Raw genomic sequence first — 922,075 nt, 5'->3', positions numbered from 1 at the left:
TTTGCATATTTTAGACATACTGATGAGACCCGAACTGCCATGTGGAAGTGGCATAATTAGGGCTATCAACTGCTGCCTGCATGCGTTGAGAATGCAAATGAAACAATGCGAGTATGTAGCCACATATGTATGCATAGAGTATCTAACTCAGACGGACGGTCCTGAGCCTCTAAGATGGGCGGAGTACTCGAATAAATAATCTTAAAGGCACAGGAGCCAGCCTCGCGAAAGGAGGGAAATTGAACATCCGTTGCGGGCACTAAAGCACCGAAGTAAGTCGCTGGAAAAGAGGCAAAAACACGGACACAGCCACCGGAAACCATCCGTAAAGCCCAGCTCAACTATGACACGGCTTGCATGTTCTGCACAAACTAACTCAACTTGACTCAACTCAACTGAACTCAGATGCACCGAAAACTAAATAGTGGGCTTGGCAGGGTGGCTCAGAATGTATCAAAAATGATGACAGTAATATAACTCATACCACACGAAGTCGTGGCTCAAATTTCAAGTAGGATACTACAATACATTTCATTTATGAATGTGAATGAAATGAATCGAAATAATAGGACCACTAAATAAAGGATCACCCTTTGCCATCCTCATATATATCCAGTTCGCCAGCTGATAATGCTGATGACTCCTAAGCGAAAACGCTCTTGGGCCGCCGCTGATGACGCCGATGGGCGGTGGGAGGTGGGCGATGGTAGGTTGGTGGTGGTTGCCTGGCGGTGGGGAGCGTGCGAAAATGTGAATCTGGAGCGACAGGGGAAATGGATAACCATGAATGAATGAAAAGCGGATGCTCGCCACCAAGCCGCCGTCAGCAGAGCAGATTACACCAACAATTAGGGCCCAAAGCGGAGCCAAGCCCGGAATCAGATGGAGCAGAAGAGCCGAGGCATCGAGATGCAGCAGTTAGCAGTTAGCAGTTAGATTCCTCCATCCAGCATCCAGCGGGCCAAGTGCCAAGGGTGGCCGCTTCTGGGGGTCCGTGGGGATAAGCCAAATAATGTGACAAGGCTAAATGGCGGAGCTGACATTGCACAACTCCGACGGGCTGGCTGGAAGGACATGGCCGAAAGCCAGGAGGAGGACCAGCAGGTCGTCGGCATGGCGACGCAGCTTAGATTTCTGCATTTTTAACTGACTAAGCCAAACTTTTGTGACTTCTAATTGCCGTAAAATGTAATTACCATCCCTTTCCATTTCGTTCACTCGGAAAGCAAACTTTCTTAAATGACTGCCGTGCAATGTTCGGTTCGCCAAGTGAACTGGAGTAAATCAAAAATTAACTAATACAACCATATCATGTATTCCCGCAAAGCAACTCTTAAATCGATGCAGTGCAGTGCAGCGAGGCGCAATTTCCAAAATCGACATGTTTCAATCGAGAATAAAACACCCAGCTCACTCACACACACACACACACACACATGCACGCTGACTGCACGAGTCCTTGTTACAAGGATTACGTTGCTTAACTGTCCGTACTTCTGAACTTGCTCGAACATACTTATTCAAATGCATTGTAACTTTACTGTGTCCGCAGTTGCGAGTGTGTGTTCAGCTTAAAAGTTGCCATGACTTTCGGGCATAGCCATTGAGCAGTATGGAAACTATTGCAGTGGATTGGTTCTGCCATGTCTGAAACTACTTGGCCTTGGAAATTTAAAATAAGTAATATGGTGCTGAAGACGTTCGCTTGAAACTTGGAATTTTAAACGGCTGGGGAGGAAAGCGATAGTTTTTATTGCTTAGCCGATGCTATTATATTTTTAGCTCTCAATTACCACGGAGACTGGAAAATAATCTAGAGTGTTAGAACTGTTCAGATTCGAAAGGCCCAATATGCACTCCGTTCCCATTCATCCGTGAGTCCCCAGTGAATGGCATTGTTCTATATAAATGCATGTAGTGTGTAGTATAGACCATTCCACAGCCATATGCGGATGCGCCCAAAGAATTGTTCAATTGCCGGAACATAAACGTGTGCGTGTGTTTTTTGGCCTTTGTTAGTTTGATTTAGGCGGCAGTATATATGAATTATTATGGTTAAATATGGATATTTATTGCGATTTCGGGCGATAGTTGTAATACGAGATGCGAGTTTCGGCCCGAAAACGCAGCTGAGGCGGAAAGCTTTTGATCTGCAGGACAATCGGGGGGAAGGACGAAGGAGGATGGGGCAGCCACATATGAATGTACATATATATATTCATGCATTTTCAATTTTATGGACTGACTGTGTGCTTCCATTTCGAAGTTGCCTCATTTCGGTAATATTTATTTCTTTGAGTGCTTTTCGAAAAGGGAGACGAGAGCCCGCAAATTTAATTGCACAAAAGTTTTGTCGAAAGGCAGAAATTATGAAATGAGCAAGTTTCTCGTTTGTGGCTGTTTGACTAATAAAAAAAAAGGGGAGGGAAGTGCGTTTTAATTGCAACCCTGCCAAAAATCAAAGACAAAAACTCGAGTGCAGTGAAAGCAATTAGTTTTAAAGAGCAATATTTTTAGAGTTTTATTCAAATTCAAGAGACCGAGTCCGGGTAAACAATCAAATTGAAACTCACCCACCAGCCAGCACCCGGTTAAAAAAACAAATAAAACAAAAAACAAAGTGCAGCAGGCAATACAAATCTGAAATTTATGGGAAGCATTGAAAGTGCGCAAATATAGAGTTTTGGCCTGGGTCTTAAGTCGCAGCCCCCGGCCTGAGCCATAAATTGTAACGGCTTTGGTTGTACCTTATGCAGATTTGTTTAACTTCAAAAGGACCAACAAATTGCCAGGCACCGGCTCCTTCTGCTCCTCCAGCTGACTTCTATTCGGCTTGCTTTCTGGCAATGCTTTCCGCTTTTATTTTCCCCCAAACATTAATCCACTAAACCGTAAACAAACGATGGCAGTCAACAAAGGACCAACATGGCGTATGAGCTATTAAGTGTAGCACATGTGAGCCGATGTGTTCGTGAGTCTAGCCGTATTTTAAGCTCCCCTGCACAATTCCGCTGTTTCCGCATGCCGTTTCCATTTCCACTCCCTGTTTTTTACCGACTACAACTGCCGGCCGTTTTCACTTCGAATTGCATCGCTGCCAGGATTTATTGCACTTGAATAGGGCCTTAAAGGTGATACTTCCGCATATGCAGGGCAATTTTCCAAAAGGCTGCAGCGATGATAGCCCATTGGAATGGCATTGTCTCGTAATTGTAATGTAGACGGGATTGCTTTATTCTGAACCACATCTACATCATTGTGATGCGTTTAATTAAATTCCCCTCTCGATTTAGTTTAACCCAATCAGACGAATTGCCCGGATTACCCGCCAAGATTAAATATTTAAAAATAATTCCACTTGCTTTGTGCGGCCAGACTTGAGAACTGTGTAAATGAAATATTTATTTGCGCGCTGAAAAGTTTGTGAGCCCCAAGTGCTTATCCTTTCACCAAAGTCACAAGGTCGAACCACAGTGGGGAGAGCATGGCTTTCATTGGCAATTTGTATTTGTTTGCCGTTGCTTGTTGCCTTACAAGCATTTTTATTTGAGCACAAACACTAACCCGACGAGCGGCAATGAAAGTTAAACAATGTTTGCGGCTGTGCTATCCGTTTCCGCAATAATTTCTCGGATCCGCCTGCTGGCATTTTGTGTCCTTGACACAATTTCCACAGGAAAACTTTTGATTTTCCACAAGATAATTTGCTAGCTGCGATGTGGGCGTGGCTGGGGGTCGCCGCCACTTAAAGTAATGCAAAAAAGAGAGCAAGGCGAAGGCAGCGCGGCAATCCAAATAAGGAAATCAAAATGGCAGGGCAACATAAAAGCCACGCGAAAATTGAACATCCTGCAGCAGGATGCGCTGCGTCTTGGCGGTGGAGCAGCACCGGTACCAGGACCAAGCGGCTCCAGCCGAGACGAGCACCATAATTATGGGTGACCGCGATAAGGAGCAGCGCTGAATGCCATGGAACTGTGCGAGTCCACTCCACGTTGCACGGGACAACTGCCGCCAAGGACTCGGTCCAAGGATTCCGGCCGGTGTGGGTGGCACTTTCCACAGGGCTCGAGGATGGGGAAGGGTCTCCTCGATCCGGACGACTGGTCACCCTGTATGGTGATGGAAATTGAGATGGAGATGAAGACGGTGCCCCACTTTGTGCAATGAGAAATTTCCGCTCGCTCGTTCCTTTTGCCTTTTTGCTTGAAGGATGACATTTTTGCAAATTGCCATCATAATAATAATCAAATTCGTGTAAATTTGTTTGCAAATTCAAGAAGGAAATGGTGTCAGCTGGTCCAGTCGTCCTCGTCCTCTTGTCCTGTTTTTCCTCCCCTCCCCACCGAAAAGCGGATACAGATGCTTCGGGATTATCAAGTTAATAGCTTTTCTCGTTTTCGTTCCAGCTTAATGCTGATGAAATTGAAAACATAAACTACACAGAGGGTCTGCAGTGATTATGGAGATGGCTTCTGCACATTTGAGGAATGTAAAGTCAAATTATTTCTGTTAACGGATAGCAATTAATTAAGGAGAATTGGTCAGTAAAGTTGCTGAGGCAATACAATCCTTTACAAACAAAAGGGTTTCATTTGGGCGCTTGCGTGTTTAAATATATTTAAAATTGCGCATAACAATGTACAATCCATATTCATAGATAGTAAATAAAATCCAGACCACATAAAACATTTTTTAAGGCGACTCAGAGTAGTTTGCATGACAGGAATTTAAGCGAGAATCGACTTATTCACACTAACTATTGCACTGCCAAGGCCTTTCACACACCTACTTATTCATAGACCTTGTGAGAGTAATCCCTCGCTTCTAGGCCGGATATGTTTTATGGTTATTTGAAGTGGCTTATTCCGAGGTCCCCACAAAAGTAGTGAATGCATGAGTGTGTGGGTACAAGGCCAACTCACGTGAGTGTCGCTGCACCGGGAAAAATACCAATAGAAGCTTAATTTTACATACAACATTCCTTTTGACAAGGAGAAGAAAATCAAAAGTGCCTACAGGCACCTAATTACACCCATAGTTTACGTAAGTTCATTTTACTGGTTAAGTTGTACAGGGAACATCATACATTTAACCACTTTAAAGTATATGTAAAAATTCTTTAAGTGCATCTTTAATTTAAGGTGTCAGCGTGTGTATGCCACATGAAGCACCTCCTACTACAGAACTTTCTTTTCAGGACATATAATCCGGCATTAGGCTTATCTGTTCGTGAAACTCGTTTAATTTCAATCCGTGCGGTCACCAATCGATGGGGTTGAACCCAAGCCCACGACTCAACTTCTCAACTTCAGAACGTCCCTCGATGGCGGAGGCACGTCAAAAGTTTCAGTCAACTTCATTAGGCCAAATCCGACGGCCAACAGACTGAGCCCGTCATGGTCAGCCACTTGTGGATATGCCGTTGGTGCCCACATTCCTCGTGGCCATGACGCAGTCCCCGGCACTGGGCTCTGGAATTAAATGAGGCAAGAACTTGGACAAAGTGGTTTAGCCAATGATAGGCAGTTTCCCTTTTCCGTCTGAGTGGCAGAAATTAAACGCCGAGCGCCCAGTCTTAAAGTGGAGCTCATTTGCAGGAGATTTCCCATTCGAATGCGTTTTCCAGAGCATCACCTTGCCAACTCACTTGGGCTCTGGCCGCCCGATTGTGGAGGGCGTAAAGTTTGCCGCTCGAAAGTTGGTCTCGAGTATCCTGCCGAGGGTAAAACAACTTTGACACAAAAGTTGACCAAAACCTTTCAGGAGTCCACTTTCTTAACTCTTTCAAGCTCCTTCCTCGTGCCTTGAATGCTAATCAAGAACGGGGAACTCGAATCTGAATCTGAATAAACTTTTAAAAGTGCGACAAAACCCACTGAGGAGTCAAGTTGATTGCCATTGCAATGGAATTAAGCCAATAATTTATACTCTTTAAAAGGTTTTAATTGAGTGATGAACGGGACTTAACGTTCAGAATAATTTTAGGACACAATACACCTTTATATATTTATGTATAAACACAATGTACAATTCCTTTTACCTCTTGAACAATGGACCTCGCAACGACTTTTAACTTTAGTTTGGGCTTAGATCGTAGTAGCCCGATTTTGGTACGATTTGAATATATACTTTGATAAATCTGAATCCCACGTCTGCCATGAAATACACCGCCCTTTGGCGCTCGGTGGGCGCCATGAGCTGCGGATCCCTGGTCACCTACTTTGCCATCCGGCTGTTCGATGGCCTGGAACCCTCCATGTTATCAGGTGGAGCACAAGGGGGTAAGGGGCGGGCGATTGAACCTTTGGCCAGTGGCGCCTGGCGGCACCATTGGGACTTGGACAAGCCGCAGCTGCAAAAGGTGGCAAATGGCGAGGAGTCCTCCGCCCTGCGACACATTATCCTGGTGAGACATGGCGAGTACACGAGGACCCCGAATGGAAGCCACCTCACGGAACTGGGCCGTCGGCAGGCGGAACGGACGGGGCAAAGGTTGCGGGAAATGGGCTTGTCCTGGGACCACGTGGTGGCCTCTACAATGCCGCGTGCCGAGGAGACGGCCATGATCATCCTGAAGCAGCTGAACCTCGATCCCCTGAAGATGAAGCGCTGCACTTTGCTGCCGGAGGGCACTCCGTACCCAGGAGATCCCCCCTCCAAGAGGAGTGCCCGCAGCCTGGACCTGGCCTATCAGAGGGATGGTCCGCGGATCGAGGCCGCCTTTAGGCGCTACTTCTTCAGGGCCAGTCCGGAGCAGGAGCACGACTCGTACCTGCTCATCGTGGGCCACTCGAATGTGATCCGTTACCTGATTCTGCGGGCCCTGCAGCTTCCTCCGGCCGCCTGGACGCGCCTCAACCTGAACCACGGCTCCATCACCTGGCTGACTGTGTGGCCGTCTGGCTACGTTACCTTGCGCTGCTTGGGGGACTCCGGCTTCATGCCGGTGACCGAGATCACCCATCGAAGGCCGTCACCGGCGAAATCCGGCAGTAACTAGCTCATGATTAAAGCCAAGCTCCGGGATGCGTCTTGGGCACGGACTCGAGGGACTAGCTCATTTTGCAGTACGAGTGGGAACGTGACTTCATGCACATTTTGTCGCAACTGTGTGAAAACCACTTTAACTTTGCCCAAAATCACTTGGCCAACACACTGCCAACTGCATCTGCATCCGCATGCCAGCACAGTCACATTCGCATACATCCACATCCACATCCACATCCACGTCCACGTCCAGTGGCCACAATTCTGGCGGCTGCCACGCCCAAAGCGGTCATCCCGCCCACTTTTTGGCCACCCGGTAGTTGGCACATTTGCGCTACTCTTTTGGGATTGTCTCTGCTCATTAGTGCGGCTTTAATTTTGGTTATTGCGCCTGTCCCATGTTGTTCGGTTCGGTTTTGGTTTCTGGTCTCGGTTTTCCGCCTCTGGTTTTGGCCATCGTCGACGATGTTGCCTTTGCGTTGCCGTTTGCCGCTGGCGTTTCATTAAATTTGCATCGCTCCGCAATTTGAATTTAATTTGTTGGGGGCTGAAAATTGCATTATACCCATCTGCCCGGCATCCTCAGCTGCCACTCACATCGAGTGTCAGCTGCTAAATATTTGCCTCGCCACAAATTCTGGAGCACATGGAAAAAAGGCAAGTGTTTATTTTACGGTCCTGTTATTGCTGTTGCGGTTGGCTGCTCCAAAATGGCCCTTGACGTCCGGCGAATGTGCATTATAGTATGCGTAGGACAGAATGGTAGTATAACATAAGCTCAGGATAGTATCCAGCTATAGCTCTAAGGATAATAGAGTCGCTCAAGGATAAAAGAGCCTAGACTGCGAAATTTCGGGTGTGAGGTCTACCAATCTTGGCTACCAAAACTGACGTCTAGTCAGTGACCAAATAATAGTGTACACCTGGTTAATGCTCATTTCCAATCTTTTATATATTGTAGATATATCTTTTTAATATCATAACATCCAAATTTGATTTGTGATAACTCAGTGCCCATGTTAACACGTTAATCGATTATAGTATAATTCATTTGAATATGATTGCCGAAGAATACTTGGGAACCACACAATTAATCAGCCTTAATCAGCAGTTTGATAGGAGCATAGAAGTATTTTAGAAAAATAGACTTATTCTCAAAATTTGGCTGGGAAACGAATCTGGCACTCTACAATACATATATACATTTCCCTAAACTTCAATAGTTTTGTTCTAATGTTAAAAATCGAAAAGCTATGCAAATTCTGACGGTGTTTTTAGGACTTATCTTGAGTACATCGCTATCCGATGCTGATCTTGGCGTGATCGGCGACATAAGCGATGAAACCTTTGAGATGCTGATATCCGGCGGCTACAAGCCGAAGAGCAACCGCCTGTCCCGCCACGTGGTCTCCATCCGCACCAAGAACTACGTGAGGCATAGGGGAGACAATCACTTCTGCAGCGGCGTCCTTGTGAGCAGTCGCGCGGTCCTGACCGCCGCCCACTGCCTGACGGAGTAAGTTGCAGGATTGTCAGCCGATGATACTGGGTTTCGAGTAATCAAGCAATCCTCCACAGCCGGTACAAGGCCTCGATGAATCCGCGGGGCATACGCGTGGTTTTCGGACACATAACACGACTGGCGGTCTACGACGAATCAGACTTCCGAAGCGTGGATCGCCTGGTGGTCCATCCGGAGTACGAGCGCTACAAGAAGAACGATCTGGCCATCCTACGGCTCTCCGAGCGCGTCCAGAGCTCCAACCACGATGTCCTCCCGCTGCTTATGCGCAAGACGGCTAACGTGACCTATGGCGATACATGTATCACACTTGGCTGGGGGCAGATATACCAGGTGAGCCAACCCATGTCTGTTTCAGCGCCATGGAGTAATGCCACTCTCCCCAGCACGGCCCATATTCGAATGAACTGGTCTACCTGGACGTGATTTTGAGGCCGCCCTCGCTCTGTCAGAAGCACTACGACACCTTCACCGCGGACCACAATGTGTGCACGGAACCCGTGGGAGAAAGCATGAACTGCGCCGGGGACATGGGCGGACCCCTGCTGTGCAAGGGGGCTCTGTTCGGGCTCATTGGCGGACACATGGGATGCGCGGGCGGCAAGGCCATGAAGTTCCTCAGCTTTCTGTACTACAAGGACTGGATTCTTCTCACCATCCAATCCCTTTCCGACTGCGGGGTCAGAGTATCCTTAAGTCGTGTTTTTCTTACTCCCTTGCTACTGATTCTCGTAAATTGATATACAAAATAAAGCGAAGAAAATTGCAGAAGAATGTGCGGCATCACATTGAGTTCAGATATCAACGAAAATTAAATGTATTACTACATGGTCATAGATACACCTCTATTAAAGGTTTTCCCTTGCCTAGTTACCTTTGATGGTAATACATTTGGCGGTCGCACCAAAAGGAACCGCAGTTGCCTTTCTGCTCGAGTCATTTGTGACCAAATGTGACATTGATACACCGAACAAAGGACGACAAATGCACACAAAGAACCCGAGGGACAGGAAGTTGGCGTGGTGATATCGTAACCACCAAACTAGATGCACCTTTGCGGATGTTTCCGGTTAGGAGCCGAGCTGGGGCCATCGTGGCTGACTTTAAGTTTGAAATCCTCTCCGGACTGGCGTGCGAATCTGACGCAAAATGCATAAATCATAGGCAAATTGAATTTTAGCCATGAAATGCACTTCTGCCGCGGATGCGCCCAGGCAATGTCGTTGTCGTTTTCGTTTTCGTTGTCGTTGTCACGGGCGCCTCCCGCTGCGAGCACTGACAATATGTTGGGGAAAATGCAGGAGAAATGACGACCCTCCTCGAATTCCCGTCATCGTGGTGCTTAACTTTAGCCCGCTCCGCTTTCGGCTTTCAGCGATGGCAAAACTTTGTCTGGCTTGGCGTTGATGCAAGTTTAAAGCAAAGTCTACTTAATGCAAAGCTCAAGGCGCCTGCCGCCAACACAAACAAAACTGCGAAATTGGTCGTTAGTTCTTATGAGATATATTTGTCATTTCCACGAAAACTAAAGAGCTTTTAGCCAGGCTGTGCAGCATAACCTGGCATCTAGAGGGGGCTTAAATCTCTGAGCATCTTTCCAGGCCCGCAAATATTCTATAACACTGTTCACTTGATATCTGCAAATATGCATATTACATATGTGCGCTTGCCTCATCATAAGCTATCTGACTAAATCAAGCTAATGCTGAAGAATGACTTTCTTACACCCGGTATAAAAAATTATTTTTTCCGGAGTTGGGGGAATCCGGCTGTAGTTTTCCCGCCTCAGCAGCACGTGCTTTTCCCCCGGGCAAAGAAAATGGGCAACCAACTGTCTATATTCACCATGCGCCTCTTTTGCATTTTCACTCGCTGCTCGCTTAATGTAAATGGCAAAACAGGTAAAAATTTCTAAGTTTTCTTTGCCGATTATTGGGACCTAAAACCTTTTCACCGTTCAGTCATCGGACGACGCTGGTCGAGCTGTGTGGTAGAATTACGGTGGAAGCCGAGTCAGGACATTCCTTATTCATACTAATTATGTGAAAATGAATAATTAATTGGGTGATAATTGTCGGCTTGATTGCATGCAATGTAAACACCGAAAAATAGTCGCAAAATCGCAAACGGTCAATAAACGTGAGCCGTATCCCCGTATTCCAATTCGCTCAATTACGAACCGATTTCAACTCAATTCCGAGTTTCGGTAACGAAACGTTCAAACAAACGAATCGAATCGAAACGAATCGAATCAACATATCAAACTAATTGCAATCGAATTTAAATAACGTTCAATTAAAAGCATGGTTCGCAAAGTCAAACCCATAATCACGCCATATTTGCCTGTGTTAAGTGTGTGAAAGTGTTTAGCGAGGAGGGAAAGAGAGAAAGGGCTCCGATTCAACATCAATCAATTAATTGGGATCCCGAACGAGGTGCGTAAGTTCGTTTGCCGTGCAATTCGTTAATTAATCGAATGCGGTGCATTAGCACAAACTGGGGCGTTAAGTCTGACTCATTATGTTTAATCCGAACTAACTGCTGACTTTGTTGATGTGGGTCTTAAATGTTGGCAATGTTATACACGAGGTAACACACAAAACTCCATTCTGGTAGGTATTTTGGTATTTCAACAATAATTTGGGCGCCAGTAAGTATGCAACACTCAATTGCTTACTGCATCTTTGAAAGTTGCGCCTAAAAGAATGCACTCAACTTTGGAATTCGATGAAATTTGCTTTGTACTAGCTAAGTACCACTTCACCCATGAGCTGCCGCACAACCATTATCGAACTTCTTTTATTATCCACCGTACCGTTAGTAACGTGAATAACTCCACTCTAAGCCGTTCTGAAAGCCTTTTACTCGGCGTGACCCAATGCATTGAACTCTGCCACCTCGATCCATAATACTCCTCCTGTTATCATTGAACGGCTTTCACTAATATCTTTCTAACAAGGAGAGAAATGGCTACAATAATAGGGAGATAATAGCCGACAACAAGTCCGCACATTGCGTATCGAGTTGCCTTCGAAGAGCTTGGCCAGCCCATTCGAGCGCCTTGACTCGTGTCCACTTGGCTAACATAATCGCACATGCGGTCACATACAGAGCATACAGATGGAGATGGCACATACATACGAACATACGCACATACACACACACGTATGCGAACGGGGTGGGGACGCAATGCATCGGCGTATCGAGTTTTAATGACCCACTTTCTAGCTCAAGACTGTTTAGGTTCGGCCAGCCATCTGTATTGGTTTGGTCTAATTCGGAAAGTCCCCTGGCAGAGCAATTAGTATGGCCATTGGCCAGCATGAATGGGCGATAAAGGCGGCAAACGGCGAACGTGGTATTGTCAAGGAAAACAAATGAGTTGGGCTTGCAACGGCCACTTGAGGGGCTTCTGCCGGGGTGTCCGTACTTGTCCAGGCCCGAAAGAGATGTCTGCTCCCAGAACCGAAAAATAGAAAAGAGAAAACAGTGAAAGAGTGATTTTACAGTCTCTGAAAGTCATTACCCATTGATGTGTGCACTGCAGGAGGTGAAAGAGAGACCCTTTGGCTAGCTAGTTTGCTCGATTTTTAGCTCGATTGTGTGTTGACAGCATTGGAAAGGGCAAAGACAGCACAAGATTGCAACAAAGCGAGAACTGAAATGAAAATTAATAGAATTAAGAGGTGAAGAATTCAATTCACGGCGACATTCAGGGACGCCACTTAAATGGAACAGAACCTTGGCGGGAATTCAGTTCCCGCCCACGCTGCGTATGCTTAATAAAGCAAACCAAGCTGCTTTGTAAAGTAATCAATATCAATATTTAAATGATATTTTATTGTACTTTTGTTTATTAGTATGTGACATATATCTTATCCTGATAGTGAAACATTGCAGAATGTGTAACATACGCGGCGTATACGTAATTTGATGAAGATTACATACAGACCGCTCCTAGTGGGGTTAGGTCACTTCGTATTTAATAAACAAAATTTAGGTACCACAGAAACAATTTGTGTGGGAAATATGTGAGAATTCCCCACGAAGCTGCAATATTCATTAATTTGGCGAATGTCACATAATCTTCGTGAGTTACTAGGGGCCCAGCTAGTTACTTGGGTGTTTTTGGAACCCGAAGCGTAGGAACATACATATGAATGCATAATTGGAACATAAAATTCCGGGAATATTTTACAGCATTCTCCGGGGCACCATGTGAGTGTTTGGTTTTTGTTTGGCCCGATACGGCTCAGCTCCATTCTGCCCCTCCGCCTCTCCGCGCTCCCGCGCTCTACCCGACTATTCATGGCCATGCCTGTTCCGCATTAATTCATTCGCAGGGCGGAGAACCAAGCCATCCGGCCGAAGATGGACCAGCGCAATCTAACACTGCCAACGCCAGCCGCAACAACAATTATGTCCTCGTCATCAGCAGCGATGTCGGCGGGCTTCGCATCCCTTGGAGGACCCACCACGTCCGCCCTGACCGGATCCACAATAGCATTAGCCACAACAACAACAACGGCGCCGCCAACAACGACGCCAGCCACATTTTTTACCTACAGCATACCAGGCATGGACATTGCGCCAGGACCATTTATATTCACCTACGTTAGTGAATTTTTATCGCTTATCACGCCCGAGGAATTGCCGCTGGGTAAGTCCCTCCATGTCCGCCCCTCGCAGAGGGCGTGGTCCTGCATCCTTGTGCCCGTGTAGGATCGAATGATATCGGGGAAAGGGTTTCCAGGTGTGTGGGCTGGTATTCAGAACGTCTGCTTGCCAACAATGAAGGCATTAGAGATGTAAATTCAGGAGAGCCTTTGATAGGTGGGCAAGTTATTCAACCCAGATGGAAGACCTCATATAAATTGTGCACAGGGAAAAACTTGTGTCCGCATAAATTATGTCGATTCGTATTCGGATTTTCTTTAAATGTTTTATTAGTGGTGTCCTTATGATAGCTATTACATTCGCCCAAAACTACTTTAATATTTTATTTTAGCAAAGGACCTTTAATAAAATTCTTTCTGATAGTTTTCTATACAAAATATTTTTTCGAAGTGCTACAGGGCTTGGTATTACGTTTAAAACAAGCTTGAATTAAATAGTTTCAATGGCACTAATCCCTTAGTAGTCTTAGCCTCGTCCCTGACCCTTTAGGCATTAAAAATGCATGTTGGGCGAGAGTCTGTGGCTGCCACAAGGACTTTCGGAACGAGCCAAAGCCCCAGTCGGCCTAGCTACAGTGATCCCCCTTCGGACGATATGTGTTTCTAAATTCAATCCGACGAAACAGCCCCAGGGTTGTTCGTCCCTGCCCAGATGACCGATGAGCAGAAGCTGAGCACCTTCATGAAACGGCATGGGGTGCGTGAGGAGGTGGCCCGTCAGTATCTGAGCTCCAACAACTGGTCCCTGGAGGTAGCCAGCAGCACCTACGAATCGGAGGCGGTTTCCAAAAAGCAAGAGCCCGAGAAGTCCTCCGAGCACTCGCAAGCGAATGAGAGCAATCGGGATCTCCATTCCCTGCTGAGTGAGATATCCCGGCGGAAGGAGGGCGACCACGATGGCTACCAGGCATGTGCATCGGACAGCTCCACCGATCATGACACTCCGGCGGGCAAGCGGGTGAACATCAACAGCTCCACGCCGGCTATAACCAACAACGACAGCGACCGCAGTCTGCGGGTCTGGGGTCATGGCAATCGGTTGGGAAGCGCCCATCCCATCAATCCGCCTCCTCGATCCGCGACCGAGGATTCGGATACGGAGCCGGCCGACGACGAGCACACCATAGTCGTCCTTCACCTCTGGTCTGAGGGATTCTCCCTGGACGACGGCTCGTTGAGATTATATGCACTGCCCGAAAACGAGCGATTTCTCCGCGCTATTTTGAGGGGGGATTTCCCCGAGGAAATGCTCCGGGTGCCCAGAGTCCAGCTGAGCGTGCAGGATCACACTAACGAATCCTATCGTCACTTGTCCCGGAAACAGTTCATGGGACCAGGTCGACCGCTGAACAGCCCCTCGCCCCAGATACTCGTCGTAGGCCCAATGCCCGTTGAAGCCCAAGGCCTTCAGCTCAACGAACGGGCCGACACGACCACCGTGCAGTTGAGGATGGCGGATGGGAGTCGTGTGGCAGGACGCTTCAATCTCACCCACAATGTCGGGGATCTCTATCAGTATGCACGCCTTGCCAGACCCGAGTTCTCTGACCGGAGCTTTGTCCTGATGACCGCCTTTCCGCGACAGGAACTCGTCGAATCGGACACCCGTACTTTGGTGCAGGCGAATCTCTGCAACGTGGTGGTCATCCAACATTTGAACGAGGAGCAGGTGGAGCCGTTGTCCAGCGATGCTTCAGAACCCATCGTGCAATAAAAGGCAGTTGTATACATGTTTAAATATCTATTTTTACGACGTTTTATATGGGACAATGGGCTAAGTTGTGCTAGTTCTATGGATGATACTCATATACTAATAGTTAATCCTCAGGCAGATAATGATATTAGGGTATTACTATGAATAATGTTTATGACATTACAGATTCCATACGCGATGTTCTACACAAAAATACCAGTCTGCTGGACTTTGCCTCCAATGTGAGTGGTTGTACAGCGGAGTCTTGGTCATATCGTAAGAGTTCTGTTTCCCATTTTAGGCCATTAAAATCGAGTCAGGCTTCATTGCTCTGATGAGCGTGTTCGCCATCCTGGCCCTGGTTCCCCTGATTGCCACGTGTGCCTGGTGCTGCGGTCGTCGCTCCACCCAGGAGGAGGTCGACCACATACGGAATGCACCCTGTCACATCCGGGACGAGTCGCTGGAGGAGAGCTTACGATGTCGCAAGAGCGCCGGACTGGTCACCCTGTGGGTCGTCTTCATCCTGCTGACGTGCGTTCAAACTTAGAGCTTAACTTTTGAGGGCAATGGAGAGTAAATGCCGGGGAAACCCATTTTGCAGGCTGAGCGACTTCAGCATTTTTTACGCCAACAGTCGCTTGTCCGCCGGAATCGAGATGACGCCCGAGATGGTCAAGTCAGCCGTGCACGACGTGGAGGTCTTCCTGAAGGACACGCATCTACAAATCAAGCAAAAACTGGATAATGGCTTCCACGTTTCCGTGGAGCGGGTCGTCAAAGACCTGGAAGGTCAGTAGTCATTCCAGACAGTCGGTCGGCAAAGTTGGCCAACTTTGTGTCGCCGACCACTTGAGTTCGAACTCCCGCCCATTTTATAGCCTTCGATCCATGCATTATGCTGCAACTTTTCCCGCAGTGCGATGTAGATGTAGATGTCTGAATTTATTGTGTGCATCTCTCTCCCGCAGACGTGGATGTTCTCCTTGGCGAGCCGATTCAAGCGGAAATATCCGCACACACTGGCCTTGAGCTGGCGTATGATTCACTGACGACACTTAGCCTGGGTGAGTACGGATGGTTAAGTGCTCCCATGCGATGCCCTGCAAAGCGATGGCCATGCGATTGTCTGCTCACGGACTTGACCCAAATTCCGCCGTTGGTCATGCACCATCAGTAGGCCTACGCACCACCAACCACCCCCATATTGGCCAAACATGACAATAAAGCAGCCACAATAAATTACGGCCCCATAAGGGTGCGACCTTTGAGTGGGGCTCAAATAATCCACTATTCCCCTCTGAATTTATTGTGGTTTCTATATTTAAAGTGCATTCTAAGTTAAGTTAATGCTAATATGCGGACAACTTCGGATTTCACTTAATCACAAGGACTTGATCGCCATTATAAGCTAAAAGTACTATAAAATTAAAGAAATCATACATCAATTTAAAATACACTTAAAAATATTGCTCTAAATATCACATTTCCCAACATGGCGGTTGCAGTAGCCTCCACTCAAGAACAAACAATCTGAAAAATCTGAAATCACAATCCTCTGGAGTCCCAAACCGCAGGCCATCGGTAAATAAGTTGGAAGCGGTTTCTCGGCGAAAACCATTGTTTGCGCCCAATTTCATTAGGGGAATGCAAACGGAGGCAGCCGGTTCCGGCGAAAGTCTTCCTACACAATTGCCAAGATGACAACTCCATTATGTTCGCCATCGAACACAATGTGTAATTTGGAATGGCTTCTGCTACTGCTTGACTCACCAAGCCCAAACCCAAACCCAATCCGTAGCTCAAGTCCCAACCCATCTGCCCACGGATCCGCAAATAAAACACGCTACAATAACGCTGCAAATAATAATATTTTCGTGCATTTGTCGCTGTCAGCGAACGCGGAGCTCATCTACCGCGTGCTCATGCTGCAGGAGACGGTGGGCAGGGCCCTGAAGCTCTCCCAGGAGGCGGCCGCCAGGATGGAGGAGCTGCAGATCCAGCTGTCCGTGCTGCAGCGCCAGTGCACGTACCGCGACCGCCCGCTCTGCGACACGTTGCGTATACGCAGCTTCGAGGAGAACGGCGTCGTCGACGCCCTGAAAACTGTAAGTTCTTGTCAGTCTGCGCCGCTCTATTGTGTTCCCCATTGGGCACTCAAGGATACTCTTGCAGAAAGTCCGAAAATATGCAATATTCATGGAGATCACGTGATTGAAAGCTATTCAAAAGATTGCTTCAATATGTGTTACTTGTTTAAAAGACCTTCATTAGTATCCCAAGTGCTCAGCAAGGGTATTCCGCAGACTGCATTTCCCCAAAGCCAGCCTTCGTTTCTAGTTGAACGTATAAATAATTTGTACTCCGACTTCCTCTCCTCCTCCCACATTTCGCTTGGACCTCACTGTTTTTCTAATTCCAACCGCCATATCTCATTTCCTGGACAACGGCACGACGACATCGCCGACAATTTGTCAGCTGCAAGAGGACCAGAGCATCTTCCGTATGCGCTACTTGGGCGAAATTGAATTCGGTGCCACTGTCAAAAATCTGACATCGGAAGTTGGCGTGTCACGTTCCATTTTCAGCAATTTCCCGCAACAAGTTAAACATGACACGGCTTATGAGCGGAACTGTGAGTAGAGCAATCAAAATAAAAGGGGGCAGCCCAGAGCCGCACAGCCTTACAGCCCCACAACCCTCCGATATTTAAGTTTAATCGCCCGCCCTACATCTAAATCCATATTGTGCCCTGGCCCAAACTCAATTATGCCAACTGGCTAAGTGTGCAATTCAATCAATGGCACAGGTGCCAGGCTTCCCATCCACATTCCACTCCCGGCAACCCCATGAATCCGGCAATGCAATTTCCTAAACATTCAGCTGAGTGCACAGGAAAAATTGGGAATATTATAATGATGAGATTCATGAATCAAGAAAGGATTTGGAGTTAGATAAAAGCATAATAATTTCATAACCCTCATAATTCTCGTATTGAAATACTTGGACTGAGACAAGTGCAAGTACACCTCGAGTTTCTTCTCGTGTAGCCACATAAGTTGCTCAAGTCTAGCCCCCAATATTAATTAGTGTCATCGGGTTCTGGTCTGTGGATGCTAATTGAATTGGCTCTTACTTACCTGCAGATACATTGGAGCAGTTGGCCAGCATTCGCCACCGGACGACTGCTAATGCCCAGCAACTGACCTCTACGGTAAATGGACTGCTCCGGCGGCTGGAGGACACCTGGTCATCCCTGCAGCCCGCCTATAACGAGCTGAAGGAGTGGGCAGACGCCTACTGGAGTGTGGGCTGGATTGCCGGCACGGTGATAGTGTGGGTAATGCTCTTCATGCTGATGTCCTACTGCTGCTTCCTCTGCGAATCGAATGCCAAGTCCGGCGTGGTCTTCTTCATCGCCGTGATGCTCATCTGCTTGGCCAGCATTTGCCTCACCATTTTCGGGGTGTTTTCCCTGGCCGTGGGCGGTAATGCCGAGGTCTTTGTCTGCCGATCACTCTACGACGAGGACTACAACATGCTGGGTAAGCTGCTGGACAAGCCGGGTTACGCATACGCCCGGGAGCCACAGACCGGCATCATCGGAGAGCTACTGCGTCCTGTCGGCGTCAATCGGTCGGTGGTCAACGTTGGTCTGGGCCAGGCCCTCAGGTGAGTCCACGTCCACTAACCGCACGTGTGTATCCAGATTCCCAGGTAGTCAAAGTTGAAGCCCAACATTCCAGCGTCGAAGTAACGAATTTGGTTATCCAATTACTTTGATACTGTACGTGCCTGTAATTTTGATTGCCCCCAAAGACCGATTTTTCCTGCTCTCCGTGGGAAAAATGAACATACGCCAGTTTTTATGGTTGCATCGATTTGCAGTTAAGTGGGAAGTTAGACAGGCATAGTACGTACAATGTTCTTAATGTTTAGTTTTTCTTGGATTTATGAAATGGTAAACCATGCCGAAAGGCGCCTTTTTTGTTTCCCTGATTAAGCACTATAGTTGTCTGTAATTTCTACGTTCCATTATTGCCTTTCCGAAACGCTTGGCTGCACATTCCAAAATCCTTCCAATCCAGTCCTTGCCAAAATGGTGGCTCCTAATCGATTCCACTGTGATTACCCATTTCTGTGATTATTGTTGGCACTCCCAAACTTTCCCCACTGAAACTTGGGCAGCCGCAACGCACTTTCTCTCTAAGTTGCTCGGCTTCCAAGTTCCATCCTCCATTCCGTTCGGAACTCAAGGGTCCGTACCAGAACAGGCCAGGGAACAGAGCAGTCGGCCTGCGCCACAAAGTTTTGAAAGCCCAGTGAAATTTGGTAGCCACATGGCACTTAATTTTGCAGGGAACACACCAATGCCAATTCAACCAGCCGCACGCACCACCCACTCGGCCGCCACCCACTAACCACTGACCACCGAGCACCCACTGCCAACCAGTGCCACCCACTTGTAACCGCAAATTTTAAGCACGATTCCAATTATCCGAGCAGCTACAAAATGCACATGCAGGCGGCAGAGATGTGGAGATGCGACGGAGATAGACTAGGGGCATAAACTGCCGACTTTGCAGGGAGGCACTAACCACCCTCGCCCCACCCCGTAGATATTGTGGGCATATGGGGGTTTGCGGCCCCAACAAACCAGCTAAGGCCAATCTTTTGACACTTCTTTGACACAACACAGGGGCTGCGAGCAAAATCAAGCATCGTACAATGTCTTTCAATTGGATGCGTTCGTGAACACCAGCAAAATCGCCGACCTGAGGCAGTTCCCCAAAGTGTCCACCGCCATCGATGCCATCTCCGTGTCCGGCCGCACGCTCCTGTCGCTCACGCAATCCGTGCAGAACATTTTGGATAACATGCTGCAGACGTCCTCGTTCAATTTGACCACGTACCGCAGCAGCGTTGGTGCGCCCACGCCCGAAAAGGATTTGGCCACGTTCATTGATCAGATGCAGCGGGTGGCCTTGCAGGTGAGTGCAACACCCTCTGATTAGTTTCAATTAAAATGAGCTTGGAGTGCGCGGGCTACGTGAACTACATAATATCGCAATCCACTCACTCATCCGCTTTGTGTCGTCAGATTCAGGACGTGGCTACCTCCTCGCGTATGACCACTCTGGGCAGCCGATCCAAGCGGCTGCAGGCCTCGATTCTCCAGCCGCTGGAGAACCTGCAGAACGAGATTCTCTACCACCTGACGGCCCTGGAGCTACAGCGCGATCCCTGGGCCAAGCAGGTCAACCAGACTCTGAACCACCTCAAGAGCATCCAGAGCTACCTAGAGAACAAGGCCGGGGAGATATGCCACAACATGACACGGGACTACAGGGATCGGTGAGATATAATGCACTTGCAATTCAGTAGTATTACCACACTGTCTAAGTACCGACCTAGAATCATTGTTCTTAATTGCGGCAAAGTCACAGCAATTTAGTCCCGATAGTGGAAACCCCCCCGAGAGTCTGCCATTTAGCCACTTTTCCCTTCCGAGTGCCTGGGGCACTTGGTGCTGAATTCTCGGTCTGTCTGCATGTTTGAGTTGTATTATTGTGTTGCTCTTGCGCAACCAGCGGAGGGGCAAACAACTCAAACAATTGCAGTTGTGCTCTTGGGAACAGAGCACATAGTTTCCGGCTTTATCAGATAATTGAAAGTCCTAATCGTTTGATTAAGTTTGCCAAGTGTCATGATTGCATTTTTAGTGTTTTTCCAAGTGTCCACTTGCGTCTGCCACACGGACGCACCACCACTCTTATGAAGAGCACTAGGTGAACGGGGCAGGAATGCTAAGCATTCTACCCAAATAACCTTTATCCTTTTAAGCCAAATGTGCTCACTGTGCAGTTGGGACTGAGTTTGAAATTGTTGCAGCCACTTATGAAGTACAGAGCTCCTCAGGCAATATGGCAAATAAACAATACAATGGTATTTAGAGTCTTATTTGTTATCATTGGCCATTCAAAAGCAAAATATGGTTGCACAGATTTTAAGTACATAAACACATTAAACACATTGAATTCAAATTTTAGTTGCAGGCGGACTGCTTTATATTTGTATGTGTATCGAGTATTCACAAATATTTAACCCCCCACCAGCTTGAAGGCCTACTTGACCACCAGTAAGGCAACCATGGAGTCCCAGCTGGGCGACACTACGACCAAGTGCCGACCCTTCTACGACACCTTCGACGCCAGCCGCACCTTCCTCTGCCGCAACATGGTGGATTTCATCAACGGCCTCACCTTCTTCATCTTCCTTACACTGCTTCTCTGGGCTATTGGCACTCCGGTGGGCCTCAACCTGATCACGGTTCAAACGCGGCTGAATGTGATGCAGGCGGCTCAGGCGCGGAGCAAGGGCAGGCACAGGAGGAGCGACCGGAGTCCGGAGCATGAGCAGAGGAGCGGAAGTCGCGGCCGGAAGAAGCAACGGACGAGCAGTTCAGCGACAAGCGGGCGGAGCGGAAAGAGGGACCAGAGCCGGGAGAGGAGCACCAGCAGCACGGCGAGACCGAAACCACCTTTGTAAGAGCTGTTTTCTGTTAAGCCCACATAAAAGGATCAAGTCCTCTTTCTCCTCATTTCTTACCTACGGACTGATACTCCATAACATTACAGAAGACGGACTGCCACTGAAGAAACACTTGATCTGGCAGACGAAGAATCCACCCCGTCAAGACAGCAGCAGCAGCAGCCGCCGCCACAGCGACGCCAGGAATCGGACAGGGAGCGGGTGCGGGAGCGGGATCAGCGAAGTCGGGAGCGGGAATTGAGCAGGGGCCGTGACGCGTCCGCCATGAACACGCCAGTGCGCAGCCGCAGTCGCCAGCAACTGTGAGTAGCTATCGTCGGATGAGCCACCGCATCTCATTTCATCACGTTGCATATGTCAGGCGCCATGACCCCGAGGATGACAATTGGGGCTCGTCCAGCGGACCCAGTAGGGCCAACTCTCGAGAGCGAGATCGCGAGAGCAGTCAGACTAGAAAGATACTCAATATTTGGCAATCGCGCAATAAGGCCAAGACGCCCCTGTAAGTCGAGGTCCCTTAGCCATCTTAGATACCCTTCTGACTTTTCTCCCCCATTCACCTGAAGTCGCCGTCAAGGCACCGAAGAGTTCGACTTTGAGGATGCCCACGACGACAGAGGCTGGCAAGCCCAGACCCAAAACCAGGTTCAGAACCAAAGCCGCGCTCATAACCAGTCCAGTGTCAGCCCCGAACAAAGGCCCGATCCGCGCAGCCATCGCTCCAATCTCCGTACTAAGCCCAAGTTGTAAGTGACCCCCGGTGCTCCCGATTCCTCCTCGAGGTCCGCCACCCACTCACTCTCTGCCCCCTCTGTGCATGCCAGACGTAGTACCAATGCGGATAGAGCTAGCAGTGAAGCGATCCGGCGACCCATAACTCCCGTGCTCAGCGTAAATTCGGACATTCCGGCCGCCATTCCGATGCCCCGGACGCCGATGCGTCTCAAGAGCAAGGTGTCGTTGACCGCCCGAGCTGTGCAGGACATTGTCAACAAGCGGAATCAGCGCCTGTGAGTGTCTCAGTCCCGGAACCCAGAATAAAAACGCACCCAGTTAGAGCTCACTGCACCACCCACTCAACCACCAGCCTCACCCAACCCATTAGCTCAGCTATTCTTCTCTGAAAGACAGGACTAACCAACCTTGTATCACCTGCAGCCAGCGAACCGGCACCGATGAGTTCGACTTGGACGACAGCGATGCATACGGTGCTGGAGGCCATTTGGATGCGGACGTGGCGGCGTAAGTTTCTGGGAAGATATGAGTGTTGCAGAAATCTCTATAGCCTAGAGGAGATACATTCGGAGTTTCACCAATCTATGAATGAAATATATGTGGCACCATGACCAAAGTGATTCGTCAGAAAAAATTTCTATAGGAAATGGTCAGAGATTTTTGTGGCACCTCGAACAATGGGGTAATGATAACTCCTTCAATAACAACCACTATTGACTATCTTTCAGCGCGCGACGCACTCCGCCCAGGGGCGCACCTCCACCCCCTCCTCCGCCAGCGGCCGGCTTGAACAGGTTCTACCAACGTTATTAACCGTATTCTGTTGCCAATGAGTTTGTTTTTTGATTTGACTTTTGGTTTTTTGATTAATTTGATCGAATCTTGAGCACATGCCAGGGACAGAGTACCAACCAAATCACACACAAATTCTTATTGTGTTCACAGCGACAAAGTCTATATATTCTGAACTTGCTTTTTCTCCCCGCAACTCCACCGAACCGACAATATTCAGTAGTGATCGCACGGTGCGCTGGAACGAGGACGAAACCGAGGACTTTGACTTCGAGGAGGTCGACGCGCCGAAGAGTCCCATGTATCTGAGCCACAATCTCCAATGAGTCCATCTGAGATCGCGTGTCCCACATCTCGAATATGCGATTTGTTTTGTATTTCGCTTGTAGCACTCCCTAGATCTTAAGTAAATTGTAGCTATAGTGGCGTTTCAATATGTTTAAGGCATTTAACAAGCGTTAATAAAGAAACTATCTGTAGCAAATTTAAGTGATGCCATCGAGTCAATTGACCCGTCGTCGGTCGTTCCAAATGAAGTTTACTCCTGAAAGTTCTCCACCTTGCACCTAGTTTCTTAGATGACCTTAGACGAATAGAATTTCGCTTAGATTGGCGTTTTATTTAGTTTATCGGATCGTTTGGGATGGCTCAATGATAGTACGCGATTACTTCTTCTTCAGGATGGGGCTGACGATGGCCGGAGCAGAGTAGGTGGTGACGGGAGCGGCGTATGCGGCACCAGCAGCATAGGTAGTCACAGGAGCGGTGTAGGCCGGAGCACTGTACACCGAGGCGGTGTAAGCGGGAGCGGCGGCAGCGTATGTGGAGTAGGCAGGGGCGGCGGCGGCGTAGGTCGAGTAGGCAGGAGCGGCGGCGGCGTAGGTGGAGTAGGCTGGTGCAGCAGCGGCATAGGTGGCCACTGGGGCGCTGTAAGCCACGGGAGCAGCGTAGGAGGCGGCATATGCTGGAGCAGCGGCATAAGTGGTCACCGGAGAGGCGATGAAGCCAGCCTGGGCGGCGGCGATGCAGAGGGCCAAGCAGATAAGGAACTGGATGAAGAGCAAGAAGTATCCTTTAGTGGGTGAACATCCCGAATAGGCAAGTGACACATACCTTCATGTTGATTTTGTAGATTGGTTTGGTTGGTTCGTCGGTGACTGATGCTGTTGGCCAAAATGGTCCAGCATTTTATAGGCCAATTGTCGCCTCATTGCCAAAACGGGTTTACGGCTTAGGCGGCCCAAACACAAAATCTAAATCAGAACACAATTGCGTCCGCAACGAGATCTCTGCCGGGTAACGTTCAATGAACGCGGATGCCGCGCCCCACGCCTCAGATGTTTGTTGGGAATTAAGTGCCAACGGCGTGTCAAATGGATTACTTTTTTCCAGCGTTCGACAACTGAAATGGACAGAATTACGATTCTGGCTACTGATTGTTAGATGGAACATGTTAAGTGGTTTTCTGGCGAAGACCAAACTCACCTTTTATATAGGATTTAAGTCTTGGCTGCTCTATTTATCTGTGGTCACTCTGTATTATTGTCCTTATATGTTAGTTTGTATGGAATGAATCTTAAGATCAAGGGAATATTTGGTAATGACTAGCCATATTCAAAATTTCAAGTTTGCTGTGCACATATTGGGAATGTTTACAGAAGTCAAGCTTAACAAGAGTATTTTGTATCGCGAAAGTTGTGATTCACGAGACTTAAGTTACAATAAATAGTTAATCTTAACCTAGAACTTTGGTATAAGGCACTTGGACTGGCCAAGAAGTGAAGACTACGCCGCGGTTTCCGTCATGGAGGCCTTCTTTATTACTACAGACCGCGGCTTGTTGCGCGTCACATCGATCTCGTAGAGCGCCAGTCCTAGTTGATGGACGAAGGAGCTGAATTGCTTGTTCAGGTAGGCGAAGCTAAACGCTGGCAGCTGCTCCGCGGAGCAAGTGCCCCGCAGATCATCGTGCGCCCAATGAGGAGCATCCACATCGCACGGATGCCTGCCCTGAAGGTGAGGGAACGCCTCCGTGGAGAGGTGTGGATAGAACACCTTTAGCAGTTCGAAGTTAAGGTAGCTGGAGGCATTCGAGTGTACTAAAGCCTCGTGAAGATCTGCACTTAGTGACGCCGGAATGGCCAAATACAGTTTGTAGCGCCGCCGACTTGGTCCCGACTTCTTCACCTCGCAGCTCCCACTGATGAGTTTTACCTTCTGCAGCAGGGAATCCAAGGGTAGGCCTCCGTACTCGTACATATAAAAGTCTCTTGGACGACGATATCGCTGGTGAGTCAGGCGGTTAAAGTGCAGTACCCTCGAACTGGGTATGTTGATCAGGTGCAAGGGCAGGCTGTATATGTGCGATGTTATAAGATGAACGTGCGTTGCTGCCGGCTTAGTGGCAATCACATGTGAAATGTCCGCCGCCAAGGGATAAACGCCCGCCTGGTGGATGAAGCCAAAGAACAGGGTCAGCGCCACATTGCTTACGTACCAGATCTTCAGCAAATAGGGACCAGAAGCTTTGCTCGAAAGCAGTTTGTCGTAGAACAAGCGCAAGAGTGGGTGGTCCTTTTGGAAGGGATACTTGGCACTAAATCCTGTGATTAGTTTGGGCGCATGAAGCAGAATGAGGGGAAATGTGACTGGCAGGAGAAAGCGCGGCTCCTGGTGATTGATCAGGGAAAGAAAGAAGAGGGGCACAAATATGGCCCCCGACATCAATGACACGATGCTTTGGAAACGCGGCAGCACCTGATATTCCGCCCGGAAGAATCTGAGCAGCAACTGTGCGAAGGCTCCCAGCGAAGCCAAGGCAAGGACGTTGAACAGCATTGGCATGTTGACCATCAGGTGGACATAGCATGGGTGGACTCCATGGCTGGCCGTCTGTGCCGAATCCAGGTTGGCTTTTATGAAGTTCCAGGGCGTGAAGACAAAGTTGTCGATGCTCAAGTGCATCATGTGCAGTTCTCCGAGGGTCAAGTGCTGGTAGTACAGTGAGTCGCAGAATATAAACAGTACTAGAGCAGGCAAGGCGCACAAGCAGAAGAGAGCAATGCGCAGATTAAAGTCCCTGAAGGTGATGCTTCTGGTTCCCATGCCTCGCAGCAGCCAAAAGAAGACCATCGGTGCTCCAAAGAGCAGGAATGTAGGTCTATTGAACACGCCAGCTACGCAAATGGTTGACATGGCCATTAGGTGCTGCAGATTGTGCGCGGGCAGGGAGTTCTTCAGCTTCCAAATGCGCACCCTTTCGCTGATGGACTCCGCCTTGTCGTACTTCTCTTCCAGAAACTCCTTTTTGTACACCACCGTGTTCGTGCGCAACATGCATTCCGATACCAAGCAGAGCAGCCAGGAGCACATGGCCATTTCCAGGCTGTTGGAGAAGGTGCGCGTGCCGAAGACGAGAAGAATCCAGGAGCTGCCCATTGCCAAGAGGCGTATCTCGAATCGGAGTCCGTACAACCGGCAAATGCGGAACAAGCAGTAGTCGTTGCTAAAGGAGATCAGAGTGTAAATCAGCCGGGGGAACACCACGTACGCGTAGGTGCCCAGCAGCTCCAGTTGCCACCAGGCCTTCAGGCACTCGGCAACGAACTCGTAGAAGCTCCAGGGAATCCGGAGCAGAGCGAAGGGCAGAACGATTGACCTCACCGGCAGGGAGTTGTTGAACTCCCAGGTGCGCGTATGCTCCAGCCGAAAGTGATCGCCTGTGAAGTGGAGGACTAGTTACATTTGCCGAAGGACACTGCAGTAGCCAATCCTCACCAGTCATTACCTCCACGCTCTGGAAGAACTCATCCGGATGCACGTAGCCCAGTTGGGGCACAAAGACGAGCAGCAGACGCACCGCCGCAAAGCAAAAGTATGTACTCAGATGGCGGTCGCCAGGCGAGCGGTTCTGCCACAGCGTTGTCAAGCGCATTTCCTAAGTAATTTAGTTGCTTGATTGTGTTTCCTAAGATCTAAAAATTAAAAACAGACAACTATTTGTTTTGCCAACGCATTTGTGCGAATGGCAACCTAGGGTGACCCACTAAATGCCATGAAAAAATACTGAACAGTGAAAAATACTGAATTTGAAAGTGCAGTACAGTCAAACTTGTATGACGCCAACACCAAATTGCGCGCACATTTCAAATTTGATTTCAAAGTGTTACTTGCGAGGATAGCATTTATGCGGGGACTAGATTCATTTCAAACCTTCTGTACTTATTGAATTCGGTAATCAACGCACGATGCGATAGCCCAGCGCTGCGAATCCATTTAAATATCGCGCCCACCTATTACTGCAGCGATTGTGGAGCCAATGACGTAGTTTGCGGCTTGGCTAGGAAATTCGATGTCGGGTTTCAGTTATGTAAGCCCGGCTTGCGGCAAAATAGTTCAGCAACGCACACCCAGCGATGATCCGCCGCCGTTGGAGGTCGGGTCCAATCCAATGGTGTACACTGCCCAGGGTGCTCCAGTGCGCAGGTATCGCTCCGCGCCACAGACACTCTGTCTAACAGCAGAGTAATCAGCCTGTCTGCTCCGCCTACCCCAACCACTGGGAACGTGTGCTGCCCATCTGGAGTCCAGATGACCGTGCACCCCATCGCACCGATCCGCTATTCTCAGTGCCGCTGGCGATTCGCAATTACGCGGAATTAGTGACTTGCCCACTTGGCAATCCGAGTCGAGTGTGCACGCCACGCTCGCAATAATAATAATTAGCAAATAAATAAGCAAAAGTTCAGTTCGACGCTAAAAAGCGCCCAATCACCGCAGTAAAATCGAGTGATCAACTGGCAGCATCACGAGTTTCAAAATCATATTGCTCCGGCTCTTCGTCGGGTAAACACAACTGGAAATCCGCTCCACGCGAATCAAGATATTTTATTTTTTTAAATCTCTTTGATGAAGTCGACCGTCTAATTTTCAAGTGAGAAGTGGTGAACTTTAAAGTTAGAATATTTACTATATATGCTTTTACGCAATTATCCATACCAACTCGAAACTGAATTAGTGAAACAAACGCAACTTGTGCTTGGAGTCTGTCAATCGACTGGTCAGGATAGTAATGTGGCAAACTAGGCGCTCCTAATGGGCCACGCCCACAGCAGCGCCCACTTGTGCGGAGGCAGGGGGCGGGGCGGGCGTTCAATCAACTCGTTCGATGAGCAACAGTTTGCCGCAATTTAAGTTACGCTTTGCCACCTGTCGAGTGCCAGCTTCAGAGCCCCCAACCCCAGAGGACGCAGTGGCCACAGCCGAAGGACACTCGGCCTGCCGACGACAAATCGGCGCCCGCCTGCGCATCCAGCGTATAAAAGGAGCCATCCGGCAGCAGGACTCACCAGTTGGCCCAAAGGAGCGGCGCGCGTCTCTCAAGTCGGACGCATGGAAGCCAGAAGCACCAGAAACCACCAGTGCAGTGCCTTGGAAGTTGTTCAAAGTGCTTAATTCAAAGTGAAATAATTAAAATCATCTCAATCAAGGAAAATATCTTTGTAAGTTAGATCCAACAAGTAAGTCTAAACCCCCATATTCCATTGTAATAGTTTCTTAAAAACATTACTTGTGTCAATGATTTATGTTGCTTAAACTATATTTCTTAAGTTCAAGCAAAGCGTTCTATTTGAAATAGTAGTTTAGTTACAAAAGCGATTCATTTAGAAAAAATTTGATACATTTTTAATATCAATCAGACTTCCATTTGTTCAAATATCTGATGTGAAGCATCTGGAGAATAACTCCATATCTCTAAGTGGCTTTTAATTGTTTTGAGTTTCGCTTTTCGGGTCGCATTTTTAGCACTTGTCTTATCAGAACGCTCTCATTAGGAAATTCCGTCGGCACATTTGGCCACTTTCTTCATCTTATCTGCTGTTTGGCTTCGTGTGTGGGCCACAATTAAATGGCAATTAAAACGTTTGAGAGTTGGGAAAGGGGTTTGAAAGAAGATGGGGAGAAACAAATGGCCATCGTTAGTGCAGCCCCATTTAATGCGATTGCTTAACTCCGGTTGCAGTTAATTGCCAGTCGATTCAGCGAGGCCAGCATGTGAGGAGCCGTGGGAAAATGCAATTTCCACGACCACAGCGCTAAACGGGCCGGAAAAGCGGGAAGTCGGAAAAGATAGGGACAGCAGGTGGGCGAGGAGCAGTGAAGAGCAGGGAAAAGCCGCAAGTAGAGCGCAGATTTCGCTTTTTCTGGCCCCGGACTGAGTGCAGATCCAGAGTTCGGCTGGCTAAGCTCGTGCCGCGATCGGCGTACACTGCCACGCCTCCAGGCACCGCGCCCCCGCCCCTGTCACGCCCCACGCACCACAAGATGGACCGCAGCGGGAGCTCCGATTTCGCAGGAGCAGCTGCCACGACGGGCCGCTCGAATCCCGCGCCCTGGAGCGACGACAAAGAGTCGCCAAACAACGAGGACGACTCCAACGAGGACGATGGCGACCACACGACGCCCGCCAAGGTCACCGATCCACTGGCCCCCAAGCTGGCCAACAACGAGGTGAGTTACCTTGACTTAACCATTAGCATATAAGCACCAGTTCATATGGAATTAATGGACGGATGGATTGTCGGATGATCCGAGATATATTTTATTCCATAAGCTAAAACCTCCATCCTTGTACCATCATGTTTGTGTCCCATTCAGCGCATTCTGGTGGTCTCCGTGACGGAGAGGACTCGCGAGACCTGGGGACAGAAGGCGGAGTTCCTCCTGGCCGTGATTGGGTTCGCAGTGGATCTGGGCAATGTGTGGCGCTTCCCGTACATCTGCTATCAGAACGGAGGCGGCGCCTTCCTGGTGCCCTACTGCCTCTTCCTCATCTTCGGTGGACTGCCCCTGTTCTACATGGAGCTGGCGCTGGGCCAGTTCCACCGATGTGGTTGCCTCAGCATCTGGAAGCGCATCTGTCCGGCCCTAAAAGGTGAGTGTAAAAACTGGAAGTTGTTTCTCTAACAAATGTACTGTAACCATGTAACCATGTAACCATGGCCTTGAAAAATGATGGGCAAATAAACATGGATGCGCCTGGGGCTTGCGAACATATTCCGGATTAAATGGCAATTTAAATGAATTTCAAATATTGAGTTTTAGTCGCAGAACGTAAAAAACATGATTGCATATTGGAATCCATAGGCCATTCAATATTTACGCACTGATTTCGCCTGCGGCTCCAGCATTTTGTAATGAGAAATTAAGTATACGCAGCGTGGCCCTGCGAAAAGCGTACGGAACATGAGCTCGTGTGTTGTTGATGTCTGATATTTCACGCTCGGCCGAGCAATATTGTCTCAGCCAGGCTCCGAGGACACCCGCACTTGTGGGCCGCAGGACCTCAAAGGAGCAAAGTTTGGGGCCTTTCAAAAAAGGAACCATTCATTGTGTATGCCGGCGACATTATCAAGCGGCGAAACGGATAAGAGGCACCCGTTTGTTGCAACAATTACCGAGTCATTCAGGCGGAACGCACAAGGCCCAAATCAGGACATTCATCCGGGCTCAAGGCCCTAATTAAATTGTTCCAAATTGATTTACACCAGCGATGAAAAGACAGCCAGCCCATCCACTGGGGAAGGGGAAGTCGTATTCAAAGTTTTGCATATCGAGTTGATAATTCCATTAGGTGACAAACAAAATGCATGGGCTGCTGCTGCTCCTAGGGATCTGCGCTCGCTTAGAGACCGCTCCACTTCTGCCAAGTCACTTTGTCTAGGCCAAATCTCTCTCCACCCAGCTCCTCCACTCCCTCGTCGTAAAAAGTCCAAGAGCAAACACCACTTTGCGGCAGTCATCATTTGCTCAACAAGTGTTTGCTTTGGCAACCTTTTGCCGAGCGACTCGAAATGAAAAGCGCCGGAAAGAAAGGACGGAAAGCCAGGCGAGTGGAAAACTTAAGGGGAGAAAATCACGTGACGTGTCTTATTGGCCTCATAAGTGACGGGCGAACCTCTGAGGGTGGTTTGTATAAAAGCTGAAACTGCGAATTGTCACGCGGGAATATTCCAATTTCTTTGCCGATTCTCCGTTGGTCGTTTTCAATCAGAGATATTGGCGCTCCTATCTCCTAGTTGAGCTGGCTTCAGGAGCAACCTGTTGTTGGCTTCCAACTCGCAGCCTTGTTAGGCGAGCAATTAGGGGATTCGTTGGGGACTCGGGGAAAGATTCTTGCGTTCCCAGAGGAAGTTTAAGGGTCCTTACTGAGCATTTAACATACAATGCGCTCCAAACTTGCAGGCGTGGGCTATGCGATCTGCCTAATCGACATTTATATGGGCATGTACTACAACACGATTATCGGCTGGGCGGTATACTACCTCTTCGCCTCGTTCACATCCAAGTTGCCGTGGACGTCGTGCGATAATCCCTGGAACACTGAGAACTGCATGCAGGTGACCAGTGAGAACTTCACGGAACTGGCCACGTCGCCGGCCAAGGAGTTCTTTGAGTGGGTACCCCTGCATCATATTCCTAAATTTGTGTCCTTAAGCGAATGACTTGCAGGCGAAAGGTTTTGGAGAGCTACAAGGGCAACGGGCTGGACTTCATGGGTCCGGTGAAGCCCACGCTGGCACTCTGCGTCTTCGGGGTCTTTGTCCTGGTCTACTTCTCCCTGTGGAAGGGAGTGCGCAGTGCCGGAAAGGTGGTGTGGGTCACCGCTCTGGCTCCTTATGTGGTGCTAATCATCCTGCTGGTTAGAGGAGTTTCCCTGCCCGGCGCGGACGAGGGCATCAAGTACTACCTAACCCCGGAGTGGCACAAACTGAAGAACTCCAAAGTCTGGATCGACGCCGCATCCCAGATTTTCTTCTCCCTTGGCCCCGGATTCGGAACCCTGCTGGCCCTGTCCAGCTACAACAAGTTCAACAACAACTGCTATCGCGATGCTCTCATCACCAGCAGCATCAACTGCTTGACCAGTTTCCTGGCCGGCTTTGTCATCTTCTCCGTTTTGGGGTGAGTTCTCGATAGCTTCTTTTCGAAGGGTCTTTCAGACTTTAAGTACCTCAATAACTGGAGCTTAGAACTTATAGATCTGAAATCTTTTAATGTCACTTCATCCCATAAAGGTACATGGCCTACGTCCAAAAGACCTCCATCGACAAGGTGGGCCTGGAGGGTCCGGGGCTGGTGTTCATCGTTTACCCGGAGGCCATAGCCACGATGAGTGGCTCGGTGTTCTGGAGCATCATCTTCTTCCTGATGCTGATTACCCTGGGACTGGACAGCACCTTTGGCGGATTGGAGGCGATGATAACAGCGCTGTGCGACGAGTATCCGCGAGTGATTGGCAGGCGCAGGGAGCTGTTCGTCCTGCTGCTCCTGGCTTTCATCTTCCTGTGCGCCCTTCCCACGATGACCTACGTGAGTACTCGACTGGGATTCGGTTAATTAACTCCTAAGCACTCGCCATACATATGCATGCATGTCCGACTGGCCCATTTAACGCTCCATCTGGCTGATGGCTGCCCCTGTTCAAATATGCTAGCTAGGAGTCGATGGATGGCCGTGTTAAGTGCTTTTTATCGTCCGCCAGTTTATCTCCACACACTCACTCCCTTCCTCTCCTGCATTTTTATCACCTGTCAAGACGGGTGGACTTGTTTGCCTTCAGCCCGGTCAAGCAACCACCACCGGGTTCTTCCCCCCGCCACTTTATCTGATTACATTTGAAATTGTAATTCGCTGCCTTTTCTATTCCTGCCTGTTCTGGTCACTTGGCCACTCCGGTCGGAGTGACCAGTATCGGTCAAGGGATCAAGCTATTCAATAACTCAGGCCTCAGCCATTAATCAGTGCCAGTTAAGGGAGATCCTGTTGAGTGGATCTGATTGCTATGATACTGAATTCGAACTTATTCCAACATGTGTATGATGAATAGTATTTACCCCTTATTGGGAATTGGAATTTAATAAAGCACATTTTATTTAGGGTGGCGTGGTGCTGGTCAACTTCCTGAATGTCTACGGACCCGGGTTGGCCATCCTCTTTGTGGTCTTCGTGGAGGCAGCCGGAGTCTTTTGGTTCTACGGAGTGGACCGCTTCAGCTCGGATGTGGAACAGATGCTGGGCAGCAAGCCAGGCTTATTCTGGCGGATCTGCTGGACGTACATCAGCCCTGTGTTCCTGCTGGTGAGGAGATGGGATAGGGTCAAGGATAAGCTAAGATAGTAACCACGCACTTTCCACAGACCATATTCATTTTCTCCATCATGGGCTACAAGGAGATGCTCGGCGAGGAGTACTACTACCCGGACTGGAGCTACCAGGTGGGCTGGGCGGTCACCTGCTCGTCGGTGCTCTGCATCCCCATGTACATTATCTACAAGTTCTTCTTCGCCTCGAAAGGCGGCTGCCGCCAGAGGCTGCAGGAGTCCTTCCAGCCGGAGGACAACTGCGGATCGGTGGTGCCCGGCCAACAGGGCACCTCGGTGTGACATGACCACGCCCAGGTTCACGTCAACATCCGCACCAGCTGCACGAGCATCAAGATCTACAACCTCAACTGCAGCAGCAACAGCAACAGCTTGTCACCAACAACCTCAGGGGCCGAGGGAAGGAGCTGCTACTCAACTAATCTCAACTGCAACCATTCCTGCCCGTCGGAAGATCAGTATCGGAGCCGGAACCACCAACAGCAACAGCAACAGCATCATCATCATCATCACCATCAGCATCAGCATCGGATCAGCAGCGATATCATTAGCTCTAGTCTTAGGCAGTCGCACAGCCATAGTTTAAGCCTCTGCTCGGTGCAGAGCAATCCCATGGCGACCACCAGGATCCCACTTGCTGCCGAGGACAATAACTGCTCGCTGCGACTCAGCAGCTGCCAGCCGCTTAAGTTCCCGCTGGCCAGCGAGTGGCTGGTCTAAGTGAGCCTCCAGTCTACACCGGAGTCCTGCAAATCAGCCATTTTGCAGGACTCCCGTGCATAGTGCTACAATTCGGAAAGGAGGTGCCAGGAACTCAATGTTTGATCTAGTTTCTGATTGCTTTGCAAGCACATAGTGAACCTAAGTATTCTAGTTGTTGGGTCATCGATGGTGTTAGCAATGGAACCCTTAGCCTTAGTTCGTAAGCGTTAACTAGCTCAGCTGTAAGTCAAGTGAAATTTGGTAAAATGCTTTCTAAGTAATAACTGCTCTAAGATAGAGAACGCCCTGTACAATGCATTACTCAACCGTTTTTGTGCTCGGGGAAAGGCAATCGTAAGTCAGCCATTTACGTTGCCTCTCCAGCGAGTTTAGTTTGTTTTAAAATATAATTTCGGTTTTACGAAATACAAAAACACAAGCCTGAGCGGTTTTAATACTAGGTATGCTGCTTCTAGCAATATTAGAGGAAAGCAAACAATAGGAGTATTTAAATTATTTAATTTTTAATTACATAAACTTGCCATTAGTTAGTTACGCGAAATAATAAGAGGGAGCTTAATTTCGTGTGGAAAATGAACGATGAATGGTAGCAATGCTTGATTTCTGAGGCCACTGCACACCCTCGCCGTATGGTCTGCAGATGAGTTCCACTTCCTGGAGAACAGAAGAAGCAGCAGCTAGTCCTGCGCCCGCTGCTTCTTTCGTTTGCGACGGGGTTTGCGCTTTTTCTTCCGCTCCTATTTGCGCGAACCCTTGCCGCCTTCGTCCTTGCCCTTGTCGGCCTTCTCCTCCGCCTTCTTGCCGTCCTTGTCCTTGGTCTCCTTGTTGTCCTTATCCTTGCTATCCTTATTCTTCTCCTTGGCCTCCTTGCTGTCGCTCTTGCCCTCCTCGGCGTCGCGGTTGGCCAGCTTGTTGTTGATCAGGTTGTGCAGGGCAATGATCGAGCGCACCATGGAGGCCAGGTAGACGACTAGCATTTGGTCGTTGGTCTTCACATACATTGTGCCCGTGAACTGGTCATTGGTTATATCGGGCAGCAGGTTGAAGATGTCCTGCAGCTGGTAGACAATCTGGTGGTTGATTGGCATCTTGCTGTCGCCGACGCGCTGCAGATACTGCTTTATGTCCCGCAGCTGGGCATTCAGGCCTTTCAGACCCATGAGCTGGTTGGTGATCTTTTGCGACAGGCTGCCCACGGTTGTGTCCTTGATGTCACGCAGCAGATGCTCCACGCCCACCTCCTCCGCCTCCTCGGCGCCAATCTCGCTGGGCACATGCTCGAAAGTTTTGCTGGTCGGAGAGCCGTCGTCATGGACTTCCTCCACCGATATGTACGCCTCTGTGGGCAGGCCCAAATCCTTGGGCTTGGCGTCGATGATGACCAGCACGGAGTTGGGACAATAGCGCCGGACCAGCTCGTTGATGGCTATGTCGTTTTGGTGGAGCTTGGGACCTGTGTGATACCATCCCACAACCCGTTCCCTGGCGTTCACCTTTTTGAACATGCCGTACATATTCTCCAGGTAGTCGTGGTCCAGGAACCACACCGACTTGTCCTTGTCATCCTCGTCGAAGGGCACTGGAAGTCGGGAGGGAATTCTTTTGTTTTATGGCCACGACTTTGGATATTCAAAGGCAGTACTAACCTGCGAAGCTGTTGGACACATCGAGCACTCCCTTGGATCGCCAGCAGCCCAGAAGGACTCCCACTACGCGCTTCTGGTTGCCAATCTTTCCCATCCGGTTGAAGTGATCCACCACGGACAGCAGAACCAATGGATGCACTATCACTTTGTTTACGCTCACCTCCTGCGACGGCATGTTTGTGCTTTTTCTGGGTTTTCGGTTCGGGGGCTTACTATGACCTCTGCGCCGATTGATAGGTACCGGACTGATTTGTTTTCGACGGGTTTGGCTTCCTGCGACTCCTGTTTTTCGCTAAATTACCTGCAATTTGCGGCAAAAAACTCAGGCCAAAATGACAAGCAGAAACGATTTACAGTGTGGCCGACGCCTCGCTTTCTGAATTTATTTCAAGGCAAGCAAAAGCATGCTTTTCTAAAAATGATTAACTGGTCACACTCGGACTCGGAATACAGCATATTAAATATAACATATTCATTATTTTCCTACACTTACATTTTAGAACAATAAAGTTGTCGTGTTCTGGAAAGTAGTGAATTGATATCGATTTTCTACAGCTGTTAAGAAAACCTAATAGTTCTATATGTTATAAAGGGAAGGGTATAGGAGGACCGGATTGCTGGTGTATAAAATCACCCATCCTTGGTATTTTTGGAGTTTTGTTGAACGGCCACACAATGCTGGTGGAAAAATCATGAGAGGAAAAGCGCCGTGCAAACAGTTAGAAAGTGCGCAATCGGACAGCGGAAGTGCGGAAAAGAACGTTTGCTGAGGCTGCACCTGCCGAAAACCAGCTGTAAAGCAAAGTAACTAAGCAGCAGCCGACTTAACTTATTATTTCCCCCTCTGCGTGTGTGTTTGCATAAGTGTGTGTTGTTTCTGTTTTTGCCCTTGGCGAAGGCAAATAGTGCTGCTCTCTTCTGGCACAGATGACCTAAACGGCCATTTTTCGCCGGCGCTGCCAGATCGCCAAACAGGGTGCAATTGCAGCTCAGTGGCAACACGAAGCGTTTGCGCGAGAGAAATTTCCAAGCATTTTCGGGGTAAAATACGCTTCAAATGGCTTAGTGTGCGGCAAAAACAGTCAAAATAGCGATAGTGCAGTGATAGATAAAGCCGAAAACCGTGAAAGTGACTGTGTACGAATGAGGTAATACCCCATTCCGTTTGCGTGCGTCCTCAAGTTTCACGCCCATTCGCCGCTATACTTGCTCCGTAATCATCAATGGGATGTTGAATTTAGTTAAAAGTGCGCGTGTTGTTTACAAATTTCACGAATTACGAGCTGAGCAGTGCGAATTGAAGGCGCCTCTACGAATTAGTCAGCTTTGGCATCCGTAAATCCCGGGTTTCGCTGCAATTTCGGCGTAAATAGGTGTTCGGGTGTCCGTCTTGAAGGGGGAGAGGGGCTTAAAAGCCCAGAGACCAGCTCACAAATACTCGCAAGCAGAGACACACGCACACACACACACGCACGCTCTTTTGTCTACGTCTTTGACTTTTTCTCGTTTGTAATCATTTCCCTCCCATTCGTACGTGTTTTTTCTACAAATATTAGAGCTCGCTAGCTGCTAATTAAATTATAAAACATACAGAACACAGAAGCGCTAAAGACGGGCCAACCAAGCCCACAATCCCCGCTTTTTGGCCTATTTCGCTGAACAAAAAAAGAGAAGGAACCGAGGAGAGAGTGCTGCAAAGAAGGTGAGTTTAGGCCACGATATCTGGGCTATGGTCTGCGTTCTAGAACGGGGCAGTTCCACCCCGGATTCCGATTCAGAATGAGATTCAGATTGAAACTTAGAGCTAGACTTGAAACCCTGCCAAGTCTGTGATATACACCTGCCCGTTCAATCAATAAACGCTTGCCAATGTCCGCAGCTTTCACCAAATCTAGTTTTCCTGCTTGGACTCTCGCCCAGGAGCTCACTATGTAGACTCAACCCAAGAAATCATCATCGTCAGCAGAAGCAGGGGAAATCTACAAGAGAGCCAACATGTCGTTTATCACCAACCTGAAGAAGGTCTTCCACCTCGGCGGGGGTGAGGCCAAGAAGAAGCGCCTGTACAACAACATCAAGATGGACACGGATCCGGCGGAGTTCTGGGAAATGGTCGGCGAACTGGGCGACGGAGCCTTTGGCAAGGTTTACAAGGCTCAGCACAAGGAGCAGAAGCGATTTGCTGCCGCAAAAATGTGTCAGCTGGAGGACGAGGAGAACCTTAGCGATCACATGGTCGAGATCGACATTCTGTCGGAGATCAAGCACCCAAATATAGTGGAGCTGTATGAGGCCTTTTCCATCGATGATAAGCTGTGGGTGAGTATATCGATGTACTTCAAGTTTTATCGGGATTATGAATCATTCCTTGAAATTCCTCTCAGATGCTCATCGAGTACTGCGACGGAGGGGCCCTGGATAGCATTATGGTGGAGCTGGAAAAGCCGCTGACTGAGCCGCAGATTGCCTATGTTTGCAAGCACATGACCGAGGGTCTCACCTTCCTGCATCGCAACAAAGTCATCCATCGTGATTTGAAGGCAGGAAACGTGCTTCTCACAATGGAAGGTGGCGTCAAGTTGGGTAAGTTATCGGTGCCCTTTTCCTAAGCCGAGACGATCTCAAAGTGAAATCAACTCATTTCAGCGGACTTTGGCGTTTCGGCCAAAAACAAGCACACCATGCAAAAGCACGACACCTTCATTGGCACTCCCTACTGGATGGCCCCGGAGCTGGTGCTTTGCGAAACTTTCCGGGACAACCCGTACGATCACAAAGTGGACATCTGGTCACTGGGCATCACGCTCATTGAGCTGGCGCAGATGGAGCCGCCCAACAGCGAGATGTCGCCCATGCGAGTGCTCTTGAAAATACAAAAGAGCGAGCCGCCCAAGCTGGAGCAGCCTTCTCGATGGAGCAAGGAGTTTAACGACTTCCTGAAGAAGTCCTTAGTCAAAGTGGGTAACCCTAAAATCTGTTATTTACATTCCATTCTAACTTTACTTTTGTATTCCTTCTGAACAGGATCCGCAGGTGAGGCCCACGACGGATGTGCTGATGCAGCACGCTTTCATCAACAGAAATCTGGATGCCAAGCCTATCAAGGATCTGCTGCTTGAGTACAAGGCCGAGGTCGTGGAAGAGGTGGTGGATGATGAGACCGAGGTGAGTGCGCCTTGGAAGCCCATGGATCCCTGTGCCCAGCACCGCACCCTTGTAGTCCAACTGCTAGATGTGATGATAATTTCTACGTTCTCTCACCTCTCCAACTGCTCTTTCTTCTCTCTTACACGCTGCCGCCTGAAAACCCAACCAAATCGCACCGCGCGATACATTATTTTATATGTTTATCTTCGTTTCTTCTCGACTATTCTTTGCCTTGCGTTTATGTTACGTTCTGTTTTGTTCCGCCAAAATGTCGCAATGTTTGTTCTTATCATTTGTATGTGGTTACTTGGAAATAATTGATATAGAAGCTTAAACGCCAAGTGAAGCGGCGCTCGCTCTATCAGAGGGTTGGTAAGTCGTTCTACAGCAAGCCGTCCGTGCTCCGTCCGTTCCTGGCACCCGCACCCCTCCCCTCCTCTGTTTCTGCATCCCAGGCACTGTCCTTCAAAAGCGGACCCACAATTAGTTTACTTATTTTATCAGCATTGCCAAATGCCGCTTATCACTTAGCTCCTCTGTCGGAGGCATACTTCGCTCGTTGTGTTTGTTATTGTACTTGGCTTCCTCCGTAAGCCCTCGCTATCGGTTTCTTGCGGTAATTATAGGCAGCACACTTTCAATCACACACGGTTTTAAGTTACTAATCAGTCTGACCAGCACATAGCTGACAAAAGTGTCAGTTTCACTATCTATAAGCTCCTTACGTTAAGACTTAGATATTGTTTATGGAGCAATAACAGATAGAATTTGCGAACAATGCGTTTATTGCTCAACGTCGGATGTAAACAAATTCTTTTAGGGCTGTTTTGGGGTATGGCAATAAAATGAATCTCGGTGGAATTTCAGAATCGAATATTATGCTTATTCGGCATGCCGAATGTAAGCATAGTTTGGCCGTAGGATTGCTAACGCTATTGTAGTAAGAGACAAGTAGATCTGCTAGCCGAACAGGAATTATTTAGGAACGACACTACGTATGAATATGCTAATAAGCTGTATTTAATCTTTCTCAGGAACCCCGCAACTCGGCGCTCCAGCTCGACCTGGACGATGACTCTGCTTCGCTGCAGAGCCAAGACATTGACAAACGTAAGCATATGAACTTTGGTGCATAATTTTCAAACCCTGCTCACGAAAAACCCCTTCACAGTTCCAGGTACACCTACATCCATTTTGCGGGATGCCAAAGAGCAGTCCCAACCAAGTAGCAGTTTACCAATCGCAGCAGCGGCAACTGCAGCAGCAGCAGCTACAACCACAACTAAAGCAACCACTCCGGACAGACCAAACCACACAAAGGATGACAATGCTGAAGCGGCAGCCCAGCAGCCGCCTCATACCAAAGTGCCTGCTCCAGCGCCGCCGTCGTCCCAACAAACGCCACCACCGCAAGTTCAGCAGCCACCTACACCACCAGCCCAACCCACAGCGGCTGTGCTGCAAAAGAAACCCGAAGATGTGGCAGCTGTTGCAGAAACATCTGAGAAAACCGAATCCGACAAGAAGGTAAACACAACTCATTCAGTTAAGTAATGCAAACTGATTTAAATTCTCCCCCATAGCACTTTGTCAAAAAGGGTAAGGCCCCGCCCCCGCCGTCCCCATTGGGTCTTGCAAATGCCAAGCCGGCTGCCAGCGACTCCCAGACGTCTCCCAAAAAACTGGCCACTCCCGAGCCCACTTCTCCAGTCACCACGGCTATTGAGGTGGCCATTGGCCAAGAAGCGATGGAGCCCAAACCGCAGCCGCCATCGCCCACAGCCTCCTCCATTGTGTCTGTGCAATCGGTGGCCTCTTCCAGCTCTTCGGGCAGTGTTTCAAATGCTGTTCTCAGCTCGAGCACTTCCCTTATTACCATCAACAGCGATCCACCCACACCGCATCATCACCAACCGCTGCCACCTCAACCGCAGCACTTGATTTTGCCAAACAGCTTGGAGTCGGTGAGTCAGATAACAGTCGTGACCAGCACCCATCCGCCGGTAATCATCGACAACTCGGTGATGCCACCGCAAAACGAGGTGATCATCGTATCCAATGATATGAACAAGAGCACTCACCTGCATGAATCTTCGACGGACGATGATTTTCCATCGCTGGACGACAGTTTGGGTGATGCCACCACGCCGCCCCACAAGCAATCCTCAATGATATTGGCTGTTAATGAGCCAGCAGGTGTGGTTCCTGCTCCTCCGTCGCAACCGCAAACGTCTTCCACTGTTCACGCACGCAAACTGGATGAAAGTGAGGTGTTAATCGTCAGTCCGTCCTACGCGGATGATGACTCGGCCTATAATACGGCATCTGGCAGTCATAGCCACGATCACAGTGACCATCTGATGGACACGAGCCACGTCTCCGTGGTCACCGTGGGCGATGAGGGAGTTAAGGTGAAGGACAGCAGCAATGAGCTGGTCAAGCGTCAGCCCAATGGAGTTGGCATTGTGCCGGAAGACGTAAACATAATTGTAAACCGATTCAAACAGGAGAAGCGGTCGCCGGACAGCTCGCTGAGCGAGAATGGCTCGGTGCGCGGACGGCGTGGTATTGAGGTGCTGGTTGGCGGCAGCGGAGGATCCGACGTGGACAGCATTGGCACAAACACTAGTCAGGAAAGCCGGCACGAAACGGATCACAACAACAAGCAGCAGTATCCAGCGGCCGCGCTGATGCCTCCACCACCTCCCTCGTTGACGAATAACCACAATCACGAGACCATTGATGAGGAAGAGGAGGTGGTGATCCGACCCAAGGCTAGGGTTCCGGCCGTAGTTAAGTCTGCAAATGCTCAAGGTCTTACCAAGGAAGAGATTGAGCTGCGCAATCTGCGCAAGAAGACACGCAAGCGCACCCGCAAATTCGAGATCGATGGCGTGCAAATGACCACCACCACAAGCCGAGTGATCTACGGGGACGATGAGAACGGACGAATCTACGATGATCACGACTTCCGTAAGCAGGAGCTACGTGAATTAAAGCTGCTGCAGAAGCAGGAGAAGAAACAGCAGACGGAACTGCACTTAAAGGAGCAGCAGGCCAAGGAACAGCAGGATCGTCGCTTTGAGCAGGAGCGCTCCTCGCTGGAAAAGACCTACGAAGCTGACATGGATATGTTGGCGCGACAGCACAAGCAGCTGGTGGAAAAGACAGAGCAGACGCAGGAGAACGAGCTGCGCTCCTCATCTAAACGCATTCGCTCCGAGCAGGAGCAAGAGTTGAAGATCTTCCGAGAGAATCTCAAGCAGGAGATCCGACTGCTCAAGCAGGAAGTTGACCTGTTTCCCAAGGACAAGCGCAAGGATGAGTTCAAGCAGCGGCGCTCAGCCATGGAACTAGACCACGAAGAGAAGGAACGCGCCTTCCTGGATTCTTTAAAGGAGAGGCATGAGCTTCTACTAAGGCGATTAAGCGAGAAGCATCGGGACCACCTGGCCACCATCAACCGCAACTTCTTGCAGCAGAAACAGAACGCCATGAGGACGCGGGAGGCACTTCTCTGGGAACTAGAGGAGAAGCAACTTCACGAACGACATCAGTTGTCCAAGCGGCATGTAAAGGAACTATGCTTCATGCAGCGACATCAGATGATAATCCGGCACGAGAAGGAGCTGGACCAGGTGAAGCGTATGTTGCAGCGTAAGGAGGAGGACATGGTCAAGAAACAGACGATGGAAAAGCGGGCGCTGCCAAAGCGCATCCGTGCGGAACGCAAGGCGCGAGATCTTATGTTCCGTGAATCCCTTCGAATTTCCACGAACCTAGATCCTGAAATCGAACGCGATCGCTTGAAGAAGGTATAAATGAATTGTGGTTTAAAGACAGAATTATAATTCAACTAATCCCTATTTCAAACACAGTTCCAGGAGCAAGAGAAAAAGCGTTATATGCAGGAGGAGCGACGCTTCGAAGTCAAGCATCAAAAGCAATTGGAAGAGCTACGCGCTACACGCGAAAGCGCCATAAAGTAAGTAGCTGTCCAGCTGGATTCCCTAAGCATATACTTATACTATTCCTATTACAGAGAGCTGGAGCAACTTCAGAACGAAAAGCGAAGGGCTCTGGTGGAGCACGAACACTCCAAGCTTTCCGAGATCGATGAGCGACTGAAGGGGGAGCTGCGCGAGTGGCGCGAACAGTTGGTGCCCCGTAAGCAGGTGTGTATGCAAATCCCCGTTTGAGATCCGCCCAAGAGCGCTCTCAGCCAAAAGCTCTCCGCCCTATTTCGTTGGTGTTATGTGTTTTTTAATGTACAAAGTAGATCAACTCGTTTGATATAAGTTGGTAATGATACTTATTGTATATTGATTGGTTTACGGTAAACTGTGGTGTCTTGTGCTCCCTATATCCTTTAAAACTGAAACCCATCCCGACCCGTTCCGTCAAAGTTGTGCGGTTTGTAGATGAGCATTATTCGACGTGAAGATGTGAAACAGGTGGAATAACTATTGGTCGTTTAATTGTCTGCTTGTCATACAGTTAAACGGCTTCTGACTCATTTCTTTATAATGCTAAAGTAGAGGCAATGAATCATCAGTGAGCTAATCTATTTTGAATTGAAAGGCGTGTCTGCCACTGATACGAGAACTGGGACAAAGACAGACGAACCCCAAGCTCATCTTCAAACCGCTGCAACTAGATTGAACCAAGGCTGAACTTAATCCAATTATTTTTTCAACTTTTTCTCTCTCTTTACACCCACGCAAATGCATTCACTTTGGTGGCCTACTGTACCTACTACTACCTACAAAACTTAACCAAAAACAAAAAACCGAAACCGATAACTGATAACTGATAAAATTTAAAACAAAATATAAAAATGCTTACCGCTGTGCTTCCCAACTACTAACCAAAAACCAACCAACCAACCGATCAACGGATTTGGTCATGCATGTGTTTAACAACCAAATTGAACCGAGCGTAGGAGCTGAATCGACAGATCAAACTGGCCATTGATCAGCACGAAAAGCGTTTTGGTCTTGTGACCAATCGCGAGGAGTTCGAGGATCAGGAGGTCAAGCTGCCCGCCCACTTGCGAAACATTTACAACGAGCGATCCTCACGCATTCTGCCCCGCAACACCTTTATCGACCCTCAAAACATGCCGCGCTCTCGCTCCTCGCTCCTAATGATGGGGGGTGGTGGCAACCGACTGTCCAACTTCCGCGGATCAGCTCCAGATCTTAGCCGCAGTGTGCCCAACACTCCTATTATGCACAAACAACAGAGATCGCAGATGATAGGCGATCAGGTGCTAGAAGAGGACGAGGAGCAGATGCTGAGCGAGCAGATGAAGCGGGCCAGCGTCGCCACGCTTCCGGCGCAAAACCAACTTCGCCTTATTACTCAGCTTCCGGCAAACGAGCTCGTGAAGGTAGTGACCTCCACTCCACCACTTAACAGCGCGGAGGATGTGAACTCCAAGCCATCCATGAGCACATTCAGAGGCAGTACGCCGCCCAAAACACCAGATGATCTTGGCTTGGTCACCAATCGATTCAGCCGCCTGGACACCAAAGCTGCAGCGGAGGCCAGCGGCGTGGAGTTGCGCATTCACGAGGGACCAGTGCTAACCGCTCACACTCAGCGGCTGCTGCACACCACCTCCTTTGCTATCAAGCGACCCTCACTGGCCAGCCGGAGCAGCGGCAGATCCTCCCTGAGCAGTGCGCAGTCCATGTACAACATAAATGAGCTGTCCACGCGGTTCACCAGTGATGCGGACCTGATCTTTGACTCCGGACGCAAGGCTGCCGCCCTGCTAGACGAAGTGCAACCGCAGCTACGGTCCTCCGTTAAGCCAGGACATAGTCGCGCCAATGGAAGCGTCGTCTCAGCCGACTCGGCCGCCTCTTCCGAGGATATCTACTACGACCTGTATGCGGCGCAGTACAAACTGCCGAGAGTCAATCAGCGGCAGCACAGCTGCGAGGAGGACTCGTCGGCAATCTAAGAGACGAAGGCGTAGATCATCGCGATCAGCACTTGCCACGTTTCCGCAGCCAGTTTCCCGCATGCACCTCATCTACTACACTAACCAGCCAATCAACCTGTACTCACACCTACTGACACCAAATCAACCTGCTTTTCATTCCTCGCTGGTGCTGGCTAACTGCACATTCCTCGTAGAACCCCTTCCCCAAACACTTCATCCTGCTAACCGAATTTGTAAAGCTTTTCTCACCTAATTACCTGCAACGGAAAATGCCATACATTCTGTCTTGCCAAAAGTTGATTGTTTGTTGGAAATGCTATTTTAATGAACGAAAGTGGATTACTTGTTTGCCTATTTTTAATGTTAAAGTATTTTCTTGACTTGGATCAGCCCTCCGCCTCCAAATGCATTCCATTTAAGCAGTATTATCGAAGTACTTAGTAAACGAAAATGAAAAGAGTATAACGAATGATAAAGAATACAGTCCACATTCCATTTAGCAACATGCCAAGCATTTGTGTAGCCATATCTTACTCTAAACATTCTTATAACTATGAAATACTTACAAATAAATATTACCATATCGCAAATTTCATGATGCTTCACTGTACACACCCACTCTTATATATAAACACCCACATGCAAACAACAACGCGCTGCTATCGAAAACCAAACAAAAACCAAACCGAATCAAAAATCTGTATCCAAAAACTTTTCTTGCCGGCTCTCCTCTTCTCGTAATGTGTAAAGCAACTACAGCAACGGCTGCAACAAGAGGTTAGTCCTTTGATCTATCCCCAGTGTGCTTCCCAGCCATTCGATACGACCCAGGGCCCTGAAACTGGAGCTCGCGTATCTGATGGTTCCGGAAGGCACTCCGTATTCTATGTATAGTTATTCAGCTCTAAGTGTCCTACTAATGCATGCGCTATTCAGCTAACTTCCTCCGCCCTTTCTACTCTCTAACTTAATAATGTATAGATTGAGATTGAATGTTGTTGCCCAGTAAAGTGCATCCTTGCCCTGAGAAATACTAATGATACTCCTATGTTTCGCACCAGCGCCTTGAGGAAACCTTCGCCCAACAGCTGGACGAGATGGAGACCCTGTACGGCGGCGCCCTGATTGTGTCCATGCCCTCGGACACGCTGCAGCGAGATCACTTCACCGGCTCGACGCGCAGCAGCCTCAGCTCGTATTCCGAGGGCTGAGGCCAAGAAATCACAGTGCCCGGGGACGGGAAGCAGCCTGTCGAACCGGCGAACAAAGGAACTGCAGCGGCAGCAGCTATGACAGCTATGCAGAACGTAACAAAACAATTGTCAGCCATCCATTAAGGCTTCCGCCAGAGATTGAGCGCCTCTGCTTTGCTTATATATGTATATGTAAGAGAGAGTATATATGTTTTAGATGGTCATGTATGTATGTAAGTCGGGCCAAGCAGCGCGTCGGGTCAAGCTTAGTTTTTGTGTCGTAAATGTATTGCATAAGTTTAATTTTATTATCCTTCAGTGTACGTTAGCCTATTGTTCTATTACTATTATTATTATTACTGTACATGTCTATCGATCTGTCGAAATTCAACGCGATACAATACCATATCTTCGAATATACATGTTACATGTATATACATACATATATGTTATGTATGCGAGAACCGTCGTGGGCAAAATTAAATTTACTTAATATTTATCTACGTTTAGCACACCACTCACACTCCCGCAGACAAGAGGACAAACATACATACGTACACCAAACAAATATTTTTTGTTGACCTTATCGCTATTGTAAATATATCTATAGTACTTGTATCTTAGCTATGCAACTTAACACACACACATACACACTAGAGACAGAGACACATCCACGGAAAGTTTAGCAAAAGTTAATGTGTAGCAACAGAAGAAATATGTGAGATGTTGGGATTCCATGAAACAAATTGTGTGAGCGCTCGAGTTTTGAGCTGCAGACGGACGTAGATATGCAGATCGATAATGAGGGGCCGTCGGGTAACAGTAAACGATATTTATATTTGTACAAGTTTATGCTTATATATTTTATATAAATATATATATATATATTTAAAATAAACAAAAACAATATTCAACAAAAAAATATTAAAAGAAAGAAAAAGACAATTAACGATCTTTTATTGGGGAGTAAGGCCCCTTGGCCAATTACACGAAACTTATTTTCCTCATTCCCAGATAAATTCAATTTAGCAAGATTAAAAGCCAAACTTTGACGACGAAACTTCAGCGAGTTAACTGCAGTAACTCAACTTGACTGGAAGCTAAAGTGAAATTGTGCTTGAGCGTTGGAAAATATGTCAGGACCGAAAATGGCCAAACTCTCGCCAGCATTCCAATGGCATCCGTCCCCTGGGTCTGGCATTTCTCTAGCTGGGCGATGGCATGCTGTGCCTTTCGATTACATGGTCAACGGTGCGTATGGGTAACGTGGTGGCACTGCAAAGAATTTTCCGGCTTTCGAGAGCGTGGTGTCACTACCAAATTCCAGCATGTGGCGGCTGCATTGGCCACTGCTAGATCCGACCTTCCTGCTGCGCCCGCCTGCTTGGCCAGTTATTGCAGCAGTTATTGGTGTCTTGGTGTCTTCTCAGGACCACACCCTCAGTCCATTCACTCAATCAATTCGCCCCTAATCCGAGCTGAGCCTCCACCCATCCGCATCCTCCTGCTCCTGTGCCCCGGCGGCACAGAGCTCTTACTCATCTTTCCTTTTGCATTGTCCATTTATGTATTTTTATATCACATGTGGTGGCATGACGAGCGCACAGAAGTATCCGCAGTCGCAGACCCTAGCACATGCCAAGCCTAAGGGAAAGTGCGGGCTTGTCGGTTGCCTGGATTCGGGTGGCTGGTGTGGCGCCACCTCCGAAGTGCTTGTGTGCTGGGTGTGGGTCGCGGGTCCACTGCCAGTGCCAGTGCCATGTCCGCTGCCTTAGTGCCATTGTTGTCCAGTTTAAACGCAACATGAGTTGCTATTAATAAAGCCAAGGCACTTGTGGGACCTGCTCGCAATCGACGAAGGGTTAGAAGTGAAAGTACTATAATGTAATTAGCTGGAAGATGGGCAATAACTTCAGTTATTACCCGGAGTAACGAACTTTTTTTTAATTGTAAATTTAGTAATAGGAAAGGTCTTAAATATTTCTGGTCCATCATATTATTTCGAGCACTCAACAACCAAGCTGCGCTTACCTTTCTCTTATGCACTGAGAATAGAACCATACTACAGTCGAAGTTCGCCCAAAGCCCAAGTGGTTATTTTCCTCACAAGCTCGGAATGCCCATTGAACTGGCAATTGTAACCGTACGCCGCTGGTGTTATTTAATTGAAATGTGAGAATGCGCTTTTCCAGCGCTTCCACTTCACAGGAACACCCTCGCAGCGGCACTCACACAAATGCATTACGCTTACACTCGTTCGCCAGGAGTCCCATTGAAAAGTGGCCAGTGTTGCTGCCGCACTTGATGTTGCTGCTGTTGCTGTTGCTGCTGATGCTGCTGCTGCAGATGTGGCAGTCGTAGATGCCGCTGCTACACAAGATGGCACTCGAGCCATGCCCGTGGGCCTCGTGCCGACTTGTCTTCGCCACCTGGAATTCCCCCCAGCACCCTTGCACAGAAATCGCCCTGCCCCTCCCCCCAGCCCTAGCCCAATTGGACTGTTGCGGCGTTTCATTCATATTCATCCATTAAGTTCCGCTGCCAGCACATTTTCGGCTGCACACACACAGCGCCAGCCCGTTTTTCCGTATGTCCTTTGTGCGAGGGTGTTGGTAAAAGGATGCTCGCCATGCTGCCCAAAAAACACAAATTCCATCATAAAGAACTCGCGTCGCCCACTCTCTCCCTTACGCTCTCTCTCGGCTGCTGCTCGGCTCTGGCTCTCTCCGCTCCTCGGCTCTGTACCGTTATATACCTTGGCCAGAATTTTCAGCTTCAGTCCCGGATGAGATTTGGCAACGTGCGCTACAGCCTCTCTAGTTTCGCGCTGAGAAGTAGCAATAATAACCGAGTGAAAAACAAACGCGTGCAAGAGCTGTCAGCGGTTTCAAGGGAATTTTTACATCGAGCAATAATTAAGTACCTTAGCTAAAACAAGTCATTCGAGTTGTGCCGTGTCCGTAGAGCGAGTAAAACAAGCCCAGTTACAATGTTAAATGTGCTAACTTTAAGCACGCAAAGTCGCCGACGTCGGCGTCGCAGTTCGCATTGTGTATAATAAAATTGGCGAAAGGCGAAATGAATTGAGCAGGATCCAAAGAGCAGGAGGCGGAGGCGCTGGGGGCGGGGCAGCCAGGAGCGGCAGGATACGATACTAGAAAGCAGAGGCGAAGATGTGCGCGCACAATACAAAAAATTACAAAGCATACTTTTGGGAGCGGCAAATGGCCAAAATCAACAGAAACAGCAAAAGCAACACCAACACCAACGCCAAGGCAGCGACGCCAGCAGAGGCAGCATCTCTTAGCCCAAAAACAAAAACAAAAACAAAGCCAGTTACAACAGCAGCAGCAACAGCAGCGATGTCACCGTTACAACGGAACCTTACCAAATAAGCAATAGGTTAGAGCAAGAGGGCACGCGAGCGCCACAAGAGAGCGACGACAGAGAGAGAGGGAGCGAGAACGAGCGCTAGTAAGTAAGTGAGAGTTCAGTTCCCCAGTGTGTGTCTGTGTGTGTGCGTTGGTGTCGCCGTCGACTGCGGCGTCGGCAGCGCTGCTTTCTCCGTTTCCAGTGCTCTCGTTTTGATTAAACTTTGTGCGAGTAGGTCGGTGGGGCGCGGCTCAGCCACCCCCTCTCCCCGCTCCCTGTAGCGCCACCACCCCCTCGACCTACAACCAAGCAGTTCGCAAAACCTCACCCGAGTCTACACAGCGAGAAACGTTAGAAACCATTAGCTGTACTGGCAAAAGCGTGCAATTCTTCAAGTTTACACGAAATACAAATTCACTTAGCTAATTTGAAAATTAATTAAGTATTTATTGTCATATAGAGATTATTACTAATCTATGGAGTGGGAGTGAAATAATGTGATAAAGAAGAATGAGAACTGCAATTTTTCGCCAAGACAAACTGTTTTTCTCTAAGTGTGTGCGCATTTCGCCTGCCAATATGCTTAGCGGACAGCCGGAGCATAAGGTGAAAGCCAGTCCAGCAATTTAATTTCCGCAAACAAGCAGGCAAAGCAGCTCGCATTTCGGTCCAAGGAAACGCTGAAAAGAAGGCAGCACGGAACAGGCAACAGAAAGCAGTCAACAGCTAACGGCATCCGCTCGGCATCAGCAGCCATGTGGCAAGCAATTAAACTCGCGCGAAATTAACATAAGCCAGCAGAAATGAAAGAAGAAATGGGCGCAGTGAAAGACAGGGCGCTCGAAAGTATGCAAGCTAGTTGGCCTGCCCATCCTTTCCATTTCCTTTCCGCTGCCTCTCCTCTCCCAAAGTGCGTGCATGCGTATGTGTGTATGTGTGGGCGGGCGAGTGGGTGTGCTTAAATGGGCGTGAGCCAGTGTGTGTGAGTGTTGACAGAGCCCGCATAAAAAGCGGACCAGAACGAGAATAACCAATGCAAAATAAAGCCGACTGTTGATGAGCTGATCAAAAATATACACTTTGAGGACAGTGAAGCTCGGCAATAAGGGAAGATAATTTGCGCGCACGAAGCGAAAGACTTCGATAACGAGAAAGTCCTTTCAATTGTTGGCAGTGTTAAAGTCCATTGCATTTCCTTATTAAAAATTTATTGTTACATACTAAAGGATCCGCAAAAGCTGGTGAGACAAACAAGTTACTGTAATCACTGATTGATTAAATACGGGATTCTCTGTTTTTCCCAGCCATTTGCAAATGAAAGTCGTTAGTCAATACATCACTCTTCATTAAATCAGCGGTTGCCAGGAGCTTACACATAAGAACTGTGTCACCTGATCGCCTGTAAGCACCTGATAAGGAGAAAGTTACAATCATCCCGGGCGCCACTAATTGACTGGCGTTATAATTTATACGGGTGCGATAAACATCGAGATTTACAATTGCCAAAACTGCATTTGGCCATAGGCCTTTTCCACAGAAGCGGTCTACAAGGCACCACATAGTTTCCATGGCTGAAAAGTGAAGTGTGATTTGATTAGCGGTTGCTTAGTGTGCTCACTGTGCTTACCCCATCGTTCCACCAGCTCGTGGCAGTGTCATAAAAATAGCCTAATAAATGGCAAAACAAATCCGCGCGGGTCGCAGGTTGCTCAGCCATGGGAATGTGTGTGTGTGTGTGTGGTATATGGTGTGTTGTGTGTGGTATATGGTTACTTGTGTTTTTGCGCCCAACGCATTTGATAATAAATCCATAAATCCTTTTTTATGGCAGCCAAAAAGCGAGGCACGGCAACAAGAAGCTCAATTCGATTACTTGCCGAAGGAGCGGTCGCCTGATAAATTTGAATGTAACATAGGCGGACAGCCGGCAATGGCAGCTGATTACTCATAACTACAGTTACCGAAAAAAAATATGGACGCCAGTTTGCTGTCATCATTGCTAAGTCATCATTGAAAAATGTATAGTTTACATTGAAATTGTTACAAATTGAGAATATTCTCTGAATGCGGATATCACCCCTTTCTAATCCGGAATTTCTTGGAAGTGAGCATAATGTCGAATCAGTTTTTATCGGTGTAGCTTTGCCCCACAAGTCCGTAATCTGACGTGGCCAAGTCAAAATCACGTAGCCGAGAAATAGCGCTCCAACTACTTGGGTCTCTGAAGAGAAAGCCCCACCATGGGGATAAACGAGAAGTACCGAGTCAGTCACACGAGCGATTTGTTTTTTCACTTATTGGAAATGTTCTGCCCTCTCCATTTGTTGCTGAGGTTGAGGTTGAGGTTGTTGTTGTCAGTACGATACGTCGGCTCAATTTATGGCGCCCCATTGGTTTTGCCCATCTCACCAGTTTGTTGGCTTGTTTTGCAATTGATTTATACGTGTGTGCGTGTTTTCAATGAGATAAACAGACGGATTTTGATTGATTTATTGTTTAACCCTGCATTTAATTGGGCATCCTTTGGAGTTATACCTATAAATAGCCCCATACAGGAGCAGAGCACAGTCGGTGGAAATTACGCATTTATTGAGCCCCACAAAGGTCAATTGAACCATAAATGTGCACATTTCAGTTAGGATTTGGAGTAGCAAACGTGATGATTCAATTGGCTTGTTAAATTGATTTATTTGCATTCGGCTGGACATTCGATCGCATATATGTATGTAGTTCTTCGACCTAAAGTAGGCAACAGTATTTTTAAAGGCCAATTAATCAGCCATTCGGTTTGTTTTCTTGTAATTCAAGGCTTAATTAATTGGTTTTGTTGGAAAATTGCATGTCTATTCAGGCCATTTGCTGTACGGAGAATCCATTTGGTTGCAAGTTTACGTCTTTCACAGGACAAGCCATTGAGGATAGGAAATATTTCCAGGAAAAGTAATCTACTCTACAAGATGTACTATTTCAGTTCATGGGATGCAACATCTGAAGGAAGTCGCTCCAATCGGGTGATGTGTGTTATTATACGTCGATAACGTTTAACTACAAGCCTATAGCAGTTAAGATTACAGAAGTGATTGCGCGTTGATAACAGCCCTGAAATCAAATATTAAATAGGTTTTCTGCAAAAAGATACGTAAATTAGTTTTCTGGAATTTGACCCTTTTGTGGCATGATTTGTATGACATCGGCCTGACCAACGACAATGGCGCGGCGCACAATAACTTCGCATCCATTGAATGCGAATCAATCACGGACAGCTCATTGTGGCCTGTTCATTTCGCCACGTATCGTGGCCTATCAATCAGGTGGCAGCCATGGCGTATGCGTAACGTGGCGGCTTTTCATTGCGAGATGGTGAAAAACTTTCCAAATCAAAGTCGCCGCACACAATGGCTGCCAAATGAACAAGCTCCCCACACCCTCCTCCAGATATCTATAGGCATATGGCCAATGACAACATCAATAGTTTTGAAAAGTGTCAGAGGAAGCCGCCTGGAACATTTCCGTGCCAAAGTGTCGGGGCTCGCAGCTCGCAGCTCGAAGCTCGATGCTCCTTGTTCGAGCCAAGTTCCTCCTCGACTGTTGCACGGCTGTTGTTATTTTTGTCGTTTTTGCCACTGCCATTGTTGGCAACAGTAATAAACGAACAACAAATGTTGTGGGTGTGGCTGGAATGGCTGAAATGGCTGAACGGCTGCAAATGGGCGACAGGGGGCTGGCTGAGGCCTGCCAAGGAAACGCATTCAAGCCGTTTTCATTTTCATTTACATTTACATTTACATTTACGTTTTCATTTCCATTAAAACAAATCACACAGAAAATGACATTTTGCAGAAAGCACAAAGCCAGTCGGCCCCTGGCATTGTAAATATGTTATTTTGCTTCCTTTCCCGGGATTCCTTGCCAAGATGAGATATATCAAAGGCCATTGCTGGGACAGTTTCTCATAAATCTCGCCGTTCTTTTTCATGGCTCTTGGCCATCCGCTGGCTTGGGCGTTCGAAATCGTGTGACTATATGCATTTCCCAGCCCAACATGCAATTACTCTTCGAGCCTGAAGGCCTCAAGTCGATTATAACCGCTAAGCTCAAGTACTTTACGGTGCTTAGCCGCCCAAGTTGGCCTATCATAATTATCGCCGCATCCGGATGCGAGAAACGCGCATCTCGCAAGGAATCTTCATCGCCATAATTATTCCAACCGCAAGTTATTCCTTTCGCGCACAACGCCCACCGACATCTTCTGACATTTACACATCTTGCTGGTTAATTTAATAAATTTTTTCGACGCCACTTTGCAGCTTATCTCTTAGCATCTATGTGAAATTTATTACGGTCTTTCAAAGGGCTGTAAATTTATCAAGTTACGAGATCTTCGGAAAGTTAACTATAGGCGGTAAAGGAGTTTTCAGTTTAGATGCTCGAGTTGGTAATGTGTACTTAGATTGCTGCTTTGAAAAATGAAGTGAAGTGTGCTTATGTTTGTAAAATCATTTGAGCTTATATGCAGTTATTAATGTACATCAGTTAGAATAGTATTCTTTTACTAAATGTGAAAAATAAGTTTAAAATAACTATTTTAGAATGCTTTTCGGTCGGACCGTTTACATATCCCACCTAACTTCCATGTTTTTCTTTTATTTAGGGTCTGGGGAAAATGGCCAACGCCTTGCGTGGGTGCAGCGAAAAGGATAAGCAGTGGATGAGGCTCAACTAAGAGACAAGCCAAACACAGAGAGAGAGAGAGAGAAAGCTAACGACAGCGAGCATCGTAATCCATACAGCTGCAAAGTAGATAAAATCACGTATCCGTCATGGAGCCGGTCATGAGTCTGGCATTGGCCGCCCATGGACCGCCTAGCATACTAGAGCCGCTGTTTAAGACCGTAACCACGAGCACAACGACCACCACCACCACGACGACCAGCACGACGACGACGACGGCGAGTCCTGCAGGGTATTCGCCAGGATACCCGGGCACCACTCTTCTGACCGCCCTGTTCGAGAACCTGACGTCCACGGCGGCGAGCGGGCTATACGATCCCTATTCGGGAATGTACGGAAACCAGACGAACGGCACCATCGGCTTCGAGACAAAGGGACCTCGGTACTCACTGGCCTCCATGGTGGTCATGGGCTTCGTGGCGGCGATTTTGAGCACGGTGACGGTGGCGGGCAATGTCATGGTGATGATATCCTTTAAGATCGACAAGCAGCTGCAGACGATCAGCAACTACTTCTTGTTCTCGCTGGCCATCGCGGACTTCGCCATTGGCGCTATATCGATGCCGCTTTTTGCGGTGACCACAATCCTGGGCTACTGGCCCTTGGGTCCCATCGTCTGCGACACCTGGCTGGCCCTGGACTACCTGGCATCGAATGCTTCAGTGCTGAACCTGCTGATCATCAGTTTCGATCGGTACTTCAGTGTCACTCGACCGCTGACGTACCGCGCCAAAAGGACCACCAACCGGGCGGCGGTGATGATTGGCGCCGCCTGGGGCATCAGCCTGCTCCTCTGGCCGCCCTGGATCTACAGCTGGCCCTACATCGAGGGCAAGCGGACGGTGCCCAAGGACGAGTGCTACATCCAGTTCATCGAGACCAACCAGTACATCACCTTCGGCACGGCACTGGCCGCCTTCTACTTCCCGGTCACCATCATGTGCTTCCTCTACTGGCGCATCTGGCGCGAGACGAAAAAGCGGCAGAAGGACCTGCCCAACCTGCAGGCGGGCAAGAAAGACTCCAGCAAGAGATCAAACAGCAGGTGAGGCATAAGATAAGTGTATACAGTAAGATCTCTTGAAGAATTACTTTAGTTTCAGTAATACCTTAAATTAATATTAAATTATTTAACGTTGCGCTGAAATATCTTGTTCTTATTTGGCGACTCAATGAGCTGCATCATTTTAAATTTGAAATGTAGAAACAGTTCATTTCGCAGCTTATCAATTCGTTTTGTTTGATTTTATGTCACGTTGAAACGGGCATGATTACAGTCGAAGCCTTTGGTCGGTCTAAATATATAACTAAGCATTTGAACAAATAATCTTATTTTGTGATGTTTGCAGTGACGAAAACACGGTGGTGAATCACGCCTCTGGCGGCCTGCTGGCCTTCGCCCAGGTGGGCGGAAACGACCATGACACCTGGCGACGTCCGCGCTCCGAGAGTTCACCGGACGCGGAGAGTGTCTACATGACCAACATGGTCATCGACTCCGGCTACCACGGGATGCACTCGCGCAAGTCAAGCGTAGGACACTCTGACCGCCTTTTCCCTGTTCCTGGTTACTAATTCCCACTATCCACAGATCAAAAGCACGAATACAATCAAAAAATCGTACACCTGCTTCGGCAGCATCAAGGAGTGGTGCATTGCGTGGTGGCACTCCGGTCGCGAGGACTCCGACGACTTCGCCTACGAGCAGGAGGAGCCTTCTGATTTAGGGTATGCAACACCAGTAACAATTGAAACTCCTTTACAAAGCTCCGTCTCCAGGTAGTAAAAACAATCAAAATTCTGAACTTTAATCGTCTATATTTCGAGTAAGCCGACACCGCACCCACTCTCTCACCCCAAGTTATATGCGTACGACTCGTACGACTTCCATTGCACCCATTGCACTTTTCCGAGAGCCAAACAAACAACCTGCACCCAAAACACATATATCGATTCGATATTCCGTCCAATGTCTGTGCACACAAACGCAAAGTGGCAGTGGTGAAAAGTGTCCAGGAGGATGAGTTTGGTCCCATTCTCCACTGGCCACCACGATGCACCAATCCCTTTCCCTCTCCCTTGACCATTCCCAATCCTCCTTCCACACACGAATCCATCAAAGTCATAGCATCCAGCACTAAAATAATCCACGTAGATGGAAGGCTTTGCACCACTGCACACATCGGGATGGAAACTAATTGAGGCTTATAGTCCAATGTAGTTGGAGCAGGACATTGTACTCCGGAGTTTGTTGATTCCGATGGCTGTAATTAATTCATGAAATTGGATTTGATCAAGTGATAGTTTAAGCTTAGAACACAAATCGCTCTACGAGCATTGAGACATTTCTGGTGTTCATATGCAGTGAAACACGAGTTGATGACATTTATATTTTAGGAATATGTAGAAGTTTTTCTAAATACTTATGGGATTTAGTTTATTATTTGATTAATATTTAATGTCTGTATATGATTTTTCATTTGTCTGCTAAAACGTTTAGTTCAATTTGCTGCATGCAAATGAAACTTTCACGAAATTGCACGATTGCGTGCAATTTGGTGGCATAGATCAGTGGGGATTAATTAGCAAATATAAACAGCTAGATAATTTGCTAATGTGCAAATCCATGTGGAATCTGAAAAAGCATAGAAATAAGTTGGGAAAATGAGCTTTTGGATGAATTCGCGATGTGTCGCCAGTCAGGGCGGCCCAAAAATGTGTAGGAAGCCCACTTTATACTCGATAGCTATAAATGAAACAAATGCCAGAATTGCATTTTCAAAAGATACGTATCTCTTTGACCGCTGGACTTGTTTCAATTTATGTGTGCCATTGGCAATCGGCTGGGTAATGGATATATGCTGCGATTTCCGGCCACTTGTTTTCATTCCAAATGCACTGCCCACATGCATGATGTGTTTCTGTGTCCTGTGTGTCTGAGTGTGCCACATTTGGTTGAGCAGGGGCACAGTTGCATCCAGAGTTGGCCCCGAACTGTTGTTCTTGTTCTAGTTTGCCTGTCAGTGTCGTTGGAGTGGTCCACTCTAATGCGTGTTTGTTGAAATGCTAAACCGATGCCACATCCTGTCTTCTCTCTTTCTTCACATCGCAGATGCACCTCGATGAACGTGATGCGGGACAACTACTCGATGGGCGGCAGCGTGAGCGGCGTGCGTCCGCCCAGCATTCTCCTGTCGGATGTCTCGCCCACGCCGCTGCCACGCCCACCGCTTGCCTCCATCTCGCAGCTGCAGGAAATGAGTGCGGTTACGGCGAGCACAACGGCGAATGTGAATACCAGTGGCAATGGCAATGGCGCCATCAACAACAACAACAACGCCAGCCACAACGGGAACGGCGCAGTGAACGGGAATGGGGCCGGAAACGGAAGTGGAATCGGACTGGGTACAACCGGAAATGCGACGCACCGCGACTCGCGCACTCTGCCCGTTATCAATCGCATTAACTCACGGTCGGTGAGCCAGGACTCCGTGTACACGATACTCATCCGCCTGCCTTCCGACGGCGCATCCAGCAACGCGGCCAACGGAGGAGGGGGTGGCCCTGGTGCCGGGGCAGCTGCCTCCGCGTCCTTGAGCATGCAAGGCGACTGTGCGCCCTCCATCAAGATGATACACGAGGACGGGCCCACGACGACGGCAGCGGCAGCTCCTTTGGCAAGCGCCGCAGCCACACGACGACCTTTGCCCTCGCGAGACTCTGAGTTCAGCCTGCCACTCGGACGGAGGATGTCCCATGCCCAGCACGATGCCAGGCTACTCAACGCCAAGGTCATACCCAAGCAGCTGGGCAAGGCTGGGGGCGGGGCAGCGGGCGGCGGAGTGGGCGGAGCCCACGCCCTCATGAACGCCCGCAATGCTGCCAAGAAGAAAAAGAAATCGCAAGAGAAGCGGCAGGAGTCGAAGGCGGCCAAGACGCTGTCGGCTATCCTGCTGAGCTTCATCATCACGTGGACTCCGTACAACATCCTGGTGCTGATCAAGCCGCTGACCACCTGCTCCGACTGCATACCCACGGAGCTGTGGGACTTTTTCTACGCCCTGTGCTACATCAACTCGACGATCAACCCCATGTGCTACGCCTTGTGCAACGCCACCTTCCGGAGAACCTACGTCCGGATCCTCACCTGCAAGTGGCACACCCGGAACCGCGAGGGCATGGTACGCGGCGTCTACAATTAGATAATTAATACTTAATCACCCATCATCTGGCCGGTTAACTACTAGTAGTTGCAATAAGTGTTGTGTGCTAGAATTTTGGGAGGCAGTAAAACCAAAACTAGGCTTAGGATTACCCATTGACAAGCAGTACTGATTTTTTGATGTCTAGCCCCCGACTATATACACGCATCACCCTTCCCGGAGGGTTGCCATACATAATTACATAAGACAGTTTCAGATGGGATATTTCGCACAAAGATCAGAAATGAGTTCTCTATTGATTGAAGATCTAGTTAGACAGGAACTTTCACCTACTTACCTCTTCCCAGCCAAGTTAGACCCACGAGGTTCGACCAACTGCTTCCAAGAAAGCCAAAGATCTCATTAAGGTATCCTTAGACTAGTTCCCCCGGCAACCCTCCGCAGCACCTGGTCAAATCAGAATTATCAGGATGACCACAGTCCTCCACCAGGAGGAGGAAGATTCCATTTTGTTAGGCGTTTACGTACTGTTAGGTAGGCACATGCTCGATGCAAGAAGAATTTAATACAAATATAATGGATTACGATTTGCAATTCATACATACACATATATAAGATATATATTTATTATTATACACATGGCAAATGAGTTAGCTTAAGTTGTTGGCGAAAGACGGAGAGGCATAAACCAAAAAAGCTTTAATACAAGTTCAAAGTAGGAGGATTAAGTTCCGCGGGCAACGAATGGCGGTTGCATCTTGGCCAACCAATGGAATCGTTTTGTTCTCGTTACGATTTTCGTTGTGTAGGCGGGGACGACATGATGGGATATGACATGTATTAATCGTACGGGGAATATTGTGATTGTACTGCTCGTTTCCAATAGTTAAATCTGTTTTTTTGTACATGTGTGTAGAAACCAAGATAGAAGGCCAAACAAGCGTCAACCGTGCAAATCAATTTGTAGACACATACCTGCTAATATATCGGAATATGTATGTATAAAAAAATAACGATTATTTGTATGTATTAAGAACGCAACCCACCATGGTTCGACAACTAAGACGAACCTTTTGTAACTGACGTGGCGAATGTACCCGCAACCGGGATGATCTTAGCCTCTTAACCAAAAAGTAACAGAGTAACGAGTAACAGTAACGCAAGCAATATGTTTGGGGCACGGGTGTCGAAGAGATGGCCCAGTTGAGAAGGATCAGGCCACAGACACGGACGTGGGGCGGGAATCAAGGATCAAGGATCATAAGCGTGGGAGTGCGCGTGCGGACCCGGACACTAGACGGATAGTATTAGTAACCCTAACAATAGGTTGTGCTGAAAGTGGCCAATCCGTTGACTGGCGGACCATCTCTTTGGGCAGCATCCCGAATCGTACCACAACTCATAGCTATTAACCAATTGCTTCTTCGAAGTGCACCAATTCCAGTAACTAACTAATAGTGAACCGCAAGCATATTCACATTCAAGGCATATGAGAGAGTAAAATACATACAGTGTAAGCAAACGACATCCAGGTACTACGATATATTCGATGCGATCGGGGAGCGAACATTTTTAATGAGTGTGTAGGTAACTAATTGAAATATTAACAAATTGTTGGCCCCAGTTAATCCGAGTGACGCGGGGCCTGGTGCGAATCAAGCCGAAATCAAAGCGACATTTGTAGTGTCTGTGACACAGTACGCATATTTATACCTAACGATACGATACGATATATACAAGTACATATATATAAATATGAACGTTAAATATGAAGTAACGATACCGAGCAACAAGAACAAGAACAAGCGTAAACAACCAACCAAACCAACCAACCCAAAAGACATGATTTACAACCACGCACACACATCCTAATGAAGCATATAGTACTGCAAACAATATATATCCGACCCCAGTCAACGCGAGTCGAGCAAACCAATCCGAAATACCTACATTTAGCCTTTAGACGTACATATTTAACACTCGATTACAAATAGATCACGTTTTGACTACCAAGAGAAAGGTTCGACATATAGGATTGCAACCAAGAACAGATGGACAGCATTTTGACGATGAGAGCAGATTTAATTGCATACAATCTAATTGTTTGGAAATATACTACGATATATAGTAATACATATATAATTTAAAGCTAACAATAAAAATGTGAATGAAAAAGAAGTACATAGCTAGACCTTTTCGGGTAGTTCCTCCTTGCCTTCGTTCCGGTCTCCTTCGCCTTCGCCAACGGTTTCCTCATGAGGCTTCATGAGCATCTGGGCATTCTTTTGTATGATCTCCAGTTTCTGCTGCATGAGCTCCTGGCGCCTCTGCTCGGCCTTTAGCTGCTTCTCCTCCAGCTCCTCCAAGGTGAGTGGCTCCGAGCTGGCCGCCTCCTGCATCAGTTGCTGAATCCTCTTCGGTGGCTGGCGAACCGTCTCGTTTAGCGGCATCTCCGGACCGTCATCGCTCTCCAAAGGAATGGTGAAGGCCTCCGAGGCAGCTGAAACGAGGTGCCTGATAAGATTCCCATTAATGGGTTTTATATCTCAACCTACGGTACTCCTTCTTGGCGGCCATTCTCGTTGTACTGGACTTGGCTGAGCAGGAGCAGGGCTTCGATGATTTGGTGTCTTCTACGGTGGCGGAGGTCTTGGAACTGGAGCAGCCCATGCTACGCATCCACTCAGGCGCAAGGCATTACGCCTAAGACTTCCGTTTTAGTGCTCCTGCTACCGATACTTTCGCCTTTACCGTTTCCGTTCGGCGGAGAGATGGCTAAGAGCGATGCCGATGTGATTTCCTTCTGCAGCCGCTTGGTTAGAGCCAACATTCAATTTCCGCCGCCGCTCAGCTCATTAGACTACGGCCGACTGCAGCGGAGGCCACGTTTAATGGCTCATTAGTATTGATTTTCGCAGGATTGGATTTTCCGCAGGTATGCTAGTCCTCCAGGACACAGCCGTTTGTAGGGACAACGCGATGGCAACTGACTACCGAGAAATTGCAATGCAAAGTTTTCCGCGCGCGTGACCATTATTAATAATCGTCGGTATGGCAGGACAGCGGAGCGGACCCGTGCCGCGACCAGGATCAATATTCACATGAGTTTGCGTGGGTGCGGTTAATAATGAAGCGGCTAGCCGGGACAAGCACGGGTGGACAGACAAACACACACATGACCGGGACCGGGACTTGCCCACAAAATGTCAATCAACTCTGCTGGCCATAATCAACGCTAATTGCGGTTCCATTCGCAAACACCGTCGATATCCGAGTTTAGTGACCCACTCAACTTTGACCGGGCCACAGCGAGTGGGATGGCTGTAGTCTTTGATTTCTGTCTCCGCCGTCAACACTCGGCCATAAAAGCCCACATGGCCCAAACAACTAACGGCTTCCGGCTGAAGACCAAGTCAACGTTGAAGACCAAGACCGAAACCGAAGCCCACGGAAACCGCGGCGCGTGCCAATCCACCGCCCAGGTCGTCCGTTGTCCACACTTAACCATCGCACAGTGGAAATGCTTGAAGTGGATATTTTAGAAAAAATTTGAATTATTTTGGAGCCTATGTAAGGAGAGTGGTTAGAAATTAGTGTTATTTATTTAAGCTAAGACAATAAGACACGGTGAGTATACAATTAGTGCTCGTTTCCCAGTTATTATCGTAAGAACAAAGACTCATATTCCACATATTAAGTTCTACCATTATTTTACTAAGAAATATTGTATACAATCCCCATAGTACTCCAATTGGTAAGTGGCAACCATTAGTATGTGCCACACGTTGCGCCTTTTGTGGCCTTTTGTGGGCCTCCTGCATGCAAAGTGCCTCCGCCGAAGCGGAAGTACTCGACCCGCGCCTCTCCTCCGGCCAGAGAGATCAATGGGAAGACGGGGACCTGGGCTCCTTAGCCCCAATCGTGGCCCATAAGCGGTAACAGGTGCTAGACGGCAAGTGCGACTACCTGAGCCGACGAGTAATGAGCGACGTTTAATTAGGTTAAGTGTCAATAAGATTATGTCGTCAATCAATCAATTGCACAATACCCACCACGGACACATCCATCAAGCGGCAAATACCAAAAGGCATTTTCCGTTGCTCTTTTTGTGAGTGTGCTTAATCCAAGCACTCTCATAGATACACACTACGTATAGTATATATACTAGCAGGTAGGTGTCCATAATCGTTGGGGCGGGCTCTCAGCTGCTTAAGTGTCATTTCACTTGATTGAGCCATGAATTACCTGGCTTAGTTGCCTGGAAATTGGCCAGAAGCATTTTAATTTAAAGGATTAAGCCGGCTGCTTGATAGTTAAACACACTGTGGTCTTGGTTTTATGCAAAAAAAGTGGTTTATATGTATTTATGTATTGTATAATAAAACAATATAAACTAGTAACAAAGCAACATGATCTCTGCGATTTAGGAACATCCATATCATCCTCATTTTCCATTTCTCATACAATCTCGATATCAGCAGATGCCTGTACGTTGTATAACTTGCAAAACTTTTAAAACTTACGTATGTAGATATGCCGCTGGCATCTTGGGTACCAGCTCAGGGTGTTTTTTTTCACTTCTCCTTGTATAGGTATAAAAAATAGTATATATACGGTATAGTAGATATAGTATGACTTAGACTTAGCAGGCGATCGTCATCCCCGGTGATGACGTGAAAACTTTGGATAGACTTTAAGAGAGTAGTGGGTGAGTAATGGTAATCTCCTGCTGATGATTTTTCCAGATGGTGTGGGCAAGTGTGGATAAACGCAGTTCTCAGTTATCTCATGATAAGCAGTAGGCGTAGCTGGGGGCTAATCGAACTCCTGTTTGATGGTCAAGGGCTTATCGGCACTGGCATCGTTCTTGACGGGCGTTCCCGATCCTGAGGCTCCTGATCCAGAGGCTGTTAGCTTATTGCTCTTTATCAGATTGGCTGCTGTGGAGCTGAGCGGTATGGTCACATACTGGTTGCCATCTGTAGGTTAAGCAACTGTTAGATATTGGGACTTTGCTTGGGGACTTCAGAGCTACTTACCCTCTTCGGCGTGCACCTGCAAGTGGCCTGACTGGATGAGCTGCCTCAGCATCTTCTGCGGTATGTTGGCAATCGAGGCAGCGGAGTAGACGTACTTGCTGTCCGCCGAGCCTCCTCCTCCGGCGGCGGTGGACGTTGAGGGTCCGCTGTTGGTGTCAGTCTGATAGTTCAATGCTGGCATGGTTTTGTGGCCAGAGGAAGCGGTGGCCGCCGAGCATGAGGCTGCTGGAGGCGCTGATACCTCTGTTTTGCTGGCCGGCAACTTGGTTGCCACCTCAGCAGCCTCCGCCGGCATCTCCACGTCCGACGAATCATCCGACTCGTTGCCCGACGAGGTAGGCGATCGGTCATCCTGGAAGGAAACAAGCAAAGACACCCGATTAGTGGAGTAGACAAACAGTCTGGCAGGCTGATCTTAGGCTAAGCGCAGCTCACGATGGCTGGGAGTGGGGATCGGCTGGGATCTTCTGTCTACCCGGTCCGCTGTTCTATATGCCAGCCAAGTGCAGGGAGCAAGGAGACGTCGAGATGACAAAAAAATCCAATATGTTTGAACCAAATATGGCGCGAAATTGCGTATAAGTGCTGGCCAGGCTGTTTGCCGGCACGCATCTCAATGAGCTGGCGTTGCCTTAAATGTGCACACGCGTTAAAGAATTTAGAATATTGATTTCTGGCTCTACGGCGAGCAGGGTGATCGGAGCGGGGCCATCATCATCGTTGCCGTCGCATCGCCTTGGATGGGATGGCAGCGAATGCGTCATTTTAATTTTGATTAGTGCTCAACCTCTGGGACGAACAAAAAATAAATCAAAATAATTGCAAACTGTAACAATGCGATCGCCATTTTGTGCGAGGGAGATCGCAGTGGCATTGCGCATACGCCGCGTGCCCCTGCCACATCATCAGCGGACTTCCAATGAAATTGTAGCAGCAGCAGCACAGGCAGCAGAGGCAGCGGCAGCATTTCGCGAAAGGCAAAATCGCATTGTTGCCGCCGACTGCTGACTAAAATGGGCGTCGTCATCATCGTTGTCCGCTGCCAACCGAGAGACTCGTCGACTCGACTCGACTCGACTTGGCCAGTGGATCAGGCGACCGCCTTTTGAGTGACAGCACCAAGACATTTTAATTAGCAAAACCAGCGACGACAAACTGTCTCCAAGTTGCCATGATACACTTGGCCACGTTGCTGGCGACACCAACATGTGCATGTGCAACTGTTGTTACGCTCGTGGTTTTCAGTTGCAGCAAGCAGATGCGAAAAAACCGGTGACAACACCAGAAGGCGGCTGAAAGTGGAGCTGCTCATGTAAAGGTTACATTGTGCCCAGGCTTGCATCTGCAGCACACACGTACATATAAGGCTTGAAATAATCCTGGTAATGGCTCTGCTATCGCTCAATAAAAATCAAATTATACGTCTGTTTGTCGTCGTTCTTTCTACATACGTAGGTGCCTAAAATATTCTGTGTTCACGGAATTCATTTGCAGACCTCCCATAGCGTGTGCGATTTCCCTTCACTAATTGCACACTTTAGATTCGTCGCACAAAAGCAATAAGCAAAAGCTTTATGAACTAAAAACATTATAGAAGCTATTTATTTAAACAAAAAAAAAAAGTTAGATGCGCCCCCGGGTGGACTCGAACCACCAACCTTTCGGTTAACAGCCGAACGCGCTAACCAATTGCGCCACGGAGGCTATTGGAACTCGCCGGGAAAAAAGACCCTTATTTGCTCACTGTGCAGATTTCTCATCCGACATCATCATGGGGGTTAAATCCATTATCAGCCGATTAAACTACTAAGCACTTCTTGCTCTGCAAATAACAATACGATCTTATTTAAGGGCTGATGTCATAAGAACACTTTATAATATACAATACAATTTGAAATTATTCTTTTGTCATTTTATTGCTGCATATACCAATCTGCAAAAACAACAATGTCGAGTGAGTAAGCATGCAACTGCCAAGAAGCTTAAACTATAAATACCAAATTATTAAAAACATTTAATACGCTTACTCGATGAAAAAGCTCTGTAGAAGATTTAGGTGGTTTTAATTTCATCGTATGCACTTTCGAGCTTATCTGTTAAATAGTTTATCTTCTGGTTTAGATGCTAAATGCCATTTTAACTTGCGCTTCATCAATATCGCATTTAACTTGCGACAAGTTGGGGTTGTCAGCGAATCGAACAGATTCATCGGTGGCTTCTTCTACTGCTGATTCCGATTCTGAATCTGAAGCTACTGCCGCTGCCAACTGCAACTTGCCAAATTGATAGTCGTGTGTCGTGCGCAAATGCCGAGCGTGTCTCATTAAATGACAATTAGAGTTTGAGCCTGGCTAAAAGCGAGGCAAAAACACAATCGGAGCGAAAACCCTGTCCCGCCCGACTCTCGAGCCACAACTCCCCACCGACAATTGGCTGGATGGAATGCCAACTGGCCGGGCCAATGGCATGCAATTTATATAAAAATAATGCCTGGCATTGTCTGGCCGATCTGGCCTCGCCAGTGGTATCGAACTTCGAGGCTCGGAGAGCCTGCGACAAATGCAATTATATAGAAATTTGTCTTGCTGTGATATGTGCGGCATGTTGTTGTTGCTGCGGCTGCTGCTGCTGTGTGGCCATCGGCAGCTCCAAAAATAGTCAGTTTGGGAAAGGCTAATAATAAATGTTGGCAATAGTCAGTCAGCGAGTCGTCAAAGCACTGAATGAATGAATTTTCAAATTGGCTAACTGACATTCACAACCAAGGTGGCATTTTATGTGCCCCAAAAGTGAATGCGAGTCAATTCGGTGGCCGCTGCAGTTGCAGTTGCAGCTCAAGTTGCAACCGAAGTTGCGCCGCAGCAGCCACCGTGTGGTGTCGTGTGACCTACACCACCGCCAACTGACTGCGTGATTGACGGATGGCACATTTGCCAATTGATTAGTTGTTTTTACCAAAATGGTTGCTGCCACAACAAAAGGCGACAACTTTGTGGCAGTCAGCACCCGCTCCAATCGCCCGGCCGCTCGGAGGCGAAGCCAGAAGGACCGTGTTCTCAGCTCAGCTGGCCGAGATCGTTCAGCATTTGGCCAATAAACATTTGCATTTTGCATGTTGCTGCTACCGTTGATGCCGTGTACATCTACCGACACTGATAACTTTAAGCCGAAAACAAAGGAATAGCCAAATGTGCTCTCCTCCGGAGCCTCCAAAGCCTCCGAAGGCAGCGGGCTCCATTGATGCTGGCGCTTTCAATGAAAACATAAAAATAAAAATGCAAATTAAGCCTGGCAAACGAAAGCACTTAAATCTAACGCACAATTGCCCAGGGAACAGGCCAAAGGATAACCGTGGCACAAAGGGGCTTGCATACAAGATGAAATGGCTTTGGGTTACTCCAATTCCGGTGTTTATTGCCCAAACGGCATATCACTGAAATCAACAAACACAATCCCAGTCTCTATGAAAAATGTATACTAGGTTTATTGGATACCAAAGTGGCTTGCTTGCAAGTTTGGGTTTATTTAAAGTATTCATAACAACCTAAACTTTGGAACATTATCGAAAAGTGAATGATATTTATTGGCTGACATAAATATTCATAACATATAAAGAACTATTCATTGTGACATCTCTGCATTACAAGTAAGACATCATTGTGAACCACTGTCCCTTGATTTTGTAGGAGGAATCACACAATCAGAACCACAGGACAGTGGCCACATTGTGAGCAGGAAACGTTGGGGAAAATGTTATGGGATGGCTTGGCTGGCTAAGCAAAATGGGGCGGCTTGCCACGACGAAACAAAAGCCGAAAGCTGAGGCAGAAGTCAGTTGACACGAAGCGGCAACAAGCGAACAACCAACAAGCAACTACCAACTACCAACAACCAACTGGCATCTGGCAACAGCGCAGGGCAACAAAAGCGGCAGAAGCGACAACACTGCGTAGACATTTGCCAGCTAAACTCGGAGTCGGATTTGGCCATTTGGTCGTCTTCACAATTGTCGTCGCATCCGGGCCAGGCCACAATATGGAGTTTTAAAGCGTTTATATCCGCAAAGCGAGGCTTTCTGGCCGGCTTTCTGTTTTTGGGCAAATCACAGTTTTGTGTCTTTTCTCTGGTGCGGGTTGCGGTTACACGGATTCACGCGCAAAGAAAGCGGCCAGCAGGAAGTTGGCAGTCGCCTCCAATCGTCGTGAGTCTGCCACAATCGAGTGGCGGGTTCAAATTCATTAGTTCATTTGGACCCGAGAACGGGAAATGGGGTCTCCAGCCAGTTATGATGGGAATTAGCATCTATTTAAATGTCTGGGCCGCATTAGGATGCCACGATTGGCCGGGAGTACGAGGAACGAGCTTATTGTTTTCGGTTACCAATTATTTGGCCAAATTGCGAGGGGTAACCTGCTACTAGTGCACTTAGCCAAATAAAATGTAGATTGCTGTGGAACATTGTACATGAGATGAAAACCAAACTTAGCAACTCAATCTAGGAGCAGTATAAATATGATTAGAAAAAAGGCTAGCATTGGTTGTGACATATATGTTAATCAGCTCGCTCCAATTTCTCGCAGTGCAGCGGCCAAAACGATTGTCCTCAGGCCTAATTATGCGTGCGCCGACAGGCGAACAAGAGGCAACAGGACAACAGGACAGCAGGCCGCAGATGAAACGCCACCGATTAGCCTGTGCCGCTGCCTCCGGCCACTCCTGCCGGTCCGCATGGCCAGGCACTAGGAGGGGTTCCCCTGGCCGCTTCTGCAATTTATGATGGGCACTAACAACCGCAAAACTAGCCAAACAAATGAAACGGAGTCGGACACAGACCGGCGGCGAACAAACAGTTGAATGGAAATTGCAATTATACGAATACAAGATCTCAACTCGGCGTATGTAAAGTGCCTCCGATTGGAAGGATGGAGGAGGGGTTCCCTGATGTGGGTGCCCAACCAACTGAGTTCGATGTTTGGCTAGATTTAGCCAAGCCGAAGAAGGTCCGTAACTGAGAAAACAATCTGGAGCCCCTGACAGCGATTAAATGCTGGGAAGCCCATTGAATGCGTGCCATGGTCGTGTTGATATAGTTTCATTACGGACGAATAAATCAATTTTAAAATGCTTGTTTTGTCCTTTAAGAAACTCATTTTAATTGGACAGAGCGCTAAGCATTATCAAAGACGATAATGTCATTAGTATTGTGAAGATAAAAACTAGAATACCCTATATATGTGCCATATTCAAGTGCAAATATAAGACACCAATCTGACAAAATGGAAACCCCCCTGTAAACGGTACCAAGATCGACCACAGCCATTACAGTCGACTGCAAGACTAACTGACAAATCAGTTCCAGGGGCTTTCATCATTAGTCAAAGACCAAGCCGAGAACTGTTTGGAAATAATTTAATTGTGTCATTTTACAAAAATGATCAAACACAAAGCCAAGACCATCTATAGGAATGGAGCGTGCCCACGCCCACAAGCGGAATACGAAATATTCGATCGCTGATTTCATATTTTTTGCTCGAGAACTGGTTACACCCAACAACGGAGTACCCGTCGCAGATATCCGAGTATATGCTGAATAAATTCCACTAAATACATGCAGAGATACGTCATTTTGTAGCAGGTTGGTGTAAATTGAATTTTCATGCCCGCTGCGACCGGGGACCACTCATTTGTTTGCCCATCCGTCCCCACGCAGCCAATGTACATAGGCCCGGCCCAAAATGGACTTGGCGAGCAAGTCGCAAGCGGGTCTATAAAATCTAATACGCACACGAGCAGCCACAAGTCCCGCCCACAGATCATCGCTACATACATAGTCCTCCTATGTGGAATATGGAATATGGGTGCCTGTGCCTAATAGGCAGCGAGAGAGAGCCGGCTTAAGAGAGTACCGAAGAGAGCGGCTCGAAGGTGCAAGCGGATCGAACGTATAGCGCCTCCCTATCGCACCCATCCCCATCGCCTTCAGTGCGGATCGTGCTCTTAAGCCCCTCCAAACGGGTTTCTCCTCGGGTTTCTCCGGCTCGAGACTCAAGAGGTGCGACCGCTGGGGTTACGTTTTCAGTCTGTGAGCAACTGCGTGACCTGCACGACGAACGAGGAACGATCCTCGGCTTCTTGCTTCAGTGATTGAAATACGTGAACAGTGTGGTCAATCAGTGATGGCTGGAAAGTGTGTGAAGAAAATTGTATGGACACATAGCAAGATGGTGACTTGAATACTTGAGACTTGATCGGGGTGATAGCGGATGCTGGGAAGGAGATCTGAAGAAGATCTGGACAAGACCGGCTGGCACCTAGTCATGGGTGAGTAAGGCATACTAAGTGATAAGACGCTACTTGGTGGTACATTGCAACTGTATCTAAGGAGTGGCAATTAGTACGGGATTCTTTAAGGGGATACATTAGGTATTAGGTATAGATTGGGCAAATATTACTCTGTAAGACAGTAAACATCTCTTCTCCTACCACCTGCTGTATCATATGATCCGCACGTTGGGTGGATGGGGGCTGTGTGCCCGGTGCAGTCGTAACCCATGACCCCTCCTGGACCATGATAAGTGGAGGCGGCAGACAACTGGCAGGCTGGTCGAACAGCTGCGATGCACCGCAAGATAAGCCACTCGGCAAACTGCAAACAGTAGCCCAGCAGGCCGACAACTCAATCACCGGCCCACAATCACACAATCACCCCTGCCGGCTTTGCCCAGTTAGAGGCCCCTGGAATCGAGTACCGAGCACCCAGTACCCAGGACTGAGTCTAAGCCTGGCCAGAGGAGAGCTGGCCTTAGCCGGGGTGGGGGTTCTGCTTGCGGTTGTGGGCCGCCACATCGGCGTCCACATTTCATAAATCAGCATGAGCAATGGAAATGGGCTGCTGGGGTCGGAGAGGCAGTGAAAACCGCCTGCTGCGAGTCCTGGCTATTTATTGTATTTTAACAACATTATAAACGAGCGTTTAAGTGGCGAGTGTTGGGATTGCTGTTGCCCGTTTTGATTTGTGTTAGAATGCAAGTCCGAAGACAATAACCAAATATCCCCGGATACCGACAAAGCAGCCAGTTTCATAATCAGTCGGGACTGGTAGACTTGCAGACTGGCTGACTTGCAGGCAACCTGGCAACTTGGCATCTTGGCAACTTGGCCATTGGCAACAGACCATGGGCAACATGTGGCACGGCCATAACGCTGTTGTCGTTTGGGCCGGGTCAAATGTCAAGCACATTATTTTTGTACTTACGTACAATAAATATAAAATGCATGATGCATTTTTGATAGATTTTCATGCCAATAAACAAGCTAAACGAACCGCTAGAATGGTGTTTAGGCCAACACCACGGGCCCCACGGCTCCCCAGCAGCGGAGACGGGCTCCTCCAACTGTTTTGTTACCCCATTGTGTGGGTACATAAATTTCAGACACAAAAAGACCAGGAAGCTGCGTTTCGGGCCCGGTCTCGGTTCGGTCTCATATAATTTTGTGTCTATGCAAATGTACGCGTTGCATTCGGTTTTGCATTGGCCCGACTTTGCCTGCCTTTGCTCTGATGCTGAAAAATCGACGACGATCGGACGGCCGATCGAGTCTGTCAGTTGAGTCAGGAGTTGGAAGTCTGGGAGAGATCGGGAGAACGGGGTGGACCGGAGGTCGGAGGACCCAGACCAACCACGTTGACGTTCGCCGAACAATGCCTTGTTGACACTGATGGAAAATCTGCGTGTCACAAATATCAAAAATGCCATCGTTAGAAAGCAGGACGAGCCTCTTCGCATGACGGATCCCATATGATCCCGTACCGTCCGATCCAATCTGATTCGTCTGCGGGGCGGAGTAGCTGTCAACTGTCCGCCGAGTTTAGTTATAGATCTTATGACCGATATGCTAATGCCAGATTGCCTCGAACCAAGATTGGCCAAGTAGCCAAAAGATTTCGGGATCAGGAAATCGAAGTGAAGGCGTCGCAAGTTACAAAGAGAAATAAATAAGAAGCAATTATAGTACAGCCGCTAGAAATCCGATTCTGTTCCGTAAATTATGGTTAATATAATTAGGAAGATCCTTAATTTTTTGAGAAAATGAATTTCTTAGACAATACATAATGTTCGCATAAAATCCTCCCATAATTTCACCCGATCATATCTCTTGATCAACTGTCGAGAGCCGAGCGAGCACTTCTACCCACCAGAGAACAAAACACCTTTGGCCTAATTGAATGCCAATTTATTACGTTTATAGAGACAATAACAAATTCAGCTCACAAGAAGCTCTTTAAACAAATATGCCAAATGCCATATAGAAAAAGCAAAATGCGCCGAGAGAGTTGGCAAAAAAGGCCAACTAAATTACTTAACAAGCCGTTGGCTTTCGACGGTGGACAGCAGCGACGTCTTTCGATGATTTACTTGTGCGTAATAATGCAACGCCCGCAATGTTGGTTCGGAATGGTCGTGGGGCTCCTCTGGAGAAGATGAGGCTGGAGCTGGAGCTGGAGCTGGAGGAGCTGGGCCATCCAGCCCAGTCCAGCAGTCGTACTCCTCCGCCTCGCAAATCGAAGGATGCCTGCGACGGCCAGGTAAATGCATGTGAGAAGAAGTATAACTGGGAATGCGCCTCAATTTAAAATGCGAATTACATTATCTGATCAAATGCATTCTTCAGTGCGCTCCAGGAGGAGCACACACACTACGCGCCGACGATCCACTCCACTTCACTCCACGAGAGGATCCCCATCATGTGTGTGGAGGCCTCTGAGATCCAGAGCTAAAGAGCTCCACAGCTTCTGGGACTGTGCAGGCTGTGGAGGCTGCACAAATAAATAAATTTTAAAATACAAACAAGTAGCGCGCGCAAAAAGCGCCGAGTGGAAAATTCGTGACAGCAATTGTTGATGAGCAGCGTGTGAACAGCAGCAGCCCGTATCCCCTATACCATCCCCCATTCGCCAGCCCCCATCCCCATCCCCATCCCATCCATCCTATACCGTCGATAAGTCAAGATCACAGAACACGGGGAGCGCAAAAAGTAAGAACAATGTTGTCCGCCAAACGCGTAATATTGAGCGACTAATAGCTGGGGCTTGACTTGAAAGCGAACGATCGCCGGATCGGCAGATCTGAGACTGGGAGCTGCGAACTGAAAACTGAAAGCTGAAAACTGGGCCCGTACACCTCCGCAGTCTAATTAACTCCTACGAGCAGCGGCCGCAGTTTTAATTAAGGCGCACACACACTCCACGTTTTTCTCTTTTTATATGTATAACCAGAATCAAATGTATATTAACGTCCAATAACAACAATAACAGCTAAACAATTATCCACATCGTGGGCAGCACAGCTAAAAGTACGTCGCAACTAAGCGGCCAAATCAAACAGAAGAATTGCACAATTACAACGAACTTGCGGATCGGATGAGAACTTCATTCTTGTGAAATACAATACATAGAAGTTATCAACTGACAAAAACATTAGAATAGATTTCAGAATAGATATATATCCAAGAGATAGTTTACCTTTTTGTTCCAGAGTTTTCACTTCATTTATTTAGAAACTTGATCTATCATAGAACACAGTTTTGATAAATACTAAGAATTTGGAAAAGAAGATAGGCCTGAAATAATGTATCTAATGTTTCTTTTTTGAGTTTCGGGTACTTTCGAATGTCATTATTTTCTTCCTTGTATTTGCAAAGTAAAACATACTTTAGGCCATGCGTCAAAATACGTTTAATAAATACATTTTCGACGCATATCACATATAGTGCCCGAAATTCTTCAGCTCCCAAATGAAAATTGTGTGCCTTATCTCGAAGTTGGGGCAATCTCCTCCCGAAAATTCCATCTCGGCCAGGGGCAGTGAGATGCCGAAGTGCGCAAACTGTGCCAAGCCGTCCTCTGCCCACTCCCCCAGCTCCAACTTCATCTCCAGCCCCTTCAGCGATCACCTCCGCCTCGCATAATTCCGCGGGACTGTCGGACGGCCGGACAGATGGACAGATGGACTCAGGACAGATGGACTCGTGGACCGACTGACTGACTGTCTGCCCGACTGCAGAGACATCAATCTAGAAACGGCAGGCAGAAAGATAGCCGGGACAGACGACAGACGATTGGCAAGGCAACTCGTTGAGAGTTGACAATAATGACGATGGGACGTCGTCTTGGTCGCATCTCTGCACCGCTGCCTCGTTGACTCGGTGACTCGATGACGATGATAGAAAGTAAAAGAACAGAGGCAGCATCTTGAATTTAAACTGCAATTTTAATGAGACGTGGGAAAAAGAGTGGACCGCGACTGCCTGGATGCTCATTTCGTAATTTGTAAAACTCGCACGTTGCCGGCATTAAGGACATGCAGATTTCTCCTCCCTCGACCAGCGGAGCAGCTCCTCCATCCTCCCTGCCCATCAGCATTTATGGCTATATTTTTAGTGGCACTGCACGAGCAGCAACAAATTAGCACTGACAGGCGGCAAGGAGCGCTCCCGAGACAAAGGACCACCGGCCGAAGACCCGGGCATTGTCCACTTGGTGGCATTCGGCACTAGGCACTAGTCACCAGTCATTGGGCGCAAGGCAATGGACGGTGGGCACCATGTGGCATGACCATGATCGGCGGCAACTCCAGCCAATTGGACGCCTAGCGTGAGCTTTCTAGGTGGCATCCTCGGCCAGCGGACAGGCGATGCTTGTTAAATGTTTGCCGCCAAAGAGAACGGTTCGGAACAAACAAAATGTGTCGACTTTGCTTGCCACCAGTTGTTGCATGTTGCAAGTCGCTGGTGGCCAGCCAATCCCACCAGCTCCGCAAGTCCGGCTCGAAAAACATTCGTGAGCGTCATTTGAATGGTGTGATAATTTTTGCGCCTTCGCTTGGCAGCTTTGGCAGTGAATTAATTGCGTGCCACATTATAAATTTGGGCTCCCTTATTAAGGGTTTCCCCCGCATCCACTGAGGGACATCCACTCGTGAATTCTCACACGCCGCAACAGCGGCAAAACATTCCAAAATGCTGTGGCATGTTGCAAAGTTGTTGGGTGTTGTTGTCGCCGGACGTGTGGGCATGTCAAGGCGTTGTCGCGTAAGTGGCAGCCAAACCAAAACCCAAACCAAAAACCCAAACCAAAGCCGATCCGAGCTGCTTGCTGATTTCCAAAGATCTTACGCAAATATTGCGCATACGCCGTGTGGCACTCGCAGGTTTCCCCTAAAAGTGTTCCCTGCAGCAGGAAGCAAAAGTCTGGAAAACGTTAAGTAAATCTAGAGAAGCTTCCAAATGTTGTATTTATCGGCTAGGATGAAGTAAAGTTTGATCAATTTTATAAATACTTAAATGTGAACTTTAAAGCCACTTAATATCCAATTCTCTGAGCTGTGCCTGCTCGACTGGATATATGGAATTACCATATGGAACTCCCGCTTCGAAGCTCCCACAACAGCGACAGCAGCAACAACAACAACAACGACCGTCGACAGATACGATAATTCTGCGACTCTTTGTAAAAGCACACAATTTGCATATCAAACGCAGCAGAAAAGCTGAAAAACAACCAAAAAGCAGGCGAAACAGACGCCGCGCAGTCGCCTTTCATAACAGCAAGTAAGCGAAAACAAGCGCGACTATAGACATGTAACTAATGCACGGACAATGTTTTCCTGCACTTTTTTCCCGCTTTGCAAATGCAAAATTTGCGTATTCAGAACGATTCGAAATTAAGTAAATTACAATACTGTACGAGTACGATGATTGTCGCAGTCGAAGTGGTTCTGCCTGCATTTGCCGTGCTATATCTGCGCGAAATTATTATGGCAATCGATTTGGGACCACACACACACACGATGACATCGCGGGAAGCGACGAAGAAAAGTCGCAGTGGGGACGGCGGTCAAATTATTATTGATTACTCATACGCCGCGTGCAACGGGCTAATGAAAACGGGCTAACTGCGATGGGCTTTCTACGAATCATCGATAACGCTGACGCGATCGCCAGTTAGCGATAGCAATAGCCAGCAATTATTTTCGTCATAAGTCAGCCAATGTGGCGACGACTTCTCCTTTCCGCTGCACACGCTTTAGTCTGAACCCGCGACGCGGCTTTCGGCCGCCGACGCTACACTCGGAGAAAATACTATATAGTAATGAGATATTCTTATTCTCAGCTGTTTAAATGCCTTGCCATTTACTTGGCGTACTAATGAAGAGCCAGAGGCCAGGTCTGCAGCATGGCCAATTTCTAAGATGAATCAAATTTTTTTTTTAAGTGCACTGATGTGGTTGTGCTGGTTTTTTTCGCGCTCGCTCGCCTGTGTGAGTCCGCTCAGGCCGCGCCGTACATATAATTGTTGCGCTTCGCACACAAGCTTCCAAATAAGGGACGGCACATGTGAGCTGAGGAAGCTATAACTATCGCTGCGGGCTACGCAAATCGCTGGCGTTTCCACTTTCGCGTAGATTTCGAGGGAAACCAACGCCTGCCGCCGGTTTGAAGTTCAGCCCGTTGATGCAACCGCCACAAAAGTGGTGCAGTTGTGCCAGGTGGTTGACAAGTCGCCGTCGCCGGTGGCTCAGCTGCCCCAAAAGCGATCGCCGATCAATGACGGTGGCGGTGGATGGAGTACGGCTGCTGGTGGCGACCAGGAGTCGCCTGTCGTGCAACATATGGCAGCGATGACAACGCATGTTAACAGCTTTTTAAAGTCGTTGCACAACGGCGAAGCCGCTGCAAACGCTGGCAACACACGGCCAGAACAATGAGCCTTCGCCGCTGCCATTGCCACAATTCCCAGGCCGATAAGCCCGCCGAATCGATGTTTATGTGTGTATATCTTTGACCCCGCGTGCCACAAAGGACACCAAATTTGGCTGCAATCCGATATGAAATGTCCCAAAACTGCAGACAGGAAATCTCACGCGTGCCACCAGCGCTAAAGTTGCAGTTGAAGTGAGCACATCAGCTCACTGGAGCGGATGGAGCTGGAGTATATTATCCAAAAATGCGGTCTGGCGTGCCTTTGAATTAAGGTATCGATTTAGCCTGCGGTCGCTGGCCGTTTGGCCATCCCAGTCCGTCACTTCGGCTCAGTTCAGTTCAGTTCGGCCCAGTAATTTTCATTCATTGTTGGCTCGCGCTCATTGTCGGTGTGAAATTTAGCACAACAGCAGCAGCAGCAGGAACGGCAGCAGCAACAGCGCAACTGCAGCAGCAGCAGCAGCAGCAGCAACTCGCAACAAGTGGCTGCGGTTGCAATGAATCCGCATAACAGACATACAACAAACGGACAGACGCTGGGACGGACGGGCGGACCGAGACTCTTAAAATGCGGCAAATATTTCTTGCCGCTGCACTCCGCCACTTGGTTGCTGCTGCTGCAGATGGTGGCAGTGGCACAAAAATACTTTTTAAATGCGCTGAAGCGTCAAGTCAGCCCAGCTTTCAACGGATATACGCACAGGATCAAGTGTTATAAATGTTAATTCGCAAATAATTGCAGCGAAGCTGCGAAGTGAGCCTCGCTGGATAACTTAATCGTTGCCAATCAGAGGGTTTGGCCAGGCTTTAATTGAAAATTTATGGCACTTTCATTAGCGCCGAGCGGGAACGTGGTATTACGGTATGGTTCTGGGCCAACAAGCCTAAGTTTTAGAGAATGTTATATGCGAATTACTATTCACATATGTACGTCTCAACAGATTTCAACATTTCATTGTGGGCAGGAAATGAGCTGAGCAGCCGAACATCGATTGTTGTTAACTTTTGTTGGCCGTGCTGTGGACTGTGGGTAGAGTCGGCTTTTGCCGCGTTCCATGTGGGAAGTCCGCGTGTGCTTCATTATATAATGGATCGGAATCGGAATTGGAATCGGTTTCGGATTCGGGAGATGGGCACAGTCGCAATCGCAATCGCCAGCTCAAAGTTTTGCCTACAAACTTTGGCTACTTACTACCCATGTTTTCTTTCTTTTAAAGTGTAAAATCCCAAATAAGAAGACTTTACTCGTTGAGTTTTTGTAAGAAACTGATTTTATTTGGAAATATCTTCGGTTTAAATAGGTGACATGAGAATCGCATCTTAAAGTAAATGGCCTACGCAGAGGCCTAAGTAAATAGTCCCCGCCTTATCGAGGTCCCACGCTCGGGCACATCTGCCTATCTTGAGCGGCGAGGACCTTATCTGTGGTCTCCCACTAAGGGACTATTTTAGGAGGCGGGGAACGATCTCAAGTGACTGACTCATGTAGTGTGCACTTAAATTACATGTTTTTGAGCAATGCACCCATGTCGCCTTAGATAACAAAATCCTAAATATAATTTATCGCTCTCGATTCATTTACATAAGATATGAACGGAGCCCAAAATTGTAAGTCTTTAAATATATTCGTGTTCATGTGTGAACATTCTGCCAAAGGGCCAGCAAGCTGAGATGTACATTAGTATATTAGTTGCATTTATAACAGTAGTGGACTGTATTTATTTGATATATGTTCATTTATTTTGCAACTAAGATTTCAATGGGCCTAGTTTTTCTGGCTTTTAATTTTATTGGATTACAATTATGGTTTATATTATTTTTAATTCAACAATTTGTACTCAATTAACTTATTTTAAACATTTTGCTTTTTCTATGTAGAAGTACATTTTCTATTAAACAACGATATAGTGGACTGTATATTTTTATTTGTTATATTATTTTATTGTTTATTTACTATTGATATTTATAGTACTGGCAACGGACCTGCAAAGGTTATTGCTTGCATTCTTTGTTGCACAGCACATTTCCGTATGAAATATATTATTAATACTATCATTAGTATTAAAGCAATAATTAATCCAGCATGTCCGGAAATATGATGGAAATGTAAATCTTTCAATTTTTGATGGTTCTCTTTCATAAATTTAATTTCATTATTCAATCGTTCAAATTCCTCAGTATGATTTAATATTGATAGTTTCAGCGGATCCCAAATAATCTTCGGCACTCCACTAACTTCTCCTATATAAGGTGTTGATAATAATTCTTCACTTTCGGACTGAATGTTATGGTGGGCAACTAGAATTTTATCGTCGGTTCTTGCCGTACAATATGGCGCAATGCTTAAAACTCCTTGCTGAGGCAAATCAAACAATTCAATTTGAGAGCCAGTACATTGCAGACGGACTTTTGAATTCGCAGGAACCTTAAACAACCAACTACTTTTCTTTTCTAATTGCTCTCTATCATCTTCATCCATTATACCAAATAAAATATGATACAAGGAACCCATAAATTCGAAAGGAGCACGCTTGCTTCTAGATCTAGACTGTATCATAAACAATTTATTGTTTTCTTCAAGTTCCGATAACTGACTTTGCATATTATCTAAGACTAGACTACATTGCTCTTCAAAGCTATGAAGTCTTTCGCAAACTTTCCTCATACTTTGTATAAGCGCATTACCCTTTGTTAACATTTTAAAATATGGATCCATTTTATAATAGATAACCAAATTCCAAGAAGTACTCACAATCTCAACATCTCCTAGCGGGTCTAGATATATTGCTGAGGTTTTATTTATTTTGTCTATAGAATATCTTGGTGCTATATCTTTAGGTAATGCGCTAGAAACTTGACAACTTAACACAAACAACAACATTGCCATAATGATTCCGATCTTGGACATTCCCGATGTCGCTCTAGTTCGTCTTTTTGGCTCTTGGTCAGCCTCATTTTTGTCAACAGACTTTATTCCTTCCAAGGGACAAATTTTAGTAATGGGTCTAGTGATATATCCTTCCTGCATCTTTACTTTAGCCACTCGGACCTTATCATCATTCCCCTTATGCACCTTTTCCACCTTTCCTAAAGGCCATCTTGCAGGATGACAATTCTCATCCTTTAATAAAACTATTTGCCCTTCTTCTATATTAGGAATTTCCTTTTTCCATTTATTCCTTTGCTGGAGCGTATGCAAATATTCACTTTTCCACTTAACCCAGAAATCTTTCTTCATTTTTTGGATAAGTCTCCACCTATCCAAATTTCCGATTTTTTCATCTTCCATTGGTTCGACTATTTCTAAAGGTGGTCTTCCAATTAAAAAATGACCTGGTGTTAAAACTTCTTGTTGGTCCTTCTCACTAACTATAGTGTATAATGGCCTTGAATTTAAGCATGCTTCTATTTGACATAAAAGAGTTGACATTTCTTCGTAAGTCAAAATAGTGTCGCCGATTATACGCTTTAAATGGTATTTCATTGACTTAACTCCAGCTTCCCAAATACCTCCGAAGTGAGGTCCTGCCGGGGGAATAAAATGCCAATCAATCCTGTCCTTTTCAAGCTGCGCTGCAATCGTTATATTTTCTTGTATTGCATTAAATAACTCTTGATCTAATTTTCTTGCAGCTCCTACAAAATTTGTTCCGTTGTCTGAATAGATATTGGAACATTTTCCCCGTCTAGCAATAAATCTTCTGAGTGCTGCTAAAAATGCGTCTGAAGTTAGATCGCTTACCATTTCTAAGTGTATGGCTTTGGTGGCCATGCAAACGAATACAGCAACGTATCCTTTAAATGTTTTTTGGCCACGATTTTTTGAACATTTAACATAATAAGGACCTGCGTAATCTATTCCAGTATTAAGAAACGGGAATGTCATCGTCACTCTATATTTTGGCAAGTTACCCATTATTTGCTGAGCTGTATTTTGTTTATACCTTGCACACGTTACACATTCTCTTAAATACTTTTTCAACGAATTTTTCAACCCGAAAATCCAATACTTTCTTTGGATATAGTTTCGCATTAGGTTTATCCCTCCATGCAATGTTTCCTTATGAGCATTTTTTATTAATAAGCTTGTTAGGTGGCATTTTTCTAAAATGATTGGATGTTTAACATTAAATTCTGCATTGGAATTTTGCAATCTTCCTCCAACTCTTAGAACCCCATCCTTGTCCAAAAATGGATTCAATGACAATATTTTATTATTTGTCTTGATTTCCTTTTTGATTTTAAGGCACTTTATCTCTTGCCTAAACTGGTATTCTTGTTGTTTCTTAATAACAACTGTTTCCGCTATTCTTATCTCCTTTACTGAAATAATTGATGAATAGGCTTTATTTCTTGTTTTCATCTGCACGAATCTATTTATGTATGCTATTATACGTATAAGTTTTTCTATACTGGAATACCTTTCTATTAATTCGTAAATAGGATCATCTATTTTGTCATTTAATACCGTATTTATTAAGACAGGTTCTTCTACAGACTGCTGCCGAGGCCAAAGTTCTTTTGGGTCTGCTAGCCATTTCGGACCTTTCCACCAAAAATCACAGTTGATCAACTGGTTAGAATCCACTCCCCTGGATGCTAAATCTGCTGGATTATCCTCTGACTTAACATGATTCCATTCAGTATTTTTTAATTTCCGAATGTCATCCGTTCTTCTTTTTATAAATTTGATCTTACTTTGACCACTGTTAATCCATGCTAAGGTAATCGTGGAATCACTCCAAGCATAGATCTCCATTATATTGTCAATTGATCCTTTTAGTCTTTGGATTAATTCACTAAGCAGGTGAGCTGCACACAGCTCGAGTTTGGGAATTGTCTTCCTATTTTTTATAGGGTTGACTCTACTTTTGCTAGCTATTATATTAACATGAGGTCCTACTTTAGCATAGACTACTGCAGCATATGCTTTTTCGGAGGCGTCCGCAAATCCGTGAATCTGAATGACTGAAGAACTGTTTGAATTAATCCACCTTGGGATTCGAATATTCTCTAACAATAATAAATTTTCTTTATATTTTTCCCAATAATTTTTATCTTCTATGGATAATTCCTGATCCCATTCACTTTTATTTATCCAAAGTTTTTGAATAAAAAGTTTTCCTGAAACCGTGACTGGTGCCAACCATCCTAACGGATCAAATATTTTTGCTAGCGTTGATAACACAACGCGCTTATTTATATTTTTTGATTCATCATTACAATTTACGCTGAACTTAAATAAATCCTTTTGAGGTTCCCATTTTAGTCCTAAAGTTTTAACACATTCATTTTCGATAATATTGAGAACCTTATTGTCCCCTGTGTCCTCCACAGTGGTTAATATTTTGGAATTGTTGGAAATCCATTTCCTTAAGTTGAATCCAACTTTCTGCAATTCATGGGGAATTAATGTTATTAATTTATTAGCTTCTTCTACCGAATCAGCTCCAGTCATTAGGTCATCCATATAGAAATCATTCCTAATTATTGCACTAATAACTTGGTTTTTACATTTATCTGCAATATCTACCAGAACCCTGGTAGCCAAATATGGTGCAGATGCAGTTCCGTAAGTGACTGTGGTTAATTTATATGTTTTAATTTTTTCTTTTGGAGAATTTCTCCATAAAATATATTGATATTTTTGATCATTATTATCTATTTTAATTTGTCGGTACATCTTTTCAATGTCTGCCGAAACAACAAATTCCCATTTTCTCCATTTAATAATAATGTCAAAAATATCTTTTTGAACTCGTGGCCCAACCCACATTATGTCGTTCAAACTTTTGTTATTCGTAGTTTTTGCTGAAGCATCAAAAACTACTCTCAATTTGGTCGTAAGGCTTGAATCTCTAATCACTGCCTGGTGCGGTAAAAAATATTTGCCTTCATCACTCACTTCAATCATGTGTCCTAAATCCATGTATTCATTCATGAATTTAGTGTAGTCAACCTTAAGTTTTTCATTTCTTTTTAGTTTTTTCTCCAGATTCATGTAACGAGCTATCGCTTGTTTCTTTGAATCTCCTAAGGTGACATCCTCCTTGAATGGAATTGACACAATGTATCGCCCATCTGAATCTTTTTTTGTCGTTTTGATAAATTTATTTTCACAGATTTCAGACTCGATATCATCTTTTTCTTCTTCTTCCACTTCCCAGTAGCGATCTAACTCTTTTATTTCTATTGTTGTGGCTACAATGGTTTCTTTTCCTTTGGATTTTTTACATCCAGAAACTATCCACCCGAAATCAGTTTTTTGCCCAAGGAGACCGTCTATTTTTATAACTCCATTTTGCAGAATGTGAGTATATACGTCTGCTCCAATGATTAAATCAATGCGACCCGGTTTATTAAAATCGGGGTCGGCTAATTTAAAGTTCTTCCATTTTTTCTGATCAACATTAATCGTGTTGACTGGAAGTGCCTTCATAAGTTTTGGGAGAATAATTGCTTCAATTTCTAAATTTTTCGGAGAATTTCTTATCGAAATAACCGCTTTGTGCTTGGAGATGCACGTTCCTGTGGAAGATACTCCACTTATTTCAGTATGAGACCGAAATTTTTTCAATTTTAGAATCTGTGCAGACTCTTCTGAAATAATTGTGCTTTGAGAGCCACTATCAATCAATGCTCTTAATTGTTCAAAGCCTCCATACCTCGACTTTACTTGAATCAAGGCCGTGGCCAACAAGGCTTGACCTGTTGTTCTACACGTATTCACTTTTTCTGGATTATGACCTGCAAAGTGAAGTAACGTGTGGTGAGGTTTACGACAAGTCGAACAAAGCTGCTCGCTTATACATTTTTTACCAAACGGATGCCTCAGACATCTTAGGCAAATCCCATTTTTTCTTACCCAGTCAGACCGTTCTGCTGGATTCATTATTTTAAATTTATGGCATTGAATTAAATAATGCCCTGGTAGTTTGCAATATGCACAATTGTCACTATAATTTTTATTCTTGTTATTATTAATCATTTTCTTTACAGGTTTTACTTCCTGTGAGAATGATGATATAGAATTGAGCCTTTGCTCTAAAAAGTCCATGACATCAGAAAGTGCCTGTATTTCTTTTGTCTTTTTAACATGGCTTTCATATAAATTGAGTGATTCTTTATTGAATTTCCGAAGAATTATGTGAGCGAAAATTGCATCCACATCTTCTGGTAATTGTGCCTTTAATTTTATAATATAAATTGACTCGTTAATCGTGTCAATAAATGTCTTTATTTGCTTATTGGATTCTAAATTTAAATTTGGCATATCCATAAGCCTATTCATATGATCTGAGAATATGTTTCTTTTATTCTCATATCGCTTGGTCAAAAACTCCCAAGTGGCTTCATAATTTTCTCCAGAGCCGAGCAGTAAATGAGTAACCACATTTCTGGCTTCTCCTTTTAATGCTGACTTTAGATAATTAAATTTGAGAGAAGGACTGAGATCCTCTCTCACATGTATGAGCTCTGTAAAGAGTTCATTAAAAAGATCCCATTCTTTGGAATCACCAAAGAAGGTGGGAATCTGTATTTTAGGCAGGGTTGGTAACTCCTCCGCCTTAACAACCGTCGACATTTCAGCTTTATTTATTGTGCCACTGAGTCGACTATTAATGGCTGTAAGAATATTTTGTTTGTCAAATTCAAGTTCGCTAATTTCTTCTTCGAATAGCGAACTCTCAAAATGACTATTCACCTGTTCAATCAGGTTATCTATTTTATGCCATAAAAATTCAATTTTATTTTTCCTTATTTTAAGGAAATCTGGACTACTGTCTATTAGTTTAGACGTATCTTCTAGATATACTCGAAATTGGCCAACATTATTACGAAATGCCTGCTCTACTTTTAAAGCGTTGTTTTGTGCTATACCCTCTTTTTCAGGGTGACCACGCATTTCAAGGTTTAATGTAGGGGGAGGGTTTGATTTAGGGACAGTGTTTGATTTAGGGAAAGTGTTTTCTACCGACTCGCCCTTAATTTTTTCATTTTTATTTTTAATTTTTTCTAACACCATCATTATTAAATCATACTGCTTCGCGTTAAAATATTCATGATCGACAACGCCGATCTTTAACAAATTGCTATGATTAGCAATGAAACATTTTTGAAGCTCATTTAATTTTAGAATTTCTACATCTGTTAATGTTGGTTTTACTTCCAACTTTCTAATTTCCAAAATAATTTCGGACTGCTTCTTAAGGAATTGAATAGTCTTTTCTGACATCATTTTGAAAATTTTTTGTAATTTCTTAATATATATAGTACGTGTATATGTATTTTATATGTATTTATATATATATGTGTGTTTGGATAAACAGAAAATTCTTGTTTTGACTTAGCTGATGTCGTTGTTGTTGCTGCTGCTGTTGCTGCTGTTGTTGCTGCTGTTGCTACTGCTGTTGCTGCTTCTGCTGCTGCTGTTGTTGCTGCTTCTGCTGCTGGTAGAGGCTCCTTTGAATTTGACTTCCTTCTCTTCTTTAAGGCTCCGTCGATGTTTAAAGATGATTTTTTTTTTTTTTTTTTTTTTTTTGCACGTTTTATTATTTTTGTAGTCCAGTCAGATTTTTTGTTTTTTAGCCATTTATTTCGGCATTTATGCTCTTTTGGCATATACACTGCACTCTATTTATGAGCTGATTTAATGCTATTAGAGCATTTATAAGGCACTGTTTTCAGGCACTTTTTATTTAATTTATGCTCTTATGGCATATACACTGCACTCTATTTATGAGCTGATTTAATGCTATTAGAGCATTTATAAGGCACTTTTGTTATGCACTTTTTAATTTCACAATTGCTGATGTATGGCCTCAAGCACGCCTTACCACAATTTATAATGGTACACAAAGCAACCTTTAGCTATAGACTATAAGGTGCTTGTTTTAAAACATAAAAGATTCTTTTGTATCTTTTGCTTTTTATATTTATACTCTGTTCCTTACCTTTGGTAGGGGGAAACAAGAGTCACTTATTTTTGCTACCTTTAGCTGTAAGATGCTTAAAGGAGCTGGCCTTTCTCTGAGTTCCTTACCTTTGGTAGGGGGAAACTGCAGAGTCGATTAAAGGCTTGATTGACCAAATGTAAAATCCCAAATAAGAAGACTTTACTCGTTGAGTTTTTGTAAGAAAACTGATTTTATTTGGAAATATCTTCGGTTTAAATAGGTGACATGAGAATCGCATCTTAAAGTAAATGGCCTACGCAGAGGCCTAAGTAAATAGTCCCCGCCTTATCGAGGTCCCACGCTCGGGCACATCTGCCTATCTTGAGCGGCGAGGACCTTATCTGTGGTCTCCCACTAAGGGACTATTTTAGGAGGCGGGGAACGATCTCAAGTGACTGACTCATGTAGTGTGCACTTAAATTACATGTTTTTGAGCAATGCACCCATGTCGCCTTAGATAACAAAATCCTAAATATAATTTATCGCTCTCGATTCATTTACATAAGATATGAACGGAGCCCAAAATTGTAAGTCTTTAAATATATTCGTGTTCATGTGTGAACATAAAGTACAGTTTGCCTGGAGTTCAGCTCGAACTTGATACAAATTTATAGATACACCCTTGAATGGCGGAAACTTTCTAGTCAGCGGGAAAAGTTTCAACAATATTTGTCAACACTTTATGAGCCAAGCTTGTTATTTCGAAGCTCATTGAAAGCCATTAATTAAACAAACAACTAGAAGCGGAAATCTAAGTAATTTTCTTAGCTATTTCTAAAACATTTGGTATAAATTTCGATTTAGTAATATCTGGCCATTAGACATTGATTGTATCTTACACAGATAATTTAAGTCGTAGCTTAACTACGAATCCACGTTGTTTAAATGGTAACTTGTAGCTATTTCATCCCAACATTTCCCGGCACAATTAGGCAAGCATCTCCGTTGAAAAATCCACACTATGTGGCAACCAGACTTGTAAAAAGAAATATTCCCAGCCATAAATTGGTCAGTGAAGCGGAGCTGCCTGTGCCTATATAAGTATCCCAGGCGGGAGCGGTACGGCGGAAAGCCATAAGTTTCCTCCAAATCGCTGCCTCCGCCACGCTCCACTGAAGGGGCGTTGCATGGGCGTGGCTCGGCGGCGCTAGAAGAGCCATGGAAGAGGGGACTGGGCGGGCGGGGAAGGTCGCAGAGATTTCGACGTGGATAGCCAAGAATTTTGATTAACTTGGAAAATCAGTGGAGTAAGTCGGGTCGGACTGGCGGGCGGGAAACCACCGAGGCAGATAGACTCTGAGGCACACAATGTACGCATTATTTGTTTGCATTGCGGCCCAATAATTGCTTAACTAAATGTGAGTCCTGCTGAAAGGCCAAAAGCGCCTCGTTAAGGCCTCAGTCTGGCTTTTAAATAATCACAATGAAAGCAACAGGGCCAAAAGCAAGACAGCCACAACTGGCCAACTGGCAAAAACGAAGAAACGACAAAACCAAAACAATACACAGAAATACAAAACGAATCGAAACGAAACGAAAGAAAAGAAAAAACGCTCACAAATTGTCATTTCTTAACCTTTTCAGATTGCGAAGGCGGCGGCGCAGGAGCAGCAGCAGCAGCAGGAGCAGGAGCAGCGGCTTCAGGAGTTGGAGGTTGTCGATGGCCAAGTGGCCAAGTACCAAGTACCCAGCGACTTGGATCGCCAGAAGTTGCCGACTCACAATGTGTGTGCGCAAAGGCTTTAAGAAATGCCGAATTCCAGAAGCTGCAGTACAATCAGTTGAATTAAAAAACGAGCGCACAGACAGAGGACGACGTCTGGATGGGATTCGGATTGGGGACTGGGGTTGTGGCTGTGGATTGGGATGGGGATGGGAATGGGGAGACGGGGAGACGGGGTCCCTCCAGTGGATCGCCGGCGATATCATCGCGTGGTGAGCGCGGGCTAGGAAATTAAGAGGACATTGTGGCGGCATGCGGTTAGAACTCGCAGCGGCGGCTTAAACACAAAATCCGCGGAGGAGATTCCTTGCGTGGCTGCGTTGTTGGTGGCTTTCGGACAGCTGGACGCTGCCTGACAGAGGTCGCCCTCGTACGTAATCGACGAGCATTGCAAATGCTTGTGTCCTCCGCCTGCGTCTTGTGCTGCGCACGTGGCCATGTTACAGGCGCAGCAGCAGCAGCAGCCGCAGCAACAGCAACTGCAGCCAGAGCCAAGCAGCAAATCATTGAAATGTCGTTAGAGGCTCGAGCGGCACGCAGCGTCGATAGTCAGCGAAACCGCAAAATGCTTTTAATTTCTCAAACTGATATGCACCCGTGCTCCCACCGCCGAGGAGGAAGCCGGGGCCAGAGGTTTGGTCTTTGTTTCTGCCTCGGGTTTTCTATTCCAGCTAATTCGGTAGAAAACGTAATGATGAGGAACTGGGGGTAGAGTTCACAGCACTAGATTTGCCAGGGAAAGATGACAAAGACAAGGTGTTCAGTACAGTACTAAAAGATAGTCATTGCCAAGCTACAGTAATTTCATTCGGCTATTAGTACATACACACATGCAACAATCATTTAAAAGAGCATTTATATAGTTGATAACTTTGAAGCATAACATCTTGAATAAAATTTTGAAATAAATACGAATCGCAGAAGCCAACAAACTCGCAGTTTTTACTGGTCGGGCTTCGTGGGCGGCTGGGATGATGATGCGCAGGTGAGCGACCATAGAAGGCGATCCGTGTAGCCAAGACACCCGCGCAGACTGATGGATCGCACTCTCGATCGGAGCCAGAAACACACAGCTACATGAGCATGTATATATGTATCTATCTATCTAGTGAGCAGCCCACTGCAAGTCGGCAATTAACCTTGGCTGGACAAAGAGTTGGCGGCGGCAGAACGACCTACAGCAGCAGCGGTACGAGTTATGGATTTTATTTTATCAGTCAGCTGGCAGGCAGCTACCAACGGCTACACAGAAAGAATTCGGGGCCAGCTCAGCGATACTTCGTGTATTCACTCGGTCGAGATTGTATCTTAAGTGCTAAACTAATGTGTACTGACCACGCTCAAAAGAGCCATTAAATGTGAAAAGGGCTTAGTTAAACGATTTCCCTTCACTTTCGGTGTGAACGCAACCATTTCTTTGTGTGTAGCGCAACAACTGATGACCTGAGCCGGCGTTGGTGTCACACCCACAACATTTGGCTTTCATTCATCGGCCCATGCTGAATGGAAAAACTGAGCCGAGCCGAGCTGAGTTGAGTTGAGTTGAGTTGAGCTGGGTTGGCTTGGCTTGGCTTGGTTTCGGATGGGGAGAAGCAGCGAGGGGCTGCGGCTCGGATCGTGGCACACGTCATCGGGGCAGCCAAGAGGCCAGTGGGGCCTACGCCAAGCTTTTGGCATTGAAAAGTACGAGCCAGAAACGCGATTTGCATGCCAAGCCGGGAGGAAAGTGAGGGGACCGACTGACTTGGCCGGTGGTGCATGACGAGCCAGTGGTGGCTCTGATCGATTTATGAACTCGTCGCCAGCATGGTTGTCATGACGTCACAGAGCCCCCGCAGCCAAAACTCTTTTATTGGGGTCTCTAGTGGAAGAAGCGGAAGCTCTTTGCAACATCGAAGGAAAATAGAAACGAACGTATCGAAATCAGAAATTCATTCATGGAGAGCCGACCCACTCGCCAGTGGGATTACTGCTAGATGGGATTGAGATGTGGGTAGGCTAGCAACTGGAAACGTTGGGTCTGGGTTCAGTCTTATCGCGGTGCTCTTAACCTTGCTCTTGAAACAGCTGGAAATATGCTTGGGTTCTCCGGTTTTGTTCGTTTTATGTTTATTATTTCGTAATATTGCGCTAAATAATATATATATATATTTATGTTTCTGATATGTAGATACTATTTTGTGGTGTTTTAAACATATGTTGTTGATGGCTTACTGGGTAAATTGCTTTAGGGTTATTGGATTTGCGTCGTTTTCACGATCTTTAAATAATAAATTTAACTAGTATGTAAGAAATTACTCGGCTTTCTGTTTGACAGAAAAGTGTGTTTCATTTTTTAAATTACGTGCTCTTGAGTATTTTCTCTAACGAAGTAAACATTAAGTTATAAATAAAATTAAAATGGATACGAGAGAACTTGCTTTGAGCTGTTTTAATTTGGTATTTAGGTATTTAGGTTCAAGTATGGGTACAATAAATATTAGTAGAAAGGCGAAAAGCAAACAGCTCAAATGTGAGTAGAAAGTGGCCATGTTGCACGCAGCGATTTGGAACTGGATTCTTTCTGAGCGATTCCTCATGCAACACTCCAGTTAGTAGGGGTCAGTAAAAGCCAATCGGATCGATCGAATAAACATAATACAACTAACATTAGGCTAACGAATCTGGAAAGTACGCTTAACTTTACGGAGCACGCTCATCACACACGCATTCACTCACACTCAGGAAAACGGCCGCCGGCGCCTTCGACGTTTATTGCTTTATATTATTTGCTATCAACTTGTTTTAACTAAGTTTCGTAAACGCACAGTAGCTGTTTACACTCTAGACTCTGTACAGCAAATACTTGCGGAAAGTATCCTGCTTCTGCTACTTCTGCTAAGTTGTGTGTGGTATTGCACTTGCGGCTTAACTTTAAGGACTAACTAAGCAGTCTCGGCTGTGTCTCAATGTGTCTCGATGTGTCTCTAGTGGTCTAGTTATCTAGTGGTTCGGTAGAATGGCACTGGGTTGGAAGCTGCAGCTGGGGGCACTGGGTCTATTGCTATGGGAAGTACGATGTACTGGGGAGGGGCTGTAGCTTGCTATGGCACAGTCGCCTTTAAGTAGAGTCTTGACTAGTATACAAAAAACGTAAATACATGTAATGTAAATTAATAAACACAAACACTGCTATCTGCGGTAAACAAGAACAAAACGAGCGGCGAGATCGTATTGGCCATGGATCCGAAATACGAACTACGGAGTACGCGTATCGAAGTTGCCATCAAGCCATTTGCTGCACTTTGGATCTGCTAAACATATCAACTGCTGTCTAACTAACCGGACTTGGTATTTGAGCGGGAAAACGTCGAGGAGCGGTCTTTTTAGACTTTAAAGCAATACACAATTTTTAAGTGGTCCATTCATTTTGGTGTGGTCTATGGAACTTCGTTAACTAGCCTGTACTTTACGCTAGTGGCAAGTAAAAGCCAGAAGGCGAAGCCCAGTGGATCATAGCATCCTAAAAGCCTATCTTAAAGGAACTGATAAAGAAAGCTTTAGCCTGAACAGGATCACCCCACACCCCTTCCGCTCTCACCGCACAACAAACCAAGTCCCGGATATTGCCTAGGAATCCTAGCCAGAAGCCTAGCGCTGCGCATGCGTGTGGGACATGTGCGAGTGCGTCGAATGCGGCGGCGGCACGTGCGGCACGTGGGCGTGGTGCCCGTGTCCGCCGTACTGGGCGTGGGAAAGCGGCGAGGCCTGGCCGCCGCTGTAGCCCGACTGCATCAGGCTCTGCTCGAGGCTGTAGTGCGAGGGCGGCGCCGGCGGGTGACCTAGATGAGCGTGCCCGTGGTGACCGTATATCAATTGTCTTACTTTCGAGTCCTCGTCGGCGATGTTGTAGCTGAGCTCCGTCTCCTCGAACCCGGTGGCCGACATCCGTTGGTCGCCGCCGCCCACACTGGGCGGATCCGGCGAGTTGAGGCAGGTCTGGATGAGCTGCTTTCCCGCCTCCGAGGTGATCATCGGCTGCAGCTTGCGCGTGGCAAATGTGTACACGTGGCCCGTCTCGCTGGCCACCAGCAGCATCACCTGCGTCCCGGTCAGCGTGGACAGCTCGTAGGCCTGAAAGTGGAGGGAGAGAGCAGAGGATCGTGGTAAGTACTCGATGCTATCTGAGTCTGTATCGCCTATCTGCGGACTGGAGAAGCGTGTGTGCCTCTGTTGCCCGAGCGGCACATAAATTTCCCCACCAAACTATGCGATTATGTTGCAGCGATAAGGTGCGTTAAGCGGGATCCCGAATGTGCCGGACTTTAAATTACCAGAGATGGCAGCGTGAGTTGGGAAGCTTGAGTTAGTCACCTAAACTTGAAACCGAACTATAGTATTTAGAAATTCTGGCTAGAAGTAAGCCCGAGGTAAGTTTAATTTGTAATAATCTTTATTATTAAAATCTGAGTGTTTATCTATTGCACTACTTAACTGCCTAGGTACCCATATCACTGTATGGTGTCACCCAAGCAATCGTTTACGTTTTGTAAAACATCTTTAATCCTCAATGATCACGGCCAACCTATTTCGAACCTCTATGCCAGAGAAATCGCCAAGTCAGGCCCTTCTTTCCCCTGTTTTTCTCACAGGACGCCCACGCAAAAGACCCGAAAGTCACGCAAGCATCGCGATGGAGCTCCATGGTGGACGTGGATAGTTCCCCGGGCCACAGACCGTGTTACTGCACATTAGACGGTAGCCTAAGCTGCCTATCAACAGCTCGTAATTACTATAAAAGCGATAAAGTCGAGTCAGTCTGGCTGGAAACAGTTTCTGCTGCTTTCCGCCACTTTTGCTGCCGTGAGTCGAAAAACACAGCGCATAAATAACTGGCCGACCGACCGAGAAGCAAACGCTTCGAGAACATTTATTAATATTAATGAAATTGTTGTACACATTGTTGGCTGAATTGCGATGGGGATTGGGTATTGGGTATTGGATACCGGGGATCGCATCGCACCGCATCGTATCGTATCGGATAGGATCGGATTGGATTGGGCTACCCCATCCCTGCCAGACATCGATTGGCTGCCAATTTTATGTGTAACATGTGTAAATGCAAACAATTGACACGGTCCGAAAGCGGAATCTGAATCGGATTCCGATTATTCTCGTTCTGATTCCGATTCGAAATCGCATTCGGATTCTGATTCAGATGCTGGTTCTGAGTAGGTGTCGATTGTGCGGCTAGGAAGGAAGGCTACTTGGGCACCGCGAGCAGGCCAACAATTCATGTCAATTTGAATTTCGAACAAAGACAAAAGGACACGACTCGGATTCGGGCGAGGATTGGGGTACGAGCGCGTTGACAGGACAAGAAGGCAGCCCCAGAGACCGCGACCGCTCCGTCCAGATGGAGAGTCATTTGTTAGAAGCCGATTGTTGCCTGTTTTCCCCGTATGTGGCAGAGGCCACAGCCTGTTGCATGTGGCCAAAAGGCGAGCCGACGTGGAGCCTCTTGGCCCGGCTTTCTGGGTCTTATCTGGGCACAATCTGCCGACGAGGCTGCGGCCTAAGCTTCCGTGCTGCAAGCTGGCCCCGAAACAAACAATTCCCAAGCCCAATCCCCAATCCCCAATCCCAATCCCAGGCCTCGTGATTTCAATTTAACACCTTTTGGCGGCATTTTGCGCCCGGCTGCCCTTTTAGCCATGGCCAATTGTTGGGAACTTGTCGATGGCTTCTTGTTCGATGGCCGTGCATTATGCAGAAGCCAGAAGCGAAAGCTGCGAATCCATCGATGATGCGGCCCACGCAATTAGGCTGGCCAGCAAATGAGATCACTTCTGGACATTAGCTCACTTTTCACTCTCGTCGCCTTTTTTGGCCTTTTGACCACCGCCACCCACGCCAAAAGAGCCCCGGCTCTCGGCCAGATCGAAATGACCAAAATTGGCCAGTGGAAAGCATGCCAGCAGGTTGGCGCGACAACTCTCTGGGCCAAGTTCATTGGCCGCAATTTGTTGGTTGGCTGCTAGGGATTCGAATTGGGATTGGGATGGCGGATTGCAGATTGCCTCTGCGCTTTTTGCTGCTACCGCTGGTAGCGCCAAGTCAAAATCCCATTGTCTGCCTGTCAACTGTCCGCCGGCTGGACATCGATGAGGGACCGCATCAAAGTCACCAAAACGATATTTTTTTGGAACGCATATTATGGAAGCGGCCTTTTGTCCCGGGCGTGCGCCTGTCATAAGCTCGGCCCCGAGAATCCACGTCCCAGGGGTCAAATGTTTTGGATACCCTCACCGATAAGGAAACACCATTTCGGGATCAACTGAGATTGGGTAAAGAGGAACAGTTTAACAGGTTTGGGTTGCTCACTTCCTCTAATTCAAGAATCATAAGTTACTTTGCGACTTAATAATGAAAGTAAATAAACTTCAGTAAATAAATTAAACTTATTAAACATTTAGTTTATACTTGACATTTTATTGCCATTCTAGCGTACAACAAGCTAAACGTTTTCCCAAATCTCCCCTTTTAAATTTAAGTGCTCCAACGTCTTTGTTTTTGGTCTGCTTGGGTCAAATATTTCATAAGATTTTGTGTCTTGGGCAAAGATCGTGCTGAGATCGTGATTTAGCGCCGCGATGTTGATGCTTTTTGTCTGATTTTGATCGGGGCTTGGTTCAGCTAGTGGCCAGGGAAGTCTATTTCAGAAATGTGAAAAATTTCATATACGGCCCCCAGATCGATGGAAAGCAGCAGGAGCTAATGCAGTGGCATTATGTAAGTTTGCGTGTGAAAATTGGTCATTTGAAAATGCCAAGGCAACGTTGCCAGTTGCAGCGACTTGTGGGCCACCATCCACAAGGAGCACGCATCAATTGTTTCGGGGGAGGAGTGCTCCGTGGGCAGGAGCCTCCTTTGAATGCAATTGCGGCGGCAAATTAACATTTTATGAAGCCGAAAACAAAGGCAACGCGGAATCGTGGGCTACCGCGCTTACACAACGCCGCCAAAGCGGCCAACAGTTGGCCAAACAGACGCGATCTGGCCAAAAGCAGAGGATCTGCGGCTACTGTTCTAGAGATGAGCAGAGGTACTTCGCGGGCACAGTGGTTCGGGTTTTTGAGTCTTAAATCAAATTGTTTAGCATTAGGTTTGGGATCCCAACATAAGGTGGCCTATAAGCAATTTCCAAGCAGAATTTGTATTGGTCCAATAAACATACTTCCAAGTGGAACTAATAATTGGTAATGGACACAAGAGAAAGATTTGAATATTTGAACTGACGAGTAATGTACACAAATGGTCTAACTGTTGGATATATCCATTGGGTACTTGATATTCCGAGATGGTTCTCCTATTGTGCGCCAGCTATCCCGACCACTGTGCCGATGGCCAATTGACAATAAATCCTCGCTCTTTCCGGAGGCAGAACAATGCCAGAGATGTGGGGGAACTGCTGGATTCCGTCGCAACTGAATCCCTGAAGCATTTATTAATTGCACATGCGCTGGAAACGTGGCCCGATGTCAACATCCCAATTGCAGCGCCAATCGTGGCTGGAATGGGGATTGGGATGGGGATCGATTTCGGTTTCGGGGTTGGGTTGAAAATATCGTTGGGGATGGGGATGGCGTAGGGGTGCTCCAGCGATCTTACCTTCTTCATTATGCCCGTCTTGCGCTTGGAGAAGGTCGTGTAGCGACGCAGCTTATTGTCGATGTATTCCATTTTGATTTTGACACGTCCCTTTGTCTTTTTGCCGTTGGCAGGCGGAGACTTCTTGTTGGGCAGCGGGTTGTAGTTGTCTACGCTGTCGTCGACGGCTCCGCTGGCCACGTTGTCCAGTCCTTGGAGGGTGAGTCCGCCGGACGAGCGGTGGTGATCCTCGTAGCAGTCGCTGCCGGAGCGCTTAAGGCCGCGTTGCTGCTGGGGATGCTGCTGCTGCTGTTGTTGCTGCTGCTGGTGTTGCTGCTGCTGCTGTTGTTGCTGCTGCTGCTGCTGGGAGGCGTGCTGTGGGCTGTGGAGCGTTTGGCACTGCGGGGCAGGGGGTGCTCCTGCCGCGGGATTGGGGCGCTGCATCGGCGGAACGCCGCCCATGTTCTGGAGCAGGCCACCGGAGGGCGGGCGGCCCGCCCCCAGGGCCGGGTTGCCGTACATGTCCGCCGGATCCGCCAGGCTCAGCCCTATGCTACTCATCGAGTAGTTGAGATTGTACCGCGAGTCACCTCGCGTCGGATCCATTCTGAGGTAAAAGTTCTCCACCGTGGAGCCGTAGAGATCCAAGGCACCGCGCGCGTCTATTATTGCGTTTGGGTTTCGGGTGCTGGGAATCTGAATATCTAGAATCCGGCCGCGGCACACTTTTCAGATCAGATCGCTTTATATTCCAAAAATAAAACCACACAGAAAACACTCAACGCGCGCGTTTCGCTGGCGTTTTCGGCCTTTTTGGCGGCGGCGGGCGCGTTTCTGGGGCGGTTTTTGTGCCCGTCTGCCTGGGGGCCAAGTTCTCAGTCGAGGAAAACGCTATAACTTATTAAAAACCCGGGTTTTTTTTGGCCAAGAACGCGAATTTAAGTTTCTTAAGTGCACGCACACACTTACGCGCGCACACACACAGGAAAACTGACAGCTGACAGTCCTGCAGTGTTGGAATGCGGCTGAAGTCCAGGGATGCAGCGCTCGTGTGTTGCGCAGTGTGGTCGTTTGGCGCGGAATTTGAATTTTGGTTTGTGTTTAATATTTAGGTTCTGGACCGCTTTTATGGCTTGTTTCCAATGGCTTTAAGTTTCTTTATGGCTTTTAATTTCATTTAATTGTATGTTATTTTTTGGTTGCAGTTCTTTTAGTATATTTTATTTAACTGGTGTTAAGAGTTTTTATCTTTGTTTGCCTTCTAAAACTTGTGATTTAATATTTAATGTTTACTATATGTGTTGTTTGTTGAACTGGTTTTAGATGATTTACCAAATCCTTTCTCGCGTTTTATAATTGTTGTGGTTTATTGGGATGTTTGCTATTTTCTAAAAGTTTTCGAAGGTTTATCATTGAAGACGTTCCTTCTCATCGCTGGCTGATGGTGCTTTATTCCTTTGATTATGGCCTCTATAAGTTGTTATCTCCTTAAGTCTTCCGCTTGCTGTCTGCTTGTCTCGAACTGATTGCATTAATATCCGTTTTTTGTAAAAATTGTTTAAGTGTTTCTGGTAAAAAAAATACGCCTAACTTTGTTTCGACTTCGTAGATTTAGTGCAGTTATGGGAAATATTTGTGTTTTTGTTTGTTCCGTATGCGTTGCAGTTGGTTTGCTTATTTGTCGCTAGGCACTTGTTTGGACTGTTTACTTTATTTGTGGCGATTTTATTGTGGTTCATTCCAAATACGAATTCGAAACGATTCGACGGGCTAAACTTGCGATCGATAGCTGGCGTTCGTTGTTCTTCAGATGGCGTGCAAATACCTAATAAACTTCAGCGTATTTCCACCAACGATGTTCGCTCGATATTCCAAACTTGGGCGAACCGGTTTCCTCTTTTCCTAAGAGCGCCGCGCTCTCTTCGATTTCGAACGCGAAGAGTACGGAGTACATAAAAACAAACCCCAATCCCCCATTCCCCGACCCAATCCCCACCCCCGTTCGGCGTCTTCCTGCTGCCGTCGTTCATTTTGCTGGCTTTATGGCTTAATTAATTAGATGGCCACGCCCCCATATGCATACCCATTCGCTGCGCATGCGCACACATAGATCGTGGATTTGGGATTCATATGGCTGGGTGGCTCATTGGCTCCTCCCCTTGAAAACTCGTGGTTGAGTTCGGTAATTACATACGTGGCGTTTCGCCTTATCAGCGCTGTTAATTTAGTTAATTTGTGATCTTCTGATTTTGTGATTTTCTGATTTTCTTATTGCTGATTTTGTAATTTCTTTTGCGACATTTCGCAGGCTGAGCTTTGCGGGCATCTTGAGTGCCCGGGCGCAGCAACAAAAAGCGATACACTTAAACTATGCCAGGAATTTCTTAGCCCCGCCAATATGGTCAGAATGCTCTAGAGGATTTGCGTGGTGGGCCCACTTGTACACAGGAGCACGAGTATTTCGCCATGTCCTTAAATAGAGGTTCGCGGAATGGGCAAAGGGGCGGAGTGGGCATGGCCACGTGCAGCGACTAGCAGATAGCAGCAGATATGTATATAGTAAGCGCAGATAAATCGATACACTCACTGCGCCCCGATCCGCGATCGAAGATGATGCATTCCCCAGCTGCAAATGGTCATCGTTGCCTTTTCCAGCCATCGGTGTCGTTGTCGCCAGCTTGTCTCTTCCGCGAATAAGCCAGTCCAGGTCCCGTGTCCAGCTCCACGACTCCGACTCCGAGGTCGACTCCGATCAAGCACCAGGACCAGGACCACAGCCAACTGCAGCTCCGCTCCTCTCGCATTTAATTAGATGGAATATAGGAGCTCGATGGTTTGTCTACCTGCCCGGGCTGCCTAATGATTTAAATTAATCATAATGACTGTCAAAATAGAACGTTTGCCGCTGCCAGCGGATCATATAAGGATCGATCCACGCAGCGGGCACCAGGTCTTCTGGACACTACGGGAAAACGGATGCCACTTGGGTCACTTGAATCTGAATGATGCCTTCCACTTGTATTCCCATTTCCCCAAGACTGCGAAAAGAAAGAACAATAAATAAAGATGAAGTTTGATGATCCCCACGCATTCCTAATAATTCCGTATTTTATATGGATTAGGTTTACAGATGGGTCATATGACATATGCATCTCTAGCTCTGTGACACTTTTTTATTGTGTAATTTGGTTTTAGTTGTTTGCTAAGTATTTCTCCGAGTGCATTTCGATGCAGCTTCTGGTCCTGCTGACATTTCATCATACTCACACGGCCTGCTGGCTGTTGGCTTCTTGGCTTGTTGACTTGTTGGCCTGCAAGCCTGGTCTGAGGTTCTCACAATTGTAGACGCGTTCTGTGCAGCGCTTACTAATTGGTTAGTTGGCTGCAGGCTGGGCTCTTCAGCGTCTGCAGCCATCCAGGCCCTCTTTCTCCGCCGTTTTCTCCTCCACCGGCAGTAGGAGTCCGCTGGCTCCAGTGCGGCTGTCTTTCTAGGCAATCGTCAGCCTGTCTGGAGGAGAACTCTTGGCTTCTCTTGGAGGCTTCTGGCCAGCTGGGAACAACTGCAACATGCTGTAGTTTTTGCCATCGCACTTTCCGCGGAATTCTCCCCAGCTGAACATTTCTAATACTTAATTATTTGCTTGCCGTTTTACGTGCATTTATTTGAGAGGGGACGAGGGGAATTAGGGGGCTGCTCCTGATGCTGCTGCTCAGAGTCCGCATTATGTAATCCTGCAGAGTTCACCTTCAAAACGGTGGACAGATCATCTAGGCATACGGATGGCATAGGTATATTCCCAAATATATTTATAACTCGAGAGGAGCGTTTGTTCCATTTACGATTCCGAACAACTTTTGATTTTGCAGCTAGCCATAGCCATAGCCACATATGTGTATATTTATATATATAGACTTTTTTACTATTTATAGCGCTACTTGGGCATTTGCCTTAAGCCAAAGCCAAAGTGTTTTAAATAGTCGAAATATGTAAATTTCCTTTTTTTTTGTCTTTTTCAGTATGGTCATGCGGGAAAGTATCTGCGAAATATTGTGTTAGGATTTCAAGTAAAGCACGAGATTCGGATGGCAAGTCATTGGTACGACTGGTGATAGTAGAATTGGATGCAATTAAGATAGCAAAAAAAAAACGAAAACAGTACAAGCGACTCCCCAGGTATTATTCAAAATAGAATATCTATTATCTGCGCAGCAAGCTGGTTGATTTACACACTCAAACCACCGAGCACACACACTCCTTATACAGATGGGCCCGAGATCGGCCAATCGGAATATATCTGATTGAATGCAAGAACGTGGCACATGAGCACATGACTGCGGTGTATGATCGCCGGAAAGCGAGTGGCCAAGAAACTCAGGTGTCTAATTGGGCGCTGGGGTGACAATGAACCACTTAACCAAGCCAGGTCCAACTGCAACTCCTGCTCCTGCTCCAGCGCACTAAGCCAAAAGCCTGAGATTGACAAAGCCGGCAGAGAAAACCGCCAACGCCAGCTCAAAAGTCGAACCAATTGGCAATTGGTACAGGCGATCGCAATGTTTTTGCCTCATGAATAACGCATAAGGAGCAGGGAGTAGGGATTGGATTGGGTTGAGAATCGGGATCGGGATCGGAATCGAAATCAGGATCGAGCTCTGCGAGACTTCGGGGCAATTGTCTGGTCGCTTGTGTTACAATTTAAATAAAATTGCGGCTCCCTGGGCGAAAACAAAAGGAAAAGCTGGGGGTTTTGGCCTTACGATTTCGCTTCTCAGTTCTCTGTTCTCAGTTCTCAGTTCTGGGCATTGGTTTTCTTTTGGGCCGAAGTGCAAGTACCGTTTGTGCACAGGAAACAAAAGCACCGCTACAATCATAAAACGATTAACAGGTCGTGACCGTTTCACCTGATTACCGGTAGTCCGGCTCATTTGCATGCAGGTGGTGCCGCGTCTTTTCACGGTGACAAGTGCAGGAAGTTCGGAACCGCCTGCCCTTCCCTTAACTTCCCCTCCTCCCGAGCACGCGGTTCTAACTTCCTCGCCTTCCGCGCATTTTAATTCACCCAATATTAATTATGAAAATCAGAAGGCAGGCGCAGATGGGTCGGTGCGTGCCTCGCATGGAAGTGGGCTCCTCGAGGCACTTTTGGCCAAGTCGAGCCCAAAGCCCAGAACTCAGAGTCCAGAGGCCAAAGGCACTGGAGCTCGGGGCCTCTACAAATTAGAACAGAATTATCCCACGCATCTCGGATAATGTACGCGAAATACTTGATCGATTGCCAGCGATCTATGGTCGCTTGTACTCGGTCTCCAACTGACAACAACGGCGGACAAGGAGACGGGAGACGGGAGATGGAGGTGGAGGCGGAGGATCGACGCAGACGGTCCACTGGCTGAGGCCATCAGAACGGAAAGCAGCGGACTGCAGACTGCAGACTGCAAACTGCCAACTGCCAACGGTGGAGCACAGCAGCTTGGGATCTGCGGATCGTCGATGGCACAACAAATTTCAGCGCGTAGAACGGTAACTTATTTTTTCCTCCCTGCTAGCTAGGGGGTATGTGGGGTAGTTTGGACTGGAGCACCACACTACAATATGAAACATCAATTATTACTAAAAGTTAGAGGAAATCGCCTTTACCAAAATATCTAGCAAGTGATTCAAGTGACTCGTCCAGCATTCTGGATGAGTTTGGAGTTGGGATTCTGCAACAACTAGCGAAGATCATTGAACTAAAAGGTAGCCACCATTCGATCTGCCCATCTGACTGCGAGCCACTTATTGTCAAGCTGCGCAGCAACCGAAGGGGGATTGGGGGGATCGGGATTCGATCCAGCCGAGGGAGTTGGAGGAGGAGGCTCACACAGCGATGTCTCCAGTTTGGCTGTGATAAAATGTGCGTAAGTGATCAGTTGGAAGAAGACGACTCGGGATGGGGATGGGGATCGGGAACTCGGACTGAGATTCAGACTGCCAGTGCGACTTGGGGTTAAAATTCCTGGACTCGGCGATGCTTGGCGTTTTTTTGTGCTGTTGCTTTTCAACTCTCTCGGCACTCGGCAGCATTTTAAAATTACAAGTATGTAATTTTGCTGAAATCAAGCGCTCATATGAAAATTCCACTGGCAGTGCAGAAGCTGTCGATCGATCGCCCGATCGATCTCGTTCTCGTTCCCGATCTCAAACTCGCGGGCAATTGTGGGGCATTTTTAATTTGTGCCCGGCTTTGACTTTTGCCTGGAAATCAGAGCAGTGGTCGGAGTCGCCTGGAAGCGGACTGTGCGACCTTATCGCGCCCACTGTGCGCAAATGCACAAATGCACAAATGCACACACAAAATGTCAATTCTGCGCACGTCGCTTCACCAGGCATCCCAATCAGTCGTGCCCCGGCCACTATGCGGCCCCCCAATCCCCACCAGAGTCCGCAAGGGGGTGGACCAGCGGACTCTGGCCAGGCTCCTTGGCCTCTGGCCGGCCTGGCAGCTCGTCATCATTATCTCTGCGCTCTGCCAACATCACAAATAATATGAGGAAGGCACAAAAAGGCAACACAATCGAGGGCCCAAGAGCCGGTCACTCACTGTTGGCCTGCAAATAAACTATTTCAATCAATGCGTTTGTCGTCGGGCCATCGATCGCATGCCAAAGGTAGTTAGGCATCCCATAGGATGAGTTGTGGGCTCATCGGGCTGCTTTTTCGATGTATTTTCGAGGATCGGGCGATGGGCAGCATGGAAATGGGCGCAAAGGTGAGAGGCGAACAATAAATACCAACGCTCAGCTTACAATTTACTTAAGAAATTTCAAAAATTCCCTCGGATCGTATATAAAATACTTTTGTTTTTATCAATACTATACATAAGTCTTTTTACCTAATATAAATGATTAAAATATATTACTTGCCGTATTTTCAGATTTTGAATTGCATGAATTGGCGCCAACTGACAAGCAGGTCACCTTTCCCAAGCAGTGCACCATATACTCATAACTTCTTGCCTAGATGGCGCCACATAAGTTATCGGAGAACTTTTAAGCAAGCAGTATACCTATCGATATAAAACTGCTTTACAAGCGCTGCTTAAATTCAAATTCAAATTGTTCAAACGTATTTTAACTTTCTACGCGCCATTTGCTAATAGCTTTGAAAATAAGTAGTAAGTTAATATATGCTTAAGTTTTACATAATTTTTAAAATAGATTTTATTGTTATAAATATAATTACACATGGACAACAATGAAACAAAATGATGTTTTAAAATTTGATTAGATTAAAATATAATAATTGAAATATTTGTTATTTTTGGTTGAACTCGATGGCTCGCGCGTTTTATTCTCACGCTCCTATTAATTGGCAAGACTTTTCTAAGCAGCGGGCAGCGAAAAGTTTTCGCCGAAGAGCCGACTTTCATTGCCGAATCGCCTCGCATCAGCACTAAATATTATTAATTTCTGTACTCATCAGCACACGGCGACAGGGAACGGGCTCGTTTTCTGTGGAAGTAGAGTCAGAATTACAGAAGTGAAGCGCAAAAGCACGAGAATCCCCTTTGGAAAAGAGTTTGGGGTCGTCGAACTGGTTGCATTTAAATGGTGTTAAGTACACTGCAATTAGGTGGAAACCACCGGAGTTTTGGCTAACTGGGTTTTGTGAAAAGTATGAACTTATCTGCTGCGATGAGTCAATAAAGAAGCGTACTTATGGAATTAATATCTATTCTATCAGTACAAAATTCACCGCACCAAAACAAAAAAGCTTCCTAGAAAGGTCTTTCCTATAAACAAGGCCGTGAGAATGAAGCGAGTGTGTAACCCAACCCCATCGACTCGAGTTCACTTCGATTGAGCTCGGATTTGAGGAAGTGCAGAGTTAAATTGGCTACGCGTCATCGAGATAAGTTGACTGCGAGTGGCGAATAAAATGAAGACAAAACAAAACACAACGCCGTCTAGAAATCATTGGCCAAAACTCCCAATTATGGCCGTGTTTATAAACACAATTCAGTCGGAGTTTCGCATGTGTCAGACAACTTTTTGCAGAGTGCAACGAACGCCAGTTGTGAATTGTGAATTGTGGCCGCTACTCGTATTTGTTTTGTTTACGAATTCGCGGCTTTTGGCCGTCTTATCAGTCGTTTGCCAAAATATATAAATAAAACTCTTAGGCACTTTGCGCGTGGGCGTTGTCGACGGCAGATAAATACGCCTACAATTTCCCTTTTGGGAAAACGCTGAAATGGATCAAGGTGATAAAGAGCTGCTTATCTGCTAGACTTTCTCCAAGTTTGGTATCAATGGGTAAATATCTATGATTTATGCTAGCATCTCTATGAATACCCTACTCAATTTTAAAAAGTGAAATTACTGGGGGCCAATGGTATTTGCGTTTTTAATCTTATCAGGGCTAACACCTTCTTGTTGGCCAAAGGGCTGGTATTTATAGCCAGTCCACCTACTTGCTAATTTGAAGTGTTTTTTTTTTAAATTTATTTTAAAAAATTTATGCTTTCAAGTTTTTATAAATAGGTAACTTTAGGTAAGCCTTGGACGATTCCAGTTAGCAGGAGGATAAGCAAATAAATAAATGACTTTGCTTTGCTTTAATCCCATTTAACCAGTAGTTTCTCCATAAACAATCTGATAAGATAAGGTGCACATGGATCGATCTTGCCTCATTTAAATTGCAGATTTCATCACCTTTCCCATCGATCGATATGGAATCAGTTCTTGGGTAACCAGACCGCACAATGCAATCCCCCAAGAACAATAAGGGTGCGTTGAATGCGTTTTGAAATACACCCGACCAGAAGAATATCTTTGTGGACGCACAAGGAAGCACTTTTGCACAATCTCGATGCAGTCATCGATATCGGCGATATTTCCGATTCGCTGCAATAGCTTGACTGATAAGCGAAGAAAAGTGGCTGTCCTGTCATCGACAGCGGAATACCCTCTTATCGTGCAACGGCGCACGGGGCGTATGATTAATAAAGTCCGGGTAAACAAAAGGTACATACACGAAGGCAGAAGACGGGGGCGAGAGGCGGGGCCGAAAGCAGGGGACGCACCTTCGGAAAGTAAACGACAACTTGACCCAAATTGCAGACTCGAAAACTCAGGAGAGTCAGCAGAGTGAGCAGAGTTAGCGGAGTGAGCACCAAGCAGAAGAGCGCCAATGGGGGAAAAGTGGAGAAGGCGACTTCACAAATCGCTGCATTTAAATAAACAAAACTACGAGCCGTGCTAATTTTTATGAATTTCATAACACAGTCTTAATTTTAATAAGACGTCGCTGCCTATTACGTGAAAGCTCCGCGATGCGTTGCGCTTCCACTGCGCAGTCACGCATGCGCGCCAAAAACAGGCCCCAATCCCCAAGCCCCCAATCCCCCGATCCACCAAGTAACTGCACTTCTGTGTTTTTTTTTGCTTTTCTGTATTTCTAAGGCGCAAAGCGAGTCGAAGCCCAAACACAAATCGGAGTGGGCAAGGCCCCAAAATGGGGGTCGGGGGTTACGCAGCGGAGTGCCGGTGTGTGCGGGCGTGGTGTTGTTGCTTCTCGCTGCGGCTGTGCGGCTCTTCTCCCAAAAAAAGCAAAAGCGACGGAACCGAAAATGAAAATGAAAACGAAAGCGAGAGCCAAGGAATAATGAGCGCTGGCTGCGCTGCCGACGTCGCGCGCTGCTGGTGTCTGTGCTCGCTTGAGCTTGTGTGGGTGCCTTGGGGCTCCCTTTTGTGTGACGTCACGCGATCGTGCGTTGCATTGAGTTTTATCATGAAATTCACTGCATCAGCGCATAACTAATACTGGATTCTAGGATGGGGTCTTAATTAAACAATTAATATCTAAACTAATATCTAAACTAACTTATGTGGAACATGTATAAATGTAATAAATTCTATATAAAAAATGTAATTATCCTATCAAATATGATATTAAGTTCCGGAAACTGAAGAAGTATCTCCCAGCTTCGTACCAAATGCACTTTGCTTGCATTCGTGCTTTTGGCCCGCACAGCAACCACAAGAATGGCCCAGTGAATTGCCTTGCGACGAGAGTAAAAGTGATTGGGAAAACTCTTGCTTTTTTACCTGATCGCGGCTCTCGCTCTCATCCACAGGTAGTTGCCTTTGCCTTTGCCTGGCTTACTTGTGCTTTGCCTGCTCTTGCTTTGCTTTTGCTCTGCTCGTGCTGTGCTGTGCTGCTGCCGCCTTTGCTTTGCTGTAACGGCGACGGCGACGGCAACGCTTGGGGCTTCGGTGTGGAGCGGTACGAGTGAATGTGTGTGTGTGTGTGTGTTACATGCGCTGGCCGCTCATTTTCTTTTTCTTCGGCTGCGTCGCTGCGCCAAAGACTTTTTCACTTTGCCGCGTTCGCGTTCGCGTTTTGTCACAGTTACAATTTACCACTCGTCGGCGACGGACGCGCGCTCTCCGCTGGCCAAGAAAATCCAAATCGAAGAAAAGCTCGCTCAGCTAACGGTTCTTCAGGAGCGTTTCTAACACCAGCACACGTACGTGTACGAGTACGAGAGTACTAGCCAACGGCAGTCGTCAGGCCGTCTCGTATAAAATCTGTTGCATCACTGCCGCGGCACTTCAGTCGTTCGAACGCGTGCGGCCGGAGAAGTGCAGTGTCGAGTTAACAAAGTAAACAAACTGAATAAAACATTTTGCGCTAAGAATCGGAAACATAATAAGCAATAGTACGATGCTCGGCTGCAGTGACCACCCAGGCAGCCTAAGATGAAGCATACGGAATAGCGAGCTATCCGAGTCGAACATTTCCAAAGACCCACTTCTTACCTCAGTGCAATGCTTTAGGCGCCAAACGAGCAAAAGTTTATTCCCAAATCTGAACTCTAAAAACAGCCAAAATTAACGCTCTACAAGGAATCAAGATTCTACCCTCCTTCGCGCAACTGAAAATGCTGAACATGGAGTCGCCGCAGATGTACGCCGATGCCGTTCAGACATTGGCCCAGCTGGACCTCAAGAAGGAGCCTCCCCTGCAGCAGGCCACCATTGGCCAGATCACACTGACGGCCATGTCCACGGCGCAGCAGCAGCAGCAACAACAGCAGCAGCAACAGCAGCAGCAACAGCAGCAGCAACAACAGCAGCAGCAGCAACCCCAGCAGCAGACTACCGATGCGAACAACAACACGTCGCAGGACGCGGCACTCCTGGTCAAGCAGCACGCCATGCACCAGATGCAACAGGTCGCCGCATTGGGCAGCAACAACAACCTGCTGCAGAAGCAGATGCTGCAGCAGTACTCCACTCAGACGGACCTGGACGAGCTGACCACCCAGGAGATCACGCTCGACCTGCAGCACCTGATAGACGACCAGTTCAGGGACACGGAAACGCTGGGCATCTTCAGCGACATGGTGACCAGTCCGGGCGGACTCTCGGCCACCCTGCCGCCGAGCGGAATGGTCTCGGCGGCGGCGAAGGTCCTGCAGCAGCAGACCCTGCGGAACCAGCACGGCTACGGGGGCAGGGGAGGCGGTGGCGGAGCAGGAGGCGCCCTGGCCTACATGCCGCAGCCCGTGCACGCCACCTACAACAATTCCAGCGACGAGAACAGCTCCGTGGGCTCCGACTCCAGCACGATCAAGGAGGAGCCCATCGACCCCGAGTACAGGCGGCACCTGCAGGAGGCGGCTAGCCAGCAGGCCGCCTTCATGGGCAATGGAGCAGGCCTGTACAACGGCTACGGATCGGGGGCGAATGGCTTGACCGGGGGCGGAAACCCACTCAACGGAGGCAACACCACGCCCAGCAGCAACGGGAGCAACGGCAGCACGGGCAGCAGCAACGGCAGCCAGTTCACCAACCTGACGACGGCCAACGTCCTGGCGCACCACAACCTGCCCCACCTGGCGGCCGCAGCAGGAGCACACAATCTGCTCAAGCAGCACAGCAAGCTGCACGCGCAGCAGCAGCATCAGCAGCACCAGCAACAGCAGCAGCACCGCAAGCACAGCAACAAGCATGTGGACAAGGGCACGGATGAGTACCGCAGGCGGCGGGAGCGGAACAACATAGCGGTGCGCAAGAGCCGGGAGAAGGCTAAGGTGCGCTCCCGCGAGGTGGAGGAGCGCGTGAAGAGCCTGCTCAAGGAGAAGGACGCCCTCATTCGGCAGCTTGGTGAGATGACCAACGAGCTGCAGCTACACAAGCAGATCTACATGCAGCTAATGAACCACGCCAATCCCGAAGTGAGCCGCGTCTGCCGCAGCTTCCTCAACACCAACGAACACTCGCTGTAGCCGCTGCCAGCTAAAGCCAGTGTCCTGCGAGTTCTGTGTGTGCGTGAGTGCTTGAATGCTTGAGTGCTCGTGTGTGTGTGTGTATGAGTGTGTGAGTGCTCCAGCCGTAAGTGTGTGCGTGTGAGCGAGACTCTGCTAAATCAAAGATACAAATGCTGTGTGGGTAGCTCGTAAGGTTCATTCTCCTCCTGCTCCTCATTGTCCTCTCTGGCCGTAGACGATGGAGCGGTCGCGCCAAGTTGGTGGGCCGCTGCATCGCTTGGAGACCAAACTCTTCTGCCGATCGCTGTGGCATTCCTTGTACATTTACTCTGTCCCCATTTCTTGTTATCACTGTAAAGCATATTTTTGTACTTAATTCTAATTCTTAACGACTGTAACATATATATTTCGCACGTTTTTATACATAATCTTATACATTATATCTATCATAAAGTTAAGCCAAAGAAAAATGTTAAAAATATTAATGTAAAAAAGAATAACACGCAGGAACGAAGAACGAAAATACAAACTTCAAAACCTATTAACTATTTATACATCTAATTCAAATGTGTACAGTTCTCGACGGTGTGCGGCTTCGCTCTATGCTTGATGCCACGCCCACTCCCACGCCCAGCCCTGCTTGACACACAACATTAGCAAATCTCTAGTTCGTAAGTCGGAGAATCAAGCATCGCTTTACCTGCACAATCCCCAGAGGAAAGCCTCCCGAAATCAACCAACTTGTAGCGAATTCCACGGGTTCGCTTCCGAGAGCGTAGAAGATATGAATGCTATTAATTGTAAGGCAAACGCAATGTTCTCATTTTAATTTATATATTCGTAAATTAAATATACACAAACAAAGAAAACTGTAAAGCAAATCTAAACAAATTAAATAAAATTTACCTTATACAAAGAATCGGCTTGTCGTGCGTTTTGACTAAAACCCAAATGAATTTCAGATAACTTCTTAATTTCCACAGTTCAACTACCAATCTGCAATTAGCCCTAGCCACAATTTGATGCAAAAGCCCTGCCAAAAAGTGTCTAATTAAATGTCGGCCATACTTGGGCGACAAAACGATACGCTGGGCGAAGACCAGAAAGAGACGCACCACCACCGCATTGGGAGGGCAGGGTCTTTCTTCTGTCCGCCGTCTTCTGTCTTCGCTGTCTTCGCTGTCTTCCGATGGGACAAATACGACAAGGCAATGCATTTCGGGCTGCCAGGCGCGACACTGGGCCAATTGCAGGGAGGAAGGAGGGCGAAGTGGAGGACCCCAGACAATCGCAAGGCGGCCGTGTTGACACAATTTGACAGTAAGACAAACCCGAAACGAAAAGCAAATTTATAAACGACAAAGCGAAAAAGAATTAATGCAACTCGAGAAACCGACAAATTAACGCGCCAGAGAAAGCCCAAACAAAAGCCACAGAGCCACGGAGCCAGAGAGCCAAAAAACGCATGCCGACCTGGGGCAGATAATCACTTACAGACATTTGGGCTCGGGCTAAGCCCTTTTGGTCAAAACTTTCTTTCCATCCGTATCTGTATCTTGGCCAACTGCTGCTGCTGCTGCTGCTGCTGCGTGCGTCCAATTTGTCTAGCTGCATTGTTGAGCACTTTGATTGATGAAAGCTAATTGCGCATGCACTCTGGGCCCAAAAGTGAAATTGCTTCGAACTTGTGGGTGTCGCTCGGTAGCCACAAACCGCAGCCACAACCGAAATCCATCCCAATCCCATTTAAGCCTGACTTTGATAAGGGTTCTAAGCAGCTTACGGAGAAAGTTCGCCCCCTGCAGCGGGATTCCTGCCGAATGCCGAATGCATCTGCGTTTTGGCAAGCGCTCAGAAATTGCCGCACAATTACTGCCCAACTAGGCGCCGCGGCAACGAGGCGTATGAGTTATGAGCGGCGGCAGCGAGAAGTGATAAATTCGCGACTCGCAACTGCAACGGGCAGACGAGGCAGCAAACACACTTCTTTCTGTCTCACCTGTACGCCGCGCTGATAAATGCTAATTGCCGCCATGAAAGAAGGCTGGGACACTTAACGACGGGCAAAGAGATTTATGAAGGAATTAATAAAGATTCTATTAAGTATGACAATAATTAGGATTTTATAAGATTAGCATCAGTTTTTTATTCGCTTACATATCCAAACAGAATATATTGAATCATATGCCAAAGTAACTGGATATCAATGGAATCAACACTAATCACAGATACGATGTTGGGTTACATGATCGAGCTTAAGCTTGGCAGATTGGACCTCCAATCAGCTTCAGCTCCAGCTCCAGATCCCGGTTTCAATCCATCTCGATTCCGTTGTCATCCAATCCATCTTTCACACTCCAGTTCCACTTCGTCCGCTCCGCATTGTTGTGGCTCCAACATCTCGACTTTAGCTGCAGCGACTATAAAAACCATAACGGAAAAAGTGGGTTACTTCACTTTTATTTTCGTGCCGCAAGAAACAGAGAGATAGAGAGAGAGAGAGAGAGAGGGAAGAGTTCGAGGGAAAGAGAGAGGCAGAGACCAACTTTACATCTATTCATCTATCTCTATTTTTCTTTTTAGCACAGATTGAGTAATAGTTAGTTGTTTGGCTTATATCTTAGAGCCGGGCTTCGTTCCCTCTCCTTTGTGCTGCCGTTCGCCTGGCAACGACGATCGTGTGGCCAACGCGGTGGTTTCACTTTCTATGCCGACTCCGACTTCGACGCAGACTGACTTTTGCTATCTAATACAGCCGCCGCAACAACAATGGCCCATCTAGCTCCACTCGAAGAAAAGTTGAGCTGCAAAAGGAGAACCAACTGTCATGAATATTTTTAAGATATTTGAGCACAAAGTATTTGAATTTTTCCTGTGCAAGTCAAGCTCCTGCCACCTAAAATATGCAACATATTCACTTTAGCCCCTCTTCTCGCAGTGTAGCACCACAATCTTTTTCTTCGCGCTTTGTTGTTTTCCCTCCACAATACATTGACTATTTTCTTTTCGACGACGCCATACGCCATACGCCATCATGTTGGACCGATCGCATAGTGTAAAAGCAGACTCGGGGAGCCAGGCTAAAAAGCCAGCTGAAGCTCTGGCTGGCTGAGATTCGGCTCCGCTCTCGTAGGAACGGCATGTATCTGCGCTTGTATCTGTATCTGCATCTGTGAGTGTATCTGTGGCCGAGTGTGGGGGTTATGTAATGGGCCAAGCCGAGTGCTGTTGTTGCTGCTTTAAAGATGCCTTTTCTTTTGTTGGGCTGTCTGCTCTGCCTGATGACCAAGTTAAGATATTATGTTCGTTATGTTGCGCTTATTAACGTGGCCCACAAAAATTGTTTAGCGTTTTGTTTTGCCTAAACGAATTTTCCGTTATAAATCAAGCGAGCTACGCGAAATAGAGACATTTGCTACGATGGCCAGATGGTAAATCATCGAATAGATTGTGCAGCCACAGCGACCCACAGCGAAAATGATATCGCATCCCCCCTTTCGCCTTCTCCCCAACTTTCCTTACGCAACTTACGTCGAGTGGAAATGCTATCCATCCATTTACCTTCTCTCGGTCCAATCAGTCGACACTGCCATTTGAAACAATTACGCAGCTCCAGCGCACATTAAAAAGAAATAAGTTTACGCGTAGTAAAAGTATGTATGCAAAGTATGTATTTGGGAAAAAGTGGCCCACCTTAGGGGAATATTAAAGCAGTTTATGTGCCTACTTGGCCATTAACACTTAAGAAAAAGGGCGGAAAGTAAAAGTAAAAGGGTTAACATCGAAGGAGTTTTAATCTCCACTAACTAACTAACTAATCGTGGCTTGTAGCGAGAAACCTAAAATGCAGAAGCCAGGAATTCCCCTACCGTGCGTAGGGAGTAAATAGTTAATAGAATATTATAAAAATATAATCACAAATACAACCAGGTGCAACGATGAGTGGTAATTCGAAGTGAATAGAATAAAGGCCAACCAAATAAAATAGCAAATCAAAAGAAAGCGAGAGGAAGAGGGCGAGACACAACAAAACCGAACCAAACCAAAACTAAATCTAAACCACTCACCCAAAGACCCATTGGCCTACTTTTCTTACAGGCCCAGCAGCAGCAACAATAAAAATATAAAAAATGCTAGAAAATAATCTCAACGCCAACACACGCACACATGGCTAATCAAGGCGTATCTGTGTGTTGGTGCGTCCAAATTTACAAGGGGCGCCCTTTTCGAAAAGTCAAAAAAACGAAGTCTTCCAAGAAAGCTGCGCGCGCTTCTATTTTCAGCTGCGCGTTGGCGTCGCCGTCTTTATCAATCTTCCGGGGGGATGTGGGGGGTGTTGTTGGCCTTTAAGGGGCAGGGGAAGTGGTACGGGTGGCGGGCGGTTACTTATCTTAGGGCAAGACCTGCGTCCGCTGAGCGAAAGAGATGGCTGCCGAGGCGAAGGGCCAGACACTTGTTGCAAGCAGAACGCCCCACCAAAAAAAAAAAAAAGAGAAAAACAGAGCAGCAACAACAAATTGACCCAATTTTGAACATTTTTCCTTTACTGCACACAGATACAAACGACGGCATACAAACAAACCCAAATATGCGCCCTGAAGTCATAAAGAAATATGTACACAGAGAGAAATGACCCATAAGTGTGTACTTTCATACTATTTTTTGGCAGGTTATAAGGCTCTCAACTTAAAGAAGAATTGTAAAGTTATTATCTTGTTATTTATTGAAATAGTATCTGCCCTTTTCTCTCCGTGTAAATGCGGCCAAGTGTGTATGTAATGCTCCCTTAAAATTGAATTGTTGTTAATTGTTGTTGCTGGTGCTGTTTGTTGTTTGCTCGGCGGCATTGCTGAGTTCTTCGCCGGGGGGGGGATTGGCTGGGGGATGGGGTGGGGTGGTTTCGGGGGGTTGGGGGCTGCAGCAGCCCAACACCAGAATTCACTTTCAATTTTTGGGCTCTTTTTGATTGGGCGCATTGAAAGAAATGTTCTATGCTGCAGGAACAACAACAGACAGAGCAACACACATTTTCTTGACTTTGGGAAAAGTGGGTCAGCAGCTGTAAAATAGACTCCACCAGACTGGGCCTCCACCCACCCCCTCACCCCCCTTCCCTGAGCCAATCATGTCGGAAAAGAGGAATATGTTTGTGCATTTGTGGCGGTGGAATGTGTATGTCTGGATATGTGTATCTGCGATCTGACGCTGTTTAGACGGTGTCTATTTCCCATTCGGTCTTCCTAGCGCTTTTCCCCTTCCGGCCGCCCAGCCCCTGCCCCGCCCCTTGCCATTCGCCCACCCGGGGCCCACTGTTAAGTAGGTCAGCACTTATGGCCCGATCCACGAGCAGTTTTCATTATCATGTGCAGCTGATGATGCAGCGACGAGGCTGGCAAACAAAAGTATCTTCGAGCATCGCCAGTGTGTTGCAACTTCGGCTAGTAATGGCAAAAAGAAAATAAAAGAAACGAAACGCTTTTTGGGCTTTAATGTCTAAACAATGCTGCAGCAACTTCATAAAATGTGTCTTTCCATACGAAAGGAGATAAAACAAACTGGGAATGCTTCTTTAAAGCACTGGCATATTGATGGATCTCTACCAGAAACACCAAGCAGTGGAATATACAAGCTATTGTAGTTAGATGAGGATATAGCTCCTGAAAAGAAAGAATCCCATGCCTTGGGTATCCGAGGGATAAAGTATCTTAATTTAAACTACATGCCATTCATAGAAATACGAAAGATACTTGCGTATCTCTGGCCATTTCTCGAATTTGTCATTGCCGCTTTGGCTCTGCAGGCCATCCCCAAAGTTCTCGAGTCCGAGTCCATTTATTTTCGCATAAAAATAGCACCAAAAAAAGGTTCATTCCTATCCACAGAGAACAATGAGATCGGGCATAATACTCGTATGTGTGGTTTCTGGTTTTCTGCGTCGCATTTCTCATAGCAGCCGCCAAAATGCCAGAAAGCAAGAGGCCGCGCGGACTGCCAACAAATAAATAAATAAGTGAAATAAAATGAATTACATTTGAATGTAATTAGTATGTGTACACAAATCTGCAAACTAGTCGTGAAATCATGTGTTGTATATTATGCTCAAACATGTCAAGATCACAATACTTTTCATATCACTGCGATTGGGGAAGTGGAGCGTGTTCTTTGGCTCCTCGGTTTTCGAGATGAGGAACTCGGGACATTGTAAAGGGAAAATGTGGTTAACGATAACAAAAAAAAAGGTTGATTTGATTGCGGGAACAATAAGGTTTGTTTGTACTGCACAGTGTAAGTGGGTCAATTACTTGATGGCTTCCTGTGGGCAGGCACTTAGTGATTCACAGGTGTGAAAGTTGAGTTACTTTCTTAGGATGGTGTGTCCCTGAAGATTTCGGTTTCTTCGCTCTTCGCTTTTTGGAAACCAGCAACTTGTTGTCTTTGCCTTTCTGGGATTCATCCTAAATTTAAAATTAAAATCTAATTTTAGAGTGATTTTATTAACGCTTTTATGCTAGTGCTAGTTGTATGTTGTTTAGGTTGCTTCCTATTTCATTTCGTGTGCACTTGATTTTGGCGCCAAAATCATAAGCCGCAGCCGCCGAGTTTGCAATGCCATTGCCTCATTTCGCCGGCTTGAGCTTGAAAGTAAAAGTGGTTTGGCTTTCTTTTGTGGCACACGCTTTTGGCGCTGCTTTCCAACCACTTTGGTTTGGGTGGCCGCCACTACCACCGCTACCACCACTACAGTACAGTACCACTACCAACACAGCTGCAGCGGCTACGACGACGACGACAAGTTGCCGTGTTGCCGAGTCCAAGGTCAAGAGGAAGACTTTGAAAATGCCCCAGCAATGTGGTCGTGGATATTGCCTCTGCCGCTGTCGCTGCCTCTGTCTCTGCCACCAATTTGGATGAATAATGCAGGAGACTCCCAGGTGAGAGTGAGAGTTTTGGCGGGTAGGTGGAGGGGAAGCCCAGGTATCACTGGCTCTGAAGATCGGGCTTTGTCTGCTTACCGTTATGCGGGCCAGTTCCGGTTTACGACTGGTTAACTGGTTGGACGGAGATGGCGATGGAGATCGGATCCGATGAGAGTCGTTTTGGGGTCCCATCTCGAAATGTAGTCCATGTAACTGGTACAGCCACCGATGACGCAGGCGACGACGAGTTTGGGGCTTTGTGATTACGCGAAGAGCAGAAATGATGGCATCAAAAGCATTTCCATTTAGCTGCGGTTACCAGCTCATCTCACCTGTTGTCGCCTAACTCCGAGCTTCTTCGTCTCGCTGCGTTGTGCGTAGTTAATAACCGTTAACGGAACTGCACCCGCAGGAAAAATGGCTGATGTTCGGGTCTCCCATTTCATTTCATTTCATTTCATTTGATTTCATTTTGGCTAAAATAAAAGGGGGAAAGACAACAATTAAGCGAATCTGTTGCAATCGGTTAGCCGAACTAAAGAAAAATGCATAAGCATAAGCGTATGTAATATTATTACGATTATATTTTCGGGGTAGTTAAGGCCTTATATAATCGCTCGCCCTGTTAGCTATGTTAGCTGCCTGGCCCGTGTTATTTAATTGCCTCCAGCCAGCGAGAAAAACGAAGGAAAATAAAACAGCGGCAAATAAAATAAAATGTGTTTTTAACTGTTAATGCAACTGCTTATGAAATGAGGTTGCCTCGACAATTAACTCGCAGTTGGCCAGCCTTTTGCCCGGACTTTATGTAAATGAGCAACGCCGACTGCAGGCCAAAACACCATAACCCTGCGAGGGAACTAAAGCTAAAGACCGATTTTAGTGGGTGTCGCGTGGGCACAGATACTTGGCATTTGATAGGGCCAAGACAACGCCGAAAAGCGTCAGAACCAACACTCGGTCTTAATTGGTATTTAAGTTTGTAATTGCAGACAGCAGGCCGTGTTCTTAAGATTGGCAAGCCGAGCTTTTTTTTACTACTGTAGTCTAGGGATGTTTTGAGTGGAATTCCAAAGTTAATTGCAGTTCGCTGAATTCTTACCACTCGATTACTGCATATATTTGATCGATGCGAAGTAACAAATCACACCATTGTCCCTTTCAATCAGTTCATTGCAATCGCAAACCAGAAACCCAGAGAGACAGAAAGTCTTGTTTTGATTTATTTCCCCTACTTTTGGCTCAACGAAAACAGAAAAAAGCGAAAGTGGCCGGGCCAAGTCGACACCTTTTCACTTTCAAGGCCGCGTAATCAAAACGCTTCGAACGTTGTCAATACGGCCGAAACAAAAACAAAAATGAAAATGAAAAGAGAAGAAAATAAAACCGCGGCACGAACACATCGAAGACATCGAGTCACGCATGTGACCCACAGCACGGAAGTCGAACGCCGAATAAAATTAGAAACAAATAAAATATCTCTCGGACGGACAAACAAGCAAACAAACAAACAGCAGATACTGTATCTTTTATCGCCATGTGTGACTGGTGCGTTTTGGGCCAAGAATCATGAATGGGATGCAGTTCAGTGGGCCAAATGGCAGTTAGTTAGCGTTTATGGTTATATAAGAAATGTTAAGCAGTTGGCGACGCAACATCGACTGACTTAGGTCAGTTACGTAAGCGGATTCGAATAGCGTTTGCCCTGGGATCGCGATTTGGAAGTTTATCTGACGGATGCGCTGCGCTCAAGCGGAAGTTACAGGTCGAATGTTGATTTGGGCGGTATGAAATTGAACAAGGTAGTGTCAGTGAGCATTAGATTTCATATGTTAGTATCTTTAATTATCAGTTAATATTCGGAAATGCGTTTTTATGGACACCATTGAGTATCTTGTATCGCCGGACTCTCTAGTGGATAACTCCCTCTGGAGCCGATGAAAAGTGCACTCCGTGGAGTGCTCGCTGTGTGAAAATTGTGGAAAGGAAACCCAGCCGGCACAAGAGAAAAAAGACTTGAACTCAAGTGTTGAAGTGTTGTCTTGAGCAAACAAACAAACAAACAGGAACAACAACAACAACAACAGCGTAGACAACCGCGAGGCAGGCAAACTTGCAAGCGGGACACCCAAAGAGGGTGGGAAAAAGGGGTGATTGGTGGCAGTGGGGGAGTGGGGCACCGACAGCCACACACTTGTAACTGCATGCTAACATGTTTCGCCTAAAAAAAAAAACAAACGGAAAGGCAGCAACAAATTTTATTTATTTATTAAACGAAAAAAAACAGATATATAGGCAAACTTGTTTATAGTTGTAGCCGCTTTTTGTTGTTGCCCGCATATTAAACACACACGCACACATTCGTCTTTTGGCCAGGCTGCAAGTGTGAGTGTGTGCTGTCATATACGTATATGCAAATGGGAAGCTACGACCATCCGCCTAAATTCATAAGTTTTTGAGTTGACAGCGGTTACATCACTTCACTTCACCGTTATGCGTATGACATTAATTTTTGCACTCAGCGACGGGCATAAATTAATTTCTTCCCCAAACTCCAGCGGAATTTGAGGAGCACCATTCAATTTCTCCCCCTCAAAAGTCACGCCGCTCTGGCTGTGGTTCTTTGTTGGCCAGTTGTTGCCAAATAGCCTCGTTTTGCCCAATATCTACCATTTCCTCACCGTTGCAGCCCGGCTTTTTCCTCCACTCGGTTTTCCTTTCGCTTTCATTGACGCGTGAAGTGGCTCAGACGTAGGGCAGGAATATGGCAGTTGGATACCCAAATACTTGGATGGCCGAAGAGTCGAGCAGTTGAATAGACCAACAGCAGCAGCAGCAGCAACCAACCACAGCAAAGCGGCCATCAGAGTTGCAGAGTGCAACGAATATGTACATACCCTTTCGCAGATTAAAAGTATTCAGCTCTCGAAAGTATCAAACATAGTAGGCCCTATTAGCAACTCAGTGATTCAGAGTGACTCACACAATACATCCTCAGTCAGATTTGAGATCGCGGATTACCTTTCCAATGATTCAAGGGTTTATCCAACATCATAACATACACGATGATAATAGTACCAATCCGTAAATTGCTACCAGTTAAATGTGGATCTGAGCCGATGGACTCCTCACTCAGGGCAGTCCAAAATGCTTAGTTAATGTGCATTACATTTTCGTGATTCTGATCGATATCGCCAGCGAGCGTCTCGTCTCCGTAGTTAATAGAGCTTTTGTTGCAGACATAATCAGCGAAGCAGAAAGTCGGCCCCAAATCCCCCCAAAGCACTCCCTCCGCCACAAAAGAGCCACCAACTCCGCCATGACTGGGCTCTACGGTCCTTACAGATGCCATGTGCTCATCGGATCCCCGATGACCGAAGGGGCAATTGAGGCAAATGCATAACCGATGCTCCCCGATCGAACTTCAATTTCAATTTCGACTATTTGTCAGCGCGGCGGCATGTGGGCCATGCTGCATAATGCCGAGTATCTGCTGATCGGCCGACGATAATTGATAATGGAAATACGTGTGTCTGCGCGTGGAGGAGGGGGGGGGGGTGAACTGCCTGCAAGAAAGGGGGGAAAGACGGACGCCGAGGCACGAAAAGCAGCAAGAAAATGAAGCGAAGCAACCATAATAATATTAATTCCAGTGTGTGCCTCCGCTCGCATTGGTATGGGTATTTGTATGGGTATTGGTATTGGTGTTGGTGTTGGTATGAGAAACTGGGTCAGCGTGTCGACAAATATATGCACACATGTAAGTTGCTGCCGTGCTGCTGCTGCGATGTTGTTGCTGCGATGTTGTTGCTGCCGGGGAGCGATAGAAAGTGAAAACGAAGCGGCAGCGGCGACTACGACAATAAAATGGCTATGACGAACGAACTGCGGCAAGAAAATCACATAATCGCCGTCGGCAGCGACGCCAGCAGCAGCGGCAGCCGCAACAACTACAACTAGCAGATGAAGAGGCAGAAGGGCGATCGGCTGGCAAATGAATTATAATTTAGGGAAAATTATGCACGCGGCACTGCGAGCATAAGTAAATAAATGTAGGCATACAAAATTGAGGCACAAATCAAACGCACGTCGCCAAAATGGGTGAAAACAATAAAAGGCGCTGCTTTCGAACCGCACTTTTTGGGTGGCCCTTTCCAAAAATCAAAACAATTACTATACATTTTAATGGTCTTTGGAGGCATTAATCAAAACAGATCACATAACACTTTGGATCAAGTGGGCTGAGCGAAGAGGTTTCCGATTTGGGCAGGTCGTTAAGGTTTTTCAACTATGTTAATATGAGATAGGAGGAAAGTATTTAAAATCGTAAAAATATGCATCAATATTTATGTGCTTCCCAAAGACCCCAAATCTCATCAATGCGAACATAATCTGCAAGACATCACGTATACGCCATGACATCCGCCTCCTCAGAGCCTCGTTAAGCCAGATGCCACCGGTGACTAGTCTAAGCGTTGCACATTGCACAATCGGCAAGATCCTATAACGAAATAGATTCCAAGTAAGCCCAAGTACCAAATATCCATTCCATGTGGAAATTAGCGCACGTTTGGCGACTGTTTACCTTTGAGAGGGCCATAAATTGATGTGCCCCGAATAAAAACAAATGAAAAGGGAAGCACAAATAGATAAATATGTCAACGGCAATACAATGGGAATCAAAAAGTCCCCGGTTCCTCCGATTCCCCCGATACAGCGATCCACCGATATAGCTGCACAATCAAAATCGTGACAAGGCAATTACAATCTTCAAAGCGAATGGGAGGCAGCAGGAGAAGCCGAATCTGAAGCCTTTGGGCCAAAATCTCTGCCAAATGGTCAGCATTTTTGTGTGAGGTGAGGAGCTCATGTAGGACTTAGTTTTGGAGGTAGCCCCCGCCAAAACACAAAATACAAGCTATGCAACCGGTTAAGGATAGGCCCGGGGACCCAAAAAAACCACGCCCAAACAAGAAAGCGCGTGGAAGATTACGGCCCGTGATTAGGCCAAACAAATGTTCGCTGCGTTTGTGTTCGTGCCTCTGAGTGGGCAGAACTGCTGCCCCAAAGAAGCAACCGTCGACCAATATAGCGCTGGACTAACTGGCTGCGCTGCTAAAGTCAGCGAAGCGCTGCAAAAATGCACAAAAACTAACAGTTGCGAAAGCCCCCGAAGATACTCCAAAGACAGCGCCACCGTTTGGCGATGGCTCCGTGACACGGATCACGGCTAGCACTCATCCTGGCGAGCTCGTGACCGAAGGAAGTATAGCTTTCGCAATGGGATCCTAAGTGAGGTATTCTTCTAAAGTCCTTTACCCCTTGCTACTGCCTCAACTGAACTGCCTGACTTATACACATTTTCCGCATAAACAGTTTGATTACATTTTCGGATACTTAATTGCTCGACAAATTGCTGGCCAAGCGTTTCTGACCCAAATTAGCGACTGCGTGACTGCTTTCTCGCCAATCACGACCCACTTGCCGCCCCCGTGACGAAGCGCTTGCATCTCTAGGTGCTAGTAAGTCACTAAGTCAGTCTGTCGGGCGGTATGCGGCGTTGTGCCCCTTCTGCTCCGCCCCTGCCATTCCATTCCATTCCACGCCGCTCCATGCCGATCCAAGCCAGCCCCAGCCGAATCCGAATCCGAATCCGAGTCCGAGTCCGCATCCAACCCACTCCAGCCCCGATCCGTTTGGCATACATATTTGCTAGTAGCTGGGTTTTGTTTTGTTTAGCGCTTTTGGCCCGGGCCTGGTTATATCATCGAGCACTCTTACGACGTGCCGCAGCCAAATGGTCAACAGCTTGGTCGCTTGGCTGGAGTCGCTCCAGCCGACCAGCCGACCAGCACACCAATAGACCAGCCGACCGACTTAGGAGCCTCCAATGGCCAAGACATGCACAGAGAGAAATGGGGTAGGGATTGCTGAATGGGGTAGATAGAAAGATAATCGTAACTCATCTTCTGAACTGAGCTAAAGTAGGCAGTAGTATATAATACTAAAAGTATTAAGGTTTTTTAAATAAAATATAAAATATTTCTCCCTCTGCACAACCCAGCCATGTCTTCAGTCCGATTCCGATTCCGAGTCCGAGCCAAAAGCCCGAGCGCGCGCTTTATGCATTTTGGAAGCGGTACGCGACGGGCGGGACAGCAAACGGCGCTAAATGGCCGAGTGGTTGCTTGGCTGGCTGGTCAGCTGTCCGATCGGTGGATCGTTGGAGTGCGCCCCTCTGGACCGCCCCCCTGCTCCATGTTGCCCGATCCCCAATCCCCGCTGGAGTCTTCGGACCCACTCTCACTATTCATTCATTCAGTTGAGCGTCGCCGCTCGCTGTATTTGAATAATGTTTGACCCAAATTCGAGTTTTGTGCGCGCTGTCTCTGTGTCGTTTTATTTTTCCCTCCTGACAAGAAAGTGTTAGTTACTAACAAAAGCCTGGCTGAAAAGTCAACAATGTCTTTTATTTCATTGGTTTTTTTTTCTCGACTTTTTGCACTCGAGCGGCTTTTATCATTCTGCTGTAACAGACAATCGCCAATTTTTTGGGCTGCGTGTGAAATGTTTCGTTCAGCTCGCCAAAACTCGGAAATTAAGATACCAAAATATGACACAAGAAATCAACGGGCGAATTTGGCTTACACGAAAGACGCAAACTGCAGGGGTAAAACGTAGAAACATTCGAGAAACGCAACTCGCTGATTCAGACACTACACTAAACAACAAGCATCGTCCTTGGGCTTCGAGTCAACAGTTTATAAATAGAAAACAAGCCATTAGCCATGGGAAAGTTGTTGATAAATATTCAATTCGTATCTGGACGAATCCCAGAGGGCTTGCTCTCAAATTCGGAGATAGATTATACATAGGATGTATTAGATAAGAGTCGGAAAATCATTAGTGGATCGATTGGAAAGGCATGTCTTTGGGCTAGTGCATGCTTCAAATGCATGCAATTTGCCTCATTAGCGGGGACTTACAAACTGTCCTAATTATACATAAAATAAGCCCTTGATTTCGGCACTAATTTTTAGCACCGCTGCAGAGGTGCAACATTAGATAAGACCCAACGCTATCCTATTTCACTAGATATTTATTTGTATTAACCATTATTATTTGGGTTAACTATCTGGTGAACACAATCCGTTATTGTTCCCAATTCCCCCCGAAAAATGCTGCATCATTGGCCGCCGTTAAAAGGCCATTTTACATATGACATAAAGCAAAACAAGAGCCATGCGATCGTGCTCAACATATTTGGCTTAATGTCTCTCGTTGGCCGAGTGAAAAATCCGTAGCCAGCACATTAAACATTAAATCATGGGGGAAAAGAGATCGCGCCGAGCTGTTTACATGCAGTTAAACTTGATGAAAATGTCAAATGTTTTTAGCTTAAGACAAAGGCCACAGCAGTACACAAAAATAATAAGCACAAAAAAAAAAACAGCAAACAGTGCAGCCCACAATACTAAACAATCAGAAGGAGATACGTGAGCTTACGAACGTGGCCCCGAGTGTCAAAGCCCCAAAACCAAGTGGGAACTTTGAGCCCTAAAAAGTGGGTTTTCGCATGAATCATTCGCATTCACCGCAGGCGTAGGCAGGTGAAAATGCTGATGGAAAACCATTTTATATTATATGATATTATTAGCTGGGTATTCAAAGGACTATAGAGTAATAGCTCCCATTTAAAGTGTAAGGCCTGGTCATTCATTTGGTTTATTGCATGAATCAGTCGCCAATTGAAAATACCTATATATTTCTTCGGAATCACAGGGACCGAAAACATGCCGTTTTTTCTGGAAATTCTTACAGCTACTGCTACCTTGCACTGTTTAGAATTTACAATGACGCTCTCATAAATATGCACCAGATTCGGCTACGCGTTGGTATCTTTGTTTATCAGCCGGGAGTTCAATATATGCCGACTGCGATAAGCCTAGGAACTTGCTTCCTTTTAGCGCTCGGCCTCATCGAAATGCACATTAATTCCAGTGGGTTTGAGAGTGCAGACCGGGCTATGCCGCATCTATATCTATCTATCTATCTGTGCAAGGCAATCCATCAGGCGACAGGCGGCACAATCGAATTAGCATTTGCATCAGGTCGCATTGCAAATCTGCGGGGGCAGCTGCAAGTCGGTGGGGAGATGGCGTCCGTTTCATTCCATTGGCAATAGTTATTAGCACCTATTTACTTGGCTAGTGGACTACTACCACTCGCTGGCCGGCTGGCTACTTGCTACTTGCAACCTGTGGCAACAACTCATTAGACAAATTGCCCGACTTCGATTGGATTGATTTGCAGCAATGGCAATTACAAATGGCCAAAGAAGAAGAAAAAGTATCTACACTCGCTGTTCGTTTTGTAAGCCAGAAAAGCCAGAAAACTGGGCCGGATTGCCCGGCGGCCAGCGCAGCCTTTCCTGGGAATATAAAATAATGAAAATGTGCCATAACGGCACTGCCCGTACTTCGTCTTCCGAATTAAATGGAGCTAACTGTTGGCCGGCGACGTGCGTTAAACAAATGTCAACGGTTAACAAACCCGGCCCAAAATTAAGCCCCACTCGAGATTCCACGAATTGGCAGGCGATAAAAAAGCGCCGCAGAAGATTTCGGCCTGTAAAACAGTGGCCAGTGGCTAACTACAAGTGTTTTGGCCATTATGCAATGCACTGAGAGAAAAGAAGCACTACTTAACTAAACATAATTTACGATTGAAGATGCTTAGTGCCAAATAGCCTCTGCTAACTCCTTGCAATGGGATTCTGAGTTACCACTCTATCGATAAGTATGAATCCGCCAGATACTATCGAATATCTTTAAGATCTCCTGCATATTTTCGCCGAGTGCCTTCGCCGAAAGTGTTAATGGATGGGGCATTTTGGCAGTATCCACTGTAATAACCACGACATAAATCTCCCGCCCCGCCTTCCATTCGATGCCAAAGTTAATTAACACACAATCAGGCAACGCACACATGCAAAACCCTAGAGCCAGCGACTAAAGTAAAGAAAAGAAGTAAAGATACCAACGCGGTGGAAAAAGAGCTCGGCAATAATCGCAAAACTCACGTCGCCACCTCAGAGCGCGAGAATGCACCGAAATTAGCCAAAATACAAAATACAAAATACGAAATAAAATTAGAAAAAAAAAAAAAAAAAATAAAGGAGACGCGGAGAGGAAAAGCCGAGAAAAACAGAAATTAAAGTCGTAAGATTACAACAGAAGCAGATTGGAGCTGCATGTGTGTTTTGCTCGGCAGAGGAGTTGGAGTTGTAGCCAGCATGCCATGTGAACCAATTTGTGGCATCAATCTCAGGCGTGATGTGAAATTGGCCAAGACGCCCAGCTAACCAACTAAATGAATCGCGGGAACGCCATTACTTATTCCGCGCGGATCACTTGACTCCTCCGATTGGGATTGGGGGAGTGTGATGCAACTGCACTCGGGTGATATTTGGCCAAGTTGCATGCCCAAATGATTGATAAATTAAATATCTTAAGATCTTAGCAGGCCATTTGATCAACTGAACACAATTGAATTAGGAGTGTGTATCTTTAAGATACTCTGGTGATAAATGCAATCACGATAGAATGCTTTCAAATGAAAGTAATAGGTAGTACATAATATATAAGTAATAACCAGCAAATTCTTACATTCCACTGCAACTAGAACTATCTAAGTAATATGCACATGTTTTTAGAAAACGAACGCGGAAAGTGATCGATGGACGTGGCCAAAAGCCTATTAGCAAATAGCTCCCCATTCGTCCTTGAGAGCCCACAAGACGCAGTGCATTGATTTGCACTAGTAATTTGCATGTAGTGGAGCAACGACTTTTCGTATATCATTTGCTTATGACAGCGCTGGCTGCCCAATGGAAAGCCACGTCTGGCCAAGTAGAATTCGGAGGAGGCCCAACCCAGCCCGGCCAGGTTGAAGAGACCCACCTGAGGCACTTCCGCTGCACTTAGTGAGCCACTTGTTGTTGGCCAGAAACAGAAAAAGAAGCAGACGCAGACAAGCAACAGAAACTTGGCAACGCCGCAAGTGAACGTCTGCCAAACAAAAATATTAAGTACGAACATGTGAGCCGCGGTTTTCGCCTCTTGGATTTTGGATTCGTTATTTTTCGACTTTTTGGACCCGGTGGTGCGGTCGCATCAATGACCAAGTCAAGCGTGTATTTTCGTGTGGGTCTCTGGCTGCGCGGATTTTCCTAGCTGCAATTTGTCTGCTTATTGTTGTTCTACTCGTGTTTGTCTGCGAACCGCCGAAGACAGAAGGCAAAAAAAAAAAAAAAATGGTGGAAAACTGATGGCTGGAAATCAAAATGCGGCGTAGATCGGGTTGTCTAAGTCCAATCTAAACTAGTCGAGGCGTTTGCGGCGGCTTTTGGCTACCACAGAGCATTGACGTGCTGTTTGCATGCCCCACCATGCCCGCCACGCCCCGCCGCCCAGCCGCCCCCTGCCACTTTGCCACCTCAAGCGGGTTTCGTTTTTTGGCTTTCTGAAGAATCGGCAACTAGCTGCAAAAACAAGATTTTCCTCGATTTTCCTCTGCCATACTAGAGTGCAATGCACTTCCCCGGGCAAAGTCTCCGTCTCCACGAGATCCAAGAGATCCAGTGAGTGAGGAGTTGGCAAGTACATGGATAGCTGGGTAGCTGGGTAGGTAGGTTGTTGTCGTTTGGGGAAACTGGGTCAATCACTGCTGTGCCGCCTCCCTCACGCCCGCTCTTGTCTCCGCACTCCATGTTGCTGATCTCGGACTGAACATTTTGGATTTTCTTGCCTCCTTGCCGCCGGACGACTGCGACTATGTGGCTCATTGGATGTTGTTGGATGACGGCGCCAAATGAGTGTAAGTTGGCAACTAACTATTTATTGCTTTTTCATTTGCCTATTCCCCAGCGATCTAGGTGCACAGCAAAAAAGACGCCATGCTCATCAAGGTGCTTACTTTGGAATACTACTTCTGAAATATATCTTGAAGATACAATAATCATCTTTATCGATCTAAACTTGTTGGCAATGCAATTTACATTCCATCTTCTGTCTTATATAATAACCAAACTCCCAAATGTGCTGACCGATGTGGCTAATGGTTTTCAGCGCAGAAAACTTGTCCTGATCGAGCATTAAAGACCCAACTTCTTATATCATATTTCGATGTATCTTCAAAATAATAGCATATCTAGGCTTGGAATAAATTCGAAAAAGCAAACTAGTTTTTGGCTGCTGTTTTGCAGCTTGGCAGACGGATGATGTGTTATCTTCGCGACGAGAGTTGGCCCACTTTTCAGAGCCGGGTTCTCAGCTCCAGCCGGGGAACTTCCGCTCAGGATAACCCCTTCTGACCCGACGGACATAACTAACGGTTAAACGCACTTTAACCGGCCACTGAAGTTGAAGTGCCAGACAAAAGAACGTATTATAATGGCACCATGTTTGGTCAGATGTTTGGCTTGGAAAAGTTCTCGATGCCGCGTTCTCGGTTCTCGCCGTCATTCAGAAAAGCCGGCCGGCTCTTTCGCTTGAAAGCCGAGCAAAACTGGTTCTCGCTCGCACTTAGCTTATTAGCTTGTTCTTAGCCGAATTTCTTGTTGGCTGGCTTTTGGGCAGAGCTTTGTTTTTGTCACGAGACCGCTAACGTCGCTTAATGTCTTTTAATTCCGCCGAATTTGTCGCATATGAGGTCTGCGAGAGGCATTTAATGGAAGCGTTTGTGCGACTCTGAGATCCGCTCGAGATTGTAATGTGTTATGTGTGGCAAGTTGATTTTTATGTGGAAAGAATACGGTTAATTGTTTGGATCTTTCGAGAAAATTATACTGTAATATTTCTATGCGGTATTTGGCTTTTCTAAATTTCCGAATATTTTCGAAAATTAAAAGCATTTTCAAAGACATTTTCTAATATAAGAACAATAACTGACTTCGTCTATGACTTATAATAATAAGCTCAATGAGTAATATTCATGTGTATACACCCATTAGTTTTGAATATCTGAATGGGTTTTAATATTACTTTAACGTAATAGCAACAGAAAATTGTTAAACTTTCAGTTTTGAGGACTGAGTTGAAAAAGTTTAATGTACTGAGGAATATTTTAAAACCAAGTGACAGTTACACACGGCGCTGCCAGATGTGCTCAATAATTTCAAATTAGTTTTTCAAGTGGCGCTTTTTCATTCTACATGTTACTTACTTGATGCATGTAACTTACCTTCTACACGTGCAATACATTCTACGTGTGTTCGTTCTGGCAACGCTAATTTAACGGACGTTTTCTGTTTAAATGAAAATTTTTCATTGTCTGCAGCTCCAACTGATTATACAGAATAATTATCAATATTCAGAAGTTATATACATGACTCTCTCTTTTAAGCAGAAACACAATGTTGTAAATTTTAAATAAATTCCATTTATTATTTGTCAAAAATGTTTGCCATTATTATTAGTTATTTATTGGGTACAAATGTTTTTATCCATATAAAACTACAAGAGAAGTACTGCACACGAATACAAAGTGAATAGATTGTGCCCTAAGATTATGTAAATACAATTGCAGATGCTTTTCAGAAATTGCCTTTTATAGAGGATCTCATGAGAGTTGTCGTTCGATTATCTTTGGATGAGCTCGTTTATCGTATAGCCCTAAACGTAAGTGCCGCCAAGTCTTGAGTGCCGACTTCCTAGACGCTGGACATTCTCGTTTTGAGATTTCTGCATAAATTCGATATCCTTTGCAATACTAGATACTTGTGGTCCTTCTGCTGACGTTGCGATATAAATAGTAGTATAAGAATGACGTGGGATAACTTGGGGTTATGAATGGAGTGACATGGGTGGTGGTGGGTGGGTTGGAAAGCGGGTGAAAATGGCTGCGAGAAATGCGATAGACGTGCCTCCGTGTAAAGTGTGTATATGGTATATAGTATAGTATAGTATAAAGTATATAGCGCAGAGGAGGTGACAAGTGCCGAAAATGAACAAAAAGATGAAGATGCGAGATGTCAGATGTGAGATGTGAGATGATGCGGCGGGATGGGCGATGATGGATGACGATGGATGAGCTGGATGATGGGGAGTAGCGGAAGCATGGGCTTGGGAACATTTCCGTTTGATGTTCTAACTACGCTTGACCTTCCTGTTCGTCTGCATGTCCTTCCTGTCCGTGTGTGATGATTGTGGTGGTGTGTGGTCTGCGTCTGCTGTGACTGTGTGTGTGTCCAACGGCGGGGGTCACAGGATGCTGCAGTGCTTGGCCGCCAGCTGGTGGCGCATGCCGCGCAGAAAGCGGACATCCCTATCCCCCCTGCCGTCACGCACGCCCCTCATTCCTCTGGCCACACCATTAAATACAATCGCCCTCGACCTCCTCCTGATTGACCTCCGGGTCGAACTCGTCGTCGGCGGTGGCCTCCTGGTACTGCTGGTACTCGGACACCAGGTCGTTCATGTTGCTCTCCGCCTCGGTGAACTCCATCTCGTCCATGCCCTCGCCGGTGTACCAGTGCAGGAAGGCCTTGCGCCGGAACATGGCCGAGAACTGCTCGGAGATCCGCTTGAACAGCTCCTGGATGGCCGTGGTGTTGCCGATGAACGTTGAGGACATCTTCAGGCCCTTCGGCGGGATGTCGCACACCGCGGTCTTCACATTGTTCGGGATCCACTCCACGAAGTAGGAGCTGTTCTTGTTCTGCACCGCCAGCATCTGCTCGTCCACCTCCTTCATGGACATGCGGCCGCGGAAGACGGCGGCCACCGTGAGGTAGCGACCGTGGCGTGGATCACAGGCGGCCATCATGTTCTTGGCGTCGAACATCTGCTGGGTCAGTTCGGGAACGGTGAGGGCGCGGTACTGCTGCGATCCGCGCGAGGTGAGCGGCGCGAATCCGGGCATGAAGAAGTGGAGACGCGGGAATGGAACCATGTTGACCGCCAGCTTGCGCAGATCGGCGTTCAGCTGGCCGGGGAAACGCAGGCAGGTGGTCACCCCGGACATGGTCAGCGAGACCAGGTGGTTCAAGTCTCCGTAGCTGGGATTCGACACCTTCAGCGTCCGGAAGCAGATGTCGTACAGCGCCTCGTTGTCGATGCAGTACGTCTCGTCTGTGTTCTCCACCAGCTGGTGGATCGACAGGGTGGCGTTGTAGGGCTCCACCACGGTGTCCGACACCTTGGGCGATGGCACCACCGAGTAGGTGTTCATGATGCGGTCGGGGTACTCCTCGCGGATCTTCGAGATCAGCAGGGTGCCCATTCCGGACCCAGTGCCGCCGCCCAGCGAGTGCGTCAATTGGAAGCCCTAAAGACATACGGAATCAGTACCAGATTAACACGTTCTCATCCAAAAGTACCAACCTGCAGGCAGTCGCAGTTCTCGCACTCCTTGCGGACCACGTCCAGGACATTGTCCACCAGCTCGGCGCCCTCGGTGTAGTGACCCTTGGCCCAGTTGTTGCCCGCTCCCGACTGTCCGTACACGAAGTTGTCCGGCCGGAAGAGTTGTCCGTACGGACCGGAACGCACCGACTCCATGGTTCCGGGCTCCAGATCGAGCAGGATGGCCCTGGGCACGTACTTGCCACCCGACGACCGCGTGACTGCTGAAAGGGGATGCGATTAGTGAAAACCATTTGGGCGATCTAATGACATGGCAAAGTGTTACCCGATGCTTCGTTGTAGTAGACACTGACGCGCTCCAGCTGCAGATCACTGTCGCCCACGTAGATGCCATTGCTGTCGATGCCGTGCTCCTCGGAAATGATCTCCCAGAACTGCGGGAAAGCAAAAGGTTAGGAAGTGTGTTAGGAAGTTTTACTCAAAGCTGGATCCTAGAATGATAACTCATTCGAATTGCATATACAAGAAAGTCATATTTATTGGATAAAAGTAAAAAAACTCGTTTGATTAGAAGTAATTAGTTTGAGTTTCTCAAGCTCGAGTCTATTAAACCAATTAGCAAATTCCCTGAACATCAAATAATGCTTCGTTCAAAGAAAACTTGCCATGTTTCTGAGAAATAAATATACGTATGTACATAATATACGCCATTGAGATAAGAAGCTGCATCCCGCATCTTGACAGCTCCTTATCCGCCACTCCAGCGGAGATCTTTCATCCTTATCGGCCAACACATATGATATCTTTATGAACCCAGCGGAGCACTTGGCGATTGCGGATTCTTTAGTCGACACGAAGACCCACTAAATATTCCCGGAGCCGTTCATCAAGTTGAGTAATTGTGCCCACCCAGCCATGTCAGAGTTCATGTTGAGCCCTGACATATGGCCGCAGCCACAGAATCCGCCCAAAATCCAAAAAAAAAAAAAAAACATAGAGAGGCACCCCAAGAACCATTCTAGAAATCTCTGTTCCTGCCTCCTCCGATGTGAAAATGTGACAATGTGACAAACAACAAGGCGCAGCCGCAGCCCATAAAGTTTGAGGTTTGGAAAAATACACAAGTACGAGTATATATATGGGCTAAATGCGGATGCGGACGGCCTGGCCTGTCCATATAGGGGGCCTCCGATGGCGCAGTCAAAAGTGAGACAGATTGCCCCGAAAAAAAAGGGAAAACCGAATTTATGTTTAGTTTTTCAAACGTCAGTTTTGGACGCCGCCGAACATGCCCTGATTTAGTGCTAAATTTAAAAAATGCGTCCGGGCTGGTAAAAATTAAATAAAAAACCCTGTCCCTCTTCTCACTGTATGGGACAAAATTTCCACGACACGCCGCTCCTGGGGAGAAATGCATTTAAAAATAGCGGAGCAGAGCAGAATGGAATGGGTTGCGATGGGATGGGATGGGAGTGTGAGAGATACACGACTGCTGACTCATCGGGGGCCAAGAATTAGAGACTGCAGGCCAATGACCCACCATTAGATGGGGCCACCTCCTTAGACATCCCCCTTCCCATCCAGTGACCCGATCGAAATGCGATAAATTACGTATCTCATGGATACACAGCCATCGCGGCGATTTATTGAGGAAGTGCTCTGCAATTGTTGTGCTGCGTTTAACAAGAACCAAATTTGGGCGCCTCCGGGGATCATTGGGCGACTATTTGGGGATCGGTTTTGGGGATCAGCATGGCCTCTCCAACGGAGCGAAACGCGGCTGGCTTGGCAACAGTCACCGAGATTCTCCGGCGAGGAATAGGGGAAATAATAAAAATGTTAGCGATGTCTGCTGTCTGAGTTGTTTCCCTTTGGCACTTGAACTTGACGTGTGCGACTATAAACAAAGGCACTGGGAACTGGGGATGGGGATGGGGTTGCAGATGGGGATGGGGATCTGACTGCGAGGAGAAGGAGCAGTGGAGCTACCCATGGCGTCTGCATTTCTTTGTTTATTTACGGCCCAGCGGAGAGGGGCGGAAACTACATCAACGAAGTGAATCTCAGGCAACTGCAATCTTAGCAAGATCATCAAATTTAATTGGAGTGTGGCCGCTGCAATTATGAAGCTCCAACAACAAAGCGCGGCTTATAAGGCCGCGCAAACAGAAAACAAAACCACACGCGGCAGCAGCAAATATGAAAACCGAATTAGCACACAAAACTGTTGAAGTGAAAAGTCGTTTTTCACGGCCCCTCCTGCCCCCCATTTCCACTTCTCCCCCCTGCGGGCACGACCATCGCTGATCGCTTTACTTTTACATTCGACTAATGCTCCACCTCGGATTTTCATTTGCCAGATAATGGCTTTGTCGGAAAACTGTCGGCCTTTTCGGTGAACGGCAGTTGGAGGTATAAACCGAGGCACAGTTAGATTGCAATTATAGATTGATGGCTTTTCGGCCAGATTTATTTCGGGCGAACACGATCGGTGGCGAGAATTCAATTTGGTTAAGAAAACTCGTGTCGAATCGGAACGTAAGGTTGATTGCTTGTGATGGAAAACGTTCTACAAATGGAACTGGCCAACTGTAGCTTGAAAAGCCCCAAGCAAGATGGTTGTATGAGAAGATAGTATATCCTAGGAGTATATGTTTCTTTCCTTCATATTATCAAAGTGGAATTCATTGCTATGCTTTTCCACAATTAGTTTTCCGGGCTTTCATCCACGAAAATAGACAACATCTGTTCTAACAGCTTCGCTGGCGAGTCCAATCTTCAATTTGTGCAATTAGCTCGCAAAGCTAAGCTCTGCTGCCTGGAGTCTACTAGTAACTGCAACTGGCCTGGTCTAAGCCCCCTTTGGAGACGGGACCGCCGCCCCTGGCCACGCCTCTAGCATGCGATCATCTGGCGACTGGCAATCGAGACGCCCTCATTAAGTGTTGCATGTCTGGGAGCCAGAGACTCCTCCACTCCCCCAATCCGCGACTGCACTTCGTCTATGCGAGACTCACTCGAGCGTGAACTTGGAGCCCATCTTCTTTCTGCAGAGGATCGCTGGCTATGCAAAGAGACGAAGAGAGTGCTATTTTCACAAGATATAAAGCATTTGGCATCCGAGGAGGAAAATTCTTCGATTGAAGTGCCCCGCACCCGCACCCACACTCACTCTTGACTTTTGTCTTTTCCCGCAGCTGCTGTGGAGTGTCAAAAACGACGGAGGAAGGCGATAAGAATTCCGAAAGAGAGCCCCGGGTTTATTGACTTCGGATCTGGACGGCCACTTGGATCCTACTTAATCTCGGAGGCCGCACACTTAGTATGCATTCATCGTCGTGGCTCGAGCCAAAAGGGGATTCGCACACAAAGTCAGTGGCCAGTGGGCAACCCCGATATCCTGTAATTGTATACAGGACAGGTCCGGTGAGTCACTTCCTTCCTCTCCTGCACTTGTGCGGTTTTCGGGCTGGCATTCTTTGCCATTCTTATTCAAGAATCCGCTTGTCCACTCAGCTGTTAGTTGTTTCTTTCTCAGTTTGCCGGTTTTTTGGGGTCTCACATTACCGGGGGGGTTTCGCTGCTCAAATTACCAGACAAACTTCCCATCATATCTCATTCAGTACTTATGTATATACCTACGAGCGCTGCCCCATAAAACCATTGCTATTGCCGAAATTCCGGGAAGCCGAAAAGGCAGGCGAGTTTGCTTTTAAATTGAAGCTGCTGACTAGTCAGTCGCTGCGTCGTCTAATTCTCCACAAATTGACTCATATCAAATGATTAAGATCCGCGGGCTTATCTTTCGTGAGTGTACTATGATGTGGTTTTATCAGCGACCCACTTTGCAATTGGACGATGATTGGGAGCGAATCGAGTCTGTGGCATTGACATTGATGCCACAGAAAAATGCACTCAGCGGGGTGCCACTTGTAAGAAACACATCGATCCAAACTGGTATTGCCAAAAAACAACTGAGTTCGCAAAAGCCGGTTGCCTGCCTGCCTCCTTTTCGCGAAGAACTGCACTTGGTTTTTCGGGCGTGCTGATTGGATTGGATTGAGTGGACTATCCTATATCTATCCTATATATAAGTCAGAACCCAATTGCTCCGATCGTTTGCATTACTCGAGTTTCCGTTTCTCGCTCACTTCGATTGATAAAAGCCCAGTAGTGGTTGGTTGGCACGATTGCTCATCGGATACTCTACCCGTAATTCTAGGAAAGATTAGAACAGCTGCAGTTGGATTCATATTGGGAAAGCCTCTTGTAAATATTTGTATATAGCTTCGGGAAAAATTGGATAACTGTGTACATTATATTCATAAATATTAATGATGGACTTCAGTTACTTCTCCAGTGAGTTTGCTACTGAAATCAAGTTATATTGCCCAACCAACGTATAAAGCTTTCTTTACATACTATTGCTTCTTTTATTGCATTTTTTGTGGTTTCTTTGGAGCGCAGGAAACTCAAGCAAAGCGAAAAGATTTCTCCGGTCAGATAATTCAAGAGATTTCCCTTCTCGGCGTCAAAAAATTGCAAAAGTCCCCAGAAGTTTCCTCGCTGATTTGCGCCTCAGCCACAATTCTCCCTCCCAAAGTTCCCCGCCCAATTTCCCCGACAGGGTTTGCCATGAATCACTTTTCGTGATCTGCAGCCGGCCCAACCCGTTTTCTTTTTTTCTTCGTCTTGAGCGAATTTTGCGAAGCAGAAAGGGCATATCGAGTGCCAGACGAGCTCAAAATAAGTTTCTTTCAACGTCCACTTTTTGCACTTTGCATTTTTTATTTAACGTATCTGTGCTTGTTTTTTTTTTTGTTAATTTTCTTTCGCTTTAATTGCTGAATGCGCTGAAAAAGGCGGCGACATCGAACTGCGCACCGCAGCCGATCATTTTGGAAACTCATTGAAAAACGTTTTCGGGCAATCTGAATAAATTAAGTGCCACCAGAAATCGGCGATCGGCCGACTCGAGAAAATGTGAGTTGGAAAAGAGACTAGTGACGAGACCTACCTTAGCGCCGATTTGGTTGCCGCACTGGCCGGCCTGCAGGTTCACGATTTCTCTCATCTTGAAAGCGGCGATTTGTGGGGTCGAAGGCTAAGGCTGGAATCGGATCTTAGTCTCAGTCTGGAGAAGGATGCACCGCACGGTCCGAGTAGCTGCTGCTGGATTTTCAGACGTTCAGATGTCCAGAGGTTCTGATTCTCAGCTTATTAGGTTTCAGAACGAAGGCGCAACTTCACCGCACAACGCACAAGACACAACTGATCGGCGGAACAAAACTCGAGTCCGTCGACGATGTTCTGGTGACTTTGAGTCGACTGCGACTCGAGTGCCGACGCTGCGGCCAGAGCGAGACGGCCGATCGCACTCACACACCGAGGCACCGGCACACCGACACGCACACAGATACGCAAACAGCCACAGTGCGCACAGTGGGGCCAATGCGGAGTTATCGAGCTTAAAACTCGCCACATGGCAGCTCCTCTTGGGATCCAACAAAAATGCAAGTTGAACACAATAAGTTAACTCAGCTGTCATTATTATTCAATCATATTTTTAAGCAAGTTACTTCATGATATCCAATCTTTTCAGTTATTTTGCTTGAAATCGTAATCAAATTAGTGACTAAAAACAGTTGACTAATTTTGCCTTTGACTCACTCCCTTACACCATTGAACTTTAATTTTTAAAGTTTCATTTATCGTTTGTTGTTTTGAGAAATTACTGAGGCATTTGAGCTGTAATTTAATAAAAATGTTTCTAAAAATTATTAAACTTTGCCATATCTTCATATTCGAAAAACTCGCTTTCGAGTAGTGCCTGTTGTTTTGTACCAATAAAATAGTGACTGTATTATGACTGGGCTAAAAATATGTTCAAAGTAGGGGGGGGGGGGGAGGCCATGGGGTGGTCTCAAATCATTTTCGGCAATTCGAAAGTTTATGCATCAATCGGCGGAAGTTGGGGAAAAGTTTTGCCAAAGGTGTGGGGTCGCAGGGAGCCCAAGTCAGTGGCAAGTGTAATTTGGAGCCGCCTTTCGGTTTCGTTATTAATTTCGCATTGGTTCATGCACTGGCGGCAGAAAATCGGAGAAACCCACATATATAGTTGCATATTGTGGCACCCCGCCGTCGCTTTCCTGTTCCTAAGTTCACACATTTTTACGCTGTCAACTGCAGCGACTTTCACGTTCTAATTTTATCCGGCAGAATGCACAGGTATGCAACTCGAATCCCCGACTCCCGACTTCTCCGTATCCGCACCTATGTATATGTATCTGAGATTCAGAGATTCAGAGTCCCACAGTCCTACGAGTGTGTGCATTTTCCGACTGGCTGTGTGCACTTCCACAAAAGTGTCACCGCAGTCATTAGAAATGTTTCGTCCTCTTACATGTGTTTTTCCTTCGTTTTGGAGCTCCTAATGCACTCGGTGAAAATGGAAATGAAAACGAAACGGAGGTGGAGATGGAAATGTAGATGGAGAGGAAAAGCGAGATGCAGAGTGGTATTTTTAGACGGACTCCGCTCCGCTCGGCTGCCGACTTTCCCGACTCGCAGTTCGGGGACCGGCCGGGATTGGGATTTGGATTTGGATCTGCGGCGTCAATTTCCCCATTTCCTCGGAAATCAATCAATGCCCCGGCAAGACAATTTGTAGTCGTTTTACTTTCTAATTGCATTCAAGTTGAAAGACCAAGAGCAGGCCTAAGTGGGGAGGAAGATCGGGCTCGGACTTCTGCTCCTCAAGTGCTTCAGTCGTTCCTATTTCCATTCAGCGGCAGTCAAACCGCAAAATTCACTTTAAATGCGATGGCAAAACAGGCATGGTGAAGCGGATCGGAGCTCTGGCATCGCATCCATATCTCTGCTCCTCTGTTTGCTAAATTTAAATGCACCACAAAATAATCTCGAATTTACGAGCTCGAATAGACAAAATGTTGTACATTCATGCGCAACAAGAGGACTACAATCATTCGGCTCGAAGGCGGCAATCGCTGGAGGAGTGGGCTAAGAGGCGGAGGTCTTTTTGGCCAGAACTTAGTTTCCAGGTCTCTGGACCAAGGGACAATGTATGCAAATATGGCTGACAATTCGGATCGGCTGAGTAGAAATGTCAGAGGGCGTAGGCTACAGAGGGAGTTGACTGAAACGATTGGAAAGAAGGATTCGCAGCATAAGAGCTTAATCTTTTCGCTAGTGGGAATGTACTCGTAATCTGAACTGCCCTGTTGAAATACCAGTGGTGAGAAATACATCTAAGATACTCTCAGCTGAGTGGTTACAATGGTTTGAAAATGGTTGAACTAGCTTAGTGATAGATGCGTATGCTTACGCACTTTTCTACGCACTTGGGGGATTAAGCTGCTTTCCAAGAGGCCATGGAGATTAGAGTTCGGAAACAATAATACCCAATAGATACTTTCTCCGAAAAGGACCCCTCGATGGGCAGGACTACGCTTGAGACGAAACACACCGCCGTGTTTTAACAAGGCCCACTAATACCAATGGAAGGCGGTGGCCTGCATTCAGCTGGTCTCCGAGGGTGTGTGTGTGTGTGTGTGGATTTGGGTGTGTGCGGGTGTGGTCTCCCCCTTGCCACCTTCGTCCCGGGAGCCCGCAAAAAGTAACAAATGTTTTTTTAGGATTTGTGTTTTGGGAATTTTTGCACTTGTGTAAATGTAGCTCGCACACGCACAAAAAACACCCACACACACACACTCTGGGTCGCACATTTGGGCAAAATACAATATATGCGTACAATACAAAATGTAGCCAGCATTTGTCTTTTTTGTATTTTGTATTTGCGCATTGCCATAGTTAAATTTATTCGCAAACAACAATACATATGCACATACATAGATGCGTGTGCAACAGTGCAAATGTTATTACCGTGTTTACATAGTCGCATACTCGTATTTATAAGCAGGCAATTAGGTTTGATTGATTTGCCAGGACAGGCCATATTTTAATTTCTTGCCTACACTTCGACTCTTAATTGCAATTTATAATTGGCATTTTAATTTCTGTTGCTGACAAACCTTTTTGTTCTACACAATTTTTATGTAAAATTAATTCTGGATAATTGCATTCAGGCTGCATGAGTTTTCTCTTTTTTTTCGGAGTTTTGCTGCATCTTTTTGTGTCCGTTGGCAGCAATTTAATTGAACTTGATTGATTTTTGCTGATGTTGTTGATGGAAAAATAATATTGTTGTAAAATCATAACAATCCACGTTGGCTGGGGGAGTAAAAGCCGGCAGCTACACTTTTATCTCTGGACTGAAGCCCGAAGCCTACGAGAAACGAACAAAGCATAAACACCTGTGCTTTCAACCCTTTTTTTTTTTGAGCTTTTCCTTTAAAATGTGTGGCATGCTGAGGGCTGTCATTCAATTAAATTTCAACTACTATTTCCTGGAGCGTAAAAATTAGGGAGAAGCAAAATAGTTGTCAAACCAAAAACACACATTAATATTGGCCAGTTCAGTTCGCCGCTGCTGGACACTTTTTCGAAAGGAAAACATCGTTCAGCACTTTCCCCACCCCACCTTCAATTAGCCAGCCCCAAAAAGTTGCAACTTTTAGCAGAAATTTATGCAACTAATTTTTCGCATCGTTTTTTATGGAACCACCGCATTTGCCTTCGCAGCAACGAGCAGCTAACATCTGCTGCTCTGGCTGCCGAATAGTTTTTGCTGCCAATTAGTTGTTTTAATTGCAAAAACGTTGCCAATTATGCAACACGAGGCGAGACAAGCAGCAACAAGCGTTTGCACCGACACCGATACCGAGACCGACCAAATGACAATTTAATTGTTATGCCCCCGAAATCGCGCATACGCCATGTGGCCGCAGGCTCAATCGGCCCGAGGACTCCTTACACCTTTCCATCGCGCAAGGACTATATCGGGGATATTCAATATCTATATAAAGTATATACGGACGAACAGCCGCAGCCATTTCAATAAATCTTGGCAATGCCCTAAAAATATTAGCATAATAAAAGGCGCGACAACAAAACAGAAGGGTCAACTCAATATCGGAGCAACTGGGGGGGGGCTGGGGCTTCCAGCGCATTTGGCACATTTACACAAACAGACGGGCCAAGGAGCAGTAGATTTATGTCAGCAACAAGCTATCAAGCAACCCCCCACTACCCCACAAAACGACCTTAATACGCATAATTTGGGGGCGCAAAAGTGGGAGGCCTTGTCATATAATGTGCTGCAGGCTTCGATCAGCAATAAAAATTCAAATTTCGCACGGAGCGCACAAAAATGTTCGTTGACAGTGAAGGCAACTGTTCCTCTGAACAGATACCCTGTAATCGGGGTAGGATGAGTGTGACGCTCACTCTCCCTCATTTAAAGCTAACTCGTTAAACTCGTTAAATCAGGGAACTATAGGATTTTCTTTTAAATTTCTCGAGAAAAGCCTACAGCTGGTTAATGACAAGAGTCACTCTTCTTTAATTTCCAGGTAATTCGAAAATCCATCAGATGAAGATGATGGTGCCTAACTCCTCCTGAATTTTCATATTTGGTAATATGTGTGATTGCGTGGATATGTAGATGTTGCTTCTCGCCTACATATCAACATTATATTGCCGGGGGAACGGGACACAGTGCTGCTCGCTCAGCTGAGTTGCCGCCTTCACATTTTGGCCAATTGGCCAACAAGTGTTGCCAAATTGCGTTGCGGTTGCTGGCCATAAATAACGGTACTTTTGTCATTTATACACATAAATTGCAGCAGACGCTGAAACGCGAAAAAAGAGAGCCAACGAACGCAAGCTCTGCCCAGTAAGCCACGTTGCAGGAGTGGTCCACGTTACTGGCCATGTCCTGCTTTGGTAAAAATGGTTAAAACAAAAAAAAAAAAAAAAGGGAAAATAGCTCAGCACAGCATAGGCCTCCTGCTATTCGTCCAGCCGGGATACCAGAGCAGCAGAGCACCAGAGCAGCAGAAGGCCAGGAGACGCCACCACGAATGCCCACCAACTAACGACATCGGCGACACAACGCAGCTGTCGCTCGCCATTTGGCAATAATTGTTTAATATGCGGGCGCATAAAGCGGTGGCCCCATAAAAAACAACACAGCGGATTGGCCAGGACGAGCCAGCTGTGGGCCTTCAAAGTGAAATGGTGGCGGGTGAAATGGCTAAAATCCGGAGAATGCGACGCACACACGTGTGTCCTCTGCGTCCTGCGGTCCACTGGCTCTGCTGCAAGCTGTCACGTATTCCCTATCAACATGATTCGAGGTAAACTTTCCGTTCCTGGAATCCGGAATCCCGAAACCAGAATCCGACATCAATGCCGAGTTGAAATGAATAGGAAAAAGTTTTGGAGCGCCGGCAAAAGTAATTGCGTTACAAAATGCCAATGCGGATTGAGGCGCCCCCCGAAAGTATGCAGCACACCCGGCCAGCCGAATGCAGTTAATTACGAAACTGTCAAATCCAAAAGGTGCCACGAATCAAAAGGCTCACACATACACACCAGTGCACGGCAAGGCTGATGTGTGTGGCAAGGGGGAGTGGCACAAGCCAAATAGGCAGATCAGCCGACAAACAGCTGAAACCAGCCGAAATTCCGTATAAAAACAAACAAAAAGCACAAAAAACACACAAAGCCAGGGGCCGCATGTCGAGTGTGTGTGTTGCATTGTGCGAACTTTTGACGCTCCTGCACAAACACACGTTTGTGAAATATAATTTTGCCGCATTGTTGTATTAAATGATGTCAACAACAGCCGTCCAGCTGAGCTCCGGCTACCAATAGCAGCTCGAGTCTCCGGCAGTCGAGTCCCGACCAAATCGAATTTAATTGCATTGCCGCCGCACGTTGGCTTTTAATTAATTTTTGCTGCCTTCTGCTGCTGCTTCTGCTGCTGCAGCCCAGTCAGCGCCCCAAAAAGGCCAAAACCAAACAAGCTAAGCTCACACACACACACACACACTGGCTCTCTCCGGCCAACGGCCAACAACAAACACAAGCGACAGTCGAAGCTCGACAGGCCAACATCAAACGTCATGCACAGGTGCAATGTAATTAGCACGAACTGACAAAGCTCGCCAAGGACCCAGGCTAGAAAAGGGATGGGGACGGGGAGTGGCGATGGCGGTGGCAGTATGAAACATAAAAACAAAAGCAAGCAAAACCTTTAAGCCCAAATGCATACAAGCAGAAGCGGAGCGATCCAAACCAATTCAGCCAGTAGCAAGCAGCAGCAGCAACAACAGCAGCCACACCAAGTGCCACAAAAAGGAAAGGGCGAAAAGGATGTCGAGTAGTCAGATACCCTGTAATAAATGCAGATTCTAAGTTCTGTAAATAAGTTTTAAGTTTGATTATGCATATGCAATATGATTAATTCTTTTAGATCATTTGGTTTCCTTCCTACACAGAAGCTACCAACTAAAGGGAAACCTTTATTTTACAGCCAGCCCAGAAGTACGCAACACAAATTCATATTCCGCATGTGCACTTTCTCCGCCCGAAGATGGCCCATAAAAACGCTAGCCAAATCCGAGATTAAGTCGAGCAATCAATTTGGAATACCCCTCTTCGGAAAAGGGTAAGTGAATCGGGAGAAGGGCAGCAGCAGCAACAGCAGCAGCAGCGGAAAGGAAACGGAAACACTGGTGCCGTTTGGTCGTAGCTCCACTGGCAGCGTTTTAATAGCTTTGGAATTCCAATGGCAGCTGTGGCGCCGTCGCCGAGCTTCGGCCTCCACCGCCCATCGCCACCCATTGCCACCCACCACCCGTCTGTCCACCCGGAAGCCTTCTAAATGAGCCCAAAAAGGAGCAGGAGCAATGCCAGCAGCGAGCGACGTTCTTGTCGAACATTTCGAAAAATTATTGAGAAATTTTTAATTTTCCCACTTACGCAGCCCAGGCGCACGCGAAGTTACAACAACAGCAACAGGGGCAACTGGCAACAGCAGCAACAACACCACCGATGTTGCAGCAACAACTCCGATGTTGCCTGTTGGTGTCAGCTGCAATGGCTGTTTTTGTTGTTGCTTTTATTGTTATTAGCTATGCGAACGTATTCATGCACTTCTGCACCCACAACTGCCATTTTGTTTATGACATCGACGATGGCGTCGCGAAAAGGGCGCAGCGGGCGTGGCGCGGGGGGCGTGGCCGGGGAGTTCGGCAGCTGCTGCAGCTGCAACTTTATGTGTATTTTGGGCATCCGGCTTTTACATTGTGTATTGGAATCCCGGGATCCCTGCAAAACTGAAGTTTCCCCCAGTGCCGAAACAAGTGCTTGTGTCTTTCTAAACCTTTGTCGTTTGCCTTGTATGGCGGCCCAAGTAATCTTAATCAGGCATTATAGCATTATCTTAAAAGCACATTCCAGGACCCTAAAAAGCTTGCATATATTCCAAGTGAAATATCATACCAATTACGATCCAGCGAAATCGAAAAGGACTCACTTTGAACTGAATGCAACAACTTTTAGCCATCCAAGAACCTTTGGCATCCCAGAAGCAGCGCGCCATCGCCATTTTCGCTCCCTTAAAAATGGCGCCCAGCTTTGTTTGCCATTTCTTCGTTTTTTATGATTGCCTGCCACAACTTTTTCGCCATCGACATCGACATCGATATTGGTGGCCGTCGACGATGTTGCGCTGCTGCGGTTGCAAGACCTTGCCTTCCTGCTCCTGCCATTGTTTTGTATGGATTTTGCACATCGTTTATCTTAGGCGACGGCCAACGAAGTCGCAGCTGCCGCAAGCGAGCGGAAATGGCGTTAATGTTGCAACAGCACAGCAGCAACTGTAAAAGTAGCAGCAGCAACAGCAGCAGCAACTGCAGCAGCTGCCAATGAGCGAGAACTTAATCTTGGGGATTTAACACTTTCGATATATCTTGTGGCGGTAGCAGCATCTTCTGGCCGTAAAACGTATTGGCTCCCATTATCGGTTAAGCTGCCATTTTATGGCCAAGAAACGCGCCCGGCATTTTGGGCCAGCAGCGAAAGAACTTTATCACTATTTCGGCATTTAGGTATTTTGGTCTTTCGGAATCAGTCGTTGTTTAAGCGTTAAAAATACATTGGGACAGACAAGCGTTTTGCAATATACACAGAGGATTGGCTGGAATACAATTGTGGGCGCAAAAGGGACCTCTATCCTCAGAGTCCCGCCTTTCCCGATCGCAGCAACTCGTGCTGCTCCTGACTGAGTGGTCTGTAGATACCGTCCCGATTCAGGTAGTATATGGGATCTGAGAGCTGGCCGATGTCATACGCCTCTTTGGCCAACTCCCGTTTCTTCAGCTTGAAGGTGGCGGTGCGCGGAATCTCGTCCAGCAGTCGGATGAACAGGGGGCGAGCGTACGGAGGCAAACTGCCCCGCAGCACCACGGACAGGTAATCCATGTCCACCTTGCGCTCCGGATCCACAATCGCCGCCATTCCCGCCTTGCCCTCCACATGGGGGATCTGCAAAGATATGCGGGCCGATAGTGAAAATCAAGGTTTGCGGCTTGTGGTTTCAGGTGGTTTGTTATCTACATGGCACAACCCAGAAACCCAGTGACTAAGAGCGACATGGGTAGTTCCCTCAGCTACACTGAAACAATAGTTATATATGCGATCTATAAACACATTTCAGATTGCTATTAAACGGTAATTAAAGCCAGATTCCATTCTTTCTTGCTGACCACCATTTGATGATAAGGTATCAATTATTTATGATGCAAACTTAAATAAAAAGAAATCGGAAATATCTGAAACTCACCTGCACGCCATAGACCACGCAGTCCTCCAAGCCAACACAGTTCGTGATAATGGCCTCCACTTCCTGGGTGGCGACGTTTTCACCCCGCCAGCGGAAGGTGTCTCCCGTGCGATCCTTGAAGTAAAAGTAACCGAGTATGTCTCGCACCACCATGTCGCCCGAGTTAAAGAAGACGTCTCCGGATGTGAAGACATTTCGAAGGAGCTTCTGCTCCGAGGCTCCCTTATCGGCGTATCCATGGAAGGCACTCACGGCCCGCCGAGCGTCCACCTTGCCCACCAGGAGACCCGCTTGCCCAGGCTGACACCTGATGCAGTGACCCTTGGAGTCCTTGAGCAGCTCACCCGTGTACTCGTCGCACCGCAGGACTTGAACAGGGTAGAGGCTCGATCCGTAGACGGGAACAAATCCGATGGCCCCCACTCGGTTGGTGATGTTGATCAGGTTGGAGTTTCCCTCGGTGGCGCCGTAAATTTCTCCTATGTGCGGAATACCGAAGCGACGGACGAACTGCGACCAGATCTGTGGCCTCAGTCCATTTCCGTACATCAGACGCAGGTTGTGCTTCTGCTGATCGGGGGAGTAGGAGGTGGCCAGAAGATAGCGACACAGCTCCCCGATATACTGGGCCACAGTGCAGTTGTGGCGATCGCAGTCAAGCCAGAAGTTCCTGGCCGAGAACTTTTTGCGCAGCACCACCGTGGATCCATTGAGGATGGCATTGCCCACTCCCACAATTCCACCAGCGGTGTGGTAGAGGGGAAGGGGATCGTACACCACATCGTCGCTGGACATCTTGAGCATGTAGTAGGATCCTGCAGACATGAAGAGGAACCGCAGGTTGGTGATCACAGCTGCTTTGGGCAAGCCCGTAGTTCCAGAGGTGTAAACGTAGAGCAATTTGGAACGAGCTTCTCCAGGACAGACAGCACTCGGTAGCTCCAGTTTCTTTTGGGTCTTTAGAGCAGTAACCAAGTCCACAGCTCCTGGCAAAAGATCATGTCCAGCCACCCCGCGAACCTCGTCATCTGTGTACTGATAGATGGGCACCTCGTCCAACTGCTCCTTCTCCCTAAGTGATACCAGCACATCCAGGAGTTCACTGCCCACAATTAGGGCCTTGGCATTGGCCACTTTGATGGAGTGCAGCAGAGACTCCCCGCGCAGATTGGAGTTAATAAGGGCTGTGATTACCCCGAGCTGGGAGAGACCCAACCAAATGCAGGGATACTCCAGACGCGTTTCCATTAGTAGGGCCACACAGTCGCCCCTCTCCAGGCCGCGATCGCTAAAATATCCAGCTATCTTTTGGCTAAACTCCAGAGCCTCTGCAAAGCTTAAATGGCGATCGTCCATCACGAAGCATGTCTTTTTGGGGCGGCGTCTGGCCTGGTCCTGGAAACAGCGGGCCACAGTGAATCCGCCGCGATCCTTTCTTAGCAGGTAGATGTTGAGGGCCACGAATCGCTGGAAAGCCCTAAAAGAGAACGGAAGTTGGGGGGTTTCTCCGCGAAATTAGCCACTCAAATACCCACTTTAGGTCCCTGGACGCGGTCATTACCAAGGCAAAGACGAAGGTGGGATTTCTGAGCAGGAGAGCCACCACTGCTCCCAGTGTTAGACTGGCCAACGCGTTGTCCCAGCAAAAGGCGCCGAAGATCACTGTGGCCAGCAGGATGGTGCCTAGTCGGGTGGCCAGCTTCTGCTTTAGGTTTAGTTCCAGCAGGATCTCCATTTTCCTGCCGCCAGCCTGCTCCTGATTCTGATCCTGATCCTGATCCTCCAGATCGGGACGCTTCTCGTTCTCGCTCACTTCAAAGGGCAGGGGGTGAAAGCAAACATGATCGAAACAGTTAGTCAGATATTGCTCAATCGTACGGATATGATTAGTGACAGCTAGGGAATGGCCAAATAGAGCACTTTGTGGATGCCACCCTTCCGATTTCAGTTCCACTTGTGCCTAGGGCAACCGCCTGCGAGTAACTGAGTGATAAGCGCACCATAGTGCTGTCTGATACCGATTTACTACATGGCTTGTGGGCCGCAAGTTCTTATCAGCCGCCATGAGCAGTTGGATGGTGTGGTTTAGGAGGGGCTGTGGGGGAGTGACAAGTGCTTAGGCTGTGAAAATCCCCTTCATGCACTCAAAACATTTATTCGGACCCAAGTGGAGCAGTGGCAATTGAGTACGGGGTCTAAATTTTATTTTAAAAACTGGCATGGAAAGCCAGATGTCCCCACCTATTGTAGTCATTACACTACCCTCTGTCTATGATGATGACTACAGCTTATTTAAGCCAATATAAAAAGGGGCATAAAAAATATTATCTAGTGATCTCGTTAGGGAAAAACGGCTAATTACTTTTACATCATTATTAAAGCGTTTTATGTGGGAAAACGGCTAATTATTTCAACAAACATCTACGACCCAAGTGAATGTTTTTATTACGGCGACATTATATATATCAACAGAAAGTGCAGCCTTAAACCTTTGCGCATGGAAATTTTTCGAGTCTCTAGGTGAATAATCTTTCATTAAACTGTGCGATTTCATAGATTGGTCGGCTCGCTAAGTGGACCCCTCTGAGTGGGCAATCGGTCGATAAAACCGCGCCAGACATTGAACCTGCCCTGGTGCGAGCAGCAGAACTGAACTCAACTGATATCGCGGCGTCTGTTGCTCTTTGTTGTGCCGGCTTATCGCGAAGCGCCAACAATGGAAAGGTGGTCGGAACACTTGTTAATAATGCAGTTACGTTTTGCACAGGGGAATAATTGGCGAGGTAATGTAATCGGAGCCCATGGGGCCCACATGGGTTAAGGAAGCTATCAAGTGACGTGCCGGCTTCAAAGTTCATTGCTACCCGCGATTATGGATGGGAAATGGGCGCTATCTCTATAAGTCGCCAGTATGACTTATGTTCTGGCGTCTTCTTATGCTGAAGACCTTGACTTATTTCGTATGCCAGTCACAGAGTTTTCCCAAACGCTTCTGCGCACACGCAGTTCTTGGCACAGGTTTTGGTTGGTTGGTTGATTGGTTGGTTGGCTGGTAGACGGGTAGGCCAAACGATTTACATGGCTCGGCGACATTTTCCATTCCCATGTCACGATCAATGTAATTCACTTTTCAATGCCAGTGCAGCGCCCCCAAGTGACATACTTTTTATTCGCACGATCAGAACGGTTACTGGCACGGAAAATTAGAACACATAGGTAAAGATATAGCTGCAGTTGCGGCACGACTGATCTGTTCACCCGACGTCGGATCGGAGAAATAACTGCTGCTGCGGTGGGGACCCGGTTTTTATAGCCACAGACATTCGCGTTGGAGAGCGGCAGAGAGCAATAGAACCACAAAAGAGTGAGGAAAATGAGAGGAGAGCTATGTACGAACAGCCTCCAAAACTCAGTGAAGAACTTGATGATGATGATGATGATGATCATTATAGGAGATCGCTTAACGGCTGTTAAGTTTACAGATCGCTGTTAGCTTTCACAATCAATCTGATGGAATAATTAATGACAAACCCCATTTCATCGCAACTATATACAGAAAGAAGTAATTCAAATAATAAGTTGATAATAGCTTTCTACGTAACAAGTGGAAACTGCTAATTTATAGCACCCGGCAATCCAAATCTCTCGGAGAGGCAAAGTTTGGCCGTTCTACTTAGCAGCTGGCCTTTCCACCTGTTACAGCGATTCGAAATTTTTTAATTAAGATTTTTTATTCGCCAACAAAAACAGAGGCGGAAAGTAATTTCCCCCCTTCCCGACGCACATGCAAACAAAAAGCAAATGCTGTGTGAAAATAAATTAACATAGGGCAGCGTCGCTTAGCTGTCAAATGCCGGCAGCACAAATATAAAAAATATGTGCATACTTTCGGACGGCGCATATAAAAAATGTGCGCACACTTTTTGGCAGCTTTTTGAGTTATCGACGGTGTGAGAGCGAAACTAAGTGAGCGCATATGCGTGTGTGGGTGTGTGCTGGACGTGCCGGCTGCTCCTGTTCCTCCCGCTCGCTCTCTGTGTGTGTGCGTGTGTGCCAGTGTGCGAGTGTGTGGGTGTGGGCGCCTGTAATTGACACATGTTACGCGCACAAAAGAGCCTGCGACCCGGGGCTCAGTCCATCGTTATTATCGACAATGGCGCCGCCGAAAACACACACCCACACACACACAGGGCTTCCTTCGTGCCTCCATGTCAGATGCCTTTGCTGCACAGCCTTCAAATGCAGGCTCGCAGACACGCAAACTGGCAGCCTCAGTCAACTTTGTTTGTAGCCGGCGAAAACAAAAACACACACACACACTCGCAATGGAGAGGCCCAGGAGCAGGCAAGAAGAAAGCTTAGGGTGGCGACTGAAAGGTACCCTGTACACTAACCTACGAAATTCGTTTTCATTGTAAGAATCCACTTCACATATCACAGCTAGAGCTTTATAAGTAAATGAATCTACGTTTGGTGAATGGGTAGAAGTAGTTACTTTTTATTAGCCATTTTTTTGCACCCTCGCAAAGAGTTCAGAGCTTCGAGCATGCCCTCCTGATCCTGCATTGCTGGGTATGAAAACAGACCCACACAATTTCACCGGCACAGCCGCTTGCTGATAACGTTAACGTCAGCTGTGCGGCACTTTGGGCCACACGTGAGTCCTGGGTCTGGTTCAGGGCCAAAAGAGCTTGGCCAGGGGGGCGGTGGGCGGTGGGCGCTGTTCGGTGGGCCGAAGTCGTGCGCAGGCAAGCGTCAAACGGTTTGTACCTTAAGCCCCCAGGCGACGGCATCCCTGCTGCCCCTCGCCCCGTGCATTTGGCATTTGTTTGTGTTGTCAACAAAAGTTTCTTTGAAATCAGTAACAGATGTCGATTGAAATGGCACAATTGCTGCCAGCTCGGCTGCTCGGCAGCTCGGCAGCTCGGCAGCTCTGCTATGTCGAGCATCACTGGGTGGCCGCCACTTATGCTGAATATTTTTATGCCAGACGCACACACAAGAGGGCCAGGCCAAGATATCCGGCGATTGGGATTGGAGCGGGCTCATTGTGCGCTAGTTGCCTGTCACATTTTAATTAAAATTTCAGCACCCAAGTTTTAATGTTAATGCATTGGCATCGATTGGAGCTGCGAAACAATAGAAGAGGCCCGTGGGCTGTTTAGCAATCCAGGGTGTGGGCAATGTACCCCACTCCAGTTGCGTTCGTGGAATTTGGAGTTTTGAGAGATTAACAGGCCCTTCTTTCCTAAGCAGTGCAAGCTAAGCCCAAGTCGGTCGAGAAGTGTACTTGGTCCTTGTTTTTCGAAAGCGAAGAATCCTACTCTCAATAGATTTAGAAACGAACTCGTATCTTCTACCATTCAGTCACTCACTCTGCAGACTCAGCCTGGCTCGATTATATAATTAAGGGATTTGCAGGGCATCCGGAGGACTGTCATCCCTCCTCACTTCGCTGCCAGTTGACAAGCTGCTTCTGTGGGAGCTTGGCTTGTGGCTGCTGGCGATAACAAACGATAACTGCATGTTAAATAGAAGCTAACGAAGGCTGGCCGGCACCGGCACCGGCACAAAGGGGTAATCGAGTGGCTGCGAACGGGGACTGGCAATCCCCGGGAGATGGAAATGGTAGTACATGCCAGCTGGACGTGCAGCCATTCGAATGTGCATGTGAATCCCACTCGCAACCGGAAGTGGTGGTGGCACTGGATGAAGAGGGTGGTGAGCGGAGTGGAGCTGTGCTTTAGGAAATCACTCAGGTAGCAAATGCCACCGTCATCATCATTGTTGTTGGCTGAAGGGTTGCAAAAAAGCGCACAGCATCCAGACAAAGGCGAAGCCAAGGCAAGCTGCTGCCCCTCTGCGAATGTCTGTTTGTGTATGTGTGTGAGTGGGTGGCTAGCCGCACGCCGTGTGTGTGCGTGTGCAACAAATGTTGTGGGCGTCCTTGGAATGAAGGAAGGAAGGGAGCAAGGGGATGAGCCGGGTGCGGGCGGAGCGGGGGACTAACGAGCTTTTGCTTGCTCGCTTGCAATGCGACAGCAGCAGGTGTGCCATACATGCACACACACACAGGCGCAGATACTCACCATGGCGCTCACACAGATACTCACACCGACACGGAGCACACAGCTGAGTGACGATAATTGAAATTTCATCACAGTAGTTTGTGGTTTTGTAGCACACTCTGAGGCGCACACCCGCCTCACACTAATGCGCTTTTCATGGCCTTCTTTTAGGCTGCCAATCGAAATGTTATTTTCTAATTCGAATTTGGAAATGGGAATCGAGACTTCGTTTGGTTTAAAACACTTTATTTCTTGGGTTTCTTTTGCCGGAGCCTTGCAGCAGCCCGCGTTTGTGGGTTTAACATTTACTTGGTATTTGTTTATGATAAAAGTACATTTAGGTTTAGTTTAGGGAGTACAATAAATACTAATCAATAAATTAAACTCGCTCAATAAATTAGCCATAATCGTAATCATATCCGTAGTAATATACTGTATTGTATTAATAAAATCTACTATGTTCAGTTTTTGTTTTTACTCGCTTTGGGTTGCTTACTCACAGAATTTGACTGCTTCTCAAGTTCTGATTTAAATGATTTAGCTTGCTTATGTAATTCATTATTAGTGTGCACATATTGTTATTAATTATTATTTATGTATTTCGAGTGTGAAAGTGCTGATGGTAAAAATGCGATTTCATACATTAAGTCACAGGTTGAGAATTGCTGGATAAATTCCGTAAAATGTTTTGTGAGTGAGAGTAATTAATATTGGTTTCTTCTATGGATTTTCAACCCATTTAATTCAACCCGCTCAATACCATGGACATCTTGAAACATTGTAATGTATAAACTTTAGTGAAAATGCACGTCAATCTGTATCTATTTATGCGTTTCTGGATGTTAAGCATCATCTACTTCACTTCACGTCTACCGACGATGCGACCGTGAATTCTTCACTCGATTTTTGTTTTTGGATATCTCTATATTAGCTGCATATTTTCTTTTTAATGGTGTATATGGTTTTGTGGTTCACCCCCTTTAATTTGACTAGCACAAGTACTTCTTCTTGGGTTTCATCATGCGAATGCGTCATTTGGAGCCCAACCCGTTGGCCACCAAAGCACCTGGAGTGGCGGCGGCCACAGCAGCAGCCGCGGCTCCACCGCCCCCTCCACCCCCGCCTCCTCCTCCGCCACCGGATTGGCCTCCGCTTCCCGCTCCCGTACCGACGGCTATTCCTGCACCAGGACCGCCGACCGGAGCACTGACCGCTTCCCGGGCGCCTGCTGCAGCAGCCGCAGCAGCTGCCGCCGCCTGCAGGTGGGCCGCTGAGTTGGGAGTGGGTGGTGAGCGGGTGGCCATCGCGTTGCGCAGACTCAGGTTGCTGGCCGAGTGCAGGTGCTTGGCGCTCAGCTCACTGGCCCGGGTGTTGCCACAAACCTGGAAGGTAAAAAACCATTATAATCAAATAGTTCATAGTTCACTAACTATGTTTTATTCAGTAGAATATAGAAGGAACGCCCTGATAACTCATTAAGATTAATGTTAAATATTTTTGAGGAACCCACCTGATGGTGACTATCCCAATCCCTGTACTGACACGAGGCGCTGCAATATCGGGCCATGTTGCAGCCGGAACAGGTCTCCGTTGCCTTGCGCCCGCAGTTCCAGCACTGCTGCTGCAGATTGCTGCCCTAAAAGCGGTTAAAAGCTTATAAACAAAGCACTTATTAACGTATTTAATGAGCTTACATTCTGTGCACTGGCCATTGACGGCGACTTGTTGTCCAGATCGCGTTCTCCGCTGGAATGGCGGCTCATCTCCATGAAGAACTTCTCCATGCGCAGGCGTTCCTGCGTCATGATCTCAGCAGCTCGAGTTTCAGCGGCCACCACTGCCCTCTGGATTTCAATGACAGCTTGGCGTTTCACCTGGGGGGAAAAAAAAATACAAAGACATTTGATTACAATAAAATAACATATCGATCCAATCATTGCGATTGCGAAAAGGTGGTAGCCCCTCACCTGTGTCACTGCATCCTCCGCATTCCGTTTGAACTCGGCGACCTTCTCCTCCGTCTGGCGTCGCAGCTCCGCCATGGCCGCGGGAGTTACCTCCTGGCCGCTGTTGGGATGCTGGGGCTCGATGCCCCGCTGCTGGAGGATCGTGATGGCCCGCTTCGTCTTGTCCACCATGGCGGAGATGCAGTTGAGCATGGTGTGGATGTTCTTCCACTCCTCCTCGCCACCCGCTCCCGGAGCTCCAGGAGCAGCTGCATTGGGATTGGGCTGTGGGTTTCCTGCCCTTTGTGGAGGAGCGGCGTGCCTGGCCTGCGCCTCGCTCATCCGCAGATCCCGTTCGTCGCGCTGCATGAAGGCCGCCGCCGAGGGCAGTCCTTCCGCGGACGATACCCCGTATTCCCCGTAGGCCACCACCGAGTGGGCGGGATGCAGTGTGAGGCGCTTGCTGGGCGGTGGAGGATAGCCCGCTCCGCCGCTGGCCATGTATTCGTTCCACTCCTGCAGGCCGTTGTGGCCGCCATGCTCCATCATGGAGTCCGAGGAGCGGCGCTTGAAGACCGCACTGCTGCCGTTTGATGTGGGTGCCTCCAGCTGAATGAATATGTCCCCGAACTCGGCACTGGCCACTCCGTGGGGAGCGAACTCCATCACCGCCTGCTCGTTGTTGGTCACGTACTGCAGGGCGGATTGGTTGGTGGCTCTGGCCAGTGCCAGAATCTCCCGCTGCACCAGAGCGATGCTGTTTTTGAGGAGCGGAACCACATAGGGCCGGAGTGGCAGGTTGATGGCCTCCTGCAGGGCCAGCCGGAACTCCTCCACGGAGATGCTGCCGCTGCAGAGGGACAGCACCAGGGCGCGCACCCTTTCGCACACCTCCGGCTGTCCCAGTTCCTGGGAGAATTGGACCAGGGCGCCCAGGAACTTGCGCATCTTGGAAACCAGTCGCGCCTGCTCCACGTGGGCGGCTGCAGCGGCGGCGGCGGCTGCGGCCAAGGAGGCGGCATGCTGACTGCCCGGTGTGGGCGTAGGCGAAGTGCCGGAGGATCCCACGCCTCCTCCACCCGAGGAGGATCCATTGACCACCGGGGAAACGCTGGCGTTGCGCTGCGGATGCTGGTGCAACTGTAGTGGGGAGTGGGGCGAGCGGGGGGCCAGGCTGCGCGAGCTGTCCGGCGGAGAGTCCGGCGGAGTGCGGCACAGGCGGTCGCGTTCCCGCTCCCGTTCTCGCTCCCTCTCCCTGTCCCTCTCGCTCCTGCTGCTGGAGGTGTGGCTGCTGTCCTTGCTGCTCGAGGATGAGGTGGAGCTCTTGTCCCCGCCGCTGCTGCTGGCTAATTTGGTGGGCAGAGAGGAGGACGAGTAGTTAGTTGCGTGTTCATCCTGGAACATGGGAAACAAGTCCAAGTCCAAGTTCGAGACCAGGACAGGATGTGCAGCCCAGGCGCATTACAAATGCATTAGCAGAAACCGAGGAACGGAAATATATGTGCCACCTAACCACAACAAGCTACAGCACTTGTCCCACAGATCTGGTCAACTGCGCAACTACATACTACATACTACATACTACATACTGCAAACTGAATACTGGATACTGGCTACTACATACCCGACCAACTGCCGGCATTAACAAATTTGTTTGAACATGGGAAATAAATTAGCAAACATTTTTGGCCCTTGCAAAGTGTGCTGTGTGTGTGGTTTGGGCCCAGTCAGGCAAGCAAATCAAGCACCACATAACGCACTAATTGCAAGGACGAGTCGACGAGTGGGAGGATGTGGGTGGTCCACCGATGATGGAGGCAGCGGGTGCGGGTGCAGCACACTGCGGTACGTGCTGTCCCATCGCAGCCAACCATCATCCTGCCAGAGCGATGCTGCAGCTCAAAAATGAAAGCTTAGCGCAAATCCGCAGGACGCAGCTGGACGGAGAAGCTGCTGGGAAACTCATTGTCAGGCGACGAAATGGTGGCATAGTAAATTGGGTTTATCATTTGGTAAATGGTTTATATTCCATAAAAAGAAATAAGAATGTATTTAATAGTGTACTGTATCAATCCTTATACTTTCAAACCCATTAGAAGAGTGTGTGGTGCATTTAAATTCGTCCTATTTAGGTTGCAACATAGAAGTTGGTTACTTTTCTGTCGCTTCCTTGAATTCCTGAAATGTGGTATCACAAATGGTATAAAATAAAAGGCTTAGGACACATTTGTCGCCTGTAACGACCAAACACACACAAACTTTGTTTGCACAAGCTAATGGAAATTGTTTATGGGTGTGGGTCGCTGGATTGGTGGGTTGTTGGCGAGTGGGTAGATGGCGATGGGGCTGGTGGCTGACAGACATTGTGGGTGGCGAATGTTGCTGATGACCATGATGATGAGGACGATGATGACGACAACGACGATGGGAATGGCAGTCAGTTGATGTTGCCGCTGATGCTGTTGCTACTGCTGCTGCTGCTGATGTTGCTGCTGTTGCTGCTGTTGCTGCCGTGCGGCTGCTGCACAGTTTGCTTTTGTGATAATGATTGTGGATACAGCTGCAACTGGCTGTGTTTTCACAGCCATTCAGGCACGCCACCGCCTTGCCAATCGAAGGGCCACACGACCACCCACAGCCACATCCACATCCACTGCCATCCGAATGGGAGATGGCAGACACACGGATACGGATACGGATGGTCGTGGTATTGGTCGGAGTCGGAGGCATCAGTCAACCGACTCGGCGGCTCTTATCAAACGCCAAGCATAGACAATGATGGATCACATGCTCCCCCTCATGCCGTTTTTCCGGGCTTAATTGGCCGGCATCGCCATCGCCACATCGCTTTCACCCACCAAGCTCGACTAGTGTGGTGTACAATTGTAAAATATTGCACTTGACCGGGCTTAAAAGTTTCGGTTTGTTTTGGTTTGGTCCTGTTGTGGGAAAGCCTCAACTGCTGACCCAAAGTTGCTGGCCGAGCAGCAGCTGCTGCCAAGAAAAACCCCACGCAAAACCGAAAAACTATTTACGAAAATTCTGTGTTGACAATTCACATATTTTCTAAAACATAATGTTTCGAGCGGAGGACTCGGGAGGTTTCAACTGCTGGCCCAACATTTGCCAGCATCATGAGCTCCCTCCATCGATTTAAGGTTACGTATACGCAGCGTGGTCCCAGCCATGCATCTGTGTGTGCGTCTCTCTCTCAGTGAGTGTACTGTGTGTATAAGTGTGCTGTGTGTGTGCGTGTGCTGTGTGTCTATGTGGGCAACAGAATTTGCACAGCTGCGTCCCATAGATTGCAGTCGAGCGCACAAAACGAAACGTTGGCAAGTTTAGTTTGTTGTTGGTGGTGGTGGTGGTGCTGCTGCTGTCATTGCTGTTGCTGGCATAGTCATTTGGGAAAACAATCATTTTGGCAAATATTCATCATGCACTGCTTCTGATTATCATCGGCTGTGATGCGGGGAAGGGGTGGCCTGCTGCACAGAGAGCTGTGTTTTCCCGGAAAATGCTAATTGCTGGTGAAAAGAAAGAAATTCATGCGACTTAAATGCTGGGCCACACATCATTTGCCTGGGAACAGGCGCAGGTAGTCCGGAGAATCCGGCAATCAAAGTCGCAATGATCCCCCTCTCCACCACCACCCCTGCTCTTTTCCAGTGTCGGGCGCCCAAGAGCAGGCAACAAAATGCTGGTCTGATGCTGGGAACAATGCCAGCAGCGGTTTCGGTTTTTTCCTCATTTTTTCGAGCAGGAGTTTGGGGTGCGGTGCAAACTAGCAAATGCTTTTGGCCTTTTTCATTCGCATACTCGGAAAGTTTCCGACTGCGGCCTGTGGTCCCGGTTCGGTTCGGAAAACCATTTAGAAAGTAACGCATCCGAAATGCTCTGATGTGCAGTTCCAGATGGAGTTCGAAGTGGAGCTGGAGCTGGGATCTGGGCCCATTTTAAAGGATGGCGAAACACGTGCAGCTGCTCAGGTTCACACCATCAAGTAAACAGCTATAAATATTGGGGATTTTGAACGTACACTGGCACTTTAAGTGTTCAATCATAAATGTGAATATCCTAGACTTTAAAGTATGAATTGTAAGCAACTTGCATTGGTTCTCATTCAAATATCAACAAGATAATAATCCTAACAATGCCTATTATAGTTCCAAACAATGATATATATCTTCACCCATCACTTTTACTTTACTTCACTTCGCTTCGTCATAGAATATATGGCCACAACTTCCGCCCCCGTTTCTCGCAGTGCAGTTCACTTAAATGTGCTCCACTCACCTTTAAGCCGACGACTAATTGCCGCCGCTGTGGCTGCCGCCGATGTTGTGTTGTTGGTGGCCGCGGCGGCTGCCGATGACGCTGATCCCGCCGAGGACGATGACGCGGGTGGCACCTGGACGGCCGCAGCAGAGGCCACCGCCAGAGCGGCTCCCGCTGCCACCGCCGCTGCCGCCGCCGCAGCTGCGTCGTAAGCGTCCTTGTCGGTAATCTCCTCCTTAATTATCGCCTTGCCGTCGAGCGCCATCTGGAAGGAGGAAGGGAAAGAAGCGGTTAGCTAGACGAGGGAGGTGGAAAAGATATGGGGAGGACCTCCTACCCACGCCCAGCTAATTTCGCCGGCAGAGGGCACAGGTTTCCAAGTTCCCAGGTTCCGGGCGATAGACGAAAACATCAAGTGACAAAGTTCTCACATTATGTTTTCAACTTATTTGATTTCAATTTGATTAAATGGTTGTCTGACATGCAAATTGGGCGCACCCGCACCGAAATACACTTTCAAAGGCGGAGACCTTGGGCTTTTGTTCGCTTTGAGAAGAAAGAACAGCTGCCGCTTTAATTTGGCCAAATTGCTTCCATTTTAGAGGCGCTTAAGTGCGATTATTTTAAATATGCACGTTCCATTCAATAATAAACCAGCTGCATTAAAGGACTCTAAGCTGCCACTGATCCTCATGAATTAAATTTAAGAGTTGCCTCATGGTCAATTGAATATCCCATCTATCTTCTAGCTATCTTTTGAAGACGATGCGTGTCATAACTCTAATTCCTGGATGCCATTTGATTTTCTGACCTTCGTTCAGTAACTAATATTATATCTATCAATGCTCCACAAGTTTTCGAGATTTTTCCTTGCCTCCAAATGCCATAGACCAAACCAATTTATAGTCAAAGAATGCCGACAGCTGCCAGCAGTCCGCACGCCGTAGACACCTGTTTCGTAATTGAGTCGAAGAACTTTTCACTCGAAGCGGCCGACTAAATGAAAATCCATTGGGAAACCTACCCGATTTCTCAAAGGGGAGACCAAGAGATCGGGAGCGCAGCCTTGCTAATTGACTCGACACTGCACTTCCTGTTTACCCATCACTGCGACCCATTTCCCCGGGAGTTCTGGCCACCCACCATCCACCACCACCCACCCACTCTCCACGCAAGCAGACATCTTTCCACACCCCACCTGAAAGTTGTTCATGTCCAGCTCGCATGAGGGGAAACATTTTTGTGTTGATTTTTATCACTAAAATATGTAAATACCTTTGCGGACTGTGGGAGTTTGTGCAGCTTGCCGTGCCCTTGCGTAAGGAGGCGGTGGGGGAAAAGCAGGGAAAACACGGAGGAAAACCACAGGAAGGCGGAAAAGCAGGGACCTGTTCAGTTTCATTCATGTTTTCGATCAATCTCTACCCGGCCGTTCGAGGTGCAAGAAATGTTTAGAGCAATTGTTTAAAGTCAATCGTCGCGGCCGGCAATATTTACAATCAAGTGGGGATACCTCAGCCTCCCACCCAGCCTTCCCCCGCCCCGCCTTATCGGAGGGGGAGGGGCTTGCAACGGGGGCAGTGGGAGCAGCTGCTTGGCATCAGAGCGAAATTACACTCAAATGCCGCAAATGAAATTCTATTAAAAACAAACACTTGACACGCCGCCAGCTGCCGTTTGCCAAAGTGAGGGCCGACTAATGACGACCCAGCCCCCTTCTCCATGCCCCTACTCTGCTGGGAAAGTCCCGGCCAGACGATTGGATCTTCTGCCATCCCTCAGTCGCAGGAACACTTGACAAGTGTTTTGCAGCGAGGTCTTTCCACAGTTCGCAAAAAACTGGGAGACAAAACATGCGTGAAGCGGTGGAGAAGGTTGTGGTGGTGGTGGTGGTGGTGGTGGTGGGAGTGGGGAGGTGCCGAGGCAAACAACAAGTGTTTGTGAAAGGCGGCAGGTGAGCTTAATTGGGAAGTGGGTGGAATGGGTTGCCGGTGGAGGGGATGGCATCGGTTGGGTGGTCGTGGTGGTGGTGGTGGTTCTGACTCACTTAATAGCCGGCAGCTGCCGCCTTTGGCCCTGGCTATGACGAATGAATCAAATGTCAGGAGCAGTCGTGTCGTTGTCGCTCAAGCAGCTGTCGCCTGTCGTCGCCAGAAGGCGCCCCCAGTTCACCCACCCATTCCCCCAATCCTCGCACACGATGCCCCCTCGCTCCATCGTCCTGTGTAAGGCAGGCACTTCAAAGAGCCGGGAGCCTCACAAGCTTCCATCGCAGAAAAATGGAAAATGTCGCCCGCAGAAGTTTTTCCCACAAAACTTGGGCCAGCTGAAGCTGAAGCTGAATCTGAAGCGGCAGGATGGAGCGGGATCCAGGCTTCAGGATCCAGGATCCCGTACTGAAGGGGAGCTAGGGGAAAGGAGCTGGCAGGCTGAGGCTGCGACGGCTGCCGGCAAAATTGCCAAGAGGAAAAGTAATTATTTAAACGGAGGCAGCACAGTGGGATAGAAGCCCAATTACGGACTTACATTTTTGGGAATGTCAATGGCGTGATTTATAAGCACATGTACCAGTCATCGGGGAATCCAATTTACTGGGATCCGCTATGATGATTCTATGATTTTGAACTTGGACAAGACACCTCTATGAATTTAAATTAAAGGTATTCAACCTTTGAACTGCACTTTTGATACTACACAAGTTGAATCTGCTCCACCCTTTACTTGCCCCAAGCGGTGGCATCTTATAGCAATTACTCCACTTGCGAGAGGACTGCTTAGCAACTATTAGCAGTCCATGCTCGACGACTTGACAAATGAAGGGCGACGGCGCAATACATTTTCACTGCATAATTTTCAATTAGGCTGGCAGAAATCATAAAAAACAAAGGACAAATTTTAAACGACATTCATTTAATTCCAGCGCGCGGGGGGAGCGAGCCATGCGCTGGACACCAAAGCATTTTATACTTTTATCCCTTTTGCTAACAAAAACAGCCGCACACACACACACACACAGATTGTAGGAGAGCTGGATAAAAAGGACGAGGAGTGGTTAACGAAAAGGCGCGCCAACTGAAATAACAACAACAAAGGATGTGGAAAATGGGGCGTTGAAGGTGGGTGGCTTTTCCGGGGGTTGAAGGCCAGCTGAGAGTGAGTTGGATGGCCGGGGGGGTGGGAAATCACAGCACAGCTGCATGTGCTTTCCCGGTAAGCTGCCCATTTACCCTCCACATCGCCCGTCCCTCGCAATCCCCCGCCACATATGTGTGTGTGCGAATGACAAGCAACTGGACCTCGGACCTCGAAACTCGAACCTGGGACTCCCGGACTGCTGGACTATTGGACTGGTGGACACCAGGACTGCGGGCCACTGTGTGTTGCGGACTCCGCATTGTGCGTCATTATGCGCAAGTGGCGCCCGACCCGCGTCCCGCTTCTGGGAGGGATTACTGGCGAATGGCGAATGGCGAATGGAGACTGGCGACTGGCGACGACACCTGTGCAGCAGCAACATCGTTTCACAGTTAAAACTTTTTGCAACTTGCTGCGTCAGCTGCTTCATTACACATGAAGCTACAAATGTATGCTGGCGGAGGCTAACAGTGGGTTGTGCGAGGAGTTCTGGCGCCAAGGGGTCTGGGTAATTAGCATCAAGCAGCAGGGGCTCAAAAGTGGGCGGCCGGCGTTCTGGGGTTAATTGCACGGCAAGCGACTACAATTACAGACATTCGGTTTAACGAAGATGTGAGAAAAAGGCTCAAAGTGACTACTAAGCTTGTGATTATGGCCTAAAAATCGATTTGTCGACTTTCCTATGTATTCTTCATGTAAATCTCAGTAAGCCTATAAGATATTTTATTAAAATTAGAATCGTACATCCTTTTATTGGTTTACCACATGTTCAAATCCAGCACCCTGCTGATTTGCTAACTAAAAAAATAATCACTTTAACCCTCAATACGTACTCATTGAAGTGCAATTCGATTACCTAATTGGCCAGCCAGTGGCTGGAACTTCAGCGGCAGCCCTCGTCAACTATTTGCTAAGCGCCTCTCAGTCTGCCAAAGTGCCTCCACATGTGTGTGTGTGTGTGTGTGTCTGTTGGCAACGTGCCGCAGCATTGGCGTCATTTTAAATTACACATCGCACACACACACAGCAACGCCGACTGACAACGCGCAACAGGAAGAGGGAAGGGGGCAGCAGCAGCCTTCCTTCGCCACCGCCCCTCGATTCACCACCCTTCATTTGCAGCCTGTGTGGGGCGTAATAAGATAATGGCTTGTCACAGGGGCAGCAACATCAGCAACATCAGCAGCAGCAGCAGCAGCAGCAGCAACATCAGCAACAGCAACTACGGGGCAAAAACAGTTGGACGAGTGTCGCGCTTAATCGGCTTTATGGTCTGTTTTATTTCCGATACGAACTGCTTTATGCGCAGGGGGAGGGGGGGGGGGGGCGAATGGAGAACATTTGGCTGCCACATGTTGCCCGCAAAACGTATTTAGGCATCCCAATTATGCCAGCGAGGCAGCTGATGGCCGCCAGCTGGCGAAGTTGCTGCTCGAGCTGCTTGCACTGCTGCCGGGATGCAATTTCCCGACCTGTGTTGTTGCAAGTGAAGATTTTCCAGCTGCCACCGCTGGCGGCGCTCGTTCTCCTCTGATTGGAAAATCGTTCTGCCAGCCTTGCAGCACGTGACGCTATTCAAGTTTTTGCCAAGTTGTCTGCCAGCAGCTACAGCAACAGCAACAGCAACTGGCAACACATGCTGGCACGTGTCGACACTGATGTCTCTGGGCCAAAAGCCTGCTCTAGACGACAGCAGCCACCGCTGCCGTTTTCAATTAAAAATTGCGAGTGACAGCAGGTGCGCTTGATGGCCCGACCAATGCAGATACAAATGCACATACGGATGCGGATACAGAAACAGATGAGGATACAGATGCACCTGGGCCGTCTAATAGGAGCTCGTTCTTCCCCCGGCCACCAGCAGGATGTAGTGCATGGACTTGGGACTGCCAGCCAAATGCCCAAATCGATGAATGTTGCCCTCGAACGAGCAACACATGCCCCTGCAGCAGCAATTCCACTCTTTTTTGGCACAAATCTGTTGCAGACACTCGAGGCAGCAGCTCAAACAACTGTGTCCTGACAACTTACAAGCAGGGAGTGCCTCCCCTGCTCCCCTGCTCCGCTGTCCCCTGCTACTCCTGCGCTCTTGCCGCATCATCTGCGTTTCATCTGGGGCAAGAAATATTGCGCCAGCTGTGCCAGCTGCTTCGTTGTCGTTCTTATCCAACGCCCCTCCCACTTCAGAATGTGGGAGTGTGCGGGACAAGGTCAGCCCAGTCTGGGCCGGAGATTTAGGGCTGAGCAGCGATGCTGTGTAGCGCCTGGCAAATCCAATTCAAATGCCGGCAGGGGCACTTGGTATTTGGTAGCTTGCCAGCGAATGGCGTCTGCGTTTCTGGGACTGCGATCTGCGATTGTACTGGACATGCGGCACTCGTGGACACAGTTTTTTGTCCCGACCCGGCAAAATGTTTAAAACATAAGAGACTCTGGGCTGGGCAGTTCAGCTGGCACTCCGGACGGGCGCTGTTTGTGGGTGGGCTAAGGTTAATGGCTAAGACTTTGAAATATATGGCCACGAAGAGCGAAGAGATTTTAGCTAAACTAATAGAATACTGAATGGTAAGGCAATGGAAATGCTCAGTTCTGACTCTAAACCAGACCACTAGAGCATGTTTTGTTTTAAAAGGCAGCTGTTGGAAATTAGTGTGTGAAACAAGCAATGACATTTTAATAATGAGTTCCGGTAACCAAAAGGTCAATAGACACATTTAGATTCCTCCAATTTACGGAAATAGCTTAAGACGTTGGGTAAAGGGTACATCATGCACCCAAATGAAAGTATAAACCTCCAATGTGGTTCTCCCCAACTAAACTCAGACCAGGCAGTGGCGAACGCGGTCTATCTATACTATTTTCCCCATTGTTTCTGCCGGGGAAAAATTCGTTTTTTTGCGCTGGCTTTTCCTATGACATTTTTGCTTGCCCCCAAAACATTCTGTGGCCCACGTCTTTTTAATAAGCTGCCACTTGCAGCGCCAACAATTCCACAGTGGCGGTGGAAAAGCCACAACAGCGGAGTGGAAAAACGAGGAAAAAGGCAGGCAGCCAGGCGAGCAGAAGAACTAGGAGTAGGAAGGCGAAAAGCAGGAAAACTGGATGAGAGCGACGCCGAATTTTGTTTTTGACTTTTTCGATTAAGCGTATGCAGCCCCGCTCTCCACTTTTCCGCTTTTCCGGGGCAGCCGTTAGTTGCTGTTCTGTGTGTGACATTTGCGCGATTTTTTGGCTTTTCTTTTCGCTTTACGCCCCTCCCCGCAAAATCCATACCATCCGTGCTTTTCTCGTTTTCCGTTTGCACTGTTTGCGTTTGGGCTTCGGACAGGGTCCTCCAATCTGCTCCACCCCGCTCCGCTCCATTCCGCACCACTCACGGATCCACTGACAAGTCTAATAAGCAAATTGACTTATTTCCGGTCGCCATGTTGTCTGTTGGCTCAGCTGCGCCAGGCCGCAAACAAAATGGCGTCTCATTAGTCAATGTCGTCTAGGCGGCATCTTAATTGCAAAAGGTGTGAAAATCCAAAGTTTTTCTGTTTGTTTTGGGTTTTCCCGCTGCCCGCATTCCCGCTTTTCCGCTTCCCCACCGAAGTTTGCGTTTGCGTTTGCGTTTGCAGTGCTAATGATTGATTGAGCCCTTGATGGATTGCCCGGATTGCCGCCGGCTGGGCGGCGGGATTTGCTGGCACATGGTGTGGATATGGCGAATGTTGAATGGCGAATGGCTAAAGGGGGGCTAATTTGATGCCAACAGCTGCACTTGTCATGTGCATTTTCACCTGCCTCAGGTTCGCCAGTGTTTTGTTTGCCCCCGACCATTACGCTAATAACTTTGCCCTTTTTCGCCGCTGTCCATTTTAAATTCAATCACCATGTGCAGCCAGCTAGTGGAGGGACCCTCCCCCAAGGACGTGCATTATTTAGCAGGACTTTGTTGAATGCCTGATTGCCCGCTGATTACCGATTACCTATTACCTATTACCCAGTACCCAGTACCTATTGCCGATCAGACAAGGCTTGGCCAGCTGAGCTGCCCAGCGGCCAAAACAAAATTAAATTGCTGACACTAATTGGAGCGCAGGCCTCCTGAAATATTGGATCTATTTGCCAGACACGATTGGACCGTCTACTTTGGCCGTAGGCATTTCAAATGTTAGTGATTCGAGGGCAAATCAATTTCATACTCTAAATGGAAAGCGGTGGTAATAGTCTTTATTCCAATATTAATCTATCGAATATATCAATAACCCAAGTACGTTTTACTTGAAGATAAAAACAAGAACAACTTGTCCTGTTCATCTCTCCATATAACAGCTACATTGAAACACAAACTTGTGGTATTGATTATAAGATATTTAACAAGATTTTCAAGAAGCTTGTATTGATAAAATAAATACCCTTGTACAGCAAAATTACCATATTCGCGGATTATCGAATTAGGTCTTTATGTGACTTTGATCCTACAGCTGGGTATCAATTAGTCTAACCCCCAATTAGGGCAAGCCCTTTCGATACCATTTTTCGTCTTTTTTGCGCAGGCACTGCGCTGTTTAATGAGCGGCAGAAAAAAACGAGAAAACACAATACAAAACAGACTGCTTCTGAGCCTACAAGCTGTTAAAATGTTTATGCAGGTGTCATGCCAATGACAGCGGCGCTGGGAAGCGAAAAGGAGATGGAGATGGTCGAGATGGAATATGGAATATGGAATATGGAATATGGTAAATGGTGTATGGAATTCGGAACAGCAACCGCACTGCCAAAAACAATAACAATAGCAGACAAGCCGACTCGGCCAAAAAAGACAAGCAGGCCAAAAGGCAGCTGGCCTCACACTTGTCCGCATCCCGCTCCCTCCATCCCTCCACCGCCACCTGCTCCTCCATTCCCGTGCTCGTTCTTGCCCCGTTTGATCCGCAATCGCAACAGCTGCCGAGCCAAGGCCAGATCGACCAGGTGATTTCCAGAGTGAGTCACCACAGAAGGCAGAGGAAAGACGCGAGATCTTAAGATCCCGAGATCGCCAGATCATCCTTGCCGATAATTCAGGTATTTGAATTAAGGATTGGGGGATGATTATTATTTATTGAAATACCTATTGCCTCTCAGAGACGCAGCATCTGCTCTTGAATATATTTTACATTTTTAAAAACAAAGTAATGAAACTTGTAATTACTATATGTATGATAGAGGACTGATTCAGCTGATAGCGCAATCAATTAGCCCTGGCAGCACTCAAAAGTTTACTACCCACCATAAACTCTGGGCTGGAAAAGGCCCATCTGGGCGAGGGCGAGGGTTTCCCAATTCCGACGGAGGCTGTTTGGCCACCGGAGCTTGGGGTGCGACCACTGATATACGACTATAGCTTTGGCTTTGACTATGGCCATAGCCATAGCTGCAGAGCAGATGGAATCGACAGACGGTGGAGGCAGCAGATCCACAGCGGCGACACATGGCAGCCAGCTGCAATTATTTGCAGTTGGAAGTTCTGTTTCTGTTGGGAACGCGGCGCACAAGGCCATCTCGCAACGTGAACGTGTGTGAGAGTGTGTGTGTGTGCGGCGTCTTAAACTATTATTCGAGCACTTGACAAACGAATTCGTATCTGCAATTGCGCGCGGCGAATTTGCTTGAGCTAGCTTCAGTTTGCTAGCAGATAAAAAACAGATGCGACCCGACACATCTACTCGCACATCCAGCAGATATATGTGCTCTCCATAAGGCCAAAGACACTTTGAGTGGCGGAGGACAGCTGGCCGCAATCAACATGTGTTGGCCGTAGCTCATGTTCATGTCGAGATACAATTTGCATGGACTCACCATTTTGGCAGATCGCTGCTGTTCCGACGCTTCGTAGGTGGAGTGTATCTTGTGGCTTGATTTAGTATTCTATCTGCGAGATGCTTTCGCTGGACCTAACACTTGGCGACCGCTTGTGAGTGGTTGTTATTGTTTACCATCGAATCATTGTCGGAACGGCGGCGGCAGCGCGAAACGCGAACCGGCATCTCGGAGCAACGGCAAGCGACTGAATCGGAATCAAAATCAGAATCGGTATCTGAATGGATGCGAAAGTATCTGCGGCTCGACTATCTTGAATGGCGCGCTCGAACACGCGAATGCGAATATACGAGTATCCGATGCGATTGAACTGCACAACTGAGGAGCCGCGGAGCTGAGCACGTCCGACCAGTCGTAAGTGGCGTTTGTTTGTGAGGCCAGTTGCGGTGCTGGTGCTGCGGCCCAGGTAGCACATGTTCGACCGCTCCGCTCGGCAATCCGAGCGGCGTTCGGACGCATCCGCGTCGGATTCGAGGCGCCTGCGCAGTTGCAGATGGAACAGCTGTTCCGGCTGTTCCGGCTGTACCGCTGCTCTACCCGCACCCGGCCGTCCGCACTCGACGCTCGAGGGGCACAACAACTGGCAGGGCAGGCAGACCAGGCAGCCCAGGCAGACACTCGCTGGCCCGCTGGGCTATTAACATCAGCTGCTGCCGAACTCAGACGCCCCTCCACCGCACCCCCTGCCACTTGGCTGGCTGAAAGGCAGCTGAAAAATTCCTATTCCTTTTCGGCAGCAGCTTGCTTCTCTCTGTTGCTGTTTCGCATTTATCTCACTGCCTTGGCATTCCAGTTGGCACTGCCTTCGGTCTTCAGAGCAGCTTCCAACTGCGTGCCGATATTTAAATAAATTGCCAACCAATTGTGCACACCCACTCCCACTCCCTTTTGGGGGTTTCCCCCGCACGCGATAAAGGGCCTTATGCGAGTGTTCACACCATGTCAAATGCTCAGGAGGTACACCCCGACCGACTCTGGTCCACCCCATCTCAGGGAGCTGGCAAATTGGAAGCGATTCGGCTCGCTTCGATGCCATGCGGGATCTCCAATTGGAAATGGGCACATCGAGGGCTTTAGAGATCAGCGTTCAAGAGCAATTAGTTCGAGAGGTAGAGGTGGTAAAGATACACATTTGCTCGTTAGTGCATTCGATTCCCCAGGGATTACACCACAATTATAGGGGTTCATTTGAGCAGGGAACTACAAGATGCGCAGGGGATATTGTTAGGATATTATTTAAGGATTAGTTTAATGAACATCATCTTACTAGCAATATATATTATTTAAATTCGGCTTAAAGATTAAGGTTGAGACTTCGCTAGACCTATTTTTATGGCCCCAATCCCGTCTGTCAACCATCCCAATGGCCATTGGCAATTAGCCACCGATTGACACATCTGTCCCTAGGGCCATGCACATCACCCGGCTGGCCATCTGGTGGCTCCATCAATCTACGCCTGCTAAGACGTTTCAATACATTCCTACAAATTGACCACCGCAATTTAAACAAAACCCGCTTTGGCCAATAAGTGGCCATTCATCTTGTCCAGCAGCCGCAGCTCCCCGAATTCCCAGCCCCCTCCCTGCCCTTCGATGGGCAAAACTTGCCACAACCGAAAACCCTAACACCCTAAACCACAAACTTGAACGTGGAGCGACAGAGAGAGCATATTTCGGAATGGGAAGCCCACCATGGGTGGAGAGGGGTGGCTACTGGGTGGCTGGGTGGCTGCTCGGTGGGTGGAAGGCCGCTTCTTTTACTACTTGGTAGCAGTTGGCCATGGCAGCGAAGTCGTCGTCGTCGTCGGAAAAGCAGCATCAGGCGGCAAATAATGTAAAACGCCATTAGGCGAGATTTTCTCATACAAACAACAATTGTGCATTGGCACACCAGGCTGACGTCGTCGTCTGGGATTTCTGGGGGGGGATTGGTTCGGAATGGCGCATGGGATGGCATGGGTTTGGATGGCTGGGCGGCCTGTGGGCGTTGGACACAGCATTTTTTATGCGCATTTCGCACTGGCGAATGGAAACGAGAGCGAAGAGCCGGAATATTCTCATGGAACGTGGAGCGTAGCAAACGAAAACAATTTTGGGCCGCGCTGGCTGGCTGGCAAGTGGCAACATTTGTTGCTGCTGCCGCTGCTGCTGCTGCTGCTGCGACAAATTGAATGAAATCACGGCAATTTGGAGTGGCATACATCGGCAGGCAACAGCTGCGACCAGACCGGACCAAAAGTCCGCTCCCAAATGGCCAGTCGCAAAAAGCATGGCACTGGGGATGGACGTGGGTGTGGATGTTGATGTGTATATAGATCTGGGTGTGGATGTCGGTGGGGGGGAGAGGGGGAAGGGCAAACAACGGAATGCTGTTGACGCATAATTGAATTATTAATTTTTATTTTAAACATCGAATGACACGTTGTCGCTGCCGCAACTGCCGTGCTCCTGCTGCACATGCGTCACTTGCCACTTGTGTGTGTTTATCTGGCAAAAGGCAGCGTGTATCGCTGCGATAAGGAAGTTGTTTGCTCAGCGCCATTGGCAGTGGAAGTGGCAGTGGCAGCGGCACTTCGGCAAACAAAATCAGAGCAATCCCGAAACGAAACCCCGGCAAGCCACCACCCACCACCCACCACCCACTTGATGCGTCCTCTAGGCCAGCAGGTCAAAATGAAGCTGTTTGTTTGGGCGTCTCACTGGGCGAGGGTATCCGACTGGGAGTAGCCAGATATGGGAATCGGCAACTGGGTGTCGGCAGATAACACTCCATGGATGGTAATGGCCTTGTAAACTGGCCACCCACTGGGCGGGTTATTACGACGCCCTCGCCCCCCTTCCAGACAGCCGGAGACAGTTGCTCAGCGGTTGTCCTGTCCAGAGGCCAGGAGGCAAAGGACGCGCTAAAATTGTCGCCGTCAGCGGCAATCCTGCAGGCCTGTCCCGTCTTCTTCTGGCCTGTCCTGGCGCGTCCTGGACTGCTCGGGACATGAAAAGCCAAAGCCAAGAAAGGACTTTCTCGCTGCGAGCAAAGTGAAGAGCGCAAAATCGTGGACTGCAACTGAAGTGCGGACAATGCAGGGCGTTTTGCCGAGGAGGAGCTGCAGTTGTGACAGCAGCAATTACACAGTTGTGCTTATTTCTCAATAACTCAGCCCTGACAGCACTTTATCAGCTATCTCCGCAATGGAAATTTGTCTTAAATTGGAAGCAGCACTGACAGCAGCCACAGCAGCAACATTGGCAACCACTAGCAGCAGCAACAGCAGCAACATGTATGCATGCGAAGCTCTAGCCACAGCATTCGAAATTCGAATGCCCCAGAGACACAAAAACTCCATAAGGATAATAGGCGTATTTGTGTGGCAACTGGCAGCTCTCAGCCGCAGCAGCAGCAACAAAAGCAGCAGCAACAGCAGCCGCAGCAACAACTAGCAAGAGTAACCGTTATTAAAGATTTTGAATACCTAATTATGAAAATGTCAGAAGCAAACGTTTTTTTGTTGCGCAGGAGGTGGCAGTGTGGCAGTGGCGCGGTGCGGCAAAGGGGCGGAGCAATGACAGGGACGGGCGTAATCTCCGCCAGGACTCTTTCGGCTGTGTGGGTGTGAGGATGAGGCTGCTGCCTTTCCTATGCCATAGTTGTTGTTAGCCGCAGCGGCAGCAGCAGCAACATGAAGAACAAACTGTGTTTGTGATGTGCCTGGCAGCCAAACACGAGCTTCTCATCTCGGCAGAGAGCAACAAAAACATGAAGGGGGGGAAAATATGAAAAATTCCATTTTCATGTCACTCAATTGAATTTCCATTCAAACTGCTTTTTTCCTTGGCCAGATTCTCTGCGCTTTTTCCCACCGACTGACGGTGACGTCGTGCGCGCCGCTTTTCCATTTCCACTGGGCGCTTTGCTCTCTTCTCCCTCCTCCTTCTTTTTTTTGGCCCATTTTCCGCAAGCACACACACACGTTGGAATATGCGGGCGGGTGTTTTGTATTTTTGGGCTTTCTAGCCAAATTAATTGCCTACGGATTTGTAGTTAGTTGCCATCGTCAACGCTTTTGTTGTTGCTGTCGAAAGCTCAAACACAAATACAGGCACAACAAATGCCTGCCACACACACACTCACACTCGCACACACGCACACACAGGAAATCACAATGGTTTTGGCCAAAAGTCCTTTTTGCCTTGACTGCATTCGGGTTTATGGCAAAAATAAATAAATTTTGGGTTTATCTCAATGGCACACATGTCATTTGCAGCTGAGATTTTTTTTGCTCGCTTTCCTATCTCTACTACTATTTCCACAGCCATCCAGCCATCCAGCCAACCAACCAACCAAACAACGAACCAACCAACCTACATACATCGTTTTTTTTTTCGAATATCCCCATCCTCGTGATTATTTTTTTATTCGTCCTGCACTCCCCTGTGGTTGCTTTCTGATGGCAAAGGTGAGCACATGTGATGGTTCCGGGTTACGTCCTCCCTTTTTTGGGGGAAGTTGGGGTCTGTCGAGAACAATATGTCGGGAACAATTGAAGCATGATGTGGAGATCTGTGGACTTTGGACACGAGCTTACATCGGATTAACATTGTGCTCAAGGCGTTCGAGACTGTCGAACTCGAATGCATTAGGTTCCTCCTCGTCCAGAACAACCAATTGTTGTTGCCATAAAGCAACTGGAAATCAACCAGCAACTGGGTGAATCCGATGCAATTTTGTCACATGGAAGGAAACAAATGAACTGGCCGACAGATATGCACATCGAAAGGACACTACAGGAAAATACATTTCGAATTGTAATGATTTCGAATGTGATGGATGGCTAAATGGATTATTAGACCTAGCATGTTGAAAAAGTGTCGCACACCGATTAAAATGACTGTTTCGCAAAGCTTAAGATCCAAAAAAATTATCCCTAACACAATAATGTGCATTTTCAAAAATTCATTTTTGGCCATTTTTTCAAATTTTAAAAAGGGGTAACATCATCAAATTTTGCGAAAAATGGTCAAAATTTAAATCTGCCAAATTTGAATTCTAATCTATTTGGAGTGTGATTACGAACTAAAAGAGGTATAACAATCGAGATTTGGACCGTAGAATCGAAAGTTTGGTCAAAAATAACGATTTTCGGGGCGAAAAAAGCAGACATACCATTAAAAATTGGCCAAAAAGTTTTAGAAGCCCTTTAAAATAACTTTTTTGCACTGCTCAATTCCTATATTAAAGGTCCCTAGCTCAGGATTTGGATCTTAAAATCGATTTTTATGCCTGAAATATCACATTTTTGAGCATAAAATGACAGATTAACTATCATAAATTGGCCAAATAGTGTCAGAAACACTTAAGAATAACATTTTTGTACAGCTTATGACCTAAACTAAAGATCCATATCATAATCCAGGCGTTTTTCCAAAATCCATTTTTCGCCATTTTTTGAATTTTTCATAAGGGGTAACATCATTAAAATTTGCAAAAAATTGAAAAAAATTAAATTTGTCAAATTCGAACACCAATCGATTGGGGATGTGATTACGAACTAAACGAGGTATTACACTCAGGATTTGGACGATATAGTCGATTGTTTTGGACAAAATACCGTTTTTTTGGTCCGAAAATCAGAGGGTCAATCCTCTACATTACATTAAGTACATTAAGCCCTAGGAATGCCTGTTTCGCACAGCTAAAGCTCAAAACCATAGATCCTTAATACGATACTAAAACATTCACCAATTCAAATTTTATAACGATTCCAAGGAATCGTTATTTGAATTCGATAAAAATATTCATAAAGTTCTTTCAAAGCCATTTTTATCTTAGGTTACTTCACCAAACTGAAGGAATGACCGCTTTGTGCAGCCATTTGTGTATTTATATGTATCTCTGAGAAAACCCAATAAAATTAGAGACCATAGCATTTGCCCAAAGCAACTCAGCTGACTCGTACAGGACTCCAGACCCTCCGCAGCCACCACAAATAAGTGTCCTGCGATTTTCGGGCTTGCTAAATGGTTTACGAATGGGCACGGCATGTGCCTGCTTTTGTTTAGTGGCCAACAGCGATGCCAACTGCAGTCGCAACCCACTTGCTCGTGCTTATGGCGATGTGGCCCCGCACCGCCGCCCTCGTGCAGATATATTTATAGAATTTAAATTTAAACAAAAGCGAGCAGCAGCAGCAGTGAAGAGCGGCAGAGTGACCAATGCGACGGTGGCTTCGGCTTTCCAGGGCGCCTGCTCCTGACAAGCTGACAGGCCTGCTGGGCCTGACTCTGGATGCCGGATGCCGGGACCAGGACCAGGACCTCGCCCAGGCGACATTTCCACTTGTCATGCTTTTGCTTGAGTAATTAAATAACAATTTCCCTCCGCGCTTTACACGCTGGCCGAAACAATGGCGCCAACGCAATTGACAGCCACTGAAAGTGACATCGGATCGGAATCGGGATCTGGTGGGCTAAAGCCGGAAGACAACTGACGATTGGCGGAAGGTTCCTGACTACTTCAATTTATGGCTATAGGAAATGCGCCTCTGGGTTAAATGGCCACATGTTGAGGCATTGCCTCCAATCTGTGGCAGTGGGTCGAGTTCATCGGGCTGAGGAGATATAATCAGTTGGGATTAGAACATGTATTATGAAAGTAACTTTTAAATTTGAATTTCTAGTACCGAAACTTGCAGATTTTGCAGCACTGGATTTAAACGAAAATTGGAACTGTTATTTGGGAGCGCCACCGATAAAAGCTTTTCGCAGTCAGTTGGCAGTACCTTGATACTATTTTGAAATGCAAAATGAGAATGTTCATCGTTGTTAGTGTTTCATTTAATTGCCAAAAGCAGTGTGGCCTTAACAGTGTGGCTTTTATAGAATCAGTTTAAAATCCTATGGAACCATGGCAACTCTGCCTCGCGATTGCCGCCATCTTAGCCCAGGTTCTTCCACTCGTGCTTGACGCACGTGTTTTCTTCTTTCCGAACTTTTCAGTTCAGAGAATTGATTTCGATAAAACGCGATGGTAAAAGTCCACATACGTCAAATAATTTCACACCTAAAATATTTCCTTGTATTTCGCAGTCAAAGCGCTGCTGGAACCGCAACCAGCGCTCGGTGTCCCTGCCCAGGAGCGAATTCGTCGAAATAAACCCCATGATGCCCGGCAGGAGCACCGCAGCTGAAGGCGCACGCGGGAGAGCATCATCCGGACCTCGGATGACCGTGGAGACCCTGTTCCATACTTCTCACTCGGCGAAGAAGGAGCGTCCACAGCAGGGTGCAAAACCCATGGAAAACCGAGTTTTGAAGGAAAGCTCCACGTCTAAGAATTCGCGTGAGATGCCTTCTCTGCTACTCTCCACCAAGGGCAGGCCAGATGGCACTTGGAATAATATGAGAGCCAAGGAAAACAAGCAGCATCGCAAAGAAGGGAGTCGCCACCTGGCTGCAACTTCCACGATGCCCAAGATGGATGAGCTTGGACCCGACTGGCGAAAACCTTGGCCGATCGGCGGTTTTTCTCGGAATAATCGTAGTAGCCCTCAGATGTTCAGTACAGTTCCTTCGAAAAGTTCTGTTAACATTTCAAGAGACAACAACAATTATCCCGATTTAAAAATAGAAGACACTGGGAAAAAGAGCCACACAGTCACAGGAAAGGCACCGAACACGCGTGCAGAAGATCAAAGGTCAGGAATGGTGGCCCATCTAAGCGGTCTAAATAGCAAGACTAAGCACACGAGGCTGATGAGTACTTCCAAGCGCTGCAAAGCAGGTTCGGAAGATTCTGTTTACCATCAGACCCTGAATGATGTCATCTCCCAGTGGGATTGCCAGCCGTCGACCAGTAAAAGTAATCCATGCCAGATTCCGAAGATTCCGAATCTGCCGTCCGGATGGACAGCTTCGCCGAGCAAAGACGCGGACTTCCCTTTCATGGCGGATCTGGAAAATAGGATGGGGGTCGAAAGTCTGATGCCCGAGCTGCTGACTCCATCGCGCACCTCCCAGCCGCTGACAAAGAATTCTCCGCCTTGGGACTTGTATGCCTTGATGGGCAACGACGACAAATTTCCGCTTAGCATCTGCACCGATGAGAGATCCAAAAATGATCCATTGTGGGGCTCCACTTGCATTAACTGGGAAGAAAGCAGCGGCAGGAACTTGGACTTGAACCACGTCTGCGAGAGGGCCTTGGGAAAATTCCCAGGCCCATCTGCTACTCCGGGAAACGTGGAAGATTGGCAGGCCATCGAGACTATTTGCATGCGTTTGAGGGGCTTCGATATGCCGGGCGACCTGGGTGTTCTGATGGAACCTCCATCCTTGGATGATGTACTCGAGGTTATCGGGGACTTGGAGGCGGAGAACAAGAAGGATCTGAAGAATTAGTTGCATATATGTGTAAATCATGCTGAGTATAACTTCAGCCAAAGGAAAAATGACACTAGAAATACCAAAACTTTTTTTTTATAAATATTTTTCAAAATTTTTCGAAACGAGACACGTGATTATCCGCCGATCTATTTAATATTTGAGAAAAATCTGTATGTAAGAACCTGTGCATTTCTATTCCCCAAAACCAATAGTGCTTCCATACAACTGATACAAAAAACTGGTGAATTCTGCCAAGTTAGGCAAATATTTTATACCATTTCACTGACTCCCAGCATTTTTCCCCAGCTTGTAACAATAAATACTGTGTGCAGCTGCAGCAACAATAGCTGGGAAAAACAGCAATGGCATCAATTTTTTGTAACATGTTGCCAAACATGGCCGAGACCACGCCCACACGCCCACAGCCTGGAGCAGAAGGACTCCGCCCGATGCCACCGATACTGATACCGATGCCACTGATGTTGCTGCTCCTGCTGCGGTGGCCACTTAAATGTCGTTATGTTGTCGGGTCACGCGCACTGCCTCCAGGCTGCCCCACAACCACGTCTATCCGACATCCAAATCCATGTCCATGACCATGTCCTTCGACTCTCGTCCGTTTTTCGGCCAGCGGGACCAAAGGGAAAAACAACTTTATTGCCGCAGCAATTATGCGTAGCTAATAAAAATGTGCGGAGGTGTTGGCAGCAGCAGAAGGGGGTCGCCAAATCGGAAAATTGGATGGGTGATGTGGGAGGGCAGCCAGTTTCCTGGGCGGGCAGGCAGCATCGACAGCGAAACGATTTATGCAATCGAGAATAATTAATGCGCTGATTTATTTAAAAGCGTGTTTTGGCATTCAAATGAAGGCGCCAATTCTAAAGAGGACCGTTCTTTGTTCAATTAACCCACTGAAAGTTGATCGAAAACTGGGGCAAGAGCCAAAAATGCTTCGAAAGTTAAGAGCACGTTACAATGCCCGAAAGCAGATTTCAGATTTAAGTCTCGGCCTTTTAGTGGCTCAGATCGGGCATTAATGGGTTAACATGTGTGAATTCTCGCGCTTTGTCGAAATGCAAATTTATTTGCCAGCTTTTGACAGCAACAACAATCGCATAACCAAAACAAACAAGGCCATGCGAAAAAATACGGCTGGAAAAATTGGTAAAAGAAGAAAAATCAAATATGTTAAGCGGCATTTAAGCGCGGCATCGGGATCCAGCGAATGTGCCTGCCACATGAGATAATGCCACGCCCCCGCACCCGCCCCCGCATGTTTGTATATTTTTCTAAAAATTTGCAGGCACTGCATTGTTGTACTTTTGGCTGTTTTGGGTCCCTGTTTGTTTGTCTCTTTGTTTGTTTGTTTGCGGCACACACACATGTGCGGTTCCCAGCAGCGGGGCGCCCAAAAGTATGCAAAGCAACAAAAACACGGCGCAAATCAGGAAAAAAGGAAGGCGGCACACGCCACTTGTGGGTGTAGTGGCACGGATGGGTGAGGTGATGGTGGAGCGGGAGGGGGAGGGGGTGTTGCTGAATGCTTCGCCGGAGATGTGGGAAATGTAAACGGAATTGTTTTGCTCGATGCTGCCCGCCGCTTGTGTTCGTCGGTGTGTGTGTTTGTCTGTAGGAGGGGGTGGGCGAGTGTGGGAAAACGTGCGGGTGTGTGTGTGACAAAGGGATAATGACTGGCAGCAGGGATAACCCCCCTCCCCCGCACACACACATCGCGCTGCGTGTCTTATCACCAATGAAGGAAAACACGCACGACCGCTCGACAAGCTCAAGGCAACGGCCAACGGGGCGTATTGACAACGACTAGGATACGCCGTGCCCGCCAATTCCCCTTCGTCGCTATTGGTAGCCGAGTTTGCTCAAAGGACTATCGTGGGTTTATACTGCAGGGCAGGAATTCGATATTTCAAGGGGGAAGTGCATTGCGAATAGGTAGCCGTGAGTATTCCAGCAAAATCTGCACTACCCGATAAGCTTTCAGTTGGCAACTCAAACAATGTAAGTTTGATGTGCCCTAATAGGTATTACATTACATTTCCAGAGACTAAACTATTTAATTCTCTAACTAATCAATGACTTATTCGAAAGGTTACCAAGTTCAAGGGACTAATTTTTTATCATCAAATTCCCTCTAAAATAATTATGTCTTATCAATAATCGATTTTTTTAAACAACAGCTTTATAAGATTCTTACAAATCATCCATTTGCATATCTTTGGTAATTTCAATACGTTATCAATAATTCGTATTTGAATTTTCCCGCTCTACTTCGATACATTACGCCGATTACAGATAATCACTGCGTGATATCGATAAGTACTACATAACGTAAAACTATAGCCCGCTGTTAAGCCGCTGTTAAAAACAGTGCTGTAAAACAGCGCATGCATGTGCTTTCCAGCACTGGTAAATTTGAATTTAAATTCGAATTTATATCTTAATGGAGAATATTGTTTTTGTTCGGGGAAAACAAACGCCAAAGAGATGAAACATCTTATGTTTTATAAAAATAATTGCACTTTATTTAAGTTAAGACCTAGGTTAGCTTTACAATTAGGTGTCTTAGAAGGTAATTTGCTCGACAATTTCCATTGCGTAAAAGCGCGCAACATGCCACGACCGCAAATGCTGCGGAGTGGGCAACAGCATCGACTCGATTACAGATAAATGACTATTCTTCACTGACTCAGATTCCGAAGGGCGATTGTAAGGTTTCAAAGCAGGCAGTTTTGGGACATCATTGCGTTAACGTACACTAAGCGAAATGGTTTTAAGCACTAGTTATCACATAGTAAGCTTATGGGGTAGGAGTTTTCCTTCGTTGCGATTGCATTGACTTGCAGTTGGATGACCTCAAACGACCATCTCAGATCGGAATCAGCGATATCCGAGCAGGTATTTGGGCAGGTATGTGATGGAGGACAGAAGGCTATAGCTTTTGGGCAGAAGAAAGAGTTTGGGGGTAAATATTTAGGTCATTTATTGTCATGGGCACTACAGATTCTGGCCACCAGTGATATGTACAGGGACCTTATTCCTTAGTAAATCAACCACCAACGTTAACAATCACCACATCGAAAGGCCCATAGCCATCGGTGGTGGGGGCCGGCTCTTCAGTCCGATCCTCGGCGCTGTTCGGTCATATGTTTTAGGTTTTTAGTTGTTGCATGGACCACACCAGTGGGAAAAATAAAATGGGGTTGTTATTATGCAGTAATAGTATGTTTTGAGAATGCGAAATGACGATCAAATAGCTTTAAATATCTAATGGCTTAAAATATGTGATTGATTACAATTACAACTCGAGTTGCATTAGTTTGTGTGAGCCACCTACACCATAGAAACACGAACTTGACATAAACAGTGCTTACGAATTGGTCAATCCCTTGTAGAACCAGGACTTCCATGACTTGGAAGACTCCTCGTCGATCTTCGACTCGACCTCGGCACAGAAGTGCTTCCGATCGTGGGAACGCCCACTCCGACAGTCGCAGATGAGCCTCTTCTTGCACTCCGCATCGCAGGTGGGTCGCGCCGGGGAGTTCTTCCAGTAGTATCTTGAAAGAAAACCCATAACTGTATAGAATCCATTTAGTTCAATCTGACCACAAACACCTACTTGTAGTACAGCTCGAATAGCTCCTGATTATTGGTCAGCTCGTTGAGCAGGTTGTTCCAATCACTGGGACGCAGGGCTTTCATGTTATATGCCGCTCGGGCTGTGTAGAGCTTGTACCAAATGGGGTAGCCATACAGGTTGGCCTCCTTGAGGTTCATTATCCAGGACTCGTGGTCGATGACCAGGCGCGTCGTGGCATCATGATCGCCATCCACGTAGTAGATACGATAGCCGGGGTTCAGATCGTAATAGGGCGATACAGAGGGACCTATGTACGCAATGCCGTTGGGATGGTCTGAAAAGAGGGAGTAAATTTGGGTCCTGTGATATTGGCCCAAGGGATATGGTCTTACTCAGATCGTGCGGATCGTAGAACATTTCAAACTCATCGTAGTGCGTGTGTCCATAAAACTGAGCAGTCACTGTGCTCTCATAGCGCGATATGATCTTGTAGAAGTTGCGAGACCAGACCTTCAGGCAGTCCGAGTGTCCTGGTGGAATGTGACCTATGACGTGCACCTTTTCGTTGGAGAACTCCGCACTTTGCAGCTCGTAAATGAACCTGGAAACGTAGAGCATTTGAAATGTAGCTTTTATATCTATAAGCTTTCCTTACCATTGTAGCTCAGTGGCGGGATCCGTGGAGTTGAGCAGTAGCCACCAGTTCTTGTTGTTGCAGTAGTTCATGTTCAGCGAGATGATCCTGAATCCAGGTCGAACCAGCACCGAGTAGAAGGCACCGCGCCGCACCGTGTGGGTCACACTTTGGGGCAGCCACCTGCGCCACTGGATGTCCAGTTCGTCGTATAGCCAACTAATAGATATGTCCACCTGGTTAACGTACGGCGGTGGGAAGCTGTTCACCGGTGCGCTTTCGTGGTTGCCCAGAGCAGGGAAGATGGGGACTCCCGGGAACATTTCGACCATCTGTTTCACAGTGTCCTTAATGATGGCCAGGTTCTCCTCCTTGGTTTGGTTCCACACGTCGTGCGGAGGCAGATCGCCCGTCCATAGAATGTAGTCGATGTCCTTGTGGGTCTCCGCTATGTGGGACAACATGTGGTCCACCGTCCTCTTCGGGGTGTCGCACTTGCGGTAGTCGCCCCACTTTCCGGCAGCTGCATTGGGCGTGGCCGGACGACCGCTGCTCAGTCGGCAGCAAAGCGGCTCATTGCAGTCCGCATTCGATCCCTCCGCGTAGTGGGGATCGTAGTGGGTATCGGAAATGTGCAGGACCTTGAAGAAGGGAGCCGCCTCCATGGGAATGGGCAGATCTGGGAGGCGAGGTGGCTTGGGCACTGGTGGGAATATGACCTCCCACTCGTGATAGGGATTGTACACGTCCGCACAACCATCGCCAATCACAAAGCTGCAGAGTTCATCAGGACTCAGATTGACCCTCTTCAGCACGTATATCAGCTCGCTGCCGAAGAGTTGGGCTACGCCCTGGCAGACCCGGGCACTCTGGATGTTCAGATTGGTGCAGTAGTCCGTGATCATGCGAATGAGCTCCGCATCCGTCTTGCCCGACTGGATCTGATGCTGCAGCATCCCGGCTCCCGCTCTGCAGGCGGTGCAGGTCACCTTGGACATCACGCTGTTTTCGATCTCAAAGGCCACCTGCTTGAGGTTCAGCAGCTTGAGGGCCTTGTCCACGAACGGTGGGTACACCAGCCCATCTCCGCCGGCCACGTCGTACCACAGCATCCTGGAACTGGCCGTCTGGTTGTGCCTGATGCTGACCAACCTCTGCAGGAACTCCGCATCCGTGCTGTCCGAAGACAGAGCGCGGTGCGTGCGATTCGGATGGAGCACTGGCTCCAGGTGGGGCTCGATGCTGCGCGGCTGCTCCTCAATTACCCAGCTCTCCATCTCCGGCTGCGTCCAGTTGATCTGCGGCTTGATGTGCGTGAACAGGAAGGGCAGGGCTCCAACTAGGAATAGTCTTAGTTAGACACTGACTTGTTGCTAACCCCATCATCTACTCACCATCTGCCACCAGTGGGAGCACAGCCATAAGTACGAGGATGAGCCAGCATTTTCCCCTGGGATTGGAACTGGAGCTGGAAATGGGACTTGGCCACGGCGGCTGTTGCTGTGTCATAATGTGCGGACTCGTGGACTTCGCTACGCCAGGTTCAACCAGGTGTGGACTGGAGTATGCGGCTTGACCTACATAACATGATTTACCCGGAAAAAGAAAACAACAATACTCGTATTAAGCGACAGCAAATTGGAGAGTCATTACTTTGTGAAACGGGTTTCATTACGCCGCCTTCGTAGGTACGAGTATGTTCAGTGGCTCATCAACGTTTTCGGTTTGTTTTGGTCGTCAGCATGCAGTTTCTTCGCTGCCTGATTTATGGGCACTATCATAAACATTTATGTAATGCAGGGGACAGGCTCATAAGTAAACCGGCAGCTATAACTCGATAATAGCTCTCTCTTGAGTGGTTACCCACTTGCCAGCTCAATGGAAATATTTGCCGAGTTTTCAGACTTTTCCAGAAGACATGGGGCAATGTGTTAGGTGTATTCTATGCTTTTCCTAGGGGAAATCCCTCTACCTTTGCAGGCCAAAAGTCAAATCCTGTTTTACCGAGTTATTACATCTGCTGCCATGACTGAGCCAGAATGAATGAACCCAAACCTGTTTGCAAATCCTGCTCATTTATTCAGCCATAAAGGTATCTTCTCCATGCAGACCGTAAATTGCCCCTTGGCTTTTGTCGCATTACCTTGCTGGGCCACAAATCCTGTTGCCCACTCTCAACCGACCCTCCCGCCCAACCCCTTTTCACTTGACCCCTCCGATGGCTCGTCACTGGGGATTCCGAATCTAAATTTCAATTTGTGTGCTGGTGTTAGTCGCTTTCATCAACATTTGACAGCACTTAAAATCTCGTTAGCTGTAATGGCAGACATGTTTGGACGCCCACAACACAGCAGCAAAAGCATCAACAACAGCAGCAACAGCCACAAACAAGAACAACATCATCGGCAAAGTCGGCAGATCGGGGAATGTCACCTCCCGATGCATCCACATTAGATGGATTTGTGGCGGCGCTTTATTTGGATTGACAGATACATTTGTAGTCCACAGTTGCCGGCGACTCATGTGCGCTGTATTTACAATATAAGCTTATATCGGTTGCTATCAGCTCACTTACTGATTTCCGAGATGGCCTTATCAAGCCGCTTTATCAGCATCTGTTGACCAGATGTAGTTTGTACACTATTTGCTCAGATTTTTTATTTTTTGTTGGCACTGTGCTATCAAGATGCAGTTGTTTTCAGAGGAAATGGCTTTATCAGTGTGAACTAAATAACGCGTTGAACACGCAAAGTAAATATGTAGTGGGTAAACAGGAATTAAACAACAAAATAGTTTAGATTAAGTGTTTGGATATTGAATTCAATTGTTCGGAATAAACTTGCAAGCGATACATTAAACACTTGTCCGCGATTTCTAATGAATATAATTTCTATTTTAATTTCCTATGATTAAAGTTCCTTCGAACAGCAGACTTTTGTAACTACAGCTGTATGCGACATTTAATGATTAAATTCATCGTGTCTTTGACCCAGGGTCATCTCGAGACATCCAGTTGATGGTTCAGCCATCCAAACAGCTTTGTATCACATGACACGGCATTCAAAGTAACAATCAAGTGCGAGTAAACAAAGCAACCGAAGCCAATTGATTTGTTTGTGGTGGCGGCTTTCTGGGTGCTTCGTGTTTTGTGGGGGGCCAGGCCCACATTATGCGCCCCGCTCAATGCCGTCCAATTGGCATGGCCAAGCCAAAACGGCTGACCATGCCTCCTTGCACATTATCCGTGATCCGTGAGCTCGAGCTGGAGATGGAGATGGAGATGGAGCTAAAGCCAGCCAGCCAGCCCGCCAGCCAGACAGACATGGCGGATAGGCAGACAGCCAGACGATGGACAAGTGTCGCACGAAGGTACATTGGCCTCTGGACGCGGAGAGAAATCGTCGTTGTACTGTAATAGCCGAGGGTGCAAGCACTTTTTATTTGCCGCGGTGGCTCGAGCAAAAATCGAAAGTGCTTCTCTAGGGCGCCGGTACGGGCTTGGCCGTAGTAAAGATGCGATGCATTATTAACACATTTGATGGGGACAGATGGCGGGAAACTCGTTTCGCGGACAAGGTTAACCGAGGACAACACTAATTTCCAGCTGAATGCAGGTCAAGTTACAGCCATCAAAAAGGCATTACAAAACTATCAAAAGACGAGCGCGGTCGAAAGCCGAAAGCCAGACTCTTTGGCCAACCGGTTCCATCGACCATATCTATGTATACTACCACCTGCAGCACGTGGTCGGAAGAATGGATTTGGATTTTTGGCACACACACGCACCATCTGCAGCCGAGCGTTCTGTTGTCCAGCTTTCTCATTCACAGTATTGGATCCATTCATTTGGGCTCGATTGCGCCGAGAAAAGGGCCCGCAACGGGAAAAAATGTGTGCCCGCCCGACAAACTTTCACTTTCTTTAGAAATTATTTTTGATAAAATAATTTCATCGCTCGTCCGCCTTTGTTGTGTCCAAAACAATCGGGCATGTGCTAAATGGAGTGGGTTCCACGCCCATGGCTACCCATTTACCATTTACCATCTCAATCTGAATCGGAATCTCCCAGGGCTTGACGCACTGCGTCCCATCTTGTTGGCTTTGCTGTTAGAGTCTATTGTATAATGCTGCAGTCGCGGCCACGCTGCATGTAATGTTTTAATGGACATTTCTGGTTTTATAATAATTAGGAAAGGCACGGGTGATGGGAGCGACTAGCCAGATGAAAACGAAAGTGAGTTTCTTTTCTTTCCCTCGGAAATTCGTGTGTAATTTCCCAAAAGTGATTGATAGTCTTTAATTGATTTCACAAAAGAAAGCTTCGATCGGGAGAATGTGGCCCAGAACTGGCCCATTTAGCCCGGCTTACTCATGACTGTACAGAAATTTATTGCTATTTAAGGCACGTCGTAGGTGCTAGAAAAATGAGCTATTCCGATCTAATATCAAAGACATTTCGATCTCCTCTCCAGCAACTTAGTATTCATGGTCAAGCTTCGGGGAGTGCGTGTTTGTCTTGATTGCCATTCGAGTGGACGGGATGGTGGCCATTGGCCAGCCTCGTCATGACCAAATACTGGCCCATTTATTTGCTTTTGTGGCCCGAACACTTTGGTTAGCGGGGGCTAATTAAACATGCAGTCACATAGCCAACATCGTACCTCGAATAGCTAGCTAGCTGGCTTACAGCAAACTGCACGCAAATAGAAACGAAGAACAGAATGCCAAACGAAAGCGCAAAGCCGCGTAACCAGAAGTAGCCATTTGGATGAATCCCACTATACGGGTCTGCGCAATGAATGGACTGGTGATCCTTAGAATGGGCAGGGAAAAGTGATTTCGCAAGACGGTCTGCGCATGCGTGACAAGTTAAGAAACCCAAAGTGAAATGCGCAAACGTGTTTTTCCTGACGCGTTGCTTCTGACGAAATATGTAGCAGTGTAGAAAATCGAGCAACTGGTTTCGAATCGAATCGAATCGAATCCAAACCAAAACACAGATCAAGCCGCAGACTTCGCATATTTACCTCTTCAAAACCGCTCAAAAATGCACAATCGATACGGAACGGGCACTTTTGGGCCGAACTTTCGTTCTTGACCCACAACAAACCCGCCTTTGTTCTTTCGATTTCTGTTTTCTTTAGCTTTATTTGTGGCTCGGCTCTTTCCCTTTTCGTTTCTTGTGTTTTCTTCGACGGCTGCCACTTTTTCTTTCCTTCAGTTACACTATTTATAGGCAATATTGTGCCATAACTCGCATCTCTGCTCCGGTGATTGCCCTCATTTATTTGCGATTCATTTGTTTGGCTCACGACTCTTCACAGTCCGAATTATTATCTCTGCGTGGTACGGTATGCACTCCACACTCCACACTTGTCGCTTTGTTGTTTCTTCTGCCGAAGATTTCACCCGCCGCACAGAAGATTTCGCGTTTTACCGACCAAAGAATCCGAATCCAACCGCTCGCCGCAAACCGCCGACACTGAATGCCAGAAAACGCAGAATTCAGCTTTGAGTCGAGCTTCGGGCTCTGCGGCTTAAAAAAGTTCATGGGAAGAGAGTATGGGAGAGAGCTTTCGCTGCATAGCTAAATTTAACTGGCGTGCTCAACATTTGACAATTAACAACTGCTTTCAGCCCCATCTCTCACGAGATCTGTTAACCATTGTTCCAAGCGGAAGTATCTAGTATATGATACAATCTAGTTCCATTGCATTGCGGGCTCATTGTCTCGTCCACGATCTGCTGACTCTATAATGTGTGTCTTGTCAGGCCAATTCTCTTTTTTTGGCATGACTCAATTTTAAGTTTCGGTTACTAATTAATTCCATTAACTAATTACTACGTTCTTAGAAATAACAAAGATAGTCTGTCTGAACGAAAACTAAGCACATAAAGATGTCAGTATTTCTAGAGTAAAAATATTTAAGAATAGGTATATTCGCACCTTTAGGAGTTGCATTGCATTTTAATCTCACAATTTGCTTAAGTTCTCTAAATATAGTTTTAAGTGGTACTTGAAAGGTCTTAGGTTTTCGTCACAATAATAGCTGAGACCTTCCCGATTTCGATTGCGCCATGTGTTAATGGTTAGTTAGCTGCCAACACCCATTCGTTTATTCCTCATATTTACACATTTGATGAGGTACATAATATGTGAGCTTATATCTTATATGCGTGCTAGTGTATTCGTGGGTGATATACCCACCGTGACAAACCGTTTTTGCGCCTGTACAGAGTGAATGGGGGCTGGATCCATCCATCAATCAAGTTCTGGGGTTCTGCTAACCGTTGGCCCCCGTATCCGACAAATGCACCCGGGTGATTTATGACCACCGCCTATCAGGCGGAGGACTCGATTGACGCACTCGACGAGTCACCGCACTGCTTGTAAATGGTGAACACCTCCTGCTTGTAGCTGAGGAACCGCCGTAGGCTACTCGGATCCGGTTGCACCTGGTCGGAGGGCGGATCTGGCTGGTCCACATCCCGGATTACGGTGGCTGCTGCCCTATCGCGGCTGGGATGGCACCTCCATGTGAAGGTGGGTGGCCTCAGGCCGCAGCAGCACCCGCTTTTGTCCATCTGATCCGTGGGCATACCATCCGGCACTTTACCAGGCGGACAGCCAAGAAATCCCTGAATTTTGTGTTTCACCAGCGTCAAGGTCCTAATGGTCTGGGTGAGGAAGGTGTAGAAGATGGGATTTAGGGCGCAACTGAAAAGGTTCAGTATGCCGAAGCTGAAGTACAGGAGCCAGTCGATGGGCTCGGAGTAGGATCCATAAAGCCGCATGATCAGGAAGACCCAGGCGGGCAGTCGAAGGCATATGAAAACCGCCATCATTAGCAGCACCACCACCACCATCTTGCGGTGCCTGGCCTCCCTGGCTAGAGCAGCAGCAGTGGTCTTCTTGCCAGGAGCGTTGACGGTACTCTTGGGCGGCAAGGGAGTGTTGTCCAGCGCAAAGGGAACGGCCACTCCCATGGCACTGACCAAGGTGGAGGGCATCAAGAGATCCCCGCCATTCGCCATGGTCTTAAACTGACCCTCCTTGGGCTCCTGATGCTGCTCCTGCTGCTCCTGGTGGTAGTGTCTCCGCAGCCAGAGCTGCCTCGCAATCACGGCATTCAGCCATAGGAAGGACACAATGCACGGCAGGAAGATCAGGGTGAACAGTATGACGTAGTAGAGTCCGACGTCGTGCTAAAACGGAATATTTATAGAATTGCATAAATTGTTTTCGACGCGGCTGATAAGATAATCGGAACATTGATTCAACAACTTGACATCCCCCCGTCCAAATCCCCTTAATCGCTGTCAACTGTATTAAGCGATAATCCAGTCGTTGACTTACGTCCCCGGCCAGGCACATGTGAACCATTTCCAGCTCGGTGACCACCAGCTCCTCGGGCACAGCGGTCACGACCTCCTCGCTCTCCTCGCTGGAGTCCTCCACATCCAGGAGATAGATCTTTCGGTAGTCGTAGATGCCCAGCAGCGGGCCAGAGGATCCTATCGAACATGCCCAGATGAGCAGCATGCTCAGAGTGCTGAAGCGTTTGTCGGGACTCCAGAACCCCAGCACGGGTCGCATCACGGCCAAGTAGCGGTCCAAGGCGATGGCCACCAGGGTCAGGCTGCCGGACAACACCGACGTGGTGGTTATGAACGGCACAAACTTGCACATGAAGCCACCAATTGTCTAAGGAGATTTGTAATTAGCTTGTGTTGAGTCTGCTCAATCCCTGCCGCCTCACCCAGAGCTGCAGATACTGCGCCTGGAACTGGGCCATGTAGGATACGGTGCAGAATATGCTGGAGACAAGGTCACTGCAGGCCAGTGAGATGAGGCAGGCCCGGAAGAAGGGCCGCAGCTTCCGGCGGCTGTTCACATAGAGGGTGCTCAGGTTGCCGCAGAAGGCGAGGACGAAGAGCGTGCCCACGACGGCGGAGAAGGCATGTCGCTTGAAGCGGTTCAGCTGGCTGAGATCGCCCACGAACACGCCCGGATACGGCTGGATCGAGGGAATCGGCGTGGCCTCTCCGTGCTGGGCGAACGCCCATTCTAGGTACAACTCGAGCTGGTCGAAGGTGTAGTGGAGCAGGGCCATTGGCGAACGGAACGGAACGGAAGCCCGAAAGTATGCCGCGCAAGGGGTCCGCACCTAAAAGCTTCTGCGAGCAGACTGCCGACAGATTTATGGCCAGCGACTACCGACGGTTTAGTTTAATGTTTCATTATCGGGTGCCGCTTATCGTTCAGATTGCCATCCGCTGTCATTACTATGCGCACGTCGTTCCACACGCCATCGTCATGATGATGGTACGAGTGGCAATCACTCATCCGTCGTTTGTGCCCCAAACGCTTCTTGCCGCCGCCGCCGAGTAAAACACCTTGCGCAAATCGGTCTTCTTTAGCAGTGGCTCACATTTATTTGCGACACTTTCGTCCTTTATAGCACATTTGTTTATTGTCTCCTTTCGGTTGCATAAGTTCGGCTTCAAAAAATACAACGCTTTCAACGCACATATATATGTTCGTATGTTCGTAGACTCGTAGGTTCGACATGGTATATCTAATGTAGAGCTAAGTGTAAGCTTAATGTACAAAAGAACTACTCAAGACGCCTCGACTACGGTGTAAACTTAACAGCGAAACTAACTTTAAACATTAAACTAAGAGTGCTAAAGCTAAAATCTAGAAAACGAGCTTATCGAATAAAGCGGAGTGGGAAACCAATGAAACAGTTTATACAAACATTAACGGCTAGCTACAAATTACAAAACTAAGCACTCGAAAATACTTGGAATCAAATGGCAACTCAATCAGAAGTCACACGCACACACTCACTCGCCCACACAACACATGCCTCGATATTGTATATATATATATAGTATATGGAGCTAGGTGTATAGTCTTTTAACCAGCATAGTTTTTTGTAGGATAGTGTAGTAATCGTAGTGGATAAGGTAGCTTTACAACGACGGATAGTTCAGTGTTTGTATTCGAAAATGCAGCGAAGCTTTGGGTATGGGTTTGGATTGGGGGATTACGACCACCACTGGTAGCGCTTAGTAGAAGGACTCGTGCGATCCGTCCAGGCACTGACTGGCCATGTGGAGGGTCAGCGCCTGGTAGGGCAGCGGCTTGCCCATGCTCAGGTTGGCCGTTACGTAGACCAGGTAGCTGGAACCCGGCATCAGGTTCAGTATGGTCTCCGTCTCGATGTTGTCGGGACTGTGGGGAGTAGTGCATCATATTATCATATCGTTACATATAGGCTCTGCTAAGACCCACCTCTGCTGCCTCTCCCTGCAGGTCATCCACTCGAAGTATCTGTACTGCATCACCCGCTTGGGCACAAAGTCCATGCAGTAGTTGGTAAAGTCCACCACGCTGCGATTGCGCTGCGGCAGGTTGAACACTATGATGCAGTAGCTGCAAGTAAATTTAGTTTAAAAGAAGGCGCACACACATAACTCTGCATTGGCGCTTTACCTCAGCTCCCGTTCATCCGGTGAGCCATTCCATGCAATGGTGGCTCTGCTGCACCGCGTTCGCACATTGAAGACTGTCGTGTTCTGCGGCAGCTCGGGCAAATCCCGGAACAGAGCCTCGCTGCTCAGGGCCACCTGTTAAATAGGGGTATACATTACTTTGGGCCAAGCCACATAGTCCGCGGACTGATTATCTCCCTACCATGACCTTCTGAGCTCGCAACGCCTCGTCATCGTTGCTGGGCTCGAACCGCATGAGATAGCGCTCCCCTGGTAGGACTCCCTTCTGCCGAATGTACGTTGGACTATAGAAGGCCTCCGTTTTCCCCACCTCGCTGCGTTGCCGTAGCAGCTTCACCCGGATTTCGCTGCCCGAGCAAGGGATCAAAAGGTGCCTCATGAACGGCTCCCCCAGCTGGCGAGTCGTCTGCGGAACCTTGAAGCTGTACACCTGCTTCCCGTGCTGTCCACCGATCTTGAGTTGCATCAGAGCCTGCTGCTTCAGGGCCAGAGGTTGGGTGCGGTTAAAGTTCACCTGGCTGCTGGCCAGTCGCAGGGTGAGGTTCTGTCTACCCTGGTGGATTCCGAACAGGTCCAGATGGTAACTGCTCCTCGGAAGAAGGCGTCGCAGCAGCTGTTGGCGCCTCTTCCCCGTGCACACGATGTGAACGTTCTGCCTAGGATTAAGTCTCCTTTCCCGCTGGGGTGGAGCACCCCAAATCCCTTCCAAGGGACCGCCTGCGGCGCAACTGGGAGTCATGGGCTGCTGGTCCGTGTAGGCGGACACCGCCTGGCAGAAGTTGGTGAAGATCATCCGCGGCGTGTCCATGGAGAGTCTCTGAATCACCAGGCAATAGTGCATGACATGGAAATCAAACTTGCTGAAACGATTTTGAATAATCATAAGTTATAAGTATATCCGTGTAATAAAATCATCTAGATCTCACCTCCTTTCCCACTTGACGATCATCTCGCGCTTCCGCACGCGATTCTGGGTGCGAATGGCGATTCGGTGCGTGGCGTTGAGGAGGGGCCAGTCGTGCTGGGGATGCTCTGCCAGGGCGTCCACCTTGAGGGCTCCCGAGTGGCGGGCGAGGACGAAGAGGTCGTACTGGCCACGCAGGGCGCAGGGCAGCACCAGACTGCCCACAGCCACACCTGGCCCAGGTGCCACTGCCGCCGGCCGAAGGGGGTTTCCTGCAGAGGCGGTTGGGTGGCGGGTTAGTGGCGGTTGGTGGCGGTATGCGGCTCCTCAAAGGGGCGGACTTACCTGTCTGATTGTAGTACATCTTGCGGCCCACGGGCGCCGAAAAGCGAATCGTCAGCGGCGTCGAGTCGTTCAGGTTCAGCACAAATCTGGAAGACGGAGAACGAGATGAAGGCGGCTCTTCGAGGGGCGGAGTAAGTGAGCTGTTAACGCCCTTTGTCAAAAATGATGACACTAAATTATCACACGCAATTTGTTTTGCCGCCTGTCTGAGCCGAACTGAACCAAATGAGTCAGCGGCTTTTGGCCATACCCTCCCTGACTAAAGGATCAGCTTGGTTAGATAAGTCGTAACTTATAACTTATAACTTAACTTAACAATAACTAACTAACTAACTAATGAAATAACAATGGTGTCAAAAAGAATCTCATTTTGTATCTCTCACTGCATACTTTTAAATCACCTTTGGTATACAAGTTGGCTTAATTACGGGGCATCCGAAAGGGTATACCCTCTTCGGCTATCCTTGTCCTTTCGCCAACTTTGTTTATCCATCTTCGCTGATGCCGCTGCAACTTTGTTGCAGCCAAAGATTGCGCTCAAGTCCCCTGGGCACTGGCCCTTTGCTGAATTTGCTGGCTCTTGTATTGTAATTAAATGCGAAATTTACGAGCAATTTTTCTAATGACAAACTGCTAAGACAAATGAGCTCGCCGATACACCCACATGGACACAGGGAAACAGGGAGCTTCGAGCTGGCAAGGATGCAGTTTCCAAAGGGGCAGGACAGGATGGCCATTCCATTGCAGCAAATGACTCATTGACTTGGCGAGATGGTCGGCCATCTCGAGTTTTATTTTTATGACCGGCTACTTCCGGCCAACGCCATGGGCCATCCTCCTCGTCATCATCCCCCGCAATCCGGACGAGCGAACAGAAGTTGGTGCGCCACATAGCCATATAGCCATTATACCATGCAGTCCGTCGTATTTTTGGCCGCCCTGCCAAAAGGTTCGGATTGATGGAGTGTTTTAATGCATTTCGACCATTGTTGGCGGTGGCGCCGCTGCGACTGAGCAAATATTTGCTTTAATTTAAGCCTTGCATGTTGCAATGGCGATTGTTTGTTGTTTTCTGCTGTTGTTATTATTGTTGCTGGGGGCATCCTCGTTGTCGGCACGCTGACAGCAGTCAATTATACAAGGCAAACAACGGCCAAAGGCGAAAGTTGAATGCGCTTCCGGACGCGAAACTCCAGAATGACTTAATGCACTTTTACAAGCCAGCAGTGGTTGTTTAATGGACGGATTATCATATTACAGCGATTTGCGATGGATCAGTCAGAGGCACTGTGTAGTGTTAATACTGTTCCAGACCCCAAACCGATATACCCAAGCAATCAAATGTAGGACATCAGTCACATCACCTTCCCACGGAAACTCACACCAGCCGCAGTTAATTCGCAATTGTCCGACGTGACAGAAGCAATAATGTGGTGTAATAATCCGGGTCTCATCATCATCATCTTTCTGGGGCAGATTTTAAACCTGTGCCAGGGGATAGTGAATCTTTCGAATGAGACGGCCAACACGGTCATCTTCATGCTGCCCGAAAAGGACTTGGGTCCCGATGTGTGGAAGGCTGGAGTGGGCTGCCTCGATAGCTTCGCCCAAATCTTCTTCTTTCGCAACCCGAAGGAGCGCTTCACCAGAGCCTATAACTTGATGCTGGTGCACGCCTTTCATCTGTCCAGTCCGGCGGATCAGATCCAGGAAGGATTCAGCAAACTGATCAACGAAGCAGTCACGAATCCAGGGCCGCCGGACAGGGAGGAACTCTTCCAAATGCGCGTGGCCAGTGATTACAACATCACGAATGGGACCGAAGACAAGGGAGAGCTGATCCTAGCGGACAATTATGTGATAGTGGTGGACTCGGTGGATCGATTAAAAGAGCTAATGAAGAAAAAAATTGTCGAAATGCGATCCTGGAATCCAGGAGCGCGTTTTCTGGTGCTCTTTCATAATGCGACTTGTCGGAATCGACCGCTTGGCGTAGCCTCCAATATTTTCAAGGACCTCATGGAAATGTTTTACGTGCACCGAGTTGCTCTTCTCTATGCCAACTCCACCATGAACTACAATCTGCTGGTCAATGATTACTACAGCAATGTAAACTGCAGGATTCTGAATGTCCAGAGCGTGGGCCAGTGCCACGATGGCAAACTTTACCCCAATAATGCTGTCGTTAAGGCCTCCATGCAGGACTACGTATCAGGATTCAGTCCCAGGAACTGCACCTTTTTTGCCTGTTCCTCCATCTCTGCTCCCTTTGTGGAGGCCGACTGTATCCTGGGACTAGAGATGAGGATCCTGGGGTTCATGAAAAATCGACTGAAATTCGATGTGAGTATTTAACACTTTCATACTTCAAGATCGTCTTGGCTTGCAAAAGTCCTGCTTATTGTGCTAAGCTAACAACTATCCTATTTTCCACTGGTAAGGTAAACCAAACCTGCAGCCTGGAGTCACGTGGTGAAATGGATGGCCCAGCTAACTGGACTGGATTACTGGGGAAAGTCCAGAACAACGAGTGCGACTTTGTCTTCGGCGGCTATTATCCGGACAACGAGGTGGCGGACCATTTTTGGGGATCCGATACCTATCTGCAGGATGCGCACACGTGGTACATAAAAATGGCCGACAGAAGACCCGCCTGGCAGGCGTTGGTGGGTATTTTCGAAGCCTACACCTGGATTGGATTCATCCTGATTCTAATAATCAGCTGGCTGTTCTGGTTCACCCTGGTTATGATTCTTCCGGAGCCGAAGTATTACCAACAGTTGAGTCTTACGGCCATTAATGCCCTGGCCGTCACCATATCGATAGCCGTCCAGGAACGACCCATTTGCGAGACGACGAGGCTGTTCTTCATGGCCCTGACTTTGTATGGCCTGAACGTGGTGGCTACATACACGTCCAAGATGATAGCCACCTTCCAGGATCCCGGCTACCTTCACCAGCTGGACGAGCTGACGGAAGTGGTGGCCGCGGGTATTCCGTTTGGCGGCCACGAGGAGAGTCGCGACTGGTTCGAGAATGACGACGACATGTGGATCTTTAACGGATACAACATTTCGCCGGAGTTCATTCCGCAATCGAAGAACCTGGAGGCGGTGAAGTGGGGCCAGCGGTGCATCCTGAGCAACCGGATGTACACGATGCAGAGTCCCCTGGCGGACGTCATATACGCCTTTCCCAACAACGTTTTCAGCAGTCCGGTGCAGATGATCATGAAGGCGGGATTCCCCTTTCTCTTCGAGATGAACAGCATCATCCGCCTCATGCGCGACGTGGGCATTTTTCAGAAGATCGACGCGGACTTTAGGTACAACAACACGTACCTCAACAGGATCAACAAGATGCGCCCCCAGTTCCCGGAAACGGCTATCGTCCTGACCACGGAGCACCTGAAGGGACCCTTCTTCATCCTGGTGGTGGGCAGCTGCTGGGCCGCCCTCACGTTCATTGGCGAGCTAATAATCCACAGATGGCGAACCCAGCTGGTCAGCACGAGCGAGCAGCAGGACAGGAGGAGTGACAAGAGGAGGAGGAGGAGGAGGAGGAGGAAGCCAGAAAAGGATAACCGCTGGCAGCGACAAGTTCAAGTGGCTCCAGTCGTTCGATTTACGCCAGTCAAACGACGCAAAGTTTTCCAGGGACAAACAAGTCAAAAGTAAACTAACCCAAACTAACTCCCTAGATGGCTGCGATAAAATTGACTCAATTCACATAAATTTGCAATTGAGAGACACTGACTCTGACTCTGACTGGCAATCCCCAAGCCCGTCCCCCCGTCCTTCATCCCCCATCCTCCATCCTCCTGCGATGTCTGGGGCGCTTGTCTGGTCTATAGTCTATATAGTATGGCATAGTGTAGTATAGTATAGTGTGGTTGGTCTGGCCCGTGCCGTTCGGGTCGCTTCTGTTACTTTTCACGCGAAATACTTAAAATCAGAGACAAAATTCTATTTTTGCAAACAACAACGGCGGGGAGTCTGTGCCCGTGCCTCTGGGATTGGCATTGGGATTGGGATCGGGAATGGAAGTGGAGGCGGGCAGGGCAGTGCGCAGTGGACGAGCTCCTCGCCCCGCTTTCCGCAAATTGACAATCAGCCTCAGCTTTCCCAGCTGCTCTGCTGCCGGAAAACTCTGGGCGTAAACAGAGATAAAGAACGAGTTAAGCAGATATCCCTATAAGTGGCGCATTCGCTGATTGCAAAGGAAGTTACTGCAGGGCAGCCAAACAAATATCGCTCGGATATCAGATGGCGCAAGTTTCAGTTGGAAAATATCCCAAATGGAATTGGAAGTAGCGCCACGGAGCAGGGACAACTTTTGCGGAATTATGTGAGTTACGGGAAATAAATTCGTTGATTCTTGGCAATTCCCATTGAATAGGTAGTAAACTAGGTTGATGAAGCGTAAACCATTCGAATGAAATCAATAAAAAGTAATGAATAAAATTGAAGAAGGTACGCAGTACGATTTCAAAACAATAACGAATGACCAGTTTAATGGGATCTACATAATCTATAATTCATATAGATTTCAGAATTCAAAAGGAATCCGCCAGATACTAGATATTTGGAGTCATAAATCAGATGGCGCCTTGGAAAATTCCCATGGCAACTTGTTGAGACAATTCATCATCTGTTTCATTAATGGATCTTGTGGCCGACATTGAGTGCCGCATGAGTAATCATCTGCCGGCACGGGAAAGCCAAGTGGAAGTGAAGTTCGCCCACTAGCCCATTTGTCTCCCGTTTCACTCGTGATCCTGTTGTCGGCCAAGAACATAACAATTATTTGATATCTCTATTATTCCGATACTGATTCTGTGAGTGATTCACGACGCAAACAATGCGAAACAAAGACGCACTCAATTACTCACACCGAAATGGGCACAGTGAGCACTTAGTGTCCGTAATTCGAAAATGGCTTTCCCTTCCCCTTCCCCGATTGCCATGCATTTTCCTCTAGTTTTGGGGAAATTTTAGACTATTGAACTATGGTGATGAGTCGTCCGACTGGAAGCGACGCCCCTCTGTCTGTTCGGTTCGCTTTGGCTTGGACTTGGTTGTCTCTCTGCGGATTCTGATTTTGATTCTGATGTTGATGCTGATGCTGATGCTGATTCCCATTCCGATTCCGATTTCTACTCGGATTCCCATTCCCATTCCGCAGACCCAACCTCAGACGGACTGCGTCTGGCCGAGTATTTTCGTACTCTGACAAGTGCTAAAAATACTATACCCACTACACTCGCCGGAGATCTTTTCTGGCGGCGCAGAACGATGACGACGATGTGAAGTGAAGTGATGTGGATGTGATGTGGATGTGGATGTGGATGTGGATGTGGCTGCTGGGGTTGATGATGATTAAGATGATGATGATGGGGCATTGGTCATTGTGCGAAACTCAGTTTGTTTTGCTTTTGCTGGCCGGCAAGGTCTGCGTAGTTTTGAGTTAAGGCCCGAAAACAAAAAGTCCAAAACTAAATTATGCTTCGCATTTTATGGCAATTTGTTGCTGGGGCTGTGGCTCCTTTGATGCGCTTACAAATAAATAGTTTCACGCCATAAAACTGGAGATGCGGGCGGGTTTGCCGAGTGCCGGCCGGCAATAAAAGTTGTTTACACGCCCGAGCCTGAGGCGCACATAAAAATGCAACGCCAACAACAATCAAACAACAGCATCAACATATTAACAACATTCTGCCACCATTCCCTGCACAAATTGGCCGAAAGGGGGGATAAGTTAGTGGATCGGGTTCGTAACGGGGTGAAAAGTTTGATCAGTGAATTAAAAGCATTTCATTATGAATAATAGGGAAATTGTAAAGGTGAGAGTTCTTTAGTACTTTTAATCAAAGCTACCCTCAATTAAAAAAACGGCAAAAAATAATCAACATTATTAACTATGTTAAACTAAAGAGGTAAGCACATAAAATCTTAATCCTATTTTACGACACATAGTTCTAAGAGGTATCCGCCTGTCGAGGCAACTTCTCCGCAGGTAACCACACAATCACCTTTCCGGCAGTTTTGGGGTTTGTTTTGATTTCAGGCCACTGACTGGCTGCCCCAACTAGCGAATGCCACAGGTGGCCGCCAGTGGCATCCGCGTCCTGAATGATCGACTTGCGAATGCGAATCGGGAACTGGGAACTGGGTACTGGGTATTGAGAATGGGAATGAGAACGCAATGCGAACGGGAGCGCATATTGCGCCGTCGAATTAAGTCGTAAAATTAATATTTATGATTTGTTTGCGCAAAAGTATAATGCGTCCTCCCCTTGATTGGCGGCATGGCGTGGAAGGATACGCACGGGGCCACTGGGAATGGGAATCGGGAATGGAAGTGGGAATGGGAATTGGTATGGGTATGGGTATGGAAATGGGTATAGGCATGGCCTGCTGATTCTAGCAAAACGCTTAATGGTTGCACGCGCCATAAACGCGATTCTTGCCAAAGCTTCGACTCTTTAGCAACAGTGCCAACTAGTTCCTTTCACACGCTCAGCAAACCGGGCAACTCGAGCCGAACGTCACGTACTCTGATTCTAGCGATGGATCTGGGCTCTCGGATCTCGGATCTCGAGTGCCGCATCTCCGATCTCGAATCTCCAGATTCCCGCTGCCTGGTCACTCGAGCTGCACTTGGGCAATTGGAGCACTCTCGCCGGGTCGCGCGACACCGATGCCCAGTACACACTCCATACATGAGGGGGGAAATGCGGAGAAAAAAACTCTAGAAGCGAACCGAAAAGAAGTTGACGACAAGCCACGACATTAATTTGAATGTTTGCTGGCATTCTGTGGCAAATGATCGAGTGTTATACGAGCCGAGGGCTTCCAGTTTCCCCGCTTCGCAAAAACGGGAAAAAGCCAAGCGCACTGGGTGCACGTTCACTGGAGAAGATGAAAACTGAAATCCCGGAGTCCAGCCAGAGCCTAAGCGAAAACGTGACGGGCCTCTTTTGACCCAGGCCCAAGCTGCGGCCCATCGGAAACCAATGAAAATCGCAAAAAAGAACGTTACTCATACGCCACGTGTAACGCAGTGCGAACAGTGGGGCAGAGGGAAGTGTGCGAACTTTGGTGTGTTGGCAGAAACTTTAAAGTGGCTGGCGAAAATCTATACATGGAGTGCCACAGAAACACCGGATAATCGAATTTATAAATTTTTGAAAGCAATTTAACGAACTAAGGGAACTTTTACTGGAAATCCGGATGTTCTTAGAAGTAGCCTCTCGCTTAAATAATATTATTAAGATGGAGTTATAGATGATAGGATCCCATCATTGATTAAAGTGGCACACTTAATCAAGAGGTTTCACTAGAATCCCCGCCTGACCCCACAGTGCGATTTGTGGCGGCAGCTGGAAGGACAACAAAACTCGCACACTAGACAAATAAGAGGAGAACACACACACATGCACACACACTTAAGCAGGAGCGTAGAAAATCTGGCTGTGGATGTTTTTTGTTTGGCCAGCCACACGTCGTGGTTATAAATTATTTTTTGCTCCTGCTCCAGCCTTTGCTGGCTTTGCTTCGTCTTGGAGAGGCGCCCCTGAGTTTGGCTCCTCTGGCCATCTTTCGCATTTGTTTGGCCGTAATTTGATTTGTGTGGCAGGCGGCGTCGCCAGCGCACTTAGCCGTATTGCTACCCATCATCGGAAACCCAGAAAGCACAAGCCAAATACCGCACTCACCGCTTCCTCTGCCGCTCCGCCAGAGCTATATGCACGGGCACGTCCACGTAGAGGTCCTCCAGGTCGTCGAAGTCCTTTAGCATCTTGCGGTACCGCTGCAGCGAAGGACACTTTTGCGGTGGAAGTGGCGTCGCCCTGGCCGCTGGCACACCGGCGTCCTGGATCAGCGGGTTCTGGAGCAGCTCCGTGGAGTCCAGAATGATGCGGTTGCTGGCCATCGGCAAGTGGGAGATCTCCGCGTGCAGCGACGTGCTCAGCAGGAACAGCAGCAGCAGCTCCACTCCTGGCAACATGGTGCTCCTTTGCATTAGTTCACTTTGTATATTTATTTTTCACTTGTTTGGTTCTTTTATTGAAGTTTGGGTTTTGACTAGGTGAAACAACCTCTGAGTGCGTGTTCTGCGGCTAAATTGATTTGCAAATTTTGTTAAATTAATTGCTTTTTGATTGGAACACTCTATAACTATGTTTTCAATGGTCGGCAAATTGGATTAATTTCTTGTTGTCGCATTTTTATTAATTGAACTAGAGGCAAATTTTAATTGGTGGCCAAAATGTACAGAATAGTTGACTTAATATGATTAAATTGAATCGAAAACTTTTCACGCAATTCTGCTTTTTCTGCTTGATAATTTATCAACTCGAGTTCCTGTTTAAAAAAGCAAACATTCCTTATTCTTAGTAAGTTTCGCAGTTTTAAACTTTGCTAATGTTAATCCACTTGCTTTGTAGAACTATACGAATAATACTCCCAACATCTCTACCACTCCTAATTACGTTGAAAAGTTTAAAGTCTGTAGTTTGATTTTCCCTCGCAATTTTCCTTTCAATGAAAGCATCGCAAATGCGCTGAGATACAAAATATTGTGTTTCTGCTCGACTTTTAATTCTCCGTCTCCCCCGAAGGGAAATAAATTGCGTTTCGCTTCTAATCCGTAAGTCCGTAAATCCGAAAATCCCGAGATGCGAGGCCCTCGCCCGGAGTCGCCCCCAACCCCCCAGTCGCATCCACCCCCGCCCGACTCGTCTCCTGATTCTCTGTCCTCCGCTCAATTAAGGCCTGTCAAACCTTTGACACACGTCGCCTGCTGTCCCCCAAAAATCCCCCAAGAATCCCCCAGCAGCCACCCACTTTTCTCCTTCGGCCAGAGAATAAAAATGAATTTCCTTGCGACTTTTTTTTTTTGGGGGACGGGGAGTTTCGCTGTGCGTCGGTTCTGCTCTTTGGAGATTCGGGTCCCAATTAATGGGGCTGCAGCGAGTCGATTCTCGGAACTGTTAGATTTGCTAATTGCGGCTGCCGCTGACCTTTCGCCCGGGGTCCCTCTTTAATTACGCTTCTGCGAATCTGCGTGTGCCGCAACAATTGGCCGGTGGGCGGCTTGGCTGGGGGCGTGGCGGGGCAGGAGCACCACCTGTGGCTGCCGAGTCACGAGCAATTAGCCGATGGCCCACGCACGAGCACTCTTACTTTTGCCTGGCGAGCGAGCACTTTTCATAAATTCGTATTTTGATTTGTGGTCGCACGCATAGTTGCGATTCTTCAGCGGGCACTTGCCGGCGCTTCCCCCGACTCGGCGAACACGCGTTCAAATTTTCCGAATTTTCCGTATTTCCGTATTTCCACTCGGAGCACACGCGACCGTTTCCCGGGTGCGGAAGTTCAGCTCTTGCCACTTGCTGCCACTTGTTTCCGCAGTATCTCGCCGCTCGTCCTCGTCGTCCGCTTGCCTTGACGTGCAAACGCAAAATGCCCGAGAGTCGTGCGCAAAGAAAGCCAAAAAGCCCGAGCGTCGAGAGCAGGAAGCGACTGCGACGCCAGCGCCGACCGAGGCAGCGACTGAGGCGGCGGTGACGCCAGCAGCGGCAGAGGCAGCGGCAGCTCCCAAGGAACGAAGAAGGCCCCAACGAAGTCCCGAAGACGGCCCGAAGTCGCCCCCACGCACACACACACGCTTACAAAGGCCGAAAAACGGCAAGACGGAACGGTACACTTGGGCACCGACTTCTGGATACCCGTTACGCGGTCTTGGCGCCAAAGATGCTGCATACTTACAAGCGCTGTTCACAAAGTAAGGTGTGCGTCATGAATGTTGATTAACTTTAATTTCACACGATTGAAAGTAGGATCTATGCTGCATAATTATGGCTACTTAACTGATTCTTATTAGTTTATTGTTTTCAAAAATTTCACCCGATGTTACGAACTCCACCCCAAACGGGGCATACCCCTTTTACCCAGCGATTAACGGGTATGGGAAAAAGAATACGAATAAGAATAAGCATAAGAAAAACAATACATACACTTTGGCTCTCCCCTAATTAATGCCCTCGCTTTCGGCCTGCCCCATTGATGGCTTGTGTTGTTTTATGTCGCGCCAACATTTTGATTTTCGGATTTCGTTTTCAATGAAAACCAGAACAAGAACAAGAGCCCAGAATCGGCGGAGCAGACTGATGTGCGTTGATTTTTATGTGCCGCACGTGACTTTCGATGGAAAGCCTGAGCGCCACTCGGCCGCGTCTCGGAAGGGGGGGGGGGATCCCCGCCAGCCAGCCGCATGCAAAGTGCCCCGCAAGAAATCGGAGCTGGCCGAAACACGGAAGATAAACATTAGATCCGAGTGGCAGTGGCAGTGGCAGCGGCACGGAGGCGTCGGAGTGCAGTGGAGTGCAGCTTTGGCTGGGGATTGCTTGGGGTTGCTGCTGTGGATGCAACATGCGACGAGGCGATGCTTTGGAAACGCTTTGACAGGCGAGTGTTTGCCGATTCGAGTGCATGTGCAGCTGGGTCCGGGCATTACATGTGTCCCCGAGTGATTAGGGCCACACCGGGGCAGCAGTATCGGTTACCAGCCAAGGCTGCGGCTGAGTGGAGTCCATTTCGGGGATTAAGCCATTAATTGCAGCGGAATCAAAGAAGGGGACACATGTGTTATAAGTTCAAGCCAAACATTTGGATTAAGTACCAACATTTAGAAGTTCACTTGTTTTTAAGCCCACCCAATTTTGAATACTCCGCTCCTCTTGTTTTGTAATTTAAGAGGTAGCGAACCAGAAGCCTCGTAAATGTCAGCTCGAAATTGTTATGAAATTTTCGCTGGCATTATTATGCATTTTGCTGATATAAACAAATTAGTTTTTGCTGTGCTCCGCCCTTTCCCCATCGCCCCTCGCCACTCCCCCGCCGACGCGCCAGCGATTTGGCTGGCTTCACCTGAGTGTGAGTGTGTAAGAGGGGCTTTTCCCGGAATTCTGACGGCTGAAGGCGAGGGAAAAAGGCAAGTAAAACAGCATTTTTGCCCTGTGACAGGAAGGAAATGAGTTGCGTCTGGCCGTAGCGTAGCAACAAATTAACAGCAAATTAGTTAGAAAAGCAGCCGCCTGTTTTAGTGACTTAATCAGTGTGGAGGAGTTGGGGCAGCGACAGAGACTCCGAAGGAAAGGGGGCACAGCATTGCGAGTTGACAACCGCCAACCTTGAAGGCGCCCCTTCTCCAACCACCAACCTCCAGCATCCAGCCTCCATCATCCATCCGCCGTCCACCTGGCTCCAGGTCCAATCTCATGCATAATGCAGGCCGCTGCCCGCCTGTCAGTGCGCCTCTGTCCGGATTCCCTGCCCCTGTCTCCGCCAGCTCCGATCCCCATGCCATCCCCATCTCCACGACGCCCATGGTGGCCCAGAGTCGGCGTTGCATTTTCAACAAATTAATTATTGGCGAAGAGGTGGAACAAGTCACTTAGCTGCTGCGAGCAGAATGGGCCCTTGTTCGAACGGCGATCGAACGTTAATTTGGCAGCAACTTAGGGCCTTTCGGTCGGAAATGTGCCCTTAATTGGGTTTAAATTTCGGGGAGTATATAATATTTGGTTATAGCAATAAATATAGCAATAAAAATCTATAAATCTTGCGTGATAATAATATTCCGACTACTGCAAATGTTTACTCAGTTCTCCACTTTTAATTGAACTGTGTGTACTTTCACGAATTGAAATCCTTTTAGCCTTCTGCTCACTCCCCCTTTTTTTCCCACTATGTTTGGCCAAATATCCTACACACTTTTGATTGATTTTCTTTAAATTGCTGACACGCCAGTAAATGCCGCGTGAATCAAATTGAGTGTATTCGCTGTTGACACAATACTTCAGCTGCTCCGTTTGTGCAACGATAGAGTCAACACGCTGCCCCCGACAATCGATCAGCGATTTGCGACTGCCAAACTGAGGCACTGAAATGCTGACGGACTGCCTCCCGCCTCCTGGCCTCCTGGCCTCCTGGCATCCTCGCTTCCTGGCATTCTGGCATCCAGCACCGATGCCTGAACTTATTGGAACAACATTTTTGCCTCACACTCGCACTTCATCAACGCAAAATGATTGGCATGCCTCCGTCGGCAGAAGCTATAGCCGAGCTGTACTACTATATAGCTGAAACTGAAGCTGGAAGCTGGGAGCTGGGAGCTAAGGGAGCAGGGGACTGGCGACGTTGGCGGCGAAAGCCTCCGACATGTGTAAAGGAATCGTTTAAAATAAATGACAGGCGGACCCCCATCCCCATTCCCGATCCCGATACCCATGTCGAAACCGAAACGAAAACCCTACTCCCGCAAAGAGTTGGGGCGAGTTGGGTCCCCTGGCTGCATAATTACCCCCAGAGCGGAGCACACGGCAGATCACAATAATCAATACGGCCTGGTCGGGCCAGGAGATTCGGGAGCAGGAGCAGGAGCAGGAGCAGCGGACCGGAGCAACTGGAGGGCAGGTGAGGGGACGAGACGGAACGGTGCTGGCAAGCAGCCCTGCCGCCGAACTGAAAGTGGCGTGTGTGGTCCGGCTGCTCGTTTTTTTTACATGTTTTCGGTGGCTCTGGCTTCGTTTGAACTTGGGCGCTGCTCCTGCTGCCTGGGAGCTAGATTATTTGTTTACACGCATCCGCAAATCGAGCCACTAGGGATGCAGAGCACGATGCAAGTGCGTGGGTTTTGTGGGAAAAGCCATAAATCAATCCCGGGTTTCAACATGCTGGCTACAGGAAATGGTCCAGCAGGATAACCAGCATCAGGACAAAGGAATTAAAACCGGAGGTTAGTGTTTTATAAGCAAGGAGTTTCTTTTGAATGTTTATTAGCCAAACTTTTAAGATTTAAATGAGTGGTATTCGATCATATTCCAAATACATATCCCATACTTGAGCATAAATCCACTTCTTAGCCCAGCCCTCGTTCAGTGAATTATCTTGCCAGCTTTCAGCTTTCAGCTTTCAGCCGGCAGAAAAAAGAAGCCGCTCAAGTTTTTAGCACCTTACAACACCTTTGAATGGCAAACTTTGCCGCGGGCCAAGGAGACAGGCTCAAACACCTGGCTCTTTGGCGTGGACAAATTGCTGCCACGCCCCACTCCCGTTGTTGCTCCCACCCCCTGTTGATTGACAGCGGAGGCGGTGGGCGTGACCTGGCCTGGTTGAAATCAAAAACTTGCAAAACTTTCGGCTTATCCCTTATGGCCGAGTGGCGGCCCAGTGAAAATTGTCAACTTGGCACGCATTTTATTAAATGAAAGAATTTTCCTTAGCTACAGTTGGTTGGCTGGGAAAAGTGGGAAAGTCGAATGGGGGGAGGCTGCTGTTTCTGCTGTCAAAGTTACGCAAAACAAATCGGAAAAGGCCAACTCACACTCGCCCAGCGAAAAAAAGAAAGAAAATGAGAATGAAAAGAAAAGAAAGGAAAGGCAAGGGAAGTGCAGGGAAGGAAAATAGCGTTTTCTCCGTCCTGCCAGCGACAAAGTGGAAATTTTTTAATTGCATTTTTGCCAACTGTCGCAGCGGATTATTGGCAAGCAATTCATTCCAGTGGAAATTGCAGCGGAAAATCTCTTCGCATCGCCAACACAAAAGTTGCATTAGGCCCCGTCTCCATTTTTCCCGGAAAAATTGAAAAGTGGGGGTACATTCAACGCAGAATTGTGCATTTTCCCTGGGCGAACCATTGTACACTTTCGAATCTTTCCTCTCGTTTTGTTTTCTATGAAAGCAGAAGGATATTGCTACTTATGCTAATGATGAAATGGGAGTGGCTATAAAGGACCAACATTGCCCTTTCAATTGCCAGCTTTTGAATCATTTGGCTGAAATCAAGAATGACTTCGAAATCCTGTTAGATGCACAACAGGATGACTTGGCAGTATTTAAATAATTTTCGCATAACTCTACCTACCAGTTACTCGGGTAAAATGTTTTTTCATGGTCATCTGAACTGGCAGAGAAGTGCGATTACATCGTAAAGTTACTTTCCGCTCTTTAAAGGGCTTTCCCTAAGTAAAATCTTGTGTCCCCAGGACATTTCTTGGATATTTATACGCAACTTCACAAAATTCCTGAATTCTGCAGTTGAAATTGTATCTCGCATCAAAGGAACTTTTGCTTTCGTTTCAAGATTACTTTTTCAAGTTTCGTGCCAAATTAAAAGCCAAACACTTGCCAACACACAAAAACTCCTGCCAACGAAAGCCGCAAAAAATGAGATACGTTTGTATCTCTTGTTTTTGCTGTTGTCATGCTGACCATGTAAACAATTTAATTCGCTGGTTGTTAATGATATTTCCTGATTGTTGTGCATAAACAATGCACTACGGTAGTCCAGCTCAACGTATTTTAATTTTCTTGTTTACTCTGCGCGCCGCGCCACACACACACTGGCACAAAATCAATAATACTAAACCAAAGTTTTTGCTCTTCCCTTCAACTTGTTGACCGCTTTTTCGTTTTGGCTTAAACGTTTCGGCCGCCTGTCATGCGATGAAAGAGCTTTCTGGGCCCATGTTATGCGTCGCCACCCAGAAGCTCAAGTTTGCAGGTGCCCACATATTCCATCATCATCATTTCGATTCGCCACCATCATGATCATCGACTGGGGCCTCCCGAGAAGCTTCCTCGATAAGTTGTTGCTGCCACGCAACCTTCTCTGCGATCCTCCAATCCTCCGCTCCTCGGCTCCTCCGCTCCTCGGCTCCTCCGCTCCTTGGTCCCAGTAAAGAGGGACAACCCCCATATCGATCATCATCATCGTCATCGCGATCGTTGGGAGGCAAAAGGAACAAGGCTTGAAACAACACCCGACCAAATGATCATGATCGATGCGAATGTTGGCAATAGGAACGCATCTGAGCAGAGCAGAAGAAGCTGGCCCGAAGGCAAAACGGCGTCTGCGTTTGATTTGTTTGCTGCTCCTGCTGCCACTGGCCATTAAAAGTACAATGACCAGAGAAAAATAACGTTATTAAGCCATCCGCAGGCAGGAATCGGGGAAAAACCGAACCCGCAAAAAACCCTTCGAATCGGGATCAAAACAAAGAGACCGAGAATTGGCCAAAACTCACACGCAATCGGAGGACTCCTTGGATTTATTGGGTACCCAGCAAAAAAAAAAAAAAAACGAGGGATATGGCTGAGACAGTAGGTTCACTTAGTCATTTAGTATTATAAATATTTTAAACAAGTGAGATAACTATACAACTATAATACAATCGGTAGATATCATGTATAAAATAAAGATAGATCTGCAAAAGGTATCTAAAAGTCGATACTGGCTTATAAAAAGTAGTATTCGTTGGCTTTTTTGCAATTCAACCTCGATTGAAAGCGAAAACGTTGGAGGTCCGTCCAACTTGCGTAAACGGAGCTCGATGTGGCGAATATCCAGTTCATTCGCGTTGGGATTTTGGCCATATTCCTGGCGGTCTAACTGTTTATCACATGAAAGAACCGGCTAATTGGCTTGAACTGTGCGGCTTGAGTTGGGTCTCGGATTTAGAATATTTGATTAGAGTATTCAGTCGTTTCAAAAAAAGCTTAATTAGTTTAATTGTTAATGGTTGAGTTATGATAAATGGTTTTGAAGTAGATGGTGTATATGTTTTATTTATTTGAATAATTTAAAAGCTTGCGAAGGCAAGCTTTAACTATTTAAAGGATCTTAAAGGTCTTATCCTTCGAAATGTTGTGCAGTCGAGTCAATTTCCATTGAATTTCCAGTTTGGTAATTGCAGGCAGTCAACTGCGAAACGGCTAAATCGGTTACCCTTATGTCGCTTTGTCTCTGGCTTAAAATTGATTGAAATTATCAGCTTTGGTTTTTGGCATCCAGTGCTTCTCTGCCACCCCCACATCCGGCCACGCCTCTTGCCACCCCCCGACGACCGCCCACTTTGGCTCTCAGTTTCAGTGTGTGCAACATTAAATGGGTTAAACGAGGCAATGTGTCGTCGTTGTCGACATTTGCCAAAAAGGCTTACGCTTGTTACTTAATTGGATTTGGTTTAAGCTACAAAATTACAACCAACATTGCTCACAATAACAATAAAGCCGTAGTTAAATTGCTGCCATTTATGTGGCCAGTGGCGACGAGACGAGTGTGTAATGAAATGATTGCCACTGCCATGCCATTTCCTCGAATCCGTATCCGAATCTCCGGCAGCTGCGCTTATCGCAGTCGCACAGTCGCACAGCAGATTTTCTGGCAATGAAGCCTGTCACAAATCCGGCAAAAAGAGCCTGCACATTGTAATTAGCCAGGCCCAGACGAACCTATCTCCGATTGCCAAAAATTAAACGCATCGCCAGCACAAAACAAAGGCAGTCAAATGCGGTGATATTTAGAATAACATTCGGCATCTGACATTCAAAGCATTTAAACCCCAATGACTTTGAATATTTGAACGATTTGAACGAGATACAAATATTGGGACGAAAATACGATTTTCAAGGAGACTAAGCTTCATAATTTTAACAGAAAGTTTTGGACGTCTTTCGAATTTTTATATTAGGGATGTTTTTACGAGCTCAACGACAAAAAACACGAGAGAACCATTGTACCATAGAAAATGGTCAGAAAGATTTAAAAATTACTTTTTTGTACTACCTAAGACCCAAACAAAAGATCCCTATCCCAATTCTTAAAATTTTCAAAAACTAATTTTTGACTATTTTTCTCATTAAAATTTGCAAAAAATTGACAAAAATTAAATTTGTCAAATTGGAACACCAATCGATTGGGGATGTGATTACGAGCTCAACAAGGTATAACACTCAACATTTGGACCATAGAATCGATTTTTTTGGCTGAAATATCAAATTTTTGAGCATAAAATGACAGAGTAACTATCATAAATTGGCCAAATAGTGTCAGAAACACTCAAGAATAACATTTTTGTACGGCTAATGACCTAAACTAAACATCCATATCATAATCCAGGCGTTTTTCCAAAATCCATTTTTCGCCATTTTTCGAATTTTTCATAAGGGGTAACATCATCAAAATTGGCCAAAAATGGTCAAAAATTAAATTTGTCAAATTTGAGTCCCAATCGATTATGGATATGATTACGAGCTCAACAAGGTATAACACTCAACATTTGAACCATAGAATCGATTTTTTTGTCTGAAATATCAAATTTTTGAGCATAAAATGACAGAGTAACTATCATAAATTGGCCAAATAGTGTCAGAAACACTCAAGAATAACATTTTTGTACGGCTAATGACCTAAACTAAACATCCATATCATAATCCAGGCGTTTTTCCAAAATCCATTTTTCGCCATTTTTCGAATTTTTCATAAGGGGTTACATCATTAAAATTTGCAAAAAATTGACAAAAATTAAATTTGTAAAATTCGAACACCAATCGGTTGGGGATGTGATTACGAGCTCAACAAGGTATAACACTCAACATTTGGACCATAGAATCGATTTTTTTGGCTGAAATATCAAATTTTTGAGCATAAAATGACAGAGTAACTATCATAAATTGGCCAAATAGTGTCAGAAACACTCAAGAATAACATTTTTGTACGGCTAATGACCTAAACTAAACATCCATATCATAATCCAGGCGTTTTTCCAAAATCCATTTTTCGCCATCTTTCGAATTTTTCATCATTAAAATTTGCAAAAAATTGACAAAAATTAAATTTGTCAAATTCGAACACCAATCGGTTGAAATATCAAATTTTTGAGCATAAAATGACAGAGTAACTATCATAAATTGGCCAAATAGTGTCAGAAACACTCAAGAATAACATTTTTGTACGGCTAATGACCTAAACTAAACATCCATATCATAATCCAGGCGTTTTTCCAAAATCCATTTTTCGCCATTTTTCGAATTTTTTATAAGGGGTTACATCATTAAAATTTGCAAAAAATTGACAAAAATTAAATTTGTAAAATTCGAACACCAATCGGTTGGGGATGTGATTACGAGCTCAACAAGGTATAACACTCAACATTTGGACCATAGAATCGATTTTTTTGGCTGAAATATCAAATTTTTGAGCATAAAATGACAGAGTAACTATCATAAATTGGCCAAATAGTGTCAGAAACACTCAAGAATAACATTTTTGTACGGCTAATGACCTAAACTAAACATCCATATCATAATCCAGGCGTTTTTCCAAAATCCATTTTTCGCCATTTTTCGAATTTTTCATAAGGGGTAACATCATTAAAATTTGCAAAAAATTGACAAAAATTAAATTTGTCAAATTCGAACACCAATCGGTTGGGGATGTGATTACGAGCTCAACAAGGTATAACACTCAACAATTGGACCATAGAATCGATGGTTTTCGCCGAAATACTGGTTTCATATGTAATCAATTGACTAACATAAATACCTTGAAATGCCTTAATATATTAATTAAATATTTCAAATAATTCCAAAAGATATCAACATATACAACATGCACATATTTAAACCAGAAAATGTCTTAATTAAATATTTTAATAAATACTAAAGCAAACAACCCTTTTTAGATGCTCTAATTACAATATTTTAATGACCACACAAACTGCACATTTTAGTTGGCTAAGCCGGCTAACATTGAGGTGCAATAAGCAAATAACTTGCAGAAAGTGCCCTAATAAGCCAGATTTTATCCCCTGACCCTGCTCGCCTGCAGAAGCCACTGATGAAATGATAAATTCCGCAATAATGAAAACCAAGAGTGCTAACCTCAGTCTGCTGAGGTCGAAGAACTGCCAAGTGCCGACTTGGTTAATGGCTCCTGTTTCGCTCGGAACCGAAAAAGAGCAGGAATACCTCGTTGCCGGAATGCTTGCCATTCAAATTGTTAAATGGCAAAACTAATGCCGCTCGAAGCCAGCTGGAAATTTTTGACATGCCTTTTACATTTCCAACAAGGATCTCCGGCGACCCCCGACTTTCCGTCCGCGGGAAACTTGGGAAACTAGGCGCTCGGAGCTCGGAGCTTGGAGCTGGGAGCTTGGTAGTCCCGAAGACAAGGACGACCTCCTGGCAGCATGTTGGCAGCTCGGCCGTCAGTCTGTCATATTCGTGAGTCTTATAAAATGTATTCACATTCTGTATGTGTATTCCTAACTGGGCTCCATGCTCGCCTTTGTTTTTGTCGCTTGTACTTCGTTATTTTGTTTTTCTTCGCTGTGGCAACATATTTCACTGCATAATTTCCCGGCTGATGTGACTGTTGCCCCCTTCGTGTTGCTGCCCCCTTGCAACGCATGCAAATGACAACAGCAACATCACGAGCGGCAAAAACAGGCAGCACTAAAAAAGTTGACAAGGGGCAAGCCGCAACAAACGTCTAACTGACAGTCGTCGCTGGGTCCCTATCTATGTGCAAAATATTCTAAAGGCATATCGAGTATTACCAGAAAGGATATCGGTTTCGCTATTGATTGAGCTCAGCTTCGTTACTTGAATGCGAAAGTTAAATATTTGTTTGTATTTTCCAACTGCTCTATATAATAAACATTATGGATTTGTGGTTTGTTTCTGATTCAACTATTTTATTCTGTTGCAGTATAAATTATAGGGTACTTCGTAGTCCCGTTTCAAAGAGAAACTGCCGCTTGGCAACCATTTTTTCTGCTCTATGCTTGGCTTGTTATCATTTTTTAATAACATTGTTGCGCACAGCGGTAAAATTTGCATAAAACACACAGCAGGCGACTGGCGACGGGACAGCAAGCGGTCGAGGGAATAGGATTCGGGAACAGGGACCAGAGAACACAAAAGTGGGAGGTAGAAAATGGGACATCGGACAACATGTGGTATGAGTAATTTCTGGCTTAAGCACAAGACAACGGCACGAGCGTGCTTTATGATTGCTAGTGTGTGTGAGCGGGAATGATGCGATGGAATAAAACAATTTTCATACAAATTCCGTGCATTTGCATAAATTTCATGCACTCCGGACGTGGCGATGTCGTCATTTTCATTTTCATCTACTTAGTGCAGAGCGATGCAACCAAAGGGGGCGGACGTACCGCAGGTGGGCGTGGCTGATGAAGGCATCGGAGCACGACACTTAAAAAGACGCGTATGGGAAAGTGGATGTGGCTGGGGATGGGGATGGGAATGGGAATGGGGCCCACTGGCAGGACATACTCCACCCCATTCACACGCCTGTAAAAGTTAGCGGAACAACTTTTTGTCGCTTGGCAATAATCATAAAATTTCACTGCATATGAAACAAAAAACCATAAAAGCGGTACCAAAAAGGGAGCACAAGAAACGTGATTGCAGCATAAAAGCGTCATTTACATGCCGTTGTCGTTGTCGCTGCACTTGCATCACTCGTCCTGCCAGCCAGATGTCCTGGAGTCCTGCCATCGCATCCTGTTCCATTTGCGCATGCGTCGCAAACTTTTCCGTTTGCCATTTGCCGCCTCAATAGTTACCAGCTACCAGCTACCACTTCCCCGCCCCACGGCTTTATTGAGGTTTTGTTTAAGCTTTTAGCGTAGTTTCCACTTTTTGGGGGGCAGGAGAGCCAGTAGCCAGGGGCTACAGCTAAAGCTATAGCTACAGCTATAGCTACCCATTCCATTCCATTTGGCCAAAAAAAGTTTTTTCGGTTCTGTGTTTGGCCGGCAGCATTTTTGCAATTAGGCAACTGTTCTATACGAGAGTACATTTCTTTTTTACTTCTCTTTTAGTTTGCCAAATGCAATGGAACTTTTCATTTTCGGCCACAGTTGCAGAGTTTTCATGGCTAGCAGCATTCGGCACACACAGAATTCACATTCACGCAGAGGGACAGAAATTGGTGCGTAATTGAGACCGAATGTAAGGCCATAACGGCCTTTGAGCTGCTTTTTTATTTGCAGCATTTCCGAAGAGGGATATTTATTAAATTATGAGTGGAAACTCGCATACGAAAAATTATTTAATTGGATATGGTATTTTTTCTACGGCCATTCCAGGCGAATATTTCGTTTGATAGTTCTGCAAACGGGAAGAATTCAATGGTCTGCCATTTGAAGGATTTCATATTTAAATGGAAATTAGTATGTCTGGTGCAAAGGGTTTCGACCAATATGCTGTTCATATAGGCTCTGAAAAGTGTGCTGCATTTAAATATACTTTGTTTCCCACAAAGAAGATAGATCTTATTCCATTCCGTACATTAAATGTTCGTTAAATACTTCTTTAAGCTCGCTATTTCACCTGCAGTTAGGCATCTGCAAGCTAGTATCTGACCCCTTGATCTATTTGCTTGTTGAACTTGTGTTTGGCACTTCATTCCATTTGGCGCCAAGCAAGCGGAAGGCTCATCAATATGATGGTCGGGTCGCATTATCAAACGTATTTATTTGGCAAACAGCAGGAATAGCATGAGCAGAAACAAGGCGGCGGCAGGACACGGACATAAAGATAAACCAGGATGCTCTTATCGGCCGAGATGAAAGCAAGAAAAGTTGGCAAGGAGTGGGAATGGCCAAGGACGCACACGAAAACACGAAAGTCGAGCCGGATATTTAGGGCAAGAAGAAGAGGGCTTTGCGGATACAAAAATATTGCGCACGTTGACAGCTTAACGTACATAATTAATGTGACAATCTAACGGAATGCGTGTGTGCGGACATTAATATATGGGCATTGGGCCAGATAAACATGTTGCCGAAATGATCAGGCCGAGTGGCGAACGGTGGTCCACAGATGACGAGGCGTACATTAATTACGGGCCCGAGACCAAAACCAAAACCAAACCGTTCTGGCCTTTTGGCCAAGTCGACTGCTCCGCAAAGCTGCGAACTCATTAAAGGAGCAGGCAACGGGGCGTATGCGTGACGCGTGCTAAATAAATTGAGAGACAAACAACAAACATTAAAAGTTTTTATTGCCCAAATGCGTTCTCACCAGAAATATAAATGCGCACATCCGCATACGAGGCGGCTCCCCGGCATCCTCGGCAACACAAAGCATTAAATTACTTTATAATCCGTTTATAGCTCCGCCCGGAAGTGGTCCAGACTGAAAGCAAGCAAACAAACAAACAGACAAACTGGCAAACACTCACGACCCGCCCCCTGGGAGGGCAGCTCAACAGCATAATCAAATCAAAGATTACGTTGAAACATTGAAATTACGTCTAGAGCCGAAAGCACTCATAGTCATAGGCACTACCACCACACACTCGCCGCACACGAACACATACACACACAGTCACACGGTCACCCGCCGCCTCTTCTTCTTTCCCGTCCGTGTTGACCGAAATTAAATGTTTTTGCCAGCTCTACGAACTTTTTAATACCTACGGCAGGGGATTCCGATATATGAATGGTACTGATCAGCGATATTAATTGGCAATTGTATCAACTTAAGTGTAAACTTTTTAACCAGTTTATTTACCAGGATTAAATACATAGTCTACGGGCGAAAGAAAACTTAATAGATTTCTGTTTTGTTCGCACCCAATCATCTTCTAGCCCTATCGATGGTGCATACTTTCTAATAAAACAACAAAAGGTAGTAGGTATTGTAGATTCAAAGATGAAAATTACCATAATTAATACGCAGAAATGCCTCCTTGGTACCCATTACACTCGAGTATTCCCCCGTCGCGACCGAAAAATTCACAGCCTAACGTGGGGCGCCTCAAACAATTACAAACATAAAGCGGGGGGCTGTACAACTTTGACCCTGGGAAACGTAAACAGCAAGAACTACGAAACTATGGGCCACAAAAAAGGCCGTAATAACTGTGCTTCATTCATGCACACAAGGTGATTCGTGTTTCTGCGCACTCCTCTCTCTCCTCTCTCTCCCTCTCTCTCTCTCTCTTGCTCGGCTCGATGCTTATGCTTATCCTTCGTACTAGAGTCCTGCCGCTCTCTTTCGAAAAGCTGGCAACCCTGCAAAGCACACATTTACGAACCAGAAGCCACGGCTTTTATCAGTTGGCTCGCTGACTTTGTGCTGTGAACTTCGACGCGCTGGAAGGTCCTGCGAAGTTTTCGCATTTCCTTTGCTGGTGTGGAAGCGACGTGTTTTGTGAGTGCGCGTGTGTGTGTCTGTGAGAGGGCGCCAACTTTTCGGTGAGACTTTAACCACCAGTAAACAACAACAAAGCAAAAACATTGACAAAAAAGCAAGAAAGGCGGAAAGGACACAAGGACACAGCCTGCGGTCAGGGAAACCGCAATCAAAAATTGTAAACAAACACTGGAAATCGAGCGAAATCAACAAAGGAAGTCGACGCCGCCCTGTAGGCAACGATTCCGCTGCTAGCCAACATGGAAATGGACGTCAATCGCCCGACCGGCCGCCATGGCAACCTAATGACCATATCCGCCCGCTGCTCCAACAACAATGCAGCCGAAGCCGGAGCCGGAGTTGGAGCCACCAGGACTCCGGCCGCCGGAAGTGAGGCGCCGCCCAGCGGCTGCTGCGGCATCTTGGGCCGCCTCCTCTGCGTGAGTCGCCACAAGGCCACGCAATCGGTGGCGGGCAGCGATCCCTTCTCCCAGCTGCAGTTGCAGCGCAAGGGAGTCGCCACACCTGCTGCCGTTTCCGGACAGCGACGCCGCCGGACGCCGCAGGAAATCTACTTCGAGAGTCGCGGCAAGTCCTGCAAGAAGCTGCTTAAATTCAATGGCAATTCCAACAAGGTGAGTGGCGAAGGGCAGGGGCATTTCAATGGCTATATCCGCACAAAAGATACGGAGATTCGGCGGGATGCGCATCAAATCCTTGCTCGCGAAGCTGCTGCATTCAGTGGATTCAATTGACTTGAAGTGGAATAATCAAAGCATACTCTAGCATTGATTTTGCGATGCTCTTAGCTGGAAAGTATTCGATTTAAAAGGGGGAATATGTTGGAAGAAATACTCCGTTTCCTTGACAAAGTGAACCAGAAAGGGTTAAGGAGCAGCTACCAGCATCTTCCCCTTTTTAGGTTCTTGAGCGAACGAATAAGTGGATAATTAATTTCTAGTCTGACCCAGTGCAGCTGGAATGTTTCGAGAAGCCGGTCCTTTTGTTGTACAGTGGAACACCTTGGGAGCGTCCCAGTGCTTATCGCATAATGGAACAATCCCCTTCTCGAGCGCATTGCAAACAATCCTAAAAGTGCATAAATTTTACAGTCTCCTGACTACATTGTCATCCATTGCGAGGCGAAGACCTCGTAGCCGGAGTCCTGGCGCCAAAGTGCCACGAGCCATGAGCCAGGAGCCACTCAACCGTAAGGTAGCCAATACCCAGGGGTCCTCCAGAACCCGCCCGTCTGTCCCGTTACCCCACAATTATAGACGCGTGTGTGTGTGTGTGGGGCCTTTGTTATAAATTTTGGAAAATTTGTAGCAAAAGCTGCGGAGTGAAGTTCGCTCGATTGCCCCCGGTTTGTTTGGTTTGGCCTAGGTAAAATGGAAAATGCGATGGGATGGCCTGGGAAAATAGGGCCAGGCTACACACACACATTCGCACACTCAGAATGCTTATGCCACTTTGCATATAAATCATTCGGCATTGTGGCCAGAACGCAATGCGCTTATGAAATATTTCGTTTGTTTAATGCGCCAAAGGACAACATTCCACTCCGCCCCACACACTGTGGCTCTACAGTTTACCCACTTTCGTCCGATATCCCCAAATTCCCACTAATTAAAAACGTGCAAAAGAAAAGCCAATCAAAAAGGTCGATGCACAACAATGGCTGCGTGCTCCTTCTATTCCGAAAGCACCAGAAAAAGAGATGTTCAATTATGCCATTGCACTGTGAGAAATTATATCTTCAAAGTGTGATTGAAATAATTGATAAGGCTGGTAGTCCAAGTAAATGGGGACTCCTTAAGTTCAGCATAGCATCTCTAAGCTATGTTAACAAGTAAGGCAGATACTCCATTCTGGTTTCAGGAGATCCTCTGTGGGACTCCCAAATTTCGCCCAATTTCGGGTTCCCGAATTTTGTTTCTCTGCACGAGGGAGTGTCTGCATCAAATGCACATTTCGCACACACTCTCACTCGGCCCGCAATCTGCCGGGCATCACGCACTGGAGCGCAAGCAACAGGATGAATTTGTTAAACAACACGAACACGAAGGATCTGCAGGAGCTCGAAGATTGGGCAGCGGTACGGAGTGAAAAAGTGAAAAATGAAAAACCCATTCGCCCTATCAAGTGACATCATCAATTTCAGTCTATTTTGCACACAGTCGACTTGTGGCCCTGGTCGTCCGGTCTTCTGCTCTTCTGGTATTCCGGTCTTCTGGTCGTCGTGGTCGTCCTGGCAGTGCAACAATGCCAAAGGACATTAACACCAATCCGTTGACAACGAGTGCACAGGAACGATGGAGACATAGACGCTCAACAGCCCGCTCCCGTAAAATTCAATTCGAAAAGCTTCACTCGGTCATTGAATCAAGCGCTTTGAGCAGCAGGCAGGGGCAGGATCCTTTGATGAACAATCTGATTACCCCCAGTTTCGTCCTCAAAGGGTAGTTTACACATCGTCCCCCATCGATTTTATAATGAAGCAATAGCAATAGCAACAGCAACGGCAATAGCAATAGCTTAGGTAAAACAAAAACTGTTTGTACACAGGATAAATGGTATCCATTTGCAACCACCCAAAAAACGGAAATCAACCCCCAGATGGATGTATATATTCCTACGGCTACGGATAATGTTGCAAGTGAAATCTGTCGGGTGAAGTTTACCCTCTTAACCGAATGCGATAATGCTGTAAGACATATTTACATTAACAGCTGAGTTCGCGGGGGGAAGATGGTGTCTCTGAAGTCAGGGAATACCGCGGCATATGCGAATTAAAAATGAATCTATTGAGTCACATCTTGATCGAATGATATGGCCCATTTGTCTCATTATTTGAGCGACGACAATGGCTAATGCAAAATCCTTTACACTTTAATCTGCCCATTTAGTTTTAAATGGCCCTTTCTTCATGCCGTGTAATTAGCTTGCCGAGCACAAAGGCCAATGCAATCAAGGACTCAACGAACTCGCAGAGTGAAAGAGTATTATGAAAAAATGAACGTCCTCTTCGGGCAAGGCGGAAGTGACTAGCCACTGGCCCTCCCTTTCAGCCCACTGCCCACCCCCTCTGGACGTCCTTGTAAGCTGCTCACTGTCTGCGAGCATCGTTATGTCCTGCCTCGAATGTGAGTGTGTGTATGTGTGTGTGTGTGCGCTTACATATGCATATAAAAGGAAGAAAATGCCATCAACATTGCAACGTTGTAATTGCCAACAGGCAATGAAGAGCCACAGCCAAAAGCAGCAGGCGGAAAGGGCGTGGTGTGCGGGGAAAGCGCAGCAAACTGCCAACTGCCACATGTCCTGCCAGCTCAGCTCCAACAGAAAAAAGGACTCTCCGCCTGGTCGCTCACTACCAACGAGGGTCACTCGTAAAATGTTCAATTAGGGAAAGATTACATCATTGAATGCAAACAGTGTTTCGGGCCAAGTTTAATGCCTACCTACTTATTTGAGCCAACTTAATGTTGTGGTATCACGTTTTACCACATCCAAATAGACATTCAGAGATGGTTCCATTTGAAAATATAAAATACTGTCTGTATATGTATCGGAAATTTTGGAAGCACTCCCCTCGAAGGATATGTGCGTTGGCCAACTGGGCTGTGCGCCATTTTTAGCACACGGCTAATGTGTTTTGGCTGGCGCTGCTGCTGCATTTTCCATGATGAAGGATGCAGGAGGCAGAATGCTGGATTCATGGCTAGGCAGATGGAGGTGGAAGAAGGTGGGGCTATGCGGTCCACTCCAAACTGCAATGTCCGTCTGGCTGACTGATGAGCTGGCCGCCCGAGTGTCGCCTCTGGTTTTGCTGTTTGCTGATTTAGCCGCCTCCATCCAACTATTCATTATAATCAGGCCTGATTATGCCCGCCCAAAAGTTAAGCAGGCCAAGTCAATTTGGGAGTGTATTTATTTAACTGGCGCTGGAAGCCGGAAAGTTGAATGCGGGATGACGGGAGCTGGGCGCTGGATGTGTATAAAATAAAAAGTCATAAAACTGAGCTGAACCGTTGATCCAAGTAGTTGAAACACAGACCCTTTTTTTGCCGAGCAGATGAAGCGGTTCGGCTGCCTTTATTTGGCTGAAGGGAGCTTCAATTCCCTTCACTTCCCTTCCCATCGCAACCTCCTCTTTTTGGTTGGCGATGACGATGACAAGGGTGCTTTGCCGCCTCACTGACTAAATAAAATTGGAATTTATTATCATGATTTGTAGCAAGAAGAGGCCAAGAGACAGCGGCGAAATGGCGGGCATAAAAAGCACAGCAGCCATCCACAGCAGCCATGCCATCCCATTGCTCCTCATCAGATCCCAGACCCTGAAGCCCAGCTCCCAACTGCCTGACTCATCGTCGTCGAATCCTGAATCCTGAATCCCGAGCGCCTAACCCAAAGTCATAGACTTAGATAAGTAAGCGGGGCACTCTTAAATTTATATTCCCCGGCAAAGATTTAAATCGCTCTGGTCAAAGTTGAAGGCAACGCCTACCACTATCGGTCGGGGCGGGGCGGAGGCGGATGGAGAAGGGGGCGTGACAGCCGCAGAAGGCTTAACTGTGCAGTTCCTTGCTGGTTTATTAGGGTTTTCCCTCCAGCTGCTAAGGCGATTTGCTGCCACCCGCATTCAAGCTGATGCAGCTGGCCGGCCACGGGCCGTATGCGCGATTTTGCTGACTGGTTTCTCGGCTCTTTTGTGGTAAGTGGTGGGTGGCTGGGGAATGGATGGCGGATGGCGAGTGGCCAGGGGAACTGGCGGCTTACAGCTATCAATGAGCCACTGAGTGGCAGGTTTTCTAATTGCGGCGACTGCAACATGGCTATCAGGATTTATGGGCCTAGGCCGACTTTAAGCTTTAAGTTTAAGCCAAAGTAAGTTGTTTGGTTGAATGTTAAAGCACTCGAATAAGATTGTCATACAAACTTACCATGTCCGAGGACCGCAAATATTCCGGCTGCTCCTATTACCAAATTAAAATTCTTCATTCATCCCGGAGCCACTGGCCCAAAACTCGTAGAAAAGCCCTGGCTTACGCTTGCACTTGAATCTGGCTGAATATCTTGGCCATTATTGTTAAGCTTACCGGGGGAAGCTTACCTGCCCGGTATTTCTTGTTTAAGCCACAGTCTGCTGTTATTCTGCAGTTTCAGTACCGAACTACAAGTGGAAATGGAAACAGAAAACTCGTAGCTACATATTTTTGTGGCTGTCAATGTTTTCGCTGGAATTTTCCATCTCCATGGCGTATTCAAAGTGGGACCGGTGGGATAAGCCTAAGTTGAAGTGGAAAACGCTGCGAAGGAATGTGTAAATGCAGCCCACGCAATTTCATTTCACCTGTCAGCTCAATGTTGCAAAATAAAAGTATGGGTATAAGTAAAAATAAAAACAAGCAAACAGGGCCTGCAGCCACCTACTTATTTCTCTACACCCATTCACACAAGCCAAAATGTTCCCTCTTTACATTTTTTGGGACAACTTTTGGAGCTAAGCTGCCGGCTCTCCTCTGTCTGTTCTGCCGTGACAAATTGCGTTAATGCCAAGTTAAGCTGCTGGGGAGGATGGAGCACCTTAGGGCGTTAAAAGACTCCTCGACCTTTTCATTTTTTGCCCTTCACCTCGATGGCCTTCTTCTGTGACTCAGCTGCTCCATGCAGTTAATTATTGCTGCATCTATTCAGCACGACTGTCAGTCTGACTGACTGTCTGTCTTACCTTTACCACAATCTCCTTCTTCAGCTTAACTTAAGTGCTGAACTATAAGATACACTCACTGCTATCCCTAGTAAACTTAAAGGATCGTCGAACCACATTCCTGTGGCACTATTTCCCCACTTGGCACACAGCTGCCGCTTGATTAGCCCCGAAAAAAACAATTCCTGCTATGTGCCACATGTGCTGTCAACAATATTTTGGCTCCAGCCATATTGGCCACCTACAAGGACGAAAGAGGCGAATTAAAAAGACATTTGAGCCAAAAATTAAATGAATTTCTCCCTTGGCAGAGGCCAACGTCATGAAGGAGAAGGCCACCACCCAATTTGCCTGCGCATCAATTTAATTTAATTTATTATCCTCGCTTGAGTGAGCATGTGAGGGCTAATTCAATGAGGTAGACAACAAAATAGGTTGAAACTCCATGTCCTCCAGAGAGTGTCGGCCTTAAAGTGTCTTGCACAAGGCGAAGTGGGGCTGCTTGACGAATTTTGAGGCAGTCACTGGCAGAACCTTCAGGAATCCTTCGAAATCCTTCAAGGCACGCGAAAGGCTCGCCTGGGACGCGCGATATTTGATGGATGGCATGGCATCGGTGATATGCTAACGTGCTGGCAGCCAAACAGAATGCGAGTGCCAGCCAAGGACGCCAGGATGGCAGGATGGCAGGACGCCAGGACACCAGGGCGTCCGCAGGACGAGGCCTGCCTTTGATGTCGAGCACTCACATCCCATCGCAATAGCAATCGCACAATGGGACAACTGGGTCGCACACAATGGGAACGAGCATTTAGCCTGGCGGCGAACAATGATAGGGGCTTTCAAGGCTGTGATTGGAAATTGTTTGCACTTCGTGTGAATTGGAAGGGTGGCACTGGGCCACCTTTCTATTGAACTCTTCCACGGATTGCAGACAACTTGGCGAAACAAATATGCCTTTGAACTCAAAGTTATCAATCTCGAAAGAGGAGATCTCGCAGGCAAATCTCAAGTAACCATAAATTATGAAGTATGGCCCCGAAAAATATGTTTCATTTCGTCCATTTCCATTCTGAACACAGATGTTAGATGCCCTGTTAACTCACTTTCAAATAGGTAATATACGAAGCCATTTTTTATGTACGCTTACCATCATCGATATACTCACGGCTGGAGTTCGCCATGATGCAGACATTAAAATGTGATATTAAAATTTTTATTTATTCACTTGCACCATAAAGATGGCACATAAATTTCAAAATTCCGCATTTGATATACTCTCGCCCATTTCCACTGCCGAAACGGAAATTCTAGCCGTGTAATGGGTTAATGCCCGGAGCCGAAAGACAATATCTCGGTCTTTAAAGCAGCCTCGAATAAAATTCTATTTTATGTCGCCATGCCGAGGAAATGAAGCACGAATGGGACGAATGACTAGAAGTTAGGGTAAGGTTGCCCAGTTTTTATGTGCCGCCATATAAATTCGGTTGACTGGCACTGGGACTGGAACTCGTCGGATGCGAGTACTTGAGGCTCCGCATTACGTTTATGGCTGCCTAAATTAAACACAAGAAGCCAGCCAAAGACGCCGAGAAAACCAAAGTGGCAACGGCCCAAAGGATCCATCGGATTCTGAGCAGCAAGAGGAGCCAGCGGAGCCAGAGGAGCCGAGCAAAAAGACCCGAGAGCAGGGGAAATTGCTACAAGTTGCTTTATTTTATGCGCATATTTGCGCATATTACTCATACGCCCGGCTGGCATACATCTTCATTTAAGGCAAACGTCTTTAGCCCCGAGGAGCGGGAGCTGCTCCTCCCTCGCAGCAGGCCTGCTCGTATACTTTTATTTTATTAAATTTTCATTTCATTTCGTCTGTTAGACATTGCCGTACATTACTCGCCCAACATGTTGCATGCCCCGGCTGAAGCTCAGAAATTTCGAAATTCGTGAACATTTCCCGCCGCTTTAAGATGATTTCCATGGCATGGGATGGGATGCGAATGGGAATGGGTGGGCAGGGAGTTCTCAACAGGGGCTGTCGCTCATTAAAAATAACTGAAAGAAGCATTTCCTTGCTGATTCGTTGATTGCCAATGAAAAGCGCAGATGTGGGAGATTTATAAGCTCGTGGGGGGGCGCGACCTGATTTATGGGCCTCCGTCTGAATGGCAAAGTGAATATACGGTGCCCACCGTTTTGTGTCCACAGGGATATCGGGCTCAAAGCTGTTTCCGTTATGTTCCGTTGCTGTTTGCCCGTGGGGAAGGTCGTGACCCGACCCCCGACCCACCAGTCCACCACTCCACCAGCCTCTCGGATTCCCGGTCTCCTTGGGCCATTGAGCACCGCACAAATGGGTTATTGATGAGCTATTCTGCGCGGTGACTTGGCTCGGAGGCAAAGTTTAGAGCCCAGTCTGTGAATTGAAGCGTGACCGGGACCTCTGCCCCTAATGAGACAATCCGAGGACCGAACATTCGGGGCACAGGACTTTAAGCCGCCACTGCCGACGCGCATTAACCGGGTAACAGGACTTGGGCAAACTTCTGCCAGCTGTGAGCCGGTAGGTATCAGGGCCAGGACACGTTTCTCCGACTCTCAGCCGAATTGCAGGATTGCCGGATTCGATGCCATTTTTGGTATCTGCTCCTGCATAACTTTGCAAGTCTGCAATTGCCTGGCAGCTGGGAAAGCGGCAGCTCAAATTTCATTAGTGCTCAACTTTAAATTGTGGCACATGCGTGGCTGTCGCGCGTATCCTTCCCCAGGACATGAATCCCATCACAAGCCCCTCCCCACTCCAGCCCCATCTCAGCCTGCTCCTCGTTGTCTCCGCTGATGTCGCACTTGTCACATAAATGTGCTTAATCTTTTATACCGGCGAACGCAGAATCCCGGGATCCAGAGAGATGACAGTGTGTGCTTCGCTGGAAAATGGAGCGAAATCTGGTCGCCTGAAGATTCGGAAACTTTTGCACTGACAAAATGCTGTAACATTTATGAAAATTAAATTTAATGCGAATTCGCTGAGGTAGGGCATTGATTTCGATCAAAAAGTTTCAGGGCATTCCATGGAAAATAAATTTTAGCTTTAAAGTTGGAAAATGGAGAAAAAATTCTATGAAGTAAAGAGGAAGGTAAATTTTAAATGAATTATGCTTGGAATGCTTTTCAAGTGAAATTAAAAGGTCATTAATTGTGGTATTTGAGTTTTAAAATTATATTAATTTGCCATTTTAAAATAAACAAACTTTAATCTCATAAAATTTGCCTTTCAAGGCTGAAAAGTATTGAATTCCATTGTAGAGCAACTGTCTAAGGGACTTAATCCCCTAATAAACGAGAGCATTTACATGGCTGAACTAAAAGCAATATCTATATTTCCGCTCGCATTAACCCCACAATCCAGAGTACAGAATCCAGAATCCTGGCACTGCCAATAGTGGCTGCTCGGCATCCTTCCGCAAAGTTTGCCGGCATTTATCGCCCATGGTGCAGCGACTGGAGGATTGCAAGTGGATTCCCATCCAGCCCCGAGCTCCCATTTCCCATTTCCCGCATCCCACTTGCCATTTCCATGTAGCCGGGACTTGTCTAACGTATCAAATTTGTAGCCACGCATATCCTTGTGCGACTCAACATGTCAACTAGCGCTGGCGAGGATGGGGGGATGGGGGATGCAGGACGGAGGATGGAGGAAACTTTCAGCAGCCACTGCCTGGTGTAGTTTGGCAAAGAACTTTAATTTGTGCATTACTTGCGACGCCGCAAGGACTCGCGAGCGAAACTTTGTCATATAGAAGTTTACACCAAGTTGCGGCTGGCAGGGATGGGGGCTGCCCTCTTTAAGCCGCTCGTAATACAACTCATTAAATTTAGAAAATACTGGCGGGCAAAGTTTCGCTGTGGGCCCATCCGTTGACATCTACATTCACCCGGCAGCCAGCCATAAACTTGGCCAAGATGGGCAGCATGGAGGCCAAGACGGCGAGGCCATCCGGCAGCCAGCGGCGATTTCTAACCCGGAAATTTAAGTTCACCCTTGCAGTTTAATTGCAACGGATGTTGGCGTGTAAATTATTTTGTCTGCCCGCCACAGCAGCAGCTATTCCATTTCTGTGCTAATGAGTAACTTATTAAAACTTTCGCCAGCCTCCCAGCTTCCAGCATCTCTTGAATAGCTCCAGTCGAAGGACAAAGGATGCGGATGCGGATGCGGATAGTGGAGCGCGTGAGGCGCATAATGAAACACAAACAGGAAATATCCGATACAATTGGCACTGGCAATCGAAGACAAAGCGGGCAGATAAGTTTTACAATCAGCCAAAAACTCATTTACGCTCACGAAAAGCGGAGAAATGAACCGAGGAAAACTCCAATTTCCCCCAAACTCAATGGAATGCCTTTCCGTACACGTAAGAATGGCGTAAAGAACTCGAGTCAAGTTTGCTCAAGTTTGCTCAAAGCGCACTTTTTACCGGATGAAACAAAGGCTCTGCTTTAAGGAATAAGAAACTACACGTGATTGCATATATATAAACTTTTACTTACAATTCTCCATATTTCCAAGACCTTTATTTCTAATACTAATATTATTAGAGATTGTTGCAAAGGCAATATTCTAACAAAATGGAAAACACGGGTTGATTACGTTTAAATCTTCCAGCAAGCTCCTTTCTTCGTCTTAACGGAAAACTCACTCCATCCTTTTCTATCAGAAGTGTTCATAAAATTCCTCGAAGGACCTTCGAGTGGAGTTGCGTGCAGAAATGGATGGATGGATGAGTGGGCTGGCGGCTAGGAGGACCTCGTTGGTCGGGGGGGCTGTTCAAGTGCTTAGACAATCGTGTTGAAGCTTTGATTTTCGAGCTTATGCTGGATTTGGGGGCACAACTCCTCCGCGCTCCTTACATTGGGTGCTGGGTGCTCATGAGGGCGGGTAATTAAGTTGAAGTGCCCAGAGATACACACCCCTAACCCCACGCACACAGAGACCATTTGCCTAAGTAATGCCCGACTGGCTGGCTGGCTGACTGACTGACTGACTGACTGACTGACTGACTGACTGGCAAAAGTGTTGAAATGTCTGCGGCAGCACTTAATTAATTAATGTCGAGCGAAGCGAACGGGCGAGCGAAATGAGAAAAGTTTCTGTGCTCGGGGCTCAGGAATCGGGGATCCAAGGGTTCCAGCGGCTCCAGGGGCCCCAGAGGAACCTGCAAACTTGGTAGCCATTTGTTGAGTTGCAGCCGTTCAATATTTGTCACCGAACTCATTAAGCAAATTAATAGACAAAGTTGCCAATTGGCGACAATGGAGCTCGCCCTCGATGGGTGAGCTGCGCGTTCGGGTATTGCCGTTTGCCATTTGGCATTTTATTTACCGAACCGGAGCTGAGAAGCCAACTGGGAATAGGGTCGCCGTGGACTTGTGGTGGCAATAAAGTGGCGCGCCATAAAAACCCAAAGTCAACAAACAATTCCCGCCCAGAGTCGCAGAAATCGATTACGGACGCCTCAAGATGGAGTTGCCTGCGCATCGACTGCGAATGGGAATCGCCGACCCACTCCTGGCCACGTTTTCGATTTCGCCACTCGGCATTCGCCACCTGATGCCAGTGGCCCTCCGCCCAGTGCCCCACGCCCATTTCCCATTTATCTGCTCTCCTCTGCGAAATTGCCAACGTTGCAGCTCAAAAGCGGAAGTGATTTTCCAGCGTGTACGTGTCTGCTCTCCCTGTGTGCGTGTGTGTGTGTGTGTGATGTTGTTAGTGTGTGCGTGTCCGTATAAATAGTTGTGGGTGCTGGTGCTGGCAATCACTTCGGAATAGAGGGATATTTGGCTATATACCAGTTAAACAAATAAAATAGATTATACAATAATAGATCAAATGACCCAATCATTCTAAGGATCATTATAAAATATATAACATTGATATGTATTAGATGATATACTAAAGTTCAAGTTTATATCTCTTTTACTTAATAAATTCCTTTATGTGTTAGGTATTCTGAAGTAAGTCAGCACAGATAGCAGTACCAATCACTGTGGGCATTAGTGACTTCTGGGCCACCACTGGTGCATCCTGCTGCATAAACCCCACAGCCAATATGTGTGCTCAGCGCGGAGGAGCAAGGAGTGTGGTTGTAACGGGGGTGGGGGAAAAGGACGCGGATGGCAGTGAAGGATTTTATGACCCTTGATAGTGGCAAGCGATTTGTTGCGTGCATCGGTGGCTGCCGTTGCATTTTCAATTTGGCAGCGCGCACTTTTGGCGTCTTTGAATAATGCAATGGCAATCGGGCGGCCGCGGAGGAGGGCGGCCAATCAGTGGGGTATCTGTCGTCACTAAGCTCATTTTGGCAGCTTATTAGGCAGTCGTACCGAGAGCTTCGGTTCCATTTTCCCCGCTTTTATAATTTCCAAACACGAGCGCGCAATTTCTGCGAAGCCAATCGCGTCATGTGGGGCAAGTTGACAAATATGCAGCACGTGCTCTGGTTCGCCACAAGGGCAGTTTGTGGACCGGATTGATGTGCCGTCTATGTGCCATCCAAGTGCCATCTATGAAGCCAGAAAGCCAGACATCAGTATGGTTTTTCCGCGGAATATTTGATTTTCGGTGTCCCATTTTGGTGAAAAATACACTCTTAATTGTGCAAAACAAATGGCAAACGAGGTTGGAATTTTAAGCAAAAATATGAGATAATTATCCAGGGAAAATGGAAAGTAAAACATAATCTCTGTGTACTTCCAAATGATCAATTACCGTTTGATAAGATAAAGTTTATGGTTAAGTTTGTAGGGGCGCTCATTAAAGTGCTTCAGATATTGTGGAAATCATTCACTCTACGCTCTTTTAAGTTAAATGCCTTTTCATGAGTATCTGGCATTTAGCGGCGGGAAAAGCGTTCAATACTCATTAATGCCAAAGGCGATTTCCATTTCCAGCTTAATGTGCCGTAGCCGGGCTTTTCACTTCCATTCAAACACTCAATCGCATCGATCGGCCCCATTGTTTTCGGTCAGCCGGAGTCGAACGTAAATAAAACGTAAATGCATAAAACGGATGCATTTTTAAGTGCCTGCGATGCATTCATTTTAAACAATTTACCTGGCGAAGCCCAGTTTCGACTCGAGGCATGTGCGAATTTATATTTTAAAGTCCAAGTGGAGAACAAAGGCGCGGATGGGGAAAAGCCAGGGAAAATCATGGAAAAACTGGGAAACTGAGAGCCCCCGTGGCGAATTTCCTTGTGGCTCCAGCTGCAGCCACTTCAATTTCAAAAGCATCAGCTCCTGGTGGTGGCTGGCGCCTGGTTATGTTTCCAGGGTGCTGCGGTGGCCATTGGCCGCTGGCCTTTCCTCTTTGGGCACCTCCTCGCCTCGCCTCACCCACTTTGGCTCCAGATTTTCCTGCTCCTCGCGCTTGGTTCCCCTTTTCAATTTTGCTGGAGTTTTCTTTGCAGCTCGCCAGCGCAGGAGCCTTTAAGCCAAGTTCAATGTTTGGTTAGCCCCTCGGAGCTGCGTGCTTTCCATCCTGCTTCCTGTTTGCCGGACGCTTATTAAGCATACGCCTCGTTGTGCGCAAATATTTGAAATGTCTGGCATTTAGCGACTGTGAAATGTATTAATTATGAAAGAGCTGCGTGCATTGACCGCAGCGGCCGCATTCAAAATCGGTAAATGAAATTGAAGCCGAGCGGAGGCTACTCATTTTGGCAATGATAAACTAGCTGACGAATTTCATTTACGGCTTCTGCTGGCCAACTGCGGTTTCAGTGGCAGTGACATAAATGTCAATTTAATACGGGAATGCAGCACGGCAAACAGTGGAGCAGGAGCTGCCAAATGGACAGGGGGCATTGCCTAAGAACAACAGGTGAATGACGGGCGTGCAAGTGAATTATGAAAATCTGATTATATGGCCTGACTCTCCCGTGGTGTAAAATTCGCCACCGTAAAAGCGTCAAAAGCAATTTCATGTCGATTTTATGCCAATTTAATTCGAACAAATTAAACGAAAGCCTGTTCGGCAATAATTGCCCACTTAATGATAAACACTCGCAGTGGACTTGATTAAGGTGCAGTTTCATGGAAACCGAATCCGATTCCAAATCCCGGCTAAACAATCTGCACGATTTTAATTACGATTTTCAATTAAAGTGCGACACAGAAAACCAATTTGCAATTGGCTCCGATGGCCCGAACGACCTACACTCAGAAAAAAGTCTGGTTAAGAGATTCTAAGCAGGACAAATGTAAATTTTTGATCTTTAACTCTAAACTCATATTACCAACGAAGATCTGATAAGACTTCCCTTAGATATTATAACATAATCTATTAACAAGACATTATTATTTTCCCACAGTGCACTCACATACCCTTTCATCATCTCTGCCTCCTTTCAGATACTGCTGTATCCCGAGGAGGGCTGGGCGAGGACCGCCTCATCCAGTTACTGGACCATCACGCCCTGCTTCTGGCAGCCCAATCGCTGCCGCATCGTCGAGTGCTCCGGAACCCAACGGCGCGCGACGAAAGCCCGGATGCTGCCGCTGGAGCAGCAGGGATCCCTCCTGATTGCCGGACACTTTCGCCGGACGACGGCGGGGGGCGGAGGAGCTGCATCGCCAGCGGGGGGCGGGGCATCGGGCAACGGTTCGGTGGCTGCCACGCCCACGCCCGCAATACCTGCCGATGCAATCCGGACGGGGTCAACGGGCTGTGACAAGTCGCAGCCCGCGTGGAACGACGAGTTCAAGCTGTATCTGACGTCGAACATCTCGATGGAGGACTACAACATGGGCTACTGCCTCACCGGATTCGTGGAGCGCCGCTGCCAGGTGACCAACACCTTCCAGATGACTCACTTTGCGGTCATCAAGCGCCAGTGGCCACCGTCGCCGTCCAACCTGGGCAACTCCTAAGGCCCGTGCATCCCACTTTTGTAATTGTGATCCGACCTTTTGTTCCCAATTGGAAACGAAATGAAATTAACTAAGGGACAGTGGCTGTTTTCACTTTTAGAGAATTTTCTGAATATTTCCAGAATGCAGAAATGTTCAGAAATTCAGAATGTTTGAGAGTGAGAACAGACACAGTCCTTTAATGCAGCAAATACCAATTAAGTTTTTAGCATCTAAGTAGAGCCAAAATGTTTGTTGTGCAATCCCGAACTAAAATCAAAAGAAGTTTCGCCAGGTCTATAGAAAATGTAACATAAAATTGCCGAGGCGTCGAGAACCGATAGCCACTAGATCGTAAGGCTTAGAAAAGTATTGGCGGAGGGGATCTTTAAGGACGTACTGCATTTGCCGTAGTTTTACGAAATTTTCTGCATGTTTAGTGCGTAAATTGTAATTTTAACTAAATGTGCAACAGAAATCCGAAAATAAGGAGGAAACTAGGAAACAAAAACTTTACGTGTGCTTTCAGTGTTGTGTAATATGAAAAACGGAAACAAACCGGAAAAAATAAGCGAAAAAACCAAATACTAGTAACTGTTAAATGCTAAATGAAACTAAACCGCTTTGCCAACTCTCACACACACACACAGCAACACATAGTAGCACCAACACGCAGGCACCCACTTACACACTCGCACACTTAAGCCTGGACGGCTACTTAATGCTTCAAAAAGTGCAACAAATTGAAACTTGTGCTTGTCGAAGCATGTGATTGTGAGTGCTCCACTGTAAGCTGCTATGCTATAGTATACAAGTTTACGAGGCTGTGTGTGTGTGTGTGTGCGAGCTGGTACTCTTTTCTACTACATACGAATATGTACTTTAACGGCCATGTTTGCGAAACCTATTGCCTTTAAGCTTTAAAATATAAGCACAACTCAACGCAGGCAAGCAAGTCAAAAGCTTCGAGCGATGGCCATTGGCACTGAACAGCAGTTTGATGACGAGCGAGCATTAAAGTTAATTATTTAACGAGCTGTTTAAGGCAAACAAACATGTTAAAGCCGATTTGCTGTTTTTAGCTCTCTGCATGGGCACATTGCACCCTAGGCATGCTTCTCTTGGAGCCTTGGTCACACTGCTATTCATATGATATGGAATGCGTGGAAAGCGTGTGGAATAAGTTCTAGAAACCTGCTGATTAGTGCCACTGGCCATTTAGCCGACTCGTCCAAAACCGAGTTTGCCAACTCTACGCTAATCTAAGGAACTAAACCTCTAACTCTCTCTCTCTATCTTTCTCTCACTAACTCACTAACCCACTGACCCACTCGTGCTACGGCTCTATCCCTCTTATTCACTCACTTTGAGCATGATACGCAACGTATATCAACAATTCGTCCAATGATTGGAGTCTTTTGGCGCCACAAATTGCCACGTGTCAAGTTGGTAAGGCCGGAGCTCCAATTGCCAAAAACCCTAAGTGTTAAAAAACAATGAAACCAAACGTAAAGGAAACCAAAGCTAAGTCAAAACTCAACGTAGGCTAAGGATAGTTTAAAAATCCATATTTACAAGCTAGAATATGAATCTATATATATTATATAAATATATATCTATATATTTGTGTGTAGGCTGAACCTTTTTGCGTATATGTATATCTGTGTATTTGTATAACTGTATTGCGATTGCATATACAATAACATTTTTGCCGTAGTTCGCATAGCTCGCTTTTAGGCGCTTTTACACGCAAGCGAATAAGGCCGAAACCTCTTAACTCCCTTTTTTTGCTTCACTCAAGATGTCCCTGCCACCCTGCCCCAAAAACTTATCGATATTTAAGTATCAGGTACCTGCCACAATCAACACGAAAACCAAGTAAACAGAAAAACTCGAGTATACATAACTATTTATTGAACAATTACGTCTGTGCAAATATTTGTGTCCATTTTAATTAGGGAGAATGCAAAGATTTCCAAAGAAGCATAGTATTTTTTAGGTAACGAAACACTCTGTCCCGAAAACCCGCAAATCGATGTCGTACACCCGAGTTGTATAAATGTTTATTAGGGATTCTCGCTCTCTGTGTGTAGCAAATACTTCTGCGCCAATGCTTAAAAACCCAACACAGACACGAGTTGTTTGGCTTAAAGCTGAATGTCCATGTCCAAACCGAAACAAAACACGCATGAGCTTTTTTGTAGTTCTATTTAAACACTTTAAATAGCAAACGAGTCAACAAACAATTCCGTGCTGCGGAGCACGGGGAATAAATTAATGTTAAGCTTCTATCGAAATAAGCGATGTAAGCGAGCATAATTAGTCTAATCGAGAGATAAGGTAAAGCGGTAGAAAAAAAACGCCAGCAAAAAGCAAATCAAATCAGACGGAAATGCAAAATGCAAATGAAAATATAAATCGAAATCAAACACGCCGCTCTGTTAATGCAAGTGCATAAATCAAAAGCGAATAAGGCCTCGGCAAATGCAATTTGAGCTGGCATTCGGATTCGTGTAATGAAAATAAATACCCCAAAGGTATGTAGAGTGCAGTTGAACATGGGAAATCAAAACATTGAAAATAAAAAAAAGGAAAGCAGAATGAAAGCTGTTTCTCTGGGCTTACAATGGGTTAAATTGGTAGAATCAATCGCATACCCTATACCCTTTTCCTGGTGAGTGTTTCAGCTAAGAGGGAATCCGTAAAAATGAATTAAATATCAAGGAAGATAGATGAACTATATTATAGAATACTTTTAGCCAGTCATTACGAACGTATGCTGGAATTGCTCCAGGTGCCCAGGTGGCAAGTGAATATTCAATCATTTAGCCATCTGCACCTTTTACGGTGAATCAAAGCAGATCTAACCCCTGAAGTGCGCCAAGCCATTAACTTTTGTCATTGTGCGAGACACACGACTCGGCCAAGGACGAAGAGCACAGGACGGAGGACGAAGGACGAGTGGACACTTGAGCGCAGCTGGAAATGCAGCTGCAACTCCCGCAACTCACCTGTGCACCTGTGCCCGCTGCGCCGGCGGCATAAATCGCGCCCTCCGCTCCACCTTTCAACAGAGATGTAAGCCAAGTTAATTGCTTTTTGTTGCCTTTTTCCAGCTCACTTTTGCCACGCTGGCGTTTCTGCTTCTGTTTCTGTTGCCTCTGCAATGTCAACAATGAAACTAACGGCGGGCGGGTCCTAAGCACCCCGCCCCTTGGCGGCCAGGATCCGAGGATCCGAGCACCTCAGGACAGCAGGACAGCAGGACAGCGGGACCCCTCGTGCTGTTGTTCTTGCTGCTCCGGTGCTTATTTGAACAGCTCTTCACAAACAAGAACTTGGCAACATGGAAGCATTTACGAGCGCATTTCGCGCAGCCATTTTGTTGGCTCCTGTCACAGGACACGGCCTAAACCTTGGGCTCCGCAGGACTGGAGGCCCGGACAAATCAGGAAATGAAAATGGTAAATTCAGCAGGGGCGCAAAATATATATTTTCATTAAAATACGCCGAAGCAGTAAAGAGGCGCCAGCTCTCACGCTATTTGCACAGTCATTAGAGCCAAGAGCTGTTAAATAAACTAAATTAAGCCGAATTAAAGAGACACATCGTGTATTTATTGGAAATCCTTAAAATGGCTAAAGTATCCAGAAGATAACCAAACCATGGCATTAAACTTGTTGCTTGTTCTGGATTTAAATTACGAAAAATGCTACGATTTAACCATTTACCAAAAAGAAGTTCTTAAAGTTGTAGGATTCATGCGCGTGGAAACATTCCACTATTATTAATGATAAATACCGGGAATGCTGCGAGGGACAAGACGAAATCGGATGATTTTCGTTTGGATCCTCAATCAATTTACAATTCATGGTGTAAGCCCGGGAAAATCCGTCGCTAGAAATCGAAATCAGTCGTCTGTGAATATTGCAAAATGAGCTTCCGCCTTTTTCTTGGCTCCCAACTTCCGGCAACAATTTCCGTTTCCTCATTACCTTGTTTTTTCAGCGCCGAAGCCAGGACTTCTCCGCCTGGCGAGGTCCTTGGAGGCCATGGTGGCGAGGGGGCGTGTTTCCGCCCCTGCCATATGACAATTTATTACGCTCGGAGCTTCGATTTAAATTGCTTGACAATTATTACACAATGACGAAGGAAGCCGGCGAATGAAAAATGCTCCGTTCGACAATTTACCAAGCAGTACGCTGCTGCCACGCCCCTTCGCCCCCGCCCAGAATTAATGATGGCAAATTTGCAAAGTTCACAAATTTCTTATTAGTAGTCCATGGCTGAGGAAGTGGGCTTTCCCCCCACTCTCGCCGCACTCCCCCACTTCACCACTCGTGGGTTCATATTTCATTTTAGGCAGTTAGTTTTCCGGCGCAGGAAAATGCTGGTGGAAAAAGGTGGTGAATGGTGGTGAATGATGGTGGGTGGCCTCACCCTCACAGTGGTTTAAGTTTTCGCACTTTTGCCACCAGGCGGGGGAATTTCGCAAGCGCTCTAATTTGAATTTTAATTGAGGTTCTCTTTGTGGTTTTCCTTGTTTTTGTGAGCTCGTTTTTTCTGTTTGCCTGCATGGATGCCTGCTTTGAAAATTAACAATAATTATAAATAATTGATATGCCAAGCAGGTTTTCTTTTGGCTGCGCTGCGGAAACGGAAAGGGAAGTACGTGCCCGAGATTACTATGAAAAGAAGCAACCGAAGGTGTCCCGGTTATGATTTATTAAAAAACAGCCTTAAGCGCGTCCAAATTTTCTCTATGACTCACCAAGTGGGATTTATCCCGCAATTGAAGTCCCTTTGTAAATGTTTGACAGCGGCAATAAATGGAAAATAAATGTTATGCGATGCGATGCGAAATCAAATCAGAGTGAAAATCTCCTGTATACACATAAAGTGAAATGCACAAAAAACGGACACATAAATAATAGAGAAAAACATCCATCGCCGCGGCAAATAAATAAAAAATCAAACCCAATATGCAAATGTCAAACAAATAAAAAAGGTAGCGGACCGAATTGCATCATATATCTGCTCTGATTTATCCACCGGCTGTGTGTGTGAAACATTGCTGTAAATATAAATTTAATTGGATGAAACAAAATACGCAACAGCAACAATTCGCCACCGAATTGGTTGGCACAGGGTTCGCACTGTGGATGCGATGCAATTGTTTCTCTGGCAGCCATAGAAATTGTAAATTAAACGAAGGCTTTATGGCACATTATTCTATTAAGTCCGTTCGCCGAGAAAAACACAACAAGTGGCGCCCAACGTTTTTAAACGACTGCCATTTGCCGAACAGCTCTTAAATCAGTTAGTGGACAAAGCCCGCATTTAAATGGCGGGGAATTACAGATTAACAATAATGATACCCTATTAATCGGGGTTCTGTGTGATATCAGTTGGTCTTGTAAATGCGGAACTAATTAAAACGAAAATGTGGACCATTAAAGACCAAGTCGCAGACAGCAGACACTGCATCTCGGATTCCCCTGACCAGAAAGTCTGGCGATGAATGATGGAGACGACGTTGATGATGACATTATCTCATGCTCATTGAACGCAAATGTGGCGTGCACGCCATAAAAGAGCCAAAAAAAAGGTGGGCGGAAAAAGGTGTAATGGTAAAAGGGACTCGCAGTAGCGAATAACAGATACCCTAGCTTAAGAAAATACCGAGTTAGTGCGAAAATGCATGTGCATTCTACATAAAGTTCCTTTTATTATATCACATTTCATTTCGACAGGGATCAAATCAAAACGTAACTCAGTTTACTTCGGGCACATGTTAAATTCGAGTTATCTCTTTTTCATTCAGCTTGCATCAAAAAAACTCTCGCATTGCCGTTTCTGCATTTGCATCTTTAAGATAGCCAAAATGTGCATCCACTCAGCGCGCAAAATGAAAGAGAGAGAGCTAGAAAAAGTGAAGTATTTATAGAGCATTTTAAGAACTTGGCTTGACCAAAAATCAGAATATGCACAAGAAACATTTCCGACGACTGAATGCCCCATTCACTCCCCATATTTTCACCTGATGTCACTCATTGTGCAATGAATTGTTCGAAAGGCTTTTGTGCTTTGGCATGAAATGAAAGTGGAGCTCTAGATGTGGTTTTTGTTTGGGAAAAAAACAATGCACAAAGTCAAAAATGTGGTGAGTCCGTTGTGTCAGAGCATAAGAGTGATTGAATATGTTTCCTTGGTTTGCATTGGTTTAAAAATAAATATGCAGATATTGTATTGTTTTTCCATTGCTACTTTCAGTTCAGCGCCCCTTAGTTTTCGGGCTAAAGCGCTTAGGGCGCACTTAAATTAACTTTAATGGTGGGCCCATTCAGGACCTCCCCTTCCCTGTCCCCCACGAAGTCCTTCGGGAACTCCGGCTCACAGCCCACGGGCCCCTCGAAAAGCCACATTTACGCCAAGTACTTAACAACTTTAATGAGCGGGGGATGGGAAAACGGGAAGGAGGGAAGGAGGGAATCAGGAAAAAAGTGCTACATCGGGGGAGGATCCAAAGTAGCCAGCGTGCACTTAATACTAATGGCTGTCATTATCCTTTATCCTTTGGCTGTCGCAACAACTGTCTATCCACTAGTGCCCTCCCGCTCGCGCTCGTGCATTGTGGCCCTTTGTTTGCACGCACATTTATTAGGCAAACCAAAGCGCAAACTTCGCGCTGCCGAAAAAAGCCAAGAACTCGGCTAAAACAAAGAAAAATTAACTTAACTCAATTTACAAAAACTTTTATTTCTATTTTTTTGGCTTGTTTTGTTAGCTGTTGACAAAAGGAACGAAACGAAAACGAATTAAGCGCCAAGCAGGGCAAACTTTAAGTAGCTTTGTGCGAGAAAGTATTAAAATCGCTTTTTCAAATGGCTCCCGAGGAGGAGGAGCCCGAGGAGGAGGTGGCCAGAGATTCCCTCTGCACGAGAGTAAGTGGCCAAAGGGATTCCACAGCCAGCCAAGTGTCCTTGAATCATATTTACTGAGCTGAAGCTTCTCCCCTTGATTTTATTTTCATTTGCCAGCAATTTCCTTTCTTTTTCGAGCTAAAATGAATTTCCATAAGTCAGAGTCCGCAACTTCGTAGCTTAAGTCACTTAATATGTGATGCGATCCATTTGAACAGGACTCAAAAAGTTTTGCGGTTTCTGCTGAAGTTTGGGAATGCTGTTCATATCAAGGAGCTGCAGACTGAAGAGTTCGAATGGCGCTGCCCTCTTTTAAATAGTGGACCTCTTCGCTCTAATATTGCAATTTCTGGCCACAGAAACCACTCGATGCTATCCGTATCATTTCCACGGACTTCGCAGCTGCATCTACGCTTCATAATAATTTCACACGCCCTGTGTCGCGGTCGCTTTAATTAGCACGATTGCATTTTCAACACGTCCTGGCCATTCGGATTGTAACTGGCATAGGCTGCCCCACATCTGCTGTCCGCTGCCAGTCACTCAAACATTCGGTCATGCAGTCATGCAGTCATACAGTCAGTCGGTCAGTCGCTCATTATATGTACATGATGTTCTCAAACGTCGGTGCATATTTGATTTCGTCTCCGCATTCAGATGCATTGTGCAGCAGCCTGCGGTTTGGCCCTCATCAGCGCATCGCTGGCATGGAAACTATATGCACATATATGGCGGCAAATCGGTGGAAAGTTGCAAGTAAATTAATCCAGCTAATTGGGGCACGGGAATCCCAAGCAGGTAATTTGATCAAGTGCTCAAAATTAACACCATCCAGCTTGAGTTTCATTTCAATTAGGTCTGGATAATTCGATTGAGCTCAGCTCAATCACTCTAACTATAGTTGTCTTGATTACGTAATTAATATCAAATTAGTAATTGTACGCCAGTTTCTTAGCCATATCTTCTTGCTATTAGCTTAATAAGCCGAAAGTTTAAAAAAAAAATTGATTTAGTTGTTGAAAAATAGTAGCTACTGCGAAAACTGCATATCTTAGCGTTTCTAGGCCACCTGCGCAGTCACATCGATTGCCAGTCAACAAAAGGTGGAAATGTGTTTATTTAAAGCTCCATTCAGAGTGCCTTCCCCACCTGCCCCACCTCCCATCGCGGCCCACGTTGCGTATACGCAAACACAAAAACCCAACGCGATGCCCCGAAAGCCGCAGTATCCGTTCGCACGTCTCGTGGCAACAGTCATGTCTTAAAGCCTGCCCTCCACGTCGAGCAGCATGAGTCGCGGATGGGAGTTCTACGCAGAGATAGTGGTGGTGGTGGTGATAGTGGTCCACTGTCCTGGTTTAGTCAGACTCAGTGTGCCAGGCGGTGCAGCGCCAACAGCTCCAGTGCCAAGTGCACCGCATAGAGACCGCCGATGGCTACCGGCTGAGCCTGCACCGCATTCCCGCTCCCCAAAACCGTTGGTGCCCCCAACAGCTGCGCCCCTTCCTCCTGATGCACGGCCTCCTCGGATCCGCCGGGGACTTCGTGTCGGGCGGAAGGGGCAGATCCCTGGCGCTGGAGCTTCATGCCCGCTGCTTTGACGTCTGGCTGGCGAACGCCAGGGGCACCACCCATTCCCGCGGGCACCGCACGCTCCAGACAAGTGACGCCCGCTTCTGGCGATTCAGCTGGCACGAGATTGGCATCTACGACCTGCCCGCCATCGTGGATTACGTGCTGGCGAGGACGAATCGCCGCCAGCTGCACTACGTCGGGCACTCGCAGGGCACCACCGTTCTCCTGGTGCTGCTCTCGCAGCGGCCGGAGTACAATGCGCGGTTCGCCAATGCCGCCCTGTTGGCTCCGGTGGCATTCCTCCAGCACCTGAGCAGTCCGCCACTGCGGCTGCTGGCCAGCGACAGCTCCATGGCCACGGTGCGTATACTTGACGCGTGCTGCGCGCGTGATAAGCTCTTGTCACTCGGGAAGTACGCAGTTTGCTAGAGAAGATTAGCATTTGTCTTAGTTCTAAGCTACACTAGCAAAAAAGAGTGGAAAGTGACAGTTGAAAGCTGTAGGAAAATAGGACATATTACATTTAGATTTAAAGGATAAGCATGATTCTGATTTTAATTGCAAATAACATAGCTCAAAGTTCAACTGAAACTAAAACTGGTGGCATTTTCTCCGTGCAGCTGCTGCTGAACAAACTTGGCCTCCACGAACTTCTCCCGGCGTCGGCGCTGACCCAGGTGGGCGGCCAGTTCTTCTGCACCGCCTCCCGGCCCACCTACGCCCTCTGCACCCTCTTCACCTCCGTCTATGTGGGCTTCAGCGACTATCCATTGGATCGTGTGAGTACGATTATATATGCGGGCCATAATTTAGCCAACAAAGCGCCCGAAACTTTTTTCCTCTTGTATGCAAAAGTTTTTATTGCACTCTGGAGTGGGACCACCTCCCGCCTCTCACCTACCATCCCCCCACCCCTCAAGGCCACTTCCCTGAAACTCCCGGAAACAGACAAACATACGTACTATCGAGGGCCGAATGAGGAAGGGCGGAGGCCTTAGTTTCGGTAATAAAAGTTATTTGAATTTAAATGCGTAAACGAGCTGCTCCTGCCGGGCAGAGCTTCCTGGTGGCCAGCCGGTCCACAACTATTGTGGATGCGGATAAAAGGGGATTACGAAGGGGTGATAAATGCCCAACTGAGCGGGTTAATTGGTGCGTGCGTACGAGTCAAGTTTGTGTATCCAGATTATTTGAATACACGAAATATATCAAAATACCTTTAAATTAGTTTAGCAACTGCACACCAGTAGGTTCTTTATGTGATTAACCAAATAAGTGCCTATAAAAATAGATCGCTTATTTCCTAACCGTATGTTAAATTTTAATATTTAGAGTATTTCCGCATAGACTCTGGAGAATCCGAAATGCCCACCATAATGTGCAACCGAAAGGTGCTCCAAACTTTCCCCCCTCTGCCCCACCGAAAACGCCGCTCCAGCTGGCGGCTAACTAGAGTATAACACACATTACGTATACGCCACGGTGCCTTGAACACTTTTTGTTTCCCGCGCACACGGTACATTTAAATTTTGTTTTGCCGTGAAATATGGCAAATAAATCGCGAGCGTGCAACGAAGGAAGCAACTTTATGGCTTATCTGTGTGTTCGGAGTGTTTTCGGGGCGCGTGCTCAAAAGGCTTACCATCCGCATCCGAGCTGAGTTAGTTGGTGTGTTTTTGTTGGTTGGCCGGAATATAGGGGGGTCGGATTCGGAATCGGGGTCGGACCTCGGTGCCAAGTGGCGCTTGTAAGTTATTAAAGTGGCGCTTTGGCCAATTGGCTGCGGCCCTGGACACTGCGATGCAAAGCTGGATTTGGATTTTTTTTTAGTTGCCTGAAGAGCACAAATAAGGGTTAGGAAGTTGCCGCGCATACAGTGCTCGAATCTTTTCACATATGCGGCCATAAATAAGCATTTCAGGCGTTGAATAATCCAAAGGATAAGTGAGGAGTGGAGGCGTGGCACACCCTTTTAAATGCATTTTAAATAAGCATGGCAAAAAAAAGTTCAGTTAAGACTAAGGGGATTAAGCTGTGGATTAAAAAACTTATGTTAAGTGATTAGCCCATTGAATTTAGTACTCATCGGTATCAACTTGACTCGTTGAAGCAAAAAAGTGTGTCTATATAGTGAACTCTTCACCCCAAAAAACTAGTTGCCAAAACTGGTATTTGCGAACTATTGTTTCCGATGCGACTGTTTAACTCAGAAAACAAATTCCCCGAGCTACTGCCACTTGACTCGAGAGTCACAGATACTTGGCGGAGTCATAACCTCCACGAAAAGTCAACAAACCAGATCCGGCAGCGGAAAATTGTTAAGCAAATACATGAAAGACGCCGAGCTTGAGCAAATGGAGCGAGGCGATACTTGCGACAACTGCCGAACATGCCGCACCACCACCACAGATGGAGGTCCGAATAAATATTTGTGCATATTTAGTAACCCGGCGGCCTCCCACGCCCTCGCCCACGCCCACGACCCCCAAAGTTCAACACTCTTGGAAAAACTGCACTGCGTCGAATAAGATTGCAGCTGAAGTGCAAAAAAATACAAAATTCGAGATGTAAGAAAAATAAATGCAAGGGATGGGATGGCAAAAGAAAAACTCGGGAAACACAAACAAGCTGGCGGCACAAAATTGCCAGTATTTGCCACAAGTTGCTGGCTGGTGGCTGCAAAAAGGAAAATGGGAAATGCGAAATGCAACGGCCAGGCGGAAAATCAAATAAACATCAAAACAAAAAATGTGTCGCCGCAGGACGCATGCAACGTTTCAATGGCTTGTCATGGCATTTTAAAGTCGGCCGATTTACATAAAATGCTATAACTGAGGGGTCGCAAAAAGTGGCCAACAACGGAAAAAAGTTCGCTCATTTTTTCAGACACTCTGTTTAAACAACGCTTTTCGGATTTAAACGGAATTTCCGCATGCAAAACTCCCCAATTAAACTGATGAAGCTCTTCAGTCCCATTTAATTTACAATCAGCTTTTTATTTCTCAACGTTAGGTTTTACATTTAGAAGGCACAAATAATACTATTTACAATTGCAATCGGGGAGATTATTCATTAAAGCATTACATTTTTAAAGTGTTAATTTAGTAAGTAAAAAGATACATTCCTGAGCACACAGTAATTTTAATTGAAGATAACTTTCCTCAACTCATTTCCCATTCGATATGGGAAACATGCCACGGCCCATTGACTCCACTGTGTGAGTCAGTTGGTATTGGTATTTCCTTAGAAAAGGACTTTATTGAGACCTCTCTCAGCCGCCTTTTCAAATCCGTCGGCCATTTCAATCAGTGGCCCGTGGCAATATCAATATCAATCTCGATACAAAACTGAAAAGCTCAGTGCACTTACCTTAATCAGAGGCTGAGAATGCGGCGAGTGAGCGAGTGCGAGCAGCTAATTTCGAAACAAATAGCCGCAATATAAATTCAGGCAGCGCCTCCTCCATTGCAGAATCAAAGCAAGGACCTCTTGGCCTTTGGCCCGAGTCCTCGCTCCTGTGCCCGCTCATGTGTGAGTGGGCGTGTATGAGTGTGAGTGCGAGTGTGAGCGAGTGTGCTTGTGTGCACTTCCGCATATGCTTTGTGTCGCAATGAAACGGAAATAGCAGCCTGAACACACACCGATACACACATGAGTGGTCAGGCGGGGTGGAGATGGAGGTCCTGTTTCCGGCGGTTGCTCATAAAATTTAAGCGATTCGGCGGCAGCTTATGCCTAACAAAATGGCCTGCCTTCTCTTCCGTTGCCAGAGCATCTTGCCACGCATCCTGGAAACGACGCCGGCGGGCATTTCGCGGGGCCAGCTGCAGCACTTCGGGCAGCTCATCAATAGCGGTAAGTCGGATGCACTGCGAGAAATCAGAGTTTCTTACATTAGTATGGATCAACCTAAAACCTTTCCAAAATGTTTCAATCTGTAAAGAGAGAAACTATTTTCTCTGTGCATCACATTCAAGTGTGGTGCGCATTAAATGAGTCGCATCATCGTCCGCAGGCAAATTCCAGCAGTACGACTACCGCTCCCCCCGGCTGAATACGCTGCGATATGGCCGGACCACGCCCCCCTCGTATCAGTTGGCCAATGTACGCCTGCAGCTGCAGATCTTCCACGGCAGCCGGGACACGCTGTCCAGCCTGGCGGATGTGCAGCGCCTGGTCAGGGAGCTGCGGAACAGCGTCACGCAGATGTATCAGGTGCCGGGCTATAATCACATTGACTTTCTGTTCGCCTCCTCGGCGCCCCAAGTGGTCTTTCAGCGCATTATTCAACAGGCCTGGCAGCTGGACATGGCATTGGCGGCGCTTTAAGGCAACTGAAAATTCGTGGCTACGCGTGGGACTCCGACGGAACGAGGAAACAGGAATAAGTTCCACCAAACGTGGACTGACAACGCTTGCCCTTTATTTAAATATTCTTAGATCGCATTGATTTACATTTATGTTTTGTAATACGAAAAACAAAGAAAACGTGGATAAACAGACCTCTTAAGCTTGATACTTTACACTAAGCAATTGCGGTAATCAAATGTACATTGGTAATAGATTAACTGGAATAGTTTTCCTGCCTGTCAACTTGCCGTCCTGCGATCTATTCGCTCTGCCAGGTGGGTGAATTGTATGGGGTTTGGTAGTCATCTGTGGTCATCGATATGTTTTCGGAGATTGGTTTTTGGGAAGTGACAGCTTAGTGCTTAGCTTAGTTCAAAGCCAGCGCCAGACTGTATGGCATAGAGCAGCTTTTCGCGCATTTGTTCTACGGTTTTGAAGGGCGGAAGTTTTAGCAGATTCGTGCAGGTGCTGGCCGTGGGCAGACGTTCCATATCTCCCGTGTTTTGGATAAAGAAAGGTGGGTCCAGGTCCTATTATGGAAATTCAAAGAGGTAACACATGTTTGCTTAAAATGCGATTAAATACCCACCTTAAAGCCCAACAACGGTGGCCTCGAGCAGCTGGTGACAAATTTTAGCAGCTGCCGGCGCTGCATATCATCGAAACCTTCCAAAACCTCCCAGAATGTCACAATCGAGGGGTGCTCTGGAGAGAATTCACCGCCGTATTCACAGTGCTTCTTTAGATCCTCCAGGTCAATGGGTATCTCGGCACCCGAGATGAGTATTTGCAGCTCCTTATTGCTGAACATGTACAGCCATTCGATGGGCAGGACGTTGGATAGACCCTTTCGGAAGGCGTTGCAGTGACGACGTATCTGCACGTTAAGCTTGTAGTCGGCAATCAATTGCAGGTACTCAATGCGGTTTGAGTTCGTCACGGGAATGCTCTGGCCCTGAGGCTTTAACTCCACAATCTGCGTCTGACCCAGCGAACTGCTCGCCACGGTGAAGTCCAAGTTTAGTTCACTTACATCGCCCGAGTAGTCCTTCAAGTAAAGTAGATTGCGGTAGAGCTCCGGGTCCAAGGAGGCCAACTGGTGGATGTCCACATCGGAGTATTTGCCAGCCAGCTTGGTTAGGAAGAACTCGGCCAATGGAAGTTCGACCAAAAGGTTTTCATATATGGACTTGCCCAGGATGCGGCCAATGAAATAGTAGTGTTTCTCATAGTCTTCGAACAGATCGGCGACATTTGGATTGGGATAAAGCTTGTTGTCCGTGGTTACCCTGCATAGGGAAGTCGAGTACATTATTAAAATGACTTGTTTATCTCAATAATACTCACATAAAGAATCCACGGTTGGGATCAAAGGCAGTTTTAATTAGTTCCGAAAGAAACTCGCGAAAAACTCCACCACCATCGATGCCTGCCTCATCGAGTCCGAGCGAGGAAACAAACTGTATACGGAACTTAAAGCGCAGATCCGGCTCTAAAAGTGAAAGATTAATCATAAATGGTGTACAAAAAATCGCAGCGATGACACCTACCATTATCCGGACGTAACTTGTCGTATGCGTCCTCGTAAAGATGCGACCGCCTGACAGTGATCAGAACGGAGGGCCCTTGGAGAAAGGCTTGCATATTGCCCTGCACCCGCATCTTGCTGGCAGCAACCAAGCTCTGCAGAATGCTAACCCGCTTGTTGAAGGGTACCACAAAGGGGATCTCCCGCAAAATGGTTATCGAGCGGATCTGTTTCGTGGACATGGGTGGACCGTTCTCGAAGTCCTCCCGAGTAAAGTCTCGAATCGGCTGAAAGGGTCGAATGCCCCTAAGACGACTGCTATGGGTCAGCGGAAGATCTGTGGGCCTATCCAGTGGTAAGTCTAGCCTGGTGACGGTCCAGTGATCCTCCGGACAGAACCCTAAGCGCAGGTCGCGAGTGTGGATCTGGTTGAGCACAAAGACGACCACATTGAGCAGGTTGGCCCAGATTTGTTTCTGGTGCCGCAACTTCTTGTCGTCGGCCTCCGTGTGACCCAGGACCTTGCGGTAGTTGGCCAGATTGCTACGGGTCTCCGGAAAAGCCAGTTCCACTAGGCCCATACTGATGTCCTTTAGCGTCTTAGACATTTGTATAATTTCCGCTATGGAAAATGGCATCAGTCGCACGTGGTTGATGGTGCTATGGACCTGCAGCAGCAACTTGTTCTCCACGAACTCAACATCATGCAGCGTGGGCAGCAGGCGGCCAAACAGCATGCAGAAAGTGGCCAAAAGAGGAATAGTTCGATCCACTCCTTGATGTTTGGCTGCGTGAAGAACACTCTTTAGTAATTTTCTAATCAGCTGGCTTTAAATGCTACTCACGGACAACACCCTTGGAAATAAGGGTTAGTGGAGCTGAGAAACCTAGTTGAGTGGACTCTGCAGCCAACTTAAACCACACAGCCCGTATGAATTTCGGAGTAAAAGCCAACGTATAGAGTAGTCTAGACGAGACTATGGATTAGATATTGCAAAGGAATATTGTGGATGGGCATCTCACTTGTACTCGAAGACCGCATGCTTGTTGTATATCATCAGATTGTGACAGATCTCGCATAGCGCATAGATGAGGTGAGTGTTCTCAATGTGCGGATCTAGCTGCTGGACAATAAAGTCCACCCGCTCCGTTTCGTTCAGTATGGCAATGGACTCCAGCAGACACTCGCGCTCTTTGACACTCAGTTCACCGCTAGTCCGGCAAGTCTGTTCCATATCGTAGTCCAGGGTTCGAGCCGCTGGCAGCTCTTCATCCTCATCCTCCGATTCCTCGGAATCGTCATCGCCGTCCCTGTGACGATGTGGGGCATTAGCATGGCCGCGAAGCGTTGACTTGGGCAGCTGCAGAATGTTGGGCATCATTTCGGCAATGAGGCGGACGTAGATCACTAGCAGCGGGCTCTGATGCAGGGTGGCTAACAGAGAAAAACAAATTACTGATGGCTTATGGTCACAAGGAAATTCTTTGCTCTTACCCAATTGCCTACGATCGAGAACCATGAGGGAGTTGAGCAGAAACGACGAGAAAATCGAGTCCATCCGCGTAGTCTTGTGGCCTGTTTCTACACCGTAGAAGAGAAAGCTGCGCCGGCTGGACGTGCTGTCCGATTCTGCTGGTCCAGCTGACTCAAGTGCGTCGTAGAGCGAACGCATTAACAAGTCAAATGGGAAGTCCACATTCAGGGCAAAGCAGGGTAGCACAAAGTATCGCAGAGGATCCGTGTGCGGCGTGGCCAAGATGTCTCGAGTGAAGTTCCGGCAAACCGCCATCGACATAGAGGACATCTGGCCGCCCGCGGATGCCCTTTTGGCAACTTCCAGGGGACGTAGCAACAACTGAAGCAGTGCCTCAGCCAGCGGACTCGGGGCATGCAGGGTCTCTCCGTCCAGCGGCGGACACTTGTCGTCCAGCAGCCGTCGCAGCCGCACAAAGTAATTGCGGGCAATCAGGAAGCCAAAGACGCGCTCCATATACTGAAACAACACAGCCTCATCCTTCATATATTGCTGGACAGAGGATACGGTGGTAAATGTTTCCAGCATGCGTAGGGGAATGGCTTGGGCCGTGTGCGACAGGCTAAGCTGTAGCAGGCAAGTGTCCAGCAGCTTGCACAGTCTCAGAAGCCACAATGAGTCAGGGGAGGAATGCTGAAGCAGACGAGCGGGCTGGCGAAGGATCTGCTGACAAACTTCGATCTGTGGGGGATTTAGAACAGCATTAGAGAGTTATAAAGGGCGCACCAGAAGGTCCCTACCAGTCGCTCGCTGTCCTTGGCCTCCCGGATGCTGTAGAAGAAGTTGAGGCGCCGCAAGAGGAAGGTAAGGCTCTCGTCCTCCACGATGCCATCCTTGTGGCCCATTAGGTAGATGTCGAAAACTTCCCGTTCCGCCCGCTTGCGCCGCTGGCGGTGGATGAATGAGCGGGCGTAAGACTGCAGGACCACTGCCCCGTTCTCCTTCTGGCGCAGCTCGTTGCGCTTCTGGCGCTCCAGGGCCGCCTTCCGGATCACAGTGTCCCGGTCGCAGGTGTGCGAGGCTCCGCCCAGACTTTGCACAGGCCTGCGGCGGTACTCGCCGTCGAATCCGAACATGACGCTGCGCTTTTGTTTCGATTTTGTGCCCAGATCGAACTAAATCCACCAGCCCTTTGGTTCCACTTGCTCAGTCGACGCTCCTCCGCATTCTTCGCCTGGCTGCGGCGTCGGTCGAAATGCTGCGATTCCGCGGTGGCTGTGCTACACTTGCTCCCCGATCGGAAATTGACTATTTTACACGCGTTTCCTGCCGATACGATCGAATTTGAAATGCGTAAATCCCAATTTGCCAATGATTTGTATATTTCTCTTGCGTATTTCGATAGCAAGTTATCGACAGCTGGCCCAGCACTGGCCTGGAATGACTGGCAGGCTCTCCATCCCTAGTCGACGGCGCGTTCCAGATTCCCGTTTCGTGAATAACCGCTTCGAAAATTTCAGTACGTTTCAGAGAAAATCAGTAACTTACGTTTTCAGAGAAAATCAGTAACTTAAAATGACAATAACACTTTGAAATAATTAATTATACCCGTTACTCGTAGAGCATGGATATTTTCTCATAATTTTATTAGTCGTGTAAATTTTTATCGATTTGCAAAAAAACTTTTTGTCCAACTCTAACGCCCTAAAGCCGCAAAACCAATCGCACCCACACTTTGTAAAAAATTTTAAATTTTCTCCCATTTTATTCCCCAATATCTATCGATATTCCAGAAAAATTATGAAATTTCGCGTTTGCATTCACACTGGGTGACTAACGGGTATTTGATAGGCGAAAAGCTCGACTATAGCATTCTTTCTTGTTTTATTTATACTTATTAATAGACTTGTCTCAGTAGTCGTTTAATTTAAATGTTATAAAAAAAAAACTGTTGTTCTGAGCGTGACAATAAAATTCGAGGACCTCTGAAAAATGAAGTGCCGTTTAAAATATTTGCTTAATACAAATTGATTGACAAGAGTGACTTTTTTTAATTAAATAACAACATGGAATCAATTTGCTATATCTTTACAATGTAATTCCTGATTAAACCATATGTGTTATCGCTTAATTCGTCTAATAAATGCCTTTACTAAGCGCTTTTTCCTGGTAAAACTATCAACTGACCCAAGCACCACCAATTTCATTTGCAATGCACAAAGTTGTCTTTAATATAATTTGTGTCCATGAAGTATACATTCATTCGTTAAGATGAGTAGAATGTTTAAGCCTAACCACCTAATTAGTAGCTTCTGTTGTGTTCCGGTCAGCAACTAGCCTGCTAATGAGAGAGCAGAAGCGGCACGAGTACATTTCAGAGTGAATTCGTGAACTCCCTGCGGGAATTATAGGGAGCTCTGCTTGGGGGCCTCCAGGTTCAGCTTGTGTTGCTTCTCGATGAGGGAGAGCAGGGTCCTGGGCACGTCCATGGTCTGGTCATCGACGAGCACTATGTCAAAGGTGTCCATGTACTTCTTCATGTTGGCTTCTACGTGGTCGAAGAGGAAGCCGATTTTCATGATGTGTGAGGAGGCAGGCACCCCGGAGGCCATGTCTGCATCACCAATTGAGTCGCCCATGACTATGATGTGGTCCCTGGTGTGCACCAAGTCGTAATACTCGCTGGTCTCATTTAGCACCGTTTCGTTCTTGTTGAAGGTGTGTATCATCGGCTGCTGAAAGCCATCTAGAAGGCCATCCCGGAACTGAAGAAAGTTCGAGACTACCTTCACGTTCGGATGCAAAACGTTGGCCTGGCGAAGAACCGAGACCACCGAGTTGCCCAGCCCGGCGGAGAAGACAAGCGTGGGAATGCCCAAGCGCTGGAGGTCCGCAAAGAACTCGTGGGTGCGGTCACGTAGCGCATGCGTGTACTTGCTGGCTATCTGATCTATTTCCGACTGGTCGAAGGGGAAGCCGCTGGTCAGTTCGCCAGACTTGGTCCACCACTCGATCATGTACTGCACCTTCTCGGCGATGGGCATGTGGGGATCGATCTCAATGGGCCGGTACTTGTGGTACAGCTTGTCCGTCTCCGCCTTAAAGTTTTCCGGCAGCGACTGGCAGGCGTTGAAGATCCCGAAACTGGAGGGCACTGCTCCTCCATCCTCCGTGCGCTGCTTGGTGATGGTGTAGTCGAAGTCGGAGACGATTTGCATGCGCTCTGGTCCGCCGATGACGAACTCGTTGATGATGCGCTCCACCTCCGCCGGATCCCGCATGCGGCAGTGGTCCTGGGTGAGGGCCGGAATGTCCTGCAGTCGCAGTCTGCCGCCGGTGGGCTCACGCTTCTCGTCAAAGCCCATTTTGAGCAGTCTTCTCGTCCAGCAGCTGAGAGGTCTTCCCCTGATCACAGTGACAGAGTGTCTGCACTCTGTGCGAATAGATCACCGCGATCGATACCAACGATATTTGCAAATTGTTTAGGCAAGCGATTTATGCCGATCACCTGTGCTGTTGGCTCTATATCTAAGGCTGACCTTGGAGGAGTATTTTGCCAACTTTGTTGGTCTTGTTGCAGCACTCGCAGTTATCAGCTGGCTATCGAAGCTCCGCCGTGACAAGCTTTTATTGATATAGACTGTGTCCAAAATTTAGTTAAAGCGCTGTGTAAACAACAATGGATTTAGTTTAAACGACTTTTTCCTCACTGCCCGTGTAACATGCCAAGCAGCTGTTCGCATGCGAAACGGTTGGGAAATGAAACGGGCAATCAGCTGGCAAGAGCGGCAAATTTGAAATGCGCTTTCTTCATTTTTTCTCCCACCAAAATGTAATAATAACCGTAAATGTATGTTGCTTTCATGTATTTAAATGTAATAGTTTTTAGCTAAAGCTTACGAAGACTTAAACTCATGCGGCGTGATAATGAAATAATGCTATACATCATTAAAGATAGTAATTTTTTATGATACACAACTTAATAGAATGCCATTTCGCATGGCTGAAAATCATAATAACAGACAAGTCTATTTCTAGATATAACTAAACAGATTACATATTTAATATGTAACCGTATCCAAGAAATGAGATGAAAAATCAGCTCAATCTTCGATTACGATGGCAGCAGGGGACTGCTGACTCCTAGATGGCACCTGTTTATTGAACTGCTCCAAGGGATGGAACTTCCACTCGGCAGGCAAAAACTGCTTCAATTTAGGATCCTTCGCCACATGCCTGCAAGTAAATCGACGGATTCATTAATAAGCTTCCGTTTCTTAGAAGGACGCTGCGCACACTCACCGACTGAGAAAACTAGCGGCTAATCCGAATGTTTTGAAGCGAAACACGCCATGCTCAGGTATCTTGATCATGAAGTCAGAGCCCTCCACCTTGGCGCGGAAACGTGGCAAGTCCTTGGCGACCATGATGCCGTAGCAGATCTCCTCTTTTGCCAACTGAGCTTTAGATACGTTGGTGAGATTTTGGGCCGAAGTTGAAGCCGCATCCGGACGAGCAGCTGCAGGAGGATTAGCGGTCACCTTTGCTGGTAGAGATTGTCGTGGGCGCAGGTGCTCCCCAGCAGCTAGAGGCTTCGAGGGCAGAGACTTTCGAGCGGATGGCTCAACCAACGCGGGCAATGTGGAGCCAGATACTAATGGCGGCTTATCACAGGCCACTGGCTGGGATTGTCGTGGCGTCGCTACTGGGGTCTTGGCGTTTGCAGGCAGTGATTTCCGTCCGGCAGCGAGTGCTGGTTTTGGATAAAGCCTAACCAAAGTTTTCGGTTGTGTTGTTGCACCGGGTCTTATAGGAGGTGCTACTTTCGAAACCGAAGTCGATTGTGGTTTGACTACCGGCGCTCGGGCTGCCGTAACTGTGGCCGTTGATGACGCCGCCTTGGTTACTTGTTTATGTATCCCGGTAATAGCGATGCTCTTCTTGTTCTTGACAACCTGGACGGTTTCGTTTGGCAATGTTTTCTCTTGGCTGTCAACTTTGGTGATCGTGATGCCTCCAGGAGGGACTCCACTGCTGAATAACTCCTGCAATGACTCGTTGATTTTGGGGTATGCACTTTTGGATGCTGGCAAGTGCGAAGAGGAACTGGACGTGAGTGTTTCCGGACCACTTTGAGATGTGGTTACCTGGACCTGGGGTGTCAGGAATTGGGTGGTGGGAGCCGTTTCCCCAAACTTTGCGGGCACGTTTGCAATGAACGGCATGAAGCCACCACTGAAGTGGCAGGTGTTAACATCTTTGGCAGGATGTGAGGATGTCTCTGCTGAATCTGAGATCGTTATTTGCAGGGCGCCACTGGAAGGCAAAGTTTGAATGGTGAAGCCTGTGCGCTCCACTTCCTGCTTAACGTCCGTCTCTGCCTGCTCATCATCCTGCTCGTCGATTACCAATTGCCTCTCTCCGTCATCATCTTCCTCATCACTATCGATTACCACCACCGGTGGCACCTCATCTTGATTCTTTTCTATTTCCACGGACAGCTGCGACGGAATTTTCAACACATTTAGACCGGGAGGAGTTCCAATGGCATTTTTCTGTTGCGCTGCCAGCTTAGCCGTCGACTCGGTATCGATCTCAAAGTGCACTTGTCCGTTAATCTGCAGCACCCAGAAAGCCATGCTTCGGCGATGGCGTTGTACAGGAATGGAGTGCTCGCGCTGGTAGACCTCGCGCAACATCATCTTCCTATCGACACTTTGTAGTAGCACCAGGACCGGCGGCGGCATGTCCAGACTCAGCGGTCCAAAGTAGATCTTCTTCTTGGACGACGGCGTCACGAAGGCATCGTACGGCGCATTGGGAAAGAACTGAAGCTTCACCACCTTCTGCCTCTCCTCGGCCACCTGCATTACGCTGTGAATCCTGGTCAGCGAGATCATATCACTAAAGGAGGGCACGAAGATGTGAGAAAAGTCATCAAAGATGTCGAGCACCACCCAGCGGTGGTCGGTCTGATGCAGCTCGGGTATTTGCAATTCATCGACATCATTGTGGTTAACCTTTCTGAACTCGATATTGCTACGGATTCCGGTGGCGCTGCTTTTGTTTTTAGTAGAGGCGGAGTTGGTCTTGGCAGTGCAAACAGGAGTAGATTTTCCGGAGCTTGAAGCAAAAGCTGACGTTGTAGACGTTGCCACTGACGCAGCTATAGGATAACCTCCAGCCGATGGTTTGGAAGACTTTGTCATTGAAGGCCCACTGGGTAGCAGCCTTTCATCGGCCTGAGACTTTCGTTTGAGATCCCGTGAGCGGTTCTTCATTAGTAGCGAGGTTTGAGGCGAAACATCTCCTGCCAAGACTTCATAGGGTGCACCGCTGCCGTCACCCAGCGTCTTCTTCTCGTTTTCCCGCACGCGCTGCTTCACCAGCAGCGAGCACAGCACATTGATCTTCTTGGTGAGCAGCGGATGAGTCATGGGCGTGGGCTTTGTGCAGGCATTGCCTTGCATATGTCGCAGAAAGCCCTTGACTAGCCAGAAACTCTGCCTGCCCTGCATCACAACGGCAAGACGGTTGGTCTTTTCATTCCGCATGGAATTCATTAGCATTCGAGCCATCAAGGGCAGTGCCTGGGGATCCGGGGCGAACTTGGTGTTTACAACTGCAATTGCGCCGCACACAGAGGGCATCAAATTGGTCGTGGTAGCCGCCAGAAAGTTGTGAGTTTTCATTTGAACGTCCCAAATAAATACGAAACCAGATTCAAAGGCAGCAAGAAAATTCGTCCACTTGATGATGCAAAGAATCTCTTCGTTGGGCGACGGGATTATTTTGCTCTCACGCTGAAGCGCCAGATCAATATCCTGCATCTTTTTGCTAACCAGGGTGTTCATGTTCTTGACCACATCGTTGTAGAAGGTGCAGACATTGGCGGAATTCGTATCGGTGGAACCATGTGTCGATCCCGTGGCAGCAGCAGATGTAGTTGCTTCCTTTGCCATATCAGGTGCAAGAACATCCACCGAAGCGGTATTAAGGGAATAACACGCGGCGATGCGAGGCACCTGAATGTCCAGCATATGGGCCTTCTTCTCTTGGGCTGGGGGCTCATCCGCTTTCAGTTTAATGCGCTTGCCAGGAGTCGGCCCCTCGGCGGGTGTTTCAATCTTCTTTTGACGCACGCTAGCATCACTTGCATCGGATTCATTCCGCACTTCTATCACAGGCTTTTTGCTCAGCTCTCGCTTTCGTTGCCGATCGATTTCCTTGCGATAGTAGACTACCGCACCCTGAATGCGCATCTTAAGCATCTCATTCGTTTTTAAACTCTCCTCGCGAGCTATTTGGTGACGCACTCGATCTGCCCGTCTTTGGTTTAGGCGCTGGTAAGAGTTCTTGGGAATGGAAATAGCTCGCCGGCAGACATCTGGACGCGAACGGAAGTAGTTGAATATCTTATTCAACTCATTGGACCTTTTGAGAGGGGACTCATCTTTGAACAGGGAATTAGCTGGTGGCGGTTCTTGTTTGGATTCAGTCTTGAGCGGAAGGGTCTCCACTGCTTGAGTCTGTGGTTTTTGATCAGCAACGTCATTGCTCGATTTTGACTCCAGCTTATGTTTGGGCTTCTTTTCCTTTCCTTTCTTCTTTGTTGAAGTCTCCTCCGGCGGACGCTCGAAGCTGTAGTGCGCCCTGACGGCCAGATCTGGATTAAAGTGCGTCACTGGTGCGTTCCACTGATCCTTCTCGATAACCACAGGCTTGCCATCTGGAGAGTCACCGCCACAGAAGCACTTATATAGCTGGTGGGTCATGCAGAACGTGGCCAAATTCTCTACATTCGACAGCCGTCGTAGTCCTACAAAGCAATGCTTCAGCTTGGCCAGGTCCGTGTCCTTTACAAAGCACGGTTCGCTTAGAGCAGGAGCCGATATCTTTGCACTAGCTGCAGCGGCTGCAGCAGCGGCTGCTGCGGCGGCCGCAGCAGCAGCGGCGTGCTTCTTTTGCTTTCTAGTTGTAGGCGATACCACATCCTTTTCCTCCTCATCGTAAATAGAGTCATCGAAATCTTCATAGCGCTTCGGCGCCTTTGTGCAGCGTCGCTTCTTGTCGCCCTGCGACTCATTGATCAGCAGCGTCTCGTTGTCGGTGAGCACCAGTGTGGAGGTAAAGTCCTTCTCCATCTTGGCCAGTCGTGCCGTGGCCTTACGACGCAAGTTGAAGGCATCTTCGTTGGAAATTCCGCGTCCCTGTGTAAAAATACGGGGGATTACTTTATAGTCACATAAAATCTGGTGTAAAGAGAGTATTACATCTGCAGCTTCCAAGCGCATGACGCGACTCTCCTCTGCACTCAGGCAACGGCAATCCAGAACACACTCTGCCCTGCCGCAGTGATCCCGCACAGGTAGCTCCGTACCTGCCAAGCTGGCGCATATGCAGCCCAGATGACAGTAATCTTTACTGCAAGGTTTGTTAGCTAGAGAAGGAAATAATCTATATTTAATATCTTATATCAGGTAGTAACAAGACAACTTACCATCTGCCTTTCTAGCAGCAGCGTCTATGATGGTGGCATTTAATCGCCTCAGTTCGTTGGCCAGACGCTTTTGCTTGTTGGGCAGGTTCTTTGGCTTGGCGCCTGACTTATCCGTGTCCTTGCCAGTCTCTTCCTTTGCGGGACACAGATCGGAGGACTTGGGTACCGAACTAGCATCCAACGCATCCGGGTCTTCGCTTATGAAACTGTTCTCGCTGCAGCTGATGGCTACAGTGTTGATCATATCGCTGATCATTTCCGCGCAGGCCACAATCTCGGCATCCGGCTGAGGTGGAAGCATTTCTCGGAAAGTGAACTCTTGCAGCTTATTGGGCTCCTCTTTAAAACTTCTGTCTAGGTGCTCGGACCGATCCACTACGCGGCGTACGAGAATGTGATTCCGGTCGTTGAGATAGGGAATAACGAAGGTGAAGCTCTTCCGACGACCAGCTGGTGTTTGGGAAGCCTGCTCCTCTGCATCCTTCATTGTGGCGGGCGGCGCCTGTAGCGTAGATACACTAAACTCGGCCCACTCCCGCGTTATGTCATGATGGGGCAGTATGTGCTGCAGGTACCGCTTGGCTATTTCGTCCAGTGGGCGACCCAGCTGCGGCATTACATCAAGCTCTACATTTGGCATGCTTACCACGGCCATGCTGCCACCTGCGAGGAGCAACGCGGCCGTGTCATCGTCCAACGGCCTCTGCAGCGGTTTCTTGGACAACGGGCAGGGGCGGAAGATGGCGGGCAGCGGATACTGGTTGAGAATCTTGGGGTTCCTTGGAGGGCTCACTCTTGTGGGAATTACTTTTAGTTCCTGCTGAATACGGGCATCCAAGCACTGCTCGCTGCACTTCAGTTCCTCCTGCTCCTTGCGACTGAGTCTACTTAGGTAAGGAGATTTCTCGCGCTTCAAATTATTGCCCTGGGCGCCCGGCAGGCGAACCATCTCCCCATCCACTTGTATTACCTGGAAAACATGAAGTAGGTTAACGAAAGTCCAACGAAAAGTGTCTTTCAAAAACCCACCTGATAGTAGTATTTGGAGTGCTCGGTGGCCACATAACTGGCTGCCTGCCAGCCCTGGCGGGTAAAAGGCATTTGGGAGTCGGATGCCTGAAGCGCTTGCATGGCGCCTATTTTGACTTTTCGCTGGCGCTGCTTCCGCTGCAGCTCTCTGTATACATTGGCTTCGTTGTTGATGATGCCCATCTTGTGGTTCTTGCAACGCTGCAAGTACTGACGCCTCTCCGCTACCGTTCTCAACCGCTGCAGTGCCTCTGGAACTGCTGGCATGTCCATCGGCGGCGGCATGCTGTGCGAAGTAACCTGGCCATCGTGTCCCATGGGCTCAAGCAACTTGTCCTTATCGTCCTGCGAATCCGAGTCATTGATATGGTGCTCCCGCATGTATGCATCCAGTGACTCGCTGACGAAGGCGGAGTTTCCCTCCGTGGTCTTGCAATTGTTAGGCACCAGCGGCGTGAGCAGCATGCCCGGCTGATGAACGCTCTCGTCAAAGCCCACGAAGTCTGCGCTGCCTTCGTCCTCGGATGTGCAAAATGTGACCGCACTAGGTTCAGCGGGCATGTTGTTCTCCCGCGCGAAGTTCTTAACGCGCACCTTACTGATGAGCATGTCCAGGAACTTACTGCCGCCGCCTACCTTTTCCACTTTGTCCGTCTTCTCGGCACTGGAGCAAGTGCTGGTCTGGCCACTTTGCTCCTTGCTGGGCGTGGCCGGGGTTGGAACATCCTCTGAGGCGGCGACTTGTGCAGGCGACTTGGTGGGTGTCCGTTCTGCAGCCTGCTTGGAGGGTGCTGCATCCAGGCGATCATCGCTATCATTAATGACCCTGGCTTCCTCGGTGATATCAGGAAACTGCTTAGGCTTCTTAGGCGGCACCTCCGCAATGGCAGTCGTTTCTTCAATAAGCGACAGACTTCTCTTGCCCGTTTTAAGCAGCTCCAGTTGCTGCTTCATCTGCTTGGACAGCTCCTCGGCTGCCAGAGGTTCTGCTACGCGGTACACCTCCGTCTCTTCGTGCTCTTCGATTCTGCCCATCTTCTTGTAGTAATTTACTAGACCCTTGGACCAATGGCGCACGTTCTGCAGGCGGCGTTTGATCATCCGCTTGAGACGTGGATCAAAAAGCAGTATGCGGACTCGCCGTATGATGCAGACGCTGCGAGTGCGCCGCCGGCGCCAGGCATAGTTTCTGATGACGCAACGGGGACTGAGAGCGTACACTATGAACCTCTCGACATTCCACCAGTTGCTATGCAGAAAGTCCTTGGACACAGGATATTTTCGCTTGATGTGACGGTATTTTATCAGTTCTTTGCCTTTTAGTATGATTGGAGGCAGTTCGTAAGTCATGCTGTGAGGAAACCGAAATAAAGAATTTTAATGCAATGTGGAAACGTTAACCTCAAGAACCAGGATTGCTAACTGAACTGTAAATTATTGTGGGTTTACCAACACTGGCCGGAAAATACAACAAGATCGCCGCCCATACAACACTACAAATCTATGACGAATGTACACAAAAAACATCGATTTATTCATAAGGACTATAAGGGGTTTCATTTTAAGAGTGAGACCAATTCTATGTCTGCAAATTGTGGGACACTTTGCCGAAAACAGCAGATACATACACGGATTAAAATTTACTTTACATGCAACACAATTTGCACTTTTACAGCAAAATACGTGACTAAATCCCTTATTATAATTATAATTACTACGCACTTTTTGGAAGCAGCCTTTCTGTCAGAGAATCGTTATGTTCACGATTTAAGTTGTTGGCTTAGCGCATTTTGCCGCACCATCACACAAACAAACGAGCACGCGATGTGATGCGCTAAGAAGAGCAGCATCAACACATTTTTGCTTTGATTTCCGCACTTTTGCTGACTGCGCTCAGTTGCCAAAATTCCAGGTGATTCAGTTCCACGACGAACTCATCTCCTAGTTGCACTGAAGTTCGGCTGCCACACAGAAGAACGCAATGCACTGCGATCAGATCACAAAATAACCCCGATTCCAACTTAGCATCACCGCCACATGCATGCTTGCGAGTGTGTGGGTCCGTGTGTGAGCCCTGGCCGCTGTTTACTTCCAGACATTTCCCGGGAACGAACGGCATGGGCTAGCGGCTGTTGTTGTTGCTTTAGCAAGATGATGAGGGAGGTGGTGGCACACGTGCTTCTTCCGATTACCGATAATTGGGTTACGCGAATACTATGTTGGAAAAAGACGGCGAAAACTTCGGAAAATGTCCTGATTTTACACACTCAACATATGATATTAATTTAGCTACCTGAAGATAGGTGTTAACTAGGTGTTATATGTATATGCGCATAGAAAAGAAGCATGCTGCACAGAAAGAGTAAAAAGGAAAATATTTACTGTAAAACTGAATTTTTGTAACACTCATTCCGAGAATTATCTTCTGAGAACTACTAATTGCAAATGATATTGGGCCAAAAGCTGAAACTAGCCCAAATAATTTAAAAGAAGACCAATGTACAGTACGTGCTGCTTCTTTAAGTACCGATATTCTACCTGCCTTTGTGCTTTATCGAAATCGACGCATTACACCAACTATTTACCATCCGCAATACAATAACTTTAACTGTAATTCTCCACACTAAACGGTTACTTTGAGACTAATTCTTTGCCTTGTGGAAAACTAATCAATAACCTCAAAGAGAAAATCCAACATGGCGTCGCAATGGATACAAGTGCACACGATCGCATGCGTCACTCAAAAGCACCCTTTACACTCAGCACAAAATCTCGCACGCCGGCAAATGTCCTTTCGCATCGCAAATTAGCACCTATTGGGGACCACTTACCTGTACTAAGAGCCTCGAATTGGAGTCTGTTGGTTCGCAGGCACTTGGAAATCCGCAAGTGCTCCCCACAGTTTGAAATTATTTTCACAATTAACCTGCTGCTCTCGTTGACAACGCGTCGGAAAAAGCATAGCCGAATACATACACAAATAGTGGCAGACAAACACACTGCGATAAATCCAACATGGCGTTCGATAGGCAGCGCGGCAAGGGATGTCGGAATGGAACGCAGAGCTGCTTGGGTAGGAAAAAACTCAGGCTGATATTTTTGGGTCACGAAAAACGTGTTTATGTGAACATCTGGACAAGCCAGCCACAATCAAACATTGGACATGCGATATGAGGATCGATATTGGAGCTTCATTTTGCACACGCACAAGTTATCCATCCGAAGGTCGGCACTCTTCTTTCGCGCTTTTTTGCACCCCTGACCCACGATTGCCCGCCCAAAACAAGCGGTCTATAGATTTCAGCTGTGTTTTAGGTTAAGAGCACACATGGCCTTGTCTAATTAAAAAGAAGTTGTGCTTTTTGTGTATGTTTCTTTTATTTGCTTATAAAGTATTATATGATGTCTTGGGCAGTGTTGTACCTAAAAAAGGGCATAAAATGGAACTCAATTGGAACAGTCAGTGGAAAGTCGCCAAAAGCACATCTGCAAATATAAGAAAAAATTCACTTAGAACCACATCTGGTTAAAACACACCTTAAGTTTCTTGTGAATATATTCAGTAGGACCTATTGGAGTAGGATTTGTTGCGGTTAATGTGAAAATCATGCCACATAAATCAGTATTTTTATTTCAACATTTTCACTAGAAACTGGGCAAACGAGTTTTTTTAAATTTATTTTTACCTTGTTTACTCAACGCAATAAAGTGTCATGCGAACTGAAAAGGCAAAGGAGAGTCAATTGTTAGGCATCGTTGTTATTGTATTGGCCTAAATGCATTATTTTTGTGAGAATTGTCAGTAGGACCTATTGGAGTAGGATTTGTTGCGGTTAATGTGAAAATCATGCCACATAATTCAGTTTTTTTTTTACATCAGTTAATTTTCAAAGAAGTTAGTTATTCTCGCAAAGAAATAATTCATTTTGAATACATTTACCTTTTAAGATTCCTGTGGCATTCAATGATTTTCAAAAAAATTTTTGAACTTATCTGTAAAGAAAAAGTAGCATTTTATTAGAAAGGCAATCGAAAAGATTGAGGCTTGTTTTTAATTGTGAGTCATTTCAGTAAGACCAATCTCGCATTCAACAGGAGAAGTTTCAATTTCAGATAGGGGCGAAAGTTAAAGCTCATCACTTAAAAACATTTTAATAACTTTTAGTTATTCAATATTTACCTATTTTATTAAAGTTATAGTCCATATATTGCATAACCTAATCAACAAATCTGTAAAGAGAATGGGCAAAATTTGGTTAGAAAGTGCTTAGAAAATTGTTTTCGTGTTTTTAAATCGAAATTCTTTTCAGTAAGACCAATCTCGCATTCAACATGAGAAGTTTCAATTTCAGATAGGGGCGAAAGTTAATGCTCATCATGATAATAAGAAATTCAACTATAAATTAAGGCATTCTTACCTTAATTCCTATGTTTATTCGAAGCACGTTTTTAGTTTTCGTTCCGCCGATCTGTAAATATATATTGGGTTTTAAAATATATTGGATATAGATAGCCCACATGTGCTTATAGTTTTTTAGTTTTTCAGTAAGACCAATCTCGCATTCAACAAGAGAAGTTTCAATTTCAGATAGGGGCGAAAGTTAATGCTCATCAGAACTAATATAACGTAAAGATGGTCATCAAATAGATACTAACCGTATCTTCCGTCACTCCCGCTTTGTCCTCTGAGCAGTATTCCAAGCTACAATAGAAATATAAATTAAGTTAATAAGAGGCCAGGTCAACGTTTTTAGAAACTCAAATGAGCTTTTCTATTTTCCGTTATTTTCAGTAAGACCAATCTCGCATTCAACATGAGAAGTATCATTTTTCAGCTAGGGGCGAAAGTTATTGCTCATCAGATAACGCAAACGAAAGCCACTCTTGAAGGAACGTAGTAATATGTTAACTCACCTTTGCTGTCTGTATTCCCTGCCTTTCTATCTGAAAAACCTAAGGAAAAGCTAAGACCTAAGAAACTAGCGATAGTGTAGTATGTGCCTATGCAATATTAAGAACAATTAAATAAAATAGCATATTAACTTATGGCAGCACTTTGTTGCTATGTTTATGTTTATGTTTATGCACGCAGTTAGGCCAGGGCGGATGTAACATGATCACCCACTCGAAGGCAAAAAGTATAAGTGCATGGTCAGCATTCACACGCCGACCAAATACATATTACATACGTACATACATATCTCGCTCTCCCGATAAGCCTAGATATATAAGATATACATAAGAACGCCGCTCCGCTGCTGGCGTACCCGGCAGCGCAGCTACGCGGATTAGCCTAAGTCCAAATATATTAAAAAACTGTAAAATCAGAGAGACTCAGTAGACGTTGAGCTGACAGAACCATTTCTGCCTACTCTAAAATCAAAAGAAGAAATTGAATAAATATATGTCAGCCCGACGGCTGCCTTCAACTTAAAACGGACTTGTGTTCTTAATTGGAGTTCATCATTACATGGCGACCGTGACAGTCGTCCAACGCTGGACGAATTGACCAAAGCTGGTGAAAACAAAGGAACAAAGGAACACTGGACTGGAAGAAGACTGGACTAATTAAATGGAACTGCAAAAACCAAGGAAAAATCTGAGTGAGTAGAGTTCTATTGAGTATGGGCAAACACCGTGGCGGTTTGAAAACTAAGCTGAATAAACGTATAGCCCACGTAAGGTGGCTAATATACGGTCAGCAAACGCCACCGGTTTGGTCGAAAGCTCTAAAGCTACATGCAGAGCTAGACCACTTGTTGCAATATCAGCAAGAATTAAAGACCCATAAGCTCGAGAAAACTCACTCAGATAATATTAAAAATATACCCACAATTAATGAAGTTCCAAAATACCAGGCATGTCCAGCACCAGCACCAGCATTAACAAAACCAAAGAAGTCCTGCCCCCCTGGCTGCGAAGGAATCTGGAGTCCCCACTGCCTGGGGACTTGTGAGCGACCATCGACGTCTTCAGCGGCGAAGAAATAGACAGCAGCGAGGGAGTGTCAGCGTGCCACCCCCGGCGACGCCCAGCTGACACCTGATGAGCATCATCAACAGCAGAATATAATAATAAATATATATAAATATAAAGTAAATATAAAATATATATAGATAAGAAAAATTGTAAGAAATATTGTAAAACGGAGCATATACTATTATGCCCTGTTAACCCAATATGGCCCGTGAAGCCATAGCTAGAATCAGGCAGGCAACAATGTAAAATACAATTTTTTTTTACTCTTGCGAACATTGAAAGATTTTATAAATAGATAATTCCAAACATAAATGTCTATAGAGACAAATGAAATAAGTAAAACTGAAAATAAAAGTATATACAAAGGAAATTTTCTATTCTATTCTCCAAAATATAAAATTAGTATACCCAAAATGGGTCTAATAGACACTAAAACTGTGGACTCTACAGCCAATGTAATAAATAAAGTAGAAGTCCAAAATGCAGACTTGTTCTGGATAACCATAATACTAATTGTAATTGCATTAATTATGGTATCCAATGCATTAATAAAAATATACAAACTGCATAACAAGTGTCTTAAGAAACGATACCGTAGCACTGCTAACGGTATAGATAATATTTAAGGAAGATCTTTAATAAAGTCAATTATGAATGAAAATATGAGAAAAATTATATGAAAAAAAAAAAATAATAAATAAAAAAAAAATATAAAACGTAATATTGAATTTATCTACATTAAAAAAAAAAAATATATACAAATGAATAAATTTGAAGTTATGAGTATACCACAGCATGGACTGGGAAAAGCTTGTTGATCAGATAAAAGATCAAAATGAAAATTTCAGAAAATCCTATAAGTGCTTAACGCAAAACAGATCAACACAAGCTGTAACAATCAATAGGAATGCCCAAGTCTTGGTAAATAGTTATAATGAAATCAGAGAGTTGATCCAACAAAATAGAAAGAATTTGGAACGCAAACAGTGTGCTAAGGCTTTGAACCTACTGGTGACATTAAGAGAAAAATTAATATTTATAAAAAATAAATTCAGTCTCCAGATAGAAATTCCAACCATAGTAAACACCCCACTAAGAATAAATTTGAATGAAGACAGCACTAACTCTGACGAGGAAGATAGGACTATAGTCAAGGAAGACATTAAAGAGGAAGATCTTCACGATCTAACTATACCAGCAAAATTAATGCTGAAGAACGACGATAAAACAAATAACGCAGCCGACTCCGAAAATAACTTAACCATGGCAGAAGAAGCAGCTGCCATTAGGTCTTACATTAGGGAAGTCGCCTGCACAGTGCCAGAATTTGATGGGCAAAAGATCCATTTACAAAGATTCATTAAGGCAATCAAATTGGTAGACCTAGCTAAGGGACCATTTGAAGACATTGCAGTTGAGGTCATTAAGTCAAAAATAGTTGGCACAATTTTGAACTCAGTTGACAATGAAACGACAATTCCAGCAATTATAAACAAATTGCAGAAAGTAGTTGTCGGTGAGACATCCAGTAATGTCAAAGCAAAGCTAGCAACAGTTCAGCAGAGAGGTAAAACTGCAACGCGATTTACCGCTGAAGTTGATAGCCTGAGAAAACTTTTAGAAGCTTCCTATATCGATGAGGGTATACCTCTAGAACATGCCACTGGTCTAAGCACCAAAGAGGCAATTGAAACCATGATACATCGTGCTGAGCACGAAAGTATCAAAACAGTACTGGAAGCAGGGACTTGCACCACTATGGATGCAGCGATAAGCGCATACATAAGAACGAGTACAAGAGTTACCGGTGACATCAATAAAGTGATGTACTTTAGAGGTAACAGACCCAATAGAGGATACGGAAATGCCAATAGAGGTAGTAACCGCGGTAGAGGCTTTAATAACAATAGTATTAGAGGCAACTACCATAACGGTTACCAAAATAACGGTTACCAGAATAACGGTTATCAAAACCGCTATAATGGAAATAATAACCGTTATAATGGCTATAACAGAGGCCGTTATAATGGAAACAGAGGCCGTAACAACAGTCAGAACAACTACAACAGAAACAATGCCAATGTACGAGTAATCCAAGAACAGGGAAACTCGCAACAGCCTTTAGGTACTCAGTAGAAGAAGATCGTAGAGTATACACCATCAATTATAATCTCAACATATTTTCTACATTCATTCATGCCAAAACAGGCGTAAAACTAGTTTTTCTACTTGATACAGGTGCAGATATCTCTATTCTCAAAGAGAACTCTGACAAATTTTCTAATATTCAAATAACCAATAAAATAAACATTCAAGGCATAGGCCAACAGAAAATTCAGTCTCGAGGACAGACTTTTATTGAGATACAGACAGGTAAATACGTTATCCCACACGATTTTCATTTAGTAGATAAAAACTTTCCAATACCGTGTGATGGAATAATCGGAATAGATTTCATAAAAAAATATAATTGCCAAATCGATTTAAACCAAGAAGAAGATTGGTTTATAATTAGACCAAACAATTTGAAATTTCCAATATATATTCCCATAGCATACAGCTCTGGTATTAACACAACGTTATTACCAGCAAGATCCCAAGTTGTCCGAAGATTAATAGTATCATCAAAAGATGATAACATTTTAATTCCAAACCAGGAAATTCAAACTGGTATTTATGTTGCAAATACAATCGCAACATCAAGTAATACATTTGTCCGAATTTTAAATACAACCGATTCCGACCAATTAGTCAATATGGACACTCTAAAATATGAGCCACTTTCGAACTACAATGTAGTTCAGGCAAATAGTGAACACAGAAATAAAACTGTCTTATCTCAATTAAAGAAAAATTTCCCCGAATTGTTTAAATCACAATTAGAAAATATATGCAGCGAATATATAGATATATTTGCATTAGAATCAGAACCTATAACAGTTAATAATTTGTATAAACAACAGTTGAGATTAAAAGATGATGAGCCAGTATACACGAAAAATTATAGAAGTCCTCATAGTCAAGTGGAAGAAATACAAGCCCAAGTTCAGAAATTAATAAAAGATAAAATAGTTGAACCATCAGTTTCACAGTACAATAGCCCTTTGCTATTAGTACCCAAAAAGTCAAGCCCGAATTCTGATAAAAAGAAATGGAGATTAGTAATAGACTATCGCCAAATTAATAAGAAACTTTTAGCTGACAAATTTCCACTACCGAGAATAGATGATATTTTGGACCAACTTGGTCGAGCAAAATATTTCTCCTGCCTTGATTTAATGTCAGGTTTTCATCAAATCGAACTGGATGAAGGCTCGAGAGATATAACATCTTTCTCAACCAGCAATGGCTCATATCGTTTCACGCGATTGCCATTTGGCTTAAAAATAGCGCCTAATTCATTCCAAAGAATGATGACTATAGCATTCTCCGGAATAGAACCGTCTCAAGCATTCCTTTATATGGATGACTTAATAGTCATAGGTTGTTCCGAAAAACATATGCTTAAAAACCTCACTGAAGTTTTTGGTAAATGCAGGGAATACAACCTAAAGTTACATCCTGAAAAATGTTCATTTTTCATGCATGAAGTCACATTTTTGGGACACAAATGCACAGACAAAGGAATTTTGCCGGATGACAAAAAATATGATGTCATTCAGAACTACCCAGTTCCACATGATGCGGACAGCGCTAGACGTTTTGTAGCATTTTGCAATTACTACAGACGTTTTATCAAAAATTTCGCCGACTATTCGCGGCACATAACAAGATTATGTAAAAAGAATGTTCCATTCGAGTGGACAGATGAATGTCAAAAAGCATTCATATATTTAAAATCTCAGCTAATTAACCCAACACTCTTGCAGTACCCAGACTTCAGCAAAGAATTTTGCATAACAACAGATGCAAGCAAGCAAGCGTGTGGCGCAGTTTTAACTCAAAACCATAATGGCCACCAACTCCCAGTTGCTTATGCATCCAGAGCTTTTACGAAAGGTGAAAGCAATAAGAGTACAACAGAACAAGAGTTAGCAGCAATTCATTGGGCAATAATACATTTCAGACCATACATTTACGGAAAACATTTCACTGTGAAAACAGACCATAGACCATTGACATATTTATTCTCGATGGTGAACCCCAGCTCTAAATTAACTAGAATAAGGCTTGAACTAGAGGAATATAATTTTACAGTAGAGTATCTAAAGGGCAAGGACAATCATGTAGCAGATGCGTTATCAAGAATAACCATCAAAGAGCTAAAAGATATAACTGGAAATATATTAAAAGTCACTACAAGATTTCAAAGTAGACAAAAATCCTGCGCAGGAAAAGAACAATTGGATTTGCAAAAGCAAACCAAAGAAATAGCTTCAGAGCCCAACGTATACGAAGTCATAACAAATGACGAGGTACGAAAAGTAGTGACATTGCAATTGAATGACTCGATATGTTTATTTAAACATGGAAAGAAAATTATTGCAAGATATGATGTTGGTGATCTTTATACTAATGGAATTCTTGATTTAGATCAATTTCTCCAAAGGCTTGAATTGCAGGCCGGTATATATGATATCAGCCAAATCAAAATGGCACCGTGGAAAAAAATCTTTGAACACGTTTCAATAGATAAATTTAAAAATATGGGCAATAAAATATTAAAGAATTTAAAAGTAGCGCTACTTAACCCGGTGACCCAAATAAATAATGAAAAAGAAAAAGAAGCTATATTGTCTACATTACATGATGATCCAATACAAGGAGGGCATACAGGCATTACAAAAACCTTGGCCAAGGTCAAAAGACATTATTACTGGAAAAATATGAGTAAATACATAAAAGAGTACGTAAGGAAATGTCAAAAATGCCAAAAAGCAAAAACAACAAAGCACACAAAGACTCCAATGACGATAACTGAAACACCAGAACATGCTTTCGATAGAGTTGTTGTGGACACAATTGGTCCACTACCCAAGTCAGAAAATGGTAACGAGTACGCAGTCACTCTCATATGTGATTTAACCAAGTACTTAGTTGCCATACCAATAGCAAATAAAAGCGCAAAAACAGTCGCAAAAGCTATATTTGAATCTTTTATTCTAAAGTACGGTCCAATGAAGACGTTCATAACGGACATGGGAACAGAGTATAAGAATTCAATAATTACTGACCTGTGTAAATATTTGAAAATAAAAAATATAACATCAACAGCTCATCACCACCAGACAGTTGGAGTAGTAGAAAGAAGTCATAGAACTTTAAACGAGTATATACGATCCTACATATCGACGGACAAAACCGATTGGGACGTATGGCTTCAATATTTCGTATACTGCTTCAACACGACCCAATCTATGGTACATAATTATTGTCCATATGAATTAGTTTTCGGTAGAACAAGTAATTTACCAAAACATTTTAATAAACTACATAGCATAGAACCAATATATAACATAGATGATTACGCTAAGGAGAGTAAATATAGGTTAGAGGTAGCATATGCTCGAGCAAGAAAACTTCTTGAAGCACACAAAGAAAAAAATAAAGAAAATTATGACTTAAAAGTAAAAGACATAGAATTAGAAGTAGGAGATAAAGTTTTACTAAGAAATGAGGTAGGTCATAAATTAGACTTTAAATATACGGGGCCCTATAAGATAGAAAGCATAGGAGATAATAACAATATTACGCTACTTACTAATAAAAACAAAAAACAAATAGTTCATAAAGATAGATTAAAGAAATTTCATTCATGATTGAATTTAAACTTATATTTTCCTTAATCATTTATACAAATTTTCCATACACTACGTATATTTTTATCTTTGCATTATAAAATCAACTATTGTTGTTCAAACAAAAACACAAACAAAATAAAAATAAAAATAAAATAATTTGCATTTAATAATCAAAATAACTTCACTAGGTTACGTTATTTTTCAAAAGGAGGGAGATGTAGTATGTGCCTATGCAATATTAAGAACAATTAAATAAAATAGCATATTAACTTATGGCAGCACTTTGTTGCTATGTTTATGTTTATGTTTATGCACGCAGTTAGGCCAGGGCGGATGTAACATGATCACCCACTCGAAGGCAAAAAGTATAAGTGCATGGTCAGCATTCACACGCCGACCAAATACATATTACATACGTACATACATATCTCGCTCTCCCGATAAGCCTAGATATATAAGATATACATAAGAACGCCGCTCCGCTGCTGGCGTACCCGGCAGCGCAGCTACGCGGATTAGCCTAAGTCCAAATATATAAAAAACTGTAAAATCAGAGAGACTCAGTAGACGTTGAGCTGACAGAACCATTTCTGCCTACTCTAAAATCAAAAGAAGAAATTGAATAAATATATGTCAGCCCGACGGCTGCCTTCAACTTAAAACGGACTTGTGTTCTTAATTGGAGTTCATCATTACAATAGAGTTCCACAATAAAATGTTCAATTTATTGCATTGCGAATGTCACTTAAATGCATTTGTAATTTGTATGCACTTCTACACATAAAAACACTCCTTAAACCTAACAGCTAGCAATCGGTAGGTGCCTCTACAAAAAAGCGTAGAATTCTCTTTAAAACCTAATCCTATAGAAACTTCTGATTCCTATTCCTGAGCTTCGTCTCTGTCCCTATCCTTGTCCTTCTTCTTCTTCTTTTTCTTCTCCTTTTCTACTGGCTCTGCCTCCTCCTCAGCGGCTTCTGGGGCTTCCTCGTCGCCCTTGTGCTTCTTTTTCTTCTTCTTTTTGTCCTTGGAAGGAGTCTCCTCGGATACCGCCGCCGCAGCAGTTTCCTCAACGCTGGAGGTGCTTAACTTGCGCTAAAGGAACACAATTATTTAGCAAGTGAATACCATGTTAAACTCATTTTCAATAACATACTTTGCTGGGTTCACTGGAGCCATTTGTGGGGGAGACTTCTTGAGCTGCTGGCTTCTTGGCATTGTAGTCGACATAACCGGTCAGCCACTCCTTAGGTGTGTTTTCATTGGGCCTTCCGAACTTGTCTAGCTTGCCGGCGGCAATGAGCGCCTTCTTGGCCGACGCCTTTGGTCCCAATCCCCACTTGCGCGGGTATGTGTCTCGCTCCATGATCACTCGCTTGATCTTGGCCACCACACCATGGTCACAAGAGGCCATAGTGGCTGTGGTCATGAGGGCGATGGCCAGGCAAATGGCCTCACCCTTGGTGGTGCAAATGACGATCTCCTGATCGATTTCAATGCCATCCTCGTAGCGCAGGACACCGGGCAATGTAATCTTGGCACCATAGCAAACGGCGTTGACCTGGAGAAAGATTGATGGTTGTTAGTTGATATCATAAGGGGGTCCTTTGCTAGAGGAAATGTCGACCGAATATTCTTTGTCGAGCGCGCAGGATAAGAGCGCTGCCCAACATACACACATCAGCAGCTTTGCTGTTCCCAATCATAGTCACAGGTGCCCGTGGGGATTGCAGGCACCTGCCGGCTTAATATCATGGGGTACTACTTCGCAAACGGCAACTGGATGTCAAACTTACCGAACTGTCCTTCATAATAATGCGCTTGTGGTTGACCAGCAGACCTTCTAGCGGCTTGATCACACGTCGCAGCATAGACTCGTCCTTGTGGTTTTCGTACAGCCACATGGCGTCCAAAACATCGTGCATGGTCACCATACCATCGCGCTCAGACTGAATGCCCGAGCGGACACGGCGGAGCTCCAGCATCTGGCCACCGACACCCAGTACGAGACCAAGATGGACGCACATGGTACGGATGTAGGAGCCGGCCTCGCAACTAACCCAAAAAACACCTGAGCACGTGAGTGGGCAGAATTGGAGGAGAGAAAAAGACGAGGTTTTAACAATTACATTGTGCATTTGCTGTGTTAGGCAAATACTGGTGTTTCACTGGCTGAAGCAGGCTGCACCTCTGCAGGATAAACTAATCCAGCAGCGACGCACCAACTCTGAGCGAGAATGGATAAACAAAACTTCTGACTTACCCATATTTCGGGTTTCATCGTAGTCCAACAGCTTGCTGTCGTAGACAGTACGAACGCGCAACTGACGCTTTACGGCGGAGATGAGTGGAGGTCTCTGGAAGAGGGCACCACGCAGCTTCTCCAGGCCCTGACGCACCTTGGCCACCGACTCCACGGCTCCGTGCAGCTTGAAGATGGCCACGTACTCCTTGCCGGCGCTCTGCTGGGACTTCACCAGACGGGTGGCCCTGTCAATACAAACAATCAGGCAACCTGTAGGAAAAAAAAACACGCGGCACACAATGAGGTTAGGTTTGTATGGCGGTAGGCGAGCACGCGCTTCACTTACCCGTGACTTTGGGATCCAGCGTGCCGGAGTGGCCTGTCTTCTCCACCTTGAGGATTTTCTTGATCCAGGCCACCACCTCGTGGGAGCTGGGGTTCGACGGCTTGTCCAGGTTGATGAAGCCAGTCTTCATGTACTCTTTGATGTCGCGGTTCAGGGGCGACGATCCGTGCGCCAGCGGAGTGTAGTGGTTGGAACGGATGTTCAACTTGTCGAAGTTCTTCAGGAGCAGCGGCCATTGCGAGGTGTCCAGCTCGGCGATCTTGGAGGAGGGCTTGATTTGGAAGTTGCCCTGCTTCTGCAGCGTGCCAATGTCATCGCCGTCCAAGGGCTCCTCCTTGATCTTCTTCTTTTTCTTCTCCTTGCGTACTTCTGCGGGCGCATAGTCCGTTTATTTGGGCACTCTTTTAATTCATCACTTGCCAGACTTACCCACGTCGGCCATTTTATCTACGTTTTCTGCTAAATCAACTAATAGACGGAGAGAAACCTCCGCACGTGTTGCGCGCTGCGAGAAAATGGACGAAAAACACGTGGAGTGCGCGGTCTATCGATAAGTGTGACTACACAGAAATGTATTTCATGAAGACATCGATACATAAATGGAAATCTTGCGATATGTCATCGTGAGCCGAATTCCTTATTACAATTTTGAATTAAAAATATGTATTATTCATAAACAAAATGAATTTAAAGGTATTTACTTTGACGTAAACATTTTTAATCCATTAAAGCATTATTTAATTGAAAAGATATGTTATGTAAAACTGATACACTGTTTATAGTACGGTGAAAATGTTATGTCCTTAGAATCCACTTGTTTTTGCGATGAAAAGTCATACTACCCTACTTTTTAACTGACGCGTGCAAGCTGATTGCATTTGGCGGGATTTTGAAAATCAGAAACTGCTGAGTAAAAAATATCGAAATATTGATAGTTCCAGGCCCAATCGATACTATCGCCAGTGATCTACCAGCTGTGTTTCCCAACCGGTTGTTTATTTTTCTAAACTCTTAAATTAAATTAAAGTAATGTCGAGGCGAGGACTCCTACTAATGGGCCAGTGCATGCCCTGCATCAAGCAGAACGCCTCCAAGATCCGCATTCGCCGAATGGAGCTGGACAAGAACCTGAATATGGTGTGCATAATATACATTAGATCTCGCCTCAGGAGATTTCACACAATTTCCCTTCTGCTCGCAGTACTTTAAGAAGGACGAGTTCTACTTCGCCCACGATCCGCAGAAGGTGTGCAAGACCGGGGACGTGGTCCTGATACGGGAACTGCCAGAGCGCCTCACCCGCCTCATCACGCACAACGTGGAAAAAGTGGTCTATCCGCTGGGTGACATAACGGACCCGCTCACTGGCAAGAAGGTGGTCGTGGGCAATTACCGCGAGGACATCGAGATGGCCAACCAGCTGTTCGGCAAGTCAGAGAAGGCCTTCGACTACGAGAAGGCACCGCCCCGCGGTCGCCTGGAGGGAACCAAGGACTTCACCCACGGGGAAACATACATCAAGTACCACGAGGATGGCAAGGATCAGCCGTTCGCCGTTTAGAGCTCTGCCGGTCGTTTATCTGTTAAGTTTCCCCTTTGTTTAATAGTAAAGTGCATTAATATGACGTACATATGTTTCTCGGTTTTCTTATAAAATGGTTAGGCCGACGAAAGAAGATATTTTTATAGGTTTTTGATTGCTTGAATTGAATTAAAAAGGCAGGTTTAAAAGATTTCTCTACATATTTTATTTTAATGGTCGATAGTTGTTTTTTTTTTTTTGCATTTATTGATGATTTGTTGTGTATACGTATAAATGTATGCATTTTCAACTTCCTCTCGCTGATCAACAGTTTTTGATTATTTAATTTTTGAATTTTCCTAATTCAAACGATTTTTCCGCGCCAGGTGCCAGGACACATCCGCAACACCGAAACGTGCTGCACACGCACATGGTTTTAGAGTTCAGATTCGGTCCGTGCCATAAATTAAGCTGAATACTAATCACAATCTCTTACGATCCTAAAGTTGTACTGGAGTATGGGGTTTGCCGGGTGAGCGTTGTCGTCGCACAGTTTTTGCTGCAACGAAAAGGAGGCTAGAGTCGCTGGATTTCGCGTTAATGCGTCCGGATAACGCACCTGCTCCAGGTCGTGGCTGGCGCGGAGCATAAACTCCCGTAGGAAGTAGCCGCGGGCGGGAAGATCCAGGGCCAGGCTCAGTTTGTTCTTGCCCTGCTGCTTGAGGATCTTCACCCCGCTGGTGGACTCGGCCTCGTCATCCTCGTTCAGCTGGCCGTTGGCACTCGGCTTGGCCTGATCCTCGTCGACGCAGATGGACCACTGCAGCGGCTTGTTGGAGCTGTTGGATATAGATGGTAATAAAATAAGTGATTGTAAAGAATTCATTAGGAGTCAATGGAACTTTGAATGGGTTCAAGGGCAGTATGATTTTGTATGTAAACACATACTGCATTTGTATCTTTAAGATACTTTAAGATCTTACCGAATTCGAATACATTTGTTACAGAATAATGAAATAAAGTGTACCCAACTAACCTCAGATGGAGCTCCAGACTACTGGCCTGCAGATAGCGCGATACCGGAACCACATAGCTGACATTGAGGGAACTGCCCGAGGTGGGACAGAACTGCTCCACGTCAATGGTGTGGTTGTACTGGGCCGCTAGGACGCAACTGGCCACACTCCAGCAATCCAGCTGGAAGGGCGGCAGCACGGACTCGTCGGCCTTCGGCCCCTGATCCTGCCCAGAGGCGGATTGCAGAAGGCGGTAGACGGGATCGTCCTTGGCTGCGACCACCGGTTCGGTCTGCTTCTTGGTCAGGGCGTCGGTGCCGTGTGAGCTCTTGCCCAGGAATCCCGGCTGGGCCTCCAGCGCGGCGGAGGTCTCATTGCCTATTGAGACAGCGGGTTGGGTCTCAACGATGTCCGGATCATGTTCCTGCTCCTCCGCCGACTGCAGATCGTCCTCCACGTGCTGCTCCTTCACATTGGCATCCACATTGTCTGGCTGAGGATGAGTCGGCGGCAGTTCCTCGAAGCAAACGGACTGGACAGGATGTAGAATAAGTACCTGGATGCGCATCACTCTAGCTGAAGCTTACCTGACAATTGTCGCTAACCGACTCATCCCCATTGCACTCCGCTGGCTGTCCAAAGATGGCCGTTTTGATGTCCTTCTGTCTGATCCACTCCAGACTCCGCTGATTGGCAGACCGCCTGCCCAGATTGGACTCCCGCAAGCCCGACTCCTGGTACTCGAATCCGAACACCTGGGTGATGGGATTGTCCACGGACTCGTTGGTGTTGCTCAGGTTCTGTAGGTCCAGAGCATCGGGATTGTCGCTGCTGTTTCTCACGGGAAGAGCCGGGGGCGGCACATCCAGAGCGTGTGTTAGTGGACTCTGGGCGGGCTCAGTGCTCACCTTGTTGGTGGTCAGAGCCAGATTGGCCGTTGGGGGCGATACGGTCTTGTAAACGTGGGTGTAGACGGTTCCAGGATTGAATTTGCGAATGGGATGAGCGGCGACGGATGGTGAGTTGGAATCGTAGGCATCGGAGGCGGGACTGGCGATGGTCCCCACCACCACGATGTGCTCGTCCAGCTTCAGCTGGGACTGCTTCTGCTGGGCATCGATGTCTATGGAGTTGTTCTCGAAGTCCTGAGGCAGAGGAATGGCCTGGGGTGGCTTCTCCGTGGAGGCCACTGTGTCGTTCAAGGCAGCTGGAGGAACCTTCGCTGGAGCAGCGGGAACCACATGTACCGGCTGAGGTAGGTGCAGTTTCTGACCCGCCGCCTGACGCAGCACCTCCTGGGTGGGCGGCCACTTGCCCTTTTTGCTGCTGATGGTCTTGTTGCTGAATCGCGGGGCCGTCGTCGTGATGACCCCGTGCTTGAGACTCAGCTGCTGCTGGCCGGAGGACACCTGTGGCTTGGTCAGCACCGCCGCCAGGTCCTCCGCCTCCTCCTCGGCTTGGCGAGATCCCGGCGGACGCGAGGTGCTGGTGGCGTACATTTGACGCATAGGCCAGGGTCCGTGTGTCTTGTTCTTAAAGAGAGTGTGCAGGTTGTGGAAGTAGTGGCGCTCCTCGTCGCTCAGGTGCGTTGGACCCGCCTCCTGTCGGAACATCCCGGCACCAAAGAACCCGTCAGCCTGCTGCTGCTTGTTGTGCTCCACAAAGTAGAGAGTAGACACCGCTGCGAGGCTGCAAGATGAGCAAAAGGTAGAAATTTTAAATCTGCTACCCCTTGAGGATGTTTATCCGAACTGGAATTTACCAGGCTGCCATTACGATGATCAGCAGGAAGATGACGATCTGCAGGGAGCGGCTGGAGCAGACCTCGTAGCCGTCCCGCCGACTGCCGTAGGACGTGATAGCTGCTCGCTCCGGCAGGATGCAGCGCGGCTCAAGCAGATCCTTGGCACGCAGTTGCTGGCTGTTTTGGCCAATGTTGGCACGCTCCAGGTGCTCGATGCGCGTCTCCAGGGAGCAGGTCACCTTGCACAGCTCCTTGACGGCTCCGATGTTCTCCATCAGGATGCGGTCCTTGAGAAGGGTTCGCTGGTTAGTCAGTTGGTCAAGAAAGTGAATTGGGAATATGCCCCACCTTGTTGACCAGCAGGAATTTCTCGATCACGTTTCCATTGGGCAGCACCACGCTGCCAGCCTCTTGCACTGCGTCCGGGATCACCTCGCGCACCTCCTGCGCAATTACGCCGGTGTCCTCGATCTCTCGGGTGTCGCTCTCCCGCCGGAGACCCGAGTGCACAGCGAACTCCGGCATGTAGCGGTAGCGCACTATCCGGATCTTTTGCAGGTTGCGCAGCTGCACGGAGGTGTCCAGTTCGCCGATCTCCTGCTTGGCGCGACTGTCGCTCGGCTGGACAATGTGGCCGGACACCTTGAGGTTACCGTGGACCACCAGGCTCTCGTCGGGGCGGTCCGTGTTGATGCCCACGCGGCCCGTGTGGAAGACCGACTCTGGGGTCAGACCACGCTGCCAGCACAGATCCACGTCGGACTCGAACTGACCCGGATTGGAGGCTCGCACGATGATCTTCTCGCTCCCGTGACTCACCACCGGGAAGTTCCCGGAGATCGTGTGCACGTGCAGACCCACCACCAGTTGGAAGAAGCGCTGCTCCGGATTGGGACGACCCTTCTTGCGCATGTTGTTGTTTGTCGTCTCCGAGAAGTGCAGACGACCCACGGTGATCTTGCTGACGATGTGCTTCTGGAGATCGATGCTGTGGAAGAAGTTGTAGGTCAAGGACGGCACATGAGTGATATGACATCTATCCTATTATAATATACATAATTATGTTCTATTCGAAGGAAATTTTAAAATGAATGATATGATATGTTAGGGGTTTCAAGAAGATAGGAACTTATCCTTTATATCCTTTTATCTTTTACAGACTAAGTACTCTTTCCAATCTCTTAGCTTAGTTCGAAAATATACGAAAGCGACATCTTTAAGAAGATCTACTCACGGAACGGGATGGAAGGCCTTCTTGGAGCGATCCGACTGGCTCTGCTCCACGCGGATCGTCTGGTTGGGCGCCTCAAACTTGACGCCGTAGAAATGCAAGTGGAAGGATTTGATTTTCTCGAAGCCGGACGGTGTCTTCACGAATTTGGCATCGCCCTGAAGGCGCGCATGGCAAGTAACCTGGAAGTGGTTCTTCTTCTGGCACACGTACGCGTCGTCCGAGACGCTGAAGTTAAAGCCCTTGTCCGCGTCCACGCGGTAGTAGATCACAGACAGCTCCTGGAGGCTCTGGTCAAAGAGCTTGTGCCAGTTCTCCGGCTGGAAGGCGTTGAACCGAATGCACTGGCCCCCCGCCGGGTCGCCCGCCTCGCTGCCGGATCCCGAGCCCGATCCCGAACCGGAACCGGAGCCTGTGACCACGCCGCCGGGCTGTCCGTCCAGACTGTTGTCCGCCTGGGAGTTCACGGCGGACAGAGCTGGCGAGACGGAGGCGGAGCAGTGGGAGGGTGCCGGAGTGGGCGTGGCTAGCGAGTGGTGAGAGGCGCGCAGTGGACTCATCTGCAGGCCCGCATCCACTTTGGGAGCACTGGGGAACTCCGGGCAATCCAGCTGCGTGGACATCTTTCGCTTGCGCGACAAGGAGTGCACTGGCGTCGAGGGAGCGGACACGCGGTTCAGGGACAACTGGCTGGTGCCGATCACCTGGACGCGATCCCCCAGTCCCAGGGCAGAAGTCAGGGTGCAGGTGGATAGGTTCTGGTAGCTGCCGGTCGCGTACATCCCCGCCCCGGCTCCATTGTCGTAGTAGAGCATTTGGTCCTGGAGGATGCTATCCTGGTGCTGCTGGTGGTGCTGGGCGAACATCTGCTCGTTGAGCTGCTGCTGTTGCTGCTGCATTTGCTGCTGCTGCGGTTGCTGTTGGCCGAGCAAGTTGCTCGGGTTGATGATGAGCTCGGACTCGTGCTTGATCCGCACATCGGCCTGCGGAGCTGCAAAGTGGTGTTGCTGCTGCGGAGGGGAGGCGTACTGGCCCAGATCCGTCTGCAGCATATTGGCCTGGTGCTGCATGGGCGCCAGACCCGGATAGATTAGCTCTCGCTGGAGCGGCATCGCCATCCCGTGGGCCTCGCCCAGCGGACTGTAGGCGGGCTGCGAATCCGGCGGACTCTCCGGCAGCTGCGGATGCACGTGGCTCTGGGCCTGTGCCGCCACGGGCGTGCTGCCCACGCGGCCGGAGTTGGTCAGGTGGGCATCCAAGCCGTTCATGGGCGACGTGTGCGGCGACTCCATGTGTGAGTGCACTCCTCCTCCAGCGGACAGGTGGCCATTGTGGCCTAGCTGGATGCCATCGTCGAAAGCCCCCTGCACCAGCAGATCCAGATGGTCCATGCCATCGCTGTTTATGTCATCCAGATCTTGGGGAGCTGCAACAGTGTAAGACATGGTGGTTAGTTCAAAAGGCGGTACAAATTTATTCAAGTGTATCGTAATGTTCCCTTCATCTCAAGTTTGTGTGCAAAGGAAACATTGAAATCCAAGCGAATCTGGATGGTTCTGAATATGGAGCTCAGTTGTAATAGTTATAGTTGGTGGTTTAATTTTACAAGACTACGTGGTAGGTACGGCCACTTGGGCCCATTGGCTCTCAAGTAGCCACCTTCGTTCCGGGGAAATATACAAATTCTGTATCCAGAGGAACGGGGGTAAGGAGTAAATATTGACATCCAACAGTTTATTATCTTTCGAAGTAGAGCAAAGTCCGGGAATCGCCCGCTACTCGGACTGCAAATCAGAATGGCAGAAAAACATTTCAATTATGGGGAAATTAAGTGTGGCACGTTGCTGAGGGGGCGTCTACCAGCCCGCAGATAATTATAGTTGAATCAAAATATTCGTTTTATTCGGGCCACTGGAAGCGGGGAGCTGCCGCTGATAAGCCCTGAAATTCCCGCTCTGTGTTTGATCGATAATTGGCCAAACGGATTGTTGACTGGTGCCCCAAGTGAGTTGTGTAATTTATGCAGGTGCCGCGGATGGGGGGACTCGGATTATTATGCTATGCTCATGATTATGTTGATGAGTTACCGCTCAAGTTCTTGGGATAGTCCATAGCCAGTGGGGGGTTGTGTTTGCAGGATTCTTCGATTTAGTCCGAACTGTGGGCCAAGTTAGCTGGCTCTAACTGCCAGCATCCATGCGCACACCATGGGATGCCCAATTCGACTTTGATGCTTCTGTTGCTGTTGCGGCTGCTGCTGCGGCTGCGATCCACTGCATCCGATGGAACAATTATCTAACGCACGTATGAGCGAGCATACGGTTGATGCACTCTTCACAACTGGCTGAGCAGCGAAAATAATGCCCGAAACGGGCCGTAAAACTAATAATCAAACGATGGAGTCCACTGCGAACGGATCGGCATGGTAACCAAGCGATAAAAACGAAATCTAATTGCTCGGAATGAAAACGGGTGCCCTTGGATCGGCGGGACCCCAGCAGCGGATCATCGTCTTCAGGGCTTGGAGTTACGCAGCTACTGTTTGTGCAATTGTTCTGCGGTAAATATTTTCGCAAATGCTCCTGATTCTGGAAACCTGCTTCCACAATCTGCCAAGCTAGTTGGTGGGGATATGGGCAATCTCTAGTGTTTGCTTTAGTCACTCGGCACTCGCGACACGTCGCACATGGACAGGAAACATCTGGGCACTGACTGCGGCCTGCGGAATCTCAGCCGGAGTGCAAATATTTGGGCTTCCGTTCCCCGGAGTCGGGTTATTGATCAAACAACCTGCTCCTTTCGTGTGCCGCCCAAGTGGCATGCCAATCCCAGGCAGTCGCAATTGTATGGGAATATATTAAACGGTTCCAGCTATCATGTATCCCAAATGCCTCAGTCCGCCTGCTTCTACGTAGGTAGGTATCCATAACTAGTCAGTTAACTACTCTTGTCGGAACATTAGATTTTTGAGATGACTATGGGTATGGGTATTAATAAGTTTATATTTGAATTGGGCTTTTGTTGGAAATTGGGAATATTGCCTTTTGAAATATATCTATAATCCTGCATTCCCTTCTCTTTTATTCCTTAAAAATTGCTTTTGGCGGGAGTTCAAAATAATCGGTTTAATAGGTTAAGCCACTCAATTGGATACCTCGAGTGGGTTGCCCTTTCTGACCAAGAGTATTCGTGGGCCCAGAAGCACCCCATCGCCGAATTATCTATTTCTAGTATCCACTTTGGCTGTCAATGACGAGGAGAGCCGGCCCAGCCTTCAGCAGGGCCAAAGCAAGGACTCCATTTGCACTCGAATGGGTTATCCTTGCGGAGAAACGTGGGTACGAACACTGGTGGTAATTGAATGGATTTGGCGCTTTGTACTTACAGAGTTCGAAGAAATCAAGGTCCATATTCGAGTCACTTCAGAGCATCCTGTCTGGTGGCTACAGCATGTCTGGTGGTCGGTTGGGTCTATAAAGAATGCAGAAATGTGACCATGAGTTGCGGGCGATGATCGTTGCGTTTCAAGTGGCCACTGGGCGAGACTGGGCCACTTTGAAGGAAATGTTGAAATGTTAAAAGTGGACTACACAAAAACGATTAACCTTATCAGGCATATCCACTAAGTGGAGCAAAGTCAGCTTAGTTCTGGTATTTCAGTGCCCAGAAAACTTCTAAAACCCACTTTCCTTTCCTCATATCGTTTAAAGTCTGGATTAAATGATATTTTTTTAACAACCCTTTTATATCCGGTGATAAGCACGCCAAATACAGCAATTATGTCAAAAATTTCCCCTTGCAAATCTCGTTTTTATTGCCACAGGAAGTAGCAAGATTTAAACAGAGTTATGTTCAAGGGGCCGATAGAGCCTAATTCCAAGAAATCCAGGGTATATAATGAGTAATAGTTCCTAAGGCCCTAATTCTTATATGACACATGATCGCATAAAATTTACTTTCGCAAAATTTCGCACATATTTTTCAAATTCACAATTGCAACAACACGAATTATTATGTGAACTTAAAAATGGCATGGCATAGTGCGTGTTAATTAAACGATTTGATTATGGATCTCGTTTGTACATACAGCGGAATTAATCAAAGATATTCTTATATTTTTTTAAAGTTCCTATCATTTTTCCAAGGATATTCCCAGTCTGAAGATTATTATTCAATTGATTGCCATAAAAGGGGCAAGTTAATGTAATCCTTTAACCTTTGGAACGCGCTATCTACTACCATTCTGTCACTTACTCTTATTTTTTTAAAAATTTTCTTAACCTGATCCTTGAGTATGCGATCCTTCTTGGGAAATTGGCACAGGACAACGACCACGAATACAATCCAAAGCAATCCTCCCCCAAGTCGGAAAGTACTCAAAATACGGGTTCCGCGTGCAAATGTGACTGCTGCGATGCAAAATATATATGGGCACATGTTTATACTGCAAGTTGATATCTGGGCTGTCTGGCACCAGAACAACGCAAAAAGAGAAACCAGAGCCAGATAAGTAGTACTTGGCGATTTCGATGGAACTCTGCGGCGTCTGTGAGTTGCTTTATCCGCCACCGAGCGCCATGACTCCACCACTAATGTTTAGCATGTTCAGCATTGGCAGGGAGCACGTGACTCCCGATTTGCAGTGGATGCGAATGCCCCGAGTGACACACAGCCCGGTTGTTTGGCCAGCAGAGTGCCTGGAGTAGTGGAATGGCTCGCCGTTGAATGGCTCGGCATTTCGGCGAAGATAAGCCAAAATGTATGCTACAAAAGGTGTCGCGGCCCATGCGTCGTATGCGCAATATGGAGGGATGTGCGTAAGTTGGCCGAAATCGAGAACTTCGGGTGGCCTGTGGGTTGCGCAATGGCCACTGGGCAGCCTTGGATCGATTTTAGCTCTTCGCTCGTGCGATCCAATGACCGAAAGTGGTTTCTGAAGCGAGACTTTGCCTCCGCTTTGTCATGGCTGCCTGTCGCAATGGATTTGATTGAATTAACGCCTTGGCTTTCATGCACGCTTGTGCGAATGGAGGGGCCGGGGCGGATCCCGGGGCTGTTTGCCCGTCGGATAAAGAACGCTTCCTCCTATAACAATAAAATGGAATGCTCTCAAGTGATTTGATTTAGTCGGCGGCAGGGCAACTAAAAATAAACACAGCCGAAACCCAAACCAGACCCGCGATCGTGACTCGAGTTTCACTTGAAGATGCCAGCAGCAGCAGTAGCACCAGCAATGGAAACAAAACAAATCCATGAAACCTGTAGCTAGCTGTCCGACTATTGATTGGTGCTATGACGGAGTCGGAAGTTGATTTCTTGGGCTTTGGACTTGCGACTTGGGCGACGGACTGCTTCTAGTGGATGTATGCATGTGTATTGTGGCTTAACCTCATCCTTGGGGCTTCTGGGGGCTCTCCGACTGCGGCATTCACCGAATCGGCATTTAGCGTTTTATTAGCATTTCAATAAACAAATAAAGCAAATCTGCGAACGACCCATAGTGCTCTCAAATGGCGTGCGGCGGCTCAAAAAGAAAACAAAAAAAACACTATTGCACGTAAGCGGCGATGGAATTGAGCCATAAATATGAATAAATTGTATTTGGTATGTTGTTTTTGTGCTAATTGCCGCTGGCATGGGATTCACTCGGCCAACAAGTCAATTACGGCCAGCACACCGCCGTACTGCTACTATGGCCAAAATCTGGAACCCATGACTTCAATTTGACCAGCCCGCCCAGCCCAAAAGCCAGATGAGATTATCAAGATGTTCGTCTAATAAAGGGTAATCAAGGCAATTAGCACCGCCTGCCTAACCAAGCTGGCAAACATGGGAGCAGTGATCCGGCCGAGCGCATATGTCCACGCATCTATGTGGCTCCGTGGGGTGCGAGATCCCTGGTCGGAAGTGCGTCAGTGGAAGTGGCTGAGTCAGCACGGTGTGCTCGTAGCACGGTGGTCAGACCGAAACCCATCATCGAACTGGAAATGGAGTGCGCTCGTAGGATTTCATTTGGAATGCAAATGTGGCGGATGCGAGAAAAGAAAGTCGGTGCCCGATCGGGATGGCATGGAATATTCCATTTGTTATTTCTTATTTGTTATTGATCGCATATTTAGCATCTTTTCGGCTTTGATTCCAGTTAGCCGGATCTCTGCTCCCTCCTCCCCCGCCCATTAGCGCCAAAATAAACTATGCTAAACAGCCCCCCCCATCCCCCTATATCCCAATCACCCGCCTTCTTGGCCATCTAGACTGTTATTTATAAGTATCTCGGCGCGTTTTTGCCAGACTCATTTCTTCTGAATTTTTACATACTGCTCTTGGGTTCGTGGGCCTTATGGGGGAGGTGAGGTGTGTTTCCTCACTGATTTTTGTTTTTATTTTTTTTTTTACTGTTTTTTCTGTGTTTTTTTTCTGTTACTGTGGCTGGTGCTCGAAAAGCAAACCAACCGGTTGAGTTTATGTCTTGGCCCGATGGCTCGTCGCGAGTGTCTTTTTGGGCTATGGGACACGTTTTAGCTGTTTGCCTTTATTTTGCCGATCTTCTCGTGAGTTTTTGCTGTTTTGTGTGCTTGGCACAGGCTGAGACGAAGATATAGTAGCAGATCTCAGATCGCAGATCTCCAAACTCCGATCGGAGTAATCTCCGGCTAGCGAGAGCATAACGATCGAACTAATGGAATGAAGACGTGCACTTGGCGACGGCAAACAGAAGCGATAAATAATGCAGAATAAAAACCCGTTTGTGCCGCATTCTTATTGTTTTTCGACTCCGGCGAACGAAGCGGGGGGAGCTGCCATTTGGCTTTTCAGTGGGAGGAGGCTGGGCCCCCATTGTCTTGCTTGCTTTACAGATACAGATCTATAGAGATGTGTGCGGTAGTGCACGGATTTTGGCCGGTTTAGGGGGTTACGTATACGCCACAGTGGCTGCCCAAGCACTTTTCACGCTAGTGAAATCGCCACTTCACTCTCATCTTCACTCGATCGCACATGTTTCACTCGCTTTTCTGCACAGAATTTGCGTAATTACCAGCATGGCTTTTAAATGCATTGGCTAAGACACTGGATCACTGCGCGGAGGCGGAGGGGATGCGGTTGTTTTGCGATCAGTGTAGATCTGGGATTAGCTAAAGTCGCCTTTAAATTAGTCGCACTCACACTGGCACACCCACTTACACTCGCACGAATCGGCGTTACTGGGATTGTTTACGAATCTGTAGCTTCACTGTGTCGATGTCGGTTATAGTCGGTGTTTTACGCTCCGTATACTCGATGCACTGACTCTAAAGTCGCGCCAACTAGCCGCCTCTCTCGATTCCCCCGATTAACCGCGATATTGGATCCGCGGAGCGAATGCACCAAGTCGGTTCGACAGCAAATCTCGAATGAGCGATAGCCCCAAGCTCGCTCGATTCCCGTTCCACCTCGTTCGCTTGGACTCGGAATCGGTCTCTCCGGAGCTCGGCTCTGTCGGGGGTTGCCACTGCGCCCGGAGATCGCAGCTTGGAGCTTGCGGCTCGCTGGAACGCTAGCTGGGCGGGATTTATCGAAAATATAAACACATAGCTTGAACTTGTATCAAAATTATGTGGCATTCGTATCAGGATTATATGATTATATGATCGTATATGATTGATTTTCTATACAAGCATATAAACATTTTATAGAAACATTTTTAGCTGGTGAAGACATTAAAGCAGTACATCCAGATCGGATCCAGCTCGACTTGCAGCTCCCCGGGCGCCAAATGGAGCGGCAACCCTGGAGGAAGCCGCTCTCGCGAATTCTCTCGCGGCGAGAAATTGATAAATCGCAGCCAGCGTTGGTTAAGAAAAATGTAAATTAAATTATAACTAGCGGCGGCACAATGGGCTAAAGTAAAACCCGGCCCCTGTGCTTAGTGCACCAGCTCTCACGCAATTAGTGGGCCGCCCGGGTGCCTCGGTGGTGCGCGGTTCTCGGCGAGATGCCCCTCCTGCTTTGGGGGCCCCTCCTGGTGCTCCTGGCTGTGGTTTCGCTGTAATGATATGTGCACGGATCGGATAAGCCGACTGATCATCAGCGCTTCCAACTTAACGTCGCTTAATGGAGTTGTTGTTCTTGCTGGAAGGCCCATTTTAGGTGGCTTCGCAGATTGAATTAATGCGCTGATTTATGTAAATTACACTAATTCGTATTACTCAATTGGTTATTCAATATTCATGGTCTGGTCGGGCAAGAACGGTTTGTTTGCTCAAATGGTCTTCTGCATATGGAATTTTCGGCTTATACTAGGCTAAAAAACATGAGTCACTTTGAGATATTCCCAGCATGTGTAACTAGTGAGCATCTTAGCGTATCTAATAAACGCTGAACAAAACACATTCAATCATTCGCATTCTGTGTAACGTTTTGGGATCCTATCTACAAATCCTCTTTATATTTTAAACATTTTTGTTGTTTTAGTTGATTTTGGAGCTAACAATTTGAAGCAACATAAGTACATTTTAACATAAAACATTGGGTGTTTAGGCTACTCCGTATTCCTTGAAAAGGTTGTCCAGCACAGCCGGATTCTTGCTGGGCCAGTTCTTGATGGCGTTGAGGATAGACGAAACCACTGTGAAAAGGGGAAAGTACATGAAATGCAAACGAAATTATGCAAGAAAAGTTTTGTCACCTACTTTTCTTCTCCTCTGCGGACATGAGCATGGCCAAAATGGTGAATTCGTCATTTTTGCTGATCTCCAGCAAGACAGCTGCTGTGTTTGGCTCCTTATTTGGTACAAAGAAGTCGTGGATGGTGCGCAGCAGGTCGGCAAACGTGTCCGAATCGAAGCCTGCTCCCAGGATCTTACACAGATTCGGGACTTCAATGGACTTTAGGTATTGGTACTTCTGCGGACCACTCAGCTCCTTCCAGGTCACATGGAACTGTGCTGTGCTCGTGGGTGCGGGCGGTAAGAAGCGCTAAATCATAGAGAATTGGTTTAATAATAATTCAGCTTTGATCTTAAGCGAACCTACCTCTATTGGACTGGGTGACATTGCGTTGTTGCTCGAAGCTTGTTCAATTTTTTCAGTTTGCACGGTATTGACTTCTGGGCTGCGTTCTATTGTGGTCTTTGGTGGAGAAACTTGAGTCTGAACCTTGGGGACCTCGACAGCCGTTTTTTTGGGTGCACTTGGCTTGGCCTCATTATCGGATTCAGGCACAATCTTGGTATCCTTGCGTGTTTCTGTTTCTTTGGGGGTTTCCACAGCTGGAGCTACTTTAACCGCAGTCTGTTTGGTAGGCTTGACTTCTTTGGAGGTCTTAGCAATGGTCTCAGCTTTGGGTGGACCTGATGTGTCTGGCATTGGCGTCGGCTTTGGATTTGTTTTTTTGACCTCTTCGATTATGCCGCAGTTACTATTAAATATCTTATCTATGTCCTCATCCGAAATGCGTAGTTGGTTGCTATCATCGATGGTAGCACGAGGAGATACCACGTCTACAACGGGAACACTGCGCATTGCCTTCTTGGAGCGTTTATAAGCAGGCTTCTCGATTGGCAAGATCTCAATCATGCCAGGACGATCGGGTGTAAAGTTTGGCCCACTTTTGGTGGCTGTAAGGATGCCAATGAAAAGCCTTAAAATATGCTTACTAGGTAATCAAAATTATATTTACCAATCTTGCGCAGACGGTCGTTGATTCTGGCCAGGCTCCTCTTGGCCTCGATGTTCTTCGGCTCGATGGCCAGCACAGTGGTGCAATCCTTCAGGGCTTCCATGTTGTTGCCCAGGGACTCGTTGGCCTGCATTCGCCGGTAGTAAGCTTTCACGCAGAGCTTATCCAGCGCAATGGCGGCCTCGCAGTCCTCCACGCATTGATCAAAGCTGCAAGGATAAATATGCATGTAAGGAAGAAGTATCGAGAACATTCTAAACAGTCCTACCTCTCCTGTTTTAGGTAGCACAGTGCCCGGTTAATGTGGTAAATGGGATCGTGGGGATAGACGGCAATGGCAGTGGAGTAGGCCACGATGGCCTTCTCGTACTCCCCCTGCTTGACATAGGTGTTTCCACGGTCCTTGATGTCGTTGGCCTTCTTGTACTGCTGGGCCACAGGATCCACTGGCAAGTCCTGTTTCTCCGTGGGTGAGCTGGCCGCCGAGGAGGATGGGCTCTCCTTCCGCGACTTGTCTGTCTGGACATGACTGCGCACTGGCAGATCCTGCATTGAAAGTGTGAGCTTTACTTGTTAATACCAAAGAATTTAAAGCTAACCTTATTGGCGGCAGAAAGCGGCGACTTCTGGAGCTCTTTCTCCTTGTTTTTAATGTCTTGCTCCCAGGAGTACAAGTCCTTCACGGAGTTCTCGTACTCCCGCGCGTTCTGGCGCACCTGGCGCTGCAGTTCGAAGGCTTTTTCCTGTGCACTCATATTGATTTGCCTTGTCAAGTGGCTAAAGAAATATTAAATGTTTGTTATTTCTGTTGCTAGCGCTCCGACAGTCTGGCAGCACTGCTCGCTGTCGATAGTTCAACTGAGTTGCTGTTTCATCGAACAGAGCTGCCAACTCTATTTTTGTAGCTGGCCAGCCAGGATTGCCAGAGTAAGGCCCTCAAATCAGCTGTTTTGTGTTTTGATTTTATTTTGAAAGTCCTAGTTTAAAATTATGCTTTCTCCGACAGATCAGCACAAATAATACTAATAAAGCTCACAATGCTAAGGTTGTGCCTTCCAACTCGAGCTGGATATGTGCGTAAGTAAGGACTTTACGTCTATAAAACTTGTTATGTAAAGTAAATGTTTGCCTATTGCGCAGTTTCTCGAACGACAAACCAAGAAAACCCGAAACACACTATGAAGTTTTGAATATTCGCAATGATTGCAGCACCCGTGAAGTCCGTAATGCCTTTGTCCAGCTCTCCAAATTGGTAAGTAACTCCAAGATTCCAAAGGAGCCTCCTAAACCCTGCCCTTTCCACAGTACCACCCAGATGTTAAGAGCAATGCTGCGTGTCCGGAGCGCACAGCCCGATTTGTTCAGATCTCCGAGGCGTACAAGACCCTGATAAAGCCGGAGCGGAGGAGAGACTACGATGACAGCCTGCTGTGGCAGCCATCGCGCTCGGACCGCAGTCCCGTTGGCGAGACGGTCAATCCCGGCCAGGCGTGGGATGTGAGGCCCAACTACGATCCCAATCCAGGACCGTACTATGGCATCCGTGGTCTGAAGAGGGTCTCCAACTGGCAGGTGGCCGTGGTTCTGATGGCCCTAGGCTTCGTCGGGGCACTCTTTGGCTTCACCTCCGTCAGGTTAATGATTATGAACCAGAGAATTTAAGTAGTCACACTGAACTTTCACCATCCCCAACAGGTCGTCCTTTAAACTGAGTCGCCAGATCCAGGACGAAATCTCAGCAGAGGCTAATTCCCATCATGCCGCCGTTGTGGCCGATGCCCAGAAGTACGGCAACGAGGAGCAAGTGCGTCGTATGGTGGACCGTATGTCGCGGAGTCCTTTCAACCAGTCTTCGGCTAAGTAATCCCATTTCCCCATTTCCTTTGGTCAAATTAAACGTGAAAGCATATAGCTATTTTTGAATATTTTGTTTTGGTTCAAGGCAAAGCAAACTCAAGAGCGATTGCTTAAGCGCCAGTGTGTTTTGCCAAAATTAAACAATTTCGTCGGCCTTCGTAGGCGATTGAGCAAACTGTGCAAACAACCAGGGCGACTACTTAAGCACTCCGGCCGCATCCATCGAAGCATATTAAAAGCAATCCTACTACCAACATGAAGTCAACTATTCAAATCGGCACCCTGTGCATCGTGGTGCTCGTGATCTGCTGCCTGGACTTCTCCAGTTCACAGAACTCCTCCTCCACTTCCACCAGTCCCACCTACAGCTCGTCCAGCACGCCCAAGAAAGTGTACCTGTCCAACTTGACGTACTCGATTGTGAGGAAGATCCGTGTGGGCACCACCACCGCCAGCAGCACCAGCCGTAGTTCCAGGACCAGGAGCAACCGGAAACTGAACGCCAAGAAGACCCAGGCCAAACGGAGCCAGGCCAAGCGCTCCGGCAAGAACAGGAAGTCGAACTCCCGCCGTGCCAGCAGGGGCTAAGTTGTTGTCCAGTCGGTTATGTTATTAAGACAAGGTTTTATTTTGAGCTCGTTCTAAACACAAAACACTTAAGTTTACCGTCGCGACGGGAAGATTAAATTAGATAAATACGTAACTTGTACTGTTTGTTTACACTACGCTGAATCGAACGTTGATACACTACTGGGAACCCGCCACCGAACTACAAACTAAAGAATCACATACGATAGTACAAAATCCGAACTCAGATCGTCTACAGCTTGGTCTGCGCCGCCTTCGCGGGACCCACTTCCTTGGCCATCACCTGTATGCCCACGTGCGGGGCCGCCGGCTTGAAGACCACCTCTCCCTGAGGCTTGTAGTCGGCGAACTGCATGCGGAACACCTCGTGGAAGCCCAGCTTCTCCATCACCCGGGCGGAGTAGTGGCTGGAGCAGAGCACGTGGTACACATTGATGCCGTTCTCCCGCATGTACTCGTACGCCCTCTCCGTCAGGCGGCCTGCGATGCCCAGGCCCCGGTAGTTGGTGTCCACCGACAGGATCTTGCCGTCCAGGATGAGCTCCTCGTCGGGATACACGTCGAAGATGTTGAACTGCTCCTCCACGTGGTCCATCAGCGAGAGGATCTTCTTGAATTTGGGATGTTCACAGGAGTCGGCCGCCTTTTCGGGCACATCATCGGGGGACTATGCATAGATGGAGCACAATAAGTCATGCATCATTCATATCATACTTAATGGGTTCACTTACCGGACGCCTCATAAGTCCATTTAGGAACACACCGATAATCTCGCCCTTCTTGTTGACCGCCTTGTAGGAGCAGTTGTCGGGTAGCGGTTTCAGGGAGTACTTCTCCAGCTCCTTGCACTCGCCAAGGTCGAGGAAGGTGTTCAGCGGTTCATCCTGTGCGGAATAGGAAAACGGATTAGATTTCAGACATCAGTGCACTGGCCCACCCATTTGGATCCGATTGCTCGTCAATCTGGGGATCTGCTGACCGAACAAATTGGCGGCGCTATTAGGCGACACGATCGTGCAATTGATCGGCAATTCAAGTGATTTATGCACGCATTGCATCGGCTAAAGATTTTCCAATAATTTATGGAGGCAGCTGGGGAATGGCGAACGGAACTCGATTTGCATATCAACATCTCAACGCCGGAGGGGGGCGGCTGTGGCCAGCGGGCGTGGCATGCATACTAATCAATATGCAGTATATACATATGTACATATGTATATGCAATGTACATATGTATAAATATAGGTCTTGAGTGCCCAATTGGTCTGGGTCTGTGCAGGGAGCATTCTCATTGGCCGGCCCCATCGAGAACTGGAACCTGATCCAGTCAAGATCAAGCGAGCGCATTGGATTCAGATTCCAATTGAGATTGAGATTCAGATCGCCAAGAGTCGTGATGCAAGACCAGCTGAAAGCTAGCCGTGACATGGATCATGTCAAGACATCTCACGACAGCCGAATACTGGACGGACTCCACAAGATTCCACATGCCCCAAAACGGGGCAAGCTCCCGGCGGAGGCTGGAATTCCCAGGGATTGGCCAACACGCATTAATTCAAGTTTAGTGTGCGAATTTCGATCTGAATTAAAGCCTAATTAAGACGAACGCGCAGCTAATTGAAATTCGCTGGAAACTATTCAAATTCACCTTTGTGCGCCGCCTTTCGATTCAAATTATTCGGCAAGCGGTTATAAATTCCGGAGCCAGGTGTTCGGCTTGATTGGCTCCTACGATATGCACACCAATCTCCCAAGCAGCCCCCTGATTATAATACAATGTACGATGGGCGGGAGCGCACTTACCTTGAAGAAAAAGGTCTTGAGCATGGCTATCACCGCCTCCCCATCCTCCGGCTGGATCAGTTCGATGGTGTAGGGGCAGTCCTGGTCGACGGGGCATGCGGCTGGCTTCCCAGAGACGGTCAATGCGTCCTCCATTTTCTGTGTCAGCCGGGCGATCGGATACAAGTCGTTCAGCTGCAAAGCGCCAGAAAAACAAATCGTTCAGATACTTTCGATGGATGGAGGGATGGTTGGATGCTTAGATGTATGGATGGGCGGTCGGAGGAAAGTCGGGCGGCGCATAGGAAACATTATTATTTATGGCTCTTAGATGAAAGGCAGCTTAATTTGTTTTGTATATTTCGCAGCTCATGGATGGCGAACCCGTGCATTTCCATTTCCACATCCATTTTCCACCGACCATGTTATTCAAATTTTGTTTTCATGTTCGCCAGCGACAGGAGCCATAAATTATAGAACCGAAACTAAGGTCGCAGTTCTAGCAGATGTAGTTTACTTTAATTATTAGTTCTATTATTAGTTAAAACTGGTGGGACATCTAGGGAGTATACTTAAGATAGCCAATTTGTTTATACAGCTGTCTTGGGAATATTTCGAGGCACACTTATATTTAGGCCTGCTTCAAAACAGATTCAAGTGATTTATTGGATTTGAGGTTCCTCATAGTTGCCACCTCATAAAATCACGTTCCATTGACTGATGCCCCATAAATGCCGATCGCACTCGCTGAGGAGGGGCCATTAAACCGATCCAGAAGGAATTTGAATTTGGAAAATTCGCACATGCCAAATTACAGAAGTGGCTGCCTTGGCCCCCAGGAAAATGATGTTTACCCCATTGTTCTCGTCTATTATTGGATGCCCCACTGGTATTTATAGAGCAGCTCGGTGGAGGAGCTGCTGGTGCAAAGAGTGGGTGGCTGGAGCCACACTTACCCCACATCGGGAGTCCAACATCATGCTGGATATCAGCGACTGGTCCGGCAGCTTCTGCACTTCCATGTTGCCTTTCTGGTTTTGTTTATTGCAAAACGCTTTCTTTTGTTCTACAAGGCGGTGGAGGCGGCGGCGGGGGGAAAGGGGGTATCGGGATGTCGGGAAAATTTATGGCGAATTTTTCCCTTATTTCGATTATTTCGCTTTTTTGTTGGCGCGCACGTTTTGCGATATTTTGTTTACTTCGCCGCCGACGAATCTTTGTTTGTATTTGGCACTGTTTGGCTTTTAGTTTGACTTTGCTTTGATAAACACTAGGTAGGGTACTCAATCACGGGGATCTCTTGTTCTCTGGCTGGGATTCGGAGCAAGATTAATGGTGTGAATGGAAGGAGCGATTGTAGTATGTGCCTATGCAATATTAAGAACAATTAAATAAAATAGCATATTAACTTATGGCAGCACTTTGTTGCTATGTTTATGTTTATGTTTATGCACGCAGTTAGGCCAGGGCGGATGTAACATGATCACCCACTCGAAGGCAAAAAGTATAAGTGCATGGTCAGCATTCACACGCCGACCAAATACATATTACATACGTACATACATATCTCGCTCTCCCGATAAGCCTAGATATATAAGATATACATAAGAACGCCGCTCCGCTGCTGGCGTACCCGGCAGCGCAGCTACGCGGATTAGCCTAAGTCCAAATATATTAAAAACTGTAAAATCAGAGAGACTCTGTAGACGTTGAGCTGACAGAACCATTTCTGCCTACTCTAAAATCAAAAGAAGTAAAATTGAATAAATATATGTCAGCCCGACGGCTGCCTTCAACTAAAAACGGACTTGTGTTCTGAATTGGAGTTCATCATTACATGGCGACCGTGACAGTCGTCCAACGCTGGACGAATTGACCAAAGCTGGTGAAAACAAAGGAACAAAGGAACACTGGACTGGAAGAAGACTGGACTAATTAAATGGAACTGCAAAAACCAAGGAAAAATCTGAGTGAGTAGAGTTCTATTGAGTATGGGCAAACACCGTGGCGGTTTGAAAACTAAGCTGAATAAACGTATAGCCCACGTAAGGTGGCTAATATACGGTCAGCAAACGCCACCGGTTTGGTCGAAAGCTCTAAAGCTACATGCAGAGCTAGACCACTTGTTGCAATATCAGCAAGAATTAAAGACCCATAAGCTCGAGAAAACTCACTCAGATAATATTAAAAATATACCCACAATTAATGAAGTTCCAAAATACCAGGCATGTCCAGCACCAGCACCAGCATTAACAAAACCAAAGAAGTCCTGCCCCCCTGGCTGCGAAGGAATCTGGAGTCCCCACTGCCTGGGGACTTGTGAGCGACCATCGACGTCTTCAGCGGCGAAGAAATAGACAGCAGCGAGGGAGTGTCAGCGTGCCACCCCCGGCGACGCCCAGCTGACACCCAACAAATAGACAGCAGCGAGGGAGTGTCAGCGTGCCACCCCCGGCGACGCCCAGCTGACACCTGATGAGCATCATCAACAGCAGAATATAATAATAAATATATATAAATATAAAGTAAATATAAAATATATATAGATAAGAAAAATTGTAAGAAATATTGTAAAACGGAGCATATACTATTATGCCCTGTTAACCCAATATGGCCCGTGAAGCCATAGCTAGAATCAGGCAGGCAACAATGTAAAATACAATTTTTTTTTACTCTTGCGAACATTGAAAGATTTTATAAATAGATAATTCCAAACATAAATGTCTATAGAGACAAATGAAATAAGTAAAACTGAAAATAAAAGTATATACAAAGGAAATTTTCTATTCTATTCTCCAAAATATAAAATTAGTATACCCAAAATGGGTCTAATAGACACTAAAACTGTGGACTCTACAGCCAATGTAATAAATAAAGTAGAAGTCCAAAATGCAGACTTGTTCTGGATAACCATAATACTAATTGTAATTGCATTAATTATGGTATCCAATGCATTAATAAAAATATACAAACTGCATAACAAGTGTCTTAAGAAACGATACCGTAGCACTGCTAACGGTATAGATAATATTTAAGGAAGATCTTTAATAAAGTCAATTATGAATGAAAATATGAGAAAAATTATATGAAAAAAAAAATAATAAAAAAAAAAAAAATATAAAACGTAATATTGAATTTATCTACATTAAAAAAAAAATATATACAAATGAATAAATTTGAAGTTATGAGTATACCACAGCATGGACTGGGAAAAGCTTGTTGATCAGATAAAAGATCAAAATGAAAATTTCAGAAAATCCTATAAGTGCTTAACGCAAAACAGATCAACACAAGCTGTAACAATCAATAGGAATGCCCAAGTCTTGGTAAATAGTTATAATGAAATCAGAGAGTTGATCCAACAAAATAGAAAGAATTTGGAACGCAAACAGTGTGCTAAGGCTTTGAACCTACTGGTGACATTAAGAGAAAAATTAATATTTATAAAAAATAAATTCAGTCTCCAGATAGAAATTCCAACCATAGTAAACACCCCACTAAGAATAAATTTGAATGAAGACAGCACTAACTCTGACGAGGAAGATAGGACTATAGTCAAGGAAGACATTAAAGAGGAAGATCTTCACGATCTAACTATACCAGCAAAATTAATGCTGAAGAACGACGATAAAACAAATAACGCAGCCGACTCCGAAAATAACTTAACCATGGCAGAAGAAGCAGCTGCCATTAGGTCTTACATTAGGGAAGTCGCCTGCACAGTGCCAGAATTTGATGGGCAAAAGATCCATTTACAAAGATTCATTAAGGCAATCAAATTGGTAGACCTAGCTAAGGGACCATTTGAAGACATTGCAGTTGAGGTCATTAAGTCAAAAATAGTTGGCACAATTTTGAACTCAGTTGACAATGAAACGACAATTCCAGCAATTATAAACAAATTGCAGAAAGTAGTTGTCGGTGAGACATCCAGTAATGTCAAAGCAAAGCTAGCAACAGTTCAGCAGAGAGGTAAAAATGCAACGCAATTTACCGCTGAAGTTGATAGCCTGAGAAAACTTTTAGAAGCTTCCTATATCGATGAGGGTATACCTCTAGAACATGCCACTGGTCTAAGCACCAAAGAGGCAATTGAAACCATGATACATCGTGCTGAGCACGAAAGTATCAAAACAGTACTGGAAGCAGGGACTTGCACCACTATGGATGCAGCGATAAGCGCATACATAAGAACGAGTACAAGAGTTACCGGTGACATCAATAAAGTGATGTACTTTAGAGGTAACAGACCCAATAGAGGATACGGAAATGCCAATAGAGGTAGTAACCGCGGTAGAGGCTTTAATAACAATAGTATTAGAGGCAACTACCATAACGGTTACCAAAATAACGGTTACCAAAATAACGGTTACCAAAATAACGGTTACCAGAATAACGGTTATCAAAACCGCTATAATGGAAATAATAACCGTTATAATGGCTATAACAGAGGCCGTTATAATGGAAACAAAGGCCGTAACAACAGTCAGAACAACTACAACAGAAACAATGCCAATGTACGAGTAATCCAAGAACAGGGAAACTCGCAACAGCCTTTAGGTACTCAGTAGAAGAAGATCGTAGAGTATACACCATCAATTATAATCTCAACATATTTTCTACATTCATTCATGCCAAAACAGGCGTAAAACTAGTTTTTCTACTTGATACAGGTGCAGATATCTCTATTCTCAAAGAGAACTCTGACAAATTTTCTAATATTCAAATAACCAATAAAATAAACATTCAAGGCATAGGCCAACAGAAAATTCAGTCTCGAGGACAGACTTTTATTGAGATACAGACAGGTAAATACGTTATCCCACACGATTTTCATTTAGTAGATAAAAACTTTCCAATACCGTGTGATGGAATAATCGGAATAGATTTCATAAAAAAATATAATTGCCAAATCGATTTAAACCAAGAAGAAGATTGGTTTATAATTAGACCAAACAATTTGAAATTTCCAATATATATTCCCATAGCATACAGCTCTGGTATTAACACAACGTTATTACCAGCAAGATCCCAAGTTGTCCGAAGATTAATAGTATCATCAAAAGATGATAACATTTTAATTCCAAACCAGGAAATTCAAACTGGTATTTATGTTGCAAATACAATCGCAACATCAAGTAATACATTTGTCCGAATTTTAAATACAACCGATTCCGACCAATTAGTCAATATGGACACTCTAAAATATGAGCCACTTTCGAACTACAATGTAGTTCAGGCAAATAGTGAACACAGAAATAAAACTGTCTTATCTCAATTAAAGAAAAATTTCCCCGAATTGTTTAAATCACAATTAGAAAATATATGCAGCGAATATATAGATATATTTGCATTAGAATCAGAACCTATAACAGTTAATAATTTGTATAAACAACAGTTGAGATTAAAAGATGATGAGCCAGTATACACGAAAAATTATAGAAGTCCTCATAGTCAAGTGGAAGAAATACAAGCCCAAGTTCAGAAATTAATAAAAGATAAAATAGTTGAACCATCAGTTTCACAGTACAATAGCCCTTTGCTATTAGTACCCAAAAAGTCAAGCCCGAATTCTGATAAAAAGAAATGGAGATTAGTAATAGACTATCGCCAAATTAATAAGAAACTTTTAGCTGACAAATTTCCACTACCGAGAATAGATGATATTTTGGACCAACTTGGTCGAGCAAAATATTTCTCCTGCCTTGATTTAATGTCAGGTTTTCATCAAATCGAACTGGATGAAGGCTCGAGAGATATAACATCTTTCTCAACCAGCAATGGCTCATATCGTTTCACGCGATTGCCATTTGGCTTAAAAATAGCGCCTAATTCATTCCAAAGAATGATGACTATAGCATTCTCCGGAATAGAACCGTCTCAAGCATTCCTTTATATGGATGACTTAATAGTCATAGGTTGTTCCGAAAAACATATGCTTAAAAACCTCACTGAAGTTTTTGGTAAATGCAGGGAATACAACCTAAAGTTACATCCTGAAAAATGTTCATTTTTCATGCATGAAGTCACATTTTTGGGACACAAATGCACAGACAAAGGAATTTTGCCGGATGACAAAAAATATGATGTCATTCAGAACTACCCAGTTCCACATGATGCGGACAGCGCTAGACGTTTTGTAGCATTTTGCAATTACTACAGACGTTTTATCAAAAATTTCGCCGACTATTCGCGGCACATAACAAGATTATGTAAAAAGAATGTTCCATTCGAGTGGACAGATGAATGTCAAAAAGCATTCATACATTTAAAATCTCAGCTAATTAACCCAACACTCTTGCAGTACCCAGACTTCAGCAAAGAATTTTGCATAACAACAGATGCAAGCAAGCAAGCGTGTGGCGCAGTTTTAACTCAAAACCATAATGGCCACCAACTCCCAGTTGCTTATGCATCCAGAGCTTTTACGAAAGGTGAAAGCAATAAGAGTACAACAGAACAAGAGTTAGCAGCAATTCATTGGGCAATAATACATTTCAGACCATACATTTACGGAAAACATTTCACTGTGAAAACAGACCATAGACCATTGACATATTTATTCTCGATGGTGAACCCCAGCTCTAAATTAACTAGAATAAGGCTTGAACTAGAGGAATATAATTTTACAGTAGAGTATCTAAAGGGCAAGGACAATCATGTAGCAGATGCGTTATCAAGAATAACCATCAAAGAGCTAAAAGATATAACTGGAAATATATTAAAAGTCACTACAAGATTTCAAAGTAGACAAAAATCCTGCGCAGGAAAAGAACAATTGGATTTGCAAAAGCAAACCAAAGAAATAGCTTCAGAGCCCAACGTATACGAAGTCATAACAAATGACGAGGTACGAAAAGTAGTGACATTGCAATTGAATGACTCGATATGTTTATTTAAACATGGAAAGAAAATTATTGCAAGATATGATGTTGGTGATCTTTATACTAATGGAATTCTTGATTTAGATCAATTTCTCCAAAGGCTTGAATTGCAGGCCGGTATATATGATATCAGCCAAATCAAAATGGCACCGTGGGAAAAAATCTTTGAACACGTTTCAATAGATAAATTTAAAAATATGGGCAATAAAATATTAAAGAATTTAAAAGTAGCGCTACTTAACCCGGTGACCCAAATAAATAATGAAAAAGAAAAAGAAGCTATATTGTCTACATTACATGATGATCCAATACAAGGAGGGCATACAGGCATTACAAAAACCTTGGCCAAGGTCAAAAGACATTATTACTGGAAAAATATGAGTAAATACATAAAAGAGTACGTAAGGAAATGTCAAAAATGCCAAAAAGCAAAAACAACAAAGCACACAAAGACTCCAATGACGATAACTGAAACACCAGAACATGCTTTCGATAGAGTTGTTGTGGACACAATTGGTCCACTACCCAAGTCAGAAAATGGTAACGAGTACGCAGTCACTCTCATATGTGATTTAACCAAGTACTTAGTTGCCATACCAATAGCAAATAAAAGCGCAAAAACAGTCGCAAAAGCTATATTTGAATCTTTTATTCTAAAGTACGGTCCAATGAAGACGTTCATAACGGACATGGGAACAGAGTATAAGAATTCAATAATTACTGACCTGTGTAAATATTTGAAAATAAAAAAATATAACATCAACAGCTCATCACCACCAGACAGTTGGAGTAGTAGAAAGAAGTCATAGAACTTTAAACGAGTATATACGATCCTACATATCGACGGACAAAACCGATTGGGACGTATGGCTTCAATATTTCGTATACTGCTTCAACACGACCCAATCTATGGTACATAATTATTGTCCATATGAATTAGTTTTCGGTAGAACAAGTAATTTACCAAAACATTTTAATAAACTACATAGCATAGAACCAATATATAACATAGATGATTACGCTAAGGAGAGTAAATATAGGTTAGAGGTAGCATATGCTCGAGCAAGAAAACTTCTTGAAGCACACAAAGAAAAAAATAAAGAAAATTATGACTTAAAAGTAAAAGACATAGAATTAGAAGTAGGAGATAAAGTTTTACTAAGAAATGAGGTAGGTCATAAATTAGACTTTAAATATACGGGGCCCTATAAGATAGAAAGCATAGGAGATAATAACAATATTACGCTACTTACTAATAAAAACAAAAAACAAATAGTTCATAAAGATAGATTAAAGAAATTTCATTCATGATTGAATTTAAACTTATATTTTCCTTAATCATTTATACAAATTTTCCATACACTACGTATATTTTTATCTTTGCATTATAAAATCAACTATTGTTGTTCAAACAAAAACACAAACAAAATAAAAATAAAAATAAAATAATTTGCATTTAATAATCAAAATAACTTCACTAGGTTACGTTATTTTTCAAAAGGAGGGAGATGTAGTATGTGCCTATGCAATATTAAGAACAATTAAATAAAATAGCATATTAACTTATGGCAGCACTTTGTTGCTATGTTTATGTTTATGTTTATGCACGCAGTTAGGCCAGGGCGGATGTAACATGATCACCCACTCGAAGGCAAAAAGTATAAGTGCATGGTCAGCATTCACACGCCGACCAAATACATATTACATACGTACATACATATCTCGCTCTCCCGATAAGCCTAGATATATAAGATATACATAAGAACGCCGCTCCGCTGCTGGCGTACCCGGCAGCGCAGCTACGCGGATTAGCCTAAGTCCAAATATATTAAAAACTGTAAAATCAGAGAGACTCTGTAGACGTTGAGCTGACAGAACCATTTCTGCCTACTCTAAAATCAAAAGAAGTAAAATTGAATAAATATATGTCAGCCCGACGGCTGCCTTCAACTAAAAACGGACTTGTGTTCTGAATTGGAGTTCATCATTACACGATCCTTGACGACGATCCTGGCGTGAGAACTCGATGGGCCTGCGAGCAAACAATGAATGCCAGAAGTCGGGTCCGTTTGCACCTTATATAGCCAGCGGATCGCGGCGAGAGAGTGTATATGGAATCGGATTCGGATTCGCAATCGCAATCGGATCGGTCTAAGCGCAGAGCCCCGCACGCCGGCTGTTCATTCGCGACTGAGAGAGGCGCTGGATGGAGCCAGCGGTTGCCGGTCGAATCCATCGGTCACATAGCGGTCTATTTGTTCAGTTATAGGCCAAAGAGAGCGGATCGTGACTGGTTTGCGCTCTCTTGGGCCACCGAGCCAAGCGACCGGCGACCAGTCGGCAGCCGCTTCCTGGACTTTCCAAGATGGGCCTTTCCCCGTCGGCACTTCCGACGTTGAGGAGGGCGTTGTGTTTGTGGTCTGCGGTCAGCGGTTCTCGACATTTCCCTCTTGTCTCGCTTTTTATTTATTTTTTTTTAGCAAAAGTAAGGCGAAAAACCAAACTGGTTAGAACTGTGCTGGCTATCAAGGTCAGTTGGCCAGGTTGGATCGGCTAAAGGAGCCCGCTTGTCCACCAGGAAGGTATCAGTCGTACTTTTCCATTCTTTTCAGGTTTTTCAGATTTACGATCTCGAATCTAGTCATTTCAAACAATAGAAATCCTAAGCGTATTAATTTTGATTCCAGGCAGTAATTTCTAGCAGTGAATTTTTGGATTATTATGCACAGTGTATGTGTGTATGCACCAGCTATTTTCGCATTAGCGGCCACGGGGCGTATGAGTGATGTTACAGCGCGGAATGCTTGAGTAGCCCTTCAAGAATACGGAGTAAACAACAAGTCGAGAGGCACACCCCCGAAATATTAGCCGCAATTAAAACCCACATGGCGTATGCGTACTATTCCCCCCGCAGTGAATGATCTTTCCACGGCGGACTGCCCGATCCTCCCGCGCTGTTTTTGTTTACTTTCCGCTCGCAGCTGTCGCGTATTTTATTTTCTTCTGTTTCTGTGTTTCTTTTTCTTTTTCTTTTTCATTTTATTTGATTTTATTTTATTTTGTTTTGGCCGTGCAAACGAGCAAAGCGGAGCGCACGCCGCTGGCTCAATTAAAATGCGACAAAAGAAAGAAACACAACGCCATTGTGGAGGAGGTGGAGGTGGAGGTGGAGGTCTCTCCCAGAAATCGGTGGACACGGGGATCGGTGAATCGTCGGAACGGCGGGGGCATGTGTATATTTACATTCTTCGCCGTGCGGTTTGTTTAGTTTGGCGCGCGCTCTCCCAATTATCACCCATGAATATGAATATCTATCTCTATTTCTCCGGCTCTTTAGTTCGAATATTACGGAATTATTCCGGCCATTAACTCCCGCGATTGTTTCGTCGAAAATCTGGCTGATTTCGAATGTATTTTGCCTATGGATTATTCAGGCGGTCATAAAAACAGACCGCAATTAGCGGACAAAAAATGCAAATTGTCAACGAAACTGTTTATCATGCACAATCGCTGGAAACTTTTCATGGATAATTTTGTTTACAAAATTTATTATTTTGTCGGCCGCTCACTCAGTCACGTTTCTGTCTCTTTTTGTTTTGGGAAACTCGTTTCTGGTCGTCAGACCAACAGACGATCTCCTCTGACACTCAGATATGGAGCACTAAATTTATCTCAATTGCCCAGAGACGCGCCTCTTCGCATTGTTTGGGCTCCAAGATGCAAGATGACTCAGTTCTGGGTGACTGGGTGCAGGTGCAATTGGCGGGTATTTATACTTGGAACCACACTTGGAGGTATATCCGGTGGGTGAGTAAAGGAGGCGACGCGTTTGGATCGAGGAACCCATACTTAGGCGGTTATTTTCGACTTAATAGGTGCGGGTAGTTCAGTACCCTTGCACTCGAATCCAAAGCGTCGCTTTCGTTCAGCGAGTCATGCTCCTAATGAATCGCAATAGGTCTTAAATCTCGAATCATAAACGACGATCGCTGATTGAGCTGCCAAAATTGTCGAACGGCTGCAAAACGGGTTTGCACATTCTGTGGGGTCTGCGGATTATGCACACCGATATCGGACTAAGTGACAGATACAAATGTTTTGCGGCACCATAACTTAGTTACGCGCATAAGTTAAGTACGCGGCCAGTCGCGGGTAATTACTCAATCAGTCAGTGAAGTGAATAGAGCTCAATCGCATAAAGTGTTGATGGTGTAATTACATTGAATGCTTTGATTTGATTTAGCTTGATTTCCGAGCGGAAATACCAGTGTTGCAAAGGAGCCTAGTAGGTACTCAAGTATGGCACCCACTGCGGCCCACAGTGCGAATGAGTGATATTGCGGCGCGATTACTTCAAAGTGCTGAGCTGCCCGCCGTCATCGCCTCGTTGCGATTTGTTTGCATGCGGATAATTAAAATCACATTAACGCCGTTTAGCTGAGCAGCAAGATGGTTGGCAATTTGTGGTTGCAATCACAATGATTGAATGTTTGTCAAAATGCTTGAACTCTCTCTCAATCACTGGTCACTTTCGCAAAGAACTAGGCTTAGTTTGAAACACTTGAATATCAGTTGAACTCGATCGGATCAAGGTCCCATGCAAATCCGCACCAGGTGCCAGTGCACGGGTCATTTATCAGCATTAATAGACTGCTCGGGCATTACTTAACAATTATTTAAGGAACACGCCAAGTCGATTAAGATACGATAGCCGCGATAGTGGGCGTCCTCTACTAATTTATATGCTAACTAGGCAATGCAAGCCAGGGGATCTGTCTTAAGTTAAATAAATGAGTTATCAAATTAAATTGTCATGTTAAAAGTCATGCGTTGCAGATATGATGGCTCTCATGAGTGACAATAAAATGAATTAACTCAACTTTAATAGATTGTTTAATATTAAATATGATTAAATGAATATCATTACTTTATACATAGATATGGGTTTTTTAAGGGGTTTCTTAATACCCAAAGTAGAGTCCTCGTCCTCTTCTAAAGTCACTTGCTTCCACCACACAATTATTTACTTTTAATTAATCAATATTAATAGTTTCTCCTGCTACAGATTAAATGCATTCGGAATGCTTACACGTGTAAGAGTAGTTTGAATATGCAAATACTCGCAGAACTCACATTCAATGCTTTTCACCTGCGCGGCGGAATCGAGACATACCCACAATTAGTTGCCGCTGTCATATAAATCACAACTTTTCATTTACATTCGCCATAAATCATTCGAATTGTTCGCCGTGGGATCGATCGGTGGAATCAGTTTTGGTGATTGGACCATAAACCTGGCAGCTTTGTCACCAGCTTTTCCGACAGTTGCCACAAGCCGGAACCGATTTCCTACGCCTGGGCTTGGACACTCGGCCCATGGCCACAGGTGGAGCTGGGAGCTGGGAGCTGGCCAACTTGTGGCAGAACGTGACTGGAAACAGCGAAGGGGGAGGGGGGCACTGGCCAGAGGCTTTGAAAGTTTGATTCAACTTAATAGAGTTAAAAGCCGCCTAATCGGATTAGCCGCTCCTCCGCCGTGGCCCCCACTCCAATCCATTGCCATCGAATGAGGCACTAGCTCCGCTTGTCTGGCTGCCCGGATCTGCAGTGGTGGGTGGAGCATTTAAAAGGTTGTCAAGTAAAAGGGGTATGCTCGATCGAAGAAGCAAAAATGTTATATGAAAAATTTAGCTAGATATATTAATAGGTATTCCTTGGCTCGAAATAAAAATCTTAGATATGCAAATCTACACTAAATTGTCTGTCAACAAACACTGTAACTAAATAGATAAGCATAGTACATAGTAACAACCCAAGATTTATGATTTTTTTATTGGCAAGATATTGCTACATGAAGTTAATTATATAGAAATACAAATTTCCATAAATGTAGTCTCTACACTGAACTTTTTGAGCATGTGAAAAATGTATAAAATCTATAAAATGATAAGTTGCTGTGTTGCAAGGGTATACTTTTGAGGCTGAGTACGAACTAGTCGATCAGTTGGCTTCAAGCTCTAAAATCCATCTATTGTGCAGACTAATGCGGCATTCTAAACACATTAGAACTAATCTGCTGCTATCTGCGAAAAGTGCACGAGTGGCAAACTCAATTGTTTGAGCTGGTGAAACGGAAACGATGCAAATGGACTATCGGGCAATTCACACCAGTCATATATGAGAGCTTGAATGAGTTCACTTGAATTCATTTGAGTTCCACGCAAATTGCTCGCTTAATTCCACATCGGAAATGTCGCTTGGGCGATGCATTTCGTTTCCATAAGCGATTCAGTACCATCTGCAAATTACCCATTTAAGTTGTAAATTGCATTTTGCCCATTTCAGCAGCAAACTTCATTTAAATTCATCACGGGCCCGGGTAATTTCCTCACATTTTGCATCCTGCCACCGCTGAAAGGATGTCTGAAATCCCGACCAATTCAATCCGGGCTAGTTACCATTGAAATGCAAATCCCAGCCAGGCGGCGGATAATGTCTGCCATCTGCTGGGGCGCAAACCTAGCGAAAAGGATTCAAAGGATCTGCTGTTGTTGCAAGCAACAGTGAACAATAAGCTTTGGCCTCATCCTCCAATCTGGCTGGCGCATATACATTCGCAACACTCGCACTTACCGCCCTCCTTCTTTTCATCCAGGCAACGGATGCAACGCCAACGACATTGCGCATACGCCATGTGCGCCGAGCCGAACAAACACTGAGAAACACGGGTAAATCACACTCTGTGCGCTTATCAATTCATTGGATTTTTCGTTAATCATTGTGAAATAACATCGTACTTGAACTGTTTAATTTCCTTATCAACAATGTGTTTGCAAAGCTCTTGTGCTAAGATAGTTACTATATTAGGTTCTTATCACATCCCACAAGAGTTTGAAGACCCTCGTAAAAGAGCTAGAACTATATATTAGTTTAGATAAACATCTCTGCTTTTGCTCAGTGCACAAAGAACGCACGGCAGCGCAAATTGCTGGCAGGAAGCCAAGCGAAATCCGTGCACCAGTGCACAGGCATCATCATCACCACTGCCACCGCCACAGCCATCGTGATTATACTGAATCCTGCAGGCTGGGGGAGGCAGCCTCCCCATCCCGGTCGACTGCCTGGAGCAACAGAACCCAGTGAAGGAGCAACAGCGGGAACAGAAGCAGCAACGGCAACAAGCTGACACTTTGACAATGTTGGCGCCATTTTGCTGTTTGTCTTTCCTCTTGTAATAAAACGACATCCTCGACTGAGGATGCTCAATGGGATTCGGAGTGGCGGAGGGGGTCTGAAGTCTGAGGGCTGAAGGCTGAAGGGTGTTTTAAACACTTGGGCGACTCGGGAGTGCGGAGTCCGGAGTGGCGTGCTCCTTCACAACGTAATCATCGTGGAAGGGCTTTGGTGCGGCACGTAGTCAGGACGCTTTGTCAGTTGCCCGGGGCGGCGTCTGTGTAGTCAGCACTTTGCTCGACTTTTGTTGACAGATTGATTTTGATGTGTTTTCATTGTTATTGTTTGGCTGAGGGTCCTTTAAAGCGAATCTGGGGGCATGGGCCGTCGCTGTGCTGATTTGGGGCATCAACGGCGCTGGAAGAGGCAACAAACCTTTTAGCCTAATTGGTTGGCTCTTGAATCGCTTTGACTAATTGACAAAGGCTTTTCCGTGGGCTTACGGACTTAATGAACTCCCTGAATGGTCCTGGACCTGGAATATTCATGGAGTTTCATTTATTTAATTGAATGAGAAATGACCCTCCATAATTTAGCGGGGCAAATCGGAAAATAGGGGAAAAACGGCAAAACTTTTTCACCTCTTGCATCCAGTTGGGTCAGGGAAATCTATTGTATCAAATACAGAGTTTTCCGCATTTTACTCATTGCTTGTTTGCCTCGGCGGGTCAGCTACAGTGCAGCCTCGCTAGCTTCGACTTTAAGGATAAGATCCTTCGGTCTTGTGTGCTGTGCCATGTAGATATAAGGTGCATTTTTAGTATTAATTGGATTTATCCAAACCATCTTACTAGAGACTAGTTGGAGCCATCAAGGCCACTCTGTAATTAAATCCAATTAAGTCAGGCGTGCCGGTCGGCCAGTCAGCTTTATTGGAGCGCATTGAAAAGCCACAAAACCGTGCGGCAGGGGCATCGAATGGAATGAAATCCAATCAAATCGATAAAAAATGCTGTATAAAAGTCGAGAGTTCGAGGGCGACGAGGAGTACAGCAGGACTCCTCCTGCTGCCTGATGCTGGGAATTTCTGCTTTTTCCTCCATTGCCTGCCTGCGGCGTTGCTCATACGCCACGTTGCCCCCAAATCAATTGAAATAAATAGGATACACATGGCTCGCAGTCCTGTGTGTGTGTGTGTGTGTGCGAGTGTGTGATTTGGTGGACGTGGAAAGCAGTTGCTTCTCACATATTTGCTTTTCCCGCGGCACAGGGACCGAGATTTTCATTGCCCGTGTGCCGTTTGCTGGTATTTCATTTATTTGTCTGCTTGTTATTGGCAGCTCAGTCGTGCGTGTGGGCCACGATTAAATTTGGTCAATTGTCACGCCCTGCGGTGGACTGCCCCTTGGGGGTCGAAGACTTAAAGCCGCCCCACGATTTTGCCTTGACAACGGGTTGAGCCACAAACAAGTTCCCGGATCGATGTGGCCAACACTCCACTTCTGCCGGCGCAATTGCCAGCACGAAATGCTGGAAAGTTTTGTTCGATTGATAAGAAGGATGGTCTTTTTCTTCGCCGCTGATAAGGAACGCTATCTTATCTGGAGGGCCAGCACTTCAAACAATATGTATGCCTTGTCAGGCATAGAATCACCCCAGTCGGTCGGTGGGGTAATTAAGCTGAGCTAAGTTGTCTTTGGCATGCTACAATTTATGCTCAGCACTTGTTATGGCTCATTTCTAGCACTAATCCGTCCACTTTTTCATTAACAAATATGTGAGGTACCCACATGTCGCTTTTTGCCAGCGTCAACACATCTGTGTTTTCATTTAAACTATTTGATTTGGTCGCCTGCCAAAAAATTTAAGTTTTCGCTGTTCGCATTTAATTAGGACGTGTGTGCCGTTTGGGAAACACTACGTTCCGATGTCCGACATCTATACATATGAATTCAGATATAGTTTATAGTGAGTGTTTCGTATTTTATTCTCGGCGAACTTGAAATGGAAAACATTTGGCGGCGGCGTAAATGTCACAGCTGGATTCTAAAATAAAAATGTATTTTTGTCGGCAACTTACGCGTGAAATTGGCTAATAAGTGGGCCTAATGCGCCGCCTCCTTCGATTTGGATACCACGAAGCGTTAAATTTCGGAATTTGTGTTGGAGACTTTCGCCCGATTCGTTCCGATTCGACCGACCAAGTGAACCGTTAGCACGTTTTTGAAATGATGATGCCCAGCTTTTGCAGGCTTGAGAATCTTATATGTACTCGAATGCTAGGGAGGTGGAATTCTTCTCGCGATTTGGGACCAACGTTTTCGTGTTATTTTTTAATGGCCAACGATAACACATTGAAATGCAATGAGCAAATGAGCGTTGCTTAAATAGTTCGCCGGTCGAACTCAAAAACTCAGTCGCTTCCAATCCCAATCTCTCTGCCCATCCGTTCTGCGTTCTGCTCATTCATTGAGTGGGTTTCCTCCTCGGGCTACCAAGTTCTCTCTGCAGACTACTCAATGTCAGCGGAGGAAGTAATCAGTGGATTTAAGTGGGGATTTAAGGGAATCGCATTCGAATAAGTTATATAAATTAATATACTAAGGGGATAACATTTTTAACACAATCAAATATGTTGCATAACTCCAGGCGCTTTCTTGGCAAGCAATGTAATTATTTTTAAATAAATCACGAAATTACCACTTTTAAAGAAATCAAATAACATATTCAAAATATCTTAAAAGTCTTAAAATATTTAAACTTATATTCCATCTAAAAGTTTTAATAAATACATAAATGAATGTATTGATAAGAAGAATCCACTGTTTATGGGAACATTGTAACCTTCCGTTTAAATGAGCGTTCTGATTTGAGTAAATCGCCACTAGCAAGAGAGATTTGGGAGCCGAGGCAGAGAAAGATTGTGATTTGGGGAGAGCGAGCGAGTGAAAGTGGGGCCTCCGTGGTAAACAAACCAATCCAACCCCTCGGGCTCAGCTCCCACTCGCAACTTGGATACTTGTAACACTCGGGGTGGCGGTCAACCCCAAAATCCGTGGGGCGGGCGTTGCGCCGCGTTGCTCGAAATCCGGAGTGAAACCGCGGAGTGAAAGCGCAAGCGAGCTTTTCCGTTTCCGATAACAGCGGGAACAAACGCGTCTGATAAGGTTGTAGAATGCCTCGGTTCAAGGCATACTTTATTTGCTTTAGTCAAATCGGAGCAAACATAATTAAGTGAGACTAAAGAGAGCTCGTGCTTTGATCCGTGTTTTTTGAACCGCGGAACTGTTCTGTTCGGTCTAGGCGGTCGTCTGGGTCTCAGATAACGCTGGCTTGCACTTTCAGTCATTTTGTTTAGTTAATGGGCCAGCCGCAGTCCAATGAACTAAGCTTTGCTTGTTTACTTCAATTTTCACCTGACTCAGCATTTGAACTTGGTAACAGTTGTAACGGTCGTGGCTGTTAAGCTTAACAGTGCAGCTTAAAAGCCACCAAGGCTCCAAGTTCCACATTTTGAATGCTAACTCACTTGTTTTATGGGTAACTTACAGAAATTCTAAGCTGAAATCATGGGAAAACATAAAAGCACCACATAAATCTTTGCTGACTTTCTTTTAAATGCTTTCAAAACATCCCAAATTAAAACAGTACACTGTTAACTTCGCCAGTGCTGCCAAGTTGGATGTTGGCGGGCTGAAAAATACTGAAGGCATTTATGCTTATACCTATTTAAGACTGTATCAATGAACTACTCTTCTTTAAATTAATGAACTGTTCTATAGATTTCTAATAATCATATAGCCATTGATTATCTCCGCAAAATCAAAAATGAACTTAGAAATAGAAAATTATGACTTGTTTGGTACCAAGAGGTATATTTGCAACATAGAGGCATGGCTGACCGTTCGTCACTTGGTCACACTGGACGTTACATATTTTAATTCATTAAAAATATCTTTTATAAATAAAAGAAAATTTGTAACACATCGAGCTACAGGTTGACCGCCTGTTGAATATAGGTACAAAAGATGTATCCCTCGACCTTGCCGGCGGAGGCAGATCCGAGCACCATGAACGGAAGGTGAGCAACAGACCACCGGCAAGAACCCACAGACGTGCCTACATACAGAGCATAACCATCTAAATGCACATACATACGCATATCCACAGCAGCGTTGCAGAGCCTCCGGACTTCCAGGCTGCCACGGCGGCCGCGGCGGCAGCTGCCCGGGCCAGTAGCTTGGAACAGGACGAGTGGAGCGTGGGCGAGTGCGGATTTCTGGATCCGGATGTGCAGCGCACCATGCGGAGCGGCAGTGCTGCGGAGGACATCACCCAGTACCCGATGCACGGCTGGGTGGACGTAACCAAGGAGTTCCACGATGCCTGCGCGGAGCTGCAGCCCGGGGAACTGGCCCAGGATATGCTGTTCGGTCTTTTTGAGGCCATGTCAGCCATCGAGATCATGGACCCCAAGATGGACGTGGGCATGGGCTTCGACAAGCAGGATCTTCCGCCGCCCTCTTTCGAGGCAGCCATTGCCGTGAGATTTGTCTTTCTGACCCCTGGCTAAGCTATATGTATCTTAATAGATGACTCTTTCCAGACGGGCGCCATCAAACTGGACGATCTCACGCCCTCCGAACTGATTGGCATCTATGATGCTCTGTTTTCCTGCCTGGTGTCCTGGCTGGAGGGCAACTCCATGGACCAGGTTCTATTCACCTGCCTCTACCTGCACGCTCCCGCACAGATCAAGGATAAGGCGCTGCGCGTCTTCTGCACTGCCGTGCGCAATCTCATCGTGGTCATCAAGAAAATTATTGCCGTGGCAGCTGTCAACGAGGAGGAGGACTTCCAGCTGTACGGAAATTCTGCTCTTCTGGCTGCAGAGAAGGCACAGCCAGCCACTGTTTATAGCTCGCTAAAGGATGTGGAGGATGAGCTCATACGCAAGTGCAAAAAGCTGACTTCCACGGAGGACTGGATGGCCGTGGTTCACCGGCTGCGTTTCATGCGCCATCTTTTCCAGGTGATCTACCACGTGGAGCAAATGGCCAGCAATGATACCGTCGATGACAAGGTAGACATATACAAAATCCTGCTTGTGGCCTCCGAGATGCTTCCAGGAATAAGGAACACTTTGGATCGGGGCACACAACCAGAGAAGGGGTGTAAGTGGTCACAGATAACTTGCCAATGTAAATGCTGAGTATTTCCTTCTAAATCACTAGCTGACGCTCCCAATCCCATGGGTTTCTCTCCGCGCATCCACGACCGCAGCCAACCGCCCGCGTTTCCGCGTAGCATTAAGATCAGGGATCGTCCATCCAGTTATCAGTTTCTAGAGGAAATGATTTCGCGCTTCAAATACGCCTGCAAAGTCACCAAGTACAAGGATTACTATTCGGCGCTGGTAAGTGACTTTTTAAGTGACTTCTAAAATAAATTGTAATAACATCCTGGCTTTCCAGAACTTCTTTATCGAGTACAGCAAAAAGTCGGGCCAGTGCATCCTGTCCAGAAGCGTGCTGCAAACCCTGTTCAGCGCCAACATGCGTATGGCGCACGGAAAGCTTCCCATGAAGCAGTTCCTGCGCCACTCGGTTCAGGTCTTCAACTCGCCACCCGTATTGAATGCCAAGCATCCGGTGGCTGCCGATCCCAAGGTGCAGCAGCACCTGGAGAACTTCTTCCGTTACTGCATTAACATGAACACCTTCACGCAGTTCATTCGCATCTGCGGCTTCAATCGCGCCAGACAGCGGGATAAGCTGGCGCGTCTGATAGAGAACTTCGACACCATCCAAGTGGATGCAGCGCGATTGGACTCTATGATGAACCAACTGGCCAACGAACGAGCCATGGAGGGCAACGAGCCCATGGCCACCGCTCTGAAGCACAGCACCCACTTCTCCACATGGGTGCTGTACAACTGTTTCCGTGCGATGCTGATCTTCCTGATGTCCGGCTTTGAGCTGGAACTATATGCTGTGCATGAGTTCCTCTACATCTACTGGTATCCATACGAGTTCCTCATTGGCTTCCTGGTCTCCGCGCTGACGCGCACGGAGAACATCCTCCTGGCCCAGGAGGAGTACGCCGAGCACCAAAGTAAGACCCAGTCGGGCGGCAGCGGAGCGGCTAAAAACCGCAAGGCGGCCAAGCCGAAAAAGAACAAAAAGACTCAAAGGCCGTACCGCGCCGAGATCGTCTTCTACCACGCGCTACTCAGCCTCTGCGGCGGAATGTATAAAGCAATGGGCGCCCTGACCAAAGACGGACGCGTGCGACTGCCGCTGTCCAAGTTCGACAACGAGGAGATCCGCTACAACCGACGCTTCCTGCCCTTCGCCACACTCACCAGTCCTCCGCCAGTTTCGTACGCAGAGTTCAAAAACGTCCGGGAGCACATGATGCGACATAGCGTCGAGGATCTATATACCTATGCGGCCAAGCACTTTGACCAGGCCCGCAATGTTCTCGAAAGCATTCAAAACCCAGATCAGGAGGTAAGTCAATGGTAGTTCTGAATTGGTTTTCCTGGATTAAAATGCGTTTCGTTTAATTTCAGATGCTGGACCTCCTGCAAATCGCACGGACTAACTTTGTGGTGATGAATGTGCTGGCTCGCGGTCACCAGAAGGAAGTCAAGCGGCAGCCAGAGTTCGACTTCTCCAAACACAGCTACTTCCCCATCATCAAGCTGAAGTAAATGTTCACGTGTTTCGTAATTGACAAGAATAAAATTTAAATGTACGCATTTTAATGTCAACTCTGATCCTCCGCCACAATGTCCTGCTTGATGAGAAGCTCCTCCACGTAGCCGTCGATGGGGCAGCTTTTGGCGCAAGTGTAGACGGCCAGGACGCCCCAGTCGAGGTTTTCGTCCTCCAGAAGAGTCAGCGCTTGCGGCATAATCTGAAATTCGAACTGACGCTCTCCTCCGCAAGCAATGCAATTGGGCAGCTTGTTAAGTTGGTCCTCCACCGTTTTGACGGTATTCGTGATCCAGAGGGGCTGGCCTCCACGTTTGTAGCGCACGATCTGATCGGGTTCGGCTGCTGTTTGCTTTTTGAACTGACGAAAGGTCTTGTCATCGGCGGCCGCCGAGTTTCCGAAGTACTTGTCCATCTCCGCCTCGGAAACATTGCTCAAGTCGCCCGTCTTCCCGCTGGACTCCAGCTCCTGGAACTCCGCCAAGCGAGCCTCATCGTCCTTGTCCTCCTCGCCAGACTCCACGGGGTTGCTGTCCATTACAATCTCAAATTCTGGGAAAACGATTTGTGTTAAGGGCTTCTCAGTGGCTACTTCTGGTGCTCCGCAGTTTGGCTTGTGTTGTGGCCAGTGGGCCCTTTGATGCTCTGGTGAGCAGTAGTGGATTGCCTTGCATTTGCTGCAGGCGTGAGGAGCATGGCAACCGCAGGCGGCGCATAGTTTCTTTAGGCAGGGAACGGCGGGCTAAGAAAACATATTATGATGAGTATGTTCTGAAAATATGGCTGCTGTTCCTACCAGGGGTTGACCCACGTCGCTCGGCTCCTCCTCCGAAAAGAACTTATTTTTTCGCGGCAACTGTGACCTGAGGACTGTGAAATTGCTGGAAAGATGGGTAAGATTAGGTTGCAAGTTGGTTTTCAGAGCTAGAAGGGATTACCTTGCATTTTGGGCCTCCTGGCAGTCGGAATTCCGGCACAGGAACACATAGATGGACCGATGAAAGTTGTACTCGTCTTCGAAGGGAGCGTATAGCTGAGCCAGGAAGGATTTGGGTGCCCTGCACTTGCTGCACTGCAGCTGCGACGTGGGCGGCAAGGCCTCCAGTTCCAGCCATGCGGGCTGGCCTCCCAGCTTGCTGGGAAAGTAGCGGTTGCTCAGCCAGGCGCCATTGTCGCTCTTTTCCGCAAATCCCAAGTCAATCTCCATTTCTTTCAATCTCCGAAACGAAACTCGTGTTCAGTGTGACCGCAGCGGGAGCGCCAGAAAATACCTCTACAAATTCCGAAATAACGTTGTATAATAACTGATATTTTCGGGGAATCACACTTTTTGGGTGTTATAATTTAAAATTTAAATTAATTACATTCGTTTAATTTGTTGATTTCGGCAGTTCAATAAAATAAAATATTCTTTTCTTCATTGAATATTTGCGATTACTCTTATAAACATAAGGGGGAAACATAAGATTTTAATTTAATGACATTAATCTGGAAGAATAACAAATCTCATTATCCTGAGCCCTTAAAAATGGCAAGCGGTTCAAAATTATAGAGCGAGGATTAATCAGATAAGGCCCCTCTTCTACGCCACTGATAATAAAGCTTGCATGCCATGGATTTGGTATTTTCCGCGAGTTCCTCCATGGCGATTTCCCAGATTTTGGCCACTTCAGTATGCGGTTATTTCTCACGGTTAAAAGTTCTGCTCTCCGAGTTGATTAAACTGGCTAAAGTGATATTTTATTTACTGTTGTGATAAACGCGTGTGAAAAACAAAGACTTTCCATTGCCCGCGGACACAAACGATCACGAACCGAAGAGTGAACCGCTCAGAAACGGGGGGAAAACCAGTTTTCCCACGATTTGATGTGATTGTGAAAGCGCAACGAGATTTGTCAACGCAAACAAGCAAGAAGAAGAGCCCGTGGATAGCGTAATATTTGTTAATAATAACGGCTGCAAAAACAACAACATTGCGGAAGCAGAATCTCCGACTTGTCGCGTTTCCGTCGCAGCAGCGCTAAAAATAAACCCACCCACGCACCGCCCCCTCTCGAATCGCCAACCACCCACTCCCGCCCACCATCCACCTACCACCACCTTCCGCCCACACCCACGCACGAATTTGGAGAGGTGAACTTGTGTTGACTTTTCCAGCGCGCGGACTTTTCCGAAGAAAAATGCAAAAATGAGAGCCGAGCCACCAGCGGACCACTGGGAATTTGCGTAAGTCCAAGGCGGATGCTTCCTGGTTTCGAATTACAGGGTATCACGTGCGCTGCTGCGAGCTAGTGAACAAGAAGGCACCAGATGTTTGATGGAGTGCACATAGAGAAAAGTTTGTGTAGGAACTATTAGGTGTCCGGTACAGGGTATCTCCGCTTCGATGCCCCTGGCAGTGGCTCGCTTTCTGGCTGCCAAAGAACGAGCCGGGTGAGCTTTTATTTGCTAAATTTAGTGCCGCATTGCTGAAAATAAGAATGGGAGCACCCTGCCATCGGTTGCCGGTAGGCAGACTCATATATATGTATATGTATATGCATAATCGCCCCTGACGGCCAGTGTGTGGTTCGGTGGATCTTTGTCCAGGGCACATGGCCCGAAACTGTTGCATGGCCCATCCTCGTCCTGGCCAATCGATGCCTTCGATGCCGACTTCGACTTGGAGTGCTGCCTGAATCAATAAACGCCTCAAATCCCTGCCATATTGCGTCCATTGTAATGTCAGCACATAAATTCTCTGCCCATCGAGGGGCATTTTCACTCGGCTGCAGGCATTCGGTAGTGGTATGTACGCTATGTGTCCTGGCCAGGCAATAAATATTGAAAATTCAATTAGCAGACGGACGGGCAGCCGAAATGCTATGAATTTATCACCACCTGAGTGCGAATGTGCCTGTGGTACTCATAGTAAATAAGTAACTTCATTGCCATTCGGCCCACTCCACTTGCTCCACCTGCATGCTGGCTATTGATTTTAATCCGCCCTGCAATCATCTTGCTTCATTTGGCCGCTGAATTTATGGGTTCCCACGAAAGCTCCACTTTCTTCGGCCCGCTTTCCCATTTCCCCCACTTCACATTCCCATTCCCACCAACAATGTGTGCTGTTTCGGCGCTGGAAAACATTAATTAAAATTCACTGGACTGGGAAAGCTATCAGTTGCATGCATATTCAATTGATTCATTATTACAGGACATCATACATGTAATGCTCAGCTCATTAATCGGTTGACAGTGCGTTCCTTCGACTGACTGTTTAAATTCCCATTTCAATATTGTTGTTAACTAGTAGTATGTATGTACGTACATATGTACATATGCTTATGTACGACTTGAACCCAAGCAACTAAATAGGAAATTGTCAGTATGTGTAGCGTCGAAATTATTGCATAAGTAAATAAATTATAGAGGATGAGAAGGGAAGTCAGTTTATGTGGCTTGCATAAGTTTGTTTTGATATATTTGATAATTATACGCTTATCACTGCCAATGTTGTTCTCTCCGCACACCGCGTTTATTCGACTCCTCTTGTCACCACTTCGCCGTTTGCTCAGTTGCACTACACTTGTTTATCCACGCCCGCCTTGCTGCTCATTCGCATTCTGATTGGAGCGCCGAACGCCAAGTGAGTCACTCCCCAAGGTTGCTCAGCGTAGTGCCTCTCCGGTGTTCTCAGTATCGAATGCCAAAGGCCAATGGACGATCTCTGGCTCCACGATAGCCGATATCAATATCGAGTTAGCCAGTCAAGTGGCTCGGTTCTCCGGCTGGCGAGGGGGGAGATAAGGGCAAGCGATGCAATCGCGAGGCTTCTGGGTTCCTATCGAGCACTTGTGGGCTTTCCTTCGGGTCAGCGAGCAGATGATACCCAGTTGGGAGTAGTATTTGCCAGGTAAAGCTCATAGATAGTAAAGGGCTGGAGCTTGCTTTCCGGTTATCTATTATCATCACAACAAGTGAGCTCCATTATTGCGCTCACTTTATTTACTCTACTTATTTTCGCGTATATTAGGTAAGCCTGGAAATTGTACATGATTAGCATTTCTGACCTTATGACTCACCGAAGCAAAGCTACGAGCAGCCCCACATTTAGTTGATTTCTATACAATTCGCTATCTTTTATTTCAAAAATAAACCTTAGATTAGATACGCCTTTGCAAATAAACAAAGTATGCTGCAGAGTCTTCCTGGATCTCCACCTAGCAATCATAATAAAGGGCTTCCAGTTGGTTTGAAACCCCATAGATGGACTCTACTTAGTGTTTGGTCATGGTGATAGTTTTAGCTTTGTAATTTCTATTAACAAAAAAAAATTTGTATTTATTGTAAACGAAATCCCCTGAAACAGCTTTTCTCCCAGCCAATGAATCAGCTTCCACTGCATCGGGGAGCACAGTAGACGTAATCACAAGTGAGCTTTTTGTTGTCAACTGTTTTTGTCCGCGAGGGGCAAGTACTGGTTGCTTAGGTGCTCCGCTGGCTGGGAGGAAACTGATAAGGACTCGGGAATGCCACTATCGATGACGGGCCCCAATGGAGCCTATTGTTTGCTCTTATCTGTCCAGTTATTGTTACTCCATTCGAGCCCAGTTGGTTGTTTATTTGTTTGTTTGCTGCATGCCGCGACGGCGTGCGTCATGCGGGGAAGGATGTGATTCTGGTGATTCATGCCAGAGAAGTGCATCCCCACCCAACCCCTGGTGGAAAATCAATAGCCATGGTGGCGCGCTCTGGGCTCTCGAGATGTTCGCCGTAGTGTAACCTTGTGTTCTTGTTTTGCAGGAGCCGGAGGCGCCTTGAATGAGAGTCCTTAGCCCGAGATGTCGGATTTCGTGCCGCACGACCTCATCCCCGATCTGTGGGATGAGATTCTCCGGCGCCACTGGATGTTTCTCGAGACGGAGGAGAGCATAGAGAAGCTCGAGGAACGCAAGCAGCTGGAGGGTGAGTTCGCCGCCTTGTCCTTGTCCTAAATGGAAATGGAACTAATCAATCCGCGCTTACAGGCTGCCTGAAGGAGTTCCTCTGCGTGGTGCAGCACGATCGCAAGTTCTTTCTGCCGGAAACTGGGCATGTCCTGCGGAGGTCTGTGCTCGAGCTGCCCGACTTTTCGGCCCAGAACGCCATCGTAGCCTTCGAGACCATCAGCCAGTATGCCAACAATCTGTTTACGAAGCCATGGCGAAAGGAGTATCGAACTCTCAAGGTGGATATAGGATGATGACGTATACTAAATAGCCACTTCTAACTGAATAATCCTCCTTTCTGCAGACCTATTCGGGATGCTTTCAGCACGACATCCAATCCCGCCTGCTGGACGCCGAACAGCTCTTCCTGGCCATGGGCTATCGCCGGGCTGCCGAGGACACCTTCGTCCTCGAGGGTCCCATCTGTCCGGATCAGGTTACGAATGTTTCGCGCGACGCAATGGCCGCCTACGTGGAGTGCCAGATTATGAAGCACATCTACGCGGGAGTGACGGCAGCGGGATACGTCTGCACTTGGAAGGACATCCTACAGTTCCGCGAGCGTTACGTGGGTGGAACTTCCACGACCATCAAGGAGATGGTCAGGCAGCTGAGTGAGAAACGGGTACGAATGGAGCAGCCACCGATGCAGGAGAATACATATAGCAATGTGGTGAGTGCTGCTCCAACTGCCTGCGGCATGCGCAGCAACAACGTTGCCCATCATCCCAGCAGTTCCGGCACTTGTGCCCTGCATCCCAATGGGCTGAACGAGGCGGGTAAGTATCTGCCGCCTTACCCAGCGCCTCCGCCGCAGCAACCGCACCTGCCTGGTCCGCTGATGACGCATTCTCGCAGCCTGGATCACTACCAGGAACCGCAGGCCCATCTGCCTCACCGTCACTCCTTCGATCAGCAGCTCCAACAGCAGTGCCAGCTGCCGCACGTCTACGAGGCGCCCTATGACTGCTTAGATGGCCTGAGCATGGGCAGCAGTGCGTCCTACGCTGCCGTGACTGGAGCCTACAATGCACCGGGAAACCGCTATCCGCTGCCGTACAACATCTCCAGCCAGCTGAATGCCCCGTATGCGTCGCCCGCCGACTTCTATGGCAATGGACAGCACACCAACATGTACGCCACGCTGGGAAAGACGGGCCCAGCCCACAGCTGCGATTTGCACCGTCGCCAGCCGAACACTTCTGCTGCTGCCGCTGCTGCCTTGGCGGCTATGCAGCACCGTCAGAGCACCTATCCGCCGGATCACCACCTCATCGACTTTGACGAGCGAGCGCATCTGACCCAGCATGACTTTGGGACGCATGACTACGATCCGCAGTATGCCGAGCTGAGAGGTCAGGTGCAGCCTAGCATGCGGGGGAATCCGGTAGCCATGTATGCCACCTACGGGGGCTACGACCTGCCCACCACGCTACCGCAAGCGCCGCCGCCGACCGGCCAGGATATGTACATCTATGCGCGGCCGGTTCCGAAGAGCAGCCGTATGCGGGCTTTGGCCGAGGCGGGTGGCATTAATTCGACTGACAAACATCCGCGATCAGCGGAAAAGCAAGTAAGTTCTAACAACATCATCATACTTATATAATGGTTACATATCGTTGCCTACTCCTTTTAACAGAGCACCATGGACAATAATCGCAAGATGCACAAGGAATTGAAGGAGCGGAATAGTCGGACTGCACCGGCCAAGAGGTCCGGCACTGAACGTGATATACCCACCACCATTTCGGACTTGAACAGTTACGACTCGGCTAGTCTGGACGGATTTGTGGCCCTGGACAGTAGTAGCTCGCCGCCTCTCATGCCCAAAGTGCAGGAGGGTGTCGGCAGTTTCGAGTCCTGGAACTATGTATTCAAGAACCTCGAGCGATCGGGCTACACAAAGGACCTGGGTGACCGCGAGGACTTGCTGGTGCAGAGCTTGGACCTAGGCTCGCTGTCCATAACGAACGGCGGTGCAGCTCCTCCGGCGGAGAAGCGCCGTGAGGCCACGAATCCCACAAACGGAGAGAAGGCGCGAACGCTAGATAAAAAATCCGGTACGGGGCGACGCGAGGCTAAGGTGGTGCAAGCTCCTGCACCCAGTCCTCTGCCCAATAGCAGCAGTGCCGGCGTTAAGAAGGTCAAGTCCGCCTTGAAGACGGCCGTCGTGGACAATCGGGGAACCGGGTCAAGGCAACGCACAGGAGCTGTGCCCAAGCAGCCGCCGAATGTGTCTCCCCAGCTGATTGTGACCAGTCCGAACGAGTGGAGCTGCAGCTTCTGCACGTTCCTCAATCCGGACACGAAGCGCATCTGCGAGATGTGCTGCCGCAGCAAGGACTTCAACCTGGAGGCCGCATCGGCGGCTTCCTCCTCGGCGGCTGCAGCTGCGGCGTCAGCGGCCAGTGTGTCGCACGCATCCTCGACCTGCGTGTAGGATGCAGTGGATGCAACGGAACCCTCGTTAGTGATACAAACAGTGTATAGCTTCATATATTTTTTATACGACCAATGTAAGCCTGTGCGCGTGTCTCTAAGATCTAGTCTCGATCGAAGTCGTCGTTCGATGGCAGGCAGCCCTTTGTCATCCGCATTCGGCTCCTTGGATGAGCGGATGGCGCTGCAGACGGGATGGGTCTGCAGTCTGTACATACGAAGTATTCTAATTAGTTACCCCTACTCGTAAACACACGCTTTAATTAGTTTTAGATTGTTTCCCATTGTTAAGGGCGCTTCTGTTTCAAATTACGTGCCTCCCTGAATAAGTCATCTACATATACATATATACGAGTATATACAGCGTATAGACATTTATATATTTGTACGTGTGCATCCGGCGCGAGGAGCGAGAGAGTTAAATTCAAAATTCGAAGTTGAAAGTTTGAAGTTTTCTAGGAAATCAACTGATAATATATACCTTATACTAATAGTTGCATTCACAATACGTATTTCCGACAGTAAATCAGAGTACATAGAGTTATATACCGATCTTGCATAGATAGTACTTGTACACCTATAGCCGTAACATAAGCGATTTCAATTCGAAGAACCGAGCTACGCATAAATAAGGCAACATAATAAATCGAACAGAACTGGTACGGGTTGTAAACTGAAAGTTTTTGATTCACACTTTACGAGAACTCAGTGGCCGCCTGGCCACCACCCAGTGGACACAGATCTCCACATCATCCCACCCACCCAAGCTACATATGTGACAGTTCCCAAAGCCATTTGTTTGTTAAATGTTACTATTGTTTCCTGTTGATGAAGCATCCCGCTAGAATCGAAATCCTCGAGATATTTTTGTAAGCTATACCCACGTACCTCTATTGCGCTATGTTGAATAGTTTGTTGTATTTTTTGTACACCTCTGTTGACGTTTCGAGTTCCAAACGCCTTTCTCTATATGCCATGGCCAGCAGACCGCAGGAATATATCTAGACTTTAGACCGACTAAGGATTGAAATTAAACCAAGGCCATTTCGGCACAACCTTCGCTCAAACCATTTACATTACATTACATAACTTTGCATACTATTACCGAATGAATTTAGCAGCAGCTCTTCCTAAAATCTCTAACGAAAAAATAACAATAAAATACAATTTTGACATAGTCAAGCCTTGTTTGAATGGGGGAATATATTCTACTATACTCCACCTCACCCCGAATACTGATCGAACTAGAGTTCCTGCTCCCAATGACCTCCATCCTGCTGCTCGCCGGGTTGCTGCTGCTGCTGCTGCCCATGGTGGCCGGCTACAACTACTGCAACAATCGGACCCATGTGTGCGACCTGGCCCAGAGAAAGCACTTTATGTGCCGGCTGGGGGAACTGAAGCCCTATGGAGGCCGGGCAAAGTACTACGCCAGCATACCGGACACGCTGAAGGTGCGAAAGGACACGCTTGCCGTACTGAACACCTTTCGTGACATGTTGGCCGGAGGGGAACTGGACACTGCCGAGAACAAGACGTTCCCGAGCGCCAAGCGGATGAGGGCGCTCCAATGGGACAGCGAGCTGGCCTACATGGCGCGCACCCACGCCGCCACCGTCTCCTTCATGCACTCCGAGTGCCGTTCTACCCTACGCTTCCCGCTGGCGGGCGAGGTCCTGGCCCTGTCGCCTCCCGTCGGGCACAGGCTCAGTCTGACGGAGCTGCTGCGCATGGTCTTTGCACATATTTTCGACGAATACAAGACGGTTCAGGATCCGCAGAGCTTTGCCCGTAGATTCGATTCCAAAAGGTAAGCACTGGCCGCTAACTAAGTTCTCCGAGCTGGGATAACTCCTTGCTGATGTAGGGACTACAGCGTGGGACACTTCTCCATCATCGTCAACGATCGAGTGTCTCGAGTGGGCTGTGGTTTCGCTGTGGGTTCCAACTGCGAGAAGGACGGCAAAGTCGGGTGAGACGGTGATCCTTCCACTTGGCGCTCGCCCCTGATCATCTGCTCCTCCAGCTTCTGTCACTTCCTCACCTGTCACTTCGACTACACCAACGTGAACGGCTCCTATGTCTACAAGACTGGAAAAGCTACCACGGGCTGCAACGATTGGAAAACCATCGCCAGCATCAAGTACTCGAATCTGTGCGAAAACACGGGCGAGATCTTTCCCCTGGTGAGAGGATACTCCTTTGCTTATATCTATGTCGTGCTACATCGTTTGTTGTTGCAGGAGTAAGAGCGTAGTTAGGTTTTGATATTTCCCGAACTCGTTGAAAATTCGTTTAATTCTTAAATCATTGAAGGACCCTTAATCGATCAAAGGTCCTTTTCCCTTTACATCACAACTCATTCAAGTTTCAAGTTTCCCACACTGTTTAAATTGCTAGTAAAATGATTTTGAGTGCCGTGCTGCCTGTGATTCTGATGATTTCGACCATGACATACGGCTATAACTACTGCAACAACAGGACCCACAGATGCATCCTGCTGAATACCCAACACTTTATGTGCAGACTGGACAAGATTCCTTCGCTGGGCGGCACCCGGTACCATGCCATCGTGCCGGACATCCCAAAACTGCGAACCGAGATTCTGCGGATCATCAACAATTTTCGAAACCAATTTGCTAGCGGCGCATTCAGGACGAGTGAGAACAGGACCTTCACGCAAGCCAAGCGAATGCGCCAGATACTGTGGGACAGCGAGCTGGCGTACATGGCCCGCTCCCACGCCTCCACCGTGTCCTTCCAGCACACCAAGTGCCGCTCGACAGTGCGGTTCCCCAGGGTGGGCGAGTGCCTGGCCATGATGGTGCCCAAGTACAAGCACACCGTTCACGAAGCATTGAAAAAGATGTTCAAAATAATGTTCGACGAGCATCTGCACATTCAGGATCCGAGGGGTCTGCTCCAGGGCTTCCATCCCATCAGGTGAGCCAGGGATAGGCAGCATCACGCCCACATATATAACCACGGAATGCTCCCACAGGGACTACGTTAGCTCCCACTTCACCATCATCGTCAGCGATCGGGTGTCTCGCGTGGGGTGTGGAGTGGCCGTCGGAACCAACTGCCGTCAAGGGTCCAGCTCTAAGTAAGCGGCTGCATCGTGACAACTGATGGGTAACTGATATGTCCTCCTGTTTCCTCAGCTTCTGCCACTTCCTGACCTGCTACTTCGACTACGACAACGTGAACGGATCGTACGTCTATAAGGCAGGCAAGCCGGCCTCTTCCTGTAGCGACTGGGGCACCACCAAGTCCAAGGAGTTCGCGAATCTGTGCTATAACAATGGTAACCTCATCCCCGCTGTAAGTACGAGCATTTTTCCAACTAGACTTCCTCACAACAACTTCTTCTCCACAGGATCAATAGGATCCTTGAGGGCCGGGGGCAGTCAGAGGCAGTTTGGTATGTTCGTATATTGGGATATCATTTGTACTGGAGATCGCCAGTTCATTTCCTTCAAAATCAGATCAAACTGACTGCTTTTACTTTTTAACACTGTGTAAATTCGAAGTGAAAATGATGTGGAGGCTTTTGTTAGCTGTGGTGCTCCTGCTACCACTGACTTCCGGCTACAACTACTGCAACAACAAGACGCACAAGTGTGTGCTGGAGAAGAAAAAGCACTTCATGTGCCATCTGAAGGACTTCACCGTCTACGGGAACTCGACCAAGTTCCATGCTTCCGTGCCGAACAACATGAGAATGCAGAAGATAGCACTGGACATACTCAACAATCTGCGGAACAAGTTTGCGGGCGGGGAACTGAGGACGAAGGGCAACAAGACGTTCGCGAAGGCCAGGCGGATGCGCCAGCTGTTCTGGGACAAGGAGCTAGCCTACATGGGCAACAACCATGCGTCCACCTTGTCCCTGAAGTCATCGCAGTGCCGTTCCACCCTGCGCTTCCCCCACGTCGGCGAGGCCATTGCCCTGGTGACGCCCAGGGAGAAGCTCAACCTGAAGGAGATATATTCGAAAGCGTTCACACCGATGTTCGCCGAGTACCAGCATGTATCGGATCCGGACGCTCTCCTCCATGCCTTCGACCCGGACAGGTGAGCTGGAAAATGTGGTTGTCCCGCCCTTGTGCTGATCCCTCGCTTCTACAGGGACTTCCAGGTGCGACACTTCACCAACATCATAAGCGATCGCGTGTCGCGCGTGGGATGTGGTGTCGCCGTGGGCGCCAACTGCAATCCATCCATCAAGTGAGTACGCTGGTGTCGCGGTAGCGAACGTGTTATCCCCGAACCCGCTGCTCCACCAGGTTCTGCCACTTCCTGACCTGCTACTTCGACTTCCACAACATGGCTGGTTCGTATGTGTACAAGGCCGGGGATCCCACCTCCTCCTGCGACGACTGGGGCGTCGTTAGCTCCGATAAGTATGCGAATCTGTGCAAGAACAGCGGCGAGATTTTCCCCCATGTGAGTCCAGGCTGCATTACCCACTCGCTTAATCCTGACACCCCTTTCCGCAGGATCACGGCGATCGAGTCGAGTGAACGTGAAAGTGAAAGTCCGGTTGTGAGGTGTTTAGTATATTCGTACATTTATATATGTTTTTCAAGCACAGGAGTCCGACTTTGAAAACCTCCCAGAGCCCGAAATACAATCCTTACACTTCCTACGATCCCTTTCGAATTATTTCTATGCTGATGCGAGTTCGGGCTCCTCTCTTACTCAGCTACTTAGCTACTTGGAAAAAGTACTTGGTATCGATTCGCTTTTCCTACGCGTTTTACTTGTAATTTCCTACTTCCATCTAACAGCTAACAGACTTAGTCGGTTTTGCTTCACTATCTTTCGATTTTCGAGTGCTAATCGGAGTGGATTTGTCCAGTGAAACCAGATCCATCTTCGGTAAATGTCGTCAACGTACACGGAAAGCAAGTAATGAACATTCAACGACTCTAAATGAGGACCAATTGACCTTCAGACTAAGTTTGCATATTCGTTTGTTCGAGTAACTAGGTTCGTATCGCCATTTCGATGGAGCTAACTTGGTTTTAAGTTTTCCCCAAAAAAAAACACCATCGATTTGGGTGTAAAATGGCACAAAAGTGCCGTCTAGCTTATTCTACGGTTTGCTGATGTGGATAACTTTGACTAGTAGTGTCCTTAAAGCGGGCCTTTCCGGGTTTTTGGGTTTACGGGTTTACGGGAACTCTCGCCTACCAGAGACTCCTCCAAACTGTTTTTGAAACGCGTCGAGTTCTGATCGGAAAGTGCACTGGAATGCCGCTCATCCTAGTCCGCCTCAAGCTTCAGCTCCTCCTCGCTACACTTAGAAAAATACATACATATAAATATTGGGGGGCAAAGCAGCTAGGGGGAGTACCTATGAAGAAGTCGGGATGACAAGCTGGCCAAGTGTGGGATATATATAAATTTCGAAATCTATTGACCGAAGAAGAACACACTCAAGGATATTTAGATGTTCATCTGCTAGGTGGGTAACATGACCTATCCATTCCGATTCGATTCCCCCAAGTCCTACGGCTAACACCAAAAATATACTCCTACCGCCGAACAGTAGTCCTCTCCGTTTCCCCTACTTTTAGAGCCCCTAAAGCGACTGGCCAATTGGCCAATTCCATACGTGATACTCCCGATTCCCCGATTCTATGTAACATATGTCCGTGCAGCATTACCTTAAAATAATGTGCAAACACTCAGTGCTAAGTACGTGAGGAGGCGATATCTCCCTCATCATAACATGTACAATACGGATAAATAATTGTAGTTGTTCAGCAAATCCTTGGGGATTCCGCGTCCGGATGTCGTCCCCTACAAAATGTTGCACCCGGATCCGTGCATCACCTCGCTGATAAACATGGGCGTGCCAGCGCCCAATCCTCCGTCCGTCTTCTGGTGCTCGTTCTGCAAGATTTCAAAGGGGATTCGATATATTATGGATGTGGAATCTGCCATGCCATGGCTATCGCAGCTACTCACATCATCGTAGTCGCAGTCGAAGTAGTGACTCTGACACTCCATGCACCGACAGCTCTCGGACATCTTGCAGGTGATGCCCCACTGCTTGGCCAGGTCCTTGTAGATCTCCTTGCTCGTCTTGTTGCTCATCATCTCCGGCGTGAGCAGGCTGGTGTGGCAGTTGGGCGGCTGACCCTGCTGGTTCTGCCGCCTTCCACTCCGCCCGCTCCTGGATGCAGTCGATCCGGATGCGGATCCGCTGCAGCAGGCCTCCTGGCACATTTGGCCGTTGGCCGAACCAGGTCCCGAACTCGCAGAGCCACCTAGGAATCAATAATATGAAGATATCAAATCCGAATGATGCTGAAGAATAGATAGTACCTTCACTGTAGTTTGCGTAGCTGCCCCGATTCAGGAGCGGATCGTAAAAGTTGTTGCCACCGCCGGACGATGCCGCCGCCTGACTGCTGGTGCTGGCCGCATCCCTGTCCTCTCCGCTGGCCCGCTCCTCGCTGCACTGCGCGCACTGATCGTCCTGGCACTGGCCGCCCTGATCCTCGTCCGCTCCTGCGCCACCCGCGTATCGATCCTCCAGACGGCGGGACGGTGAGGCCGCCATCTCTGTCTCCAGCAGGAACTCGTTGATGCTAAGCTGCTCCTCGTTGTCGCTTCGCAGCTCCAGTTCCGTGACGCCCTCGAAGATCTGCTCGCCGTCGTTGTTGTTGTTCGCGTTCTGGATGTGGTTGCCGTTGTGGCTGGTGGCTCCGTTGTTGTTCAAGTTCTGCCTGCAGTCCGGGTCGTTGCAGTACTCCCCGGCGCCTCCATTCCCGGCCAGCTGCTCCAAGGCGGCACTCAGCTGGGCGGCACTGTGCCGTGAGCTGTTCGCCGAGCTGCGCCGGCTGTTCTGGTTCGGAGTGGCGCTGTCCAGGGACAACTGTCGCTGGTGTTGGGACAACCGAGTGTTCTGTGTGGAATGGAAACGGTTTTCACATACTCCTCATTGATAGGTGCATCCGCTCCAGACTTGGACTTACCTCCTCTAGAACATGCTCGTAGGAAGGCGGTGGGGTGGTGGGCACTGTGTCTGCATCCGTATCCGCCAACGATTCGTTGATGCACGGAGTGCGGTTCTGGTTAAGATATCCTGCAATAAGTTTGGCGAAACAGGATTCAGAAAAACAGCGGTACACCGAAGGAGAAATGCCCATTTCACTTTTCCAAAAAGAAGGATGTGCAACAGATGTGGAAATATTCGTGCGTGGAGAAGTGTAGGATCTGTAACTACTATCATATTACCCAGTCGATTACATATGTGCTTTTGCATGCGATGTATGTACTTACTACACAGAAAAAAAAAGAGGTACAAAGTCTGCCGAACTACGAATATCATAATAAAAGTCTCGGTTCATAAGGAATTTTTAAAATTAAGTATACGATTTGATCTTAAAAAGAGTCCTTGTTCGTCCTCGATTTGATTTAGTTATCCTACAGGCCTAATTTCAGCTCCAATCTCGTTTGCTGCTACTTAAAGGATGTTTGCTTGGTTCGGGATACCCACTCTGGATTGCTTTGTGTGCAGGATGCTACTGTGTCGTCCTTACCCAATCGCATGGTGCTGCTACTGGTGGTGGGCGGCAGGAGCAGCTTGCGCTCGCTGCTCAGCTGGCCGAGACTGCTGGAGTCCGCGAGGTCGAGGCTGGAGCTGCTGCTGGCCTCCACCGCCTCCTGGAGGGGCTGCCCGTTCTGCTGCTGGCTCTGGGCGCCCAGGAGCGCCTCGTTCACCTGCGGGTCGGGGTCGTGCTCCTGCGAGGTGCTGCGCGAGCTGCCCATCCGGAACTTGATCTTGAAGGGCGCCATGGCGTCGGGTCCACCTGCTCCTCCTGCTGCCGGCTGGCTCGTGGTGGTTAACTTTCTACTGCGATACCTTTGCTATTCGAACGGGCATGGGTGTTGCGGCGGACTGGACAACACCAAGAGTACGGAAGAGGTACACGGATTACGGAAATTACAGAAGAGAGCGAGTGAGAGAGGTAACGGGGAGAGAGAGGGAGGGAGACAGAAACAGCTTTACAATACGGTACTATTTCAGAAATGGTGACTTGAGTACGAATAAAAAGAGTAATAAACATAGATTTGCCATCGGATTTACGGAATTAGGACTCCGTTTTCAGCTCCTCTCGATTTTTGATTAGTGGCATGCAATTATCTTGATTATTCTTAGACGTGAAGCAGCTAACTGCCTAAATTACCTGGGTGTCCAAAAGAAGGTACCTGGAATCAGAAGATGGCAAAGATTAAGGTTAAGGTGTCTGAATGTATGCAACATAATGAAATATTACATTGTTTTACATTGGATTGCGTTCAACATATATTTAAAATTTTAAAGGATACCACTTTCCATTTCCCAAACGTCCTTGTTCCCAATTTCCATATCCATCTGCTCCCCACGAGGAGATAGCCATCGCCATCGCCATCGTCTTCGCTCACAGCCACACACCTTAGCTGTTTGTGGTTTCATTAGGGCACGACAAGTGGTTGGATATCCAGGTAACCACCCTCCGGCCACGCCCCTTACCGCCCCTTTGTCATTATTATGCAGATTGCAGCAAAACCCACTTTCGCATGCCCATCCAAAGGATGCAAGATGCACAAAGTCGGTCTCGGGTGCAGGCGAACTATTATTATGCTTATTGCGCCGAGGAAGCTCATTAAGTCTCGCATGGAGGCGTCCTTGAAGGAGCATGTGCCCGTGCCCCATGTGGGTGTCTGCATCCCAATTAAGCCAGCCTATTTGCATGCCGATGCCCATCAGCTGCTGATTGATAACCCATCCAGCGAGCAGGGTGGGATTGGCTCCACATAATTCGACAAACATTCGACTTGGCATATTTGCCAACCATAAACTGCCAATTGCCGGTGTTGACTCGGCAAGCGGAATCCCATGGAACTGCTGATTGGGTGCAGGCGCATCCTCCCCCCAAGTCACGCATCCCATACAAACACCAGACAATTGCAAGGCATCTGAATCTCTGCCAGGCTGTGAGTCATTTGCTTATCCCCCACTCCATGTCATTCACTCACATACCGAACATTTTGTGTGCGAATTATCCTCGCTTGGGAGGCGTTTGATTCGAGCAGCAAGGATCCATGTATCTGTACACCATGAGCTCGGAAGTTTCAATCCCACTTTACCTCTCCTTTGTACTCAAGATACATATATTCTAAAGAGCGTTTCCTATTTGTTGGATTGACTTTAAGCCAATCTATATGTATCCATCTATAAGCCTCAAGTATCTAATGCTGCTTATGGTTAGTGGCACTATGGAACCAGACAAGGATTGGCGCCCATCGGAGCAACAGTTCGCGCTGGGTGGGCACCACTCGCTACTCGGATGCATATGCATTCCGGGAAGTGGACTATGAATTGTTCATGAGTCGCGGGACACGGAGTCGCTCCGATATGGCAGCCAACTTAATCTTTAATCGAAACTTTTCACTTTTGACTTTGAGCAATGGCAGAGCGCATTTGACATTCTCATTAATTTCGCAGCAGACAGGCGGAGCGGGGTGGAGCGGGATTGGATTCCTAGTTTTACGGCCCGGACAGTTGGTTACATGGTGGTGTCATCCTGCAGTAAATTGTTTTTCCCTGCTCCTGTCGTAAACAGGGACATTAAAAACTTGACTTGACTTAACTTGGCCGTGGAACTGAGCTTGTCCAGGCATATTCGACCAATGTCATATATAAATAGTGGCCTGACCCAGTTGCACTCCCCCTGCTCCATCCTGCTGCCAGGACCAGATGCGGATTCCAAGTCAGAACCAGAACCAAAAGCATGCTAGCGAATGTAGCCTGTTTGTAGTGCAATTGACGCCAGCAAGGTCACTTCTCATCCCGGGCTTAGCCTCCCGCCACTTTCTGGATGATGGTCACGATATTTAAATGTCCTTACCACCCACCCCTCCTCCCTTCACACAGACAGCTCAGCCTGATTAAATCGCTTCCCATTTCGTGGTCATCAGCATAAAAAATACACTGAGCGACGACATCTTGCAAGGAAGCATATCCTTGCAGTTTGCACATAATGTTATGTTTCCCCCAAAAAAAAAACCTATAAAAAATGTGCTCTATATATATTTGAAATGAACTTTTGAAAACTGTTTTCAAAGTCGCTTTCCGTTTCAATCGAGACTTCACTTTTTCCCACCCATTAAAGTCGAATTGCTGGTCATAAAATCAGCCGGAAAGTGAGCTCTTTGCCCTTATCGGCGAGAAATGAATATTTTAGCTGCGTTTTTTACGCTCAAGTGCTCATCGAAGTGACTGGTGGATTTTGGGGCACCGTTTCAATGCCACTGGCACTCGCACTCGCACTCGGAATGGAAGGCGGGTGCGGCACAATTACACAAATTGGATATTAATTGGCTACCCTGAACCTGCTCCTAAGCCCGCCGCTGACACTCGGACCGCAATTAGTGGACATCGAAGGGCAGCCAGGTAAACAAATGCGCCTTGGGGCACGAGGATGGGGTCTGATAAGGGTGTCCTTCGCGCCGTATATCGATAGCGAGGTGGTGGCGATGATGGAACGCCTGGGCCATGGCATCATCGCCATAAGGACAGCTATTGCAGGCTTCGCAGGATAATGCGTCTGTCGTTGGAAAACTGATACCTAATTGAGCAAACAGCCGGGGGCTCCAACTCGTTGGATGGAATGGATGGATGGTTGGATAGATGGATGGATGGGTGGGTCAGTCGACGCTTGTTTTTCCCCATTATTCGCATTTTTCCTTTGTGTCCTGCTCGTTACGAAAAATCGAAAACACGGGCGACCCGACTGGGCAGCCTTGCATCGCCGAACGGCGAAGGATGAAGGACTCACCTGCGGCGGACTTACAGCCGGATCGGATGGGGATTTATGAAGTTATGCTGGCTATTCCCGACTTCTTTGCTGCTCGGAATCAGGCAATCACCTTGCCTCATTGCGCGTTGCGATGAATTCGTTTTTTTTTTCAACACTCACAATAAATAATCCACTGGGCCTTCTGATTGCCACAGACTGCGGAAAGCTGGCCGAGGGAGCGAGCTTTTATTGTCCTGCGAAGGCGACGTGAGCTTTTTGAGGGAGCACACAGCTTGCGAAAGTCCTGCGCCGGCGCTCTGCCCTTCCGGCATTCGGCCTCCGCTCTTTTCCTTTACACGGACCATCCTCGCTCCCTCTGCTTTGGGCGCCGAATTCGCGTGAAAGCCCGTTGATGACTGTTGCCCTCCACTCACACCTCCTAGCCTCTAGAAATCACGATCAAAATACATGTAAATACATTTTAATACATTACTGTCCCACAAACCCATCGGATCTGATATCCTACTTAAAATTAGGAGTGCTTATCTAGTTTAAAGTTTATCCTTGTTCCTTCGCAAAATACAAAGACTAATCAATGAGAACAGCACTTGACAAAAGTAAAACGCGCCGGCTGATAGACGGACAACTCAATAATTTTAACTATTTTATTTATTTTACTAGGATTTGATTCTTTTTGGCCTTTAACAGCAGGCGTGGATCGTTTTTGTACCGCACGAATATTTCGCTTTTGAAAACGTCGAACTTCCGGCGATTCGCATTATTCTGTTGCTCCCGCCAAGCGGGTCTGGCCTGCTTCCTCTGCAATCCCCAATGACCGGTAAACACAGGGGAAAGGACGTAGAACTGATAGCCAGCAATGTGCATCTCATAAACCTGCAAGTTGGAAGTCAATGAGCAATGCGTGGTTTCTACGTTTAAATTCTACTCACCTGGGAGTTCCTGGTGAACCCATAACCCAGAAATCGTTCGTCGTGCGCTGGTGCGTTGTCCACTGCTATGTAGAATGGTTCATACAGGAATTCAAAGTTCGTTACAACATGGCTGACGGATACTTCCGTTTCATTTGTGTTGGGGGACAGCCACCTGAAGTACAAGAAATCGTATTAAATCTACAAATTTCATAACACTATTTTGACAAACGTACTTGGAGAAATTAGTGGCATATTGGTTATAGATGAAGACCTTTTCGTGAAAAGGCCTAGCTAGTCCTTTCCTTATCAGGCGCACTAACGCATTCTTGGAGCGGGGAAACGTAGCCCTAACGTCTATTTCAAATGTGGGGATTACGTAGGCACAACTCTTCGTGCAATTGGCTGTCCTGAAGAAGTGGTTCAGCTGGGGCACACTGTTGGTGCTGGGAACAATGTCGATGTCGGTGAGAAAGACGTACTTCGTCTGGCACCCCTTGCGTGCCAGGTTCCTCATGTGGTTCTGCGGATAGGTGTTCCTCTGTCGCCACTGCAGGGTCTTCAGGGAGCGGAACTTGAGCAGGGCCTTGAGCGTCCTATCCGGGTACTGGCAGTCGAATTTGCCCCTCATGTTAAGGGGAAGTGCGGCTACTCGGGGCAGCTTGTCGAAGTCCCTCGGTGTGAGCAAGTGAAAGGTGGCATTCTCGCGTATGTTTGCGAAGCACAGGCGCATATAGGTAACGAAGTATTGCAGGACTACAAACTCCTCGGGCCCAGCTGCAAACAGGGCCACGGACATCTTGCCCTGCCAATTGGCTGCCACCTGGGGAAGCGAGTTGAGGCGCTCCACTGAAGTCTGGGTGGCCAGGCACACCAAGCTGCCCTCCGAGGAGTCTACGTACTGCTCGCCTAGCAGAGCAAAGTCTTTGATCCTGTACAGCAGCTGGTTGTCCCAGCGGCCGTAGCTCAAGTTGATGTTATCGAAGGCCAGAGACGCGGAGTTGTTCGGGACCACGAAGCCGTCCATGTTGTTAAGCGGCTGGAGCAGCGCATAGGCGATATCCGAATGCTAGGGACACTCTACGGCCACGGGACTTTGGGGAGTGGGCGGACACCTCTGCGCACCATCTCCTGCCGGGGGATACACCTTCAGGAGCCAGAAGATGTTGACCGAGAGAAAGGCCAGCACTATTTTCAGGGAACTCCAGTTTGATATGTGGCACTGGCAGAAAGGACAAATGGTTAATACGATGTCCTTTAGCTGCAACCTAATAATTACCATCATTCGAGCAATCGAGTATCACAATGCAGTTATTTATCAGGAAAACACAACCTTAATAACACATAAAATATATACTTAGTAATGTCCTTGCAGTGTGACCGCACTTTCCTTGGCACCGCTATACGTCGAGTTCTGCTTCTAACTGGTTCATTTCAGCCTATTTTTTGGATCGGGTATCGATATTTTTTATAATTACGGTCTGGTTTAATAAAAGACTTCTGATTAGCCACATTAAGATACATAATTGTTTGATGCAATATATTCCTTTCCTATTTAATATGTTTGGTTAGGAAAAAAGGAAACAACTACTGCAATGACAATTTAGCATGATAGGTTTTTATTGAATGAAACCAATCAACATTTCTTAGTACTAAATTCAAGTACTTAAATTCAACAGTTTATTGTTCGATTTCCGATAACTATCGCCGCTGAGTCGTGTAGAGAGCCCCACCTATCGGTCATTCATCGTGCAGTCTGACCGTTCAGCTGGGCAAAACTTTGTTCATATCTATGTAGAGTAATGTATACATTATATACAAACGTACATGTTGAAAACAGCGAGAAAATAAATCGAGAATAACATTTTAAATTAATATAATAACAATCGGAAGGACTTGGTCCTCGCAATCACAGTGGCGCACGCGATAAGCCAAGTATCTCAAGAACGTTCACCAATTAAGAGAACCTCCCAATCGTGCACATAGAAAAATATCCATATGTATAAAATAACAATAATTAAGAACCTGCGTTGTTAATTCTTTTATCTGAAAACCCCGTTCGCCGGCTGCATGTAAATGTATGTAAGATTGATGGTGCCCGAACTAAAAACGAAAAATTCTGCTTGTAATTCAGGAAACATTCCCCCCTTGAATGTGCATATATAATTAAATTAGTATTTATAATTATAACTCCGCCGAACCGATCCGATTCTAGTTGTCCTTGTCCTGATCATTGAAAGATGTTCTGTGAAGAAGACCACTAATAGCCCACTTATGGGCCACTTAGGAGGCCAAAATCCGGCCCGGTTACGATTTCAGTATGTACTTGGTATGTGAGTATGTAATGTGCATACATGTGTGGACTGCAAAGGGAGAATCGTGGTCAAAAGTGCTAATCCAGCTTGCAATTGCAGGACTACGATCGTCTAGTTACCACTCAGTTGGTTACATTTATATTTGGCCCCCTAAAAGTAAATCCTTCCTTGTATAATCCAGCAAAAGTCGGACAGGTATTAAAGTGTATGTATGTCAGTGTGCAAAAGTGCTTCCGAAAGTGTCAACAGCCAAGGGTTATCCGTGCCAGGTAAATAGGAGTTTGTCCAATGGGTTAATACCTTCCGATATACATACAGGCCTCCCTGCGTAGTGAGCAGATCCAGTATATTACAACGCCCCATGTCCCCAAAGATTTGTTAATTGGTTTCGTGACCTCTGTTAGCGATGGGATAAGTCGGTTTTCCACTTGGGTGTAGAAAATAGAAAACTCTTCCAAAAGGATTTGGCTAAATAATCAACCTCTCGCTTCCACAGGGATAATCCAGAAGCCAACATGGAAGAGTCAAACCCAAATTACGATGTTAACCAAAGACTACAAAAGCCGGAGGGTTGGCCGCACGTCAATGAGTTCCATCCCTCCATGATGTATCCGGATGATCCCAGGCGGTACTTCCACAATGCCTCCACAGACCCACAGCACCAGCCACAGCAACATCCGCAGCAGCAGCCAGAGCAGCATCCGGAGCAGCATCCGCAGCATCCGCTGCATTCGCAGCAACAGCCGCAGCAACATCCACAGCAACAGCCGCAGCAACATCCACAGCAACAGACGCAGCAACCGCCACAGCTGCAGCCGCAACAACATCCACAGGCACAGATACAGCCTCCCATTCCCGTACCCATATCCACACCCATGGAAGGGACTATGGAAGTTCCCGTTAAGATGCCAGAATACTGCCCCGAGACAAGCCAGCCCGTCGAGCCTGACCGGGTCATTAATCCCTTGGCCGAGGTAGCCAAAAACACAGTACCTTATGGCCACAAGCGCAAGAACTCGGCGGGAGAGGACCAGGCGGCAAACAAGAAACTCAGTATGGCGGCCGCCGAGGAGAAGAAGAACAGTCACCTGCGGAAGAACATCCGCGACGTGATGAACGAGAACAATCTGGACACAACCACGCTGGCGGCCCAGCGAGAGGAATCGGAACGCTTGGCTCGCGTTGCTGGTCAACAGAAGTCAATGCGCGAGATCCAGAAGCAGGTGGTGCACAAGCAGATCTTCCGCATCCTGCAGCTGGACGAAAGCGAAGGCATCGAGAGCTGTGCCGTGGCCAATCCCGTCGAGCACCACCCGCCCGTCGACTTTCCGGAGGAGGAGATCGCCTCGGACACGTTTGACGATTCGAACAGCAGCAGCCTGAGTGGCGGCAGCATTGAGGACGTCCTGCACAAGGGAGCCAGCGTGCAGCCCAGCGAGGTGGTCACAATAGACGACAGCTCCGACGACGACTGCATCCTTCTCTCCGAGGAGGAGGAGGAGGAAGATGACGAGGATTTAAACGAGTCGGACGATGCCACCAACAGCGGTATGCATGTCAAAGATATATACAATGTTCCCGACGAGAACGGACAGGTGGTGGTCAACATGGCGCATCCGGAGGGCGAGGAGACCCTGTACCTGGCCCCGCAGATAGCGAAAGTGATAAAGCCGCACCAGATCGGCGGCGTCCGCTTTCTGTACGACAACATCATCGAATCCACACGGAGGTACAACAAATCGAGCGGGTTCGGCTGCATTCTGGCCCACTCCATGGGCCTGGGCAAGACGTTGCAGGTTGTTTCCTTCTGTGATATTTTCCTGAGACATACCTCGGCAAAGACAGTGTTATGTGTGATGCCCATCAACACGCTGCAGAATTGGCTAAGCGAGTTCAACATGTGGATTCCGCGCTACTCGACGGACAGCAATGTTCGCCCCCGCAACTTTGACATCTTCGTGCTGAACGACCAGCAGAAGACGCTGACGGCTCGGGCGAAGGTGATCCTCAATTGGGTGCACGATGGAGGTGTGCTCCTCATCGGCTACGAGCTGTTCCGACTGCTGGCTCTCAAGCTGGTGAAGACGCGCAAGCGAAAGGGTAGCGTCATCCGGCCCGACGGCATGGACTCCAGCAGCGATCTCATGAATCTGGTATACGAGGCCTTGGTGAAGCCGGGACCTGACCTGGTAATCTGCGATGAGGGACACCGGATCAAGAACTCCCACGCCGGCATCTCGCTGGCCCTGAAGGAGATCAGGACGCGGCGTCGCATTGTGCTCACCGGCTACCCCTTGCAGAACAATCTGCTCGAGTACTGGTGCATGGTGGACTTTGTGCGACCCAACTACCTGGGCACCCGCACGGAGTTCTGCAACATGTTCGAGCGTCCCATCCAGAATGGCCAGTGCGTGGACTCCACGCCCGATGACATCAAGCTAATGCGCTACAGGGCGCACGTGCTGCACTCCCTGCTGCTGGGATTCGTTCAGCGGCGATCGCACACTGTGCTGCAGCTGACGCTGCCTCAGAAGTACGAGTATGTCATCCTGGTCAAAATGACCGCCTTTCAGCGCAAGCTCTACGACACCTTCATGACGGATGTGGTGCGCACAAAGGCCTTTCCAAATCCGCTGAAGGCCTTTGCTGTTTGCTGTAAAATCTGGAACCATCCAGACGTTCTGTATAATTTTCTGAAAAAATGTGAGACTGATTTAGATTTAGAAATCGACGAGGAGGTTACCAAGGGCGCTGCCACGCCCATTGTGGAGCCAAGTGCAGATTCTTCCTTGAGTTTGGCATCGCCTCTCGAGAAGAAAATCAATGGATCCGGGGATCCGATCAATAGTATCGAAACGTTTTCCAAAGCCGAGAATCAAACATTATTCAACATCCCCGCATCATCGGATTTGAATGCTAAATATTTGAACAAGAGGTATGTTATTGGATAGAAAACACATACGATATACGCAGACTACTTTATATGAATATTTTGTTGCAGTCCAAGCTTCTACGACGAAAAACCTGAGCCACTTAATTATGGATCTTTCGGCAGTGAGGGGAAGAACAACTACTGGATGGATTCCAGTATTCTACCCAAGCCGGGATGCGTGGAAGTCATTAAGCAAACGGACACGAACATGTCGAGCAACTTTGAAAGTATTACGGGGTCTTCGGAGATCGTGGATCTGGACACAAACGAAATAAAAACCGTCGAAACGACGATACAAGCGCCGTGTTCCAACAATCAACTGGATAATGGGTGCAACGCTGGCAAACCAAGTGAATGGAACGCCGCGGGCAGTAAAAACTCAAGTGGCGTTGCTGCTGCCGAGCCGTTTAAAAAGCTACTGAAGAGCAAGCAGCGAAACGAAGAGTTTTCGTGTTCGTGGGCTGTGGATTTGATGAAGAACTACGTGTCTGGCCTAATATCGAATTCGCCCAAAATGGAGATATTCTTCTGCATCCTGAAAGAGAGCCTGAATTTGGGAGATCGTATTCTGTTGTTTAGCCAAAGTCTTTTAACCTTAAATCTACTCGAAGTCTATCTGAAATCTAGTTATGTTCCTGGTAGCAACCAACTTTGGACTAAAAACAGCTCTTATTTTCGTAAGTATGCACAACTGCCTTACGGAATGGCTCTAACACTGTATAACTTTGGTTCCAGGTTTGGATGGTTCTACTTCCTCGCAGGAAAGGGAAAGGCTAGTCAATGAATTTAATGCAAATAGTAATGTTAAGCTTTTTTTAATATCAACAAGAGCCGGCTCATTGGGGATAAACCTCACCGGAGCGAATCGCGTTATAATATTCGATGCTAGTTGGAATCCCTGTCACGATACACAAGCTGTATATAGGATTTATAGGTAAGATAATAATAGGTTGTTCATATAACTATTATGTTTAATTAAACGTACCCTACTCTACAGATACGGTCAGACAAAGCCGTGCTTTGTGTACCGAATCGTAATGGACAGGTGTCTGGAGAAAAAGATTTACGATCGGCAGATCAAGAAACAAGGAATGTCCGATAGAATAGTCGATGAATGCAATCCTGAGGCGCATCTCTCCATGAAGGATATCACAAATCTGTGCCAGGACTACGACTCTGATGAAGACACTGTCGAGGAGGTGAATAAATCTACAGGCGATTTAAGTAAGCCAGGCTCGCCGTCGGAGGAAGGAAGCAAGCCAGGAAGTGCAAATATGTCGCCAAACGCGTCGAATAAATCAAATAATGGACCCACGAAGCCACTAGACGATCAAAATACGCCTAAATCACCAAACGGTGCCTCTCACTCGCCAATCAAGACCGAAAAGAACGATGGCCAGGAGCATGCTGTCCATGTCGACGGCATAATAAACACTATTCTCGACATGCACAGGCACTGCGTTACAAAGGAACCATTCATGCACGAGAGTTTGTTGGTCGATCAGAAGGACAGAAAGCTGTCGCAAGCTGAAAAAAGACAAGCTCATCGAAGCTACGAGCTGGAAAAGAAAGCTGCCGTCAATCAGAGATTCACCTATGCACCTGCGAAAATGAATTACAAGATCGTGAACAACGACGGAACAGTGATTACCAAACCAATGAACCAGGTAAGCTATTTGCAGATAGGTGCCCTATTACAAGGGATTTAAGTTATTGTTTTACTAATCCATAGCAAATAAAAACCAATACATCGTCCTCAACTGGAGGCCGATCAACGCGATGGATTCCGGCTGACGTTTGGCAAAGACAGGGGATGACTGCCCAAGAAATGACCTTGCCTCTTGGTAAAACGCATCTGATTGCCAATGAACTCCAGATATTCTAATTCACATATATTTCAGATGTTGTCATTCCCACAAATTCGGCCGATAAGGCCAATATAATTCTAAAGGCAGGTCAGAGAGTGATGGTTCTGAAGTCGGCGAAGGGAATCTACATGCAGTTGGACAGCGGGAAGATCATAGCTATAAGGACCACGGCCAAAACTGAACCAGAAAAGACAAATAAGGACGATGTGATTGACATAACAGACGATGGTGACACCGATACCACAAAGCCCCAATCTCCAGAGGAAGGTACGAGTTTTTAACATACAATTGGTTAAAAGTTAATATCTTCTTTCAGATGTAAAAGATCTGACTGCTGATGACGAGCCTCGTGTGGTGAAAAACAAGGAATCCAATCCGGCGACAACTAGCCGACCAGAAATGCCTGCCAAGGATAGAAAATCCACGGAGAACGTGCAACATTTTAAGTCGCAGACGCAACCTAATACTACATTAGCCACCACAACCAATCAGCATCAGCTGCCATCCGACCTAACATACTCACAGCCACAGCAGTCCCATCAACAGCCGCAGCAGCAAGCGTCGCAGCAGCAACCAGCGCAGCAGCCACCGCCGCCGGCATACAAGCATCAGAACCACCTGCCGGCCGCCGGCGAAGGTTACAGCAACGCTAATAGTATTCAGCCCAATGTGCCGCTCCCGCCGCATCCGGGAGCTCCAAACAGCTCCGAGGCACCGCCGCCAGCGGATAGTTCGTACTTCCAGCCCAAGCCCTTTCAGCACACATATCCTCCCCAGTACTACGACTACTACGACAATAAGCACAAGTCCGCACCACCAGGTTCCGGCTACCACATTAATAACTACACCTCATACGGCAATCTAAATTTCGCACCGTACCATTCCAACCTGCATCCACCGGCGTCCTACATCGGCGCTCCGTCGTCCTACGTGAACTCGAATGTTTTCCCCCGGCAACATTGGAGTTCGGTTGTTAACTCCTCACCAGCGTCAAGCGAGTCTATGCGACAGCCATCGTACATCGGTAGTACTTACCCCGTCAACGAATGGTCGTCGCAATAGCGAGTGTAAATAGACAGACTATGGTCCAATAACTCCGTGTCCAGTTCAGGGCGACACCGCCATAACGAGCTCAAATATACTCAGATTATTAGTAATTGATAATTGTATTGCTTTGCCTTTGCAATTGATTTGTAACGATGTTTGTACATATACGTACTGTATAGATGATTGGTCGAAAGGCAGTTTTCTAATTGTTTCCCTTACATTTTTGAATGTATTTAAAGTTCGTTGTTTGTATGGGCCATGATTTGTGTTCTGTCCTCGCCCAAAAAGTAAACTTAATTATATTAGACAATTAATGAGATCATATACAATACGTGATCAATAAACCACTAAATGCTTCCTATACTTATTAAATTTACATTTCCTGCCGCTTGCGAATCAGAAAAGTTTTATTTTATCTTGTCGTTTAGGTCGTTTAGGTGCCACCTTGACTGGACAAACAGAGCTCGGCCTTTATTCCTTACCATTATTTTCCACCTATTTATTTATTATCTTAACATAGTGAATTCCTTTTAAACGCATAACTACGCTAAGTTATTAGTTTTCATTCTGAAAAACAAACAAAAGCTAAATAAATATTCATAGCTCGTAACATACCGTCTAAGCAATCGATCGTTCTACCCAAGTGTATTTAACATAAAACCCACGAATAGAAAAACTCATACGGAATAACATTCGAAGATTGGTCTCTTTTTGTTAAGGGCAGCCGTGCCCAGAAGGAAACTAAGAACACATTGACATTAGTCTAGATTATAGCAGATTCGAAATAATAAACAAGCTTTGATTGAACAATGTTAGATCTAAGCAATAAAGAAAAGTATTAAACAACAGACTCGCCAACGACGCTGAATCATTTTAAACTGGGGGATTGGATTGTTAAATTGACGTAATATATATTTATTTACAGCACACATTTATGTACAGGCATACTTAATAAAGTAACATATAAAATGTGCGCATCTATTATCTGCGAATAGAACCGTTGAGAGGTAAGTAGGGGGAATACGTGGGGTACATCGGGTTCGATGGAGTGCCTCGCTGCAGCACGCAGGCATCCTGGTACTGAGATTGCATATTCATCATCTGCATCGGAATCTGCGAGTTGGGGTAGTCGCCTCCCGAGCTGTAGCTTCCAGTGGGCGGGGATTGCTGCGGCGACATCCGGTAGCTGTTGATCGCTCCGTATGGGGCCATCAGGTTCGGGCTGATGTGGACATTGGCGGTCCTATTGTTACCGCTGCCCATCGGCGTCGACGTGTGCTGCACCGGGGCGGAGGGTGTGTTGCGGGTGTTCCGACTCGTGTTTTGCGCCGACGTGATTGGCGGGATGTTCATGTTGCCCGGATAGTACTTGTACTGCAGCGGCGTTACCTGCGTTTGCAGCATGTTGGGTGGCGTGGAGATGTTTCTGTTCTGCATGAGCAGGTGCGGCGGAGGGGTCGAGTTGGGCGGAATTGGATGGTGCGGAGAGGGCGCCAGATTCACCTGGGCCCCCGGTGACGTGTTACACGGCTGGCTCTCCAGACAATTGGTCAGCTGCTGCAGCTTGGACAGGCTACACAGATTGCCCGCCAGCGAAGCTGTTGCGCCACTACTATTCGCCGTGGTTATCGAGTCCTGACCTGCCTGCCGCTGATCATTGTTACCCGCCGTCGGCGGACCGCCCAGAGAACTGGAGACCGGCACACGAGGCGCGTTCTCAGCTGCCGGCATGTTGTTTTGCAAGTAAAAGTTATTGACGGCACACGCTGACGATGGCTGCTCGATGCGCTGGTGCGAATTGGCCAGCGAGTGCACCGATCCGTTCAGTGACATCCGCTGCTGGATCACCGCCGGCATGCCCACGATGTCATAGTTCGAGGGATTCGCCGAGAAGTTCTGACTGATTTGCGGGATGGGCACGTAGTCGATGGGCTGCATGTTCTGCTGGTGTCCGTGCTGCGAGAACTGCAGGTTGTGCAAGGAGTCGTGATGCGACTTGGAAATATTTGCCGCTGCTCCGCCCTGGGGAATCTGATGATGAGTATTTGTTGTGGTTGTGGGTGGCGCCGCGTTCTTAGCGTCGCGTTGCTGGGTATTTCCGCTCCGAATTTGCTTGGGCGTCGTGGCTCTGTGCGAAGGTGTCGGTGAGCTAACTGCAATGTCCGCCTGTAGAGTGAAGTATATAGAAATTAATACGAGACACAGGCAAAAACAAAGTGGAATGCATTACCTGGGCATTGAGTTTCCTGCTCTGGTGCTGGTGCTGTGGATTACTTAAGAGGTTAATATTTGACGAGCCTTCTGGCGCCAGATTCAAATTCAAGTTGTTCTGCTGCTGCATGTGGGAGTTTTGGATGGACATGTGCATGGGCGTCGTTACCGGCTGGTTCTGCATGGAGCAGTCAGAGAACTGCCTGTGCGGCTGATGCATGTGCACATTGGACGTGGCTGAGATCTCCTGAGGACCGTGCGCGATGGCGGAGCCAATATTGGCCGGCGAGTCCATGTTGATCTGGGCACTGATTCCGCAATCGTAGTGCTGCATGGCCGAATTCGCCGAGGACTCCGTGTTGTAAACCATGTTCGGGTTGACGTCGGACTGGCCGCCTCCCACTTGAAGATTAGCGTGCTGGGCGGTGGCGTGAATGTTAGAATGCCCAATCTTGTTGAGCTTTCCCTCGCGCGAAATGACCGATGTCGAGTTGACTCCGTGTTCGACTTTTTGCTTGGCCGGCACAGATCCCGCCTGGGAAATCACTGGATTAGGCATAAGAACCGTCGACTCTGGCGCGTTGGAGTTGCTCTGCCGGGGCACTGGGTTCTGGACATTGGCCAGAGACTTCATTTGTTGCGCCTGCTTCTGCTGACTTGCGCATTTCTGGTTGTACAAGGCCGCCTGGTTGTTGGCCGCGTACTCGTTGCAATGCTGCACATGGGCATCCTCGCGAGCCGTGCTGACCACATTGACACTGGACACCACCTTGTTCTGCTCCTCCTTCTTGCCGCTGTTCTTGCGCTCCACCTTGTGCTTCTCCTTGGTCTGGTGCATCTGGTGATGGGCGTGCTGCATGGCCAGATTGGCGGACTGATAAAGGTTTTGCGTAAAGTTGTGCGTGTACGCCATTGTCGTGGCCAGGTCCTTGTGGAACTGCTTCTGTCCCTTCTGCGATGCGTCCAGGTGAGAGAGATTGTAGCCATAGTATTCCCACTGCCAGTACTGCGAAGTGTGATAGTTCGGCATCTGATTCAGTGGGAACTGGGAGGGAATGGAGTTCTGCAACTGGGCGTGTTCGTTACCCTTTAGTTGGATCTTGTCCCGAATGGGAATGGGTGCCGATGGCGCTCTCGCATTTGACTTTTCCTCCTCCTTAACCTGCACTAGTTGTTGATCGGTTTTGATGGCTTCCTTTTCGTGAAACACTTTCGTCTTGCTGTGATCGATTTTCTTTTCGCAGCTAGTAGCCTCTGGCTTTACGACAGGCACATCTGGCACAGGTTTTTTGAGTGCCTTATCTTTGATGTCGACAGCTTCTTTGACCATAGGCTGCTCCACTTTTTCTGGCGCAGCCTTAACTGGTTGCTCGACGAGAGAGGAAACATCAGTACGGTTTGATGGCGGATTAGATACAGGGGTTTCGGTTTTGGTTTCGGTTTTTTTGACCATCTCTATTTCTGGTTGCTTCTGCAAGGCTTCGCTTGGCTGAGCGGCCTGGAGGTCTTTAGCTTTCTCCTTCGGAGCTGGAGGCTCGGGCACTGGTTTCTGCACTGAGGCCACTGGTGGATTGAGCGCGGAGTCCGGCGAAAGCTTTAAGTAGTGCACATCCAACTCCAGTTTACTTTCTTCCGTGGAGATCTTTTCCGTATTCACAGGAGCATGTACGTGCTGCAATACTGTCTCCGCAACGGTTGCCGGCTTCTCGGGACTCTTTGCTTTGGCCTTCTGCTCAGGAACTTCAAGCGGCTTGGTCTCCTTTATGCCAGCCTCCGTGGGACTTTCTTTTGGCTCTTGCGCGATTGCCATTGGCTTTTCCTCTGAATTATATTTTACATCCTCAGTGTTGTACGATGCTACATCAGAGAACAACGTCTTTTTCGTCTTCTTGGCCACTGCATCAAGCACTTGATCGCTGACGCTATTGGGTTCAGCATCGTGCTTGGCCGACTCCTGGTTTTTGCCAGGACTCTCCGTTTTTGCCACTTTAACCGGCTCCCTAGTTATTTCCTTGGCTGGACTCAGCGAGGCAACTGCGACTGGGTCTGATGTAGGATTTTCATTGAACTGAGGCTCCTCGGAACGCTTACCATTGGACTGCTTACCCCGCAGTTTGGGCATAATGTTGACTGGCTTGTCGACATGCTCCTTTTCCACAACATTTTTGCAGTTCTCCTTGGCAGCCGTTTCTTCCGACTTGTGGCCATTTTCGGTGCCCGCAGTATCCGCTTGACTTTGAGCTGGCGGATTATGGTCGGTTGAAGTAGTATTGTTCTCAAGGGGCCGGTCGAAATGCTTCCTTTTGTTGGTGTGGGGGATGAGGTCGTTGCGTTTGGCCAACCTTTGAGCTCTTTTGGTCAACTGTTCCGAAAGATCTTTAGAAGATTTGCAATCCGATGAGTCGGAGAGCTCACCGAAAGACTGATCCTCGAGGTTCGGCTGAGGTGCAGTCAACTTGGGTTTCTTTGCCTCATTAGACGCTGACTTTAAGAACTCCTCCGGATATGCACGTTTTCGCTGGTTTTCCCTTTCGTCAATTAACTTTTCCGAGCTGGGTCCCCGATTCTTGGTAGACAACTCGGAAGACTCCTGATTCACCTTTGAGGACGTGGAAACACCCTGCTTTACGCTGATTTTGTCTTCATTAATTTCCTTGAAACTAGAATTTGTCTCCATTTGGTTGCTCAAATATTCACGATTAGAAATGGGCTTGATTATGTTGGGTAATTTCGACACCGACAGCAACGGACTCCACCTCAAGCAGTCGGGTTCAATGATTATTCGCGTCTTGCTGTTCGCCATTTTGTTATGGTGGGCCAAAACCTTTTTCCACTCAATTTTCACATTAATCTGATACCTAATGTCGCCATCGTTCTTTCTTAGCTTGATGAAGTTCAATAACTCGAAGGCCAGGGCGATGTCGGAAATAGCCAGACCTGTTTTAATGGCGATGTCCTTGAAGGTGATCTTTGTGTAGTTGCGATGCTTGTACAAATACTCCAACACGACTGATTTCCAGTAGGAAAAGTAGGAAAGTCGTCCCAGATCGGAGAGAGGCTTCTCCGGAGTGCCCAGCTGTCCCTCCTCTCGGCTCAATAGGTAGCTGAAGTCGATCAGGAAGCGACCGTAGCCTTGCCTCTGGTACTGCGGCATCGTCAGGATGCAGGACACATTGTACTTTTGGGTGCAGTGCTTCTCCTTTGAGAAGTAGCCAACCAAATGGCACCCGCTTTGATCATTCTTAGTGAGAATATAGAACAGAAAGGGTTCTACGTCGTAGTAGAGTGTTTTGTGGTCGAGAAAGAACTTGGCCAGCAGGCACAGGTTCTGGCAATAAATCTTGTTGACATTGCCATCCACCTCGAACACCGATATGTTTCCCTGCCTGAATATTTCAGTGCCTGGCGGCTGCTTCCAAATGCATTTGTTCTGATGCCTGTCCAGCACAGAACGACTCTTTGTGTACTTGAGGCAGAACTCGCACAAAAACAGTTTCAGCAACCTGGCGTACTCCTGCGGAAAGGGGCTGGAGTACCAGGTTTCAATGTCCCACTTTCCAATTTGAATCGACTTTGGACTCTGGGTGTTCTGTCCGGATTTCAGGCTTACGTCGTTCACCTTCTCTATATGATTATTGGACATTTGAACGACGGCCTTATGGAGCACCTCTTGATACAATTCCACATCCGTGGCGGTGACACCAGGCGGAAGGGGCTGGTTCTCAAAGGGATTGGCCCGCTTTGTACTTTCCCCAGGCGCATCCTCGTCGTTGTTCATTTCCCGCTTTCCATCAGCTTGGCTGTGGGTCTCTCTGCTGCGTTCTATCTCCTCTAGCAGTTGAACTTTCATAACAGTCTCCTCTGTTAGATACGGAATGTCGTCCTCGCATTTTTCGTACGACTTGCCCGCTTCGAGGGGCATGCTCTTCAAGGGAACAATCTTTTTCTTCTGCCCATTGGCAGTCTGACGCTTAATTGTCATGCCGCCAATCGGTGCAGAGTTTTTTTCGGGAGTAGACGAAGCTACTGGAGTGCTCTTTTGCACTCGATTGGCTGCGGGGGACGTGGCAAACGTGCTTGCTGCTGGCTTGGAGTAACCAATTCCTTTGACATTGCTATTATGTTTCGATTTCACAAATATATCGATGGGGTTTTTTGCCACGGCAGCAAACCCCCAATTCTCGCTACCCAATTCATTGTTTTGCGGGGAGCCTAGGCCATCGCCAGTACTAAGTTTAGCGCAGCTCTGCTTGCCACTCTCAAAGACATTTTTCTCCCTTATCGTGCTGCGATCTGTGTCGTAGTCTTCTTCCTCGTCGTATTCGTCATCCCATTCGGAGGTGTCGCTGGAACTCTCGCTGGAGTCAGAATCTGAGCTGGATGATGTGCACGAATCCGACGACGTGCTCTCGTCTTGGTCGTTGTCATCGCCATTCCTGTTCCTGTCGTCGTCCTCATCGTCTTCGTCTTCACTCTCGCTGGACGAACTCGTGGAGGACAGATCCGAAAAGGTTCGCTTCCGCGTTTCCTGGCTAGCCAAGTAGCCTCCCTGTAATATTTGCGACCTCTTTTGCTTGCTGGGGAACTCGAACTGGTCCTCACTGTGGTTCATTTTTCTAGAGCTTAAGCTGGCGGGCACTTTCCTTCTCTGGCCGTTGCCGTCGTTGTAGACACAAAGTTTCGAGGTCGAAGGACTCTCGATGTTGCCATCCTTTTTGATGGATTGGCGCTTATTGGAGGCATATTTATACGAGGGGGTCATTCTAAAATAATAGTTTTTCCTTTCAATATAAATAGTTAAGTTTAAATGTATTTAAGATTACCTCTCAGCTTCCATTTTAATTCTTGAATTGTCTTTCTTAACCAACTTCGGAGTATCAAAGCCTTGCTTGGAGCATGTCTTACACCTAAATGGGGTATAAAGACCGTAAAGTCAAGTTGAGCTGGCAATTTTACACTGACTCACCTGTATGGATGCTTCGGCTTTTTGTCTGGAATCGTATCAAGACACGTTAAGTGAAAGTGGTCCTTACACACGAAGCACTGCAGTAAGCACGGGCCCCGATTTCTCATTTTGCAAACGGCGCAGTCCGCGCAGTTCTGGCAATCCCAGATAGTGCCCTTGGTGACGAGCATGTAGAGCAGCACGTAGGATTGCGACTTGCACCTGCCGGCGATGTTGGCGCAGGTGGTGTGCAATGAGATCCCACACTGCTTGCAGGAGCTCAAGGGCTCTGGGATTCCGTTGAGGTTCTTCTGCGAATTTCCCGAGCAGTGGGTGCAGGACTCCTCGCCCTTTATGACCACCTCCGAGACGGGTGCGCATTTCCGTGGGGTTGTCAAGGATTTGCCCTTTTTATATAGCTTCCCCTCCTGGATCAGAAAGCCGGCATCCACGGCCTTCTTGATCGAAGCCTTAATGACCGCCTTGAAGTCCACATTGGGCGACAAGTCGATACAGTTGAACTTCTGAATGTAGTTCTCAATGCTCTTGATGGTAGATCCCTCGCATTCGCCCAGGTCGTGGACCGCCTTGGCCACCAATTTGTACAGATTAGTGTTCTTGTCCACCTTGACGCGACGCTTGGCCATTGGTGCCTTGTAGGAGTGCAGTCCCTTGTTGTAGACCTTTATGACGGCTCCCGACTCGACAGCTTTTTCCAGCTTCTCTGCCACAATGTCCTCGTGGAACTTGTGGTGTGTGCCGATCGCCTGGCAAATCCTCTGCACGGAGGGCCTCTGCTTCTGGGACCTGATCTTTGATATGGCCTCGAGGATCCACTGATTCCAGGTGTCCATGTTGATATCATGCGCCGATTCCCTCATCATGGCTTACTGAAACGCATTAAACATTAGGTTAGTAGCTGCACTATAGAAAACTCGGCCTGGCCTTTCTCAATCTGTAAATCTGTTTTCATGTAAGATAGTTCAACTTTTTTGGTAGTCAATAGGCACTCTATTTCAAGATACACATATAAAGGTACTTTATCTGCTTGATATGGGGTGCATCTCAAGGAAGCAGCCTTTAAGAACCTATGTATTTGTTATAGGTATATTGTGAAAACATACGAGCTTATAATTCGATTGGATTATAAGAAGTCGAGCGAAACCAATGGGCTATTTGCACTTGTAAAATGAGTAGTCCCCGGCCTTTTAGTACATCCATTCGAAATTCGAAACGCCACAAAGATAAACATTTTGCGACCGTAATTCGAGTAGTTCGAGCCGTTTCCGCACAACTATCCCATTTTATGTACGTATCCACTTTACAGAAACTATCTGCTGCATACACACATATCCAGATACATATGCGAGCCAGTACGCTCGTATGTACATACGTTTATCAATTCGAGTGCGGTGAAAGTAAGCGCAATTTTAATGCGATGCGCGAATTTATCTCAGCTCCGCGTTACACTTTTGGTGAAGAACGCATCGGAAGGCATTTAGTATCGCGAAAACAATAACAAATATTAATTTTGCAATGAAGTTTGATCGCTACTGAGTATTAGAAGGCTTTATTGAAGGCCTATGTGCACTACGCCATAACAAAAACGCGGTTAAATACCGCGGCGTCGCATTTGGAGTGATGGAATGGAACACGAAGAGGGCCACGTTAAATTATATGTTTTTAGATAGAAGAAAACATCTTTATATCTTTATATCTTAATCTCTTTAAATCTTTATATCAATTTATCTTAGAATATAATTCTCAGAGACTTAATAACTATTTACCAGCTAACAAGATATTTATCATTATCTTAGATTAAATAGCTGAGAATATATCTTTTAATGCCGCTGAGCAAGCAGCCTGTATTTTGGATCTTCTATATATGTTTGTAATCATAATATATATAAATATATATTATATAAAATAATATTATATTATATTATTATATTATATATATTATATATAATATATTATATATATATAAAATATATAAAAAATATATAAAATATTTATTATATTTCTTGTAATAATATCAGCTGATAAAGGCGGTGTGACCGCTCTTAAAAAAGCCAAAATACCGATGAAAATTGTGGTATTTATAGGCTTATTTTAAAAGTCTATAGGGCCACTCTGTTTTCCCAACGAAACGGAACACTACAATTCGACAACAGTTCGGCTTTTCTTTTTGCACTATTTCGGATAAATATGGTTTAGGCCAGACGGAGCAATAACTAAGATGGAATACGAATCTTCCGAAATCAGTGGTAATACGCGCGGTTCGCTGACACCAAAATCGGCAGTTGGAGGCCGTGCTTGTTTCCCAATTGAGCATTTGTTGTTTCGCATTCTGCCAACCATACATACATACACGCATATAAACAATTATTTATTTATATCTGTGCGGAAGAACCAGCCATATAGGCGAGATTCGGGTGTATTTGGCATGCTGAGCGTAGGGTACGGCTCCATACCTAATATATCCTCCTGTACGGGGGGTCGGTCCAACACACATGCATGTCCCGCATACATGTTTGAAAAATCGAAATGGCCCGAATATGAATCGTAAATAGTGGTGGCCAATAGGAGAATGCGGAAAATATGGGAAAGCTGTGCATGCTTGGAAATATAGCGGAATCCATTAGGAGTACGGCCTTCTGCTTGCGCCCATTGTTCTCCGGTCTACCTTCCCCCACGTTTCATCTTGGTTTTCCATAGCCATAGCCACAGCCATAACCCACCCGTTTGAGCTGATTTCTGCCCCCCGAGCCGCATTTCTGAATTGGAAGGAGCCAGGTGTCTGCGACGTCAGTGGGTGCGGCATTGTTGCGGGCTGGCAAATGTTTGCGATGCATGTGTTGGTCGGCTTTTTGGGGTAATACAACAATTGCTCGCGCTCTTGGCCAAAGGAGGACAGTCTCCGAGTTTTTATCAGCTTACATACATATGTGTTTTTTAATGATGCCAAGGATACTTACGTATTAGGTTTCCACAGCACTTTAAATATCTAAGCGTTGAGTTAAAAAAAAGTACCTACTCATCAAATACTTTTAACGATATATTATTTAATACGTAACTATTCGAGCATCAAAAGTGGTTATATCTTTTAGTGACTCACGCACCAAATTCTACGTTGCAGATATAACCACAGGAAGCTGCAAGAAAAGGCTCACATTTCTGAAATGTATTCTAAGCGACACCACAAGCGATCAAAAATGGGCGGCCGAGTTCGGCGAGGACACGGAAGGACATCAGTTTTCGTTGGACTATCTGCTGGACACCTTCATCGTTCTCTATGACGAGTGCAGCAACTCCTCCCTGCGCAGGGAGAAGGGCGTCTCTGATTTCCTCAAACTATGTAACTATGCTTAGTACAAACCAGATGTGCTATCGAGTACTTAAAACCTGAATTACCCCACAGCCAAACCCTTCGTGCACATAGTGCGAAAGCTTCGACTAAGCCGAGATGACTTTGACATACTCAAGATCATCGGACGCGGTGCCTTTGGAGAAGTGTGCGTGGTTCAGATGATATCCACCGAAAAGGTGTATGCCATGAAGATTCTGAACAAGTGGGAGATGCTGAAGAGGGCCGAGACGGCCTGCTTCCGCGAGGAGCGGGATGTGTTGGTTTTCGGCGACCGGCAGTGGATCACCAACCTTCACTATGCCTTTCAAGACAATATTAACCTGGTATGTCAGCACTCCTATTCTCCGTTCTTACCTTATTAACACCTTCCTTTCAGTATCTGGTGATGGACTATTACTGCGGCGGAGACCTGCTTACATTGCTCAGCAAATTCGAGGACAAGCTGCCCGAGGACATGGCCAAGTTCTACATCACAGAGATGATCCTGGCAATCAATAGTATTCACCAGATTAGGTACGTTCACAGGGACATCAAGCCGGATAATGTACTGCTCGATAAGCGCGGTCACGTGCGCCTGGCTGACTTTGGATCCTGCCTGCGCCTGGACAAGGATGGCACCGTACAGTCCAACGTGGCCGTGGGCACACCCGACTACATTTCCCCGGAAATTTTGAGGGCCATGGAGGACGGAAAGGGACGCTACGGCACGGAGTGTGATTGGTGGTCACTCGGAGTGTGCATGTACGAGATGCTCTACGGAGAGACGCCCTTCTACGCAGAAAGTTTGGTGGAAACCTATGGCAAGATCATGAACCACCAAAACTGTTTCAACTTACCGTCACAAGAAACCCTAAATTACAAGGTATCGGAGACGTCTCAGGACTTGCTCTGCAAACTGATATGTATTCCCGAGAACCGACTTGGTCAGAACGGCATCCAAGACTTCATGGACCACCCCTGGTTTGTGGGCATCGACTGGAAGAACATAAGGCAGGGACCAGCACCGTATGTGCCGGAAGTGTCCAGTCCAACAGATACCTCCAACTTCGATGTGGACGACAATGACGTCCGGTTAACGGACTCCATTCCGCCGTCAGCCAATCCTGCCTTCTCTGGATTTCACTTGCCCTTCATCGGGTTTACCTTCTCGCTGACCAGCAGCTCCACCTTGGACTCGAAGAAGAACCAGAGCTCGGGCTTCGGAGATGATACCTTGGACACCATAAGCAGTCCCCAGTTGGCCATTCTGCCGAGCAACAACTCGGAGACACCGGTGGACTCCGTTCAGCTGAAGGCACTAAACGATCAGCTTGCGGCTTTGAAGCAGGAAAAGGCAGAGTTGTCAAAGCAACACAACGAGGTTTTCGAACGGCTCAAAACTCAAGACTCTGAACTTCAGGACGCCATCTCTCAACGAAACATCGCCATGATGGAGTACTCGGAGGTCACTGAGAAACTCTCGGAGCTGCGAAATCAGAAGCAGAAGCTCTCCCGCCAAGTCAGGGACAAGGAGGAGGAGCTTGATGGTGCCATGCAGAAGAACGACAGCCTGCGGAACGAACTGAGAAAGTCGGACAAAACGCGAAGGGAATTGGAGCTTCACATTGAGGATGCTGTCATCGAGGCTGCCAAAGAAAAGAAGCTGCGGGAGCATGCGGAGGACTGCTGCAGGCAGCTGCAGATGGAGCTGCGGAAGGGCTCCTCGAGTGTGGAGACAACTATGCCACTCAGCATTTCCTCCGAGATGTCGTCATACGAGATCGAACGCCTTGAACTCCAGTTCTCGGAAAAGCTAAGTCATCAGCAGACGCGCCACAATATGGAGTTGGAAGCACTGCGCGAGCAGTTCAGCGAGCTAGAGAACGCGAATTTGGCACTCACCAAGGAGTTGCAACAAACACAGGAAAGGCTGAAGTACACTCAAATGGAGTCGATTACCGATTCCGCCGAAACGCTTTTGGAATTGAAGAAGCAGCATGATTTGGAGAAAAGCTCATGGTTCGAGGAAAAGCAGAGATTAAGCTCCGAGGTGAATCTCAAGTCAAAGAGTCTTAAAGAACTTCAAGCGGAGGACGACGAGATCTTCAAGGAGTTGCGAATGAAACGGGAGGCCATCACCTTGTGGGAGCGGCAAATGGCGGAGATTATTCAATGGGTGTCCGATGAGAAAGACGCGCGAGGCTACTTGCAGGCCTTGGCCACCAAAATGACGGAGGAGTTGGAGTATCTGAAGCATGTGGGTACCTTCAACAACAACGGTGTGGACAATAAGAACTGGAGGAACCGGCGCTCTCAGAAGCTGGACAAGATGGAGCTGCTCAACCTGCAGAGCGCGCTGCAAAGGGAGATTCAGGCCAAGAACATGATATCGGATGAGCTGAGTCAAACCAGATCGGACCTCATATCCACACAGAAAGAGGTTCGAGACTACAAAAAGCGGTACGACTCCATACTGCACGATTTCCAGAAGAAGGAAACCGAACTGCGGGACTTGCAGAAGGGAGGCTTGGAATACTCCGAGTCGTTCCTCAACAAATCAACGCATCATGGGCTAAGCAGCGCCTTCTTCCGCGACATGTCAAAGAACTCCGAGATTATAGATTCTGCCGAGAGCTTTGGCAACGAATCCGGCGACAATTTCACTCCCAACTTCTTCCAGTCCGGCAATTCGGGCATGCTCTTCAACTACGAGCCAAAGTATGCGGGTAAGAACAACAAGGATCATTCGTCCATGAAAGAAGCCTCGGTCAGCGATTTGTCCCGCGAGGAGAGTGACCAGCTGGTCAAGGAATCTCAGAAGAAAGTGCCCGGCAACACGGCGATCCATCAGTTCCTGGTGCGCACATTCAGTAGTCCCACAAAATGCAATCACTGCACATCGCTGATGGTGGGGCTCACACGACAAGGCGTTGTGTGCGAGATCTGCGGATTCGCCTGTCACACGATCTGCTGCCAAAAGGTGCCCACCACGTGCCCCGTGCCCATGGATCAGACGAAACGGCCGCTGGGAATCGATCCCACCAGGGGAATCGGCACGGCATACGAGGGCTACGTAAAGGTCCCCAAGTCGGGGGTGATTAAGCGAGGATGGATTCGGCAGTTCGTAGTTGTTTGCGACTTTAAGTTGTTCCTCTATGACATTTCGCCGGATCGGTGTGCATTGCCCAGCGTGAGCGTGTCCCAAGTGCTGGATATGAGGGATCCCGAGTTCTCGGTGGGTAGTGTGCGCGAAAGCGATGTCATCCATGCCGCCAAGAAAGATGTGCCATGTATTTTCAAGGTAAACAGACTGCCATCGCAGCATCTCCTGAGACTAAATGTGTGCATCTTCCTCATTCCAGATAAAAACCGCCCTTATCGATGGCGGTCTTTCGCTGAACACCCTTATGCTCGCCGACAACGAGTCGGAGAAGTCCAAGTGGGTCATTGCCCTGGGAGAACTACATCGAATATTGAAACGAAACAGCTTACCAAATACTGCTATATTTAAAGTTAACGAGATTCTGGACAATACCCTGTCTTTAATAAGAAACGCATTGTGTTCTGTCATCATATATCCAAATCAAATACTCTTGGGCACCGAAGACGGCCTGTTCTACATTAATCTGGACCAGTACGGTAAGCAATCACATTTTATGAAAACTTGCAAGTAGAAGAGGGCACAACTAAATGCTAACAAACATTTCCAGAGATCGCTCGTATTGGCGAAAGCAAGAAGATTCTTCAGCTATGGTACATTGAAGAGGAGCAGATCCTCGTCATTCTCTGCGGAAAGCAGCGCAACTTGCGTTTATTACCTATAAGGGCATTAGAGGCTAGTGATGTCGAGTGGATCAAGGTGGTCGAATCGAAGAACTGCATATCTGCTTGCACTGGAATAATCCGCCGCTTCCCCAATATCGTTTACTCATTTATCATCGCTCTAAAGCGGCCGAATAACCACACACAAATCGTAGTTTACGAAATCAATAGAACGCGCACAAGACACCAGAAGACTTGCGAATTCACAATTGGCTACATGGCGCAGCACCTGCAGATTCTGTCCGACATGCGATTGGTTGTGGCTCACCAAAGCGGATTTACCGCATACTTTCTGCGCGGAGAAGCAACTGCAATGTGTGAGTAGTAATAGATGACGTTTTCTGAGAGTCTTTATAACGTCTTCGTATCTTTCATTAGCTTTGGTTCATCCGGAGAACCAGTTATGTGCATTTTTGAACTACTCCGGAGTGGATGCGGTCAGGGTCATTGAAATTCTGTGCCCCAGCGGCGGCAATTTCGGGGAGTACTTACTGGTGTTCCAGACTCTGGCCATATACGTAGACCTGCAAGGGCGAAAGTCTCGGGATAGGGAAATTATGTATCCAGCCTTCCCTACGTATATAAGTGAGTAAAAAACGAGATGCGGTTATGACTCATGATGTATAACTCTTTTGTGGACTCATTCCAGCCTTTTGTGATGGTCACTTGCTGGTGTTTTCGGATACACATTTGGATATATTCAATACGCAGACTGCCGAATGGGTGCAGTCGATTGGATTGAAGCAATCACTTCCCTTAAACAATTTGGGAAACGTGGTGCTGTCCTCAGTCAATGACACTCCGCTGATTGTTTACCTATCCAATATTCACACAAGTAAGCTAAATCATTCACGTCTGTTTATCAGGGCCATTAAACCACATGCTTTATTTGCAGAGGGCCTTTTGCAATACCGTGACGGAAATCGAAAGGGACTTCCGAGCATAAAGCGGAGATTCTCTATCAGGGAGATAAACAAGACCATCAAAAGGTTGGGCTTCAGTTAACCTATTGGCGCAATCGATTCGAGTCCTCATTATTCGCTTTTTATTTGTAGTGATCGTAGATCAAAGATGATATCAGCACCGACTAATTTCAACCACATTTCTCACATGGGGCCAGGGGATGGCATTCAAAATCAACGACTCCTAGACTTACCAACCACGCTCGAAACAGCCGATCAAGCCTGCAGTCCAATAATACATTCGCTGAGTTGCATACCCCAGAGTAGAAAATCCAATTTTCTAGAACAAGGCAAGCAGCATTTAATGCACAGCACAGACTAGTCGGAGTTTTCCTAATGCATATATATATTATTATTCTGTGCTTTTAGTGGATGCAAACTCCGATGACTATGGCAATGACAACATTATCTCCAGAACGCCCAGTCCAATGGCATCGTCCTTCATGGACGGCTTAAGCAATAATGATTAACTTCAGTCAATCTCTACACGTGTAATTTAATCGATTTTTTAAGATAACTGTTTGTAATAAACATATTTAATTTCTCGAATATCAATCCACCGTCTTCTAACTCGGCGGGCAATCGAAAGTTAGATCGATCACAAGCAAGCAATCCTTGAGTAGTTCTGTTTTATTTGTATACTTATAGTTGCATGATAAATACATACATTAAAAATCTTTGATTTGTACACATTAATCTTCAATATTTATATCATTCTTATCTCGTAGCCTACCGTAACCTACTTCTTTGATTTTTTCTTCTTCTTCAAAATCTTGCTCTTCTTTTTGCTCTTCGGATCCTTGCGCTTCTCGCTCTTCAACGAATCGGTTGACGAATATTTTGAATGTTTCTTCAGCTTCTTATCCCTCTGCTTCCTGTGCTCCATGCCGTTGTCCGAGGACGCGCCCTCCTTCTGTATCGTGTTATCATATTTTACAACTAAGCTGCTCGACGAACTGGTGTCGACGAACTTGCGGAACGGGTTGTCTGGACGACAGGGTTTGGGAGGAGCAACCACGGCTGTTACAGAGGAGACCACTCGGCTGTCGCTGGACTTGGTGTTTTTGGCCGCCCTCCGATCCGAGTCGTCGCTATTGTTTTGATCATGCTTTCCGTGCTTGGATTCGGACTGTTCCTTGTTCTGGCGCCTCAGCTTGTCGTCCTCCGGCGAGCTTCGCTTGTACGAACGCTCCTGCCTCTTCTCTGAAGGCGCCGCCCTGTCGCGGGATCTGTTGTCCCTCTTCCGGCTGCCATGACGATCCGACCTGCCGCGGTTCGCATCGTCGTCGGAGCTCCTTGCGGCCCGGCGCCTGCCCTTCGACTTGTCTCGCGAACGGCTTCTATCATTGGAAATCTTGGTGCCCAGCCTATCCTTTACCGACCTGCTGCTGTTGTTACGCCTGGGTGAGGAGGAGCGATCCTTGTCACTTCGAACTACGGAGCGGTCCTTGCTGTTGTCCTTGGAATTGATAATAACTTGAAACTCCATAGGCCTGATGGCATTAATAGCCTTTGCAAATATTGCGTTCTCAGCCTTTCGCAGGACGTCTGAAGTTATTTCCGACGGATCGTCGGAGGCCCCGGCAGCTTTTTTGGAGGAATCCTCCAAACCTAAGATATTCTCGTCGATTTCCCATTTGGATAGATTGACAGAATTAGCCTCGCTGAGTTTGCTTCTTGGGCCAAGATTATCGTCGCTAGCAGCACCCACAGTAAGGATGGAATGACTCTTCGGATTAACGTTTTCAGTAGCGTTGTGAGTAGGGGAAAGTTGAGCCGCATTGATCTCAATGCTGGGACTTTGAGCCCTGGGAGACAATACTTTATAATTTGACTCGTTCATTAGTGAGCTGTTGTTAATATCCGAGTCAGATCGATTAACTGAGGAGCTCTTCTTCTGGCGATCCCCTTTCTCCTTCTTAGCGCGCTTGTCCTTCTTGTTTTTCTTGCGCTCAGCCTTGTCCTTGTCCTTCTTCTTCTTCTTGCGATCTTTTGACAACGGACTCTTGGCCTTGTTCTCCTTGCCCACATTGGTCTCCATTTCCGTGTCGTTGATGACGGGCTGGGAGGCCATAATTCTGGCCTTCGCGGTCAGATAATCGTCGTGACTCTTTTCCGGCGTCTTCGGTGAACTTTCGCGTTGCCTCAACTGGGCAGCAGTCATTTTCGGTGTGGTGATCTTTGCTGGTGGAGTCAGGCTCCTGTAGTTGCTGTCATTCGGCTTCGGTTCCTTGCTAATGCTGCGAGACCTGTGCCTCTTTCGTGGCGCCTCTTCGTGCCTGTTTTCCCCTCTCTTCTTGCTGCTATCACCCTTGCTGCTTTGTGATGCTTCCGAACTGGTCGGGTGCTTGTTCCTGTAGCCGTCTTCATCCGTCAGCTGCAACGGCTCGAATCCGGGGGGAGGAGGCTCAACTGCCTCCGTTTTGGGAGCACTAGGCTTGTTGTACGGCTTGTCTCTGTAATCACTCTTGTAGCCCGGCTTTGGAGATGCAGAGCGACGATGTCCAGATCTAAAAAGCAGAGAGTAGACCATGAATGTAAGCACATGGAAAAGGGCTGGTGGTAAAACTACCTTTTGATTCTGCCACCTGGGGACTTAGAGCCATCATTCGGCTGGCGACTAGAACGAGGGTGGCGTATATGCCGTTCGTAGCTATGTTCTCGCTTCCTTTCCCGGGATCGCGGTCTTTTGTCCTTGAGATTATCCCTGGAGTTGTCCTTTTCGTACATGGGAGACTTAAAGCGGTGCCTTTGTCTATCCGGGGACCTTGACCTGTGGCGGTCAGAGCTTCGAAAGCGGTCCACCTTCTTCCGCTCCTTCTCCTTCATGATGCGATTGAAGGCCTCCAACGGATCGTCAATGGGACTGCAAAACATTGGGATTACTTGTCATCCCACGCTTCTACAACGCCCTAAAGATACTCACCCGGAACCGACCTTCGCTGCCACCCCTTGGTATATCGAGGCTAAATTTGGGGACTGAAATGGTTGTGACATATTCATATTCATACCTCCGCCTGCAGATCCGTACGGCGCACGCATTGGGTGTACGGATTGGTTTTGATACGGCACATAGCTGAAATTTTAGAAGTTAATTACAATTCAAAAAGCTTAACGTTGATTGTAAGCAATACTGTTTTAATTAGGAATAACCAATATTCAACAAAGCATAAAGGCGCAGAGCCCAGAGCTTAAATTACTCTTAACTAGTGTGTGTGTATAGTCTCTGTTGGAACTTAAAAATATTGAGATCAGGCAGGACCGGCTGCGTATGGACTCGTCAACACCTCGGAGTTCCAGTGGCCTCGACACTTGACTCGATCCACATGGTAGCGGGATCCGGACGGGTGGAAAAGAAACCTACCTGAGGGGAGGCCTCTGTCCCATGTTGTTAAACCCGTTGTTGTAGGCTGGCATGTGGTGACTCATCATGTGCATAGGAGGTGGGCCCCGCTGCATTTGCATATAAGGGGGCTTATAGGCACTCGATCGACGAGCTTCTTCTGATTCGGCCATCATGTGGCCCTGGTAGCTAGGCAGGGTGCCAATGGGCAAGGGCAGGAGACTGCGATCCTTGTTAACAGACTCCGATTTTGATGGACGTTGGTGCTTGTGATCGTGATCGGAAACATAATCCGACCTGTCCCGTCGATGAGAGGATTCACTTCTGTGGGAATAACTGGGGGATCTCTGAAACATTAAGGCAATAATTATGTATCTATGTTGCAGATGTGTCAAATATGTATGTCTCACTTTGCTGGGCACTGTTGTAGAATCAGCTGCAGGCTGGGGCATTTTTATGGTAATGTTATCCTCGTAGTCTGAATCATATTTATCTTTCTCCTTCTGTGATGGTTCTGTGGTTGCGGGAGGCTCTGGAGATTCCGATTTTGGCGGATTACTGCCATTGGTTTCGGATTCTTTTTGCTTTTCAGGTTTCACCTCAGTCTCTTCGGGTTCCACCTCCGCGACTGGCTTTTTCTCCACTTCTTTTTCAACAGGAGGTTTTTCCTCATTTTTTACTGCAGCTAAAAAGAGAAATTCGATTCATTTGCATTAAGCGATGCAAACGAGTATAATGAACTTACCTGGCTTAGCCGCGCTTTTGTTATACCCAGTCTCATTTTTAAAGGCGTTCACCGAATTCCTCAAGAACCGATTAGGTATCAGGGAGCCAGGCGAACAGTTCTTCTCCTTGCAATCGGGGCACTCACTATCCTCTGACTCCAATAAGGAGGTTCGCACACAGTCGTCACAAAAGGAACTTCCGCAGCAGGGTATCATGACAGCATCGACGAATATATCTCGGCATATGCCGCATATCAGATCCTCCGGTATCTCTTGGTTTTGTACAGCAGGCAGCACAAAATCGGCTGATTCGTTCTCAGCCGCATCTGGCTTGTCGCGGAAAGACCGCGGAATACCAGTATTCCGTTTGACCTCTTGCTGGTCCTTTCCCCCCACAAAGGGACAGTTTTTGATCCAGTGTCCGCTTTTCTTGCATTTGTTGCATCGGTAGGATGCGGGAACTTCTCCCACTTGCGATTGTCCTTTAATACGATGGTACCTAAACAGAAAATACATTAGATAGGTGGTTTTGTAACAATTTAAAACCACATACGTCTTAGGATCATAGTCGACTGTGCTCTGCATCATCATGGCCTGGATTTTGTCCTCCTCCGTGCCTTGCATTTTGGACAGGTCCATGTTGAAGTTGTCCTGCTTGGCAGGCGCCGCCGAAAAGGCATTTTCTGCTGCTGGTGGCTCCCAGCCCTTTTTTGTGGGATGGGCGATGGGGATGCGCGATATGATCAGCGTTGTGTTTTTGGGAATAAGGAACCCATCGTCCTTGTATTCTGGAAAAGGGAAGGAAGCCATGTAGCAGGGGAAAAATTCTAAATTGCGGTGGACATACCTTCTTTACTCTGCGCATTTGTTATTTGGAGATCAAAGTCGATGATTTTGCCCAGTCGCTTCTGCTGCACAATCTCCCTTTTTAAGTCCCCGACAGAAATGTGAAGTCCATCAAAAGTAATTGTATCAAAGTTGAGTGTACTCTTAAATTTATAGTGTACCGACATAGTTGCATATGAAAGAAATCTGCGAAGAAGAGATTAAATACGATTATCTTATAGTGTCCACGGCACTTGCGTTATCAGAGTCAAAGCAGGGGGAATACATAATATGCTTCATAAATATCTTAATAAACAAACAGATAAAGCTGTTTAGATAATGTGTGTGACAATGCGCTGCAATCCTAAAAACATGATTAACACGTTTAAGTGGACAGTCTAAAACTGAAACTATGCATATAGTCGATTAGTGGGAAACATGATATTGCATCAAATCTTAAGAGATCACTAAAATAAGCTACTAAGCAGTAGCAAGCCATGCAGGTTCAGAAATCATTCTTGATTGCTTCGGGATAAGATGGAAGTGCGAACTTAATCATTGGTGCTGTGCTATATATTACGGCGGATGGGCAATTTTCTAATAAATACGATCTCATTGGCCCTTTACCAAAGTATGCCGAATATAGATTCCCGATTTGCACCATGCACTTCCCTTGAACAGCGGATAATTATGCCAACATAAGACATTACATATGTATGTATGCGAAGTTGCACAATTCCGGGAACATGCTATATGCATATGCGTATGTGCCACCTAAAATCCGGTCAGATCAATGGGCATTCTGTGAACGATATTTGCATTTCGCATTTTTTGCACCTTTGCATGGCAGCAGCATAGAATTGCATGTGCATAAAAATACACACGCGAAAACATACATATGTACGTACACTTCGGGTTTCTTGGGTCGTTCGGACTTAAACCGCACTTGAATTGCGCTGAGGATTGCAAGGCATCACAGTTCACGCGCGTTGTTTACTACCGGCAAGCAGCTGGCACAAAAATAGCAATTACTTACACTACTCTGCAAGCACATAAAAACTCCGACGATTTTATTTTTTTCCAATTTACTAGAGATGCGAACGTGACGCCAAAGCCCCAGAGATGTGAAATGCGAACGCACACGCGGGTATCGATAGAGACACAGATATCGATATCGATGTTGGAGTGTAATTTATATTACAAAGTGAAAGTATTGAACTTTATTAGATAATGTTGATAAGTGTTGTAACGGAAAGCATTTGGTAAATGTGCATAGCTGGGAATCGATTTCTATATATTGTTTGCAAAGGCAGCAATTCTGCATTTCTGTCGGTTCTCTTCCGCGTGAAACGGTGGAATGGAACACAGTGTATAACTATTAGTATCGATCATTTGAAGAATCAAATAACTCTTAAGCTGCAGTAAATACGGAATGAAAAACTAATTTAGGGAATAAAAGGGTTCAAAAATTTATTAACATCAGTTAAACCGAACTACAACCATATTTTGCTTATCTTAGATCCAAAAAATTCGATGCAATCCTAATTTAGTCTTAACTCGAGTATTTACATTAACAACTTTTGCGACAAAGTGCACATACAATATAATAAAATCTACTGCTTTTTGTATCACCGCCTTTTCGATATTTGCACGTGTTCTTAAATATAATACAGGATTCCTAATTACAAAGAAGTAATGGGGTTAGACACTCTCGCTTGCGTAGATGCTCCTAAAAACTAGCCAACATAGGCGAATGGATTGTAAGGAGGCGGAAAGTAGTTGGGGAAGGATTGGCCTGGCTGGCCGGGAATGGTGGCGGTTATTAATCTAGTGACAGCTGTGGGAACGACAGAGGTTGAGAAGATGGTGGTGTAGGCGGTCCTCGCGCCAAAGGTCAGCTTTAGAACCTTGGAGCTCGTTTCCGTTACCATGGACTGCTGGACCTCGGTGGATGTGATGAACTGTTGCGGGGCAATGGGCAAGAGTGGGTTGAAGGGATTGAATGGGTTGATCGAGAAGGGATACTGCGAGGATGGCGTTGGCATGGAAATCGTGGCGACATCAGTGACGTATTCCGTCTTCTCCACCACACCCACGGACTTGGAGAGGGTTCTCATGATGGTCTCGGTGCCTCTGACAAGCGGCACCACATGGGACTCCCAGATGGTCTCGAGCTTGATCACGGGTCGCGTGGAAGTTATCAAGCTGTTTTGCAGCGTTTCCGGGAAGCTAATCGATTCCGGGAGCAGAGGGTTTATCGGGCTAGTTACATTACTCTTGGCCTCAACTTTGAGTTTTGGTTTAATCTTTGCGTCGAATTTGCCCGTATTATCTTCATCTCCGAACTCGAGGTCCAGGTTGATTTCCGACCCAGCCTCGTCCAAACTTCCTTCGAAGTCCTTGAAGTTCTTTGAGGGATTGAAGTCGTCGCTCAAGGGGGAAATGGTCTGTGTTACAGTGATGAGACTGGTGTAATCGTACGTCTGAACTAGGGTAACTTGGATGGTCTCGTTCCTTTTTGCGTACACAACTGGGAGGATCTGGGTCTTCAGCTTGGTGTGCGTTATGGAAAAGGACTCCGTTATGGTCTCCAGGCTGGGGGTCTCGGTCTCCTCGCCCAGATAGATGGGCTTCAAGGTCGTAACGCTGCCTGTTAAGGTCTTATCATCGGTGCTGGCGGTGGCCTCCAAAATGTTCTCCGTCAGCGGGCCATCGTCTTCGGAGTACTCCTTGGTGTGCTCCTCCTGGATCACCTTCTCAATGGTTGAGGTGACGGTCAGGAAGCGCGTTTTCTTAACCACGCCAGCCTGAAAACAAATGAATGCCATTAATGGGGCTTATGGGCGTGGGAACTTCAGACAAAGAAACTTATAGTCTCATAGTTTCAAAATGGAAAAAAAGACACAACAACATCATTACCTGGAATATAAACGGAGTCTTAATGGTCGCAATTTCGTAATAGGTGTCTATGAATGGTTGCGGTGTCGATATCTCAACGTTCAACGTCTGCACAAAGTATTTGGAGTTGGGATCGTCGTTATTGTTGTTCGCAACTGGGCCGTTCTGTGATCCGGACGCCTCAAGATCCCTGCCGTTGTTTATGGCCTGGTTGGTGATGATGTCCACGGGGATCTCATCACTGGGAGCCGTGTCGTTTTGAACGGTGGTGGGCAGATTGGGGTTTGCGTTCTTCCTTATGTTCACCTTGGGCTTCGGCGAGGACTTGTACTGCCATCTGCCAGGACGCCTGTTGAGCTTGAATGCATTGGGACTCACGACGGACACTGGCTCCTCCTGCACAGCATTCGCATTTGCTTTCGACCGATACGAGTGGCGGGAGGTAGTTTCAGTTGCTGATGGAGCTACTGTCGGCTTGGAACTCTGGGTGTGTTTGTTCCTCCTGCAAAAGAAGGATTAATTTTACAAGAAACCTTAGAAAGCGGCTTCTCTTACCGCTTTCCCTTGGGACGCGAAGGCTTTCTGGTGCCCGACGATCCTCGGTTGTCGCGACCACTTTGGTGGCTCTTCCTTGGTGGCTTGCTGGCTAGTTGGGTCTGGATAGAGGACTCCTTCAGAGTCCTGCTCGGCTGGATCGAGGGCGTAACTGGTTTGTTGGTCCGCGACTGCCGGGGCTTGCTCTTCTTCTCCACACTGGAGACTGCGTGAACCTGGGAGACCTTGGAGAATTTACCAGAGTCCTTGGTTGCCGTCACAATGCTCCTGAATTCAGTGGATCTCGTAGCCTGGTAGCCATGTACGGGCTCCTTCTTGGACGGGTATATCCTTTGGCGATCAGCCTCGCTCTTGGACTTGAAGTTGACCAGGCGATAGGTTTCTTCGGCAAACTGCTCGGGCTGGCGGGAGAGCAGATCGTATTCGGGGGTATTCAAAAGCGTTTGGATGGGCGAGTTGGAGAGACTTATGTTGTAAGATTCAATCTGGGATGTCTCGGTTTCGGGAATTTCATTCGAGTGAGTCACGATCAAAGGCGTTGGCTTGATGCCGACATTCTCCTTTTCCTTCTTCGTCACTTTCGGCTTAGTCTCTATAATATTTATTATTTCGTGCGTGTCGTTGGATTTAAGTTCTAGAATATTACGCTCATTTGAGAAAGTAGTTCTAATATAATAATATTACTAATATAATACACTCACCAAAGGCTGGAGAACTTTGGGGTGAGAACACCATGACGGTATTCCCAATCGTGGTTGTGAAGTCCAGGAAGCCATAGACAGTTTGAGTTAGTAGCTCAACATCGCCGCAAGTAGCTGGGGGGTAGGGGAAAGGGTATCCGAATTCGGTGTTTAGTTTAGTTCATTTGCTCGTTAGCCATAGAATACGTTTTGTGTTGTTAGGCTTACAGATAAACAAATAAATATGAATTCAAGGCAACACGCCTCGTAATGTACAAGCGCAAAATTTCTTTGAAAACAGGTTTTCTGAAAAAGTTTTTCTGATTGGCAGGCGCAATTACTCAAGAAAATACACACATTCAATTTATTAAAACAATATGACGAAGATCGAAGTGATTGCAATTAAGATATGTTTTTGCCAAACAGTAGGGTAAAAACCGAACGCAGCAACTTTAAGGTATAATATATGCGAGCTTACAGGTTTCTCCTCCCTATAAGGAGGTGTTAGAAAGTTGATCTTAACTCTATAAACTCACCGCTTCCGAGGGCGCAAAGAATGAGCAGGTAGCGCAGCATATTCGTAAAACTCGGCAGGTGAAAAGCTCAGAAAAAAAATTGATAAGATCTGAAAACCGAAGAAGTGAATATTGTGATAGGTGTTAACTGTTTTCAGGCAATTAAAAGGCTTTCACTCGCATCTCGAACAGTGATTTGAATAATTAATTCACAACAGTGAATACATGTGTAGCACAAATGTTTAATTAGCCTTGTTAAGACTGCGATAGCTTCTTGGTCCATTTTATTGCGTACGGCCTAATTGAGGCCATAAACATTCAAATTGGCCACCGTAACACTCGTGAGTACTTTGGGCCAGCATGTGGGTTTGAAAGCGAGTGTTTTGTACTCATTCGGGGGTTATCTGTGCAAGTGGCTACACGTTATGTAAACTTCCAAGTACTCGGAGTCGGAGTCGAGGAGTTGGGCCAGCTTTGTTTGGATTTCGTATGCTCGCATTGCGATCGATCATTAGTTACAAAATTGAGTTGAGCCAATTTGCTGACAGCCAACTGCTGGCTGGTGGTGTATCGTTAAGTTTATTCAGACAGCGACCGCTAACTCTTGGCATTGAATGGGTAACTGGGCAAAACTGGGTAGGGTGGCCCCTAATGATGGAGCACATATGAGCGCGGTGTACATTATGTACATTATCTTAGCGATCTTTCGCGTCGGCAAATCACTTTGGTCTTTCGAAGGCGCCGTGCCAAATGCCTTGGCTCCCACAGAACTGGTCAGATCACTTTTCGTGGCTGAAAACATTGAAACCGCCACGGTGTGCGAGTAGTTTTCGCACCCACTGTATGTAACTAATGCACACGCACACTCGCAAGCACAAAGACAATCGAAAGCATTAGGTCATTGAGAAACATTGAATAGAGAAAGGCTTGAGCCTCCAGCTTGGAACTGGGCTCGGTATTGTCTGGGTCGTTGGTATTTAATTCCGAGACTGCTACTCCGCGAATGGTAATGGTAATCAATTCAGTTTCTTTTCTTCCGCGGGATAACTCACTTGCACTTCCAGCTCGAGAGTGGGTTTCGTTCAGTGGCAGCTCATGTTTTCATTCACGTTCGCCAGCTACTTGCCACATACACGTACACGCTCAAAAGTGCATTTTCCAAGCACTGATCTGGCTAAAACATATTCCGAGCGAAATCATGAACTCCGCTGCTGCTGGCCGAGACAATTATGAAACTGTAGCAGAAAGCCAAGCTATCGGTGGGTCCAACGCGGAGCATAGAGCTGGAGTGGCAACGAATGAATCCGAATCCCAAACCGAACGTATCTGAATCTGAATGTGAATCTGAATCCGAATCCGAGCCACAGCTACCATGGCCTGCACACATGCACATTCGCGGACTCCCGAAGAGAACGGCCACATCGGCGGCGGTGGCAGTGGTAATGGTAATTGTGGCTGGCCGAAGAGTAGGGTTACTCGCGCCGTTCCCAAAACCAGTTTGCCACTCTTGCTTTTCCGTTCCGAAACGCCGTGGGAATAACTAAACTTTCGGTGGCCAAAGACCGACTTGGCGCGACTTGCAGCGGCTGCTTCAGCTGGCCGAAGAGTTTTGAAAAACCATATTTTTCAAATCGCTTTCGAACAGGCTTTGCAAAGTGTGTAGTTTGGGTTTTTTCTGCACTTTAATACAATACAAGCAATTAGGAGGGGGGGAATTTCCGAGAATATTTAAAATGATTACAAAAGCGGAAGCCCTGTTGTATCTAGAACGTTTATCGAGAGGAAGCCCACATTTAATCGAAGCTCAGAGATCTTTCGAACACTACTGTTGATTCCAGCGGGCCTGGCAGCAGTCGTAGGCCACGCCCATACCGACGCCCAGTCCCAGCCAAATGGGATAGGTTTGTGGGCGCGTGAAGAACAAGGTGACCGCGCTGCCGATGATCAGGCCACTTCCACCCTTCAAGCAAAAGTCCGCCAGGCACTTGTCCGTGGTTCTGGTCTCCTCGCTCACAACCGGAGGCTCCTTCACTGCTGACTTGGCGGGCTTCTGCGGTTCATGGGACATTTTCGATCTTCAGAGCAATTTCCAAAATTTCGAGGAGTATAAGTTAAGTTGTGTGGGAAATTGACGTTCATGCTAAACACATGACATTTAGAATTTACGAACAATATGTATGTTGCTTAGAAGTAGGGTATCAGTAAAATTCGTTTAGAACTTTTAACCTCCGATTAGTATTATTATTTTTAAAGCTGATAAAAAGATCTAGATTAGATTTTGTCATCAAGAAATCCGATTTCTTGCAATCTAACAATGAATCTGTATATGTTAAAATAAAATATAATTTAAAATATATATCAGTTATTATATTTTGCACTTTTTGCAAATGGGGGCCATCTGGGGTTAACAGCATTCCGATGGTGACGTAGGCTAAATAAATAAAAACAACCTCGGCGCAAGGAGATGGATGAGTGCCATAGTTACAAAATCCTAGGCAACAATATTTTTGTGTATTTTCGCCATGGCAACGGAGTGCTCGCGTGCCTGCGAAAGATTGCGAACAGTGTCGCCTGAGTTCAAAACAGGGAAAGATGTGAAGGAACCGGACGAGCCATGGACTGCAGAGCGAACTTCCTGGCCTACTTGGCCGTGTTTCTTCATCTAGTCAGCGATTACTGTTTCGTACCTGTGCAATGCGTGGACGCACCCTTCATCCACATTCCGGGCAACGGAGTCATTTCCGGAACCTATCTGAAGATGTTCCGGACGCAGAACATCAAGGCCTACCTGGGCATTCGCTATGCACATGCCAGGAGATTCCAGCCGCCGGATATCGAACTAACACCCTGGAAGGGCATTTTCAATGCGACCGTCTTCCAACCGGACTGCTGGCAGAACGCCATGCCTTCCGTGGGCAAAGAAACCGAGCAGATCCTGAAAATCATACAGTCCGACTCGAGTGCCCAGGATGCGGAGAGGAAGTACGAGGAGAACTGCTTGTATCTGAACGTCTTTGTACCTGATGGTAAGCACAATTCCCTATAAGCATTGAGATTTGGATCAATCCAACTAGGATTCCGCTTGTTAACTTTTGTGGCCTCTTCAAATGTTTATGCAAATACTTATTTTTAATTTGGTTTCGCATTTAGAGTTTGGTTATCATGGTTTATCCGAACACAATGGGGTTGGCATAGAAATCTCTTAGGCTGGATTTAGGTTGAAATTTGTATGTAAATGCATTCATATCGAATATCAAGCGTCGATATTTCTGGGTCACCCCCGCAAAACGACCTTCTCTTGCACCTTAAATAACTATAAAACATTTATGTTATACTTTTATATCATTTTTATGATAGGACTGCCCGAAATCAATGGATACGCAGTTGTTGTGTGGATCCATTCCGGCGACTTCTCCACTGGCAGTCCGGCGGATGTGGAGCCATTCCAGTTGGTCTTCAAGCAGAAGGTGATTGTGGTGACCTTCTCGTATCGGCTGAACATCTTCGGGTTCTTCACCACCGACGACGGCGAGGCCCAGGGAAACTATGGCCTGATGGACCAGTCAGCCGCGCTCTACTGGGTCAAGAAGAACATTAATTTCTTTGGCGGAGACTCGAATCGGATTACCCTGATGGGCCACGATGCGGGGGCCGTGAGTGTGGCGCTGCACATGACGTCGGGTGAGTGGTCGAAGGGTGGGTTCCACAAGGCCATCATAATGTCGGGCAATCCGCTGAGTACCGTCAAAATGCCGTACGAGTACGAGGGATCGCTGGACCAGGTGTCCAGCACCTTCGCCTGTCCGCGAAGGCCAACCTCGATGTTTATCCAGTGCCTGAAGAGGATCGATGCCAAGCGGCTCTCGGAGAACCTGCCCCAGGTGAGCTGGGGACCCGTGGTGGACTTTGGCCTGAGCAACACTTCCTATCCGTTCATCGAGAACCAGCCGGAGATCCTTTTCAAGAAGGGCAGCTACCACAGGGTGCCCGTCATTATTGGAGTGACCGACATGGAGGAGGTGCTGACCTTGTTCAAGGACAACCTCGACACGGACATCAGCCCCTCCGATCTGGAGGGCTTCTACACCGACATCGCCGTGACCGACATGCACAAGCTGGTGCGCAACTACGAGTGGTGCTCCAACTACGAATTGATATCGGATGCCATCAACTTTATGTACGCAAATGACTCGGATACGGACGCCAAGAAGGCGAACAAGCACATAATTAGTGCCCACACCGAAAAGTTCTACATCACACCCATGCAGACGTTCGCCGATCTGATCAGTAACGATAGCCAGGTGTACAGCTACCTGTTTAGGATGCGGCCGAGATCGGTGCTCCAGGATCTGCCCAGCTGGATAAGTGTGCCCAAGTACTTCGACCAGATCTTCGTGTGGGGCAATCCCTACATGACCAACTCCGTTGACTGGAAGTCGACCGACAAGAAGATCGCCGACATCATCATGACCCTGTGGGCGAACTTCGCCAAGACCTCGAACCCCACGAAGTCGAACGTGTACGTGAAGTGGAACGCCATGACCCCCAATAACGATTCAGTGCTTCTGATCGACGAGAGCTTCAACACGGACAACCTGCTGAACAACCAGCGGATCAACTTCTGGAGATCGCTGTACCCCAAGATCCTTGTCTTCTCCGCCGACTGCTGCAACTCCACGTTCTCGGGCAGCGGCCTGGTGATCGCCACTTCCGTTCCCATACTATGTACCCTTAGCATTATCGTTAATATATTTTGAATAAAGAGCTCCTGCAATAGATGACGCTTTGACCCTCTCCAAGTAATCTGTCCTACCGTTACTTATTACTTATTATATAATAAATATTTGAAAACAACAGAACCACATGTACAAAGTTACCACTTGTCGTTTATTAGTCGTTCGAAACTTATAGGATATTGATTTGTTGCTACGACTGCCATATATGTATATCATATCATAGGGAGTAACTCAGAAGTTCAAAGGATTTCGAATGGCGGTATCGATTGAAAATGGTGTGCATTTGCATTTGCACACCAATCCTTTGGATTCTTGGGCATCCTCGATAAACAAGGTTTGGAAATTCGTTTTCGCAGGTTTTACGATGAAGTTCAAGTCGAAGGTTAGAATGCATTTTTCGGTACTTATGTTCGAGACTTATACAATTTCTATACTAACCACCGCCAACTCATTCGCCTTCTATACTTTCATAACTAAATGTCGTTGTCTTGGAGCTAAAAGTACACTCTTGTGGAATTGCAATACTACACCTATTCGTCATCCTCAAAAATGTGGGCGCTCAAGGACTGAAATCCCCAGCACGAATCTTGGAGCTTATTCCATGCTGGTGGGATTAGTTCTTGAACGCGCTTTTTTGGTCGAGTTGTTAAGCCATTGTCAGTGTGCCAGCTCCGATTCCGTAGCCCACACCCTTTGGCCCATAGAACTTGGCGTAGCACGATCGGCAATAGATGCCGCCATCGGGTCCGTCGTTCAGATTGGTCGAGTCCAGGTATTTCCGGCACTCCATGCAGTAGAAACAGAGCTTGTGCCACACGTTCTTCGCGCTCTTCACCTGTTCCGCGGCGAAGACCATGAATCCGCATCGCGGACACCCGTTCTCCGACTTTTGTCCGTTGCGATCGATGGTTCCCCAGCTGGAAGAAGAGATCCTTGGATCCAGACGAACTCTCTTTGAACTGGACAACGGACTTACCAGCTGGGCGTGTACTCGTAGTTGGTGGACACCAGGGTGGGCGTGTGTCCGTACCCGACGCCTTTGGGGCCAAAGAGCTTCGCGTAGCAGAGCTTGCAATAGATATTGTCATCCGGTCCGTCACAGGCGAGCACCGAGTCCAGGGGTCGGGTGCACCTGGCGCAGTTGAAGCACTTCCTGTGGTACATCTTCCCCTTGGACAGCTGCAGCTCGGCCGCAAAGACCGCTCCGCCACATCGGGGACATCCCTCGCCGTCCGGAGCCATGATCGAAGTGGTGTCCGGAGCCACAAAGGGTCGTTCGGATGCCAAGTTCTCCTCACTGTAACAAATCTCTTTCAGTCAAATTATGGATTGGATTTTGACGAATATGATTGAAAGCTTGTTTTATCCAAATTCAAGATGAGCCTTGGAATGGAAACCACTCACGTAATGCCGTCGGTTTGCAGGAAACTGGATCCACAGGCGAATCCGTAGCCATGGGGTCCCCACTTCTTGCCATAGCAAGTCTTGCAGTAGACCTCATTGTCCGGACCATCGCACGCGATAATGGAGTCCAGAGTTTTGGTGCAGTCCCGACACTTGAAGCACTTCCGGTGCCAGCTCCTTCCCTTGGAGAGAACTTGTTCCGCGGCGAATACTACGCCGCCACAACGTGGGCATCCTTCTCCGATTGGCGCCTGGATTTGCTCCACATTTATGATGGAGGCTTTGGGAGCCATGTCGCTGCAAGCACCAACATAATAACCTAGCCAGAATTGGTGTTACTACTAATCTCACCTTTGCCACTCGCTATCCCTGATGTCGGACATCAACCCCAAGGACGAAATGCCGATGTGCCCGTAACCCCTGGCCCCAAACTTCTGAGCATAACATCCTGAAAAGCGAATGCTTCTAGAGATCCTAATTCTCTAAAATCTATGGGTTGGAAATGTACCTCTACAGTAAATGTCCTTGTCCGGACCATCACAGTGAAGAGTTGAGTCTAGAGTCTTGTTGCATTGCACGCACTTAAAGCACCTTCGATGGTAACCCTGCGATAAAGAACACCACCTAAGACAAGGGCCGACGGACCGAGATCGTTTCAATAGTTCACCTTTCCTCTGGCCAGCATCTGCTCGGCGGCATACACATATATGCCACACCGTGGGCAGCCCAGCCCGTCGGGTGCTTTTGGGGGAATCTTGGGCGGAACGAATCTAGAAAGATTCAAATGCCTCCCTCAATTACGGCGCTCTCGGTGGACATCCAATGTGGGGGGGGGGGGGGGTTGTTTCATCTTAGTCACACACAAGACGAGGAACAAAAGTCAGAAAGGTCGGTCGTTGTGCCCGAACAAAAAACGAATTGGGGAAATACACGAAATCCACATAGACAGCAGCGAGGGAGATGCGAATAGAAACCTATAAATAACATGTGAATAAGCTTACAACTACTTTGTTTTATTGTACATTTATTTTATCAATTTACAGTCCGCGGACGTTGTAAACAAAGATACAAGAATTATTTCACCAAAGACCACAATGTGTTTGCTAGTTTAACATTAACAATCGGTTAGTGTTAGTGGAATTTTCCAGGGAATCAGAAACTGGATATCCCTGGCGGTTTCTGCCCGGAAAGTTAAAAACAAATTTTTCGGTTGCTTTTTTGGGGGTGGGCGTGTGGAAAACATTGAAAACATACAGGTTCTAATAGAAAGCAAAACTACACATTTAATTCAAGGAATTTTACACAATTTTCATACAAAACATATTTCTTATTTAGTCCTTACTCTCTGTTTAAGTGGGCGCCAGTGTCCGTGGACAGGCAGCCGGCACCACCACCGAAACCGTATCCCTTGGGACCGTATTTGCGACCATGGCAGTTTTTGCAGAAAAGCTCCTTCTCGTGCTCCGTGCAGTTGGTCGAGTCCAGGGCCTTGTTGCACATGCCTGAAACGGGCGAGTGGAGGGGGAGGGGGGTAGGGTTTTGCGTTAGCTATCCGACATCCGACTCGAAGGACCAAGTCCAGACGATCTGGCTGGCAGGACATTTATACTTACTGCACTTGAAGCAGGTCTTGTGGAATTTGTAGCCTCCGGCAACGCGCTCCTCGGCAGCGTAGACCGACTTGCCGCACGCGGGGCACTTGGGGGTTTCAACGGGAACGAAAGGCATTTTGATCTGAGTGCGTGTGTGTGTCTGCGGGGGCAAAAAACTGTGATTATGGCAAACTGCAGCGGCTATGCGTGTGGTGGATCAGCGCGATTCAATTATATACACACATATATATATGTATATATATATATATATAATCCTAAGGATATATACCTCGGAGGTACTCTGTGAAGTAGTTCCTATTCGTCGGAAATGCCGCGGACTAGACTGGAAAGATTCTGTACACAGGTAGTCTATATTTGTGGATGCACACGGCACAACTAAGAAAATACAGTTTGCGTAATAAAAACAGCACTTTCTGAATATATCATTTATTTATCATGCAATGCCCACGGCTCTATGTATGTGTACTCTCGGCTATATCCACGCCCCGATGTCTCATTCCTGGGCTGGTAACAGACCAGTTAGACTAACTTGGATTACTATATCTTCACCCACTGGGAAGGAATTTGCCTCGTCTTGAAGTAATTTGTTTTGTTCTACTGCACTCTCAAGTGCGAGGCATGCAAGATTTTTGGGGAAAAATCGAAATATATAATGGGCTGTTTCTCACGAAGGTTCTACCCGTATAACCAACCAACTAACCAACCAACCATCCATCCAACCAACTAACCCATATGTAATCTGATTTTACGCAACAATTAATTTATTAGCTTTCGACACGCACACCAAAATCCGCGCAGATGTAAATATGTATGTTTGTAGTCTAAAAATATATGCACACCCATGCGATGTGTATCAAAGTACATTCATGGCCTTATTTTAAACTTAGAAATTCGAAAATAGCTCATAACTGCTCAACCCAGATCCATAAATAAACCCATTACGCATTGATCGCTCGATCGGAATTGGAATCGGATTTGGAATCGGAATCGGATTTACATGCCATAAAGTGTTCGAAAATAGGTTCCAGTTTTCGAAAGAGCGTTTTTGGAGAGTGGATCGAGTGGCCAGCCACAAGTGTTTCAATTGGGGGGCCAAACGAATATGCACATGGATATGAATATGAATATGGATGTGGATGTGGATGTGTATGTGGATGGAGTGAAGCATCTTTTCATCAGCGCCTGCGATGCCCATGTATAAACATATCTATAAATAGAGGGGCTCTGGGTATTTGTTAATTGTAAATCGCTCACTTGCGATTGGCAATGAGCCTAACAATTTATGAAGGCCAGGCCCATTGACTCGACAAATCTGACAATGTGGTTTGCTTTGCCAGCATTGTTTATCCGCGTGCCGATCCGATCCGATACCACCATTATTTTTGGCGACAGTTCAGGGTTAGTTCATCGCCAAGAATGTCGGGAATTAACCACTCGATCGACCGATCGCCTCCAACTCGGAACACGGAAGTATGTATGTCTTAATTACCTGTATGGGTGGACAATTAGTGCAAAATAGACATTTGGCGCAGCGCTGAGTCAGCCACTCGTATTTATTATTAGCCGCATAATTATGAATATGTAATCTAGTTATTCGCCATCTTGTTGGCTTCATTTGGCTCCGCTTAACTATGCATGATATGCAGGTGGCCAAAAATCAACATCCATAGGTTGCTGACCTGGTCTCGCTCCATCCAACAAAGAGGCCTCACCTTCGAGCCCATTCTTCGCCAGAGTGTGGCTGGCGTTTTGCATGACAAAGAAATGAATTTACAGCGATCGGGTCCAGATGTTATGATAATCAGCTTATCAGATATCGTTTATTTTACAAAGTAGATAAATTAATTAATATACAAATAATTATTATAATTGTACATTTGACTTCATCTTTTATTTAACCATCCAATTGTTAATCGTAATTTATACAAATTACAGTCGCTGCAATACAAATTATGCAAAATCATGTATGTATATCATTTACAGTCACTGTATGGTAATATGGTAATTTAGGTGGAGTCCGACTTCAGCCGATTGGCAAACTCGACTTGCTGGATCTCCCTCCACTCCTTCTTTGGCTTCATGCGCTTCAGCTGCCCGTCCCAGACCAGATCAATCAAACCTCCCTGCTTCGCGATGACACTCTTCACGCGGTTCGCGAAGTCGATCGCCGACTCTCCCTCCTGCCTGTACATCGGCGGCAGGTACCACACATCGCACACGATGGCCCACGAGGTCATCATCATGTACAGATACTGCATCATCGAGTACTTCGCGCTGTTCCAGAAGGCGTCGCCGAACCTCGGATCGTACCTTCAAGCCAAAAGAGACCCCACGGATGAGAAATGGTTTCGCCGCGAAAAACTATTCACTACTCACTTAATGGCCACCGGGTAGATGACGCCGCCAACTTCGAAGCTGCCCTTCTTGAACTGCATGACCGACGTGTTGTTGATGCAAGTTCCCTCCGGGAAGATAAGGATCGGTGGGTTGTTCGGATCAGACACGTGCTGCTTCAGTCGCTCGGCCACCAAATGACGATCCTTGGCCTCGCCGCGCTCAAACCAAATGTGGGGAGATGCGCGGGCCAGAGCTCGTTGCAGCACCCCCAAAAAGCCGCCATGGCGTTGGCCAATCTAGAAAGTCGGGCGAAACTTATTATCTGGCTTAAGAGAGGCTTGGAGCTACCCAAAAACACAGAAAGCCAAAACACTAAACATGCATAACAAAAACCATCACCACAACAAGCTTAAATTCGTGTTAGTACCTGTACGTGCAAATTTTGGATATGTGCCAATTCAGCCTAGTTTATTTAGAGCATTTTGGAGCACCAGTGTTTTCTTATTTCTAAGTACTATTAAATTAAGCTTAATTGTTCATTGTGTATCAGAAACTAAAAAAGAATCATCCATTCAGAGCAAATCCCTATTCCTAATTGATAACATAGGAAATATACAAAAAGCATTCAAGCGGTTCACCACTTTAAAATGGATTATATGTTTGTGTGTTTCTAGTGACTACAGGAAACTGAGAAGGTAAGATGCTACAACCAAAGATCGTGATTATTTCCATACGGGCGGGGTGTTAGTAGCTTCAGGTTCCAAACGTTGCCTTACCAGCGAGTAGGTCGAGTCGCACATCAGGACCAGCACATCAATGGGACTGGTGTGATTGGCAACACAAATACCGGATGACGGGCGATTATCCTCATTGTGGTAGGTGATAACCGCCGATATAGCGCTGGACAAAACGCCGAAGCACATGCCGAGCACCTTGTGCACGAGATCCCGCTTGAAGGGCCCATCCTTCAAGTATCCCACTGCAGCCGTGCAGACTGTTAACCACACTACCTAAGATTGCACAAAACGAGAATGGGAACAGTGAGGGAGTTCAGTTACATAGAGCTTCAAGTTCTTCTTTTTTAAAATCACCAGGACTCATCTCCACTCGTCGTCTTCTAGGCGTTATGTTAGCCAATTGGCTTCGTTGGATTTACACTGGAATTTCCTACATAGTAGCCTAGGCTTAATCTAATGGTCATCATTACAATTTTAGGTCTAGGCTCACACTCCGCAAACAAAATTCAACGGGGAAACCACGAAAAGAGCTGACACTAATCTTCACACGTAATAGAGGGCACCGTGGGGGCCATAAACCGAGTAATAAACAAATGGATACCATACCCACGGCACTTATCTTACCTGATTCGTGTACTTAGATACTCGCACGGCAAACGAATAAGCTGAAATCAGCAAACCACTCGTAGATTGCAAAGGACAAAGGACATTAGGCGGGGACGAAACAAAAGCAAAAGTACTGCAACATAAACTTAGGACCACATGGAAAAGTGCACCTCCGTCAAATTCATGCATGCATTCTCGAATCGACTTTCTGCCCAAACTCGGAACAGTTCCGACTTATCAGGTAATATGAATAGTATGAAGTAATTCATGTCGGCAAGGCGGTTGAAACTTATCGATGCCTGTAGGTATGTTCATATGCGTCGGGTCTAAACTCCATGTACACAGAGATAATGGCTATCTGCCAAGGCGTACACATGGGAACTCTTTGATAAGTTTGGACGAATGGAAACCAATAAAGCCATTGGACAATTTATCGGCGGTTACCGGGCTGCTAGCCAAAGTCTGAAGCCCAAAAGTCGAGTTTCTCTTACTGGGATAAAATGATCGAACCGATATGTTAGAGCGTCAGGATTTAGTATGTTTAGGTACAAGTACGGGTTACAAAATGTGCGATTTCGGGTGTTACATGCATGCATTTTAACTTAAATGAAACCAGTTTGTGTGACGAATTTAAGATAAAATTTCTTTCTCACCAAAGAGTAGGTACAATCGGTCGATAATATAGCCACATCCAAGGGAGAGGTGTGGTTGGCTACACAGAACCCAGAGACTGTGGGCTTATATTGCTTATTGTGGAACTTGATAAAGGAGGACATAGAACTTGAAATAAGGCGGAACGTAATTTTGAATGACAAGCTCGCTAGAGAAAGCCGTACAAATCGAAAAGGTAAACAAGCCACAATGGAGCTTGATAAAACTGCAAATAAAACCTAGGAATTAAATAGTTTTTATTAGAGAAGTAAATTAAAAAACGCGCACAACACAAATAAATGGTGGTAAATTATGGGTAAATTAAAAAATTTTCAACGAAAACTTTGTTAATCACAAGTTCGCGGTACTGCGACGTATCTGTATTAACTTCCAGTAAACGTTAGTGCAAGCAATTTCGATAACAAACGCGCATTTGGGGGTCGGGTCGTCCGATACTCTACTAAACTTATTTCTCTAAAGAGATCAAAAGGTAGCTAGCTCTAAGCTGAAATGTAATCGATTGAGGAAAACGCTTTTTATCTACTAATGGGTAAAGTTTAACCAGTTATTGTCCGTTGAGTCACTTTCCTTTCACACTGTAAGATAACTACTCGACAGCCCAATCCCTATGCATGATGCTGTTCTCCAGTCTAAAGCGGAATACATTACTTAAGCGTATCCTTTGGGATAATTTGTAGCATGCATGGGAATCGGGACGATCGGGTAGTTGTGGAAAAGCCACTAAATGAACCGAATGTACTCACACCAACGAAGCATACCAATACCCGGAGGGGCATCAGGATGACGTAGCGGATGAAGAAGCCGAACACCCAGATGGAGGTGATTTTCCAGGAAATGAACTCGTAGTGCCTATTGGTGCGTGTCAGCATGTTCCAGCTCTTGAGCTCCTCCGCCTCGAAGCGCGACGTAACATCGTCCTCGATGATGGCCTCCACGCCAGACTTTACGTAGTCCAGGCATTTCTCAAAATCGAAATTGATTTCATCCTGCAAATGGGAAATGTTGTTTAAATCAGGTGCCCATTGCAATGCCGGACTCCTTACCTTTGTGGAGGAAACTGGCTTCTCTGGAGCGGGCTCCTGTGGCTGGGGCAGGAGTACCGCGTCCCTGGTAATCAATGTGGCTCCATTGGTGCCTTCTTTGGAATCGGCGTCGTCCACTAGTTGCACTCCCTGTTTGTCGTCAGTCTTGGGATTTTGAATGTGTTGGTTTTCTTTGGATGCTGTCTCTATACTAACTCGACCATACTGAAAGTAGAGGTGATTAGTTGTTAACGAGTCGAATCGGGGATTATCTGCAGATAAGATTATCGCAAGCATATCGTCGGACGAGGTAATGACTGGCACTTTACAAGTGTCTGGGAAGCGGCAACTTGGGTGCACTGGCGCACTCCTGCCCCGCAGATTCCTTGAGGATAGCCGAAGAATCTACTTAAAGCTTCCGGGCAAGCAATAGTTTCTCGAACTCGCCTGCATTGCAGTAATTGCGTAGGGCAGACGTAGTATGGCGTACTCCAAAAGCTGACTATATTTATGGACTTTGGAATAGCTTAACTATTGGTAAGACAGCACCATTTGCAAAGCCACCGCAGCAGTGGAGCACCTCAAATCGGTGCTTACTCATCTGAGGAACGAAAGCAAGCAATATTTACCTCGAATATCCTTAGGAGGAGGTTCACGTACGCTTTTCGGACGCCGATTGATTTGTTTATGGCGGAAATAAATATGAGAAATGAGAGGAAGCCCCCGATGGGGATCCAGAATATGTCCAACAGCACGGCGATCATTTTACATTTGTGTCATGCGACATTAGTTATTGTTAAGCGAAAAATGCCTCCGAATTGTGTCGTGCCAATATATACAATGTTAAAATACTTTTTGCTGTAGACCGAACTAGCGATGGACCTTGACTGTGTCAAAAACCTGTCTCGTGCTCACAGACCTGGCCCGCGCTCATCTCTACGGGGAACAAACGGAAAGGGGACGATTCCGGTCGGGCAGGAGACGGAACGGCTTCTTGTTCCACTGCCAATCGTTTTGAAAAGGGTTGAATGAACGTGCACTGAAAACAAAAAGGCACATTTACATTCAGATTATATTGTTATTGGGTATGTGTTTTTGACAGACCTTTACCTGCACTTATTACTTAAATCAACAAGGCACATTTACAATCAGTTTATATTGTTATTGGGTGTGTTTTTGACAGACCTTTGCCTGTACTTATTTTCACTAAACAAAATGTTATAAACCAATAAATAATAATTGTTAGTCTAATAATTTATAGTCTGATATTATGGAACACAAGTGTGTGGGCTATACACACACCATAATTTAATATCTACTTTGTTTTGTGCCTTATTAATTACAAAATATAGAATAAATCTTTAGCTATAGCTAAAGGAAATCGACAAAAGTCGTAATCGGCTTGCGGAATACCCCTGGCATTCCGCAGGTGCAGCCACGAAGCCGATTACATGAGGAACGCTAGTATCGGAATGGACAAGTGGACGGGGATAGCCATCTGGCAACACTGGGATAAATTTATTTTATGTTGGCAGTTCCGTAATTATTATTATTACTATTATTTATTGCAACGAAGTTTAGTTTTTAACACCTTAATGTTATAGTTTCGCGCAGCGCGATGGAGTGATACGTATATGGAAGAACATATATGTGCGCGTGCCTAATCGCTAAGATAATTCTATGTAGTTTTCGTTTGTATACAATAAGTGCCTTTTATATGTTAACGACGATGTCAGCCAGCAGCAATACAAACAGCCTGATCGAGAAGGAGATCGACGACGAGGACATGCTTTCGCCGATCAAGTCCAACAACCTGGTGGTGCGGGTCAACCAGGACACGGACGACAACCTGCAGGCGCTATTCGACAGCGTCCTGAATCCGGGTGACGCCAAGCGCCCGCTGCAGCTGCCCCTGCGCATGCGGAAGCTGCCCAACTCCTTCTTCACGCCCCCGGCGCCCTCGCACTCGCGGGCCAACAGCGCCGACTCCACCTACGACGCGGGCTCCCAGTCGAGCATCAACATCGGGAACAAGGCGTCCATCGTCCAGCAGCCAGATGGCCAGTCGCCCATCGCCGCCATCCCCCAGCTCCAGATTCAGCCGTCTCCCCAGCACAGCCGCCTGGCGATACATCACTCCCGAGCCCGCAGCAGCCCCGCCTCGCTGCAGCAGAACTACAATGTGCGCGCCCGGAGCGACGCAGCAGCAGCCAACAATCCGAATGCCAATCCGAGCAGCCAACAGCAGCCCGCTGGGCCCACTTTCCCAGAGAACAGTGCCCAAGAGTTCCCCAGCGGCGCCCCGGCCAGCTCGGCCATTGATCTGGACGCCATGAACACCTGCATGTCGCAGGACATTCCCATGTCCATGCAGACAGTGCACAAGAAGCAGCGCTCCTACGACGTCATCAGCCCCATTCAGTTGAACCGCCAACTAGGCGCCTTGCCGCCGGGATGGGAGCAAGCCAAGACCAATGATGGCCAGATCTACTACTTGAAGTGAGTTTGGGCAGATTTTAAAAATGATATGCATGAAGCTTTATTTAATACGTGTCTTCTTTATGAACTTATGAAAACTAAAATATTCTTGTGAGTCACAGAAATCTCATTGGCTTCGTTGGATGTCTTTCAAGTTTATCTCTTAATCATTACTAGCTCAACTAATACCCAAAACAGCAATCTCAACAATGGTGTTCTCTCTACTTGCAGTCATACTACAAAATCTACGCAGTGGGAGGATCCCAGAATCCAATATCGCCAGCAGCAGCAAATCTTGATGGCCGAGCGAATAAAGCAGAATGGTAGGTTCTATCTTAGATGTAATGCCTTAGATAAGCAAGTCGTTAACTGCCTGTGGCTGCGTCTCATTGTTAACCCACTTAAATCAGCCATCAGAGGACTAATTAATGCTAGAGACCAGGCAGGGATAAGATAGGCTCTAACTCATTCCAACTAACGCATGAACAGCACAGTACACAACCGATTTCAGGGAGTCCATTCCGTCCATTTTGAGCGCGCCAATGCACTTTTCGGGATTGGGTTGGAGTCTGATCATTTTGGCATTCGGAAGTGGGAGCTCGATTGGATTTGCTTTGAGCATACTCCAATTGATTTTGATATGTGCTGCATGCTGGGCGCCAGTGCCCCTCCGTTCTCATCCGCTTACACACTGCAGCATTACGTTGAAGACATATTTTAATTTGTTTTTATTTACTTTGGTTTGTAATTCATTGTTTTTGTTCGATAGATGTTTTGCAAACTACAAAACAAACTACCACATCGACCATTGCTAACAATTTGGGTCCACTGCCGGATGGTTGGGAGCAGGCAGTTACCGAGTCCGGAGATCTTTACTTTATAAATCACATTGATCGAACGACTTCATGGAATGATCCCAGAATGCGTAAGTCTCGTTCCACCACCCCGACTAGCGTAAGACAACGAGACACACAGATATCGTAGCGATATCGCTAGATAACATTGAGTGCGCAGTGGGCGGGGGGCCGATCACGTAATTCCCATGGCATCTCTGCTTTCACTATATAGTATAGTACTGATCTTGAGATAGAGGCCGAACACTCCACACTCCTTATCGCTCCATGCCTCGCCTTTACTAACTTAACGCCTTCCCTTACCGTGTATCTTTGCAGAATCTGGGCTTAGCGTGCTCGACTGCCCAGATAACTTAGTGTCTTCCCTCCAGGTAAGCATTCGCAGTTGCCGACCGCCGAGTTGGCGAACCGAGTTCCACGCCACTACCTCACTTTGCCCACTTTACGCTTTCAGATTGAGGATAATCTTTGCAGTAACTTGTTCAATGACGCACAGGCCATTGTAAATCCGCCGTCTTCCCACAAACCTGACGATTTGGAATGGTATAAAATTAATTAATTCAATGTATACATCTGTATTAGACCTAAAAGTTTTATATTTTGTATTATTCTAAATTAAATATTTTTCAAATTTTATAGTATTTCTTTACATAAACGAATTTGTGTGTTTATCATTATTACTGGGCGCCTTGTTTCTGGGTTTTAAAGCTTCCGACGATCAGTGAACGCACTGATTGAAAAGAAGATATCTGATTCAGATGACTTTCGAACGCCGAAGAGAGAGTTCAGGTGGATGAAAGGTGTGGTCAGCAGCGATGACTCATGCCGAAACCCGAATACCCCGACTATTGTAAAGTGCAAGCCAAGTAACCAAGTAACCAGAATGCGGCGTGCATTTGGACCAGAATGCACGCGATTCATGAGCTTCATTGAGTTCGATCTGTGACCGACCCAGCAGATTCAGCTTTACGTGGAGCCAAAGACATCCATGCTCATCGGTGTCATTCGCTTGCGAATCTGTTCGCGTTCGCTCTTTATCAATGCTTACCCATGAGTCACTTTTGCAAATATTCTTCTAATTTAGCATGAATTACTTATTTTCGTGATGTCAAGCTAGTCATCGTTTGAATTCTTTCAACAGCTTTCATAGATGATAAGAGTTGGACTTGGGTTTTTCACCACAGCTTTGTTTCAAGGAAATGAAAAATAAAAATTCGCCAAGTTTTCGTTATCTATTAAATATTAGTAATTTTATTTTTAACTATAATAATCTTACAATTTTACAAAATTTCTATAAAAGCGTACAACAACAGTAATTTTTTTTTTGCCGATTCTCTTGCGTCAAATTCATCTCTCGAACGATGGTGGCGAATACTTCGTTTACGTTTATCCGATCCTTTGCAGATGCCTCGATAAATGGACAGTCCCACAGTTGTGCCAAGGCATTACCTGTGAGGACGAGGAAAACAGTGGCGTAAATAAGAGCAGTCTCGTCTGGGGAGGGATATGGATGATGCCTACCTTCAGCGGTGGATACCTCTCTTTGGCAATCTAAATCGAATTTGTTCGCGACTAGTAGGATGGGTGCTGGCTGACTTCCTTTCACTCGAGTGATCACATTTTTCATACTAGAAATATCCTGTGGAGCAAAGCGAGACCATTAATTGGCATTAGTTGGAGTACTCAAGAGCAAGTTTGGGTTAAAAAGTACAAAGCAAACACGATGATGAACGCACAGGAGGGACTTGTGGCTTTCATACCTGAAATGTTTGATGGTTCGTAAGTGAATACATTACAATAAAACCATGACCATTTTTAATGTAGAGATCTCTCATGGATGCGAATTGCTCTGTGCCCGCGGTGTCCAATATTTCCAAGACGCACGGCGAGCTGTCCACCTGCAAAAGAGGGTAAATTGCATTAGTAAATTGTCTTGGGGCGTTGAACCCGCAGAAGCTGGCCCCATCTACGTACGTGGGCAAACGTACGTTCTACGACGTTCTCTTGGCTCGGTAGGGATTAATTGAAATAGTTATTTGCTCTTCAGACAAAGCTGCGGTATTAGGGGTTGTGCAAGTGCTGCCCACAAAATGGGGTGGTACACACGATGGCGGGCATGTGCGAATGCGGAAGAAACGCCTGCTCTTTGTCTTTCGACATCATTAGATATATTTTATTTGCCAAAGGCGGCACTTATGCGCCTGCAATGGGCTCGTTCCCGAGATCCAAGCAGTATCAGATATCCGATGGACTTGTAGCTGCGAGTGACTGCACTCGCATGTGTCACTCATTCGTTCTATGGCAAAAGGCTAACTCACGTCGCAGTAAATGTGAAGCATTTTGCTTTCAATTCGGCAGCACAATGCAGTTTTAATAGATAAACAGCATGGCGAGATACATACGGTTCCAGCTGATTGATTCACTCATCGAATCGGTTGCTTTGCAAGCCAAACTATGACAAACTATGAACTTTTGCGCAGGCTGCGATGCAAATGGCACTCTGCTCTGCGTAGAATGCACATTGTGGCTTGGGAACTAGTTTGGCTGGCTGCTCGAAACGAGAATTGCACTGCAAGGGAATGAAAATGCAGGTTTCGGAGTCGCTTAGCGTTATCAGTCCACTCCCTATTTAATAAACCCCCCGACTGCGGATGCGGACGCCTATGAATCATGTTTTCGGGCTGAAAACTGGCTTGGCCATTAATCCTTGCAGCAACACCCACGCCTATGCTCAAATATGCACATTTGGATGCACAGACGCCAGTGAATTTATGAATCTATATGTGGCCGTTCGCACATATGTACATATGTATGTACAATTAATCGCCCATTATATGTATCTACATATGTGCGCATACATTCATACATACGAACATTCGTATATGTACGGCTGTCTGTGCTGGGCCCGTGCTTACAGACGTTCGTATGTATGTGCGTGATTACGCTTAGTACATACATAAATATTTATGTAGATCTGTATGTGCGTGTGGCTGCGTTTGTAAATTGATTATGTCTGGCCGATATCGCGAACATATGCAGGCCCATACAATGTACATACCTCGATTTCCTTGCGGTAGAAGTCCTCGATGGTGGGATCGTACTTTTCAATAAAGCATCCCGAGACGAATTGCACTGTAAGGGCCGATTTACCAACTCCCCCCGACCCGAGCACAACAACTTTGAATTCGCGCATTGTTAAATCAGCTTTTTGTGTTATTCGATGCGTGCAATATAGATGCAAATGAGTCTTCTGTACGTGTTTATATTTAACACCACTGTGTGTATGTATTTCAACTCAAAAACCGTTTACAAAGCAAAATATTATGTATGGGTTGACATTGCGTTTCGATTCGCACGTAATGCACGGAAGTTCGGTGACAAAACTGCGCTCTGTTTGTGCCTCGTCCTCAGCAGGAAGCGTTTTTGGCTTTTCTTAAACACATATTATATTGTAAAATATAATAATCAAATGATAATTGATAAATGATGACACTGACACTTATGGGAAAATGGAACGATGTATAGAAGAAATGAAATAATGGTTTTAGAACAAAAACGTTAGGGGCAGATACACACGACAATTGAAACTGTTATCGATAGAGGCCTATCGGAATGTCAAAGAAAAAATATTTTTATAAAGTTATTTAACTAGGGATCTTAATTTTTAAAATGTATTTCCGATACGAATAAGAAAACAACGTGATCGAATTAAAACAGACTTACCATAATTACACTTTCATATTGAATCATGGCGAGCTTTATGTTTACATTGATTATATTTTGGTGATGTATTTGCAATATACATTAAGATTGTAACTTAAGTAAAAAATATACCGATAACATAACAACTTTATATAAATTGTATATAAAAAAAATATATAAAACAAGATAGCTGAATTCTAATTGCAAAATATAATTTGATTTCGTCGCTCACTTACGCTAAATAGCTGATACTGGTTCTTTCGGAAACATATTTAACTCAAGAAACCAGTAGTAATTGAACGAAACAAACTTAGTTTTTATGTAATTTTATAAGAACCACCCTTGCTATAAAAAAAAAGTCTTAAATATTATATTATAATTTTTTGTAATGCCTCAAATATTTTTCGTTCTATTTCATCATTCCGTATTGCATGAAATTGTGATAAGTGAACTTATCGATATAAACCCACCACCAGCGCGTATTCTTTTCCGGTCTGGTTCTTTCTTTCCGGTGTGGCTCGTTGAAAAGATTGGACGAAATGGTGGGAAATTTTTCTTATTTGTGTTTTTGATCAAATGTTTTGAATATATCGAGATACTAAACGTTCGTTACTTCTTTCTCCACCAGGCTGCACACAAGTCGTTCAGAATAAAGCAGAAGCTGGCTAAGAAGCTGAAGCAGAACAGATCCGTTCCCCAATGGGTTCGCCTACGTACTGGCAACACTATTCGGTAAGTTCGGTGTTGGTTTTCCATTTAAATGTTTAGTATTGCAGTGGCAAAAGTTTTGTAAGGGCAAAGTATCCCAACGCAAGTGCGTTTAATTGTTGAGTGTACTGTCACTACCTTATTTTTAATATTCTTAATAACATAAAGATCATTGGTGCAACATAATCTTATTCTAATATTAACTTCAACTTTCCGCTTTTTCTTTCAGTTACAACGCTAAGCGCCGTCACTGGAGGCGTACCAAGTTGAAGCTGTAAGCTGTTGATTCCAGGAGTTCCGCAATTTTGTGGAATGCTGAAGATCTTTTCGAGAATATGAAATAATAAATTCGTCTACAATTTGCGGATTAAATATACTCTCTTTTTATTTGTATCTTGGGAAAGGGGTGGCATACATGCATTCGTAAATGCAACGCAGGAAACCCAGGCGGAAAATGTGACCGAAAGCATTCTCCAGTAACGAAAACTGAACACTTTCTTATCAAGCATGTGCTTTTTGCGGGGCATGTGCGAATTGTTTACTTCTCATTTAATGGAAAGACCTTCCAAATATATAATTGTTTTAACAATGCAAGAGTTCTGCACATTGTTTTCTGCCTAATAGGAATTCAACTGTTAAACCGAACTAAGAAAGATTTTCCTATTGCGTTGCTTAATTGGCAAATCTACTCTGCTGAATTGATGCAATATTATGCACTTCTAGTTTTCCTCTTGTTTAACATTTAGCTAGCCTATCTGAAATCGCATTCACGGCCGCATTGAGCTCGAAAGTAAAATTCTGTCCGATTGGGTCAATTATTACAGACTGTATCGCGTACAATTTATTAATTCTGTTTAAAAAACTGTTTATTCCGCGGGGACTTCAATGGAGCCCTCGTTCAGTTCGTCAATAACATCGTGAGGGTGCTTTCCGTCAACGGTGCAGCCGACGCTCTGGGCGGTTCCCAGAACTTCCTTGCAGGTTCCCTTCAACTCACGGGCCATGGACCTGGGCCTCATCACGCGGGCGATGGCCAGAATGTCTTCGAAGCCAATGTTTCCACTGTGCTTGACTGTAAATTAAGAATATCTGCTGTTAATCGGGGGATCAAGCACAGAACCATCCAGTGCATGTGGGCACAGTGCGGTGGAAGCAAAGCTCCTCATTATCCACCACAGCCCGGCACAGGCATTGGAAGTCCAGTCCAGGATTGCCGGGCAATACTCACTGTTCTTCTGCTTCTTGCGGTCACGTGGGGGTTCCTTCAGAGCCTTGATGATCAGCGAGGCGGCGGAGGGAACCACGGAGATGGCGGCCTGTCGGTTCTGGATGGTCAGGCAGACGGTGATCTTCAGACCCTTCCAGTCGGAGGTGGCCTTGGCGATGTCATCACCGATTTTCTTGGGCGACTACAGAGAGACACTTTTGTTAGCGCGAATTGCACAAGTAAACAAACCGATTTGCATGCTTACCAGACCGAGGGGACCGATCTTTGGGGCCAGGGAGGATGTGGCACCGACTTCTCCGCCCACGCAACGCAGGTACACTGTAATTTGGGTGCAGAAATTCGTTATTGAAGATAATCCTCTATTATAAACTACGGTTTGCTCGAAGCTCAACTCCTCACAAAAACACTCGCTTACTTACCCAATTTAACTTCCGTTGGGTCGAATTTGGGAGGCATAGCGGTATCTTGGCTTGAACAGTCGCTGTAAGGCAAAGATTACGTTAGTTTTCGCCGATTTTATTTGAGACATTTTCAGCTCATGTACTTTACCGCAAAAAAGACACACAGAAAAAGAAAGAAGAAGCTATCGATTTCCGGGAGGACCGTTTGCAAGTGATGTATCGCCCAGTGCTATCGGAATAAAAAGTGTCTCGAATGGAACGCGGAATTGAAACGAGTGTAATGAGTTTATATTTTTATTTATTCTTAATTTGAAATTAGGCTTTAAGAAATCTTTTTTTTTTGTTGAAAATGTTAAATACTAGTTGATATATTTTAAGTTTAATTAAAATTCAGATTTACATTTTTTTAACTACATTTCATAGCGGTCGTTGTAAATATTTTTATCTTCTTGTTAGTTCAGTTAGTTCAATTTTGTTAGTTCAATCTAATATTTATTTATGATTATGCAAGTAATTTATATCTGCTAGCTGAAGAAATACTTATTTGAATTTTCTCTATCAACTTACTAAACCGATTTACAAGACAATTGGTATATCGATTGATTGGCATTTGGCTTAAAAAATTATCGATTATTCTTCTAATCTTACAACTTATGAAAATTGTTTTTATTGTTTTTGTACTTTTACTTGACCTTTCCGAAAGTCGGTACATCAATGTTGAAATGTTATTTAACAACGGCATTTAAACCGTACATATGTACATGTACATACATAAATTGGTACTATACGAAATTCCGACCTGCCTCAAACAATATGCCTCCTCCATTCTCTATATCCGAGTACCTTATCTTTTTCAGGATACACTACACTTTTAAATGGGGTGTAGCAAAGCTCAGTAGCGTTGTCAATAATACAAGTTCATCTTGTACCCATTCAAAACCGGTAGCGTCACCCCATCTGGTTCCCGCCGTTTACCATCACAATGCTAAGTGACGCCATTCATTCGTGCGTCCAGACCAACATTTTGTTTACTTTTCCCATTTAGCTGTGCGAATTAGAATAAAGTTTGCTGAAATAAAGAGCTTAAACCCAATGAAAAACAGGAGAATCATAGTTTTACGGATGACGTTTAGGTAAAAAATTTTATTGGCAAACGTGTATCTTGTTACTTAGTTATTCAAACATGATGCTTCGAGTTTCTGTTATATTAATTACAATCGTTAGAACCAGATTTAAGATGTAGAGCCAACTAGCCTATAACAGCATCTTTGAATAAATTTGTTTCAGATGTAAATGCAACAGAAATTTACAGCGACACATTTTGCCTATTTGTCCAGAGCAGTATTGGTTTTAATTGCGATAACGCACTCCTCTCCGCACGCCTTGAGAACGGTGCACTGAAAAAGTATAATTAAATTATTCTCTGCGAAATAATAATATGGTGTCGAGGCAAACTCACCAGTAAGTCCTTGCCACTATCAAAATCTAAACGCAATTGTTCACCCAATTCGCCCTCTGGAACCTTCAAGTCTTCACGCAGATCTCCGCTCTCGGTCATCAATGTAAGGAAGCTATCGTCACTAATAGCAATCAACTGAAGGTCCTCCCTTTTGACATTGGGCACATCCATGTTATGAGTAGATGGGCAAATATCTTCATATCTGCAAAGACGACGATAGACAAAGCAGGCGTTAAGTAAGAGGATCTGGATTTGGCTTGAGGTGGCGTCGCCGCGTTGAACTCTAATTTTCCTCCATAAATTTATTGATAACTTTGGTCCAAGATAAGATTGCTTGCGCACACTTTTCGTTGATTACATTCAAGAGCAGCGCGTCGCTTCCTTTGTGTTCTCCGCAAATGCTGCTGCCACCAGATAGGAAGAAATATGCGAATATACTCACTTCTTGTTAGAGAAAATATCAATGCCAACCATATGAACCTTGGCGTGTCCGTGCTTTCCAGTCTTTGAAGTAGACATCTCGACAATCTTGCATGGCCGCGACTTCAGCATGACGAATCCGTTTTTGCGCAATGCCGAACATTGCATGGGATAGGTCGTCGATGCGCCGGAATCCGTGGTCTCGAATTGATCGTCCAACTCAGCCATATCTGCCGCACAAGACACAAGATGTGATTGAATTAATTATTTATCTATTTAATTAACTGCCGATTAATTGGGATTTGAATGCATTTACACTTAGGCACAAAGACACTAGCTGGTGTTGAAAGCACATTATATACCTCGGCGTTCTATGGGTACATACAGACACAGACGGATTCGCACATATGTATGTAAATACGTGTGTGTGCAAGCCGAAAAAATGCATACATACGTATGTATATATGTGTCGGCAAATGTATGTATCCGAAATGTCATATGCCAAATTGCATACCCAGGCACTTGGCACTTTAGTGTTCAAACATTTAATTTGGCAAAGTCATCGAGACACACGGCACTTGAAAGTTGTGTACTGCATTTTTGCACTTGTATGTGTGTATGTGTGCTTGTGTGAGTGTAAGCACTTTCTTTCGCATATTACTGAATGTGCCGAGATGACCGGAGGTTAATTCTGGCTTCCAAGCCGTTTTTGACCGTCTCCTCCGGCTGTAAGTGCCATTTAGGTCGTCCGCCGCTTCTCCGGCGAATTTGCAATTTTTTTATACACAAAAATGCGAAATTACTAACCTACTTGCAAAGTCCAGTGACTGTTCCAACCGAAGATGTAAAATGAAAGAACCCTGCTATCGAATCAAACCCACGTTTTGTTTCCGGTCAATAATAAGAAACGCACAGTGCTGCATCTTAGCACACGGATTGTCAGCACCGGTCGCTGTGCCAGTTTAGGAACTGTGGGAATGGAACGATAAGGCCGATGCCGTATTTTCGCCAAACTTACAATGGCCTGCCAACTCAGTCTTAAATTTGAAAACAACTATTTATAAGCTATATGTGTATGTATGTATGTATGTTGCAAGTAAACACTTAATTTTTTGTTTTATTATGTATTTGGTGCTTAAAATGTCTCTGTAAGTATAAATAATGGTTAAGACTTTAGTTTGCTCTGTTCATTTACACAATGTATACGCATGACTCGAAGACTATAGCAATTTACTGCTGATTTACTTTTTTAAAATAAACCTCAATGGGCAACGACGGTATGAAATTATCGTTTTCCAGGTGCGACATTTTTCTGGACCTTTGCGGCTTTGACCTTGCCTTAATATGGGGCTGCCTCATTTTTAAAGTACCACTGGAAATAGTCATAATTGCCGATTCTGTGACCAAAGCGTGTTTTTCTTCTGATATACCATCGGCGCGAGATTTTGCCAAAGTGTGACTTATCGCCTGCGTAGCGTTTCGAACGATAACATTATCATCGACCTTCGTCGATTTCCGGGGTGTTGCTGTTGTTCGGCGCTTAAGCTTTTTTATCGTTTCGATATCGGTATCAGCTGTTGTGTTTTTCGCGGCTTCTGGCATTGCAGTGGAGTTCAAGTGCTTGCGCCGTTGGTAAATTCTTTTCGGTAAACTCTTTTTGAATTCTCCCATGGCTTTGCTGGAATCTGTAGAATTTCTCGAAATCTGCACCGGAACCTTTTTGGTCGATGCCAAAACTCGCAGTTTTCTCAGTTTTCTATTGACGTTTGTTCTTCTTCTTGGCGGTGTGGGCGTAGTTGTTGTTGTAGTCGTTTCCAAAGTGGTGTGGTTGTCAAGAACAGCTGTAGTCGTTAGATTCTGAACGTTCTTCGGCGTTTCCCTAGTTGTAACCAGGTTTTTAAGATGAAGCTTCAAAAGTTTCAGTTTAGTTTCAATGCTTGAAGAGAAGTTTTTGGTCGCTTTCAGGGATTTTAGTCTGTGCTTATAGGATCCTGTCGTAACATTCGCCGTGGAATAGACGTTCTGAGCGGGTTGCGGAGTTGTCCATTTCGGGGGATCCTCAGAAGCCGCAGCTTCGGTTGTTGTGGTGCTGGAGGTAGTGGGGCTAAACCAGCTTGGTCGGGTGCTATATCTGTACTCCATTTCCAAAGCAGTGGTTTTCCCCGGAAAAGTGAATTCAGTGGTCGTGGTTGTTGTAGTTGGAGGCGGCGTGGTGTGCTGAAACCGCTCGGTGAAAAGCTCCTGGGGCCTTTCCGTTGTGAGAATTTGGTGACTGGGCCGAAATTGCTGGTCTTGTGCTGGAGATTTGCCGAGTTTCGATGCGGAATGGGGGAGAATCACGTCGTCAAGGGTGAAGTAGGTGTGCGCAACGTAGTTGAAGTAGGGCAAAGTGGTTGTCGTGGTCACCGGCAGGTCACTGGTCTTGCTCTGCGAGCTGTATTGGTCCTTGGCATACTCCTGGAACGGAATCTGGAGGCAGTTTTCGCGGCACTTGTTCCAGCCGTCGTTGGAGGCGTGGGTTTCGGAGTGGTTCCACAGACTCGGAGCGCCAATGAGGCGTTCTGCGCTCGGAAGGGTTCCCGTCGTGAGGGGCACGAAGGCGTTGACTGGGGCTGAACTGAAACCAATAGGTGCGTTTACCGGAGGGGAACTGTACTCAATCGTGTTGAGCGGGGCCGCAACGAAGTCAACGGTGGAAGTAGCAATGGGCAGGAGTGTGCTCTTGAACCCATTCACTTGGCTCAAGTCCCTGAAGATGCTCCTGAAAGAAATCCACTATGATTATACGTATGCACAAATGGATGATATGTGCGCTGATATAGACCTCTTCGAGTTCGCATAGGCCTCGTGGAACTGGACAGGTGAGGGCACGTATCGGGGCAGCATGTGCATGTTGCGCATGTAGTTTTTTAGACGCATTTTGCCCACCAGGATCGGGGTCCTAGCGTTGTACCAGTAGAACTTTCGCATGGCGTTCGGGTGCTGTCTATAGAGGACGATCCCTGGATGATCCACGGGCCACATCTGAAAGTCGATGCGGGCGTTCATACTTTCGCTTTTCCTGGCGTCGAATGCTTACCTGGCGTTTTGGCCTCATGTAGCTGGCGGATGACTTTATGCTCAGCAGTATGTACAGCAGTCCTGAAGCGAAGCGGGTGAGCTTAATTCGAATTTATTGATTTTAACCTCCATACCAGTGGTCATGTAAATGACAATAATGCTGCCTTTCACTTTCCCCAGCATCTTGAGCGATTGATTTTGGCTGCAGACAGTTCAAGACTAGCAGCATTGGTTTTTCATCCACATTACTTGCTACTTGGCTGGGAATCAAAGAGATGATCGACTTTTCAGGGATATATGCATTTGCCAGATCACTCACACTTGTGGTAAATGTGCATTTAATTTTCTTATTATATTTTATCCGCCTAGGTTCCCGAGTGAATGATTGTTGCCAAGTCAGTGCCCAGATGCTGCATCCAAATGGTGGCGTGTGTGCTATGGAGCATAAAACGCAACGCTTGGACAAGCCCATCTTCAGTTATAATTGTTGCATCTATATAGTTGGATACACTTTCAAAAGGTATGCACACTTTCGCAGCCCAACGAACCGATTCCCTCGCATCTTTGATACCCATTAGTGCATCTGAACATTGCGTGCAGTATGCAGTTGCATTTCAAAGCTACGAGTATGTTTTCTTCTTATCTCTCCATTAATCTAAACGACACGCTCGATTTGCATCAGAACTTGCGTGCATCCCTCCGTATTTAAATAAAGGATGGACATCATATATTTTCGAATTAGTCACGAAGAAATTGTGGAAAGGATTTCATGAATACGAAATGTGGCGGAAGTCAGTAATGAATTTTCGAGGATTTATAAGGTCTTTTGTGGAAAATAAAGGGTAAGAGTCAGCGATTCGAGGATATTGTCTACGGTTCGCAAAACCATCACTCTTTGCAGGCTGCTTTGGATTTTTGTGATTGGCATTTCTGGATGGAGCACCGTTTCCATATTGGTTCTATTGAAAACCAGATACGAAACGGACTCCACGACAATAGGGGTCTCGACCGCCTACAGTCGCTGGATAAACACCTTCCCATCGATAGGAATCTGCTTAACAAAAAGCCGAGCGTTTAACGAATTCAAGGCAATGATGCGGGAGTATTTTCAGGAAGACTTTGCCTTCTCCTTTACAAGAATGATATACGAATATGCTTTTCTCAACCCCAACAACATATTTACGAAGGAGCCTACCAAGAATACAAGTTACCCGTACAATTTCAATATTTTGGATATAAGAAGAAAGGTGTCGGTGTCGCATGGGGGGGGGGGGGACTTTGGATTATATTTGAACTAAATTACCATTTGCACTTCTAGATGTTTCCAACCAATTGTACTGAATGCTTTAAAGAAATATACTTTCGTGGCGAATTGGTGACAGACTGCGAGGAGATATTCAAGTTTCATGTGACGGAAATGGGCTACTGCTTTCTGGCGAACAATCTATTGGACTAGTTAGTGTTAATATTTAGTAGTTCAAATCGCGAATAAAATAAATGCCTACTCCAGTGACAGCATCGAAGAAATGCCTCTCAGGTATTCTTCGTTGGATAACAACCGAAGTCTGCGACTCTACATGCGAAGTTCTGTTATGTATAAATATGAGGTGAGATGGGATACGTTTCGCTGGGCTAACACATAGCTAACAAAATAACACTTGTGCTCATCATCTAAGATGTACGTCAACAGTCCCGAGGATCTGCCCTTCTTCAATTCCTTGACCTATACCATCTCCACCGACCCCACAACATACGCCTTCAACGTCGAGGAGATTCACAACCACGAAGGTGTCATCGACGAGCCCATTTCCCAGCGCAAGTGCAAGTTCCCCAGCGAGAGTTCCATCGAGGGGTTTCCTTACAGGTAGGAGTAGGTGAGTGAGTTACTCATCCGGAGTTACCTGCTTCTGCTTCTTCTTTTTCTGTTCCACGCAGCTTCTCGGCCTGCATGTCTATCATCCGGAGTGAGTTTGAGATGAAAACTTGCGACTGCTCTCTATTCAACCCAAAGGATCGCAGTACGTGAGGCACTTGAATGATGAAAGTAAAGGTGACTTCATTGCCCTGTTTCTTTTGCAGACGAAAGTCTCTATTGCGGATTGCAACACGCGGATTGCTTGATTAAAGGTGACTATGTCTTAGACTTTGACCGATGAAATCCGTTGTCAATGTTAATGATAATCGAATTACAGAAGGGTTTGCAACCAGAGTTAAGGAGTACGTCGGTAGCAGTACGGTTTGCCTGCCATCCTGCGTGGAGCAGCAGATAAGTCTAGTGGGGTAAAGGCCCCAAAATAGTTTATATCCTTGCTAATAGCCCATCTTCTCTGGCAGGGTCATAACTGAAAATGGAACACTCTACAATAATAATACACAGATCACCGAAATTCAAATAGCCTCTCCACCCACGGTGCGGTACGAACGAAAAGTCACCCAGACCAAGCTGGATCTAATAGGTATGCCTGCTGCCAACCCAATCGGCTAACTTCGGAACTAATCCCGCCGAATCCCGTTTCAGTCGGCATCGGAAGTGTGGCAGGACTCTTCTTCGGCGCCTCCCTGCTGAACCTACTGGAGATCATTTCGTACTTCATTAAAAAACTCAAGACCATGATTTTCGGTTAGGACCTTTATTGCTTTTCGCTCTTTAGCCTCGCAACAGCTTGTGCACAAATAAATAAGATAATTCGGATTGAGCGAGCATAAGTGAGCCCTAATTATTATTATCGAACAAGTCAAGGTGATAGTTTGCGATTTCGTTTTCTATAAAGATATTAAGGTCTCGGGAGTTATCATTCTTAACTTTATGCACAGAAGTATTAACATTTTGTTTCTTATAACGCAGCCCGACTCTGAAAAGAAGTACGTAAGACAGCATTCTCCCGCAACGTGGTATTCGCTTACATTCTTATAGAGGGTATGTCAGGAGAGCTCCTCATTTTGTCGGAGGACTTTGCTCTCAGGTAGCGGTGCTTGATATCGACGCCAGAGTGCTCGTCCTGAAAGGAACAGGATATGGCCACCGTTCAGTTATGCACTCACTGCAACGAGGTCCGCTTACTCACATCTCTCATGTTATAGGTGATTACCAGGTTGCTAACGAAGCTCTCCAGGAACTCCGGATACGAGTCCAGCACGTCCAGCAAATCGTCCCTGTGCAGTTTGTGGATATCACAGTATGTCAGTGCTCTCACCACGCCGTTCGACTTTCCGACCGTTGGGTAAATACACGGATTTTCGCCAAATATATCGTTTTTACCTTGAGCAAGAGGAGTTTTGATTAATTATCAATTGCAAATGCCAACGAACTATAACTTCTTATGCAGTAGTAATTAAAGTAAACTCTGAATGTACGGAAAATCTAGCATGCAACTATATCTCTATAGAACACAGTTCACAACTAGAAAAAAAGAAGAGGTAGAGAGTGTCTTATTTATGAGTTTAATTTTATGTACGACAGTTGGTCCGAAATCACTGAACTCACCAAGTACAACAATATTGCCGGCTCTCTGGATTTCTATGGATCCCCTGGCTATGAAGTACAATGAGGTGAGCACATCTCCTCGGTGTACTAGGATATCGCCAGGCGGGGCATGGGTGGTTTTAAACTTAAGGGAGAACGCTCTGCAAGTTCAAGTACTCGTTCATTTTCCATACTGGTTCGCTTGGACACAAACTCACCGTAGGCAACCAGGACTTGCCTCCGAGAAAGCGGCACATGTCGTCAATAGCTTTCTGTTCAAATGCAGGCAAATGTCGGCTTGCAGGCACTCGGGGAATCCCTTGAGCAGCGAGTTCATGTCGATGCCATTCGTATCTGAAAGGGCAGTGGATTATTAGAGGATTAGGCTAGGGAAGAGGAAGGAGGTCAGATGGTATTACAGGTCCAGGCGTGCTGAAAGTACTCCTCCAGTCTCTGCCTGAGCGGGTTCGGTATCTGCAGAATAGGAATAGGTGCTCAGTTCTATACTTATAGGATGTGCGTGCTCAATACCTGGTGAAAGCGAATGAACTCCCTAACGCGCAGCATTTGCGTGTGATATCTGGCGGTTCCCGAGTACAGCCTTTGAATAATGGCAGATACGTTTCCAAAAATACTTGCATACATAAGAGCTTGAGGGGGGAAATTAAAGGTCTCATTACACGTATTTAAAGAAATATATCGATGTTGCCTACATCCAACGAGCATCACGCAAATAGTGAATGCCTTTTCAGCATCAGTATTCGGTGCCACATTGCCAAATCCCACGGAAGTGAGCGAGGTGAACGTGAAATACAAAGCCGTGATATAGCGCGACTGCAAGAGGATCGGTTTAGAGTCATGCGGATTACGAGTAGATGGACGGAGGGAAACTCTACCTTTATAGAGGGACCACCAGTGCGGTTGTCGAAATAGGGTTCTTGAATATCGTAGGCCAACGAATTGAGCCAACCGATGTTCTTGGAAGCGATAGACTTTTCCGCATTTCCAATCGCATACCTTAAATAGAGTTAAGCAATTCCAAAAACAAATCGACTATTATCAGGCTAGTTTACCATATGCATGCCAACCAATGGGCAATCAAAATAAAGGTCGCCATCAACAAAATAAGAACTGCGGCTCCGTATTCCGAATAACGATCTATTTTTCGGGCCACGCGAACGAGTCTTAAGAGTCGAGCTGTTTTTAAAAGTCCTATTAAGGTAGTTGTCTGAAATGCGGAGTGCAGGCATTAATCAATTCCATGTAGGAGTGCATAGATGGCTCTCACCTCGTCGGTGTCACTGCCCACCAGGAGCAAATCGAACGGAACGGCGGCCACGAGATCGATTAGGAACCAGCCGCTCAAGTAGTGAACTGCTATCCGTCCGGGATGGGATACCTAGAATGAGTGTGGTTTGTTTAATTTCCAAATTTGAGTACTCCACCACGCTGGCCACTGACCACTTCGTCCTGCGAGTTGACAAAGGTCGTTCGAAAGTTTATTATAATGTCCACGATGAAGGTAACGTCCACTGAAAAGTTCCATTGATAGCTTAACCCACAAAATGCAGCATTAGTGCTCACCAATCAAATCGATGATGACAATTGGATCGGAGTTGATGTATTTGCTGTTCCGCCGCTGGTAATCCTGTTCCCCAAGCAAAAAGGCAGCCACGTACGGCGTGAAGATGGCCGTGTACATCACCAGGATCAATATTATCCAATCCCACACAGCCTTAAAGGGCGAGTAGTGCAGGAGGGTCCACTTGTGATAGTAGTTATTCTGCAACTTCTGGTCCAGCAGTATGTTTCCGCCCAGGGAAGTAATCTGATGATTTGAATTCAATAAATATAGTACTTTAATCGGCTGATTCAGATACCATGTCTGCATACCATGTCATTGGGATCCTGCCCCTTCGGCTCGCTTTTTGATCCGAGCAGAGCCTCCTTGTCCAGCATGTCGTCGTAGGAGTTCCCCATCACGTTGTCCGTCGGCTTTTCGGCCTGGTTGTATTTGAGGTTCTTGAACATGCACTCGTAAGAAGTGCCTTTGTGGGTCTGGAAGAGGTCGGCGTTATTTTTACGCAAGGGATCATACGAGCAGAGGAGATCGCATTCCCGCCGGGCGGACACCTGATAGTTCTTAATGTACAGCTTCTTCTTGTCGCACTTAATGCATTTCTTGAAACTTTTCTGCTTTTTGTGCTGACTTGGCTTGGATTCGAGTGGGATACCATTGGTTTCGACAGCATTTTCCCCCTTCATGGGCTTCACTTTTTTCAGGCACTCCCTTTTGTTGTTGATTTTGAATAGAAGAGGCGAAAAGAAGCAATCTGCCGTGATTTTCGTGCCTGGCCTCTCCTTCGATTTTCCACCAGCCTTCAGCTTTAGGGCTTCATCATCGTTAGTGGGTCGAGTCCTCAGGAATTTGTGGTACACCAGAGTGTTGTGGTCGGACACGTTTTTCGGAAACCGCGCCAAACTCTCCTTCTTGTCGTCGAACATGCTGGCGTTAATCAGGATATCTGAAACGAAAACCTGCTTCTTTTCAATCTTGTTCAGGTTGCACATGAGCGAGAAGAGTTCCCTCTCCACAAATTTGTTCGATTTTGCAGGGCAATTGCGCTTGAATTCCTTCACAGGCGGTTTCTTGGCCGCATTATCGTTAATATTGTTGTTGGACATGTACAGCTCGCATTGCTGCACTATTTTATCCAATTTTCGAATTTCGCTCAGTTCCACGCAAGATTTGTGGGACATTTTTAAGTCTGCAAAGTATAGAAACGAAAAAGTGTTGCAAATTATAATCAAACATTCGCAAAGCTCAGAATATCCGGATTCGTAAGCAAATTCAAATAAATCTTCGCTTAAAAACAACTTAATAATAAATCCAAAATTTCCACTTACTCCAGATTGAAATTGGCGAAAACTGCGATTTCTTACCTAATGCACTTTCTTATTTACTTGCAAATCAAAACAGAACAGGTATGACATGCACGCGGAGAAATCAGGAGTGGAAAATCATTTTCAATCAATTAAAAACACTTCAATTCGATCTTGTTCGTTACACATACTCTACTTTTTAAATATCATAGATAAAATAAAAAAATGAATAGATGTATGTAAATACATGGCATTTTCATTTCGAAGTCAACTGCTTTATAAGACCAACTTTTTTTTCCCGGTGTAATCAGGCTTTGCTTTTCTGAAATTTTCAGACATGCGTACTGCTTTCGGTTTTCAAAGATTCGAAACCACCGTGATTTTCGAACCATTGTTATTTTCCTTCTCGCATTCGGTCACACTATTTTCAAACGTAAACAATTGATTTTTCCTGCTAAACAAAAGTGGTTGAAAATGTCGGGAATCGCTGCCAAAAAGATTGCCGAAGCGGAGGACCTGGTGAAGCAGGCCGAGAAGAGGTATCCCCAACAAAAATATCCTTATAAAGGGGTTTCCAAATAACACCCATCTTTATTTGCAGCTTGAAGTTGTCCATGCTGAAATGGGTTCCTGATTACGATAGTGCTGCGGATGAGTATTCCAAAGCTGGTGAGTTTCACAAAGTAGGAGTGACTAATATCACCCAGAGTATCTATCTATAAAAACATTGTGACATCAATGAGATATGTAAATACTATGAATTACAGCTAACGATTATCCCAAAGTATCCATAACTTGCAAGATACACACATATTGGTGTACAATTATGTATCTTTCTTTTACATTTTTAATTGCAGCCACTGCATATCGAATAGCTAAAAGTTATGATAAGAGCAAGGAGTGTTTTCTGAAGGCAATCGACGCCTATAAAAACAACAAGTCTTGGTTCCATGCTGCAAAGGCATACGAACAGGTGAGCTTAAATTGAAGTTAATATAAGTGAAGTTAATAGGAAATTTAAACCCTCTAAATGTGCACATCTTCTAGATCATTTTGCTGTCAAAGGATGCCGATAAGCTACACGAAGTTGAGGAATACGCCAACAAATCGGCGAGTTTGTATCAACAGCACGGTTCCCCAGAGGCAGCCGCATCCGCCTTGGATAAAGCCGCCAAGTTAACTGAATCCAAGCATCCTGACATGGCTTTGCGCTTCTATCAGCATGCTCTAGAAGTCATAATGGTTCGTCCTATTTGACACTGCTCTAGTCAATTCCATTCTTAAACTATTAATTTTATACTTACCCGACAGATCGAGGATTCCGTCCGTCAAGCAGCCGAGTATGCATCAAAAGTTTCCAGGATACTGGTCAAACTAAGGAGGTATGTACCTATGATTGCAACGAATCACTTTGGGTATCCTTAGCTTATATCATCCAATCACTCCAGGTACGACGAAGCCACGAATGCGCTCAAAAAGGAGATCAGCTTGAATCAGCAAACGGAATCTTACGGACAAATTGGACGCCTAGTTGTGGCCTTGGTGATGGTCCAACTGGCTCGCGGGGATTCCGTGGAAGCCGAAAAGACCTTCAGGGAGTGGGGAAACTGCTGCGAGCCAGAGGAAGTGTCCACACTGCAGACCCTTCTGCAAGCCTTCGATGACGAGGATCCCGAGTTAGCTGCTAGGATGCTGGCATCCCCATTCATACGACATATGGATGTTGAGTACGCTATTCTATCTAAAAACATTCCACTACCTCAGGGTATACAGATGGAGAAGAAGGCTGGCGACACTGCTGCTGTGAGTATTTTTATTCTAAAAATGGAATTTGCAATTTTTGTTTTGTAAATTTGGCTCTTATTATGATGTTATCGATAGGCGATTGAATCTGCCTTTGTTGTCGATAGAAGACTTGGGACAGTGCGAAGCAGTAAACTAAATAGCTAACAAGAATTTCGTATTTTCTCTCTTTCTCTCTCGCAGGAAACCAACGACGCCGAGGACGAAGGTGGCTTGTGCTAAATTTCTTAATGTTCGGTCTGCTTGTTAGTCAAAATATATTTATCGTTAATAATATCGCTTTTAACATATTATATTAACTGTTAAATACAAATTTCATCGCAATCGTTGTACTAATTAATAAATACTAAGATCAATACTATACAACAAAGAATATCATTAGCTTTGGGATGAATTGATATTGAAGTAATAAATTGTAGCTATAAGTGTAAACTATGTATATATATTCTATGTTCCAAAACAGCGAATGTGTTAAGATTCAAATCTGTAAATCTTCAGCTTTATTACACGAAAGTATAGTGCAATTTGTTAATATAAATAAATAAATTAACTCAAACTATACTATGTATTTTAAAGCACCCTAAAATATTTGACATTTTGAAAGATCGAAAGTGTGCCATTTCACCGTTCCAAACGCTTCACAAACGTCGCGACGCGTCACGACGCATGTTGATACTTTGCCGGCGCCTGGCAACCCTAACCTGTGCGAAATAACCGACCAAATTGATTCGTCCGGTTGTTCGTGAAAGAAGGCGGAAGGTTAAACAGTATTTGTAAAATATATACTCGGCGAAGCAGCAATTTGAGAATTGTGAAAGCGAAAAACTACAGGAAAAATGGTACGTACACTTGGGACTCGCATTCAGACTCGGTGGTAAAAGCGGCCGGTCATTGTGCACTTTTGGAAGCGAGGTGGAGTGCAAATAATGTCTTCGATTCGATGAATCATATAAGCATCTCTCCTTTGAAATCTGTATATACATACATATTTAGATAAGTGTGTATATATCAATCATACATATATTTCCACTTTTTTTTGCCTATATGTTCGTTGGCCATATTCGGGCATATACATGGTCATGAATGTGTGCGTATACATATATACCAAATTAGTCATTGGTAGCAGCGGATATTACTCATTTATTGGAGTGTTTCATACTTCTCAGCCGCCACTCACACTCATAACTGGCAAATTCGCGAAAGGCAATCGCGAAAGAATGCTCCAAAGTGGCAGCTGGAAAAATGGAGCGATTAAAAATTGAAATGTTGGAAAGAGAAATGCACACACATTGGATTTTCATGTCTATACATATATATATTTTTACACACTTGAGCGTGTGTGGGTATACCGCTTTTTTTATATTTCGATGGCTATAAATATGTGCGTATGTATGTATCTGCGGGGCAATGCTTAATGCTTATTTTCTCGCAGACGCAAAATGTGTGTACATATGTACGTCCATATTACCATACAGAAATATGTATCAATATATATCCATATATGTATCTGCAGGCATACATATTTAAGGTGTGATCGTTTCCTTGCCGCCTTGCGGATGTTCATACATACATACACATGATGTTTAGCTGTGTGTGTGCAGCAGACGACTGTTTGCATGTGGGACGATTTTGATTTTCTCGACATTTTCCGAATATTATGGAAAATCGGGCATTTTCCACCGTTTTGTGAGCGCAACGAAATCGTGGGGAAACAGCCACCTCCCTTTTAGTTTTCTTTCTCCCTCTTGTCGGCTTGTTCTCACCCTTAAACTTGCCGGCACTTGTGAACTTACCCTTGAACTTTCCGAGCGCCGGGAAAAAAAGAAAGGAAAATCTAACTGTAAATGGTGCCACGCCCACCACTCCCAGATAAATCGGCGTGCCAAGTGTGCGCACGCCTTAACCGGTAAAAGTTCTGCGGTGGCAATGCAAATAAAGTAGCATAAATTATTTACCTTTATGTTTGTTATTGCCGGCAATCAAAGAAATAAAATTGCAAAGTCGAAAAGGGACGGATATACTGTCAGCTGAAGGTGGGCAGTTATGTCTGCCAGTCAGTTACATACGCACATATGTACATCAGTGAGGTACAGGGTGCCTCGTGTCTTATGTGGGCATAAAACATTGAACTTCACTTATTTTTTTTTACAATTCAACTACTTGGTACTTCATGAACATTTGTTTTAAGGGAATACTTGGGGAAACGCAAAGAGAGCACCCTGTATCACATACATGCACACACACTTGGTTGACAGTTTGGCGCGCATTGAACATTCAAAATACATTCTCTGATTTGCATCTCTACCTTCTCTCTCTCTAAAGGCTTCTGGTGTAACTGTGTCTGATGTCTGCAAGACTACATACGAGGAAATAAAGAAGGACAAAAAGCATCGCTATGTCATCTTTTACATTCGCGATGAAAAGCAGATTGATGTGGAGACTGTGGCAGATCGCAACGCCGAGTACGACCAGTTTCTAGAAGATATCCAGAAATGCGGACCTGGAGAGTGCCGGTAAGTTCCGCCGGTTAGAGACACCCAGACCCATCGAAACTAACCTAATTTAACATCTATTCGCTTGCACAGGTACGGACTGTTCGATTTCGAGTACATGCACCAGTGTCAAGGCACCTCTGAGAGTTCAAAGAAGCAAAAGCTGTTCCTTATGTCGTGGTGTCCCGATACTGCCAAGGTATGTGAATAGCCAGTTGCCAAGTAATGGCGCAGAACTCATTTCGATATCACACACCCACAGGTCAAGAAGAAGATGTTGTACTCCAGCTCCTTCGATGCTCTCAAGAAGTCGCTCGTGGGCGTCCAAAAGTATATACAAGCCACTGATCTTTCCGAAGCCTCCCGGGAAGCCGTCGAGGAGAAACTCCGGGCCACCGACCGCCAATAAACTGTACGAGCACTGTGCATTGCATTTAACAAACAAGGCATGCATGAAACAGCGATGGAAACACGTATCCTGTTGAGATCGCCAATTTGTATGAGAATTTTCTACATAATTTGTATTTTCAGTAGAAATAAAGAATGAAATATTTAACTTGACCAAGTCGCGTTTCCGCTGTGGTAAAAATCTCGTACCGCAGAATACACTTTATTATAAGGAGCAAAGATTACATTGTACATATGATGACGGTTCTAACTTATAGACCGAACGCTTAATAGCCATGCTGGATCACTAGAGTCTGGAGAACCTTTCTAATCTGGTGGCCAGTGTTCAGGCACGACTTCAAGCCCAGCGAGAAGGCCACCGTTAGGATGTCGATTGCGTGTTCCTGCAGCAGCACCGACATCTCCGGCAGATTGTCAATGGCCGTCGCTGCCACCGAGGAGTTCTCGTCCCGCAGGCACTGAATGTAGGCGTTAAGGGTGCACAGGTTGATGTCCGAATTGCCGGGATTGTGCTTCAGATGCCTGATCAGTATGATGAAGGCGATGGACCGGATCTGGGCACTCGGCGAGAATATAAGGTTGAGCAGTCGTTCGAACAGCTCGTTGATGAACACAAATCTCTTGGAAGTGAGGCACTCCAGCTCCTGCATGGGACCCAAGACCACGTCCTCCGTGTTGGACTGCTTTATGATCTTGACCAGATCGAGGAAGTGCGGCGATATGTCCGTGTAGTTCGACCGGCTGTACGAGCCCAAGGTTAGAACCGATAAGGGACCCCTACTGCTGCTTGGATCGATGGGTGTTTGCGGATTCACTTCGATGGGATCCTCTGTTACCACGGGCTTGCTGGCCGATGGCTTTACATCGAAATGCTCATCCAGATCGTACTCGTACTTAACTTCCTCGTCGTCCAATTCCGTCGCCGAGTGCGACTTGTGCTGCAGCAGGGCAACGGCCTGGACCAAAACCTGCAGTTTGCCTAGTGAGGTGTACTTGGCTGCAAGTTCCTTCAGGATGCCCACGTACTGTTCGATGAAGAGCAGAGCACTTGAGGGATTGTAGTTGATGTAGGCTTGGAGCATCTGCACAAACTTGTTCAGCATTTGGCAGGCCTCTTTTACGTTGCTGTGGTGCTTGAAGAAGTTGAAGTAGCACGACAGCGTGTTTTGGATCTCGTTCTTGTACGCCTCCTCAAAGATGGTTGGTTGCAGCAGCTCCAGCGTCCTCAGGATCTGTACAAATCGGTGGAAGTGGTGCTCCTCGCGCAGGGCCTTCATGCTGAGCTGGGCCCGACCTTGCATAATGGACGACAGCACGCCCAGCTGGCGAAGGAAGAGAAGCGGGTGGGAGGCAGCCAGCTTGCGAAGGAGCAGCTCGGTGTCCGTGGACAGGGTTTCAAAGTCCTTTTTGCCCACCAGACTGCCCAAGCAGGTGATCAGATTGTTGGACACCTTGTCCGCCTGGCAGCCCTTCAGATTCTGCAATTTGTACGCCTGCTCGCCGGTTTTGCCCGGTTTCAGAAACTTGATGCGCGGATACATGATGTACATCTGCTGGAGGACCTGCAGTTTCAAGTAGTCGGACACCGAACTTTTCTCCACGTGCTCCATTACCTTGACCATGAGGTCTCGTCGCTTCTCTGTGAGCTTAAACAGTAGGTTCATTCGCGAGCAGAGCTTGAAATCATAGTTTTTGCTGTCCAGCTTGACCTCGGAAAGCCCTTCGTGAAGGATGAAGTGGGAGAACGGCTCCAGTTCAGAAGTCCTCAGCATGAAGAAGGCATCCGGCCGTACGTTCTTCGACATGTACTTGTCGCGTCCCTTCCACAGCTTCGGATTGGTGGTCAGTGCCTCGAAGTAGTTGAGGACGGTGGCGTAGTCGTAGTCTTCATGGAAATTCTTGAACAGGTACTCGGCAATCCTTTCGATCGTGTCCCAGTTGGTTTGGTGGTTGATCAGGGACAACAGATAGAACCTAAACTCGCTGCAGGACTTTGAGAACAGAAAGCGCTCCTTCATTAGCTGAGTGGAAACTATCTCGGGATCCATTTCGGACAGCCAGTCGATGAAGAGCCCGTTGTGGAAGAGCTGGTCGCTCTTGGACTTGGCGACGGTCTTGCTGTCCTTGGTCTGATCGAAGCTTTGGACGATCGCCCGGACGATCCGTTTTCGTGCCACCAAGGCGGTATTCGCCTTAAACTGCTGCGCATAAATCTCGCGAGAGTTTCTCAGCATGAACACCAAGCTCTCATGATAGAGTTCGGATTTCTGCAGCAGACTGGAGTCGGCGAATGTGTGCTTAAACATACTTAAGTTCTTTTGGAGAGCGTTCTCCAGTATGTGATACTTGTCGCTGTGCAGCATGCAGCTGAAGAAAGTCCTTAAAAATGTGCAGGCGTGACGGCTCATCGTGACACTGCAACCCACGGCTAGCACCTCTGTTATGGCGTTAACCACATCCGCTCTATTGCTGTTCGGGCTTGCTAGCATGTCCAACAGTTTTTGAATCAAGGATCGGCAGTCACTTCGCGACTCAGTCAACTGGTCGGGCTGCGTGAGAATGGTTTGGGCTACCTCCTTGGTGGCCAGGAAGTTAGTGGGTCTATCATCCGAGTCTGAAGAATCGTAATCATCAATTTCAACGGCCTCCTGAATAACCACACTGATCTTGGGCAGATCTGGCACAGTCTGCGAGTGGGAATGCAGATCCAAGGCCTGTACGGTGTAGTGCCCATTCTTAGCACCCCGCGCCTGCTGAATCTCGATTAGCTGGGCCAGATAGGCCTTGTTCAGAATGGCATTCTTCACCAGATCAAACTGCTCCAGTACAGCGGTGTCCAGCATTGCCAGCAGCTTGGACATCGAGTTGACCGGCGTGCCAAAGTTTTGCACAAAGAGCACGATCTGATCCGGCGTTAGATCGTTGAGAGCTGCCTCAATTAGTCTGTCCACCGATGAGCGGATCATCTTCAGCTTCAGCCAGTCGGGCAGCAGTTGCACCTGCTCCTGCGGCATGCTGGGCAGAAAGGCGACGGGCGCTGGTCGTCCGGGCGGAAACCAATAGTCCAAAATGGGTATCGATTCGGGCATGTTGCTGTTGGAATAGGTGAGCAGGATAATGAAGGCGTGAATGATGTTTATGTGGAGCGGTAGCTGTACTCCATCGTCAAACTGAACCATCAGCAGGTCCGGATACTCGGTCCACTCGTACGGTTCGTGGTATTCCCTTAGCTTAATTATATAGTTGTTGAACATGACGAAAAGACACTTCAGAGTCTGAATGCGGTTCTCGTCGGGCACATAGTCGTAGTCCTCCTGCGAAATGATAATGTGCTGAAACATTGTGCTGCGCTCTACAATCAGCTGCGCCATATCGATGACATGATCCAGCATTTCGTTGACCGGATCGTTGAGCGTGTGCGCAGTGATGAACTGAATGTACGCCATAATCAGTTCCGGGCAATTCTCCACCTGGCAGGCAGCTCGCAGCTGGGGAATTATGAAGGGTTTCACCTCGTAGAAGTGCGGAATTTGCTGGAGCGACTTCAGGAGCCATTCGTTTTCAAAGTCGCCAGAGTGCCTGAAGATTATCTTCAGACCCGAAAGAGCGGCGACTCGCGATTGCTTCACCGTGGACGACAAGCGTCTAAATATGTAGTCCAAAAGCTCGCAAACGATTTGGTGGCTAAGATTGCCGTCAAATATCAGGTTTCTCAGGAAATTGACTAACTCGGCATCGCGGCTATTCTCCTCGTTGATGATGTGCGCGTTGAACAGCAGAAACTCGCACAGGCATTGCACTGGGAGATGGCTGAAATCGCCCTCGCTGTTCTGAACCAAGTCGGAAAGCCAGGGCATGGATTGCGTGGTGCCCTGCCTTTGAATTATGTCCAGCAGCAAGTCCGGCTTGCGGCAGCGGCAGAATAAGTGGCCAAGCTTGTAGGTCTGATTAAGGAACTTTAGCTGATCTAGGACCATGGAGGGCACTTTGCGCGGAGTGCCCATCGGGTCCATCAGCATGAGCTGAGTGATTAGAATCGCAGTTTCCTCAGTGATAACAGCATGCGGCGATGTTTGGGCAGCCAAGTACGTCTCGAACTGCAGAATGTGATCCCGTTCCATGGTTATTATCTGAAAAATCTTTATTGTAGCACCGCCAGTTTGTTTATATAATTAAGCACGCACCTGCAACTCATCCTTGGTGGCTGATGAATTGTTGAATTGATTCGTTATACAAATCTCCATCATCATCTTCATTGTGGGATAGTGGTCCCAGCAGAAGGCTCCAAACGAGGAGGGGTTGTGTGCGGATATCATAAGCAATATGAGCCACGCCTTCCAGTAGAAGGCGATGATGGCCAGCTTTGGTGGCTCGTACTCCGCAGGCAAGCGAATGTTCTCCGGATGATGGTACTCTGACATGCTGAACAGGAAGTCGATGATGTCGAATTTGTTGGCCTGCACCGCCGGAATATTGGTAGCCTTCATCCCGGAAACTCGCTTTATGACCAGCAGCAGGACATCAAAGGTGTTTGCGATAGAGAAAGGAATATCCTTGGTGATGCCAATCAATATAATTCGCAGCAGGGTCTCCTCGTGAATCGGCGTCTCAGAGATAATCCGCAGGATTGCTCCTCGCTCCGGCTCTGACGGCCACTGATCGCAGCGCGAATACTGCTCCGGACTGTCCAGCAGTAGCAGCTTGTGCAGCGCCTGGTGGTACTCCGCAGCCGGAATCTTGAAGAGCGTGGGTACTGTTTCGTACATCCAGGACACTGTGTCCAACTGAATCTGTGACATCTGATTGTACAGCTTGAGCAGAGCATGGTTGTTTTTGGTGTCCCGATTGGTTTTCAGGGACAAACTGGCTTCCCTAGCTTGTGGCGTGGCCGACAGAAACATGCAGAGACACACAATGTCCACCATGGAGTTGAAAATTCGCTCCTTAAACTCGAACATTTCGATTTGAGGAGTCAGATCCTCCCGCTCACTGAGAAACGTCTTGCAAAACTTGACCAGGTTCACATCGAAGCGCAGCATCCGCACAAGCTCCCGTAAGAAAACGCGCAGGGTGCGCAGGCAATCGTCCCGCTGAAGCAAGAATTCCTGGTAAATCTCAGCCAGAGTGGCAGCTGATTGATCAGCAGATGTTTGAAACATTGTGGCTGGAAAAGTTTCAAATTAAGAATTATGATTTTAATTTAAGAAAAAATTTGTTTCTCTTACCCAGCATCCCCATATTGTTTGGATTCCTGGTGTTGGATAGCTCATTTTGCACGACCAGTTTCATTACGGTACTCAAGATTTCCGGCTGCAGAAAAATCATCTCCTTCAAGCAGGACATGTAGTGGTTTATTAGGGGCTTCGTCTTGAGCCGCATCTTCACCAGCACCAAGAGCACTTCGTTGTCCTGTGTGTTGCGTCCCTTGATGTTGAAGCAGATGTACGAGAGCAATTGCTGGGCGAACTTGACCAGTTTTCCGTTGTGGATCCACAGCTCCAGGCGGGAAATGCTCAGACATCGTACCTCTGCAATGCCAGAAGTGGTGCACAGGAACTTTAGGAAGTTTCTGGTGTAGTTATCCTGCTGCTGTCGCTTGTTGAGCTGATCGCGAATGGCATCGCTGACATGCTTCTGCACCACAGCATCGCTGAATCTTGATTTAGTGGTGCACATAGCGTCGGGAATTGGTTCCGATTCGGTATTTAAGGGACTTGCATCCAAGCTCTGTGTGGAATTGTCCCCGGAATCGTCGTCCACAGTCATGCTGTCTCTGTGTGCTTGACCAGAAGGCAGGGACGAGCTCACATCCCAGCGGAGGAGACTGATGTGGGGCGTGCGGGTTTTAAAGGCTGCGCATATGTTCTTCACGAGCGGGGCACACAGTTCATTGTCCGCCCAGTAGCGCTCGTTAACCGCATCGTCTATGTAAATGCGGAGCAGCACCTCCGGCCACTGGGAAATCTCCATGAAGCCCCGGGTCAGCAGATTGGCGAACAGAATGTGCAGGTTGGTGTTGTACCTCATTTTCACGTTGGCCTCCCGCCGCAGGAAGGAAAGCAGCGCGCAGGCCACTATGTCTGTGCAGAATATACTCGGCTGTACCTTGGCCACGTAGATCAGGGCCAGAAGGGCAATGTTGTCCACCTTGGAGCGCGAGGAGCTCGTCGTTGTCTGCTTTATAACGCCGCATACAAGCCGGCCCACAGTTTCGCTGTCGTTCTGCTCCAAAGCCGCGTATATGGTCTCGACCACGGTATCCAGATCGCAGTCAACGGCGAATTGCTCCCACGTCTCGCACTGACTACTACCGGAGGACATGTCCGGGGCGCCCGCGTCCTTCAGGTTGCCGCGGAACCGCTTGCTCGAGCTGGCCAGTGCGGTGGAGGCTTCACGCTTGCGGTCCGACGACGACATGCCCTTAATGGGCAGGATCTTCGACTTGGAGTCATCGCGTACGCTCTTGCCGAGCGCAAAGAGTTCTCCGCCCAGCGGAACCTTCTTCTGCGATCGGTTGGAGCCGCTTCCTTTCCCGCGATCCATTTTTCTCTGTTCGTGTGTGAAGGTTTTTTCTGTCCATAAAATGGATAATTCAAGCGCGGTGCATTTTATTTTGCTTTGCGATTTGCAGCCGTGCAACAGTTGCAGTGTGACCAGAGTGCAGGCGCTAGGGCTCAATGGCTAACGCATGCAGAAGTCTGTGCAACTGCTCTGATTCGGAACGATGGAAGCTTTGAAACAGGCTTTAATATAAATATTGAACTGTTTTCATATTTTAATTTTTATTTTTTGACAAGTGTGTAACCTAACACCCTTAGGCGCACATTTGCATACATCATTTTTCAGATGGCCCACTCTCATGTGCAGATTGTTCTTAAGAACCCCTCAACGCGGTCACACTAAAATTGTTTACAAAATTGCAAGGAAAATAATAATAATTGTAAATTAAAATCAGCGCACCAGCATGTTTCTGTCCATCGCCCCGCCCCTAATGGACTTCGAGGACGAGCTGCTCTGGATAAACCAGTCGAACAGCGACAAGGTGGAGATCATCTACGACAAGTCCAACTACATTACCCCCAACATAAAGCACCTCATCGAGCAGGCTTTTCTCCAGCCACTCAGCCTCCAGAACCAGCACATCCTCTTCGACGACCTGCTGAAGCAGAACACGGACATTGCGCGCCAATATGGACTGACCCCGGACAAGGTAAGAACCGAAAACATTGCTAGATATATGTCTTATCCATTGCTTCCATCTCAGCTACCTCTGCTCGTGGAAAGCAATCCTCTCATCTCCATTGAGATCTTGCTAAGACTGATGACGACCTCCGACATAACTGAATACTTCAACGTGTTGGTCAACATGGACATAACACTTCACTCCATGGAGGTGGTCAACCGGTAGGAATCCAAACATCGAGTATTGAAGGCTTCTTTAACATGCTCGAGCTCTCATTCCAGACTAACCACCTCCGGACCTTTGCCCACTGAGTTTATTCACCTATACATCAGCAATTGCATCTCGACTTGCGAAACAGTCAAGGACAAGTACATGCAGTCTCGCCTGGTGCGACTCGTTTGCGTATTTCTGCAGTCCTTGATTAGGAACAAGATTGTGAACGTTAGGGTATGCGCTACTACCATTTCCTCGACTGTGCTTAGTGACTATTCTATTGTTATTTTCCAGGAACTATTCATTGAAATCGAAGCCTTCTGCGTGGGTTTCAGCAAAATCAAGGAGGCTGCTACCCTGTACCGGCTTATCAAACACTTGGAAACTGGGGAAAGCGCTCTGTCGTCCAACTCCCTAGCTAAGTAGTGGTAGTGTTTAGCAGATTTTAAGTTTTAAAGTCTAGTTCATAATAAATCGATTAAATACGACAACTCCAGCTGTACATGTAAAACAAATTCGCATTTAATAACTTAAGTATCTAATGTAGAGTTGTGTGTTTTATGAGTGAGTGTTGGCTGCCTCGTTGGTGTGAAAGTAAAGTGGCTCGGCCGAGGGCTTGGGGAAACGGCTCAGGTAGCGTTCCAGTCTTAAGAATTTAATCGAAATCAGGCGCTTGTCGAACCACCAGCCGTTGATCTCTTTGTGAATCGTGCCGGCGTCCTCCTCGCTGGCGCAGCGGATGTACACGCAGCAGGACTGCACGTCCAGCTGGACATCGCAGATCTTGCAGCGCGTGCCGACCTTCTCGATGATCGACTCCACGATGGACTGCTTCAGATTGGCCTGATCCACCTCTGAGGAGTCGAACATGTGCCTAATCTTCAGGCAGGGAGTCGGCGGGTTGGCAATCTTGTTCGAGTTATCGAAGGCGGGACTCTGCCACTTCTTAACAAGCCCCACATCCTTTTTGTCAACGTTCCTGTTCCACGCAATTGTGCGCATTGCCTTCCCGTCACGATTCACCATTCCGAACAGCACACGGCTATCGTTTTTCTCCAGCTGCTTGAGGGCCTTGTTCCAAGAAGACAAGAGCTTTGAGCGCTTCTTGGCCGGCAGAAACTTCTCCTGCAGCTGGTTAATAACTACCTCGGGACTCTCGGACTGGGAGCTCAAGTAAATTAGCTCGTTTATTATGTCCTTTTGGAACTGATCGACCGCCAACAGGGCTTCCTTCTGCTTAACTCGGTATATTACTACCGCGACGTACACGATGAGAAATCCAGCGACTATTAAGAGAAGTGCACCGATAACGGTGAAAAACCTGGTAACTTTCTTCAACACAATGCACTTGAGCGGCAGATTGGGTTCAGAAAGCTCGAAGTGCGAGGTCTGTCCAAGGTGCTTCGTTGAATCCACCACTTGGATGCTCCACTGCGGATTCTCGGTAATCAAATATTTGGCAGCCATCAAGTTGCTGTGCAGATTTCCCCTGTGAGTCTTTGGGTTGCTGACCATTTCCCGCACAAACTCTCCTATTTCCAAAGCGGGCGACAAATTGGCGTCTTTGCAGTGATGGAGCCTGGCTCGCTCGTTCAGATGCCTAAAGAGTTCCTCGCTCATGTCCAGCGCACCCCTTAGCGAATCTTTTTCGATGCAATTCACCTTTTCGCTGATCATTTGCATATCGTTGGGGTTACATAATGTATACTTCAGTGCGGCCTTATCGATGGGGCTCTGCTCGAACCTCTTGCCCACATAGAGGACAGTGATTATTGTCAAAAATATTAAGAACAGCGAAATTAGCACTCGTGGTATTACATAGGGCCTGATGTCGGGATTCCTGATGAAGGATTTAAGGTCCGACAAAGCGAACCGAGTTAGCCTTTCTTTCCTGAGCGGGATTCTCGACGCCTGGCCAGTGGGATAGTTGAACTTCCGCTGGATCGTGGTATCCCGAAAGCTGAGCAGTCTATTTACCACGCCTCCGTCAGATAACTTAGCTTTTCCGCTCGGTTTGCCATAGTTATTCGACGTGTCTATGGCGTACGGCATGGAGCATGGCTGCAGGTATTTGCCATTTAACCCCAAGCTGTGCGGCGAGCAGTCTCCATCGTAATTGGAAGCCACAACCGGTGGTGGGGCGTACATTTTGGAGGCGGACAACTGAAGCGGGCTTGAGTCGCTCTCATCGAGACTGCGATTGTAAGCTGAGGAGCCTCCGGTCTGGTCCAGGTCGTTATTGTTATCAAGGCCATTGGCGTAGTTTTGGGGCGGTTGTGGGGCGTGGTACTGGTGGTACTGTGGAAATGGGGGCGACTCTTGCTGCTCCTTGGAGTACAGCACGTACTTGTTGCTCCTCTTTTTCAGCTTGTCGGCTCGCGTGTGCTTTCTCAACTTCTCGATGAGGACCGCTCGCGTTGTTTCCGTCACCGGAGTGCTGGGGAAGCCGCTCTGGATTAGCTTCCTGTGCAGTTCCTTGTCGCTCAAACTGTTCAAACTCTCGGTTGACATTTTTCTCGCTCTGCAAGGGAAAGAACATTTTTTAGAGTGTAGGAAACGCACACTGCAGCACACACATGCATACACAGGAATGTGCATATATAACTGCATAGCGAAGCACATTTTCACAAGCCCTTGGAAATAAGCAGAGGGATTTCGTCGGCTGTTGGCCAATAAGTTTCCGCTTATTTCTGATTATTCAATGGCGAAAAATATGTTTACCATTCAACGGACACTGGAAGATGTGCGAAATTAATGCAGTTTATAAATAACATACCTAAACACGTACTCTAGTATATAAAAATCGAACACTTTCGCATCACACCACGGGCTTGCAGTGTCACAGGCCAAAATTACATAAATATAAAATAAACTACCGACGTTAAAGCAACAGTCTTACAACCATATTTTGATTACAAATTTTTACGGCACGGCACATACTAAATTATTAAGTCAAGGGTGCGGCGTGGGACAAAGTGAAACGGAATGGAAATGGAATCTGCTTGAGTCGGTCGATAGGTTTTTCTTTACAATTAATCAATTATTTAGAGGGTATATGTGGCAATTGATGTACAATACGTTAAGGGTGGTATGAGATTTCGAAGAAACTAAAAACAAACTATGAGAAACAGTCTTGAATCGTTAGTTTTATTTAACGTCATACAAAAAATTTGTTCAAGAACATGAAAACCCTCCAGGCGATAGGTCGTTTTTCCGTTCATTCCAAACGCGAGACAAACCCACGCTTGCGTTCTCACCTATCGAAATCTGCTATTTGGAAAGCGATGGCAAAACTATCGGTGGAGGCCAATCAGTTTTCTTAAATTGTAGATACATTTATATGTGTTTGTGCTTTAAGAATTAAAATATTGTATGCCTTTTGCAAGGTGCGTATACGGGAGCAGTCTGCCTGCACTGAAATCCGGCCGATCCGGCCCTTCGCAGCGTTTTCCATTTCGAACGCGAACGGGCCGTGAAAAGTGTGTGTGTGTACACACATATTTTGTAAATGCAGTGCGACATACAGACAAGTGCATACACATACGCATGGGCACCATAAAAATATACCGAACCCGAAACCCCCAAAACGCCGAAATAATAATGGGTTCAAACTAATGGATTCCTCTCCATTCACAGGCCGACGCGAATGCCCGATAGAACCGACCACAGGCATGAATCGTAGGGGTTTGAACGCTGGCAATACGATGACTTCTCAAGCGAACATTGACGACGGCAGCTGGAAGGCGGTCTCCGAGGGCGGATCAATGCTGCCCGCGTCCAATTCGGCGGTCCTCAATCCGGACGGGAGCAACCAGAGCGGCTTCGCGCAGGGCGGCCTGCCGTACAACTCGGCCGGGAATCCGTACCCGCCCGCCGGCCAATCCTCGCCAGCCGGCAACCAGTCCATCGTGTTCCAGAACTCCAACCAGCCTGGCTCGAACACACCTCAGTATACCTCCTCACCTGCTCCCTCGGGCTCATCGACACCCGGACCTGTTGGTGCGCAGAACATTCCCGGCAACTACCCGCAGTCGGCGACGGCGGGCAATTTCAATGGTCCAGTTGGCGGGCCCTTCGGCTCGCCATCCTCGGGACTCGGCCAGTTCAGCCGGCCGGCCAGCTCGGGCACTCCGTTTAACAGTGGCCAGGCCGGGCACTTCTCATCGCCCACGGTATTCAGCGTTGGCGGGCAATTCAATCCGATGCCGCCGGCGTCGCCATTCGGCCACGGAGGCAACCACCCGATGATGGGCGGGCCGCAGCAGATGGAACGCATCGACCAGGGCTTCAGGCGGCACAATTCCTACTTTAGCCACACGGAACACCGCGTCTTTGAGCTAAACAAGCGGCTGCAGCAGCGCAACGAGGAGAGCGACAACTGCTGGTGGGACTCGTTTACCACGGAGTTCTTCGAGGATGATGCCCGGCTGACCATTCTGTTCTGCCTGGAGGACGGACCGAAGCGGTACACCATCGGGCGCACGCTCATCCCGCGCTTCTTCCGCAGCATATACGAGGGCGGCGTTTCGGACCTGTACTTTCAGCTGAAGCATGCCAAGGAGTCGTTCCACAACACGTCCATCACGTTGGACTGCGACCAGTGCACGGTGATCACGCAGCACGGCAAGCCCTTCTTCACGAAGGTCTGCGCCGACGCAAGACTGATCTTGGAGTTCATGTACGACGACTACATGCGCATCAAGTCATGGCACATGACCATCAAGGGACACCGCGAGCTCATTCCAAGGTCCGTGATCGGCACCAGTCTGCCGCCTGACCCGATGCTGCTAGATCAAATAACCAAGAACATCACGCGCGCTGGCATCACCAACTCCACCCTCAACTATCTGCGCCTCTGCGTCATCCTCGAACCGATGCAGGAGCTGATGTCGCGGCACAAGGCGTACGCACTGAGTCCGCGCGACTGCCTGAAGACAACGTTGTTCCAGAAGTGGCAGCGCATGGTGGCTCCGCCCGGCAAGAAGGATCCGCAACGACCACCCAACAAGAGGCGCAAACGGAAGGGCTCCAACTCGGGTGGTGGCAACAACTCGAACACTCCGCCTGTGACGAACCAGAAGCGTTCCCCCTCCGGTCCCAGTTTCTCCCTCTCCTCCCAGGACGTGATGGTGGTGGGCGAGCCGACGCTGATGGGCGGCGAGTTTGGTGAGGAGGACGAGCGGCTGATCACCCGGCTAGAGAACACGCAATACGACGGAACCAATGCCGTGGAGCACGATAATCACACCGGCTTTGGACACGCCGACTCGCCCATATCCGGCTCGAATCCGTGGAGCATCGACCGGGCGGGAGCCATCCCGGCCAGCCCTGGGAACGGAGCTGCCCCGCAGAACAACGCGAATATATCTGACATAGATAAAAAGAGCCCCATTGTATCGCAATAGAACTTAATAAAACATAATATTTCGCTATATTGTCAAATGTATTTTCATACTTGCATGTAAAAATATTTAAATAAAGCTTTCAAGTTTTAGGAAATGTATATAAGACATACATACATATTAAATCTATATAATTGTACCTTAAGTCGTCTACTCTACACACTATCTATTATAATTAATTAAACCGTAGGATACTTCTGTTCTTGTCTTGACTGCCTTGCAAAGTACTTAATGTGTTGTTTTAGTAAAACATAACTTTTAAGCACAACGCAAAAACATTGAAAGCTCTTTATTTACCTTCTTATCGCATGGAACAGCAGGTGCTGACTTACTTTCTGGGCTGCCCATTGCAAATTGGGTACAAAAATGCTTTGAACATATCTCAGATGCTTACAACTGAATAGAATACCAAGATAGCCAATTTGAAGGAATGCTATCATATACGAAAGATTGCCATGTATATAGAGTACGTGGCATCTCATCAGATATTCGGATTGTAATCACAGTGCTTAGCAATCATTACCCTTTCCGTGATTTTGCGAAGTCCAGCTCCTTTGCGCATGCACGAATATCTGCGGGATACAGATACACAGTTTCTGCTCCACATTCAGTTATACTATACCGTCTCGCGTTCAGAAAGGATGCTACTTTTAAATAAAAACCGAGTGATTTCTTTGGTCGTTAATTTTATTTTTCTTATCATTCTCATTTCATCGAGTGTCCAAGCGGATGAGAGAAACATTAACAAGCTGCTGAACAACCAGGTGGTGGTCAGCCGCCAGATTATGTGCATCCTGGGCAAGAGCGAATGCGACCAACTGGGACTTCAACTCAAAGGTAATAAACATATTCGTTTAATGTTCGTTCAGATACAACATCATTTTAAGTCCAAAGTTCTTTTCAAGTTCTTCGCCAATTGGTAAAGAGCCCAAAATGTAATTATTTCGAATTTGGTTCTTACAGCTGCCCTGCCAGAAGTTATAACCAGGAAATGCAGGAACTGCTCCCCACAACAGGCTCAAAAAGCGCAAAAGCTGACCACATTTCTGCAAACTAGATACCCGGACGTATGGGCCATGCTTCTAAGGAAGTACGACAGTGCCTAAATGGCATTTAAATGTTATTCTCATGCATCGAATATAATAAACTAGTCTCGACATCATTCCTAGCATTTGGTTTCGTAGCTTAGGGGATTTTCTAAGGATTAGGCGGCTGAAAGGAATCCCTCCTTTAAATAAAACATGGCTTTGTACACATGACTGTCTCTTTACATCTTATTATTACATAAACTCTAAAAGTACGTCTTTAAAGGGGCCAGGCCATCATTTACTGTGGCTCTCTAGGTAAACTGTTGCATTGTCCACGCCCATAAACTGGTGTATACTCAGCGAGGACAGCATTTTCATCTGGCCCTGGTACAGCACATCGGCGATGATCTTTTCCGCGTAGATAGCCTGTGTTCCGTCCATGGAGCGAAGCTTGTGTGCGATAATTTTCCCGAAGTTGGAGAAGTGGTCGTCCAGCTGGCTGTCCGCACTCTTTAGGGCCAGCGAAAAGAGGCGCTCAAAGTCAATGGTGGAAATGTCCGCTCGGAATTTACCTGGAGGCGGCTCGTTGTCCTCCGAAATCTGCGAAGAGACCGAGGAGGACCTTTTCCGTGTTATGTGATTGGCTTTCTGGCTCGGGCTCTGATTACTGATCAGTTTCGTTTGGTTCTGGGTGACGATGCGCTTGCACTGCGGCGATTCGGAGTCGCCAGGCGGAGACTTTATGGAGTCGGGCACGGATTTTCTGCGGGCGGACAGCAGCCTGTTGTTAGCAGGCACCACGATTTCGACCTCCTTGATAGTAGCGCCACTGGCATGGCTGTTGGCGTTGTTGACTGTTTTAATACTGATAACGGGGTCAGCGGCAGCGGCGGCGGCGGCCTCCTCGAAGATGTTGGCACAGAATTCGTTGGCGCTGTTGTTGGGTGACATCTTGATCGAGTCTGCCGTCGGCTTTGGGGGCTTGTGCAGGCTCTCGGCGTCGGAATACTCGTCGCCGTTCTCTGGCGCCCCTAGCTGCATGGAGTTGTCCAGGCAGACCGACTGCTCGCGCTTGAACTTCTTGTCGGCGGGGATCTCCTCGTCCTTAAGGAACATCAGGGACTCGAAGTAGCGGCGCTTGGGGCAGTAGGGCTCGTACTTCTCGCCCTTTTTCTTGACCTCGTTGTATTTCCTCAGCTGATGACGAAATGCACAGCGCAGATTGTTTATCTTTTGCTTTGTTCGCTCCACATTGTACATCTCCCCGTGCTTGGTGGCCACCTCGATGAGCTTCGCGTAGGCCTCCTGCCGGCGGCTGCGGTTCCTGAAGTCCGCCGAGTCCGCCTTCCACAAGCACGGATTGCTTTTGTATTCTTCGATGAAGTCGTCGATAAAGTCCATTTTTTGTTTACCAAATGAAAAACACTGTAGTTTACGGGGCCACCTAGTTTATCTATGTGTGCGTGTGCGTGAGTGGCATCAATAGCTATCGTTTCGCTCGGCTCATTCCGATTGGAACACGCGGAATCGGACCGCAAAATGGGTACATACTTTGCTGGTTTGCAGTAATTCCTTAATAAATATCATTTAAAACAATAAAACATCGAAAACTAACCCACGGTTAATATAAAATATAGCAAACGCAAATTCGAATATATCTATGTATATTGCGATATACAATTGTATATTGCGGCGATAAGTTTCTTTATATATTCGGCTGTGTCTACCCCAATACTTTTATTATTTACCTTTATTTTATTATTCATATTTACACGCTATAGTTGGCAGACAAAAATATTAAGTTATTTCTTTCATCGCACTTTCCCGCGTAATTTTTAAATAGTAGTGCTTAGGGAGTGTTGTAAAACACCATTAAAATTTCTTGTTGGAGTAAAAATTTGATCTCAATGAATCACGGTGAACACGGTAATTGTATGCCTATCGATAGTTCCAAATTTTTGACAATAATTGTTCCGGCCCAACCCATCTCTCATCTCTAGATAAACACAATTAAAACGAACAGAAACAATAGGAATAAATAAAGATGAGTGGGGCTCACAGAGAGGCGATCCAAAAGCAGATCCACCAGGACTGGGCGAACAGGGAGTATATCGAAGTGATAACTGCCAGCATAAAGAGAATCACCGACTTTCTGAACTCTTTCGGTAAGCAACCTGCATACGAAGCACCCACTTCCCTCTGACGCATGTGTGTGTGCGCGTGTTTATTATCACTTCCTTTGTAGGTGTGGGTGAACGCATAAGTAATATTACTAACAAATATTCATCAGTGACAATGACTTTATTTACTCAAGTCTTAAGTCTATAGAAACAAACAGTGGTTTGTGCGTGGTGGCATATATGTATAGCAATATATGTATCTACATACATATGGAAATGTATGTATGTAACATCATCGGAGGGCTCAAAACGAAAATTCGGCTTTATCTCTATCCGAATTAGTCACCTAAATGAATTGGATAAGCTTTTTCGGTTGCTCTATGCATAATTTAAGATACGCTAAATACTGTGATAAATGATAAGCCAAAGAGTGCGAGGTAGTTGGGTTGCTAAAATATCCCATATCCTTAATAGGGTTTATGTACACTGTTGGCATTATAAACTGTATCATCGTGTGCTATCATATCCTTTCAGATATGTCCTGTCGCTCCCGTCTGGCGGTGCTGAACGAAAAACTAACGATCCTGGAGCGGCGCATAGACTATCTGGAGGCGTGCGTCGCCCAGGGTGAAACATTAACGTAAACGCTGCCCACAACCTTATACTAAGCTTTGTACATTTATAAGTAATTAAAATACTGATTTAATATTTAATATCTTTTGATTCGCAATGTGAATTGCCGTGACATTAATAATTCGCTGTACATTGTTTGTTTGTTCTTTGAAGGAAGGTTTTCACGGCTGAGTTACTTGCGGCCATCGGATTCGATTCATTGCCCCTTTTAAGAATAATATAAGTAATAGCTCAGAACCAAGACAAGCACGCGATGTTTTTGCCAACTAACCGTAGCTGCCTTTATTGTCAATGTTAATGCAAATCGCCCGCCATATATAAGCCGCTTATTAGGGTCTAGTCGTAATCTTGTGAATGTTTTTTCTAAGACCTTAATTGTGCTTAGATTAATCATCGTTCTAGTAGCAGGAGGCTAGACTTAAGTGCTACATTTGTCATAGTTAATTTATATACTCTCTGAAGCCTGGCAAATCCCCCTTCGATAACGATATAATACTCGGCAGGTGTATGGTAAAAAAACAAATCTCTTTATTCCGAGCACGATCGTAGAAATAATTTTGATGATCAGATATAAGCGTAGACCTAATTAACAGTGCATATAACCAAGAGTTTCCGGAACCGGGATCCGCCTTACACCTTGATTCCCGAGGCCTCGGCGGTGGCGCGGTAGCGCTTGATGTAGATCTCATCGGGATCGTACTTGGCCTGCAGCTGCTTCCACTCCTCGGGCTTGTTTTCGATGATGTAGCGAATGACCTTGTCGGTGTTCTGGCGCTGCTTCTCGCTGCACTTGCTGCACTCCGTCTTCAGGGCGTCCGGCAGGGACTTCTTGAGCTCCCGGCCCTCCGGGGTGCACTTTCCGTTGTCCACCAGGCACTTGAAGTAGTTTCCGAAGAGGCGGTCCGACTTCAGGATCTCGTCGACGTCGATGTTGTCGTACTTGGTGGTGTACTTATCCTCGGCGGCGACCAGCACCAGTCCAAGGACGACAAGCGCAAGTATCATCTTCATCTTGGAGTTTTCTGCGGGCGAATTGGGGTAAGTATGTTTGTACGATTAATCAGCACTTTTGTGGCTTAGTGGGTCTGTTGGTCGGGCAACCAGTTTTGTGCGCAGGGGATTTTACTGGGCAATGGAAAAATATTTTTACTAGCCATCGAGCGCGACTGCATTCGCAAAATGTATCTGTGGACTTATGGGATTTGTATGCAAATTAATGCACAGCCAGGCAGGCCACTTTGTATGCGTATCTGAAACACATTCGCTGTCTGAAAAGATGTCACTGTTTATACACAATGAAACTGGTTGCCCGTCTGGCTGCGTCCATGAGTGTGTGGACTACTACCAGCCACCAGTCGACCAGCCGAGCCGATCGGCTCCAAAAACTATAAACGGTGCGGTGGTCTTACAATGGGGCTCGACTTGTGGGGCGACTCGGAGCGAATAGATGTGAAGCAATTCAGCTGCTGGAACTAACTGAGAAATGTTTCTATGAAGTGGGCTTTTATACCTGGGCCCACTTTTTACCTGGGATTGAACTTCAAGTGTAATACACAACACAAACCGCGCGCTGTGAGCCTGTGTTCGAGCTCGGCTCGTATCCATACGGGATTGCACACACTTTAGACTTTGAAGCGAAAATCGCTATTGCTGAAAAGTCAACCCAGTGATTAGTCAATCGTCGTTATAAATTTATATAATATATGTGCGATAGTTATACACACTTAAATTGACATTAACATTAGGCAGGTGACGTCTGAGTACTAAACGGCGATCGAAAGTCGCTCTGCGAGAGATTCGCAGCCACGATGGACGGGCTAACTTGGCGATATGTTATTTGTTTACCAGATTTAACGATCTCATTAGCGATTTCCATTAGCAATTTCTCATTTGTTACACTTGAGACCCGTGCAACATGACCCTTTAATAGTCGCTTTAAAGTTGATTGCAATAATAAATAGTTCTCGGAACAATTAGTAGCTATCCATCAAACGCTAAAAACCTCGATTCGAAACTGAGTCAGCCGCATCATATTCCAGAAGCTTTCCGGAAAACAATTGTGTGGAAGTTTGAACTTGGCGTCGTCCATCCCTCATTCGAACGCAGCCCAGTTTAAAGCAGTCATGTCTCGTAAAATGTACTTGTTTCCTTCGATTTTTTTATTAAATTGTATTGTAGTTACAAATAGTGAAATGTAAAAAGTAACAAACACATACACTTTAGAAATCTGTACAAGGAAAGTAGTCGACCTGCAAAGGTAATTTCGTTTGTTCAGGATTTCCGGATGCAACTATAACTTTAGGCTTAAACGTTGTGTGTGTCTCGAAATAAATTGTCAGGAGGCAGTTATCAGTAGTTGATCATTGCGCAGGAACAAATCATAACTGGATCTGGGCAGGACGCTTGCGTTGGAATATAGAGTCGATGGTGGAGAAGACGTCGCTGGACTTCTTGGCGGCGTCCACCTTGAAGTGCAGACCCCTCAGGCCGTAGTAGTCGACCAGCGGCTTTGTCTGCTTGTGATATGCTTCCAGTCGCTTCTTCAGAGCCTCGGCGTTGTCATCGCTGCGACGGATTAGGGGCTCTCCAGTGACCTGCAAGTACACAAGGTCTGCTTTCATTTAGAGTTCTTGGATAGCGTCCTATAGAGATACTTACATCGTCCGTCATTGGCTTCTTTGGAGGGGCAAACTCTTCGTGATACGAACGCCCGCTGGCCTGGTGGATCAAGCGGCCAGTGATGCGCCTCACCAACAGACTGTCGTCGATGGCAAACTCGATGACAGCATCCAAGTTGGTTTTCCTCTTGTCCAGCAATGTGTCGAGCTGCAAAGTGCGTTTCGAACGGATTATAACCTAAAGTCCAAAGTGCTTCACACGTGTGGCTACCTTCTCAGCTTGAACGACAGTCCTGGGGAATCCGTCCAGGAGGAATCCATTCTTGCACTCGGGCTTGTCCAGGTTGGAGTCGATCATGTCCACGACCAGGTCGTCGGAGACCAGTTTGCCGGCATCCATGACCTTCTTCAACTCGGCTCCCAGCTTCGAACCGGATGAAATCTCCGCCCGCAGCATGTCGCCGGTCGACAGGTGGCACACGCAGAACTTCTCCTTCAGCAGGGGAGCCTGAAATGGGCATAATTAAAAACATTGATAAGTTTCAGTTAGAGCTAATCAATTAATCAATTTAGCACCATATCGGAAGGTAAGCAAGGTAACCAATCGGCTAGATAAGATGCATTTCTTGAGGCCAGGAATGTTCTGGTAGCCTTTTAATAGATGGTCTGCATAATACCCAATCGATTGCCTAAAGGTGTTCCACTTAATTCGCCACATCTCGCCAAGGCTTTGATTTGATTCAGGGTCAAGAGAAAGACACTGCTTGACGCATATGTACATACTTGGCACGTAGATACATACATATACATTTCCATGTACACATCGTCTTATATAACTTCACCAGTTTTAATTCTCTTCCAAGAGAATTAACGAGCTTCACCGATTATTTGCAAACAAAAACCGCGCACTTGAACACGTTGTATTTATTTATAGACTACATGGCGTCCGTGTCACAAAAAACACATCATTATGTAATTTTGACCCACCTGCGTTCCTTTGCCGGAACCCGGCGGCCCCAGGAGAATGGCGTTGATCCCGATGTTCTCAGGCTCATATCGCTCCACTGGTACTGCTGCATTCGGCGCCATCGTTAACTACGTATGCTCGACTGATTATTCGGGACTGCTCCTAATTCATAGCCAAACGGAGCCAGAAATGAAGGTTAAAGATAAGAAACAAGAGGCGAAATCATTCACACGAAACACCCTGTGCGGCATATTCCCACTCTGTTGCTTCTCGCCTATCGATAACATTCTTACATCGTTTTGATATTTTAAATGGTGATAGGTGTGGGCTGTCTTTTATCTTTAAATTTCATTTTTATATATCACCATTTATAATGGTCTATAAACTAAGATTAAATTCACCGTATATTACATAACGTTCCATTACAATAGTTATACCAAATAAAAATACCCTGCATTTAATTAATTTAATATTCCTATAACAATTTTATTTATTCTGGAATTCGCGTATTACAGTTGCCATGGTACATTTTAATATTGCCCTCGCACCGGAAATAAGCGTCGAATATCTGTGAGTATCCGTGATCCTTCCACCAGGTGCACAGCTGGCGGTTCCAAATGCAGTCCAGTCTGTAGATTAAGTTCGGGTACTCGTATCCCAGCAGGGTGAAGAAGTCCTGGTCGCCGAGGTGGCCCTTGAAGGAGTACTTGGCGACCAGGGTGTGCACCTCCGAGTGGGTCAGCTTCTCCAGGTAGGACTTTGAGTTACGGATGCGGTTTAGGAGCAGCAGGACCACGCCGGAGTTCAGGCCTGGATAGCCGTGGTGGACACGGCTATGTTGGTTGCCCCCTTCGTTGTTGATCGGATAGTAGGGATTCCCGAAACTGGTCTTCGGATAGCGCACGCGATAGCGGTAGAGGATGTGGCGGTAGACGGGGGTCAGTTCCGGTGCCAGTCCGTACAGCTGGTGCGGCAGAAAGTTGTCGAACTCATTGAACAGCAGTCGGACATCGGATCGGAAGACTATATCACAATCTAGCAGAATGGCTCTGTTTAGGCTCCTGTCGGCGATCCTGTGAAGGCCGAGGGACAGGAAAAAGAGGGAGTCGCTGTAGTACGAGTTCGGGGTTGAGCTGAAGTACGGGGACAACTTGGCGGCTATGTCTTGTATGATGCTGGAGCAGACCTTCACGTCGTATATGGTGTATATGACCGTCCGCCGGAACCGCCTGATCTGTCGCTGCAGGATCTCCAGCACCGAGGGCTGGCTCTCGCTGTCCGTGATCACGTGCAGATGCAGCTGGGCACTGGTGTGCTTCAGCAAGCTGTGGGCGAACAGGTCGAACTTAAGGTTCAAGTGGTAGTTCTCCCGCGTGTAGATGACGAATATGTTGTAGTCTGAGGACAGACCGTTCAAGTGCGAGCTCAGCTCCAGCTGGGTGGAGGAGTAGTTGAGCAGATAGTGCGTGGGCCTCAGCACCGGGGGAACTGACGGGGTCGTGGCCGGGATGTCGGGATACCTCGCCTCCTGCTTCTCCGCGTGCGAATGCTTGTTAAGCCGGCTCGAGAGGAAGGCCGAGAGGATGTTGCCGCGAACCAAGAGATGCGTGTTGGCGAAAACAATCAGAACGCACACACAAATAAATATTAATAAGAGAACTAGCTTCTTTTGCCACCTGCAACGCAGCAGGGTCCAAGCCCAACTCTTCGGCTTCTGGCGGATTGAGTTCCGCCGATTGATGATCAGGGTCACGTTCTCCTGATCCTCCAGCAGCTGCGATTTACACTTCATTCCGTACATATTTAGGTCCGCCGGAAACGTTTTGTGTTTCTGGCTGATTAAAGTCTTAAAGCTGTTCTTGGCCATTTCGAAATCAGCGGAGGAGTACCTATTGCAACAGTACGTCGGCGTCAACGAACATATTATGGGACATATGGAGGCCAACGTTAGAAAACACTAAACGGAAACTCTGAGCAGACGAGCAGAAGCGCACAGAACATTTTTGACGGCTATGAACTTAATTAAACTAGATCGATAAAGCGAGCACGGCGTAAAAATCAATGCAAGTCTTTTGGGGGCAGTGAGACCGTTATTACGAATCCGGAAATTACCAAACCTATCGAACGCCCCCACTTTTTGGGTCAATTTAATTGATCATTATCGGAGGATCCAAGTTAAATGTACTTCAAAAGCAGCTCATTTAAAAGGTATATTTAGCATAGGCAGCCAATTTAATTTCCAAAATAACTTTCATCGCTTATCGATAACCAGCGATTAGTCTTAATCACCGTAATCTGAAATCATGCGCAGAAGTATCTTTTTTATCAGTATAAGTACATGTTATGGTTGCTCCAGCATTACAAAAGCAACTGGGCTACGCTGAGAAAATGTAATAGCCCAGCCCTGCGACCGATTGCAAGAATTCCACTGGAGACCAGAGTTTCTAGAAGACGACCCCATGGACTGCCACCATCGCATTGAAGTGCCCCTGCGGGCCGGAAAGAAAATGAAGAAGCGTCGGGAGCTGGACGCCCTGATAGCCTCCCAGTCGTCCTCGGGCAAGAGAGCCAACCGGAGAGTCCCCGGAGGCACCAACTCCCAGGACAAGCTGCTCTCCGTCTCGACCGACGACCCTGAGGATTACGCATGGGTAAGGTATTTCTACGCTACTCTGCTGCTTACATCGCTACTCACATACTCGATCAAGTACAAGGTTAGCTGTATTTGTATCTATGTATCTGAACCTGCCCAATTGAACTTTCCCAGCTAACGAGTATCTGAAGATACACATTCATTGGGAATTTATACGCACATACATGTATGTACATGCTTATATGTGCCTCCCACCATGCAAAGAGTGAAATATTTAGCAACCCAATAATATTGCGTTCTTTTCAGACAAATGTCGCTGGCAGTCGCCGCAGCCATCGAAAAATAGCCTATTTCCGCATGTGCGGCCCGCTTCTATTCGGCATTATGGGCATTCTGATTGTGGGAATTTTGTACTGGCTCTACTTCGATCTGCGCCAGCAACTCACCGACTATCGCCAGAAGATCGAGGAGGGTATGGTGTACACAGTCTGCTACGCACAGTGCGTCCTTAATTATGTAATCTTTCAGTGTCTGCCATGAGCAAGAACTTCCCGGACACCCTGCAAAGATGGCACGAGACTTCGTCCTACCTGCTGAAGAACCAAACAGCCGTCATTTCGGAAATAAATGATTTGCAAAAATCAATGGAGAGCCTGCGGAACAACTTTAGCAACCTGGAGGCGGCCGTGGCAGCGCAAAGAAACCACGGCAAGGACGAGAAGTTGGTGGCTGATTTCGGGGCCAAGATAGAAGCCGTCGCCACCGACATAGAGGCCATCAAGGAGCACTACAATAAGTACACCGAGGTGCAGAAAACACTGCAGGCCGAAACGGAAGCCTTAAAGGTAGGTCTCGCTATCAGTATACGCTGAGTATCAACACAGTAATGAACATCTTGCTCCTGCAGCTCAATCTCTCACAGCTACCCACGATTCAGGCTAACGCTTTACCCGCAAACTTATCGGATGATATTGCTGCGCTGAACAAAACCACTTTTAATTCATTTAAACTACTGGCCAACGATCTGAAGAATGTGAATAATACCCTAAGTCAAACAACGAAAATCCTCAGCGAGGAAATATCTCTGCACAAGGTAATCTCTTCCAAATTCTGCTGCGTTATCAGCTCTAATTTGCTTTATTTATTGCAGACGAAAATAGACGACCTGCTGGATCGATCTGAAAACATTACGTCCCATGTGGCCACAATAAGTAACAGCTGGCCGGAATATAAACAGAAAGTGACCAGTTTCGATGAATCTTTGGAGAGAATTGAGAAAGAGGTAGGTCGATCGAACATGATTACAGGTAGAGATGTACTAAACTTGATAAACTTCAGATAACGCTGGCAAACAACAAGAACAATATGCTGGCCGCTTCCGTGGATCAGCTAAAGAACTTTTGCATTCAGAGCATGGGCAATATTAAAGCACCCAGCAGCGAAGACGGATCCGTAGTCCCCAAGGTATAAATTATAATATAGGTATGATTGCTTATCTTCTAAAGAGTTTCAACATTCGATTACAGCCCGAAGCGATTGCCGTCAAGCAGGAAGTCATAAAGCCGTCTGCAAATGCTACAGTGAAGCTTCAGGAATCCTTGAAGCTGTAAGCTGCTGCATTGCTGCGTTGTATTACCAAATTTGTTCGATTCCGTATTTAGCCATTAAGACCTCATGGATTCCATGTGTCCGAGTTACAGCCAACGATAACTAAATTACAATTACATTTATTGCACACGAAAACTGCAATGTACATATGGTTCGAAGAGCTATTTAACTTAATGACAATTTATAGGATGACGATGTGCACGTGTGATTTCAGTTAAGCAGTTAAGTTTAGAAAGAGTAAATGTACATATGGGGGGGGCGAAGTAAGTGTAAGTCCAACATTATTCACTTTAGATACACGATATGTATTTTATTTGCAAGTAATAAATCAAACTAAAGCTCACAAAGCCAATACATTTTATTGCAGAACTTGAATGAGAACATAAAAACAAGCAATTTCATTTAACTCAGTCGTCGTCATACTGATCGGCGAACTCGTCATCATCGTAGTCTTCGATGTCTTCGGCCACATACTCGGCCTTCTGCTGCTTCCGGAGGAGCCAAGCCTTGTAAGCTTCCTCCTCCTCGACAGTCGGATCGTTGGCCTCGACGAAGTCCTCTGGGTTGTGGGGGAACTCCTCCTGCACCATCGGCAAGTGCTTGAAGGGAATATTGCGGGCGTAGTACTTGTGGCCCCAGCCCAAGTATATCGACTCGCAGGTCTTCTCAAAGATGAACGTGTAGGCGCCTGGCCAGACGTTCGACTGCATCACGAGCATTCGCTCCTTCTGATTCGTGTACTTGCTGGTCATGCGGGCGAGCCAGGAAACTGGCACCTCGGGGTTCATGTCATTGGCACAGGAGGAGAGGATACTGGGACCCAGTTCGGGCTGATTGAAGCCCTCGATCATGCCCTCTTCTTCGCCCTCCTCCTCGCCTTCTTCCTCATCCTCCTCCTCCTCCACCTCCTCTTCCATCTCGCCCAGCATCTGCATCTTCAGGTACAGGGCCAGTGCCTTTTCGCGCTCCTTGCGGGCCTTCTCCTCGTCGTACCAGACAACGCGGCCTTGTTGGTTCAGAATATTGGACCTGACATGAACCCAAGCAACCGGGGTGGCCAGAGAACCCAGTGGTTCCGCCTCGTACTTCTCGTTTTTCAAAAGCATTACGTCGTTATCTGCAAAATAATCGGGTATTGCTATGCGAATCGTGCGTATGGTAAGTGCTCACCTTCTATTTGCTCCTCCTCGCCTTCGTTGAACTCCTCCTCCTCTTCTTCCTCCTCCTCCTCCTCGCCCTCTTCTTCTTCCTCGCCATCGAACATCCGCTGCTCCTTCTTGGTCATGCGCCTGTAGTAGCCCACAGGAGCGATGTAGGTACCCGCTGTGATGCGACCTATCAGAGTCCGTAGGTAATGTTTCTCCTTTCCAGGGAAGCAGGGGTAGGATATGACATCCGCCTCCAGATCGCCTGTTAGGAACTTCTTGATCTGCCGCGAAACGACAATCTGTCGAGGGGTCACTATAGGTAGTTCGATCCAGTCGTCAAATAGCGAGTTCACAACGAAATAGGAGTACCTATTGCAGCCCTTGCCAATGAACTCCGGTGGAATGTCGTAGAGCTCCATCTCCTCCACCAGGGGAACGGGCGCAGCCTTGGGCTTCATCTTCTCGAGCTCCTCAGGCGGAAATTCCTCCCAGCCATAGATGCCCGGTGTGAGCTCCGGCCCAATGTGCGCCGGCGGTGGCTTGTCCTCCCTGTCCTTGCGCATCGGGAACGGAATCTGCTTCTGCCGCATCTCTTCCTCCATCATGACCAAGCGCGAGGCGATTTCCTCGCGGGTGAGCGAAGCTTCCACTATGTAGTAAGAGGCCTTCAGTCCGTTGATGCAGCCCCAGAATCTGCATTGCATGATCGAGGGATGCGTCTGCAGCCGGTTCATGGCGCTGGCCAGCTGGAAGATGTCGTCGTTGCTGATGCTAAATCCGCACTGTGTCCAATAGAACTGCAGCTGCTGGACTCGCTCGTTGAATGTGACGAAGTATCGCATGGAATCGTCGATGACAATGCGCATATCCTCGTTCGTTCTCAAATCCTCGACGGACAGGTCTTCGCCCATCAGATCCTCACCCTCAACGACATAGGGCAGCTATGCGAGATGGTAGTTGCGTGGTGTAGCTGCTTATATACATAACACACTGCTCACCTTCATGGATTGGAGAATTTTCTTGGCCACCCGGAAAGATCGCACCTCATCGAACACGCCACTGGGCGGAAAGCGTTCTGGCAAGTGGAACTTCTGTTCGCGAACATTTCGGCTAAATTCCTCGAAGAAGTCTATCACATTCGGAGGACGTTCGTCAATCACCCTCTTTATGATGTCACTAAGATGATCGAACCTGCAGGGATTGAAGATTGGGTTATGTACTAACCGACTTGGAGAAAGAGTACCAAGTACTTAAGACGATATCCTATACTCACAAGTTGTCCCCACTGAGGGTGCTATACTTCTGCAATATGGACTTGGCCACGTTCAACTCATAGCCAATGTTCGGGGCCTCGGGATTCCGGGCGTTGTGGAGGTTGCATTGCGAATCGAAGGCGCCTATGGATATGGTGGTTGTCGAGGACGAGGATGACGATGTGACGTTGGAGCATTCGGGAGATGCCTCCTCAGCTGCGGGCTTCTCCGGCTTCTTCCTTCTGGGCGCGCAAACTGGCGGAGGAGCAAAATGGGAACTGCTCGTGGAGTCTAATGAGAAATTTTGGCAGGAATCCCTGTCCATCGCGATGGAATAGTGAGACTCTGATCTAAAATCCTCAAAAGCATGTGTTGTTTGGCTTGGGAAAACCCAATAATTGTAGGAGTAATGGTTTGACAATCAGCCTATTTAGTTATTTTAAAAAATATTTTCAATTCCATACAAATAATACCAACTTGCAATGTTTAATGTTAATAATCTTATAACTTATCAACGATTTTGAATTCTTCGAGCTGCGCGCCATCTATCGTTATCGATCTCACAGTCTGGAAGACAGTCTTCTTCAGTCGTTACCTTATAACCAGTTTTTGAGACTTGGTGGTGCGAGTTGTTTACATTGCATTCGATTCTCAGTCTCTCACTGGCTAAAAGAAAGTGCTTGAAAGAAAGTTGTTGTTTGTGCTGTGGCTTAAACTATTTGTTGTGTGTTTCCTAATCAGAATTAGCAGAATTAACTAACTTCGAGATCGCAAATTCGAATATGTTCAAATATAATGGATAAATCTCTGTGTATCTGCATACGAAGACATAAATCACAGTCTTAAAATCGAGAACAACTTTCTTTACGGTTGAGGAAGGTAATTTATGCTAATGCATAATAAAATCATAAAAATCATGATGTAATCGAAATCGCGGGTTAAAAAATGTGATATTTGATATAGTTGGATTGTAAGATGCAATTCAATGACAAAGTTACTTTTCTAAGTGATTCTAGATTCAAGATGTACTATCTGAACAACGAGCCAGCCGCCCTTCCATCTCCCGCAAATCTCGCCCCACGGGATGTGCACTCATCCACATTGGAGCTGAAGACGGTGTCTATAAATCCGGATGGTAAGTGGTCCGAAGAGGAATTTCACACATTTCGGGTAACAAGTGCACCTTTCACAGATACCTACACTGTTCAGCAGGCGATCAATGCCTTCGGTTTCGGATGGTTTCACGTCAAGCTGTCGCTCTTGGTGGGGCTCTGCTGGATGTCCGACTCCATGGAAATGGCCATTCTCAGCATATTGGGCCCGTCTTTGTTCTGCGAGTGGAATGTCACCAAGTTCCAGCAGGCATCCGTCACAACAGTGGTGTTTTTGGGCATGATGTTGAGTTCCAGTTTTTGGACACAGCTGAGCAACAGATATGGCCGGAAGTCGGTAAGACTGACTGGTAATCAAATAGCTAATAGCTACTAAAATGCCACCATTTCAGGCCCTCACATTGTTCGGAGTACTACTAGTGCTGTATAGCATTCTCAGCTCGGTGGCTCCCAGTTACGCCTGGCTCCTGACCCTAAGAGGTCTCGTAGGCTTCGCCATCGGCTGCGTTCCACAGTCGTGAGTAATTCCATGGACTAGGAGGTACCTCTCCACCTAAAACTTTCTTTAACCCAAAAGAGTTACCTTGTACGCTGAGTTTCTGCCCACCAAGCACAAGGGAAAGTGCGTCGTATTGATGGACGTGAGTACGTGCCACCGTGTGCTAAACGTATTTATTGAATATATTGTACTGGTTTCAGTGCTTCTGGGCCTTGGGAGCTTGCTTTGAAGTGGTCCTAGCACTGGTTGTGTATCCCTATTACGGATGGCGAGGTCTCTTGGCCCTTTCGGCTACACCCCTACTCATTTTTACCATCCTATCGCCGGTTCGTATTCCTCGCTCTCTTCAGAAATATCCTTAATCAAATGTATCTTTAAATCACTACAGTGGCTCAGTGAATCGGCTCGCTATTACTCTTACAACGGTCACAATGATAAGGCCATCAAGGTTCTGGAACAGGTGAGTGGTAACTTTATGGAGTGATTATACGTCTAAAAACCTACGATTGTAGATAGCTCACAACAACAAGCGCCACATGCTGATGGGTCGGCTGATGGCCGACGACGAGCCCAGTTGCGCGGAGAGCTTTAGATCCCTGCTCAGCCCGAGCCTGTACAGGACCACCATCCTGTTGTGGTTCCTCTGGCTGGCCTCGGCCTTTTGCTACTACGGCCTGGTGCTGGTCACGACCGAGCTGCTGGTGGCCAGGAACAAGGAGAGCCATCCCAATGAGTGCGTCACCTTCATGACCTCCGACTTTATGGACCTGCTGTGGATCACCCTGTCCGAGTTTCCTGGAATACTGCTGACCATCAAGGTGGTCAAGCTGTTTGGCAAGAAGAAAACCATTGTTCTGCAGTACCTGGCGCTGGTTCTGTGCACTCTGGTGCTGATGTCGGTGGAAAGGTAGTAGTGGTGCACACTCAATTGATCATCTGATAATCAATCCAATCCTCCTCCAATCCTAGTCGCTTCTCCACTTCCGTAACCCTCTTCATTGCACGCGGCACGATATCCGGCATCTTCCAGGCCATTTATGTGTACACTCCGGAAATATACCCAGCTGCCTTGAGATCCGTCGGAGTTTCGGGCTGTTCCGTGCTGGCCAGACTCGGCGCCATGCTGACCCCTTTCGTGGCGCAGGTGCTGATGGACTCGTCCAGAATTCAGGCCATGTCCACGTACGCAATCGTGGGCCTGCTGGCCTCCATAGCCTGCGTCTTTCTGCCCAGGGAAACTGTTGGCTACCACTGAGTGCACTGATTACCATAACTTATTATCTATAACTACTATTAAACCCATTAGTCCCTAGAAGCTGTGTGAATGTTTCATTCGGATTGCCTAGTTTTAGGCTTAGCGGGCTAGTAGTAATCTAAAAAGTCTAGAATAGATTAAGATGCTTCTAACAAGTAACAAAGCTCCTAAAGGGAAAGCTCTAGTCTAGCATTGGCATAAATACTCAGTTGAAGGAGGTGTTACTACTAACTACCCGTTTGTGTTGGTCTAATTGGTGACTAATCTCAACTTTGTAGGCCAATTTCCTCTTATTTATGATTACATTGCTGACAGGTGACAGGAGGAAGTGCAGTTGCAAATTAATTAAACAAGCCAATATTTCTGACCATAAACATTGCGAATAACGTATGGGATCGTATAAATAACTTCGTGCCCGCGCATATATTATAATACTTAATTAAATATGTATGCTGGCGCACTCTGGGTGCCGAAATCTATATGCACTCCTCTGACAGCCATAAACTTTCAGACCGTCCGCTCTGTTCGGCATCTAAGCACATGGCTATGCACATGCAGATGCAGATGCAGATGCAAATGCAGATGCAAATGCAAATGCATTTGCAGATACTGATGGGGATGCGGATGGCGAGTGCGAGGTGCATGGGCATGGGCATTATTTTTAAATTGTGAAACGATGTTCGAGGGGAGCTTTTGTTGTGATCGGCGAATATCGATCAGTCGTACAGTTGTCGGGATGCAGTTAGAATCATTGGTATCCGCACGCAGTAGCCAATATTTCTCACGCGACCGCAGTTTAAATTTAAATCTATTCCACTTTTGAATCGGCCTGGCCCGCGGAAAGGCGGAAAATTCCTCGACTTTTTCAGTTATGACAAGCGAACTCGAGAGTGCCCCGTAGACTAGTCTTCGTAGTTTTCGATACTGGGCTAATGCCGATAATGCCTTAAATCCAGTGCAAATCCAGTGCATTGAAAATTCGAAACGAAATCGCCCCAGTAATAAGTTATGCAATACATTTTCGAATTCGTGCCAATGTGCGTGAGTTAATCAAGTGTGTGAAGTCGAGTTAATCGAGTGATACAAAGTCTTAATATTCAAATCAGCCGGAATGGATGCCGTAAGTTATGCGTGTCCGGAAAATACACTATAGATCGGTCTCTATGAACATGTGCCAAATTTACTTATTAATACTTCTGGGCAAACCAGATGTACATATGTACATACATTGTGTGAGCAAAAGCTACAGTGGACGTCCTTGCTAGGAAATAGCACTTAGTCAATGGTTTTTTCCAACTGCAAAATGTGAATGTAAACTGGTTAACCAGCTAGTGACGAATAAAAGTGCAATTTTATTTAGTTTAGTTTGAGTGCTTCAAGATGATGATACTAGTGACCTTAAAACCGAAGGACCCTAATAGTATCTTATACTCGGTGCACAGATATTTTCCTCTCGAAAGTGAAAGCCACCTCTGACGCGAAGTGGGTTAGGATCCATCTTGTGGTTCCACTGTGGTTCCACTGTGGTCTCGGATCATTGGCCCGAAGTGAAGAGCCCTGTTCGAGGGAACAAATCGGGGGATCAGCTGATTCGGCTGCACAAGCTTTGCACTCAGTAAAATTGGACATCGGAATAAATAGCCGAGCCCGCGTGTCTATGTCAACGCAAAATAGACTTTCAGCTAGCGGGCTAAATATTGCTCAGCCACTTTTGTTTGTGAAATAGCGAAGTCGAACGCGTCAAAAGATCAAATCGATATCGCACCAATTGCATAAACCCTAAAAAAACTCACAGATCTATAACGATCTATTTGGGATATATGTACATATATTTTTGTGTTGAAGTATCGAAATGGGTGATAGAAATGTGTGTGTGAACCAAGAGAGTAGCTATAGAAAAGAAAGTTCGTACTTAAGATATCGGTTCTACCCAGCAGGTGGCGGATATCGTGTTTGTGAGTCGGGACTACCAGGCTCAGTCGCTGGCCACGGACGAGATCAGCGTTTCTCGCGGGGATCTGGTCGAACTGATAAGTTCGAAGGCATCCGAAAAGTCAAGGTGAGCGATTGAGTTCATCGAGAAGTGGTATGGTACTCTAGTGCAGTGAGTTTTCCAGATGCTTTGTGCGAATGTTCGATAGCGGGGACTCCCCCAAGGAAGGCTGGGTGCCCATCGATATACTAGAGTTCAATCCCACCATGAGCAGTTCGAATGGCAAGGAGAGCGGCGATGCGGAGTTTAGGAAACTGTAAGGACTTCAACTCACTCCATCCAGTTGGACAGATAGATACTAGTTGTAATGGCCGTTGTAGAACCATTCTCAGGGAGCTGGTGGAAACTGAGGAGGAGTTCTCCAGGGATCTGCTCCACGTGGTGGAGAAGTACATCAAGGGCATCGACAAGCCGGTGGTGCCGCGCTCCGTGCGGGACAACAAGGATATCATATTCTGCAATTTCCTGCAAATCGCCGAGTTTCACAACAAGTAAGAAGCGAATGGGGTGAACTGGAGTACACGAAGTTAACACTTGGATTTTCAGCGTGCTGAAGGAGGGCCTCAAGTGCTACAGCAACCAGCCGAATATGGTGGCCAAGACCTTCCTGCGCCTGGAGCGGGACTTCGACAAGCATGTGGTGTACTGCCAGAACGAACCATTGGCCCAGGACTACCTGGGCTCCAGTCCCGATGCCAAGAAGTACTTTCAAGTGAGTATCCCGGGCAGTCGAGCGTATCCAGATTGCTTTCCCATTTCATTCTGCCATGTCGAATGCCGCACCAATGCCCCCGACTATTGCAATTGTGGGCAGAAATCAAAAGCAATTGAGAATTGAATAAACTGCGAGGCTGAGTAAGTGTGGAATCGTCTTCGAATATTATGCGTGTGCTGTGTGCGAGAATCGGTTTATTTTTAAAGGCAGACGCTTTCGAATCCAAAGCTTTTGCAGTTTTCAGTTGCTTCCGAGTAGTGTTCGCGGTCGTGTCGTGCTAATTACTCATATACGTAACCGTTTCGCCTAAGGTACTTCAAGTTTGTCCCCTCTGACTGGACCCATCTCCATGTAGTCCTCCCACTTTTAAATCTGAGATAAATGCGGATAACGCACCCCCCCCCCCCCACACCATTCAGTGAAATCCTGGCCACTGTGCGAGGCCATTCGGTTGAATCCACCTGACGTGATGGAACTCCACAGCCGATCAATCGAGTTGCTGGAAAAAATATCAATTTCGAATCGATCCGTGAATACTTGTGACTTTTCGCCCGTTATGCAACATTTCCGAAATTTTACTGTGCGAGAGTGTATTTATTAAAAGATACGCCAATACGTATACATTTATAAATATATGCATGCGAACAATTTTTCCTCAGCCCACATATTTCGACCTCAGATCTAAAAGTGTTTAAATATGTATATACTGGCGAAAATATTGTAACATTGACTTTAATGAAATTCGTTTCGAAATTGGTTCAGCAGTGAATATTCGTGGTTGATGAATACGAGCATATGAATATGAAATGAGCACTCAGCTCATTCATTCTCGCAGAGTGAATAAAAAACGAACAAACATTTCAGTAGCAGTATTCATTATATACACACATAGCCTTCCAAAGCGAAGTACAAGCACACATACATATGTACATATAGACAATCATTCACCGACGCACGCACACGTATCCGTTTTTGCAACAAGTGATAAATTTTTAAACATCGTTCCAAAAATAACCCCAAACGCGAGAGGGATCGAGAATGTATATGCTCGCCAGGCGGTGGGCGGTGGGCGTTGGGAAAAAGCAGCCACAAGCGGATGCAGAAAACCACCAAGTCGCGACACATCAGAAGATTTGTTATTATTTCATTTGAAACTTTCGGGGAGGGGAAATATACACATATTTCCAGTGACCTTGCAGCATCTGACCATGGGAGCATCTATACTAATGCACCTGTTCTCACCTTGCAGGAACTTTCGAAACAACTCGGAGACGACAAATCTCTGGCAGAACACCTCAAGCTCCCCATCCAGCGAATAAACGACTACCAGCTGCTGTTCAAGGTTTGCCGACATATCCGTACATTCGTGCCTAGTGTTTAGTGTGTTTAGTGCTAGTCCGCTCCGATCTTAGTTAAGCTCATCCCCGTGCCTCGCTTGATCGCCAAGTTGCTAAAGACCTTGATAATGTTTGTTTTCGCAGGACTTCATTAAGTACTCGCTAAGCTTGAAAGAGAACGTTAAAGACTTGGAGAGGGCCTTAGAGTTAATGCTTAGTGTGCCGAGTAGAGCGTACGACAATAGGTTTCTTTCCAGCATCGAGGGCTGTCGAGGTAACATCTACAAGTTGGGTCGCCTGCTCCTCCACGCCTGGTGCAACGTGGTCGACAAGGAGGGCAAGGCGCACGATCGCTACTGCTTCCTGTTCAAGTCGCGCATTCTGGTGACCAAGGTGCGCAAGATATCCGAGAACCGATCCGTGTTCATACTGCAGAACATCGTGAAGCTGCCCCTGTGCAACATCGAGCTCAAGGCCGACGAGAAGCAGATCCACTTGAGTCTGAAGGCGCCGGAGGCCAACTCGTTCCTACCCATTGACATTAAGCCACACGGCCCAGAGGCTCACTTGACCTGGTTCAACGAGATCTCTAGCCACATCAACCAGGACGTTACCTTGCAAGAGCACAACGCCGACGACCTGAAGGTCGACGCGTCCCAGATCGCTTCCGAAAGCGAGCTAATCCTCCATCTTCCGCAACGGGCTGAGGCCCACGATCCGAATCTCAGTGTCCGACCCTCTGACGTGGCAGAGAACTACTTCCTGAGCAAGGAGACCAAGGAGCGACTTCAGCACGAGCAGCAGGAGCTGCTAAAGCTAGAGCAGGAGGCCATAGAGCTGTACAAGAAGCAGCAGTCCTCCAAGTCCGTCTCCAGCAAGACCGAATCTGTGGAGATCACTAGCTCCCAGGTGAAATCTAGCTCGGAAGTCCGTAAAGTGGTATCTCCACCTCCTCCACCACAAGCTCAAGTCAAGGAGGTTACTCCAGTGAAGGTAGTGTCTTCCCCACCACCTCCGAAGGAGATTACTCCTGCGAAGGTAGCGACTCCTCCACCACAACCGCAAGTGGTTACTTCACCAGTAAAAGAGGTTGCTCCTCCACCTCAACCCCGTGCGGTTGCTTCTCCTGCTAAGGAGGTAACTCCTTCGCAGTCTGAGCCTGTCAAAGCTCCCTCTCCCATCAAGGAAGTCCGAAAAGAAGTGCCCCCGTCAGCTTCACATTCCAAGGAAGTCGAAGCTTTAGTCGCGACAGAGATTCGTGAGTCTCTAACCGAGACCAGGTCAACTGTAGTCGAATCAGGCCAGTCAAGTGAGATCCGAGAGGAGATAGTAGTCACAGAAGAGAGCTCCTTAGAGGGTAAGCAAGTCGTAGCTCTCGAGCGAGAACCGTCACCATGTTCGATTCCAAAGATCCAAGTATACCGACCCGTAGAATGCGAGAACCCTGTGGTAACCAAGCACAAGCCCATCGAGCTGAAAGACATTGTGGGCTACAGCGAGTCGCTCCGGGACGGTGACACCGCTCCCGCGGGTGGATCGCCGGGCCGCCAGCAGGGCTACTCCGCCAACATAACCGACCACGCTTCACTAACCATCTGGAATAACCGGCTAGCCAACATCGCCGGCGATCGTAGCGGGGCCAACCAGCACCTGCAGCAATCTGGTCCCCCGCCGCCGCCCATTCCACCCAACTTCACGCGCATGCCCGGCTTCTTCCAACCGCTTCCACTAATCGCTTACGAGACCACCATCGAGATACTAATAGTCAAGGCACGCCCCCCCTCGCCGCCGCCTCCGCCGCCGCCCACCATCAAGCGCGTCCTAGTCCATACTGAGAGTCTAGAGCAGAAGACGCAAAATTTCTTCGAGGGCATCTATGATGCGGCCTCCTCGGACACATCGCTTCGCAATGCCAAGCAGAAGATCCGCAGCATCAAGAGCACGGTGCTCAAGTCGAAGGACTCCACCAATTATGCCCAAGACACTGTGCAGAAGGCCAAGGCCCGCGACTTTCTGCACATTTTCACCCCGCCCGTTAAGAAACGACCCATTTACGAGATCGTTGAGGAGCCCGTTAATATCTTTGAGCTTGAAGGCGACTATACCGAGTCTATTGCTGACGATTTCAGAGAGCCAAGTGCCGATTTCGAAGCCAGGGGCCAAAGCGTCGGTGGTATGGATGATTATTATTCTGGCTACTCGAGGGCTTCAACACGTCGCTATGAAAGTAAGTTGTCACGACCGACCGATCGGACCCATCGGTCTGGAGTAGTTAACATGCATATATGTATTGATGGGTTAGTGGAAGCCATCCTCTGATGATCGTGTTGAATGTGCGTTCTAAAGCCAGTTAAACTCAATGTCTAGGATCTGGGATCTGGGATCTGTCGTAACTATCAATCAACTTTTTGCAAGACAAGTCAGCCTAAACATCGGTTAACTTCATGTGATTCACGTCTGATTCACGTCATCTACACATAAATCCGTTGAGTTAATCGTAAATAACTTTGTTTAAACTATTCTTCATGTGTTACTCTTCATTGTTTACACACGTTGTTTTCTTTACAAATAACACTTTATGTGTGTCTACCTGTTTTCCCACATTGAATCCCAAAACCAATCCCATCCTTGCAAGTTCCTCTTTAGAATGAGAATTGGTTGTCAACGAGGGGTTCTTGGAATCTCTGGATTCTCGGGATTTCAGGAATGCCTCTGTCTAAAATTGAATATTCCGTTTTGGCCCACTACTAATAAACTTTTCCGACTCTGGCCATCCGTAAAGCCAAAACTCGGGACTACGACCGGGGAACCTCCTATGACAGCACCGTTGAGCGATCGCAGTATGGCATAAGCTCCAGGCGGGATCGGAGTTCCGTTGACAAGGTCGAAGCCCGTTCGTCTCTGCTGGCCACCGGACGCACAGAGAGCCGTGCTGCAAGCCGCGCCGAAAGCCGAGCCGAGAGCCGTGCCTCCTACTCTGTGGCAGAATCGCGTGCCGGAATCCGGTCATCGTCCCGTCTCCAAGAGGATCGACCCCTGCGCTCGGTCGACAAGCCAGTGGTGGTGAAGATGCTGAAGAGCGTGCAAGTGGAACGTGAGTTTATCACACATGCATGTTCAAAGATATGGTTTTTAAGCGATTATGTTAACTGCCCGATTAGCTGGAGAGACTGCCCACTTTGAGATCCAATTCAAGGATCAGCCTGGCTTGGTTACTTGGCTGAAGGACAACAAGCCCCTGGAGGATCGTTTGGCTGATAGAATCACCCAAACGGCCGCTCCCATGAACTCCTACCGGTTGGACATCAAGAACTGCAGGTGGGTGCCTTTGTTGTTTTCTACAATTTAAGTGATTTAAATGATTTCTCGAACTGGTTCCAGTGAGACCGATGCGGGTACCTACACCATTCGGGCCCAGTCTGCATCCGAAACGACAACTGTGTCGGCACAACTGGCGGTTGGTCAAGGTAAGAGTAGATTTAGGTAGCGTTTGCAGCCATGAGATGACTAGCCCATTTCCCGTGCAGCTCCTGGTCATGATGAAACCAAAACCAATACGGAGCCAGCCTTCCTGGTTAGCTTGAAAGATGCTGAGATGATCGAGAACACTCTCTTCCGTTTCATGGTCAAGATTATAGGGGATCCCAAGCCTCGCGTGAAATTGTGAGTGGAAAACTTACCTTAAAATTGAGCTATAAATGAAATGTCATTCTTTATTCCTGTGCAGCTACAAGGATGAAAAGGAGATACTCGAAACCAATGATAGGATCCAAATTATTCGGGACAAGGATTATTTGGGTTTCTATGAGCTCGTAATTGCCGACGTGCAGAAGACCGACGCAGGAACCTACTCCTGCAAGGCCACCAATAAGCATGGTGAAGCCAACTGCGAGGCTATCGCCACCACAGTGGGTAAGTCAAGTCCAGATAGTCCCATAAATATTTGGTAATTACAATTTCGTAATTTCAACAGAGGATAAAAATCCATTTGGCGCATTAAGCGGCCAAATTCTGCCGGCTGGAGAGAAGCCAGTCTTCCAATGGAAGCGGAACGGCGAGGAGTTCGATCCCGAGGAGCGGTTCAAGGTGCTCTTCGGCGAGGACGAGGACTCTTTGGCCCTGGTCTTTCAGCACGTGAAGCCCGAGGATGCGGGCATCTACACCTGCGTGGCCCAAACGTCCACCGGCAACATCTCGTGCAGTGCCGAGCTCTCGGTTCAGGGTGCCATCCAGACCCTAAACCGGGAGCCCGAGAAGCCCACCCTGGTGATCGAGCACCGCGAGGCGAACGCAAGCATCGGCGGCTCGGCCATCCTGGAGCTCCAGTGCAAGGGCTTCCCCAAGCCGGCGGTGCAGTGGAAGCACGATGGTGAGGTCATCCAGGTGGACGACAGGCACAAGTTCATGTACGAGGATGAGGAGAGCATGTCGCTGGTGATCAAGAACGTGGACACCGTCGACGCCGGAGTATACACCATAGAGGCCATCAATGAACTAGGCCAGGACGAGTCGTCCATTAACTTGGTAGTAAAAGGTAATTACTTAAACATCTCCAAGGGAAAGTCCGTTGGTATGGCTTTATTTGTACTCTTTATTAAGCTCATAGCAATTATAAGCGGCGTACTAATCTTAAAACCCCATTAAGCTCCTCCGAAAATCAAGAAAATCACGGACATCACTTGCTCGGCCGGTGAGACAATCAAGATGGAAATTGAAGTGGAGGGTTTTCCACAACCCACCGTCCAGGTGACCAACAATGGCAAGGACGTGACCGCCGAGAGCAACGTCAAGATCTCATCGAGTTCCATTGGCAAGAGTCTGGAGAAGGTCGTTGTCGAGGTGAAGGAAATCAAGCTGTCCCAGGCGGGCAACTACTCCATCAAGGCCACTAACGATCTTAGCCAGACCTCGGAGTACTGGAGCTGCACGGTCAAGTCGAAGCCCGTGATTGTGAAGAACTTCGAGAGCGAGTACATCCACGGGGAGAAGGAGAACGTCCAGATGACGGTGCGCATCGATGCCTATCCGGAGGCCAAGCTGACTTGGTACCACGACGAGACCGAGATCAAGATAACCGACTCCAAGTACACGGTTAGCAGCGACGGCAATGCCTACACCCTGAAGATAACCGGTGCCACGCGTGTGGATGCTGGAAAGTACACCGTGAAGGCCACCAATGAGCACGGATCGGCCACCAGTTCCACTCAGCTGCTCATCAAGTGCGCTCCAGAGTTCACTCATAAACTGAAGAACATCACTGTGGCCGAGGGCGACTCCAATGTGGAGCTCGTGGTGGGTGTGGATGCCTATCCGCGGCCCCATGCCAAGTGGTACATCGATGGCATCGAGATCGACGAGAAGAGGAACGATTTCCGTCACGTGGAGGAGGGCAATGACTTCAAGCTGATCATGAACCAGGTGGCCACCAACATGCAGGGCAACTACACCTGCAAGATCATGAATGACTACGGAAAACTGGAGGACAACTGCGTGGTGACCGTCAACTGTGAGTAGTGGGCACCCCATATGCCGTTTGTATCTAATCTCTACTTAAATTCCAGGCAAACCCAAGGTTAAGCGCGGACTTAAGAACGTCGAGGTTCAGGAGGGCAAGTCCTTTACCTTGGAGGTGGAAGTGTACAGTGAACCGGAGGCCAAAATTAAATGGTAATGGCAATGAGCAATCCTAATTCAAAGCTTAAATAACCTGCTCTTTTATCCAGGTTCAAGGATGGTCATGAAATTTATGAAGATGCCCGCATCAAAATCTCACGGGACACCCAGCGCATCGAGAACTACTATCTCACCTTGAATCTGGCCAGGACCGAGGATGCGGGCACCTATGAGATGAAGGCCACCAACTTTATTGGCGAGACCACATCGACGTGCAAGGTGGCCGTTCTAAGTGAGTATACATTTTCGAAAATCCATGGGATTCTTAAAAGAAGTGGAAGGGATCAAGTGCTATAGGCGAAAAGAAGTGATAACCATATGTATATGTCCCGACACCCGAATTTTGCCATTAAACCTAATCTCCTGTCTCCAATATGAAATTCTGATGCAGCCAGCGAGGCTTTGTCTCTGGAACAGACCGTAACAAAGACTTTGATTGCGACGACCGAAGAGCCTGAAGAAGGGGGTAAACCAAATCATTTCCAATGCATCACTATAAGCATCACTAAAAATACTTGGGGAATGCCATGAATGAGAACGAATCGAAATAATTCTAAATTTAAACGAATTAACCCTGAAATGACAAATAACCAAAAAGATGTCGCCATAATTTCATATGCACGCCCATTGTACATATCATCAAAAAAAAAAAAAAAAAAAAAAAAAGATGCATTTCATGTCACATTTAACACAACCACCTAACTTAAAGTGTACAGAGAATATAAATCAAACGACAGCCTCTAACAAAGTGTAAGAAACGCGAATATGTGAGCATCGTGAATGAATTAGTATCTAAGTGGATTGATTTTAATAATTGCACGACGATTGGGAAACTAAAAACCGATCCTTAAGTTTCTCAATCTTCTTTGAACTTTTTCACTTGACAGCTGTATGCTCGCTCATGCGATAAGATATCTCACATCCATAATAAGCTACGATAAGATAATTAGGTGGTAGTCAGTAGGTCCTATTGCGATCCTATTTGACCTGTAAGATACCAGTTATTGAGGATGTTGTAAGTGCTGCACTGCCGAAACTAATCCTACGAATGATCTATGCAACATGTACAGAAATCTAATAGTACACTCCTCTGAGATACACACAGATCTTGATACATATCTTGCCTTATAGCCGTTCCCGAAATCGTCCACGTCGATGTCTTCCAGCAGCACAGCTACGAAAGTGTGCCCCTCAAGTACGAAGTCATCGCCACGGGCATTCCCAAGCCGGAAGCGATTTGGTATCACGATGGAAAGCCCATCACGCCGGACAAGCACACCGCTATCACCGTCGATGGGGTTTGTTTCTAACCACATATTTCACCTCTTCAGCTGCGATTTACTTCATATACTGCAATCGTTTAGGACCACTACAAGCTGGAAGTGCAGTCCCTGGATCTGGTGGATGCCGGAGAATACAAGGTGGTCGTGCAGAACAAGGTTGGCGAGAAGTCGCACCAGGGAGAACTTTCTCTGTCGGGTAAGCGGACGTTCCCAGCTCTATTTCCCATCTCTCCTTAAATCTAACACATCCTGTTTCGTAGGCATCGCTGAATATCGCAAGCCCATTCTGACTCAAGGTCCTGGACTGAAGGACATAAAGGTGAACAAGGGCGACAAGGTCTGCGAACCAGTTGTGTTCACCGCTGATCCCGCCCCTGAAATCGTCCTGCTCAAGGATGGTCAGCCCGTCGTGGAGACCAATAACGTCAAGCTGAAGGTGGACAAGAAGGACGCAGAGAACGGATTGGTTCAGTACACCTGCACTCTGAACATCCTAGAAGGTAATAGCTGAACTAAAGCTATCGTAAGGGATTTATATAACTGACTAAATTACAGCTGAGATCAAGGACTCCGGACGCTATGAACTGAAGGTGAAGAACAAGTACGGTGAGCTGGTCACCAGCGGTTGGATCGATGTGCTGGCCAAGCCGGAGATCTCTGGCCTGAACGACACCAAGTGTCTGCCCGGCGACACCATTTGCTTCGAAGCTCTGGTCCAGGCCAATCCGAAGCCAAAGGTTTCCTGGACTCGCGGCAACGAGAACCTCTGCAACCATGAGAACTGCGAGGTCATCGCGGATGTGGATGCCGATAAGTACCGCCTGGTGTTCCAGTCTGTCTCACCCTGCGAGGACGGCAAGTACACCATCACGGCCACCAACAGCGAGGGAAGGGCCGCCGTGGACTTTAACTTGGCAGTGCTGGGTATGGACTCATCCCTGGATTGGAATCTTTTAGTCGCTTGATTCATATTCTATTCTTTCGCAGTGGAGAAACCCACTTTCATAGTGCAGCCCGAGAGCCAGAGCATCCATGACTACAGACCCGTTTCCACGAAGGTTCTGGTGCACGGTGTTCCACTGCCCACAATTGAGTGGTTCAAGGACGACAAGCCCATCAACTATGAAGCCATCAACAAGCCCGGCAAGGATAAGCTGTACGCCAAGGAGGACACCAAGAAGGGCACCGACCAAATCGAAAGTGTGCTGGACATCAAATCCTTCAGGGAAAACGATGTGGGAGCGGTAAGTCCTCACTCGATTGGTGACCTACTGAGCTAATGGATGAGCTAATGGATTTCACTTCCCAGTACACTTGTGTGGCCACCAATGAAATCGGAGTCACCAAGGCGCCCTTCAAGTTGGCTATGCTGTCCCTCGCACCCAGCTTTGTGAAAAAGCTGGACAATGCTCTGGACGTGCTGCAGGGTGAACCTCTTGTCCTGGAATGCTGCGTGGACGGAAGCCCCCTGCCAACTGTCCAGTGGCTCAAGGACGGCGATGAAGTCAAGCCAAGCGAAAGGTAGTTAATTTCCTCTTTATTTTCGGAATCCTGCTAAACCTCCAATTTAGTATTAAGATTTCTACCAATCCGGATGGCCTGGTGAAGCTGGAGATCAACAGCTGCCAGCCCAACGATTCGGGAGCCTACAAGCTGATTATATCCAATCCTCATGGCGAGAAGGTGGCTCTATGCGCGGTGGCAGTTAAACGTAAGATCCGAAGGAAAATTACTTCAAAAAGGATATACACTCATTTTTAACACCATTAGCTGAGGAGATGCAGCCAAAGTTCCTGAAGCCCATCACCAGCCAAACCGTTGTCGTCGGCGAGCCCCTGAAGCTGGAAGCCCAGGTCACTGGATTCCCAGCACCGGAGGTCAAGTGGTACAAGGATGGCATGCTGCTGCGCCCAAGTCCGGAGATTAACTTCATCAACAGCCCCAATGGCCAAATTGGCTTGATGTGAGTACAAGCAATATGAACAGAGAGTGGTACTCATCCAGTGTCATTCCTAATGCAGCATCGATGCTGCACAGCCATTGGACGCGGGAGTCTACAAGTGTCTGATTGCCAACAAGGGCGGCGAGATCGAGGGCGTGTCCAAAGTGGAGATTGTGCCCAAGGAGTCGAAGCCCGTGTTTGTGGCCGAGCTGCAGGATGCGTCCAGCATTGAGGGCTTCCCTGTGAAGATGGACATCAAGGTGGTTGGAAATCCGAAGCCGAAACTTCAGTGGTTCCACAACGGCCACGAAATCAAGCCCGATGCCAGCCACATTGCCATTGTGGAGAATCCGGACAATAGTTCAAGCCTCATCATCGAGAAGACGGCGCCCGGTGACTCTGGATTGTACGAGGTGATTGCTCAGAATCCCGAGGGATCGACCGCCTCCAAGGCCAAGCTTTACGTGGCTCCCAAGGCCGATGAAACGGCTACGGAGGAGGCGCCACAATTTGTGTCCGCTCTGCGCGATGTGAACGCGGATGAGGGTCAGGAGCTAGTGCTCTCCGCTCCGTTTATTTCGAACCCCATGCCCGAGGTGATTTGGTCAAAGGATGGCGTAACCCTAACTCCCAACGAGCGCCTCCTGATGACCTGTGACGGCAAGCACATTGGGCTGACCATCAAGCCAGCCGAAGCCGCTGACTCCGGCAACTACACCTGCCTGCTGGCCAATCCGCTGGGCGAGGACTCCTCCGCCTGTAACGCCAATGTCAGGAAGGTCTACAAGCCGCCGGTGTTCACTCAGAAGATATCCGACCAGCAGCAGGTGTTCGGCAACAACGCCAAGATTCCCGTGACTGTTTCCGGAGTCCCCTATCCGGATCTGGAGTGGTACTTCCAGGACAAGCCCATCCCCAAGTCGGAGAAGTATAGTATCAAGAACGATGGCGACCACCACATGCTGATTGTGAACAACTGCGAGAAGGGCGACCAGGGCGTGTACAAGTGCATCGCCAGCAACAGGGAGGGCAAGGACATCACCCAAGGACGCCTCGACATCGTCAACGAAATGTAAGTAATCCTTTGTGCCTCTGAAGTATCCCTGGTAACTATCCCTATCTACTTTGCAGTAAAAAGCACTCCCGATCGGAGCCACCAGTGTTCCTCAAGAAAATTGGCGACTGCGACATCTACGAGGGAATGGTGGCCAAGTTCACGGCCTGTGCCACCGGATACCCGGAGCCGGAGGTCGAGTGGTTCAAGAACGACCAGAAACTCTTCCCTTCGGACCGCTTTTTGATCGATATCGAGCCCAACGGCCTCCTGAGGCTGACCATCAAGAATGTGACCGAGTACGACGTGGGTCGCTACTCATGCCGCATTTTCAATCCATACGGCGACGATATCTGCCATGCTGAGCTGTTCTACGACTGTAGGTTATAATAAATCATCTCCGAGCTATGATTAACCAGCCTCACGTTGCAGCTCTGGATAGTCAGCAGAAGCCCTTGGAGGACCAGTACACCGATTTCAAGAAGTACAAGAAGTCTGGTGCTCCTCCGCCGTTGTCGGAGGGTCCAATTATTTCACGGATGACCGATCGTGGTCTGCTTCTATCGTGGAATCCTTCGGTGCCTCTGACTCCGCGCTATCCCATCACATACCAGGTAAGTTGCTGACTCATCTAACCCAAACGAACAAGACTTATCTTTCATTGACGAACTCCAGATCGAAATGATGGATCTGCCTGAGGGGGATTGGCGTACTCTAAGGACGGGAGTTCGCAGCTGTGCCTGTGATATCCGTAATTTGGAACCATTCAGGGATTATCGCTTTAGGGTGCGAGTGGAGAACAAGTTCGGTGTGAGCGATCCCAGTCCATATACCCAAACCTACAGGTGGGTGAGCATAATGTTATTTAAGTTCACAATACCAAATGTCCTTCTTTGCAGGCAAAAACTGGTGCCAGATCCTCCAAAGACCTACACCTACCTGCCTCCAGGCACGGACTTCAGGCCAGAAACCTCGCCATACTTCCCCAAGGACTTTGACATCGAGAGGCCTCCACATGACGGCCTGGCACAGGCTCCTCAGTGAGTATTGGTGTATATCTATGTTTTGTGGTACCTATAGCTTTCTTCAATTTAGATTCCTGCTCCGCGAACAGGACATTAGCTACGGCGTCAAGGATCACAACACCGAGCTGATGTGGTTCGTCTACGGCTATCCCAAGCCCAAGATGACCTACTACTTCGATGACATGCTCATAGAATCGGGTGGCAGATTCGACCAGAGCTACACTCGCAACGGACAGGCCACGCTCTTCATTAACAAGTGGGTTGTAAAGGATTACTTTTGGGTAAAGTAACATCTGATTCTCATATTTCTCCAGGATGCTGGATCGTGATGTTGGCTGGTACGAAGCTGTGGCCACAAACGAACACGGAGAAGCTAGACAGCGCGTCAGACTGGAGATTGCCGAGCATCCCAGGTTCCTCAAGCGTCCAGATGAGACCTTCATCATGGCCCGCAAGAATGGAAGGATCGAGGCCAAGTTGGTGGGCATTCCTCTGCCGGAGGTTCACTGGTTCAAGGACTGGAAGCCGATTGTCGACTCATCCCGCATTAAGGTAAAACAACGAAGAAGAACGCTATAGCTAGTCGCAGAATGTATAGTAATTCAACTTGGAATCCTACTTACAGATTAGCTCATATGACCCGGATATCTACGTGCTCTCGATTCACGACTCGATCATCAAGGACGGCGGCTTGTACTCCATCAGTGCCAGGAATATCGCCGGATCCATTAGCACTTCGGTAACCGTTCACATCGAGGAGAACGAGGATCAGTACATCTACAAGACCTACGGCAGACATCCTTACGTGCGCTCCAAGCAGCTGCGCTACCAGGACAAATACGACATCGGGGATGAACTGGGCCGTGGAACGCAGGGCATAACCTACCACGCCGTGGAGCGATCCTCCGGCGACAACTACGCGGCCAAGATCATGTACGGAAGACCCGAGCTGCGGCCATTCATGCTGAACGAACTGGAGATGATGAACACTTTCAACCACAAGAACCTGATCCGTCCATACGATGCCTACGACACCGACCGCAGTGTGACCCTCATCATGGAACTGGCCGCCGGCGGGGAGCTGGTCAGAGACAACCTCCTTCGTCGCGACTATTACACGGAGCGAGACATCGCCCACTACATCAGGCAGACTCTGTGGGGCCTGGAGCACATGCACGAAATGGGAGTGGGCCACATGGGTCTGACGGTAAGAGATGCTACATACACAGGAATAGTGCCATAGTTAAACCACATCGATCTTCTTTTTTTTTTAAATACTTCAGATCAAGGATCTGCTGATCTCCGTGGTCGGCGGTGATATCATCAAGGTGTCTGACTTCGGACTGTCGAGGAAGATCAACAGGCACAATCTGTCGACACTGGACTACGGCATGCCCGAGTTTGTTTCACCCGAGGTGGTGAACAAGGAGGGAGTCAATTTCTCCCACGACATGTGGACTGTCGGCCTGATAACCTACGTGCTCCTTGGAGGCCACAATCCATTCCTAGGCATCGACGACAGGGAAACTCTGACCAAGATTCGCGAGGGTCGCTGGGACTTCAAGGACGAGATTTGGACGCACATTTCGGACGACGGTCGCGACTTCATCAGCCGCTTGCTGCTTTACAGTCCCGAGGAACGCATGGATGTGAAGACCGCCCTGAAGCATCCCTGGTTCTTCATGCTCGACCGTCCAGTTTACGATCACGACTACCAGATCGGAACCGACCGGCTGCGCAACTACTACGACCACTTCAGGGACTGGTATGCCAACGCCTCCTGCAAGAACTACTTCCGCCGGCGCCGCCTCAGCGGCTGCTTCCAGCATCCGTCCAAGATGGTCTATCCCCCGGGTCATGTCTACACGCCGGAGAACACTCCAGAGCCCCTGCCGGAGCCAAGGATCCGTGCCAAGCGCGAGGAAGTGGTCTCCAAGTACTTGCATCCCGACTACGAACTGGGTCTCATTCAATCGGAGAGTCAGTAAGTAGAGGTTTGAATTGCTGGTTGAATCATTTCGTAACTGCTCTCTGCTTCCTATCCAGTTACCAATACGGACCGGATACCTATCTACTGCAACTGCGAGATGTCAACTTCCCGGTGAGATTGCGAGAGTATATGAAGGTGGCCCATCGCCGATCGCCGTCCTTTGCTTTGAACGATTCAGTGGATTGGTCGGTGAGTAATGGGGGGAATGGATCCATGTGTGAATGTGTCTAATTGGACATGTATCCGAGCAGCTGCCCGTGATCCGCGAAAGACGTCGCTTCACCGACATCATGGACGAAGAAATCGACGACGAACGCACACGCAGTCGCATCAGCATGTACGCGGCCAACGAATCCTACTCCATCAGACGACTGCGCACGGAGCTGGGACCCCGGCTGGATGAGTACACCGAGGCGGACGCCATGATCGAGACCCAGCGGGAGGGCTACCCGCCCTTCTTCCGTGAGAAGCCCCAGACCATTGCCATAACCGAGAACCAGCCCAGCCACATCCACTGCTTCGCCGTGGGAGATCCCAAACCGTGTGTGCAGTGGTTCAAGAACGACATGGTGCTGACCGAGAGCAAGAGGATCAAGATATCGGTCGACGAGGACGGACGCTCCATTTTGCGCTTCGAGCCGGCACTTCACTTCGACGTTGGAGTCTACAAGGTGGTGGCCCGGAATAAGGTGGGCCAAACAGTGGCCCGTTGCCGCATTGTGGTGGCCACCCTGCCCGATGCGCCCGACTCGCCCGAAATTTCTGCCAACAGCGGCACCGAGATCCTGCTCCGCTGGAAGCAGCCTCGCGACGACGGTCACTCCACTGTCCTCTGCTACAGTCTGCAGTACAAGCTGAGCAACTGCGATGCCTGGACCACGGTGGCGGACAACATTGACCACGAGTTCTACTTGCTGCACGACTTGCAGCCCAATACCAACTACCAGTTCCGCTTGGCCTCCAAGAACCGCATCGGCTGGAGCGAGATGGGCATCCCGGTGAGCGCCTCGACGGTGGGCGGAGATGCCCCCAAAATCCACATCACCAAGGCCATGAAGCATTTACAGCAGCTCACCGAGAACGGGCATCAAGTGGTTCCCGAGGAGGAGCGCGTCCACACCGACTACCACTGCGAGCGGGAACCCCCTAACTGGGTGACAGACTCCTCCGTCAGCGACAAGTACAGCTTCATCTCGGAGATCGCCCGTGGCGAGTTTAGCACCATAGTAAAGGGCATCCAGAAGTCCACCGACACCGTGGTGGTGGCCAAGATCCTGGAGGTGACCGACGAGAATGAGGACAATGTGGTCGCCGAGTTCGATAACTTCAAAACGCTCCGCCACGAACGGATCCCGGCGCTATTCAGTGCATACAAGCCGCTGAATGTGCCCATTGCCATCTTTGTGATGGAGAAGCTGCAGGGCGCCGACGTGTTGACCTACTTCAGCAGCCGGCACGAGTACTCCGAGCAGATGGTGGCCACTGTGGTGACCCAGCTGCTGGATGCCCTCCAGTATTTGCACTGGCGTGGCTATTGCCACCTGAACATCCAGCCAGACAACGTGGTCATGGCCTCCGTGCGCTCTATTCAGGTGAAATTGGTCGACTTTGGATCGGCCAAGAAGGTCAACAAGCTGGGCATGAAGGTCACGCCCTGCGGCTCCCTGGACTTCCAGCCTCCCGAGATGATCAACGACGAGCCCATATTCCCGCAGAGCGACATCTGGTCGCTGGGAGCGCTGACCTACTTGCTCCTGTCCGGTTGCAGTCCATTCCGCGGAGCCGACGAGTACGAGACCAAGCAAAACATCTCCTTCGTGCGCTACAGGTTCGAGAATCTTTTCAAAGAGGTCACGCCCGAGGCCACGCGCTTCATCATGCTCCTCTTCAAGCGACATCCCACGTGAGTACTCATGGCTGTCATCTATGTACAATGACTCAATGACTCTGTACACTTTTCTTTTGAAAATTCAGAAAGCGGCCATACACCGAGGATTGCTTGGAGCACAGGTGGCTCATGTCGTCGGACTACATGGTCAGGAAGCGCGAGCGTGCCATCTTCCTGGGCAGCCGTCTCAAGGTAAGCAATGAAGGTAATCCATGTTTGACGTAATGCTATCTCCACTATCCACCACTAGACGTTCTGCGACGAGTATCACGACCTCAAGAACGCCTCGGCTACGTCCTCCAAAGTCCTGAACACGGTCGCCGGCGGACCTACCCCTACTCAACTACTTCGATCGAATAGCATCCAGGAGGAGCTGCTCACCACATTTTAGTCAATTAGCTGCGAAGTAGTGTTAAGAGGAATGTTGTTTTTATTTCTTGTATATATGGAATATATATAAGTGTACAACATGCAAATTCTATATATATAAATATATTATCTGGTTAATTAAAGCGAAACTATTCAAATTTAACTCTGCTCCATTCAATCAATCAAATGAAAACGGCCTTCGGTGCTTCATTTAGCATATTTTTGGGTGTTGATAAAAACAACTTTTTAAGTGGCGTAATAAACATATTCAGTCTGCTTTTATAAAAATATTCTATGATAATTTAAAAGATATATTTCTAAACTACTAGACTCTATATTTGCAATGGCGATAAATATGTAACGTTTTGCAGTGTTGGGAAGCCCCAAAGTCCAAAGCTTCTGAAATTCTACAAATTTTTTATAGACGATATTCTGCAAACGTTATTTATTAATTTGAGTTTAACACAATTGAGTGCTTACTGTATTTTCATATACAGGCAGGTACAACCAAAACGTTAAACACCCACACAGACCCGTTAGTCGACGAGAGTAATCACAAATCGATTCAGCGAAAGCAACCCTGCGAAAGCTCGCTCTCAGAAAGCTGGCGAAAGCTTTCTTATCACTATTGATTAAATTTTCGTGCACAGCCTATATTTTAGAGTAAGCGCTAGGTACAACACGCAAACACCTCAATTAGCTCAATAGGAACTCAGTTTCGGCACGATGTGAGGCGAAACAAAGCAGATCTCAGCCCACTCACATTCACAACTAACAAGTCCAGCCTTCATTTGCAGCAGAAAAATCAATGAGTGACGAGCCCTGGTCACAAGATTACAATCAATCGAAATCGAAAAAGTAGAAAACGAGTAAAAGGTATGAATTGCACATGTGTGGGTACCCACTCCCACAGCCAAAATTATCGGCTTATCTCACCTTCAGAGTATAATCCTGTCTAGATTTCGGACTGGCCCACCGTTGGCCCGCATCATCGCAATTCCACTCACATGTCTTTCCGTGCGTAAACTTATTGGTCTCCACAGCAGAGGGTCAACTAGCAATCAATTAACCCACAGAGACACGCTATAACAATCTGATTCCAGTCGATTAAAGCTGCACCTGCTTCCACACCCAAGATGGCAGAGGGCGACTACGCAGAGCATGTGGAAAGGTGCGTAGTCCAAGTGATTCCGGTTGACATTACTCATCCGCGCCATATCTTATCACCCACAGAACTGAGCTTCCGGCCACGATGATTTCCCGCAAGGAGGTAAGCATCTGGGCCATTCTGAAGAACTGCATCGGCAAGGACCTGAGCAAAATCACCATGCCGGTCATGCTGAACGAACCATTGAGCTTCCTTCAGAGGCTCTGTGAGTACATGGAGTACGCACAACTGCTCACCGAAGCAGCTCAGCAGGAACACCCGGCAGATCGGATGAAATACGTGGCGGGTGAGTGTTATCAAAAGTTAGGGCTTATCAACCCACCTGTAAGTGATCGGCGTTATTCCAAATGTACACCGATTCCTGTCTGTACCTATAATAGTTTATATGCCGGATAGAGTACTCGCTGATTATGTTTCCTTTATTGACCACTAAACGATAAGGGTGTTGCTCCTGCAAAACGTATTGTCTGTGGTAATGGATTCCTTTTCCGCACTGAATTTATGAGTCTTTATACTGAGTTCAATGACTACATCTCGAAATATGCATACATCTCCAACAAAAGTGAATGTTTTATCTGCTTCAGTTAATTTGTAATACATTTGTGTGCGATATGTTCTTACTAAAAATTATCTTTCAGCTTTTGCCGTATCAGCATTAGCCTCCAACTGGGAGCGCCTGGGAAAACCTTTTAATCCTCTGCTTGGTGAAACATACGAGCTGCAGAAGGGCGACTACCGAATCGTCTGCGAGCAGGTTTCCCACCATCCTCCAGTGTCTGCATTTCACGCAGAGTCCAAGGACTTCAAGTTCCACGGCACGATTAGCCCAAAAATCAAGTTCTGGGGCAAGAGTGTTGAGGTGAATCCGAAGGGAACTGTGACCGTCGAGTTTCCAAAGTAGGTTTCCTTGTATACGTTTTAGCAAAAAAATTAACACTTATCTCGGTGTTTTTCCAGATGGAACGAGAGCTACAGTTGGACTAATGTCAATTGCTGTGTACACAACATAATAGTGGGCAGGCTGTGGATTGAGCAGTATGGAAAGATGGAGATCACTAACCACGCCACTGGCCATGTGGCTAGTCTCACCTTCAAGTCCGCCGGATCTGGAGCTAAAAACTTGCACCGAGTAGAGGGATTTGTGAAGGATGCTAGGTAAATACATATAGCTTTAAACAAGTTCGGCTAGTTGTTAATCCGAGACAAAAATCAACCCTAGTGAAACCAATCTATACTTCCTCTACGGGAAATGGACCGAGTTCATTAAATGCTGCTCTGCCGAGTCCTACGTCCAGTTTTTGAAGCAGGGAACCAGGAAGAACGATGACTACGATGGCTCTCCGAACGGAACTCCAAAGAAGATGTTCTCGAAATTGAATAGTTTTAAGCTAAACTCATTTCGCAGCCTGTCCATTCAAGACGTAAGTGTAAGACTTTCTTGAGTTACCCGCGATGAGTATCTCAAAAATTGTTACATTTCAGAGCGATAGCTATCCACCTATGGAGCAGGAAGGCGACATCCCGAAGAGTGACTCCGCGTACTCACTTGACATTCCCGACTCGACGACCTTGTGGAGCTGTAAGCCCAGACCCTCCAACTGTAGCGAGGTGGGTCATCCTCCCAGAAACCCTGAATCGCAGTCCAGTTTAATCTCCAGTCTAACTTCTACATTGCAGTACTACCAGTTTACGCATTTTGCGCTGCAGCTTAACGCCATGGATAGCAACATGAAACCACCGCTGACACTATGCCCTACCGATTCGCGATTGCGACCTGATATATTACACCTAGAGGAAGGTAACTTGGATGGTGCCTCCAAGGAGAAGACCCGTCTCGAGGAGAAACAAAGGCACACACGAAAACAAAGGAAGTCCACCAATAGCGATGACTGGTCCCCCAGGTAAAAAAGTCTGATTGCATTCAACCGGTGGATTGCTCATTGCGCTTATACCCATTGCAGGTGGTTTAAATACGCAACTAACCCACATACAAAGATCGACGATTGGTTATACAGCGGGGGATATTGGGACCGCAAATACGACAACACCGATACGATATTTTAGAACCATTTTGTAGCGGGCTTACGCTTACAGTATATATATATACATTTGTAAAAAGTTTGCGAGCTGTTTAAACTTAGGAACCCATTAAAACCTGGATAATTGTAATGGTTAGCAGGCAAAGCATTCCAAATCCCGCCGTTTGATACCGTCACGTTCATATATGACCACGTGATTGTACGATCTGGTGGGGCTGTTGACCTCAGTCAATCAAGTCGCACAAGAATCCATAATGATATTTAGTTAAACGCTTACTTTTCGTAGTCTCTATGTATGTGTATAGAAAGTTGTTAAATCGTGACGATTCCATACGAAGCTATTAAAGTGTTATTCAGTTATTTGTTGCGCTAGAGCGGAGTGTAGTTTATTTATTTGGGCTTCGACCGATCAAAGGTAAGAACGCCTCCATCAAAACGCTGTAGAGTAACAATTAAATTGATTTATTCATCTACATGCTTTTCCGCCCCAATACTTAATTGTCCTTTCACAAATGTTGCTATTTACATATGACAGTATGCTCAGATTCGATTTACACATGTACACAACGGATTTCGAACTTCATTTCAGATCAAGCTTCTTGGGTTTCGTGCTCACGTCGTGCAGACTAACTACGTTATAAGTGGAGACGCAGGGCTGAAGCTTGTTCTTGAATATATCGTTCTCGGATTTCGAGGAGCATATTGAACCGCCGATTTCTGTGTGGCTTGAGTCAGGTAACGAGACCCTCAGCTCGTGGTTACTCACTGAGGTGTTTAGCTGGAACTGTTTCGCGTAAAGAGTGTCCATTTTGTTGTGCTTGGCTAGAATGACAAAGGGATGCTTTACAACTAAAATACGCAGCAGACGAAGAAGTATTGTACCTTCATTAACGCACAACTTGTGTCCGGTTCTGTGGGATGCTAATCTGGCGTCATCGCTGCCCCCAATCGAGGACTCCTCGATGTGGGAGAAGCTCTCCTGCGGTGAAATAGTGGACAGCACCGAAGTACTGGAGTATAGGTAGCCGGAAAAATACAGATTCGGATTGGCCTCGTGGGCCTTGCACGGCACTATCCACGAGAAACTGAAAGTAGAGGGATTCACCTCCTGGGTGAGCCATGGATCTGTGATTAACTGGTGCATGGTGCACCGGTACTTGGGATCCTTATTCAGCATGGAGCTCAACAGACGGCTCAATTGCTCGGACACAGCTTTCGGTATTTGAATCTCGGCCTTCAATGTCTCCTCCACATCGATGAATGGATTTTCGAAAAACATCAGAACGTAAAGCGTCACACCAAGGGCCCAAATCTCCAGCTCGGGACCCACGTATCTGTTTCCGGCCAGAACCTCCGGACTGCAGTACTCCGTCGTGCCGTAGAACGTGGAGAAGAATTTTCCCTCCTCCATGAAGGTCGCCGATCCGAAGTCAATCAGCTTTATGGTGAAGTTCTGGTCAATTATAATGTTCTCGTCCTTGATGTCCCGATGCAGTATCTTCTGTTCGTGCAGATAGTTGACGGCATCGGCCACCTGACGAAAAATGTAGCTTCCCAGCTTTTCGTCCATCAGGGGCCGCCGCTCTATGAACGTCCATAGATCCATTCCGGATCCGTGCTTCTCCATGACCAGCTGGTAGAATAGATCATTTTCGAAAACATCGAGAACGGACACAATGTTCTTGTGGTTCAGGGTCTGCAGCAGGTGGATCTCGATAGGAACTTCCTTGCAGTCGCGGCTCTTAACCATAAACTGAGAGCAGAGCTTCTCCTTGAGAATAAACTTGGTGATCACCAGCAGGCGGTCGCTGTTCCGGAAAGCCATATTCACATACCCATAGGCTCCTCTTCCGATCTGGCGGATGGACGTGTAGTATTTGCTGTAGTCGCCCAGGTACAATTCGTCCTCGTACTTGGACACCAAGGACAGAGAATTGGGTCTGCTGGAGTTCTGGGCAGCGGTGGTCTTTATCACCTGGCCCAGCGACTGCTCAACAGTGCTGGCCATGCTGTTGAATGTGGACGTTAGGTTTGCATAGTTGTACTTCTCACCGTCCAGCCGAGTGCTGGGGTTGCGGCACACCCAGATGCAGTACACCCGGTTGGAGCAGGGCAGTATCTGGAGGAGCACGGAGTAGACTACCTCTATGACGGAGCCATCGGCGTGAATGGCCTCCCCCACAAAGCTTCCGTTGATGGAACTAAGCAGTCTGGTGGCGGGATTGCTGCCGGAGGCATCACAGGTCTCCGTGGACGCGGACTTCGCCTTGTCAAGGGACGACTCATTCACCTGCGACTGCGATCCTACCTCAAACTCGTCAGCGGGGAAACTGTTTGAGGCATTTACAGGTGTTAGAATGTCATCTATTGTACAATCATCTGGCTGGCGGAGGTCGCAGAATAGACCACTGCTGTTCTCCAGATTGCAGCTTAGGTGGGCATCGCCCACCGAAGACTGTTCGTTGTTGGGCGCCGTCCTGTTAGTCGAGCTCTTCTTGCAGGATTGCAGCGAGGAGTCGTTGTCCACGACGAGGGGATCCGTGTCCGGCTCCCAGTCGTTACTGGTTATCGAGGTGTTCGAAACATTCGGACTCTTCTCCTCGCGAGAGTCCTTGCCGAAATTGGGTAGGATCGCCGATATATGCATGTTCATTATCTTGTCCTGACCATATCCGAACATTAGCAGCGAGAAAGGCTGGTTGCACATCAGTATGTTGCCTATGTCATCTACCACAATCAGGCCACTAAGATTCTGGAACACCCAGACGGTGATATTTAGACCGGTTTTTCCCGAATGGGAATACCCCGCAGAAGCATCCTCGTCCAGGGCTATTAGCAAGCACAGGGGAAACTTTACGTTATCCGTAGTTCGACCAGTAGCTCTCTGCTTCCGCAGGCTCTTGGGGATCTCACGGCTATCCGGATCGGGCAGCTTTATAAACGGGATAAGGGTGACAATGCTGACACCCACCACGCTTTCGACGGATTCATAAAAGAATATGGTGGCCGTGGTGGAGTCAACGGATGTTATCACTCCGGATCTATCGGTGCTGATGTGGCAAATATGCCTCTCCACAGGCTCCGCGACGGCTATGTGTCGGCCATCGCTGCTGATCTGCCGGATCCAGAGAGAGACCAGGATCTTGCCGCCCGACTTGGTCTTCATCTCGATGACCTTTCCACTTAGCAGGACGACCCGGCCCTCATCGCCTTCGATCTGCATCTCCGCCAGGGAGGAGATGTGGCTCTCTGTCTTGCCGTTAAGCAGGTCGAAGAATCCCTTGTTCCTCAACTCCTGCGACGTGTAGCCCAGCAGCTGGCAGGCCTTGTTGTTCACTATAAAAATTTGCCCTGTGTTCGCGTCGATTGTGAATATCGCCTTGTTCGGGTTGATCACCTTTGAGGAGTGCAGATTGGGGGGGGGCATGCTGAAGGAGCTGGCGTCCATCATGTTCAGCATGCCGGACGAGTTCTGGCGACTCTGACTGTGGCTGCCCATAATGGGGTCATCTGGGAATTACACGATTTTTTGTAAATAATTTAGTACCGCTCTTGAGTGTACATCTATATAGCTTTACCATTAGCACATCGGTTTCTGGAGCACTGGGCATTCGAACTACTCAGCTTACCAGCGGCTTGGTCTGTCACGTCGCCCTGATCCTCCATTTAAGCGTCGTATGTTTTCCAAGTCCCAGCGGTTCCAACTCGAGGCCTACAGCTACAACCAAATGAGCGCACCGTAAACATTGGGAACTCTGCTCGTAGAAAATCAATTGAATGGCGCATGCGAAAAGGGGAATTCCCCAGTGGGTCGAACGGAACGCAGACACGTTGAATTGGGCTGGCTTTTGTGGGGTTTCCTTTTGCGTTGAGGTGTCTTTAAATCACTGTATTCGAAAGGTTGAAAATTACACTTGGTTTTATGTACTTTAATGCGAACAAGTTATATATATTTGAATGTCCCGCTAACCCTTAGCCTGCAGCCCTGGCGCCGTCATCGATATAATGGCTCTGGGTATCGATTGCTGCCTAGAACGCACTTACTTACATATAAACTGGGCCTAGCTACGTGTGGAAAAATATCGGAGAGAGCAATACAAAACGTATTGTTCTTCCAAACAGGAAGGTTTTTTTTCGTTTTCCACAAAGTATTCAGTGCAGTGCACACTCGAATATAGTTCGAATACGGTGAAAATGCCACGCATATCCGAAATAGCCGCTTCCGTGGGGCTGCTCCTGCTTATCGGAGTGATCAGTGTGGATGGCCTTGTGAAAGAGGGGGATTACCAAAACTCCCTTTATCAACAGAATCTCGAGTCGAACTCCGCAACAGGCGCAACGGCTTCGTTTCCATTCCTGATGCCCAACGTTTCGCCCCAGACCGTAAGTCCAGGTTCCTGAAAAACGCCATACATATACATCATGGAGTTCGCTCCATATGGATGAACAGATTCGCCCAGCTGCAGCTGTGCGCATACAATTCCAATCAGATTAGAAAAGTCCTCGATATAGGCTCTGGTTTTTCCCGTATCTTCCGCGCGGGGAAAACCCATAAGAGTACTGTGCAAATTTTTCCATATGTTCAGTTGTACCCGAATACACACAATTCGCCACCCACATGTAAGGCCCTGAAACCGAAACCTGTAGATTGCACTTCTCGAACCTGCGCCGTAGATACGAATTTGTTTTTACGAGGGTGGCGAAAAAGGGCAAACGGCCCACTGAAGGCCATACTCCCATTTGAATAATACTTGTTGACTTATCCAATATGCCTGTTCTCTCTAACAAAACTAACAAATATATATATGTGTACATATATAGCCCGATCTGTACTTGTGCACGCCCATCAAGGTCGACCCAACTACCACCTACTATATTGGTACGTCCTTTCGAATGAGATTCATTCCTTAAATACTTCAACTAACCTTTCTATCTTAAATAGTTGGCTTCAATCCTAATGCCACGATGAACACGGCCCACCATATGCTGCTCTACGGATGCGGAGAGCCCGGAACCTCGAAGACCACCTGGTGAGTTGCAAGTGATGTTTTCAGACTAGTAAATAACACGCACATTTTTGCTCACAGGAACTGTGGCGAGATGAACCGAGCTTCCCAAGAAGAGTCTGCCAGTCCTTGCGGACCCCACTCCAATTCCCAGGTATTAAAAGAAAAAGAAATGTCCAAATAGGCCCCCAGATAGACACCACACATTTATTGGGCCGACAAATTTCGGGGACTCGGGACTACAGTTTGGCAGGCTGCGCAAATGGGTTGACCGTTCTCGATCCAGAATTCCCGTGCGCTGATCCTTTTGCGGCAGTGGTGGCACTTAAAGCACTTGGCATGCCACTTGGTGCTCAGCGCGACCACGGCTCGACGATCGATTGGCTTCTCACAGCCTGCGCAGCGGGACGAAAACAGTTCCCGGAAGTGCGCCTTGCAGAACAGGTATCCGTTGACTTCAAAGAAGCTCGCCGAGACCAGCGACTTGCTGCAGCTCACGCACCGGAAACACTTTTCGTGCCACTTGCGCTCCGCAGCAGCCACGCCGCGCTCTAGGATCGGAGTCCGGCAGGCGGAGCACCGAGCGGCATGCTTGTCCAGATAGCACTCGCTGCAGACCACGTCGTCGTCCACCGCGAAAAACAGTTTAGGATCAACCACCAGGCCGCACTCCTTGCAGGTGAAGTGGTGCGGATGGTACGTCTTACCCAAGCTGCAAACTGCCCGTGGCCAAATCTTCTCGTTGCATCTGCAGCAAATTGAAGCGGACATACTAGGCAGCTTTCTGATAGACAAATTATAAATTTTAAGGAAAAATCGGAAAGATAGTTTTAAAGTCAAATTTTGTCTTGTTCTTGACACAAAAATCGAACTCATATATAGTAACATTTCAAAACGATTGATGTGGCATATGAATAAAGATCGAAATGCGCGGATAATTAGGAGTTAACTGGCTAAGTTTTAATAGGTCAATCCTTGACAGTCAGCACAGTTTAATAAGAGTTTTGAACCTGTTTATCGAGTTTTTCCTTTAACTAACTGCCAAATGTGCTAATAGACAATTTCACCTACTGGACTAACACTTACCTCTCAACAGATCGTATACGCTTGGGCCAGAGACGCCCAAAAGTTAAATCTGCCCGAGGGAGTGGGTTTCAAGGTGGGCAAGAACTCGCCAATCAAGTACCTTGTGCTGCAAGTTCACTACGCGCACATTGATAAGTTCAAAGGTAAGTAATAGATTGCGTTCAATATAAGGAAATTTAAATGTGTTTTTCTTCAGATGGCTCCACTGATGATTCTGGTGTGTTTTTGGATTACACAGAAGAGCCGTAAGTTCCTTTCGTTTAATATGCGTGATTTTCAAAATAATCAGTACCATCCTGGCAGTCGGAAAAAGCTGGCTGGCACTCTGCTGCTGGGCACTGACGGACAGATTCCGGCGATGAAGACGGAGCACCTGGAAACGGCCTGCGAGGTGAACGAGCAGAAGGTGCTGCATCCTTTTGCGTACCGGGTGCACACCCACGGCCTGGGAAAGGTCGTTTCCGGCTACCGGGTGAGGACAAACAGCGACGGCGAACAGGAGTGGCTGCAGCTGGGCAAGAGAGATCCCCTCACGCCCCAGATGTTCTATAACACCAGCAACACAGACCCCATAATCGAGGGAGATAAGATCGCCGTGAGGTGTACTATGCAGAGCACTCGCCATCGGACTACCAAAATAGGGTAAGTACGCAGTGATTTGAAACGCAGCTCTAGCACCACTCCTAATCCAACTATTTATTGATGACAGTCCCACGAACGAGGACGAGATGTGCAACTTCTATCTCATGTACTACGTGGATCACGGGGAGACACTAAACATGAAGTTCTGCTTCAGCCAGGGCGCCCCCTACTACTTCTGGTCCAATCCCGACTCCGGCCTACACAATATCCCACATATCGAGGCGAGCACCTTGTAATCAGCGCTCGTCGAGAGCCAGGAAATCGGCCGCGGAAAGAGAAACGAATGTATACTACCTTACTGTCTGGATTATTTTATCGTGTGCAACAACTAATGATGGTTTAGCCTCATTCTGTATCCCCTTTTGTTGGCCACCAATGATTTATATAACATATTTGTGTAACGTGTAAATAAACATATGTAGATAATTCGCGAGAGCCGCTGGAGATCCTATTGAATGGATTTGGGAGCACTTAGCTGATCGCCGCAAGGTTAATCTCCTTCCCATTCGTCGCGCATAGCAGGAACCAGCGATCAGCGATCATTCCACTACGCAGTAAATGAGACTGCTCCGACGTAAATATTTTCAATGCAAAGCATTTATTCTCGCGTTTTTTGTATGTATATAGAATTTATGGAATATATGGTATTATCTGCATACATATACATATTTAATATATAATTTGGTGTAAAATTATAAACGTACAATTAGATTAGTTATAAATTACACAAACTTAAATATCTCTCACATTTTATAATAACTTGCAAACTCGTATTTGTTAGTGTTAAACTCTAAATGACTACCGGTTGGCTGAGGCGGCAAGTCCTCAAATGTGTAGGCTAGCAGAGCTCCGTTGTTATCGTGTGCGGCGTAGTTGAGATCATTGTGTGTTTCAATTACACTTCCGGTGTAGTCTTGTTGCGCGTATGTACAAGTGCTCCCGATGGCGTCCGCCTCCACGAAGCTGCTCCCGTTGAAGCCAATCTGCGGCGAGTTGGAGGTGGTCAGAATGCTGCATTCGCTGTCCTCGGCGGCCGACGGGATCGCGTTGAAGTCGTCGGCCTGGAATGTGGTGTGCCCAGCGTCCGGTCCGCCGTAGGGCAGCGTGCAGGTCATGGTCATGGTCACCGTCTGGGGCCGCACCACCTCGAATTCCACCTGGTGCGAGGAGCTGTCGCCGCCGCAGTCCTCCGCGAAGCAGTCGTGGCTGTCAGGCACATATGGAGGTATTTGATGGCTGGCCGAGTGCAAGTTGGCGTCGTTCACAATGTTGTCTTCGGAGTCGAAGACGGGCTCGTTTAGCGGTTTTCCCAGCAGGCTGGACGACTCCACCTTAAGGGTGAGCCCGTCGCTCGATGGATTCACCTCCAGGTAGGGCAGGTAGCGCATCACCTCCTCGGTCAGCTCCTCGCGGTCGTTGATGGGGCTGATGTCGGAGATGTTGTCCATCAGTCCTGCGGTGGGATCCGACTGGTTGTGTTGGCTCTGCGTCAGGGAGCTGACCCCCAGCTGGGAGTCCTCGTTGCCGCCGAGGAAGAGCGGCAGGAAGCGGTTGACCACCTCCGACAGGTTCTCCCGCGACTCCAGCGGACCCGAGCTCAGCTCAGAGTGCAGCTTCTCGTCGCAGTCGGCGTTGCTGAGCGTGCTTAGAGGTAAGTATTCAGACGATTGGTAGCTTATCAGATTATCGGCTGAGGGTAGTATAATATCGGCGGAGTTGAGCTGCTCAGCAGACTCCATCTTAACTTCGTACTTAGGCTTGGAGGAGGTATCACCCGAGTCGTTCCTCAATCGTTTCGAAGCGGAACCCGATTGACATGTAGAGGTAGATCTTTTGCTTTTGCGGCCGGCAGTGGTGGTTCCATTAATTGCAAGTGTGGTCAGTGAGTTGTTGTTGTTGGTCGTGTCATTTCTGGCTTCGCAGCCGTCCGCGTCCTGGTTGGGCTTCAGCGATCCCGGGGAGCGCGTCTGCTTCTTTTGCGGCCTGTACTTGTAGTTCGGATACTCGATCATGTGCAGCTTGCGCAGCTTCTCCGCCTCGATTATGTACGGCTGCTTATCGTCCTTGCTGAGCAGCTGCCAGCGGCGGCCCAGCTCCTTGGAGATCTCGGCGTTGTGCAGGTCGGGGGTCCGCTCGCAGATCTTGCGCCGCTCCATCTGGCTCCAAACCATGAAGGCGTTCATGGGTCGCTTGATATGGCCGGGCGAATGTTTCTTGGTCTGCAGGTGGAAGGAAAAGAAGGCGGTTTAGTTATTGCCTCAATCTTATAGCTAGTTATAACTATCTTAGATGCGATTGTGAGTGGGTGGGGGCGGGATCCCCACACAGCGCTAAGCCCACAGATGTTGGCCTAGGCAAGGCGTCAAGTGCAACGCAAGGAAAGTGAGTGAGTAATACATATGTGGCCGCCCGTACGATATTAAATTCACTTCCGGCATTTCAGAGCCCGTAAATTAATGCACTCCCTTGTTTCCACCAACTTATGGAACAACGAAATTTGCTTTACCTTTCGGCAACCGCAGATACGCTCCGTTAATTCGTTCATGCGAAAAACACATTTACCTATTGTACCTGCGCATATAAATAATATATATAAATGCCGACTGCATATTAACGTATCGCAGATAAAGAGTTAGGAAACAAATTCACGCCAGATATAGTATATATACATATATGCGTATATAGTACATCTGAACAGTTCGGCTGTGTGCCCGACATACATGCATCGCTCATTTTCGCTCATACCGCCTTGTCTATGGCGTTTGTATCTGTGCGAAATACGTATCCGCCGCGTTTGAAGTTCAATGTCCCTCGCCAAGGTTAATAAAACGCTCCTAAAACGAAATATGGCTTGTGTCTGTGTGCATTTGTACTGAAATGTGTTTCTGCTCGACGGGTTGCGGCTGCTGCGATGCTCGGACAAGTGGGTCCGCTTCCTGGTTGCCCCGTTCTTCTGGTCCCAACTTATCCCTAAGCATCCTGACCATCCCAAAAATCCAAACATCCGATCCAGCCCGATCTCAGGTGGGCACTCATCTGGAAACTGGGCTCGCGAGGCCAGGAAGACTGACTTGGTGACTTGGAATAGGTCATTGCGGTGACGCGCCGCCTCGTTTGGCCAATGTGAATAACCGTTTTATTCGCGCCGCGAGAGACGGCAGAAACCACCTATTAATAGCGTTAACTTCGACCTTGCAGCAGTTCGTGCACCTCGCGAGTTCATCCACATCCGAAGCAGAGGCGATACCCTTGGCGCTCCGAGCTGAACCGAACCGAACGCTGAGCGGGCTGAGTGGAGCAGACGTGGTATTGGGGCCGACGGGATGCGATGCTCCATCGGCCATTGGCTCAGCCATTGCCACTGCCACTGCCACTGCCGTTCTGTTGCCTTTGCCCTCGCAACTCTGCTCCGAAACTCACTCTCAATGTCGCCGACGTCGTCAGTCAGACGGTTCAGTTCAAGTCTAATAAGCAGCCCGACTCTTGTAGACACAACACAACACACTCTCACTCACACCCAAAGGGCCCAAAGCACACACACACACACAGAACAGGGCAGAAGTTGCAGACACCCGCATCCGTGAGATACAGATACATATGCAGCTATGTATCTATGTGCGCTCGCTCCGCTCCTCGGGGAACAAGTAAAAGTGATGAAATGGGGCTGGGGCTTTCGATTTTAACCGTTCTTACGCTTAGATCCTAAGGTCATCAGCTCGAATACTATATTAAACACGCTTTTTGCAGCACAGATAAACATGTAGTCGCAGAAGTCAACGACTCAGTTCGTGTGTACCCGCTTCCCAAATGCCCTGTTCCCAGTTCCCAGCTCCCAGTTGCCAGTTCTATATATGCGAGTAATACGCAATTGAGCGTTCTGTTCGTGACGCCAAAGGCGAAAGGCAAAGGCAAAGGCGAAGCCATTGCCTCCTCCATCCATCCGTCCATCCATCCGTCCATCCGTCCGCACTAATAACCGTAAAAAATAAACTGCTAAGCAAGGTCAATGCACCAAATGTGCTATGAGTGCCGTGAGTGTAAGTGTGAGTGTGTGGGGAACTCACTTGCTAAAATTTGGACTTTTCAGTTAGGCAGATAGTGCGTTCTTGATTTCGAGGCGCAGGTGGACGGTAAACAAGATGACGAATTCATGGGTAGATCGCCATAGGGAACTGCTGTTCCGACGAAAGCATATCAGCCAGCATACAGACGTACTGCTCACGAAATATAGACGTACTATCCGCCCGACCAACATATCCACCAGATACACATATACATATTTACAGGCTACAACACATCCATTCATACATACATACATATATGCAAGCTCGACAAATACTGTGAGTCATCGGGGAAGCGAAAAGCGAGTACAACCGCCCCGTAAATGAAATGCACGGGGACAAAAACTGCACTGCCACGCGCTCTACGAATGAATCCGTGTATCTATGTATCAATATATCTATGGATCTATGCATCTATGTATCCATCCATGGTCGCGACTCATCAGCACTCGATGGGCCAGTGCACCCGAAGATACCATCTATCAATCCTGGCTATTTCATCATATTAAGACTCCAATTGAGCTACAATTCGATTGCTAATCTGCTATAATTGTTGTGCCTGCTGGTATTTGTAAACAAAGAAAATAATCGCAAGGAACTTGAATCTAATCTGACCGAATCTTATCAGTCAAACTTTTGTTGACCTTTCCGGTTGGCGAAGTATTTGTATGTGCTCTATAAGTGGTCTCCCTGCCGAATATCAAATACGTTCGCCTCGCTGACAGACAGCTGGGTTCGTATGTATATCTGGTAGTTCCCTCGGGCGAGGGATGATAGAGCGGATCTTCTAATCGGATGGATAGATGACCAAATCAACCAACAACACATTCCTGCCAGCCTGGACAGAAATATGTACCTTAGGGAAAATGGTGTCGAAGACCGAAATATAATAAGGGTTATACAGTCCTACCTCCTACTTGATCCCAATTTCCCTCAGTGTAGACAGTGTTACTCACTCGAGTCGCATCCGAGTACGGGGTGCTGGAGTTGACAGGAACCCGTGCAGATCCGAACACCAGGCTGGAATCGATGCCGTCCATGCTCAGTGTCATTTCATGGCCGCTGTGGCTCGGAGATCTTTCGCCGTCCATTTCGGATTCGCGTGGAGGGGGGCTGAAGTGCTGGCTGTGAGTGTGAGTGTGGGTGTGGGTACTCCGGGGTTCCGGGGTCTTGGGGGTCTTCGGTGCAGCTGCAGCAACAGGCGCGGAAGGCGAAGCCACAGCCGCTGGATGAGTAATAGCTGCCTGGCTTTGTGTTTTTTGTGCTCCAGGCGTTTGCGCTGGCGCTGGCGAAGGCGACGACGCTGGCGAAGGCGAAGGCGAGAACGGTGGCAAAGTGTGGGGTGTGGAATCCGCTTTCGGGGCTGGATGCCTTCGCTGGATGGTGATGGTCGCTGGTCTGGCTGGGGTGGTTGCTGGAACCGTTGGCACTGTTCCGGGGCGCAAGCTTAATGGTGGTTCGGTGGTGGCCTGGTTGGGCTTAGCTATCATCTTTCAATGCGTTTGGGGCCGCTGCAACTGCATCCCAGTTCTGGTGTCCACTGTGTCTCTATCCCAGCGATGATGTCCCGATCCCCGCTGGAGCATAGTAGCCGGACCAGTGGCAGTGGGTTGCCGATAAGGCGGAGCGCTCCGATTCTCTGTGGCTTTATCACGAAATTATGTGGTGGTCACTATGTCTACTCTGTGCTCTGTGCTGTGCACTATATGCACTATATGTGCACTATGTGTCCGTACTCGCAGTAAGAGTAAGATCGGGCTGTTTCATTTGTGTGAATGCGAGTGCGAGTGTGAGTGTGCACTAGGTATTGCTCCTCAAGGTGAAACTGGTTCCTCGTTATTTATTTATTTTTTGCTGTTTCGCTTTTGGTTTTGTTGTTGTTCTTGTTGTTGTTGGTGTTGTTTGCAATATTCCAAGACTCACGTTCGCCTCGTCCGTGTAATGAGCGTGCATAGGTGTGCGTGTCGCTCCCTCACTCTCGCACTTGGTAAATTTTATTAATTTATAAATGCACTGAAACTGAATTAAATAGATTGGCTCGCATTTATGTGCAGAGAGTTACACACGTATGTAACGATATGGTCGTGTGCATGTGTGTATCTGTGTGTGGTCACCACTAATACTGCAGCACTCGCGCTTTCGACTGTGTTTGTTTGCTTTAAGTGTGTTGATTTTGAAACACAAATGTTTTGATAATGTTTGAACTCCAGCTGGTTCCGAATGTTTCTGCCCAATCTTAGTGTTATCACTCGACAATAAGCGAGATCGCTTGGTTAAATGTATCTCAGCTCTGTGGCATCCACGGTTTACGCACATATGTATGTAGCTTTCTTGTTTCTAGTTTCTAGCTACTAGACTTGGCTAGACTTAGTTAGTTCGGATGGTTTTGCACGCCGCGCGATGAGGGACTTATTTGTTCTCCGTGTCCTGGCCAATCTACACTAAACATCGATTCGAATCCAACTGAATCCACACCGAACTGAACTGAACTGAACTGTGAACTGAAGAAGCACTGAAAACGAAACTCTCGGCGCAGCGCAACGAAACCGAAGCGATGAGATACGAATGCGAGTTGGGTTTGGATTGGAAGTGGAATCGAAATTGACGGCTGGAGTGGAGTAAGTGAAGAAACGAGCGCGACGCGAGCGAATAAACTACGCAAAAGATTTTACGTTTTTATTTTGTTGTACATTTGTGTATTTGTGATTTTGTTGTACTTGTTTCTTATGCAGCCCCATGTACTGCGCTGTATGTAATTATGCATATATGCCTTGCACATACATACATATATATGGCTCTGCTGTATCCGTGTGGGTGTGTGTATTTGGTGTGTGTGAGTGTGGTTTCGATTGTGATTGCTTCCCGACCAACGTCGATCGCTCACAGCTGTTCAAGTGAACTGACTGCAAGTTGATTTGAGTTGAGTCCACAGCACGTAGATACAGATACATGCACCCATACCAGCGTCACATACACGAGCTGTCGCTGTGTGCGTGCCAGAGACCGAAAGAGCGCAGGTTTTTGCGAGAGTTTCCTGACTCGACGAGTCAGGAGCGGACTTGCGGTTAGTTCAGTTGCATTGGCATAAAAGTGCCTTACGCCTTCCTTATTTTCCATAAAAGAGTTATTTCAATCAGCATAGAATTCTTTATTTGATTCGGTGCCCCTTTAAGTCATCAATTCTTCACAGCGCCCTTCTGGCTGGCGCCACCCGCACTGCGCCCCTTGGTTTGATATCAACTGTTGCAGTAGCGCAACAGTGTTGGTGTGCTGTGTGCGGGGAGGGGTGTGTACATGTACGCTTATGAATCAGCTGTTCCACTGTGTATTAATCATATGGCTGTTTGATTAATCTGTACGTTTGCTTGTGTGTTGTATGCATGTATATATACGAGAATAAATACACATTACGTATAAGCGTGCAATATACATATGTGCGCATGAATATGAATCTGGCTTCTGTTTATTTCAGACGATTCCGAACGGTCTTGAGAGCGGAAAATCTGAATATTATACGTAAATATCAGATATTATATGTATGCCAGTACATACATCCTCAGAAAACATATGCATGCAGGCACTATGCTGCCATATACGAGATCTCGAATAATATGCATAAATGGCATGCAGTTAACGTAGAACACTCGAATATTATGCGAAAATATAGAGATAACTATATATATTAACAGATACAAATTCGATGTACATATGTACACATAGTATTTATCTACAGAATGACGCAGCGGAACATGCACTTGCATTTTCATACAGTGTCAGGTATAAATATCGGGTAAAGAACCATGTACATGCAGTGTACATACGAGTATGCATGATTTAATTGTACTCGGACACACGGAAGTAATCGAGTTGATCGCTGCGACCGCAATATTTCATCCTAAGTTTTAAGGCTGCGATATATTTATTTACATTTTATTCTTAATTTATTTCTTTTAAAATAAGCAAATCTCCCAACATACATAATTCTAACAATTGGAGTACTATAACTAGATCTGTCTTCGTCTTCATAAACCAGAATCATGAACGATGACTCATCAATCATATGATCAATTTTTAAAGTGACTTCCTAGGAGCTTATGATCCATAAATTTGTATATCGGTGTTACATCCAGCTTAAATAAAAGTATACATTTATCACGGTTACTTAATATTGCTATTAAATCGCAATAATACCTAAAAATGTTCACTCACGGAGAAAAATCAGATTATCAACAATAAACTCATTTTCAATCTGTAAATAGAAAAATATTTAAATAACCTCTTATTTTAATAAATCTGGAAAGCCCTTTTAAAAGTTTCAACAATTTGAAACTTGAAATTGAAATTGCCTATCGATAGTTTGCAGTTGCCCGTTTTGAATGGGACGATTTTGTGGGGTGCTTAAGTGAATGGTCACAAAAACAACAATACCCAAGGTGATTCAACGTCTGTTATCGATAAATTTTCAGCTCTAGTGAAAAAGTATGGAACTATTCTGGTATAAAACGTGTAAAACTCTGAATATTATTGTGCCTGGACTCTATATCTCGCTATATACGCTACAAACGAAAGCAGAACTAGCCTACAACTGAAAAACAGTAAAGTGCAAAGGATCGGATGCACGACATACGTAACATTTCACCATATATGTGCGTTATTTCACTCCATATTACATTAGTTAATCGCAGTAACCATGGATAAGTGTGTTTCAAATTAAGCTGGCCACCATGCCCCCCAAAGCCAAGTTCAAGAAAATGGCCATTCGCAAGGGATTCCCACCACACCAAACGCATACTTGTGTCTTTAAGTTCAGATGTCGAAATTTCACACCCTTATGGGCGCACTGTTTGACCCCTTCCTCTTTGTTCTCCGCCTGATTGCAAACATGAGTTCCCCTATCTACGAGCAATATCGGTTCGGGCCGTCACGTCCCCTCTCCGCTGGATCACGTACACTGTGGAAGCCAAACAAGGTGCATCAGGAGGCACCCGAGGTCAAACCGCTCGAAGTCCCCGAGGATTTGCGGATCCCAACCCTGCAGCCAGACCCCCTGAATCCGCTGGCCACCATGATGTCTTTCAAGCTAATGGCTATGGACGTAGTAACTCAAATGCAGACCGCCCTGCACAAGTGCGTCAACGCCCAGAGTCCGCCGGGCGCCAAGATGGCGGGAATCGAGTTGGACGCCTTGCGGCGTTGCGTACCGTCCTCGTGCTACTTCTTTATTGACCTGCATCCGCACCACGGCTTTAAGGATACCGCGGAGGATTGCCCTACTAGTCAAGCCTCCAGTGACCGGAATAACAACGCTGGCTGTTCGCAAGGATCGGCTGCCAAGAGCTCCTGGCAGCGGCAGCGTAGTATTTCCGAGTGCAGTGAGGACAGCTTCATTTGCTTTGAGGACGACGCAGAGCAGGCGGATGAGGATGTCGAGGAAGACGAGGATGATGATGACGACGACAGCAGCGTGCAGTTTACAGCATGCGGTGAGGATGAAAATACCGAGGAGCTAAAGGCCTGCCAGTGCAGCGACGACAGCTCGACTCCTGTCAAGAAGGTGAAGAATATTTTTGCGCGGCATAAGTGGGCATATCTAATTTCCTATTTATGCGCACAGGTTCGTTTCAACATGAAACCCGAAGTTCACGTAATGCTCGCCTGGGACTACGCTTATCGGGCTGCCAGAAAGAGCGAATGGCAGGTAATGGCGCGAGATCGGGATCGCTTTCAGCAGCGGATTCGGCGGATTTCACCCATTCTCAATGCCGTCCTGACTCCAGTTCACCGAGATCGTGTCTACCAAGCTCGATTCTTGCACGAGGACTAGCTGGTCCGCATACCTGAAGTAACTTTTGATGTACAGATTACAGTTTAGAACGATTACAGCATTAAATTCCAAGTTGTTTGCGTGTATAAAGTGATCGATTTAGCCACTGCGTTCGTGATTGATTTTATGAAGCCAAAAACTGTTTAACCTGTAAAGTATATCAAAACCACGTACACTTTTCTTCGCCTTTAGTTTTAGAGCCCTAAGAAGTTTGAATTTGTTGATAACGGGATTAGCATATACCTTAATATAACTTGAAATAAATTAAGCAATAGACGTATTTTACTGTGTGTTCTTCTTTTCACATAAGATTGCTTGCATTGTGTTCCAAATTCCCAAGCCAAACAAGTTTGGGTAAAGACTTTGTGTGTACGTGGGTGAGAGATAAGCTCTGAATAGAAACAGATAAGACGGCAGTTTGAAAAAATAGGTACGTTTAACATGGAGCAGTAAATTTCATAAATGTTATCGCGTTAATTCATTATTTATTTCATGATTCCTTCAGTCGTTTGCAACTTGGTTTTGGATCTCCGAAACTTATTTGGCCAATTGGTAAACTCCACCCGAGAATATTAGCTTGTGCTCCCTGACTTTTCGCTGGAGAAAGTGTTTCAGCTCATCCTGAGTAAACTCCACTCCGCCGCTGTGGGAGGCGAACAGCTTCAGCATCTGGTGGATTCGGTCAATTGGCATGGAGTCAAGATTCGTGAGCATTCCAACAATATAGGACCAAAAAACCTGCGGCATAATTGTATAAGAAAAAGCCGGAATTAGGAACAGTTGAAGGCACTTACTTGGAGTTCTTCTTCCCTTTGATCGCTGGCAGAAGCCATTGCGGATTCCAAATCCTCTTCGTCAGCTTCTGCCAGACTCATGTCCTCGTACTGAGACTTCTCCGATTCCTTTTCCAGCAGCGTGAATATTCCGGGTGTCGTTTCCGAGATCAATCCGTGGTTTTGCCAAAAACTCAGACGACGCCGCAGTGCAGACGCTGGAACTTTCGTAATGGAACTAAGATCCTCGATAGTCCATTCATCTGAAAAAAAAATATGACCATGCGGTTGTAAAACTGTAAAACTTGACTGCCCTGTAAACACGTACTCTTAGTTTGAAAGTGGTATATAATAACCGCCAAAATGGGGCTCACAACCATTTCCATGGTCCGGTCACCGATCTCGATTTCAATATTTACACGGCCAGTCACTGTACGCCAGTTGAGCGTACGGTTGCCCTTGTATGCCTCGTAGGCCTTGGTGTACTTCTTGAACTCATTCTCAATCTCCTCAGGAAGTTGGAGGCTTTCTTTATTGAAGGACGGCCAAAACTGAGCAGAAACAATCAGCGAGGAGATGTCGAACAACTGATCTAAAATGAGATGGTTTCGTTAAAGCATTTTGAAAATTAAAAGTAACTCACTTTCAGTTCGGTCGCCATCGCTGTGGATGTGCGCGTTAATTCGCTTGGAGTCGGTTACGTCTTTCAACATCACCTCGCAGCTGTGCAGCAGCGATTCGCCAAAGCGGATTTTCAGCAGTTCCAGATTTCGAATTTCTTTTTCGGAATTAAAATCTAACTGGGCCAGCAGTCTGTCCGCCATTAGATTGCGATACTCTGTCATAAACAACTCCTTACTGCCGTATATGTCTACAACCATCGATATAATGTCGGCCGATCTCATCTTCCGCGAGCTGTTGTACTGCATAATGCTGGCATCTATACCAAACGGATCGGGTTGCCAATTTTCCCAGTTGCTGAACTCATCGGTACCCGAGTCCTTGCATTCCTTAATTGTTTCTCCCTTGGCGAGTTCCTCGGATAAGTCCGTGGGCCCCTCTTCAGTCAACCCAGTGACTACGCGTCGCACTGTGTCGTTTCGTTTCCGCAGGTAATCTTTGATTGGAGCAGTTACCATCTCTAAGATGACTCCGGTACTATCCAGATGGCGAATAGCTTTGATGGCTGCCACGTAACCCGTTAATATGTCCATGGTGTTGACTCCAGGATGCAGAATCCTTGCCTCTAGCGAGTTCCTAAGGGATTCAGTGAGGTAGACTCGCATATCTATTTTCTCCATGCAAATCTTTAAGTCATCTATAGCCGGAATGGAATCGGGATAGTCTGTTTACAAATAAATACATGTAGTTGGGGGACTCTTGGCTGAATCTACGGGCACATACCAATTATAATGCTGAAGAACTGACCAATAACGCTTTGGGCAAACGTTTCGTACATAAAGTAAGTCAGTTTGACTTTGAAGGATTTTACAGACTCGGGAACTTCGATATCGCTTATGCTATCCTTAGACTTCCATTCCGTGAATATGTTTGTGAGCCAGGACATTATGACATCCGATAGCCACTGCAAAGGTAGGTAATAAATGAGTTACTTAAGTAGTTTATTTATGACAACAGAAGGTATTCCCATTCAACTTACAGTTTCCAGTTGCTTAAGATGACTTCTGTCGAAGATTCCCATGCATGTATCGCTGATGTGCTCCTTGATTTTAAGCTTGATGAGAGCGGTTAAAGCACTCCCAGTTAGACGGTCAATGAGGTTCATCTCGAAGAGCTTCATGTTTGTCTTGTTAACCATATCCGTCAGCCTTTGGCAGCAGCATTGCTCTGCTTCGAAGTTGCAGCCAACGCAGAGGAGCTCATCGAAAACATCAGAGTCTGAAGGGGAAAGCAAGTGAGCATGGGAACCACAGGAGTATGTATCGGATACATACCAACTGTGGTCAATGCGAGATTTGAGGCCTTGGTGAAGAGCTTAAAGTGCACCCAGTAGAAGGCCCCAACGACCACACTGAAATTGGGTGGCAGTTGAGCCAGCAAGCAGTCCCTTAAGCAGTTCTTAATGCCTTCCTCCTGCATGAGCTTCACCGTCTTTGCGGTGGGCTTTGTCTCAGCTCCAACTAGCTGGATCAGCCTGGGCTTCACCTGCATCAGGCTCTGAAAGCTGTCATGCAGCTCATTGATGGCGTCGATGAACTGGGTGAACAGTCCGTTCTTATCGGGCAGTGCTTCTATGGCCAGAGCTTGGTCGTTAATCCAGCCCTGCAATTTAGACGAGACCAAGCCGTCGTGGATGTGCTTCCAGAACTTGGGCACCAGGACATTCCGAATAGTCGACTGGATTTCCAGGTCCACAACCGCCGCGAAGGTGTCTATGCTGCCCAACACCATCAGGTGCTGGCGAACATTTTGGAATACATTCTCCTCAACCGGATCATTGGATACAGCGTTCTGTAAGAGTTTCTGAGTGCTAGCGCCAATCCCTATTACTGAACCGAAGGAATAAACCTACCGCTCCACCCAAAACCGGAAAGATTCTCAGTACATCCGCCCACAAAGCGTCAAAGTCGCACATCGCTTGTGTGTAATTATTTTAAACAGTGCAAAACATTGCTTGAAACTCTGAATCAAACGCCAATGGTGATGATAATGCTGTTATCGATAAGTCGATTCTATCAACCGAACCGATAGTCGATGAATCTTTGATTTATCAGAAATTATACATATATCTATTATTCATTCTTATAGGCCATTATTAATCATATTCCAAATTTCAAACTGGATCGAGTCCTGATCCTGATGAACTATCAGTTCCCCATCAATTAGCCCATAAATATAAATAACAGTTTTACTAAAATAAATTATATTAATAGATACGGGGAGCTTAGTAGCCAGAAAATAAGAAACAGCAAGAGTTTCAGAAATACAGATGTATGTCTTCACGTTCCGGCAAACACAAACAGTTAGAGCTAAAATTAAATTGCATACGACTTATTTACATACATACATACAAATTGAGATTTGAGAGCCGGCGCTGATCTTGCATAGGAATATAGTTAGATTGCGAATTTATTTAATTTTATTGTACTGTGTGCGTCACCCGACACACGCCCGTGTGGTAGCCAATATCGATTGGATGCGGATGCCAATGGCTAGCGACTTAAGGAGTAAGGAGTAACTATGAAACTATCGTATCTTCAAATGCGTCTGCTGATGCTTTTTCAAGTGGTCGCTCCGCACAAACCGGCGACAGCACTGCTGACAGGCGTAGGGCTTCTCCCCGGTGTGCGTTCGTATGTGTCGGTTGAGGTCGTCCTGCCGCTTGAACCGCTTCTCACACTGCCGGCAGTAGAAAGGCCGATCCTGAACGAACTGGGGCATCCCATACGTGCCGGGTCCGTCCGCCGGCGGTAGCTGAGAGAGGGTATTTACAATTTCTTCGGTCGGTTCGTATTTTACCTCGGGCTTCGCCTGGTTAAGGAAATCGGGCAACTGGCTCTGGTTGTGGCCATGGTTATCCATCTGGTGTTCAGGAGATACGATCTGGTACTTGTCGCTGTGCTCCGGCCGTTCCAGCTTAATCTTTATCGGCTTGTGGTGGATGTCGATAATGCTCACGGGCTGCTGGTGCTGGTTATGCTGCTGCTGCTGGTGGTGGTGCTTCATGCTCGGCTCCCCGCAACCAACCATGGCGGCCATGAAGTGGAAGCCCGAGTCCGACTCCGAATGAATCTGCTTCTTCGGGGGCTTGAGCCGGACTCCACCACTGCTGCTCGGTACTGTTCGCTTCGGGGTGCTGCCCTTTAGCTGGCGGTCGTGGGTAGCTAGGTGCTTGGTGAGGTGGTCGCTGCGGGAAAACTTCTTGGTGCACTGGATGCACTCGAAGGGCTTCTCGCCGGTGTGCGTCCGGAGGTGCCGGTTGAGCTCATCGGAGCGCGTGAATCCCTTGCCGCACTTGGGCTCGCTGCAGACGAAGGGCTTGATGCCCGTGTGCCAGGTGAGGTGGGACCGCAGGTGGGAGCTCTTGCCGTAGCTCTTTGTACAGTTGTCATACGGGCAGACGAACTTGCGCTTGGGATCGGAGGCGAGCGTCGTGGCCATTAGCTTCACACTGGGCATTATGCGGATCTTAGAGTTGCCGTTCCCGCCGTAGTGCGAGTCGTCCTCAGGCTCAGTCTCAACTCCGTGATGGGGCACATTCTCCACATTCGCCTCGTCGTGCTTGACGTCCTCGAAAATCGTCGAGGCCCGCAGTATCATATCGGACGCCTGCTCGTGTATGTTTGCGCCGCTCATCGTGGGAAACGCTGGTGGTGGTTTCATGGGTTCTATGGGCGTTGATGTCGTCAGCATTTGGGGTGTGGGCGTGTTTGGTATTACTTGTGACATTGTGCTTACGTTTGGGGCTCGCTAGCGCCCTATCCGGTATGTCTGGAATCGAGAGTGGAGGTACTTTACTGCCAGCTGCGCGCCTACCGCTCCCTAATTACCAAAATTGCGTTTATCCAAAACTACACTCCTGTACAGGAAACTGTGTTCAGTGGGCGTCGGCCTAGGATTTATCAGTTCTGTGGTCCCTTGTCACCATAGCCAGCTCGGAAAACGGTCTATAGTCGGTCCTGGCGTCCCGCACACATTTTCCAATTGTTTTCGGCTAGCGCGCTTGCATATTCCAGCGGATTTGCTTATTTTACTTTATTTTATTTATATACTGAAGTATATCCATTTAATTGCGATGAGAATTATCGACTAGTCGATAGGACCAAGAGATGCGACTGAATGCGTGTACGGAGATATCGGATTTCAATGTTGTATTTATTGATTGCTATTAGTTTAGCACAGTTAAATATCTAAAACTAAATGTGTAGTTAACATTAAGAAATCAATATAAAGCGCAATGGAATTACATTTTGTTTGATAGATCATAAAACTATTCATCGTTTCTTTTTTTTTTCAAAAAGTACTAAAAAAAAATACTGCGTTGCTGTTTACTTTCGATAGTTCAGACTCGCCCATCCCAAATGTGCACTGCAATAAGATTCGATGCATATTGACATATTGTTGTTAGTTTGCTGAGATGCCAAATAAATCCGAGGAGCTGGGCGAAACGCAACTGACCAAAAGACAGAGGAGGAAGCAGACGATCTGGACGCGGGAGAAGATCGCCAAGCTAATCGAACTTTACCGCTCGTCGGACTGCTTGTGGAACCACTATTCCGAGCTATATAAAAACAAGGATTGCAGGGCTAAAGCCATCGAATCCATCTGCGCTTCGCTTGAAATAACGAAACACGACTATGGCAAGAAGGTGCACAACCTGCGCAATCAATTCAATGCAGAGCTCAAGAAGTTGGAGAGGAGGCTCGAGGAGTCTGGAGGAGATCGAGATTCGGAGAAGGCTTGTCGATGGGAGCACTTCAAGACGTTGATGTTCCTACGATCTGTTATAGAACCACGACCAGGCTATCAACAAGGTGCTCCGGGCAAGGTGGGCTCCTTAAATCGAAATCTTTAGCCCATAAGTTAACCAATCTATCCTGGTTTTTGGTAGAAATTGGTATCGAAGCTGGACATGTGCTACCCGGATCAGGATGTGGAAAAGCAGAGCCAATCCTCGATAGAAAGTCTGGAATCCATGATCATAGAGAACGATGCAGAAATCTGTCAGCCTCCGAAGGTCAGCGAACCCATTCCTCCGATGCCTCCTGAACCTGCGCCGTCTTCCAAATTCGTTGATCCAAATCGAACTGTCGAAGCTCCAGCTGCTCCCTCTCCCTTCCACTTACCATTAAGTGGTCGTGATCAATGGGACGCATTTGGCGAACTAATCGCCAGTGAATTCCGTAACCTGAACTCTGAAGTTTCGCGCAAGAGGCTGAAGCGGAAAATAATGCAAGTTATGCTGGAAGTCGGCGAAGAAGATGATCTTACAAACAGTTGATTGTAGAATTATGAACATGTTTAATACAGCGGACACCGTTTTAGGTATAAATCTTTAATATATGCAGCACACAGATCATGCGAATACGTCATCGCAAGACACTTTGTATGTACATTTTAAACCCCATTCGATATAGAACGGAAGTGGTTGAACTTCGCATTGTTAAGCTATCAAAATCGTAAGGCTCGTTCTCGCTACTGGTAATTCATTTGCATTTTTATTATGGTAGGGGAGTTATATAGAGTACGTGGGACCTAATATTACGGAACAGTCGACAGCTGTTGGAAATTCATGAAGGACTGCGAAAAAGCACTAGATTCAACAGATTACAATTAGACGAGAGAGTTATATCAGACGCACATTTGTCAGAACTTAAAGTCCTTAATGGCCTGCGGCAGATCAGGTAGCTTGATGTCTTTAATCTGTTGCGGAATGTTCATACTCTTCACGGCGCTCACAGCTCGGGCAGGTGCAGCCGAGATGCCCGCTTCCTGCTTGACGATCTTGTTCTGCTCCTCGATCCTGGCCATTATGTCGTTCATATTTGTCTGCAGGACCATTCCGCCCATTACCAGTTCTGAAACGAATTCATGATAGCTGAATCTGAATGGATTGCCAAAGTAGCTTTCCCAACCTGAGAGGATGTGGTGGACGGCATCGGCGTGGAATATCAGGTCCAGCTCACACACGTTTTCGAAGCACTTGTCGAGGGTTTCCACGAACACCTGAATCAGGTCCAGGATTCCCAGTTCGCTCTCCGAGGAGTCCACGCAGAAAACGAAGTACAGCGTGGCATAGTGTCTGTAGATGAGTTTGTAATCCGATCCGCCAATCAAACTGTTGGAGGAAAGAGGTGCTTTAAGATATTCCAGGAATTTGCGGGAACAATATTGCTCACCTTCCGCCCTCCAGAAAGTTGCAAACATTATCGTCCCGCTTGGACACCAATTGGAAAGTCTCTTTGATTATTTGTTGCTGCAGGCTTTCATCCTACAAATGATAGTGACAATTTATTATGAACTAGATTATATGGATTATATGTCGCAGTACTTACGAAATACTGATAGAACTTCGATAGCCGCGGCTTCCCGTGATTGTTAAAAACGAGAATGGCTTTTATCATCTCAACTTCTAAGATAAGTCAACAAAAAAAATGAAAATGTTTAAACTGCCAGCTGTTTTGCTTTTTCGACGAGGGCTGCAAAATCAATACTTGGTATAGCATCTATAATATCGATATATCTTTATCTGACGTATTTATTTCAAAAATCTAATAAGAATCATGCATATTTTAGAAAGTTAGGGAAAATATATTTTTTAAAGCAATTTCTTAAATCGGGTGTTAAAAATCCGTACAAAAAAAAATTCTATGGATTTCTGATTGTTGCCCATCTCTAATGCCTTTAACCTCGCGGTCTCCGATTTGTTTATTTCTTATTTTTATTGAATTATGAATATTTTGACAAAAGTAAAATACAGCTGCAGGTACTCTGGGTTTTATTTTGTAACTCCCTTTAGTTAACGTATAGTTTGCAGGGTGAGCTCGGTTTTAAACAGAGATGTGAAGCAGCACGGAAAGCAATTCATGTTTGATACGCGGGAAGAAACTTCTTGGAATTCAGATGAGGTATCATCCTAAGATTTGGAAAAAAAGAATATAACTCCAAACGGCCATTTCAGGGAACCCCCCAATTCATTACCATTAGCTTGGAGGAGCCACAGAAAGTAGCTGGATTTAGTTTCCAGTTCCAAGGCGGATTCTCTGGCCAAAAATCCGAACTGATCATGTACTCCGCTGACGGAGCCCAAGTTCACCAAGAGCCATTCTACCCAGAAGATATCAACTCCCCACAGCTTTTTCAGATTGCGGAATCAGTCCGGGAAAACCCCTGCTCAAAGCTAAAGTTCGTCTTCGAGTCCAGCACCGATCTATTTGGTAGAATCATTGTTTACGATCTCCAGCTGTTCGGCTAGTCTCTGACCCAATAGATCTTACTAAATGTGTACAAAATCTTCTCTAATCAAAGTGTATAAAATCGGATCATTATCTATTGTGGTATTATCAAAAACATTGGTCCGTAATAGGATGGTCATGGTTATCAGCAATAATTGTGCTGATTCAGCCTGCCACTGCTGAAATTGATATGCGACTAATTTCATATAAATATTTCAAACTAGGTAAGCCCTTTAAGTGCTTACGAGTGTGGATCAAGGTTCAATGAAAATATTTCCACGCGATTCCCCAATTTGAATATCATTTGCATGGAGCTGGCTCGAAAAACACGCAACTTCATAGCGAAGGTGACACTCTAGTCCATGTCTTATCACCCCATATAGAAGCGTCATCAATCAGCTTAGCCCATTCCAATTGAAATTTCGTCATTTATGTATATTGCACCAAAACCATTGTTTATTTGTCCAAAACCGCACAGATAATTTAGGCATAGCTTTATGATTCGAATGCTTCATTTATAGTCGTGTTTCCAAGAGGCAACTATGCTGCAAGCGAGATCTCCAGGCGAGGGCAGTTGGGAATGCCACACTCCAGATCCGGGGAGGTGTCCTGGTGCCAGCAGCTCTCCGAGTTGCAGAACATGCATGCGTTGGGCGAAAGAGGGACGTTTGTAGAGAGGTCCACCATTTCCCACACTTTCTTTAGATCGGTAACCAGGGCGTTCATCATTTCAAAAGTGTGGAACGGGGTGGGGGCCAGCCGCAATTTCTCCTGGCCCCGGGCGACGGTTGGGTAGTTAATCGACTGCAGGTAGTGTCCGAATTGTTCGATCAGCACGTTTGAGATTTGACTGCTCTTCAGAGGGTCTCCGATCTTAATGGGAATGATGTGGCTGGGCGTTTCTTCGACGGGGAAACCTGAAATGGGGCCAATTATATATGCAGTCAGTAAACTGAAAGTTAAGTGTCTCTTTCTATATTTATAGCCATCACTTAAAATAAAACGAAAGTGCGAGAATAACCTTCAATTCGAGTTACATAAATGCCAGAATTACGTCTTACCTTCTCGCTTCAGCAGGCTCTTCAGGTAGGAGACGTTCCGTTGGTGCAAGTGGCGCAGCTGGCGACCCTCCTCCGATGCCAGGATATTGACGGCCTCCAGGGCGCCACACAGTACAGTCGGCGGTAGTGAGGTGGTGAAGATGAAACCGGCCGCATACGACCGAATCATGTCGACCAGGTTATGGGTGCCAGCTATGTAGCCACCAATATTACCGAACGCCTTGCCCAGGGTGCCCGATATGATGTCCATTTTGTGCAGCACACCATCCCGCTCACCGACCCCGGCCCCGTGGTCACCGTACAATCCCACGGCGTGCACCTCGTCGATGAACGTGATGGCCCCGTGCTCGTGGGCCACGTCAAGCAGCTCCTCGAGCGGGCAGATGGCCCCCGTCATGGAATGTACCGTCTCGAATGCGACGATCTTGGGCACGCTTTTGTCCGTCTGCTTCAGCAGCTGATGCAAGTGGTCCACGTCGTTGTGCCGGAAGATGTGCTTGGGAACCCCGCTGTTCCGTATGCCCATAATCATGGAAGCGTGGTTCCCTGCGTCCGAGAAGATCTCGCACCCAGGTAAGAGCTTGGCGAGCGTAAAGAGAGTGGAATCGTTGGCCACGAAGCACGACGTGAACAGCAGCGCAGCCTCCTTCTGGTGGAGCTCAGCCAGCTTACTCTCGAGGCGCTCGTGGTGAAGAGAGTTACCCGAAATGTTCCTGGTGCCGCCAGCCCCCGATCCGTGCCTATTGAGCGCGTCCTGGACGGCCCTCTTGACGCCGGGGTGGGCGGACATTCCCAGGTAGTCATTGGAGCACCACACCGTAATGGGCTTTTCCGTCCGCTCCGAGTACTCCAGGGCGTGGGGGAAAAGCCCGTCGCCTGCCAGGCGGTTCACCTTCTTGAAGACCCTGTAGGAATGGTCCCGCTTCTTCTTCATGATCTGCTCGTTGAAGAAGCGCTCGTAGGGAAAGGTCTCCTTGGCGGATGCCTTGCCAGGATCGGCAGAGGCGGGGGCGGAGACGGGAGCGGTGGCGTTGGCAGTTGCGGGGCCACCAGCATTGGCGTGGGCGTTCGCCCCCGTCGAGTGAGACCTTGTAACACTTGCGGCGACGAGTGAAAGTTTCTTCTCGCCGGATACCAAGGTCTTCCCAACCACGGGACAGTGGCTCCCGTAGGATTGGCACAGCGTCTCCGCGTAGTTGCGGATGAAGCTGGCGGTGAAGCGGTTCAAGAACGGACACTGCATGACGAGGCGCTATTCCACTTTTGAAGACCCGACCTAAATCAGCGAACTTTGAAAGCGAAGTGAGGTGTTCCGAAAATTATGCAAGAAGGTGATTGCGAGGAGGCGGGCGAGTGTGGCCAGAGCTGGTGAATGTGCGCTGCCCGCAATCAGCTGTTTGGAAAAATACCAACAAACATGTTCAAACAAATGTTTGCCGGTGTTCAAAAAGTTTTTGTTCGAGAATAAAAGCTCATTTTTTAAACTGTTGTTTTGGAATACAAGAATTGGAAATTTATTTTATTTCGAAGGGAAGTCCAAAAACGATGTTTTGGAATCTAATGCTCCTATTGATTGATTCAGGATCTAGTTGAGTTTAATGAATGTCTCGTCGTCCAGAATCGCGAAATTGTCCTCCCGGAAGTGGAGCAAATTCTCATTGAAGCACTTGCTGCTTTCGTTGTGCAATTTGGTCATCACAGGCTTGATGTTCTTAACTCCTGCAGTTTGCGACAAGTCCGTGAAATAGTCGATCTTGATAATAAATGAGAATAGAATTAATAACCAGATAGAGAAGTAAAGCCAACTTGCATCGCACTTGCTTGGGACCCAGCATGTGGGCATGGCGTTTTCTTAGTCCCTCCGCCCACAGTTTGCCCATCCTATCGCGGGTGTCCTTGAGCATATCCTCCGTGGACGGCAACTCGTTGGATCCGTTGTAGTAGCTCATGATGAACCTCGCTTGGATGTCCATCATTTGGGCGGCACAAACGTAAAACGGCAGTCCGATCAGAGCCATGGATGGGTTCCTGATGTTGATGCACTGCTTGTACAGCTCCTGGACGTAGTTGTCCTCCACATAGATGCCCGAGTCGACGGTCAGGAAGGGAAAGGCGTACTTGTAACCTGTGCAAAAGAAGACGGTGTCGAACTCCTGGTACGATCCGTCCACGAAAAAGGCTCCCTTCTCATCGAGCTCCCGCACATCGGGTTTCTGCTGTACGTTCTCGAAGAATGAGTGTTGCCCGATATCGGTCAAGTGGTGACTTATGGTGACCCGATCCGCCGTTCGGGAAATGATGTTCGACAGGTCCATGCCACTGGGACCAGCTCCAATGACCAGAACGGATTTACCTTGAGCAGAATGGAACACCATGTGAAATAACCTAATAGAAGTTATTCCTTAATTACCTTCGAAAACCTCCCTACTTCTGAAGTCGTGGCTGTGCAGGAACTGCCCTTTAAACCTTTCCATATTCGGAATTTGGCTATAATTCGGAGTGTGGTAGTGGCCATTGGCCACCAAGACCTTGTCGAAGTACTGGAACTCTATCTTGTTGGTGACCAAGTCTTTGAAAAGTACCTGCAAACGTTTCAGTTAAGTGGTTATATATAAAGCTGACTCCACGACTTACTTGCCACTTTGTTTTCCTCTGCAAAACTCGAATCACATAGCTATCGAACTTGATGTGCTTCTTCAGGTCGAAATGGTTCGCGTATTGGTTAAGGAAGTCGCAGATCTCGTCGGATCTCACATAGGAAGCCTCGTTTGCCCCGATTTCGAAGTCCGGGAAGCCCATTACCTCCTTGGGCAGGTTGGTTCTTTGAAGAGGCCCGGAAACTCTTAGAATATCAAATGGTTTTTCGAAAGATTTACGTACCGTAGGTTCTTGTACATGCTGCTGTGGACATCGATGCCATTGACCGCCCCTGTTGCCTCATTGTAAACCCAGGTGCCGCCGATTCGGTCAGATAGCTCGAACACAGTGGTCTCGAACCCATTTGCAATCGAATGGCGGGCACAGCAAAGACCCGCGGTTCCGGCCCCAATTATGCAAACGCTCATCATATTACAGTATTGGTTACAGCTTATATTAATTTTAATTGCTAGCTGCGATCCTAAGTGAGATAGGCCGGGATTGCTTTCTACACGCCGATTGCCTCCACGAAACTGAGGATCGCACCGTGATGAGCTCTTTGGCTTCCCCGCCTGATAGCCCTGCAAAAGTTGGGTACTTGGACTTCATTGAGAGGTTCGCTGAGGCCTTTAAGTAGTAAAATTATGCAAGTCTAATGAGAGTATCTTGCATTCGCAATCCGTATGAATCGCTGTGCTTGTTTTTTGTAATCGCGCTGATAAGAAAGAGCATAAAGCCTCTGCTTTTGTCTCGCCTTTTGTTTATGGGGCATATAAACATATATATTTATTATATTAATATTTACACTGCCGATAGGAAGCATAGGCGGCACAGCAATTGCCCACAGATGCTCAGATGTGCTCGATTCGTTGAGCAGTTCAAGGTTTTGGGCTATTATGGACTATGGGCCATGAGGCCAACTTCTTTGAGTTCGTCTTTTCCCACGCTAAACTGCGAAATTGAATGTGAGAAAATTTGCATGGGTCAGGCGGATTCGGAACGTACGTGCCGCAGTAGCAAAGTGCACGTCAAGATCGTCTAACATGGGGCTACCAGCTTGCATCTGCACCAAAGTTCTCCAACTGGCGAGTATCTTCGAGTTAGAAGGAGACTTTGAGTTACCTTGAATGATAGAGATACATCCCCATTAGATTGCCACGGTGGCGGCCCTGATTGTAAAGCGATTGTCGGACAAGCACTCGGAACGGGTGTTCGCCATCAACAAGAAGCAGTCCAGGGAGTGGACCCTCCTCAACAGCATCTCCTGGTCGAAGGAGGGCGATGACTTCGGCACGCTGACCTTCGTGGGCTATACCTTCATTGCAGCTGTGCTGCTGCTCACGAGGTAACTAACCACCCAGTGACTATGACATATATATATATGATATGCTAAGACCATCTCCTCTTAGGATCATCGAGGGCACCTCAAACTATGGCACCTGTGAGATAATTCTGTTGACCTGTGGCGTTCTGTTCTTCACCATAGAGGGTAATATGGCTCCTGGGATGCAGTAATGTCAGAGTGATGAACTCTCTCCTCCAGGACTACTGATATTCTTCACGGTGGAGCAGCTGTCCGAAGATCTGCTGATATTTGCCTATGCATTGGGAGCACTTTGCTTCATCTGCGCCGCTCTGTTCGCCCTGGACCTGATGTTCTTCAAGAACCTGCTGAAGCTGAGGGACTCCACCGTCCAAACAGACCAGTCGAAGGAAACAGTGGCCCTCAAGGTGTACAATCTTTCGCAGGAACCGAAGATGAGCTGCTGCAACATGATGCCCCGCACTCACATCGTGAACGAAAGCAGCAGGAACTATCTACGCACCGACTTGTAGACCCAAGTGAAAGAGCTCGAGATACATATGTATCTGCATCTGCGTTACCTTTATTGCCGTAACATCGAATGTAGTGAAACAAAATATGCATTATAAGATCGTGCTGCTGAAACAACTAATTGGACTCGTATGTTAATAAAGTTTTCGACATTAATCAACGCTAGAAGCGGCCGCCAACTAATACGCGTACACAAAACGGAATGCAGTGCCAACAGTGTAGACTACGATAGCAAAACCCCCGGGCTCCTCTCAGAACAGCAGGAAGGACACCCTCGTCCTTCGCGCATCCCCCTTGGCTCGGCGAGCCATCCCGTAATGTCAGGGAATGTCGCTGCTGCTCGTCGTCCCCTTGGAATCGCACATGCCGCCGGCCATGTTCTCGTTCGACCGCTCCGAGGTGAGTCCTCCGGTTATGCCAGTTAAATTTAGTTTGTACTGCAAGGCGGAGCAAGGGGATTAGGATTAGGATGGAGTTCGTAGAGGAGCTGGCACTGCAGCTTATGAGTGGCCAAAACCAATTGTTGGTTAAAGGTCACAGTTGGGTTAGATAAACACACGATGGGGGATCTTATCAAGCTATCAACTCAACTCAACTCAAAACTCAATACATCAAGATACATATGTACATACATGCGTGAAATACAAAAGTTAGCGATTAAGATTAAGATACAGCGCCATCTACATTAGCAAAGTCGAAAGTAAGAGATGTAACTAATAAGATTGAGAGTTTAGAAACGGGGATTGAAGCACATCCTCAAAAACCAAAAGGCTTCTCCTGCGCCCCTGGCAACAAACGAAAGCTCTAAAATCATACCTGTAATAATGCATGCTTTAATATCACAGTAAACTATAGAAATCATACACATTGAGAAAGTCTGTAGTATCATCCACTACATATAGGAAATGGCCGCGTGGGCCTGCCTCGGCCTATTTACCTTAGTTGCGCACTCAAAGCACTTCGACACTACTTTGTTTATAACGTTCATAAGGTTCTTGGTTTCCCTGATGACGTGATCGACCTTCACGAAGGTGGCGGCTTTACCAACCGTGTGGTCTTTGACTGTAAACTGGAGTGCTTGGACAAAAGTCGGCACTCTATCTAAAATGTTGAGGAGATCCTTTTTGTTGTCACTGGCGGGAACCTAAACAAGCGCAGAGTTAGCGACACGGATGCCCATTATCAACCGATAATTACCTGGTATGAAAAGTGGCGGAGGACTTTGTAAAGTCGATTGGCCTCCTCCGCAAAATATTCGGCTTGAGTAAACAAATCCTGAGTTGTTCTTAGAGAACCGTTGCCCTTGGTAAACTGATACATTAGGAAAGCCATCGCGGACATGTTCTTGGCTCTCTTCAGTATGTCGTTGTCGTCCGACAAGTCTTCGCTCCATTTTGATTGATATGTGTTCAGATCTCCGTTGTTCTTGCCTTCGAGGCCAGAATACTCAACCATTTCTCCGTCTTCTGTTGCAGGTACACCGGATTTTGTTAGTTTGTCTGAGGAGCTTTCGCATTTCTGGGGAAGATCGGAAGTAAGTTAGTGATTACCTCGCCCACTCTGGGCAGCAACCCACCTCAGCATCAGCATCTCTGTCACCCTTGGTGGTGTTGATCGAGACGAGGATCTTCTTGGCGATCATGGAGATCTCGTTCGTCAGCCACTTCCACATGTCCGAGAAGGACTCGAAGTTCTCGTTGGCCGCACTGCTGTTGGAGTACTTCCACAGGATTTTGGCCGCGATGAAGACCTGCGGCCCGTAGATCCGCAGGTTGATCGCCAGGCACTTGGCCTGCACCTGCAGCCGCTCCGTGGGCGCAATGTGCTGCAGCAGCTTGCAGATGTCGAAGATGTGATCGCAGCAGTCGTGGAACTTCGAGGAGCGCTGGTTCAGATTGTCGATGTCGTAGTTCGTTGCCAGTACGTGGAACGACTTGACCAGCTTGGAGCAGATCTTGAGCGACTCGTTGAAATCCTCGATCTGGCTGGACACGGAGACGACCAACTGCTTGCACAGCTCCTCCAGGCTGCTCAGCATACCCAGTTCGGGATCTGACCGACCCTTCACCTGGCCTCCGCCCACTCCTCCAACTCCACCGGCTCCACCGCCACCCTCGTGCTGATCCTTCATGATGGTGTTCAGGTAGAGGTCGAACTCCAGCTTGCAGTTGTCGCAGTAGGAGAGGATGTTCTTCCGATGGTTGTGGCTGATGTAGGGGGAGTCGGTGAAGTCGTGTGCCTTCTCGAACAGCTTCTCGAAGGCGAGCGAGAGCTCCTCGCGCAGGTCCAGGCTCTCGGAGCTGAGGTGCTTCCTGAAGTTCGTGTTGTTCACCATGCGGCCGCCGCCCGCCGCGGAGGGCAGGTTCTTCTCCGACTTCCACAGGTCATCGTCCAGGAAACTGAAGTAGGCGTCGGAGTTGTTGTTGCCCTCGCCAGAGCCCTCGTAGTAGCTCATCTGGTACTTGTACCGCTTGATGAGGTTCACAATGCGCTTTATTGTCGTGTAGATGCTCTCGTTCTCGTAGTTCGGGTTGCTCGCCTGCTTCTCGAACGGCATGTGCTTGGCCGTGTCGAAGATGCTGTCCTTCACCACGAAATGGATGAGGTCCATGGCCCTGCGGATCTGGCAGAACACAGTGTCCCGGTTCTCCTTCACGATCACGCAGTCGCTGTGGATCAGGCTGTTCTTCGAGGACGTCAACAGGATGGCGATGGACTTCTCCAGTATCTGGCGGGCCGAGAACATCTGCGCCCGCCGTCGCTCCTCCTTGAAGGAGTTGCGGTGGTGGCCCGTGAGGTAGGCCAGCTCAATCATCTCGGTTCCGAACACGGAGAAGGCGCGCACGAATTCCGTGAAGTTCATGACCGACTCCAGCTTCTCCAGGCTCTCGGAGGCCCGCTTCTTGGCGGTCAGCAGCTTCTTCACAACTATGATGTCGACCAGCAGTAGGATGCGCGTGACGGACGACAGCAGGGAGCGGGCCGCCAAAATGATGGCTCCATAGTCCTTAAGGGGCTCGATGTGGTGGCGCAGCTCCATGCCGCTTAGAGGTGAAATATCACAAAGTCGTTCAATCGATTTTCCTATCGTACAACAAAATACAATGAAAAGGATGTACCAGGCTGGAAAGGATGTCTTCTTACCCGCATCTCTGGCCTCCTTCGCCGCCTCGTACATGTCTCCCTTGATGTCAATATTCTCCTCGGCGATGATCTCGCCAATGGTTATAAATCGCTCCACGGCAATGTTCAGCAGGTGACCTATGTTCCCAAAAGTGGACATGATCTGCTCGTTATCCATATCACGAACTCGAAAGCGTTGATTCTGGAGAGGGGAAGGAGAGCCCACATTGGCAGTTGGTTGGGTTTCAAGGCCAATCAATAATCGCTGAGGACTAGAACGGAAAGTTATCCCGGACAGCCGGTTGGGTACTTACGTTAACAGTTGATTGAGTGATTCCGTACATTTTGGATAGCTCGGTTACCGATAGAAAAATTGATTATACGTAGTTTAAGAGTATCCGCAAAGCGAGTTTCAGGCATGCAGCATTTTTATTTACTTCCTATTGATTTTTCTCAATACTAGGGCTAGCAGAGTCGAGTAGACATTGCAACTAAGTCGAGAATTTGGCACTCAATAATACGGTCACCGATTAGCGCGTCATAGTACGAGGCTCTATGGGTTTAAGCTCAAATAAAAGTCGATTTTTCAGCCAGCGAAAGCTCCTCAGCTCAAATTAGTGTTATATAGCTGGGTGGCTGTAAACAACGTGTTTACCTGCAGACAGATATATGTGTATGCCCCCAGATTTGTGTGTGATTCGAGCTTGTAACAAATTGGTCTGCGCAGCAAGTCTGCGCACAAAACCATTTAGTACTGTAAAGTGCAACAGTTTCTCGTCAAACGCCTCCTGTGGGATTCGATGCGGATGCGAGTGCCTGGATTCGATGCTTGTTGAGGTACCAAACATTTATCAGAAGAACAACCAAGAAAACCGCATAAGGCAACTCCAAAACCATGTACTTACATAAATGAAAAGTGTTTGAGATTATTGCACTTCAAAAAAGAGACAACATATTTCATGTAATAAGCTTGAAACACTAAATTCAAACCAAATAAGTTATATTTTCCATTTTCATGACTTCCGGTTGCGGAAGTTAATTTGTGAAACTAATCCGGCATGACAACCCTGGACAACGGGAGTTCCCCTAACATCCACACTGGCACTCGCAGCTATTGGGACATTACACACAGTCTGGCCACACTGCAGCCCAACGACCATATGATTTTTGCCGAGTATTTTATTTCCAAATGTTGTTACCTAAACACGAGCACGTCAAATTCCTGAGGGCCGCAAACGAAAAATAGCCAGGATCTAAGTTCAATTTGAATGGTGTGATCTGCAGACGAGGCAGATCTGAATCGAGGAAACCCAGTTCCGGTGAAGGAAGTAGCACACAAAGTCCTTGCAAGATGTTGCGAAATTTCGGGATTTCATCAATAAGAAGGAGCAGCTGGATGGCCAACTGGTGCTCCAAGGAGCGGGCGTGGGCGTCCGCCATGCGGCTAAGTGCGTCTGCGCCGGCGAAGTGTCCACAAAAGTTGTTAAACAGCCATGCCGCCAATAACCTCCAGCAAAGTCGAAGGGCCTACGAGAGCACCAAAGCGGAGAGGCTGCCCGGGAACCCTAAGGAGAACGAGCGTAAGCCCGAGGACCTGGATAGAGCCTACGAGGTTCTGAGGACCACGCTACCAAAGCTGTTCGTGGAGCCCCTAGACTACTCCATTTACAGCCCGGGCCTAATCTTCCACAACAACATAACGGGCAAGCACACGGTGGGCCTGTACCACTACGTCAAACAGATCGCCATCCTGCGAACGGTTGGCCACCTGAAGTACGCCTACGTGAAATTCGAGGTGCTCAAGATCACGAAGCACCAGGACGACTACACAGTGCGGATAAGGTGGCGAGTGCGCGGCATTTCCGGCCTGAAGGTCATGTTCCAGTTCTGGAAGTACAAGCTCTGGCAACTGAAGGAGGTGCTGAAGGATCAGGAGGCCTGGTACGACGGCTACTCTGTCTGCTATCTGGGCGACGATGGGCTGATCGTCAAGCACGTCGTGGACAAAGTGATGCCGGACGAGAGTCGGGAGGCGGTTGAGAACCCTTCTGCGACGGCACTACCTCCCGGATCCTTGGCAGCGACCTCTTCCCAGAAGATCAACTGCCAATGAAGTCGTAGCTAGCTAGCTTTAAATGTTACTTATTTATTGTATTACTAATCGTAATAAACGCAACTGTGAGAACGTTTAGTAACCGCATTGGCGCATTGTGTTGTACAACATTCGTTATTCAACTGTCACTGCTTGAACGCGTAGACCGATCCCTTCTTGATGTATTTGTAGGGGCGTGAGCGGCTCCGCTTGGCGAAGGCGCTTATGTAAGGCTTCTCCTTGTTGTACTCAATGGTGTTTTGCATGGATCCCTCGGTTTCGAGGAATATATCGAAGCTGTAGATGGTGCGGAAGAGCTGCGCGTACAGGATGCAGTCGTTGGGCTCCAAATGTTTGGGCTGCAGGGAGTTGGTCCAGAACTCCATCATCTGAGGAATACAAGTTTAAAAGCTAATTGGAGGATAATACCTGAATAAGTTCAAACCTTGATCGCCGAATTGTTTTGCGCGGTAAGGCATCCGTTCCAGTGCACATTCAGAATCCATAGAGGCATTTCCAGTGGATAGTTACTCGGTATTCTAATAAAGCACTCCATTTTGGCCGATCCCCGGACGATGACAGCGCGGTAAGAGTTGTACGTAATACCCTTGTCCGCTGACGAAGAATTCAGTGCGTCTGAAATTTGCGAGTGAAGCTCCTCATGTGTGATGGCAGTCCATTGGACGAGACTGCACGACAGGCCGGCTGGATAGATGTTCTCCTGCAAGCTATACAAATCGATATCCTTGAAGGTCAGCCCGCGAATCTGCTGGCTTAAACGCTGCCAAGAGTTCAAGCGCCTGGCAATGCGGTCAATAATCTCCTTGTTGTTCTTATTCAAGTTCAGTTCGTGTTTGTACAGCATCGAACTGTTGACGGTTGCAATCGAGCACATACTTTGCAGCCAACAGAAGGGTTTTCCGTAGTCCTTGGCCTTGAGGTAGCGCACACATTCCTCGGCTGTTAAATCCGAGCTTCGTAGCTGAAAGAGCGTAATTTAATTGGTTGTCCAACGTTGGATAAGGAAGTTCTTACCTCGTATTGGATTCCCGGAATGGGTAATTCATTGCCCAAGTCATTGGGGTACAAATGCCGCAATAGGTGGTGAACAAAGTTTGTGTCACTGTGAAAAAATGCCTAGTTATTTATGCGATTTTTTCCTAGGTGTGTTCCAAACTTACCCCTGGCCGTTGGCATTCCTGGAGCAGTTAAGTTGGCCCCAGACAGTGGCACACTTGATAAAATCAAAGTAGCGAATCTGCAAAACGAGCTGATTCGATCCAGCCGCTCCAATCTTTAAAGTTTAGGTTAATAAATGTTTTGGAATGAGCAAACCATGTCATCCTACCGTCAAACAAATGTGTAGTGGGTGAGGAGCGAGTGAGTCGTCCAAGTTGTTTTTATCGGCAATCTTTTCCCGGTCTCCACTTTCCTTTTTAGTCTGTCTGTAGTTCAATGTGGAGCACTTTTTCTCCTTAAGCAACTCCTGCATTTGAGCCTCGCTCTCATAGCCAACCACCTCGGCGGTGAAGGACTGCTCCTCGCTGACCCGCTGCAGCGATTGCAGGACAATGAACAAAACGTAGAGCGGCTTGGGCAGGTACTTGACCACTGCGCTTAGCTTCCATTCCACGTCCAGGGATAGCTGGAGTGCATCGTGCAGCGGCTTTGTGGCGCTCTGCAGAGTGCGCAAGGCGGGTGCGAAGGAGACGTACCGCTGGGCGTGGCTAAGATTGTCCTGGAGCAGTTCCTGCTTGGAGCTCAGCAGGGCGCTGTACTGCTTGTCGAGTGCCTTCCGCAGACGCAGCTCGCAGTCGAGGCGATGAAGGTGCTGCTTGTGGCTGGACAGCTCCTCCGCGTCGTTGGGCATGTCTGGCAGCTCGCTGGAGTACTCGGCTTCCGAGAGCAGCTCCAAGCTGGTGTCCCTGCTCTTGAACTTCTGGCAGCGCACAATCTCCTTCTTCAGGTGGCTCACTTCGTACAGAAGATTCTGCAGCTGCAGCCGGCTGAGGTCCACCTTGCACTTTTCCAGGTGCAGCTTGTCGCGCCCCGCTTTGATCTTGTGCTTCACCTCGCGGTTGGCGTGCTTCAGAGCCACGAACATCAAGGTGGTGGCAATGCGAGCCTCATCCGTCGATTGCCCCTGCTCGTGACGGATGTGGACGGATTTAGAGCTGTACTCTGGCACGGAAATCGGACTTACCTTGCTCTTCGCCTCCTTAATTCCCTCTATGGCCTTTTGCAGCTGATCGAACTGCGTGTTCAATATTGTTTCCATTTTATTTGGCGAAATTGTAAATCAGAAGCCGCAAAAGTTGTTTTTATTAACAAAACTGATATAATGTGGCCAGGCTATCGAGTCGATAACATTCGCCGGTACTTTTCAAAATGATTTTAGTATATGCGCATACCCCACTGCTGCGGTCACACTTGGTAGCGGCTTTGTAAATATAGTTAAAAAACAAAATATATCCTTTAATATTTGCTGTAAGCTTAAGTTAATCTCTCCAAACTTGAAATAACACAATGCTGCGATTGCTCCAGAAGAGAACCAATCTCATAAAGCTAGTAGTACCCGGCCCCCGACTTCACCAGACGATTGCGCAAACAGCGATAAAGGTTGCATTAATATCCCACTGATTACATATAAAAATATGTTTTTATTTATAAAGTAATATTTGTTAATGCCGCACCTTTCAGGAAATCCCAGTGATAAAGCCCATCAGCACTCCGAAAAGCGACAAGACCGTCGGAAGATGGTTCCTGGGAGTCAGCGGCATGGTCTTCGTGGCCGTTGGTCTAGGTAACCAATAACAAAATGTAAAGTTTGTAGTTCCTTGCGAAAGTGAATCTCTTCCAGGCGGAGTAACCCGACTGACAGAGTCCGGACTGTCCATGGTCACTTGGAAGCTGACGGGTGAACGTATGCCCCGAACCCAGGAGGAATGGGTGCAGGAGTTCAATCTCTACCAGCAATACCCAGAGTACAAGCTGTGAGTACTCCCCAGATTCATCCAACGCCAGGAACTACATGCAAACTTCTGCTTTCAGAAAGAATGTGAATATGACCGTGGAGGAGTTCAAGTTCATTTTCATGATGGAGTACATGCACAGGATGTGGGGTCGTGCCATCGGCGGGTTCTTCCTTTTGCCCGCTGTTTACTTCTGGAGAAAGGGATACTTCTGTGCGAAGACCAAGAAGAGCGTCCTGCTGCTGGGCACACTGATTGGCCTGCAAGGTCTGATGGGATGGTACATGGTCAAGTCCGGGCTGGAAGACAGGTTCCAGGATCCCAACGACGTGCCACGGGTATCCCAGTATAGATTGGCCTCCCACCTGGCAGCTGCCTTCGTCCTGTACTCACTCTCCCTGTCAAAGGCCATGTCCCTGCTCATCCCCACGAACACATTCGTGATCCAAGCCAAGAAAGCATTTAATATCAAGGGGCTGACGCATTTGACGAAGGCAATGGTCCTGCTGACTGCCATTTCTGGAGCCTTTGTAGCCGGACTAGACGCCGGACTCGTGTACAACTCGTTCCCGAAGATGGGCGACAAGTGGATTCCCGATGACATGTGGACGTTTGCGCCCATACAGAAGAACATCACCGAGAATCCGACGACGGTGCAGTTCAATCACCGCATCCTTGGTATTAGCACAGTAACGCTGACCACCGCTCTGTGGCTGGTCACCAGAAGGATGCAGTTGCCCAAGCGCGCCAACTGGGCCATCAACGCCGTGGTGGCTATGGCCTGGACGCAGGCCACGCTTGGCGTAACCACCTTGCTTAACTACGTGCCCGTGCCTCTGGCAACGGCCCACCAGTCGGGCTCGCTTATTCTGCTGAGTTTCGCATTGTGGCTGTCGCACGAGGTTCGACTGTTGAAGTACCTTCCGAAGTAAATAAATAGGCGTTTATTTGTTGAACCAAAAATTTAATATCCTCGCCTTGATAATAACAACTATGAGTGGGGCAAATGTAATAGCAACAACCGTTTATTCATTCCTATTCAATATTCATTTTCACACTGCTTTTATCCTCCTGCAACTCCTTGTACTCAACACTCTTTGCGTTCAGGCAGGCGCCCACACCCTTCACGTTTTCCGATGACTTGGTGGCCTGGTTAGAGTTGGAAACGTGGTTGTACACCGCCAGGGCCTGGGCCACGAAGCCATTAACATCCCCGGGATTCGAGGGCAAGATCATGGTGTTATTCGTCTTGGCCAGCTTCTTGAAGGCTCCAATGTACTGCTCGGCCAGCGTGAGCGAAGCAGCATTCTGTCCATCCTGAAATGCATAAGACGAAAACCACGATCTTAAATTAAGAAACCATATAAGACTTTAGATGGTAACAAATATAATTTATCGTAGCACAAAGAATACGTCGCAATTTTGTCCTCATCTTATGCCTTTAAACAAACGGAGCACGGAGTTTGGCTCTTTGGATATTTTCTGTTTGGTAAAAACGGTCCAGAAGCGAAGCGTCTCATCTGCGCCGCCAGTCACTATGGACTCGTTATCCGGACTCACTGACAGGTGGAGTACCCGCTGTGTGTGCCCGGACAGCCTGGCCATCTGCTTCAGCGAGGGATAGCGCCAGGCAATGACCTGTGGCTGCGCGTGTCCGTGGGTGGTAACCAGCTCTCGGGAATCCCTGGCCCAGGCCAGGTTGCTGATCTGGGCGCCGGTGTTGATGCACTTCACCAGCTTCCCGGTGAGGACGTTCCAAAAGCGCAAGCAGCGATCGGCGGACCCACCGCCACTGGCCAGAAGACCGGACTTATGTGGCGACCAGCCCAGCGCCTTGACCACCGCCTTGTGCTCGTCGAAGGCGTAAATGGGCTCCGGCCAATCGTCGGTCCAAACCAACAGGCGGTTGTCGCTGCCACCGCTGGCCAAGTATCGATTGCTGGGCGACCACTGTAGGCCACACACCTCTAGCTTGTGTCCGCGCAAGCAGCGGGTTATGTGCGTCGGCGGATTGCGGATATCCCGCTGCAAAATTGAGCGGTCGCGGGAGCCACTGGCCAATCGGTTGCCGCACCAAGCTAGCGCCGTTACACGCGCCGAGTGCTCTTCCAGTCGGTTTATCTGCTTTTGGTTCTCGGCATCCCAAATGGTCACGTACCCGGACTGGGTGCCAATGGCCACCTGCCGGCCTTCACCGTGCCAGCTAACTGCTGTAATCAGGTTATCCTCATTGTTGAAGTCGCATAGTCGCGTCACCTGACCACTGACGGCACTCCAGAGATAAACCGAGCACCCGAGACCAACGGCCAGGGTGTTTTTCGACGACCAGTCAATAAGGTTCAGGTAGAAGTCGTCTTGCAGCTCCGGCGCATCGAGTATCTTGTACGGGCGACGTGGCAGTCGGCGCATGGGTCTCTTGAAGATGCTGAGCAGCCGCTGGCTGCTCTCGCTGATGTTGGCGAATGGTGTGCGTACTGGCGACGAAGAACCGCTGGCAAAACCAAAGATACGGTTATGCCGATCCCTAAAATCATCAGTCTGGGCATGGACCTGTGCGGTCTGCTCGCAGTTCTCCAAGGAAGTGATGTTCTCGTCCAGGAACTCGTTGCGCAAGAGGCATGAGTACACAGAGCTCTCGTACACATTGGAGTCTCCCGGAGCATTGACAAAGTTCCGGTTCCAGTGGTTACCAGCTCGTGTGGGAATGCAGCGCAGATCGATGTCCTCCTTTTTGCCGACGGCGACGCCCGGAAGCAATCGTTGCTGATACTCTGATTGAAACATCTCCGAATTCCAATATTTGTTCGTAGTGTGATGCCAAAGTGTTTTTGAAATTAAATGCCTAGCATTCTACCTAACCGAAATCGAGAGTTGGTGGAGTCCCCCGGCGAAATACTTACCAGGTGGGATAAGGATTTCGCTATGGCCAGTAGACTGCGGGCTCTGGCATCCGCCACGGCTATAATGGCAGCCGCCTCTCCGCTGGCCTTATTGATGTGCTCCTGCCGCTCCGCCTCTGTGGAAGAAGGAACCATGAATGTAACTACTGGGTACATTCTGTAAGGAACACTGCCGCTTACCGGAGGCTAGAATCCTAGACTTCCGCTTGCCCTCGGCTATGTTGATTTCGGCCTCGCGAACACCCTCCGATTCGAGAATAGCGGCTCGCTTTCGCCGCTCGGCCTCCACTTGCATCTGCATCGCCTCGTGAACCCTGGTGGGCAGCTGAAAAGGGACACGATCCATTAATCTCGCTACTTGAGAGTCAACTGAAGGATGTGACCTACTCGAATATCACGGATCTCGTATCGCAGACAGGCGATGCCCCACGCCTCGCTGGCCTTGTTGATCGAGTCGACGATGCTGACGTTGAGGGACTCCCTTTCGCGGAAGACCTTGTCCATGGACATCTTGCCCAGCTCCGATCTCATCGTCGTCTGGGCCAGTTGTGTTATGGCGAACTCCGGATCCTCCACGCCGTACGAGGCTTAACGGTGATATAACAGATGTGGTGACGTGCCGCTGCTTATGGATTGTGGAGACCTACCTTTGTACGGATCAATGATGCGCAAGTAGAGCACGCCGTCGATGCTCAGGGTCACGTTGTCGGAGGTAATAGCGCTCTGTTTGGGCACATCTATGGCAATTTCCTTCAGGCTCTGGACGTATTTGATTTTGTCCGCCACCGGGACTAGTATGTTGAGTCCGGGGTCCAAAATCCTGTGAAAGCGCCCCATGCGCTCCACCACCCAGGCCTGGAAAACGGAGAGGAACGGATCGGATTGGAGTGAGCTGCGGGCGACCGTGGTCAGGCGATGGAACCTACCTCTTGCTGGGGCACAAACATAACACACATGTTTATCGGGGTGGAGGCCTTTCCCCTCCGAGATTGCGACGGAATCCATGAGCCGGCGAGCAGGAAGTCTTGCTGCAAGTAGATATATTAGCGGGCCGTTAAACCATTGCAGCGATTTCGAAGGTTCTAGAACGTACCTGGACCAGGCTCGGAACGAATCTTTTGTTTAAAAGAAATCTCGACATTTCGCAATATATGTGCCGATTTTACAAGTCGAAAAATACTAAGAAGAAAACATTATGATAGTCGGCAAACAGGGTGATTCATATCGCATTTGCGTGCAAATCGATTAATTTTTTCGTTGGGGGTATCTAAAACGGTAAATTTCGGAACTATTTTCGAATCGGAAAAGATGATTTCGAATATGTCTTTTAATTGAAATAAAGTTTTTTTTTGTGGAAAGTGACAGTAAGTGAAGAGCATCAGCATAATAATTGTTTTTCAATTCTAGCCAATTCCAACCCGAATTATAATGTGATATAACGTCACAAAGTAAAGTCAACTTTAAAATATTTCACATACTTTATATTTCGTCAGCGCCAACCAACCAACGCTTGCAGATGAATGGGATTCGCGGTTAACTCAATTAACCAGGAAACCCTAAAGGCAGCAGACACAGGGACATTTATGGTGTCGTGCAAATGAAAATTAAATCTAATAATCGAACATATGTGCGAGTGCACGCATGTTTGCTGAAATCTTGACACTCTCGCTCTGTTTGTGGGAGTACTTACCATTAGTGGCTAGAAATATGGTGCAAGTGACGCATTAAGAGCATAAAGGAGACCGAACTGGCCCACCCAACCCACGGCCACCGAACCATAGAGCCAGAGCCATCAAGCCATCGAGCCACTAAGCCGTTAATAACGGGTGCGTTCCTGCGGTCTTTTAGCTGTCGTCGGTGGTTATCTGCATCATAAATTTGCCATCACCCTGTTTAAGTCAGAGGATGTTTGCCCCGAATCGGGTATAAAACGAACTGCGGCGCGGCAAATCGGCACAGTCATCTTCAAATCGCTCCCAAGTGCACCAGGCTAACGGTCAACGGCTGGAATCATGAATCTATATGTGCTCCTGGCGGTGGTATCGGTGTTCCTGAACTTCATTCACGCAGCGCCCGGTGTGGTACGTTTTTGAAGTGCTTTCGAGAATATCCAGTGGAAAGCTACGGGCTTCTGTAAACGGATTACAATTACTATAGCTAACTATGTTTTAGGATATTTCCAACGACGAACTGCTGGATGGAAAATATCTTTGTGAAGGTAACAACGAGCCATTGAACACATACTGAGAACCAACTTGTACATATATGTACATATATATACTCGAACTTTTTAATTATCATAACCAACAGCTTAGCTTTTGTACAAAGCCATTAAGTCCTAATTTCTTATTATTTCGATTTCGATTTCGATCAGATCTGCCAGCGTTAAGAGAATTGTGTAACGGAAACAGCGTGAGTTTACGACAAACCGGACTTCCCAACGACGACCTTTCCACATCGCCGTTGTTTAACGAGTTTTACAAACTCTTCCAACGAAATGTAAATATATTTCTGTCCAAAAACAAGAGCCCCGAGTCCTTGCAAGAGCGCTTCTCGAGAACGGTTTCGAAGCGCGGCTTGGACAGCATTGGTGGCGGTCATTTGATAAAGCGGACGCAGAGTAGACAGTTCCTAAGCGACTAGAAACCGCCACATTCCCAACTTCCGCTTCCGCTTCCGCACCACTCCATTGACTTTGACAATATCGAGGACCGAAATGAAACTGAAATGTAAATAAGCAGCCTGGTCTTTATTTTATATGTGCATATAAAATGATGTAGCTCCTAATTGTTAATAAATTATTGCATTTGTAAAGAGTTTTACTTTCGCCCTCCAGAGGAGAGTCATTCATGTAAATTCCAAAAATCTAGACTTACACTAATCCCTTACCACCGCTAACACATGCTGCCCCAAAAAGCTGGCTCGAAGAAGTACGATGGACCGTTTATAGTGAGGTGAGTGATATGGTGGCACGTGAATATGCCCATCGTGCGACAGGTTTATATGTAGTACTATCAGATATCTGAGACTCGGCTGCTGCTATCAGGTCTTATCCGGATGTTATCGAAATAGGCTCTATATATAATGTATGTAAATATGCAGATAACAGATCCGAATAATACGTGGCTATACCGGCAGCCAAAGTGCCTGCTTGCCCGCCTATTTGCCATTACTCACTGAACTCACTAATCCCCTTCCCAATCACTGAAACATATGCCCTGATCCCCAGATTGATTTCGGCTGCCAATGGACAAACGGTCGTCTGCTACGAGTGCAGCCAGTCGGAGTTCAAGACGAAGTACTCGGTGAAGCAGTGCGCGGCCGGCAAGATCGGGTCTGGCCATCACCGGGACCTGGTGCCCTACCTGGTGAGGATGGACCCCCTGTACAAGGACACCTGGAGCAGTAAGCTCAAGCGGAACTTCGACGAGATCGACAAGGCCTCCGCCAGCTTCAGCATCCTCAACCAGCTCGTCTAGTGATACCTTCGACAGCGCGTGAATGTAAATGCCCATGGATATGGATACGGACTCTGATAGCGGAAATACTCTAAAATGCTTCATGTCAAGGGACTATAGAAAATAAAGCAGGTGCATCCTGGTAGAATAGCCAAAATAATCGAAACAAGCGTGTCTGTTATTAACATGTTTATTTATTATTCTTTAATGTTGAGTTTTGTGAAAGGTCATACCAGATCTAAATGCAGCGAATTTTTTGTTTTAATCAAGGGACTATTTAAATACAAATTACATTTGATAATTATATTTAAAACAGTAAGTCATTAATATTTTTATTTACTTGCATTACGGCGATGGGGATAACCTATAACAATTCATATTGACGAAGGTGCATCCTTTGAATAATGTCTCTGCAATCATTAAACACACGTTTAATGTTTTCTGTGTCAACGGCGCATGTGAAATGTGGATAGCAGTAGTGTTTTCCGTCTCCGCTAGCGGTAGATATACGCTATATAAGAAAGAGATCCCATTAAGGATTAAGGCTAGTTAGATAGGTGGAGGAAGAAACGGAGATGTGATATAACCCACCAGAAACTCGTCTCGTATGAAATATTTTGCTCGTATTACTTCTGGGTCATCATTGGATTCCATTATTGCGTCACCTGTGTCGACAGCACATTTGAAATTAGACAAAATACATTATCCATTAAATTTCTTAAGTTAACTTGGGCACGGTTTGCAAATTTGAAAAGGAATTGCGAATTTCTTGGCCAGATCTGAGTCGGTTGATCTGATGACTCCCTCGCCCTCAATTGGCCTCTACTATGGGTTATACTATTTTACTTACTTGGCGTTTGGTATTTGTTAAACTCGGAGAAATATTCCGACAATTTACTTTTTCCAGCCTTAATTTTCTCTGCTAACAAATCTTGCTTATTTAAAAATAGTATAATAGAAATCGTGCGAAGCCATCTGAAAGAACAACTCGTTAGTTTCCATTTGTCGAGATGGCGCCAAATTGCTCGGTTCACCTGTTGTTCCAAATACTCTTGAACAAATCCAAAGATTCTCGAAGTCGGTTCTGGGTGGGATCTTCCCGCAAAACCATGTTATAACTTGAGCACGCAGTTACGAATATGATAGCAGTTACATCATTGAAACACTGAATCCATTTCCTACGCTCGTCCCGCTGGCCACCGACATCGAACATGCTGCACGCGAATGCACATCATTAGAATGGAATAGAAACTAAAATATTGCGATATCACTTGGGATTACACTTACTGAAAGTTTACTTTGTCCACTTGAAATCTTGTTTCAAATATTCCAGAAGTCAAAACACGGCACCGAAGAATATCCTGCTCATTAGGGGTGTAGTTTGGATTCTTGATTGTGCTCACTCGGTCCAGGAAGCTTCAAAGCAGAATATCAAGTGTAGAAGTAAGTACAAATTCGGTTTCAGTGCCTTAATCAAGCTTAGATACAAGTACAAATGCGGATTAGCTGGCATAAACTACGGAAAATTGGGACTTGGTGTTTAGCAACTTGTTTCTTCGGGGAATTAAACAAAAAGCCTTCTCAACTTGGAAAAGTATGATCGTTACGATACTTCTATGTGCATGGCGTAGTTGGTACTACTTCGACTACTAGCTCCTTTTAAGAATTGGACTCATTCTAAAACCCATATATTGTAGTAATTATTGTACAGACAGACAGATATGGAATGCGAAAGTAGGTTTAGGTTGTGGTTCTACTTTCAGATAGTCATACTGCAGCAAAGCGACGATATTTAAAGTTTACTTCATCAAGCGGATTACTTGTTAGAATTAAAAGTTGCATACTTTCGATCCAACGCATTGAATTTCTGCACTTCCAAGTGAAACACATAGTTAAGCTTTCAGAACAATTGGCATGCACTCCGAGATGAATTAAATTAAACAATTAAATCTGTTTGTAGTGCTACAAGAACTATTCGTTTGGCTCAACACATCGATGGCAGGATGTTAAATGTGGGTGGGCATTACTTACTATTTCGCACAATCGATTAATTGATACTCATTCGACCTCTCATAGGTTTGAAGAACGCCCTTGTCTTTCCATAGTTCTTCTGTATGTTCATAAAATTCAGGAGGATAATTAAAGTCCGGACCTGCGGGGCAGATAATGGTTGATAACAACTTAAGTTGGGGCGGCAGAGGCTCTTACTAGATGCATAATCCTGAATGTACTCCACTCTGGGTTCATTTTCCTTCTTTTCTAAAGCTACAGGTGGATTAAGTGTGCTCATGGCTCCTGTAATAGTCTGTAAGGGATTGGCAAGGAGTTAAGCAAGTGTTTGGGCTTAGATGGCCGGCGGGATGGAACTCACCAAGATAGCGTCTCGAATATTCTTTTTAATATCATCAATTTTCTGTTTCTTTTCCGAGTCAGAAAATCCGTCGACATGCAATATTCGCATTTGCTTGACTATGGTTGATTTGCCGGACTCGCCCGCCCCCAGGAGGAGCAGCCTGTGTGTGGCCCTGTAGAGCTGTTTGTCCTTCTGCAACTGTCTAGATATTGCATCGCTCCGGCGCTTCTGGCTCTTCGAGTCCTCCGAGTTCACGTCCGACTGCTTGGAGGTGGGCGACCCAAAGCAACCCATCGCAGCCCACGGGGTCCACCAACACGTCGCTCGGTTTTCCTGGTTCGCGTCGGGCGACTCGGCACCCCTTGTGCTTTCTCCGTTCTGCTCCAGTATAGCTGAGTGCTTGGGTTCCTCGGATCAAACCACAATCCCTTGTGTGCTCGTCGGTCTCCGGTCTGCGATCTCCGATCTCCGATCTCAGTGGCACCACCGTTGGCGTTGGCTCAGCGCTTCAGTGGATCTCTGCAGCAGGCTGCATTCGTACAATGGTATAGTAGATGGAAAAATGAGTAACAGAACTTTCAGAACTAACGATCCTCGAGCTTTCTATTCCCACTAACTGAGATTCTCCAGCAGAAACCCATTTCGATTGCATAGAATCCCGAATCCACTTCAGTGCCCCCATATCATCCGCGTACGCGCGAGTGTAGCGACCAAAATGGGTGCCTACTAAGCCAAGGCGACGCCGCTGACATTGCCGCCCACGAAAGTCCCGTGAGTCACTGGGTTTCGGGTCCCAAAAGCGCTCGCATAGCATCGGAATCGGAATGAAAATCAAAATCAAAAATTACTCCACGCAACGCGCGTTCATTCGCGTTGGACATTCGCGTCGGACGATTGGAATTCATCACATTCATATTCACATCCATATTCACAGCCATATTCACATTCTCATTCACATCGACATCCACAACATCGGCGTAGTGTAACAGGTGAAGAAGGGGGCGGAGAGGGTGGCACTCTCGCGCATACTGGGCAGCAGGTACGCATGTATATAGAGATACCAACCCAACATAATTCCATCTGCAGTTGAGGCTCGAATGGAATGGATGGGTCCGATACGCGGATTCGGATTCGATTAGCTCGTATGTGGGTTTACGGATGAGTGTAGGCACGCGAATATTAAGAGTATTTAATCTAGCAATTATTGCCGACCGACGGGAGTCGCAGGAAGATGAACGTACTATACCCTACACATATACCTATATAGGCGGAGGGGGTGGTGGCAGATATGCCAGATATGGCAGATATGCAGATTTTAATGTAAATATATGTACATAAATTCATCGGCATCGGAATCGGGATCTAAGCGGGCACGGACACGGACACGGGCACATATATATCTCACAGATATGAGTACACACCGTTGTGTATCTACTCGTATATACGTGCGTATGTATTTAGATATATACACAAGTTCTCGGTTCGCATGTGTGAATGGATGGATGTACATAAATAAATGTATGTACATATATCAATACGTAGTGCTCCGTGCCTCCGAATCCGAAATATTTGCCATTTCTTTGACACTTGGTTAGAAAAACTATATTATACCTATACCATCGCGAATCGGATCGAATCGAATCGAATGGAATGGAATCGCATCGCAACGCATCTGCTTGGATTGGTTTGGATTCGAATGGATTGAATTCGATGGATGGGATTGTATTTTGGATATTCATGCGCGAACGATTTTTCACTGATTTCAGGTTTAAGGACATGGGACGCAGGTCGCAGGTCGCAGGACGCAGGACGTCCGAAAATCGGGAGGTCGGTCGAGATCGAGGGGCTGCAGGGGCGAATCACATCTCTGCGCGATGGCAATTACGTGTGCGAACGCGACTATTCCCTGCGTTCGACAATGGTTATTGTTTACCGTGAAATTACCGAACATTTTTATTCATGGGAGCAACTTCGGGCCAAGACTATAGGTGCACGACTCGGTTGGGAGCGACTTTTGGGGTCTGAAAAACAGGCAATTCTATCGCACCCGACGCGCCAGCCACTGTTTTCCGGATTCCCAATGTTCTTAGTCTCTGTGTGCTCGCAATTCATCAATTTGTAGCTTAAAAATTACTTTTAATACCAGTACTAACTCACTTTTTATATATTTTTTATTTTATGTATCAACCTAGGGATGCAACGAAGTAGATACTTTTATCGATAGTCAGTCTGCCTATCGGATAGTGCGGGCGGTGATGTAGATAGATATGTTACTGGGCCAAAAACATCTATGCCAAATGACGATGTGCTATTTTAGCGAATATTAATAATAAAATAAAGTATCCCGAGCTATGTAGAATAGCGAAATCCAGAAACACCCGTCCGATACTTTACATAAGCAGCCGTCTCTACAGGCTTACATAGATATTCTACACGGGCGTGTAGAAAACATGTTTGAAGTTGTTATGATAAGGTATCAAAAAAAAAGTATCTTTATCTGTGATATAATTTGCAAATTTTATTTATTTTGTAAACTTTTAGTATTTATTATTCGTATCCATATCTGCAACGAGTAATCATGCTATTTGCATGCCAAACCTATTCACCCATTTAATAATTTCCATAACTCCCAACTGAATCTTGTCATCTCTTTTAATTGTAGTGTTTATTAAAGTATAAAATCATTGTCTTTTTCAAAAACGAATGTATTCATCCTCCACCTGCTAGCGGACCCAGAGGAACATCTACTTAAGATAGGTCTTAATCAAATTCTCCAGCTTAACAGTATCCACGGCGAACTTCCTGATGCCCTCGGAAAGTTTGTCGGTGGCCATGGCGTCCTCGTTGAGCAGCCAGCGGAACCGGCTCTCATCGACGGTGATCTTCTCGATGTCCTGCAGCTTGGCGTTGCTTACGGACAGGTAGGTGACCACCGACTCGGTCTCGTTCTCCAGCTCCTTAAGCAGCGCTGGGCTGATGGTAAGCAGATCGCAGCCAGCCAGGGCCTTGATTTCGCCCACGTTACGGAAGGAGGCGCCCATGACCAGGGTCTTGTAGCCGAACTTCTTGTAGTAGTTGTAGATGTTCGTCACGGAGATCACGCCCGGGTCCTTGAGCGCCTCGAACTTCTTGGTATCCGTGTTGGCCACGTACCAGTCCAGGATGCGGCCCACGAACGGGGAGATGAGGGTCACGCCGGCCTCGGCGCAAGCCACGGCCTGTGCGAACGAGAAAAGGAGCGTCAGGTTGCAGTGCACACCGTGCTCGTTCTCCAGGATCTCGGCCGCCTTGATGCCCTCCCAGGTGGACGCCAGCTTGATCAGAATTCGCTCCTTGTCGACGCCCAGGGATTTGTACAGGGCGATCAGCTTCAGGGCCTTCTCCACGCTCTTCTTGGTGTCGAAGGACAAGCGGGCATCGATCTCGGTGGAAACGCGACCGGGCACAACCTTCAGGATTTCCGTTCCGAACAGCACGCACAGGTAGTCCATGGCCTCGGCCACCTGCTCACTCACGGAGCTGCAAACGATGGTATTCTATGTAGCTTTGTGTGGCAAACACCCAAGTGAACTGCTTACCCCTTCTTGCCCTTGGCGTATTCCACCGCCTTTTGGACCAGCGGCTGGTACCGCTCCATGGACGAAGCGGACAAGATGAGGGAGGGATTAGTGGTGGCATCCGTGGGCTTATAGATGTTGATGGCTGGAAGCAATGTGTAAAGTATTTGCATAAGTGCGGGGCCAAATTACATTGCGAATTTTAGAAAGACCTCGAAACCTGTTGAGCGACTTTCATTTTTCAATCGCCCGACCGAAAATATCTTTGAACTTTTCAAATGTCTGAGCAGGTTTGGCACTCTGCTCCGAAACCTTATCTCTGGTGGCATTCTATAGTACACTTTACTATAGCGGTCACATTTCTAACACACGTAAGCACCAAAGGTCAAACTAAAGTCAGCTCGGATTTGCTTTTCACTTTTATTTGATCTTCACTGCGGCAGACACGACGGATCCGATGGCCCGTCGTTAATGTTTATCTTTTGGATAAATCCATGTATCCTATGTATCTTTGGACTCGGATTCTATGTATGCTCTATATATGTATGGATGTTCGAGCTCAGACTCGCATTTCGCTTTAGTTGCATTTCTGGATTCCCACTTTTGAGGCAAACTTACGCTAGCTTTGAAATCGGACTCATCTTGTTAAGAAAAATACCTTGCGTGCGTACTTACCTTCAAAGTCGCCGGTGTCAGCCACAATTGTGGTGATTTTCTTGAGTTCCTGTAATACCGACATCTTTTGCTTTTTTAACGTGCGATCACTTCCCATTGCCCAACTTCAATGCAATAAGACCGCCACTGGAGCGGCAATTTATACCGCCCGGCTCTGGAAAAATACTGAACAGCCCCAACTTGGGTTTAGGAATCGATATAAGGGGCCATCAGGGGGATTCCTGACAATTAAGCAGACTTAAACTAGCTCCCTAACATTAATCTTTAACTGTGATGATAAGGTATTCAAGCTAATCTTAGGTGAATAGCTTGTTAAATATAAATAACCATCTACTTGTAATTGGACGAATAAATAAGTGCATACTTTCGTTCTTGTACAGAAAGCGCTGAACATTTTGGGTCGGAAGAAAATTTTCGTAAACTAACGATAATTTTAAAAGTATGCATTTTTTTTAGATGATTTTTCTAGTGCAATGATATTGATTTTACTTGGACTAGGCTGGTCACCTACTGAGATTTCAGTTCGCCCAGTACTTCAAATCGGAAAATCACCATATTTGACCGCTTCAAAAGTCATATCTTAGACAATTTTTTGATATTTATATGCCAGAAATCAATTCATCGTTGGTCACCTACTGGGGTTTCATAGCAAATTTATGTGATTTCCTAAAAAAACATGGCTTAGATTATAAATTTCAAATGAATTAGCTTTACCGGCTTTAAATTCACCACACGCCATCTCTAGGAGCTATCGATATGTCTGTGTATCGGATTCCTTCACCAATCCAGATGTTTGTTGATCCACACGTGTGTGCGAAAGATACTCGGTAACAAACAGTTTAAAATGAAACAAAAACACTCGAAGAACAGGGCGAAGCCCTACAAGAAACCAACGCCCGCCCGGCGAAATGAGAGATTCTCGAAGAACTACAGTTTCATCCAGAGGAGCAAGCAAATGGAGGAGTCCCACCGCAGGGAACGAATGCCCACAGCACCGAAACAGGAATATGAGCCCGTGGCGGAGCTGTTGCCGGAGATCCAGGATGATGTGGACGAGACTGAGTTCTATAAAAAGCTCATAACTGGTGTTAATAACATACCCACAAGTAGCCCTTGCAATGGACAAAAATGTGCCCATGACTAACTAAGAATATCGTTTCCAGGTGACATCCTACGCTCAAAAGCAGAGAAGGAAGAGGATCACGTTATTCCCGTGCCCAGGAAGATCAAACCCAAAAAGGAAAAGCGTTCCGAGCAGTTAGGTGTCGACTTGGAAATATACAATTCGTTTTCGAAACGCTTCGATTTTGAGCTATCTACGGATAATATCAACGATTTGATTGCGAGAAAGGATGTTAAAACAATCAAGAGGAACTGGTCCGCTCTGGGGAATGTAAGGTTCGATATACCACGACTGACTGAGGACTTCAAGGAGCCCGACTGCAGCGAGCCCAAGGACATTGCAAGCACGGAAGATCTGCAAAAGTTGGAGGTGAAGGCGTCCATTTGTGCAAACGCCAAACTGCCACTCACTGCCCTGCAGTCCCAGCTCTTCTACATCGCCAATAACTACCAAGATATATACTATCCCCATCGAACTCATGGCAATGCCGAGGATATTCGCTATGTATACTGCCTGCACGCCCTGAACCACATGCTGAAAGTCAGATCACTGATATTGCGCAACAACGAAAAGGTTTCGGCTTTGGCCAAGTCACAAAAAATGTCGCCCAACGAAATCTCTATACCAGAGAGCTTCAGGGACCAAGGGCTTAAGCGGATGAAGGTCGTTTTTGTAGTGCCCTTCAGGGAATCGGCTCTAAGGATTGTAAATATACTCGGAGATCTACTCTTTGGCAGTCAAGATGGTAAGTCACCCGTTGATAGCAAAGAACCTGTATTACCATTAAATGTCCTTCACAGATCAGGCCAGGAAAACCTCGATCGCGAACTATGAACGCTTCCTGGGAGATTACTCCGGGAATACGATTTACTTCCCCAAAACCAACCCAAAGCCAATGGATTATGAGCAAACATTCAGTGGCAACACGGATGACAACTTCAAACTAGGTATTCGTTTTACAAAGAAAACCATGTCCCTATTCTCCGATATGAACGCATCGGACATGTTGATCGCGTCTCCCTTGGGACTGAGAATGCTGGTTACGGACAAGGAGAGCGATTTTGACTTTTTGAACTCCATTGAACTGCTGATAATCGACCAAGCCGAATTGTTCCTGGCGCAGAACTGGGAGAACCTGCTGCACTCCCTGGACCACCTGCACCTGCAGCCGCAGAAGCTGCCCGATACGAATTGCCAGAGGGTACGAACGTGGTGCCTGAGTGGAGCGTCAAGTTTCTACCGCCAAACCCTGTTCTTCTCGTCCCACGAGCTGCCCGAGTTCCGGGCAGTGTTCAACAGCAAGTGCAACAACTACCAGGGAAAGGTGCGAGACTCGAACCTCGTCGAGCACGGAGACATCCGGAACGTTCTGACTCCAATACATCAGGTTTTCCGCCTAATCAATTGCTCCAGTGTGGAGACGACCTTCGACGATCGGTTCCAGTACTTCGTCAAGAATATTATGCCCCAATTCAGTAAGCCCGGTTTCTCGCACTGTATGCTATACGTGCCCAGCTACTTTGACTACGTACGGATACGCAACCATTTCAAGACCGAAATGGTCAGTTTTGTGCAGATAAATGAGTACACCAAGAAAGAAAAGATTTCCCGGGCGAGAGATATATTCTTCCACAGCGGGGCATCTGTTCTGTTGTACTCGGAAAGAGCGCACTTCTTCCGGCGCACGCGGATTAAGGGCATCCGGAACTTGATCATGTACCAGCCGCCCAACTTTCCGCACTTCTATTCCGAGATCATCAATCTGATGCTGAAGACAAATCAAAATCCGCGCGATGGATTTGGGGACGAAATGTCCGTCAGTATCCTGTACACAAAGTACGATCTGCTAAGCTTGAGTAACATTGTGGGCAGTGAGAATGCTGCGAAATTGACTTCTGGTCAAAAGGATTCCTACCTTTTCTCCACCAAAACGTAAATGCTTACACGAGAGCTGACTTTGAAATATGTACATATTTAGTTGTCAATTAGAATATACTAAATGTTAACGCAAGTAAATAGTAATGTATGTGATAACTTTCAGTTGTGGCTCTATTTTTGGACCTAAATACTTTCGTGACGTAGAGATTTTAGGAGGAACTGGCTAGGTGATTGATCTGATGTTAAGGGTGGCGATGTCTTCTCTTTGTTATTACGCAATTTGAAATTATGAAAAAATGAATAATTGGCAAATGGTTGTGTAATAAGAGGCAGCATAAGTAGTGTTTTGCCGATTGATGAAATGATTCAAAATGCATTTGAATTCAATATATTTTGCCTGTTTTTACTTTAATATCCCTTTTTTATAAAGGAAGATTGGCCAGAGCATTATGCAATAAAAGTTATCATTTATAAGGCAATTAAGTGTTAAAAAACATTATTTTGCAGTTTGTATTTGTTTTTAAATGATCACTTCGCTTGATTGCTTGAGATTGCTGGAATCTGGAACCATTACCATATACCGAGTTCCTAAATAGACAATATCCAGCGGTTGACAACCGCATCAAACCCAGATTTGCCAGTCCCAAAATAAATCAAAATTCCTGGCTGCATTGTCATTTATCAACATTTTTAAATATACACATAGGTAGCTTATAAAAGTTCTGGCCTAGACATATAGAGGTAAAATAGTAGCCAAATGCATATTTATGGGGGTCTCTGTGAAAAGTCGTAATAGCTGCTGCACAAGGCGGATGGCTGATGGCGGATATCATACGGCAGAAACGTGTGCGGAGAGCGCTCTTGCCAATATCTGAGAGTCCGAGTCCGTAGGGGCATTACAAGCCTATAAATAAAAATAGTCGACGGCTGCCAGTCTCTGCTGAAATTGGGGAAAAAGGCAGAAAAGCCAAACGAAGAACTAGGGGTTCGCAGGCCGACTGGTGGATGCTCTTTCAGCTGTTAATGGATCGAGATCAACTAGATTGAGGAAATGAGTATTTGGGCTGGGATTTGGGATCTGTTGTATTTGCCAAGGACAAGTAAAATATTCAAAGGGCAGCAGCTATGGATAACTATGATGGATTCTAGCTCGGCGAAAGTGGAATGCGTCAGTGCCAGTGCCATCATTCCCAACCATCCCCCCACCAAAGGACCCAAGTCTTGACCCACTTGAAGTGGCTGACACCGAAGGTAGAAACACCTTTGAGTGACAAACCCTTCCACACAACCCAGCATAATTTCCCCAGATTGGTTTAAAAATACCACTTTCTAAATATTAGACAAACACACGTGCATTTCTCGGAATACGTCTGCACTCACACTCCCAGGCACATCCACATCCACAACCACATCCACGTCCACAAGTGATCTCGCATCGCCACATTGCCATTGCTCTAGACTTTCGTGGCCGTGCGCTCCCGCGGATCCGAGATCGGGCGGCCATATGTACGTATGTATGTATGTGGATGGGGAGCTCGTGTGCCCGTGGTATTGTGGTATTCCCACCTATACCTAGCCACATATACGAATCTCTGGGGGACCACGGTGAATCTGCCTCGTCGAGGTACGAACGAGCTGCACGAGCAGATCTGAACCGCCACCATTCGAATTCGGATCGCATTGGATTGGATTGGATAGGTGGTAAGTGCTCAAAAGTTTGTGCGTGCTAAAAGTATTTTCCCGGGCCAAAATAGAGAGTGTATGTAGTTTTGGGAATTTTGCCAAAATATATGAATTTTGTAATTCAAATAGACACTCTCATCGCGCAGCGTTCTCCTTGCGTTCAGTTGCCGTTGATCGTTATAATAGCGCGATCTTTGTGTCTTGGTCTTCCGACTGAAATAAATTATTATATAATAACGGAATTTTTGCTAGGAATAATAATTGTAAGTTTTGTTGATTTTCTGCAACAACTGCAAAGCGAATACGCCAGTGAATTACTCCAAACTGCCAAAACCATTGGGTAAAGCAAATAAACCCCCCTAAAAACTATCGAAAATTCGTCCGCGCGCTTTCAAAAGAAAAGAAAACCTGGAAACCAAAAGTTATTGAAATGCCTACATATCTACATACGAACATGCTTCTTACACTCGAAAACCGTGCTTCAAACTCAAAGTGTTTGCCCCCAGTTTACTTTGCCACCCTGGAGCTCGTCCAGAGCTCGTAGTTCGATCTATCTACATACATGAAATATCCGTAAGGGCGACGATTCGGCGGTGACCTCGACCTCCGGATGGTATCGAAAATTTGAATGTCACCAATACGAGAGCACTCCACGAATAGATTCGATCCGACACAGATGTAAAGTTTTCCAAGTGCCCGAGATCTATGTATCTGTGATTGAAAATCTGGTTATGCAACCACAACCGCAACCGTGGCGAATATATTCGTACCCAAATTCGAAAGATCCATGTCTTGTACTGTACCTGTAGCCCTTGTAACAAGCATAGAACACACGATCTCTTGAACTCCTTAACTACCCGCATTCATAGCTTAATGGTGGTTACATCGGTTAGTGAATTTGACTGCCTTTCAGTTGCAAAAGATCCCTGAAACCAACAGACAGTTTTACAGAAACGTGTAGCTCTATAAGTACATTCAGCCCAGGATCATGGCCCAATCATTTGTACTTATTTTTGAACCCACCCACCCACTATTATACAACCCATCGGTGGACTTGTCAATCAGAAATTCGGATTCGGGGACGTGGGAAGCAGCATATCGCACAAGTGTCGACATCCATTAGCATGGAGATATCTCTGCTCGCAATATCATAAGCCGTTAAATCGTACATATAACCGCGCAGAATAGGAATCTTTCTCCCTACGATCGTCTCTCTGTATATGTACTCAAACTTATTTATGTGGTCCTAGTACATATCTTTATATCTACGAGTGTTCAGAATTGAGCTGTATTTTTCGGGTGCTAGGACTCTATTTTTAGCCCATCTCGGACAGAGGCGATTTTTTGCTCCATAATGCACACACACATGTGTATTTTAGGGGTATATATAGGCTATATGCATGAAGATGTTTTCGAAACACACGTCTCTGTGCTCAAAATATAAGTAGTATTCGAGCGCATTGATTGACAGTTTTTTGAAAACTAACGCCTTTTGTGGGCGGGCAACTGGTGGAAACCTCGTTATCAGAAGTTACGTATGTAATTCTGTGACGTAGCCAGCGTAATATTCAAGTATTATGCGAGTTGGCTGCCGTTCAAAATTCCCCGTATGGCCTGATTCTAGTGTCTGGTCGCGAAAAAGATTAAAATTAAAATTTAAAAATGTCGCTGCTGGCGAATACCTGGCACCCAGATCTATTTATTGCGGGCTCTTGATCTCGATCTCATTAATTTGAGCACAAAATGCGCGAAAAGAATAGTGTTGCTTGTTGTGTGGCCAAAATAGTGCGGATGTCTCTGTCGCTTGCCAAGTGAAAATATGACAATGTATAAATAAGTTTAAGCATTCGTGATAAGGATTTCAGTTCGATTTACACCACAGAAGGGAGTAAAAACATTTGGTTTTCGATCGCAATAACAACTTGATTTATAAGGTTAGAGGTATTTTCCAATAAAGAAACTTTCCAGCACAGCTGAATTCCTTCGAAACTTTGATTAGTTTTAAATTCCTATATCACCTCAGCTATCGGTATTACTGAACACGGAAACTCAACAGTTAGCCATCGCAGTTGAGATTCTCAGTTATCGATAACGCCGGCTATCGCAGTTTAGTAGCACAAATTGAACGCGTCAGTAGAAGCTGAGCTAAAAGGTGGGATAATTATCTAATAATTGCCAGGACTGAGAATTCTTAAAAGTTGGAGAAAGAGGCAGCTCTGCACAAATAACGTAACTCGGACGATATACGTTTTCAGTCAGCCCTGTCTTGTGCGAATAATGTCGTGTCATAGTGAGGCAGAACGGCGATAGGCAGTAAATCGCGGCTTGGTACTTAGTGCAATAGTTATCAGCACACATATTCAGAAAAAAGCGCCATGGGTTATATTATATAGAGAGTCAGTGGAAAAAAGTACTTAACACACGCAGTGCGTCGTTTAGCGAGGTTAACGTAGGAGCAGAGCACCCGTATTACGGACCAGATCCCCCAATCCCCCGCAGAAACTGAGAATAGAAAAACGAAAACTGCGTCTGTTGTGCGAAGTGACACGTGTGTGAATCTCATAAGCGGAGCGATTTGGCCAGGGTAACAGCCCATCATAGTAATGCAATATTCCAGCATATTCTCCGACCCGATCCGCACAATCCGATCCTAAGTTGGCGCGATAACTGCGCGACTTTAGTGGCCAGTCCGGGCCCGATCAGAAGTGCCTGAAATCGGGGAATTAGCATGTAGCACCTGTGTATGTGCGTATGTTGGAAAGTACCCGTGAGCCGAGTGCCGTGCACATGCACATGTACGACCACTTATTCAGAACCTAATGAGGTAGTTTTAACTGCAAACGTACATGCCAGTACAGATGTATGTGCATACATACGTGCATACACACTTGCTATTCCAGTCAGTCGTTGAATAGAGCCCAGAAAACGGCAAAATAGCTAAATAGCCCTGCCAGAGAATTAAAATGAGCCCCTTGCCTTGTGTCTACTTTCAAATCCCCACCTGAATCGCCCCGGAATCTGGACACAGGCCACTGAACGAAGAGGATAACGAATCAAGATGGAAGACGGTCACTCGAAAACCGTCGAACAGTCCCTCAACTTCTTCGGAACGGACCCCGAGCGCGGCTTAACCCTCGACCAGATCAAGGCTAACCAGAAGAAATACGGACCCAATGGTGAGAGTCGCGCGTAATTCCCCTCCACATTCCGAGACCGAATCGACTGACGTGTTTGTTTTCTTATCGTTACAGAGTTGCCGACTGAGGAAGGTGCGAACACAACCCGAGCAGATCCCCTGCCCCCCACCCCCACTTCACTGTATGCATACATTATAATAACGATTGTATTCCACAGGAAAGAGCATCTGGCAGCTGGTCTTGGAGCAGTTCGACGATCTGCTGGTGAAGATTCTGCTGTTGGCAGCCATCATCTCATTTGTAAGTGCAGCAGCACAAAGAAACCCACCCTCAAAAACTTAGTTACGACCACACTCTTCCCCTCTGCAATCCCCAGGTTCTCGCCCTGTTTGAGGAACACGAGGAAACGTTCACTGCATTTGTAGAGCCCCTAGTTATTTTACTTATCCTGATAGCCAACGCCGTGGTGGGAGTATGGCAGGAGCGTAACGCCGAGTCGGCCATTGAGGCCCTCAAGGAGTACGAGCCTGAGATGGGCAAGGTGGTGCGCCAGGACAAGTCCGGCATCCAGAAGGTGCGCGCGAAAGAGATCGTGCCCGGTGACCTGGTTGAGGTGTCTGTCGGTGACAAGATCCCTGCCGATATCCGTATCACCCACATCTACTCGACCACCCTTAGGATCGATCAGTCCATCCTCACCGGTGAGTCGGTCTCCGTCATCAAGCACACCGATGCCATCCCCGATCCCCGCGCCGTCAACCAGGACAAGAAGAACATCCTGTTCTCCGGCACCAACGTCGCAGCCGGCAAGGCCCGTGGCGTCGTCATCGGCACTGGCCTGAGCACCGCCATCGGCAAGATCCGTACTGAGATGTCCGAGACCGAGGAGATCAAGACCCCCCTGCAGCAGAAACTGGACGAGTTCGGTGAGCAGCTGTCCAAGGTCATTTCCGTCATTTGCGTTGCCGTGTGGGCCATCAACATCGGCCACTTCAACGACCCCGCTCACGGAGGCTCCTGGATCAAGGGTGCCATCTACTACTTCAAGATCGCCGTCGCTCTGGCTGTGGCTGCCATCCCCGAGGGTCTGCCCGCCGTCATCACCACCTGTCTGGCTCTGGGCACCCGCCGCATGGCCAAGAAGAATGCCATCGTCCGCTCCCTGCCCTCCGTGGAGACCCTGGGCTGCACATCTGTCATCTGCTCTGATAAGACCGGCACACTCACCACCAACCAAATGTCCGTTTCCCGCATGTTCATCTTCGACAAGGTTGAAGGCAACGACAGCAGCTTCCTCGAATTCGAGATGACCGGCTCCACCTACGAGCCCATCGGCGAGGTCTTCCTCAACGGTCAGCGCATCAAGGCTGCTGACTACGATACCCTGCAGGAACTGTCCACCATCTGCATCATGTGCAACGACTCCGCCATTGATTACAATGAGTTCAAGCAGGCCTTCGAGAAGGTCGGCGAAGCCACTGAGACCGCCCTGATTGTGCTGGCTGAGAAACTGAACAGCTTCAGCGTGAACAAGTCTGGCCTGGACCGCCGCTCGGCTGCCATCGCCTGCCGCGGTGAGATCGAAACCAAGTGGAAGAAGGAATTCACCCTGGAGTTCTCTCGCGATCGTAAATCCATGTCCTCGTACTGCACCCCCCTGAAGGCTTCCCGCCTGGGCACTGGCCCCAAGTTGTTCGTGAAGGGCGCCCCCGAGGGTGTTCTAGAGCGTTGCACACACGCCCGCGTTGGCACCACCAAGGTTCCTCTGACCTCGGCCCTGAAGGCCAAGATCCTCGCCCTGACCGGCCAGTACGGTACTGGACGCGACACCCTTCGCTGCCTGGCTCTGGCCGTTGCCGATAGCCCCATGAAGCCCGACGAGATGGATCTGGGCGACTCCACCAAGTTCTACCAGTATGAGGTTAACCTGACCTTCGTCGGTGTTGTGGGCATGTTGGATCCCCCCCGTAAGGAAGTTTTCGATTCCATTGTCCGCTGCCGTGCCGCCGGTATTCGTGTTATTGTGATCACCGGCGACAACAAGGCCACTGCCGAGGCTATCTGCCGCAGAATCGGTGTATTCGCCGAGGATGAGGACACCACTGGCAAGTCCTACTCGGGTCGTGAATTCGACGACCTTTCCCCCACCGAACAAAAGGCTGCCGTCGCCCGCTCCCGCCTCTTCTCCCGCGTGGAGCCCCAGCACAAGTCCAAGATTGTTGAGTTCCTGCAGAGCATGAACGAAATCTCCGCTATGACTGGTGATGGTGTGAACGACGCCCCCGCCCTGAAGAAGGCTGAGATCGGTATTGCCATGGGCTCTGGTACCGCCGTCGCCAAGTCTGCCGCCGAAATGGTGCTGGCTGACGACAACTTCTCCTCCATCGTGTCTGCCGTTGAAGAAGGTCGCGCTATCTACAACAACATGAAACAGTTCATCCGCTACCTCATCTCTTCGAACATTGGTGAGGTCGTCTCCATCTTCCTTACTGCTGCCCTTGGCCTGCCCGAGGCTCTGATTCCCGTCCAGCTGCTCTGGGTTAACTTGGTACGTCTTGATGGGGTATTTACTACTTAAAATGGTTAGTAATAGGTACTTGGTCACAGGTTACTGATGGTCTCCCAGCCACCGCTCTGGGCTTCAACCCCCCTGATCTGGATATCATGGAGAAGCCCCCCAGGAAGGCCGATGAGGGTCTCATTTCCGGATGGTTGTTCTTCCGGTGGGTTACTCAAAAAGCACACATCCTTTAATCGGTATTAACTTGGCCTCAATCGAACTTTTAGTTACATGGCTATTGGATTCTATGTCGGCGCTGCCACCGTCGGTGCCGCCGCCTGGTGGTTCGTGTTCTCTGATGAGGGACCCAAACTGTCCTACTGGCAGCTGACCCACCATCTGTCCTGCTTGGGCGGTGGCGACGAGTTCAAGGGCGTTGACTGCAAGATCTTCAGCGACCCCCATGCGATGACCATGGCTCTGTCCGTGCTGGTGACAATCGAAATGTTGAACGCAATGAACAGGTGAGTGAGATAACGAATGATGGACGGCACGATAGATACGAACCGATCGCCTTTGTTTAAACAGCTTGTCCGAGAACCAGTCGCTGATTACCATGCCCCCATGGTGCAACCTGTGGCTGATTGGATCAATGGCACTCTCCTTCACTCTTCACTTTGTTATTCTTTACGTCGATGTCCTCTCCGTAAGTATTTGGCAATGATAAGCCCTTCTGCGCCGCGGAAACTAATGCCAGTATCGTTTTACCCACAGACCGTCTTCCAAGTGACACCGTTGTCTGCAGAAGAATGGATAACTGTGATGAAATTCTCAATTCCTGTAGTTTTATTAGATGAGACATTGAAGTTTGTTGCTAGAAAAATCGCAGATGGTGAGAGTCCTATATATAAGATGCATGGGATTGTGTTAATGTGGGCTGTCTTCTTTGGCCTGCTGTACGCTATGATGCTTTAAGAATATAATTATAATCCATAAGCCCAACTTCATTATTCTAATTTCTAGTATAAAATGTTACTAAATATAAACAGAAACAAGAACCCACAATTATATACATCTAACGTAACGACTTTAACCCCATGAAGTTTGTTCCCAACTGCAACTACTGATTTCCACCCGGTGTCACAGAATTGACTGGTGGCACCAAAAGATGGGCCGACTGACTCGCTCCTGGCTTTTGGCTTTGAACAAACAGCGTTAAATGATCAATATTTTCTATGAGCTAACGATTTATCTAACACGCGTATACCCTACCCTATAGATATCTGTGTTTGTATATTACTATATTAAATTTAGCAGGATTGCTTTTTGTACATACAATGCTCTATATACATAAGAAAGTTCCACACCGGCACATTCGAATGCATTAGTTAGTTTTCGTCATTTAATTTCACCGGGTTGCCAAAAGAACCGTGTAGGGAAATCCAAGTCTCTGGAAATGAGATGTCTGTTTGTATTGAACCAAACTTTTGTAACTTAACCATTTCGTTTCTGTGTTTAGTAACTGGAATACTAAAGTGTAGGCTTAACTATGCAGAAGAACAAAATTTTTGTTTAATCCCATTAAGTAGAACCCACAATACCCATAACCTTTCCAAGTCGAATCTGTGCGTTGATGTTTAAACGATTCCACCAAGCGAGCGTCCTAATGTTTCAAGAGTATCGTCCTATCCCTGGGCTTGTTTAACGTAATTGAATCCATTGAATCCCCCACGAGTATTTACCGAATGCAAATATTGGTTCGTTCATTCCATTACTGTAAGAATTTTATTGAGCACAAGATATTAAGTAGATAATGACTCCCCAGATCTGGGCGTGGCGCCGCAACAGCGTCTCGGTGTCCATTTCCGTCTCCATTCGTATTGTATTGTATGTACATGTATGAGCAAATGATTAGGATCGGGTACATAAATGGCGATCGTACATAATGGATAAGGCATGCAGCCGAATAGCCTAGCCTAGCCTAGCCGTATAGAAAATAGAAAATATTGGGGACCTTTTGATGAAAGAACATGTGTAACTTATCTTATGTCAGTCTCAAGTCTCAGTTGTAAGGAGTTAAGTAATCCTTCTATCATTCTATAGAATACCTACTTAAATTAACATTATACATAATTTACTCTGTTATACAATTAGAGACGCTGTGAATTGATTAAACAAAAAATTACCTACACCTAACATTAAAGAAATAAATTATGCAGAACTAAAACGTGCTGGCTCTACGAAACCGGACGACTGGGATCCACGAGGCCCAAGTTGCCAACGCTTATGTTCGCTGCTCCCCGTTTCTATTCCTATTTCTAAGTTACGTTTGCTTGCACGATGCACGTGACCCGTTGGTACACCTGAATCCTCCTTGGCCGACGACCTATTCGTACCCAACTGCCCACCTACAAAGCAACCTACCTACCATCTCTCAATGAACTATTGTTTTATTTTATACAGTCAACCCCAGATTTCATTAACTGGACCCCGATTAGTTACCATAACACAAATTGAATCCATCCCTGCTTTAGAAAAGTACGTGCAGTTATTATATTATGTCCGGGTGCGACATGTCGATGTGAATGTAGAAAAGAACAATTGCTGTACATTATGGTCTAGTACATTGCCATCGCACTCGCCGGCATAACCGAGAAAACACAGATTTGAAATTCAGCATGTAAGATATCTAAACGTAAACGAAACAATAAAACAAGAAATCCGAACCCGGCCTGTGTACTCTACTCTACTCAATTCAATTTCTCCCGCCCCGCCTCCAATCCAAGTAGAGAATCAAGCACACTCAAACATCTCCCCCAAGAAACTCCAAACCACTAGGCTGTAAGTACGATCCCCCACCGATGCTGCCAAATTCCAGAATTTCGGAAGATGCCGCTTAACTGGTACCCAGTGCCACTCCATCGCCATTTCCCCCACGAGTTTTGGTTTGCTCTTGCGTTGGTTAATCCCTCCCTCCGATCGAGAATCGCCACGTAATAATCCGTATTCGCCCCGAAATTGTAGTTCCTGATGTCGTCGTCGACAGGATGTAGAGGTTTGGACCACCAAAGCCGATACGAATGTGAAAGTGAATGTGAAGGAGGACGAGTTTTCCTGCCTTTATCATTCGTGTATTAATCGCTAAGCCAGCCCTGTTACTTGCAACTGCAACATTAAATCCAACATAAATCAATTTATTTGCCTTAGAAAGTAAAATATTAATGGAACTGTGGGTTAGTAAGAACGGATTTAAATAAATATATACCAAATATATAAATTAGAACGGCCCTGTTTCATTTTCCTTTATCTGTTGGAATGGGTTTATTCAATAAATTAGATCAGTCTGAACTATTCTGCGGAAGTACAATATCGACAACGAATTTAAAGCCGCCACTGGACCGGAACATTGGACCACGGAGCTACGAGGGCGGCAGCGCCCAGAGGGTGGCCGTCTTGTCCGCCGACGTGGAGATGAAGGAGAACTCGGTCGGATGCCATCGGATGGTGATGGCCTTGTCCTTGTGCTCCGCCACCACCACGGAGGACAGCTCGTGGGCCAGGTCGCCTTGCAGGTCCGTCAGCCGGATCGAGTTGTCGTAGCTGCACGTCAGCATGTAGTAGGCGGATGGGGAGAATCGGACGCACCTTTGGGGAAGTGAAAGCCAATTTTACCAAATGCCAAGCGGGAGAGGATAGCTCTACTACCTTATTTCAGCGGTGTGCGGATAGAAGCGCTGAATGGGCCGGTTGCCACGGATGTCGTACAGAGTACAGGAGCTGTCAGCGTGCCCAGAGACTAGCAGCCTGCCGGTGGGATCTACACAGACCGCGGTTACAGCGGAGCTCTCCAGACCACCATCCTTTCGATCGTTATCCAGCGTATTCACAGAGACATTCACTCGCAGATCCCAGAAACGTATCGTTTGATCCTGAAAGAGATCATCGCATATGGTTATAGCTGGGACAGGCTGGGAAGGATCTTCCCCCGACTCACCTGCGATCCCGACACGAACATCGCGTTGTTCCAGCTGTAGAGGGACAGGATGTGGCCAGTATGACCACTGTAGGCCTGGAAGGGAGTGCCGGTTCCGCAGTCTGTGATGTAGATCTTGCAGTCCCCGGCGCCGCCGCTCGCCAGCAGCCGGGACTTGGTGGACGAGTCGTCCAGGAAGCACATGTCCCGCACCGTGCCGTCGTGCATGTTCAGCTCCATCTCGTGTCCCACCAGCTGGTTGGTGTCGTTGTTGAAGCGCATGTACTTGATGGTCTTGTCGTTCGATCCGGTGGCAATTAGCTCCCCATCCCGTGACCAGCAGGTGCAGTATATGGAGCCCCGATGGTGTTTCGTGCGCTTGCAGAGAACGGACGGGGGATACACCGCTGCCTGGTGTCCATGTCTGCATGGGATTGGGATGGGAAACGAGTTGAAGGCAAAGACGAGTTGCGACACACTGCGATTTAATTACCTCAGCTTGGACAGCGCGGGGTACTGGCAGATGCGGAAGGTCTTGGAGTTGGAGCCCACCGCGTACAACTTTCCATTCGGATGAAAGTCGACGCTCCGGATCGCCTGCGAGTCGGACAGTGTGGTAACCGCCTCGAAGTGCGGCCTCTCGACATCGCCCTGTGGCAGAGAAAATGGTCAATCAATGAATGGGGTACATGTCACTCGGATCAACCCAGATGCATATGTTTAGATTCTTTTGTTAGCTGGATACCGAAAGTTGCTTGCGTGTTCAAAATAAACAGAGCCACCTTCGATGGCAGGCCAGCACTCGCACCTTTCTCAAATCCAGGTCCCTCGATTCCGGATTCATGAATGGTGTATTTTCCGAGGATCTATACAGTTTTTCACACTTATTTCGAGTATTTTCTGGAGCTTGGATCGTTTCTGTTTCGACCACACAGTTTCTAAGCCATCCGAGGTAATAGAACGTACAACTCGCCACGGTTGAAATAACAAAAGTGGGGAGAAACCATCGAGTAGCAGTGTTGGTCAATCTGCCAGATGCATCTGATTTTACGTCGCGATTGTAGAAAGACAGGTAAAGTATCTTGCAAACGCTGTTTACTCCGTTTCCAAGCGACGCGGCCAGGGTATGTGTGTAGATGTAGACCAAATGATAAACGCCTTCGGTTCTTATTGTTACAATTTTTTGATATTTTATTTACGTAAAAATAAAATATTTGGACATATGATTGAATATAACAAATTAATAACCTTCTTTAAAAATTTGATTGATTCTTAAACTTGTCTAGTGTTGCGAACTCTTATAAAACTGAGCGATTAATGCTCTTAAGAGTAAATTGTTATAACTTCTCGGCCTCCTCCGCGAACCATTAACACTTTTTCAAGGCCCTCTGTTAATACCTCCAGAAATTCCATATCTACGGATTGGATATAAACGGGTTAGTTTGTGCCTCAGATACATTCCCCTTTCAGATCTTACAATTTCTTTCACGCTCCGCTCTCACTTCCCTAGGTGGTCCAGGTAGATTCATTATGACCAACTGGGCGTCCTGTGACTTTTCTACAATAACCTCGTTTAGTTTTATTGCTGTGTGCATGCGACGAACGTTGAACTCATCCCTGTGGAAAGAAATATAAGGACAATTAGGACACCGTAAAGTGGGCCATAAGAGAGCTGTTCCATACGGTTTCACACTGGACTTGAAGTCTCCGTCGGCTTTCTCTGTCGATTCATCCTTGTTAGAAGTAGTTTCGGGTGTGTCCGCGTTCTCGGGACCATCCAAATCAATTGAGTTACGTTTCTCGTCGTTTTGAGAATCCTGCAGAATTACAATTAGTCACATTATCAGATCTTTAGCGTGGCATTAGCCTTGAGTTTTGGATGACAAGTGCCGTCGACATTAAAAACTCAAAAGTTCATTTCAAATCAACCATGTTAAGAAGCCAAAATATCAGTTAGAACAAAACTCAAGATAACTCGGGAATGGATTTCGATTGCTACTGTTGATTATGCTTCAAAACTAAAATGTTTCAGGCTTACATTTGATGAGTCGTCGATCTCACTTAACTTTACTTATGTCATATGTGTATTTCGAGAGATAAGAGACAATGGTAAATAAAAATCTTAAGGCAGTACATACGTGATGCTGTGTTTCTTCTATAGTTGGATCGGCGAAGCGAACTTTAGACGCCGTTTTGGTGGCGTCATAATGGTGGTCTACAATTGTTTGAACCTGAAAATGTCACCATGAGGAGTATGAGAAAAGGTTGCGGAAAAGTGGGAGGCCAATATCAGAGGAGGGAGTAACTATTCTCGGGATGCAAACCGCAAAGCAGGAAACTCTATTTCAACTTTATTTCCCTATTGGTAGTTGAACTTATAGATGGGATCCAAAGTCCCAATGCTTTAAATTAAAATAAAGAATTTGATTGTAAAGATTACCGACAATTCTTAAGTACACTTGTTATTCGATATTTAAACTTTTATTAAATTTGAAAAACTCAATCAATTAAAGGAATATTAAAGTTAATCATTCCTGGGGAATGAAGAACCATATAAGACTATTTTTTAGATTATTGTAGAAAAAGACATTACTCAGAAGTACTCGGTGTTGAGAATAATTTGATAGAGTTATTATTGATAGAAGGGTGAGCATTAGCAACATCACATTGACACAACATATAAGGATTATGATAGGTATGGAGATGAAAGGAGCAGTTGCTCCCGCCGAGAAATGCACTGATGAGATACACACAACCAGGTTTCATACAAAGTTCGGGCAATGAATAGTTTGTATCTTGATATATCGATATATGTAGGCAATCTGTTTATACTCTTTACCAAAGACATTTTATTATCACTGGGTGTTTCCTTATAGTCCATTATAGTCTGAACCTTTTGATTTTCAAATATATAAAGTGTAAAGCTTTAATTTGGATCTCAGATAGAGGTATGGTATGGAAATTAGAGTTCATGAGAAACAAAGGGCAAATGGTTTCCTCTTAACAATTACTGAAATCAAAATACGCAACCTTCAAATCGAACGCATACAATAACTATGCTAATAAAGATTTAAGTAAATGAAAGGCTAATGTGCATTATGGCCGTATAAACAAAACAAGAATGAGCTGAATGATGGATGTTCTTCAGTTCGCAGAAGTACAGATGACGTGGGTGAGAGTCGCTTCGGATATGGACCACTTACCACTTTGGAGTTTTCTTTCTTATTTAAGCCTAATGCTCTCAGCATCTGATTACGCTGTTCCATCATCAGGGTCCGCTCGTAGGTATAAGCGGAAATATCGCTGTTGTTCTGCAGTTCGCAAATATAAAATGGTCAATAGGTTTAAGGTTTAGGTCCTGGCAGCTATATCATACCATCTCAACAACTTCAACATCGGCCTCGATTCGAAGATGGTAGAGGAATGTCTTTAGATCCTTCTTCATTTGAATCGAGTTGTCCTCGATTTGAGCAACTGTGAAGATCCTTAGCTTGCAATTGCGCCAGGTGCGATGTTGCTTCAGCAGGAAGGGCAGCAACATGAGCAGACCACCGTCGTGGACAATCCACCAGATATCAATGTTACCACCGATCTGAAGAGGGAGAAGGATTTGTTACTCAAAGAAAACTTGGCATTCGGAGCGGTAAATACTACTTTGTGGTTTGATTCTGGATAGAAGTTGATGCCCTTGGGCACCATGAGGGCCATGTGGCAGGCGGCCACCGTGCGGACCGTTTGGATGAAGGTCTTCCAGCTGTTCCTGCCCTCCTGTCGCCAGCTGTACGGCCATCCGATGATGACTGTGTTGGGCTTCATGCCCCCCAGTCCGATGGTTTGGATGCTGTGTTGAGAATTCAGTTATTAGTGGCCTCTAATATCCCTCCTCAATGACTTAGCCAACTTACACTGAGCTGAGGCCCTCGCCAATCTGCTGGGCTACCAGGACATCACAGAAGCCCTTCACCTTCTCGTCGGTCATGTACTTGCGCAGCGTGGCCTTCGCATCCACGGCTTTGTTAGTGATCTTAGTGTGGTCGCCCTTTATCACAGACACACAAATCGTCAATCCCTTGCCAGCTTTCAGCTGGGTGGCAAAGGAGAATATCTTCCTGTATTTTGGCAAGAGGTTGTCGTTGAGCTTCGAAAGCACCAAAATTTGGGGACGCCAATTTTTCGTATGCGGTGGGCCTTCCTCCAGACGGAGTAGCGAGTACCTGGCGGCGGTCAGGGCCATTCCACGAATGCCATCACCCCACTCCTTCTCAGCACTGTAATTGGTTGGATGGATTAGTTGGGTGCTTTGGGTGTATATTGTAGTATGTGCCTATGCAATATTAAGAACAATTAAATAAAATAGCATATTAACTTATGGCAGCACTTTGTTGCTATGTTTATGTTTATGTTTATGCACGCAGTTAGGCCAGGGCGGATGTAACATGATCACCCACTCGAAGGCCACAAAGTATAAGTGCATTGCCCAATCGAAGGCAAAAAGTATAAGTGCATGGTCAGCATTCACACGCCGACCAAATACATATTACATACGTACATACATATCTCGCTCTCCCGATAAGCCTAGATATATAAGATATACATAAGAACGCCGCTCCGCTGCTGGCGTACCCGGCAGCGCAGCTACGCGGATTAGCCTAAGTCCAAATATATAAAAAACTGTAAAATCGGAGAGACTCTGTAGACGTTGAGCTGACAGAACCATTTCTGCCTACTCTAAAATCAAAAGAAGAAATTGAATAAATATATGTCAGCCCGACGGCTGCCTTAAACTTAAAACGGACTTGTGTTCTTAATTGGAGTTCATCATTACATGGCGACCGTGACAGTCGTCCAACGCTGGACGAATTGACCAAAGCTGGTGAAAACAAAGGAACAAAGGAACACTGGACTGGAAGAAGACTGGACTAATTAAATGGAACTGCAAAAACCAAGGAAAAATCTGAGTGAGTAGAGTTCTATTGAGTATGGGCAAACACCGTGGCGGTTTGAAAACTAAGCTGAATAAACGTATAGCCCACGTAAGGTGGCTAATATACGGTCAGCAAACGCCACCGGTTTGGTCGAAAGCTCTAAAGCTACATGCAGAGCTAGACCACTTGTTGCAATATCAGCAAGAATTAAAGACCCATAAGCTCGAGAAAACTCACTCAGATAATATTAAAAATATACCCACAATTAATGAAGTTCCAAAATACCAGGCATGTCCAGCACCAGCACCAGCATTAACAAAACCAAAGAAGTCCTGCCCCCCTGGCTGCGAAGGAATCTGGAGTCCCCACTGCCTGGGGACTTGTGAGCGACCATCGACGTCTTCAGCGGCGAAGAAATAGACAGCAGCGAGGGAGTGTCAGCGTGCCACCCCCGGCGACGCCCAGCTGACACCCAACAAATAGACAGCAGCGAGGGAGTGTCAGCGTGCCACCCCCGGCGACGCCCAGCTGACACCTGATGAGCATCATCAACAGCAGAATATAATAATAAATATATATAAATATAAAGTAAATATAAAATATATATAGATAAGAAAAATTGTAAGAAATATTGTAAAACGGAGCATATACTATTATGCCCTGTTAACCCAATATGGCCCGTGAAGCCATAGCTAGAATCAGGCAGGCAACAATGTAAAATACAATTTTTTTTTACTCTTGCGAACATTGAAAGATTTTATAAATAGATAATTCCAAACATAAATGTCTATAGAGACAAATGAAATAAGTAAAACTGAAAATAAAAGTATATACAAAGGAAATTTTCTATTCTATTCTCCAAAATATAAAATTAGTATACCCAAAATGGGTCTAATAGACACTAAAACTGTGGACTCTACAGCCAATGTAATAAATAAAGTAGAAGTCCAAAATGCAGACTTGTTCTGGATAACCATAATACTAATTGTAATTGCATTAATTATGGTATCCAATGCATTAATAAAAATATACAAACTGCATAACAAGTGTCTTAAGAAACGATACCGTAGCACTGCTAACGGTATAGATAATATTTAAGGAAGATCTTTAATAAAGTCAATTATGAATGAAAATATGAGAAAAATTATATGAAAAAAAAAAATAATAAATAAAAAAAAAATATAAAACGTAATATTGAATTTATCTACATTAAAAAAAAATATATACAAATGAATAAATTTGAAGTTATGAGTATACCACAGCATGGACTGGGAAAAGCTTGTTGATCAGATAAAAGATCAAAATGAAAATTTCAGAAAATCCTATAAGTGCTTAACGCAAAACAGATCAACACAAGCTGTAACAATCAATAGGAATGCCCAAGTCTTGGTAAATAGTTATAATGAAATCAGAGAGTTGATCCAACAAAATAGAAAGAATTTGGAACGCAAACAGTGTGCTAAGGCTTTGAACCTACTGGTGACATTAAGAGAAAAATTAATATTTATAAAAAATAAATTCAGTCTCCAGATAGAAATTCCAACCATAGTAAACACCCCACTAAGAATAAATTTGAATGAAGACAGCACTAACTCTGACGAGGAAGATAGGACTATAGTCAAGGAAGACATTAAAGAGGAAGATCTTCACGATCTAACTATACCAGCAAAATTAATGCTGAAGAACGACGATAAAACAAATAACGCAGCCGACTCCGAAAATAACTTAACCATGGCAGAAGAAGCAGCTGCCATTAGGTCTTACATTAGGGAAGTCGCCTGCACAGTGCCAGAATTTGATGGGCAAAAGATCCATTTACAAAGATTCATTAAGGCAATCAAATTGGTAGACCTAGCTAAGGGACCATTTGAAGACATTGCAGTTGAGGTCATTAAGTCAAAAATAGTTGGCACAATTTTGAACTCAGTTGACAATGAAACGACAATTCCAGCAATTATAAACAAATTGCAGAAAGTAGTTGTCGGTGAGACATCCAGTAATGTCAAAGCAAAGCTAGCAACAGTTCAGCAGAGAGGTAAAACTGCAACGCAATTTACCGCTGAAGTTGATAGCCTGAGAAAACTTTTAGAAGCTTCCTATATCGATGAGGGTATACCTCTAGAACATGCCACTGGTCTAAGCACCAAAGAGGCAATTGAAACCATGATACATCGTGCTGAGCACGAAAGTATCAAAACAGTACTGGAAGCAGGGACTTGCACCACTATGGATGCAGCGATAAGCGCATACATAAGAACGAGTACAAGAGTTACCGGTGACATCAATAAAGTGATGTACTTTAGAGGTAACAGACCCAATAGAGGATACGGAAATGCCAATAGAGGTAGTAACCGCGGTAGAGGCTTTAATAACAATAGTATTAGAGGCAACTACCATAACGGTTACCAAAATAACGGTTACCAAAATAACGGTTACCAGAATAACGGTTATCAAAACCGCTATAATGGAAATAATAACCGTTATAATGGCTATAACAGAGGCCGTTATAATGGAAACAGAGGCCGTAACAACAGTCAGAACAACTACAACAGAAACAATGCCAATGTACGAGTAATCCAAGAACAGGGAAACTCGCAACAGCCTTTAGGTACTCAGTAGAAGAAGATCGTAGAGTATACACCATCAATTATAATCTCAACATATTTTCTACATTCATTCATGCCAAAACAGGCGTAAAACTAGTTTTTCTACTTGATACAGGTGCAGATATCTCTATTCTCAAAGAGAACTCTGACAAATTTTCTAATATTCAAATAACCAATAAAATAAACATTCAAGGCATAGGCCAACAGAAAATTCAGTCTCGAGGACAGACTTTTATTGAGATACAGACAGGTAAATACGTTATCCCACACGATTTTCATTTAGTAGATAAAAACTTTCCAATACCGTGTGATGGAATAATCGGAATAGATTTCATAAAAAAATATAATTGCCAAATCGATTTAAACCAAGAAGAAGATTGGTTTATAATTAGACCAAACAATTTGAAATTTCCAATATATATTCCCATAGCATACAGCTCTGGTATTAACACAACGTTATTACCAGCAAGATCCCAAGTTGTCCGAAGATTAATAGTATCATCAAAAGATGATAACATTTTAATTCCAAACCAGGAAATTCAAACTGGTATTTATGTTGCAAATACAATCGCAACATCAAGTAATACATTTGTCCGAATTTTAAATACAACCGATTCCGACCAATTAGTCAATATGGACACTCTAAAATATGAGCCACTTTCGAACTACAATGTAGTTCAGGCAAATAGTGAACACAGAAATAAAACTGTCTTATCTCAATTAAAGAAAAATTTCCCCGAATTGTTTAAATCACAATTAGAAAATATATGCAGCGAATATATAGATATATTTGCATTAGAATCAGAACCTATAACAGTTAATAATTTGTATAAACAACAGTTGAGATTAAAAGATGATGAGCCAGTATACACGAAAAATTATAGAAGTCCTCATAGTCAAGTGGAAGAAATACAAGCCCAAGTTCAGAAATTAATAAAAGATAAAATAGTTGAACCATCAGTTTCACAGTACAATAGCCCTTTGCTATTAGTACCCAAAAAGTCAAGCCCGAATTCTGATAAAAAGAAATGGAGATTAGTAATAGACTATCGCCAAATTAATAAGAAACTTTTAGCTGACAAATTTCCACTACCGAGAATAGATGATATTTTGGACCAACTTGGTCGAGCAAAATATTTCTCCTGCCTTGATTTAATGTCAGGTTTTCATCAAATCGAACTGGATGAAGGCTCGAGAGATATAACATCTTTCTCAACCAGCAATGGCTCATATCGTTTCACGCGATTGCCATTTGGCTTAAAAATAGCGCCTAATTCATTCCAAAGAATGATGACTATAGCATTCTCCGGAATAGAACCGTCTCAAGCATTCCTTTATATGGATGACTTAATAGTCATAGGTTGTTCCGAAAAACATATGCTTAAAAACCTCACTGAAGTTTTTGGTAAATGCAGGGAATACAACCTAAAGTTACATCCTGAAAAATGTTCATTTTTCATGCATGAAGTCACATTTTTGGGACACAAATGCACAGACAAAGGAATTTTGCCGGATGACAAAAAATATGATGTCATTCAGAACTACCCAGTTCCACATGATGCGGACAGCGCTAGACGTTTTGTAGCATTTTGCAATTACTACAGACGTTTTATCAAAAATTTCGCCGACTATTCGCGGCACATAACAAGATTATGTAAAAAGAATGTTCCATTCGAGTGGACAGATGAATGTCAAAAAGCATTCATACATTTAAAATCTCAGCTAATTAACCCAACACTCTTGCAGTACCCAGACTTCAGCAAAGAATTTTGCATAACAACAGATGCAAGCAAGCAAGCGTGTGGCGCAGTTTTAACTCAAAACCATAATGGCCACCAACTCCCAGTTGCTTATGCATCCAGAGCTTTTACGAAAGGTGAAAGCAATAAGAGTACAACAGAACAAGAGTTAGCAGCAATTCATTGGGCAATAATACATTTCAGACCATACATTTACGGAAAACATTTCACTGTGAAAACAGACCATAGACCATTGACATATTTATTCTCGATGGTGAACCCCAGCTCTAAATTAACTAGAATAAGGCTTGAACTAGAGGAATATAATTTTACAGTAGAGTATCTAAAGGGCAAGGACAATCATGTAGCAGATGCGTTATCAAGAATAACCATCAAAGAGCTAAAAGATATAACTGGAAATATATTAAAAGTCACTACAAGATTTCAAAGTAGACAAAAATCCTGCGCAGGAAAAGAACAATTGGATTTGCAAAAGCAAACCAAAGAAATAGCTTCAGAGCCCAACGTATACGAAGTCATAACAAATGACGAGGTACGAAAAGTAGTGACATTGCAATTGAATGACTCGATATGTTTATTTAAACATGGAAAGAAAATTATTGCAAGATATGATGTTGGTGATCTTTATACTAATGGAATTCTTGATTTAGATCAATTTCTCCAAAGGCTTGAATTGCAGGCCGGTATATATGATATCAGCCAAATCAAAATGGCACCGTGGAAAAAAATCTTTGAACACGTTTCAATAGATAAATTTAAAAATATGGGCAATAAAATATTAAAGAATTTAAAAGTAGCGCTACTTAACCCGGTGACCCAAATAAATAATGAAAAAGAAAAAGAAGCTATATTGTCTACATTACATGATGATCCAATACAAGGAGGGCATACAGGCATTACAAAAACCTTGGCCAAGGTCAAAAGACATTATTACTGGAAAAATATGAGTAAATACATAAAAGAGTACGTAAGAAAATGTCAAAAATGCCAAAAAGCAAAAACAACAAAGCACACAAAGACTCCAATGACGATAACTGAAACACCAGAACATGCTTTCGATAGAGTTGTTGTGGACACAATTGGTCCACTACCCAAGTCAGAAAATGGTAACGAGTACGCAGTCACTCTCATATGTGATTTAACCAAGTACTTAGTTGCCATACCAATAGCAAATAAAAGCGCAAAAACAGTCGCAAAAGCTATATTTGAATCTTTTATTCTAAAGTACGGTCCAATGAAGACGTTCATAACGGACATGGGAACAGAGTATAAGAATTCAATAATTACTGACCTGTGTAAATATTTGAAAATAAAAAATATAACATCAACAGCTCATCACCACCAGACAGTTGGAGTAGTAGAAAGAAGTCATAGAACCTTAAACGAGTATATACGATCCTACATATCGACGGACAAAACCGATTGGGACGTATGGCTTCAATATTTCGTATACTGCTTCAACACGACCCAATCTATGGTACATAATTATTGTCCATATGAATTAGTTTTCGGTAGAACAAGTAATTTACCAAAACATTTTAATAAACTACATAGCATAGAACCAATATATAACATAGATGATTACGCTAAGGAGAGTAAATATAGGTTAGAGGTAGCATATGCTCGAGCAAGAAAACTTCTCGAAGCACACAAAGAAAAAAATAAAGAAAATTATGACTTAAAAATAAAAGACATAGAATTAGAAGTAGGAGATAAAGTTTTACTAAGAAATGAGGTAGGTCATAAATTAGACTTTAAATATACGGGGCCCTATAAGATAGAAAGCATAGGAGATAATAACAATATTACGCTACTTACTAATAAAAACAAAAAACAAATAGTTCATAAAGATAGATTAAAGAAATTTCATTCATGATTGAATTTAAACTTATATTTTCCTTAATCATTTACACAAATTTTCCATACACTACGTATATTTTTATCTTTGCATTATAAAATCAACTATTGTTGTTCAAACAAAAACACAAACAAAATAAAAATAAAAATAAAATAATTTGCATTTAATAATCAAAATAACTTCACTAGGTTACGTTATTTTTCAAAAGGAGGGAGATGTAGTATGTGCCTATGCAATATTAAGAACAATTAAATAAAATAGCATATTAACTTATGGCAGCACTTTGTTGCTATGTTTATGTTTATGTTTATGCACGCAGTTAGGCCAGGGCGGATGTAACATGATCACCCACTCGAAGGCCACAAAGTATAAGTGCATTGCCCAATCGAAGGCAAAAAGTATAAGTGCATGGTCAGCATTCACACGCCGACCAAATACATATTACATACGTACATACATATCTCGCTCTCCCGATAAGCCTAGATATATAAGATATACATAAGAACGCCGCTCCGCTGCTGGCGTACCCGGCAGCGCAGCTACGCGGATTAGCCTAAGTCCAAATATATAAAAAACTGTAAAATCGGAGAGACTCTGTAGACGTTGAGCTGACAGAACCATTTCTGCCTACTCTAAAATCAAAAGAAGAAATTGAATAAATATATGTCAGCCCGACGGCTGCCTTAAACTTAAAACGGACTTGTGTTCTTAATTGGAGTTCATCATTACAATATGATCTGTGATTAACTCACCCGCGGTACTCTATGTATTTGTAGATAATGATGGCCATTCCCATAGCAATCAGTGCGAAATACCAGGAAGTCATGATCATGACTGATATGCACAGCGTCAGGCCGATGAGCGACAAGCTCCAGTGGTAGAACTTGAAGCGCGGTCTCCAGTTGGGAGTCCTCAGCAGGGTTTGCACAGCGCAGGCCAGGTTGACAAAGCCGTAGCACATGAGGAAGAACATGGACAGCAGAGGAGCCAGCAAGTCCACGTTGCCTGTATTTGGTATAGATATTATATTCACAGCACATACAATATGATACGATCCGATGCTTACCCAACAGGATGCCGCACTGGCAAATGACAATGGTCAGGAGCAGCGCACGGGTGGGTTCGCCACGCTTCGAAGACTTGGCAAATGGAGCCAGGAAGGGGATGATCTCATCCCTCGCAATCGCCTGCAGCAGTCGGGGTGCTCCAGTCAAACTCTGCAGACCAGCGCCCAAGGTGGAGAGGAAGGAGCCAATCAGAATGACCCACTGATTTGGCCAGGCAATATTGGCCACCACCAGCTTGCCACCAATAGACTGACCGAATCTGGAATAGTTGGATGATGATAAGCCATGGCAGAGTCAGAGAATCACTATGCTACTCACTTGTCCCTCAACAGGAGATTGTCCACTGTGCCGGCGAAGAACATAACGCTGGACAAGTAGACTGTGCTGGTGGTCAGAATGGCACATATCGTTCCGATGGGTATGCTCTTCTGGGCGTCAGCCAGGTCGCCCGATCGATTGGATCCAGCCATGATGCCTAATGTAGATTGGCTTGAATATCTGAATAGTTCTGTCTGCGAGATGCTACTAACCTGTGACCGATGGGAAGAAGATGCCGATAAGAAGGGTGAACGACGTGGTAATGTCGGCCATGATCTGGTTGTATGACTCTCCACTAGTGTTCTCAATGTCAATTGCACTCTTGCCGTAGGATATGAACTGGCCCTTCTCCAGGAACGAAGGGAAGATGTTGTCGTAGAACACGCCACTGGCCAAACCCTTGATGCCCTTGACTTTGGTCACGTTATTGGCTATGGAGGATAAGGCATTGTAGTTTCGGTATGGAACACTCTGCATGTATGAAGGGATCTTACCCAGGTAGTATTCCTCGCATTTACCATCTGGGCAGTATATGTCGCGTAAGAAGGAGTCTTCCTTTGTGCAATTCTCCAGCGGGATATCCTTCAAGAGTCGTTTTCCCAGAACACACATGCTGCAATCGGGCGGAGATTAGATGGCCGCTCAGGGGGCACGTACTTGGCGCATACTTACTATAGCTTTTCGTTGCCATGGATATTGTCAAATATTCCCACATACACCGCTATTATCGAAAGGATGACGCAGGCCAGGGCCACCGTCGCGAACTTATTGACGAATTTCACGCCCAGGAACACAATGAGACCTTGATTTAGTGGCGGGACATTAATGTTTGCTCCTCACTAGTGGGCCACAGGCTTAACTCACCCATAAAGATGAGCAGCAAAGTGCCGTAGACCCTGAAATTGTTGTACATCGCGTCAGCGTCCTTGGTGAAGTCCCCAAATATCGATGCCCACGGCGCCATGTATGTCTGCAATGAATAATTAATGAGTGCTTAAGTAATGGCACTTTCGAGTGGAACTGCGCCTGGGATTGGTGCCTGGGAGTGGGCGCTCTTAACTCACCAATACGATTTCCACGGCACCAACGATGTACATCGCCGCTGCTAGCGTGGTGCCCGTATAGAACAACATTCCCACCGCTCCGCCGAATTCAGGGCCCAGGGATCTGTTGATGTTAATCGTGGCACCATTAGAGTTACTACTACCTCCTACCAATGCCATTGTAATTACCGTGATATCATGAAGTAACTCCCGCCCGCCGGAACCACCCCGTTCGTTGCAATGGCCGACATCGAGATCGCGGTTAGCATGGTCTGCAAAGAGGAGTTTGGAGTGAGGCCAAATGGGGGAGGGCTCAGCAGCAGGACGCTCTTACCACACAGCAGCAGGTCAGAACAATCAGGAATCCACACACGGCGCCAGCCGTTCCAACAACCCATGTTAACCGAATGAACAATATGACACCAAAGATGTTTTGAATGCATGGCAAGAACACTCCAATTAGGGTACCTTATGAGACATTGAAACGAGCGTTAGAGATTGATGCTTGGGGTCATCAGTTTAATGAAACCATTTAGGCAGGTGCCCGAAAGTATGCACTCAATCGCGGGAGCGATTCCCTTCGATTGTGCCACACTACTGCACACTGTTGCATACTTTCGAACAGCTCTATAATATTCGCCCGCACAGTGAAGGCTGAAACACTTTGAGGGGATTACAGCAATCATTCCTCCACAGCTTTGTTGTTTGCTGCGATTCCATTGTGCACATGCCTTTCAATATGGGGGTAGATGGAACAAGCAAGTTAATTAATGCGCGGCGAACATACCCATTCGAGCCGATGGAGCTGCCGGCTTTGCATCGGGATCGGTGGCCGCTGGTATCGTGTTCTCATAATTGGCAATTGATGAAATGAACGTTGATATATGGGGCCTGGTCTCCAAATCATCGTCGTACAGATATAGATTTGGGTCGATGCTGGACTTCTGGTTCTCCTCCGCCCTGTGGATATCACCTGAGTCTGTGGATGCACAGGATTGAATAGAGTTCGGATATCTTACGTTATGTAATTAAGCTACTAAGCACTAGTAGTGAACACTATATATGTACATATATACTATATAATTGATATTATCCCCTGCATACCTTCATTTTTGGTTTCGTGAACTGTACCATTGTGTTCGGATGGTATTATTTCCATTTCATCCGAATCATCTTTTGCACTGTTACTTTGCATGTTAACGTTGGTTGTTTGGTTTCAAACCCTTGCTTTAGATTGCACTATGTTCACTTAAAATTAGGTAACACTAGAGGAGAACGTGGTCAAGAACTAAGAACTAAGTGGGCATGGTCCTTCTTCAGACGGAGCTCCACGCATTGGGATTATATAACCCAAAAGGCGTGGCCGCTGCGGTGTATATATTCACATGTCTGCGGACGTGTGCCTATATACTCGAGATTTGGGTTTGGTTTCGGAAGGGAGCTCCTAATCGGGAAATGCCCCAAGAACTCGGAGGTGGAGGTATGATGGGAGGTGGATCAAAAATTGCGTCCGGCAGGCAGGGCGGGCGGGGATGCTGCTGCGAAAGTTGAGCCAGCTCGGACAGAAAAAAAAAAAATATGTAACCGATTAATTTAGGTCAAGGATTTTCAGGCCGTCGTCGTGGGGCGGTAAATAAATGCCGTAAAGTCGTCCTTTTCGCCGTAAAGCGGCTCTCGAGCTGGCTAAATGCACCGAAAGTGCGGAATGCAGCTGAAAATGGTTACGAAATGAGGCCTTTCTATGGGAATGCGGGGTAATCCTCCTCGACACCGAGTGCCCGGATCTGGGGTCTCCGGGAGGGAATTTGGACACACTTTCTGGTTGAACGCACTTGTATTCATGTATTTGATTATTGTTAGAATTTCGTCGATTGTTTAAAGTATGTTATTTGTTAAAGGTGCTCAAAAAGAACTGGTTTCTCATGTTTTCCCGTTTTTCGTATTTTTTTTTAGGTTTTTTGTATTATGCGAAAGAAGACTCCTTCTAAAGTTATTTTAGGCGAGCGAAAACGCTCAGATGTATGCTACTTTTCGTTCGGATTAATAGAAAAACTAAGAAAACTGTTGGTATTCGGCCGAATAAAAATTATGTTGCCCAGGACCCTGAGCGTTCAATTGAGATGAAATCGAAAGCTTTTGTCTACACACATTTTTAATACACACACACTCTCGCAGGAGAGCGAAATCGAGAGCGATGCTGAGCTGAGCTAAGCTGAGCTGTGCTGGGAGAATGGAGAGCGCCTCGTTGCAGGTGTACATTTCCATTCGGTGGCCCACAGCTCAGTGGGGCCACTGAGCCCACTGCCTTGGCCAGGACCTGCCCGCCAGCCAGCCAGCCACTCTCACCCAGCATCCGACGTTCGCTGGAAGGGATTGCGAGAAAGCTGCGCCGCCCTCAATCTCTCACTCTCTCTCTCTCTCTCTTTCTCTCTCTCTATCTGGGAGCTTTCGTCAGGTACTACGAGCTTTGGCTTACAGCAGCCGCGAAATGTGTCACCAGGACATCCTGGATTCGGACTGGGGCAACTGGGGCAGCACAGGATAGGATTGCAGGGCCGTAAGCTCTATCTGGGCATACAGTAGTCACTCGATGGGAGGGGAAATGCGTGTGCCTGGGGGTGAGCAGGCGAAATGTGCTGATGGGACGAAACTCAGCAAGGACCAGATGAAATTGCACACAATCTCTTCAGTGTTAATGGTTCTTGTGTATGTATACATCTTATCTAAGTATGTATAAGTATATATTAAGAAACGAGCTCTTATAGTTAATAGTAAAACTAAAGTAATAATAGTGGCACAAATAAAAATGAAAACATCCTTACCATCGTACGACCCATAGTTCTCACCTAGGGTTTCGTCGTGGATGTCCCCCAGTAGCTTGCCGCTCGCAGACTCATCCTGGTTGTAGTCCAACGCGGTGTCCTCGTCAGCCTTTGTAACTTGAAATCTATCTGGCATATTTGTGGATGTAAGGCACTCTGAAATGGGAATGACATTAGTATCGTCGTTGCTAACATGGAGACCCTGCCGAGGGCACGGCTAGGAATTAGCGATCAAAAGCATTCCCGACGATCGCTAGTCCAGTGCGGCTGGTTCCGAATTCACATAAGCTCCCAAGATAAGGATAACATTTCTGTTCCGAATTGCAAAGCCCACCAAATAACTAAGACGGTTAGTCCGCCCCCATCATTACTGCCGCACCTCAACTGGTGTGATAACCCGTGATCGAAGGTATCTAGTGAGTCGCACTATTTGCATGAGATTAGTAGTCCGCTATCACATGACCATCGAACTTGGTGGGTGTCTGGCCGAAATGGGCCACTGCACCTGCGATGTATGCTCCACTTTCGGGCAGAGATAAAGGCTGTTTCCGATCTGTGGCGCTAATCGCTCCGCACTCGCCGCGAGCTGTGAGCGGCGAGCTTAAGATAACGACCATTTAGTGCCATTTAGTATGCCTCAGCGGTGTTATGTCACCGGCTTGGTTACATAAGGCACGACTTGGGACACACAAGATGCGCTGCGATGTGCCAGACGTCGAGTGGGAACGGTTTTGGCGGTTTCCTGACCCTGCCACCGTGATTCCAGCCCCCACCCGCAGCGACGAATTGATAGGCGAGCATGTGTGTGGCGCTCTCAGCGAGATCGGGCTCATCCCGAACCCAGACGAGGCAGCTGGCCCAGGTGGAGGCCATTACACGCGCGCTGATAAGTGCACAAATCTGTTCCCATCGATTGGGCCGTCGCAGCCGCGTACACACAACAGGGGGCAGATAGATTAGTGCAGATACGGGGCTATGTACGTGGAACACAAAGAGGTGCATGCAGATACGTACATCCAAACACGCACATACGCACGCATGTACATATGTACATACGCAGAGGTGGTGGTGGTGGCGGAACAGGATGGACTGGACGGTGTTATCTAACCCGAGGATGTGCCCGCCCAGGCCAGCCACTGGACATCCGGACACTCGTGCGGGAATGCTTTTGGGGGACAGCGGATTCACTCGATTCGATTTACTTGGGCAAGCGCCTGGAATTCGCCTTCACCGACGATCCGATCCGATCCAATGTGATGCGATCCGATGCACTTGTGCTGGGCAGAGCCAACGGAAACGTCCTTTGTAGAATTGTGTTTACTTTTGGGGGCTTCGACTCCTGCTGCCCGATGTGGGTGAACTTTTCAATTGTACGAATAAAATAAAACTATCATATTAAAGGCGCATGAGTAATACAAAATGATTTTCCACCGTATATACTTTGGAATCGCGAGTGGGGGAAAGCGTAGTATTAATGAAAAGTCCAATTGAAATCAAATGTAACGCATAGGGGACGCCGAGTGGCGATTGTATTTTGGAAAACACGTCCCCCAAGATATGTTTATTGCAATTAGCACCCATGATACCATCTTATGGATGATTCCGCCTTGGCGTCCGTGAACGCATAAAATTACTGATTCCGCGCTAAGTTTACAAGGCAGTGAAAAGAGTCTAATTGGCTATATGGGCTATGGGCATCTGATGTGCGCCGATGTGGGTGTACGTATGTAAATACATATTATATTCATATGCATATATACATATATATATTGGGTCCCTAAAAATATTTTTAATTTGCAGAACGGCGCATTTTGGTATAATTTCCAAATTTGCACAGTACATTCATGCAACGTATTTTTTTTTTTTTTTTTTTTTTTTTGCTAAAGAAGTCAATAAACCCGTTAATGGGAACGGATTAAACGTAATAACATTGATCCTGTGTTTTTATTTGGCAAAAATCCTTAAATTGCTTAGAATTCAGTAGTTACTAAGTTAGCCGATAGTTGGGCGAGCATATCCAAATCTCTTGCTTGACGTCTTATAAGAAATCCGATTTGTTAGGAGCGTTTCAGAATGTTTATATTTTTCCAACTTAGGCTTTTATTTTAAAGCGAAGTTATTTTAAATATAGTTATAACTTAAGCCACAGCTGTTTTATTTGGTTTGTTTTAGCCGATAGTATCGATAGGCAATTCAGGATCACAAGCATCTCGATTCTTAAAATTTACCGCTATATTTCGAAAATAAAGTTCAGTTTGTTAAAAAATATTAAATTTAATAAATTAGTTAGCATACAACGATTAAACTAATTACTGATCTGGTGCAATAAAGGTGAGGCTTTGCTTGTTGTTTAACAAATAAATGAATTTTAAATGTGCAGGTTAACTAGCTATGCGAGTACAACTTGTAAATAGAACATTCAAATTATTATCTAAAAATTAAAAAAAAAAATTAAAAATATTGTTGCACTGGGAGGGTTTGCGTCTCGGCTGGGAAGGTAGTGTGACCACAGCCTGTCATGAAATAGCACGTTTCGAAAGAAAATGGACCCCTCACCGCCAAAGCGCAGCATTCCTTTTTAAACATTTTCGTGGCGGTGCTCATCGTGCGTCTGTTCTAACCGAAGGTAAGTGGCGAATTTCTGACTGATTGACAGCAATTCGGGGGCCAACTCACCGGCCAGGCACTGGGAGCTCGCGACAGTGGTCAAAGTTGCCGATAGCCCTCGAATTTCGTCTACATTCGAGCTTATTTCGGTCCACCACGTGTTTTGCAAAAGCGCGTTGTATGGTAATTCGATTGAATCGCACATGCACACACACACACACACACGCAGGCAGATTCGCCGAATGGCGTATTAGTTTTTACAACGCCCTTCTATCGGTGCGAATATGCTATATAGTCTGTGAAATTCAGCTGCTCGAGTAAATATGCGGCTCCCTTTTCGCAAGTGCACCCAGTCTGGGATGGCAGCGCAGTGGGAATTTTCTGTATAAGAATGTGCACATATGCATATGCATGTGCACATGTGTACATCAGTCTGTACATCACTTGCGAAAACGTTTCGGGGTGCAAACAATTGCCAACAGACACTAATCGAGAATCTTGCAGTGAGATCAGCATTTATTGAACAATGGACGCCCCAGCCGAAGGACACGTTGACCCCGAGTCCTGCAACGAAATCGAGGACGAGAAGTCCGGCTCGGACTGCCAGTCGATGTGAGTAGAAAGAGGGGGTGGCAACATTTTGGCAAGCGAAAGCAAGCAAAAAATCAGGGGAATGACACACACAACCCACTTTTCAGGCCCGCCTACATGAACTCGGTCATGCGGCGACAGTATCTGCAGCAAATGGTCAAGATGCTGCCGGCTCCAGTGCAGAATCGGATTGTGTTCCTGAAAAACCTACAGCTGCAGCACCTGAATATCGAGGCCCAGTTCTTTGAGGACGTCTACAAGCTGGAGCAGAAGTACCAGGTGCAGTACCAGCCGTTGTTCGATAAGCGCAGGGAGATCATCGAGGGCAAGGTGGACCCCGCCGAGGAGAAGCCCCAGTGGAAGGAACCGGAGTCGTCGACCGACAACGAGGCCGATGCCGAGCACTTCCGCGAGGCCCTGAGCAGTTTGAAAAGTATTCCCAAGGATGCCAAGGGCATTCCCGGCTTCTGGCTGACGGTGTTCCGCAACACGGCCATAATGTCTGAGATGGTGCAGCCGCACGACGAGCCCGCCATCCGCAAGCTAATCGATATTTCCATCAAGTACGACAACGGGGTGAGTTTGCTGGCCAATAGTTCTAGTAGTCCTGCCCGTCTAAACCGCTTCTTTATTCATTAGCATTCGTACACCTTGGAGTTTCACTTCGACAAGAACGAGTACTTCTCCAACTCAGTTCTCACAAAGCAGTACGTTTTGAAGTCCACCGTGGATCCCAACGATCCGTTCGCATTTGAAGGCCCAGAGATCTACAAGTGCACGGTGAGCTATCTGCACTCTCGAGGGCAACAAGGGATTTCTAATCGAAACAAAACCAATTACAGGGGTGCACCATTAACTGGGAGAAGAAGATGAACCTTACTGTGAAGACCATCCGCAAGAAGCAGAAGCACAAGGAGCGCGGCGCAGTGCGCACCATTGTGAAGCAGGTTCCGACGGATTCCTTCTTCAATTTCTTCAGCCCACCAGAGGTCCCGAGCGACCAGGAGGAAGTCGACGACGACTCCCAGCAGGTAAGCTCACCCAACAACAGTTTCCGCAAGGCCACTTGCTCATCCGTGTTCGCTTCCTCGCAGATCCTGGCCACCGACTTCGAAATTGGTCACTTCTTGCGCGCCAGAATTATTCCAAAAGCAGTGCTTTACTACACTGGCGACATCGTCGACGATGAGGACGATGAGGACGAAGAGGAGTATGACGAGAACGAGGAGGATGAGTACGACGACGACGATGCACCGCCACCAAAGGGCCCCAAATCAGCCGGTATCAAGAAGCAGTCGCCCAACGACTGCCCGAATCAGTAGGTTGATGTGGCTGGATTACACATGTGTAATGTATATACATAATTCAAATTTGATTTGAAATATATTTTTGGTGAATAAAAATAAAAACAACAATTACAAACGATATGAGCTGAACTCGAATAAACCTACATGATATTAGAATATGGTTGACTTTGATTTAAAAAACATAAGCCTCCTGAGGTTGCTATTCTTGAACCAAGTGTTTTCTCCCAATACTCAGTCAAGCACCGCCTTTGGTCAGCAGCTTTAGCTGTTTCTTGGACAAGTTGTAGGGGTAGTGCAGGCTAGTGGGCACGAAGATCTGCCCCGTGACCTGGCTGTCGAAGTTCTCCTCGTAGCCCACCGTGTAGCCATCTGGTATCTTGGCCGTCTTTTGCCAGGTGAAGCACTCCGGCGGTGTGTAGTTCACGGCGTAGAAGGGATAGTCGAACGTGTTGATGTATATGTCGACGCAGAGACCATGGCTGCCCAGGTGAAGCTGACTGGCCACCGAGGGCTGCTTGAGGCCGCAGCTGCCGAGCATTATGTTGCGGTGGCAGGAGTAGACGAAGGTGCCCTTGTCGCGGCTCGAGTGGAAGCACTGCACATGCTTGCCGGCCTTGGAGTGGTCGACTGCAATGGGATCGAACCCGGGTCCGGCCATATCGCACGCTGCAGTTCAATACAATAATTACTGGGTGTGGCTAAGATAACGCTCAAGATACCGACTGTCTATGCTCTCGATAATGTGGTGTGGCCGTAGGGATCTTCCCACCGCCGAAGCCAGTTGTCCGCCGAAGCTGAAGCCAAACATATAGCCTCGTTTTGGATCGAATCCCTGCCTGAACAGTGTTAGGATAATGGACGATATGGCGCCGGTGAGGGTGTCAAAGTTTGTGTACAGCCTTTAAAAGTCGGATAATGAGAATTTGGGGTCAGACTACTACTACTACCCACCGCATGTACGAGGAACTGGCGACCACACTGTAGTCTATGCATATCACGCATCCGCCGCGGTAGTAACTGAGTCCTAAAATGCATATTTCGAGTAGCTTTCAACTTTGGCATTGAAAAAAATGCAAAAAATGCTCACTTTCAATAAGCGACAGCGCCCACTCGTCCGAACAACTTTGGATCCATCCATGCAGAACTATGGCAAACTTGTCCGTGGGCGAGCAACCCGAGCCACTGAGATCGTAGGCATCGTCGTAGGCCGAAGTCTCCATGGTTTTGGTGTTGTTCTTGTAGAACATCACCTTCATGGTCTTCTGGGCATCATATTTGATTCTCTGCTGGTGGGCTTCATAAACAAAAACATCGACATGATACGCTCGTCCAGCAGAAACTTTCTCCCACATCCATACCCAAAGTGTCATTTTGCGTTGCCTTTGCTGCTTGCTTTTGCCTCAAAATGGCATATTTAAGATTCAGTTTCGAGTGCGTTCCATCAATTAAGAGAACACAGCAAACAATTAGGATTGAGTGGAAACTACTGAACAACTGCATTATCTGGTCATCTGGATGGTTAGCTGAAAATAAAAAGTAACAACAGTGCAAACCGCGTAGAAAACCAGTTTTCTGTGCCGAAGAGATACAAATTCGATATGGTATACGGCAATCGATGAAGAATGGGGTTTGGCGCCAAAAGAGGCTGCATTCAAAAGTGGCGCTTTCTATTAAATATTGCATTTTCTTTATTTCAATTTAAACGATTCCGCTTCTCCTATGTAGAGCACTTTTCATTGTCATCAAAATCTAGGGAGTTGAGAACATTGACGTCCAGTTCTGGGTCCGCGTACTCCAGGATATTGAAGTCGTCTCCCATTTCGGAAGTGAGCGACTTGAGTAGGTCGTCGTCGTCGCCCTCGCCGAGTCCTCCCAGAAGGTCGCTGAATCCGACATTCTCCAACTCCACGGCGGAAGAGGTTGCCTCCTGCGGCTCGCCCAACTTCACATCCTGCTCCAAGGACCTGCCTTCAGATGGCTGAGATTTTCCACTTATGCTCAGCATGGGATTGTTCTGCGTAATGGGTGTGTTCTGCATCATTCCCAGCCGCATTACATCGTTGCCCAAGAACAAGTCCGAGTTGGCCCCCATGAGCATCGGCTCCGTGCTGTTCTTCTGCAGCAGGTTCCTGAGCTTCTTGTCGCCAATGGGTTCCGTGCCGTACACCGCCGTGTTCAACTCCAGCCTATTGTCCACGGTGGTCATTTTCAAGGTGCTGGCTGCTGTCGTGTGCACCTGAGTCCTTTGCATCGTGGCCTTAATCACCAGATTATCGTTAACGTTCGGCATCACGTGATGCGGATTGGGATTATTGGACGCTGCCTGCGCCGAGCCACCAACATAGTTGCCCATATCGTAGGCGTTTCCATCTAGACGAAAAAACAAGGGTTAGAGCAACTAAAACAAGTCTTGAGCTGCAGCACTTACTGTACGTGACAAACATGTTCGGCTGGTCTTCCTTCAGCTTGGGCGGTTGTTTCCACACTCTTCCCATTTCCTCCTGCTTCTGTGGTTTCGGTGGCATAGGTATTTTGTTCTGTTCCCGCCTCTGCCGCAGTGCTGAGCGATTGTCCTTGGCCTTCTGCAAGAACGGCGCCTTCTTCTCGTTGCACAGCGAGCGCCACCTCTTCAGAATCTGCTTGCAGCGGTCGTTCCAAATCGGAAACAACTCCTTCAGGTTGGGATGCTCAGTATTGGCATACAGCACGGCCGAAATGGTGGCCATGAGCCCAAGATCTGCAAAACAAATGGGGTGATGAGCATTTGAATCCTACACTATTTAAATGCACCCTCATACCCTCATCCTTGCGCATTTTCTCCGCCGTCTTTTGAGTGCCAGCGTTCAGGGTTTCCGTCACGGGCTCCACAACCTTCTGCTCCTCCTCTGGTCTCTTTTCGGTTTGCAAAACGACTTGGCTCATTATAGTTTGCATATTCTGCTTATTGGCATTTTGTGGTGCCTGCTGACGGAACTGAAGCTGCTGGGCGGGATTAACCAAAGTATTTCCGCCCAAATATAGCTGATTGTGAAACTTCTGTTCCTGTGGCAACTGGTTGGGGACCATGAAACTGTCGACCAGGACCGCAGGTGATTCCCTTTGAGAAAGAAAAAAGAACAAATTAATAAGCTTAGAATAGACTGGCATATGGACATGAGGCTCACCGCATTGGTTTTTCAATGACTTCAGCTGATGGAACCGTACTAACAGAGTTAGCCATGTCCAGTTCCGGAACATTTGGTGAAGCCAACGCATCCAAAGGATGCCGGTTAGCAAAGACAGTGTTCGAAATCTCCGCTTGCAAGGGATCTGCAAAAATGGTAAACGATACAACCTGGGAATAAAGTGGTCAGTGGGTTGGTTAAACATTTACCAAAAACATTAGACACTGGCGTCGTTCCGTTTTTGTTCTGGATTCCCATGGGCATTTGCTGAATGAAAACAGTTTTGTTCTCAGTTTTCAACTCAGCTTTAACTTTCTTCACGGTCTTCGCTGGACTCTTGTTCACCGCCAGTGTGTCCTGGTTGGCAGGACTCTTGCCCTCGGGCCGCGTGAAGTAAACCTTCATGGACGCATCAATTTCGTCAGAGGAATCTGTATCGGCCATGACAAGCTCTCCACCTTCCAGCAGAGGTTTTCCGAAGAAGGCCTCTTGCAAGTACACGGGATAGGCTTCAATCAGCTTGTTCTTCTGCTTCTTTCGTATGATTTTCTTCTTTTTGTCCATGGTCATAAGGGAATTTATTTGGTCAACGGCCGTCGTCTCCTCGCTGTCCTTCTTGAGACCTCGGTTGCGAACGGAGAATCCACCAATGCCCAGCTTCTGCAGATTGCGCTGTCGCTTCTTGCGTAATATGTTCACTCCCTCGTCGTTAATGGAGATGGTGAAACCCTCGGGAATAGCGTTCTCCGTCCCATCCCAGACCATGCCGTCTTTGTACTTTTCCAGCGCTTCCTCGGCGGCGGCCTCCAATTGTCCATCCTTGCCATTGCCGAGGGCTTGTCGCATTTTGCGCTTGCGTTTGATCTCCGTGGACAATGACTTGATCATGCCCAATCCGCTTTCGCTCAGGCACACTCCGTCAATCCAGTGGAGCGCTTCTGGAGCAGACTCGGGCATATCGCCGGATAAGGTAGGATGATTTCGCTCGGCACCACTCTTAGAATCGAAAGACGGCCCGGAGGAGGCTGTGATGTGCACAAATGGTTTGCTGCCCTGGGGAGTTATGGCCAGCGAATCCTCGTTACCAAACTTGGCATCCGCCAGGGAGTTAGTGCTCCTCGTCGAGCAGCGGCACTTGAAACACTTGTACACATTGTTGTCGTAGTGGTCAATGGTCAGCTGGGCATTGACAGAGTCGCAGTGGAAGTGCGCCCATAGCTCGCAGTGCTCGCACTGGATGATCATCTCGCCGTTGCTGTACGAGACTTTGCAGACGGGACACGAGGATTGGCTGGTGCAGGATGGGCACTCGAGCATGTTGGAGTCCCCGAACTCGCTCTTCTCGGTGGGATTGCGACCGCATTTCTGGCACAGTGTACAGAACGAGCACTTCCAGTTGCCCGTGGGCACGGTTTCCAGCGGAGGATTCACACAGTAAATGTGATACGAAATGTCGCACTCGTCGCACAGGAGCAGGCGCGCCTCGTCGTTCTTCTTGCCACATCCCTCGCACACTGTGCAGTCCAGGCATCGCCAACCCTTCTGCAGGATGCCTCGCGAAGGCTTCACGCCGGCGCAGTACGGATGATAGCATTGGCCGCACTGTGCGCAGGTGATCATCACGGAATCGCTCTCAATGCCCAGCGAGCCGCACATTACGCAGATGTCTTGCGCTTGGATAAACTTATCCCGCGCCGAGCAGAGCAGCAGCTTTTTGTCGCTGGTCAGATCTGTTTCCATGCTGCGACTCAGGCAGCGATCGCTCGAGATGGTGGGCAGCGCAAGCTGGCGCCCCTTGCCTCGGGTGCTGCGTTTCTTGTTGATCTGCGACATCACACCCATGCGGTGTAGGACGAACTTTCCGCTTCTACCGCGAACACTCGTAAGGCACACTTTTTTCTTGCCGGTGGGTAGCTTGTGGAGCTCATCGCTCGATGGATCCATTGTGGGTTTGCCCTCCAGCGGGTCAAGTTCGATTTCCTTGAGGCTCAGTTGCTCCGACGACGAATCCATGGCGGACAGCACGATCGAGTCGATTGTCTGTTGGGATGATCCCGGGCCCGACGAATTACTCTTGCAATTCGGACACACGTAGTCGTAATCTGGGTTTTGCTCCTTCTTCTTGTGGTAGGCCGTTAAATCCGCCTCTTCGTCACACGTACTGTGCACAAATCTGAAACGAATCCATATAATAAGCAAGACTAATCAGGCAGAAGCGAGTGAAACGTACTTGTTGCACCAGCTGCACTTGACCATTTCCTTGTGCGATGCTGCCCTGTACGCTTTCTGGCAAATCGGGCAGGAAAAGCCCTTGTTCCGCTGCTGATAGCACGAATCGCAGATTGTGTAGTGGCTATGCCAGCGGGAGGAGCTGCCGCCGCCAGGAGTTCTTGAACCACAATCCGTACAGACGCGACAGCGCTAGAAGGAACATAAATACCATAAGTATTGGATAACACTTAATATCCGTCAATATCTGCTTACATTGCACTTCCAGCCATATTTGGGGATGGCTGAGATAACTGGTCGCAAGCAGGAGGCGTGGTAAGTCTTCTGGCATTGCTCACACTTAACGTACTTGGTGTCGTTCGAGTCTTGCTGCCTGCAAATCTGGCATTTTGTGCAACGGGCGCAGTTCCACCCAGAACGCGTATCTATGGAAGCATTAAACATGTAAACATGTAAACCAATGGTACGATGGTACTTGACAGTAGTTACCCGGCAAATTGGCCAGACCAATGCAGGTCGAATGAAAGTGGTCTCCGCAGGTACTACACATGATCAGCTTGGACAGATCCCCCAGCGAGGAGCAGGACAGACACTCCACATTATTGTCGCTGCCTGTAAGTCATTTGTTTCCATTAGTTTCTGTGAGAGTTTGCTGCCCAAGAATCACTTACATATCACAGGCACCTGGCTCAAATGTTCCGTGCAGAAGACCGTAAAGCTCTCGAGGATCAGAAGGCACCCAGCAGCGGCGGCACACGGCCAATGGTGCACCTGGCGGCAGTTCATCTTGCAGTTGATGGAGGCCCCGTAGCGTCCACAAAAGTTGCACTTTTGCTCCAGGAACTCCGCGAAGTGGGTGGCAAAGTACGCGCCATCTGCATCGCTTATCTGACTTTTGCGCAGCGACCACATGATGCACATGCGGTGCACGTAGACGAACCCCTCGTCAAGAAATTCGGCGGGATGCACGACGTCCGGCTGTCCAATCTTGTCCAGCTCGTAGTGACAATCGCCCGAACTAGAAGCGGCCTGCTTAGGCCCGTATAACAGCCTGGATCCGTCCTCCCTCAGCCGATCCGTCGGATATTTATCCTTGATCTCGGCGGGCGCGGGCGCCTTCAGTTGTAGAATCTCGCCCTGGCCCAAGGCACTCTTCTCGCCGAGATTGCATAAACAGCACACCTTGCCCGGAAACTTCTCCGGGAAGTACGGCAGGTCGTCGGCCACCGCCTTCTCCTCCATGCTCACAACAACGTTCGTGCTCATCGCGGATTGATGCGTTTCATTAAAATAACAAAAAATAGCCGCCGCTTATTTTGTATACATTACTCGACAGCTAAATAAAATGTCAACGTGCATCGCGCCCCAATGTTATCGAACAGGCGTCAATGTTGTCGAGAACGATGTGCGTTCGTTTGCAGAGCGAGTAGTACAATTATTAGATATAAATATAAAAGTCTTCCTTATATTACAAAGTATTTATACTTTTAAATGGCAAATCAAATATAACATCATATTTTAATTTTTTTTATGCGGCTACAAATTAATTAATTAATTTCTGAAATTATACATTATAAATAATAATACACTTACATTAGGCTGTCACGCCTACATATCGATATACCTTTACCAATCGCATTCAGCTGATCAAAGTGCAACTCTGCAATCCAGCCCTGGAAAAATACCGTACTCCAGTTCTTCAAACTGGAAAAATGATGGCACAACTAAGTTAAACACACAGAAGTAGAAAATGTAAATAAAAGCACAATTATAGACTATTCTGTTAGCATGGCTGTGTATCGTCCCCGCGGCACCCTGGCCAGGGTAATCCACGCCAAATTCCACAACGACAACTCTCTGGAGGACATAGACACTCGGAAGGTAACTCGAAATCCCGAAACAATATGATTTTTCCTAAATTCTGGATGCATTTCAGTGGTACTGCCTGAACCACGAGCTGCCGCCGAGATTCCAGTCCAAGTTCGTGCCGCTCGAGCCGGATGCCACCACCGTGAGCTGGCTGGAGCGCACCAAGGCGCTTTCGGCAAACATCTGGACCCACTTGTGGCACGCCCTGGCTCGCTCAATCCTGCAGTTCTTCATGACCCAGACGGACATCAACGGGTTCCTGAAGCGCGGCTCCATGTTCATACTGTCCGAGGAACAGTTTCGCAAGCTGCTAGTAGCAGGCGGCTTTCAGCCTGCCAGCGGTCAAGAACCTGTAAGATGAGTAAAAGCCTTTAGTCTTGACCACTACTCATCTGCCATCATATCGTAGGTCACGTTGCTGGATATCGGAGCCGGGGACGGTGAGATTTCGCTGCGCGTGGCCAACACCGTTTCCGAGCTGAGCGGAAGTGCCGGGCTGCGGGTCTTCGCCACCGAGGCCAGTTGGACCATGCGCGATCGGCTGAAGAAGCTGAACTTCAACGTAATCACCGAGATAGACGGTCTGCAGAACCTGGAATTGATTCTGTGCCTCAACGTATTGGACCGCTGCTTCGATTCATTCAAGCTGCTCGAGGACATTCACCTGGCACTAGCTCCCAATGGTCGAGCAGTTGTGGCCTTAGTACTTCCCTACATGCACTACGTGGAGACGAATACCTCGCATCTGCCGCTGCGCCCGCTGCTGGAGAACAACGGGCGACAGGCGTCGTTCGAGGAGGAGGCGGCCAGGTTTATGGAGCTGCTGGAGAACTGTGGCTACCGCGTGGAGGCATGGACCAAGGCGCCGTACTTGTGCGAGGGTGATCTCCACCAGTCGTTCTATTGGTTAATCGATTTAATTGTTGTCATTTCCAAGAAGACATTCTAGATCAAAGCTTCCACATCCTAAAAAGAACCCTTCTGAAGTTATTGTAACCGTTTTCCTCGTAGAGTTAAGTGGCTGCATTGAGAAACTGAGCATTTATACTTATTACAAATGTAGGCTATCAACTAGTTAAACAATTTATTCTTAAAGAATTACCAAAAATGTAAATGGATAAACAAACATGTTTAAATTAAAGGGCGACATTCAAAGCCGCGTTCGAAACTGAATACTGTTCTCGATATTATCAACTAATTGTAGTTATTCTACAGTCTTGGGTAGTTTTAATGCATCTAACTTGATACTTGTGGCAGTAATCAGGTAACTTAGAATATGTATTTGACGAGCAGCTGTTTAATAACAAATGTCAGTATTGTCGAAGGTATTATGTGTACTAAACTAAGCCTTATATAGTCTTTGGTAGTCATTGGCATTTTTTTTTGCTTGTGAAAATAACCTCGAGGTAGTTATTGGCATACACAATCCTCTCGGTATCTTCTGGTGCTGGATTGTGCAGTGGCAATATTTCACGATAGGGATTGCCCATTATATTGTAGGCTCTCTCGATGGCAATCTTGCTCTTCTCAGCGGACAATGTGATGGCCGCGAAATCGGAAATTGCCTGAGCCCTTGAAATCGAAGTGTAGCAAATGGGAACACCAAAAGATCGAATAACACTTGACAAGCAAGGCTTCCATTCGTTTTCGAGTGGAACCTTCCTTTTCATATACCTAGAAATTCTCTGGGTTACTTTACCGACTCCGAAGAAATCGGGTTGCATGATGAGAATCAAGGTGGGATCCACATTTAGAATACAGGAATATTGTGAAAATGACAGGGGGTAAAAGCATTTCACCACGGTTTGTTCAAAGCTCCTGTCGCTGAATTTGATATCCACTTGGTCGATGCGCCCAACGGTTCTTCCAATGAAGTGTAATTCCAGATTACGAATGCTTGGGTACTGCAGGAACAGAAAACGCAGGTGCATGTCCTCGAAGTAGCGCAAAGTGTCCTCGGTGGCGCCGGCCACGTAGACTATGACAGCTTTATTCGGATCTGGGACCCAGGAAATGTGCGACAGGGCCAGGCACAGACTTGCGATGCCGCTGAAGGAGGAACAGGTAGCGAATAGCTGGTACGATTCCAGATCGGTCCAAGGAGTGTCGCTGATCCGTATGTCGGTGGCTTCGGTGAAAGCCTTGATTAGATTAGACTCTTTTAGTGGGCAACTGCGGTAGAAGTCCTTGATATTCACTAGACAGTTCAACTGACGAAACGGAGTGGCAATCAGAGCCAGGGTCTGGCAATCCTCCGGGGTGTGATAGCCCCTGACTAGGCGTTGGTGTGCCGCGGAGCAGAAGGCCACTCCGGCACATCCTTCACAGTCCTCGAGAGCTTCAGTGCTGAAGCACACATCGCACACGGCTGGGTTGCCGATTAGCTGATGCTCCCGCTGATTCAGTGGTCTGCCCAACTTGGCCAGCAGGACCATCTTTAGCTGCGAAATGACGAGCTGAAGCTTCCTGCGATCGGTGATTTGGCCGAGCAGCTTCAACGGGTGATCGATCTTCATGGACTTCTGCAGATCCCTCAGCACCTCGCAGAGTGGCTTGTGTTCTTGACGATCCGCCACGAGATGGGACAGGCTGCAGTATCGCTGCATATTGCAGCCTCTGCATATCACGCTGGGCTTCACATGTGCTTTCTCCAGAAGCGTTTGCAGGTGAGCAAGGTTCTTTTCCACCTTGTCCGATTCCTTGGTGAAACCTTGTATCAATTCTGTCCAAGTCCTGCCCTCATCGGAGACGCAGACGAAGCACTTCAGAAAGGATCCCACTGGTGGATCTACCGGCGCCATCATTTTGCAATGCTCAGATTCCTGAAAACGATGTTACTGCATCATGTGTCAAGCTCTCTAGAATGTCCATTTACTCATTACCTTGACCAAGTTTCCTTTTATTCATTCAATTCGAGCATTTAATGTGCCAAAACAGTCGAAACTGTTTAAAAGTTGAGCATGATATCTGCGTACCGGTCAAAAAAAGCGCTCTTGCAATGTGGATTTAAAGAACTAGTTCCAAAGATCTAGATACCAGAGCCTTGTCGTAATTGCCAGAAATGGCACAGATATTTCAAGTTCTACTTTCCTAATATTTGGCTAACTAACTAAGTGACTAACTTCTTTGATAGAATCTATTTTTTTTTACTAGAATAATTGGATATAGGTTCCACTTGTGAACTTTAGAATTTCTTCTAGTTCGAGCCGAAAGTGCCATCTCTATCGGTTCCACATCATGTTTGCATTTGTTGGCTTTTCGGCTTTGTTTTGATTTTTGTAAATAAAAAGGAACAGAAAATGGCTGAAACTTTTGCCGAGGAAAAGCCCAAGGAGAAGTCCAAGGCAAGCAGGCGCAAGGACAAGAAGGACAAGACCAATCAGATCGTTAAGGTACCGTCCAGACTGTCTTAATCCCACGATCCTCCGAAACTAATGCATTCATTGCAGATTGTGATGCGGCATTTGCCGCCGACCATGACGGAGGCGCAGTTCCTGGATCAGGTGGGTCCTTTGCCGGAGAACGACTCGTATTACTACTGCAAGGCAGACTGGTCGCTGGGCCAGGAGGCCACCTGTCGCGCCTACATCGATATGTCCTCCAAGGACATAGGCGAGGTGGTGCAGTTCCGGGATCGCTTCGACGGCTACGTCTTCGTCGACCACAAGGGCGTCGAGTACATGGCCATCGTGGAGTATGCTCCCTTCCAGTGCTTCCTTAAGAACAAGGCCAGGAACGACGACAGCAAGGTGAACACCATCGAGAGCGAACCCCACTACCAGGAGTTCATCAAGCGGCTGGCCCAAGAGCGCGAGGAGGCGAGTCGCATGGGCGACGTCAAGATCGACTTCAACTTCGAACGGCGAACAGAAGAGAAGGTCAAGTCTACACCCCTCCTGCAGTACCTGGCCAACAAGAAGGAGAAGCGCCGGGAGGAGGCGCGCAGGCGGAACGAGGAGAAGCGGAAGCAACGCGAGGAGCAGAAGCTGTTGCGATTGGCAGCGCAGTCGGACGCCAGCAAGCTTAAGGAGGCCGAAGGAGGCGGCGGAGGAGGAGACACGAAGAAGCCAGCCAAAAAGGATGTCAAAGATCCGCAGTCATCTGGATCCCAAGCCAATGATGCCAAGGCCTCGCGCTCCAAACGACGAACGGAGCGGGATCAGAGGCGACGCGAGGAACACGAACAGCGTAAGCTAGTCAAGCGGGACAAGAAAAAGGATGACGGCCAGGGCAAGCAGGACAAACAGGACAAACAGGACAAAGGCAAGCCATCCAGCGGCAAGCAGAACAAAAATTCAAAGTCCATGGACATCGTTATCTTGAAGAAAGCAAACAAGCCAGAATCAAACGAGAGTTTGGACGTGCCATCCACTTCTAACGCTGCGGAGGCCTCGAAAGAAAAGCCTGCGACTGAAAACACCGAGACACCAGAAGCTGCTGTCAAGGTTTTTACACCGGCTGCCAGAGGTGGTCGCAAGGAAAAAAGAACCGGCGCAGACAAGCAGCCAGCAGGTTCCGCCCACGAAACTGCAGAGGAAGCCATCAAGGCTGCTCAATTTCGAGCTTCAGAGGAGCGGCGCATTCGGAATAAAGTGGGTCTCACCTATTACCCCCCTCGACATTTTACTAACCCGCTTGATGTTTACAGGATCGACCATCGATTGCCATTTACCAGCCCAAAGCCCGAATTCGTGCATCAGATGAGCTGCCCCAAGGTGCAGGCGGCAAAGATGGCTCGGATGGAGAGGCTTCCGTGGTGGAGGAGAAGACTTCGAAGAGGAACAAACGCCCCAATCGGCGCAACAAACCCAAACCGAAGGAGGTGAAGGAGTGTGAGCTCGAAACTCGTCGCTTCTCCAAATCCTCCGAGAGCAGCACCAGCGTCAAATAGCGATAACAGACTTTTATTGTTAAATAAATCGTGTACACATGGCTGGAGCAGACCGGTCAGTAGAACTCGTCCTCCATCTCCATTTGTGTGCTCGACTTTTGATTATTTTTAACCTGATCCTGCGACTGGTACATGTGGGCCACCTGATTGGCGTCCGTTGCGTTTTCGCTATTCTTGTCGTCGCGTATCCGAATGAACCGAGGGAATCTCAAGGAAATGCCCCGCTCTCCGTCCACAATGCCAATGGCTGCTCGGTGGATCGGACTGAGCGACAGATCCGCGCATTTGACTTCCCACACCTGGACCGGTTCAAACCAGTGATCGGGCTCCAGGCTGGGGTCGTATCTGTAGTAGGATTTGGCGGCGCTGGTCACATGTTTGCCCAAAAACTCGGAATGCGTTTGCAGGTCCTCATCAGTGAAGCCAGTTCCAATCTTGCATATGCTCTGATACTCCTCGTTTTCGGTGTCATAGCAGGCAAGCAAAAATCCTCCGTAGGTTCCAGTTCGCCGGCCCTTGCCTTTGTAGCCACCAATGACCACCAAATCGAGTGAGTCGCCCACATTGGATAGGTAGTCCTTCTTCAATTTCAGCCAGTTGCGGGATCTCTTGGCAATCTCATAGGTGGCCTCCTCATCCAATGTTTTGACCATGAGGCCCTCGCAATTTCCTAGTGAAATAAAGCTTAAGTAAACAACTTTTAGGTTGGTTGGCAGGGCAAACCTTTGATAGACTCCTCCAGGAACTGCTGCACTTCGTCTATGTCATTGGTGTCCAGAGCAGTGGCGAACTTCCACTCGCCCTCGACCTCTTGAAAGTGCTCCAACAGGAGCTTGCGACGCTCCGACAGGTTTTTGGTCACCAGAGCAGTGCCATTGATGTACAGCAGATCGAAGATGTAGACACAGACTTGGACCTTGATTTCCTCGATATCAACGTTCTTCCGTTTGCGCGTGCTGAGCACCTGAAACGGCAGAATCTGCTTGCGCTCCACATCCCAGGCCACAATTTCGCTGTCTATGATGTAGGACTTTACGTCGCCCTTGAGCAAGGCAGTGCTCCTGGCAATCAAATCCGGATATTTTGCCGTGTTGTTCTCGGAGTTGCGCGAGAATATGCTGATCTCCCCCTTCTCGTTGCGGTGGATTTGGGCCCGCTCTCCATCGTATTTCCACTCGCAGGTGATTTGCATGCCGCCGAATCTCTCAAATACCTCATGGACCCCCTTGGTGGGCTGGGCGAGCATGGGCCTCAGCGGCATGCCGGGATGCATGGGGCAGCGTTCCTGCAGCTCCTTAATATCGTACTTTAGAATGGCCGGTATAATGATATCGTAGTTGGGACACTGACTGCAAAAGTTCGTTAGCATCTGAATTATTAGCTGGTTCTTAAGTTAGTTCTTACCAGTATGCAGTTTTCAACAGCAAAGTGGTGTCGACTATTTCATCCTTATACACATCCGGCACCTTGCTAGCCTTGCAATCATCGATGTGGTTCTTTTTCACCAAACCAATGGCCAGCGCTGTGAGCAAACTCTGCTCTGCAATGCCAATTCTTAGCTTGCCAATCAATGAACGGATAAAGAAGCGAGCCTCCGACGATCGACAGGCCACAAACATATTGTACACCAGGTCCATTTTCGACTGACCGGATAGCTTGGCTATTTCGCGTAGCTTCCGGAACACATCCCTCACATTCAGAGGCGCTGGCTGGAACATCATGCGCTGTGAAACGCGCGACTGCTCGGCCACGATGCCCAGATCCCCGGTTAGCTGCGTCTGCGATTTAATGTGAGCCAAATTACGCCCCGTTGCCTTGCAAATGGCCTTCATCAAGGTGGTCTCGGCAACGCCCAGCTCCAGTCCCTCGTAGGCGGGCGCCAGTTGGTTGATGCTGAGGTAGACGCTGGGCACAAGATCCTCCGGACTGACCAGCATCACAGAGCAGAAGAAGTTGCTCAGCGTGTCGATCATCTTGAGCCGGCCTTTGGTCTCCTCGATTACTTGAAATGTGCGGGCCAGTGCCAAGTAGGGAGTGCTGGAAAGTGTTTCCTTTGATATAATTCGCCTTGGAGGCTCAAAATCCTGCACTACTTACACCTTTTTGTCCTTCCAGTAGGCATTCTTGAGCGGATGATAGGAGTCGGCGGATGGATCGTAGTTTTCCACATCCTCCTTAGTAGCGGCAGTGGAGTTGAGACCTATGGTTGTGACCTTCTTGTCAGTGGTCTTGTCATCGACTTCCTTTGGTTCCTTCTTAACATTTTTCACCGGACTTGTCTTCTCCTCGGAATCCACAGACATAGGTTCTACCTTGGGCTTAGTTTCCGGGGAGGCACTTTCGCTCTTGATGTGGGGTTCATCTGGGAGTTCGGTCTTCGCATCAATCCTATGATTTGTCGAGGAATTTAGTAATGAAACAAGAAAACAGCGGCACCATTTACTTAGGAACTTTCTTGGGCGGCGAGGGGCTGTCGGTGGCATCGGATTTCTTCTTGAAGAAGGAGCTGAAACGGGGGATTGTTAGATTGGCAATACTTAGCATTTGTTAAATCGTAAATTACGTTATAGACTTTTGCATTTTGTGGCAATTCTGTGTTCAAATAAATACAAATTGCAATGCAATTAGTTCCCGCCAGTTTCTAGAGCTGGTCTTCAGTATCGATATATTGAAATGGAAATGCTATCGAAGTTGAAAATTTTATTAGTAAACATAAATTAAATGTTTATGCTACATAATTGAGAAATATTATTACGTACAATTGTGGCCATTTTTATATGCAAGTCAATCGACTTAATATTTCTCAAACAAATCATTAATAGACAAAAGGAAGAGTTTATTGTCATTCGGTGTGACCGCAGCACAGTCGTTGATAAACACGGGAAAACATCCACGGGGCAGTGTGACCAGAGCGCCGTTAAATTCACAAATAATTGCAATTCGCAATAGCACAGCCAAAACTGAAGATTACATACAATTTACAATGGCCGACGAGAGCATCACGCGAATGAACCTGGCGGCCATCAAGAAGATCGACCCGTACGCCAAGGAGATCGTGGATTCGTCCTCGCACGTCGCCTTCTACACGTTCAACTCGTCGCAGAACGAGTGGGAAAAGACCGATGTGGAGGGAGCCTTCTTCATATACCACCGCAACGCGGAGCCCTTTCACAGCATCTTCATCAACAACCGACTGAACACCACGTCCTTCGTGGAGCCCATCACCGGCAGCCTGGAGCTGCAGTCGCAGCCGCCGTTCCTGCTCTACCGCAACGAGCGCTCGCGCATCCGCGGCTTCTGGTTCTACAACAGCGAGGAGTGCGACCGCATCAGCGGCTTGGTGAACGGGCTGCTCAAGTCCAAGGATCAGGGAACGAATGGCCAGGCCCAGCGTCACGTCTCCGCGCCCCAGCAGCCAAAGCAGGACAGCAGCCAGCCGGCCAGCATATTCAACATGCTGACCAAGGCCCAGAAGGACTACAATGCCCAGGTGAGCGGCGGGCAGCCGAAGACGCCTTCGGCGGAGAACGTAACGGCCGGCAATGTGTTGAAGTTCTTCGAATCGGCCAAGCAGGCCACGGCAGAGTCACTGTTCCACCGCGTCCAGCCGCTCTCCGTGGACCAGCTGGAGAAACAGCAGCGGGCAGCCACGCCTGGCGAGGATCTGTTGCCCCCGGCAGGCAGGGACAATCACGAGAGCCGGCTGTCGCCCTTCCAGAAGATGCAGCAGCTTAACATTCAGCTCCTGAGCGACCTGAAGATCGGTAAAAGCTACGCTACGGCTCAATCTCCGACAGTCGCCCCGTCCTCGTCGGCGCTGATGGCCAACGACGATGCCGGCAAGTGCTTGCGGAGACTGCTGGCTGGCGACAAGCCCGGGCCGGCCCTCATGCCGCCCACCATGTTCGACGCGCCCAACAACGGCAATCCGGAGCCACAGCAGCCACAGCAGCCACAGCAGCCACTGCTGAACTCGACGCAGTTCGTCCAGGCCTTCACGTACCTTATCCAGAACGATAAGGAGTTTGCCAACAAGCTGCACAAGGCCTACCTGAACGGCTGTTCCAATCTACTGCTGGACTCCAGCTCCACATATCAATAAACAGAAATATTCAACATTTCCGAATTGCAGCCCATATTTTCATTTGTTCGCATGGAGTTCGAGTTCAAGCCGAGTTAATTTACAAAATGTAATAGCTGTAAGCCGACAAGGGCAGTCGTAGATTTAAAATCTAGAAGCCCCGCCGGAGAAGGACGGCATCCATTTCCAGAGCAACCTTAAGAGTTAACTAACGTAGTTGGTTTTGTGAAGTATTCGTATTTATTTACAAAATGGTTAACTAGGCCGAAGGGGCGTAGAAAAGGTAGTTGAATGGCAAACAGAATTCAATAAACATTAATTTAGTAACAATAAATAACAACGCTTTTATTTAGGCCAATACCTTCAGCTTGCAGAGCAGGTAGTACAGAAAACAAAACAGCCACAGGCTGAAGTCGACGTGGCTCCTGCCCGCCGCCGCGGACGTGGCCACCGTGGTCAGGTTCTTGCCGTATCCCTCGAAGGACACCACGCACTGGTAGGCATCGGGATCGTCGTCGGTGTCGTAGGCCGCCACCACGGCGCTGCCATCGAAGTATCCCTCCTCGTTCTCGTACACCATGGGCTCCCGCTTCACCACGTCCATGTCGTTGGATCTGTAATAGGAGCGGAGTTGAGTTGGGACGTTGTTTACTACAAGGCTGTCTTACGACAAGGCAGGCGCTCGTCCTTACATTATCGTGATGGTGGGCCTGGGATACACGTTCGTCACGGTGCAGTTCAGCTGCGTCTCATTGTGGATCGTCTTGTGGGACAGCTCCAGGGTGTAGTTCCTCAGGTCTATGACCTGAACCCTCTGGTGGCTGGAGAAGGTGTTCAGCGAGGTCTGCACCACGCACTTGTAGTCGCCGGTGGTGGCGATCGTGGGGTTGATCAAAGCCAGCGAGCTGTACTGCTTGCTCGGCTCCGTGGAGCTCTCATAGGTGCTGTCAATCTCGTTCCTGAACTCGGGCTATCAAGGAGGGGAAAGCGGTTAGTATCTTAAGCGCACCACACCGTTTGGTTCACTCACGATGGCATATGGAGGTGTTCCGAAGATCCACTGGTATATGGACTTGTCGTCTCTGTACCATTTGACGGTGATGAACTTCGGGCTCTCCTCCACCTCGTAGTCGCAGTCCAGGATCGTGGGCTCCATCTCCTCGTTCTGAAGGACTATAATCTTGTCCTCGGACTCATCCCTCGTGGGATAGCATAGCGCATCTGGGGGAGAGCGAATATTACTGATTAGAACGCAGAATTCAGAAACGAAACGAAAAGCTTTTAGCACGACGAGGTCTCGAAATTACAGAACACGCGCGGTATTATTTGGAATATATGTACATATGCAGCACAGGCAAATCCAAAACACATTGTACACAAAAATCTATATAATTTGGCGAAAGCGTATATTTACGAGAAGCGAAAACGCGATGAGCGGATGCCTGTTTCGTTTTAAAAATAGACACTAATAACAAACAAAAGCTAGAAAATTGAACATTTTTCATTCGGCAGTTTGTCATCATGTGTGCCAAAATTCTGAAAACTCTGTTCAATTTTATTAGGTTCCTTTCGCTGGAATCTTTTGCTTTCCACTTAGCATCTATTGCTCCGACTTCAAAACCACTGGCGCTTTTTCCACATTGAAAAACATATAGTTTCGAACACGAATAATTGCACGTAAAATCCTTCAGCCCGTTCAAATCCACAAATTAAAGGATAATCGAATCTGCACATATTGTTTATATATTGTTTATATATTGTTTATATTCCGTTTTAGCACATGTTAACTCAGAACCGAATGTGGATATACGTTCGTATTTATAGATATCCGATTTGTCATTATTTTTCTCAAGGTTTGCGCATTCGAAATTCGTTTATATGCGCCTTCCGAATGATTTCATTTCTTAATTTAAAAATCGCGTTTCCCATATCGGTTGCTGGCTGGATCGCCACAGGATCTGGCTGTACCTCTGTGGAGCAGTCCGATGGCCAGAATGGCGATCAGCAGGGTATCCATAACGGTCACTATCCTATCTACACTTCCACTTCCACTCGTATGCCAGACTTCTCAACCGATCCTAACTCAGCGGTCCGCTCGGCATGGTACAACTAAGGCAACTAAATGCTCTTGGCCGCCAGAGAACCGAAAACTGAAAACCGAGAAATGAGGAACGAGAGCTCTTGGCCAAGACCACGCAGCGTAACCAAACGAATTCGAATTTAGCCGAGATAATGCCGGCACTTCCTCTCCGGCACACGATCCTCCTACCCTAACCCTCCTCCTCCTCGCATAGCCCGTGCCACTTGACTTGTGCGCGACTCTCGGAGCACAAGCACGATCTTTGCATGGACATGTGGGGAGATCGCTCCGCAGCTGGCCAGGCACCACCACCAACCAAGTCGCCCTGCATGTGTGGGGGTTGGACACAACCTTTCCGCTTCGATACTCTCCGCTGCTCCTAGCTGCCGTTGACTATTTGAAAACCAGTTGGCCGCCCAGCTGAGGCGCACTCCTACAACTAGGGATAGTCGAGGGTAACATGCAAGACCGTTAAAGGACAGGGGGTGTCGAGCGTAGTCCTTAAGGACCTTTTCTTCTTCTCGACCGAAGTTAAGGGCTGTTGTAACGATTGGCGTTAATAATATGCTGTCTCCATGGCAATAGGGATCATTAACATTCCTGTAATTCTGTTGAAATTCCGATAGAAGGCATTTTTAAGTCGAATTTCTCGAATTTGTTTACAATTGAATAAATCTTAGGGTATTAGCCGTTCAGTTACTCATAGGTTTAAGTATATCCATATGCTTGAGTTTTTGTAAAGACTTAGTTAGTCGTTCCAACTCGGTGATTAGCAAAAGAAAAAGCCTTCACTATACCAAGTTAGTGTGTAAGTGCAACACACACCTATGCATGATAAACCCTTTTTCTTTACTTTATGTTTTCCAAACTAACGTTAGTTGTTTTCAGAATGACTCAATAGAACCTGATACTTGTTCGATGCATGTAGTTCCAGGCTCATTTGCACCCACAACTAGGTTGAAACCTACTTAAACTAGCTTCCCATTTAGATGCTCTATAACTAAATAATATGTTGCTGTTTTTACAGGATTTTCGGGGTGGGTTTGAGATCGGGTTAAGCAAACAATGCAGGTGGGTTTCGTTCAGGTCGATCACCTCCAACATCTGGTTACTATACTATTTATTAAATGTAAAATGAGTTCATATCTTTGCGTTTGATACAATTACAATTGGAAAGGTTATAATTTTACACATATATTGGATATATTTTAACCTAAAATGTAACACAGTAACTTATTCCAAAACTTTCGGAATGTCGTAATGTTGTATTATTATGATTGCCATAACAATTCTCCGATTTACATAGACTTGCGATTTAAGTAATGATTACTACAAAGTAGAGTTTCTTTTTGCACGAGTGTTAGTTTGAGCATGATGTGCATCTATTAGGTGGCTTTGTTTTCCTAGAGACTTAGTCGTTCCAATTCGTTGATTAAGAAAAGAAAAGGCTCACTCTACCATGCAAATGTGTAAAATCCACAAAGGCAACTAAGACCATTTTTCAACTGGAAAAAGAGGCACATTCTAAACTTTTACCTCGTATGTTTGACTAAACTGATCCCAATGAAATTGTTTCCGAAGATAGATACATTGAATTTGGAACTGTTTTTCTTTGAAAATTTAACTAAATGGCTTCAGCACATGGAACAACCAGCCTATCCTATTAGCAATCCAGCATTAGGGTGTCCAAAAAAAAAAGGACTTCAGCGCAGAGTAAATAAAAATTAGGCAGGACTCTGATTAGCAGGAATTAACTAATCGAAATAATCCGCAGAGCAAATAATTGTTTCCGAAAACAGGGGTTGTATCCTGCCAGTGACTTTAAACAATGTTTCAATCAGCCCAATGTTATAAACAAGAAAAGATAGTAAGGTGTCTCTTATCCATTGTGTGCGGTACAACACCATTTGTTTTATCAAGTTGGCGAAGTGCTGTACTCGTGATGACGGACTGTCCGATACCCTTTCCATTTCATATATGAAGTTTAAATATATTTTATAATTTATGTTACTTTGGCTGTTCCTTAAGAGTTATTGCAACGTAAAGAGGATTTTCATTTTTCTTACTTTTTATATTATCCCAGAGAAGCATTTCCTTTAATCGCTCAGACAGGACATCCCAGCGTCATGGTTGCCCGATAAGCCAATTTAATCTTCTGAGTGTTGCTTTTTGAGGCCTGTGAAAATTGGTGCACTCAAAGAAAAGTTCGCTTAAAGATGGAGCTTGGAAAATATTCAGATTTTGAAGAAATATTCATTGAAAAGAAGATTTCTGAGTGAAGATTAGATCAGAGCCAACAGACAGCGATGCAATCAATGAAATTAAAACCAAAACCAATTCTTTAGACATGCTGTGACAAGTCAATTGGGGAAATGCGGTGAATTTTCGCGCAGTGCACGACACGCGCCGGAAAGTCAGATTTCCACCCCTATGTCGAGTGGAGCTCGTTAGGACCGCCTCCAAACGCGGAAACGAATGAAATTTTCCGTCCCGCTCTCCCGAGACAAGTGCAGCATCCTTGTTCGTCCAACGTGGATGTCCTGTAGTTGATACAATCGTAATCGAAGCTTATTTATTCAAGGGCAGTTAAAAGTGTGTGCGGCCGCGGAGCTACTATAACTATGTGTTTTATGGCCGAATGACTCATTAGCGGGCTGTAAAATTTCAATCGAGTGCCGTGTGTGAATTTACCTGCAGATGCGATGGAATTTTCACTGCTCAACAAGGCGAACTTCGACAAGGATTGTTTGTACACCGCGAACTCGGAGTTCTACAACAGCGGCGCCAATGGAGGAGGACTCTCCGTGGCCAATCACATAAATCACTACAACCTCATGATTGACTCCAGTTACAAGCTCTGCGCCAACGAGTCCGCAATCCGGGGTTCCCTCAACCAGGAGTCGAGCTTATTGTTCTCCAAAATCACCACTGTCTCCGAGTTTTACCCGGCCACCCATAACATTGGCTCCTACAACACGGGTAAGTACAGTGGCCATCAGTTCCACCTGCAGCCAGTGCACCTGGATGGATCGATTATGGATTGTAATCTTGAACCAACTCTCACCTCGCCATAGACTTCCATTTGAAGTCCTATGGAGACGACGGCTTGAGCCTGACCGACAAATCAAAACAGAGGCGCATTCGCACCACTTTCACGTCCAACCAGCTGAACGAGCTGGAGAAGATCTTCCTGGAAACCCACTACCCAGATATCTACACCAGGGAAGAGATCGCATCCAAGCTGCACTTGACGGAAGCTCGAGTTCAGGTGAGGAAAACTAATGAGATTGAATTGCTGGTTAAGTGAGTGGGTAGTTTAGGATACACATATTTCAATAATTAACATATAACAAATAATACTTACATAATATAATATAACTATTGAAAAGAACTCGATCTGCTGTTGATAGGTTCAAATATTATAGGTTTCTCGAAGCCAGCTTACAATCGAAACGAATTTAGTCATATCCTGTTGAAGGATACAAAACGACTTAGTAATCGAAATTAAAAAAAAAAAAAACCATTGTGTGTTTTAGGTCTGGTTCCAGAACAGAAGAGCCAAGTTTCGCAAGCAGGAGAGGCATGCCATTTACATAATGAAGGACAAGTCGAGCAAATTGGATGGCCGGAAGAATCCTGTAGCAGGATCGAAATACCTGGGCCCATCTCTCAAGGGACCCCAGAATGGCCATGGCCGTCAAATGAAATGCTTATACGATCAAATATAGAATCCACTAATATCTATGTAAATATTAGTATACATTTTGATGAATGCAGTTATTTTGATATTATTTTTACTGACTATTTGGAGCGAATTGCGTTAAATAAATAAGATCTGTGTAACACTTTGCTTGTTTTCATATCATCCGGGACAACTGGCTTAGCACCCTTTTGAGGGCTCAGCCGGCTAAGCCTGTGGGAAGAAAAACAAGGACTTGAATGGGGGTTGAAGGGTCACCATCTACAAGTACCAAACCTCACGCCCTTCAGGGGTAAATTGTCATCCCATTATCGGGTGGAAAAAGTGGATTGGATCGGCATTAGGGCGTGTAATCAGTTGATGGTGGCGATTCGGTGCGCTCAATATAGCAATTGTTGTGGAGTGCCCACCGCAGGGATTGGCGGTGAATACCTTTCAGATCTAATTAACAAGATCAAGATTGAATTGCAGTTTATTGAAATCATATGTGCCCAGATGTATAACTTAATATTGCAATTTATAAGTAGTGCCCGCCTTTCAACACCCTCGAATGATTTTAATAAACTGTGAAATCGTTGTTCATTTTACATTTTTCTACACTTCATTAGTGAAACGTATATACAGATATTAAATATATACATAAATATACAAATATCATTTAGCCTTTTAACTATATATAAAACGTACTCTTCCGTTTTTTAAATAGTTTTGTTGCAATTTGATTTGATTATTTTATGTGTTTTTTCATTTAGAATAAAAGAATTCAAATTAATTATTTTATTCAAATATTCCAAGGACATTTTCAATTCCATCGTTCCCGGAAAAAGCAACATATTATAAGTCGAAATACCCTCAATGCTTTCGAATACGAAAATACCGCTATCTGCGGTATTAACTGGCGAACGCGCTAGGGATTTTGTTGCTCTTTTGGCCAGCTGCATGTTATTTGTTAATCGGCTGGTTATAACACTTTATGAATTAAAAAAGACAATTGACAATGCTGCGATCGAGGATTTCCTGCGCACTGCCACCCAGGAGACTGGTGTCCTACTTCTCGGCGGAATTCAACAAGGTGGCGCACGAGGGACCGGCTAAATTCGCCGCAGGCAGCAGTCATGCCGTAACGAGTGTGGATTTGGATGTGTTCGTCAATCCGGATAACCGTCCCATGGACCTGGTGGACCGGCTGCTCAAGCTCAGGTGGGTGCGGCCATATTGGAAGTAGTGTCCCTACTCATAAGATAACTCTTGCAGGAAACAGAAGGAGGCCAGTTTGGTGCCGCTGATTCCCAGTGTCTTGGTCAAGCAATTGCTGGACTCCACCAATCCGCAGGAGACGATATCGGTGCTCCGTAATCCCATCCAGTACGGGCTCTTTGTGGACCAGTTCTCTGGCTGCTTCCTGTTGGACTTCCTGCTGCACAATGGCCACGCGGTGGAATCTGCCCAGCTGGCCACTATTCTCGTGGACAGAAACTTATGCAACAACGAGTTGCTGGAGTCCCTGGCCCTACAGTCCTTCTGGTCCTTCGCCAAGGAGTTCAAGCCCTTCGAGTCCTCTCAAGTTCAACCTCCTGCCAAAAATGTTGAAGTGGTAAGATGATTTTCGATAGTGGCTGAATTATCAGCTAAGCGGCTGGAAACTTTATTCACTCATAAATAGCTATTTAAGATTTTGTTCATTTTGGCATTTTACCAAGTTTACTAATCATACCTGAATTTGCTAGGAAAAAGTTCGCGTGAAGTTCATTCGCAATTACCCCGACGACGCCAGCGAAAATACCGAAGAGAAGAAACTGGGTCGCGCCATGGTTCGATTGGGCTCCGGCGAAGGGTCCTTGAAAGAGCTGAAGCAGAACGTTGCCCTACTTGGCTATGTCCTAACCGGACAAGTGCCCGAGGCCTCCAGCTTTCTGGCCTCGAACTCAGCTGCCCTGCACAAGGAGACTCTTTTAGCCGCACAGAGCATAGTTGAAAGCCTCAAGCTGGAGGGATCCGAAGAGCTGCTGAAGTCCCTGCAGGAAGCCGTTGAGAAGAGTAGCAAATCGAATGCCATTCAATCGCTACTGGAGAACAGCGTCAAAGCCAATGTGCAGAAGTTTGAGCCCAAACTGCTGGCCGACTACGGCGAGTCGTATCAGGAGTGGGCCAAGAAGTTTGAGGCAGCGGTGCAGCGACAACTGGATTCGCAGAGCGTGGAGGAGCGTAAGGCCACCATCCAGAAGACCCTCAGCGAACTGGAGGCGAAGCGGCAGAACCTGTGGTTCTTCGAGAACCGGGACGACATCGACATCCAGATCTACAAGAAGAAGGTCTACTATCCCAAGCGCTGGTTCGGCAAAAAGAAGAAGCCCAAGGCAGCAGACACCTTCTATGTGCCGCCGACTATCACGCACAACGGCTAGTGGACAACCCGTGGACCCACGACAACTCCTGGCCACAAACAAGTTAGATCCAATTGTTTTTAAGCTTTAATTAAACTACTGGAGAGTTAATCCAAATTCAAATGTTGTTTCTTTTCTCGAACGTTAAATTGTTTAAAATTACCATAACGTAACATTGAGGGTCACAGTTATATTCATTCCATCTCAGTTTACAACATTTTTTTTATACTTTTTCTTTGGAGTTTCCATAAATTTTTGCATCCTTAAAAGCTAATCGTCTGTCATTTGTGCATGGCCGAGGGCAGAGCAGTTTTTAAAACCCGCTGCCCGGGTGCTGAAGGGGATAGATTGATGGGCGAGGGCATGTCGTGCCTCTTGTCCTGTATGGTCAGGGGCAAGAACTGCTGCTGCTTCTTTTTCCGGTTCATGTTCATGGGATGGGTGTTGTCGTTCTTGCCGAACAGAATGGTCAGGTGGACAGCACAGAAGATTCCCAGGCTCTGTGCGAATTGGTTTTCAATTTATTATTGGTCAACTAACTGAGAGTTGAGAGAGAATCCATTGGGGGGGACTCACCTGGAATATGGCTATGATGGCAGCTCCGAAGGCGGTGATCAGCAGGCGGTTCCTGATCTGCTCCGATACGACGGCCAGGCATCCGCGCTTGTAGTGGGTATCACATGCTGACTCGTAGGCGTGCTCCGGGCGCGAGCAGCAGGACCAGGGCAGCGAAAGTCGGCGGTAATCGAGAGGTCCGTCGACGCCGCAGCATTGCAACTAATGGGTAGGGAACGGGGATGAATTGGAACGCCATCTCTACGTTAGGATACCCCAAAACCACTAGATTTACATAGCCCGCTCTTGGCTCACCTGCGACTGCATCCTATTCCACAGATGTAGGTTATCCACCTTGGTGCGCGAAAACTTGTCTAAGAACTCGACAAAGGAGTCGTCGATGAAGATCTCCACGGAAGTGGGCAGGTTCTCCCTCATGGCCAGCGACCAGCCGCAGATGATGAACTGAACACAGATGCAGGCAACCAAAAGGGCGGCAAACTGCGTGAATCCAAAGGATACGGGTTACGATGGAACTGAAGTAGGCCTAACATGACCATTACCATTCCCAGCAGGCATCGCTTGCGTTGATTGGTGGCCTGGCAGCCCATCCAGCAGAGGATGAAGGTGACGGGTCCCAGGCAAAGCAGGATCGCGGCCGGAGCCCACAGCTTGTTCTGCACAATTCCATAGTAGACCGAGTGACCCCAGAGCAGGGATGTGCCCAGGAAGATCTGCGCAGCTCCAGTCAGCTGCAAGGGAGTAGAGATAAGGATACGGATGAGGATTACGGGCGCTGCTCTTATCACTGCCTGCTGATTTTCATCTCAAGGCCCCGCACTCTGGGTGTCCTTGGACGCGGCCTCAGCTGCACCGTGTGTATTCGGGATGCGCCCTGCACCACGTAGTATACACCATGGATACTGTGGCAATGGGGCCTACTCCCTTTTGACGTCACATGCCAAGGAGCCCCATGTGCACGCATGTGTATACTTGTGCCTATGTACTTAGCGCAGCTTTAAGTAGCTCAAGGTCGCCGCAAGTCGGGACCAGAACGAACGCAAGGCATTATCCTGCCAGCGATGTATGATTTGTGTACGATGTATGTTACTGATGTAGAAATGCACTGGCGGGTGTGTATCAATAGTGTTATCTACATGGGTAGAATTGACTTACTTTCAGAAACTAATTAACTCCGTTTGTCGAGACAAAAGGGTGTATTTGGGTGTCTCTTTCATTGATGTCTTTTGAAATATGCAAATATGAAAATCTGGAAATCTTCGCGACCCACAAACAATCAACATACATAAATACGTACATACATACAATACATTCGAGTGTGAGTACAATGTAGGCTTATGTAATTTGACAAGCATGTAGTTGTGGCCCCGTTTGGGCGCACAGCAATGCAACTTACCGCTAGGAGCACCACATAACTGTAAACCAAATACTTAAAACATTTAATTTTCTTCGGCAATGCCATCCTTTCCCGTTATCCTCGCTGCTCGCTCGCTGTCCCTTTCCCGCAATCACTGAACTACCGTTAATAAACCGAATCCGACTGCGATTGTGTGCATATGTCGCCGTGGGTATGGGTATGGTATGGGTATTGGTGCTGGTGTGCGTGTGTGTGGACTTTCGATCTGGAGCTGGAGTTCTTGGGCCGAATCTCCGGATTCAGTTTCAGATATAGATTCCGATTCAGATTCCTATCTTGCGGATGCCTGTCTTTAAACACCACATAGTCGCGGGCCTCAACTCGCGTTCCCGACTGATCGGATGCAATTTTTAACTAAAAATAACAGTTAACGTTAACTCCGAGCGACTCGAAATCGTCCGCAGTCGAAAATACGCATTCGACGGTCTGACCAGTTGGCTCCTTGTTTTGTTATACTTCAGCGACCAGCAGTGCGAATATTATCTATAACCGTCGCCTCGCTTGCGAATCGCGATTCCGATGACAGCGCCACTCGGGCGCCAAAAGCCGTTACTTTACGAAAGCGGAGTTTAAACAGTGCTCCATTTGCTGCTAAGTTCGGGTATTTCGCAAATTATCTCTGTACGTACGTATGCTTGGTAAGCTTCAATGACTGATTTATATCGTATGGGGTGCTTAATTGATAAAGTGAACTTTTAATTATTTTTAAAAATATATCAAATAGAATGTTATAATTAATATAGTAAAATTGTTGTTTTATTTATGAGTCGAACTAATGTCCCGTCAGTTGACTAAGGACAACGCCAAGAAATAAAAAATAGTTTTTAGGAGAAATAGTTTCACGACTTTATTCTTTGGATCTCAGCTTAAGACTAAAAATCAAATGCAAATTGGATTGAGGAGAAGCCTCAGTATTTGAACAATATTTGTATTTCGGGAGAGCCTCGCTCTTGGGTTCTTAAGATTAGGTAGCGTTGAAAGAGGGCAGTCAAATCTGCTTAGGTCAGGCTTTAGGATGTTTACAAGAACGGCTGCGCTGCCAAAGATAAACGAATGCTGCGCAGCTGGGATACGTTATGGAAAATTACTAGAGTGCATTACTGATTTCTTTGAAATAATGGAAGTGGCTGGTTTGGACCACCCAAATACGTCACTATATATATTTTATATAGCACACACAACAAATGAAATATACTTGTTGGCATCTGGGCTGCCAACTCACGCTTATAATATACTAATCCACTTGGAAAATACCCATAAAATACCAAGTTTATAACGGCTTTCTAGGGCGCCAAAATTTGAATAAAGCTTTACAAATTGCGACAATATTACTAAAATAGAATGTTTTTATTTTGACCTGAAAGAATAGAAATGAAGAACCTGTAATGGAAAATACACCACCCACTCTTCCTCTTAAAATAGCACACAACACAGCGTCGGTTTAAAGTAAAATATATTTCTAAAAATGATCGAAAGAGTATAAACAAACGGAAATGCTTTTCTGATTTTATTACGAGCTTGCGAATTATACTGTACAATTTACACACTTTAATTGGCGATTTTAGGAGGGAATACGTAAAATCTTAACACAAAAAGTGTATCAAAACTATCAAAAATGTAGATATAGGTACAAGTTTGGGCCATGAAGTTCATGCTAGACGAGTTGGAAATACAATAGCAATTAAAATACCTCTCGTATAGACATATGCTTACAAATAAGTGCTCCACTGAATGGACCAGCCGCTTAAAAAGTATTGGATTGGGCTTCTAGAGCAAGGGGGGTGTAAGTAGGTAGTGGTGCATTTGCGGGGAATTGGAATAGGGATTGGATGTCGAATACAACTTAAATGAGAAATCAACGTGAGTGGCCTCCGATCGGGGATCGTGGATCGAGGATCATGCGGATTCAGATGTGGAGCTCCAGGCCGTTGCGTGAAATATGAACGAGCGGAGTCGCGTGAATGTGTTGCGTTGCGTAAACTTAGGATTTAAATTTAGATTTTACATATTTATACAATAGGCAATTAAATCTGCTACTGCTACTATTTAAAATTCAGGTCTCTTTGCAATTGTCCGTCCGGCGAATCACCTCGGATCGACTTGGATCGGATCGGACAGATGGGATACTCTCGGATTATGCGGTTGCCGATGCCCGGGACACTATTCGCGCAGATTCTTTGTCAGCAGCAGGTTATTGTGGTGGCCGGACAGGTGACGGACGAGCTCCTGTACCGACTCGAAGCACATGGAGCAGAAGCAGCAGCTGTACCGGTTCTCCGTATCCGCCCCGTTGGTGGTGGTGATGACGTTCCGGTGAACCGAGCACAGATGCTTCAGCAGGTGGGCCTTCTGCTTGAACATGGCCACGCAAAGGCGGCAGGCGAACGGCTTTTCGCCGGTGTGAACGCGCAGATGGGTCTTGAGGTTCCAGGACATGCCGAACTGTTTGCCACAGTACTCGCATCGATACTCCCGGACCGAGGAGGCGTGCGTGTTGCTGCCGGCCAAGTTCGCACCCGAACCGGAGGCCGACCCACTGCGTCCCTCCGGATGATCCAGGTTTAGGCTGATGTGCGACAGACTAGAGAGTCGCGACTGGAGATTGGGCATTGCGGACATGGCTGCGTTCTGGTTGGACTGCCACTGGTACACGAACTGGGGGCCCAAGTGCATCGGTATCTCGGGACTCTGGGCTCGATTGCGCTGCGCCTCCAGCAGATGCTTCCTGTCCGGCGTCAGTGTGTCCCCATTGAGTGCTCCGTCCTCCAGGTGCGCCAGCATGTTCTTCTCCGATCCAAAGCCCGAAATGGGCGACGTCGTCGACTTGGCCAAGCGCAGTTCCTCCAGTAGGCTGTGTGGGTACGAAGTGAACGGCTGGTTGTCGCTCTGCGTGTTGTGGAATCCGGGTCGCCGCTTCCGATGCGGCGTTACCACGTAGTTCTCCGGCGAGCTGTTGATGTCCGACCCATCGGACAGCGGCTTCATCACATCCTTGTGCGAGTCGAAGAACAGGCCCTTCCGTTTCGTGCTTTCGCTCGCTGTCACTGCCAGGTCGATGCCGCTGTGGTCTGATCCGGATCCCAGGGTTCTGCTCGCCGAGTTCTCGCTTTTCGTCCGAAGGTCGAGTGAAAGGTTGACGGGATTTATGGTTGAGCTGCTGCTGTTGTTGTTGTTATTATTATTGTTGTTGTTGTGGTTGTGGTGGTGATGGTGGTGGTGCTGTTGCTGCTGGTGGTTGCTGCTGGTGCTGATGTTGCTGTTACTGCCGCTGGTGCCGCTGGGCGGTGCATTCGAGAGATTTACAATTTCGTCCGTGTCCTTGTCGCTCTTGTTGTCCTTGTGGGTGCAGTCGTCCTCGTCCTCCTCCTTGTTGTTGTGGCCACCACTCCGCTCGCACTCGGCCGCACTCTCGCAATTGTCGTTGGAGTTGAAGGCGGACGAGAAATCCGCGGCGTTGCGCGACTCATCCACGCTGTCCACCTCGTACTTGAGCGTCTGATCCGGCTCCAAATTCTGTGGGCTGGTGTACTGCTGCTTCCGCCTGTCGGCCCGATCCCGCAGGCCGCCGCACTTGCTGCTCAGATAGGCGGAGTCGGTGGTCTTCCAGCTGTCCGACTTGATCTGCAGCAGCAGCAGCAGGTCGTGCAGATAGTTCACATCCCGTGAGGTAATGCACGTCTGCCCCGAGTACAGGAAGTCCAGCAGGAACTTAAAGTAGGTGGCATTCACGTCCGGAAAGTATACGGTGGTGGAGCAGTCGCTCAAGTGGGTGTCCTCCAGCAGGTTCCTACGGTACAAACGACGCATTATTTCAGTGCAGAGTATGTGTTTTATGTAGATTACCTTATCAACGGACTGGCGGCCGCCAGGACCAACTTGTGGGCGTGCAGCTTTACTTTGTTCTCGCAGACGATGGTCAGGTCCGCCGGGTGCTCCCCTCTGAAGGCTGCTCCGATTTCTTTGAGTATGCACTCGCCATGCTTGCTGTATTGCAACATCAACATTCTTTGAAACTGCAAGTGGAAGAGCAAGTATGTCGGGTATCGTTAGATTTCTGCTATTTCTTTGGCCCAGATCATGGGTGTCAAATTGCCATGAACTGCAGAACAAATTCTCTAGCTCTACTCAATTGTATTACTTGGAAAAACTTGCTCAAATTCTGAGGCGCAATCGCCGAAATAAAGTACTAATTTGTACGTATACGTAATATTCCATTTCCCAACACGCAATCTTGACCTAGGACAAGTAATATTATGAAAACGTTATCAGTAGCTGTTTGGTACAGGAATTCTGAAATTGTTTATGGTTCGATTGTTCTCTTGCGAAGAGCTTGATAGTACGAACTTAATCAACTCATTGAGGAGATTTCGAGCAATGAGCCTTTAGCTATTTTTCACAAAAACTAGAACCATTAGTGTCGTTTAGAAAGTGTGAAGTTACAGTTCCCAAAGTTAAGTAATTTCAAAAGATAATTGGCGATCAATGAGTTATGAGCCGCTGCTTAACGACCGACTTACGGAAGTTCGAGCTATAGAAGTTAAACTGCAAGACTACTTTATGAAGTTATTAACGAATGTATGTGGAGCATGTGGTAAAAGTGGGGCCAGTGAAATAGAAAGTTGTGGAATGGGAAGTCTGCATCTTTTTGCTTTGGTATTACACAATCCGCCTTTCACCGCCTGTGTCGCCCTCTCTTTCTCCCTCTGTGCCCCCTCTCTCTACCACTTTCCAGCGATTGTGTCATGCACGCACACAGGCGCACAGTGCGCGTTGTTAGAAAAAGGATCGTGTAAAGAGATTGGAAAGTGCTTTCCATAACGGTTTAGTGCGACACATTACTGGAATTTCAGCATGTGATCGTGAGTGTGTGTGTGTGCTGGCATTAACAAACTTCCCATAAAGCAATAGTAAATGTTTACTAATCAGGTTTTTAGGTTTTTCTGTACTTGGTGTTTTTGTAATACTGCAACCCACAATCGTCATACATGTGTGTGTGTGTGTGTGTGCTTTGTTGGAAAAGATGAAAGCTTCACTTCATAGAGCTCCACCGTGTTGTTGTTTGTGGTAATGGTGTTGCCTCCAAAAAAGCTTTCCCGCTGTGATGTGCTGTTGTTGTTGTTGCTGTTTCTTTTATGCGATGAAATTGTTACACTGAAATTCGCTGGCCTGTGCAATTGTGTCGTTGTGCACAGGCAGAAAAATGTGGCATCATGCCATGCTATTATGTATAATAATAACATGCAGGTGAATGTGCCATTCAAATTTGGATGGATCATTTACATGTGGATGAAAATGGTAGGCTTAATACATCAAATTCAGCTTTTGTAAGGTTGAAGAGCTGTTAAGTAAACTACTTTCTAGCCAAAAAAAAAGATGCAAATAATAGAAGTCGTTTGAAAATAATGTAAAATGTGTAACATCGAGCTGCCCTTTCTTTCTGTGTAGTTGACTGTATCTGTGTAAGGTCTGTCGCGTTTGCGTGGAAGTGTAGTGCAGCGGGGCTTTTGTAAGTGTGTGCGTTTGCTGGGGGGCCACCATTATTGTATTGTGCAAGAGCATGGCTTGTAAGCTCTTTTCGGCTGCGCGAGTGTGAGTGAGTGTCTGCATGGCACCACGAAAAGTAATAAACCAAAAAGCGAAGCTAAAGTTCAGCAGCAGCAGCAGATCTCGAAAACGGAAAAAACGAAAAACTTCGGAAAGATAGTCTTGCTTTTTGTTACGCTCTGCTGCTTCTCCCCACCAATCCCCGCTCCAGCCCCCTGGCTCCACCACTCCTTTAGCATGGAGACGAACGAAACGTTCACTTTCAATAAAACTTGAATGACTGGCTTGGCGGAGAGCAAGAGAATGGAAATGGGAATGTTGTATTTGGCTTGGGAATGGCAAGCGAAAGCTGAGCATGGATCTTTTATTTTTCGCTTTTTGCACTGCCACTGAAGAGAGGGCGGGGGAGAGCAGGGGCAGGAAAGGGGGGATCTGGTGTGCTCATTCTAACGCTAGATAAATTCCAAAGCGGTATTGACGGAACATACATATGTATATATGCATGTATCTATGAGTGTGTGTGCTTGTATACTTAATGCTTCCACGAATCAGGGCCATTCACTTTCTACAAGTTTCTCGGCGGATTTCGCAATCGAATCTGAATTTGCTTACGAGCAGAGCATGACTAAAGATCGTTACAGCATTTAAGGCAATCAAAAGGTGAAAGTTCATGGTAATAATTCCTTAAATGGAAGACGCTAGGGATCCGTACGTATGTATGTGTTTGTGTATTTCCCAACATTTCTCCGCTCTCTTCGCGAGACTCACACATTCGCACGCACACTTTTGCAAACTGGAAATGAGAATGAAAGGGACAAGGCGGACATGGAGGAGGGTCGAGGGGAGGGCGATACGAAAACAAAACGCGCTAACTCACAATGCGCGCATAAAATCACCTTTCACAAAAAGCTTTTCTCCTCTCTATGCTGTGTATGTGTGTCTGTATGTCCAACGATCGGGGTATAAGCTAAACAACGAAACACACATAGCGACATACAGACGGAGAACGCAATCGTTTGTATATTTCCACACTTTCCGATTTTTGTCGTCGTCATCGTTCCCATGTAATGTAAATGTAGTTTTACAATTACTCTTTCCCCTGCGCATTGTGGTGTCGGTGTATGGGTTTGTTGGTGTGTGAGTGTGCAGATTGCGTGAGTGTTTACGAATGTAAAGCACATGTGTCTATTTCCAAGTGGAAGAGAATGGCAAGGGAACGGAAGCGGGAGCGGGGGGTGAAGAGGGAAGGGGGAACTGGAAATCGAAATGGAACTGGAATCGCACGGATCTTATCCGATCGAAGGCCTCAAAAGAGAAAGCTACGCGGGGTTTTGAAAGTATTATAAGCTCGCGCAAAGGTAAAATGTTAAAGGGAGCGGAGCGCGCGTTCAAACTCGTTTTCCTGCCCTCTCTGTCTCTGTCGCTCCATCGCATCGCATTCTCTTCCTTTCCCGCTCTCTCCCGCGCTGCCACTGCCCCTTTCCCCATTCCCCTTTCACGAAAGCTCTTTGACTTGCTGATCCGAAAAGAAGCGAGGGAAAATGGCAAAGAGTCGCCGTCGCCGTCGTTGTCTTCTTTCGTACTTGTTGTAAATGCTACACTCGTAAAAGTGACCCAAATTTGAATTGCATAACTCCATAAGCTGGGCGATACGGAGAAAGATAGGAAAGGGGCCCGTGAGGGGTTTGCAATGCGCTAGTTTCGTAGACGCCGTCAACGGATCTACGTTTTAAAATATGTATTTGCCAGATAAGGCGAACAGAACGGGGAAATCAAAGATCTCCTCACAATAGCCTTTCCAAGTTCCCCCACCCCCTCCCACGACCCGTTAAACTAAAATCCCCCTCACGCTGAGAAACCCACGCCCGTGGCTTTGCTAACAGCATATTTTGTAACATCTGCGCGATCGTGTAACCGCATGCATGTGTGTGTGTGATTGAGTGTCTGTGCTTTTTCACCTTCACTCTTATTGGAAAGCAGTTAAGTTGGTCGAGTGCGTGCGCCAATGTACGTACATATGTACGCAGATATGTGTCTTCAAATTCCATGACATGCATACGAGCGCACCAATACACGGACGGTATTACGCAGACAAAAGCACGCGATGAAGGTCACTAAGCCTTTCTTGTCTCCAGTTGTTGTTGTTCCTCTGGGTTCAGTTGTTGTTGCAGTGCTAATGATGTTCATGACGACGAAGATTGGATCGCCACGAACCGAAGCTTCGAGGCAAAGTTTTGGATACGATACCATACGATACGATGCGATGCGATCCAAACCGAGCTTGGAATGTTTTCAGTTTTCTGCTTTTCTGTTTTCTGTTTTCTCTACCACTATTAAGTTAGTTTCTGACCTTGGCTGCTTTGTGTGCTTAGGTGCACAAAGAGCCACAAGCCACACACACGTATCGCAGACCCAAAACCCCAACCCCGACTTTTATCTATCTCAGCGATGTTGCAATGCCCAAAGATGATGAAAATCTCGGGGAAAAGCTTGCTGCCGAACGGCAGACTTACCTCTTTCATTAAGTTGGATGTTCAGCAGTTGGTTAATCCCAGGATGAATATAGTCACTGCTATTCACTTGCGCACTTTCTGTTCTGATCGCCTAATCCCTGCGATCGGCCATTTACTGCTGGCTGCTTGCTTAGTGGAAACTTTCGATTTCATTGACCATGGTTTGTTTATATTTTCACAGGAGCAGATTTTAAAATTTCTCTTTGGCTTTTCCTGCTGCCTCTTCTGCTTTTTATGCGACGCAACGCAAGAAATATCCACCAACACACTGGTAACGCTCGCACAAGCACACACACACTCACTAAAGTTCACTACAACGGCACAACTACAACTACAACGTCAACATTAACTTTAACTAGGTTGAAGTTTTGTTTTTTCTTTTTGTTTTATTGCGAAATAAAAAACTTGATTGGTAAAACTTTTTCTGGCGCGAGCGCGACTGCGAGTGGGAGCGGTACGGAGAATCCGATCTCTTGCCTCTCTCTCGATTTTCGATTTCAGCTTCTGCTTTTGCTTTTGCCTTGCTTTGCTTCGCTCTGTTTGTGCTTACACTTTCAGTTTGCGCGCGCGCACGTCCGTTCACTCGGAGCCTTTTTTTTTGACTGTGCGGGATCGGGAAAGAAATTACGATCGCTGCGGCGCGCTGCTCGGTCGATGTATCGATACCGATATCGATAACAGAAAAGCATTCTCTAAGTCTCCTAAGCTACCTTGTAATTTATTATTTATGTTCCAATCATGATTTAGTTTAATATTAGCTAAAATGTAAAAAGACACAATCAATAAAAATACCATTTATATTATCGATAAAAACAGCAATAAGATCTGTATTGGCTTTTTAGATTTCCATTTGGCGTATCTTTCGTTATTTCACAAGATTAAGATTCACGTCCAACATGAAGAACTTAACTGTAACAAGCTTACGCTTTTGGGCTGACCTTATAGAGGCTCGCGATTTTGACGATTCAGACCCAACGTCGCGTAGACAAATGGCGCTGATGATCAAGAAGTTAGCGGAGAACATTTTAAAATCCGCGCCCACAGTACCAACACCACCATCCCCATCCAGCCCATCGCCGAACGAAAGCAATATTTGAGTGAAGCTCCATTGCCACTGACGTGTCCTGGTCCTGGTTCTGATGACTTCCTACTGGTGGCGTCACCTCCACAGCCCACCGACCAGCAACAACAACAATAACGGTTCCTTACAGTGATCCAGCGATCACGGAGATCATTTCACCTGTTAATATACTTTGTTCACCCACTGTAACTGTCTCTCGCGGAGGCGGAGCTTTGGACATTTCCCGACAAAATGTGAGCTTTCGATTATGTTCTACAACTGAAATAAAAAACTTGTTTAAACTTAAATAAAAAATATATAAATAAAAAGGGTAGAAAATCTCAATGCTCAATTTGCATCTGTACAAACGTAGACATTAATTTTACTGGCATGCTAAAGAAATTTCACCTTGATCCCCAATAAGCCGTCATCCTTCCATTATTTGCTTCCTTTGTAAGTCCTTTACGATCGCTCATTTGAAATGCACACGCCGCCTACATTTGCATCCTACCCTTTGCTATCCCATTATAGGAAACCATTAAATTCGTCCTTGAACCTAATTTGTGCCGTTAGCAATAAAAGCAATCAGTGAAACGAATTTGTATGCAAATCATTGAGAAACTAACAATGGTTCCAAAACGACCTGCATTTTATTCATAATCTATTTAAAGTTTAAATTTAGAAATTTGGATGTACATCTAATATGTAAGATTATACAGTACTGCAAGAGTGGCCTTTGGAAGTAATCCTTTCTTTCGCCCATTTGCATACAGCTAGTTGCCTGCTACAGTTATCACTTGCATTGCGGTTCAAGGACATGGTTAATGGTCTTCCATTGTGGGAAAGGGTATACAGACTGTAGGTGACGAATGAGAGCGCAGATGGACATCGTAAACAGCACGCTTAATAGGATAATCAAGATCAAGGTCATTGGAGAAATCTATTCCTTTATGGGACTCCCAGATTGCGTTGCATACATTTGAATGAAGGTGAATGGTGTAGGAATAGTAAACGATTCTCAGAAGCTAAAAAATTTAGAACTGTATATTCAAATATAACCAAGAAATATATCTAAAGTTGGAAATGAAGATCTACCGAATTTTACAAGCTGTCATGCTTTATGATCTACGAGTAAGATCCTCAGAAAGGGTATTTACAGTTCGAAAGCTTTTCATGCATCAGCTTTCGATAACCGATAGTTCGCCGCGATCCGGCGTTCATGTTCATCACTAGCCAAACAGCTGCAGTCGCAACAACGAGAAAAGCGAGAAAAGAAATCAGAAAACTTTCGCAAGATGAGCCTTCAAAATGTCTGCCGCAAGGGTAACGCCTTCAACCTGTTGAATGTCGCCAGGAAAGGTGAGTTAATAGTGCGGGTGTTGCAGTATGCCCCATTCCAAACACGGGCTGCACCAGTTGGACTTTGGCTCTGATAATTCATAACGATTTGTGGCAGCAGCAGCCGATTGAATCTGAAAGGGCCAAAGTCCAAACTCGAATTCGCAGTGACGTCTTGCGGGACAAAGATAATGTATGGGTACATCATGATTAAAAATAACGCGAAACGAGAGTGCTAAGGATAATCCCGAATCCGGAACCCTTTTTCAGTTCAATGCCGCGCTCTATCGGCCGCTGTGGCGAATCCACAACCGAAGCAGAAGAACAGCCAGAATATCGTGCTCGTGGATGGAGTCCGCACACCCTTTCTGACCTCCGGAACCACCTACTCCAAGCTGATGCCCCATGAACTGGCCAGGCACTCGCTTTTGTAGGTTTACAATCCCCAATATCCTTGGAGTATTAGCTTACCCCGCCCCATTCAACAGGTCATTGCTGCAAAAGAACCGCCTGGACAAGGAGCTCATCGACTACATCGTGTACGGCAGCGTCATCCAGGAGGTGAAGACCTCCAACATTGCCAGGGAGGCAGCCTTGGCAGCTGGATTCAGCAACAAGACACCTGCCCACACCGTCACCATGGCCTGCATCAGTTCCAATGCGGTAAGAGCCTCGCCCAAAGTTCCTCGGAGCTTGAATCTATAGCCCATGTATTACAGGCCATCACCACGGGCATGGGTCTGATAGCCACCAACACCTACGATGTCATCGTTGCCGGCGGCGTGGAGTTCATGTCCGATGTGCCCATTCGCCACTCCCGCAAGATGCGCTCCCTGCTCCTGAAAGCCAACAAGGCAAAGACCCTGGGCCAGCGGCTGGCCCTGCTGTCCACCTTCAGGCCAGACTTCCTGGCCCCCGAGCTGCCCGCCGTTGCGGAGTTCTCCTCCGGCGAGACCATGGGACACTCGGCCGATCGCTTGGCATCCGCCTTCAACGTATCCCGGAGCGAGCAGGACGAGTACGCCCTGCGATCCCACACACTGGCCAAGGAGGCCCAGGAGAAGGGCTACTTCACCGATCTGGTTCCCTTCAAGGTGTCCGGCGTGGACCAGATCGTGGACAAGGACAACGGCATCCGCGTGTCTAGTCCCGAGAGCCTGGCAAAGCTGAGGCCCGCCTTTGTGAAGCCCTACGGCACTGTGACAGCAGCCAACGCCTCCTTCCTCACGGACGGAGCTTCTGCTTGCATTATCATGACCGAGGAGAAGGCCAAGCAGCTGGGCCTCAAGCCCAAGGCCTATCTGCGCGACTTCCTGTTCGTGTCGCAGGATCCCGTCAACCAGCTGCTGCTGGGACCCGCCTACGGAATTCCCAAGCTGCTCAAGAAGGCTGGACTCACGCTGAAGGACATTGACTCGTGGGAGATCCACGAGGCGTTCGCCGGACAGATCGTGGCCAATCTGAAGGCCCTGGACTCCGACTGGTTCTGCAAGACTTACTTGGGCCTGAACGAGAAGGTCGGCACTCCCGACCTGTCCAAGTGGAACAACTGGGGCGGTTCTCTGTCCATCGGCCACCCCTTCGCCGCCACAGGAGTCCGCCTCTGCATGCACACCGCCAACCGCCTGGTGCGCGAGGATGGCAAGTTGGGCGTGGTCGCCGCCTGCGCGGCCGGTGGACAGGGCGTGGCTATGCTCATTGAGCGCTATCCGGGCGCCACAGCCGACTGAAATCGCCAATTAATCGACAAGGAGGAGAGTGCAGTTTAACTGCGAGATTGCTAGCTTTTATACACCTTACAACTACGTCTATACGAATAAAGAAATCTGAATTTTACAAAACAGTTTAATTTCTAACAGAGCACCAGCCTTTCAAACAATCATTAGATGTGTCTAACTAATCCTATTCGGTCTCGTAGAGCTCCTTCTTCCGCAGCTTCGCTTGCAGAATGTCGTTCTCGTTGTAGGACAGGTGCAGCGGGGGTATCAGGGCGCAGGCCACCATTCGGTTCTCGGCATTCAGGAAGTTGAAGGTGGCACATGCCTGCAAAGAGTGCCATTCAATATGGATATAGATCGGGGAGTGATTAATACCTACCTGCTCCGTGCGCAGGATCTCTACGTTTATCTTGTACTTCTTCATGAACTCGATGATCCTCTTGGAAAGAGCTGGGGGCGGTGCTTGGTCGCCAATGCCAATGATAAGCACGTCGATCTTTGGCTCCAGGGTGGGGAAGAGACTGAGGCTGTCCTCGTTGATGTCCTCAAAGCTGTTGACGTTCCAGGACAGAACCGATCTGTAAGTAGTAAAACATAAAATTAAACTTTAGCTTCAGATAGTAACTTATGACATATTAATACTTATAAACAATATCACTATTAAAAGCCATCGAAAGCTTATAACTTAAACAAATAGAGGCTATAAGGTAAGAAGTTATTGAAATAATTAAAATTTAAATTAGCATTCAAAAAGCCTTTAACAACTATTGGTAGTTTTTACATCAACATTTTTTTGTATGAAACTTTAAATGAAGAAGTCATTCTCTTTGACTTTTCCCAATAAATCCTTGACTTCTGTTTAATAAACTCAAAGGCGTGCATAACTAAGCTTGGGATTGGGATTGTATGATCATCAGAGTGCCATGGCATAAATCACATGCACTTGTTTACATAATTGGGTGAGCCAATGCATCCGTCGAAGGCCACCTACCTGGGAAACACGGAGATGGGGCCAATGAGGACCATGTCGTTGTTGAGCCGGAAGCCGTACTGGCTGTAGCCGGTGACCATAAGGCCCAGATCCGTTTCGGTGTTGAAGATGGTGACTTTGGTCTTCCCGTCGTGGTCGTAGGCCTTGCTGAAGTTGGCCGGAATAGCGTGAAGTGGGCGACAGGCGGTGATGCGCGGTAGCAGAAGGTTGCGACCTTGCCGGCCCACCGTTCGCAGGGTGCGCGCAATCATGGTCTTGTGTTAGAAAAGTAATTAATGGCTATTACAACAATTTAAAACTATCAAAATAGACTGAAGTTGAAAAGTTTAACCGGTTAGAGTGACCGGAGGTGCCCAAAGCGCGCGGGCCGAATGTTATCGATAGCGCTGGATTCCTCGCTGGTGCACGATATTTTGCGCGACGCTGGCCACACTGGTCGGCCATTAATTTACGAAATTTACGAACAATTAACATAAACTTTTACATTTATCCGTGTGTTTTAGCAATAACTATCTATCTATGTGCTATTGTTGACTACGTCTAAGTGCCACAGTGTCTGCAGGCTGCAACTCCAACAAGTTGCTCGCATTACCCCATCGCAGTAATAAATACTGCAATGTTTTGATACAGTCTATATTCGTTTTCAATGATTCAGCAAGGCGGTGAGTGCCAATTCCCCCAACGCAATGGCCGCAGCTATCACCCATATCACCTATATCACTTCGATCGCCAATTCCAGCCCATAAATGGTTCCATTACCATATGCCCACTTATCAGGGAGCACCCCTCCACCAACACACGCACGCCCAATGAGTGTGTGTGTGTGTGCTGTGTGTGTGATGGATTGCTGCGTGCACGCACACTCCTGCAGCCAATTAGAAGCCCCGTTAATCGGCATTGGCAGTTAAAAGGTTACTAATAGCGCCTATAATTCCCAGTGCCTCGCCAAAAGCTTCCGCAAATACCTGCAGATAGTGGAACAGATAGTGCGCTGCTTCGGCTGGGCGGGCTGAGGTGGGGTGTGTGTGTGTATGTGTGGGTGCCCAAGTGGGCTGATTTAGTCATCCAGTACCAGTAACTGACCATATTGCTCTATTCTCCCCGCCTCTTTCGTCACTGCGGTCGCTCCCCAAAGTGTCAAAAATTCCTTCGATAAGAACGCATTGCCAGTGGTTAGTTGTTAGCTTTCACTCTTTGATAGCTGAGCATTATTATGATCGCATATACGATTTCAGAATTTCAGAAGGGGATTTCAAAACCCTGCATGTTGCTTGCCAAACTTTTTATGCCGTGCGCGGCTTATCTTGACAACTACTTCGCTTCGATAAACCATATTGATCAGCTTCACTTCTTTCCGCCCCACAGCTGCGCCCTGAAATCAGCCCGATAAGAACTTAGTGTTAAGCGCTACCTCAAAGTGTCACCATGATCGGACCCAGTTCGCAGATCAGCAAGATCCTGCTCACCCTGCTGTTCCTGCTGATCATCTTCTACGTTTTCATGGACGTGGAGCTCTACCTGCGCATCCACAACTATGCCATCGAGAGGAACTATCACACGAATGTCTCGCTGCCCGCCTCCGTCGTGGGTCCGTCCACCTCGGAGTCCGGGTCCGGCAGCATCGGTGGTAGCAGCAGCAGCAGCAGCAGCAGTAGCAGCAGCACCAGTACGAAACTACCCACCGCCGGCGACCGGCAGCCGTCCTACGAGGACCACACCTGGATATCCTGTGATATAAATCCGCTTTGCCATGTGACCGTGAAGGCCATTCTGTTGGACCACACCAACCACTACCTGTTCGCCCCGCTGGCCACCATGTTCGACAACGTGATCGGCTTCTCGCGCTCCACCTTCATCACGCCCAACATGATATCGTTTTTCCATGTGGGCGTGGCCTGTCTGGCGGGCAAACTGGTGGCCTCGGACAGCCTGGGCTATCGGCGGCTGGGCGTGCTGCTCTTCCAGATCCGCACCTTCCTGGACGACCTGGACGGGCATGTGGCGCGCGTGCGCAAGCACATACGCGGCGAGCGCTCGGAGATCGGCACCTCCGGCTACTATGTGGACGGCCTGTGCGACGGACTCGGCTGCATTGCGCTGCTGCTGGGCATATTCTTTTACCTGAAGAACAATCCACCGCGGAGGGGCTACTCGATCATACCCATGAGCGACTCCAAGCTGCCGGAGCCCACCATGATGATACCGAAGATGAAGGCCACCACGCGCAAGGTGGCCAAGAACGTGATCAGCTTCACGGGCCAGCTGCTGCTGAGCTCGACGGCGTGGAATCGCTACATTGCCGTCTACCAGAACATGCTGGAGCGCGAGGACGTGAGCGGCAACCAGTCGCATTGCCAGGATTACGTGTTCAAGTCGACCTGGTTCTTCTGCGTCGCCTGGATGTGGCGCATCGTCAACGTGCACGCCCTGCTGCACTGCGTCCTGCTGAGCATCTTCTGCGACAAGCTGTGGGACTTCCTGCGCGCGATCCGGTACAGCGGTTACATTATCCTGTTAGTTGCTATATGTTTAACTGAAATGCACATTCTGGAGGCCCAGAACTACATTTTCAACTCTACGGCGTGCAGTAATATTTCACTGTGATTTTACTAATATTACGAGAAAATACAATAATATTTGTGTAGTGCAAATCAGCGATGCCTTTTTTAATTGTGTATAAATAATAATGTATCATAATTGTTAGCCAATCATTAATATTTCGAAACCAACTAATGCATTTTGTCATTCAAGCGCGGTCTGCAAGAGCAATCGAAACTCCTTCAGCTGTAAATAATAAATGTTATTGATTAATAAAGTCTAGCTGTTTTTATCGTACGCATTTCCATGGCGAGCTAATTTCGTTTGAATTTATTTATAATGTTTTGTGTTTCGAAATTTCAAATGAACACGATGCGCAATGCTGCCAAGTTTTTTTTTGGTATAGCTGATGGGCAGCACTGCAAGGTTTGGTATTTTATTCGACAGTACCAAATGCCAATATAATTGCCATATTGTAATGTAATATATTGCTTAGATATTCATAGTGGCAATCAACGCTCATATAGTTTAATAAAGAGGCTATTAAAATTTATGTGACAATGCACTGTTTTAACTAAAAATAATACACTTTTAGTATATCTACCCGCCGGCTGGTATTTCTCACTAGCCCTGTTCGGCCACACTGCGCATACGTCAGGCGATACATACAAAGGAAAAGAAAATCAAAACGGAAAGCGAGAAGAAATGCTTCACTCGTCGTTTGAAAATTTGTTAAGCTGTCAATTGTAAATATTACCTGATTCCTATTTCGCACCGATTGAAAGTGGTTGTGCATCGAAGCGTGTGTTGTGTCAAGAACCGAGCGTGGAACGTACAGTGAATACCTGATTTTGCCTGGGTGTGAATCGAATTCGTGTGAGAGAGCGTGCGATCTGAGATCTGGGATCAGAAATCTATATCTACTTGCCATACGCAGTCAGAAATTACAGCAACCAACTAATCCCTGTCAATAGTGTAAGAATTGTTGTGTAACCAACCATCTTTTAGGACCGCCAAACTGCCTCCGTCTACACATTATGTCCTCCCCTCGACGATTGCGTTTGTGTGCGTGTGTGTGTGTGCCACACACTTGCACTCACACACAGACGACAGGATTGGATATTTTCAATTTATGTGGCTTTCATTCATTGATTTTCCAATTCCTGCCGCGATTCCACACTCACAAACGTCAGTTTACTCGTATTAAGTGGGTGAAATATCTGTTTTCTTGAGTAGTTCAAAACATATACATATGTATGCCATACATCGTAAACTTGGGATTGGGTATTCTTCTTTTGTTTATTAACTAAATGTACGTAGAATAGGCATTTAGCCGATGGTGGGACATAAGTAGCGTCTGATTCAGAGAATTTTTAACTAATAATAACGTAAAGAAACGCCTAAACATGAACACTAATAATATATGAATATGTTTGTAATACTTACTAAAATTATATCATCGAAATTACAAGAGATAGAAACATTGTTTATTTGTCGTTTTTAGTAGATTGACCTAGTGTAGGATCCTTTTTGTTTTGGCTTGGTCCCACGAGCAATGTGTGTATAGAGTGGTTCGGGGCAACCTTTTTGTGTTGAATATTGTACCTTGGGATGCATCTGAATAGAACGGATGAACTGAGTGAGTGCATTCATGAATGCAGCGATGCAGAATATGTGGGATGCTTCCGTTGACTGAATGACATGGTGGATCATTTCTAGAGCGAAGTGTGAGCCCCTGCGGCGATAGAGTTCTTTAATCCCCTCCTCGTTTCTAGCAGCCTTCTAGGAAATGGATTTCGTTCAAGTGTCGGAGGAGGAGGGCGACGAGCCCATCGAGCTGCCGGCTGAGGAGGATGGCACTCTGCTTCTGTCCACACTGCAAGCTCAGTTCCCTGGATCCTGCGGTCTGAAGTACCGCAACCTGGACACGAAGGCTGTGCGCGGAGTTCGCTCCAACGAGGGCAGACTGTTTCCGCCCAGCGTGGAGTCCGGCTGGGGCGAGTACGCTTACTTTTGCGTCTTTCCCAAGGGTAAATTCGAGTTGTATGACTCCCTGTTGAACCTTAAATAATTCTGTAATCCCCCCCTGCAGAGAACAAGCGCAAGAGCGACGATAACTTGGAGAACTCAACTGCCAAGACCAAACGCATCGAGACCCGTCTGCGCTGCACTGATCTCATCGTGCTCGGCTTGCCGTGGAAGACCACAGAGGAGAGCTTGCGTGAGTACTTCGAGACCTACGGCGAGGTGCTGATGGCCCAGATCAAGAAGGACACCAAGTCGGGCCAGTCCAAGGGCTTCGGTTTCGTGCGCTTCGGCTCTTACGATGCCCAGATGCGCGTGCTCACCAATCGCCATCTGATCGACGGTCGCTGGTGCGAGGTTAAGGTGCCCAACTCGAAGGTAAGTCCTCTTGTTAGCCCTGCAATTTCACGCCTACTAATCCTTCTATTCTCATAGGGCATGGGCCACCAGGTGCCTTGCAAGGTGTTCGTGGGCCGCTGCACCGAGGACATTAACTCGGACGACTTGCGCGAGTATTTCTCCAAGTTTGGCGAAGTCACTGATGTGTTCATTCCCCGGCCCTTCAGGGCCTTTAGCTTTGTAACCTTCCTTGATCCCGACGTGGCACAGTCCCTGTGCGGAGAGGATCACATTATCAAGGGTGAGTCACTGCCGCGTGGAGAAGAATCAGGGAATTAATGAGACACTTTCCACAGGCGTTTCGGTCCATGTGTCGAATGCTGCTCCAAAGGCCGAGCAGAACAGAAACCAACAGGTCCAGAGCTACAACTACAACTCTGCCAACAGCTTTGGCATGCACTCATACCACCCACAGGGTAACCACATGAATCCGGGCCGCAACGGACACCACCGAGGTAATAACCAACACAATGCTCACGGCGGTGAGAACGCAATTGTGCCCAATAATCACAACATTGGCACCGCCGGCTACGGCATGGGTGGCAACAATTACGGCGGCAACTCGGGCGGGGGCTACCACAACAATGGCGGCAATCACTCCAGTGGCGGGAACACGAACCGCCAGGACGGCGGCAGCCAGTACAACAGTCGCCAGTCGAATTTTCACGGAATGAACCAGCCGCATAACGGCAACGTGGGCGGCAGCAACGGCTGGATGAACCGTGGCCACCTGGACATGCCCAACCTGCAGGCCCTGGGCATCAACTCGCAGGGATCGAGCTCCTCCAACCAGGGCCAAAACATGAGCAACCAGTCAATGCTCAATCTCAACTCATTGCCCATCAATCCCGCACTGGTCGCTGCCGCCTTGAACCAGTGGAGCCTGGTCGGCAACCAGCTGCAGAACCAAAACCAGGACCAACAGGCAAGCCTTCACACCTCAATCATTGTTTCAAACAAAAAACTCTCTCACTTGCTCCGCAGGGCGGCAATTTTCTATCTTGGATGGCTCAGAACGGGGGCCACAACAATGCCAACAACTTTGGTGGACGGAAGGGGCCGAATAACCCGAACAACAATCCGGCCGCCAACGGAATAAAGACCGACAACTCGGAGCCACAGGTTAGAGTCAAAACTGAAACCATCCCCTAAGAAACCTGGATCCCAGCCAGAATCTATTCTACTCTATTCCAGAATGGGAACACCGGTTGGTCGAACCAGAGCAGCGGATCTCAAAACGCCGCGGAGAAGTCAAACTTTCTTTAAGGCGGTGCCTGTCACCCAATGATGTGGTTAATGTGGTTAACCAACACCTCTGTAGCTTACTTAAATTTACATATATGTATTCCACATACAAACCAGTTAAGAATTGTATTTAATATGTAATAGATATTTTGATAATTGTAAACAAGATGACACTGGATGGCTAATAACACAATTGATAAAACACACTTCAAAATAAATTCTGCGCCAAAGCTCAGTAAAAATTGTATCATTGTATCACTTAAGTAGAATTTGATTTGTATTTTGTTGTTTATTAAATATATTTTGGCTTACGCTAAGAAAGTTTAGTTATAAAGATTGTGCACTTATAATGCTGGATCTGCGGAGAATTTCCAATATAACAAAGTTTTCTTTAAGATATCTAAACGAATTTGGCGCAGCCTCATTTTAGAGGAGAATTCATTTAACATGTACATTCATTTCAAAAAATAAAGAATGCAAAAGCATATTAGTACAAAGTGAATCATTTCATTTGAATGGAATCTATGGGATTGTGAATTGAATATTTTAATATATTCCTGTAAAGGAAACTCTCCCGTCTTGGAAACTTATCTCTTATTCTTTGAAAATAACAAAGTATGTTTTATAATTCAGTTTGTAATGACACCTGGATCTTTTTTTTTTACAAATTTCCACTACACATTTGTTTGAGTATATGCAAGGAATACCCTTAATGAGCAAGCTTTGCGCCAGCGAAAATACAGCCCTGTGTTCCATTCCGCCATTTTTCTATTTTCACGACGGTGGCAATAACGGAACTTGCAATTGCCGCGCGCATTGCGGCGCACTTCACTTAATTTAGTGTCAATCTGTTTGAAGCTAGCAGAAATGAACCACATCATCCAGGACAAGTACATTCCGCAACAGCTGCTCTACTTCTTGGCGGGACGGCGCTGCTGCCAGCAGTTCCCGTGCACATTCCGCACCAGCGAGCACGAAGCATTCGCCAACAACGCCCGCTCCTTGGGGCTGCGATCGCAGGTGGTCCATGTCAACGGGAATAGCTGCGTGAAGGTGTACAAGCAGGCATGTCGCCACTACCTGGAGGAGCCCAAGACGCTGGTTTTGTCCTCGGGCGCTACGCTGAACATGTTTACGCTGCTGAGCAGGAAGTCCTTGATGGGCAAGGAGGATTTGGAGCTTTACGCGGACCTCGTCTCCATGAAGGCCAATGCCTCGGACCTACCGTCACTGCATCTGCCGCTGCCCGCCATACGTCCTCCTAACCTGCGCTTCTGGACGGAGGCGCAGCTGAATTTCCTGACTGCTTTTCTGGGTCACTCGCTGAGCGACGAGATCTTGCAGTCATTGTACGCCAGTCGGGTGATCGTCTATAACGCTGCGCTTTGCTGGGACAAGTCCGTCTTCCTGCCCCTGGTCATTCTGGACGATTGCCGGAACAAGAAGTCCAACGTCAAGATTATGTGCATCGAGCGGCAGGCCATTCTGGCCACCTACAACAGCCAGCGAACGGCCAACTTCTTCGGCGAGCAGCTGGGCGAGACGGTGGGCATCCAGTTGCCGTACTTCAGCGCCGTTAGCTCCAGCACTTTTATTATTTACTCGACGGCGCAGTACTTTTTGCGCTCGCTGACCAGCCAGCAGTTTCGCAACATCAGTCACCTGGTGGTGAACGATGTCCACCTGCATGATCCCTACACCGACATCCTGTTGAGCGAGATACGCATGGCGCTAAGTAGCCATCAGAACCTGAGGGTGGTGCTGCTGTCGCAAATGGGAAACCCCAAGAAGTTCACCGACTTCTTTGGCGAGGGATTGCAACTGAATATGATTAAGCAGCCGGAGGTCGCACCACGTGTCTCCTACTTGAACGAGCTGCACAGCTGCATTGCCCTGGCCGGCATCCACAAGGGTCCGGACATCTACAAGGAGATTCCGGAGGCTTTTCGCGCCAACAATCCGCGCAACGAGCAGATGGACAAGTGCCTGCAGGCCTACGGAGAGTTGGGCACGGACGCCGCCCTACGTCCCTTCCTGTACGCCGTAAACTACGACCTGGCTCCCGTAAACTACCGCCACTCGCTGACCGGCAAAACGGCGGTGCACTTCGCCTCCGAACTGAACAAGGCCAATCATCTGCGCCTGCTGCTCTTCATGGGCGCTGATCCCTACATTGTGGACCTGTTCCAGCAGAACGCCATCTCACTGGCGGCCATGAACGGCAACCACGAGTGCATCGATGTCCTGAACAGCTACAGTCTGCACGGCTATGTGGTGAAGAGCGCCAAGCCGGATTTCGTCGACTATGATCTTATTATCGACATCATGTATCTGCTGCGCACCAAACCGGAGTATTCGCCAGGTGAGTATTCGCCAGGTGTTTGCCAGGTGTTCATGGCTTATAGAACATATTTAGTAAGTTATTAGTCATTAGTTATGGTCAAAAATGGTTTGAATGGGTACTAAGGGTTATATAGGCGAGAAAGGAAGCGGTTAGCAATTATTCAAAATACGATTTGAAAAGTGCGCGTTGGAACGGCTGAGAGTGAATGATTCTGCAAGCTCGTGCGCGATTAATCGCATGAAAATTCGATCTCGCCGCGCAAAAGGTTCCACCCGCAATAGCAAAGCTATCGATAAGTATCGCCTGGCGAGTGGGCATTGTTTTTTATAGAAGCAGCAAGATGAGCACGTACCTACAGAGCAGCGAGGGCAAGTTCATTCCGGCCACCAAGCGGCCGGATGGCACCTGGCGCAAGGCGCGGCGCGTCAAGGACGGCTACGTGCCGCAGGAGGAGGTGCCACTCTACGAGAGCAAGGGCAAGCAGTTCGTGGCGCAGCGCCAGGCCGGAGTGCCGCCTGGCATGTGTCCCCTGCTGGCCGCCGAGTCCAAGAAGGAGCGCGAGAAGCAGGAGCGCACCAGGGCCAAGAAGCAGGAGAAGGAATCCGGCAGGCAGCCAAAGGCGCCGGCGCCCGGCGTCCTGGTTATGCCGCCCAGCACGTGTCCGCCACCCAAAGTCAGTCAGCAGCAGCAGCAGCAGCAACAGCAGCCCTCTGGCAGCCGGGACATCAACTCGATATCCAAGACACTGGAGGACACCCTGAAACTGGACGCCGCCCAGGAGGTGGTGGACCCTGCCAAGCAGTTGAAGAAGCTGCGCAAGAAAATCCGGGAAATCGAACAGATCGAGAGCAGGATCCAGGCCGGCGAGCAGAAGAAGCTGGACAAGGACCAGCTGGACAAGGTGAAAAAGAAGTCAGAGATCCTGCGCCAGATCAAGGACTTGGAGAGCACGCCGCGCTCATAGCCCACTGCTCCAGCTCCAGCTCCAGTCCACTCAGATACTGCTACGAGTATATCCTCTCACCTCGTGAACAAATCACCGACCAGAAGTCGCGCCGCCTCTGCACGAAAGAACACATACATGCCTATGTCTGTTGAATAGTTATATTAGTTTTAGTCGAAGATGTCAAGCCATTTAGTAATATCGATCTATTTTAGTAATGTGTGTCTGTCTTGAAACCTAGTTTATACGAATGGGGAATCGCCGCGTTTATTTATGTATAGGTAACTTTGTAAATCAGATTTAATAAATTAAACCCATTTGAAGCGAAACGCTCACAGGCTGCTCTTTATCATTAACCTCCATGTGGAAAGAATGAGAGAAAGTCTACTACCTTTTTCCTATTTTCAGGCAACATCCTCATCATTTTACCCACCTACTACCACATTGTCAAGCTGAACTACATGATCCTGAGCCACTGCCTCACTGGCAGCCTGCAGGAGTGCTCCATATTCCTGCTGTACGATAACATGAGGAATGACTACCTCCAGGCGTTGGTCAATGCCAGCGATGAGACGGTGAAGGTGGTTCTGGCCACGGATATTATCGAATCGCTCTGCCTGAAGGTGCCGTTCAAGTACCAAATAGACACCGCCTGCCGGCTGAACAATGTTTACGATACCACGAGCTGCAGCGGCGATGATCGCTTCGAATGGGTGGCCAAGGACGCTCTTCTGCGAAGGGAGCTAATCCTTCAGCCCAATAGTAAGTACATAGCTCGTCATACATTGTTAACACTAACTGATGCACTGCGTTTTCCGTAGAAGGGGATGTACAATGCTTCCGTCTGATAAGCAAGGAGGCCTACGAGGAGCTAAGCGAGACCAGTCAGCCAAGCCTGCAGACTATGCAACTGGACAAGATCTGCCTGGCGGTGAAACTACTCTCACCCAATACGATTATAAGCGAATATCTGGGTATTACCATCTCACCGCCACCGCTGATCAACGTGCACCATGCCGTGCAGTTCCTCAAGAAAATAGATGTGCTCGATGACGCCGAGGATGTGACCTGGCTGGGCTGCCGCCTGATGGACATCCCGGTCTCCTGTCAACTCGGCCGCATGCTGATCTTCGGCATCCTGCTGCGCTGCCTGGATCCAATACTCACGATTGTCAGCTCTCTGTCGACGGCGGACCCGTTGGGCATTCCGTTTACCGAGGACATCGACAACTTGTGGGACAGGTTCACCATCTACATCCAGAACAGCATCAAGAAAGAGCGGACCTACCTGTCCGACAATCAGTTTTCCGATCACTTCATCTTCGTGCGCTTGTACAAGGAGTGGCAAAACCGAATGCACAACAGGACGCCGCCGCTATACCTTAAGGATGAGTATGAATTCATGCTGAATGGCCTGATGGAGCAACTCACCTCCATTCGTTCCGAGATCGTGAGCTCCTTGCGGGCAGCCAATTTGATTCACAGCCGAGGTAAGCTGTCGATGAACAATCTCAACCAGATGTCCTGCAATTGGCACATGGTTAAGGCGGCCCTCACGGGCGGAATGTATCCCAACATCTATGCCGTGGACACTAGAAAGAGTTCGCTAAAGTCGGCCTTCTCCGGGAACGTTTCCATGCATCCGAACACCGTGCTCCGCGATTTCTTGGAGCCACTGAATATTTCGGCACAGAGCTTCCGCACACCGTGGATTGTGTGCAACAGGCAGAAGAGCCACATTGTTTACGCCACCCTGGTCGTTCCTCTGGCTGTTGCCATGTTCTCGGGTAAGCTCGAATGAATTTCATGTTATATCATTCTGGTTATCATTCATTTTGTATTAATTAGGACATCCACGGATTCGCCTCTCCCCGATCTGCGACAGTGAAATGAGTTTGACCGATCGCAACGTGAACGTCTTTATAGACGAATGGATCTGGATGGTTATGTCCAAGGCTACGGCGGAGATGGTGATGCGCACGCGGTATTACTTCTTTAAAATGTACCACGACTTGCTGAAGCACTGCAGCGAGCTGGACATGTGGCGCCGAGACTGCGAGCCAGTTTCCCAATACACCGTGCTGACTGATACGCTATCGAAGATCTTCGAGAGTGAGGATGGATTCGTGGGCTTCTTCAAGCCTCCGCCCATAACCTTTCTACCGACGCCCCAGCTGCCATCCTTGTACCTCCTGTCCGTTAACGCCCACTTCAGTTGGGCCCGGGAAGTGGAGGAGAACATGCTGTCGAAACCACACCATTTCAATTCGCACTTCATCGAGAGGCAGTTCTTCGTGCTCTACGCAGGCGGCGACTGCGAGGAGTTCCACAGCAGGAACACGCCAGCCTTTATTGAAAGTGTCCTCGGCAAGTTTGTCAGACCCATCGACACGCCCAACCGGCACATCTTTGTGATCCTGTATAGAAAGGATCCCGATATGATGCTCAGCATTAGTCGAGCCAAATTCGTCAATGGTGTATTTATGTTGCAGGAATACTTCCGAAACAACATTCCGGTGTTTGAAATCTTGTAAGTGCAATCCAAGTTGCGGAGAATACTCCAGTCTAATGTGCTCTCCTTTCAGAGATGCGTGTGTGTCGTTGAATGTGCAGACACCGGTGTTTGATGGCCGCCTGATGTCGGCGCTAATTGACAAGCGTGTCGGCAACTTGATTATGGAATTGTTTGCCTTCCGCCACCACTGGATTCACAAGCGATAAAGCCCGCTTCCTCGCGCATATTGCCTGCTTCCCTACTAATTGAGTCCTAAAATAATTAAGAATGATCCAAAGAAGCGTGCCGAAGTCCAAATAGGACTTGATTGTGCCTTTTATTGCTGTGAAATGACTGTTAATTTTAAATGAGAGCTAACCAGAATCAAAATACGTACTTTTAGTACCACATTGCGTCTATCATCGTTGTTTTGAAATATTTGAAATTTGTGCATCCCAATCATGAGTAGATGTGAGACAATAAAGAAGAAGTATCTTTTAATACTAGCCACAAATGAAACTCCTCAAGAGACGAACTTCAGTTAGGTACAGCGCTGTATATTTTTGTATAAAAATATTCGAGATTAGTACAGAGATGGACATCTACACAGAAATGCTTTATATATATAGTGCTATAGTGCTTAGCCTAAGTGGTAAATTGAATTCAATGGCACCCGCAGGATTTCACAATCATGTTTCTATACTTTTTCAGGTTCACATTCTCGTCGTTCAGGTGGTACAGAACGGGTAGTGCTCCCAGCCTGGTCGGAGCGCAGCAGGGCTTGGGCACCTTCTTCGGCTCCAGCAGGTGGACCAGGGTCTGGACGATCGCATGGTTCGTGGCGTTCATGTGCGCATTGAGCGGGAAATTGCACTCGCCGCTGCAGTAGAAGGCGCCATAGCCCTCTGGTGCGATGATCCAGTCATGCCAGCCCAGATCCTTGAAGTCTATGTACAGGGTCTGCATCTGGCAGCTGCGCGTGCTCTCCATCGGTTCCAGCAGCGGCACGTTGTTGGGCGACACCGACTTCTTGCGCTTGCGTGGATGGCTGGCGCTTCGCTTGCTCCTGTGGTGGCTGCTGTGGGCCGTCGCCTTGATCAGCTCCGGTCCGCGGAAGAAGCCGATCATGAAGGGCTGGAACTCGTCGTCCACCTTGCGGTGGATCAGTCCAATGTCGTCCAGCTTCACCTCGCGGTCGGGTCGGTTGACAGCGTGTGCTCCAATGTAGATGCCATGATTGTCCTTCGACTTGACCAGCCACTCGTGCAGGCCCTCGGTCACGTTGAGCTCCAACCAGCCCACGTAGTCCCCGGTGGTGTTCACCGAGGACAGCGGCTCCATGGTGTGCTGGCCCAGCGTGCCGGTGCCAATGGCGTATACCGTGATGGTGAACTCCCTGTTGGCGGTCAGCCACTTGCCCTCGTTGGCGTTCTGATAGATGCGCAGCTCGGCCATCACCAGGTAGTTGTCGTTGGGCACGTTGGAGACGTCGAACCACAGGCGACGGCCGTGCTCGTGACGCAGTTCGTCCACATTGTGGTGGCGCTTGTTCAGGAAGGTCATGATGATGTCGCTCTCGTCGATGGCCCGCTTGTCCAGGTCGGTGATGAAGTTCTTCTGCTGCTCGCCCTCATCCTCCTCGAGGTCGGCGCTCCTCCTGGACCGATGGCCGCGTTCGTAGTCGTCGTCCTCATCCTGATCGCTGAGACCCTCCTCCGCCGTGATGCGGTGGTAGACGTCCAGCAGGAACTTGGGAGCCGACTTCCTCAGCGACAACTGGTGGCTGCTCAGGTGCGTCGGCCGTTCGGCGATGCCCAGGAACTCGAGGATCTCGTACGAGACGTCCAGCTTGTCGTCCTCGCTCAGCACTCTGTGCATGATCGTCTGGTCCTTGCCGTTGTCTATGTAAATCCCCGACTGGGTGGCCTCAACGGCCGGCGGCGTGGTCGCCACGAACATGAGCAGAACCATTCCGAGTCCCAGGGAGGCGAGCACTGCAACGGCCTCCGAGGTGTTTCGCAGTCCCGACATTATTTCGTGTTTTGGACGGATCGGTTGCGATCGCTGTTTTTCTATATCTACGGCGCTATCCACTTGCGATAGCTTCAGATGTACAGTGGCATTTAGTTGTTTATTTCGAGAGTTCCAGCGAACCGCGGGTTCTGAAAATTCTGACGCACTTACGGATTGTTGTGTGTATCTTAATCTTCAAGATGCATTTTCTTTCTATTTCGCGGGAGTTGGCAGTCCCGCGACTTGGAAAATGAATCGGTCTTGAAGATCGAACTAGAAGATCCAACATAGTAGTTCATTTCAGCTGCGATCGTGAGCAAATATGTGGTTTAATAGCTTCAAAAAAAAAAAGAAGAAACTGTGTAAATGTAGAAAATATAACGTTTATATTGGCAAAGTTCGTAATATTTTGATATTTTAAACTATTTATGGAAGTGGTATTGACGAAAGATTTGTAATTATGAATTTGTTAAATTTATCATAGTCCGGGCATAATTTGAAATATAATATAGGTAATGCTATTAAAAAATATTAATTAATATATATACATAGTTCATATTCAAAAGGAAACAGATCGATTTAAACATTCGGTATGCGATATACATAGGATACATTTTTATCGAAGATAAAATCGACCATCAATCGATATCCGATAGGTGGCCATGTTTTGCCCTTGCATCGCATCCCTCGCATCATCATCCGCATTCTGCATTCCTCATTCCGTTTCGGCGTCGCGGCGAGATAACGCGCGTTGTTTATTTGGTTTTAGTTTTAAGTTAGCGCGTTTTTACCCACCGCCGGTGTCGCCCAAATAATGCTAGACACAGCCTAGTGCAACGGTAAGCGGGATGCGTGCGGTGCAATTGGAGTACATGGAGTCTAACATCCGCTCAAATCCACTGCAGGCAAACCATCATCAATCACTCAAACCGCCACACAAGCAGAGACCGAAACGGAGCCATGGGCCGCAGCCGAAGTCCCGCCTCGCCGGCGCACAGGAGACGCGAGAAGGAGCGATCCGAGCGGAAGAAGCGCAGGGAGCGCCGTTCCCGGGAGCGGGAGGCCATCGGAGTAGCGCCAGCCGGAGGATCCGGATCTGGAGGCGCCGGTCGCCGCGACCGGGAACGGGATCGCGACCGCAGTCGCAGCCGAGATCGGGAGCGGGAACGGGAGCGCGACCGTGCGCGGAGTCGGCGATCTAGGTGAATAAGAAAGTGTAGTGTACCAAATGCCAACCACGATAAGTATAAAACTAGTCACTAAAATCGGGGATGTGGGTCACAGTTCAGGGGCGTGCTGGATAACCGTGAAATGGGGTTTAAATAGCAACCAATATTTATAAGTTTAGGATAAGCTTAGGGAGTGTTTGTGTAGATTTAGGAACACATTCCAACACAGGGGACAATTGACCCCTCAAACCCCCGAAATCGCCGTTCAGAACTTGTTTATTTACCCACGAGTATCGATAGACCCACACTTCGATAGGCAGCCAATCGATGGCTATGCAGCTCTGGCGTCCCAACATCAAAAAAAAATTACCACGTGAAGCGAAATTGTGCGAATTTCATCACGACATTTAAATTGATTTCCGGACATATAAACAGAATCCAGAACTCATCCGGCAGCAGGCTCAGTCAGGCCAGTAAATCCGAAAAGAGAGTAACCAGCAGGAAAAGAGGATCCACGTAAATACAGAGAAAATGGCTCTACGCGTCCAATTCGAGAACAACGACGACATCGGCGTCTTCACTAAACTAACCAACACATACTGCCTGGTGGCCATCGGTGGATCCGAGACCTTCTACAGCGCCTTCGAGGCGGAGCTGGGCGACACCATCCCGGTGGTGCATGCGAATGTGGGCGGCTGCCGGATCATCGGCCGCCTCACCGTGGGCAACCGCAACGGCCTGCTGGTGCCCAACTCCACCACCGACGAGGAGCTGCAACACCTGCGTAACAGCCTGCCAGACGCCGTGAAGATTTATCGTGTGGAGGAGCGCCTGTCCGCGCTGGGCAACGTTATCGCCTGCAATGATTATGTGGCCCTGGTGCACCCGGATCTGGACAAGGAGACCGAGGAGATCATCGCGGACGTGCTCAAAGTAGAGGTCTTCCGCCAGACCATTGCCGACAACTCACTGGTGGGCTCTTACGCCGTGCTGAGCAACCAGGGCGGCATGGTGCATCCCAAGACGAGCATTCAGGACCAGGACGAACTGTCGTCCCTGCTGCAGGTTCCCCTCGTGGCCGGAACAGTGAACCGGGGCAGCGAAGTACTCGCCGCCGGCATGGTCGTCAACGACTGGCTCTCCTTCGTGGGCATGAACACCACGGCCACAGAGATCTCCGTGATCGAGAGCGTCTTCAAGCTTAACCAGGCACAGCCCGCCACAGTGACGACCAAGCTGCGTGCGGCCCTCATCGAGGACATGTCCTAAGCGAAACTTTCCCCACTTTCTACTTGATATAAGGATTATCTGTTATCTTCTACATTTCATTTAAGAAATACAAAACACGAAACTAAAACAAAGTCTGGGAGCTGCAAGCATCAATTAGCTATTTTCCAATGGAAGTTTTTGAGATATAAGCTAGAGGAATAGAGGAATATTGTCTGTTAGGTATATAAATGGATTCAGAATGGATTTTAGAGGGATCTTGAGCTTGATTTTAAATCTTAGAATGAAATTCTCTAGCATATGCATATACAAGCCGGTTATTTTGGGTCTTCAGATGATTGCCAAAATCGAGACGTAAATATGGTCTTTAATGAAGCCAACCGACCGGTTGAGAAGTGTCGCATTTCGCGTAATTAAAACTTCATATTGCACAATCGGGTGCACAACGCCCAAGGTCGCCCCAGTTATTTCCCAGGCTCGTTGCAATTCGAATGCAATCAACTGGTCGGTCCTGTCACTCAAACGAAATCTATAGAACACTCACCACTCACTATGCACACACATTCATAATTTGCAGATCGCGGTCGAGGGTCGCCGGAGGAGGAGGAGGAGGAGGCGGCGGCGGAAGCAGCGGCGGCAACAGCAGCTCCGGACCATCGACGTCGCGAAGGACGACGAGGAACAATGCGGCGGCCACAGCTGCCGACCGGCCCAAGATCAACGAGGCGGACCTGGAGGGTAAATCGCCGGAAGAGGTCGAGATGCTGAAGACAATGGGATTCTGCACGTTCGACACCACCAAGAACAGGAAGGTCGAGGGCAACGATGTCGGAGAAGTGCATGTAATCCTCAAGCGAAAGTACCGCCAGTACATGAATCGCAAGGGTGGCTTCAACCGGCCGCTCGATTTCGTGGCATAGCAGTGCCTAGCAGCAGCCGTTGGCGTTGTCCTTGCAATTCCAATTGCCATTGGCCATCGCCATCGCCATCGCAGCAGCCACATCCTTTTCCGTTGCCCAACTAGTTTGCTACGCTTTTTTACTTGTCCGTGCCCAATGGGCAATGGGCGGCGGACGAAGACCTGCAATTTTATGCAATAGACCGGTTTACGAAATTCAGCCAGCTTTTGGCCCGTCAAAATTTCCACGCATCCAGCTAGTTCAGCACGAGGACAGCCTCGCCACACACATACCTCAATTAGTTATTTAGTAGTCTAAGCCTGAAGTGCGCCTTTGTTATAGAGTTGGCCGCCAGGTTAATTTTACAACAAAAGTCTGGGGCTGAAAGCCAGCCATCCCAGCCAGACGTTCTCGGATGGCGAATCTGCTTTCAGCTGCAGTCGACGACGCACGACGATTGCTTTTTGAATATTTCAAAGTAATTAACAATTGTTTTTGTTGACATCTCGCCATTTTGTACGCATACGAACGAATTAACTGAAGCCAGCCTGAGAAACCCAAATTCACAACAGAAAAATTTCCAAACTCACACACAGACAATTACTTAAAGTATTTGAAAACTTACCACAGCCCGAAACGCACTCTTCACATACCCATACCCTTATCCTTACCCATACCCATACCCATCCTCATCCGCATCCAGATCCCCATCCCGATCCCAACCGCAATCGAAAAGACCTCCCAACAAACTTCCTCCATACGCTGCAATAGTACAAGTTTTACAACCAAACAATATATATCAAATATATATTTAAATATAGAAATTATATATACACACACACCACAAGTACCTTATCCCCGCAACCCCCGAAATGAATCCAACAATAGCCATAGCAATTTGTTGAAAGAACTATTATTTGTTGAACAATCAAAATGTTGTAATTAATCCAGTTAATTCCGATTTCAATCACAAGTGCCAACAGATCAGGCAAGCAACGCTGAAGATGAATCACATTTGATACAGATTACAGATATGTATTTGTATAATCATTCTTTTGTACTCTTTTTATAAGATAGTAGGCATGAATTTTTGTACGCCTCAACGAGCTAACTATTTTAAGCAACAGTTTCAGTTACCCATTTCTTTGCGTTTGGAAAACAGCCACATGTATTGGAAAATTTGAACCATTTTGGACCAGCACCACTCACACACATCTTATAACAATTATTTGTAGTTTTACACACACGAAATTGCAGGGATTTTGTCTTATTTCATATTCTCCTACAATAAACTGATAATAAATTTGTAAAACCATTAATGTTCATGTTGTTTATGTGGTGTTAACTGTGAATGAAACTAATGGATTTTCCATTTCAAATATACATACGTGCATATGTGAAATTTCTTTGGGATCCAAATTATTTAGAAGCGCAAAGTAAACAAAGCCAGTTTAAATTGTATGTTTTTTTTTATTATTTTGTAATACGAAAATTTAATACAATTTGCGATTGAAGTACAATTACAAATGAAATGCTTAAGAGAAATGAATTGTGTGGAAACCAAGTTGAACACAAAATACAAAAATGCTTGGCAAAAGGTAAAAATATACGACTAAAGTTACATTTAGTTATTGTTACGCTTGCTATCGCTTAATGGATTGCAATTTTGCTTTACATAATTATGAAATACATGGGGCGCCGTTTTCTGGCTAGGATTAGAAGGAGGGAAAACAATCGGTTTTGTGCGCGAAGGCAGAGCAGACGGATTATGTCCGCTCGAATGATGCTTGGGTAAGAGGTTGTGTTCCTCTCGATTCAGTGTGTTAGTCTTTTTGTTGCCGCTTCTGATGATCGCTAAGGCTGAAGATCCGCAGGGACCCCGCTGCACCTAATCGCCTTTGCGAGGCTTGCGCTTGCGCACCTGTTCCGTCTTCTCGGGCGCAGCATCGCCGGCCTGCTTGGGCTCCGGCTTCTCTTCCTTTTCCGGCTCGCTGTCGGCCTCCTTCTCTTTAGTGGCCAGATCGCCCACCTGCTCCTCGCTGTCCTCTTCCTCTTCGTCGTCGTCCTCCTGTTCTTCCTCGTCGCTATCGCGTTGCTCGTCATCGTTCTCCTCGGCGTCGCCATCATCCTCGATCTCCTCGGTTGCCAAATCCTCCAGGCCCTCGGTCAGATTGTCCTGGGACTCGGAGAAGCTCTGGCGCTGCGACTTCTTGGGTGGGTAGACAAAGTCCACAAGGCACACGAGCAGCAGCCCCAGGGCAGCGCCCACGAAGATGGTGGCGATGGCGAAGAGGGCGTAGGAGCCCCACGTGGGCAGTCCGTATTCCTCCTGCAGGCGCCCGTTGAAGTCCTTAAAGAGTTTTTGCGTATGCTATTAGTACATGAACCCAACATACAAGACAACAGCAGAGAGCAAAGACCAGAGTAATGAGTGATGGGCGGCAATCTTTTGTGGGTCAACGGGATCAACCCGCTGATAAGCTTCCGCTTATGTCTCATGCAGTGAACCGATGCGATAATGGGCTAGGTGAACGTACCTTCAGAGTGTGCGAAAGCTTGAAGAAGTAGGACAGCACGGACATGTGGGTGGTGTCGGGCTTCTTCCAGGCGGACAGCGGTTCGATGCTCTGCCACTGCTGCTTCTTCACGAAGTAGAGGAGGGCGTCGCCATCACGGGCCCCACGATACTGCCGGAACTCGCCATCTTTTACGCTGGAAATGATTGACGTGGATTACGACGATGTGTATTTCATGGGTTGAAAAGGTCTATGTGGTGCTCACTGGTAGATGGTGGGGAGGGCGGTGACAAAGAAGCGTCCACTCAGCGAGGGCGAGGTTGTCACGTCGATTTTGGCCACCTGCACCTGGACATCCTTGGCCACGCGGGCAAACCGCTCCCAGGTGGGAGCCAGGTTCTTGCAGGCCGGGCACCATGGAGCAAAGCTGTGAATGGAGGGAGAAACATATGTTTAACACAGCTGCCGATGAGTCATCGTCGCCGCAAAGGAATGTCTGGTATTTCGGAGAACGAAAGAACCAGCTTGCCGGCTGGAGAAAGCCGGCGCACCACGCCCCTTTATGTTACGTCAGGGGCAGCGGGGTTTCATGTGGGTAGGGACTACTCAGAGCCACCCTTTCGCACTCACAACTCGATCATCCATTCGCCCTGGAGCATCAGGTGCCAGTTGTCCTCGTCCAACTCGATTAACTTGCCACCTGGCTGCAGTCCTGACTGCGCTGCTGCCGTCGACTGCGCCGTCGCCGCCAGCAGAAGCAGCGCCGCGCATGTCGCGGCCACAAAGTACGATGTGCTATGCATGTGGTGATGTTTTGGTGCTTTGCTCCGCCGATTCGTGTCCTGAAACCTGTGACGTTCGGCTGCGACAGTTTCTTAAATTAAACTAAAGCTTCCGTCTTGGTCAGTTCCAAAAAGTTACAGAAACTGCGACGCCTGCTGGAAAATTGACAGAAGTGCTGGTTCGATATCCATCGGAGATGGCAAGCCGCTTTATTCCCCGCTAGATCATCGGTAGGGGGATTCGGTCGGTATTCGCTCGTTACACGATTTTTTATTTATTAGATCAAGCTTCAAGTTTTCTTACATACAAATTCAATTTTTATCGTATCTTCAAAATCATTTTAATTATAATAACTTATTTTATTGAAGCCTCTGCAATGTCAAGCTATTTATAAGTCGATTGAACTGCATACAAATACTACATTTGTACCATCGCTATTGCAATCGATAACTCCAGACAACAACAAAGAAAATAAAAGTTTACGAAAACATAACAAAATTCGACATTTTGGAAGTTTCCCTCGCCACAAGAAATGGCCCATAACTACCTGCAGCCAGTGCACGATCACTTCGATGACGTGGACAGATTCGAGGACGTGGACGACGACCTATTCCTGCAGAACAAACGGACGGGAGCAGCCAAGCTTCCGCAGCAGAGGAGCACCAATCCCTTCGAGATGGATGACGATGACGAAGAGGAGATAACCTCGTCGCCATCAGTGGCCGCACAGCGACTGGCCTATGCTGAGAAGCGAAGGGCCATTGAGCAGCGAACTCTGGACTCTACCAACAAAAGCTTGGGTAAACATGGGGTCAATTGCCAGCCAATTAAGGGGCGTTATTGATGCGTCTCTCTCCTACAACCCCCAGGTCTGCTCTACGAAACCCAGGAGGTGGGTAAGGCGACGGCCGTGGAGCTGGCCAAGCAGCGGGAGCAACTGGAGAAGACATCACATCAGTTGGACGAGATCAGCTCCACGCTGCGCTTCAGCCAGCGCCATCTGACTGGTCTGAAGAGTGTCTTCGGCGGCCTCAAGAACTACCTTTCGGGCAACAGGGACCAACCACCCACCGCGACTGGTTCGCCCACGGGCAGTCAGTCCTCCCAGGAGGCCAATAGCAACATTAACCAGGGTGCCTGTGGCGGTGCTAGCCCCTCGGCTCCGCTATCACCAGCGGAGCGCTACGACAATCATCCGGTTAGCCAGCTGCGTGGTGATCCCAGCAGCACCTACCAGCCCCAGCGACAGGCGGCCAATCCCTTCCAGGCCCAGATCGATTCCAATCTGGAGGAGATGTGCAGCAACCTGTCGGTGCTGAAGATGCTGGCCACCGATCTGGGTGGCGAAATTGAGTCGCAAAATGAATTGCTGGATAACATGAACTACAAAATTGAGGATGTCGACTTGAAGATTCACAAGCAGAACAAGGACATGAGCAAGCTTCTGAAGAAGTGAACAAGCGAGCATTCGCATACTATTGTATTGATCATTGCTTAGAATAGCCCTCCCTTAATATACAAATCTTAGCCATACCATATCGCACGGTGAGCACTTCACAAGGCCATTAAGAATGCATTCCTCATTATGTTTCCTAGTTTTTTATTGTTACACACACCAAAACAATTCTCTCAATGGAGTGCTCGTAGTTGGAGAGCGATAAGTGTTCAGTTTTAAATAAAGATTCATATAAAAAGCAAGTATATCTGGCCTAGTGTTTCCCCGTCTGGATTGGAATACATTATACATTTTCGGAAGATATCTCGAGTTGCAGTGCTCGCGCCCTAATAAAGATATATAGTTCTTTGTTTGAATTCGATAACTTCCGGACAACAGCGACCAATCGATTCGCTAAAGCTATCAAGCAATCGAATTCCAGTTGATACCATCGCTGGAAAGCTCTTTTCTCAAACGCATCCAAAAGAATAGCGCCAACTCAGCGCATTCCGGAATTCGTTTCGTAAATATTCTGTAAATTTTGCGATAATGGAAGAAAACTTCGAACCGTACACCCCACAGTTGCTCAAGAATCCCTTGTCCTATTCGTGAGTAATAAGATACATATTAAAGGCACTCATGACCACGTGCAACTCATTCTGCAGGGATCTCGTGAAAAAGGGCGTTGAGTTCGAGGTCGACAATTCGCAGCAGAACCATGCCAGGGATCTGGGTCTCGACAGCGACAGCGACAGCGACTACGAGGATGCGCTGGACGTGGACGGCGAGGAGCTACGTTCACCGTGGACATATTCATTCGACGAACTGCGTGCGCTGATGAGCGAGATCGACGAAAACATTTACAAGCGGATCACTCGCACCGGTCACGTGGATCGGGAGGCGGTGCCGAACAAGGCTAGGGTCTCGGTTCGGTACAGTGGCTACTGGGAGGGCGAGACCGCTCCCTTCGACTCCTCCCTGCTGCGGGGCAGCAAATTCGTGTTTGAAACTGGCCAGGGAACGGTGGTTGAAGGCCTGGAGGTCGCCGTCCGCAGCATGCGTCCTTACGAGCAGGCCGAGTTTATAATCTCCTACAAGCTGCTTTTCGGAGAACTCGGTTGCCCTCCGCGGATCAAGCCCAAGGCGGATGCGCTCTTTAAAGTGGAGGTAATTGACTACTCGCTCATAGGAGATGCGAAGGGCATCGATGCTATCCCCCAAGAAGACCGCGACAAGTTTTGTGTGGTCTATCCGAAGGCTGTCGACTTGCACCTACATGGCAAGGACTCGGTGAAGCTCGGACGCTATCAGAGTGCAGCAACTGCCTTCGAACGGGCAGTGAGCTCACTGAACTACTGCCGAATGGCCAATGACGAGGAGGAGCGCAAGCAAACTGAACTGCTTACTACCCTGAACGTAAGTGGCCAACAAGAATAGCTTGCAGAGGCAGCGTTCTCGACCAGGCAGTTGATTCCTTGTCTCCTTTCTCAGCAAAACCTGATGATCGTTTACAACAAGATGAACAAGCCGAAGCGCGCCTGCATCATGATGAAGGCCTTACGGCACCTGACCATGGGCAATCCGTCTTGCAAGGCGCTCTTCCAGGAGGGACGCGCCCTGGCCGCTCTGGGCGAGTACAACTTGGCCCGCAACGCTTACCTGCAGGCGCAGGCCAAGCAGCCGGCGAACAAGGAGATCAGCGACGAGATTATCAGCATGAACAAGAGAATCAGCAAGTATGAGGAGGCCAGTCGCGATATATGGGCACGTGCCTTCTCGTTAAAGAACTCAAAGTCAGACGTCCGCAAAACGCCTGCTCAGCTGGAGAAGGAGGCAAAGGAACAGGATTTCAATGACAAAATGGAAGATTTGATTAGGCGGTTTAAGAACACTTCAGATCAACAAGTGAGCTTTTCACGTAAATCTTATTCGAACGCTCAGTTCGACGCGACTTGCAAATTGGCCAAGGAACACAACCTGAAGCTAACTTTGTCTCCCATCCAAGAGGATGTTCTGACATTGTCTAAGCCGGATGTTAAGTTCGCTTGAGCTTACTAAGAAGCCCCAGTATTTCATATTTCATATCTTACTCAAAAAAAAAAACATACCAAACATGAAGGTAATTTAGTTCCAAGTTCTAGAAGAGCAGTATCATTAGTTATTTCGATATTAGCAACATGAATATCGTAAGCCCAGACGAATGTTAACGTTTTTTGTTATTTAGAGCAACGTAGACCTTAAGTTGTTAAAAACCACAATAAAAGTAATGCACGGCAGCTACATAATCGTCAGGTACTACTTAATTTACTTTCCATTACTTTGCTCGAATTGGCGATGCAGGCACTCCAGGCACGCACATCCTTTGACATGTCCAAGTCTGGGCTCTACGATATGAACCTCCTGCAGCTCAAAGCTGTCGGAGTCGTAGCTCGTAAATGATTCCGATTTCACAAACTTGCAGCACACGCATATACAACCCAAAATGCCTGGGAAAATAAGAAAGTAAGAGGATTTGGTCTAAGAGCAACTCACATCCGTACTTAAGGAGACTATCCAAAGAACAAGCAGCAGGAGCGGACAGAAAAAACTCCTGGCCATAGGTAGTTCGCCCGCACTTAAGCTTGCTTTTCCATCATCAATGCCCAGGACGTTTTCAATAAATGTTTCCGCTTGGGATTTCGTATCTGCCATTTTCTCGAAGAAAGCTATTTTTTTTAATTGGCCCGAAAGTTTTTGATCTCCTCCAAACCTGTTTAGTTAAACGACTGTCTATGGCTACCAGCTAGTTCCTAATTCAAAGCTTGGGATTGTTCAGTGTCGCAATAGATTAAAGAACAGTTGTGCCGCCCTGATGAATGTAAATGTGTTTTTACAAGATTGTAACTGCAAGGCAAAAGAATTCTTCCACTGCACTGCACAGTACATGAAAACTAATGGATTGGTTCAATTTGGTTTGAGGGACTCAACACAGGGACATATTTTATTTAATATTTATAAAGTTTTTAATTCACACAGACTCCATTTTTGACCACCGTGCACCATTTGTAGCCGTCGACTTTTTTTGCACCAGATTTGTCCAGAAGAGCAGCCAGTAAAATTAAAATAATAGTTTTTTTCAGCATCATTGTAGCGTTTATATTGTTCATCAAGTGGATTATATTCACAAAATGAAGTTTCTGTTTGTGGTGTCTAAATATGCATGGAAAATCAATTGGAAAACGCATTTTCACCGTCATTATTCCGTTTATAACACGTTAAACATTGTACAAAGTATAAGCCAAAAAGAAAATGGGCTATTCAATAATTACTTTACTGCCCCTACTCAACTTTTTAATATAATTCAAGGACAGAAAAGGCTTCAAAAAAGGTTATTAGTAACAAAAAAAAAAATTGTTCAGAGGTGGTTTTGAACCCCGTCAGTTGGGATTTGTAGTCGCACGCTTTACGCTCTGCGCCACACAGGGTGCGCGCCACCGCTAAAAATACGACCACTTGAACCAGGTCAAACCGGTTCCGAAGCAGTAAAAGATTCTCGCTTGAGCTGAAATTTAGACAGCGCGTTTGCAAGTGCGTCCATAGCACTCTGCGTTGAGAGTCGCGCCTTTACAGGCGAGAGCACGTCATCGAATCTACTCCGTACTTTGTAGAATGTGTAAATCTGAAATATAGAAAGTAGGAAATGCCCCTCTATTTGGCCGGATTAATGTGTTTGTAGTTAATTCCGATTATGCATGAGGAGAAGGCAGAGTAAGGAATGGTGGGGATTAGCCTTCGGTGCTCGAATCGGTTATAAATCCGCGAGATAACTATCATCCTTGTTTCCCTCCACACCTTTTTTTTGTGAAATGAAATACGAGTACTCTACGCAACTGACTGACTGTTAAAACCCATAAATATTTATTCATGAATATTGTTTTCCTGGCTTAATGTTAAATGTTACCATACTTGTTATGATTACTCGTTTAGTTATTGGCATCTGTGGAATACTCGTACGTTTCATATTTGCTTACACTTTTAATTTGATATAACATATATTTTTTTGATTACCAGAACAGCAAAATGTTATACATCTATTTTATTAAGTTATTGTGTGTGTAGTTAGCCCACGGATTGTGTTTGTTTCGAATCGGAGCAGGTTGTTACTTTTGATTTTCTGTGCAGGCATTCAATTCCGCCTCAACATAACATTTCTGATAACATAACTCTGCTTGCTTTTGATTTTGAATAACAGAACTTTTGAAAAATAATGTGAATGCTTCTTTATCATTCTGACTTTATCTACTCTTAACTATGTTATCGCTTAAAATGCATACATCGAATATTATTATTGTTGATCATGTATTTATGTAACTGGTGGGTTTTCCGGTTGATGGGTCTTATTTCGGTTGCATTCGGTTTTCAGGGATATTAGTTGCAATTTGATTACTTGCCTAGCTCTTCGGGTTTGATTTTTAAACACGATTACTTAATCCGTTGACATCTCAAAGTTTCATATAAAATTTGAAGCTCCTCTGTTCAATGTTTAAAGTAAACTCCGCTTACTTCACTACGTCATGTGCCGATTGGGTAATTTGTTTTACTTTAAAACTATAAATACCTTGTCTGAATTGACAGTTTGTGTTTCTGTGTATTCACTTGCGACCTAAGTTAAGTTTGAGCAAATTGCGGCATTACATGTGCTAATACATATTTATCGTTATATCTTTCGAACAGCCGGTACATAATTTCTTATCTACATATAAATATTTACTTGATAATTTCGCATAGACTACGTTTCGGTTTTCATTTTACAGGTACACATCCAGTTCAACTAACAAACATGCAACATCGATGGCTTATTTCCATACGCCACATAAGTTCACTCGGCAAGTTAGTCGCCTTGGAACAGAGAAACTTGCATAAATGAATTAGTCCATTTGATTGTTTGTAAATAATACTAAAATTCCAGGCGACTAACTTGCTGTGTGCAAATATGGGGTTATATGAATTTATACGAAATTAGTTTCTAGGGTCTCTAGGTACATATGTATGTATGTAGGCAGGTGTCACAGCTACTGCGCTAAACAAACAACAACAACGAACTCAAGTTACAACAATTTCAATTTGCGTTTAATTATATATTCCTGTTTCCAATGTTTTTCTTACGCCTAAATATGTTTGACACAAATTGAAAATTACTTCGAGCCGGAGCAAATAATTTATCACACATTTTCAGGGACTGAATAAAGTTGGGTTCTCAATCGATAATAATGTAATATCAAAATAGGGCGAGAAGCAAAGCACAAATTCTTCAGATTGAATCGTTCTGAATATCTGGTGCTTAAATATCCCAACTAGCTACAGGTACAAACACATACAAATATCTACGAGTATTATATTTGTTCTATTCTTGTATATTTTAATATATTTATATAATTATTTCAACATGAATACACAACAATGGTTATATAAATTCTAGAAATGTACGCGTAATTATTGTTTTCCCGTTTTCTGTGAGCATATTTCCGTATTTGGCCTAGCTCCCGCCTACTCCACGCACATAAAACACTTCTAAATATTTGTCTTAACTATACAAATGCACACAAATAGGGATTTGATGCAACTTGATTAACATTTAGGTACATGAGTCTCTCGTTAGCACAGAAAACATGGAGTACAGTGAGCACATAGATACATCTACATTTACATTTACATTCACATTTACAGATTAGGGATCTCGCCTTCCGGGTGATGTATTCTGCTCTATAAACAAATGCGCACACTTTTCAAACGGAAAAATACATCCGCCCGCCCAAGTTCCGCCCTCCAAAGTAGTCTTAAGAATATTCGCAGTAAAAAACCAATCAAACGATCTCTCACTTGTGTAAATTGATTAGTTGTAACCTTTGTATATTTGTATATAAATTTATATATTTAAAAACTCAACGATTTCCATTGCACTTTCAACATTGCTCTCGAATTAATTGGCGCCCAACGGGGGGCATCCAAGGATATACACACGGAACTAAATAAACACACATCGGGACTCCTGACCTAAAGCCTACGTTAACTTCTGAAATTAGGTACTAAGGAACAGCTATCCCACCGTGATGACTGATAAATAGGTACTTTCGCATAGGAAACATGAAGGTTCGATCCTCCCTCGTCGCACTCTGCTCATCCGAATGAGGTGCCTATAAAATATTCGACTGTAGCTTGTGTCCGTTTGCATAATCGCCTAGTTAAACTTTTTACAAGTACAGTTAAGTGGGTTGCTTAGCTCATAGATACACACATACACGTTTATATATATATATACTTATAAAAATAGTTTTCGATATTGGGAGAACAACAACGTATGCGTTCGACTCCTTTCCTTTTCTTACACCTCGGCCTACAGATCCTACCTGGTACGCTCTGGCTATTACTTCTTAGTTCCTGCTCCGGATGCATTGCCTTTCGTCTTGGCCTGGCTGCCCAATGTTGCAGCTGTCGACGTGGCCGCCTTCTTGTTGCTGCTGCTGCTGCCCGCTGCAGTTGCTGTCGCTGTTGCAGCAGAAGCCGCTGCAGTCTTGGCTGCACTTGCTCCTGGTTTGGACACCACAGCTTTTGTGGGGCTGGTGGAGCCGGCCTTGATGGGCTTCACTGCCGACTTCGTGGGGCTGGTTTCGTTCGCCTGTGTCTTGCCGGCTTTCGTGGACTTGGCCGAGATGTTGCTGCTGGCGGCGCCCTTTGCAGGCGGTGGAGTATCCGTGCTTCGGCTGCTGGGCACATCGCCCTTGCCACTTCCCGCTGAAGGGACAATCGTCTTCTGATTCAAGGCAGTTTTCGTAGGCGTTGCTGTTGCAGTAGCCCCTTGCGACTTTTGTGCTGCTGCTGCTGCTGTCGCTTTTTGGTTAACTGCTGGCTGTGCAGTTGATGTGGCTCCTCCACTCGGAGTGACCTTTCCGTTCGTCACCCCAACACTGGCAGCTGCAGCTGGAGCATCCGACTTGCAAGTAGATAATGTGGCCGTTGGCTTGCTGCCAGCGTTTGTATTTGTCTTCGCCACCGATGCTGATGTGGACTTGGCTGGCGGCGCAGAAGCAACAAGTGCCGATGCAGCGGCAACTGGTGTGCTTTTTGCGGCTTGTGTTGCATTAACCGCAGCTAATGATGGTGGTGGTGCCGTAGCTTTGAGTGGAGCGGCTGCTTTTGAGGCTGCGGCAGGCACTGTTGCTCCTGACGAGACACTAACCACTGCTGCAGTTGCAACACTGGGTGCTGTTGATGCTTTTGTGCCGCCTGGAGCAGTAGCAACACTGGCTGATATTGTGGTCTTAAGTGGTGCTGTTTTATCCGTTTGCGACACTTTAACCGAGGCAGCCACATTTAAAGCCATTGCTGCTGCAGGCGTTTTGCCAGCGGCGACTGTTGCTGTTGCAGCTGCAACACTGGCTGCTTTGTTGCCACCAGCAGCAGTGGCAGCAACAGCACCTGATGATATTGTCGTTTTAAGTGTGGCTTTGCCATTTGCCGCAGCAGCAACTGTTGTTCCTGTGGCAGCAATGCCCACTAAAGTGGTGGGTGCAACACCAGCTGCAGGCGGTGATTTGGTGGCAGCAGCGACAGTTGCTGCTGTCGCGATGTTGCTACTGGCCAGCGGAGCTGCAGCACTCGTGGCTCCTGTGGCCAAATTGACTTTGGTTGACTTCTTCTCCCCGCCTCCCGCGAAAGTGGACATGGTGGTGCACTCACGTCCGCTGCTCTGCGTTCCGGCGGCCAGGACCTTTATGTTCGCCGATTTGTTGTCCTTTTCGGAGGGAATAAGGGGCTGTTTGCTGGGGCTGATCTCGGTGGTTGGCGACTTGTGGGTGCCGTTCTTGGCATTCGTCTGCAGGTTGCCGCTGCTGCCTTGCTTGCCCATGGATTTCGGAGCACCTGGCCGCTTGCCCACAGTCGCCAGAGGCAGGCACTCGACATCCACGTCCACGTCCAGGGTCAGTTGCCTGTCCTTCTTGTTCGCCGCCTGCTTGGGCGAGGCCTCCTCCTCGATGAGAATCTTGGTGTTGGTCACGCCGTCGTAGTTTTGGCTCTGGTACCGCTCGGCGTGCAGGTTGACGCAGGGTCTGCCCGCTGGTCCCCACTCGGCGGTGGGCTGCAGCAGGTGCTTGATGCGGTCCCTGAAGCTGAGGCTCATGGGCGCCCGCCAGATCTCCTGGAAGGCCACCAGGAAGATGACCAGCACGGGCAGCAGTCCCACGATCCAGCCCACTGCATCCGCCCACATGGGGTAGACATAGTGACCATACTTGGCGGGCTTGTACTCCACCCAGTTGAAGAACAAAATGAACTGGGAGTAATGTAGTAGATAAGGAATACATCATCAGCAGTAATCAGAAAGATTAACTCACCAAGAGGGTGGCTGGCGTGATGTAGCGCCACATGATACCCCAGAAAAAGTTCCAGAACCACGATCGCTTGCCAATCATGCCCTGAATGTCGTTGAGGAACCGCTGGGATCCATAGATCCACGCAATTAGGATGCACTCCGAGATGGCAATCAGCAGCACGGACCAGTTGGCAGCGTATTTGTCCATCAGCTGCAGCCAGTACATGCCGCTCTAGAGGATTAGTAGTAATGTAAAGTCATACACTTTGATTAGCGCTCAAAAATACCCACATTGGTGGTGAAGCCCAGACCGCCGATGTAGCCGAAAATGGCCACCGACAGGACCACCCAGATCTTGTACTGCCTCAGGTTGGGGAACCTGTCCAGAATCGCCGTCGTCACCGTCTCCATCAGAGCGAACTGGGAGTCCAGTCCCAGGGTCAGCAGCATCACGAAGAACAGAACGGCCCAAACGGGCGAGACGGGCAGCCGGGTGACCACCTCCGGATAGACAATGAAGGCCAGACCCGCGCCCTGGTCCACCACCTTCTCCACATCGACGTTCAGCTCGTGGGCCAGGAAGCCAATGATGGAGAAGATCACCAGGCCGGCGAAGAAGGAGGTGGCTATGTTGCAGAAGGCCACGATCAGCGAGTCCCTTGAATTGGATTTGGTGCTTAGTTCGAAAGTTCCACAACTTGTAACCATGGTGTGGTACCAAGGTGGTACTCATCTCATCCGCAGGACTTATCGCTGCTAAGCCAATCGGAATATAATGAAACTTACTTGTAGCAGTTGTTGGAGAACTTGTTGTAGGACGAGAGCGTGATTAATCCGCCCCAGGCCGGGCTCAGTGCGAAGAATATCTGGACCGCCGCATCGCCCCAGACCTAGTGGATGAGTGGGAGGATGAAGGACGTAGCCATGGAGCGGTGGGTTGCCGCATTCAGCACATACCTGGGCGTTGGCCAGCTGCTTCCAGTCGGGCGTCAGGTAGAAGAGAATGCCCGTGCTCGCGCCCGGCAGCGTGACTCCCCGGACGAAGAGTATCACCAGGACGACGTAGGGAAAGAGGGCCGTGAAGTAGACCACCTTGCCGGAGGACTGGACGCCCTTGCACAGGCAGAGGAACACTATCGTCCACGCCAGGAAGAGGCAGGCGGCCAGTGACAGCTTAATGCTGCCCGTCTCCTCGATGCCCTTGGACAGACCGAGCACAAAGTTGCTGCCGGAGCCAAGTGCGAGTGGCAAGTGAAAGAGACCCAATGGAAGAGAAGCGAAGTTCAAGTCAATTAACACAGAATTTAAATGCCCCATGTGGGTAATGAAAATAGGTAGTGAATGAAATCATGCATGAAATAGCAAATGATAATTGTGCAAAATCCATGTGAAAACCCACTTGAAGTACTCCTCAGCTGGTGGACGTTTCAGGGCTCCAAGCGCCAGGGTGGTGATGTTGTTTTCCGCCGCGGAGGTAGCGTTGTGGCAGGTGCGAAGGTAGTAGGTGCCATTGGTGGCCTCGCACTGGTCCGCCTGAGCGTACGAGAAGCAATCTGCAAGAGACTTTGCCTGTCAGCAAGTTGGATCTCCACCTTCCCTTCATTTCCCTTCCATCCACATTCCCATTCCCATTCCCCCTCACTCAATTATGCAAACAGCGCTTTAATATTTATGAACTATTTGCTGGGTTGTGCAACCCACTCTGGGAACATAATTAAAAGGACAAAGTAGCAAATCAGAGGAGGGCACAAAAAGCGCTGCCCCGGCAAGCAAAAAAAAAAAGGGTCTGGGCATGTCAAAGTCCTTTGGCGGAAAAGGGTTGCCCAGAAAGGATCTGGCAACTGGCAAATTTGACTGCCTGGCGGGGGTGAAAGGTCAATAGCAGAGCAATCTGTCTTTCGCCTGCCTTTTTCTTTCGACAGTACATAAAGTCCATTCGATTTGATCCGCCTAATGAGACTTTAACTTTAACTAGGCACTAGGCAGCTTGTTGGAAAAACCCACTCCCTCATTCACAACACTCGCTTTTCCCGCGCAGCCACAAATTGTATTTACCTGTCAGTCCCACAAAAGACAGAAACTTCGAGTTCTGGTTATGACATTTGACTTATGTATGTGTGCCAAAAGAGAAAGTGTCGCCGTCGAAGTTTTCCACACAAATTTCCACGCAAAATGACTGGCTGACAGTTGATTTCGCCTTTGCAGGATGGTATAAGTTGCAGGACATTAAGGCTGGCAGTGGCTAATTGCGAACTAAATTCGTTTGCCAACTGAAATGGGTATTCAAATCGATTTATTGAGCAGCAAACCCACAACTCCACACCACAACCTCCCACCATTCCCACGCCCAATCAGCGCCTGTCAATAAACATTACTCATACGCCCCGTTGGCGCATCGAATTAAACCGTCGCTAGACTCAAGTTTAAATTCCGAGCCAGCCCACATACATATGTATCTACGTACATTCATTCATCAGCTTCATTTTGCAATGGGGAAATAAACTCGAGAACAATTTCGTGTGGCTGGCGGTTGATGGTTTTGTGAAAAACTTCAAAGTGTTTACACGCCGTTTAATTTGCCTGTCTGCCTCTGTTTGCATTGCAATTAATTTGATTACACAAACGCACACACACGCGAGTTGTGCGATATAAATTCTATTTGAAAGAGGAACGAGAAACGAGGACCAACCAAGCAATTCGCATATAAATAAATCCTGGGCGCAGTTTGTGTATCCCGCTTGGAAAAGGATACCGACTTTCTTATTCAACTTGCAGAGCAGAAAATTGGCCTCCTTAAGTTTTGTGGCCTCGGATTTGATGGCACATTTCGCAGATGCTGTATGGCCAGTGTTTAGAGTTTAGAGAGTCAAATAAAAGGATTTTTAGTGGCCAGATCATTTACCTTATTAGGCACATCGAAATGCTGGCCAAATATTTACTGGAAAACATAAGCACACAAGTAAGTGGAGAGCCAAACAGAGTGCGACATTCGATCCGTGGACAAACAGAGTCAAACACATTTTAATCGTGACACTAAAAGTAAACATTTGTCATCTAAAACAGACGACAGAGGACAAAGGCGAACGAGGTCAGGATGCTGGCAGCAGCAGCACATCGGGCGGCGAATCGAGAAGTGTCAATAAATAAAATCCTTAAGAAATTGCTTGTCTGCCGGGGCAGGACCCCCCACTCCGCCCGCATACCCCACTCCTCCCCTGCATACACATACAATACTTTCTAGTCGTGGGATTCCTGGGAGCTTAGGGAAAAGCCCGGCCCAAGGTTGAGTTTCCCACTGCCAGCGATTGAGTGTCAAAAACAGTTAAGACATAATTGTTTGTCATTTTAACAATTTGAAGCTGCCGTGTTCGTTCCCCCGAAGGTGAAATGCTCTGCGTCGAGGGACGCTGCTCAATATCCAGGACCCTCAATAGCATCCATTATCGATTTCTGGGCCAGCACAAAATGAAAAAAATATGGAAATGGCTGCCAGTCAGGGAACGCCGTCTAAGTTTGATTTCGAAGCAGGTGCCTTCGTCTTATGTATTGATTTTGGTAGGGATCGTACTAGGAATTCCTACATAACCATATTCAAAAATCATGCTATCCTATAGCAGAGGCTTGAATTTATATAACTCTTCCTTTGTTAATCAAAGCAATTAGGAAAGTTTCCACCCATTCATTTGGATTTTCCTACTTCTTCACAAAATCAACCATTTATGACATGCTGGAAATGTAAATTTTGTTGAATGCCCGACAAATAAGCTCATCCCTTCTGACCTACATAGAAAACTTGCCACGCTTTTCCGGGGCAGCATGACGAATCCACCCGCCGCCCAGCTCCCAGCTCCCAGCTCCAGTATCTGGAATTCAGAATCCGGAAGAGTCGGCGTTCAATGGTCGTTAAAGATTTATGTGTTTCGCGTGGCGGAACGTTTTAAAGTGTCTGTGTCTCTGTTTCTAGCCAAGGAAGTCACCAGCAGACTGGGGAATTCGCAAGGCAACGCCTTCGCCACACACACACACACACACACTTATAGAGTCCTCACACACACACACTGAGCAAGCTCTCACCTTGCAATGTCAAGCGAGGCACAAAAACAATTGCCTACTTCAGGGCGCCTAGGAATCCTCCATGCTTCTTGTTTATTATTATAATTCTGGGCGAAAGTTTGTTCATACTTTCTATTTGCTTGCGTGTGCGTGAAGGGCAGGATTGTGGAGACATTCACATTTGTTCACAATGAATGATGTACTTTTGATCCCCGTGGCATTATGCTAGGCTGGCCTCCACTATTCGGATATTTCGGAAGCGAACTTATCGAGTTTTTATTTTACATTTCTTTCCCCTGACTTGCGAGTTTCCTTGAAAGTTTCCCTGGGATTGTGTGTGTTTATCTTTGCTGCGTCGCCCCGAATCAATTGTCTCCGGGCTCCGCTGGTTACACAACCATTTTTCCCCGCCGCACCCGCCATCCGATTTCGATTTCCCTGGCCATGTGTTTTCCCAACCGAGCCACGTGCCGCCGATGGACACAAACAAAAACAACAAATGCGGAGCCGAGCGGAATAAAATTCCACTTTTGACAGCCTGCAATTTGCCTAATTTATTACCCGAGAAACGTAACAAAAGATGGGAATCTGACATCCGCTCTTATCCTCATCCTCCACCGTTCCCCCCCTTTTCCCCCGCCAAGTGTTTTGGCCTATTAATTAATTGGATCCATCGCACTATGTGCTCCCCAGGGGACAAACTCACACTTTGTGCTCCAGGCGGGCTCGCAATTCTGCCACGGAAGTACCGGCGCAAACGAGGCGAACATGTAGAAGATGGTCCAGGCGATGATCAGGTTGTAGTAGAGCATCACTATGGCGGACACCAGGATCATGCCGGTTCCTAGTCCCCGGAAGAGCGGGCAGAACCGACGATAGACGGCCACGGGACCCAGGGCGGCGTACTGGCCAAATGAGAGCTCCATGAACATCAGCGGCAGTCCGGCGATGACCAGCATTATGGTGAAGGGGATGAGGAAGGCTCCTGCAAAGGGAAAGCATATATCATTTTGATATATATATCATTAATTGTGTATCTACTAGATACATTTCTTAGATGAAACGAACCTCCTCCGTTGTTGTAGCACAGGTAGGGAAACCGCCACACGTTGCCCAGGCCCACTGAGTATCCGAGCAGCGAGAGCAGGAAGTCGAAGCGACCCGTCCAGGTGCCACGTTCGTGCTCCGACTCCCCAGCTCCGCCGGCTCCTGGCCCAGTGGCGTCCAGTTGGATAAGCGCCGTTCCGGAGGCGCAGCCACTGATCGCCGTAGAGGGGCAGACCACGCCTCCTCCGCCGCCGACGCCGCCGACTCCGGCACTTCCGGACTTGCTGCTCTGCCCCATTTGGGTGGCAGTTCTGATCCTCCTCCAGCTGTGGACGGGAAATGCAAATATTTGAATCTATTAGTTTGCTTTCACAGGTGACAACCAGCTGGCCAACTGCCAACTTTCACAGCTGGCCAAGAGCGCCTGCTGATGGATTCAATTGGCCTCGATTCCGGCCAAATGAAAGCAATTAGGAAAGGTCACCTGACTGGTGCTTCATTACCCTTAGATTAAACTAGAGTGTTCATATACATTTCCCACACAATATATGTTATATGTTATTACTTTAAATCCAATAGATTTGTTTCAGAAAAGAGTGAAAGCAATTTGTAGTTTCTAAAGTTTCAACTTAATAAATAAACCGAGCAGAAAGTTAATGGATTAGCTGTGCAGTGCAAATACTTTAATTTAATTATCGAAGCCAGAAGCTACAAGTTCAATAATAAATATTGTGCTATGTTGCTAATTGGTTTATGGGTTTTACAATAAAGCCTCTCGTCGTTTATTTGTGAAAAAAGTTCGTTTCCTAAATGCATTTTCATAAGCAAATCATTCGATGTTTTAAGCTATATACTTTAAGTAGAGTATAAGTAGTAAGTAAGAATATACTTTAAGTATAATTTTAGCATTAATAATATTATTATTAAATTAGAGAAGGGCTGCTACCAATGGAATTGGCTACGAAAATACTAAGATTTTGGCCAAGGCCGGACAACTTAAACTGAATGCAAGTTCAATGGATTTTCTATCCGCAGGCGCATTTCGTAATTTCCGTTTCGTTAATTAAATACGCAGAAAACGGGTCTCAAATGCTGTTTTTCCATTCCAGAAGGTGGCAACTTTTGTGCGCCGAGGATAAATGAGTACTCAAGAAAATGACGCGCCGTCAATGGCACTTGATGCTGTCCGCACTCACACACACACACACACACACACTTTATATGGTACATAGTGCCACACTTTCTGTTTCTGTAGTGGCCGTAACATGGTGTGATGGGATGTGTGATGAGAAGTGGGCGGATTTTCCGGCTTTTCCGCCTGAGAGTTTTTTTTTGCCTGGTCACGTTTCGGTGCCATTTCCTTGGCAGCGATCAAATGAGATGAGTTGAGATGAGATGGCGTTGTTTTTTATGCCAATTTGTTGACAGCCTCGTAATTAGCCAGTCAAATGTGCATTTGGCCAAGTGAGTGTGCCAATGGGGCTGTTAATGCGGCAATGATGATCTCAGTTCGCAGGGGAGCAGGGAAAATGCAGCACCACGGGGGCAGCGCCGCTGGGGGAATATGGGGAAAATGAGGGAAAACCACAATACCAATTCGCAGCGCCATTTTCCAGCAAGGTTGCTTTGCTCCTGGCCTGGTTTTCCCCATTGCCATTCAGTTTTTTTTTGCGGTCCAGCATTCCGGCTGCAACAATTTCAGCCCACTCCGCAATGCCAGTGGCATTTGCTTAGCAAATAGTTCCTAATGATTCCTGGCCCAAGAAGAATGCGATTCAGCGGCGACGCACAGGGAAAAACCCGGAAAAGTTGAACAAAACGCAAAAAAAAAACTACAAAAAACTAAGGCGAAACAAACGATCAAACAAACAAACAGGCGGAGGGGCAGTCCAACTGCAGTACAAATAAACATTTAGCTTTGTGCGAACTTTTGTGGAAATGCTCGAAATGGTCGAAACACAATCGCCTGACAATGAAAATCGAGAGGTGGCAGGCGGAAGCGCCAAAGTTTCCATAGGAAAGCGTGAAAAGTGCCGGCAAACTTTTCCTTCCCGTCGGTCAGGTGAAAACGGTAGCGGTTTAGCGTTCACAGAAAACTATATATACTACATATATAGTATAGTAAACAGATAACAAAATAATAAGCTACAAAATAATATAAAATGTTGTATAAGAGATATATATTGTATAAACTGAAATGCAATGGAAGTACGAGGGAAGTTACACATTAGAAGGTCATATTTAAGGCACAAAATTTTTTGAGTTCCTCCCTTTTTTCTCAGTGTACCGAAATCTGCGCAAACAGTTGGCATTTCGGTTGAGCAAACAAATGGCTTGGGCAGTTTGGCAACTGAAAAGCAAACTTTGACCAACTTACTGCTCAAATTTATGTACGAGTCCTGATTGAAGTAACATTTTTTCATGTTTGAATTTTTCACAGTTGAATTCATTTCGTCAACAGCTTAATTTTGCAGAATTCGCCCTCAGAACAAAAAAATTATTAATTTAAAGCATAGCTTATTTCATATGAATATGTATTTCAATTAAACAAAAGACCTGCAATGCACTTTTGTTAATTATTTAGTAATACATATTTGTAATTCATAAAGATGAATTTAAATGAAATTCTATTTCCTCGAAGCTCGTAGCATTTTTTTTCTAGAAACATTTTTCACGGAGAAACTAATAATAGTGGCCACGTGTGCGAACAAATAAGTCTAATAAGATTGTGTGTGTGTGTGTGTGTGTGTGAGGGGGTGGAAACTCCTTTTCCATTTTCCACCCAAAGTAACCCCCCTTCCCCCTGCTGTGCCGTTGCTGTTTTTGCCTTGTTTGTGTTTGGTCAATTCGAGTGTGAAAATGTTTTCGAGCTTCTGCCGCCGCTTGTTTACGCTTGATGAGAACTAGGGGGGGGGTGTACAGAGGGTGTGGGTGGTTGGGATTGCATTCAGCGTCCTTGGGAATGTGCAGTGCAGCGAGAAGGAGAGGGGGTGGCAAGGGTATGGCGAGCCAGCTTACACGGGCTGCATTATAGTTTTCCTGTTCGCTTTCTCTTCCTTTTTTTTTGCGAACAATCCGCCGACAGCGTTTTCCGCCTTTTGGCATTTCATAATTTTCCCTATTTTGACATTTTTATGCGAAAGTTAAATTTCCCCGCATATGGGCCTGCAGGCCCCAAGGCGAGACAAGGGACCTTCGGCATCCTCATCATCCGCAAAACATCCCCATCATCCCCATCGAGATCATCATCGCCACACCAGTGGCATCTGTGCTCTCTGCTGTTGCACAAGTCACGGCAATTACGAAGGGCCAAACTCGGGCCGTTTGAACTTGAACCCACGAAGGCTGCCCACAAGCGGCAAACAAAGCGAGCGGCGACCTTCGACCCCTCCCCCCGCTCCACACCCTAGGCGAAAGTGGGTGAAAGGGTAGGCGCAGGATATGCAAAGCAGCACTGCAGAAAATAGAGTACTTCGTTCATTGTCAAGCCATGAAATTGTTCATTGCACTCATGCATTGCATTGCTAAAAGTAGAGATACTTAAATTTAAATTCTATTGATAAATTGTTGCTTTAAATGTAAGATAGGCTAATCTGCCACTAACTCCGCTGATTAGGACTTTTCACGAGCTGATTAACCAGCAGAAAGCTCGATTTCCACAGCGCTGAGAAACTTCAAAGCCTTGAGTAATTATGCAGTGCCAAGTGTCGTCCTCAAAAAGCGGATGCAAATGAATCCTGCGAAGGGAGGAGGGAGCAAATGATGCTGGCCTCTTTGCTCGCAGTTCAATGAGTTATTGGTGCTATTTCAAGTGCTCGACGGGCGCTATCGATTATTCAGTTTTGCAGGAGCTAAAGCTATAGATATAGATATAGCTATATAGTGTGGATACATGCTATACTCGTATAGCTGCATGAGGCCAAGCGCACGCACACAAATTTGTACCGATGCAACGAAGTTGCCCCTGCTTTCCCAAGCTTTTCCCGCACCCGGAAAATGCTATAGGAAAACAGATTTTCACGTTCTATTGCACCGCCCGCTGCCCACCTCAGGATCCACCGTCGTGCGTCCTTCGTCCTTCGTCTTGGGTCCCCAGGGCTCCTGTAGCCGCATTAAATATTCATCTACTTCGTCATCGTCTGTCGTCCTTCGTCCTGTCATCGTCCTGGTAATCGCAAATTCAGCGCTAAATCACAATCAAAATGCGCGTAAAGTGGCATTTCAAGTGATTCGCATCTTTTTTTTTTATGAATTCCAAATTGCAAATCATTTCGTTGATTAAATTGAAAATTGCTGAAGATGCGACATACTTCGCAGTTCTATTTTGAAAACACAAATGCAGTTCTATGCAAACACACACAACGATTTTGAATCGCCAATGAGGATAATTTCGTCTGATTAATGGGTATCAAATCGAAATTGCTACCGCTTAGTACGCGACAGGCGATTTAATAATTTAGGCTACACAATTTCTCCATTAGCCTATTTTTAGGTTAATTGCCACCGTATCGATTGACAACTAAACGCGTTTTGGCTTTGCAGTTGCCGTAAGGACATCGTGTGCAACTCGCTATTAAATTTCGAATGGCAAAGTGGTAAAAAATGCATACATGTGATGAATGCAAAAGGACGAAGGACGAGGAACGAGACTGATGGCAGTTAAGTGAATTATGTCTGCAAATGATTTTTTCTTGTCACCCAGTAGTTTTCGCAGAATTTCCCCCTTCGTTCCCCTTGCACCCCGTGCACCACTTGCACCACATTTGCACCTTGGCGCGCATTTTCCTGCTTTCGAGTGCAGCCGAGTGTCGAGTGTGCGCCGCTTTGTTCCTCTGCCTTAAATTTGCAATTTAAATGTAATTTCTCAGGGCAAATGGGTTACTTTTATTTGGTTTATGACAAATGCACACCACCCACCCATTCAAAACGCGCAGATTTAATGCTTTCAGACAGGTGGGTGGATGGCTGGTTGTGGCATGGGTTTGAATTCGTGTGAATATACTTGTTATTCACGAGTGTGTTGCCAAGCGAAATGCAAGCTTGATCACATCTGCACTTTCGTAGAAATCATATCTCCACAAAGTTACTCTTTTCAGATGGAATAACAATTTAATTCTTACTACAAAATCTGTGATTAAAACTACATTTGCTTTATTAAATGAGTAATAATGAATGGCCTTGACTTTCCCAGCTATTGAATTCAGTAAAATGGATTTTCCAAAGTGTAGCATGGGATGGCTGTCCCAAAGAAGCTTTATGCCGATTAGCACTCGCAGAATTTTCATTTGCCCAGAAGTTTGCAAGTCGATTGTGTTTGCTCCACGGCGATGTCGCCATCTGTGTGCAGCTGTTTTCCACGGTTTGTTTTTCCATTTTCGAGTGCTTTATTGTGCGCTGGGAAACGCTGGTGGAAAGCATTAACAAAATGTCTTTGGCGCCGGGCACTCGATGCACTTTTGTCATCCTGGCACTAACCATTCTGCCAAACCAATTCCATTGCCAGGTGGGTGGGAATCGGAATGGGAATGGGAATGGCCATGGAAGTCACGATTCCCTGCTGGCCGAGTCCCAGATGAGAATCTTTACGCTGACCCTACTGGGACTCTTCGTTCTGGTCCTTCTGGGCTTCGTGGGTGAGTTCATGTGCCTTCCATTGCCTCGATCAATTGGCCGAACGGAGATTTCCGATTTCCTTTGGGCAGGATGTATCTGCTGCTTCTGCCGGATCTCGCGGGCTGTAGAATCGACTTCCGATGGCCTCGATGTCTATGCCCCGCGCACCCAGAGCATCGTGTGGCCCACTCTGCCCCTGCCCCAGGAGGCGGGCCGCGTTCTGGAGATGACCTTCCTGCATGCCCCCAAGGTGAACTGCCTGTGCCGCAACTGCTGCCTCGCCAGAAACGCGTTCTGCATCGAAAACTGTGAGGTCATCACACATTATGCCTAATAAGTTTTCTAGCTATTTAACTTCGTTCTTTTCAAGATCTAGATTCTAGACCAGTGGTTTTGTAGTAATGAATCTAAAGTTTTGTTTATGCCACCGTGATTCGTGATTTTGTTTGGGATTTAAAGCCACTTGGCATCTTTCCTCGGCATAAGTGGCGATACAAATAAACAGCTTTCTGTTGATAAGTCTAACTGGAATCGAGGGCTTTGAGGTTTGTTCAGTTGCATTGGGTCGATTGACGCAGCACCATGAGCCCCTCCGTCCAAGTAAACATGGCCAGGTGGATCTTGCTGCTGGCCACCTCGGCTTCCTGCGCTCACCTGGCCAAAGCTGATGACAACTTTACGGGTAAGTGCACTTGGGCAGGCACCTGCGGCTCGTTTGATTTCTGTCTGTATCTAAGTATGTATCTGCGTATCTTTGCATTCCGGGGAAGACTTTGACTTCGTAAATGTAACGCAGCTGCTGCAAATGTCTGATTTCGAGAACGAAAACAATACCGGCGCAAATTCAACGGAATTCGACGTGGCCACGGCGACTGAAGGCCCCACCGTTGATCCAACGGATGCAAATACCAGCATCAGTGGCCAGCGCGAACCTATATTCGACGACCTCCGACACCATCCGCACTTTGGGCGCTTCATCTTCATGGTTCTGCTGCTGCACGTATCCGTGGTGGGAGTTGGTAAGTCAACTTGGTTCTGTAATATATTTTGTTCATATGGGATTCCTATACGGAATCAACAGTAAGTTAAGTGATGATATCTCTTTTCCCGACTAGGAATCACCATCTATAGCTGTGTGCACTGCAAATTGAGAAGCTTGAGGAGGCGTTCCAGGCTGGAGGCACAGCGACGGCTGCAGATGACCAATCTGCGGTCGAATCACATTCCCAATTCGCGCGACTGCCCGTGCCATGGATGCACTTTGGCCAGGGAAATGCTGCAGGGATTGATAATGCACCAGTTCCACGAACTGGCCGAGTGCTGACGAGGAATGCAGATGCAACTGGCGGATGAGAATTCATGAGGTGCATATGAATGCGAGAATGGATGGAATACACTCGCCCACAGAGATGTTAACAGTTTTAAGGATCATGTTACTCACTCAAAATAAATATAGATAAATAGTTATTTGACCAATTTAAGTGCTTAAGATGCTGCATACTTTTAAACATCTTTATGAGGTAACTTTCTCATAACTTTCCATTAACCTTAACTCCTCTTATAATAATCTTCCCCTGGGTAAAGATTATTTGGATTCACATGTTGCATAAGAAGGAGTCGTTCGCTTAAGCGGACACAAATGTCAATGTTAGCCACACACAACTAACACAATCGCCCTTCCACACCACCTCACACACACACACACACACACACACACACAGACATCCCCAGTGCTACTTGCAGCCACATTCATGTATATTGGCAGTTGCATTGTCAACAGCTGCCGCGCAGAGATAGTGAGTCCGAGGAGCGGGAAAAGCGGGGGAAAGGTGGGGAAAAGCTGTGCTGACATGCACAAGCAGTTTAACAGCTTTGTGCTGTAGGTCAAAGTTCACGGAGTCTTCAATCCCCTCATATTTTGTTAAGCCCGCAGCTAGACAATGAGGTTTTCGTTTAAATAGTCCAATTACTCGTTGTGTATGACCCACATTTTCAGCTAAATCCCTATTTAGCTTGAGGTAAATTGAATTTTTAAAATAATCTATTAAAATGGCTATTGCTCTTCAAAGGCGGTCGCTGATAATCCATTACCTTGTCAATTTGCCACTTAAGCCCTCAACAAGTTCCTCGGTCGAGTAGTAGTCAACAGATACGCCACATTGCGTATACGCCGGGGTGACCCAGTCACAATAAACAGCCAAATCCCGCCATCCATCAGGATGTGGCTTTAAGTCTAATGCACTGGATACCACGATGTCACCGATCACTTTTCAGCCAGGTCGCTGATGTTTTCATTGTTATTTGATTGCGATTCAAATGTACACACAAAAGGGAAAGCGCTGCGAGCCCAGCGAATAAAATAACAAATGGCAATGGGAAAAAGGACAAAAAAAAGCCGAAAAACTGGAAAACCTGAACTTGAGCCCTGGCAAACACGCACAAAACACGGACAGGCCAATGCCAAAAGCCCAAACGCGAAGGAAACAACGCACGTTCATGCCGAACAGGAAGGAAGCCACAAGGCACACAGGAAAAGGAACAAAAAGCGTCAGCAGGGGGAGGGGCGGAAGGACCCTAGAAGAGGAGGAAAAGCCCGCTCCAAGGGCAAGGATGCTGAGGTAGCAGCCACAGCAATCACTATAACAAAAGGCACGGCAATCACAGGGCAGTTTCATTAAAAGTAACTAGGGTTCACTGCACGAAACTATTGATGCGATTAAGTGGAAGTAAAGTAAGTTATAATGGCATTTCCCAAAAAGTACACAGTATTTTCATAAATTAAACATTTTCCTAGGAGCAATTGTCTCATCTTAAAAGGGAATCTCTGATGTGTGTGATAGGATAGAATTTAGAGAATCCTTGTAAGATAAATTCCCAATATCCCACTTCTCGAAGTCCGACTGTACGACAATAAGAAGAACTCGACTTAGACATTCCAATAACAATGCCTCACAAGAGCTAAGAAAATGCCCACCAAGTGGATGGGGGCGAAAAAACTTGGGGAGCAGGAGCAAAAGGATAGCGAAAGTAGTAAAAAGTTATCGGGACTCGGGATGAAGGTGCCGCCAGGAGCAGGAGTCCGGCCCACTGCGGGTGGAGGCTGGAATTAATTTTGCGTTCATCCACGCTTGGCTGCTTGGCTGGAGCGGAAGGGACGCGGCTGGAGGCAGCACTCCTGGCCAACTTGCGGCAAATATTTGCCCAGTCCGAAGTATCCATTCGGCCCGGAATTGGATGCACCTGGTGCCCAGCCAAGCGGTTGCATGCGGAGGCGTAGGGAAGGGGGGCGGGGTTGCCTGGCATGTATATGCAAATTTATTGGACACGACTCTCAGATAATGCAAATTACGCTTCCAATCAGGTTTCAATTTCAGCTCACTGCCGCAGTGAATTCGTCGTAACTAACCAGATATTACAAGCCGTGCAGGATGCAGGAATCAAATGATGCATAGATTCAAAAGATGCACTTCAAGCCATGAATCCTTGAATGAGCGGGCCACAAGGCGAATGAATGATTGTTATATTACCTGACCTCCGCTAAATTCGTTGGGTATTTTCTTTGCTCTTATCGGGGGTTTTTGCTGAGCTGCACTCTTAATTACTTGAAACTTTGTTTGACTGTTGTCTTAAGTCGAGTTGAGTCCTGGTTTAAACGTTAAGTCCGGCCAAACTTTCGCCTTAGCCCAAGGTTTCACTTTCACTCGCAGTTTGCCCCGAAAAGTGTGCTACGAAAATGTTGCAGTTGCAACGACTTTTCATGGCCACTGCCACAGCGAATCCGGTGTCCAGCTGCTGGCTGTGGCAGGTGACAGAGTATCGGGATGGGCTGTAATCAGACTTCATTAACGCCGAATTAGCCGCACAATGCGGTTATCCTGGGCGCAGGACGTGGCTGCAACGGAACGCCGTCTAATTGGGCCTGTCAACGGACTCGTCCTGCGGGAAGGACCTTGGCGCGGGCTAGGGCTTTAATTGTTTTAAATATTTACTGGCAGGACTCGAAGGACACTCCCAGCAATACACACACACGCACAGCTCGCACAATCGCACACAAATACAATATATGGCATACACGCGGGACTTACACAATTAAGAGTTCGCTATAGGGTTTTCCCCTTCTTCAGCACTTCTCTTCACTTTTCAGCACTTTTTTCGAGGATCTTTTTCGGCAGGAACAGCAACGTTAGCGAATGGCACCAGCTATCTTGGTGGCTGCTCTTTTCGGACAGTTTCTGTGGGCTTGTTGTTGTTAAGCCTGCTCCCGTGGGTGGATCGAAAATTACGGACACGTGGAGCGTCCAATTTGGCGGACAATTCGAAAGCAACTGAAAGTGAAACGGAAGCAGCAGCAGCAGCAGCAGGAGATTTCCCGCTGAAAGGCGGAGGCGAGAAAAGTGAAAAGTGAAAAGCGAGAGCGAACGCTTTTCGCTTCGGGAGCGTGGAAAGCTCCGCCGCCGCAGCTTTTCCACCCACGCTCGCTTGCTATAAATGTTTATGGCAGCCGTTGGGCGCTGCTTTTGATTTGCAATTTGATTTACGGCCCAATGGAATGGAATGGGAAATCGGGATACTGGCGAAAAAAAGGGCAGTGGGGGTGGGGGTAATGCCATTGGGGTCACTGGGCAAAAAGTCGGCTCACATGGCGGATGGGGAATACAAGCGTTCGAAAATCAAGTATACGCCTAGGGGTACATCTGCTTATCTAGTTATTGGATAAATGCGACATCATAATGCTACATCGAAAATTGTTGTAAAAGCATGTAAATTCTACGAATTTTTCGCAGTGATTCTTTTGGTGGGCTGAGCAGTGAATATGTGTCCTTGAACAATAACTCACTTAATTATGCATTTGCATTTGGCTCTGTGTGTGAGTGTGGGAGTGCTGTCCAGTGTTCAGTCGCTGAACAATGGGCGATTGGCGATAAAAGTGTGAACTAAAATGCAGCTAAGGGGCTGACAAAATTCCAACTTGTTAAGTGAAACGTAAGAGCTTAAAAATTATGGTTGGCTTTCACTAGCCGCCCGCCCACTTTGCGAGCATCCCGCTCCAGCGGTCGATAGTTTGGCCCACCGAAGGGAGGGGAGGGCTCCAATCCCCAATAGAGACACACATCGAACAGTTGGCCAGGCGACCTTCAGGAGGAAAAGCTGCCCCGACCTAGACACTGAAACACTGGAGCATTGGAGCATTGGGGCCGAGAGAAAAATTGTGAAAACAGAGCGAGAGCGCTCTGGGTGATACATTTATTTACGCAAGTGTTCGAGCTTAGCGAACGGAAACGGAAGTGGGAGTGGAAATGGAAGTGAAAGCGGAGAGTGGGAGTGTGAGTGGGAGGGGGGGGGGTGGATTGGTAGATAGCACCGAACAACGTAAGCCGCTTACAAAAGCTCCCACATAAAAAAGAGGGAATAACAAAGTTTTAAACAGTCACATGGCGGATAGTTTCCACGCAATTTTCGCACCGTTTCCGCACCATCGGAGTTTTTTCTAATGTTATATACATATATATATATATCATCTGTAATTTCCTCGCTCCGCTTATCCTGTGCGCAATTCGCATTTCCCCGAATTTCCGCCAGCTTGTGAGCACCATTTGTGCCACCATTTGTTGATGCATCCCCACCATTCTTGTTGTTGGGCCAGGTTATGAATGAAAAGCTTTGTCAATTCAGCTTTCCTCGGACCCTCGGGTCATTTTCACGACGGCTTTCGCTTTCACAGCTCTCTTTTGTTGCTCTTTTCGATTCAGAACGAAAGGTTTTAAGCAGGGTGGTCACGAAGGGGTGGTTGTATTTATTTTTTTAAAACAAACAAGCCAAACAAAATGAACAGCGAGTAATGAGTGGCTATTTTTACACATCAAACATATCTTAAAGGCTCACATTTCTGTTTAAGGATCGAGATAGAAAGATTTGTTGCACATACTATTGAAATTTGATTTAGTTTTACATCAACATGTATCATTCAAATTCTAAATGGCCAGATTCTACAAATGTAGTCTACAGATCCGCACTTTGGTTCTAGTCTTGGCTAGTCGCGAGAAAAGTCACAAAAATTGGGCGAAAAAAGAGAAAAACAAAACTTTTCTTCAAATTTTATGCTTTACAACAAAAATATAAAAATATGCAGCAGTTTTGATTTTTTTTCAAAAATTCTAAATACTTTTTGAACGGATCGGTGCTGCAAAGCGCCGTTCCAAAGGCCAGTGCTGCAAGTCGGCTGAGTCGTAGCGCGGTGAAATTCAAATAAATGCGAAATTACTTTGCTTTGCGTGTGTGCGTGTTGCGGATCGCAGCGTCAGCGTCGATCGCTGCTCATAAATAAAAAGCCGCAGCGGAGCCGCTTTGCCAGCCAGTGTGCGTTTTGGCATGAAATGAAACTGTCGCTTTTCCGCGTGGCCCGCTTTTCTCGCAGTGTATCCCAGTGTTTTGCCGGAGATCGTTGATATATCTATATGACCACGCGATCGAGTGCTTTGATCAGACAAATTATATGAGGCAGGCGATTTAATTCGCGACTACTTTGGTTACATAAAGGGCAGCAGAGAGCGAAGGATTTGCATAAATTAATTCGGAAACAACTTGAACTAATTCGCCTACATTATAGCCGGACAAAATGAGTGTCGAAAGGTAATGGAACAGATCAAAACAATTGCCGTATTCGCGTATTTGTTGTGCTGCCAAGCACTGACATCGGGTGTCCAGTCATCGCTGCTTTCTGCGGACTTACTGTCTGGTCAGCTAAAAATACCCCCCTTCGAATACTTCGACTTTAAACCCCAGCCAGCGCAAACAAGTTTTCGGTTTCCTTCGGTCGGTCGGTCGGTTGGTCGGTCGGACTGTGTGCATTCGTGTTGCTAGGGTCCGTGATCTTTGCCAAAGGTTCTGAAGTGGCCCAGATGCGAGATAAGGAGGACCACCTTTTTCTGCCCCTTCGATAGGTGCGGTTCGGTGCCAGCTAAGTGTCGAGTTCCCAATAAAGATATGTTCCTCTGAATCTTATCACTACATTACTAACTGCCAGCCAAAAACGTCTTCGTCGATGGGTCTTGTGGCCAAAATGCCCGATGATCGACGAAATGGTCCCAGAGCAAAGGAAAGATTTCACTTACCTCACCGAAGATAGTAAATAATATTAGTTTCTAATGTGGGAACGGCTGATTAGATACGTGGGTATTTACCAGACGAAAAAAAAAAACACGTGTTAATTGAAAACAAAAGTACATTTTCCGGCTCAGCTAAGCTGAAATTTATAGAACCGATGTGCATTGTTTTGAAATGTGCTCAGACTTTATTGCCACCTTATCACGATGTCTCACGATGATTCGAAGTATTTCTACAACGATAAGCACATCAATCAATGGCAAAATGACGTTACATTATTGAATTAAAAGTGAATTGAGCCGCGCAGGTTCTTTAAGTCCTGCCGCATGGAATTTACATTCAATATATTGATTGATTCGAAATTACTCATCGTAATTGTCGTACTGATGAAATTTCACTTCTGGAACTTGCCTAATTGGATTGGTTAACCCCCCATTAATTGGTGATAAGCCCACCGCCTTCGGTTTGAATTACTGCTAACCGAGATTCCTCGGCTCTGTGCCACCAAATATGTATATCTTATCTTGAACTTTGCCATCTGGCGTGCCAATTAAATTCAGTTTAGTTATTACGCATACGCCGCATAGACCGGAACCACCATGCCAACCGGTGGTGGTGAAATGAATCCCCGATTGACTGGCATGGCGCCACCAGCTGACTGGCCTCACCCCTTCCGCCCCAAGATCCCCCAATATTGCCCCAATTAAGCCAAATCATTTGCGCGCTGCCCATTCGATTGGCTGCCCAATGATTGTCTTACTCGAGTTGTGTGTGCCGATGTGGTATAAATTATCTAATTTGTGGTGTCAACAGTGGGTGAGCATTTCGGTTTGTAGAATCCGCCGAGTCGTGCAGGCGACTCTTCCAATTCACACATTGCCATATTGATGGGCAAATATAGTGACATGGACTTCAGTCACGCCGATTGAAAGTGATTGGAAAGTTTGCCAGGCAGTTTAGGGATCATAATGGGCCTATTAAAGTCATGAGCTAGGATTTGCTTGAATCGGTTGGAGTTTTTGGTGGGAGTGTGTCAAAAACCCATTTGTTTTGGTACATTGAACCGCTGACATTATCTTCGGCACTTCCTTAATCAATCGCAGACGATTTTACCGGCGATATGGCCGTTTTATATGGCTCAAGTCCAACGATTTGAAATGTTTTGGTTTTGCCAAAGTTCGCTTTACTTTATTTGCACATTCCCATCACGACTGGCAGACTTATGGAGCCTCCAATGCCACGGTTGAGTTTTAGGTGCCCAAGGGGAAGTATTCCGTACTCTGGGCCTATTGATATCAAAATATTGTATTGAGTTGCACCATATTTATCACCCTTGATTGGACAAACTATGCCACAAAAATATTTATATCGACTAAAGAGGAAGAAAGTTTGATTCGGTTCATTAAACGTGATTCCGTATTGACCTTGGCGGGCGATAAAAAAAAAAACAACACATTAACATTATTTAAGCAGTTGAAACACAAGCAAAACAAAGGCATTCGGCAAATGAGCGAGAGCGCGAAACGCTCAAAAATCGCCGTTTTGTTTTTGTTTTTACCATGTTTTCTTATCGCGCAGCCAAAACAAACTCAAACTCAGCTGGTTTCTGCTTCCAAAAGTGACGTATTCCTGCCCTTCTTATCACCGAAGGCTTCTCTCCAAGTGCCAGTGGCTCGCATTAAAGTGCACCTAAATGTGGTAGGAGCCGCAAATGGGCAATGGGGAATGGGAGGAATGCAAGTGGATTAATTTGAGTGGCGTGTGAAAGGGTTGCCCGCTCTGCCGATCCATGAAATTGCCAATAATTGTGGGTCATTAAGCCCATTAGGCGGACAAAGTGTTGGAGCACCTTGATAATAGGCCAGCCCCTACTATATGCTACCCTGTATCTGAGGTTCACAGCGATGGGGTTGCCTAGTTTTTTTTCGGTTTTCTATGCGATATTTCATTTTCTTTTCTAATCTTCCTCAACTAGAGATGACGAGTATCTAAAATTTGTGCCCCACACGATGTCGTATCAAGTCGTCCCGGGATCGGAGTTCCAGTGCAAGAAGGCCAGCTATAGCTCCAGGAAGCTCTCCACCATCGACGAGCAGGACGACGATGCTGCCAACCGAAGGGGAATGATGCACCAGGTGGGTTTAGAAGCTATAGATTCATAAACTAAGGCAACTTTGTTCTATCAAATCTTTTCGAGAACTGAAGAGAACTTTTTAGTGGGGCATACCAACCCAACTCAACCCAACGCAACCCAACCCAACCCATATAAATCCAAATCAAGGCAGGGCCTATAATCTTGTCAGCAACTTGTCGAACATCGGACATCTCTGGGACTTCGCCTCCTCATGCGTGACAGATAGTAAATATTCCGTGAAGGACAAAATGATAAGATACGCAATTGAACTTTCTTCACGACACGATTAGAAAACGGTTCCGTTGGGGGGCAACATGTGGCGGACATGTGACGGAGGTGCTGGAATTGGACAAACCGAACGGGCACGAAGTGTCATTCAAAGTCAGGGTGTCCGTGTCAGTGTCCGTGTCCGTGTCCAGTTTGCTGGCGTCACAAATTGATCGGGCATATGCCCAATCACTGATCAATGGGCAGCGATCCCGGATCGTTTGTCACCATCAGCGCAAATCAAAATAATGTTGTCCGTGATGCAATTGCAACTTCAATTGATGCCAATTGCTGCTGGGATGGGGCAACTATGATGAAGTGATCGTTAGATTCGATTAAAGCTAGATGGCACATGGAAACAGGAATACATTACATAGTTGCTTGCACACAAATCAATTATATATCCAATTGTATATCGAATTTTATTATGTTCCCTTCTAGATTCTGGCCACCTGTGCTGTACTCTTACTTTCCGCTGGATGCGGCATGCCCATTGGATTCTCGGCCATCCTGTTGCCCCAGCTGATGGATAACAACTCCACGGAGATACCCATTGATGTAGAGACGGGCTCCTGGATAGGTGCGTTCAAACAGGTGATATCAAGCTCAAAACACCTTATTAATTCCTGCTCATTCCCACAGCAAGTGTCCATAGCCTGGCCACACCATTTGGATCCCTGCTGTCGGGACCTCTGGCGGACTATTTGGGTCGCCGTAGGACCCTGATTCTCTCTGTGATTCCCCTCCTCCTGGGATGGAGCACCTTGGCGATCGCCAAGAGCATCAAGGTGGTGATCTTTGCACGCTTCCTGTGCGGATTCGCCACCGGAATTCTGGGTGGACCCGGACAGGTGAGTAACTCAATGCCACTGGCCAGGGGTTCGTTCACACGGATCACCCGAAACACCCGGACAACGCGGAACCGGATTGTTCGAGTGACCCATTAACCGTAATCGGCGGAGCCTTGAACTCCCCCAAATGGCGCTGCCCCACTGGGAATACAAAAGAGCAGTCGTGGCAGGTGGACAGATTGTCAATTGGCCACTTAACGCTGCGTATTCCATTGTCCCGGCTCCTCTGGTCGCCTCCATTGTCTCCAGCGTCTCAGCCGGCGCTGTTTATTTACGAGCATCTTATGGATATGTCCGTGACTTATCTTGCGGCCAAAGTGATAACGATATTTATCATCGTCGGCGGCGTCATCGCTGCCGGGACTTTAAATGGCCAGCGCATCATTTGCATTAGGCGCACACAGTATACGCGTAGTAGTTCCGGATTCTTGACCTTAGTCTATAATAACGTGGATGCGGACGGGTGGGCGATTTGCTCGGATTTGGATGAATGGGCGCGTGTTCCCCCGGCTTTCGCTTCGCTTTCAATGGTTAATGGTTTGCCGCCTGACGTGATTTACGATTTTATGATTGCCGTCCAAGAGTTCCCACAGATTAAGATGTTGATGTTGCTTCCGTGACCCTCGAATAGATCAAATTGTTTTGCTGGCGAAAGTTCTAGCTGGGTTCAAGGTGGTCATGTATCAGAAAGTAATAGTAATAGTATCATTTATATAATTGATGGTCAACGTGGATAAGCTGGATTAGGATTAATGTAGACTTACTATATAAACTTACTATTTTGGCCTTCATTCATTATTTTATTTTACCTTCTCGAAGGTGTACATTGCGGAAACGGCGGAACCCAATCTGCGGAGTCTGCTGATCGGCGCGCCCTATGTGGCCTACTCAAGCGGCATCCTAATGGTCTACTCCCTGGGCTCCATGATGTACTGGCGTAGTGTTGCGTGGTGCGCCAACGTGCTGCCCCTGCTGTCCATGGTGTCTATCTCGTTTATACCGGAGACTCCGGCCTGGCTACTCCGCAATGGCCACGAGAAGCGTGCGCTGCAGGCCCTCTCGTTCCTGCGGGGCAGCGAGATCAGTGCGCAGAAGGAGCTGAATGATATGAAGCAGAGGCTGGCCAAGGAGCGGGTGACCACCAAGACGAACGAGAACATCTTCCAGCTGTGCTGCCAGCGCGTGGCCATCAAGCCGCTGGTCATTGTGATCGTGTTCTCGCTGCTGCAGATGTTCTCCGGCACGTTCATCGTGATCTTCTATGCCGTGGACATGATCTCGGAGTTCGGAGCGGAGTTCGACTCCAAGCAGGCGGCCATTGCGACGGCAGTTGTCCGGGTGATCTGCTGCATGGTCTTCTGCGTAGTCCTGATCTTCGTTCGCCGCCGCAGGATCATGATAGTGTCGGGAATCGGCTCCGGCTTGTTCTGCCTGGTGCTCAGTGTCTATCAGTATGCCAGATTCGATCAACCGAAAATGTCGTACGACGTATTCGTTGGTGCCGGCTGTCTCTTGGGCTACATCATCTTCAACACGGCTCTGATGGTGATGCCCGGCATTATGATCGGCGAGCTCTTCCCGGCTAGGATACGCGGACGGACTGCCGGCGGAGTGTTTGCCTCCATGAACGTCGCTCTGTTCATCTTCGCGAAGAAGTTTCCCGCTTTGCAGGCCATGCTCAAGATGCGCGGCGTGTTCCTGGTCTTCGGCGTGTCCAGTTTCCTGCTCACTGCCTTTATGTGCCTTTTCCAGCCGGAGACGAAGGGCCGCAGCCTGGAGCACATCGAGGACTATTTCAACGGGGACAACTGGCTCTGGTTCCGGCGGGATCGAGGCTACAAGACGGTCAACCTGCAGCCCCTGGAGCCATTGAAGGACACCCGGGGGCTGGAGGCCTAGGTCGGGGGGCTTTAGTCTTAAAACAGGTCTTAGCTTAGCTAGTTTTAGCCATACTCATAGTTCTAGCCGCAGTGCCTCGTAGTCGCCCTAGACTCGCTCGATTTTCCAGTGACCCCCAATGGGCCACTCCGACAGGGAATCTTCAAATGTTAGGTTACCAATTCAAATTGTGATCGCTATGCTTTAAATTGTGTCTAATTGTTAATTAAAATTATGATTAGAAATAAACAACTTGAAAAATAAAAGTCATCATTTGTTTTTCGGGCAATTTGCAGAAAATGTTTGCAATAAACTTGTTTTTAAGTGTTTGAACATCTTGACTTTTTTAAACTTTAAATAAATATTAAGGGTACTCACGTAGATTAGTAGCGTTTTTGTATTTCAAATGGTGGTAGTAATATTTTTGTTTCTTTCTTTCTGGAGAGTTTTTTTCTGACCACCCGAGGACGGTCACTCTAATTCGAGAATCGCGGGAAACATGGACAGCGTGAGTTGAAAATATTTAGTTTTTTAGCAATTTAGCATAGCAACTATTTGTTTAAAGGATTTGAAAGCCAAGGTCGAGAGCTGCGCCCGTACGGCGGATACCTTCACACGCCTGTACTACGCCTCCGTGGACAACCGACGCCAAGTAAGTAGAGATCCGCCTTGAAAGTCTGCATTTCATGGGAAAACGAAACTCAAATAGATTCCACCTGCAGCAAATTGGACGCCTCTATTTGGACAATGCTACGCTTAGCTGGAATGGAAACGGGGCCATCGGCCGCCAGATGATCGAGAGCTACTTTCAGGAGCTGCCATCCTCAAACCACCAGTTGAACACCCTGGACGCGCAGCCTATTGTGGATCAGGCTGTGTCCAACCAGCTGGCCTACCTCATCATGGCCAGCGGCTCCGTCAAGTTCGCAGATCAGCAGTTACGCAAATTTCAGCAGACTTTCATCGTTACCGCCGAGAATGATAAATGGAAGGTCGTCTCCGATTGCTACCGAATGCAGGAGGTCTGAGATCCACACACTTGTATTTTAAGCTAAGCTAAAGTTCTTACGTCGTAACGAGTTTATTAACATATCTAAGCTCTTATAAATAGATTGACTTCCTATTTGTCCGCCTCTGTCTTGGGCTTCTTGGTGGCCGGCTCGTCGGCGGGTAGTTTTTCGGAGAAGATGGCCTTTGGCTGCGTCTGCTTGTAGGCCGGTGCTATCCAGTAAGGATTCTCGGCTGCGTCCTTGGCATACTTCAAGATGGCTTCCCTGGGATCCTGGTCGTCGTCCACCCGCTTGCTCAGGCCCAGATTGCGGATGACATAGGAGGAGAGGGTGCCGCCGGAGCTGGCCACGCGGCCGCCCTGACCGCTGGTGATGGGCAAGTCCGGTCGCTGGGACTTGACAGGATCCATACGGGCCTTCTCCATCCGCTTACGCGAGGTACGGGACTTTTCCTGCCTGAACAATGGCAGGGCGTGCGGCGTAATGATCTGGGAGACTCCCACCATCTCCATGGGCTGCCTCTTGCGATGCGTCTTCACTACGCACAGCTTGGCGCCCCGGATGCTGCGGTGCTCATCGTAATAGCACTTAATGGTTCCATTGCCACAGCTCACGAACAGTTGGTTGAGCTTTGGGTGCCACAGCGTTTTCACCACGTGCGCGTTGGACACGGGAATCCGCTGCACTTCCTCGTAGCTCTTAGTGCTGTAGAAATACAGGTTCGCTTCGGCCTGGCCCTTCGGAAGCGATTCTCCGGTGACTAGCAGACGGTCATCTGGACTAAAGCAGCAATCTGTTGTGTCGTAGCGGGAGAACAGGTTTGTCCAGGTATGCAGCGGCTGTTTGAACTGCCGCAGATCCCAAAGCTTCATGGTCTCGTCGTTGCTGCGAGTGGCCAACTGCTGACCCATGTACGAGAACACAATGGAGGTGATCTCCGAACCCTTCTGATGCGCATCCCTGACGCAGTGCGTGGTGTTCACAAACATCTTGCGCGTGTCCCACGTCTGAATGGAACCATCCACGCAGCCCGCTGCTATGAGTGTGGCGTCCCTGTTAAAGTTGCATGATGCTGCGTTGGTGCGGAGGCCTCCCTGCGCCCTTGTCTTGATCACCTGCAACTGTTCCTTGGACTTCAATCCCTGCCAGATGCGCAGAGTACCGTCGAGAGCTGCGGTCAGGAACTGCTCCCTGTTAAATGGATGCCAGCAGCCGGAGGTCAACTGTGCCACGTGGCCCTTGGTGCGCGACATGTCCGAGATATACTGGTCGCCCTTGCAGCACTCCAGTTTCTCGAATCCATCGCGGTCGAGGACCTTGGCCTGGGCGTTTCCGGAGATGACCAGGATCATGTCGCCGGTCACGGAGTACTGGAGAGAACGTATGGGATGGTTCTCGCACGGCTGCAGTTGCCGGAAGCTACGCATGCTCGAGTCCATGCCGGCGAAATCCCAGAAGCACATATCGTAGTCTATGGAACCAGAGACCAAGCGGGCACCCGAGGGATCGCCAGCCAGGGCAAGGACAGCGCGGGAACCGTGCTGCATCTGCACCTCGTGTGTGTAGGGTATGCGCTTAGCAAGGCTTTGTTCGTCATCTGAATCTTCATCGGACGAATAATCATCGTCATCGGAGTCTTCGTCTTTGGACGATTCCTTCGTGGCTTTCTCCTTGTCTGTGGTCACAGCTGGTGGTAGGGGACCTATTACGTCCTCCTCTTCCTCGTCTTTCTGGTCATCCTCCTTCGGCTTGGACTCCTCCCTTTTTTTGTCCATTCCCGGGCGGGTAACTCTCGCCTTTTCTATCTGCTCGTTGATGTCGAACACCTTGGCCGCCTTGCGACCAAAGCCACTGATGCCCATCACTTCCTTGAGGTGCTGGCTCTCCAGATCTTCGGCCACGTCCTCGATCTGCCGAATCATCTGCTCCTTGTCCATTTTCTTGAATCCTCCGCCATTTCCGCTGGCTTCAGTGGACTCCTTTGCATCTTCCGCCTCGGTTTCGTTGGATCTTGGCTCCGCAGGAGGTACGTTTACATTCAGTTTGATTTTCCCGAAGGAAATTTTACCGCGTTGCATAGTTTTAAGGCCCCACGCTAAGTGGATTTTCAAATTTTTAATTAAAACTATATTTCTCTGAAAATATGCGGTAAATATTTTGTAAACAAGTGAATTAAGTGACCGTTTATATTCGGACTGTCAATTTGGTATTTTAAAAGATCGAGCGAATTGTTATGGTCTTTAAATAAGCTCTGGCTTGCCCATTAAAATTTTTCAATTTAATAATGACTCATATATTGTTCATGTATTGCAAACAAGATATATATAAACAATAAAGGAAACTGCATTGGAATATTAAGAGTTTATATCGATTGCAATTTAAGAATAGTGCACTCAAAAATACTAAACACACATACGGTCACTCTAATATAGCTGACTGGCGTCTAACCTAAAATTAGGCGCGCAGTGTTGTTTTGTGTCTGCCGGAATTATTGTAAATTGGTGACAATTTCGCAAGGCGGCGTAATACATAGTTGATCTATTATCTTGTTACTGGAGAGGAAGAAGTGCAGGATGACAGACTCTCTGGAGTACAACGACATAAACGCCGAAGTGCGCGGAGTCTTGGTGAGTCGCAAAAAAGCCGGCGTATTTTGTCACATTTCGCATGACCGAGGTTTTCCATTTCCCTGCGCGCAAAAAAGTGTTCCGGACGCCTAAAGATGACCGAGCAGAACATCATCTTCAAGAACACCAAGACCGGCAAGGTGGAGCAGATCTCGGCAGAGGACATAGACCTGATCAATTCGCAGAAGTTCGTGGGCACCTGGGGACTGAGGGTGTTCACCAAAGGCGGCGTGCTCCACCGCTTCACCGGATTCCGCGACAGCGAGCACGAGAAGCTGGGCAAGTTTATCAAGGCTGCCTACTCGCAGGAGATGGTCGAGAAGGAGATGTGCGTCAAGGGCTGGAACTGGGGCACCGCCCGCTTCATGGGCTCCGTCCTGAGCTTCGACAAGGAGTCGAAGACCATCTTCGAGGTGCCGCTGTCGCACGTTTCGCAGTGCGTGACCGGCAAGAACGAGGTCACCCTGGAGTTCCACCAAAACGACGATGCGCCCGTGGGTCTACTGGAGATGCGGTTCCACATACCCGCCGTGGAGTCGGCCGAGGAGGATCCGGTAGACAAGTTCCACCAGAACGTAATGAGCAAGGCCTCGGTCATCTCGGCTTCGGGCGAGTCCATCGCCATTTTCAGAGAGATCCAGATCCTCACGCCTCGCGGTCGCTATGACATCAAGATCTTCTCGACCTTCTTCCAGCTGCACGGCAAGACGTTCGACTACAAGATTCCCATGGACTCGGTGCTGCGGCTCTTCATGCTGCCCCACAAAGACAGTCGACAGATGTTCTTTGTGCTCTCCTTGGATCCGCCCATCAAGCAGGGACAAACGCGTTACCACTACCTGGTCCTGCTGTTTGCTCCCGATGAGGAGACCACCATTGAGCTGCCATTCTCGGAAGCCGAGTTGCGAGACAAGTACGAGGGCAAGCTGGAGAAAGAGATCTCCGGGCCGGTGTACGAGGTGATGGGCAAAGTGATGAAGGTGCTGATCGGTCGAAAAATTACCGGACCCGGTAACTTTATCGGACACTCTGGCACGGCTGCAGTGGGCTGCTCGTTCAAGGCTGCAGCTGGATATCTGTATCCCCTGGAGCGAGGATTCATCTATATCCACAAGCCACCGCTGCATATCCGCTTTGAGGAGATTAGTTCTGTGAACTTTGCCCGCAGCGGCGGATCCACGCGATCTTTCGACTTCGAAGTGACGCTCAAGAACGGAACTGTTCACATCTTCTCCTCCATCGAGAAGGAGGAGTATGCCAAGCTCTTCGACTACATCACACAGAAGAAGTTGCATGTCAGCAACATGGGCAAGGACAAGAGCGGCTACAAGGACGTGGACTTTGGTGATTCGGACAACGAGAACGAACCAGATGCCTATCTGGCTCGCCTCAAGGCTGAGGCGAGGGAAAAGGAGGAGGACGACGACGATGGCGACTCGGATGAAGAGTCCACGGATGAGGACTTCAAGCCCAACGAGAACGAGTCCGATGTGGCCGAGGAGTATGACAGCAACGTGGAGAGTGATTCGGACGATGACAGCGATGCTAGTGGCGGCGGAGGCGACAGCGACGGCGCCAAGAAAAAGAAGGAGAAGAAGTCCGAGAAGAAAGAGAAAAAGGAGAAAAAACACAAGGAGAAGGAGAGAACAGTGAGTAATGTTTGCTTATTATTATAGCTTATGGTAACATGTTTTTATATGTTTTTATAGAAGAAACCCTCCAAGAAGAAGAAGGACTCTGGCAAACCCAAGCGCGCCACCACCGCTTTCATGCTCTGGCTGAACGACACGCGCGAGAGCATCAAGAGGGAAAATCCGGGCATAAAGGTTACCGAGATCGCCAAGAAGGGCGGCGAGATGTGGAAGGAGCTGAAGGACAAGTCCAAGTGGGAGGATGCGGCGGCCAAGGACAAGCAGCGCTACCACGACGAGATGCGCAACTACAAGCCTGAAGCGGGCGGTGACAGCGACAACGAGAAGGGTGGAAAGTCCTCCAAGAAGCGCAAGACGGAGCCTTCTCCATCCAAGAAGGCGAATACCTCGGGCAGCGGCTTCAAGAGCAAGGAGTACATTTCGGACGACGACTCCACCAGCTCCGACGACGAGAAGGACAACGAGCCTGCCAAGAAGAAGAGCAAGCCCCCATCCGACGGCGATGCCAAGAAGAAAAAGGCCAAGAGCGAGAGCGAACCGGAGGAGAGCGAGGAGGACAGCAATGCCAGCGATGAGGATGAGGAAGATGAGGCCAGTGATTAGGGCCATAAACACAACAAATCAATTCCATAAACACACACCACGCTCCTCACACACCCATGTCCCAAATCTAGTTTACATTCGCCTAGTTTAGTTAAGTGCTGCCTGTTGGATACAGACCCATACGTTTTTGTTTAATTAAAACTCAACAACAATTCGAAAGTTCAAGTAATTAAACAGAATTGATAATTGCCCGTAATGATTGATATCTATCGATTATGGTTTCGCTTGACTGGCTTTTGCCACTTTCGTCAACATTATAATGCCACAGTTTGCCAGTTTTTAATGGCTCTTTGGTGAACTTAGTGATGGCCACGTTGACAGAGTTATTCCTCTTGTTTGGGCTGTGGCACATTTTGCAGGCAAGTTCGACCGTAAGCTAGGCCGGCTGGGATTATGAACCGAACACTAGCTCACTTCAGGTCCAAGGAGTTGCCAAGTTCACAAACATCGAGTGCCTGAGTGCGGACGAAAACTTCACCACCGTTTCCCTGTGCCGATTGTACGCCGTAAAGAGGGATGTCGTCGAAATGAGTCTGCGGGCCAACATCCTGCGATGGCCAAAAGGTCCGGTATCGGTGAGTTAGTTTGCAAAGCTAGGGCGTTCCTGAATGCCATAGTTGAATAGCTATCTATAGTAGAAAATGCGAGTCCAAAACACTAGTAATTAAACAACTTGAAACCTATCCATGCCTAAAACCAATTTATGTTTTGAATTAATGAAATAACTATAAACCTGTTTGAGGTTTCACAAATGATTGTGCTAAAAGACGGCGACGGCTGGCCGGTTGACGCTGCTGACGCACTTCCTGGCCGCTGGTCTCCATCGCCGTCTTGGCCAGCAGATCCTCCACATCGTCATGGAGGTCCTCCAGCTTGGTGGCGGAGGCAATAGCAATGGCATTCTTGAACTTGCGCTGAGGTCGGCGATTAATTATCCTGGGTGATTCCGACGACACGTCGCTCTGGAACTGCTCCGCCTGCAGGTGCGTGGTGGCCTTCGAAACGCCCACCAGAAGCTCCTCAGAGTCGTCACGGAGGTGCTCTAAGCTGCCAACGGGACTGGAACCACTGGACAGATTTTGGACAGAGACGTTGGCCGAGTCAGTATCCTCGGAAGTTCTGCCTCCAATTCCTTCTCCAGTGGAGTCCTGCAACAGATCGGAAGTCCTAAGGGGAGCAGTGCTCGATCTCGACCAGAAGCTGGACACGAAAGGCAGTACAGAGATTTGGGTCTGTGCCACCAGCTGTGTCATCGAAGCGAGGGCGTCGATCAGGAGCTTCTCCTTGCCCCGGTGCAGGAAGTGATCGATCTCCTCCTGCCGCTTTGCCAGCACCGGACGCAGGATGGCGTCGAATATCCAGACATTGGCGGCCGGAGCGGACAGCACGATCCACACGACCAGGAGCAACTTGGTGGGCATGTAGAGCGGCAGCCAGGAGAGGAAGACGTCCGCCAGCACCTCGAAGGTGACCAGGAAGGCGTAAACTATCCAGTATTTGGCCCAGGCCAGGAACTCCTCGTCTCCGCTGTTCAGAGTCTTATAGGTTTGCCAGGCCGGTCCCATGGTGCCGTAAACGAAGAACAGGAACTGCGAAACAAGGCCAAAGAAACACATATCTAAAATATACGGTGGATACTAGGACTGCCAGAATAAGTGTTCTTCTTTTGGAAAATTCCGAATTTAATGCATGGGCTATAATCGAAATTGGCAGTTTAAGATCGATGTGCCTGTGTATCTAACTGTTTGTTTAAAAGTGTGGCGATATTCTACAGCCAGTTGTGTGTAAAGTGTAAAGCACAGCCTGCTGGCGTATAGCACCAACACCTTAGTGTAATACCAATATGTTTCTCCTTCAGATGCGCATGCAGCTGCTGAAGAAGGCCAGTGGCTATAAGCCCTTTCTCTACAATATCTGCCAGTCGGATGTGTGCGAGTATCTGGAGAAGCGGAATCATCCCTTCATTAACATCATCCTGAGCAGTTTCGGGAACAGAACCAATGTGAACAAGTGTCCGATTCCAGTGAGTTTGCCTAAGAAATGATTGATTATGATGTTTACTTCAGTTCTTCTATCGATTACAGCCGGAAATAGTGTTGGAGCACTTTCGGTTTCCCGTCAAGGTTCTGGACATGATGCCCCTGCCCTTCGGGGACTACGGACTCTTCACCACCTTCACTTTCCACCGATCGGAGTTGGCCCAGGTTAAGGTGTACTTCACATTAACAGAGTATCGCTAAAGGCACACAAATCACGAGTCGCATCGAGTATTTGTTATAAACATCAGACGCGGTGCAATAAACCAATTAATAAATTTGCCATAAATTTGTTAACTGCCCGTAAAAGAGCTCTCCGATTTGATTATCCCTTTGTAATTGCAATAAACGGATTTTAATTAAAATTATTAATGCGTGCATTTCATTTGAGTGTAATATGTAAATGGTTCTGACACGTGGGAACGCGAACCGATTTCACTGAAAAACATGGCTCATTCGGATAATTTTCGGCCAATCCAAGGTTAGGAGCATTGGCTTCTGATTCAGATCGGTTTTCGGTCGAAATTTCTTTCGCACAATGAGCCAAAAAGTCTTGACCCTGTCCAAAGCCGAACGCTCGTTCATGACATTTCAGTTAGGCAGGCATTCAAAAAGCCATCAAGAAAAGGTTCCCATACCATTCCCATTCACAGAAATCTCAGCTATTGAAACCGAAACCGAAACCGAAACCCAAATCAATTGTAATTGCGTCTAATAAATGAAATGTTGACGGAAATAACGCAGAGGCATTACGTGTGCGATTGTAAAAGGCAAATTCACAATTACCAGCATGCATGCATAATTAATTTGTGGGTCAATTGCGAAAACTTGAACTTCAATTCAAGTGGCTTTGGCTCCGATCCCCATCTCCACTGGGGTGTCATCTTTGGCACAACGACAGCCGCATCGCCTAGGAAGTGATTTTTTGTGGGCTTTCGGGATTTGCATAAATGCCGCCAATTAATTTTGTTATGCAAATTAATGGCAAACAATTAGCGATGCGAGACAAAGCCGATTTATTAATTGCACGTCTTATTATTATTGTTATTTTTTTTTTTTACAAAATATGTAAATGCACCATCTTATTTCGCACTCCGCTTCGTTCTTCGCCTCGTTTTTTTGCTCCACCTTGCTGTCAATGGCAATGCGCGCTTTATCGCTGATTAACCCAAACTTAAATGGAGCCTACCCCAGGCACCCGTTCCATCCGAGAATCGAGAGGACCGCGGCCAAAGGCTAAGGAACTTTGGCCAGGAGCTAATGACTCCGCGACGTGGGTGCAGGCAGCTGATGGAATAACCTCTGAATGCCAATGATTAAGTGCAAGCTGTTGGAAGGTGTTTTAGAAACATGTATGTGTTTGTGTATAATTTCAATCTGTTGGGTAAACAACAAGTTTCCATGCTCTCGTTTATTAAAAAAAGATAGAACACTTTAATAGTTTGCTTGTCTTTTGTCAACAGATCATTAGAGTTTATTATTCCATCTCCTTCCTGATAAGCAAAGCTAACGCTTGTGTTTCTACATTATCAGTACGATCACATGAAATACAGGAAATTAATAAAGCAATAAATGTTATTCAAGTGATTAACCGCCTTATTGCTTCTAGAAGCTGGTTCGACCCCCATCGAAAATTTGTTTGCCAAATCAGATCCACGAAATTGAAACAAATTGCTTTACAATGCGCTGACGAATGCGTCACTTACATTGCGGTTGTTATTGCGAATTTGCTGAGTTTCGGATTTTGATCAAGATTAATAGTGTGCTAATTGCATTAAGATTGTTGCCAGCGACAGCAACAGAACAGCATTCCCCAAAAAGCCGCAACAACCGTCCCGACCGTCGCAGCAAGTTCGTTGCTTCAGTCTTTTGTTTTCGCCTGCCCTTCGGCGTTATCCATTAATCAGCTGCATCGCCGCCAAAGGTCCGTGCAAGTGTTCTGTTTTGCTTTCAACAATTTATCGGTCGCAGTTTTGTTCACCAATTTGTAATAACAATATGGGCCAATGGCCAACAAATCGCTACTGATCGCTGGATCATCGATTCCTGGCGCCGATCCATGAATCAATTAACATGCCCGTCCGCTGGCATTGAACTTTTCTAATTGAAGATTAATGGCAGCTGCTGCTCTTCTGTAAACTCCCCTAGAGTGATTCAACACCAAGGTTTTGGAAGGAGCAGGAAAACCAAATAATGCTACTCAGGCTGACCTTCCTCTTGAACGGCTGAAGTTGGCTTATAGTAGGGCGGACTACTGCTGGTCCCCCCCTCTCTGGCCTAAATAATCGATGACATTGTGCATGGATTCCCGGTTAAATTTGTCCAGTTCAGCTGCTCGTAAATGCCGAGGGGAATGAATCATCATAGGGCTCTCATGCTGATGGCGATGGTCGGCCGAATTCTTTGCAATCTGCGTCATGAGATTCGACAGTTCTCTTTTCAGCAGACGGTTATTGATCCGTGGCTCCGTGATATGCTCATCCTCGTCCCTTGGCATAACCACTGTCACCAGTGGTGATTTCATAAAGCCGCGAAAAATGTTTCTACAGACTTTTTCGTGCCAGCGAACACCTTTCTCGACGACTGGACATAGTTTTCCCATAGAGTACGTGTTAAGCAGATTGAACAGGTGATTGGTGCTGTATGGGGCACTGAACCAGAGGCCCACGGACAGGATAAGCTTGAGACCAGCGTAGAAGGATAGGCCACCGAGCAGGAAATCCGTGAGGACTCCAAGTCCCTGCAGCAGTGCATAGATTACCCAATACTTCAGCCAGAGTTCGATGAAGTGTCTCTGGTCATGTCCAATAGCCCGCAAGCTGCTCCATCCAGGTAGCAGGGTTCCATAGTAAATGTATACCAAGCGCAGCATGCCCGCTGCTTAAACAGAATGGCAAACAAGTTAAAAAAAGTAATGTAAGGGTTTCGTATACTGTCGAACTGAGTTGATAAGCGTGGAGAGTGTTTTGTGAGTAATTTCGAAAGACGTTTAAGTCGAGGAGCTCTTTGGTCATTTGCCTGTAATGTAATCGGTGTTCATCGGTGTTCAGCACTGGTTTCCCACCGAAAATGGTTTATAATGATTGAGCTCGCATTCCGAAAAGCGGAGAGACAATCAAATAATTCCTTGTCACTTCCTAGAGTCGACAACAAATCTGTGGCCAGCACTTGGCATCGGCCATCAGTGGTTTGAGCCGGGCTAAGTGCCTGGGGGCTTTGCCCGCGGCTTTCGCAAGACCAGGAGCCAGAAGCCAGAAACCATGGGTATCCGCGTGTGTGCGCCTGTCTTTTGGCCAGCTTTATGCATATTTATAGATTTGTTTGGCCTGTTAGTCGGCCAAAACCAAAATAGACCAGAGCGCGGCGGGGAGAAAGAGACCCAGTTTATGGGCCAGATTGTATTAATGGCGGCGCCTTTTGGCCAAAACGGCGCTAGTGAAGCGAGTCCATTGGGCATTCGGTAGTCCGCGCAGCAGTAGCAACTGTTGCTTCGACCTGACATAATGGAAATAATAATACAATATAATCGATTCGGCTACAATTTTGCTCAACTTGTTCGACCTGTCTGCCCCTTAGATTTATGAACATTTCTTCGGGACTACGTTTATCCGCTTCACTTGCTCGATAATCCTCGTTTTATCCCACTTTATAGTTTGCCAAGTAGTTTGTTGTTTGTATTACACAATTTTAATAAACCATACATTTCGTATGTGTTTCGCAGGCGGACTTGGCTATTTCCAAACAAAGTAGCGTGAAATGTTGAAAATTATGCAAATGTTTTATGGCTTTTCTTTGTTTGTCTTTGTAGAAATTATCGGGGGAAGAGTCGCACATAAATATCGAACCAATCTGGGATGGGATGTATATTTAAATGGGTTTTGTTTCGTTTTTTATGTTTTTTTTTTTTTTTATGTATCATTGACGCCTCGTTAACTGTTTTCATATGGGCTTTGTGGGATAGAGCGGGGATTACAAGCTGGATTCGACGATCTGTTAACTTTTTTATGGCAGATTCGTACCTCCTCTGCGGTTGCCCAACTCTTGGTTTTTTTTTTTTTTTTTGGTTACCGATGCGGGCAGATTGACATTGACCCTTTGACATGGATAAATACCTCTGTGCATGCGTGTATGTGTGCAGATGCAGATGGGCGGCGAAATATATGTAATTTGATTAATCGACCAGCTGGAGAAGCACATTTTCTTCAATGACCTTTAGTCATTATGTTATTGACCCGAAAAGGTATTTTGTACGGAAAACCATCATTGAGGTAGGTTTTTTTAACCAAATATTGCTTCCGCATAAAAACTACATCACGAATCGAAATGATTGGCTAGCGAAGCTACCAGCGTATTATTAGGGAATCTATTATTTAGGATGAAAATTTGGGGACTCATTCAACATCTTGGCAGGAACAAAAATTCGTTTGGGGTTCAACAATTTTGAGAACAATTGCCAAAAAGCCAAGTAAAATGTGTCAAGCATTTAATGCATACGACGTCAACTCGAATGCGATGCACTGTGAGAAAGTCAGGACAGGATTTGACCAATAAACAGCGCAAATTTAAAGTAATGTAAACAAATGCAAGGTAATTAGCACGAAATCCGCATAAAAGTAATGGGTTCAATTGCCAAAACGAAACCTGTTCGCTGAGCACGAAGATCGGCAATTGGGGCCAGAAATTGGGTTTGGATTGGAGGTGCCGATGGGTTGGAACTTACAGCCATTAATAGATACCATCGCCAACTGCGACTTAAATGTCGCATGAAGTGCGGCACTCAGATCGCAGATCAGAGATCTCCACGGGCCGTTTGCCGCCAGCAAATGGTAAATGGAGTCCATATATGGGAATGGTATGGGGAGGATGGTGGGAGGATGGGTCTCGAGATTGCGGATCTCACATCTCGTGTGCCCCCGTTGAGTCATCCGGAGATCGGTTCATTGCCGTTTCACCCAGAGAGCACTCGATTGTCCTGGTTATCATCATCGCCGTCCGCAGCTGCCGGGCTTACGTGGGCGGTTCAGTGTGCCCCGATTTTGGATGTGGAACCCGGCCCATTGAGATCTTCACATCGATCTCTCAATGTGTGACAATTACCTTTTTAATTGGCCCAGTTTGAATGGACCGATTCGATTTAATTGTATGTGTGCTCATGTGGGAGTCAAATGGATTGTTTTTTTTTTTTATCAATGCGAATACTGTCATTGAACTTGGTGTGAATGAAACGATTTTTTCTAACACTTTTGAAAAATGGTTTTTGTTTCCTTTGTCTTGGCTTTGAATGAGCGAAGTGCCGACTCGATTGGAATTTCGGATTAGAATGCCAAAGTAGGTTAATCATTTAATCGGGTAGAATTTCCGGACTAAGCCTTCGAAGTTCAGTCGGTCATTGAAGTACATGCTTTGTATGAAACACTAACTTTTTTTTTATCAAAGAATCTTATCGTGAGATCAAACATCATGTTAGATCATTTGAAAAATAGCTCATGCAGCTAATGAGTTTTTGAAGCGACTTATCACTGTCATATCTCGGATCACGAATGCTGCTGGTATGATGCGATTTGTTCTATCAGAACTTTCAGTTTCCTGTACAAAGTGTCAGCGATGTCAATGCCCAAATGACACCTTCCTTGCTAATTAATTTAACATTCGACTCGCCAATTAAACAACGTCGAGTGTTTCGGAGTGCTCGTAACATTTTGAATGCGAAGATGCCCGGCTGAAGATTAATTAAAGCGAGTCTTTACAACATTAATCAGTCGGCTTTCATTCCACTCAAAGAGTCATTCAACGGCAAGTGAGTCCGAGTCCGAATCCGAGTTTTAGTTTATGGCCAAAAGCCACTCGAAAGCTGGCTCAAAGCGAAGCTCGAACTATGGAACGAAAAGTGCAAGTGTTTTATGTTTCGCTTTCGTTGGTCGCAGAGCTTTCAAGGCTTTGGCTTTGGCTTGGCTTGGCTTGGCTTTCGGTTATGATATGGCCAGCAGATCGTCTAGCAGCTATAAGTTTTGGCCCAAAGCTCCGCTCCGCTCAGCTCTCGTACCGCCGATGGTGCCGTCTCGCTCGGGCAGCCAGCTTTGGATCGGTTTTGGACTCCGTGGAGCGTTCCGAGCGATCGTTAACTTTAGTGTGCGCCGACCTGTTTCCGTAGACGGCCACAAAAAACCGTCAAAGACTTAGCCACCGACTCTTTTGGACATTGATTTCGATTCGAATTCGAGAAACGGTCGCTGAATTAAATTCCCAAAAAATTCCCAAGTGACTGTCTGCTATCAGAAGATATATATTGTATATATACATATATGTATCATGTATATCAGGTATATAAGTGCATCGGCAAGATCGTGACGTCAGGGCAGCTCAAAAGTGCAATTCCCCAGCCAAACAAAGCTCAATTTGCGATCCGCCGCCCGCTTCAGCCCGCTTTCGTAATAGCATCGTGCAAAAAAGCCAGTAAAAAAAGTTGATAAAAAAGTGAATCTGCTGTCCGGCATCCCGCTCGCACCCAAAGCCAAGATCGTACCGCTGCAGTCGACGTCGCCGTCGCCGCCGTCGCGCTCTTCATTGTTTATGTTTTTTTGTGTTCTTCCCCCCCCAGAAGGTGGGGAAGCAAGCCATAATAATAAAAGCAATGCGGCGAAATTGAGTGAAAAATAAATTTCGTTTACGAAAAATAATCAAAAAATATCGCAGCGAATGAGAGGAAAAAATTCACTGCCAAGCAAATTTCACGCCGTATTTAATCGTCGCTCACCGACCGCCTCCAGCTTAATCGCTGCTCGTCTTTCTTTCCGCCACGTTCCGCGATTCGCGATCGCGAGTGTTCTGTGCCCCGATTCTGGACAGATAGCTCCGGCTTTAGCCCCAGTAACGGCCACCGATCTAATCCGATCCCGAGTCCGAGTCCCAGCCCCATCCCACCTTCCAATTGCTCGCCGCGTCGCGTAGTCCAGCACTCGAAACAGATATCCATCCTTAAACTTGAAAAGTCCAACTCACAAGATAGAAGATAGTGCTGTGTGCCTGCCTATGAAAGTGCTGAATAAAACTTGAAAACTCCTCGAAAATCCGTTTGATTCGCCACCATTGTTTGGCCAGTGGAGCAGACAGGAACAAACTTAGGTGAGGTTCAGCTTAAAAATATTTTAAGTAACTAGAAAATGGGAAAGGAAGCAACAGGAAGTGCTTGAAAGTTAATCTTTCCATAAGTGCAACACTCATCTCAGTATAAATTTCTAAATCAGCAGAAGAAGTGTTCCTACAAATAATAGATATATTGTAGAAGCAGTTGGATTCCGTATCCAAGTAGTCAGCACTTTTGGTCTTCTGCTATCGTAGATCTTTGATTATTACCTCATATACCAAAAAGTGGTTGGGTGGCTCCTACTAATTTGCAGACAAGTTTCGGGGCATAATTATTACCACACATGTGAGTTTGGTTTTGAACTTGCTAATTGCGGAACCGAGCCAGAGGAACTGAATGCCAAATGGGATGTGTGAGATGCCAAGGAGGCGAGATGCAGTGCGCTGTCCCTGTAAAACGAGATTTTTCTAGAGCAGGATCTTGGCTCTTGGGCGGGGAATACTATACTATACTATACTATACTATACTATATGTGCCATATGTACGTGCACAAGACTTTTGTCTGGCTTTTAGTTCGGCCCACAAAATGGGCTTGTTTCCCAGTTTTAAGTTCAGTTCGAGCGGGTTTTGTTTTATATTTTTGTTTCGCTGAAACAACTTTTCGTGCCGACTTCTTGTTGTCGTTGGTGTAGTTGTTGGAGTAGTTGTTGGTGTTGCTGTGTTGGTGTTTTGTGGGCTTATTATCCCATTGTTGTTGTGTGTTTTCCGTTGGCTTTTGCGAGCCTCGAACCAATGCGATTTTGTAATATTGCTACAGTTATTATTGCCAGCCACGCTTTGCTCTCCACATTTCGTAGTGAATTTTAGTGATTTTGCTGCAATTATTGCACTTTTGATTTCAACAAAGAGTGAGAGCGAGAGAGTGCGAGAGAGAGAGAGAGAGAGAGTGAGAGAGGGGGACGAGCTTTGAGCTTTCTGATCGGCCTTTGTTCGATTATAAATCCAATATACCCACACCCCATGGATTCGCCACTTTCTATGCCATTGATATTCTGCGGAACAACAGCCCTTCTGGGCTTTGTCCAGATTTTCCATAAATAGGCATTATTTGCGCCATTCGATAGCGATCATTCATCAGATTCGGTTTGGCGTTTGATTCGCTTTCAATTCATCTTGTATCGAGTGTTTTGTTTCTGGGGATCTTTTCAGCGTTTTCATTGACATCGGCGAAGACGAAACCCGAGTAACCTGTTTGTTTATATTTTTATTTGTGTTGTTTCAGTCGCCCAGCCACTCAGCTTACTAAGTTGTTGTTGCTATTTCAGTTTGTTTAGCATTCATGGAATAGTTTGTGTCGGTGTAGTCAATGTACTCGGTTATGTTTTATTTACCCATAAACTGTTTGCCCGTAAAGTGTTACTTAAGCTTAACCTTTTGCGTAGTCATCATTTTGCGAATTTCATTCATATTTCGCTGGCATTTCATGTAAAATCCTGCTCAGCATTACTTAAGCTACTAATAGGTAAAATATTTATTTTACTTTTAATTAGTGAACAGTTTTTTAATTATATCCTTTGTGTTTTCTTTACCAAACTATAGCAATATTTCTATATTTATTGCAAGCCCATAAAATTTCCATTTAAATGCTAAAAGTTTATGATTGCATCGCCACAAGCGGTAATCGAAAAAAAAAAAACAACAAAAGCCAAATGCAATGGGAATAAAGTTAAAAACCCATGCAAACCATCACACAAATCGAAGCAAAGTTGAAGTCAAACATTTTAGCCGACGTCTTCTTCAATTTCAATTACAATTTCACTTTCATTTTCATTTTAATGCGGTTTATGGCTTTTCCGACTTCGACCGCAACGCCAACTGCGGCAGCGCAGTCGACTGCGACGCCGACGCAGCACGCAATCAGCGCAAGTGCTTGTTGTTGTTTTTGCAGTTTGTGGCAAAGTTGCATGTTGTAACAACGGCTGGAAAAAATCATAACAATTGCAAGAGCAGAAGCCAGAAACAACGAAAGACAGGAGCAGCAACTCAGTTCCGAAATGCAATGCTTTTTACTCTGCTGCTTATTCTTTTGGCAAATATTTCATTTATTTTCTTTCGCTGCCTTTTCGCTTGTCATTGCCCATCTTTAAATTTAATTAGTCTCGCATATTACGTATACGTAGTGTTGTTTTTTTTTTATTTGCCACCTCTTCCTTGCCTTTGCCTTTTGCAGTTTTTCAATATTTGCGCATTTTATAATTTTATAATGGCATTTTGATTATTATTTCGTATGGTGAAGAGGGGGGGGGGGGTGGCAGATGTAGAAAAAATAACTTCAAGCTTGTTTTCGGTGATGTATCTCTTGTGCTCGCCCTCTCCTCTTGCACATTACGTATACGCACCGGGGGCCAAGTCTTTGTTGTATGCAGAACCATCGGCTAGATGGTCTTGGCTAACCATCTAATATACATAAATGAATAATATGCTCAGGAACAGATGCTTAAGACAACCATTTAGGCGACGGCCCTGAAACCAGTTTTGGCAGCCATGATCTTCGATGGATTATGTCAGCGAACCTAGAATTTAAATTGGTCTCATTCAAATATTAGTGTTTGACATTTGGCCCGCACTTTATATCTTTTTGTTCGCCATTAGCCAAATTTGCACAGCTGTTTTTTCTTCAGCTCAACTCGCGTTGACGTGCTTTCAACAGCGGACTAGCGACTCAAGGTGCAGGTTCCCAGACCGCATTCATTGTTTTATCATTATAAAACAATGGCCAAAAGATTCGCTCGCCCTTTTCCAGCCAACAGGCATACAAATGCAAAAAGTTCAGGTCACAGACACTTTACGTAATCCCCACCGCCACTTGATCGCTGTCTGCAACTTGCAGCGGAATTGTCGGCGAAGTATCGGCTAAATTTATTATCTCCTGGGCAAAATGTTCGCAGTTGAACTTTGTTATGTCACATTTTGGCCGATTTATGTGTGATCCACATATTTTTTCTGCGTCTGTCTGGGAAATGGGTTGGCTGCGTCACTCATACGCCCTGTGGTTCCAGTTCTTCTCGCAGCCAATGTCGCTGTCAGACAGACGAGCGATATATGCGGGAAATGGGTTCATTATCAAGCCAAATGGTGTGCTACTGACTCAGGTGCTGACACAGGTTCCCCCAATCCCCGATGCTTATCGGCCAACAGAAGCAGCTGTTTGTCTGACACACCGCTGGCAGAGGATGGTGGAGAGAGGTGGCCAACAACTGTCAATGTCAATTTAAACTAAAACGCTGACGCCCTACAAAAAGATCGAGACAACGAGCTTACAACAGAGTCGCACTCGGCGGGTTGTGTCAGCAAATCATTAAGAAAGCAAAAGTTAAAAGCAGCCAGCAATAGCACACAAAAAATTCCCATAAACCGAAACAGACGCTGACTTTATGGTAAAAGGCACAAGACCCACAAAAAACGAGGGGGGGGGGGAAGGGGAAAGAAAAACATATTCGGCCAGGCGGCATAATTATGCGGAAGCTGACAATGCAACTTGCTTTTCGGTTTTTGGCGGCTTTCGGGGGCTTTTGGCACAGTTCCATTCCCACTTCCATTTCCAAACACTTTTCGGCCAGCTTCTGTTTGAAGCTGTTCGGTTGACATTTGATGATGCGTATCTTTTTGTTTTGTTTTCTATATACTTTTTCATTGGCCCGTAATTATATAAAAAATATGAACGGGAATTATGCAAGCCGAGTTCAAGTCAAAAAACAGTTTTGCCATAGCCGTAACCTTGAGCTGGCTCAGATTTAGATTTATGCATGCGCACATATGGCAAATGATTCGACCCTAATCGGCCTTAATTATGCAAATGATAGACCAAATCGAGTTGCCATCTTGCCTCATAACTGTTTCTCTATTCCAACTGATTTGGTGTGGTGTATTGTAATATGTGAATCGGAATATCAACCAGATTGTTCGCGGTCACCTAAAAGCCGTGACGTTTTGGTTTTTTACTTTATCACCATCGCTGTTAAATGTGCGCATGAATTTCCTGATAATTTGGCGTGCAGCCAATGCACATTAGTTGCGATTCAGTTAAAACTTTTCAATGCTCTTGATTCACTTTTGCTTTTGGGTGAAAGTCTCGCCGCGAAGGTTGCCAACTGGCACTTTCTGTTAGCATTGATGCTTTTCTTATGGACTTCTGACGGCCATTACATGGTGGCAAAAGTCGGTTGACCTTTGGCCAAAATGGTTTTCATATTATTTGGAAGATTTTACACTTATTTGTAGCTACACATCTTTGAACGTGGCTTGCAAGCTTCCTTGTCATGCTTCTAAGCTCAAGTTCGTGTTCTAAGTCTTTTGTTTTGAAGCGCTTTCCATGTTTACTCAAAATATCGATTCCATTTTCTCATTTTTGCCTGCCCGCCGGCTGAAATAGGAAAAAGTGAACTTTCCTTGCGCTTACCTACAATTTTCGCCAATCCATGAGCAAGTGTCTTGGGGCATTGGCCTTGGGCTGGGTACCACCCACATTTGGCAATTGCTCAGCCGAACATTTCATTACGATTGATGATGATCGATTCGCCGGCGAGACTTTCTTTCACTCGAAGTGGGCCACGGCAGTTCGGATCTTGCAGCACGTTGCATGCAAATTGTGCAAAACCTTTGGGATATAAAATGTCATGCAATTTGTCGTAAATGTCGCTGAGAAGTTGCGACACGGCAACGTGAAGCGGCTGTTGCTGCTGCTGCTGCTGTTGCTGCCTTTGTTGCCGCTGGTCAGTTCTGTTTGTTTTCTTGGTTGGTTTGTCAAAAGGTTGGATGGATGCTGTTACCCCCTCGCCACGCATCGCTGCATCATTATTGACAATTAGCCGCATTCGATGGCGGGCGGATGTGCAACTGCAACTGCAACGGCAGCACAAACAGCAATCAACAGGGCAGCACAAGATTGTTTTATGCCTCGAGGCTGCTTCTTGGCCTTATGCAATAATTAATTACTCGGCCAGCGGGCCAGAAAACTAGGTTTCTTTCTACAAAACTAAAAGTAAATATTAATTGAAGCAGCAAGCGGCGTTTGAGTTGCAACAACAGATGCTAACTGTACTCGCGTTGCAAACACAGTGCTGTCCATTCGAGCATGACCAGGACGGGTTTGTGGGCAGGGAACTAATGGTCATGTGAGGTGGTAAGACCATTATTTGGGAAATAAATACTTTGCATGCTGGCCCATTGCGTGAATATATTGGCAAATGGGATGTGGCTAATAATAATTAATATTTAATTTATTTAATTTTCGTTTCCCCTTCGTCTCTTTGCAGTTTAAGCATTTTTAAGGATTATATTAGCACCCTAGGCGGCCGAAGCAGTAAGATGTCCTCACCACTGGTCCTTTTCACAGCGCTCCTCCTGGTCAGCAGCACAATATGCCAGGGCCTGCCAGATGTAAGTACCCGCAGATATGATCAATGCCAAGTGCAAGAACTCATCAATCAATCGGTGCGATATAAATAACCTTTGGGCTCTTATAATGCCATAAAGCCAGCTGTTAACGGATAAAAAGGGGCAAAAAAAAAAAAAAACGAACAACAAATGGCCGCCAGTCGGCGGTTTCATTGTCATTCGCATTGTGCGTAATTAGCATTTCGAGAAATACAAAACATTTTTTGTATATTAATTAAATTACAAAACAGAGCAGAGCGCAGTGCCGAAGAGAGTCGTCGTTAGAAATAAAACATTGGCATTGTGTGTTTGCATTGTGGGCCAGGTTTCTGAGTGCGCCTGTATGGGTACGTATCTCATTGACACACAGCACAGCTTTTGTCTCGAGTTTTTTTTTTGCTTTTCGTTTTCGAGAAAAAGCTTGGCCAGCAAAATTATGGCCAAGGTCGGACGTAAAAAGTTCTTGTAATTATTTCAAGTGAATTTCAGACTGTCCCTCCCTCCGTTTGTTTACTAACTTTTATTTTATTATTCTGCTGTCGTTGGCCATTTGCTAGCCGCCTTCTTTACACTTTTCTCTTTCATTGTCACTGCCTTTGTTGCGGAGGTTATGGCTTTGGTTGGTCGCTTGGAAACTTTGTGATTACAGCAGATGGTGGTTTATTTCGATATTGAACTCCAATTTGAACAATTTCCAGAGGTAGAGTAGGCACAAGTTTGTGGTTTAGTTCGTATTGATTGCAAGCAGTAGGCCCTGACTTTCTGATCCGAAGCTCTTAATTTGTTATTCGAAATTCGGTTCAAGAATGGTGCGATTCGAGACAAGGGATGGCCGTACGATAAGCGTAAATCTGGCTCTGCTCGAGAAATCCTTGGTGATCCGGGAGATGTGCCGCGTTGGCCAGGTCCCAGAGGATGAGGACTTCGTCCTGCCGCTGCACGGTATACACAGCAATGTCCTGCTGAAGATCTTGCTGTGGGCTGAGTACCATGAGAAACACGAAGAGCCCGCCTGGGTGGACAGCAAAGATCCTCTTCCGGCCGAGGAGATTGAGCTGCAGATCTCCGATTGGGACAAGGAGTTCCTGCGCGTGGAAATCGATAGCATTTGCAAAATCATGGAGGGCTGCAACTACTTGGACATCCCTTGGCTCTACAAGCTCTGTGCCCAGAAACTCGTCTTCCTCAGCAGCCGAGAGCCGGAGACGCAGTTCAGCGGTTACGTGGAGAAGATCCCAAGATTCCAGGATCATTTCATTGAGCAAATTCAAAAGGAATAGGGTGATTTGTAAAAGGAACGTTTGGGCTAAAATTGTCTCTTGGCTGTATTCAAAACTGCTGAAATTCAAAGAATAAAAAATATTAATAATAATAGTAGTAACTTTCCGTTTTCGTAACCTATTACAATGAAATATTCAAATTTAGCACGAGAACCCACATTTTATTTTCACGTTCCCTTGACTTTTTTTTTTTGGAAACACTTAAATATAGACCATGATATTTTGGGTTCCGATTTTGGAGCAAGTTCGTGTTGGCGGAGACATCGACCCCCTAGCCTTGCCAAAGTGCTGGCATAAAAAAGTGCCCCATAAACGACTTCGTCTCCGTTTTCCACTGCAATTAAAGTTGACACGCTACACCAGCAACAACAAAAGCGACTAAAACAGCCCAAGTAACAACAACTTTGACGAGGCCCTTCAAATCCCAGCCGAGCATGAAAAGAGTGATGTAAAAAACGAACTGAGGTTGGTTCATGCAAAACACCACCAGAATATCGATTCGGATTCGAGTGAGTCAGCAGTCGGCAGTTGGCAGTTTTGTAGGTTTGCATTTTTGCTTTATGTGCTGTCAGAAATGCAAAGGAATATGAGATATCTAAATGTTTGCGGCCTATCAATTGCCGGCCAAATAAATTAAGCCTTTAATTGTGCAATCCAGAATGGTTAGCCGCACGATTTGTTGTTGTTTCCTGGACTCGTATTTTGTTATTTATTTATTTATTTTTTGTTTAGCTACTGATCGGCTCTTTCGCTTTTTGTCTACAGCTGCCTGCTCTGTGTCACGGTTTGAGATTTGCTTTATTTCTATTTAATCATTTTTGAGTTCGGGTTCTCGGGTCACGTTCTCCCCGCTGTTTTTATATATATAGTTACTTGTGTGCGTGGAGCTACAGGAAAATCGGTCGATTGTCAGTGAATGAGTAATTGTCGGTTGTTTAAGAGATTATGCAATCGCAATGGAAACGCATAGACAGCGTACAAAAATGCAAAGATCTTAATTGATAATCCAAGCGATAAAGGTAGATATTGCAGAGATTCTTTAAAAGATGATAAATAAAATGGGTGTATTAAATCAATTCCACTTTAGTCTTACTTTAAACGAAATTGCCATTGAAGTGAATATTTTTAGCATTCGATCCGCCATATTCACCCAATTGCCAGACAAAAAAAAATCACTCAAATTTGCCATTCCGATTAGACGCAGCTCATTCCGGAGGTTTCGTAACACCCTGAACTTTTCACACTTTGTTAATCGCTGGCATAAATACAAAATTTCCAAAAGCGAGAGAAGTTAAAACCAGAAAATTTAACGCCGACAGAAGCGGTTGCTAATTTCCGCCGCCTGTCAGCCGAGGCGACAAGGTCAACACACCCAAATATCCAAGGAAATGGATTGAAAAGAGGCGAACGCCGACGAGTTTGCAATTTGCTGGCTGCCGCTGCCATCCATCCATTTGCAAAAGCCCAAACGAAGTGCCAAACAAATCTTGAAAATCATTTCTTTGTATTTGACTGACTGCGCGAAAGGTCGATTGACACTCTTTCGAGCGTCTGCCGCTGTTGACTTTGACCGGCTGATAAAAACGCGGGGAAAACAATTGCACAACAAACAGTGTTGGCCATAAACAGTGTATTGGCCTCAACCAGAGCCAATTTGAAGCACACTTTTTGCGTTAATATGGCGGCTACACCTTTTACTTTGACTTGACTCTGATTGCACTTGGTCGCCGCCGCCGCCATCGAAGCTAAAGTCGTCGCAATGCCGGTTATAGCGTAGCGCGCACACCGGGCGTATGAGTAATCTCGCACAATTTCAGTAATTGCCCGCGCAGCAGCACCAGCAGCACCAGCAGCCCCAGTAAAATCCAAATCCAAATCAAGCAGCAGCAACACAGCTAGCCATACAAATTACAAACAGCGCAAATTTCACAACATCCGTCATTGCACTCGGCGAAAACCGAAAATAAAATCAAACTTTAGCTTGGACAAATAGCTGGGTAAACAGCAGCTTAATGGCGATCGAATCGAATGACAACTCGAGCTAGGGCTGGATTTGCTTCGACGGATATCTAGACGCAGTTGATTTTGGTTCTCGAGTTTCTAATGAACTGCAATTTGTGGGAAAATATGATAGTGAATGCAGAGAACCATTTGAGCAATATGGAGAATGGGTGTCACTTCAATAAGGAAGACAGACAAAATTATATAAAATGATATAAATAATAATTGATTACCAAAAATAATTTGCGCCTTCTAAAATAACACTTAAAGTCAAGAGTAGAAGGATTACCTAAATATTATAGACACGAATAATAGCTTCTTAAAATTAAAGACGTAATTATTCTCGCAGCTGGCCAGCTGATTATCTGTAATTAAGTGCTAGCAATTGTCTGCCGAATTTTGTGGAAAACTTACCGCTGGCTTTCAACACCTTTTGAGCTGTAATTTGTGATGCCTATCAATGATTTACATAATGTTTGGGCCATTTGGGGACTCTAAACGGATTTTCCGGCTGTGGGCCTTTGGCAACCCTGGTTCTTTAATCGCCGCTGGTGATCTTGTTCATTGGATGCCGTCTTTTTTGCATAATTCGTAATTGCCGATCGTAGTTTTTTCTCGCTCATTTGTTTTTAATTGCGATTAATTGGCCACAAGGGCCGCGGAGCTAAGTGTTGATTGCTGTCTGGGTGTGGTCGTTTAACTGGGAGATTTGCATACGGAGAGGCCAAAGAATAATTGCGAGTGCTGCAGGTGCAGAAACTTTCCAAATGCGGCGAGTCGAGAGCCCTAGAGCCGGCGATTGCACTCAACTCCAATTGCACTCGAGTGGCCAACTCGACGACGCACCAAAAGAGTAGAGTAGCTGCCTGCGTCTGCGTTTTCCTTTCTCAAGCCTCAGTTTCACTTTCAATGGGGCGACGACGACGGTGCGATGACGGCAAAAGTTGCTCAATGCGACCCCAAACAGCTGGCTCCTGTTGGCTGTGGTCGAAAACACGTTTCAAATGAAAGTAAAAACTCTTTGGCATTGTGCCGAGTCGAGGCGAGACGAGACGAGCGTCTGAGCGCCAAGAGTCTGGTTTTTTCTTCTGCCGTTTGTTCACCTGCCAACTAACTTTCCGCGGGATTTCAATTATAATAGAATTATCATGCTGGCACCTTACGGCTATGCCCGCCAGTGTCATCACCGCTCATCGGCGATCTTAACTGTAAATGTGAGTCTGGTACTTTGGCCAAGACAACTGGCCATCTTGTTCGCCTTCGCTTTGGTCTGCTTTTCTGATTTCGGCTTCTTTTCGACCGTTTCTTGTCCGGCGCTGTCGTCATTTGCAGTCAGTCCATTTCTGACTCACTTTAGGCCATTTTGGGCAAAATAAATGCAAGAAATTTGCCTAAATTGCAGGCCCACTAGCCGGCCAGCATGCCGCCAGCAAGTTCGCTGCCTGAGTCTTTTGTTTTTGTGCTTGCATCTTAGACGTTGTTTAAGGAAATTCTACTCCAGCTTTGACCCTGTAACAGATCTTGTTTTTGTGGCCGCTGCTGCTTTGCTGATTGGATTGCAAGTGAGATGCAGATCTGGCAGATAAATAAAACGGAAATGCATTTGATGTACGGAAAAAATCCAAAGATTGAGTCATGTAGAATGTCATTTAGAATGGCACTTTGGGCACTCAAAGCAAAGTAGCTTATGAATGAATTTTAACTACTTCATTTACAGAAATATACTCGTTTTGGAAATTCCGCACCATTCTTCGGGGCTAAACAAACTGAATAGAGGATTGAATAAGCGCTGACCACAGTCGCAGATTAAAAGCCCATTAATATCAATACGAAATTAATTTGATTTTAATTGAAATTCGCAATTATGGCCAAGCACACAATGCGCTTATAAAGAAAAAGTTTACACGCAACTCGGATAAGATTGCTATTCGATATTTATTTCATTGCTTCTTGTTCGATTCGCCTCGTTTGATTCGGAAATACTTAAATACATGTGTGTGTCTGCTCACAATAAATAAATCTATCAAACGCCACATTGACCCTGACCCAGTTGGCGAAGATACTCAAAACCCAGCCGATTCGGATTCGGATTCGGATTGTGACTTTGGCTCTGGCTTAGTCGATAATCTCCAGATAGCTCTTGAGGGTCCAATGCAAACAGCAGACACGAACCAAGAGAGAGCGAGCGCCACCAACGAGGCTTGGCAAACAAACACTCGATTATTGCATTGAATTATTGATAATTTTTCAATTATCCCCTATCCCCTATACCATTTCCATCTGACAATTGCTACAATTTGTTGTCATTGCCCCGGGCAACTAACCTGAATTCGTTTTCTGTCTCGCCTTTGTCGCTTTCCAGTTGCACAAACAAATGACGCCGGAGCAGCTGCAGTCAGTCTTCCACGTGGACACCCACGACGCAGTGCCCCACTATGAGCTCGTGCAGCTCCAGCACCACGAGAACAACCACAACCGCCGGCGGCGGAGCATCGGCAAGGGACCAAAGGTCAACGCCGCCCTGCCGCCCCACCACGTGAAAAAGGATCTCAGCAAGAACGCCTACTACAGCGAACTGAAGCACGAGGCTCTCGCCTCGGGCGGCAACCACCTGTTCGCCCCGGAAGTGAGTGCCATCAAGTCGCACAACGTCTCGTTCAGCGCCTTCGGCCAGCACCTGAACCTCTCCCTCCGCGCCACCCAAGGACTCTTCAAGGGCGCGCCCCACCAGCTGCGCATGTGGACCGTGGGCAGTGAGCCCAATGCCACCCACGGCCTTGACCTCCAGGAGATTGTCCACGAGCAGGTGAGTCGTGTCTATTCTATGTCTATTCAGCTTAAGAAGATATACCATAAGAGGGTTTATTAGGTTGGAACATAAACTAGGATAGCTTATAGCACACCCCCATATCAAAGTAACGTAACCCGGCATTATGCCCAATTTAGTTAGTATTACAATCGCATTTCGAAGTTGATTGGCCCTCCTATTAGTGTCATATACAATATTTTCCTGCCCTAAATTGGCGTTTTGTTGTAAATGTTTTCCTTGTAAGTCTTTCTCTTACCGCACTTTCATTGCTTACATCATAACGTAAAAAATTATTATCATGGTTTTTGTTGCGTTTTGCCTTTTGTACGTTTTCTGATTTGTTGATTCGCCATACTTCCGCTTGTGGTAGGCAGATATTTTGTTTCAGCTTTTATCGGGCTTTTATATATTGTTTTGTTTGGCTTTGCTTTTATTTTTTACAACACTTCGCTTTGCTATTTTTCAGGCATTTAATTACCTCGGCTGCCTTTGCTTTTATTCGTATCTAATCGGAGTTAATTGGGCACGTGATAAAGAGATTTTCTTTTATTTATATAAACACTTTTGAGCTGGCATTTAATTACGCTCTTTGTTATCTCTGCTTGTTATGGTGGGCAAGAAAAATAATCACGAACACGTCGGAAAATCATGCTTAAAGTCAAGGACAGGTGGAAATCTGATTAACAGATCGAGGGGTATACATGTATGTAGCAGGCTGAAAGGCTTAACCTTTTTTATATCTTGTTTATCATAACGCTGGGCAATTCCCTACACTTCGTGTTGGAATTGGAATCATAACAATTGGCATTAATATTTACTCTGTCCACCCACGAGTTCCTAAAAAATTCAGTAAGCCGCATTGAGCCACGAACGTGACTTTTTGTAATTACTGATAAAGTTCACTTTCTTTTCATGGCTTGTTTGTGTTTGCTGGTGTAATTCAATTTTCCCATTTACCCATTATTCATGTGGTGGGCGTGTTTCTGGCCTGCGAAGTACAATCAATTGATCGCACTTTAAATTACGAGTCTTATACTCGGCGGATAGAGTGTAGGGTCTGCGGGGTGGGTGGGTTTCTGAACACAGCATAATTTTGAATGCAAGACACCACACTTCGGAAATGAAAGTGAAATGTCATGTCAGGCGACAGCCGAAAAAGAAATGAACCCGGCGACTCGAAATCTTATGTCTTTGGACTTCGCCAACTGCGGAGTTGCTTGTTGTTGCCTTTTCTGTGATTTATGTGTGATAATTTCTGTTTTAAGCCAGCCACTGCGAAATGCGGAAAGATTCGTTTGACTTTTCCTTCATTTCTTGGGGGATTTTGTCGTCACTTTTAATTAAAAACGGAATAAGCTGTGGCTGTGTTTTTGGCCATTTTCTGCGAGATTAGCTAACCCATGCAATGGCATATTCCATTTTCCCCCTTGAATCTGGTGACTTGGCAATTATTTAAGTTTTCTGTTTTTTGATCTCATGCCACAAACAAATGGCCTCAAGATATAGACCACATAACTACAGTATTTCAATGTTTTCTATGTCGGATTTTTATTCTGTTTTTTTGGTAATGGCGGCACTTTGTCAGAGACCTTCCAGCACAGCAGTCGAAGGAAACAAAAAATGCCATGGAAAAAACATTTATTCTAATTTCTGACATTCTGTGTCTTTTTATTGTGCCTTATTGTTTGGCACAACCGCAAAAGTACCGAAAAATAATTTTCCATTGATATCTGGTCCGAAGAACTGACCCCGTTTCGTTTTTTTTTTTATTTACGCGGACAAAGGCTTTAATGGCTGGGGAAAATGTTGCGTTTTACGCTGTGTTCGATTGCACATTAAAATTAAATTATAAAATAAATGAGAAAAGTGCAGCACCCGTTGGTTTTGCGGTGGAAATTTCTCTACCTCGCCATGAAGTTGGAAACCTTGCTTCGTGCCTTTTCCACCCTGATACTCCAATAGTTGTTGTTTAATACACAGGCATGCCAAGGAATTAAAAGGCAAATACAAGGCGTTGCTCGGCACTCCCACTGCCGCATTCAATCGATGAAGGCGATAGGCCGCACTCAAAGGTCAGTGCAGCCGCAAAATACCAGAAATGAGGCGAAATGAAAACAAAAGTCGCACAGGTCTCTGAAAAAATGGAAACGCTCGAAAAGGGGAGCGTTGAGTCAAGTAAATGGGACTGTTGTACCAGAAGTTGTGGCCCACTATGATTTGTGTGGGTAAAAAGCTGGAAAAGCTGAAAATGGACATGGCTAGGGCTTGAATATTCAGTTCAAATTAATGAATTCCCAACAAATGCCTTATAAATTGAGTTTAAACTATGAGCTCACCTCGGTGGAACTACGCTTTCAATTTCACAGTGACTTCATCAATTAAATAAAATAATGCAAATATAAAAAGTGCTGTTTGCCTTGTTGATTCGGCTCAACTTCCCTATTCGTTGGAGCAACAACACAGAAGGTACTCTAAAAGCAATCTGCAGCAATTGATCGGGGATCATGGATCATGACTGTGGCGAGGAGAACAATCCCTTTCGGCTGAGACTGAACCACCTGCCCGTTCGGGACTCTAAGGCTCGACAATAACCATTAAACGGGGCCGCAAACGAAAGACTTAGGCAACGAACGCGGGCATTTGGCGGGCATTAGTGATTCCACCCCCCAGCCGCTTTCAATATGCAGCTGCCCGCCGATTGAAAACTGAAAGCACGCTAATTAAGTTTTCAAAATGCATTTTTGATGGGTGCTAACTCGAAGTGCATAATTAAAAAAAATAGTGTGTGCAAGTGCAGCAATGAAACTGTAAAAGCATTTGCTGCATGCCACTTGACGCCGCCGCTGCACTCGTTTCACAAGACGCAAAATTGTATCTTGTCATTGCAAAACGATTCCAACTCGTTGGCGGCGGCGACGGAGGAGAGCATGATTAATGAGCTGGCGATTTGGCAGCTGAATGAATTCGAAATTAGCTCATTGTGTCCCACTCTCTCTCTCTCTCTCTCAATCTGCTATCTGCAGCTAGCTATTTTTTAAATGTGCGGGCGATGCAAGCTGCGATTCCGCAAAAAAATCCACAAAAAAAAACTCGAGGGGTAGCAGGAAAACTTTGTGGCTTAGAAAGCAGTTTCGCCTGCATTTCGCCTGCTCTCCCGCTTCTTTTTCCTTTTTTTTTTTGCGGCTGCAATCGGTTGCATAATGCCGCCAAGTTGCTGCCACGGCCTGACAGTTTCTGTGGTTGTTGTTATGCTCATGTTGCAGCTATTGTTAATGCCGCGCGGCTTGCTGCTTTGTAGCTTTGTAGCAACAAGTTGGCCCAATCGCTCCCTTTTAGCAGTGATTAGGTCTTGGGCCGAGTAACTCGAATGTTCAGGGATCTGTGTTGGCAAGCAAATCTCCAAGCTCCTCACAGAGCTCAATGGGTCACATAATTGGCCGAATAATAGACAAATAATGGAGATACAGCCTTGGCATTGTCTTCGATTCAAAGCCGTGGTGCTAACAACAAGTCCAGTGCGACTCGACTGACATACAATGCATAGTGGTGCGTAATAAACAAGCTAACTGCCAAAGCAAATCAGCCGACACACACACACACGCATGGCTAAATCCGAAGTTATTATTATGCGCAGCTCAAATGCGGCCAATGCGGCGTATGCGTAACGACGCCAAACAAATCAACGGGCAAACAAAATAAGCCAACAAAAGCGACGCCCACACGGCGTCTAATGCGTTAATTGTCGGTTAACTTGGCTAAATGGCTCGTGGACCTACAAACTGAAAGATTGTGTGGGATTCACTATGGCTCTACACATTTTCCCGTTTGAAAGTTGAACTTTCGTTTACCCAGCAGTTCGAACAATGGCAAATTATCGTCTCTTTTCGCTCGGGTTAAGGGCCTGAGACTAATGCCCTAACCTTCTTCTCGCATCGGCCAACAAAACAAAAATCGGATGGAGTTCAGAGGCTAATTTTCACTTTGCCAAGTTCGCCGCTTCGGGTCATTTGCGTGTGTTTCTTCTCTCAACTTTTCGGCTTAATTTGCATAACAAAATTGCCAAAGAAAGAGCCAACGAAAATGGGCTAAAAAGTTTCAGCCAGGAAGTTGTTGAGTCTGGTGGCTTTTACTTTCGTTTTTGGCCATCTAGGTGCCAGAGTGCTGAAGTGAAGCACTCAAGAGGCTTGGCTTTAATGGAAAGGGCTTTCCACACTGCAACTTACCGATCCTTTAATAATGGTTGGGCAATAAAGGGTCATTCTTCGCTATTTTAAAGATTCTGTCGCCCGTAGCATATAGGAAGGAAAATGGCTCACCTTTCTCCAACCTTTCTCTGGCCAAACAAAAACCATTTATGGCCAATAAAATTATAGACCAAAATCAAAGCAAGTCCCTTGGGGCAATCGAGAAATTCACCGCTTACGTAAGACAAAAGTTGCAGCCAAACAAAAAGACATTCCGGTCAGAGCCTAATCTCCGCAAAGAGATCTGCATAATGTCTTGTAGCCATTTGTAATTAAAAACTTTACGGCGCCATAAATAAAAAAAAATATATATATATATATGGCCGGGTTCAATGGAAGTGGAATCGAAGTGAAAAAGTCGAAGAAAAAATGCGCGACAGCAAACAATTTACAATTTGCAAGTCAACTAATTAAAAGTGCAGCCGAGGGAGAGAACAAATAAGTCAAATTGAGAATGGGTCCCCATGTCCATGCAAAGTGGAGTCAAGAGCAAACGGAGCAGCAGAATAAGTGGCCAATTGACAGTTCATAAATACTATATGGCCAAAACACTTGGCCAGGCTCCAAGCTCCGAGCGTTGACAACTCGACACTCTGAATCGGGCTAAGACTTGGATTTGGATTTGGTTTTTGGATTTGGACTCGGATTCATGGCAGCCGAAATACGTGTGGTGGCGTGGGGGTCGCCACTTGCCACTTGTTGCTTTGAACTTATTTTTACACAAGGTCGTCGTGTCCAACTAGCAAATACAACAACAACAACAACAACAACAGCAACTGCACAACAGCGGTACAACAAGTTACAACAACCAACCGGCGACAGCGACAGCAACAACGAATTAAGCCATAAATGCCTGCTGCACATGAAAAATTTGAGTATGTCGTTGTTGCTGCGTGTCCACACGCTTGGCGGTCACTTAACAATCCTAACCGACTTGGCCAAAACCACGCCCCGTTCTGGACAGCTCGGTAATTCGATCGAAGCGATAAATAATTGCCCGGCTCTGCCGAATTGCTGTTAAGGGTGTTCTAGGTTGGTTAAGTGACTTGCAAATATATTTCCTTAAAAAGGATATATAAATAAAGTAAGAGAATATAATCCGGCATAAATGATTGGTGTTGAGGAGTCGCTTCAACTGCTAAACTCGACTCCTTGAAGAGCAATTGAATATTTTTAATGAGGCTTCGTGCAACTTACAAATGCGAATCTAGATTATCTTCTGGCTGACAGCTCCCATCAAGCAAGCAAAAGGCCAATGGCTGCTATTCAGTTTTTACCCAGATTTTGGCACTTGACTCACTTTGATGCATACGAGTACGTATACGTAATGCCATTTATAGCTCCAGTCGGGCGTACTGCGATTAGTAACTGTAGATTCGGATACTCGGACGGGGGCAGTTATGATTTATGCCTGTAATTTGATAGAGTGCCGGCACGACAAGTTTTTGAACCTCGGACGCGGTCCAATGCCAAACGCTGTGGCCGATGTCAAGTGTCAGATTACATTTATTTCGATATTTATTACAGAATCCAATCCAATTGAATGGAAGCGAATTGATTTGAATTGAATGGTCAGGCTACGCAGGGGCAATTAATTTAATTAGTCTGACCACAGCGGGCCCGAAGATAAGCCGTTGAAGCTTAAATTTATGCTAATTTGCGGCTAATATCCCCGGGGTATTTGCTCGGCTCTCGCCTTGAATTGGCAATGCAAGAAAACCCGAACCGAATCGAATGTCTATGTCACAGGATTGAGAAACAGTTGGACTGTGGCAAAAAATCTAAAACGCATCTAGAGCAGTTGGCCAAATGTCAGAAGCTTAGGCTTTAAGCCGTGCCAGCAGCGCCATTTTCATGGTCAGTCTAAAGTCTGCCGCGGCACACACGGCGTATGAGTGACGTGCATGCTGAGGCGTCACATTTGCCAGCCACGAGCATAAATCAAAGCGCGGTGTACCGCTACAGCCTCCACTGCCCCATGCTCCTCCAGCTCCTGACTAAGTGGCCAAGTCCTCCTACCACTGCCACCTTTATTTTTTCTGACCAGCCAAAGTTGCATTTAATTAAATTTACCCACTAACCACGCGTTTTGTCTTGGCCAACTCAGCTGCGGTGGCCACCAAATACATGTGCATTTGTTATGCCACGGGAAAGAACAAAACGAGAATTGCCTTAAATTTTAGTAATGGCCAGCTGCGGCTGTGTACCATGTATTTGCTTTACATCTCGCGGAATGTGCGGAATTTAGACCCGTAAAAATATGTAAAATGGCTATTTAATTGCATTTTTATACAAATTATATTTTATCACCGCTCAGCTGTCCAACATTTATAGAGCGTGTGTTATGATTTGATTGGCTGTATTTAGATTTGGTAGTATATATGTTTGCATTGCATTTTTAACTACTGACATCAATCGATGGGATTGCTGTTAATTGAATAACTAATCCAAACATCATTTACATTTTATTAGCACCATATACTGTTTAATCGAATTTTAATTACAATTATAGTACTATTGTAAATTAAACTTAACCCTTTTTCTGTTTTGCAGCACACCAGCAACGATGTGGGCGAAGTTTTCCAGGACGAGAAGAACATGGCCGCGATCTTGATGCGGCGCCACATGGAAACCGGCGACCTGATAATGGTAAGTGGTGCAAATGTGAACAGGCCCGCCCCCCCACACCCACATCCCAAGGTCGTTCTGCTGCACTTGCAGTGCACTCCGTGAACGTGCCACAAGAATTTCAATTAGCGCTGACCATTAATGGTTGTTCTTGGCGTTGTTCTGTTACAGTTTTTATGCCGATTCCGAATCGGCTGTGTACTTGTTCGATAGATTTTCTTGTTGTTATGACAGACGGCCATTGTTATGGTCAGTTTTGGTCTTGGCCACGTTAACTGCCGGCTGTCGCCCATTTCAAATTGGGTATCTATGCGGTGGGCATTACAATTAAACGCCCGTTGATCGGATATTCAGAGCGATGGCGGATAATTTGCGGATTTAGACAATTTCTGCTGATTAAGCATTAATTTATCGCCACAAAAGTGTTCGGGCCAAATAGGCAGCTGGAAATGTAAATGGCCAACGTAAAAAACGTGTAGAAAAGTCCAGGGTCGACCATTGGATACCCAATTAACTTCGGTCGGTTTTCTAAAACGTAACTCAAGAACTTTGGGTAATTCCTATAATTATCTAGCTGTTCCAAGCCATCAGGCAGCAGTTTTTGATGTCCTTTGTCAGCACTCATATTTATCGACTGTCCTGTATACCCCATCAATCTATCGTACTCCTTTTTTGTCTGCCAGCACCTTGGGTCAATTTGACAGGAGTAAAAATTGTGATGGCGTATGGGCGATAATGCCACAATATATTTTGCACTAGGCCATAAGTGTTCATGTTGCTAGAACAAATACGATCGTTTAGGCGTACCGATATGGTTAGGAATCAGCATAGATAACTTGCGGCCTTGGTAAATGGTCAGTTTAACCTTCAGAACAGAATATTCTTAGCCACTGTATTCAGTTTACTTTTCATTCATTAATCCATAAAAATTGCAAGTATTGTATTGTATTTCCTCACCGCCAATTACCAAGGTTGCCATAATACTCGCCATTGTGTGCCATTCCTGTTTATGCTTTTATTTAGCAAACAATTTAATAAAGCGCTTGCTATTTATACTTAACCAGCATCAGATACATTCTGATGACGTTCAATTTAAAGACAATTGGCAATTAACATGGCACCCATGAGCGGAAATGGAGACCAATATGCAGGAACAAGTTTTTCGGCATGGAGGAAGTCTGCCTAATTACCGGCCATTGTGTGTGGGCTCTTTTCTTTTCCATTTCATGGCGGGCGTTTGGAAATCGAGAGCAGACCAACCGTCTTGTGGGAAAAAGAACCGAAAGATAGAAACCTTTTCAACTTGGGCTGCATGGAGAATTGCACAAGAGCAAATGTCACAATTCAAGCAAATTAATAATCAACTGGCCGATCGCACAACAAATGAGCGGCGGAATCAGAAATGGCCAACAAATATTGGCAGACAATAAGGTCAATAAACAAGCTTCATAGCCAAAAGTCTTGGGGCCTCAACTTAGCCTCTACGGCATTATTCGGGGCCTTTATTTTGGCAATTTCTTGAGCGGCGCTGACGTCTGCTTGGGTTTAATTTGTTAAACAAAAAGTTGGATAGGGAAAAAAATGTGTATTTCTGATAATAATTACTGACAGCCAATAAAAGGTCAAACAGCAATGTCTGGCCGGTCCGACTTGACCGACTTGTTATGGCCAAGTGCGCCGTTGCACCGGCCGACAAACAGAAAAATTCATAAATAATATGTAGAAAATAGTCAGCACACATGTGAGCATGAAAAATGTTTGCTGCCTGACATTTGGAGGCGCAAAGCCGGCGAATTGTTTCGCAATTGGCCAAATCCAAAACCAAAACCAACACCACAACCAAAGCCAAAGCCAAAAGCACTGGGACGCAGCTGTGCTGACCAAATCCAGTGTGGCTTCCGGCTTCGGTTTTGACCTTAAACGGACGGGCTCTCAAACTTCTCGCCATCGAGATGAAACTGCCGCTGCCGACTTGTAATTAACCAGAAGTCGAAGATGTCTGAGTCGAAGATAGTTGCGTAAGACTTCTTCTGGCCCGGTTGATCGGATCATTGTTCAAGAAATGCCGACAGGCCGAGTAGCCGGCACCACCTCCTCCAACGCCACATTTATGGCCACTTAATTAGTGCCACCGAAGGAGTTGTCGACCATATAAATGTGTGTATTACTTTAGGTAATTGATGCTGCTGCTGACGAAACCTGACAGAGCATTCAAAATATTTTACGACAGTGGGATGAATAAGTGTTGTAATTAGAGGATTTTAAAAAGAACATGTTCATACGGTCGTATTATACGCCTTCAAAACTACTTCGACAAATGTAATTCCGAAGAAATCCGTCACTTGGATATACTCATAAAATAGTTAACTATAGTTAACTCTTCGGCCACTGTCCACTGTACGAAAGACTTCAGACACGAACTGCTTTTAGCCCGTTGCAAAACATTTTCATAGGAAATTTCAAACCCACATTGTTTTTGCCGGCGATTAAATTTAATTACAGCTTACTTAAGAGTGGACTTACACGCACCATTTGATCAGATACTTGCGCTTTTGTTTCGTTTGACAGCGAAATATGTTGGTCCAATGAATAATTTATTAAATAAGCTTCATTAGTCAGCTTGGTTGGCGTTTATAGATTCTTCACGAGCTGCGATCCAACTATTCCCACCATCAGTTGCTATACTTGAAAATGATGCATCCCATAGCCCAAGTTATTCATCATCTGTCCGTGTGGGAAATAAAAAACCAAAAATCGAATGCGATTCAATATGTACATGTCAGAGGTTGAAGGTCGCACCGAATGCCATTAGCCGGCCGACCTGGACTTGAACATCGAGTTGAGTGCTGTGTCCATTATTTCTGAGCCACCCACTGCCAGCGGTGGTAATGTATCCAATTTGACCCAATCAATGTTGACATTGACTCGTAATTTCACACAGAGAAACTCTTACATGCGAATATTAATTTCACGGCCAATTACTCTCAGTGTCTTAGTTATGTTTCTTTGGATCTTTGGCGAATAGTTCCAAAAATTGATGACATTCATTTTGGAGACGGCTAATTGTTTTTAGCCAATTACATGCCCCCCACCCCCACCCCAGGGAATTTATCAAAACGAAACGAGCTCAAGGGAACCAACCAACCAATTTTTTCGAACAAATTGTAATAATAACTCTGAGTTACTCTTCTTTGCCCGCAGTGCTTACGGTCATTTGTGTACATATATGCACTTGAACAAATAAAGTATTTTTTTGCGGGGCGGGGAGGGGTCGGCAAGGCAGCTTGATAAATGCTAATTGCGGCCAACGTCAGTCAAATCCAAAATCCAAAAAGACGATGCGTGCGGTCCCTGATGAATTGGCTGCAGGTGATGCATGCATCTTATGTCGGCGCTTCGACTGCTAATTACTATTGCCCGCTGCTCTGAAAAGTTTGGCCCTGAAACTGAAAACAAATCCACGAAATGCATTTCAGCCACCTTTCATAACGAGAGAGTGGCTTATGTAAGAGCAATTATGCAGCACTCGTGATATGCATCTCTCTATTAATGGGCTTTCAAAAACCTTTGGGTAAGGTGCACAAGCAGGTAAAAGTATCTTCAGGTAACTTAGGGAAGCTTAAATTATTAGAGGGGGATTTGTAATTATGTAACAAATTCCGCTCTGAAATGATGTTCGTTGCCTCAAGTCATTTGTTAAAGAACATATTTTGTGCTTGTAATGTATTGTAGTTGAATTCCTAACATTTGGGTTTTTGCTTTGCAATCTACCATCTGCTTATTAAGGTTCAGTATTATTTAGACACTTATTTTGATCGATCTTCTTCATTTCCTCGCCACTGCTGAACTTTATCAGTCACACCTTTGGCACACTCCCCTTTAATGCGGTTTGCCCTTTTTTAAGTTGGCATTTGGATGCGCGCTGGAAATATCAATATTGCCATTTAAGCAAACAGAGTTCTGTAAACGGTGGGGCAACAGCAATGAAAACAAAACGAACACAATTATCAGGTAGCACTGGCGACATTTGGACACGGCTTTCAGCATTTTGGCCAACTCTATTAGACGGCAATCGCGGCGTCATCATTAAGCAACACTCATGTCCAAAGTGCCAAACAAGTTTTTATTCGTCTCAAGAGAGGCTCTTCTTCTTGGCAGCCAGAGCCAAAGTCTTCTCACCTTCCCAACTAATTGCTAGCCTTGATATTTACAAAGAGTTCACTGTATGCATAAACGCGTGTATTCGATAGTTGCTCTTCTTGGCTGCAAATTCTATATTTGAATAACTGGCTGACCGCCGATTTGATTTGCATTTGCAGCCGCCGCCGCAGTCGCATCATCGTCAAGTGTTAAATTGCACAATTTATGTGGCAAACATGGTTTGACATTCACGCGGGAGAAGTGCAATCAATGCACCGGCGACATTTACAAATGTTATACAATTTGATGTCTTTATTGGCATCGGATTTTGGCTGATTAAAGCCGAAACTTTCAAGCCACTTGATCCGGCTATGGTCATTGTGCAATGAGTTTCGGTTGGAGCGAAATTAATGCAAAATAGTTTTGCAAATTGGCATAGATACCCCACCCATATACTCGTATAAATATATATATAGTAAATCGCTTTATGCGGACGACACAACCCGCAACTGACAAGTTTGTTGCCTAAGTCTTTCGTTTTTCGATTTCGGTTACCCGATAGCCGCAAGGAACTCGACTTGTCCGAAAGGAAAACTAGAGTGAAACTAACTCGAGTCGACATAACAACGAGCGTGTTACCAATATTCATAAGCGCCAACTTTGCCTAGCAGCTCATATGCAGATCTCTGGATCTGGAAACTATACGGCTGGAACAAGAGATGGCAGCGTGACACGATTGAAAGCCACCGCTATTCATCACGATATCGGCGCCACGATCGCCACGCATTCCCCGAATACAAAGGACTGAGTGCCGCCAAGTAACCGTTTTTCAATTACACCCAGTTGCTCATATTATTTAATCAAAATGTTGTGGCTGCAATTTCCTCGTGAAAAATGTTTTTTAATTGGTGCGACGCGATGTGGCAAGCCACCAAATGTTGATAACAACATTTCTGGCGGGTGCCGTTCCAAGACTTTGGCCGCATATTGCATATATTAATAAACGGTCATATCGGTTACGTCAAGCCATACCCCCTCACAAACTCTATTTTCGGGAAGGGGAGCTGAGCACGAGTCTGATATTTTCACGCTTAAGACAGTTAAATTTGATAGTTGCCCGCTGATGGGGATTCAATTTGGGGCTCTGGTGTCTGCCAGTGGATCCAATTTCAATTAAGCCGATTAATCGATGGCAAATGAAAGGGGACGTTCATTAATCAAGATATAACATTTTTGGAAATCTATATGCGATTAACACAAAGATTTGATTGGTATTTAAATAGGATTAGAACGATGTAAGAAAATGACTCTTTCAGGTGGCAAAAATCACTTAAATCTAGATAAGATTGTTCGAGCAGATTGATTCTTTGGCAGCTGATTGGTGGTCACACGCCCAGTCCGTCAACCTTGAGAGGCCTTCACTTCTGAGACACTTCTAAGTGCAAGGATAACCTGCAGTCACTCAAACCCGATTGTGCTGTCGATGTCGACTCCACTTGACTTTGACATGCGACTCGAACTTCATTAGGCCTGGTTCATGCGCCTGCCAGGCTGCCTACCCACTTGGCCAAATGCTTTTCCATCTGGCCGAAGCCATTGGCGCGGCAACTTGAAAGACAAAGCCCCCCATTTCCCCCTATTCTAAAACTATGTTCGCATTGAACTTGCTGCTGCTGCTGCTGCTGCTGCTGCACCAACGCACCAAACATCACAACAAATTATACCAAAAAAGCTGGCGAGCAACCACCAAAAGAGCCACGGCAAAGTGCGTTCTAGTGGCAGATACATTTTGTGAGCAAATTAATTTTGATTGCCGCGATTGCAGTGGAACAGCACCCGAGAACCGCTGTGTGGGCCAGGTTCTTGAGCCATTGGCCACCGGACTGCAGCCATGGGCGGTGGTCGATTTTTATTCTTTTACACGTATAAATATTCATTGACCAGCCGGGGCGCACATACACCACATGCAGATACAGATACAAAAACAGAATATAGAATACAGAATATAGAGCCCAGAATCCATGGCTGAGTGGGCCGCCCGAAGGTGGGTTCGGCGGAATATTTTTAACGAGCTGCTTTATGTAAACAAACTGTTAACACGGCGGGTATCTCCGGCTGAACTATCGAGGCATTAGTATCCGTTCTTGTTCTCATTGTCAGTCTGTAGTTTACGACTACATGCACTCGCATTGAACAGCGATCTTAAGAGCCGATTAGATTTAACCTTGACCAAGATGATAACCGAAAAGAAAAAAAAAATATGGGGAAAAAAAAACTGAAGCGGCACACACCTTAACGCATTTCCATTGATGGCGCATCGAAAAGAGCATAATTATGTGTTTAAATCAAGGTTTCTAGATCGAGACTGTTAGGCAGTGTAATTTATACAAATGCAGTGTGATTTGCATTTGAATTTGATTGCTGGGCGATCACAGACCACTTCTTTTCCAATTGACAGCCATTTTCCATCGGCTTTGGGCGGTAACGCCACCGAGCTCAGCAAACAGTAAGCGTCATGACTATAATGATGATCGCCGCTCAAAGTGATTCGAATGTTCGTGTCATGAATTTGCACAAATTATGCTAATTTCCCAAAATTACAAACCGCAAAGTGATTTTTTTTTTTTGTATTGCTTTATCCGCTGCTGCTGTGTTTCGGTGTCTGCCAATTTTTGGTATTTGCACATTCGAGCGCTTTGATGCTCTTGGCCAGCCAAAAAAAAGCACAAAAACAAATACGAATAGGTGTTAATTTTGATTGTAAGTAAATTTTTGGTTCAGTGAACTCTTTTCTGTGGCGTGTCACATTATGCAACCGCCGTGTGCTGATTATCAGCGATCGTTGTGGCGAGAAATACTTTAAAATGATTTACATTTAATTGAATAAAGGAAGGAGCGAACGAAAATATCATCACAAATCAATCAAACTCATTGTCAGTTGATTGCGATCGCTGGGCGTTTCTGCAGGTGCCAATCAGACTTGTCTATCTGTACTTTCTGTCAGATAAATACACATGTGTGAAAGGGGCCCCAAGAAACTCAAATGCTGAAAGGCTGAAAAAACAAAAAAACAGCACTAAGCTCGTAAACGTAAGCGTAAGCGTAATTCCAAATCGGCTCTTTGCTCCTGCAGATATAACAATCGCGTTGTGGGTGATTACATAAACAAGACAGCTCGGAATCGTACAACTTTATTTTGGGCCAGCTGAAAGCAGATACTCGTTGCCAAAGTCTGTGCGATGTGTAAGCTGCGTGATTTGAAAGCAATTTGCTGTTTTCCACCGCCAATCCCCCGGCTTTTATCCCCCCATCCGATCCATCCGATATCGAGCGACGTGTAATTGGCCTCGTAGCACTTGCCGACAGTCGGGAAATTATAAGGTCCGCGATTATCTCAAAGTATTTTGGATCTTAATGCTGGCCACGCAGCTGTGGGAATCTTGGGAAATATTGCGAACAGATAGTGAGTGGGTCAAATGGAATTAAAGCAATTCGAAGTTGGGATATACAGTCCATCTAACTTGTTGGCAAGTTATTATGGTGTTGCACATACATAAGTTTAAACGGTTCTTATTTACGAGATAACCGAAAGCTATGACTTATCTCTTACCAAACAAACAAAACATATAATTACATACGCAAACACTACAATCAGCATAAAGTGAATCTATACATTTATGTTACCTTACCCCTTTCATTTGGATTTACATTCAGATGTTCAAAAGCCATTTCCTCACCCATTTCGATAGTTTTCCCATTTCAGATTGCTAGGAAACAAGTAAAAGCTTTTAATTTCGCCTATAATTAAGTGGCAATTATGCGGCCGAACTTTCAACACGTTGGGCATAAAAGCACATAAATCGCATTTGGGTAATTTATTAATTGGTTTTTCGCATAAATTGCGTTCAAGGCAAGGCGTTTTTCGAAATTACTGGCTATCACAGTTGGGCAGTTACATAACACATGTACCAGAACTCTAACAGCGAAACAAACCCGAGTCGAATAAACAAACGTTAAGTAAGTCTGAAATCAGCACAACATACGCCCAAAACGCCTTGACTGTTTTTTTTTTCTTTTTATTTCTGCTTCTCTGCTGGCATTTCGGTGGAAATGCGGAAAACGCAGCCAAAGTGGAACACGAAAAATTTGTTACTACCACTCGCTTAACTGCCACATGCCGAGAAAAATTGTAGTCAGTTGCACCAAATTAAAAGACCTGCCAGACGGCAAATAAAAGAAAAAATTCGCAGCCCAAATAAATGCAGTGCTATATGGCGACGAATGCAGAATTAATGATTATTTTAGTGAAAAGTGAAGAGACCCGAGGAAACCGATGAAGTTGTTTGCCCAGCCTGTTGACACCTTCTCCGCAGTCTTTCAATGACTTTCAATGTGAATGCCAGGCGTTTATCGCGCACATTTATCATACGCACTGTGTGCCAAAAGCCATTTAAGTGTCGCTAACTCAAATATTGATCATATTTCAAGTGCCCAGCGATGCTGCAACGGGCGAAGAAAAGGAGGCTGCTCGTATAATTTCCAAATGCACTGGATTTGCATATATGCACCGAAAGAAATTGGGTCGTTATGCCTATTCATACTTTAAATGCAGCTAGTTCAAATGGTTTTAGATACTATGTCACTTTACTCTACAAGAAAGTTGAGCAGCTGTAGCTTGTATCTACACAATACATGATTTCTCTCAGTGCGCCGACTGTTTGGCCCATGTCATCTGTTGCAATTTGTTGCTTGGCTTCGCTTGCAATTTGTTTATGGCACATGTCGTTTTTGTTTTGCTGACATTTAACTGAAGTCGCGTGTGCGAGGACATTGAACTTTGCCGTTTGGTGCTGGTTTTGGGGTTTTTGGCATTTTCGATAAGTGCTCAAATATATTGAGAGCAAAATCAAGTTCGCTGCCTAAGTTATTCGTTTTGTGCCCATTTGGTCGCCTGGGAACTTCAGATGGGCAGTGCATTCCCACCGATTCCAGTCAGAATTAGCATTAGATAAATTTATATTTGTAGCTAACTCGGACCGAGAACAATTACAGTTCCATTTCCTTAATGCGTTTCATGTTAAACATGATCTCAGCTGGTGGTCATTTATCGCAGTAGCTTTTATGTCCAGCTGACTTGACTCACTGGTAATATTTTAATTATAGCATTAACACCGCGACTTAATTAGCCCTGATCACGCCTAGTGCCAAGTGGGTGCTCGCACGCCGATCGATAAACAAAAGGCCAATTAAAACTGAAACGAAGTCGCAAGCAAATGGGAATCGAAAGTATTTTGGAGTCTTGAAGTTTAGCCAACAATTTTGTTTCTAACCTTTCTCAAGGTTACGTCTGCGGGCTCTGTTTCACTCAAATAATTATTGCAATTACAGGGGCGATAAAAACGAACCGAGAGACCGAGAAACACAGCTTATCTAGATCGCGGTTTATTTGCATAAAATGTTCCACTATGCAAATCGCAGCTAATTTTTATGACTTGGCCAGCGTCATTCAAACGCAAGTCATATTCATATGGCACAACTCATACGGCCGACTGCAGGCCAAGAATGTTGAGTAAAAAAAAAAAAAAAAAAAGATTTCAATAAATTATCTAAATGCTCCGCCCGAAATGGAGTTCGCCGGTGTCAGCGGTTTGACAAATGTCGATGGAAATTTAATGCCATTAAGCCTGCTAGTATTACTTTTATGCCAGCCGTGGTAACAGAATACCCTATTTATCACTAGATAATTAAATCCCCGCTCATTATGTATTTGCCCCTGATTAATTGGCCAACTCACTCATTTCAATCGTTTTCTTCTTGCAGGAGGGCAGCATTGGACACGACCTGGTGATCAAGCCCTTGCCGCACGAACTGAGTCCCAATCCGGAGGAGTCGCACCACATCATCTACAAGCGGGAGGCATCCGCAGCAGAAGGCCAACTGAGTGACTTTGGTAAGATTCATTGGGCATTGCCACCGCATCAATTGAATCCATTGAGAAGCAGGCTACGTTCCTAATGGGCGCATTGACCCATAGAAAGCCATAGAGACTACGGTCTATACTTTGGCCCATAAATCTTTGGCTGGAGATCGACGTGATGCCGATAGCATTTCCTGCCTCGAAAAAGAGCAGCATACTCACACATTCACGTGAGCTCATGAGTTCAATGCAACAATTCGCCCTTCACTGAATGCATTTACCCCTGCGGTTGCAGTGGCGCCAAAATTCCAGCGATAATCGCTGTAAAATTATTTATTTTATTTCTCGGTATTTCTCGCCGCAGAAACTTATTTTTGCACTGTCGGCTTTGCCGAAATGCCCCCAAAAATTATACCCAATACAGTTAAATGTGTGGCTGCTACCTGACTTGCCAGCTTCTTATATCATAATAAAGACATTCCACCACTCGATTTTGCTTAATTTTTGCTTAATTCCCCGCTTCCTGCTTATGGCATTTATTATTTATTCGCCATTTTTTCTCGATTATTCAGCCTTCATGGAACCTGATGATCTGCTCGCCAGCGAGAAGCTCGAGCGGTTGCAGCGCCGCCAGCGTCGCAGCAGACGCAGTGCACCCAGCAGTCCCGATTTCGAGGACCTCAACGACGAGGACGAAGGCGCCCTGGACGGAGAGCCCCAAGTGGCCGAGTCTCGCACCAGATCCCGCCGTCAGGCTCCCTATATCATCTATCCGGAGGTCTTGGTCATCGTGGACTACGATGGCTATCGGCTCCATGGCGGCGATAATCTGCAGGTACGTGTGCGTGACAGGGCCGCCAAAAAAAATAAATAAAAATGGGGGAAAAAACTGAAGAGAGAAATTAAAGGCCGCTGGCTCCAATGAAGTTGTTTCGGCAATTGCAGACAGCTCGGATTGAATTGGGGATTGTCTCTGCGTGCGCGCAGATTTCAGTCGCGATTCCATGCCGTCGATATGGTATGGTATCCAACCCAACCCGGAGGGGATTTTGGAGTCTCAGGATTGTAAAAGTTGTTTCTTGTGCGCTACATGTGTAGATATTATGCGAGCTGAGACCGAGACATGTGCTCGCATTGATAGATAGGTCTGGTTGCGACTGAGACCCAAATCCCCGAGGGGAATTGCAGATTTATTAAAGCAATATATTTTATTAGAGCAATGGCTGGGAAAATCTCTTTCCATAAAGTAGTTAAATCACATTTGTTCCACACATCTAAGTGTACGATTCATGTCCCAGGTAGTTCTTTACTTAAGATTCTCGAGCCTGAGTTGCCGAAACACATGATTCAATTGTCATGCACATCACTCGCGCTCAAGATTTATTTGCCTGTCTGATCTGGGTGCGTTCTAGCTTCGTGGAATACCTAGAACCCGGAGATGCGGCTCAGATGAAAGCCCTATAGAGATGGAACTGAATGACAAGGACAAACGTGCAATGTGCCCAAACCAAAACTAACATAACTCGTATCTCTTCCCCAGGTCAAACGCTACTTCATCTCATTCTGGAACGGAGTCGATCTGCGCTACCGCCTACTAAAGGGTCCCAGAATCCGCATCAGTATCGCCGGCATAATCATTTCGCGGGTGAGTATCTATATAGAATCCCGAAATAATATTCTGAACAAGGGTTTCCTGCCCAAGTCAACCTCCTTTGAATGCCCCTCCAGCTGGATCATTACACAATTGCAGCAATTCAACTTTCATTTGGCTAATTGAGTAATCCATTTTTGGAAGCCCAACTTTAACCCCTGGCCAAGTGGGTCTGGCCAATCGGGCGGCTTTCCTTCGGAGCCCAAGTAGCCCCCAGCTAGCCCAGTAAACTGAGACCCACTCCGAATGAATTGTCACGATCTGGGAATCTGGCAGGCAAAAACAGGCCGAAGAAACATGCAACGCATGCGCTTCGTTCGATTCGCTAGAAAAAATGTGAACAATCAATTTGGTTATTTGCTTGGCCACAGCACACAAAAAGCAGAAAGCCAGGCCAGCAAATTTTAACAAGTTTTTTACTCGTGCTCTGTCTTTTGCTGGAACTGACTGAATGTTTTTCTAGAAATTAGCGACGAAAATTCGTTATGGGCACGCGAATCGAGTTCGCAAAAAAAAAAAAATTGCATCTAACCTTCTGGCACTTTTTAGATTTCCTGAAATGGCTTTTTAAGTAGTGGAATCGGTGTCAAGCATTTTTAATTGGGCTAAACTGCTTTGAGGTGGCTAAGTCGTTTTTTCAAGCTGGAAAAATCAAGATTACCATGTGTAAATCAAGTCATAAATTTTAACATCGCGTGGCAGAAGCTAAACATATTAGAAGCCTTTCGGGAGAAATGACTAATGGCCATAAAAATATGGCTTTAATTTCCTATTACAGCGAGCTGTGGTGTCGTGAGCGATCTCTTTGATCTCCGCTAACATCTTTCACTTATCAACATTCAACTAATTCGATTGCATAAGCCAAGACCATAAAACACTTTGACAACATTATAGCATCGTGGCTTTGTGTCTCGTCTCGTCTCGTCTCGTCTCTACCCGTCTCAATACTCAAATACTCGAATACTCAGACTTTCGGCCAGACTTTCTCACACAAATCAGATTGGCGCTGCTTCAGGAAGCCATTCGTAGTTGGCCAAGAGAGTGGAGAGTGCATATTGGGGATTGGAGAGCGTAGAGAGTGGGCCAAGAAAGTGGAAAATTGGCACAGCGAGTGGCGGAATGAGTGGTTCACCTGCAGCAGTTGCAGTGGCAACTGCAGTTGCAGTTGCAGTTGCATCGAGCTGGCTGCCCACACGACAACTTCGCATCGAGGAGACACCGATGTCGACGGGTTACCCTAAGTACGTCAATTGGCTTTGGCTGTAACTCTGCTTCTCTGGCTGTCTTTCTGCCTTTCTGGCCTGGCAAAAAACTAAAACTAAACCAAAAAATCATTTTCAGACCGCATAAATAATGCAACAGCGCCTGCTGCTGCAACTGCGTGTTGGCCGTGGTTACATAATCTAATGGGCCACGCTAACTGCAGTCGGCAGTTAGTTCAGATCAGATTTTTTCGGCTGGCATGTTTTATTTTACTCTTTGCCCAATTTCACACACACATGACTTCCTCTTCTATGCCCCCCACACACACACACACACATTTAGGTGGTAGATGCAAAGTGCGTATCTGGTGGATACAGGTACTTAGTATCTTAAAATATAGCATCCGTCGCTAAGCTTTTTCCACTTTTTGCCACGATAATTAATGTTGCCAGAAGTGGAGTAGTGGAAGTCGGGTAATTACTCAGAATTTGGATTGGGCAACAAATTATTGGATACACATATCCGATAAGTCGACGCAATGCAGAAACAGGTAATCCGAGCGAATTTATTGGATTTTTGAGTCATTTTATCGGAAGAGATTGGCTAAGTAGATTGTTTGGCCAACAGGAGCTCGTGCCGATCACTTTACAGGCTAAACCATAAATGAGTACCAAATGAGTGCGAGTTTCGCTTTGGAAAACCCAAGCAACTTGACCCCAATGCCAGCTAGAAAACACTGAAAGCCAATCGTTTATTTATATTTCATAGAACAAAACAGCCAGCCCAAGCACGAAATCTGCAGTCACATAAATTAATCACCCATTGACAAATAACTTAGAGAATTACTTAGGCCCCAACTTCGGAGAGTTGTTCAATTAATTGATTCTAACTCGAAGCCGAAAAACAAATAAATAAGCCGCAACAAAATGACAACAAAACGCCGTCACATTAATAAGCCATAAACTGCGTAACTCAGACGACTTCGATTGGGGTCCGAAGGCGTTAGAAACTGCAAATGCGCCACTAGCCTGGTTAAAAGCAATTTTTTTATTTCATTCCGCAGTGGCAGAACAATGAGCTCTGATCGAGTGGCAACCCAGTTACTTTGAGACTTGGAAACTTGGCTAAATCAAAAATTCTAATCGAGTGGCCAGCGCTCAAATTACATTTTGCCAGGGCAATGGTTTTAAATGGTTTTTTTTTTTTTAGTATGAATGGGTAAAAGAGGGTGGATACGTTGGAAAAAGCTACTCTTTCACAGCTTAAACTACTCTGCACATTTATCAAACGACATTGCGAGGTAATTATAAATTAGGTCCCATAAAAATATCTAGCAGGCGCTTTAAGTCCCCCTGCGAAACTTAATACTAAGTAACAGCCCGTCGAGCTTTGGCATATTTCTCCATGTTCGCCACACGATACGCACCTAATAAATTGCGCATACGCAACGTGGCCGCAGTTGGCCGCATTGAAATATGTGTGTGGCGCAAGCGCAGCGCCAATGCGTTCGACACTTGTACCCTATCGCAGGCAGCGGGGGCAGTGAAGACAAAAGGGAGGCAGGTTGTTTAACTTCTAACGGAAAGTTGCCCGCAATTAATTAAAATGTTAATTAAATGTCACAGATAAAAGTTCAAGTCAAGTCGGTAGCCGACTTAGGCTACCCCCACGCCAATTCCGATCTGATCTGATCGGATCTGATATATAGTGTTGGCTTTATAAATCTATATCTATGACTTGTTATGATCACCATTGCGCCGCGCTATCAGCTGCAGGAATTCCGCCCATTTGATTAATCGATCCGCTTGGCTGGAGCCGAAGAAAGAGCCGAGTGGGGCGACCATTCCTGTCCAGAATTCCGCTGTCCGAGAGCCGGGGTATCCCAATTTCCGCGCCAATCGACATTCTCCACTCGCTCTTATCTCGTCGACTCTATCTAAAGTGCCACAGAAATGCCAAATAATCCACAGCGACACACCCAAGTGCCTCACTGCCTTTTTGCCAGTCAAATCTCATATTTGCAAGTTGTCATAACGAATTCCGCCGCTAACGAAGCCGCGCTCTTAAAGTTCGGGATAGGGCTGGCCACCAGGCCACCAGACTAGACCAGGTGTTGCCCCCAGGGCACATTTCTCGTACTCCACATCCATATCCCCATCCATATAAGCCGATGGTATATAGAGTGCCGGTAGCCAGAAATGCAAGTGCCCCAGACAAACATAAATTGCAATAATGCAAATGGAAACGTGCGGCTAGGCAAACAAATAAATATTGCTGGAAAAGCCGGAAAACTCGCCGCCAATTGGGGGGCATTTCAACACCCTAACGGGAAATGGCTTAAATAGTAAACTATACAGTATTATTAATCAGCCTTAAACATATTAGCCATACTAGATAATAAATTACTATGAAATAAAAAGAAAGTATTCATGATGGTTTATTGAATACCTTTTTTTTAAACAGCTGCATCAGCTGATCGCCATACCCCATTGCAGGGTATTGGGAAAGGAAAAGTGTCCACCATATCCCATATTCTGTATTCCCAATCCCATATCTTGACCCAAAAGCCTGTCTCTCCGTGGGTGGTGCCCGATCGGCCGACTGTCGCCCAGTGCGATTTATCCGCTGTGTGGGCGCCGAAAGTCGTAGCGCACTATATGTCATTGGAGGGGGCGGATGGGCGGTGGCTACACCTCTATTCTGGGTGTGTGTGTGTGTGTGTGTGCGGGGCCGAGTGGGCGTGGGCTGTCCACCACCCCGTTGAACAGTTTAGTGGGCCTTGCGAAATGCTAGAAATTACAGCCAGTTGCATTGACAGTTTCTTTGGGCCGCCGCAAGATTTATATGCGCCGCCCAGGGAAAGGAGCTGGATAGCCAGCCGAGCGCCAGTTGCGGTCGAAAAATTAAATTAAAATATAACATTTTGCTTTTAATTACGCACAAAAGGCCATTGCAAAAGAGTCGCGAGACTTTGGTTTATATTCGGTTTTTGGGCGAAAGGCAAACCGGTCCCGGTTTTAGTGGCTCGGTTACATTTTAGGTCCTACTGACAGTTTCTTTGATAATTTTTCGCTTTTTGTGTCCGATCATTTGACAAATGTTTGCGTTTGTTTTCTGGGGTAACCACTTGTGCATTGTGCAATCGGTAATCAAAGATGTGCCAGGTCATCCATGGTCCAGTGGTTCCGTGGCACCGAAAGCACCGGGAGGCACTACATTCGCCAGTCTGTCAATCCGCTGGTGGTCTACTCCAACTTCCAAAGGTTTGTCTTTCCCATGCCAGGTGACTTGCTTGTGGTCTCTTATCGCGAATCTGGATTCGTTTAAGGAAACAGTTGGCCAAGTTACGAAACAGAAACTGAAATAGCAGCTTATCAGTGCTAATATTTGCTCAATTATACAATGAATCCACGAAGCAGTTACAACTCCAATCAAGCTCATAAACAAACAACTCGAGTGAAGCATCTTCACACCGCACAGAGAGACTGCTCTAATAAACCACTCAAAATGCAATTCCACAACAATTATTTGTAATTTCGTGGATTCCAATCTAAGCGAGTGCCAGTGCCTTTCCCACTTCGGTCCGAAGGCCACAATCGAAGCATTTAAAATTCTTGATAGTTTTGTCTGTCGAAAATTACCAAAAAAATTGAATTGAATTCAATTCGAAGCTGTGCTTCTTTCGGGAGAACGACGTGCCCGCACTTTTAAGTGATCCAAGTGTCAGAGCGTCCGAAAAACTGACGGGAGTGGATAGACTATGAGTGCTGAGTGCTGAATGCTTATGGATTCACATCGGATTGAGAACCACATTCAGATACAGATACACCCAATCGATGCTCCTTTGGCAATATACAGATTTCAAAACGCGGTGCTTGTGCGATCTTAGATCACTTTGTCAAACTGTGTTCATTTCCTAGACATCTGCTGTCTGTCCAACTATGTATATAGTTGGTAATTTATCAAAAGACTTCGAATTCGTTTTGGCCCGGCTTAGCCAGCCGAGAGTCGTAGTATCTGCGAGATTGTTTCCAGCTGGCAAATGGCTGCAAATCAAACGTGTCAACCCAGTGCGGATTGTCACTTAACTTCGGTTTTATCACCTGCAACGCTGCCGCTGCAAACTGGTAGTGGAAATGCAACTGGTCCCCGGGCACATAGATTAGCCTCAAAGCGGAATTAACATATTGATTTGCCTAGGGCTCAATGTGATTGACAATTGTGTTTATTTAATTTATGTACCTGTCACTTTGGTAAATCTAAACGCCCCTTTGGTCACGACACGAGTGCTTATGTACCATGGTGCCTGGTGCCCTCGGATGCACTCAGCTGATGAAATGGCCACTGCCACTGCAAATCCAATTATGCAACGCACAATTGCAACTGGTTTGTGTCCACTGGGGCAGCCTAACAGTCGAAAACAGCAAATTTCCAAAGGAAGCCCACACGACTTTGACTTTGCCCGGCTGGATAGTCATCTACACTGATAAATATTTGGGTCTATTTGGGCAATTATCAAAATACAATGAGAGGCTTAAGGTTTCTCTGTTTATCTGTTTACTGCCTACTTGAAACATTCAATTGCATTACATTTTTCTTTTCAATCGTTTGCATATGCAAAACTCAACTTTTGCTCAAGTGCATCTAATGATGATCTTCTGTTGCATTGGCATTGCTAGGCTATCGCCAGGCTCGACTTTGGCAGCACGTTTTTCACGTTCACTTGATTTCCGCTGCGAGTTGGCTTGCAGTCGGCTTCCAGTTTCATTTTCACCGCCGAATGGGCCATAAATATTTCACTCGCAGCTCTTTTTTAATTCGCTACGTCGCATCCAGTCAAATGCCAAATCAGTTGCATCACTGCACTGGTAGCTTCCTTGGGCGATTTCGTCGAACATTTCGCAATTTGCACTGCCTTGCTACTGTATTCTAATGTGGGTCACAGGGTTCAATGGGGCTTTTACGAGCCATAAATGCCAGCATTAATGGCTAATATCTGCAAAGATCACGAGATGAGTAGCAGACAGCAGACAGGTAGTTACCACACATATTTTCTAAGTTTTAGATACATGCAGTACGAGCTTCCTTGGCGCATTATTTTAAGTTATATTTCGTTCATTTCTATTCCAGGGTCGTGATGCCACTCCCTATCTGGAACGCAATCGAGTGGGTCGGGATGCCATCGATTCGGCCGCTGCTCTCACGGACATGGGAAAGTATCTGTTCCGGGAACGCCGACTTCCGGTCTACGACATTGCCGTGGCCATAACCAAGTGAGTGGGCTTCGAAGTGGGCCCTGATGGCCCTTGTGTTTTGAATTCTCTTTGCAGATTTGCGCCAGCTGATTTCTCCGCGCGCGATTTCCCCTATCTCACCCACTATAAACCTATTCACTTTACCCAAGATTTTCTCCAAGAATTACACTTATTTACAATGTCTACTCGTGTCTAGGTATGATATGTGTCGCAGGCGTAAAGGAGGTCGTTGCACCAAGGGCACAGCGGGTAAAAAGATTTCAAAGAAATTCCAACCAACTAGACTCACCCCACAACACTCATGCATTACACACAGATACACAGATACACAGATACACTGAAACACAGATACACAACCAGAACAAATGTCATTGCGGGTGTTTAACATAGTTTAGTCAGTTTTTGGTTTGCACCTCTCGCGCCACAAGAAACACCTGAAAAGCTCAGTAAAGTTGACTAAAACTGCGTGTGGGTCTTATAAGCGATACTACCACAATGACACGACACACACACACACAAACACACGCTCACAATAAAACAGAAAATTTACAACATTTAGGCGAAGGAAAAACTAAATCGCAAAGCGTTAAACTAATTTGAGTAGCGGATCGGTCCATAAAGCATAAAACCGGTTGATTTATTTAGTAATTTGTAGCTGCTTTAAGGTCTCATTGGTTGTAGCGAACATTTACATCTAGACTTGGTATTTAATTATGGTTTATGCGCCTAAGTTAGTGGCTGTTCCTTATGGAAAGAATAACTCACCCAATTCGCTGAACTTGAAGGTTCACTGGCTACGATAACATTAGCTACAGTATAATTAGTTCCCTTAGACTTCGGAGCTCCGAAGGCAGGATTCTTCCGCCTCTTCACTTGCCCTCATCTCGACTCCACAAGTGCAACCAGTCCGCGATATTGGTGCGCAATTCCGCGAATCCAATTGGGCAGGTCCACTCAGTGAGACAACAACTATAACCATCAGCTATCGATCAAAGCCGAGAGGAGATAATTGATTAAATGACGCTGAAAACCCCCAAAAGCAACCCAATCTAAAATTTCTACGCATTTCTGATCAATTTTCGCCCGCAGACTCGATATGTGCCGTCGCACCTCCGCTTATGGTGAATGTAATCGCGGTACCGCAGGTAAAGACCCAACTAGCTGGCAATTTGTTAGCCAACATCTGTACAGATAAATGCAAAAGCCATACGAAAGACACAAAAAAAACACAGAAGTTAAGCGAACGCGTTAAAAATAAATAACATTAAAGGCGGCCACCGCCGAGCCCCAAAATGCGTCGCTCCATCATCAACCAAATCAAGCGAATTTAATTGAATTTCATGCACGTCTCTGTCTCACTCTCTGTATCTCTCTCTCTCTCTCTCTCTCTACTGCTGGTTCACCTCTCTCTTTCCACGATCGGCAATCTATATCTTCCATGTGTCTTTGTTTGTGTCGCACGCGCCCCTTTTGTACAGTCAGAAGAGAAGAACAAGAACAGGAAGCGGCTGCGCATGCGCCGTGCCACCAATGGCTGTCAAACTGTACAGGCAACTCAAAACCCATCTTCTGATTCTTCAATTGATTCTTCCGATCTCCTGTCTTCGCATTGTACAGTCTCTTCCGCTGCTTTCGATCTGTCTAATTTTGTGTACATATTGTAGTATCCATGCTCAACGGATGTGTCAGAATCTCTCGAAGAATGGCTGTTAAGTATGCTAGCTAATTGTCAATGAGAATCGTGAGGAATTTATACATGAAATATAATAATCTTATTTAAAATGATAAACGTATATCTTAAGAATGGTTCTGGTCCTACTAACACTGGTCTATTTGGTACAACATTTAAACGCTCTATTAAACTTTATGGGCTGTGGACACACCTTATCTAGCGATGGTAATTGTGGCTAATCTTACGCACTCAAATGCAGCTACTAACAACTAATTGCTAACTCGCATCAAGTCACAACCACTAAGCGACCCGCTTCTCCCAGCGGTTACAGTTATTATGTAAAAACATATTTTAATACGATGTTCGAAAGTGAAAACACAAGTAAATTGCTCAGTTGCGAAAACAGAAACATTAGATTTTTCATTTAATAACTGCAACGGCTATGGCGACGGCGACTCGAAAAAAATTGTCAACTTCCTGTTGGACAAAAGCGAACAAAAAAATAAATAACAATGAAGACAAGAAGAAGAAAATGCAACTGAGTAAGACAACCCACTAATTGCCTCATTTCGGTCGTGTGTTTTGTTTCGGAAAAGGCTTCGCTTACGTCGGCGGCGCATGCGTGGTGAACAAGCGACTGGAGAAGGTGAACAGCGTGGCCATCATCGAGGACACCGGCGGCTTCAGCGGCATCATCGTGGCTGCCCACGAAGTTGGACATCTGTGAGTAATCCCCCAACTTGACCACATCAATCGCCAGGTCCATTGCCCTGTGTACATACATATGTGACCTACTCATTTTTTTTTTTTGACTACTCGCCAAAATGACCACCTATTTCCATTAAATCCAAACTATTTATCGCCCCAAATGAACGATTCAGATTTCATTGGGCGCCCAATCTAATAAAAAACATGAATAATTTCCGCCGCTGCAAACTGGTCACCGAAACCCGTTTGCATTTCCGTTTGACATCATTCGGCGTGCAATTAATCAATTACCATATTTTTTGCCCCTCAATCATAATGTGTCCCATGCTCGTTTCTCAGGTTGGGAGCGGTGCACGACGGTTCGCCACCGCCCAGCTACTTGGGCGGACCGGGCGCCCAGCGGTGTCGCTGGGAGGATGGCTACATCATGTCCGATCTGCGTCACACGGAGCGGGGTTTCCGATGGTCCGCCTGCACGGTGCAGAGCTTCCACCACTTCCTCAAGTGAGCTGCTGGTTTCTGGACGGTTTCGAAAGGTACTAATGGCTGCGCTTTGATTTTTAGTGGAGACACGGCCACCTGCCTGCACAACGCCCCTCATGAGGACAGCGCCCTGGGTAGATCTCTGCCAGGAACCCTGCTCTCGCTGGACGCCCAGTGCCGCAGAGATCGGGGAACGTATGCCTGCTTCAAGGATGAGCGAGTGTGTGCCCAGCTCTTCTGCTTCGACGCCCAGACGGGATACTGTGTGGCCTACAGGCCAGCGGCCGAAGGATCGGCCTGCGGAAATGGTTATGTAAGTAATGTGAGAGATATCACGGGAGGAACTCTCTTGAACGGACATCTTGCTGGACAGAGTTGTCGTGTTAAGCTGACAGGATTTAATGGCCTTCTTAACTTAACAACTTTAGCATTCTTAAATTCTTTTCAAACAATCTCTCTCTTGAGCGGACAAACTCTGAATTTGACCGTTTTTGTTTACCTTGAACTTTACAGCACTGTCTGGATGGTCGTTGTACACCACTGCCCTCGAACATCATTCCCGATTACGGACACAACTATCGTTTAGTCTACAAGTGAGTATAGTAAAATGGGTAATTTAATTAAAAGAAGACTGTTCTCCAGTAGTTTTGTTGTGTAAGCTAAGAGTACTCCTATTACTAAAATACACCAAAAACACATTACTTTTGAGTTCCAAGTACACGAATACACTCAGAATGCAAATTTTTAATATACAAACTTTTACACCCTTACACACCAATTCGGTACAACAACAACAATTCCAACACCCAAATATACAACAACCAAACAACAACAACATTAGTAAAATCGACAACAAGAAAGATGCAGCTGAGGATGTTGAGAGTAGTAGTGAAGAAACCGAGTCCCAAGAGGACGAGACTGAGAGTGTTGAGGATCAGGATGAGGGCACCACTAGCAGCGAGGAGCAGGAGGACAACAAGATCGAGCAGAGCTCTGCCGCTGGCGGCGCTGCTGCGCAGTCGACCACAACCGCCAGAAGCACGACGACAACCACTGTGCGCACCACATCCACAACCACAACCACCGCCAAGCCCAAGTCCAAGTCCTTTGGCTATCTGCATCGCAGCCTTCCCGAGCGACAGTGGATGCAGGACAATGGCGTGCTGGTCACGACGCGAATCAGCAGCAGCGTCAGCAGCAGCAGCAGCGGTAGCAGCAGCGGTGAAGCCGCAGCAACATCGACACGCAGGCCAACAACAACAACCACCACACAAACACCGAACCTTTTCCAAATCTATACACACGAACTACGCAAACAAATCGAATACTACTTACACATGCTACAGACACAACAACATGCCACCAAATTTCAACCAGAACAACAGCAACAGCAGTCACAACAACAACAGTCGATAGTCGAAATCCCCTTGGTTCAAAAAAGCCTTACAAATTATAGTGTAACCAGCAGCAGCAGCAGCACCAGCAACGGGGCAAAGCAACAGCCACCGAGCAACAAGGACGAGAATCAGAGACAGCAGCAGCAGCAGCAACAGGCGCAGCAGCAACTACAGGATGGGCTGCCCGATGAAGAGAACGAGGCGACTGCCGGCATTCAGAGCAATGAAGCGATTGAGCGGCAAAAACGTAAGTTCCCCACAACACCCACAGCAGCAACAAGTGCTGCGCAGAAATCAGCAACACCAGCAACACCAGCAACATCGGCAACATCAGCAAGACCCACACCAACCACCGCCAAACCGATAACCACATCATCATTTCTCGACGCGTACTTTAAAAAACTGCAAGCCTTGCATGACGCTGGATCGGCCAGCAGCAGCACCACCACCACCACCACCACCTCCGTGTCGTCGTCCGTCAGCTCCGCAACAAGCAGCAAGCAGCAGCATCCGCAGCAACAGCAGCAGCAGCAAGTGCAACAAATTGCGGATGGCAGTCACTTTCTGAAACGTACGCCCCATCGGAGTAGTCTTAAGGCATACAAAACTAGTAGTAGCAGTAGTAATAACAGCAGTAGTCAGACCCAGCAGCAGCAGCAGCAGCAGCAGCAGCAGTATGCGACAAACTACATTGGCGACACCACAAACAATCAGCCAGCGGTGTTGGACAACAGCGGCAGTGCGTCGAGCACCACGGAGACCGCCAAGAAACCCAAAATCAAGACACAAAAACTAATACGCCGCACACGAGTCATGCAAACGCAAACGCAAACGATCTGAGGATGTGGCAGACAACTCTGATACCCATTAGCATAAGCTACTCTACCTACTGATAGCCAGAAAGAAACACTGATCCCAGATCACAGATCCGATCCACAAAGCTGCTTGAGAAACCGAACCGAACATCCGAAAGAACCGAAGGCTCCCCATCCAACATCAAAAACAAGACCACACTCACAATACAACGCAACACGCATCACACACAATGTCAAACCGATTGATACTGAAACCGAAACTGAAATCGAAACCGTTACCGATTCGTTATCCTTGCGTGCGGTAAGCCCAAAACCAATCCAGCATTCAAGTCGGGTTCTTAACTCCCCCTAGTAGTCTAAAGCTTTGGCCTAGTGTACCGTAGAGCATGGATGCGCGATAGTTATAGCAGTATTATTATCTACCACGCTGCCTGGCCTCTAATCAAACTCAAACTTAATCCTGGTTGTCAGGGTCGACGCATCGAAGTGCAAGTGCTAAACTCATGCGTGACGGTCCATTTAGCTGTAATATGGATTACCCTCGTACTTTAAGCATTTGGCATCTGGCATTGCATCGATCATATCTAATCCCGTAGCACGGAGTCGCCTTGGAGCGTTCCGAAAAGTAGTTCTTGAATCTTATCTTATTTTGGCATGACCCTAAGCGTAACTTAGACTCTCATTTCAGACCACCCGATTCGAAACGAAATCATTGTCTCCGAAAGGCGGGCACAGCTCGGTTAGGACATTCGCATTCACACATCCTACGCAGATCTCATAAAGCATGCTTGCAGAAATCTCTCATACCACCTATCTATCAATATCTGGCGACTTCGAGTTCGACGATCGCTGATTCTTGCCTTATTTGCGCGGTTTAGTTCTCGGCCTATTTTTTTTTTTTCCAAAATTGCATCGAACACTCGCCCCACACATTAAAAAACTATAAAATCGAACTAGAAACCAAATTGGCATTGAAACATGCACACACATACCAGCATACAAACACACACGCTCCTTCTCTCACACCACCACACACGCATACACACTGTTTGAAGGCAAAACCGATCGAAACTACATCAGAACATCTTTAACTGTAGCAATTAAGTATTCTATTTGATCAACAAGAGTGGCATGGAATCAAGAACGCATTCTGCATACTAAAACTAAGACAGCAAAATGGCAAGAGTGAAACAGAGTAATTTGGCAAGTGGAAACGCATGGAATGGAACACACGCACATACCACACAACCACAACCACCCACACAATTCAAAATGGCCGGCGTCTGCAAAAAATATATATTTATCTAATGCATACGAAATAAAACTTCCCAAATTAGCTCATTGTTTTTGCACGCCCCACGAGAATTGTATGCTACCACAATCACTAATTTCCTGCGTTTTTCTCTCTTTCTTCCTCGCTTCCGTTTCGTTACCGCATTCCGCATCCGGCATCCGCAGTGGTTAACTGGAAGCTGTTTCCGTTCTAGTGAAAGTGTGAAAATGCAGCCGCATTGGGGGAACGTTTGGAACTGGCACGCAGACGTCACTGCCATCGAAATTGGAAGAAGTGTTTGCAGCTTAAAGTGTTTTTAGCTAGAATTTATTACTATTATACTCTGTACGAAACCCTATTGATTTGTTGTTAGTTCTAGCCGCAGCTAATTCTAATTTAAATGATTGCCTGTTTGCTGAGGGCAACGCAGCAGCCAGCAATGTTGTTATGTTCAGTACACGCATATATTATGTAATCTAATTTAATGCAAAATGCAAACAATTTTGTAAAATAGTACATATAATTCTGTAAAAACTTCATCTACACATGCACGCACTTTCGGCAGACAACCTAAATTATTTCTTGAGCCACAAATCAATCGAAAGGAAATTTAATAATAATCCCACTTTCCAATGTGATAAACATATATAATTTGTACACTCTACTTAACAAATATTTATCGTTTCCTGTTGGGAAAATGCTAGAAAGGTGGAGAATCGATAATATACTTACCTTGCCGCACTTTGCCTGCAGAAAACTCAAATTATTCACTTCATTATTGTAATAAACTTGTTAGAAGCCTAAATTCTAAAAAAAAAAAAAAATCCATCACTCTACGTTTACCTAGCCTAATGCTCTTTTCATGCAGCAACAAAATGTAATAGCTAAGTTTTAGTTGTAGTTAACTGAACATCGTATAATAGATGAAACTGTAAATTTATCACACACACAAAAGAAACAAAAGCTAAGTTAAACAATAAATATACAAAAAAAGATTTGAATGTACGAAATGGTGTATTTCTGTGCTTCTATGCGAACTGTCATACCAAAGTGCCTGAAAGTATGCTATTAAATGTGACCAAGTATTACAATTGAGTACAAAGAAGTCCACAAGTTAAAAGCATAGGTGATAAAATATATTTGCAGCAAGTACAGTTCCTAATCACTATCTTAGAAAGTGACACAGCGCATTACCAAAGTTCCAATCACCGAAAAGTAGAAAACCTATTCAATACGAATGAAGAATGAAGGTAGGGCAATCTCCTGGCAAGTCCAGCATGTGGCCGGAAATTAGCCTAAGGGGCCTTTGTGCCGGCGGGCATTAGGTAGCGATTATAGGTGGCCAGGTTCTTGACCAAGGCGGCCACGGATAGCATGCACACCATTCCGGCGGGCATCAGTTTTCCGGATCGGTTCCAGCGGGCGCCCATCAGCCCGGCCAGGAACAGGGAGGTGCCCAACTGGAGCAGGGGACGAGGCGTGTCCTGGGAGTTGAGGTGGGCGCCATAGCCGAGCAGGGCTCCGAAGGCCAGACCAGCACCCAGCGAGGGAATGGAACCTGGAATGCAGGGCGTTGCACAATCGGACATGACCACGGTCAGGGGGCTGGTCACTTACCCGCCTTGGCGTATCCCATGATTCCTCCGGCGGCGACCGTGGCTGCGTACACATATCCGAACCAATCCACCGGCATTTCGATTTATTTTGATTAAATTTCGGGGTAACCTTTGTTTTGGTGAGAAGTGGAGGTGTTAGTATGACCCTTCCTGCCTTAGTAGAAAGAAGATCCGCTCCGCAGTGCACGAAATTCAGACATCTGGCAGCACCGTTTCGCGGTCATTTTGAATTAAATATGTGCAACGAACTTCCTAATCAGAATATTTATTTCAATGTTTAGAACGCTTCTATTCGAAATATTCATTGCAATGTTTAGAAAGTTTGTTGGGCAAATATAAGTTAGTTTACTAATGTATGCATTACAAAAAGAGCGATGGTTCCTCTAATTTAAAAAGCCATTCAATACATTTATGTTTTTTTTAGATTTATTGCATTTCTGTCTGGAATTTTATTTCAAATTCGTAGCCAACATGTTCGTGAATTTTACAATAGACGACGGTGACGGTGTACACGGCGAACCACTCGCCCCTGACCACCACCTCCATTCTGATTACTCTGGTTGGCCTGACGCCTCTCGCGGCGGAGCTGACGCCTCAGCCGGCGCAGCCGACGCCTGAGCCTAATCACTTCCTGGCTGCTGCTGGATCCACTGTCACTGGGCGATGTGGGCGTAGCTGGTGATGTCGAGGAAGCGGGCGCATCAGGAGTAGCTGGCGAGGACGGTGTTCCAGTCGCTGGAGTTGGCGAGGTCGGTGTACCAGCAGCTGGGGATGCTGAAGGTGGTGTTCCAGTCGCTGGGGATGGTGAGGGCGGTGTTCCAGTCGCTGGAGGTGGCGAGGTTGGGGTTCCAGCCGGTGGAGATGACGCGGGTGGGGATCCTGCCGCAGGTGGAGAATCGGCGTAGGCAGTTGCTATTAGGGCCAAAAGCCCAAAGGCGATAACGAATTGGCAACGCATCTTCAGCTCAGTTTGTCACTAAATGGAGTACTGTGTGGATAGTGGTTTAAATCCGAGTATTTATAGGGATGATCCACTTGATTCGCTTTAATTGTCGAATCTGTGTTTGCTTTGAATGTTTTAGAGTACATTTTACGTTCTCGTCAAGACAAATAGATTAAACTCAATAAAAAGACGAGACTATCTTCTCTGTAAGCGCGAAAGCTGTTGATGGCTGTGGAAAGTTCTAATTCGTTAGTAATTAAACAAAACGGTTTTTTTTTGGATTGGCTGGCTGAACGTATTGTTAGCATGTGTGCAAACACGGTACATTGTTTATTAAATAGATGAATATGTATTGTTAAGCCTTTTGAACAGAAAGCCATATTTAAATAACCTCTAAGCTTAAATAAAGATTAAGATGGCATATTGTACATAAAGAATGAATTCTCACTAAAAGAAAACTTAGAACAAACTCCTATTTTTCACTTTCATTTGCAAGTTCCTAATCGATTAAGTTATCATCTGGAATTATGTCTGCACTTAGACCAGTTCCACTTGATCAACTAACTAGATCGGAAAATGATTTACTTAGGATTCTTCATTAGAGTATATAGTGTAGCCTTCTTCTTCTTTTCCAAGATGAAACCGAATATTGAATTTCTTTGTTTGACTAACAATTCGATCCAAATGATTTCACTTGTTTTTAAGGTGCCAAGTTACCAAGTCATAACTACGATTGTTGCTTTTGTGTATGCATTTATTTTTCAATTTGGACCATTTCATTGTTCGATCGGGTTAAGCCGATGGTTTATCCCCTACGTTGGCGCCTTCTTCCAGCACGACTCTGCTGGCGCCTTTCCTGCTGCCTCTCCCGGCGAATCTCCTGGCGCCTCTCCTGACGCCTCAGCCGCCGGAGCCTGCGAAGCCTGCGCCTCAGCCTGTCCACCTCCTCGCTGTCGGAGCTCGTGGAGGAGGAGGACGTGTCGCTGGACGTGGAGGGGGCCGTGGTTGTGGCAGTCGTCGATGAGGTGGAGGAAGTGGGCGAAGTGGAAGAAGAGCTGCTAGGAGTGGAGGACGAAGTAGACGTAGTGCTATTGCTGGACGGAGTTGAGGTGGAGGACGAAGAGCTGGGTGTCGAACTTGAGCTGGAAGTCGATGGAGTCGATGAATTGGAAGTGGGTGATGTGGAAGAGGACGAGTCGCTCGAGGATGAGTCGGTGCCACCATAAACGGTCGCCACGAGGACAACCAAACCAAAGGCCAGGACGAATTCGGGTCTCATCTTAAGCTCTGTCTGTTGAACACTGTACTCAAGTACTATACAGCATCCAGATCTGTGTCTGCTATTTATACGATCTATCTGGAGGGGTTTGGTCCAAAATCTCAATCTGTGCGTCGTCTTAGTTTGATCTTAACATGTGGCATTTGCGGCAGTGTTTTGTTGAACAAGGTGTGGAAAGTTCCTATGTTTGTCGAATCTACAACAGCAATGGAGCTTCTATTTGCGCAGTGTTATTTTTAGTGGATGTGCCAATACGGCTCAAGAAGAAAGTGCTTAACTTAGAGGATGTTTAATATAAGAACATTTAATATTAAGCAAATATTAAGTGCTCTATCACATTTATTGATGATTAAATCTTTCTTTGAATAATAATATGCTGCTTAAAAGAGAACACGAAGTGACTCTGCTTGCATTGTAGTATTCATTTTAGGAAAGCCAACTTGAAGGATTCTGGGTAGAATGGCCACTTTACCCTTCCTTATCTTACGAACTGATTGTTCCTATTGTATTTAGTTATTTTATTCAGAATAGTCCAATTACCTATTTTTGCTTAGTCACTTCTTAGTCAAAAACTATATTTGTCTAGTGCCTGTGCCGTAGATTGTTTCAGAAAATCAACAACTGCTTCAATGTTTAACTTCCCAACAATAACCTTTCCAGCTTTCCAGACGTTTTCAGCAAAACACTGGGCCACGTGCCAGATGCTAAGATGTAAACCACCCACGGATTGAGATTTTGGACCAAACCCCTCCAGATAGATCGTATAAATAGCAGACACAGATCTGGATGCTGTATAGTACTTGAGTACAGTGTTCAACAGACAGAGCTTAAGATGAGACCCGAATTCGTCCTGGCCTTTGGTTTGGTTGTCCTCGTGGCGACCGTTTATGGTGGCACCGACTCATCCTCGAGCGACTCGTCCTCTTCCACATCACCCACTTCCAATTCATCGACTCCATCGACTTCCAGCTCAAGTTCGACACCCAGCTCTTCGTCCTCCACCTCAACTCCGTCCAGCAATAGCACTACGTCTACTTCGTCCTCCACTCCTAGCAGCTCTTCTTCCACTTCGCCCACTTCCTCCACCTCATCGACGACTGCCACAACCACGGCCCCCTCCACGTCCAGCGACACGTCCTCCTCCTCCACGAGCTCCGACAGCGAGGAGGTGGACAGGCTGAGGCGCAGGCTTCGCAGGCTCCGGCGGCTGAGGCGTCAGGAGAGGCGCCAGGAGATTCGCCGGGAGAGGCAGCAGGAAAGGCGCCAGCAGAGTCGTGCTGGAAGAAGGCGCCAACGTAGGGGATAAACCATCGGCTTAACCCGATCGAACAATGAAATGGTCCAAATTGAAAAATAAATGCATACACAAAAGCAACAATCGTAGTTATGACTTGGTAACTTGGCACCTTAAAAACAAGTGAAATCATTTGGATCGAATTGTTAGTCAAACAAAGAAATTCAATATTCGGTTTCATCTTGGAAAAGAAGAAGAAGGCTACACTATATACTCTAATGAAGAATCCTAAGTAAATCATTTTCCGATCTAGTTAGTTGATCAAGTGGAACTGGTCTAAGTGCAGACATAATTCCAGATGATAACTTAATCGATTAGGAACTTGCAAATGAAAGTGAAAAATAGGAGTTTGTTCTAAGTTTTCTTTTAGTGAGAATTCATTCTTTATGTACAATATGCCATCTTAATCTATATTTAAGCTTAGAGGTTATTTAAATATGGCTTTCTGTTCAAAAGGCTTAACAATACATATTCATCTATTTAATAAACAATGTACTGTGTTTGCACACATGCTAACAATACGTTCAGCCAGCCAATCCAAAAAAAACCGTTTTGCTTAGTTGCTAACTAATTGGAGATTTGTCATTTGTCCCTGGCTTTCTAGCCAGAGCATCACCTTCAGGTACGTCAACCCAACCGGCTGATCCACGCCCACTTCGCCTAGAGGCAGTGAATCCAGCAGAAGCCGTGAGATGACCAGGTAGCGTTGGGTCCAAGGACTTTGAGGCTCTCACGGACTTTCCTATTTAGCAGCTTATGGACTGACGATCTGTTGATATATTTTGTATGATTCTAATAGTACTGTGATCCGATAAAATATCTTTCAGATTGTAACGAAAGCTATCTTGTGCTCGTTTCGAATTTTTTTGGACTGAATCGTAAACACTTCGTGGAATTAATTATCTTTAGTTCTAAAGCCTCGTGAGTTTATTTCGAAACAAGGTCTCATATATGTTCTGCATACTTTCCGGGCGTTCTGTACTTTAGGAAATTCGTTACTACGATAGTATGAAGCCGAGTCACTAGTTCAGATAGAACCAAATGGAGTGAGAAAGCTATGCGAGCTAAGAAAGCTTGCTGGTACATGCTGTGATTCTGTGGAGGACTGAAAACATTTCTCTTATGGTGTCTTAAGGTATGCAACACAAAATTGCATTCACATTTATATCTAGGGTTTATATTGGTTTTTCATGTAACAATTTTATTTGCATTGAGTTACAATGTCATGTGAGTTGGGATTCCCATTTCAGCCCCGACGGCGCTGCTGGCGCTGGCGCTCCCTCCTCTCACGGCGTCTCTCCTGGCGTCTCTGACGACGTCGGTAGCGACGACGCCTCTCCTTGCGGTTCCGCTTGGATGACGAAGAGCTACTGCTGGAGCCGGAGGATGAGGAGTCGCTCGGGGAGGTGGACGTGGTGGGCGATGTGGAGGGCGAGGTTGTGGAAGGAGACGGATTAGTCGAGGATGAGCCAGTTGAGGTGCTGGGGCTGCCAGAGGTGGTTGATCCCGTACTTCCGGTGCTGCCAGTGGCCGTACTTCCGGTGCTGCCTGTACCCGTGCTTCCGGTGCTGCCAGTGCCCGTGCTACCGGTGCCCGTGCTCCCGGTGCTGCCAGTGCCCGTGCTACCGGTGCCCGTGCTCCCGGTGCTACCGGTGCCCGTGCTCCCGGTGCCCGTGCTCCCGGTCCCCGTAGTATCGGTGCCCGTGCTGCCGGTGCCTGTGGTATCGCCACCAGCATAAGCGGTCGCCAAGATGGCAATAAGACCAAAGGCCAGGACGAATTGGAATCGCATCTTTAGCTCCGTCCGTTGAACACTGTACTCAAGTACTGTACTTTCTCTGCATTTAATTAGGGTATTTATACGCATCACCCACGATTTTTTTGGTTCATTTTCAGACTGTGTGTTTGCTCCGAATCATCATCATTTGCCGCACGTGGCTTAGTAGGATATTCTTGAGACAATTTGGCCGATGACTATCGAAAATACATTTGTTTGAACAAGTCAACAATGGGGGAATTGTGGATTTGTTAGATCTAGTTTATTCTAAGCAAGTGTGCAAACACAGGCAGCTCGGGTATTGTTTTGAGTTCTACTGAATAGCTATTCAGCCATTCTAGCAGTGCTTTAGCACTCGGCCTTATTTAAATAACCGCAAAACAGATGCGTGTTTGGTTCATAGAGATTTTGAAGGATGTATAAAAATAATATAAGATAGCAATGCCTTGAACGCAGTGGAGTTCGAGTTTTACTAAGGTTCAAGAGATAGGCTTATGGCGGGATTTTGACTCTTTAATGGAAGAGGTTCGTGTGATTAAAGCTGAATTAATAATTACTGAACTACCATAAACAGTTCTAAGGAATCTATACAATCTTTCAAAATGATTTCGAAATCCAATTTCGAATCGAAGCGAAACGAAACGGTCACACTGCTTAACAGTCGCGCCGCGAGACGTTGCCACCCGGCTAATAAAATACCAACGTTGCCGCTCAGTGGTATTCCCGCCTCGGCCGTGCACTGGCCACACCAGCCACCGCCTTCGCTTCGCCGCCCGCCATCCAAATTCGATTCGTTGGTGTTTTTCGCTGCGCTGGTGTTCGTGTGTTCGCGTTGGCGCTGTCATCATCATATCGTATCGCATCGCTCCGCTCCGAAAACCGTGGCAATTGTCTGTTTTTTTACCTGCCAGCGAGTGCGTTTCAGTTGCCCGCCAACCGGCAGGAATCGCAAATTCACGTGCGCCACTCTCCAATTGGACGAGTGCCTTTAAAACAGTGCAACAAGTGGTTTTTACAATTCTTACCAGCATTCAGTTCAAAGTGCCTAACAAACACACGCACACACATACGTAACCTACCTGACCAGCGCGCATATGTGTGTGCATGAGTGTGAGTGATACAACAACAATACAATAGCAGCAACACAGCTACGAAAATAACTAACTGCTTTCGTCGCAGTTTTTCTGCAAGTGTATGGGTTAATTGCGCCGAAAAATGTTAATTAATTGAAGCCCAATTGGAAATCGCCAGTGGCAAGAAAAGCTGAAACTAAGATCTGAACGCAGATCTGGTGAGAAATCCCAAACGCGAGGATCTGTATCGCGTGTGTGTCAATCGGTTTAAATATAGATCAGATCACAAGTGCACTTAAACAAACAGAAGGGAACGAAACAAACAAGTGATTAACCGACAGGTAATTACAGCTGCTCTTCTTTTGCATATTTTGCGCGTTTTCTCTGCCAGATATTATTCGCTTCTCCTTTATTGTTTTACCTTTCTTTCGCTTCTAATAAGACTCTTCTTTTTATCGGTGTGGCTGGAGTTTCTTGTTTTGCCACCCATACAATCGCACAAATACCTGTACAGCACATACACTCACACGCGCACAGTTATTGGCTGATTGGAATGTGTGTGCTTTGTTGTTGCCGTTCTCAATACATATTTGTTGTCAACGGTTTCTGCTTATCAATTGGAAAGCACGAACACAGCTACACCTGCACTTCTTATTGGCTTGGGCAGCCCTCCTGTTGGATAACAATAATGAGTGGCAAATTCTGTTCGGCCTGGCGAAAAATAGTAATATGCACTCCTGGGAGGGAGCTGGCGCTTTTCATTTTCCATTTCCGCTGCACATTTGTACCTTTCTTTCTGTGTCAATCACCTGTTCTGCAGCGCTGACACTTTTCACATGCCAATCGGCGGCAAAAATCAGAGGCAGCAACAAACAAATTAAAACGTGTTATATATACCCTTAGTCCCGTCGAGGTGCCAACTTTTGATCGCCAACTTTTGATTCCCACCGAATTCCATTCGAAAAGTCCAACCAAATCCCATTGTGCTCAGAGTCTTATTTGCACTAATCCCATGCAAATTCCAATTGGCGCGTTCCCATACAGACCAACATCGCTAGATAGAAAATCGTCTGGCGATCTTACGGTAATTTGATTTTGTAGATTAGCTCTTGCTTTTAAATGAAAGATATATAGAGCAGATATATTATGATTATTTACTTTCGATTCGATGCTAAGTAGTAATTGTGGCTTAGCGAGTTTTCACTGTTTTCAGTCACCGAATCTGGCGGTTTCGAAATTCTCAGCTGGCAACACTGATGCCAATTCGCCGTGACGTGGACTCCTTCTTTCGCCGCACAGTCAGCTGGCTGAATTCGCCGGTGTTTATGTTGTGGGCGCAGGAAGCAGGAAACTGCCAGTTGATTTCAAACTTTCAAGCGGCGCGCAAGGACATGCCGCAAGAGTACGGAAGTCGCAGCTCCTAGGAACGGTAGCAACTCCTTCGTACGTGTTTTACTCGCTTGAGTCTGTGCTCCTCAATTATTCACGAAGCAAAACAAAGTTTATGGCTCTGCAACTGCCCGCCGTTGCCTCGAATATTTTCAACTAGTGCAAGGCGAGCTACAAAAACAATGCAATGGCATGGGACAAGTGTCGAGATAGCGAGTGAGACGCACATAGCGTGCAGGAAAGAGAGAGCGACAGTGGCAAAGTGCAAATGTATTAAATAAATAACGAAACGAAGCTGTACAGAGAGAAAAAAATCATGTTGATTATGAACCATCGTAGAGTAAAGTAAAAGTGGGCATGCGAAAGATTTTGAGTAGGGTAAACCCTTGTTTCTCTCAGTGTCATCTAATATGTGCCTGCGGTTTGGCTACTTTCTGCCCTGTCTTTTGCTTTTGGCCGGCTTTCTTGGCGCATTGCATAAGTGTTGGCCATTTCACCTCACTAACGCTCTCCCCTTCCTCCTCCTTCTACCCGCAGATAAGCAGCCAACGTGACGTACTCGGGCGGATTAATAATTGAGCAGATAGCGGATAGCAGAGAGCAGCTAGCAGATATCAGATAGCGAATAGCGGACACAGCAGGCCCAGCAATGGAGTCCATGGAGTACGAGATGGCACGCAACATGACGTTGCTCTTCTTCCTGGAGCGACTGCTGGACAAGGGCGAGCCCCGCACCGTCCACGACCTGTCCTGCCAATTCGGCAACAAGGAGTTCACCAAGGAGATGCGCCAAATCGCCGGTGGCAGTCAGTCGGGTAAGTTCGCACTAACTAAGCCAGCACTTAGTAACTACACTTCGCAACAAGCAAATCCATATAGCCAAAATGCAACTGAAATAAAAATGAAGAGGCCTGCTATATTGATTGAATTGAAAACAGCTCTCTTTAATCAAAAAACTGGATCGAATAAAGTCAAGGAAAGTGCGCTGAAAATGCCGTGGCATTCAATTCATGCTCTCATTTGAAATGTCGCCAGCCGAGCCTGGGAAATTGGAAACGTGTGCGGTGGAAAGCGGTAGTGTACAGTGGACATTGGACACTGAACGGTGGACACTCTTGTTCGGCTGCGGTACATACATATACAATACATATTTGTGCACCTGCGGGTTTGCGTTGTTCGTCACAGTCACAGTCGATGATTGTGTTGTTCATGTTGCCTTCGAGTGGTCGGCGTCCAAGTGCACATGTCATTGCCGTTTCCATTTCCATTTCCAATTGCAGTTTGCCGATTGCCAGTTGCCGCAGGGGAGTCAGTCAGTCAGGCCTCCTCATTTTCCATCTCCCGGCTGATCTCAATGCCAAAAACCACAAAAACATGCCAAGGGTTTATCGCCTTTCATTGCAGCCGCCAAGCTGCAATCGATAATGCTCCACCCTTGTGTTTTCCACAAGTGGTATGGATATATGGGTATGGGGGTGTTGGTTTACAACTGGTCTACGAAAAACAGGCAAAGATTCTCGAGATTCTCGACTTGTGTACACGTGTTGTACTTCCATTGACAAGTCGGCACATGGAAAACTCTGGCCATGCTGTTTATCAAAATGCACGGTTAACTAACGCGAGCGACTAAAAATAGACGCAACAAACAACTTTCGGTTTTTATAAATAGCTACCACTTAGTTGAGAGTTGGGAGTTGGGTGTTGGGTGCTGGGAAGGTGCAATGCACTTTCCCTCGAGGCGAAGATATGTGAACACATTTGTTTGATGTTCTCACTTGTGGAGAGGAGGGTTTTGAAAAAGAGCCACAGGAAATGGCACGCATTTGTTTACTCCGCACCTTGGGGATTTATAGCAAATCATTAAGCTACAGCGAATCATCATGAACTTGAGTTTTATGATAATGGTCTTATGACATCGCTAATTATAATAAAATTAAGGATGTACTGCATAATTTTTATAAGATTTTTGTCAGTATTTTGTGAATAAAATAAAAAGTAGTTGACCAAATGGGGAATGTCCTACCTTCCTGAACTCGCAGTGAAATTCCCTATCGAGTGGTATTCCCAGCTAGAAATGTTAGATTTCGACCATTTTTTGCAAAATTTGATGATGTAACCCCTTATAAAAAATGCGAAAAATGATCAAATTTTTTAATTCTGAAAATCGGCAGGAAAGTGATAGGGATCTTTAGTTTAAGTAAAAAGCTGCACAAAACGGTCATTACTTTCGCTGGGCGATTGTTTTTAGCCAAGTTATGAGCTAAGACCTGTTGGAGATTATCAACTTTTGGCCATAATCGTGTTTAAGACAAGAATTACCCATACTGCTCTTGCTTGTCACACTCTTCGACTTCGACTTGGCTAATTGCAACAAGAAAACAAACATTTAACAAAATGTTTATCACATTTGTTGATTTTTTAGCCATGTGCGTGACTCTGCCGCCAAGACAAATGGTGTTTACCTCGGGTGAGCAACATTTTCGCCGAAATACAATAGTTTAGTCTGTGACTTAAAGCGCTGGTTTTACTTTTGGCCCAGAACGCAATAGACAAGTTGGAGAAAGTTCAGGGAAATACGCGGCTAACACGCAAATCGCAGCTGGATTAGAAGAATAGACTGGGAAACTGAATTAATTGAATGGGAAATGTCAAGGTCTGGCTTATAAATAGAGAAGAGTGAGTTGCGCATTCCCGAAATTGGATGTTCCAAGTATGGAACCATCGAGCCAACGTTAAGCAGTTCCTTGGCCAATGGCATTTCGATCCATTTCGGCCACTAATCCCGGTTTTCATTCCACCCGGGACTGACCTAAAATCCCACAAACATATCTTATGCCTCTTCAATTTTGTCAACGTGTTGTTTGCCCAACTTATAAGCCGTTAAGGCCGATGGGTAGCATTTTGCACCCCCGCCCACAATAGTCGGCCATCCAAGTCAGCCATTATGTGGTTTTTGGCCAGGAACGGATTGGGGGATTGGGGGAGTGGCGGAAACTTTGTAATAGAAAAGTGTCGATTACGTGACAAAAATGTTCAATTGAAATTTCAATAAAATTGCATGATATTCTGGGGACTGAAGACCACATCCATTTGTTGCTTCAATAATAAATGGAGGTGTGTGTGTGCCACCATGCATATTCCCCAGCGATTGATGAGGGTTCTCTGGTGGGGAAACATCTCCGGGAAATTAACGTTGAAAGCAATTTTCTAGCCGGGCAGGAGGAGAAACTCGAACGGCGTTTATTGGGTTAGACAAACAGTTTTGGAGAGTTTGCTAAACTGAACTGAAACTCGTTAATGGCGAGCTTAAATTTCGCTGCTAATTTAACGGCCTGCCAGAAGTAAACACAACCATTTAGCCCAGTTTATCGTTTTGCCATTTTGACTTGCCAGCGGCTTTGAATAATTGCACACACACAAGCAGCTGGGAAAAATAGAAAAGGCATTCGCACCAAAAACAGGCCAAGCCTTTTGCGAAGGTTCGCAAATGTTTTTCTCTGTGTGGGTTTTTTAGTTTATTTTTTTTTTTCGCTTTGCGTAATCGATTGCCAAAGCAAACAAAACACACGGACAGGCAAAAGTTGTCAAAGCAAATGAAATAAATACTTAAGCTACACAGAAATCAATTTTGTAACTAATGGCTGAGTTGGTTTATTTCGCTATGCGAAAAGTAGAAAATCAAGATAGAGTGCTGTCTAAAATTCAATGGAATATAATCACAAAACCTAAGTTGAATAACATACTTAAATCTATTGATTATCAACTTTTAACCAAAAGTTGTATAGATTGCCTGATCGATCCGCCAGCTAATTTCGCTCGAACCTTTTGCGTTTTCGCCACGCATTTGAATTTCTGACATTGTCGTAAATTTAACGATTTTATGTCGAGCGAAGGAAATCCTTTAACGCCTGCCAGCCGTTGCTCCCAACCCCTTAACCCTTGAAACCCCCGGAAATCCACCAAGGAAATACCCCCGTTGAAGCTCCACATTTCCCGGCATTGCGTGTGTGCAGCCAAGGTCTTTATGCTTAAGTTGACTTTTGCTTTTTTCCCAAAGTAAATGGAACTCGCATTGATTTTTGACATTAATCGCAAAGGGCGAAACATTTTGTTTAAGGCGAAAGTGAGTGTGGCACTCATTATTTGCCAACTTTGTGCCATTTGTTTCTAATTGATCGCTAACCGTTTTGACAGCCAGGACGCTGTGATGAGGCGGCACTAATGAGTTCCTAATGAAGTCACGACCCTGGGAACGTTCTACATTGGAGGATGTGGCCCACAGAGTGAGTAACCCCAAGTGAGTCATAAAATCCGGAGTTTACGGCCAGGCATAACCCTTTACCTGGCTGCTCTCCACTTACATTTCGATTCACAACATCCCGGGGAAATGCTTTCATTTCGTTTCGTGTCTTTTCGTTTTACGTTTTCTTCAATAAGCGGCAAGGCATAAATATACATAAATTTATGGCCAGTGTCCTCGGTGCATTTGAAAATTGCCACCGCAAAAAATGTGTCCAAGTGGGTCGAGCCGTAAAATGCGGCAGAGTTGCGCCCCCCAAGAATCCCCAAATCCGTAACACCTGCTCCACATCCACTTTGGCGGTCGGCGGTCGGCAGGCGGCTGGCGGGTGTTGCCAAAGCAGTTTGCTTGCCAAGAATTGCGGCTAAGCACACAGCCGCAGACAAATACAAACACAAAATATTCAAATATTCAAATATTAGCCCGCCAAGTGGCCGAGTTGTCTATATATTTGAGCACATTACATTACATATTCTCGGGCTGGGCGTACGCCCTCGGTAAATATTAATATTGAAATGCCATGAACTTCGATTTGTTCCACAAATTTCAATTTCTCTAAGTAAACATAAAATTGAATTACGTTCGAAAGGATTTGCCGTTTTTTTTTCCGCTCTTCCGTATTTTGGGCGCTGCAAATTACTAGCCATTTGTCAGTTTTGTGGCTCATTTGGCAGCCGGGTATGGGGATGTTTGCCCAGGGATTACCCCGCGACTGACTAGCCAAATCCGTCGGCAATTCAGCTAGCTCATACCTTGCATATTGCCAGTCCGACTGGAGCAATCAGTGCTCTCGCTTCCTTATACGACTTTACAGCCAGCCGAGTTATGTCAAATGCAATCGAATTAATTCATGTCTGGCATCATGGAGCCAAATTCGAGTGACACGCAACAAAACCTCTGATCCATCCATCGCTGCGCGTTGTCTTGTCACGTCATATTACCCAAAACCAAACAATGCCGAGCACAACAGATGGCTATGTGGGCGGGGGGAGGGAGGGTGCTGCTGCTGGCACAATGGGACACATGGAGAATACTGCTCATCGCATTCCTACCAATTGCGGATGATGAGCTGGAGGTGGAGGTGGAGGTGGAGGTGGAAGCGGTACTGGAAGTGGTGGGTTGGGCTGTCTGGTCTGGTATGGATGCCCCGTTTTGGGAAGCCGCGGCGGCAACTATGAGTATGACCTGATTTATCAAATAAATGGTTCGCTAGCTCAGTCAGTCGTTTCCACGGCCTGAGTGCATTCACTTTTCATTCGGTTGGAGCTACACTGAGAACAAATAGGCAATTTGAATACTATGTTAAACAAATTCAGACGAACAATTAGGACTTATTATTACTCTTACAGATGCGAAAATGCATCTAATTAACATTGAGAATTACTTGTACTTGGTTTGTGTTACCTAGGTGATTTATCATTGAAATGAACACATTTATTCTCCCAGTGCAACATGAAAGTCAGAGCAGAGTTTGCCTCATTCATGCAATTGTAAACTAACTTTGAATCCAGAAACTTTAGCCAACTTTACAAACCAAATCAACAGCATAGAAGCAGGCAGCACAAAACACTCATGATTATTCATACGTAGACATCTCCATATGTACATGTGGCACATGCGGATGGATGTGAGCCACCCGTCATTTGATGGTTATGCGATTAAACAATGTTGTTAATTATGGGAATCCAGGCACATGCTTCCCGCTGATACAATAAGCACGAATCGTAGAAAAGTTTTCACAATCCAGTTGTTGAAGTCGGTAGTTGAAACTATCTAGTTGTTCCCGGGAATTAACCAACTATGCTACAATGAGTACTTAAGCATCTTGGCGCACTTTGCGAGTTGACAGATTGAAAGTAAATTAATTACGCTGGCGTATCTGCAACACTTTTACTGCATTAGCCACTCACTCGCAGCAGTGGGAGCAACCTCTAATGGCCACATAATTGTAATTGACATCTTTGCTCCGGCGATTGACAGGTCTGAAGAAGTTCCTCGCCCAGTACCCGGCCATATTTCTGGTTGACGGCGACTACGTCCAGGTGAACGCCTATCAGCACCACAACGCGGACGATGGCGGCTGCGGGGGCAAGCGGGACTACATCCAAGAGGCTAAAGACTACTTCAAGAACAAGATGCTGCAGTACGGAGCGGCTGCCGAGGTGCCCGTCCGCAGTCTCCTGGGCCACCGGTCGCAGGCGTCGCCCCAAGTGCGTCACATATCGGGTGAGTTTGAAACGAAAACGGACGGAGGTGTTCACAATCACGGCTGCCACTCAAAACTAATGGAGTAAATGCGAACCGACGGGAATTAAATCGATTATTATGAACAAAAGTAAAGTCTTTATTAACATTTAAAGTGGCAGCCTGGACTATGATTACTTATGCATCAAAAACGGCCATTAACCCCAATAATTTTCCACACAGGCCAGCACATCAAGGAGTTCACCGACTTCCTGATGAAGCACACGGACACCTTCAAGGTGACGGACGACTATGTGATGCTGGTGGGCTGCGAGAACATGACGGATCTGCCGGCGCGGGATCGCCTCCACCTGCCGCAGTCGAACATCGATACTCGAGGCACGCAGCAGATGCTGGACTTCTTTGCGCAGTGCATCGAGGTCAAGGGACCGTTGCTGGTGGACCAGTTGTTCCACCTGCTGACCACCAATTTCCCGCAGGACCAGTGGCTGCGCATGTTCAAGACGCCGGGCGACCTGAGCTCATTCCTCAAGCTCTTCGCCGACTGCTTCCACATACAGGCCAATCTAGTCACCCTGCTGCAGAAGCCCAAGCTCAGCGACACGCACATTCAGCAGGCACAGGCTCAAACCCGGGAGCAATTTAATGCGCTGAACAATAACAACAGTGCCAGCATTCGAAAGCAGGAGCCAACACCTGGAGGTGGAGGCGTTGGAGGTGTCAGCTCGGTGCAGCAGAGACTGCAGTCGCCGGCACTGCGGACTAATGGTCACACGAACAACAACAATGGGAGCAACGGCAGCAACAATAACAACAACAACAACAACAGCATTGCCTGCCCAAACTTCAAGCTAAATGCGCCCGTTTCGAATGTGATGGGTGGACAGAGCCAGGGGTTCGGGCAGCCCAAGTCGGAGCCCAGCTCTGGCTTTGACAGCTACGTGCCCATGTCGGAGCTGAAGCTGGAGAATCTGTGCGAGAACAACTATCCCAGTGCGAACACCTGCTACGGGCCCATTAATAACTCCAGCCAGCAGACGCAGCAAGTGCAAACGCAGCAGCAGCAGCAGCCGCAGCATGCGACACAGAATCCGGCGGAGCAGCGCTTGAATAGTGTTAACCAAACGCTGAAGCAACGCATCAACACCCTGGTTATACGGACTCTGGCCGAGAACCTGGAGAAGGACAAGCAATCGCTGGCCAACCAGCAGGGCGGGCCCATTTCCCCGCACGCCAGTCCCGTGCATTCCATAGCCAATTCGAGTTCGAACCAAAATGCCGGTAGTGCTGCAAATAACGCCAATAGCAACTCGAATGCGAATCCGAACAATGCCAACCACTCACCTAGTCATAGTTACTTTGTCGGCGACACCTGGAAGATAAAGGTGCTGCAGAACACCACGGTGATAGCGAATGTCAAGCAGTCGGTGTTTGTGACCGACATCATACTGAAGTATGCGGCCAAGAACGAGAGCATAGTGGTCTCCCTGGACTGCGAGGGCATTAACCTGGGCCTGAAGGGCGAGATCACCCTGATTGAGATTGGCACAACGCGGGGCGAAGCCTTCTTGTTCGACGTGCAGTCCTGCCCGGCGATGGTAACCGATGGCGGATTGAAGACCGTGTTGGAGCACGACCAGGTGATCAAGGTTATACACGACTGCCGCAACGACGCTGCCAACCTTTATCTGCAATTCGGCATCCTGCTGCGGAATGTGTTCGACACCCAGGCCGCACATGCCATCTTGCAGTATCAGGAGAGCGGCAAGCAGGTCTACAAGGCCAAGTACATATCGTTAAACTCGCTGTGCGAGCAGTACAACGCTCCCTGCAACCCGATCAAGGATCAGTTGAAGCAGATCTACCGCAGGGACCAGAAGTTCTGGGCGAAGAGACCCCTCACACGCGAAATGATGCTGTACGCAGCGGGCGATGTCCTGGTGCTCATCCACGATCAGCTATTCGGCAACCTGGCGCGGCAGATCAAGCCAGAGAATCGGGCTCTCTTCTCAGAGCTGTGCACCGAGCAAATACTCATGCAGATCAAACCCAACGAGGTCAAGATACGCAAGAAGCAGCGCAAGGTCAGCACCGAGGTGTCCGATCTCAAACAGAAGCTGGCCCAGACCAGCAAGAGCATTGTGCTCTCCAATCGCGAGATACGCTTGCTGCGGTTAGTAGTGATGTACATTTTAATTTGACTCATGTTAATCGAAGTTGTTCATAACTTACAGGTATATGGATCTGACAGAGGACGAGAAAGAGCGCCTCAAGGGCTACTACAAGGTGGCGAAGAAGCTGGAGAAGATGGAGTCCGCCGGCAATCCCAGCAAGTGGGTTCTATCGATTTCAAATCAAATAGCTATCCAACTGACAACTCTATTTGTACTTCCAGAGATCAAAGTGACTCCGAGGATGAACAAGAGCCGAACGAGAACGACGCCTTTCCCAGTTTGGATTCGGTGCCCTCGGACAACTCGCTTTCGGGCACATTTTCGCCACGCTTCAGTTCAGAGCCACCCAGCCTGACTGAATCCATGCAAATGCTGGAAGAGATTCTCCAGAACAAGTCAATGGATCGCATAGCCCGTATTGACAAGCTGGAGGCCATTCTGACGACTGCCACCTCGCTGCCATGTGAACAAGTTAGTAATGAATTTGAATAGTTGGTTACACCTCCTTTAATGCCTTTTTATTTCTGCAGATTATAGCTTCTAATTCTATGCAAGAGCAATTAGGTTCGAGCATTGCGACCACCGAGAATCTACAGATTATACGCGAGAAATCCAAAAAGTTAGTGCTGAATATTGGAATATTGGTCTCTATATATAATAACTCATTAAATGTAATGCTTTCAGCATTAAGAACTGCAATTGCCAGGGCGAGCGGAGTGTGACGCCCATTATGCGAACGACTGACAAGCGCGTGGTGAAGCTCGTGGACGCCGAATCGCAGACACTGAGCACCGGCGACGTGGTCATCACCAAGATATTCTTCCAGGACGAGCACGAGCGAGCCAAGGAGGCGGCCCTGCTGAGCAACTCGCCCGCGAAGCGTGTGTCTCCCACATAAACATTTCGACCTTCGTACTATGATGATTCCTAACAAACAAAGCGCAGACACACTACGTATTATTATTTTGTTTTACAGTTGAGGGGCTTGGCCTTGGGTCCCTCGACGCTTAACGACTTTGCAATAACTTTCATACCAATTGAGAAGCAATATATTTTGTGCCTAGATGTTGAACATTGCAATAACAATTATATATGATCTAGCAATTGTTAACTACTCGCCCCGCCCCCGGCCCCCAATCCTTTTATATAACAATCGACAAATCGTGGCAATGCAATCTTACCGAATCCCTCTTCTCAGAAAATGTCTACGGACCTGAGATTCTGAGTGGAGTTCGATGAGCAGCTCCAAACAAAACTAAAATTAAATCTGCGTTGGACCAATGTGTATTAAATCGTAAAGAAATTATTAAATGCAGTTTTCTAGAGGTTTCCTAATATCTTTGTCGCCATATCGGAAGAGAACTTATTGTATTTTAACCATAATATTTTATAAACCGAATCGATTATTCAACTCAATTTAAGTTTAACCAAACAATCTTCTTAATTAATATCCAATTGTGTAGTCAATCTAAGTAAATGAGGAGAACTAATTGTAATGAAAAGAATACTGAAATGGTACGATTATAAATTATATATCTAATTGAATAAACATGTATATACCAACATTACAGAGGACTTCCGCTTTTTTTTCGCTTTTCTTTATTAGACACCAAACACCAAGAAGATAAAAACACTAATAATTCTGTGCGCTTATGAGTAATACAAGATGAAGATCTCCAAGGAGCAGTCACAAAATTTTGGGTATCGCAGTTGGGCTGATCAATCACATAGAACAAGCGTTGTTAAATAGTAGTATAACTAACTATATAGTAAATAGTGTGTTTCAGCTGAGAAGAAATATTACACTTATTTGTTTTTCGTTTGAAATTCTGAAATGGTGCTCTCCTGTGGTTTCTTATTTATGCGTATTGTATTTATGCGATCATATTTCATTCAAGATTAGAATGGACATCAAAAATAGACGGATAAAAAATTTCCAACGGGAAATCGTTTGATTTAAAGTCACATGTACACTCTATTTGTTGTTAATTGTTAAACACACAATTTAAGCTGGATTAATATATTTACTTAATTCTAGAAAGAGCCAATGCTCGAAAATATGTACTTATGATTTGACCAAAAAACACTCAACATTAAAACATGCCTAGTTATTAATTTATCCAGCAATTGCATTGCCATCTTCAAAAACGTTAAATTCGTTCATATTTACTCACTTTGAACAGCCTTTTTTGAGCTCTTGTGTCTTAATAATATGCACTTATGACTTAAATAGTTTCACCTACAAGTTGCACTCGCCGTTCCATTTAGTTGCAAGAACATGTGGAGAGCGATTAATTTAGTCTAGTCTGTGTGAGGGGATGGGAAATTATACATAGGTGTTATATCTAGGCCAAATATATATACTTGTTCTATGTATTAGTTATTTGCAAAGGAATACATGTGCCTGTATATATATTCGGTAAAATCACATCTTTGAATTGCCACAGCTCGCTAGTTTTATGTACAATGGTATCTAACTCGCTTGATGGGCCTGAAAACAATTGGAGGTCTTACATAGCACTAGAGTCGTACCTATTTGCAGAAACCATTAACTCGGCATTTTCAGTTTACATACTAATTTTAATTCAATTACCAATAAATATTGCACAAATATGCTTAATCGAAATCGCTTTAATACTACAGATGGTCTGTAAACACTATTGACCCATCAAAATCTTGTGTATAGCAACCCATCAAAGCGTGGTACAACCTTAAGATTAAACATTGTGACTTAAGTATTTCGTTTGCATTTCACGCGAAACCTGCATCTCGACAAATATGTCAAATGTATCTACACGAATGCAAAAGGTACACTCGATTTGTTCATCAGTAAGATGTGCGTACCTCCGCTCAACAAAGGTTTCAACTTGGAAATGGAAGTTAGCAAACAAGGACCAATAAAGCGTTTAAAGATGCCATAGCAAGATGCCCTGTAGCAAGTGTATTTTAAATTCGTATATTGCCGATTAAATTCCAAGCTCGGCTTATTGTGTATATAGTTGACTTTTGACCTCGTGTCAGCCAAGACGGGTGTCATTTGCATTACCAACGACATTGAATGCCTTACAAATATTTTAGATGCGATACACACATTACAGTCATTGATTAGTTGATTTAAATACTATCAAAATAGACATTTATACCTATTATCTCTCCATCAAAAGCTCGACCATTTTGAATCACCATCGTTTTCTGTCCGAAACACTAAACTCAGGATAATAATTGTAATCAGGGACAAAAAAGAGATCATAAACGGATGAAGGAGTAAAACAAAAAACATGGGTGGTTTAATTAAAATAAAGTTGTATTTATTGCGCTAAAATAATTAAACAAAACATAATACATATGTACAGTGATTATTGCTTGCACATTCACGAAAGGGAAACAGACAGAAGGTTTGGCTTTTGAGTTCAGCTCAATTTGGGAATTATTTTCCATTCTTGCATTGTGGCTGCATACGTGATTAATTGGCGTGTTGGCTAACCATAGACACAGACTATTGGTAATTGAGTAGTAAACGATTCACATTCATTTAATGGACACCGATATCGAATGGCTATTAATTGCTATCCATGTAGCTTAGCACACGCTCCATTTACTCCATCTTTTCGTTGTGTTCAAAACAGTATTTTCGCGGCTCTTCCTGCCTCTGGGATCGATCCTTCAGATACCGTTTCCGTTTCCGATTCGCCGAATTTCCGATGCGCTCTCTCAAAATAACAAAATGTTTTATGCATGTGTGGGTATGTGTGTGGTGAGTGGTTTTTGGGCGTGTATGTATATATATATACTCGTACGTATGTATGTTTATTCACTTAATGAGATCAAGTCATATAGCGCATTATCTCGCGCAGAGCATAGAGTAACTCGGCCTGATTACGGGCTTCCATTATCATCAGATTCACATGAACCTGCGGATATCACAGTTATCAGATAGAGGCGACTAATGGCTGGGGAAATTCCACTCACCTTTTCACTGTCCTGCAGCTCGACCAGCACACTATCGTAGTCCTTGGTGGTGATTCGCTCGGGGAAGCAGCAGGCTGTCTTAATAAACATTTTCAGGGGACGCACCAGGAGCTGGGTGTTCCAGGAATGTTTATAAAGTTAATTGGAAAATATGGAAAATACTTGGAACGGCCAAGAACTCAATGGCACAAGTGCTCTTCAAGGCATTCGACTATAAAGTTGCCTGTTTCACAATGTTGCAGACATCTTTGAAAGTGAATGACCATCATAATTGATTTCTTACCTGGTTCACTTCGCCATAGTCGTAGTCGTCGTGGCGAATGCCGTAGATGCACTGGATGTAGTTCCAAATGGCCCGCCGGAACTTGGACGTGTCCACATTCTTGATGCCGCCCATGGTGCAGTAGGTGAGATTGTAGGCCGCCCGAAACTTGGCGTCCAAGAAGATGCCCACATCGTTGTACAATCTGGAGAGTGAATGGAAATCCTACGCTCAGCGCAAATGGGACAATAGCCGCTGCTCATCACTCACCCGTCCACTAGCGAGTAGCCGTGATCCTCCCAAGAGTAGTCCTGGATGCGAAACGTGTTGATGCTCTCGGTGCCGCGCCGGGCAAAGTCCTGGTAAATGAAGTTGGCATCGTCCACGTAGTGCGACAGGTTGGTGGGCACGCCCACAGCCGCCTCCGGAGTCACGGCCGCCAGCTCCGCCGTCTGCTGCTCCACCTTCTGGAAGCGGCTGCTCAGCTCCGCCTCGCTGCACTCGTCCTGCTTCTGGGACAGGACCTTCATGCGCTCCATTAGCGTCTCCACACTGATGCCGTGCTGCTGCGGCAGCTGCTGCGCCGTGGCTGCCAATCAATCAAGTTAGTCAAGGAGTAGCAGGGAGTACACCAAAGTTTATACCAATATGGTAGAATTTACAACAATTGAGATTCCTTTGGCACCACAGATTTCTCTCTGTGTGTACTCACCCAAATATCCGTTAAGGGTCGTTGCATCGGGTCCATCCGCAACCGCATTTGCCGAGTCCGGTGGAGCTCCTCCATTACTGCTCGCTGCGGTCTGGCTGTCGTAATCCGGATTTGCATTGTTGAGCGAGATCTCCGCCAGCACTGGCTTCCCCTTCTGCGGCTCCGTCGGCGAGGTGGGAGTGATGAGAATGGTGGGTGCGAGGGCCGCCACTGCTGCGGGCGGACTCTTCAGCTTGGGACTGGACAGCCCGTCCAGCTTTTGTGTGAGGCCGCAGGAGAACACAAAGGAGGACAGCGAGTGGAAGTGCGAGAGCAGGACCATGGCGTGCACCACCTCCGACAGCGACCAGCTGTTCTTCCCCTTGGTGAGCCGCTGTAAGAGCACAAAGTTTTCATTCCACGCTTGCCCCAGCCAAATCCGCTCGGCGGAGTACCCACCTCGATATGCTCCTTGCGCAGCAGCCAGGGCCGATGGGCTAATATTTTATTGATATCGTATATGGCACGTAGTTTGGCGGGTATAAAGTCCAGGCCGCCCAGCCAGGCACTATCGCCGCCCTGGTTGATGAACTCCTTCTCGTAGCGCTTCACCAGATACGGACACTGATGGCGGGCAGCAGCCTAGAGATACCACAAACAGAGATACCATTTATTCCGGGTCGCAAGTTGCAGTTCGCGTCGTGTTAATTAAGATTTACTGAATAATAGCTGGCTAATGGCAGTTGCATATGTTTTCATTTAATCGCAAGTAATATGGATTATAATAATAAGATACATATAGACTTAAGCTTGATTTTATTCGCCTGAACTCCAACGCTTTGCTTGGCGAAATGAAGGCGTGAGAGTATTAGTATTGGTATTGGTTTCAGGTAACATTTTTCTAGGCATTACGTAATTGTTTTGATCTTCTCGCCTAACCTTGGCCCCCAACCTCCCGCACTTCGCGTTGTTAGTCGGCGTGACCCACAATCGAAAATCCCCCAGAGCGCGGGACCTGGGAGGGATCGCCTCCGAATGAGCCACCACCACTTGATTGGGTGCCAAGAATACGTGGACACCTATTTCGATCGCGGTGCGTGTGTGCGGCTGTGGCTGTTTTGTGATGTTTGTGTTGTTTGTGACCCAAAACAACACATTTTCGGGCATTCAGAGCAAAAGGCCCATTGTTTGCGACCGGTCTCCTATGTTTCATTTAGCTGTTTGTCATTAAGGAGACTTGGGCAGCCAGGCAGCGGAATCGTGGCATCATGGCATCATGGCATGCCCTGACAGGCCATCGTAAATCTTAAATAATTTTACATTCGCCGAGGCTCGAATCTAGACAAAGGCAGTGCCAGAATCCGCGCTGTTCTCTATGCGACTCTTGGGTGCACTTTCCCGCCAAATAAAATGTGAAATAGAAGCGAAAAACAGCCCGTGGAAAGCTGTCCCAATTGTAATGTGTTCATTATTCAACCCAGCGAACGTCGGCCAAAATGTCACCCACAGGCAGCAAATACTATACTTTTTATTGGCTTTACGATTATTGCACACGCACAACTTGGGCTATAAATTATACTCAGGGGCCAAGAAGCCAACTCATTTGCTCCGAATAGCACAGAACAACAATTGGAAAACTTGTGAAATAATTGATTAATGCGTTTCCTCACTATTCTAGCACTTCGATCTCCCAATTGCAGCTGGGAAAATCTAAAATGAATGTGCATCGACTGCGCAATGAAAGCATAAATCAATTTTAATTACACGTTTATCCCCACTCTTATTGCCGAAAGTGATTAGAATGGATCTTAATTATGATGGCGAGTGACTAATTCTTTGTTATTCTTTTTGATATGCCAACGAGTTAGTAAGGTAAGTCATTGAAAGATAGAAACTGAAACTTGGCTCTTGCAAATTCGATCTAAGAATTAGACTCTGTGCCCTGTTTTGCCTCATTTGAAAAGTGCATTCGGGCTCAGGTGGATTTGATTTCAACGAATACGCGAAATGCAGTTTGAAGGTTCCACACACCAGATGCACAGTACGTGCTGTGAATGGGTTTCCCAACAAAAGGTCGGACAGAACAATGCAAATGCGATCCAGCAGCAACGGATTCCCGATTCGCTGTTTAGAGCCGTATGCTCGCATTCACAGCAGGCCATGTTCTTCATTGGCCCAATCAATGGCTATTGTTTTGGGCCAGTTTGGCAGCGAAATAAATGTTGGGAATAGCAAACGGAAAATAGAGTGCGCTGAGCTCATGTCTGTATGCATTTCACTCGCCCCCATTCAGTTTGATGCTGAGCTCTTACTCACAATTATGGCCAAGTAGTATCTGTAATCGTTAGGCAGCGGACCATCGCCCTTCATAATGAAGTTCTGGGTGGCCAGGAAGTGATCGTGGAACTGGGGATGATATCCAATCACTTGGGTCACCTGGTCCAGGTCATCGAGCTCGTCCATGTCAAAGTCGGATGCTCCAGTTTGCGTTGCAGCGAAACACTGAAATAACCAAAGATAATACATTTATCAATATTTATCTTATATATGTTTGCAGGATTAAATCTAATTAAAATCACCCATATTCCGCCCATCAAAATACAAGCAAGTGAATGAGGAGGGGCCGTGGTAAATTAAATATATTTCTGTTTAGAACAGTTCAGTGCTCGGGAAATTATATCTGGGTAACGAGAGAGAGTTAATTAATATTCAAATTAATTTTACAGCAAACGCATTGCGTATACGAGACGTGTTGCATGCCATTTGCCAAAAGTGAAAGAAGCGGGCATGTGCAAATTAAATTCCATGCGAAAACTTTCGAAACTTCCTCCCTGCTCGGAGCAGAAATCATAATGTGAGAACAAGAATCAGAATGTTGTGCATGACTTGGCTTTCATGCCGCTTGCAGACTCCCATTTTGCCAAACTTGTCAGTTTTGGGCACCGATTGTGCCCGACCATCACGTATACGCACAGTTGGCATGAACATGGGTTCTGCGCAACTTTGGCTCTCAGCAACAGGCGTGCCAAAGTACTTCCATCCGAGCGTCTGAGCCCAAAGCCAACATAGCCGCATGAAGCTCTCTATGAGGCAATGCACTCATAATGAAATGCGGAATTTAATAAACTCGGACCAACGGGTACAACAATTGCTTGATGTTCTGCCGAGCTCTGCCAGATTTCTGGCACTCGCTTCCCGCCACCAATGGCTGGCTGGTGGCCATGGCTACCGTGGCTCGCAGCCCCCTTTTCAATAAAGATTTTAGCTGCAATCAGGACCTTTTTGCATCTGCAGGTGCACTAGACTTAAGCCTTTTCACGCAGTCAGGCCATTGACCATTGTAAAGCAGATTTTCCGCTCCATTCTCTAATAGAAATTTTCTTGGCTTTGGCTTATCGCACCAGCAGCACAAAAGGGCAGCGAAAAGGCGAAGAACAGCCAGCTGCACGGCCGTAAAATATTAATAATAGCTGGCATGTGCTCTTCCGATAACAGCTGGCCACCACGTCGTATGCTTAACGCACTCGACCGAGCTGCCGATTAAAGTAGGTAACTTAATACATTCCTAATTGATTGTTGGCCTGGCCCCGCCTCAGACCCGAAACTCTATGCTAATTGTGAATATCAGGTTTGACTCTAACCTTAGATGCCACCCACTCACATCGCAATCCAACCCAAACCGTGGGAGGTGATGAGCTGATGGATGCCGAGTGGGATGCACCCACACGCCCGCGTGTGAGTTTCATATTCATAAGCGGCTAACTGGACCGCTTATGCCGGTTATCGCAGCTCATTAGATGCCATCACTTGGCGTAATTAATTAATTCGAATGTCGCAGATCTGTCTTGTGGTAGCTGCCTCCTCGTGGGACACAAGACTTAACAAATGTCGAACACGCGTAAACAAGAGTAGCACCATTAGTCAAAGTGATTTATGCGTATGCATATCGAGAAACCGAAACTTTGTGTCCACCGAGTGGCGCTGGCCAATTTAAATCTGTCCAGTTACACTGGCTAATTAAAAGGGTGAGTCGCCGAGATATGCAAATGGCACTGCGTTGACATTTCCATCATTATGGGTTCTCTTTGTGAATCCATAAATACACAAATTGGCACACACTCACACCCACGCTGGCGGGCAAACCCGTTTGGAAAACAAAAACTAGTTTCTGTGACACACTACCGATTGCCAACCGCCGACCACCAACCACCGACCACCGACTGCCGACGAGCGACCCGATCCCAGTTTCAGTTTCAATTTTAGTTCCAGTTTCAATCCCAGTCCACTCCGGCAGCCAGCGGCTTTGAGCGCAGCTTAGGCCAAGTTTAATGGGCATGTACACTTATAGTGCATATCCATTTCTGAGCCCCCCATGCACACAATCACACACACACACACTACAGTCTGCGGTGTGTAGCATTGGCACGCAGCTTTTCCCTGCTTCTGCCTTTCCATCCCCTTTCCATAGCCTTTCCAGCCGCACTTCCCTCCACTGTCTCAGCCAAAAACCTGTTCGTCTGCCATGGCGTATACGTGATAATTGAATCGTGCCTCCCGTGCCTGTGGGTGCATCTACCAAAACCACCCACTCGTAGGCTCAAAAGTGTGTTAATCAAGGCACTCTGACCTCAAGACGTGGTCATGGTCTTTAGTTTTGGGTGCGATGTAGGTGTGGAGTAAACAGAATGCAGCATTACTTCAATTATTGCATGCATATGTAACAAGACACATTTGTGAACTAAAGATATGAGATACATAAAATATCAGTTATACTTTAAGAACCCAACCACCTTGATTATAAATTAGGCTAATTGAAGACTGCAAGAGCACGATCCATCTTCTTTCACTTGTACTTCTTCTGCTTCTGCGACTTTGTAAGACTACAAACCACCCGCTCAAAATCACCGGAAACGGATACACTTCAGCATGAATCATGAAGGCGCATAAAAACGAGTGAGAACGGGATGTTTTCAGCCGCCGAAAAGCAAAACATGGGGGCCAGTGGCCCCAATCAATCCGCTGCCGGCCGAAGACTTTCCGCGCCAACTGTTAACGTGCGAGATCATGGAGCGTGGCGATTAAATCAAAGATAATGCCTGCAGTGGGGCGTGAGAAGTGGGAGGTGTGCGAAGTGCTCACTGTACGGTGCGACTGGCAACTGCCAACTGGCAATTTGTATCTGCCGGATGCACAAACGAACGCAGCTCTTTACGCTCTTGGGCTTATGTTAATCGCGGCCAATTAATTGCTGTAAACTAATTCTGATTTCCTCCGCACTTGGCCAGCGCAAAGTAAGCCAAATTAATTAATTAGCATAATTAGACGCGGGAATAACAATAAATTAACTGTAGTTCCAGCTCCACCCAAATGAGTCTGCAAACTCATTGTCTTCTGCTTCCCGCAGAACACAAAACACAAAACACAAAATACAAAACACAAAACACAGAACGCGGTGAGTGTCAACACGGCCCCAAACAGATTAAAACAAAAGCTGGTAAACAGGCAAATAAATTAGCATAAATGGTAGAATGCCAGCGAGCGAGACGGCAGCAGTGCGCCGAAAGAGACGGCTAGATACGGCCAGATAGGGGGGCACCAAACAATAGGCGAGTAAACAAGTAAAGTGGAAAAAACGTCAGGTGTTATAGAAATGCAAACTGAAAACAATGACAGCAAACAAAATCTATGAAATACGAAAGTGCGAGGCGTGGAAAATACAATAAAATAATAAGCCTGAAAATACGCTCCACGAAACTCGGAAAAAGCTGAATTCGCTACATACGCTTTCAGCTTGTTCTTTCATATTCATTGCAAATGCAGCTGGAAGAATGGTTTCAGTTAAGAGTTAGAATGTGGCCAATACAGGTTGATAACAATAAATAAACACTTGAAAGATCGATCACAGTAGCTTTACCATGGCTGATTAGCATAACTAGTTAGTAGGTGTGTAAAGAAAGTGGACACAAGTTCTTCAGAACTATGGAAGTGAAGTGTAAAAGTGTGGACTAATGGAGGCTGCCTGCTTAAGCTCCTCCAAATGGGTCAATTACTATACTCCACCAGATGGAGCAGATCGGAATATAGCCGCCATATATGTAGCTTATCACCTGAGCACCTGAGCTCAACTTGTGTGCCGAGTGACTCGAGGACTGCTCACTTACACTGCTCACAAAACCAGGTGCTTGGCTGTGTGCGTAGATAAAGTGACTTGTCTAGACGTTATAAACTATTTTTCTGTAGTTCGTGACACACACACACACTCGCCCATCCATGAACGTGCCAGTATGGGTGATGTGTTTTTTTTTTTTGTTGCGAACTGCACTTACTGTGGGGCATACGTAATTAATCCGCAACTATCAACCAGGCATCGGCTGATTTATATGTGACTGAATATTGAAATGGGTGCAAATATCTCAAGATACTCCTGTACTCACATTGAAGTTCAAGACTTGCTGGCATAGATATAAGATATATGGATAAGATATCCCTGGATATCCCACCTTAGTACACATACATATATGTATGTACATAAGTGTGTACTTAAATCGCTTGTGCGTGTGTTTTTCTCGGTTCGCGTGGGAGGCGGCGGTACGTGTTATTCCAACCTCGGGTAGCTAAGTAAAAAATAAAAAAATAAAAGCTGTCTGGCACTCGAAGCGACACTTTGTCTGCTGATAAAGTGCAACAACACGGCCAACTGCTAAGCGGCAAATGGCAAATGGCAAACAATCATGACAAATTATGAGCTCTGTGTGTCTGTTTGTCTGCGCATTGTGTCTTTGTGCCAATTAATTTATATGGTATAGTTGCCCGACTCCAAGAGATAACGCCCTGCGATGGGAAACCCTTTGAACAATATTGCAAGGAATGCGAAACGCACAGATTGTTCAGCTAATATATGTACCATGGGTGAATGAACTCGCAAACAAAAGCCTAAAATTCTCAGAACTCTAAATTTAAATGCCTAATTTTAGCGAATAGTTTGCGGACATTTATAGACTCGTGCCAGCGATTTATGTGCAAAATACTATCTAGCAAATATATTAAATTAGCTTTAAATTCGATATAAAGTTGACATAACTTTTAAGGCTAAAGGCCGTGGTTTTTGATTCCAACTTCCGGCTGTGGAATTGGGCCACAGGGGAATATCATCAAAGTGCATTGCTGCATTCGTGCGCGATCTCAATCTCAATCACTCGCCCAGCCAGTCAATCACTCAATCAGCTCAATCAAGTCGCCCCTTTGCCACTCGGAACGAGGCGAAAGCCTTTTTGGACTACTGCCAGCGTGCGAATGGCGCACATCTGTTTGTTCTGATATTCGGGTGCTAGCTGAGTGACTGGCCCAAGCACCACCCACACCCACACCCACACCCACACCCACCCACTTGGCCCTCCCCCCAACACCCGCGCACACCACAAATTGTGTATTTTTATACAATTTATATTTTCATTGCGTAAATAAAATTCCTGTCGTGGCGCAGATGGCTGATGGCCGCGGGCTGTTTACGTTCGCTGTCATTGAGTATCGGGCATGATAATTGAAATTATTATTATTATTATTATTATTTCCACTTTGATTCACCAGTGCAGTGCAGTGCCTGATTAAAGTGCAGTCCCAGCCAGCAGGTTGTTCGACCTTTAAAGGCCACAAAGAGATCCTATGGCTTCCTTTGATGGGCTTAACTCTTGCTCTTGATTAACTTCAAATATGTAGTTGCTAATACGCATTGTTTTCGCGGCTAATCAAGCGGTTTGTTCACTTTTCAGCTACTCTAATTGAATTCATTCCGAGTCGCAATTACTCGACATTTGCATCTATTTCGCTGATTAGCTGACCTAGTTCGGCAATCGAGTTCGCCATGAAAACAAAGTGCCAGAGTCGCCAGCTTGGCGTTATCTATTTCATAGCTCTACCGGGTCTATGTCTACACACAGATCCATGTGAGAAATATCGCAGGCTTATCAGTTCTTATCGATGGGGTCTTTCGCAAAAAGTGCCCAGTCCTTTCTGCACACTCACTGCGCATTATAAAGTTGGCAACTCACTTCGGTTACCAACCTACCTACCACCTACTCACATTCCCAGCAACTGATTGTTGTTTTCCCTGCATTTTCCACATTTCCTGCATTTCCCATTTTTATAATTTTATCAGCATGTCTGCAAAAAGAATTTCAAACAAAAGCACGCATTTTTCAAATAACATCCCTTCATATTTGCACTGCGGTTTTAAGTTTTCCTACTCTGGCAAAAGTTAATTACGAAGCTGTGGAAAATGTGCGCCATTCGAAAACACAAAAGCACGTATTACATTTCAGCGTACGTATAGAGTGAAAATCATTTTTGACTGACCAGGCAAAAATATTACGCACCGAGTCTCGTTGGCATCGTTGTTGATTAAAATCTCAGTTTAATAATCACATCATATCATTCAACAGTTGCCACTTGAAACATAATATGCTGTCAATCAGGTTCTAAGTGCACGAGCTTGAGTTAATCACAAATTCGCTTAATAATGCTGCGATATGTGGTTAACATAAGCTTTAACTCAACTAAGCGCCATTTGGGTTAGAAAACCAAACACTCGGCTCTGAATTTGATGGAGACACTCTGCTAATCTTTCCCAGAAAGAGTTGGATAGGATAACTACTTACATCTAAACCACATGAACTTACATCTTGAGAGATTTGTCCCATATCCGCGTAGTAATCGACGGCGTAGTACATGAGTCTGGCGGAGGGATCGAGTCGAGTTGGATGTGGATGCGACGTGTGCTCGGATTCGGAATCAGAGGTCGCAGTCGATTGCAGTTGGTAGCTGCAGCTTCGATCGCAGTGAGAAAATAACCAGTTTTCGCCCGGCTCTTTGTTTATGGAGCCACGAAAGTGGAGCAGCCGCCAAACTGGAAATGCACCAAAGCAGGAGGCTCGTCCGCGGATCGTATAGTACCGAATCGAATCGTATCGTATCGTATCGTATCAGAGCGGATTGGATCGCTGGAGCTGGAGCTGGAGCCAAACCAGATTTTCTTAAACTGCTGCTTCTGATTGCGATGCTGGTCTGGTGTGGTCAGGCTAGGGTCTTCTTCTCTCTGCAGCCAGAGTCCACTATCACTATCAGCGGAATATCCGAGGTCGCGGATTGTGGTTCAAGCACTTGTAGGTGTAGCTCTGGATCCGCAGGACGTTCTTCTCGTCGGTGATGGCTATTCCCCGATTCGAGTGGCTAAAGCATTGGCAGTTGGAGCAGATGATGTTGGTCTGGTTTTTGGTTTTCATTTGTCGTTTTGAGCTGGCGACCCTTCCACTCTGCACGTGCTTGTGCTCCTCAGATGTTGCTAGCTGCGGATGAGAGAAACGATCTTCATTAATTACCATATCACACAGCTTCACAAAGCCCAAGCTCGCTTCCCACAGCAACAACTCGTTTGCGGTTCTCCGCCGCCTTCAATTAGCATTCAAATGCCAGTCAAAATATTCACTTTTCGTCGCTTTCTTTTTTTCAGCTTTTTCGGTTTGGGTTTTGGTTTTGTTTGAGCATTTCTTGTTGGCTCTACTGCCGTGTATTTAGCGGGCCTGCACAGACAGCGTAAAATCGCGCAATGCCAAAAATAAAAGGCAAACAACGGTCACAAAGCAAAACGCAGCACAAAAGTTGGTAAACAAACTGGGAGCTGCGAGTTGGGAACTCGGAACTGGCAACTGGGCAACTGGGCAACTGGATAACTGAGCACTGGGAATGGCCGAAACGGGTTCGCTCCTCTTCCTGGGGCAAGGTGAGATTTCGAAAAAAAATAATAATAATAAAAGAATGTGAAAAACAAAAAACAATAATGGAGCGGCGGGTGAATGTGAAACCGAAATTAATATCAACTGCAAACAGGGCATTTTTGGCAGGCTGGCGCAAAGTGACAAACAAATAGCCAACCGAAAGTGGGCAAAGATATGGGGGCTACAAAGAAACAAGCCTAACAATGGGCACAACAAGCCGAAACAAGGCATTCAGATACACACACATTTGGACTCAGATTCTCAGATACAGATTCAAATTCAGGTTCAGATACATTTACAGATACAGATACAGATACGGATACAAAGTCGGGGAAGTAAACAAACAAATGGAAAACAGATGATAGAGTTACAGGCCCGGATGATCTCTTGCGGTTTTTGGCCCCGCATCGAAGCCTCGTCATCGTCACCGTAGCCAGCAAGGCGAATCACACAAACGTGACTCTGACATTGTAGGCGGCTGCACTGGAATAACAAAATAGCAAATAGCCCACAAATCGGGAAAAACAATCGGCGACAAAGGCTGCTTTTGTAACCCAAGCCATTTGGCGCGCACTCGAATAACATAAACAGCGCTACAAAGTTTCCTATTAATAATTTTTTATTATCGACCACGTCACGAGCATACTAAACGCTTCGCCGATTCCCCAATCCCAATCCCAAACCCCATACCCATCCGAATCCCGCCAAGTCGCACGAATCGACTTCGAACAGCTGGCCAGTGGATTCGTTGACAGAGGTGGTCATGGTAAACATGGCCGAGACAATGTAGCTGCTTTTCGCTGGTTGGCCCAACTAATTAGCGAAAGTATTGAGCCAAGCCTCGGCCTGGTCCAGTCTACACCAGCACACTCCAGACAGGCGATGCACTGGCAGAATAAAGGGCGCACTTTCTTTCATTTTTCACACAGAGAAGGAGTAAGTACACTGTGTGCACTTTTTAATGTTTTCTTCTTCTTAACTGCATTGCAATGATAGGATCGCTAGAATGAGATGCCACTTACAGCACCCCGATTCATCTCAGTGTAGTCTTGAGTGTCTAGTTTACCGCCAGTTCCGAATCTCCGAATGGACGTATTTAATTTATCCACTCACACCAGCACTCCAATCGCTAGCTGTGCCATGGATGCGATGCTGTAAACGAACTCTGGCGTGTGGTGACATTGAACGGCATCCACAACACACAAACACACAACAAGTAAACAACGGCCGGGGCGTTGCCTATGTGCCGCCATGCGTATGAGCGTTATTATCACGTATACGTATGGTAAACATGGTAAACAGCATCTTCCCCGCCCACAGCGGCGGCAGCATGGGCGTGGCACCGTCGACGCTGATAATTAAATCTATTTCGCACTGTCTGTTTGAGCTTAAAGACTCCGATTGAACTTTGGAAAGTGAAAACTAGGGAAAATAAAAGAGAAAAGCGCTCCACGCTTCTACATATTGCATGTAACTGATTAGAGTTAGCTTGGATGTTCCAAAGTTTTTTCATTTGTTTTGTTAACTAGGGAAAAACAAACAAAAAATGCCCCCTTTTCGGAAAACTGTTGTTTTATGATTTAATGCAGTTTTTGGCCCTCGCTTTTGGAAACGAACTTTGTGAACAGCTGGATTTCGGAATTCATCAGCCAATTTTAACCAGACGTCATGGCGCGCTTTTGTGGTTTTGTTTTTCGACCAGACCCTGGCTTTTTGTTTTTAGCGTCATTCGATTCGAGTCACACCTCCTGTTTTCCGCGGACTTAATAAATCGTTGATTTATTTCTGCCGTCAATACATGGTTTAATTCTTATTTAAGCCTCTCACACACAAACAGCCCTAAGCTATGCCCTAAAAGTCATCTTTTGAGTATTTTCCAAAAAATTCGAAAATTGGTGAAGTTTCGCACCCATTTGGCGACCCATCCTACTCAAAATGTGCAACTACGACTGCTGCAAGTCCAGGTCGCCGATTGCCAAGCGAATGGCGGCCAGGAAGCTTCTGCAGATGGAGGAGGAGGAACGCCGGAAGCCCAAGCTGGTCATCCCGACGCCCCAGAGCCTCTTCTACCCCTTCGAGGAAGTCGAGGCCATGGCCAAGTACATCGTGAACGTTAGCCACATCAGGCCAAAGTACGGACTAATCTGCGGCAGCTTCCTGAGCGATATGGTCAGCTTGGTGGAGCAGCCGGTGGTCATTCCCTACGAGGACATACCCAACTTCCCCGACGGCATAGAGCCGGACTGCAGCTTCGTCTTGGGCACGGTCATGGGAGCGCCCATAATAGCGCTGGTCCACAGTTTCCACTCCTGCGACGGCTACAACCTGGCCACCTGTGCGCTGCCCGTCCGCGTGATGCAGTTGTGCGGGGTCAGGACCATCATGCTGACCTCTGAAGCAGCGGCCGTAGATCACGGATTCGCCCTGGGCGACATAATGCTTGTCCAGGACCACATCAATGTGGTGGGCATGATGCACCAGACGCCGCTAGAGGGTCCCAGTGATCCGCGCTTTGGCAGCCGCCGATTCTCGATGGTGAACGCATATGACAAGGACCTGCTGGAGAAGGCACTCGAGATTGGCAAGCGAATGGGCATCCAGAAGTTCCTGCACAGCGGCGTCTTAGCCTGCATGGGAGGTCCCATTCTCGGCACTGTGGCCGAGGAGCGAATGCTGCGGACAATGGAGGTCAGTGCCGTGGGCATGTCCCTGGTGCCCGAGGTTATAGCCGCCCACCACGGCGGCCTGAAGGTGCTCGCCTTTGTGGTTATCAGCAGGGCGGCCAGCGACAAGGAGAGCGAGGAGAGCGATAAGGACAAGGAGAAGGACACTGACAGGGACTCCAAGCAGGATAAGCGAGAGCAGGATTCCCAGGAGCCTGTCCCCCTCCCAAGACTGCAGGCCTGCTCCGATCTGATCGGCCGACTTATGTACTGCATGCACCTCGAGATCTGACGATCGAAAATAGACTTCTCGAAGCCCCATCCGACTTCTTCTGTTCGGATTCCTATTTTCGGTGCGGCCAGTGGTGCTGCCAACGCGGAAATAGCCACAGGTGCAGCTGTTGGCGCAATCTTCTCGGCGAAGAGTTGTCGCCTAGGGGGGAGGTTTCAAAATGTGTGATCTGAGATGGCCAAGTGGGAAGTGTGAGGTGTGAGGTGTGAGTTGTGAGGTGCGAGTGTGCCCGGTGTCACTCTGTCTAATGGACGCCCCAAATGGCCAGCCATCAAAAGTAGAGAGTGCAGAGTGCACACGGGCCGTATACGTAATTGTCCAATGCTCGGGCTCGGGCCAGCTGTAAAGTACATTTAATGGCAATTAGACGGCATAGAAAGCCGAGCTACTCTGTTGCACGTCTACTTGGCATAGTAGAGTAATGTATCAATTAATCGGCTAAGAGGCTTACGAGTCCGCGTTATCAGAACGTCGCTAAATGCCCTCCTCTGTTGGCCAGTGACAGTGGACGAGGCTCCCTGCGAGCCAACTTCCCGCAGATTAGCCTGTTTTGTAATGGCCATTACAAACTTGCACTGCCAGCGCTTCTTTGTTCGTCATTGTGGCTAATTTTATTATTCGCCATTGTGCGGCAGCTGCAGTAGCAGCGCGATGACGAACGGCGATTGCGCTGCTTATTGACGCTGATTGTTCAGATACAAGTGCATATATGCATGCATGTACATATGTATGTAGTGGGGGTATGTATATGTGGGCTATGGCGACCGCCACGAGCTGTTTGCCTTGCAATTTGCTATTCGCGCTCGTCGCTTTGCTTTCAGCTGTTTTCAGCTGTGCGATCATGCGGCTAGAAAGCTACATTTTCCCCGGCCTGCACCGATTTTTCGCCGATTTCCCCCGGTTTCTCGTCCGATCTCGTCCGATTTCGTCCGATTTCGACCGATTTCGACCGATTTCCCCGACTGAGATTTGGGCCTGCGGCACTACGCTAATGAGTTTTCAGCGGCCAGTTCGTTGACCCCGCTGCATAAACTCATATTGATTGCAACTTGCCACCGAATTGCAGTTCTGACTGCGATTCATGCGGCCAGTTCAGTGCACTGACATTATGCACAGTTTTATTTTGGGTGCCATGAGTGCGTGAGTAACGGTGTCAGCTGACTCGCAGATGCAGATCTGCATCACCAGATAGAAAGATGCAAAGATACAAACACATTCTGGCATTTCAATTGCCCTGGGTGCAACATCTGCCCGCTATTTTGGCAACTCAATTGTCAACAAGGATCTAATTCCGATCTTCGGCTGACGCAATCCAAATGGCAGGCAGATGCCGATAGGAGTGCTGATATTATGCTAATTATAATGCCACGGGCTAATTATAATGCCAACTGATGAAATATCCATACCATTAATTTAAGCTAAGTTGAAGCAAAGTTGTATTTAAAACTAATGTGATTCCATTAGTTTCTTGATAGATAAATCCAACCCCAATTATTCGGCTGCATGGGGAATTAGAATTTCGCACACAAAATTACTTTTGCATTGTAATTATTATTCGGTTGTAATGCAATTTGCCCACTTACATACAGAAATCCACAAATATTCGCACACAATTTGCAGAGCAGCGGCAGTAAATGAATAGAAATCTGAATTTGGCAGTTGCTATGGCTTTTCCAAAGAACTTCTAATCGTACTTGACCACCATAAACAATATTTGGCGATTAGATTTTTTATATATTCACTTGACTTAAGTCGGGCCAATCGCCATTTATTAGGCTACTGATATACTGATATGGATGGTGAGTTATGTGCGCTGTGAGGGAAATCCATTTGATTAGTTATTGAAACTCTTTTAATTAAGTCTTTACAATTATGGGTAAGTCAGAAAGTTTCCCACTTGGATTATGCTTGCAGTTAGCTGAAGAACATGCGTAAATACCCTTGAATCTGAAGCATGGGAAAACGGCATGGAAAATACTCAGTTTTGTTTGTGACTACTTGTAATAAGTAGGTAAAAGTAGAAGATTGCACAAATTAACGGCAAGCAAGCTTAACAGACTGCAGTTGCAATTGTGTTGCTGCTGCACTTGCTGCAGTTGTAGTGGCTGCTGCAGTTGCTGTTGCGAGTTCAGTCACCTCGTCTTGCGCCCATAGAAATGACTATGATTAAAGCAGCATTCGCGGATACAACAAACAACACAACTTTTAAACTATCCGCATTAAACATGAAATAATGTACTAAACTTTCAATTTACTTATTTGAATCTGTTCAAATAAGTGCTTAAATAAACTTTTATCGAATTACTGGAATCTGCGAAGCGTACAGCTGATCGAATTAATAATGGTAGTGGCCGCAGGTCATTGGAAGGACCATGACTGTTGTTTTTGTCGCAAAAGGACGAATTCGATTGAGTTTACAGACCGATTCAGTTGTTTCTGGCGCTCGAAAGCCGCTTAACTGATTGCAACATTGATGGAAGCACATATCAATTGCCCTCTCAGCCGATGGTTCAAGTGATTTCCCATCACACACTCGTACACCCAATCACTCAACACACATAAACACACACACAAGCACAAGCGGCAATCTTAATGCGCCTGGCAACAACTAAAAGACATCAACAACATCGCGAGCAACAGTTGTGCGAGTGCGAGTGCATGAGTATCTGTATCTGCGTGAGTATCTGTGTGGCGCGCGCCAGTGTGTAGAGTATCTGTGTGCGACGGCTACATAGCAACCGTTTATCATAATTGGCATTAACTGCCAGCCATTCCTCAATTCTTTTCGGCCCGTAGCATTACGTATACGCCGGGATGGCCGATGGCCTGGCATGGCGAAGAGAATTCATTGCCGAGCAGGGGCCTTAATTCGCAGGCTCAGTTCGTTTTCGTTCTTCTTGTTTGTCTGCGAATTACGCCCATGTCGGCGTACTTGATTGTTTCACCGCATGTATTGTACGAGTGTAACAATGGATAGTATCGTGTGTATGGCCGCAAGGACCATGTCATTTGCAGTGCCGAACATTTAACTCGAATGCTGCCCGACAAGCTGCCTAATTAGTGGATGGCCAACTCGAAATAGAACTGGAAAAAGCTGAAGCCGCGAGAAGCGGGTAATGGAAACCGTAAACAAACGCAGCCAGCAAAGTGAACAAATGCCCTCAGCAGTTTACCAAAAACCGCGTGCGAGGCTTCGCCTTCGCAGTGGGGCGGAAAGAGAGGGCGAAACGCTCGGCAAGCGAACACGCCGCCTAATTTAGATTCCCGTGCGGTAGGTCAAGTGCCAATTTCCTCAACTTGAAGTTGTGTGGCAGCAGCAAATCCAATACTGAACGAATTGAATCAGTGTGTCTTCCATTCGATTCTGTTTTCTGTATACGCATCTTGGCCCAGGAACCTGTTGCGCTGACTTGACAGCCCGTCAATCCGCAAAGTCCCTGGCACTGGCCAAAAAATGGGAAAACAGCCGGAATTGGCCAACAACCGCAGGTTTCACATGTGCAATCTGCCAAAGATTTGTGAGGATTTTGTGGGAAGCGATGCTGCAAACCCAATAGCATGAGCTTCTACTCCAGTCGAGAGTTGTGCACTGGGGAAGGGAATGGTTTCTCTATAGATTCAATAGAGAATTCAAATATTCAAAAATAGCCAGTTATTTATGTATGAAGACATTAAGTGGGGCACTGCAGATAAATGCGAGTGGCAACCTATGTTAGGGGAATACCAGCTTAAGGATATATTTTAACCAATTCTAAAGTGCATTTTGTTTCTTGCAGTGCCTTGGGTTTTTTTCCATTACGACAATCCCTAAGGAACATTCCATTTCATCGGAAAAGCCTCTTAGTAACAGTCCTGGCCTCAAAGGACATTTGCAAATGTATTGGGGAAAACTGGAGTACTGTATAGATGGAACCTTTCTTACTTACCCTTTGTTCGCCGGACTAACAGTCTCTACATTTGCTTGATAGCGATGTTTGTAATCTCCTTTAATTTCGGTTCATTTGCCCGAGGGGCACACAGCTACTTTCTTGTGGTGTTTGTCTTTACAATCGCAGATAGAGCGCTTCTTTCGCTCGCGTTTTTGATAACACAGAACATATATGATGTAGTAACTAATTGCTGGAAATCGGCGAAGGGCTCCGAAACTTAAGACACGAAAACTGTGGATAAAATGTATTGTTTTGATCAGAGGAAACGAAGAAAGTTGGTACTCGATTTTCGTCCGTTTTCGTTTATAATTTAATTTACGCGCTCACTAATTATGTAATGCCCTCTCCCCTAATACCCCGAAAAAACCGAAGAACCGATTGCATTTGGCGCGAAAATAGACAACGGCAAGCGCAGAGATAACAATAATAGTTTATATTTAAATTTGAACAACAACGGCGGTCAGCATCGTTTAATTTGTTTACGCGGCTCGAGCTCGTTATTATTCGACTATGAGGCCAATCTAATTTATGCTCCGCCGCCTTGTTGTTGTCTCAGTTTTGGGTTTGATTTGGTTTGGTTTGCTTTAGTGCCACTCTGACTGGGCTGCTTTGCAGGAGATTTCTGTAGTAATTTTCCATGCAATAACAATGATTTTCGCTTTTTTATTTTTCTCTATTTTTCTTATTTTTTTAATTTTTGGCGCTATCTACATTTCTTGTTTTGCGCCGCCTGCAGTTGCGTTTGAGCGCGTATCCCCCCGAGGGAAATGGAAATTACCAGAAGTAACAGAAGCAACAGAAGAAACGGAGGCGAGAACGAACCAAAGGGGAATAAAAATAAAAACGGTTATCCGATGTTTTCGGAGCTTCCTGATTTCCCGCGATCTTGCGCTGAGAGTGGGAGCAGATATCGGGCGTCTGTAGCGCGTCTGGATTTCCCGGTCTTCCGCTTTTCTAGCCGGACAACTGAACGCGGCCAGCGACAAACTTCAACTGAAGCAGCTCGACTCGAATCGAATCGCGGCGAAACGAAATGAAACGAATCGCAACGAAACGATACGAAACGAAACAGCTGGTATCGCAGCCCCAAAGCCCCACAGTGCAACAACAACAGCTGACGGGGGCGGAGAGCCGAAGAGAGTGCGCCACACTGCGCGAAAAGTCAAGCACTTAAATCACCAACTAATGCAATGCTAGTTATATGGCCTTTAACAGCGATTTCGTAGCTTAAAAGGATCTGCATGCAAGAAACTTATTTTCATTGTATCTAATTATACCTTTGCGTTTAATAATTTAAAGGAGAACTTCTTTAGATTTCAATTATTTGTTTTCTGTGTAAGCTTATTACGAGCAACGAGCGAGAGAGCAAGTGTGTGGGACAGAAAGAGCAGGCAAAGCAGCAACAGGCAGAGGCAGAAGCAGTCTGACCATTTTCCTGAGGGGCTGGGGGTGGGGAGAGTTGCTCTGTAGGCGCAGGAGAGACGGTCGCTATGACTCTTTGTTGCACCTACTTTGTTGCCGTTGCCAAGGGTGAGAGCTAAGCTGCATGCCGAATACGCTACACAAAACAAGATATAGAGACTGTCATATCCGAATTGTTGCTTTTTATAGTTTCTATAATCTATTTATTGAAACTTGTTACAAAAGCGTGCTAACGCACGAAAAGTAGGAGACATATTCCTTCTCAACCTTCTACTTTCTTCTGTAGCGTAGGGTACCCAACTAAACCAATACACCCCGTACAAATGTACAGTTCTTTTCTTCGCCCTGCCTCTCTGCTCCTCCAATTCTTTTTAGTTCAACATATGTGAGGAGCACATGGAGCGACAGCAACACAAACAGCAGCAGCAATAACAATAATAGCAACAATAGCAACAATAACAACAATAACAACAATGACAACGCAGCGACGACGCTCCAAATGATTGAACTTAAATGGCAGAGGCCTAGAAAGCAGGGTGTGCGTGTGTGCGTCGCAGTGTTTGTGGATGCAAATGTGTGCCCGGTTATCAACACTTTTTAGTCGCTAGCCCTCCTATCTCCAACCTACTCCCCCTTTGCCACGCCCCTTTCCCCCTCCCACATTCTATCACCATGCTAGGGCCCAACAAAATAGTCAGCATTTGCGGGCGTTCAAAGCTCAAAGCAAAAGCAAAGAGGCCACAGTCAGCCCTCTGTGTCGTGATCCAATATCTCTGTCCACAATAATCAGCACAAGAGGCGATAGTTTCGAACTCAAATGGGATTAATCCTCACTGGAATACAGCTCAAAACTGTTCGAAACTGCCAGCATGTAGGGATGTAGAGTCACTAAACTGAAAGCTTCTAGCAAGATATCAAATGGTTTTCAACAAAGCATGCTTTGCAAGCAAAAATGGCACTAGCAACTTTACGAACTTAGGTATTAACTACACTTTCACACAGTAGAACCTCCACTGTACCTGAAGCTCGGCAGAAAGACTTCGCAGAGCCATGGAACCCGCCTTGTTTACCCTACAGAGACTTTTTCCGGCTCGAGAGCCTCTGAACTGCCCCGCCTCCGTTTCTTCCGCCCATAGAGCGAGTATCATACGAACTGCAATAAGTGGCGGCGATAAATAAAGTACCCGTCCCCATTTTCATTTTATAGCCAGATCGTGAGACAATAAAATGCAAAGGCAATGAGTGCGCTGCTGGCAAGAGAAATTAATAAGCACTCGAGTGCAAAGTACTGCTCGCCGCTCGCCACTATCACTATCATAGGCCGAATGCTGTTGATTTGCATTACAGCGGCGGAGTGGGGGAAGTCGCTTATCAGCAATGGGAGCCACAGCAGCAGCGGGCTGATAGTGATAACAGCGCCGATACCGAAATACACACGTTGTGTCGGTGTGCGTGGCGTAGATTATTGTTATTATTGATTAATAAACAATTGTCTCACTCGCACAGAAAGTAGCTGAGGCTGTACGTATGTTGGTTTGTCTACACACATGGGTACATCTGTCGACTAAGGCGACGCGACCGATAAGGAGTGACCGATTTAGTTCTATAGTTCATGCGGAGATAGCCAACTCTTCGGACGCGATTGACCCACAAATATGGGGCGACAAACATGAAAACATATGCTTAAACTTATTTTGGTACGGGCCCCAAGAAAAAAGCACAGATCACTTAAATTAGTCAATATGCATGACTTGCCACATTACGCACGACTATCAGTATGTTTTATTATTTACAATTGTATAAACCTTTTAAATTATTTTATATTTAATTTGAATTACTCTCTCGAGCATGTTCTTTCTCCAGCGAAATGATGTATTCAAGCATATAAGCTTAATTAATGCTGGCATACATAATTAGTTTTGCTATCAAGGGACACACTTCAACATTTTTGCTAAAAAAAAGGGGAAACAAAGGATTATCAGAGTACAGAAAAATTTTACGGTAAAACTCCACTCATCTGTAGCAAAAATGTTTTTAAACAGATTTTTTTTGGAAAAAATGTAGCTGACAAAAATGGGTTATTGAATTCCAGTTCGCACGGATCCTCCGGCTAAATTCCTGTAAATCGCCGTGCACCTTTTTTCGCTACAGTTTTTCGCTTTTTGGATAATTGGTGGCATATCAGTGTTTCAGCTGGCTGACTGAACAGGTAAATGTCGGGAAAAAGCGACAACAGGGCCAACTATTTCGTGTTTTTCTTTTTCCGAGCAAACACGCTGCAGTGGACACAATAAATGAATCACGAAATGCGGAAAAAACACACAAGAGCGGGGCAGCGCCGGAAAATCGGGCAGCCATTCGCATCCGTGGGTTGACATTTAATTGCCCGGTGGGTCTGGGTGCGGGCCATTCCCCCGTCCAGAGTCCCGAGCCCTGGGTCCTGTGTCCTGCGTTCTGCGTTCTGCGTCCTGAAAAGGATGTGGGCTCGATGGTGGGTTAAGTGTGGTTGCGGCATGGCCACCATATCAGTTGTAACCCGATAAACGAGCTGCGTTTGCATGAGCACACCCTCGCCCGGCTTATGTTACCCCGTTTGCCTCTGGCAAATGCATCTCAGCGATGCGTTAAACCGCCAGAGCCACCCCAAAAACCACCCAAAGCCAGCAAAACCAGCCAAAGCACACGGACCACGACCGACTGTTTGCTATTGGGATGACGCCAGCGATGGACGTTAATCTGGCCAGCAAATTGGCCATGAGCTGATTGGTTTTGTACCTGTTGCGTATTCCCACCTGCAGTTCCGGTCCCCCGCCCCAAATGGGGCCCACCCATTTTGACCGAATAGAAGCGTTCGCCGTGTAGGAATTCTGCTAATTACTACATATATGTTATGGTTTAATCCACCCGCAGGCCTTACAACATCCAGCTGGCTAGGAAAAATGCAGCCATTCAAATTGTAAATACTCAGCAGGAACTAAAAGCAGTGGATGTGTTTCAAAATGCAATTGTCAAACTCATTGCTATTCAATAAAATTCAAGCAAATCCTCAAATAATGATATTTCTATTGTACTGTATTGAATCATTAACTCTTTTTGGCCAAATTATGAAGGTGAACCCTTAAATCAACCAAAAAATACGTATTTTGGCCAAAACAATCGATTTTATGGCCCAAATATTGAGTGTCATAGCTTGTTGAACTTGTATTCACATTCCTAATCGATTCCCATTCAAATTTGAAAATTTTAATTTTTGTCAATTTTTTGCAAATTTTAACGATGTAACCCCTTACAAAAAATGCAAAAAATGGCCAAAAATTTAATTATTGAAAATCGTCAAGATTGTGATTGGGATAGTTAGTTTGGATCATTAGGAGTCTAAAACAGTAATTTTTTTGAATGTGCGACTTTTTTTGGCCAAGTTATGAAGGTAGCCCTCCTTGGAAAACTCGTGTTTTGGCCACAATAATTTAGGTAGCAACCCAAATATACTTTAAAAATTAAATTACAAATATTTAAAAGCATTTTCAGCGTGATAAAATTAAATTTTCTTTTCTTGAAAACCAAGCAACAACCGGAAGCGGAAGACGCCACTGGTGCTCGCTGTTAGAACTACAAATTTAAATTGGGAAAATATCGATAGCATGCAAAATCCAGTTGGACTGCTATCGATGGGAGGCGCAACAGCTGATTTTGATAGTGCCGCCCTGGTTGTTTTTCGGTTCAAGTTGAATTTTAATTAATTTTCGCCGGTTATCACAGAAATGGCCCCGCCAAAGGCCGCCAGCCACCGTCCGGCGGTGCGGCGCAAGAAGTCGGGCACCCTGGTGGACTCCATCCTGGACAAGTACCTCAACGTGCGCTTCTTCAAGTATCTGCTCCTGGAGCCGGCCGCTCTGCCCATAGTTGGCCTCTTCGTGCTCCTGGCGGAGCTGGTCATCAACGTGGTGGTCATCCAGCGGGTGCCCTACACAGAGATCGACTGGGTGGCTTACATGCAGGAGTGCGAGGGCTTCCTGAACGGCACCACCAACTACAGTCTGTTGCGCGGTGAGTTTCTGCGCCGCTCCTGGTTTATTTTTGGCCACAGGTGACCCCATTCCGGTTGCGGAAACATATGCGTGCACCTGTTGTTCTTCGCATGATGTGGTTATAACGATATTTTAGGTTACCTTACTAAGGGGATAGCCTATTTCCAACTAGCTATATAGTTTATGCTCTTTTTTAGTTGGAATTCTTATAAAATTGATATTTCAGTTACTTTAAAGTTTGAAGTATTTTCAAAATCGAGGAGAGTAGTTTGACATATGGTTCAAATGTTTGAACACAGTTACCATCAAAGGTTAAACACAGAGATTTGGGGAGTTGGACGACATCAAATGCGGCACGAACTTTAGGCAACTGAAAATCGGAGCAGCGTGAGATTAAGACAAGTGAAGTTAGCCTCGCTTAAACGCAGAACTTGCCCGACTGACGGTCAATTTGGTTTATTCATCTCGAACCGAGTCGTATTTGGAATACACTCCCCCGGTTCCCGCCCGAACTTAGATTAGCAACAATAACGTGCGTTAACTTAGACACTAAAAAAACAGAATCGGCCATCGGGTTGCCAACGCCTGTCAGTTGAACATGGACTTGATCTTGCTTATGAAGCCTCCGCCTCCGCCGTCGCCTTGTCCGGATCCGGATCCGCCGCCTTCTTTCGCTTTGGTTTTCTCGTTGTCCGTCCACTGGTCTTTGCCTTCGCTTTTTTCTGCTCCTGGTCCTGGCTTGGAGGCTCCTGATCCGGCGGCTGCTGCACTGGCTTTAGCAGCTGCTCCCGCTCCTGGCTCCTCACTCGCTCCTGCGCTGCAACGAGAGATGGGGAAGGGGAGAGAAAGACGCCATCATTTAATAAAGCTCGCACATAGAACGCACGTATATTTCAACTACGAATTCAAGCTCCAAGTTACATTTAGAGATTGCATTGGTAGATCGGGAGATTATTTACGTTGCTTGCTTACTGCCGTCTTTGCGATTCGCGATTCCGTGGATCTGCCCGGGGGTGTCCTCCTCCAGCTCGGCGTACGCCTCGATCAGAGCCAGTCGCTTCTTGTCCAGCTTCTTTGCCGATGGCACCGTGATCTTGACGTGCACGTAATGATCGCCGTGTCCGTGGGCATTCACGCGTTTCAGACCCTTGCCGCGCAGCATGATCTTGTGGTGCGACGAGGTGCCCGGCTCCACGTTGATCCACTGATCCTCGTATACGCCCTGGACACGCACAGTGCCGCCCAGCACCGCCTGGGCCAGGGATATGGCCGCGTCCGTGTGCACATCGGCGCCCTCGCGCCGGAAGTAGTCGCTCCGCTCCACGCGGAACGTGACGAACAGCTCCTTGCTGCCCACCTGCATTCGCACCGTTTGCCCGTTCTCAATGCCAGCCGGCACCGGCACGGTGACCTTGCGGCGCTGGACCGTGCGGCCCTTGCCCTCGCACTCGCTGCACGGATACTTAATGTGCTGCCGCGTGCCCTGGCAGTAGCGGCAAGTGGAGCGCATTACGAAGGGCCCAGTGGACACCGTTTCGAAGCCGGTGCCGTTGCAGTACTGACAGCGACCTGGCTTGGTGCCCGGCTCGCACTTGGTGCCGGCGCACTTGGGGCACTGGTCCACCACGTTGACGTTGACATCCTTGTTAACGCCGCGCGCCGCCTGGGCAAAGGTCAGGTCCATGACCATCTCCTGGGCCTGGCCGAATCCGAACTTGGAGTCGGCGAAGTCGTCGAACGAGTTCGTTCGAAAGTTGCCCTCGCCGAAGATCTTGCGGAAGAGCTCCTCGGGGTCGATGCTCGAGCGGAACTGCCAGCTCTGCGAGAAACCCTCGGGGCCAAAGCCACCGGCTCCTCCGCCAGGGAATCCGCCGCCCTGGCGACCAATGTTTTCCGCCGTCTGGCCATAGGTGTCGTACTCACGGCGCTTCTGCTCGTCGCTGAGCACTTCGTAGGCCTCGGAGACCTCCTGGAACTTGCGGCCCGCATCCGGATCCTCCTTGTTCGTGTCCGGATGGTACTTCTTGGCCAGCTGGTAGTAGGCTTTCTTGATGTCCTTGCCGTTGGCGTTCTTGGCAACGCCCAGCGTGGCGTAGTAGTCCTTGGCCAGGAGGTCGCGCGTGGTGTGCAGGCGGCGCACTTGGGGTGCGTCTGCCCGGGTACTTCCGCTCCCGGCGCTGGAGAGGATTCGGTAGGAGGTCGCGCGTGGCGTGGAGAACGCGGCTGCCGCTAGGCAACGGCGCACCGCCGGCAGCTGCCGGAACACGAATAATTTTTTACACGAAATCATCATTTTTCCATAAAAGTATCAGATTTTCAGCTTTTCAACAACATGCCGTAACATCCATGCTGTCCTACGAATGTCTGTCTCTCTCTCTCTCACTCGCACTTGCTCAATGTGACCGCGTGCGTAGCGAGCGAAAATACCAACCGGCGTGAAAGCGAATGAAATATCGTTATATACCGTTAAAGTTAAAAAAGCCGTATATTAAATAAGTTAACTAAAGTTTTGCCTTTAAAATAAATATGAAGTGTAACTCAATGGATATAATAGTTTTCCCAGGCCCAAACAGACTGAAATAACTGCTTAGTGAATGAAAACAATGACTAATTGCATTCCTTCTATCTAATTTATGATAATTGAAATTCTTCGATTTTCGATTTCCTAGGCGACACAGGACCTCTTGTGTATCCAGCCGCCTTCGTGTACATCTACTCGGCTCTCTACTACGTCACGTCCCACGGAACGAACGTTCGCCTGGCGCAGTACATCTTCGCCGGGATCTACCTGCTCCAGCTGGCCCTGGTGCTGAGGCTGTACTCGAAGAGCAGAAAGGTGCCGCCGTATGTGCTAGTGCTCAGTGCCTTCACGTCGTATCGGATCCACTCGATATACGTGCTGCGACTGTTCAACGATCCGGTGGCAGTGCTGCTCCTCTATGCCGCACTCAATTTGTTCCTGGACAGAAGGTGGACCCTGGGTAGCACCTTCTTCAGCTTGGCGGTGGGCGTTAAGATGAACATCCTGCTGTTTGCGCCTGCGCTCTTGCTGTTCTACTTGGCCAACCTGGGACTTCTGCGGACGATCCTGCAGCTGGCTGTCTGCGGAGTGATACAACTGCTGCTGGGCGCTCCTTTCCTGCTCACCCATCCTGTGGAGTATCTGCGGGGCAGCTTTGATTTGGGACGCATCTTCGAGCACAAGTGGACGGTCAACTATCGCTTCCTGAGCAGAGATCTGTTCGAGAACCGCACCTTCCACGTTTCGCTTTTGGGCCTGCATCTGCTGCTCCTGCTGGCCTTCGCCAAGCCCACTTGGACCTTTTTCCAGAGCTACGTGCGCCTGCGCCGTATTGAGGATCAGCTGCAGCCGCAAATAGCCCAGCAGAACCTCGAGCTGAACGCGCAGAAAAGACCAAAGAAAGTGGAAAAGGACAAGGACAAGGACCAGAAGAAGTTTACAACCGAGCAGCAATCCTTCCTGAAGGCCTTCGAGAAGAGCCTGCAGAAGGCGTCTGGAGGAAAGGCCACTCCGGCACCCGCACAGGCGGAACCGGAACGCTATGGCATCCACTTCGATCGCTGCACCCAGCTGGCCCTGCTGCCGTTCTTCCTGTGCAACCTGGTGGGCGTGGCCTGCTCCCGATCCTTGCACTATCAGTTCTACGTCTGGTACTTCCACTCGCTACCCTATTTGGCCTGGTCGACGCCGTACTCGCTGGGCGTGCGCTGCCTGATCCTCGGACTGATTGAGTACTGCTGGAACACCTATCCCAGTACGAACTTCTCCAGCGCTGCCCTTCACTTCACCCACATCATACTGCTCGCTGGGGTGGCCAAGCAGCTTGTCCAGACCATGCGGATTAATAATGCGGCCAAGAGGGAGCAGCAGGAGCAACAGAAAAAGCTGCAGTAAAATGGTCTGAGTGCCACTTGTTAGCCATGAGTGCCACATATAAACCGTTTTGATTATGCCAAAAAAAAAATTGAATAAACAGTACATTAAACGAGTTAGTTTTTAGAGAATCAATCAAGGCAGCTTTAAAATGGAGTTACTTTTATTCGGGTACGTTAGTCTTTCGTATCTTTTGGCTCTGTACAGAGGGCGGGGAGTTGGTTACCAACTCGTCCCGCGATAGATGCAACCTACTATCTACATAAAATAACTTAAACAATGTCCGCTTAAAACTACAAGTGCAATAATGGTGCTGTGGCTCGAGGCTCCGCGTCAATCGCTGCCCACCGCCGTCGTGGGCGTGCGCATGCTGAGGGGCGTGGCTGCGGGCGCAGTCACTGCCGGGGGATGGGGATCAGAAGAGGAGGGAGCCGCATTCGTTGTCGTTGTTTCCTCCGCCGGCACACTGCTACTTCTCTGAATGCTAAAGAATCGCAGGAGCGTCGTCTCGCTGTTTCGCCTACTGGAAGTGGGCGTTTTTGGCTGGGATTGGGAATGGGAGTGCGAGGAGCTGCCAGCCGGCGTGCCACCGCCTCCGTCCGTATGGGAGATGCGTCTGCGGGGCGAGGCGTGTATCCTGGGACTGCACTCTGACTGCCGCAGACTCTGGAGGCGCGGGGATGCCAGCACATCGGCCTGCTGCTCCTCGCTGATCTTTTCGCTGAGCGTCACATGGGCCCTGCCACTCATCAGCTTCTGTTTGCGGATATTCGTCAGCCAGTCCACCTTCTCCTTCGCCTTCCGCTTGGGCGACATGATGCCCAGGTGCGGTGCCTCGCCATCCAGCACGTAATTGGGCAGGTTGGAGGTGGGCGAGTAGATGGCAGCGGAGATCGGCGGCGGATTAAGCGCGTCTGCAGCCACCGCTGCTGCTGCCGCTGACGTGGTTGGCGGGGAGGTGTACACATGGTTGACATTCTCACTCAAAGGGGAATGACTTGGTGTGCTGAGAAGCTTGTGCAGTGGTGAGACATCCTCCGCGGCAGAGTTCTCCTTTTGTCTCTTGCTCGGCGAGGCATCTTCCTCGTTTATGGACTGAAGTTGTATGTGCCTGCAAGCAGTTTCCTGGCTAGAAGGTCCAAAGAGCCGCCTTCCACGTGACTCCAGTGGCTTCGCCCGTTTCTGGGGCTGTTCTGTGGCTTCCGTCTCCTGGCCAGCTACGCCCAGCATTTCCAGGAACGAACGCTTGGTCGTCGTCTTTTCCACGGAACCTGGCGTCCTTTCATTTTGATCCATAAGGCGCTTCAGAGATCTTGGCGTGGACTCCAGATCTCGAAGATTGTACTTGTGATTTCCACTAGACGGACCAAATGCCTTCTTGCCGAACTCCCTGACGTAGGAGGCAGTTCCTCGGTACTTTTCCGCCCGCTCCGCCTCGCTGAGGCCATCCAGGTCGGGTCCAATCCGCCAGATTTTGTGACGCGCATCATCGCTGCACGTGACAATGGGGCAATCGTGGCTGGAGCCCCAGGCCACGCAGGTTACCTCCACCGTGTGTCCGGCCAGTGCAACGAGCGGCTCCTCGGCGTGGTCCAGGTTCCAGATGTAAGCCCGCTCGTCGCTGCTTCCGCTCAGCAGATACTTGCCGTCCGGGCTGAGGCAGGATTTGATGTAGAACGTGGAGTTAAGGAGTCCCTTGTAGCACGCCAGCGGGCGCTGCGAGTAGGAGGCCAGATTGTAGCAATAGATGGTGTTGTCCATGCAGTTGGCATACAGCCTCGTGCCTGACGCGTCCACAATGAGGTTGGTGAATCCACGGAAGGTGGAGCTGCCGGCATATGGCAGCTTGTGCCTGGGCAGTGGCTCCTTTTTGTAGGCTGTGTAGTTGCGCCGCAGGTCCCACACCTTGATGACTCCGTCACCGGCACCACAGGAGATCAACGTATCGTTGTCCTGGAAGGCCAAGCCAGTGATGCTGCTCGAGGTGGTTCCTCCGGCCATCTTGGGAGTGCGTGTGCGCTGCTTGCGCTGTGAGACTGGCGTGCCCGGTCCGCCCGTGTGACCGCTGTAGATGCAGTTGTCCACGCGTGACGTGAGGTCCATATTGAGATTGGCCCTGATGTCCCAGATGAGAATGGCGCCATCACGGCCGCCGGTGGCGAAGACAGCGGGATCGGTGCGCTTAAAGGCCGCCGACTTGACGGACCTTGTGTGACCCACATAGGAGTTCAGGCCGCGTATGCCGGAGCCCGCCACCTCCCACAGTCTGGCAGTGTGATCGCCCGAGGCGGAGACGAAGCGCATCTGGCCGGGTGCCCATTCCAGATCGAAAACGGCGTTGAAGTGGCACTGCGGGCCCACCAGGGACTGCTCCTCCGGCTGGTGGTTGCGCTGGGTGGTGTCCTGCAGCGTGATCTTGCCGTCCTCGTTGGCGATCGCCAGGATGTGCCGATAGCCATCGCAGTTGGCGAACTTGGCGGAGAAGATCGGCGGTTCCGGATTGAAGTCTGGGCAGTAGTTGGCCGGCGCGATGCCCCGCCAGCTGTCCTCCTTGGCCACGGAAAGGCGGCGCAGGGCGAAGTCGTAGGTCCTCTCATTGCCTAAAAAGAAAAACGAAAACCAGAGGAGAAACCATGAAAATAGTGCCGTGGCTTTGTTTTCCACGGAACTTCTGCACGATCAGCAGTTTCCAGTGGAGCAACTAGTCGGGTTTCTTCACCCCTTAGGCAATGCTCTGTGGTCAGGTGGCCGTGCAGGATGCACATTGACCAGATGGCCAGGAAAACCCATTGAAACCTTTTAAAAATCAACACCTTTGATCGCAGGAAATTCGAGCGCCAAAAGTGAGATTCTCCCGCCAAGCGAAAGACTCACCGTAGCCATGCTCCCTGGCCCGCAACTTGTTGTAAATGTTCATTGTGCACTCCTCTTGGCGGCTGCTGCTCGTAATCTGCGTTTTCAACTTTATTTCCTGCTATTTCCTCTGAAATAAATCAACCTTCGAGGCATCGAAAATATTTTTCAACGACGCAGCTGGACTCTTGGGCAGTGTGACCGTGCTCAGATGGGAAGTAAACGCATTCTGTTGCGAAAGACTGGAGAACCGCCAAAAGTGAAAATAATACTAGCCACGGAAGATTGATTCGTTTCAGTCTAACATTTGGTTGCTACAAGCAGCTGGTCTCACAGGCTGATATTTTGTTTTTGTTGCTGTTCGCTGAGTTGTTTTATGTTTAATCGAAGTTGCGCATAAATTTAGCTGCAAATTGTACGCAGTTCGCGGGCTTTAATGCAGCCAACCCCTTTCAGTTGCTTTCGCTAGCACTTCGATTTGCGGACACTGGTCATCAAGCACACATTACACCCATACACACACATACTTGGACTCAAGGACTCAAGGATTCGATTCAAGGACTGCAGCAACAACAAAAACAAAAACAGGTGAGCGCCAAATTGGATTTCTATTCTGGTTTCAAGGGGGCGGGCATCACACACAGCCTGTTGCAATCAATAACACCCAGAAGGTAAAGAAACCCTCCTGCTGCGAAAACGGAACACGCAAATGCAGGACAAACAGGAAAGCCAGGAGAAGAATGGCCCAACGAACTCAAGTACTCTGTGGTTTCGGCTGTAGCGCACTTCCGCACTCCACTGGCGTCCTTGGGGGACCCACACTCCGTTCCTTTGAAGGGATAGGCCTTCTTTTATTGCACTTCGCGTGACCTTAGCCATTTGGAGCAGTCCGTGTCCTGACACGGTTCTATTGCCGGGCGTTATCTAACTGGAACTGGCATTCACTTAGTTAAATTAGCAACCAGGGATGCCCTGCTCCAGATTAGGCTTAGTCACGACTTCTAGTTAATACCTATGTGTGTCTGAACTCTGTTGACCCGCCAGCGGTTTCCTCCCCCCAGCACTCCGTCACCCAACTAGCTCTGATCGGGACTCCTTGTTTGGACAGTTGGAAGCACTGCCGCATTTCCATTTCGGGCTCCAGCACGTACGCCGCGCCGTTAGAACGACCTTATAGATACGGTCAGAGGGGCGCAGTTGGTCATCCATTATTAATACGGCAGCATTCCTATATCTGTGTGTGGAAAGCAGCAAAGTTGTGGAGCAGCGGAGCTCTAACTTTGACTGTACATTAAATTCCTTATATCAAATTTATTCGTTTTATGTTGTGTTTACGATGATAACCCAATTCGAATTCCCCAGAATGTCTTATTATCGTTAGATTCCTGTTTTGTTTGTTAAAAGCTTGTGACGAACACTCGATAAGAAATTATTCGTTACAAATAAAGTTGTGCGTACATTAATCGTTTTGTTTTGTTCTTTAAATAGAAATGTGACTTATGTTAGTTGATTCCATTTATTAGTCTAAACAGACTTCAGTCCTACAGGACTCTCCTCCAATGTTTCAGTTCCCAGCACTATAGGTAAAAGTAATTGCATTTGAGTGACTCATTGTAGTTAAACGTAGGCCACACAGACTGTTTTATTGCCCACTTCACGTAAAGCACAAAGAAACACAGAAGCACAGCGAAGAAAGAACCAGGTTTCCTTTATCTAAAGATACGGCGCTGATGTACATGGCCCAATCATTCATGTTTTTATATCTCTGTCTATAATTCCCTTATCAATGCTTGCAACTGGAATCGGTGTAATATATGTGTGATATATAGTCGCGATGTCGGTGGCCGGGCTTCGACAATGTCTGCTGCTGTGGAGCGTCGACTACTGGAACTTGGAAGGTAAACCGCGGAGAAGAGCGGAGCTGATTTGCTTTTCAGTTGCCACCATTCAGTGTTCAGTTTTAAGTTTTCCTTGGTTGCTGAGTTGTTGCTCCGTTTTGTTTGCTCGTACTGCTCGTATTTCTTTGCCACAATGCTTTAGTCAATGAATATGCAGCGATAATAATGTCTGAATCTGAATTCCAATCCCACCCCTCCCATCCGCTTTAGTCATGGCGGACAATGTCTTCAAGTCGCACGATATCGGGCTGCGGGCGCAGAAGAAGATCCTCTCACGCATGGCCACAAAAAACATCGCCAAGACCTTCATCGATGGCACGACGGCGTCGCTGCTGGACAACCTCTACAGGCTCTGCAAGATGCACACGGGGAACAAGGCCAAGGCGGAGAAGCTGATCAAGAACATCATCAAGATTGTGATCAAGATCGGTGTGCTCCACCGGAACAATCAGTTCAGCGACGAGGAGCTGCAGAAGGCGGAGCTCTTTAAGAGAAAGTTTCAAGTGAGTCTTAAATGCTACTCCTTAACTACATGTTATTATGATTTTTTTTTGTTGCAGAACACGCAGCTGTCCATCATATCATTCTACGAAGTGGACTTCACGTTCGACCTGCCGTACCTGCAAAAGTCAATAGCCGAATCGCAAGTGGCGCTGAAGTCGATTGTGCAGCCGCATCTCACAGAAAAGTCGCTGGGCCGCATCGACGAGGTGTTCGATTTCTTCGGCGAGGAGGCGCTGCTGGAGACGGCTTTCCGACCAGATTCCCCCTACCGCGAGGTGATGGGAAAGATTGTGGCGGACATAAACGCAGCCATGGAAACGGGAGATATCTGAGGAGATTCGCAAAGCGAGCTGAGCTGCAATTGCGTGCTATGAACGAAAGGCTATATATCGAAACCAAAAAGCAGCCAGTAGCTAGTTGCGAATGGAAAACGCTTGCTTAAAGCTCACCCACCAACACCACCACCACCACCATCACCACCAAAATACAAAATCTAGGTATAAATATGGGCCAGCAGCGGCAGAGATGAAGCAGAGCTGGGAAAGAATGGAAAAAAGACATGGGTTTAAGGAGAAGTTTAATTTAGTTCAACTAGTGATATAACATTGACAACAATATCAAAAGTGTAAAGACGTCCGTATTGATTATTTTGATGACAACGTTAACATTCGTGTACTCAAGGTCTATGTAGTAATAATTAGGAAGAACCAAATGCATTTCGCCAAAGGAATTCACTAAACGGAAATTGTAAACTCGAGCAAAATGCTTTTATCGGTGTGTAAGTTGATCGTTGATCGTACGTGTGAAAGTAACTATATGTACAATAGTTTTAAGTGTTAGATGGAAAATACTTCGGCACATAAGCAATTACTTATTCGTGGTCTACTTTTTGATACTCCCAAACTCGCTGTGTGCACCCGCAAGTAACTATATCAACGTCTTAGTCAGACCTTTGCGTACTTAACCGATCGCCGCCGATCGGAGCCACCCATCTCACCTGCAGTCGTTAGTCGATGCTAAGTTGGTTATGCTAAGTCGTCACCAGAACCTGTTTCTATTTCTATTCGTATTTGTATTCGTATTCGTATTCGTATTCCAAGCCTCCAAGGGGTCGGTAACCTTAAGCATTATTTATGATACTCCCACAATGATATTCCAACTACCCGAAACATATCGAAACTATCTGAAAGGCAACATAGCTAAGGGGACAATAAGTTGTTTGCATTTTTCTATGACTTTTGGTTCGATATTCCAGCGATGGAGGCACAAGTTTAGTGGTTTAGATTTTAAATATTTATTTGTTTACCAACAAAACTATGTTGACTATAAAAATAAAAGCAACAATTACCAAAAAGTCCTAATCCCTATCACTCGGCCCGCTTTTTGTTCAGCACGTCGTGTGCTTCCTCGCCAGCTTCCAGTTGCTGTTGCCGGAACAACTCGATGAGCTTCTCGGTGGCAGTTTGCGGCGTATCCAGCGGCTTTGACGCCTCGGCACTGGGGTAAGCCTGGCCTTGGGCATCCGGCGAACGCAGCAGGAATGGCGTCCACGGGCCTTGGATGGAGGGCACTTCGGTATGCCACATTTTCCGGAGTCGCAGGGAGCTGGAGCTGCCGTTTTGAGTCTTTAGCAGGTCAATCCACTTGGAGATCTCCTCTTGGGTGCTGTTCCTGCAGCTCATCCATTCGCGCTCGCCGTTCACTGGAACAGGATGACATATTTAAAGTGTATTCTAGGGAGCATCCTTATACATTATGTATACGTACAGTACTCTCCCACCAAAACTGGCGTGCGGTGGCGCCTGGGCTTCACATAGACCACAATCCCGGGATTCTCTTTGGCAAAGTCCAGCAAGTGATTCTCAATGAAGTCGCTATTGAACGTTTCGTATGATTAATTTTACTTTATATGTAAACATTTAAGGATTTTGCTTACCGCATGCCTCTGCTGGATCCATTATTCTTGCAGAACTTCAGGGTGATCCGCTGGAGCTGACAAACATAGCGTCCCAATCCATTTTGCAGGGGTGCACGGGGGAAGCCGGACTTCAAGAACAAGTGGCTGTTTGACATTCTGTATTTGTTTTTAATTCAAAACAATTTTTAACTATTTTTTACAATTCCAAATAAGAGACGACGTAATAGCATGCCGCAAACAGCTGATTCTCTCTGACCAGAGATGACGAGTTAGCTAGAAACATTATGTTTTATAGCTATAACCCCTATAACCCCAGCTTACATTGGAACATAATTAATCTCTAGCACATCCTCTTTTAAATATGAACCTATTCCGCGCTGAATTAAATAATAAATAGTAAAGCCCATTTGAACAATTGTATAAATAATAACAATTTCAAGCATATGAATATAGTGCTGCCTGAGTTATACCAGCCAATTGCCCAATCTCTGACGCAAGACAGGGCTGTTATGCACTCTCTCCTCTCTCTCTTTCGCTGATAAAGAAGAAGCGGCACAAAGCGGAAAACAAAAATGCAGGCGAGGCGTCGCTTTTCATTTGATTGGAAAAACACGAAGTAGAAGCGGAGTAGAAAGCGTGCAACGTGTAAAAGTGGAGCACATGCAGCTGGTCTAATCAGCTCCATAAATACATAGACTGCAAAATGGCCACCGTAAGCATTAAATCGCTATTTAATCACAAGTGCAAATGAACAGCATATTGGCCTCCAGACTTTTGTAGGCTCAAAGTTCTCCAAACATGTTCTAGTTGATGAAGAAGAGGGGGAGGAGGAGGAGGAGGATTCCGCCGAGTCTGGTTCCACATCGTCGTTCAGTTTGCAGGAGTGCATCGACGAGTTTAGGGCACGCCGCATTCGCCGTGTGTCCACTCAAAGTCGCGACTGCGAGACCAACAATAACCACATCAACATGTCCCGACAACTTCCCCGAGTCCGCAGAACCACGGATGCGGACCTAATCAACCAGAATCGCTGCAACAAGGAGCAGGAGCGCAAGGGGAAGCCGTGCCAGAACGGCTTCTGCTACTGCTTCACCAGCGACAGCGGAGACTGCGGCTCCACGGCACCGCCACGTGACCAGCACGTGCGACTACCAAGGCGCAGCAGGCGATCTGAGAGCGCCAAGGTAAGCCACTAACCAGCCCGCTACAGTTCCCTCATTAAACTCACATTTTACAGCCCGCCAAGCAGAACAATCTCGGTAGCCAGCGGCAGCAGGCGGAGAAACTTCGTCGAAGCGAGCCGGCCAGCATAAATTCTGGCTTGAAAACTCCCTTAACTGCTGTCAGTCGCTTGAGAGCCGTGGCCGGCGAGGATGAACCGCTTATACACATCATCCAGGAGCTGCACGACAACTGTGTGGTGTCCGAAGTGCGCGTGAACCGCCACAAACTGTCAGATTCTAGCTCCAGGTGCCGGCACAGGAGCACACAGAGAGAGCCTACTAAAATGCTTTCCTATGAGCCCATAGCCTATAAGCCCTCAGCTCCTGTTTTGTCTAACATCAGCGAACAGGAATCCGCTGTGGAGGAAGATCAGGAGAAAGAAGAGCTGGCCACCGAGCCGCCAAGTCGCAGGAGTTCCCGCTCTCGACGCAGTTCCGGAGCAGGTGGACGCCTGCTGCAGAAGCGCCTCTCGCAGGGTCAAGTCAGCTTCAAGGCACGGAACTCGCAGCTGCCGCCTCCGAAGCCGCCGCGTCGCAGCTCCCAAAGTCTGGACGGGAAGCTATCGCAATCCTCGCTCACCTCCACGAATCCTTCGGTGCGGGAGGCCGAGCGAGTGCTGGACGAGTTTCTGCGCAAACGTGGCGTTCAGGTGCCTACGAGCAAGCTGGAACCATCGCTCAAAAAAGACAGCAAGCGCAGATCGTTCCCCATGGGTAAGTTATACCCGTAAGCCCTAGAAAATGAAACCGTAACCAAATAGAAACTATTTTTACCAAAAATCAAATGTATTTACCAAATAAAGTGTTTTGTATCCAAACATTTGGCTTACGGTTTCATTAATTGGTTCCTTGGTTTTCGATGTTTTTACGAGCTTTGCGTCTTTCTTTAGCTGAGGTAGAGAAGCCCAGGCATCCCAGGAGCAACAAGCAACTGCCCACCTGCCCCTCGCTCAGTGACATTGAGCGCGTAGTGGAATCCAAGCGGGGCTCAAATTACGACCGGAATATTCGGCAGGAGAGTAGGCGGAAAGGAGCGCCCACCAAGGAGGTTATTCTTGGCTGGACAGAGCCCAAGATCACCGATATGCTCAACTACGAGGGCAAGACAGCCAGCGAGTTTAGGACACCGGCGGAACCGCAAGTAGCCATTGGATGGCAAATGCCTAAAGCACAGCCACAGCCCGTAGTGCCAAAGGTTTCCTTGGACACTGTTGACGGAAGTGTTTCCGAGAACCTGGCATCAAATATGGTGCACAAGGAGACGCCCATCAAGTATCCCAGTCGAGTTAACACGGCAGGAGGTCAGGCTAGCCAGAAGTTCATCTGGAGCGAGCAGTGGCGCAATCTATCTCCTTGGAAGGGTAACAAACCGAAGAACCTTGGAAAGAAGTCCAAGAACTTTCTGAACAACTCCAAAAAGAAGATCCTGCGCTTCGTCTCGCCGAAGAAGTCTAATCAGGAGGTGCACACGCAGCTGGATCAGCACAGATTCACTCCCCAGCAGTGCACCATTGGCGTACAGACATCTACCTCGCAGCTGGACCTGCAGTCACAGTCTCCGCCGGGAAGCTACCACTCCCCCATGCAGACCACGCCCTCGGGTACGACCACATCCACCCGCCAACAGCTGGACACAGAGCAGCCGTACTTCGATTTCGAACGCAAGGTGAAGGCACCGACGCCTCCGAAGAAGCTGCCCCGTGCAAACAGAGCCCGCAAGCTGGACTTTCAAGCAGCAGCAACATCACCCACCACCTATCGCTCGTATCACAAGGATCTCGACCAGGACGTCACCATCACTAAAATGGGCTATCTGCTCAGCAGCATCAGGGCCAAGCTGGAGGCTAGCGATGAGCACGCAGTTAGAACCTTTCAGGTGAGTCCCTTCCCTTAATCTTTTACTTTATAATAAGTGGGCATGTTCATTTCGTACCTTTATTGATGAGTCCAAGAAAGCATGAAGAGATTAAATACTAGACAACGGTGAATACTGCACCCAAGGCGTAGTGATCCGACCCCAGACGGTAATTGGGGATCTGTCCCGCCCCGATGCACCGGTTGATTGAGGGCAGTGAGTAGACGCTGAGAGGCAAGAGCTTGTGCCTGCTCCGCGATCCTAGCGAGCGCAGGATGTAGTCCACGATAACCCATTCGTTCTGGTATGTGGAGGCAGTACCTTCGCCCGAATCGATGATCTCGAAATGCAGGGGTTCTGGGCAAGCTGTGGAATCCACATCCCCATTCTTGCCAACGAGGAATTCAATAGGCGAGGAGTCGGGCAGACTGTTAAAGTCACCAGTCAGGACGATAGGTGTGTCGGTGGAGAACGACTGCAGCTCCTCCAAAATTCTTTCCACCTGGGCGCAACGGACATCGCTCCGTTTCGTGTTGAACAGCAAGTGCGTGGTGGCGACCACGAATTCCTTCTGCTGCTCCTGCTGCTTTTTGAATCGGAACCTGGCAAACAAGGCCACATTGTCGCGATTGAGTAGAGCCACCGCCTGGTCGTACAGCTCCACTGCTTGGTGGTCTAGCAACTCAAACTTTGAGGAGTCGTAGACAATAGCGCATCCGTCCGTTCGACAGCCGGTCTTCTTTTTGTACACATAAGCCAACTTCTTGCCGTTGCCCATACGCAGTCGTTGGACGAGCACTGGAAGGTGGTCGAACTGCATCTCCTGCAGGCACAGTATGTCCGGATCCAGTTTGAGCAGTTCCCTGAGAAGGTTCTGCTGGCGGCGTTGCCAGCTGAGGAACTCATGCGGGATTCCCACGTACAGGAAGAGGTGCTCCAGAAGCAGATCCTGGGCCAGGATGTTATATGAGACAACCTTGAAGGAGGAGCACTTGTGCGGGTCTCGACCCTCAGCCTGATTCCCCAATGACGTCCAGCGTCTATTCCGATCGTGGCTCGACTCCATCTCCTTCGCTTTTTGTTTGCGCTTTCCGCTGGCTCCTTTTGCCTGGCTGCTCACGCTGCGCCTGATAATCCTTGATGTCGCCTTGAGTGAAACGTTGTGCAGCAGAGACCTGTACATCTCACCAGGTGCGCCTCCCCATAAGCCCGAGCTCCTGGTCCCCTTGAAAGCCTCTTGTTTCTTTAGTGTTTTTGGATGGCGTCTGAATTTCCGAGTGGAGGAAAGAAATCTGCTGCTGTCAGCTGTTTTCACTTCTTGTTTTGCGCCTTCCTTCGCTGGGCTGCATTGCAGCTGATATCGATAACGGGGCGGTACTCGGTCTATCGAAATTTAAAAAAGTGTATCTCGAAGTAGCATTGCAAGATTCGTTCTTACTAACTTTCTGGTCAAATAGATTTAGTTAATCATTGGTTTATTGATCCAAGTAATAAGGCTCTTCTTTTATAAATATATCGTTAATATGGTTTGTATTTCAATAATAAGAGTATAATTTCAATCGATTGCAGGACTGCTCCCGCTTTGACCGCCATGAGCCTCAGATCAGCCATCTTCAAACCGAGAGCTACGACTGCACAGACGGACCCAGCAGTGGTGCAACCACATCGTTGGCCACCACACGGCAACAGCGCGATTTCGACAGCGAGCCCATTTACTCGGAGATTGAGGAAGACTGCCTGCGGATTAGAGGGAGTCCCCACCACGAGGTTAGGACCGCGGCACAGATTATAGACCACACGCCGACTCCTACGGAAAGCTCCACCGCGTATGTGAGTGGGTCTGTGCCTGCTCCGTCGACCTCGCGCGATGACATCAGTGCCATGTACGCCAGGGTGCAAAAGACGCCGAAGAACTCACCGCAAATGAAGCCAGTGGATAAGCCTCAGATTAGTTTCCAAGCTATTCAGCCACAGAAAAGTACTCATTCCTTTTCGCCGCCTATAACAACACATATTGTTCTTGATCAGGCGGTACAACCTAAAAGCTGCACCCAGTCGAATCCAGCGCAGCTAAGCACCCAGATGGTTTCACCACAATCAACTGCTCCTCAGCAGCCTGTAGCTTTGGGTCACTTTCTCCACGAATCCCTGAAGAACGGCAACTTCTTCCAGTTCATGCCTCTGCCCGAGGAGCCGAGTGGAACGGAATCCTCGTGCTCAGCTAGTCAGACCACTGAGTCCTCTGTGATTCGCCAGCCGAAGTTAAAGTTGCCTTCGCCACATGCCCACCAATCCTTGAACAATATCAGTGAGCAGCATTCGCCGCCCAAGCAGAACCGGAATCTTTCTCGTTCAGAACTCTCTCTGCAGCGCAGCGAGATCTTCTTGGACAATCTCTGCCGCAGTGAACTGGTGTTGGATCGCCCAGAAAAGGTGCCCAATGTAAGTGCCATTGCAGTTTTTACAATTTGTCACATTTCTAAGCCAAAGCCCATTACAGAATACTTCCAATATGGATTCCGTTTCGTATGACATGCCCGAGCAGCTCTACGCAGATTACAGTTTGGTTGGAGCGGGCAGCGCCGGCAGCTCCTTCGTGACCAACGATTACGGCTCCGGGCAAATTGAACCTGAGCCGGCCAACCAGAGTACGCCGAAAAAGAAGCAGAGCCAGCGCTTTACAACCAAGGTAGAGATTTTTGTTGACTCCCACTAAAGCTTAAGGCTTCCGCTTGCATCTGATTTCTGACACTGTACATTCTGTAAATAGCCACTACCACACTGTACTCATCCATCGCTTTCTGAAACGCACTTCAAATATAAGATTGTTGTTGAAACTGAGTAATGATTGATCTTTCAGCCCGCTTCCAATTTGACCATAGAAATTAATGATGGCCAAGCCACGTCGCTGCGCCATTTTGGTAACAATCTGAGCATCAGTTGCCCCACAACGCCACAGCAGGCGCAGGCCTCGCAGGCAGTGGATCCCACTGTCCTGCACAACAGCAGCAGTTTGGGTGAGCTGATGCAGACGATGCCCAATCCCAGTGACAGCCAGCTGATGTCAGTCAGCGCTCTCGCTCGCTACCGCCTACTGAAGAATGCCCTTCGTCGTTCGTACCGCAAGGGAAAAGACTTCTTTCTGGCGGAGAAGCAACGCCTGGCTCAGAGCCTCAATCTCTCAAGGGACCAATCGAATCAGACGGATGGGGAGCTGGATAGCAGCACCTACTATGCCAACTTCAACGTGGATTCCTTGCTAAACGATTCCTTGAACCCAAACGAGCAGCTGGCCCAAGCTGTGAGCATATGTCGGCAGATGCCGACATTGGAGATCTCTGCAGAGATGGTGGAGGCGGAGCGACTGTTGCTCTTCTCTACCTTGCGAAAATCGACTCCACCCGTTTGCCAATTGAATGATGAAGCATTGGCTGCACGGAGGAAATCCCAGTGCCTGCTGATCGACGCCATGGAACTGCCAGTGAGGGCGGACGTCAGCCGGGATATGTTCTTCAACTACCACTATATCTGCACCTTTGAGTGCGGAGGACGCATTAGATCCACTCAATCCGTTGAGTGCCAGAATGGCTCCGCCTTCTTTCGAGACTGTGGCTTGGAGTTCTACAGTGGAGAAAATGCGGACTCCTTGGAGCTGCGCTGTCAAATCTTCATGCTCCGCCTGCGCAAAGTTTCCACTCTGGCCTTGGAGCCTGCCAAGTCTCTGGTAAGTAGCTTCAGTTGTCCTCAGAGGCAGTTCGCTAATGAGTTACCTTACAGCGTCGTGGCAGCGGAAACTTAGGTTCCGCCAACTCGAGCTGTTCTGCGGGCTCTGGTGGTGAGCAAATCATGTCGCGCTTTCGCTTACATGCCTCTTTCCATCTGCGAGCTGTGGACCTGTCGCCATTTCAACTGGTGTCCAATGAGTCGAGATCCAGCGACAAAATCTGCCTGCGCAGTTCACGCTCCTGGCAAGTTCCCCTGACCACGCACACCAAATCCACGAATCTGGGACCTGCCATATCTATTACTGGCAGAGTGGACTTACGGCTGCCCAAGACCCGCTTCTCTGGCTACCTAAATGTTCAGGATCCGAAGAGCCAACACAACTGGAATCGCAGATGGTGCAGTCTGGATGGCGTTCGGTTATCGGTTTGGCAACATGAGGATAATCTGGAAAGTGATATCCCGATTTTCACGCTGGAGTTGCCTGGACTCGGACAATCCCTGATAGCTGCAGCCCCCCGGGAGTTGTGTGCTCGGGCGAGAAGTTTTCTGCTGCAAGGAAGGAATTCTGATTGCGAATCGGGGAGAGTCTTCTTTGCTGCCGATACGCAAGCGGAGCTCTCGGAATGGCTAATCCACCTAAATGAGGCTATCGCATTCGCCAGGCACTGGCTGGGCTCCTCTTGACAGCTCGTGCATTGCCAAACAATTTTTATTTTTATATGTGTTAAAGTTTTCTATTTATATTTGGTTATATTTAAATTGTGCTTAGATCTTTCCACTAATTGTATATTGTTTGCCATGCAAACGTGTCGCTCCTTTCAATTTAAGTCTGAAATTAGCAAGAAAGGTATAGATTTACCACTTCCGTTTCATAGCCCTATGTATCATATGTATGAGAGTCAACATTCCCTTCCCTTAGCGGGATATAGTCATTCAAACTGAACCATGTGAAGCATCTGAGTCCCCAGAGTCCTGCTCACTTTTGGCGTTCACGTCACAACAACAACAGTTTATTACGTACATAATTTACATGGGCTACGATAAGTTGATAAGATACAGATACGATTATATATTTGATATAGGTTACAATATGATACACAAGTATGTTATATGCGCTGGTTGCCCCCGGTTATCTGCGAAATCGGTTATCCATGCTCGCGTCCCCACATCCTCACATTCGTGCCTAGTTAGTGCCTACGCGTAACTATTACATTTAAGTATATGTACTATTTAAGCTGCTTTGTAATTTCGTTTTCATTTCGTTTTTGTTTGCTCATTAAAGTGCAAAACATAAGAGTCTGAGGTTATGTTTGTTGTGGTATTGTTTCCAAGCAATTTACATACTTAACTTGTACATTACTTAAGCACTGACTATTCTCTATTGATCTGACAACTGGTCACGTTAAACTGTACTTGGTGTGTGGGCTCTGCTTAGGCTTAGGATCGCTATAATCTGTATTTGATTCGGCTCTGATTGTGGTTCTCTTTCTGTTTCTGCTGATAACTAGTTGGGATGAGTCTATGGGTCTAAGGATATGCAGGAGCGCAGTGCAAGTCGTGTCCTTCTGGATTCGGGATTCGGGTTTGGCTTAGGCTTAGGCTCAGGCCAGCACATACTTCCACACTCGGTTCGTCTGGTGATTGGTTCCGATCTCGGTCACATACAGCGCCGATCCGTTGACACTGACCGCCATGGAGTGCGGATTCTTGAACTCGCCCCAGTGCCCGATGATCGTCTCCGAGCGCGGATCGATGGTGAATCCCCGCACCGGCAGCATGGATGTGGGTCCATTAACGGCGAACACTATGTCCCCGAAGCTGGCCACTCCGAAGACGCGACCCAGGTCCGGTTCCTGGATGGTGGCCGCCGGTTCACCCTCACCGTGGGAGGATATCAAGCCAGCTCTGTAAACGATTAACCATTTATATTCTGCAGTTATGGCTAGTTTAGTTTAGCTTACTTGGGACAGACCACCCTCATGTTCTCCCTGTCGGCGATGCACAGTAGATCGAGGTGTTCCAGCAAGGTGATGGCGTGTGGCACCTGCAAAGAGAGGAATTCTGCAGAGCAGATCGTTAGGAAACACGACACATCTCGAAAATATTAAGTATACGCACCGGGTGGCTGGGGAATCGTTCGTAGCAGCTTGCCAGCGGCATTGAACTTAAGTATGCGGCTGTTGCAGTAGCCATCGGCGATGAAGAACTGCGGTGCGGGATTATAGTAAGTTCGAAAGTCAATGAGATCAACAGGTATGCATGTCTTACCTCTCCGGTGGTCGCCACTGCAATGGATGTGGGCTTGCACAGATGCTTGACGGATGATCCTGGCCTGAAGCGCTTGCCAATGGTCAGCAGAGGCTTGTTGCTGAAGGGCTTGAACTAAAGGATACAATGGGGATTACGTTAAAGGATTGCTTATTGACATAATCAGTGCACCTGCCTTGAAAGCCTGGTGCATGGCCACATCCGTGATCCAGTAATTCCCGTGCAAGTCGATGGTCAGGCCATGCGGCATGTAGAACATGTTCGATCCCCAACCCGACTTGATGGCGCCCGTCTTTGCGTCCAGCACGTAGATGGTGTTCTCCTTGATGGGCCCGTACTCAATAAGGTAGTATATATTGCTCTCGTTGAATGTGCTGCAAAGGTATTGGCAATGGTAACTAGCTTATATATATGTACTATATATATGTAAGTGCTATTCCCCTGTACACTATGTACTAAAAACCTGATCCATACTATATGCTATTAGTCTCCTTTCAGTTTGCAATAAAAACAAAGGATCAAAGTGATTGGTTTCTGCTGCCTGTGTACATATGGAATAGACACTTGTTACCAGGCAGCGCCAGCTGTTGACCTACTTTACATCCCAGTAGCGCTCGGCGCGATGGAAAACCACCGGACTACCCTGCGGATCCACGGCCACGGCGGTGACCTGGCCAAAGCTGTGCTGCTCGGTGGGCCAGTTCTCCACGAGCACGGGAGTCGGCACACTGGCCGCCGGAAGTGGCACGTTGTCGTAGCTGCGTTGGTTCTGCAGGGCCACTGCATCATCGTCGGTCAGTGGCATTGCCAGCTCTGGCTGTTCCGGCTTCGCGAGCCCCTTCTCCTGGAGCCTCCGCTTGATGAGCGCCCGCACCTGGTCGAAGAAGCGCTCGTTGAGGTTGACACCTGGTCCCAGGTCCATGGCCAAGCCCGCTGGCAGGTGGTTGCTGCTGCTGGACGCCACATATCCCAAGCTTATGGCTAGCAGCGCCACGAACAGGAGACGCGACATTTTCTGGAAGTCCTGCGATTTTCTTCACCCAAAACAACGGCGACTCGGTTCTGGCTTCTATCACTCGATTTTCCTCACTGCCAACATCTGTTGGCGGTGTCTATATGTCGAGCTGGCAATAGATTAACTGACTCTGCTCCAGACACACACACACACACACACTCGCACACGCACTCCCACGCTGTTCGATTTTCGCTTTCACTGCGACGCCTGCGCCTTGGTCCTGCACAGTGGGGCAAATCATCGAACATAGTCAGTCCAGTGGAAAATTCATTCCAATGAGATCATTTCTTTATCTTACAAGACAGTTCAAAAAGGTTGCACTCTAGTCTCGAATAAATTTATTAAAAAAGTGCTAGGAACGTATAAATATAAATATTATTAAATTTAACATCTTATGGTTTCTTTTAATGTAACTTAAAAACGTGCAGAACTAGTCGTTTCGGTTTCACTGTGGCCCTGCCACAAGCCGTCGTGAATTGGAAAGCCTATATTGATTTTCCAACAGCAGCGCGGAAACAGTGCGTGCGAAAAGTAACGCGACACTTGGTACTTTTTAGTCAGCGCGAGGTGCGATAACAACGAGGGAGACTAGCCCATCTCCACTAGAGTATTTTTGGAGGCTGAGCAGGAGGCTCCAAGTGGGTATCCTCCTGGAATAATTTTCGTTTGGCTTGCGGAGGCGTTTGGTCGGCAGTCAGTGTGTTTGACGTCACAGCGAGCTGTGTTGTTGGTGAGGGGGCGTGGCGGGGGCAAAGTCCGGAGCGGCTTCATCCTACGCCCCCCAATCCCAGTTCGGCTGGGTCCAAATATAACCGGTATCCGTCATCGAGCAGTAGGCATTGTAGTAGCGTCCCGGCGAGCTGGGAAATGCGAAAGTAATTGCATAAAACCGAATCGGGGGAAGCAAATCTAATTCGGTTTCGGTTTCCCCCGTCGCATTGCATTCCGGGCACTCGGCCGGAAACGGAAACTTACCGGCAGTAGGAGAACTGGGGGCACTTGCAGCGGAAGAGGCTCTGGAACTCCTCCTTACACACCTCGTTCCACCAGCAGGTGCGCTAGAATGCATTGGAAACGAAAGGGTTATCTCGCTGCCACTATGTACCACCTGTTATCCTTTGGGGCACCTCGGTCATGTAGCCGTGGACACTCTGATCCGAGTAGCTTCGCTTCGAGAGATGCGCCTGCACGGGGCAGAAGAGCAGTGTCACCACCAGAAGCAACAGTCGTGACGTCACGGGCAGCGAGTGGGGGGCGAACTGTAATGCAGCGAAGAAAGTGAAACCCAATCCGACATATAACCCCAAAGTGCCTCCGAAAGCACTACTACAACTACTTTCCACTGCATACTCGTGAACACCTTTAGGAGCTAGGAGTTGCACTCCTGTGATTTTTGTTTATTTTTGGAGCTCACCATCGTACAGCTTCCTCTGTTGACGTCTTGACTTATCCTCCGCTCCCAAAGTACAGTGAACACTTCACGTCCTGCGATGAATGTCGCCTGTTTTCCGTTTTTGGCCTCCCTTTGGGGCGGTGGCGTCGGCATCTCGGCATCTCGGCTGCCTTGCATAAGCATAAGTATTGGCCCCGTTCGCCCTCGGCTTTCAGCTTTCACTACTTTCACACGCACACACAGCCATCGAGTGCATGCACTGCTGCACTGGTGTTGGTGTGCTTTTGGCCCATTTCGAAGGGTGATTGCCTCACTGTTTGTTTGGCTGTGTTGGGTACACAATCCACTACAGGGCCAGTCCCTAAAATGTTAGGAACAGAAAACATATATGAGATTGTATGAAAATGTACCATTTTAACAGGTGCAGCAAATGAAAAGAAGATACTTGTTTGTAACTAGCTGAACTTGTACTTGCATCACTGGTAAATTAGATATGAACACTAGAGGGCGGCACTTTGTTTTTGATATAGTATATGTTCGCGATGATATATTTTAAGAAGTAAAACTTTATGATTGATGAGCTACTAATTCAAGCAAATTGCTGGTATAATTTTCAAAACAATGCTTGAAAATTCCTTTGTTTTGAGCGACGTCATCTCTTTCGTCTGATAGAAAACGCACGCGACATGACTCAGCAGAGGAAAAGCGAGAAATAAGAAAAAGTGGCAGATGCTTAAAATAGTTCATAAAGTCATTTAGTGGCCAAAGTATTTTTATATTAGCCGCGTCAAATCAACACTCTCAACAGGTAGAAAATTATGAAAATTCCTATATATCTAAAGAGTAAAGGGGGCGTAAAAGTGTCGAGAAATTCTTCTGGCATTTTCCAGAACACATTTTGCACTTTGGATTTTCGGTTTTCGAAAAAATATTATACAGAATAGAATTTGCATACAAACTGCGGGAATTTGTGTAGGCTTGCTTTTTAATACTCTGCATACATACATATGTGTGTTGCTTCTGGAACAAACAATCGGAAACACTATCATTTGAACTCCGAAAAAGGCCTGTCTGAGCAGTGACTAATGGAATCTTCTTTGGGTCACCATCATCGTAATCACAGGCTGAGTCTGAGTCTTCAAATCCCACGACTCCCACGGTAACAAACAAAACAGGCTGAAATCGCTCGCAGATTCGCACCAAAGATATGTGTTTGGCATATATAGGTTCAGAATGTTCTCTAGAATGACGCTCGTTTAAATTTAGATGGGAAATAAATTTTCATATTTTTAGCCCGTGGGGGAAGATGTAAACAATCTGTTGAGGGTATAAAATCGTGTGAGTGCTCGAGGAGCTCCATCAAAATCGCAGCAGCCGCGAATCGAAGCAGACGCGTTTATCCAAGTGAATTGAATCTAAAAAGGTACGAGGAAGGACCAAGCCAACGCGGAATTTATTGAACAGTGAAGAAGTGAAGTGATTAGCTCACTATCGTCTCGTTTCTTGATCAAAGCAGATGTCCGTAGTGCCACTGATGTTCCGTGACTGGTGGGATGAGCTCGACTTTCCAATGCGCACCTCGCGCCTCTTGGACCAGCACTTCGGTCAGGGACTGAAGAGGGATGACCTCATGTCCTCCGTGTGGAACTCCCGCCCCACAGTGCTGCGATCGGGATACCTGCGCCCCTGGCACACGAACAGCCTGCAGAAGCAGGAGTCCGGTTCCACCCTCAACATCGACAGCGAGAAGTTCGAGGTCATTCTGGATGTGCAGCAGTTCTCGCCATCCGAGATCACCGTCAAGGTGGCCGACAAGTTCGTCATCGTGGAGGGAAAGCATGAGGAGAAGCAGGACGAGCACGGATATGTCTCCCGCCAGTTCTCCAGACGCTACCAGCTGCCAAGTGAGTCCGAATTCCATCAACAAAATAGGAAGTATGCTAAACGTGTATGATCCTTCCACTAGGTGATGTCAACCCCGACACGGTCACATCGTCCCTCTCCTCCGATGGCCTGCTGACCATCAAGGCGCCAATGAAGGCGCTGCCTCCTCCGCAGACTGAACGCCTTGTGCAGATCACACAGACTGGTCCCTCCTCCAAGGAGGACAACGCCAAGAAGGTGGAGACCTCCACCGCCTAGGACTCAATCCTTTTGTACCGCCTTCAGTGTTAGTTAGTTTATGTCTACGTGTGCCTTATATATTGGACTCTACATATTTTATATCAATTAAAACGAATCTTTAGATAAACATTTGAAGAACAAGGTGTTTGGTAGGTCAAACAGCTTGACCTTGCTTTATTTGCTCTCCTCTCTCGCTGTTATTTACTTCCGAGCTAAACCAAAAGATACAACATTATCTTGATTATTCTCAATATGTATCTTACTGATCTTTCAGGAGCAGTAGTTCGTCCAAAGTCACACCGTTCTTCGCAAGAACCTCTTGTATCCGGACATTGGCCTTCTCAATTTGTTCGGGCTTCAATTCGTCCTTGTAGCCATTGACATCCCCACGTCTCACGAATCTAGAGGATTACAAGTGAATGGTTGTTCGGAAAACTATGGGACTTTCTCTTACGGGTGCATTTCTTTCCCAGCATTTTCGTGTTGAACTTGGGCCAACTCCCACAGATGATTCGTGGTGGGATTTTCTGAAAAGAAAATTCGTTTAGCTCAATAAGATCATTGTTTCGGCATAGGCTTCTTGCATACTCTTCATTTCCGCGAAGGACAAATGCTTTAGCAGTTTCTCCATTTGCTGATCGTTGATGGGTTTATTCAGAAATCTGGAGACATCGTTGATCACTCCTCGCAGATCTTTCTTCATCATTTCAAAGCTGGTGTAGAATACCCAAGGCTCGTTCCTCAGTTGGTAGAACTCGTGGGCGTGTTCAATGAACTCCGTGGGGAAATCATCAGAGGCCAGCACCTCATCGAAGTACTGGTGCAGTGACTTCCCGTAATTGAAACCAAAAGATACTCCGTGATAATATCGGGAGACATAGGAGTCCAGGGGGTTACGGGACACATAGATCACTTTGTTTTTTCCCTCCCAAAGTTTTGATGGGAGGAGGGCAAGCGAAAGGTGGGATTTTATCAGTCGCGGGGACTTCAGGTCCTCGATAGGCCCGAATGAGCGGTTCGGGTCGTGAAAAACGGAGTAACCGAACCTGACGAAGACATGGAGGTTTAAGTATATACATATGTATGCCCACGTATACGGATACACTCACTCGAGAAACGGAGTTCGCAGCTCCTGATCCTTGGCCAACGCCCCCTCGAAATCGCAGTTGTTGAGGAGCAACCAGAGCAGTTCCTGCATCCAAGTGGTTCCGCATTTCGGTAGAGTTACGATCCAGACATCGTCATCCCTGAGCTTCATATCGTGGACTAAGCGAAGAAAGTTCTCCGAATCTTTCGTATAAAAAAGCTTTCGATTTCCCCAGTCCTTATCGATAAGGTTCGTGGGATAGCTCCGCGGCGTGACCTGAACCCGATTCATAGCGACAGCGTACTGAGCTTTTGTGGGGAATGAAGTGGAGTATATTACTGGTTGGGTAACTATTTAAGAGAAATTTCTCAGTTTCGCCTCTCTCAGTTCTCTCTTCGCACTACGATGATAAGATTGCACTGTAGTTAATGGGACGCATCTTTCATTTCGGTTGATAATAGCAATGAAAACAAGCCCAGCCAAGATATATGTAGATGCACTTCTTTTTAATAAAGTAGGTCAGATGAGCGGAAAGCTTTGTATTTTTTTATCAAAGAAAGTAGCTTAAAAACTAGATATAAACATATATATGGTATTTATAATGTTACTTGTTTATTAGACTGTAACTGCTGGTAATGATAATATGCCACATAATGCGGTCATAGTAGATAATGGAGTGCCAACCACGGGAACGTAAACAATTCGCTCATAAAATAATTAAGTTACATACAGTATACGGGAAGCAATTATTTATTAAACATATATGTACATATATCATCACAGCTTAAAGACTATTAACGAAGATTACCCAAGAAACACTTTAGCGAAGACAATTAGAGAGAATTACGTGGACGCAAACTTGCTGTAGTTGGCAAAGTCATCCATGTTCAATTTGAAGTCCCGCAGATTACTATCGGACCAGAGATCGAATTCCCGTATGATGTCGGCGGTGAGCTCATCCTTGTGGCTGCCCACGACTCCGCGTCGAACGAACCTGCGAGGAAGATTGGTCTGATTAGCCTGCTCCTGGAGAGCACATGATCCAAAGACTTACCTGAACTCCTCCACCTCCCTGCCGGCAGCCGCCTTCATGCTCTCGAACTCCTTGACGTGGTTGCAGGCGGGATTGTCGCGCATGCTCTCGAAGGAGAGGTGTCGCTGCATCTGCTGCATCTGCTCCTGGCTGACACTGCGCTCCAGGAACTGGGCCACCTCCGAGATAACCTGGCCCAGCTGGCCCTTCATCCGCTCGTAGCTGGTGAAGAAGATGTTGGGCTCGTGGCGCAGCTGCCAAAAGTCCAGGATGTGCGGCCAGCAGGGCGTGAAGTTCACATAGCCGTCGATGAAGGAGTGCATAAAGTCCGACTTGGTGCCCTGGTAGCCCACCATTCCACGCCAGTGGTGGAAGTACGAGATGGCCGCGTCCTTTGGGTTGCGGTACACATAGATGATCTTGGGCCTCTTGCTCCAGATCTGCCTCGGCAGCATCCAGGCGGGCAGATGGGACTTGATCAGGCGCGGCGATGGTAGGGCATTCGCTGCGGCGATGGTGTCGTGTGGCACATTGGGAACCACGCCATTGAATCTGGAGAGGATTGTTGGTTGATTAGTATCCTTCACTTAGCTATGCTGATGACTTGGGAACGCACTCAAGGAAGGGCGATCGATGCGTGAGATCCACGCTCTTGGCCGTCTCAAAATCACACTCATTGATCACCAGCCAGGCCAGCTCCTGCATCCAGGTGGTGCCGCATTTCGGAAGCGTGACAATCCACACGTCGTCGTCCCGCACCTCAAAGTCGTACACCCGATCCAGGACCGGCTGGAAAGTGTCCGCCAGGCGGCAGAAACGCTGCTCCCAGTTCCCGACCACCGGCACCGACGGCTTGCTGCTGGCGAAGATCGAGGAGTAGCCGCCACTGATGGCCAGCTTGTCGATCTGCTCGAAGGGCACGCTCTTGGCAAAGAAGCTCGACTGGGGCATCTTCGATATGGGGTGGCTAGGTGGCTCAAGTGGGCGAACGATTGATCGAACTGATCGGCTCGGCAGTTGAAACCGCATTAAACGCTGCTTGAGAAACACCCATGGATCGGCAGCAGAATCTCGGCTCTTTCCTCGACTTGGAGATGGCAGCGTGACACGATCGTTAAGGAAGGGACCTCAAATCGGAATTAATGGCTTCCGATTTGAGGTCCGTGGATATATAACGTAGGTTTATTAATATAAAATAAACACTATTTGCTTGCTTCGGTGACTTTAGCATTTTGCGAAATAGCCTTAGATATGTCTACCAACTAACTTGTCAAAATCAAATTCGAATTGTTCAAAAGCACTTATGTATATGAGTTTTGGCCCCAATATCACGCATCCATCGCCATCCAATCGCCAAGCGGTATTATGCAATTAACGCGTAACCGGACTCGTTTTTTACACATATGCGACACGATTTTGGGCTGCATGAATCGATCGATGGTGCTGTAAGATTGAATGACGAAAAGACTTTCTTTGTCCGAAACGTTCGAAAGAAAGTTTTCGGGCTGGAAACGCTCGCATTGTTTACCTTTCGATCGAGGCGGCCAGGTGAAATTAAGAAGACGCATTTGGGCAGTCGTCGGATTTGGAAGAATGACAGTCATTAGCTACGGATAACAGGTTGTTTGCATTCACAGAGGGTGGGTCTCGCACCAAATGAATAGGTAGATCATTATTGACGAAGTGAATATGAAATACTAATGGGCAATACTAGTTGGGCCCCATAAAGAATCGCAAATTGGCCTAGAATGAGCCAAGTTGGCCAACAACCTTGACCCGATGATCCCCCATATTCGGATCGGTGGCTTTTGTAGATAATTTCCATTTTGCTGGATTTTTATTTGTATTATTTGCGTTTTGTTTTGTTTCTTGTTTGTGTTTGTTTTTCTTTTGTTTTTTGTTGTGTTTGGTTTTTACAATAAATTTGACTAAATCTTAACATTTATAATCCTTAACCTGCAAGGAGCAAACAGATGTAGTAACAAATATACATAGTTGTATGTAAAGATTTATCATTTGTTGTGTTGTGAAACATGTAGTAGTAGTACCGTATCTATAAATATTATATGTATACATATATTCTTCATAACGTGTAAATTGTTTTCGCCTTTTACTAGCAGCTTTTGCTTTATTTATTCAACTTTTGCGCTCTTGTAACTTACGCGATTAATCCAATACATTCAATTTGAAACACACACATATTAACAACATTGAATATGCAAATACATTTATATTCTCCTATCGCTCAGTTTGATTTTTCCGACCTAAAGTGATCAGTAGTGATAGTGATACGAACGTGTGGGTTGGGAACGGAAAATGTCGGCTGGTGGGTGGTGGTTTTTGGTCGGGTGGAGCAGACTGGTTGTGGGTGGGTTGCTGGTTTGCAGTTCAGGAGGTCGACAGGGACAGAGGGACTTGTATACGTGTATATAACTTCTATCAAAACATTCTGAAGCACGGATTAACACCTGCGGTAACACATACAAATTACTGTAACTCTGTGAATGAATGCCGATATCGTATGACATATATAAATATATATATATATATATATGTATAATATGCTTCGTAAAAGTTGTATAAATTGTATATATATGTATATTGTATATATTATTTTGCTTTTCCATTTCATTTCTTCATTTTAGTTATAACAAGAACGTATTATCAACTCGTATTAATAGATCTGGTTTATATATGTATATGTAATTTGTTCAGTCAATTAGATAAAAAGATTTCAAAAAGGATTTCACTTAATTGGTAAACATTTGCGTTTAGTTTGATTTCTCATACCGTATGCTTAGAAAGCTAAACAACATTAATAGTATTAGTTAGGGATAGCTCATCGTTTCGCGTTTTTCTTCAGTTAGGAAAGTAGGTAACTAGATAATTAGGTAGTAAAAGGGGCCCCATAGGATTTCATATGTCTCAAGAGTGGATTCGAATTAGTTTGTTTCAGTTTTACTTGTAGTTGTTAGCTGGTCAGCTAGTCGCTAGTGATAGTACAGTATATATATGTATATATGTATCGTGCTTGCCGCGATCTCGCCCGCATGTGCATATGTATATATGTATAGTCTTCATCTATGCTATGGCCTCGTACTCGTTCCGAACCCGAATCCAAATCCAAATCCCAATTCGAATCCGATTACGAATCTGACTTGGACAGCAATTAAACTATATTTACTTGGCCTCGCAGTATTTAACAGAGATTGTCTTCATGATGGGAGAGAACTACATGCTTGTAACACTTGGGTCGGTAGTACCGCTATACGGTCTACAAAACCGTTATACTGTTATTATACATTATACCGTTGCCAGGTACAGTGGAGCGCACGCCATATGATCTGGTCAATATGCTGTGGGACTTCTTGCCAGCTTGCTAGCTTGCTAGCACAGCATGCTACTTTGCTAGTCTGCAAGTCTGCTTTCGTTAGCCTAAACACATACACATTTATATGATGATGGAGGGAGGGACTTACACACTCACGCACACACAGACTCACATGGTTTATATAGTTATATATAGAAATAGAAAGTTCGCTTCTTGTGATGCATCTTAAACATTTAATTTTGAGTCCAGCCCAATAATTGTTTACTTGTTTGCCTTAGTTAGTTTTGCTTTGCATGATACCGCATTTGTGACACCGCACAGGGGCACCACTTCGTAAGCCAGCCAGCCGCCCATTTCGGGCCAACCGCCCCCAGTCCGTTGGTCCGTTCAGAGATAAGTGTGGGGCAGTCCAGGGAGCGGGTGGACTCGGGTGGGCGTCAAGCCGTGATGAGCTGCGACTTCAGTGGGAGGATTAGGCCGAGAGACTGCGGGTCCGGAGTCAGACGTCGCAGGACCTTCGACGCCGTCACTAGAGCACGTCCTCCATCTCGTTCTCGCCAATCGTGGAGGTACCTGGCGCGTGGGCCGGCAGTGGCTTCAGTAGACCCGAGAACAATCTCCGGAAGGCCGTATGCTATTTGGAGTTGGCCATCTTGCCCACCGGTGGCTGCTTGGCCATGATCTCCGCCAGCGTGTTGACGCCCTGCTCGTCGTACTTCTTCCATTGCGAGTAGTTGATCTGCATGTAGGTGATCAGCTGTGGCATGTCGATGAAGCCTGCAAAGGACGTAAGTCATTAGTTACTGGTCTGCAGGATCTGCCGCGTGGAACTCACTCTCCCAGGCGTGCATCATGTCCTGTATGATGTATTCGATGAAGCCGATCTGGCTCTTTGGTATGCTGCAGGTGGCCCGATCGAACATCGGCATCACGATGGGCAGGTGGCGCTGCTTCTCCTCGTCCGTCTGCATGAAGTACTCCTCGGCTATCCGGCGGGCCCACTCGATGCAGAATTGCATCGGCCTGGCGGGATTGCTCACATCGGCCACTTTGATCAGCATGCGACGCATGAGTATGGACGTCTCCTCATCCGTTTGGGGATTGTGCTGGTAATGGAAAGCATTAACTAGCTGATTTCCTAAGGTGTCTCATATGGTGACTTACATCACGCGGCTCCTCGCCGCCAAAAACGCTCACGAACTTGGCCAGGTGCTCAAAGTGGCGGGTCATCTCGGTGGCCAGGATCATGTCAATGATGGTGCTGCGTGCCGACTTGTATGTCTCCTTGTCCAGGTTCTTGAAAATGTTGATCTTGTCGTCGCCTGGAAGTATGGGCACACATAACATGAGTTCCAGTGAGTTTAATCGATTTAGGAAGACACTCACCCAGTGTCAGCTTAAAGGTGATTGCCGCGTGATGGTTCTCCAGCACAGTCAGATCATTGTATAGAACGGCCAGGGCGTCGTTGGAGTTGCACAAGAAGGCGGATGAGCGACCAGGATGATCCACATCGTGGGCGGCGGCGGCGATCAAGGCAGTCGCCTCCTCCATGCGATCCATCACCAGCATATCCTTGTTGGTTAGTTGGGTGATGAAAGCGCCAGTGGCCTATGTTGAAATTCGAATGTTATGAGATTGTTAAGGCAAGGATTTGCTTTGAGCAACGCACCTGCATCACATCCGCGGCATGGGTGCTGTTGTGATATGTGTTGCTCTTGCGGTAGTGGGCTTCAATCACTGCCAACCACGCCTTGCACACGTTCTCATCGATGTTCAGGGTGGCAAAGACGTCGAAGCGGCGGAACATCTCCATGCCCAGGTAGAGCAGCGGGTGGTAGTCGGTGATCTCCTCCAATTTGAAAATATCAAAGTCCCAGCTGAGAGATTCGTCAAGTAGTTCCATGATGATGGGATTGGACTGCAAGGGATCGTACATGGTAAAATATGATAAGAGAACCCTCAACTGACTACCCACCTTCATTTTGGCGGGCACAATGGCGGCAGTTCTCGTGGAGCTGCCAGTGCGTATGATGGAGTCATTCGAGCTGCGGCGCGATGAGTACACGCTGGGACCCTGGAAAAGTTAGAGGTATCGCGTTAGATGTATCCCATGGGCAGGAGTTGGTGGACCTACCGTTAGCAGGGCACCGATTAGATCGGTGGCTATGGGATCGTCCGTTCGTATCTCCTTCATCTGCGGACTGTAGAGTCCCTCACGCTTCAGGAACTCCAAGACCTTGTCTATGAGACGCGCCTCATCGGCCGAACAATTCTCCTGTACTTGTGATAGTAAATTGATTATCTAATGTGCGAGTGCGCAGTGGTTGCGTTTGATATTGTTTTTGTTTTTGATTTGATTTTGGTATTTTCGGTTGTGTTTGTTGGTTTTGTACATTTTTTTTTTTTTTTTGAATTTGGTTAGCGACGCACAGCGAGCAATTCGAGCGAGCGAGCGAACGTGCGAACGAACAGTTTGGTACATTATTTGTAATATTTTTTTTTATGAGTTGGTTCATTGTTCGAGAGTACACAAAACATAAAAGTAAAAAAGAGAACATAACAATTAAGAGATAAAAAGAGAATCAATGTAAGAACATGGTGGCTTAGATGTGCTGTTACTGTTGAATTTGGGATTAGTAGGCATTAAGTTATGACAAATTAGGAGCTCAAATGGGTGAACAGTGGAGCAATGTGGGTTAAAAATGACCCATTGTCGGTACTTTTTATGTACGTCAAATACATTTGGGTAGCTTGGAGTGTGCGTGCTTCCTGCTTGCAAATCTTTAATTACATGCTACAGCAGTAAAAAGTCCCTGGTTGGGCGCCATTTGTTACTAAGGTTCCTGTTCGGGCGCCACTTATAACAGAGCTGGGTTTTAAACCCTTTCGATTCGATTGCGAAAATTTGATTGGCTAATTTGATAATTAAAAGCAGAGAGCTGGCTGGTCACGAAACACCGATGGTCAAAGTCAGCACTACTCCAATCCGGTAAATGCATTTGCCTTCGGATTTCAGTGTGTGTCGGTGCCTGTGTCGTGGGGTGCGGGTGTGGATGGTCTGTGTGCATGTGCTTGTGCAAATATTGTTGCTAATGTTATTGCTGTCGCTGCTGCAGTTGCTGCTGCTGCTGCCGTTGCTATTGCTGCATATGCTACGGGGCATGACAGGACACCTGGTCACCAGGACACACACACAGACGGAGCACGGACGGACAGAGGCACACGGCACAGGCACAGGCACGGACGACAATTTAGCAATTTAGGCAATCCAAAAAGCCCTCCCAAAGTTGCAACGTGCTGCAGCCACAACCCAAGTGCGGAAGCGGAGTCATACTTTAGTGATGGGTGCCTCCAGTGGCAGCGACGTCAGCTTGGCCAAGCTCGTCCTCCGCAATCCGTCCGAGGCGATGGAGCGGACATCAAAGCTGCAGCGCCGCACCGAGTGCAGGGAGCCCCGAGGCGCCTCCTTGGGCTGCGGCAGCGTGGCTATGAAGTCCATCTGCCCGCCGGGCACATCAAAGTTGAAAATCAGGTGCGTGGGGGCGCTGTTGGTACAAAATTGCCAATTAGACTCGCTCGATTGCGGGGGGATCGGTGGACGAATGGTCACTCACCTGCCTATGCAGGCCACCGGCACGACGCGCACGTGCATGGGTATGCCCTCCTGGCTCTTGCGACGCACCGTCAGGATGCCATCGAACTCCTTGATGTTCTTGCACTGCTCGCTGATGGTGGAGAGGTCCGACACAAATATGTCCTCCAGCTGCTTGCTAATGATCTCGTCCTGTTGTCCAACGCGGAAATCTCATTAATGCCGCAATCGCAAACAATCCACCCGCCCACGCAGACCCACTTACCAGCCGCATGTTGAGCAGCCTCTCGGTGGCACGGTTCGCGTACTGAATCCGCAGCAAGTCGTCCGTGATGAGCACCACCTCCTTTAGCCGATGCAGAGCCGTGTAGAGGGCCTGGGGGGATGAGTGTAGGGATTGAGTGTACATACAGTGCGGGTTTACAATTTCATTGGGCTGCAGGACAGCGCTTGCACGCTTCCATTTAATTGAATTAATTTGCAGAAGCGAATGGCCGAGTGACGGTGCGGCATTAACTAGATTACCTGTTGAGTGGACATGACATTGTGCGGCCGGATGATGGAGTGCAGTATCTGCTTCAGTTCCACACTGCACATGGCCAGGTTGGTCGTCTCCGCTACGCACTGTGAATACACAAGACACAAGGTGGCATTGTAGCATGTGTTTCGGTTTCTGTTGCTGTTGCCATTGCTGTTTCCCCCGACCAGATCCCTTCCTCCGATGGGGCAATTAACGGAAACTTACTCTATTAACGCCAGCGTCCAATAGAGCAATTAGCACATCATCCTTTTCGAAGAAACTGCAAAAGTCGTTGGGCGCAAGTCGTTAGTGGAAATTGGCGTCCAACTACTGAGCACTGAACTCACCTCTTCTTGCAGACTGCAATTATTGTCGTTAAATGGTGGCCGTGTGTGTGACGAATGGTTCTGTGGAGGCGGCAGGCACCGAAAAGAGGAGACGCCAAGTTTTATAGCAAAGTGAAAAGTTTATGAAAATGGAAAAGTTTCGAGAAGTTTGGTGGCCAGCCCAAGCCCAAGCCCAAACTCGACCCGAAACCCATTTCACATCTGGCACTTACTGCCCCAAACCACTGCCATTATCACTACCCACCTCGCAATGTGCTCCGCATCCAGGTTCTTGGAGGAGCGCGCATCAATTATGATTAGGTGGTAGCACTGGGCGGTGGCGTACGACTTCTGCAGAGTGTCCAGGGCCTCCTCCTTGGACTTGACCAGCGTAACGTCCAGCTGGTGGCGCTGGCAGGCCGCGGTGATCGCCTCGCAGATGCTGTCCGACTTGTGGAAAACCAGAAGGGCCTAAGGGCGAGTCAAAGCCATTGCACTGATTGAATTGTCCCATGCTCAAAGATGGTCCGAGGAGGGCTTACCTTAAGTGGGGGATTCGGTGGTAGCACGGTTGGATACTTCAGGTCCATGAGATTTCGCTGCATCAGGACATGAAAAGAGAAGGGAAGAAAAGAGAGTGGTGGGGAGGGGGGGATGGTGTCAGAACAGGTGAGACAACGTGTAAAATTTAATATAAATCTGCAGCTCCTCCGGCTTTGCCATCAAAATAAGAGGGCTTAACCCGGCTTCGCATTGCGTATGTACAGACGTATCTGTGTATCTGTATCCCTATATATCTGTATCTACATGTATATACCCCAGTCAGGACGTCCGTTGCGTGTGTTTCGTCGTTCGTGTCGCTTAAATGATGATAAATTAAAATAAAATTGCTTGCTGCTGATTCTGACTTATGTGTGGCACGCTCGTGCGCTGCAGATTTATAATACGAGCACATTAAATCCACCGAAGGTGGGCTGGGCTCAGTGTCAATCAGAGGAATGAAAATGTAATCGGAAATGTATCACAACATGGCATAAGACGCGACTAAGGCGGCAGATTGATGGCCATGCCAATGCCAATGCCAGTGCCGAGCGGAAAAGTTGGTCCTGCGACGAAAGCTGAATGCGGAAAGCTACCTGGAAAGTGCGGAACTCCTCCTCCTCCGTCGGTGGATTCTTCTTGCCAGCCACCAGAAGATGGAGTTTCGGCACCCTGGGCAATCGGCGCTCGTACAGACTATGTGCCTTGCGCTCCAAGCAGTTGACCTTGCGCCGAAGGACCACCGAGTCCTCATGGTCGTGGCCCGGTGTCAGGGGCTCTTCCTCCGCATGATTCCGTTCCCCCTTCGGGTCTGTGCTCCCGTCGAAGCTCAGATTGTTCAAGCGGAGAGCCGGGACGTCCAGGCTGCGTATGGCCTCGACTATTTCCGGCTGCAGTGCACTGCGTCCTCCTCCTCCGCCGAAGGACACGCTCAGCGGCCTTGTGTTGCGGCGCAGTGGGGTCATTATGTCACGACTTTCGGCCTCCACATTCGCCTCGTATTCCAGCTCCATTTCCTCGGGCGTTTTACTCGAATTCCGTCCCACAAATGGCAGGGAAATGGCCACTGGACCTGAAGTGCCATGCAGAGGCCGAGGCGGAGGCGGAGACGTGGCCGCCGAAATCGTTTCCACTTTCATTTCCGGGCAGGCGCCCTCGCTCTTTGGCCGAATGCCTCCGTTGGCCGGCACTGCCGTTGAATCTGAGGCCAATTCCAAACCCACATCCAAATCCAAATGAGCAGCGCTTATCAGCCGGCTGCGAATGCTATCGTCATCTGGCAGCGGTCTTGGTCTTTCATTACGGTTATCTCCACTCCGATCGGATATAGCCGCGATGGCTATGGCATACGGCTCCGTATCGGAGTCCGGCTCGCTGGACGGATTTTCTCGGCCGGCCGACGAAGAGGATGACTTCGCGGAGGACTTGCGGCGAAAGACTTTGCTAAATTTTGGCAAGCAGTTGCGCATTCTGCTAATTATAAACCAACACTCGACCACGACCACTGGCCAGAGAGCAGAGAGTGGGGCGAAGCAATCCGTAGCGCAATAACAATGACAGCGACAAAACAATTACACTCGCCACTTGAGGTCCAATGTCTTAGATCAATAACAAGTTGTTTGCATAAGCTCCGCGAACATACGAATAGGAACAGAGAACGCGGCGCGTCGCGAGTGGCATTTCCAACTTTTCCACGCCGTCCTCTAATGCGACAATCTCGATCTCTGCCTCTATCTAGATCGGTATCAGTATCTGTATTTGTATCTCTATCTGCGGCTGTCTGTATCTCGATCGGTGGGTGATTCAATGCGGAATCAGTTCTGAATAATTCACAGGTTTCGTGGTCGAAAGTAAGCGACTTCGCGACGCTCAAACGTCGAACTGAAACGGAATGAACTGAGTCGCGTTGATCGAGGGTATAATCTCTTTCTTTGCCTTTTGATTTCCCACCTTCAATGTTAATTGATTTGATTTCTCTGGTAGCGTATTGTTTATAGGCAAGCCACACAAGCACACACACACACACACACACACTCGCGCGCGTCGTTGGTGTGCGCGAGCGGCTATTTAAAGCGGAATGTAAACCGAAAAGCGCAACGCTCTCCGCTCGGCCCGCTGCCATATAAACTGTGTTGCCCGTGATAAGATACCTTATCAAAAGACGTAACAGCCATGTGGCTGAGATCGCCCGACCACCCATCACCACCCCCAGACCCACTGAATGGTCGGTCACAGTGTGTGAATTGGCAGACTCACCTGGTAGACGTCCATCGGCTCATCTTCCGGGGTGAGAGCGAGGGCTAGTGATGACTTGCGGTGACCTGGACGGCTGTTCCCGCCGGATGAACTGGTGCCCGATGTGCCTGTGCCTGCGTATGTGGGAAAACGGTTAGAAGAGGGGAAAAGCGTTAGGAGGCGAGGAAAATTCCCTGAAAAGTATGCTACGTTTCCGAGCGTTTCGGTGCTCGCAGGCGCTGCATACTTGGGGGCTGTCGACAGCACGACCACAATCAAAATGAATGGTCACCACACACAAACACACGCACACATAAGCAACCACTCAGTTACCAACACTTTGACAGGGACACGCACGCACATTAATTCCTCTTGTTGCACGTTTTATTTAATTATAAACGTTGGCATTTCAGAAACACTTTATAAACGGGCACACGCACACGCACGAGAGTGTGTGTGTGTGTGTGAGTGCCGGCGAAAGGGTACAAAGGTCCTTGGGGGCGGCGCTCGAGCCTGGGCTTCCTATCTGTCAACCGAACGGGGGATCCCCCGAGGAACTAAGCCGCACAAATTGTATTTCACTTAATGAGAAACAGGTCCGGCCTTCCAACAACCCACTTTATGCTGCTTTATGCTGCGCCGAGCAAACTAAACAAGAATCCTGCGAAAAGGATGCCATGAGGAAATGAAAAGGAAAGAAGAAAAAAAAAGAAACTTGCAATCCAATTGATCGACCTGTTCAACCTTCAATAATTCCCAGCGCATTAAAGTTTGTGTACATATTTAAGTAGGGAATTTCAAATCCATATTGAAGCTTTGGGAGCCCCGCATACCTTCGCAGGCATTCTGCAAGCAAAGTTGCCTGGCAAAAGTTTGGGGGAAATTAAAATTCTGCGGCTTCTCGCAAGTTATGTGTGCTTAGGCCCAAACAATTTTTAAGACCCCAAATGATTGACCAAACAAACTTTCTGTGTAACGAAATTTGTTCGTGGCTTTTGTACGGATTCCCTGCAAGCAAATTAAAGTTATCAACAAGGCATTTGGGTCTTGTTCTGAGGGCTCTTTTTCGAGTTGATAAGGAGTATCCACATGGCAGGCTGCTTTCTTGTTAAGTATGCATTATTTAAATTATTTACAATACTTGTGTTACGACATTTTAAAGAATATAATGCCAATTTATGCCTTCAGTACACACAATATGCAGTCATTCACTTACGAGCTTATATTTTGTGAATGCAATTATTAAAAAGGAATTTTCTGCTAAGCACTTATTATTGCAACTAAACTACGTTTAGTGGATTGTGCTTTAATTAATTATGTTTCTTCCACTACTCAATTTAATTCCCACTAATCCACTCATTTTTGCTCTGCGGACTGAGCTCTCGTCTTTTTAATGTTTTTCACCTCTTGAATGCATAATTTTCATGCACTTGGTTCTGGGGAATGCGATCATAACTTTTCACATCTTGCTCCGTTGCCTAAAGTTTTAAATTTCTGCACAAGCTGGTGGCAATTCGCTTAGCTGCCAACATTTACTATAGATGAAAAGGTGATGAAGAAACTTTCATGCTGATTTTTAATTGCCAAGACCCCTGGGCAGGAGGGCGTCTTCATCATCATCATCATCATTTCGGCCAGCCCAAGTCACTCCCCAGTGGACACGCATGTTAACCGCATCATCAAACTCCACTTTGACCCCAGCAGAGTGGAGGCGACGGCGGAGGAACCTTACCCACATTCAGCTCGGACTCGGAGGCCGGACGCGTTAATGAATCTCTGCCTGGTGTCGTGGACGTGGGTGTGGCCGTTGCTGTCGTCGGATCCACGGCTGGAGATGGGCACTGTCTGGCCCCCAGGGCCATTCCCATTCCCACGCCCACGCCCACGCCAACTGCCCCGCAGTTGCAAGTGCCGGCGTTGGGAAGGGGCATGGTTACGGGAATAGGCAACGGCAGTGGCATGGTACCCTCCTGGCTCACATGGGCACTGCTGATGGTTGTGGTGGTCGTGGTCGTCGCCGATCCAGCCAAATTCGGTTGGCTGGAAATTATCATTGTTTGTGCTGTTGTGCTTATTCGTTATTTATTTATTCCCTTCGCTTGGCACTACCGCTTTTCTTGGTGTTTTGCAAATGAAGTCACACAAATTCGCATTACTTTCGTGGCATTATGCTAATTGTCATTTATGTGCAACAGTTTGTTTATCTGGCTGCGGCATTGATTTCACACAATTAGTGCGTAATGATAAACTGCCCCACATGCACACCACTACATACGCACAGACCAGCAGATACGGCGCACGGCACAGCACAGCACTCTTAATATAAATAGCCGCCGGAATGGGGCATAAACAAAAACTAGCCGGGGAAAGTACGGAAAGTAGTGGAGAGTATGGGTCTCTGTGCCCAGTACATACCCATACCCATACCCATACCCATACCCATGGCTGTACCCACGAGCGGACGGGATCCGTGTGCGTTGTACACGCCGTGGGGACAGTATGTTTGCGCTTATTCAAATGGGTCGGGTGTATCTTATCGTTGGTGTTATTTTTCGGAGCAGCCGGGGAGTAAAGTGGAGCGGAATGGGGCCGTTGGTGGGTGGTGGTGTAATCTAAGCGAAAATCGATAAATTGTTTAGATAAAAGGCGGCCAGCAGCCGCTGACGTCTCTGAATTTCGGGAGCACCTCAAAAACTGGACCCAGCACCACGTAGTGCGTACTTGGTGTTCCAAGTTACTTACTGCCTTGGCTCGCACTCCTAATCATAGTACAGAGTACAGGGTCACACACAGAGCGGCGGGAATCGCGGGCGCATCTACTTTTTTTTGTTCGCCCGAGAGCAACACTACCTAACTTCACTTGCACACGCGATCGAGTGGCGAAATTGCGGGGGATAAACCCTGAATCAAACTGGCGCAGCTAACAAAAAATATGGAAAATAGAATTAAACTCGAGCCGGAATGGGCGAAACGTCCGTTCTAATCCGGTATGAAGAACTGTTTGCCAGATGATAATTCTCGCACGGATTTTCAAACTGCCAGAGGCAGTGGACTGCGAGCACCGACTGCGACTGCGACTGCGATGGCGACTGCGATGGCGATGGTGACAGCGAATGTGCGCTGCGGCAAAAGCTAACGGTCTGTTAGCGGCAATCCGTGAGATACTTTTGGGTGCGCTTATAAGGCGCTTAGCGTTATAGAGGCAGGTGCAATGCCATCGCAACCAAAAGCACTGGCAAATTCAACTCAAATTCTATGAGCGGATTAGCAGGGGCTCCCGGTCAGTCCCGCTGGCCGAATCGCATTGGGCCCTCGGTTTTGGGGCCTTTTGCGCCTTGGGCCGTTGTCATGGCGACCAATTAATTTGTGATAAGATAATATCAGGCAAGTTTGCTCATAGTATTCAGATGTTTAGGCTGTGTGCGTCGAGATACGGCACAGGTTCGGATACAGGTACTCTTGCCCAGATGCAGATACAAAAACGGCCAGATACAGATACAGTTACAGATAGGCCGCAACGCGTGCACAATCTACATCTGAGGGCTACAATGGTTGGTTGGCTGGTTGGCTGGTTAGCTGAATGGCTGGATGGCCGAATGACCGAATGGCCCTGTGTCGAAGTCGGTATCGAATCGGCCAGGCGGGCCTATCTGGGCCGATCTTCTTGACTCAGCGATAGCCGCCGGCTGGACTACTGGACATATGGCCGCAAGAGGAGCGGTGTATGGTAATGGGAAACCCATATTGATAGGGAGTACTCTCTCTCTGTTCGGGGGTAATCTAATCGGCCTCTATACCTTCACGTGGCGGCTAAACTATACGTAATTTGTGTAAGAATTGTGCGAGAATCGCAAAAGTCGTGGTAGTCACCACGGGCTACGCGGGCGTCATCGCTCAATTTCCCATTTTATGGGGAACGCTGATAAACTGCAGAACTTTGACGCGTGGGATTAGCCGCCTATAATGAATCGAGTAGCGTCGAATCGTTCGACGGATCGTTCGGTTTGTTTTCTTTGGCTGTGATTGATGTTTTGGCGCCATTCCCGTGTGCGATCCATTGTTTACGGGGGCTCGGTTTCGGAATCGGGCTCGCACTGAGATGCGTATTCGGATTTCAATTCGGATTCAGATTCTGATTGAGATTCAGAAAGAGAAGTGCGAGTTCGTCGTACTGCGATGCCGATCTCGCTCTCCTTCTGTTCTTATACGGCTGCTGTGTGCGAGTGGCAGAAAACCAGATACTGTCATGTGAATTTTTGCATATTAATTGAGGCTTTTTCACAGGGCGTTATTCGGACAACCTACAACCATCAATGGGTCAAAAATGGTGCTCTGAATTTGGGGGGTGGTTCGAGGCTGGAGGCTGGATCTGCGTTACTCTGGGTGGGGGGGTATCTGCGTATGTGGTGGCGATGGGAGACCATCGGAGATCTATCCAGAGATCGCTACTCGCTACACTTGCTGTTTCTGCCGCGGTTGTTGGCACACTTAGTTGTGAAGTTTGTTTTGATTTTTAACACTTTTTTTATATTCGTGCGCGGCTATGCACACTTTTGTTGTATTTTAGAGCACGCTAAGCTGTTTTTTTCCACCTCGGGCGAATGCAGCCAACGAATTTCAGCGCGTACATGATTTTCAGTCGGCTCTATGCGTTTTTAATTGCAATCGCTTTGGATCGACGACTGGTTGGCCCTGGGTTATATGTTATACATGTTGTGCGCCGTAGCCACGACTTGGCCAAATTCAAGCGACTCCAGCTGCATTAGATGGCGATTCGTGGCGACCAGTTTGCAGCTGGCGGTCTCGTCTTTTTTATTCGGCACTTGCATCAAGCGCCTTACTTCTGCACTGGCTATATAGCCGCCGATTCCGATTCTATATGGCACGGGCACTGCGATTCACATATGTATGTTGCGGCGACGTCGACTGCAACTGCGACCGAACAACCGTCGCGGCGAAAGAATCTACAGCAACTGACTCCACAACTGGGGAGCAGCTGTTGCGGTCACTCGGAAAGAGCGAGCTTTGCTTTGACAATCGAAGCTCGCTCTCCGGCTCTCCGATTTCTCCACCCCAATCCGATCCCGATCCGTTTGCTGAGCACGATCAAGTTTCACCGATGCTCATGCGCTCTCTGGGCACGGCTCCACTGAAAGGGGCAGCCAGAGCGAGAGAGAGAGAGGGAGAGAGAGAGAGAGAGTGCGGCAGAGAGCGGGAATCTGTTAATTGGACGGCGACACAAAACAGCTGCGCTTTGGATCCCCGACAAGCGCCAGCTGACTCTTACGAGTCTGGGATCGAGTTACCTGGACAAGCTGTTAGCTTGCACAGCACTTCTGATACCCTACATTACAAATGAAAGGTGTAGGAGAACAAACTACTAAAAATCCTATATTTCCTAATCAATCCTAATCCCCATTTATCTAGCATTAGTTTTGACAGCCACTTGAGTCGATTGGCTATAGCTTGGAGCATAGTAAATCATCAGAAAATCTGAAGAAAAGAAAATGTGCAACCGCTTTTGAGATTCCCATTGATAAGCACTACTACGAGTACTATCAAACAGCAGAGCGGAACCTCTTGACGGTGGAGTAGCCTCACTTCAGATTAGAAGAATCAGAACCAGAAGCAAAAGCCCAAGCAGATTTCCTCAATCGCAGCCCTTATCTACTTTGATAGCCCCTCTATTGAGTATTGAAGGTAACCGACTCCTCGCATTAGAGGGTATTACGGAGGGAAATGATGCTGCCGAGGTATCATATAGCAAAAAACACGCAGAGAAACGATATCAAAGCGCTCTAATGATTTCAGACTAATTGTTACAAGCGATTTAAATATCAAGCTCCATTTAATCGATTTAACAAAAATGCAACCTAACCATCAAAGACACAAGCAATTTTCAAATGGCCACGAATAAATTATTCAAACTTTTTAAAAATTCTTTCCAAACTATTTCTGCTTCCTTCTTGAGAACCAAGGCGGTGGATTATTTCGGCGCATGAAAGGATGTTGGCACTTCCATATCGGGTTACTACTTGGAGCAAATCTTAGCGTTAGTTACTTGCTCTACTTACTTCCAGTGGCCCGTCGCACTACGCTGTGTGTAAAGTTGCCCAGGGCGGCCACCGTCACAATCGAGTCCTTTTTGCCGGTGCTCAGCTGGTGGAAGACAAGAAGTGAACACCGGGAGTACGGGGGCTCTGGCCGAGCGCATTGGGTTACCTTTTCGTAGTCGGCCTCGCTCTTGGTCTGCAGCGGATTGAGGAGCACCTGGCCGCACAGGTTGTCTCCGGCCGTGCTGCCATTCCCGTCGCTGGGGGGCTGCAAGGTCACGCCCCCACAGCTGCAGCGGCGCAGGCGGCTGCGCCGCAGCTTGATGCAGAAGAGGCGGCTCTCGTCCTTTTCAGAGGCGTCCAGCGGCAGGGATCCTCGTTCGCCGGTCTGACCAGCGGAAGGGGCGGGGGGCAAAGTACTCGGAGAACAGCCCATGGCTAAGAAGTCCTGCTTCTGATCCTGGCCTGGCTGATTGCGTTGCGGTTGCTATGCTAAATTGCTCTTGGTTGCCTTGTGATTTCGGTTTTGCAGTGGGCTCCGGTTCCGTATCCGGATTTAGCCTTTGCGGAATTGCACGTCTTACTCCTTCGTCCTGGACAGTGCGGCTGCCTTCTTGTGGTTGCTGCTGCTCTGGTTCGATGCTTTCGATTCTGGACGATGTCGTTGTTGCTGGCGATAACATAATTGAAACATTTTTGGGCTGCGGTCTGCTGATTGATTGACTGATGGCCAGCGGAGATACTGGTCACATGATCCGGATAACTGCAAGAGGGAAGAGCGAAGTGGGTGTTGGTTAATTGGAATACCAGGCGAGTGCAATGGGCTTGCTAACAGATTTGCATGTTAGATTGAATTGCTTTCGTAAGTCCGCGAAAGGTCTTAAATCCATTAAAAAGGCAATCAAGCAAACAACACATTTTATATAACTTTATTACCCGCTGTTTCCTAGCTAATTAGCTTTTAAACAACCAGTCCTAAATATGAACAATATAATGGAAGGCTCTAAAATAAACTTATTTATGTAAACCTTGCACTTCAACTGAGCAGGAGCGTGTTAAGCCCTAAAAAGCGTCTCATTAATGGAACCTCCTTTTATGTAAGTAGATGTGTCAGCTATCCCCTCAATCCCTAACTTTTATATATTCAGTAGCCTAGTGCGTACTGACCTACATTAACTTTGGACCTTCCCGCTCCTCTTTTTTTTTGATAATTCCCAGCTTAATTAGTTAAACTAGTTTAATTGACATTGATAAGCCAGAGTGATAAATGCGCGCTGCAGTGCATATCTGGTATTTTAATTCGATTACGAAAGCCAGTTCGTGTCGCAGTTTCATTGAAACTCTCATCGAATATGGACAGAGCACCCGCACAATTGTCAAAAACTCTTGGCGATTGTTATAAATTCATAAAAGCCCAAATATTGGCAATGATTATTGGAGCCAAGGCGAGAAAAATACGAAAATAAAACGAAGAAAATAATAAAACAGGGGCCCTTGAACGTGACCAGCTCGCTGCATATGAATAATGCCCAGCCGGTGCTATATATTTGCGTTTTCCATTCGCCAACGACTCCTGTCTGCCATATTAAGTTCGCGTCCCGAAAAGTTGACGAAACCTGATAGTCTGAACCCTCGGAGGCACGTATCAAACAATTGACTTGTGGGGATTTGTGGGTGTCATATATAATACAGCGCCGGGTACATATCTCTGACATCGATGGGAATGGTTAAGGGGAAGGGGAAGGGGAAGGGAAAGGGGATGGGAATGGGTTTGTGGATGGCGATGTCGATGTCGATGTCGATGTCGCCCTGTTGTTCTCATTCCGGCTGTCAGTCGGCTTTATCTTGGGGCAGGCAAATAGAAAAACCCTATGTCGCTGGCTCGTGTCTGCTAGCCAATTTTAAATATTTAGATAAAACCCCAACGAAAGCGAAAGAAGCAAATCAACTGATACGGAGTTGGGAGTACGGAGTAGGGAGTACGAAGTAGTTAATACGGAGCACAGTTCAGATTAGTCACCAAAAGTCGTACCCACTTCAAGTGGCAATTGGAGCCATTCGCCTCAACAGATCAAGTCTGCGAGTGAAATGTCTTATGTCGCTTCTCTGGGGCAGGAAAAACAATCCGAAGGGAAAGATAGTCCTTATCCCCGGCGACGTTGATTGACTTGCTAAAGCGAAAGGCTGTCTTTCATTCGCATTCGTACATAAACACATTCACATCCATAAGGACACTTGTTGTCGTCCCACTGTCTGAATCCGTTTGCATTGTTGGGGCCAAAGACAAAAGGCGTCACAACAGAAGACACCAACAGGAAGACAGGCGAGCGAAGGAAGAGGAATGGCAACATGAGTACAGAGAGAGAGAGAGAGAGATATGTCACTAAAATTGGTCATATATTTGGAATTTTTAATATCAGAGAAAATTGTGAGTTGAATTTGAAATGATTAAAGGCTAACTTTTGCCATGCCAAACTCCAATCCTTTGCACAGGCACTTTAATCTATATGCAGTGTGACCTTGCTCTTAAAGTAAGGTCCAAATTATTTTGCGAGCTAAGGTCACGCTTATTTTGAGCTAAGTTCCTCCCACATTTTTCTCCGTGCAGCATTCGATGCCGCTCCAAGCAAACTCATCCACATTTCTAGCAATGAGAAAACTACAATAGAGATGTCGAGAATCAGCTCCGCGTACACATCAGTCTATGGTTTGTTTGTTGATTTAAACAAATTATTTTTAGCCCGACCATATTAAAATGAACAAGTAATGGCTTTCGCCATACACTCAGGCTCATTTAGGTTTTCAAATAAATAACGAACGCCGTGAACGTAGCATAATTTGTTTACCGCCGCCCCGGGACGAGATGGGATATTGCTGGCATTGCTCAGCCGCCCCATTGCTCGGCCAGGCTGTGTGCCTTGCTGTGCACTTTATCGGGGCCTCGAGCTCCTGTGCGGCGCCTCTCGGTATGCAACTAAAAGCTCGAGTGCCAAGGAGTGCCAAATTCTATTAGCGGTCCCCGACGTCGACGGCAACGTCAACTCATTAGATGCAGCCAGTCACGGATGCTTGGCCCCAGCAGCCAGCCCGGAGCTATTAGTATGCAGGTGCTTGTGGGCACTCGGATAATAGCATCATCAGGACGGCAGTGTGCGAGTGCGAGAGCCCCTAATAGAATTTCCTACCGATTACCGATATGTACTCAAGAACGTAGGTATTTGGCAGCCGAAGCCGGGCCATATACGAAAAAGCTGGCCGAGACCAAAAAAGATGATGAACATGGAGCATGGCGCACTCGCATTCGCATTCGCATTCGCATTCTAGCGAATTTGTATCTAATAGTTTTTGCACGCTGATATTTTGCAGCTGCCGATCGCTTGACTTCGGCTTTCTGTTTACATTGCATGCACACACGGATCCGAATCGGAATCTGAATTGGAATTGGAATCCGATCGACAACTATGTACATATATACAAATGCCGAATAATGTATCGGCCGCTCGATGTGTGCACTCGACTCGACTCGACTCGAGATCCATTACAAGTGCCTAATTTGACTCGAAGTCAGGTGTTGAAATGGAGTATTTAAGTTTACGGCCTGCCATATTTCAAGACACTTTTCTCAAATTAACGACTAGAAAAACAGTTAGGAGTTAATTACGCAATGCGACAACGAAAAATACAATTTGACTTTTAAATTGTTTTTTTTTTTTTTTTTTTGTTGGTTGAGTGTATAGCAGATTTATTTCAATTTATCACGAACTAAAATTCTGCCTAATCTCAGAACCTCCAATCGAAAACGTTCTGAAGAAAAAAACCAATTAAAAAGTGTGGCAACTAAGAAAACGTGTTGCAAATATGAATTTCCCCGCCCAAAAGTGGCAGTCCATATACAATTTGATGGCCCATTATTATCTCGTATGTGTCCTCCAATGATGAAAAACCTTGAGGGTGGTCTCTCGATGAATTTCATGTTCAGAACGTGCGTCACAAGTGTCAGATATGTATGTACATATGTAGCTACATAGCTCTAGCATCCTCGAGATACGCTGGCGATCGTGGACCTTGGGGCTTCACAATGGAACAGCTACTAATCGCTTACAGGCGGAATGTTTGGACCGCCACTAATTAATAACGAACACGAAAGAACACTCCAAGATGCACATGTATGCGTGTGGAGGACCTATATGTATGTATGTATCTGCGACTGCTTACAATGTCTATGGGGACTGAATTTGCATTTCAAATGCCGATCTCAAGTGAGATATAACAAAATGGAGGAATGGGAGAGCAGGGAATAAGTGTCGCAACCTGGAAGATTAGACAGGGACGGCGTGCGTCGTAAGCGAGCGAGAGGGCGCTATGCGGAGCTGATTGCCCCAGTTGACAATGCAAATGCAAATGCAATGCACAGATACACAGATACACAGATACATAGATGCAGATACAATGAAATGGCACATTGAGCATAAAGTTGGACGAACTGCAGACACCATGGCACTTTCGGTTTACGGCTGACTGAAGTGGGTGATGGTACTGGAAGTGGGAGTGGGAGTGGGAGTGGGTGTCATTGCATTGCATAACCCCAGTCATAGTAAACATTCGAACGGATGGAATGTGTAGCCCCTTTGAAAACTCCCAATCAGTATGCACGCGAGCAGCCCGGATTTATTTGCTGTTAACAATAGCTGCGAAAGCACCGCGCCAACGCCACAACAATAACAATCCATTTTAATAAACAGTTAAAATCGGGAATTAATTAAGCCAGCCAACTGATTGGGCGACAGCCTATCGCATAGATAGTGAAAACGTACTGAAAACGTACACATACCCATACCCATACTCATAATCATACTCATATCGTACTCATACCATTAGATAATCGACGAAATGGGCCAGTCCGCGCGGGATGTGGCCGAAATAGAAACTAAATAGAAACACCACTGCTACATTTTTGGCCAGCAGCGCAATCCGAAATGCGAAATGCAAAATGCAAAACACGAATGGGGCGAAATGCGAACGCAGTTTGCAAACTTATCGCCTCCTGTTGTTTATAAGTACGAAATGATATTTTTCACATTGTTTATGACGACCAGTATGGGCATCATTGCTCACCAATTTCAAGCGCTTTTTATGTGCCTGCGTTGCGCCTATAAGAAGTCACTCGGCGGCGGTCAGGTGGGCTAGTTAAACTGAAAACTGCGACACGCCAGTTGCATGAAAATATTCGCTTTTATTCGCTTCATTCCATTTCATTTCGTTACGTTTCATTCGATTTTATGATCTTTTTCGAGGACGAACAGCGGACGTTGCCACCGCCGCCAAGGTGATTCTGTATAGCCATAGCTTATGTATCTTAAGGATACATGTGCTCCTTGGGAGCTGGTCAACCAACCTACCCACCCACGGATTCGTATTTGGCTGGCAGAGAAGGACCGCCGTAAATTGGGCGAATCGTGGACCAAAATATAGTAGTATGTCCAACCCCGCCGTACATATACAATACATTATCTGTTGACGTACCGAAACCAAAAATTTGTCGTTCAGCTGGTAGTTGTTGCTTGGCCGCCTGTTGCTTGTGATATTTTATGCACATAGGCGGGCAGACGTAGCTGTGCGCCGCTTCTTATACTTATTTTAATATTTATATCAGACTCTAGACTCTAGATATAAATTAAACAAATACACATGAGCACAGAGTGGGTGGAGTGGGTAGAGGGTGGGCAGGCGCACGCACACACACACACACACACTCACACACACGCACTCATAATAAATATTGCCGCACACACACGAGCACTTCTTCGCAATAACAAAACATTTCGCTGCTCTTTCTTCCACAAATTAGAATTTATTTTAATGCGCGGGGGTCACGTTCATAGAACGGATGTTGTTGCTGTTGTTGCTGCTGTTGCCGTTGACGCACAAGATATTGCAAAATATGTATACACATAGCTAACTACATATACTCGTATCCACACGGCGAGTTGTAAGCTGCAAACTCAAATTCAATGCATTAAAAATAATAACAATGGCGCGGTCACGACAGTAGTAGGAGCTATTGCGGCTATGGCAGCGGCAGCAGTAGCGCCGATAACGCTCCTACCGCCAACGTATCTGTATCTGAGAGATACAATTGGCTCACATTTACTGCCAACACTCAATCTGAACGGCACACACGCACCCCCGATATATGGCACACAGCACAACACACAGCACACACACACACGCTACATGTATATTGATCACAAATCGGGAATATGATTGTCGATTATTGCGGCCACGGAGATAACCGAATTTTCGGTGGTCAGCGGGTGGTGCAACGTGTGCTCTTGGGTGGTGGTATACTACTCCTACAGAATTCAGAACTCTGCTCGGTGCGGCCGGCGGCGAGAGGAGTGGAGGAGGGGAGAGAAGAACGCCCAAGATTCCGATTCACGAGATTCAGCCGCTATCCGCGTCGCGATCCGCAATCCGCAATCCGCTGTCCGCAGTCCGCTATTCACGATCCCCGATCGACGACGGTTGCTTGTCAAAGCAAAACGTCAAACTGATTTCTCGCTCAGCGATACGCTACGATACGAAATTCAGCAGAAACAGAAGCAGAAGCAGAAACAATGGCAATGGCAGGCAGGCCAGAAGAACGCGAACACACAGAAGAATCGCGGGGAAGAAAACTAAAACTAAAACAATCTCTGAGATACAAATTCGTGCGAGTGCCGCCAGTACGAGTTCGAATCCGAATCCGAATGCGAGTCCGAATGCCGAATGCGAGCGACAAGCGACGATCGCGAGTATCTGTATCTGCACTTGGCTTCGAAAGAATCTGAAGTAGCTACACAGCCGAAGAATGGCGGAGAGAGCCGGAGAGCGCGGAGAGCGAAGAGCTTCAAGAAAAGCTTTGCTTGTAAAGTAATAACTGTATGATTAGCCGCTGTTTTTAAATATAACAGCGAGAGAGCAAACAAGTAAGCACTCTTATAACTTAACAGTAGGGAAAACTGTGTTAACTGAGTGAACTACAGAAACATATGTATCTTGAAGTCAACATAAGTTATCAGATGTCTTAAAAGGATATATAATCTTAAACGTTCTTCAGAAAATTTCTTAAATAAATGTGAATAATTTACAAAAATTTGTCATTTGTATATTAGTAATGTGCAATTGAAAAACAAATTCAAGATAAATCCCAAAGTAAATATAAAAATAGAACATCATTTTGTTTTGTTTTCACTTCGATTGAGGACTTTCCTATCAAGTAACCGCACTTCAAACTAGGGAATCCGCATCTTTTAATGACTGAAATTAAAACATCATTAAGGCGAATTGGCCACCGAGCAATTGTCCGCAAAACATTGCGGCTTACGACTGACTGGACTAAAATAATAATAATAACGGAAGCCAATGAATCATTTATGGCATCGTAAGATAAGCTGACCCAAATAAATCGCGAACCCGTGAGTCACTACTTCACTACTTTTCGCTCGCAGAGCCAGCAAATATTGGATATTGGATGTGGGATTTTCCAGCTGAAGAGCTGCCATCCAGGAGCTGTCCAGGCAAATTGACAGGACGAAGGATCGCAGTTGTGGCCGTTACATTAACGGCTTTTCCTTCGTTCGCCGAGCCCCCGGCAAGTGCTTACACTCCAGATGGAGTCTGCACGCAACCAGAATCCAGCTTTATAGAGATTGAGCCCCCGGCAAAGGCACACCAACACACACACTCACACACACAGTCACAGCGAGCGCACGTACACATGAGCACTTCTTGATGAGCTTATATGAGCAATGGGATTTTTGCTGCCTGTTTTTGTTCTTTGGGTAATTGTAATTGCATTTGTGTTTGACCAGGGCAAGTGCCTCTATCGGTCGACTGCAGACACCACTATCAATTAGCCAGGAACCACAAAAAAGGAGGCAAGCTTGGGCGCCACAAGCCGTCGGCCACCCATTATTTGTTCTTAAATTTGAGCCATTTCATGGCACTTCTCTGGCCGGGAATGTACACAGCTTTAAGTTGGATGTGGGGTATTGGTTTACCTGGCCAACAGAGCCTTAGGATTAGAGGCCTTCACCTTCACGGAAAACACGACCTCCGTTCACTCCAGTTCGGTGGACAGTTTGTGGGTTAAAGCACAAATCACAACGGCGGATTGCGGATAGCGGACCGATAAAAAATCAACGTGCATTCACTGCCGAAATGTTTTCCCACTGGAAAAGCGTGCTGGCCGCGATTGTGATTGCGGTTCAGCTTCTGGCTTTAACCGATGCCCGATGGCACTAGATAGACACGATGTGGGCCAAAGCTAAAGCTAAAGCCAAAGCCAAAGTCGGTTGCTTTGGCCAGAAAGCGGGACGAAATCGCTGTGTCCGTGTGCCAGTGCCAGTGCGTGTGGCTGTGTGTGTGTATCTATATCTAAATATACGGCTGTGGTGTGCGCGCTGCGAGCTGCGTGTATCTATCAATTCTGCCGAAACCGAACTAAAAACTCTCAAGTGTGCCAAATGGTACATAAGTCGAGTGCCGCTCGTCACGCATCTTCGTGCCTCCAGCCGAGCGTTTATGTTGAGCAGCAGCGGAGCAGCTGAGGCTGAGCAAATATGTTGCGCACGGATACAGATACAGATACAGATACATATACAGAGACAGCTACAGCTACAGCTACAGATGCGGATACGGATAGGAGCACGGATACAGGCACGGGCACAGATACAGATACAACACGCTTGTTGCATGCCCGCCAAATGTTGAGATACCAAAAGCTCCGCCGATAAGGGTGGCATCCGAATCGGAGTCCGCATCGAGGGGGATGAAATGGTCAACGGCAGCGGCATCACCTGGCCTGCCCGGAAAAGTAGGCAACAAATCGCGCCAGCGCGCAAGCGTATCTGCGTATCTGCAGGAGCAGCTTTCATGCTCCGCAACATCCCGCTAAAAACAACTGTTGCGTGTGGCACACTGCCACACTGGTACTAAAAAGCCACACAATCGTTGTATTAAACACATTATACACATGTTTGTCTGGAGCCAAAGGGAACCCCCTCTGGGAGGGCCAACCGCCGACCACACTTCCGACCAGCTGGCGCTTCGGGTAATTTTACATTTATTTTTAAAGCTTAGTTTGTATTGGTAAATAATAGAGGTTACTTCCCGCTCGACACCAAAAAGGGCAAGCCGTCGTACTTTATGTACAGTACATGCCTCATGCGCACAGTGGCGGTCAGGAAAATAGGAATAGGAGGATTGGCTTGGCTTCATTTTTGGGCTCTAATACTTGCCTACTAGGCAATTACCAAGTAGTTTAGTTACTTGACCGCTGATTAATGTATTCAATATTAACTTGCCTGAAAAGTAATAATAGTGTTGTATTCCATATAATTGTAGGTAAACTAATGTAAAGGACTATTAACTCCACCGCATCTGTACTTCGCTCGGGGGATGCGATGTATCTCGCTCGCTGGAAGCTGCGAGCACATTATATAAAATTTATAAATACTTTTAAGCGCGGCCTGTCAAGGTGCGTTTGTGCCTGTGTTTGGGTGATTCGATTTGGCCTGGCTTAGGGGTTCGGTCCACAGGTCGATTGGCTGCCGACTTTATTACTGTATTATTGGCCTTTAATTTGAGCCTGAACGGCAGAATTCTCGTGCGCACACAGAAATGAATTTCCCTGGCGTCGGCGACGACTTCCTTCCATTCCATTCTAGTCGGCTAATTTCTGTAATGTTTTCCATTCATTCCTTTGTGAGGAAGGCAGCAAATAAAATATATAAAAAAAAAAATAAAATAAAATGCCCGGGGCCGGAATACAAACGATTTATGAGGGAGCAGGACGAACCGCGGACCTTGCACCTGATTAGTTGGGCAATTTGAGAGCATTCAACACGTGACCCGCTACCTTTGAATAATTTATTTTTGATTTTTTCGCAATTTATTGTGGCTGCTGAACTCAGGGGTTAAAAGCATGCCTTATTATCAGCATTTATTTTAATTAATGTTCAAAACTGGAAAACCAATTATGCGCAAATGGTTCCTAGGTCTGGTCAAGAAAGACCACAAATATGTGCTGACTAATTGGAAACCCAATGCCGAGTGCAACGCAAATGCATCCCGAATGCAGGCGCTATTGGAATTATTGAAATTCCACACCAAATCGACTCAATTAGGTCCGTTGGATGCGAGTTACCAGTACCAGGAAATTGAAGCTGCTTCTCTTGTCTTCGAACAGGACTTTAGTTGGTGATTAAGTTTTCAAGGATATTTAATTCAATCTGCCCAAATTAAGTACCAGGGCCAAATATTCATTTACTTAGCCATGCCTGCCAGTGCAGAAATTCAAACAAACAGGGAGTAGAATATGCTCATGGAATCATCTTTAAGAAGAGACAATAGACGGTTTCGCAGTGCAAAGACAATAATTTTAATTCGGACCTTGAAACTGATGTGAATTTAAAGCGGAAATGTATCCTTTTAATGTGAGAAGCCTTTTGCCCTCCTAGCTAAAGTTTCGTCTCTTAAAGACCAGGAAGTTGAGTCGCGAGGCAGCAAAGCAACATTTCGCAGCTTTGGCTGTTTACGGCCAAGGTCCTAAACGCACTTGCCACTTATCAAGGTCCTTTTGGCCAGGCTGCGTTCGCCGTACGCAAGTCATTAAGCTGATGGGTCCGGTTGGTATCGCTCTCCGAGCGCTGGGAACCCACTGCCTGGCCACCACCACCAACCACATTATGCATTAATGTAGTTAGCACTCGAGCTCACCTGGGCAGGAATACGGCTGAGGATGTTGGGCAGGACAAGGTGGAGCGGACTAAACGGACTAAGCGCAGCGTTTTGCCCTCGGGGTGCGAACAATTTCACGCATCCATTGTTTCCAACAACATTTGCTTTTCATCACTTTGTTTGGTGTGCATTTTGCGGGCCAGGCTGCCGCCATCAATGATGATAATCATAATCTACGGCCCCTTCTGTGAGTTTATGACTTTTTCACCATGTCGAAATTGGAGGGGCTTGGGCTCAAAACAAAACAAAACAAAAGGAATATGTTTTTCTTTTATAATGCGGGAAAAGCCAAATATTATGTCTTTGGGTTCGAGTGCTTCTCACTTCGTTGCTGGCCCGGGCACTTAACCCAGGTCCAACGACATGGTGGATCCATGTGCCTCCCAACCAAGTGCGTTAATTAGCCAGTGGGCCAGTGTGTGTTTTATGGCCGAGATAGATTCGAATGCGCATTGAACTAAAATTAAATAGATTTATTATTCAATAAATTGAACGCTTATGCTTAGAATATGCTCATCAATCTGCCGTGGCTTGCCACCATCCGCTTGGCTCTGGAGCAGTAGAAACTGTGGGGCAATCGAAGTGGTGTGTGTTTTTGTGTGTGTGTGTGTGTGGGTGCCAAAAGCGCTATTTAATTTTACGACAGATACATTTATGCTTATTACTTGTGTTGATTTTACGTCTAAATATGTCTACGATGCGGTCATAATGGATATGCATGTGTATTACTGCGGTGTGATGCGTGCTTGTGTGCTTACAAACTAGGTTCCGATATAGTATAGTATATATAGTATATATATATATATATATATATATAGTATAGTATATAGTATAGCATATGGCCTACGAGCTAAGTATTGATTGATATGTACAAAAAGCCTTGCAGCCTAACACAAAAAAGGATAAGTTCGTAAGAGGATAAAACAGATTTCACGCTAAAAACAAATTGGTGTGTGGGAATCGTAACCTATTCATATATCATATCATATATATATACGGGTATTGGATTGGTTGTATGTATCCGAAGTGATGCTTATGCACTCGCTTATGTAAGTAATGGCTATCGATAACTACACGCTCGCTGGCTTGTCTTTTATGCAAATGTGAAAATGGAGCACACACGCATCCTATATACACTCTCGATAATGTATATATATTCCATGATCTTCTACTGGCGGCATCTCGCACTTGAGTTTCGGGCGGTTGGGTATGGTGCTGCATGCATGAACATCGAATGCTGGGATGCGCCTAATGCGCTTTTCATGTCCTGTCCACATCCTTGATGCTCCTGTGCTCCTGCCGCATGCGTGTGTATGTACATTTAGGTTCGGCATCTGTGTGCTTGTGTGTGTGTGTGTGTTTGAGTTTAACTGCTTTTGTATTTTTCTGAAAAATATGACTTTGGTATTCCTTTCCTTGTCTCTTCTTTCCATGCCGGTTCGTCGCGTTATCCTTCCTAGCTGACCACGGCATCCTTGAGCAGGGGCACACCCACACCCACACCAGCACCAGCACCACCCACCGCCGAAGCGCCTCCGTTCAGAAGGACTTCACTGCCTTCCATGTCCTGGTCGACATCCTCGTTCTCCTGTTTAACTGGCGATCGATGCGATTCCTCTTCAGCGGCTTTCGGCTCCTCCTCCTCCTCCTCATCCTTCTCCTCCTCGACTGTCGGTGCTTCGGCGTGGCAGGGTGAGCTCGTCCTTGTCTCGCTCTGTGACAGCGGCACATTGGCCACCAGCACTCCCGAGTACTTGACGCCATTAAGCTCCAGATTGACAATCAGCTGCGGTTCGCCGTTATCGCCAGTTCCTGGAAGGGATCACGGTTTATATTAGTTCAATGGTCATATGCTTGGGTGGCTACAATCCAACTACTGAGGTACATATAATCTTTCTATTCAATTGAAAGTGATTTTAATACTTCAGTTATTTCCGATCTTATCTTACTTGCTACCGTGATAAATGCTTTAAGTTAATTTCGAGTGAACTCACCATTTCGTGCCACTTGAAACTGCATTCCGGACAGCAGGCTCAGCGTCTCGAGAGGATTGAGCTTGCCACTGGACGACGCATCCTTGTCCTCGGTCGGCACGTCCTTTCCTCCACTCTGGGGCTTAGCGCCGCCCTTTTTCTTAGTGGAAACGGGCGAACTGTGACGATGACCCACCGACCCACCGGTGGTGGTCGACGTGGTGGGTGAGTTCTCAATGGCCGAGTCGTCGGACTTGTCCAGATGGTGGGTCTGATGGTGGTGGTGTCCGTTCATCTGCTGCGGTTCGCTGTCGTCGTGCATGGAGGACGAGTTGCCCGTGGTATTGTGCTCACCGTGAGCGTAGTCATCCTCTGGTTCGCCCTCGGATGCGGCATCCTGCTGGTGGCCCATCGATGGGTGATGGAATCCCGCAGCTGCTGCCACAGCGGCCATGTTGTGTGGATTCAGGTAGAAGTTGGCGGGAAAGCCGGGCGGAAGGAGGCCACTGCCCACGCGCTTCGCTGGAGGTGGCTGGTCCACAAATCTGGATGAAGAAACCAATTTGGTTAGCACAAAAGTCTTCTCACAAAAACTAAATCAATTCTTTGCAATTATCAACAAACATAAGGTACGCAAAGTTTGAACATTGAATGCCTCGACTTTCTGACATTTTATTGTGCGGGTATGGAGCCAACTTACTTGTCATCCTGGTCCACGGGCTCTGGTGTGGGTTCCCGTTCGCGTTCCCGTTTGATATTTGTGAGATTTGGAGGCGAGTCGGACAGGTTCAGGGCTTCGCTGGAGTGGAGAATGGAGAGAAATGGTAAATGGTTAGTGTCTTCGCTGTACAGCTATGCTTCGCAAGCAGGTGGCGCTGTTCCTATTGCCTGAGAAGTGTGTAAGCTGGATGGCGCCAGCACTCTGAATTTATTCCAACTTAATTCATTTTAAATATTACTATTTTCAATATGCATTTACTTTGTTAATTAAGTAAAACCTGAATTTAGGCAGATTTCAACATTATGAATCTGCCAAAGCAAAAACCAGTTGGAGTGCGTTCAATTAAACTGGTTGCCACTGTAAGCATTTGGCAATTGCGAAATCTCGAAAGGACGGAAATCAATGTCGCACATCGTGAAGAGCTTACCGTTGCTGCGGCGAGGTGTGTGCCGATCCCGGTGGGCTGTTGTTGTTGTGATACATATGCCACAGGGCCACCTGAGCACTGAGTGCCTCATGCTTGCTCAGATCCGGACTCTGCGATCGCTGGCGCTGCTGCTGCAGGTGATGTTGCTGCTGCGACTGCTGCTGCTGCTGCTGCTGGTGGTGATGCTGCTGCTGCTGCTGCTGCTGTGAGTGCTGCTGCTGGTGGGGATGATTGCCGCCCAGGACCGGCGGCATGCCTTGCTCCTTCTTGGCCTGGATCAGCTGCAGATACTCCATCATCCGGCTCTCGATCTCCTGCTTGACCAGATTGGGCATCTGGCCAAAGGCGGGAGCGCCCATCAGGCGATGATGAGCTGCGGCGGCGGCAGCGGCGGCCTGAGCCTGCTGATTGTTGGCCACCGCGGCATGGGTGACCAGCGCCAGCGGCGACATTTGCTGCATGCCACCGGGCAGAGAGGGTCGCGAAATGGGCGTCTATGGAGCATAGGAGCATATCAGACATTAGTACCACAAGTTCTTGGCTGATCCAAGCTGCTGCTTTGTGTACTCACCATCGGCATCTGGTTGTGCATGGCCTCGTACTGGCCGTAGCTGGAGCGGCGTCCTTCCCGGCGATTCCCATCGATGGCCGCCTGCAGCTCCGCCGGCGTGCTCAGATTCTTTTTCTCGCACTCGTACGGGTACAGATACTTCATGTATCTGCAAGATGCATAAAATTATTAATAAGCGCGGCAAACAGACGCTCTAAGCGGCAGCGGGAGAGAGAGAAAGGGGCAAACTTCACGTTGATGTCCTGTTTAAGTTGAATTATCGTGTAAATACGAAAGCGACAGGCAAACAAATCACGATCCCACAGAGGGAGCTCCACGATTGCTGATCGATTGTTGCTTGATCGCTGCAATGTTTGATTGTCCGTTTCTGTTTGTCCCGCATCTTGGGTTGCTGATGCTATTTGTGTTTGCCTTGGACATAGCTCAACGTGGCAGGTAACCGCGATGGGATGTTTGAGTTGCAAGGGATTGAACGGATTGAATGGAATATCCACTTACTGGGTGCGCAGGGTGAACGCGGCACTGGTGATGCTGGAGGGCAGGTGCAGCCCCTTGATGATCTCCTGCCACAGCTTCTTGTTGATAACATCCACCAAGCCGCCGCGGGCTATCACCAGATTGTACAGCTCGTAGAGATCCAGCACCGATTTGGCCATGATCGGCAGCCGATTGATCGGAGTTCCTGAAATGTGATTAGGGGGGGTGGGGATGGGTTTTACTAAACATTCGATTCCGAATTCAGCTGTTTGCGCAATGAAACTTGTTCTTGCACTTGGCTATGTTTTTCCATCCAGCTCGTTAAATGCACCAACAAGCAAAACACGATTTAAAGATCCATAAAACAGATTTATCTCCCCAAAGAGTGCAGCGATTCCCCCCGATCCCCGATCCACGATCATCATCCCACTCCCACTCATCGATCACGGAGCAATTAACACTTGTAGCCCCTGTAGCAGCTGAAAAGTGCAGAGCGAGGCCGATAAAAACTGAAATAAATCCTAATTGTTGCTCGATTTGAAACACACGCACACACATACTCGTAGTATATACACATGTTTGTACATATGTTGGTCTGTTTATGGCGGCTAATCATCATCATACACATTGGCATTCTATTGGCCTCTATTTGCTATTGATTTGTACTATTGAAATTTTCTTTTCTACTTCCCTTTTTATTGCACACAGAGAGAAATTCTGTGATAGTTTGGATACCATTGTATGGTTCATTTGCTTAAAGACTATTCTATAATCATATCATCTTTCTATTTAAACATCCCACTAAGCATCTTTGGCACTTGAAAACGATTAAAAAACAAAACGAATCAACCTACATAATTGCTGGCTCTGTACGTTTGTAACTCAAAGTTGTATAAATCTGCGCGGGCTCCTTTCCTTTTTACGATCCAAATACCAAATACCATATCACCGATTGCCGCCTGTTGCTGCCCCATGGATCCAACAATCCAACGATCCATCGATCGATCGACTTTTGGTTTCGTTTTCGTTTTCGTTGTCTTTTATGAGCCCCAGAGGAATCAATCAAACTCTTTGATGGACGTGTTGATTGAATGAAAATACGTTTGTTTTTTATGCATATAAACAAATTGAGTGGCGAGGTGATGCTCGTATCAAAAAGGAATAACACAAAATAAATGAACAATCTGGTAGATATGCACATCTACCGATCCGTCTACAATGTGCCAGGGAAAAAAAGATTGTGGATTGCACGAGCCACAAACCAAAAAAAAATCTAAATCTGGGCAGGACGCACATAATCAAAGGCAATTTAATGATCAGCTCCGGCCGCCCGTCAATCGAATCGATCATTAAACTCTCCGTCGCATCGCATCGCATCGGATCGGATCGAATCGAATCTCCTGCCCAAGGGTATCGATCTGATCCTAACCGGAGTATCCCAACCGATCGCTGCTCCTGACACGCACATGCCAAATGCCAACTGCCGACTTATTATTATTATTTTTCCTGCCAGCTTTTTACATTTTTTTCCCCCACTGCGGTCTTTTTGTGGCTTTCAGACTGAACTCTTTTTGGGGGCACATCTATTTATTTACTTATTCGACTGCATTTGTTTTTCTAGATGTCAGGCGCTTTTAATGGAAATTAAGGGAAACTTGATCGAGTCTGAAATCATAACGCCACCAGCGCCGAAGGGAGTCGCATCGCTCGTCCCGACATCGAGTCGGTCTCCCAGTTTCCAGTTCCCAGTTCCCAGTTCCTAGTTCCTAGTTCCCATATCCCAAATCCCAAAGATGGTGTATGGTGGGTTGGGCGTTGAGCACTGGGAAATAGCTACGAAAATAGCGGCCGCGTTGATAAGTGATTGACGTCTTTTAATTAAGAATTGCGCCCGCTCTTCGCTGCACAAACAACTCACGGCAAGCGATCCACATTTATTTCAAATTTCAAATCACATTTATTTATACCTTACATTTGGCATAATTTCCGTTAGTTAGTTAGTTGTACAATTGTACAATATCATTCGGTTATAGACACATGGACACGGACACGGAATACTCTTGGCCCGAGTCGCATTTTTCGGCGCTTCCTTCTCATGGCGGACGACAACTTTTAGACAGTAGTCTCATTCTACCCCAGCAGGCGACCCCCCTTACCCACCTCCTGCTCCTACGCCCCTGCCCCTTCTGTGTCCCCCCCACCCAAAAACCCCCTTTGCAGTGACCGCGACGGGTGAGCGTGCATATGTCAAAACTTGAACGCATGTGACAGATTAAAATCCATTAAGTTGTCAGGGATGTTCTACGCATATAGGGACGTGTAAGTATGTTTATTCAGAGCATAGATTTTATATACAATACTTTGTATGAAACGTATACGAAATTACATAAATAAACAAATAATGTTGTCTTCAGCATGGAATGTAAATTTCATTTCAAGGCAATGAATACTAATCAAAGTCACGAATTTGCATCTAACAAATTTGTAAATTTAATTACAGTTGGACATGAAGTACAAGAGTAATTTTGAAAAAGAATACTTTTGCAAGTATATTTGAAGTACATTTCTGCTGCCAAGTTTATGAGAGTTTGCCGTGGGTCAACATCACTGTACTCGTACTATTTCCCTGGAACACGACTTGTGCAAATACAAACAAATTTAATGCCCTCTCGGGTTGCGAGTCAGGCAATCGAGGCAAACACACACAGGCTCAAGGATTGCGCTTGGATCGCCAACCGGAAGTTAATTTATTGAAAAAGTACAGTCACGCCAGGCATTTGGAGTGGGTGGGTGCATGCCACCGATTTCCCTTGCATTCGGTAATGCCCATAATTAATGACAAAAGTGCAGGAAAGCATACTCGCATTTATAAATAGGCATTTGCTCCGATTGCCGCTGCAAGTCGCCTTTAAAATTTAAGTACCAATATGCATATGGTACCCCCTTTTCCCACAGTGTGTGTGCGTGTGTATGTGACAGTAATTTGAAGTGACAAAATGACAAAAAGTCAGCCACCAAAATGATTTCTCTTCTTCTCTCGGTTTCTCGATTTCTCGGTTTCTTGGTTTCCTTTTCACCAGAATTTCTGCATATTTTAATGGCTCCCCTTTAGCCCGCTCGCGCTGCTCAAAATCAAACGTCAAAGTGCCGAGAAATTTATTCAATTAACATAATTTGAGTGAGCCCCAAAAACACTTGGCTGACTGAGTCAGCAATCCGTCATCTGGGCCAGGGATATGCAAATGTGATAATTCAGATTCGAGATACAGCCCCCCCCCCAATAGTCCCGCCATCCCAACTCTATGAGCGCCCCTTGAAAAACTTCAATGCAATGTGCAACTTACCGCGCTTTTGCATAAACGAGAACAAGTCGTCCAGGAACTCTTTGCGCTTGGGATCATCATTGATTTCATAGAGCTGCAATTAGAAGTGTTAGAAATGTATAGATTAGACTGGGCTATTAAGTTTGCTAATTTTAAAGCAAACGCTTTCCCAATACCAGTTAATGTCCACCCGGGGGCGCCACAAACATTTAACGCACATTAACGACTTCATTCAAGATTCTAAAGCATTGTTCCGCAGTTATATTTGTAATTTATCACAAAATAGTATATTACACAACCTTTTTATTAATTGAAAAATGTTAAATGTCATCATATCATGACTAAATTAGTTTTGATGTAGATAAACATACAAAACGAACCATTATAAGCGTATTAGTGTGAGATTTTAAACAAAACAATCGAACAAAAGACTTGACAACAACTTGACTCTTTAGGCCAATGGATTGGCACAAAATGGAGTTTTGGCTCACTTCTGGCCTTTTGTTGGGCCAACAATAGACGCTCATGATGACAGGGGCGCGTGTTTGGTTGTTTCCATCTCTGTCGCTCCCTGCAATGTTGTACATTGTTTGCTGGGGGTTGATAGAGAAACATTCCCCTAACCCTCCAATCCTGCCTCTTTGGACTTTTGTTAGAGTGTGAAGAGCTCAATGGGCGCGCGAGTGGCACAACGGATAATTAGGTGATAAAGATAGAGCCGGAGATACAAACGAGGGAAGTACATAAATGTATCTGCCATTTATACATTATTATTTATCGTCGCTATGTGCTGCGTTTTTCCTGCGGCTCATGCTTTGACCTTTGCCACCAGGAACCAAGTCCGTGGAAGGAAAAACCCTAGTCACAACTTGGTACGAGTATGTTCAGAATTAATGACAACATCGGAGTGAACTCATCAAATTCGGAATTCATCATACTTTCCGCCTACTGCAAAAAGAAAGAAACGAAGCTGGAGATGGAGATGGAGATGGAGACGGAGCTACAGACGGAGCCCTGCACCATCCGTGGTGCACATTCTAAGTCAATGCGAATGATGAACTGCCTCCTTCTCCATCTCCTTTCGCCTCTCCACCTCCTCGCATAAATGATTTAAAACCAAGTCAGACTTGGAGCCCCGACTTTGGCCGGGCACTTTGGACTCCAATCCTTCTGCCAACTTCTTTCCAAACTGGCTGGGCTGGGGATATTTTTTATGATTCTCGACGCCCACAAGAGCTATAGGAGCAGTGCCAACAAAATAAAAAAAAAACCTTCATATATACATATGTGGCTTTATACCGCTCGGGGTTGAGCCAAACACAAAATAAATTAATTGAAATTCAACTGGATTGGTTCCTCGAAGGATTCGTTGCTTTTCACTGATTACACCTTATATGTACATTATACACGTGGATGTACCTCCTGAATTTGATCTTCGGAGATGAGCATTTTGAGCTGATGCTTTCGTTTCACACTTGTTGTTGAGATGATTTCCCGATTTCGGAACTATATTTCACTTGCAGTCTTCGATTTATTTCATTGATCAACGCGACGATGCAACGCCATCAAAGGTCGTTTATCAACTAAATTTGTGGCAGGAGTCTGGATCGAAATGCTGCCTGCGTCGCTGCCGCCGCACACACACACGCACACACACATGTGTTGTATCTGTGTACCTACATTATTGCCTGCCTGTCTGCGGTACTCGGGTACTCGTTCGTATTAATAATCATAAAATGAAGTCTCGCTTTCACGCACAAGGGTTGCAAACCTGCCTGTGCCTCATTTACCAATATCTTTCCCGAATTTCGATCCCCGAACTTGCATCACAGCAGCCGCAAAACCGTTAAGCGCTACCAATATCTCTCCCAAATCCGTAGCAATAAAGTTATAAAACCGGCAAACAAGAATTCTATCCCCTGCCACGTTTGCCGTAGACCAATCATAATCGTTTTTATAACTATCGAAGATGCTGCTGCCGCTGCCTGAGCACACACATGTTTCTTCGGGATCTGGAATCGTGAACTGGGAATCTGGAATTGGGATTCGGGGTTCTGGGTTCGGGTTATAAAAATAATCTCACTTATTTGTCGCCTAGACTTAGTACCCGACAAATCCGCTGCCTGGGTGCTTGAAATTTGAATCCTTGATTCTGGGAATTCTGGATTTCGCCAGATCAATTCCCTTTGCCTGCCCCCGTGTGTGTGTGTGTGTGGGTGTGGGTGTAATTTATAACTATCAGATACAGATATAGTTGCCCTAGCATATGGATGCAAAAAGGTTCCAGTGGACATTAAAATTTATATGGACATGATCCCGTTGCACGGACGGCCTTTGGTCCCTAAGTGTTGTCCTGCCGCATCGAGTGCATAATTCAACGGCCAGCACTCACACATCGTTTTCTATCCGCTGCTATGGATACAGATACAGATACGGATACCGCTACAGATGCAGATACATCTGCAGGTTGCCGGCATATTTATTTAAGAATTTCACACTCATTACTCGAAATGTGTTGAACAGACTTTCCGTTTTTTCATCGTCTTTTATGTTTTATTTCATCTCTTGGCTCTTATAATTTTCTGGAGAATGCTATAATGATGAATGCACTAAATAAATACCCATTAAATATTAATCTGTTGTAACGATTTGTCAAACCGAAAGCCATTTAAATTATTAAGTTGTTTGTTTTTTGCTTAGAAAAGGGCTCTGTATATTTCAGTCAACGTTTAGTTTTAGTTAAATAATTAACCTCTTTATAGATTATTGCAATTATTTAACTTACCATTCACCAGATTTTAGAACGTAAGTTCTGCGACGACTAAGTGAATTACAAAACACGCGCCAAAAAGCATCGAATTGAAAGGAAATGGCACAATCGCCACGATTGAATTCTTCAACAAGAACACATGAATATATTTATATAGAATATTATTGGAAAATGCTTCGGGCTATAATTAAACATAATTATTCAGTACGTACAGATAATTGACATTGATTAATGAGAGCAGGGCAGAAAGAAACTATATAATACAAGAAATGAGCAGCGAAATGTACCAAAAATAATATTTTTGTTTTACTTGTTGTCTCTTCGTCTGCGGATGGATGGATGGAAAGATAGATAGATATATAGATAGATGGATGGCTGACTATCTGACTGATGGCCAAGACTGAGAACTAAAATCAGAGCAGAGCGCACTGTGAATTTTACTTAAAGTTGGGGAAAGGCGAATGGCTGAGAAGCCAGCGAATGAATGAGCGTATCTGTATCTGTATCGGCGACCGTATCTGTGCGATGCTCTTTCAAAATGGCTTTTCTCGCAGTCGCAGCCAGCCGCTATCGCTTCAATTAACATAATTAACGTTTCGTCTCGTTTCCACAATTAATGAAAGAGCGAAACAGCCATTTTGAATGTGCTGCGAGGGATTTATCCGACACCTACAGACCAAGCCAAGTTGGAGGTGGCCAAAGGGAGTTGTGAGATATATATACATATGTGTATATCTGGTCAGCTTGGTTTCTGGTTTCTGCAAGCACATCATCATCATTCAAGAGCCGCACACGGTGTAAGCGAAGGTGTTAAGCGTGAAGTTACAGATACATTTGCGGCCAGAGCTGCGACTAAAGCCCCATCCACCAGAGATACATAAGTATCTTTTGCATTGCATTGCGAGGGTCAAAGTTTTTATAGTGCATAGAGAATGCGGGCTCCGTTTGATGGATAGCTATGGCCACAGCTACATGGCTATTTGGCCGAAAGGGAGCAACGGCGAGTGTGTGTGTGTGTGTGTGTGTGCATTTAAAGTTAATCGAAATTCGGTTTTTATGACCCAAGCGAGGCGAGGCGCGACGAGACGAGACGAGTCAGGCCCAACCAAAACGAACCAAAAGCTGTCGCGGTTCACACAGTGTATCCGTATCCGTATCTCTATCTGTATATCAGTATCTGTATCTGTGGCTGTATCTGTGCCTCGATTTTGGCAACCACATTTAATGACCACACCAAAAACTGTAAGGATTCGAGGGGATTTCGGGCCTAATTGCTCGCATACTCGGTCAGCATGTGGACCTCACATGCCGGGGGATGCTGTCCAGCTATTTTCTCACCAAATTAACGCCCTGAAAAGGGCTACATTAATTGCTCAATTGCAAACCGGAACTATCGTATCGCCTGGAACGCCTCAAGGCGGCACTAGCATTAGCCGTACCATGACGAGATCCGAAACGAGATCACAAACTGGAGTGCTGGACTGGCGGACTGCCGGGCAGCTTGACTGCTGGACTGCAGCGTCTTCCAACTGGTTTCGATCCCCTTCGGCCAGGTGGGATGAGGATGAGATACTTTCCCGCTGGACTGCGACTGGCTATTAGTAGTTAATTGATAGCTTGCCTGCATCTTGTTTACACACAGTTTTGTCGATTTCAATTGACTGAACCTCGGGCCCTCCGCCCCCTGTGTGTACCCCACGACTTTCCAACTCCCTTCCCTTCGCCCAGCACTCTACTAACCTGTCTGACTTGTTTAAACTGCTCTTCAAAGCTCCATCCATTATTCTGCTGCGATGAATTGGAAGCCTCGCTGGACGTCGACGAGTTCGATGCGGAATTGGCTGCAAAGTGGCGGGCTGAGTGCAACAGTTAAACACAAATGGATCGCCGCCTGCCACGCGATAGATAGATACCAACCTTCTTTGCCGCTCGGCGCTGCTGTGGGTGATGCGAACGAGAACTGGTGGCCACCCACTCCTCCGCCTCCTCCGCCGCCACCACCTCCTCCGCCGCCCGATCCTCCTGTTCCTCCAGGTCCGGCTGTGCCGCCTCCATTGGTGGTCGCATTGCTGTTGGAGCTATTCGTGGGGGTGGTGCCTCCGTTGTAGCTGCTCCCATTCCCACCGCTGGGCGACGATGTGACGTGGCCAAAGGCCACCGAGTTGTGGGGCAGTGGGAAGCCCGAGCTGATCGTCGTGGGCAGCATATTGGCCCCGAAAGCAGCGGCATGTGCTGCGGCAGCATAGTCCTGTTCCTACGGGTAAATACAGGTATTTCCAATATAATACGGATATAAATATCCGATTTCCCTTCAAATTACTTTAGCTGTATGATAGTAGCTACAGTATCTTCAGCTCGATAGACATCTTAACACTCACCATCAGGCCCACCTTCATGTCGCGCACCTGCATCTTGAGCTTCTCCAGCACGTCGCTGTGCTGGAGATTTGGAATGCTGTGTAGTCCGCCGATGCCCATGAAGCTGCCCAGAGCGTTGAGCGGATGATTCGGCGGCAGTTGATGGTGATGGCTGTGGGAAGAGGATTGTTGCAGCGATTATTACCGCACCTCCGCACCTCCAGGACATTAATCAGGAGCAGTCACTCACCTCAGGGGCAGCTCGGTCTGCGGTTCGGGGCTGGCGAAGCTACCACCGCCGCCGGAAACTGTGTGACTCAGGCGGGCTGCAATCGCCGCCTTGGCGCTCAGCTGATGATGCTCCCCATCCACGGAGTCGCAGTCGCGCATCTCGTCGTCCGTTCGATCACCATGTGACTGCACAGAAGGAAACGCAGATCGTTTTTGAAATGAGTTTTGGTGGTGAGGGGCTTATACATCTAATTCTTAATACAACATTTCTCCCAGTGCACCTAGAACCAAAAACAAAGCGACCCCATGTAGGTGATGGAGAATTAATGGCGGCGCTTATGTCAACAAGCTGCCCGCTGGGCCAGCTTAATACGGACACTTTGTTAGGCGGCAAATCGGCAAATCGGAATCAGAATCGATATCGAGGCACTCCGATCACTGACCGCGGATCACTGGGCGTGGGCAGTGGTCATTGATCCAGCTGAAAAGCATCACCATCTCGATTCTGGTTTATGGCATGTGCCAAGAGTCACATTAACTTTGGCACGCCGCGCAATTTCAATTGAAAGCAACTGAAAGCCAAAGACTGCGAGTGCTGAAAACAGAAAGCCACTTCCTCCGGCGGGGTGACAACAAAGGTAACCACTTAATAAATTAACAATGCCAGACCCACAAAACGGCAATCAGCCCAGAGCTGTTCGCCCCGCTCCAGGGCCGGTTGGAGGGTTTTGGGGGGAGCTACTGAAGCTTCGCTCCTGGCCGGCAAAACTGGGAGAACTAGCAGACATGGCAGACCAGTGCTAGCCGTGACTCTTTGCCAAGAAGTCCGCCACGCATGGCCGGGAGTGTTGAAGTCACCAACTGCGACTGCGTCTTCAGCCAGAGCCAGAGTTAGCTAGCTTCAAGTCCGATGCAACTCCATCACGGCTTCTTGGTTTTTATGCATTTGGAGAGGTGCAAATTAAGCGCATCTGTGACTGTGTGCAAATCGGGAATTTTCAATTTAAACACAGCCAACGGAGGAGCTGGAGGTGCTGGAGGAGCCGGGGGAGCCAGCGGAGCAGGGGCCAAACAAAGTAAGCCAGGCCAACCCAAGTCGGTCTCATACTCGTATGTAGCTATTTGCCGGATACCCAGTGTGTTCAACATTTATCGCCTGGCTCTTTGGTGGTGCAGCACTGGTGTTGGTACTTCAAGTGTTGGTGTCGCTGTGGCATAATCATAAGTGCAACCAAAACCAAGGCATAGACAATGCCTCGACCATAGAGAAACGGAGTTCCTGGAATTCTTTGAAGTCGGCGCGAATGCAAAGCGCTTCTATGGCGAAAATGTTGCACATGCAATTCCACACGCAGTTGCGGTCAAAATGATTATGGCATACTTTAAAAAAACGCTTTTCAATTGCAAAATCCTGTTTTAAGCTATAATAATAGTTATAGATTAAGATTTAATCAAAATATAGTGCTGCATAGCTCCAGAATAGACCAAACGTAAACCGACTTGGTGGGTTAGTTAGTAGTTTGTGCATGTGTGTATATCAAACTAATGTAACTTATCGGAGTCGTGCGAAATACATGCAGATGCTCGTGTAAATGCAGCCACACTGTGTGCATGTGTGCGTTTTAGTTGCGGTCTACTGTTGACCAGGTCCAAACAGAATGCAGTGGTCTGGGCTCCGCCAATGGCCAACATCCAAGATCCAACAGCCAACAGCCACGGAAAGCGGCGGCATGCAGGCCATGCCAACTTGCACCTATAAAATGTCTAATTAATGCACAACGAATTTGTGCCGCTTTAATGTGGCTGGTGCAAGTGGATCGCATGGCTGTGGATACGGATCGGCAGATGGAAATGCTCAAAGAGCGCGCACAAGGCAATTTATTTAAGATATTCATTAAAAAGCCAACAAAGTAGCACGGAAGAAACCATTGCAACTAGTGGTAACATGTTATGAACTTATTATTAACATTTCGAGCCATCTTAAACAATCGGAAAGGAAATGCACTTAGCTGGAGGATGGAGAAAAGGTTCCACCTTCAAGGAAGAAATCCATCAAAATCACCGCAACAATGCCCATTTCAGATATGGAATTTCGTTGGAATATCGACGTAGCTTCCGTGGAATATCAATATATAGTCGCTGTAAGCGACGCATAAATCACCGTGAAGCGATAAGAGGTGCTCCACTTGGAGGGCATTAGGTGCCCAATCCAATGGAAGGCGGGAAAACACCCGCACAGTGCGGAACTCGACTAATGGCGGTGGTGTACTATGTATGTATCTGTATGTACCTACAGATGGCTATGGCGAACCCACCTGGTCGGCGGGGGACACGGCAGTTCCATTAATTTTTGCGTTGATAAAACGCTACTGTTATCGCCAGCTAAACACGAAGTCGCCAACTGCTAAGGCAAGACATTAAATCGCAATTAGACCCACAGACAATGAGGAAAACTCGGTGCTACATATGTAAGATAGAGATACTATTCCGAAACTCAAACAAATGGATGTGGGCATGGGCATTTTGGTGAGTGGGCGGGGAGGGGGGGGGGCGGTTGGCACCTGTGCAATTTACCTTAATAGCTTTCGATGCACCGCAGACGGAGGCAACTATCTGAGTGGCCTGTATAGGAAAAATATTTAATTTATTTGCCACAGACCGTACTTAGCCCCCCTTCCCCTCCTCTGCCTTGGCTTTTTATCGCTAATTAGTGTTGACATTACATTTCGATAGAAGTGGCTGGAAATAATGTATCTTAATTTATTATCATCGCTGCATTCAGAACTATGAACTACAAATGCAATTTGACTAATTTCCATTCGCTGTTCGACAATCGAATGCGACAAATTTGTAGGAAATTGCTCGCAGTTTTCGAGGGTTTCGAATGCGGACAAACGGACAACTGGACAAACGGACGGACAGATGATGCCGCATGTGCAACATGCCGTGCTAATTTAAAACAAAAGGACACACCGCTGCGACCGCTCGGAAATCCATAATGCGACAATCCAGAAGCGAAGCTGTGAAGGGCGCTGCCGGCAAACAGGATCAGGATATTGCTACCAGAAGAGAGTCCTGCATAGCACACATACAGCAGTCCATTCGAGGGGCGTTTATTGTGTGAAGGATTAAGATTACGAGCCGGCGAGCATGTGTATCCGCATTTGTTTCTGCTTTTCTGTGGCTCGAGTCGCCGGTTTTACAACTGTATTTCCTTGTTTTTTCGTTGTCCTTATTCTTATTCTTATTCTTGTTTTTCTTTTTTTTTTTAGCCCGAACTCTCTTGACAAACTAAGGCCTAATGTCCTTATGACTCAAGTGGGTTCGGCCGGAGTCTCATTTGAGGATCAGACCGGGGCGTACTGGCGTCTTAAGTTTATTACGTTCGTCTTATTCAAATCGTAGGTCTGAGTAATTAGGCGCATTGTTTAAACTTGGAAAAAAGGCAAGAGAAATTAGAAATTCGGAGTCCTAAACCAATAAAGCACTACTTCAAGGCTAATGGGGATAAGAATTGTAGGTATTTCGAGATAAATTAATCAATATATTATAACAAAGATCTCCTTAAAATTGTGATCTTAACTTTTTTATTTATAGGCAGGGCACGAGTGTAGGGTTACAAACATGTGCTGACAGATATCTCTCCTATAAAAATAGATCGAAGAGACATTCGTGCATATGTCATATCGTCGTGATGCCTGTCAAAATCATAATCTTGGATGACACGATGGCCTCTGGAGATGAATTCTTCACTGCCCCCGGGAGTCTGTAATCTGCGGGAGATTTATTAGATTGCGTATACGGAATCGATTCACAGACAATTTTGCTAATTGGACCGCAGCCAAGACTAAAGATTCTAAGCCATTGTTAGCTTAAGCCAAACCGTTAACAGGCCATCAAAGAATCCGTTTTTATATGCCAATCAACCCCTTGAGTTGGTTCCTTTTAGTTTTCCGTTTCGCTGGCACATGTGTGCTCGGGATCTTATAACTGAATAAATATATAAATAAAATTACCCATTTACGCATCCACCCCGTGGCGAATTATGTATTTGAACGCGATGCAACTGCAGCGGAATATTCGAAAGCGAAAAGAAATTGCAAGCCAGCGGCTAAAAACTGAGGAGATGGAAAAAGGCGAAAAATAAATTTGTGTAAAAAGGGACGAAACATGTGCAACGTGGTCTGCGTTCGGGCAACGAGAGCATGGAAATAAAATTAAAATGCAAAACGTATCTGAAAGATACAGATACACGTACGCACACAGATGCGCGCTCTTAATGGTCGCGTGTGTGTGTGTGTGCGTACAAACGCGATTTCATTCGCTCGCCAAGCGTCGAAGCGGAAAAAATAAGGCGAATAAAATATAAAAATGGAAACAACAAAAGCGGGCCAACAAACACACACACACACACACACACACGCATATACAATGGCAAAACATAATGGCGTTGGCTGTACAGAGTACAGGCCTCCTCCACCTCAACCACCACCCCCCCCCCTCAAGCCAACCCCCTTAACCCTTTTTTTTAGCACGCACGCCCATGTAAAACGAGCGCGGCGGGCAGACGAAAAGTTTCGCGTAAACAATAAAAGATACAAATACAAAAAAAAAAAAAAAAACAAAACCGGTTAAAAAAAAGGAACGCAACGGTTAAACGGCAATAGTTGGGCTGGGTTCTACGTTCGCCAGGGGCGTAGTCGGTCTTTCAATCACAAAGGGCGCTAGAAAGCGGAGCATACAAAGAGACTATGTACAAGATACTCGCTCTTCTTTTCTTTGGTTTCGGAAACAGCATATCGTAAAAACAATGCAGAAAATAGAAAACGTATTAGCTAATTTAAATTACACTCTTGCCAAAAACCAATAAACGAATCATAATGGATCCAAACATGGCTCAAACTACGCCCCTGCTGTCTGGCTGGCCGGCCAACTGCGAGAGTCGCACTTCCCGAAGCTCCAGCGCTTGCGACCCGACTCCTTGTGCCCATCCGGCTGCGGGGTGGATTCACTGCGTCTAGCTTCGATTGCAGGCGGCAATAATTAAAAACTGCATTATTTTATTGCCTTGGCCAGCCCGCAAGTCCGCCTGCCTTGGTCTCTTGGCCTGGTCGCTGGGTCTCGTGGTCTCCTGGTCTCTGGAGGTATTGTTGGCCGTCTGGACGGCAAAAGAGCCCACTTTATTGGATGCGAGTGGCGCAGGGCTTGTTACAGTCGCCTGCCCGAAATATATCTGTGTTTTATGACTGGGTGTCGCCACATGAGGAAAGTTCCTAAGACCGCACTTTCCACCATTGTTAATCAGGAAATGTTGCCAGCAAGCACACACAAATAGCTACTACACTACTTGGCTAATATGGCAGAAGCTCTTTTCAGATACTTATTGCCTAAATGCTTAATACCCCAATTTTAATGGGTGTACTTTGCTTAATTCCCCAAAAAAAAAAAACACATCGCTTACGAATCGATAATAATTACGTATGAATTTCACTTGCAATTGCTTGGCTTCTTTATACGAAAATTGTGGCAGGGCTAGTCAATTGTGGCAGGTGCAAAGTGAGGAAAACAGGCAAACATCGAACATCAAACAAGGATGTGTTTTTCAGTGCCAAATGCCAAATTAAGATTTGCTGTTTGCCAGCTCGATTATTCAATTTGTTGGCGCTCACGCGATTTTCTCGTTGGCCAATTGGCACGCCCATTTCTGTTTGTATTCGGCGAAAGGGAGGGCGATATGTGCGGTGCAAGCGAGAGGGCAGGGTTTTATTAGCGCGATGATAAATACACTTTTTATCCAGGCCCCCGAGCACACACACACACACGCACACACACACACCAACAGAGAGGAATACACACAGATACTCGGTTCGTGCCCTCGCAAATTCGCATTTTGTTTTGCGATTCGCGATCGTTTTTCGTGGCGCTTTTCGCAATCGGCAGCTGTACTGGAAAAATCCAATTAACAGTTTTATTAGCTATGGTTGGCAAAATAATTCATAAATTCATTAAAAACAATACGAAAAGCGCAAACTGTAATACTGCCAATAATAATCATATTTTTTACGAGCTCTTTCTGCTTTTACGGCCCTGTTTTCATTGGCGTTTTGTGCCGTTCTGACATTTGTCGCCATGCACTTTTGAGTGCCGCCAACTGCATTAGTAGTTAATTAAATTTTTTCCCCCCAATATACATACATATATCCAAATGACAAATCCCCTCCTCCATTTGGCCAGTTTCAAGTTCGCGCCCCCTTGGCGCGCAAACTAAAAGCAAAACAAATTTCGCTTGTCATTGCGGTGGAAAGCGCCACCGAAAATCAACCCATTCCATTCCATTTCATTCCATGCCATGCCATCCTATCCCCCAAAGGCCCCACCAGATACTTAATCAAATATTTCCCCTGACTTCTGGTTATGCAAGAAGAAGAGGATGGAGGGGGGGGGGGGAGAAGAGGAGCGTAGCCCCCACAAAGAATTTAATAAAAATCGTTGGCTGTCAGCGTACAAGAAGCCAAACAAATTATAACAGGTGCCGCTTCCGACCGACCCAAATGATTTCTGCTTCCAGTGGCGCAGGGAAAAGGGGACAGGCACCCCAATGCGGTGTAAGCCAACCCCATCAGCCAGTTAGCCCGCCAGTTAGCCAAGTGTGAAACAGTTAACTCGTTTCGGTAGTAAGCGTAAATGTAATGCAATATTCATTTGATACAAATCATAGGGTTCTTACTGTACTTATTTATTTGTAAATGCCAGACCTTTGAGCTGCGCTTGAGCTGCATTCCCATGGAACTAAGATGCAATTAAGTTTACAACTCTTCCAAAATTTCTGGCTTGGCGCACTGAAGCGGTCATAAATAAATGTGGAAAACGACGCTGGCCGAATCGGAATCGGAGCCGGAGTGTGAATCAGTGCAAACACCAGCAGCGGCACCAGTTAACCACCACTGAGATTTTTTTTTGGGGGGATTCCCCCAACCCAAGGCCGGTATGATTTAATGTGGGAACTGCGCCTGGAGCACGTGCAGCGCTCGGAGTGAATCCACCAGCTGCTCCGGCGCTGGAGGAGGAATCGGAAGCCAATTGTCTCGAGTCATGTTCGCCGGCTTGATTTAATTTAAAAACGATTCAAAAATTACAGACAACAATTCGGCAATAATTTTAAACTCTGCGTTTAACCCATGTAATTAAAGTGCTGCTCGGATGACGATACTGGGCATTGGGCATTTGGGCATTTGGGCATTGGACCATATACCATGGACCATTGGGCACGACTTCTTCGCTGGGACTGGGTTTCATTCGAGAATTTATGACTTTTTGACAGCCCACATTATTGTTTAATCGTGACTTTCGGGCTAAAATTGAAAATGCGAGCGGCGAGTGGCGGTGGCAGGATTTGATTTGAATAGAACTGCGGATCGGATGTGCGAATGACACCAGCATGTCGGTCCGGATCGCAGTGGGGTTAATTAGACAGCACAGCACCCACATGCGGACCCTCAATTGAGAGACCCGCAATTAACACCAGTCCAGGCCCACAAGGAGCACACATCGCATCGGCATCGATCCGGGGGGATGACGAATAGGCCGGCCTGGAGAGCCGAGATTCAGTCGCTGTTTGCACAGCCCATTGCGTCTCCGCCGCCTTCGCTTCTTGGCCAAAAGCGAGGCTATTAAAAATTATTATGTAAATAGCCAGACCGACCGGCCGGCCAGTGAGTGAGTGTATAAAGTCTGGCTCATTGTTGATCGAGCCGGCAATGTCTATTAACAATAATAAAAATGAAAGGAAAACAAAGGGGCAGGAAAAGACTAACAAGAGTTTTATTGAATTGAAGAAGTCGCGATGAGATGGAGATGGAGATGGAGATGAAGCTGCATACCTGAAAGCGAATGGCCGAAAGGCCTGAAAGGCAATAAAACCCATTTAATATTCATTTAAGGTACTAACAAATAATGCAAATATTTGAACAATCTATTTACATATGAACGCCATCAAAGAGCTTGGATTGAAAGATCTCTTTCAATCGGTGGAAATTGTGAACGATCTCGGGATGTCGGTACGCCGATCGCTCGGTTTTGTGGGACCAAAACAGATGAATCTATTTGTGTTTATGAGTGTGCCATGCACTTAGCTCGATCAACGTGTGAGTGTATATCGCGCTGGACGTGAGTGTGTCGCTACAACACAATCGTCTTGTATGCGACCATTTAGCATGTCACCTTTTAACGGCTCTCCGGCAAACTGAAACGCCAAAAAGCCAAAAGAGCCAGCTCCCTCCGTTTTGAATCTCCCATTCCCCGATTGAATAAACATATTTTTTTAACATTATAATTACGTTTTGAATCATCTGCAAACAATGTGAGTCGGTTGCAGGAATTGCCTTTGCCTTTTCGAGCACGACAGCAGAAAACAAAGCTGAAGTATAAGTTGCTACCCAAACAAGAGATCATTATGGCCAAAAAGCGATCGCTTTTGGGCATTTGGGTAAGGATTTCCTCTAAGTGCCGACGGCAAATGGGTATTTCATTTTTTTTAGACTGAATAGGGTATCTTGGCCCATCAGTGTCAAGACTTAATACTATTTTTCGCGTGGCAAATGGATATTGATGCATTAGTAACTCAAATTACCAGACGGTCGCGAAAAAAACAAAACAGATTCTATACATACATATATGATGGATAGATGAAAGGTGGGTTATCTTATTAATTTTTGTGCTTGACAAATTTCATTTGGTAAAAATAATAATAATACTTCGAAATGCTTCTGAGAATTATTATCGGAAAATGAATGAGTTTCCATCAGTAGCTGATTGTTAGCAATAACCATGAATTCCGTATATTTCTTCATTATTTGTATTTCAATGCTACATGTTTGTTTACATAATTCATTTGTATATTTCATATCAGTGTTTTACGATGTGATAATAAAGAGGTAATTTAGCGGCACTTACTGACATACTTTTCACCTGGATACTTCTACTGAGAATGATTATGCCAATTAAGTTTATTACTTGAATGTATGACATTTATTTTAATGCCAAGCTGATTAGTGCTTGTCACATCAATTTTTCAAAGAAGATAATAATCCTTTATAATAATAATAACTTCGGGCGTTACTGTAGAGGTGCATATTGGGTGTTACAAAGTTCCTTTTCTTACCAAATCGTCCCCCAGATCGGAATCGCGTTCAATATTGCTGGTTGAACGACCGCTACAGTCCATAGTAGGGTGCACTCGCAGTTGCATTGAGGCGAATTGGATCACCCTGCTCGAATGTCACGAATATAACGAATATGACGAATATAACGAATGTTGCGGTTGATCAAAGACCTGCGCAGACCTTTGATACTTTTGATGTTATTTCCTTAGCTGAAGTTTAATTGGCACAGCACACTTTTGTTGTGTTGTTTTTAGCTTCTATATGGCATTACTTTGCGGCCAGCATTTGATTTCTTTTTTTTTTTTGTGAGCGCGAACCGTTACTTGTGATCGTCGATCCTCTTTGCACTTTATTCTGGTTGGAAAACAGAAACAGGAGAGTGCGCTTAAGAACCGTTCACTTGCATTTATGCCTTTCTGTTTGTTTGCAATTGCTTGCGGTTGTTTAGTGCGATTTGGTTCCTAGTGACTTCTATGCTTCTCACTTTAATTATGGATCAAGAGTTTTACTGCTCACACGCTCACACACACAGAACACGATTGTTATTAATCCACATTGCGACGTTATCTAATTACAGTGATGTGTCCATTTGAAAAGCCGTTATCCGACCGCACGGAACTCGTCTCGTTCACTCGAAAGTTCAAATCGGTCTGAGTAGCGAACAAGAAACTGGCGAATAAGACACCGACACCATCTCACAGCAATAGCAACAAGTTGCTGCAACATTCCCAAATGTTGCCGGAACGGCCGTTCAAATCGAACGAATGGAATTGCACGTTCCAATTCACACTCGTTCCCCGAACTCGTTCGCAGCCAATCGGATGGCCGTTCCATCGTTTGTTAGGGGAGGGGGTGGGGGAGGTGGTCAATTAAATTAAAATTGTAATCGCAATCTATGCAATGCCCGATTCGTGTGTGTGTGAGAGTGTGCGCAATACGCCGCCTTCTTATTCGCTCATTCCGATACACTCACACACACACGAACACCTGAGGCAGAGGTGTGCTCGTGTATCTGTATCCGCAGAATGTGGGCAGAAAACGCAGATACACTGCCTAGCACGTTTGTTAACGCAATTTAACAGGTTTATGTGCTTTTGTTTTCGAATAAAATGTATATTTTTAGTAAGTTACTTTAATAATGATGTATTACTAATAATATGTGCAGTTGTTTACCCGCGTTTTAGGAAGTAAATAAGACTTTTGGATACTAAATAAATGACAACCTTTTTGTTTCTAGCTTTTGTAGCTTAGTGTTTAGTTTTGCGCACTTGTATTGGCTCACTGGCGTATCTTTCAATCGAGTTTTATGCGCGGTTCAATTGAAGAGCGCCGCCCTTTTCATTCGCCGAATCGTCCTGTTGATTTTCCCAATCGAATGGGAGGGGCCAAGTTTGTGCCCTTTTAAATTTGTTGCCAATAAGTACACAAAAACGGGCTAAAAACAATTGCCAAGTAGGGGGTGAAGGTAGGCGTTGGGTGGGCTGGGAATGGATGGGAAAGGAGGGGGAAAGGGAAAGGCAAACGGTAGGTTGATTAATGATTTGCGAGATAAATTGCACTTGTAATGGCCAAGGCGGTAGATAGATGGATGGATAGATTGCTGCTGCCACCCATCCAACAGACAGCCACATCCACATTCGCACCCAGCCACCCATCCAGATAGTAAATAATTTCCGTTTCTCGATTTTCACTAATTTGAAATTGATGAAAGGCAGCGCCGCCGAAGAGCAGCGGCAGTGGATCCAGACACTGAAAGAAAATCGGATGTACTTTTATGCATGCAAACAAATACGCTACGGTACTCAGTTAAATGATGCAAATTAAAATTCATGACTTTTATTCTTCAAATTATTTATTTGTGTGTAAAGTAAGTTATATTTTGAACTGATTTTCCTGTGTGCAGCTGAGTATATCAATTTTGGCCGACTTGTCTGTGAAACAAACAAGCCGCGAACGCTGCGGCATGTATCTGTATCTGCATCTGTTAATGTATATGTATCTGTATCTGGGTGTCTGTAGGGGAGGCTACCCTACGACTACGAATACACCCCCTGGCAGCCAGCCCAGGAGGAGAAGAGCAACGCCAATGACGAGGCGACGTCCGACCCACCGACTTGACTGATGATGAAGTGAGAAAGTAATTAAATACAATTTTAAATGTGACTAATGAGACGACGTCAAATTCGTGGGGCAAAATGGCAGGAGGGTGGAGAGGGGGGGGGGGTGGTGGTGTTTCTGGGCGCGATCTAAGGGAAGTTGCAGTCAAATGAATTCATCGGGAATATTTAGGAATTCGAGGGAAATATAAAATCGATCTTAGAAGCTCCTGTTTCGAGGGAAAACACTCCTGTTTGGAGCAAATTTTTTCATTCTGAACTTTCCATTTTTCGCCGCCAACTGAGCCCCATTTGATTTTCTAACAACGTACTCACCTGTAAGTGAAATTTGTGTTTAATTCATGGATACACATATTGGCAAATATTGGACAGGGGAACATCGTTTATTTGTTAACACGTCCATTTCCTGCATTTTGTGTTTTAGCCGAAAAAAAAGACGTTAGCCGGCGGAGGGCGGGCAGAGAAATGGGAACCCGAACACAAAATTCGAAATACGTACTGGCAACAATTTCAAAATAAATAAATGAGATAGAGAAACCGCCGCGCGCAGCCCAAAAGTAGCAACAACCACACAAAGCCGACAGATACATATATGGATATTAGTTGAAGTTGTTATTGTCCAACACATCCGTCGCCGCCCGAAGCTTTTAGGCCTCATTAGTTGATGAGTATTAAGTGATTTGGGAATTACACATTTGACATAAATATATGTATATGTGTATGTATGCCCCCACCTTCCGCTCCTTTTTTACTTTTTATCTGCTCGCTGTGTGAACTCCATAGAAAACCCAGCCACGATAGCCGGGGCAACTCGATACGCTGACTAAGTGTTGCGGCTGGATCAATGGCTATGGAATGGATAACTATGTGACTTGGTCACCTGCGATATCGAACTCAAGAGATGTAAACCGATGCTAGTATATATGATGTGATATACCAATCCATTCCTAATCTGAAAAACTTATGTTTAGCAACCAGTATAACAGCACACGGACAATTAATGGCTAATTAATTGAGTGCATAAATTAATTCCCCTGCGAATGTAGATCAGATCCAGTTTGAGCTGCCTGGCCACCCCGTGCTCATATAAAAAATGCGAATATAATTACATATAATTAAGCGGCAATTTACAGTTTCAACACAGTTTGGCGGGCGAGAGGGGTCAGCAGATCGATTAATTAAACGCCATTTAGGCGATCATTAATCCGGGGAATGCAATTTGTCAGTCCGCCAGCGGATCGATGTGTGAGAAAGCGATTTCCAGCTGTTGAACCAACAATCTCTACCTGTTCGCCATCGCCTTCCTAGCCCTTGGGCTGCAGACCCGAGACCCCAGAGCCAGGGCTAGAAACAGAGATAGAGTCCGGGGTTAAAGCCAAATTGATTGACCAGATCGACCACATCCGACCGAATATGAATGAATGCGAACGACGACGACGACGACGACGGCGGTGATAATTGATGATTACTTAGTTGTTGGTGGTATATGGATGGATTCGATCGCACACTCTTTTGCCCGGCCATTTGGCTGAGACCTTTGGACCAGGTCGGGCACCACTAATGGCTTGGCCAAAACTGCGAGTGGAAATCCACAAAGCAGACAGTTAGAAGCGATCGCAGTGAGCGAAAACGAGACCTCGGATTCATTCATAAACTGCAGCTAACTGTCGGGAGCTTGTCAAGAGGGGCAGAGTGTCTCCATTATGGCTGTGGCAGCATCAGCATCAGCATCAGCATCACCATCACCATCACCGGCATCATTAACTCAACTCAAGTCAACTCGGCTCGGTCGCATAGTCGTCATATTTATTTAGATGATCTCTTTACCCATTTGGGGGCACGATTTTTAATGAAGTCGAAGTCGGATTGGGAGTCAGTCGGAGGAGCCTGGGAGCGGGAGTGCTCGAAAATAGAATATCAATTTGGGCAGAAAGCATAACGGATGCCGCTGTCAATATTTTGACAGTTCTCGCTGCCTAACAGGAACCAGCAAACAACACCCAACTACACACTGCTATATAGTATGGTATGTGCCCGACTTATTCCCGGAATGGTTACATCAAAACTTTAATTGAATTTCGCTCCGCAGCGACTGCAACTCATCAAGATCTGCGGCGGGAAATGGGAACGAATAAATAAATGGAATTCTGTGCGCGAGCGATGGTGAAAAATGATTAATATGCGCTAATGTTTTATAACTCTGCCCTTTAATATTCGTCCTGCCCCGCGAGTGGGGAAACAATAAACCCAACTGAAGGCGATGACGCTGCCTCCAGATCTCGCAATCCAGAATTCAGAATCCAGAATACAGAATCGGCATCCAACATCGAGATTCACCTCAGGCCCGCCAACCTCAGACATGGCATTAAAAATGCCAAAAGCGATAAAAGAATGAGCCATATTGCCTTTTGTCTGCCACATGGACACACGATACGAGTATACGAGTATGCACTCGGATCTGCGGATCTGGACACATCAACTGTTTGACTGATCTCGATCTTAACTGCTAATGACTTTAATCGTTAATCTCTGACATAAAAGATTTGATTGAAGCGGATCTGGGCTGAAATGCAATAAATTATTTCGAATATATTCCCACACACACACACACACACACATGTTCTGCGGTTCATATGGACGGGCACACAATAAACCAAATTGGATTATGGGGATTGAACTGGCTTTTAATTTTCTCGCTCTGCCCTGTTTTTTTTTTTTTGTTCATTTTGCGCGAAATTCTGGACTCTTGGCTTCATGAGCGATTTATATTATATATTTGTGGTAAAATATGAAATAATTTCATTATGCACAGCGATCGCACAAGACATTGGCGATTTTAAGAAGCATGAAGACAGACCACCAATGCTCACATGACATCAATAATGACATTGAATTGTCGTGGCTCATTTACCGCTACTTTTGTGCGTTTATCGGGGGCTGCGAAGAAAACAAATGACAATATAAATATAATAACAATAATAATGCCCCGTTCACTTGCGTGGCTTCTGTGCAGTGGCCAAGTATTGTATTTGGATTGCGATTTGTGGGCAAATATCGCGCATACGACACGTTGTGCTATCGATTCGAGTGACGCACACCCGCACCGCGCGCATTGTCATGTGAGCAACTGAAACTATTTCGATCGGCGATGGAATGGAAATGCGAATGGGAATGGGGATCGGATTTTAAATCGAATCGAATGCGAGCGGAGTGCGGCGAACAAGTCCAGCTGTTGACGTCCGTTCGTTGGGCAAACAAACAGCATAGAATTTAGACGAAATAAATAAATAAATTAGCCAGCCGGAGATCCATTCAGATCGGCTGAAGCCAAAAAAAAAAAAAAAAAGGCACAAGATTGACGACAGCGCCAGCGACACACGTTGATTAATTAATCTGATGGCCGGCTGACACTTGCGGCGCCCACACAAAACGAAAAAAGGCTTTGGATATTTGCAATTGTGGATATCCACTCATTCGTTAATCCGCTCCACAGGCCAGCAGGAAGTCCGCCCATCCGCCCATTTGCCCATTCGCCCATCTTCTCCAGCCGAATGAAGCATACGCCCCGTGGGCCGCCCGCTGAAATCAAATCCCACCATATAGCGTAACATCAAACAATCCAACAGTTGCTGCTGTCCGTTGCCAGTTCCACATTTAATTTCGTTGACTTTTATAAATCGCTACATATCGCATAATGTTTCGAATTTTCCGAATGGGGCAACAACAATCGCATTAGACGCCAGCGGATTTTTCCGGCCGAGGCTAATTTCTATTTATCAAAATGATTCTATGCTTCTCTGCGGCCACTAATGATTCGATGTGTGTTTATCAGGGACTTTTGCTTTTTTCATTTCGGCCCAACAATGTGGCCAAGCTAATCTTAGCCTGATTTATGCGATGTTACTTTAAGTTTATAAATTAGAGAATTCAAGCAACTTGCTCATGCAATGATACCTTCAATCGAGCGTAATTCATTTATTATAATTGTACTGTAAACATAAGTAACTCATTAGTAGCTAATTGGTAAGTGTACAATTGCAAACGGATTTCTTAATTTTGTCTAGCCGAGACTGGCATAATGAGCGGCGATTAGCCTTAATGCCCCCACCATTCACTTGAAAATGCATTTCGCCATTTTATCTGGCTCGTTGCATCGTGACTGGGCCTAAACACATCTGCCAGTGTTATATTCAAATTAACTTGTCTAACGCTTATTAGCGGCCTTTGACCTTTGGTGTCGCCAAAGTGACATGGCACCGCCAGTAAGTCAGACGCTTAATTAATGTACAAAGCAATTAATTGCAAAAACTGCAATGGCGGAGTGCAAATACGAATACTTCGGTCCGCGTTCGAGTTTGAGTTTTGAGTTTGAGTTTCAGTCGCCTGGCCCCTTGCACTTATTGATATGTGTTTATGTGTTTATGGACAACAGGGCGTATTAAATTTACAACCGCATATTAAAAAGTTGCAGGCTAAAATGGCCGCCTTAGTCCAACTTCGGCCCCAGCACAACCACAACAACAACAATATGGCAACAAAAAGGCCGAAAATCAAAAGACTTCGAAATGCGAATTATAATAAACGTCGTCGTTTCAACGGCAATAAATAATAGACAGCAACGAACTGCGAATAACTTTTTACATCCAACCATCGAACTGAGCCCCTTGATACCAACCATTCGACGGCCAAGGAGCAAGCGGGACGGGGCTACTCTGCCAGAGCGGGATGGCGAGACGGCAAGAGGCAGAGACGGTTGGTTGGCTAAAAAAAACGCATGCACTAAATTATGTGCACCGTGGAACCGAGCTTACCTGAGTGCCGAGGAAAAGCCCAGCTAAAAAGGATCTAAATCAGGAAATGTCAGTCAGTCATCAGTTAACCGAGAAAGTTAGAAAAGAAATTGGCAGAAAGAGTAGACCATTTTATGGGATTCCAATGGGATATAAATATGGATCTTATGTATTGCGAAGACATCTCAATCTTAACAGTATTCGAAACAAAATGGAGTGAAAAGAATAGTTACTCATGCTTAAATATTAAATATTTAAAGGTAAATATAATCAACTGTCGTGATTGATTAACGAATGTGTATGAAAGTATGCCATCATTATTTATTGTAGATTCTTAACTTGACTCATACTTTTGAACAGTTTTTGTCGAATTACTTTGGAATTGAAGGAACTTTTAGTGTACACTTAATGACCAATTTTTTCCCTGCGACTCGACCCACTATTCCAGCATTGGTCGATTGCGCTCGCTGTGCTTTTTGTCAAATGGAAAATCACACTGGGCTATGAATATGGATGATGTATTTGCAGCTCGCTCCTCTTCGTGTTTTATGCCCAAATGTGCACCAGCGCACACATGCTCAGGTTACAATGTAGCAAAAACAAAGCCGGGCAAAAACGGAGTGCTGTTTTTTCCGGCTTTTTGCTATATGTTCCAATGCGAGCTAAGCGAGTTAAGGGCGGCTGCCGGTGAGAGTTTCGGTGCTGTGCTCGACCCATGGCGATGGGTTGGACAGCAGCCAATTGCTCTGGCGGCTGAGGCTGATCGATTGCAAATAGGTACGGAGATGGGGATCCATGGGGAGCCCCCGACTCGCCCCCAAATGCCAGCCGAAAGTGCTGCTGTAAACGCTTTTGCCCGCGATCATCAGGTCGATAATTGATTGCCACATAATTTATGTCATTTCATGTGCGTGCCGTTTGCGAAATATGAAATGCAGCGATGCGCAGCGAATCGGACTCCCAACTCCCAGCCGCCGTAATGGCCATATTCGCAGATGCCGTCGTCATTCGCATTCGCATTCGCATTCGCCGGAGCTGCAGTTAAAATTGCTGTCGTTAATAGGTTTCGTACTATTGTTATAATGCGTAGGCTCCACCTCCCCAACTGCGGCCGCAGTCCGCAGCTGGCTTCGGTTTTAACTTTAACTTTAACTTTAACTCAAGCTCGGCCCAAGTCAGGCTCCAAAACTCCACAATGTTTGTTATGTTAATGAACTCCCAAGGCTTGCAGTCCGGGCTTGACGTCGTCTCTACACAAGGAAAAACCCCTTGGAAAATTATGCGCCAATTCGAAATATTCTAGGGCTATAAAAAAAAGCGGAGCAACGTACTTAGTAGTCTTGGGCCAACTGTACTTTTCCAATAGCGCAGTGTGACCGTATTTTTGTACTAATGTGCGCTCAAGCAAAAGCTTACTGAATATTCAATCTAGATCTTAATTTTTGTTGTTGCTACAGTGGCTATTTAAAACTGATTATTCCACATATTATTCTCTCTGTACCTTTGACTTGGAGCTCGACTCGAGCCCAACTTTCATCATTAAAGAAAATTATAGCCAAGTGGCTGTAATGCGACGATGCGAGCGAGCGAGACAGCGAGCGAGTAAGGGAGAAGGAGAGAGGGAGAGAGGCTGTGGCTGAGAAGGATGACGACGTGGACCGTTCCACACAAAATTTTTTATGACCAGAAATCCGTCAACATATTAACACTAAATATTAAAACGTACGAGCGTGTTTATGCATACACCACACACCATACACCGCACATCTGTGCATGGGTGTGCATGTGTGTGCGTGTGTGTCTGAGGTTGAAATGCCGGCGAAAAAGACCGCAAAACTGCTCGCCCATCAAGTAACCGACCGAGCAACCGGGTACAGAGTTCACTCCATGGTAATTTGCGACTAGAAATCGCCATCTGATAGGACCAGGGTTGCCAACGGCTCGCATTTTCTGTCAGTAAGATAATAATACAAAATATGATGATAATATCTCAGCAATGTCTGTAGATATCTATGATGTCAATGGCCTCGATATTTCACGAACCTCCCAAATATGAAGAATAAACCAAAAATAAACTACTGATCAACAAGTATTAATTATAATCCGTCAGATGGGTAAAAAAACATCATCAAATTCAAGAGTATAATAAACAATTTAGTCAAATAGTTCCACACTCGAGCGGTTTGTTACCATATTTAGCCGCGGGACCCTCTAATATCATCAATTAACACACATTTATAGATCCCCATTAGATAGTGCAGAGGAAAGTGGATAGCGCTCTGTGGGAAGCAGAACTAGAACAGATCGGAGTGGGTCAGCGGGAAAATCGATTTATAACATTTATGGCATTAATAACATGTATTTAACCAGCCCGAGGGCGGATCGAGGGATGCCCCCCCCCCCCCTCTCTCTCTCCATAGAGAGAGATCCCCTTGGACCTGCGATCCAGAATTTCCACACCACATCGATCACTAGACACCCGCACAGTTTGGCAGACGGTGAGGCGGCGGGGGAAAGCCGAGGGCGGGGGGGATTTTGGGTGGAACTGTGGAAATAATTGTGGAAAACAATGTTGTGGCCCAGAGTCGCGACTCTCGCTACGAAGAATCTGCGGAGGGGCTCTTCTGGCGGGGGAAGATTCGGCATTTGCTTCCGCTGTGGCAGCGATGAAAGATGCCGAAATACTTAAACGATTTTTAATAATTTTACGACTTTTCCGCGAACATGTACGCATAAAATACAACAAATGAAGAGCAAAGAGCTGCGTTATACGCCCCCCAATGATTTACACAGGCTCACAGGCAACTCGTCCGAGGATCGCGGAGCGAGGATCGCGGAGGAGGGACTGGGAGAGCCAGGTCGGTGGCCGCCGCATCCCGAAGCCACCGCTCCTACGGTTCGCCAAATGAGTTCATTTTGATCTCTTTACGCTGCGTTGGTGCCTCGCCCTTTGCCATCGCCGCTCCCTATTTTATATTTATACACAGCCAAGGCTAGCAAAATGTGAAATATTCATTGGCTAAATAATAGTAGAGGTATATACATTTAATTTAATCAATGTAAACAGTAAAGCTACTACTTATCAGATTATCTCACACCTTTGACATTTTTCCAAGGAGAGGAATATTACAGCTTCCTAAGCTAATCAATCATACATTACCATTTCCATATGGTCACTATTTTTGCGACCTCAATTGTACTGCTACCCTGTTCCAGGGTGCAGCCGTTTTTGATCTGCAACAAGTTTACAGCTTGTAGTGGCGTGGCTGTGATTCCTTGCCGCATTTAATAGGCGCACTTCAAATGGCCTCCCAAATGATTTCCCTGAATTGCTTTATTAGGCTCCAAGTGAATTTCAGCCGCAGAAAATCAACGGCAAAAACTCCTGCTGCAAAACGGGGTGAGTCAAGTGCCCACGCAAGTGATTTGCTGTCCAGCCCCCGGGCTTTAATAAATTTTATAGTCACACGTGTGGACGGGAAGTCGGGAAGCAGGAATCACTGCACCCAGCAACCAGATTCGATCGATTGTGGCCCCCGGGAAGGCATTCGTATCTGTGCATATATCAAGGCCTTGTTTATTACTAATTGAATTTGCTGCCTCCGCTTTGGGTTGTCGATCTTAGTATCAATCTGAATTCTCAGCCCCCTGGTTTCCTAGTTCATTCAAAGAGCTGAACTCAATTGGCCGGCAAACAGGTGTGAAAACTCTTTCGGCTTGTCCAAACCGAGGCGACAACTTCCCTCTGCCCGATGCGAGCCGCCTTTCATTCACTTTTCGGCCAGTTCCCACGCTCTTTAGCCGCTTTAGGCTGCATTCCAAACGCTTCGATTGTTGGGCAATTAATTAGCACTGCGTGAAATTATCCCGCACTGCAGAGGGGAGACGGGGGAAAATGGGGCTGGTTTTTTTTTGGGGGGGCGGAGGTGTGTGCACAACAATTACTGGGGCCTGGGAAAATATGATTGCACAATCGCATACACAATTTGCAGTGATTCCGAATAATGAGGTTTTAAAAGCATACTCTATTTTGGAGAGCAAATTGAACGACTTAATAACAATTTAAATTAATTTAAGTTAAAAGTAGGAAATAGACCTTTCAAGTGACTGATATGCTTTTTATATTAATTAGTTATAAAGTTAGTAAGCCCAAATTAAGATATTAATTTGTAGCATTGATTGTCCGCTTTGTTCAACTCAATTGCCAGTCTGGTCACACTGCGCCTGGAAAATTCCGTTTTCCGGGCGTAAAGTAATGCCCGTGTTTTCCGTGCTGCCCAATCACAATTAAATGCAACCGACAATTACGGCGCACATTTTTATGCCCACCAAAGCTGTGCGAGTTCCCACAGTGCGACTCCGAGGGGTGGACCTTACCGAGCTCTTGGCCACATTGAAAAGTGGTGCGGATGGTGGATGGGTGATGGGGGGTGGGGCTGGTCAGGCGAAACATTTAATTAGCTAACTCAATTAAAAGAGCGTAAAACGAATTTATGTGGTCTGGTCTGCCGACTGGCCAGTGAAGAAACACACATCAGGTGTTGCGGCCATAAAACGAGTGTGATGTGTATGTGAGTTGCGCCCAGCATGCGTACTATGTGTGTTATCTACTTCTAGAGCGCCCCTCGCTATTCGATTGAGGTGTGGTTATAAGCGCTTTTTATGTCGAATAGCTCACCTGGCGATGTCGATGAAACTGCCATCCGATTGGCTGCCTGCGGACAGATAAAATAATCGAGGAGCGAGCAGGTCGGCCGATGTCGCTTGGGCGCACTGAGTGCGAGCGAGTGGGCCATAGAGGCACTCACACACAGTTACGAGATACACACACACTGGCGAACGGCGAGAGCGTGCGCACACAATTTGAATTGAAATTGGAAAAGGAAATGTTGGAATCGAAACGAAACGAGCAGAGAACTTCGTGTACATTGTGGGTGTGGGTGGTGGTGGTGGTGGTGGTGATGGGGTGCGAGGAGCGGGGGCGATATTAATGTACAAATACTACCCACAAGATACATTTGCATCTCGTTCTGAATCTGCCATTTGCTGTATCTAATCAAAGTGCTCATCTGCGACTGAGCCAATGGGAAGCTTCCGAATCATGTATTCGTTAGATGGCTAAATTCATTTCATGAATGATAAAACACATTGCTCGTAGATACTAGATACAAATAGGTCAAAGATACAGATGCACAATATATATTTACACAATTTCTTAATTATATGTCCAATAAAACCAAAAAGGTAAATGTGAACGACGTGACCCCTTATCGATTAATCCAATCGATTGAAATGGATTCAGCATGTGGTGTTTGTGTATCTTTGAGATACCCGAGCTCCATACCCGTGCTAATCAATCTGAAAACCTTTAGGGCACACTCCAAGCCGGCTTATATATGAATTACGTGTTTGGGCACTGATCAAAGCAATTGAAGGAGATGCAATAATTGTATCTCTCTTACCAACTTAAGCACACAGAACTGAGTTTTCTGCTCAAATTCGTGTGTAAATCGAAACACAACAACTTGTCAACACTTCAGACTTTAGTTAAGCCTATTAAATGCCCCAAACGCTTTGTTGTTACCGTCCTCGAATGTTTTGGGCCAGGTCTCTTTATTTGTTTGCCTTTTGTGCTTTTGTGTTTGTCTCTTTATTTGTAATAAATATGTTTGGCCAAAGAAGGGGGGATTCCAAGTCAAACTCGAAGTCGGAGTCTCGAGCGAAGGTGGGTTATTAATTTCACAAGTTTTGTCTGAGTTTTTCTACGCTGGCCAGCGCTTATCGGGTTACATAATTGTCGTTGCATTGTCTACCCCACGTTTTATGCAGTGTAATTATCGCACATCGGCGGCGACTTGGAGGGTTTCCCCCAAGGTTCTTGGACTATCATAATCAGGATAACCGAGAACTGACTGAAGAATTGCTGCGCAGGGGACGCGCCTTGTAATTGAGTAATTTCCACTTGAATTTCCCCTTTCAATGTGTGTGTTTCCTTTGCGACTTTGTGTGGGATTTGAGCAGATTGCTAGTCGCAGGACTTCTCCGTATCTATTTCCGTTTGCCTGTGGTCGCTCGGCCGGCTTTGGGGATTTTTGCGGTGGCATTACATTTAATATAAGAGGAATTCGTGGGGTTGGGTCTGTGGTCTGTGCCATGTGCTATGTGTTCTCTGCCCGGAAAGCTAACAAGTTGAGGAAAGCTAACAAACAGGGAGCAGATCAAGCGTTTGTGGCACATTTTTTTGGTTCGGGCAGCGTGACGCGTGTGAATTTCAATTTGAATTCGAAATTGGTAACAATGATGCGGCTCTTTTGCCCGCCTGACAAATAACTGAACTGAAGCTGTGAGGAGGGTAATAACGATGCCGTTGCAGAGACAAAAACGAGCAGACGTGCCTCCAGCATTTGTGTTTGTACCTTGATAGAATTTCAATTTGCCCGGGCAGACAATAAAAAATCTATTAAATTTCCATCTAATCACAAAAGCAATTAATCATTGACACTATTTAGGCGCTTATTAAGCGAAACAGCGCGTTGCTGGGTGGAGGGGGGAGGGGGAGAAGTTCAGATCCGGAGCTTACAGAAATGGGTGCATTGTTATGCTGATGCCTTTGTTGGAGATACAGAGATACAGATACTCGCAATGCAGATACAGATACAAATGAAGATACAAATGCGGCACAAGGCGACGGACACGTAATTACAATTCCTTTGGCCTGCGCGGTCATCATGTGTATAAAAAGATATTGTATCTGCATCCGTGCGCTGGCCGAGCGACATTGAATTATCATCTCTCATCTCCCATCTCCCATCTCCCATCTCATCACCCGTCTCGAAAAACGCCTTTTTCGGGGTTGGGTTCGACTCGGCTTGGTTGACAAACTACAAAATAATAATGTGGCATTCATTGTGCGGCAAAGAAAGGCGGAATGGGGATGTCTGGTATTGTCATGCAGCGACAAGATATTTACACAATTACTCGACTCGACTCGAGCTGGGGATATTTTCACATACTGATTTTCCATTTTGAATTTACGTACAAAGCTAATTTATCATCCGGTCGCGGCTCGAGAAACTGTAAAAACGCCGTGATGTTTTGTCCCGCTGAATGGATGCCAATATTTTTCCGTCCCGGCCAGTGCATAAGTATTATAACCGCAAAATAAATAACAAATATAACAAACGATGCGACCCAAAAGGTAAGTTTCGACCAAACCCCGTCGATTGAGGCTGTCAACGGGTACGCACAATAAAAACCTTTTGTCCCACTGCGTGAGATACTTTCAACTGCACGGAATCGAAGGGATATACATATGTATATGTACAAATACAAATGTGTATGGATATATCGTACAAGCTGTGGACATGGGCAAGTGCCTAATTATGTGGCCGAGTCAATTTGTTCAGCCATTCGACCCATTCCGACTCGTCGCCGCTTTTTGTTTGACTTTTCTCGCTGCGGGCAAACAATAAATGTTTTGTAGTGATTAAAAAGTAGTGTGAAATCGATTATACGTATACGTACTCACATTAACCAGTTCCAGGGCCTCCAGCACCACCAGCACCTCCTGCTCCTCCTCCTTCCAATCCTGCTTCTCATCGCTGGACCGGATACATCCGATCTCCGTCACTCACTCGCCTCGGCCGATTGTCAATATTTGGCCGACTTTAGCGATACATGTTAATTCCTGTTAATCGCCGTGAGTCGGTTATTTTTGATCTCTCGAATACGTCAAGTTAATGTCCACACGGCGCTGCTTGAAAATAATAGAAAATGGAGCGGATACTAATGCTAATGTTTAATTTATTTAAAAAGTTCTAAGCACTACATACAGTTGCTATCAAATTATGGCTGAAGTAATTAAGATATATGTAAATATACTGCATATTCATTTATATAAAAACATAATGCCTCATTTCTTTTTAATCGCTTACCATTTGGTTATATTTGGTATATATCCAATCTAAGAATTTTATAATTAGAAACGGAGGTATTATTATTATTTATGATCCCTAAAAAAACAACCCACCCCAGTAGCTACTTCCACCACTGGGGTTCATATATCACATCCTTTAACAAATGAAGATGTACATTTTATTACAAACAATTAGTTAATTATAAGAAGAACATTTTTCTACCACTGCTTTGTAAAGCTCTTACTAATTCCGTAATACCCCCTTTTAAGGGTATAAAAAGCTGGTCGTTAGGAAATGCAAGCGAAAGCTTGAAAAGCTTTCAGTGGCGCCATAAATACATCTTAAGAGCTGCGTTTGTTTTTGGAACCTTTGCTGAATGAATTTTCAAAAATAAATTTATAAAATATGATTCGTTAAGGAGAACCTAGAATAAGCACTTTCGCAAAAGAGTTGAAAAGAAATAGAAAATCAGAAAAATGCCCAAAAGTATGCACCCATTAGAAGAGCATCCGTAAAGTATGCAGTATCTTTTGAAAGTATCTTGCAGGCAATCGCAAACCCTTGTAACGGTAGTAACAGAAGTCCTATACTCCCATAAAATTCGTTTATGAATTCATAAACACAGTAAGCTCATTTCAGCTATCTATTTACAGTCTACTCACAGAACAAACGGTTATCATTTGTTTTTACAACCCGAGCAATACTCGTCCGCTCAATAAATTGCTTTCCGATAAGTGATATCGAAGCGGGCCTCCAATATAGTGGATAAAAAAAGAACCGCCCCCATTGCAGAGCACTAAAACAACCCCATCATATTGCACGCGAATGAAACTAATCAAATAAAAAGCCGATCTTTGCGTCAATGTGGAATTGCTATGGGGGATTTATAAGGCTTTTTTGTATAAATCCATACATGTACATACACGAGTGATAAACTCCAACTAGCATACACTGTGCGAAACAATGGCAAGCAATTGCGGCAGCAATTAAATGGGTTGCCCAAAAAAAAAAAAAAACCTCAAAGAGATCACTTCAATTTGTGATGACCCTCTACGTAATAGTTCACCGAAAACCTGTCGAATCAAAACAAAAGTCGAAAAAACACGAGGGCAAGTGGAAAATTTATGTACTCGACCAAGCGGATACCACGCAGACATTTTTAATGGATGTCCAAAGTAGCATGATCCCTTCGCAACGTAACCATCAGTTTTCACTGTCAGTTATTGACAGGAAAGTATTTGTAATGAAAAAGCAGAAATAGTCGAACATTTTTTGTATCTCAAGCCGTTTTGTGGGTAATCTTTTTGTGTGGAGTATTTAAGGCTTACTCATCCTCCAATGCTCCAATGCTAGTTCATTATCAATTTCAATTCGGTCGGGTAAAATTCCACTTGTGTAGTTCGGCTATATGGCTAAGGAAGTCGTTGATCAGACCCTCGGCACTATCTAGATTGACGCGCATCGCATTCGTTTGGGGTATATACCCACCTGGTGATTGGGTATCGTGTCTAATGGCACTTACGGTTTTTGCTGCCTCGATTTTATGGCATGCCTTTTTTTTTTGCGCGATATTTGATTTTGATGGGCGCTTTGGCTTTTGCTCTTCGGTTTTGTTAAGCGGCGACATCGACATCGACATCGTTTACTCTCCGCCAGTCAGCTATAGCCGTAGTATAGCTATAGTCAGTCAGTCAGTCAGTCGATTCATGAAAATTACCATTGCAAACGGGCAATTCAATTAGTTGCTACGCCGCGTCAAGTGCTTTACAAGTGGAGAGAAAAGGCGAATAAAGTAGCGACCAAACAATTGGAGTTGAAGTGAGGAATCGAGGAGGGAAATGCCAGTGCAACAGCCGCAGTCCGCGGAAATCGGTCATCAAATGAAGATGAGCAGCGAAGAGCCACCGAGTGGCAAACAAACGTGCAGAAGGTGCGACATCATTTGCTATTTATTACAAAACTATTTCGTATACCCATTTCTGACACACTTTCGGTGCCACGTTGAGTATGCGTCACGTGCGCATAAGCGTTGCCAGCCCCCCCCCCCTCTCTTACCAGGCAGCAAAAACAGAAAGCCAACATTTATTTTTGGCTGCGGCATCGAGAACCGCACTGCAAATACAAGAAAACACAAATGCCGCCGCATTTGTTTATTTATTTTGCATTTTCGCAGGCCGTTTAACCAATTTTCGGTGACTCCCGACGCGGCTAGACAGAAACGAAGTGTCCATAAATCAAGCTAGTCTGGCCTGGACCAGTAAATAATATAATAATAATAATATTAATAATAATAATATGGTATATGAGTATATAAAGTCCAAAGTGGATCGAACACTGTGTCACATGCGCGTGAGTTTACGATGGCTGCTCGATAAGCAACTCTCGAAAACATCAATCGCTTCTATTCGCGTCTTTGATTCGTTGCGGTTTCATTGAATTTATTTATTAATCTAGCGAGCTAAATTGCTTCTACCTCGATCGCTGGCACACATAGTTTCTATGTCTATGTTCATAATTTATTATCGAACTTCAAATGTGTTCCGCCGCTAATGCTAATGCTTTGGGTGCAAGTCGGCGAGTGATTTGAGTGTCAAGGCCACAAGGAAATCCGAATCCGTCATCGCGATAAAGCTTTCGATAAGTGACGTACCGCTGGTCGTGGATGATAAGCAATGCTATCTGAAGTGAGTGCCATGAAAATCCAGCCAGGAATCTTACGGGTAAGTTTTCCAATCACCGCAACCTTGAAGGTAAGTGTAAACAGTGCCATTAATCCCCGCTTCCCTCTTGATACGCTCTTATCAAAAAGGGCGCGCCACTTAAATTTTATGGATGTTTTTCAATTGACAATCACTCGCTTGCCACGGATTTTGTCATCTGTTGATTTATTTTATAGCACGCTTTTAATTATTTAATTTGGTCTATCTCTTGCTCTTCCTATCAGTTTTGATTTGTTTTATCAGTTGGGGAGCGCCACTTGAGACCAATTGAAGTGTTTTTTTTTTTTAGGTTTCACTACCAACCTCAGCATCTGAGGTGTTCTGATAATTGGCGGAAATATTAGGCAAACAGGTATGACTGTCATATTTATTCGAACTTATAATTGCACAGTTTGCATGACTTCCATGTGTCCAAATATGGGAACTTTGGGTTTTTAATTGTTTACTCGGGACTGCGTGACTATTGTGTCCGTAAGTATGGGTTTTATATTAGACTTTATTTGTTTAACTAATGTAAATAGCAAAGTTGTTTTAGAAGTGATGCACCTGTCATGGATTTAATGAGATAATCAAAGTTTAAATTGATAGATTCAGCCTCTAATCTTGTGAAATATCAAATATTTCGTTGGCGTTATTGAAAGAACTCGGTGAATCATGATGAGCGTGTTTTTTATTGATATCAACAAAAACCCGTTCCCAAACTCCACTGTCCACTGCTTTACACTGCTTGCCGGCTGCGAGCTGTTTGCGCTGCTTGAAATAAAGCGCATATCAAAGTGAACTTAGTTGCTTGATAACGCTATCAAAAGCTCACATCACCGGCGTAAGAACGCAGCGTCGACTGAGCAGCTGGCAGTTGGCGTTTTTCAGCAAGCTTCGCACTGCTTGCTTGTGCTGGAAAGCAGCAGCAGCATATAGCTAGAGCAATCATACGCCATGGTGTCCAGCTGCGACGCCGACTGCGCAGCCCACTCGCAGTCGATCGCGCGTATTTAGCTGGAGGCCTTTTCCACACTCAATAGCAAACAAACGATCGATCGGAACGCAGGTTAGTTTGGCTCTCCGTGGTCTGCTTGAGTGTGCGTTAATTAATTAGCAAAGCTGTCGCTAAATTTCATCAAGACTCAGGTGGGCAGAGAGGTGGCTTCGATATAAAAAGGCCTGCAGTGCGTTGACTGGCAGCACAAGTGGTTCGCAAAACGCGTTTTCGAATTGGCGCGCATGCACTTTTGAGTATCGTGATCTGCTTCCTGGGTAAATGAAAAAAAAGGGAAAAAAATAACACAGTGAAACAGAAAGTTGGTGGAATATTTCCATATCTTGAGGAGAGTGAATGAGTGAGTGGAGTGGAGTGCGTGTTTTCGAGTGCGAATTCTGCTTTGGCACGCGTATAATGGCCGATAAATGTTAATTTTATTCAAATATTTGACTATGTCTCGGTTATCTTGGCTTTCAGCATTCAGCTTTCCATTTCTGCCTTATCGCCTATCGTCTAGCCATAAAAAGTAGAGTTCCCACTCCCACAGCGCCGCCACTGGCTGCTTTGAATAGTTGAATAGTTGGATACTTGAATACTTGAATAGTGATCAAACAAGCGAAGAACAATCGAAAACACCCAGGCGGGCGGGCACATTGCCTGCACATTTATACGTTTATTAATATTGTTGTTTACCGACTGCCGCATTATTAACTGGTAATTATGTGCATTATTTAGCATTTGCACCTGATGATGGGCAAGCTTGCAGGGGCGAAGGTAATTGTCAGTGATCCCACGATTGCGCAACTATCAGAGCGAGTAATTAGAAGTTCAACTGCAATAGATACAGATATGACCATCATTCTACGAATGAAAGTGGGAGGACTTCTTCGTGTGACATTCATTTAACACTTGCCTTGTGCTGAAAACCGACTCTAACGGAGAATGTTTATTTTTAAAGAACTGTGCCATGCTTTTTGGACGTTTTGGCTTTTTGGAAAACATTTCCACTCTGTGTGCGCATACATTAGTTCGGTCCGCTTGTTCTACTTTAGCTTTTAGCTACACAAATATATGTATGTACCTATATATGTGTATATACATTCATATATGTTTGCCCCGACCATTGTTGTTTTTGTATACTAATTAGACGACGGCTGGTGTGGCGGTCTTATCAAAATTATCATTGAAAAATAAGTATAGCAACTCGATTGGCGGGGTCACACGATTCTCGGTTCTCGGTTCTATAAAATGAAAAGCGCCCTGATAAGTAAGAAACGGAATTTTTGGCCTTGGATCAGGCGATTTTGCATAGTGCCTGCGCCAAATTGATCATTTTATGATACCATAAGTAGCAATGTCTTATGTGACCACTTGTAAATATTTCAGTTTATCTTCTACATAGAATCGCGGCATTGGTTTGGCTAGCTTGGAATCGAAGTTTTATCTGCGCAATTCGAGAACTTGAACTCACACTCCCACCAAAAAAAAAAACGAAAAATGAAACCAAACAATATGAACATTTTTTTTCGGCTGCCTTGAAGGTCGCAGCGTCTGATAAAGTTGTTAGCAGAAATATCTCATAAAAGGGGTAAAAAGAGAAATACAAATTCTTGTTTATTTACAGATTATTTTACTTAAGTTTTGACATTAGAGGTCAGACTTTGAAAAGCGATTTCAATTGCTCCTTTTAAACAATGTTTAATAAAACAGATGATCTCATTAGTACGATGAGTTTAATAATGACCAAACTGTTCAAGTAATTAGTGACTAACTAAACGAAGTCTCGATTTTATATAAGTTGGCACATGCCTTCGATTAAGATCTTTTGGAGGGGGGAACTCACGAGTTTGTGCTAATCAAATTTGATAAATCAATCGAGTTGCGAATCGCGTGCACCATCGCCAGATCCAGATTGTTGGCTCTATTAAACGAATCGATCGAGATTTGGCCCAGTTGTAAAGTCACATCATATGATTGAGAAACCGGTCGGACACGGAACAGTTGGCCCGACTCAAATTGGGCCAGTTCAAGTGTCTGTTATGGCAGTTCCTGTATGGTAATTGTGCCTGACTTGGCCAAAACCCGGTGATTCTTCACAGTTGGTTGATGTCATTCAATCCCACGCCACCATTGTATTTGTGCTTGACAAACCGCAGCCACTCGGAACTGCGATTAACTTGGTTGCTTTGCCACTTGATAAGGTGCTCTGCCGTGGGGTTAGCAGGTTATCAACGGCGGTGTCCCAGCCGCCATTGAGCAGAGTGTAGTTCCAATTCAAGACTTTAGGACGGGGCCGTTGCATAATGCATGAGCTTCAGCCAAATTCCAGAGTCACTCCATCCTTATCGCCATTATCAAATGGACTGCATATACATACGTATTGCCAGCAAAAATAAAAAATATCACGATTAGAGGCCACATCGAACCATAAATTAACTGCTGACCAGCCTTCGTGGAAGAGCAAAAGGAATTCGTAGCCTAGGTCACTGCCGAGTGCTATCAGAGCAACAGAAATAAGAGTTATTTGCCAGTAATTAGCAAATTGTCTGTCTAGTCATTACAATGCCTTTCACAAATCATAGTCTGAGCAATCGCCTTTCGAGTGGCCCAACCTCGTGGCCAGCTGATAAGACGAAGCCCCACAGTTTTAGCCACGAAATCAGAGACCTTCTCGGCTGCTAGAGCACCTGACATTTTCGAGCCGTGTGCGTGGATCTTGCCGTATTGTTGACCACGTCTTAATTGCCCCCCGTATTTACAGCCGTAAATAAAAGGGGGCAGCACTGCGAGGTGGCGATGCCAACAACCTGTTGCGCAACCCAAAACGTCAGCAGTTTCCATTGCCCTGATAAGCCGCACAGATAAGAAGCAGAACCTTGGGGCTAGGAAGAGGCTGCCATGGATCTTGGTCAATGGGCACTAAGGCTTCCGCCTGTGGCACCATAATGAGCTTCAATTACGATCCAGCTGGCAATTGGAATGCCATAAAGGGGTATACGTTGTTGTTGTTGCACATCAATAAGTCGGCAACCGATCACTATCGCACTTTGGAAGAGCCGTAAATGCGGGGCGATGTCAAAAGTCTGACGAGTAAATCCGATTTGAGTTGGCCCAATTATGGCCAAATTAAGCCTGTGATATTGCGCCGCCAGACACCGCCAATCCCAATACACCATCACCACTCACTCAGCTCGATATCGGTTATCAGTGCGAGTGACAGTGGTTGCGGCGTATGGTTTATGGCCAACATTTTAGGGCCACTAGCAAAAATCACTTCTTAAGCAGCTACAGCCACAGCTATCAGCAAACAGCGGGTGAGGCTTATCGGCACGGATTGATTAGCTGTTCTTCAGGCTAACAAGTTTTTTACGACGAGCTTCTGGCCGAAGGCTTATCACTCTATTACCAACTTAGTCATAATTAGCTAATAATAATGCCGCGTGATAAGGAAGCTCATCGAAAAGCTCGCCGAAAGCTAACGATCGAAGCTTCGTTAAAGTTGCGCATCCTAGCAGCTGAGCTTTTGAGAAGCTCCGAGGAGTCGCCCGTTCTTATCGCACCGCTCTGTTAATTAACAGTCCCCACTTCCGTTAACATCAGCGATTAGCACTCCCCAAAATATGAACGTAGAAACGCCCAGTCACGTCCCATCACTTAGACAAACGCTGAGAATGGATCATAATAATTAAGATCCATCATCCCAAACGGGGTTTGTTGTCAATTAGGCCCTCGGGCCATTGAAAATCGTGGCCCATGCAGCGATCCCATGGATGATACGTGATCCTTCTGGGCATGGAAAATATGATAAAGGTGCAGGTGGTAATTAAATTATTATTATTATTATTGTGCTGCCGATCGGATGGTGTGTTTGATTTATTTTTAAACTTTCGATCCATCGCGTGTTTACTGCTTTGCCTTTAATCTCTTTGTCTCTTGCCAAAACGTGTCGCTCTCTTTTGACCAACCAACTGTCAATGAGTTGGCCAAACACAAACATTTGCCGTTGGCCAAGGGCCAAAACGCAAATGAACCAGCAGTGCTATTTTCTCCACCGTTTTCTGTGGCAATGCCAATGTGTGTTATGGCGAGAAAGCAATGGAAAACATTAGGCGTGGTCAGTGAGGGTCAAAAGTTCTGATCACCTGAGCCACTGTGTGTACTGGGTGTGTGTGCAACAGCAGGGCTTTTGAAAATATTTGCTTTAAATTGTTATTATTTATTGACGATCCAATTGTTATTGAGACACATAACTACGCAAATTGCGTGCAATTTGATCGACAGGCGTGCCGAGATTTGCCGTGATTTGTTTGCCACATTGCGTGGTAGCCCGATTCACGCAACGCATCCTCAATTGCAGCAATTGCAATTGATAGGAATCGAAGCGACGGTGGTAATTGATAGTGTGCCACTCTGCTGTTATCAATACGCAATATGCCGCCTGCTTCAATTGCGAGCGCGTCACGCACTTGCACAGCATAACAGTGTTATGCCCACCGCCCACCGACCAACTACACTGAAAATAATTATGGGGATTTTCGCTATCAATTACAGTTTAGTGCTAAGTTTGAATGACACGCAATGAAAATGTCGTATTTTAGGAACTATGGTTACTACTAATTCTAGCAATCATTGCTTAGCAGATTTGCCTTTCTCATGGCAAACAAATAGTAAGAAACAAGTTAAATGAAAATGATAATTTACTTAAAAAACAAATGTAAGGACCACCTTTAATATTATAATTCTCATAAAATGCTGTGAATAAGTCGAATGAATTCGATAGAGCAAAACCAGTATGTCAGTTGCACACCAAGTGTTAATATCTAACCTTGTTTCCATGGAATATCATCCGTATTGTTTCTACCATTTTATAATGATTTAAGCCAGGTGACTGGTAAAGGAAGAGTGGGAGCGAGAAGGAGCATCGCTCCAGAGATAATCGCAAAAGCGAACGAGAGCAGCGAATGAGCGTTTAAGATGCTCATAAATTCTGGACACTTGACTTTTTTATGCTCACCAGTAGGATTCGCTAATTTCCACGCCTTTGTGTGTGTGTGTGTGTGTGTGTGCTTGTGGTCGGTCCCCTTCATATGTGTGTGTGTGTATCTGTGTGTGTTGCTGCTCTCTCACAGGGGCTAAAAATGGGCTTTTGATTTACGCAATATTATATAGACACAGATATAAATATTTGCCTATGGCTACTCCACCGCCTCAGATTGACATTGACAGTCGCGCTGCCGCTTTGTGAATTTTCACCAGCTACGGAAAAGATTGATTATATAGTGCGATCTCAAAGAATTGGACAAGTGTCAAAATGAGCCACGAGATTCGGTAATTATCTGGCACTCGAAACCAAAGAAATTCAAAAAACAAAAAACAAGAGTTCTGGCTACCAGAAAGAGGGATTTACCAATCACAATAAACGGATTAATTCGCAACGTAGTGAACTCCAATTGACTCGAGTGGCGCTCAGGCGATAAGGTTGAAAAAGATTGGTTATTGTTTTATGGCCATGTCGTGATTTGATTCGCATTTTTTCGGCCATTTATCTATAAACCCAATTGACAGCCGAACGGCAATCACAAGTCTACTATATTTAGTACACGGCTACTTCATGTCAGTCCAGCCATCGATGGCATTCCCGCAGCAGGCATCGTTTGTCGGATCAGCAGCATAAGTTGTGCTTCCAAAAAAGGGTGTTTGGAAAATCGATGCCAAGTCAATGAACCTCGAGCAGCAGGGGATGGATCCGCAAGGGGTGGAAAACCAGCAGGAAATCGTCCAGGCAGCCGAAGGAGAACAGCAGTTGCAAAGGTCTAGAAGCTTGACAAACTAACTACAAAGTTGCACAATAGTTGAGATTGTAGAAGTGTGTCGCGGGGATTAGGTGCAAATCGAGGAGGGCTTTGCGAAACGATAGGATGGTCTTAGATAGGATATGATTGATGAAGTTCCTAAGCAGGTCTACTTAGAGTCGAGAAAGAGATGGACGATGGCGTGCGACAGAGAGGGTAGCTCGCTTTTTAGTGTGGCATTATTCAAGCGCTTCTCTGACCATTTCAGTTGCTGTAAGGTCTTCAAAATGAAGGGATCGACGCTGGACAAAATCTCCGCCTTCCTCGGCGAGCTCATCGGCACCGGCATCCTGGTCTTCCTGGGCTGCATGGGTTGCGTGAAGACGGACCTCTTTCCCAACAACCATCTGCAGATTGTGCTGAACTTCGGCTTCGCCGTCCTCATCGCCATCCAGTGCTTTGGCTGCGTCTCCGGTGCCCATCTGAATCCCGCCGTGACCGTGGCCGCCTACATCTACGAGATGGTCACCCTGCGCATGGCATTTGCCTACTTCGCCGCCCAGATGCTGGGCGCCTTCATCGGCTACGGCCTGCTCATGGTCCTGCTTCCCTCGCCCACACTTACGGTGGGCGCTGGGCTCTGCGTGACCTTGCCCCACACCAGCGTAACCACGGGCCAGGCCCTCGGCATCGAGTTCGTAATCACCTCCATCCTGGTCATCGTCTGCTGCGGAGTGTGGGATCCGCGCAACTCCAAGTTCCATGACTCCGTGGGCATTCGATTTGGCCTGGCCATCGCCTGTCTCGCCTGCGCTGCCGTAAGTTAAAGCGAACAGTTGGCTAATCCTTACCTGCCTCGAAACGGATTATTAACCTCGTTCCCTACCATTGGTTTTAGGGTCCCTTCACCGGCGGCAGCATGAACCCGGCCAGGTCGTTCGCCCCCGCCCTGTGGAACAAGCACTTCGAGAGCAACTGGATCTACTGGCTGGCCCCGCTGAGCTCCTCCGCCATCACCGCCTACGCCTACAAGGTCGTCTTCCGCCGCGAGGTGGTTGAGGCGGAGATCACCTCCAATGAGAAGCTGCGGCAACTGGAGGACGTCCAGCTGTCGTAAGGCCAAAGACATTGCTGTAGGAAAAGCCCTAACTAATTTAGTTAATATCTAAGATGCCGAATTTTAAAATAATGCATTCGTTGTACGCTAATGTTAGCAGTGTCTTCACAAAGTGGCTCGAACGTTTCAAAAGGCGAACCAAGTGCACACACTTACATAAGCCCTTGAAACGATAAACGTCTTGGTGAAAACACTAATTGCCTTCAGAAATAAAGAACATCGAGATTTTTAATCTAAAACCAAAACAAAACAAGTAAATTATTTTTATGGTTTTAAGAAATTCTACACAAGATATTGGTAGTTATTTGATACCTGAAGTTCTGCTCTTCTGGGCCATCTTAAAACATGTTGAGTCCATATTATCTAAAAGCTTTTCATTCTTCAATAACGAGGTATTTGCTTTGATTAGCTCTAAGTAACTTCCGGGCTTAAAAATACCAATAAGCTTTTTCCAGGAATCGAAAGTGAAAAAAGCCCATCAGCTTAAGCGGTCTTTGGAAAATCTGTTCATAAGATATTCGAATATCTTAGTACCTCCAAATCGACCAATCAAATGGTGGCTAAAAAACGTTATCAGCAGGCTGCGAATGAGACGCGCGTATCAGCCAAATAAAGCCAAAATATACCAACAATATGCAGTTATTGTACGTTACGTACTCCATTCGGGTCTATAGTCCGTATACGAAGCACAAATGATATATGTGGTTCTATGTGGTTTAAAGGGGACTATGTGCTATGGGTGATATGCTAATGCTGGATTTGCATCACTCTTCTGGAATTTCTGGAAATCACGGGGTGATTCCTTCGAGTAGCTTTCGAACACCATAGGCCAGGTTTATTGGCCTTGTTGTAGCGATTCAGACACTGGCTGGCACACAAGAAGTACGAGTATTGGCCAGGTCTCGGCGACCCCGTTCGCCGTTCGATAAAGATCTTAATGAGATAAGATTGAGCACAAATCGGGCGAAATGGCAGTGGCGCTTATCAGGCCGATAATTACGGCTGAGCAAAGCCCCCCGAAAATCGCCTTGATGGATTGATCCATCCTGAATGGGTGGGCGGGAGCTGCTCCCAAATCTGCGCTCGATAATTAGCATTAAGGTTTTATAATGGATTTTGATTGATTGCCGTAAATTTTGCTGGCACGTTGGGTCACTTGGGCAGCCGCCCAAAATTGCGGCAGTAGAGTTCCGTCAGCATGTCGCAACAGAAGCAAAAATCGCAGGAGTCCAATCCGAACGCCAGGTGGCGCCTGGAAGGACACCAAAGGAGTGCGATAGCCTGCTTCTTCGGTGAACTGGCGGCGACTGCCGTCTTCGTTTTCATAGCCTGCATGGGCTGTGTGGAAACGCCGCTGTTCCAGAATTCGCACTTTCGCAGTGGCCTCACCTTCGGCCTGGCCATTCTCATCGCCATCCAGTGCTTCGGCTCCGTTTCCGGTGCCCACTTAAATCCGGCCATCACCCTGGCTGCCTGGCTCTACGGCGCAATCGGTTGGATCCGGGCCATTGCTTACTTTGTGGCCCAGGCTGCCGGAGCCCTGATAGGCTATGGTCTCCTGGTGGCTGTTCTGCCTGGGAACTCCATCAAGGGTGTGGACAACCCGTCGGGTGTTTGTGTGACAATTCTGGCCCCCGGAATCAGCGTACTTCAGGGGGTCTTCATCGAGTTCCTCATTACCTGCTGCCTGGTCATGGTGGCCTGTTCGGTGTGGGATCCACGGAACGCCAAGCTGCAGGATTCGGTGCCCGTGAGATTCGGTCTCACCGTCTCCTGTCTGATCCTCACAGCGGTTGGTATTTCGGTGCGTTTCAAAGTTGCGAAGTGTTACTTAATGGGAAGTCTGTTGCTTTTAGGGTCTCTTCACGGGAGCCAGCATGAATCCGACCAGATCACTGGGTCCAGCTGTTTGGAACGACTCCTGGGCACACCACTGGATCTACTGGGTGGGTCCTTTGGTGGCAGGAGCTGTGACCTCGCTGATCTATCGCATGGCCTTTAAGGGCGACGAGGAGATCGATCTGAGGACTTCCGATGCCAAGATACGAATGATCGGAGAGGTTATAGTGCAATAGGTGTGAATTGAATCTTATCGAATAAACTATATATATATACGAATATGTTGTAATAATAGAGCCACAAAATATTTAGGTCGATTAAGTAATTAAGCACCACCTTGTATTATTTCCATAGCATACAATTGGGATGAGCGGCGATATTGGCCATTTTTTTGGGGGCTCGTATTCGCTGGAAAGTTTGTCGAGTTTGTCATATATATCAATAGGTCCATAGGTCTTTGAAAATCATTATCAATGGCCATTGATAAGTAGCCCCTTTTAGAATTGCTCAGCTTGATAGCGAATGAAATGTTCTGCGTTTCAACCATTACAACAGGCGGCTTAAATCATATTGATTAGATGGCTTATAGCCCCCTTTCTAGTGGGACACTAACTTAGTGCCTTGTCACATTTTGAATTGCCTTAAAACGTCATAAAGTGGACATACGCACTCGAGTGAATGGAGCACACCAACGCGAATGTTTGGCAATAGTTGGGTAGATATGAGTATATAGAAACGCTGGCTGATAACCCACCTAAGGCGATTAGACGAGATTGCCGGCGATTAAGAGCCGGCGATAGAGTATGCGATTCGCACCATTGAGTACTTGGTCTGGAGTGCAGTCCACGTCGGACCACGTCTCCGTTAAAGTCAATCGCTCGTCGCGACGCACGTAAATCATGGCTACAACCGCAAGGTGATCCACCAAGTTCCAAGTCTTAAAATCAAAATCTAAAATATCCTCGAAGAGTGACTCAAAAAAATTTAAACACAATGAAACCCACAAGAATACTAAAATGGAATACTCCTCTCTATTTCGCAGCCAATCCAACTGCTGGCTGCTGCAGCGCCGCCAGCTGGACAGCATCACAACAGTTCTTGCCGAGATGATAGCCACCGCTATGCTGATGTTCCTCGGATGCATGGGCAGTGTGGAGAACTCCGTGTTCACCAACTCGGACTTCCAGAGCGCCCTGAACTTCGGATTCGTGGTGCTAATCTGCATCCAGTGCTTCGGTTGCGTGTGTGGCGCCCACCTGAATCCCGCCGTCACCCTGGCCACCTACGTCTACAACATGATCTCCCTGCCGATGGCTTTGGCCTATTTTGTGGCCCAGATGGTGGGCGCCTTCATTGGCTACGGCCTGCTGAAGGCGGTGCTCCCGGAGAGCGCCATCTACAGCGCTGAGAACCCCAATGGCGTCTGCCTCACCTCGCTCAACAGCACCTTGACCCCATGGCAGGGACTGGCCGTGGAGTTCCTGATCACCTGCGTCCTCATCTCCGTGTGCTGCGGCGTCTGGGATCCCCGCAATGCCACCAAGCAGGACTCGCTGCCAGTGCGATTTGGTCTGGCCATCGCATGCCTGTCGCTCACAGCGGTAAGTTGATTATTGTTCGGAATAATTCAGATACAGTATTAGATATATCTTATTTTGTAATCCACCTTAATGTCTGTTTGTCCAAGTAATACCGATACAGATAAGACTGTCTGCTCTTAAGAAATATCAAATTGACGATCCGCTATGCTAAAATTCCATTCACTATCTGTTTTCAATTTATCAGGCAAATGCACTTGACTTTCTCGGTATCGATGATAACCTTTCTTTAAATGGCATATATACACTTTTAATATAGACATTTTAGCCATCCCATGAAATGCAATCAATAGGTATCAAAAAAATGTTCTTAATAAACAATTGTAAATCCCCCAACAGGGACAACTGACTGGGGCTAGTATGAATCCAGTCCGATCCTTTGCTCCGGCCATTTGGAACGGATTCTGGGATGACCACTGGATCTACTGGGTGGGTCCCATGGCGGCTGCCCTGATCACCTCGGTGATCTACAAGCACGCCTTCCGGCGGGAGCTGGAGGAATCGGAGGTGGACGAGACGACGATGTCAACCAAGAGGACCTCGGAGGCGGAGCTCGCCTAAATGGATTTACTACACATAGGACAAGTTATCGTTTAAGTTCGTGTTCGTGAGAGCGGAGAGAGCGGATAGTTTTAAGTTGCGAAGCGTGCAAATAAATAGCTTAAATAATTTCCAACGCCTGACGACTATATATTTAATCTAATGTAAATGCTATGCTTATCTAAGCCAGATTATTTTTACGCCACGGCGAACTGCTTATCGTTAATATTTAATTGCTCATACACTTGATCAAATAAGCCACACGGTAGCCAAAAACGTCGAGCTTATGTTTATTGTCACAGCTCAGTTGCACACTGGAATTTCCAAGGGCTTATAAGGTGGCGTATACGCATGATTCCACACGAAGGGCACCATGATGGCGGCCAGGATCTGGCCAGTCAGCTGCATTAGAACCGAATTCGGACTGCCGTAGAATATGGCAGGCACCAATGTCTTGGCGGGGTTCATACTGGCTCCAGTTAGTTGAATCTGCAATAAATGCATATATAGCTATAGTATCTATAGATACAAAATCCAAAGCCTTTCAACTCACCCCTGCGAAACTGCAAGCGATCACGAGGAGACCCATGCGAATGGCGACCGAGTCGAGGAACCTTCCGTTTCGCACGTCCCACAAGGAGCACCATCCGAGCACGAGGACCGCGGTCAGCAGGCACTCGATGATGACGACCTGGTATGTGGACAGAGTGTCCATCGGTTGTACCAGGCAAATGCCTGGCTTGCTTTTGTCCACCAGCTCCTTGGGCAGCAGTTGCATTAGCAGGAAGTAACCAAGGAAAGCACCGGCCATCTGACACACCACGTACATCATCATCACTTCCAGGGCGATGTAGCCCATCAAGTAGCATGAGATCGAGATGCATGGATTCGAATGGGCTCCGGATACGAAGCCAAACACGTGCATCACCACCATCACCGTCAGGCCATAGTGAACGCTATACGATAGAGTATTTAACAATATTCTATTATAGAAATCTCACTAAGCATCACCTGGCCACCAAGAATTTGCTCTCACCACCTTGGTTCGTTGAGTCTCCCATGCAACCGAGCAAAATCAGTAGCGCAGTGGCACTGAACTCGGTGGCTCCGCGTATAAAGGTAAAGAAGTCCCAGATCATCGTGAATTATCCGTAATATGTAATGTATCACAGACAATTTAAGGAAAAAACTAACTAACTAAATGATCACTGACTAACTATGTATGTCTGAGTATTGATTCTCCTACCGAATTCGTATATTGGAAATGTTTAACAAATATATTCGCAAAGCAAGAGGGGTTAGGTTTACTTGGATCATTTGTTAGCCATTTTTGAATGTGTTTTTGCCTCACCTAGTTGGCGTGGAGAAACTTATTAACGAAAAAAGCATAAGTACACAAATTTGACGCAGAGCTTAAAGTATGTTTCGGGGGGCTTATAAGATTCTTACTTTTTTAAAGACAAGAGATACCATGTTTCTATGGTAAGTACGTCCGCAATGTGAGTTCCCTTAAATCCACAATTTCCATGCAGCAAGAGACGACCGTTTAGCGATCTTTTTGACAAAGGAGGCAGTGGCGGTATCGACACGTATCATGTTGTGAGTATCTCCTAACTAAACATTTCAATGACTCATAAAGAACGTTTACCTCCAAGAAACATTTGCAGGGGAACAAGGGAAAAGAGGCAAGGATCATGGAACTGACCGCACAAATCGAGTCACTTGAAATGCAAATCAAAGCCCTTGAGAAAAGTAAGTCGTCCGAGGCGAAGACTGCGAGGGGTAAACTTATATTAGTGCTCAAAGAGTTGAAACAAGCCCTCCGAAACATAAGAATGAATAAATAAACATAAAACTAAATGATTGCAACAACTTGTTTGTACTGGCAAGGGCGATGGTAATTTTACATTTGACATGCGTAACCAACGCGCCACCTATGGGACAGCAAGAATGCGTAGCATAGTTTTTGGCATAGCGAAGAATGAGATAACTATAAAATGTGGTTATATGCAGAATTTCAGCTCCATATCAGCAGTTTGCCAGTTTGAAGTATCTTCAACACTTTGCAATTACTTTCAAACTTTTAGAGATAATCAAAATTAGCTGTTTTCATTTTCGTAAGCATGGACATTAACCCAATAATCAGATCTATTCTCAGCCGCTTCAGAGGCTGCACCATCAGGTAGGTTGCATTCTGTGATTATACATATTCAATCATAACATTTTGATATATAGAAGTTATCTGGTTGTCCTGCCCGATCAGAGTCGCATAGAAAATCAACTAAAACTGGAGGATCTGCAAACAGTAAGTTGTTACCTTTCAAGATAGATGATACAAAAATCGAGCGCCATCTAATCAAATCCCATCGTCAGGAACGCGGAATCTTGGATCTGCAATCCCATGAGCTGGCACTCAAGCAAAAGCGCGTCGAGGCCAATCTAACCGACCTGACCCGCTGCATCCGTGGCATGGAGTTCGATGTGAAGGTGAATTCCAATCGCGAGAGGAAGGAGAGAAAATCTGATCGACGCCCCCCAGCTGATAAGAAATCACCCAAAGTCGGTGATTTCAGCGAATAGCAAAATCCCCCCGGGTGCTTCCCAATCCCAAGGGCATACGAGTGCAGCGTATAAAAACAAGCTATTGCCGGAGGTCGGCATTCAGATTCACTTGAGATTGCCAACCATGAAGCTGATCGCATTGTGCTGCCTGCTCCTTTTGGGCCTCCTGGGCTTCCTAGCTGCTCCCGGCGTCGCCTCGCCATCTCGCCACACTGGACCAGGAAACGGATCGGGATCTGGAGCTGGGTCCGGAAATCCGTTCAGGTCTCCAAGCTCACAGCAACGACCACTGTACTACGACGCTCCGATTGGGAAACCATCGAAGACTATGTACGCCTGACGTAAAGAATGAAACAATAAAGATTTGAAACGCCTAAACTAAATTAATCGCCCAGTTTCCTTATCTTACTTATGAAATGGCCTTGATACACATCTGCTTACTATTTATAAAATGCGTAATAATTATTTCTAAATTTATTGCAAATTCTAAATTTCATATCGAAGTAGTTGCTTTTGACCGTACGTCAAATATCCACATTGTACTTTCAGACTTGTAAAATGTATTTCTGCCACACTGATTTCGTTCTATCCTAAACTTAAGAAGCCATGTTTCCTGTTGCACGAATCTTAGGCTCGGCATCGTGCAACAGGCTATTTCAACCTCAGGTGCTATGTCAAGAAAGAGTTTGGTATGTAGTACTGGAAATTTATCCAAACTTTATTTGTAAATCTTCTAAATATTAGTTGGCCTTCCAATGAGTTGCACAGAAATTTACCAAGGCATAGAAACTTTTACCACGGTAGAAACATTTTCCACCCAAGGTCGAATAATAATTTAAACGAATTTCCTGCTAAGTAAGTATTTTATTATTCAAATGACCCGTAAAAATAATTTTTTTTTTACATATGATAGACGTCAATTCACTGACAAATTTTCCGAGAAGGGCAGAGGCGAGGAACTTAACTATGTTCTCAAACTTGTATGTATCGAAACTATTTAATGTTGTGAATAACCTTGTAGAATTGGGTATTCCATAGGCCTCAGAGCAATTTATGAAGATAAAAAAGAACAGGGTTAAAGAAATCGCCAATGATATCGTCAAATTGAAAGAGGAGATCAAGATTTTGGAATCCAAAACTAGCCACAAATCAAGGAAACACAAGGAGAATCTGCTAAAGGAATTGAAAGCTCTGAAGGATTTGTTGGAGCAATTCAAAAAGAGTCTCGAAAAATGACCTATCAAACGGTAGGCTATCACTTTTAAGTTTGTCAATATTCCACCTTGAAATACCTCATCAGTTACTATAGTAAATTCCAAATTATCTTCCTCCGTAAGGATACAATGCTGAAGTTGGTCGAAAAGCTTTTCCAACTGTTGCGACCCAGGATGTGTCAGTTTTCACAATCCAACAAGTGAGTTCCGTGTTCTGAGCACTTATGGCTTCGCTTATTAGATGCATCTCTGTATCCAGGAACATATCCAAGCATTTGTTCGAAAAAGCCAGGGCGGAGGAGAACATACATTTCCTTAAACTGGTTGGTTTGTGATCTCAAAAAACGAAAGTAATCTATTTAAATTTAATTGCAAATTTACCCAGCAACGGGAACAGCTGAAGTCGTTGCGAGAAAAGATTCTCAGCCAGAAGAACGAAGTCACAACAAAGATCATCAAGGTGGATAAGCAGATACAATCGTTGGAAAAAACCAAGACCGAAGGCTCACAGATGAACCATGAACAAAATTAATAAAGTGTAGCTGAAACATTTGCTTGTTTTGTTTTGTATTTTATTTAAAATAATTTGTATCTCTCATTTACACGCTTTACAAAGAAGTCTTCTACGACAACTGAAGCCGAGTTGGCGGCCTTCTTCAAGCCTGCTTATACGTAGGGTACATACATATCATATATTATATATGGTAACAATTTGTTTTGCAGCGCAAACGGAAAATATGAATTAAAAAGAACTTTCATGTAATATGGCATTGAAACAAACATATATAGGGTCATATATATATCAACATAGTCTATACAAAGATACAAATAAATACAAGTTCAAGTAAGAATCAAAATCAGAGACAACTGCCGATTGTGTATGATGCATTGACATATATAAGGTTCTTCTCTTAGGACTATGAAAAATAATCTTGTGTGCATTTCATGTTCGTTCAAATCGTTAGTTGTGGGGTAGCAGAGGTCAAGAACGTAAGTACAATACATTTGTGGTAGTTGAGCAACTTGGAGAGAGTGGTTCCCATACGAACTAAAACTAGAAACTAACTAAACTTGACTTGACTTGGTCAAGTGCTGGTTAGGCCAGAAGAGAGTGTGTCTGTGTGTGTGTGTCTGCTAGCTGAGTGTGTGCATATTGTGTGTGTGTGTGTGTGTGTGCTTGTGAGGTAGGCGATTCATCATCATCATCGTCATCATCATCATAAGATTATGGCATACTTCCGAGCGCCTCCTGATCCTCGCTGGGGTTCTTGGGTTCGGTTCTGTGTGTCGGGTTTCGCTTCTAGCTTTCAAATACTGATCAACAATGCCAGGAATGTCTCTCTGTGTGTCGGGTCTGGATGTGTAGCTGTGGATCCTGCTTTCAACTTAAGACTAACTCTAGTGCTAACTCTAGTCGATTCCCAATCACGCTCTCTGCCTGCGAACGTGACCGAGTTGACAGGCTTTATTTCTATAAACTAATGTAACATGAAACGGCGATGGGCTGCTGCTGCTGTTGCTGCTGCTGCTCCTTTTGCTGCTGCACTGCCTCCTAACTGGGCAGTCGCTTGCTGGCCAGCTCCAACTGCAGCTTCTGCAGCGCCAGTGTCTTGTTGATCTCCACTAGGTCGCGACTGTGCTTTGCCGCCTGCAACTGCACCTCCAGGATCTTCATGCGCATCATGTGCTCCTTGCTCTGCATCTCCATGAACATGCGCAGCTCAAAGTTGTTGTTGTTGCTGCTGCTGCTGTTGGCATTGGTGCTGACTGCCGTTCCCGGCATGGTCAATCCATTGCTGCTGCCGGACCGCTCTAGGGCCTGCGAGTCCGAGGATGCTGGCACTGATGGGGCCAGGACTGGTGCCTGATCCTCGCTGCCCAACATGCTACCACTGCTGGTGCGCTGTCTCTTAGACTGCGGCTTCATGCTGTCCTCGTCGTCCTCGTTGTTGTTGTTATTGTTGTTGTTGTTATTGTGCTGGTGATGCATGGCGACCTGGGCCTGTGCCTGGTGCTGGTGAATGGCGGCCGCTGCCGCTGCTGCTGCACTGGGAAATTGGCCAGAACGGAGGGCATTCAGTGCCTCCAGCGTGGCGGATATGTTGTTCATGTTGAAGTTGGCCTGGAAGCCGGACATGTCACCTCCTCCGGCCATATAGGCACCGCTCGAGTCCAGGACATTAGATGTGGAAATCGTGGCGGGACTCTCGGCCTCGTGGATCCCGTTGCGACTGATGCTGTGATTAGGCGACACACTGAGACGCTCGCCGCTGCCAAGGATGTCGCTCTGGTTGAGGTGGTGATGGTTGAAGGTCTCGTTGAAGGTCTCGTTGTTCTCCTCCTCCTTGATGTCCACATCGCACAGTTCCTGCGGCGGTGTGCGGCTGCTGCTCAAATAGAGAATGCTCAATAAAGATCTATTCAGACTACCACATAGCGATCAACTTACTCATCCATGTCGTGGTCTTCGGGATTGAATTTGTAATCCTCACGATACTCAAAACCCTCCTCCAAGGCCAGTGGAATCTTAGAGTAATCAATGCCATCCAGGGCCTCCGATTTGCATGCCTTCTTCGCCTCCTGCATGAAATCCCACACCTCGAAGGTGAACGGAGATGGCTTCTTGCGATCGGCCACCTCTGCTCCAAACCTGGCCAGGCGATTATTGTAGTCCAGGATCTCGTTGCGAGTACATGCTAAAGGATGAGATCGAAAAGGTTAGCTTTGCCATTAAATATATGTATTTTATAAAGACTTACCCTTCATGCGACGCCACTGTTCCTTCAGGCGATTGCAGGTGCGATCGGTGCCAAACTGATTGGAGAACTTCTGGTGGATAATCTTCCATGCCTTGTTCTTCACGGCGGTCAGACCGGCATCCAATCTCTTGTTCTCGATAATGCGCATGTCCTTGCGACACAGATCGAGTAGGTATTTCTTCTCCTGGTGGTTCCAGTTCTGGGTGCGTTCCCTCTTCTTGTACATGTTCATGGAAGGACTGTTCATGTACTGTGTCATTTCTGCAAGCATTCGATGATTGAATTAAGTTCCTTCAACGGTCACTTCGTTTTGTTTAACTTACCCGTCTTTATGTCGACGCCCTCCAGCAAGTTGTGATTGGAATTTTGCCAGTTGGCGGCAATCTTCATAAAAGCCTCCAGATCGGTGGCCGAATACTGTTTGTTGACCTGCAACGGAAGCAAGAAGCGAGTGGCAGGAGGTGAGAAATCAGTGATTCGTATTGGGAGGTAACTAGTAACTGGCAAGAGTCCCCAAATTACCCGCACAGTGGAATTAGAAGCCCCAGATTGGCCTTCCCAGTAGTTGAGCATACAAAACTTGTGCCAAATTCCGCACCAAACGAAAGCGATTCGCGGGACGCACTCGAAAACCCAATGAACTTGGCGATGAATACTGCCAAAGTCGAAAGCAATCGAAAAATTTGGAGTTTTTCGGTAATTATCAGAGTGTTACTTGGGGCACATCAATTGGGTTTTTGTTTTCAGACAGTAAGGTCAGTGAAAACAAAAGGATTCTGATTCGGATTCTGAATCTGAGTCGTTGAGTCTTGAATTCCTTCTCTTGTTTTCATTCCCTTATTCCATCGAATTTACCCTACCCTGGATGATATCTGACTTTGACATGAGCAGCTATAGGATGCAGTCACATTAATTGATTTTCAATTAGCAGACAGGCGGACAGATGAACCGAGCGGAGAAGGGGGGGAAGGAGGTGTGAGCGATATCGGGGGTATATGGGTACGAATGGGCTAAAAAGAATGTGAATATACGAACAATCGAATGAATTGAGCAGCCATAAGACGAAAAAAAAAAAAGTAAAAAACCATCAAATAATAATGCCATGAAACGCGTTTTAATTTATAAGCTAACACAACAAGCAGCTGCCGACATTTTGTTTGTTTCGAAAATGTATCTGTGCGGTTGCTCGGTATCCGAATCCGAGTATTGGTGCGATTGAGTGGAGCGATCAAGAGACATACTGACAGCCAATTATATCTAATCAAGTACATATATATTCAAATGTACTATATAAATATTCCAGAATGTGCATTTACTCAACGCGTTCTTCGGTCGCTTTCTGGCTCCTTCGATTGTTCCCCCGTCTCGAAATCAGACACAAAAATTCCCTCATAATTTAGTAATAAAAGAATATTAACTAAATTGGGAAGAGCATAGAATTATCAATAACCCTTTGCAGACAACACGAATGCCCAAATCCAAAAAAGAGCTCAACTGTACTTGCCATATATTGTCTTCATCGAAACTCTTTCATTGATCGCTCCCCCAAAAAACACAATCGTCAATCTTAAGTACGTTTTATGGTGCTTTATTTTATTTCAATTTTGTTCAGTTCCTTCCGTGCCCCTCAACTACCCCACCCCCACCCCCCCTGCAGCCATCGAACACCCACAACTCTTGGGTGTATAAACTACTGCGCCATGTGTTCAATATTTATGCCGTATCTGATTTACAATTTATACTTATACTCGGCACTCGTATGTGTACCTCGTACACTCGAACTACGTATCTAGATACATACGTATATATGTACATTCGCATTTATCGCGTACTCGAAGACTGAAAGGAGACTTAGTCATTGGAGACGCGGCGCGTGCGCTTATTATTTTTTATTATTTGAGCTCTTCCTATATACATATATAAACTCATATTTATTAGCAAACAATTAATTATTACGGCCGACTATTATGGAGCTGTTTAAATTTTAGTCATGAGCTGCGGGGTGGTTAAACCGCTCCTTTTGGGAAGATACACGCAGAGAAAACGATATGCTGATTTGAGAAATCAATAGATTCTTCAATGGGAGGTTCTCGTACTTTCAAGCCCATGAGATGCCAGAGTTTCTGTCAGTGCATTCAAGGAATGCCAGAATCATTTAAATTCGAGGCGAGTGCCAATTATTCGCCAGGGTGGGGCTCCAGCCAAGTTAGTCAAAGATGAAGTTCGAAGATGCCAACTGTGAAATTCTGTGCCCGAAAGAACGCGCTGCTCTCCAGGATCTCTCAAGCGATTTGATACCATTTTTGTTTCGATTCGGAAATGTAACTAAATTACGTCAATCCGCGATGTATATTGGATTGTTTGCTGGCACTCCGCTTTTGGGGCTGGCAGCTCGCACACTCATAGAGGTAATCACACTCCTCCAATCAATGTGACTTCAAAACTAAGCATTGAAATTAAATAAGCAAACTGGTTTAGATTTTGGTCATCTACGTCTGTGAGCGTATGAGTATGACTGTTTGTTGTTATCTGCTTTTGTGGGCTGTTAATATAAACGAAGTATAATTACCGAATCTACATGCTCTACTCGAACCCAGCGATTGTGAACCTACACACACGGCGCAAACCGGAGCAACAAAACACAACCTTGTGCCTTAAAATAAAGCCCGGCATTGTTAGCTCTTACGGCTACTTATAGTTATGGACCACATCATGTCCGATTTATATATACTTGTAGAAATATTGCATAGGTATCCATTCCGAGCCGAAATCCAATGCCCCGGCAGGCGTCTGTGCGCAATTACCGCAAATCAACGAACGTATTCTGCGGCATGCCTTAGTATCTGAACTATCTTGTCATCGGGTTGAAGCGGCGTTATAGTTCGGACTAAATGGCCAAATGGGTTATACATTTTTGTACATACGTCCAAGTGGAGCACACACCACCACGGCTGGCTTTTATGGCCAGAGTACAGCTACGGCCAGATTTGAATCTGAACCTGGCGGGCCAATCGTTAAACTTTGAAGCACTTGAAGTGATTCTACAAATTTCTACTGCCCAAATTTACGTATTATAATAATTACGCGGAGAAAACTAAAAACTGAAAAAAAAAAACGAAATGTCATCGAACGCTCGAGTGGCCCAAAAGAGCTCCCCATCCTGCGAGATTCTTCTGTTCTCGTTTTTTTTTTTTTTTTTTTTTTCGACTCGAGTGGCGGCCATTCATTGATTTGAATGTGTAATGTTGTGTGTGTTGCGATGGATGGATAAATCGGGGAAAAGTATGAACAAAATCAAAGAAAAGAATCTCTTGTGCGCTGTTTATTGTTCTAACGCCGTTCGCAGTAGTTCCACAGACCTAAGTGGCCCCCCACTCCACTCCACTTCACTCCAATCATTTTTCTCGTAATATTCAAGTGGAGCTGCTATAAGGTTTCGTTATTAAAATCAGCGTTTTTTTTTCAATTCTAGAGGAAATTCACTGACTAGTTGAAGTTGGAGGGAATGCGTCGCTTCTCGATGGGAACGAATGCTTCATGGGCATTGGTAATCAGTCATGGCAACCAGTGTCTCCTTGGAGCACTTTATGGTGTTTATCCAAAGTGAATACATACATAGCTATTTGCAAGAATCAATGGCTGGTGGTGTGGCGTCAAAGTTTCTCCTGTAAATGCGCTCAGCTGGCGCAGCTGACGGAAATTGAGTCATGGCTCAGCTCCAGCTCGATTCAGCTCCAGCTTGGGCCAAGTTGGTTCAGTTGAATCCGCCGGGGGCGAATTATGCTCCAGGTGTGCATGACACGGGTGCCGAAACAACAAATTTATTAGAAATTGCCTGCACACCAGTGCCGCATTTATGCAAACAAATAAACTAATTTCATGACGCACACGCGCGCCTGCGCAGTTGTCAGCAAAATATTTAGTTGTGCGAGTGCTTGAATGTGTGTGTGCTACTTACAATTGTAACTAGCTAAAAAACACTGTGAGATTTTCTTTGTCGAATGCGGCATTGTCTGCGGCGGACCTGGCCTACACCCAAAAATAAGCAGCGAGTGAGAGCGGGCTGCACTGAGAACAAATCGTTGCAAGTTGTCTTGAAAGCGCTTTACATTTATAAATATTTTCATGAAGAAAGCTAAAGCTATTATGTATTTGTAATGGAACAGTGCAAGCTTCGCCCACAAACATTTCACACAACTATTTCTTACTGTGTAGAGATATGGAGTGCGGCAAAGACGGAGAAAAAGGCAATAGAAAAAAGCATCGGCTCGGGCGGGTTCAGTGACTTCCACTCCTCGTCTGCGACGACGACAAATTGCGTTTTGTGCGGTGACAATTGCCAGGCATCGGAAATCCACCTTTGCGCATGCGTAGGTCTGGACTCTAGACGCTAGACGCTAGACGCTCCAGACTTACTAAATTATTATTGTTCGCTTTCATTAGTCAGCCCCAAAAAATCCGAAAACGTCACAGCCCCACAAGCCCCACTTCGCATGCGAAATGGCGCAGCTGTGCATAGTTTCGAATCAGAGCCAGACTGTGTGACAGTCGGAGATATGGCCAAGTCAAATGGATTACCTTTATCTTCGATTCCCAGGCGTCGCACACTCCCCCGAACAACTGGAGCACTTCGGCAAGTCAGCTTTCTTGAGCACACACCCTGCTAACATGGCTGACAAGTTCATTACTCCGCTCCCCATTCCCATCCACAGTTCCATCCACATCCATGGCCTCCCTGCCCTCCCTGCCCGCCATGCCATCCATTCCCCCATCCACAATTGCCACAAACTTTGTGAGCCGAGCTGCTGCTAACTGCCTTATATGGGCCCCCACAATTGCTATTTGTTATAAGCTATTGTTTTTATGCCATTCGCAGAATGAAAATTGTTTTGTCACTCGAATGAGTATGTGCTACATGGTAACAACATTCCGCGATCATAAAATCGCCAAGCGGCGTGCTCTGAATAGAGCTGGTGATTCGATTCTAGGATTCTAAGATTCTATGCTAATTCGTAAGCTTCTAGGAAGTTAAGAACAAGCCTAAAAGTTAGTATACATTTTTTCCAAGAACTTATGATTTTAAGAAGTTGTATACTGCAGTGATAAGCCCAAGTTTAATAATAAGATTCGATACTATTTGGATGGGCTTACTTTCTAAAGCTGCTTAAATCGAATCAGATGCGGTATTTCTCGATCTGTATCTTGATGTGGGACAACTTAAAGCTGCCATTGCTGCATGTTGATTGTTATTATTATTATTTATACATAACTCTCCAAACGTCGGAGAAGAGAAAACAATTCTAGACAGTTCAGGCGAGTTCAGTTGGGGCATTTGCGGCATTTTGGTTAAGTCATTTTCCAAAAATTCATTTGAATATCGAAATTGTTAAGTATCCATATGTGCTTGTGGCGGTCGAATGCGTAAGTGTGTGTGTGTGTATCTAATTTCTATTTGTATTGGGCATTAATGCTTTCCGACTCTCTACGTTTTGCCCCCCGCCCCATCGAAAAACTTCTTTATAATCGCATCAAGTCATGATTGCGACCCAACTTCGAATCAACTTTGGTTTTTCGTTTTTCGTTTTTTTTTTCACTTTAAATGTACTTTTGTTGTAGCTGTTGTGTGTGGCACTTGAAGGCGTTCGAAAATAATTTCTGGTTCCATTTAAGTTGGACTTAAAACGAAAACTGAGCACCCAAAACCGAAGACTGAATACCAAAAACCGAAACTCCTCAAGTAGACAACGCAACTTGTCCGAAAAAAAAATAACTGAAATAAGAAAGAAAGAAAGCCCTTCCCCGCACTTGAGGTTTCTCGACTTGTTTCTCTTTTTTTTTTTTGGCATTAATTGTTCCCTGAACCGAATCTAAGATTGATTGAACGAGTTGAACGAACCAAGACTTCTGAGTTGAGTCGAGTCGAGTCGTCTCGCAATGTAAATTATGGCACTGCGATTACCATTAGATGCGGAATGAGTCGGATCTTCGACACGAACCATTTAGAATGATTTGTGCTGCGATCTGCTGCGATCTGCTCCGATCTGTGGCCTTTTATATATCGATTCCGCGGCGACTTTGGGCCAATGGCAACATGCTACAGCCCCATAATGGCCACGCCCACATAATGGCAGCAAGTAGCCGACGCCCTGTCATGTCGCAATGCGCAATAATAATTACAAATGATCGGATGTCAATTCTTATGGCGATATTATTTTACAGCCAGACCGCCGGCTGGAGTTTCTTAAACAAATGAAATTTATTGTTAACGGTTAGTGACCCGAATTACACGTATCGCTTATTTATATCTGACTCGATCCGATAGATGGACGGTTCGCTGTGTGTGTGTGGCTGTGTGTGTGTGGCGTGTATCTTTAAGTAGCAAACAGCTCTCGATCTGACTCTGACTCTGGCTTGGCCCCTTAAGCGTTTTAATTGCGCCAATGCCCGATCGGACCCACAAACTGGCTGACTGACTGACTGACTGACTGAATGACGACCGCCTACAACTACGCCATCCAGCAGGCTCGCAGCGGCGATAATGTATCTTTGTATCTGATCTTAATGTGCTCAGAACTCGGAGCCCAGCAGAAACGAGCTTCGCATCGGCGTTAATAAGTACTTGCTAGCTGAATTGATCGAATGAAATGAACACGGTCATTACTGGACACTGGCGGCTATGCCCATTCAATCGGCGGAATATGCAAAGAATTTGGATTGGAGAAAGTCTGGATACCAGATAGTAACCAAGTGCGCGTGATCATTTGGAATTTAATTAAAAGCTGAAAAAAACTAGATTGCTAGATTTGCTGTAAATAAATCCTTGACAACAAAAACCTACTGTTGGGATAATTAAGCTTTCAATAGAATCCCCTTTTAAACAAAACCCCCAACCACCACCGCTGCCACGACCCAATTGACAAATGCTAATACTCGCTTTTCAAGATACATTTTGCATTTGGCACTTGAGTTATGCCACGGCATTAATTCAATCCAATCCAGCATGAATGTTATTCATTCCGAGCGAATGAAAAAGTAGCCACGCACATTACTTGCAGCGCTTGTCAACCCGCCTGGGAATATACATAGATAGAGATACACATCTGGGTATCTGGCGGATTGCCTTCTGAACTCATTGCTCACTTTGTCGCCCCATTCCTGGAACGCAGCGCTCTGGTTCTTTATGATTTCGCACGTACTGACGCGAATTGAATGGGTCCTGGGAAACTGGAGGAAATCAGAGCATGGAAGCGGAAACTGCAGCTGGGTCAGCCTTTGTAATCTGGCACAATTGCAATTAATATCTCATAAATATCGCCTGGCTCTATAGTTACTATATATCTGTATCTGTATCTGCGGCGGTGCAATCGCAATTTAAATGTTTGACTTGGGCCCGTTTATTCACTTATCAGGCGGCTAAAGCCAAAGGAAGAAATTAATTTAATTGCGCATAAAGCACAAAATTGTTTAATTATGCCAAACAGACGACGCAACGCAACGCAACGCACAGCGCAGTGGAAAATGTGTTAACTAATTCTAGGTAATTTAACCAAAGTCTATAGCTGATAAAAGCGAAACCAAGCCAAGCCGAATGGAACGCCAAGAGAAACGCTCCCATTTGGCATTGTTGACGCCTTCTTTGTATAGTTTATAACTTTTTATTTTCCCTTATTTTGTTTTTTTTTTTTTTTTTTACCCATTTTTCGTGTCTAATTTACGTAAATTGTCGGAAAAGAGCGGGTGTGCCTGGTGCAGATGGGTGCGTGAGCAGAGCCATCTTAGACTCAGACGAACTACAAAGGCACCGGAAGTCACAGTTCCACGAAGCTAACTCCCCCTAATTCGCCTTTAAAGTGTGCAGCAAGCGTATTAGAAGTTCGTCGAAAGCAATCTTCTGTGGAGGCACTTTCATTCGCATTTGGGGTTTAACTATTAATTAGACACACATTATTTACCCACATGGTGTCCGGTTTCAGTGATTTGCTGAGCAAATTTACTTAGGCATTTGATTAGGCCCAATTGATAGTAACACAAAAACAAATACGCACTCGTAAAGATATGTACGCATGTGTATCTGTATCTGTATCTGTATCTGTATCTGTATCTGTGCACGTAAGTATGCGAGTGCTGGGTGCAGTCATGAGTATCCAAAAATAATCACCCCGGCCTTATCGAACTAAATAAATATTAAATTGTAATTAAAGTCATGGGAACGATTGGCTTCGAGTGTGCGTGTGTGTGTTGGTCAACAGGAATAACAAATGCTAAGACTACACATAATTTAGAGCTCTTTTGTTTATCGATGTCGCACACATCGTTGTATTTGTATCTGAAATTGATAAATAAGTCGTCGAGACTTTGCCTAGCATTAAGTCAACTGATATTTAATTGCTAATTGCATCGTTTAGGGAGCTTACTGCGACTGTCCACGACGGCACTATCAATAAACTAAACTAAGTACATTTGATAGATAACCTTAATTAAGCTGTCCGGCGAATCGAATTCCTCGAATTTCTTTCAACTTTTCAGCTTTTCAGTTCGCAAGTGACAAAACAGCCCAAGGCGCACAACAGCCCACATGCAAACATCAAAAAAAAAAAAAAAAATCAAAATCAAATTCGAAATCAAAAGCACAACAACCGAAACCACAAACAACGAAAAATTTGTTTGGCAGTGCACACCTGGACGCAGTTGGGTATCTAGATACTAGAATCTAGTCTGCCCGGCAACAATCCATTGATATCGAACTGGAGCTGGAGTTGGCGCTTGGCGCTTGACGCTTGGGGTCGTGGCTGTAGGTCCAGTCAGTATCTGCATCTGTGCCCGAATTTCCAGCCGCCTGCCCGCCCTCCGCCCTCCGCACTCCCCTCGATTATTATGCGCAAGTGTGACGCATGAATCATACCTATAACCCATATAACCTATATTGCCATTTATTTGCGGCTGCTGCCGCCGTTTGCCATTTGCTCGAAAAGTCATGCGCTTTAAATTTTAATAAATTAATTTTTGCCTTTGCCGTGCTGAGTGACTACCTCTAGTATAGTTCGATGTGCATATACACATACATATGTGAATGAAATATGACTGGTCGGCCAATTAGTCGGGCAATATGAATGTAAGGGTGCTACGAACGATCGCCTCCTCCACCGATTGCAGATCTCTCTCTATGTATTTAGATAATAATAATATATACTAACTAATCACTTGATGAGCTCAAAGCTTGATGCTAGCTTACTGAACACAATCAAAGCCGCAGATGCAAAGACATCCAATGATGAATAGTCAACAGTTGCCCCATCGAATACCCAAATCAACTGTCAAATCCGCAAATTAGTCGTTGGAAGCTGAAAGTCTGGCTTGGGTTGTGTTTTTGCGAATCAACTCAATGCCAAATGGATGAGCGAGCGGAGAATATTTGGAATTCAGCATAAAAGGCTGACGACATTTTTAATCCTAAGATCCTAAAATCAAGACTAAACTCAGAGCGAGCGACTGCGTCAAGGTGGGTGGGGTGCTGGTGCTGGTGTTCGTGATCAAATCTCCGATTTTAACGCGCATACCTGCGTGGCGACGATCGTGCGATCGCATCGGGGACTCGTATTAAAATATATATATATATATATAACATCCTCTGCCCACACCGCCCCCGCTCGCACTCACTCACTCACTGAATGGGAACCCTAACTGAAGCCAAAGTCGTAGAATCAAGATTAGGTTTAATAATTCCGAGTGAGTCGCTCCGCTCGCTTCCTTCAACGACTATAAATTCGGCTGTCGAACTACCAAAGCTACCAAAACTGAGACGTGTGAGGGATTAGCAGTCTACACATACATACTTATGTGTACATATGTGTCAAAGTATTTCCCGAATTACTTCGAGTAAAAACTGAAATCATGTTACTTTCGGTTTGGTTTGGTCCCCCTGCCCGACCAATTCGAAAGAAATTAAACAAGCTGAGGTAGCGGGGCAAAAAGGGTGTGTGAGACGCAAGGAAGTGCTGGCTTCTCTTCGCAGTGCGCTATTAAAATACAGAACACACCCAAAAAATATTTTAACGACAACGAAAACAATCAAATCCGAGAAGAAGAACGAGGCAAGAGCAGCTCTCATGATGATGACAAAAGGCTGATCGGGGTGACAGCGCGATTTATGCCTAAATGGTACGCGTTGAAGCATAAGTTATGCCAGCGAACGGAATGAAAGTATCTTACAGATACATAGCGACCAAGAACAAACTGCAAGCGACGGCAATTGCCGGGGTTAATCATTGTTGTGCACATCTGGTATCGAACTTGGCAATCTTCAATCTCTTTTCGAGCGCATATAGGCACTTAGGCAAGGAGTACTTATCTTATCTCATCTTTGGCTAGCTCAAGGATTGGCCAAGGCACGCAGTAACTATCCTAAAGAAACTCTTCAGCTACTCAGATATTAAGCAGAGATATATAATTGGATGTTCTCAATTGTATCTTACAGAAATTGAACTTCTATCTTGAAGCTAAAAAGAATATCATTTTTATGTCTAAGTATAAATGCGCTGACCCCCTTCTGTTATTTTGACCAAACTTTTCAGAACTCTGCCACCGCCGTATAGCTGCAAAGGACAAATGGCCTTCGGCTGAAGTAATTCTTGAGTTCGGTTTTGAGTCCATATCACACAGCTGTCATTATTTCAATAACTGGTTGGCCCGTACAGACGCACACAAGGCAAATAAAAACCCCGGCAATGCGCAGTTGTTGAAATTGTACAAAAGGAGCGGAGCAACTACTCGAATACACTCATAATCGCTGAAAGAGACGGTGCGATACACCGAGTGAAAGAGATGGGCGATGGCTCACTATAAAACGTTAATCCTATTTTATTAAGTGCACGCCATGCGAAATTCTGAATTCCCGGCCACGACAATGAAGATCATTATGAGGATGATGACGCCGCCGACAACCCCTTTTGGTTCCATTCCTTTCCCATTCCGATTCCGATTCCTATTCGTCTGGTGTCTTGCTCTTTTCACCACTAACTGGATGACCCACTCCACCCTATACATATTTCGCCCATGCCGTATTTCAACATTAGCTAATCTCGGTATCAGGCAAAATGGAGAATTCCTATTAATTCTGCGAGCTTCAAAAGCGAATAAAGGGTGTTCGAACAAAAACCGCACAGAATGTGGGCCAAGTTTTGAATTTCCGACATCTGCGTGCGCAAATCCTCCTTTGATCTTCATAATTATATAATGTACCATACTGACTTTAAGACTCACATTGAGTAAAGATACTTTTTCGTGGCCAGCGCATCCTTGAGATGCCAATAAATCGCCTCTAGTTTGGATATACTATCTTTTCAGCACCATTTCCTCCATATCACACTGTCATTCATTCAATAGAAGATGTGAACTTTGGGCGTTGCCCCAGCGGCTACCTGAGATGATTTATGTTGTCCTGTGCTGATCATAATTCACGAATTTTTCAAGGCAATCAAGATGAGCAGGGGTGGCATGAGTAGAATTGATATTTTCGGGCCGGAGAATATAAGCAGCAAATGCGTTTCCATTTCTCGATTATTGTGACTAATTGCGTTTGATTGTCAATTGGTTTGCATGTTGCAGACAAATAAATTAATGGCCCACCAGAGGAAAAACAGGGAGCAGCCGGAGTTGAGCGGGCCCTAGGCCTGCCCGCATGCAAACACATGGAAAGCGGAAAAACTCTGGCGGTTTGGAAAATGCAAAAGCCACGAATTCGGTGGCGTGAAAAGTTTAACCCAAAAAAAAAAAAACGAGTGGGTAACGAGAGGGCGAAGGGATCGGGTTAAATGGCACACAAGTTCCCATGTGGAGGGATGGCAAATAAGAAGAACGCGCTGAGGGTACCATCATATTTACAAGTCCGATTGCTATTAATTCGTTACTTAATTGCTCCTCTTATCGAGAGCCGAGTCGCGTTCTTAGTTGGGGGGAATGTTTTTGTATTTCATAGTCGCTCATTGAAAATAATTAAAGTTAATTAAGACGTTCTCCTCGGGCAGCAGGCATGCATTGCCTAACCGTATCTATAAATTTAAATCGCCACTAATTGAGCGACTTTCGGGTGACGCCGCGGCGGACTTTGGCCCACCGCCATAAAGATTCCCGATCCGATGTTGCAATATCTAAGCCAAACCCAGTCCAAAATTCTCTGCTGCGGCATTATCAAAAACATGAAGCACGTGCATTGATTGATTGCCAGTTTATTGTCTCGCCTCATGGCCGGGGGCTTAAGTTCCAAAACTGAAAAGACGCTTTTCGAGGAGGAGGAGGAGTTACCATTGCCATTGTGCCTCGCGGAGTTGCGATGGCCACGTGAGGTGGTCGCGTGTGTCCCGGAAAAGCGTGAAATCCCATTGGCAACGTTGCTCGGAATGAACCAGCTCTCGAGCATCATTATAAGTTATTCATTTCTGGCTGGTCGAGTTTGATATATCGTGTTTCTCAGTTTGCCAATTCAATTACTAGATTTAATAAGCAAACGCAATGAAATGCAAAAGGACAGATATAATATATGTCAAATGTATAAGCACGTATCTATAAAGTAATGAGCATATTTATAAGATACTTTTTTGGTAATGCCTAACCTAGAACTAATCTATAAATTTAAGTTTATTTTATGAGTATTTTAAGGATCTGTTGATAGGTGAAATAAAGAGCCTGAATCTAAAGCGGCATCCACATGAGCATAACATGAGGTGACTCAACTTGGACCGGCTGTGCCTGTCGCCTGGCTTGACTGACTGACTGACTGACTGGCTGGCTGGCTGACTGACTGACTGACTGAGGATGTGAGGTATTGACTGACTGATGGACAGATGAACAGATGGACATGTATTGTCTGCGACGGCCGCTTTTCTTACACTTGCATTAATTTTCCGCTGTGGAAAACTATGGAGACCCAAGTGAGTGATGGAACGAATTTGCATTCGACATTTGAGGCGCTCACAATCGGTGACGGGGTAACGAAACCCTAGCCTCAATATTAATATGGAAAATTCCTTAGCCATTAACATAAACATTTCGATCGAAAGCCTTTCAGCAATTGGCTTTTAAAGGTTGTCCTCCAATTTCAAGTGCCAATGAATATACTAATTGTACGCTGTCAATTGAGGCTTTTTAAATATTTATGAGCATAGAACCAATAAATAAGAAATCTTATTTCAACGCCAAACCTAAGTTGGCATAAGCGGGCAACCTTTCAATTTGAATTCCAGATCGAAATTTTATGGCACTTGGAAATTAAGTAGTCAGTAGCAGGCGCAGATACAGATACAGATACAGATACAGATACAGATACAGATACAGCTACAGCTACACTCACATGCAATCAGATCAAATCCCATTCCAGATGGTGAAAATTAGCCATGGAAGAAGTTGCCTCAACTCGCAGATACTCGTATGTGTGCTTTTGTGGTCATTATAAATAAATTCCAATAATTGCCAATCCAATAGGCAGCCAATAAAAAGGGGTTGGCAGCTGACAAAGCTCTAAAATGTGCTCGAATGGTATTTTCGATTAACTGAATTTGGCCAAATGCTGGCCAAGAGTTCTTATTAATTTTGGAAATATGATACATATTAATCCTCTATAAAGTGATAGTAACTAACCCTTTGATAATCGCCCTTAAAAACAATCCAATCCAATACTGTCACTTAAGTTATATGACTTTACATATCGCCATCAATTTTAGTATCCTATAAAGCATTTTCCTAGTCATTTTCTATTTTCAGTGAGCACTGCCAGCTGTAAGATCTGCACTCTATATGTTGTATATATAGGCAGCATCCTCCGAAATGTCGGATGTGTGGAATCGAATTAATGGGGAGATTTTCCGCGGCAACAAACATGGTCCGAATGTGTAGACCACAGTAATTTCGATTCGTATTGCTCATTACAGCCACTTTTTGGCCAATTATGATTATGCCATATAAAATAGCGTATTCCACGATTATCGGCCGCGGATTCTTGAGCATGTGTTTGTAGGAGTGGCAATTAATAAAACAAATGTGGTCGTTTCGTTTCGTTTCATCCGCCTCCTTCCGCCGCCGAGCATTTTGAGTGGAAACATATCGGGCACATTCTCGCCCGACTTTTCAATGGAAAAGCCATCGCAAGTGCGGGAAAAGTGGGAGAAGAAAAGTTGCAAGAGGGGGGCGCACGCCCTGAATGGAAAACGCGGGGTGGCACCCGACAATATTGGGGAATATGATTTGTGTAAAAGTTCGGCTGTGATTAAGCACTCGAAAGTGTAATTGCAGCCGTGTGTGTGTGTGTGTGTGTGTGCGTGCACTTAAAAATAGCAGCCCCCAACTAAGACCATAACTAAACCCATAGCCATATGGGTCTCCGAACGATCCTATACTTATGCGATCTGAACGATCTGGCGACGGCAGCTGGTGGAAAAGTCGGAGCAGAGAGCTGCGACGACGACTGCGAATGCGAATGCGAATGCGAGTGCTTCAAGTCAATTTTTGAATTATTATGAATCGTTTTTCGCTTTCGTTGTTCTCTAATTATAACAACATCATAATCATAATCATATTCGCGATCATAATTTCATATTTGGCTGACTCTTCGCATTTTGCGGCGTTCTTAATGTGCCAAAAGTTTATTTGTATCCCGCCAAGAACACAGATACAAATGTATCTCTCCTCTCACATATGGCGCAGCATTTTCAATATTTCCCAAACGAGCAAAGCGCACATATTCTTCTTCATTTTTCTTCATATTTCGCATTTATTGCGATTAATTTGAAAATCAGATACGTAACACATTTGATTGCAAAACATTGTTGACAATTGAGAGCATCATCTCTGGCAGTCGAATTCTTTAGCCATCGCCCATTCGCGATGATATAAAACTTGGAGTTTATCAATCGTCGGCCAGCTTCTTAGTCATTACTATAATGTCGCTGAACTAAGACCGTACTAAGCTCCAAACACCTATCAGCTGCAATAGTTATCAACACAAAGACCCTTGTGGGGGGTATCCACAAAGGGATAACGATTGGAATTCGGCACATATCCGCCTGGAGACTCCTCGGTTTGGCTATGTCAGAGTGCTGCTTTTGGTACTATAATCCAGCGGAATTATATAAGTAAGAGAGGAAGTGACGCGTCGATGGCTTAATTGTACAGTGTGCATATTGCTTTATGGATCCCGGAGCAAATAAATCGCGAAACACAAATCAGAGTCGCCTTTTATGGGTGCAGTTCGCTCGGTCGCCTAAGTTAAGCGAATCAGCAGCGCCGGAAATTATAGAAATTAGCGATGCCAATATTATTGAGCACAAATTAATATGCAGCCAAGAGATTAAGCTAAATTTATATGTACGCCGCAGCGTCGAGTGCGTGCCAAATAAAAGGTATTCTCCGATTCTGAATCGGAATATCACCATATCTCCATTGGTATCTCACTTCATGTTTCACTTTATAATATGCAATCTAGCCCACACAAATGACGGGCGAAGATACCAAGCCATTTGCCAGTTAGTTGGCTAATGACTAAGACTAAGGAGTGTCAGTCAAGTCACACAAACTTGGCTAATAAAATAGAAATTAGCCAGTGCGCGCTGATTCATAGGGCGTATGAAAATGCGGCACTAGAACGTTTATATTGGCCAATATTTTCGTTTCATGTTTATAAGCCACACATCTAGAATGTTGCTCGTTATCATCACTAGACTGGCACCTTAAATTCGAAGTATCCTTTTGTAAGGATAGGTAGGATAGAAAATACCATTTGTATTTAGTCCTTTGCCAATGTTTGTGGCCAACACTACGGATACCCTGTAGATATGTTTTGGTGTGAGCCATGTTCATATTTACCATTTTGATTGTCTGTTTGTGTGCGTTCGTTATCCTTTTCACAAGTCCTTGCGAAAAGTTCACTCGTGTGTGTTTGTTGATAATCCGAAAAGCGAGAGTTTTTGCAAGTTTATCGTGTTTGTTTTGATTTCTAGAACTTCGTTGTTTCTGCAAGCTAATTGCACATGTTCACATGGGTAAATTGGTTTATATGTTGGTTTCTTGGTTGTGTAAGCACTCGAAAACCGATTCAAAATTGTGTTTAGCACTAGGTATCGGTATCATTGGGCGGGTTTCTTAAGTGATTGATGGGGGAAGAACGCCGGATGAAAGCCAAGAACGCTGGAATTGTGCCGCTGCGCGCGTTCGCACTGCTTCACGTTTAGTTACTGACTAAAGGGCCGCATTTCAAAATTTTTTTAAAATCATTCTGCTCTGCCAGCGGCGACGGCGACTGCGGCAGCGACAAACACACAACAACAACGAAAAACTAATAAAATCAATTTACAAACGCACACAAGCACGAGCGGAGCCGAAGACACTTCGTGTGCGCTTCGTGCAGCAACGAAACATGCTGCAGAGAGCAATTCGGGAGCGGCGCTCTCGCGCTTCGCTAGTGTGCGTTGTATTTGGCTTTAAATGTGGGCCAAAAGTAATGACAATAGCGGCAATTGTACTTTAACTTAGGCTGATTGCCAACTCCGCTCTCTGCCGCTCTCTTCTCCTTCGTCTTTGCTTTTCTCGCTCTCTCTCTCTCTCTGCGAGTGAGTGGGAGTAGCAAATGGGCGAGCAAAACAAAAAGCAAGAACGCGGCTACAACAAAAGCAACAGTGCGCTCTCCTCGGAATAAAACAACAAATATCACAAATCTGAATTATTTGCTCAGCCAGCAAAAAAAAAGTATCTCGGTTTTGAAGAAGGATGTTGCAGCTGCATAGCATAATTTAGGGAGTCTTCGGTTGCCTCCCCCTTTTTTATTATTCTTACATAATCACCTCGCTTATTGCTCGAATTTCACAGCGAACGAATGAGAGGAATCTAATCCGAAGGAACCCTCATGTCAACGACCGTTATAAGAGCTACCAACCCGTCCGTAATTACACACAAAGTTCCATATCGCATATACATAAATCGCAATTAATCAAGTGCAAGCCAATGCCGCTATATACCACCAACCCTCCCGAACTAGCAAACCCTAACCCAAAACTCAAACCCAAACCTAAGCCCAATTTCAATCCAAATCCCAACAAGTTCAAAAACTCCGACGTTTTGCGAACCATAATTACTCTCGCTCGCACTCACAGTTCTCTCGACTGCCGCCATCCCGCTCGCACTCACTCTCCCCCCCAAGCGGCTGCTACTAAAAATGTAATCATTATGCTTTATCGTGATAATCAGCAAAGGCAGCAGTCGCAGTGGAAATCGCAGTCAGGAGAAAAGTTTTATGCCCTTTATGGACAGGGTGTCAAAGGGTATGCCGCATATGCCTTCGTTGCAGCGACAGGAGGTAACGGATTAAGCGGGTTTACGTTAGGGATACCAGATAGGAAATTAGTAGAGGTGGTAACACATTCGAAAAGCCTAACCCATACCCTTCCCATCGAACAGTTTCGTTACTTTGGAACTTAGATTTCGATTCAATAGGTTTATGTTCCTCTGATTGCATTCTACGAAGAAATGCCTCCTTCGCACAATGGGATTTATGATATTAAATCAAATTGTTCGACACAATTATGGGTACTGTACTAAAGAGGTCTTCAAGACATGGCAATTAAGCAGCAGCTGCTCAGCTCGAATGGGGTTACATTGAACCCCTGACTAATTGATGGGTATCAAAGTGCTTGCCTCACTTACTCGCACTTACAGCAAGAGCAAAGCTAGCAGTAGTACATAACAAAGGGAAAACCCTAGCGCAAATATACATTCGAACTAGCCGGTAGAGGGAGCGAGGGATACGCGTGTGGTAGGTGCGAGCGAGCGAGCAGGAGCGAGCTGCCAGCACATCCAACTGGCAAACAAACAAACTAAATTACAACAATTCCAAAAATTTATAATTGTGCTCAGGCGAACACACACACACACACAAGTCAAGTTAGAAGTTGAGGAACCACCACCCAATCCAACCCAACCCACCACCCCTTGGCATGCCACCACCCCCATCCTGGCGTGGTAATCGTCATTGGCATCGGCATCATCATCTGGGTTTTTTGCCTTCTCGCCTTACAATTCGACGTGGGAATGGGGGAAGAACGGCAGGGCGGCGGGTAGGGCAACTAACAAAAACCGAAAGACCGAAGGACCAACAACAAAAAAGGCAGTTAAGTTAAAATGTACTTAGAGTTTAAGCGTAACCCCGAAATCCCAACCGAACCCGAAACGAGATTGTGTGTTTTAAGCGTTTTAGTTACCCCTACCCCCACCGCTACGCCCCTGGCCATGCCACCCCTCTCCCTCTCTCACTCCTTCCATCCTGCTTGCTCCTTTTGTTGTGCCTGCCCCTTGCGAAGTCAGCCATCTTGTGCGGCGTTATTAAATTTTACACAAATACTAAAAATGAAATCAAAATTTTCTTATTACAATGACTATTTTGAGACCATCCCCACAGCCCACAGCCCACAGCCCACCCCTCCTCCTCATCGTTCTCGTCCTTTTCCGCCTGCTGTCCTTTTCTTTTCCTTTTCTTCTGCTCAGCTCCTTTATCCAACTTCTGCTTCTTTCTCAACAGCTGTGCCTTGAGTCGATTCGGTGTCCTTTGAAGGGTGGAGGAGTTCGGATCTTTCGAGGATACCCTAACTCAAATGTTGGTAACAAGTTACTTCAGTTCAACTTATTCCCTAAATCTTAATGTTTTGGTTTAACATTCCTTAGCATTCAAGTTGCATATGTTATGGTAAATATATATATCAATCCTAGTAGTTTAGGGTGGTAAGTGAACTTGCTATTCGGTGTCGGCCGACATTAAAAACCGATTCCATTCCTCGTTTCTCATTGCTCGGCATTATGTGTCTGTGTGCGTAGAAATGAAATCGTACTTATGCCACTACTTATCGACTGCATTCATTGTTAGTACTCAGTAAAACTTTTCAGTTTTTGGCTGTTGACCCCTTCGAACCCACTAAGCCCACTATTCGGTTGGGGGAAACTTTCCATCAGTGCAGAAGTCCTGTAAATGTCCGAACAAAAATCTATAAAAATCAATTAGAAATTTTTCGTGCAGCACAGGAAAATCCCAGTCAGTGAGCGCAAATGTTTTACGACTTCCTGTGCCAACTAAATAAATTTGAGCATTTTGATTCTACCTACCAAAACACGGCAAAGACCAGAAAAAGCAAACTACCTGAGCATACATACTTAAAATTTTAATTAAACACTGCCAAGGTTGAGTGCCTAAACAAATCTCGCCCGATAAGCCGCAATGCGAAGCGAAGGAACAAATCCCAAAGATATAGGATACAACGAAGGACAAGTGATGAATAATACCAATCACGTACGTCTGGGTACAACAGGGGTGGGGTGGGGGTTAACAGGCGGAGAGGTTAGGAGCAGCAGGAGGAGGAGGAGGAGGGGGCCACCTCCGAGGCCTAATCAAAAGAGCATTGTAAACTAAGCCAAGACAAGATGAGAATTCCAATTCTGAAAGGATCGTCAAAGATCTGGCAGGCAACTCGGAATGCGTAATCTCACACCAAAATGCTGCAGCACACAGAAACAACAAACTAAGTGCCGATACACACACAGATACTCAGCGCACGCACACACGCGCACTAGCACACCTACACCACACCTTCGCAGGCCACCTATCTACATAAATCTATGGAATGAAAACATTTTTCATGCTTCCAAGATAGAGAGCGCTGCACTTGGAAAAATGTGCAACTATTTAATATCTTTAGAAAAATAGATCAATCAGCACCTTCGGCTTGCATGCTAAAATTCCCAAACAGTTATAGCCCACAAAATATCGTAAGCTTTTCTCCTAATTTGAAGACATTGTAAATTTATGATTGATAATTATCAAATTGAGCCTCATCGTACTGATATCTATTTTCTGGATCCCATCAAACCGTGCAGTTTCTCGCAGTGTAATAACCCAGAGAGTGATCCATTGGGAGACAATTAGTCGAGCTGAGACAGGCTTCCATCTCGCATCTCCCGATAGCCAGTCCCTCGTCCCTCGTCTCACCGCTCACCCCTCACCCCTCACCTACCGAGCCATAACTTGCGTTAAAAGGTCAAGCCGACTCTTTGATATGGAAGCATTGATCTATTGTCCCTACAGAGCAGTGTGTGTGCATTTTATACGCTTCGTTCTTAGTGCGATATTCCCTTTATTTCGATGTTCTGCCGGCTCGAACGTTCTTCTTTTTTTTTTTTTAGTGAGTTGGTTCGTCAAAATGATTGATTTGTAGGTGATGAATTACAACAACCACAGCAACGAAACATCCAAGGCATTCTAAGGTTGGGTTAGCTAAGAGCCAACCGACAGACAGATAGATGGATTCAGGGATAGCCGCATGGATGTGTGAGAAAGGTATGGGACATAGTGAGGATTAAATACGAAATTTTCCATTTAAAAATATCTCTTATTGTTCGCATTCGTTTTTTGTTTGGTTTTGTTTTCTACGCTCCTCGTTTGCTCATTTTCCATTTTTTTCTCCGTTCAAGGGGGAGGCTTAAAACGTTTTCCACAGATAAATCTGATATCGGGATTTGGGAAAATTAATTATTGTAGCCATGCACGTTGAACAATGACAATGTGGGAGAGTCATCTCTGAGGGACGGATGTCTGTCATTTAGTTGACGAAATTCTAGGCAGGACTTCTTTTCAAAAGACGGGGATCTCAGGCGAAGATAGCAAAGAAATCCCATTAAGGGTAGAGGACAGTTGTTCTATTAAAATATGGCTCTTCGTTATATTATATTTGTACATATGTATTGACGGAGATAGTTTAATCAAATTCCTTGAAAAAAAATGCCTAGCTTGATTCATGAGATGATCCTGGGTGGCAGGAGTTACGAGCATGTGCAACGAAGTCTCTTAAAACTTATAGTTTGATTGTATATTTCATATAATAATAGTTGAAGACCCTTCACACGTCATCATTCCAGCTGAACAACAACTCAATTCACCAATCTCCACTCCACTTCACGGGCTCACCGTGAAGTCTCCCACTCGATGAATCTCAACTGGTCGCAACTAATTCGCACATCTTTCCGCACTTTAATGCATCATCTCGGCATCATTTTGGCCCTGCCCCGGCAACTCGAATTCAAAATAGCTTAGAAGTACATGTTGCAACCCCTTTCTGTCGAGGGTGTACACTTCGCGGTTCGCGATGAAAAGCGGGCGGGGAAATTGATGGAAAATTTGTTGCCCATAAGACAACAATGGCTCTGATTTGTACATGGCCAACGGAAGGGAAGAGGGCGGTGGTCCGTTAATAAAAATCTGAGGGCACAATTCGAATTCAAATGGCTTCATGGTAATCAAGAATTTTCGACCATTAATACAGTTATACAAAAAGCCATAAATACACAAATATTATTCACATAGAAAACTGGGCGCAGATATAACTTTGAATACATTAGATTATTGCCTTGGATATAGCAGCCTCCCTCAGCGTCAACATCGCCATCATCATCAGGGGCAACCCATTCTAATGCGTATCTCAGGGTAAATATCTCAACTCGACGCTTTGTGTATCTGAGTATCTGTATGTCGCTTTGCTGGCGCAACCCCGCAACTAAAAAGTATCTTTGTGTTGTGTCACTTTTCCTTCGGCTTCATGGCTAAATATGTAAATACATTTGCCTAACTTTAGAGCCGAGCTGTGTGAAGTGCGATTTGGCAATCTCCCAATCTGCCGGGCACTCCAAATAAAGGGGGAAAATTGAAATACGCTTTCAACGCCGTTGCGATTTGAATTTCAAATGTCGAGCGAGTACAGTTCCCGCCCGACTAGACAATCCATAGATGCAGATGCAGATGCGTAGATGCCGCCTCTCATAACTGAGTCCACCACCCCATTTTTCGCCGAGCGACTCAGTTATTGTCATTGCCAGAGACTTGAATTTGTTTAATAATAGTTGCACCCCCTGGATTTGGGACTCAAAAACTGGGCGAGGGTTGCAGCCTCAAAAGCAACCAGCTATTGCATTATTAGCACAAATCTGGGGAAAGGGACACCTGTTCAAATGGTAATTGAATCTCCGCATTGCAAAATAGAAACTGAGATACACTCGCAGACTTACTTATGGATCGTAGTCTTGCGCATTCATAATCTGCAGACAAAGGACTTTTGCCCAAACAGCTGCGCAAGGCTTGCAAGGCGCAAAACTAGTTCCTAAAACTACGCATATAAGGCAGATGGAACATGGGCAACAAAGACGCATTTTGGCTTTTCAGATCTCAGTTTTTCATTGATATACGCTCTATGTTTTAGGCTACACTGAGGAAAATCCAGCTGTGAAGGATGGAGTATTCGCATCATTCATTCGCATCAAGAAGAATGTATATGTATCATCTCTTATGCTTTCTTTGCCAATTCTATATCTTCCTCAAATATCATAAAATGTATAATATTTAATATCACACATTTTCGCTCAGTGAGCGTTTATCCTAAGACTTGGATGAGTCGCAAAATTTGAGAATGGAAATGGATTCTCCGGCATTAGGCGCTCTCATTATATTCACTATGCCTATTCCGACCTATAGTCGCATTTTCATTCCTGTTTCTATCGTCAAAACAAGGAAACCATAAACCATTAACATGAAAAAAAGGATAACGTGTTTCCTTTGTTATCTCTCCCCAGTTGCTGCGACTGGCAGTCTGTGTGTTTGCACAAGACGCAAAAATATCTACCAGGAACATGCCGAAATACAAAAAAAAAAAAAAAAAAACACACAGACGTAGCAGAAAGAACTACAAATAAGGCAAATCCCATCCCAATGGCTGGGCTGAAATGCCTCAAGGTACGAATCGCATTCACATTGCTATTGCTCAGGTAGTCAGTCAGTCAGCCAGGCAATCAATGGTGGTATATGAATCTGCGTTTTAGGACTTAGGGTGTTCGACTTGCGCGTCGCCCGAGCTGAAATTTAGTTTCGGTCTTTGGATTTTGCGTGCGACTTTATTCTTATGGATATGCTATATGCTATGGAGTACAGTTGATCCCTCCGATCGGAAGTGTCATTTGATAGCACGCATAATCTCTGCACCCTTATTCAACTCTAGTGAACTGAACGTAATGAAATAGTCGGATTGAAAGGCAAGGATCCGCACATCGATTCGCATTTCATTGTTCCAATGACAACTATAGATATTGTCATTTTCGTAGAAGAGATAAATCATATTCAAATTGAATTACCATGAATTACCATGATTTGAAAGGAAAGTTGAACCATAAATATCTTATCTTCCCAAGGATATCTATTGAGTTTCGATCTATTCATTTTCATAAGAGCGACACTTTTAAGACCAATCCAACATTACTAAGAATCCAAACTTATGAACAAGCAGGACATCATCCGCTCCCTTTGTCCCGTTAGCTTATGGCTTCCTCTGTTTGTGAGTCATCCTACACATCCTACACTGCGCGTTATTGCGCCACACTTCTTGTGCTGGCATGTTTATGCTCCTGGCCTGCCCTGCTTATCGCGCAACATGTGTTCATGTCCTGGGTCGCCAACTGTTGACATTTTACAGTTGCGGTCGCTGTGCTGCTCTTTCTTATCAGCATCAGCAGCGGAGCAAAGGACGAGAAAAGAGAGACGAGAGGAGAGGGGAGGGGAGCACGCAATATTGTGACAGGCTTTGCACACCTTTGGAATCGTATTTCGAGCGGCAGGACACACATGCCATTCTGGCACTCTGCCCATCGGCCCTGTGTCCATTATGCTGCATATTTAGTGGCATTTAGCTGTCGATGTCCTTATCCCGATATCCTGATCCTTAACCTGAATTCGAGCCCGAGGCGAGGTGCTTTGAACCTGACCTATGGGCACGAATATGCGTTTGCGTGTGAGTGTGTGTGTGTATGCACATGTTACTCACACGTACGAAGAGCGAAAACAAAACAGAGAGACGAAAAGGACGACGGCAAGGACACACAGACGCGCATCTTTCGCTGTGTGCGAGAGAGAGAGAAGCAGAGAGATAGCGAGAGAGAGGGAGCGGGAGCATGGGCAAGCAGACATGTGCTCGGCTGCTGTTGCCCTCCCCCTCGCACCGCATCCATTCCGCTTTGGCGCTCTCCCACTCTCATCCTCGCAACACGTGAACAAGTGTTATTGTCCTTTTCGCGTGCGTGTGTGCGGATGCGACGGCGCGTGTCTGTGTGAAATGGAGTGTGTGTGTGTCAACCTCTGTGTGCGTGACCTCAACAGGTGTTATTGCCAGTTGTTGTGACGGCTATTGCCTTCTCCCTTCCCCCGCCGATTCACTAAAATTCATTAATGAAAGGAGAAAACTGCAAAAAGGACCTCTGAGAAAGTGCAAATACTTTGCAACGATTTCACGTAGGCCTACATATCATATCTCTTAGTAAATGAAGCATTTTGAAATATATATATTTGTTATTGAATTTTAAGGTATTGTTTAGAAATCAAGCCCTTCAAAGCCAAAATCAATTCGATCCCATTTCTAACCCCCCAAATAAAAACAGCAATTCAAATATGAATTCGTTGCCAGTAAGTAACGAACAACAAAAAGCCACCACATCAATTTAGCTCGCTAGAACTCCCATATCTATTTTCTAACGAAAGCCAATGAAAAGCAACAGAAATAGAAAAGAAAAAAAAAAAGCAGCCGCAGCAACAATAATAAAAATCAAAATGGGCGCTAGAATAATGCATAAAAAAGTCTCAACAAGTCAGACAACTTTGCGCTAAGTACACAATACATTTCTCACACACAAAGGCAGCAAACCCTCTACACAAACACAACTGTATCTATGTTCGGGTATATGGATATTGAAGTACATACATATATACAGCAAGTAACCAAATAACCAAAAAGCTGAAAACTGAGAACTGAAGCGAAAGAGTGAAAGACAAATTGTTTTCAAACGTCGTAATCAAGAAATGATTTCTTAAAATATGCGCGTTGTCGACTTTTTGAATTCGGACCCATTACAATGGAAACGAAGGAGGTTTGCCGAATGGAGAGAGAGGGGGGGGGGGGGGGAATCAGTTTTTTGACCATGTTGCGCAATGTTTGGAATACCCTTAAAAATTGAAATTGCAAAGCGACTAATGGAAACTTGACTTTCAGGGAGAATTTACCCAATAGCACATCAAAAAAGGGTTGTATTTCGAAAAACGGATTTTATGCTTACTTTATAAAGAATATATTTAAGAGCCTTACTCGATGAACACCCCTTTTTTTGAAAAGTTGTTAACCAAAAGACATGAAGCATTTCATTTTGCACATTAGAAATCGTAAGATAGTGGCAGATACCAGTCCTAAGGACATCATCAACTGCTACTCCCAGTTGGAAACTAATGGTTAGGGTATAGACAATAAGAAAAGTCTCGACGGACAGGCGGAGCTGAACTCAGCTAGGTGAGATGGCAGCAGGGACGACAGGAAGATGCGAAGGGGTTGCAGCAAAACGCTCGAAGATAGTTTGATAAGTCCTGGAGCGCAAGAAGGAGATGAGCGGAGATGAGCTGGAGGTTGGTGAGGAAAGGGAAAGGATGGGTAAGGAGTTTCCGTTCGTAACAACCAGCTGGTTTTTTGGGATTCGACAACTCATTGTTGTTGGCGATAAAGTACAGTTTCTGTGTTTCATTGCTGTGATTCTGTGGTTGCAGCCCAAAGACCAAAGACACTTGAACCAATTACGAAAGCGTCGTCGGACTGGAAGGGATATGTATATCTATAACTATATCTACATATATCCATCTACTCTATGTATATTTGTGCGACTCTAATGGAAATGCATAGAATGACACAGGGCGAGCATATTCCCGTATCTATCTCCATTTGTGTATATATATATATGAATTTATGATTTGATTACACCAGCTCAAGTGTCGCCGTTTGTGCATCTTTCGGATACACATTTGCTAATGGCTTTTGTTTACTTGAATTCGAGGCAGGGGCAGCTGGATCCGATTCGGATTGATTGGTGTAATGTGTGCGATACGTTCCCCCTTCGATTGACGATTGCCGATGGCCGGATTGCTCATTGCTTGTTATTCAAGTTGTGCTCGCTCCTCGAGCATTTGCACTTGAGAACCAAACAAATTGTCGCGTTTCAATCACCCATCCTCAATGCTGCCCCAAATTGACGCACGGCTTCGAGTTCCGCTCCATTGTCAACCGAATCTGAATCTGGGACGGCGTTTTCGGTTTCCAAACGAAATCCCCTATCTCAGTCCGGCCATAAACCCAAGTGCGACCCTTTCTGAATGGAGTGGATGGAAGCCGAGTCTAGTGCTTGATCAAGTTAGAAGGCCTCAATTAATGGAAATTATGGAACACTCATATGCCATTTACCAATTGTCGAGATAAAACCACTCAATTCAACGCAGATAGGATACGAACCAAAGGGTTCCGGAACTGAGTTTCGAAACAAATTCTAGGACTTGCATGTCTATTTAGACCACTCAAATTCAAGCAGATGCAAAAAAAAAATGTTAATATACATTAAGGTAACCACATTGTTTAACATTTTGAGTTGGAAAAAAGCTGGTGAGGATTTGATCAGCCAGTTTTGGGGGTGCGACAACATTTATTTAATGCGTTGACAAGGATATCTTCAAACAAAAGGGGAGGCAAAGTGGATGGGCCCGCTGCTCAAGGCGTTGATTGTGGGTGGTTTAATCGCCCACAAAGCGACACAGCCACTTCCAGCAACCCTTTCCTCTCAGCAAATTCAACAATTGTTGGTCTAGCTGCTGTGAAGTGAAAAGCATGGGTATCTGGTCCATGGGGAGCGTTTTGGAAACAGAGTAAGTCTTAAGTCGCCATCGAATGATTCCCAAGTCTAAGTTTAACAAATGCATAAATAACGAATAAGAAAGAAGCACACACACACAAAAACATGCCCAGACTAAGTAAATTATCAAAGTTTAGGCTCCACCCAGAAGTGCTGCTGTATGTGTGTTTCTATATGTACTACACTCATGTACGTTTGCGGTCAACATATTAGTGGTATTGAATCATTGGGGATTTCATATATACAGTAACATCATCATTTAGCTGAGATTGCAAAATCAAAAGTATTAATGAGATATATATAAGTATGGTTTAGTTTAGTCGAGCTACATCGTTGTGACCGCTGGTGTTTGCGATTATATATGTGCTGATATGTCGCAGACTCTAACTGGTTTTTTGTTAAATGTAAACAACATTTAAATTAGCGAATAAAAATGTATTATTAATGCGAAAACATGTTTATAAAGGCAGCAAATACACGCGCAAACCAAGAACCCAGCGGAGCGACAGAGAGAGCGCTAGTCGGAGTGCGAGCGAGAGGCAGTGAGCAATTGTTAAAAACAAAAGGCAGCAGTGCTTTGTGTAAAGATTAGGGCGGGGCCCGCCATCCCAAAAGAACAGAGAATGACGAAAAACAGCCGAGTGGAGAAATCAGACATTAGGCGGAATTAATAAATTAGATTGGTAACGAAACGCGACTTTAACATGGCGCGACTCAAGTGACGCAGGCAAAATCGGAGAATACTATACAAACGTATAAGATTTCTTTCGGGTCTGTCGAATGACAACAGTATAATCACGTAGCCAAAGGTGGGGGGAGAATTAGCTTATTATAAATAAATCTATCTGTAGCTACATTCATAAATTCCGCCAACAAAAAGCATTATAAATTTAAAGTCATATCAAGGGGGCTGATACGAAAGTTCTCTACTTTAGTTTTATAAGTTTATACGTAAGTAGTAGCTACTTTTTGCTAGTTAGATTTCCAAGTTTTTTGAACAAGTTTCCATATTTACTTGCAACTAATTGAACTGTCACCTATCTTTTCGTGCCGCCCTCGCAACTCTTTGTGACCCAAAGCGGCGACTGAAATGCGCTCGAAAACTAGTTCTGAGCCTTAGCCTCCACCACTTATTTTGGTAATTCTGTTGCTATTTCTGCACAGGCATTTTAATTTCAAGTGACGCAGAAGCCTTTGCCTTCTATTTGTCTTGCCGTTCGGCATTAGATTTTTGTCGCTGGGCACGTATTAGCATACGAATGTATCTCGCAGATACAGATACGAGTAGACCACAGTAGGCACATACCTTTGCGGCATACTTAACGCACTCGAGTGACAATAATTGAATTCATTATGGGCAGGGGGAAAAAAAAAGTTGGCGGAGCCCAGAAACGAAAAACCAAAAACTGGCAACTGGCAACTGGCCGACTAAAAACGAGATGAGATGAAGGGCGCGGGGCGTGGGAGTAGTGGGAGTACTAGGATTAACAATGGCGGGTAATTAACCTGATAGATCCACTGGCCTTGGGAGACCAAAAGCGACTCGAGAGAGTCAGTCACCAATCGGCGATTCTGTTACCATTTTTATTTGGGCTACGTGCGGGTTTTACTTATTAGCCGCCTAATTACCATATAGTCATACCACATAGTAGCCGCTTCTTAGCCATAAAGCGGTCGTTCTGGTCCGCTTTCTAGCCATGATCTTCGTGCAAGTTAAGTTTTCGCAAACCCAGCGACCAGAAGAAGATACACAAACGGGAAAATCTTTATCAGCGCGGAGGTCAACAAACCGCGGATATCGCTCAAGTCGCTCCCTCCCCCTCCCTCATCACATAAACCTATATATATATATATATATACATATATAGCTGCCTTATCAGATAATTGAGCCAAAGGTAAGCAGAGTGCGCTATGTTAGCCGTCTGTGACTCAAAAGCCATAAACTTGGCACTCGGCCTACGGTAATTTCAGGCACCATAAAAGTCCGTTCGCAGCCCGTTTTGATTTTGCCTGGACTATTCAATAATGGTTTTTAGCTTCAGATAATATATACTTACTTATAAACTTAAAATAATACCTTTCTTTAATGACTTGAAACCGAACTAAACATAATTATCATTAAATTTACACACGAATAACATTTGTGAACTCACCATAAAAAAATGTGAATTATGTGTGCGATTGATCAAATGTATTATGCATTTGCATTTTTGGCTTTCTTCTGTTCAAATTTATTCGCGAGCCTTTTGAATAAGTCTCAATTCATTCAAAGTACGGGCACGTGCATTATTTATTTAATTTGCGCAAATTTTGCACATATTCGCAAATCAAACGCCGAATAAAACCGCACAAAGCAACGAACAGAGGCAGATCGGAGTATCTACGTAAACCGCAGGCATCGAAAGGCTAAAAACTATAAACTGATAACTAAAATCCCAGACGGATGGCCAAAACGGAGAGCCAAGCCGAAGGCGTCGCAAAGTGCACTGAAATTGAAATTGAGAGTGGAATCGGGCGATCGAGGAGTATATGGAATATATGGAATCGGGCAGAGTCTCACATAAATAATGAGTGCGCCCACATACATAAGCAAGCATACAAGCATACACTCGCAGAAAAGACGGCTTATTAAACAAATGTCTCAGTGGCTGCTCCTAATGTTTTTTCGTGCTTGGAACCCTTGTGGCGACCAAGTTCTCGCCCATTGGAGGCAAATTTGCTGACAATTGCAAGAGATTTTTCTTTTTATTTTCTCGGCTTTCCCAGCTATTTTGTTTTTGCCCTCGCCTCGCATTTCGCCCAACTTCTGTGGGGTGCGGGTTGGGGAGGGATGGGGTATTCTTGGGCTGCACTTGGTGGCACTTGGTGGTGCGGGAAGTTGGAAGGTAGTCTTATTTCAATTTACAACCAAGTGACGAAGTATCACAATTCAATGTTTAAAGTTTTTATCACGTTGTGGACAACAACAACTGTAGCGAAAACACAGCGCCACACTCCAACAAAACTAATGCGAACAGTGGAGCCTCATAATGGACTAATCCGTATCGAATGTAATCTTAAAACATTTCAATTTTAACCGCCACTTGTAAGTATGCAACACCAAAGGTAGATCCTACAGACACAATATTGTCAGGCTAGCAAGGCTTCACTGTACTTGCTTGCCGGCTGGCAGGCGAATACAAACAAACAAATGGAGCAACTGCAGCTAACTGCCAGGCGACAGATGCGGGCAGATGCGAGGGGCAGGACGGAGGCAGGAGGCAGGAACGAGGGGATAGGGAGCCCCACATACTGGGGCATGGGCATGGGCATGGGCAGTATGCAAAGCCTTCCCCCTTTTGGCACCGCGCAATATGGTTAATATGGCGCGACATTTCGTCCGCCGCCGTTCGCTCAGCTCGTTCGCTTAGTCAGCCCGCTGCGCTCGATGCTCGCGGGGCTATCCGCAGGGGCAGGGGGAGGGGTAGTGGGGAGTATGGGGGGCACTAAATGTTTAGTAACCAACTGAAATAGTAGCACTCGTGTTAGTATCGGTTCATGAAAAACGAACGGCAGCGAAATAGAATTGAACGAAAAATAAATGAGAGCCACTTCGGTTTACACAGAGTTTCGCATGTAGCTACACGACTTGCACTTGGATTTGAATATGAATGCGCCACAGACGGGGTCAGCATTATAGGGCCATCATATAGTAACCACATTGGGTTTGAACAATGGAGTAGAAGCACAAATACTAAGTTGTTGAATCTGAAATACGCTAGTAACAATCATATTTCAAGTATGTTCCTATACCATTTCGCCTAGTTGGCTGACCCCAGCTGTATCTGCATGATCAGGGGCGTGGCCAGAGGGGTGGCGGTGGAAAGTGGTAGCAAACGTCGTCAGCGTAAACTGATTACCACCGGACAATCTATGGAGCTGAACTAGCGGCACGTACACAGCGTTTTTGGGGCCAAAACCCGAGATGGGGGCTTACGGGGCTCCGGTGCTACGATGGGAACCTTCGTTTAGGGAGTTGGGTTCGTCGACGGCCCGAAAAGTTCCAGCTAAAAGCGACTGCACATAGGAAGTCGGAGTTAAGACTTCAATTACAATGGTGCACCACCCATGGGTCGATTGTGAAATTATAGACGAACCACCTTTGGGTTCCACGAATCCGAAATGAGGCGAAACGAAAAGAGTGCGCCAAAAGCCAAAAGCGATTACCAATTAATGGAACGTGCTGCCAGCTAAGATTCAACCACAATTACTACTATTTCCATATGATAAGTTCAACAAACAATGACAATTCTGCATGCATTGACTTCAAGTAAGTTAGCTAACTTACATATGTATGTATGAATCACCTATTTTTGCTCTAATTATCTCAGCCTTTGTATCTCATCGTAACGAACTCATCACCATAACGATTAATCTTATTCACTCAATCGACTCGGAAACTCGCCGTTTTATCGTTATCACCAGCCGGCTAAATTGTTGCGAAACATAGTTGAAATTCCGAGACTTTGGGCCCAACACCCACCGCAAACTGCACGTAGTGAAATTTAGCTGCCAACTAAACCAAACATGCTGCGATCTAGAAAATGTATCTTTCAGATGCACACGCTTTCCACACACACCCACACAACCCCAAGTGCGCACACATAACTCCAGCTTGGCATTCCAACTGACTTTGCACACCGAATGGAACACGTGCTGCATTTGGACCGGCTCGAAGGACCACGACCGGGGAATTGGGGCTAGCAGCGGAGGGCGGAGGGAGTGGATTGGGGCTGGGCCGCCTGGTGGTTCGGTGGCTCGATGGCTTGCAGCCACAGACAATAACAAAGGCCAAGTTGAGTGCAGTTGGCAGCGGTGAGTCATGCTCGCTCGCTCGCTCGCCAGTAGCACACCCACCCACTCACTCGCACTCGCAGCTGCAGTGGGCTCTCTTCGGGAAGAGTGGCATGTGGCATAGTGCTCCCGATAAGAGATTCCTGTTGCTGCTGCTACTATACAACATTGCACAGATCGAGTGAATTGTAAAGGCGAAAACGGGAAATGATGATTACACACTCAGTTTTCCGCCTCTTCCAAAGTCAGAATGGAAATTGGGAAAGTCCTAGAAATTGGAATTTCTTGAAGGGAAGAATTCCAATCTTCAGAGTTAGCCAAGGCCCACTGTGCCTTTCGTTTTGGCACGGCGTCTAAGTGTTCATATGCACATGGCCGCGAGTGTGCTAGTCCCGTTTTTTTTCGTTTTTTTTCGTTTGTTTGTGTTGCCTCGGGCGGCAACTTTAGTGGCAACGGCTAACTTTTAGCAAAAGTTTTAGCAACGAGTACCTGCAACTAACTAAAACCACAGGCACACAGACCCAGAGCTCGAGCGCCGCCCGCAGAAGTTTCCACCACGCATCGAACTATGAAAATCGGAAAAGTTTGCAGACAGAAATTTCCAGCCATGCATCCGCACAATGGCGAAGTGGACGACGCAGTGCGTTCCCCCCGCAACTCACCGCACCGTTCGCCATCGTCATTAAAGCTGGACTCCTCCGCAGGCTTAAACCAATGCAAAAATCCACAAAATCGACACAATTCCGGCAAAAGTAACGAAAATCACACGCGGCGCGCCAAACAAACTTCCAAGAACCAAAGGAACTGTAAACGAACAGCTGTCAAAGTGCGCGCGCTCCAAGAGACGGGGCTGTTATGCGGCGAACAGCTGATGGCGCCAGGGCTGCACAGCAGCGGGCTTTCAAAAGGCACAACTACAGTGAGCACACGAGCAGGTGAACGTTAATATTTAATTACTTGAGCTATTTGAAAACCTCCGAGTTCCTAATCCGCTCCTCCTCCCTCTCCTTGGCATCCGAGTCCGACTCGGAGGACGAGACCTGCCGCTTCCGGCCGGAATGCTCCGATGGCTGGGCGCTGGTCAGCATCCTGGCGGCGATGCGCCGAAAGAACCAGAAGCGACTGAGATAGGCCTCCGCGCCCCGGCTGATGAAGTACAGCTGCAGTGGTCGCTTGCTCCGCTGTGGATGCATCTTCTGATTCGCCCGACTGCGTGAGTGGGAGAACATGAGATCCAGAGCGAAGGTGCAGTGCATCAGATAAATGGCGCCGGCGTACAGAGCCACAATGGCGTTGTCCCGACAGCACGCATAGAAGCTGGGCCAGCGCTCAGTGCGGAACTCCTCCAAAGTGGCCACATACATGTTGGCGTACACGGTGACCATGTGCAGGCCACCCAAGATCCCACCGAACAGCGCCTCGTGCTTCATCGTCGGCCGCTCGGCGTAGAAAGCTCCAATCAGTGATATGAAGCATATGATCACCGAGCCGCCGTACGTTCCGCACAGCAGGAAGATGTGCGGCACACCCTCCTCCATGAAGCAGGTCCAATGGACGAGGCAGCAGCCCAGGCTCAGCAGCAGCTCCATCATCTTGAACAGGAACCAAACGGGCTTCTTGGAGCGCACCTGCATGTTTGCCCGATTAAATGGTTATACTACAATTGTGACAAGATATATAGTATATGTGGATACATTTGGTTCCGCACAACGGACTTTTAGCTACAGGCCACCTACGACTAAAGCAAACTTACGACTAGGATTTAAAGGATAAATAATATTAATAAGTATTGATAAGTATAAGGTATTAATCTAATGTACACTTTTGATGTTAAACAACTCAGCTGAACCGAACTAGGATTACTCGCTCCTCCCACAATTTCTTGTGCAAGCAATGTCCTCTACTTCCGCCAGTATTGGGTGAACCGATGAATCTGCTCCACCAGAGCCGGCATCACCGCCGTAATGGACACGTCCAGGAGGCTCTGCAAGTGCTGCACTGCCTCCTCGTCTGTGAGGCCCAGCTGCAGGTTCTCCTCCACCTTCTTGACCGCCTTGTCGGGCTCGAGAGCGATATCCGGCACAGTGGCGTCCACCATCAGAGAGAACAGGTTGAGCATCACGTTGGCATGCCGCCGCAAGTGCAGGTACGCCGTGTAGCACTGCTTGCGGAACTCGTGGTGATGCTCGGAGCTGATGCCGCCCATGGCCTCCACCATTTCCTTGCTCAGCTTCATTGGCGGCGGCATGGGCTTGGGATCGCGTCCCAGAATGTAGCCGAAATCGATGTGGAAGAGCTTGCCGTTGGTGGTCAGCAAGAGGTTGTCCAAGTGCCGGTCGCCCACACCTGCGAGGAAATTCCAAGGATTAGCGGAATCCACCTGGTTACACTCCTTTAGTCTCACCCAGCAAATAGGTGATCACACAGTAGCCCGCGCAGCTCTTGATGTAGGTGTCCATGACCTCCGCCGAAATGCCGTAGGGTCCATTGTCGCACGGATGATGCTTGCGGAAGAAGTTGTGGATGTTGCCCTCCCGCGCCAGCACCTCCGCCACGGTGCAGGAGTCGACGTACTGGAGGAAGCCGTGCTTGGAGCTGGTGGCCAGCACTTTGTAGGGAGTCAGCTTCAGGTCGAGGTTCTCGCGCCTCAGCAGCTTGTCCATCAAAGTTATCATCTGCAGGATGAGCTGATCCTGGCGCAGATCATCACCGTGCTTGAAAATGGCCGCGTACTCGTGATGGGCAATCGAAGTGACAAAGGTGAGCCTGCGAATAGGATTAAGGATTAGGATTGAAGTATTCAGTGAGTGAGTAGAGTTTGTTGGTTGGTCATGGCGTACTTGGCTGGCATCAGGGCGCTCTTGAAGAGCGATGTGCGCATGGGCACGATCTTGGTGATGTAGATCTCCGGATCCAGGGGAAACGGAATGGGCTCGAAGTTGGTGAAGTTCACCTTGAACATGTCCTGTTCGGCCAACAGTTTCTGGAACTTCTCAGTCTTCTTATTGCGATTTCCCGGCTCCTTGGCCACCAGTTTCACCAGTTTGACCAGCTCGTCGATGAAGCGCCGCTGCTTCCGGAGGTTGTAGAAGATGCCTCTCAGGTTGAAGTTGCCTGTGCGGATGAGCGGATTAGAGAATTAGGGAATTAGAGAATGAGCCATGATTTCGTTAAATTACACCCACCGTTCTCTAGCACCTTCAGAAACATCTTGAGCACCATGGCGTACATGTCGTGGGCCCTCTCGTCCTGCTTCCTCACCGACTCCACTTCCTCCACCTCGATGGACAAGTACCAGTAGAAGTAGTTGGCCAGCGTGGCGTTCGTGCAAGCGCGCTGGATCAGGAATGTGCAGAGATTGGCTGGAACACTGCCGAAGCTGATGCCCTCGGCCAGCATTAGGGCATTGGAGTTTGAGTCGCAGGGCAACGAGCTGCTGCCCGGAGTGGCGGGAGCAGAGGGGTTTGGCAGCGCAACCGATCCCTGACCACCACTGCCACTGCCACCCGCTGAACCGGGACTCACTGACTTATCGCTCTTGATGGCGGCCAAAACACTGGCCGCTCGCTGATTGGCCGGAATGACCGAGCCGTGGAGTCCACTGCTCGTGGCGCTCAGATCCGATAGGCTGCTCTGGTCCAGCAGAGAGCCGTTGTCGTCCAGGATGGACCGCACCACATCGCGCTCGGGAAAGATGCAGCCATGCAGGTGGACAATGTGCCGCGGATCCTCGTACTTCAGCGCTTGCACCAGCTGAAGCAAGTAGAGCAGCAGATCCTCGTCTGGCGCTTGGGCCAATCGACTAACAGCGTACTTTCGCACCTGCGGGTGCGTAAAAGTCGGACTCAGCAGCTCCAAGGCATCCTCCACGTCCATGGGCGCCCAGTTGGCCAGCATCCAAAGGGCCTGCGTAACCTCGTCCTCCAGCTTCCAATTGATGCACTTGAGGAACTTGGTCAGAGCCTTTTTGTGCGAGGAGAGATAAAAGCGAAACTTCCACACCAGATCCTGCTCCTCGCTGCTCAGAACATAGGTGGGTGGATACCTATAGACAATCGTGTGGAGCTGATCGCGAATGCTGCGGGAATGCCATGCATGAGTGCAGTTCTAATCTCTGAAGATGTACGGTTTACCTGGCTGTCGGCTTGGCATCTCTGTCCGAGATGCCTGAACGCTCCGAACGGGCCAATCGATGGTGCTTGCGCTCGACCAGATTTTCCATTTGGATCTCGGAGTCCGGCACAGAAACCAGCTTAGGTTTGGCCGGCAGCTTGTATTTGACGTCACCCTCCGGCTCGAAGTAGACCACGGCGTACTGTAAGACAAGACTGTAAGCTCAATGCTGGCCAGGATCAGTGTTCCAATGACTCACGTTGTACATGTCATCCACCACGATGGCGGGAAACTCGATCATAAGAAACATATAGTCCGACATACGCTTTTCGCGCTCGTTGATCACCTCGATTTCGCGAAACGTCAGTCTGTCCAGCCAGTCCACCTTTTGCACCTGGCCGTTCCTGTGTTTCTTGGCCAGCTTTCCTAGGCGCTGCATCTGCGACTTGGACGACTCCTTGCCCTTGCCGGGCGTGCGACTGGGAAAGTTGCCATCGCCCTCGACCCCCAGCCACACTCGCAAGTCGTACATTCCCTGGCGGAACATGCCGTCCTTGCCGAACATTGAGATGGAGGTGCCTCCAATGACCGTGGTCTGGCCCGCGCCCGAGCAGTCCAGGATGGTCAGCACCAGCATGGCGCTTCTGGGCAGGTCGGAGAATTGCAGCGGCAGCGTCACCCACTCGTTCCAGCTCCATCGCTTGCCGAACGCCTTGTAGGAGCTGGTCACTGGGAGGCAGTAGGGTCTGCCCTGGTTGAACACCTGCAGGCGCACCTGGAACGAGGGGTGCTCCTCGGAGTACAGGCCCGAGAATCTCAGGATCGGATCCTCTAGCAGTTTCTCATAGTCCGGCTGGCGCTTTTTCCCCTCGAGCGTCCCTCTGTGAAAAGCAACAATAATGATTGGGTTCGCCAGTTCCTCCCCACGTGGCCTCTTCGTGGCCTTCTTCACTTACACCTTGATTTGCACTCGCTCGTGGAGCGAGGAGCTGTGTATGTAGCGGAAATGGTCGTCGGGCTGGTCCATTTTCCTGCTGCCAATTCACTTTTTTATTTTCTGCGCAATTTTCGCGGAGCAGCCACAACAGCTGTCCACAACAGAAAACAGCTGTTCGAACGGCGACACGGCGAAGTACAGTGGGCGCTGGCTAAGACGTAAGCTGAACAAAGAAATCGACACGTTAGCTTTTATTAGGCAAACCATTCCATCTTATTCATACAAAACCATTTATATTATTCATATTAATTTATATTATTATTGTGATTTATTTGTATAATAATTTCTATAATATTTAATAAATATTTCCTTTAATTCGTCTCTTATGCTATAATATTTAATTATTTGTATTAAAGGGATTATCCATTAAGATTATCTACAAGGACCTTCATCATTAACAACTTATTAATTTTCTAAATCAGAATGCATTTCCACGTTGATTTCCTCTTGGTTGCCTTCACAATCCGTTGCAGGTTCTTTCGTCTCGGATCTGTGCTCCTCCAGCAATCTCTTGAGCTCCTCCTTCTTGCCGCGTTTGAAGAACCGAAGCTGAGGATATGGCAGCATTAGAAAAAATTTCCAGAATACACACTGTACCAACCTTGTAGAGGATATAGGTCATCGCACCGAGCAGCAGGTGTCCAGCGATCAGGGACAGAATGATGTACCAAATGGGCAGTGGAGTCTCTGAATAGTTGAAGATCACATTGGGCTTGAGGTTTCGCTTGAGGGCAATTGATGTGGAATCGCCTTCCTTGAACATTTCAACGTTGGTGAAGATGACTAAGTAATCGAAGGTATTCACGAAATCATTTAGGTCCACTTTGAAGCTTATCCTTAGGTCAATGGGCTGCTCCGGCTTCAGTTGCACCCGCATTTGCGATCGGACGCAGATGGTCCAGTTGCCGCGCAGGCAGTCGAGCACAAGAGTGCGATTCGCGGGAAGATTCTCTTTGGTCAGTATGTCGCTGATATTCACATCCGGCATGATGGCATACTGATCCTGCTGGAGTTCCCTTCGCTTTCGGTTCGCTCTTCGACTGGAGTCCTCCAAGGGGTACTCCTTAGCCAGAGTGTTAGTCTGGTCGTAGAGCTTTATGGGCACCAGTTCGGAACCGTGGGTGGCCTGCATCTGTAGACTGCTTATATTAAAGATGGACTTGATCCCCGCGGATCCCGTTACTGTATAAGCTATGGGTACATCAACGTACACAGTGAGCTCATCTATGATGCTGGGCCCATGACTTTTGAACTCGTAGCTGTTGTTAACTTCCGCGGAGTAGGGATACTCCTTGAGAGCGATATGTCCATCTATGGGACCACTGAAATACCAAGTTGATTTAGTCGTATCCGCCCAATATCTAATGATTTTCCATTCAATCCTACCCACTGGCGTCGATCTCGGCGTATTCCCTTAGGCTAATCGTAGTGCTCATCGTGTTATCCTTCGGATTCTGGTCCATTCCCGCAGAGGATACGGCTGCCTCGATGGTAAGTGATTGACCACTGAGCTGGGTGACATCGAAGATGATGGTTAGGGATTCGCTGTCACCTCTGGCCAGCGCTCGTCCGCCGTTCAGATCGCACAGCATGACCTCGTGCCGCACCCTGCAGTTCCCAGGAACCTTGGCGAAGGGCAGACGGGCGGAGCTGGTCACATTGAACTGGGCCACGTAGGCGGGCTCTCCGCTGTTGGTAATCTCGTAACTGAAACTGAGGACTTCCAAGGAGCCAAAGATGAAACTAGAACTGAGAAACACGATTAGATTAGATGGAATCACACACGAATGATCGAGATTTCATCTTACTTCACATCCTTGCTGCTCAGCTGCAAGTCAGATACACACACATGGGCGGCACATCCCGTCATAAAGCTGAGCGTCCCCGTGGCATACTTGGGCTCCAGGGGATCGACAACGGCGCAGGATTCGCAGAATGCTTCGTGAGAATGGGGAATCTTCTTGGCCAGTTCGTAGTGCAGCTCGAGATCAATGGGCGTGAATATGCCACCGGTGTAGTGCACCCCCACCGAAAAGTTCCGGCAACTCCCGCTCAATCCGGCCTGCGCCTGGAATGACACCTCATTGGTGCGCATGGGCGCAAACGATACCCGCTGCAGGAGCTCATCTATGGTCATCCGGAAAGTCAGCTCCTGCTGCTGCATCTGCCTCGCCTTGGAAGTAGTTTCCAGTCGGTAGCAGGCGGTCACCGTAATCGTTTCCTGCTCCGGCCTGATCGCGCGCGATTCCGAGCGCACAGTCGCATGGATTTTGACCACCGGATATGCGCGATACAGATACACTGCCTCGGCACCGGGCGCTCCAATCGCCAGGTCATTGAATCCGTTGCCATCTATGTCCGATCCGCGGGAGAGGCCTTGTCCAAACATGTGGGCTCCGTATGGACCCGGCTCCCGCGAAGGAGCATCCAGTCGCTGGCTCGGCTCATCCCGCAATCCGTGCTCGCTGCCCAGGAAAATGAATACCGCTCCGTTTCCCGCGAAGGGCGCTCCAACGGCCAAGTCTACATGTGAACTAATGAGATACTATATCGAATACCCAGAGGATTACTCACCGTTGTATCCGTCGTGGTTGATATCGCCCACTTTAGAAAGCGAACTTCCGAAACGGGCACCACTGCTCAATGGCAAGCGAATTATCTTTTTCTCGAATTTAAACTGAAGCGGGAAATAGAAGCAGTCTGACTAATGGCGATTATAGGGAATTCGGTTAACTCACCAATCCCTTGTTGATGAACACGTATATGGCACCCACGTCATAGGAATCCCCTAGAGCGTTGAGTGGCGCGGATACGACCACATCCGTTAGTCCATCGCCATTGAGATCTTCCGCCACCACGGAGTAACCGAAGTACTCGCCCAACTGCTCGCCGTGAAACACATGCAGCTTACGGACTATCTCTCCCACAACGTCGAAAATGTATGCCTTGCCGGTATTCAGGACAGAGCTCGGCGCGGTGGTCACGTAGAGCAGACTGGTCCGGTTATTGCTGCTAAAGTATCCGGAGCTCAGGGCGTAACCGACGTATGTGAAGTGATTCTTTACCCAATCCCACGAATCGAGCATCTTGACTGCATAGCTTCCCTGGGCAGCCAAATCTTCTCCGCGGTGCACTAACACCGATCCCTTCCAGCTACGGACTCCCGGGGCGCCGATCAGGAACCCCGAGTTGTCGTCCGTCACATGGGCACTGAGCCCCAGCTCCAGCATGAAATGTTCTTCTGCTTGCGAAGGGATTAGACTGATAGTCCTCACGTCGCTCAGCGGAGGAGTGTCTGCCACTGTGTCCCGAACCCAGTAGCAAATTCCTCTCATTTGGCCATAGTTCTTGTTCTTCGGCACGAAAAACCGAGGTGCGCACACGAGCAGCTTGTCCGTATCCTTGGTGCCGCCATCCATAGAGCCGCCCAGCCACTGGAATTGCTTATTTAGCTTGTCGTTTAGGACGTAATGCGAGCAGGATCCACTGGCCAGGGGGCATCTGTAGACAGCTCCAGTCTCATTAATGCTGCCTTGCGATTCCAAGGTGGACTGAGCACGCGGAGCTCCCACGAAGATGCTGCATTGATCACGAAGTTTTTTGTTAGAAGGAACTTCATGGAATTTCAAGTGCAATCACAGTCTGGGATCGATAGCTTCCCTAGGATAAGATCTCACCTGGTTGGACGGATGACGAGCGAGTATCCAAAGTAGGAGCTTCGCACTTGGATCATTCGGGTTTTTAGGTGCTTTGGAGCATCTATCACTCGATTCGGCAATGGCGAAAAGTTCATTGCATTGCTCTGGTATTTGAGAGCCAAAAAAATTAGGAACAGAAGCCGATGCATTTTCTACTTCAAGTTTTTAGTCTTATTCTAGAAAATATTATTCCGGATGGGAATGTGCCTGCGAGCTCTGAGGCAATCCAACTGAAACAAGATGATGAATGTTTCAGAAGTCTAATGGAGCTTAGCTAACTTAAAGAAGACAGATAACTTATCATTGAAATGCCAGAGCAATTATTTCAAAGCTGTTCTTTAAAATTATAATTTGTATGCTGCTTATCTAAGGACAAACTCAAAAATGCTTTCGACATATATATTATACACATTAACAATAAATGTTATTTCATAAAACTAAGGAAACTAAAAACGTGATTTTAACAGTTTTTTTTAATCCCCTTTACTTTTATTTTATTTCGATTGTATGTATTTTTTGTTAGGCAATAGAATTTGCAAGTCTTCGTTACATTTACTTTCGAATTTCAACAAAATTGGTTTTTAAAATTGCAATTCGCCGCAACCGATAGGCACTGTAGTTGCGGCGAAGAAATGGAACTTGAACCGGAACCAGCAACGAACCCCGAACCCGAACCGGTTCCGCGTGGCGCGTGTTTTGCCAGCTGTTGCTCTTTTTGCCTCGCTCAAAATTAAATTTTTGTTTACCTCGCTTTGGCCAAACTGAGATGTCCACCAACGCGGCGATAGATCTGGCCCTGGACCGGGTGGACTGGCGCGACCTGGCCGCGCAGACGGAGGAACAGCCGAGGGTGTATACGCCGGGGGAAGTGCTGATGCCGGAGGCGGGATTCATGCGCGGCCACGGAACCTTCGTCGAGGACGAGAACATCAAGTCCTCGGTGGCCGGGGTGATCCAGAAGGTCAACAAGCTGATCTCGGTGCGCCCGCTTAAGAGTCGCTATGTGGGCGAGATCGGGGACGTGGTGGTGGCCCGCGTCAGCGAGGTGCAACAGAAGCGCTGGCGAGTGGACACCAATTCCCGGCTCGACTCCATCCTACTGCTCTCCTCGGTGAATCTGCCAGGCGGAGAACTACGACGGAGATCGGCGGAGGACGAGCAGATGATGCGACGATACTTGGACGAGGGCGATCTCATCTCTGCCGAGGTCCAGGTGGGTACTTCCTAACTTGCTGGTACTGGAGTAACTATATAATCTTTCTTCTCTGGCCACCAGAACATCTTTGAGGAGGGCTCCCTTTCGCTGTACACGCGCAGTTTGAAGTATGGAAAACTATCGCAGGGCATCCTGGTCAAGGTGTTCCCCGCTCTCGTCAAGCGCCGCAAGATGCACTTCCACAACCTGCCCTGCGGCGCCTCCGTGATCCTGGGCAACAATGGCTACATCTGGATATCGCCGACCAAGGGCCAGGAGGAGGAAGGCGGCGAGGGAGGATTCGCTCAGAACCTGAACGAGCATGTGCCGCGCGCGGATCGGGAGGTGATCGCCCGGCTGAGGAACTCCATCCTCGCGCTGGCCAAGTGCAAGCTGATGATTTACGACACCAGCATCCAGTACGCCTACGAGGAGTCCCTGCGCTACGAGGCCCACGAGCTGCTCCAGCAGAACGCCATCTACGACATCGGCCAGCAGACGCAGGCTCGTCTGAGGGACGCGGACGAGTAGTATATATGCATATACATATATTTTATACACAAGTAGCTTAAATAGAGGTTAATGTATTTTCTACCGTCAAATGAAAAATTAACATTTCAATGGGTTCGAAATTGGTGGATTTCAAAATTGCATCAGTGGGCTAAAATCTTAAATACACTGAAAACTATCGCAAGCTTTCTGTTTAATAAAAATGTTCATTTGATATTTCCTGAATTTGTATGATAAATGTTGGTTTCCTAATAAAAAGTCAGGTTTTCTAAAATACACAAACTCTTTAAAAAAGAAAACATTTATTGCATATAAGTTAGGTTTTATTGGCGTTTAAAAAATACATACATTTTCATAGCACTTTAGTTTTAGTTAAAAGTTTCGACTTAAAATTACTTTTAGTTAAAAAGCAGCTAAAATATCGATATTTTACCAGGACGCGCACCGAGTGGCAGCACACATTAGCGATCCGGCAACGCCCTGGCGGTTTGTGCAAATGAAAAGTGATTCTGCCTGGATGATAAAGGGACTCGGCATAAATTTTTTATTTTTATGTCATCCCATATTAGTGTGACGTTGTATTTGTGACAAATACTTGATTGTGTAAAATAAAAACAAAAAGTTTCGCTAGCAAAATTCACACAGAAACATCGATATCTGCATAGTGCACATCTCTAAGCGACGCCAAGCGATTGTTTTCCTCTCATTTGTAATCTGTACGCACTTTGCAAGTGAAATTCCGCGTTTCTACCGCCGCCCGGAACGAATTACCGCCAATTGCCGATGGCCGCGAAACTGGAGGTGCGCGAGGCCATGCTGACCGAGAAGAGGGTCTGCCGCTTCTGTCTGACCGAGCAGAAGCTGGCCTCGATTTTCGAGGAGAATCCGCGGGTGAAAACAACCGCCAATCTGCCGCTGCAGATTATGGCCATCACGGCGATCGAGGTAAGCGGCTCCATCCATGGGTTCTGGCTTGCACTAACCAGCGCCACGCATAACTTGGCTAAGAAGCCGCATCGCGGGTTTCCGCATCGACTGCGAGGCGTCTTGGCTAAGTTTCCCCGCTCCAAACTGCCCCGCTTCCCTTTCCCAGCCGAATGTCCTTGAAAAGTGCGACCAGGTTACAGCCCAATTAGTTGGCTAATCATTGGGCTTTCCCTTTTTCCTCTTGTGCAAAGAAAAATGAAAATTTCTGCGATTTGGGGCAACTGTACTGCGCCACACGCACACTAGTGCGTCAACAGCTGATCGCCCTGACAGCTGTCAGTTGTTTTTGGCGCTAAATTCAAATCGAGATCATATTTAAATGCATTAATAGTTCCTTCGATACTTATATTTACGCAAAAATCATCATTTGGTTAATTTTATTAATTTCCTAAATTATAAAATTAGGAAATAAATATAAAATTTAGGAAATTAATAAAATTAGAGTGAGAAAAATCTTAATTAATCACTCTTAATAATGCTAATTTGAATTCCACTAAAGTTTCGTACAATTTCACTGATTCAGCCAACCAAGTCTTCATTGTTATCTTTTATTTCCCATATCAACGTACTCAATCTGGCCCAGACAGCTCCTGTCTTCAAACAAAGTTGCTTAGATCGAAATTACCCATCTACGTTCAATTGGGGAGATACCTTGCTATGTTTTTAATTCATTTTTATTCATATCAAATATAAATGTTTGCGTGTACATAAAAGTATGTATGTATGTATAAATCTTCATTGTATTATCTTATCTCAAATTTGTGGGTTTTCTATTGGCAAGGTCTCGCTTATGCATACGGAAGTCATCTAGTGGGTAAATGGGTAACGAATTTCGTCAATGATAAGGCCGAAATGGGCATGGGAAAGGCAGGGGAATGAATGAAAGGGAGTCGGGTGCTTCAATATCCATCGGGATAATCGCACGCGTCAGCTAAAACTAAACTTGAAGTGAATTGGAATCCAACGTGAATGATTGCGGGCGATGGTTGTACAACCTCTGTTGAAAGTTCTTCTTCGAAGGGAGATCTCTTCCTAGCCAGCCTTATTGCCGTTCGGCTTGTCGCCGAAGCGCAGTATGCGCGTCAGCATGGAGGTGAGGCACGGTATTTGCTTCTGGCGATCCATCATCGGTGTGGCGGGCACGTTCGACTCAAAGTCTAGGGCTACGCGCTGGTTAACGAATGTAAGCAGGGTGAGCAGGTCGTACTTTTTGCCATTGGCGTTCAGCTCGCGGATCAGCGATTGCATGTACCAGGAGCCATTGTTGATGTTGCGCCAGGAGAAGTAGCCTAACAGGACGAGATTGCTAGTGAAATTCACTAAAATAGTTACCTAATCATATTCCTTACCCGGAATGGTCGAGTAGGAGAAGAGAAAGTCGGCGTGTATGGGTATCTTGTAGCTCGTCGAGGACTCCCCGTCCGTCTCGGTAACGCCCTTCTCCAGAGTGATGCCTCCGTCCAAGCGATCGCCCTGGCAGGCTTGGATGAAGAACAGCTTCGGCTTGCCCGCCAGCGAGGGGCAGAAGGTGGCAGTGAAGTAGTGCCAGATGTTGTCCAGCTTGTACTGCGTATCCTTGGCGTACAGGTAGCCGTGCTCCCCGTGCGAGAGTATGGCCACCGCAAGGCAGTCGTTGTCCGTGTGGTCCAACTCGGCGGCCTTCCCCACGTGCTTCAGGATGTCCCTCAACTTGCAGTCCTTGTGCACGGACACCGCGAATCCCAGGTTTTCAAAGGCCTTTTTCAGCTCTTGGGCATCGACATTTGTTCCGGTGCGGCTCTTCAGCGAGGGTATGTCGAAGAATTCGTGGTTGAAGATCAGCGCAACTCCGCGGTGCTTGTGACTCATGTTGTATTCGCTTGCATATCGTTCCACGGGCATTCGAGCCACAAACTTGTTGGCCGGCAAGGGGCTGGGGAAAAAGAAATCAGAATTATAATAGCCATTTGGGAAGCAGCATGATAAGATAAGGTAATCGGCGAAATAATCGATGATTGGGTATTTATTTATGTAATTATTTTCAAATATATTTGTGAATAAGACTAAATAGAACAATAGAATTAAAGTCAAGTGCTTTCAAACTTTGTGACTTCAGCCATTTTAACAACATTATAAAGACAGATTGACACATTGATTTTAAATGTTGGCAATAGACAGTATAAATAATATAAAAATAATAGATTGTGGAATGAAAATGGAATAAATAAAAAAAAAAGAGCTTTATATGCTGCATTTGAAACTAGGATATAGCAGTTATGCCAGTACTTGCATTGATAACAAAACACAGAAACATAAAGAGAGAGATGGGAGAGGGAGAGAGCGAGGCACATGGACTCACCTCGCTGCAGTTGCACCACCAACAACAAGAGACTCCGGCGTACAGCCCTTGGCATCGGTATTATCAGCCATTATAAAGCTGCCCCGATTTTCCGATCCATTTGGGCTGCGAATGCCTACTCCGTAGTTTCTGGTTACGCACTCGTCGGTCATCTTGCGCCCCTTTTCTTGCTTAAGTTCTTGTTTTGATTGTTTGCGTTTCTCCTTGTGTTTCCTCTTGCCTTTTGTTCGCTCCCTCCTGCTCCTCCCTCGCTCACGCGCTGCTCTTTCCTTCCTTTTCTCTCTCCGCAGTTGTTGCGCCCTTTTTGGTCTGATTCTTGTTTTATTCTGACACTGCTTCTGTTTTCTATTGCTCTGCGTTGGCCAAACTTTGCGCAGCGCAGCTGTTTTGCGCTTCTCAGCCAGCTTTTGTCGGCTTTCGATCGAGCGAATGTCCTTTTATGGCTCACAGTCGGACGTGTTTAATCAATCAATTAACGGAGGTTAAGCGTGCTCTGAGCGGCGAAAACAAACTGCGATTGCATGTAGTCGTGTGTATGCACTTGCCGCCAAGCGGCGATGGCCGCTCGTCGATAGCACTAATCATCGATTGGTGGCCATCGATTAATTTGTAGAGGGTGTTCTGGTCCTCGGCGCCTTTGTTTAAATTTAAACTCTAACATTATATTGTTCATTTTAAGGGAAAGAGACATTTATGGCGTTTAATTTATTATGTAGCGAAAAACATATAGGGGTGTTCCACGAATATTACCTTATTATTTGGCTTAAGCACGGACTTCCCCGAATAAATGTAGCTTCCTAGTCACTCACACATTTATCTAATCTAACATTAAAAACAGGTCTACGCCGGCGACGGAATGCCGGGGCACATCTGTCTGGAGTGCCGCCTCCTCTTCGAGCACTGCTACCGCTTCAAGCAGATGTGCAAGCGGGCGGAGACCCTCCTGCGCCAGTATCCGCTCACGGGTAACTGGCCATCGCCGCTGGAGAAGCCCCGTGCGCCCATGACGATGGTGGCTTCCAAGAAGTTGTTGGTCGTGCCAGCAAAGACAGCCGAGCCAAGCGAAACGCCCAAAAAGCTGCTGAACACAATGGCCAAATCCAGTAGTCAGGTGATCATCGAGGACGTCCAGGTGCTGGAGAGCGCCATGGTGACCCCCAGGACGGTAGCCGGTTCCTCTCCAGTGCCACGTCGTTCGCACGCCTATGAGCTGAAGGTGGATAACAACCAGGAGCTGTCCATGGACGATGTGCAGAGCATGCTGGAGGATATGGCCAGTGAGCTAGAGAAGGAGTTCCCCGATATCCCCCAGAAGGCATCACCCGTCAAGCCGAAGGTGCTGAACAAGTCCTCGATTAGGATCTTGAACAAGGGACCCGCCGCTCCGGTGGAACCGCGCCTGGCCACACCCAAAGTCAAGCGAGATGATAGTGGCAATGTGGCCATAGTGACAGAGGTTCTGGACTCGGATCTGCCATTGGACGATCAAGATGATCCGACCAAGAACGCCGAGAAGGTGGCCACCGATGTGTTCCCCTGTCCCGATTGCGAACGCTCCTTTCCGCTGCAGCAGCTGCTCGAGATCCATCGGCTGAATCACACTCGCTCGCGCAGCTTCCAGTGTCTCCTGTGCGAGAAGAGCTTCTTCTCCAAGTACGACCTGGCCAAGCACAACTTTGTGCACACCGGCGAGCGGCCATTCAAGTGCGCCATCTGCTCGAAAGCCTTCACACGGAAGGCATTGCTCCATCGCCACGAGCGCACCCACACGGACGTACCCAAGTTCATCTGCGTGTACTGCGAGAAGCCCTTCCTTTCGCGCCAGGAGATGGAGAAGCACGCCGAGCGACATCAGAAGAAGCGTCCGTTCCAATGCGGTGTCTGCACCAAGTCGTTTGCCTTCAAGCAGGGATTGGAGCGTCATGAGGTGGGTTGACAAGCATATTTGGGATTGCCCCGGCTAACGATTATGTCCACTTTCAGACAGTCCACTCCACCAATCTTCCCTTCCCCTGTCAGCATTGCGAGAGAAGCTTTTCCACCGCTTCCAAGCTGGCCCGCCACCTGGTTGCCCACGCCGGGAAGAGAGCCTATCCCTGCAAGTACTGCCACAAGTCCTACATGCTGTCGCATCATCTCTCGCGCCACCTGCGCACGCACACGCAGACTTCCGACGCCTCGTTCGTGTGCAGTGAGTGCAAGGTGTCGTACAGCAACTATAACGACCTACTGGATCATGCGCTCATTCATGCCACCGCCAGCCTGAAATGTCCCATGTGTCGCAAGCAGATCGAAGATATCGACAGTGTCGAGAGCCACATGGACCAGCACAAGCAGAGCGAGCGCCATGCCTGCGAGTTCTGTGACCACATCTTCTTGACGCAGAAATGCCTGCAGCGCCACATCGAGGACGATCATGTGGTGGAAATGGAGCCGTACCAGAACGAGTTCGAAGACGACGGCGAAGGAGAAGGCGGCGTCGATGAGAAGGAGGAACATCTTGACGATTTTGAAGACATGGACAATGTGAAGCAGGAAGAATTCGTGACGGAATACTTAGAAGACGATGCTCTCTATGAGGACCACCTAGACGATAGCGACGAATCCTTCACGCCGCCGCCTCCAAAGCAGCGTAAAACCAATCCTCCCAAGGATGCCCAGCAATCCGTGCGCCAAACTCGCAGTCGGGATGCTCAAAGAATCACTCAGAAGACAGGAAAGAACGAAGGCAAGCCTCATCACAAACTGGAACGCAACCTTAAGAATCGCCGATCCGCAAAATAATGATAGTAGTTGAATATATTGCATGCGAAAAGTGCATCCGTGCTTATGCTTAAATTTAAATTCTATTTAATTGTAACTTTTAATTTTTCCTTTAACCGAAGGCCTTTTAAATAAACTCCTCACCAGAATTCCGCTGTCGCTCATTGAAATGGTCTTTATGGGATCTCTCCTCGCTCTAATTTGATCTTTATTGAAGCGCCAACTGGAGTTTGGGTATATGTGTTTTCTGTGTATTTCCGCGTAAAGTTCAGTTTACATTAACGTCTATCACTACCAAACAACGAATACATCCCGCAGAGGGAACCGGAGACGGTGGCCACCTAGTGCTCGTAGCCGTCGGGCAGGGCGTTAACGTGGGGGTTGTGGAACAGGCTCTTCTGGCCCTCACCCCAGGGGAAGCGCTTCTCGCGGCGGCGCAGGTAGTCGTACTTGACGAACTCCTGGCGGGGCTTGTCGTGCTCCTCCTGGTGCTTCAGGTAGGCGTTCAGCATGCACAGTCCCACGGCGGGCACGGCCACGAAGAAGGACAGGCGCTTCCACACCTTGTAGCCACCTGAAGGATGAGAGATGAGATGAGCATGAAAGGATGTGTTATAAGAGCGAATCCTTCTCCACCAATCGATCTTGCCCAATGGTAAATTACATAACCTTAACCTTACAAAAGGGGATGAATTTGGCAATTGGGACGCTGGACGGTCACTTACCAGAGTGCTCGCCGGCCACGGCGGCGGTGCCGGACATATTCCGGGCGGCAGAAGCGCCGAATTGGCGGCGAATTGCGTGGTTTAGAATAGCGGACATATTTTCAGTCGATTCTTGGCCCGAATGAAAATTTGCTGTTTTGACAAGTAAATAGGGATGGGCTACATCCATAATGTCGTGACTCGTTCGCTAAATTATATCGATAGTGGTTGGCCGTGATTTCTAAATTACGTACAACAAAGCTGTTAATTGGCTTAATATAAATAAAAAACAAAATAAAACAATTCTATGCCAAATTGTAAATAAGTAATTTGACATTTTTCCTTTGTATCCTCCCCTGGCTGCCGTGACACAGCTCTAGCTAATCGAGAAGTTATCGCCTCACGCGCCCACCGCTGACGATAGGTAGGTACTGTGTGTGCGGACTATCGAGGCTGGAGTCGGCTACCAATCGTCCATCCACAACAACAACGTGTCGCGTAATTATTTTCCCCTCTTGTTTATAAAATTCAGTGCATCAGATTGTAAATACACTGCACACCCTGCAAAGCCACCGCAGCATCTCGAACCTAAGCAACGAACGGGAAAATCATTATCGTACGGGCAGTGAAGCGCAGTTAACCAGGAGCAACAACCAATCCAAGTACAAAGTAGCCACAAAACGTCAGTTATTCACTAAGTGCACAGTTCGCCAGCGGACATAACGGTCGCTACACTCGGAGAAAACCACAAGTATTAAGGACCACACAGTCCACCAATCCACTAGCAGCCCACTGCCATGGCCGCCAACAACTTGCGACAAATCCCGCTGACCTGCAGTGGCCACACGCGACCCGTGGTCCACCTGGACTTCAGCGACATCTGCGACGCCGGCTACTTTCTCATCTCGGCCTGCAAAGGTAAGGTCCGCGGGATCGGGCAGCCAGTCGCATGCGATTAGCCGTCCTTGCGCGCTATTTATACACCACTTTCCGTCGTCGCACAGTGGTTGTCATAATCATACGATGGGGTTAAAATCGGAAGTGTCAGTCACTGACGAACTGGGACACAACGCAGATTCCGTAAGAATTGGATTTAACTAGTGTTTCTATATAGACAGTGTTCATTTGCAATAGTTTAATGTCTATACAGCAAGTTTCCTGGTAAAAACAGGCAGTTACTTTTGCTTATTGGTCAAATTTGTAGTATAGTTTTGTAGGAAGGGCAAATAATGTTTTACCCAGAAGGCCATGTCGAAAAACAAGTTATGTTGTCCGTGTTCTTTGACGGATCGTTATGTTCGTGGGAAAGGTGCTGCAACAGAGCGGCATGGAATCACATGAACTACAGGCGGGCCAGCACGGTGTAGCATCATGTCTAGCCTGTGGGAAACCTTGACCCAAATGCAAAGTCACTCATCGCGAGCGAAACCTGTTTTCTGCGAGTGCGAAACCCTTTTGCCTGCCGCCACTCGCATGCTACAAAACTCGCATTCTTTGCCTTGAGGTGTCAGCCAGTCGATGCGATTGCAATTGCCATGGCAGTTGCAATTCGCAATTCGTTAGCTATTGCCTGTTTTTTACAGGCACTTTGCATTCGTGGCTTTCGCAAATGTTGCTTTTATGCGGAAAGAGCGCTCGTTCCCACTGCAAGTTCAAGTTGACTTCGTTATCGCCTTTTAACGTACTCGCTTCCCCTTGTTTAGCAACTTTTCGAAACTGCTCGTTCAGGAAGCACCTTGGAACTTCTATATTTATATGCTGTGTGTATATGCAGCTGCCGTTTGTCTGCCGCCTGGAAGATTCTGCTTGCTGGATACACTCTCCCGATCCCGATCCGCTGCAATTTATTCGGATACAGCATCTAATGTGGGCTTAATTCGTGCGGTTCTCACTGCGATGAATCATTCCAAGTTTAAGGCCACAGTAATTGTATAAATTAGAATGGGAAATTACATAGTATATATTACATTATTAAGTGCTCTTGTTAGAAAACCTTTCTCTGCAAAGTTAAACTAATAGAGTTCCTATACAAAAGTGAAGTAGCAGGCAAACATTAGTAGAAGTCCTTGAAATGGCGAGAGTTGTGGGTGATCATTTATCACACACATAGAATGCATTGATGATGTAGCTCTGAACGAACTAACAAGCCGCGTCCCTGCACTGCACTGCACTGCAATGCAGCACCCTGCATCCCGATCCCGTTGAGCGCGACAGTGCAGTGCGGTGCGGTGCGGTGATAGTGACGTGAACTTGGGAGCTCGCTTGCATGATTGCGAGCGGCAGGCGGCCAGGTCGTTGGCCTTGGCGGCAGGCATTGAGTCAAGGTGGCTTCCGTGCGCTAATTTATGCACGCACGCTCGGCGGCGGGCGAAAGCGAATGCAACTGACCGAGAATCGTGTATTGTGAATCTTGCAGATGGCAGCCCGATGCTGCGGCACGGCGACACCGGCGACTGGGTGGGCACCTTCGAGGGACACAAGGGCGCCGTGTGGAACGCCACGCTGAACCGAAATGCCACCCTGGCCGCCTCCGGAGCGGCCGACTTCACCGGCAAGGTGTGGAATGCGGTGACCGGGGCCGAGATACACAGCTTCCAGCACAAGCACATCGTGAAGAGCGTGGCCTTCGACAGGGATTCCGAGAACATAGTGACTGGCAGCAACGAGAAGCTGGTGCGGGTCTTCAACCTGGAGCAGCCCGAGGCGCAGCCGGAGGAGTACGCCGGACATACGGGGGCCATCAAGCGGGCGCTCTTCTGCCGCGGCGACAAGTGCATCATCTCGGCGGCCGAGGACAAGACGGTGCGCCTCTGGGACCGCATGACGGGCATCGAGGTGCAGCGCCTGCAGTTCAACAGCAATCCGAACAGCCTAGAGATCTCCAGCGACAACCACATACTGACCATATCGCACGGCTCCTCGATTAGCTTCTGGGAGATCGACACGCTGAAGAAGCTGAAGGAGGTGAAAGTGCCGACGAACGTGGCGTCGGCCAGTTTGCATCCGGATAAGCATGTGTTTGTTTGTGGCGGCGAGGACTTTAAGATGTACAAATTCGACTACATCACAGGAAACGAAATTGGTATGTACCTTCTCACATGCGTCGTCTTTAATTCCAAGGCACTGTGTTCTGTTCCCCCACAGAATCTTTCAAGGGACATTTCGGGCCCGTGCACAGCGTGAAGTTCAGCCCGGATGGCGAACTCTATGCCAGCGGCTCCGAGGACGGCACTCTCCGGCTGTGGCAGACCACCGTGGGCAAGACCTACGGCTTGTGGAAGTGCACGGAGCCCGCGGACCTGGGCAATTCCATCAGCTCGCCGCGCGAGGTGCAGGCAAACTGATGTTGGCGCAGCAGGAGTCGCTGTTACACAGCCCACGCTGCACCGGCGACGCAACGAAAGGGCATGTGATTCGGAGCTACGGCTGAGATCCGATTATCAGAACAAGAACAACTCGTAGTGCGGGCTACAATAACGATTCTTCATATTCCAACGCTGAACTCTCTCATTGGCATTAAATGATAATCACAACACACAAAACTACATTGTGAAATGCAATAGAAATAAATAACTTAAGTGTCGCATTCGTGACTGGATGTGAATGGATGCAAGGGTGCCCGCCCGGGGCTTAGATGTGGGTGCCTGTGGCCCAGCCGTGCAGGTAGATGGTGGTGAAGTTCAGCAGTGGCTCGCCCTGGTGCACATCCGCGCGATTCTGGAGGTGATCGAACCAGCGGGAGAGATTCAAATATACCTCCTTGTCCACCGGCGAAAGGGATTTCTGGACGGGTTCACACGGATTAGATTTCAGGGTGTTCTGTTTGGAAAAGAAGCAACTGGAACTATGCTCACCACAAGATCGTAGATGGCATAGTAGACGGCCAGGTCGGCTAGAGTGATGAAGTGGCCCACCAGGTAGGATTTGCTGGCAAACAGTTTGTTGAAGTCCGCCAGAAGCTGCTTGGACACGTACTTGTCCTTGGAGCCGGGCGCCACGTAGAGCACGGAGAACTCGATCCACTGGTACACCTGGGCTTCCACCTCCCGCGACGCCCTGCTGTTCTGGGCGGTCTCCGACTTGGACTCGCTGGCCAGGCTCTCCAGGATCGAGGCGAATCCGGCCACGCTCTTCTTTTGCCCACTCGTGCGCGTTACGACCTTCACAACAGAAAATGAGTTGGTGGGGCGGTGAGAATAGTTCAATTTTCAGGGTCAGCTGTGCGTACCTGCTCCTCGTTCAGCTGCACCTTGCCGGGATTAACGCCCAGGCAGTTTGCTATCTTCTGCACTGTTGCAACGTCACACATGGTCAGCGAAATTAAAGTTATTGTGTTTGGCGTGCGAAATTGCAAGAAACGATAATACTCCAGATTAGCAGACAGGGTTGCACCAATTGCCTGGCAGCTATCGATAAATGCTTGCTATCGATTATAGATATACAAGGCGCCAATTTTAAACGGCACATAATAAATATATTTTTATATGTTCGTAAGATTACAATGTTTTATATTCAGATACCACTACTTATATCTAGTGACATTGCCCTGAACCGACTTGGACAACGCTTCGTAGGTGACATCGTATTGCAGCAGGAAGATGAAGAAATCAGCAGAGGCCACCAACAACTAAATTGGATAGTTAAAGTTATTTGGAATAAAGCTGTTGTGCAAACTTACAGTGGTTAAGAATTTGAGGTCCAGATTTATGACTCCACACACGACATGCTGCCGCACATTCGTCCGCATTTGGATGATGAAATGGGTTATGGTATCCTGAATATCTTTTCTGGCATACGACACTCTACTCAATAAGGTCAAGCACGTGGAATGCTATGGAAATACATCTGAGGTATAGTCTGATCTTCTTTAGGGTTTTCCTACCTCATTTTGGATACTCTGGTTGAAATGCAGGATGCTGCACACCTTTCCCACGTGCATGGCCAGCCAGAGAAGCATGCATACCCACTTGGTGAAGTCGGCCATGGAAGGATTCTCAATGCCCTGATAGACGAGGAACAGGACGAGGTTGAAGTTCAGGAAACATCCCACGAAGAGCAGTAGGATGGAGTACTGAAACGTCCGGTTCACCGCCTTGGTAAAATCAATTAGATTCGCGTGATGCATTCGGATTTTCTGGACCTCTGATATTCGGGGACTGTGCAAATGAGTTAGTTCCCGCTCCAGGCCTTCAGTTAGCCTCCTTTGACGCCAAGCGATTCCTTGAAGCAGCAGGTAGTACTGGGCGAAGGATATGCTACTTATGATATTGGGCATCACGTAGCTGTTGATGCTCAGGATCGATCTATATACAACGAATTTGTGGGTCCAGATGTTGAAGAAGATCGCTAGACAGGCAAAAATTCCCACCAGAAACAGCTGGAGCCTAATAAATCTCTTGGTTCTGTTGCAGTCTATGGTATAAGCTCTATTCAGGTCGGATGTAACGATGTTCGTCATCAGCTTGGGAGCCCAGTTCCTGCACTGCCAGGTGAGGAGCATGATGGAAAATATGTGAACTACATAGATGGCGGACTCGATAGCATTTAGGTAGCGGTCCAAGGATACCCTCTGTGTGGTGACGAGCACGAATTCCCAGTAGGAGCCCAGGACGAACAATCCGTACCACAGAATCATCCAACTCAAGTGGACCAATCGATAGAATCTGTTGGGACAGCCTGGGAGAATGGTTATAGGTGCCGTGTTTGCCAGCACGGAGATGAGTAGTAACCAAAATAGAGTCCTGTAAAGTTCTTTGTATCTTTCCGCATATTGAGGATTGAAGGAAGATAGTCTGCAAGTGAGTAACTATAGATATATTCATCTCAAAAGACGATGTCTACTCACCTTTCCCTCGGGGAATTCTTAAGTTTAGCGCCTTTTGTTGCTGAGCTCCGCATGATGACTACTCAGCATTTAGGTTCCTGGAACTATTTAGGCATGTCACTTCCTGCAATCTAATCATCAATCACACCAATTAGAGGTAAACCCTTGTCGCCACTTCCAGTCATTAATTAAAGCGGGCTCAGGATGGACAGTTCGTACTGGGAGAATCTGCTGCTGACCATCAATCGGTTCCTGGGCGTGTATCCCAGTGGGAGAGTGGGCGTACTCCGCTGGCTCCACACGCTCTGGAGCCTGTTCCTGCTTATGTACATCTGGACTGGCAGCATTGTTAAGTGCTTGGAGTTCACAGTGGAGATACCCACTATTGAAAAACTGCTCTATCTGATGGAGTTCCCTGGAAATATGGCCACCATTGCCATCCTGGTATACTATGCCGTATTGAACCGTCCACTTGCTCACGGAGCGGAACTCCAGATTGAGCGGATCATCACAGGACTCAAAGGCAAAGCTAAGCGACTGGTTTATAAGAGACATGGTCAGAGGACTCTTCATCTGATGGCGACCACTTTAGTCTTCCATGGCCTGTGTGTCCTGGTTGACGTGGTCAACTATGACTTCGAGTTCTGGACCACTTGGAGCAGTAACAGTGTCTACAATTTGCCTGGTCTAATGATGAGTCTGGGGGTGCTCCAGTATGCCCAGCCCGTCCATTTCCTATGGCTGGTGATGGACCAGATGAGGATGTGTCTCAAGGAGCTGAAGTTGCTGCAGAGACCACCGCAGGGTTCGACCAAGTTGGATGCCTGCTACGAGTCCGCCTTTGCTGTCCTAGTAGATGCGGGTGGAGGATCTGCTCTGATGATTGAAGAGATGAGATACACCTGCAATCTTATCGAGCAGGTCCACAGCCAGTTTCTACTGAGATTTGGTCTCTATCTGGTGTTAAACCTGCTCAATTCCTTGGTCAGCATCTGTGTGGAGTTATACTTGATCTTCAACTTCTTTGAGACTCCTCTCTGGGAGGAGTCCGTGCTCCTCGTATACCGCCTGCTCTGGTTGGCCATGCATGGCGGTCGTATCTGGTTCATCCTGTCGGTCAACGAACAGATCCTGGAGCAGGTAGTCATTCATATTCAAGTATAATGATTTATATATAGTATAATGATTTATATATCCAAATCCCAGAAATGTAACCTTTGCCAGCTGCTCAACGAGTTGGAGGTCTGCAGCTCCCGCCTGCAGAGGACCATTAATCGCTTCCTGCTGCAGCTCCAGCGGAGTATTGACCAGCCCCTGGAAGCCTGCGGAATCGTTACGCTGGACACTCGCTCATTGGGCGGGGTAAGTGGCTGGCAGGTGTCCCATTAACCCATTAACTTTCTAGCCCATGTCCATCGACAGTTTATCGGCGTCCTGATGGCCATTGTCATTTTCCTCATTCAAATCGGACTGGGCAATAAGTCGCTAATGGGCGTTGCCCTCAACAGATCCAATTGGGTTTACGTTTGAGGATGAATGGACTCCAAGGTGGGGTTATCATTTACCATTAACCTTCTGGAGATGGTCGGATTTATCAAAAATTTGGATTGTCAGCGAAACCAATCGCTAGTTTGGTATGGAGCTGGAAGGTCATGGGGATGACCCTTTCATGAAAGGACATTTCCGGTCCTTTGTCCTTAATATCTCATCGAAATCAATCAAAGCATTAAAATACTAATGGAGTTCTTGCATATAAAGCAACTAAATAAAAGCAGTGACCAACTAACCATGATTTTCATTTGGTAAATAAATGTCCAACGAAAGAGTCTTGCTTTGGATTAGAGGAGCCGCTGCCAGGATCCTTCGAGGACTCCTGGCGCTGCTCTGGTTGATCTTGGCTGGCTGTGGCCGGCTCTTCGGCCGCTTAAGGGATGTCGTGGCGCAGGCAGGAGCCGAAACTGGTCTCCTGGCGCTGAGCTTGTGCGTCAACAGAAGTATCCATCTGCTGGAGCGGCTGTTTTGGCTGGCGGTGGTCGTAAGCAGTGTGATCGCCGCCCTGGTGCTCAGTCGCCTCCAGTTGGAGCGCTACTTCAGCTCGCCCACCGTGATCTCCGTGGACCGAGACTACCGCGGCTGGAACGGATCCCTTCCAGCAGTCACGCTGTGCTACTACGACCACATCGACTCCTTCAAGGCCAATGAGTACATACAGGAGATGTGGAATGTGTCCATCATCGACGAGGACTACTTCTACTTCATGGACTTCCTGTACGCCGTGGTGAACGCCACCGCGGGCAACTACGCCGAGTTGGCCAAGTTTGCGGAAGACGAGCGCTTCGACCAGATCGACCTGTACGAGATGATCCAGCGGGTGGACAGGCCGTTCGAGCAGGTCATCAGCAGCTTCGACGCCGGCTTCCAGGTCCATGTCCAGAGGGTGATGACGGAGCGCGGAGCCTGTTACGCCATCAACTCCCCCATGTCCACGGTGCTCAGTGGCCAGTGAGTGCTCAGGAAATGGGTCAACTTCTCGCTGATCCTGCCATCTTCCATCTTTCAGACCCGTTGCCTACGAGCTGATGCCGCAACCCCTGTCCTGCCAGTATGGAAAGCAGCAGTGCTACATCCGCATGGATTTGTATGAGAGCACGGGCGTGGTGGGTGATGCACAGTGGCCTCCATTGAGTAGAGTCTCTGAACTGAACTATGAAATCAACCTTACAGCTGGACGTGCACTCGCCATTTGAGGTTTCGGCCACAGAGGCGAACATTGTGGCCCTCCACAAGTCCGACGAGATAACCGCCTCGTTCAAGGTGCTGGAAACGGTGTAAGTAGACCAGACCCCCCATTCTTATTACATAGCCCCATCATCCATCCAGACAGTCATCATAGAGGGATTGATTTATATGCTCCTCCATCTCCAGGGCATCGAAGAACTTGCGCCAACTAAGCGTCGCCCAGCGCAAGTGTGTGTTCAACAACGAGGAGACGTCCAACCTGAAGGTACATATACATACATATAGACTCATCTTATCTGGGGAAAGTGGCCTGCGATTCGGTTCGGCGGGTAAACAAATTTCCCAACTCAAATGGAACAGCAGCTGATAAGTGGTATCAGTGCAAGGAACCCATATTTCACAGCAGCTTCCCTGGATTCGCTGGAGGAATGTGATGTTATCTAAGCACGTGCTGGGATGCTCCACTTCATCACACCTATTAGAAACTTTCAGGTATCCATTTATTCCATTTATTCCACAGATCTACAGTAAGTCCCTGTGCCTGGCCAGATGTCGCGCTGTGATGGCCCTCGAGATGTGCAACTGTGTGCCCTTCTTCTACCCGTACGTGGATGGGCCCAGCTGCAATCCAGCCGGATTCGAGTGCCTGCTGGACTTCAAATGGCCCATCTGGGCGCTGCACATCTGCAAGTGCCCGTCCACCTGCACCGAGATCGAGTACACCATGCAGACGGTGAAGAAGAGCTCGTGGGGCGTGAAGAACAACGAGGAGGTGGCCAGCAGCGAGACCGCCACCTCCAGCTTCCGCTGGGATCTGATCCCACCTAAGGTGCGCATGCGACGGGATGTGGTCTACAGCTTCGAGGACTTAGTGGGTGAGTCCGCTTCAGACTTTCTATATATTTATGTCCTATAGACAATTGTGCTCCTCAGTATCCTTTGGAGGAGTCCTGGCCCTCTTCGTGGGCGTCAGTGTGATGGGCCTGGTGGAGATGGTCCATGTACTCGTCAACAACTTGCTGCTGGACGTGTTCACCCTGTTACGCCTGATGTTGGGTCGACTGCGGCGCTGCTGGCGAAGAGACGACCACATGAGGGAGGCCAACCATCACCACCATGCCAATGCCCATGCCCATGCCCGACTGCATGACTTCAACGAGCGCCTCTCTTTGGCCGCCACCGCTGAACTGCCTCCGTTCGACTACGTGAATTGATGAGCGACAATTAGCTGGCAAACCAAATGCGGTCAAAAGTTTAATGTTACTTGTGGGATGGGATGGATGGGGCCGGAGGTGGGTTGCTGGATGCCCGTTGGGGGTAGAAAACCATGTCGCCGCCATCGGCGTTGCCCAGTTGCCGCTCAGTCTTCCACGCGAACAGTCGACGGCGTGTGACCGCGATTGCGTTTGCCCAGACAGACAGACAGACGGACAGATTTAAGGTTTCCCCCGAAAGATCCCGAGCAGATATGCAAATACATTGTAGGCGGCGGAACCTCAGATAAGATAAGCCTGCTCCGGAGGCGATAAGTCGGCACATCACATAGCCAGAATTATAAGAGTTCGCCGGTGAGGTGACTGAACCCATCGAACTGACATAGCTCGAAATGCAAGAATCCGGCGGCTCGTCGGGCCAGGGCGGTCCATCGCTGTGCCTCGAGTGGAAGCAGCTGAACTACTATGTGCCCGCCCAGGAGCAGAGCAACTACAGTTTCTGGAACGAGTGCCGCAAGAAGCGCGAGCTGCGGATCCTCCAAGACGGTGAGTCAATGCTCCGGATGTGGAGGTGGTAGGTGTCTCTGGGAATGGGATTGATTTGCGGTCTGGCCCGGTTCGCTATTGTTTGCAGCCAGCGGGCACATGAAGACCGGCGACCTCATCGCCATACTGGGCGGATCCGGAGCGGGCAAGACCACGCTGCTGGCGGCGATTTCGCAACGACTGCGTGGTAACCTGACCGGGGATGTGGTTTTGAACGGCATGGCCATGGAGCGGCATCAGATGACGCGCATCTCCAGCTTTCTGCCGCAGTTCGAGATCAACGTGAAGACGTTTACGGCCTACGAGCATCTGTACTTTATGGTTGGTCCGCTAGATCCCTTAAGTAAAGCTTGATTACCTTGAGTCCTCTATTCCAGTCCCATTTCAAGATGCACCGGCGCACCACCAAGGCGGAGAAGCGCCAGAGGGTGGCGGATCTCCTCCTGGCAGTGGGCCTGCGCGACGCCGCCCACACCCGCATCCAGCAGCTGTCGGGTGGCGAGCGAAAGCGACTCAGCTTGGCCGAGGAGCTGATCACCGATCCCATATTCCTGTTCTGCGATGAACCCACCACGGGCCTGGACAGCTTCAGCGCCTATTCGGTGATCAAAACACTCAGGCACTTGTGCACCAGGCGACGGATTGCCAAACATTCCTTGAACCAGGTCTACGGCGAGGACTCGTTTGAGACGCCGAGTGGCGAGAGCAGCGCCAGTGGCAGTGGCAGCAAGTCCATCGAGATGGAGGTCGTGGCCGAGTCCCACGAGAGTCTGCTGCAGACGATGCGGGAGCTCCCAGCCCTGGGAGTCCTAAGCAACAGCCCCAACGGCACCCACAAGAAGGCGGCCATCTGCTCCATCCATCAGCCGACGTCGGACATCTTCGAGCTCTTCACCCACATCATCCTCATGGATGGCGGCAGGATCGTCTACCAGGGTGTAGTATGTGCCTATGCAATATTAAGAACAATTAAATAAAATAGCATATTAACTTATGGCAGCACTTTGTTGCTATGTTTATGTTTATGTTTATGCACGCAGTTAGGCCAGGGCGGATGTAACATGATCACCCACTCGAAGGCAAAAAGTATAAGTGCATGGTCAGCATTCACACGCCGACCAAATACATATTACATACGTACATACATATCTCGCTCTCCCGATAAGCCTAGATATATAAGATATACATAAGAACGCCGCTCCGCTGCTGGCGTACCCGGCAGCGCAGCTACGCGGATTAGCCTAAGTCCAAATATATAAAAAACTGTAAAATCAGAGAGACTCGGTAGACGTTGAGCTGACAGAACCATTTCTGCCTACTCTAAAATCAAAAGAAGAAATTGAATAAATATATGTCAGCCCGACGGCTGCCTTCAACTTAAAACGGACTTGTGTTCTTAATTGGAGTTCATCATTACATGGCGACCGTGACAGTCGTCCAACGCTGGACGAATTGACCAAAGCTGGTGAAAACAAAGGAACAAAGGAACACTGGACTGGAAGAAGACTGGACTAATTAAATGGAACTGCAAAAACCAAGGAAAAATCTGAGTGAGTAGAGTTCTATTGAGTATGGGCAAACACCGTGGCGGTTTGAAAACTAAGCTGAATAAACGTATAGCCCACGTAAGGTGGCTAATATACGGTCAGCAAACGCCACCGGTTTGGTCGAAAGCTCTAAAGCTACATGCAGAGCTAGACCACTTGTTGCAATATCAGCAAGAATTAAAGACCCATAAGCTCGAGAAAACTCACTCAGATAATATTAAAAATATACCCACAATTAATGAAGTTCCAAAATACCAGGCATGTCCAGCACCAGCACCAGCATTAACAAAACCAAAGAAGTCCTGCCCCCCCTGGCTGCGAAGGAATCTGGAGTCCCCACTGCCTGGGGACTTGTGAGCGACCATCGACGTCTTCAGCGGCGAAGAAATAGACAGCAGCGAGGGAGTGTCAGCGTGCCACCCCCGGCGACGCCCAGCTGACACCCAACAAATAGACAGCAGCGAGGGAGTGTCAGCGTGCCACCCCCGGCGACGCCCAGCTGACACCTGATGAGCATCATCAACAGCAGAATATAATAATAAATATATATAAATATAAAGTAAATATAAAATATATATAGATAAGAAAAATTGTAAGAAATATTGTAAAACGGAGCATATACTATTATGCCCTGTTAACCCAATATGGCCCGTGAAGCCATAGCTAGAATCAGGCAGGCAACAATGTAAAATACAATTTTTTTTTACTCTTGCGAACATTGAAAGATTTTATAAATAGATAATTCCAAACATAAATGTCTATAGAGACAAATGAAATAAGTAAAACTGAAAATAAAAGTATATACAAAGGAAATTTTCTATTCTATTCTCCAAAATATAAAATTAGTATACCCAAAATGGGTCTAATAGACACTAAAACTGTGGACTCTACAGCCAATGTAATAAATAAAGTAGAAGTCCAAAATGCAGACTTGTTCTGGATAACCATAATACTAATTGTAATTGCATTAATTATGGTATCCAATGCATTAATAAAAATATACAAACTGCATAACAAGTGTCTTAAGAAACGATACCGTAGCACTGCTAACGGTATAGATAATATTTAAGGAAGATCTTTAATAAAGTCAATTATGAATGAAAATATGAGAAAAATTATATGAAAAAAAAAAAAATAATAAATAAAAAAAAATATAAAACGTAATATTGAATTTATCTACATTAAAAAAAAAATATATACAAATGAATAAATTTGAAGTTATGAGTATACCACAGCATGGACTGGGAAAAGCTTGTTGATCAGATAAAAGATCAAAATGAAAATTTCAGAAAATCCTATAAGTGCTTAACGCAAAACAGATCAACACAAGCTGTAACAATCAATAGGAATGCCCAAGTCTTGGTAAATAGTTATAATGAAATCAGAGAGTTGATCCAACAAAATAGAAAGAATTTGGAACGCAAACAGTGTGCTAAGGCTTTGAACCTACTGGTGACATTAAGAGAAAAATTAATATTTATAAAAAATAAATTCAGTCTCCAGATAGAAATTCCAACCATAGTAAACACCCCACTAAGAATAAATTTGAATGAAGACAGCACTAACTCTGACGAGGAAGATAGGACTATAGTCAAGGAAGACATTAAAGAGGAAGATCTTCACGATCTAACTATACCAGCAAAATTAATGCTGAAGAACGACGATAAAACAAATAACGCAGCCGACTCCGAAAATAACTTAACCATGGCAGAAGAAGCAGCTGCCATTAGGTCTTACATTAGGGAAGTCGCCTGCACAGTGCCAGAATTTGATGGGCAAAAGATCCATTTACAAAGATTCATTAAGGCAATCAAATTGGTAGACCTAGCTAAGGGACCATTTGAAGACATTGCAGTTGAGGTCATTAAGTCAAAAATAGTTGGCACAATTTTGAACTCAGTTGACAATGAAACGACAATTCCAGCAATTATAAACAAATTGCAGAAAGTAGTTGTCGGTGAGACATCCAGTAATGTCAAAGCAAAGCTAGCAACAGTTCAGCAGAGAGGTAAAACTGCAACGCAATTTACCGCTGAAGTTGATAGCCTGAGAAAACTTTTAGAAGCTTCCTATATCGATGAGGGTATACCTCTAGAACATGCCACTGGTCTAAGCACCAAAGAGGCAATTGAAACCATGATACATCGTGCTGAGCACGAAAGTATCAAAACAGTACTGGAAGCAGGGACTTGCACCACTATGGATGCAGCGATAAGCGCATACATAAGAACGAGTACAAGAGTTACCGGTGACATCAATAAAGTGATGTACTTTAGAGGTAACAGACCCAATAGAGGATACGGAAATGCCAATAGAGGTAGTAACCGCGGTAGAGGCTTTAATAACAATAGTATTAGAGGCAACTACCATAACGGTTACCAAAATAACGGTTACCAAAATAACGGTTACCAAAATAACGGTTACCAGAATAACGGTTATCAAAACCGCTATAATGGAAATAATAACCGTTATAATGGCTATAACAGAGGCCGTTATAATGGAAACAGAGGCCGTAACAACAGTCAGAACAACTACAACAGAAACAATGCCAATGTACGAGTAATCCAAGAACAGGGAAACTCGCAACAGCCTTTAGGTACTCAGTAGAAGAAGATCGTAGAGTATACACCATCAATTATAATCTCAACATATTTTCTACATTCATTCATGCCAAAACAGGCGTAAAACTAGTTTTTCTACTTGATACAGGTGCAGATATCTCTATTCTCAAAGAGAACTCTGACAAATTTTCTAATATTCAAATAACCAATAAAATAAACATTCAAGGCATAGGCCAACAGAAAATTCAGTCTCGAGGACAGACTTTTATTGAGATACAGACAGGTAAATACGTTATCCCACACGATTTTCATTTAGTAGATAAAAACTTTCCAATACCGTGTGATGGAATAATCGGAATAGATTTCATAAAAAAATATAATTGCCAAATCGATTTAAACCAAGAAGAAGATTGGTTTATAATTAGACCAAACAATTTGAAATTTCCAATATATATTCCCATAGCATACAGCTCTGGTATTAACACAACGTTATTACCAGCAAGATCCCAAGTTGTCCGAAGATTAATAGTATCATCAAAAGATGATAACATTTTAATTCCAAACCAGGAAATTCAAACTGGTATTTATGTTGCAAATACAATCGCAACATCAAGTAATACATTTGTCCGAATTTTAAATACAACCGATTCCGACCAATTAGTCAATATGGACACTCTAAAATATGAGCCACTTTCGAACTACAATGTAGTTCAGGCAAATAGTGAACACAGAAATAAAACTGTCTTATCTCAATTAAAGAAAAATTTCCCCGAATTGTTTAAATCACAATTAGAAAATATATGCAGCGAATATATAGATATATTTGCATTAGAATCAGAACCTATAACAGTTAATAATTTGTATAAACAACAGTTGAGATTAAAAGATGATGAGCCAGTATACACGAAAAATTATAGAAGTCCTCATAGTCAAGTGGAAGAAATACAAGCCCAAGTTCAGAAATTAATAAAAGATAAAATAGTTGAACCATCAGTTTCACAGTACAATAGCCCTTTGCTATTAGTACCCAAAAAGTCAAGCCCGAATTCTGATAAAAAGAAATGGAGATTAGTAATAGACTATCGCCAAATTAATAAGAAACTTTTAGCTGACAAATTTCCACTACCGAGAATAGATGATATTTTGGACCAACTTGGTCGAGCAAAATATTTCTCCTGCCTTGATTTAATGTCAGGTTTTCATCAAATCGAACTGGATGAAGGCTCGAGAGATATAACATCTTTCTCAACCAGCAATGGCTCATATCGTTTCACGCGATTGCCATTTGGCTTAAAAATAGCGCCTAATTCATTCCAAAGAATGATGACTATAGCATTCTCCGGAATAGAACCGTCTCAAGCATTCCTTTATATGGATGACTTAATAGTCATAGGTTGTTCCGAAAAACATATGCTTAAAAACCTCACTGAAGTTTTTGGTAAATGCAGGGAATACAACCTAAAGTTACATCCTGAAAAATGTTCATTTTTCATGCATGAAGTCACATTTTTGGGACACAAATGCACAGACAAAGGAATTTTGCCGGATGACAAAAAATATGATGTCATTCAGAACTACCCAGTTCCACATGATGCGGACAGCGCTAGACGTTTTGTAGCATTTTGCAATTACTACAGACGTTTTATCAAAAATTTCGCCGACTATTCGCGGCACATAACAAGATTATGTAAAAAGAATGTTCCATTCGAGTGGACAGATGAATGTCAAAAAGCATTCATACATTTAAAATCTCAGCTAATTAACCCAACACTCTTGCAGTACCCAGACTTCAGCAAAGAATTTTGCATAACAACAGATGCAAGCAAGCAAGCGTGTGGCGCAGTTTTAACTCAAAACCATAATGGCCACCAACTCCCAGTTGCTTATGCATCCAGAGCTTTTACGAAAGGTGAAAGCAATAAGAGTACAACAGAACAAGAGTTAGCAGCAATTCATTGGGCAATAATACATTTCAGACCATACATTTACGGAAAACATTTCACTGTGAAAACAGACCATAGACCATTGACATATTTATTCTCGATGGTGAACCCCAGCTCTAAATTAACTAGAATAAGGCTTGAACTAGAGGAATATAATTTTACAGTAGAGTATCTAAAGGGCAAGGACAATCATGTAGCAGATGCGTTATCAAGAATAACCATCAAAGAGCTAAAAGATATAACTGGAAATATATTAAAAGTCACTACAAGATTTCAAAGTAGACAAAAATCCTGCGCAGGAAAAGAACAATTGGATTTGCAAAAGCAAACCAAAGAAATAGCTTCAGAGCCCAACGTATACGAAGTCATAACAAATGACGAGGTACGAAAAGTAGTGACATTGCAATTGAATGACTCGATATGTTTATTTAAACATGGAAAGAAAATTATTGCAAGATATGATGTTGGTGATCTTTATACTAATGGAATTCTTGATTTAGATCAATTTCTCCAAAGGCTTGAATTGCAGGCCGGTATATATGATATCAGCCAAATCAAAATGGCACCGTGGAAAAAAATCTTTGAACACGTTTCAATAGATAAATTTAAAAATATGGGCAATAAAATATTAAAGAATTTAAAAGTAGCGCTACTTAACCCGGTGACCCAAATAAATAATGAAAAAGAAAAAGAAGCTATATTGTCTACATTACATGATGATCCAATACAAGGAGGGCATACAGGCATTACAAAAACCTTGGCCAAGGTCAAAAGACATTATTACTGGAAAAATATGAGTAAATACATAAAAGAGTACGTAAGGAAATGTCAAAAATGCCAAAAAGCAAAAACAACAAAGCACACAAAGACTCCAATGACGATAACTGAAACACCAGAACATGCTTTCGATAGAGTTGTTGTGGACACAATTGGTCCACTACCCAAGTCAGAAAATGGTAACGAGTACGCAGTCACTCTCATATGTGATTTAACCAAGTACTTAGTTGCCATACCAATAGCAAATAAAAGCGCAAAAACAGTCGCAAAAGCTATATTTGAATCTTTTATTCTAAAGTACGGTCCAATGAAGACGTTCATAACGGACATGGGAACAGAGTATAAGAATTCAATAATTACTGACCTGTGTAAATATTTGAAAATAAAAAATATAACATCAACAGCTCATCACCACCAGACAGTTGGAGTAGTAGAAAGAAGTCATAGAACTTTAAACGAGTATATACGATCCTACATATCGACGGACAAAACCGATTGGGACGTATGGCTTCAATATTTCGTATACTGCTTCAACACGACCCAATCTATGGTACATAATTATTGTCCATATGAATTAGTTTTCGGTAGAACAAGTAATTTACCAAAACATTTTAATAAACTACATAGCATAGAACCAATATATAACATAGATGATTACGCTAAGGAGAGTAAATATAGGTTAGAGGTAGCATATGCTCGAGCAAGAAAACTTCTTGAAGCGCACAAAGAAAAAAATAAAGAAAATTATGACTTAAAAGTAAAAGACATAGAATTAGAAGTAGGAGATAAAGTTTTACTAAGAAATGAGGTAGGTCATAAATTAGACTTTAAATATACGGGGCCCTATAAGATAGAAAGCATAGGAGATAATAACAATATTACGCTACTTACTAATAAAAACAAAAAACAAATAGTTCATAAAGATAGATTAAAGAAATTTCATTCATGATTGAATTTAAACTTATATTTTCCTTAATCATTTATACAAATTTTCCATACACTACGTATATTTTTATCTTTGCATTATAAAATCAACTATTGTTGTTCAAACAAAAACACAAACAAAATAAAAATAAAAATAAAATAATTTGCATTTAATAATCAAAATAACTTCACTAGGTTACGTTATTTTTCAAAAGGAGGGAGATGTAGTATGTGCCTATGCAATATTAAGAACAATTAAATAAAATAGCATATTAACTTATGGCAGCACTTTGTTGCTATGTTTATGTTTATGTTTATGCACGCAGTTAGGCCAGGGCGGATGTAACATGATCACCCACTCGAAGGCAAAAAGTATAAGTGCATGGTCAGCATTCACACGCCGACCAAATACATATTACATACGTACATACATATCTCGCTCTCCCGATAAGCCTAGATATATAAGATATACATAAGAACGCCGCTCCGCTGCTGGCGTACCCGGCAGCGCAGCTACGCGGATTAGCCTAAGTCCAAATATATAAAAAACTGTAAAATCAGAGAGACTCGGTAGACGTTGAGCTGACAGAACCATTTCTGCCTACTCTAAAATCAAAAGAAGAAATTGAATAAATATATGTCAGCCCGACGGCTGCCTTCAACTTAAAACGGACTTGTGTTCTTAATTGGAGTTCATCATTACAAGGGACGCACCGAGCAGGCAGCCAAGTTCTTTACAGAGTGAGTGGGCTCCTTCCTTTCGAGATTCCTTCTCCATTCTACATCCTGATCATTTTAGCCTGGGCTACGAACTCCCGCTGAACTGCAATCCTGCGGACTTCTACCTGAAGACCCTGGCGGACAAGGAGGGCAAAGAGAACGCGGGGGCTGTGCTCCGGGCGAAGTACGAGCACGAGACGGATGGACTCTACAGCGGGAGCTGGCTGCTGGCGCGGAGCTACAGCGGGGATTACCTGAAGCACGTCCAGAACTTGTAACTCCTTAAAGTGATTAATTTGAGGAATAAAAACTGACTCTTCAAAACTTCTCTTATGTTTCAGCAAGAAAATAAGGTGGATATATCAGGTGTACCTCCTGATGGTGCGCTTCATGACCGAGGATGTGCGGAATATTAGGAGTGGGCTCATCGCCTTTGGCTTCTTCATGGTAAGTTCTCAAACGCTGTGCCAAATTTAGGTAGTATTGTAATCCCTAATTGCAGATCACCGCTGTAACACTATCCCTCATGTACTCCGGCATTGGAGGACTCACGCAACGGACGGTGCAGGACGTCGGTGGATCCATCTTCATGCTCAGCAACGAGGTGCGTGCATTTCTCTCCTCTCCACCTTCAGTCACTTATCTAGTTCTCCCAGATGATCTTCACGTTCAGCTATGGCGTGACGTATATATTTCCCGCCGCCCTTCCCATCATCAGGCGGGAGGTGGGCGAGGGCACCTACAGCCTGTCCGCCTACTACGTGGCCCTGGTGCTCTCCTTCGTGCCCGTGGCCTTCTTCAAGGGCTACGTCTTCCTGTCGGTGATATATGCCTCCATATACTACACGCGCGGCTTCCTTTTGTACCTCAGCATGGGCTTCCTGATGAGCCTGTCCGCGGTGGCGGCTGTTGGCTATGGGGTCTTCCTCTCCAGCCTCTTCGAGTCGGATAAGATGGCCTCCGAGTGCGCGGCGCCCTTCGATCTGATCTTCCTTATCTTTGGCGGCACCTACATGAATGTGGACACAGTGCCTGGACTAAAGTACCTCTCGTTGTTCTTCTACTCCAACGAGGCGCTGATGTACAAGTTCTGGATCGACATCGATAATATCGGTGAGCTTACCTCCAAGTAGATAATCAGGATGCATGTTATCCAATAATATTTTATCCAGACTGCCCCGTCAACGAGGATCATCCGTGCATCAAGACCGGAGTGGAGGTGCTGCAGCAGGGATCCTATCGCACCGCCGACTACACCTATTGGCTGGACTGCTTCAGTCTGGTGGTGGTGGCCGTCATCTTTCACATCGTGTCCTTTGGGCTGGTTAGGCGATACATTCACCGCAGTGGTTACTATTGATTGGGGCGCTTTTATTATACTAATTTCAGTTTACACTGTTACAGAACTTGCTTCAGCTTAATTTCAGTTGCATTGAGTACTCGTGCGGTAGTTAAGTAAAATTTGTAATTTTTAAGCACAAAATGTTCTTAATACATCTAAACTTCAGTGGAAAATATTGCATTCATCAAATTTGAGTCGCATAAAATAAATCCCATATAGATCATGTATGTATGCCGTTACTAAAAGAAATTTAACTTGCATTTGAACTACATTTGAGCTCAAGGAAAAGTCGGGAGTCTTGCGAGTCGAAGAAGAGGCGATCTATAAGATCTATATCAGATTATTTTACTTATACCTATTATTATACGATTGTCTGTCATTATATATAAATGGTTTGAAAGGGTTTAAAGAGACCTGACAGTTGAATTAATAAATTAAGCTAAAACAAACAAAAAATAATGGAAACAAAAACGAGTTAATCTTTTTGCTTACAAGGCTAAAGAGCTAAAACTCATTTACACGTCGGGCAGCTCCTTGCCTCTGCTCCTAGAATTTCAAGGGATCGGAGAGGATTTATGGGCATCATATTATGATAATGACGTTTCAACAATTATCCTATTGGCCCTACTCTTCTAGCAGTCAAAGGAAATCTGTCTCTTGGCCTTGCCTCCGGAGTGGTTGCTGTTGCCCACGGGTGGCATTTGGAACTTGCGCGCAGAGCTGTTACTTCCGCCGCCTCCGAAGTAGGGACTGATGTTCTGCTGGTCCTTGCCGGTAAAGTTCTTTTGCGCCGAACGGCGAGCCTCGCAGTCCATGTTCTCGCGCAGCGCGAGTCCGCCTAGGTTACTCTTCGACGAGCTGTTCTGGAGCGAGGCATTGGGCCGGATGGGTTGGCGTTCCTTGCAGAAGAGATCCTCCGAGATGCGATCCACTATACTCGATTGCGTTTCGGAGCAGGCATTTGTGGGCAGGCTCATTTGACTCAGACCGAAGGAATCGATGGAGTTCTCGCTGCCGAAGATGTTGTGCAGGGATCGCGCCGAACCTGCTGCTGATCCTACGACCGATGTTTGCGAGAGAAGCAGTTTACGCTGGGCAAACTCCTCCGGACCGATGTAGCCCGAGAGGCGGGTGCTCGACAACCGCTTGGCCTCGCATTCCTGACTGCGCGCCTGCAGGTAAACGTCGTCCGCATTCTTCCCCGCAATCACGCTAAAGGCAAACTTCTTGGCCAGCCTGCGGAAGGTGGAAGTTCCAATAGTGCCTATACGAGTATTATATCCACCCCTTACTCACCTTAGCAGTGTTTCGCTGTTGCTGGACGAATGTCCCAGGTAGAATTCCTGGAAGATGCGCTTCACAATGCGCGTAAGGTCTGCCGCATGCTGACGGAATTGCTCGTGCTTCGGCGTAATTTTCTTCTCCTGCAGTGCCTGCGACACAGCCCAAAGGAGTTTCTGTGGCAATAAACGAGATTAGTTATGACGGTTAAGTGAACGAATCTTAGGGATAAACCATACACAAAAGGCATAATTTGATGTATAGATAAATAGAGGCTCACCTTTCGCTGGTTATCAGTCATACTGCTATTCGGTGTGGCGCTCATCTCCGAGTGCGCTCTGTGCAGTTTACTCGCCAGTGGCGTACCGCTTGCAAAAGATGCCGGGTTAACCAGGTTGCTACTGCTGCCGCTCAGGCCAAGACTGAGCCGCGTCTGCCCAGGGGTAGCAGCCGCGTGCTGCGCCAACTTTAGCTGAACACCCGCAGTGGAGGAACCAGCTCCAATGCAGAAACTCTGGCTCTTGATCTTTAGAGCGCGAGGAGTCAACCCACTGGGTCCACTGCTCTCGGCCCGGAAGAGCTTGCTGCTCTGGCTAGCCAAATCAGCTGAATCCTCGTCGTCATCGCAGGCGTTTCTTTTCCGCTTCAGGATCGACTCCAGCTGGTTACTGCTGCCCTGGTGATCCGGCGAAAAGAGAGCGCGCTTCGACCGCTCTACGCGGTTCGCAATCTCCGGCTTGAAGAGCGGTTTGGGCGGCATTAGCTGCTGTTGCTGCAGGGTTTTGGCCGGACTTTGGAATAAGGCACGCTTAGAGGTTTCTCTCGAAGGTCCTGGCTTGATGAGATCAGTGCGGTAGAGGCGCTTTCGGGCGGATGAAGATGGCGTCTTGCGAGCTGGTGCAAATGCATCATTAACAAAAGTACATTGGCTTATCTTATCAAATCACTCACCTTTTTTCTTGCTGCCCGGCGTCTTTCGCTTGGGCGTGGCCTTGCGTTTATTTCGCACTTTTCTGTAAGCCAAAATCATGGAAATTAGTATGTGTTTGGAGTTTTTAATCACAAAAGCTACCCACTTCTTATCTAGCATTATTTGTGGTCCAATTGAGCTGTTAAGCTTCTGTGAGTTGGTGGCTAGATTCGCAGATGAAAATATGGCACGTCGTTTGGCCAAATGACTGAGGCGATTGCCAGGCGATTGGGTTAACATTCTGTAAGGAGTTGGGTTCAGTGAGTTAAACGTTCACACGGCTGACTAATTTATTACTCACTTCATACGCATGTTTCTCTTCTTGGCGCTCGATGGCGATCTCACATAGGACGTCGCGGTTTCCACGCCCACATAGCGGTCCACCACGGACATGCTGAGGTATTCATTTTGTTCGGCAGCCTTGTTAAGATTGTAGCTGTGAATGGAAGCGGGTAATGAAAACACTGCAAGCACAAACGAATCCTTTAAAGAGCATACCTCAGTCCATGATGTCTTACTCCCAGCACATCCCGCCAGCCCATGTTTTGAGCCTCCGAGAGACTGTGAGATGGTCGAAACAGTGAGGTTGTTTCGCTAATGCCACTGTCCTCGATTCTGGGTGTAGATGGTGGGCTATCCTTGGAGAGAAAGTTTAGCACGTTTGATTTCATGCTAAGCACCATTTTGATGACGTCCACATCGGGTGCAGTCACCGAGGGCGGCGGACGAACTCCCTGTAGGCAGCGACGAATCCGCCGATACAGCTCCCGTTCTCTCCTGCAGTTCTCCAAGAAGTGCGACCGGGGGTCGTTGGCGTTCAGCTGGGTGCTCGAAAGGTCCATCGTCTGCTCATCCACAAAACTGGACTCCGTGGGAGCATTCAGCGAGGAGCGAGCTCGTGCGTCGCTGGTGCACTGCGACTCTTCCAACACTTCGGGCAGATCCTCCAGCCTGGTGGGCGGCTCTTTTTCCGGTTGCTCGTCGTTGTCAGCTTCATCGTCGCTGTCGGCAAAGAGATCAGGTGAGCGTTCGTTGTTGAACTTCTGCTGCGAGGTGTTGAGCGAGGTTTCTAGCACGTTTGACAGACGTGGATTCGTAGCATTGGAGGGCCCAGGCTTGTCCTGAATTTCGGGCTTTGCGGTCAGGCTCTTGATTTTGCCATCGAAGGAGAGGCTGCCCGTTGTCGTGGTGGCTGTCGTGGCCACTGACACGGCCATGTCCACGGCATTGCAGCTGTTCTCCTCGATGAGGGTGTCGTAGAACCGGGGAAAGACAATCTTGCCCGGCGAGGGACGTCGGACGGCAGGGGGCTCCACCTCCGGCAGCTTAAGGTTCTGCAGCTGGGAGCCATACAGACGCTTGTTCACCTGGCCATATGGGCTGTCTCCGAAGCCCAGGAACTGCGATTCCTGGCTGCCCGTCTTCGGATTGGGTGGCGTTGGGGTTTCCTTGATGGGCTGGCTGCTCAGTGCTTTCGGTTTCATCAGATACGGTAAGTTCATGTGATCCTCGTCAGATATGTGGCTCTCATTGTTTTCACTGAGCGAAGACTATAAAACACAAAGTTTCAGCAAGCTCGCAACCGCAAGGACACCAATTAGTCTTACCCCGCTTCCTGTAGAAGGCTCCGATTCGTAGCTGTTGTTTATCTTGTTTCCAATAGTGGCCATTCTTCGAATAAAAATAGATTTCTCGTTGTAGTTATAGCTTCTTCTATAGCCCGAAGTTATTTTAGGCACGCGGCATTTTGTACAGGCTGCTCCAGTTTGTGGAGCCTGACGAATGGCTAGATTGACGGGGCAGAGAAAAGTGAAAGTAAGCACGGGGAGTCACTGACGATTTTCTTATCTTAGCCGCATTAATCTTCTTGGCAGTGCATTTACCTTTTGGAAATGTGGCACTTTTCCCAGGTCGGGGAAAACTAAGTTACCCAAGCGAAAAACGCGCGTAGAAGTCTGACTTTTGCGGACATTTAACGCGCTCGAGTCGCACGCTGCACGCCTATCGCTAGTATCCAGTTGTGCCCGCGAGCTTGTAGCTCCTAATGCATGTTGTCTAGCTCCTTAAAATACCTTTAATTTGTTAATTTATCTATAAAACACTGTTGTTAAAATCGCCTGTATGAACATCTGCCTGCTTTTGGCGGTGGTACTAACGCGTCTGGGAAATGCAATTAGTGATGGGCGATAGTTTTGCTATCGGGTGGCATCTTCCAAGCGGTAATCGGGGTCGTGATTTTTCTAGTAGTCATATTCCTGATTGGAATCCTTGCTAACCAATCAAACTAACACATAAATATATTTTTTACGAATATATTTACTTGTGAAACAAAGTTATTTCCTTGCGAAATTCTACTCTGCAAGACCAGCTATCGCTGCCAGCAGCAACTATCGCACCTCGTGTCAGCCCTGGTAAACAGCTGTTCGCGCATAACATAACACAATAACAACAAGCCTTCAAATTTATTAAATCTTTTATCTTTACTGCTGACTGCGCGCTTTTAATCGCAGCGCCCGCTTTGAAAACCCCCACCGACTCCGATAAATTCAGTTGTGCCCAAGAAATCAGACGCAGCAGGCCGCCAAAGGGCCAATTACGCGCTTCCCAACCACTGGCTCTGCAAGCAACAACAACAACAGCAGCAACAACCACTGAGCCAACAACACATCATCTCATCCATTTTACAAAAAAAAAAAACGTCACTAAAGTCCACGGAAAGCGATGCGATTGAGCCGCTAATCTCGGCGAGATGCGCGGAATCGAGGGCAAAGTGCTTGTTCTGGGCTCGCGAGGTAAGCACACACGTTTCCACCCGTTTCCGATTTCAATGGCCATTCGGCGGACTCCATTCAGAAGTCTCAATGATCCGCATAATGACAGTAATTCCATCAATTGCCCAGTGATAAGATTAACAACCGGGGTGAGCCGATAAGCCGTAGCCTTGAACTCCACTGGCCCCAATTGGGAATCTGCAGGCTGCATGCTGCAATCTGGATTTAGGTAGATGCAGAAGAGAGTCTGGCAAAGACAGCGTGTCTGGTTGGGATTAGGCTGAACTAGCCGATGAATTTAACCACACACGATGTCATCACATCAAGATGACGTTGCCCTTGGGATTTGGATTTACGATAAGAAATCTGTGTTAATGGGCCAAATTTGATGGCTTCCGTAGTGCACAACTCCGAAACTTAAAATTGTTCATTTCTACATTTGTACTCCAAAAACATATCAAGGGGGAAGCCTCCACCGTCTACCCTCTTCTACACAACAAAGTGGACATTTTTTGCAGCGTAATCGGCTGACGAATTCGCAATGAGTATATGTATTTAAGTTTGGCCCAAGGTCAACTAAGGGGGCTTATATGCACAGCGGGTGCAGTATTTGCTCTGCTTTTTCGCCAAACAAAGGGACGCATTGATAAAAAAAAGGCGGTACTTTCCTCGGAATATACGTTCTTCCCATAATCGCCGGATGATTCAGTGCATGCACATACTGCAGCTCCACGCGGAGATTCCCCGTCTGATCAAACACAGAGGGGCTTCTCTGAGCCACAAAAAAGTGGGCGCCGAACAAAGAATCTCGTGGTCGGTAGGCGATTCCTTATCGCTGTTTACCACCTTTTGCGGGCTAGTGCGTCTCCAGTTTTTGTTTTGTTTATTCGGCTCAATTTGCGTGATTAATCAGCGGTCAATTAATGCGTGCGCCATTCCACGTTCACTGATAAGCTGCACGGCATTATGCTTGAAGCGAAATAGGGCTCACGGGTACACAGAAAGACAATGCTGTATCTCTCGATTAATTGCATAATTTGTGTTCTTGTCTTGCAGGTGTGGGCAAAACACGTTTGGTCATCCGCTACATAAAGAACACGCTGCACCGCAAGGAAAGCGAGGTACCCACGATAGCCGTGTCCTTCTTCACGTGCAACATCATCCTGGACGAGGTCAAAATTAAATTGCAAGTGCGTATACAGCAGCCAGAATATGTATCAGTGCGACCAACTCTTTTGGGGCGAACGCAAATGGAATTGCCTCGTAAAAAAGCCGAAGCCAAAGGCAAAGCCAAAGGAATTTGCCACTGCCCCACGCGCCCACTAATCCTATTTGCCGGCTGGGCTGCCGGAACGCTAATCTGGGTTTATTCTGCCACTGGCTGCGCCGCGGGTACTTCTCGTCCGCCGTCTCCGCCGCCCACTGTTTTGGTCACTTTATTTGTCCTTTTTTGTTTGCAATTTGTGCGTCCGCTGCACTTTGTGTTATTCTCTTTTTTGTTAGCTCGTTCCTTTTTTTTTATAGTTTATTGATAAGCTAAACGGGAGCGGCAGTAGTAGCAGGAGCAGCAGCAGCACCAGCTTCGCCCATTGCCAAAGGGTTACCACCCACTTGGCCCTGGCTGCCGTATTTACTCTTCGGTGATCCCGATTTTATGCGCAGCCATATAACAATGGCCACTACAATGGCCATACGTTTACTCTCAACGCCAAACTGTTTTTTCTCTAACATGGATGCACAGGCAGCTAGGTGGATAGGCTTTAAACTGAGAAAGTTTGAAACTTTTTAGTAGAATAGAATTCAAGCTCTTTAATCCAATCACATAGCGTTTCAGCAAAGCAATACTTTTTCTTGGACGAAGTGCTTGCTCAGAATGTTGAAAGAAACAGGTCAGATTTGTTTTTCCCCCGGTTGACCCCAGTTGACCAGCAGAAGCAGTCGCCGGCGCACAATAAGTATGAATACATAATAGGATATAGTTTTCGTATTCCGCTTGTTAGATTCGCTTGCGGGGCTCTTTGTTTCTTTGGTAAGCTTTTGTGTGCTTCGATTTAGTTTCGCCAATGAACATGTCGTTGCCCCAAAATGCTTATGATTCGCATAAAGAGGAGCCCCTTGAAAAGACCCAAAGCAGGGATTTCACATCCAATATGATTGTTATTGCTGTGGGAAAACGCGACAATAAAACGGCAATTGCAGAATAAGCGGGCAATGACTCAATTAAATTCAAGTGGCGTACGAACTCTAACCAGTGCTTACTCACTCTCTCTCTCTCCTCGTAGATCTGGGATACAGCTGGCCAGGAGCGGTATCGGGCGGTGGCGCCCATGTACTACAGGAATGCCAACGCCGCCATTCTGGTGTTCGATCTAACGCAGTACAAGACATTCACGGAGATCAAGTCGTGGATTCAGGAGCTGCACCGCAATGTCCAGGACCCGATGATACTGACGCTGGTGGGTAACAAGATGGACATGCAGGCGCAGCGAGCGGTCTCCCGGGAGGAGGCCTTCGTGTTCGCCACCTCCATTGGGGCCACCTACTTCGAAACCTCCACCGAAACGGATCAGGGACTGGAGCAAGTGTTCATATCCACTGCCCAGGGACTGGTTCGCCTGGCAGACGAGGGCAAGAGTCCGTCGCTGCGCTCCTTCCAGTCGACTGATTCGCTGGCCTACACCAACACCAACACTGCCTTCAGTCACACGGTGGCCGCCCTGGCCAGGAGCTCCGGAAATGCAGCGTTCCGTCTGCCCTACGTGGACATTGGCTTGGCGGTGGAGGGCGAGGACGTGAAGACCAATGGCGTGGGGCGGCTGGAAACGGCGCCGTGGAGCATCGAGCACATCGCCCTCGGCGAGGTGGAGAGGCCCAGCTGGTGTTGCTACTAAGATCTATCAGATCCCCAGGATCCACATCTGTGAAAGAACCAATGTGATTTTAACAGAACCAGACTGCAGTTCGAATATGGGCTCAAGGGCCAGCCAGCATCGTTTAAGCAATCAAGCAACCCAACTCCGAAAACGCAAAGACCAAAAGCAGCCGCCGCAAACGCAAGATGCAAACTTGGCTTGAAGCTATGTATTAGATCACTGATTAGGCTAGATCCAGGATCCCCTCGATCCACTGACAAGGCGCTGCGACAACCGCTTCATCATAATCTTAGTTCTTAATGACAGCTGTGTACAGCAATTGCCGCGTGCATATTATGACTTTATACACTCGTTTCGCTCTAAGCCCATCTGACTTACCAATCATAAGATTAACCCACAACACACAGGGAGCAGCACTCACGAAACACTCACAAAACACTCACGAAACACTCACCCACAAGACATTAACACAAACACCAATTCATGTACAAAGCATTTTATACTGCATGCCTATAATAAATGTAAATGTAATAATGTATTTCGGCTGCTTTGTCATTTCGGGGGCGAAATCAACGCCCCCCCAGTGGCGAATCAACGGGCCAACGGCAGTGCAAGTGCATTAACTTGGCCATTAACGCGGCATCTTAACGTGTAATTGGAATTTAATGCCCCCATAACAATGCCAAGGGTTACAATTGTATTGGCTCCACCGGCTCCTAATGCCTTCGCATTAAGTTTGCCCCCCAGAAGCGTGACCTGCTATTTTTATCAACCCTTGTGCGCCACTTGGGGGCTCTTGGATGAACGTGCGTTTTGGATTTTGGGGAGCTACTAGTATTCCCGCCAAATTCGTTAGTAATTTCTAACTTCATGGAGAGCTGTTTCAGGAGGAGTTTAATTATGAAATGATTTGTTTGGACTCTCGACCTGGGAATGCACAAACAAAAATGTAATCTAATATATTAAGAGATTTAGCAAGGAGTGGCTTTTCTAAAATAAAATACCAGTATGCGAACATTCGAATCGTATGACAGACTAATTGATATAAAATCAATACACGCCACCCACGCTGCCCAAGCAAAAAACTGAAACCATAATCCAAAACTCACTCACTCCGGAAGCGGGAGCAATTGATGGCCCATCGGAAGGCCAAATCGAATGGGTAAATGTGGTCGTCAGATGGCTGGCAAGTTCATAAAGCAGCGGAAGCAACCTTAACGATTAGCTAATATACATAACTTATGGTCAGTTGAGTCCTTATGTATAAATAATATGTGCAATTTAGCGTGAGATGCCAGCGACAAAAGACGCCGAAACTCATTCAAGTGTCATCAGCCGGATGGTTCAGTTTGCGGCTCTCCTATATAGCCATACCCATAGTAGAAGTCGTAGTCGTGGGCAGCTGGACTTCCTGGAACGTTGGAACACTGGGACGTGGGCTGTGGCGCATGTCAGCCCATTGATTTGCCATTAGGGAGTGGCAAATGAGTTGACGCTGGCTCCTATCTGTATCTGTGTGGGTGCACTCAGCCGGAAGCGATGTGTGTGTTTCAGTGTGTGTGTGTGCAGATAAATCCGTGACTTACATCCACACACTCACACAACATACGCACCTCAAAATCTGGGCTGCTGCTAATGGTGTTTAGACGGCTTAATGATGTGGAAATGCATCAATGTAATCAAGGTGAGACAAGAGCAGCAGCTTTGTACTCAAATATACATATCTACGAATCTTGAAGACATCCTGCGGGCATGGGCCACACAATCCTGGTCTGTGTGCAGCTGGGTTAACCGAGCAGCCTGTTGTCCGAGCAAATTGCTTACTTCAGCCTGTCAAGGCGCCTAATAGCTTCATGTGCAACACTAGGCATTAGCATTCCCTGACTTTGATTGCTGCTCCTCTTCAACTTTCACTCGATTGATCAAAATTATATCACTGACTTCTTTGAGCATCAATGGACTTTCTTCATTATCAATTGAAAAATTAAGTTAGATAAGAGGTTAAAGGAACACTTCTCCTTGTAGCACATATGTTTTTGTACTTTGTTTAGTAAAGCAAACACTCTACAATTAACCTAATCCATAATCGCACCATTTAATATGCCGATAGCCGATAACCATCGATTTAATAACCATTTATGAACCGCAGACTTACTAATAGCTAACAATTTGATCCCGCCTCATATATGCAGATTTATATTTGCTTTTAATTCCGCCTATGGACATGCAACTAGGCATCGATGGCCGATTTGGCAGGGGGCAGAAGAGCGGTGGGGCCATATTTTTATATGGAGCATGCATATAAATCGAATTACACGTCCTGCTGGCATATTTACGAGCCCCCCATGCATATATAGATTTGCGTATATTTTGTCGACGAGCGTTAGAATGTCAAATCTACCAAAGTTCTCAATGCCACATAAATTGCTGCCACACACACACACACACACACGCAAATCAAGTATGCAAACGAAGAACGTTTGTGCGACTGTGTGAGGTGTGCCCTCGTACACCCCTTTGTTCCTTCGTCCTGCCAACTGCACCCCACAGCCTCTTCATCCACAGCATACTTCATTCTCCATACCATATATCCCCCATCCAGCATATCCGTTGCCATCGAATTTTGAATATTTATCAAGCGCCTCGCTCGGGGCTCAGTACGTTCACGCTTTTCTGATGCATACTTTATGGCGCCGTGCTTTTGTGCATGTGTGTATGTGGCCGAGTATCTGTGTGAGTGGCAACTAGTTGGCATTGTTAGGGATCCAACTGAACTTCCACTGACCTGCAGCGGCATTTGTGCACTCATCCTGGTACATAGACAGAACAAGCAAATTAAATTCGAGTGGCTTTAAGTTCTAATTAATCGCCATTTAAGTGACATTTAAACGAATTTCTAAAGGCAGAATTCCTATAATTATATCATATCATATTATCTTGGGTTATGATGGCAATTCACCACTTATTCCAGCTCAAAATGCTTGTAGCTACAATAGATACAATACTAATACATTATATTTTAAGTTGCTTTTGCTTTGCTTTCATGTTTAAAATGTTTATGTTATATCCAAGAGTATGTAGACGCATTCAGTTTATTCACTCGCTCAACTCAAGCGGCGTCATAACAAATTGATTTTCCCACAACATTATTCGCATTATCGCATATTTTGCTAGCAAATGCGGATCAAGATAGCTCGAAATCCAATTTTTAGCGCTCGAAATCAAAGAGGTTTTCCGGGGAAAATGTGTTTGTTTTCCACCCGCGCGGCGGTAAGTGCGGCAAATTAAATTCCGTTTCGATTTGGCATTATGTTTTAAGTACATGCCGAAGAAGAAGAAGAAGGGGTGTTTGCCAAATTGACAATTAATCCAGTTAGCATACAATCGGCATTTCAATCGCACGACTGCAGGACTACAGGACTGCAGGCAGCCTTAAAGGCAACAGACAAGGCGAATTTGCTCCTGGAGATTCCTTAAATGCCAAGATGTCGGGCTGCCTGCAAAGTTGGTCGCCAGCCAGCCAGATGATGAAAGCAATGCAGCGACATGGAAAATACCACAGCGGCGAATGCACAGACACGCAGGATGTGGATG

General features: G+C 46.6%; 186 protein-coding genes, 9 long non-coding RNA genes and 19 other non-coding genes across 417 annotated transcripts, besides 7 other annotated features; 102 read left to right on the top strand and 112 right to left on the bottom strand.

The window, feature by feature from the left end:
• Nucleotides 1-6,123: 6,123 nt before the first annotated feature.
• Pgam5-2 (Phosphoglycerate mutase 5-2) lies at nt 6,124-7,513 on the top strand. Its single transcript, NM_138067.2, has one exon. The coding sequence runs from the start codon at nt 6,161-6,163 to the stop codon at nt 7,001-7,003; it is 843 nt and encodes a 280-aa protein (NP_611911.1). The 5' UTR covers nt 6,124-6,160; the 3' UTR covers nt 7,004-7,513.
• A 644-nt stretch (nt 7,514-8,157) lies between these two features.
• CG15873 (uncharacterized protein) lies at nt 8,158-9,279 on the top strand. The gene is made up of 3 exons (NM_138066.4): nt 8,158-8,506; nt 8,569-8,845; nt 8,899-9,279. The coding sequence occupies exons 1-3, from the start codon at nt 8,244-8,246 to the stop codon at nt 9,250-9,252; spliced, it is 894 nt and encodes a 297-aa protein (NP_611910.2). The 5' UTR covers nt 8,158-8,243; the 3' UTR covers nt 9,253-9,279.
• Nucleotides 9,280-10,469: 1,190 nt separating this feature from the next.
• prom (prominin) lies at nt 10,470-23,447 on the top strand (the record flags this gene model as incomplete). Of its 4 annotated transcripts, NM_001144282.2 has the most annotated exons (19): nt 10,470-10,947; nt 12,856-13,172; nt 15,068-15,123; nt 15,183-15,415; nt 15,486-15,673; nt 15,853-15,948; nt 16,778-16,989; nt 17,360-17,516; nt 18,028-18,553; nt 19,581-19,872; nt 19,983-20,236; nt 20,998-21,426; nt 21,520-21,735; nt 21,795-21,935; nt 22,000-22,179; nt 22,258-22,443; nt 22,592-22,675; nt 22,897-22,962; nt 23,184-23,447. In NM_001144282.2, exons 2-19 carry the CDS (start codon nt 12,884-12,886, stop codon nt 23,284-23,286), a joined length of 3,708 nt encoding a protein of 1,235 aa, NP_001137754.1. In that variant the 5' UTR covers nt 10,470-10,947; nt 12,856-12,883. The 4 variants fall into 4 exon arrangements, with proteins under 4 accessions (NP_001137754.1, NP_001286843.1, NP_001137753.1 ...); NM_001299914.1 differs by lacking the exon at nt 22,258-22,443; NM_001144281.2 differs by lacking the exons at nt 21,795-21,935; nt 22,000-22,179; nt 22,258-22,443.
• Nucleotides 13,755-14,931, top strand: CG42383 (uncharacterized protein). Its single transcript, NM_079123.2, has one exon. The coding sequence runs from the start codon at nt 13,841-13,843 to the stop codon at nt 14,900-14,902; it is 1,062 nt and encodes a 353-aa protein (NP_523847.2). The 5' UTR covers nt 13,755-13,840; the 3' UTR covers nt 14,903-14,931.
• Nucleotides 23,448-23,561: 114 nt separating the features above from the next.
• Nucleotides 23,562-26,987, bottom strand: CG45069 (uncharacterized protein). 2 transcript variants are annotated; one of them, NM_001299913.1, is made up of 4 exons: nt 26,738-26,987; nt 24,446-26,679; nt 24,074-24,362; nt 23,562-24,009 (listed from the first exon to the last, which is right to left on the bottom strand). In NM_001299913.1, exons 3-4 carry the CDS (start codon nt 24,077-24,079, stop codon nt 23,626-23,628), a joined length of 390 nt encoding a protein of 129 aa, NP_001286842.1. In that variant the 5' UTR covers nt 24,080-24,362; nt 24,446-26,679; nt 26,738-26,987; the 3' UTR covers nt 23,562-23,625. The 2 variants fall into 2 exon arrangements, with proteins under 2 accessions (NP_001286842.1, NP_001286841.1); NM_001299912.1 differs by lacking the exons at nt 24,446-26,679; nt 26,738-26,987 and having other exon boundaries at nt 24,074-24,122.
• On the bottom strand, nt 23,562-26,987 carry PIG-Z (Phosphatidylinositol glycan anchor biosynthesis class Z). Its single transcript, NM_001299911.1, has 4 exons — nt 26,738-26,987; nt 24,446-26,679; nt 24,074-24,362; nt 23,562-24,009 (listed from the first exon to the last, which is right to left on the bottom strand). The coding sequence occupies exons 1-2, from the start codon at nt 26,892-26,894 to the stop codon at nt 24,746-24,748; spliced, it is 2,091 nt and encodes a 696-aa protein (NP_001286840.1). The 5' UTR covers nt 26,895-26,987; the 3' UTR covers nt 23,562-24,009; nt 24,074-24,362; nt 24,446-24,745.
• Nucleotides 26,988-27,782: 795 nt separating this feature from the next.
• Nucleotides 27,783-34,262, top strand: SerT (Serotonin transporter). 3 transcript variants are annotated; one of them, NM_001382130.1, is made up of 8 exons: nt 28,307-28,461; nt 28,983-29,470; nt 29,618-29,894; nt 31,205-31,415; nt 31,472-31,924; nt 32,038-32,332; nt 32,900-33,100; nt 33,160-34,262. In NM_001382130.1, the coding sequence occupies exons 2-8, from the start codon at nt 29,285-29,287 to the stop codon at nt 33,841-33,843; spliced, it is 2,307 nt and encodes a 768-aa protein (NP_001369117.1). In that variant the 5' UTR covers nt 28,307-28,461; nt 28,983-29,284; the 3' UTR covers nt 33,844-34,262. The 3 variants fall into 2 exon arrangements, with proteins under 3 accessions (NP_001286839.1, NP_001369117.1, NP_523846.2); NM_001299910.1 differs by having other exon boundaries at nt 27,783-28,479.
• Nucleotides 34,263-34,329: 67 nt separating this feature from the next.
• On the bottom strand, nt 34,330-38,829 carry Rpn8 (Regulatory particle non-ATPase 8). 3 transcript variants are annotated; one of them, NM_001274239.1, is made up of 3 exons: nt 38,754-38,829; nt 35,493-35,793; nt 34,330-35,425 (listed from the first exon to the last, which is right to left on the bottom strand). In NM_001274239.1, the coding sequence occupies exons 2-3, from the start codon at nt 35,665-35,667 to the stop codon at nt 34,584-34,586; spliced, it is 1,017 nt and encodes a 338-aa protein (NP_001261168.1). In that variant the 5' UTR covers nt 35,668-35,793; nt 38,754-38,829; the 3' UTR covers nt 34,330-34,583. The 3 variants fall into 2 exon arrangements, with proteins under 3 accessions (NP_001261168.1, NP_523845.2, NP_001261167.1); NM_079121.3 differs by lacking the exon at nt 38,754-38,829 and having other exon boundaries at nt 35,493-35,852.
• On the top strand, nt 36,177-46,728 carry Slik (Sterile20-like kinase). 6 transcript variants are annotated; one of them, NM_166669.4, is made up of 14 exons: nt 36,177-36,296; nt 37,049-37,194; nt 37,372-37,811; nt 37,877-38,075; nt 38,139-38,449; nt 38,517-38,657; nt 39,674-39,749; nt 39,811-40,166; nt 40,223-42,454; nt 42,518-42,624; nt 42,682-42,814; nt 43,582-44,562; nt 45,343-45,444; nt 45,654-46,728. In NM_166669.4, the coding sequence occupies exons 3-14, from the start codon at nt 37,488-37,490 to the stop codon at nt 45,801-45,803; spliced, it is 5,112 nt and encodes a 1,703-aa protein (NP_726441.1). In that variant the 5' UTR covers nt 36,177-36,296; nt 37,049-37,194; nt 37,372-37,487; the 3' UTR covers nt 45,804-46,728. The 6 variants fall into 6 exon arrangements, with proteins under 6 accessions (NP_726441.1, NP_995936.2, NP_001014549.1 ...); NM_206214.4 differs by lacking the exon at nt 43,582-44,562 and adding an exon at nt 38,966-39,007 and having other exon boundaries at nt 45,343-45,369; NM_206213.3 differs by lacking the exon at nt 36,177-36,296 and adding an exon at nt 36,473-37,022 and having other exon boundaries at nt 37,086-37,194.
• Nucleotides 46,729-46,879: 151 nt separating this feature from the next.
• lncRNA:CR44813 (long non-coding RNA:CR44813) lies at nt 46,880-48,080 on the bottom strand. The gene has a single exon (NR_124729.1). It is a non-coding gene; the product is annotated as a long non-coding RNA:CR44813 (long non-coding RNA).
• Nucleotides 48,081-48,562: 482 nt separating this feature from the next.
• mAChR-A (muscarinic Acetylcholine Receptor, A-type) lies at nt 48,563-60,227 on the top strand. 2 transcript variants are annotated; one of them, NM_166668.2, is made up of 5 exons: nt 48,563-49,259; nt 53,809-54,933; nt 55,238-55,421; nt 55,480-55,616; nt 57,001-60,227. In NM_166668.2, exons 2-5 carry the CDS (start codon nt 53,978-53,980, stop codon nt 58,088-58,090), a joined length of 2,367 nt encoding a protein of 788 aa, NP_726440.1. In that variant the 5' UTR covers nt 48,563-49,259; nt 53,809-53,977; the 3' UTR covers nt 58,091-60,227. The 2 variants fall into 2 exon arrangements, with proteins under 2 accessions (NP_726440.1, NP_523844.2); NM_079120.3 differs by having other exon boundaries at nt 48,563-49,263; nt 55,480-55,667.
• CG13578 (uncharacterized protein) lies at nt 60,117-61,026 on the bottom strand. The gene is made up of 2 exons (NM_138063.2): nt 60,607-61,026; nt 60,117-60,551 (listed from the first exon to the last, which is right to left on the bottom strand). The coding sequence occupies exons 1-2, from the start codon at nt 60,728-60,730 to the stop codon at nt 60,238-60,240; spliced, it is 438 nt and encodes a 145-aa protein (NP_611907.2). The 5' UTR covers nt 60,731-61,026; the 3' UTR covers nt 60,117-60,237.
• A 1,357-nt stretch (nt 61,027-62,383) lies between these two features.
• bs (blistered) lies at nt 62,384-95,996 on the bottom strand. Of its 3 annotated transcripts, none has more exons than NM_001299908.1 (4): nt 94,183-95,996; nt 90,397-90,645; nt 63,091-63,442; nt 62,384-63,030 (listed from the first exon to the last, which is right to left on the bottom strand). In NM_001299908.1, exons 1-4 carry the CDS (start codon nt 94,765-94,767, stop codon nt 62,867-62,869), a joined length of 1,350 nt encoding a protein of 449 aa, NP_001286837.1. In that variant the 5' UTR covers nt 94,768-95,996; the 3' UTR covers nt 62,384-62,866. The 3 variants fall into 3 exon arrangements, with proteins under 3 accessions (NP_001286837.1, NP_726438.1, NP_001137751.1); NM_166667.3 differs by having other exon boundaries at nt 94,183-95,155; NM_001144279.3 differs by lacking the exons at nt 62,384-63,030; nt 63,091-63,442 and having other exon boundaries at nt 88,668-90,645.
• On the bottom strand, nt 64,721-64,794 carry tRNA:Asn-GTT-1-9 (transfer RNA:Asparagine-GTT 1-9). The gene has a single exon. It is a non-coding gene; the product is annotated as a tRNA-Asn (tRNA).
• On the top strand, nt 69,168-87,380 carry asRNA:bsAS (blistered anti-sense lncRNA). The gene is made up of 2 exons (NR_124728.1): nt 69,168-69,411; nt 86,394-87,380.
• Nucleotides 77,070-85,373: a mobile genetic element.
• CG44812 (uncharacterized protein) lies at nt 87,468-87,888 on the top strand (the record flags this gene model as incomplete). The annotated part of the gene is made up of 2 exons (NM_001299909.1): nt 87,468-87,517; nt 87,642-87,888. The coding sequence occupies exons 1-2, from the start codon at nt 87,504-87,506 to the stop codon at nt 87,886-87,888; spliced, it is 261 nt and encodes an 86-aa protein (NP_001286838.1). The 5' UTR covers nt 87,468-87,503.
• Nucleotides 95,997-102,880: 6,884 nt separating the features above from the next.
• Nucleotides 102,881-104,072, top strand: lncRNA:CR44282 (long non-coding RNA:CR44282). The gene has a single exon (NR_124727.1). It is a non-coding gene; the product is annotated as a long non-coding RNA:CR44282 (long non-coding RNA).
• A 477-nt stretch (nt 104,073-104,549) lies between these two features.
• Nucleotides 104,550-107,335, top strand: slbo (slow border cells). Of its 2 annotated transcripts, none has more exons than NM_079119.3 (1): nt 104,550-107,335. In NM_079119.3, exon 1 carries the CDS (start codon nt 105,087-105,089, stop codon nt 106,434-106,436), a length of 1,350 nt encoding a protein of 449 aa, NP_523843.1. In that variant the 5' UTR covers nt 104,550-105,086; the 3' UTR covers nt 106,437-107,335. The 2 variants fall into 2 exon arrangements, with proteins under 2 accessions (NP_523843.1, NP_001286836.1); NM_001299907.1 differs by having other exon boundaries at nt 104,755-107,335.
• A 1,244-nt stretch (nt 107,336-108,579) lies between these two features.
• On the bottom strand, nt 108,580-113,830 carry lncRNA:CR44810 (long non-coding RNA:CR44810). 3 transcript variants are annotated; one of them, NR_124724.1, is made up of 4 exons: nt 113,668-113,830; nt 113,432-113,590; nt 108,970-109,222; nt 108,580-108,838 (listed from the first exon to the last, which is right to left on the bottom strand). It is a non-coding gene; the product is annotated as a long non-coding RNA:CR44810 (long non-coding RNA). The 3 variants fall into 3 exon arrangements; NR_124725.1 differs by lacking the exons at nt 113,432-113,590; nt 113,668-113,830 and having other exon boundaries at nt 108,970-109,856; NR_124726.1 differs by lacking the exons at nt 113,432-113,590; nt 113,668-113,830 and having other exon boundaries at nt 108,970-109,127.
• An 11,927-nt stretch (nt 113,831-125,757) lies between these two features.
• On the bottom strand, nt 125,758-132,976 carry betaTub60D (beta-Tubulin at 60D). Of its 2 annotated transcripts, none has more exons than NM_079118.3 (4): nt 132,719-132,976; nt 128,027-128,135; nt 127,720-127,964; nt 125,758-127,663 (listed from the first exon to the last, which is right to left on the bottom strand). In NM_079118.3, exons 1-4 carry the CDS (start codon nt 132,773-132,775, stop codon nt 126,710-126,712), a joined length of 1,365 nt encoding a protein of 454 aa, NP_523842.2. In that variant the 5' UTR covers nt 132,776-132,976; the 3' UTR covers nt 125,758-126,709. The 2 variants fall into 2 exon arrangements, with proteins under 2 accessions (NP_523842.2, NP_001286835.1); NM_001299906.1 differs by having other exon boundaries at nt 127,720-127,961.
• A 7,769-nt stretch (nt 132,977-140,745) lies between these two features.
• On the bottom strand, nt 140,746-144,760 carry Fatp3 (Fatty acid transport protein 3). Of its 2 annotated transcripts, NM_166666.2 has the most exons (4): nt 144,636-144,760; nt 143,008-143,284; nt 141,473-142,949; nt 140,746-141,174 (listed from the first exon to the last, which is right to left on the bottom strand). In NM_166666.2, coding segments are annotated over exons 1-4 (2,064 nt in total). In that variant the 5' UTR covers nt 144,637-144,760; the 3' UTR covers nt 140,746-140,865. The 2 variants fall into 2 exon arrangements, with proteins under 2 accessions (NP_726437.2, NP_611906.1); NM_138062.3 differs by lacking the exon at nt 144,636-144,760 and having other exon boundaries at nt 143,008-143,458.
• On the bottom strand, nt 144,526-144,626 carry mir-4985 (mir-4985 stem loop). Its single transcript, NR_048199.1, has one exon. It is a non-coding gene; the product is annotated as a mir-4985 precursor RNA (primary transcript).
• Nucleotides 144,761-147,772: 3,012 nt separating the features above from the next.
• nvy (nervy) lies at nt 147,773-163,123 on the bottom strand. 4 transcript variants are annotated; one of them, NM_079117.4, is made up of 6 exons: nt 162,726-163,123; nt 153,783-154,029; nt 149,508-150,832; nt 149,235-149,414; nt 149,051-149,176; nt 147,773-148,922 (listed from the first exon to the last, which is right to left on the bottom strand). In NM_079117.4, the coding sequence occupies exons 1-6, from the start codon at nt 162,726-162,728 to the stop codon at nt 148,572-148,574; spliced, it is 2,232 nt and encodes a 743-aa protein (NP_523841.3). In that variant the 5' UTR covers nt 162,729-163,123; the 3' UTR covers nt 147,773-148,571. The 4 variants fall into 3 exon arrangements, with proteins under 4 accessions (NP_523841.3, NP_001261166.1, NP_001261165.1 ...); NM_001274236.1 differs by lacking the exon at nt 162,726-163,123 and adding an exon at nt 154,095-154,170; NM_001274235.1 differs by lacking the exon at nt 162,726-163,123 and adding an exon at nt 154,102-154,170.
• A 6,554-nt stretch (nt 163,124-169,677) lies between these two features.
• On the top strand, nt 169,678-171,480 carry CG13577 (uncharacterized protein). Of its 2 annotated transcripts, NM_138061.3 has the most exons (2): nt 169,678-169,767; nt 169,827-171,480. In NM_138061.3, the coding sequence occupies exons 1-2, from the start codon at nt 169,765-169,767 to the stop codon at nt 171,135-171,137; spliced, it is 1,314 nt and encodes a 437-aa protein (NP_611905.2). In that variant the 5' UTR covers nt 169,678-169,764; the 3' UTR covers nt 171,138-171,480. The 2 variants fall into 2 exon arrangements, with proteins under 2 accessions (NP_611905.2, NP_001286834.1); NM_001299905.1 differs by lacking the exon at nt 169,678-169,767 and having other exon boundaries at nt 170,298-171,203.
• A 2,163-nt stretch (nt 171,481-173,643) lies between these two features.
• Nucleotides 173,644-180,844, bottom strand: CG3376 (uncharacterized protein). Of its 4 annotated transcripts, none has more exons than NM_001299904.1 (7): nt 180,382-180,844; nt 176,749-176,931; nt 175,376-176,693; nt 175,113-175,321; nt 174,760-175,054; nt 174,512-174,697; nt 173,644-174,075 (listed from the first exon to the last, which is right to left on the bottom strand). In NM_001299904.1, exons 2-7 carry the CDS (start codon nt 176,861-176,863, stop codon nt 174,018-174,020), a joined length of 2,181 nt encoding a protein of 726 aa, NP_001286833.1. In that variant the 5' UTR covers nt 176,864-176,931; nt 180,382-180,844; the 3' UTR covers nt 173,644-174,017. The 4 variants fall into 4 exon arrangements, with proteins under 4 accessions (NP_001286833.1, NP_726435.1, NP_611904.1 ...); NM_138060.3 differs by lacking the exon at nt 173,644-174,075 and adding an exon at nt 174,099-174,271; NM_001259562.1 differs by lacking the exons at nt 173,644-174,075; nt 180,382-180,844 and adding exons at nt 174,099-174,271; nt 177,008-177,523.
• Nucleotides 180,845-181,442: 598 nt separating this feature from the next.
• On the bottom strand, nt 181,443-183,530 carry CG13575 (uncharacterized protein). Its single transcript, NM_138059.3, has 3 exons — nt 183,115-183,530; nt 182,712-183,059; nt 181,443-182,560 (listed from the first exon to the last, which is right to left on the bottom strand). The coding sequence occupies exons 1-3, from the start codon at nt 183,466-183,468 to the stop codon at nt 181,697-181,699; spliced, it is 1,566 nt and encodes a 521-aa protein (NP_611903.1). The 5' UTR covers nt 183,469-183,530; the 3' UTR covers nt 181,443-181,696.
• A 232-nt stretch (nt 183,531-183,762) lies between these two features.
• On the bottom strand, nt 183,763-195,602 carry nord. Its single transcript, NM_138056.3, has 8 exons — nt 195,314-195,602; nt 193,843-194,247; nt 186,126-186,211; nt 185,803-186,052; nt 185,058-185,736; nt 184,857-184,990; nt 184,656-184,796; nt 183,763-184,595 (listed from the first exon to the last, which is right to left on the bottom strand). Exons 2-8 carry the CDS (start codon nt 194,148-194,150, stop codon nt 184,430-184,432), a joined length of 1,764 nt encoding a protein of 587 aa, NP_611900.1. The 5' UTR covers nt 194,151-194,247; nt 195,314-195,602; the 3' UTR covers nt 183,763-184,429.
• Ir60a (Ionotropic receptor 60a) lies at nt 187,554-189,802 on the top strand (the record flags this gene model as incomplete). Its single annotated transcript, NM_138057.1, has 2 exons — nt 187,554-188,468; nt 188,567-189,802. 2 exons carry the CDS (start codon nt 187,554-187,556, stop codon nt 189,800-189,802), a joined length of 2,151 nt encoding a protein of 716 aa, NP_611901.1.
• A 4,777-nt stretch (nt 195,603-200,379) lies between the features above and the next one.
• lncRNA:CR44827 (long non-coding RNA:CR44827) lies at nt 200,380-201,380 on the top strand. Its single transcript, NR_124723.1, has one exon. It is a non-coding gene; the product is annotated as a long non-coding RNA:CR44827 (long non-coding RNA).
• A 7,681-nt stretch (nt 201,381-209,061) lies between these two features.
• CG30419 (uncharacterized protein) lies at nt 209,062-226,366 on the top strand. Its single transcript, NM_138055.3, has 2 exons — nt 209,062-209,778; nt 223,272-226,366. Exons 1-2 carry the CDS (start codon nt 209,404-209,406, stop codon nt 223,788-223,790), a joined length of 894 nt encoding a protein of 297 aa, NP_611899.1. The 5' UTR covers nt 209,062-209,403; the 3' UTR covers nt 223,791-226,366.
• A 4,287-nt stretch (nt 226,367-230,653) lies between these two features.
• CG11406 (uncharacterized protein) lies at nt 230,654-236,766 on the top strand (the record flags this gene model as incomplete). 4 transcript variants are annotated; one of them, NM_001014548.2, is made up of 5 exons in its annotated part: nt 230,654-230,713; nt 232,055-232,627; nt 232,888-233,046; nt 236,038-236,122; nt 236,283-236,766. In NM_001014548.2, the coding sequence occupies 5 exons, from the start codon at nt 230,654-230,656 to the stop codon at nt 236,594-236,596; spliced, it is 1,191 nt and encodes a 396-aa protein (NP_001014548.1). In that variant the 3' UTR covers nt 236,597-236,766. The 4 variants fall into 4 exon arrangements, with proteins under 4 accessions (NP_001014548.1, NP_611897.2, NP_001163290.1 ...); NM_138053.4 differs by lacking the exon at nt 230,654-230,713 and having other exon boundaries at nt 231,917-232,627; NM_001169819.2 differs by lacking the exon at nt 230,654-230,713 and having other exon boundaries at nt 231,917-232,627; nt 232,888-236,122.
• Nucleotides 236,670-241,033, bottom strand: CG3356 (uncharacterized protein). Its single transcript, NM_138052.3, has 8 exons — nt 240,421-241,033; nt 239,641-240,361; nt 239,169-239,580; nt 238,991-239,112; nt 238,168-238,932; nt 237,965-238,109; nt 237,207-237,906; nt 236,670-237,147 (listed from the first exon to the last, which is right to left on the bottom strand). Exons 1-8 carry the CDS (start codon nt 240,754-240,756, stop codon nt 236,980-236,982), a joined length of 3,369 nt encoding a protein of 1,122 aa, NP_611896.1. The 5' UTR covers nt 240,757-241,033; the 3' UTR covers nt 236,670-236,979.
• A 218-nt stretch (nt 241,034-241,251) lies between these two features.
• Nucleotides 241,252-241,504: a mobile genetic element.
• Nucleotides 241,505-241,829: 325 nt separating this feature from the next.
• Nucleotides 241,830-243,359, bottom strand: cN-IIIB (cytosolic 5'-nucleotidase IIIB). Its single transcript, NM_138051.4, has one exon. The coding sequence runs from the start codon at nt 242,983-242,985 to the stop codon at nt 242,026-242,028; it is 960 nt and encodes a 319-aa protein (NP_611895.1). The 5' UTR covers nt 242,986-243,359; the 3' UTR covers nt 241,830-242,025.
• A 207-nt stretch (nt 243,360-243,566) lies between these two features.
• On the bottom strand, nt 243,567-252,154 carry ocm (over compensating males). 3 transcript variants are annotated; one of them, NM_001202069.1, is made up of 6 exons: nt 251,981-252,154; nt 249,150-250,500; nt 248,121-249,090; nt 247,894-248,060; nt 243,923-247,830; nt 243,567-243,856 (listed from the first exon to the last, which is right to left on the bottom strand). In NM_001202069.1, exons 2-6 carry the CDS (start codon nt 250,497-250,499, stop codon nt 243,724-243,726), a joined length of 6,528 nt encoding a protein of 2,175 aa, NP_001188998.1. In that variant the 5' UTR covers nt 250,500; nt 251,981-252,154; the 3' UTR covers nt 243,567-243,723. The 3 variants fall into 3 exon arrangements, with proteins under 3 accessions (NP_001188998.1, NP_611894.1, NP_001286831.1); NM_138050.4 differs by lacking the exon at nt 251,981-252,154 and adding an exon at nt 250,872-251,218; NM_001299902.1 differs by lacking the exon at nt 251,981-252,154 and having other exon boundaries at nt 249,150-250,580.
• Nucleotides 252,155-252,513: 359 nt separating this feature from the next.
• On the bottom strand, nt 252,514-263,980 carry Nop60B (Nucleolar protein at 60B). 5 transcript variants are annotated; one of them, NM_001014547.4, is given in 13 exon segments: nt 252,514-252,635; nt 252,836-252,869; nt 253,090-253,142; nt 253,330-253,379; nt 253,568-253,618; nt 253,806-253,851; nt 254,064-254,134; nt 261,566-261,964; nt 262,026-262,430; nt 262,666-262,940; nt 263,133-263,384; nt 263,461-263,829; nt 263,890-263,980. In NM_001014547.4, coding segments are annotated over 6 exon segments (1,527 nt in total). In that variant the 5' UTR covers nt 263,903-263,980; the 3' UTR covers nt 252,514-252,635; nt 252,836-252,869; nt 253,090-253,142; nt 253,330-253,379; nt 253,568-253,618; nt 253,806-253,851; nt 254,064-254,134; nt 261,566-261,751.
• On the bottom strand, nt 252,705-252,795 carry snoRNA:Or-CD9b. The gene has a single exon (NR_037744.1). It is a non-coding gene; the product is annotated as a snoRNA:Or-CD9b (small nucleolar RNA).
• On the bottom strand, nt 252,935-253,032 carry snoRNA:Or-CD9a. The gene has a single exon (NR_037743.2). It is a non-coding gene; the product is annotated as a snoRNA:Or-CD9a (small nucleolar RNA).
• On the bottom strand, nt 253,213-253,295 carry snoRNA:Me28S-G1083d. Its single transcript, NR_003834.1, has one exon. It is a non-coding gene; the product is annotated as a snoRNA:Me28S-G1083d (small nucleolar RNA).
• snoRNA:Me28S-G1083c lies at nt 253,452-253,534 on the bottom strand. Its single transcript, NR_003833.1, has one exon. It is a non-coding gene; the product is annotated as a snoRNA:Me28S-G1083c (small nucleolar RNA).
• snoRNA:Me28S-G1083b lies at nt 253,688-253,770 on the bottom strand. The gene has a single exon (NR_003832.1). It is a non-coding gene; the product is annotated as a snoRNA:Me28S-G1083b (small nucleolar RNA).
• Nucleotides 253,934-254,017, bottom strand: snoRNA:Me28S-G1083a. The gene has a single exon (NR_003831.1). It is a non-coding gene; the product is annotated as a snoRNA:Me28S-G1083a (small nucleolar RNA).
• Nucleotides 254,139-261,566: a mobile genetic element.
• snoRNA:Psi18S-1820 lies at nt 262,490-262,629 on the bottom strand. The gene has a single exon (NR_001911.1). It is a non-coding gene; the product is annotated as a snoRNA:Psi18S-1820 (small nucleolar RNA).
• Nucleotides 263,981-264,415: 435 nt separating the features above from the next.
• mRpS17 (mitochondrial ribosomal protein S17) lies at nt 264,416-265,192 on the top strand. The gene is made up of 2 exons (NM_080380.3): nt 264,416-264,597; nt 264,662-265,192. Exons 1-2 carry the CDS (start codon nt 264,490-264,492, stop codon nt 265,019-265,021), a joined length of 468 nt encoding a protein of 155 aa, NP_525119.1. The 5' UTR covers nt 264,416-264,489; the 3' UTR covers nt 265,022-265,192.
• Nucleotides 265,193-265,196: 4 nt separating this feature from the next.
• CG3328 (uncharacterized protein) lies at nt 265,197-276,368 on the bottom strand. Of its 4 annotated transcripts, none has more exons than NM_001382064.1 (9): nt 276,010-276,368; nt 272,359-272,444; nt 268,977-270,399; nt 268,091-268,730; nt 267,761-268,029; nt 266,586-267,687; nt 266,019-266,530; nt 265,602-265,821; nt 265,197-265,541 (listed from the first exon to the last, which is right to left on the bottom strand). In NM_001382064.1, the coding sequence occupies exons 2-9, from the start codon at nt 272,381-272,383 to the stop codon at nt 265,461-265,463; spliced, it is 4,272 nt and encodes a 1,423-aa protein (NP_001369116.1). In that variant the 5' UTR covers nt 272,384-272,444; nt 276,010-276,368; the 3' UTR covers nt 265,197-265,460. The 4 variants fall into 4 exon arrangements, with proteins under 4 accessions (NP_001369116.1, NP_001286829.1, NP_611893.3 ...); NM_001299900.1 differs by having other exon boundaries at nt 276,138-276,368; NM_138049.3 differs by having other exon boundaries at nt 276,156-276,368.
• A 985-nt stretch (nt 276,369-277,353) lies between these two features.
• On the bottom strand, nt 277,354-279,473 carry spag (spaghetti). Its single transcript, NM_079925.3, has 6 exons — nt 279,231-279,473; nt 278,900-279,177; nt 278,632-278,840; nt 277,986-278,569; nt 277,643-277,928; nt 277,354-277,578 (listed from the first exon to the last, which is right to left on the bottom strand). Exons 1-6 carry the CDS (start codon nt 279,384-279,386, stop codon nt 277,487-277,489), a joined length of 1,605 nt encoding a protein of 534 aa, NP_524664.1. The 5' UTR covers nt 279,387-279,473; the 3' UTR covers nt 277,354-277,486.
• A 71-nt stretch (nt 279,474-279,544) lies between these two features.
• Nucleotides 279,545-281,189, top strand: CG42568 (uncharacterized protein). Of its 2 annotated transcripts, none has more exons than NM_001169813.2 (4): nt 279,545-279,708; nt 279,772-279,883; nt 279,937-280,265; nt 280,327-281,189. In NM_001169813.2, exon 4 carries the CDS (start codon nt 280,744-280,746, stop codon nt 281,074-281,076), a length of 333 nt encoding a protein of 110 aa, NP_001163284.1. In that variant the 5' UTR covers nt 279,545-279,708; nt 279,772-279,883; nt 279,937-280,265; nt 280,327-280,743; the 3' UTR covers nt 281,077-281,189. The 2 variants fall into 2 exon arrangements, with proteins under 2 accessions (NP_001163284.1, NP_001163285.1); NM_001169814.2 differs by having other exon boundaries at nt 279,545-279,712.
• On the top strand, nt 279,545-281,189 carry DnaJ-60 (DnaJ-like-60). 2 transcript variants are annotated; one of them, NM_138048.3, is made up of 4 exons: nt 279,545-279,712; nt 279,772-279,883; nt 279,937-280,265; nt 280,327-281,189. In NM_138048.3, the coding sequence occupies exons 1-4, from the start codon at nt 279,669-279,671 to the stop codon at nt 280,493-280,495; spliced, it is 654 nt and encodes a 217-aa protein (NP_611892.2). In that variant the 5' UTR covers nt 279,545-279,668; the 3' UTR covers nt 280,496-281,189. The 2 variants fall into 2 exon arrangements, with proteins under 2 accessions (NP_611892.2, NP_523840.1); NM_079116.4 differs by having other exon boundaries at nt 280,327-280,539.
• On the bottom strand, nt 281,095-299,294 carry speck. 3 transcript variants are annotated; one of them, NM_001414080.1, is made up of 5 exons: nt 298,996-299,294; nt 283,815-284,169; nt 282,880-283,053; nt 281,808-281,960; nt 281,095-281,743 (listed from the first exon to the last, which is right to left on the bottom strand). In NM_001414080.1, exons 2-5 carry the CDS (start codon nt 283,878-283,880, stop codon nt 281,309-281,311), a joined length of 828 nt encoding a protein of 275 aa, NP_001401022.1. In that variant the 5' UTR covers nt 283,881-284,169; nt 298,996-299,294; the 3' UTR covers nt 281,095-281,308. The 3 variants fall into 3 exon arrangements, with proteins under 3 accessions (NP_001401022.1, NP_995934.1, NP_523839.2); NM_206212.2 differs by lacking the exon at nt 298,996-299,294 and adding an exon at nt 291,734-291,934 and having other exon boundaries at nt 283,815-284,225; NM_079115.3 differs by lacking the exon at nt 283,815-284,169.
• Nucleotides 284,214-291,734: a mobile genetic element.
• A 435-nt stretch (nt 299,295-299,729) lies between the features above and the next one.
• Nucleotides 299,730-300,228, bottom strand: lncRNA:CR44826 (long non-coding RNA:CR44826). Its single transcript, NR_124722.1, has one exon. It is a non-coding gene; the product is annotated as a long non-coding RNA:CR44826 (long non-coding RNA).
• Nucleotides 300,229-300,806: 578 nt separating this feature from the next.
• Nucleotides 300,807-303,677, top strand: Naa35 (N(alpha)-acetyltransferase 35). Of its 2 annotated transcripts, none has more exons than NM_001014546.2 (6): nt 300,807-300,996; nt 301,089-301,458; nt 301,522-302,089; nt 302,150-302,331; nt 302,390-303,427; nt 303,490-303,677. In NM_001014546.2, exons 1-6 carry the CDS (start codon nt 300,944-300,946, stop codon nt 303,628-303,630), a joined length of 2,352 nt encoding a protein of 783 aa, NP_001014546.1. In that variant the 5' UTR covers nt 300,807-300,943; the 3' UTR covers nt 303,631-303,677. The 2 variants fall into 2 exon arrangements, with proteins under 2 accessions (NP_001014546.1, NP_611891.1); NM_138047.3 differs by having other exon boundaries at nt 301,086-301,458.
• Nucleotides 303,452-304,868, bottom strand: Zfrp8 (Zinc finger protein RP-8). Of its 2 annotated transcripts, none has more exons than NM_138046.2 (3): nt 304,573-304,868; nt 304,431-304,515; nt 303,452-304,376 (listed from the first exon to the last, which is right to left on the bottom strand). In NM_138046.2, the coding sequence occupies exons 1-3, from the start codon at nt 304,839-304,841 to the stop codon at nt 303,687-303,689; spliced, it is 1,044 nt and encodes a 347-aa protein (NP_611890.1). In that variant the 5' UTR covers nt 304,842-304,868; the 3' UTR covers nt 303,452-303,686. The 2 variants fall into 2 exon arrangements, with proteins under 2 accessions (NP_611890.1, NP_001286828.1); NM_001299899.1 differs by having other exon boundaries at nt 303,668-304,376.
• A 437-nt stretch (nt 304,869-305,305) lies between these two features.
• tamo lies at nt 305,306-312,219 on the top strand. Of its 3 annotated transcripts, none has more exons than NM_166664.1 (5): nt 305,306-305,860; nt 308,420-308,581; nt 308,644-308,843; nt 308,909-310,177; nt 310,244-312,219. In NM_166664.1, exons 2-5 carry the CDS (start codon nt 308,458-308,460, stop codon nt 311,042-311,044), a joined length of 2,394 nt encoding a protein of 797 aa, NP_726426.1. In that variant the 5' UTR covers nt 305,306-305,860; nt 308,420-308,457; the 3' UTR covers nt 311,045-312,219. The 3 variants fall into 3 exon arrangements, with proteins under 3 accessions (NP_726426.1, NP_001286827.1, NP_611889.1); NM_001299898.1 differs by having other exon boundaries at nt 310,244-311,713; NM_138045.2 differs by lacking the exon at nt 305,306-305,860 and adding an exon at nt 307,018-307,262.
• A 7-nt stretch (nt 312,220-312,226) lies between these two features.
• CG43775 (uncharacterized protein) lies at nt 312,227-315,690 on the top strand. The gene is made up of 10 exons (NM_166663.1): nt 312,227-312,853; nt 312,911-313,015; nt 313,070-313,229; nt 313,287-313,986; nt 314,045-314,149; nt 314,208-314,367; nt 314,423-315,120; nt 315,175-315,273; nt 315,333-315,492; nt 315,546-315,690. The coding sequence occupies exons 1-4, from the start codon at nt 312,306-312,308 to the stop codon at nt 313,290-313,292; spliced, it is 819 nt and encodes a 272-aa protein (NP_726425.3). The 5' UTR covers nt 312,227-312,305; the 3' UTR covers nt 313,293-313,986; nt 314,045-314,149; nt 314,208-314,367; nt 314,423-315,120; nt 315,175-315,273; nt 315,333-315,492; nt 315,546-315,690.
• Nucleotides 312,227-315,690, top strand: CG43777 (uncharacterized protein). 3 transcript variants are annotated; one of them, NM_001274234.1, is made up of 10 exons: nt 312,227-312,853; nt 312,911-313,015; nt 313,070-313,229; nt 313,287-313,986; nt 314,045-314,149; nt 314,208-314,367; nt 314,423-315,120; nt 315,175-315,273; nt 315,333-315,492; nt 315,546-315,690. In NM_001274234.1, exons 7-10 carry the CDS (start codon nt 314,582-314,584, stop codon nt 315,567-315,569), a joined length of 822 nt encoding a protein of 273 aa, NP_001261163.1. In that variant the 5' UTR covers nt 312,227-312,853; nt 312,911-313,015; nt 313,070-313,229; nt 313,287-313,986; nt 314,045-314,149; nt 314,208-314,367; nt 314,423-314,581; the 3' UTR covers nt 315,570-315,690. The 3 variants fall into 3 exon arrangements, with proteins under 3 accessions (NP_001261163.1, NP_001286825.1, NP_001286826.1); NM_001299896.1 differs by lacking the exons at nt 312,227-312,853; nt 312,911-313,015; nt 313,070-313,229 and having other exon boundaries at nt 313,393-313,986; NM_001299897.1 differs by lacking the exons at nt 312,227-312,853; nt 312,911-313,015; nt 313,070-313,229; ... (1 more) ...; nt 314,045-314,149; nt 314,208-314,367 and having other exon boundaries at nt 314,527-315,120.
• On the top strand, nt 312,227-315,690 carry CG43776 (uncharacterized protein). Of its 2 annotated transcripts, NM_001274233.1 has the most exons (10): nt 312,227-312,853; nt 312,911-313,015; nt 313,070-313,229; nt 313,287-313,986; nt 314,045-314,149; nt 314,208-314,367; nt 314,423-315,120; nt 315,175-315,273; nt 315,333-315,492; nt 315,546-315,690. In NM_001274233.1, exons 4-7 carry the CDS (start codon nt 313,448-313,450, stop codon nt 314,429-314,431), a joined length of 813 nt encoding a protein of 270 aa, NP_001261162.1. In that variant the 5' UTR covers nt 312,227-312,853; nt 312,911-313,015; nt 313,070-313,229; nt 313,287-313,447; the 3' UTR covers nt 314,432-315,120; nt 315,175-315,273; nt 315,333-315,492; nt 315,546-315,690. The 2 variants fall into 2 exon arrangements, with proteins under 2 accessions (NP_001261162.1, NP_001286824.1); NM_001299895.1 differs by lacking the exons at nt 312,227-312,853; nt 312,911-313,015; nt 313,070-313,229 and having other exon boundaries at nt 313,393-313,986.
• CG3257 (uncharacterized protein) lies at nt 315,594-322,065 on the bottom strand. The gene is made up of 7 exons (NM_138043.5): nt 321,885-322,065; nt 319,251-319,272; nt 318,603-318,961; nt 318,036-318,145; nt 317,383-317,965; nt 317,023-317,324; nt 315,594-316,947 (listed from the first exon to the last, which is right to left on the bottom strand). Exons 3-7 carry the CDS (start codon nt 318,856-318,858, stop codon nt 316,855-316,857), a joined length of 1,344 nt encoding a protein of 447 aa, NP_611887.2. The 5' UTR covers nt 318,859-318,961; nt 319,251-319,272; nt 321,885-322,065; the 3' UTR covers nt 315,594-316,854.
• A 432-nt stretch (nt 322,066-322,497) lies between these two features.
• On the bottom strand, nt 322,498-324,459 carry CG3253 (uncharacterized protein). 2 transcript variants are annotated; one of them, NM_001259559.1, is made up of 4 exons: nt 324,054-324,459; nt 323,011-323,996; nt 322,796-322,949; nt 322,498-322,739 (listed from the first exon to the last, which is right to left on the bottom strand). In NM_001259559.1, the coding sequence occupies exons 2-4, from the start codon at nt 323,799-323,801 to the stop codon at nt 322,515-322,517; spliced, it is 1,170 nt and encodes a 389-aa protein (NP_001246488.1). In that variant the 5' UTR covers nt 323,802-323,996; nt 324,054-324,459; the 3' UTR covers nt 322,498-322,514. The 2 variants fall into 2 exon arrangements, with proteins under 2 accessions (NP_001246488.1, NP_611886.1); NM_138042.4 differs by having other exon boundaries at nt 324,054-324,204.
• A 105-nt stretch (nt 324,460-324,564) lies between these two features.
• On the top strand, nt 324,565-331,770 carry CG4049 (uncharacterized protein). Its single transcript, NM_138041.3, has 8 exons — nt 324,565-324,852; nt 325,586-328,024; nt 328,091-328,698; nt 328,757-328,955; nt 329,019-329,688; nt 329,754-329,865; nt 329,923-330,156; nt 330,206-331,770. Coding segments are annotated over exons 1-8 (5,010 nt in total). The 5' UTR covers nt 324,565-324,850; the 3' UTR covers nt 330,952-331,770.
• A 54-nt stretch (nt 331,771-331,824) lies between these two features.
• Nucleotides 331,825-339,647, bottom strand: enok (enoki mushroom). 2 transcript variants are annotated; one of them, NM_001299894.1, is made up of 5 exons: nt 339,217-339,647; nt 338,114-338,982; nt 337,971-338,054; nt 333,167-337,910; nt 331,825-333,102 (listed from the first exon to the last, which is right to left on the bottom strand). In NM_001299894.1, exons 2-5 carry the CDS (start codon nt 338,974-338,976, stop codon nt 331,918-331,920), a joined length of 6,876 nt encoding a protein of 2,291 aa, NP_001286823.1. In that variant the 5' UTR covers nt 338,977-338,982; nt 339,217-339,647; the 3' UTR covers nt 331,825-331,917. The 2 variants fall into 2 exon arrangements, with proteins under 2 accessions (NP_001286823.1, NP_523838.1); NM_079114.2 differs by having other exon boundaries at nt 339,486-339,647.
• A 573-nt stretch (nt 339,648-340,220) lies between these two features.
• Nucleotides 340,221-346,778, top strand: gek (genghis khan). The gene is made up of 11 exons (NM_079113.3): nt 340,221-340,359; nt 341,232-341,450; nt 341,514-341,785; nt 341,839-344,742; nt 344,804-345,080; nt 345,152-345,580; nt 345,642-345,848; nt 345,913-346,098; nt 346,159-346,252; nt 346,319-346,515; nt 346,595-346,778. Exons 1-11 carry the CDS (start codon nt 340,332-340,334, stop codon nt 346,693-346,695), a joined length of 4,914 nt encoding a protein of 1,637 aa, NP_523837.2. The 5' UTR covers nt 340,221-340,331; the 3' UTR covers nt 346,696-346,778.
• Nucleotides 346,779-346,842: 64 nt separating this feature from the next.
• snama (something that sticks like glue) lies at nt 346,843-352,253 on the bottom strand. 2 transcript variants are annotated; one of them, NM_138040.4, is made up of 9 exons: nt 352,155-352,253; nt 351,141-351,325; nt 350,847-351,081; nt 350,314-350,792; nt 349,979-350,253; nt 349,590-349,915; nt 349,152-349,301; nt 348,798-349,091; nt 346,843-348,735 (listed from the first exon to the last, which is right to left on the bottom strand). In NM_138040.4, exons 2-9 carry the CDS (start codon nt 351,304-351,306, stop codon nt 346,965-346,967), a joined length of 3,696 nt encoding a protein of 1,231 aa, NP_611884.1. In that variant the 5' UTR covers nt 351,307-351,325; nt 352,155-352,253; the 3' UTR covers nt 346,843-346,964. The 2 variants fall into 2 exon arrangements, with proteins under 2 accessions (NP_611884.1, NP_001246487.1); NM_001259558.2 differs by lacking the exons at nt 346,843-348,735; nt 348,798-349,091; nt 349,152-349,301 and having other exon boundaries at nt 349,345-349,915; nt 352,027-352,253.
• Nucleotides 352,254-352,569: 316 nt separating this feature from the next.
• CG16786 (uncharacterized protein) lies at nt 352,570-357,075 on the bottom strand. 3 transcript variants are annotated; one of them, NM_001299893.1, is made up of 6 exons: nt 356,819-357,075; nt 355,788-355,876; nt 355,273-355,386; nt 354,572-355,205; nt 354,038-354,518; nt 352,570-353,925 (listed from the first exon to the last, which is right to left on the bottom strand). In NM_001299893.1, exons 2-6 carry the CDS (start codon nt 355,825-355,827, stop codon nt 352,855-352,857), a joined length of 2,340 nt encoding a protein of 779 aa, NP_001286822.1. In that variant the 5' UTR covers nt 355,828-355,876; nt 356,819-357,075; the 3' UTR covers nt 352,570-352,854. The 3 variants fall into 3 exon arrangements, with proteins under 3 accessions (NP_001286822.1, NP_611883.1, NP_726422.1); NM_138039.3 differs by having other exon boundaries at nt 352,701-353,925; NM_166662.3 differs by lacking the exon at nt 356,819-357,075 and having other exon boundaries at nt 352,701-353,925; nt 355,788-356,148.
• A 357-nt stretch (nt 357,076-357,432) lies between these two features.
• CG13564 (uncharacterized protein) lies at nt 357,433-357,932 on the bottom strand. Its single transcript, NM_138038.2, has one exon. The coding sequence runs from the start codon at nt 357,832-357,834 to the stop codon at nt 357,589-357,591; it is 246 nt and encodes an 81-aa protein (NP_611882.1). The 5' UTR covers nt 357,835-357,932; the 3' UTR covers nt 357,433-357,588.
• Nucleotides 357,933-358,329: 397 nt separating this feature from the next.
• On the top strand, nt 358,330-360,623 carry CG10339 (uncharacterized protein). The gene is made up of 2 exons (NM_138037.3): nt 358,330-358,792; nt 359,124-360,623. The coding sequence occupies exons 1-2, from the start codon at nt 358,381-358,383 to the stop codon at nt 360,521-360,523; spliced, it is 1,812 nt and encodes a 603-aa protein (NP_611881.1). The 5' UTR covers nt 358,330-358,380; the 3' UTR covers nt 360,524-360,623.
• Nucleotides 360,624-360,633: 10 nt separating this feature from the next.
• On the bottom strand, nt 360,634-364,255 carry Mlp60A (Muscle LIM protein at 60A). 4 transcript variants are annotated; one of them, NM_001299892.1, is made up of 9 exons: nt 363,788-364,255; nt 363,520-363,658; nt 363,249-363,408; nt 362,574-362,676; nt 362,415-362,511; nt 362,258-362,354; nt 361,907-362,203; nt 361,479-361,799; nt 360,634-361,419 (listed from the first exon to the last, which is right to left on the bottom strand). In NM_001299892.1, the coding sequence occupies exons 2-9, from the start codon at nt 363,632-363,634 to the stop codon at nt 361,149-361,151; spliced, it is 1,461 nt and encodes a 486-aa protein (NP_001286821.1). In that variant the 5' UTR covers nt 363,635-363,658; nt 363,788-364,255; the 3' UTR covers nt 360,634-361,148. The 4 variants fall into 4 exon arrangements, with proteins under 4 accessions (NP_001286821.1, NP_001137750.1, NP_001286820.1 ...); NM_001144278.3 differs by having other exon boundaries at nt 363,788-363,845; NM_176255.3 differs by lacking the exons at nt 360,634-361,419; nt 361,479-361,799; nt 361,907-362,203; ... (1 more) ...; nt 362,415-362,511; nt 362,574-362,676 and having other exon boundaries at nt 363,166-363,408; nt 363,788-363,845.
• Nucleotides 364,256-365,304: 1,049 nt separating this feature from the next.
• Nucleotides 365,305-370,100, bottom strand: Gpat4 (Glycerol-3-phosphate acyltransferase 4). 4 transcript variants are annotated; one of them, NM_001299889.1, is made up of 7 exons: nt 369,523-369,807; nt 368,915-369,118; nt 368,615-368,857; nt 367,853-368,089; nt 366,633-366,866; nt 365,896-366,152; nt 365,305-365,829 (listed from the first exon to the last, which is right to left on the bottom strand). In NM_001299889.1, exons 1-7 carry the CDS (start codon nt 369,655-369,657, stop codon nt 365,526-365,528), a joined length of 1,614 nt encoding a protein of 537 aa, NP_001286818.1. In that variant the 5' UTR covers nt 369,658-369,807; the 3' UTR covers nt 365,305-365,525. The 4 variants fall into 4 exon arrangements, with proteins under 4 accessions (NP_001286818.1, NP_611880.3, NP_001286819.1 ...); NM_138036.4 differs by lacking the exon at nt 366,633-366,866; NM_166658.3 differs by lacking the exon at nt 367,853-368,089 and having other exon boundaries at nt 365,393-365,829.
• A 271-nt stretch (nt 370,101-370,371) lies between these two features.
• On the top strand, nt 370,372-372,882 carry yki (yorkie). Of its 4 annotated transcripts, NM_166657.5 has the most exons (6): nt 370,372-370,432; nt 370,498-371,392; nt 371,603-371,694; nt 372,141-372,296; nt 372,544-372,596; nt 372,680-372,882. In NM_166657.5, the coding sequence occupies exons 2-6, from the start codon at nt 370,611-370,613 to the stop codon at nt 372,782-372,784; spliced, it is 1,188 nt and encodes a 395-aa protein (NP_726414.3). In that variant the 5' UTR covers nt 370,372-370,432; nt 370,498-370,610; the 3' UTR covers nt 372,785-372,882. The 4 variants fall into 3 exon arrangements, with proteins under 4 accessions (NP_726414.3, NP_001350857.1, NP_001036568.2 ...); NM_001363931.1 differs by having other exon boundaries at nt 370,372-371,392; NM_138035.3 differs by lacking the exon at nt 372,141-372,296 and having other exon boundaries at nt 370,372-371,392.
• Nucleotides 372,883-373,451: 569 nt separating this feature from the next.
• On the bottom strand, nt 373,452-375,806 carry Rap2l (Ras-associated protein 2-like). 3 transcript variants are annotated; one of them, NM_058054.4, is made up of 4 exons: nt 375,284-375,806; nt 373,986-374,123; nt 373,747-373,864; nt 373,452-373,674 (listed from the first exon to the last, which is right to left on the bottom strand). In NM_058054.4, the coding sequence occupies exons 1-4, from the start codon at nt 375,416-375,418 to the stop codon at nt 373,517-373,519; spliced, it is 549 nt and encodes a 182-aa protein (NP_477402.1). In that variant the 5' UTR covers nt 375,419-375,806; the 3' UTR covers nt 373,452-373,516. The 3 variants fall into 3 exon arrangements, with proteins under 3 accessions (NP_477402.1, NP_001286816.1, NP_001286817.1); NM_001299887.1 differs by lacking the exon at nt 375,284-375,806 and adding an exon at nt 374,628-374,722; NM_001299888.1 differs by lacking the exon at nt 375,284-375,806 and adding an exon at nt 374,200-374,380.
• A 619-nt stretch (nt 375,807-376,425) lies between these two features.
• On the top strand, nt 376,426-377,004 carry RpL39 (Ribosomal protein L39). The gene is made up of 3 exons (NM_057966.5): nt 376,426-376,469; nt 376,556-376,659; nt 376,865-377,004. Exons 1-3 carry the CDS (start codon nt 376,467-376,469, stop codon nt 376,911-376,913), a joined length of 156 nt encoding a protein of 51 aa, NP_477314.1. The 5' UTR covers nt 376,426-376,466; the 3' UTR covers nt 376,914-377,004.
• On the bottom strand, nt 376,997-378,479 carry RpL12 (Ribosomal protein L12). 3 transcript variants are annotated; one of them, NM_166656.2, is made up of 5 exons: nt 378,413-378,479; nt 378,283-378,344; nt 378,108-378,181; nt 377,864-378,044; nt 376,997-377,707 (listed from the first exon to the last, which is right to left on the bottom strand). In NM_166656.2, exons 2-5 carry the CDS (start codon nt 378,317-378,319, stop codon nt 377,502-377,504), a joined length of 498 nt encoding a protein of 165 aa, NP_726413.1. In that variant the 5' UTR covers nt 378,320-378,344; nt 378,413-378,479; the 3' UTR covers nt 376,997-377,501. The 3 variants fall into 3 exon arrangements, with proteins under 3 accessions (NP_726413.1, NP_524819.1, NP_726412.1); NM_080080.3 differs by having other exon boundaries at nt 377,444-377,707; NM_166655.2 differs by lacking the exon at nt 378,413-378,479 and having other exon boundaries at nt 377,444-377,707; nt 378,283-378,403.
• A 464-nt stretch (nt 378,480-378,943) lies between these two features.
• lncRNA:CR44814 (long non-coding RNA:CR44814) lies at nt 378,944-379,380 on the top strand. Its single transcript, NR_124721.1, has 2 exons — nt 378,944-379,043; nt 379,122-379,380. It is a non-coding gene; the product is annotated as a long non-coding RNA:CR44814 (long non-coding RNA).
• eEF5 (eukaryotic translation elongation factor 5) lies at nt 379,374-381,059 on the bottom strand. 2 transcript variants are annotated; one of them, NM_166654.2, is made up of 5 exons: nt 380,955-381,059; nt 380,166-380,373; nt 379,724-379,925; nt 379,575-379,661; nt 379,374-379,518 (listed from the first exon to the last, which is right to left on the bottom strand). In NM_166654.2, exons 2-4 carry the CDS (start codon nt 380,369-380,371, stop codon nt 379,590-379,592), a joined length of 480 nt encoding a protein of 159 aa, NP_726411.1. In that variant the 5' UTR covers nt 380,372-380,373; nt 380,955-381,059; the 3' UTR covers nt 379,374-379,518; nt 379,575-379,589. The 2 variants fall into 2 exon arrangements, with proteins under 2 accessions (NP_726411.1, NP_611878.1); NM_138034.3 differs by having other exon boundaries at nt 379,374-379,661; nt 380,951-381,004.
• Nucleotides 381,060-381,257: 198 nt separating this feature from the next.
• CG13563 (uncharacterized protein) lies at nt 381,258-383,551 on the bottom strand. Its single transcript, NM_001103973.2, has 4 exons — nt 383,338-383,551; nt 383,223-383,284; nt 382,968-383,167; nt 381,258-382,904 (listed from the first exon to the last, which is right to left on the bottom strand). Exons 1-4 carry the CDS (start codon nt 383,384-383,386, stop codon nt 381,374-381,376), a joined length of 1,842 nt encoding a protein of 613 aa, NP_001097443.1. The 5' UTR covers nt 383,387-383,551; the 3' UTR covers nt 381,258-381,373.
• On the top strand, nt 381,720-385,940 carry ppk29 (pickpocket 29). 5 transcript variants are annotated; one of them, NM_001299886.1, is made up of 12 exons: nt 381,720-381,775; nt 383,573-383,723; nt 383,886-384,045; nt 384,105-384,450; nt 384,522-384,658; nt 384,714-384,810; nt 384,880-385,067; nt 385,139-385,221; nt 385,283-385,330; nt 385,396-385,478; nt 385,538-385,659; nt 385,722-385,940. In NM_001299886.1, the coding sequence occupies exons 3-11, from the start codon at nt 383,984-383,986 to the stop codon at nt 385,547-385,549; spliced, it is 1,056 nt and encodes a 351-aa protein (NP_001286815.1). In that variant the 5' UTR covers nt 381,720-381,775; nt 383,573-383,723; nt 383,886-383,983; the 3' UTR covers nt 385,550-385,659; nt 385,722-385,940. The 5 variants fall into 5 exon arrangements, with proteins under 5 accessions (NP_001286815.1, NP_001097442.2, NP_001137749.1 ...); NM_001103972.3 differs by having other exon boundaries at nt 385,396-385,483; NM_001144277.2 differs by having other exon boundaries at nt 381,720-381,789; nt 385,396-385,483.
• On the bottom strand, nt 385,822-391,446 carry sei (seizure). Of its 3 annotated transcripts, NM_001299885.1 has the most exons (16): nt 391,309-391,446; nt 390,854-391,241; nt 388,560-389,434; nt 388,251-388,494; nt 388,128-388,198; nt 387,955-388,065; nt 387,740-387,894; nt 387,563-387,683; nt 387,380-387,500; nt 387,198-387,316; nt 387,086-387,140; nt 386,885-387,020; nt 386,688-386,827; nt 386,269-386,462; nt 386,108-386,202; nt 385,822-386,055 (listed from the first exon to the last, which is right to left on the bottom strand). In NM_001299885.1, exons 3-16 carry the CDS (start codon nt 389,424-389,426, stop codon nt 385,917-385,919), a joined length of 2,568 nt encoding a protein of 855 aa, NP_001286814.1. In that variant the 5' UTR covers nt 389,427-389,434; nt 390,854-391,241; nt 391,309-391,446; the 3' UTR covers nt 385,822-385,916. The 3 variants fall into 3 exon arrangements, with proteins under 3 accessions (NP_001286814.1, NP_726408.1, NP_476713.1); NM_166653.2 differs by lacking the exons at nt 390,854-391,241; nt 391,309-391,446 and adding an exon at nt 389,574-389,654; NM_057365.4 differs by lacking the exons at nt 390,854-391,241; nt 391,309-391,446 and adding an exon at nt 389,610-389,654.
• On the top strand, nt 389,954-391,712 carry gammaSnap1 (gamma Soluble NSF attachment protein 1). Its single transcript, NM_058121.4, has 7 exons — nt 389,954-390,088; nt 390,151-390,218; nt 390,407-390,522; nt 390,597-390,791; nt 390,861-390,931; nt 390,998-391,352; nt 391,536-391,712. Exons 1-7 carry the CDS (start codon nt 390,024-390,026, stop codon nt 391,572-391,574), a joined length of 909 nt encoding a protein of 302 aa, NP_477469.1. The 5' UTR covers nt 389,954-390,023; the 3' UTR covers nt 391,575-391,712.
• A 339-nt stretch (nt 391,713-392,051) lies between these two features.
• tsr (twinstar) lies at nt 392,052-394,404 on the top strand. Its single transcript, NM_057686.4, has 4 exons — nt 392,052-392,191; nt 393,675-393,865; nt 393,938-394,043; nt 394,107-394,404. The coding sequence occupies exons 1-4, from the start codon at nt 392,189-392,191 to the stop codon at nt 394,251-394,253; spliced, it is 447 nt and encodes a 148-aa protein (NP_477034.1). The 5' UTR covers nt 392,052-392,188; the 3' UTR covers nt 394,254-394,404.
• Nucleotides 394,399-400,914, bottom strand: IntS1 (Integrator 1). Its single transcript, NM_138031.3, has 3 exons — nt 399,478-400,914; nt 398,437-399,416; nt 394,399-398,382 (listed from the first exon to the last, which is right to left on the bottom strand). Exons 1-3 carry the CDS (start codon nt 400,793-400,795, stop codon nt 394,519-394,521), a joined length of 6,162 nt encoding a protein of 2,053 aa, NP_611875.1. The 5' UTR covers nt 400,796-400,914; the 3' UTR covers nt 394,399-394,518.
• Nucleotides 400,915-400,941: 27 nt separating this feature from the next.
• Not11 (CCR4-NOT transcription complex subunit 11) lies at nt 400,942-402,137 on the top strand. Of its 3 annotated transcripts, none has more exons than NM_001299884.1 (4): nt 400,942-401,462; nt 401,517-401,656; nt 401,717-401,882; nt 401,943-402,137. In NM_001299884.1, exons 1-4 carry the CDS (start codon nt 401,217-401,219, stop codon nt 402,072-402,074), a joined length of 684 nt encoding a protein of 227 aa, NP_001286813.1. In that variant the 5' UTR covers nt 400,942-401,216; the 3' UTR covers nt 402,075-402,137. The 3 variants fall into 3 exon arrangements, with proteins under 3 accessions (NP_001286813.1, NP_611874.1, NP_726406.1); NM_138030.4 differs by having other exon boundaries at nt 401,149-401,462; NM_166652.4 differs by having other exon boundaries at nt 401,149-401,462; nt 401,717-402,137.
• A 12-nt stretch (nt 402,138-402,149) lies between these two features.
• Nucleotides 402,150-404,883, bottom strand: MAN1. Of its 3 annotated transcripts, none has more exons than NM_001299883.1 (2): nt 404,425-404,883; nt 402,150-404,169 (listed from the first exon to the last, which is right to left on the bottom strand). In NM_001299883.1, exon 2 carries the CDS (start codon nt 404,157-404,159, stop codon nt 402,207-402,209), a length of 1,953 nt encoding a protein of 650 aa, NP_001286812.1. In that variant the 5' UTR covers nt 404,160-404,169; nt 404,425-404,883; the 3' UTR covers nt 402,150-402,206. The 3 variants fall into 3 exon arrangements, with proteins under 3 accessions (NP_001286812.1, NP_726404.1, NP_611873.1); NM_166651.2 differs by having other exon boundaries at nt 404,425-404,632; NM_138029.3 differs by having other exon boundaries at nt 404,437-404,632.
• A 30-nt stretch (nt 404,884-404,913) lies between these two features.
• Chi (Chip) lies at nt 404,914-407,319 on the top strand. Of its 2 annotated transcripts, none has more exons than NM_057734.4 (2): nt 404,914-405,034; nt 405,285-407,319. In NM_057734.4, exon 2 carries the CDS (start codon nt 405,320-405,322, stop codon nt 407,051-407,053), a length of 1,734 nt encoding a protein of 577 aa, NP_477082.1. In that variant the 5' UTR covers nt 404,914-405,034; nt 405,285-405,319; the 3' UTR covers nt 407,054-407,319. The 2 variants fall into 2 exon arrangements, with proteins under 2 accessions (NP_477082.1, NP_726403.2); NM_166650.2 differs by lacking the exon at nt 404,914-405,034 and adding an exon at nt 405,089-405,178.
• A 110-nt stretch (nt 407,320-407,429) lies between these two features.
• On the top strand, nt 407,430-408,311 carry CG30172 (uncharacterized protein). 2 transcript variants are annotated; one of them, NM_001299882.1, is made up of 2 exons: nt 407,430-407,887; nt 408,014-408,311. In NM_001299882.1, the coding sequence occupies exons 1-2, from the start codon at nt 407,692-407,694 to the stop codon at nt 408,154-408,156; spliced, it is 339 nt and encodes a 112-aa protein (NP_001286811.1). In that variant the 5' UTR covers nt 407,430-407,691; the 3' UTR covers nt 408,157-408,311. The 2 variants fall into 2 exon arrangements, with proteins under 2 accessions (NP_001286811.1, NP_726402.1); NM_166649.2 differs by having other exon boundaries at nt 407,655-407,887; nt 408,014-408,211.
• CG3163 (uncharacterized protein) lies at nt 408,302-409,540 on the bottom strand. Its single transcript, NM_138028.2, has one exon. It carries the CDS (start codon nt 409,477-409,479, stop codon nt 408,373-408,375), a length of 1,107 nt encoding a protein of 368 aa, NP_611872.1. The 5' UTR covers nt 409,480-409,540; the 3' UTR covers nt 408,302-408,372.
• A 527-nt stretch (nt 409,541-410,067) lies between these two features.
• Nucleotides 410,068-411,140, top strand: HSPC300 (Haematopoietic stem/progenitor cell protein 300). Of its 2 annotated transcripts, none has more exons than NM_001299881.1 (2): nt 410,068-410,243; nt 410,733-411,140. In NM_001299881.1, exons 1-2 carry the CDS (start codon nt 410,123-410,125, stop codon nt 410,840-410,842), a joined length of 231 nt encoding a protein of 76 aa, NP_001286810.1. In that variant the 5' UTR covers nt 410,068-410,122; the 3' UTR covers nt 410,843-411,140. The 2 variants fall into 2 exon arrangements, with proteins under 2 accessions (NP_001286810.1, NP_726400.1); NM_166648.3 differs by having other exon boundaries at nt 410,733-410,905.
• A 198-nt stretch (nt 411,141-411,338) lies between these two features.
• EbpIII (Ejaculatory bulb protein III) lies at nt 411,339-412,685 on the bottom strand. Of its 3 annotated transcripts, NM_001299879.1 has the most exons (3): nt 412,556-412,685; nt 412,359-412,481; nt 411,339-411,853 (listed from the first exon to the last, which is right to left on the bottom strand). In NM_001299879.1, the coding sequence occupies exon 3, from the start codon at nt 411,840-411,842 to the stop codon at nt 411,462-411,464; it is 381 nt and encodes a 126-aa protein (NP_001286808.1). In that variant the 5' UTR covers nt 411,843-411,853; nt 412,359-412,481; nt 412,556-412,685; the 3' UTR covers nt 411,339-411,461. The 3 variants fall into 3 exon arrangements, with proteins under 3 accessions (NP_001286808.1, NP_524966.1, NP_001286809.1); NM_080227.2 differs by lacking the exons at nt 412,359-412,481; nt 412,556-412,685 and adding an exon at nt 412,241-412,311; NM_001299880.1 differs by lacking the exons at nt 412,359-412,481; nt 412,556-412,685 and having other exon boundaries at nt 411,339-412,174.
• A 294-nt stretch (nt 412,686-412,979) lies between these two features.
• On the bottom strand, nt 412,980-414,650 carry Ak2 (Adenylate kinase 2). Its single transcript, NM_079112.4, has 4 exons — nt 414,437-414,650; nt 413,721-413,957; nt 413,490-413,657; nt 412,980-413,425 (listed from the first exon to the last, which is right to left on the bottom strand). The coding sequence occupies exons 1-4, from the start codon at nt 414,536-414,538 to the stop codon at nt 413,210-413,212; spliced, it is 723 nt and encodes a 240-aa protein (NP_523836.2). The 5' UTR covers nt 414,539-414,650; the 3' UTR covers nt 412,980-413,209.
• asRNA:CR45350 (antisense RNA:CR45350) lies at nt 413,080-414,759 on the top strand. Its single transcript, NR_124720.1, has one exon.
• A 116-nt stretch (nt 414,760-414,875) lies between these two features.
• Xxylt (Xyloside xylosyltransferase) lies at nt 414,876-416,514 on the bottom strand. The gene has a single exon (NM_138027.3). It carries the CDS (start codon nt 416,281-416,283, stop codon nt 414,907-414,909), a length of 1,377 nt encoding a protein of 458 aa, NP_611871.2. The 5' UTR covers nt 416,284-416,514; the 3' UTR covers nt 414,876-414,906.
• Nucleotides 416,515-416,558: 44 nt separating this feature from the next.
• Nucleotides 416,559-418,959, top strand: CG3907 (uncharacterized protein). 2 transcript variants are annotated; one of them, NM_138026.4, is made up of 8 exons: nt 416,559-416,624; nt 416,746-417,067; nt 417,316-417,481; nt 417,538-417,854; nt 417,917-418,102; nt 418,160-418,291; nt 418,348-418,473; nt 418,536-418,959. In NM_138026.4, the coding sequence occupies exons 2-8, from the start codon at nt 416,876-416,878 to the stop codon at nt 418,617-418,619; spliced, it is 1,203 nt and encodes a 400-aa protein (NP_611870.3). In that variant the 5' UTR covers nt 416,559-416,624; nt 416,746-416,875; the 3' UTR covers nt 418,620-418,959. The 2 variants fall into 2 exon arrangements, with proteins under 2 accessions (NP_611870.3, NP_726398.2); NM_166647.3 differs by lacking the exon at nt 416,559-416,624 and having other exon boundaries at nt 416,718-417,067.
• A 1-nt stretch (nt 418,960) lies between these two features.
• On the bottom strand, nt 418,961-421,436 carry Rsph4a (Radial spoke head protein 4a). The gene is made up of 4 exons (NM_138025.3): nt 421,039-421,436; nt 420,764-420,956; nt 419,788-420,706; nt 418,961-419,734 (listed from the first exon to the last, which is right to left on the bottom strand). The coding sequence occupies exons 1-4, from the start codon at nt 421,341-421,343 to the stop codon at nt 419,025-419,027; spliced, it is 2,127 nt and encodes a 708-aa protein (NP_611869.1). The 5' UTR covers nt 421,344-421,436; the 3' UTR covers nt 418,961-419,024.
• A 222-nt stretch (nt 421,437-421,658) lies between these two features.
• On the top strand, nt 421,659-423,940 carry CG4324 (uncharacterized protein). Of its 2 annotated transcripts, none has more exons than NM_001299878.1 (9): nt 421,659-421,897; nt 422,035-422,153; nt 422,211-422,467; nt 422,523-422,647; nt 422,708-422,771; nt 422,830-422,955; nt 423,018-423,089; nt 423,142-423,536; nt 423,599-423,940. In NM_001299878.1, the coding sequence occupies exons 2-9, from the start codon at nt 422,042-422,044 to the stop codon at nt 423,882-423,884; spliced, it is 1,437 nt and encodes a 478-aa protein (NP_001286807.1). In that variant the 5' UTR covers nt 421,659-421,897; nt 422,035-422,041; the 3' UTR covers nt 423,885-423,940. The 2 variants fall into 2 exon arrangements, with proteins under 2 accessions (NP_001286807.1, NP_611868.1); NM_138024.3 differs by having other exon boundaries at nt 422,026-422,153.
• A 662-nt stretch (nt 423,941-424,602) lies between these two features.
• Obsc (Obscurin) lies at nt 424,603-443,314 on the top strand. 6 transcript variants are annotated; one of them, NM_001103970.2, is made up of 38 exons: nt 424,603-425,004; nt 425,822-425,943; nt 426,002-426,133; nt 426,198-426,368; nt 426,424-426,589; nt 427,842-427,934; nt 428,074-430,156; nt 430,712-431,023; nt 431,091-431,247; nt 431,311-431,396; nt 431,457-431,592; nt 431,657-431,841; nt 431,903-432,463; nt 432,575-433,435; nt 433,491-433,596; nt 433,653-433,834; nt 433,994-434,068; nt 434,734-434,900; nt 434,967-435,081; nt 435,146-435,385; nt 435,441-435,809; nt 435,873-436,129; nt 436,195-436,406; nt 436,457-436,596; nt 436,656-436,848; nt 436,907-437,899; nt 437,959-438,260; nt 438,314-438,495; nt 438,557-438,726; nt 438,781-438,921; nt 438,977-439,162; nt 439,221-439,458; nt 439,532-440,113; nt 440,190-440,890; nt 440,953-441,085; nt 441,148-442,799; nt 442,871-442,976; nt 443,035-443,314. In NM_001103970.2, exons 1-38 carry the CDS (start codon nt 424,996-424,998, stop codon nt 443,173-443,175), a joined length of 12,657 nt encoding a protein of 4,218 aa, NP_001097440.1. In that variant the 5' UTR covers nt 424,603-424,995; the 3' UTR covers nt 443,176-443,314. The 6 variants fall into 6 exon arrangements, with proteins under 6 accessions (NP_001097440.1, NP_001286806.1, NP_001286803.1 ...); NM_001299877.1 differs by lacking the exon at nt 433,994-434,068 and having other exon boundaries at nt 428,074-429,286; NM_001299874.1 differs by lacking the exon at nt 433,994-434,068.
• Nucleotides 443,315-443,801: 487 nt separating this feature from the next.
• On the top strand, nt 443,802-446,719 carry CG3860 (uncharacterized protein). 2 transcript variants are annotated; one of them, NM_138021.3, is made up of 9 exons: nt 443,802-444,029; nt 444,113-444,324; nt 444,387-444,607; nt 444,960-445,218; nt 445,279-445,476; nt 445,541-445,742; nt 445,804-445,929; nt 445,999-446,222; nt 446,283-446,719. In NM_138021.3, the coding sequence occupies exons 2-9, from the start codon at nt 444,290-444,292 to the stop codon at nt 446,383-446,385; spliced, it is 1,368 nt and encodes a 455-aa protein (NP_611865.1). In that variant the 5' UTR covers nt 443,802-444,029; nt 444,113-444,289; the 3' UTR covers nt 446,386-446,719. The 2 variants fall into 2 exon arrangements, with proteins under 2 accessions (NP_611865.1, NP_001286802.1); NM_001299873.1 differs by having other exon boundaries at nt 445,541-445,748.
• On the top strand, nt 445,743-445,803 carry mir-1009 (mir-1009 stem loop). Its single transcript, NR_048197.1, has one exon. It is a non-coding gene; the product is annotated as a mir-1009 precursor RNA (primary transcript).
• Nucleotides 446,720-446,807: 88 nt separating the features above from the next.
• On the bottom strand, nt 446,808-450,119 carry Pask (PAS kinase). Its single transcript, NM_138020.3, has 3 exons — nt 449,939-450,119; nt 447,243-449,870; nt 446,808-447,182 (listed from the first exon to the last, which is right to left on the bottom strand). The coding sequence occupies exons 1-3, from the start codon at nt 450,024-450,026 to the stop codon at nt 446,941-446,943; spliced, it is 2,958 nt and encodes a 985-aa protein (NP_611864.1). The 5' UTR covers nt 450,027-450,119; the 3' UTR covers nt 446,808-446,940.
• A 282-nt stretch (nt 450,120-450,401) lies between these two features.
• Phm (Peptidylglycine-alpha-hydroxylating monooxygenase) lies at nt 450,402-453,682 on the top strand. Of its 2 annotated transcripts, none has more exons than NM_057877.4 (8): nt 450,402-450,743; nt 451,182-451,239; nt 451,303-451,390; nt 451,448-451,520; nt 452,463-452,595; nt 452,649-452,697; nt 452,756-453,094; nt 453,162-453,682. In NM_057877.4, the coding sequence occupies exons 1-8, from the start codon at nt 450,555-450,557 to the stop codon at nt 453,328-453,330; spliced, it is 1,098 nt and encodes a 365-aa protein (NP_477225.1). In that variant the 5' UTR covers nt 450,402-450,554; the 3' UTR covers nt 453,331-453,682. The 2 variants fall into 2 exon arrangements, with proteins under 2 accessions (NP_477225.1, NP_726394.1); NM_166644.2 differs by having other exon boundaries at nt 453,162-453,518.
• CG30178 (uncharacterized protein) lies at nt 451,549-452,242 on the bottom strand. The gene has a single exon (NM_166645.3). It carries the CDS (start codon nt 452,135-452,137, stop codon nt 451,574-451,576), a length of 564 nt encoding a protein of 187 aa, NP_726395.1. The 5' UTR covers nt 452,138-452,242; the 3' UTR covers nt 451,549-451,573.
• Sox14 (Sox box protein 14) lies at nt 453,680-460,056 on the bottom strand. 3 transcript variants are annotated; one of them, NM_001299872.1, is made up of 2 exons: nt 458,112-460,056; nt 453,680-455,313 (listed from the first exon to the last, which is right to left on the bottom strand). In NM_001299872.1, exons 1-2 carry the CDS (start codon nt 458,643-458,645, stop codon nt 453,838-453,840), a joined length of 2,010 nt encoding a protein of 669 aa, NP_001286801.1. In that variant the 5' UTR covers nt 458,646-460,056; the 3' UTR covers nt 453,680-453,837. The 3 variants fall into 3 exon arrangements, with proteins under 3 accessions (NP_001286801.1, NP_476894.1, NP_599117.1); NM_057546.3 differs by having other exon boundaries at nt 458,112-459,758; NM_134290.1 differs by having other exon boundaries at nt 458,112-458,962.
• A 1,545-nt stretch (nt 460,057-461,601) lies between these two features.
• On the top strand, nt 461,602-463,258 carry PPP1R15 (Protein phosphatase 1 regulatory subunit 15). The gene is made up of 2 exons (NM_138019.3): nt 461,602-462,709; nt 462,770-463,258. Exons 1-2 carry the CDS (start codon nt 461,966-461,968, stop codon nt 462,977-462,979), a joined length of 954 nt encoding a protein of 317 aa, NP_611863.1. The 5' UTR covers nt 461,602-461,965; the 3' UTR covers nt 462,980-463,258.
• Nucleotides 463,259-463,448: 190 nt separating this feature from the next.
• On the bottom strand, nt 463,449-466,426 carry mr (morula). Its single transcript, NM_138018.3, has 8 exons — nt 466,286-466,426; nt 465,708-466,224; nt 465,413-465,651; nt 465,157-465,337; nt 464,396-465,097; nt 464,081-464,344; nt 463,774-464,015; nt 463,449-463,717 (listed from the first exon to the last, which is right to left on the bottom strand). Exons 1-8 carry the CDS (start codon nt 466,346-466,348, stop codon nt 463,517-463,519), a joined length of 2,409 nt encoding a protein of 802 aa, NP_611862.1. The 5' UTR covers nt 466,349-466,426; the 3' UTR covers nt 463,449-463,516.
• A 197-nt stretch (nt 466,427-466,623) lies between these two features.
• CG3065 (uncharacterized protein) lies at nt 466,624-468,552 on the bottom strand. 3 transcript variants are annotated; one of them, NM_166643.2, is made up of 2 exons: nt 468,172-468,552; nt 466,624-468,101 (listed from the first exon to the last, which is right to left on the bottom strand). In NM_166643.2, exon 2 carries the CDS (start codon nt 468,094-468,096, stop codon nt 466,960-466,962), a length of 1,137 nt encoding a protein of 378 aa, NP_726393.1. In that variant the 5' UTR covers nt 468,097-468,101; nt 468,172-468,552; the 3' UTR covers nt 466,624-466,959. The 3 variants fall into 3 exon arrangements, with proteins under 3 accessions (NP_726393.1, NP_611861.1, NP_726392.1); NM_166642.2 differs by having other exon boundaries at nt 466,837-468,204; nt 468,264-468,552; NM_138017.2 differs by having other exon boundaries at nt 466,624-468,552.
• A 231-nt stretch (nt 468,553-468,783) lies between these two features.
• Nucleotides 468,784-469,916, top strand: CG10904 (uncharacterized protein). 2 transcript variants are annotated; one of them, NM_001299871.1, is made up of 2 exons: nt 468,784-469,261; nt 469,325-469,916. In NM_001299871.1, the coding sequence occupies exons 1-2, from the start codon at nt 468,851-468,853 to the stop codon at nt 469,712-469,714; spliced, it is 801 nt and encodes a 266-aa protein (NP_001286800.1). In that variant the 5' UTR covers nt 468,784-468,850; the 3' UTR covers nt 469,715-469,916. The 2 variants fall into 2 exon arrangements, with proteins under 2 accessions (NP_001286800.1, NP_611860.1); NM_138016.3 differs by having other exon boundaries at nt 469,325-469,796.
• On the bottom strand, nt 469,914-470,918 carry or (orange). Its single transcript, NM_080532.4, has 4 exons — nt 470,769-470,918; nt 470,613-470,704; nt 470,349-470,551; nt 469,914-470,291 (listed from the first exon to the last, which is right to left on the bottom strand). Exons 1-4 carry the CDS (start codon nt 470,835-470,837, stop codon nt 470,080-470,082), a joined length of 576 nt encoding a protein of 191 aa, NP_536793.1. The 5' UTR covers nt 470,838-470,918; the 3' UTR covers nt 469,914-470,079.
• Nucleotides 470,919-471,111: 193 nt separating this feature from the next.
• On the top strand, nt 471,112-471,733 carry CG34213 (uncharacterized protein). The gene is made up of 3 exons (NM_001103969.4): nt 471,112-471,199; nt 471,251-471,341; nt 471,395-471,733. Exons 1-3 carry the CDS (start codon nt 471,165-471,167, stop codon nt 471,686-471,688), a joined length of 420 nt encoding a protein of 139 aa, NP_001097439.2. The 5' UTR covers nt 471,112-471,164; the 3' UTR covers nt 471,689-471,733.
• Nucleotides 471,734-472,099: 366 nt separating this feature from the next.
• Alas (Aminolevulinate synthase) lies at nt 472,100-474,085 on the bottom strand. Its single transcript, NM_057933.5, has 2 exons — nt 472,730-474,085; nt 472,100-472,585 (listed from the first exon to the last, which is right to left on the bottom strand). The coding sequence occupies exons 1-2, from the start codon at nt 473,970-473,972 to the stop codon at nt 472,209-472,211; spliced, it is 1,620 nt and encodes a 539-aa protein (NP_477281.1). The 5' UTR covers nt 473,973-474,085; the 3' UTR covers nt 472,100-472,208.
• A 130-nt stretch (nt 474,086-474,215) lies between these two features.
• On the bottom strand, nt 474,216-475,901 carry Fmo-1 (Flavin-containing monooxygenase 1). The gene is made up of 5 exons (NM_138015.4): nt 475,610-475,901; nt 475,364-475,550; nt 475,140-475,311; nt 474,547-475,082; nt 474,216-474,482 (listed from the first exon to the last, which is right to left on the bottom strand). The coding sequence occupies exons 1-5, from the start codon at nt 475,795-475,797 to the stop codon at nt 474,315-474,317; spliced, it is 1,251 nt and encodes a 416-aa protein (NP_611859.1). The 5' UTR covers nt 475,798-475,901; the 3' UTR covers nt 474,216-474,314.
• Nucleotides 475,902-476,279: 378 nt separating this feature from the next.
• Nucleotides 476,280-477,380, top strand: CG13566 (uncharacterized protein). The gene is made up of 4 exons (NM_138014.3): nt 476,280-476,451; nt 476,518-476,711; nt 476,776-476,855; nt 476,910-477,380. The coding sequence occupies exons 1-4, from the start codon at nt 476,410-476,412 to the stop codon at nt 477,200-477,202; spliced, it is 609 nt and encodes a 202-aa protein (NP_611858.2). The 5' UTR covers nt 476,280-476,409; the 3' UTR covers nt 477,203-477,380.
• alpha-Catr (alpha-catenin related) lies at nt 477,226-481,015 on the bottom strand. 2 transcript variants are annotated; one of them, NM_143816.3, is made up of 6 exons: nt 480,638-481,015; nt 480,345-480,525; nt 478,777-480,284; nt 478,398-478,718; nt 478,138-478,344; nt 477,226-477,637 (listed from the first exon to the last, which is right to left on the bottom strand). In NM_143816.3, the coding sequence occupies exons 1-6, from the start codon at nt 480,665-480,667 to the stop codon at nt 477,521-477,523; spliced, it is 2,364 nt and encodes a 787-aa protein (NP_652073.2). In that variant the 5' UTR covers nt 480,668-481,015; the 3' UTR covers nt 477,226-477,520. Both variants share the same exon structure in this region, with proteins under 2 accessions (NP_652073.2, NP_726389.4).
• A 436-nt stretch (nt 481,016-481,451) lies between these two features.
• On the top strand, nt 481,452-482,522 carry CG16787 (uncharacterized protein). The gene has a single exon (NM_138013.3). It carries the CDS (start codon nt 481,675-481,677, stop codon nt 482,434-482,436), a length of 762 nt encoding a protein of 253 aa, NP_611857.3. The 5' UTR covers nt 481,452-481,674; the 3' UTR covers nt 482,437-482,522.
• On the bottom strand, nt 482,451-484,766 carry thoc5. The gene is made up of 6 exons (NM_138012.3): nt 484,619-484,766; nt 483,764-484,558; nt 483,597-483,709; nt 483,451-483,538; nt 482,861-483,397; nt 482,451-482,804 (listed from the first exon to the last, which is right to left on the bottom strand). The coding sequence occupies exons 1-6, from the start codon at nt 484,691-484,693 to the stop codon at nt 482,562-482,564; spliced, it is 1,851 nt and encodes a 616-aa protein (NP_611856.1). The 5' UTR covers nt 484,694-484,766; the 3' UTR covers nt 482,451-482,561.
• Nucleotides 484,767-484,808: 42 nt separating this feature from the next.
• On the top strand, nt 484,809-486,344 carry CG3803 (uncharacterized protein). Its single transcript, NM_138011.4, has 4 exons — nt 484,809-485,034; nt 485,116-485,218; nt 485,276-485,408; nt 485,467-486,344. Exons 1-4 carry the CDS (start codon nt 484,942-484,944, stop codon nt 486,317-486,319), a joined length of 1,182 nt encoding a protein of 393 aa, NP_611855.1. The 5' UTR covers nt 484,809-484,941; the 3' UTR covers nt 486,320-486,344.
• Nucleotides 486,345-486,397: 53 nt separating this feature from the next.
• Stoml2 (Stomatin like 2) lies at nt 486,398-489,656 on the bottom strand. Of its 2 annotated transcripts, none has more exons than NM_138009.3 (7): nt 489,381-489,656; nt 489,214-489,315; nt 488,935-489,142; nt 488,675-488,874; nt 488,468-488,612; nt 488,288-488,403; nt 486,398-486,704 (listed from the first exon to the last, which is right to left on the bottom strand). In NM_138009.3, the coding sequence occupies exons 1-7, from the start codon at nt 489,426-489,428 to the stop codon at nt 486,423-486,425; spliced, it is 1,101 nt and encodes a 366-aa protein (NP_611853.2). In that variant the 5' UTR covers nt 489,429-489,656; the 3' UTR covers nt 486,398-486,422. The 2 variants fall into 2 exon arrangements, with proteins under 2 accessions (NP_611853.2, NP_001261161.1); NM_001274232.1 differs by having other exon boundaries at nt 489,381-489,503.
• Nucleotides 486,761-488,210, bottom strand: fzr2 (fizzy-related 2). Its single transcript, NM_138010.4, has one exon. The coding sequence runs from the start codon at nt 488,169-488,171 to the stop codon at nt 486,816-486,818; it is 1,356 nt and encodes a 451-aa protein (NP_611854.1). The 5' UTR covers nt 488,172-488,210; the 3' UTR covers nt 486,761-486,815.
• A 124-nt stretch (nt 489,657-489,780) lies between the features above and the next one.
• Nucleotides 489,781-491,898, top strand: Orcokinin. Of its 3 annotated transcripts, NM_138008.4 has the most exons (4): nt 490,241-490,368; nt 490,460-490,505; nt 491,205-491,241; nt 491,517-491,898. In NM_138008.4, the coding sequence occupies exons 1-4, from the start codon at nt 490,300-490,302 to the stop codon at nt 491,764-491,766; spliced, it is 402 nt and encodes a 133-aa protein (NP_611852.2). In that variant the 5' UTR covers nt 490,241-490,299; the 3' UTR covers nt 491,767-491,898. The 3 variants fall into 3 exon arrangements, with proteins under 3 accessions (NP_001261160.1, NP_611852.2, NP_001286799.1); NM_001274231.2 differs by lacking the exons at nt 491,205-491,241; nt 491,517-491,898 and adding an exon at nt 490,662-491,098 and having other exon boundaries at nt 489,781-490,368; NM_001299870.1 differs by lacking the exons at nt 491,205-491,241; nt 491,517-491,898 and adding an exon at nt 490,662-491,098.
• Nucleotides 491,899-491,920: 22 nt separating this feature from the next.
• Nucleotides 491,921-496,319, bottom strand: Galphas (G protein alpha subunit s). 5 transcript variants are annotated; one of them, NM_058157.5, is given in 9 exon segments: nt 491,921-492,256; nt 492,337-492,419; nt 492,596-492,720; nt 492,780-492,959; nt 493,033-493,161; nt 493,777-493,897; nt 493,954-494,050; nt 494,117-494,627; nt 496,043-496,319. In NM_058157.5, coding segments are annotated over 8 exon segments (1,158 nt in total). In that variant the 5' UTR covers nt 494,393-494,627; nt 496,043-496,319; the 3' UTR covers nt 491,921-492,109.
• Nucleotides 496,320-496,742: 423 nt separating this feature from the next.
• Nucleotides 496,743-498,447, bottom strand: Taldo (Transaldolase). Its single transcript, NM_079111.3, has 3 exons — nt 498,331-498,447; nt 497,677-497,800; nt 496,743-497,617 (listed from the first exon to the last, which is right to left on the bottom strand). The coding sequence occupies exons 1-3, from the start codon at nt 498,425-498,427 to the stop codon at nt 496,843-496,845; spliced, it is 996 nt and encodes a 331-aa protein (NP_523835.2). The 5' UTR covers nt 498,428-498,447; the 3' UTR covers nt 496,743-496,842.
• Nucleotides 498,448-499,102: 655 nt separating this feature from the next.
• CG3735 (uncharacterized protein) lies at nt 499,103-501,780 on the top strand. Of its 2 annotated transcripts, none has more exons than NM_001299868.1 (3): nt 499,103-499,436; nt 499,494-500,198; nt 500,254-501,780. In NM_001299868.1, exons 1-3 carry the CDS (start codon nt 499,175-499,177, stop codon nt 501,387-501,389), a joined length of 2,103 nt encoding a protein of 700 aa, NP_001286797.1. In that variant the 5' UTR covers nt 499,103-499,174; the 3' UTR covers nt 501,390-501,780. The 2 variants fall into 2 exon arrangements, with proteins under 2 accessions (NP_001286797.1, NP_611851.1); NM_138007.3 differs by having other exon boundaries at nt 500,254-501,462.
• A 1,192-nt stretch (nt 501,781-502,972) lies between these two features.
• SERCA (Sarco/endoplasmic reticulum Ca(2+)-ATPase) lies at nt 502,973-513,780 on the top strand. 9 transcript variants are annotated; one of them, NM_166638.2, is made up of 9 exons: nt 502,973-503,032; nt 506,043-506,190; nt 506,266-506,283; nt 506,369-506,451; nt 506,528-508,699; nt 508,759-508,874; nt 508,939-509,175; nt 509,240-509,357; nt 509,426-509,742. In NM_166638.2, the coding sequence occupies exons 2-9, from the start codon at nt 506,073-506,075 to the stop codon at nt 509,624-509,626; spliced, it is 3,063 nt and encodes a 1,020-aa protein (NP_726386.1). In that variant the 5' UTR covers nt 502,973-503,032; nt 506,043-506,072; the 3' UTR covers nt 509,627-509,742. The 9 variants fall into 9 exon arrangements, with proteins under 9 accessions (NP_726386.1, NP_726384.1, NP_726381.1 ...); NM_166636.2 differs by lacking the exon at nt 502,973-503,032 and adding an exon at nt 503,177-503,277; NM_166633.2 differs by lacking the exon at nt 502,973-503,032 and adding an exon at nt 504,773-504,948.
• CG2812 (uncharacterized protein) lies at nt 511,946-513,621 on the bottom strand. The gene is made up of 5 exons (NM_138006.2): nt 513,433-513,621; nt 513,118-513,275; nt 512,646-513,048; nt 512,357-512,580; nt 511,946-512,296 (listed from the first exon to the last, which is right to left on the bottom strand). Exons 1-5 carry the CDS (start codon nt 513,466-513,468, stop codon nt 512,071-512,073), a joined length of 1,047 nt encoding a protein of 348 aa, NP_611850.1. The 5' UTR covers nt 513,469-513,621; the 3' UTR covers nt 511,946-512,070.
• Nucleotides 513,781-513,790: 10 nt separating the features above from the next.
• Nucleotides 513,791-531,203, bottom strand: kcc (kazachoc). Of its 7 annotated transcripts, none has more exons than NM_001299864.1 (22): nt 530,610-531,203; nt 530,226-530,383; nt 529,024-529,179; nt 526,989-527,180; nt 526,536-526,669; nt 526,391-526,473; nt 526,223-526,325; nt 526,023-526,128; nt 525,831-525,960; nt 525,653-525,771; nt 525,371-525,589; nt 525,159-525,315; nt 524,840-525,099; nt 524,526-524,778; nt 516,530-516,892; nt 516,279-516,465; nt 516,001-516,216; nt 515,828-515,935; nt 514,763-514,855; nt 514,308-514,441; nt 514,102-514,241; nt 513,791-514,039 (listed from the first exon to the last, which is right to left on the bottom strand). In NM_001299864.1, the coding sequence occupies exons 3-22, from the start codon at nt 529,157-529,159 to the stop codon at nt 513,948-513,950; spliced, it is 3,225 nt and encodes a 1,074-aa protein (NP_001286793.1). In that variant the 5' UTR covers nt 529,160-529,179; nt 530,226-530,383; nt 530,610-531,203; the 3' UTR covers nt 513,791-513,947. The 7 variants fall into 7 exon arrangements, with proteins under 7 accessions (NP_001286793.1, NP_001286795.1, NP_726377.1 ...); NM_001299866.1 differs by lacking the exons at nt 529,024-529,179; nt 530,226-530,383; nt 530,610-531,203 and adding exons at nt 515,464-515,517; nt 527,306-527,466; nt 528,034-528,247; NM_166630.2 differs by having other exon boundaries at nt 530,226-530,706.
• Nucleotides 516,937-524,503: a mobile genetic element.
• Nucleotides 529,982-530,383, top strand: asRNA:CR44806 (antisense RNA:CR44806). Its single transcript, NR_124719.1, has one exon.
• Nucleotides 531,204-531,562: 359 nt separating the features above from the next.
• On the top strand, nt 531,563-533,682 carry Nap1 (Nucleosome assembly protein 1). 3 transcript variants are annotated; one of them, NM_057780.4, is made up of 6 exons: nt 531,563-531,649; nt 532,135-532,242; nt 532,329-532,797; nt 532,861-533,001; nt 533,064-533,252; nt 533,316-533,682. In NM_057780.4, the coding sequence occupies exons 2-6, from the start codon at nt 532,157-532,159 to the stop codon at nt 533,541-533,543; spliced, it is 1,113 nt and encodes a 370-aa protein (NP_477128.1). In that variant the 5' UTR covers nt 531,563-531,649; nt 532,135-532,156; the 3' UTR covers nt 533,544-533,682. The 3 variants fall into 3 exon arrangements, with proteins under 3 accessions (NP_477128.1, NP_001246485.1, NP_001246486.1); NM_001259556.1 differs by lacking the exon at nt 531,563-531,649 and adding an exon at nt 531,695-531,813; NM_001259557.2 differs by lacking the exon at nt 531,563-531,649 and adding an exon at nt 531,846-531,947.
• On the bottom strand, nt 532,157-533,523 carry asRNA:CR45926 (antisense RNA:CR45926). 2 transcript variants are annotated; one of them, NR_133137.1, is made up of 2 exons: nt 533,097-533,523; nt 532,157-533,038 (listed from the first exon to the last, which is right to left on the bottom strand). The 2 variants fall into 2 exon arrangements; NR_133138.1 differs by having other exon boundaries at nt 533,102-533,523.
• On the bottom strand, nt 533,588-535,107 carry CG13562 (uncharacterized protein). 2 transcript variants are annotated; one of them, NM_001259555.2, is made up of 5 exons: nt 534,887-535,107; nt 534,616-534,822; nt 534,480-534,552; nt 534,252-534,427; nt 533,588-534,194 (listed from the first exon to the last, which is right to left on the bottom strand). In NM_001259555.2, the coding sequence occupies exons 1-5, from the start codon at nt 535,026-535,028 to the stop codon at nt 533,764-533,766; spliced, it is 1,029 nt and encodes a 342-aa protein (NP_001246484.1). In that variant the 5' UTR covers nt 535,029-535,107; the 3' UTR covers nt 533,588-533,763. The 2 variants fall into 2 exon arrangements, with proteins under 2 accessions (NP_001246484.1, NP_611849.1); NM_138005.3 differs by having other exon boundaries at nt 534,616-535,107.
• An 88-nt stretch (nt 535,108-535,195) lies between these two features.
• Nucleotides 535,196-540,296, bottom strand: Lpt (Lost PHDs of trr). 2 transcript variants are annotated; one of them, NM_138003.3, is made up of 9 exons: nt 539,593-540,296; nt 539,411-539,533; nt 539,177-539,346; nt 538,923-539,113; nt 536,902-538,865; nt 536,693-536,837; nt 536,327-536,625; nt 535,957-536,265; nt 535,196-535,898 (listed from the first exon to the last, which is right to left on the bottom strand). In NM_138003.3, the coding sequence occupies exons 1-9, from the start codon at nt 540,185-540,187 to the stop codon at nt 535,246-535,248; spliced, it is 4,449 nt and encodes a 1,482-aa protein (NP_611847.2). In that variant the 5' UTR covers nt 540,188-540,296; the 3' UTR covers nt 535,196-535,245. The 2 variants fall into 2 exon arrangements, with proteins under 2 accessions (NP_611847.2, NP_001286792.1); NM_001299863.1 differs by having other exon boundaries at nt 536,693-536,825.
• Nucleotides 540,297-540,610: 314 nt separating this feature from the next.
• On the top strand, nt 540,611-541,961 carry CG5339 (uncharacterized protein). The gene is made up of 3 exons (NM_138002.4): nt 540,611-540,802; nt 540,858-541,142; nt 541,200-541,961. The coding sequence occupies exons 1-3, from the start codon at nt 540,710-540,712 to the stop codon at nt 541,737-541,739; spliced, it is 918 nt and encodes a 305-aa protein (NP_611846.1). The 5' UTR covers nt 540,611-540,709; the 3' UTR covers nt 541,740-541,961.
• On the bottom strand, nt 541,860-543,794 carry CG17658 (uncharacterized protein). The gene is made up of 2 exons (NM_138001.4): nt 543,673-543,794; nt 541,860-543,612 (listed from the first exon to the last, which is right to left on the bottom strand). Exon 2 carries the CDS (start codon nt 543,592-543,594, stop codon nt 542,158-542,160), a length of 1,437 nt encoding a protein of 478 aa, NP_611845.2. The 5' UTR covers nt 543,595-543,612; nt 543,673-543,794; the 3' UTR covers nt 541,860-542,157.
• A 75-nt stretch (nt 543,795-543,869) lies between these two features.
• On the top strand, nt 543,870-545,791 carry Upf3. 2 transcript variants are annotated; one of them, NM_166629.2, is made up of 3 exons: nt 543,870-544,182; nt 544,240-545,382; nt 545,439-545,791. In NM_166629.2, the coding sequence occupies exons 1-3, from the start codon at nt 544,090-544,092 to the stop codon at nt 545,679-545,681; spliced, it is 1,479 nt and encodes a 492-aa protein (NP_726375.1). In that variant the 5' UTR covers nt 543,870-544,089; the 3' UTR covers nt 545,682-545,791. The 2 variants fall into 2 exon arrangements, with proteins under 2 accessions (NP_726375.1, NP_611844.3); NM_138000.3 differs by having other exon boundaries at nt 544,008-544,182.
• DNAlig1 (DNA ligase 1) lies at nt 545,680-548,345 on the bottom strand. The gene is made up of 6 exons (NM_137999.3): nt 548,245-548,345; nt 548,125-548,187; nt 547,779-548,069; nt 547,086-547,718; nt 546,405-547,030; nt 545,680-546,351 (listed from the first exon to the last, which is right to left on the bottom strand). Exons 1-6 carry the CDS (start codon nt 548,259-548,261, stop codon nt 545,738-545,740), a joined length of 2,244 nt encoding a protein of 747 aa, NP_611843.2. The 5' UTR covers nt 548,262-548,345; the 3' UTR covers nt 545,680-545,737.
• A 235-nt stretch (nt 548,346-548,580) lies between these two features.
• On the top strand, nt 548,581-550,093 carry DCP1 (Decapping protein 1). 2 transcript variants are annotated; one of them, NM_137998.3, is made up of 1 exon: nt 548,581-550,093. In NM_137998.3, exon 1 carries the CDS (start codon nt 548,665-548,667, stop codon nt 549,781-549,783), a length of 1,119 nt encoding a protein of 372 aa, NP_611842.1. In that variant the 5' UTR covers nt 548,581-548,664; the 3' UTR covers nt 549,784-550,093. The 2 variants fall into 2 exon arrangements, with proteins under 2 accessions (NP_611842.1, NP_001163282.1); NM_001169811.2 differs by having other exon boundaries at nt 548,581-549,805.
• CG5597 (uncharacterized protein) lies at nt 550,080-551,884 on the bottom strand. Its single transcript, NM_137997.3, has 4 exons — nt 551,731-551,884; nt 550,793-550,983; nt 550,455-550,732; nt 550,080-550,376 (listed from the first exon to the last, which is right to left on the bottom strand). The coding sequence occupies exons 1-4, from the start codon at nt 551,777-551,779 to the stop codon at nt 550,112-550,114; spliced, it is 783 nt and encodes a 260-aa protein (NP_611841.1). The 5' UTR covers nt 551,780-551,884; the 3' UTR covers nt 550,080-550,111.
• Nucleotides 551,885-554,416: 2,532 nt separating this feature from the next.
• Nucleotides 554,417-555,721, top strand: PHDP (Putative homeodomain protein). The gene is made up of 3 exons (NM_079110.3): nt 554,417-554,821; nt 554,917-555,110; nt 555,379-555,721. The coding sequence occupies exons 1-3, from the start codon at nt 554,545-554,547 to the stop codon at nt 555,568-555,570; spliced, it is 663 nt and encodes a 220-aa protein (NP_523834.1). The 5' UTR covers nt 554,417-554,544; the 3' UTR covers nt 555,571-555,721.
• Nucleotides 555,722-555,929: 208 nt separating this feature from the next.
• Nucleotides 555,930-558,040, top strand: CG4882 (uncharacterized protein). Of its 2 annotated transcripts, NM_001299862.1 has the most exons (4): nt 555,930-556,039; nt 556,338-556,742; nt 556,797-557,136; nt 557,270-558,040. In NM_001299862.1, the coding sequence occupies exons 2-4, from the start codon at nt 556,540-556,542 to the stop codon at nt 557,945-557,947; spliced, it is 1,221 nt and encodes a 406-aa protein (NP_001286791.1). In that variant the 5' UTR covers nt 555,930-556,039; nt 556,338-556,539; the 3' UTR covers nt 557,948-558,040. The 2 variants fall into 2 exon arrangements, with proteins under 2 accessions (NP_001286791.1, NP_477377.1); NM_058029.4 differs by lacking the exon at nt 555,930-556,039 and having other exon boundaries at nt 556,457-556,742.
• Nucleotides 557,997-560,660, bottom strand: TM4SF (Transmembrane 4 superfamily). Of its 3 annotated transcripts, none has more exons than NM_001274230.1 (5): nt 559,899-560,660; nt 559,045-559,233; nt 558,797-558,982; nt 558,503-558,703; nt 557,997-558,426 (listed from the first exon to the last, which is right to left on the bottom strand). In NM_001274230.1, the coding sequence occupies exons 1-5, from the start codon at nt 559,962-559,964 to the stop codon at nt 558,190-558,192; spliced, it is 879 nt and encodes a 292-aa protein (NP_001261159.1). In that variant the 5' UTR covers nt 559,965-560,660; the 3' UTR covers nt 557,997-558,189. The 3 variants fall into 3 exon arrangements, with proteins under 3 accessions (NP_001261159.1, NP_477248.1, NP_001033968.1); NM_057900.4 differs by having other exon boundaries at nt 559,899-560,350; NM_001038879.2 differs by having other exon boundaries at nt 559,045-560,350.
• Nucleotides 560,661-561,074: a mobile genetic element.
• Nucleotides 561,075-561,414: 340 nt separating this feature from the next.
• ken (ken and barbie) lies at nt 561,415-568,584 on the bottom strand. Its single transcript, NM_079109.3, has 3 exons — nt 567,977-568,584; nt 563,763-563,932; nt 561,415-563,706 (listed from the first exon to the last, which is right to left on the bottom strand). Exons 1-3 carry the CDS (start codon nt 567,983-567,985, stop codon nt 562,080-562,082), a joined length of 1,806 nt encoding a protein of 601 aa, NP_523833.1. The 5' UTR covers nt 567,986-568,584; the 3' UTR covers nt 561,415-562,079.
• A 1,669-nt stretch (nt 568,585-570,253) lies between these two features.
• Nucleotides 570,254-572,209, top strand: Mtpbeta (Mitochondrial trifunctional protein beta subunit). The gene is made up of 4 exons (NM_058030.4): nt 570,254-570,395; nt 570,645-570,804; nt 570,863-571,037; nt 571,094-572,209. The coding sequence occupies exons 1-4, from the start codon at nt 570,332-570,334 to the stop codon at nt 572,102-572,104; spliced, it is 1,410 nt and encodes a 469-aa protein (NP_477378.1). The 5' UTR covers nt 570,254-570,331; the 3' UTR covers nt 572,105-572,209.
• CG5569 (uncharacterized protein) lies at nt 572,203-573,443 on the bottom strand. The gene is made up of 3 exons (NM_137996.4): nt 573,084-573,443; nt 572,472-572,670; nt 572,203-572,417 (listed from the first exon to the last, which is right to left on the bottom strand). Exons 1-3 carry the CDS (start codon nt 573,332-573,334, stop codon nt 572,277-572,279), a joined length of 591 nt encoding a protein of 196 aa, NP_611840.1. The 5' UTR covers nt 573,335-573,443; the 3' UTR covers nt 572,203-572,276.
• Nucleotides 573,444-573,458: 15 nt separating this feature from the next.
• Cpes (Ceramide phosphoethanolamine synthase) lies at nt 573,459-575,895 on the top strand. 4 transcript variants are annotated; one of them, NM_058028.5, is made up of 2 exons: nt 573,459-573,745; nt 574,449-575,895. In NM_058028.5, exon 2 carries the CDS (start codon nt 574,509-574,511, stop codon nt 575,685-575,687), a length of 1,179 nt encoding a protein of 392 aa, NP_477376.1. In that variant the 5' UTR covers nt 573,459-573,745; nt 574,449-574,508; the 3' UTR covers nt 575,688-575,895. The 4 variants fall into 4 exon arrangements, with proteins under 4 accessions (NP_477376.1, NP_001286788.1, NP_001286789.1 ...); NM_001299859.1 differs by lacking the exon at nt 573,459-573,745 and adding an exon at nt 573,961-574,097; NM_001299860.1 differs by lacking the exon at nt 573,459-573,745 and adding an exon at nt 574,135-574,255.
• A 368-nt stretch (nt 575,896-576,263) lies between these two features.
• Nucleotides 576,264-579,790, top strand: TBPH (TAR DNA-binding protein-43 homolog). Of its 6 annotated transcripts, none has more exons than NM_058052.4 (7): nt 576,264-576,367; nt 577,400-577,651; nt 577,714-578,024; nt 578,082-578,286; nt 578,342-578,970; nt 579,030-579,167; nt 579,240-579,527. In NM_058052.4, the coding sequence occupies exons 2-7, from the start codon at nt 577,411-577,413 to the stop codon at nt 579,309-579,311; spliced, it is 1,596 nt and encodes a 531-aa protein (NP_477400.1). In that variant the 5' UTR covers nt 576,264-576,367; nt 577,400-577,410; the 3' UTR covers nt 579,312-579,527. The 6 variants fall into 6 exon arrangements, with proteins under 6 accessions (NP_477400.1, NP_001163281.1, NP_477399.1 ...); NM_001169810.2 differs by having other exon boundaries at nt 577,397-577,651; NM_058051.4 differs by having other exon boundaries at nt 576,264-576,596; nt 578,342-578,500.
• A 145-nt stretch (nt 579,791-579,935) lies between these two features.
• bgcn (benign gonial cell neoplasm) lies at nt 579,936-585,587 on the top strand. Of its 2 annotated transcripts, none has more exons than NM_001299858.1 (5): nt 579,936-581,652; nt 582,986-583,339; nt 583,399-584,364; nt 584,426-585,107; nt 585,163-585,587. In NM_001299858.1, exons 1-5 carry the CDS (start codon nt 580,158-580,160, stop codon nt 585,296-585,298), a joined length of 3,633 nt encoding a protein of 1,210 aa, NP_001286787.1. In that variant the 5' UTR covers nt 579,936-580,157; the 3' UTR covers nt 585,299-585,587. The 2 variants fall into 2 exon arrangements, with proteins under 2 accessions (NP_001286787.1, NP_523832.2); NM_079108.3 differs by having other exon boundaries at nt 579,936-581,667.
• Pym (Partner of Y14 and Mago) lies at nt 581,921-582,903 on the top strand. Its single transcript, NM_166627.3, has one exon. It carries the CDS (start codon nt 581,975-581,977, stop codon nt 582,596-582,598), a length of 624 nt encoding a protein of 207 aa, NP_726372.1. The 5' UTR covers nt 581,921-581,974; the 3' UTR covers nt 582,599-582,903.
• A 22-nt stretch (nt 585,588-585,609) lies between the features above and the next one.
• gbb (glass bottom boat) lies at nt 585,610-587,295 on the bottom strand. 2 transcript variants are annotated; one of them, NM_001299857.1, is made up of 2 exons: nt 587,256-587,295; nt 585,610-587,174 (listed from the first exon to the last, which is right to left on the bottom strand). In NM_001299857.1, exon 2 carries the CDS (start codon nt 587,100-587,102, stop codon nt 585,735-585,737), a length of 1,368 nt encoding a protein of 455 aa, NP_001286786.1. In that variant the 5' UTR covers nt 587,103-587,174; nt 587,256-587,295; the 3' UTR covers nt 585,610-585,734. The 2 variants fall into 2 exon arrangements, with proteins under 2 accessions (NP_001286786.1, NP_477340.1); NM_057992.3 differs by having other exon boundaries at nt 585,610-587,295.
• A 61-nt stretch (nt 587,296-587,356) lies between these two features.
• On the bottom strand, nt 587,357-588,527 carry asRNA:CR45928 (antisense RNA:CR45928). The gene has a single exon (NR_133136.1).
• On the top strand, nt 587,377-591,696 carry ytr (yantar). Of its 2 annotated transcripts, NM_001299856.1 has the most exons (4): nt 587,377-587,481; nt 587,569-587,596; nt 587,990-588,286; nt 590,058-591,696. In NM_001299856.1, the coding sequence occupies exons 3-4, from the start codon at nt 588,045-588,047 to the stop codon at nt 590,398-590,400; spliced, it is 585 nt and encodes a 194-aa protein (NP_001286785.1). In that variant the 5' UTR covers nt 587,377-587,481; nt 587,569-587,596; nt 587,990-588,044; the 3' UTR covers nt 590,401-591,696. The 2 variants fall into 2 exon arrangements, with proteins under 2 accessions (NP_001286785.1, NP_611839.1); NM_137995.3 differs by lacking the exons at nt 587,377-587,481; nt 587,569-587,596 and adding an exon at nt 587,784-587,923.
• Nucleotides 588,556-589,611, top strand: eIF6 (eukaryotic translation initiation factor 6). The gene has a single exon (NM_145105.3). It carries the CDS (start codon nt 588,785-588,787, stop codon nt 589,520-589,522), a length of 738 nt encoding a protein of 245 aa, NP_659573.1. The 5' UTR covers nt 588,556-588,784; the 3' UTR covers nt 589,523-589,611.
• Nucleotides 591,697-591,832: 136 nt separating the features above from the next.
• CG5554 (uncharacterized protein) lies at nt 591,833-593,856 on the bottom strand. 2 transcript variants are annotated; one of them, NM_001299855.1, is made up of 4 exons: nt 593,526-593,856; nt 593,161-593,322; nt 592,917-593,091; nt 591,833-592,750 (listed from the first exon to the last, which is right to left on the bottom strand). In NM_001299855.1, the coding sequence occupies exons 1-4, from the start codon at nt 593,696-593,698 to the stop codon at nt 592,268-592,270; spliced, it is 993 nt and encodes a 330-aa protein (NP_001286784.1). In that variant the 5' UTR covers nt 593,699-593,856; the 3' UTR covers nt 591,833-592,267. The 2 variants fall into 2 exon arrangements, with proteins under 2 accessions (NP_001286784.1, NP_611838.1); NM_137994.3 differs by having other exon boundaries at nt 591,833-592,729.
• A 237-nt stretch (nt 593,857-594,093) lies between these two features.
• Nucleotides 594,094-595,374, top strand: Snap29 (Synaptosomal-associated protein 29kDa). Its single transcript, NM_079107.4, has 2 exons — nt 594,094-594,478; nt 594,548-595,374. Exons 1-2 carry the CDS (start codon nt 594,211-594,213, stop codon nt 595,132-595,134), a joined length of 855 nt encoding a protein of 284 aa, NP_523831.1. The 5' UTR covers nt 594,094-594,210; the 3' UTR covers nt 595,135-595,374.
• A 196-nt stretch (nt 595,375-595,570) lies between these two features.
• On the top strand, nt 595,571-597,396 carry shu (shutdown). The gene is made up of 3 exons (NM_137993.4): nt 595,571-595,721; nt 595,779-596,529; nt 596,605-597,396. The coding sequence occupies exons 1-3, from the start codon at nt 595,663-595,665 to the stop codon at nt 597,160-597,162; spliced, it is 1,368 nt and encodes a 455-aa protein (NP_611837.1). The 5' UTR covers nt 595,571-595,662; the 3' UTR covers nt 597,163-597,396.
• CG46398 (uncharacterized protein) lies at nt 597,353-597,862 on the bottom strand. The gene is made up of 2 exons (NM_001382137.1): nt 597,654-597,862; nt 597,353-597,599 (listed from the first exon to the last, which is right to left on the bottom strand). Exons 1-2 carry the CDS (start codon nt 597,802-597,804, stop codon nt 597,418-597,420), a joined length of 333 nt encoding a protein of 110 aa, NP_001369115.1. The 5' UTR covers nt 597,805-597,862; the 3' UTR covers nt 597,353-597,417.
• Nucleotides 597,863-598,079: 217 nt separating this feature from the next.
• lncRNA:CR44805 (long non-coding RNA:CR44805) lies at nt 598,080-598,280 on the bottom strand. The gene has a single exon (NR_124718.1). It is a non-coding gene; the product is annotated as a long non-coding RNA:CR44805 (long non-coding RNA).
• A 512-nt stretch (nt 598,281-598,792) lies between these two features.
• On the top strand, nt 598,793-598,946 carry snoRNA:Psi18S-176. Its single transcript, NR_002554.2, has one exon. It is a non-coding gene; the product is annotated as a snoRNA:Psi18S-176 (small nucleolar RNA).
• Nucleotides 598,947-598,992: 46 nt separating this feature from the next.
• On the bottom strand, nt 598,993-618,503 carry GlyT (Glycine transporter). The gene is made up of 9 exons (NM_137992.3): nt 618,262-618,503; nt 608,585-608,889; nt 608,223-608,501; nt 604,863-605,016; nt 604,421-604,688; nt 604,250-604,353; nt 603,755-604,121; nt 603,486-603,695; nt 598,993-603,424 (listed from the first exon to the last, which is right to left on the bottom strand). The coding sequence occupies exons 2-9, from the start codon at nt 608,859-608,861 to the stop codon at nt 601,517-601,519; spliced, it is 3,567 nt and encodes a 1,188-aa protein (NP_611836.2). The 5' UTR covers nt 608,862-608,889; nt 618,262-618,503; the 3' UTR covers nt 598,993-601,516.
• On the top strand, nt 613,989-615,500 carry CG4763 (uncharacterized protein; the record flags this gene model as incomplete). Its single annotated transcript, NM_137991.1, has 4 exons — nt 613,989-614,484; nt 614,778-614,858; nt 614,947-615,195; nt 615,292-615,500. 4 exons carry the CDS (start codon nt 613,989-613,991, stop codon nt 615,498-615,500), a joined length of 1,035 nt encoding a protein of 344 aa, NP_611835.1.
• Nucleotides 618,504-620,529: 2,026 nt separating the features above from the next.
• pippin lies at nt 620,530-626,672 on the top strand. Its single transcript, NM_166625.2, has 5 exons — nt 620,530-620,806; nt 623,256-623,415; nt 624,123-624,261; nt 624,324-624,532; nt 625,352-626,672. Exons 1-5 carry the CDS (start codon nt 620,793-620,795, stop codon nt 626,429-626,431), a joined length of 1,602 nt encoding a protein of 533 aa, NP_726368.2. The 5' UTR covers nt 620,530-620,792; the 3' UTR covers nt 626,432-626,672.
• On the bottom strand, nt 624,086-626,672 carry asRNA:CR44807 (antisense RNA:CR44807). The gene is made up of 3 exons (NR_124717.1): nt 625,310-626,672; nt 625,084-625,189; nt 624,086-624,965 (listed from the first exon to the last, which is right to left on the bottom strand).
• Nucleotides 626,673-626,882: 210 nt separating this feature from the next.
• Nxt1 (NTF2-related export protein 1) lies at nt 626,883-627,536 on the top strand. 2 transcript variants are annotated; one of them, NM_137989.3, is made up of 3 exons: nt 626,883-626,918; nt 626,976-627,062; nt 627,133-627,536. In NM_137989.3, exons 1-3 carry the CDS (start codon nt 626,910-626,912, stop codon nt 627,436-627,438), a joined length of 402 nt encoding a protein of 133 aa, NP_611833.1. In that variant the 5' UTR covers nt 626,883-626,909; the 3' UTR covers nt 627,439-627,536. The 2 variants fall into 2 exon arrangements, with proteins under 2 accessions (NP_611833.1, NP_001286783.1); NM_001299854.1 differs by having other exon boundaries at nt 627,120-627,536.
• Nucleotides 627,459-629,621, bottom strand: CG5543 (uncharacterized protein). Its single transcript, NM_137988.3, has one exon. The coding sequence runs from the start codon at nt 629,496-629,498 to the stop codon at nt 627,531-627,533; it is 1,968 nt and encodes a 655-aa protein (NP_611832.1). The 5' UTR covers nt 629,499-629,621; the 3' UTR covers nt 627,459-627,530.
• A 231-nt stretch (nt 629,622-629,852) lies between these two features.
• On the top strand, nt 629,853-632,496 carry Ssrp (Structure specific recognition protein). Its single transcript, NM_079106.3, has 3 exons — nt 629,853-630,047; nt 630,125-631,696; nt 631,757-632,496. The coding sequence occupies exons 1-3, from the start codon at nt 629,994-629,996 to the stop codon at nt 632,300-632,302; spliced, it is 2,172 nt and encodes a 723-aa protein (NP_523830.2). The 5' UTR covers nt 629,853-629,993; the 3' UTR covers nt 632,303-632,496.
• Nucleotides 632,497-632,607: 111 nt separating this feature from the next.
• CG13561 (uncharacterized protein) lies at nt 632,608-634,542 on the top strand (the record flags this gene model as incomplete). Its single annotated transcript, NM_137986.3, has 4 exons — nt 632,608-632,661; nt 632,722-632,877; nt 634,161-634,325; nt 634,387-634,542. The coding sequence occupies 4 exons, from the start codon at nt 632,608-632,610 to the stop codon at nt 634,540-634,542; spliced, it is 531 nt and encodes a 176-aa protein (NP_611830.3).
• Nucleotides 632,713-634,046, bottom strand: CG5539 (uncharacterized protein). 2 transcript variants are annotated; one of them, NM_001299853.1, is made up of 1 exon: nt 632,713-634,046. In NM_001299853.1, the coding sequence occupies exon 1, from the start codon at nt 633,916-633,918 to the stop codon at nt 633,028-633,030; it is 891 nt and encodes a 296-aa protein (NP_001286782.1). In that variant the 5' UTR covers nt 633,919-634,046; the 3' UTR covers nt 632,713-633,027. The 2 variants fall into 2 exon arrangements, with proteins under 2 accessions (NP_001286782.1, NP_611831.2); NM_137987.2 differs by having other exon boundaries at nt 632,969-634,046.
• Nucleotides 634,543-635,786: 1,244 nt separating the features above from the next.
• Nucleotides 635,787-637,315, bottom strand: CG30177 (uncharacterized protein). The gene has a single exon (NM_166624.2). The coding sequence runs from the start codon at nt 637,208-637,210 to the stop codon at nt 636,590-636,592; it is 621 nt and encodes a 206-aa protein (NP_726366.1). The 5' UTR covers nt 637,211-637,315; the 3' UTR covers nt 635,787-636,589.
• Nucleotides 637,316-640,461: 3,146 nt separating this feature from the next.
• Nucleotides 640,462-685,380, top strand: sona (sol narae). Of its 5 annotated transcripts, none has more exons than NM_001144274.3 (15): nt 640,462-641,460; nt 646,738-646,861; nt 652,502-652,945; nt 659,746-659,841; nt 669,781-669,910; nt 670,450-670,712; nt 671,418-671,522; nt 677,862-678,004; nt 679,076-679,131; nt 680,255-680,381; nt 680,706-680,870; nt 680,931-681,162; nt 681,363-681,442; nt 681,691-683,362; nt 684,520-685,380. In NM_001144274.3, the coding sequence occupies exons 2-14, from the start codon at nt 646,790-646,792 to the stop codon at nt 683,084-683,086; spliced, it is 3,309 nt and encodes a 1,102-aa protein (NP_001137746.1). In that variant the 5' UTR covers nt 640,462-641,460; nt 646,738-646,789; the 3' UTR covers nt 683,087-683,362; nt 684,520-685,380. The 5 variants fall into 5 exon arrangements, with proteins under 5 accessions (NP_001137746.1, NP_001027572.2, NP_001261157.1 ...); NM_001032400.3 differs by lacking the exon at nt 679,076-679,131 and adding an exon at nt 678,183-678,235 and having other exon boundaries at nt 682,306-683,362; nt 684,520-685,143; NM_001274228.2 differs by lacking the exon at nt 679,076-679,131 and adding an exon at nt 678,183-678,235 and having other exon boundaries at nt 681,691-682,493; nt 684,520-685,143.
• On the top strand, nt 647,630-648,243 carry CG15800 (uncharacterized protein). Its single transcript, NM_137984.3, has one exon. The coding sequence runs from the start codon at nt 647,665-647,667 to the stop codon at nt 648,136-648,138; it is 474 nt and encodes a 157-aa protein (NP_611828.1). The 5' UTR covers nt 647,630-647,664; the 3' UTR covers nt 648,139-648,243.
• CG5532 (uncharacterized protein) lies at nt 685,342-686,103 on the bottom strand. 2 transcript variants are annotated; one of them, NM_001299852.1, is made up of 2 exons: nt 685,952-686,103; nt 685,342-685,892 (listed from the first exon to the last, which is right to left on the bottom strand). In NM_001299852.1, exons 1-2 carry the CDS (start codon nt 686,025-686,027, stop codon nt 685,630-685,632), a joined length of 339 nt encoding a protein of 112 aa, NP_001286781.1. In that variant the 5' UTR covers nt 686,028-686,103; the 3' UTR covers nt 685,342-685,629. The 2 variants fall into 2 exon arrangements, with proteins under 2 accessions (NP_001286781.1, NP_611826.1); NM_137982.4 differs by having other exon boundaries at nt 685,451-685,892.
• A 258-nt stretch (nt 686,104-686,361) lies between these two features.
• CG11300 (uncharacterized protein) lies at nt 686,362-686,942 on the bottom strand. The gene has a single exon (NM_137981.2). The coding sequence runs from the start codon at nt 686,906-686,908 to the stop codon at nt 686,435-686,437; it is 474 nt and encodes a 157-aa protein (NP_611825.1). The 5' UTR covers nt 686,909-686,942; the 3' UTR covers nt 686,362-686,434.
• Nucleotides 686,943-687,631: 689 nt separating this feature from the next.
• On the bottom strand, nt 687,632-688,211 carry CG12491 (uncharacterized protein). Its single transcript, NM_137980.5, has one exon. The coding sequence runs from the start codon at nt 688,170-688,172 to the stop codon at nt 687,699-687,701; it is 474 nt and encodes a 157-aa protein (NP_611824.1). The 5' UTR covers nt 688,173-688,211; the 3' UTR covers nt 687,632-687,698.
• A 754-nt stretch (nt 688,212-688,965) lies between these two features.
• CG34105 (uncharacterized protein) lies at nt 688,966-689,539 on the top strand. The gene has a single exon (NM_001043102.3). It carries the CDS (start codon nt 689,005-689,007, stop codon nt 689,476-689,478), a length of 474 nt encoding a protein of 157 aa, NP_001036567.1. The 5' UTR covers nt 688,966-689,004; the 3' UTR covers nt 689,479-689,539.
• An 840-nt stretch (nt 689,540-690,379) lies between these two features.
• On the bottom strand, nt 690,380-691,297 carry CG13560 (uncharacterized protein). Of its 2 annotated transcripts, none has more exons than NM_001299851.1 (1): nt 690,380-691,297. In NM_001299851.1, the coding sequence occupies exon 1, from the start codon at nt 691,256-691,258 to the stop codon at nt 690,713-690,715; it is 546 nt and encodes a 181-aa protein (NP_001286780.1). In that variant the 5' UTR covers nt 691,259-691,297; the 3' UTR covers nt 690,380-690,712. The 2 variants fall into 2 exon arrangements, with proteins under 2 accessions (NP_001286780.1, NP_611823.2); NM_137979.3 differs by having other exon boundaries at nt 690,639-691,297.
• Nucleotides 691,298-692,027: 730 nt separating this feature from the next.
• On the top strand, nt 692,028-703,953 carry egl (egalitarian). 2 transcript variants are annotated; one of them, NM_166623.3, is made up of 8 exons: nt 692,028-692,657; nt 694,243-694,520; nt 699,986-700,231; nt 700,433-702,383; nt 702,445-702,543; nt 702,606-702,855; nt 702,915-703,003; nt 703,069-703,953. In NM_166623.3, the coding sequence occupies exons 2-8, from the start codon at nt 694,355-694,357 to the stop codon at nt 703,280-703,282; spliced, it is 3,015 nt and encodes a 1,004-aa protein (NP_726360.3). In that variant the 5' UTR covers nt 692,028-692,657; nt 694,243-694,354; the 3' UTR covers nt 703,283-703,953. The 2 variants fall into 2 exon arrangements, with proteins under 2 accessions (NP_726360.3, NP_001286779.1); NM_001299850.1 differs by lacking the exon at nt 692,028-692,657 and adding an exon at nt 693,673-693,759.
• A 57-nt stretch (nt 703,954-704,010) lies between these two features.
• On the bottom strand, nt 704,011-724,957 carry Sesn (Sestrin). 4 transcript variants are annotated; one of them, NM_001103968.2, is made up of 10 exons: nt 724,739-724,957; nt 723,958-724,176; nt 715,982-716,647; nt 709,623-709,808; nt 707,766-707,948; nt 707,328-707,700; nt 706,886-707,204; nt 706,637-706,820; nt 706,354-706,464; nt 704,011-706,295 (listed from the first exon to the last, which is right to left on the bottom strand). In NM_001103968.2, the coding sequence occupies exons 3-10, from the start codon at nt 716,030-716,032 to the stop codon at nt 706,209-706,211; spliced, it is 1,494 nt and encodes a 497-aa protein (NP_001097438.1). In that variant the 5' UTR covers nt 716,033-716,647; nt 723,958-724,176; nt 724,739-724,957; the 3' UTR covers nt 704,011-706,208. The 4 variants fall into 4 exon arrangements, with proteins under 4 accessions (NP_001097438.1, NP_611821.1, NP_001097437.1 ...); NM_137977.4 differs by having other exon boundaries at nt 705,674-706,295; nt 723,958-724,191; NM_001103967.2 differs by having other exon boundaries at nt 705,674-706,295; nt 723,958-724,191; nt 724,783-724,957.
• On the top strand, nt 704,716-704,824 carry mir-4979 (mir-4979 stem loop). The gene has a single exon (NR_048194.1). It is a non-coding gene; the product is annotated as a mir-4979 precursor RNA (primary transcript).
• Nucleotides 705,674-724,957, bottom strand: CG46429 (uncharacterized protein). The gene is made up of 10 exons (NM_001382145.1): nt 724,739-724,957; nt 723,958-724,191; nt 715,982-716,647; nt 709,623-709,808; nt 707,766-707,948; nt 707,328-707,700; nt 706,886-707,204; nt 706,637-706,820; nt 706,354-706,464; nt 705,674-706,295 (listed from the first exon to the last, which is right to left on the bottom strand). Exon 3 carries the CDS (start codon nt 716,582-716,584, stop codon nt 716,423-716,425), a length of 162 nt encoding a protein of 53 aa, NP_001369114.1. The 5' UTR covers nt 716,585-716,647; nt 723,958-724,191; nt 724,739-724,957; the 3' UTR covers nt 705,674-706,295; nt 706,354-706,464; nt 706,637-706,820; nt 706,886-707,204; nt 707,328-707,700; nt 707,766-707,948; nt 709,623-709,808; nt 715,982-716,422.
• Nucleotides 717,850-718,537, top strand: lncRNA:CR45325 (long non-coding RNA:CR45325). Its single transcript, NR_124716.1, has 2 exons — nt 717,850-718,012; nt 718,073-718,537. It is a non-coding gene; the product is annotated as a long non-coding RNA:CR45325 (long non-coding RNA).
• On the top strand, nt 718,921-720,059 carry CG18128 (uncharacterized protein). Its single transcript, NM_137978.2, has one exon. The coding sequence runs from the start codon at nt 719,012-719,014 to the stop codon at nt 720,029-720,031; it is 1,020 nt and encodes a 339-aa protein (NP_611822.1). The 5' UTR covers nt 718,921-719,011; the 3' UTR covers nt 720,032-720,059.
• Nucleotides 724,958-728,909: 3,952 nt separating the features above from the next.
• asRNA:CR45326 (antisense RNA:CR45326) lies at nt 728,910-729,680 on the bottom strand. Its single transcript, NR_124715.1, has one exon.
• Alg3 (ALG3, alpha-1,3- mannosyltransferase) lies at nt 729,065-733,418 on the top strand. The gene is made up of 2 exons (NM_079105.4): nt 729,065-729,429; nt 732,080-733,418. Exons 1-2 carry the CDS (start codon nt 729,144-729,146, stop codon nt 733,324-733,326), a joined length of 1,533 nt encoding a protein of 510 aa, NP_523829.2. The 5' UTR covers nt 729,065-729,143; the 3' UTR covers nt 733,327-733,418.
• On the bottom strand, nt 729,831-731,944 carry CG5504 (uncharacterized protein). Of its 5 annotated transcripts, none has more exons than NM_206209.3 (2): nt 730,383-731,944; nt 729,831-730,227 (listed from the first exon to the last, which is right to left on the bottom strand). In NM_206209.3, exons 1-2 carry the CDS (start codon nt 731,701-731,703, stop codon nt 730,025-730,027), a joined length of 1,524 nt encoding a protein of 507 aa, NP_995931.1. In that variant the 5' UTR covers nt 731,704-731,944; the 3' UTR covers nt 729,831-730,024. The 5 variants fall into 5 exon arrangements, with proteins under 5 accessions (NP_995931.1, NP_995932.1, NP_524932.2 ...); NM_206210.3 differs by having other exon boundaries at nt 730,370-731,776; NM_080193.5 differs by having other exon boundaries at nt 729,831-730,222; nt 730,370-731,776.
• Nucleotides 733,419-733,453: 35 nt separating the features above from the next.
• Nucleotides 733,454-736,380, bottom strand: l(2)dtl (lethal-(2)-denticleless). Its single transcript, NM_080132.3, has 2 exons — nt 736,180-736,380; nt 733,454-735,905 (listed from the first exon to the last, which is right to left on the bottom strand). The coding sequence occupies exons 1-2, from the start codon at nt 736,220-736,222 to the stop codon at nt 733,639-733,641; spliced, it is 2,310 nt and encodes a 769-aa protein (NP_524871.1). The 5' UTR covers nt 736,223-736,380; the 3' UTR covers nt 733,454-733,638.
• Nucleotides 736,381-736,450: 70 nt separating this feature from the next.
• On the top strand, nt 736,451-739,908 carry sigmar (salivary glands marred). Of its 3 annotated transcripts, NM_166622.2 has the most exons (4): nt 736,451-736,746; nt 737,988-738,056; nt 738,267-738,559; nt 738,617-739,908. In NM_166622.2, the coding sequence occupies exons 2-4, from the start codon at nt 737,993-737,995 to the stop codon at nt 738,890-738,892; spliced, it is 633 nt and encodes a 210-aa protein (NP_726358.2). In that variant the 5' UTR covers nt 736,451-736,746; nt 737,988-737,992; the 3' UTR covers nt 738,893-739,908. The 3 variants fall into 3 exon arrangements, with proteins under 3 accessions (NP_726358.2, NP_726357.1, NP_611820.1); NM_166621.2 differs by lacking the exon at nt 737,988-738,056; NM_137976.3 differs by lacking the exon at nt 736,451-736,746 and having other exon boundaries at nt 737,995-738,559.
• mRpL43 (mitochondrial ribosomal protein L43) lies at nt 739,843-740,752 on the bottom strand. Its single transcript, NM_079104.3, has 3 exons — nt 740,497-740,752; nt 740,328-740,434; nt 739,843-740,262 (listed from the first exon to the last, which is right to left on the bottom strand). The coding sequence occupies exons 1-3, from the start codon at nt 740,631-740,633 to the stop codon at nt 739,928-739,930; spliced, it is 579 nt and encodes a 192-aa protein (NP_523828.1). The 5' UTR covers nt 740,634-740,752; the 3' UTR covers nt 739,843-739,927.
• Nucleotides 740,753-741,032: 280 nt separating this feature from the next.
• Nucleotides 741,033-748,610, top strand: CG30183 (uncharacterized protein). 2 transcript variants are annotated; one of them, NM_001144273.2, is made up of 8 exons: nt 741,033-741,190; nt 741,249-741,662; nt 741,716-742,415; nt 742,592-743,577; nt 745,126-745,998; nt 746,057-746,245; nt 746,417-747,280; nt 747,334-748,610. In NM_001144273.2, the coding sequence occupies exons 1-8, from the start codon at nt 741,182-741,184 to the stop codon at nt 747,964-747,966; spliced, it is 4,668 nt and encodes a 1,555-aa protein (NP_001137745.2). In that variant the 5' UTR covers nt 741,033-741,181; the 3' UTR covers nt 747,967-748,610. The 2 variants fall into 2 exon arrangements, with proteins under 2 accessions (NP_001137745.2, NP_611819.2); NM_137975.3 differs by having other exon boundaries at nt 747,334-748,062.
• Nucleotides 743,625-744,854, bottom strand: angel. Its single transcript, NM_057856.5, has one exon. The coding sequence runs from the start codon at nt 744,737-744,739 to the stop codon at nt 743,675-743,677; it is 1,065 nt and encodes a 354-aa protein (NP_477204.1). The 5' UTR covers nt 744,740-744,854; the 3' UTR covers nt 743,625-743,674.
• Pal2 (Peptidyl-alpha-hydroxyglycine-alpha-amidating lyase 2) lies at nt 748,019-750,780 on the bottom strand. Of its 3 annotated transcripts, none has more exons than NM_001299847.1 (6): nt 750,147-750,780; nt 749,726-749,924; nt 749,551-749,664; nt 749,401-749,488; nt 749,244-749,343; nt 748,019-749,187 (listed from the first exon to the last, which is right to left on the bottom strand). In NM_001299847.1, the coding sequence occupies exons 1-6, from the start codon at nt 750,560-750,562 to the stop codon at nt 748,884-748,886; spliced, it is 1,221 nt and encodes a 406-aa protein (NP_001286776.1). In that variant the 5' UTR covers nt 750,563-750,780; the 3' UTR covers nt 748,019-748,883. The 3 variants fall into 3 exon arrangements, with proteins under 3 accessions (NP_001286776.1, NP_525118.2, NP_995929.2); NM_080379.5 differs by having other exon boundaries at nt 748,273-749,187; nt 750,147-750,668; NM_206207.3 differs by having other exon boundaries at nt 748,554-749,187; nt 750,147-750,668.
• Nucleotides 750,781-750,876: 96 nt separating this feature from the next.
• St3 (Sulfotransferase 3) lies at nt 750,877-755,480 on the bottom strand. 3 transcript variants are annotated; one of them, NM_001274226.1, is made up of 8 exons: nt 755,192-755,480; nt 754,671-755,128; nt 754,537-754,609; nt 754,346-754,483; nt 751,980-752,319; nt 751,693-751,824; nt 751,541-751,623; nt 750,877-751,425 (listed from the first exon to the last, which is right to left on the bottom strand). In NM_001274226.1, exons 1-8 carry the CDS (start codon nt 755,458-755,460, stop codon nt 751,338-751,340), a joined length of 1,581 nt encoding a protein of 526 aa, NP_001261155.1. In that variant the 5' UTR covers nt 755,461-755,480; the 3' UTR covers nt 750,877-751,337. The 3 variants fall into 3 exon arrangements, with proteins under 3 accessions (NP_001261155.1, NP_611816.2, NP_001137744.1); NM_137972.4 differs by lacking the exons at nt 750,877-751,425; nt 751,541-751,623; nt 751,693-751,824; nt 751,980-752,319 and adding an exon at nt 754,132-754,294; NM_001144272.3 differs by lacking the exons at nt 750,877-751,425; nt 751,541-751,623; nt 751,693-751,824; nt 751,980-752,319 and having other exon boundaries at nt 754,203-754,483.
• On the top strand, nt 753,314-754,206 carry l(2)efl (lethal (2) essential for life). Of its 2 annotated transcripts, none has more exons than NM_079103.3 (3): nt 753,314-753,381; nt 753,475-753,862; nt 753,925-754,206. In NM_079103.3, the coding sequence occupies exons 2-3, from the start codon at nt 753,475-753,477 to the stop codon at nt 754,098-754,100; spliced, it is 564 nt and encodes a 187-aa protein (NP_523827.1). In that variant the 5' UTR covers nt 753,314-753,381; the 3' UTR covers nt 754,101-754,206. The 2 variants fall into 2 exon arrangements, with proteins under 2 accessions (NP_523827.1, NP_001261156.1); NM_001274227.1 differs by having other exon boundaries at nt 753,472-753,862.
• Nucleotides 755,481-755,904: 424 nt separating the features above from the next.
• St1 (Sulfotransferase 1) lies at nt 755,905-757,234 on the bottom strand. The gene is made up of 3 exons (NM_137971.3): nt 756,819-757,234; nt 756,224-756,754; nt 755,905-756,163 (listed from the first exon to the last, which is right to left on the bottom strand). Exons 1-3 carry the CDS (start codon nt 757,151-757,153, stop codon nt 756,013-756,015), a joined length of 1,017 nt encoding a protein of 338 aa, NP_611815.3. The 5' UTR covers nt 757,154-757,234; the 3' UTR covers nt 755,905-756,012.
• A 778-nt stretch (nt 757,235-758,012) lies between these two features.
• On the bottom strand, nt 758,013-781,290 carry Pde8 (Phosphodiesterase 8). 12 transcript variants are annotated; one of them, NM_137970.5, is made up of 20 exons: nt 779,505-779,557; nt 778,324-778,463; nt 772,970-773,563; nt 772,822-772,906; nt 766,769-766,881; nt 764,515-764,571; nt 764,238-764,443; nt 763,994-764,053; nt 763,872-763,926; nt 763,652-763,750; nt 763,392-763,502; nt 763,149-763,318; nt 762,869-763,079; nt 761,669-761,809; nt 761,510-761,608; nt 761,204-761,452; nt 760,920-761,142; nt 760,698-760,855; nt 760,369-760,639; nt 758,013-760,310 (listed from the first exon to the last, which is right to left on the bottom strand). In NM_137970.5, the coding sequence occupies exons 3-20, from the start codon at nt 773,234-773,236 to the stop codon at nt 760,168-760,170; spliced, it is 2,718 nt and encodes a 905-aa protein (NP_611814.3). In that variant the 5' UTR covers nt 773,237-773,563; nt 778,324-778,463; nt 779,505-779,557; the 3' UTR covers nt 758,013-760,167.
• A 2,746-nt stretch (nt 781,291-784,036) lies between these two features.
• retn (retained) lies at nt 784,037-806,247 on the bottom strand. 5 transcript variants are annotated; one of them, NM_176254.2, is made up of 12 exons: nt 805,593-806,247; nt 796,452-796,618; nt 796,223-796,373; nt 795,762-796,098; nt 795,585-795,700; nt 791,096-791,168; nt 787,773-787,956; nt 787,275-787,422; nt 786,704-787,197; nt 786,256-786,354; nt 785,577-786,100; nt 784,037-785,394 (listed from the first exon to the last, which is right to left on the bottom strand). In NM_176254.2, the coding sequence occupies exons 1-12, from the start codon at nt 805,677-805,679 to the stop codon at nt 785,039-785,041; spliced, it is 2,736 nt and encodes a 911-aa protein (NP_788434.1). In that variant the 5' UTR covers nt 805,680-806,247; the 3' UTR covers nt 784,037-785,038. The 5 variants fall into 5 exon arrangements, with proteins under 5 accessions (NP_788434.1, NP_476864.2, NP_001286775.1 ...); NM_057516.4 differs by having other exon boundaries at nt 795,585-795,685; NM_001299844.1 differs by having other exon boundaries at nt 784,180-785,394; nt 795,585-795,685; nt 795,762-796,092.
• Nucleotides 799,763-800,480, top strand: lncRNA:CR45153 (long non-coding RNA:CR45153). The gene is made up of 2 exons (NR_124714.1): nt 799,763-799,948; nt 800,030-800,480. It is a non-coding gene; the product is annotated as a long non-coding RNA:CR45153 (long non-coding RNA).
• Nucleotides 806,248-822,102: 15,855 nt separating the features above from the next.
• Eglp2 (Entomoglyceroporin 2) lies at nt 822,103-835,135 on the top strand. Of its 2 annotated transcripts, none has more exons than NM_176253.2 (3): nt 822,103-822,346; nt 833,906-834,464; nt 834,801-835,135. In NM_176253.2, exons 1-3 carry the CDS (start codon nt 822,255-822,257, stop codon nt 835,020-835,022), a joined length of 873 nt encoding a protein of 290 aa, NP_788433.2. In that variant the 5' UTR covers nt 822,103-822,254; the 3' UTR covers nt 835,023-835,135. The 2 variants fall into 2 exon arrangements, with proteins under 2 accessions (NP_788433.2, NP_611811.3); NM_137967.4 differs by lacking the exon at nt 822,103-822,346 and adding an exon at nt 833,679-833,779.
• Eglp4 (Entomoglyceroporin 4) lies at nt 824,147-831,265 on the top strand. Of its 6 annotated transcripts, none has more exons than NM_137969.3 (3): nt 824,147-824,184; nt 830,176-830,725; nt 830,806-831,265. In NM_137969.3, exons 2-3 carry the CDS (start codon nt 830,195-830,197, stop codon nt 831,022-831,024), a joined length of 750 nt encoding a protein of 249 aa, NP_611813.1. In that variant the 5' UTR covers nt 824,147-824,184; nt 830,176-830,194; the 3' UTR covers nt 831,025-831,265. The 6 variants fall into 6 exon arrangements, with proteins under 6 accessions (NP_611813.1, NP_726349.1, NP_726348.1 ...); NM_166615.3 differs by having other exon boundaries at nt 824,147-824,264; NM_166614.2 differs by having other exon boundaries at nt 824,147-824,390.
• On the top strand, nt 832,203-833,168 carry Eglp3 (Entomoglyceroporin 3). The gene is made up of 2 exons (NM_137968.3): nt 832,203-832,816; nt 832,881-833,168. The coding sequence occupies exons 1-2, from the start codon at nt 832,223-832,225 to the stop codon at nt 833,097-833,099; spliced, it is 813 nt and encodes a 270-aa protein (NP_611812.2). The 5' UTR covers nt 832,203-832,222; the 3' UTR covers nt 833,100-833,168.
• An 80-nt stretch (nt 835,136-835,215) lies between the features above and the next one.
• Eglp1 (Entomoglyceroporin 1) lies at nt 835,216-836,272 on the bottom strand. Its single transcript, NM_137966.2, has 3 exons — nt 836,013-836,272; nt 835,555-835,957; nt 835,216-835,490 (listed from the first exon to the last, which is right to left on the bottom strand). The coding sequence occupies exons 1-3, from the start codon at nt 836,138-836,140 to the stop codon at nt 835,305-835,307; spliced, it is 717 nt and encodes a 238-aa protein (NP_611810.1). The 5' UTR covers nt 836,141-836,272; the 3' UTR covers nt 835,216-835,304.
• A 128-nt stretch (nt 836,273-836,400) lies between these two features.
• Nucleotides 836,401-836,876, top strand: CG43209 (uncharacterized protein). Its single transcript, NM_001259552.1, has 3 exons — nt 836,401-836,483; nt 836,534-836,600; nt 836,657-836,876. The coding sequence occupies exons 1-3, from the start codon at nt 836,422-836,424 to the stop codon at nt 836,846-836,848; spliced, it is 321 nt and encodes a 106-aa protein (NP_001246481.1). The 5' UTR covers nt 836,401-836,421; the 3' UTR covers nt 836,849-836,876.
• Nucleotides 836,877-837,083: 207 nt separating this feature from the next.
• Nucleotides 837,084-837,943, top strand: CG10332 (uncharacterized protein). Its single transcript, NM_137965.2, has 3 exons — nt 837,084-837,183; nt 837,237-837,306; nt 837,375-837,943. The coding sequence occupies exons 1-3, from the start codon at nt 837,125-837,127 to the stop codon at nt 837,579-837,581; spliced, it is 336 nt and encodes a 111-aa protein (NP_611809.2). The 5' UTR covers nt 837,084-837,124; the 3' UTR covers nt 837,582-837,943.
• IM18 (Immune induced molecule 18) lies at nt 837,084-837,943 on the top strand. 2 transcript variants are annotated; one of them, NM_001032276.1, is made up of 3 exons: nt 837,084-837,183; nt 837,237-837,306; nt 837,375-837,943. In NM_001032276.1, the coding sequence occupies exon 3, from the start codon at nt 837,688-837,690 to the stop codon at nt 837,901-837,903; it is 216 nt and encodes a 71-aa protein (NP_001027447.1). In that variant the 5' UTR covers nt 837,084-837,183; nt 837,237-837,306; nt 837,375-837,687; the 3' UTR covers nt 837,904-837,943. The 2 variants fall into 2 exon arrangements, with proteins under 2 accessions (NP_001027447.1, NP_001286772.1); NM_001299843.1 differs by lacking the exons at nt 837,084-837,183; nt 837,237-837,306 and having other exon boundaries at nt 837,658-837,943.
• A 126-nt stretch (nt 837,944-838,069) lies between these two features.
• On the top strand, nt 838,070-839,331 carry CG42560 (uncharacterized protein). Of its 2 annotated transcripts, NM_001169795.2 has the most exons (7): nt 838,070-838,252; nt 838,308-838,418; nt 838,477-838,543; nt 838,602-838,810; nt 838,901-838,977; nt 839,037-839,100; nt 839,163-839,331. In NM_001169795.2, the coding sequence occupies exons 5-7, from the start codon at nt 838,907-838,909 to the stop codon at nt 839,307-839,309; spliced, it is 282 nt and encodes a 93-aa protein (NP_001163266.1). In that variant the 5' UTR covers nt 838,070-838,252; nt 838,308-838,418; nt 838,477-838,543; nt 838,602-838,810; nt 838,901-838,906; the 3' UTR covers nt 839,310-839,331. The 2 variants fall into 2 exon arrangements, with proteins under 2 accessions (NP_001163266.1, NP_001163267.1); NM_001169796.2 differs by lacking the exons at nt 838,070-838,252; nt 838,308-838,418; nt 838,477-838,543 and having other exon boundaries at nt 838,801-838,977.
• CG42559 (uncharacterized protein) lies at nt 838,070-839,331 on the top strand. 3 transcript variants are annotated; one of them, NM_166612.4, is made up of 7 exons: nt 838,070-838,252; nt 838,308-838,418; nt 838,477-838,543; nt 838,602-838,810; nt 838,901-838,977; nt 839,037-839,100; nt 839,163-839,331. In NM_166612.4, exons 1-4 carry the CDS (start codon nt 838,170-838,172, stop codon nt 838,797-838,799), a joined length of 459 nt encoding a protein of 152 aa, NP_726345.3. In that variant the 5' UTR covers nt 838,070-838,169; the 3' UTR covers nt 838,800-838,810; nt 838,901-838,977; nt 839,037-839,100; nt 839,163-839,331. The 3 variants fall into 3 exon arrangements, with proteins under 3 accessions (NP_726345.3, NP_001163269.1, NP_001163268.1); NM_001169798.2 differs by having other exon boundaries at nt 839,037-839,331; NM_001169797.2 differs by having other exon boundaries at nt 838,901-839,100.
• Nucleotides 839,331-873,966, bottom strand: apt (apontic). Of its 6 annotated transcripts, none has more exons than NM_166610.3 (6): nt 873,807-873,966; nt 857,389-857,542; nt 841,860-841,965; nt 841,537-841,797; nt 841,227-841,473; nt 839,331-841,164 (listed from the first exon to the last, which is right to left on the bottom strand). In NM_166610.3, exons 2-6 carry the CDS (start codon nt 857,389-857,391, stop codon nt 840,330-840,332), a joined length of 1,452 nt encoding a protein of 483 aa, NP_726343.1. In that variant the 5' UTR covers nt 857,392-857,542; nt 873,807-873,966; the 3' UTR covers nt 839,331-840,329. The 6 variants fall into 6 exon arrangements, with proteins under 6 accessions (NP_726343.1, NP_726344.1, NP_477179.1 ...); NM_166611.3 differs by lacking the exon at nt 857,389-857,542 and adding an exon at nt 854,882-855,048; NM_057831.5 differs by lacking the exon at nt 857,389-857,542.
• A 110-nt stretch (nt 873,967-874,076) lies between these two features.
• On the bottom strand, nt 874,077-874,884 carry CG30184 (uncharacterized protein). The gene has a single exon (NM_166608.3). It carries the CDS (start codon nt 874,776-874,778, stop codon nt 874,107-874,109), a length of 672 nt encoding a protein of 223 aa, NP_726341.1. The 5' UTR covers nt 874,779-874,884; the 3' UTR covers nt 874,077-874,106.
• Pi3K59F (Phosphatidylinositol 3-kinase 59F) lies at nt 874,812-878,365 on the bottom strand. The gene is made up of 7 exons (NM_057785.5): nt 878,214-878,365; nt 877,517-878,138; nt 877,278-877,459; nt 876,330-877,222; nt 875,985-876,258; nt 875,549-875,910; nt 874,812-875,490 (listed from the first exon to the last, which is right to left on the bottom strand). The coding sequence occupies exons 1-7, from the start codon at nt 878,282-878,284 to the stop codon at nt 875,045-875,047; spliced, it is 2,850 nt and encodes a 949-aa protein (NP_477133.1). The 5' UTR covers nt 878,285-878,365; the 3' UTR covers nt 874,812-875,044.
• A 228-nt stretch (nt 878,366-878,593) lies between these two features.
• Nucleotides 878,594-882,185, bottom strand: ItgaPS5 (Integrin alphaPS5 subunit). The gene is made up of 7 exons (NM_137964.2): nt 881,932-882,185; nt 880,993-881,833; nt 880,829-880,931; nt 880,063-880,777; nt 879,641-880,003; nt 878,856-879,576; nt 878,594-878,803 (listed from the first exon to the last, which is right to left on the bottom strand). The coding sequence occupies exons 1-7, from the start codon at nt 882,099-882,101 to the stop codon at nt 878,660-878,662; spliced, it is 3,057 nt and encodes a 1,018-aa protein (NP_611808.2). The 5' UTR covers nt 882,102-882,185; the 3' UTR covers nt 878,594-878,659.
• Nucleotides 882,186-882,639: 454 nt separating this feature from the next.
• On the top strand, nt 882,640-883,839 carry Rrp4. Of its 2 annotated transcripts, none has more exons than NM_137963.2 (2): nt 882,640-883,165; nt 883,229-883,839. In NM_137963.2, exons 1-2 carry the CDS (start codon nt 882,719-882,721, stop codon nt 883,676-883,678), a joined length of 897 nt encoding a protein of 298 aa, NP_611807.1. In that variant the 5' UTR covers nt 882,640-882,718; the 3' UTR covers nt 883,679-883,839. The 2 variants fall into 2 exon arrangements, with proteins under 2 accessions (NP_611807.1, NP_001286771.1); NM_001299842.1 differs by having other exon boundaries at nt 883,229-883,751.
• Nucleotides 883,840-884,144: 305 nt separating this feature from the next.
• pita lies at nt 884,145-889,890 on the top strand. Of its 2 annotated transcripts, NM_137962.3 has the most exons (3): nt 884,145-884,602; nt 887,821-888,909; nt 888,966-889,890. In NM_137962.3, the coding sequence occupies exons 1-3, from the start codon at nt 884,441-884,443 to the stop codon at nt 889,764-889,766; spliced, it is 2,052 nt and encodes a 683-aa protein (NP_611806.3). In that variant the 5' UTR covers nt 884,145-884,440; the 3' UTR covers nt 889,767-889,890. The 2 variants fall into 2 exon arrangements, with proteins under 2 accessions (NP_611806.3, NP_726339.2); NM_166607.2 differs by lacking the exon at nt 884,145-884,602 and having other exon boundaries at nt 887,306-888,909.
• On the bottom strand, nt 885,310-887,544 carry Dcp-1 (Death caspase-1). Its single transcript, NM_057626.4, has 3 exons — nt 886,983-887,544; nt 885,994-886,556; nt 885,310-885,933 (listed from the first exon to the last, which is right to left on the bottom strand). The coding sequence occupies exons 1-3, from the start codon at nt 887,132-887,134 to the stop codon at nt 885,677-885,679; spliced, it is 972 nt and encodes a 323-aa protein (NP_476974.1). The 5' UTR covers nt 887,135-887,544; the 3' UTR covers nt 885,310-885,676.
• Nucleotides 889,875-890,618, bottom strand: levy. Of its 2 annotated transcripts, none has more exons than NM_137961.3 (2): nt 890,471-890,618; nt 889,875-890,319 (listed from the first exon to the last, which is right to left on the bottom strand). In NM_137961.3, exons 1-2 carry the CDS (start codon nt 890,565-890,567, stop codon nt 890,087-890,089), a joined length of 330 nt encoding a protein of 109 aa, NP_611805.1. In that variant the 5' UTR covers nt 890,568-890,618; the 3' UTR covers nt 889,875-890,086. The 2 variants fall into 2 exon arrangements, with proteins under 2 accessions (NP_611805.1, NP_001286770.1); NM_001299841.1 differs by having other exon boundaries at nt 889,978-890,319.
• An 87-nt stretch (nt 890,619-890,705) lies between these two features.
• On the top strand, nt 890,706-894,034 carry wmd (wing morphogenesis defect). 2 transcript variants are annotated; one of them, NM_001103966.2, is made up of 4 exons: nt 890,706-890,873; nt 890,982-891,367; nt 892,866-893,531; nt 893,594-894,034. In NM_001103966.2, the coding sequence occupies exons 2-4, from the start codon at nt 891,247-891,249 to the stop codon at nt 893,791-893,793; spliced, it is 987 nt and encodes a 328-aa protein (NP_001097436.1). In that variant the 5' UTR covers nt 890,706-890,873; nt 890,982-891,246; the 3' UTR covers nt 893,794-894,034. The 2 variants fall into 2 exon arrangements, with proteins under 2 accessions (NP_001097436.1, NP_611804.1); NM_137960.3 differs by having other exon boundaries at nt 890,869-891,367.
• Nucleotides 893,956-894,833, bottom strand: AIMP3 (aaRS-interacting multifunctional protein 3). The gene is made up of 3 exons (NM_145193.2): nt 894,678-894,833; nt 894,304-894,609; nt 893,956-894,232 (listed from the first exon to the last, which is right to left on the bottom strand). Exons 1-3 carry the CDS (start codon nt 894,756-894,758, stop codon nt 894,080-894,082), a joined length of 540 nt encoding a protein of 179 aa, NP_660194.1. The 5' UTR covers nt 894,759-894,833; the 3' UTR covers nt 893,956-894,079.
• A 138-nt stretch (nt 894,834-894,971) lies between these two features.
• On the bottom strand, nt 894,972-896,347 carry Gr59f (Gustatory receptor 59f; the record flags this gene model as incomplete). The annotated part of the gene is made up of 4 exons (NM_176252.1): nt 894,972-895,076; nt 895,128-895,280; nt 895,332-896,241; nt 896,295-896,347. The coding sequence occupies 4 exons, from the start codon at nt 896,345-896,347 to the stop codon at nt 894,972-894,974; spliced, it is 1,221 nt and encodes a 406-aa protein (NP_788432.1).
• A 130-nt stretch (nt 896,348-896,477) lies between these two features.
• Gr59e (Gustatory receptor 59e) lies at nt 896,478-897,803 on the top strand (the record flags this gene model as incomplete). Its single annotated transcript, NM_176251.1, has 3 exons — nt 896,478-897,413; nt 897,480-897,635; nt 897,696-897,803. 3 exons carry the CDS (start codon nt 896,478-896,480, stop codon nt 897,801-897,803), a joined length of 1,200 nt encoding a protein of 399 aa, NP_788431.1.
• Nucleotides 897,804-898,083: 280 nt separating this feature from the next.
• On the top strand, nt 898,084-900,226 carry ppk3 (pickpocket 3; the record flags this gene model as incomplete). Its single annotated transcript, NM_166606.1, has 6 exons — nt 898,084-898,775; nt 898,834-898,930; nt 898,998-899,101; nt 899,199-899,277; nt 899,533-899,887; nt 899,946-900,226. 6 exons carry the CDS (start codon nt 898,084-898,086, stop codon nt 900,224-900,226), a joined length of 1,608 nt encoding a protein of 535 aa, NP_726336.1.
• Nucleotides 900,227-900,357: 131 nt separating this feature from the next.
• bw (brown) lies at nt 900,358-911,052 on the top strand. Of its 2 annotated transcripts, none has more exon segments than NM_079100.3 (9): nt 900,358-900,772; nt 900,861-901,093; nt 901,150-901,708; nt 909,231-909,265; nt 909,324-909,518; nt 909,586-909,691; nt 909,747-909,848; nt 909,901-910,357; nt 910,417-911,052. In NM_079100.3, coding segments are annotated over 9 exon segments (2,029 nt in total). In that variant the 5' UTR covers nt 900,358-900,618; the 3' UTR covers nt 910,605-911,052.
• Nucleotides 901,710-909,228: a mobile genetic element.
• Nucleotides 910,597-915,001, bottom strand: mi (minus). The gene is made up of 9 exons (NM_137959.2): nt 914,721-915,001; nt 914,445-914,623; nt 913,336-914,387; nt 913,139-913,273; nt 912,944-913,078; nt 912,819-912,880; nt 912,148-912,761; nt 911,883-912,043; nt 910,597-911,822 (listed from the first exon to the last, which is right to left on the bottom strand). Exons 2-9 carry the CDS (start codon nt 914,505-914,507, stop codon nt 911,219-911,221), a joined length of 2,826 nt encoding a protein of 941 aa, NP_611803.1. The 5' UTR covers nt 914,508-914,623; nt 914,721-915,001; the 3' UTR covers nt 910,597-911,218.
• Nucleotides 915,002-915,243: 242 nt separating this feature from the next.
• Nucleotides 915,244-919,018, top strand: RabX1. The gene is made up of 3 exons (NM_079974.3): nt 915,244-915,629; nt 916,665-916,798; nt 917,891-919,018. The coding sequence occupies exons 1-3, from the start codon at nt 915,587-915,589 to the stop codon at nt 918,497-918,499; spliced, it is 786 nt and encodes a 261-aa protein (NP_524713.1). The 5' UTR covers nt 915,244-915,586; the 3' UTR covers nt 918,500-919,018.
• Nucleotides 919,019-922,075: the final 3,057 nt, after the last annotated feature.

Source organism: Drosophila melanogaster, chromosome 2R (assembly GCF_000001215.4).
Source record: "Drosophila melanogaster chromosome 2R".
NCBI classification, from domain to species: domain Eukaryota; kingdom Metazoa; phylum Arthropoda; class Insecta; order Diptera; family Drosophilidae; genus Drosophila; species Drosophila melanogaster.
Note: the sequence above shows the minus strand (reverse complement) of the source record. Positions and strands in the feature narration are given on the sequence as shown.

What these genes read in the sequence shown, in the direction of transcription:
- Lpt (NM_138003.3), bottom strand. Translation starts at nt 540,187, where the DNA reads ATGAGCACGAACGTTGTTGTGAGCATGGAGGAGAAGGCGGTGGCCGAC. An exon ending in AAGTGCAGCTGGTGCAACAA is followed by an intron (nt 538,866 to 538,922) that starts GTACGTTTCACT and finishes GATTCGTTTCAG; the next exon opens with ATTTGTGCACAGTACGTGTG. An exon ending in GAAAATGCGCAAGGATGAGG is followed by an intron (nt 536,266 to 536,326) that starts GTATGAGGGTGC and finishes TTTGTTTTGCAG; the next exon opens with ATCTTGGGCTCATGGCCACC.
- Pde8 (NM_001169804.2), bottom strand. Translation starts at nt 765,981, where the DNA reads ATGCGCAACTGCTTGCCAAAATTTAGCAAAGTCTTTCGCCGCAAGTCC. An exon ending in ATGTCATGTCCACTCAACAG is followed by an intron (nt 763,503 to 763,651) that starts GTAATCTAGTTA and finishes TCATCCCCCCAG; the next exon opens with GCCCTCTACACGGCTCTGCA. An exon ending in ATGCCGCGGATGTGATGCAG is followed by an intron (nt 761,143 to 761,203) that starts GTGCGTTGCTCA and finishes ATTTCAACATAG; the next exon opens with GCCACTGGCGCTTTCATCAC.
- Alas (NM_057933.5), bottom strand. Translation starts at nt 473,972, where the DNA reads ATGCAGTGTCCGTTCTTGAACCGCTTCACCGCCAGCTTCATCCGCAAC. An exon ending in GAGCCTGCTGAAGCGAGAAG is followed by an intron (nt 472,586 to 472,729) that starts GTAAGACGTAAT and finishes GCCCCATTTCAG; the next exon opens with GTTTCCCCGTCGAAGAAACG.
- CG16787 (NM_138013.3), top strand. Translation starts at nt 481,675, where the DNA reads ATGTTGCGAAATTTCGGGATTTCATCAATAAGAAGGAGCAGCTGGATG.
- PHDP (NM_079110.3), top strand. Translation starts at nt 554,545, where the DNA reads ATGGAATTTTCACTGCTCAACAAGGCGAACTTCGACAAGGATTGTTTG. An exon ending in CATTGGCTCCTACAACACGG is followed by an intron (nt 554,822 to 554,916) that starts GTAAGTACAGTG and finishes ACCTCGCCATAG; the next exon opens with ACTTCCATTTGAAGTCCTAT. An exon ending in TGACGGAAGCTCGAGTTCAG is followed by an intron (nt 555,111 to 555,378) that starts GTGAGGAAAACT and finishes TGTGTGTTTTAG; the next exon opens with GTCTGGTTCCAGAACAGAAG.
- Pym (NM_166627.3), top strand. Translation starts at nt 581,975, where the DNA reads ATGAGCACGTACCTACAGAGCAGCGAGGGCAAGTTCATTCCGGCCACC.
- CG43209 (NM_001259552.1), top strand. Translation starts at nt 836,422, where the DNA reads ATGTTTCGGGGGGCTTATAAGATTCTTACTTTTTTAAAGACAAGAGAT. An exon ending in AGAGATACCATGTTTCTATG is followed by an intron (nt 836,484 to 836,533) that starts GTAAGTACGTCC and finishes ATTTCCATGCAG; the next exon opens with CAAGAGACGACCGTTTAGCG. An exon ending in GTATCGACACGTATCATGTT is followed by an intron (nt 836,601 to 836,656) that starts GTGAGTATCTCC and finishes TTTACCTCCAAG; the next exon opens with AAACATTTGCAGGGGAACAA.
- Phm (NM_057877.4), top strand. Translation starts at nt 450,555, where the DNA reads ATGCCACGCATATCCGAAATAGCCGCTTCCGTGGGGCTGCTCCTGCTT. An exon ending in AACTACCACCTACTATATTG is followed by an intron (nt 451,240 to 451,302) that starts GTACGTCCTTTC and finishes TATCTTAAATAG; the next exon opens with TTGGCTTCAATCCTAATGCC. An exon ending in CATCGGACTACCAAAATAGG is followed by an intron (nt 453,095 to 453,161) that starts GTAAGTACGCAG and finishes TATTGATGACAG; the next exon opens with TCCCACGAACGAGGACGAGA.
- CG3860 (NM_001299873.1), top strand. Translation starts at nt 444,290, where the DNA reads ATGGCAGAGGGCGACTACGCAGAGCATGTGGAAAG. An exon ending in GTGACCGTCGAGTTTCCAAA is followed by an intron (nt 445,219 to 445,278) that starts GTAGGTTTCCTT and finishes GTGTTTTTCCAG; the next exon opens with ATGGAACGAGAGCTACAGTT. An exon ending in GGATTTGTGAAGGATGCTAG is followed by an intron (nt 445,477 to 445,540) that starts GTAAATACATAT and finishes AATCAACCCTAG; the next exon opens with TGAAACCAATCTATACTTCC.
- mRpS17 (NM_080380.3), top strand. Translation starts at nt 264,490, where the DNA reads ATGTCGAGGCGAGGACTCCTACTAATGGGCCAGTGCATGCCCTGCATC. An exon ending in TGGACAAGAACCTGAATATG is followed by an intron (nt 264,598 to 264,661) that starts GTGTGCATAATA and finishes TTCTGCTCGCAG; the next exon opens with TACTTTAAGAAGGACGAGTT.
- RpL12 (NM_166656.2), bottom strand. Translation starts at nt 378,319, where the DNA reads ATGCCTCCCAAATTCGACCCAACGGAAGTTAAATTGG. An exon ending in AGATCGGTCCCCTCGGTCTG is followed by an intron (nt 378,045 to 378,107) that starts GTAAGCATGCAA and finishes GTCTCTCTGTAG; the next exon opens with TCGCCCAAGAAAATCGGTGA. An exon ending in CCGCAAGAAGCAGAAGAACA is followed by an intron (nt 377,708 to 377,863) that starts GTGAGTATTGCC and finishes CTTAATTTACAG; the next exon opens with TCAAGCACAGTGGAAACATT.
- CG3257 (NM_138043.5), bottom strand. Translation starts at nt 318,858, where the DNA reads ATGGCGCCCTTCAAGATCAAGTTCCGGATGGGCAGCTCGCGCAGCACC. An exon ending in ACGAGCATGTTCTAGAGGAG is followed by an intron (nt 317,966 to 318,035) that starts GTAAGTCCAAGT and finishes CATTCCACACAG; the next exon opens with AACACTCGGTTGTCCCAACA. An exon ending in TCGACTGCGACTACGATGAT is followed by an intron (nt 316,948 to 317,022) that starts GTGAGTAGCTGC and finishes GAAATCTTGCAG; the next exon opens with AACGAGCACCAGAAGACGGA.
- tamo (NM_166664.1), top strand. Translation starts at nt 308,458, where the DNA reads ATGTCGGATTTCGTGCCGCACGACCTCATCCCCGATCTGTGGGATGAG. An exon ending in AGGAGTATCGAACTCTCAAG is followed by an intron (nt 308,844 to 308,908) that starts GTGGATATAGGA and finishes TCCTTTCTGCAG; the next exon opens with ACCTATTCGGGATGCTTTCA. An exon ending in CGCGATCAGCGGAAAAGCAA is followed by an intron (nt 310,178 to 310,243) that starts GTAAGTTCTAAC and finishes TCCTTTTAACAG; the next exon opens with AGCACCATGGACAATAATCG.
- CG30177 (NM_166624.2), bottom strand. Translation starts at nt 637,210, where the DNA reads ATGCTGCGCTTGGTATACATTTACTATGGAACCCTGCTACCTGGATGG.
- sigmar (NM_166622.2), top strand. Translation starts at nt 737,993, where the DNA reads ATGTCGGTGGCCGGGCTTCGACAATGTCTGCTGCTGTGGAGCGTCGAC. An exon ending in CGACTACTGGAACTTGGAAG is followed by an intron (nt 738,057 to 738,266) that starts GTAAACCGCGGA and finishes CATCCGCTTTAG; the next exon opens with TCATGGCGGACAATGTCTTC. An exon ending in TCTTTAAGAGAAAGTTTCAA is followed by an intron (nt 738,560 to 738,616) that starts GTGAGTCTTAAA and finishes TTTTTGTTGCAG; the next exon opens with AACACGCAGCTGTCCATCAT.
- CG3376 (NM_001259562.1), bottom strand. An exon ending in CCCGCCACTGAGCTACAATG is followed by an intron (nt 175,322 to 175,375) that starts GTAAGGAAAGCT and finishes CTACGTTTCCAG; the next exon opens with GTTCATTTACGAGCTGCAAA. An exon ending in CTACGATCCGCACGATCTGA is followed by an intron (nt 175,055 to 175,112) that starts GTAAGACCATAT and finishes CCCTCTTTTCAG; the next exon opens with ACCATCCCAACGGCATTGCG.
- CG13564 (NM_138038.2), bottom strand. Translation starts at nt 357,834, where the DNA reads ATGTCCCATGAACCGCAGAAGCCCGCCAAGTCAGCAGTGAAGGAGCCT.
- CG5597 (NM_137997.3), bottom strand. Translation starts at nt 551,779, where the DNA reads ATGGATACCCTGCTGATCGCCATTCTGGCCATCGGACTGCTCCACAGA. An exon ending in CATCGGACTGCTCCACAGAG is followed by an intron (nt 550,984 to 551,730) that starts GTACAGCCAGAT and finishes GCTCTCCCCCAG; the next exon opens with ATGCGCTATGCTATCCCACG. An exon ending in GAACACCTCCATATGCCATC is followed by an intron (nt 550,733 to 550,792) that starts GTGAGTGAACCA and finishes CCTCCTTGATAG; the next exon opens with CCCGAGTTCAGGAACGAGAT.
- EbpIII (NM_001299879.1), bottom strand. Translation starts at nt 411,842, where the DNA reads ATGAAGATGATACTTGCGCTTGTCGTCCTTGGACTGGTGCTGGTCGCC.
- Cpes (NM_058028.5), top strand. Translation starts at nt 574,509, where the DNA reads ATGATCGGACCCAGTTCGCAGATCAGCAAGATCCTGCTCACCCTGCTG.
- alpha-Catr (NM_143816.3), bottom strand. Translation starts at nt 480,667, where the DNA reads ATGTACGGAATCACTCAATCAACTGTTAAC. An exon ending in GAAGGAGGCCAGAGATGCGG is followed by an intron (nt 480,285 to 480,344) that starts GTAAGAAGACAT and finishes GTTGTACGATAG; the next exon opens with GAAAATCGATTGAACGACTT. An exon ending in GCTTTGAGTGCGCAACTAAG is followed by an intron (nt 477,638 to 478,137) that starts GTAAATAGGCCG and finishes TCCGCCTTGCAG; the next exon opens with TACAAACTAAATTTAACTGG.
- bs (NM_001299908.1), bottom strand. Translation starts at nt 94,767, where the DNA reads ATGGATCCGACGCGAGGTGACTCGCGGTACAATCTCAACTACTCGATG. An exon ending in AGACGGGCATAATGAAGAAG is followed by an intron (nt 90,646 to 94,182) that starts GTAAGATCGCTG and finishes CTCCACTTTCAG; the next exon opens with GCCTACGAGCTGTCCACGCT. An exon ending in GCAGGTGCACGCCGAAGAGG is followed by an intron (nt 63,031 to 63,090) that starts GTAAGTAGCTCT and finishes CTTAACCTACAG; the next exon opens with ATGGCAACCAGTATGTGACC.
- ken (NM_079109.3), bottom strand. An exon ending in GCCGCCAGTCCGTTGATAAG is followed by an intron (nt 563,707 to 563,762) that starts GTAATCTACATA and finishes TTTGTACCGTAG; the next exon opens with GAACCTGCTGGAGGACACCC.
- pita (NM_137962.3), top strand. Translation starts at nt 884,441, where the DNA reads ATGGCCGCGAAACTGGAGGTGCGCGAGGCCATGCTGACCGAGAAGAGG. An exon ending in TGGCCATCACGGCGATCGAG is followed by an intron (nt 884,603 to 887,820) that starts GTAAGCGGCTCC and finishes CATTAAAAACAG; the next exon opens with GTCTACGCCGGCGACGGAAT. An exon ending in AGGGATTGGAGCGTCATGAG is followed by an intron (nt 888,910 to 888,965) that starts GTGGGTTGACAA and finishes GTCCACTTTCAG; the next exon opens with ACAGTCCACTCCACCAATCT.
- RabX1 (NM_079974.3), top strand. Translation starts at nt 915,587, where the DNA reads ATGCGCGGAATCGAGGGCAAAGTGCTTGTTCTGGGCTCGCGAG. An exon ending in GCTTGTTCTGGGCTCGCGAG is followed by an intron (nt 915,630 to 916,664) that starts GTAAGCACACAC and finishes CTTGTCTTGCAG; the next exon opens with GTGTGGGCAAAACACGTTTG. An exon ending in AGGTCAAAATTAAATTGCAA is followed by an intron (nt 916,799 to 917,890) that starts GTGCGTATACAG and finishes CTCTCCTCGTAG; the next exon opens with ATCTGGGATACAGCTGGCCA.
- CG30178 (NM_166645.3), bottom strand. Translation starts at nt 452,137, where the DNA reads ATGTCCGCTTCAATTTGCTGCAGATGCAACGAGAAGATTTGGCCACGG.
- GlyT (NM_137992.3), bottom strand. Translation starts at nt 608,861, where the DNA reads ATGGGGCAGAGCAGCAAGTCCGGAAGTGCCGGAGTCGGCGGCGTCGGC. An exon ending in GTGCTACAACAACGGAGGAG is followed by an intron (nt 608,502 to 608,584) that starts GTTCGTTTCATC and finishes TTCCCTTTGCAG; the next exon opens with GAGCCTTCCTCATCCCCTTC. An exon ending in TTCTCCAACAACTGCTACAA is followed by an intron (nt 604,122 to 604,249) that starts GTAAGTTTCATT and finishes ATCCAATTCAAG; the next exon opens with GGACTCGCTGATCGTGGCCT.
- gek (NM_079113.3), top strand. Translation starts at nt 340,332, where the DNA reads ATGGAATACGAATCTTCCGAAATCAGTG. An exon ending in CTCTGATTTCCTCAAACTAT is followed by an intron (nt 341,451 to 341,513) that starts GTAACTATGCTT and finishes ATTACCCCACAG; the next exon opens with CCAAACCCTTCGTGCACATA. An exon ending in ATAAACAAGACCATCAAAAG is followed by an intron (nt 346,253 to 346,318) that starts GTTGGGCTTCAG and finishes TTTTATTTGTAG; the next exon opens with TGATCGTAGATCAAAGATGA.
- CG10339 (NM_138037.3), top strand. Translation starts at nt 358,381, where the DNA reads ATGGACTGCAGAGCGAACTTCCTGGCCTACTTGGCCGTGTTTCTTCAT. An exon ending in GAACGTCTTTGTACCTGATG is followed by an intron (nt 358,793 to 359,123) that starts GTAAGCACAATT and finishes TTTTTATGATAG; the next exon opens with GACTGCCCGAAATCAATGGA.
- CG3803 (NM_138011.4), top strand. Translation starts at nt 484,942, where the DNA reads ATGCTGCGATTGCTCCAGAAGAGAACCAATCTCATAAAGCTAGTAGTA. An exon ending in TTGCGCAAACAGCGATAAAG is followed by an intron (nt 485,035 to 485,115) that starts GTTGCATTAATA and finishes CGCACCTTTCAG; the next exon opens with GAAATCCCAGTGATAAAGCC. An exon ending in CTTCGTGGCCGTTGGTCTAG is followed by an intron (nt 485,219 to 485,275) that starts GTAACCAATAAC and finishes AATCTCTTCCAG; the next exon opens with GCGGAGTAACCCGACTGACA.
- CG13566 (NM_138014.3), top strand. Translation starts at nt 476,410, where the DNA reads ATGGGGCTACCAGCTTGCATCTGCACCAAAGTTCTCCAACTG. An exon ending in GCTGTGCTGCTGCTCACGAG is followed by an intron (nt 476,712 to 476,775) that starts GTAACTAACCAC and finishes ATCTCCTCTTAG; the next exon opens with GATCATCGAGGGCACCTCAA. An exon ending in TCTGTTCTTCACCATAGAGG is followed by an intron (nt 476,856 to 476,909) that starts GTAATATGGCTC and finishes TCTCTCCTCCAG; the next exon opens with GACTACTGATATTCTTCACG.
- Dcp-1 (NM_057626.4), bottom strand. Translation starts at nt 887,134, where the DNA reads ATGACCGACGAGTGCGTAACCAGAAACTACGGAGTAGGCATTCGCAGC. An exon ending in GGTGGTGCAACTGCAGCGAG is followed by an intron (nt 886,557 to 886,982) that starts GTGAGTCCATGT and finishes CTTTTTCCCCAG; the next exon opens with CCCCTTGCCGGCCAACAAGT. An exon ending in CTCCTACTCGACCATTCCGG is followed by an intron (nt 885,934 to 885,993) that starts GTAAGGAATATG and finishes TCGTCCTGTTAG; the next exon opens with GCTACTTCTCCTGGCGCAAC.
- ItgaPS5 (NM_137964.2), bottom strand. Translation starts at nt 882,101, where the DNA reads ATGCATCGGCTTCTGTTCCTAATTTTTTTGGCTCTCAAATACCAGAGC. An exon ending in CAACCACGACGGATACAACG is followed by an intron (nt 880,778 to 880,828) that starts GTGAGTAATCCT and finishes GTTCACATGTAG; the next exon opens with ACTTGGCCGTTGGAGCGCCC. An exon ending in TGACCTATATCCTCTACAAG is followed by an intron (nt 878,804 to 878,855) that starts GTTGGTACAGTG and finishes CCATATCCTCAG; the next exon opens with CTTCGGTTCTTCAAACGCGG.
- kcc (NM_001299866.1), bottom strand. Translation starts at nt 527,396, where the DNA reads ATGCAAAGTAACAGTGCAAAAGATGATTCGGATGAAATGGAAATAATA. An exon ending in CATGGCAACGAAAAGCTATA is followed by an intron (nt 525,772 to 525,830) that starts GTAAGTATGCGC and finishes GCCCGATTGCAG; the next exon opens with CATGTGTGTTCTGGGAAAAC. An exon ending in AGCGGAGCGTGAAAGAAATT is followed by an intron (nt 514,040 to 514,101) that starts GTAAGATCTGAA and finishes TCCAATCCGTAG; the next exon opens with ATATGGAATTTCTGGAGGTA.
- cN-IIIB (NM_138051.4), bottom strand. Translation starts at nt 242,985, where the DNA reads ATGGGCTTTGACGAGAAGCGTGAGCCCACCGGCGGCAGACTGCGACTG.
- Rsph4a (NM_138025.3), bottom strand. Translation starts at nt 421,343, where the DNA reads ATGGACAGGGATTCCTGCCAAAATTTCTCATTAGACTCCACGAGCAGT. An exon ending in ACCCTCAGTGGGGACAACTT is followed by an intron (nt 420,957 to 421,038) that starts GTGAGTATAGGA and finishes CAATCCCTGCAG; the next exon opens with GTTCGATCATCTTAGTGACA. An exon ending in AAATTCTCCAATCCATGAAG is followed by an intron (nt 420,707 to 420,763) that starts GTGAGCAGTGTG and finishes CATCTCGCATAG; the next exon opens with CTGCCCTATGTCGTTGAGGG.
- betaTub60D (NM_079118.3), bottom strand. Translation starts at nt 132,775, where the DNA reads ATGAGAGAAATCGTGAACCTGCAGGCCGGCCAGTGCGGCAACCAAATC. An exon ending in CTACTACAACGAAGCATCGG is followed by an intron (nt 127,965 to 128,026) that starts GTAACACTTTGC and finishes ATCCCCTTTCAG; the next exon opens with CAGTCACGCGGTCGTCGGGT. An exon ending in AGAACTGCGACTGCCTGCAG is followed by an intron (nt 127,664 to 127,719) that starts GTTGGTACTTTT and finishes GTATGTCTTTAG; the next exon opens with GGCTTCCAATTGACGCACTC.
- CG5569 (NM_137996.4), bottom strand. Translation starts at nt 573,334, where the DNA reads ATGATTGCGCGCACCCTGCGAACGGTGGGCCGGCAAGGTCGCAACCTT. An exon ending in CCCATCTCCGTGTTTCCCAG is followed by an intron (nt 572,671 to 573,083) that starts GTAGGTGGCCTT and finishes TACTACTTACAG; the next exon opens with ATCGGTTCTGTCCTGGAACG. An exon ending in AGATCCTGCGCACGGAGCAG is followed by an intron (nt 572,418 to 572,471) that starts GTAGGTATTAAT and finishes CACTCTTTGCAG; the next exon opens with GCATGTGCCACCTTCAACTT.
- DCP1 (NM_137998.3), top strand. Translation starts at nt 548,665, where the DNA reads ATGGCCGACGAGAGCATCACGCGAATGAACCTGGCGGCCATCAAGAAG.
- TM4SF (NM_057900.4), bottom strand. Translation starts at nt 559,964, where the DNA reads ATGGCATTGCCGAAGAAAATTAAATGTTTTAAGTATTTGGTTTACAGT. An exon ending in GTTATGTGGTGCTCCTAGCG is followed by an intron (nt 559,234 to 559,898) that starts GTAAGTTGCATT and finishes ACTCCCTTGCAG; the next exon opens with CTGACTGGAGCTGCGCAGAT. An exon ending in GGAATAGGATGCAGTCGCAG is followed by an intron (nt 558,704 to 558,796) that starts GTGAGCCAAGAG and finishes CCTACCCATTAG; the next exon opens with TTGCAATGCTGCGGCGTCGA.
- Ak2 (NM_079112.4), bottom strand. Translation starts at nt 414,538, where the DNA reads ATGGCGCCGAATGCAGCAGTACCAGTGGAGCGATATGAGCCTGAGAAC. An exon ending in GTTCCGGCAAAGGAACGCAG is followed by an intron (nt 413,958 to 414,436) that starts GTGGGTCAAAAT and finishes TGCCCATTTCAG; the next exon opens with GCTCCCCTGCTGAAGGAGAA. An exon ending in AGAAGCCAATGACGGACGAT is followed by an intron (nt 413,426 to 413,489) that starts GTAAGTATCTCT and finishes GTGTACTTGCAG; the next exon opens with GTCACTGGAGAGCCCCTAAT.
- sei (NM_001299885.1), bottom strand. Translation starts at nt 389,426, where the DNA reads ATGTCCCACAAATCTTGCGTGGAACTGAGCGAAATTCGAAAATTGGAT. An exon ending in TGTCATCATCGATTTGATTG is followed by an intron (nt 388,199 to 388,250) that starts GTGAGCACTAAT and finishes GGAACTTTTCAG; the next exon opens with TGGACGTTACCTTCATCGTG. An exon ending in CATTGGTTGGCATGCATATG is followed by an intron (nt 387,684 to 387,739) that starts GTAAACTAGCCT and finishes ACTCTATTTAAG; the next exon opens with GTATGCGATTGGAAATGCGG.
- Slik (NM_166669.4), top strand. Translation starts at nt 37,488, where the DNA reads ATGTCGTTTATCACCAACCTGAAGAAGGTCTTCCACCTCGGCGGGGGT. An exon ending in GAGCCAAGACATTGACAAAC is followed by an intron (nt 39,750 to 39,810) that starts GTAAGCATATGA and finishes ACCCCTTCACAG; the next exon opens with TTCCAGGTACACCTACATCC. An exon ending in ACACGCGAAAGCGCCATAAA is followed by an intron (nt 42,625 to 42,681) that starts GTAAGTAGCTGT and finishes TTCCTATTACAG; the next exon opens with AGAGCTGGAGCAACTTCAGA.
- eEF5 (NM_166654.2), bottom strand. Translation starts at nt 380,371, where the DNA reads ATGGCTGAGTTGGACGATCAATTCGAGACCACGGATTCCGGCGCATCG. An exon ending in GATATTTTCTCTAACAAGAA is followed by an intron (nt 379,926 to 380,165) that starts GTGAGTATATTC and finishes TCGTCTTTGCAG; the next exon opens with ATATGAAGATATTTGCCCAT. An exon ending in ATAGTGGCAAGGACTTACTG is followed by an intron (nt 379,662 to 379,723) that starts GTGAGTTTGCCT and finishes ATACTTTTTCAG; the next exon opens with TGCACCGTTCTCAAGGCGTG.
- PPP1R15 (NM_138019.3), top strand. Translation starts at nt 461,966, where the DNA reads ATGTCGAAATTTCACACCCTTATGGGCGCACTGTTTGACCCCTTCCTC. An exon ending in GCTCGACTCCTGTCAAGAAG is followed by an intron (nt 462,710 to 462,769) that starts GTGAAGAATATT and finishes TTATGCGCACAG; the next exon opens with GTTCGTTTCAACATGAAACC.
- Mlp60A (NM_001299892.1), bottom strand. Translation starts at nt 363,634, where the DNA reads ATGCCTTTCGTTCCCGTTGAAACCCCCAAGTGCCCCGCGTGCGGCAAG. An exon ending in CAAGACCTGCTTCAAGTGCA is followed by an intron (nt 363,409 to 363,519) that starts GTAAGTATAAAT and finishes CGCCCGTTTCAG; the next exon opens with GCATGTGCAACAAGGCCCTG. An exon ending in AGGGATAGCGAGTGGCAAAG is followed by an intron (nt 362,204 to 362,257) that starts GTGAGATTAGTA and finishes TGGTGCTTGCAG; the next exon opens with CGACATGGCTCCCAAAGCCT.
- pippin (NM_166625.2), top strand. An exon ending in AGAGACGGGCTCCTGGATAG is followed by an intron (nt 624,262 to 624,323) that starts GTGCGTTCAAAC and finishes TCATTCCCACAG; the next exon opens with CAAGTGTCCATAGCCTGGCC. An exon ending in TTCTGGGTGGACCCGGACAG is followed by an intron (nt 624,533 to 625,351) that starts GTGAGTAACTCA and finishes ACCTTCTCGAAG; the next exon opens with GTGTACATTGCGGAAACGGC.
- Nap1 (NM_057780.4), top strand. Translation starts at nt 532,157, where the DNA reads ATGGACGCCCCAGCCGAAGGACACGTTGACCCCGAGTCCTGCAACGAA. An exon ending in GGCTCGGACTGCCAGTCGAT is followed by an intron (nt 532,243 to 532,328) that starts GTGAGTAGAAAG and finishes CCCACTTTTCAG; the next exon opens with GCCCGCCTACATGAACTCGG. An exon ending in TCGACGACGACTCCCAGCAG is followed by an intron (nt 533,253 to 533,315) that starts GTAAGCTCACCC and finishes GCTTCCTCGCAG; the next exon opens with ATCCTGGCCACCGACTTCGA.
- Xxylt (NM_138027.3), bottom strand. Translation starts at nt 416,283, where the DNA reads ATGGCCAAGAACAGCTTTAAGACTTTAATCAGCCAGAAACACAAAACG.
- ytr (NM_001299856.1), top strand. Translation starts at nt 588,045, where the DNA reads ATGGGCCGCAGCCGAAGTCCCGCCTCGCCGGCGCACAGGAGACGCGAG. An exon ending in GCGCGGAGTCGGCGATCTAG is followed by an intron (nt 588,287 to 590,057) that starts GTGAATAAGAAA and finishes CATAATTTGCAG; the next exon opens with ATCGCGGTCGAGGGTCGCCG.
- CG15800 (NM_137984.3), top strand. Translation starts at nt 647,665, where the DNA reads ATGGTGCGATTCGAGACAAGGGATGGCCGTACGATAAGCGTAAATCTG.
- levy (NM_137961.3), bottom strand. Translation starts at nt 890,567, where the DNA reads ATGTCCGCTATTCTAAACCACGCAATTCGCCGCCAATTCGGCGCTTCT. An exon ending in CGTGGCCGGCGAGCACTCTG is followed by an intron (nt 890,320 to 890,470) that starts GTAAGTGACCGT and finishes CTCATCCTTCAG; the next exon opens with GTGGCTACAAGGTGTGGAAG.
- CG30419 (NM_138055.3), top strand. Translation starts at nt 209,404, where the DNA reads ATGGAAATGGACGTCAATCGCCCGACCGGCCGCCATGGCAACCTAATG. An exon ending in TCAATGGCAATTCCAACAAG is followed by an intron (nt 209,779 to 223,271) that starts GTGAGTGGCGAA and finishes GCCTCCTTTCAG; the next exon opens with ATACTGCTGTATCCCGAGGA.
- ppk29 (NM_001103972.3), top strand. Translation starts at nt 383,984, where the DNA reads ATGTGGCGGAAGTCAGTAATGAATTTTCGAGGATTTATAAGGTCTTTT. An exon ending in TCTTTTGTGGAAAATAAAGG is followed by an intron (nt 384,046 to 384,104) that starts GTAAGAGTCAGC and finishes CACTCTTTGCAG; the next exon opens with GCTGCTTTGGATTTTTGTGA. An exon ending in ATCGAGGGGTTTCCTTACAG is followed by an intron (nt 385,068 to 385,138) that starts GTAGGAGTAGGT and finishes TGTTCCACGCAG; the next exon opens with CTTCTCGGCCTGCATGTCTA.
- CG3065 (NM_138017.2), bottom strand. Translation starts at nt 468,162, where the DNA reads ATGTCACAAGTAATACCAAACACGCCCACACCCCAAATGCTGACGACA.
- CG3735 (NM_001299868.1), top strand. Translation starts at nt 499,175, where the DNA reads ATGAAACAAAAACACTCGAAGAACAGGGCGAAGCCCTACAAGAAACCA. An exon ending in TGTTAATAACATACCCACAA is followed by an intron (nt 499,437 to 499,493) that starts GTAGCCCTTGCA and finishes TATCGTTTCCAG; the next exon opens with GTGACATCCTACGCTCAAAA. An exon ending in ACTCTTTGGCAGTCAAGATG is followed by an intron (nt 500,199 to 500,253) that starts GTAAGTCACCCG and finishes TGTCCTTCACAG; the next exon opens with ATCAGGCCAGGAAAACCTCG.
- retn (NM_176254.2), bottom strand. Translation starts at nt 805,679, where the DNA reads ATGCAACTGCGAGTGCACCCTACTATGGACTGTAGCGGTCGTTCAACC. An exon ending in CCGATCTGGGGGACGATTTG is followed by an intron (nt 796,619 to 805,592) that starts GTAAGAAAAGGA and finishes CCTTCTGTGCAG; the next exon opens with TCACATGGTGATCGAACGGA. An exon ending in GCGTTCACCCTGCGCACCCA is followed by an intron (nt 787,423 to 787,772) that starts GTAAGTGGATAT and finishes TGCATCTTGCAG; the next exon opens with ATACATGAAGTATCTGTACC.
- shu (NM_137993.4), top strand. Translation starts at nt 595,663, where the DNA reads ATGGAAGAAAACTTCGAACCGTACACCCCACAGTTGCTCAAGAATCCC. An exon ending in AAGAATCCCTTGTCCTATTC is followed by an intron (nt 595,722 to 595,778) that starts GTGAGTAATAAG and finishes CTCATTCTGCAG; the next exon opens with GGATCTCGTGAAAAAGGGCG. An exon ending in AACTGCTTACTACCCTGAAC is followed by an intron (nt 596,530 to 596,604) that starts GTAAGTGGCCAA and finishes CTCCTTTCTCAG; the next exon opens with CAAAACCTGATGATCGTTTA.
- CG5339 (NM_138002.4), top strand. Translation starts at nt 540,710, where the DNA reads ATGGCTGTGTATCGTCCCCGCGGCACCCTGGCCAGGGTAATCCACGCC. An exon ending in AGGACATAGACACTCGGAAG is followed by an intron (nt 540,803 to 540,857) that starts GTAACTCGAAAT and finishes GATGCATTTCAG; the next exon opens with TGGTACTGCCTGAACCACGA. An exon ending in CTGCCAGCGGTCAAGAACCT is followed by an intron (nt 541,143 to 541,199) that starts GTAAGATGAGTA and finishes ATCATATCGTAG; the next exon opens with GTCACGTTGCTGGATATCGG.
- Pi3K59F (NM_057785.5), bottom strand. Translation starts at nt 878,284, where the DNA reads ATGGACCAGCCCGACGACCATTTCCGCTACATACACAGCTCCTCGCTC. An exon ending in GATGCCAAGCCGACAGCCAG is followed by an intron (nt 877,223 to 877,277) that starts GTAAACCGTACA and finishes GCATTCCCGCAG; the next exon opens with CATTCGCGATCAGCTCCACA. An exon ending in AGCGCCCTGATGCCAGCCAA is followed by an intron (nt 875,911 to 875,984) that starts GTACGCCATGAC and finishes TCCTATTCGCAG; the next exon opens with GCTCACCTTTGTCACTTCGA.
- CG10904 (NM_001299871.1), top strand. Translation starts at nt 468,851, where the DNA reads ATGCCAAATAAATCCGAGGAGCTGGGCGAAACGCAACTGACCAAAAGA. An exon ending in AACAAGGTGCTCCGGGCAAG is followed by an intron (nt 469,262 to 469,324) that starts GTGGGCTCCTTA and finishes GGTTTTTGGTAG; the next exon opens with AAATTGGTATCGAAGCTGGA.
- CG13562 (NM_001259555.2), bottom strand. Translation starts at nt 535,028, where the DNA reads ATGCAGTTGTTCAGTAGTTTCCACTCAATCCTAATTGTTTGCTGTGTT. An exon ending in GGCGCTGTCGCTTATTGAAA is followed by an intron (nt 534,553 to 534,615) that starts GTGAGCATTTTT and finishes TATGCATTTTAG; the next exon opens with GACTCAGTTACTACCGCGGC. An exon ending in CATTATCGAGAGCATAGACA is followed by an intron (nt 534,195 to 534,251) that starts GTCGGTATCTTG and finishes ATTGAACTGCAG; the next exon opens with CGTGCGATATGGCCGGACCC.
- Eglp1 (NM_137966.2), bottom strand. Translation starts at nt 836,140, where the DNA reads ATGATCTGGGACTTCTTTACCTTTATACGCGGAGCCACCGAGTTCAGT. An exon ending in AGCAAATTCTTGGTGGCCAG is followed by an intron (nt 835,958 to 836,012) that starts GTGATGCTTAGT and finishes TCTATCGTATAG; the next exon opens with CGTTCACTATGGCCTGACGG. An exon ending in TCGCTTGCAGTTTCGCAGGG is followed by an intron (nt 835,491 to 835,554) that starts GTGAGTTGAAAG and finishes CATTTATTGCAG; the next exon opens with ATTCAACTAACTGGAGCCAG.
- CG3356 (NM_138052.3), bottom strand. Translation starts at nt 240,756, where the DNA reads ATGTTCGGATTCGACGGCGAGTACCGCCGCAGGCCTGTGCAAAGTCTG. An exon ending in CCAAGGACAGCGAGCGACTG is followed by an intron (nt 240,362 to 240,420) that starts GTAGGGACCTTC and finishes AATCCCCCACAG; the next exon opens with ATCGAAGTTTGTCAGCAGAT. An exon ending in TATTTCCAAGGGTGTTGTCC is followed by an intron (nt 238,933 to 238,990) that starts GTGAGTAGCATT and finishes TTCTTCACGCAG; the next exon opens with CCAAACATCAAGGAGTGGAT.
- CG3328 (NM_001382064.1), bottom strand. Translation starts at nt 272,383, where the DNA reads ATGGACCTTGATTTCTTCGAACTCT. An exon ending in AAGGCCTTCCATCCCGTTCC is followed by an intron (nt 268,731 to 268,976) that starts GTGAGTAGATCT and finishes CTTCTTCCACAG; the next exon opens with CATCGATCTCCAGAAGCACA. An exon ending in AGTCTGGAGCTCCATCTGAG is followed by an intron (nt 265,822 to 266,018) that starts GTTAGTTGGGTA and finishes TATATCCAACAG; the next exon opens with CTCCAACAAGCCGCTGCAGT.
- Mtpbeta (NM_058030.4), top strand. Translation starts at nt 570,332, where the DNA reads ATGAGCCTTCAAAATGTCTGCCGCAAGGGTAACGCCTTCAACCTGTTG. An exon ending in GTTGAATGTCGCCAGGAAAG is followed by an intron (nt 570,396 to 570,644) that starts GTGAGTTAATAG and finishes ACCCTTTTTCAG; the next exon opens with TTCAATGCCGCGCTCTATCG. An exon ending in CTGGCCAGGCACTCGCTTTT is followed by an intron (nt 570,805 to 570,862) that starts GTAGGTTTACAA and finishes CCCATTCAACAG; the next exon opens with GTCATTGCTGCAAAAGAACC.
- Pgam5-2 (NM_138067.2), top strand. Translation starts at nt 6,161, where the DNA reads ATGAAATACACCGCCCTTTGGCGCTCGGTGGGCGCCATGAGCTGCGGA.
- CG34105 (NM_001043102.3), top strand. Translation starts at nt 689,005, where the DNA reads ATGAGACCCGAATTCGTCCTGGCCTTTGGTTTGGTTGTCCTCGTGGCG.
- CG3907 (NM_138026.4), top strand. Translation starts at nt 416,876, where the DNA reads ATGGACTGCCACCATCGCATTGAAGTGCCCCTGCGGGCCGGAAAGAAA. An exon ending in TGGAGAGAATTGAGAAAGAG is followed by an intron (nt 418,292 to 418,347) that starts GTAGGTCGATCG and finishes GATAAACTTCAG; the next exon opens with ATAACGCTGGCAAACAACAA. An exon ending in ACGGATCCGTAGTCCCCAAG is followed by an intron (nt 418,474 to 418,535) that starts GTATAAATTATA and finishes ATTCGATTACAG; the next exon opens with CCCGAAGCGATTGCCGTCAA.
- nvy (NM_079117.4), bottom strand. An exon ending in CAATGGCCAGTGCACAGAAT is followed by an intron (nt 149,177 to 149,234) that starts GTAAGCTCATTA and finishes AACCGCTTTTAG; the next exon opens with GGCAGCAATCTGCAGCAGCA. An exon ending in ATTGGGATAGTCACCATCAG is followed by an intron (nt 148,923 to 149,050) that starts GTGGGTTCCTCA and finishes TTTACCTTCCAG; the next exon opens with GTTTGTGGCAACACCCGGGC.
- apt (NM_001274224.1), bottom strand. Translation starts at nt 842,109, where the DNA reads ATGCTCAACTACTGGGAAGGCCAATCTGGGGCTTCTAATTCCACTGTG. An exon ending in GGGCGTCGACATAAAGACGG is followed by an intron (nt 841,798 to 841,859) that starts GTAAGTTAAACA and finishes GAATGCTTGCAG; the next exon opens with AAATGACACAGTACATGAAC. An exon ending in ACAGTGGCGTCGCATGAAGG is followed by an intron (nt 841,474 to 841,536) that starts GTAAGTCTTTAT and finishes CTCATCCTTTAG; the next exon opens with CATGTACTCGCAACGAGATC.
- mr (NM_138018.3), bottom strand. Translation starts at nt 466,348, where the DNA reads ATGTGCGACTTTGACGCTTTGTGGGCGGATGTACTGAGAATCTTTCCG. An exon ending in TTCCGGTTTTGGGTGGAGCG is followed by an intron (nt 466,225 to 466,285) that starts GTAGGTTTATTC and finishes AAACTCTTACAG; the next exon opens with AACGCTGTATCCAATGATCC. An exon ending in CGATGGCGACCGAACTGAAA is followed by an intron (nt 464,345 to 464,395) that starts GTGAGTTACTTT and finishes ATCTCATTTTAG; the next exon opens with ATCAGTTGTTCGACATCTCC.
- mAChR-A (NM_079120.3), top strand. Translation starts at nt 53,978, where the DNA reads ATGGAGCCGGTCATGAGTCTGGCATTGGCCGCCCATGGACCGCCTAGC. An exon ending in AGCAAGAGATCAAACAGCAG is followed by an intron (nt 54,934 to 55,237) that starts GTGAGGCATAAG and finishes TGATGTTTGCAG; the next exon opens with TGACGAAAACACGGTGGTGA. An exon ending in TGCACTCGCGCAAGTCAAGC is followed by an intron (nt 55,422 to 55,479) that starts GTAGGACACTCT and finishes CACTATCCACAG; the next exon opens with ATCAAAAGCACGAATACAAT.
- yki (NM_001363931.1), top strand. Translation starts at nt 370,542, where the DNA reads ATGTGCGCGTGCCTAATCGCTAAGATAATTCTATGTAGTTTTCGTTTG. An exon ending in CGAGCGAATAAAGCAGAATG is followed by an intron (nt 371,695 to 372,140) that starts GTAGGTTCTATC and finishes TTTGTTCGATAG; the next exon opens with ATGTTTTGCAAACTACAAAA. An exon ending in ATGGAATGATCCCAGAATGC is followed by an intron (nt 372,297 to 372,543) that starts GTAAGTCTCGTT and finishes GTATCTTTGCAG; the next exon opens with AATCTGGGCTTAGCGTGCTC.
- sona (NM_001144274.3), top strand. Translation starts at nt 646,790, where the DNA reads ATGTCCTCACCACTGGTCCTTTTCACAGCGCTCCTCCTGGTCAGCAGC. An exon ending in ATGGCGGCGATAATCTGCAG is followed by an intron (nt 670,713 to 671,417) that starts GTACGTGTGCGT and finishes TCTCTTCCCCAG; the next exon opens with GTCAAACGCTACTTCATCTC. An exon ending in ATGTAATCGCGGTACCGCAG is followed by an intron (nt 679,132 to 680,254) that starts GTAAAGACCCAA and finishes GTTTCGGAAAAG; the next exon opens with GCTTCGCTTACGTCGGCGGC.
- CG5543 (NM_137988.3), bottom strand. Translation starts at nt 629,498, where the DNA reads ATGCAACGCGGTAAAATTTCCTTCGGGAAAATCAAACTGAATGTAAAC.
- Pask (NM_138020.3), bottom strand. Translation starts at nt 450,026, where the DNA reads ATGGAGGATCAGGGCGACGTGACAGACCAAGCCGCTGGTAAGCTGAGT. An exon ending in CAGAAACCGATGTGCTAATG is followed by an intron (nt 449,871 to 449,938) that starts GTAAAGCTATAT and finishes TGTAATTCCCAG; the next exon opens with ATGACCCCATTATGGGCAGC. An exon ending in CAAGTTGTGCGTTAATGAAG is followed by an intron (nt 447,183 to 447,242) that starts GTACAATACTTC and finishes TTGTCATTCTAG; the next exon opens with CCAAGCACAACAAAATGGAC.
- CG2812 (NM_138006.2), bottom strand. Translation starts at nt 513,468, where the DNA reads ATGAATCCGGAATCGAGGGACCTGGATTTGAGAAAG. An exon ending in CCCGCGCTGTCCAAGCTGAG is followed by an intron (nt 513,049 to 513,117) that starts GTAATTAAATCG and finishes AATCCCATGCAG; the next exon opens with ACATGGACACCAGGCAGCGG. An exon ending in CCGCACACCGCTGAAATAAG is followed by an intron (nt 512,297 to 512,356) that starts GTAGTAGAGCTA and finishes ACTTCCCCAAAG; the next exon opens with GTGCGTCCGATTCTCCCCAT.
- Naa35 (NM_138047.3), top strand. Translation starts at nt 300,944, where the DNA reads ATGTATCCCTCGACCTTGCCGGCGGAGGCAGATCCGAGCACCATGAAC. An exon ending in CCGAGCACCATGAACGGAAG is followed by an intron (nt 300,997 to 301,085) that starts GTGAGCAACAGA and finishes GCATATCCACAG; the next exon opens with CAGCGTTGCAGAGCCTCCGG. An exon ending in TTCAAAACCCAGATCAGGAG is followed by an intron (nt 303,428 to 303,489) that starts GTAAGTCAATGG and finishes GTTTAATTTCAG; the next exon opens with ATGCTGGACCTCCTGCAAAT.
- DNAlig1 (NM_137999.3), bottom strand. An exon ending in TACTGGAAGGACAAAAAGGT is followed by an intron (nt 547,719 to 547,778) that starts GTAAGTAGTGCA and finishes AACACTTTCCAG; the next exon opens with CACTCCCTACTTGGCACTGG. An exon ending in CCTGGAGGAGTCTATCAAAG is followed by an intron (nt 546,352 to 546,404) that starts GTTTGCCCTGCC and finishes TTATTTCACTAG; the next exon opens with GAAATTGCGAGGGCCTCATG.
- CG34213 (NM_001103969.4), top strand. Translation starts at nt 471,165, where the DNA reads ATGAATATTTTGACAAAAGTAAAATACAGCTGCAG. An exon ending in AAAGTAAAATACAGCTGCAG is followed by an intron (nt 471,200 to 471,250) that starts GTACTCTGGGTT and finishes TATAGTTTGCAG; the next exon opens with GGTGAGCTCGGTTTTAAACA. An exon ending in CTTCTTGGAATTCAGATGAG is followed by an intron (nt 471,342 to 471,394) that starts GTATCATCCTAA and finishes CGGCCATTTCAG; the next exon opens with GGAACCCCCCAATTCATTAC.
- Eglp4 (NM_001274225.1), top strand. Translation starts at nt 830,051, where the DNA reads ATGATTGATGAAGTTCCTAAGCAGGTCTACTTAGAGTCGAGAAAGAGA. An exon ending in CCTGTCTCGCCTGCGCTGCC is followed by an intron (nt 830,726 to 830,805) that starts GTAAGTTAAAGC and finishes CATTGGTTTTAG; the next exon opens with GGTCCCTTCACCGGCGGCAG.
- wmd (NM_001103966.2), top strand. Translation starts at nt 891,247, where the DNA reads ATGGCCGCCAACAACTTGCGACAAATCCCGCTGACCTGCAGTGGCCAC. An exon ending in TCTCATCTCGGCCTGCAAAG is followed by an intron (nt 891,368 to 892,865) that starts GTAAGGTCCGCG and finishes TGAATCTTGCAG; the next exon opens with ATGGCAGCCCGATGCTGCGG. An exon ending in CATCACAGGAAACGAAATTG is followed by an intron (nt 893,532 to 893,593) that starts GTATGTACCTTC and finishes GTTCCCCCACAG; the next exon opens with AATCTTTCAAGGGACATTTC.
- thoc5 (NM_138012.3), bottom strand. Translation starts at nt 484,693, where the DNA reads ATGGAAACAATATTGAACACGCAGTTCGATCAGCTGCAAAAGGCCATA. An exon ending in CACTACACATTTGTTTGACG is followed by an intron (nt 483,710 to 483,763) that starts GTAGGATGACAT and finishes TAAACTTTAAAG; the next exon opens with ATTGGAGCGGCTGGATCGAA. An exon ending in TTCCGGGAATCCAATACGAG is followed by an intron (nt 483,398 to 483,450) that starts GTAAGAACTTCC and finishes ACGCTCTTTCAG; the next exon opens with CTACGAAGCTCGGATTTAAC.
- CG5504 (NM_206210.3), bottom strand. Translation starts at nt 731,703, where the DNA reads ATGATGATTTCGTGTAAAAAATTATTCGTGTTCCGGCAGCTGCCGGCG. An exon ending in GACGGCAGTAAGCAAGCAAC is followed by an intron (nt 730,228 to 730,369) that starts GTAAATAATCTC and finishes CTCTCGTTGCAG; the next exon opens with CGCAGGAGCGAGTGAGGAGC.
- CG42383 (NM_079123.2), top strand. Translation starts at nt 13,841, where the DNA reads ATGACCGATGAGCAGAAGCTGAGCACCTTCATGAAACGGCATGGGGTG.
- CG4324 (NM_001299878.1), top strand. Translation starts at nt 422,042, where the DNA reads ATGTACTATCTGAACAACGAGCCAGCCGCCCTTCCATCTCCCGCAAAT. An exon ending in GGTGTCTATAAATCCGGATG is followed by an intron (nt 422,154 to 422,210) that starts GTAAGTGGTCCG and finishes CACCTTTCACAG; the next exon opens with ATACCTACACTGTTCAGCAG. An exon ending in GTGCTGATGTCGGTGGAAAG is followed by an intron (nt 423,537 to 423,598) that starts GTAGTAGTGGTG and finishes CTCCAATCCTAG; the next exon opens with TCGCTTCTCCACTTCCGTAA.
- Eglp2 (NM_176253.2), top strand. Translation starts at nt 822,255, where the DNA reads ATGCCAGTGCAACAGCCGCAGTCCGCGGAAATCGGTCATCAAATGAAG. An exon ending in GGCAAACAAACGTGCAGAAG is followed by an intron (nt 822,347 to 833,905) that starts GTGCGACATCAT and finishes TCTATTTCGCAG; the next exon opens with CCAATCCAACTGCTGGCTGC. An exon ending in CATGCCTGTCGCTCACAGCG is followed by an intron (nt 834,465 to 834,800) that starts GTAAGTTGATTA and finishes ATCCCCCAACAG; the next exon opens with GGACAACTGACTGGGGCTAG.
- Snap29 (NM_079107.4), top strand. Translation starts at nt 594,211, where the DNA reads ATGGCCCATAACTACCTGCAGCCAGTGCACGATCACTTCGATGACGTG. An exon ending in CTCTACCAACAAAAGCTTGG is followed by an intron (nt 594,479 to 594,547) that starts GTAAACATGGGG and finishes TACAACCCCCAG; the next exon opens with GTCTGCTCTACGAAACCCAG.
- mRpL43 (NM_079104.3), bottom strand. Translation starts at nt 740,633, where the DNA reads ATGTCAAACAGCCACTTGTTCTTGAAGTCCGGCTTCCCCCGTGCACCC. An exon ending in GGATCCAGCAGAGGCATGCG is followed by an intron (nt 740,435 to 740,496) that starts GTAAGCAAAATC and finishes AACGTTCAATAG; the next exon opens with CGACTTCATTGAGAATCACT. An exon ending in AGTTTTGGTGGGAGAGTACT is followed by an intron (nt 740,263 to 740,327) that starts GTACGTATACAT and finishes ATCCTGTTCCAG; the next exon opens with TGAACGGCGAGCGCGAATGG.
- angel (NM_057856.5), bottom strand. Translation starts at nt 744,739, where the DNA reads ATGTACAGGTCTCTGCTGCACAACGTTTCACTCAAGGCGACATCAAGG.
- spag (NM_079925.3), bottom strand. Translation starts at nt 279,386, where the DNA reads ATGAGTGCACAGGAAAAAGCCTTCGAACTGCAGCGCCAGGTGCGCCAG. An exon ending in CGACCGTCTGCGCAAGATTG is followed by an intron (nt 278,570 to 278,631) that starts GTAAATATAATT and finishes GCATCCTTACAG; the next exon opens with CCACCAAAAGTGGGCCAAAC. An exon ending in TGTCACCCAGTCCAATAGAG is followed by an intron (nt 277,929 to 277,985) that starts GTAGGTTCGCTT and finishes TCTATGATTTAG; the next exon opens with CGCTTCTTACCGCCCGCACC.
- Upf3 (NM_166629.2), top strand. Translation starts at nt 544,090, where the DNA reads ATGGCTGAAACTTTTGCCGAGGAAAAGCCCAAGGAGAAGTCCAAGGCA. An exon ending in AGACCAATCAGATCGTTAAG is followed by an intron (nt 544,183 to 544,239) that starts GTACCGTCCAGA and finishes CATTCATTGCAG; the next exon opens with ATTGTGATGCGGCATTTGCC. An exon ending in AGCGGCGCATTCGGAATAAA is followed by an intron (nt 545,383 to 545,438) that starts GTGGGTCTCACC and finishes TGATGTTTACAG; the next exon opens with GATCGACCATCGATTGCCAT.
- gammaSnap1 (NM_058121.4), top strand. Translation starts at nt 390,024, where the DNA reads ATGTCGGGAATCGCTGCCAAAAAGATTGCCGAAGCGGAGGACCTGGTG. An exon ending in GGATGAGTATTCCAAAGCTG is followed by an intron (nt 390,219 to 390,406) that starts GTGAGTTTCACA and finishes TTTTAATTGCAG; the next exon opens with CCACTGCATATCGAATAGCT. An exon ending in ATGCTCTAGAAGTCATAATG is followed by an intron (nt 390,792 to 390,860) that starts GTTCGTCCTATT and finishes CTTACCCGACAG; the next exon opens with ATCGAGGATTCCGTCCGTCA.
- CG13560 (NM_001299851.1), bottom strand. Translation starts at nt 691,258, where the DNA reads ATGCGATTCCAATTCGTCCTGGCCTTTGGTCTTATTGCCATCTTGGCG.
- Nxt1 (NM_137989.3), top strand. An exon ending in CCGTGGACAACCGACGCCAA is followed by an intron (nt 627,063 to 627,132) that starts GTAAGTAGAGAT and finishes TTCCACCTGCAG; the next exon opens with CAAATTGGACGCCTCTATTT.
- fzr2 (NM_138010.4), bottom strand. Translation starts at nt 488,171, where the DNA reads ATGTTTCAATCAGAGTATCAGCAACGATTGCTTCCGGGCGTCGCCGTC.
- nord (NM_138056.3), bottom strand. Translation starts at nt 194,150, where the DNA reads ATGCAAAGGAGCACCATGTTGCCAGGAGTGGAGCTGCTGCTGCTGTTC. An exon ending in GATGTACTACAATCAGACAG is followed by an intron (nt 186,053 to 186,125) that starts GTAAGTCCGCCC and finishes CCGCCTCTGCAG; the next exon opens with GAAACCCCCTTCGGCCGGCG. An exon ending in ATCGTCAAGTGGGAAAGGAG is followed by an intron (nt 185,737 to 185,802) that starts GTGAGATCTAGA and finishes AAATCGTTTCAG; the next exon opens with CAAGTTTGATTTCCATGTCA.
- MAN1 (NM_001299883.1), bottom strand. Translation starts at nt 404,159, where the DNA reads ATGTCAACCGAGAGTTTGAACAGTTTGAGCGACAAGGAACTGCACAGG.
- Pal2 (NM_001299847.1), bottom strand. Translation starts at nt 750,562, where the DNA reads ATGTCGCGTCTCCTGTTCGTGGCGCTGCTAGCCATAAGCTTGGGATAT. An exon ending in CCATGCACCAGGCTTTCAAG is followed by an intron (nt 749,665 to 749,725) that starts GCAGGTGCACTG and finishes TGTATCCTTTAG; the next exon opens with TTCAAGCCCTTCAGCAACAA. An exon ending in AACGATTCCCCAGCCACCCG is followed by an intron (nt 749,344 to 749,400) that starts GTGCGTATACTT and finishes TCTGCTCTGCAG; the next exon opens with AATTCCTCTCTTTGCAGGTG.
- tsr (NM_057686.4), top strand. An exon ending in TGCGGACCTGGAGAGTGCCG is followed by an intron (nt 393,866 to 393,937) that starts GTAAGTTCCGCC and finishes TCGCTTGCACAG; the next exon opens with GTACGGACTGTTCGATTTCG. An exon ending in GGTGTCCCGATACTGCCAAG is followed by an intron (nt 394,044 to 394,106) that starts GTATGTGAATAG and finishes ACACACCCACAG; the next exon opens with GTCAAGAAGAAGATGTTGTA.
- Fatp3 (NM_166666.2), bottom strand. An exon ending in ACCGCGTCCAGGGACCTAAA is followed by an intron (nt 142,950 to 143,007) that starts GTGGGTATTTGA and finishes GTTCTCTTTTAG; the next exon opens with GGCTTTCCAGCGATTCGTGG. An exon ending in GCGTGGTCTATGGCGTGCAG is followed by an intron (nt 141,175 to 141,472) that starts GTGAGTTTCAGA and finishes ATATCTTTGCAG; the next exon opens with ATCCCCCATGTGGAGGGCAA.
- CG30172 (NM_001299882.1), top strand. Translation starts at nt 407,692, where the DNA reads ATGCTACTTTTAAATAAAAACCGAGTGATTTCTTTGGTCGTTAATTTT. An exon ending in ACTGGGACTTCAACTCAAAG is followed by an intron (nt 407,888 to 408,013) that starts GTAATAAACATA and finishes TGGTTCTTACAG; the next exon opens with CTGCCCTGCCAGAAGTTATA.
- CG13563 (NM_001103973.2), bottom strand. Translation starts at nt 383,386, where the DNA reads ATGCTGGGGAAAGTGAAAGGCAGCATTATTGTCATTTACATGACCACT. An exon ending in ACATGAGGCCAAAACGCCAG is followed by an intron (nt 383,168 to 383,222) that starts GTAAGCATTCGA and finishes ATCGACTTTCAG; the next exon opens with ATGTGGCCCGTGGATCATCC. An exon ending in GCCTATGCGAACTCGAAGAG is followed by an intron (nt 382,905 to 382,967) that starts GTCTATATCAGC and finishes GATTTCTTTCAG; the next exon opens with GAGCATCTTCAGGGACTTGA.
- snama (NM_138040.4), bottom strand. Translation starts at nt 351,306, where the DNA reads ATGTCGGTACACTATAAATTTAAGAGTACACTCAACTTTGATACAATT. An exon ending in AAATGCGCAGAGTAAAGAAG is followed by an intron (nt 351,082 to 351,140) that starts GTATGTCCACCG and finishes TCCCTTTTCCAG; the next exon opens with AATACAAGGACGATGGGTTC. An exon ending in GTCGACTATGATCCTAAGAC is followed by an intron (nt 350,793 to 350,846) that starts GTATGTGGTTTT and finishes TTTTCTGTTTAG; the next exon opens with GTACCATCGTATTAAAGGAC.
- Obsc (NM_001103970.2), top strand. An exon ending in GTGCAAGGTGGCCGTTCTAA is followed by an intron (nt 433,835 to 433,993) that starts GTGAGTATACAT and finishes ATTCTGATGCAG; the next exon opens with CCAGCGAGGCTTTGTCTCTG. An exon ending in GCCACGCTCTTCATTAACAA is followed by an intron (nt 439,163 to 439,220) that starts GTGGGTTGTAAA and finishes ATATTTCTCCAG; the next exon opens with GATGCTGGATCGTGATGTTG.
- IntS1 (NM_138031.3), bottom strand. Translation starts at nt 400,795, where the DNA reads ATGGATCGCGGGAAAGGAAGCGGCTCCAACCGATCGCAGAAGAAGGTT. An exon ending in AAACAATATGGGGATGCTGG is followed by an intron (nt 399,417 to 399,477) that starts GTAAGAGAAACA and finishes AAACTTTTCCAG; the next exon opens with CCACAATGTTTCAAACATCT. An exon ending in CCACCAAGGATGAGTTGCAG is followed by an intron (nt 398,383 to 398,436) that starts GTGCGTGCTTAA and finishes AAGATTTTTCAG; the next exon opens with ATAATAACCATGGAACGGGA.
- Taldo (NM_079111.3), bottom strand. Translation starts at nt 498,427, where the DNA reads ATGGGAAGTGATCGCACGTTAAAAAAGCAAAAGATGTCGGTATTACAG. An exon ending in TGACACCGGCGACTTTGAAG is followed by an intron (nt 497,801 to 498,330) that starts GTAAGTACGCAC and finishes CATTGCTTCCAG; the next exon opens with CCATCAACATCTATAAGCCC. An exon ending in TACGCCAAGGGCAAGAAGGG is followed by an intron (nt 497,618 to 497,676) that starts GTAAGCAGTTCA and finishes CATCGTTTGCAG; the next exon opens with CTCCGTGAGTGAGCAGGTGG.
- CG17658 (NM_138001.4), bottom strand. Translation starts at nt 543,594, where the DNA reads ATGATGGCGCCGGTAGATCCACCAGTGGGATCCTTTCTGAAGTGCTTC.
- Fmo-1 (NM_138015.4), bottom strand. Translation starts at nt 475,797, where the DNA reads ATGATGAGCGTTTGCATAATTGGGGCCGGAACCGCGGGTCTTTGCTGT. An exon ending in AAGTAGGGAGGTTTTCGAAG is followed by an intron (nt 475,083 to 475,139) that starts GTAATTAAGGAA and finishes ATTCTGCTCAAG; the next exon opens with GTAAATCCGTTCTGGTCATT. An exon ending in ACATGCTGGGTCCCAAGCAA is followed by an intron (nt 474,483 to 474,546) that starts GTGCGATGCAAG and finishes TTTATTATCAAG; the next exon opens with ATCGACTATTTCACGGACTT.
- CG13575 (NM_138059.3), bottom strand. Translation starts at nt 183,468, where the DNA reads ATGGCCCTGCTCCACTACACCTTCGACCAGCTCGAGTTGTACCTAGAA. An exon ending in CGCAGTATCTGCAGCTCTGG is followed by an intron (nt 183,060 to 183,114) that starts GTGAGGCGGCAG and finishes AAATCTCCTTAG; the next exon opens with ACAATTGGTGGCTTCATGTG. An exon ending in ACATGTGCCTGGCCGGGGAC is followed by an intron (nt 182,561 to 182,711) that starts GTAAGTCAACGA and finishes ATTCCGTTTTAG; the next exon opens with CACGACGTCGGACTCTACTA.
- CG13578 (NM_138063.2), bottom strand. Translation starts at nt 60,730, where the DNA reads ATGCGTAGCATGGGCTGCTCCAGTTCCAAGACCTCCGCCACCGTAGAA. An exon ending in GGCCGCCAAGAAGGAGTACC is followed by an intron (nt 60,552 to 60,606) that starts GTAGGTTGAGAT and finishes ACCTCGTTTCAG; the next exon opens with CTGCCTCGGAGGCCTTCACC.
- CG16786 (NM_001299893.1), bottom strand. Translation starts at nt 355,827, where the DNA reads ATGCTGCGCTACCTGCTCATTCTTTGCGCCCTCGGAAGCG. An exon ending in TCTTTGCGCCCTCGGAAGCG is followed by an intron (nt 355,387 to 355,787) that starts GTGAGTTTATAG and finishes CCTACCCCCCAG; the next exon opens with CTACTTGCGGCGATGTTGAG. An exon ending in AGACTCCGTTTATATTCCAG is followed by an intron (nt 353,926 to 354,037) that starts GTAATGATGTTG and finishes ATTTGTTTTCAG; the next exon opens with GCTGGCGTGGTTAAGAAAAC.
- Not11 (NM_166652.4), top strand. Translation starts at nt 401,217, where the DNA reads ATGTTTCTGTCCATCGCCCCGCCCCTAATGGACTTCGAGGACGAGCTG. An exon ending in ATGGACTGACCCCGGACAAG is followed by an intron (nt 401,463 to 401,516) that starts GTAAGAACCGAA and finishes CTTCCATCTCAG; the next exon opens with CTACCTCTGCTCGTGGAAAG. An exon ending in TCCATGGAGGTGGTCAACCG is followed by an intron (nt 401,657 to 401,716) that starts GTAGGAATCCAA and finishes CTCTCATTCCAG; the next exon opens with ACTAACCACCTCCGGACCTT.
- CG5539 (NM_001299853.1), bottom strand. Translation starts at nt 633,918, where the DNA reads ATGTGTTTCTTTGGCCTTGTTTCGCAGTTCCTGTTCTTCGTTTACGGC.
- Nop60B (NM_080381.5), bottom strand. An exon ending in TTATTATGAAGGACAGTTCG is followed by an intron (nt 262,431 to 262,665) that starts GTAAGTTTGACA and finishes ATCTTTCTCCAG; the next exon opens with GTCAACGCCGTTTGCTATGG. An exon ending in GCTCCAGTGAACCCAGCAAA is followed by an intron (nt 261,965 to 262,025) that starts GTATGTTATTGA and finishes GTGTTCCTTTAG; the next exon opens with CGCAAGTTAAGCACCTCCAG.
- SerT (NM_001299910.1), top strand. Translation starts at nt 29,285, where the DNA reads ATGGACCGCAGCGGGAGCTCCGATTTCGCAGGAGCAGCTGCCACGACG. An exon ending in GTCATCTTCTCCGTTTTGGG is followed by an intron (nt 31,925 to 32,037) that starts GTGAGTTCTCGA and finishes CATCCCATAAAG; the next exon opens with GTACATGGCCTACGTCCAAA. An exon ending in TCAGCCCTGTGTTCCTGCTG is followed by an intron (nt 33,101 to 33,159) that starts GTGAGGAGATGG and finishes CACTTTCCACAG; the next exon opens with ACCATATTCATTTTCTCCAT.
- CG5532 (NM_001299852.1), bottom strand. Translation starts at nt 686,027, where the DNA reads ATGCCGGTGGATTGGTTCGGATATGTGTACGCAGCCACGGTCGCCGCC. An exon ending in CATGGGATACGCCAAGGCGG is followed by an intron (nt 685,893 to 685,951) that starts GTAAGTGACCAG and finishes CCTGCATTCCAG; the next exon opens with GTTCCATTCCCTCGCTGGGT.
- HSPC300 (NM_001299881.1), top strand. Translation starts at nt 410,123, where the DNA reads ATGAGTGGGGCTCACAGAGAGGCGATCCAAAAGCAGATCCACCAGGAC. An exon ending in CGACTTTCTGAACTCTTTCG is followed by an intron (nt 410,244 to 410,732) that starts GTAAGCAACCTG and finishes ATATCCTTTCAG; the next exon opens with ATATGTCCTGTCGCTCCCGT.
- Stoml2 (NM_138009.3), bottom strand. Translation starts at nt 489,428, where the DNA reads ATGTCGAGATTTCTTTTAAACAAAAGATTCGTTCCGAGCCTGGTCCAG. An exon ending in TGTTTGTGCCCCAGCAAGAG is followed by an intron (nt 489,143 to 489,213) that starts GTAGGTTCCATC and finishes TCCGTTTTCCAG; the next exon opens with GCCTGGGTGGTGGAGCGCAT. An exon ending in CATCATTGATCCGTACAAAG is followed by an intron (nt 488,875 to 488,934) that starts GTAGGTCTCCAC and finishes ATCACCGTTAAG; the next exon opens with CCTCGTACGGCGTGGAGGAT.
- St1 (NM_137971.3), bottom strand. Translation starts at nt 757,153, where the DNA reads ATGCCCCAGTCGAGCTTCTTTGCCAAGAGCGTGCCCTTCGAGCAGATC. An exon ending in CATCGATCGCCCTTCCTTGA is followed by an intron (nt 756,755 to 756,818) that starts GTGCGTTCCCAA and finishes AATCCTCTCCAG; the next exon opens with ATTCAATGGCGTGGTTCCCA. An exon ending in AGGGAGGTGGAGGAGTTCAG is followed by an intron (nt 756,164 to 756,223) that starts GTAAGTCTTTGG and finishes TCTTCCTCGCAG; the next exon opens with GTTCGTTCGACGCGGAGTCG.
- Sox14 (NM_001299872.1), bottom strand. Translation starts at nt 458,645, where the DNA reads ATGATAGCTAAGCCCAACCAGGCCACCACCGAACCACCATTAAGCTTG. An exon ending in CGTACTCGGATGCGACTCGA is followed by an intron (nt 455,314 to 458,111) that starts GTGAGTAACACT and finishes TTCCACCTGCAG; the next exon opens with ACCAAGAAACATTCGCCCGG.
- CG5554 (NM_001299855.1), bottom strand. Translation starts at nt 593,698, where the DNA reads ATGCATAGCACATCGTACTTTGTGGCCGCGACATGCGCGGCGCTGCTT. An exon ending in GGCGAATGGATGATCGAGTT is followed by an intron (nt 593,323 to 593,525) that starts GTGAGTGCGAAA and finishes CTCCATTCACAG; the next exon opens with CTTTGCTCCATGGTGCCCGG. An exon ending in GCCCTCCCCACCATCTACCA is followed by an intron (nt 593,092 to 593,160) that starts GTGAGCACCACA and finishes AATCATTTCCAG; the next exon opens with CGTAAAAGATGGCGAGTTCC.
- speck (NM_001414080.1), bottom strand. Translation starts at nt 283,880, where the DNA reads ATGGAAGTGCAGAAGCTGCCGGACCAGTCGCTGATATCCAGCATGATG. An exon ending in TGTTGGACTCCCGATGTGGG is followed by an intron (nt 283,054 to 283,814) that starts GTAAGTGTGGCT and finishes GGCGCTTTGCAG; the next exon opens with CTGAACGACTTGTATCCGAT. An exon ending in ATGGACTTATGAGGCGTCCG is followed by an intron (nt 281,744 to 281,807) that starts GTAAGTGAACCC and finishes ATCTATGCATAG; the next exon opens with TCCCCCGATGATGTGCCCGA.
- Galphas (NM_058158.5), bottom strand. Translation starts at nt 494,392, where the DNA reads ATGGGTTGCTTTGGGTCGCCCACCTCCAAGCAGTCGGACGTGAACTCG. An exon ending in CATTCAGGATTATGCATCTA is followed by an intron (nt 493,898 to 493,953) that starts GTAAGAGCCTCT and finishes TCTGCCCCGCAG; the next exon opens with GTCCGGACTTTAATTATCCT. An exon ending in TTAATCGATTGTGCGAAATA is followed by an intron (nt 493,162 to 493,776) that starts GTAAGTAATGCC and finishes TCTGCTTTGAAG; the next exon opens with CTTCCTGGACCGAGTGAGCA.
- bgcn (NM_079108.3), top strand. Translation starts at nt 580,158, where the DNA reads ATGAACCACATCATCCAGGACAAGTACATTCCGCAACAGCTGCTCTAC. An exon ending in GGCTGTTGCCATGTTCTCGG is followed by an intron (nt 584,365 to 584,425) that starts GTAAGCTCGAAT and finishes TGTATTAATTAG; the next exon opens with GACATCCACGGATTCGCCTC. An exon ending in ATTCCGGTGTTTGAAATCTT is followed by an intron (nt 585,108 to 585,162) that starts GTAAGTGCAATC and finishes CTCTCCTTTCAG; the next exon opens with AGATGCGTGTGTGTCGTTGA.
- Rrp4 (NM_137963.2), top strand. Translation starts at nt 882,719, where the DNA reads ATGTCCACCAACGCGGCGATAGATCTGGCCCTGGACCGGGTGGACTGG. An exon ending in TCATCTCTGCCGAGGTCCAG is followed by an intron (nt 883,166 to 883,228) that starts GTGGGTACTTCC and finishes TCTGGCCACCAG; the next exon opens with AACATCTTTGAGGAGGGCTC.
- St3 (NM_001274226.1), bottom strand. Translation starts at nt 755,460, where the DNA reads ATGAATCGGGTTCAGGTCACGCCGCGGAGCTATCCCACGAACCTTATC. An exon ending in TCCACGGCTACATGACCGAG is followed by an intron (nt 751,624 to 751,692) that starts GTGCCCCAAAGG and finishes AATGCATTCTAG; the next exon opens with CGCACCTGCTGGTGGAACGA. An exon ending in CCCCAGTTCTCCTACTGCCG is followed by an intron (nt 751,426 to 751,540) that starts GTAAGTTTCCGT and finishes CGCATTTCCCAG; the next exon opens with CTCGCCGGGACGCTACTACA.
- Alg3 (NM_079105.4), top strand. Translation starts at nt 729,144, where the DNA reads ATGGCCCCGCCAAAGGCCGCCAGCCACCGTCCGGCGGTGCGGCGCAAG. An exon ending in CAACTACAGTCTGTTGCGCG is followed by an intron (nt 729,430 to 732,079) that starts GTGAGTTTCTGC and finishes TCGATTTCCTAG; the next exon opens with GCGACACAGGACCTCTTGTG.
- CG15873 (NM_138066.4), top strand. Translation starts at nt 8,244, where the DNA reads ATGCAAATTCTGACGGTGTTTTTAGGACTTATCTTGAGTACATCGCTA. An exon ending in GCCGCCCACTGCCTGACGGA is followed by an intron (nt 8,507 to 8,568) that starts GTAAGTTGCAGG and finishes AATCCTCCACAG; the next exon opens with CCGGTACAAGGCCTCGATGA. An exon ending in GCTGGGGGCAGATATACCAG is followed by an intron (nt 8,846 to 8,898) that starts GTGAGCCAACCC and finishes CACTCTCCCCAG; the next exon opens with CACGGCCCATATTCGAATGA.
- Zfrp8 (NM_138046.2), bottom strand. Translation starts at nt 304,841, where the DNA reads ATGGAGATTGACTTGGGATTTGCGGAAAAGAGCGACAATGGCGCCTGG. An exon ending in CAGGAGGCCCAAAATGCAAG is followed by an intron (nt 304,516 to 304,572) that starts GTAATCCCTTCT and finishes CCATCTTTCCAG; the next exon opens with CAATTTCACAGTCCTCAGGT. An exon ending in GCGACGTGGGTCAACCCCTG is followed by an intron (nt 304,377 to 304,430) that starts GTAGGAACAGCA and finishes ATGTTTTCTTAG; the next exon opens with CCCGCCGTTCCCTGCCTAAA.
- TBPH (NM_134318.3), top strand. Translation starts at nt 577,411, where the DNA reads ATGGATTTCGTTCAAGTGTCGGAGGAGGAGGGCGACGAGCCCATCGAG. An exon ending in TTAAGGTGCCCAACTCGAAG is followed by an intron (nt 578,025 to 578,081) that starts GTAAGTCCTCTT and finishes CTATTCTCATAG; the next exon opens with GGCATGGGCCACCAGGTGCC. An exon ending in CCGACAACTCGGAGCCACAG is followed by an intron (nt 579,168 to 579,239) that starts GTTAGAGTCAAA and finishes ACTCTATTCCAG; the next exon opens with AATGGGAACACCGGTTGGTC.
- or (NM_080532.4), bottom strand. Translation starts at nt 470,837, where the DNA reads ATGATAAAAGCCATTCTCGTTTTTAACAATCACGGGAAGCCGCGGCTA. An exon ending in CGAAGTTCTATCAGTATTTC is followed by an intron (nt 470,705 to 470,768) that starts GTAAGTACTGCG and finishes TATCATTTGTAG; the next exon opens with GATGAAAGCCTGCAGCAACA. An exon ending in CGTCCACCACATCCTCTCAG is followed by an intron (nt 470,292 to 470,348) that starts GTTGGGAAAGCT and finishes AATTCGTTTCAG; the next exon opens with AACTGGTAATGGGCGGAATG.
- CG46398 (NM_001382137.1), bottom strand. Translation starts at nt 597,804, where the DNA reads ATGGCAGATACGAAATCCCAAGCGGAAACATTTATTGAAAACGTCCTG. An exon ending in TCTTTGGATAGTCTCCTTAA is followed by an intron (nt 597,600 to 597,653) that starts GTACGGATGTGA and finishes TTATTTTCCCAG; the next exon opens with GCATTTTGGGTTGTATATGC.
- Gpat4 (NM_001299889.1), bottom strand. Translation starts at nt 369,657, where the DNA reads ATGATCGCCGTGCTGTTGGACATATTCTGGATCCCCATCGGGGGCTTC. An exon ending in TATTGGTATGCTTCGTTGGT is followed by an intron (nt 368,090 to 368,614) that starts GTGAGTACATTC and finishes TTTAATTCCTAG; the next exon opens with GTTTTATTTGCAGTTTTATC. An exon ending in CCGATTGTACCTACTCTTTG is followed by an intron (nt 366,867 to 367,852) that starts GTGAGAAAGAAA and finishes GTGCAATCTTAG; the next exon opens with GTAGTGTGGTTAACAGTCTG.
- CG3253 (NM_001259559.1), bottom strand. Translation starts at nt 323,801, where the DNA reads ATGGACGGCTTCGTGGTCCCGAACAACTCCGCGTCTCTGGCCTTCGAT. An exon ending in TATGCCACTAATTTCTCCAA is followed by an intron (nt 322,950 to 323,010) that starts GTACGTTTGTCA and finishes CTTGTACTTCAG; the next exon opens with GTGGCTGTCCCCCAACACAA. An exon ending in GGTTCACCAGGAACTCCCAG is followed by an intron (nt 322,740 to 322,795) that starts GTGAGTAGAATT and finishes TCCAACTTGCAG; the next exon opens with GTTTATGAGATGCACATTGC.
- Rap2l (NM_058054.4), bottom strand. Translation starts at nt 375,418, where the DNA reads ATGCGCGAATTCAAAGTTGTTGTGCTCGGGTCGGGGGGAGTTGGTAAA. An exon ending in TCTACCGCAAGGAAATCGAG is followed by an intron (nt 374,124 to 375,283) that starts GTATGTACATTG and finishes CCTCTTTTGCAG; the next exon opens with GTGGACAGCTCGCCGTGCGT. An exon ending in CGAACCATCAAACATTTCAG is followed by an intron (nt 373,865 to 373,985) that starts GTATGAAAGCCA and finishes TTTGCTCCACAG; the next exon opens with GATATTTCTAGTATGAAAAA.
- ocm (NM_001202069.1), bottom strand. Translation starts at nt 250,499, where the DNA reads ATGACTTACGAACTGCCTCCAATCATACTAAAAGGCAAAGAACTGATA. An exon ending in ACTCCAAATACTACTATCAG is followed by an intron (nt 249,091 to 249,149) that starts GTGGGTTTTTGA and finishes CATGTTTTCCAG; the next exon opens with GTAATACAAGTGGATGGGGA. An exon ending in TGCTGCTAGAAAGGCAGATG is followed by an intron (nt 248,061 to 248,120) that starts GTAAGTTGTCTT and finishes TTCCTTCTCTAG; the next exon opens with CTAACAAACCTTGCAGTAAA.
- enok (NM_001299894.1), bottom strand. Translation starts at nt 338,976, where the DNA reads ATGATGAGGGAATCGGCGCATGATATCAACATGGACACCTGGAATCAG. An exon ending in AAGCCGAAGCATCCATACAG is followed by an intron (nt 338,055 to 338,113) that starts GTGAGTCAGTGT and finishes TACCCCATTTAG; the next exon opens with GTGTAAGACATGCTCCAAGC. An exon ending in GCAGGAAACTCAATGCCCAG is followed by an intron (nt 333,103 to 333,166) that starts GTAATGCATTCC and finishes TTCACTCTACAG; the next exon opens with GCGGACATTGCAGTTAGCTC.
- CG18128 (NM_137978.2), top strand. Translation starts at nt 719,012, where the DNA reads ATGTGCAACTACGACTGCTGCAAGTCCAGGTCGCCGATTGCCAAGCGA.
- CG30183 (NM_001144273.2), top strand. An exon ending in GGCGATCTGAGAGCGCCAAG is followed by an intron (nt 741,663 to 741,715) that starts GTAAGCCACTAA and finishes CACATTTTACAG; the next exon opens with CCCGCCAAGCAGAACAATCT. An exon ending in GCGCAGATCGTTCCCCATGG is followed by an intron (nt 742,416 to 742,591) that starts GTAAGTTATACC and finishes GTCTTTCTTTAG; the next exon opens with CTGAGGTAGAGAAGCCCAGG.
- eIF6 (NM_145105.3), top strand. Translation starts at nt 588,785, where the DNA reads ATGGCTCTACGCGTCCAATTCGAGAACAACGACGACATCGGCGTCTTC.
- egl (NM_166623.3), top strand. Translation starts at nt 694,355, where the DNA reads ATGGAGTCCATGGAGTACGAGATGGCACGCAACATGACGTTGCTCTTC. An exon ending in CGCCGGTGGCAGTCAGTCGG is followed by an intron (nt 694,521 to 699,985) that starts GTAAGTTCGCAC and finishes GGCGATTGACAG; the next exon opens with GTCTGAAGAAGTTCCTCGCC. An exon ending in CCAAGTGCGTCACATATCGG is followed by an intron (nt 700,232 to 700,432) that starts GTGAGTTTGAAA and finishes TTTTCCACACAG; the next exon opens with GCCAGCACATCAAGGAGTTC.
- Ssrp (NM_079106.3), top strand. Translation starts at nt 629,994, where the DNA reads ATGACAGACTCTCTGGAGTACAACGACATAAACGCCGAAGTGCGCGGA. An exon ending in CCGAAGTGCGCGGAGTCTTG is followed by an intron (nt 630,048 to 630,124) that starts GTGAGTCGCAAA and finishes CGCGCAAAAAAG; the next exon opens with TGTTCCGGACGCCTAAAGAT. An exon ending in ACAAGGAGAAGGAGAGAACA is followed by an intron (nt 631,697 to 631,756) that starts GTGAGTAATGTT and finishes ATGTTTTTATAG; the next exon opens with AAGAAACCCTCCAAGAAGAA.
- SERCA (NM_166639.2), top strand. Translation starts at nt 506,073, where the DNA reads ATGGAAGACGGTCACTCGAAAACCGTCGAACAGTCCCTCAACTTCTTC. An exon ending in TGGCAGCCATCATCTCATTT is followed by an intron (nt 506,452 to 506,527) that starts GTAAGTGCAGCA and finishes TGCAATCCCCAG; the next exon opens with GTTCTCGCCCTGTTTGAGGA. An exon ending in ATGTTGAACGCAATGAACAG is followed by an intron (nt 509,176 to 509,239) that starts GTGAGTGAGATA and finishes TTGTTTAAACAG; the next exon opens with CTTGTCCGAGAACCAGTCGC.
- CG30184 (NM_166608.3), bottom strand. Translation starts at nt 874,778, where the DNA reads ATGCAGGTGCGCTCCAAGAAGCCCGTTTGGTTCCTGTTCAAGATGATG.
- gbb (NM_057992.3), bottom strand. Translation starts at nt 587,102, where the DNA reads ATGTCGGGACTGCGAAACACCTCGGAGGCCGTTGCAGTGCTCGCCTCC.
- Rpn8 (NM_001274239.1), bottom strand. Translation starts at nt 35,667, where the DNA reads ATGCCGTCGCAGGAGGTGAGCGTAAACAAAGTGATAGTGCATCCATTG. An exon ending in TGTGTCCAACAGCTTCGCAG is followed by an intron (nt 35,426 to 35,492) that starts GTTAGTACTGCC and finishes CCCGACTTCCAG; the next exon opens with TGCCCTTCGACGAGGATGAC.
- Chi (NM_166650.2), top strand. Translation starts at nt 405,157, where the DNA reads ATGCAGTGCGACATACAGACAA. An exon ending in GCAGTGCGACATACAGACAA is followed by an intron (nt 405,179 to 405,284) that starts GTGCATACACAT and finishes CTCCATTCACAG; the next exon opens with GCCGACGCGAATGCCCGATA.
- slbo (NM_079119.3), top strand. Translation starts at nt 105,087, where the DNA reads ATGCTGAACATGGAGTCGCCGCAGATGTACGCCGATGCCGTTCAGACA.
- CG3163 (NM_138028.2), bottom strand. Translation starts at nt 409,479, where the DNA reads ATGGACTTTATCGACGACTTCATCGAAGAATACAAAAGCAATCCGTGC.
- Eglp3 (NM_137968.3), top strand. Translation starts at nt 832,223, where the DNA reads ATGTCGCAACAGAAGCAAAAATCGCAGGAGTCCAATCCGAACGCCAGG. An exon ending in CCTGTCTGATCCTCACAGCG is followed by an intron (nt 832,817 to 832,880) that starts GTTGGTATTTCG and finishes TGTTGCTTTTAG; the next exon opens with GGTCTCTTCACGGGAGCCAG.
- AIMP3 (NM_145193.2), bottom strand. Translation starts at nt 894,758, where the DNA reads ATGTGTGACGTTGCAACAGTGCAGAAGATAGCAAACTGCCTGGGCGTT. An exon ending in TGCAGCTGAACGAGGAGCAG is followed by an intron (nt 894,610 to 894,677) that starts GTACGCACAGCT and finishes TCTGTTGTGAAG; the next exon opens with GTCGTAACGCGCACGAGTGG. An exon ending in ATGCCATCTACGATCTTGTG is followed by an intron (nt 894,233 to 894,303) that starts GTGAGCATAGTT and finishes GAACCCGTCCAG; the next exon opens with AAATCCCTTTCGCCGGTGGA.
- CG4049 (NM_138041.3), top strand. An exon ending in TTACCAAACCAATGAACCAG is followed by an intron (nt 329,689 to 329,753) that starts GTAAGCTATTTG and finishes ACTAATCCATAG; the next exon opens with CAAATAAAAACCAATACATC. An exon ending in GCCCCAATCTCCAGAGGAAG is followed by an intron (nt 330,157 to 330,205) that starts GTACGAGTTTTT and finishes ATCTTCTTTCAG; the next exon opens with ATGTAAAAGATCTGACTGCT.
- CG12491 (NM_137980.5), bottom strand. Translation starts at nt 688,172, where the DNA reads ATGAGACCCGAATTCGTCCTGGCCTTTGGTTTGGTTGTCCTCGTGGCG.
- CG11300 (NM_137981.2), bottom strand. Translation starts at nt 686,908, where the DNA reads ATGCGTTGCCAATTCGTTATCGCCTTTGGGCTTTTGGCCCTAATAGCA.
- RpL39 (NM_057966.5), top strand. An exon ending in CGTACTGGCAACACTATTCG is followed by an intron (nt 376,660 to 376,864) that starts GTAAGTTCGGTG and finishes TTTTTCTTTCAG; the next exon opens with TTACAACGCTAAGCGCCGTC.
- mi (NM_137959.2), bottom strand. Translation starts at nt 914,507, where the DNA reads ATGGCCACTATTGGAAACAAGATAAACAACAGCTACGAATCGGAGCCT. An exon ending in CAAATAATGCTAGATAAGAA is followed by an intron (nt 912,881 to 912,943) that starts GTGGGTAGCTTT and finishes TTTGGCTTACAG; the next exon opens with AAAAGTGCGAAATAAACGCA. An exon ending in TGACTGATAACCAGCGAAAG is followed by an intron (nt 912,044 to 912,147) that starts GTGAGCCTCTAT and finishes TTATTGCCACAG; the next exon opens with AAACTCCTTTGGGCTGTGTC.
- Orcokinin (NM_138008.4), top strand. Translation starts at nt 490,300, where the DNA reads ATGAATCTATATGTGCTCCTGGCGGTGGTATCGGTGTTCCTGAACTTC. An exon ending in TGGAAAATATCTTTGTGAAG is followed by an intron (nt 490,506 to 491,204) that starts GTAACAACGAGC and finishes TGCCCCAAAAAG; the next exon opens with CTGGCTCGAAGAAGTACGAT. An exon ending in GATGGACCGTTTATAGTGAG is followed by an intron (nt 491,242 to 491,516) that starts GTGAGTGATATG and finishes CCTGATCCCCAG; the next exon opens with ATTGATTTCGGCTGCCAATG.
- CG4882 (NM_001299862.1), top strand. Translation starts at nt 556,540, where the DNA reads ATGCTGCGATCGAGGATTTCCTGCGCACTGCCACCCAGGAGACTGGTG. An exon ending in GACCGGCTGCTCAAGCTCAG is followed by an intron (nt 556,743 to 556,796) that starts GTGGGTGCGGCC and finishes TAACTCTTGCAG; the next exon opens with GAAACAGAAGGAGGCCAGTT. An exon ending in CTGCCAAAAATGTTGAAGTG is followed by an intron (nt 557,137 to 557,269) that starts GTAAGATGATTT and finishes TGAATTTGCTAG; the next exon opens with GAAAAAGTTCGCGTGAAGTT.